The sequence below is a fragment of the Marmota monax genome, unplaced genomic scaffold (genome assembly GCF_021218885.2).
Source record: "Marmota monax isolate L192 unplaced genomic scaffold, Marmota_monax_Labrador192_F-V1.1 WCK01_AAM20220418_F8-fsc00001, whole genome shotgun sequence".
In the NCBI taxonomy this organism is placed as follows: Eukaryota; Metazoa; Chordata; class Mammalia; order Rodentia; family Sciuridae; genus Marmota; species Marmota monax.
In genome coordinates this window covers 60,673,682-61,827,114 of record NW_026693777.1, presented here as the reverse complement: position 1 = coordinate 61,827,114, position 1,153,433 = coordinate 60,673,682, and the positions used below count along the sequence as shown (strand labels likewise).

The following is a 1,153,433-nucleotide window of genomic DNA, read 5'->3' as shown; positions in this document are numbered from 1 at the left end:
TGATTCCTTATTCTGTGCCTGTTAGTACCTATACAAGGCTAGATGTTTTCTATTTCTAACTTATAACCTATAGGGAAAGTATTAATTGTCCCATTAACAATGAGGAAATTACATTTCAGAGTGATGAAGTCATGTGCTCAGTCTCACAGAAAGCAGAGAGAAATCCCTGGGGTCTGGGACTCGAAATCTGAACTCAGTTACTATCTTCACAGACAATCTGGCCCTGAAATTTATGGGGACTGGAGTAAGTGCACACAGAGGCCCACATATTTAAATATTTAAAGGTTGGACTTCACGTTTTCTATGTCAGACTCTTCTGACAGATGAGGCACTGCCAGACTTCTCTACTCTTCTCAGAGTAGTGTTTGATAGCCATGATGCCTTCCACTGACCAGCTCACCTACTTTCTATAAACTTCCCTTCATCTTTTTTTTAAATTTTTTTATTAGTTGCTCAAAACATTACAATGATCTTGGCATATCATACATTTGATTCAAATGGGGTACGTAATCTTAATCTTATTTTTCCACGTGTACAGATTGCAGGATCACATTGGTTATACAGCCACTGGGAGAGGGAGTATTTCATAGTGACATTCATGTAACCACAGCTTATCACTAATGACAAACATTTCTTTAGCTTTTATACTAGTTTATCAGTGCTTCCATAACAAATTATCATAAACTGGTTGGCTTAAAATAATAGAAGTATATTCTCTTATGGTTAAGAAACTCAGAAGTTCAAAATCAAGATGTTGGCAGGGCCAAGTTCCCTCCCAAGGCTCTCTGGGAAGGTCTCTCCTTGCCTTTCTCAGCTTCTGGTGGCTCCAGGTGTTGCTTGGTTTGGAGCTGCCCATATCCAGTCCCTGCCTCTGTCTTCATGTGGGTTTCTCCCAATATGTCGGGGACTCAAATCTCCCTCTGCCTTTCTCTTATAATGATACCTGTCATTGATTTTAGGGCTTAAATCCAGGATGATCTCATCTCAAGATTCTTAACATCAGCAAAGACTTACCCATCTGAGGCAAATTTACGTGTTGTGGGGACAAGAAGTGGACATATCTTTTAGGGGATTGCTATTTAACCTACTATAGTTCTGAATGCCACCAGCTGGCATTTCCAGATCCAGGAAATCATTGGATATGCAAAGGCATAGATGAGGGCAAAAGGAACATAGGGAAGAACCACAGTGTATAGAGAAGGAGCTGGAGATGGACACAGAGAAGGAGGGGAACATTCAGTGGGGATAGCTACAGCAGCTGGCATATGAGGGTCCAGGGATCTAGGCATGAAAGCCACATCAAGTTACCCATTGTTAATAGCCAACATGTAGACTGAGTTTCTACACTGTGAGGTCCTATAGGGAAGTCAGACATTTGAGCCAATAATGAGGCCCAGGGTTTGCAGACTGGGGACAGGAACAACAAAGAGGAAAAAGGCCTTTTGTAATGATAACTCAGGTGATCACAGAATGCACAGCATGGTGACACCTTGGTAACACCCCAGTGATGTCAGCAATTGGGGACTGGGATAGGGTTGGATGGTGGCTAGAGAGATGGTTTCAAATCTAAAATACAGCCCAGGAAAGACACTAAGCAAGGCAGGCCAGATATTGGGATTACTCATTGATAAATGATATCATTTATAGTTTACTGGTACCATTTGTTGAGTACTTACTGTGTATCAGGAGGTTCTGTGCTAAACATTTGTACTGGCACCATCTTGTTTAAATCTTACAACAAACTGTGAGGTAGGTTCTATTTTTGGGGAGAAAAATTGAGACTCAGAGAGGTTCAAGGAATTTACTGACATCTTGCAGCCAATGTGGGGCAGGGCTAGTATTCAAACTGGATTCTGTGAGTTGAGTACCCCTCTGTTAGTCTTTGCCTGAGCATAGGAGTGGATATTTGCCCATATCTTACAGGGCTCTGCTGGAGCCTAGGTGTATAAGTGGACACCAAGGAAAGCTCTAGAGGATGGGAGACATAAAAACTATGGCCTCAGTCAAACAAGCAAGGGTTCTAATTGGATGCTCAAGCTGGGAATTAGTGAAGGAAGCCAGCCTGCAGGGAGGGGACTGAGACAGGAGGCCAGTTCTGTAGACCAGCTGTGGACTGGCACTAGAGAAGATAAAGACTTGTGTAGGAGTTTTTATGGGGCCCAGGTCTTGTTATTGTATGCAGAATAATGGTGGAAACAAGAAAATTTTTCTTGCAAAGGAAGTAGCCCAATAACTGAGTGTGATGAGACTCTCTTCTAGAAGTTTCCTAAGTAGATGGTGGGCAATTTTGACTTTTCTTGCTTCCAACCAATGTCAGCTCAAGATCAAGTTGCCCTGGCTGGCAGAATGGGCAGTAGTTTTCCTGGCCCCTAGAAGATAGAAGTTGATGAAAGGAGGTAGCAGCTGATAAGAACAAGTATGCACATGCGTGTGTAGAAACCTGTATGTATGTGTTCATCAGAGGATGGAGGGAGTGGGGGACTTGGCTGTCTCTTTTGGTAATCTAGGTAGGGGCAGAGGACTCTGATTGCAATTACTCCCAGTTTCCCTCTGGCTTCTAGATTCTACCATCTTTGAATCTTTCTCTTTCCTCTGTAAAAAGTTAAGCCTTGTGCAAGTTCAGAGAATTTCTCAAAATGAACTTATTAGCACTTTAGTTGTATAAATAAGTATTTTAATTTTTGTGGCGCACATTAAAGTTGGTGGATGGGAGACTGTCAGAATTCTTAATCGTCATGAAATATGCTCTTAATAATCAGTCTTATTAAATCTAAATGAAATGCCTGTATGAGGCCCTATTTTGGTATTTTTCTGAACTCACTGCAGCTTTTTTTATCTTAAACAGCAACCAGAGTCATTCTAAATCATCATCAAATTAACTATTTATGTTCTCTTTCACCAATGTTCTGCTTCTCCCACAATCTGCCTCTACACCATCCTCTCCACAAATCTCATGTTTTATGGAGAAATAATTAGCACTCGGGGCTCTGTGAGGACACCCTTTGAGGGCTGGAAGGGAGATCCAGTCATGGGCAGAACAATCCCCAGGAGCTCCAGGGAGCCCAGCATCTCCTCAGAGCCTGCTGTTTCTGAATGAGAAGGCCACAGCACTGAGAAAGAAGCAGGAGGTGCCCACTGGAGTGCAGCCTGCCCAGAAAGACATCTGATTTGCTCCCTCAGTCAGCTTCTCTTGGCAGAAGGCCAGTGACAAGGTAACGCCTCATCTCAATTTCTTTCAGATGTGATTTGGAAGAAGGGAGCCGGCCAGCTTTGCAAGACCTTATCTTTTTTTTTTTATTTCTTTCTGGAAGCTGAGCAGAAAATTTCCAATGCAGAGATCTGAGCTGGCTAAAACTGTATTAGAAGATACAATGCAATGTCATTTCAAAGTCTGGGACAAGATTAGGAAGGAATTTCACCCATGACCTTCAGAGAAGCTGAGAGCTAGAAAGCTCAGAGGTGATATCTAAGTATGGACAAATTCCCCCTCATCTTGGACTTTTATAAGAAGAAAAGCAAAGAGGTAAAGAAGTAGTGTTTCATGGAAGATAACAGATTTCTTATCCCAAGAGAAGTAGCAACTCACCAAAGATCCCATCCTAGACTCTGAGCCCATCCTGGGAGTCCGAGCTTGTCTCTGTTGGGCCTCTACTCCAACGTTCATCAGAGCAGCTGAGGCCTAAAGCTTCCTTTCTTCAGGCCTGTTGCCTTTTTTGTACCAGGGATTGAACCCAGGGGTGCTTAACCACCGAGCCACATCCCCAGCCCTTTTTACTTTTTATTTTAAGACAGAGTCTTGCTAAGTTTCTGAGGCTGGCTTTGAACTTGTGATCCTCCTGCCTCAGCTTCCTGAGCTGCTGGGATTACAGGTGTGTGCACCATCACACCCAGCTGGCCTGTGGCTTTTTGTCACCACCTACCTCCTCCTCCAGGGATGGAGTTGCAGCTGGAACTCTGGTCAAAGTTGTCAGGTTCAGGTCCCTTGGTGGCAAATGGCTCAGAAGCCAGCCAGGTATGAGGTCTACTTGGCTTTTTTCTAGTCAAGCATCTATTTATGACCTTTTTTTGCAAAGAAGGGTGAATTTCTCCAGCTAGTAGGCAGAGGAAAGGTAGTTAGAGAAAATCTGAACACCAGCATCCAGGTCCCATCCCTCATAATTAGCAACTAAGGGCAGGAAATGTGAAGCCACTTTGTCAAGGTGAATAGCCGATAACCAAAATCTAGACTGTTTCATACAGCTTCTGCTTCTGAACTAAGGATCTCTGTGACCTTATGGTAAACTAATATTTCTTTTTATTCTTTTACATTGTAGCCTTTTTTATTTCCTTCTCAGTGATTTTGTGTTCTCTTTTTTCATCTGAGGCATAGGAAGCATCTTGGAATTTGAAAGAAACTTCCACTGTTGTGGCTAATCTGGGTTTGAACCCCACATTTGCCACTCACTGACAAGCAACCTTGGTTAAATGAAATAATCTTTCCAGTTTCAGTTTTCTTATCTTTAAAATGGGAGCACTAATGTCTCCCTCACAGGATTAAATGATAAAATGTATGTGAAATTATTGACCTCTGGTAGGTGCTCAGCAAATGCTACTTCTTTCTTTTCTTACACAGCAATAAATGTAATCAATTGAAGATCAGGATTGTGGACTTTGTTTGGCCCTATTTACGTGCTTCCATTACACAAAGATATTTAAGCCTGCACTAGGCACCAGTTTTCTATAAACTGAAGTTGGTATTAAGCTGAAATGAGTACAGTATGTCAAGTTCAGCTATTTTTATACCAGAACGAAAAAGTGTTTTTAGCTAAGGATATAGCCTCCATCACAAGGAGCTTGGAAGAAATGTTCCTGAGCCCTGACAAGAGCCAAACCGGGTTTTTGCATGGGTTCAGTAATGTCCTAAGAATGTAATCATTTGTTTTTCTCTGGCCTGGTTTGGAGGGGCCAGAAAGCCAAAGTCCAACTGTGAAGGCCTTGCAGGTAGCCAGCTGCCGAATGTACTTGAGTCCTGGTTCTCAGCCAGCCTCTATGGCTGTACTCTAGGAGCTTGAGTAACCTCATAGCTGAAGTTTCTTCTAATCATTCATTCACTCACTACGTGTTTATGTGCTTCCTTTAGTGTTAACCTTTAGGGATACAAGGATGATCAGTACAGCATCAAATACCTAAAATATCTACAAAATAATATTTCACTTAAATGATAATAAAAACACACTATATAATGTTTAATAACCAAGCAACCATTGAATGTCAACAAATACAAGAAATGGATTTGATATCAAAAATTGGCCCATTAGAAGAGGGAACAAAGTTTTGCTGGAATTACCTGTGTGGTGATGGAAAAAGAACTGGATTGTGATACAGGGTAGCTGGGTCTAAATCCTGATTTGTGTTCTGGAAAAGTTACTTACCTACTGTGTGCTAGTTAGCTTTTCATTGCTATGACAATATATTTGAGAAAAACAACTTAAAGAAGGAAAGATTTATTTTGGTTCATGATGTCAGAGGTGTCAGTCCATGGTCAGCTGGATCCATTTCTTCGATCCTGAGGTGGGTGGAAAGAACATCATGGTATTAGGGTGAGGTAGAGGAAAGCATTTCAGCTTATGGCAGCTAGTTTCCAGAGAAAAAGAGGAAGGGGCAAGGGACAAGATAAAGTCCCTAGGGCACACCCCAAGGAACTACCCTTTTCAACTAGATCCCACCTCCTGCCATTCTGCCCCCTCCCGGTAGACAATCCAGTTGTGTGTGCACCTTTCATTGGATTAGTCTATTGATACGGTTAGAGTCCTCATGAGGTTAGAGTCCACTTCTCAAAGCCCTACCCCTGAACATTGATGCACTGGGGACCAAGACTTCAACACATGATATTTTTAGGTATATGTCAGATCCAAACAATAATAGCTTATTGAGCCCCAGTTTTCCATGTTTAAATAGAGCCTATAAATATTTTCCTTATTGCTTATTAAGAAGATTTAAGTCTAAGTTTCATGAAAACACCTAGTACAGGGCTGATATAGAACAGGCACTTGGTGAATGGAGGCTGAAACTTTTTGGAGAGGTTATAGAGGGGATCCAAAGCTTCAAACAAACCTCACATCACAGTTTAGGTAGCATAACTTAGAACAGGTGGTTCTTCATTATTCAAATTAAATCAGATGATCCCCCTACCACTGAGATTTTAGGTGAATTTAGGTCCTGGATCTACTCTTCACTATTTTAGTTCCTTCCCTTGACCATGCACCATGTAGAGTAGCTTTTCCTTTAATTTGCCTAATATTCATCTCTCTTTTATTTTATTTATTTATTATTTATTTATTTTTGATACCAGGGATTGAACTCAAGGGCACTTAACCATTGAGTCACTTCCCCAGCTCTTTTTTTTTTTTTTTTTTTTGTATTTTAGAGACAGGGTCTCACTGAGTTGCTTAGGGCCTCACAAAACTGCTGAGGCTGGCTTTGACCTCGCGATCCTCCTGTCTCAGCCTTCTAAATAGCTGGGATTACAAGTGTGCACCATCACACCCAGCTAACTCATCTCTTTTTTAAACCCCAAAAGAAACACTTTATTCCATGGGCCTAATCTCTTTACTGACAAAGGAATTAGGAAGACTAAGGGCCTGAAAGTGCAGCTGCTATGAAGGGTCCTCATCAGCATCTGCCTGAAATATTATTTCCTGGTGTCTATTTAAAATAGAAACCAATGTGCCCTTAATTTCCTCAATTTCCCTCCTGCCCCTAGCCCTGTCCCTCAAATCAACTGCTGTGAAAAGTACCAATTGCTATGTAATTGAGAAGATTCTTTTTCTTTCTTTCTTTTTTTTAAAGAACGACAGTATTGAAGGCCGTGAGAAGGGGAACGAAACAATCACAGGTTTTGATAAGTCCACTACGATGAGATGGGGATGCATGGATCTTGTTTTTCTTTTTTTTCTAGAGTGGACTGGGAAAATGACATTGAGCGTCTGTGAGGGCTGGGCAAGGTCTGGCTTCTTCTGTCTCCTGGGCCAGTCTTTTCTTCCTTAGGCACTGAGTTCCTGCTTGGTGCTCAAGTGCCCCTGCTTGGGCACATCCTTTAACCTGTGCCCCCCGAGAAAAGCACCACTCCCATCAGCTTCCTGAAGAGATCAGCCGGATGCTGAGATGCCTCATCCACACCTGCCCCAGACCAGTGCCTGATGTACTTCAAGATGATACCACCAGGCACTCCTCCAAAGCAGGGAAGAAGAAAAATGGAAGAAAGCAGAACCAGGCACCCCCATCTTCTCTGAGTGGACTGTTATCAAAACCTGTGATTATTTAATTCCCTCTTCTCACTGCAGTCAATGCTGTCATTCTAAAAAAAAAATCATAATTACATAGAAATTGATGCTTTTTACAGAATTTTTACATACATTATTCCAGATAATCCTTAACAGCTTATGAAGGAGGCATGGTGCTATTATCCTTCCTTGCTGGATGTGCTAAAAGCACCCTCATGCAGTGACTTCCCTCAGCTCAAACCCCAAGGCCACGAGGGAGCAGAGTCCAGCCCCCATCAGGGGATGGCAGGCCAGTGGTCTGGACCTCAGCTCTCTTAAGGCGCCAGGCATCCTTAGGGAAGCTCAGGTGCCAGCTTTTGGCGCTGCTGTTTGCAATTCCTCTTTAGCTACCTCTACCAACCCCGTGCACACTTGCAGGTCTCTTTCTTCCAGGAACGATTATGCAGAAAATGGGAGCTGACAGTGATAGATGGACTTTTCCATTTTCTGCTAACGGGGCTGTGAAGTCAGAGCCCATTTTAATGAATGTCCATTAAGGTCAAATTTGGAAAGCAGGTATTAAGAGTCATCGCTGCTAATTACACCCTGAGAGCTCTATTTGTATTTCCAAATTGGATAAAAAGGTTAGTAAAATGGAACGTTTCAGCACAGGCTGACTCCTGGCTTGCTCTCCAAGTTTTCGGAAATGATCAGCTGCCCAAACTTGCTGAGAAATAATGTTCTGTCTTATTCTTGCCTCATGCCTCATAGGTGAGCCACAGCCATGAGCAGTGACTGCCTCTTGAATCCTGTCAGTCTCTGGCAGATCCGATTACATCTGGGACCCTTAAGAGTACTTGAAGCAAACAGCACTGGTCTATTTTAATCCTGCTCCTTCTAGAAACTAGAAACTGTAAGGAGAGTCTTCCTGCTGACAGGTGGCTCCATAAAAGTCGTCCATCTGCTGCTAATTATGGCAGAAAGAAAATTCACACAGCCGAGTTTTCAGTTTATTTGCTAAAGATCTCCAAAGGTGTAACTGTCTTCCTGGATCACAAGGCCATTTGCAAATTACATCTATAGAGCCTGTTAATTATTTAAATAATTTAAATCCCAGGGTGGCAGGGAACATTTAACAGAAAGAAGGCTGGTTTGGTAAGACTGGTGATCTATGGTGATGGAAGAAGGTAATCTGTTCTCACAGCTCATGGAATCTGAACTTTTATTTTGCCCCTTACCATCCTTTCCAAGGGAAGCTCAGAGAGTGGAAGAACTAGGTACATTTTAGACAGGAGTTCTTTGGTTCCCAAACTCTAGCTGGTCTTTCTCTCCTCTTCATGGTTTCATCTGTAAAATGGGTATAATCTCTTACCTAATGCAGAAGGCTGTTGTGATCTTGGAATAGGAAATGTTGTTAGAAAGTATCACATACAAAGTAACAGAATATATAAGAAATTTAAAACCATTAAATAAATAGAAATGATTAATTCTGGTAGATCACATGATTAAGTAATTTAATAAAAAAAGAAATACATTTTTTCCTTTCCCCATAGTTTTCTTTCCCTTTTCTCATCCAAACACCAGTAGAATTTAAAAGTTTTTTCCTTATCTGGATTCTTAGAAAATTGTATGTGTTCTTCTTTTACTTGTTCTGCAATAATTGACTTAAATGATATTTTAGTCATTGGTTTATGGGTCCAACTCTCTCTGATAGACTGAGCATGATTTGAGGTAAGAACATTCTTTTATTTGTATATATGCCCCCAGTGCCTAGCAGAGCCTGATGCATAGTAGATGTTCAAGATATATATAATAAATCAAAAACCTTAGACATTAAACAAATAACAGTGATTTTTGCTTTATGATGAAGTCATGTTCAACAATACTTGAATAAGTGACCCTGAATCTGTCAATTTCGTCATTTTTGACATGTTTGATGATTTTTGTGCAAGTACTAGACATTTTTAAAATCTGTTTCAAAAAGACATATAGGATCTCGAATCCTCCTGATGCTGTTCTCTAGATTATGTTCTTGGGTATTACACAGTACTCAATATAAGACACTGGTTTTCAGCTATAAGGTAAAGGTAGGGCAGTATTAACTAGATGACTTAAGTTACAAATATCCTGATGGCTTTAACTGATAAGTAAGAAATTGGTCCTTTGTTGAACGATTTGCAGAAAATACACATATAAAATAAAATCATTATGTATTAAAATGGCAGAACAATGAGGTGATGGTAAAGTTGAAAAATAAGGATCTATCTCAAGGTAAAAGCAGTGCTAGGGCATCCCTGACTTAAAGGACCCAATTGTGGCAGTGTATTTGCATGTCCTTTAGTCCAGGGAATACAGTAAGAATATAATTCATATGGGTTTCTATATTCTCAGGTTCCCCTGGAAGGCAAGTTAGGAAAATTTGATAAAAAATGATGTAAATCCAAATAGTCTAAACAACACAAATTCTAAGAAAGAAAGAAAAATATAACTAGAATATAATTCACCAGGAGACTGAAAAGATTTTTATTCCAAATTGTCCTATTAGATAAATCTGTTGCATTTGCTACTGATTTTATTTTTAAAATGTTCTAATCTGGTTCTGTTCTTTGTAGACTTTCTACTTCTGATTATTTAATGATCCTCCATTCTTCGAAATGTTGCCTGCCTTACTGAGGCTGAAATTGGGTAGTAGATTTTAATAAGTCTCTTGAATTTCAATATTGTTTGAGGTCTCAGTTTTCAACTAATTTCCTTTTACATTGCCCTCAGTTCCTCCTGTTCTGATCTTATCGGCTTCTTGCCTGATGACCCAATCCCTTAAAGCTCAGCCTTCACTTGGCCTCACTTCTCTAGCTGTAGTTCTTGTCTTCTTCCCTTGAGGTCTCTCTCTTTGGTTATAAGGCCCTCCAGTCTGCTGGGTAGCCTCTTCTGGCCTGGTTTGGTCCTTGAAAGCAGTATTCTTTATTGGCCCTTCTAACCCCATGAGTAGGACTTGGGAAAAATACAAGGTGGATAAGTCTCATGATATGGGAGCTTTCAGTTAGAGTCCAAATCCCGATTCTTCCTCTAATCTCTCCCCATGTCCACAAGCTTTTCTGTTCTCTACTGTTTCGTAAGCTCTCCCGGCAAGATTTTCCAAAATCTTCTTGTGATCAAAGCCTTGTATATTTGAATCCTAGAGACATTATTGTTGCTCTCTTCTTCATTTCCCTACAGGTAATAATGAGACTGAGTAAAATATATAAGGGCTCTTACTTGGGAAAGGGTTGCAGAAACTTTGAATCAAAAACTAATACTTATTGTATGTTGTTGTATGAAATTCCTTGTTTATTGAAATAAATGGTTGCTTCCTTAGAATACACTTACTCTTCTCTTGTTTCTCACTCAGGTTTAACACAGTGCTTAACACATGCTAGAACCCTATAGTGTTAGTTATGAAAGTCATCTATTCGCTGACTCAGACTTGAGTGCTGTTGCTACCACCAAACACTTGCTGAGAATTATGTGCATCTATCTCCTCATTCCTCTGTGATGAGAAACTTTTATAAACCAAGGCCAGTGAAGTTGTGTTTATTTTCTAGATGAGTTATTGGTAAGAGTATGTCAATGTGGTATAGGGATGGTATATTCAGGCTAAATAATTATTTTGGGATGATTTTATAATTTATCAAAGATTGTTTCTGTGATAAATTTCATATTCAAAGACATTTTTTCAAAATTACTTTTTTAACTCTCCAGTGTGAGGCTTGATGTTTTGAGAGAATACCTCCATTGTCACTACTCTGCGGAGATTTTGCCAAGGTACATTTTGCTTTGCTAGGGAAGAAACAGCCTTTCTGTGGCCATTAAGGATTTCTTGGCAAACCTGAATCAAAATGTCCTTGCCAGAACTTAATTTGGGGAATTGCATTTTTTCCCACTAATTAACTCCATTGTTTCAATTAGGAAAGAACTCTTCCTTCCAAACCAGAACACTGTCTCTGTACAGGAAGATGGCTTTGAAATGCTTTCACAAGGAAGGCAAGCATTTGTTGTACTAAGTTTAACCAGTGTCCTACACAGCCACATTTTCAAGATGGCCAACCCTGTTTTTGAGGGTCAGTGTGTTAGAATCAAAGTGTTCTTTAGAGTTGGAAGTTACATCAAAAGAGACGTATGAAATGCTTTTTCCGTTTCTATCTCATGGATGAAGGCTCACTGAAGTAAAATATCTTGTCCAGGCTCATCACACTTAGAAAGCACAAGATCAAGACTAGCATATTAGGTCTCTTTTCTCTGCAGAGCAGTTCTAAATGGCTCATGTGGATCTCACATCCTTGAAACTGACTGATCTCTTTATAAGTATAGTATTTGCCTTGGGTGTAGCTCAGTGTTAGAGGACATGCTTAGCATGTATAAGGCTCTAGGTTCAATCCCTAATACCAAACAAAAACAAAAATATAGTTAGCTGGCTGAGTTACTAAAAGCCATGCCAACCACTTAACCCTCCTTGTACAGGGCTGAAGAGATACTTTTCACCTAGAATATAGAGCAGTCAGCAATCTGTGATCTTTGGCAAGGAAATCTAAAATTGCTTCCTCTCTATTAATGCAAATTATTATAATTAACATCGGTGATGTATTTAATTGCTATTTGTAAAAACTACTTTCTATCTGCATTAAGCTTTGGAAAAATAGCTATAAATATTTTGGTGACTCGTGACAGTAAATTAATTGCAGTACTGACATGAGAATGATTTAGAACCTTGTTGATCTGTTGACTCGTTTTCCCAAGTGACTTTGTCCCTTTGAGTCAGGAAAAAAAAAAAGTCACCAAAGACACCTTAGTCTGACAGATGCTCTCTATTTCTTATCCCTATGCTGAAGATTTTTATGTCCAGGGAGAATAGTAGATTGTAAAAGATGCCTTTTTGGCCTTTTGGACAAGTCTCTGGAAGCTGATGGAAAGAGGGATAACATTAACCCACTCTTTGCTATTCTCATAAGAGCTCTTGTCTCACTCTACCCGTGGAGTATTCACTGAGAATAAGACACGCGAGTCAAGGTCAGACACATGTTACATTCAGCTCAAAATATGTTCTAACAGCAGCTTCAAGATTGTCAATGCTAACAGCAAAAGAATAGAAACAGAAACCAAACAACTTTCCTTAGGGCCCTATTCTACATTGTCCAACTATTAATTTATAGGGGATCATTTTAGCTAATATCTTGTCTTGATTCAATAAGTTCCACATGTTGATTTCTGTCTGTGTGAAGAAAAATATTCTTTTTCTTTGTTTTCATTTGTTCTGAATATGTACTTGTAAAAATTCTTTGCACTGTCCTCTACTCTGGTGCCCCCAGTTTCACTGGGCTAGCGATGGGTATAGTTGAAGAAGCTTGGCTGGTGCTCCAGTCTCTGATAAAGGTAGTCATCATTTGAGCAGCAAGTCAAAGATACTGTCCCATATCAATGCCAACATTGCTGGTCTTTGGGGTGCTGAGTTAAGAGAATTGAAGCAAATGTCCCCTCCCAACATTGTGTCTTACTGTCACTATTACCCAACAAGCACTACTGATACCTAAATCCTTCTTAGTCAACATTTCCTTCCTAATGATATCTAATATTTAGCTTGGATTTTTTGGGGGTGAGTACCAGTAAATTGATTAGTATATTTGAAAACCATTATTTTTAAAGCCATTGTTTAGTTTGTAGTCATTTTCTTTCTTTCTTTTCTTTTCTTTTTTTTTTTTTTTGGAGCGGCCAAGAGATCTTTATTGCAGCAATGAGAAAGAGGAGGGGAGAGAGAGAGAGAGAGAGAGAGAGAGAGAGAGAGAGAGAGAGAGAGAGAGAGAGAGTCTGGCAGGAGAAGATTTTTATAGCCCTTCTGCTGTGCTGCCTAAATCTAACAGGGTCTCTGGGTTTGCAAGCTGCCTTGTTGGCCTAAGGGGGGTTAAGTGTTCAATCTTGAATAGGGAGTTGAATGTTTAGCCTTGAGCAGAGGGGTGAAGCCTTCAACATTGGCAGGGGCAGGGGGGTGGCCAGTTGAGTGTTCCGACTTGAGGCAAACAGGCGATAAAGAACCAGACAGATTGTAGTCATTTTCTTATATAGAGGAGATGATCTTCCCAACTATAGATTAAGTACTGTTTAAAAGTTCACATTGTAAGAACCTTGGTAGTAAGAACAATTTCATTCATGATTTTATACCTCATATGCCTAAAATGGCACCTAAAACTTGGTAGACAGATGGGCCAAATTTTCAAAGTTAAATTGAACAGAATAAATGGCAATGGTAATCAGCAAGTTATCTAATGAGGGATGGATTAATTAGATTTTGGAAAAGATGCTGACATGTTGTTGTGAAAGGTGAGGTCATTCATGGCTTCAGTGGATGGTCCATTATTTCACTCATGTAACAAACATTTATTGCATTCCTATTATGTTCCAAGCATTGTACAGTAAGTTGAAGGAAATAGAATGTGGTTTGAAATTCATTTGGGGCAATCAGAATTACCTTTTTTAAAGAATAAATAACTTTCATTATTAAACCATGATAGAGGGATATAACCTATATACAATAAAATGTATAAATATTAAATGTACACCCAGATAAATGTTTGTATTTATAACCACTACCAGATCAAATTATAGAATGTTTTTATCCCCTCATAAGGTTCCCTTTTGCCCCTTCCCATTAGTTACACATGCTACATAAATAAGCAATTCTAATTTCTACAAGTTTATATTAAAGTTTTCCAACTCTAAATGAGAGAAATCATACAGTGCATACTTTTTTGTGTGTTAGTCTTGCTTTGTTCAACATACTTTCTTTGAGAGTATCCATGCTGTTGCATATGGCAGTAGTTTTGTTTTATTTTTAAAATTAATTATTGTATTCCCAGAATCACTTTTGACATTACTTAAAATGGTATTGGAAGGACTTTGGGAGATGGCAATGGCAGTGACATAGTTTTTAAATCTCTTGAGCTATCCATTAAAAAAAGTCAGAATAACTAGGATACAAAAATGGAAAACCCATCTACAACAAAACTGAGCGAAAATATATCCACATAAATGCCAAAAACCAAGCAATGCTAACCAGCAGAGAATAGTGCAAGAAGGTGTGGGGGGGGGAGGACTGTGGATGAACTCAGTAACAGTCCTCAAACTGACTCATTGGGAATCTCAGCAGGCTAGTCCAAAGAGAATAGCCAAATTCTGGGGGAGTTTAGCAAACTACAATTCATGGTTAAGACTGATATAGACAGAAATGTCTGGGACCTATGTACTCTAGAGCAATCATCCCTCACAAGATGAAATCTTCTGAGGAGGACAAAATTCTGTGAGTATAACTGAAATTACTCATATTAGGGATAACAGGGGCAGAGAAAAGAGAAGGAAAGTACAAACATACACTATCATACTTCCTGGCATCTGCTGGCTCTGATCCAGATGCCAGGAAGTATGATAGTGTATGTTTTAACAGCAAAAACAACAGAAAGGGGAGCTCTAGAAAATTTAGATCTAAGAAGTATATCTTGGTCTGTCTTCCCTTGCTAGCATAGAAAAGTACATTTCACTTAAAATAAGTCACAGAAAGGGACTGTGGAAAAATCTCATACAGATGTATCATAAGAAAGAGAGAGAAAAAGAGGATCAATGAAACATTCTTATAGACTCAAAGAAACCACAAGAGCATGCCTACAAAAGATGATCACTGCAAACTAACATTTAAAAAATAGATCCAAGAAAATAGTGAGCGCTATGAAATAACACCACATAATGTTTAGGAAATTTCATAAATAATATGTTTGGAGAATATATGAGAAAAAGAGAGTGAAGAAAGATCTGTCTAAACTCAGAAAATAATTAAAAATTAAAGAAACAAGGACTAAATGAGATGAAGCATGAGTGAATAAGCACCATAGAAAATTCCTGAAGAGCAACAGAAAATGAAAGGAAGGGGAAGAATATAAATAAAAAAGAAATTTAGAAAGAGATCAGATTACAGAGAAAGTGAGACAGAAGATAGGCAGTAAAGATACAATACACATATAATAGAAGAACCCAAAGAAGAAATCAAAACATGGAACAGAATTAGCATTAAAAACTGTAACTTAATGAAACTCCCCTAAAATAAAAGATAATAAGGACAATCAATCCAGAGAAACCAAACTGCCTTAAAACTAAAAGTCTTCTTGAGCACCCAATCATAGTTACATCCACAAGAGAGAAAAAAAAAACTGAATTGCTATCAGCCTTTTAAAAAATAATACCTTAACCTGAAGACAATGGAGAAACATTTAAATGACCCAGTGACATCAATAGTGAGCCAAGGAGTTTATGCCCAAGCCAAACTTTAAGTATAAAGTTATAGCAAAGGGTTTTATACAGGCAAAACCCCACAGAATAGTGTTCTCACGAATCTTCCTGAAGGAAACTACCAAATAATGCAAGAAACATTGCAGGGGGGCTGATGTCTAACAGCAGCCATCAGAATATATGAAAATAATATTTGCATGCTTCTATATTTATTCTGAAAACAAAAGGCTTGGTACCGATGAATATTTTGTGAAAATATGAAATATAAGTTGAAGGTGCAGTTGAAGACAAAATTAGTGCTACTTCAATCAAACTAGTACTACAGCTCAGACACACATTTCTCATGGATGAAACCCCTTAAGGAATCCACTTGTTGGTGTTTTGAGATGAAGCTCAGTGTGTCACATGAGGGAAGAGCCATAAGTCAGTGTTTATGAATTGTTGGCTGTACTTTTGTTAGAATCCAACAATAGAACACCTGCAAAGAATTCCCCAAAGCACCATACCAACAGAGAACATCACAGAAACACCCTCTGCAAAAATAAAAATTAAAAAAAAAAGAAAAGTAAATCTCAGGCAAAGTTTCTAGAAATGGATATTAGTCTGATTTGAAAAAAAATATTTATTATGGTTTAATTCTGACCAGAATGATCAGTGGTACCATATGGTACCTTATGGTACTTTATGACCAGTTTTTATCACATCTTTATGCACATGGCAATATGCTTAAGGTGCTATCTGTAGGACTGTGAGGGGCTCTGATATTGGAACATGTTATACATGATCCTTCTATAGATGTCACCAGTACTTTGAATACCTGGATCATATGTATGACATTTTGAATTGTGCTTCCTGGCTTTGATTACCTAAAATATATACTCCTCCATTGCAACAGAACTTTCAATTTGTTAAACACATTTGATTCAGAATCAGAGCTAGAACTTAAAAGTTTGCCTCAAGCAACTTAGTCTAGTTCCCTGGCCCTATTTACTGTATGCCCCATATATCTGATTTTTTTCAGGAATAGTCATTTAGGGCATTTGGAAAAGTTGAAATGCCCAGTTGCATGTTCTTGGTCCCTAAATCCAAAGATTGGTTATTATCCCCAGATTGTATTGCTTGCAGAAAGATAGAACATGGTCTTTGAAATTAATGGGCTAAATTTTGCTGAATAATGTTTTCCTTGTTTGATTTATCCCCAAATAAGAATAATTTTGAGATACTCTATAAATAATTTTATTGGAAACAACTTCTTTTGGAATTGAACTGAAATAACCATGTCAAAAGCCAACAAACAGATGGTAAACTTTCTGTTTCCGCAGACTGAGGCAGATTTTTCTGAAAGCTGAAGGGGGACTTCAGGCCCTCAGATCTCAATGCCTTCCTTCACCTTTCAACTGTAATAGATTTGGGTCCTTTGCTGAAGACCCACATTTATTTCTAACCTAAATAATCTTAGTGTTATTTTCACTGTTTAATTGCTGTAAATGACTGATTTAGGAATGTTTGGAATAGGAATCTGAAATTATAGAAAACTTTTAAATTTTTTTGTTAATGAATCTAGCATCAGTTTTTGGGGGGATGGGGATGGACCTTTTTCTTCTTGCTGTTTCAAGGTGTTGGAGTGCTGCAAGCTTTGTTTTTTTGTTGTTGTTGTTTTGTTTTTGTTTTTGTTTTGTTTCATTTTGTTTTCTCCTGCATAATTTCAGAGACACACCACTCAGAGGTACCCCTCCTCGAACCTCTATCTTCATGATTCAATAGCATTTACCAAACACTCATTCTATGCTAAACATTTTGTTGGACATTTATTTTTCCAACATAATCCTTACAGAGACTGAGTATATACATGTATAGTGGAAATATTCATCCCTTTTTCAAAAGATGAGAAAATCCTGGCATTTATTATGGAGGCAACTTGCCTAAAGCCACAGAAAGCCATTTGCAAAAAGGTAGAATTTGAGTGTTCAGACTTCGGAACCAAAATATATGGTTGTAAATTCTAAAAGCATCACTTCTAGCAAATCATTTACCTCTTGTATCTGAGTTCCCTATTTACTAAAAAGGAAGCTAATCCCTACTTTATAGGGTTGCAAGAATCAAAGCTTACATACACACACACACACACACACACACGGTGACATAGTGCCTGACATATAATAAGTGCTCAATAAGTGCTGGTGTCTGCTAATTTATAAGAACAGTCACATTATTGTTTTAAGTGCTTCTCAATGTGGCATAGAGACTAGTGTTTAGGGTCTGGAGATGGAGATTTGAACATGAATCATGATTCCTTGGCTTACTAATTAATTATTTAATTTCTAAAAGTCTCAGCTTCATTACCTACAGAATTCTTATGAAAATTAAATAAAATAGAGTCAATTAAAATTTAAGAGTACCAGTGCCCAGTGAGCACTCCAAAAGGCCAATTATACTGTCCTCCCTTGATGTCAGCCTGTTCTCAGAAGGATCAGGTGAATTCCTATTCCCTAAAAAGTGAGTTACTGAGAAGTCCTAATACAGTTTTCTACCCAGGGGGCTTATTTGGCTCAAGGTTTTGCTATCAAATGGTGCATATTTAGGAATAGCACAACCTGGAAGGCACAGCATCATTTATTAGGATAGAAGAGTGACTCAAATGGTTTATACTTTCAAATTTTGTGGAAAATCCATCCACAGATATAGTTTGATATTTAATCCTTTGTTTAGGTCAGGTACACAGAATGATGGAAACTCAGGTGGGAAGGGCCTCAGCATTTGTCTGGCCTAGCCTTCTTATGGTGAAGTCCAGGTGAATACTCAGACCCTCTTTGTAGGAACTGATTCCCTGCTGGGAAACAAACTCATCTCCACCTCCTGTCCAGCACCCTTCCCATCTCTCAGGACCACTTCCTTGGCTCCTTGCTCCAGATTTACCACTAGTCTTAAAGCAACTCTGTATGCTCTGTGCCATTTTATTGTGTTCATGTTTAATTCCAATATTTAACTTTTCCAGAATTTTGACTTGCTTTGCAAATAGAATACAAAGTCCTTAAGAGCCTGCCTCATGAGTTTTATTCCTATGAACCATTTAGCAAGTCCTATGTCCTATGCTGTGCTAAGGGGGTTCAAAGAAGCTGATGATAAGCAAATCAATAATCACTCAATAATAAATAAGTACTTGTCAAATGAGCTTTTCAGCCCTTCAATCAATGATAGTAAATGTCTTTCATTCCTCTTATCAGCACCTATCAATTGCTAGCAGTTTCCTAGAGCATACCATACATTTGATTATCCTAAAGGTGATTGCATGGGGTATGCTGGAACATTCTGAAAAGACAAAGGAAAGTGGTTATAGAGGCAGGTCTTAGAAGATAGGTCAAATTTGAACAGAAAGAGCATAAGTGACAATAGTAATCCACATGGAGGATATTTGGAGCAAAGGCATTTACAGTTTTCACTGCAGCAGAGACTACTATGCCTTGAATATGGTGGATGTCCTACCAAAGATGATTCAATTAGATGTTGATAGGAAGCGACTTCCCTCCAGGCTCAAATTCCAGGACAAGTCCCATGAGAGGGTGGCATCATAAAAATCATCATAGTTTTTGAAATTGCCTCAGCTGGGTGCTATCTGGCAGAAGTGCCAGGAGTTAAATGATCTGATCTGGTGATATTAAGAATTAGTCCCCTAGTTGACTATTAGAGGGAGGTCTCCAGAGAGACAGATGGTTTTTTAGGTAGTTAAGGAGGCTACTCTCCATCATTAGCATTAAGGGTTCCTTTTCGAAAGGGGCCTGGCTCCCCCTGGGAACAATGCCATCTACAGTAGTGCATTGTTTTATACGGATGAGGACTTATTTCCCACTTTCATGTCTGGGTTTATATTGTAAGGAAGAAGTCTTCTGGTACAGATGGGGCAGTGCAGCAGGAGATTGAGAATGTGATCCCTGCATATACACAGTGGCTCTGCGATCACTAGCAAGTTACTGCATCTCAGTAAGCCTCGGTTTCCCCATCTACAAGCAGGAATGGCAATGTTGATTTTCTAGAGCCTCTGCAAGAAGCAAGTGAAATAAATAAAGCACTTCAGTGTGCTGGGCACTGCTTTAACCCCTTGGCATGCTTTAAGGGGCTATATAAGGAGTTATTGAAATGAATAATCTGATGACTGGGGTAGTTACTATTTTTTTCAAATTTAATATGTTAGGAAACTAAAATGGAAACTAAGTGATTTTTATTCTAGATACTTTCAGTCTTCCCTATGATAAAGAATTCCTGCCAATGAAAAATAACAGTTTCTTGTCAAATTTTTCCTGATTGTTTCCTAACCTCTCAATAGGAGCACTTCTGATCTTTGAGGTGATATGGGGCAGGCCTGGGTCCTCATTACCCTAACCAGGCTGATAGAGCCTTGGTTAAGGTCAGTTTCAGCTTCTACTCCATTCCTCGGACCTGCACATTCTTTATGTGCTAGGATTTACTATTAAAAAAAAAAAAAAAAAAAAAAAAACTACATGATTTAATTATTGGAAAGAAATTACAAAAAATCTCATAATTTTTTTAAGAATTTGCTTTTATTTTGAAAAAGACACACTTTAAAAAGCATATCTTTGCTAATTTCTAAGTGGTTCTGCTGACCCATGATAATTTTAAACCAGTCACATTTGTACAAAGTCCCCAATATGTTCTCATGCCCTCTACAAACTTACCAGTGTCACAGGGTTGGGGACTGAAAAAAGAAAAGAAAAAACCTGCTTTGTTGTTGAGTTGTACTTTTAAATATTGTGAAAAAAATCTTCCTCATTAGCCTAGCTTCTTCCTCAGGATGACATTTGGGAACAAAGCAGGAAGGGAAGGAAGGATTTACATCCAGATGTGTCACTGAATGACTTGAGCTTCCTGTCTGCAGAGCACAGGTCTACTCCAGGACACCTTCTTCTCCAGACAGCTCTTCTGTCCTCAGCCTACACCACAAACAGCATGCACAAGGAACGCTGCAGGAATTTGTAAAATAGATTTCTGGACCCCAGCGATTCTGTTTCAATAGGTTTGGCTTAAGAATTTGCATGTCTTAACACACTGCTGAGCTCCTCACCTAGCATTGCTCCACTCTACACACAGCAGGCTCCTCTCACCTATTATTTGATTTTCTCTAGTGGTTACACCTCATCATCCCCCCTGGCCAATTTCAATCCTATCCATTCTTAAAATTCCAACCCCAGAGCTGTCTTCTGTCATATCCCTTCCCTAGCTACTCTGATCTTTCCATCTCTGTCTGTGTCCTGCTCCTTTCTTTCTTTCTCTTGACTTTGTATAGTGAGGGGGATGTTTTAATTCAGTCTCAGTCAGAGGATCACAGCCTCAGCCTTTCTCTGGCATGATGGAGGTAGGAGGGAGGCGATGTTGCATGAATGGACTGACTTTCCCGACTTGAGGAATTCACTTGTTTCTATACCTGCAGTACCAGCCAAGCAGACCCCAGACAGAACGACCTGAATGCCACTGGAAAGCCCTTTCTTCCCCATCAGAGCCCTAGCTGGCCAAGGCTAAGCGGAAATGGGCAGGAATAGCCACCTGCCCCGCAGACCTGAGACCCACCAAGTCCTCTTCTTTGCAGGCGAAGCTCTGTTTCCTGTTGTAAAGCTCCGTGTTCTAAAAAGTCTGAGTGGTTTGCGAGCAGCCCTACTTAACCTGCACAGGCCGCTCATCTCAGCACCATTTCCCCGAGCCCTTAGTTATTTTTACTCTCTCAGCTTCTTCCCATTCTTCAGGTGCTGGGCGAGGTGGCGTTCATTTGGCTTCGCTTCTGACACAAGATAAACGAGCTTGGGGCCCTGGGCGATTCACTCTGGCTGCCAGGGGGTTCCAAAATAGCAAACTATTTTTCATAACAGCAACGTGATATGAAGGGAGATGCAGCAGGTGCACTCAGATTTCCCATCGCCGTCTGGGGCGCGTGGCGGAGGGAGAGGATTCATTAAGTTTGCACTTGTGTCCGGGAAAGAGAAGGGCCGCGCTCTCGCTGTGGCCATTTCCCTTTGGCTGGGTCAAGGTCTCAGCTTGGGAAGGTGAATCTTGCCCTTGGACAAGGTGGAAGTGCAGGGAAGCAGCCGCATGGACACCCTGTAGAGCCCGGGATTTTTTTCTTCTTAGAAAGATACGGTTATAGATGTGAATATCTGCTATATAATTTTTCTTTCTTTTTCTTTTTTTATCCGAACCTTGTATGTTAAACAAAAAGAGAAAAGATTTCTTAAAAGTTTCAAAAATTTGACATTTTACTTCACTAAACATATGATCATTTCAGAAAGCTTAAGGGGTCAAATATCTCTTTTATTGTCCCTTTGACTAAAGGTGTGAAGGTGAAAGATCAAATCAACCTTGCATCTTGGAGTCTTTCCTACTCTTTGGACTCATTAGAAAAAAAAGTGTCTGCTTTCATGACACTATTCACTAATAAAAGTTGGTCTCTGGCCCTACAGCTAATAATCTCCCTTTATCCCCCATCATGAATTATGCATATGTTTTTAGGATGGAAATTCTAATAAAGCAAAGAGGATTTTAATTTATATTTGCATGAATTGTGAGTTTCCTTTTGATGTTTTCCCCCATTAAGTTATTCTGCCTTCCTGGTTGGAAATGTACTAAAAGTGAAATTGAAGTATAACAGTAGTACAATAATCATAATAATGTGGGCTTTTTGAAATTGGGGTGAAGCTGAGGGGACAAATCTTTTGTAAAAAATGTTCAAAATCAAGGTCAGAATATGGGGAAGCAAAGCCTGTCTAAAAGCTATGTGTTAATGAGCTGTAATTGAGTGCATAAGACACTGGAATCTGTCTTATAATACATCTTCATTTAAACATTTCTTTTCCCAGGGGACCACTGAGTATGTGGTGCATGAATAAATAAACGCCATGACTTATTTTGGAGGCCCCAATCATAATACAATTATATGCATTGCAAATTTTCTTATGCTACTTTTAGTTTCTAGGTTTTTTTTTTTTTTAATTATTAAACCGCATTGCAGGAAGACATATACCTTAACCCGGCTATGAAAATGGAGTCAGAGAGGTTAGTCAAACTAGACAGGGGAATTTTTTCCTTCAGTGAGCTGGACCCCATGGGAGAAAAATGGTAATTCTATTTCATGTGGAGTTTCACTAATTGCTGGCCTGGCTCAACCAGCCAGAGAAAGGCTGGGTATCAACAGTAGTGACTCTCTCTTACTCTCTTGTCTTGCTGGGTTTTAGAGGACTTTTCTCTCCTCAAATCGGTGGTATCTCCTGATCCTACTAGAGGCAAATAATACATTTTACACCTTAAAAAGAACATTTTCTTTCCTTAGGTCACTAAGATCCATTTACTAAATAACTCTTGAAATCTAAAAAATTGTCTCTGAGTAGCCAGAAGAGGTGAATTCAACCTTGCAAATAGTTCTCTAAAACCATCACCCTCCTCCAAAGGCTTTTTCTCTTTACACAGTGTGTTTGAGTCCTGCCCACACCAGGTAATTTGCCATCTTTTACTCTGCCTTTCTCTCTCTCTAATTTCTATATCTGTTTCTCTGTATTAAGAAAATGTAAGAGAGACATAGGGTCATGGAGGGTTAAGAGCATTGGCTTATAATCACAAAGAAGTACATTTTCATTCTGTATTTTTCTATTCCCTTATTTATTTAACAGCTGGGTGATCTTTGACAAGTTACTTAAACTCTCTGGGTCTCAGTTTTCTCACATATAAAAAAAGTGATAGTAACATTTCCTATCTCACCGGGTTTTTGTGAGGATTATATGAGATACTGCCTGTAATGTGCCCAGAAGAATGCCTACGAGATCCCAAAAAACATTAGCAATTATCATATCAAAAGAATCTTCCCCCAGTACAACCTCTCAGTTAGTGATTTCCCAATCCAATCAAATTAAGTAATCTGGGAAACAAGTAGACTTTTGGACTAACCTGATTTGGGTGCTGAATTATTCCCTTTCATTTTCTCATATTAAGAAAAACCTAGTTTTGGTTTGGGTCTTAAATGTCCCTCATGTGTTAAAGCCTTGATGGACCAGTCCATGGTGCCATCGGGAGGTGGTGCAGCCAAGTGGAAGGAAGTTAAGTCTTTGGGGATGTGCCCTTGAAGGGAATATTGGGACCCTGGCCCCTTTCTCCCTGCCCCCCTCTGCTTCCACTTGGTGCAGCCAAGTGGAAGGAAGTTAAGTCTTTGGGGATGTGCCCTTGAAGGGAATATTGGGACCCTGGCCCCTTTCTCCCTGCCCCCCTCTGCTTCTGGCTATCATGAGGTGAGCAGTTTTGCTCCACCACATGCTCCGTGCCCTGATGTTCTGACTCACCCAAAACAATATGGCCAAATTACCATGGGACTGAAATCTCCAGAAATCATGAGCCAAAATAAACCTTTCCTCTTTTTAAGTTGTTTATCTCAGGTATTTGTCACAGCAATGGAAAGCTGACTATCACACCTAGAAATTCCTGAACAGATAAACTCTCCTCCCATTTACCCCAGCCTCTTACTGGGCTGCTTTCACATGTGTGGCCACACACTCCCTCATAGGCCAGATGAGAAGGAATTAAGGGACAGAGCAGAGTTTGTGATTGACTGATTTTATTTTGTTTTTGATCTCTCCAGATTATGACTCTAATTCTTTCTCTTAATATTTTGGTCCTTTTTTTCCCCACTGGAAAGCCCAAGTTCTGGGTACATGAGGCCCCAGGAGGCTGATTATTATAAATCATTGTTGACTTCCTCTCCACTTCAACCAAGAGGGCAGAATGGTAAAGGCATTGTAAAAGGTTGACATTGGTTCATTTAGGCTTCAGCTCCAAAGTAACCTGCTGGTGCTGTATGGGAGAGATAACTGGGGCTAACAGGCCTGGCTAAGCAAGATAGGGGGCCAGGATCCTACAACAAAGGATGGGAGGGAGAGACTTGTGAATGAGGGTCATGGACAAGGAGGGCACATCAAAGACTCCTGCCAGTAGGTGGGGCCACAGCCCATCTCCACCAGCCAGGTGTATCTCCCTGAGTGCTTGCATGCCTGGCTGCCTTGATTGGCATTTTATTCTCTGGAACTTGATTTCTCCTTTCTCTCTTCTTTTTTATTTGCTGCAAAAGGACAGGTATCCCCCCCCCCCACCCCTTTCGGCCTTCTCTTTCACTTCACTGTACAGATATCTGAGTGTCTAATGTAAACCAGGAATGAGGCATGCAGGGTCTCTGTTTGGGTTGCTGACATATGTAGATATGAGCCTACATCAACATACATGGGAATCCCAGGTAATCTGGTGAGAATGCAGGCTGCAGTGCAGGAGGTCTGGGGAGGTACAAAAATTCTGTATTTCTAACCAGCTTGGCTACTGTTGCTGGTCCAAGGCTAACCAAGCATGGTATAGCAAAAAGTCCAGGGGCTTCTGTTCCTGTTCTTCCATAAGTGACTGGCTGATTGTCCTTATTTGTGTTAGAGGAGTTTAATATTGTAGACTTGACCTGTTCTGAGGGGCTGTCAGCTTTGTCCTGTGACCCTGACTTAGGCCAGCTGTCCCATAAATATCTAAGAAACACAAGAGGGAATGGATAAGAGGATATGGATAGGGACAGATGCCCCCACAGTTTTCCATCCTGGCCAAATCCTAGCCCTATTTTGCGTTGGACCATGGACAACTCATCTCATGCGCCGGACAGCTCCCAATTCCTGGAAGATAGTAGTACATTAAGCACATTGAATGATATCGCTTCTCCCTGGTAACTGGGGTGCCATTTACTAATTTGCTACTCTTACATGACTAATTTAACTCTAGCTACTACTCAGTCATTAGGAAGTCACTTATTCACAAAGCAGAATCAGGCTAAATAAATAATAGAAAATTGGGAAAAGAGGCAGATTAAAGTAGAGAGTGAGAGTCAGCTTTGAATTCAGGCTGGAGACCTGCTGGTGTTTAAGGCAGATCCCTATTTAAAGCATAAATGCAGACTCTTCCTCTGTCTTTAAGTCCCGGTGACCCTAAATGAACAGAATCCTGTAGCCGAGAGCAGCTACCTTCTCTTCTAATAAGAATCACATCCCAATAGGATGTACATTTCCAATTACTATGCAAAAACAATGGCAGAATTACTTAAAAATGTACAGCCCCCTAAGGGCTCTCTATGCTGTAGTCCATGCGAATCTATCATTTGCATGCAACTATTGTGGGGAGCAACTGAATCCTCCATCACAGGCTATTTAATCAAGCGAGAAGCCCCTAAATTTCCTTGCAAAGATTTGCGAGTTCTGGAGCTAAATATGCAATTGGTAATGTATTCCGGCTGTCTGCACGCAGTCTTCCTTGTTTCATTCTGAATGGCATGGTGTTTGCATTGACATTTAGATGATGGGTCATCTTGGATTTCTCCTGTTCACAGCTGGAACCTTAGTGGCATCTCCCATTAGTAATCACTGTGCTTTTTCCCCCCAGTGACTGAGCCGTTTACAAACCAAGAAAAGGAAAAATTATATATTTGAGTACTGACTGTAGAAGGAAAATAAACTAACAGCACAGTAGGAAAGGTGCCTAGGGTGACTGTCTGTGGATAACTGAAGATCAAGTGGAAAAGAACTCAGATGGTGTGTTTCCCCCACCCTTACCCACTAGCCTTATTGCCAAACTTGTGATTGGAGTGTGAAATGAGAATAGTGTGTGAAGGCAGACTCCACGATCAACCGCAGCTACTACTGCAGCGAGGCTCGAGGAAAGGAGGAAGATTTCACTGTGGCCCACCCAGGTGCCTGGAATTCTCCCTTGCTTTTATCAATCTATGTCCTTCACATCCCTTGTTCAGACACTAGTGTGCTTTCTGGGTGGAGCACCTATCCAAAAGCCTCGGTAGTCACTAACATTTTGAATTTAGTTATCATTTTCAACATTCTGCATCAGAGGGACCAGTGGGTCTACAGACTAGGAAGAGCAGGCCAGAGCAACACTTTCACAACCACAGAACCCCTAGGCATTGAAAATGCAGTGGCCGGCTGCCACCTTCCGTATCTCAGGGTTCAGGAAATAAGACAAAACAGGGCTGCCGTGTACTATACAATTACAGTATAGCATAACAAATTGAACTCAGTTTGGTGAGGGTTTTTGTTATAATAAAAAATGAAGTCTATCTTTTTAACAAAATTTTAAGGGTAGAGTACCATATTGTTAACTATAAAGAGAGTATTGTATATATAGCAGATCTCTAGAACTTTTTCTTCTTGCATATCTGAAACTCCATATAGTACCTAACAAGTTGCAACTCCTGATTTCCCACTCTATTTGCTCCAGGCAACTATAATTCTCCTTTCTGTTGCTGTAAGTTTGATAGCTTGTGGTATCTCATGTAAATGGGATCCTGCAGCATTTGTTCATCTTTGACTGGTTTATTTTGCTTAGCATAATGTCCCCAAGTTTTATCCATGCTAGAGTATATGACAGGATTTCCTTCTTTCTTATGGTTGAATAATATTCCATTGTATGTACATACCACATTTTCTTTACCCATTCATCCATGGGTGTTCATTTGGCTGTTTCCACTTCTTAGCTCTTGTAAAGATGCTGCAGGCAACACAGGAGTACAAATATTTCATTAAGATCTTAATTTCAGTTCTTCAAGTATTGCTGAATGATATTGGTAGTTCTGTTTTTAATTTTTTTGAGGAATCTTCAGTTGTTTTCCATAGCAGCTATGTCATTTTCCATTCCTGCCAACAACATACAAGAGTTTCAATTTCTCTTCATCCTTGCCAATATTTATTTTCAAATTTTTTGATAATGGCTATTATAACAGGTATGATACATTCTGGTTTTGGGTTGCATTTCCCCGACAATTAATGATGCATATTTTTTTATATACCTGTTGGACATATGCATGACTTATTTGGAAAAAATGTCTATTTAAGTTCTTTGCAATTTTTTTTATTTTGTTATTCTCTGCTGATATAGGGATTCCTTGTGTATTTTTGATATAAGCACTTATCAAATATGTAATTTGTGAATATTTTCATATTGTAGATGGTCTCTTTATTCTGCAATTGTTTCCTTTGCTGAGCAGAAAGAAACGTTTATTTATTTATCTAGTAGCACTGGGGTTGCAGCACTTTACCACTGAGCTATTTTTTTTTTAGTTGTCAATAAACCTTTATTTACTTATATGTGGTGCTGAGAATTGAACCCCGTGCCTCACGCATGCTAGGCAAGCACTTTACCACTGAGCCACAACCCCAGTCCCACTGAGATAATTTTTAAAAATATTAAAAAAACTTTTTTGAAAGGATCTTACTAAGTTACAAAGACTGACCTCAAACTTGCAATCCTCCTGCTTCAGCCTCCCTACTTGCTGGCATTACAGATGTGCACCACTGTTCCTGATCAGAAAGCTTTTTAATTTGATATGATCCTACTTGTCTATTTCTATTTTTCCCCCTGTACTTTTAGTGTCACATCCAAGAAATCATTGCCCGATTAATGTTAATGAAACTTTTATATTATCTTCTGGTTTTTACTGTTTCAGTTCTTTTGTTTGTCTTTAAAATCTATTTTTCTCTTCTGTTTGGTTTATTAGATTGTATAAGTCTTTAACCCACTTTGCAGATTGTGTAAGGTTAAGAGATTTCTAATTTCATTTTTTTTTTGCATGTGAATATCCAGTTTTTCAACATGATTCGTTGAAAAAATGCTTTCCCCATTTGTGTATTCCTGGCACCCTTTTCACAGATGAGTTGATTGTAATGTCTTATGTTTAGTTCTGGACTGGGCTATCTATTCTACATATACTTATATATCTGTCTTTATACTAGTACCATACTGGTATGTTTATTATAACTTAGAGATATGTTTTGAAATCAGTAAATATGAGGCACCCAGCTTTGTTCTTTTTTCTCAAAATTGTTTTGGCTATTCCATGTTCTATTTTGAATACAAATATGGATTTTAGGATTTTTTTTTCTATTTCTATAAAAAATGTAATTGGAATTTTGATAGGGATTGCATTGAGCCTGTAGGTGAGTTTGAATAGTATGGATGTTTTAACAATGTAAGTTTTCCAATCCATAAATACAAGATGTCCTTACATGTATTTATTTCTTTTTTGATTTCTATTTTAGTTTTTGCCCATCACATAAAATCAAATTAGCATGAATTTAATTTCCTTTGATAATGTCTTATAGTTTTTTTTAGTGTGTAAGAGTTATACCTAGTTGGTTAAGTTTACTTCTGAATATCTTTATTATACTTTTGTAAATCAGATTGCTCTTTTGAGTTCTTTTTTGGGTTGCTTGTTGTTAAAATGAAGAAGACAAATGATTTTTGAACGTTGATTTTATTTCCAACTTTACCAAATTTATTTTAATCTCCCCCCCACCATCTTTTTATGCAGTCTTTAGGATTTTCTTCATGTAAGATCATGTCATCTTTGACTAGAGATAATTTCACTTCTTTTCTTATTAGAGGGGTACCATTTATTTCTTTTTCTTGCCTAATTACTTGGATAGAACTCAGTACTATGTTGCATGTAAGAGGCAAGGGTGGGCATCCGACCTTGTTCCCAATCTTAGAGAAAAGACCTTCAGATTCTCACTGTAGAGTTATGATATTAACTGTGAACTTTTCATATGTGGCCTTTGTCACTTTCCTTCTATTCTTAGTTTATTGCATGTTTTTATCATGAAAGAGTATTAAATGTTGTCAAACACATTTTCTCATCTATTAATGTAATTGCTATAATATGAATGATATCCTTTGTTATATTAATGGGTGTATAACATTGATTTTTGCATGACAAACCATACTTGCATACTACACATGCTATATAATCCTTTTGGTGTGCTGTTGAATTCAGCTTGCTAGTGTTTTGTTGAGGATTTTTGCTTCTATTTTCATCAGGGATATTGGCCTACAATTTTCTTCTGATTTTGATGAAAAGATAATACTGAGGAATCTCCATACTGCTTTCAAGAGTGCTTGTGGCAATTTGCAGTCCCACCAGCAATGAATGTACCTCCCCCCCACCTCCTTACCAATATTTATTGTTACTTGTATTCTAGAAAATTGCCATTCTGACTTGAGCAATATGAAATCTCAGAATAGTTTTAATTTGCATTTCTCTAACTGCTAGAGATGTTGCACATTTTTTCATGTATTTATTGACTGGTCGTATTTCTTCTTCTGTGAAGTGCCTGTTTAGTTCCTTTGCCCATTTATTGATTGGATTATTTTGGTGTTAAGTTTTTTGAGTACTTTATGTATCCTGGAGATTAATGCTCTATCTGAGGTATAGGTGGCACAGATTTTCTCCCATTTTATAGGTTGTCCACATTCTTGATTGTTTCCTTTGATGTGAAGAAGCTTTTTAGTTTGAATCCATCCCTTTTATTGATTCTTGATTTTATTTCTTGAGCTTTAGGAGTCTTGTTAAGGAAGTCAGTTCCTAAGCCAACATGGTTGAGATTTGGGCCTACTTTTACTTCTATTAGGTGCAGGGTCTCTGGTCTAATGTCTCAGTCCTTGATCCACTTTAGGTTGAGTTTTATACAGGATGAGAGATAGGGATTAATTTCATTTTGTTACATGTGGGTTTCCAGTTTTCTCAGTACCTTTTATTGAAGAAGCCATCTTTTCTCTAATGTGTGTTTTTGGCACCTTTGTCTAGAAAACTTTATCTAGTTCCTTGGGAGGCTGCATGAAGTTTGTTGATTACTCTGTCCAGTGTTTTTCCCAGGGATTCATCTTATCTTGCTCTCTCTTGTATCTGTCTGTGGCATTGCAAGTTTTCTGGTTCCAAAGCAGTAAGCCACTTAGCTCTCCCTTATTTTCAGAGCCAGTAGGCATCCAAAGTGTTCCAGCTCCCTATCTATGCCCCAAGCTAGAAGAAACAGATACCAGTTCCTCAGGCAGCCCTCCAAAAAGACAAAACAATTCATGCTCCATTCCTCTCCCTCACTCACAAGGAAGATATCTCAAGTTGTGCACCTTCTCTGAATTGTGCTAAGTCATGCCAGCTACCAAGAGCCCACTCTTCTATGTGCTCTGTACCCTCCAGGCATCTGAACTATGGTGACTCCATCAGGGTTCCAAATGAAATGAGAAAAGATTCCCTTGAACAGCTGTTCACAACACTGTAATGTTGGATGTGTACTCCATTCTTTTCTTTCCCTGAAGAGGGAGAAGTCACAAACTGGGGCATTGTTTCTCAGCATCGAGCTCTGCTAGCTTGAGGGATTGGCCAATGCAGGTAAAGTGAAATTGCTCTCCTTATCCATTTCATCGTGGCTGTCTTCAACTTTGTGCTCTCCTAAGGTACTGAAACTTCTTAACTAGATTCTGGAATTGTGGCAAAGGCATTTTAGTCCACACATTGTTGTTAAAATCAGTGTTTCTGGGAGGAATGAAGGCTGGAACTTTCTATTCTACTAGCTCACTGATATCACCCCCCTCAAACTGAGTTTCAGTTTTTCCTATGATAATGAAGTATTTCCAGAGCATTTATGCCACTGTCTCTGCCTTGTGAATGTTCCAAACTCATGCTTGGCCTACCTGTTGGGAAACCCAGTTCTGGGAGTTAGAAAAATTCAGGAAGAACAAAAGCACAGGATGGAAAGATGACTGAGGCTTGAGAATGGAGGGAGAGAAGGAGGGAAGTATTTCTCCTTGAAATATGCCACCTTGATAGTTCTGTTAAGACTAGCCTTTGCAGTTTTTTCTTTCAGAGATGAAAAGAAGACATCCCCTTTTTGTCTTTAATCCTTCTGTCATTTTCTATTCCTGACCCTGCTCTGTGACTTCACAAATCGGCTCTGAGGCTGGCCCAACAGCAGTGTTTGTCACTCTACTGACAAACTGTGATGGGTCTTTGGGCTGATTTGGCTGGGGGTCGTGTGTTCTTTCATCTTTTTTGAGGTAGAGAGAAGAAAAAAAGGAACTGAGAAGATATGAACTAGAAATTATTATTGTCTGCTTTACTGTCCTGCCACAGAAATGGCAGAGATGGGCCCATTTTTTTTTTCTTACTGTGTTGGCTTTTGTTTATTTTAATAAACAACAAATGCCTCATTTCTTAAAAAGTACGTTAGGATAGTGGGAATGCTGATAGTAATAATTTAAATCTGTGATATATTGTTATTCGAATTAGCTCATTTGCATCTATCTCTCAGGTGTTTCCTGAGGTCAGTCTAAGTATCAGGGGGATGATGCCCATTTGGGACCTGGGATCCAGAGAGATTAATTAAATTGCCCAAGATTCTGTGAGTAGAAAATTGTACAACAGGCTCCGGTTCAAGTCATCTGATGTTTTCAACTCTATAACACTTATGGACCCACTCATTTGTCTACGTTGGAAAAACACAGAATCTTCAAATGTAAAACTGAGCATCTTTCTTGGAACTATTAAACATGAACATGGATCATCTGCCAACAAAATAGGGGAGGACAGCCAAGCCCCATTGACCAAACTGGGAGCTGTATGCCATAGACTCAGGGGAAGAGCCAATGTAACTAATAGGAACTGGAAAGAAGTTCTTAATAAGAAGAGTTTATAATTTTAGTTTAGAATATGATATCCAGGTGACAAGAATATAGCCTATTCAGACATGTCATTCTGGAGGTTGGCTTCTAGTATGGTTCTTATTGACTGATGGCCACACATTGATTCCTAACATCATAAAGCTCAAAGAATTTTCCTGCAGAGAAGAAACTGCCCATGAGAGTGGATTCTTAGAACTTTAATCACGAATTCAGAGTTCCTAAAAGTACCTGAATGGTATTTATTGTGCTTAGATGCTGTTCTAAGCAGTTTACAATTATTGGCTCTTGGAGTCATCCTGACAACCCTCTGAGGTAGTAGTCATATTTATTCTTGGTTTCAGATGAGGACACTGATATCAAAAGAATATTAGATTTATAGAAATATAGGATTTCTCTTTTCCATGACAAGATTCTCCAGAATTCTTGCCTAACACTTTTAGGCAGTCCTTGCCCTGAAGTGTATGTTCCTAAACAGCCACCATTGTTACTAGAAGCTTCCTATGCAGCAGGCTTTATGCTAAAGGTTTTATATGAAGTCCCATGAAGGTGATCCCTTTTTTAATGAGTTGGAACCTAAGGAAAAGAGAAGCTAAAGAGCTTATAGAGGATCATGTTATTAATAAAGGCTTAGCTTAGACTAGAACCCAGGGGTGATGGTTCCTAAAATTTCATGCTCAACCCAAAGAAATCCATGCTCAACAATAAACTCTCAATATCTGGATGGATTAAAGCCACTAGGAGCATTTCTGCAGACCTGGAAGCATATCCTAGATCCTAAGTGCCACATGTGAGTTCACTGTCCTTTGAAGGAGGTCAGGCAGGCAATGTTCTGGTTGCTTCTCTCATAGAAGAATCCTCGGAAGGTCCAGAAGAGATGAATGGTAGCTGTGAGGAGACAAGTGCCACAATTTTCAGGGTATTTCAGCTCAATTCATTAACAATTTCTGGTCATCATGACAAATTTTAATTCTATTACATATTTTAATTTTATGAAAGAAAGGAGCATGTTGTGTCTGCCCTCAAGAAATTCACCATATGACTACATTCACAAAATATTTATGTAAAATTTTAATAATGTATGTATATATATATGCATTTTAATAGTGTGTTTGTATAAAAATAGACATTAATGTAACCAAGTTTTGACCACCTAAAATTTCAGCATTCTCAATGCCAGAAATGTGCAGAGCAGAAAACACACTGAATTTCCCTTTTATGAGCAGACTCACCTTTCATATCTCTCTGAAGCTTCATCCATGATGACCTTGCTTACTTTTAGCATCAGGACCTCTTCCCTGGAGCCCTCTTTGTTCCTGCATCCCATCAGCCTTCTTCTGGATCCATCCCCCTTTCTTTCTGGTCAAAACCCAATGGTCATCTCCTCCTTCCTTTCCTAGTAAAATTCTTTTCTCCCTTCCTCCTCTCACTACCAGAGATTGTTCTTGATAACTTCTAATTGGAATAAGTCTATATCCTGTTTCCTCATCCATGTCATGAAAGCAGTGGTCATTTAGCCAGCCATCGTACCCCACTGGTCTGTGACTCCATATTGGTTTCTGTCAGCTTCCTGATGTTTCCTCCATAGTGAACCCTTTCCCAGGCTTCTCATATTTCTGTTCCTATTTCCAGTCCCTGTCCTGGTGCAGACTGACTTATGGCTTTTATTGCTTGAGGCTCTACAACTCAAAATCTTTCCAGTCTGCCTCCCTTTGAACCACACAGTCGTTCATATTTCCATTCACCATCTTTGTCTCACTCTTAAATCTGAAGAAGAAACAGCTGCATTCTTGCAGAATTCAAACTCTTTTAAATAAGGAGTCTTCAATATCTAGAATAAAGTATGTATTTAGAGGAGATGGTTGCAGTATGTGTTTCTTCTTTCTTTCCGCTGCTTCTTCTGGCTCCGTCCTCTCAGCCTTACATATACTTAAACCTCCTGTCCTCTTGATACAAAACAAACAAGAAAACTTTTATCTGCTCTCCAGCTACAGATGCTTCTTCTGCATCTGCCTGGCACTCAGGGCTCATGCTCTGCCCCATCTTGTTTCCAACTTTGCATTAACACTCTTTTCTACCCACCCTATCTCCCTTTCATCCAATGCTGCTAGTGTCTTCATTGGACCCTAAGTGTCTCTTCCCAAGCAGGAGAAGCCAGAGGAAAGGCCAAAATCAGGACATTAGGAACCATAGTAGAGTTTTCATGGAATAATAGGAGCAGAAGTCAAAAGCAATTGATTGTAGTGTTAAACTTTGGTAAGGAAATGTGTCTTCGCTTCCTTTTAAAAGTGTTCTGGCTGTGGTTGGAAAATAGAAAAGGTATGTGTCTCTTCATTTTTGTGTCAAGAAAAGGAAAGCCTAAAAAGACACGGGATCTGCCCACCTCTGTCCCTTTCCTCAACTCAGCTACCTGGAGTAGGTGTCTGTCTATATGATTTCTCCCAGTGAAACTTTCTTTGATCTTCTTCCATTCTCCCTCCAACAGCAGTGCATTCATGCCTCTGTCGTAGGTCTCCACCATTCTACCTTTTAGATGTTTGTCTTTCCTTCCAAGATAATAACTGAGTATTCAGCCTAATAAAAGGTGTCTAATTTGTTATCATTCATTAGGAAAACACTTAGAATATAGCAGGTGCTCAAGAAAATCTTAGTGAATAGTTGAATATTATCCATGATGGGCAAAGAAGGAATAAGTATGGGCATACACAGCCAGGTCAAGTTCATGGAGTTCTGAACCATATCCAGGTCTTTCGGTGTTATAGGGAATATTGGTTGAGTTTATTCCATGCTGGACATAACTATAAGAAGATCTGTCATGTGCCAAGTGTTCACGTGTACTGTGCTATATGCTTTGACAAGAGCTTTTGATGCATCGTCCCGTTTACTCTCATAATAACTCTTTTAGGTAAGTACCCTAAAATTATCCCTCTCATTTAGATTAAAATCTCATCTATAAAATGAGCCACAGAGTGCTCAAGTAATTTGTCAGAGGTCACACAGCTGAAAATGCACTGCACTGGAACTTAGACTGGTAGGGACTGACGCCTCATCTCTTATAGACCACATGACACTGGGTCTTAACTGTGCAGATTTTTCAGGTTCCCATAAAATCTACATTTGTTATTAATCATTTGAATTTAAAGTGTGCAAATTCAAGTCCCCAATGTTATTCTTGCTTTGTGGTTCAGTGTTCCCAGGTGGGCTCTGGAGGCACCTGTCATTTTTACCTTACTTGTGTCTTTTTCTGTTATTGCCATGAGAAAGAAGGTTGACGTTTTCACTGAAATCATGTAGAATGTCATATTTTCCATATGAAGCTCTTGATATCACCTTCAAAATTCATCCATGAATTTTCCATGCTGAAGTCAGAAGTTATGTTATTGACCTGATGCAGGGAATAGCTTTTTCCCTTCCTTGGAGGGGATAAATCCACACATGATAGATTATATGCCTTCAAAAATAATTACCTTACACAGCACTATAATCTCCAACGTATAAATTCATTGATAGGGGAGAAAAATTCTTCCTTCCCAAGGTTATTTTATTTCTTAATGTATGGTGGGGTGAAGACAATTAACTAATTTTCAGTGGTGAGCTGACTTGACCAGATTATACAACAGAAAGTTCTTGAACAGACAGGGAAGGTAGCTGAATCAATGCTATCTGACATTCAGTAATGGTTTGGTAATTTCTAAGTATAAAATGGCATGTGTCACCATAAGTAGCACAATGTGTTTGGTATCTTTGTCCTTGAGGCTCTGTCTCCATGGCCAGGCATTAAACACAAGGCTTTCTTTAAGCTAATGCGGAAACAGAAAGGTTGTTTGGCTTCTCAGAGAATTGCCACAGATGTCACCTTCCTGTCTTGCTTTAAAGACATCTCATTAGGGTTTTCTGTAATCCCCCACATGTTCCAGCATGGTGAAATCTGTTTTAGGATTTATTATACTCTCTTAGTATTCATTTCTTGGAAAGATTCACAAAAAGTATGTGTACCCTTAATATTTCCTAGCTAAGAAAGAAACTGGTGGTTTTAATCTAGCAACCTAATTTTGTAAAATTATTTACTAGTGTTAATATTCTTTATCATATGGATATGGGGTGACAGGGGGAAAATGACTGAAACATTCTAAAGATTCTGGGAGATTGCTCAAAACATGGAGACACATGTATCATCGTTTGTGAAATTAAAACAATCTACAGACTGTGTTGACACTAATGATCACAGGTTTCTAGAAGCTTCTTCTGGTGTGGACCTTCCTTTCTCCCTCCTTCACTTCATTAGTTATCTTGCTAGATGATTTAGATTGTCTGAGAAGTTGGTTGAGATCTGGTCTGAACAGTAACAAATTTATCACTTAGTCCTGGAGATAAGATATTAGCATAGCTAATGTGTATTATGAATCTAACCAAGACATAGACAACAAATGTGATCTAGAGAAAAGGTCAGTAAAACATAATCCATGGCTCAAATCTGGCCTGCTTCTTATTTTTATAAATGCAGTTTTATTGGGACACAGCCACACCCATTCATTTACTTACTACCTATGACTGCATCTGCACTACACATTGAGTTGAGAGACTGCAAAAAAGACCAAATGGCCCATAAAGCCTCAAATATTTACTATCATGTCCTTTGCAGAAAAAGCCTGTGGACCTCTGGTGTAGCCTTCACTGCAGAAGGCTTTATGCCAAGGTGACTCATGGTTAAAATCAGAGTTATGGGTGCTGGTGACTTCAACTTAGTTTCACTTTAGGATGTCAATAGGACTGGGTTCCAGTTGTACTTCTGCCACTTTCTAGACTTTAAGCAAATTTGATGTGGGTTGTTTTCTCTTCAAACTGACGAGGCAGCTTTTAACATGGAGGTATGTATTTTGAGGGAGCTAAAAGTGAGCATTTACAATACCAAAATAGGGGTCAGTGTTTATTTTCAGCACCAGGAAGGAACCATAGGCTGTGGGAAGGCCATGTGAGCAGGGGATGAGGCTTAAGCCGGAAGTTGAGAATGTTTAAAGGTTAGCTTAGGTATATGGGATTTTAGTACATAAAGAGCTTCTGAGGGAACTGGTTGGTTGAGAATATTTTTTTTCATATGGAAAAATATTTTATATACATTTTAACAATTCATTATTGTTGATGGTTAAACAGTTTCTATGGAAAAGCCAAAGGGTGGTGGGAAAAGTCATTACTGTTCCTATAAAAGCTAAATCACACCCACTATCCTTTTCAAGAAGGAAATCCCCTCTAAATTTTATATTTCCCTCCTCTTTTGATTTGAAGGTTCTTTTAAAAAACGTTTCTAACAGATGTGGTGTATGACCCTTGAAACACATCATTTATCTAAGGAGTAACATTCATTTTAATATCATTTCACCCAGGAAGCAAGACTTAAACTCACATTTTCTGATCCACTTAGTTGATAATATTCTTATAAAAAAATTCTGGCTGGCAAAAGGAAGATAATTTAATTTGAAGAGATTAGATATATTGCTTGAAATGTAAGTCCCCCAGAATTTGACAGCAGAACAAGACCAGTGAACAGAAAACTCATCTTGCCTCCTTGCTAATACAGGCGTCAGGGAATTTATAAGTTGGGCCGTCAGTCTTTGCTCCATGGAGTAATGTCAGTGTCGTTGATTCTTAAAAGCTGACATTCATTAAAAGCACCCAGTGTGGATATGTATGTAGAAGGATTTTTGACAAATCAGCCAAGTGTCACCATTCTGTAAAGGATTATAGAGTGATGCTTTTCAACTTGGAGTTCTTTAGACTGAATGGATCTTGTCTTCATAAAGCACATGAAAAGTTAGCTTTCATCGCCATTCCAAATGGCTGATTTTGCTTTTTCTTTTACCATCAAAACTAAAGGACACTTGGGAGATGTAGAGGTAGATAACACTTAGTGTTTATTTATTAAAAGCCAGGTACTATAAAATTCCTTCTGTTTGCCTACTTACTTATCCATCAGAAAGTGACATACATGTGCGCCCATCTGTGCATGACAATAACTCATAAATCAGCTGTTATCATTTATTCCCATTTTACAGATAAAGTAAGTGAGGCTAAAAGAGGTGTAATCATTTGCCCAAGTAATAGAACTTCAGTGAAGAGGAATTTTGTAAATGCTTCAAAGAAAATTTATCAGTGACCAAAAAGTACCATGCACAATTACACTGGCCAGGCTTCCCCTTGTAGGGGAAGGCAAAATCTACCAATGCTGGTTGGCTTCCTCAAAAGCTATGGGCAGAAACATCATAGTGGTGTTTATTATTTTGAAAACAAGCACACACTGCCCCTGCCCCCAATTGTGTTGTTAGATTGGAAATAATGCCGCCTGTGGCTCTCAGTATCCTCCTCTCTCATTACAGCCCATCCTTGGAACACAATCATTTTCTGTTATCCAAAGGTGTCATTACAGGGTGCCCACTCTATAGTTAGTGCAGTGTCAGCATATTCAGTGTGAAACCCCCACCCTCATCTTCCCACCCCTGGAGGACATAACTAGGCCACAAGAATTCCTTTGGGGCTACTGTATTGGGTGGAGACGTAGTGGCTGGGGGAAGTGTTTTCAGTGACTTATTATCTATAGCTTTAAGTCAAATTTGAATAAATCCCCCCTTCAATTCCAGGGAAACGATAGATCTACAATTTGTGATGAAAAAGTAAAGTGGGCTTACATAAAGGCTTTGGGAAGGCCAAAAAGAAGACAGGCCATGCAATGAAAAACTGGAGCTACTATTCTATTTTAATTGGAATTAAAAAAAAAATGATTATTTGGTGGTGGTGGTGGGGCTCAAGTATGTGTTCTAGTCAGTATCTTATGCTGAACCTAACCCTTCCAGGAAGTAGTTAAGTGGGAATTCTGAGGTTTGCATTTAATATTTCAAGGATCCTGAACATTCCACACAGTAATGTCAAAGTTTTCCCTGTGACATCATCTTGATAAACTATGCTTTTTTCCCCCAGCTTAAAATATTTTTAAATTAAAAAAAAAATAGGAATGGCTATCTTCCCAGTATTTCTTTAACATAAAAAATGTTAAATGATCTTTACCTATGAGAACAATAATTACCATCTATTTTTAGCTAATGAATGAAAAAAGGCTGAGAACATGAGTTCTGGAATCCAAAAGCCTGGACAATTCAGGTCTCAACAATGCCATTATGTATGGGCTGTGTAATAGCCAGCCGGTCACTCAGCCCCTTTGTGTGTTGTGTTCCCTCCTATGTCCTAAGATTAAGACAGCAGCACCTGCCTCAGAGAGTTGTAGGGAGGATTAAATGAGTGAGCTTATATGTCAGGTAGGAAAAACTTTTCCTCTACCCTTTTATTTTCAGTATTTGGGTGCTTGCAATGAAATTAGCAAAAGACAGATCAATAGGAGGAAAATCATATAGTTTTTATTAGTATTTATATGCACAGGAATTTACAGAAAGTGCAACTCAAAAAGTAGGTAGATTTGGAGGCTTATAAGCCAATTTAACAAGAGAAAGGTGTTGTGAGCTCCAAGGGAAGATAAATTATGGGGATGTGAGTTGGAAATATGTAGGGGACTGGTGGAAGGTGAAGGTCCTTTTAGGAAGCTCTGTTTATGCAAAGTCATCTCTGTCAACTCTCTATCTCCATTTATGAGTTACTTTCCTCATCCTGCCACAGGGGAAACTGCTTCACAAAAGGAAATTCATGCCCTGCTTTCAGGCAAGTTAAGGGAGGGCAGAGAACTTTTCCTGCATCACTGATTGTCAATTGTGTTCAACTCAAAATAATCCTTAGGACAAACTGGCATATCTTGATCCCCTTCACATGTAAAGCATTTAGAACAGGGCCAAGCACAGAGTAAATGCTCTATGTATTGCCCTAATTATTACTATGTTAACAGTTAAAAATATCACTACTAAAAATACCAACTCCACCGGGCACAGCAGAGCACGCCTGTAATCCCAACAGCTCAGGAGGCTGAGACAGGAGGATCTCGAGTCCAAAGCCAGTCTCAGTAAAAAGTGAGGCGCTAAGTAACTCAGTGAAACCCTGTCTCTAAATAAAATACAAAAAAGGTCTGGGGATGTGGCTCAGTGGTTGAGTGCCCCTGAGTTCAATCCCAGGTACCAAAAAAAACAAAAACAAAAAACAAACAAACAAAAAAACAACTCTAACAACCTCACAACCACCATAAAAAGTACATCAATTTCCATTTCACAGATAAGAAAACTAAGGCTCCAGGAGTTTAGTTGACCTTCCCAAAGTCAAGTAGAACATGTCATGAAATTAGACAGAAGAGTTGCTGGGACTGCTGGTACTTTTGAAGTATATAGGAGAAACAGGAAGAGGAAACTTTGGGTCATAGGATTGTTCCAAGCAGGGACTATGTATCTTTAGCTGAGCAGACCTTCAGAATTCCTGTGTAACAAGTCAGGACCTGGAGGACAACTTCAAGCCCTGAAATAGCAGCCTGATAGAAAAGCTAGACTGAAGTTGCCTAAGTACATTTAGTTATAAAAAATCATCAAGCGCCAACTACATGTTAGAAGTGTCTGGAAGAGGCATATGCTAAGAATCCTCCTGGGGCTACAAAGCCTTTGAAGAAGGAGGGTCCATGTACCAAGGGAACTGGGTACAAATGCAGTACCCATTGGAACTCCCTCTGTGCAATGCAATACCCCTGGCATGTTGCTACATAAAGGAATACTTGGGACAGGAGTGGGTTTCCTTGGCAAGAACTCTCAAGAGATTGTCATTTCTCTAGAGAATGCTGAAGGTTGAATTAAAGACGAATGGCAGCAAAGGCATCTTCTACTTCTCTGAAATCCTTCATCACAAGAATTTTATTTCAATTACCCGACAACCCCTACACTTCAAAAACAGGGACTTAATACATGTTTGTGAACTTAAAATGGATTGAATTAAATCAAACCCCAAAGATGGAATCTAATAAATTATTGAAGAATTCTGCAAGGAAGTGAAGGAGTTGAATGGGGTAGAGGTTGAAGATGGTGTGTGTGTATACGTGAAGGGGTGGCTGTGTTAAAGGTAGGGGGTGATTTGGTGGCACACAAGACTCATTAGTAGATGGACCCAAACTTTAGCCACTGTGCATTGTGGAGGGAAGTGACACAAAGAGCCTCAGCAAGCTCACAGGATATTGGAGACTCAGGACTTCTAGGGAGGGATTCTAACAATGTGGATCAGAGTGCTACAGAAGGGGAAGTGCTCCCTGAGATCTGAGGGAGGCAAAGAGGGTCTGTGAAGGAGGGAGGGCTCAGGACAGGTGACTAAGGGAATTGCTACATGACCAGGAAAAAGTCATTTTAAAAGGGTGATGATTTGGCCAGCTGCCATGTGTGTTCAATGAGGCAGACACTAACCAGAATAGTGAGAGTTACATATATTAGCTAATGTTTATTGATCAAGTATAGGTTAGGCACTGTGCTAAGCACTTTACATGGATTATCTGCATCGGATCCTGCTAGAAATATTCACTGAGTGCCTATCAGGTGTGTCTGGCATTGGTAAGGTACTGAAGATTTAGCAATGAACAAAATACATAAAGCTTTTACCCTTAAAGAGCTCTTGAAATTATACTTCACAATAACCCGGTAAGATGGGTAATATTATGATCTATAATTTACTAAGGAAGCAACTGAGATGCATTACAAAGAGATAAGTAATTTGTCCAAGCTTACATGAGTAGTTACCAGTGCTTTAATTTGAATATAGTAATTAATATCTAATAAGATTTGGGTAGGTCTTGAGGAGATGAGTAAGATATATTTCTTGTATTCATTGAGCTTACAGCAGAGAGGGAAAGATAAGTATGCAGGTGATAATTACAGGCCAATGTGCATGTTCAAGGTGTCCAGGAAATAAGGAGCCACTTGCTCCACTAGTGGGGTAGGAAGCAGATAAAATAATGAGCAGGAACCTACTTGGTAGAAAAGGGGGTTGGAAAGGAAAGAGGGCATTTCAGATAGGGAAAAATTAGTATGTTTAAAATGCACATAGGAGAAGGTTCAAGGGTAGAAGCTAATCTTTGTTGATTATATGCTTTGTAGTAGTGCTTCACAAATTTTAAAATTAGACGTTAAATGCACGGGAAAAACATTAATGTTTCTATTGTATATGTTAAACAAAACAACTATATACTAGTCACACAGCTTAAAGAGTAAACTGTAACTTTAAAAATTATTCTTCTATATAAGGTAGAGATTGAGGCATGGAGTTTGTGGATGGCAGAGCCAGGGCTTGCTGCTTTGCTGGTTGGTCTTATGGAGTGAGCACACCTCCTTCTGCAGGTGGCAGAGCCTTAGACACTGAGGACAGGGGCTTCACAGGAGCTATCTGGTGAGGAGAAAGGTGGGACAGAAGAGTCTATTCATTACCATCCTCTGGGCTAGGACCATTACTGGACAGAAACAGACAACAAACATGGGGGAAAACACCACAGTTTCAGGTAGTGATAAATCTTCAAAGGAGGAGAAAAATCCAGAGTGCTCGGACTGGGGTAGAAAGCGATTGTGGGATAGGCACATCTTTGCTTTCAATAAGATGATATTATAATTTAGATATGAGGTGTCCCCCCCCAAACTCATGTGTGAGATAGTGCAAGAAGGTTCAGTGTGAAATGATGTATGAGAGTCTTAAACAAATCAGTGCATTAATCCCCCCTCAATAGGGATTAACTGGGTGGTAACAGTAGACAGGTAGGGTGTGGCTGGAGGAGGTGGGTCACTGACGGTGTGCCTTTGGGGTTAATATTCTGTCCATGGTAAGGGAAATTCTCTTTCCTTTCTGGCTCCATGTCCTGAGCCATTTTTTTTCCGCCACACTCTTCCACCATGATGTTTATCTCGAGCCCTTAGGAATGGAGTCAGCCATCTATGGGCTGAGACCTCTGAAAGTGTGAGCTCCCAAATAAAATTTTCCTCCACTAATTGTTCTTGTCAGGTCTTTTGGTCATAGCAGAGAAAAAACTGACTAAAACAGATGAATAGGGGGAACCTCTAGAAAAGAGACTTGTCCTAATTCTTGGATGATGGTAATGTGATGTAAAGATCTGAGAGAAAAATGCTTTATACAGAGGAGAAAGCAAGTGCTGAGGCCCTGACCTGACTTCAGCTGAGACTTTCAGTAGACCCAATACTGTGACCATAAGACACTAGAAACTTTCTCCTTTATGTTGTGTTTAAATTACAGTGCAGCAAAAATATAAACTTTGCCTGAATGAAATTCTAGCCAAGTGTTAAATTAGTACTCAGTCAAAGCCCAATATCACCATCCATGAATATACTTCTAGGGGATAAAAAGAAATTAGATATATTATTTAAAAATAAATCAGTGTGACAATTTTGATATTAAAATTCCAATAGTCAAATTGTAAAAGTTTGCAATTATAATACGAGAACTTCCAGCAGCACCTAGAAACTCATTTTAAATTAACATATTTAAAAGCATCACTAGACTTATGTTCACAACAGAATATAATTCAGCAAAAAAAAAGGGGGGTGTTTAATAGCATGTTTTCTGGAAGGAGCTTTGTTATTAGCATGCATAGATTAGTCAATGTCAAAGTCTCCCATCTTTAAATATTAAAATATTATATACGTAATTGTATATGGTATAACATTTTAATAAAAGTTTTGTTTAAAAGTTTAGCATCCATGGGATGGGGGGATTAATTATAATGATTGTCTTCATAAGTAGTCTTGTCACATCAGTTGTTTTGAATTTTAGTGGGAATAAAATGTATTTGAGTTCTTTATTTGTATAATCATTTCCTCTTTTCTTCATATTTTTATTTTTCATATTGTCTGGATCAAAGTCAATTTATTGTGAATATTATTATAGGTGATTTTGTAGTTTTTCCTCCTCATGAAATTTCGATATGGTGAATTTGACATTCTGCTTTTAATTTGTCCTCACAAGATGTGAAGAATTCCCAAATAAGACTTCTTCATAAAGGACTCTTGGCCTAAACAGAATAAACAGTGACAATTTAAATACACTCCTTAAAGGTTTTTTTAGCAGAATGGATGCTAATACACCAAACAATTCTACAAGGATTAGAATTATGATACAATTGAGTCTCTATTATTATTCTTTGTATTGTTATTTAAATTTCTATATTTAAATAATTCCCTAGCTCAAAAAGGATGTAAGTTAACTAGCTAATACACTCTCTTAGCATTTATATTGTCAACTAATTTTTTTAAAAATTTATTTAACTGTTTGAAAGTCAAAATTGTTTTTGGTACAAAAAAGTACATTTGATATGCTGTTAATCACTATAGCATTTTGCTCTTGCAATAATAAACATGCATCATATAAAAACTAACAACATATAAACCACATAAGGAGCTTTTTCTCATTAGCTAGAATGCATTATCATATTTGAAAATAGTAATAAAATTAAATGACATGCCTCATTCATATTACTGGCATTATTACAACGTAATAATTAGAAATAATGATTATTGGTCGTATGATCATTGATTGATATTATGCAATTTCAGGAAAGCCAGAAATGACTTAGAGTAGGCTTTTGATTATTCAGCCCTTCACAGACTGAAGCTGAAGCTAAAATCAGATTTATGGTCAATTCAAGGCTGAGACTGGTCTTCCATATATTCCTCACATAGTATAGACCTTCATCCTTTTATTTTTTAAAAAAATGTTTTATTAAACTATCACATATAATGTGATATAATGTTCATTTGATGTGATTAATTTTTCAAGGTAAATATGCTCTGTGATCAGCCCCCAGATCAAGATACAATCCAATGGCCTCAACTTAAAAATAGTACCCTTCCTACTCCTTCCAGCAATGACCAGTCCCAGGGAAAGCAATTATCCTGCGTTCTGACTCCTTACAAGGTCTTCCCGATTTTGAATTTTATGTAAATGAAATCATTCCTATGTATTCTTTTGTATGTGTCTTCTTTAGTTCAACATTGCGATAGCGAGATTCAACTACATCATATGTGACTGTAGATAACTCATTGTTCTTGTTGTGTAGTATTTATTTATCCATTTTGCTATTGGTGGACACTGAGCAATTTCCTAAGCCCATACGTTTTTACAAAAACTTATTTTACAAAGAAGAAAAAGGCATACAAATGCAGCGTCTATACTATTGTAAAAATTATCACTGAGGACTTTGTCCATATCTATTATACTATTTAATGGCCTCTAAATCATGCTCCCCCCGCTTTTTTTTGAGACAGAGAATTTAGTGCCAGAGGAAAACTTCATCTCTCTTGAGGAATATGCTTCCTCTTTTCTTTTAATAAGCATGCTTATTATATCCTACCTCATTCCAGAAATAACTAGACAGCTTAATGAAATAAAGAAAACTTTGCAAAATTAAAAATTCAAAATGGATTAAAAAGGTGAGACAGAGTGAGAGCTCTGGTATTCTCTTCCACAGACCTCAGTGCTGAGACATTCAAACATTAGTACAGTGAAGTCTATGCATTAATTTGAGATCCAGATTCTGCTGTAAGCATCAAATCAGCTAATTTGACAAGGAAAAACAGATCAGTTATACCAAATTGTCTGCAGATATGAGAACAACTGGATTCTGTAGAGAAGGGCACCTGTTCCTCTGGTCAAATTCCCATTTCTCTCAAGGGTTCTCTAGTGGAGAACTGCCTTAGTTCTATAGATAGGTACAACAATGAGTTTAGTTAGCTAATTATTATTATTATTATTATTATTATTATTATTTGCCCACTCCTCATTGCAGGATGATGAAATCACACCAGGGGGCGATTCAGTAAAAGCATTTTAAGCAATTCAGAGAAGGGGCTGGTAGGGTGTTGGGGAGAAATCATTCAATACCTTCTTGGCTTACACATTCTGATTAACCTGACTTCATCCAATGGTAGATTCTGTGCATCTGGTAGAAGGTCAAGTAAAAATCTTTTGGATTACTTCTTGTGAATAACATTTGTATAGACAGAGTTATAAAAAGTTTGAGGTCACATTCCTTATCAAACATGAAGAGTATTGTATGTTGTCGGTTAAGTATGGTGTAGTTTGCTATAACGGTCAACCAAAAAGGAGGTGAAATTGATAGCCTTTTAAGAGAACTGATGATACTAAACAGAAGATTGTCCACCTCTTCTTTCCCTGGGTGGAGACTCCACATGGAGAATAAGTTTGCATCTATTCTCTCTATGCCCATACAAATAACTCATTAGAGCTGCAGAGTCCTACTCTACATACCATGGCCATAATGACTAGCCTGGAACACTTGAAAGCAGGTGCCATGAAATACCCAAATGGTCATTTGACATTAGTCAAACTCCTCTTTGATGCCTAGTATGTCAGTTATATAACATCATGTTTCTGCCCAGTTGGGAAGAATCTGTGATAGTTTTTAAAGCCGTATCACAGCAGCCTTGCTTCTCTTTACATTCAAAATATTCACTGCTTTTTTCTTTGACTTGGGTTTCCTCTTCTCTGTTCCCATTTTATACCTAGCTGGAGATAAACCTCATTTAGAAAAAGGTCTCAATACCTTTCAGGAAAAAGATGCGATCTAAACAAATTTCAAGAGAACAAAGTATAATGGGGAAGAAAAGTGATCCAGAATTGGCAAATGTCTCATGCTTGTCTCCAGTTCTTCTGCCCCGGGAATAAAGACCTGTCTGTACAAAGGCTTCTTGACAGCTAAAGGAACAAAACGCTCTCCTGAAAGAAAAGAGCGAGACTTGCTCCAATCTTCCCTCCACCCCTGCTCTGTGAAGAAACAATGCCTCCCAAAGGAGCTGGCAGCTGGCCCTTGGCAGGTGGTAGAAACAGCACTGCAGCTCATCCAGAAGGAGAAAACCCAAACTATCTGCTTCCAGGAGCAGGGCAATTATTCTGCCCACTACCTTTAGACAGAGAAGAGATTGCCAATATACTTTACAGTTTTCATGTTTTAGAACATTCTTATTTTTCATCTTTAGCTATTATAAATGATCCAGCGATATGCTGAGCAGAAACAGTAAAGCTAAATGCCAGTTATCTGGTCTGAGACATTGGTAAATGTCTCAAATTTGCAGCCAAAATGGGCCACTGTCCACTCCTCTCAGCAGCTGCCATCTTGTTCCTGTGGCCTCAAGGCTGATGGAGCATGAGAGAGGGGAGACTGGTGACAAACAGCTGCTGATCATGTCCCCTCTGCTTCTCCTACACTGGGAGTTTGTTTATTCACCTTTTGCTGATGTGATGGAGGTGACCTGGATATGTCAGGAGGGCACAGGCAGAACAATGAGGACAGGGAGGAAAACTGAGGGCCAAAGTCTGCACAAAGGAAGAGCCATGAGATGAAATCTCCAGAGAATGAGCCATGAGGTGAAATCTGCAGAGGAGATGAGGTTAAACCAGACTTGGATTGATGATGGGCTTTCTGGTTTTTTGATGCTTCTTTTTACTCTTTGGTGGGGAGGTGAATAAATAAAACTGCTTTGAGAGGACAAGAATGTGCTTTACCTTTCTCTTCCCTTCTGTCATTTACTCATTTACCTAAAGATGGCGAGATCAGTGATAACATAAAGGTTAAGTTTGTTCCACCTCAGCCTATATTTGTTCTTTCACGACCATAATGTAATTAATGATTATCTCCTAAATGGCAAAGTGAAAAAATTGTAGCCAGTAAACCTATCTCTGCCACCTACTAGCTCAAAATCTTTGGGAAATTTATTAGATCTCTCTGAGCCAGTGAATACATGTGAAAGATGGAGATGCTAATACATGCCTCATAGTTTCTATAATAATTAAATGGTGCTAACCTACACAGGTTATCTGTTCAGATATATAGTCAGATTCGGTAAATGAATACTGTCTTCATCAGAACAGTGGCCATAAGAGATGCGTTCATTCTAGGAAGAATTGAATCTGATATTGGAAAGTTTGTGGCTAATGATGCTAAATATATAATAATATACTTCAGTTTTCAGAATGTCTAATTGTTGTTTCTGGAACCATAATGGTGATCAGGGTCACTAGAGAAAGTGACTGAATCATTGGACTAAAAACAAAGTATTGAGAGGCTGCTCACCCTTGTCAGCTACAGGGGCAGATCAGCACCAGGAATATTTAGGAGAGAAGAAAGACAATTGCTTTCTGACACAGTGGAAAAGTAAGAGAGAGCTGAAAAGATCATCTTGGCATTTTGATTGTTGAGCTATATGACTTTGAACAAATCACAGAAAACAGTAAAACAATGACAATTTACTCACCTACTTGGTGCTAAATGCTTTATATAGATAATTTCATTGAATCTTGCAACAGTTCTACAAGGTTGGGATTACTGTTGCTTCACATATACCCCAGCTGCAATGGGTAAGCAAAGCTATATTCACAGAGCTCCCAAATGCAATGGCAGATGCCAAGGCCCTTAGTGTTATTATTGTCATCATTGAAAGTGAATATAGTCACTGGTCACTGGAAAAACGTCTGTACTTTCCCTTTATGGATCTGTCAATTAATCTTATTTGTTGAATAATTTACACCTGTGAATGGGTGCCAACATACTATGAATCCATTTCAATTCAATAACTGTTTAGCACCAACTGTGTTTAAGACACTGAAATGGAGTTGCAGTAGTTCTCTCTTGTGGGACTCATGTTTTGGGGGAGCTCCTACAGAAGCAACTACAGAATTTTGAGCATGGTGATGGATTTTGAATAAAGGAATATGCACCTCTGGTTTGGGGGTGTTGGGAGCAGTGAGAGGGGTCAGGCATCAGAAAAGACTTCCTCAGGAGGTGATAATTGGTGGTAGACCTTGAAAGGTGAACATGATTTAAATAAAAAATTTATGCAATCACTAAATCAATACATGCATATTATTGAAAATACCCTACAATAAAAGTAAAAAATACTTGCCATATGCCAACCAATTAAGGATGTCATTATTACATTTGGGGGTAATTTCTTTATTTTCTATGTACTTGCTTATAAAAGTACATATATACTTATAATTATGCATATGCAGATTCATATAACTATATAACCTGCTTTTTTTCACTTGAAATTTCAAGTGTTTTCCCAGTTTGTAAAGACTTTATAAATATGATTTTAATAACTCCATAATAATGTCACACAGTACAAACATGCCCAAAATATACTTTACAGTTTTCATGTTTTAGAACATTCTTATTTTTCATCTTTAGCTATTATAAATGATCCAGCGATATGCTGAGCAGAAACAGTAAAGCTAAATGCCAGTTATCTGGTCTGAGACATTGGCAAATAGGTTGAAGGTATCAAATCCTTGTCTATGTCCAGTGTTTTCCTCACTTCAACCCTTACTGCCTACAAACTTCAGAAATCATTTCCTTCTCACTTTGACAATCTTCCAGTGAATTCCAGATGCTCATAAAATAAATAAAATCCCAACTCCACTTGCTGACATTCAGGCTCTCTGAACCCTCTCTGACTGTAAATAAATTCCTATTTCCTGCTATGGTCCTCTGACCAATGAGTGGCTTATCTGTTCACTGTTTTCCTCCCCTTTTCCTATTTTGGGTTCTTTGACCTTAGTAAGGTCCTCCATTGCTCAACTCCCACCTTTTGTCTGGATCTATCAGTGCCATGTTGGCCTCACTTCCTCCCTATTTGATTTAGAACTGGTCTGAACCATTTTTCTGTGATGCTTTTGCTTAGTGTCATTGAGCCTCACTTTTACCACCTCTTTGAAGGTGCTGTGCCAGATTTTGCATTTGTGACTTGGTTTTCTTATTCTTAGAGAGGAGCCTCAGATGGGATAAGCTTCAGGCCCACGAAAACCTGAGTTTGCTTTTGAGCCCCATGATTGGCACCTTGTCCCTGAAGCTTCTCCCATCTTCAAAACCCTTCATTCTCCTTCCTTTGCTCCAAATCTTTTCATGTTCTCCATGTTAGAATTTAACATATTGAGTAATACTTGTTTGTGAGATCACAGGTTCCTTGAGGGTAGGGTCTCTTTTCTTGTGCATTTATGGTTGTAATTAATGCATGCTCGCTGAATGCTTTGCTAATTATATCTTGCATTATTTCCTCTTTTTACTACTACTATTACTACTTCTACTACTACTACTACTACTACTACTAGTACTAACTATAAATGTTTTAGAAAGCATGCTAGGTGTGGAGATTGTATTTTCCAAAAATGGGTATGTGAATTTCCAGTGCTAGTTATTCTTCTAGATTTTTAGCATTGCCCATCCAGACCTGAAGCCAATTTCTTCTCCCCTGAATCAGCGTGGGCTCCAACTAAAGGAGTGTTGGGAATTGATATAATGTGGCTGCTAAAGGAAGGTCATAAAAAAAGGATTCAGCTACTCTTTAAATGCTTACCTTTGGTACCCAGCTACCAGTTGTGAGAAAGTGTAGAGCCAGAGAGAGACCACGTTGGTATAGCTGACTGCTCCAGCTAAGGTCCCAGCAGTATCAGGCAACAGACATGGAAGTGAACAACCTTCAGATGATTCTAGCCCTCGGACATCCAGCTGCCCCAGCTGATACCCAGTGGAGCAGAGACAGCTGTCCCCACTGAGTTCTGCCCACACTAAAAATAGGGACCAAAATAAATGTTGTTTTAAGCCATTCAGTTATGGGGTCATTTGTTTCAAAGCAGTAGATAGCCAGGCAGTGTGCTGAATGCATTACTTATAGCATCTTTTTTTTAAAATTTTTTATTGTTGGCTGTTCAAAACATTACATAGTTCTTGATATATCATATTTCACAATTTGATTCAAGTGGGTTATGAGCTCCCATTTTTACCCCATATACAGATTGCAGAATCACATCAGTTACACATCCATTGATTTACATGTTGCCATACTAGTGTCTGTTGTGTTCTGCTGCCTTTCCTATCCTCTACTATCCTCCCTCCCCTCCCCTCCCCTCCCCTCTTCTCTCTCTGCCCCCTCTACTGACATTCATTTGTCCCCCTTGTATTATTTTTCCCTTTCCCCTCACTTCCTCTTGTATGTACTTTTGTATAACTCTGAGGGTCTCCTTCCATTTCCATGCAATTTCCCTTCTCTCTCCCTTTCCCTCCCACCTCTCATCCCTGTTTAATGTTAATCTTCTTCTCATGCTCTTCGACCCTACTCTGTTCTTAGTTACTCTCCTTATATCAAAGAAGACATTTGGCATTTGTTTTTTAGGGATTGGCTAGCTTCACTTAGCATAATCTGCTCTAATGCCATCCATTTCCCTGCAAATTCTATGATTTTGTTATTTTTTAATGCAGAGTAATACTCCATTGTGTATAAATGCCACATTTTTTTATCCATTCATCTATTGAAGGGCATCTAGGTTGGTTCCACAGTCTTGCTATTGTGAATTATGCTGCTATGAACATCGATGTAGCAGTGTCCCTATAGCATGCTCTTTTTAGGTCTTTAGGGAATAGACCGAGAAGGGGAATAGCTGGGTCAAATGGTGGCTCCATTCCCAGCTTTCCAAGAAATCTCCATACTGCTTTCCAAATTGGCTGCACCAATTTGCAGTCCCACCAGCAATGTACAAGTGTACCCTTTTCCCCACATCCTCGCCAGCACTTGTTGTTGTTTGACTTCATAATGGCTGCCAATCTTACTGGAGTGAGATGGTATCTTAGGGTGGTTTTGATTTGCATTTCTCTGACTGCTAGAGATGGTGAGCATTTTTTCATGTACTTGTTGATTGATTGTATGTCCTCCTCTGAGAAGTGTCTGTTCAGGTCCTTGGCCCATTTGTTGATTGGGTTGTTTGTTCTCTTATTGTCTAATTTTTTTGAGTTCTTTGTATACTCTGGATATTAGGGCTTTATCTGAAGTGTGAGGAGTAAAGATTTGTTCCCAGGATGTAGGCTTTCTATTTACCTCTCTTATTGTTTCTTTTGCTGAGAAAAAACTTTTTAGTTTGAGTAAGTCCCATTTGTTGATTCTAGTTATTAACTTTTGTGCTATGGGTGTCCTATTGAGGAATTTGGAGCCCGACCCCACAGTATGTAGACCGTAGCCAACTTTTTCTTCTATCAGAAGCCGTGTCTCTGATTTGATATCAAGCTCCTTGATCCATTTTGAATTAACTTTTGTGCATGGCAAGAGAAAGGGATTCAGTTTCATTTTGTTGCATATGGATTTCCAGTTTTCCCAGCACCATTTGTTGAGGGTGCTATCCTTCCTCCATTGCATGCTTTTAGCCCCTTTATCAAATATAAGATAGTTGTAGTTTTGTGGATTGGTTTCTGTGTCCTCTATTCTGTACCATTGGTCCACCCGCCTGTTTTGGTACCAGTACCATGCTGTTTTTGTTACTATTGCTCTGTAGTATAGTTTGAAGTCTGGTATCGCTATACCGCCTGATTCATACTTCCTGCTTAGCATTGTTTTTGCTATTCTGGGTCGTTTATTTTTCCATATGAATTTCATGATTGCTTTCTCTATTTCTACAAGAAATGCCATTGGGATTTTGATTGGCATTGCATTAAACCTATAGAGAACTTTTGGTAATATCACCATTTTGATGATGTTAGTTCTGCCTATCCATGAACAGGGTATATTTTTCCATCTTTTAAGATCTTCTTCTATTTCTCTCTTTAGGGTTCTGTAGTTTTCATTGTATAAGTCTTTCACCTCTTTTGTTAGGTTGATTCCCAAGTATTTTATTTTTTTTGAAGATATTGTGAATGGAGTGGTTGTCCTCATTTCCATTTCAGAGGATTTGTCGCTGATATACAGGAATGCCTTTGATTTATGCGTGTTGATTTTATATCCTGCCACTTTGCTGAATTCATTTATTAGCTCTAATAGTTTCTTTGTAGACCCTTTTGGGTCTGCTAGGTATAGAATCATGTCATCTGCAAATAGTGATAATTTAAGTTCTTCTTTTCCTATTTTGATGCCTTTAATTTCTTTCATCTGTCTAATTGCTCTGGCCAGTGTTTCGAGAACTATGTTGAACAGAAGTGGTGAGAAAGGGCATCCCTGTCTTGTTCCAGATTTTAGAGGGAATGCCTTCAATTTTTCTCCATTCAGAATGATGCTAGCCTGAGGCTTAGCATAGATTGCTTTTACAATATTGAGGTATGTTCCTGTTATCCCTAGTTTTTCTAGAGTTTTGAACATAAAGGCATGCTGTACTTTGTCAAATGCTTCTTCCGCATCTATCGAGATGATCATATGGTTCTTATTTTTAAGTCTATTGATGTGGTGAATAACATTTATTGATTTCCGTATATTGAACCAGCCTTGCATCCCAGGGATGAATCCTACTTGATCATGGTGCACAATTTTTTTGATATGTTTTTGTATCCGATTCGCCAGAATTTTATTGAGGATTTTTGCATCTAGGTTCATTAGAGATATTGGTCTGTAGTTTTCTTTCTTTGAAGTGTCTTTGTCTGGTTTAGGTATCAGAGTGATGTTGGCCTCGTAGAATGAATTTGGAAGTTCTCCCTCTTTTTCTATTTCCTGAAATAGCTTGAAAAGTATTGGTATTAGTTCCTCTTTAAAGGTTTTGTAAAACTCTGCTGTATACCCATCCGGTCCTGGGCTTTTCTTAGTTGGTAGTCTTTTGATGGTTTCTTCTATTTCCTCAATTGATATTGGTCTGTTTAGGTTGTCTATATCCTCCTGACTCAATCTGGGCAGATCATATGACTTAAGAAATTTATCTATGCCTTCACTATCTTCTAATTTATTGGAGTATAAGGATTCAAAATAATTTTTGATTATCTTCTGTATATCTGAAGTGTCTGTTGTGATATTGCCTTTTTCATCCCGTATGCTAGTAATTTGAGTTCTCTCTCTTCTTCTCTTCGCTAGCATGGCTAAGGGTCTGTCGATTTTGTTTATTTTTTCAAAGAACCAACTTTTAGTTTTGTCAATTTTTTCAATTGTTTCTTTTGTTTCGATTTCATTAATTTCAGCTCTGATTTTCATTATTTCTTGCCTTCTACTTCTTTTGCTGTTGTTTTGCTCTTCTTTTTCTAGGATTTTGAGATGAAGTATGAGATCATTTATTTGTTGGTTTTTTCTTTTTTTAAGGAATGAACTCCAAGCAATGAATTTTCCTCTTAGAACTGCTTTCAATGTGTCCCATAGATTCCGATATGTTATGTCTGTGTTTTCATTAATCTCTAAGAATTTTTTAATTTCTTCCTTGATGTCTTCTATAACCCATTGATCATTCAGTAACCTATTGTTCATTCTCCAAGTGATGTATTCTTTTTCCTTCCTTCTTTTATCGTTGATTTTCAGTTCCATTCCATTATGATCAGATAGGATGCATGGTATTATCTCTACTCCTTTATATTGTCTAAGAGTTTCCCTGTGACATAATATATGATCTATTTTTGAGAAGGATCCATGTGCTGCTGAGAAAAAAGTGTAACTGCTTGATGTTGGGTGGTATATTCTATATATGTCAATTAAGTCTAGATTATTAATTGTGTTATTGAGTTCTATAGTTTCCTTATTCAACTTTTGTTTGGAAGATCTGTCCAGTGGTGATAGAGGTGTGTTGAAGTCTCCCATGATTATTGTATGGTGGTCTATTAGACTCTTGAACTTGAGAAGAGTTTGTTTGATGAACATAGCTGCACCATTGTTTGGGGCATATATATTTATGATTGTTATGTCTTATTGGTGTATGGTTCCCTTAAGCAGTATGTAGTGTCCCTCTTTATCCCTTTTGATTAACTTTGGCTTGAAATCTATTTTATTTGATATGAGTATGGACACTCCTGCTTGATTCCGAAGTCCATATGAGTGATATGATTTTTCCCAACCTTTCACCTTCAGCCTATGTATGTCTTTTCCTATCAAATGCGTCTCTTGTAGGCAGGATATTGTTGGGTCTTGTTTTGTGATCCATTCTACTAGCCTGTGTCTCTTGATTGGTGAGTTTAAGCCATTAACATTTAGGTTTATTATTGAGATATGGGTTGTTCTTCCAGTCATATTTGTTTATTTATGTTACTAAACATGGTTTGTTTTCCTCTTTGATTAGTCCCCCCTTTACTGTCCTACCTCCCACTGTTGGTTTTCATTGTTATTTTCATTTCCTCTTCCTGTAATGTTTTGCCAAGGATGTTTTGAAGAGATGGTTTTCTAGCTGCAAATTCTTTTAACTTTTGTTTATCGTGGAAGGTTTTAATTTCATCTTCCATCCTGAAGCTTAATTTCACTGGAAACACAATTCTTGGTTGGAACCCATTTTCTTTCAGTGTTTGAAATATGTTATTCCAGGATCTTCTAGCTTTCAGAGTCTGTGTTGAAAGATCAGCTGTTATCCTGATTGGCTTGCCCCTAAATGTGATCTGCTTCCTTTCTCTTGTAGCTTTTAAAATTCTCTCCTTATTCTGTATATTGGGCATCTTCATTATAATGTGTCTAGGTGTGGGTCTCTTTTGATTTTGCACATTCGGCGTCCTGTAGGCTTCTAGGATTTGGGATTCTGTCTCATTCTTCAAGTCTGGGAAGTTTTCTCGTATTATTTCATTGAATAGATTGCTCATTCCTTTGGTTTGAAACTCTGTCCTTTCCTGTATCCCAATGACTCTTAAATTTGGTCTCTTGATGTTATCCCATATTTCTTGGATGTTCTGCTCATGGTTTCTTAACAGTCTTGCTGAGCTGTCTATGTTCTTTTCAAGTTGAAATACTTTATCTTGGTTGTCTGATATTCTATCTTCTAAGTGTTCTACTCTGCTGGTAGTATTCTCAATTGAGTTTTTAAGTTGGTTTATTGCTTCCTGCATTTCTAGGATTTCTGTTTGTTTGTTTTTTATAACCTCTATCTCCCTGTATAGTTGATCTTTTGCTTCTTGGATTTGTTTATGTAATTCATTGTTGAAGTGATCTTTCATTGTCTGATTTTGCTGTCTGATGTCTTCCTTGAGACTCCAGATCATCTGAAGCATGTATATCCTGAATTCTTTATCTGACATTCCATCTGCTGTAGCTATTACCTCTTCTAACGTTGAGTTGACCTGCATTGCTTGTGGTCCTTTCTTTCCTTGTCTCTTCATACTGTTCGCGTTCCTTTCTACTTGGTGAAACTGTTGTGCTATTGAATTTTCCCCCTATATATTTATATTGGTCTTGTATAGTTGCAAAGTCTCCCTCGCAGGCACGGGCAGCGGCTCTGCCCCTCCTCCAATTGGGGCAATGTGCCTACCACGCCGGCAGGCCGCTGGGCCTGCTCTGCCGGTCGGTAGCAGGTCCGCCTACCTTGCAGGCGCGGGCGGTGGCTCTGTCCCTCTGCGGGCCGCTAGGCTTGTTCTGTCGGTGGTCGCAGTTCTGCCTACTTTGCAGGCGCAGGCAGCGGCACTGCCCCTCTGCAGGCCTCTGGGGCTGTTCTGCCAGTGGGTCGCAGGTCCGCGTACCTTGCATGCGCGGCGGGGGGGGCGGCTCTACCTTTCCTCAGGCCACTGGGCCTGTTCTGTCTGTCGGTTGCAGGTCTGGGCTGTTCTGTTGGTGGTCACAGTTCCGCCTACCTTGCAGGCGCGAGGGGTGGGGGGTGGCTCTGCCCCTCAGCAGGCCGCTGGGCCTGCTCTGTGGGTGGTCACAGTTCCGTCTACCTTACCGGCGCAGAGGGAGGGGGCGGCTCTGCCTCTCAGCAGGCCAATGCTCCTCTTCTGCCGGTGGGTCGCAGGCCCGCCTACCTTGCAGGAGTGATTGGAAGCTCTGCCCCTCCGCGGGCCACTGGGCCTTTTCTGTCGGTGGTCACAGTTCCGCCTACCTAGCAGGCGCGGGGGGTGGGGGCGGCTCTGCCTCTCAGCAGGCCGCTGCTCCTCTTCTGCTGGTGGGTCGCAGGCCCGCCTACCTTGCAGGAGTGATTGGAAGCTCTGTCCCTCCGCGGGCCACTGGGCCTTTTCTGTCGGTGGTCACAGTTCCGCGTACCTTGCAGGCGCGGCGGGGGGGCGGCTCTACCTTTCCTCAGGCCACTGGGCCTGTTCTGTCTGTCGGTTGCAGGTCTGGCCTGTTCTGTTGGTGATCACAGTTCCGCCTACCTTGCAGAAGTGATTGGAAGCTCTGTCCCGCTGCGGGCCACTGGGCCTTTTCTGTCGGTGGTCACAGTTCCCCTACCTCACGTATAGCATCTTGCTGAGAAAACTGAGACCTAGATAAGGTGAACGACTTGCCTAAGCTCACCTTCTCTCACCTAGTGGATTTCACAAGCATTCAAGTCACATTCCCTCTACTAGGTCTTTTGGCTTATGCAAATACACACAGAGCCTCCCTTCTTTAACTCCAGTAACCAACTGTTTTCTCCCAACACTCCTGCAATGTAGATGTATCTCCTTTCTTGTTTCACAGATGAGGAAATACAAAGAGGTCAAAAATTTACTTAAGGAAATAATAAGTGGCATAAGACATAAGACTGACATATAAATAATGTCTGTCTTCCTAGCTTTAAACTTAGTTTGTTCAACTGTAAACTATTCCTTCATTGCCTTTCTGAGATTTAGATCACTTATTTAGATTTTTAGTGCAACATTGTCTTGTCTTACATCCTACTCATTTTTGTATGGGCATTCCCCTTTTCACACTGGTACACTCCTAGACAACAGGGGTTATGTTATACATTTCTTTGGGATCTTTCTTAGCATTCTACAGAATGTTAGGCACATAAGGTGTACTTACCATCAAGCAAATGTAAAAACTGATATTCAGTATCCACAAAAGGTATTTATAGAGCTGCATTAAGAAAAAACCAAAATGCATAGAAGTACAGAAATTAAACCTTATAACTGAATTGGGGCTTTAGGCAAATCTTAGTGATTTTTTTCTTTTTTTCTGCCTCAAAATATCTTTTCTCCTCTTTTAAATAATGTTTAAAACTATCACAAATAAATACTTGGTTATTTTTTTTAAAGCTGCTTAGTATGTTTTAAAATCTGGCTTTCTTGTCAGCCTAGTATTGTTTTGTCACATTAGAATGTTTTTTGGCTTTGTTTTGTATTTTAGCAGATGAGACATTTGAATGAAGGCTTCATATTGATCTCACTTATTACTGCAAGCTCCAGCTTCAAATTGAAACTTGATCAATATGGATTTGAAGCAGTCTGGAACACTAAATAAGACCTTATTGGACTGATACCTTTTTGCTGAGCTTTATTTGATTTGGAGGAGCAGGGGACAGAAAGAATGGGGGAGTGTTGATTGTGCACTTCAGTCAGTTTGAGTCTAGATCTGCTTTCCTATTGGTGATCCCTCTGCTCTTGTCCTGTTGGAGTGGTGACAAGTTAGTGGAACCCTTTCTAATTTTCCACACACTCACGATCTCCTGTTCCAAGTGTAGATTTTATCTTTTAAACGTCCTCTTCAGTGCCACTTAGAAATTCAGAGGGAAAGAAAGGCATTTAAAGAGCCCCATACAGCTCATGGCAGGGTCTCTAATTAATCATCAACCAATATCCATTTACTAAGCACCTACTATTAATGGGCACAGAGGCAGTGAGATGGAAAATATAGCATCACTGATCTCAAAGAGCTTACAGCCTTGCCTACCATTTCAAGGCAATATTCTCTATGAAAGATAAGGGGCTGAAAAGACCTGTCAAAATGTGATCTCATCTGACATAAATGTTCTCATAGCAACACTACCTTATAGTTTTGCTGAATATGGATCTTATAGCATTTTGAATTAATAAGTAGTTTCTCAATATAAACTGCTTAATGTGGGAGATCCTTAATGTCTGCAAGTCCCATAAGCTTAACACTAATTTTGAAGCATAATGTATGCAACTGGCATTAAAAAAAAAGGAGATAAAAATATCACAGTATAGAGGTGGAGAGCTGAGACTCCTCATTTTATAGACAAGGAAATAGAGGCCCACGACAATGAATCATTTAACTCCATCAGGATTCACGGATCATGTAAACACATTCGCTTATCCAACATTTATAAATGAGGGTGATTTCCTCGGCAGGCACAGTGGCACTGTGAATACACAATAAATAAAATACAACTGCTGCCTTCAAGGAACTTAAGTTAGAAATTACAACAAAGAATAAAGAAGAAAATAACAGCTCATTTCCCCACTGTCTTCTGGGTTCAAGACTATTTTAACTTTATTAATTATGAAATGAACCTTTTGGGTCCATAAATCTTTAAGCTTTCACTTCAACTTTGACAGTAATATTATTGCTCCTGTTTCCTTTTGGTTTGCTTTTGCCAAATACAGATGCCCCTCCTCTTACCATGGATTTGTGTCTCAATGGACCCAGCTTAAGTTGGAAACACATTTCATATGCCTGACCTACTGGGCGCCGTAGCTTAGCCTCACCCACTTTAAACCTGTTCAGATGACTCACATTAGCCTGTGGTTGGGCAAATCATCTAACACAGAGCCTGTTTTGTAATAAAGTGTTGACTCTCTTATGCAATTTATTGAACATGAAAAGTGAAGAACAGGGTAGATTTAGGGTACTGCATTTTCACTGTCGTCAAGTTGAAAAATCGTTAAGTTCAACCATTATAAATTGGGGACCATTTGTACATTTTTCACAGCCCTTTAATTCTCATTTTCTTTTTTTCTCAACAGTTGAATTTGTGAGTTCGGTCCTTATTTGCATTTCAACATCTTCCAATGGAAGTTTATCCTATTCACTTAAATTTTCACTAGGTAACCTTATCTTCTGTCACTCTGTTTTAATTTTGTTTTCTTTAGGCAGTTCAGATGATATAAAGTGTCTGTTTTCTTTCTAATAGCAGTTACCTTTACACTATTCCAGAATATATTTGAATCATTTGTTTAACATCTAACAATGTTGAAAATAAAGTATGAAAATACAAGACCATATTTTATACAAACTTAAAAGGATGAAAATGCATCTCCAATTTTCTAAAAGAATACTGAAATTTAGTTGATGTTAGTGGTTCTCAGCCAGAAGCCACTGGGCAATGTTGGAAACAGTTTTGATTGCCACCACTGAGGGGAGGCCCTGCTTCAGGCAGACAGTGGATGGAGGCTGGGGCTGCTGCTAAACATTCTGCAGTACATAGGGCAGCCCCAACACAGAATTATCTGTCCAAGTGTCCCATAGCACAGCACTGGAGAAACTCTGGCTTAAACTTTTGCTGGGTTGCACTTGCTAGGTAAATTTTTACCACCACACATCTCTCTCTCTCTCTCTCTCACACACACACACACACACACATACACACACACACACTTTCTATTTTCAAAATTGACGACAAGAAGAAAAGGAATAGTATGTATATATTATTGTTTTCCTTTTCTCTCTTAATTTATCTCTTCTAATTTATTTTGCCTAAAAATTTTTGAGACCCTTTGATAAAACATCTCTTTTCCATCACTTACTGTTTTTGCTCCACACGCTGCACAGGAGTTAAGGCAGTCTTCCAGGGTGGTACCCATAAGGAATGCTATTCCCATTGCACATCTAGACTAATTCAGGATGGTATCAGGAGACTCCTAGCATCGCTCCCAAGTTCCAGCACTGTTCTAATTCAGCTGGACTCTGCACCTCACCTGGGGATTGGGGGTTGAGATTCCAATACCTGAGAGTTGTGCCTGTGCACAACTCAGAGTTAAGAATCTCCCCCAGGCAGAGCTGTTCAGGATGCACAAGAATACACTAACTTAATTGTTTACCATTGAAGAAAGGAGTAAATAGAATTTGGAAGTTTAGATCCAGATTGTTATTAAATTATTATTTTCATTTATATCTTCTTTCTATAGTTATTATTAACAATAATTATTTAATTAACTGTGTTTTAGTACAGCAATTGTCAACCATAGCTACACATTAGAATCACCTTGGGAACCACTTAAAAGTACTTTTGGGGAACCCACTCTAGACCAATTGAATCAGTATATCTGGGCATAGCAACAGAGCCATGGCGCTCTCAGAATCTTCCCAGAAAATCCAATGTGCAACCGCATTAGAGAATCTTTTGGTTTAGTGGTTGAATCACTTGCCACCAATTCTTTGTTATCAAATCCCCCAGTCTTTAAAAATGTTTTATAACATGGTAAAACACCTATAATATAATGTTTGCCATTTTAGTTGTTTTGAAATGCAGAGTTCACCCAATTAGGTACATGCACATATTGTGCAACCATCCCTACTATTCATCTTCAAAACTCTTTTCATCTTGCAGAACTGAAATTCTGGACCCACTAAACACTAACTCTCCACTTCCCTTTTCCTCAACCTCTAATAACCACCATTCCACTTTCTGTAATTTGTATTTCTAAGGTGCTGCTGGTGTTACTGGTTTGGCGACCCTATTTTAAGAACTACTGGATTAGTTCAGCCAGAATCATCAAGCCCCTTTGATAATGCACTTCCCCTTCAATTCAGGACATAGTGGCTTTATCAGACTAGAACTTTTCCAATATGTGTATTTTATATGCATACATATAAATAGAGGTCTTGACAGTATGACATCACAAGAACTCAGATCCAGCTGGGTCTTTGGATTTTATTAGGCAAGTAATAAGCTGTAAGCAAAGAAGAAAGCATTGATATAGTTTGAATGTCCCCTCCAAAACTCATGGTGAAGTTTAATTGCTCTCGGGACGGTATTAAGAGATGGAACATTCAAGAGGATTAATGCTGGTGTCACGGGAGCAGGTTTCTGATAAATAGGATGAGTTCAGCCTGATTTTCCATGCTCTTTTGCCCTCACTCCATGCCATGATGCTGTGCAGAGGCCCTCTTCAGAGGCAGCTTTTGTGCTTTTCATCTTTAAGAACTGTGAATCAAATTAACTTCCATTGTTTATAATTAACTTATATTTTTTAACAGCAGAAAACAGGCTAAAGCAAGCATCAAATGTCAAATGGAATGCATCTATCAAATTAAGTCTCGGAGGGGGGACCCCAACAGTTTTACTTGCTAATGATTTCAGTTTCTGTGGATGTGGAAAAAAGAGATGGAAGTAATATGGTAGAAAATTGGGAAAGATGTAATAATCTTGTGTGGGGGTCAAGGCATTATCTATGTGGGTATATGTACAGGTTACTTCTTGGAGCTGATTATAGAAATACTTCTCTGCCTCTGTGATATCTCTGTGTACATGAATTTGAGAGCATCTTAAACCTTCTGCAAGATGTGAGAGTTCTTGTCCTTTGGGAGGCAAGGGTTTCCTTGGGATGAGACCATTGACTACCTTGGTTGCAGGTTTTAATCAATCATTTGAACTTTAATACAGTTTTCCCTTTCCTCTTTATAACTACATGCTCTAATTTTATAAACATAATGACCTCTCAAAATATGTTGAAAATGTAACCAGAAAGTTTCTGATTGTTTTTTTTTTTTGCTATAATTTTCAAAGGAAATTATTGGCTGTGATTTCACAGTATGGTCTCTTATTTGTAAACTTCAGAAAGTTTGCCTGTTTTTAGTGAGTTTCCTTCTTATGCTTGTCTTTCTCAAAGGAGTTCTGTGCTTTTCTAATATCTTAAGCCCAGTAGGGTCTTCTCTGATTCTCCATGTTCTATGTTGGTTCTTCATTTCTGTTTTACCTGTGAGGATTTGAAGTAGCCTGAGGGGTGTAGGGAGAATGCCAAATTCAGAAGCTGTTGTATCGGGAAGCTATACCTATGGGTTGAAAAATGAATGTCTATTTATGGAAGATAGATTTTATCCAGGTACCACTCCATTGTTTATTTAGTGAAGCCCACAGTATTAAAGCTGTCAAGGGTCACACCACTGAGGTCATTTCTATGGTCACAAAGGTGATGGTGGGAACCATATTCTCCTACTGTCTTTCGGTCTCACATCCTGATCTCATCCCTCTCTAGTGGTGGTGGTGGGGTCTTCATGTTATTTCCAGATTCTTCACAGGTGAGGAGCTATAGGAATAGATCAGGAATCTCTAAACATTTTATGTAAAGGCTCAGATACTAAATATTTCAAGTTTTGCAAGAGATATGATGACTGTTGAAACTATTCCTGTTTTCTGTTATAGTGAGAAAGCAGCCATAGGTAACACAAACAAATGGGCTGATTACACTGCAAATTTACCTCCCCAAACAGACCATGGTTTGCAGACTTGTGACATCAATGGTCTTTTTTGTGTACTATCCACCTGGACGCTCGCAGCCAACAGCCACCAAATTTTCTGAAGTTTTCTTCTCCAAATTTATAGTTTTATAGGATGTTCTTCATTTTTGTATTCTTTGTCATATCAAAGATAATCATGGAAGTGAGTCAGACACTTGTCTTCAAATTTCCATCTTTACAAGAAACTTCAGTGCCTGATTTCGATGTTCAGTATCGCATTCCATGATGAAGACCTTTAATGCTCTTTAACTGTACACAGGCTCCAATCATGAGTCATAATATCTGAAAGTCTAGATTTTAATTTTCTTTAAAAATAAAATGTTCTTCTATACTTATCTAATAGCACAAAGCTACTCTCCTTCAGAGATAAGTAGGTTTTTGTGAAGCCTGAATTTCATGGGTACTCCATTTTTATTTTTATTTTTTTCACTGTTGTAAAAACAATTTTCATGGCCAGGAAAGAGTGAAGTTTCCCAATTCCATAGCTCAAGAATCATCAACACTTGAGTCCCATTCAAGGAATAGTGAAGATTCAAAAACATTTCTCTTTCAAGGTCCTATTTTTAATAAATTCAGAACAGATGAAGATCTGAGATAATCCCTGGGTGAAAATTCAAACAGTAAATATAAAATAGTTTTTCTGTTCTGTATGATATGGATGTTTCAAAAGTAAAATTTGTGGTTTCTAGTTTCTAGGAATCACTATGGAATTAAATAAGGGAATATTTGGTGATAATATCTGAAAGGTTGATTTGGTCCATTCCTTTGTTAGCATACATTTATTCAGTGCTTATGATATCTCAGGTCCTGTTCTTATCATTTCAAAGACAAAAATTAAGACATGAGTCCTGTGATGTTTACAATCAATCAGAAATACAAACCAATAATTAAAATAGATAGAGACAGAGACACTATAATGGAGCAGGTCACAAAGTACAGTGAGTGAACTCAACCCTGAGGTGGGCAGGGAGCATTCAGGCCCTGCTTTCTAGGAATTTTCTAGGGTTGAGCTGAGTAGGTTAGAACATTGCCAGGGATCTCCATCCAGATATGGGGCAGATGGCAAAATGCACAAAGTCATGGGGCAGTGAAATCACAGAAGGCCCCCAGGGAACCTCATGTAGGTGGAGTTTTGGCATTTGTACACTTTGTCTGCATTTTTATCTACTCTCAATGAACACCAAAAGCACTAGTATGGATTAACCCTTTATGTCCCAAAAGTTATGTAGAATTGAAAACTTGGAACTTAATGGGTTGATTGTGAATTTTTCTAAGGTTCAGTTTTGAATTACCCATGTAAAAATACAGTCATAATTAATCACTGTTCCTTCAGCACCCAGGACAGCACCCAACACACAGTGGATGTGAGCATGTGCTGAAGGAGTGATCCTCTAGCAAGTCAGTGAATATAGCCAAGCTCTCAGATGGGCACTTTGGTTTTAACACTCTGTATACAACCTAGAAGCTTTAATGAAATTGTTTGATACTATTGCTCCTTTGTGAAGATAAAGGCAGACAGATAGCACACTGTTAGTCTTAGGGATGGAAGTAAATAAAAAGTTCAGAGAGGCTCCTTGTGTAGCAGTCCCTCTCACTGAGAGTCACAAAAGTTTTCAGTAACCCCATGTCCTCTGTTCCAGCCCTTTACACACACACACACACACACACCTAATTCATTACCAAATTCTTTGCCTGTTTTTGAAATATATGCTGAATTTAGCACTATTCTCCCCCTCCAGCATCACCACCATGGCCTTAGTCACCATATCCTGTGATGCTGAGATCACATAGGAGCTTTAGTGGACTAATTGTGATCACTTCCTGGTTCCACAGCTGCTGCTGCTTCTTCTTCTTCTTCTTCTTCTTCTTCTTCTTCTTCTTCTTCTTCTTCTCCTTCTTTTTTTTTTTTTTTTTTTTTTTTTTTTTTTTTGTGATGCTAGGGATTGAACCCAAGGCCTTGTGCATGTGAGGTAAGCACTCTACCAACTGAGCTATATCCCAAGCCCTCCACCGCTTCTTTTTGCCAACAAGTCCTAATGATCTCTTCTTCACTAGTATCCAGAGTGGTCTTCTAAAACTTGGACTGTTCAGCACTGTGCTCAAACCTTCAAGTCTTCACCACAGCTTATTGGCCTACATATGTCCAGGCCCCACATCTCTTCCTGATGCCGCCTCTCCCCACTCTCCCCTTTGCTCACAGACCCCAGCTACTCTAGGCTCCCCACTCTTCCTCAGATTCATCAGACTCATCAGACTCATCCCTTCCTTGGGGCTTTGGAACTTGTTTTTGTCTCTGAATCACTCATTCACTTTGTTTAGATCTCTGCTTTAATGTTTCCTTGTCAGAGGGTTGGCCTATATAAAAGAGCACATTTTGTCATCCCAAGACATGTTATAGGTTTTTGTTTATTTGTTTTTGCAGTGCTGGGTATCAAACCCAGGGTTTTGGTATGCTAGCCAAGCGCCGTACCACTGAACCATAGCCCAGCCCCTGTTTACTTTGAATAAACTATTTTTTTTCTCCCCTATAATTTAAATTCCATGGGATCATTGTCTTTCCCTTTTTTTTTTTTTTTTTGGTGCTGGGAATTAAACCTAGGGGTGCTTAACTACTGAGTCACATCCCCAGCCTTTTTTTTTTTATATTTGATTTAGAGACATGGTCTTGTTAAGTTGCTTAGGGCCTCACTACATTTTGAGGTTGGCTTTGAACTTGTGATTCTCTTGCCTCACCCTCCTGAGCCACTGGGATTACAGGCATGTGCCACTGCCACCGTGTCCAGCTGGATTATTATTTTTTCATAGTAGTAATTGTTAACCAAAAATTTGGCTGTGTTACACAGTACAGTTTTGGGGGTGGCTGAGACCTACAGTAGGAATTACCTTCTACTTAATGCAGAAGAAAGAAGGGAATTCTGGTCAGCAGAAGACCTTGCATTTCACCCTGAGGCAACCCACATAGGATTAGTTGGGACATGGTTGAGCCTCAGAAACTACAAATTTTAGGGTTGTTAGTGATTTAAAAAAGGTTTTGTTTTTAAGTTTAAAATAATAGATAATAATAATGGCTAACATTTTGTATCTTGACTATAGAATAACCCTCTGAAGTGAGTGTTCTATTATTTCCTCTGTGTTATACATAAAGATGTGGGCACAGAGGAGTTAAGTTACCTGCCTGAAACCTTACCCAGCCATTGGCAAAACTGGGATTTAAACAGAGTTGGTCTGGCCAGCCCCAAGTCTGCCTGCTTGACCACCCCACTGCTTTGCCTGTGGAGATAGTAACACAGGACCTTCCCCTGATGGCTGCCTGGCACGTTCTCAGACCAGATTTAGTCTCTTAGTTGTACTAAATCCTGCTTCTGACATGATTTTAAGAGGTTTTTCTTAGTTTCCTCACTGAAGGTGTACTCACTACACTTTTAGGAATGTTTGGAGCAGACTGTGAACTATAATAAAATGCATTCATTCACCACTCAAGTCAGCCTTAAATGGGGCAGAAGGATTGAAGGCCTGTCCCTGAGTGAATGATTCTGTAGATTATTGATTTGGGCAGCAGTTTATTTAAACATTAAAACCTTGAATGAAGTAACTTAGCCTGAGGAAAAATGTGTCAAATACAGTACTTGTTATAGCTAGTTTTTCAGCCTCTGAGGAGTTTGTAAACTGTCCAGATGTATTTATTTTTAAAAATTTCTTCCAGTTTATTTTTTTTAAAGACAGGATAGATTGGAAGAGGGAGAGTGGGATTTGTCTCCAAAAATTATAATCTCTTTGAAAAGAAAATCTTGGAAAGGTACTTATTGTTTCTTTTCCAGGAGCTTTCTCTGTCTTTTTAGCTAATCCTGAAGCATTGGGTATTATTATTCAGGTTCAAAATTTTCCAGAATGGCTCCTCTCTTCCCTGTTGCCTGTATCCCTTTATCTTTCTTCATTATAATTTGCATGTGAACTTGGTGTTCCTACCAAAGGAGTTGGAACATTAGTCAATCAGAATAATTATGTGCTGGTTTAAAACTTGGGGAAAAATGATGATTTCTTACCTCTATGTCACCAGGTAACAATAATAAAATTGTCACAGCTACATGCATAGTGTGTACAATTCACATGTTGTATGTAGCCATGGTGTTGTAATTTAGATCTCAGGTGTTCCCCAGATGTCCCTGTGCTTGGAGTGCTACTGAGAGATGGTAGAGCCCTTAAGGGCTGGTGGAAGGAAGCTAGGCCAGTAGGGTTGTGCCCTCAAAGGGGATATGGGGATCTCAGCCCTTCCTCATCTTCTTTTTGCTTCCCCAAAGTTATGAAGTGAACAGTCCTCTGTCACATACCCCAGCCATGTTATACTGTGTTACCACAGATTTATAGCAACAGGGCTAGGTTGACCTTGGACCCAAACCTTTGGAACTATGAGCCAAAATAAACTTTTCTTTCTTATAAATTGTTTATCTTAGGTATTTTGTCAAAGTGACAGCTGATTAACATGCATGTTTTCGTTTGATGGCAGCACTATTAATTTCTCTCTTGTTGTTTCACATTTCAGTTAGTGTGTACAAACATCCTGAGAACACAGGCCTGTGTGACACAGACATTCAGAAGGGCTTCCTGATTTCTTTCACCATTGTTGGGTGAGTTGGCAAATTATCTGCATAATTCTGTTCTGTCATCTGTACAATGGGAATAGCAATGGAAACCAGAAGTAATAGAAGAGCTACAGGAGGAAAATATAAAATTGATTAAAAAGCTGAGGTTGCCTATCTCAGGGTGATTATTGCAATGCTCCAGTGAACATATTGAAGTGAGAAGCCCCTGTACTATATTTTTCCACATTAACCTTAACTAGATCCTTGTTGAGAATGAAAACATGAACGAAGCAAAAACAACTAAATTAGAAAAGAATGAATTACTAAGCATACATGTAATGAGTTTTGCCATGTCCCGTAGCTAGGAGTCTCTTCTCTATTTTAAGACTGATAGACTTTGGTGCATAGGGCCAGGGGATTGGAATCATTAAGTAAAATATCAAACCATTCCAGGTGCTCATGTTTACATACAATAACTGCCCTTGTTCCTACAAGTCAAGCTTTTTTGTTGTTGTTGTTAGTCTTCAATCTAGAAGCTCTGATTGACACCTTTTTCTCCATTTTATGACTGTTTTCTGCTTATTTCCTCCAAGTATTTCACTACTAGATCTCCTCCATGCCCAAATAGGCCCTTAAAAATTATATTGGATACTGAACTTATAGGGGTCATATCATAGCACATGCTTAGAATGTGCAAGTCCCTGTATTCAATTTCCAACATTAAAAATTTGAAATATTATCAACAAAAGAAATCAGATACTTTAATATTTTAAAACAACAATATTTGGGAGTAAAAATGAAATTGGTAAAATGTAAATAAACTCTGTTTTAATTCATAATGATGCCTAATATTAGTTTCTTAGGTTTGGCAAATGTATCATGGTTGTATGTTAGCATTAGAGGCAACTGAGTGAACAACACATAGGAACTCTGAACTATATAACTTTTCTATATCTGAAATTATTTCAAATAAAACATTTATTTAAATAATGAAATTTGAAATAATTTCAACTTTTAAAAATTTTATGTAGAAAGAAATAGAGTTCTGGAGAAGAGAAATGAATATAAACCTGGCTTCCTGATCCTCATAATTTGGTGATATATTTGAAAATGTATTTTGAAACTCAGAGATTTGATGATGAATTTGTTTATAAAAGAAAATATAAAATTTTGAACTTTTGTCCTACCCTATTCATACAAACCTTATTGAAGTCCACCACATGATATGAGGTGATGATTACACTAGGGGTCTAGATATGAGGCTGAGAAGCAAAGTCTTACCCCAAACCATCTGGTCTAAACTCCACCCAGTTCTACACTGCCATATTACTATAGTTTGGGTCCTGGGATTGGGGGTCATGTGATCTAAAGATAAATGCAGGTGGGGGTCTCAAAAGTGTACACTTTTCAAAAGAAATGTCAGCATATTGGCCCAAAGCAAGTCTCAACCTTAATGAGCACACCTTGGCTCTTGCTCATGGGCTTTGGAACCCAGGCTGGCAAAGAAACCCATCTCTTGCATTTGTTGGGCTGGGATTTTGATGTATTCTGTTGGCTCTTCTAGATTCCTACACCTGGTCATGCCCCTACCTTGAGCTCCTGCTGTGCTCCCAGGCTTTTGAGTCCCACCTGCTCTTTCCTGGCTCTCAAGCCTCCTGACTTTCCCACTAGTCATTGGCTTTACCTTTTCCACCTGGCCTTGACAGCTTGCATCAGCCCTGTCCCACAATGCTTATTGGCTCTTGACTAGTGAATCACCATAAACAGCATGTGGCTCTGTTATGAGACAAGTCTGTCTTCTTCGAGAGAATCTAAGCTACTTCAAAAATAAGCTACTTCAAAAATAACAACAACAACAACAACAACAAAAACTATAATGTACTTGTTTTCTTGAGCTACCATCTATGTCAGTGTTGGGAAACAACCCATAATGTCCTGGAAACTGATTTAGCACTAATGATTCAATTTCATACCTTTTTCCACGATCATATAGCCAGGCATGACCCCATGTTAGTTGGTTCTGATTGAGATGCATCCTAGTAGTGAGAAAAAAATGGGCAAACCTGGAGCTGGACAGGATTCGTTTGAAGTTGAATTCTCCAGAGATATTTGTCTTTGAATCTCAGTTTTCTCAATTATAAGAGAGGAAGTGCCCCAAGCCATTTCTTCACATACAATAGAATTAAATTGTCATATGACTTCAGAGGTGAAGGGACCTCAGAGTTTTTAAGGTCCCTTAACGTCCATTTTACAGATAAAGAAACTCCTGGGATCACAGGAAATATGATTATATTATTAGGTTGTGGAATTAATGGTTAGATCCAAGTTCTTCAACTTAACCTAAGAATCCTTTAGAACAGCCTCCTCTTCAAACTTGTGTTAACTCATCCTGCAATTTCTTGGTGTCGACATTCTTATCGTAATATCTCTGAACTAGGATACAAAACTTTATATGGAACATGATAGAGATTTTATTTTAAACCTGAATATGCATAGACAAAGAAAATAACCAAGGTGTTAAATAGTATCTATGTTCTAGGTGCTGGCATTATAGGTGTTCTTATTCTTTGTTTACTGGTTTACTGTTTTACTTTCATTTTTCTCCAAAGAATATATTATGAATATAGTAAGAAAAAGCAAGTACACAATGGACAGAAATAATGTTTTTGAAAATACTTACCTTCCTTTCTACTTCAGTAGAAAGAAAGGGGACTCAGATGAAGCAGCTTCAAGGCCTTGAGTAAGTTGTGGATTTGGTCATTCATTCATTCATTTGTCTTTCATCAAATGTTCATGGACCACCAATATATATAAATCCTTGAATTAAGTTTTTGTCCTTGAAAAAAATTAGATGGGAGACTGTATTGGCCTCAAGTAAACCTGGAGTTTAGCAGGGGTTATACAATTGTACAGAAAATGTATAGTTTCAGGGTACAGGTAATGAAGATCATGAAATCCCCACATGTGGAGGTGTGGCTTAAACAACATGAAGGTCTCTTGGGGTTTATCAGGAAAGACTTCATGAAGGAAGCTGCATTTGATTTGGGGCATGGGGGATGGGAGGATTCTAATAAACCAAGATCACAAGGGAATGACGTTCTGTCTCCACCTGTTCCTTTTTCACTCACTGGCTCAGAGAGCATGCAAGATAGACACCCTGTGGAGATAGAAATTGTAAACTCCCACTGATATCAAGGGGGGCCTGTGGGGAGAGGAGTAGAAAGGACGTGTGTCTAAAGGGCAAGGGTTCTGCTCTCTTCCCCTTTGTACTCCCATGGTGCTAGTCAGATATAAAGTATCTCTGAGCTTTGTAGTTCCTTATTAAGTGGTTGACTAAATTATTAGTAAACTCACAAGCCAAAGTGGTCAGCAGAAGCATTAGATTTCTCTAAATCCTTGGAATCATTGAAATTCACTTTCAAGGGGGGGAACTTAAAATAAGTAATGTAAGCTTGCACAGTGATGATGCATTTGCCATTTTAATGTCTCTTAATCTTCAGTAAGTATATTCCTAGTGTCCCCAGGTCCCCCCACCCCCGCTGTTATTCTTAGGATGTTCTACATTCTAACATGGGGGAATCAATTGCCTAACTCTAATCCATAATCAGCTGCACTTGCTGTGGACCCACATCTGCACCTTGTCCATCCATAGCTGTTTCCCCAGAGCCTGGCAAACAGAGTGTCCAGAGTGACCACTATCTAAATATTTGTGGGCAAATACTAAGCATCCCAGATGATGATGATAATAAAGTGGCAGACAGCTGTTAATGGATGTGTCAACTTGACTATATGGATTAGGGTGATGAATATGGATTAGGGGGAGGTTTGGGCACCCAATCCGTGTCTCCAAGTTCTTTTGGGAACTTAAATCAGATCATCATTTAGAGAAATAAAATTAGGAAAGCAGAGAGTATATAGCATGTTATTTTGGGATACCCCAAACAAATGAACACACATAGTTAAATGCATGGAGTGGACAGTAAAAGTCACTCAGAACCTCCCTTATGGGGTTACAATTGTTTGAGAAAGCCTTAATTTGGTTTAGATCCAGCCAAAATAATCTGATTCTGTGATAAACGACAGGATTTCAGTATATCTCCTATGTAAGAAAAAAAACATTAAACAGAAATTGTCTGAAACTGAGTTCCTTAGCCTTGCCCTGCCCTTTGCTAAAGACAGGCACCATTAACCCTCCTGCTGTAAAACTTCTAATGACTCCTCTACTTAGTCTTCCACCTGTTAACAGCTGGATTGTCTGTGCTCTTGCCTAAAGCCTAATTCTCATTCTCTGCTTCCACTACATCCTATTTCCAGTTCACTCATGCAAGGATTTTACTCCTGGAATGCTCTTCTCTCTGTTGGATAATTCCTATAAATGTGTAAATATGCTATTATTTCACTCATTTAAAGAAATACTTCCCTGGTCCTTACTTCCTTTCCCCATGACTGCCTCTTTACCTTTTGATCTCTTATAACAAATACATATGTGTATTTGCTCTCTCAGGTTTCTCTTTTCTCATTCCCTCCTCACTCACTATAATGAGGTTTCTGCCCCCAACATATCATCAAAAGTGCACCAATAGACACCCCTGGCTACCACATAAATAAACCAATGATAGAGTCTTAATCTCCCCCTTGCTTTGCCTACCAGTGCTTGTGATATGGTTATTACCTCTCCTACCTTTTCTCCCTTGGTTTTCAATTCACTGATTGTTCCATCTCAACACCTTCTGGTTCCTCCTCCTTTCTATTTTTAATGTTGGTTCTGGTCCTATTCTCTTCTTATCTTTGCTCTTTTTATTATCCAGTCTTAAGAGTTTAAATAACAAATACAATTCCCATGTGCTTGTACAGACCTCTCTCCCAAACTCTAGATCTTTAGATTGCACTGCCTTCCAGAAATCTCCATTTGGAGGTTTAGACAATTTATTCTTAATATGTCCACCTTTGATTCCTTTCTTTCTCTTATACCATAATTCCAATTCACAGTGTACCCTGTTAGCCTGTTGTAAAAAGCATCTAGAATTTTAACACTTCTCAATATTTCTACTCCTACTATTTTGGTGAGTGTGCCTGTTATCTCTGTCTTTAGAATTACTGCTAAAACTTCCTGCTTTTCTTTTTTTCATACTTGTCCCCTTCAGACTCTTCTCAATATAAGACCTTAAGTGATCCTTTAAAATTATGAATTAGATTATGTCACTCCCCTGCTTGACACCATTCAATGAATCTTCTCACTCAGAATCCAAGTTTGAGTCTTTACAATGGGTCACAAGATACTACGTGTTATATGTCTTTCCTACCACCCACTTCTTCATCTCCTGCTCCATTTCCCTTCTTTCACTCTGCTCCAGTGGCACTCATCTCCATGACCTTCCTTGAGCATGCTGGGTATTCTCCCACCTCAGATCTTGTCCCTTTGCTTGCTAATACCTTCATTAATATCTCCCTAACCTTCAGATCTTTGCTCAAATGCCAACTTCTCCAAGAACCTTGTATTTCTTCAGGCCCTTGCATTCCATCTTACATAGCCAACATGGTGTATGTTCATGTATTCACTATGTCCATTGTTTACTCTGTATCTCTACTATAATACAGACTCCATGAGGAAATGTATCTTTGTATTTTTACTGGAAAATTCTGAATATCTAGAACAATGCCTGGCATATAGGAGACACTAAAAATACTTGTTGAATGAACGAATGGTACCTCCTTTTCTCTTTCCTATTACCCTATAACAAGTCACTTATCCAATCCAGTTGTTTACATCAGCACTTTCTCTAACAATCCTGCTTCACTCCTGCAATACCCATTGCCCAGATTCCTCTTCATCTTTTCTTGAGCTGTTCCTGACTGTTACCTAGACCAAATATCTCCCAAGTTCATTGTCAAAGTTGTTTCTGGCCACACTGAGCCCTTACCTTCGGTAATTGCCCAGATGATGAAATTCCAACTCCATAGCATGTCCCTGGCCTCTAACTTATTATCCAGTCTTATCTCTCACCATCCCTTCTTCCACCACCTCTTCCTGCTGAATTCCATGTTCCCATTGTCTTCCTCTGTGCTTTCATTCATGCTGTTTTCCTTCACCTAGAACTCTTCTCTCCACTCTCCCACCTCTTCTCTAAGCCCTTCTTAATGCTTTGTGGCCAGTATCTCTCTTCCTTAACAAAATTGGAATTAGTGTACACTAGTCTAATGAGCTCATACAGCTCCTTTACACATACAACAAGAAGCTCTGGTCAATAGATATATTTTAGAAGCTGTAACTAGGAGTGCTTAAGATAGGAGGAAGTAAGACTAATTGATACGCCATAAAGGGATAATATGATTTCCTTAAAGAATTTCCTGACTGCTCTTAGGTTGAAAGATTCTGCTCTAAACTTCTTAGAACATATTATCTGTATCATGGAATGGCAGTTTGTGTGCTGCCTTGTGATGGCTTCTTGACTATTCTCTTGAACAATTTAACCATGGATTGTTATTTCATTTCTCAAGTATTCATTTATTTATTTATTTGCCCTCTGTTAGGGCAGGCATCATGTTTTTCAGTATCCCTCCAGGTATCTATTAGAGCTCTGACACACAAGAAATGCTCAACAGAATTTGCATTGACATTGCACTACCATGTAATGAGGGGATGAACTGACTCTGTTTCAAGTATGTCATCTCTGGGTTTGGAAACCCAAACCTGAACACCCAGTGTCCCATCTGACAACTTTCCTTTGAATTGAAATTGAGTGGCTGAGCTAAGCTCCTCATTCCAGTTTGGTCTTCTTGCTGGAGACTGGCTACACTCTGAAGGGACTGATTTTTGAAGAGCATGATATGCAGATGACTCCTTGCTTTGTGTGAGTCAAGGGCTTAGTCCTTGTCTCTTTTTTCTTTCAAAGCACAGGTCACAATTGTGAGGGGTAAGATCAGGAGAAGGAAGCGGAAAGTGGGAATGGCAGGCCTGGGTCCCCTGGCTGCAGGTTTGGTTTGCAATTCAGCAGCTTGGATGTTTGATTCTGGGTGCTTGCTTCACCCCTCTGAGACCTGATTTCCTTATTTAAAAGCTATGGATAATTTCCTTGTTCATGCTCTGTTTATAAAAGGATTAAATATACAACATCTAATATAGTGCCTGACCCGGAGTGGTCACCTAGTAAGTAAATGATAGCTGATGTATATTGCTTTTGAATTTTCAAAGCTTGGCTCCAGTCATTTATTCCTCATAAGAACCCTGTGAATCTTTTTCAGAAGAAAAAAAAAAGAGGTGTGGAAAAGTTAACTGGCTTTCTTAATATCACTCAGAAATTCCATGACTAAACAGGGCTGAAAATTCAAATCTTCTGTTTTCTAAATCCAAAACATTTTGATATGTTATGCTTGATATACATTTTAATGGATAAAGCAATGCCTTTAAAGTACTTATAGACAGAGTGGTAAAATATTTTTAAATCTGTTGCAGTACAGAATGGTATGTTCTTTAATTGGATTCTTGTATTTAATCAGTTCATTTTACACAAACTCATGAATGGATATTATTTTGGAGAAAGAAGGTTTCATTTTTCTTTCATTACCTCATTCCATAAGTCTTGTTACCAACCCAACATATAATGACCTGATGCATTTTTTATTTTCCTAACAAAAATGTAAGAAATTTCTTTATATAAAGTAGCTAAAACTATTTTTTTTCCCTGAAGTGGGTCTCCAAGGCAGCAAAGAATTGCCAGACAATTACTTTCTTCCCCTTCCATATAGAAGGCAAAATGTAGTCTTATTAAAATCCTGAGAATGAATTCACTTAAGCTCTCCACTGCAGGATGTTTTTTCTGACAAGTTCTGTCTCGAAAAAGTATGTTGTACAACTAATTAAGAAATTATTTTGACAGGGTGAATGTTTTGAAGCTCTGTATTGTACACAACCTAATATAATCTAATTTTCTTCCAGTGAAACAAAATATGTGGATTATAAAAAAATAATAAAAAAGCATGGCCAGATAATATCAGTAATAAGAGTGCCTCAATTTCAGCTGAGAAGAATTCGGGAAGCAGCCAGCCAATTTGTCTAGGGAAATTTGCTCTCGGCTAAAATGGTATAAAAGGTCTTACCCCTGGGCAAACCATTTATTTAAAAAGTTTAGAAAAAAACATTTTTCCCCCACTGATTGTAGGATTTTTCACAGTTACCATTTCTGTATGAGAGGATGTAGGATTGGAGGTAAATGGTTTGCTATTTGAAAGGATGGCAAATTGGGAGTATTTGTTGAATGTTTGCAATTAAGATAAATTCTGGGCTTATTTCAAGCAAGACTGTGGATAAGTTGGGACAACTATAAATCCCTAAGTGGCAAACTATCTTAATGTGTATATCTGTGTGTGTGTGTGTGTGTGTGTGTGTGTGAGAGAGAGAGAGAGAGAGAGAGAGAGAGAGAGAGAGAGAGAGAGAGAGAGAAGCTTCAAATTATCTAATAACTTTATTTTCTCTAACCCTTTTCTTTCTAATTAATAATGCTCTTAGAGTCTAGGTGAGAAAATTTGTAGTAAGATAAATATTTTACCAAGTAAGTGTTACTTATATAATAGGACTTTTTAAATATTGAATCTCTTGCAGCAATTTTCATTATACAATAAGAAATACATTTCTGAAGTACAAGGTTGGGCAGTTTTCCCAAATCATAACTAAGAACACAAAGCATACTTTAGAACACAAAGGCCCCATATATAAATGAAGTAATAGTTCAGGTTAAACGCTCACAGGGCTCTCAAAATTATTAATGCAAAATATATGGGGGAATTTGCATTTTTCAGATGGAAATAGTAAGGCTATACAGAGAGGCTGTTGCTAAGACTTTTGCTGTTTTATAGGACTTTGGTTTATAAATACCACTGAATCAAATGGAAAGCTTTTTTAAAAAATGCCCATTCCCTGGCCCCAGGCCAAACCAACTGAATCAGAACTTTCCTTTCAAAAACCCTTCCAAAGTTTTTTGTGGAAGGCTTTTGTGCTGAGGGAGGAAGGAAGAGATAGTGGTCTAGAAAGACTTTACTTTGGGGGCCTCCGTTATATTTTATGACATAAGAAAGAAGTAGCTTTAAGGGAAAGATGGTGTATTCATGCTACCTTGGAGGTGCTCATGGGAATCTCATTGGAGAGACGGAAAATGCTTTGTTGTAAAGCATGGATATGAACATCACTGGAGAAGGCTACACCACAGAGATATGGACTATTGACTTGTCCATTGTTCTTGCTCACTTAAGTAAGAGACATGAGCAAGGCTTCCACTAATGAGGGCATGGAATGAGAAGAAAGTTGTGATCTTCAATTCATGGTCCACTTGCAGAACACCTACTATACCCTAGGCTTTAACCCAAGCACTGGGTGTTCAAAATGAACGAGTCTCTTCCCTTAATTGAATTCACTGTTTAGTTGGAATGACACATTGATAGTTGACTATATTGGAGAATAATAATGTTCAAATGGTGGGTGATAGTGCCTGTGCTAGAAGGAGACATAAAAGGAGTCGTCAGAAGAGAGGAGAGTCCTGGAAAGCCTTAATATTTAAAATGAATAAAATAAGAGCAGCAAAGAGTAAATATCCTCAATGGTCAAAATGACTTGTCATGATTGGGAAAGGCGTCAAAGAATTCTGAAAGCCTTTCTGCCTTAAGATTGCCATATATAGTTCCCCTTCCCTAAGAACAAACAAATAAACAAAAATCACAACCAACAAACCAGGAAGCCCAATTAAATTTGAATGTCAGGTAAACAATAAATTTTTTTAGCATAAATATGCTTCATGCAATATTAGATACATACTTGTAAAAAAAACCTTTGTATATCTGAAATTTAGGTTTAATTGGATACTCTGTCTTTTTTCTGCCTTCATGATTCAGTAATGACCCCTTGCTATATTGTTCTTGCTATCATGATTATTATATACCATTCCAATAGTGCTTTACAGCATTCAAAATGTTTTCATAACCTTATAATAGCCCTAGGCATGTAGAACCAAAATACCTTCTCACTGGAGAATTCATTTGCACTTGATCACTATTTCTTTGTTGACAGAATGTTCTCCAATGAAATAATTATATTTCTCATGATGATATCCTTTATTTTCATTCAGGGGACAACATATTTTAAGGTAACTATCTCACATGTCCTCATAATAACTCAGAGAGGTTGGGAAGACAGAGACTATTACATCCATTTCCACATGTGCTATACACATGGTGAGGTTCAAGGAGTTTCCCAAGGTCACTTAGCTTGATCGCAGAGACCCTAAAACCAACTCCACTGACTCAAATTCCACTGTTTGTTCGTTGTGTCATGTTATCTCTAAAACCAAGATACAAACCAGTCATAATGAGGTTGGCTTTTCCATTCTCCAATTTACATGATATATGAACAGAACCTTTGAATTTTCTTTGAACAGTATTTAAACTTGGGGCAAATGACATTAGGACAATGGGTAGGGGTTGATCTTTATAAAAAAAAAACACAGAGAATTAGTAGAATCATTGAAAAATTCCAAATATCTTGTGAACAGTTGTCATTAATGTAGGTATGAAATATTCTTTATAATTATATGTTGATCACTATGTATTCTATTCTTATGACTTCCATATTTGGAAAAGCATTTGCATAGCACACTCTATCCAATTTGTTTCTTGGTGTCTATAAACTTGTAAAGAATTTCATGAATTAAAATGACTCAAAAAAACATAGTTTATAACTGAAAATTTAATAGGGCATAGATATTTATGTTATCTATTATTATATATGTGTTACAGTAATGCATTCCCTGTATGTTTTATGGGATACAAATCTGATCTCTCGGAGTCTAAATTGAGGTTAGTAAATCTATCATAACAAAGATCCTAGATTGTTATTAGAAAAACATAAAGCTTTTTATGTTTAAGTTTAATTGTTAATGAATGTCTGCTGCTTTTTTTTAAGCTGCTAAAAATAGGTAAAGAGCCTCCTTCCCCTTTCCCAGATCCTTCTATTTGCAGGCACCAAACATTGCTCCCCGTCATGTTTTTTTCTGCTGATTTTTAACTCATACCCAATAAATATACCCTTATTTTCATGTTAAATGCTGTGTTCTTTTTAATCTTATTTTTTTCAGTTTTATGGAGTGTTATGAAAAACCGCTCACTTTAAGAAACTGACAGGCCCATTAACAGAGAGCTTTATGTCTGAGAGTCCAAGCGGTTAGGCCTTCTGGATATTCAGGAAGTGGAGGGTGTCAGACCAGTCACTTTTATTGCAGACTGAAATGATGGCTTCAAGGAGACAGGCTCACATGATCACTGTATATAAATCACACATCCTGTCTTTCATTTCTGGACTTCCCTTAGAAGTTGGAAAGCTCAGAATTCTTAAACTTCAAATAAGAAAAGAACAGAAAGCATATGAGTCTAGGTCCAGCCTAAGAATCATCCACTCTAGTCTGCATCTTGGGACATCAAGGGACATATAAGTAGACACAGATGTTTCCTTTGGTTAATTTCAAGAGTATGTATATACCCCTCCCAAAACCTTAGTGTGAGTTTTGTAGCCAGAGAAACCTGGTTATAAATTTCAGCCTTGCTGTTGACTAGCTGTGTAACCATGGTCAGATTGCTTAACATTTCCAACATTCTAACTTCTACACCACGGTGAAAGGAATGATCCTTGTTTCTGTTCATTTGATGGAAAAGACGGGAGTGGTTGGTGTTAGTTGCAGAGCAGGGTGAACGAATGTTAGCTGCAGGGTAGCCTGAACACTCGACCCCCATCCGTCTGGTTCCTTATTGCTGTTTGCATCAAGTCTGAACACTCGACCCCACTCAAGGCTGAACACTTGACCCCCACCTATCTGGTGCAATGGAAACCCACATCTGGCCCCTGCCTGGTCTACCTAAGGACAGAAGATGACACCCTTAGCAACTACTGTATCTCTCTCTCTCTCTTTCTTCTCTCTTTGTGTTCTCTTTCTCACTTTTGCTTCCTCTCTCTCTCTCTCTCTCTCTCTCTTCTTTCTTTCCCCGGTCTCTCTCGCTTTCTCGCTTTCTCTCTCTTTTTTCTCTTCCTTCCCTGTTAATCAGACACTGCCACAATAAAGATCTCCTGGTCACTCCAAGTGTCATGGTCACTTTCCTTTCAGTTGGGATTCTAAACTCCCCACTAGTTTGTGGGGTTTGCTGGTCATCTACAGAGGAGGCACTCCAGGAAAATGAATGTTGTTGATGTTTTGAGTACAGCCTGGTGAGCTGAAAGCAGAGACAGCTGTTGTTCCTCTAGACCCAGAATAAATGTAAGCCCCAAGCCTCTTCCCCTGTATCCCCACATCTGGGCGTTGGGATTCACGCCCTTCTAAAGGCAAGTTGGTACCCTACACCCATCTTGTGATACCAACAGCATGGATCAGGCCCTTCTGCTCAGAAAATTCAAGAGGTTTAGAGACTGCAAAAGAAACAAGAGAGAAAAGGTCAAGAGAATGAGCCATGTGGTTCAAAATTCTTTCACCAATTACCAGTTGTGTGTTCTTTTCCTATGGGCTGTAATAGGGGTTCTCAACCCCTGCACTGTGGTGTTTGGGGGCATTTTGTGAGGGGCTAACCTATGCACTGTAGACTATTTGGCAGCATCTCTAGCTTCTACCTATGCCAGTATAACCTCACCCCCAGTTGTAACAAGCAAAAATGCCTCTAGACATTGACAATTTCTCCCTAATGTTGGGTTAGGAGGCAAAATCATCCCCAGTTGAAAACCACTCAGAGGAAAAAAAGGATCTTAAAACTCTCTGGGGGTTGGAACAAGTCATGGATGCCTACGCAGCAGAACTAAATGCCACAAGGAAATTGTCCTGTACAGCACCCGGGATATAGAAGGCTCTTAATAAATAGAGTTCCTTTTTATTTCTCTTTCCCTAAAGTGGATACGGTACTGTGTCACCCAGATCCCCACTTGAGGACAGGGACATCCATTTCCCAAACTTCCAGGAACATTGGTGGCTAACAGTTCCCAGCTGAGCCACTCCCTGTGGTGAGCCCCTCTTCAGAAGGAACAACACTAAGACTGGTCAATGCAGGGCTATAAACTCTTGGGTCCCTTTCTTCAGTTGGGGATATCTCTGGAGGGCCACCCAAGCTTCCACGCTCTCTGTGGCACAGTGCTTCAGCTTCTCCTGACATACCTAGTACTGTTTCCTTCTCTGCTCGCAGATATTGTTTCTATGAGTACACCCACCCACAAAAATGTGCCTCAGAATCCATTTTCTAAAGAATTCAATCTAAGGCATTTCTCTTTCACCCCAAAATTTATGAGACTGTCAATTTTTAAATGAGATGATGTAAGTCCAATCCCTAGTATTATAGTAATTGTGGAATAAATAGTAGCTATTATTATTATTTATGATTTTCTTCATCACATTATTTATTTGTATCTTTGACTTTATAATTTCTTGTGGACAATGTGTTTCTGAGGCAACTATCCTCAACATTATCCTCTCCATTTCCCCTGGTATTATATCTTTAGAGATTCATGAAGGCTGCTTAGTTCTTATACGCATTTTGGTGAACATATTTGTTCATATTGATATTCTTCCTAATTTTGTAAGCTTTGGACCTAGGTGGCAATGACTCTCCTTTTAAAATGTCTGCAGTGAAGTTGTTGAGATAAACTCCTGGGGGATTGCACTAGGGTGAGGAGAGATTTAGATCCTACTTCTCACTCAAGGCCATGATAAATTTCTGTTTGTATTACTTAAACAATTTCTGAATAATGGTACTTTGTGAATCAATAGGTTTTATCGCTGTTACCAGGTCAAAAGTTCTTGAAAATGTGTTTGTTTTATCTTTTCTTTCTTGCCTCCTTCCCATCTCCACTCCTACCATCTTACACTTCAGGCTTTTAGCAAACTGGGACTGCAGAGTGGTTGGGGGAGCAAGGTATGGTATGCAGAGGCAGAGAAGGGTGATTTTGGAGAGGGATGTTCAGGTGAGTGGCAAAAATGAAGCGTCCTCCTCTGGGAAACAGGAACCACAGATTCTCAGTGAGGACTCTGGAGGCAAGAGACTCAGAGGAGTATGGAAACCTTCCTGGAGGACAGTCATTGAAATAAATTCAGGTAATGTTTATTGAGTGCTTACAACGTACCAGAACCTTCTTTCAAGCTATCCTTCCTAATCATTTTCTGCTGTCCTACTAACTAAAGAGGATCATTATCCTAATTTTTCAGATGTAGTAACAGAACTTGTCCAAACTGAAAAGGCAGAATTCAAGCAGATTTGCTCAATTTCAGACTTCTCTAATATAAAATTTCTCAGATAATTTGGCCCAGACTTTTTACTTGAAAGCTTATGGAACAGAATGTAAAATCTTATAAAATTTTAAGATAGAATATGAGAAAGAAAAAAAATTCTGATGCTAAAAACAAGTCACTTTCAGTTACCTCTCCTGGACCCCAATTCTTCCTTCTTTGTAGCAGTAAATCCATTTTCTCCCATTCTGGTTTCCACGAGGAACAATTTTTCCTACACACAGTCCCCTCTCTTTTCTCACATAGCCCGGGGGAGGAAAAGTGAACTTCTCTAACAAGAAAACGTGGGGAAAGTAACTAAGCATGCTCAGCTTGGCAGAAACTTAGCTCTTTCTCTTAGAATCGCCCCCTGCCCATCCCCCCGCACTCCTGCCTTTTAGAGGTGAAGTCTGCTACTCCTCCATATGCTGCCTTGGTGGGGCAGGCTGTAGTACAGGGAGGTGGTGTGCTGGCCCAACATGTTATGACAGGAAGGTAAAAAACCTTTCTGGTTCAGGAATTTAGTCACCTGGTCTCCTGGACCCCCACCAAGCTGTGTTCTCTTGCTTAGCTTCTGTGAATAAGAGAAGTACTCTCTGGCTTCCATCTTGACTCTTCAGACCTGGCCGCAAGAGAGGGACTATTTCGAGCTCCCTTGGAGGCCTCAACATTCCTTTCTGCTAGGAGTTTGTGGGGAGCTCTGGAGATGGGCTGCTCTCTATATTGAATTTGCTTTCTTGTCTGCTCAGCCACAGACTGGGAGTTCTTCCTAAGCAGGAGGTCTCTTCCTGTCTAATTCCTCTTTCTCCTTCACCATCTTCTTTTTGCCGATATCCACAGAAAGGAGCTAAATAAGTATCTTATTATCTATGTGTCCTAAGTGTTTTGGGGTGTAGAAAAACAGGCCTCATACCATGAAAATCTTTTCTTTGGAGATTATCTGGATGATTCAAAAATGATATTAATAAAAGAAACATATGAAATTGACCGTTTCCATAGGGCACCCGTGGTAAAGTTTTTGTTGTAACTGACAAGCCAGGTGCAGAATATTCCATGTATAATTTAGAACCTGTCCCTGTGGGTTGCTCTGCTGGTTTTGTATATAAAACTTCAGTTATTATTGCCATTAAGAAAAGATATTTTAGGGACAAACTCATTTTTTGAATAGATTGTTATCTCAAATTAAAAAAGATTACGGGAACTGGCAATCAATGCAGCCATCTAATTGCTATTTCTCCAATTAAAAATTAATATACAGAAAGAGCTGCCTGGAACCAATTGGTCTTTAGATAATTTTGAAATAAAGGAAAAAAAAAAACAGCTTAAAAGCAGTGGGCTTGGGTGAGTGCGGGAAGGGTTTGTGGCTCCTGGTCTCCTCTGCATGAAAGGTCAAAGGGACAGGCAGGCTTGCTGACCTCCAGCCTGTGGCCGCCACACCCAGGGTAATTGGAAACAAAGGAATGCTGAGCTCTGTCTCATTGTTCCTCCTCTGTTAAAGACTTATGTATAAAATCACTGTATTTTGTGATGTACTTAAGAATAGATGGCAGGTGTCATTTTCGTAGAGTGCATGTCATTTCATCGAGGCGGTAGAAATGTGTGTGATGGTGCCTGTGCTAAAAATGTTCCTCTGTTCTTTGAGGATGTCAGCAGGGCCGTTCAAGCTCCTTCTCTTCTGCAGAACTTCATTTGCTAAGCAGTGCTCGGATAGATGGGGGCCAAGGAAAATGAAATCAAAGAAAGCCTCTTATGTCTTAAAGACAGGACATCCCTCTACTTGGTTCAAAATAAGCCTCTTTAATCTGAAAGAGTCATGCTTTGAATTTTGAATATAACAGGTACTTAGTTTTAAGCTAGAACAAATTATTATACATACGAACTCATACATACATGTGTATATTAAAATGGACCAAAAAGCCATGCATTCAGATATCTGAGCAGGTCCTATATAGGAGGTGGATTTCAGAAAAATAACAGCCCTTCATTTAATGGGAAAGAGGTCATATTTGGCACTATACATCATCCACACCTGGAATCCCGAAAGCTCCTTCAGACTCTCACAACTGTAGAAGGAAGAGATGAAGCCAGAGGAGTTGCAGGAAAGAGCCTGGGGATGATTCCAGGGACAGAAAGCTAATGAGAAAGATTGAAGTGTGGTGTGGAAATGTGGAAATACTGAGGCCAAGCAGGGGAAGCAGCAACGGCCTGTAGGTATGTGAAAGGAATGAAACAGATGATGTGGGTGTGTCTAGCAAAGCCCAGCCATGTGTACCCAGGGCCAGGGACAGGATACAGTTATTAAAAAAAGATAGAAGAGCAGCTGTAACCCAGCAGCTGGGACCAGCCAAAGCAGATGTACCTCAGCCAAAGTGGAAATGCCAAGACTGGCCAACAGTAGGATTTCACAGGCTGCTGATTCCCTTTTAGGGAAAGAGATCATTTACATTTTATATTTAAAAGAAACTATAAACATGGCCATTTATGCCACAAATAAAATACAGTCCTTTGTTCCCTTATTCATCTACTTGTCCTTCCATTGAACACACATGTATTGGAGCCGACTTTATGCTGAAAGCCTAAGGCTGGACACTGGCCTAGTGGAGCAAAAGCCAACCCTGCTCAGAGGGAGACAGAATGTCATACAACCAACTATAATAATATTTAAGAAAATCACTAGATAGGATGATAAAGTGAATATATGGGATAGGATACATTCCTTATTGATACGAAGCTTGATAAAAAATGTTTCAAACTGGATGCTTATTAAAACCATTTTTTTAAAAGACATATATTTTGGAACTCCCCTTCTTCATCTTCAGTTTTGTTTTGTTTTTTTGAGGGAGATACTGGGATTAAACTCGGGGGTACTCAACCACTGACCGTATCACCAGCTATCACAAGCCTATTTTGTATTTTTATTTAGAGACAGGGTGTCACTGAGTTGCTCAATGCGTTGCTTTTGCTGAGGCTGGCTTTGAGCTCCGGATCCTGTCTCAACCTCCCTACCTGCTGGGATTACAGGTGTGTGCCACTGTGCCCGGCTCATCTTCAGTTTTATAATACTCAGTTTGTTGATTGATTGTATGTCCTCCTCTGAGAAGTGTCTGTTCAGGTCCTTGGCCCATTTGTTGATTGGGTTGTTTGTTCTCTTATTGTCTAATTTTTTGAGTTCTTTGTATACTCTGGATATTAGGGCTCTATCTGAAGTGCGAGGAGTAAAGATTTGTTCCCAGGATGTAGGCTCCCTATTTACCTCTCTTATTGTATCTTTTGCTGAGAAAAAACTTTTTAGTTTGAGTAAGTCCCATTTGTTGATTCTAGTTATTAACTTTTGTGCTATGGGTGTCCTATTGAGGAATTTGGAGCCCGACCCCACAGTATGTAGACCGTAGCCAACTTTTTCTTCTATCAGACGCCGTGTCTCTGATTTGATATCAAGCTCCTTGATCCATTTTGAATTAACTTTTGTGCATGGCGAGAGAAAGGGATTCAGTTTCATTTTGTTGCATATGGATTTCCAGTTTTCCCAGCACCATTTGTTGAGGGTGCTATCCTTCCTCCATTGCATGCTTTTAGCCCCTTTATCAAATATAAGGTAGTTGTAGTTTTGTGGATTGGTTTCTGTGTCCTCTATTCTGTACCATTGGTCCACCCGCCTGTTTTGGTACCAGTACCATGCTGTTTTTGTTACTATTGCTCTGTAGTATAGTTTGAAGTCTGGTATCGCTATACCACCTGATTCACACTTCCTGCTTAGCATTGTTTTTGCTATTCTGGGTCTTTTGTTTTTCCATATGAATTTCATGATTGCTTTCTCTATTTCTACAAGAAATGCCATTGGGATTTTGATTGGCATTGCATTAAACCTATAGAGAACTTTTGGTAATATCGCCATTTTGATGATGTTAGTTCTGCCTATCCATGAACAGGGTATATTTTTCCATCTTCTAAGATCTTCTTCTATTTCTCTCTTTAGGGTTCTGTAGTTTTCATTGTATAAGTCTTTCACCAAAATGCTCACCATCTCTAGCAGTCAGAGAAATGCAAATCAAAACCACCCTAAGATACCATCTCACTCCAGTTAGATTGGCAGCCATTATGAAGTCAAACAACAACAAGTGCTGGCGAGGATGTGGGGAAAAGGGTACACTTGTACATTGCTGGTGGGACTGCAAATTGGTGCAGCCAATTTGGAAAGCAGTATGGAGATTTCTTGGAAAGCTGGGAATGGAGCCACCATTTGACCCAGCTATTCCCCTTCTCGGTCTATTCCCTAAAGACCTAAAAAGAGCATGCTACAGGGACACCGCTACATCGATGTTCATAGCAGCACAATTCACAATAGCTAGACTGTGGAACCAACCTAGATGCCCTTCAATGGATGAATGGATAAAAAAATGTGGCATTTATACACAATGGAGTATTACTCTGCATTAAAAAATGACAAAATCATAGAATTTACAGGGAAATGGATGGCATTAGAGCAGATTATGCTAAGTGAAGCTAGCCAATCCCTAAAAAACAAATGCCAAATGTCTTCTTTGATATAAGGAGAGTAACTAAGAACAGAGTAGGGTCGAAGAGCATGAGAAGAAGATTAACATTAAACAGGGATGAGAGGTGGGAGGGAAAGGGAGAGAGAAGGGAAAATGCATGGAAATGGAAGGAGACTCTCAGAGTTATACAAAAGTACATACAAGAGGAAGTGAGGGGAAGGGGAAAAATAATATAAGGGGGACAAACGAATGTCAGTAGAGGGAGCAGAGAGAGAAGAGGGGAGGGGAGGGGAGGGGAGGGGAGGGGGGATAGTAGAGGATAGGAAAGGCAGCAGAATACAACAGACACTAGTATGGCAATATGTAAATCAATGGATGTGTAACTGATGTGATTCTGCAATCTGTATATGGGGTAAAAATGGGAGCTCATAACCCACTTGAATCAAATTGTGAAATATGATATATCAAGAACTATGTAATGTTTTGAACAGCCAACAATAAAAAATTAAAAAAAAAAATACTCAGTTTGTTATATTCATCATCTGCCTTTTTTTCCCCCTTGCTTTGTCAACATACACCTTCCTCTCTTTTTCATTGGTTAAATTGTCCTCCCATCTGTATACATAATTTACTATAGAAAAACATGTTCAGCAAGAAAAAAAATGCTTTGATCTTCCATGGTTTTTCCTTCATGCCAACCCCACCACTAAGAGCCTCTTTCACTAGGCTTTTTGCAAATCAATGGGATGGTGGTTCATTAAAGGCAAGCAGGGTGATCCAAGCAGAGCGGGCTAGCCTGTGTCTTTCAGAACACCTGAAAAGTGGCTCATTGACAACCTGTCCTAAGTTAGCTGCTCTGTTCCTGTACCTTCCAGAGTGGAGAAAGCACGGGTGTAGAACACTTTGAAAACTGCCTACTTGTTTTGGGACTCTGGAAGAGTTATTTAACTCTTTTTTTTTTTTAAAGAGAGAGAGAGAGAGAGAATTTTTTTTTAATATTTATTTTTTTAATTCTCGGCGGACACAACATCTTTGTTTGTATGTGGTGCTGAGGATCGAACCCGGGCCGCACGCATGACAGACGAGCGCGCTACCGCTTGAGCCACATCCCCAGCCCCAGTTATTTAACTCTTCTGAGCTTTTATTTTCTCATCTGTGAAATGGAGTTTAAAATAATTCTCATGAGAGTGTAATGAAGACTGCTTTGAAGAATTAGAGAATATATAGAAAATGCTCATTAGTATGCAAATAATAATTATTCCAATGCATTATTGTTTTGTAGCCTCTGTGAGCTGGAGCAGGACTTAAATGAGATGCTCTAGGGATAAGCCAGGTAGATAGAGAAGGTAAGTGCTGTCTCTATGATCACATTCCTCTTCTTCATCCTCTTTGAGGCTCACATATTTCTGATTTTTCTTCACACCCCAGGCTTAACCTATATCTGCACCCTGGTTTTTGATAGTTGTCTATATACTCTATGAATAGGTAATGTGGTTACCTTTCTCTATTCTTCAATCTCCCCAAAATGGCTACTTGGTAGAGCATCTCCAAATCTGAGACCCATATTGAGTCATGTTCCCATATGGAGTATGAAATTCTCTTTTGGCTTTCAGTTCTCTGTCTTAAAAAGCCAGCAACAAGCAATCCCCATTGACTCCACCACCCCAAACCTGCTTCTACTGAATAAGGGCTGAATACTGTAAATGACTTGTGCTTAGATTGCAGATGTAGAAAATCCTGGAATCCTGTGAACATTCTGTTCTATGAACAGAATTCCAGAACAGTATTAGGAGGCATTCATTTGGATTACTTGCTAGGACTTTTGGAAGTTGAGAAATATCTAGCTAATGTCTGTTTTACATTTGATCCTCAAAATCTACATATTAAACGCCTGGGACTATTGATAGAGGAACTTCCATTTTTCAAGTCACATTGCAGTTGAATAATTTTACCCTGTCTACTTAAATTACCTGTGATATCAACTCTGGAAAAGGGAGCCTTGGATTTCTTTGGATATAAAATTGAGTTATATACTTTTCCTGTCTTGGTGTCCCATAATCTGTGTCAAGACTGCTTATTTAAGTCAGGGGTTCTGTGTCAGAGTAAGGATCAATTCCCTCATTGTTGACCCAGTGGAGTAAAAGAGAAACACATGCAGATACAAGAGGGGAAAACTCTGGTTGTGGCAAAGCTACAGTGAGCAATAAATCTAACTTCTCCTGTGGCAAACTTAGAGGTGAATTTTGTTTTGCTGTGAGCCAAGGTAATCTCATCCAGAAGAGCAAGATGAATTAAAGGCCAAATTGCTGGTCTGTTTCTCCTTCCTTTTAGTATCTGTCTCAGACTGACCCTTGAGCTTGCTATATAATAAATCTTTCATGTTTACCACCTATTTCTAAGAATTTTTTATGCTGTGACTGACTCTTGCTAGGATGTTTTAGCAGAGAGAAGCCATGTGGCATGGAAGTGAAGGAATGCCATTGTCCAGGCTTTCATTCTAGCCATGTTCCTACCACCAAGCTGCCATTCTAGTTTCAGAGCTGGTCCCGCCATCTTGGCATAGATATTCTCATGAGATTTTTTTTTTTTTTTGTGCTACTAAACGTAGGGAAGTGCTACTGTGAAGATTATCTATAATTTTTCCCTAAAAGTTGCCATTTAATAGAAGTCTCAATACCCCTTCAGGGTCATCTACCTTGAATTCAGAAGGTGTTCACATTGTTAATGCTAAAATAATGAAGATAGTCCCTCTGTTCAGGAAATAGTCTCCTCAGGAGAACAACTCAGGTCTTGAACGAGGCCCAGGTCCTTTTCAAAAGTGCTTTGCCACTCATACAGAAACTGTTTTGTGAAATGTTTCAGGGGCCCAGTATTGTGCTACAGAAGTCACAAATGGTAGCTCTCAACCCCAAAGAATTTATGATGGAATTGTTAATTCTACCCCAGGCTTTAGATTCAGTTCCAGGCTGAGTTCCAGGGAAATTTTTTTATTTGTTTGTTTGTTCATTTATTTATTTTGGTACCAGGGATAGAACCCAGGGGTACTTAACCACTTAGACACATTCCCAGTCCTTTTTACTTTTTATATTTGTGACAGGGTCTCATGAACACTGGGATTACAGGTGTGCACCACCATGCCTGGCATGAGTTCCAGGGAAATTGCAATGGCATGAATGCAGTAATCCTAGACGAAGAGCTTTGTCCTCTCTCAGCCACTACCTAGACTGTGATCTTATTAACTAATCTGCTTCCTAACTCTGAAACTCTGTTTTTTCACTAGATCACAAGGAGGAGGTCGTTGGGTGCTAACACTTAGGTGTTTTGTTCATATCTGACAAATATGCAACAAACCCAAACCTATATTTGTTATTCATTAAATGCCATATTGATGGTATGTAGTTTAATTTTCTTTCCACTATGGAGAGGCTTGTGTCTTATACTGGCTGTTGAAGGTGGTCTATGCTTCCTGATTCTAGTGGCACTACTCAGACCTGGTTTCTTCAGGGTCTACTTTGTTGGCTAAAGATCAGAGGAAGGGCAGAGGTTTGGTTGAGTTCCTCCAGGGAGAGCAATTCCACTCTGTCTTATGTTTTGAGCTTCTGCTGAGATATATTTTGAGGAAATGGCTCTTCAGATAGCTTAACGTGGTCTGCAAAGCACTCGTTTGGACTCATTTCTCAGTTGTTCCCATGGTCCTTGGCCTTTGTGTCCTTGCTGGGGTCACTCCTTCTGCCATGACATTCTGATGGCATTCTCCAGGCTCTGCTTTGGTCTTCTGCTCTCCTCACCTTCTCTTTGGTTGATTTCTCACTCCAGGGCTTTTAAGAACTACTTTCCAGATATCTTCACTTACACAGAAAATAAATTATCCAAAATGGAATGATCTTTTTTCCCAGTCTTCGCCCTTAGAACTGCTATAACAAAAAACTTAGACTGGAGAACTTCTAAACAATATAAATTTATTTCTCACCGTTATGGAATCTAGAAGTCCAAACTCAAAGTGCCAGCAGATGTGGTGTCTGGTGAGGGCCCAGTCCTCAGAGATGGTGCCTTCTTTCTGATTCCTCACGTGGTGGAAAGGGGCAATATGGCCTTGTGACCTAGTCACCTTCCAGAGACCCCACCTCTTTATACCATTGCATGGGGGATTATTTTTAACATATAAATGTTGGGGGACATAAAAATTCAGACCATAGCATACACCTTCACCCTTAAACTCTTTTCTGTTCTCCATCTCTATGGTGGCCATCAGCCACAAACCTCGTAACTGAGAAACTTAGCATTTATCTTAATTGCCCCCTCTCCTTACAGTACACTACCACACAGACAAGTTCTATTTCTTTAATATCTCTTCAGTAAATCCTCCTCCTACTCCCTTTGCTGACAGAGTTATCTTTCTAAAATATAAATATGATTATGTCTGTCCTCTGCTTGGAACCCTGGCCCTGGTGCCCCCATTACCTACTAGTGAGATCTGCACTCCTTGGCAGGGCAGCCAAGGTTCTTTGTGATTGGTATTGGCTTGCTTTTCTCATACTCCTCTGCCACCCTGCATCTGAGAGAGCTCCGATATGAAAGTCCTGGTGGTCCTTGAAATGCATCTTGCTGTCAACCTTTCTCACTTTTCCCACATACCTTTCTTCTGTTTTGGAGGCCCTTTTGCCCTCATTTATTTGTGGACTTACTGGTCATCCTTCAAATGGTGGGCTAAGCAACAACTTCAAAGACCCCTCAGACAGGGAACCTCATGTGCTGCCCCACACACTCCATCTATGCTGTAGCTGCCTTATCATGATGCATTATGATGTGACCATGCACTCTCTACGGCCGGCTGCATCTTTATTCATCTTTCTAACCAGAGTGCTTGGCACATGAGACATGGCTGATGCTCAGTTAAGCTGAATTCTCATTGAAGGTAGTTGAGTGCCAAATTACCAAATTATAGGGTTCTTTAGTGATAAAGAGGTAACTCACTTATTTTATTCTAAGTTGTCAAAATAGTCATAGTTTTAAAAGCATCCAGTCATTATTCTGCCTATAGAGGAACAAAGCAAACGGGAAATCAAAACTATGAAGGAAAGCATTTCGCATTAGGTGCAAATTAAAACACCTAGGTAAATAGTCAGAGAGACACAGTGGGGGACTGTAGTGTGAGTTCCTCAGGAAATATTTGCAGCTAATACTTTTAATTGATATTTTCCTGGGCTGTGAGTGTTCTGCTGTGTGGCTGATTTGTTCCCATTTATTTTTACCTTTCAGCTGCCTTTATCTTTGCATAGATTATCTTCTCTGGTTCCATTTTAATTCCAGTTGCTCCTGGTGTGCTACCAAAGTAAAGCAGTTGGGGGTCCATTGGGATTTCATAGCCATTTGATTCAAAAATTTATTCTAGGGAAACCCCTTTAAACTATGGTGCTTAAAACCTCATGGATAATCAAATGAGATGAAGAAATGGTTCCCTCTGGGAAAACACAATTCAATTTGTAAAACATTTCCTTTCGTTGTCTTGGGAGGAGAAGCAATGTTTTCTAAGGATCTTACTAGCAGCATGACATGCCTTGTGTTGGAGAAGACCTCCCTGGGAGTCCCTTCAAGGGCTGGCTCAGCACAAAGGCATGAAGACTTATGGTTCCCAGAGCTGCACACAATCCTGTCTGAGGTTCCTGCCCCTAGAGAGTCTCTTCCTTGAAGAATTTGCAGAAAGAGGGAAGCTAGAGGTTAAGAGCTTTGCTTTTTTTTTCAGGTCAAAGACACTCATTTCTTCTTTGGTGAATGCAGTAGAAGCTGACTTTAGTGAAGGAGCTATATGATGGCTAAACCTTCCCCAGGCTACTCAAATTTTTTAAAAATGTAATTTGCTATGAGCAGTTGACAATTTCTTATTCTTGCATAGAGTGTTAATGAAGCTTTCTCAGGAGATTTTACTGTTTTTTTTAATTGATCTGTGTCATGCACCCTGAGTAAGAACAATGGGCCTGCTATGATAAGCAACTTCAACCTAATATCCAAGACCCCTCTTCCATCCAGTTTGCCATGCCTAATCCCTTCTATAGAAATTATATTTCCCAATGATTCAAAAAGCCTATTTCATTATTTCTATTACACTTCATTCAAGGCCACACCTCAGGAGAGTCAGCCAGAAGCATGGATTGCATGTCCATGGCTGCAAGTACCTGCAGAGTCCTTCAGGAAACAATGCCTCTCTATATGAGTCTTTCATTTTGTTTTTAAAGTCAAGGTCAGTGGGGTATGATTTACACATGATCAGTTGAGCAGATGTACAAATTTTGGCAATATAAACAGTCATGCAACTGCTACCACCATCATGATCTAGAATATTTCTACCTCTTTTTAGGCAATGGCATCCCCACAATCTCCTGTCCTGGTAATCACCACTCTATTTTGTTCCACTGGTTTTACCACTTCCTGAATGCCATATAAACGAAGTTATTTTGTATACAGAACTTCAATTCTGGCTTCTTTTATTTATCAAAATGCTGAGATTTATGTTATTGCAGGTATCAATAGTTTGTTCATTTTTATTGCTGCATGGTATTTTATCGTATGGATGTTCCACAATTGATTTATCTGTTCACAATTGATGGACACTTGGTTTGCTTCTAGTTTTTTGGTGATTCTGAATAAAATTGCCACAAATATTTGCATATAGATTTTAGGAACACATACATATTCATTTACCTAGGGTAGATTCCTAGAAACAGGATTGCTAATCATGTGTTAAGAATGTATTTAACTATATACAAACTGCCAACTGGTTTCCAAAGGCCCACCCCAGTGTTTAAGTCTGGGTTGGTCTTTATCCTCACCAGCATTTGGTATTGTCATCATCTCCTTGTCCTCGTCATCCTCCTCCTCCTTCTTCTTCTTTCTCCTCCTCCACTCCCCCCTCCTCCTTCTCATTCTCTTTCTCCCCCTCCGTCTTCCTCTTTGTCTCCTCTTTCCTCATTCCTCTTCCCTATTAGGATAGTATGTAGTGATATTTTGTTATGCTTTTAACTTGTGTACCCCCAATGACTAATTATGCTTAATATCTTTTCATTTGCTTACCTGACTTCCATAATTCTTCCAGGGTAAAGCATCTATTCCAATCTTTGCTCATTTTTTAAATTGGGTAATTTGTCTTCTTATTGGGTTTAGAATCTTTTTTTACATATTGTGAATAAAAGTTATTTATTGGATGTGTGTATTCAAGTATTTTCTCCTACTCTGTAGCTTACTTTTTCATTTTCCTGAGAGCAGTTTTAGGAAAGCAGACATTTTCTAATTTGATGAAGTTCAATTTATCAATCTTTTATCTATGGTTCCTAGCCAACTCATAAATACACTTGGAAAAAGGTGGTAAAGAAGTCAACACTTTTGTAAGAAGAGGAAGAGAAATCAGCTGTTACCTGGAGGCCTTACCTAGATTTCCACCTTCAGTCAATCACTTCCATTATTAGATCTCCTAACCATTCCTTCAGCTGACACATCTCTTTGTCATTCACCCTCTGTGCATCTCTGCATCTGCCACTGCCAGCTATGTGCCTGGCCACAACTGGCTGAGATCTGAGATCTTCAATGGAAGGATCTAATCTCTGTGCTCTAATTTGACTGGTACTTTACCTTCCATGTTTTTAAGCTACATCCACTCCAACTTCCTAATACTGTCCTGAGAAAAGGGAGGTTCTACACACACTGATTCCACACACAGTTCCTCAGATATCCCCTATAGCTCTTATTTATGTTGTATGTATTTTCTGATTATTATGTTTTATATAAACTCTCTGCCTAGATTTTTAAAATCTTCTTAATTGCCTCTGCTTCTTTACCAGCTTGCCTTCCCATGGCTCCCTCCTAGCCCAGATCTCCACCCCAGCCACGTCACTTCCTTCATCTTCCACAGGCATACCATTTTCTTTCTGGCCCCCACTGCAGAGGTGATAATCAGTGCTTGGAGTGTTTTTCCCTGCCTGCATCTTGTCAGCCTGAAAATTACTACTTTTCCTTCAGTACTCCATGAAATCATCCTTGTCCCAAAGGCTGAATCCTCCCTCAAATCCATTCTGGCCTTCCAAACTACCACATGGCAATAGTAAGCATGGAGATTAATGCAGGATTTTGATGCTGTACTTAACCCTTCCAGGAATATTCCACAGCCCAGAACTTGGTCACATGGCTTCAATCTAACAGCAGTCAAAATGGGAACCATTTCCTTTCTATGGCCCCAAGAAAAAACTATATGGGTATATGTTATATACATGGCATCTTATCTGTTACAGAAGTGGAGTGAGTTCCTTAACCTCCTTATGCATCCTTATCCTTATTGAAAAAATTGAATCATATTAATTAGGATTAGAATTTGATTGTATACAGTAAAAAGTCTAAAGTTATGTTGATTAAACAAGTTTATTTTCCTCCACCACAAAGGGATGTTCCAAATAGATGGTCCAGCAATGGTACAGTAGCTTCACAAAATGGGCATCTATTGGAATAGATTCTGAATCCTTACAACTTTCCAATCAATCATGCCTAGGATGTAAGCATTAACCTCATGGTTTAAAACAGCAGCTAGGGTTCCAGCCATCACATCTATAAGCAGGATAGAGGAAAGGGGCAAAAACAGGGAATGTTTCCTCCCTTAAGAAAACTTCCTAGAAGATTGGTGTGACTATTCTAAATACATCTCATTGGCCAGAACTTAGTTACATAGCCACACTTACATGTAAGAATATCTAACTGATATCTAATATTTAACTGACAAGGCAAAAATATCTCCAGCAGGAAATCAAGTTTCTATTTTTACGAGGAAGGGAAGAATGGATATTGAGATAGAATGCAGCTTGCATTCTATGACTCAGAGGCAAGGTTATTTACTTACCAAATAATTTTAAGGATCAAATAAGATAATGTAAAAATGGTGGCCAATAAGTGGTCATTATTATAAGCACAGTTATTATTATATGCATGCCCAGAATACAGTTAATGCATATTTGAAATAAACTATGTCAGTAAGAAAATACTTGTTGGTCTGAACTTAATTACTTCATTTTTCCATTATTTGTTTCTAATCATTAAGTATTCATTCTTTCAGATATTGAAAACTCCTATTCGTCAGAGAGGTCCTTATTAGCTAATATTTGGTTAGGATTATTTTTACACAATATCTTGTTCAATTCAAGGTCACCTACATGTATGGCACAGAGGAATGGGCTTGGGGATAGAATGAGAGAAGGGAAAGATGGAAGGCAAATATTTAAGAAACTTGCATTTCAGTCCTACCTCTGGTACTCCCCAGTGAAATAGCTTTGGGGGGAGTCCCTTTCTACCTGTGGGATTTTGACCCCTCAACTATAAAGTAGGCTCCTTTCTGTGGCCCCAAGGAGTTATGTATTATGTGTTCCTTGCTTTGTGTCCCTGTTAGGGATGACCTCTTAAAAAGAACAGAGGCTGTATTTGCATTGCTTCCTAAGTATCCAATACTGTAACCCACATGTGGGGGCCACGACACCACCCAAGGATGCAGGACACCTGAGTTGCAGTCCTGACTCCATCGCAGTGAGCCGTAGTCACTTGGGAAGTCACTGGCCCTTTCCATTCTGCAACCTTCTCAACATGAGCCTTTGGCACTTCCAGCTCTCAGTGTCTGATGCTATGGTGCAGAAGCCCATGGCCCTCACCACACTCTGTCTCATCACATCAATGCTGCAAAAAAAAAAAAAAATGCTGCTGGTTTCCTACTGACTGAAGTGGCAATGTCGTCACTGGCTCTCTATAGTACCTCTAAAAGACAGTAAACAGGTCCCTCTGTGTGACCCACTTGGCAGTGTGTGGTCTCTGAGTCCTTTCTTTAACAGCCTGAGACTTGAACCACTTTCTCTGTCCTGTTTCCCATAGTACATGTTCACAAATGCCCAATACCCTGTGTCCTGACCCATGGGGTAGCTGGAAAGTGTAGGCTTTAGAGTAGATACACTCGTATTCAAATCCACTCTGCAGCCCTGGGTAAGTTGTGTAACCTTTTTGAACCTTCGCTTTGCAACTATAAAATGGGTATTGTCATATCTACCTTGGAGGACTTTGATGATTATTGAAAATATGAATAAAAACTCCTGGCACATATAAACTCTTTGGAAATAGGAACTAGTATTATTCCTGCCATCGCTATTCAGAGCCTCACTTTCCCCTCCATAGCTGTGAAAAGGAGTTTAAGATGGATGGACATTTGATCTCCAGAACAATGTGAGCAGGTCTCTAAGTTCCACTTCTTAAAACAGAATCTAAGCAGAGGATGAGGTTGCACTGGGTCCTGTGGTAGTAGAACAGGCAGGCCTCAGAGTCTCTGAGTTTTGGCTTTTGAAGAATTGTAAAATCAGACAATAGCTATAAAGTGCCCTGCACTGGGCTCATGGGGATGCCCTATGAGAAACAGGTGCTCATAACCATGTCCAGGAGTACTCAATCAATATCATCTCCTTCTTTCAGAAAAACATTTCACAGAACAAATAAACTTGAGAAATTTTTCTAGTGTGGACTTTGCAGAGAGATATATTTCAAATCAAGTTTATTTCAGTATGAATTATCCCAGTTAATGCCAACCTCTAGGAGTTTGGAAATTTAAGTAACATCAACAACAACATCAATTGGAAATTCCACATCAGTGTTATGTATATCCTAAAACATCCCTTCAAAAAGAAGGTAGAATGCCCACAGTCCCCACAAGATTAATTGTTTACTATTGCAATTAATTGGGTAATTTATAAAATTTATTCTTCCCTTCTGGCCAGCAGAGCCTTTCTATTGAGGAATGTAATCAATGTAATTTGGGTTTTAAAACCAAAACAGAGACAAAGCCAAAAGCTTGTGGAAGATTCTAAATATCAGAAGGATCCCTTCTCAGCCCTGGGTTAGGGCAGGTCATCCTGGAGATATGTACTACTGTGTGAGCAGGAGATCAGGAAGAGAAGAATAACTGTGGAAGCAGATGCTCGCCTTCCCAAAGGTCTCCATGGTAGGGAATGTGAATATTGCCTTGAGACACATAGATAATGTTACAGTAGAAGCTTATGTCTCTTCCTCTTCACAGCCAAGAAGGTAGCAGGCCAGAGGGTCAGCCCAACTCAGCTTCCCCTGTGCTCTGTTCCCTTGGAAGCATTTCTTCCAAGGGTAGACAAATCCTAAAATGATTGGGACATTTGCCAGTGTTCTGGGGCAATGGGATGAGTCATCTAGGAAATCCAAGTCATTTTTTTCTAAGGAATATTTCAAACATTTCTGATGATTGAGGTGCAAGTAAGGCAAGGCTCTGAAATTGGCACATTTTTGTGGTGCCCTATAGATCATGAACATGTCATTGGTGGCCCAGTACCATGGGCTTTGTCAGTTTTGAGTCAGGTGCTCCAGATCACAGTGCCATCTGCTTTTCTGTCATGGGAATTATGCATGGGAAGGGTATAGAGAAGGTCCCTCTTCTCCTGGGGAACTACTTGAATTGTCTTCTAGGCAAGCCACCTTGATGTAGATCTTCATTTATCAACAGTAATCAGTCATCAAGTCAAACTAGGCAGAGCAACAAAAAAGATTATCTTTTTCCTGCCCTACTATACCATGAGCTCCTTCAGGTTATGACCAAGTGCTGTCGGACTGGGAGGTTCTGGTGCCTGACGTGCATTGGGCATTCAATAATATTTGCTTAACAAAAGGTCATTTCTGGCAGAAGGACAAAATGGAACAGCAGCTCCTTATTTGAATCATAAGTCCACAAATAAATGAAGTACCTGAGTGCCCTCTGTGAGGATGGTCCACAAGTACCGACTCTTCAATTTCTCTTGTTATGAGTTTCTACTCCTTCTAATGGGATCCACTAGCATTCACATGGGACAGCTTCTGGAATTGCAGAAAATTGATGGAAATTTATTAACTGTGGGCTGTATGACATAGCAAGTGTTGATGGAAAACAATTTGAAAAAAAAAAAGAGGATTTTTCCTCCAAAATTGCTTATGGTCCAGAGTGGGAGCCAGTCACTTAAACAAACAAGGATGAGGAAGCCCAAAGATCCACTAGAGGAATCTGAGGTCTAGGAGTACAAAAGAGAGATTGGTAGGGAAAGGGGAACTTTTTAAAAATGTGAAATATGAATTTGTTCCTCAGAGATAAGCAGGGGATTCCTGGATAAAAGAGGATGTCATTTCAGTCACCAGAACCATCAAGTAAAACTTCCCAGGAATGTTCAAGACCATAGCATTTGGAAGAACAGTAAAGTGTCATTCTGGAGTAGGGGAAGCAGTGGCCATGGAGAGAGCAAAGAGGGGCTCAGTAGTAGGGGCCCTCACACATAGTATGGACCCTACTGTGTAAGGACATAACCCATTGAGCTTTCATTCATTTATTTACTCAAAAAATGCTTATTGAGAGCCTCTTATGTACTAAATGTGCTCAATATTGGGGTCTCACATGGGCTAGAACCTCAGTGAAGTGAACAAACAAGAAGACAATAGTAGATTATGATAAAAGCTATGATGGAACTTAGTAGTGGAAAGAAAGCCTGGGCAAGTTTTTAGACGGGGTAAGTAGGGAAAAGAGTCCTCTAAGGTGTTATGGCTGAAATTAAACTGTGTCCTAAAGGTCATTCAGCTAGGACAGATTGATAAGGAGAAATCAGCTAGAAATAGTAGTTAGGGAGCCAGAGCAGTTGATTGGGAAGGATGGGGAGATGAGGGGAGCAATGTGTAAGATGTTTTGGTATGAGATTTCATAGGCTTCAAAGCAAAAGGTAAAGGAGAGGGAATGTCCTGGTGAAGGTTCAATGTCATGCCTTGGGGAACTGGCTGTGATGGGAATGCCATCTTTTTAAAAGAGATACAGGGGTTAGTTAAATAGGGAGGTCAGGACAGGGACGAGAGTTTGGGTGTCCAGAGTACACATGTCATAACAGATGTCCATCAGGTGGGGCCACACTAGGAGTCACATTGATGTAGGATCATAGCCCCCTTTTGCTGATGGTGACTTTATGTTTCCAGCAATAGTCACAATGCCATCTCCTTTCCTTCTCTGTGGCCACAGTGAGCAGCTTCATGGAGACCAGTGGACTCACATGGATTGACCACCTTAGTTCTTCCTAGTTTGCTTCAAACTTGCTGGACCATACTGCTAGTGAAATGGCACGCCATGGGTCAGCATAGCACAGTAGAGGTGCAGATGGTTGTGTTATGATGGGATCATCAATATTCAGAGCCCATAGGATACTCACCCCAGGGAATGCTACTTTGCATGTTTTTATTTGTATTTCTTTAAATGTTGTTCACTCACGGAGACTGGGATTCTGACTCACAAAAAGAGTTGGCAAGGCCTAGAGGAATGGTCTGGTCTGGCTTCCTGCTTTCCATTTTAAAGGTTAAAGATTAATATTAGCACTGTTAAACAGATGAGGCACACTGAGGTCTAGAGGGTTTGAGTGGCATTTTCTATTCTGTCCTCTATGACATTTCACATATGTACTGGGAAACCGACTCCAGGTCTAGGGCCCTCTCTATGATGCCTTGACCCCAAATTGGAGGAGGGGTTTGGGATGGGGGTAAGACTCACTGTGGGTGCTGCCATGCTGCTACTGGTAGAATTGCTTTCCTACATGCTGGGGAACAGGAATCACTGAGATCAGCTCCTTGGGAACATTCAGGTCCCCAGATTGGGAGTGGGGATGTGTGTGACTTTCCCACATCCACATGACCAATACCCCAGGAATTGGGTGTGTTTTCTCTGTGCCTTCCCCCGACCCTTGCTCCACAGCAGTCATCTGGAAGAAGTCACCTGCTTCTGAAGGAGCATGGCTGCTTCTCTCTCAGAGGTTCTGAATTAGCTCATCTTGGGTGGAAACCAGTCATTTTGTTTCTCATGGCCAGCTGATTCTGATGTATAACCAGGGTTGAGAACCTCTATTTGTCTCAATGGCCTCTCGACTCTTACAACCCAGTCTTCCTTACAATCTCTACCAAAATGTTGGCAGAAATTGGGCATGATGGTACACACCCATAGTCCTGGCTACTCAGGAGAGAAATATGGAAACTACTTGAGTCCAGGAGAGTTCAAGACCAGTCTGGGCAATGTAGTGAGACCCCCTCTCAAATAAAAATGTTAACAGATTTCAGTGGTCTTCAACTTGTGGAGTATTCCACACATCCCCCTATTGCAGACCCACTGAGCTCTCTGTTTTCTATGTATGGTGACAATTTCCAAAAGTCATGATGGACAATAATACAAGTAGGTATCAGTGGGCTTGGAGAAAGAACTGATGGAACATCCAGGTACCCAAGAAAGTAATGAAATCATGACTTTCTTTTTAAAGAAAGGCCCAAGTCACTGCTTCCCCCAAGCACTGTATAGAAGCCTCGCTTTGCTGTCTTTGAAGTAAGGCTGGTGAGCTCCATCCTTGCTTCCTTCTGTCTCTCTGGCAGAGCTTTAGGGGACACAAACAGGACAAGGACTCTCTTAAGCTTGCTGAATTCCGGGCAGCAAGCATAGACAATTTAACCCATGCCAGCCCACTTCTCCCCCTGGCTGTCGTCAGCATATTCTTCAGTGTTCTTTGTCAGCCCAGCTGTTGGCATACAGCCCTGACATTGAATCTCTGTAGTTGTAAGAAAATTATTCATTGGCTCTACAAAGCCCACCCCCCTCCCACTCACTCCTCCAGAGTCACCTTTTAGTCACCTCATGTTATGCCTTTAATACATTGGGGTCTTCCTGTTCCCTCTTAATATGATCTCTTTCCCTCTCTTTCTACCTCACAGTCTTTGCACACACTGTCTTCTCAGCCGAAGAAACACAGTACAGTTCTAATATCTCACTTATTTGATTGTTTACTTAATGAATATCGTTACCCTGCCCCCTATTAAATGGTAAGATTTCTGAAGACAGGTACCATAACTTTTGTTCACCAATGTATCTCTGGCACACAGTGGATGACCAAATGAATGTTTATTGAACAGATGACTGTAGAAATGAATGAGTTAAGCACAACTTGTTTTGGAGATTTAATGAACTAGCATATGTAGAAGCATTTTGTTCACTCTGCAGTTATTGTTACGGGATGTAGTTGGGCTGCGTTGCTACAATGCCTGCCCCTGGTAGAGATGGCACTATGTACTGGCTCAAGTCAAATATTAGTCATATTATGGATAAAAGATTCTAACTACCTACTTCAGTTTGTGTCTGTTCGATCCTTGTTTATATCAACACAGCCTCACTTAAAGGAAAGAAATAGATTCCAGAAATGGGTCCTTTCTGTCTTCCTCCATGAGCAGGATCTCCATGGTTGGTTCATTCAGATGGCTTCAGGGGGGAATTTAACATTTCTGAGTGTCATCTAAGTACCAGGAACTCTCTGTGTTACCATTTTGTCAACCTTTGCAGCAATTCTGAAGGTATACATTGCCTGACTTATTGAAAATGAAGAGAGATTAAGCAATTTCCTCAAGACGTCATAATTAGTAGGTGGGTGATATAGAATGCAAACCAGTGTCTGTTTCTGGGACCCTTGATCTTTCCATGGCACGTGCTGGCTCTTGTGTACCCAAGTGATGGTTACACAAGCAGACCTCCACAGGGAAAACCCAACTCTTGAGCTTTTATAGATAGGAAGTCTGAACCAGGGAGAGGTTTGAATGATTTCCTCCTTGTAACTGCAAGAGTGCAGTGCATTTTTTTTGGGGGGGGGGCTTGAACCCAGATCTTGACTATTCTAGCCTAATGATATTTAAATTATGCTTGTCTGACATAAAAATATATTGCAACGTGCTAAAAAAAATGTACTGCCTGCTGGTAAGTGCTGTCGGTTGCTTCCATTTTAGTCTTTCTCCTCATCTTGTTCTACTTCATGTTACTCTAAAAGATACTGCAGAGTCCCATTAAGCATTTTTTGACATCTGTTACTTTTTAAAAATCTTACTTTTATTGTTTTATTAGCTATTTTTATTGAAAAAGGTATTACACACATAGTAGAAAATTTCAAATAGTACAATAGGGCATACAGGAAAATGTATGTGCCTCTGTTACTTGTAGATCCCCTCCCACCATTACTACTTTCTTGGGCATCCTTCTGGAAATATCCTGCATAGATGCAAAAATATACATGTATATGTATGCATATGTACTTATGCATATCTCTTCTAATGGCCAAAAATAATTCTATGTTTTGCAAAAGCAATAATGTATATCATCAAACACTTCTCTCTAATCCTACCCAAATTCTTATTTCAACCTCCTAATTGCTTTCTATTTATTTATATAGTTGGGATTCATTATTGGAGGTACAAGGAACTTGGCAGCACCAAGGCATTTGGCAAGAAACTCTTTCTTTTCTTATAGTAGTAATTAAAAGCCTGTTCCAAAATGAAATTAATCTGGTTGTTCAAATAAGTAGATATTTATTCAGCTTCTAGAAGTGCCTTGGTGTGGTATAAGTGCCTTGGCATGAAACAGAAGACTAGAAATCAGGACCTCACTGTTCCACCAGCAGTGTGGCCTTTGATAAGTCACTTCATCTCTTTGAAGTTCAGTTTCCTTACCAGTCAATGCAGAAAGCTAGGCTAGGTACTTTTCCAGATTCCTTCCTGCTTTGCCATGTGATGTTTCTATGAAATTCTGGTTAAGAATATGCCAGGCTGAAAATAGAGAACCTGGGAACTTACCAGGTAAATGGTAGTGATTAATTCAGTCAATCAAATATTTCTAGTTTTTTTAAGGTACATAATAGGGTTACACTCCCTCTCCTCTGATGCCAATCATAGTCGTGTGAGTAGCTGGTGGTCCATGAAGTGTGTTTGGACATGACGTGCTTCACTCTCAGGGGGCAGCTGTAAGGGTAACTGTATTATTCTCTATGTTCTCTTTTTTAGGCTCAGCACTTGTGTACCCGGGGAGATGGAGCCTCCCTCAGTCTGGATCCCTTAGTGAGGACTCAGTAGATTCAGAGTACCAGTTGGCCCACACAGGACATACTGTATGAGCAAAACACCAAATCATCACTGTTTTAAGTCAGTGAAATTTTGGAATTTTTGTTGTTGTTGTTGTTTACACTCACCCTAGCATAAATTGACCAAAATATCAGGTGAGTACAAAATGTGTTGCTGAAAAGTCAAAAACTTCAGAGCAATGACAGCCGTCTCCCATATGCATATAGATCATATTGTACTGACAAAGGATTTTTCAGTGATCTTCCTGGCCATTTTTAATTCTTGGTGAAATTTGTAGTTGTCTTTCTCCCACTCTTTTCTATCATCTCTCTTCTTCTTTTATTCTTCTCTGTTCCCTTTTAATCTGTTTCCTAAACTTTTGACCTGTTTCCCTATTTCATATTCCATCTTCTGAGAGCTCGCTCTCTCCTTTCCCATCCCCTCCTGTGCCTCTCCTTTCCCTACAAAGCACTTTCTTGACACTTACCCCCTGACAATTGCTTCCCTGGGTCTGCCTTTCAGCTTTATAAAGCCCCATGTGGTCTCTACTTCCAGTCTCTTTCATGCATCTTTCTTCTTTCTTTTGGATCCTATCTGGTCTGCTTTGTCTGAATTGCTCACCCGACTGACAAACACCTTCTCATATACCTTTTGGGCCATCCTCATCCTCCCTGACCTATCCAGTGCCCCTGATGTGACACAGGACCCCTTCTTCTTTGGTAACTGTCAATTTCAGTTGTGTCTGTCATTTCTGGGAGTTTTTCCAAATTATAGATATTCACTCTTATGTCAACAGACATTTCCAGAATCTCTACTATGAATCAGTCCCTGAGCCAGCAATAAGAAACCCCAAGGCTGTTTGGTAAACTGAGATATAGTTGAGGAGCAATATAACATGTAGGTACTAGAGATGTTTCTAGAAGAGGACTGGTCAGACTCCTGAGAGTTATGAGTAATACGCAATTCTAGATTCAGCTCCAAGTTGTATTCACCAGGCAATGGCCAGGTGTCAGGTCAAAGGACACTCAGAGCTAAGTGAGCAAATATATGGTGCCGTAGTCTGGCCAGACTGCGGCAATATGGACCAGAATGTGGTCAGAAGCCAAGGGCAGAAGCAGATAAAAGTTGAAGTGTCAGGAAGGGGGACTTTGAAGAAGGACTGAGGGAATTGTGTAATCAAATCCCAGTGGTCAGAGTTCTGCTGGAGATCCTGTTAAAGAGCATGGGGGACACCTTTAATGTCCCTCTGTGGTCTGAATTAAAGGTACCACTTAACAACTGGTGCTTCTAAACCCAGAGGAAAGGTAAACATTCCTGGAGCTCATCCTAACATGAAGTAGACTGAGACACCACGAGGTGATCTATGAACAATTTGCCTTGGCAGTCAAATGAGGGAAACATTCCTTCTGTCTGGGGCTACCACAGGGTGAACACAAGAAGAAGGCTTCACAGGGAACAAAGAAGTGGCCTTGTCCACAAAATGAGAGCAATAATGTCTATCATGCAGGTTATGATGCAGCGTTATGAAGAAAGGATGCAGGTGGAGGGTCAGGTAAGCTTGGCATGTGTTTGTGGAATTTCATCAGCTGCAGAACACAGGCAGGTTAAGGAGGAGAGAGACAAAGGATAACTCCCTCAGTCTCTCCCTTGACATCCTGATTTTTTTTCTCTTTCCTTAGAACCATGTGATGGTGGACATGCTTAAGTCTTGTATTACATGGTGACCTTAAGCAGAACACTTCTGAGGCAGACTGTCATCTTAAAATGAAGGGGTCAGTTGCAAAGTGGTTAAGGGTGAAGATTCATCAGACAGCCTGGTTCCATCTTCACTTGCCATTTGCTAACTAGGTGAACCCAGGAAAGTCACCTAATCATCCACTTCTGTAAAACGAGAACAAGTACATTATTATAGTGAACCTTGAATGAGGTGATGCTTACCATAGCTCTGGCAAATGGGGAATATCTCTTAGGTTACTTTTTATCATAATTAAATATGTCGATTATCAGAGTTAAGTCAAGGGGACAGAAACCAGTCTAAATATTTCAAGCAGAAAAGGATACACAGAAAACAGGTGCTTTTGAAAACTTTGTAAGGACCAGCTGGATAAGTGAGAGAAAGGGGTGCAGCTGCTAGCTTTCAGCTTTATCAGTGTAGCTGTGATTCTGAGAATCAGGGAGTTATCACTACTTCCCAACCATCAAGAATCTACAGACAACCACCATTGGCAATGGTCATGGGTGGCCCTGCAAATCCTGCTAGTCAGGGTAACATGGAGGCAACTGATAATGTGTGGCTAAAGCTATAGGTTCACCAGCACTGCCAAGGAAAGAATGGCATCGATATCTCTTTCAACTTTCATACAAGTGCATCTCTCAGGAAGAACTGTGACCATATCAGGAACCCTACTGAATTAAGAGTCTGAGAAGTGCAGCTTTACACCATCATTTCCCTGAGATCCTGTGAGAGCAGAGAAGAGGGTGGGAATGACTACAGGCAATAAGCAATACCTGGACCTGAAATTCCAACAATAGGCAGAAAGGCTCTTTTGTATTTCTGGTCCATCCTCTGCAGGTGACACCCCCAGGGGACTGCAGGTTGCTTTCTTCCTTTGTGTGTCTGTGGACCTTGAGTAGACACTTGAGATAGACTAGTAGTCTTCCCTACCTGGCTGCTTGTGGCTCTCTGGCTGAACTCAGGAAATGTCCACTGTCACACTCAGCGCCCAAGCCTGCTACAGTGAGGTCAGTTTCTTTTTGTAATTCATGCCAAATGCATTCACAATGTTTTGGATCCAGCTATACAAACTTTGGGCTGGAAGGGAGACAGTTTTAGCTCTCAGAATGCTTTAGCAACATATGATTCTCCTCCACAAAGTGCCTCCCATATGTCTTAACAGATTTCTCTCACTTCTCTTTCCTATAAAGCAGTTTAAGTTGACCAAGAAGCAGGAGCATGGTGTTCCTGCTTTAAATTGGACACCCATTAGCTGTAGGACCCTAGGAAAGTTGCTTCACCTTTCTTGGCCTTGATTGTCCTAAGCACAAAATTGTAGTGTTAAGTTGGAGGATCTCTGGGTTCTTTTTCTAGGCCTGATAATATGCTATTATTGGAGGAATGGGGACACATGATCAGAGCACAGATGGCACATACTCACTACCATGTGGGAGTCTCTGATACTGTATTAGGACCCCCACTTGGTCTGTTACTGCTGAATACCTGTCTCCTCATCTTGATAAGGACTCTCAGGTCAGAGGCCATTAGAGAAACACCTTGCACAGAGGCCACCTGGTCAGCATGGACACACAGCTCAGACACTGCCCATGAGCACCCGACTCTTTGTGTAAGAGCTGGGGCGCCCATGAGAGGCTGCGCAAATCCATGTTAGGACAGGGACGTGTCATGGCTCATTTTCGCCTTTGAAGCCTCTTTTGTTTGGAAGACGCTTGTTGTCTAAAGGCAGCTAAATTTAGCCATATTTTGTCAGCTAGAATGTACGCCCTGAAGAGAAGGCTAGCAAATCTCAGCCATGTCACACTTTATTAGTCATGCAAGCACTTAAAAGCACGCTAGGAGCACGGCTTCCCGGGATTGGTGGTGGCGGTGCTGAGAAGAGCTGAGCTGCCTCTTTAGGATTTACCTTCAGAAGCGGGATGGAGGGAAAGCATGAAATCTACCAAACAATGAGTGATTTCTTTTCTTTCTTGCAAGATTGACAAATGGGATATTTAAATGAGGAGAAAATGTACAAAAAGTAGGATAGATACTGTTGGTGTGGCCTTTTTCTTAGACACACCACCTAAAACCACATACCACCTCCCATTTCGATTTGAATTCAGAAACAGGGTTTAGTTGCTGGCACTTGGTTAACTCTTTAAGTTACAAAATGGGAGAGAAGCTAACCTTTTTGAGTATCTCCTTTGGAGTAGCTGATTTAATGATCCTTTCCTTTGGTTCTAAAAAGGATGTGACAAAGTGAGTGTCATGAATTTCATTTAGAAAAGAAGAAACTAAAACTCCAGGTTGTGAATTCAATTTGCCTAACTCTAAAGTTCATGTTCTTTCCACAACTAGGGTCAGAGTAGGTCCACTGAGGAATTCAATTTAACCATGACTTTGACACTGAAACATCCCTTCCTTGATATTAGCTTCCATTTCCAATGTGCACAGCTCTCTGTTAGCACTGTGTAATTTCACCCTGCAAAGCCCAGGGGTCAGGATATATGTTCAGGCAAAAGCTGTGAATCTCCCACTACCAAGCACTCCCCATGAGTTGGGTCCAGGTTGCTTTGGCAATTGTTGAACAAAATATCCTGTCTGAAAAGGCACGTGTGTCGGCTCTTCCATGGGGCCCACAAAATGAAAAGGCAAACCCTTCTGTTGTCCAGGGGAAAAGGGAACTCTCCACAGCTTTTGTTCATCTGTGATTCTATGGCAGGTTGACAATTTAAACTCTCTTCTAACAATCCCTTCCTGTAAAATTTCCGGAGTTTCTAAATAAAGACAAATGCTTAATTCAATATGACAGGATGCCTCCCAGCATCCTGCAAAGAGCAATCACTTCAGTGTCCTGACCCCACCACATCACCTTTTTTTTTCCTGGGAATTAAAGGCCCAATAAAAACACCAGTCTTGATTGTCTGAGGTCTCTTCTGTCATTGAGAGGAGTATAATGGAATTCATGACCTTCTGTGGACTGGCTCTCAGAACGTTAGTGATGGAAAGGACTTGAAGATGAGAAAATCCAGTCCATAGAAGTGAAGTGATCTCTGCAACAAGGTTTGACTGCTAGTTAGTCACAGAACCAGCTCTTGTGACTTCAAACTCAACAGGTTAGGGTTAGGGTAGAGGTGACTGAGGAGGTGGCCTCTGCTCCTGATTTCACCTCCTAAGGAGCTACGTGACCTTAGGAAAATTAACCTCTCTGAGTCTCAATTTCTTCATCCCAAACAGGATAAAGTGTTGTAGAGAGGATCAATGATAGCAGTTATCCAGCTAAGGACTTGTCATAGAATAGGTGCTCAATAAATGGTAGCTGGTGTTATAAAGGGGTAAAACCATTAAGGAATGTGCTTACTGGAAAGGTAAGGCAAGGTCACTTCAGGAAGGGCATTGAGTTAGACCTTGATCTAATAATATCTGGATGGGAAGTAAGAACAGGCAGGACATTCTTGCTGAAGACAATGAAATAAGTCAAAGCTTGCAGGTAAAAAGGCTAAGATCCAATTGAAAGCCAATGAAAAAACCTGTTTGACTGGAATAATAGGTTGAGGAAAGGGAGTTGCTGGAGACAGACTTGCAAAGGTTAGATTGAGGGCAACTTGAATGCCATGCTAAGGAAGTTAGACCTGTAGGCAGTTGGGAACCTTTCAACGGTTTTGACCAGAGGAATTATTGAATATAGCAAATCAATCTGGGAGTGACCCAGAGGGTGAACTGGAATAGGGAGCAGCTGGAGGTCAGAAGAATAGTGGAAAGATTCTTCGAGCAGGCCAGGCAGGAGAGGAAGAACACAGTTGAAAGTTGTGCCTGCTGAAATGAGTAGGAAAAGATGAGTGTGAAGGATATTTTAAAGGAAAAGTTGGCAGGAAGAATCAATACTATTGTAGGAAAGAGAATTTAATTAGCTTTGTAAAGTAGAGAGGGAATATTCATGGCTTGTTGGGTTGAACACTATATTTTAAAGAAAAGGTGTCCCAATCCACAAATCTAAGAGAAAAGGAGCATGATAAATGATTAAGCCAAAATGACTAAAAGACTTTAAGAAATGATAAAATGAATTCAAATGAAGATTAAATGTTCAAGATCCGCAAGTCTTGGCTCAAATACAACCCCTTAGGGTTAAATTTCAATATGCATCTTGGTGATTCTTCAAAGTCTTTTCGCTAATGGCAGACCTAGTTGCTGAAAAATGATGGTTGCATATTAAATTGGTAGCCTCTGCTCTACCTTCCCTTATTTCTATGAGGAGTCTATTTGAGCCTTTCTTAATGATCTCCCCTCACTCTTCTTTATAACTTAATGGTGATGTTCAGAGCTGCCTTTCTCATAAGTGTTTGGCAGAATGCTAGACCCCTGAGCTATTGTAGAAAGCAGGATCCACACACAAAGAGGTTTAGGAAATTTATCAGTTGGAGGCCAGTAAGGAGACAGAAACCTACCAGTTATTTGATCAGAAAGAACTTAATATAAAGATATTAAAATTGTTATCTAAGTCACTGAAATGGCAGAAGAATACTGAATTATCACAGAGGTGTCAAATGTAGAAAGCAGTAATCACTCCTAGGGTTAATATTACTAAGTATGCTAGCTGGTATCCATAGGGTTGGTTCTATTAAATTCTAAAGCTTGCAGGGGGAGAACTGAGGTGTCCAAACTTAAACCTTTGAGGAAGGAGTGCTCTTATTGGGTCTAGACTCTGAACTCACAGAAGGGGCCCCCCCTAAGGGTCTGGGATCCAGACCTCTGAAGAGGGGGTGCCAGCCAGCTGGTGCCGGCATCTCTTATGCAACGAGGTTGGTTTTGCAAGTGTTGGAAAAAGAACAAACTGGATTCTGCTGCTGCTACAAGAAGTACTTGCTACTGCCAAAGTGAAGAAACACTGCTAGCAGGATGCTTACAGGTGTGAAAGGAACAGAAAATAAACAGGAAGTCCCTCCTCCATCCTCCATGTCCCCAATATCTCCAGCGCCCCCCAGTGGCAGATTTAACAGGGAGCCAGTTGGCAAAGCAGAGATGGGGCTTCTCATGGCAATCCCAGCACCACAAGCCAAGTCAGGAGGGGCATTTAGAGCTGAGACATAATAGCTTAATAGCTGGCATTGCCACTTCTGGCATCATCCTCTTGCATGGTCACCACATATATTAAAGGCTCTGAGCAGTCGCAGATCTAAGAAATCTGTTCAATTTTGACTGAAGTTGTCTTCTTATTCCCTCTTCCCTTTTCCCATACAATGAACTGCAAATGTAAAAATGAATGGGCTGCCAGGCATGGTGGCACATGCCTGTAATTCCAGTGGCTTAGGAGGCTGAGGAAGGAGGATCACAAGTTCAAAGTCAGCCCCAGCAAAAGCTAGGCACTAAGTAACTCAGTGAGACCCTGTCTCTAAATAAAATACAAAATAGGGCTGGGGATGTGGATCAGTGGTTGAGTGCCCAAGTTCAATCTCTGGAACTCCCTGCACCCCAAAAAAGAAAAGAATGGGCTAGATCTGTTCATATTGACACAGAGAGCTGCCCACTCTGAATCACTTTGCTTTTACATGTAAAACAAATTACATATTTATATAAAAGTAGAGAAAAGGCTGAAGGCTGTACATCAACCTGTAAACAGAGGATCTTGCCTGGGAGGGTATTAGTTATTGAATTTCTTTTACTTTCTACTTCACTCCTGCATATTTGTAATTTTAAACATGAGTGTACATTATTTCATAATCAGAAAAAATCCTATCACTTTTGGAGAAAATGACAGTTTTCACAATGCCATCAGTGTTCCTGTTAAAACATGGCACCAAAACAGAACAGAGTATTTTTGAAGATAGAGGTGAAAGGAGGTATACTGAATTTTATTTCACTTATTATATTTCACACCATTGGGAGTGTGGCAAACAATGATCCTATTTGATCTTGTCATCAATACTGTTTTCCAGACCAAAAAAAACTGGGCTCAGAATAATAAAAACTTGCTCAAAACCTAAAAAGAGGGGACTATCACTGGATTAGACAAAGAGGAATGTAGGGAAGAGAAGGGGGATGGGAATAGGAAAGCTAATAGAAAGAATTGGACATAACTTTCCTATGTTTGTATATGAATACCCAACAAGTGTAGCTCCACATCATGTACAACCACTAGAATGGGACGTTTTACTCCATGAATGTATAATATGTCGGAATACCTTGAACTGTCATGTATAACTAAAAAGAAGAAATAAACTAAAAAATGGGTTGAAGATTAAAGAAAGAGAGGGGATTAGTACAAACCTACTATGCTGTCTATCTATCTCTTACCTTCATTTCTTGTATTTAATATGTTTTGTCTCATAGTTTTTTCAAATATAAGGATTTATTTTTAACTAAAACTTAATTTATTTTTCTAACACATCATACTCCTTTTAATGGATGTTATAAGCTGAATTATGTTCCTCCCTGTGAATTATTTTCATTAAAATTCTAACTCCCAGGGCTTCACAGAGATCTCTCATGCAATGAGACTGGCGACTGTGACAGTATTTGGCATAGGACCTTTACAGAGGAAGCTGAGTTAAGTCAAGATCAATCTGAAGAGTGTCCTTATGTGTAGAGAAAATTTGGGCCTACAAAGAGACACAGGTGTGCACATACACAGAACAAGGGGTGACCACGTGAGGACACAGTGAGAAGGTGGCCCACTATTTGCAAGCGAAGGAGAAAAACCTCAGGAGAAACGAAACTGATGACAGGGGACTTCCAGTTTCTGTAGCTTAGACCACCTATCATGTGGAATTTTGTTATGGCAGCCCAAGCAGAACAAGAGGGAATTCTTAGGATTTCTACCTGTTTACATTACCCAAACCAGTGCTGTGTAATACAGCATATCTTTTGTAAGTTTTTTTAAAAATCAGTTTGATCCCCTCTCTTTCACTAATTTGTACAGTAAATCTTACTAGAACAGCTCCCTAATTCAGTCACAGTCTCCACTTTTGAGGGGGATAAAACAGTGAAGGAAACAACAAAAATCTAGGCCCTCATGAAGCTCAGCTAGGAGAGGAGTAAGTACAAAGGTAAGTAGAACAAATACTGTGGTTATGAGGTGGTAAATAAGTAAAATATGTAAAATGATAAACAGTGATCAGGAGGGGGACCAGAGCTAAGGAAGAGGGTATGGAATGGGGAGAAGGCGATGCTCAGAGAAGACTTCATGAAATAGGAAACACCAGGATAAAGACTTTTATCCTTGCTAGAATCTGATAACTCCAACAATCAGAGGGCAGCAAGCTTCCAGAGATCATTTTGAACTTCCCTGTCTTCTAAAAGCCATCAAACATGTCCTTCTTCCATTCTTCCCCTTCTAATGCTGTGCTGCAATAGGTCACTAACCAGCTAAGAGATGCACACATCACTGAAGACCTGTTTCTTTCTACAGAAACACCATAGGTCCCAAAGGTCCCAGGTAGTGTTTCTGGTTCAGAAAGACTCTGCACCATTTTCAAAGTTTTACCATGACAATTTCTCTATTCATTCCTCCCAAAATAAAAATGCCTAAAAGTTCCTTCTACACACCAGTCAAGAATGGAAATAGCATTTAGCATTTGTGTGCATTGTGGCTGGGAAGGACCTGCCACTTTTTCTGTTTGCATACACAACTTCTTATTGATGCAGCAACAAGAAACAGTGGAGAGGAGCAGTTGGAAAGGAGCAGAGAGGCAGAATGGTTTCCAGGATTTACTGATTTGCTGGCTGACCTCAACTCAATCTCCTTAATCTCTTTCTTGAAGCCATCGTTTCACACAATAGCAGGGATAAAGAAATTTGCGGTTTTGATGTTGTTATCAAATGTTTAGGGCTGTGGTTAGAAGAGACAAAAGCAGGCTGCCTCATTTGCATAGCATTTTCCCTCCTCTTGCTCTCTGCTGGGGTTGCTCTTGTGAGCAGCTTAGGACAGGCAGTTCTTCTGCCCAGCCCTCCCCAGGTCCCCCAGGAGACCTGCTGCCTGCCTTCTTTCTAGTTCTTTGGGGGACAGCCATTGCTTAAATCTGATGGCTGAGCTAACGGTTAAGCCAATGGCTGCTTTGACGTGCAGCAACCCCTTGTCTGGGCCACTGTTTCAGCTTCAATATGCCTATCTGTACCTGCAGGGCACTATCAGTGATAGGAAAGAAATCCCATGAAAGGGGTAACTAAATAAATTTCACAGACTCCGCTGGGCCACTCGGTTACCTGGAAATAAAGGACCTAACCACAGGAGGCAGCCTCCCAGGTAGGACCACCTTGTGTTTGATGCAGCCTCTCCCAGGTCAGGGTCCTGAGAGGGAAAGGTAAATCTTCCATGTGGGCTAACTGTGAACACTCGGCAGAAGCAGCGGGCGGGAAGAGCTAGTTCCCAGGCTCCTCAAACAGATAAGTAAAGAGAGTACAAGGTGAAGAGGCTCAGTGATGGAGGCCTGGAGGCTACTAGCAGCAGCCCCGATTCTACCCATTCCCATCTCCCGGTGCCAGATCCCCTTAGGATTCCCCCAAATGACAGATGGCTCTCCCGGATGGCCATTCGGCACAGATGTGATTCCCAGCCTTTAGATAAACAATAGTCCTTGCTGGCATGTACAGTAACCTAAATTTCTCCAATTATAAATCCAGCAAATGCTACAGTCTTGGACAGACCCTGTTTCTAGGCCCATGGTCAATTTAAGGACAGAGGCACTGCATGAAGTAGAAGATGGAATAATGTGTGAGAAAAACCTGAGTTCTGGGCCCAGCTCCTCCGTGGAACAGCTGAGTGGCCTTGGCCAAGGTACCTCTCCTGTCTTTGGGCCTCAGTGTCCTCATTTGTATCAATTACAGTCATAGAACTTGAAGGCCCATAACCCATGCATCGTGCACATGCCGGTTTCATTACCCTGCCCCTTGAGAGCTTACCGAGGTTTGTTTAGAGTTCATCTCACTTGTAGAGAGACTTCACCCTCCAATTTCTGAGGATTAAGGGGAACAGGAAGAGGAGGAGGCTCATGCTTTCCCCTTATTTCTGCCCCTCAACTACTGTTTCTGGCAAATTCCATCATTTCACTCATGCATGCTAACCCAGCTCTGGACTGTGATGAGCCCCACACAGCATTCCATACTTTCCTTTATTTCCATGAGGGCACAAATTCTTCCCCAAAGGTCTTTAGGTGGGAGGCAAACTTCAAAGATTTCAGAGGAGAATAGAGCAACCAAAAGCTTGATATGAAACACTCTGACACATGAAAGTCCACCCTGGTCTTCCAGCACTGGCCCATACAAATTGGGCCTTACTTTCCCTCTCTGACTCCCTGCAGCCTCTCAGGAATAAATGCAGATCCTCTCACTTTCTATACAGATGATCCATTTCTTTTTTCTTTTTTTTTTTCTTTTTATTTTTTTTTACATTTTATTTTTTATTATTAGTTGTTCAAAACATTACAAAGCTCTTGACATATCATATTTCATACATTTGATTCAAGCGGATTATGAACTCCCATTTTTACCCCATATACATATTGCAGATTCACATCGGTTACACATCCACTTTTTTACCTACTGCCATACTAGTGTATGTTGTATTCTGCTGCCTTTCCTGTCCTCTACTATCCCCCCTCCCCTCCCCTCCCCTCCCCTCCCTTCTTCTCTCTCTACTCCATCTACTGTAATTCATTTCTCTCTCTTGTTTTTTCCCCTTTCCCCTCACTTCCTCTTATATGTAATTTTGTATAACAATGAGGGTCTCCTTCCTTTACCATGCAATTTCCCTTCTCTCTCTCTTTCCCTCCCACCTCTAGTCCCTGTTTAATGGTAATATTCTTCTCATGCTCTTTCTCCCTATTCTGTTCTTAGTTGCTCTCCTTATATCAAAGATGACATTTGGCACTTGTTTTTTAGGGATTGGCTAGCTTCACTTAGCATAATCTGCTCTAGTGCCATCCATTTCCCTGCAAATTCCATGATTTTGTCATTTTTTAGTGCAGAGTAATACTCCATTGTTATAAATGCCACATTTTTTTTTATCCATTCATCTATTGAAGGGCATCTAGGTTCAGATAGAGCCCTAATATCCAGAATATACAAAGAACTCAAAAAATTAAACAATAAGATAACAAATAACCCAATCAACAAATGGGCCAAGGACCTGAACAGACACTTCTCAGAGGAGGACATACAATCAATCAACAAGTACATGAAAAAATGCTCACCATCTCTAGCAGTCAGAGAAATGCAAATCAAAACCACCCTAAGATACCATCTCACCTCAGTAAGATTGGCAGCCATTATGAAGTCAAACAACAACAAGTGCTGGCGAGGATGTGGGGAAAAGGGTACACTTGTACATTGCTGGTGGGGCTGCAAATTGGTGCGGCCAATTTGGAAAGCAGTATGGAGATTCCTTGGAAAGCTGGGAATGGAACCACCATTTGACCCAGCTATTCCCCTTCTTGGACTATTCCCTAAAGACCTTAAAAGAGCGTACTATACAGATAATCCATTTCTTGTTTTGAAATTGTCTTTGAGTTATGCTTTTTTCCTTTCGGACCATCTAGGGGCTTGTGTTTTTACTTTCAGATAGTCCAATAATGTATTTTCCTAGTGTGGTTAGTTTTTTTCTAAAAGAAATTCTGCTGCTAGCTGTTATGTCCTCTCTCTCTCTCTCTCTCTCTCTCTCTCTCTCTCTCTCACTCATACTCACATACTTGATCCCTTCCAGACTTGTGAGTCCTCAGCATCTCTATTTAATAGGAGTTGGTGGGTACCCATTCTGATTGGCACAGGGCTGCCCACTGTGATATCTAAAAACCATGTTTCCAAATTTGGACCTACTCATATGAGAAAGCAAGATTAAAACATACAAGGAATTGATTGTCATTAACCAGCCAGGTGGATGCTGGACAGGTTAAGTAAAGAAGGACCAGGCTGATAGGGGGAAATTGTCACAATTTTAATTGTGATGACCCCAACAAGGAGTCTCCCAGGACCAAGTAAATATTTCTAAAGAAAAGGTCATTTTTAGAGGTGAGAAGTCCAGTTACCTCCTCTGAGAGGGGGACATATATTCTACTGAAACTCATCCTGTTGTTGGGGAAGTACAGCTTGAGCCTGAGTAGAGCCTCCAGCATGGGCATGGTGCTCAATCTTATTCCGTTTCCCTTTTTCTCACACTTACTATAGAACAGTCATGATCAGTACCCAAATCCTTGTCCTGGTGGAGTTATATTCCAGGTAGCTCAGTGACGGCGAGAGGTTTGTGCCTATGCACTGGAATTCACTGAGAATGGACACCTTGTGTCTCTAGGCATCAGCCCAGGTATTTCAGTCAGCACATGTCTGTGAGAATGTGATGGGGGCAGTGTAGGATCAATGAGTGTAGAAACTGGGGGAAAAAAATCAAGATATACCCCCAGGGTCCTCCCACGCAGCACAATTGACTCCCTCATTCATTCTTTCACTGGATATATATGTATATTTTGGTACCAGGCATTGAACCCAGGGGTGCTTAACCACTGAGCAACATTTGCAGCCATTTTTATTTCTTTAATTTTTGAGACAGGGTCTCACTGAGTTTCTTAGGGCCTCGATAAATTGCTGAGGCTGGCTTTGAACTTGTGATTTTTCCTGCCTCAGCTTCCTGAGCTTCTGAGATTACATATGTTCACCACCACCCGAGGTTCCAGGATTTAAATCTGGCCCCATGACTACTGTCACAGAAATAGGTCTTGAGAGCTCAGAAGCACTAAGGAGGAAGAAACTGACCTTCTTATTCTAGAAGTCATCAAAGAAGTCTTCATAGAGGACCTGCTCTTTGGAAAAATAGCAAAAATTCTCAAAGCAGAAGTAGGGGCTAACGTATCTACAAAAGCCTGTACATGTTAAAGAATCCAGAACATCCCAGAAATAGAAGTTCCAAATGTGTGGTGTAAAATAATTGAGTGAAGTGGGTGAGAAGAGAGGGAAGGGTTATGAGGCACAGAGGGCAGAGTCTTTTACTAAGCCATTTTCACTTTTATCCTATAGCCGTGAGGTCCCATTGAATTTTAAAACATGGTTTCAAATGTTTACATTGTCTCTTAGGTAACTCTGATATTGGTGTGAAGAATGAAGAAAATAACAAGGGACTGCTTATGTTTGTCAACTTTGGGTCAATGTGGCCAAAAGACCTGACAAGGACAATTTAGAGGAGAAAAAATTTACTTTTTCAGAGTGTAAATCCTTGGTTGGCCAACTCTAGCTCAGAGCCTAAGTTGAGGTAGAGCATAATGGCAGAAAGGCGTTATGGAGGAGAGCTGCTCAGTTTCATGATTGCCAGGGAGCTGAGAAAGATTGAGTGAAAAAACCAAAGAATAATATAATCTCCAGGGGCATGCCTCCAGTGACCTACTTCCTAAAGCCATAGCCTACCTGGCAACAGTTACTACCCATTAATCCATTCAAATTGATTGACCCACTAATTAGGTCACAGCTCTAATAATCTAATCATTTCACCTCTGAACATTCCTTCATTGTCTCAAAAATTAGCTTTTGGGGGATACCTCATATCTAAACCATAGCATGCTCAATAGTGAGTCAGACAGGAAGAAGTTACCACCATCTGAGCTAGATATGATGATGAACCAGGCTGATGGGTAGAAGAAGTCAGAGTTGACTTAGCCCTGGTTTAGATTTTGCTTCAAAACACCCTTGTTTAGCAGTGTGACCATGTTTTATCAGTATACTTTCTATGTATGAAAATCGTTTCCCCAGAATTAAAAAAGACATTTATTCTGAGTATTCTCCTTGAAGGTGACCTGTAAGAACTGGTGCTAGTGGTTGCTGGGGAGTTGCAAGCTGGTCTAAGAGCCCCTCTGCTCTCCCAGAGATTGCCTGAAGTTGTATCTGGTTGCTGAATAGAACGTGCCTCTTTTGCTGCTTCTCCTTAATATGATGAAATCCCCAAGCACAAGGGGGAAAGTGGGCCATTCAGTACAGAAGTGATTATAAAAATTGACTTTTATGTTGATTGTAGATTCTCTAACATGCCTCCCACCCCATGGTGTGTGAGAAGAAAAAGTGTGACAGGTCTCACCCTGAAGGCAAAGGCGCAGCACTAGCTGGGAACTTCTGCCAACCTGGCAATCTGGTGCTACGGCCAAAGTTGTCCTCCAGAAACATGGAGCCAAAGGACGTTGTGGCTGGCCCTTTCCTCCCTCCTCTGAACGCTGTTGTTCGATAACTCCCTCTCTTTGTTCCTCTAAATCATCCCGATTCTCTATCCTTAGGTGTGAAATTGTTTTGCAAGGGACTCTAGGTTTTGCAGCTGGATTTTGGGAGGCCATAGAGAAGGAGTCCAATAAACTCCCTTCTTCTAAGCTACAATTAAATAACTGTGCTTGCACCTGGAATGGCAGAAATTGCCTTAAAATCCTCAGTCTGTAGCTGTAATTGCCAGATCATATGTAGAAATGTGGAATTGGGGAGTCATTATGGATGATAGTGAAATGGCCCATTTATTGCCCTTTCTTGGCTAGAATGTTTCTTGAGTGAGTTGTTTTCAACTTACTTGCTCCGGCTGTGTAATGCCAAAACATCTGATCAATATGAAAATGGAATAATATGAAATAACCAGGGAGTGGGTAGTACAAGTACAGAGGAGGGTTGGGAAGGGGTGGACTCCCTACACCATTCCAGATATTTAGATTGGCTCAGGTTTTCACTTAATTGAAAATTCCTTTCTCAGTGGTATGTTAGGGACATGACTCCTCTTGAATATCAGAATGGCTCTGAAGTCTCATTTCATGAAAACTCAGTGGTGACTTCCCTTTCAGATAGAGCTTTTATTTCAATTCTTCAACTTGGGGTTTTGGACTATTTGGAGTGTTATTCTGATGGTAGTGTGCTAGACCCAAAATATGTGCAATGATAAATCAGGAAACAAAGGTGTATTTCTTTTTCCATGAGTAAGATTCCAAAAGAAGCTCAGATGGATTTTATTGTTCACCAAAATTCCTCTATACTTTGAAGTACACTACACACAACCATGACCTTAGGCAATTGATATAAGAGTATAATTCTTGCCCACCAAACATTCTTTCAATGTCAAATTGTTTTATTTGGGGGGTTAACACTTAAGTGAGTCTTTACCATGTACCAGGCACTGCTCCACATTCAATACCTAACTTAACCCTTAAGGTAGGTACTATTATTTGTTCCATTTTATAGATGAGAAAACTGAAGCTTAGGAGGATCAAATAACAGTCTCAGGAACACATTGCTTCCTGCATTAGAGCAGAATTGGAAGACAGAGTGTATTGCTAAGTGATTTCCAGGTAAAAATTCAACTCCCCTTTAAGCACATCCTAATGGCCCTACCACAGTGCAAGCTCTGTCTTCTGGATCCACTTAACAATTGTCTGGAATCTTCCATATATATATATATATATATATATATATATATATATATATATATATATATGAATATATGATACTCTTTGCAGTTTTTCTTTTTTACCTTGAATTGCCATTTGATCCATGTGCTTTGTGACTTTTCTTCTCAAGTATATTTAAAATTATGCTAACATGTAGGCCATGTCTTGAATACATGTGTCATAGCTCTGCAAACTTCATAAGGAGCTGGGGTTGTCACAGAGCTGGCAGACCTATCTCTTTGATCAGTATTGGTTGGTCATTTGCCACAGAGACACTAGTCACATCAAAGCTGAGCTCTTAGGGAGGCAGTGCGTACTTCTTCCTCTCCACTAAGGGGTGGGTGTTTTGAAAACTCATGATTCTGCTCAGACATTTGGAGCTCTAATTTCTGAGTGGGATTTGCATGCTTCTTAGCAATAGCTGGAACACTAGAGGCATTTTTTTTTCTGAGTTGAATAGTATTTTAGTGAGACCCATTTTTTTCTGAGTTGAATTAGTATTTTAGTGAAACCCATCCCCAGAGTGCTAATCAGGGTCTCAAAAAGTAGGTAGACAGCTGAAGTGGAAGACTTCTTTTCTGGAGATTACACAGAAAATGCAAGCAAATTTTGCAAAGTGGTTTCTGTGTTCTTGGAGTTGTCATTTTTGTCACTTTGTTTGGCTGTGAAGCTGATTTTCACACAGGCCTGGTGGTTGTTAAAGTAAACACAAGTATAGTATTAATATCCCCTGCATATATTTAGGGAAAACTGACATCCAGTTGAAGTCAAGAAGTGGTTTGCTTACTCATAGTTCTTGGAAACTGTACACATACTGATTTAATACTTATGTTTCCCACATATACTTTCCAACTAACAGTATCTTCTCCTCAACTTTCATAAAATTTTACAAATTTAAGCACACAAAATATGCTTAAAATATCAAGTGAGTAATTTGCAGCAACTATAGTTTGAGAATCTGCCAGGCCTACTGAGAACATGCTTCTGGAATATTTTGCTTTGAAGCTTTGGGAATTCATTCATCCCTTTGGATTCATAGGTCATGGACTGCTGTTAAGTAGACATGCATTTCTTCTAATTACTCACCCCTATTTTGCAACAATCCTCATTGCATTATGAAATTGACCTCAGCTCTGTATCAGCTCCAGCATACTTTAGGAGTGACTCGATGGTTCAGCCAACATAATAAGCAGCAGTGATTGCTCTAGCTCAGAGAAGGTCCCTGCTAACCTGGGCCTACACTTGGCATGTGGACTTCACATTGTTTTGGTGACCCCCACATTTGAATTCCCCAATTATGACTACATTTTCCCCCTGTGGTGAGCTAATGACACTTTTGTAGTCTATCATCTCTATATCATCACCAATTCCCTGTAGATGACTATCATACATTAAATATTTGATTCAAAGACACATGAACCTAGTCCTTGACTTTAAGGAGATTACCACGTATTTGGGAGTGAATAATTAAAGATCCAGCAGAGTAAATAAAAATTTGAATGTAAGGAGAACTTTCCAAGAATTGTACATTCATTCCAAACTTATGATTGATATAGGAATTAAAGGAGGGAAGGTCACCACAGTCTGAGGCATGAGAACTTTTTCAAAGCAGAAAGAGGAAGTAAACTGGAATTTATTAGACACCGTCTCTATGCCAAGCTCTAGGTTGTTTATTTTCCCATATCCAGTATTAAATACAATTCAAATAATTTTGGTTAAAAAATCTATTAATATTTTTATTGGAATTGCATTAAGCCTATGATGAATATTTCTCAAATTGCCATATTAAGCCCACTCCTCTCTCCATTTTTATTCAACTCATCCTTTGTATTACTTTCCACTCTATATGTCACAGTTCTCATAAGGTGGTTTCTAGGAATTTTGTATGTTTAGTGTTATTGTGGATGGGATTTTCCCCAATTATATGATATAAGGGATATTGTTTAAAAACTGATTGTTATATTGCTCGTTTCTGACCACTACTCTGAACTCTACTCCTGATTCTAAGGGGGCTGGCCTTGAGGAGGTGTTTTGATGGTTTGAATTTTCTATGTTTAATGAAAGACCATTTGAACAAATCAATTTTCCCTAACTACAACCTCTCACTTCTGTTTCATGACTACTGCATTGCCCAGGGCTTTTGGAACAATAGTCAACAATCTGATCATATTTTATATCCTTATCTTACTGTGTCTGCTTTGATAAGAATGCCTTCAATTTAGTGAGTCTCAGCCTTTGGCATATATTAGAATCACCTGGGAGAAGACCTATTAATGCTAAAGTCAGGCATGTAAAGTCCAGGACTGTCGGTGAGAAGAATATCTATAATATCTAAAATGAGAAGTAAGTCAATTTTAGAGCCATCACTACTATTAGTATTTCATATACAGATGTCATTATAATACTGAGAATTACTAAGTTGTAAGTCCTGTACTAAGCACTCAATGTGCCTCACTTACCAACCCTATGAAGAAAGAAACCTTAAATGGTGTAGTTAGCATTTAAACCTAGGTCAGAATGATCTCAGAGAACATAACTAATAATTGCCATTCTATATAGCTCAAGGCCACACTAAGTATCTTTCTGTTCCTAGTTTTACAAAATGCACATTTTAATTTTACCTATTGCTTGTCCAGTCCGTGTTGAGATGGGTTTTCTCCTTTACCATATTGATAATATTTATTGATGCTGGTGATAGTTTTTCTAATATTGAATCACTTTTTCCTAGAGTAGTGTACCTCAATGCAGAGGGTCATTCTTTTAGATACTATTGAATATGATTAGCTTGCATTTCACTTAATATTTTTTATCTCCTTGATTAGTATCATTGATCTATAGTAAGGCAATTGTGCATACATCTTCACCAAGTTTGGTTTGGGGGACATTCTTTCTTCATTAAAAAACTAAATTGTGTAACTTTTCAGCTTTTTCTATGTCCTGGAATGACCTATGTGGCAGTACAATAATGTGATGTCTCTCTTAAAGCCTTATGGGCTCTGACATGTTTTGTAGATAATTCTTTAATAGCTTATAAAATTTCTTCCATGGTGATTGATCTGTGAGAAACCATTTCTTACAGGTGAAAAGGGTATCATTGTTATTTTCTGCAACCTGCTCATTATTGAAAACTTAGAAAACACAAAAAGTAGAGAGAAACAGGAAAATATTCATCAGAGTCCCACAGCCCAGATCCACCACAGTTACCATGAATGTATTTTCTTCCACTGTTTTCAAGTTTGCAATTTTTAAATACATGTGGCACCCCAAATTTTGTACCCTGCTCTTATTAATTAAGGTGACAGCATAAGCACTTTTCTTTTATTCTTAAATGTTATTTTAGTTACAAAGTTACATTTCCCCTCTTTCAGGGGACTCTATTGGATTCAGTTTCTGTACACTTAATGATTACATTCTAACTCAACTAGCTATAAAACAAAAGGCCAATATACAAATGAATTGTCATTAAAAATCATCCTGCTCTGGGATGCTTCCCAACCCTGAGTTCAAGAGAGTCAGGGTAGAAGTCTTCTGTGGCCACCATTTAATATACTTCTATTTTAATATTAAATAACCAGTTGATTGCTAATTGTACTATTCTACAGTATGAAACCCAACTAATCAGTGTTGAATGACTCCTTTGGTCTAAGGGAATGAGGCACAAGTATTCCTAGATGAGGGGACAGAGTTAATGTGTTTAATGAATAGAAATTTCTAGAACAATGGCAAGTAGAAATGTCATAGGCATAGAGGTCTGAAGCAGGGAGGTGTGTTGGAGGAATTATAAATGCTGCCTAAATGCAAACTATAGAGGACAAGTGGGAGACAGTTGCCTAAAGAGGCAACTGCAGCTGAGATCAATGGGCAGCAGCCCTCAGTAGCTGGGGATGTGGAATGCTGAGGGCAGAGGGACTGTCTGTCTAACTTAGCTGCACCTACCAACATTACTGTAGACTTCAGGTAACTGTCAAATTGCCAATTAAAAAAAAGGTTTTTTTTTGTTTGTTTGTTTTTTTTTAAATCAGATGCTCTCTCAATCCTTGGTAATTTTTTGCTGCTTAGTTGGCAATAATTGGTTGTGTCTTATTTTGGGTTCCCCAGACACAGATCCGAAGACAAGGATTTGAGTACAAGTCATTTAATTGTAAGGTGAGCCCAAGAGGAGAGGAGAGGGATAGAGAAAGGAAAGGAAAGGCAGCCAATGTCACTCACACTGTGGGCAACTGGAGCTTGTTCCTGGCTGGGAACTTCCAGGGAAACATACCCCTCGGAGTCATCCCACCAGAATGCAAGGGGGCTGGGCTTACATGACAGCTCCTGCCCGACATTGGTCAAGGATCACTGGGGACAAGCGGCTGGTTAGTTTCAGGTGTGTCTGTCTGGCCTGCTGCCTATGTAAGCAGAGTGTGGTCTGGAGGCCAGAGAAAGCTCTCAGGTGAAGAGGTACAGAGGGAAACCAGACCAACATGCAGTGAAATAAGGCAAGGGATGTGGACGGGATGCTGATAACTTCTGCTACAGAGGGATATAAGGCAAAATATCTTTAAAGCTGCTTTGTGTCTACAGGACTTTGTTTCCTTTGACCAATACCACAGAATCTTAAGAATCATGGGGTCTGACTACCCATCTTGTTCAAACCTCTTTGATTTTTATGCCTACAAAATATTCCTTCAGCCTGGCTTGAATCCCCAATGACTCAGCATGTCCTTTCTCCTAAGGCAGCCCATCAGACCTCTGAACTGCTTTGTGATTTAAAATGCACTTTTTCCTGTTTTGTCAGGACCTGTCTCCTATCCATTGCTCTTAGAGGCATACTTAGAAAAGTTGATCTCTCATTTACATGGGGTTCCCAACCCTGGCTGTGTGCCAAAATCACTTTGGGACTTTTGATATGTACATAGTCCAGTCCCCTTTGGGGTACCAAAGGTGTCTTGGAGGGGACTGACCCAGGGATCTGAAGAATTATCCGGGGATATTATCATCATGTCAGTCCAGTCAGTAGTCCAGTCTATGGAGCAGTTTGGGACCAATGCCCTATATAACATTCCTCAGCAAACTGTAGGTAGCTACAATCCAATACAAGAGTTCTCATGGGAAAGCTTCCCAGTGCCTACACACATACAGAATATGTCATAGTTTGTGTCCCTTCTAAACATAGTTCTATCCACTTTCACATTAGAACGTACCATCAAGAACTGAATTTAATTGTGATCTGAGAGTATAGAGCATAGAAAAATTATCCCCTCTCACCTTCTAAACATTATCATGTAGTTAATGCAACCGCAGGTCACATGAACTATTTTTCAGGCCAATTAACCTATGGATTCTTGATGAACTCCCCATTGACAACAGTCTCTCAATCCCCCTCATGACTTGGGAAGTTGGACTTTCGGTTTAACTTGTTCTTGCCACAAGGGCAGTGCTCTATTTTTTTTTTCCCTTTCCTCAGTATTCTTTGTTCTAATTCCAACACCTACATTAGGCAGACATTAAGGAGATAGAGTAAAAAATCTGGTGCCCAACTAGATATTTGGGTATGATTAACACGAAAGGTAAAATGTGCCTCCAAGGATTCTAGCTTTGGAAAACACATGGAGTTTCTATTTATTAAGAACTATAGAAAGTGAAGTAATTGAAGGGTGAAGTAGAGGTGAAGTGGGCTGAATTGACTTTTTGGTGCTGGTAGGAGCATCAGATAGAGATGTCCAATAGGCAAATAAGGAGCTTAAAAAGCAGGATAGAGACAAAATGTTGAAGCCCGGAGGTTTCTAGATGGTTGTTAAAAGCTATAGAATTATTCTTCCTAGTTTGTTATTATTTGTAGATTTTATCAATCTGCTTTAGTTACAATACACTCAAAATACCTACTTACTTACCTACTTACCTACATACATACTTACACACATACAAGACTGCAACCTGGCTCTGAACCTCTCTCTGGGTTGCCATTGATTATCCAAAACATGTTTCTACATTATATCCATTCAGATCACAGAAGATATCTTGTCAAATTTCTAAATGAAGTTCAAATATATTATATCTATCTCATTTCCCTGATGTTCCTGATTAATAACCAGGTAAAAGGAGTAATATCTGACTTCAGGGACAAACCATTAGCAAATTATGTTTCTGTTTACAATTCTAGTCACAAATTTCCTAGTTTAAGTACTGTCTTTTGTCTTGATCCAAAGTCTTTTGCATAAGTATTGCATTCCATACCTGGCTCCCTTTAAGTTTTTATAAATTGCTTCAAGACATTTGGCAAACTAAACATGGTTTGGGTTAGTGATGAAGACTCATTCTCCAGGAAGAAACTTTGAGGAACACACACACACAATTTATTAATTCAGAAAATAAAGGCAAACCAAAACAATATTAATGAAGGAATACACTTTTTTTTTTTTTTCTGAACAGTCAGGTCTCAAGTTGTGACATGGGTTAAAATAAGAAAAAGCATTTTGGGGTTTCATTGGAGAATTGGTCCCTGGGATTAAATTTTCCTTTGACCTAACTTCAAAACAGAACTGAGCAACAGTATGCAGTTCTCTGAGTTTTCGGTATGTATGTGATCACTTCCTTATTATGAATTGCTTTTAAATTATTCCCTTTGCTCCTGTTTACCTCATTATTCTTTGAGCATAAATCTCACCCTCAAATAATTTATGCGTAAAGGAATCTGATAGAGGAACAGAACAGGCTCACCAAGTGTCTCTTGCTCATTACAAGTGAATAAATAAATAGGAATACCAAACAATCATTCTCATCAAAAGAATGTGGTGGGTTTTTTTTTCCTAGACAACTCTAATAATTACTGAGGGATTAGGGGAATCTAACCACTGAAACTTGGCAGAGGCATATAAAAAATCAGCACAATCAAATATCTGGGATCCAGACTTGATGGCATTATTCTCTGCCATAATAAATCTCTTCATGATTAATCAGAGATGTTAAGCAGGTGTGAGCCTAATTCTCTGTGGTGGTAGCATGGGGTTAGGAGTGGGGTGTGTGTTCAGTTTTCATGGATCTGGGGTAGAGGTGATAGTAGGACCAGTATTTTGCTACAAGACACGACTCAGAGTATTGATACACCTTTTGCCACAGATTATCTGCTAAGGCATGCTCACCCTACTAGTTTGTAGTGAAGAAAAGAATGAACCTCATTGGCCTACATGGGCATCATCCATATATGTCTGGTCCCATTAGAACAGCACAGTGATACAGGCTTCTTCCTCTTCTATCAAACCTCAGACTCCAATGCCTAATTTAATGTCTCTTTTTACTCCCACCTATAGGGTGTCTTTTCAGTGTCTCTCAGACAGTAAAAAGTATGAGCTCATGACTCCTCCTTGGCATCTGAGGCTCATTCTAGATGGGGGGTTTATGGAGGGCAGAAGAGGCTGGTAGAATGCTACATACACATTCATTGCAACTGAAGTTGAAATTCAGGATGGTAGGAGATGCTGTGCCCAGAGCCTCCTATGTAAATAAAGGCTTCTTTCTTCCGGGATCTGGGAGTGTTCCCAGAAACCAGCTTTCAGCTGTCAGCCCTCTCTGGGTATGGCCTTGGCTGAAGAAAACAGCCTGGCCAAGGGTCTCACCTCTTTCCACAGGTAGCCAGTATTCAATGAATGATCAACAAAAGGGTTTGAAGGACCAGCTGCCTGCCCCAACTCAGGACAACTCTAGGGGTCAACTCCAGAGCTCCAGTGGTATCTCCTAGGGGTTTCCCTGGGACTTCACCACAGCTCAGCCTCTCCCTCCTCACGATCCCGAGTCCTTCTTCCTTCTACATGGGCCAGGAGCCCTTCCTGATAAAAATCCTGTGTACTAAGCCCCATCTCAGGGTCAGCTGTTCAGGGTCCTACTCTTTGATGTTTATAAGTCATCTTTATTTTGTTATTCATTGGTTTACCTCAGCTTGTTCCAAAAATATTTAACTCAGGTCAGGATAAAGTCAAGATTAGCAAAGTCCAGTGGCTATTAGTGTCACTTTGAGAACTGGGCTTTTGGCTGATACACATATGTCTGATCATCAGAATTACTGAAGGAGATGGAAAAGTCTTTTAAAATAGAGGTTCCCCAGCCCTCTTCCTTATTAGGACTCTCCAGGATGGGTCCTGGGAATTGTTACTTGCTTAACATCCCCTGCCCCAGTAGTCTGATGGACAGCCTGATTTAAAATCACAGCGCTAAGACCTTCTTGACATCCAGACTTATTAGGGAGGACTCAAGGTACCAAGTCCCCAAACTGGCTCTATTATTGTCCTGACAGAAATGTGGCAGTTATTAATAAGTTTGAAATGGATCGCCTATGTTTCTTCTTGGCTCCAACAGAAATGTGTCTCTGGGAACATTTCCAGGCTGGTGTTAGTTCTGCCCTCTAACAGATCTTCAGGTCCGGCCAACATCTGAGACGTGCTCCAGACCTAGGAGTTCCAACACCACAGGACTCTGTGCTGGGCTTGGAGGACAAACATGTCCTTGATCCACCAAAGAGGCTGGGAAGTTCAAAGTTCTGGGCCCAGGTTTGCCAGCCAGGATATTAAAAAAGACAAAATTCTTGGGAATGTTTACAATCTAGGAAGGCCTTCTCAAGCTTTGCCAACATGCGTGAAACTTCTACCACAAGAGTACTATATACATGGCTGAGAATAAAATACTAGTTATAAAAGCTTTAAAGATTAGAAAGAACATTCCTTTATCTTGTAAGTCTTCCTAACATGCCATGAGAGAGGAGAAAATGGAAGAACAAGCAGTGTTTATGAAGAACCTACCAATGCCACATGTTTGCCTCAAATAATTTTCATAAAATTATCAGCCCAGATGAACAGATGAGGAAGCCAAGGCATGAATAGGCAATGTAATTCATCCAAGGTCACTCTGAGCAAGAGATGAGCAGTACTCAAACCTAGGTTTTGAGGACCTCAAAATCTATGCATTGTCCACTTATTAGAAATGAAATAAGGATGGGTAGTCCAGCCTTTTGACTGAGGACGAAGAAATGCAGCTGCCTTTGCCGATAGGCAAGCACTAGGGTCATTTCCTGGTTGTGCAGATGAACAACCAAGAGAGACCACTTTGTGGTCTCATACGTGTGGCTGCTACATGAAACAATTTAAAAATAGATTCCCAGAGGCTCTGAACAGGAGAAATTGCTCAGGCTCCCTGAGGAGCTAGGACTGATGGTAACACCTGGGAGAACAAGAAGACATATGAGGAGCTACTCATAAGCCTATGTGTGAGAACAAGACAAAGAAACACAGTAAAACTTTTACCTGGAAAGCAAAGCAGAGCTGTACCCTCATTAATAACTAGAGCAGCCTCTTCCAGCACCTCCAGGCTCCTCCCCTTTTGTGATGTGACTCACTTTCTCCTAATGTTTGCTCACATGCTAATTTGAATGTGATTTGACAAATTTGAGTTTGGGGAAATTGGGGAAGAGGCATAAACTCTTATTTGCCCCAGGCCGTATCCACCATGGATCACCCTCTCCCTCAGCAGGTACAGGAATCTTATCTAGCTCAGTGTGAATCTTAGTTCTCTGGGGAAACTGGCTCCCAGAAATTCAGGGGGAATTTCAAGTCTTTTTAGATAGTAGAATCCAATTCAAGAGGTAGTCAAGGGATTAGGAATGACATCCACCTTCTTATTAGAGAGAAAAGGTGTTCTGTAATCAAAATATCATGATATAGAAGCTCTTAGGGAAGTTGTACATTTACTATTACTAGAGAAGAACATTATATCAATGTCTTTTCCATCCTGGAATCCTTCCAAGGCCTAGCACATTATATCACTGCTGTCTCTAGAGTAGGGGATCATGTACTTTAGAACGCATATCCCACAATGTGAAATAAATTGATCACAGACCCCACATTTGCTTTCTTCCTTCCTTGTTTCTTTCTTTTCTTCTTTTTCAGTGTTGGAGCTCAAACCCAGGGCCTTAAGCATGCTAGGCAAGTGCTCTACTACTGAGCTATACTCCTAGCCCCGATTTTACTTTTTAACTTCTATGTATATTTATTTATATAAATTATATAAACATTCTATTATCATTTGCCAATATTCCAAGGCACTCTATACATACTTGCATCAAGGTTTATGCAGTAGATATAAATCTGTGATTCAGATATTCTTTTATCATGTCTAGTTTTATTTTTTTAACTGACTTCTTTTTAGGTCTAATTAGATTGTCATTGTTTATATCTTATAAAAGGAGTACAAGAAACTCAGGCATTGTCTTATTTTCATTTGTACTTCATTAGAACATAATATTTGCTGTGAGACATCTCTTCGCGAGTCTCTTGCTTTTCTGCATGTCTGGTAAGCAGAGGCTCTGACAACTTTCATTCTGGTCTATCTTTTGAAGGATGTTTGCATACAAAAAAAAAAGGCTTGAAACCGAAATAGGGGCTCCCTCTGGAGCAGAGAGCAGGATCGTTTGCTATCCAATATTTTAAAAATAATGTCTTCCTCTGGGGCAAAATTTGGGCAGGTTTGGTTTTCTAGCAGCCTCATGAGAATAGGTTTGGGTTGGTTCTGTCGCTCAGTGGCAGAGCACTTGCCTAGCATGCATGAGGCACTGGGTTCTATCCTCAGCACCACATGAAAATGAACAAATAAAATAAAGACATTCTTTGTCAATTATAAAAATTAAAAATTAAAAAAAGAAAAGGTTTGGGTTTCCTTCATTCAGGTTTTTTAGCCGTGATACGTGCTATTTGTATAACATCCACCTGGTGGGCTATCAACACTGACCCTGTGGACTTGGAAGGGTATTCAGACAAACATGAGGTTCATGCTGCTTGTTGTACCACAAGTCATAAAGTTCTTTGTCTCTGACCCCAGGGTCTGTGTCTTCTGACAGCATCCATGAAATGTGGTAAGTTAGCTTGCCTTTAGGGGTAAACTCTGAGACCCTCTGCAATTTATGTCAGCATCTTTCAGTGTTTTAAAGTAGAGCATAAATCTTTCCTAAATATTTGTCCATTTTACCTGGTTTGGTTGAAGCTGGATAAAATTGGCAAAATTACTTAACTACACACATAATAACTCATCTGAACACACTGACATAAAAATCAGTGGAAAGGCCCTGTGGTCGACCTGTCCTTATTATGAGAAGGCCACTCTTTCTTTAAGATGACTCACTTGACTCCTAGGCCATTTGGACAGTCTGACACACAGATGGATGGAAGCCATAAGTCAATCCATAGTTGATAAAGCTAAATTCTTTCAGAAGACATCATAACACCTTCTTATACTCCCAATGGGTGGCCTTGGTACCCCACCCCTTGGAGGCTAGTGCTTCTGAATATTTCTTTTACCTATAGCAGCCTCATAGCACTTAATGACTTCTTAGGTTGGACCTTGCACTGAGCTAAGGCCTTCTAGTGGTATTTTGTTTGCCTCATCCTACATCTGAGCACTGCCAGATCTGTTTTACATGTGAGTTAGCTGTGGTTTAGATAGATTTAGTGTTCACAGAAACCTTCCAGTGGGCAGCAGCCTCTGTGGCCACAGTCTGCACTCCAGTACTGCCTCTCTCTTTCGTAGATGATGAGACTGAAGCCTAGGTGATGGAGGCTCTCAGTCCCTGTTTATCATCAGTTCTTGGGCAGAGCATCGACTTCTTTGTCAGAAAACCTTACCATTAGCCTTCTAGTTTTCACCAAATAACTTGTGGTTCTGAGTAAAACTTGATTAATTTCTATTTAATGAATTCTGTCTTGTTCCAAAATAATATTAGAAGAAGTTTAAACATGGTCCTTGTGTTTCAAGTGTAGAGACTGAAATTATGTTCAGCATGGATTTTAGGGGGAGAGTGTGGTAGACTTGGAGTTAAGGAAGAGAGATTAGGAAACGAAATGAAAGGAAAGCCTGCTCTGTCACACTCAGGGACACACGCACCTGTGATCAAATGCACATGTGTGTATAAGATTAAACTCACTGGTTCTGCAGTTAAGATATTGTACATTATACCCCCTGATCAGAGACTTCAGCGAAGCAGACGTGTTGGATCTGAGCACTTGGTCTCTGTCACACTTCATTCCCACTGATCTTGAGAAAGATTGATTATCCTGACACACTCTGCGAAGACCATGCCCCACCACTCTGCCCTGAGTTCGAGAAGCAATGTTTCAATTTAACAGGGCATAAGTCCTCTGAAGTGTTAGAGGGGAAGTCATCTACACTTCTGGAAGGAGAAAGAGTGCTGCTTGTGCATATGGGGAAAGGAGAAGTCAACGGGAAAGCTGAGAAGCAGGCGTAGGGGGATGAGCATTCAGTGAAACAGGAATGGAAACAGATGTAGGGCTTTGTCAAACACCCTCACCATGAAACTCTATTCAAGTGCCCTGTCTGTATTCTAGGGTGAACTACTAGATGGGAGACTTTCCAAGAAACACTAAATATGTCTTTTTCAAAGGCTGCAAAGGCATGTGGTAGGAGAGTTCCTGAGGATCGAGGAGACATTTGGAGTTGGGGAGGGACGAGCGAGGCAGGACAATGGGCTGGGCAGTAGCAATAGGATTGCCAGAATGATGTTACCTGTGAGTCTTCTACACTTTTCACATTGTTGACATTTCATTCACTGTCTTTGCCACTCCTGAGATGACTCTGGCTCATGATCTTTCCCTGGTTCAATACAGTGTTATAAAGGCAGGAAAAAAGGGACACCCATCTAACTATCTCACAAGCGGCTGACTGTGTAATTCTGAATATTCTGTGGATGAAGAAGCATACTATGAGAAAAAAATATCAAGACAAATAAGACATCTCACAAATAAGACATCAGGGCAATATAAGTCAACAATTTTTCTTGATCACAGATGGGGAAATTAAAAATAATATTAAATAGTGAGTAGTACCAAGACACATTGAAATTTCCTTATTCTTAGAATAAAGTCTTGTTTTAATCCCAGATTATATGTCCAAGCTATAAATTAGAAACAAGAATAACAAGATTGTAGAATTGGCATGTAGCCCCTCCCCCTTCATTTTATAGAAGAAATGTAGGTTCAGATATGAAGAGACTTATCTGAGATCATGCAGCACGCCAAAGTCTGGAGCCCAGGGTTCAATGATGAGCAATGGCATTTAGAGTGCAAACTTTCCTTGTAAGATCAGAAATAAGTCTAAACATTTCCTTCCAAATGAGTTTTCCCTCAGGCAAGAAGTAAATGAATAGCTGAAAATCTTTGAATTCTAGAAAGGTAGAATGAACAGAGAAGATTGGTGGGAATTTTAATTGTCCAGAAGCATGCCACCCAAAATCAACTCCTAAAAACCCTACTATATATACACACTCTCCTGCTCACACATCCTCCACACACTTTATCATCATTTTCGTAATAGAAATCAATTCCCTTAATGACACAAAACACAGCCCTAGTTTTCATATTCACTCTTCCCCATGTAACAACTCTGCCCTTGGTCAGCACTGATTAGTGAAGACACAGGGGAACAGAGTGGTAAAAACCAAATGAGATGATGAAGAGGAGCTACTGATAGTGGTGAGTGAGAGTCAGGTGGGGAGAGTACTATCTATGTTCTCTGGAAGTGATATTTGAGCTGAGATCTGAAGGCATTGGTGGTTCAGTCCAAGTAAGAGCTAAAGAAAGAACTTCCTAGACAGAGGGAATTGCAATTCCCCAGCTAAGTGCCTGATGCTTGCCACCTATACTTGTTTGTGAATGCTACTCTACTGCTAGGGTGCCTTTTCCACTCGTCTAGTCTGGCTGGTCCCTTTAAAGCCCTATGAACAGTGGTAGCAATCGTGGCCCTAGGTGAGGTGGGCTTGGCGGTCTCTTCATCTACCAGCTGGGTGGCCCTGAGCAAGTTATTTCACCTCTGTGAGGTTCAGTTTCTTCATCTTTAAAATGGAGATGATACTAAAACCTACCATAGAGAATCATTATGAAAATTAAGTGAAGTACTGCATATAAAACCAGTTAGCAAAACTTAAGTAAAAATATATTAGTAAATGTCAGTTTTTACCCACTCTTCAAGACCCTGCTCAAATCATATCTTTTCTATGAACTTTCTAGACAATATCCATTGTCCAAGACTTATTTATTTCAATGGACTTCTGTTTCTGGATTGTAATCCACCTCTACTCCAGTACTACTTTGTGTGTCTCTTTTATTCAGCTCCCTAATAGATTAAGACTCCTTTGCACAATAATCCTCATGGCGGTTTATCTCATGCTGCCTTGCTCATAATGTCACATACATGTGTGTTCCAAGTGACCGCGTATGGGTGGCAGAGAAGGAAGGAGAATAAATGGAGAGGAGGTGCATATCATAGGCATGTGATCACCCTCTGATGGAGGTGCCTGACTCTGAGATGCTCAGTGGTCTCTTTCTCCTTGTATTCACATCCTTCAGTGCAGGTAAACGTGCTTGGTGTCACCTCCATGAATGAGGACGACTTCTATCTTGCTAGCTGACTCTCCCTTCAGCAAAGCCAGTGACCACAGTTTGGAGATGGCTGTGTGGCAAGAACTAAGGGTAGCTTCTGGCCAGCAGCAAGCAAAGCACTAAGCCATGCTACCAATCAAGTAGGAGAGCTCCCGTGAAAGAGAGTCCTTCTCCTTTTGGGCCTTCAAAGGAGATGCAGCTCTGTCTGCACTATGTTTGCAGCCTTGTGCAGGACCTTGAAGCAGAGGCCGGATACATTTTGCCTGTCTTCTTCCCACCCCCGCCCCCTTGTACTAGGGATTGAACCCAGGGCTTGCCCATGCTAACTCATGCTAAGCACATGCTCCAGCACCGAGCCATGGAATTGTACTTATATTTCTGACTTACGGAAACTGTAAGATAAAAAATGTGTCATTAAAAGTCATTGGTGGGGATTTGTAATAAGGAAATGATAATTTGTTATGCAGCAAGAAATTATAAATACATTTGTTGAGTAACCTTGGGAAGACAATTTCATCTCTCTGAGCTGTAGTCTTCTGGTTAAAGACCTTCTCTGTGCTGAGCACTGGAATGGGTATCAGGTCTACAGTTACAAGAGACACAGGCAGCATCCTCTCCCCGTGGCGCCTCTAATCCAGCCTCAGGATATTGCTGTCACCGTGCTGGATGCACAGGGAACATAAGCAGTTTGCTGCCTTTCCTTTAGAAGGTCAACTGAAACACTAGGTAGAGAGACAAAAGCCATCCATTCTGGAAGCAAAAGCTAGGAAAATCAGATCAAACAGATGGGGGCTTTCAACATAAGCAGATGCATTTAGATTTTTACTTTTTAAAAATTACTATGCTTTTACAATCATAGCAAATGTGGGGCTTGTTCTAGGAAATGAATACTTGGCAGAAAGCATTCTGGAACCAGTGCACATTCTGTTTATCTCCAACTCAGACTGGAAGCCCTCTTGTTTTTTTCAAGAGACAAACATATTCCAGGTATTGTTTGAGCACTGGGACATTATTGTACAATGGAACTGATTCTGGCCTATGAGATGGTGTCCTTATCAAGGGTCCCTTTTTTTTCAACTAGCCTTGCATAGACTGTGAGATCACTGTCAAGAAGGATGCCCCAGTACCCCAGTCTCTGGACCCCTCAGGACATCTTTCTCTTCCTGGTGATACCCCTTCCCATAAGCACTACTTTTATTCTCACCCACTAAAGTGCTAACTCCACTTATCTTGTTCAGCCATACTCAGCAGCCCACCTGAAAGGTGTCTTAGCCCTTTAAAAAAACACAATTCGTTAATCTTCTTTCAAGGCTTAGTAGAGACCTCAAAAAACTATGACCTGTTGCCCTTCCCTGGGAAGCAACCAGAGACTTCCCCTCTGTTCTGTGGGGTGCACACTGACATGTACTCCTAACACTTAGGGAGAATGAGCAGAAGCTTGTCTTCAGGAGTAAGGCTTCTAGTGTCCTATGGCACTGCAGGGTAACAGTGTTGAAAAGGGTTAATTGTACAGAGGAATTTTAATATTTCCAAAACAAAGGAGGGAGAAATGTCTGAGAAGATGGATATGCCAGTGACCCTGATCTTTTCATTACATTACATACAGGTATTGAAATATCACACTGTATCCCACATATATGTACAATTACTATGTGTGTATGTATACATATTTATATATTTCATACATATGTATGTATAAATAGGTATCAGTATATATATAGAATATATATTTATATATGGAGAGAAAGAAAGGTTCATTGGCTGGGTTTATAATCCTAGCTCAGCCACTTATAGCTGTGTGACCTTTAGTATATTATTTATCCTCTCTGTTCTGTTTTTTAAAGGGGGACAATAAGCACCCTCTTACAAGACAGCATAAAGCACTTAGACTGGAGCCTGGGATGTGGCAAACACTTAAGAATGTTAGCTTCTACTATCAATGCGGCAGAAGGAAAAACAACAGAAATGGGCAGTTTTTATTTCCATTTATGTTTGGTTTATCAAGACCCAACTAGGAAAAATACTTAGCCATTTGCTTTGGGCTCAGCTGAGGAGAGGTTTACCTTTGTCCTTGGAACCTTTGCTTTTGAGTTTGACCCTCCTTGACCTCTGTCCTTTCCCAGCCTTCCTACCTCCGTTTTCCTCCTAGCCAATGACCCTCAGGACAATCCCTCACCTGGGGTCCCTCCTCCAAGCCTTAGATTCCCCTGTCCCACTTCCTTCCCCATCACATCTCTCCTTTCCCATGTCCTTGTCCTTAGGGCTTTTGCTAGCATCTGATCAACTAATTTGTGCCAAAATGTTAATCACTCTTGGTTTAAATCAATCGTTCTCAGTTATTTTAATATATCTCCATGCCATGCGTGTGAAATACATAATAATTCCCATTAGTAACACTGCCCTTCACCACCTCTGTGATTCAGCTCAGTGTGGACAGGAGAAGCATCCTCTGGAGGAGCACGCTCACCTAGCCCATGTGAGCGGGGTCTCACCCGACCCCTCATGCCACTAAGAATCACAGTAAGTACTGCCTCCCAGAAGCAATGACTTAACCCAAACCATACTGAGTGTGAAAATGGCAACTTCCACAACAGAATCACAATTAAGACCTGAAAGGGTCATGAAGTTGGTGGGGGGGATTTGAAGAAGATACCTTTGATCACTTTTCAAATCATATGTCACCTATTCTGTGTGTTCACCTCCAAAAAAGCAAGTATTTGTGGTTTTAGCCTCATTTCCCTCTGGCTTACAAATAAAATACCATATTGGGCCTTCAAGGCCACCATGTGCTAGTACATTCCGAGCTGGCCTTGGGAAGATGGATGCCTCTGTGTGTCTCTGTAAGAATACAGAAATTCCACAGTCTAATCATTCAAGGCAATGCATTGACAGTCTAGTGGGGGAAGCCTTCTTGATATGGGGGGCCCTGACTCAATGACCTGGAGGGTAAAATTGGCAGAAGAGGTGAGCTGAGCTGTCTGTTTTCCTTTAGCCAAGGAGGGGAGAGTGACCACCGCACCCTGTTGCTGATACCCTATGCCAGGAAGTTCTTGATGGCTCCAAATCCCAGTCTTCATTGTGTGTTTCTAAAATGCAAATTTGCCCTGGAAGAGACAGACTCCTTGGTGAAGCATGATAATTAAGTGGTACCTGGCTGTGGGAGATGAGTGAAAATCATCAGGTCAGATCCAATTTTAAGTGTTTTATTTCTATAAAACCATCTAAGATAGTTAACCTCTTAAGTCCCATCATCCCCAATGTGGAACACAATTAAGGAATTAAATTGAACAACAAATATACCATTTATGTTAACTTTTGAAATATTCCTTTTAGAGTTTGTTCTTTTGAGAAAAGTAATAGGTGAATGATTAGATCATTTGAATATGTTATATGTTTGAAAACTTATATAAAGTACATGTAGGCTCTAGATTTTCAACCTATTTTAATGTACCAGCACCAATTTTATTCAAACACTCACAAAATTGAAATCTTGGGACTTAATAGGTTAATACATCAGCATCAAAACACAATCCTTTAATTTGTTCTGGGTGGTTGCACAGGTGTTGCTTTAAGATACCCTACTAATAGTATAATGTGTGTGTGTGCGTGTGTGTGTGCGTGTGTGTGTAAGAGAGAGAGAGAGAGAGAGAGAGAGAGAGAGAGAGAGAGAATGGATGGACATAATGAAAATCTATTAGATCAGTCTTTCTCAAACATTATCGCATATTCACATATTAGAGTCAGGCCACTTCCCAGACCAATTAAATGAGATTCCCTAAGCACTGGTATTTTTAAAGTTTTACAGATAATTCCAATGTGCTTTCAGTTTGAGAACTAAGGTCTAGAGGAAAAAGATCTGTTGAACAAACCAAAACACAAAAGATTTCAGTACCAATGATTGGGCTCTTTTTTTTTTTTTTCCCAGTTCCATGTTTCTATGATTAAATAAATATCTGTTGCTTTTAAAATAATATATACATCTTCCAGACTATCTCTTGCACCTTTCAGTTGTAAAAATGTGAACAGACAAAAATATATTTCAGTTCAGAAATCGTACCCTTAGAATAGAAACAGGTGGCTTAGCCAAATATAAGTTCAGGGAATTTCCCAATTTTCCTGGGGTATGGTCCTGTCTAATCTCATGCAGATATTCTTAACAGTAAATTTGATTTCTCCAGGGAAGATACCCTAATGTGGATAAGCAGAGACGCTAAACTCCAGAAGCCAGGTAAAAACCAAATTTCCCTGCTAAGCAGTCTGGCCAGTTGCATTTGTGTAAGTGGGAGGTCTGGGGACTCCATCTAGGCTGCCAGAGGCAACATTAATTTCAATTAGGTGCAAAGTCTTTGGAGTGAATTGCTCCAGTGACAGCCGTTTCAGGGTGTCCTGCTTTGCAAGTGCACAGGTGTGTGTGTGTGTGTGTGTGTGTGTTGTGTTTTCCCAAGGATACCCTTGATGGAGTTTGAGGTCCTTTCATCTCAACAGAAGCTTTATTTAGTCTCCTCACGTCTCCGAGTACCTGTAGCTGCCCTGTTCCCTCTTAATTCATTTTCTGTGCCACATTCAAGAGTATTTGGAATCTTCACAAGAACAAATAAACCTCTGAACTCTGATACACATGTAATCTGCCAAGGTCCACCCCACAATTCCAGACTGTCCCCAAATGGGGCTGAAACAACATCAGAAAGCATCAATGTTTCCTGTAATCCATTTGCCAAAGACAATGTACCAGACGAGTCACATTTCCTATTTCAGCAGTGCCTGGCATTTCTTTCCCTCTCGTAACTGGGGCAAGAGGTCAAGGGAGACTCTCAAGGTGACAGATTTATTCAAGAAAAAATGCAGTCCCTTCAGCTCCCAGGACTCAGCACTCACTACTCAGTTCTCAGTACTCAGTTATCTGCCTTTTTCTTCTGGGTTTTTACTCAGTAGCTGAATGGAAGACCTTGTGGAGAATGGAGACCCAGTTGAAAGTCTTTACATTAATCAGCAATGAGACCTTGGGCCTCAGTTGTTGCCTTTGTAAAACAGGTGATTCCTCAGAAAGCTCTAAATTTCTCTCTGATATTCTAATCAGCAAAAGGGTTATCTCTATCATTACAGGCATCCACCTGGCTCAACGCTCTTGACAGAGAGCTTATGACCCTAAAATCATGCACATAACTTTCTGAACACTGGACAGAGGATCCTGGCTTCATGGGGACCCAGGAAGACCAAAAACCTGAGAGATAAGTGCAATACACTCTCCCCACTTTCTTTGTAAACTATCAGGAACCAGGAACACTGGGGACACTTCTCCCTCTCATAATTACTTGGGAAGGAATGTCATAGCCTCAAGCGTAATTAACAGCATTTTAATTCATTCTCTTTTTAGGCTGTTCGCATACTTGCTGTTGCAAGAATGAGCACAGCATTATGTGTGCTATCTTTGCAAAATGAGGCCAAAGATGTTGAACTATGGCCATCCCCACAAGGAACCTTGCTCTCAGCTTAAACCCAGGTTGGGGAAAGTGTTGTGAGGTTGCCTTGAAATGCGGTCGGCCTGCTATGATCCTACGCTCCTCAAATGAGATACAAATAGCATTTAGCTATGCTTATCCCAGGAATCGCCTGCTCATTATCTGGCCAGCAGGGAAAGATTCCACAAATAAACCACCCACTGGCAAAGTCATACAGTTACTCGGGAGAATTTGTGAGTGCCGACCACGGGCTTGTATTCCTTGCCCCTGTCCTCCTTGCAGTTAACGCCCGCATGCTTCCCTTCCCACCATGGAGACCCACTCAACCTCTCGAGCCCAAATTTTAATGAAGAAAAAAGGTTCCTATGAATTTGCTTTTGGAAAACACTTCATGTTATCTCACAAAGTGGAATGTGATGATCTCTTTCCTTTAAATGTTTTTAGCCCCTTCTGATACTTTTCCTTCACTCACAACACACACACACACACACACACACACGTGCACACATCAACTTCACAGAAGCAGCTCATTCTTTCTTTTAATTTCATCCTCAACGCTACTGAGTTATTTCAAACAGTAGCAATAAAATGTGAAACTGACATTGGTTGAAATTTAGGGCATCCTGCTTTTCTATACATTATTCCTAGCTTCTAAAATATTCATGACCACTTAAGGATGATTTATAGATGTATATCTAGACTTGTATCCTGATAACAAGTACTTTACATATTTGTATTTCTCAGAATAGATATGTTTGGTAGCAATTGGAGACCAAAGTATGATAAAATATTTGTATGTGTTAATTATGTAGTATAAACACACACACACACACACACACACATATACACGCACACATATATATTGGCTAAAGCTCTACAATGAGAGATACCATGTCAAAAAACAGTAAACTGTCAGGAATCTATGAATATAAATAGTTTTTAGCAATAGCATGTTATCAAGGCATTCTTAACTACATTTGGCATTTTTGGAGCAAGAAAAATGCTGGAGTTTCATTAAATTGCAACGCAAAGGAAATGGAGAATTTGGATCCTATATGGGGAAAGTCCTTGAAATGCATAGAAATGCTGAAAGGTATGTTTATGCAAAATCAAGTCCTTTAAAAAATTCTCAATTTATTTTTATGTGCCTAGAAATTAGCAGAAAAAAATGTAGTGAATAATTAAGAGTATGTTTAAATGTCATATAAAACATTATTCATGATGAAAGTGAAGTTCATAAAAGATTCATTTGTTTTCTTACTCATGTAAAATAACAAGATCAAATAGAGTGAAAAACTCTATTTTTGTGATCTATCTAGATTGCGCACATTCTTATTTGATTCTAAGTTACAGATGATGGTTAGTTATTTACTCTAGAAAAAAATGTATTTTCCCCTATGAAAAAAAATAGCCAAAAATATATAGAAAATTGAAATTATAAATGATTATTATTATAAAACACCCAGGCAATATTTTTGCTGTCTATTGGGTGCCAGGATGTCACCCCAGGTACCTCATGTAAGCCAGCCAATCTTTGCTATTCTCAGAAAAGAAGAATGCATTTCTGGGAAATTCGCCATTTGAAATTCCAATGGTTGCTTATCCCCTTCTGAGTCTAATGGTGCCAGTTGCTAAGAAAACAGGGCTTCTTGGCTGGCCTGAGGATGCAGCCCTTTTTTCTGTGTGCTACAGGATGGAGGATCAACTTTGAGACACTCATTGTCCCAGAAAATTAGTGTATTGTGAGTCTTCTAAAACTTGGCATCCAAGAAGTATAATCTGTGTTGCTTGTTTTTTGATCCCAGGGAAGTTACTGATAACAGTTTGGACGTCAGTGAGTGCTCACTCTCAAGATGCTCATATTGTAAAGAACTTGAGGTCTGGCTGGCTTGGGGGAAGCCTTAGGGGAAGGATTTCTTAAGACAGAGCCAAAGAACAGGGGCTGGCTATAGTTTCTGATTGTGTTTTAATCATCCCCAGCCTTCTTGCTCTCCCAACCCTATGATAAGATACATTGATTTGGGGATATACTGTCTTGGGCTGAAACAAAATGGCTTGCTTGTTTCAAGACAAAACTCTAGGATGAGCTTCAACGAGGCTACCAGAAGCTATTGTCAGTCTGCGGGGGTCAACTTAAATCCACAGGATCTCATTTTCATTTATTAAGTAAATGCTTTTTCCAAACCATCCTGAATAGGAAATTCAGAGCCTTTCTTTCTAGAATTACTGAAACAGAGAGTATGGTACATGAAAAAAGTTGAATTGAAACATTCTAGAACAAGACAACAATTTAGAAAGACCTGCAGGTAAACAGTAAAGGAAAGCAACATGGAGCAGGGTTATGGACCTGAGCCTTTGGCTTCCAGATTATGAAATCTAAACTGCTCTGCAGCTGCCATTGGCATTCTCTCTTCTCTGTGGCACTGACTTTGTATCCTGTGCCCCTCTTCTTCCTTTGCAAAATAATAATATACATTTCCTCATTAATAACTACTTATTAACTATATACTATGTGCCAGGCAGCGTATGTTTGCTATCAACAATCCTCACATAGATCATTCAAGGGAGGTAAAATTTTCCTTTTTTTTAACTAATAAGAAAACTAAGACTAAAAGAATTGAATATATTAACCAAGACTACACAGCTAGTAGGTGGCAAAGTTGGTTTCAAATCAAGTCTGTCTAGACTCAATCTGTACTCTTTCCAATTATTTGTAGTCTAGCCTCACTAGTAGTACAGGTAAAACCTTCATTCATTCATTCTTTCTTTCTCTATCTCTCCTCAATAGCAGCAGTTAAGGATCCCTCCCAGCCTGGGATCCCCAAAATCCAGTTCTGTCTGATGCCAGAGCTTCACCAGTTTTGACTAAATTTACTTTGCACTAGCCACATGTGGTGTATTGAGCACTTTAATATGTGGCTAATCAAAATTGACATGTGCTTTAAGTATAAAATCTGAATTTCAAAGATCTAGCATAAAAATGTAAAATATCTTAATAATTTCTATAGTGATTTGATGTTGAAATGAAAATGCTTTAATTCATAGTTTAAATGAATATTACTATTGGCTTCTTTTACCTTTTTAATATGACTCTTAGAAATTATGTATATCGTTCACACTGGATTTCTTTTGTGTATAGATCATTTATGCAGGGGAGTGTCTAGGGGAAGCTGCCAGTCTGCTCCAGGAACATTACTATTCCTATTGCTCCAAGCCTTCATCCCCTACCTCAATACCACAAAGTAGTTGATCCCACAAAAGATTGGGAGATCCTTGGGTATCACAGAATCCCAAGGAATGAAACTAAGAGAGTATCTGGTTTCAACTACTTTTATCACCTCTTTTACAGTATGGTTATTATGTTAGATTATGTCACTGTTCCAAAGTTCACTGGCCCTTTTACCTCCTACTGATACAAACCCCAGGGAGAGGACTTGCACCCCTCATTGTAGGAAGATTATACACCCTCACTCTTGTTAATGCAAGAGTGGCCATGTAACTTGCTTTGGTCAATTAAATATGTACACAAATGTCATTTCTGTACCATAGCTTGAAGACCTGGCTCTGGCTTGCCGTGGCTCTCTTTTTGCCCTGATGTGAGACTTTGCTGTGCACTGGCATGACAAGGTCAGTTATGGCTACTCTGTCCCACAGTGCAGGCTCTGGCAGCTTGAAAGAACTTGTACTCTGAACCTGACATTGCCACCTTCAATCATTTACCAGCTGGCTTCATCCATCGAAGCTCAGTATAAAGTTTTCTCTTCCTGCCAATGACCATTCACCATAAATGTGTGCAGTGCTTCATTTGTCATCTGAGCAGACTGACATTGAGGCTAACTTTGTTATTCAGCTAGAGGGAGTATAGTAAAGTGGTTCAGAATTTGAATTTCAGAGTCAAATGAGATCTGGGTTCAAATCCTGATCCCATCCATTGGTAGTGGTGTGACCTTCAGCAGTCTTCTAGTCTCTATAAACCTTGTTTATCTGTAAAGTAAAAATACCCTTGACCTTATAGAGCTGCTTCTTTGAAGATTAAATGAAGCACTATAAAGTGCTTTCCATTGTATTTGCCTTTTGATAAAGAGTAGTTTCATATTTTTCTTTGGCAAAACCAAAGAGAAAAAACAAAAACAAAAACATAAGTCTCCATCATGACATGGCAACCATGCTGATGGCACCTAACATGCCTCTAAGGACTTGTTTAGGGTCTTGCAAAGGGCTCAGTAATGACATCAGTCCTCAAATCTTAGGACAGAAGCATCAGCTGCAGGATCCCTTGAAGGTTCATCTGAGGTAATTCAGAAAAGGGATGCATTCCTTATTTCTATTTATGTCCTATTTTCAGTTGTATTTCCTTATCTAATTTCTCCTGCTTTTCTATTGAAGTCAGTGCTGAGAATCAGCACCTTACAACAGCATTGCAACAAGGGAGTGAAGGAATTCCACAGCCAATTTCATATAAATATTTGGAAGCACAAGAAGCAAAAGGTGAAGAGAACACTTATCATGCACTGTGCAGTCATAAAGCATCAGAAATGCTGCAACAAAACTGGCCCAGCCATCCAGCCGACTCGGGATTCTGTCCCTGGCACACAAGACTGTCCTTCCCTGAGTCACCTTGGAAAGTTTGGGTCTGCCTCAAAACAACTTTGCTTTCCCTTAGTATTCTATTAAGCCCATTAATAGAGCATAATTGTGGTTTTTAAAAAAATCCTGCCTGAGTGATTGTGTGTGTGTGTGTGTGTGTGTGTGTGTGTGTGTGGGGAGAGAGAGAGAGAGAGAGAGAGAGAGAGAGAGAGAGAGAGAGAGAGAACATGGAGTCTAGCCCTGTGAGCAGGGAGCAGGGAGGGGCTTAGCTATGGCTGTCCACCCCTCAGTCCCTTCAGATGCCCTTCTCCTATCTTTTCCAGAGTGTTTTTGTTTGACTGAGGCCCAGTGATCAGAGTGGTGCCTGGTAGTAGGGCACAGTGGGGTGCCTGAGTATTTCCCTTGTTCTTGGTATCCAGGACTCACCCCTGCTGCGGCACTACCATCTTCATCTCACAGCTCTAGTCTACAATAATTTTTATACAAATTATATACATACACAAATAAAGCAAACTTGGGTCCTATAATTCTGTGAGTATACTAAGGATCATATATTTACATAATCCATTTTGTAGTATATTTCTGAATTTCTAACCCACTTTTAAGTGTTTCAGCGATCACCATTTGTTAACGGAAGTTATTCCCCAATTACATTCTGCTTACCTTCAGGGGGTACAATAAAATAAAGTGCCTACGTTTTTGTGAAATTAGGGTTTTTAATTCCCTTGTACCGGCTTCAATTAGCCCATTTTCTGTCTTTATTCATTACAGGCTTTTTAAACTCTGATGTATGTGTATTCTGAGTGGGAGATTTTAAGAAAGTACTTTGGACTCTACTTCTGACTTGTAATGGTAAATTGGGTGTGCCCAGTAAGTCTGCTCCCAATTTCCTATTAAAATCTTTTTAAAAATACATGTAAAGATAGAAACCAGTGACAGAATTATCAACTACTTTGCCATGGTTGGGGAATTTACATTAACTGAATCACCAATGGAAATGAATCAAGAAGCCCTGTTGGAGGAGCACATAGCGCAAACTGCAAGTCCCACTCTGTGCTCAGCTAATAAACAGCACCAAGAAGGTGGGACTCAAACTCACTGTCCAGGCTTACTAAGAACTGCCCCAACCTGCAAAATAGGAGGGTACAACCCCCAAAACTGACTTCCACACCCAAAATCTATTCCTCCCCACCCCTACCAGTGGTGCTTTTAAATGCATTCAGTCAATATTAACTCAAAGCTTGCAAATACACCTGGAAGTAATGGCTCTTAGTGGTGTAAGGAAAAGTATCACAGATAAGAGTAAAGTCAGAAAGAGATTTATGAATGGTGGGTGTTGTTTCAAACAGTGGCTGATTCTCCATATCATGTCAAAAAAGCAAATATCAGATCAAGGCTCAACTGCACATACCCAGAGGAAGGCTGTCCATGGTAAATTGCAGGAGGGCACTGGTAGCAAACGGAACTGCCAAGTGGAAGCTGCCTGTACCCAAGTGAGTAGCAGGAAGGTCTGGAAGTCTAAGGTCTCCCCCTTCTCTGTTGCTGAGACACTAGCCTTGGAGAACATTTTCTTTCTTTAAGAATGAATAAAGAATAAAAAAGAAGAAAGGAAAGTTGAGAGAGAGGGAATCTGGAGGAAATATAGATATTATAGAATAAGATATAAAGATATCTGGGTATAGACATAGATCTATGCTTACCACAGATAGAATACAACGGACACCTTCTCTGACAACTTGGAGGAAGAGTTTACCTTTAAAGAGGAGATTACCTTTAAATGTTACCTCTCAAGATTACTTTTAAATGTTATTCTCTCTTGGTGAGGATGTGGTGAAAAAGGTACACTCATACATTGCTGGTAGGACTGCAAATTTGTGCAACCACTATGGAAAGCAGTATGGAGAGTCCTCAGAAAATTGGGAATGGAACCACCATTTGACCCAGCTATCCCACTGCTTGGTTTATACCCAAAGGACCTAAAATCAGCATACTCTAATGATGCAGCCACATCAATGTTTATAGCAGCTCAATTCACAATAGCTAGACTATGGAACCAAATTAGGTGTTCCCAATAGATGAATGGGTAAAGAAAAATGTGGTACGTATACTCAATGAAATATTACTCAGCTTTAAAGAAGAGTAAAATTATGGCATTTGCTAGTAAATGGTTAGAGTTGGAGAATATCATGCTAAGCAAAATAAGTCAATCCCACAAAACCAAAGGCCAAATGTTTTCTCTAACATTTGAATGCTATATTCACAATAAGGTCGGGGGGAACTAGGGAAGAATAGCATTACCTTAGATTAGGTAGAGGGAAGTGATGGGAGGGAAGGGGAGGGAATGTGGGGATAGAAAAGATAGTAGAATGAAACAGACTTACTAAGAACTTATTATTACTGTATGTATATATGTGACTGCATGACCAATATGATTCTGCAACATGTACACTCAGAAAAATGAGAAATTATATTCCATCTATGTATGATATATCAAAGTGCATAAATGCATTCTACTGTCATGTCTAACTAATGTTATATTGTTGGGGGAGCACATAGCACAAACTGTATGTATAACTAATTATAACAAATAAAAATTTAAATTAAAATAAATAAAAAAATTTTTTTAAAAGTACAGAGAACATGACTTTTATAATACAAGAGCAGATTGTCATCACAAATATGCCCAAAGGATCTGGCCAAAACAAGAAATGATTATAAAGAAATCCAAATTTCAAAATCCTTATTGTGGGCTGGAGTGGAGCTCAGTGGTGGAGATTTTGCTGAGCATGTGCCAAGCCCTGGGTTCCATCCCTTACTGGAAGCCACCAAAGTCCAGCATCGATAATGTGGAAATAAATCAAATCAGTGCTATAAAGACAAATGTGGATTTTAAAGCATCCAGAATACCCATAGAAAGTCCAAGATAAAAAAACAGTGAATGAGAAGTTGTTCAACAGGGTCTAGCAAACTGGCATTGCAGTAAAAGAATTACAGGCAGTTTTGAGGTTGAAACCAAAACAATGGGATTGGTAACAGTCATCAAAGGTGTAATAGAGAGGAATTTTCCTGTGCCAAGCAATGAATTGAGAGAGTGTAGAAATCTTTGAAAAATAAAAACCAAACTGCACTTTTGGTTTATCCTAGCTATGTTTCTGCATTTTGAAGGTAAACAAAAACAAACAAACAAACAAACAAAAACTACAACACACCAGAGAATAAAACTGTTGCCTATAACTCAGGTTTACCTCAGATTCTCCCTGCAAACAAAACAAACCAAAAAAAAAAAAAAAAAAAAGCAATTGAGAAATGCCCACAAAGCATTAAAAAGGAAGGTTTGTGATACATTTCCAAACCCAGAAATCTATTTTTATGTGAAAGTAACAGAAAATGTAGAGACACCTCTACAAATAAAGTATACCACTTCTTTCAAAATTAGAAACTCAAGAATTGGGAAGTTAAGATGAACAATATGAGGCATGGCAACCACTTGGAAAGAAAGGGAATAAGTATTCTCAATATGAGTCTATAATTCTGAAATCATCAAACAAGTTCTTGCCCTTACTTCTGATCTCCTGAATCAGACTTCTTGACAGATAGAGCTGGGCATTTGTGTTTCTCAAAAGCTCCTCAAATAATTAGAGTGCAAAGCCAAGTTTGAGAATCACTGTCATAAATAAACAATAAGACATTTTCTTAAATTTGCCTCCTCGATCAATGGTAATGTTGAATATCCATATGTTAATTAGCTGTTTGTTTCATTTATGAATTGTTTGTTCATATTTTTGATTATGTTTCCAAGAGAATGTCAGTATTTACCTGTTCTGAACATTTGTTCTTATATGTAAGAGTATTAAACATTCATCATCAACATTGCATTATGGATTTTAACCATTTTAGCCTCACTGGGTCCCTATAATATTTTTAATTCTTGCATGTCTTTTCCCAGTGTCTGGCACTTGTACATCAAGCAAAACAAATAAGAAAAACACAGACCATATAGAACAGCCATCAGCACTACACATAGGGGAAATACAATATGTATCAGAGATACTCAAGAGTCATTGGGACCACAGGAAAATCAGTATGCACACGTGGACTTTGAATGTTATTCCACGTTGAGGAAACATCAAATCCCTGATCAAACATATAAAAGAGAGAAAATAACCATCTTGAAGGTCATGGTTCCATACATCTCACCCAATTCTGAATGAGAATTTTTTTTTCTAAACCCTTGGAGGAGGATCCACTGATCTTTTTCCTCTTGGTTTCTCCTTTACTTAGAAAAGCTTTCTCTGACCAAAGATAATTTTTAAAATTGATCTATATTGCTTCTAGCTTTCTCGATTGATTTTCACCTTTAACTCATTAATTCATTTTCACAATTGGTGCCTTAGTATCCGTTCCATTTTTTAGAAGATAACCTGAAAGCTTAGAAATAGTTTTTAAAACTTGGCTCAAGGTCAGGTCTTCTGAGTCTAAATCAGCAGCCCATGTATGTGAACTTAGTTTTCAACTGTGAGAGCCTGCCTTCCTAGGACCTGGGCTATATTCTGGCATGGGCCAAAATTACAAAGTGGTATAATGCCTGACTTGTCAGCCCCACCCCAGTCTGCATAACATCAGTGACAGAGGGATGCTCTTTCCTAAGAAAGGGAAGCAAACTTTGACCTGACCTAAGGACCAAGTGGGAGCCACCATCATATTCAAACTTCAGGATGGATCTCCAGAATCTTCAAATATTTTACTGATTGTTCTTCTGCATACCTTAGCTTTTCAAGAAACAATGGGACTAGTGCACCTTCAAAAATATGAATCGTCTACACATACAATAGGTACAAAAGAAACAAAGCTATCTCCGTGGTATGAACCAAATGTTTTCTTCTAATGCTTGTTACAGTCTATTGAATAAAAACACCATTGAGTTCGGAAATGTGCTTATTTCAATGTTGGGAATTGTTGGGAAACATTATACCAGGAGAAAACAATGAGCTAGCTAGGGTCACAAGCCTTTTCTAGCATCTCTTTGGTATCTCTGAAATGGGGGTGCTCACAAGTGCCTCTGGCCTAAGGTGAACTTGATATTAAATGTGTCAATTTGTGGATACGAAAGTTTACAAAAGGACTGAGGAGAGATTTATGCATGTTGTCTGAAAAGTAGAACTTAAGATTCTAGTCAATAAATCCCTCTTTGGTAGATTGAATTTTTATCAAGGAGAGAGAAAGTGATGCCAGTGTTCAGCCTTAATTAAAACTCAGTCCTGGCTATTTTTTCTTTCTTCCTGTAAAATAGAAAAAAAAAAAGAAATCACTAAATGTATTACAGACACCTCTATTTTTTTTCTTGATAGCTCATTCATAAGAATACATTATTCTTTTTTTAGTGCATTAGAGTTATACATAATTTTGAGGTTCATTTTGACGTACTCAGAAAAATGCATATAGCATAATTTCAATCCACAGTACTATTGGCTTCCCTTCTCTTCTCCCTCCCTTGACTCCCATCCTCTACTCTATTGGTTTTCCTTCTATTAATTTATTTATTAAAACGGGTGCATGATACATATATAAAAGTGGATTTCATTGTGATATATTCATGTATGCACACGACAGAGTTCAAATGCACTATTCTTAAACAGATTGTTCACTTTTGCTTTGACTCCTGTTTACTTTTCTATGGTAGAAGATAAATTGTAAATTGTTTTGGACACTATTTCCTAACTACTCCCCTGTGAGCAAAGCATAGTTCTGTGAGAATACTGAACTAATTAAATTAGAAAAATGTAATTTAACACAGCATGGGCAGTGTTGCAATTTTATATTCATGGTCTGAAAATCACTCATTCATTCATCAAACACTGGGTGAGTGTTTGGATAAGTCAGGCATTCTACAAGACACTCGGGACACCAAAATGCAAAGAACTACCCTCAAAGTGCTCACAGGCTAATGAAGGAAATTGATGAATGAGATGTGATGTGACATATGCTGTAACAGAAGTAAGTATAAAAGATGGACTAGGGGAGGGAGAGACCAACCTTCCTGGAGACTAAAATTTTTTATGTTAGAAAGACTTTTAGAACCATGTACTAAAAATATTTTATAAGGAGTCATATATAATTGAAGCACAGACTTAGTAGTTAAAAGAAATAGGTTCTTGTTTTGATTACTACCCAAAATATCTTCCTGGAGAAGACAATTGAGTTGTCTTCAAGAATGAAAGAGGGTTTACCAGTTTTAGTAAAAGGATGCGGGCTTTCAAGGAAGAGAGAACAATGTGTTCCTAAGCAAGCAATCTTAAAAGACAATGACGTATTTGGAGAACAGTGAGTCTGATTTGACAGTTTGGTGAACTTTAACCTTGGACAGACAGAAAAGGAGATAGAAAAAGTGGATTAGGCCTAGGTCAACAGTTTTTCTGTAGGAAAGATCAATTTTCTGCATACCTTAACCAAATCTTTAGATGCCAAAATCTCCAAAGTAAATCACAGGATTTGACCAGTGTGTCATAGACCATGTGCCAATGAGTGGATATGGCTGTGCTCCAAATGTTATTTGCAAAAAGAAATAGTGGGTCAGATGCATCCCAAAGGGTATGGGTGCATACTCTAGTGTGCAAAGGGTCTTTTAATGTCACATTTTAAGCTTAAGCCCCAATTCCTGGGTATCTTCAGGAATGGCATGAGCCATTTGTTTGCTAGGAGCTTCACTGTTGTGCTATAATGGAGGCAAATGGGTGTTATTCCTTTCTCTTTGTGGATCTAGAACTGAGAGAACACAGGACATTGTAGGTTGGGCTAGTCACTTCCCTTTTCTCCCTTTTTTCTCTCTTATCTGGATCTAAGTGCTCAGAAGGAGGCAGGCATGGGAGAAAGGATGGATTTTTGAAGTAGTTCCTGAGTAAGAGGGACTGGTATTTTTTTGAAGGTGGGTTTGGCGGAGGAAAACTAAGCTGACCTGACTCTGAAGTCCCCACTTCCCATGTGTCTTCACAATTAATATAGAAATGATTGGCTCTTTCACTCCGTTAGCCTAATCATCATATTTTCAAATTTTGAGGATGAAACTAGAAAATCAACCCCAAATATCTGCATCTAAGTTATGAAGTTTTGTCTGGGCTTAGGCCTCAGGTCTGAATGTAATGATCAAGCCCTAAGTTAAGAAATTCTTGACATTGGTGCCAGACAAGGCCATTCCTAAGACCTGAAAATCAGGACCCTTACTGAATCCCTGACAATAAAACTATTGTTCTCTGAAAAGTCTTTGGAGATTTGGGCATCTAAAGATTTGGTTAAGAAAAAGATATTCATTTTTTTTTTCTCATTTACACTCTTGTTTCACATTCTTTTCAAAGATATTACATGTTTCCAATGATTGTATTTTTGACTACAAGATATCCAGAGTGCATTGAAACTTAAAAATAAACCACTACCATTACTAAGAATTGAAATTACTTTATCATAAATTTCTTAGTAATCCGTGTGTCCCTGGGTACCTGGCCTTGTCATCTTCTGGTCAAACCCTGTGATTTACTGCTCACCTTCCTCTGCTCTCCCATCTCAACTCTTGCTGTGAGAGACAGGAGTCAACTCCTATAGATGCAATATTTTGGTTCACCATGAAGGCTTTGGCCTAGTCTTGCAGACATAGATTAACTCAGAAGTTTCCCAAAGAAGCAGCTTTTACAAAAAAGCTACTTTGGTCATCGTTTTCCAAACTTGACTCATCAGAGAAGCTCATTTGAAGATACTTCCTGGGTCTTTTCATGGCCAGTCGCTGGCTTTGGCCCCTGCTGTCTTCTTTTGTGTTTGCTTTGGTTGTAGGATCTTGTTTTGTGGGATAATTGAGAACCCAAGACTTCTCTGGCCTACCTGAAGGTACTTGATGATTCAGGTCACCCTGGCATCACAGAAGTTCTGGTGAGGGTGCTTGATTGGTGTGCCTTTTGTTCCTTAGACAGTGCAGATCACCTCACAGCTCCAACATACATTAGTAACACTAAGTGATAAGTGAATCTAGATAGAATTTGTATCCAGAAATCTTCCTTCTGAAAGTCATCTGCATGCCAATAAAGCAATTGCAGCTCATATGCTTACATATATGTTCTGTTTTCCTGATCGGATGTATAGATAACTGGAGTGCTTTCCCCAGGAATTTAGCTTTCAAAATTAAGAAAAAAGCAAAAACATACTAGGCTGAATTTTTTTTTAATGGTTTAATTTGACTAGAATTTTTTATGTTGGAAAGATTTTTTAGAACCATGTAGTAAAAATATTTTATAAGGAGTCATATATAATTAAATCATAGACTTAGTAGTTAAAAGAAATAGGTTCTTGTTTTGATTACTATCCAAAATTGTGTGCTATGGCTAAGTAATTTCTTATTTGTAAAATAATGAGATTGGACTAGATAGTTAATGTCCCAATAAGCTTTGAAAACATTATATTTGTTTGTATATATCATTACAATAACTTTTAAAATTTGGTAGTGTTCTTAAATAACAGTTTTTATTAAATGTGTGGCTAAGGTTATCTAAAATTAAACCTGAATGAGGAACTCAACATTAGGCTATAAAATTATTGTAAACTACTTTTCTTATAGATATAGGCATTCCTAAAAGACATTGCTATACAAATAAAGATGAGATGAGCTAGCTACTGTCCTCAGGTTTTGTGGCAGATTACATTATTGCTTCTTTTCCTATTTCTAACATGGAAAAGCTATTTCAGCATTCAGATAACTAAGGCAAAGGAGCAGTATTCTTCACAGCATGACCCTAGGACCACCTATATGCAAATCACCTATTTTTATTTTTTTCTGTCGTGATTTGTGGATCCCATCTGGAATTGATAAAATCCAAATCTCTAAGAGAAGAGCTCAGAATTTTGCATTTTATTTTACTTTATTTATTTTTAAAGGATATGTGTGTGTGTGTGTGTGTGTGTCTGTGTATTTTTATGTGGTGCTAAGGATGGAACCCAGGTCCTCACACATGCTAGGTGAGCGCTCTACTGCTGAGCCACAACCCCAGCCCCAGAATTTTGCATTTTAAACAACACTCCAGGAGAGGTTTTTTTTTTTTTTTTTTTTTTTTGTGTGTGTGTGTGTGTATGTGTTTGGATACTGGGGATTGAAGCCTAGTGTGCTTTACCACTGAGCCACATCCCCAGCCTTTTTTCCATTTTAATTTGAGACAGGGTGTCACAAAGTTGCTTAGGGTCTTTGCTAAGTTGCTGGGGCTGGCCTTGAACTTGCAATCCTCTGGCCTCAGCCTCTTCAATAGCTGGAATTACTGGTGTGTACTACTGCACCTGGCTTGGCTGATTTTTGTGCAAACTTAAGCTTAAGAATCAGCAGCTGGATAGGAAAGGCAGCAGAATACAACAGACACTAGTATGGCAATATGTAAATCAATGGATGTGTAACTGATGTGATTCTGCAATCTGTATATGGGGTAAAAATGGGAGCTCATAACCCACTTGAATCAAATTGTGAAATATGATATATCAAGAACTATGTAATGTTTTGAACAGACAATAATAAAAAATTTAAAAAAAAAGACATAGAAAATAGAATAATGTTTATCAGCATCTATGAAAATAAGGGGGAGGAAGGATGGAAAGAAGATGGTAATAGGTATAGGATTGCAGTTGTATAGAAAGAATACATCCCAATATTCTATATCGCAGTAGGATAACTGATTGGCAACAGTTAATTGTATATTTCAAAATAGCCAGTAGAGAAAATTTTGAATGTTCCAGCAAAAACAAGTAAAAAATGTATAAGGTGATAGTATAGCAATTACCCTGATCTGATTATTACACGTTGTATACCTGTACTGAAATGTCACATTGTATCTCATAAATATGTACAATTGCTATGTGTCAATTAAAAATAAATTTTACAGAAAGAATAAAAGAGAAGGCATAACCATAGACTCTATAGATGTAAAAGTTTAATAAGGGCATGTTATAAATACTTTATATCCATAAATTGGACAATCTAGAAGTGGACAACTTTCCTTAATGAGATTACTATGAGCAAAACTGTGCCTCCCCACCCCCAATTCATATACTAAAGTCCTAATCTCTAATACCTCAGCATTTGACTATATTTACAGATATGTTCTCTAAAGAGGCAACTGAGGTAAAATGAGGTTGAATGAATGGGCCTTAATCCAATATAACTGGTGTGCTCATAAGAAGAAGAGATTAACCTAGATGCCCTTCAGTAGATGAATGGATAAAGAAAATGTGATATATATATATATATATATATATATATATATATATATATATACACACACACACACACACCCCACAATGGAATATTATTAAGCATTAAAAGAAAAGAAAATCATGGCATTTGCAGGTAAATAGATGGAGTTGGAGAATATCATGCTAAGTAAAGTTAGCCTATCCCAAAAAACCAAATGCCAAATGTTTTCTCTGATTTAAGGATGCTGATTCATAATGGGGCTGAAGGGGTGGGGCATGGGAGGATTAAATGAACTCTAGATAGGGCAAAGAGGAGGGAGGGAATGGAAGGGGCCATGCGGGGAGGAAAGATGGTGGAATAATATGGACATCATTACCCTAAGTACATGTATGAAGACCAAATGGTGTGACTACTTTGTGTACAACCAGAGATATGAAAAATTGTGCTCTATATGTGTAATATGAATTGTAATGCATTCTTTTGTTGTCATATATAAAAAAATAAAATTAAAAAAATAAATCCAGAAGTTAAGGGAAAAAAAAAAAAGAATCAGCAGCTGGTCTGGGGTTGCAGCTCAGTGGTGGAGCACTTGCCTAGCATGTATGAGGCACTGGGTTTGATCCTCAGCATCACATTAAAAATAAATAAATAAAGGTCCACCAACACTAAAAAAATACATATTTTTAAAAAAAGAATCAGCAGCTCTGTTGTAAAGGGGGTGAAGTTATGTGATTAAGAGGCTTTGGATTAATAAAAATTGACATCACAGGTGTGGGAAACATCATGTGCTGGGACAAAGTATATACTAAGTATGTGATAGTTGTTAATGTCATAATCTTTTTTGTTTGAATTCTTTAAATATTTGATGCATTTCTCCATTTTGTAAAGGAAAAAGGAACTTTCTTTTGTGTCTTGAGTCTTTGTCATTCAAAATGCTAATTTGGCATAGGTCTTGGAACTATGACTCTCCTTTCAAGAGTAAGTTTCTGAACCTGACTCTATCATCATGTGATCAGATGCAGAGGCAGGGATCTTGCTATCTACTATCTGTGCAAAGGAGACAGAAAGCCTCCCCTCTCACTTTAGAGAATGTTTACTCCTCTCCTTTTATGGATCTAGAGCTGAAAGAACACAGGAAATTCTGAGGTGGGCTAGTTGATTCCCTTTTCTCCCTCCTTTGTCCCTCATCTGGAAATACCAGGGATAGATTTCATGACCTCCTGTGCCTCTTCAAGTTCTGAAGTTCACAGTTATTATATAATCCAATACTATTGAATCACAGTGTTGAAGAACTTGAGGAAAATTCAGAGGTCAGATTCTGTGACTTTAAGTAACATATTGTCTCTGTGAAGGTTGCTGAAACAGAGAGAAAATGAGAATGACTGGGAATAGTGGAGAATATGATTGAATTTCTTACATCAGCAGCCCTCCTTTCAGTCCATATATTCCACTGACCCATAGAGCTTTTATGATAGTATAACTAGATATAGGTATATTGGCCTCTCCTGTAGCAATGATAGCGAATTTTCTCTTAGTAATAACCTAGGTAGGGAACATGACATTGACATTTGCTCTGTGTCTTGGATGGGTTGCCTAGAGGCATATCTGAGCCATGATTTATTGAGGGGTTGCCCTTAGTTGAAACTAACAAGGGAGTGAGATGATTTGGAGAGGACAGGGGAAGCAGCGAGGCAAAGATTTGGGTTGAATTGAAGCCTAGCTGTCATAGACCCCACAAGGAGCTCTGCAATATAACTGGCACCCTACAGCTGTCCTGCCTGGAAGCAATCCGGCCTCTGTTACCCCCATGACCAGTCATTGGATAGGCCACCTCCTCTGTCCCCCTTGGACTTCTTCTTGACCTTATCTCTCATCACCAAGTATGTTTGCCTTGGGTTTTAATACTGTTTCAATGAACTCATGGCATTTTCCTTTTGTTCCTAGTTTTCTAAGAATTTTACTTTATCATGGAAGTACTCTGAATTTTATAAATGTATTTTCTGTATCAAGATGTTTATCTTTTTTCCTTTAACTTGCTAATGGAGATTAATAGTCCTCCTTCTGTTAAATCATGCTTGCATTTCAAAGATAATACCTTCTTAGATATAATAAATTATTTTGTACTTTACACATATATACACATTTTTATTTTGTATTCTGGATATTTGCACTTTGGATACATATGTATCTATTTTCATAAGTGAATGCAGCCTATTTGATATCAAGACAGTACTGGTGTCATAAAATGAGTTGCAAGCTTTGTCCTTTTTTTCTGTTATTGGTAAAGGTTTTTAAAACAATGCTGGGATTATCTACAAATTTCCACAACCTCTGTGGTCTAAGACAACAGGAATGACAGTTCTGGAGGCCAGATACAAGAAAGGAAGGTGTCAGCAGGACCATGCTTCCTGCAGAGGCCCTTGGGGCTTCTTTCTTTTCTTCCTCCAGTTTCTGGTGGCTGTTGAGTGTGTCACTCCAACCCTGCTTCCATGGCAAAGTCAGCTCCTCCTGGTCTCCATGCCTCTTCTCTGTGTATCTTTTGTAAAGATAATCCAGGATGGTCTTCTCATTTTAAGATCCTTAAGGTAATTATATCAGTACAGATTTGTTTTGATTGGCACTGTTGCTGTGTTTGATTTCATTTTTCAAAGCTATAAAATTTCTTTCTTTTTTTTATTCCCTGCAATATTGGGGATTGAGCCCAGGGTCTTTTGCAAACTAGGAAAGTATTTTACCACTGACCTACAACTCTCTTTAAATTTTTATTTTGAGGCAGGGTCTTGCTAAGTTGCTGAGACTGACCTCAAACTTGCAATTCTCCTCCTGCCTTATCCTTCCAAGTAGCTGGAATTACAGGTATCTGCCACTGCACCTGGCAAATTTTATTCAGTTTTTAAAAGAACAAAAAGTCCCCCTTTGAGGTGGACCTTAACCATCCCCTCTGAGTTTTACCACCTAGTCTCCATGTAATATTTATATTCAAAATCCTTGGCTTAGTTTTTGTCTATCTAGCATATCATATATTTTTTTTGTTCATGATGATTATTGTCTGTCACCAAACTAAAATGTAATTTCCATAGTAGCAGAGATTTGTATCCACTGAATGACCCCAGAATCCTCAGTGCCTATATCAAAGTCTGCTGAATGAATGAACCAAAATCTATTTAATGTGTCAGCTCCTGTCATTACTCTGTTTTGTTTCATGAATTTCTGCTGTTTATTAGTTGCCCTTTCTTTTCTTTACATTTCTGTGCTTTTTCTTACTTGTTCTAATTCCAAAGTCTTGAGTTGAATACTCAGATAATAAAATCTTCATAGTCTTTTCTAATGGCAGCATTTTTTGGATACCTCTCTAGCATCATCCTAAAAGTTTGTATTTGGAGGATTTTCACTGCTTTCCAGTTCTGATGTTTTATAGTTTATGATTCCCTCTTTGGTCTATGAATAATTTAGCACTCTGTAGGTTATTTTTAAAGTTCTTAATGAGGAACAACCATTATTTTGTTGTTGATTTACAAATTTTTGCATTTTGGCAAAAATGTGTTCCATGTATTAATTCACTGAAATGTGTTGAGAGTTGCTTCACGGTACAGTAACATGTAAATTTTTGTAAATGTACGTTAAAACATCTGAGGTATTTCTGATATGGTAGCTTCTCTCCCACCTTATTCTCCCTGAACTGACTCATGAATCTCCTTAGTCACAACATTTGTATTTCAATTCTTATGAATATTACCTCTTAAGTTATAAACTTGTCTTCTAAAACCATAGTCACTGCATTACAGTTTACCAAAATCCATTCACTTGAATGAAAAATACAAGATTTCTCTTTTTGCAACATACATGAAAGTTATAAGGTAATGGAATATTAGTCATTGGGCTATTGATGTTGGTGGTATTAAATGTACTTCAAAATGTCATACTTACATTTCAGAAAATAAAGGTGCCTTAATAATTTTTCATAACATATTCTGAAATACCCAAAATGCTGTCCCTTACTGTGCCAATTGGAAAACATCTTGTAAATATTATTCCTTCTATTTGATAAAACAGGAATTAAAAATGTAAAAGTTTGGCTATCTATATATGTGCATAGTGTTCTGATTTTTCAAAGCTGTTTTGTACTTTCAGGTTTCTAGGAGAAAGACATTTTCATGGTGAAATAAGAATTTTTAACCTCAAAGAATAATGCCTTCAATTTTAAAAATATTTATTATAATTCAGTGAGTCAAACTGAAATGTCCAAAACATTGAATATTAGTACATGTCCCAGCACCCAGTGACCCAAAATGTGTTCACTTGAATATATGTTATATATTATGGTATCCAAGACAGTACAAGGAAGCCTCCTTAACACACACACACACACACACACACATACAAAAATAAGTTCTGGTGTTCTTTTACATATTAGAGTGTACATATAGTTAACAACAAAGTATTATGCATTTCAAATAGAGAGTATTTTGAATATTCTCAACCTCCCCAAAATGAAAACTGTTTAAGGTGTTGAATATACTATGATTTGATCATTATACAAAGTATACATGTATCAAAACATCACATTATATCCCGTAAATACAATTTTATCATCAAAAATAAGATATAACTAAAGAAAATAAAGTTTACTAAAAAGAAAAAAATTAAAAGTTGCCTTATAAAAAAGTTTCTTTACAAATAGGTTTTGAAACTTGAACCACAGCGGCCTTCAAATAGTGTTAAAGAGTGAGATCTTAGGTGAGGCCCAGAGGAGCTATGGAATTCAAGTGCACCAGGACTATATTACCATACTTAGCCACTGATAGAATAATGTTTCTAAAGACAGTATGCCCAGAGTTTCACCCTGGCATGTCAGGTGTCCACCTTCCTCTTCAGATGAGGCGAACACTTCTCTTCCTCTGCCAGCTCAGCCTCAAGCTATTGGTGAGGGGCTGCTGAGCAGTCACAGGATCCATGGGCTCAGATTTCATGGGAGCTTGGGTTTGCTGCTGGGGGCTCTCTTCAGGGACCCACCATGGTGTCCTTCCCTCTTACTGTCTCTTCCCATTGCAAGTACTAATGCTGAATGAGAGGCAAAGCACTGGCTGAGACAGCAATACAGTCCAGGAAAAGGCGATCCTCATCTCCTTCCACTCTTTCTTTGCCCCTTGCCCATTGTCCTGTCTACGTTTTTGATGCTTTCTCTGAACTAAAGGAGGCTTGTCATTGAACAGACTCTTGTACTATACTTAGACCAGATGCTTTTGATCCATCCTATCACTCTTTGGACTGTAATTCCCTCCCTGCGGGTTTACTTTCTACCAGCTTGTTTGTCTTAGCCTTGATTGCCAGATCAGTGAGAAGCTGATTTCATCAGTTTCAACCTGCTGCTCTTGGGCCTATCCAAATGAGAGCAGCCGACCCTGGAATATGTTTGTCTTCTTCAACTTTTGGGAGTAATGTTTTACCTCTTTGGATCAGCTCAAATTTGGGCAGTAAATCAGGGATACAATGTTTTTTATTTCTTTATCTCCCTAGTCCCAGTGTCTGACACAGGATAGTGATTTTAGGTATCAGTTGACAATCATTTCTACTAGTAACAGAAGACCAGTCTGTAGTTGCTGTCACAAACTTGGGTTTGTTTTTCTCAGATAAGCGGTCCAGGGGTAGGCATCTGTCCATGTTGGTTCAGCTGCTCAGCTGTGCCCCTGGGGATCAGGGCTTTTTCTCCTCCATTCCCTGGGAGCATATTGGCTGTTTGCTCTCATATTTGTCAACCACATCCATAAATGGCCACCCTGAGGTCCTGGCATCCCAAGGCAGCATGGTAGTCTAAGCTCACTCTCATCTTTCTCCTGACATCCTACATAAAGCTCCAAGCCATCTCTTTCCTGTTTCTCTGTCACCAACTCCCCCAAATCTACTGCCCATGTACAGCCAAGATGATCTTTTTTAAAAAATAAAGTCAGATATTATTTCTTCATTACTTAGAATACTCCAATGTCTTCTTAGTATATTAAGAAGCAAATCCAGATGTTTGCCCATAGGCTTCAAGTTCTAGAGATTCAGCCAGGCCCCTATTATCATGTGTCATCTGTCAACCATCCTCTCTCATTACTCTCTACTGCCCTGCTTTCTTGTTCACCCTACATACCTTGCTTATTCTTACCTTACGTGCATTGCACTTGCTATTTGCTCTGCATGATGGCTTCCTGAACTTCTAAAACAAAGAGCAGTGCACCCTGCCCTGTACCTCCCTCCCACCATATCATTCCCTTTATCTATTTTGAATCCAGGAGTACTCAGTGATTTTTGCTTCATGATTCACATTTGAATCATCTGGAACACTTTTTTAAAATACCATATTCGGTCCTTATTTCATAGATTCTAGTCTGTAATGGTCCTCAAACATTGATATAATTGTTCATGTACCCCACACTATTATATTATGCAGTTGGGACTGAGAACTATGGAGCTTAGTGGTTAAAGGTAAGAAACCATGAACAGTAATTTTGGATAATCCTATAATGCTGACTTTTTTTTTTGGTTTTGTTTTGTTTTGTCTTCATACGGCTTAATCTGATGAGGAGGAATTAGGATGATACTCATTTCTGGTACATATTCCCTACAGGATATAGTGGATATTTGTTTGGAATCAAAGCTTACAGTAAAGAATTATTTCCTTACAAGAGAATGATCCAAATGAGAAAAATAGTGTCTGGTGTGTGTGTGTGTGTGTGTGTGTGTGTTTTCCCATAGGAAGCATGGTTTCTCAGCTTATCTCACCCTTTGCACCCCTCTGCTAACTGCCTGTGAGCTGTCAGTCAGGTTTGGGGAGATGGACTGTGGAGGCAGGGACCTCAGAGGCTCTCAGCGAGCATGGAGCTGGCCCAAGTGGTCTGTGAGATGAGAAGGCACGGGTCAGAGGCTGACAGATGGTCTTTCTGCCACACGGACTGCAGGCAGATGGCTCTGACAGTTTGGACAAGGCTGCAACTTTGGGCCGCTGAGGCGGAGCTCTGAAAAGATGCTCAGGAAGCTGCTGATGACATCCCTCACTCTTGCAAGGAACAGACATTAAGCCTGAAGACTCACAGGAGGTGGGAAAGAGGAGGAGCAGGAGAAGGAGGAAGGAGAAGATTGAGACTGGCTCCATGAAAGCTTTTTGCTCATTCTGGACTTTCTTGCTGCAGAGCCTGAAGGAGTGACAAGCCCACAGGCCAGAAGGCAGTTGGGGTAGTGGTCCGGTGCATGGGCTGTCATCATGCACAGCTGCCTCAAATTCCTGCTCTGCTGGTACTACCTGCATAGCTGTCAAAGGTTACCTAACATCTTTTAATTGTTTTTATTCTTCTTAATAGGTGATCTAAGGGGCAACATTTGTAAAATACCCAGCAAAGAGCCTAAAATCTCCTAATGTGTGGACCATGGCTTGTGTATGTGTATGTAACCCACAGCTAAAAAAGGAAGTAAAGCCAAGTCATGCCTTCATTCTTAAAACACATAACATTTCTGTCTCTGCTGTGTGACACCAGTCTTCACTTGTCCTACCATATGCTGTTATTTTAATTTACCAGAAGAGCTGGTTTCTACCTGAAACAAAGAGGAGATGTGCAGTGACATAGGAGGAGAGTGAGGAGGTAGAAGACTAATCCCATTTTTACCTTCTATTAGCAGGAGGCCCAGGCTTGCTGCTCAACCCCTCTGCAGCAATCACTTACATTATGTAGGATTTCTTCACTTCCAATTATCTCTGTCAAGGGCCCAGATGAAGGTTTTCTGCATCTCCCACTCTGGTCTGTAGGCACCTGGGAATGGTTGCTGCAGTAAGCACAATTGTCCTCTTGTCCCCACGTACCGGATTTTGCAAGGCCTCTTGGCACATGCCTACAGTAGACATTTAATTAACATAAAACACTATGTAACACTATTAAGACAGGAGTGAGATTGGGAAGCTGGCAATTCCCCAACCCCATACAGCCAAATTCCCAGACACAGGTATGTCCTTCAACTTGCTCGCGGTGATTGGAGATGCGGAAGTTCTTTCCTGTTCCAGATCTGGCTCCTCTGAAGCTTCCCCCACCAGCACTTTCTGGCAGACACTTCTGCAGCAGAGGTTGTGGGCACTACTTTGCCCTCTCCTTCCACTTACCATTTGGGACTCATTATCTCCTTTGCAGTCTCTGGGTCTCCATGGCTACGTGCTGAACAACCTCTGAAGTCTGAAGGTCCAAACCAGAACAGTGTGGACATCAGTCTCATCATCTTTTCTTTCTTGTATCCATTTGTCCCCTTCCACCCCAAGTCCCCACAATCCAACTTTTACTCTCCTTTTACCAGAGCCTGATGTCCCATGGAGGCTTTCATGTCACATCTAACTTGCATGTCACACATTATTCTCCAGTTTATTGGATCATCTGTATTTTAAGAATGTTACTTGGAAAACAGGAATGTGTTTGCCCATTTACTCAACAAAATGTAGCTGAGCTCTTGCTGTATGTCCAGCAACTAAGAACAAAGGGCTGCATGAGGAATGTGGCCCAATGGGAGAAGAGAGTTCATATCTGGGGAGAGGGATGTAGGAACACTTACAAATGCTCTGGAAGCAGAGATGAAGAATTTTTCCTGATAGGAGTGACATGGAGCATCCAGAGAGAGCAAAAGATTCTGAAAACAGCAGTGTCAGCCAAGGTGCTCTGAGGGTCACACCCAGCCACCTCCCTTTTTCCAGCTGCAAGTCTCTGACTTTGCAAACATGTGGAGCAGAATGATTCAGGGGTGTCAAGAAAGGACTTTCAGGCATGCCTGCAATCCCAGCAGCTCAGGAGGCTGAGACAGGAGGATCATGGGTTCAAAGCCAGTGTCGGCAATGGTGAGGCCCTAAGCAATTCAGTGAAACCCTGTCTTTAAATAAAATACAAAATAGGGCTGGAGATGTGACTCAGTGGTCTAGTGCCCCTGAGATCATCCCTCACTACCCACCCACCACCCAAAAAAGAAAGGACTTTCAGGAGATTGTCCTTAGTGGCCTGGCCTAACACTGTTGAGATGTTAGAATGTAAGTTGTTTTATAATTGTCATCATTTAGGAAACAAATCCTCCTTAAAGAGAAAGTCCATTAACTAAATAACATGCTATCAATTTGGACTAATTTATCCTACTTTTCTTTAGTTTTTCTTTGATTGTTCCTTACCCCTAGAAGACACTAAAGCTGATTGGAACATAGAGGTTTGCATAAAGGTTTGCTTAGGATTAAGCCTACATGAGGGCACATTTCCTTTTCTCTTTAATTCAGCTGAGAAAATTATATAATATTCTAAAAATCACTTTACTGGAAAGCCAGTGACTGCAGTAGGAGTGGTGGGTAAGAAAAGAAACCCAGCAAACAGAAGCACAAAATCAACACAAGAAGTGGCCTTGACAGAGGCATGATATGGCAAGAACATGATGATGCTCAGCATAGGGAGGCCTGGGTTGAGGTCCTTATCTAACTAGTTACTGATTTGCAGCTGTCTTGGAGTTTTGATTTCCTCCTCTGCACTGTCTGACTTTCAGGCTTGTTTTGCAGGTCAAATTCTTCACTGTTACATGAATGTCCACAGTTTGGTTAGATAAGCATAGCTTACATCATGGATCTTAATCAAAGTGTGGTTCGTAAGTCAACAGGGTGGGCCTTACCTAGAAGGTTGTGAGGATACAGACTTGCAGCCCCCCACCCCCAGAACTAATGAAATAGAATCTGTATTTTAACAAGATCCCAAGTGATTCATCTGCACATTAAAATTTGAAGAGCCCTGGTCTAGATCACTAGTTCTCTAACATGAATGAGCGTTAGAATCACTTAGGGAGCTATAAAAATATTAAAGGTTGAAGTTCCTCTCCCAGAGATTTTCATGTAGCTGGTATGGGTTTGGGCTGAGCATCCCAGTTTCTAAACGCTCTCCCACAGTTTTAAAATAAAACAAAATCTGAGTACCATTGTCTTTCACTAATGCTTCTCAAAGCATCGATAGGGAATGACTATGCTGTTTGAACATTTCCCAACCATCTGGTTGTAAAATTTAAAAATATCACATGCTTTGGATCTGGCAATATTGTCAAATTTGTGTAAAGATTGATAAATGCTTACTCTCAGTTTGTTCTTTAACTTGCCAGAAATGTGTAACAAAGGGTCCTAGGACCAACAGTGGCCCTTAGGCCACACTCTGGGCTACATTACTGAGTAGACCCCTCCACCCCTACTGAAATGCAGCCTCAGCCTCATGCCATGTCCATTGGCTTTTCTCCATCAGGTCAAGTGTTTGAGTAGACTGTATTTTATTGAATACATACTTGTAGCACTTCTTTCAGGCCAGGTACCCTTCTAAGTATATTAAAGAGTTCACTTAAATCATTATTAAACTAATTTTTCATTACCCCTTTTGCTTTGATGGGAGCAGAAGCAGATGCAGGAAATGGTTAAGTAACTTGCCCAGAGTCAATGTCGATAAATGGCAGTAGCAGGATCTATACCTAGGTCATTCCTAGGTCATCCGATTGACTCTTAATAACTCTTATGCTGTCTCACTCACAGGGAGAAAGAACTAGTCTCCCACACACACCACATCTCCTTGGTTATCTGTCCCATCCCTTGGACTCCTAAATGTATCTCCATCCCGCTCCTCCCTCCTCTTTACCTCCTCCCCACCCACCATCTCCCTTCTGGGCCTCCCCATCTCTGTCTGCACACTGCAATCATCTCATATTCCTGAGCCCTGCTCACTAGCCCTGCAATAGAGCTCTCCCCCTCCAGCCTTCTTTCTGGCACCACCCCCTCCTCTCGCTCCAGCCATGCAGAACCACTCTGGTCATGGACTTTGCCTCAGCCTTTCTTGCCTCAAAACATTTGTGCATATGGTTTCTTGGATGGAGGTCATCTGCCTAAAGCTAACACATCCTCCAAGGCTTCACTCAAGTGTTGTCTCCCTCAGGAAACCTTTCCTGAATCCTGCTTACCTGTCCTGTGGCTTCTCATTCCCCCTGAGGCTTCTGCCATGACATCTGTGATTCTGTTATCAGGGTTCCTAATTTTCTGAACTAGCATCCTTCTTGCCTGTTAGCATCTTGCAGCAGTGACTGGGCCTTGGTGAACTCTGTATCACTAAAACTAGTATAGATCCTATATAAATGAATTTGAGACACAGTAGATGCCCCCTTGGTCCTTCCCTCCCTTCTCTCCCCATTCTCTCACACGCTCCACCTCTTGTGCCTCTGACCAGGAAAGTTACACATCCTCCTCTGGCTTTGCTGGAAGCCGGCAGGCTTTGTCAGCCTAGGGGATCTGCCCCTTCTCCCTGAGAGCCTCTGCTGTTGGGCAGCTGGCACCAAACAGTGGTCTCTCTTCCTCTTATCACTTCCTTGCTCTGCGTGCCCCGGAGAGAATATTAAATGTATACACAAAATACATGCTAAAATATTCATGAATACATTTGGAAGGTTTTTTTGCTTAAGCCCCCTTTGTCTGAAAATAGAACAGAAGAGACAAATAGATAAACGCAAGACACAAAAGCATGGAGAGAAGTATACAATAAGCAATTAGCTGCAACTGATCATCTTGCAAAAAGTTGTTAAAGACCAGTCTTACAGTATGACACCTGAGCATCAGAGGATCGACACCCATCCAGTACTGCAGGTCTGCCTTTCTCCCACCTCCATGGCACAGTATTGAGGACTGTCACACTATTATTCCACCTTTCTCCTTATCTTGCTAGTATCTGTCCCATTTTTTTCTGAAGTCAACAGGGTCTTCATGTGCATGGTAAATTGAGTCAATGTAGATGGCTTTGCCTCAGTTTGCCTGATGTTGTGAGAGACCAGGGAGATCCCTTGACTGGGAGCTAGGAGGACACCAGGGATGGTGCTATCTGGTAGCCTTAGACAGAAGCAGGGATGGGTAGCCTCACTTAAATGGGGATAGAGGGTTCTTTGTCCTCATGAACATCCACGTGTATTTTCCACTTTGCTGGTTCCCACAGAGAGGTCCAGTTGGGCCTTTCACACTTCTAACCTCCTGTATTGCTCCTTGCTCTTACCATCTATTCCCTCTTCCCTTTCCCCTCCCTCTCTTTCTTCCTTCCCTCTCTCTTCTTATACTTTATCCCTTCCTTTTTTCCTTCCATCCTTTCCTAGCACAGATTTCGACTGGGCCAATGCCGCAGTCCGGCTGCAGCAAAATAACGGGGGGGGGGGGGTATTTATACATTCCACACAGCTTATCTTAATTAGCATAATCTAGATACATCAGTCAACCAATAAGAAATCTCCACACTTAATGGCTCTCTGGTGTTACTTCACAAACCACTCCCTCTGGCATTTTGCCAGGCGCCATCCAGACTTCTTTACAGACTCTAACATTTCTCTGGCAAAATGCCAGGCGCCATCCTGACTTGTTTACAGACTCTAACAGGCCAAGATTCTAAGGCCCAGAGCAATTTCTGTATTGGGGGATGAACTGCTTCAGGCAGTGGAGGCAAAGCAGACCCCATGAAAATTATCAATAGCTGTCATAATGGCCTGTCATCAACACATCTGTTCCATCTTCTTTATCTTGATCATCTCTCACTTAAGGTTGCCATTGGTCTCTGTAACTAGGTGGAGTGCTACTAGGGAAAAGCCCCTGCCTGAGGGGCAAGAGTTTGGGGGCCAGCAGAGTCCTCTGCCCTGAGGCCAGGGGTGGGTGGGATGCAGCTGCACCAAGTTCAGCCAGAATCTGGTCTTAGTAGGGTCAGGGGAAGCCACTCAGTGAGCGACAAGGACACATGAACAGGATTCCCAGGATGAACGCAAGCATTCAGATCCTGAGCTATGAGAGGCAGGGTCCTAGGCAAACTCTCAGGTGTACTGATGCTCTTAAAGCAGGCTTATTTACAGCACAAGGTCATCACAGACAGTTCCTCCATCATTTGTGGTAAATATAGATTTGTCCCTGGATGACAATAGCTGCAGCTTAAAGGAAGACAGAGCCTGATGCAGAGAAGGGTTTGAATTCCAGGCCTACCACCTTAACTTCATACACTATTACCTTAAAAATAATGACTTCAGTATATCATGTAATGTCTCTGAGAATGAAAACAGTACCACTAACACAGAGAGGGTAACCAGTAAGAAGTTTAGTTAGTAGTAACAAAAGTAAAGACAGACAAAGCAAGTTAGCCACAGTGCCCGATGTGTATTGCTAGATGATCCAGATGATTCTTGTTTGTTAGATTCTATCCCTTATATCCAAAATGATAGATACAGGACATGAGTCTCAATGGCACACATCGCTCTATTTTTCACATCTGCACAAACTTTACAGTCTTCAATAGGACAATGCAGGTAGCTGCTGCTAACCCATGAAATTGGGATGAGAGAAGAATTTTTTATTTTGCCTGTAAATCATACCATTTTAGCAAGTGCTTGGCTCCCATGCTAATTATGGTCCTATTTCTAATCCTTTCAAGTATTAGAGTCACTGTGGTATGGAAGATCTCCTACTTTGGACATCTGGAGGCTGAGGAAAATCCCTGAACTCTGTAACCCAGTCGTTCAAGAATTTCACAGTGTTTGGAGTTATACTATGGCAGAAGTATGGCTAATGTCTTATGGAAGCATCAGCAGGGAGTAGAGAAGAACAGCCAGAATGTTTTCCAGAGAGGTAGCATCTGAGCTGAGCCTTGAAGGAAAAACGAGAGTTGGCCAAGTAAAGGAGGGAGGGGTAGGATAGACATACAGAGCAGAGAAACAGGAGGAAGGAATATAGTGTGTGCAGGTGTGCTAGGAACTATCAGAAGAATAATATTGGTAGAGTATAAAATGCAAAGGAGAAAATGAGGTTATAAAGGAGCTGAGTCATAGAAAGCCTCATACTTTGTGTTAAGGAGCTAGTAATTTCAGCCATAGACAATGGGTAACGACTAAAGGATACCAGCAGGGGCAGAGCATGATCACTTCAATCTTACATCAGGATATGGCTATGTGGACTGGAAAGAGATAGAAGACCTGTACAGGAAAATAAGTTAGAGGAAGCCATGGCTATGGGGGAGGAGTAGGGAAGAGGGATCTGACAACTATTTAGGAGCAAAAACAAGGGGTGCTTGATTGACCAAAGGCACAGGAACATGTCTTGAAAGGAGAAAAACATAAGAAGGCTTTAAGTTCCTGCCTCCTGAAGTCAGTCAGCAAAAGAGCATTGTCAGCAGAAACCAAGGCAGCAAAGACAAACCTTCCTTTTCAACTTTGTTAACAGTGGCCTTTGGGCTTAGGATTGCGAAATGAAAGAGAATGGCCAATCTCATCTGGAAACTTGGAAACCCAGGGAGAATTCTTACTATGTACAACAAGGGAAATTGAGAATGCCATAGAATTATTATTTTGTGGCCAATAACCTGTCAGAATATGGGCTATGTGTTTGCAGAAGGTCTGATACATACTATTTACTTTCATGGTAATTCTAGTGTTGATTTTGTTGCTTCTGAGACCTAAGCTTTACCAAATCTGTCAGCATGATGTTTTAGAGCAAGAAGGAAGAAAGCTGAACCTGAATCTGATATAGGATGAGGATATTCCTTCCAATCATCCCTGCAAGATCAGTCCCTCCCCAACCAAGAAGAGAGTTGGTACAGTCACCATAAAGGCCACTTACCTGGCCATGTTTTGTTAGCAAACATGGCTACTGCCCCTTAAATGGCAAGGGCAGGGCTCTCTCTCCTCCTGCTCTTGCACATTCCTTTCTCCCTGTGGTTGAATTGTTAAAGCCCAGAACATCTTGTCTCCCTCTTTCTTTCCATTGTTTCCATGTGCCTGGGTGGATAAATGACCCTAACCTGGCCATCTCACTCCCACTTTATAGCCTCATGTGAAGCTCACTGGCTCCATAGTTTAGAGGTGGACAAGTGCACATAGAGATGGGAGTGTGGTGGTTGGGTATCCACTGTAGCCTCAAGCCTAAGCCACATGCTGTAACCAGTGTTTATCAGTTTTTTTTTTTTTTTTAATTTGGGAGTTGAACTCTAATACTGACAAACTGGCATTTCATTCTCTTTCTGCTCTTGTGACCTGTGTGTACAATACCATCAGATGAAGGTTAGAGGATGGAGACAATGAGGAAGAGTGATTATTAGGAAGATATAACTATTCTTGGGTCTCTGGTAAAAATAATATCATAGTAGCCGAAGCCCTGTAGCAATCTGCAATGATTATAAAAGGAAATCTGTTCAAAGTGAGGATGAACAGTACTGGCGAAACTTGATCTAGATTTGAGGTTTAGGTGCTCTGACTTTCCTTTCAGATCAGAGACTGTGGTCTTTCTGATGTGCACAATTGTTTATCATTCTCTCTTTGACCTGTGAAACCTGAGGTCATGTGTTGCCCAATCTTATGTTGTGACCTTTTGCTCACAGGAATCAGGATGGGGGCCCCAATGTGATGGCTAATCCTGATCAGTCTATTAGGCCCTGAGGTTAGTGAAGGTTATGACCTGCTCAGATCCTCTGATGGAAGGAGGGCAGTGAATGATACATGAATGGAAAGGGACAGAAGCAAGTTCATGCATTGAGCACTGATTCTGTGCTAAGCATGGTACTGTTATTTTACTTGCTTTGTATCCATCAGAAATATGCTTTGAATATCACGAAGCATCATACTGATGTTGAGTATTCCTGTTACAACAGAGGGAGAAAGCATAGATTCTAGAAGGAAAAACTTAGGTGTAAATCCCTGCTCAGTTCCTGTCAGTGACATGATCCTCAGCCACATCCTCAACTTTTTGGGTTTCTCCTCGCTGACATATGAAAACTCAACACAATAACTGTATCTATCTTGCATGAGATAATATCTGCAAAAGAACTTTATAGGGTAGGAACACAGGCATTTAGGACATGGTCATCCTTAACGGAGGATTGTTTGTGCTTGTGTTGTTGGGGGATGGGCTTTCCCTGTGAACTGGTGCCTGGTGAAGGGAAATGCAGGGAAATACCACTCAAAGCTATGGTGTCCATGAGGTCCTCAGATGATTCCAGCTGCAAAAGAGAGCCCTGGCCTTCCAAACTCCCTCCTGATTTTGCTTAGTCATTTAGGAGTTACATGCCTGCCAAGGAGGTGCCAGAGGAGTGTAACTTGCTACACCACTCTTGTGAGTGTGAATTACACTTCTCAGGTACGACAGGGCTGGCAGGGCTATTATAATATTTGGTGTGATGTTGCCTTCTATTATCACCACCCTACCCTCTCCCCTAGCTGTGAGAATGGGAGAAGTGCTATATGGTTCATATGACTGGGCTGTATTTGGGGGTTTGGAGAAAAGATATCTACATGCATTGTATTTTAATAAATTAATTCTTACTGTTGTTAGAGTCTTACACAGATTTTGGTGGTACTGGGACCACCCACAATTTGCCAAAATACAGAATATGTATTTGGAATTTTTTTACACTTGAAGACAAATACTATTCATGTCTCCAATAAGTATTCAATAAGTGTTGGATAAAGTTTCCTTAGTTGGACTTAGCCAGTTGACCATGTAAAGAGGAAGTCACATATCTGAGAATTGAGCCACTGCCACAGAAAATCACTGGTAGATATTGGCAGGATTGAGGGTAATGGTGGTTAATGTCAAGTAGAAGTCTTCAAACCTGTTGTCCTCCACCCTGGTAGCACGCCAGCATCAACTGAAGAGCTCTGAAAAGGTGACCATGCCCAAGAGATTCTGGTGTACTTGGTATGGAGAGGGCTGCGAAACTTTTTCTAACTATCCACAGACACCAAAGGCTTGGTTTGACTTAGAGCAGAGGTTCTCCATATTGAATGTACTTTAGAAGCCTGGGGGAAACTTTAAAACATATGGGTGCCCTCGCCCAACCCTAGGGTTCCACTTGATCGGTCCAGTGTAGTCTGGGCTTGAGGAACTTTTAACCTCACCACTTCTTCCCAAAGTCATCCATGGTTTATAACCAGTGACTTAGCAATACAAGCATCTGTGTGTTTCCTTACCAAAGTATGGCTTGTAATTAAATCAGTCAAGTTTAATGCAAAGATATATCGTATTATGCTGTTCCTAGTTCAATGTTCATTAAAGCAAATTTATCAAAATGTCTAAAATAAATCAAATACCTTGACCTATGGCATAAACCCAAGCACAGAATATAACCTTAATCTTTAATAAGTTGCCACTTTCTTATCTTAAATCTTGGTTCAAACTCCACCTGTTATGACTCATAACTTCCATCCAGTTTGTTGTCAAAAGTCTCTGGAAATTTATTCTCGACCTCCTGCTTCCACCACCTCCTCTTTTTCCTAACAAACATAAAGAACCTACTGCCCCATTTCCATATGGATTTATAGATATGTTCAAAGGCACCTTTTACCTTTCTTTCTGTCTGAACATCAGTTGGAAAAATCAACTATTCTGGTTCTCTGGGGTACCTTTTCTCCATGCATCTAGGATACATAGTTCCCAATCATATGGTTTTGGTATCCACTTTCAAGTTCAACTCAAAATCCTGTCTGAATTTGATTGGGATACATTGACAGTATGAGACAGAAGTGATATCTTTGCCATATGAAATATTCCAATCCAAAAAGTTCATATATTTCTCTATGTCTTTAACGTTATTCAATGAAATTTTATGTTTCTCTGAAAGGTCTTGAACATCTTTCAGAATATATATTCCTAAGTACTCTATACTTCTGAGGCATGAATGTATCTTTTAAAAATTTATTTGTTGCTATTATATACACTGCTAGTAAATTTTATATATATATATATATATATATATATATATATATATATCCAGTAAACTCACTATACTCTTTTATTAATTCAAGTAATTTATCTGTAGGTTCTTTGGGATTTTTAGAATATACAATCATATAATCTGCAACAACAAAAACAATTTTATTTTTCCTTTTCCAATCATTATGCTTTTAGTTCTTTTTATTCTCTAGCTAAGATCTCTGGTGTCCAATAAAAATGTCAAATAAAGTGGTAATGGAGACATGATGTTTTCCCTGTCTCAAAGAGAAACTATGCAGATGTCATGTCATAGTTATATAAGTTGTTTGCTGTAGATTTTTGCTTATTTTATACAATATCCTGTATCAGTTAAAGGAAATTCCTTTCTATTTCTAAGTTGTGTTACAGTTCCTATTTTTTACCTGTCCCATATCCACGTCTTTTGTCATGTCACATTGCAACTCTTCCACTGGAGATGGCATTATTTCCCCACCTTATTGACACTGAGCTTGGCTATGGACTACTTTGGACAATAGGATGTCCATGGAAATGATGCTGTGCTGGTTCCAAGCTTGGGCCTCGAGAGACCTCCTGTATACCTACTGACTCTTGGTACTTCTGCTATCACCTTGACAAGGTGTTCTTCGAAGCTAAATATGGACAGTCTTGACTCTAACCTGAAACGTGAAGCCAGGCCTACCTGGACCCTGTGGAGCTTAGCTAACCATTGTCGGAGCTGGCATTTTGTTAAACTGCATTATTGTGTCAATAGCTTACAAGTGTGTCTAAGGTCCTAATAATATTTTAAATAATGAATGAATGTTGAATCACATCAAATATCATCTCTTCCTCTTTGGAAATGAGCACATGTTCCTCTCCCCTTTAATCTGTTAATATGGTGATTACATGAATTTAATTTTTTCTCTAATATAAGTCAGTCTTGCATTACTGAAATAAATCCTACGTGGTCATAATGTATTCTCATTTCTATAAATTTCTTGATTTGGTTGGCTAATTTTATTTAGAGCTTTTGCATCAATGTTTATGAATGAGATGCCCTGTAATTTTCTTTTCTTGAATTGCCTTTGGCAAGCTTGGTAGCAAGGTTTTGGCAGTCTCATTCAATAAAAAATGGAACCATCCCCTCTCTTTTCTGTTCTTTAGAAGAGACAGTGTAAAATCGAAATTACCTTTTCCTTGAATGTCTTTAAAACTTACCAGTGAAGAAACTGGGCTTGATGTTTTCTTTGTGGGAAAATTTGACTTTTGTTTTACTTTAAAAGAAAATAAACTTTGCTGCATTTATTTGAGATTTGCAGTGATGTGATGGGAAACTTATAGATGGTAGAATGATCATTGTAGTGAAGCAGACTGATGTATCTATCATCTCACATACTTTATTTGACAAAATAGCTAAAATCTACTTATTTAACAGAAATCCCTAATGCAATACAGTGTTATTAACTATAATCCTCATGCTGCCCATTAATCTGTAGTTGTTCATCCTACATGTCTGTTACTTTGTATCCTTTGGCCCATGTCTATATCTTTCCATTTCCTCCACCAATTCCTGCCGTGGTAACCACTGTTTTATTTTCTTTGTATTTGACCTGGTTTTTAATTTTTGTTTTAAATTCCACATATAAGTGAAACCCTGTAAAATTTTTGTCTGGTTTATTTCAGTTAGCATAATGTTCTCCAAGCCTATCCATATTTAAGGCTGAATAGTATTCTATTGTGTACATAGAACATATTTCTTTTATTCATTCACCTTTAAGGGACATGTAGGTTATTTCTATATCTTAGCTATTGTGAATAATGCTGCAGTAAACACAGGAGTCCAGCTCCCTTTACAAGGTGGTGATTTCATCTCCTTTGGGTATATACCCAGAGGAGGGATTACTGGGTCATATAGTAGTTCTATTTTTGTTTTCTGTTATAACTCCCTTACTGTTTTTTCATAATGGCTATGTCAAACTGCATTCCCAGCAAGAGCCTATGAGGGCTTCCTTTGTCCATGCCATCATCAATATATTTTATCTCTTGTCTTTTGGATAATAGCCATAATTCCCTGATGATCAGTGCTGTTGAGCTCCTTTTCAGATACCTGCTGGCAATTTTTATGTCTTTGAGACATGTCTATTTAGCAGTTTTTAATTAAATTATTTGTTTTTCTACTATTAAATATTGATAAATGATAAATTTATAATTAATAAATTTAGGGTATAACCCCTTATCAGATCTGTGGTTTACAAATAATTTTTCTCAGTGTGTAGATTGCCTTTTCTTCTTATTGACTGTGTCCTTTGCTATGCAGAGCTTTTTAGTTTGATGTAGTTTCATTTATTTATATTTGCTTTTGTAGTCTGAGCTTTTGGTTTAATATTCAAAACATCATTGCCAAGGCCAATGTCAAGGAGCTTTTCCCCTATGTTCTCTTCTGGAAGTTTCATGATTTTAGGTGTTACATTCAGGTCTTTTAGAAAATGGAGTTGACTTCTGTGTGTTGTGTGTAAGAAGGGCCCAGTTTCATTCTTTTGCATGTGAATATCCAGTTTTCCCAGCATCGCACTGTTTATTAAAGAGACTAGCCTTTTCTCGTTGTATCCCTTTGGTGCCCTTGAGGAAAGTCAGTTGATTATATGTGTGGGTTTATTTCTGGGCTCTTAATTCCATTCTACTAATCTGTGTTTCTCCTTCCATGCCAATGTTATACTGCTTTTATTGCTATTGTTTTGTTATATAATTTTGAACCAGTAAGTGGAATGCTTCCAACTTTGTTTTTTTTTTCCTCAGTATTGTTGTGTGTGTGTGTGTGTGTGTACATGTTTGACTCCATATGAATTTATAGGATTATATTTTCTTTTTCTGTAAAGAATGTCTTTGGAATTTTAAAATGTATTAAATCTATATTGTTTTGGGTAGTGTGAACATTTTAACATATTAATTCTTCCAATCTATTAATATGGAATCTTTTCACTTGTTAATGTCTTCAATTTCTTTCATGGGTGTTAAATAGTTTTCAGTGGAGAAATATATTACTTTCATGGGTAAAAAATATGTAAATAGTTTTTATTGCTCTCACAAATGGTTGTTTTCTATATTTTGTTCTAAGCTAGGTTGTTAATTGTGTGTAGAAATGCATATGGATTTTATATCCTATAGCTTTTCTGAATTTATTTATTAGTTATAACAGTACTGATTTTTTTGTAGAATATTTTGGGTTCTCTACATATAAGATCTTGTCATCTACAAATAGATACAATTTTACTTTTTCCTTTCTGATTTGGATGTCTTTTATTTCTTTTTCTTGTCTGATTGCTCTTGCTAGTACTTTTATTAATATGTTAAATAGGAGTGATTAGAGTGACCATTAGGTCTAATAAGAGAGATGATTTCATCTCTTTTACTTATAGGTATGAAGTGTTATTAATCTTGAATCAATTTTAGTGTTACATTTTTCTAGTAATTTTTCTATGTTAATCAATTTATTTATAATATCTTCTTATTATCTATTAATGACAATATGATAATTATTACCTTAATATCTATTTAACATCTGTAGCAATTATTTCATATTACATTTTATTCTGGATTTTGCCTCCTCTTGTTTTTAGAATTTTGATCAAATTTACCAATTTTAAAGTATTTAAAACTTCTTTTTAAAATAACAAATTTTGGATTTGTTGCTATGTTCTATTATATATACTTTTTCATTTTTATTCTTACTCTTATTATTTCTTTTCTTATACTGTCTCTGCATGATTTTCATACTTTAAATTTGTCAATATAGGCTTTTTTGATTAGTATGCAGTAAGCTTTTAATGTTCAACCCATCTTTAAAGTATACACATTTTGCAGTTATTGGATACTGTGTTTGATATTTTCAATTAGACCAAGTTTGTTGATCATTTTGTTCAAATTTTCTTTGTTTTTACTGATTTTTTTGTTGTTATTCCTAACAGTTACCCCTATTATAATTAAAGAATTTTCCCTTTTTCCTGGCAGTTCTGTTAAACTTTGCTTTAGAGATACATGTAAATTTGCCAGTCTTATTTCTTTCTGGTTAACCAGAAAGCTGTTTATCATTTTGAAAATTCTTTCTTTACCTTTAGTATTCATGGGGTTTTTTTTTTTGTTTGTTTGTTTTTTGATTTAAGATCCATTTGATTTGATTTTAGTGTAGTTAAACTCATTGTCTTTGGTTAGAATTTGCCTGATATGTCATATTTTTATCCTTTTAATTTCAACCATTACAGATTAATATATTTTAGGTGTATATCTTGTAAAGAACATGTAATTTGTTTTTAAAAATTTATCCTTTTTTATATTTATTTGGAACATTAAAAACTTAATTTATATTTACTATAATTGCCAGTATGTGTATATTATTCTTACCACCTTGTTTTATGCTTTTTATTTGACTCTGTTATATGACTTTGCTTCCCATTATTATTTTTTCTTATTCAACTTTTCCCACTACTATTTTGCTGTTTTAGAATTTACATTCTGTTTCTATTTTTAGCGGTGACCTAAGAGATTACATCATGCATATGTAATGTAATGAAGGCTAAAATTTACACCTTTATCTTATCTTCAGATAAGAAAAAAAAAACTTAGTAAACTCTATATCTAACCACATCTTTTCTCCAGTATTTACTGTTATTGCCATAGTGTGTTCTAATTCAGTCTTTTCTCTTTAGCAATTCAGTAAATTCCTTGCTAGGAGTTAGAACAAGTAAATTCTGGAATCTTTGTAGATTTGCTACAAAAATTTCTCTCATGTTTAAGTTCAATGGGGGATATTTCTGGTTTGGTAACTTTATATATGATCATTCAGGGATTCAGGCTTCTTCCATTCTATGGGTCTACTCTCCCTTTAGTTCTTGGAGTACTCTCATTAAGCCAGCAAATAGGGAAAGAGTATGGGAGAAGGTATACTTATGTCTTTATATCATTATTACAGATAGGATCCATATTACTGTGCTCAAACCTTAATGGCCAAAGGCAGTAACATGCACATACCTAATTGCAAGGCACCATAAGAAGTGAAAGTAAATAAGCACAGAGCAGTCTCTGCTACATAAACATGTTTGGACATGGCACATATCCACCATACACTTCCTTTTCTTGCCATCTTACCACACAAAGCTCCATCTGGAATCCTCTGCCTCATCCTTTAACAATTTCCTTTTGTCTGCTCCTGGTGAAATATCTCAGTTTTTGAGTTTCTCAAATATCTTCTTTTTTCCCTAAATTGTGAGAGATATTTTCATTGTGTATAAAGTTAAAAATCAAGTTTATTTTTCTTAACACAGTAAATATGTTTTTTCATGATTTTTTACCTTCCATTGCTTATAATTAAAATATTAGCTGTTACTGTCACTCTTGCTCTTTAAAGGTAATCCATCTTTTTCTCAAGATACCATTAAAATCTTATCTCTGTGTTTTGTTGTTGGTGGTGTTGCTGCTATTTGTTTTCTTGAGTTTTTATATTTCACATTGCTGTGTCAAAGTATGGTTTTTTTTTAAATGTTTCTTGGGATTGATTAGATATCTTTCAGCTATGGATACATGTTTTTATGCATGGGAGGAATAGACGAATTCTAGATAGGGCAGAGTGGGAGGAGGGAAAGAGAAGGGGCAAGGGGTTAGCAATGATGGTGGAATGTGATGGACATCATTATCCAAAGTACATGTATGAAGACATGAATTGGTGTAAATATACTTTACATAAAATCAGAGATAAGAAAATTGTCCTCTATATGTGTGATAAGAATTGTAAAACTAACTGGTAACTTACTTCCCTAGACCTGTTTTACACTTAATTTATCATCACCAGGACAGAAAGCTGAGAACACCTCACCTAGCAGGGTCCTAGGGCCTATTGCTGATAGTGCCTGAGACTCTCCTTCCTTATGTCTTTTCATCTTTCACAGTTCTTAATATAGGCTGAGTGCCTAGAGGATACTCCATAAATTGTGCTGATTGATGAATAAGTGTATCTTTAAATGCAGGATTTGCAAGATGTCAAGATGGCTGCAAACAAAATGGACTAGGTTGACATTAATTAGTTATATAACTGTGGATTTTAATTCCCTGGGTTCACTTTTTGCATCTGTAATACCAGGAATTGAACTCCACATTCTCAATTCCTCTCAACTCTAAAATTCCAACATTTTGTGAAATTTAGGGATGGATAGCACATAAAGCCCTTTTTATGTGTGACCAGATATATTACATAATCAATTCATTTAATCCTCCCAACAAACCTATGTGGTAAGTAATGTCCTCATCTTAGACTTGAGGAAATCAGGACTCAGAGATGCTAAATAACTTCCCTAAGGTCACCCAGTTATAAAGTGGGAGAATTGGGAGTCAGGTCAGGGTCCCACAAAAACCAGACCACATAGTCTCCCTCCTTTCCCACTCTGCCTTCTAAAACCTCTGCCTTAGCAGTAATGGAAGATTTTTATCAGATTTCCTTTAACTGCAATAGAAGAAAACTCTAAATGGATGTCTCAGGCTTAACCATGTCAGAGAAAATCCTAAGGCTATTAGATCAGAAATCAGTCTCTGGCAGCCCCTCCTTACTAGGTGTGTGTTTGGCTCACTTTACTTTGTCATTCAGTAAGTCTGAAGGAACGGAAGGAACGACATCTTTAACATTGACAGAGCCAGAATAGTTATTACCCATCCTCACTGTAAGCAGTTGGGTCTTATTTGGATCTGAGAGTTTGGCAAAGGTTCAGAGCTTCCCCTTTGCCATGAAGCGATTGCCCATTCCTGACAGGAGACTTTGAAAGAGATTCTAGAGCTGATGGATGAGTCACAGACGCCCGGACTCCACTGGGCCTTGATTGCACAAATGAAATGACCGATAAGATTCTGTGGCTTCTTAGTGTTGCATGGATATTTGCCATCAAATGATATAGAACTGGGTTCTTAATATCACTGGATAGGGGAACAGAAAATTGTAAAAGGGACATTTAGAGGCATGTTTGGAGGACCTCCTGAGACTTCGACCTGGCTAGACTTTAAGATACTGTCAAGTGCAGTAGAAAGGTTAAGGAGATGGTTCCTTGCTTTACTAAGTAGTCACAAACTTGACCAATGTGCCCAACTTGTCTAAGCTTCAGCTTTCTCTGATATAAAACAGAAATAATTTCAGTAGTTGGGCTGTCGTGAAAATAAAATAAGATACTGTAATGCAGAAGAAGAAATTAACACAGTCTCTAGTACACAGTAGTGTACAGTACACACCCCATAAATTGGAGGATTTGTTAAAATATCAAGTTCGGAAAGCCTTTGAGAACATGCGGTTTCAGTAACGTTCTAGGGAGCTCAGGAAATAGGGAAGAAACAGGTGAAATAAATAACCATTTCATTTGACCAGTGATGGCACAGGCAGGATGACAACCTCTGTCCCTTGACACATAAATTTCTGTCCCTTCTGTCCTGATTGGCCTAATAGCAGAACCCTTCCAGCTTCCTTCCTTCCCTTACTCTGGCCTGAGAGGCACAGAGACCAGGGAAGTGAGAAGAGCCACACAGCTTGGGGTCTGAGCAACTGGAGGACTCTGTCAGGCTGAGTGAGTCAGACTAACTGCCTGTGATACTTGATGAGACTTTGACTTAACGACTTCATACTGTTTCTATGTCGTTGTTTGATTCCAACAGGGCTATCAACATGCTCTGGGGTAACTTTGGGAGAAAGAGCCTCTCTCCACTTGGTTGGCACCTGGTTGGCAGTGCCCTGCCTGGGCCCTGCAGGTGGCTGACACTTTCAACTTGGAGTCGAACTGAGAGGGAGGATGGGCTTGCACTGGGAGAGACTGGCTTTAGTGGTCAAAACTCCACAGAAAACTTTCTTGAAGTTTCACCAAAGTATTGGAGGAAATACCCTCAAAATCTTATTTTAGAAAATAAACAAAAATAATAAAGAAATTTCAAATGTTGGATTTGTTTTCAGACTTTGTATTCACAGTCTGGGTATCAGCTGAGCCATCACTTCAGGGATGAGAAGACTGCCTCATTGACATCAGGTTTGACTTCAATGAAGGGGCACCACTGGCTGCCATGAAGGCACCCTCTCCTCTCCACTCATTAAGATGCCCTCAGGACACTGTCCCTTTTACTTTGCATTCAGTGTCAGGGCTGCCAGGTGACTTCCAGAAAATTACCAGGCGCTTAATGAAACACTATCAATCCAAACATTGTTTCCACTCATGAAATACAAGAAATATGGGGAAGATCTTCATTACAATTGAGATTAGACTTTATGGGTTTTATCAGTTGTCATCTCTCTGTGTATATATCATATACATCAGTTCTATATAAGGAGGTGTGTATGTCCATCTTAATGTTCACCCCAGGTTGATTTGTTATTCTTTCAGCTAGTATGTAGTGGAGTTACTATAGGCAGACAATGTTCTATTCAGCCTGCTGCTGTCTGTTTTATAATCAGGACTCCAAAACATTTCCCACACCATCAGTTGACAGAGAATTTTGAGAAAATATTAAATTCCTTTTAAATAAATTTGGTAGAAGGAGATTCTGTGCTGAAAGTTAGTATTTCCATTTATCAAGGGATGTTCCTTCAAATGATGAGAACATTCTGTCCAAAGCAGTCTTCCTCATAAAAAGAACCTAAGGGAATGATGATTGTTCAGGTGGCAACGGCTAGATTGCTAATGATTGCCAAAATCAAGGTGTTCAGGTCATGGTATGCTAATTTTTAAAAAGGAATTCACTTCTCCAGATATCCACAGGCTCTTAAGGATTCATTTAGTGATGTTAAGGGGACTTTATCAACAAAAGGAATTGATAAATTGTTTTTCCATAATGGAACTATAGGTTTTACATTGATATACGTATTGTTTTTTAAAAAACAAAAAGGAATATCTGAGATTTATGTGTTAAAGCTTTTTAAAGAACAAAACTGTCAAACATTCCCAATCTTAAAAGAACATTGTGGAATAGAAGAGAAATAAATGCTAAATAAATATATTTATTACATTGCATGCTTTAACAAAATATTAATATAATTAATATTTATTGAACACTTATTATGTACCAGGCATTGTACTAAGTTCTTTGGATTAATTTCAACTCTCACAATGTCACAATGAAATGGGTACTGTTTCTGCTCCTTTTGAGCAGATGAGAAAAGTTAAGGATAGGGAAGGTAATGTATTCATAAGTCACATAGCTAGTCAAGTTGTAAAGTCAGGCAGTCTGTCACCAGAGCCTGGCCTTTTCTGAAAGAGCAAGATGAAGCAGAGGAACATGGGCTGTGGAGACAGAGCACCTGGGCTTAGAATTCTGACTCCACCACTTATTGGCTGTGTGACCTTGGGCCACACTATATATTCAGCACCGCTATGTTGCAGACTGCTTGGCTGGTGGACAATTCTATATTGATTAGGAATTATGCCAACTGAGTCACTGTGTGGTGCTGCATACAAGACACCTATATTAACTCACCAGTCAGGCTAAGGATATGCTGGTAAATGGTCCAATATCTAGTTACAAAGAGATGTACACAATCAACTCTTACACTAACAGAAACTCACTCCAACACACCATCAATTAGATTTATTTGAATACTAAACACCAAGTAAGTATCTTGGTGCATAGTTCAGTTCTTAAGAGTGAGTGAGAACATCTGATATCAGGCAAGTCATATCAGGATCATGATACCAAATTTACTAATATGCCCACAATGATGTTCATCACAACATTGCCCAAAACGTAAACACACATTAGTGACATGAAGGAGGGGATTAATAGGTACTAAAATACAATGCTGTAACACTCAAAACATTAACCAGAATGCTTCCAATTTTGGATTAATGTGATCAATATGTAAAGATAATTTTATTACAATTGTCTACTGCCATGGATATATTCAAAAGATGGAATATTGTATTGAGTAGGCCTTTGAAATAGGAATACAAAGATACAACATAGGTAGGAGTAACAAAAATGCCAAGCCAATGCAAAAAAACAATTTAATATCTATATTAAAAACGAGAATTTGGCTTATTGATAATATAAAAGATTTTTGTCATGGCAACTAATGTTACTCAGCTAATTAGATACTGGTGAAGAATATTATTATTTTGATAGTTTATAGAATAGGATAGATTATGGTCATGAGATATTTTTCCAGATGTTATTTTGACATGAAAATATATCTACAATGTATTTCAAAGTGGAAAAATAGAGTCTGACCCCATTTTTGCAAAACATAAGTGTTCAATTTGGGTCATAGAAAAAGGCTAAAATATGATAATAGTTCTTCATGGATAGCCTAATATTGAGGAATTTACGTTTCTTTATGCCTAAAAAATGCCCACATTTTTCCAAAATGAACATTGATACATGTTTGGAAACAACTTGTTTAAATCTAAAAAAAAAGAAGAAAAAAGGCATGCCTATGTAAGTATTTCTTTCCTTGCTTCCCTAAGAGAAAAGTCCACACCTGTTCAGGTTCCCCAGTAGCAAACAGCCAGAGCAGCCTTTCTTCGTTGGCTTTGTTGAGTGATGGATCAGTTGATAACTAGATGGAGGGTCTGGATTTTATTTTGAGTCCTTGACTACTCCTATCAATTATAACACTGAAAAACAGAGCAGGCCCAGAGAATGGGAAACAGAGACTGAAAACAAAAATAAAGAAAGCATGACTCATTGCCTCAAATGCTTTTTGTCATTTTTTTTTACTTTTAAATTGTATCTTTATATGAAGTAGTCTCCTTTAGAGCACATATAATTATTTGCCCTTTTATCCTGTCTGGCAATTGGAGTATTCATTTGGAGTCTTTCATTTGGAGTATTTAGAACATTTACACTTAATAAAGTTATTAATATGTTTAACTTTAAATCTAACATTTTACTATTTGTTTATTATTTGTTCTATTTGTTCTGTGTTCCTTTCTTGTTTTCCTGTTTTGGAGACTAGTTGAGATTTTTTAATGATATGGTTTTATTTTGCTATTGGCTAATCAACTGTAGTTCTTTGTTCTCCTTTTATTTTAATGTTTGCTCTAGAATCTGCAAAATGCATTTTAACTTATCATTATTTACTTTATACACCATCATAGTTGAAAATAGAAGGCTCTTATTCATCCTTTTTGGAGTATAGGTAGAATAAAGAAAACAAGTACATAAATCAATTAAAATTCAAGAGTAAGACATGACAAACAAATATAATCAATAGATTTTGACCGAGATAGATGATAGACTAACTTTTCATTGTGGGAATGTCTGTATTATCTCTGAATAAATACTCTGCCCAATTTGTTGTAAAATGTTCTCTCCATTTTTCTTTTGTTCCAATGGTTTTGAAAAGCATCACAATGTAATAGTAAGAACATGTGTTTTGGATCCAAACTATCTAAGGTTACATTTTCTAGACAACCACTTTTGGTTATATGGCTTTACACAAATTACTTAGAATTTTTGAGCCTTCCTTCTGTGCTCCATAAAGAGGGGGCTATTATAGCCACCTTTCAGGAGCTTAAAAGGACTAAATGGTATCATATGTGTAAATGCATTGGTAACAGAGAACACTCACTTGGGGAATGATACTAGTTTTCAAAAGGAAGATACATACATCTTCATTTAGTCATTTTAGAATACTTTCTTCTTGTCAAATTTACCTTGGAGTTGAAATGAATTTTGATTGTTTTTAACCTTTCTTTCCCCCACCATTTCACACACACACACACACACACACACACACACAAGGCAGACTTCAAATCTGTCTCTGATAGTATGTGAAATTGGGCAAATCAAAAGTTCTTGAGCCTTAGTCTCCTCCTTTATGAAATGGAGGTAAATTTGTCATAATATTTTTCAAAAAGCAACTGTGAATATGAGTAAAACTCTCAATTTAACTGGTTCTATACAACAGAATGTCATTATTCAAATGTAACTCATTAGCACTTAATGAAGATGTTGATAATGATAAATGCTGGAGTCTGTCACCATGTATTTAACCAAAACATATGATGTGGGTTTTTTTTCCTCAATGAATTTTCAGTGTAATTGGAAGGAAATGCTGAAAGTGTATGAGGTCACATCTAGCAATCACAGCATGCCATCATGAGATAAAAGACTCAAGAAGAAAGTACTGAAATGGTTCAGGGAGAAGTGTGTAGACATGAAGACAAAAAAAGGTTTCCATCTTTGTGAATAGGAACATGAAGACCTTTAAGACCTGTTAAGACCCATTTGAGTAAAGAGGAGAGGAAGTGGCCATGTTGGAGATGAATGACAGCAAAAGGCCACCACTGTGGCATGCAGAGGCTGCTTATTTCCAGAGAAGACATGATTTGGCTGGGCAGGGTCCTCCCACAAAAGGCAGGGCTGGGAAGTTACACCCAGAATTCAAATTCCTCAATTAAAAACCTAAATATCTTTTTGTAAGCTAAATGTATTGGGATAGGTGGAAGATGGAGAGGGGACTGGGCCCTAGATGAGGAAAGAGGTGGTAAATTTAGTCAGATGTTATATCAGACCACATGGGAAAAAAAGAGTGCCCTTCCATTAAACAAAGATCTAGCAACCCACAAGCACATTTTAAAATTTTTTTTCAGTAATATTGAAAAGCAATCTTACTTGGAATAGTCAACTATTTCATAGTAAATATACATAATTTACATAGGACAAAACAATATGTTTTTTTTCAACAGTATTTGCTCTACCTCATTGGAAACATCACGTAAGCACACACACTCTGAGGGCTTAGCATATGTGGCCTGGGCACAAGGTTGCAGTTTTCACTGCCACTTTCCCATGAGCAACTGACCCTGGAAATGCATCACTCCAGAACAGGGTTTGGGCTTTGATTTGAAAGATTGCAGCATTTCTCTCAGACTTTTGTTCTCCATGGTTTTTTTTTCTTTTCCCCCATTCTTTATTGACTAGTTTTCTCTTTATAAGGAAAAGTGTGGTAGCAAAGTTTTGCAGGTGAAGTAAAAAAGCTATTTTTAGCCTTTTTTTTCTTTTTTTTATAAACTACTGGGGAAAATTGCATTTCATTTACCATATGTCATAATGGCTCTAGGTAGAACGGAAAATTATTAGAATTGAGTAACTTGAAGATCCAGGCCAGTAATATAAATTTTGTCAATTCAAATATATTCAAGGACAGCACTCACTAGGATAACTATTTTACTTAAGTTATAACTAGTTTGGGTAACTTGACAGGCTTGAATTCAGCTGAAATTCAATTCAGTTTAAAAAACAAGCATTCTGACAGGATTAACTAGTTATTTGACTAAATTGACTTGTAGTGTGAAATAATGTGTCAGCTTAATCCAAATGTTCTAACTGGTCATGCAGGCAGATGTAAGAGTAGACCATGGAACACTCTCTTCTGGCTATTTGTTAAAGAAATGATAAATGCAAAAACTTTTATAAGATGCAATGTGAATAGCTGATTATATAATATGAGCCAGAAAGCAAGCAGTTTCTGCCCTCAGATTGGAACTCAACAATCTCACTCATGGAGTGTGGATCTTCTGAATATGTTTGCCAGATTTCTGCTTAAACTCAAATTCCAACCCAGGGCTTCCTGGTATCTGCTATGCTATCTCTCTTCACTTCCCTGAACAGTCAAAAGATTTTGAGGAGTTCCTCTGTTCTATTCATGCCCTTACACTTCACTGTTTGTGTATACAAGACTACATTTTCTAATTAAGAGGGAGAAAAGAGTGGATCTATAAAGTGTCCTAACGATGCATCAAATTATTTTTGCCTGAGATGCATAACTGTCAAATTTTTATGTCACAAAGAAAGAAAGGAAGGAAGAAAGGAGGGAGAAAAGGAAGAAAAGAAGGTTAGAGAAAATAAATTCTTTGCGTATGAGACAAAAATATATGCAGTGTAATGGACACCAATGAAATGTGTAGGAAATTGAAGCAAATTAAGTTTCAGAATACCAGTTCTCTTCTAACCCTAAGGATCTCTGGATCTCTAAAACATAATAATTCCTTAACATTCTCTTTCTTCCCTCTCTTGCAACTTTTTATTTGGCTGCTATGATGCTTCTGTTTTTAAGAAAAGGATGAATTTTTAAGGATGCAGCGTATATTCAATTGCAGGCAGGACCCTCAAAACTATGAGTTCTGAATGTTGAGCTGTCTTTTGGGAAATGAGTTCAGAAGATAAGTTCTTCTTATTGTGGAGAAAGAGAAAAGTTGAACAGTTCGAAGACATCTTAGCAGTGAAACTCCACTCTGAAGAGCCTTTGAGGTGAGTGAAATGAATCAGAAACATATGGATTACATTTTGCTTTGAGTGCCTCAGGGCTCAGAGTGTTTGGCTAAGTACATTTTAGGTTTTTCCCAATACAGAATTGAAAAAATACTATTGCCTGGAGCATTTTCCCAAGCCCAACTTGTACTAGGATTCAGCTCCTGGACCATCTTGCCCCCCTTCGATTAGAAATGCAAATGAGCCCTGAGCTTCACCATGCTTCCCTGAATGTTTGCCTGATTTGCAGAAGGCAGGTATATAAATGGCATCATTTATAAGAAGGAAGGAAGAAAGAAAGAAAAAGAAAGAAAGAAAAAAAGGGAGTGAGAACAGGAGGGAGAAAAACACCCTCTATTAAACTCTCCAGATAATGAGTGATAAAGTTCAACTAAATGAAATTTTTTCATTTATGCTAAAGGTTTATTTTTATCCTGCTCAAATGCCTCTTACAGCGAGGAAAGGCAACTCCCAATGGTGTATTAATTCTTGAATTTGAACGAGGGCATTAGATTCTTTCCAGTTCAGGTTACTGAAAAAGATGGGTCCAGAGGGTCACAACAGAAATCTCTGGGATCCTCCAAAAAAGAAGGGAAAAGAACTGTGCAGGGATGGATATGGGATACGTGTTCCCTCCCCATTTCAAGGGCATGGCAGTGTTGGGACTACATTTCAGTTGATTAGTTTAGGATTCTATGGTAATAAGGATGTCAGAGATTTATTTATATGTGGATAATCTACTTTCTATCAGCTCTATGACCCTATTCCTAAATATTGTGATTTAATTTTCTGAGATAGTGGATGGATAGTTAGTGTCCAAGAGGACAACCCTCATCCATTAGTACAAGAAAATATTTTTGAAGGGTGTTAGGAGTTGCATTCTTTTTGTAATTAAAAAACAACGACAACAATAAAACAAGCCTGAAGCAACCGGACTGTTCCTAAGAAGCACATGGAAAATTCAACTCTCCCACATTCATACTATTCTCTTCAATGCGAATTGGACTGTGGTGAGCATCAGAATATCTCAGAAATATATAGAGTGGCTACTCCCACTAGAAAAACCACCCCTTTCACCTGTGGAGACTAGATATAGCTGCTGTTGCTATGACCTGCATCAACAAGATAGATTTTTGCCATCCTCCCAGTGGGTGTGACTGATGGGCAAACCTGACCTTTGATGGCAAGGTAGCCTGGGAGAGAGAATCTCTGTTACTTTCAAATGTTCTTGTGGTAGACAAGGTTTAGATGATAGGGTAGAAAAATTTCAGAATATAGGAAGGAAGATAAGATTCTGGGTAGTATAAAAGAATAACAAACATACCTTATATACCTTCAACTCTCCAACAGCAGAAACAGAGAGACAAGAAGCACCAGTGAACCAGAAGGCAAGTACTCTGTTAGATCCGAATAAGTTGGTCAGACTCTCTCCGACTTCTTAGTGGTTTGACTTATGATGGTTCAGCTTATGATTTTTCATCTTTAAAATGGTTCAGAATCAATAGTCTTTCAGCAGAAACTGGACTTCCATTTGAAATTTTGAACTTTCTTCAAGCTTGAGATACACAGTATAATACACTGTCATGATGCTGGGAGCAGCTGCAGCTCCCAGGCACCTACACAGTTGCGTGGAGGAACAATTGACCCTCTGGAGTACTGTGTTGCTGAACTCCGGAGTTCTCTAGGGTAAGTATACTAAATAGGTTTTCAAGTTGCAGTATTTTCTTTTCTTTCCCTCTCTCTGTTCTTTTTCTTTTCTTTTTTTCTTTTTGGCAGGGGCAGGAGGATGGGTACCAGGGATTGACCTCGGGGGCACCTGACCACTGAGCCACATCTCCAGCCCTATTTTGTATTTTATTTAGAGGCAGGATCTCGCTGAGTTGCTTAGCACCTTGCTTTTGCTGAGGCTGGCTTCGAACTTGTGATCTTCCTGCCTCAACCTCCCAAGCCACTGGGATTACAGGTATCTGCCACCAAGGCTCTTTTTCTTTTCTTTTCTCATGGTGCTGGTGATCCAATCCAGGGCTTTGCCCATGCTAGGCAAGCACTCTGCCACTGAGCTCAACTCCCAACTGCTCAACTTTAAATATTTTCAGTTCATGGTGTTTTATGGGGATATAATCCCTTGTACAATGAGGAGCATCTGTACTGGCTGATTTTAAAAACAGCAGTAACAATCTATTCTTTAACTTCCAGCTAGTAGTTCATGGGAGATGAAGAAGAAAGAGAGAATCAAAAACATTCTAAATCTTTCTGTCCAGTTTGGAAAATAATATAGATCATAATTAACTCCAAGCATTGAAAAAACATGTCTACATATTCCATTAAGATCCAAGGACAGGCTGGGCACAATGGAACACACCTGTAATTCCAGTGGTTTGGGAGGCTGAGTAAGGCAGGAGGATCATGAGTTCAATGCCAACCTCAGCAACTTAGTGAGACTCTAAGTAACTCAGCAAGACCCTGTCTCTAAATAAAAAAAAATAATAATAATAAAACAGGATTGGGATGTGGCTCAGTGATTAAGTATCCTTGGGTTCAATCCCTGGTACAAAATAAATACATATAAAAATAAAAATAAAAATCCACCAGGGTGCATGCTTGTAATCCCAGAGGCTCAGGCAGTTGAGGCAGAATCATGGCAAGTTCAAAACCAGCCTCAGCAATTTAGTGAGGTCCTAAGCAACTTAGAGAGAATCTGTCCCCAAATTTAAGACAATATTTTTTTTTTAAGTAAAAGTAAATGCTGGGGATGTGGCTCAGTGGTTAAATACTAAGTTCAACTCCCAAAACCAAAAGAAAAAAAAAAAGACACAAGGACAATTCCTTAGTGGCACTACTTGGAAAGAGTTGTAAGAAGGGCTTCAGAGATGCCAGTGAGTTTCTTATGCTGACGACATTAATGTATTCATATGTGAAGACTTGTCAAGCTTCACCCTTATGATATGTGCACCCTTCTTATCTATATTGCACATCTATAAACATTTAAAATTATTTATGAAAGAATAGTGCAGGGTCATACATAGTTTAAAAAAACTTTATTTTTTAAATGTAGAAAAACATAATAAATAGTAAGTCTTCTTCATGTTTTAGAAGCATAATCTTCTCTTTCCCCTACCTAGAGGCAAGCCTTTAATAACTCTCCTCAAAGCCTTCCAAAGATATCACAGAATTGTGTGTATTATGTTGGTGTATGTATTTGTATTTATGAATATATATGTTTCCTCTTTTTTATGTAATCTGTATACTAGTTCATTGTACATACTGTTTTGTACCTTGCTTTGATATTTTTAGCTGATGACGTAGATTTGCCTCCTTCTATTTAAGGATTACATAGAAATCATGAATTCTTCTACATGTTTATATCATAATTGATTTATCTATCCCATGGCTACTCAAAAGAGAGGGACAAGGAGTACCCATGTAAATATGTCATTTATATATTTATGAATATACTATATAGAAATATATATGTTATATGTACATCAACACATGAAATTACTGGATCAAAGTGTAGGTTTCTTTTTAATTTTAAAAGGTACTGATCTATGAAAACATTTTACCTTCTTGCATTCTACCAATAATGAATAAAAGTATTGTTCTTCCATATTTTATCAGCACACTATCAAACACTTTTGGTGTCCAATATGACAGGTGAAAATACCACTTTTAATTTTATAATTTATAATTTTAATCTATTCAAATGTTATATATTAAAATATTACTCAATAATTATATCATATATAATTATATACATATTAAATCTTATAATTTATAATTTTATAATTTGAATTTTTAATCTATAAAATTAAAAATTTGTTTATTGTTTAATTATTAGCCAGGTAGCACTCCTTGCATATTTTTAATAGCCATGTATCTCTATTTTTTATGTGTTTTCTTTTTTCCCATTTTCATAATGAGTTACCATTTGCTTATTTTTAAATTGTGATGTAGTGCACAAAACATAGAGTCTACCATTTTAACCATTTTTATGTATACAATTTGCTGGCATTACACACATTCACACTGATGTGCAACCATCAGCATTATCCATCTCCAGAACTTATTCATCATCCCGAACTGAAACTCTGTACCCATTAAACAATAACTCTCTATTTCCTTATTAATTTTATGAGCTTTTTATATATTAAGGTAATTTATGATTTGTCACATAAATCCTCACAATAATTCTGTGAGTAGGCAATTGCTATTATGATTCACTGTACTCAGGATTTTACCCCCAGCACTCTACTAAAACTGCTCTTCCCAAGGTCATCCTTGACCTCCACACTGCTAATTCCAATAATCAGGTTAGTTCTCATCTTATTTGCCCTATCAGCAGAACTTGACACAATTGATCGCTTCCTTCTTCTAATGAGACTTTTTCTACTTGGAATCCAGGCTGTCACAATCTCAGGATTTTTATTTTACCACATTCATCACTCCAGGGACGTCTCCTTGCCCACTCTTCCCCAGGTCTTCTAAAGGTTGGAAACCCGTAAGTCTCAGTCCGTGTATTACTTGTCTTCTTTGTTGCACTCCCTCCTTTGGTGATCTCCATTCTTTAGCTTTATAGAATCTATATGCTGATGACTACCAAATTCATAGGCCTGGCTCAGATCCCTACTCTGAATGCCACACTTGTATATTAATTGTCTGTTCAATGTTCTCACATGAATGTTTAATAAACGTGCCAAGCCTAACATGTTCAAAATTGAATTCCTGGCTAGGATCATGGTAGAACAATTTAGTTGGACTGTCTCTGCTACAGATAGCAATTTTAACATTAGGACAAAATGTCTTAAAAACACATGTTGGGCTGGGATTGTGGCTAGGGGTAGAGCGCTTGCCTAGCACAGGCGGGACCAGGGTACGATTCTCAGCACCACATAAAAATAAAGGCATTGTGTTGTGTCCATCTACAAAAAAAAAAAAAAAGAGTCTCTCTCTCTCTCTCTCTCTTAAAAAAAAAAAACACATGTGACAGTGCAGAGTAACAAAATGTAGAAAGAGACTTAGGGAAGTGCCGCAGTCTGGCTGGGCACAATCAGGAGCCACTTGTCAAAAGAAACTAACTTTATTTTTAGAACCACACACGCCAAACAAAATAGCCTCTCAGGAAAAACCCTCAGAGCCTCAACTGCCACCACCGGCTTTCCACAAGCCTCTCTCTCCCCCACAAGCTTCTCTCCACCTCCCACAATCCTCCTGCTCTTGAGGCCGATTGGCTGGGTCATGTGGGCGGAGCCAAAAAAGTCCCCCAATGAGCAGCTCCGTGGTCTGAAAGGGCAGGGAAACAGTCCAATGAGCATCACCGCAGAGGAGCCAATCAGCTAGATGTTGCTGGGGCCGAGGAGCCAATCAGCTAGATGTTGCTGGGGCTGCTGTGAGCCAATCATCAGCCGGCAGCTGGAAGTTTGCTGGCAGCTGGAAGTTTGCTGGGGCCCCTTAGGCTGTGGCTCTCAACATCTCCCCCTCTCTGTTTAAACAACAAGCATGTGGCTTAGGGACCGTGCCTGTTAGGCAGTCCAATTCAACATATGGTCCTTACCCGTCATCGGATGAACTAACCTCTAGGCGTCAGCCTCCTGTCTTAGGTTGGTACCACTGCAATTGGATCATACCCGTCACTGACTACCGGTCCAGCATACAGCCATACTTGTGGATAGGCCTTTGCACCAGTGGGGGGGTGAGGTTCTTTGCCTCACCTCTGTTGGCCCCCAAATTTTAGACCATCACTAGTAGAGGAGGATGCAAAATGCCATGACATTAAGCCAATTGAGGGCTCCTTTGAAAAATTGTACCACCGGTGACACCATCAGCAAAAATACTCCAGCACTACCACAATTCGCTGTACCAACAGATAGTTCACAATGCATACAGGTGAGCTCACAATGTGTCCAGGCAAGTTCTGCAAGCAGTTCAGTGATGGCTATTGTAGAAGCTGTAGATTGGTTTTATCTTTGACTTCACCAGCACTGGGATGAAGATAGGAATTCTGGCAATAATGGCTAAAGAAAAAATTATGTAACATTCCAGAAGAGACTAAAAGAAAACAATTTTCTTAACAATTTACATTGTCTTCACCGGCACTGGGATGAAGATAGGAATTCTGGCAATAATGGCTAAAGAAAAAATTATGTAACATTACAGAAGGCACTAAAAGAAAACAATTTTCTTAACAATTTACATTATCTTTAAGAGAATTATTAAATATAATGAAAAGGAAAGGTGAAAGTAAACAAACAGATCTGTTAACCTTCTTTTTTGTTTACATATTAAAACAATCCTCAACAGTTGTTTACCCAATTTAAATTAAACCATATAAATCACGTGAAAAAAAAATATTTGGATCCATTTTATCATGAGTGCTCATCATATATGATATATGGACATACGTACATTCAAACATATAACACAAAACACAAGTGTGCACACATAATATAATACATACAACACATAACATTATAGTAAAGGCCTTATAACTTTTTACAGGTGAAATCTCCATTGCAATGCTTAAAAACTCTATAGTCAAAAAATAGAACTGATCAGCAAAACATTAACCTAGGTCTGTATGAGCTCAAAAAACAAAATAGAACTTCATGATATGGCAAAGAGCAATAATAAAATAGATATTGAAAAAAGCATCCTGGTTCTGTTGCAGATGTAAGAATAGCCAAACTGGAGTTTTGGATATCAGTTGTTATGGATTTGAGCCAAATCATCTTCTTTTTGGTCTGTAGAAATCGCTTTAGTTAATCTTTCTGGAATCCAAATCGGCTGCTGTTCTCCCTGTGGAAACACATAAACAGACCCCCGACTCCAGACAATCACTGGGTCAGGACCTTGGTTAATCTCTCTGGAATCCAAATCGGCTGCTGTTCTCCCTGTGGAAACACACAAACAGACCCCCGACTCCAGACAATTACTGGGTCAGGACCTTTCCATTGTCCTGTTAGAATATCCTTCCAAAGTACCTTGGGCTTATGTACATTTTTTGGACACATATGCCTTTCCGCAGCACTAAGTCCTGATGAATCCAAATTTAAAAAGTTTAGAGTAAAAAGGGTTATTTTAAGTTTATCTTTGGGGAATATATACCCCTTCCCAATTCCTTCTTTTTGCTTTAATAAGTACATTTTAATAGTTTGATGAGCTCTTTCAACTATGCCTTGTCCCTGTGGATTGTATGGGATTCCTGTTATATGAGTAATGCCAAATGTTGAGCAAAATTGTTTAAAAGAGGTAGAAGTATAACCAGGGGCATTATCTGTTTTTAACTGTTTTGGAACACCCACAGTGGCAAAATTTTGTAAGCAATGAGCTATAACATCTTTAGTTTTTTCTCCGGCATGAAGGGAGCCCATCAAAAATCCAGAAGAAGTATCAACTGTAACATGCAAATATTTTAATTTTCCAAATTCTGGCAAGTGTGTGACGTCCATCTGCCAAATATGGTTAGGTATCAATCCTCTAGGATTGACTCCAAGATTAACTTGTGGTAAAAAGGTCACACAATTTTGACATTGTTTTATTATTTGTCTAGCTTGTTCCTTAGTTATTTTAAAACGCTTTTGTAAAGTATTAGCATTGACATGGAACTTTTTATGAAAATTTATAGCTTCTTCTAGTGTAGAGAAAATATGTATGTCATGTGTAGTTTTATCTGCTAAATCATTGCCCAAACTAAGGGCTCCAGGCAATCCTGTATGTGCCCTGATATGTCCTATAAAGAATGGATCTTTTCTGTCCCAGGTTAGACTTTGTATAGTGCAAAGCAAAGAGAAAACAGTAGAAGAAGGGGAAATCCTACCAGCATCTTCAAGAGATACTATAGCATTAACTACATACTGACTATCAGAAAATAAATTAAATACAGAATCTTTAAACATCACAAAAGCTTGTAAAACTGCATTAAGCTCTACCTTTTGAGCTGATTGTTTGGGTACTAAAAATGTAAAAGTTTGATCAGGGGTAACTACTGCTGCTGTACCATTATTTGACCCATCAGTGAATATATTTGGAGCATTCATGATAGGTGTTTTTCTTGTCATTTTTGGAAAAATTACAGGATGCAATGACCAAAAAGACAATAAAGGATTAGATGGTAAGTGGTTATCAAATGAAACATTAGATTTGCACATGATTATTGCCCAAGTATTTAACTCATTAGCTAACTCATCAATTTGATTCATAGTATATGGAGTAATAATTTTATTGGGAGAAATTCCAAACACTCCCTTTGCTGCTTTTATTCCTTTGAGTATTAATTGTCCTACAGCCTCAGGATACCTAGTAAGAATAGTGTTAGGAGAATAAGATAAATGTATCCATAATAATGGACCTTCTTGCCAAAATACTCCTGTAGGAATATTTTTTGTTGGTAGTACAATAAATAATAAAGGCAAACTTATATCAATTCTATCCAAATGCATATTTTCCATATATGTTTCAATGATTTTTAATGCCTTTCTTGCTTCAGGCGTTAACATTCAGGGTGAATTTGGATCTGATGGTCCTTTTAGGATATCAAATAAAGGTCCCAACTCTCCTGTTGGTATACCTAAATAAGGCCTTATCCAATTTATGTCTCCTAATAACTTTTGAAAGTCATTAAGTGATTTGAGTTGATCTACTCGTATTTGAATTTTTGGTGGACGGACCATGGTTGAGGATAATAGAACTCCTAAATAATTAATTGGAAAATTTAATTGTACTTTATCTATTGCTATCTCTAGATTATAATTTTTTAATAAGTTTGTAAGTGTGGCATAACATTCTAGCAATGTGTTTTTATCTTTGTGTGCTAATAATACATCATCCATATAGTGAAATATTTGTAGTTCAGGATTTTGATTTCTAAGTGGCTGGATTACTTTGTTAACATAAATTTGACACATAGTTGGGCTGTTAGCCATCCCTTGAGGGAGTACTTTCCATTCATATCTCTGATCAGGACCTTCATGATTCAGTGCAGGGATAGTAAATGCAAAACGTGGACTATCCTCAGGATGAATTGGAATTGAAAAAAAACAATCTTTAATATCTATAACTAAAACATACCAGGTTTTTGGCAAAGCAGACAACTGAGGAATCCCTGATTGAGCAGGTCCCATAATAACCATCTCATTATTAATGGCTCTTAAATCTTGCAATAATCTCCATTTACCAGATTTCTTTTTGATGACAAAAATGGGAGTATTATGGGGAGATACAGAAGGTTGTATATGTCCTTCTGCTAATTGTTGTTTGACCAGGTCATGGGCTGCTTGTATCTTTTCTTTAGTCAGGGGCCACTGAGGAACCCATACTGGTCTTTCTGATTTCCAAGTAATTTTTATTGTCTCAGTGGCCCTTTCTGAAAATCCAACCCATGTCTGTCTGTTCCTTGATCTATTTGTATTGGTGCTGCTATACCTTGTTCTTGTTTTTCTAATCTTTTTCCTTTCCTAAAACCTTGTCTAGTCATAATAGTGGGTGCATTTTGGTTGATGTTATTTGTTAATGTCAAACCTAATTGATCTAGGACATCTCGTCCCCATAAATTTATAGGAAGATGATCCAATACATATGGCTGTATAGTTCCTTCACATCCTTCAGGATCCTTCCAATCTAATACCATTGCACTTCTATGGGGATTAGTCGCCACTCCTAGGCCTCGAAGCGTTTGAGTGGCTTGTTGTAATGGCCAATGTTTTGGCCATTCTTGACGAGAGATGATGCTAAGGTCTGCACCTGTATCCAGTAGCCCATTAAATTCATGTCCTTGAATATTTAGTTTTAGCATGGGGTGAGAATCTAAATTTAAAGAAAGCATAGCCCAATCTACACCTGTGGAGCCTAATCCCTTGGAACCTCTTTCTACAGTACGACTGGAAAATTTATCATGTAGGCTGTGTATTATTAGTAACTGTGCTATTCTATCTCCTGGTGAAATTACTGATATACCCTTTGGAGAACTGGCTATAATTTTTATTTCACCTTCATAATCGGGATCAATTACCCCAGGACTTATCATAAGTCCTTTTAGAGTAGAAGAGCTGCGTCCCAATAATAAGCCTACTGTTCCTTTGGGAAGAGGTCCTTTCACCCCTGTGGGAATGATTTGAACTCCCATCTCTGGAGTTAGTACTGCTCTGGCGGAGGCGCAGATGTCCAACCCTGCGCTCCCTCTGGTTTGTCTGATGAGGGATCTGATGGACAATGTGTCCTGGGCACTACCCTGATGGGGTTGCTGGGTTCCTCCAGTGCTCCGTATATTTGTGGTTTTGGGCCCCGGAGCATTGGGCCCCCCTGTCCATTTTTTGGCAATGGAGCCCGATGCCTTTCTCCACGATATCGTGGATAAACACCTGGTCCTTGTTCGTTTTTTGATAATGGAGTACCCTCTATGGTGGTTTGAGAACAGCATTCATTAGCCCAATGTCTCCCTCTACGGCACCGTGGGCAAATACCTGGTATTCTACTCCTTTGATACCTAGTTTTGTTAAACCCTCCTCCAATGGGGCAATTCCTTTTAAAATGTCCTGTTTGTTCACAATTGTAGCATGTTCTTGGCCTGGCATCTAAAGCCTGTTTTACTGCAGCTGCCACAATTTGCCCTTGTTCATTAATGTCTCTGGCATCTAAAGCCTGTTTTACTGCAGCTGCCACGACTTGCTCTTGTTCATTAATGTCTCTACATAATTTAATATATGTGTTTAAATCTTCATGTTTCCATGGTCTAATGATATCTCTGCACCAACGATTCGCTTGCTCATAAGCCAGGTGTTTTAGTAATGGCATTGCTTGTTCTGTATTCCCAAAAACTCTGGTAGCTGTTTGAATAAGCCTATCTACAAATTCAGCATAAGGTTCATTAGCTCCTTGTATTACCTTAGATAATTGACCTTGTAAACCTCCATGTCCTTGTAAAGTCTTCCATGCCTTAATTGCATCTGCAGCAATTTGTGCGTATACGCCAGGATCATATGCAATTTGTTGCTGCTGATCCTCATAAGGTCCCTTTCCTAACAACATATCTAGATTTCTCTGAGGATAACCAGCTGCTGCATTTCGCCTAGCCGTCTCCTTGCAAAATTCCTCATTGGCAACCTTCCATAACAGGTATTGTCCTCCATTTAGCACAGCTTTACACATATTAGCCCAATCTGCTGGCGTCATGTTCAAGTTGTTAATGGATTCGACCATGCTTACAGTGAAGGGTGCTTGAGGACCATAGGTTGTTACAGCCTCTTTTAGCTGCTTCACTGTTTTGAAATTTAAAACTTGGTAAAATCGCTGCCCTCCTGCCTCAAATACAGGGCATGTTAATATTTGAGACCTTGTCTCAGGATCCCAACTATCAACTGCGGGGGTTGGGGGCCTCCCAGCATATGGAGGTGGCGCTGTTGGTTGGACACTTACGCCCTCTGGTGATAGAAAGGTGTTAGTAGCAGTCTCCTGTTGTAACTTTCCCCCTGATGGCTTTTTCTGTTTTACACTTTCTTTCTCTGTCTGACTAGCTTGAGAGGCCTTCTCTTTTACTTGAATCTTTTCCTCTGTCTGACTAACTTGAGAGACCTTCTCTTTTACTTGAATCATTATGTCTTCTCCTTCCTCTACCATTGTCTGAACTGAAGGCTTTGGACTAAGCAAACAAGATACGAATGTCCACAATGGCAATGTGCCAACTGGCAGAGTCCCTGGGCTTTTCTTTTCTATTCTTTTTAAATCTTCACCATGATGGTTCCATTGTGATATATTCAACAACTCCTCCTTAAAAAGCCATGGGCTACATTTTTGTATTGTATCAACGTATGCCCTGACTGCTCTTGATTTTACTGGGATGCCTCCTTCCTCTAACAATTTACTTAACACTCTTTCAGTTTGTTTTTTACTAATTTCTGATCCCATATTTCTACTATAATACAACCCAACAAGATGACGCCAAACAAAACCGAGACAGAATGAAATAAAAAGGGAACAACAAAAAGTCATTATAGCCTTTCTATCCTCCTGACATGTGCATCCGTCCTTTCTCCCTATCTGTTCCTCAGACGTAAATAGTTTTTCCTCAGATGTGAGCGGTTTTTCTTCCGTCTCACTCATCTCCAGGGACAGGCAACTTAAAACAAAAGTGAAGCAAAATAAAAGAGGAATCTTAAAATGGCTACCCATCCTCTCGCCCTGCCCTCAGGGGCGAGCAGTTTCACTTACCCTCAGTCGCTCCCCATACGGGCCACCAAATGCCGCAGTCTGGCTGGGCACAATCAGGAGCCACTTGTCAAAAGAAACTAACTTTATTTTTAGAACCACACACGCCAAACAAAATAGCCTCTCAGGAAAAACCCTCAGAGCCTCAACTGCCACCACCGGCTTTCCACAAGCCTCTCTCTCCCCCACAAGCTTCTCTCCACCTCCCACAATCCTCCTGCTCTTGAGGCCGATTGGCTGGGTCACGTGGGCGGAGCCAAAAAAGTCCCCCAATGAGCAGCTCCGTGGTCTGAAAGGGCAGGGAAACAGTCCAATGAGCATCACCGCAGAGGAGCCAATCAGCTAGATGTTGCTGGGGCCGAGGAGCCAATCAGCTAGATGTTGCTGGGGCTGCTGTGAGCCAATCATCAGCCGGCAGCTGGAAGTTTGCTGGCAGCTGGAAGTTTGCTGGGGCCCCTTAGGCTGTGGCTCTCAACAGGGAAGTTAACCCTCGAAATATAGGAATTATGCATGGTAATGTGTACATAACTGTGGCGTTTTGCCTAAGGCCAGTATTCCACATGAGGGAGGACTAGAGAAAGCCACACGCATGCTGAATTTAGGGATCACAGGACAGACTTTAGGGCTGGCAAAGTGGCTTGAAAATTGAAGAGAAATACCAGAAATGAAAAAGCTGCAGAAGGTTTGAACCCAAAAAATGGAATACAAACTTTTTAATATTGAATAGTCATTGAATGTGTTGATTCAAAGGAGATTCCAGAGCCTCTGTAGAAATAGCATGTGGAAGCTAAAAGAACCGAGAGGGCATCCCAGCTTCTTCCCATTGCAGGGAAGACAGTGCTTAGTGTTGGAGTCAGTACAGTTCATTGAAACATGATGAATCCAGAATCTCTATGCTATATTAGCACATTGTCTAGGATTCAATGATGTAATCACTGGCAAACGGAACAGGTATGAGACCCAATTCAAGGACTAAACTGCTCAATAGAATGACCCAGAGATGTTTCTATTTTTTATTTTTTAAATTAATTTTTAAAATTTACATGTGACAGCAGAATGCATTACAATTCTTATTACACATATAAAGCACAATTTTTCATATCTCTAGTTATATACAAAGTATATTCACGCCAATTCGTGTCTTCATACATGCAATTTGGATAATAATGACCATCACATTCCACCATCATTTCTAACCCCATGCCCCCTTCCTTCCCCTCGCACCCTTCTGCCCTATCTAGAGTTCGTCTATTCCTTCCATGCTCTCCTTCCCTACCCCACTATGAATCAGCCTTTTTATATCACAGAAAACATTTGGCATTTATTTTGGGGGGATTGGCTAATGTCACTTAACATATGTTTTTAAATTTTGATATTAGTAGACTTTAAAAATATATATGTGTATATGTATACATATATATGATATGATATATATGTGTATACATAGATGTCCTATATGTGTGTGTGTGTGTGTGTATATATATATATATGTACATTCATATATGAATTAAGAGAAATTATGTACATAATGAATAAATAGGTGATAAATTTGGTGATTTCAACTGTTAAAAAGGAAATCAGAAGAAAATTAAAAAGAATGAAAACAAAATTCTAAAAATAAAAAGTAAAAAAATAAGAAAATTTTGTAAGATAGATTTAAAAGTATATTGTAGACAGCAGAAAGAGTTAGCAAATATGATGATGGACCAGTGGAATTAGCCAATTTAATAAAACAAAGAGAGAAATCACTTAAACAGAATTAGTAATATTTAATCAATCTATAAGATTATGCCAGGGAATCTAATACACACGTAACTAGAGTTCCAAAAGGAAATAAAGAACAGTGAAGAAGAAAATACTTGAAGAAATATAGAAGAAATTTCCCCAAAGTTCACAAAATAATACTAAACTTTTAGATTCCATAAGCTCCACAGACTTCAGGATACATAGAAAGAAACTACATTGTAGCATGCCATAGTAAACCTTCTGAAAGCTAAAGGAAAGAGCAAGAATAACATTGCAAATAAAGAAACAACATTACAAATGACAACTGATTTTTAATTAAAAATTTAAAAAGACAAGGCAGTTGACAATGAGATAACATCCTCAAAGCACTAAAAGAAAAAAAACTATCAACCCAGATTTTTATATTTAACAAAACTATCTGTTTAAGATGCAGGCAAAATGGACACATCTTTACAGAATAAAAACAGAGAATTTATCGCCAGCAGACTTGTACTGTAAAAAAAAAATGCTAAAGGAAGTTCTTCTAAATGAAGGGAAATGATAATAGATGAAAATATGAGTGTTCAGGAAGGAAGAAAAACATCATCAGTGATAAATATAAGGGAAATATAAAAGTGTAAATATTTTCTTTTAATTTGTGTTAGAGACACATGATTATTTAAAAGATAAAATTATTTCAAGGTAAAATTTTTTGTACCTTTAGTTTATTGATTTATATGTGGTGCTGAGGATTGAACTCAGGGCCCCACACATGCCAGACAAATGCTCTATCTCTGAGCCACAACCCCAACCCCTCAAGGTAAAATTATGGCACAATGTTATGAAATATAAGAGGAATGTAGATGTTTTATATATCACAGCAATAGCACAAAGGACTGAGGATAAATGGAACCAGGCTGGTATAAGATTTGTATATTTCATGTGAGATGGTACAGTGTAAACTCATCCACTATCCTTATTTTTTCTCTACAGTGTTTATCAGCTTCCAACACAAAATCAGCTATTTATATATTTCCCCTCTTCTTACTAGATAGAGAATCCTGCAAGGCCAGGTATTTTGAATCACTGCTGCTCTTTCAGCACTTAGATTAGTATCTGACACATACTAAACACTCAGTATTTGTTGAGCAAAGGATTGATTGGCCACATTGCAGATAAGGAAACTGAGGTTTGAAATTCTTAAGTGATTTGTCCATGATTGCATGGCTCATCAGCAACAGAGGTGGGATATGAATCCATTTTTACTAACTGCAGAATTCAAAACTTTTAACCACTGAATACAAATGTGAAAGACTTGACTCTACAACCTAGGCACTCCCTCTTCCACTGAAGATAAACTTGGCCTATTTCCTGGTTTAGCCCAGATTAAGGCTAGGCTAGTTTAGTAAGAAAATATACTCAAAGTCCTTTTGTCCAGAATCCTCATCTGCATTAGGGGAAATAGATCAGCCTTAGTGAGAGTTATGGTGGCACCCACTAAACAAGCCCAACCTAGGAGCAATAGGTTTAGCTCAAAGAATCCTCTTTATCATCACAAACTCACCAATAACCTGTTCACAAGTCTCCTAAGAAACATCTTCATGAAGAGAAGAATGGGAGTAAGAAAGATACCTAGAATAACAAAATACCTAGAATAACAAAAATTAACATCAAAAAGAAAGAACTATATGTTTGGCCACTAATGACATCTTTTAAGTGATTACTCTTAAAAAGTCATTTCTTTAATAATAGGAACTAGAAGGACAATTGTGCAAAAGGAGAAGAAAAAAATAAAAGCAAGATCCCTCCTTAGCAAAACTACAAAGCTGAAGACAATAGAAGGTAATGACATCAACAAAGAGAAAAAAAATGGACTTTTTGTTTAAAGTAAGCAGGGATAAGAGCGGGAAATAAAGAATATAGACATTATTCGAGTTCCTCCATGTTTAAATAAGAATCCAGAGATCCCTTAACCAGATGAAGAGCTGGCAGACAAGCTACCAATTATGGCCCTGTGGAAGTGTGGGTTAAAGAAAATCCACTGGGGTTCCATGCAGTATTGAGGTGGGGGTGGTCCAGAGAATTATGAGAAATTCTAGTCTCAGTCAGAGCTGGAGAAGGGTTGACCAAGGCCAGCAAGTGAGGTGGATCAAGAATGAAAATTAAAACCAGCCCAAAGGAGGGACAATGAGAAGTTAACGTGGAAGGGTTAATCTCTTTCAAGATATGTAAGGAGTAGCTGGGATGTGATCCTTAATGAAATGAGCTACTAATGCAGAATTAAAGCTGCAAAACAGCAGTGAGATAGGTTTCCCCACTGAGTGGGAAAGACTTTTAGCTGAAGAGATCCATGCAGTTCTGGACAATTGTTTAACAAGTCTCTCTCTCTCTCTCTCTCTCTCTCTCTCTCTCTCTCTCTCTCTCTCTCTCACACACACACACACACACACACACACACACACACACAAATAAATTAACCCAGGGAAACTGCTATAGTAACCATATGTGTTTCGTTTGACTTACTTCATTTTCCTTGGCCAAATGCCCATCCCCTAGTCCATTAGGACTTAAAGAAGATACTATCCATTTGGCCATAGAAAAAGACATGTGACCTTTGCCTGCTTGGTCGTAGTACATATGACCCTTGGCCATGGAGATTGCCTTAGGAATGTCACAGCAGAGTCCTGACCAACAAATTAATCCTTCAAACATCCCATTTGCCTATTTATCAAATGTTTTGACAGTGTGCTAAACACTATAAAGAAGAAAAAAGTGCAAAGAATCCACCTAGTCCTCTGGGAGTTGAAAGTATTAAACATGAAATAATAAAGTTGGTGTGACTCTACTTTGAGTAGAACCAGAGAAATGAAAAATTGTGCTCCATTTGTGTACTATGAACTGAAATGCGTTCTGCTATCATGTATAACAAAACAAATTAATTAATTTTTTTAAAAAAAATTGGTATTCTAAGAATGTCCCACGTAGTGTGGTAAAGTTCAGATTTAGTTTTTCTTTGGGCCATTTTTAATAGTTAGTTAACTCAATTGGGCTCAAGAATAAGGCCTTTTCATTTTCAGCAGCAAAGTGGGACAATGGAGAAAAAGGATCAGATTAAGTCCAAGATAATGCATGTTACTACAGACCTGAGGGGGCTAGATTTGGGACAGCTTCAATGTCAAGGAATTCCAATATGAAAGTGAGGCAGAGAGAAACATGAATAGTGGATGAATCTGAGTCACAGGAGATAGAAGAAGGATTTGTGTTTCTAGATGATTAATGCATGGTTGGGAGAGTGTCAAACAGAGGTGGGATCTATAGCAGGAGATGCCAAGTCTTTCTTGGCCATGATTTTGTAGAGTTCAAGCCTAATAGTTTGTAGTTCTGTGTGGACAACCATTCAAAGTTGGTGTGAAAACCAGAGCTCTGAATTCAAGTGAACCCCAAAGCCTGAAGAGAACAAGCCTGATACTGAGTTTAAGCTACAATTCAAGGAAGGATCAAGGGTCAAGCCAGAAACCAAAGTTCAGTATTCATTTACAAGGATTTGTGGGAAATCCAGAACTGGAAATGAAAGACAAGCAAAGAAGTCTAAGGCTGAAGAACCATGGGAACACAGCAGAAGCTAGAAAAAGAGATGAGGATAAAGTGAATGTTTCCCCCCCAAAATTTCACAAAGTATTGAGAATTCTCCCAATTTTATTTTGGTAATGGAGTGCCAGTTGGATGTGTGTAGGACAGCCTAATTTAAAGATATGAGAGCAGGTGGACATCAGAGAAGAGCAAAGTCAAGGCCAAAACAAGTGATAAGCATGGTGTAAACAGAAAGGCTCTAGGAAAGGGTATATAAGTGAATGTGGAGGTTTTCCACCCCCTTGCTGGATATTAGGGTGAGGTACTGGCATGGTTTACTGTACTTATACTCAGGGTCCCAAGAATGATAGAATCCTGTTCTCATATCTGCCCTTATTATTACAAGAGAAAAATGTGGTGTGTTCGATTTGAGCAGACATAATGGGTTCACTGATTACCTGTGTGACTTTGAACAAGTTATTTAAGCCTCATTCCTTATTTTCCTCATCTGTAGAAAAAGAAACTGTTTTGGTACTATCTCATAAGATGATTATAATCCCACAAATACACATTAAATACTGAAAACCATGCCCAGCAAGGATTAAGCACTCAATGTTAGCAATTATTACTGCCTCTCAAGAGAGAAATACACAGAAACAGTAAGCAAATGCAAAATGAAGGACCGCTTTGCTTTCAGCTTTCAGAAGCACCTAAGAAGCCAAATGCAGCGCTCTCATGGGCTCCTAAGTGAAAATGTATTTAAAGTATAAGGGATCTTCACCACTCTTTAAAGTATACACCCACATCTTGGATCTTAGCAGTGTCTGGTTCAACTCATTTTTAAGAACTGAATGGAATAGCAACTATGTTTGGGAATGTGTAAAGAATGAAGAGAAAGACCTGAATCCACTTATTCATAACTGCATTGAAAAAAGAACAGCAAAATGGGTAGTGAGCCTGAGATCATAGCATAAAGTGTTAATGCTTCCTAGTAATATATACATAGTCCAGTGAATGTTCCGCGGTGCCAGACAGTCATATTAATAGCATATTTCCTACTTAAAGAGGGGTACTTTGGAACATGGGACTGGAATGGGCATAGGGAGTAGAGACAGGTCTCTGAAAAGAGAAGAAAGGTAGGTAGTACATCCACTCCTGCACACAGATATACAGACAATTGTAAAGTGCTTCCAGAATCCACAACTGGTATTTCTGAGCTTGTTTTAAAGAATAAACTCAGGATTTGTCCAGGAACTGACTGGAAAAAGAAGCTACTTATCATAAGTGGGGCTTACTGGATAATGAAAATTGACTGGACCATCACCCCTAACTGTGTTTGTGAAATGATACATAAACTTGGTCTGGCACTCTACAAAATGATGAATTTATATTTACTACATAGTATTTTCATCTTTTAATTAACTGGCTTTTATTACTAATAGCTTCAGTCAAAATATTAAAGAGGGCATAAGTAGTAGTTCCTTTCTTTGCAGTGTCCTGCATTGCTGTTGAGTAACTCCTCATTCTTCAGAACTACTGCAAGCTGCTTTCAAACTTGTGGTTTCTGCTGACACTGAAAGCAGACACCAAGCAGAAATCATACAGCAATATGGCATTTCCTTGATATGTACTCTAATTCAAAAGGATATGAATGCACAGGAGAAATGCATGAGGAAATATTAAAAATTGTACATAAAAATAAGCAAGTACATGATGAGGTGGGGTCATCTACTAGAATTTAATGTTTGCAGTGGGGAGTGTTGTTACTTGTGAATCCCAGTTTCCAATCATTTTTGATAGATGTGAGTCTACAGAGATTATTTGTGGCAGCTTTTATAGTGAAATGTTACTGCTAAACCTAGGAAAGTAGAAATTTTATTTTTCCTATGTCATATCTCTCTCATCCAAAAATAGTTTCATCTGATTAGGTATGGACAAATTTCACCGAATAATAACATTTCAACCCTGGAATTTTTTGCTCACTCAGTTTTGGAGACATATTTTCCTTCTAGACTCATGTTTACTTTCCCAAAAGTTCATTCCTTAGCTAATCCTTAAGTAAAGATCTATTATTGGTAAATTCCAAATTTACCTGAACAGGTTTTTGCTTAATCTTAGACACAGAAAGATAATTTTCCTGAGGATTGGACATGTAAATAGATATATAAATAGTTATTTTTTTCTCATATTTAAAAATATTATTTCATCATATTTTTATTTTATTATTGGCATAAGGAATCTTATGTGAATTCAATTATTTATTTGAAGGTAATCTTTTATAAGCTAATTTTGTTGTTTTTTATTTACCTATTTTCTTCTGTAATTTTATTTCTAGATATAGATTTCTATTTGGGCTCTGTTGTAGTTTCTGAATCTGAGAAATTATGACTTTCATTAATTCTGAAAATTCTTATTATTCAAATAATACCTTCTTCTAATTTCTTTCTTTGTTTAATATAACTCTTTGATAGATACTTTCTAGATTGTCTCTTTCAATCCTCCATGGTTTTTTTATTCTATCATAATGTCACTTTTCCTCCAAGTAGTAAGCAATTGCTTTAGTATGCACTATGTAATAAGTAATTTCTTTAGAGCTATCTTCCAGTTCACTAATTCTCTCTTTAACTCCACCTAATCTATTCGACAATATATCCATTGAATTAATAATTTTAAAAGTTAGGTGGCCTTTTATTACTAAAGGTTTATTGTTTTAAGATGTTCCGGTATTTTTATGATATATTATTCTTTGATTATATTTAATTCCCTTTTATTTCTTTATATATTTTATATGCAAACTGTGTAGTCTCTTTCTGGCAATTCCCTAGGAAGTCCAGTGAGTTTAAATATTTCCTTTTGGTTTTGGTCAATTCTAATGCATATTGGTTTGCTTTTCAGAATTCATAATTTTGGTTTCTCCACTCATTCATTTTAGCTATAACTATGTGAATTCTACAAAGTTCACCTTGTGGATAATTCTTTATAAGATTTGTTTTTATTTCTATTATGAACTTGTTCTGTGGCCTTTGTCAATTACTTGGATTTCCTGGATATCCTAGGTAGTACAGAAATAAGCCTGAAATCCATGTGAGCAGAGACCTGTGTTCACAAATTCTCAAGAGATTTTTTTCTCCTCACAAGAATTTGCATTCAGATTAATAAGTTACTTCTCTTGCCACAAGTGGTTTCATAGACTGCTCTTTTCATTGAAGTTAGACTCCTTTTAATACTGTTGACTCTATACAGGAGTCTCAGTTTCTTTTCTGAACCTTGCATAGTCACAAGGTTTTTCTCAGGTCCTTATATATAACCATTCAATCCCTAATTCCCAGGGACCAGAAAAGGCCCAAGACAGCCAGAACCTCTGTATGAGTCTATCATTTATGATTACATTCTCTCGTAGTTTTTGATCTCTAAAGATTTCCCTTTCCTTTTTGGAAATTGTCAAGCCTTAAAAAGCCATTGATACATTTTTATCCTATATTTCTAGGTGTTTTGGAGCATATGTTTTTGAAGATATTTAGTTTTTAATTATTCTGTGGTAGGGATCTCAGAGCTAACCTAGGTCAATCTGCTGTTTATAACAGTAAAACTTTTGTTTCAAATGATTCAAAGAACCTCAACACATAAGAATGAAATAAAACAAAAATAGAACATCTCTGGATATAGGGAGGAAGGTCCAGAACTGTGTGTGGAGTTTTCTTATTCTTTTTTGCATCATCCAAGATACCATTTGGGACCTGTATACAAGGCACACTTTGAAGAGAAGTTTAATTAAATCAAATATTTTATTTTAAAAAGAAAAAAATTCCTAAAAGTCATAAAATATGCCTTGTTCAGACTTCTGTCTTTAGAGAGGTCTGTGCCACATACTGATGTGAGGGAAGAGGGTTAACGTGGGACAGCTACTAGGCATTCTCCCTGTTTATAACAAAAGGGAACTTAAACCTAACCTCATGGGTAATGTATTTATAAGATTCTATTAAGTTTAAATGCAAGCCGTGACATCTGTAATAGCTACACCCATGATATATTTGAAGTAAACTAAATGCTACATTCCCACTTATTGTAATATCAGAGTTGCATTGGCCCCAGGACCCAAAATTACCTTGAATAATGCAGAAAATCTATTATAAGTGCATATTAATTTAGGAAAAAACAATCCCCTATGATAAAATGTTGTCTTTTCATAAAGCATTAAGCAAAAAAAAAATGCAACATTGTAAATTAGATTATAAATGAGATAGAGAAGAAGTCTTGTTTCATTAATCAAGCACTCCAGGCTTTAAAAAAATTATATTTATTATCTCTACAAACTCCATCATATTGGAAGACAGTTGAACTGAGAAAGCCCTGCCTGAAAGTTTGTGCTCAGAGAGTTTCTGGTTCACTACTTTCTCAGATGTGTGAGGACAAATGAAATTATTGTGGAGAAAATGGAGCTATGAACAACCAACCCTTTAGCAGGACTGGGGAGGTGCTAGATTTCTGTAACCAAGAGCCATTGTCAGTGGGAAATCCCACTCTCTCTGTCCTGGCCAAGGTTGCAGGCCAGCATCCTTCATGTTTTAGGAGAAGCCAGAGCCCCTCAAAATATTCATGGTTGGAAATGTTGGAAAAGTGGCATTGAGCAGAACAACCACAGGGCTTTGAGGTTTGTTTACGTCCTCTACAGGACAGCAAGAGCAAAGGCAAAAACATGAAAGTGAAGCAAGAAGGAGGGAAGCCAGACCAAAGCAAAACATGAAGCAAGATGCAAAAAAACAAAGTGCTTTTCCTTGAACAAACAGAGTAAAATGTAAGCAAGTGCACTTAAGCCCTTGAGTGCTTCCAAACTCCATCACCCAATGGCTATTATTTTCTGGCTTATCTTTTCTATTAGACTCTGAATTTCTTAAGAATAGGACACCAATGATTATTGTTACATTTCTGTAGTACTTCAAGGTTTATAATATGATTCTTACATTGTCTCATTTACTGCTCAAATTAAAGGAGGCATCTATTAATATCATCTCCATTTTACAACTGAGGAAAGAGAGAGGTTAGAGGTTTGCCCAGGATCATGTAGCTAGTAAATGATAAAGGCAGGAGTTAGGTCAAAGTTTTCTAGTTAACATTCCTGCTTTCTTCCTACCAAACCAACATCCATGTCTGGTTCATTCTGACTCATCTATCATATCTTGTGTAGGACTTTCAGTGTAAACGATGCATGTTTATGCATGTTTAATAAAGGCGTGAATGTTCCTGAAAGAAAGTTAACTTCATATTGAGATGACCTGCAGGAGTCATTTCAAGTATTCATGTTAAATTATATCATGTTGAATTTGATTCTTAAGTTGTACTTCATCCAGTCTGTTATATGTGGATAATCTGCACAGCGTTGATATTCCAAATGTCTCCAGACATTTTTCCCACAGAGAGACAACTGTAGGAATACAGCCTCTTTTTGTAATAGCTTATACTTCAGGGTCTCTTCAGGGAGTCCAGAGTTGGCTCACACCATTGGAAGTCATGGTTAAACTGCTAGAACTAATGTTTATAAGCCATCTGCCGGGGGGTCAGGTCACATGCTTGGAACTTTACATCTATTGTGTCATTTAATCTTGAAATATAATCATGCGAGAAATGCTTATAACCAACAAGTATCCCAAAGATGTCTCAGGTTAAATAGTTTCCCCAAGATGATTGGCAAGTGAGAGAATAGTGACACCCACTGAGGTTTGACTCACTCAGCAATTCAGCAAAAATCCTCTGCAAACCCACCCTATTCCAGTGGGTCACCATGTTACATGCTGCCACTGGGGAGTTCTGTGAGCAACGAGGTAGATGATTTCAATGTTTATAGTGGGTGCTGTATGAAAACAAAATCAAATATGCTATTTTAGGGGTTTCTGAGAAGTGTCAACATAAGACTTAGGATCCAGGAAGGCTTTTGGGAGAAAAGGATATTGAATTCAGTCTCTAATGATGTTCAAGAGTTGTATCTAAAAACACATTAATGGCCGTGGCTACAATATAAGTAAGATTCAGGAAGGTAGAGCATTATAGCTCTTTGGACATGATGGATATACAACTGTAACTTCATAAAAGAATCAACAGATGTATAGATGGATGTTTGGCCTACTTGGGCACCTACCAGGAGAGCTGAAACTTAAGATGTATTGTGCCACAGTCTAGCTGGGCACAAATCACCGAGCCACCACAAAGCACTTGTATCTACAAACAGGAAACTTTATTGCCTGAACTCCAACAGCATTCCATGCACACTCCCTGGGAACTCTCCCAAACGCCACGCGGCTCCTCCAGGAACCACCAACTGGAAATCCCTCCTCTGGCACTTCCCCAACCAATGCGAACTCTTCAGGAATCCCCATGAGAGTTCAACTGGAACTCAAGCGAAACTCAGAGAGAACTCAAAAGTCATTGTCTTAATGGCTCGCTGGCGTCACCTCTCATCCACTACTTCTGGCAAAAATGCCATGCATCATCCCCACCCAGCTGTGGCCCTCAACAGTGTTGTGCAGTGCGTCTAAATAATAAAAGCTTTGGGTATCAAGCTGAAGAGCCTGAGTTTTGTCCTGGGGTAATAGAAAAACATTGGAGGATTTGAGTAGGGTAGTGATATAAGATTTATATGCACTAAAGACCACTCTGGTGGTAGCAATGTGGAGCTTACAAGTGAGGAGAGCCCAGGCTTCAGGCAAGAAGTTAGGAAAGAAGCTCTTGCAATAATATGGGAAGATGTCATAAGAAGCTAAACATCTATGGCAAAAAAAAAAAAAGAGAGAGAAAGAAAGAAAAGAAAAGAAACAAAAACCAAACAAACCAGTAACAGTGGAAATGGACAGGAGGGGGCCAAAAACAAAAAAAAAATAATCTTAAAACAAAAAAATCTACAGGACTTGGGAATGTTTGGATTTAAATCACAAAGTTCCCTAGCCTCTGGTGGTCGAGGTCATGTTTACATTTACTGAAATTGCCAACAGTGGAAGTGGCAGATAGAAGAAGAGAGGAGGGGAGGATGAATTTGGTGATGAACACATTGAATCTGAGACCTAGATGGGAAAATCAGAGAACACTAGTTGAACAGGCAAGCCTAGAGTTCATGAGGAAAATCCCCTCAGAAATGTGTCTTTGTGAGTTATGAATACATGGGTAGAATTTTAATCATGAATTGGGATGAAATCCTCAAAGACAGATGTGGAAATCCAACATACAGCCCTAAGAGCACTGAATAGAAGAGGTAAGAAGAAAAGCCCAAAGATCATAAAGATAGTCTTTTAGGTTTCTTCTAGAAGTTTTTAGTTTTAGCTATAGTTCAGCTCTCTCCTCTGAGCCACAAAATTTATCTTGAATTAACTTAGGTATACGGTGTGAGGTAGAGGCTCATGTTTCTTAAGGATACCCAGTCATCCTAGCAAGTTTTGAAAAATATATTATTTTCATCCTGGAATTATTTTTATCTCTTGTTAAAAAAATATTGACTGCATAAATATTAATTTGTCTCTGGTCTCCATATTTCTTTTCCACCAATCAGTTTGCTGAGTAGAAGAATCCATTCATCAATATATTTTCTTCTTCATTATAAGACATGTTATAGTTAGTCTTGAACTCTGTGTATATGTCTTTCAACTTGATTCTAAATATTAACTTTTTAGTAACTAGTTAGTTTGATGGTCTCTCCATAGTTATGGAGACCATTACCATTGTTCCATTATTTCATTCATTCATTTTTTCATTTATTTCAATAAATATTTATTGGATGCCAGACTTGCAATGGGTACTATGATTAGAACAGAGAAACAGCAATAAATTAAGCAAGCATACTTCCTGTCTTAAGCAACTACCATAGTGAAGGAGACACTTATAGAAATAAATAACTAATTTACTATGCACTAAAAATAAATACTCAGTCAATAAATATTTATTGAGCGTATACTATTACTTGGCTATATGGAACACTAAACTCATGTTGAATTTCATATTTGCCAACGCAAGTGTGAACTCTTCTCAGCCCGATGTCACCCACATAATATCTTTTCCAAGCTACAGATTTATTGCTAATTAGTTGGATCCTTCTCTTTTGAACACTTCCCACCACAAATGCATCATAACATGAATAGTGATATCTTAGGTAAGCATAGTGCTTTCCACTTGTTGAGATAGTTTTACACCCATTATTTTGTTTTTCCTCTTCATTTTTCTCCTGTGCGTTAGAAAAAGCTAATATTGTTTTTATTTAACAAAGAAATGTAGATCACAGCAATGTTAAGTGGTTTGCTTGTCATCATTCAGTAAGGACAAGAACCCTCTCCCTTTCCACTGTTACCCCAATGCCCTTTCTCCTTCTTTTTCCCATTTCTCTCTCTCTCTTTTCAGCATCTTATCAGTACCTACCATACCGGGAAGGCTTCCAATTTCAGGTACCATTTCTGGGCTCCAAGTTAAGCTGCCACAATGGCACCTGATGTTGAAAGACCACAATGGATTGTCAGTGTTATCTCCAAGTGCTGATGGAGATTTATGAATTGGGATGGAGAAAAGAATCATGATCATTTTCACTATTATAACTGCCTGCAGCAGATTCATAACATTTCTGACACTTTTTTCATCCTTTTTACCAGGCATCAGCTGTCAGGGGAAGGTGGCCCCTTCCCACCCAGCTTGGGAATGAAGTGATAAATGTGTCAGAAAGCTCATGCAGAGTGCAATCTTCTGCCTTGTAAACAGGGTTCATTGATACATACATTAAACTTTGCTTTCTTTTCTAAGCCCCCATAAAGGTGCTTGAAAAACAGCACTGTCACTGATAAATGTCTCCTGCATCATGGGATGTTTAAGGATGGGGCCTGGTTAAACTATAAATAAAGATATATAAGTGGCTGAATATCTTGAGTCTTGCTGGGCACCAGGCTGACCGATATGTCAGGGCTGTCGCTTTTACATGAACAAATCTATACCCGGGTTCTGAATTTTCATGAGCTCATCCTCTTCTCCCAACCCCCTCTTCCCCGCTCCCATATCTTCCTAAAACACTTATCAAACCTCTAAAGACATGGAAATATTGAATGCACTAAAAAAATTTTTAGGTCAGTTTATTTTTTTCAGTGTTTAATGCAGAAAAGGGCCCTGTTTTGCATTCCCGTCGGCAATGTAGACAGAGTGAGGAGTGTGTAATTGGGATCACGGTGGGAAGTATGCTAGGGACCAAGAAAAAGTTTTGCAAAATTAGACTATCAAGAGGGTGTGGGGGGAAAACAAGGAAGAATATTTCTTTAGGCAGAATGCAGTATACAAGTGTACATTTTTCAACAGAAGATGAAAGGGATGCGTTATCCCAACAAACCAAAAACAAAAAAGCTAGCAAAAACCAAACTTGAAATGATAGTTATGTTTCAGGTCTTCAACTTTTGTTGTCATTATTATTCATAATATTATTAAATTAACTATTATCCATCCATTACCTGCTAGTTGTCTATTCCCTTTTACCTATCCAGTACCTATCATGGCACCTGCCACATATTAAGAGTTCATTGACATTAAATGAAACAAATCCATTATTTGGTCATTCCACTTTATAATAAAAGGAATATTCCATCTCTCTATGCTCCCATAAGAATAGGAAATAATAGCTTCTTATTTAATACATGGTTCTGCTGAAATTGGGGAAAGTTTTTTGAGGTCTGCACTCTATTGGAGTCTTCTTTTCCTCAGGCATTGGACTGAAAGACTTTAATTTCCCTCTTCTTGTGCCTTTTATTGTTTCCCAAGAGGACTTGCTTCTTCTGGAAGCACAACTATGCTTTTGGAAATGTGCTTCAGCTTTTCTGTGCAAGCCCATTTTTAATCCAGACTGACTGACTACTTTAAGAATCTGAAAAGGTTGCTTTTCCTGGCCTCATCACCAGGCCTCTTATCTGATTATAATTAAGAGTTCCCACTCTCCACTTCTCCGGCATGACCCCGAATCCAAGGTACTGCCTGTACTGGGGCAGGCAGACAAAATGGAGACATACATTTAAATTGTCCTTGGAGAAGTGGTTGATTCCAGGACTGTGGAAGGAAAATTAGAAGATGAACCTAGAACATCTGTGGAACCTCAGAAGAAATATTCACACACATAAAAATGGGAACATGTCAAAAGGTCAAAAGGGAATAGGTAATTCTCAATGGCAAAAGTCAGAGAAAACTGATCAAATACAAAATGATAATATTGGATAATAATGCATAGAATAAAATAAATATTCATGAGCCAGATAGAGTATTATATTATGCATAATTGTAGACAATTATATATTTATTTACAATTATATTTATACAAATTTTGTACAGTTATATTTATAAAATGTATATTATTATATGTATTTATTCAAAATTGTCTTTATAAAAGACATCATTGAATAAATAAGTTGGTGAGGAAGATGGGACAACCTTTCTTTGTAGAAGAGTTCCAATTTATCAATATTCAAGGAATGTGGAAAATATAAAACACCTTAGTTGTAATTATTGCAGGAAGGATCCACCAATGAATGCTAAAGTTTAGTTGGCAAAAGTTTGAGGAGAGACAGGGCATTTGCATGGCTTAGAGATAATTCTTCAAAGATATTTATTCATTTATTACAAAGGGAAAAAGAGAAACTTTACAGTGGCAAAATCCCCAAGTGCTATCTTCAACAACTAAACAAGGTCAAGGTACATCACGTAACCCCTGGTGTGATCCGCCATGATATACTTGCCAAGATGGCAAGATGTAACACATCTTGCCAACAATATGTGGCCTCAGTGGAATCATAATGAAACATCAAACATGCCCAAGTTGAGGAACAAAATGGCTGTCCAGTGCTCATAAAAGTGACAAAGTCATGAAAAACAAGGAACGTTTGAAGAACTGTTACAAGATTGAAGGAGGCCAGAGGAACAACAGCCCAATGTATCATGGGATCCTGGGCTGGACTGCAAAACACACAGACACAGAGGGAAGGTTGGTAAAATCCAAATAAAATCTGGAGTTAGTTAATAGTATTCTACCCATGTTCATTTCCTAGCTTAGGTCATTATATAATACTCATATGAGATGTTAATAGTAAGGGTGTATGGAAGCTCCCTTACTATATTTGAAATTTTTAGGTTAATATAAAATATTTAAAAGTTTCAAAAATGAAATTATAAGTAAACATATAGCTAGGGCATTTTCTTTCACAAGAAAGTCTTAGGAATTGAAACCCAACTGATTGGAACTTTAAAGGGATAGAGATTCTGTTCTCTATAATTGTGCATTCATCAGAACACTTGACAAATAAGCTATTATCTAGGATTTAATTATAAAATTGACTTTCAGGGACAATCCTGGGTTTAGTGCAGATGCAGGATAGCTATGGTCCTGGAGATTGGGGATCCCCATCCATCCTCCTTTTCCAGCCTGCCCTTGCATACCTCTGCTCTCTAGCCTGTCTGAGTCCATCAGGTATTTCTACAATTACCCTTTTCCATGTTCCTTCCTCAGCCAGAAATTACCTTTCTCCTTCATCTATGCACTGCCTTTGGTAGTAATCATTATGCAAATATTTAGGGGTTTAGCACAGTAACTGAGCCATAGTTGACACTCTATAATGGTAGCTCTGTGTTTGCTTTATTTTTATTTATCTGTTTATTTTGGGACAGGCTTATGCTATGTTGCTCACACTGGCCTTGAACTTCTGGGCTCAAGTGACCCTCCTGCCTCAGCCTCCTAAGTAGCTGGGATAATAGTCACTTGCCACCATGCCCAGTCTTTGTGTTTAGTATTAATGATGGAAGGCTCAGTGATGTCACCTTGCCCGTGAAGTCTTTGATGAATTCACTTACATATTCATTAAGCAAAAATTCTGCTGAAATGTACTTTGTTCCAGGTACCATGTATTTACTCATGCCTTAGAGACCTTGGAGATGCAGCCATCAACAATTCAGACTGCTCTCCCTGCCATGGCACAACTTGCAAAGTCTAATACAGCAGATAGGAATCAAACCTATCTTCCCAGGTGTGAGCAGTGCTAGGAGAGGGGAAATATTGGTTTTGAACCTGTTATGGTCACATTGGTTTTGAACCTGTTGTTTCCTTCTCTGCCTTTAGACAGAAAGAACAGATTCTTGATATTCTCTTATTTCCTGCATTTTAGACTGGTCAAGGGGAGATAAAATGGAGATAGATTATTTATAATTAAATAAGAAATATTTCTCTGGAAAATTCACTTGAATAGAAGGCCCCACTCTCAATCACTGAGTGTTCTGTTTGGCTGAAAATTCTTTATGGGTGTGGCTCCCTTCGTGTATGCATCTGATTGAAACCTCTTGGGACATAGTTGGAGCTGGGTACTTTGTTGTTTATTGTGGGCGTAGAAAAGCCGTTAGCCTCGGTGAGAGCCTAGTCCAGTAGTTGACATTAAAGAACATAAATATTACCATCCAATGTGGTCAGTTAAAACCCAGAGGAAGGGACATTAGATTCTGTCTGTGGAGAGAGGTCAGGGTAAGTCTGACCAAGGAGGTGACATCAATTTGACTCCAAGGGAAAACAGGACTGCTGCCTCAGAAAGGATGGGGGTGTTCTCCTGCACAGGAGCAGAGACCACAGAACCAAACAGTTCATTAAATGCCCACAGGGGGTCATTTTACTTCTGTCCCCCTAAATTTTGTAGGCTGTGAGGCAAGGACCATTTAGGCCCCTAAGGAGTACCTATGATGTTTGGTGCTGTGGTCATACTAAGTACCAAATTTGGGTGAGGTATTAGTATCTATTTTCATAATGTTTGCTGCAATTTGGTGCAATTCTATCCTTTGTGTTTTGAGCTTCTTTTCAATAATGTCTGCATATAAGATACTCACCAACCTCAATCTACTTGTTTACCAAATCTCTTTCACTCATTTCCAAACACCTCCCCACCTCTCAGACGCTTCCCTCCCTTCTGTGGGTATTTGTACAGACAGCAGGTCCTCCCAGAAGCCTCAGGCTCCCATGTTTGTCTCCAAATGTGTCCACAGTCTACCCAGTGAGGGCAGAAATCCCCGCCCTGGAAGATAGATCTCACCCACAGGGATGCTTGCCAGAGGTTCCATAAATTTGGTTTCCCAGAAGACTCAAGCAATGCCAGAAAGGGCACATATATTCTCTATCTGGAGTCTGGAGTCGTTTTCAGTCTCTCTCTCTCTCTCTCTCTCTCTCTCTCTCTCTCTCTCTCTCTCTTTCTCTCTCTCTCTCTCTCTCTCTCTCTCTCTCCTCTCAGCATACAATGTGAAGGCTACTCTTGAGTTGTACAGTTTTAACCTGAGAGTAAGGTGATTTGGATTAAGTCCCACTTCTATCTCTCACTAGCCACTGGGAATAAGCTGTCACCTCTCCAAATGTCAATATCCTTCTCCATTGAATGGTGATAGCAATAATTGAATGTGCCCAACTTCTTGGGAGAGTCAGATAAGATAATGAAAGTACTGTATAAACTGCAAAGAACTATACAAATTTGGCAAGGTATTATTAAAATCAATGATAACATTAAATAATCCCAAATATAATAGAATGAGTCTTTGTTGATATTTTGAGATTTTTTATTATTAATCTGGACCATTTTCCTAGGCAGATTATTATGAGTATCATTTATTATTGGAAGAAGGATTTTATGATTTATCTGAGCTTTTCCAGATAAATCAATATTTACTCTGCATGTTGAGTTTGTAACATACTTCCCAAGTTCACCCCAACTGCAAAATTTTAGTGAGAGATGACATCAGTTAGATACCATTCCAATAAGAGTTAGCCTCTGAAAGAAAAATGATGATAAAGCAACATAACTGAGGCTAAGAGCTGAAGGCTGGGGAGACAGAGAGATGAAGTTCAGATCTTGCCTACAGATGGGTTACAGCAAGGTGACCCAGACACCTATGTGACTTCTCTGGGCTTCAGCACTTCATGGGAGTCCTAGAACTCCTTCATAGCTTAGCATGAATATGAGATTTAAAAAAAAAATGCATCTTTATAAACTCTTGAGTGCTTCAGTTAAATTTCCTTTATTGTCATTAGGTGAGACACCTGGCATTCTCTTTTGATTGACAGAAATCAATCATATCCGTGGGCAGTGAGCTATGGCTGACAGTCCTCTTTAGAGAAATGCATTAGAACACCACAGAAAAGCCCATGAAATATGATCACACTTCCTGAGTTTAAATCCTGCATGGTTCCATTCTTGCCAACTTGATGACTCTGGGCAAGTTATTTAACCTCTCTGTGCCACAGGCTTCTCTTTTTTAAAACAGAAATGACAGCTATATCAACTTCATAGTGGTGTTACAAGGAGAAAATGAGTAAAATAGGAATGAAAGGCTCGGCCTGTAAAGTTTAATTCTTTACATTACTAAATACTGCACGTGTCCAGTGTTTTTAAAGAGCCTCTCAGTTCATGGGCAGAATGAAGACACGTGGAAGGAGACACTTAGCTGCTGTTAATGGAAAGCAACGCTACTGTCTCAGAAACTGCCTGATCTCAGTCGGCTGGTTTATTTTTGCAGGTTTTCCGTTTGAGAGGACTTTCTTTTCCTCATCTCTCAGCCTTTGCCATCACTGACTGGAAAAGCCAAAAATGGCATTGGGATTTTCTTGAAAACCTATCATCATACGATGCACAACTAAAAAAGGCATGTTCATATTTTGCTTAGACATTGTTGCTGCTGTGGATGGCAGAACCTTGGTCTGGCAGTCACTGGGTTCTGGTCCTGCTCTGCCACCAACTTACAGGGGCCTTGAACAAGTCATGTCAGTCCCCTGGATCCCAGTGTCCGCCAGAAAAGGAGACTTTGCTTTAAAGAAATGCTTCAATTACCAAAATACTTCTTCCTACATATATTTTGTTTTGTTGAAAATGATTTTTTTTAGATTATTTTTATGCTTATTTTGGAGCAGATTTAAAGCTGGCAATTCTTTTCCATTATGGATATATTTTTTTGAACTCCAGTCTGAGAAGTGCTGCACTAGGTCAGGGATGGGCCGGACACCTGTTGTTACAGCGCTGGCAGCCTGAGGGCTCAGCTCCTGCCCTCCCCCTGCCCACTACAAGAAGGAAATTTGGGGGCTCCTTGTTCATCAGGAAAACCTACATTTCCCTGAGTCCTTTGCAAGAATTAACATTACCCAGGAACAAAGTGAAAACTATAAAATGTTTAACGAATGATCACAAGGAATGAATTGCCGCTTTCCATTTTTCTTCCTGATCTCCTGATGCCAATTCCACTTCACCCCCTATTGTGTTCATTTGTTGGCTCTTTGTTGACTTTAGATTGGAAGTACTTTTGGTGGGGAGCAGGGATTAAGTCTGATTCCTCTCCAAGTCTCTAGTGACTAGATCTCAACCTAAATTGAAAACATTTAATAAATAGTTCAAACAAAGGAAAAAATGGACGTCCTTCCAAGATATTGCACATTCTGACTCCTAAATCAAAAGATTGGCTAATTCATTTAAAACAGTCTTTTTCATTACTCCCGGCCTGGTCTCCTGGCCTTTGGGGATTCCATTAAAGTATAATTTACTAAATATATAAGAATGTACCTCCTCCTCCCCTGTATTCCTTTTTCATTTTTTTTTTTTTGATGGGAGGTACCAGAGATTGAACTCAGGGGCACTTGACCACTGAGCCTCATCCCCAGTCCTATTTTGTATTTTATTTAGAGACAGGGTCTCACTGAGTTGCCTAGCACCTTGCTTTTGCTGAGGCTGGCTTTGAACTTGCGATCCTCCTGTCTCAGCCTCCCTAACTGCTGGGATTACAGGCGTGCGCCACCATGCCCAGTTGTATTCCTTTTTTCATTGTAGTAACAGTCACTGGGTGAAGCAGAATGAAGCAGGTCATGCAAAATTTCTGCCTTCATAGACCTTACAGTCTGAAGGAAGGATACTGAATGATAATTACCAGATAGAAAGTGTATTACAATATGGAAAAGGAGTTTGCATGAAGCAGAGGGGAAATGAGTGTTTTCTAAACTAGAAAAGCCTGAAAGTCCAGCGGAGATCTTTACATGGCATTCCAAGAGTTAAACTCAGCTATGTTAAAGACAGAGTAAAACGCTTCTCCTGAGACCATCCCTACTTACATTCATTTCTGCCAATCACAATGTCCTACTTACTCAAGTTTGCTTGGGTATTATCTCTGTCTCAGTAACACAATCTCCTACCCTCTCCTACCTGTGCTGCCATCTTATTTTTATCCTAATGGATCACACTTTCCTCCCTACCTGACTCAACATCTTCTTTTTTGACTCCTCCACTCACCACTTCTCTCATCTCTCTCTTCCTGTTTTCTAGTGTTGATAGTTCTGCTTTTGTATCTTGCTTCTCTACCATTTGCTCTATTAGCTAATGAAAGGAAACAGATTAGAGAGAAAAGACCCTGAGCTTTGAAGAAAGTTGGACTTGAGTTCAAAGTCTAGTTTCACTAATTAATAATTATATGACCTTGTGTGAGGAGTCAGTAATTCCAAATGCCCAGAGAGGACAAATAAGAGGAGGAAACAGTTGCATAAAAATGTCTGCCCATAATTTGCATCTGATCTTGATGGGTTGAATGCCTTTTACAATAATATCACTTGTGATGTATCAGGTGCTTTGAGTACTGTTTTACACACATTTTGCTTATAAATTCTTTAAAATATTCCTGTGAGATGAAACCATAAAACAATAATAATCTTTGCTTCTCATCTTCATCCGCATTTTATATGGGAAAACTCAGAAGTACAGGGAGAAATATTCATGTCTCAGATTCCAACAGCATGTGATTGTCAGAAACCAGACTTAAACCCTGAAGTCTCACTCCAGACCTGTGCACTGGTGGTACCTCCCAGTTGCCAATTATACTTTTAGTTTTCTCATTTGTAAAATAAAACTAATGATATATCCTTCTCAGATTTGTCATGAGAATTAAATAAGATAATGTATAAAAAATCCCTATTATACTTTTTGCTATTCAGTAAATAGTAAATAAATATCATTTGTGCCTCCTCCTGTGTTAATTTATTCATTTACTTACTTTTTTTATTTTTGTGGTGTTGGGGTTGAACCCATGGCTTCTCATAGGTCAGGCAAGTGTTCTGCCACTAAGCCACACCCCCACCCCCTAAATGGCCATAATTTCTAGAATAGCTCCCCTTTTCTCTAAGAAATTTTAAGGGATTTTTCTATTATCTTCTAACTCTTAATATTGCTGATAAGCAATTATGTGCCATTTTAATTCCTATCATTTAGTATACAATCCCCAACCCTCAAACTTTTTAGGACCTTCTCTTCCTTCCAGCTGTCTTGATAATTCAGGTGGACGCATGCCTGATGGGTCTTCAAACTTCGTTGCATTGAGTACCCAGGAGGCTCTTTCAATATGGCAACTCAGGCCCTTCTACTTGGAGCTTAGCAGGATCGAACAACAGCTCAATCAAAGCCAAGACACAGCCAATTTACAGACCACTGGGCAAAAAAAGAGATATTGCCATATGCCACTGAGTTTGGGAGTTTGTTTGTTGACTTCTTGAAGACTGACAAATACTCATTGGCTGTCATATGCATTTGAGAATGATGCATTCAAAGACTGGTTAGAAGTTGTGTGTGTGTGTGTGTGTGTGTGTGATTTGTGTTTATGTGATTTCTGTCTTTCTCTGTGTGTACTTCTTTGTATGTATAATGTGATTGTGATAGGGAGGGGTTTGGGACTCGTTAACTAGGGAACCCCTACAGAGAGATTGGACAGGTCCTGGCTATGTCAATGAAGAGCCCTCAAAGATAAAGTCTTCTCTAGAACAGACAGCTTCTACAGAGAAGCCTTGCCATCCCCTTCCTGGGTAACAATCTACAGACTGGCTGTGTTCTGGCAGCTGAGCTGGGGAAGAAGGCTGTACTCTGTACATAGACTTTACCTAATCCCTGGCTTTTAGGGCTGTGCCTTACTCCTACCTTCTCTATGCCTACTGTTCCCAGGTCTGAAGCTTCTTTGGTCCCATGCATTCATAAAATAACTCTCTAGCTCCTTGTTGGGATGGAAAGCAGTCAACACTGGCTGCATTGACTCAGGGAAGGATAAGGGGTCTTTGGATGAATGGTTCTCAATTGGAGGAAATATTGCCCCTGAAAAATGTAATGTCATGAGACTTTTAGTATCAGTGAGCAGAAGCCAGGAAGGCAGCTCGACCTCTGATGTAGATGCCACTGAATAAAGAAGTGTCCTGCCCCAGATGTCAGTAGGGCCCAGGTGGAGATCCAGCTTTAGACATGACTTCCAGCAGGCACTCACCCTGCTGATGGGACCCCTACAGAGAGATTGGGCAGGTCCTGGCTATGTCATGAGGAGCCCTCAGAGATAAAGTCTTCTCTAGAACAAACAGCTTCCTTCTGAGGAACCTGGGGTCTCTAGTTCCAAAGATCTCTCGGGTGCCTGAGTCAGCAGCTGCCCACTGGCACCTCTTTGTGAAGGTGGAGAACACTAGTCTTGATGGTCTCCAGAGGCCTCTGTAGCTCTGGTGCTGAAGCAGTTTCACCGCTTGTTCCCACTGATGGTTGTCCACCGTCCACCCGATCCCTCACACACCAGGTTTCAACCTTCCAGAATACTTGTTAGGACCCCTGCCCACTCTTGTCTCCTGTTCATTCTCCTTGTCTCTATAGGCTTAAACCTCTTTTTTGCTTTATGTCTTTTTAGTTGGGTTTTGACAAAGAGTTATAATTAATGTTTTTGTCCCATTTGTCACATTTAACTGGAGGTATATAGTCTTCCTAAACTCTTAAAGAACCATTTCCTTGCTTTCTTTCATAACTTCATATCATAAACTACAGGCTGTTCCTATGTTTATTATAAAGATTCTGGGGTCCACCGAGTCCAGTCCAGTAGATTGTCATAAAGGAAGATGGAGTAGGGATCTTCTACTCTTCTCTGATAATACACTTGTGTTTTCAATAGAAATAGCAATCATTGGCCACCAGAGGTGAGAAAGCTCTGGCTGCAGAGCTGCAAGGGCCCCTGCAGACCATGGAGACCAGTACTCGCTACCTTCAGTCATGTCACTTGATGCTATGGCTTAAATCATAAATTGCCGCAGTCTGGCTGGGCACAAATTACGAGCCACTGAAGCAGGAACAAACTTTATTTCTGAACTCCACCAGCATGCTCCACACACGCTCCCAGGAACTCCTCCTGAATGCCACACAGCTCGTCCAGCAACCAGCAGCCGGAAATATCCTCGGGAAATCCCTCCTCCTGCACTTCCCCAACCATTGGGAACTCTCCAGGAATCCCCGGGAATCCCCACGAGAACTCCAAAGTAGAGTGAGAACTGCAAAGTAGCGGCTGAGGTGGATAGTAATGCCTCGCCTGTCAATCAATACTATTGGCAAAATGCCAGGGGCCATTCCGACTCAGCTGTGGCTCTCAGCAATAAATGTCTTTAAAAGGCTCATGTGTTAAAGTTTGGCATCCAGCAGGGTGCTGTGTGGTGGAATCTTTAAGAGGTGGGGTCCTGTGGAAGGTCTTCAAATCATTGCATCATGACCTTGAAAGGGATAGTGGGACCCTTGCTACTTCCCCAGCCTCTTTATCTCTCCTTACTTCTTATTCATGAGGAGAGCAAGTTTGCTTTCTGAGGTCCTTCCACCATGATATACTGTCTTTCCAAAGGCCCCAAATAAAGAACCAACCAATCATGGACTAGAACCTCTAAAACTGAGCCAAAACAACCCTTTTATAAGTTTATTATTTCAGGTATTTTGTTACAGTAAGAGAAAGTTGACTGACACATTTGACTATTGCAATCATATCTACTTGCCTTTATAAATAACAGTGCTCATGAAACATACTTTAGTATTTTTAATTCCATTTTTAAAGAAAACATTGCATTAATTCTATAAATGGAATAGATGAACAATTTGCTATAATTATGATGTGACCTTAAAAATCAAATAGGTGGGGCTGGGGATGTGACTCAAGTGGTAGCGCACTCACCTGGCATGTGCCAGGTTCTGGGTTCAATCCTCAGCACCACATAAAAATAAAAAATAAAAATAAAGATGTTGTGTCCACTGAAAACTAAAATAAATAAATAAATATTAAAAACACACACTCTCTCTCTCTCTCTCTCTTTTTAAAAAAAAATTCAAATAGGTGATGGGGGCAGGTGGGAGGGTGAGTTTTAAATTCTACCTGACACTATTGACCACCAAAGTTTCTGAGTATGAGATTTGCTCTATAAAAAAGGAAAATCAGCAAGGATTAGAGAGGTGTTAAAAACATCAGCACCAACTGAGGGTTTATTTTGATATAATAAAAGAAAAGTACTGAAAGTTAGTTGGAAAAAGGACTGTTTGTTACATAACTCACTGTTAGCAAGTAGCCACAAATCCCAAACCAGCAATGTTAGACTGCCTCTTTGAGAGGCTTGGGACTCATCCAAACCTATGGATTTCTCAGATGGAGTCAAAGGATAAGAGGGAAATGCCATTTGCAGTGTCCCCAGCAGGCCAACTATGGTGCTGGCATCCACCTCCAGGTCTTGTTGAGAACAAGTCTGTTTTCTTCCCATAAATCTCTATTTTCCTATAGAAACACAAGCTTTAGGAGGCACTACAGGAAGAACCAGTGAGAAAACTCTATCAGAAAACATGAGACTGTTCCCTTCCTTCTCTTTCTTTTAAATAAGCAGTAACACATAGGATTATTGCCTTTATAGGAGTGCATCACCGGAGCCTTCTTTCTGTCCCTCCTCCTTCGGATCATTTTTCAGTTAAGGATTGTTTTTCTTTTAAAAATATGTTTTAGCTTCTCTTTTACAACGTTATCCACACTTTACAGAAAGGAAGCTTATTAAAAGTTAAAAAGGAGCACAAAAAATAGCACCTATGTTGCAGGCGAACAAAAAAATACGTATGGTGGGAAAACTGAGAATTCTGCCTCTATTAATTAAATGACAGTATAACAGGTTCCATTTTCATATGCATTTTTAACCATACAGATTTAGAAATGGATATTTGAACAGTCATGGTCCTGAAAATATAAATCATATTTTGACTTGGAGTTTTAAGAAAAAGAAAGAAAGACACCTACCAGACATAATTAATTCAACCCACCACATCTACCACAGAGATTTCTCACAAAGAAACAAAACCAAGAAAATTAAGTGATTCCCTTGAATTCCTGGGCTCTTTTATTTTTCTAGTCTTTATTAATAGATGCATTTCAAGGCCTTCTTTCATTCCCACAATTAGGCTAATTTTTGCTAATGAGGATGCCCCACAATAGGGGAAGCTGAGGAGCCAAACAATTTTGTGTAATGCAAGTAGGGTTTTAGTTTGTTTTTTAATGAAATGAGGTTCATCTAAATCTATAACCCACTACCTATTTTCTTTCTATCTCGTTTTATTTGCTATTCACATGAACCCAAAGGTGCTGGGTATGCTTGTCATGGTACTTAATGTCTCCAGGGTCAACTTGTATTTCAACACATAGAAACACCTCTGGCCAGGAAAGCAGGACTGTGCTACTCTTTTTAGAGGTGGCCCCTAATTCACAGTGGTCATTTGACCTGAGTAAGGCCAATAGTCAGTGACCTGCTAGGAAGAGCTTTTTCAATCTGGGCTGATAACAACGAGTTAATCCAATCAGACTATCGTCTTCTATAAATTGGCATTCATAAAACAGAGCTGTAACAGACACCCAGAAATGGAAATACTAAGAAAGAGAAGTCATCCAGGCTAAGAAAGGTGTGGAGAAGTTGGGAAGTTGATTCCGAACAATCTCCCACTTCTAGGATGCTCACCTTGTATGCTTGAAGTAACTGCCTTTTTCTCAGGGTGGCAGAACCTACAAGAAAGTTGTTGCCAACCTAATGGAAGTAGGTATTCATAGGCCCATTTTATAGATGAAGATGCTAAGGCTAAGAGGTAGTCTATAAAAAATCACTCCTATAATTCAAATTCCCAGCTCAGTGCTCTATACTTGCTACTTTCCATGCTAGTTTCTGGATTCATTATCCAAGGCTCTCTTATCTTAGGATTTCATACAAGTCCACAGACACCCAGAAGAAGATAAAGGACACCCTCCAGTCCTGCCTGCAAAATACATCTAACCTTCTACTTCTTTTTTCTCTTTTTTTCAACACCCTCAGTTGGAATCTGATACCAGCATCTTGCACTTGTTTTAAATGGATGTATCCGGACTCTGATCTCTACCTTCTGCCCCTATTTAATTTCCACACTGCAGCCAGTGTGCCTCAAGAGGATGAACTGAGTGTACTCCTTAAGCTACCTGCTACTCCTTCCTTCCTAAGACCCATCAAGCTTAGGACACATAGAATGAAACACCACCTTTTTTTTAAGGTGTTAAGAATGGGAAATAGGGAAGTGTACCCATAGCAGAGATTTTGATAAATTTCTAGAGGACTGTAAGGTGGATGGAATCATGTTAACTGATAAACCACGGTGATGGAGAAGTGAGTTGGAGAGGCTGAAGGGAAAGCAGAGTCTGCTCTATCCATGGAGTCCCTATGTGGATCTGGACAAGAGACACCTTCTAAGGACAGAAACCCAGAGAGGGAGCTGGTGTTCTCTAGGGTCAGATGCTCAGTGTGATCCTTCATTTATGAGCACAGTAAGGTGACCATGGACCACCAGACAGATGAGGTAATCTAGGAACAGGAAGGTTAGCACCACAACCACCCACCCACAAGGTAAAGAGGGAATCTGGGGAAGAGAAGCAAACCTTTTAAAAAAAAATCTTACTACTATTTTTATAGAAAGTTAAGAATATATTTCAGCATAAAGCAAGAATAGGCCACTATGACAATTTGTCAAAGAACAAGAAAATATTTATGGAAAGGAAAAAAAAATGCTTGCCAACAAACTCATAAACTCATTTAAACAACTACTAGAAAACACTGAGGAGTTTCCCTCAACATGAAACAGAGAGAGAGAGAGAGAGAGAGAGAGAGAGAGAGAGAGAGAGAGAGAGAGAATGAGTCAACCAAAAAATAAAAAAACCACCAACATCCATTAAAAGAAAGAACAGAATTGGAGGGAGAATAATTTTAAAAATAATATGAAAATCTTTCCTAGTACTAGAGAGATACAAAAACAGAATGAAAGGCTTCACTAAACATTGCAAGAAAGAATGGGGAAAAAAGACCCATGTCTACATTCATCCTTGCAGTTTCAGAACATTATGAGTAAAAAGAGATTCTAAGAAAAAGTAAAACTTTTCAAATAAAAATAAATATATAATACACAGGTCACTAGATAGAGCAAATCCTAAATGCTTTCAAATGGAAATATGAATATACGCATGTACCTATCTAAGCGCTTGTGGGTGAGCGTGCACACACTTTGTTACAAAAGAACAGCAATCAGATCTGCATCATACTTAGCAACATTCAGTGCTGAGTATGATAGAATCATGTCTTTAAAGTTGTGAATTCTTCAGGACTTGTCTTGTCAGATCCTCACAACAACTCTAGGAGAAGGTGCCCAGGATGTACAAAGTTAACTCTCAGAACAAAAGTGCCTGTGTTTCTAATTCCGATGACTATGGAAAATCACATCCAAGGCATCCTTTCTGTTCCAGGCCCATATCAATAACAAACATAATTAAAAATGAAGAAATTTAAAATTCAGAACTGAATTACAAATTTTAAAAAATATTTCTTTAAGTTAGAAATAAAAAAGGAATTCATATTGATAACCAGAGCGGGATGAAGCCAGGTCAGATGGGGGCTACAGAGTCTTTTTCCAATGTGGGAAACAAAGACTCAAATTGCTCTTTGCAAAGAAGTGTGTCCAAAGCCAAGCTCCTTTCTTAAAGCCTGAGATTGGTGGAGGACATCCTATGCATGAGATCACCACCTGGATCTGTTAGTCATTAGCAAAGTACAAATATCTGAAGGAATAATGGTGTAGATACTGTTCACAAATAGAATTTGACCCTCCCTGGTTCTATGGTTGGATGTGCAGTCATCTCAATATCACCTTGTGAAAGGATTACTAAAAGACCCAGTTAGAGCTTGGTCTAAACTGAGAACCCAGGAATCTAAGAAAAAGCTACTGTCAAAAGCTAGAAAAAAAGGAACACACCAATAAAAAAAGAGAAATACAAAATATATAAGCTCCAATCTCCCCATTTGAAATGAGCCTACAAAAACCAACAAACAAATCTAAAAATGTCATCACAATCAATAGCCAACCATCAAAATATGACATCACTCTGGGTAAAATTAGTCATATAATGTCCAGAAATTTTAAAATAAGAATGTTTATAATGCTTTAAAGCAAAGCACAAATAAAAATAAATATAACCTTGAAAACAAAACAGTATTGAAATTGAAAATGCTACAGATCAAACTTTAGATTAAATACAATTTAAGGAAGAATAAATAAAAGAGACAAATGAAATAGTCCTAAACAGATGAAAAGACGCTCAACCTCACTAATTATCAGGGATTTGTAAATTAAAGCAATGGGATACTATTTCACAGTAATTCACCGGACAAAATAATTTAAAAGTTTTACAATAATGTATGAGGGAGAGCCGCCCTCCACCCCCCGCGCCTGCAAGGTAGGCGGAACTATGACCACCCACAGCACAGGCCCAGTGGCCTGCTGAGAGGCAGAGCCGCCCACTCCCCCCCCCCCCCCCCCCCCCCCCCCGCCTGCAAGGTAGGCAGAACTGTGACCACCAACAGAAAAGGCCCAGTGGCCAGTGGAGGGGCAGAGCTGCCAACCACGCCTGCAAGGTAGGCGGGCCTGCGACCCACCAGCAGAACAGGCACAGGGGCCTGCTGAGAGGCAGAGCTGCCCCCTCCCCCCGCGCCTGCAAGGTAGACAGAACTGTGACCACCCACAGAACAGGCCCAGCGGCCTGCTGAGAGGCAGAACCGCCCCCTCCTCCCCCGCGCCTGCAAGGTAGGTGGAACTGTGACCACCAAAGAAAAGGCCCAGTGGCCCGCGGAGGGGCAGAGCTGCCAACCACGCCTGCAAGGTAGGCGGGCCTGCGACCCACCAGCAGAACAGGTGCAGTGGCCTGCTGAGGGGCAGAGCTGCCCCCTCCCCCCGCGCCTGCAAGGTAGGGGGAACTGGGACCACTGGCAGAACAGGCCCAGCGGCCTGCTGAGAGGCAGAGCCGCCCCCTCCCCCCCACGCCTGCAAGGTAGACGGAACAGGGACCACCCACAGAACAGGCCCAGCGGCCTGTGAGGGGCAGAGTCGCCCCCCCCCCCCCCCCCGCGCCTGCAAGGTAGGTGCAACTGTGACCACCGATGGAAAAGGCCCAGTGGCCCGCGGAGAGACAGAGCTGCCAACCACGCCTGCAAGGTAGGCGGGCCTGTGACACACCGGCAGAACAGGCGCAGCAGCCTGCTGAGGGGCAGAGCCGCCCCCTCCCCCCCTGCAAGGTAGGCGGACCTGTGACCCACCAGCAGAACAGACCCAGATTCCGCGGAGGGGCAGAGCTGCCCCACACGCCTGCAAGGCAGCATAAATATATATGCTCCAAACAATGGTGCAGCTATGTTCATCAAACAAATTCTTCTCAAGTTCAAGAGTCTAATACACCACCATACAATAATCATGGGAGACTTCAACACACCTCTCTCACCAATGGACAGATCTTCCAAACAAAAGTTGAATAAGGAAACTATAGAACTCAATAACACAATTAATAACCTAGACTTAATTGACATATATAGAATATACTACCCAACATCAAGCAGTTACACTTTTTTCTCAGCAGCACATGGATCCTTCTCAAAAATAGATCATATATTATGTCACAGGGCAACTCTTAGACAATATAAAGGAGTAGAGATAATACCATGCATCTTATCTGATCATAATGGAATGAAACTGAAAATCAACGATAAAAGAAGGAAGGAAAAAGCATACATCACTTGGAGATTGAACAATAGGTTACTGAATGATCAATGGGTTATAGAAGACATCAAGGAGGAAATTAAAAAATTCTTAGAGATAAATGAAAACACAGACACAACATATCGGAATCTATGGGACACATTGAAAGCAGTTCTAAGAGGAAAATTCATTGCGTGGAGTTCATTCCTTAAAAAAAGAAAAAACCAACAAATAAATGATCTCATACTTCATCTCAAAATCCTAGAAAAAGAAGAGCAAAACAACAGCAAAAGAAGTAGAAGGCAAGAAATAATTAAAATCAGAGCTGAAATTAATGAAATCGAAACAAAAGAAACAATTGAAAAAATTGACAAAACTAAAAGTTGGTTCTTTGAAAAAATAAACAAAATCGACAGACCCTTAGCCATGCTAGCAAAGAGAAGAAGAGAGCAAACTCAAATTACTAGCAAACGGGATGAAAAAGGCAATATCACAACACACACTTCAGAAATACAGAAGATAATCAAAAATTATTTTGAATCCTTATACTCCAATAAATTAGAAGATAGTGAAGGCATAGATAAATTTCTTAAGTCATATGATCTGCCCAGACTGAGTCAGGAAGATATAGACAACCTAAACAGACCAATATCAATTGAGGAAATAGAAGAAACCATCAAAAGACTACCAACTAAGAAAAGTCCAGGACCAGATGGGTATACAGCAGAGTTTTACAAAACCTTTAAAGAGGAACTAATACCAATACTTTTCAAGCTACTTCAGGACATAGAAAAAGAGGGAGAACTTCCAAATTCATTCTACGAGGCCAACATCACCCTGATACCTAAACCAGACAAAGACACTTCAAAGAAAGAAAACTACAGACCAATATCTCTAATGAACCTAGATGCAAAAATCCTCAATAAAATTCTGGTGAATCGGATACAAAAACATATCAAAAAAATTGTGCACCATGATCAAGTAGGATTCATCCCTGGGATGCAAGCCTGGTTCAATATACGGAAATCAATAAATGTTATTCACCACATCAATAGACTTAAAAATAAGAACCATATGATCATCTCGATAGATGCGGAAAAAGCATTCGACAAAGTACAGCATCCCTTTATGTTCAAAACTCTAGAAAAACTAGGGATAACAGGAACATACCTCAATATTGTAAAAGCAATCTATGCTAAGCCTCAGGCTAGCATCATTCTGAATGGAGAAAAATTGAAGGCATTCCCTCTAAAATCTGGAACAAGACAGGGATGCCCTCTCTCACCACTTCTGTTCAACATAGTTCTCGAAACACTGGCCAGAGCAATTAGACAGACGAAAGAAATTAAAGGCATCAAAATAGGAAAAGAAGAACTTAAATTATCACTATTTGCAGTTGACATTTTTCTATACCTAGCAGACCCAAAAGGGTCTACAAAGAAACTATTAGAGCTAATAAATGAATTCAGCAAAGTGGCAGGATATAAAATCAACACGCATAAATCAAAGGCATTCCTGTATATCAGCGACAAATTCTCTGAAATGGAAATGAGGACAACCACTCCATTCACAATATCTTCAAAAAAAAAAAATACTTGGGAATCAACCTAACAAAAGAGGTGAAAGACTTATACAATGAAAACTACAGAACCCTAAAGAGAGAAATAGAAGAAGATCTTAGAAGATGGAAAAATATACCCTGTTCATGGATAGGCAGAACTAACATCATCAAAATGGCGATATTACCAAAAGTTCTCTATAGGTTTAATGCAATGCCAATCAAAATCCCAACGGCATTTCTTGTAGAAATAGAGAAAGCAATCATGAAATTCATATGGAAAAATAAAAGACCCAGAATAGCAAAAACAATGCTAAGCAGGAAGTGTGAATCAGGCGGTATAGCGATACCAGACTTCAAACTATACTACAGAGCAATAGTAACAAAAACAGCATGGTACTGGTACCAAAACAGGCGGGTGGACCAATGGTACAGAATAGAGGACACAGAAACCAATCCACAAAACTACAACTATCTTATATTTGATAAAGGGGCTAAAAGCATGCAATGGAGGAAGGACAGCATCTTCAACAAATGGTGCTGGGAAAACTGGAAATCCATATGCAACAAAATGAAACTGAATCCCTTTCTCTTGCCATGCACAAAAGTTAATTCAAAATGGATCAAGGAGCTTGATATCAAATCAGAGACACGCCGTCTGATAGAAGAAAAAGTTGGCTACGATCTACATTCGGTGGGGTCGGGCTCCAAATTCCTCAATAGGACACCCATAGCACAAAAGTTAATAACTAGAATCAACAAATGGGACTTACTCAAACTAAAAAGTTTTTTCTCAGCAAAAGATACAATAAGAGAGGTAAATAGAGAGCCTACATCCTGGGAACAAATCTTTACTCCTCACACTTCAGATAGAGCCCTAATATCCAGAGTACACAAAGAACTCAAAAAATTAGACAATAAGAGAACAAACAACCCAATCAACAAATGGGCCAAGGACCTGAACAGACACTTCTCAGAGGAGGACATACAATCAATCAACAAGTACATGAAAAAATGCTCACCATCTCTAGCTGTCAGAGAAATGCAAATCAAAACCACCCTAAGATACCATCTCACTCCAGTAAGATTGGCAGCCATTATGAAGTCAAACAACAACAAGTGCTGGCGAGGATGTGGGGAAAAGGGTACACTTGTACATTGCTGGTGGGACTGCAAATTGGTGCAGCCAATTTGGAAAGCAGTATGGAGATTTCTTGGAAAGCTGGGAATGGAGCCACCATTTGACCCAGCTATTCCCCTTCTCGGTCTATTCCCTAAAGACCTAAAAAGAGCATGCTACAGGGACACTTCTACATCGATGTTCATAGCAGCACAATTCACAATAGCAAGACTGTGGAACCAACCTAGATGCCCTTCAATAGACGAATGGATCAAAAAAATGTGGCATTTATACACAATGGAGTATTACTCTGCATTAAAAAATGACAAAATCATAGAATTTACAGGGAAATGGATGGCATTAGAGCAGATTATGCTAAGTGAAGCTAGCCAATCCCTAAAAAACAAATGCCAAATGTCTTCTTTGATATAAGGAGAGTAACTAAGAACAGAGTAGGGCCGAAGAGCATGAGAAGAAGATTAACATTAAACAGGGATGAGAGGTGGGAGGGAAAGGGAGAGAGAAGGGAAATTGCACGGAAATGGAAGGAGACCCTCAGGGTTATACAAAAGTACATACAAGAGGTAGTGAGGGGAAAGGGAAAAATAATACAAGGGGGAGAAATGAATGACAGTAGAGGGGGTAGAGAGAGAAGAGGGGAGGGGAGGGGAGGGGTATAGTAGAAGATAGGAAAGGCAGCAGAACACAACAGACACTAGTATGGCAATATGTAAATCAATGGATGTGTAACTGATGTGATTCTGCAATCTGTATATGGGGTAAAAATGGGAGTTCATAACCCACTTGAATCAAAGTGTGAAATATGATATATCAAGAACTATGTAATGTTTTGAACAACCAACAATAAAAAATTAAAAAAAAATGTATGAGGATGAGAATGTAACTAGAAAACACCATATATTTCAGAAGATTATAAATTGGTACCACCTCATTATTAAATATTTAGTGAGGTCTAGTAAAGATGAACATGATTGTACCTTACAGCCTAGCAATTCTACTGCTTAGTATCCCAGATGGAATGTCAAAGATGTAAACAGAGACTGGTATAAGATCCATTGCAGGATTGCTTGTGGTAACTAAAAGTTGAAAGTAAACTTAGTGCACATCACCATAAGGAATAGATTGACATATAGTCAAACTGCTGAATAATTTATGTTAGCAATAAAAATTAACTACATTCATCCATGTATAAACATGAATATATCTCAAAAACATATTAAAATATGATCATATACTAGTTTATGAAAAATGTGCAAACCAATTATTATGTTGTTTAAGACATGAATGTGTAATAATAATATAATTAATGGGTAATAATAATAAAATTATAAAAGGGAGTAAAACATTAAATTCAGCATTGAAATTACCACTGGGAAAGAAGGGATGAGGTTGTAATATCTGTTTTTAAAATGTTTAAAATTTTAAATATATATAAAATAGTTCTTGCCCATCTCTCCACAAATGCCTACTTATTTGGGGGGAATTTTTAAGAAAATATCAGACATCATGCTATTTCATAATAAATATTTTGGTAGCATTGGTAACAAGGAGGTCATTCTAAAAACATAATTGCTATAACATAATTATACTTTGGAAAACTATTCATAATTTCGGTGTAAAACTAAGAGGCCCTCTCATTCCTTACAAAGACCTCCACAAACTAAACTCTAGAACCTGTGAATATGTTACCTTACATGGTACAATGGCTTGGCAGGTATGATTAAGTTACATTCTCTGGTGGAGCCTAGCCTCGTTTATCCAGGTGGGTCCAATGTAATCACAAGAGCATTTATAAGAGAAAGGCAGAAGCCAACGTGCAGGTCATCTCCAGAAGGCAGAAAAGTTGAAAAAAGAAAAAAACAAATTAAAAAAAAAAATTCTCTCTTAAAGTCCTTGAAGGAATTTTGAAAGCCATTTCATACTTCTGACCTCCAGAATGGTAAGATAATAACTTTGTATTCTTTTAATTTCTGATCATCCATTACAGCAGAAATAGGAAACTTATGCAATTCCTTTGTATTATGTAGCATGTATTCAATAATTTTTCCCAATTGTCTCATTTCAGTATCTATGCCTAGAACTTTGATAGAAAAACTAAATTAGGTATAAGAGACCAAGGTTTCTTACTATATGATTTTGGGAAATTCATTTACTCTCAATGTTGTTTCTGGTTTTATTTTTAAATCTGTGTAATGAAGAGATTTAAATCAGCATCTGTATTACAGGGAATAAGCTAGCAAAAGTAAACATTTTTTTAAAGGCTGAAATACTAGAGTTCTTGTGTGTAACAATAAACTAACTCGTGTGATTCCCATTATCCAAATAATACTTCGTAACTATCATGTTCAAGCGATCTCCAAGCAGAGGTGGGCACCCCCTAGAAAAGGGCCTGATTCAATTGTGAAAAGCAAGCTGGGGCCAAGGAAGGCAGTTGAAATGGAGCATCAGGATCTGAGTCCAGAAGGTTCTACCCAAGTCCCATTCCCCACTTGGCCACTTGCAATCAGGTGTTCTTGGGAAAGCTGCTTAAGCTCCAGAGTCCTGCGTTCTTGGCAGGTTGATAGATCACCAAAGGTGTTAAGGCCTATAAAATGCAGAGCATGTAAAATGGGCTTCAGATGAGCCATTTTCCCTCCTGGGAGGTTTAGCAGCACAATGAGCACTACTCAGCTAGATTGTGACTCAGAGGGTGAAACTCTCTAAAGTCCAAACAAGCACAAATTGTTGGCTGTTGAGAGCAAGGAAGACCACTGTCAGGTGGAGGAGGCCCCAGATGTCAGCAGTCTGATGACAGTGGGATTTGATCCAGGGCTTGAGAAAGCAAGGAGGAAGCTCTTCCAGGCTGGGGAGCACGGAGGAGCGGCAGGCACCCAGGAGGATGGGCTGGATGGCAGAGGAGGCATACATAAAGCAATGGCAGAAGATGAGACTGAAGCACACAGCCAGGTCACAGGAAGTCCTTTATTCCCATTCCTGCATTCATTAGACAAGTTTAAGCACCTGCAATGTGCCATTATGAATCCTTCTCTTTCCTGCTGTTACCACTTCTACAAAGACCTTGTAGGGCCTGGTTTGTCTTGTCTTTTAAAGAATTCTGGAGTTAAAAAAAAAAAAAAATATATATATATATATATATATATATATATATATATATATATATATATATATAATAAATCTAGTACAAGCAAAATTTACAAGTCCCAGACACAATGGCATCATGACAGAGAGCAGAACATACCGAGGCTGCTGCCAGGAGCCATTTCACAATTCCTGCTCTGAACCTTTCATTAATCCCCACCGTTTCCATTTAATTTGGAGGCCTGCACACAGTGTCCCACATAGAATTGTTTGCTGTCTTATTCACCTTCATCTCCAAGTTCCTGTTTGACCCTTACATCAGCATACATTACCCAGCCTCATACCCTTCATGGTCTCCATGTGAACAACCAACTTTTGGTAAAGATATTCCTGGGTCATGTGCCCAAAATGAATTGAGTGGCAGATGGAGGAAGGGGGGATCCTTTCCCCATGTTAAAGGCTTCCTTCTTCCTTGCTGGCTGAAGTTTAGGAAACTATAGGAAGTAGTTTTATCAGGGTTAAAACACTAAAGGAAACAAATACTTGGCATATTTCAAAATGAAAACATTTAATACAGGGAATTGGCTTACCGATCACCAGGAGTGCTGGAGGAATGGGTCAAAGTACTGCAGAAGTGACCCACCAGGGAGCTGCCTTTTCTATCCCAATCTAGAGGTTGTCCCTGGAGCTGAGGAACATTCTGCAGTCAGAGTCCAGCCATAAGACATCACGGTCCCACCCCGGCAATCTGAAGACCCTAAGTTGTATGGTGAACACTGGTGAGTGACCGTGAGGAAGAATTGCATAACCCTGGGCCTTATTTGCCAACAGAAATCAGCTAATCTGCCTCCTTCCCACGTTCCATACCTGTCACAGGTGCCAACAATTGGTAGAGCCCATATTTGGGCAGAATCCTCCTCTTCACAAGAGCAGCTCTGGTGGGAGCCAGAGCCATATCTGTGCCTCTGATACAGTGGTGCCTGCCTGCTCACTTCCTGCTCAAATGAGGCATGGTCCCTCACAACCTTCATGGGCATCTCTTCTACTTCTGTGCACTAGCTCCTCCCTTAAGCTGGTGATGGATCTTTTTAATGCTCTTAACATTTACTGGGAACTTAGACCTGGCCAGACATCAGGTTACCTCTAGAGGAAATGCAAGGATGAACTAGGATCATTCTCAGACTAGACAAGGAGGCAGATATGTTAACAAAGCTATAATTTAATGTGATGGTGTATAAAGAGGGATCCAGGGCTGGGGAGGGGTGAGGGGAATAGGGGAGAGGTGTCCTGCCTGCTGAGGAGAGTGGGCACATTTCCCAGAATGGCCTCACCTTGGCCACCCTCACAGTAGCAGCCCAGGATGCATTTTCTCCCCCCTCACTCCCCTTGGCTTGTGACACACAGCTTTCCCCAGCCCTCTCACTTCTCCTGCCTCCTCAGCTCAAACTCTAACTGTGGAGGCTCCACGGATGCTCTATCAGATCTTCTTTATCTGTCACCTGTAACTGTCCCTATGACATTGCCTTCATCCCCATGATTTAAATGCCTCCTGAGAGCTGATAATGCCCATACCTCTTCTCTGAACCCTTATACAAAACAGCCAGCTTAGCATCTCCCCTCAGAGATCTCAATAACATGGAAAATGTAACATGTCTAAAACAGAACTGTTGACCCAATCTGTGCCCCAAACCTATCCCAGAACCCTTCATCTCAGTGGTTGTACAACCATCCACCCTGCCCTTTGCTCTCCTAAACCTCACCTGTGTCTCCTCCCATATCCTACCATTCAGCAACTCCTTCAAGTTCAAACTTTGACACTGACCTTAAGCTCCAGGGCTACTATCTAAATTTAGATCACCACCACAAATAGCCTGGCCCATGCAATAGTTCCCTCTCTAGTCACCCTGCCTCCACTCCTGTCCTTCCCAGTCCATTCTCAAAGAGCAATACATATGACCTTTTGAATATGATAACTGCACACCAATCATCTACTTAAAACTTTGAATGGCTTATGTTTTAGTCAGATTTTTCCCTGCTATGATCAAAGGAACTGACAAGAACAATTAGAGGAGAGGAAAGTTTATTTGCAGGCTCATGGTTTCAGAGGTCGCAGTCCATGGATGGCCGACTCCATTTCTCTGGGCCTTAAGTGAGGCAGAACGTCATGGCAGAAGGGTGTGGCAGAGGAAAGCAGCTGGGAACATGGCACAAGGACTGAGAGAGAGAGAGAGAGAAAAAGACAGCTCCTCTTATCACTAACAAAATTTAAACCCCAAGGGCACATCCCCATGACCCACCTACCTGCAGTTACTACCCACTTCATCCCTATCAGAGAATGAATGCACTGATTGGGTTAAGGCTCTCGTAACCCAATCATTTCACCTCTAAACTTTCTTGCATTGTCTCACATGAGCTTTTGGGGAACACCTAATATTTAAGCCATGACAGATAAAGAAAAATCCAAATTCCTTTCCTTCCATGTAGGAAGGCTTGTATGATCTAATCCCTATTCTTCTTCCCAAACTTATCGAGTACCATGAAACTAGGTAGGAACAGAGAAGTTGCTTCATACTCAGATTAGGAAACATGGCGGTGCAGATGGACCAGTGAGCCAGGATGAGAAATGGGGAATGGCCACCTGAGCAAAGGTATGACATGACTGGTGCTCCCCAGCAGGGATACCATCAGCCTACCCAGACCAGCAAGACTCAGATGCATTTCAGTGGACACCAGTGCAGGATCCCTAGTGACCGAGGAGCCTTAGAGCCTCTAGTAGGTCAGAGCAGACCCTAGCTCCTTTGGTGACAGGCATACTAATTCCTGCACCCTGATGCCATGGAAGGCGTGGGTAGGGGAGCCTACTTGTAAGGTGAGAAAAGTGCTGATGGGGAGTTTGAACTTTGAATTGATTGGATTCTTAGTATAAAAGGAAACTATTTTAAGACACAGTATTACTTTAGTGGAAATGCTAATTTTTTTCTGTTCTTTCTCTCTCTCTCTCTCATTTTCTTTTTAACTTTATGTCTTGGAATAGGGGTTCCAGCACAAGGTGAAGACAATCCTAGTAAGTTTTAATAGTTATATATTTTGAACCCAAATTACTTGTGAGTATACGATATAAATGGGAAAGACATTTACCAAAATGTTAACCATAGTCATGCCTTGTATATGAGAGAAAATCTTTTTGTTTTCTTTATATTTTCACCTTTACAATTTTTTCTGCAATGATCATATGTGAGGTAGAATCAGAATAAAACAGCTAACATATTTTTGAGAGTTCAAGCATCTCTTCATCTGCAAGGACTTCCCTGTTCCCTGATTCCAAAGGAAAGACCTGAGTGCTCCTTTCCTGTCCCCCAGCCCCACGCTGCCTTGGAGCACTCTTCTTATGGTATTGTAATTAGTCAGCTTCCTCACGGGGTTGTGAGCTCTTCCTACTAAGGACAGGGTTATTTCATCGATGTGTTCTCAGTACCACACAAGATAACCACTACATGTTTAATATGTATTTATTGAGTGAAAAATCAACTTTCCACTGAGAGAGATTCACTCTTTTTGTCTTCTGACATTTTGTTTTCAGCGCTCTTTCCTCCTGCCCCAATTGTCAATTTCTGAGAGGAAAACAATAATTAATATTCAATATGGATTAACAGAGCAGGGCCTAGAAAAAGAGTCAGTAGACAGTAAGTTTGAATTATGAATGAGAAGGTAGACCAGCAAGACTCAGATGCACTTCAGTGGACACCAGTGCAGTATCCCTAGTGACTGAGGAAAGAGCCCTAAAAACATAATGTCAGAGGACACAGGGACTTGGCCAGTAGGTCCCATGAAAGGAAGTCTCATGGGTAATGGCAGGGCCAGGGCTGAGGTTAGGCGAGTAAGCACTTGATCTGGGGGCAAAATTTCCAATGGATTCAAACTCAGTGAATTTATATTTTAATGCAATAAAAATAAAAATGTAAAAATCCATAATGAACAAGATATCAAAACTTTTTAATTAGATCACTCACTACTAATTTTTTCTTTTGTCTCAGTCCACTGAGTTCTGTGACAGATTTTACCTTTAAAATTTTGGTATTTTATTCATCCTGGATGTTTTTTGTTTGTTTTATTTTGTTTTGCTTTGATTTTGATTGTTGTTTTAACATTGCATTAAATTATTTATCTTGATCATAGAATTTGGAGCATCACCTTAAATTTTGCATGGAGGTAAGGGCCTCACCTGTCTGGCCCTGGTCCTGGCCCCTGGTAATTTAATAGCTATGGAGGGTGTTGATCAAGCCCACCCTCTAGGGAAGGCCCTTCTTGCTTGGGCCTAACACCAAGTTTATCTGCTCAGGCTGTCATACTGTAGACTGAAGCTTAAATTTCTTTTCTCACAGTTCTAGAGGCTGGAAATCTATGATCAGTGTGACACCATGATCAGGTTCTGGTGAGAACCTATTTCCTGGCATATAGATGGCTGTCTTCTCCCTATGTCTTCATACAGAATTAAGAGAGAGAAAGCAAGCTCTCTGCTGTCTCTTCTCATGGGGGAACTAATCCCATCACGAGAACCCACCTTATGATCTCATCCAACCCTAATACCTCTCAAAGGCCCCACTTCCTGATACTGTTACATTGGGGGTATAAAATTGGAAGGGACACAAATATCCAGTCTATAACACCGTTGTGAATATAACTTCTGACAATGGTGCCCCTAACAGGCATACTTATAGTACCTTAATGTGTCACTTAAAGCACTTCCAGGTTTTACTCCTATTACCTCACCTAACGTTTACAAAAAAAGTCTACGCCTATATTTTGTTAGTCCTATTCACAGAATGAGAAAACTGAGCAAATGCAAGTTGTCAATAGCAGAGGTGTTATTTGAACCTAGGGCTCCTGATGCCAAAGCAATGTTCTTTCTACTGCTCTCTTTTCCCTCCTTGACCTAGGAAGGATTTTTTTTTTAAATCATAAACTTTAACCTCTATTATCTCCTCTACAATTTTACCAATGTTGCAAAGAAATCAGGACATGGATTCCTGTCCCCAGTTTACAGATGAGGACACTGAGCATAAAGGCCATTTTTCTAACTCAAGTCACAGAGCACCTAAGTAGAAGAGTCAGAGTTCTACTCCAGGTCCTCTAACTGCCGCAGTCTGGCTGGGCACAAATCACGAGCCACTCAAGCAGGAACAAACTTTATTTCTGAACTCCACCAGCACACTCCACACACGCTCCCGGGAACTCCCCCGAACACCATGCAGCTCCTCCAGGAACCAGAAACCGGAAATATCCCTCCTCCAGCACTTCCCCAACCAATGGGAACTCTCCGGGAATCCCTGCGAGAGCTCAAGCAGAACTCAACGGGAACTCCGCCAGAATTCAAAAGTCATCATCTTAATGGCTTGCTAGGGTCACCTCTCAACCACTACTTCTGGCAAAAATGCCATGCGTCATCCCGACTCAGCTGTGGCCCTCAACATCTAACCATGACTCTTCCCTGGCAGAGAGCAGCCTTAAACTTGTCCTGACCCATGGTGACGGGTGACAGGGCAAGGGGTGGAGGCTATGCTGCCTGCTTGCTGGGCCTGGGCCTCTGTGTGAAGAGGCCCTTTGTAAACCTACTAACTGGGAAGGTCTTCCTGCCAAGGCACTATAGTATGGTTTTTGGCTTCCTGGGAGAGTAGAATGAGCCGCCATGCAGACAAGCTGTTCGCATCCTGCTCCAGCCTTCATGGAAGGCCCTGCCAGTGCCTCTGATGTTCACAGTCATCCTGTGGGCAATGGCAGGTCCCAGGCTCACAAAATGCAGATGGTCCCCAGGGCAGACTGGAGGAGAGCCAGGCTCAGTTCCCCCCTTTCAGCAGCACTGATCATCTGGCAGCAGCACAAGAGGCTTTCAGAGTCTTCCAGAAACCATACTTTCCCCCAAACAGGAGGAAACACATGGGCCCAGAACCCCATCAGGGACCACAAAAGTGCCAGCATGTGGCTAATGAACCACACATCTTGAAATTCTATTATGGTGACAGGAGCCAAATACTGAAAAGAGAGTTAATCCCAGCCAAGGACATGGCGTCAAAGAGGGACAAAACAAAATCCCTGGAGGAGGAATTCAAGGGGTATCTATACAGGATGCTGTCCTTCAGAACCCAGGGAATCAATTGAAGGTCTTCATCTATTGAGCTGAGTGAATAATGAGTTTTTAGAAAGAAGAATGCCAGGTGAATATGTTTGATTCAAAATGAAGAATTAATAAGTGCCCCCCCAAAGCCCAATGGCCATAACAATAAATATGAAGGACTGAGAACAAAAACATCAGGGGCTGGTGACTGTGTTGGAAGTAGCCAACAGGACAGGAACTCGGAATCATTGTCTTTCTTAGAAAGCATCTACCATGGGGAAATTAAAGTGGTCCATGTCTTATCAAAGACATAAGTAAAATATCTGCCTCTTCAGCCTCCAAATTTCCTCTTTCTCCGCATTTTCTTTTGTTACATTTTCCACTCTTTCATCTTCTTTCTCCTTCTCTTTCTTCCTTTTCCTTGTATATTTTTTCTCACTCCCTCCTTCCTCTCTCAGTGTATTTTTTTTCCTGTTTATTTCTTTTTCCTCTTCCTTCTTTCTTAACTTTTTTCCAAGAAGATTTGCATGCTCCCAAATGCCTTTGGTTGTACGATCTGGGACTACCTGGAAAACTCGAAATTCTCACTGGTAATTAAAAGGCAAGCATGAATGCCTGGGTACCACCTGTATGATTTCCAAACAAGAATGTTATGCAGCCATTAAAAATGATGGTCCTGAAAACTGTGAAGTGGCACGAAAACAGCTTATCTGCTACATTTAAATGAAAAATTCATGATGCAAAATTTTATGTGCAGCATAATTACAATTGTGTATAAAAACCTGCCAAAACCTACGCATAGGGAAAGCCTGGAAGGAAATATGCCAAAGCGTTAACAGCCATTTCTTCAAGTGGGGAGACTTTGGGGGATTGTTTTCCATTTTTCACTCCTTTCCAAGTTTTATTTAGTAAGCACATATTGCCTTTGTGATGATAAAATAAGCAGTCAACTGGTCTTGCCAAGAACTTGCTATCAGGGCACAGCCCACTCTACCACCTGAGGCCACACTCGGCAATGGGCAGTGTGTGGTGCCAGCTGAATGAGAAGCAGCTATGGACAGACTCCATACAGACCTTCTACTGCTGCATGCCTCACAGAGCCCCAGTTAGCTTTCCAACCTCAAGACAGGAAACTCATGTTTATTAGGTTGCCCTACAAAGGAGGGGGCAGGCTATTAGAATCTTTGCACACCTTGTCATGATAGCCTGGGAGAGGGTTGCTATCATCATCCCCATTCTACAGAGACAGACTCAGAAATATCACCTACAAGCTCAGTCAGAACAACTTTTAATTCAGTTTGATCAGAATTATCCATTACCCAAGTGACCTCAAAGGAGGTCAATGTTTTGAAAACCCCAGATGAGGGTGAAATCTCCAGAGTAGTGAAAAATTACAGAAACCAGTAAAGTTTGGGCTGGGAAAGGAACTGCTTCAATCTAGGGAGCTCATGCCCCTGAATATTGAATGATATAAGCTCTCACTACTGGCTTCTGAGAATATCTTTTCCTTGGTGTCTTAGGTCCTAATGTGTTCCCATGTAACCAAACCGTTATTATTAAGGACACTAGAAGTCCTGCCTTTAGGGTACTTTAACTAATAGTCCCCAAGGAGCTGTTTTTAAGTTGTTGTTTTTTTAGTTTATGTCATGACTTTTACTTACCATTAAGACAACTTTATGTAAAGAAAGAAAATAAGGATATAATCTAACCACCCAATCATATCACTATACATTTTCACTGTTCTCTGCAACTTTTCACATACACCTAATCTTACATAGTTGCTATCATACTTCTATAGATTTTTGACTGTTTTATTTCTAACATTTTATATATTCTTTTGTATTTTCCACATTTTGTATTCATCATTGTCAGTAAGTACCCGATGTTCATGGAATAAATCTGCCACAGTTATCTTAATTCCCTATCACTGGGCATTTGGATTTTTTTACCATTATAAATAATGCTGCTATAAATATGTTCTACATATTATTTATTTTCTTCCATTTGAATTATTACCTTAGGACAAATTCCCAAGAGTCAGATTACTGGTACAAAACATATGAAAATAGTAATGACTCTAGATGTGTGTTGTTGAATTATAATCCAAAAGGATAAGTCAAGGTAGAGTACGTAGGCCTTAGTAGATGCTTAATAAATGTTTAATGAATACATGAATAGATGCCATCAGCAACACATGTAAATCTTCTTTGAATTTATAAACTGTTAAAGAGAGAGTTGGCTTTACTTATTAAACATGTATATTCTGGCCACCTGGACTGAAAGCATCTTTACCCATTTAATTTACTAAGGACAGATTTCTAAGAAGGGAACATTCTCTAGAAGAACAACTTAGAAGTCTTTGTGAGGATATAAGTTAGAATAAGCACCATCATGGTGATTGCTGGGAGCCTGGGTTGGAAGCATATGGAACTTTCAGGACTCTTCAGCTTTTCCACACCCCCATCAGCTGCCCAGGACTATGGGCATTCCCTACCCTCTGCATCTCTGAGTTATTTCATGTCTCCTCTCCTGATTGCCCATCTACCACACACACACACACACACACAAAAGTGAAAGCACATAAAATGAAGAATTGAACCAATCAGAAGTCAGAACCATAGTCCCAAAACCAGTGTGCAAATTTGGGGAAGAAGGAGGGATTCTTTGAAACAAATTCATACAACAACTTTAGAGAGGAATAGAGAGCCAACAAGAACACAGAGAAGACACCAACAACAGCACCATCTCCCTATACCCTTTACCAAAGATCTATTATTTGAATCTTCAAATAATAGATCTTTGGTAAAAATTGGGAAAAGAAAAACTACAAATGGTAACTTTCAGAAATAGCAAAAGACAAAACTGAACTCGTAAATGTGGAAAAAGAAGCCATGACATCAATGGAGGACTTTTCATCAGCATTTAGAATTAATCATAGGCACAGAAGCACACCCAACCAAAATCCAATAACACTGCCCCAACATTTGATACAATTTGAAAGAGAATGAGAAACCTAAGCAAAAGAATGAGAAGTGTTTACAGCAAGCGGGCAAAAGAAATCCCAGACCATCAGGGCCTACAATGAAGAATGTAGAAAAGGGGTCAAGGTGAAGGGAGACGTACTGTGGAGTATTTATGCTAACAGTGTTTCTCAGTAGCACTCTTTACTGATACACCAGCAGAAAATGGCCTGTCAGAATTGAAGCTGAAAGGACAAAGAGCTTTTCTAAGTGATCAGATGCAAAATTAAGAATTATGTCACACTTCACCCATCCAAAGTTGGCCCAGAGCAGGGGCCCTTGGAGGGACATCCACACAGAGCTAAGAGAAGTGAAGCTCATACGGGTGCAGCTTCCTGCCAAGACTATTATTCTCCCTGGAAGCACACAGAGAATGTTCCAAGATCCACCCAGAGGGCATGAAGTGATTTGTCAACAAAGTCCCACAGACACAAAGATCACTTTAGAAAGTAATGAAGATTTAGAGCTCAGTAAAGGGAAATAAGGAATAGCTTAACATTGTTTTCTTGAGGTTATCCACTAGTAATTGTCATTTTACTGAAATTTGCTGTCTCATGAGTGATGTTCTCTAGCCTAAGTGCTTCTTGCATTTACAGCTCTGGTTAACACATGACGAAGTGTTGACCCTTCTTTTTCAATTAATCTTGGAAGGTCAAAACTTCACACTTGCTAAGATGGATTTATTTAAATGAAGCATTCTTGTGACTTTGGAAACAGTGCTTTCATGCCCTGCTCTGCACATTTTATGCACTTTAGAAGTGTTGGTAATATTAAGAAGGCCTCTGTCAAAACGGGAAAATTTGTTTTCAAAGGAGCTATAGCATCATGCTTGCTGAACTTGGATTTTTAAAATTAATATTTATTTTATCAAAGTAATACATTCACATAGTTTAAAAGTCAAATAGTTCTAAAAGTCTCATAAAAATTTCTAAGTAATTCCCTGCCCCACCGTTCTACACTTTTCCCAATCTCCCTCTTGAGACAATAATTTTGTTCTTTTAGTGTTTTCTTCTGGCATTTAAGCTCACATATTTCTAAACAACATGTATATATTGCTCTCTTTGGATTAATGAATTTTAAATATAATCTTCTGACTTTCAATTATGACAGATAAGGTTTTAGCTCCTTCCTCTCAACTTCAATGCCTGGCTCCATTATATTTGGGTAAATCAATATTCAGTCATTATGTGGTATTATTCCTATGCAAATATTATTGCCAACTTTGTACTACTGAGTTCTATGTTTGCTTTCTTCCTTGCCTTTTCTCTTTTCAGAAGTACATTGTCTTGTGGGTTTTATTTTTCATTATTACTAGTCTGTATATATTGCTAATTTTCCCCACAAAAGCTTTTAAGTACAATTTTCCACATAGCCAACCACATCACAAATCTTAAAAATGTTTTCCCTTGGGTGTATATCCATCTTTCCCTTCTCTCATCTGATGCTGTCCAGAGCAATGCCATGCTAGAATTTTCATTGGTTTTTCTCCTTGCTCATATTCTCAGTCCTCTGATTTATTGGGTTGCTGTTCAGAAATCATGATCTCACACATATGTAAAATCTGCAGAAGTTTCCCACATAGACATAGGAAGAAGAATATTGGTTGGTCAGACAATGGGGAGGGAAGGGAAGGAGAAAAGGATGATGGGAAGAAATTCATCAATGTGTACAAAATTACAGTTAGAACTAAATTCTGGTGTTCCATTTCACAGTAGGGTGACTATGGTCAGCAATATTGTATTGAATATTTTAAAATATCTAGAAGACAGTGTTTTTTCCTCACCACAAAGAAATGATGAATGTGTGAGGTGATAAATGTGTTAAACACCCTGGTTTGATTATTATACAATATATAAATGTATTGTAACATTACATCATACCCAACAAATATGTACAGGTAATATGTGTCAATTAAAAGCAAAGTAAAAATAAACTTATTCCTTTTTCATGCACCTGTTCATTCTTTCTGGCAGTTTGTAGGGTCTTTTCTTGGAGCCAAGCACTGTGAATTTTCACAATAGCATATGTGAATGGGAGTCCATTCTCCCACTGCACCCCAGTGGGCCCTTTTAATCTGGAAACTCATTTCTTTCCACTGTAGGAAATTCCTGAGTTATTTTATTGATTAATTTCTTCTTAGATTAATCCTCTTCTCTTTGTAACTACTATTTTTTGGATTCTGAAACAGATTATTTGATTTTCTGACTTTAAAAAATCTTTTAAAATGCTTTTGTTGAGATTTTTTACTACTAACATCTTGGTGTGTGTGTGTGTGTGTGTGTGTGTGTGTGTAGGTGTGTGTGTATATGTATGCATATGCTTATTATTACTGTTCTTTTTTAACAGCATTCTGCTCTAGTTTCATGGAGTTTTCTTCTTTATCTGAGGCTGCTAATGATGATTGATTTTATATTTGTTGTTATATTTTCCATATAATTTGCATTTTTGGCATCTATCTTATTAGTTATCATTCATCTGCCTGCTTTTTCAGCTTCCAAAATTTTATCATTGTTGTTGCCTTCCTGTGTCCCCTTCCTTGTTGATTTCTTTCTGCTAAAACAATCTATTTGCTTTATTTTAGTGAAATTGTAGGGGGAGAATAGAATTATTATAGGTGTGGCAAACCACCAGAACAGCATTAATTTTTTTATATTTGAGCCACATACAATTGCCACTTTTGTTGGTTAAAAATTAGTTAGAAATTGAGAGTTTCACGTGGTTCAACTGATTTGTGTTTTGTTTTCAATGTCTCTTTAAAGATCTCTTTTCATGGGATGGGAGAAATCATAATATGTTTATTCTTAAGTGATGTCCCACCTGAGAGTAAAAGATCACCCTGAAAAATTGACCCGAGTATATTTGACTGTGTAATACCTGTCCACATACTTCACACCACATTAATTGTTCCAGCAAGCAAATTCCAGTGTCCTTTGTGAGGGTAAAATAAGCCGAGCTTCAGTATATTTAAATGAACAATGTGTTGACATTCAAATGATCCATTCTCACCTCATAGACTTACTCTCTGTATAATATTAGGGATTTCTTGGATTTAATTGCTTTCTTTCATAAGCCCTCTATCTCTGGTGTTAAAGAGCAATAGTTTCATAAATTTGTTGGCTGGGTAACCTTGGAGAATCTTCATCTCTGAGAATGATAACAAACCATATCACAGGAGAACTAAATGAGATAATCAAAGTAAAGTTCTTAGCATGGGATCTGGAAGGCAGTAAAGTCTCAAGGCAGGCATTATAATTATTAATTTGTAATAGTATTAGTAATAACTTATTACTTGTTGATATATATTTTTATCAGAATCAAATATCTGTTTATTTCTTTCTCATCACCATTTTTCTGTAGACATAAGAATCAAATGAGATAATACACCTAAAATCTTTGTGTAAATGCTATCTATAGTCTGTCCATTTATGGAAGACCACTAATCAATACCTTCCTGGATTAATTAACCCATGAAGCCGCACGGTGGTAAAGGTAACAGCATAACACTTCTGCAAATCAGACAGACGCATTTTCTGTTGTCTTGTTGCCTTTTAGTCATAGTTTCCCAGACCGCTGGGATCCAAAATGAAATGACAAAAGTCAGGCAAATCCAACCTGTTCTAGATCTAAATGTATTTTATAATCATTTCCCCTAAAACTTGCAGGAAAATTAATAATTAGAGGGAAAATTATGATGAAGCTTTTTTCCCCAAAATGTGATCTTTCCTGTTCATTTTTGAGAAGACACATAAGTAATAACAAGGACTGACCAAAACATCATTGTTCAACATGGCTTTTAGTTGCATAATCTTGTGCAGTTTTATGAAAATGAAATCATATGAAGAACCTGTAGAGGGATGAAAAGACTGAAATATTTCCAAAATTATCTGTCCTTTGGTTTGGAACTCTTTTCTATGGGTAAATCTTTACCAAGAATGTCAAGAATGTCAGTTATTTGTCTTATTGATTTCATGGAGTAGAGTGGGGAAAATGTCTTTGTAAGAGCTGCATAGTGACATGTTATTGTTACTGACTTTCTAGGAGTACATATTTCAGAGAATTAAAAAAAAATGACCAAATCATCAATAGCCTAGTTTTTGGATTCAGAGTATTGGTTAGAGGGTAATCAAAGTAAGGAGCGAATTAATAGTTCTTGAGCACCTGCTCTTTTTCTCAGCCTTCTAGGGAAGAGAAAGTGGGGACTGTTACCTCTATTAAATAGATGAGAGAACTCAGGCTCAGGGAGCTTAAGTCATATTCCAAAATCTCCAGCTCTTGATGCTAATATATGAAAGCTAGAATGGATCTGTTCTGGTCTCAGGCTTTAACACAAAGTTAATGGAGAGAAGAGAAATGAGACTTGGTGTAAATAATGGGCGGTTCTGAGTCCCACCTGGGGGCAATTTGCAAACTAGCCAGGCACCTTGACATCAGAGATTCTTGGTTATTTCTTGACTTGGTAAGATGGGGCTAGGATGCATCATCTTGTTGCTTTTCAGATGACTGCTAAGTCGGAGCAAGCATTGCCACTTTCCAACAATAATAGTGGGGCATGATCATAAAAACCTACACTGTTTGACTTCTATAAAAGAAAGCTAATTTATCTATAGGAATAAACCCTTTGAGGCCCCAGCATGATGATTTGGGCCATCATTTCACTAATTCCACTATAATCATTACACAGTCCACAGGACTGACTTTGGCAGATGACTTTAAATGAATCCTCTGAAAATGTTTTAAAGGGACATCCTTTACTGATAGCTAATTACTGTACTTAATGCTGGGGTTGTTGTAAATTTTTGTTTTAAGTAACAGAATGTTTTCATGCTGTGAAAGAATTGCCTTACTAATGAGCTCCATGTTACAGTGTATTGAATACCAACTCTCTATGTGCATGTATAAATGACAGGAAAAATTATCATCAATGCAGAATGTTGAACTTTTTAAAACATTATAAGGGCAAAGGATAAATGACAGAAAGCTGTTTAACAGACCCATGGAGGTTGCCAGCAAACAAACAAAAAAACTGCAATGAAATTAGGATTGTTTTAATTTTAATTCTATTTACTAAATTGTTAAAGTATCTTTCTTTAAAATATGACATGTTTATATGTATGTATGTATGTATGTATATATATATGCTTTATAAAAAATTAACTGAAATGAAAGAGGATAATTTGATTAATCCATAGTGAAAAAAATTTCAAATTTCAAATTTAAAAATTTCAACCTGAGTTGAAATGTTTGCCACTTAATTACTGTGTTACCCTAATGACTGATGTAAACATTTAAACTAGCTATAGAATGGGGATAATAATGCCTCGTCATTATACACTTAGTATTTAAGCATATAAGATCACAGAGCTCTTAGATGAGTGCCTATTGCCTTCTATAGATTGAATGATAACCTTAAATTCCTTCCTTTCCTGTACCCCAACTCTTTGCTATATATCTTTGCAGTGCTCTTCCACTGCGAACAGGAGGTTCCTCTCTGTTTTCTGACTTGGATTTGGCATGAGATTTGCTTTGGCCAAAAGAGTCAAGCAGATTATGACCTTGTGCCCATCCCTAGAGTAGGCCTCAAGAGACTATGTGTTTCTATTTTGATTTTGTTCTTCTGTTGTCACTGTACGAACATGCTGGGCCAGCTTTCAAGACTCAGAAGAGGGTAAGAGATTTGTGAAGTGGACCTGCTGTAGATAAGCTGCATTGGCCTAGAGCAAGGTCCACCACTCCCCTGCCCAATCAACAACAGATGCATGAGTAAACCCTCCAAGATAAACAGAGCCACCAAGACAAGCCAGCCTACTCTAGCCATTCCCCAGCAAAGCCCAGAAGCATGAGCTATAATAGTTGTTACTTATAAATTTATACAGTTTTTTTAAACCTTTGAGCATTGTTATGGTCTAGATATTAGATGTTCCCCCAAAAGTTCATGTAGGTGACAATGCAAAAAGGTTTAGAGGTGAAATAATTGGGTCATGAGAGTTTTAATCTAATCTGTACATTCATCTCTTGAGAAGGATGAACTGGGTGGTAACTATAAGCAGGTATGATATGGCTGGAGGAGATAGGTCATTGGGGGCGTGCCTTTGGGGTATATCTTTTGTCCCTCATGAATGAGAGCTCTCTGTACTTCCTGATTATCATGTACTGATCTGCTTTACTCTACCACACCTTTACCATGATGTTCTTCCTCAACTCATGCATAGAGAAATGGAGCAAGCTGTCTATGGACTGAGACCTCTAAAACTGTGAACATCAAAATAATCTTTTCTTCCTCTAACTGTTCTTTTCAGGATTTTTGTTCACAGTAGTGAAACAGCTGACTAAACAAGCATTAAACTGGTTTGTTACACAGCAATAGCTGACTTATACGTTCTTAATAGGTACTCAATAGCTAACCAATATATACACCACACCCTGGAGACAGCTCAGCTTTCTCATTTCATAGGGATGCCATGGGTGCAGGGAGATATAGTTGACATTGAAAAGAAGTACTGTCTACATATACAGAAAATTATTTATATGTAGGTACTTAATATGATCTCTCCTAATAAGATCCAGAGTTGTAAAACCACAGCATATGGATCTCTCAATTGCATATCTGTTCATATCATTGTGGTCCTTTCATATAGCCCTCTCTGTGCATCCATGACTGGGGCTATAAAATGTAATTGGAGGTCCCTTCCAAGATTTCAAGGTTGGTCTCCAATCTCTGTATTCTCTAATAAGTTATCTTCAGGTTTCACTACTTAGCACTTGGATTCTTCCCCTAGGCTTAGCCATGCACACTTGGCTCTTGGATATTTAAACAGCTTGGCTCTTTATTTTGGTTGCTACTAGGCACTCTCTGTAACATGATATTCAGCTTTATGCCAACAGCTCAGGGGTCTAAACTTATGTCCCCAAACTCATCTCAAGTCCTGGGACATGGGTTCTGAATTCTCATTTGTCTAGGGGGATAGACTGATCAAAAATTACCCAGTATGACAATAGCTCAAGTACCATTCTCATTGTAACTGGGATGGTGTGACTTGGCTAAATAATTCTTATTGTGGTGTAAAGGGAAAACATGGCATTTAGTAATCATGTCAAAAATCTCCTCTTAGATCAGCAAAAGCCCATAACACTGGAATTCCAGAAACCTTCAATGGGAAGAGGGGATTGTGAGACTGATCTCTGGATAGAAAATAGAAATGGAGATGATTCAAGGACAATATTCCATAAGTGAAGCTGAAATCAAAAGCCATGTACACAGTTCAACCAAAATGCTGATACATAGGACTTAGGCCAGGAAGTATAATCTAGGGTTGAGGCAACTGCTCAGAAACCAGAAATCCCACTACATGTAAGATGAAAAGATTTGTCTGGAGAAGGAAATGGTTGTTGGAATACATATCTAAACTATTTGGAGAGCTTCTGAGAGTTTGGCTATATGTGGATGAAAAGCTCCCTATGTCACATGTCAACCCCAACTGCACCTCCAGTGAACTACTAATCAACTGAGTATTACTGTCAGAAGAACTCTAATGATTCTTGACCTGTGTGTATAATACATTCAAAGAGTAATTCCCATCCAATCAGTTTTTTCTCAATTATCTGTATCTTTCCCCAGTAGAAAAGATAACTAAGCTTCTATCCTAATTCGTCACACCCTGGGGACAGCTCAGCTTTCTAATTTCATAAGGATCCTATGGGTGCAGGGAGATGTAGCTGACATTGGAGAGAAGTACTATCTATATATGAAGAAAATTATAGCTACCCATGGGCCATGCATTGTCACAGAGTTTTAACACAGAAGTGGTGGGGAGAAGAGGGGAGGAACTAGAGAAGCTAGAAGGAATCCATTTTCTAGAAGGTTAAATTGGTGGAAACCTAGGGGTGGATGACATTGAAAATGTCTAGGAAATCCAGAGACTGGTCTTGGAGGGTCAGATCCTAAATCTCTAAACTTCCTCCAGACCTTATTCTTCATAATCTTCCTGGCTACCAAATCTGCTGCTCAACTTCCATGTCCTCCCCACCCACTGCCTTACATTTGGAGATACCATTTGGTTCCATTGCCCTTTATTCTTGCCTATTTTCTTGTCACTTCCTTAGTTTAGTATTTACATGGGCCTAACACCCTGCCTAGAATAAACCACCCTCCAGAATTCCCTCCGATGCTGTTTCCTTATGCAGCTCTTCCCTGGCCTTTCTAGACTCACAGGAGCAACATTAATGGAAAGAGATCTGCACTCTTAGAAAACCTGAATGTTAGACCTGGTGCTGCCTCTTGGTAGCCTTATTGATCATAAGAAATTCATTAATCATTTCTGAACCTCAATTTTCTCATCTTTAAAACTGGGATAATATTTCCTACTCAGTCTATGCATTCATATTTATTATTTCATAATTCATATTTATTGAGCATGTGCAAGGTAATGAGGATGGTATAGTGAGCAAAACAGGTATGGGCCTTCTCTCCATAGAGCATAGATTTCAAAGCACATTCAGACATCAATCAAATAACATAACTAAACATAAGACAATAAATGCCTTAAAATGAAGATAAAATATCAACTCTGGTGGGTGCTATGAAGGAGAATCATACAAAATGAAGCCAGAGATGACTGACTTTTTCTGAGGAAGTGCAGCTTGAACTAGGACTTGCAGAACAAATATGAGAAAACTAGACAAAGAGAGAAGAGCATCCTGGGGAAATGGATTAGTATATTTAAAGTTCTCATGGCCATGAGGAACATGCTGACCCATATGGTACCCTTGGCCAATTTAGAAGAAGCGCCTTTTTTTTTTCTGAACACTTTATTGTTATTGCCAGCGGACTGTGGAATTGACACCCTTGCACATTGTGCTAGGCAAAGTCTGCAGGACAGTACAGGCAGACCCCATTTAATAAATGGAAGAAGATCTCCCTGGCCCCAGCTCCCAGAGAGTGAGCATGAGACAGAGTAAGTCAAGAGAGAAAGTTGGTGGCCGTGTGGAAACCACATGTCATAGGAAACCATGTGATCAGAGTCACATTTTGCCAAAAGTACCAAGTACCAAGTACAGCACCAAAAGTACTGCCAAGGAACAATGGATCAGAGTAGAATCAAAGGCACTGCAGGTAGATACCTTAGGAGGTTAATGCTGTCTTTCAGAATATGACAAGGGGAGCTTAAACTGGGGTGGTAGTAGTATTGGAGAGAGAATTAGACAAATCAAGGCATATTTGCATGGTAAATTAACAAGTTTGATGTTGGAATGCTTAGAAATGTAGGAGGTAAAGAAGTCATGTGAACTCCACATTCTCTAGTGAACGAATAGCCTGCTGTTCCAGGCACTGTGTTGCTGTCAAGAGTTTATAATGGTTCTGAGATGTTACTTTACTTGCAAGTTAACAAGAAAGTCTGCTACTGTTTTATGGATGCTGGCAAAAGATACAAGACTTCTGGTTTAGAGACAAAGGGTTGATTACTCATGGCAAAGAAAGCAATCTGAACTCCTGTTTGTATATCCATTTCCATTGCTCTCAAATCCCATGGAGGTTCACAGAACAGCCCAGATGGATGTACACAGTGGCTTTCTTTGAATCACAGTGGAGGAACTTGAAGCTAAGAAAACACAAATCTTTTATAATGGGCTGAAAGTAAACCTGACCTTTGCCTTCGAAGAAGATATAATCATTGTAATACTGAACAGTAAACAAATCTGCTCTTTGTTCCAAAAGTAGATGTTCACTATAGAAACATCCTTATTAAGCCAGTCCACAAAAAAAAAAAAAAAATGCTATTAGTGCATCTGCTTGCAAGATGTGCAGAACCATGAGAGATCCATGAGAAATTGTTTCACAACCATGAAGAAACCCTAGAAAAGTCAATGAGGTCTTATAGCTGCCATGGTAAATTTTATAAAGATCAAACAACACAATGTATACTGTGTTAACTGCAAAATATATGGAAATAATCATTAGTAACAATGCCACCACCCTATTCTTAGTGAAGTCACACTATCTGCTTCACTTGGAGCTTAGAAATCTATAAGAAGGAAAAAAGAAAAAAATATTGACATTTGGTAGTAGACTTTTTGGATACTTCCCACATGCCAGGTCGAAAGTGAAAATACAGTATTCAGGTTTAAATAATTAATTACATTTTAAAGTTTATTTGCATTTTATGGATAAGGAGACTGAGCTTTGGAGTGGTTAATATACTTTCTTAAGGCCACTCTTCAGGATAGAAGTGAAGCAGACCCTCAATCCAAGGTCTTTCTGAACCCAAAGTTAATGTTCTTTACCCCACATAACACTATACACCATCTTCCCACTATGTGTTGCATTTTGCATATATAATTTCATTTGCTCTTCACATTAACTCTATGAGTTTAGGTTATCATACGCACCTTTTATTTTATAAAAGTGGAGGCTTAGAGAGGTGGAATAATTTGCTTGGTTTTACACAGGTAATTTATAGATTGTAAATAGAGAAAATACCTATATATGTATTTAAATGTTATATATTATTAAATCATGCAATATATCTTATATTACATATATTGTAATATAAAACAATACATGATAAAGGTATGATTATTGAGTGTGTGTGAGTTCTAGGAAGATGGTTTTCATTTGCCTTTTTTCTGATTTTCTTAATCATACACCTTTAAAAAATGCCTTTATGTGAGTTATACAAGTAATATATGTACATTATAGAAACATAAAATACAAATAGCAATAAGCAATCTCATAGTAACCGACACCAAGAAATAGCCAATATTTGTATATTATGTGGGGTGGGTCTATAGACTAAAAGATAAGGAGAGGGATTGTGACATCCCATAGAGAGCAGATGGCATTTGCTTCTGTGACATGCACAGATCTGATGGCCTGCCCTTCCTAAATCCCAGTGATTAGAATGCCAATAAGTCAAAAGGAGGGTCCTGGCAAGTGGCTACCTGGCCTTGGTAAATAGGGGCAGAAGCAACATTAATTGACTCTAGCCTAATTAATTAGGCTACCTTGCTAATCGACCTCATCAGTTTTAAATAAGACTTCTAAGAATGATGTCTTATTTTATAACTCTTGGAAAATGTTAAAGGAGCCATCTTTGGGATTTTTGTTATAGTAAGGCATTACAGATAAGCCAAGTATCATCAATAAGATGTTAACTAAATAGATTATGGAATATTCATGATATGAGATACAGTGTCAGACATTTAGCAAAAAGATAGATCTATATGCACTAACCTGAAAATAGCTCCAAAATATGAGTATATGAATAAAATCAAATAATGAAGCAATATTTATATTGCCTACATTTATGTAAGAAACAAAATGAAAATTTTTATATATATGTATGTGTGTGTGTGTCTGTATCAATCAAGGCCAGGTAGCCACTTGCCAGGAACCCTCCTCTTATATGTAGGGAGATGGATTAGAAAGAGGATCAGAAGCCTGCATGCTGCAATTGGCACCAGTTAATTTGGTGGGGGAAATGTTTATGAGAAAGGAGGGGCTGGGAGAAAGTTGCAGCATCCTGGGCATCTTCACATTTTGTTTTATGCACTTGGGTATTGTTTAAATCTGTTACAGTAATGATGCTTTTCTGTATCATTTGTGTAATTAAATGTAAATGATAAAAAGAAAAATAACATAACTAGCAGTTATATTTGTCACTTCCAAGTGTCTTCCATGTGCTCAGCTTATGCCACAAGGACACATTTATGTTTATATTGCATCATCTACATTTAAACCAAGTGCTTGAATTTTGCATGTTCCCAGATACCTTTTAACATTGCCCCTGGAAGGACTGTCATTTAAAATATGTTTTGTACTGCTTTTGAAACACATTTAATCTTTCTCCATTAATCTGCTTTCCCTAAACCTTTCCCTAATTCTTCTCAAGGATTTCCCACCTGCTGTGCAGGATATACAACAGAGTGACTCTAATCATGTTTGGAATTATTTTTATCAATTTAATCCATATTTGGCAGTTATTTCCATTCCAAAGTCTGAGACATTTCAGGATATATGCTGATCAATTTCTCAGTATTATGTGACATTGGCAACAGATAATAAATGGATAATTATCTTCTGAAAAATAATAGCACTTCACATGGTCTAAACTAAGCTTAGATGTAGCTACTGAATCTCTTTTCAACCTTTCAATTTTGGAAATTTTCTCCCATCCAAAATAACACCCTTTAGTGGGTTCTATACAAGTTGTATACTTTTTTAAAAAAAGTCCTTTTTGTGCAGGCATGCTTATGGGTTCATTATGCTTTTCTAATTTATGGGCTGGCTACCTTTTGATGCAAAATCCATTTGAGACTTCAAACAAAAAGAGAGGTTAGTATAGCTTAACATTTGAAACTACACCTCCCTAGTTTGGGCCAGGACTTGATTGTGTCCTTCAACAATTATGGTCTATTTCTCCAGGTAGATCCCTCAGCTGCAGATATGGGGCTCTGCCTTCTTAACTTTGCTTTGTGTCCATGGCAGGCTTCTCTTGTATTCTCACAAAACAGCAGCTATTGAGAAAGTGGGAGGAAAGAAATGAGATTGGCTTCAGAAGGCACTTGCTAGGCACCATAAGGGGTGTTGTTTGTGTGTGTGCGCGTGTCTGTGTGTGCGTGTGTGTGTGTATTATTCTTTTGCAAGAATAGGAGCCATGAAATGATACTTGGCAGTTCAGAGAGGAAGCTCTACATTTGATACCGTAGTTCATTACCAATTTGACCTGCTGTGTGATTTAGAAATGATCCACATTTTCTCTGTGGCTGGGAATTCTTTCATAAAATGGAAATTATACCCAATGACCTTGTTCCAATGCTGTCATCTTTTACATAAACTAAGCTTCACCACCATGAAGTACCCAAGGCTTTTGGGGTCCAATCCTGGCTTTCTGTGACTTTGGACAAGTAATTTAACCTCCCAAACCCTTGACTCCTTCATGGCTATGAAATGAACTTCCCTCATGAAATTGTCTTGAGAATTAAGTTAGATAAAGTCAGCAAACCCTAATTCTAACTTACCTCTAGACTTAACATCATATAAAATAATAAATGTCCTTTTTTGTTTAAAAGACATTACCTGGGGATTCTTCTATTGCAATCAAAAGCATTCTGATAGCTGGGTGCAGTGACACATGCTTATAATCCCAGCAACTTGGGAGGCCAAGGCAGGAGGATCACAAGTCCAAGACCAACCCCATTAACTTTGCAAGACCTTGTCTCAAAATATAAATAAATAAATAAATAAACAAACAAACAAGGGCTCAGGGGTAAAGCACCCCTGAGTTCAATCCCAGTACCACAGGAGGGAAAAAAAAAAAAGGTATTCTGCCCAACATGCCACACTTCTAGCCCTAAAGTTTGCATTTCACCCACCAGAGCCTGTGCTCTCTGGAGCTCTTCTCTGAAGCAGTGGTGTCCATAGAACCCTGTCCTTCTTTCTCTGCATCCTGACAACAAACATCTGGTAGAATCTGCAACTTTTCTAATTCCTAGATACCAGGTTCTGAATTCTTACAGCTATTCCCTTTAACTGCTTCAAAGAGACAAACCTTTGACTCTTTTCTTTCAGCTATTCCACTTGGAATCCAAATCCTGGGGTTTGCTGAGTGCCTACCATATGTTTGTGTCTCAGATATGACATTCGGCTTCAAGTTCCTGTCCCCTGGTTTCCTTCACAGCCGGAGCTGTGGCTGTCCTGTTGGGCATCTTCTGCCTGCTAGACTACATTTTTCTTCAAGAAAGATGATGTTTTTACTAAACTTCTTTCTGCCAAACTTCACAATTTCTCCATCGCTCTATGTGAAGAAGATACTGCTAGATAAGAATTAAACAATTACATTTCCTCTTTCAGTTTATTTTTTCCTATCTTCCTTTTTTCTCCGGTAATATATTAATGCACTAACACTGATGCATATGAAACATCTAGATCTCAGCTTTTTCAGATTTTTAAGCCATTTTGTCAAATTTTCTCAAAGCTCCCCATTTTCTCATGAATATTCATTTGACAGGAGATGGTTGGAAATAATTTGCCTGACCCTGAAGAACCTGCTTTAAACCTTATTGGCTGGTGTAGGGTCAATTTTCCTGACTATTGAATAGATGAATAGCCTTCCATTGCCTAACATTGTAGTTTCTAGCCACATGTGACTTTTAAATTTACTATATTTAGATAAAATTCATTTAGTTCTTCAGTCCCACGACTCACTTTTTAAGTGACTAGTGGGCACCACATTGAACAGCACAGAAAAAAAAGCTGAGTAACAAAATTCCAATAATGAAAGGGATATGGGCTTAAATATGGTGGTGACTTATGGAGACTCAAACTTACCCTCTGCTCCAAAACCTATCTAACCATACTTCATTGCACTTTAGTTACTCTGGTGATAAAGTGTAGTAACTACTTCCCTGAACTGTTATATATGAAAGTGCTGGTAACTGCAAAACTAACATTGAATTTTGTCAGGGATGGAGACTCACACATGTAATAGAAGTGACCACCAGGCATCTACTTCCAGTTCTTAAAATGGGGGAACTATTTCAGTAGCTGTTCACAACAGAGGAGGGAAGATGTGTGGCAGTGGCCATCTCTCCCCCACCCTCTGGGACTGGCAGGTGTATCAGATCCTCAACCTTGCCCTTCTACCAGGTAGCACTCAGGAACATACACTGATTGTTCAACTATGTCAAAAAAAAAAAAAAAAAACAACATTTGATCCCAGGCCACAACCTTATCAAACAGTTCTTACACACTGTCTCACCACTGAAGATTTGAGCAACACAGAATGGGCTCTGGTTCCATTTGGTGCCTAACAATAACCTTCTCAAGATGAAAAGCATAGATTTCTTTTTTCTTTTTGATGCAAGTACAAATGTCCAATGTTCACCCTGGGATAATGTCTTCCTATAACATCATTGCAATGATTCTTAAATAATCTCATCACAAAGAACGTGTAAAGCCACTTGCAAAGTCCCACAATTTATGCCATTTTCCCATAGAGGAGGACATTAGACACTCAGCCCCATTTCATTATCCATTTGAATAACTTTTTCAATTTCGAGCTTGCTGCCTAACCATGAGGGCTGAATTATGACTACATTCTCCCTCTCCACAGTCCTTCTTCCTTTCTCTCTCTGCCTAGTGGGAGCACTAAATAGATAAATAAAAATCACTGCAGAATAATTGTAGGTGCTGTGGGCTGGAAGCCAAACTGGGCCGATCCACAGCCTCTGAGCCTTGTCTGTCTGGGTCTTTTTTATTTTATTTTTTTCTTGGCCCATCATTATAGGGGATTCAATTATCTCCATGAGCACAGTGGAAGTTTGCATACACCAGCCCTGGGGCATTATTCATCACAATGCATTTTGAGAGTGAAAGTAAAAGAGAGAGAGAGAGATGTCTCTAGTTTCCCCTTAAGCTGTTATTTTTCATTTGGAGACTTGGTCAAATTTTTGCATGTTTAACCCTCACTAAGTCCCCTTCTCAAGCACAAGCTATTCTCAGAGTGTTCTCCTGCAAATTCTAGCAAATGCTGAATATGAAAGCAAGGCTTACTGGCATTTGCTGGGGAGGGTCCTTTTCCCAGAGGTCAAACAAGCAGAAAGAAATTTATCCTCAGGAATTTTTCCATTTCCATACCTTGGAATGACCTTGGGGAAGGTTTCTACTGAAGGATAGACAGAAGAATCTGTAAAATTCTACTTTCTGTAGTGCCCACAGCATCTCCTAGTAATGATAGTTGCCACTGAATGCTTCCTGACAGCCAGGCACTCTCCTGAGTGCTCTGAAGGTATTAACCCATTTAAGATTCACAGAACTTCCTTGCGGGAGAGAATATAATTGTTCTCATTTTGCAGAGACAAACCTAAAGAATTTTTTTTTTTTTATAAAAATTCAATCCAGTTCACAGAGCCAATAAATGACAGAGATCAGACACAAAATTTAGCATCATTCTGGAGTCTGCTTCAGTTGCGCAACTTGTCTGACTCATACATATTGCTTATTGCTCTTTGCCTTTTATTTTTGGTGGCCTAACCAAGTCCCAACCTACAGCTCCTGAGTTCCTAGCAAAGGAGACAATGTGCTGTAGGAAGACATTCAGGCCCTGCAGGTCAGGACAAATGTACAAGTGAAGACCACACACTGTATGTCCAATTGTTTAAAAGTAATAAATCATGCCTAAAAACTTAAATAATTTTTGTTCTCCTACTTTGAAAAATACTATCACCTACAGACTAGGGGTGAATTTAGAATCCTCACATCCCTAGGAGTTTTGCTCCAGAACATGGTAGCATATTCCATCTCTGGGACCAGATCAGCCCCCATCTTTTCTTCTCATTCCTGGATCTTCCCATATCATCAGGGTCTACATTCATACCTCTGCCCACATGTCCAGGGTCCACCCTATTCTTCAAACACAAACTTCTTCCCATGAATGGCCCTTTTTCAGAATTTGTTTGTGCATATTGTGCCTACTGGTAGTGTTGTCGGCACTCAGGTCAATAAGCTAAAAGATCCCTTTTGAGCAGGGAGTTCCAGTGTCCCCAATACCCAGAGCATGCTCTCCCAGAGGAGGCACAGGCTTGGTGGGCATATCACATTGGCTTCTGTGATCATTATCTCATGGAGCAGGGCCAGAGGAGAATCAGAACATGGTATAATATGAGGCCCAAGCAAAGTTTAAATACACATTTCTCCAAAGAAGACATGTAAATGACTACCATACCCAACTACATGCTCAACTTTGCCAGCCATCCAGGAAATGGAAATTGAAATGCAATGAGGTACCACTTCACAACTACTAGGAAGGCCAATAATAACAAGTGTTGACAATGACATGGAAACTACTAGAATACTCTTACATTGCTGCTGAAAATGTAAAATGATGTAGCTGTTGTGGAAAACAATTTGGCAGTTCTTCAAATTATTAAACATAGTTACCATATGAGCCAACCATTCCACTCCTTAGTATGTACCCAAAAGAAATGAAGATGTGTTTCACACTAAAACTTACACACAAATGTTCATAGGAACATTATTCATAATAGCCCCCAAAGTGGAAACCATCCAAATGAATAAATAAGATGTAGTATGTTCATATAATATCTTGTGTATTGATATTACATATGGGTATTAATGTGTATGATTGATCATAATAAAAAATTATTTTCCAGGAAAAAGGTGTTACTGATATGTGTTCCAATATAGAAAAACTTTGGAAACATTAAGTGAAAGAAACCAGACACAGAAGACCACATATTCTGTGATTCCATTTATTTGAAATATCTATAATATGAAAATTATCAGGGATAGAAAGTTTATGAGTGGTTACCTAGGATTTGAAGTTTCATGAGTAACTGCTAGTGAGTATAGGATCTCTTTGGGGGTCAAGATCAATTCTAAAATTGTACAGATAGTTGAACAACTCTGTGAATATACTGAAAGTCACTGAATTATACATTTTAAATGGTGAATTTTATGGTATGTGAATTATAACTATGAGGCTGTTAAAAAGCTTCTCCAAGACAGAGGCTTCCCAGTCAGTGTGGGGGCTTGGCAGATTTCAGAGCACTCATGTAGGTGCACTGGGAGACCCAAGTGAGGCCATCCATTCACCCTAAGGAAGGGTCAAGATTCCAGAGCAACTCCAAGAAATGGATTTAGCTTGCACTTGATGTGACCAAGCTTATAGATCTGAGCCAAGGGTAAGGGTAGCCCAGGGACAGTGGTCATTTCCTCTTGTCCAATCAGTGCCAGCATCATGGATCAAAGTGGTTCAGACAAGTCAAGACAGGTCTAGCCTTCCTACCTACTAGAATTGGGAGATGGTTGTAATGCAGACATCAGAGCCCAGGTGATCCAGAAAACTGAATGTGGCTTAAAAGACAAACTCCAGTTCATATGGGTACCTCAAGAGAAAATCATGAGTCAAAGCTTACCTGGCCATACATGGTGCTTTCAGATGCCTGTGGTAGGCAGTTTCTAAAAAAGTTCCTAATGATCCTTGCTTTCTGGCATTTACAACCTCTGTATCCTCTTGTCCTTTAGTGTAGTTGGGACTTGTGATATGCTTCTAATCAGTAAAATAGAGCAAAGGTGATAGATGTCACTTCTATGGTTAGGTTGTACAGGTAGTGACTTCATTCTGCTAGCAGACACCTGTGGTTGCCTCCTTGACTTGCTTGATTTGATGAAGCAAGCCATTAGTTCCTGGGCACAGGCCCATGTATTAAGGAACTGAGGCAAGCTTCTGGCCAACATTTAGCAAGGAACTGCCATACACTCAGTCTGATAGCCCCCAAAGAGCTGAATTCTGTCAACAGTCACACAGATTAGGAAGCAGTCCTTCCTAGTGAAGCCTCCAGATAAGACCTTGCCTTTGTGCAATCTTGTGAGAGAGAGATCAAGGTAGAGCTAAGCTCTGCTCAGACTCTCAACCCACGAATACAATGAGGTAATAGGTTTGTGATCATGTGTTTTGTAGCAATTGAGAACTAACACAACATCCAAGTCATATTCACCCTGGACATGCAGCACTATTTCATCATCCTTTGCCCAGAGAAAACAAAAAAGAATATAATACTAGATTTGTTTTCATTTAGTTCAGAGCTTGGGAGAAGTTAAATTTGTAGTCAGTAGTTATTATCATTGACAGCTGGGTGTGGACTATTGCCTGAACTGTTGATGCCTATATCATCCCAGTGGAGTCTACTCCTAAAAGGAGGAAGCAGGCATGTTCTATTCATCTCTGAGTCCTCCTCTGCAAAGTGGTTTGCACAGATAGCCAACACTAAACTCTAACACATGGCAAGCTCCTTAAAGAAAGGGATGGCCTTGGGGCTGGGGTTGTGGCTCAGTGGTAGAGCATTTGCCTAGCACACTTGAGGCACTAGGTTCAACACCCAGCACCACATAAAAATAAACAAAATAAAGGTACTAAGAAAAAAAGGGATGGCCTCTCATTTATGTTATTTATTGAATGAGGAAGAGAATGGGTGGATGAATGAGTCAGTAGGTCAGGGACACCCCAGAACTGCTGATGTGGGTGATGAATGGAGGAGGAGCTGGCCACTTCCAGGCCCAGTCTTCCTCCCTGAGAATCTTCAAACCCAACAGGTGCATATTAGTTATTGGACTGCCTGATGAAATTACATAGACTTGCTGCATCTGTTTATTCATGCCCCATTTACCCCATGATTCCCCCCACTTGAACAGAACTCACTAGGCTCACCAAGGTCCCTGTCATTGAAGCCAATCGGCCCGATTCTCTCCTCTCCTCTGGCCCCCAGGAGTATTCATCATCACTAGCCACATGCTCCATAGACTATTCTGCCCACTTGGTTTCCACATGCTTCCTTCTCTGGATTGCCTTCCTATCTGTCTGGTCACTCAGTCTTGATTTCCTTTTGCTTATTTTTTGAATGTGGCAGTTCCCTCAGTTTTCTTCCTCACCTTCCCTCATTCTGTTCTCCCTAGGGGATCTTACCTTGGCTTCAATTTGTCAGGTAGACACAGCGTCTCCTAATTCATATGTGCAGCCCCAATCTCTCCTCTATGCCTCAGACCTGTGTATCCACTGCCTCCTTCCCCATTTGGATGTCTCCAAAGCACCTCAGCCCAACCTGTCTGAAAATACCTCCCACCAACCTTGATCTCCAGAAATTTTTATCATACTATAGGTAACCTCTGTTAACTTATTTAGATCTCAATTCAAATGACAGTTCCAGGAAAACCTGCCCTCTCCCTCCTTTTTGGCTCTGTGCTTTTCTTTCTTAAAACTTGTCACAACTTGTAACTACATTTTGATGTGATTATTGAATCAATGTCTTTATTCCCTACTAGAATCCACAAGAGTAGGGACCATGGTTGTTTTACTCACAGTTGGTTTCCTCATGATTAGCATAGTGGCTGAAATTGCAAACACTGGTGAAATGTGTAAGTGTATGCTGAATTGCCCTCTCTTTCTCTTTCACTACTTTATTTTGTTGATTGATTTGTGTCTGAATATAGCCAAATTTATCTTAGCTTCTATAGATTAGAGCTGCCATGATTCTATTCTTTATTTTGCTCTTTGGTAATTCCTACAGAGGAATGTCACAAATAGGTTACCTAGAGCCATTTCTAAGGAACTATAGTTGAATAGTTAAAGATATTCTCATCCTTTGCCTAAATGTTTACAGATTATTGGAGCTTGAATGTGTCTTTACGTATGAAGTCTAATTACTTCATTTGATAGGTGAGGAATTTGAGGCCCAGGAGAATAACATAGCTACCTGAAGGTAATGCAATGTGTTAGTAGTAATGATAAGATGATAATTCGTATTTTCTTGGACAGTATGCCATATGTGGTAATATTTGCAACCTGGCTAAACTCTTCCAGGCAAGTTTTAGTGTATAATCAAAAAGGCATGGGTAGAGGGCTGGGGATGTGGCTCAAGCGGTAATGCACTTGCCTGGCATGCGTAGGGCCCTGGGTTCGATCCTCAGCACCACATAAAAATAAAATAAAGATGTTGTGTCCACCGAAAACTAAAAAATAAATATTAAAAAATTCTCTCTCTCTCTCAAAAAAAAGGGCATGGGAAGAGATTCAATTAGTTTTGGAGTCCAAGCAACCCTTGTCTGAAGTCTCCTGTCATGTAGCTGTGAGAGAGGCTAGAGACCCTGACAGGATTGATCACACAGACCATTATAGGACACTGGTTATTTTAGGTCAGCAGTCAGAAACTGTCTTGAGTACCATATGTTGGCCATTATATATGTAGAAATTCACTTTTTCTACTCTCAACCTGGCTTTGTCTTATAAACAAGTTACGTCTCGAGTAGCTATCAAGGGCCATAGTTGTGACCAGTTTGTGTTTTTGCTTTAATTTGGAACTTAGATACCAAGGTTTTAGAGTTAGAATTTTTGAACAGAGAATTATTGATGAGAAATTTCCCATTTTCCCCAGTCTCTGCTCATTTCGGGTAGAGAGGTGTAAGAAGACATATGCCCTGAAGGGAGCTAAGGGTCAAGGCTGAGAGGAATTCCTGTTTTGAATGGAAGGGATGTAGAAAAACAGTAGTGGCAAAGGAATGAAGAGCAGGTCTTGGGACACAGGAGCTCAGGCTGGCCTTGATCTAAGCCCCTGAGTGTCTCCCATCCTTCTATGGGGCATTGAAGTGATGCTGCTGATACTGCAGCAGAGTATAACTGATGCACAGTTGTGTCCACTTAAGGAGGACTGAGACCTGTCATGGAGGGAAAAAATAGAGACTGAGGAATGGAGACTTCAGAGCAACAATAGGTAGGTGGGAACTATAGCCAAATTTCTGCAGAAGTTGTAAGCAGATTTTTCCCATGTCTGACAGGATCTGAGAAAACATGAAGACACCAGTATAGATTCTACTCTCATGGGCTTCTTCAATTTAGGAATTGTTTGATACCAGTGGTTCTAGTAAGTTCAAAGACATGAATCAGTGACCACGTGGAATCTTCTCCACTGGATAAAAGGAATATGTTGGAGAAATGACGAATTTAACAATATGGAAACAGAGATTTGCAAATCCACATGACAGAATGAACTAACATAGAACATAGAAGGATCCAATTTCTGCTTCAAACACATAAAAATGCTGGAAAAAAACTTTAACAATGGTAATTAAAAGGAGCTTAAATGTATAACTACATCTGTTCAAGCAGTGTATATCTACCCTAAGAGAGGTAGAGATAATAAGGAATTTATTATAATAATTTGACATTATGTAATTATTAAATAGTCACTAAAGACTTTGTATTTGATGCTTGAACCTAAGATAAGAAGGACACCAGACAGGAAAGGAAGATACATACAAGTAGGGGAGAATGAGCACTATTTGGAACCCATGAGAACAGCTTGGATCAGCCATGCCTCTCACGGTAGCCAACCCCTCTAACCTCAATGATGCAGGTGCCTTGCAGGAGAAAGTGGTATTCTTTGTCACAGATCTAAACACCCACCTAACCCAGAACTTGGAGACGCTAAAGAAGGATCCAATGACAGCTGGAGGAGCTGCCACACACCAGTCAAGAGAGGAGAGTGAAGGACGAAGTACATCAACTTCATCAACTCCAGGTGCCTTGGCTGCAACCAAAACATGCTAACGTGATGGATCAGCTTCCTATTGCTTCTGTAACAAATTGTTACGAATTCTTCCCTTGAACAATTTAATTTTATAATCTTATGGTTCCTGTGATTGTAAGTTCAAAACGAGTCTTACCAAACTAAAATCAAGGTTTTGGCAAGAATGTGTGCTTTCTGGAGCTCTAGTGGAGGATCCGTGTCCTTGCCTTTCTCAGCTTCTGGAGGTTTCCCGCATTCCTTGTCTTACCACCTTCTTGCTGCATGCTGCAAACCTTCAATGTTTATAGCCTAGAGTGGCAAGTCCTCCCCGCACTGTCATATCTCTGGTTCTACCTATTCTCTATTCAATTCCAAAGTTCCTTATGAGGTTTAGGGATATAGCTCAGTGGTAGAGCCCTTGCCTAGCATGCTCAAGGCCCTAGTTCAATCCCAAATAACACAGGGGTGGGGGAAAAGAATTCCTTGTGATTTCCTTGTAATTACATGGGCCCACATGGATAATCCAGGATAATCTGCCTGTTTTAAGATCAGCTGATTAGCAACCTTAATCCCATCTGTAACTTTAAATCCCCATTGTGACATAACTTAATATAGTCTCAAATTGAAGGATTAATATGTGTACATTCTTGGAGTCATTACTCTGTCTACCATATCCCATTCACCAAAAGAGGATACAATAACCTTTTATCCATCTTTGACAATTTTATTCTACATGCATCACATTCCCTGTTTAATATTCTATAATTTAAATACTGAGATGAAAGATTAACACATCCCACATTATATGGTAAGAGATTTGGAAAAGATAAAAAATTGTGTGTGTGTATGCACACATAAGAACCCTCAAATATTTTCATATCAAAATTAGAAAGAACTACTTGAAATTACTATCATCTTTATGTCTGCATCTGCCTCTGGCAGGTGATTGTAGTCATTATTTGTAGCTATTTTGTTTATTACCCATTCATTCTATATTGTCTCTGAGTTCCGTGGGTGCATTGGCTGGTGTGGCTTCTTGCCTGGTGGGGCAATGCAAACCTTCATTCCAGAAGGCTCTTGGTCATAAGCAGTCTACCTATACTGATTTACAGTTTTTCATTTAGTTTCATCATAGAACAGGAGAAGATTAAGAAGCTCCCAGTTGGGATTACTTACATTCTACACATACCCGTCCCTTTTCTCATTGTATAGTAGCCACCCAATTGCTCCTGGTAGTCAGGTTCAATCACCCAGTCATTACAATAGCCACTTTCTCTGCCTGTTGCTTCAATGGCTTGAGGATCTCCAAGTGACTGGGTGGCACTTTCAGCTTCCAATCTATTGGGCCCTGTGGAGTGAGCATTGCTGTTTTGGAATGTAAAACCTTCAGAGCAGCATACTGCATAGTTGTGCAAATGAGATGCAAAATGTTTCTAGTGGATCTCTAGGGACTTCCTCACAGCACCATGAGTCCTGTCCATGGGAGAATCACCACCACCCTGTATTTGTTTTGCTGATTTAGAGCATATACTATCTCCTAGAGGACATTGTCCCAGTCCTGCAAGGTTTCGCTACCCAGTGATTCTGAATCTGGCTTTAAAAATCATTGCACCAATATATCAGGCCAGCTACTCTAGGGATGTTTGGGGAACACGTTCAGAGCATGGACATGAACCCAATGCTGTGGATTCTGTATTTGCTATAGAATGCCATCCTTGAACAGATGTTAGGCTGTGTTGAATACTATGATGTGAACAAGGTATTCACAAGTCAGTGGATACTGATTATGGCAGAATTAAAGAAACAAATCACATCTGTATTCAGTGTCTTATCCCGTGAGCATACAACTCTGCTCCTTCCAGGGTGGAAGGGCTCCAAGGTAAACAAACGGCAACCAGTGGCTGGCTTATCCCTCCAGGAAATGATGCCATATCAGACACACAGCAGGTTGTTGGCAGACCCAGCATTCTATAAGAGTGGGAGCCAGGTTGTACTTCCTGAGTTGAAGACCATGTGCTTGAGTCCCGTGTAAACTGCATCCATGTGACCATGGCTACATTGTTTATGAGCCCATTGGGCAAGGACGAAAGTGGTAGAGGAAAAAAGACTAACCTGTGTTCATAAGAAAAGTCTTCCCATCCCCCTGATTAAATTTATGATAGGTTCATATACATGGCCATTCTCCAGGATCTATATGTCTTCTGCATTGTTAAGTGAGAGTATAATGGGAATTATCATGCCCACATCTTTCCAGTCCTTTGAGAGTATCACTAATCCATTATCCCTCCAGAAATGGGGTATTGTTTTTGCTTTCTATTTTAGTATGTAGAAAGAGTTTCTGAGACTTTTATTTGGCCATTGCCATCATAATGGCTTGCATTCCATGGACCATAGACTGAAGGTGAAAATTCTCCCAGTTTCTTACTATTTCTCTGTCAGTTATGAGTTCCAAGACTAGACATATCACCAAACCCCAATATGAGATGGACCAAAACACAATTAACCACCTGGTGTTCAGAAATCCCTTCTCTGACTGGAGATGTACAATGGCAGGCAGGATCACCAGGCATTTGTATCAATTCAGAGCAAGTGTCTAGTATTTTCTAAAAGTCTAATTAGTCTCCTATCTCTAATTCACAATCACCCTGACAATTTTCTATAGCTACCTTTATGGATGACAAAAAATATTTACAGTATAGATTATTCGTTGTATAGTGGAGGTTTTCCCTCAAGATGATCTTCTTCCTAATGTAAAGTCCCATTATGGTAGGCTCTAAAACAAGCTTATTTAAAAAAAAATAGAAATCATAAAATATATTTTATGATCATAAGAATATTAAATTTAAAATCAATAGCAAACTATCTAAAAATGCCCTAATACCTATAAAAAAGAAACACTCTTTTAAATGCCTCATGGATTAAAGACGATAGTACAATGGAAACTGGAATGTCAAGGTGAAGTATAACAATGCATAAAAATCTACAGCATACTTACAGGAAAACTATAAGAAGTGGATTTAAGAAAATATGTTAGAACTGAAGAAAGGTATACAATTAACTATTTTTCCTCCTTGAGGACCTAGAAATTAAAAGCAAATTAAACCCAAAATAAGTAGAAGAAAGTAAATGATAAAATTAGCTGCAGAAGTCAATGAAAGAGAAAACAAATCATAAAATCAACAAAGTCAAAGGTATTCCTTAGACTGGTGAGTGAATGTTCATAATATCTTGATTCATAATTGCCCCATACAAGAAATATCATGAATTTCCATCAACAGATGATGGATAAGCAAATTGTGTTGCATGAAAACATGGAATGAACCATCAATATGTACAAAAGTCTATATAAACCTAAAAAATTATACTGTTAAAGTGAAACACAAAGGAGTAAATACTATACAATTCCATTTACATATAATTTAGAATAGGCAAAACTAATCTATGAGCATTTGTGTAAATCAGGGTCTAGGACAAATGGGGAATCAACTGCCAAGGAGCACAGAGGAAATTTGGGGAGTGATGGAAAAGGTTCTAACACGAGCAGAGTGATGTACCAACTGCTAACCTACAATGGGCATATTCATTTTTAACAGTTTTATTGAAGTCAAAATACCACACAGTTCTCTCTTTGATGATTTTTAGTAAATTAAACAGCTGTGCAACCAGCATGATCCAGCTTTAGAGCAATTCCATCACCCCTACAAGTTCCCTCTTTCCCATTTGTAGTAAATCCCCAATTATGTCCCTGGTCCTAAGCAATCACTGATCAGATTTTTGTCTCTAGAGTTCTTCCTTTTCTTGCAATTTTATAGAAATAAATTTTGTATGTGATGTCTTTTGCTCAGGGTGATGTTTTTGAAGCTCATCTATATTGTGGCATATATCAGTAGTGCCTATCTTTTCTTGTTAGGTAGTAGACCATCAAATAAATATGCCACATTTTATTTATCCATTCATCTGATAATGAACAACCAGATTGTTTTCAGGTTTGAGATTTTACAAATAAGCTGCTATTAACATTTGTGTATATCTTTGTGTTAGTGTTAGAACCAAAAAAAGCTGAACTGATATCCCAACTCTGGTATTTAGCAGCTGAATGACCCTAGAAAATTTACTAAACTTGTTTTCTCATCTGTAAATGAGGGTAAATGATTTTATATTTTATCAGAATTGTAAGAATTAAAATAATGTTCATAAAGTGTCCAGTAAAATATATAGATATTGCATTTAGTAAAAGGTAGCTAAGAATGATGATGATGGATAGATGGATAGATAAATAAGATAGGTAGCTAGATAGATAGATGATAGATAAATAGATAGACAGATAGATAGACAGACTGAACAAGAGAGAGAGAATGCCTCACACTTCTGCATTTGGAGAATAGAGTTAGTACAATCAAAGAGTCCACTGTCCATGCCCAACTCCCAGCTAGACCAAATGACAGATGCATGTGGTAAGAAGGGTTTGCTGTTTATGTTCATTCCTCCTTCTTTTCTGGAGCCTCATCTAGAATATCGATCAGCTTTTATAGACAGGCAAGAGACCAGAAGGTAAGAGAATAAAAACTAGGAAAACAACTGTAGTCGTAAACTGTGAATAAGAGCACCTTCCAAGTGGCTTAGGTTCTCAGAGGCTATCATATAAGAGAAACAGGAATGAAAGCAGCATGCCCCATTCCCAAATACACTTCAGGTAAAAATTTGGCCTCTGCTCCTAAGGTGTGCCTAGGACTAACTTTGATAGGGGCTCAAGGCACTTGGAAGGATGATAAGCATTCTCCAGCTTCAAAGATCTTCCACCTCACTAAGAAAATAAGCCTAATATCCAGGAAAAAAGTCAGCCTTCTACCTACACAAAACAGTACATCATCAGTTGTTCAGTTTACATGGGCCAGGTCCATTTACTGTGAGAGCCTGGCGGAGAAGGGACTTACATAGGAATGATGGTAATCTCAGAGAATGCAGGGTTTGAGGTGAATGCTGAATATCTCCTCTTTTAAGACAGAACACTTTAATGAGGACTCAGAAAAGGGAGATAGAGAATAGCAAACAAATGAAAGGTGAAAGGTAGAACTGGATACTCTATGAAATTATCATTCAAGTTCTATAAATGTGACACTAAGACATAGACTGATATCATTATAATTTAAAAAAATGTTTACATTTGTGGGCAAAATGCTGGTTATTAAAGTCTTGTTCTGCATATTAAAGCTTCCTCCCCATGGGTGAGAACTGGGTCTCTTCAAACAATAAGAATTCCTTCAGTCACTTTTGGTCATAAAGCATTTTTGGTCAGTAATTAGTGTTCAGCCCACAGTAAAAATCTAAACTTGTATCACTACTTAAAAACCTCTCACTTCCCTGCTCTCCAGCTTGACCCCATAGAGGGCAGCTGCCTGCAGTGAGAAAGGAAGGCTTCTTGCTTATTCCTTCACCCAGAACTTCCACTCTTCTGACTTTCCCTCTAGGTTTCTGACACTATAGCACTGGAGCAAGGGAAGGGGGAAAAAAGATACATGCATGAAATTCTAGAAGCCCTGTGACAGAGACTAGATAGTTGTTCATTCATTAACCACTTCTTCTTCTTCCTGGGCACATAGCTGGACAGTATGAAGGACTCCCATGTGACTGACTCAGGTCTAGATGAAAGAATGTGAATGGGTATGGCATGTGCCAGTTTTAGGCTTTCCAGGCCCGTGAAATTCTCTTAGGTGTGATCCTTCTAGAATTTTCCTCTCCCATCAGCCTGTGCAGTGGAATTAAGCAATTTTGGAGGTCACATGTTAAAAATAGTAAAATCACAATCAGGAAAGGTTAAGTCCCTGAATCTTTTTCTTTAATTGATTTTATTATTTTTTTTTAAATACACAACAACAGTGGAATGCATTACAATCCTGAATCTTTACAGGGAAAAAAGCCTACCACCAATGAGGAACGCTTATTTATTATCTTAGTCCATTTGGGATACTGTAACAAAATACCTTGGACTGGGTTATATATAAGAAACAGAAAATTATTGCTTGTAGTTCTGGAGGCTGGCTAATCCAAGATTAAGGCATCAGCATATTGGGGTCTGGTAAGGGCCTGTCTCTCATTGATAACACCTCCTATGTGTCCTTTGATGGTAGAATGTCAAAGAGCAAATAAGTTCCCTCAGGCCTCTTATGAGGCGACTTAATCTCATTCACAAGGAATCTGCCCTAATGACCTAGTCACCTGCCAAAGGCTGCACCTCTTAATAGTAACACATTGGAGATTAGATTTCAACATGTGAATTTTGGAGAGACACCAATATTTCAACCATAGCACTTATGTTAGACTTTAGAAGAAAGACAAATAATGCCCATTGTAATAAGTCACAGATTTTGCTGCTCCAATTATAAACATTACCCTAATTAATATAGCCATTTTATTGGGTATATTTATTGTTTCTTAATGACTTGTAGGTTCTTTGTACTTATTATTAAATATCAGGCCACCCCCCAAGCTTGTTACTTGCATTTGAAATGATCTTTGTTATTTTGAGTGCCAAAAATTAACTTTCACAAACAATGACTGGCAATCACGACTTTTATGGTCTAAGCCCTTTGCCATTATGTTTAGAAAAGTATTTTGGAATGTCAATCATTACAAACTTAATTGCCATCCTCTCAGCTGATATGCCAGGCTTCCTAGAGACTCATAATTTCTGGTTTGGAGACTGCTCAATTAGGTAACCTTACCCTCAGATTTTGAAATGGCCATTCAAAACTCATTTTGAGATACTGAGTAAAGGGTTATTCAGCCAATGGTAGAGAAAGGGGATGAGCAACTTGGACATGGGAAATAAGACTAAGGTTATATCATTAAAGAAAAATATCTAGTCAAAATTCCCATAAGCAAAGTTTGACTTAAGAGTTGTGATGGTCTGTTTACTCATTGCCATCTCCTGCCACATACCTAATGCTCCAAGACAATTCCTGGCTGGCTGGGAATCTTCAAGAAACTCTTTGTTATTCCTGGCCTCTTGAGCCATGATTGACATACTCAAGTTTCATGATACTACCCTCAAATTTCTCTCCTACATAAAATTTATTATGACCTGTATTCTACGTGTTTGCATAATTTCAATGAAAAACATAATCTGAATTAATATGAGCCAGGTTCTTACAGTTATATTGCCTATATCACAATCAAAGCAGCAAAGAATAGAATTTCCCTAACATCAGGTTGGCTCTGGCACTCCCACTTCACTTATGGGTAGGCTGATTCAAATGTTAATAACTGCTATTTAGCTCCAATAAAATCACACCAGAAAAAAAAATTCAGATTCCATCGGCGTTTTCAATGGCTAGATTTACAATGCCAATATGCTTAGATTTTCTTAAAATACAAAATATTATTTAGGGAAGACATTGCTTGTCAAATGCAGCTGCCTTCCTGGTACTTAACATAGTGTCTTGTATATGAGAATCAATGTGTGTGGAATGAAAATTTTTGGTATCATAAGACATAAAGTGATTTGACATACAGGTGTACCTCAGAAACAAGAGAAGCTGGAGAAAATAAAAATCTCTCACCTGGAAGCATGAGAACCTTTTATAAAAGAATACAAGCTTCAGGCATCAAAGCAACAAGGAGGAGAAATGGAAATGCCCAAGCCAAGGGTGTGATCAGAAATCACTGCAGCGCTTGAGACAAGGGCTGTCCAAATAAATGAGGCCAACTTAATGAACTCCCACTGTGAGAAACCAAAGGGGAAAGAATATAGGAGAGAAGCATATGCCAGGGCACCACTCTTGGTGAGGTTTTGAGAGGCTCCCACCCCATCTCTGTGACATGTGAGCTGAACTGTTAACACCAAAGTTAACCTACTGCAGGACTCAGTCACTGTGCACCATTAAGTCACCATCCACACAGGCTTCTTATCTCTCAGCTCCATGCTCAGTCACAATCCGGAGCACTTCCGTGGCAAAGCCAGAAGAGCAAGAAAGAGAATCTTGAACACAAGAAGGGTCTTTCCCAAGGTCATTTAGCACCCTCCCCCTAAAAATGGAAAAACATAACCAGGGCATCTCCCTGAGGTAAGATCTACCCTCACAGTGGGCTGCAAATGAAAGAACATGCATGTTTTGAAAATATTAGTTCAGCTCAATTATAATACTAAAAATTATTATTATTAGAACAGTGGGTTTCATTGTAGAAGATTTGCAATTTGATCAACTTGGCTCCCCAATATACCCCTATCCTCCCTTCCTTCCTCTCTCCCCCATCATCTTTCTCAACCTTAATGATTTTTATGAGATCCTTTTTCCCTCCTGTTCTGTCCCTTTAGCTTCTACATATAAAAGAAAAATACATACCACTTTTTATTGTAAGTCTGACTTTCAGACTTATTTTACTCAAAATTATGATCTCCGGTTCCATTCATTTTCCTACAAATGACATAATTTCTTTCTTCTTTATGGCTGAAGAAACTACATTATATATATTATATATAACATATATATATGTATAATATATATATATATATATATATATATATATATATATATATATATATATATATCACATTATCCATTCATCTGCTAACACTTAGGCTGATTCATAACTTGGCTATTGTGAATTGTGTTGTGATAAACCTGAATAGGAATGTATCTCTAAAATATGCTGATTTTAATTCTTTTGGATAAATGCCAAGGAGTAGTATAGCTGGGTTATATGGTAATTCTATTTTTAGCTTTTTGAGGAACCTCTATACCAATTTTCACAGCAGTCATATTAATTTACATTCCCACCAACATTGTATAAGTGTTCTTTCCCCCCACATCCTCACCAGCATTTATTGTTGTTTGTATTCTTAATTGCCAGTCATACTAGAGTGAGATGGAATTTCAGTGTAGTTTGATTGGCTTCTCTGATAGCTAAAGATGTTGAACATTTTTTCATATAGTTTTTTACTATTTCTGCTACTTCTTTTAACAAGTGTCTATTCATTTCATCTGCCCATTTAATGATTGAGTTGTTATTTTGATATTGAGTTTTTTGAGTTCTTTATGTAAAGAATATATTTCTGGATACTAATCCTCTGTTGGAAAAATAACTGGCAAAGATCTTCTCCTATTCTGTCAGTTGTCTCTTTACTGTACTTTTTTTTTTTCTTTTGCTTTTGAATCTGGTGGCATCCCACTTATTGATTCTTTCTCTTGTTTCCTGAACTATAGGGGTCTTATTCAGAAAGCTTTTGCCTGAGCCTGTATGTTGAAGTGTTTCCCCCATTTTTCCTTCTAATGGCTATAAAGTTTCTAGTTTTATATTTAGGCTTTAGATCTATTTTGAGTTGACTTTTGTACAGGGTGAGATATAAGGATGTAGTTTCTGCCTTTTACATATGAATATCCAGTTTTCCCAGCACCATTTGTTAAAGAGGCCATTTTATCTCCATTGTATGTTTCTAGCACCTTTGTCAAGAATCAGATGATTGAAGCTGTGTGATTTTTCTGTGTTTTCTATTCTGTTCTATCGGTATACATATCTATTTTTGTGCCAGTACCATGATGTTTTTGTTACTATGGTTCTGTAATATAATTTGAAATGAGGTATTGTGATGCCTCCACGATTGTTCTTTGTGCTCAGGGTTGCTTTGATTGAACATGGTAGGTATGTTCATTTTCTAGTATCTTCTTCAATTTATTTATTTATTGTTCTGTAATTTTCATTGTAGAGGTCCTTCACCTCCTTGGTTAGCTGTGGGGAGCCATTCTCACACGTGACTGGGCAACTCCCGGTTTGGGTCTGAGGCACTCTGGCTAAACTTTGTTGGAGCTTTCCCGACCCTCTCCTGGTGCGAGAGCCTGTCCTTGTGGGGGTGTGACCGACCACTGACCCCGGGGGCCAATCACTGACCCTGACCTTGGAGTGCTGCCCCCCTCAACCTTCATTGGATGGAATTCTCCCCTGAATTTCTTGTTCCCCAATAAAAGGGGAACTTGGCTACTCCCTGGCGTGCTCCCTCTCTCTCTCTCCTGCTAGCCCTGAGTAATCCCTGCTGCCCTACCGGGTGGTTCGAGGTGGGAGCCAGAGGGGGAGCCATCTCGGACCTGGTCATAGAAAAAGGTAACTGAGTCAGTGTGTTTTATTTCTATCTCACTAGTTAACTTCTATGCCACGAACCTCTTTAATGAAACCAGTGTGCTGGTCGCATGGTGGAAGTTAGGTTTATTCCTAGGTGTTTTATTATATTTTATAATGAAATTGCTTTCCTGATATCTTTCTCAATTGATTCATTATGTAAATGTGTGGCAGATGTCCTTGACTATTTATTATTACTTATTATTACTACTAACTAAATTAATTGTGGTTGTTATTATTTGTTATCATCCCATGTATTGATTCAGTTAGAATAGCTTCTCAGACTATCAGTGAGCAGGAGTGGGAGGAGCAGTGGACTAGGGACGTCAGTTCCAACAGGAGCTGGAAGATGGGGTGGTCCAGGTATAGAACAGCGGTTCCCCAGAGCATGGTCACCTGACTCAGAGGCATCAGCAACATCTGGGATCTTGGTTGAAATGTACATTATTGGACCCAGTCCCAGAGCTATGGAATTGGAAATTCTATAGGTAATGCCTAGTAATCTGGTTTTAACAAGTTCTCCACAGATTCTAGTGCATGCTAAAGATTGTAAACCACTGAGAACTACTGGTTTAGGGCACAGAAAGGTCAGGACTCAGTGAGGTTCTTCAATGAAAGCCTCTAAACAGCCATGATGGCACTGGCCTCCTAGACAGATGCTAGGAGGCCAAGGGAAACCATGGACAAAGACTGTCTAAGACCCTTTTGCTTGCCATAATGTACAGGCTCAAGTGTAAGCCAGGATATCCCACAGAATGCATTTGTAGATCTAGATTTTAGACTTTAACTTGAAAAAGAGCAATTCTTAAAAAGGCAGCAGGATTCAATGTCATGAATCTGGATTTTGAAACTGAAGTCCTGGTTTGTGGAATAATCTTGGATAATTTATGTAACTTTTTTTGAGCTCCTATTTCTCTATCTACAAAAATATGAAACAAAAAATGTATTTTATAAGGTTGTTTAGATATTAGTTAGAACAATTATATTTGCAATTTGCCCAACAGGAACTCTGACACATAGTAAGTGTTCAATAAATGAGTGATGAGGCTGTGATGTGAAGTTTATTATTTTTACTACTATTAGGACAAAGCACATGGAGTGGGTGATACAAGTCATCTGTATTCATGGGTTACATATTCATAGATCCAACTAACCACAGATAGGAAATTTCTTGGGTGGGGGGGTATGCATCTGCATCAAATATATACAGACTTTTGTTTCTGTCAATATTTTCTAAATGCTATAGTATGGCAATCATTTAGATAGCATTTATATTGTGTTATGTATTATAAGTAGTCTAGAGATGATTTAATGTTTATTGGAGGATTTCATAGGTCATGTAAGGTCATTACATATTTTTACTTATTATTTTTTTGCTGTGCTGGAGATTAAACCCAGGGTCTTGTGCATGCTAAGCATGCACTAAGTTATATCCAGTACAAGGCCATTTTATACAAGGACTTGGGCAACTGTGGATTTTGGTATCCACAGTAAGTCATGGGAATCAATTTTTTGACCTATAAAAATGACATTGTCATATGATTTAACTAATATGTCCCTCCTCACAATTTGGGTTCAAGTTACAGTTACCCCTAGAACATCTCTCCCAAAACTACTTATTGACCTCATGAATAGGCTTTTGGCTAGTTGGTTTGCATACTGTAGGGTCTTAGTTTGCTTCAGGAACCCAGTGCAATGCAGGAGAGCCACTTGAAGAGAATATGAAAGTGTTGTTACATAGCTCAGTTCAAACCCTAACAGATGGAATGATGAGCCCTATATTTGGGGGGAAAAGCCCTTATAGATATCATCTTTCAGTAGACCCTTAACTAACCTTAATGAAGGCAAAGAGGAGTTGTAGAGTCATCCAGGAAGAGATCCTGTGATAACACACTGACTTATTTTTCTAATCTAACTTCTTCAAAGGACCACCTGGTCTCATAGCTGTGTAGAGAGCTGTACACAGAACACTATCATTTTTCTTCTAGAGTAGTGTTTCTCAGGATATAATATATGTACAAACCATCTCAAGTCTGCATGCAGTGCAGATTCGGATTTAGTGGGACAGTTAGGGCCGCAAACCATCATTTCTAACCAACTTCCAGGTGATGCCAATACTGCAGGTCAGCCAACACTTTGAAAATTAAGGCTCCAGAAGTTGTGATGAGGAAATGTCTACCTAAACCTCCTTTTAAGAAATATTTTGAAATCAGCAGTATGGTGTACATATAGTTTGGCATTATAATCCGTATCATGAACATGTCTCTATGTTGCTCTGTAGCTTTCATCATCTTGATTTTATTCTATCAAATACACCCCTAAGTTCACTTAATCTTTGATGTATCATTGTAAATGCATGGTTTCTCTAATAGTTTACATTTTTAAATACTTGATTTTTTTTTTTTTTGAGATAGAGTACATAGGGTCCCCGCCACCCCCCCATTGGACTATTTCCTTAGGATAATTTCCCAAAAGTACAGTTTTGGTACCAAAAGATCTAAATACCCAAAGGCATTTTATATGTATTTATAGAGTACTTTCCAGAAGGATTATATCAATTTACATTTCTGTCAGCAAAGAATAAGCATGCTAATTTTATTATACACTTACCAGGAAAAAGAAATCATCGTTTTTTACTGGTTTAGGGAAAAGTTTAAAGAACAATTAGGGTACAAGTATAGGGAAAATTTAATCTTTATTCATGAACTGGAGTTTCTATTCTCTTTTCTTTCTTTGTGCTTGAAAGTTGAACATAAGTTTTTATTGCCAATTTCCTTCTTTGGACTAGAATAGACTAGAATCTTCTTATGACGTTATTTGCTCAGGAATCAGAATAAGGCATGTCTGATTTTAATCACATTGAAGAGTTTAGTTAATTTAGTTCTAAAAAGAACTCTTAATAACAACACCACTTAGAAGGTGCTACCAAGGTATGATCTCTGAAGTGTTAAATTAAGGTTTCAATATGGAAAGAAGAAAAATAAGAAAAGAAAGAATAAGTCACATTCAGTCCTTATAGTCCCTCAAATTTATATAAAACCTTTTTACTCAGCACTTTTATATCTGTTACTTCACTTGTGCTTATAAATACCTCTGTAGGTAGAATAAGCACTGTTATTCTATCTAAATCTCAAGAGGCTAAATAAAACAAAATGTTGGGACTTGCCTAAGGTTACAGAGATACTTGTAGTTGAGATTGATTAGAAATTTAAATTTCTATTCACCCATCCATCCCCTCATCCATCCAGTCATTTATTAATGAGATAAATATAGATTGAGTATTCCATGTTTGAATGCAAAGCCCAAAGTTTACAGCCTCGAAGAATATAGAAATGGTCCTTGCCCACATACAGCTTGTTGTTAGACAAGAGAAAACCTCAAGGAAAATATATAATTATGTAATATATCCGTCCATATTTGCATAAATTAAATTGTGATACATTGTCCAGACAAAGGAAGGAGTAAGAGAATAATGGGAACTATTTTACTTAGATAGGATAGTCGGAAAAAGCCTCTCTGGAGAAGTGACATATAATCAGTAATTTAATTGATATGTGCGATTCAGGCCTGTGTGTGTGTGTGTGTGTGTGTGTGTGTCTGAGAAAGAGAGAGACAGAGAAATATGAAGGGTATATTTCAGAAAGATCCTGATGGCCAAAGCCCCTGAGATGGAAAAGTTCTTGACAGGTTTCTGAAACTGAAGGAACACCAGTCTGGCTGGTGCAATCTACAATAAAATATACCAGTTGACAACCCTCAGCAAGCTCACAGAGATTGCAATCAGCTTTCATTAACTCTCTTTTAATTACAAGTATATAAGCAAGAAGAGCAGACATTTTAGGAATATCTCCAATATGAAAGAGAAGACCAAAAGAAATCCAAAAAAGCGGGGTGGGGAGAATCCTCAAAATCAAATGATAATTAATATTCTTCAGGTGGCAATAGATGTTATGATATTTTTTAAACAAGAAGGGGTTACAATTAAAAAGGAACAAAGACTAGCTAAGAATGCTTTTATTATAACCTGCCAATAACATTTTAAAAATCAATAGAAAAATTGGAAGATGAAATAGAGGCAATATCATAGATCATAGAATAACAACAAATAAAGAATAGATAATAATAGATGATAAGCAAGAAAAGATGTTTACACACTTGATGAAAGAAAACATTCAGCTAATTTGATTTTTATAAAAATTCCCTAAATTAAAAGACACATTTGTTTAGCTAAAAAAAAAAGACAATTGAGTACTCAGCATAATGAATGAAAAAAAGCATTACAACATGGCACATTCCATGATGAAATTTTAGAACCCAGAGACAGAAGAACCTAAAAGCTTCCAGAAAAGAAGAAAATAACCACTTACAAAGTGGAAGGAGTCAGGATAGCATTGGACTTATCAACAGTAACTGTAAAAATTAGAAAAAAAATGGAATACTGCTTCAAAACTCTGGATGGTCATGATATTTGATATAAAATTTTATTGTAAACCAAAGAGATGAAGTAATATACGTTTCATATAAAAATATCCAAATGAATATACTCTTTCTTAGAAAGCAACTACAGGATGTCCTTCAGCAAAATAAGGTAATAAATCAAGAAAGAGAAAATGATGCAGGTAAGACTCTGCATATCGCAAGGGAGTAGTGAAAGGAAGTGTCACAGGATGTCAGTTGTGCAAAAGAGCCAGGCTGGAGAGAAGCCAAGGGAGAAGGATAAGGGTAGACTCTCCAGGAAAAGAAAAGGAACTTAAGATTATCCAATGTATTCAATGTTTAGATAATAATAGCAATTGACTTTTTTTTTGCTAAAGAAGCCCTTGTTTTAATTTAGATCATTATAGTTACATAAAGTAGTTGAGTTCACTTTGAGAAAATCATACATGAAAGTAATTTGATTTTAATTCCCATTTCTCCTCCCCACCATTCTTCCTCTACTCTTTTAATCTTCCTTTCACACCTTTATTTATTTACTTTTGATTGGTACCTTATACATAAAGGCCAAATTACCTTTGGTAACTTTATTCATGCATATGACATGATTTTGTTAAATTCAATTCATATTTTCTCCCTTTTCCCATCCTTCCTCCCTACCCTCTATTTCTCTACTTTCTACTCCAATGAATGTCCCTGTATATTTATGATATTTGATCTCCCTCCCTCACTGACTTCTTTCTCTTATCTTGCTCTAGCTTCCACATATAAGAGAAAACATTTGACCCTTGATTTTCTGAGTCTGGCTAATTTCATTTAGCATGATGTTCTTCATTTCTATGCATTTACCATAAGTGCCATTATTCCATTCTTCTTTATGGCTGAATAAGACTCCATTGTGTATATATATACCATATTTTCTTAATACATTCATCTATTGAAGGATATCTGGGCTGATTCAATAATCTGGCTATTGTGAATTGTACTGCTATACACATTGAACTGGCTATATCACTATTGTATGCTGTTTTTAGTTCTTTGGGTTAAATACCAAGGAGTGGGATAGCTGAGTCATATAGTGATTCTATTCCTAGATTTTTGAGGAATTTCTACATTGCTGTCCAGAGCAGTTATACTAATTTGCGATCCCATCAACAATGAATCAGTGTACCTTTCCCCCCATGTCCTCACCACCATATATTATATATGTTCAAGATAAATGCCATTCTGATTAAAGTGAGATGAAATCTTACTATAGTTTTGATTTACATTTCCCTGATTGCTAGAGATGCTGAACATCATATATATTTGTTGTTGGCCATTTGTGTTTCTTCTTTTGAGAAACATCTGTTTAGTTCTCTTGTCCATTTATTGATTGGGTTATTTTTATTTTATTCTTTTGGTGTTGAGGTTTTCTTTATTTTTTATATATTCTGGACATTAATTGCCTGTCAGAGGAGCAGTTGAAAAAGAATTTCTCCCATTCTGTAAGCTCTTTCTTCATTCTCTTTATCATTTCCTTTGCTGAGGAGAAGGTTTTGAATTTGATGGCATCCCAGTTACTGATTCTTGGTTTTATTTCTTAAGCTTTGTGGGTTTTGTTGAGGAAGTCAGTCCCTGCACCTTTATGATAGAATATAGACTCTGTTTTCTTCTAGTACTTGCAAGTTTTCTGGTCTAATTCCTAAATCTTTGGTCCATTTTGATTTGACTTTTGTGCAGGGTGAGATAGGAATCTAGTTTTGTTTTTTCTATGTACAAATGTCCGGTTTTTCAGAGACTGGTTTAAAAAAAATTCTTTTCTCCAACATACTTTTGGTACCTTTGTCAAGTATCAGATGGCTGTGAATATTTGGGTTTGTCTCTCTTTTATTTGATTCCATTGATCTTAATGTCTATTTTGATGGCAATACCATACTGCTTTTATTACTGTGGCTCTGTAGTATAATCTGAGATCAGATATATATATATGCTTCCTGCATCACTCTTACTCAGAATTGCTTTGGCTATTCTAGGTCTATTATTCTTCTAAATGAATTTAAGGACTGTTTTTCTTCCCTAGTTCTATGAGGAATCATTGGTATTTTGATGGGGATTGCATATGACAAACCCAAAGCCAACATCATTCTGAATGGAGAAAAACTGAAAGCATTTCCTGTAAAATCAACAAGACAAGGCTGTTCACTGTCATCACTTCTTTGCAATATAGTTCTCTAAACTCTAGCTAGAACAATTGGGTAAGAGAAGGAAATTAAAGGGATGCAAATAGAAAAGAAGAAGTCAAAGTATCACTGTTTGCTGATGACATCATCCTCTATCTAGTAGACCCCAAAAAAATTCTATCAGAAGACTTCTAGAGCTGGTAAATGAATTCAGCAAAGTAGCAGGATATGAGATCAACACTCATAAATCAACAGCTTTTTTTTAATACTCCAACAAAAATTCAGCTGAGAAAGAAATCAGAAAAATCATCCTTTCACAGCAACTTCAAATAAAAAAATACTTGGAAATTAATCTAGCCAAGGAGATGAAAGACCTCTACCATAAAGACTATAGAACACTGAAAAAAGTAATTGAAGAAGACTAAGGAAAGACCTCCCATGTTCTTGGATAGGCAGAATTAATATTGTCAAAAAGGCCATACTACCCCAAACAAGAGACTTTTAGCAATATTATTAGCCAATTTTCACTCTGCACATGCTCCCTTGATAAAAATGAAAATCAATTAGAAAAACAGTCAATGGACTGGTTAAGATTATTTAGGGAGAAAGAAAAGCACTCAAGATTAATTCCTGAGAATACTTGCATTTGGAGGTCAGATAAAAGAGAACTGGTATCACTGGGATTGGAAGAGAGAGTCTAAGGGAAGGGCAATCAACTCCTGCTGGGACATGAAATAACATGAGGTCTGTCTGAAAGTTGTTCATTAGATTTGGCATTCAGGAAGTCTTTGGAACCTTTGGCCTGCACATATCCAGGAAAATCTCTAAGGGTATCAGGGGGCAAAGCCAAATTGAAGTGGGGTAAAAGTGATTGTGAAGACAGTGCACAGACAACTCTATTTTTTGAGAACTTGGGCTATGAACTCAAGAAAAAAGAGAGGAACATGAAGAGATTCAGGGTCAGGAGAGAGTTTGTGGTTTGTTTTCCTCTTAATAAATGTGGGAGAAACTAGAGCACGTGTGTTTATGGGTGGTACTGATCCAGGAAGAATGAGAAGGACCCATCTTGTGGAAAGAGGAATAACTGAGGTTCAGCGGTATTTTAGTGAAGGAGGCCCAGGGTGTGAATGAAGGGACTAGTCAAACGGGCTGGAGAGCACTTTTTTTTCCATTTTAACCAGAGAAAAGAAGGAGAAAATGGACCCTGATGAAGATTGCAGGTTTGGTGAAGGGAAGATGATTTTTCAATTTTATCCATGAAATGAGAAGTCATCATCTGAGAGTAGAGGAAGGAATATAGGAGGTTTCGGGAGAGAAGAGGAGATATAAAATAGTCCTCTCAGAGAATAGAAAAGTAAGGCAACAAGAGAAAAATATCAAAGACCTGCTGGGCAGTTTTGAGTACCCATTTGAGGCTGGAGATCATGAATTTAAAGTGAACCAGACAGCACCATTGCATTTTCTCTATCCACATCAAGCAGCTCGGACCCAAGCTCAGAGAAAGCAGGCAAAACTCACTCAGAGCTGGAGTCTTGTCTGATGAATAAGATGGAAGGAGTCAGGAGCAGAGGTTTTTTTACAAGGGAATGTCAATAATAAGGAATCTACACTTATCCTGGAGCAAAAGTTGATCTCATGAGAAAATGATAGGATTCATAGGCAGGAAACTTTCCTGCCTCAGGCCTTGCAATTTACAGGGAAACTGGGCATTTCAATAGTATATTATGGTACAAGGTAATTACTTTTACTTGGGTAGCGTTTGGTAGAATAGGGTCAAATGTTTGTCAAAAGAACCTGTGAGGTGTTCCTTAAGACTGGTGTTCCAGGGCAGGACTAAAAGTGCCCATTCAGTTTTCCGTATTCATTCCCCTTCTGAGTCTCAAGGAAAATACTTCACTTAAATAAAGGTTGTTCCAGAGTTGACCACCACATCTCTAATAACCCAAGGGGCCTGGATGCAAAGGCCAAGGTTATGTACAAACTGGTGTTTCAAATCCTGAAGCTACTACTTAGTGGGAGACAAAGGTTCCGAAAAGCTGCATAAATCAGCTTGAACTTGAGGAACACTCTCTGTATTAAATGTTTCTTAAAATTCTGCTGTTGATTTTGAAAGAGAAGGATTAGGTGTCCTACCATCTAATAGAGAAAGTCATGCATCTCTTACAGATGGATATGGTTGATTACATAAAACAAGGAAGGTACAGCTGATCTTGCTAAATAATTATTGCAAAGAGGAAGAAAAATTGATCAATTATTCTGAAATTGAATATTTTGGTGCATATTTTCACCTGTTAACTGTATCATAAATACCAATCTTTTAAGATATGACCATTTAGTTACTATCTTCTAACTTGCATGCTAATTCCATCACCAGAAGTTTTGCACCCAAATGCTTTCCCTTTAATGCACCCATATTTAGAACTTCTCATTCTACAAGACTCATTGGAACACCACCTGCTTGGGCACACGGGCCCTTTCCACCCTCTTTTATACTGCCCTAGACCACAGCCCTAATTCTATCTCATAGATAGACTCAGTTATTTACCTTCTAACATTAGTGCCTCTCATAATTGGTGTATTGATTTGTGTGTCATTATCATCACACCCCTGTATGGTACCAACAGATGAGAAACATTAAATAGTTGAAAAAACTGGAGGATCTTAATACTCAGGCATGGAGATCTTTTGTGTGTGTGATTAGCTGGTTATGTGACAATGGGCTCTCCCAGACTGGGAATATGATTCTGTATTTTGTTCCCAAGCATATGCTTAGTACATGACATCTGCTCCCAAATATTACTGGCTCCCAAAAAATGAATGAATGGCATATGCTTCACAAATATTTTTTTCCTAAAAAAAAAAAAAAACTAACATTGCTCAAACATAAGTATTCTATAGACATTTCATTAAGATTTTGTTTTAGCCATTGTGAAGATTGGTTACATGGTCTTAACTTTTTATTTTCAGGCTAAAACTATTTTATCCTTACTATATGAAGTATAACTTAAGGCTTTACTCATTTTGGTTTCCTAGATTCAGAAGAGCATTTCTTGGAGCAGAGACCTATTCCTTTCCAGAATATTCCCTGAAGCTCAGTCATCTGAGAGTAGAGCTGAGATGGCTTTTATTCAAGTTGTGTCCTTGTTAAGCAACTGTGCCCAGTTTGCAGTTAGCTCATTTGGGTCTCCACTCAACCAAAACTCCCTGCTGTTGAAGAATCTCTAACTCACTGCTACTTAGCATCTTCAAAAGCTTAGCTTAGGAATATGGAACTGAGGGATGGCCAGTCCATGGTTTCTTAAAGGACACTCATCCTGTCCAGTTCTCCAAGCTGTCCAGCATGTAGTTTCTGAGTCAAACCTGAGCGTCCAGATGCCCAGAAGGACAACATGTATGAATTAGGCTTGCTTTTGATGTATCATCGTCCACTGAGGACCACTGTACACATAATCCCTGAAAGACATCTTAGGCAATTAAAAAAGATAACTGTTGAAAATGTCATTTTCACAGCACATGATAGATTCTGTATGGAAATCCATAGGAGATATCTTTTGCACAAGCTAAGAATGTTAAGAATGGTGTGCCTTCTTTGAAAAGTGTTTGGTTTGTTTCCATTACATGATTACTGTGAAGTGTTCCACTGGCCACACCCCCCATCTCACTGCTTTTGCTAGAAGGTTGAGGACCTTGCATGGCTCAGCCCTTGCAGGTGGACAGTTCTGTGCTCACCCAGAACCACGTTCCTGTCTCTATATTGTTGGTACTCAGAAGTTTCTTTTTGTGCCCACATATACTCTTGTGCCCTCTTATCCTATGTTAGATATTCTTTGATTGGGCTCTATTTTACCACTGAAAATAGACTATGAATAACTAAAAATTAACAATAATATCTATGTTGCTGAACTGTTGTAAGAATTTACCCATAAAATAGATACACAACTTAAAATATAAAAGACATCCAAGCTAATGATACTGGTGTTGCTATTATTGCTGTCACTACTGCCTACGCGCCATGATTTCCACCTTAAATTTCCTTACCTTACTAATCAAGTGTTGCCTGCAGCTTTAAATAGACCCTGGCTAGATTATTGTTTTAGCTTTAACTCTCAGTTCTCCCACACAATTACCCTAATGGCACATACTGGATAACAGCTGGAGAGTATTAGGAATGTCAGTCTGGTTTTAATTTCATTAAGAGCTACTTGGGACTGCTTCGCAGATCTGGCCACTAAGTACTTAGTAGGAGAAGGAAGGTACTGAGGTTTGCAAGAAGGTTCTATTCATAATCCAGTGAGTAATTTGGAAGTGTTAGGTGTCAGCTAGCATTTTGCTACTCAGAGTGTGGTCAGCAAACCAGCAGCAGCACTAGCACCTGGGCACATGCCTCTTAGGCCCCACTCCAGACCTACTGAATCAGTACCTGCAGTTTAACGAGAGCCCCAGGTGATTTGTATGCACTTTGATGTTTGGGAAGCACTGAACTAGGACAAACTGTGAGAGAGGCTGTCCCAGCAGCCCGCATTAGCTGCTGGAGAAGTGCCATGATGGCAATGCACAGGGCAGAGTTCTGATGAGAGTGTGGGAAGAGCATGCACACTGATTTCTGATGAGTGGTTCAGATCTTACCTATTCCACTTGCATGCTGTGCAACCTTAGATAACTTACTCAACATCTCAGAGTCTCAGTTTCTTCCTCTGTTCAATAAAGAAAAAAACATCCCTCACAAGGAAGCCAGGAGGATGAAATGAAATATGGTTTATTAAAATGCCCCACAAAGAAATGGAAAAGCGTTAAGTATAGCCATTTCTAAACAATACCTGATGAAGACTAGCTGAGTGCACCTGAAGGGCCCTGGGCACTGTGGGATATCTCTAGAGCACAGCAGCTAGAGGGTGACCTCTGGGGTCCGGCAGCCAGGGTCCCCATAGGCATAGTCTCTGCAAGTCTAGACCACAACATTTGCCTTCTGTCTCTTCAACAATAGTTAGCAAGGACTTTCTTGCTTAAAAACCCAAGGAGAAAGCATCTGGGACAGAATAGTAATTATGAGTCCCATTTGATGGATACAAAAAGGCAATAGATTGGCCCACAGCCTACAGCTGACATTCACAGACTTGTGTTCCATCATAGCTCCTTCAACCCTGTTCTCAGATGAGCCTATGTTGAGATTCCATGGACACATTTAGGAACTCATAGTCATCAGTGGGAGTTTAGTGACACCAAACCAACAATGCCAATCTTGGGAAAGGTGTTCTCTTGAATGCCTATTCAGGGTACATACATACTCCATTGGCCAAAATAAAGAACCTCGTGTTCAAATACGTCCATAACACAAATGCCTCCTTGATCACAACTACCTTCTAAACCCTAGCCTGGGATTCTACATTGGTTTAATGGCTTCTACTCCTTGCAATCAGGATCTTGTCTCATATTGAACTGTCTTTTTCCTTAAGAACAGTGGCCAGTGGCTTCCTGGGGCCTACCCTACATGATTAACTTGGTAATATTTCACCTACATCTTCCTCGGCTAAGAAGCATCAATATTTCACATCAGGACCTTGATTTACTAACCATCTGCTCAGAAGTGTGTCATCCACAGGGATGATTTCTTACTCTCTTCAGACTGCAAGATTTGCCAAGGATCTAGTGAGTCAAGTCCTGACCTTGAAGGCAAAAGGCATGCAGTCCCTCATTCCTTAATTGGTTTAATTGTCTGACTGCCTGTAAAGGCGGCCATGAGCCCTTGTGGTTTTTCTTGCCAAACTTCCTACATGTTGAAGACATGACCTTAAGGCAACCCCACACAGGGATCTCTGAGGAATTTGTTCTGTACTGAGATTTCACCCTTCGGGTCCTTGATTCTATGATCTTTTAGTTGGAAGGAATAGAGATTCACTCAGGTGCATCTTGGAGGGAAAAAATAAGAGATTTAATGTAAAGATACATGTGTATGCCACCCCAAGGAAGGTTGAAGTGAGCAATAGCAAAGGCATAAACCAGGATATCTTTGGGGAATTGCTTTTCCCCTCTGTGGTTTACTCTTTCATGAGGATGCCTGCTCTGTTTTCATTTCACCACAATTTACCTGCCCTTTCCTCCTAACTTCATCCTATCTTCTGCATCATGGTGGACAGATCCCTCTATTCCATGGATATTCTTCTGTGCTCAGATCTCACTAACTGACAATGGCCTGTCTATCTCCAAACAGCACAAATTCTTCAAGAGAAATTAGATGAGTGTGTTTTGTCTTAACTAGTCAGACATTGGGCTACTTTTGAATCTGGTGTCTTCCCCGATCCAATATGACTCTGGTTCCCTTGTCTTCCTGTTCAGCAGGGATCATGATGGGGCATATCTTTTGGGGAAATTTCATGGGTTGGACCTGATCTTGCCAATCCAGGGAACATCCTTACAATTCCAGTTTTCTAACTCAGGCTTTAGTCAAGGCAGAGCAAACATACATAGAGTCATCTCAGCCACAAGTACTATGCCTGGTGGTCTCAGAGATTCAAACAAATGGGCGGATAGAAAGCACACAGCGCCCACTAAAGAGAAGGAGTTTCTCCTCTATGGTGGTACCTTGGTGAGTCAGCTGTGTACTCCAGAAGCCTGTTCTGACCACCTGGGTCTATGTTTCTGCCTCTCACCTTCACCTTTTCTGGCTTCTGGTTAATCTTAACCTCTGACTCCACAGACGGCAGCCCAGAATTCTTAGTTATTGAGTTCTGATCTGTAACCCCTGGCCCCTGACTCTTGCCTCTTATACAACTTGTTTTCATTTTCATGTTCTCATTTGGAGAATCCAACTCAGGAATAAGATGCTATAGCATTTACCTTAATTATGGGCAGCTAGTGTGAGGTTGGTTAGTAAAAATAAATGGACTCTTCTAGAAATAATGTGATTGTGACATCAATTTTATGGAATATCAAGTAGCCAGAGCATTAAGAAAAATTATGTGTGAAGAAAAATTTTAAGATAGAGTATTAAATGGTAATATAGAATTATTCTTACATTATGAATATTACTGTGTAAAATGTGATGTATATGGATTAAGAGAGATGGAGCAATTTTAAAGAGATAAGCGTCATTCTGGGGTGTGCAATGGAGGGAATTCACTTTGTAGTTTTTAAAAATTTCTTCAGTTGTTTGCTCTATTATTTTTACCTTTTATTGTTTTTTAAAGGTAGGGATGGTAATAAGAGTGTGAACCTAAGGAACAATCAGAGGGAGAAGGAAGCTCTTTCTAAATTAGCCAGGTACAACTGATTATGCAAAGTGACCCTGCAGCTTTGGCTGTCTCTCTGGAATAGCAAAAGAAATGTTTCAAGGCATATCGCCAAAAGTGATCAATAATTTTTCTTTCAAGTTTGCTTTGTCAATCTAATGATTGAAAGGGTGAAAGGTACTAACAGAAGCATGGATATATTGTGGGGAATGCTGCTTAGAGGGTCAGAGCTACAGTTGGGGCTCATATTTTAAAAATCGAAGCATTCTGGGCAGGAAAAGCCAACAGAATGAAGCAGAATGGCCTTTCAGGGTGATGTATTTGGAGTCTGCTGAGATGCCCAGAGATTATGCAGTGGTCTCAGATGGGGTTGAGGTTTTGAGGGGCCCAGATCTCAGAGGCCCATGTTAACCAAAGCCCAGGTGACTAAGGGATAGCAAGCAGGGTAGGAAGTCAGTCCTCTCCAGCTAATGCCTGTTCAGCTACTAGAGATATTAAAGCAGAATCAGCCAGCTGTGTGCAATGCCAAGGACAATTGCCTCGGGCCTCATTACTGGAAGCATCCCTGCACATCAGCTTTCCGGCAGGGTGCTACGGCTTCTTGCAGTCTGGTTGCACTGCTCCAAACAGCACTTAACACAGAGAGAATTTGTTTTTATGCCGCATGATACATTTGGTCTGTGTCATACATAAGTGACTTTAGTGTTTTCACATAGGCGGATCTTCTGTTGATGAAGGTCATATAGCAGAATCCAGGGAACATTTCTGCATCTCCATAGGTTTCTGGTAGAGGTGGAGGTAGAGGATTCTGGGTGTTGACTATAACCCTTTTGCATTGGTAGTTGAAGAGGTAAATGTCAGTGGCTCTAAGGATGTGGCTCTTAGTTCAGCAAGTTCAACTGCACCTTGGATGCCCAACAAACAAGGGTGAAAGGAAGATGAGAGATGAGCAAGAATGTAGAACTAAGTATCCAGGAGTTGCAATCTCACTATTAGCAGCTCTGCAGCTTATTTGTGAAACTTCTGCAAATCATTTGTTATTTCAACATCTTTCAGTTTCTTTTCTACCATACAGTAATAGCTCTATTTTAGATTTGTTTTAAGTTTTGTTAATTATTGCCTGATTTGGTTACTTTTACTTAAAACAGGAAACCCATCCCAAGTTTCTTAGCCAGAGCCTAATAATGTCAAGCCCCTGAGCCCTTTATTTGAATCACATTGACATTCTTGAACATCCTCATCCTGTCCACACTCTTTCTAGCTCTTCACAGCTCAGGTTTTCTTGGCCTCTAACATCTTGTCTCTCGGGAATGATGACATAAACTCCTTGGGTAAGAAGCTTAAGACTCCAGCCTAAGACCCCAGCTTAAGACCCCTCCCCACACATTCATCTCTTGGACTTGGCCTCCTAGACCCTCCCTATAATATCCTGGCCCACTAAATGCTCCCTGACCCAGTTCACTGGCATCCTCCTGGCCCTACTATTGAGAACTACACAAGCTGTACTTAATTCTCAGTGATTTTATTCAGAGTTCTGAATGAATATCAGTCAAAAAACATGTTGGTATAAAGCAGGAACTTGGCCTTTCTTCCTCTTGTTGATTAATAAATATTTCTAATAAATATTGCCATTTCACAGTTGTCCTAACTTGGGGACTGACTAGATTTTTATAATATAGAAAACAACAACAACAACAACAAAAAAACCCTAACACCAAAACCAAAAAAAAAAAAAAATCCTTAATAAAACTTAGAACACCTGTTCCAAAGTTTATTACATATAAAGTGAGTCATAAGAGATTTAAAAATTTGCTCCATAAGCAAAAAGTAATCTGTGGACAAAATATTTGGAAAATGCTATATCATGCATGAAAACATATGACAGGCTCTGAGAAGTCCCATGTTAAAGAGGCATCTTTAAATTGTCTAACTCAGTATTTTCCACATTAATTTGACCAAGAATCCTACCTTCCTTTGGCCAAAAATACCTGGTCATACTCATGATGGTACTAGAGTTACCTAGAATGTATCTAAGGCAACATCACCTTAATGTTCTTTCTCCATATCAACATCACCATCATCATTATTTAATAAATCTCCAGTTGGCTTCAGGTTATAACACATTAGTAATTAGAAAAGGGGCAATGCTACACAAATATTGTGTTTACATGTGGACAGCATCACATGGCAATATACTGCATTGGTCACTTAAAGGTGACTTAACAGTTACCCATAGGAATAATGTCCTAGAAATATGAAGTGTATCAGATATTCTGAGGAAGTGACCAAAGTGAAAATATTTAGGGGTCTTTATGATCAACCTTGAAGAAAAACTACCATATCTCATACAAAATGCTTTGGAAATGACTTTTAAGAACTCTAATAGTACCTGAATATAGTAAAATATAAGAGATATCTAAGAAGAAAAGGGTTATAATAAGTGGTATCCGTATTAGAAATAACCTGGATACAAATGCAGAGATAATTAGTGAGCGGCGGAATTCTGGAAGCTGGGAGGCACTTGGACTAGGTATAAAGAACTTAGCACCAGAGAAAACAGATCCAAAATTTGCAAAAGAAACTTCCAAGAACCCATTTGAGTTCACAGAATCCTTGAAGTCCACACCAGCTACCCTGGAAGCTAGAGTAAAGACACCTTGGTTTGGAAATCTCAGGAGCATTTACCTCTCCAGGGTCCTTCCCAGAACTTTCTTCCTTCACCTCATTAAAAGACTTGTGAGTGTAAAACAGAATCTATGATTTGGAGGCAGTCAATAGAATGAAGGACAGTGGTACTATGCTGAAACAAGAAATTAAGAAAACATGGATGTATTCAATGGTGACAGGGTAGGACCCAAAACTGTGCTCCAGTCTGTCTCTAAAACAATGGCAAGGCAGAAAGTTGTGCATGATATAAAAAGGTCTGTTCTTGAGACTTTGAACTGCCCAAGAGGAAAGATCTAAATATAAAAGCAAGGTGACAACTGAGACACAAGGCATCGAGGGAAAAAGCCTTTAAAATGACTGTTAAAGGCCAAAATAAAGAGAAATAAGCAATTTTTAGGATAGAGAGATTAAGCAGGGAGGAGAAAATTTCAACATATTTTCATTTGAGTTGAAAGACAGATTGGAAGATACTCCAACCATGAAACAAGAACAGTGAGCTATTAAAAAAGACTGAAAGGCACCATTATTACCTCTTCAGAATTAAAATTAAATAGAAGAAACAAAACAATTTAAAGGGTTCTCATAGGTAAGTAAAGAAAATAAAGAAAAATAGAAACAACAAAATTAGCCTGTTCATGATGTTGGACATCTGAAAAAAAATAATAAAAATGTATCAAAAGAAGACATCAATAATATAATTAATTTTTTTTACAAAAAGATGAAAAATCTGTTTCCATTTTGAAAGTTTTTATAAAGAACCCAGGAAAATGAATAAAAATATGCTCATGCAAAACACACCACCGTGAGATGCCAACTTACTCTGAAGAAACAGGTCACATAGGAAGGATTAAGTGTCAGAAAGGTCTCAGACTTCTTAGAATCAACAATGTTAAGTGTAAGGCAATTGAACAGTAACTTCTTGAAAATTTCCGAAGGAATATTGTTTCCAACTTAGGATTTTTAAATAAGCCAAATTAGTACTCAAGGAAAAGTATAATAGACATTCTCAGTCTTGCAATATCTCAAGGCATTTACCTACTCCAAGGAAGTGTAAAATATGGAATGGGTAAAAATGCAACACAGGAAAGAAGCAAGAGGAATCCCCCATGATACTCGAGAAGGAAAACCCAGAATGGCAGCCCCCACCAGGTGTAGAGAGCAGTCAGTCTGCTTTGCAGCAGGTGAGAAGCTTCCAGCGGAGGCTTTTTCAGCATGTAAAACTGAGAGAACAACCATTGCATCCAATTGCCTTGAAAGAAGACTTTTTTTTTTAGATAATTGACGAGTATAATTTGGGTTTGGATCAGGGATGAAACATAGAGACTGCGCAATGACACAAAAGAAATAGAAGTACCATCATTATTTGAGAAGAACAATCAAAGTACAGGAAGGAAAATTGTCTCAATTTTAAGTAGGAAAATTGTCTTACACAGTCTTCAAATAAAACCCTGATGTGGTCAGAACTAAGCAACTTTATAAGTCTCTATTGGAGGGTGGAGACAGGAAGGGTATATCTGCGTGTCGGAGCAAGGGAAGGAAAGAGAAAGAAAGCCTTGTCTTTGTGGTGGGAAGTCAGCACATCATTAGACCTGCAAAATCAAGGGCAATGCAAGTGCAACTTCCAGTTATCTTGAAGTGAATGTCAAAATAATTAGCTAAAAGTTTTTGCCCTTGGGGAAAGAATAATTGTAGCAAAGTCAGTGAGTGCTGGGGATGAATGAAGTTCTTTTTTTTCTTTTCTTTTTTTTTTTTTTTTTTTGCTTTTTGGTTTGTTTATAATTTGGTTTGGGCAGAAAACCTAAAAGAAACTATTTTTATTCTTTAAAATGTGTGCATTTACAATTCTCATTTAAAACAAATAAATCTAAAATAAAGATAAGAGAAAAAATGAGGGAAATTTTGCACTTATTTGACAAGGTTATTATAGTCTTGATATGGATAAAAATTAATTTATAGACCCATATCAATTATAAATATAGATGTAGAAATCTTGAACAACATATTAGTACATCTAATTTAGTAGTATTTTTTAAAAAATATATCACCTGAACATGCCGAATCTCAGAAACTGAAGATTAAGTAAACATAAAAAAATTGATCCATGTGCATGCTGAGTTGACAAATTAAAAAGAAAAACCATGTGACCACCTTAATAGCTTTAGAAAAATCATTTCATAATATTCAATATTTTTCCAGGAAATATCCCCTTAGCATACTAAATTTAGAAGTAAACTTCCTTAATCTGATAATATCTATTCAAAACCTACATCATACAGTATTCCTGAGGATAAAATTTAGGAGCAATTTTATTAAATTAATAAACAACAAGAATGCCCACTAATAACACTTCTAATATTCTAGCCATTGTATTGTTTAAAACAACAAAGCATGAGAATTGGAGAGAAAGGAGAAATTTCTTCAATTATAGTTATTGTTTATATAGAAAGCCCATCAAAATTTACAAAAACTTCCATGATTAATAAGAAATATCAGCATTGTAATCATTTTACTATACCAAAATCAGTAATTTTATATATATCAAGAATAAACCATTTCAAAATAAAATGGAAATAAAAATTTCATTCACAATATCAATAAACCTCTAAAGTAATTAATATTAAAATTATAATGTGTATGTTTGTTCTGGAGACAAATGCAAAACATTATTGAAGTACACAAAAGATGGCATAAATTAATAGAAAGTTTTATTATATTCATTTGTTAGGAAAATGAATATCATATTAAGTTGGTTGCTATAAAATTAATCTATAAATGCAAAAATAACCCATCAGAATCCCAGGGATATTTTTAGAACATTACAGCCAGTTTCAAATTTACTGCAAATGCCCAAAGTAGCCTATATAATTTTGGACAAAAAAGAGAACAAGTGTAACTGAGGGTACTGATTGCCCTATTAGATACCAAGATGCTTTATAAAGGTGAATTAAATAAGACAGTGCATCTCCTGGCATAAAGATAGGCAGTAGACCAATGGGACAAATAGCACAGAAGAACTAGCAAAAATGGAAAAGTGACATACAACAGAGCCAGCATTACAAATCATGGGATAGCAAAAGGACTACTAAAAATACAGGGGGGTGGGTACAATTGGCTGTCTATATGGAAAGGGGTGAAACTGGATCCCTTATCTCACACCACATATAAGTGAATTCCAGGTGGGTTGAATACTTAAATATGGGAAACAAAATTTGTCTTCCAGAAGAAGATATACAAGAATGTCATTATAACCTGGGATAATGAAAGATTATATAAACAAGACACAAAAGTGCACTATACTGATAAATGTGGCTAAAATTTTTGTTGATTCTGTTTTTTTTTTTTAAAAAAAAGTAGAACCAATAAAGATAAAGAAAACAAACATCAGACTGGTAGATGCTATTTATAATATATGTACACATAAGTTACAAAGAACTGATATCCAGAATCTATAAACAACTCTAGAAATAGTAAGCCAAAGACAAGCTACCATCTCTGGAAACCATACTTAGTAATGCAATTAAATTTCTTGCTGACACATCCATCCTGCCTGGGACAAGAATCCACCCCTCTGTCCATCATATCCACACTGTATAGGCTGCCCTCTCATTAGTCAATTAGTAGCTATCTCAGTTACCCAGTTGATTGTCTTGGTACTGTAACACTTGTGTTCAAGTAACTCTCATGCAAGGTACCCAATGGAAGTATGGCCAAGAAAATAACAGACATTCCAGAGATGAGAACCTGAAGAGAAAAATAAACAAATATAGTAATGCTCAGGACTACTAGTAATCTGAGCAATACAAAGCAAGACAATTAGATACCATAGCATACCAACCAGTTTGGCAAATATTAAAGGCCTGGCAATACCAAATGTTAGCAAAGTTGTAGGGAAATAGCATAAAACGGTACTGTTCCTTTAGAGGTAATTTGAAAATAACTACTAAGATTGGAAATGTGTGTGCTTTACAACCCAAATCTTCTACTCTTAGTATCAACAGAACAACAAAAGTACACAAAGAACCATGCAGACAATGTCTATTCCAATATCGTTTGTAAGAGCAAAACCTGAAATATGATTATTGCTACCAAAAAGGTAATCATTGCCATAAACTTTTGGGCAGAAACATTCATGCCATGAAGTATCCTGTGTGGCTACATTAGATATTTCCAATATAGTGGCTCAAGAATTTTATGGTCAGCCATTTCATGTCCAATATCTGTAGGCTATGTATATACTCTTAAAAACAAAATCATCCTAGTCCATGTCACAGCTCTGTGCCTATTATCAAAGCAAAGTCATATCATCATTTACAGCAAAGCTCAGACACCTTATAAGTGCTAGTTCAAAGTTGAATTTCAACCAAATTAAGAAAATACCCAGGTAACCTTTCTGGATAGGAACAAGAAAAGATTGATGACTCTGTTAATAAAATATTTGTAAACTGTAAAAATGTCTTTTGATTTTGTGTGTTTGTTATTAGGAAAAGTACAGGCTCTACCAGTGTGAACATGGTTGGAAAGAATCAAGTCATGCCGAGGCCCTGATGATCAGTGGGTTCCTCTGAGCATTCCTGGTGACACATTGCCTTTGAACACTTAGTACTTTGGGTGAGAGCCACCACTTAGACTAGGCAGCTGTGCTTTCCAGAGGCTCTGAACATCTGTCCAAATTGTGGCACAAAACCTGCCTGTCCCAAATTGACCTCATTACTCATTTACAAACATACAAATAGATGATGTGGGGAGGATCATCCTCCTGTTCCACAAGAGACCGCTCATTACACTCTCCATCGATTCTGTTGCTGGCTTGCATTTCTGAGGAGACCTGGAGAGCTTTTCAAAGGCAGCCTTAACAAACACCACATTACCACTTTGGATGCAGTGTAGACATAACAGGCCTGAAAGCAAAGGACAGTCTTTGTCCCTTCTATTCAGAGATGATTCATATATGTAACATGAACGCGTCGTCCAAAGAGCTTGCTCTTTGATACTTGTTTCCTGTTTCCTCTTTTAATGAGCAGCCCAGGTTTCCCTGTGTTCTCTGGGCTTTGTGAGCCCCTAAATGGTTTCTAGGGAGCTTCCAGTAGCATTGGCTGGTTTGGTAAAGTATTTGGACACTTGCCCAGTTTCCACTTCACCTTCAGATGAGGAGGAACCCAGTTGGAAGCTCTGATCAGACTCTGTGCTTCCTGTCGTTTTTTTGTTTTTTTTTTTTATGAAAGCCCAAGGGCATCCTGAGAAAGATGAAATTTTTCTATTCAATTTTCAGATCAAATCCAAGTAACAGGAAATTAGTAATACTCGCTGCTAAGCATGAGCTCCCTTTTGGTACAAAGGGTGCTTTATTTTAGAGATAATTTTTTTCTTTAAGACAAAAATGAACCCATTAGCAAACATTAAAGCACTTAAAGATTACCTAGCACTGACCATGACAATAAAAGTGGTCAGTGGTGTGAACAGCCTGCATTTGAATTCTACCTCTCTCACTTCCCAGCCAGGTGATCTCAAACGATTGACTGAACCTCTTGGTCTCGGTTTACTTATTTGGAAAATGGGAATGATACTAATGCCTACCTCATAGAATTGTTGTGGGAATTAAATGAGTTAATCTCTGCAAAGTGCTTAGGACAATGTTGAACACATGGCAAATATTCAATAAACGTTGGCTATTATGATTACCTAGCACTTTGCTACATATTTGGGGATAAAATTAATTGTATTGCATTGCTGCTTCCCCCGGAGGTATTTAATTGGAAGAGACAAGTAGTATTCACATGAGATAATTAGTGCACAAAACATTTTCTTTGTCAGAAGCATATGCTGAGGTCAGCTCCTACATGGAGCAATATAAACTATTAAAAAATGTGATTGTACTGAGCACAGTGGCACAATGCCTGTAACCCTAGCTACATGGGAGGCTGAGGCAGGAGGATCAAAAGTTTAAGGCCAGCTTCAGCAACTTAGCAAGACCCTAGGCAACTTGTGAGATGTGTCTCAAAATAATAGAACGGGGATGGAGCTCAGTAGTAGAATGCCCCTGCGTTCAGTCCCGAGCATCATACATACATACAAACAGAGAAAATAGGATGGCATCTGTCCTGCCATTTAAGATGCAGTGTTCTCAAAGAGTTAACAGAGTGACTAGGTAGACCTGAAAGCTATGGAAATATAAAGAAAGACTTGCAGTGAAAATAGACCTTGAACTAGTCAGGTGGAAGAGACCTAGCAAGACCATTTTAGAAGGACAACGTGAGAGAAGAGACAGATGGAGTAAACTTGGCATGTGAGGAAGCAGGAAGGCAGCCATTGAAAGTGGGAGTTGGGTACCTCTCGCTCTTTGCAGCAGCATTTCGCATACCTACAATGACCTTGCTCATTGTTTTTCTAACCAACTACTAGATGCCCCAGCTTCTGTCGGTGCTGCTGATTCTCCCCTGTATGGCCTTTCCTAACAAGCCTGGCATTTCCCCCTCCCAAGTATAGTAGGAATCGTCTCCTGGCTGATCAGCCTCTAGCCATTCTTATAAAAACCCTTCCCACCTTAACATAGTCCCTGGTGTCCACTCCTCAGCATGGCCCTCCTGTTGCCTATGACCCAGACTAACATATAGGAAATAGACACATGTTAACCAAGCACCACTAATCCATGATCAGTTGATTAGTGAACCCACATGTCAATATTAAGCCCATCTAAAATCCTCGTTGTCCTTCCTTTACTTGGCAATCTGTTCAAGTTATTGCTTGGAGTCATTCTTAAATGCTCCTACAGAAGTGTATTTAATATTGTTTTAAAATAGCCTCCCCAAGTCCCCAGGTAAAAGATGAGGAAATTAACCAGCAGAAAACCCAAAATTAAAATCTAAACAAAAAGAACCTGAGTTCCCTTCAAAGTGTTCCCCTGTTTTCCTTTAATTGAAGATTGTATGTTGGCAGGTATCTTGAGTAAAACAAAAATCATCTGGAAACATCCAAGTAGAGAGTATAGTACAAGGGAGGAGAAGGCTCCTTTCATTGGTGCCCCAAACAAGCAGGCGCCTGTGGCAAAGCTCCTCTCCCATTCTGTAGGCTGTCTCTTCTCTTTGCATTCTTAATTGTTGCCTTTGCTGTGCAGAAGCTTTTTAATTTGATGCCATCCACTTAGTGATTTTTGGTTTTACATCTTGCACTTTAGGAGTCTTGTTAAGAAAGTTGTGCCAACATGAAAGTTGGGCCTACATTTTCTTCTAGCAGTTGAAGTTTCTGGTCTAATTCCTAGGTCTTTGATTCACTTTCAGTGGACTCTCATGTAGAGTGAGAGATAGGGGTCAAGTTTCATTTTTTTCCTCAGATGGGACATTAATATACAGAATATACAAAGAATCCAAAAAACATAATACCAAAATACAAATAACACAATTTTAATAGCAGACATTTCTAAAAAAAAAAAAAGAAAGAAAAACAAATGGCACACAAATATATGAAAAAATGTTCAACATCTTTAGCAAGCAAAGAAATGCAAATCAAAACTGAGATTTCATCTCACTGCAGTCAGAATGGCAATTATCAAGAATACAAATAATAATGTTGGCAAAGAAAGGGGAAAAAGTACACTCATACATTGTTGGTGGGACTACAAATTAGACTAATCACTCTGGAAGGAAGTAGGGGATTCCTCTAAAAACTAGGAATGGACTGGATGTGGTGGTGCATGCCTGTAATCCCAGTTGCTGGAGAGGCTAAGGCAAGAGGATTGCAAGTTTTAGGCCAGCCTGAGCAACTTAGCAAGGCCCTAAACAATACACTGTCTCAAAATAAAAATAAAAGGGCTGGGGACATTGCTTAATGGTTAAGAACCTCTGGGTTCAATCCCCAGTACAAAGAAGGAGGAGGAGGATGACAAAAAGGAGGAAGAAGGAGGAGGAATGGAACCACCATATGACCCAGCTATCCCACTCCTCAGTATGTATCCGAAAGATCTAAAATCAGAATACTTTAGGGATACAGTCACATTAGTGCTTATAGCAGCACAGTTGTTTAATAGCCAAGCTAAGGAACTAACTTAGGTAGGTGCCCTTCAACATGTACTAGTTAGGGTTTTCTAGAGGAACAGAATCAACAGGAAATATAATTATAAAAAGGGGATTTATCAGGTTGGCTTATGTAACCAGAAGTTGGATAGTCCACAATGGCCATCTGCAGTCTGGAGAGCTAGAAGAACAGGTAGCTGTGCAGTCCAAGAGGCTGAAGCCCTAGAACAAGAGTGATCAACAGTGCTACATTAGTCCAAGACCAAAGTCTTCTGGAGAGTCACTGGCAGCGTCCACTTTGGAAGAGTGAAGAAGCAGGGTCGGATATCCTCAGATGATCACAGCAGCAATCAAGAACCCATTCAAGAAGAATCCAGCTTGCATCTTCTGCTGTTTCCTAGTTCTTCCAACTTATTCCATCCAAGCCATCATCCTATTGGATGGTGCGGCCCACACTTAGGGAGGGTCTCCATTTTAGTTGGCTATCCCACCTGCCAATAATTCCTAGACACACCCTCACTGACACACCCATAAACCCCTTAATACTCTGCATCTTCTAATCCAATCAAGTTGACAATTCAAATTAACCATTACAAACAGATAAATGGACAAAGAGAATGTGTGTGTATATATACACACTATATATGTATACACACACATACACACACACACAGACACACACACACACACTGTGGAGTATTACTCAGCCATAGAGAAGAATGAAATTATGGCATTTGCCAGTAAATGGATGGAACTGGAGACTATCGTGCTAAGTGAAATAAGCCAGACCCAAAAAGTCAAATGTCAAATGGTCTCTAATATATGGAAACTAGTCCAAAATAAGGATGGGGGGGCAGGGGAGGAGGATTCCATTAAATACAAGAAGAATCAGTGCAGTAGAGGAAGGGGATTGAGGAGGAAATAAGACAGAGAAACAGGATAAGGGAAAAATAGTGGAATGTATCTGACTTAACTTTCCTATGTACATCTATAAGTATACCACAGTGAAGCTCACATTATGTATATCCAATTTTTAAAAAAATATATAAATATGCAATATAAAGATCAATAGAGTAGGAAGAAGGGAAGAGGAGGAGGGAGAAGTGGAGGAAGAGAGGAAGTGCTGAAGACTGAATTAGAGCAAATTATATTCCATGCTTTTATAATTATGTCAAAAATGAGTCATTATGTTATGTATAACTAAAAAGAACCAATAAAAAGAGAGAAGAGAAAAAACTACAAGACAATAATAGCTTCCTTTCATGAGTAGTGCTTCTGAATACATTGTCAAAACTCATTTATTCCAAACTGAAATACATGCTAAGACAGGAGAACAAACATGACATTTTGGGTTGCTGTATCTCTTGGTTTTAGGACTTTTCCAAGAAAATAATGTTTTACCTGTGTCCAGTGTTTGTTTATATCATTTAGATTAATAAATTTTGGCACTAAGAATTTGCTTGAGGCCACTTTGGTAATTAAACAATTTGTGTTTGATGTCTTTCAATTACAAGATATGTTTTGTGTTTAGTAATAAAATTGATCGATAAAAATTTGTTTTCAGAATATTATATATTTAAATATGAAATATATTCATGCACAAAAAGCAAAATAAAATTGATTAGTCATTAAACACTTAAAATAGCATTAAAATTATTTATGCAGCTTATTACTCAAATTATAATGGTCCAGTAAGTATTTCCTGAGGATTCCTTCAATATCTTATTAATAGGCTTAATTTTTCAAAAATTGCTAGAATTTTTCTTCAAAATTGCAAATTATAAATAAAGTTAAACTTTCTTTTTTAAAACAAGTAAGCAGGAGATTTGCTTCATGATAGGTTGGAGAGTGAGGCCTCCCCTCTCAAGGGGACTTATCTGCACCTGCCTAGGAGGAAATAAGACATCACTCTGAAGTAGTTTCCAATCACAAATCACCCTCACTAACAGTGAGGCCTCTCAGCAACAGGACCATTGAACTTGGTCCCTAGCCAGGTCAGACGAACTACAGCCCTGGAGCATGCTCCTACCATGCTTCCAAGCTCCAGGATTGTGCTCAGAAAACAAGACATTTTCAGAAGACATTTCCCATCTAAATGCAAAGCTTTTCTAAACCCTCAGCAAGAGCATCTTGCTGCAAATCATCCTGCAATTGCTGCCTCACTCCTGTGAATCTAGTGGCATAGGATGCACTGGTAACTGGTCTAGAAAGGAAACACAGTCAAGGCAACAATAAAAATGAAGATGTTTTGCTTTTCTCTATTACAGACCATTAGATGTGATGTGAAGCAAAAAGCAAACATGGTCTGAGGCCACATGTGCAGGTCAAGCAGCTAGACCACAAAAAAGAGGGTTGCACTGGTCAGAGCACCTCAAGTGTACTAAACTGGAATCTCCTCCATTCCACGGACCTTTAGTTAGTGTTTTAGTACCAGCCAGGCTTCCCGCAGTGCCTGGCACAGATGAGAATCTACTAAATGAAAAGAACTGTACATTAATAGCTCAGAGCATCTGAACAGAATCAATCAGAAGAGTAAGAGACTGGAGAATATTGAGGTTTAATGGGGCTATGATTATGTTTGTTTGTCCATAGAAGAGAAGACCTGCAGAATTCACGTATTTATCAGATCAGTTTCAAATATGCAGGATAAAGCCCACTGGTCCATTGTCTAGGGAATTTTCATTAAACTCTGATATTATTTTAAGAGTTGAGGGGTTTTGTGTGTGTGTGTGTGTGTGTGTGAATCTATCAAATGACTACCAAGTGCACCTAGCAGACTCCTGGAACCTATACTTGACATGACATTTGTTTCCCCCATTTATTTCTATGTATGTGTTCTACGGAAGAAATTCTGTGTGCAAATTTGAAGTCCCAAATTTCCTGAGGGTCTTCTGTGATTAAAGACATGTCATGCAGACAAGGAAGGAGGCATATTCAGTGCTTTTCTGTAAAGGATCCAATTAAGACTAAAGGTCAAAAGTCACAGGAAGTAAATTTCAACAACCAGAACAGGATTTCTTCCTGGGTAGCTTGATTATATTCAAAAGGATTCTAGGAAGCAAATATTTCAAGAGTTTATGGTCAAGGCAATCTATGGCACTTCTCTGTCCTCTAGTACTTTGCACAGCGGCTTGCACAAAAAAAAGTTATGGTGAAATCATAAAATACTGCATTAGTAAAGCTCTTAGAAATAATTTTACCCAACCCAACCAGTAATTTATGAATAAAAGGAACTATACAATGGTTTGCTCAATGTCTCCCAATATAAATGGTAGAATTAGTGCTAGAGCCCAAATTTTTATTATTATTAGCATTTATTAATGGTACCAATGAATGGGTTTCACTGTGACATTTCCATATGTGCATATATTATTGTGCCTTGATCCTGTGCACTCTTTTCCCTGACCTCTCTTGCCCATGCTTGTCTCCCTCCCCTTGGTACCTTTCTTTCCTTTTTTTCTTTTGGTATTGAGGATTGAACTCAGGGGTACTAAACCACTTAGCCACATCCTCAGCCCTTTTTTGTATTTAGAGACAGGGTCTTGCTTAGTTGCTTAGGGCCTCACTAAATTGCTAAAGGTGGCTTTGAACTCAATCCTGCCTTAGCTTCCTTAGCCACAGAGATTATAGACATATGCCAGACCCTTTCCCATTCTTTAATATCCCCTCTTCTACTTCCAGGTCATTGTTAAGGTTTTTTTGTTGTTATTTTTTAAGCTTCCACATATGAAAGAAAACATGCAATACTTGTCTTTTGGTACGTGTCTTGTTTAACAAACATAATGTCTTCCGGTTTTCTCCATTTTCCTGAAAATCACATGATTTCATTCTTTATGGCTGAATACTCCTCCACTGTGTACATGTACCACATTCTCTTTACCCATTCATCTATGGATGGCACATAGACTGATTCCGTATCTTGACTATTGTGAATAGTGCCGCAATAAACACTGGCAAGCAGGTGTTTCTTTTGTATTCTGACTTTATTTTCTTTAGATAAATACCTAGGAGTGATCCCAAATTTTTAAATGCTATTTCAGCACTATTTTTAGCAGAAAAACACTTACACTTCATATTTATGGTCATAAAAATACTCTTGATACTCTTGAGGGCTGGGGCTGGGGCTCAGTGGTAGAGCGCTCGCCGCCTAGCATGTGAAAGGCCCTGGGTTTGATCCTCAGCACCACATAAAAATAAATAAATAAAATAATGGTATTGTGTCCAACTACAACTAAAAAATAAATATGTTTAAAAAATATTCTTGAATGATAGATATTTCTTTTACTTCCTTGAAAGAAAAGGTTGCTTTAGGGATGCGGTGAACGGGAGTCTTCCTTTCCACTCCCAGCTTCCCCATGGCATCACCATCTCCTCCACAGCAGGGACTCATACTGTAGGACCTTAAAAGCATGCAGAGGGGATTTATGGCCAACAAATGCATAAAAACCTCATATAAAGAGCTGGAACAAGAACTCAGTTGGTAGGAGGTGGTTACCCTCTTTTGTCTGGCATGGGTACATAGAAGAATTCAACCATTCATTTCACAAGCATTGCCAGTATCATTTATGTCCCAAGCACCACACACCGTGGTTGTGTTGGAAGGCTACAAAGAAAAGTCAAATGTTGATGCTGACTGCTAGTCCCAAAGAGAGACTTCCTTCACCCATAACATGTACAGAGAAGGACAGGAAGTACTGGGAAAGCTCCCAAGAAAGAAGGACCTCATTTTATGAGTGATAATCAGAAAAGTCTTCCTGGTCTTTGAAAGATGAGTAAAACTTTTAGATGTGGATTGAAGGCCATTTTAGGCAGAGGGAGCTGAGTGGGTCGAAGCCCAGAGACAGCTCATCTCTCATCTCCATGCAAGATAATAAAGCTATCTGCCAGAAACACAAAGTTTGTGAAGAAAAAAGGACAAGCATGGATAAATTGTTGTTGCTAAATTATCAGGACTATTGGCTATTTAGAGTGTTTAGGGAGGCATTGAGGATTGCTAGGTAGAGCAATGGCTGAGCAGTAATATGGCAATGTTTTGCTGGCCACATGGTGAAAGTCAGTGTGGTAGACACTGTCAAAGTTCTGCCAAATGCCCAGGTCCCCTCAGATCCTTTTGGCTATTTCTCTGTGTAACTCCCACCTTCCCAGATCTTGCTTTGCTAAGAACCCACAACTGTGACTTTATTCAGATGCTTGCCTTTGGGCTACAGGAGGCACTTTGACAAAAAGCAAAGCGTTGAAAATGTTGGGAACTGACATCCCTTGGGGCAGCCCTTAGCCAATGATTGACAGTGTGGAGATATTAAAGCCCAGCTCCCTTGCCTCCAGTTGGCACAAACTCTGAGGTGCAATTTATATTCCAGAGCTGCTGCAGGATTAGGCTGAGGCTGGAGTGTCCTACTATGTAGTAGTTTCTTCTCCTCACCTGTCCCTTTCCAATTTCTCTCAGAAGCACTTCCTTAATATGGTAGCCCCTCATTATCTGCAGGGGATATGTTCCAAGACCACCCGTGGATACTGGAAACCTTGATAGGTAACCCTGTATATATTATGTATGTTTTTTCCTATGCACACATACCCATGATAAAGTTTAATTTATAAATTATGGATAGTAAAAGATAAACAACAATAACCAAAACAAAATAGAACAATTATAACATAATGCTATAATAAAAGTTATATGAATGTGATCTCTATCTCTCCCTCTCAAAATATCTTACTATACATATCCTTCTTGTGATGATGTGGGATGCTATAGTGCCTGTGTGATGAGATACAGTAAGAATAATTGTTTAGACATTGTGATGTAGCATTAGACTACTGTTGACTTTCTCCGATCATCTTTGGGAAACCCTTTTGAATAATGCAATAAAATCTCTTGCCAACCATTCCATCCTGCCTAGGATAAGAATCACCCCTCTGAACTGGGTGTACTGGCACACACCTGTAATCCCAGTGGCTCAGGAGGCTGAGGTAGAAGGATTTCGAGTTCAAAGCCAGCTTCAGCAACGTTGAGGCATTAAGCAACTCAGTAAGTCCCTGTCTCTAAATAAAATACAAAATAGGGCTGGGGGTGTGGCTCAGTCTTCAAATACCCCTGAGTTCAATCTCCAGTACCAAAAGAAACAAAAAGAAAAACAGAATCACTCTTTTGTCCATCCTATTCACAGTGTACATGCTACCCTCTCATTAGTCACTTGGTAGCTGTCTTCATTATCAGATTGAATGTTTTGGTAATGTAATGCTTGTGTTCAAGTTACTCTCAGAACAATGCTAAATTTGAAATTTATGAATTGTTTCTGACATTTTTCCATTTAATATTTCCAGATTTGGGTTGACTACGGGTAAATGAAATTACAGAAAGCAAAACTGCAGTTTAAGGGGGACTACTGTACATGACTTGTTCATGAACCTCATCTCCAGGTCTGCTTCTGAAGGTCAGACAGGTTGGAAAGAGAAGAGTGTTAAAGCAAGCCTATTTACAAAACTCTAGGCAAAAGATCAGAGAGCTGTGCAAGGACAGTGACATGTGGGAAAGGAAGAAACAAGAGCAAGATCTTTAGAATATGGAGTAGAGTAGGGAGATGTAGGAATCAAAGAAAATGCTATAATTTCAAACCTAAGTAACAGAATTTTATTAAGAGTTGGAAGACCCTCGGAGGAAGCATATTTGGTAGAGGACACAGATTAGTTTAGAGATGTTGCTCTGGCAAATAGAGGAAGATAATGCAAAATATAAATGCTAAGCAGTTAGCAGAATGGGTCAGGTATGGGGAAACTTATTTTGACATAAGTACCGAAGCCATGAATTAGGAGAAACTTCCACAATCTTGGATTTCATGTCTACAGGTAGAAGTTCCCTTCCTACCCCCAAAGAAAACACTCTACCAAGCCTTGGACAACCAAGTCCAACATAACAGTGGTCAAGTTATACTCTTTAAAATATTCTCAGAGAGCACTGCACTTGGGAACCAACCTCTACCTTTGCAACCCCTTCTCTCTGAGAGGTAGCCTTGGGCACACCACAGAATAAGCCAAGGTAGTCCTTGAGGATGTCAATCAGAAGATGACTTTGCCTTTCAAGACTTCATTGGAGATTTTTTAAAATAAAATTTTCATTTTAATCTAAAGAATTTCCACAGGATTTTAAGGCTGAAAGAGATCTGAGAGGTCAGCTAATTCACTTCACAGATGAAACTGAGGCTGAGGGTTGCATGGTCATCATGACTGGGTCATGACTAAGAACACATGCTCCCAAGTCTGGGGCTGGACCCTCTTTCCCCACCAAAAGCAGCACCCAGGCTACTCCCATGCTCTCCATTCCTGTCCTGGACCATTGGTTGGGAGGCTCTTAGCATGCAGCCATTTCCCCAAATGCTGAGTTATGTCTACTGAAGCATCATTATACATCACAGGACAACTTATTAAGATAAAGGATGTGAAAATATTTTAATATGATAGAATTTATTCATGTGTCAAATGTCTACTTTCTGTCTCAACTCCTATGTGATGATTAGAGGTGTAGAATGGGATTAAGTAAAGACACCAGACCTATGAAGTACTAAACATCCTTTCTCCAGCTTTGCTCACATAGGACCCCAATAAACCAAACAGGCAGCATGTGTCTATTGAGAAAAAATCACATATAAACCCAAACTCTAATCAATGAAGTCAAGGGGATGCTCCTGGTATGAAATTATCCAGCATGCAAGCATATGCTGATCAACAAACCTGCCCTAGGTATTGTACAAGGTTCTAGAATTAGAGAAATGAATAACCAACTCTGCTGTCAGGAAGACACAGCCTAACAGGGACAAAAACTTATAAGGAAATACTTTAAATTCAGTATAATAAATTCTATGATGGAGAATTGTGTATGGCCCAATGGGGTGGCATGTGGGAGTGCTGACCCTCACTAGGGAAGGACTTGGCTTAGAAAGAAGTTGGTGCTTCACGTAGAACTTAGATGAGTAAGGATGAGGCAAGGCAGAGGATGAAGATATTACTTCAGGGAAGTCTACAACAATAGCAACAGCAAGGCAGCGAGTAGGTAGGGTTTTTCTATTTGCAAGAACTGTGAGGGATTCAGCATCACAGGCATATATCTGCTAAACGAATAAAAGATCGAATGGTCAGTTTGTGGTAGCAATGGAAAATAGGTTTGGATAAGGAGAAATCAGCCAAGTGATGAAGGGCTCTGTGTGCCACAGTGACTTGTGGTTTTAAACCCTCCAAGCCAGTGGTTCTCAAAATGTGGTGCCTAGACCATTGTCGCCTGGAAAATTCTTAGAAATGCAAATCATCAGGCCCTGGCCCAGTTCTGGTAAATCAACAAATTTGGAGTGGGACCCAGGAATCTATTTGACAGGACCTCCCGGTGATTCTGATGAATGTTCAAGTTAGGTGATCACTGTATTAGGCACTAGAGGGAAAGAATACGTTGAAAGAATATTTGGGGGGAATAGAACTACATTAATTCATTGGGGCTAAAAGTTAAAAAAGAACATATTGCTGCTCTCTACAGAAATGCTAACTCCATGCTGCAGGAGTGCTCAGCCAGAGACCTCTGGGGTCCTGCCTGTGTTTTTCCAATTCAGTCCTCCTGTCTCATCAGGTGAGTAATCTTGTGGAAACGGCAGCTCATTACCCTCCATCAAACGAGCAGTGAGGAAGCACTTTTCATTTAAGAACTAGATGACTGAGAAGATTCTTCTGGACAATCGTAGTAGATGGCAGTGATTTAGGCTAAATTCACTTCTGGAAGATAGCTGAGCTATGGGGCAACCTGCGTGAAGTTTAGGATGAGGTATCAGCAGGAATGTTGAACAGGACACTCACTCCTGAAATAGTAGGAATTAAGTTCACTCATGGATCTTCTTTCAGATGGGTTTATACATTGGGGGAAAAAAAAGGAAGCCACACCTGGCTTCTGAACTGAGAGTCAAGTCTGATCACCTACAACTTGGTTGACTGAAAAAGCAAACGATCCATAGCCACTATCACCCTCCCCGAACTCATGAAAACATTAATGAAAGAAAATGGAAAAATCAGTAGAGAAGCTAAATGATTCATAAAAATCAATTTAAAGCAGCATGAGATAAGCAGAAAGCTTAAATCTGGAAAAAAAAAATACAGTGAGGACATCTGACAATTCCAAATGAAAATAAAATATCTTTTAAAAAAAATATGGTGTAACCTTGCATAATTATATTGGGTAGGATTTGACCATAAAATCCATGGTCAAGATCTAGAGAGATCTCCTTGGTCAGGGACACATAGTAACAGAAAAACACAATAAGACATAAGGAGCGATTTGAGAGTGGGTTCACTGATCAAGGGTTTGGGGGTCATGGTAGACAAGCTCAGAAGCGGCTCTGCTTCAGTACTGGAAGCCTCCACTTTCACCACGACACAGACTGCCCACCACAGCCGACCCTGACAGCTGGAGCTGGTGTGAAAGCTGGCAAAGCACATAGTCAATAGGCAATTATAGTAATCGAATTTTGGAGGAAGTGACACAAGTGTAAATAGCCTACTCCCAGTTGGCCTGTGATTAACGTGACAGCCACTTGGATGTGTTTCCCTCCATGGAAGCAGGGCAGCCTTCTCACTTAGAGTAAAACTGATAAAAAAATGCATCTTACTCTATCCATTCTGCCCAAACTCTCAATTAGTACTGGCTGGAGAAAAAACCTAGGGAGAAAGGAATAGGTGGGTGCCCCTAGAAATAACAGAAGCACGTGTCAGAAGTGTCAAATATTTCCAAAAGGCCTCACTTAATCCTTTTTGAAGCAGATGTGAGCATGGGCCCTGTTTTCTGGCCCATTTCTGACAAGGACATAGGCTCAGAGTGGTGATGCGGTGTTTCTGAACATGCTGGTTAGCAGCACATAACACTTGAACTCATGAGTTTTCTGAAACCTAGACCCTAAGCTCTTCCATTCACAGCAAGAGTAAGATAATTAACAGCAACCACAGGGGAACAAAGGGTGGATAAGCAAAGGAAATTAGCAGAAAGCTTACTAGATGCAATCTTAGGCATCACAATGTCCCCTAAGTAAAAAACACCTCACTCTCAGTGGCTCTGGGTTCATGTGGGTACTCAGTAACATCAAGACTTTCCAGACCATGAATAACACCATGTCCTAGAGGGAAAAATCACCTTTCTGTCATTTTAGGATTCAGGAAACAGTGGTAACAAACTAAGAGACATGAAGATTTGGATTGTAGTTGAAAAATGAGACTTGGTAGAGTAAGTTAGAATAAGACCCATTTAGGACAAACGCGATTAAGAGTCAGACGTCAATTTCCAGTGAGGTGAGGATTGAGAATCCCCTAGATCTTGCTTTTAGTGAAGCTAATTTGAAATTAGAGTGGAAAGAGAGGTGATAATTAAAGCCCTGGAGGATGAGAGCGGGTGTATCCAAAAAGAGCTTTATATCAGAAGTAGGTGAGAGGATGTTTAAGCAAGTTTTGGTAAGGGAAGGGAAGTGCCTTGGGGGCAGGCAGGAGAATCTTGTCTTCTTGAGAGAGACTGAGGCACAGGAAAGAAGGGCCAGCCACCATTCAGCTGTAGAGTAAAAGGGGCTGGGTGGACCCCGGCTAAATCAGGGAAAGTGCGGTAGGGCAGCCTCAGGCTGTGGATCAGCCTGCAGGGGACTGTAATACCACTGTTGGAACTCAGTCATCCGGATACTGCTTGTATATAAATGGTCAGTCACATTGCAGGCATCAGTGAGTGAGCAGGCAGTGAAGATCACTCTTCACCCATGAGTAACTAGTTCCAGGGAGAAACAGCCCAAGAGGGGTCAAATGCTAGTACTCGCGGACCCATTAGTAGGGGTGATGAAGCTGGCACTGCATCTGAAAAGGCCCAGGCCTCTCCAGTTACTGTTCATTTTACCTCTTTTCTGCCCACCACCCCCTTGTAAGAACAGCCTGTAATAGCTTATAGAAACAGGGAAGATGTTATTCTCTGTATTGGGAGAAGATCAGTAGGGGAAGATGGGTGGGGAGTGCTCTAATAAGCTCCTCACTGGTGATGTGAGCTAAGAGGCCAAAGTCAAACTCAATCCACAAAAAATGGCCAGAAGTTGGGATGGACAGGACAGCACTCCTAAACTTGTTTGTTAAATGTCATGATGAGGTAGGAGGGGAAAGGCTGTCAGTTATATTGTCTGCCTCCCTAACCATGAAAGAAAGTCAAGAACAATAAAGAGAAGGCATCCAATGATGCTGGGGATCTCTGACATACCTGGCTTGGGGTTAAAAGATATGGCCAAGAGGCCAAAGAGAGTGTTGGGAAAACAATAATGCTGCAAGAGGGATTTTAAGTTTGGGGCTATTAGGTGCAATGTGAACTTTCTCTCCTGTGTGCTCTGCAACATCTTCTCCAGACTCTAGTTGCTTATTAAGACTTTTCCACAAGTGAATCATCAGGCATGGGGCTATGTAGCAAAGAAGCTGAGTTCTACTGTTTTGAAGAACATGGGAACCTGGCGACATGGGGAACACATGGGTTATACAAGGATCATCTAGATCACTTAACATTTTCATCAACTTACTATTAATCACCACCTTGAAAGAGAGGAAGCTAAACCTGCAGGAGGTCTGATAACTTGCCCAAGAAGCCTAGTCAAGGTTGCACCAAAATCCTAGCAATGCTGAAGCCATATACTCCATCTCCATATTAATGATTCTCAGAGCATGGTTCTCCATGCCAGAAACATCAGTACCCCCTAAAAACTTCTTAAAAATGCAAACTCCCAGGTTGGATGTGCTGGTGAACATCTGTAATTCCAGTGTCTGGAGAGGCTGAGGTCAGAGGATCCCAAGTTCAATGCCAGCTACAGCAACTTAGCAAGACCCTAAGCAACTTAATGAGACCCTGTCTCAGAATTAAAAAAAACAAGGATTGTGGATGTAGTTCAGTGGTTAAGCACCCCAGAGTTCAATCCCTGGTACCAAAAGAAAAGAAAGAAAAGAAATGCAAACTCCCAGTCCCCAACACCACCTCCGAAACCAGGCCCAGCGTCTGTACTGTGAGAGACCTTTCAGATGATCCTGACACACACTAAAGCTTGAGGACCATTGATCTGCACTATGGAGTCTTTTGGAAAGCCTGCACAGTACAGTACTTCAGTTTGATGGGTCTGTGACTCATTTCTGGGGAGATGACATGCTACTTGACAGCCTGAGGTGCCTGAGTGAGCAAAACTTGAAGAGACACAAGATTCACTCATTCGGCTGTAAAATGAGATACAACCGAAAACCTCAAAGGAACTGATGGGATCCCAAGGGTAAGGGAGCCAGCAGACGTAATGATAGCTGGTTTGAAAGTCAAGGACACAATGTTGAAAGTCTAACCAGGTGCTTCCAACAGCATCCTGCCTCTAGGCCCACTCTGTGGTTTCTATGTTCAGATGTGGTTGGCTACCCTGAACTTTTTGTATTGTTGTGTCTCAAGACTGTCTTGGAGTGGCCCTGTCAGATTCTCATTATACTGTGTATGACTCAGGAAAACTGAATTAGAGGAGGAACCATCAGAGAAACAGCTGGTATAATAGGAGTAACACCTGGCTTTTGAGTTCTTAAATTCAGATCTTAACTCTGCAGACCATTATCTTTGGATTGCCCTTTTGGAAAGCGAAGATAATATAACTACTTCTCAGAGCTTGTCCTAGGAATCAAAGATAACACATGAGGTGATGCTTTGTACAATGTAACATTTCACGTAATCATTATTTTAATTCCTCTCCCCTACCCTGGGCTTTCAAACTCCACAAACATGTGCCTTGTTCCTTCAATTTCCCCTCTCTCTAGAGTCAGCAGTGGACAACAGGTGTTAATCTGATCCATGTGTCCTTGGATTCTCTTTTCCCTCCCAGGTCATCCAGTGACCTTACTCAGAACATGGTAGAGAGGGATGGGATATGAGAGAAGGTGGATGGGAGGTGTCAGTCCTGGAAGTCTTTTAGCCAGTTTTCCTGAGCAAATGTCACCTTGGTTTGAGGATCAAACATCCATCAGCAGGGGTCCATTCTCATACCACCCACCCCTTTAATTTATAGATGAGGAAACAGAACTTGGAAAGGGAAGTGACCTGCCTAAGGAGACTGTTTCTTTATCTGTGGGTCCTGAACTGGAGTGTCTTCCAGTAAATACCAGGCCCTGGCAGAAGGCACTGGGAGCAGCAACTGTCAGAATGGCAGAGAGCCTCATCCTGGGAGGATGTGCTGGTGTGAGGAGAGAGCACCTGTTGTAGGCAGTAACTTCAGACTGATTCCCTCCCCGTCCCCAGTGCTGACACAGTCCATTCCTTGGCCATGTTTATATGTGACTAAAACCTGCTCCTAGCCATCAGCTTTTTCTAATTATATTGTATAACCCAAGAGTCTGCTGCATTAAAAGTTGACATGGGGATTGAAGGGAAAATTATACATTCAGAAAAAAAAAAGAAATTTTTGAATAAGATATGGTTACAATATATTTGTAATTTCTGACAGGTTAGATCTAGTGGTAGAAAGAATGCTAGCCTTCAGAAACATGAAGACAGTCTAAAATTAAATATCAATCATCATATTAACTAAGATCTATTGGATTCCTACCAAGCATCAGGTATAACACTGAATACTTTCATGAATTATCCCATTTTTACCCTTTAAAGAGTCCCATGGTCAAATATCATCCCCACTTTAGAGACAAGAACAATGAAGCTTAGGTAGGGGAGCTTAGGAAAGTGACTTGGCCAAGGTCAAGTGAGTTTGAGCCAGGATATAAAACTGACTCCAGACTTTGAAACCACTTTCCTCAGTTTGCTATGCTGTCTGCAGAGGACACTCTTTGTAAGATGAGTGACTTGGGCCCAATTGGTTTATGTCTCTGAATATCATTGAAAAGTATCAGCATAGTAGACCTCAAAATGTTGTTGTAAGGATCAAAAAAGTATATTAAAACCACTATAATTTACTAGATGCAAGGAGAATTAAAAATATTGGAAACTTATTTTAAAAAAAGAATCAAGGACACATTTATTATGTGACAATAAAATGAGAATAAAGGATAGTACCAGAAAGCCTAAGGTAAAGTGAGTTACTGCAACTGTCCCATGAACAAATTAATTTGGAACTTCCCATAGTCAAGGCAAAAAGAGAAGCTACCTTTCATCACTCTGGCTAGTTCATAGAAGGAGGAATGACACATGATCAGGAAAAACCAACTTTTTTATACTACATCCTAAGGATAATTTATCACGGCTTGTTTTATAGAGGATATTAAACAGCACAATAGATGTTGCCTCTGGCAGTGGTTTTGTAAAAGTTTCTAAGAAGTTTTTGTGGTGACCTTTCTAATAAGAATTGAAGGCTTCAATGTCATTCTGGGAAGGTGATAAGTTAAAATAATTAGTGTTTTTAGCTAATTTTTTTTCCAAAAAGAGAACCCAGAGAGGTTTATTAGGCAGAGTGTAATGCCCTGGGATTGCTCAGATAATGGGATACACAAACAAGCTTATTTACTTCCCTTGGGGCTATTACTACCACTACTACCCCCACAACTACTGTTCCTGGTCATAATGATTTTTAACATTTATTGAGCATAAACATGGGTATGCATGTCTCACTGTAGTATGATGACTTCGGTCCTTTAGAATAAATACCAATGAGTGGCATAGTTGAATCATATGGTGGTTCCATGCCTAGTCCTTTGCGGAGCCTCCATATTGATTCCATAGTGGCTGTACTAATCTACTCCTTAAAAAGGCAAATATCTTATTTCTGAATATATGGAGGCATTTAACGTGATTTGGAGAGACTTCCTAAAGGAAAAAGAAAGAGCAGGTCTGAGTGGGTAACCTCTTCAGAGAGCATCACCCTGATGTGAAGTCCATCAGTGGTATGAGGCCCAACAAGTGCTGAGGCCAGAGGATGATTTATTCATTCGTAAAGAAGGAAATTGTCATTTTCAGGAAAATGGATGGAACTTGAGAACATTATGTTAAGCAAAATAAGCCAAACTCAGAAAGTCAAGGGTAATATGTTTTCTGTCATGTGGAAGCTAGAGAGGAAAAAGGAAAAGAAAGGTATAGAAGGAATCTCATAAAAACTGAAGGGAGATCAGTAGAGTACAGAAAAGGGACCAGGGTGAGGGAAGAAAGAAGGTAAATGAGAAATACTGGGGAATGATATTAGCCAAACTGTATTGTTATATCATGTGCATGTCTGAACATATAACAGTGCATCCACCATTATGTATAATTATAATGCATCCATAAAAATCTGGGGAAAAAAGATAGATGCACATCAAGCCATGTACAGAGGAAAGAGGTTTGTTCAGGGAAGGAAACCCAAACATTAGCAGAGGGACAGTGGAGGAAGTGATGCTCAATGAAGCAGATAAGATTGCAAGCTTGCAGAGTGGCTGCCTGCAGAAACCCAAGGGGCTGCCAGGCGAAAGAAGACATAGGCTTGATTTCTGAAGCCCCAAGGGACAGAACTAAAAAGAAAAAAATGGGATCTGCCTGTAGATCAACTGATTTTATTAAAACACAAGGCAATAGTTATTCTGCCCAAGATGGAGCTCTTAGGACGCCTTCTGAAAAGTTAACTTGTATTCTGATTTTCATGGCTATCACATATGTAAGGAAAGGAGGTAGACAAGGGAAAAGAGCACTAATTTGGAGGAAATAGAAGCATTATCCTCATCATTTGCCTCCATTGTTAGCCTTTGGAAATTAGTATAACCCAATGATGTGGACTTCCTCTAGGTTCCCTGGGATCACGTCTATTTCCAGTATTTCACGTCCAGTATTACCATCTGGATGGTAGTAACTCACTTAGAGTTGGTGATGATTGCTTTCTGTGTAATAGTCCACTCAATTTCCACCCCTCTACTGTGCTCAGTATCCAAGAAGCTGAAGTTTATGGATTATACCACCTCCCTCTCCAGTCCTCCAAGTTTCACTGGAGCTCAGACAAAGAAATTGGGAAGAGAGAGATCAGAGGAAACAGTCTCTACAACCACACTGCTTCCCTTTCACAAACACAGCTTGTAGGTAGCCCTTGAGTCTGGGACCACTGTTTCTCCTCCTCCTCCCACTGTTGTGATGAATAATAAGATGCCTATTGCTGGTAGTCTCTGGGTGCTACACCATCCCCAGCTGGTTCTTTTGATCCTAACCATACATTTACAGGAATAAAGTATTCCTTCATTAAAGTATCTTCAATTATTTGAGAATATGTCATCTGCTTTCTTGGTAAAGACCCTGATTGATACAAGAGTATAAGGAAATTTATATTCTTGGACAGCAACTGACACCAAGCAAGTACTCAATAAATGTTAACGGTTATTATGACCAGGAACAGTACTTGTGGTGGTAGTAGTGGCAGTATTAGCTCCAAAGGCAGTAAATAAGTTTTTTTGTGTACCTACTACCTGAGTAATCCCAGGGCATTGCACTGCCTGATGAAGCACTGGGTTCTCTTTTTTTGGAGAAAATTATCTTAAAACACTCAGTGAACTTGATTTTGAGAGACTTTCTGATCCTTAAGGAAGAATAAAGAGCAATTCAGAGTGGGCAACTTCTTCCAAGAACATTCACCCTGACATGGGTTCAACCAGTAGTATGAGGCCCAACAAGTGCCAAGGCCAGAGGATGGGAGAAGGTTACTAGTATAGAGTCCCCAGGAGTAGCAGCTGGCTGAGTGTAGGATGGCACCACTCAGCCACCCTACACCCAGGCAAGAAAGGTTTCTCTGTAAAGCTGGCCTTGCACTGTGGGATGGGGTTCACTCTTCATTAGTTCAATGGCAATATGCACTTCCTTGCAGTGCCCAAGGTCATTTGTGAGTAGACTCTTAATGGGAAAGAGATGAGTTTATGGAAAAGAGGAGTATATACTCCTTACTTGTGGAAGAACTTCTTACAGTATGAATTGGCCCAGGAAAATCTGTGCTGCTTTGGAGATGTTTCCCTGATACTGCAATGCATAAGTACATAAGGGCCACCATTTCAGAGGAAGGCTGTGTCAGTCAGGGTCCTGGGAGGAAACAGATGGTGCTGTCAGAATGGGTAATCAGTGCAGAACTTTTTCAACTACCAACCGGTGCAGTTGAAATAAAGAGACTATTTACAATGGTGTGGACAGGCTGGTGAGAAGAAGTGGTATGCTCCAGCTAGCTCCACTGGCCCACCACAGTGGACTGTACATGACCCTTCCCAGTTCTGCCCGGAGGGCCATCATGTGGAATTAGCCATTGCAATTAGCCATGGTGGCAGCAACTTGAAAATTATCATGGAAATCAGTAAATACTATAAATCCAGCTTTTGTTTTTGTTTTCGGAGGTCTGGTTTAACAGAATATCCATTTACGAAGCATCCCAGACCTACTAACAGCTAGGATCTGTTATAGCTCCTAGGCTTAAAGGAATAAGAGTTGGCAGCAGTTGTCTAAGGTTTAAGGGTCAGGAAGGTATTTAGATGTTAGAGGTGAAGGGCGTGATGGCATGTCATTCATTCACAGGAATCTAGCTGTGTGGAAATCTATTTGCCTCCCTTAATCTGGTCCATCCCAGTCCAACATCTATATGGGAATTTCACTAAGGACCCTATCCACTGAAATATTTGGAAACACAGCCCTTGAGCCTTGGGAATTCATAACAAATCCCTGTTCTTTGGCTTCTGTTATTTAGCACATTTCAGACTGGAAGAGAAATATAAACATTTCCATGCCACATCTAATGCAATTATAAGGTCATTACACATTCTGTAGCACAAAACAGCTGTTCCAAAGATCCTTATTAGAATTTAACAGAGTTTTATTTGTTTGGGACCAAAAAAAAGGCCATTTTTTAAATTATGATTTAATGAGGCTGTTAAATGTTCATCACCAAGTGGTTAATTATTAAAACTGCATAGAGCTTAGCTCTTTGGGTTCATAAGAGGTTAAATGAACTTTTCTCCCCAACCCTACACACACATTCATGCACACACACACACACACACTCACATACACACACATACACCACACAGGAACAAATCACATTTTAATCCAAATCCTCCTTTCTTCCAAATTATGGCCTACTGTTTTAAAGACACACTTCATAAATCTAAATAGGCTTAAACTACAAATTTCTGTATTTCTTAAATCTAATTCAAAAGGAATCTATGTAAAATTGCCTTGGATTCTAAAATCTTCTTTCTGGCATCTTTGAAGAAAGTCAGGTTAGTATTGCAATTTACCAAATGATAAAATGGCTGTGACTAGGCCCAGTATTTTGGAATATATGTGTTCTGGTGAGTTTTATATTATTTCTCACTGGGTTGAGAAATATTCCATACAGCTCTATTTTCTGGGAGATGATGGGGACAGAAGGGAGGGAAGGATTTTGCCTGATGACCTACCAGTGATCTAATACAGATGTGTCATTTTGTCAGACTGCAATACTGTAGCAGTTAATCCACTAGCATTTATAATAATTGCTGTATCCTGCAGAAGCCGTACTGTGACACAATGTATCCCTGGAATTCATAAGTAGGTTGTTTAAATGCAAAATAATTATTAAGCACTCAGTCTTGGAATTCATCCTGAGATAAGTAGCCCTTAAGAAAATGTCTAATACAAAATGACATTTGGGTTTTAGAATATATAACCTTTTGTATGAATGGTATCCCAAGGTGTTTTACATAGTAATTGGCTGGTAGTGTGGTAAGTATTTCAGTAAGTGAAATAGCTCTTGGGACTGAAGTAGAGGTTTAGCTATTCTTGGATTTCAAGTTAGATTTCGTTGACTGTGGGGAGGGGTGGTGAGGTGCTAGGCTGTTTAAAAGCAGCCCCAGACCTTCTCGAAACTTCATTGAAAATGTTAGGAAGGGGAAGGGTCTCAGAGGCAAGGAAAACAACCCCACCACTCCCACTACTATCATAATGGATGAAGAACCCAGATGCAAAGGTGATAGAGAACCAGACAGGGATGGAACCCAGATCTCAATGAGAACTTGATATATGTATATAACATGTCTGCTCTAATATATCCTAGCTGGGTGACTTACTATTTCTAGGCTCCCATTTCCTTATCTGCAAAATGAGAAAAACATCTGCTAGGATTGGGGTCAAGGTAAAAACAAAGTGACAAGTAGGAACATAGTAGGTGCTCCTCAAATGACCATGAGTTTGACTCCATGTTGCCAGAATTCTTCCCTGTCTGAACATATTTCAGTATTGATTTGCATCACTTATCGTATTAATGCTGTTATGTTTTACAATTACAAGTTATAATTAGGCAAATATGACTCATCCAGCTTTACGTGTCCAATTCTCAGCACTCCAACAGCACATCAAGAAACAAATCAAAATGCAATTAGATGCTGACTAGATGCTAAATAGAAAGTTTATAATTTATTGTCTCATAGAAGATCATATTGTAAAAGTCAATTGATCTCATGTCAGTAATGGAAGGGTTGAGACTGGGCCTGTGTCAAGTATGAAGAAGATTAATGTAGATGCTAATTTGACATGTTTGGTGGGAGAATGCCTTAAATTACAATGGATGAGTACTGAAAAGCACAACCACACAGCAACAGGCTGAGAGGGAGACATTGCCTGACATATTTATACAGATAATATTTTGCATTATATGTGTATAAAAATATGTACAGGTATATTTTTTATGAAGACCACTACCACTCGATTTATATATATAGAAGTTCATGTTTAACCACCACCCCCAATTAAGGATAAATATTAATTTTACCAAAGAAACCACAACAAGAGGATTCTTTGAAAAGCATCTCCCTGGTGTGAGTAAAATATGATTTAACTCATTTTAAAATCAATTTGCAAGTAAGATTTTTGGAAACACATCTGCAAGGTAAAGCAAATTTTGCCAGTATCCTACAACAAAAGTGACAGGGATATGTTCCATTTTTATAATGGATAAAATCATGTGAGCAGAGGACATAATTATATATTTTAGAAAGAGCATGAAAGTGCTTAAGGTCCTGGGCTTTAAAAATCACATTTTAAATTTCTAAGTCAGTGTATGAAACTATTGAGTGTCTACGTATTTCTACAGGTCAGCCATCTTTGAGACACCAGGTAGCTCAACCCACAAATATGGAAAGCCTACTAATAACTGTACCCTGGAGGTTGCTAGAGAAGTGACAAAACAGTGGCACATTGGGGACCTAATTTAATCCTTCAACAACCACATGGACTTGTATATCATTCTTCCTATTCTACTGACAAGGAAATTCAGGCTCATAAAAGGAAGCAATTTATACAAGCTTGAACTTAATACATGGTAAGTGGCTGACCTAAACATTTCTTAAAACAAACCACTCCCTCATTCTTCTCTCCCTGCCCTGGCCCAGCACAATAGCATTTCTCAACAGCAAAAATGACAATACCCTCACGTTTCTTCCTCTGCCTCCAGCCTTGTTCCACTCCATACTTCACAGATCTAATCACACCACTTTCCTCTCAAAGCCATTCTGGCTGCTCATTACCAATGGATAAAGTGTAAACTCTGTAACATATAATTGAGAATCTTCACCATCTATTATCTCCATATATGTATATATCTTCCCTTATTTTCACTCCTCCCTCCTTTGCAGATTTTAATTCCAGGCACACAGTCTGACTATGTCTCTGCACATGCTAATATGAATCTCCATTCATTTATCCATGTTGCCTTTTCTCTCAAAGATGCCCCTCTGCTCCTCATCACCTGGTTCAATACTACTTATACTTCAAAAACATCTTTGTATATTACCTCCCAGGACTCTTCTCTGCCCTCCCTCAGTTCTCTTTAGATAGATTTGTGTTACCTCTCCCTGACTTTTGTAACTCTTCATCATTACCCCTTATGTGTAATTTTACACAAACATAACTGACTGGACATGTCACCAGTCAGTGGCTCCTCAATGTCAGAGCAGGATCTTTATCTGCCCAGGACCTAGCTGGTCCACATTAGTGTGCAGCATCATTATGTGTTAAGTAGATAGATGCATGCATGATTAAATAATAAAACTCAGTCCAGGGCTCTCACATTGAGTCCAGTCCTTATTTTCAATTAAAAAAAAAAAAAGCTAACTAAGAGATAAAGCTCTACCCAAGCTGTGAACTTATGTTGCTCCTAGACCCAGTGGGCACAGGATATACAGACCCAGAACACACAAAGAATAGAGCCAAGTGGTGCTGCATTTGCAGCTTCAAGCTTCCCTCCTGGTTTCTATTGGGTCCCAGCAACCCTTGCTTTTCTTCCTTGTGGCTGATTCATTCTAGTCTTTTTTGTGTTTTGAGATGGACTTCTTTCCTGTGAATCTTTGTATTTTTATAAGGGCCAGTTATTGGCTTTAAGGCCTACCCTAATCTAGTATGACCTCATTTTAACTAATTACATCTGTAAAAGTATTATTTCCAAATAAGGGCACATTCTATGGTTGCAACAGACATGTATTTGGAAGGACAACATTCAACTCAGTACATGTGGAATCATGCAATCCTTCTATACATGGTAGAATTTACAAAGTGACTACCAAGACCCTTCTTCACCTCCATCCCAAGCCCAGGTTGGGATGCCTGCAGAACTTAGCTGGATTGGATGTCTTCCCCTTGAATCCCCAGTTTTCCCATGACCAGGATACCAATAACCAACTTCAGACCTTCTTGACATTGACTCCCCTTTTGTGGAACATAGTTTCCTTTCCCCTGCTGTTTAGCTGATAGTCTGAACTAAATACAGCAGTCTCACTGTGGACACTTGTCTGACAGTAATTTGCATCCTCCTACTGTTGCTCTCTGAGGCAGGCTCCCACATCCACAGCAACTTTCAGACTCAGAGCTCCACATATGTGTGTCCCAAGCCCTGCCTTAGCTCCGTGCCCTGACATCCAGCTCTGCCCCATCCTGAAGTTCCAGCTGCATTCCCAATCCTTGCTTTCTTCTCTCTCTCCACCTCCCCCCACCCCCCCCCCTCTCTCTCTCCTATCCCATCTCTCCTCTCATAAAGCCCTGATTCTACTAAAGAAATATCATTTTACTGAAGTAATTTTTCCCCTTCCTGAAGCCCCCTGGGGATATTGTAGCTCTCATTTATAAACTGCAACAGTCCAGATGACAAACTCCAAATGTACCAACACTTTAACGTCATAACTTGTTAGAAGGGAAAATATTCTTGGTCGTTGTTCTCTCTCTTAGATGTTTCTGTTGATCTGTCTGCATGCTTCCCTCTAGGGCACCTCTTTAAAATACCTATAAAGGCAAAGGCAGAGTCCTCAGCTATATTTGTGCAAGTATTGCTGGCATGCTGTATGGGAGACGGATGTAAATTTCATCTTTCATTAGCACAGTACCTAGAGTCTTTTAAAAATGGACCTGCGTATGAAAGTGAGGTATGAAATCCATCTGAATATACTCTTCACCTTATTTTAAAAAAAAGCAGCAATTTTCACACCAGTAGCCTCCTCCTGTATCAGGCAATGGGGTGAGATGAGGTTTTGACAAAAATGGTAGTTATTACATAACATTCCCATCTTCTTACAGATGCGTGCGCAGCTTTAAAATAGAAACAGGAAAGCAGTACATTGTCTGCTGAAGCAAACTATTTGAGGGAGGATAAAAACATTCCCATTGCCCGCAAATATGAAATTAACAAATAAGAAGGGGAGGAAAAAGAATCCACTGTTTGGGCCTCTCTAAGAAGTCTTTGAGAAAGAATGGTGGATGGCCACCATTTAGGAGAATTTAAGAGGCTACAGAAAGGGTTTCCATCACCTTGAAGGCCAGCTGTCATGAAGTCAGGAGAATCTGTACCTGTGCCGAGCAGCAGGGTCTCACTAGCCACTTTGGAAACTGTATTGTCTAAATTAAGTGATGCCACCTGTTCTAGGTTGAATGTTGTCCCTTAAAACTTCATGTCCACCTGGAACCTCATCAGCATTCATCAGAATGTGACCTTATTTGAAAATAAGGTCCTTGCAGGTGCAATTAGTTGCATGAAATTGAGATCATGCTGAATAAAGGTAAGCCCTAAATCCAGTGACAGGTGTCCCTATGAGAAAGAAGGCATGTGAAGACTCAGAGGAAGGCCTCTGACAATGGGGGCAGATTGGAGTGGTATACTATGCATCAAGAAACCCCCAGGGTTTCTGGAAGCTGTGAGAGACAAGAAAGGATTCCTCCCCAGAGCTTATAGAGGGAGCATGGCCCTGGTGACAACTTGAGGAACCCTATCCTAGCTGTCTCTCTGATCCAGTGCCCCAGCCTGGGCTTCCCATCCTCTGCTGCTCCTGGTGGAGACAGGAAGGGAGTGTGCAGAGTCAGTGGCCCAGCATAGGACCCGGGCCCCTGCTGAGGGCACCCCCTCTCCTGGGAGTGCAGCACTCTCAGTATTGCTCCCAAACTTCAGCAAAGAACTCCACCAGAAGAGTTTATCATTCAGGCTAAATCTCACTGCTTTCCTTCAGATATTTCTTCTAGTCTATCAGGATTTTCCTTTTAATTTTCCAGTGTTGCTGTGATTTCTTCCTTTGTTAAAAAAAAATGGTGGTTGTTGTTGTCGTTGTTTTTGTCCCCTATCCTTTCTAAGGTCAGAAAGGAGAAGTCATAGTGTGTACAATCTACCATCTTAAACAGGAAGCCCCAGGAAATTTATTTAGCTTGTCTAATAAAACTTGTTTTTTTTAATCTCTAAAATTAGAATAATACCTATTTCATAATCTTGCTATATGGATTAAATGAGATAATGCACAGAATGCTTAGCACAATGCCCACACACAGAAGGGTCACAGATATTATTAATGCAGAAGCTTTGATGAATCACCTGACTCTTTGAGTCTCAGGATTCTCCCCTGTAAAATGGGGAGTCATAATAGTGACTATATCCTGATACCAATCTTTTTTGTTGTTGTTCTTAACTCCTTCTACTTTTCTCCTGAAAAACCCATAGTCCAGCTTTACTGGATCATTTGAAAGTCCTCAAACAGTTGGTTTGTTTTCATGCTTTTATGCTTTGTTGAATTGGACTCTTCTTCTATAATAGTCTCATGGGCCTGGTCCTTCCTGCCTAGTGAGGCACTTCTCATCATCCAGCTTCCTCACACTCTCTGATAAGGCTCTTCTTTAATTAAGACAGAGGTTTCTGTGTCATTCAATCAAGAAAAATTTATTGAGGATCACACTAGCTTTTTGGGGGGAAGAGGGAGGTTTTTTAAAATTTGTTCTAAGTAGTTAGACATGACAGTAGAATGCATTTTGACACATCATACATAAATGAGGTATAATTTCTCATTCTTCTGGTTGTACATGATGTAGAATCACACCTGTTGTGTAGTCATACATGCACATAGGGGAATAACATCAGATTCATTCTACTATCCCTCCTACCCCCATTCCCCTCCCCTACCTTCACTCCCTTCTACCTAATCTAAAATAACTCTATTCTTGCCTAGCCTCCCTCCCCTTCTTGTGAATTAGTACCCACAGATCAGAGAAAACATTCGGCCTTTGGTTTTGGGGGATTGGCTTATTTTGCTCGGCATGATATTCTCTAGCTCCATCCATTTACAAGCAAATGCCATAATTTCATTCTTCTTTAAGGCTGAGTAATATTACATTGTGTATATATACCACATTTATTTGTCCATTCATCTGTTGAAGTGTGCAAACCAAAACTACTCTAAGATTTCATCTCACTCCAGTCAGAATGGCATTTATTATGAATACAAGCAACAATAAATGTTGGTGAGGATATAGGGAAAAAGGTCCACTCATACATTGCGGGTGGGACTGCAAATTGGTGCAACTGTTATGGAAAGCGGTATAAAGATTTCTCAGAAAACTTGGAATGGAACCACCATTTGATCCAGCTATCCCACTCCTCTGTTTATACTAAAGGACTTAAAATCAGCTACAGTGATTAAATTACTACAGTGACACAGCCACATCAATGTTTATAGAAGCTCAACTCACAATAGCTAAACTATGGAAACAACCTAGGTATCCTTCAACAGATGAACGGATGAAGGGGAAATCTGGGGTTCGTGGTTCATTGAGCAGAAGGTACAGAGACATCCCATGGAGTTCTGCTCCCACAATATACAGCCTCCCCATTATCAAGATCCCATCCCCCAATGGTACATTTGTTGCTATGGATGAATCTACATTGATACATCATTACCATCCAAGTCCATAGTTTACATTAGGATTCACTCTTCTCTTAAATATTATGCATTCTATGTGTTTTAACAAATGTTGAATGACCACTATGATGTCATACATTACAGTGTCATACAGAAGAGTTTCACTGCCCTATGTGGGTTATTTTACTTATCAATATGCATTTAAGTTTTCCATCTTTCCAGGGCTTGATACTTATTTCGTTTTTAGCACTGAAAAATATTCCATTTTCTGTATGTGCCACACTTATCCATTCACTTAACAAAAACACATGATCAATTCATATATTGAAGGGCACCTAGGTTGTTCCATAATCTGGCTCTTGTGCATTGTGCTGCTATAAACTCTTATATGACTGTGTTCCTCTAGGAGGCTGACTTTAGATCTTTTGGGTATATACTAGAGAGTGGGATAGCTGGTTGCTTCCAAATTTTGGTAATTATGAATAGCACTGTTATGGAAATGTGAAGATTTTGTATGGCATGATTTTCAACTCCTTTGGGTAAATACCAAGACATATGATTGCTGGATTGTAAAGCAAGGGTTTGTGTGGCCAAACTCTCCTCCAAAAATGGCTACACCATTTTGCATTCCCACCAGCAATAAATGAGACTCCCTGTTTTTCCATGTCCTTACTAGAATTTGGTGAAGTTAATGTTGTGGTATCATGTTTTTATTTGATTTTGGATTTGCCTGATGACATATAATGTGGAGCATCCTTTCACTGAAGTTAATGTTTTAAGCCTGGCAACTTAATCTCTCTTCTTTGCCACCACAAACCTGAGCACACCCTCTCTGGAAGCCCCTGTGATTTGATATCACTGTTCCCTCCTGCAGGCTGAGAGGCTTTGAAGCAGGCCCTTCAATTTTCATTCTCCTATTCCCCAGAGCACTTGACACACTGTAGGTATTCAATAAACATGTGAGATGCCTGCATATTGGGGGCTAGTCAAAATTTTAAACAGGACATTGGTCTAGAGGAGTTATTGCTATGGGCAAAAACAAAAAGACATGCAGCAGCATTTGTGAAGTAATATTCAACAGTGTTATATCTGTGACCAGATCAAGTGCCACTCTCAAAATTGCAAATCGACTTCTGGCCACAGCCCTCCTGGAAGTCTCGTCATTCTGCAAGTGCAGTTCTTTCTCCTGTTTGACAGGGGAAAGTATTGAACACTCCCAGAAGGGCCTTATCCCAGGAAGGGCCCACTGAGGCCTGAATGAATCAAGTTGAAAGGGAAAAAAGCAGAGTCAGCATCAAGAGAAAGACTCAACTACAAGGTCAAAGCCCAGATGAAAACAGTCACAAAGGAAGACAGACAGTTCTTCCTGGATCCTAGTACAAGGAAAGGGGATGTTATCTGCTATTGCTGATGCACACCTGCTCACTGTGAAACTAAATAAAGCCCTCAGGACTGAGTCTATGCTTATCCTCGAGAGAGTCCCAAGGGAATGCTGGTGAAAGCCTGGCACCCAGTTTTAGAAGGTTTGTGTTCCAGCCCCAGCACCACCCCAGATCACTCACATGTGACCAGGGATTCCTGATCTCTCTGCCTCAATTGCCAAATCAAATGAATGTGAAAGCTTTCTTCTGGATCTGCTATAATAAAGTATGCCAGTTAATCTGAAGTGCCTTGAAAAACTTCTATAAAAGTATTAATATTTTCCTCTTAGAAGCTAGTCTTCAAGTGACCCCTTGCCTAATCAGCATCTTTTCCTCTTCTCTGTCCCTATTGCAAAGCCTAAAACCATGACAAATTAAAAAATAAATAAATAAAAGAGCATAGATTACAGAATTATGGGAGCAGAGAAAAGGAAATAATGGTGACAGCACAAGGACACTAAATAGTAGGTGATAACTGGCGTCAGCAGGATGTTTTGTGTCATTCAAAGGACATCTACTCCTTTATTGTAGTCTCACTCCAGCAGGTCTTGTCTATCAACCAGGATAGACATCTGCTCTTATTCTAATGATAAACCAACTGAGGCCCAAAGAGGTTCAGTGACTATTTGAAATCAATCTAAGGGGAGTAGGACCAGAACTAGAAATCATGTCTCCTCTGTCCCAGCCTGGAGCTTCCCCCAGCACAGCACACCATGCTCAGGATGGGGCAAGCACACCTCACTACAGAGCCCCTGGACCTTAAAGTATCTCAAGAGCAAGGCCTGAGCTGCTTAAGTCTTTTTTTTAATTTTTTATTGTTGGTTGTTCAAAACATTACATAGTTCTTGATATATCATATTTCACACTTTGATTCAAGTGGGTTATGAACTCCCATTTTTACCCCATATGCTGCTTAAGTCTTAGTAGGCCACCTTGAAAGCTCTCTAAAACCATCTTCCAGAAAAGTACATGCACCTCACTCACAATTTCACATACAAGTGCAAAGATATGCTTGAGACCAATTAAAAGTGTTTCTTTTAGAGTAACTTAGAGGCATGCTGTCAGCAAAGAAGCAAAACATCACTGACTATATAGGGGATAGCTGATACATAGCGGAGTTCTTCGGGGTTTTTTTTTTTTTTTCTCCTTACATCTGATACCTCAACTAACTCATATTTTTTTCAAGGAACTGAGTTTGTGAACAGAAAAATAAAAAGCAGACTTTAGTTTGAACATAGCATTCCAAAGAATGCTAAAACTTCAGAAATATAAACCCACTTTTTTAGATGCTTCAAAGTAGATCAAAGATGCTGTTGATTTTAGGAATTTCTGTTATGACTGTGAATTTTACTGCTACCATTTTTGCAATTTTAGTCATTCTTTTTCCCTGAATCTGAGATTTTTACCTAAAGAATTACTGTAAAAGGAAACTGAATGCAAAATAGTGAAATTTTCAAAACTTCTCACTTGGAAAAAGACCAGCTGTGGAAAAAGACCAGTGGTTTTATTTTATTTTTTTAAATATTTTTATTTTTTTACCTTTAGTTATGCATGACAATAGAATGCATTTTGGCAGAATATACATACATAAAGTATAACTTATTCTACTTAGGTTCTCACTCTTGTGGCCATACATGATGTGGAGTTACCCTGGTTATGTATACAAATAGAAGGCTAGAGATTAATTCTACTGTCTTTCCTATTCCCTCCCCTTGTCTTTCCTTCATTTCCCTTTGTCCAGTCCTAGAAATGGGTTCTATTATTCCCTTCCCCAAACTCCTTTGTTTTGGGTTATCAGTTAGTGATTTTAAAGGTCAACGACTACACCGAAGAATAATTTAATCTTCAGTACTTAAATGGACACTGTGGCAAGTTTAGGATGGACTACAGCCACAATTTTTCCTACTAGAAGTATAAATGGTGCCACAACCATTCCATTAAGCCTTCAGTCCAAACATTTCTGTACCATTTTTAATGTAAATCCACAATAAATAAATAAATCGCTGAGAAAAATCTTGGTCCAGTGGTGTCAAAATATCATAATCAAAGACATGTTCAATGTATTCAGTGTGAGATCTTTTTACTGGTAAGAATTCCTTCAAACTGAGTATTTTCAAAATCTTGCCTACTGTAAGTTTCTCCCTCAAAGGATCAATGTACAGTTCCTCTGGACTCTTGCCAGGGTTTCAATCCCTCCCTCTTTTCACCTGCAACCTAGAAATGCCCCTGGAATCCCTCATTCAAAAGATCTGAAGTTGAAGTCTCCTTTCTCTTTGAGACTTGGTTGTCCTCCTCCAGTACCATAGTCCACCCAGGTCTGAAGCTCCCCTCCCCCCATGCCCATTTATTTAGCCAATTGCAGGATCCTAAATAGTTCATCTTCACGTCCTCTCTCAGCCAACCCTGTCATCTTCATTCTCACAGTTGCTCCCCTAGTTCTCGACTGATCTGATGTTACAGATTTTCCTGTATCTTAAGTCTAGACACTCTTTCTTCCCTCCAAATTTCAGAGAAATACCAACCAACAAACAAAGCCCCTGTTTGTGAACAACATCTGTATTCGGAATCTTCAAAGACTTTCCAAAACCCATTCAAATTAGCGTGGTATTCAAAGCTTTCCAGGACTCCTCGCTCTGGACTTCTCCTCCTGGTCTTAATGACACACTCAAGACGCTAGTAAGGCTCCACTCCTGTTCTACTCTCATGCTTTTCTCTGCTCCCACCCTTTACTCTGTTAGAGGGTTTCCAAACTCAGCCCAATGCAAGCTGTTCACTGAGCAAGGCCCATAACCTGTCTGTGTCCCATGTTGGTAAAAGGGCATACTATTGTGGGTGCTGTGAGATGGCATGATTTAAGTATGTACAGCAGTTGGCAGGGTACCCAGGACACAGGAAGATATCCACATTTATTAACTATTATATTGACAACCAGAATGCAGGTTATTTTCTTCCTGAATTCTTAGTCAAATTATTATTTTTGAAGGCCAAACACAGATATCACATTTCTTTTGAAATCCTCTCTTGTCCTTACAAAGTATAACCTTTAAGTTCCTCAAACTTCAGAATTCAAAGTACCACATAACCCAGCAATCACATTTCTGAATATTTATCCAAAAGAATTGAAATCAAGATCTCAAAGAGATATTTATATACCTATTGTCATTGCAGAATTATTCATAGCAGCCAAGAGGGGGTAACAACCTAAATGTCTATTGACAATTAATGGATAAGAAAACGTGCTATATACATCCAATGGAATACTGTTCAGCCTTAAAAAGGAAATCTTGAAATAAGAAACAAGATAGATGAAATAGATACCATTATGCTGAGTGAAATAAGTCAGTCACACACTGAAGGACAAATACTATGTGATACCACTTATATGAAGTATATAAAATAGCCAAACAAAATGGAAGCAGAAAGTAGAATGGTGATGGCCAGCCTCCAGAGGAAGGGGAATTGGAAGTTATTTTGTAATGGATATGAAGTTTGGCTTTGCTGATGGTTAATTTCTCAGTATTTGCTATACAACATTGTATTTACAGTTAATAATACCATACCATATGGTTAAAACTTGGTTAAGAGCAGGGGATTAAAACTCAGTGCCTAGCAGGCACAAGATGCTGGATTTGATGCCTAGCAGCACACACACAAATTTTCATTAAGATGTTAGATATGTTGAAGGTTCTTATCACAAAAATAATCTCTCTCCTCTGAACTATCCCATTGTACCCATAACCACCTTCTTTGATATAGTTTAATATACTCATATATATTTGTAAGCACACATTATCTATGCTACTAAACTACAACAGAATGTATTAATTCAATTAATAGTAATGGAGAGCCTACTATGCACCAGGAACTGTGCCAATCACAAGATCAATGTCCCTCTTTCAAGCCTCACCAACATCTAGCACAGTGACATATTGGCGGTTACAAATATTTCTATGAGAAATGGATAATTGTGCCCATTTTATTTAAGATTAGATAGGGATATAAATAATCTCATTTTCTCCAAATTGGAAGAATGCCTGAGCTTCAGGAAGATAGAATTAGCAATCTCAGACTATAAAAACATCCTGTAATCCTAAGAACTTCCATCTTTTATGATATTTTTAAAATAATATTTTATATAACAAGTTTCTAGTGTATATTATAACTTAAAAACTGGTACGGGTTTATGAAATAATGCTCAATGATTCAAAGGGAAGAACTAAACATATGTACAAGAATTTGGTGGATCTCAAGGGCATTTTACCGAGAAGAGCCAGACCCAAAAAGCAGCATTCTGTGTGACTTTATTCATGTAGCATTCTCCAAATAACAAGTTTATAGAGATGGAAAACAGATTGGTGGTTGCCAGGTATTGGGATGGTGAGGGAGAGGGAGGATGGGGCTCTAAGGGAGCCCACAGGTGATGTTGGTGGTGATGAGACAGTTCCGGCTCTTGATCATGGTAGCAGGTACAGGAATCAACACAGGTGATAAAATGACAGAAGTGCCCACACTTGTAGTAGTGCCAATTTCCTGGTTTTCACTCTGTGCATTGATTACCTAAGGTGTCCCCTCCCCCATCCCCACTCGGGGGGAAAACCAGATGAGTGCATACAAAACTCTCTAGACAATCTTTACAACTTGCTGTGAGACGAATTATTTCAAAATTAAAAGTTTAAAAATGTCTAGGTTTTACTCAAAAAGTGGCCTGGGCTTCTTCAGAGAAATCACCAAATTCTACAGAGACCCAAGAAGGCTGGGATCTCCCTAGGTACTTCAAAAGAGAGACTCCTCCTGGGTCCTCATGTCACAACTCCTGACATGCTGTGTTCGGCCCTCTTTATCTCTCCTTGGCTTCCTTTAGTACGCATCTGCCTGAGATAGGCATCCTCTCCATCCCCGCCCCCCCCCCTTCAACCTTATTTATGTTTTAGGTGTATTTCTCATAAAGAGCATTTATATTTGTTCTTAATACCATTTGAGAATCTGCGCCTGTGACAGCATGAGTTTAATCCATTTACATAGATCATCAGTCAGGGTTCAACCAGAGAAACAGAACCAATAGGAGATATATATATATTAAGAGATTTATTGCAAGGAATTGGATCATGCAATTATAAAGCTGGCTGGGCAAGTCTGAAATTGTAGGGCAGGCTGTCAGAAAGGCAAGCCGGACTCTCAGGAATGAGCTGATGCTGCAGCCCAGAGACTAAATTTCCTCTTTTTGAGGGAAGCTGCGGCTCTGATCTTAAGGCCTCTCAACACACGGCACCAGGCCTTCCCAGTTGGTCCAGGATAATCTCCTTTACTTAAAGTCGACTGATGATGGACTTTAATCACATCTATAAAACACCTTCACAGCATTATCTAGATTAGGATTTGAATAACTGGGGACTCCAGCCAAAACTCACAATCACAAATAGTATGTTGTCACATTAACACATTTGAATCAATTCCAACATCTTACTTGGATTTTCTGTTTACTGTCTTTTTTTGTGTGTGTGTGGTTGTTGCCATTCTTCTTTCCCCCTCCTTTTCTCCTTCCCAAGCCCCTTCTCAATTTCCTGTCTTCTGTTGAACTGAGAGTTTCTCAGTGATCTTTTAGCTATTTGTTCACAAGTGATAAATTTCCTCGTTATTCTTTATGTAATTGCTCTTAAAATTTGAACATCCATATCTAACTCTGCATTTATCTAATGAAGTCTAAAGTTAATTAGCATCTTTACTGACTCAGACAAGACAAGGGAAATAGAACATCTTACTTCTCTCTGAAATACTCCCCATCCTGACAAAATAGTTCACGTCCCATCATGCCTTATCTTTGAACTCCTGCATTCCTACTATTTTGCACTATTTTTATCACTATCAACTCCCATTTTTACTAATGATCATACTAATGTTTTTATTCACCCTTGCCTCTTGGATTCTGCTCTTCCCTTGTAGATTCCATCTCACTCATTAGAACATTATTTCAATGATTAATGAACTCTCTTTTGTATGTCTTCAAATATCTTTATTTTACCCTCATTCTTGTGATAATTTAGGTAAGCTAGGATTCTGGGTTTGTTGTTATATTTTTCTCCTGACGCTTTAAAGACATTTTTTTCTTTTTTCTTTCTTTCTTTTTTTTTTTTTCAGATTGCCTTTTGTGGCCAATAAGAAATCTGTTGACAATCTGAATTCTGCTCCTCATAAGTTCTCTGTCTTCTCTGTTCTGGTAGTTTTAAAGACTTCTTCTTTGACATGTTCTGTGGAGTTGTACAGTTATAAGAGCAGAGCTTTCCACTTCTGGAATACATGTTGACTCCCAAATCTGCTTACTCTGCTTATATAATGACTTCTAACATGGTGAGATCAGTGGATTCCTTTCTCTCTTTGAACATTTTTTTCAAGTATTTATTTTGAAGTCCTTTGGAAACTGCTCTATTTTTCTTCAGTTCCTCAACTGTGAGTTCTTTCATTTGTTCTCTCTGCCGAGTCTCTCTTATGGGGGTGGATTTCCTGACGAGCTTTATATCCCTTTGCCATTAGCTTGTTTTCAATAGTTGTCTTCCACAGTGGTTTCTCGGTAGTGCCCTGGTTTGTGGAGGTGACCTTGATCTAGCAGGTAAGCCTTCTATTGGGGCCCTCCAGATTTACCAGTTCTGGACATTTAAAAATGGTTCTGTAATAAAATATTTCAGACATAAAAAGTCACAAAGAATAGTGTAATGGATGGCTGAGTAACCAATACCCAGGTTACTAGATAAAATATTATAAATACATCTGAAGCCTCCATGCATCTCTTAGAGTTGCGACAACCTCTCCTCTCCCACCTCCAGAGATAAACATGGCTGGATTTGTGATTTTTCAGTCTCCACTTGCATGTGCATATGTTCTTCCAAATAATATGTGGTGTTGCTTGGTAAAATGGCATCCTATGATGTCCTTGCACTACCTCTACTTATCCATTAAAATTCTATTTAACCATGTTGATACATACATCCATTTACTTTCAATTCTGTATTGTATTCCATGGCATGACTATTACCTAATTTAGTTATTTGTTCTTTTGCTTATTCCTATTTAGGCTCTTCATTGTTGTGTTTTTTTTTAACAATTACCATAAATACTAGCTGACCCTTTCTTGTATATATCAACTTGCACGCATGTATAAGAATTTTTTCAGAGAAAAATATTCCTGAGCAATGAATTATTGAAAATAGGAAAACTATATGGTCGATTTAATTTTGTAAAACTGCACTCTAAATTTACATATAATTTACCCTTTCACCAATTAAAATTGTCATTTCATGCTGCCCTTTATGTTCACTAATTGCTGGGATTATCCACATTTTAAGTAATAACTCATGGTTTTCACTTGTGTTTTCTTTCTCTAGTCCCCAGTAAGATGGAACATCTTTTCTTTTTCTTTTTCTTTCTTTCTTTTTTTTTTCCATTTGAGCTTCTCCCACTTATTCTGGTTATTTTCAAGTTCTGTTTCTTCTCAATTTATAGGATGCTTTAGAATTAGCAGAATCCCAGTTAATTCCCAGATACAAGCATTGTAAAATGCCTTCTCCCATTTGGAGTCTTTTCTCCCTTCCCATGCCTGCCATTTTTTAATTGCAAATTTAGGTTTACTGAAATTTTCAGCTTAATATCACCAAAGCTCTTAATTTATTAGTTTAATATTTGTGTTTGTTTTTCTTTTTAAGAAATCCTTCCATACTTTGAGTCACAAAAATTTTACCTAACTTGTTTTAATTTAAATGTTTTGCTATTTGAATTGAGTGCTTAAGCCCACTTAGAATTTATTGTGTGTATGGTGTGAGATAGGCATTCAATTTCACTTTAACTTTTGTATATTATTACTTATATCAATAACTTTTATTAAATTTTCCCTTTTGCCTAAACATTCTTCATTTCCATCTCTTTGTGTATCTAGTTTGTATTTATGTACAGGACTGTATCTTGACTTTCTATTTCATTCATTTATCTGTCATCTCTCTACAAATTTCACTTCATTTCACGTATTTGAGCTTCATCAAAGGATTTAATACCTGACAGGATAAACCCCACTCAATATTATTTTTCTTCAAAGTTTTCTTGGCTATTCATGGCACATTGCTACAAACTGCAGGACCAGCTCATCCAACTCTACTAAAGCATTTGTCGATTTTTATTGATATTGTATTGAAAAATTAGTGTAAATTACACAGAACCTACATTTTCATGATGCTGAGTCTTCTAAAGTCTTGATACTCAAAGCTGGTTTGTAGACCAGAAGCAGGGACACCACCTGGGTGTTCTTTAGAAATGCAAAAACTCAAGCCTCACCCCAGACCTGCTGAATCAAAATCTACATTTGAACAAGATCTTGGTTGTTTCATATATACAATTTGGGTTTGGAAAGCCCTGTGTAATCCACAAACATGGACATCTTCCCAATTACTAAGATCTTTACAAATTTTTCCCTAAATGTCATGCATCCATATTTTAGATTTATTTCTAGGTGCATGTTTTCTTTTTCTTTCTTTCCTTTTGTTGCGCCCATTGTCAATGACATACTTTATACTCCAGGTATCACAGATGTAAAACAAAGTGCTTTATTATTTTATTTTTTCATATTGAACTTCTATGAAATTTATTTTACTGACAAATTACTTATGATTCACTAATTTGTTCTTCTAACCCACTATTAATCTACTAATTTAAAATATGAATCATTAAACTTTCACTTTCAAAATTTCTGATTCATTTTTTTACAAATTCTGTGATGCATCTTCTAAAGAAGGGTTCACTTTTTCCTCTATTTTTTGGAACATAAAATCATAGTAGGACCACCTGTGGGACTATCTCTATTGTCCATTTGATTTTTAATTTTGTTTTGAATCATTTGATTCTGTTTCTAGACTTGTATGGTAAGTTTTTATTAAATGTTGGATATTGTATATAGCAAAAGAAGTTGCTGGGTTATGTTATCTTCCTGTACAGAAGACATAATTTTTTTCTGGTGAGTGAATAGAGTACAAGCAGATCCCTTTGATCTAGTTGTCTGGGCTCCAGATTTTATTGAGGGATGAGGTCTGTATTTTTAAATTGCTTTTGCTCTTTGGGTGCTGCTTTTATTCCTAGAGTGCATCCCTCAGGTGTCTCTGCTGAAAGCTTCAGTGTTCACCAGATCTTCTCCACGTGGTTGCTACCCAGTTCCCATCTCTTTCTCTCCCACCAAAGCCTCCAGTCAAGCTCCGCAGCCTGAGAGACACTGCTTTCTGCTTCATTTCTTGGCACTTTACCCTGAGCACATGCAGTTCAGGAGCTGATAGTCAGCTCTAAGGAAAAAATGCACATGGATTTCAGACTCACTCTCTGCAGTTCCTACTCTCTGAGGTCTGAACTCCCCAGGTCCTGCCCAGCTTCCATCTCTCCGGCTCTGCCTTCTAACTTCAGAGTACAACTTCTCCCAACTCTAACTTTGCCTTTCCAGTTCAGTGGCAATCACAGGACTTACCTTCTCTTTGAGAATAGATTCTCAAGTCCTGTCTACATTGATTGATCTTCTGGTGTTCTCAAACAGTTCTGTTTTGGATCTTGCCAGCTTGCTTAACTATTCTTAGTGGTAGGGGTAATGTTACATAATCTTTTTCATCATAGACAAGAATGGAAATCACCTTATATGTTATTTTATTTCATTCAATTTTCCAATTTTGTTGAGGGGCGTGCTTGGCTTATTGATTTTTCAATTTTTTCAAATAGGAGCATTTAAGGTACAAAGTTTGGAAAACACCCTGGAGCTGCATTCTACATGTGTTTATATATCATAGTTCCATTATTTTTTGATTCTAAATATTTTCAATTGACCATTATCATTTATTCCTGACCTGTGAGTTATTTAGGAAAAGAGTTTTCATTTCTCAAGTATTTGAGATTAATTTGTCTTTTTTATGGTAACTTCTATATTATTTGTAATACAATCTGTGTGGTATCATTTCTTTGGAATTTTTTGGCTTTGATTTATGAGACATGCTTCATGATCAGTTTTTATAAATGACCTATGCACACTTGACAAGAATTTATATTTCCCAATTGTTGGGTATTTCTATTCACTCTACTAAACCTATTTTTTCATATTGTTCAAATATTCTTTAGTCTTACTAAATCTGCAGGAGGTATCATTATAGTGAGTTACAAATTGAAATTTCCTCTACATATTGTGGATATTTCAATTTCTTCATGTAGTTCTGTTAATTTTGGTGTTTGGAATACACCCTGGAGCTGCAATGTGTTTATGTATCATAGTTCATTAGAAATGTAGCTTTCTAATGAATTAATGAAATTTGTATTATTATTTAGACAATACTTTTATCTCTAATAATATTTTTGGACATAAAAATCCCTTCTGTCAGTTTTTAATAATGCTACTTAGCTATTATTTGGTAGTATTTTCATGATAAAAATGTGTATGTATATATATATATATATATATATATAATACTTATCACACCTACTAATTATTTGTATTTATTTGTGCATTCTTTTTTATTTTCAATCTTTTTGTGTCCTTAAGCTTTAGGTGAATATAATTCTAATTTTTTTTATCTAATCCAAAACAGTTAATTTAGACCATTTATTCTTATAATGCATTTGCACTCATTTACACTCCGTATTATGTTTTTATTGGTGCATTTTAGATATACATTATAGTGGGATTTGTTGTTACATATTCAAACATGCACACACTATAACAATATAATTTCATTCCCTATTACCTCCCCTTTCCTTCCCTTTTCCTTCCTCATGGCTCCCTTCCTCTACTCTATTGGTATTTTTTCTGTTTTTATGAGATTCCCAACCTTAACATTTTTTCCTTTTTTCTTTCTAACTTCCTTATATGAGAAAAAATACATAACCCTTGACTTTCTGAATTTGGCTCATTTCATTTAACATAACGCTCTCCGGTCCATTCATTTTCTGTAAATAACATAATTTCATTCTTCATTATGGCTGAATATAACTTCATTGTGTAGATATGCTGCATTTTTTAATCTATTCATCCATTGACATCTAGACCAATTCCATAATTTGGCTGTTGTGAATTGGGCTGCTATAAACATGGATTAAACCTGTTTTATTACCATATATTGACTTTAAATCTTTTGAATAAATATCAAGTAGTAGTATAGCTGGATCATCTGATGGTTCTATTCCTAGTCTTTTGAGTAGCCTCCATACTGGTTTCCATAGTGGTTGTACTAAGTTAGAATCTAACCAATGGTGTATAAGTCTTATGATACCTTTTAGAAAAATTTTTCATCTCATTCCTATTTGTTTTTTAATTGATCAAGGTTTTGGAGGGCCCACCCCCCCTGCCATTTTCCACTCTACTGGATAGGAAATGATATGCTCTTTATTCTTCTAGTGATTCCTTTAAAATTGCAGCAACATAATATTCTAATGATGATTTCTAGGAAGAAATTTCCTCTACCAATTTTGAAGGTGGTTCCCTGTGTCTCTCAGGCAATATGAATTTGACCCCTGCCAGCATAGCAGCCATAGCATACAATTCCAATTTCTTTCTTTCTGGGGCAAATGCTTTGTCATTCACAGCCTAAGGTGATCTGTGTGCCACTGTGCTTCTGCTCAGGCTACTGACCTGAGTTTCTTAGGGCCGAGACCAGATGCCCAGTGGTATCTCCCTGATTTCAGGACTCCTTTATCATTAGGCATCATGTTCTCTATACTATAACTCCTAGTAGGTCTCATGGCCCATGTATTCCTATCTTCTGATAATTTTATTTTTTCTTTATTCCTGGCATCACACATTTTTTTTTATTTCTTGCTTTTACACTTACATATTTTTTAAAATCTTAAATATCCTATCTATAATTCATCTTGCATGGAATGGGAAGGTGATATCTAGGGTTACCTCAATATACCCGTCTGAATTTGTGTAGTAATGGGAGATAGTCATAGCTGAAACTAAAAATTTGATCAGTAAAGACAGTAGCTAGTGTACCGTTTGTCTGGGAGTTAGTGTCTTAGTTCTGCATCCATCACTAACTTTGTGATTTTGAATAAGTCATTTAATCTCTCTGGTGTAAATGATTTTTTCCTAAATTTAATATAGCTATTTCAAAGAGTTCCCTTGACTATTAAATGAAAGATTAAAAGACAAATTACATAAGTAAAAGTTCTTAAATTTTTAAAAATATCTTTGGACAAGTAATTACTACTTTTATTGTCATTATTAACGACTATTTATATACAGCATCAAGAAGAGCTGAAACTGCTAAAAGATTAAAAACTGTATTTCAGTTGCCCTATGATTTCAAGCATGTTGCTCTGAACAGAACAGATACTTAAAAATTATGAATGGATCAATATACAGCAAAGAATCCATGGCAAAATTTATAAACTGGTTTTATATTTATGTTGGAAAGTTAATGTGTTTAGCTTTATACCCCATTGCATACTTTGAGGTATTCGGTCAGGAAACATTGTCAGGATATTGCTCCCTGGAGTCAAATTCAAGCAAATCTAAACATATTTTCAGTTATGGGTAGATACATATGCTTTTAATAATGGGTAAAAAAAATAAAAATAAAACTTACTCAGAATGAATGATTGCCACTGATAGCCAAAGTATATAGTAAAGCCCTAAATAATACATTAACTAATTGCTGCTTCTCTCTGATGTTTGCTCTTAACGGTTTTTTAATTGTAACATACGAATTTCAATTCATTTGCCCCCAGAAACCAGAGAACAGTGAAGGTAAACATGGTGACTGCTACCAACCCCGGGAGCTAGCAAGGTACACTTTGCATTTCACCTGTTTGGATGATATAAATTGAATTCTCTGCATGAGACCCACAGACAAGTTCTTTACAGCAGAAACCCAAAGTGAGAAAGCTGATTGCAGTAGCTATCCTGGGCAGAGTCTTTCAGACAAGCTACTGCCCAGTATTGTCAAAAATGCACTCGTGGAAACACAATGTGGTTTTGGTCCCAGTGGGATCATGTAGGCACAAGCTTTGCCAGCAGGAAAGGGGAACAGTATTAAGATCTCCATTATGTTTATGATTCTAACCAAATTGTGGCAAATCATCAGGCCAGCCAAGCTCCTGCCATAACAAGTTCACCAGTGACAACAAGGTACTCCTTGGAGGGAACATCAGAATCTCTCTTACCTGGGAGTGAAGAAGGTTGTCACTCACCACCTACTTTACCTGATTTCTTTATTATACTCCATTCTGGTGAACCCCAAAAGTGCTCTTTTCAGTCCTCCAAATTTCCCCTTCTTGTTATCATTCTCTGCTTTGGCATTACAACACCATTTCAATCTCCTACTCAAAAATATTCAGGGCCTCCCCATTGTTTAGCATCCAAGCTCCTCGTCCATACTCAGAGCCTTCCACTATGTGGTTCTGGTCTTGGCTCATCTCTCCCACATTGGCTCTCACTGTGGGCCCTTGCCCTGTCAGCCTGGTTTTCTTAGGGACCTCCATGTGCTCTGCTCACTCCCTCTGTCCTGATTGGCATTATTCTAGCAAAGTTTATTTCTCCCTGGCCTCTACTTATCTGAATCTCATTTTATAACTGAAGACAAGTCCTCCTCTATTTGAAAAATTTTCCATTTTTGACCAAACTCTAGCTTTTGAAGAGCTCAAACAGGAACCATGCAGGAGAAAGGACACCTTTCTAGCCATCTGGGTGAGACAAATCAATGTAAAATCACAAAATGAAGGACAGAAATTATATGATCATTTCAACAGTTGCAAAAATAAATAAATAAAAGCATTTGACAAAGTTCATGATCAAGAAAACTCTCAAAAAATATAACAGGATTGAAATTCAACATACTAAATTTTATACACACACACACACACACACACACAAGAATGGCAGATCCCATAGCTAACATCATGCTGAACTGGGAAAGTTGGAAGCTTTTTCTCTATGATCTGGAATATGACAAGGATGTTCACTTTTACCACATCTATTCAATATAGTGCTGGAAGTTCTTGCCAGGGCTCTTAGGCAAGAGAAAGACAAGGAATCCAAATTGGAAGTTAAATTTTCTTATTTCATATAACATATTAAATTAATATATATAATATTATATAATATAATATATAATTCATTTATTATATAATAAATGAATTCAGCAAAGCTATGAAAGACAAAACTAGAAGCAGAAATCAATATCATTTCCATACACTAATATAGAATTGAAAAAGAATTTAAAAATCTCATAATAGCTACAAAAATAAAATATTCAGAATAAATTTAACTAGGGAGGTGAAAGAGCTTTACTCTTAAAACTATTTTTTAAAAGGTGAAATAAATTGAAGAAGACAAATAAATTGAAAGATGTCCCATGTTCATGAGTTAAGAGAATAAATATGGTTAAAAAATATCCATACTACCCAACGTGATCTACAGATTTAATATAGGCCCTCAAAATGACAATTACATTCTTCAAAGAACTAGAAAAAATCATCAAATTCATATAGAATCACAAAGATCTCATATAGCCAAAGCAAATAGACAAATAGACAAATGGAATTATAGCAAACTAAAGAGATTATGCCCAGCAAGGGAAATAACTAACAGAATGAAGATACAAGATACAGAAAGGGGGAAACTATTTGTAAACTCTACATCTGATAAGGAATTGATTTCTAAAATTGATAAGGAACCTAAACAATTCAGTAGCAAGAAAACACATAACCCTATTTAAAAATGGGCAAAAAACCTAAAAGGACATTTTTCTAAAGACATACAAATGGCCAACAGGTATATGAAACAATGTTCAATATCACTAGTCATCAGGGAAATGCAAATCTAAACCACACTGTAATATTATCACATACCTGTTAAAATGAATATTACCAAAAGTGAGTCATTTTAATTTTGATAGACTATTATCAAAAAGATACAAGTAACAAGGTCTGGCAATGATGTGGGAAAAAGGAATGAACCCCTGCACACTGTTGGTGAGAATGGATATGAATAGATCTATATAGAAAATAATTTGGAGATCTCTCAAAAGAATAAAAACAGAATTACTGTATGGTACAGCAAGCCCACTACTGGGTGAATATCTAAAGTTATAAAATCAGTACGTGTAAGAGACAACTGCTCTTCCATGTTTATTGAGACACTATTCACAACAGTTAACATATGGAATCAATCCAATCGTCCATCAAATGATGAATGAATAAAGATGGTGCAATTCAGACATTGAAAAAAAAATGATGAAATCCTATCATTTGCAATAACATGAATGAAGATGGAGGACGGAATGTTAAGAGACATAGACAGGCCTAGAAAGACAAATACACATAATCACACATGTATGTGGAATCTCAAAACAATTAATCTCATATAAGTAAAGAGTAGTGGGGTGGTTACCAGAGGATAGGGAGGTTAGGGGAGAGTATGGCAGAGGGAGATGATAGTCAGAGAATATATAATTATAGTTACATCAAAGGGATGTAAGAAAAAAAATGTCCAGAAGAGGCAAATATAGAGAGACAGAGAGTAGGTAAGTGGTCACCTGGGCCTAGAATAGAGGAAAAGGAGAAGGTAGGTGATAGTGTGACAAGTGAAGGATGACTAGTAATGGTTATGGAGTTTGTTTTTTAGGTGATGAACATGTTCTGAAATTGATTAAGTAATGATTGCACAATTCTGTGCACAAACAAAAAAAAAATGAGTTTTACACTTTAAATGGGTGAATTATAGGATATGTGAGTTATAGCTCAGTTTTAATAAGGAAGAAGGTATATCTAGAGGCTTATATTTACATTATATTTTTGCCTTCAATCCAGGGGCAATGCATGATGGATTTTAAGGAAACAAGAACCATCATGGATGTTGGTGTTCGTAGACAACATGAACATTACTAGAACTCTCTCATTGTGACTCAGAGAGCAAAGGAAAAACATGAAGTAATTTTTAGTAAGGTTAGAAATAGTGTGAACGATACTTCAGGGATTCTTCAGTAGTTGTATGTGTTGGATGATAAAAGACATAAAGGTAATATCATGACAAAAAATTAATCTAAAAAAGTAAAATTACCTTGGTGGTGGGTGTTGGAACCACATGCCATTCACATTCTAAATTCTTCACCTCTTTGAACGCTAATTCAAATCCCATCTTTGCCAGCCCATTCAGTGGGTTCTACCCTTCCTCTCAGTGGGTTATGACTCTTTCATATATGGCAGTAGCTCAGTGGTGGAACATTTGCTTAGCATGAGTGATACCCTGGGTTCAATCCCCAGTGTTAATAAAAATAATAATAAATCTTAGAGATTTGAGAGAAAAACTGATAAAAGATAAAAACCTGTCTGTGCCAGTATTTCCCAGATTTGAGAAACATACCAACACCTCCAATGGAGAAGAAGTTTTCTTTTATTTTTAATATTAGCTTAAATTGTTCTTACAATGATATGTAAATCATTATAATGATTTGCAAACATTAAATAAGAATTCCTTATTTTATGTTATAAAACAATATTAAATAAAATATGGCATAACCAAAATCAAGTTATAGCATGTCACACATTTGACCAAAGTTTGAGTGTGGCTCCAAGTTCCCTAGTGGAGGCCTTCTGGTTTGGCCAGTCTGTCACTTGTTAATTGTGTAAGCTTGGGCAGATAACCTCTCTGAGCCTCAGTTTCCTCATCTGTAAAGTAGAAAAGTGGTTGCATCATTAGGTTATCCTGGGATTTAAGTACATTCAGAAAGCATTTGGCTGTATGCAGGATGATTATGAGAGATTAAGTATGTTTGAAAAGTACTCTGTAGAACATCTGGCACATGGTAGATGTTCCAAACTGATACCTATTATTATTAGTAGTCGTAGTGTAGTAAGACCATTATTCTAAGTTTGTAATTTTAAAACCTGAGTTTTATTCAATTAAGCAACTGTCCTTGGGTAATACTAGTTTCTTGGTGTTCAAATGCCATGGTAAGGGCCTAAAGTACAGAGAGTAGACATTGTGAATTTAAGTTTCTTTCCAGTTATAGATTTACTCAACTTGAATAATATTGCAGATACCACAGAGCATAATATTGATGTCACAACATATTTCATTTCATTTATTAATGTACTCCAAAACTTGTTTCAGCATTTAAGGATTTTGTATGTGTAATGCAAAAACATGATAAAATAAATTGAGGAGGAAAACGAAGAGATGATAGTAAGAAAATAAGGGTTAATGTCAGGTGTGTTATTTAGTTCAGTAACATTGCTGAAAAAAATGCCAATATCCTGATTTTGATAGTATGATAATTACCTAAGGTGTGGCAACTGGGAAAAAAATGTGTGATGGGGAATAGGACCTTCTTGTACAATCTGTAGAATATTTCAATGAAACTATGATTATTTCAAAATCTGAAGTTTAAAAATCCACATATTTAACTAAGGAAATAGTCTGACTTTTGAAGACTTATAAGGGACTGTCCTTCTAGGGGTTCTCAAACAGGAATAGTATTAGAGCAGTGTTGAACTCCACAGTGTCCTGAAATGCTCCTGCATGACAATGTTCATGCAAATGCTATCATGTGCTCCCCATGCAAGCCATTGGCATTGTGCCGAAGTCCAAGCCAGCCTAAGTCTACTCCTGCATGAAGGTGGCCCAGCTTGTCCCTTGGCTGGTGTCAAGGGCCTGCTACCCTTTATGACATCCTGGACAGTACCTTCCAACTGAGCCTTTGAAATAATAGATATTTTTAGGCTGATAAAGATTAAAAAGTAGCTGCACTTTTAGTTGATTCCTATAATCAGATCACGAGATCCTCCATATTCATTATCTCTAAGAGTGATGACTACCACGTATTCAGTGGGGTTTTTTTTGTGGTAAGTTCAGTGTGACTGTATAAATAGTAACTGTGATGTATCCTATGCTATCCTATTGTACCATGAAGAAACTAAGGCTGAGAGAGGTCATTATGCTTGTGTAGGGTCACAGAATTAATAAGTAAATTGTAAGGACAAAGCTGGGATTCTAATCCAGGTATGTCTGACCACAAAGCCAGTGTTCCTAACCACCGTTTCACATGGTCATAGAGCACCAGCTCCTCTGCACTACCGAGAGAGGACACAAGGGCACCAACAGGCTTTCCCCTGTGTCAGTGCAGTTGTGTTCTGTATATATGCCAGGTGGCCTGTATTATAGTAATGACTACAAACACTTTTTTGAACTTGTTATGTACCAAATACTGTGCACTTCAGTTTCAATATCTCATGGAATTGATTACTCTGAAAATTAGCAATATACTATTCTCAGCATTTGATGTATAAAGAAACTATGCCTTAGTAAGATTCCCTAACTTGTTCAGGGTTACAGAGGTAGTGGTGCCAGAATTTAAAGTCAAATCTGTTTACAGAACTGATCCTATCATGCTGTATTACAGCTTGGAAGTGAGTTCAAGGCGATATTGCCATTCTACATTTTTATATTGTGTGTGTCACATGGCTATGCACCTGTGGGTACTGAGAAACTATTCATTGACTGAACCACCAGGAACATCATCATCAAGGGTTATGTACTGACAGCTATATGCTAATGATGCATGTTTTAGAAGAAGGTAAAAGATTATGGATGCGATGATGATTGATAGGCAGGTTAAGCATCTCTAATCCAAAAATTCCAAATGCTCCAAGATCCAAAACTTTTAGAGCAGCTACATGGTGGTATAAGTAGAAAATCCCATACCCATACCCGGTCTCATGTAGAGACTGTAGTCAAACTCTGGGCACACTAAAAACATTGTATAAAATTGCCTTCAGTCTATATATAAGTTGTATGTGAAATGTAAATGAATTTTGTGTTCGGACTTGGGTCTCCTCCCCAAGATATGTCATTACATATATGCAAATATTCAAAAATCCAAAAACGTCGGAAATCCCAAACACTCCTGACCCCAAGCATTTTTTGGATAAGAGGTACTCAAACGTCAGGTAGATTTTCTAGTGTTGTCGCTACTCAGCTGTTCTGTTCTCAGGTGGTTCCTATTCAGAATATCTGACTATCATAATTACTGACCACTTTGACAAAACAGCATGCTTTTATGGTTTGGCTAAAGAATATAGATTTATGTGTCAGTAATTTTGAGGGGGGAACTTTTCATTTTCCTGAACAATTCAGATTTTTATATCTAAAAAAAAATGAGGTCAAATGGGTAAAAATTACATTTGATGCTCAATTGATCAGGAAATTAGTCCCAGTTCTCTACTTCCCTTAGTAAGTATAGACCTGGCCAAGTTGTCCTCAAACATCCTCTCCCACCCCTGAATGCCAGCCAAGCTCCAGGGCAGAAGGTAACAGATTTCTGGAATGAAACCTTTCAGCACCAGCAGCCAATCACGTGGGAATGAGGGAGACGGCTCCCTCCTACAACTGAAACCACAGAGGAGTTAGAACAGGAGGCAAGATAATTACCTACCTGGAGAACAGCCAGGGAAGCAGCCCGGGCTCTTGTGAAAACTGCCATGGGAAATGTAATGACCACATGTGGTAAGGAGGACCTCGGGTTCCTACCTGATCCGATGAGCAAGGTCAAGGCAGGACGCGGCTCCCAGAGACAGAAGAGACTGGTATCTATTATTTATCTAACGCTTGCAGCCACTAGGCTCTGCATGATGCAGGGACCAAGCTGAGCATCTACCTTAGGGCTCACATTTTTCCTCTGAGGACTTTCATTTCTTGAGTCCTCAGGTTCCCTGTTTTCTTATGCTAAAACCCTTGAAGGCCAGGGGTCTTCAGTGATCTTCAGGGGGTGGGGCAAAGGCCTCACCAGTGGAAGTTCACCCTGTATCCTCATACATTTATTTCCTTAGGCTTCTCTTCCTCTCTCCTATGCATTGACCTGTTGCTCATCCTCTAGAATGTAACTTTAAGGTCTCTTCCTTGATCTCCCAAAAGTGGATGGAAGAATTACCTCTAAGGATGCTCTTGCACTCAGTAACATATTCTGCCATAGTACCCAATTCACTGAATGCTAAACTGCTCTTTTGCTCAGCTACAAGTATCTTTCAATGGGGGACTGCAGTATTTTAATTCATAAGTGGGATGCCTAATCTGTTCTTCTGTAACACGTTCTCTCTGGAATGCCAATTACTCTCGTACACAGTTCATAAACTGGGATATGATGCCAGCACAATGTGGAAGTCACATCGGTTCACAGGCGATTTGTGAGTTTCTAACACCCGACTGTTTTGTTCTACTAAACAGCAGCTGATGCAAATGAGCACAGCTGACTCTGGTCAGCCACAAAGGAATCCAGTATTGAACACAATGCCCATTTTCCCCACTGTATACAGTCCCCATTTGCCCACCAGCAGACCATGTGGATTTCCCACCTGCATACTCTCAGCCTACCTACTTCTCCTGAAGTCACTTGCAGAAGATTCCAGAACATTCCTGTCACTCTCTGCATCTCTCCAACTGAGGGTGTTCTTTGGCCTATAAGAGACAGTGTTTGGCCTGCATATAGGATAAAAGTGCTAAGGAATAAATACCCCTAAGAGTGGCCTGCACCATAACAGGTCCCACTCGGGCTTGATCCCTTTTGACTACAGTGGTAATCTGTTCATTGAGCTGACTTAATAAAGTAAAGAGACTTTCCTGTTTCTTCACTCCTTCACTGTGCTTCCTGGGAGCACCTCCCAGAAAACTTCTTACTCCAAAATCTAACTCAAGGTCCATTTGGGGAAAGTCTAAACTAATACAGCTCATTTTTTCTCTTGATCCCATCTCAAGCTCTGTCTTGGAAACGCTGTACCACCAACTTCCACAGCCATCACACTGCATCCACAGCTCCATATCCTCCATCCTGAGCCTCCCCTACACTTCACACCATCACCTTTTTAAAAAAATCTTTCTATTGGTTCATAATAGACAAAACATTAGGATTTATTTTGACGTACATGCATGAAGTATAGTCTGCTCTGATTAAGTCTCTACTACTTAATGTACCCTCTCACTCCCTCCTCCTGTTCCCTTTCCTCTGCTGATTTTATTTATATATTTTTTAAAAAATTAGTGTTCTGTGGATATACATAATGGTGAGATTCACTTTGGAAAGTAAGGTAAGATTCATTCTACCACTTTTCCCTTATCCCATCCCTCTTCCTCCCCCTCAATCCTCTTCTTCTATTCCACTGATATTTCTTTTATTTTGATGGCATCCCCCATTTCTTTCCTCTCTTTCTCCTACCCAATTTTAGACTAGCTTTTGCATATCAGAGAAAACATTTGACGGTTGACTTTCTAAGTCTTATTTATTTCACTTAGCATTATAGTCTCCAGTTCCATCCATTGACAAGCAAGTGACATAATTTTATTTTTTCATGGCTGAGTAATACTTCCTTGTGTATATATACCACATTTCCTTTATCCCTTCATCTGAAAAAGGGCACCTAGGTTGTTCCACAGTCTGGCTGTTGTAAATTGTGCTGCTATAAACACTGATATGGCTCTGTTCCTCTAGAACATAGCAGATCATACTTCATAGTACCCAATTCACTGAACGCTCAACTGCTGTTTCTTTTGCTCATAAGGCTGACTTCAAATCTTTGGGGTATGTACTGAGGAGCGGGATAGCTGGGTCATGTGGTGGTTCCATGACTAGTTTTCTGAGGAATCTCCATACTACCTTCCAGAATGGTTGAATTAATTTGCATTCCCACTAACAATGTATGAGTGTACCTTTTTCCCCTCATCCTTGCCAACAGTTATCATTATTTGTATTCTGGATAATTACTATTCTGTCTAGAGTGAGATGAAATCTCACTGTGGTTTTGATTTGCATTTCCCAAATTGCTAGAGATGTTGAACATTTTTTTCCTATATTTGTTGGTCATTTATATTTCTTCTTTTGAGAACTGTCTGTTGAGTTTTTTTTGCCCATTTATTTATTGGGTTATTTGCTTTCTTGGTGTTAAATTTTTTTGAGTTCTTTAAATACTCTGGGTTTTAATACTCTATCTGAGGAGCAGGAGACAAAGATCTTCTTTCATTCTGTAGATTCTCTCTTCATGTTCTTGTTTCCTTTTCTGTGCAGAAGTTTTTTAGTTTGATGTCATCCCATCTATTGGTTTTTAGTTTTATTTTTTGTGCTTTAGAAGTCTTGTTAGGGAAGTTTGTTCCTGGGCCCATATGATGGAGTGTTCAGCCTACATTTTCTTCTAACTGTTGCATAGTGTCTGGTCTAATTCCTAGGTCCTGATCCACTTTGAGTTGACTTTTGTGCAACTTCATTCTTCTACTTACAGATATCCAGTTTTCCCAGCACCATTTGTTAAAAAGACTATCTTTCTCCAATGTATATTTTTGACACCTTTGTCTAGTATCATATAACTGTATTTGTATGAAACTAGACCAGGTATCTTTCTCTTAGAAATTTAATATGTCTTTAACTATTTTAGTGTCTTTTCTAATAACTGTTACTTTATATGGTGCTTGTATTTATGCTCTGATTCCAAAATTGCATATTTTTTCCCAGCTTTGTTATTTTTAAGTGCATGCTTTTTCAGAATGTGAGGTTGAGGGGAATGTGTTATGTAATACATAATGTTATACATAATGTGTAATGTATGATGCCAGTACTTAGCAGGATGCCAGACATTTATAAATTGATCAATAAGTATTTGGTGAATAAATGACTAGATGAATTAGTGAATGAGTATTCTAGTTATGCCACTTTGATATTGAAGAAGACACAATTTTCTGTGTGACAGAGCCTTCTATTTGCAAACGGGACACCAGTCCATATGTCCATCAGAATTTTCAGCAATATTTTCATTATAATGATTACCTGGCTTATTGGATTTAATTATGAATACTTCCAGTATTGGAAGAAATTATTAAATGCTTAAGGAAGGAGAATATCAAAATTCTCTCCTGGGATTCAAATATATATAATACATTATTTGGAGCTTCTTATTTATTTCCACAAAAGCAGCACAACCTGTAAATCTGATGACAACTATTTTGCTATCTACATGTAGGTAATGCTTATTCCTGCTATTTCTAAATTTTAAAAACATTATTCACTGTCAACATGCTATTATAAAGAGTACAATCAATTTATGCAATTTAAATAAATATATTTCAGCCAACAAGATTAAAATGATCCACTTAACTCTATAGCAGTCAATTAATCAGCACATATGGAATTGATTAGGCATATTTTATATGGAAGGCACTGTGCTGTGATTCACAGAAAGATACACAAAAATATAAAATGACTAGAATTCTATAATTCTAGGTTCCTCAGGGTTAGACTTTTATCTTTGGTACCCAGAAATTCATGAGCCCCATCTTGGGATTTGGATGTGATCAGGTAGCCATAATAATCAATATTCTCCACCATTAAGGAGCTCTTACTGGGAAAGATAGACATGTGCGGAGAACAAAAAATTGAGACAACAATGAAAGGGGGCCAGATAGTACCCACAAAAATCTATGGTTCCCTTTTGTCCTAAGGGACCTTTGAGAGATGAGAATAGAGCTGTCTGGGGGATGTAGGAAATCCCAGAGTTCTACTTCTCTTTTTAAACTGGGCTTTCTGCAAAAAAATTTCACGGCTTTTCTGGTTTTTTGTTTTTTTATATTCAAAGATTCCACTGCTGGGGAGAAAGTAAAGAATTACAAAACAATCAATAAGAACAAAGACACAGGAGAAGGGGCTGGGTTTCTAGGTATCTGAAGCAAAACTTACTTAATCTGACCTTTCCAAAAGTTTTCATAAGTTTAAAACATTTCATTTTGTTAATAGACACCACTTAGTTGGAGGGAACAGTCAAAAAGCATAGGTTTGGGGTCAGACGTTCATGGGATGGAATCCTGTCTTTGAAACTTACCACTCAACCTCTCAGACATTAGTTTTCTCATTTGTAAAATGCAGGCGTAGCACCTGATGCATGGAAGAATTATGCACACTATACACTAAACTCCTAATTGAACATTACTGAAAATAACTATGTTGTAACTAAGTTCTATGTCTTTAAATTTCTGACCATTCAACAGAATATAAGTCCTGCTAATTAAGAGTGATATGGGTCTTCTTGCTCCCTGTAATGGAAGGAATGATATCAATGCAAAACAATAACAAAGTGCAGGTAATACTAAGGCTGTGCATAACAGAAAACCAAACAGTGATTAACTTTTCACAAGGACAGCATCACACTGTCTTGGGTACCTGTACATTTATTTTTTAAAATAAATATCATTATATGACTTTCAATGAAGCAACTTGATATTTGGGGATGTTATGGGATAACATATATATATAATATACATAAATATTAAAAGATAATTAAAGAGATGTCTGTAATGAAGCAGATTAACATACTTACTCCGTGCTCTAGAGTAAGGTCTCTCCTAGTCTAATCTAGGTCCCTCCTAGGCCTGGGCTTCTCAAACATCAGTGTGCCTTTGAATCACCTGGAAATCTTATTAAAATGCAGATTCTGCCAGGCACAGTGGCACATGCCTGTAATCCCAGCGGCTCAGGAGGCTGAGACAGGAGGATTGCAAGTTCAAAGCCAACCTCAGTGACGGCAAGGCACTAAGCAACTCAGTGAGTCTCTGTCTCTAAATAAAATACAAAATAGGGCTGGGGATGTGGCTCAGTGATCAAGTGACCCTGAGTTCGATCCCTGGTACAAAAAAAAAAAATTGCAGATTCTGAGTTCCAAGGTGTGGAATGGAGCCTGAGACTCTGCATTTCCAGCAAATTCCCAGCTAATGCTATTGTTGCTGGTCTACAGATGACACTTGGAATAACAAGGCCTCATTTTCAGTCTCTAAAACCCAGGATCTTCCATCCAAAAAGTCTTTCCTAACCTTGATGCTGTCTCAGTCTTTGGTAAAATGCTAAGTAATTAAAGCTGCAAGACAAGTCCCTTACCACTGAGTCTATAAATAAATACAGAATTCCCAGATAAATATGAATGTCAGATAAGGAACACTTACCATATCATATGGGACACACTTATGCTAAAAAAAAAATATCTGTTGTTTATCTGAAATTCAAATTTACCTTGGTGCCCTGTAGTTTTATTTGCTCAATCTGGCAACCCTGCCTATACCTACCACCTACTCATCTTGCCTCACTCTTGCAATTAGATTGCTTCCCTTAAAATTTCTTTTCTTCTCTTTTTTTTATATTGAGGGTTGCATCCCCAGCTCTATTTTAAACTTTATTTAGAGACAGGGTCTCACTGAGTTGCTTAGGGCCTCTCTAAGTTGCTCAGACTGGCTTTGAACTCATGATCCTCCTGCCTCAGCCTCCTGAACCAAAGAGATTACAGGCATGTGCCACCATGCCTGGCCCTAAACTTCTTTAAACAGAAATTCCAGAGCAGGCAAGGTTTCAATGATCCCTTACCCATACCACCATGAGAATTTGGAGCTACTTTTCATTTTCGACTCAGTTCACAGAGATGAGCTTATTGTTGACTACAGGTCTGTTTTTCTTTCAGACTGTGAGCTCCTTGAAAGTAAGAGCATCTACTAGAAAATATAAATATACAGAATAGCCCGCCCCTGCAAGGGAGACTTTTCAACTATACAAGAGCAATATAAATATATAGGGGGAAAATTTCAATAACACAACAGTTTCACCAAGCAGAAAGAAAGAAACTCGAGCAGTATGAAAAGACAAGGAAAGAAAGGACCACAAGCAATGCAGGTCAACTCAACGTTAGAAGAGGTAATAGCTGCAGCAGATGGAATGTCAGATAAAGAATTCAGGATATACATGCTTCAGATGATCTGGAGTCTCAAGGAAGACATTAGACAGCAAAATCAGACAATGAAAGATCACTTCGACAATGAATTACATAAACAAATCCGAGAAGCAAAAGATCAACTATACAGGGAGATAGAGGTTATAAAAAACAAACAAACAGAAATCCTAGAAATGCAGGAAGCAATAAACCAACTTAAAAACTCAATGGAGAATACTACCAGCAGAGTAGAACACTTAGAAGATAGAACATCAGACAATGAAGAAAAAGTATTGCAACTTGAAAAGAACATAGAAAGCTCAGCAAGACTGTTAAGAAACCATGAGCAGAACATCCAAGAAATATGGGATAACATAAAGAGACCAAACTTAAGAGTCATTGGGATACAGGAAGGGATAGAGGTCCAAACCAAAGGAATGAGCAATCTATTCAATGAAATAATACGAGAAAACTTCCCAGACTTGAAGAATGAGACAGAATCCCAAATCCTAGAAGGCTACAGGATGCCGAATGTGCAAAATCATAAGAGATCCACACCTAGACACATTATAATGAAGATGCCCAACATACAGAATAAGGAGAGAAATTTAAAAGCTACAAGAGAAAGGAAGCAGATTACATTTAGGGGTAAACCAATCAGGATAACAGCTGATCTTTCAACACAGACTCTGAAAGCTAGAAGATCCTGGAATAACATATTTCAAACACTGAAAGAAAATGGGTTCCAACCAAGAATTGTGTATCCAGTGAAATTAAGCTTCAGGATGGAAGATGAAATTAAAAACTTCCACGATAAACAAAAGTTAAAAGAATTTGCAGCTAGAAAGCCATCTCTTCAAAACATCCTTGGCAAAACATTACAGGAAGAGGAAATGGAAAATAACAATGAAAACCAACAGTGGGAGGTAGTACAGTAAAGGGGGGAAAATAATCAAAGAGGAAAACAAACCATGTTTAGTAACATAAATAAACAAATATGGCTGGAAGAACAACCCATTTCTCAATAATAACCCTAAATGTTAATGGCTTAAACTCACCAATTAAGAGACACAGGCTAGTAGAATGGATCACAAAACAAGACCAAACAATATGCTGCCTACAGGAGACGCATTTGATAGGAAAAGACATACATAGACTGAAGGTGAAAGTTTGGGAAAAATCATATCACTCATATGGACTTCGGAAACAAGCAGGAGTGTCCATACTCATATCAAATAAAATAGATTTCAAGCCAAAGTTAATCAAAAGGGATAAAGAGGGACACTGCATACTGCTCAAGGGAACCATACACCAACAAGACATAACAAGCATAAATATATATGCTCCAAACAATGGTGCAGCTATGTTCATCAAACAAACTCTTCTCAAGTTCAAGAGTCTAATAGACCACCATACAATAATCATGGGAGACTTCAACACACCTCTCTCACCACTGGACAGATCTTCCAAACAAAAGTTGAATAAGGAAACTATAGAACTCAATAACACAATTAATAACCTAGACTTAATTGACATATATAGAATATACCACCCAACATCAAGCAGTTACACTTTTTTCTCAGCAGCACATAGATCCTTCTCAAAAATAGATCATATATTATGTCACAGGGCAACTCTTAGACAATATAAAGGAGTAGAGATAATACCATGCATCTTATCTGATCATAATGGAATGGAACTGAAAATCAACGATAAAAGGAAGGAAGGAAAAATCATGCATCACTTGGAGAATGAACAATAGGTTACTGAATGATCAATGGGTTATAGAAGACATCAAGGAGGAAATTAAAAAATTCTTAGAGATAAATGAAAACACAGACACAACATATCGGAATCTATGGGACACATTGAAAGCTGTTCTAAGAGGAAAATTCATTGCTTGGAGTTCATTCCTTAAAATAAGAAAAACCAACAAATAAATGATCTCATACTTCATCTCAAAATCCTAGAAAAAGAAGAGCAAAACAACAGCAAAAGAAGTAGAAGGCAAGAAATAATTAAAATCAGAGCTGAAATTAATGAAATCAAAACAAAAGAAACAATTGAAAAAATTGACAAAACTAAAAGTTGGTTCTTTGAAAAAATAAATAAAATCGACAGACTCTTAGCCATGCTCATGAAGAGAAGAAGAGAGAGAACTCAAATTACTAGCATATGGGATGAAAAAGGCAATATCACAACAGACACTTCAGAAATACAGAAGATAATCAAAAATTATTTTGAATCCTTATACTCCAATAAAATAGAAGATAGTGAAGGCATTGATAAATTTCTTAAGTCATATGATCTGCCCAGATTGAGTCAGGAGAATATAGACAACCTAAACAGACCAATATCAATTGAGTAAATAGAAGAAACCATCAAAAGACTACCAACTAATAAAAGCCCAGGACTGGATGGGTATACAGCAGAGTTTTATAAAACCTTTAAAGAGGAACTAATACCAATACTTTTCAAGCTATTTCAGGAAACAGAAAAAGAGGGAGAACTTCCAAATTCATTCTATGAGGCCAACATCACCCTGATACCTAAACCAGACAAAGACACTTCAAAGAAAGAAAACTTCAGACCAATATCTCTAATGAACCTAGATGCAAAAATCCTCAATAAAATTCTGGCCACTCGGATACAAAAACATATCAAAAAAATTGTGCACCATGATCAAGTAGGATTCATCCCTGGGATGCAAGGCTGGTTCAATATACGGAAATCAATAAATGTTATTCACCACATCAATAGACTTAAAAATAAGAACCATATGATCATCTCGATAGATGCAGAAAAAGCATTCGACAAAGTACAGCATCCCTTTATGTTCAAAACTCTAGAAAAACTAGGGATAACAGGAACATACCTCAATATTGTAAAAGCAATCTATGCTAAGCCTCAGGCTAGCATCATTCCGAATGGAGAAAAATTGAAGGCATTCCCTCTAAAATCTGGAACAAGACAGGGATGCCCTCTCTCACCACTTCTGTTCAACATAGTTCTCGAAACACTGGCCAGAGCAATTAGATAGACGAAAGAAATTAAAGGCATAAAAATAGGAAAAGAAGAATTTAATTATCACTATTTGCAGGTGACATGATTATATACCTAGCAGACCCAAAAGGGTCTACAAAGAAACTATTAGAGCTAATAAATGAATTCAGCAAAGTGGCAGGATATAAAATCAACACGCATAAATCAAAGGCATTCCTGTATATCAGCGACAAATTCTCTGAAATGGAAATGAGGACAACCACTCCATTCACAATATCCTCAAAAAAAATAAAATACTTGGGAATCAACCTAACAAAAGAGGTGAAAGACTTATACAATGAAAACTACAGAACCCTAAAGAGAGAAATAGAAGAAGATCTTAGAAGATGGAAAAATATACCCTGTTCATGGATAGGCAGAACTAACATCATCAAAATGGTGATATTACCAAAAGTTCTCTATAGGTTTAATGCAATGCCAATCAAAATCCCAACGGCATTTCTTGTAGAAATAGAGAAAGCAATCATGAAATTCATATGGAAAAATAAAAGACCCAGAATAGCAAAAACAATGCTAAGCAGGAAGTGTGAATCAGGCGGTATAGCGATACCAGACTTCAAACTATACTACAGAGCAATAGTAACAAAAACAGCATGGTACTGGTACCAAAACAGGCGGGTGGACCAATGGTACAGAATAGAGGACACAGAAACCAATCCACAAAACTACAACTATCTTATATTTGATAAAGGGGCTAAAAGCATGCAATGGAGGAAGGATAGCATCTTCAACAAATGGTGCTGGGAAAACTGGAAATCCATATGCAACAAAATGAAACTGAATCCCTTTCTCTCGCCATGCACAAAAGTGAATTCAAAATGGATCAAGGAGCTTGATATCAAATCAGAGACACGGCGTCTGATAGAAGAAAAAGTTGGCTACGATCTACATTCGGTGGGGTCGGGCTCCAAATTCCTCAATAGGACACCCATAGCACAAGAGTTAATAACTAGAATCAACAAATGGGACTTACTCAAACTAAAAAGTTTTTTCTCAGCAAAAGAAACAATAAGAGAGGTAAATAGGGAGCCTACATCCTGGGAACAAATCTTTACTCCTCACACTTCAGATAGAGCCCCAATATCCAGAGTATACAAAGAACTCAAAAAATTAAACAATTAGAAAACAAATAACCCAATCAACAAATGGGCCAAGGACCTGAACAGACAGAGGAGGATATACAATCAATCAACAAGTACATGAAAAAATGCTCACCATCTCTAGCAGTCAGAGAAATGCAAATCAAAACCACCCTAAGATACCATCTCACTCCAGTAAGATTGGCAGCCATTATGAAGTCAAACAACAAGTGCTGGTGAGGATGTGGGGAAAAGGGTACACTTGTATATTGCTGGTGGGACTGCAAATTGGTGCAGCCAATTTGGAAAGCAGTATGGAGATTTCTTGGTAAGCTGGGAATGAAGCCACCATTTGACCCAGCTATTCCCCTTCTCGGTCTATTCCCTAAAGACCTAAAAAGAGCATGCTACAGGGACACTGCTACATAGATGTTCATAGCAGCATAATTCACAATAGCAAGACTGTGGAACCAACCTAGATGCCCTTCAATAGATGAATGGATAAAAAAAAATGTGGCATTTATACACAATGGAGTATTACTCTGCATTAAAAAATGACAAAATCATAGAATTTGCAGGGAAATGGATGGCATTAGAGCAGATTATGCTAAGTGAAGCTAGCCAATCTCTAAAAAACAAATGCCAAATGTCTTCTTTGATATAAGGAGAGTGACTAAGAACAGAGTAGGGACGAAGAGCATGAGAAGAAGATTAACATTAAACAGGGATGAGAGGTGGGAGGGAAAGGGAGAGAGAAGGGAAATTGCATGGAAATGGAAGGAGACCCTCAGGGTTATGCAAAATTACATACAAGAGGAAGTGAGGGGAAAGGGAAAAAAATACAAGAGGGAGAAATGAATGACAGTAGAGGGGGTAGAGAGAGAAGAGGGGAGGGGAGGGGAGGGGAGGGGGGATAGTAGAAGATAGGAAAGGCAGCAGAATACAACAGACACTAGTATGGCAATATGTAAGTCAATGGATGTGTAATTGATGTGATTCTGCAATCTGTATACGGGGTAAAAATGGGAGTTCATAACCCACTTGAATCAAAGTGTGAAATATGATATATCAAGAACTATGTAATGTTTTGAACAACCAACAATAAAAATTTAAAATAAATAAATAAATAAATATACAGAATAAATAGAATAAGTATTTGCCAAATTGAACTTAGCTGAATTAACTCAGTTCCTGATTCAACTGCTTTGGTTGATGGTAGAAAATGCCTTTGGCTGAAGTTGGAAGATCTTGAGGCTTTGGGACCGGGGGCAGAACTGGGGCCAAAAAGGAATACATTATTCTTTTAGAAAAAAAAAAAACTTCACTAAATCCAATCCAGGAATATTCATCTGGCTGGAGTTGTGGCTCAGTGGTAGAACACTTGCCTAGCATATGCGAAGCACTGGGTTCGATTCTCAGCACCACATACAAATAAATAAATAAAATAAATACATTGTGTCCATCTACAACTAAAAATATTTTTTCAAATAAAAAGAATATCCATCTGCACATTAGCACCAAGTCCTCTCTTAATTTCAACAAGATGAAATACATACTCTACCATGTCCAAAATAAATTGCCCCCACCTCCCCTCTGTTTATCATCTCCTGTCTTTCTCTTCATTTGCCTGAGAAATTATATCACATTTTCCTGAATTAATATTGTGTGATACTTATTTTTCTCTCTTAGTGATCTGCATTGGAGATTGGATCAGACTGGTTAGAATAGAACCAATTCAAAGATATAGGGACTTTAGATGCCCTCTGACTGATGTTAAATGAAGTGGCCTTCCCAAATACATATTTGAAATCTTCTCTGAAAAATACTAAAAAACCCATGAGCATGTGGTGAGAGATGTAATCATATGCAATCTGTACTATCAAGATTCAGCAGCCATTCTTCATATACCTGAGGGCCACTTCAAGGACTCTGTCCTCATGAGAGTCAATAGTTCCCAAGTCAAAATTCAGACAGCCTGCAGGAAGGGGGCACTGATGAAGGAATAGCCCCCTGCTTATCTCTGGCACTTGTCTCCACCTTTCAGCCAAATGGAATTGTGATGAGGTCGTTGCTATGTGGCAACTCTGAGATTCTCCTTCATGGAAGTTGACATAGGGGCTGTTGCCTCCAAAGCCACACTAAATCATGGAAGGCCTGTCGCACGCAGCAATTTCATTTTAATTCATTATTCAACATTTACACAAGCTTAGGCTTCATTTAGTATATGTAATAGCTAGCAAGCCAAGTTTCTTTTATGAAAACCGAGAATCCAAACACAGAGTAATTACTCTGAGGAGGGAAAAACCACCCTCGGTCAAATAGTGCCACTCTAAATATTGACACTGTATACTTTCCACTCCAGGTTAACCATTTGGATCCCACTGGCTTCCAAGTGTAATGCTGCCTTTGGAACAAAAACTGCATACAAAGAAGAAGTTATGAGATACAGGAAAATAAGGGAGGTTGAAAGTCTATGCAGCAGCACAGGAAGGAGGAATGAGGTGGTCAGTGTAGCAAGAGAGGGAGAAAGAAGAGAATAGAGCACATTTATAAGCTTCAGCAATCCTAGCCATCCATCAATTGCTGGTGCCTTGTCGCTGTCAATCCCTGTGCTAAGTGGTTTATATATGTTGGATTATTTACTGCTCAGAAAAAAGCCTTTGGGAAGTTGGTTGTATGATGCCCATTTTACCCCATCATCCCTGAGATCTGCTTGAACAGCTGTTAAAGTAGAGCAATGTGGATCTTAGGAAATCAACTTCCAGTCTCGCCTTGCTCTGGATATCTCTATTATTCCACCTCCCAAAGTGGATCTCCGTTAACATTTGCTTTGTATTTTCTTTCCCTTGTAACAATTTACATTGAGCATCTTTTCACGTCAAAAATTTCCACATGAGAACACTGAGTCTCGGCTGAGCCCAGGATGGAAGTACAGAAGCCTTGTCCCCAAGGCCTGTCTGATCCTAGGAATGACTGTGGGTGAAAATAGTCATATGGCTTCAAAATAATCAGTTTTCAAAATAATCAGATATTCAAAATAATCAGATGTTCTTGTTTTAAATCAGATCTCAAGGAAAGAAAAGAGAATGCCAACACATTTATACCAAGAAAGAATTTGGAAATCATATACTCTGATCTCTGCATAGCACCAGTGAAGAAACAGGCTCAGACAAATGAAAAGGGTGGGCAGGTCCATGTCACCAGCTGACCTTGAACCTAAATTGTGTCTTATTCATCACACCAGTTTGCTAACTGGCTTCTCTTGTGAAGGCAATAGTAACTGGAGAGCCAGTCCAGTATTGAATCTGCAACCCAAGGACTGTTTATCAATATCTTACCCTGAGAAAAACATGCACTTCAAAGTGCCCAGGTATCACTCTCATGCAGATGTGAAAATCCAACTCACAAGCTCAAGGTCAAGTACCTTCTGCTCACTACTGAACAGACTCCCTCTCCCCTCACTACCGAGTTCTGGGAATATCAGTGGCAACACTTTGCCTGTTCATAATTATGTGCATCTTCCCTTTGTTGGCACACAGGACATACGAAATATGTGGCCTTGTTAAAGGAAAGAAAGGTTTTTATTCTCTTTTAGCAACACAAATTTTATTAGAAGTCATGTGCTTTCTAAAATAATAATATCAGGATAATGAAATAAAATTTAAAGAGATCTAAAATCTCACCACCCACAGATAGTCACTGTTCAGTGTGTTCTCTTCCTAGGTATTTTTCTATGGACATATGTGCATATGTATATTTCTCTGTATTTAAATATATTTCTCTTTTTATTTTTGTTTTGGTACCAGGGATTGAACCCAAGAGGTCTTCATCACTAAGCCACATCCACGGCCCTTTATATTTTTATATTTTGAGACAGGGTCTCACTAAGTTGCTTAGGGCCCTGCTAAGTTGCTAAGGCTGGCCTCAAACTTGTGATTCTTCTGCTTCAGGCTCCCAAGCTGCTGTGATCACAGGTATGTGCCACCATGCCCAGCTTAAATACATCTCTCTTACCAAAAAAAAAAAAAAAGGTAGTATTATGGTTTCTATTTAATAATTTTTAGTGACAGTAATAGTAAATTTATCCTCATGTCAACAAATGCACTTTAGTATCTATTTTTGGCAGATTATAGAGCATTTTATCATCATGCATTCATTTAATTTAACAAACATTTACTGAGGTCCTCCTTTGTCCAGATTACTGTGTGAGGTCCCAGGGATACAGAGGTGCATAAAGCACGGAGCACAACAGTGAAATACCCTCATGGAGTCATCAGTACATAATACCCAAGTTTGCCTCCCAGTACCAGTCAAGGTAGAAGATTGAACTCTGAGACCTTTGGAGCAAGGATGACATCTGGTACCCAAGATGTGATGATGTAGCTCAAGGATAACAGTTATCCAAAGCAAGGAAACCTTTAGAATTGGTTTCCTGAGAAATCTTATCTCTCTTCCTCTCACCCTCTGATCCTGTTCTTACTGTACAGTCGGAAGCACAGTAAGTATACAACAAGTTTTTTTACAGGGTAATCAATTGATAGTTATTAGCCAATGGAAAAATCTTTTTTTAAAATATGCGTGTTTAAAACAATTTACTCCCAAGCAATTTAACATGAGGAGGCACAGCATATTTCACAGAGTTTACCTTGTTCTCTTTACACTATACTAACCTATTCAGCACTAAACAATGCTAATCTATGCTATCTTATTCTATACTATAATTAGCATGTTTGTGAATAATTTACCATATAGTTGCTATACCCTCCTCCTAGCAATGATTCTACCAAAAAAAACATAAAATGCTTTTTTCATTTACTGAACTTAGCAGGTAAACTTATTCCTTTTGGGGTATGGAGAAAGTTAAGCTCAGAAACTTGGGTAACTATTATCCTTGGGCTGCTAAATATCCCTCACTAGCAGCTATTGGAGCCTGGGCTACAATATATTGTTTTGCTTCTTACTCTAACTACCCAGCCTCAGTAACAAACAAACTCAAAATCATAGGAGCACACGACTGTGGAGGAAGCAGACCCTCCTCAGTCTCTGGAGTGGCAGAAAGAGATTTAGGACATAGAAAGTGGGTTCAGATCCCACCTATATCATTTATAAGCTCTGTCCCTTAACAAATTTCTCAGCCTTTGAGACTCGGTGTCCTGGCCTTCAAGTAGGGATTTACACAGTTGTGGTTGCAGACTGAAGATAATGCATAACATTATCACCATTGTTAGTACTGCCATGTCCTGAGAGAGGAAGGATATTGCCTTCCCCAATCCTTTGTTAGAAATTCAGAAGATGAAGGAGTTTGGTACTGCTCATCTGCCATGGGGCTATGTTTACATCTTGAATTACTCAAATGAAATGTAAAAACAGCTTCACTGCATCTTAAAGTGCTCATTACTTTAATTCAAACAGCCCAGAGTTCTCCTCAAAATAAATGACTCTGTCCATCTGTTTACTTCCCTCTACTAAACTGATTTCATGCTTTTCTCGGGCTGGTAAGGAACACTTCAAAGACAGCTGATGTAGACTAAGTAGGGAAGTCTATAGACCTTATCACTGGACTCTCAGGGCCTCAGATGCCCTGAGAAGAGCAGGCATCAGTCATGCTAGCCCGTGGATGAAGGTGAGATGTCTACAGTCCTTAGGCACCCACTACTGGAAAACCCACTTCAGGGAAGAATTTGTACAATACTACAATTTTCCATTTTTATTTCAATTTTATTTTTGATAAAATATGTTTAATTTTTATATGCTGAATATATATTTATTTTATTTTTAAATCCATCAGATCTTTACTGTAATAGAACACAATGTAAATTCATGTTTTGGTTATATATATTGTACAAAATGTATAATATGCATGTGTATTATGCATAATGGCTTTTATATAAAGGCCAAGGAAATGAATGCTATGGATTTGATATATAATCATTTATAAAGTATGTGTTCCAGTATTTTATTACTCTTCCAAGCACAGAAAGCCCATTGATAGGTCACCCAGATGTTCAATAATTAAATTTAAGTCTTTGACAATTTTCTGATTTTCATATAAAAACCATAAATTTTCACCTATTTTATGTTCTGCCATTCTTTGTCAAAACATATTATTTGTGAAATAACTGATTGATTTCTTTATATATATAATCTATGTATCAATATCAGGATATAACATATGTAGATACAAACACAACATACACATGCCTCCATTTATATTCTTGCCCAGGCCCAGTAAACGTTAAGGGCAGGCCTATTCTTGGTGCTTGGTAATTAGTGATGGTGTGAATCCAGGTGTCTGAGTGGGCAAATGTCAAACTGACCAAAAATACAAGTGATCTCTTCCTTTATGATTTTATATAGACCTACTTCTTCTATTCTTGATAATGAATCTCAAAGAGAATGCACAGCTTTTCAGACTGCTAAATTCTTAAGCACTATCAGTGTGAATTCAGCATTATACTTACTAATTCCTGAAGAGTTTTATAACAAAGATTTTCCTGCTTAAATCAGCAAAATAATTACCTAAAATCTCATTATTTCCAAAAGTCACTTATTTTTTCTAAAGACTACCTCAGAACGTTATCATTTTCATTACTAAAATTAGTAAATTTTTAATTTTAACACAGTTCGAACCTCTATATTCTATTTTTAGTGTTATTGCATAAGTAATTATTTCCATGTTGCTATAGAGTCATCATGAATTGCCACAGCTATTTCATCTATTTGACAGAACTTGTTTCATAAGCAACTGTACACAATAAAACAGGCTATAATAACATGCATACTGTTGCAAGCATAAAGCACCCAACTTTGTGGCTGTGCTCATCTGAAATACCATGAGAGCAACCTAAGATAGATCTTTTGATGAAACCTCTCAGAAACCAAAATGGGTCTCCACTGACTCCATAGGCAGTCACCCAGAGAGCTGAGATCTTAAGAAATTTGATCTTTCACAAATGCAGATGTACAAAAAGACATCTCTTCATTTAATAAAGGCATTTCAATTTCATACATACACACACAAAAACAGGTCAATGTTGTGATAACATAACTTCACAAAGCCAAATTTGAAAAAAAAAAACTTTATAAAGCAAATTATAACTCTCTAAATGTCTTTATACAATTTATATTTCCATTTAGAAATAATGCTCAGATGAAACACATAGCATACCAAATGTAAAAATAATGCTGACAATTTAAAATAGTGGGAGAATAAACATTAAAAAGGGAAAAGACAAAGCAAAATACTAAAGTATATCACAGGGATAGATGATGGACAGTTGTACATAGGAGATCCACAAGAGCTGGCCCAAATTCATGATTATTAATTATATTTTGAAGTCTTGCATGATAATGAGTAGCTGCTTTTGTTTTCTTTTAGGTTATGACTCTCCTCAGAGAATCCATTCATATTCATTCTCTATGTGGTGCCACTCTTTTTGAAATTCTTCTATGATCCAATGCATACCAGCATGCTCATTCCCTATTAAATTTTCCCCATCTTCTGTGCCATGCTCTGTGTTGCTTTTGATACTTGGAAATCCATTCCACATGCACTCATACGCAGACCACAAATTTGGCAGAAACAATACTGGTGATTAAACAGCAACCCTGTTGCATAAGTGTCTTTTTATCCTACCATGCACATAACTATTTTTGAGCCAGTCAGTAACTTTGCTGGCTTATTCAGGCAAATGTGGTTTTAATTCACTAAAAGCTCCTGGAATTTCATTAGCTGGAAGGAATGCCAATGCAGACAAATGATGCATTTTTAACCTGAAGTTTTTGTGGTTGCCATGTGACATGGCCAAATTTGTTTCCAGAATTTGGCTTTCCACCCTTCTCATCTAGTCTTTTTCTTGCACCTCTCCCATGGAAAATGAGATATTTCAGGACTTTTGCTTTTGAGATTTCAACATTCAGGATTTTAAAATTTGGGATAATAACTTTTTGGATTTTAGACTTTAGGAATTTTGATCTTTCATGGCTTTAATATTCAGGATGTGGCATTCAAGACTGTGTCTTTTAGAATTATGATCAGCACCAATTTTATAAGCATTTCCATATGTTAAGGAACTATTCACTCTTTCATGTTTTTCAAGAGTCTTTATTAAGAAAAGGTATTGAATTATATCAATTTTTTTCAGAATCTGTGTACAACATTTTAAGCTTTTGTCCTTAAAGATATTAATATGGTATATTAATTTTGAGACAATCATACGGTTTTTCTTTTTAGAACTATTAATATGGTGAATTATATTAATAGATTTCTAATATTGAGCTATCCTTGCATTCCTGACATAATCCCTAATCAATTATAGTAAGTTATTTTTGTAATGTTAGGTAGGTATCTGTTTACAAATATTTAAGATTTTTAAATTAATATTTAAATATCATTTCTAAATGACTTTATGTTATCTTTGTCAGTCTTAGATATTGATGTTGTACTTCATAAAAGCCTGAAAATGCTCTTCATCTTTTATACTCTAAAATAATCTATGGAACTTTGCAAGTTTGGTCAAATTTCTTATAAAAATATCTGGGCTTTGTGCTTTTAGTTGATGGGTAGTTCCTTGGTGATCTTTTTTCTTATTTCTATGGAAACATGTCTTTTAAAGTTTTCTTTGACCACTAACATAAGTTTGTTAAACTATATTTACCTAATGTATTGTACATTTTCTTTTGTTTTTTACATTTACTTGAATAGAGGTGTGCAAAGTAATCTCAGGGTTTTACAATTTTTTCTGTATATTAATAGTTATCTTGTCATTTTTTATTTCTATTTTTGTATTTTCTTTTTCCTTGATATGATTTATATGGCATTTTTTCTGTTTTGTAGATTTTTTCCCTAAAAACCAGAATTTTAATTTATTAGTAAAACATACTAATTTTCTCTTCTCTGTTTGAATAATTTTTGTTTTTAGTATTATGATTTTCTTACATGTACCTTCTTTTAGTTTATTTTGATATTATTTTTCTAGGTTTTACATTTTAGAATTTAGTATACTTATTTTCATTCTTTTATTTTTTATTGATATCATGTTTAGGGCTATGAATTTTCATATGATCACTGCTTTAAGTGTATCCTATATCCTCATATTTAGTATTTTCAATGTCATTCAGGATTTCTGCAATTTGTTTGTATTTTCCCTTAACCAATTGATTATCTAATTTGTAGTTAAGGAGAATTTTTATTTAATTTTTCATTTGAAGCTTAAACATTTTTTGCCTTACTTGTACTTTATCTATTTTACCCATCTCATGCTGAAAGTATTATTCTATTATTAGAATAATTAATGTTTCTGTTTCTCCCTAAATTCCTGTACTTTTTATTACAAAACAAAAAACTAGATATTCAAGTCCTTTATATCTTCACTGTGGAATTTAGTTTTAACATTATAAAATGTCTGTCTTGAAATTATTTACTGACTTTTGCCTTGAAATTTGCTTTGGTATCAAGATCATAGACCCTGATTTCTTATTTTTTCCACTTACTTGGTGAGTCATTGTCTTTTCTTTAAAAAAAATTCACTTTGTTGAATATCTTCATTTTAAGAGTATGTCTTTTGAAAAGCATAGAATTGATTTTACTTTATATGAAAATCTTGAAACACTTTTAATTGGCAAGATGAGTTCATTCATATTTATTTATATGAATGTAATCATTGATTTCCATTCTATCATATAATTTTATTTAATTATTGGATTATTATGTTATTTTACTGAATTTCTCTATTCTAGGTAATTCAAAGGTCTGTATTTTTATTAAGATTAATACAACTTTTTATAGTATCTTGGATTTCCTCTATACTCACTTAAAATTTAAATGATATCCTTTTCTCTCCCTTCTATCACTTTTTTTTTGCAGCATTCTTTCTACTCTATCAGAACATACAATACTCATACTTCAACCTTTAACCCATCATGCACTCTTCTTCTGGTCTTAGATCTATAGGTAAATACATAAAAAATTAACTATCAGTCCTTTTCCAAAGTTGGCACATTTATTCTTTGTTGGATGATATAGGAGTAGAATCAACAGGGATAAATTGTCTCATTTAATCCCCATAATAATCTTATGGGGAACTTAGTGTGATTATTCCCACTAGACAGAAAAGGAATGAAAACTTACAGCATAAGATGTCTAACAAGAGATTTTCAGATTTAGTTTAAAAAAAAAACCAAAATATGCAGGCAGGTTTAAAAAGGGAAAGTTTTGTATTATTTATATTCCCATCATTGTGAGTTTACTATCAATAAATTACTCTATTCCCTTTTAGTAAATACACCAGTATAAACATACAGTCTTACTAAATGGACAGTTTTTAAGCTCTTTTTCCATTTAACATTTAGTAAAAATATTTTCTTTTCAAAATATGTGTCTCTCTATATTTATATACATATACAAAATATGTGTCTCATATATAATAACTGTGAAAATTTCTCATATGTGTGTTACATAATTTATTTAATTGCCCCTCTTCTGTTCATCACTTCAGTTATTTTGTTTGTTTATAAGTAATACTGTGATGAATTTTCCAAAGGGCATATATTTTTAAACATGCCTTGATAAACTTCTTTGGATTTAATTCTAAAAGTTAACTTTTTTGAAAAGGTATGACTCATTGAAAAAAAATAATAAAAATTATATTTTCAATAATCCAACATGTTTCAAATTAGAAGAATACTACTTCAAATTATTGTTTCATACTTCACCAATATGTTAAGATGTGAGGTCATAAAACTCTATATCTATATATACACACACACACTTCAAATGCAAAACAATTAACCACATTTCTATTCAAAGAATTTTCAAGAAACTATAACTAAACAAGTAGCCAAACACTCCTGTAGACCAACAACATGCAAAGTCAAATGGGAGCTGAAAACTTGGTCCTCCTGGACCATCAGAATAGAAGCCAATAGAAGCATCCCATGGCCAGGCATGGAGGCTTATGCCTATAATCCTGATGGCTTGGGAGGCTGAGGCAGGAAGATGACAAGATCACAAGATCTCAGCAACTTAGCAAGACCCTGTCTCAAAAAAATTAAAATAATATTTTTTAAATGGGGTTATGAATGTGGCTCAGTAGTTAAGCATCCCTTGTACCAAAAAAAGAAAAAAAAAAACACATCCCAGGGTTTACTCCCAGGAGAAAGGGATCAACCACACCCCTTCAGAGTGACAGATCATACTGAAACACTGTGAAAGAGGTTCTAAAGTAAGATTCTCCCAGTGAGTGAATGGAAGCTAAAAAGAGTTTGAACTCCTGCCTCAGTCCATGTGGGTGATGTGGAGCCAATTGGTTGGCTGATTAGAGGTAATAGATTCATGCAAGAATTCAGGGCCTCCTGTTAAAAGGTCATTTTCTAAACTCAGATGCTACGTTGTGAACCCTGAAGGCAACCAAAGAAAAAAAAAATCTTGAATCTCTGTTCCTCTTGAAACAATTACAAGATATGCATGGCTAAAAAATATGGGGGGAAATTGCTTTGCAATGCTCCCAATACAGTGAATTATGTGACATAAGAATTTTTTTCATGTGAAACTCTAAGAAGTTCAGTATATAGGTCCATTTCTCCAATTTTGGGGCAACCTGGTACCACTTAAAGACTATTTATCATACTTAAAGATATTTGATCTAGGTTAAATTTTTTAAAATTCATAAAAAAAAACTTCTGACAAAAAAGTGTTTAAAACATCAGTGATAATTTTGTGTGGCAATTCTATGTCAAGTTTGCATTGTCTGCAATCAATCACCAACTTATCTAAACCAGGCCCACCATGAACTTCTCCAGATCTGTTCAGTCCTACTTAACTTACCATGACCCCTTGACCTCATCTCCTGGCCAAAGCTGTGGTCAACATGTCACCCTCCATTCCCAAGATTCTAAAGCTCAGTTGCTGCAGGTGCACTGTAAGGAGCCTCTCTGTGTGGGGTCAGGTGACAAGTAAAGAACCATGCACCTATGATCTGGTAAAAGTGGACCTTTGGAGACTTTGTGTCTCCACTGCGGCCTGGAGGAGCTGGGGATGCAACATAAAGGAGGGTTGCCTCCCCTCCAAGTGGACTGCAAATGCTGGAAAGGCAGAGGCAGGAGGAATCCAGAAGATACCCTGGTCATCCTTTTTCCACTTCCATCCCTCGTTCCTGCCTACCTCTCTTGCAGGGTTCTTTCGAAGACATAATGTGGTTTCAATGGTGATACCTCTCTAAGAATGAACAACTGAGATGTACTTGGTGTGAAATCTGGCCATCTCAGTAATACACTCCCTCGCATTTGATCTCTCTCTTTCCCGTAATCAATTCCCCATTTCCCTTACTCTTAATTCCCTGGGATTAAACCTCCCAATAAAGTGTTAACAGATAATCCATTGCCTTAGGCTCTGTTTTCTAAGGAACCTATGCTAAGACTATTAATATCTGACAGATAACTTGAGCCACAGGCCATGCTCTGTATCCGGTCAATTTCTCTCATTACTCTTTATATTCGCTATATTAGAAAATCCAAATTTATAGTCACAGGTTGTCAAGAGTGACAGCAAGTTTCTGGTGGCTCTGATATGTGGCTCTGTGTTGAATATGGACATAGGAATTATGAAGCTATTTTCCACTGAAGACCACTTTCCTCACTCACTCAGATGCTAAGTCAATGAACATATTACACTAAAAAGCCAGAAGGTTGAATATTTCCATGTGAGAGATGGCAGCAAATGGATTCCCAATTTTGCTCAATTGCATTTGATTTTGGAAAGTATTGCTGCACATCCTTATGGTTCTCATTCTCTGATGAGTGTATAAAATCAAGTGATGAAAAATGTCAAATTCTTAGTGATTATGTTATTTGTACCATACTTTGGTCCCTGTAAGGTATCCTAACATTTTATGCCTGACATTAAAAGGCATTTTAAAACACTGAAATAATAAGTTCATCTTATTCAAAAGACTTAAACCATTACTAAGAAAAAACACATGATTAAACACCTAAGATCATGGAGAAGTGTTCTTTGTGAGAATTAAGAAAACCATTATTTTATTTATATTTTATCAGAGCTTTTTTTTTAGTAACATGCTACAAACATTTTTAACATACAGAAAAGTTGAAGAATTGTGCTGTGAAAGAATTGTACTCATATACTACTTAGATTCTATCATTAACATTTTCTTTTATTTCTTTATCATACATTTCTTCATCTATCCCTTCATCTAGCTACACACCAATTCATCTTATTTTTTATAAATTTCAAAGAAAACTGCAGCATGCATATTATTAGTGTCCAAAACTTCTTATGATTTCTCATTAAAAGTAAAATTTACTTATAGTGTATGCACAGGTTTTAAACACACTGTTCCAAATCTTGACAAATCTAAACAATATACTGAAAAGTCTAGCAAGTTTCCTTTTGCCTCTTCCCAGAAAATCCTTACCCTTATTCTCCAGGAGCTATCACATCTAATTTTTTTTTCTTTATAAATCAATTAGGCCTGCTCTAGAGCTTCACATAAGTGGAATCATAGAGTATCCCTTATGCACTTTGTCTATGTGACATTGTGCTTTCAAGAGTCATCCAAGCCATTGGATACAACATCCATTCTTTCAATGAAGCGCTGAATTACATTGTACAAATATATCACAGTATATTTTAGCTATTCTCGTGTTTTTGTACACCTACACAATTTTCAGTTTGGAGTTTTATGCATAAAGCTGCCATCAACATTCTTGTGCAAGTCTTTTGGTGGAAATATGTTTTCATATTTCTTGAGTAAATATCCACGAGTGGAATTTCTGGGTCATAAGGTCAGTGTATATTTATTTTATAAGAAACTGCTAGATCTTTTCCAAAAGTGATTGAAGCAATTTATAGGTCATCAGCAGTAGAGGAGAGTTTCAATTGTTTCACATTCCTGCCAACATCTCTGGGTTTTAATTTCTTTTTTTAATTTTAGACACTTCTGTGGTATGCAGTACTATGTTGTCATGGCTTTAATTTGCATTTACCTGATGATGAGTACATCTTCATATTCTCATTAACTATTTTTTATTTACTATGTAAAATATTTGAGCAAATATTATAATCACTCATTTTACATTGAGTAATTTGTTCTTCTATTATTGAAATACAGTAGTTCATTGTATATCCTGAATATAAGTTTTATGCCAGATTTATATTTATAAACACTTTCTCTTAGTCCATATTTTGTCTTTGTCTATTCATTTTCTTAATAGAATCTATTAATAAGCAGAAATTTTTATTGTGATGAATTCTAATATTAGCCTTTTTCCTTTTATGGTTATTGCAAACTATGTCTTATCTAAGAAAAATGTGTCTACCCCCAGTTCACAAAAAAAACCATTATTTTATATTTTCTATTATAAGTTTAAAGGTTTGTGCTTTTACATGAGTTTGTTATGCTCCACCTTGAATTACCTTTTTTGTGTTGTGTTAGGGAGTGATGGAAGTTCATTTATTTTCTGTATGAATATATAATTGTTTCATCACCATTTGCTTCAAAGTCTTCCAATTTGAAAATTGGACTGTTTTATTGTCTTTGTCAAAAATCAGTTGAACATCGAGGAAATGCACCACCCAATAGCAGAACATACATTTTTCTCTAGTGCATAAGGAACATTTTCCAGGTAGACCATCTATTAGGTTATAAATCTATTCTCAATAGATTCAAATCATTGAAATCATGAGAAGTGTGTTCTCTAACCACATGGAATGAAATTAGTAATCAATTTTAGAAAAGAAAATTTGGAGAACTCACCAGTACATGAAAATTACATAACATAATTCTAAGTAACCAATTGGTTATAAGAAAAATAAGAACACTTTGAGATACATGAAAAAAAAATAGCATACCAAAACTCATGGATCACAGAGAAAGCCATGTTCTGAGAGAAATTTGTATGGGAAAAAATATGCAGTTATATAAACTTACATTAAGAAAAATTTCAAATCAGTCTACACTTTTACCTTAATGAAATGGAAAAAGAAAAAACTAAACTCAAAGAAAGAGAAAGGAACAAAATAATATTGCAAGTAAACAAAATAGACATTAGAAAAACAATAAAGTAAATTAGCAAAGCCAAAAGCTGGTTCTTTGAAAAGTCCCACTGTCAGTCAATAGGCACAAGCATAAAGAGATGCTCTACGTCCTTAGCTTCTAAGCAACTGTTTATTGAAACCTTAATAGAATACTACTTCATACTCACCAAAATGGCTATAATCATATTTCAAGGGGAAAATAACAAGTATTGACAAATATTTGAATAAACAGAAATCCTTATATGTTGCTGCTGAGAATGTAAAATGTGTAGCTGTTATGGAAGTTTGGCAATTCCTCACAAAGTTCCTGTACGACCTAGGAATTCCTCTCCTATATCCCTAAGAACTGAAAAATATGTTCACATGGAAACTTGTGCACAAATGCTCATGACACCATTATTCATAATAGTCCCACAATATAGAAATCATCCAAATGTCCATCAGCAGATGAATGAATTAACAAAATGTAGAAAATCTGTACGGTGAAATGTCATTCATCCATGGAAAAGGAAGAAAGAAATAGCAATATAGTGCAACATGGATGAACCTTGAAAACATCACACTAGTGGAAGGAAGATAAATACCAAAGTGCACATATTATATGATTATGTGGATATAAAATGTATAGAATAGCCAAATCCATAGAGATTAGAAACTACATTGATATTGCCAGGGCATGGAGGAGGAGGGAATGGGGAAATGAAAGCTAACAGTTATAGGTTCTGTTCTGGAGCTTGGAAATGTTCTAGAGTTAAGCAATGTGGAGTTTGCACAGCATTATCAACATACTAAAAATATAGACTTTACAAAATTAAATACTTTATGATCATAAATTTTATGTTATGTTAAAAAAAATGATGACATAAGTTTGGGTCTATGGCTTTCTAGTCTTCTCCATGATCTATTTTTACTTTATATCAGTACTACACTGTCTTAATTACTGAAGAATTACTGTAAACTTTGAAGTCAGTCCGAGTAAGTCTTCTCACTTGATTCTTTTTTTTTTAATATCACTTTGGATATTTAAGCTATATACCCTGTTTTAAAAAACTTCAGTGCATACCTATTTGTTTGGCAGTAAGCATATGTCAGCATAGAAGAACATTCTTGTAGCTGCTGCCTTCACACATTGCAGATTGAAAAAAAAATTTCACACACGGTGCCTGTAATTTTCTTGTATTTGGGAGCACTATTTCCTTCAGCATTAAACCAAAATCCGAAGGAATATTGTGCACTCCCAATTGCCTATTTTCAAATGAATCAGCCTGTGGATTGGTGTTCGAACAACTAAAACATTCTTATGGGTGTGGCAGTGCCTTTCCTTCTTGTATACATGCTTGCTGCTCATCAGTGTTTATCACAAAGTACCTTTTTCAGTTTTAACTTAGTTTACAACAAATCATTCCCTTAATTTCTATACATGGATTTTTCAGTGATCAACAAACAAAAGCCCATCAGCATGTCCCCCTCATACATGCACCATAATATGTCAGCTCCTGATTTATGTGTTGCAAGAGCTTTGGTTTTTCCCCATTGCAAGCCTCAGTATGAGAGAGAAACTGCTCTTTCACATGGTGTGCCACTGTTGTGCTATGCCCATCTGTCTGATTTGATAAAGGAATTTCACCAATAGCTTGTCTTCTTTTTCTCCAAGCACACTATTTGTTATATGGGGGATCATTTCATAAGCTTCTTGGGAGTGACACTTATTCCTTTTTTTGGCTGTAAGGAGAGTGACTTTGAAAGATGCTTCTGTAGTTTTGGTCTTTCCTTTGCCTTTAGCAATAGTGTTCATCAATTTCATGCAGGAAAACATTATTTTGTGCTTATTATGGAAAATATAAATTTGTTGAGTGGAGATGTCACTGTGTTTAAAGAGGATTTTTTTAATGTGGTGGTTTCACACCACTATTTGGCAGCTTCATATCAGACAAAACACTTAGAATTGAGAGTGAATAGCTGGCTGGCTCAACAAAATCTAATTTTCAGATTCATTATAGTTCTTCCTACTTCCTTTTTTCTTTTTCGACTGTGTAGGAAAGACATCACACTTGTAAATACACATGTCCCAGCACAGAGACTCACACTTTTGCACTGAACCAGCTCACTAGGCATGTTCTACGCATTATTTTGAATTGTATTATTTTATCACAATTCACATACTTTAATCAGAGACTGCTGAATTATTGATATCTCAGTTCCCTGAGAACTTAAGAGACATTAAAATGTTTTAACATTTTGTATTAAGAGACATAATGTATTAAGAGATATTAAACTGTTTTAACCAATAGTAACTAAACTGATTATCTGAAATTAGCTAAGACAGAAAAACTAGCATAATTCTAGTACTGCATAATGAACATTTAAGAATATACTGATTGCCAGACATGGTGGCACATGCCTGTAATCCCAGCAGCTCTAGAGTCTGAGGCAGGAGGACCGTGAGTTCAAAGTCAACCTCAGCTACTTAGCAAGGCCCTAAGCAACTTAGGGAAATCCTGTCTCAAAATATACTAAGTCTATAAATATAATAAGGGATGTGGCTCAGTGGTTTAACATTCCTGGGTTTAATCCCCAAGACCCTCCCCCACTAAAAAAAAAAAAGAAAGAAATACTACTATAATTAGATTTCTAGAAAATCATGATAATAATTAAGGTCACCTGTCAAATATATGTTATATATTATAATATATGCCATACATTATTATATTGTATATTATTATATACTTATACATTAAGAGAATTGCTTTAACGGAGCTAGGAAAAGATTTGAAGAAGACCTGGCAGGATAGTAGGGGACACCAAGACCCCAAGACCCTTAGAGACACACAGGTTTACACACTCCCATCTCTACTGAGACAGGTAACCAGAAATGTTTAACTGTGACCAACTAGAAAGTCTACGTACTCGTAATGCTTCACTGGATTCTTACCCAACTTTGTCAGCAGTCTTTCCCCTACCTGTTGAGCTGCAATTCTCAAACACTTCCCACCAAATGGCTATCAAGGAGCTCCTATCAACTTATATTTCCCACCAGTTGTGAATGAGAAATTCTGTCTCCCCAATTCATCATTGGCACTGAGTAAAGAGATGTTGTACTGCACAATGTGCTTAGATTTTTAAGTGGGCACTCAAAGCAAAAACTCAGATGTAGTTGAAATAACTCTTAAAGATACTCACATCATCCTTTAAGTACAGAGACTGGAGATAGGTCCCCATTTTTTGTTTCAAGTGCAATCTAGAGTATAGGCTCATTGGCTAGAAGAGGGAGCAGAATAACCCCAATTATTTTCATTGTGATTTTTCTCTCCCTTTTCTATTTGTTATTTTTGACTAAATTATGTTTGAATTTGTGTAAATTAACATTGTTTTGTAAATTGCTTTTTTGTTTTTCAATAAGGAGTGTTCATCTTTTTCTTATTTTAAGTCATTGTTACTTCTTTTTATATATATGCATGTGCATTTATACACATATATGTATGTATGTGTGTGTATATATATTTCCTAGCATGCTGTCTCTGCATAATGTCCTGTATAGGAATGTGTGTATAATCTGTTTATGGTCCTCAGCACCACTAGATGAAATATATAAAATTCTAAATTCAATTTCAGAATACATTGGTTTTTATATTTAGATTTTTAATCTTTATGAAATTCATTTTTATATATAGCATTAGGTAAAAAATTAAGTTTATTTTCCCCCAAAGAGTTTGGACTATTATCTCCTAGAAGAACATCTTTAAAATTCCTCATATATTTTTTATTTCCTGGTTTTCTTACAAGATTTTCAGCTGTTATTAATCTGAAAGGAAAAAAAATAAGAGAAATTTTTCCTATCACACACTAGTGCCCAGCACTTTTTCTTCCTCTTGGAGGAGAATGGTGCTACTTCAGTGATTTGGTTATGAATAAGACAATAGGAAAAAAAAGGAGGAATATGAGCTTTTCAATCCTGTTGCAAAGCTATTAATTACCCTTTAGTACCAATTCTTACCTTCCTCCTTAGTAACAGAATTCCCAATTCTTCACTGGGTACATAACCACTCAGAATAAGAGTTATATAATTACTAGCCTTCCTGGGAGCTGGGAAGTTCTTGATTTTGTGAAATGTCCTTAAAGAGAAAAGACGTGTTCTTCCTTGCCTCTGCTTCTTCAGTGCTAACATGGAGCTAAAGTCGCCATATTCGACTGTATGGCATCGTATAAAAAAGACCAGAGCAATGGGACAGTAGTAGCCTGAGTCCCTGATTGAATGGAGTTGACAACCCAAGAAGCAGAATTAACTTCCAACTAATGTAAAACATTGTAGTTTGGAATTGAATTTCCATTGTTTAGAGCTGAACCTAATCCTGAGTCTTTACAGAGCTGCAGGGAGTTCCTATGTTTTATTTAGCATTATATTCACAGAACTTGATGATGGACCTAGAACATAGTTAATAATGTTTGCACAAGGCCTATATTTCTACTTATGGGCATGATAGTGCTGACTCTGAATTTTTCAGGCACTTTGATATATCAGTATATTCCTTGTCATACCTTTCAGATATGGGCCTGCCTATGAGTGTGAAATCTTAAAGGAAACATTGTAAGTTCTCCTCAATGTTTTCCATAACAATTTTTGTTCATAGGCATCTCTTTAGAAGTGCACCTTTTATTTAACTTGTAAGAATGGATAAATCTGAAAATGCCGGTCACCATTTTGATGTCCTTTTTCTTGGAGCACACTGTGAATGGAGAATGCTGAGTGCTCTAGAATAAATCCCAGCCAAGCTCTGGCACTGCCCTGACAGTTCTTTGCAAGGTTTATGCTCCTATTTAATTGCACTTACATCCTTTTCCATTCCCTAAGGGCCTATCTTTATGGAGAAATAGGCAGTTGGCCGAGGATGTTGGAAATGAGCATTTCTTGCTAATTATTTAATTTTCATCTGGCACAAACTAAAACTTCTTAAGTTTAGTGAGAACTGTAAGTCAATTACCTTCCTTTGCTACCCAGGAGCCTACCACCTATAACTAAAATCAAAGACACAGCTTGATTCCTTACCCTTGTCCTCAACCCTGACCAATGAATCTGTTTTTCTCATATACTTATTATGTATGGAATAATGGCGGTGAGCATCTCCTGCCTGTGATAAAACTGAGACTTTGGTAATAAAGTAGTGTAGGCAAAAAGCACTGGCATCTCACACCTCCATTCCTTGTATAAGTACAGGCTTTCATTTATTGCCAATGAAACTGACCAAGTATGGCTTGGGATGAAATACTCATAACAAGTTAGTGAGGAAGATGTCAGGAACTGAGGCTTGGAAAGGTGAATTACTCACCCAAGGTTACCCAGCTAACAAGCAGCAAAGTGGGGATCTCGACCAAATTATGTTCTAGTTCTGATTCAAAACCTGGACCATGGATTTATTACCTCAACTGATAAATGGCCTTTAACCACCTATTTTCTTTAATTCCCATCACCTTTCAAAAAAGAATGTAGGACCCACTGACTTCAGACTGAGCTCCCCTCTGTGTTCCTGTAGAAAAAAAATGGTTTTTAAGCATCACATTTACTATGTATGTGCCATAAATGTTTTACAGGGATTATCTACTTTAATTCTCATTCGCATTGTGATGGAAGCCGCTATACTTATGGAAAAATCCATGAAAAGGACACTTGAGTAGTAAAGACCAGGGTTGCAAATTCAGATCTTTATTTATTCCAGAGACACTGTGCTTAACTATTATGGTTTAATGTTTGGGAGCAAATCTATTTATTAATGTGACTATCTACCTCCTAGACTCTAAAATTTTAGTCTTAAGACCAGGGACAGTTTCTTAGTCGTTTTGTATTCTCAGCATGCAAAATAGGATTGGACACATAACAAAAACTAGCTCATTTCAGTTGGAATCTCCCTTTGCCTTTATTGCCTCTTGAATGGTTACTCCCACATGAGGTGGGATTATTAATTTTTTGGAATAGATGGAAATCCAAATTGCACACATTATCAAAAAGAGAGAACTGTGGATTCACTTTCCTAATGCATCACACATTTACACCTACACTGCACATTCCTCCAGGGACTTCCAGGTACACAACAGGAAACGCCTTTCCAAAGAAGTTCCCACACAAGAATGCTTCTTGTGGTCATCATTAGTATTGATTTACCAAGTATTGCCCATGTTCCTGTCTAAGGACATGTTGGTATTTTCCTTCCTGCCCCTTTGAGTTAGGTGAGTCCATGGGAGTTACTGTGACCCATGCAATGTGGGAAGAAGTGACAAGCGTCACTTCCAAGCAGAATGGAAGCACACATATAATTTCCTCCTGGTTCAGTGGCTAGCAGTGTTCCAAATGTGACCGTAAAGGGCAGAGCCCTGTTGATGACTGGCAGTGAACAATACTGTGAGCAACACACAAGCCTTTGTTGTTGTGAGCTATTATTGGGAAGGAACGGAGTCTCTCCTGATGGAGGCACTACTGGGAATATCCAGTGGAGTGATTCTTAGTATTTTAATTTTACATAGAGGAATTAACAGGAAGGTCATTAAAGCTGGGGATTAATCCCCAAAGCTTTAGACCCCACTAGAAGCTTAAGGACTCTTACTAAGCTAAATTTGTGACTCAGAGGATGATATAAGTCAACCATCCTCCATCTCCTCTGGGATCTGAGAAGGTTAAAATAAGCCCAAATTATTGCTTACGGAATTGAAGTGAGAAGAGCAAAATATTCCAAAGGCCAAAGGGTGAATGGCATATGGAACCTCCTTCCTGATTCCAGTTGAACTCACTTGCCTGAGACTGGTGTGTGCATGCCAGGAGAGGGGACGAACCTGTTGCTCTCAGGAAGAGCTTCTGGCTTTATGATTTTATTATATCTTCAATCTTGGCTGGTTAGAAGATTCATTTATACATTTAACCAGATTTTCCCAGGGTATAAATTCCCCCCATAGATAAATTAAGCGCTTTTAGGGATACAATCCGTCTGTGAGGACACCAGGGTACCATTCAGTGCTTTGCAGCAGCAATTTACCAAATGGTACCCTGGTGACTGAGAGAGGGAGTGCACATCTGTAAGGAGCCTTTCTTCAAGTCCGGGGATGTGTGCTCAGAATTCTTCCTGTAATGCATGGACAGCATAAGGTGGAGAATGGGGACAGCAAGATCTCCTCATTGTTCTTATGTTCCCACATCCATACTGGTCTGCTGTGTCAGTGGAAGAGAAGCCAAGGTCAATTAGTGAGGGAGGTGAACTAAGCCCCTGGGTGGAAGCCTTTTCTCCTCTGAGTCACTTCTCCTGGGGATCTTCACTCCCTAGGAGGCTTGCTCTATTGCCTGTTACTTTTCTGCTCAGGATCCCAATGTCAAGGACTTTTCCTAGATCAAATTCCTATGAAATTTGCCCACGATTTAGCCCTGTCTTTTCCCTGTCACTTCAACATATACCTATTATTTTTTTTCCCTTCTGTTAAGGTCCTACATTTATTAACTAATTAATTCATTCAACAATTAACAACCACTTATATCCAAAATACAGTTTTAGTTGATTGCAAAGGTCTCTGGTTTAGATGGAACTGAGTTTAAATCCTGGCTCCATTATTTATGGATCTTCCACTTTATACCTCACTTTACCATTCTGAAAAGAGAGGTACTAATATGATCTCCTTCACAAAGTTAAAGATTAAATGAAATAATCCATGTAAAAAGTTCCATGAGATGCTGAGCATAGAATAAATATTAGCTCCTCTTATTATTTACCATCTTCTATGTGTGTCTGTGTTAGCCAGCTTTGCATCACTATGAACAAAATACCTGACATGAACAACTTAGAGGAGCAAAGGTTTATTTAGGGATCAGAGTTTCAGAAGTTCAGTCCATGGTCCTGTGACTGCTCTGGGCCTGAGGCAAGGTGAAGAATCATGGGGGAAATTGTGGTGGAGAAAAGCTTCTTAGTTCATGGCATCCAGGAAGCAGACAAAGAGAAGAACCAGGGACAAGATAAAGTTCCCAAGGGCACACCCCCAAGGAGCTACTTCCTCCAGCCATTCCCCTCACTTTCTGCCTATAGTCAGCATCTGTTAGTCCATTCAAACTATTAATCCATCAAATAGATTAATCTATTGATGAGGTTATGGCTCTCATAATCCAATTTTTCCACCTCTGAGCACTGGTACATTGTCTTATACATGAGCTCTTTCAGAGACACCTCATATCGAAACCATAACTGTGCCAGACCCTGAAGAGCTAGAGATATACAGATAAGAAACTCATGGTCTGCAGCAGAGATTCTCAAGGTTTGGTCTTTGTCCACCTGCAGGAGAAGCACCTGGGGACTCATTAGATAAGAAAATTCTCAGACCCCACTCAGCCCCATTGAATGAGAAACTTTGAGGTTCAGGAATCTGTTTAACAAGTTCTCCAAGTGACTTGGACCCTTATTCAATTGAAAGCCTCTACTTAATAGGATAATAGTACCCTACATCTATAAGTGTTTTTATTTCCCTAAAGTATTTTCTTCCCATATTTTTTATTGGTGCATTATAGTTGTACATAATGGTGGGATTCATTATTACATATTTGTACATGCATGCACTCTAACAATATAATTTGGCCAATATCATTCTCTAATATTTCCCCTTTCCCTCCTCTTCTCCCTCGCCCTGGTCCCTCTCCTATATTCTACTGATCTCCCTTTGATTTTCATGAAATCTCTTCATAATTTCTTTTCCTTTTTCTTCTCTAGCTTCCATACATGAAAGAAAACACATGACCCTTGACTTTCTGAGTTTATCTTATTTACCTTAACATAAAGTTCTCAAGTTCCATCCATTTTCCTGCAAATGACACAATTTCATTCTACTTTATGGCAGAGTAAAACTCCATTGTGTGTGTGTGTGTGTGTGTGTTGCATTTTCTTTATCCATTCATCCATTGATGGATGCCTATGCTGGTTCCATATTTTGGCAATTGAATTGTGCTGCTATAAACATGGGTATGCATGTATCACTGGAGTATGATGACTTTAATACTTTAGGATAAATACTGAGGTGGGGTATAGCTGAATCATATAGTCGTTCCTTGCTTAGTCTTTGTAGAAATTGCCATACTGATTTCCACAGTAGTTGTACTAATTTACAGTCCCACCAACAGTGTAAAAATGTTCCTCTTTCTCCACATCCTGTCCAACATTTATTAGTGTTACCCTTCTTGATAGCTGCCATTCTAACTAGAGTGAGGGGAAATCACAGTGTAGTTTTGATTTGCATTGCCCTAATTGCTAATGATGTTGAACTTTTTTTCATATATTTGTTAGCCATTTGTATTTCTTCTTTTGAGAAGTGTTTGCTTAGTTCATTTGTCCATTTATTAATTGGGTTATTTGGTTTCGTTGTAAGTTTCTTTTTGTAAGTTTACAAAATAATGCTACACATTTTTCATACAACAGTCCTGCAAAGGAGGAACGATGATTACTTCCCCTATTTGCAACTGAGTTATTGAAGGTCTTGATTTAGTAAATGGTGCCCTTGTGCTTAGGTACTCAGCCCCTCAAAGAAAGTGACCTTCTAACTGTTAAGGAATGAATTTCAGTTTGTTTAAACCAGAGTTGATGTTACAAATCTCTTTTTAAGTGGTTGAGTTAGGAGTGGATTTACAACTTAGTTCTGGCCAACAGACATACATGAAAACCCATTAATGGGTTTCTGGGAATTTTTCTCTTTCTCCAAAAATTAGTCAAGGACAAGATAGTCTTTTTCTGATGTGCATGATATATACAACAGCCACAACCATATTGCACCATGAGGGAGGTAGCATGAGGCCCAAGCTGATATTTTGAGGCCAAGGGGTAGATATGGGAAAGGCCTTTGCTAGTACCATCGAGCTACAAGGTCAGCCAGTCCCATTTTACTTTATATAGTACCTCTTGTGTATGACAAAATTTCCATCTCACTTAGGCATTTTAAGTTGGATTTTCTGTTCCTTGAACAGGATCACAACAGCCCTGTGAAGAGAAAAACTTGCTAGGAGTAACAGAATTGGCCATCTGAACTCATGTCCTGAGATTAAAAACCCTTGTCCTATCCATAACACGGTTTGCTGACAGATGAATCCTGATGGATGATGGGTCTGATGGATGGGGCCACACCAATACATAAATTCTAGTATATAGCTCTGTCACATCCCCATACCACCCTTCTACCCACACCATCTGCCAATTTAAGCTAGAACTCTAGGGTGCCACATCCTTATCTCTAGATCCTAGTCAAATCCCTGGTATTTACTTGACACACAATAAATGGTAAATAATATGACTTTTATAATGCTCTAAAAAAGCTGTAGATGGAGGGAGTGACCATATAATTGCATGAATAAATGAATGAGTGACTGCTGAAGGGTTGATGGTATATATGCACTTAATGTAGTCCCTCTCTCATAAAAGTCACAGTTTAATAGTGATGATCTTCTGTGCCTTAACCCAGAAGAGCCCTTACTGTAAAAGCTTCAGAGTTCAGTGGAGAAGTACAGGAGAGGAGAGAGGCTTATTCTTTCTATGGGATCACTGCCTATAAGGACAGGGTAAAACTTTGTAGTGCTGAGCTGATCATTAGGAACTGACTCACCTGGGGGTCAACAGAGGTGACTGGATCAAAACCTGAACTTTGGTCTAGTTTGTCATGCCCCAGCCCCCAGAACACAATGCTTGAACTTCCTGCTTTTTAGACTTCTCAGACCCCTGAAAGGCCAGGACCTTTGCTTTGAGAGAGTCCTGCTCACTGAGGTGTGGAAGACCTCCTCCTGGACAGAAGCAGAGTTGGTCAGGAGCAGCAGTAGATTGGACCTTGTAGGGAAGGAGGTATGCTCCCCCCCCACCACTATTGCTCTCTCTTCTTCTTCCTCCCCTTTCCCATGCTGATGTTTCTAAGTCTTATTCTCATGCATAGATAGAGCAAATATTAGGTTTGGAAAGGACTCCTTGAATCCTCCAGTTTGGACTTCTTGTTTGATTGATGAAGCAGCTGAAATAAGTGTCTTACCTGGGAGCTCCAAACAGTTCCAGCAGATGAACAGAGTGGTCAAATGCAGGCTGGGTGTCAGTCAAAAATTGGAAGAAGGGGTGTTGTCACATGGCTCTGCCCCCCATGAATTGTAAGATCTTAGACACATTCCTCATCTTCTCCCTGTTTCTCCATTTCCACAACCATAACATGGGAGTTATAACAGAAGTTGTCTCAGTGCATTGGCATGTGGGCATGTGTGTAACATGCAGAAAATGTTTAAAGCACTTGAAGCGTGAACACTCAGTAGCAGTCAGTTACGTAATAATATCTAATGTGAGAATGATGATCAAGAAGAAAGGCTGGAATTTGGACTGAAGCTTTTAAATTACTGTTTATTCCACCTACCCATTCTTTCATCTATTTCCTTCTTTGTTTTCCCTAGCCTGAGATTTCAGCCTCATTTTTTGTTTTTCATTTTACTGCTATTTGCATTTGAGAGAAAATGTGTTGTGTAAAAAACATGGACGCTGGAATTAGACCTGTGTCGAGTGCCTACATTTGTTGAATATTAACCATGGAGCTTTGGTCAGACTGCCTAATACACCTGGACTAAGTTTCTTTGTTAAAAAAAACAAAAACAAAATAAATCAAAACCAAAAACAAAACAAAACACAGTTCCTAGCATTGAGGATTACTTGTGATAATCATAGTAATAGCCCTAGCATTATGCTTCCCCTGAGGCTGTAGTCCGGGAAGCATAATAGTGAAGACTCCGATTCCCAACCTTGTCTCCTCTGGAAACAGTGCCGGGGCATCCCTGAGGTTGAATAGTGGCACCATATGTCCAAATGGACCAAGTCAGTACAGCCAGATTAACTCCAGTCCAGCCAGATGGTTAAGTCTGAGACTAACTGTTGACCTTGTACAATCACAAGGTTATGGCATAGATGACAATGAATTTAAGATTGGCCACACCAGGTTCACAGTCATCAGGATGATTCTGTGTCCCAACCTATAACTTCTGTCTACTGTCAAAGATCTTTTTGCTAAGGCTTAAACAAATGTCATTTAAAATTATCTTGCTGTCCTCAAATGGAAAAGCTGCTTTTAAAACTCAGCACTGCTAAACTTGGGCAGTGGAGCAGCTTGAGGAGAGGAAATGGTGCTACTGAAGAGTTGGGAGTTTCAGTTCCTTATTTCATTTGGCCACCATGTAAATGACTTTGACCAAGTCCTCACTGATTTTACTTGGTTTCCTCCCGATCCTTTGTGAAGGACTCAGCCTATTCTGAGTCCACAGTGTTATTTCTAATAAATTTTCTCACCTTCTGACCATTCCACCATAACATCTTCCATAATGAACACCTCCTTTTATCTATCTTTTCTAACACAGCTCCCTTCAACACTATGTGTTATGTAGCACCAAGTATTCTTTAGGCAATGAAATGAAATGGCAGAAGGGTCTTGTATATCTAATCCAACCAATGCATGCAAAAAATTGACCCCAGAGATGTTCAGTATCTTATCCAAAGTCACACAACTTCTTGGATGCAGTTCTAGAACTCCTGCCTTTGACACCCTGTAATGAAAAGGTGGTTGCTGAGTGATGATGATACATGACTGCATCCTTTTTGATCATATCATCATGGCATAAATGTTAAGGGTAACAGCTATGTGACCCAAGGCTTTATTTTCTTTATTATGACAACATATAGCTGGGAAGAAAATAGTTGTGGATCTAACTTTTGGATATGAAGTAAGTGTCAAACTGAAATGTTATTGACTCTATAGTGCTTCCTACCCTGATAAATGTATCCAATATGTTTCCAGTGACTCATGTACAGGGCGGATGTATCTTTTTTATCATCTTAGTGACAATTTTGTTGCTCTGCCTAGAGCTCCCCCAAGATCTGCATAAGCATTGATAATTAGCCACAGCATTATGGAATTTCATCCAAAAATTAATAATTTGATTGGTTATTCAAAACCTTAAGCATCCTGACAGCCAGCAATCAATTGATGGGAGAAATAATGTGCAAACTGATGGTTTATCTTCTTTTTTCAACAAATGAGCTTGTCTATGAGCCAGACAACATATCAGGAAATTGTGGGAGGATGGTTTGCTTGAACACTGTATCTGGAAGATCCATGAATGATACAAAAGGATTTTCTAAAACTTAGGTTGATCCTTAAATATTGTTTCTTAACAGAGAAAAAAAAATTTTAAAGGGGATATGATGCAATATTTTTGTCTTCACACTGCCATAAAAATGTTTTAAAAGACCCCAAACTAAAAACTATGAGACAAAATTGGTGACAGAATACATGAAATGAGAATTTTAAGGAAAAAATATGCAGAGATTTTTAAGTGGCAAAAACTCTGCTGGGTACAAATGATGAGGGCCCTGGTTTTTAATAAGCCCCAGATATCTCTTTTCCAAAATACATGGCAAAAAACCACCACTTTAGAAGAGTTCCTCATATGGTCCTCAAAAACATTATACAGTTTTGTGGTCATTTATAACTTACATGTATTATGGAACTTTGAATGCCCCCCCACAGAGGAAATCATTCCCAAGATATATACATACAAAATATATAAAAATAAGCAAAATGCAAAATAATAAATAAAATGCTTGATCTGTGTAAGTGCCCTGTACCTTCAGAAGACAGATCTTACCTTCCAACAATACAGCAGGATTCTTTCAACTCCTACATAGCTTCTCCAGTGTAGACAGCTAACAACACACCCACATCAGTATTTTCACTTTAACAATAGATACATAGCAAAAAATCATCAATTCATTAGAATTCAATGCTAAGAAACTCTCTCACAACACCTCTTTGTGAATCTGACCTGAGGTTGCTCACTGGAGGGAACTGAAATTGCATCTGACAGAGTCATGTATTTTAATTGTAAAAGGTCTTAAAGGATGAGGAGATCCAAAATGAATAAGAAAGGGTCCTCCCAAAGCAGTGGTCAAAAATATCTTTGTTTAATCAACAGCAGTTTGTTGAACAACAGTGATTCTCAGACTTGGCTGCTCATTAGAATTGCCTGGGGAGCTTTTACTACATCCAGCCTGAGCTGCACCCCAAACCAATTAAACCAGAATCGCTGTGGGTGGAACCCAGGCATCAGCACTTTCTAAAGCTCCCCAGGTGATTCCAGTGTGCAGTCAAGTTTGAGAACCTCTGACCTGGAGATGAACCATCCTAGGTGATTAAATGATTGACCTCAATTTTTCAATCTCTTGTCTAATGCTGTGCATTCCCACCCTTGCAGTGGTCTCTTGCTAGGCAGAAGATATCTGTCCACCCTTTTGACTTTGGATTTGGCCACGTGACTTATTTTGACCATTGAGATGTTAGTAAAAAGATGTATGCCTGTTGAGAGCCACAGCCAAAGGGGCCCCAGCAAACTTCCAGCTGCCAGCAAACTTCCAGCTGCTGGCTGATGATTGGCTCACAGCGGCCCCAGCAACATCTAGCTGATTGGCTCCTCGGCCCCAGGAACATCTAGCTGATTGGCTCCTCTGCGGTGATGCTCATTGGGCTGTTTCCCTGCCCTTTCAGACCACGGAGCTGCTCATTGGGGGACTTTTTTGGCTCCGCCCATGTGACCCAGCCAATCGGCCTCAAGAGCAGGAAGATTGTGGGAGGTGGAGAGAAGCTTGTGTGGGAGAGAGAGGCTTGTGGAAAGCTGGTGGTGGCAGTTGAGGCTCTGAGGGTTTTTCCTGAGAGGCTGTTTTGTTTGGCGTGTGTGGTTCTAAAAATAAAGTTAGTTTCTTTTGACAAGTGGCTCCTGATTGTGCCCAGCCAGACTGCGGCATTTGGTGGCCCGTACGGGGAGCGACTGAGGGTAAGTGAAACTGCTCGCCCCTGAGGGCAGGGCGAGAGGATGGGTAGCCATTTTAAGATTCCTCTTTTATTTTGCTTCACTTTTGTTTTAAGTTGCCTGTCCCTGGAGATGAGTGAGACGGAAGAAAAACCGCTCACATCTGAGGAAAAACTATTTACGTCTGAGGAACAGATAGGGAGAAAGGACGGATGCACATGTCAGGAGGATAGAAAGGCTATAATGACTTTTTGTTGTTCCCTTTTTATTTCATTCTGTCTCGGTTTTGTTTGGCATCATCTTGTTGGGTTGTATTATAGTAGAAATACGGGATCAGAAATTAGTAAAAAACAAACTGAAAGAGTGTTAAGTAAATTGTTAGAGGAAGGAGGCATCTCAGTAAAATCAAGACCAATCAGGGCATACGTTGATACAATACAAAAATGTAGCCCATGGCTTTTTAAGGAGGAGTTGTTAAATATATCACAATGGAACCATCATGGTGAAGATTTAAAAAGAATAGAAAAGAAAAGCCCAGGGACTCTGCCAGTTGGCACATTGCCATTGTGGACGTTCATATCTTTTTGCTTAGTCCAAAGCCTTCAGTTCAGACAATGGTAGAGGAAGGAGAAGACATAATGATTCAAGTAAAAGAGAAGGTCTCTCAAGTTAGTCAGACAGAGGAAAAGATTCAAGTAAAAGAGAAGGCCTCTCAAGCTAGTCAGACAGAGAAAGAAAGTGTAAAACAGAAAAAGCCATCAGGGGGAAAGTTACAACAGGAGACTGCTACTAACACCTTTCTATCACCAGAGGGTGTAAGTGTCCAACCAACAGCACCACCTCTACAGGAGACTGCTACTAACACCTTTCTATCACCAGAGGGCGTAAGTGTCCAACCAACAGCGCCACCTCCATATGCTGGGAGGCCCCCAACCCCCGCAGTTGATAGTTGGGATCCTGAGACAAGATCTCAAATATTAACATGCCCTGTATTTGAGGCAGGAGGGCAGCGATTTTACCAAGTTTTAAATTTCAAAACAGTGAAGCAGCTAAAAGAGGCTGTAACAACCTATGGTCCTCAAGCACCCTTCACTGTAAGCATGGTCGAATCCATTAACAACTTGAACATGACGCCAGCAGATTGGGCTAATATGTGTAAAGCTGTGCTAAATGGAGGATAATACCTGTTATGGAAGGTTGCCAATGAGGAATTTTGCAAGGAGACGGCTAGGCGAAATGCAGCAGCTGGTTATCCTCAGAGAAATCTAGATATGTTGTTAGGAAAGGGACCTTATGAGGATCAGCAGCAACAAATTGCATATGATCCTGGCGTATACGCACAAATTGCTGCAGATGCAATTAAGGCATGGAAGACTTTACAAGGACATGGAGGTTTACAACGTCAATTATCTAAGGTAATACAAGGAGCTAATGAACCTTATGCTGAATTTGTAGATAGGCTTATTCAAACAGCTACCAGAGTTTTTGGGAATACAGAACAAGCAATGCCATTACTAAAACGCCTGGCTTATGAGCAAGCGAATCGTTGGTGCAGAGATATCATTAGACCATGGAAACATGAAGATTTAAACACATATATTAAATTATGTAGAGACATTAATGAACAAGAGCAAGTCGTGGCAGCTTCAGTAAAACAGGCTTTAGATGCCAGAGACATTAATGAACAAGGGCAAATTGTGGCAGCTGCAGTAAAACAGGCTTTAGATGCCAGGCCAAGAACATGCTACAATTGTGAACAAACAGGACATTTTAAAAGGAATTGCCCCAAACACAGACACAACATATCAGAATCTATGGGACACATTGAAAGCAGTTCTAAGAGGAAAATTCATTGCTTGGAGTTCATTCCTTAAAAAAAGAAAAAACCAACAAATAAATGATCTCATACTTCATCTCAAAATCCTAGAAAAAGAAGAGCAAAACAACAGCAAAATAAGTAGAAGGCAAGAAATAATTAAAATCAGAGCTGAAATTAATGAAATCGAAACAAAAGAAACAATTGAAAAAATTGACAAAACTAAAAGTTGGTTCTTTGAAAAAATAAACAAAATTGACAGACCCTTAGCCATGCTAGCGAAGAGAAGAAGAGAGAGAACTCAAATTACTAACATACGGGATGAAAGAGGCAATATCACAAAGACACTTCAGAAATACAGAAGACAATCAAAAATGATTTTGAATCCTTATACTCCAATAAATTAGAAGATAGTGAAGGCATAGATAAATTTCTTAAGTCATATGATCTGCCCAGATTGAGTCAGGAGGATATAGACAACCTAAACAGACCAATATCAATTGAGGAAATAGAAGAAACCATCAAAAGACTACCAACTAAGAAAAGCCCAGGACCGGATGGGTATACAGCAGAGTTTTACAAAACCTTTAAAGAGGAACTAATACCAATACTTTTCAAGCTACTTCGGGAAATAGAAAAAGAGGGAGAACTTCCAAATTCATTCTACGAGGCCAACATCACCCTGATACCTAAACCAGACAAAGACACTTCAAAGAAAGAAAACTTCAGACCAATATCTCTAATGAACCTAGATGCAAAAATCCTCAATAAAATTCTGGCCACTCGGATACAAAAACTTATCAAAAAAATTGTGCACCATGATCAAGTAGGATTCATCCCTGGGATGCAAGGCTGGTTCAGTATACGGAAATCAATAAATGTTATTCACCACATCAATAGACTTAAAAATAAGAATCATATGATCATCTCGATAGATGCGGAAAAAGCATTTGACAAAGTACAGCATCCCTTTATGTTCAAAACTCTAGAAAAACTAGGGATAACAGGAACATACCTCAATATTGTAAAAGCAATCTATGCTAAGCCTCAGGCTAGCATCATTCTGAATGGAGAAAAATTGAAGGCATTCCCTCTAAAATCTGGAACAAGACAGGGATGCCCTCTCTCACCACTTCTGTTCAACATAGTTCTCGAAACACTGGCCAGAGCAATTAGACAGACGAAAGAAATTAAAGGCATCAAAATAGGAAAAGAAGAACTTAAATTATCACTATTTGCAGATGACATGATTCTATACCTAGCAGACCCAAAAGGGTCTACAAAGAAACTATTAGAGCTAATAAATGAATTCAGCAAAGTGGCAGGATATAAAATCAACACGCATAAATCAAAGGCATTCCTGTATATCAGTGACAAATCCTCTGAAATGGAAATGAGGACAACCACTCCATTCACAATATCTTCAAAAAAAAAAATAAAATACTTGGGAATCAACCTAACAAAAGAGGTGAAAGACTTATATAATGAAAACTACAGAACCCTAAAGAGAGAAATAGAAGAAGATCTTAGAAGATGGAAAAATATACCCTGTTCATGGATAGGCAGAACTAACATCATCAAAATGGCGATATTACCAAAAGTTCTCTATAGGTTTAATGCAATGCCAATCAAAATCCCAACGGCATTTCTTGTAGAAATAGAGAAAGCAATCATGAAATTCATATGGAAAAACAAAAGACCCAGAATAGCAAAAACAATGCTAAGCAGGAAGTGTGAATCAGGCGGTATAGCGATACCAGACTTCAAACTATACTACAGAGCAATAGTAACAAAAACAGCATGGTACTGGTACCAAAACAGGCGGGTGGACCAATGGTACAGAATAGAGGACACAGAAACCAATCCACAAAACTACAACTACCTTATATTTGATAAAGGGGCTAAAAGCATGCAATGGAGGAAGGATAGCATCTTCAACAAATGGTGCTGGGAAAACTGGAAATCCATATGCAACAAAATGAAACTGAATCCCTTTCTTTCACCATGCACAAAAGTTAATTCAAAATGGATCAAGGAGCTTGATATCAAATCAGAGACACGGCGTCTGATAGAAGAAAAAGTTGGCTACGATCTACATTCGGTGGGGTCGGGCTCCAAATTCCTCAATAGGACACCCATAGCACAAAAGTTAATAACTAGAATCAACAAATGGGACTTACTCAAACTAAAAAGTTTTTTCTCAGCAAAAGATACAATAAGAGAGGTAAATAGAGAGCCTACATCCTGGGAACAAATCTTTACTCCTCACACTTCAGATAAAGCCCTAATATCCAGAGTATACAAAGAACTCAAAAAATTAGACAATAAGAGAACAAACAACCCAATCAACAAATGGGCCAAGGACCTGAACAGACACTTCTCAGAGGAGGACATACAATCAATCAACAAGTACATGAAAAAATGTTCACCATCTCTAGCAGTCAGAGAAATGCAAATCAAAACCACCCTAAGATACCATCTCACTCCAGTTAGATTGGCAGCCATTATGAAGTCAAACAACAACAAGTGCTGGCGAGGATGTGGGGAAAAGGGTACACTTGTACATTGCTGGTGGGACTGCAAATTGGTGCAGCCAATTTGGAAAGCAGTATGGAGATTTCTTGGAAAGCTGGGAATGGAGCCACCATTTGACCCAGCTATTCCCCTTCTCGGTCTATTCCCTAAAGACCTAAAAAGAGCATGCTACAGGGACACTGCTACATAGATGTTCATAGCAGCACAATTCACAATAGCTAGACTGTGGAACCAACCTAGATGCCCTTCAATGGATGAATGGATAAAAAAAATGTGGCATTTATACACAATGGAGTATTACTCTGCATTAAAAAATGACAAAATCATAGAATTTACAGGGAAATGGATGGCATTAGAGCAGATTATGCTAAGTGAAGCTAGCCAATCCCTAAAAAACAAATGCCAAATGTCTTCTTTGATATAAGGAGAGTAACTAAGAACAGAGTAGGGTCGAAGAGCATGAGAAGAAGATTAACATTAAACAGGGATGAGAGGTGGGAGGGAAAGGGAGAGAGAAGGGAAAATGCATGGAAATGGAAGGAGACCCTCAGAGTTATACAAAAGTACATACAAGAGGAAGTGAGGGGAAGGGGAAAAATAATATAAGGGGGACAAATGAATGTCAGTAGAGGGAGCAGAGAGAGAAGAGGGGAGGGAAGGGGAGGGGAGGGGAGGGGAGGGGGGATAGTAGAGGATAGGAAAGGCAGCAGAATACAACAGACACTAGTATGGCAATATGTAAATCAATGGATGTGTAACTGATGTGATTCTGAAATCTGTATATGGGGTAAAAATGGGAGCTCATAACCCACTTGAATCAAATTGTGAAATATGATATATCAAGAACTATGTAATGTTTTGAATAGCCAACAATAAAAAATTTAAAAAAAAAATAAAAGGAATTGCCCCATTGGAGGAGGGTTTAACAAAACTAGGTATCAAAGGAGTAGAATACCAGGTATTTGCCCACGATGCCGTAGAGGGAGACATTGGGCTAATGAATGCCGTTCTCAAACCACCATAGAGGGTACTCCATTATCAAAAAACGAACAAGGACCAGGTGTTTATCCACGATATTGTGGAGAAAGGCATCGGGCTCCATTGCCAAAAAATGGACAGGGGGGCCCAATGCTCCGGGGCCCAAAACCACAAATATACGGAGCACTGGAGGAACCCAGCAACCCCATCAGGGTAGTGCCCAGGACACATTGTCCATCAGATCCCTCATCAGACAAACCAGAGGGAGCGCAGGGTTGGACATCTGCGCCTCCGCCAGAGCAGTACTAACTCCAGAGATGGGAGTTCAAGTCATTCCCACAGGGGTGAAAGGACCTCTTCCCAAAGGAACAGTAGGCTTATTATTGGGACGCAGCTCTTCTACTCTAAAAGGACTTATGATAAGTCCTGGGGTAATTGATCCCGATTATGAAGGTGAAATAAAAATTATAGCCAGTTCTCCAAAGGGTATATCAGTAATTTCACCAGGAGATAGAATACACAGTTACTAATAATACCCAGCCTACATGATAAATTTTCCAGTCGTACTGTAGAAAGAGGTTCCAAGGGATTAGGCTCCACAGGTGTAGATTGGGCTATGCTTTCTTTAAATTTAGATTCTCGCCCCATGCTAAAACTAAATATTCAAGGACATGAATTTAATGGGCTACTGGATACAGGTGCAGACCTTAGCATCATCTCTCGTCAAGAATGGCCAAAACATTGGCCATTACAACAAGCCACTCAAACGCTTCGAGGCCTAGGAGTGGCAACTAATCCCCATAGAAGTGCAATGGTATTAGATTGGAAGGATCCTGAAGGATGTGAAGGAACTATACAGCCATATGTATTGGATCATCTTCCTATAAATTTATGGGGACGAGATGTCCTAGATCAATTAGGTTTGACATTAACAAATAACATCAACCAAAATGCACCCACTATTATGACTAGACAAGGTTTTAGGAAAGGAAAAAGATTAGAAAAACAAGAACAAGGTATAGCAGCACCAATACAAATAGATCAAGGAACAGACAGACATGGGTTGGATTTTCAGAAAGGGCCACTGAGACAATAAAAATTACTTGGAAATCAGAAAGACCAGTATGGGTTCCTCAGTGGCCCCTGACTAAAGAAAAGATACAAGCAGCCCATGACCTGGTCAAACAACAATTAGCAGAAGGACATATACAACCTTCTGTATCTCCCCATAATACTCCCATTTTTGTCATCAAAAAGAAATCTGGTAAATGGAGATTATTGCAAGATTTAAGAGCCATTAATAATGAGATGGTTATTATGGGACCTGCTCAATCAGGGATTCCTCAGTTGTCTGCTTTGCCAAAAACCTGGTATGTTTTAGTTATAGATATTAAAGATTTTTTTTTTCAATTCCAATTCATCCTAAGGATAGTCCACGTTTTGCATTTACTATCCCTGCACTGAATCATGAAGGTCCTGATCAGAGATATGAATGGAAAGTACTCCCTCAAGGGATGGCTAACAGCCCAACTATGTGTCAAATTTATGTTAACAAAGTAATCCAGCCACTTAGAAATCAAAATCCTGAACTACAAATATTTCACTATATGGATGATGTATTATTAGCACACAAAGATAAAAACACATTGCTAGAATGTTATGCCACATTTACAAACTTATTAAAAAATTATAATCTAGAGATAGCAATAGATAAAGTACAATTAAATTTTCCAATTAATTATTTAGGAGTTCTATTATCCTCAACCATGGTCCGTCCACCAAAAATTCAAATACGAGTAGATCAACTCAAATCACTTAATGACTTTCAAAAGTTATTAGGAGACATGAATTGGATAAGGCCTTATTTAGGTATACCAACAGGAGAGTTGGAACCTTTATTTGATATCCTAAAAGGTCCATCAGATCCAAATTCACCCCGAATGTTAATGCCTGAAGCAAGAAAGGCATTAAAAATCATTGAAACATATATGGAAAATATGCATTTGGATAGAATTGATATAAGTTTGCCTTTATTATTTATTGTACTACCAACAAAAAATATTCCTACAGGAGTATTTTGGCAAGAAGGTCCATTATTATGGATACATTTATCTTATTCTCCTAACACTATTCTTACTAGGTATCCTGAGGCTGTAGGACAATTAATACTCAAAGGAATAAAAGCAGCAAAGGGAGTGTTTGGGATTTCTCCCAATAAAATTATTACTCCATATACTATGAATCAAATTGATGAGTTAGCTAATGAGTTAAATACTTGGGCAATAATCATGTGCAAATCTAATGTTTCATTTGATAACCACTTACCATCTAATCCTTTATTGTCTTTTTGGTCATTGCATCCTGTAATTTTTCCAAAAATGACAAGAAAAACACCTATCATGAATGCTCCAAATATATTCACTGATGGGTCAAATAATGGTACAGCAGCAGTAGTTACCCCTGATCAAACTTTTACATTTTTAGTACCCAAACAATCAGCTCAAAAGGTAGAGCTTAATGCAGTTTTACAAGCTTTTGTGATGTTTAAAGATTCTGTATTTAATTTATTTTCTGATAGTCAGTATGTAGTTAATGCTATAGTATCTCTTGAAGATGCTGGTAGGATTTCCCCTTCTTCTACTGTTTTCTCTTTGCTTTCCACTATACAAAGTCTAATCTGGGACAGAAAAGATCCATTCTTTATAGGACATATCAGGGCACATACAGGATTGCCTGGAGCCCTTAGTTTGGGCAATGATTTAGCAGATAAAACTACACATGACATACATATTTTCTCTACACTAGAAGAAGCTATAAATTTTCATAAAAAGTTCCATGTCAATGCTAATACTTTACAAAAGCGTTTTAAAATAACTAAGGAACAAGCTAGACAAATAATAAAACAATGTCAAAATTGTGTGACCTTTTTACCACAAGTTAATCTTGGAGTCAATCCTAGAGGATTGATACCTAACCATATTTGGCAGATGGACGTCACACACTTGCCAGAATTTGGAAAATTAAAATATTTGCATGTTACAGTTGATACTTCTTCTGGATTTTTGATGGGCTCCCTTCATGCCGGAGAAAAAACTAAAGATGTTATAGCTCATTGCTTACAAAATTTTGCCACTGTGGGTGTTCCAAAACAGTTAAAAACAGATAATGCCCCTGGTTATACTTCTACCTCTTTTAAACAATTTTGCTCAACATTTGGTATTACTCATATAACAGGAATCCCATACAATCTACAGGGACAAGGCATAGTTGAAAGAGCTCATCAAACTATTAAAATGTACTTATTAAAGCAAAAAGAAGGAATTGGGAAGGGGTATATATTCCCCAAAGATAAACTTAAAATAACCCTTTTTACTCTAAACTTTTTAAATTTGGATTCATCAGGACTTAGTGCTGCGGAAAGGCATATGTCTCCAAAAAATGTACATAAGCCCAAGGTACTTTGGAAGGATATTCTAACAGGACAATGGAAAGGTCCTGACCCAGTAATTGTCTGGAGTCGGGGGTCTGTTTGTGTGTTTCCACAGGGAGAACAGCAGCCGATTTGGATTCCAGAAAGATTAACTAAAGCGATTTCTACAAACCAAAAAGAAGATGATTTGGCTCAAATCCATAACAACTGATATCCAAAACTCCAGTTTGGCTATTCTTACATCTGCAACAGAACCAGGATGCTTTTTTCAATATCTATTTTATTATTGCCCTTTGCCATATCATGAAGTTCTATTTTGTTTTTTGAGCTCATACAGACCTAGGTTAATGTTTTGCTGATCAGTTCTATTTTTTGACTATAGAGTTTTTAAACATTGCAATGGAGATTTCACCTGTAAAAAGTTATAAGGCCTTTACTATAATGTTATGTGTTGTATGTATTATATTATGTGTGCACACTTGTGTTTTGTGTTATATGTTTGAATGTATGTATGTCCATATATCATATAAGATGAGCGCTCATGATAAAATGGATCCAAATATTTTTTTTTCACGTGATTTATATGGTTTAATTTAAATTGGGTAAACAACTGTTGAGGATTGTTTTAATATGTAAACAAAAAAGAAGGTTAACAGATCTGTTTGTTTACTTTCACCTTTCCTTTTCATTATATTTAATAATTCTCTTAAAGATAATGTAAATTGTTAAGAAAATTGTTTTCTTTTAGTGCCTTCTGTAATGTTACATAATTTTTTCTTTAGCCATTATTGCCAGAATTCCTATCTTCATCCCAGTGCTGGTGAAGACAATGTAAATTGTTAAGAAAATTGTTTTCTTTTAGTGCCTTCTGTAATGTTACATAATTTTTTCTTTAGCCATTATTGCCAGAATTCCTATCTTCATCCCAGTGCTGGTGAAGTCAAAGATAAAACCAATCTACAGCTTCTACAATAGCCATCACTGAACTGCTTGCAGAACTTGCCTGGACACATTGTGAGCTCACCTGTATGCATTGTGAACTATCTGTTGGTACAGCGAATTGTGGTAGTGCTGGAGTATTTTTGCTGATGGTGTCACCGGTGGTACAATTTTTCAAAGGAGCCCTCAATTGGCTTAATGTCATGGCATTTTGCATCCTCCTCTACTAGTGATGGTCTAAAATTTGGGAGCCAACAGAGGTGAGGCAAAGAACCTCACCCCCCCACAGGTGCAAAGGCCTATCCACAAGTATGGCTGTATGCTGGACCGGTAGTCAGTGACGGGTATGATCCAATTGCAGTGGTACCAACCTAAGACAGGAGGCTGACGCCTAGAGGTCAGTTCATCCGATGACGGGTAAGGACCATATGTTGAATTGGACTGCCTAACAGGCACGGTCCCTAAGCCACATGCTTGTTGTTTAAACAGAGAGGGGGAGATGTTGAGAGCCACAGCCAAAGGGGCCCCAGCAAACTTCCAGCTGCCAGCAAACTTCCAGCTGCTGGCTGATGATTGGCTCACAGCGGCCCCAGCAACATCTAGCTGATTGGCTCCTCGGCCCCAGGAACATCTAGCTGATTGGCTCCTCTGCGGTGATGCTCATTGGGCTGTTTCCCTGCCCTTTCAGACCACGGAGCTGCTCATTGGGGGACTTTTTTGGCTCCGCCCACATGACCCAGCCAATCGGCCTCAAGAGCAGGAGGATTGTGGGAGGTGGAGAGAAGCTTGTGTGGGAGAGAGAGGCTTGTGGAAAGCCGGTGGTGGCAGTTGAGGCTCTGAGGGTTTTTCCTGAGAGGCTGTTTTGTTTGGCGTGTGTGGTTCTAAAAATAAAGTTAGTTTCTTTTGACAAGTGGCTCCTGATTGTGCCCATTGAGATGTTAGTAAAAAGATGTATGCCCAAGTTTGACCTATGCTTGGAGGGTAGCTTACTTTCTTGTGCACCTGCTTTTTTTGCTATGAAATGACTATCTTCCAGTCAACCACAGTCCCAAGAAGAATGGGAGACATGTAGAGCAGCACCAAGCCTGATCAGTTCCTGCAGCCAGGCCCAGTAAACTCTAGTCTGCTCACAGATAAGATAATGTGCTTATGACTGTAAGCAAGTGAATTTGGGGGTGGTTTGGTAGGCAGCATTTTTTTTAAAGGTAACTAACATACCTAAAATAGAAAGAAATTATCTAATGAACTTATCATCCATATTTTAAGTAAATGAACACTTTTTGTGGCATGAGAATGCTACAAGTCACAACTTTTTGGGGAGGAAAGTTTGACCCATAATATCTACCATGATGTTGCTTTTTGGAACAGTGCTACTGTCTTTGTCACCCTTCTGATCTGTTAAGTAGAAAATATTTCCTGCTGATTTCTTACTCAGTTTCACACTGGGCCACCATCTAAATATCTGTCTTCACCAGGGCAGAACTGGCATTCTGACTCATTAGTGCCCCAGGCTAGTATGACAGCACTTTTTTTTTTCTTTTCCTTATTTTCTTTAATTTTCAAATTTAATCTCTACCCAAGTTTTTCTAGAAGAACTGGGTGGGGGGAGCCCTCTCTATGTAACCAGTGTAACTACCACCAAAATGGTGAGGCATAGATAGGTACAACTAGTTCTAGTAGGTTGTTTACATGGTGCTGGGGATTCTGAAATGTGCTTCAGTTATATGTCAAAACATGGTTAAATTTACAAGCATGATTTTTTCTCTCATTAGAAGAGACCTCTTTCAGAGTTTATAGTGTCCACATTTTGTGCTTTTATAAATCATGTGGTCTTGAATCTAGGACCATGATCCTCAAATTGGAGCATGCATCAGAATCACCAGCAAGGCTTGTTACAACACAGATTGCTGGACCCTACCCCTGGAGTTTCTAAGACTAGTTGAGACTTGAGAATCTGCATATCTAACAAGTCCCCAGGTGATGCTGATACCACTGGTCAGGGGAATGCACTTTGAAAAACCATCAATGGGAGGGGGGATTCTCATGTATTTCCTAAATGGAAATCGTTCCTGTACAACGCTAAGAAAAGGTCCACTTGGAGAATACAGACAGCTGGCAACCTCAACTCCTTTTATAAACAGCTCATGTACTCCATAACCACTTCCCAAATTTGTACCTTTAGTCCAAACTCCAATGAAAACTGGATAAATATCTCTTTTTCAAAGAAGTTTCCTTGATTTCTCCAACAGGGATAATTGGCTTCTTCTGAGGCCCTTTACCAGAACTCATTCCATGACATTTGATGTTCCATAACTTACAGTACAGGTACTAACGGAGAGGTCTTAGGTCCTCATAGAGGATATATGATCTACCTGATTTATCTTAGAATCCACAACAGTGTCTTTCATGTGACAGGAATAAAATAAATATTTATAGAATCTAAAATATATGAATTAATATCTATGGGTTATTCAGAAGATCAAATGAATAAAACTTAAAATGAATGATCTGCTTTGTTAAACATAGTGACCATTAGCCACATGTGGCTATTTAACATTAAGTTAATTGAAATTAAAATTTAAAATCTAGTTCCAAGTTACGGTAATCAAGACAGTGTAGTATTTGTAAAAGAATAGACAAATAGATTGATGAGACAGAACAGAGAAGAAATAGATACACAAAAATAAAATCAACTGATCTTTGACAAAGTAGCAAAGATAATATGTCATCAAATTCCTCTCTTTTCTTGAAGGCCATAGCTCTAGTTCCAGAAGTTATCAAAGGGAACAGGACTGGGTCCTTTCTGGTACATTACCTGAGGAAGATTATTAATCGTTTTATGGAGGTCTTAAGGGAAGTTTAAGCCACATTCCTGAATGATTCTAAGACAAGCATGTAAAGCTGCTTAGTTTTAGTGTGCACATCTTACCTTCCCTATAAGAAACAATACTTTGTCTGTTTTCCTTGTCATCTAACATACAGAAGAAGCATAATTAAGATTTTGCAAAATGACAAGATGGATATTTAACTCTTGACCCAGGGGTGTCTCAAACGAAGCCTCAACAATTACTCCTATTAAATTGTTAGTATACCGACCATGTGCCAGAGAGTTTCTACACTAGCATGGTCCACTAGATACACAATGTAAGCCATGTATTTTTTTAAAATTTTCTAATAGCAAGATTTTTTTTTAAAAAAAGAGATAAATCAATTCAAATAATGTATTTTGTTTAACTCCACATATCTGAACCATTGTCAGTTCAACACGTACTCAATATAAAATTAATTAATGCCTCTGATTAATTGAATGGCATTAATTAATTTTATATTGAGTACGTGTTGAACTGACAATGTAAGTCACTTCTATGCATTTTAGTGTCCTCACCTGTACAATGGGCATGGGTGGAGTGGATCATCCAGGGTGGACACTACTTGCTTTCACATCCCTCTTTCCCTCTTGGTGTCTGGTAAGCTGGCTCTCCTGTTACCGTGAGGTCTTTGATGTACACCATTCCTTCTGATTTTGATGAAGCATTCTTCTGACCCGTAGCTTTCCTGGTTGGGGCAAGATGCAGCCCTTCCGAGCCCAAGAGATGTGCTGCATTTTCATTGGAGTTTCTTCTATTTTCAGCATGTGGCCCAGCATCAGCTTCTTGCTGCTTTCTTGAAAGATAGGAAACTTGTTGTCTGGGCACCCAGTTTGAATTTTCTGTCTTCTTTGTTCTCATGCATGTTGTAGAAAGCTCTACACTCCCAAGGAAATTCGACTATATATTTCCATCATTTCCCTTCTCTCTCTCCAAGAAATGCAAGAAAATAACTGTCAACTGTTTTTGCATATATAAATTTTAACAGCCCATACATGTCAACTAATCTTTTATCCAGGAAGGAAAAGCTTATTTCAAGTGATTGAAAGTTGAAATGCTTAGGTTTTCATTCTTGTTGTGTAATGGAATCACTGTGTGGACATGCTATTTTATGATTAGTTTATCAGCCCCCCTACCCCTAATCCACTAATACTAATGACTGCCTACTATGTGCAAGGGCATAGTGTCTATGGAGGATAAGGCAAATGTTCGAACAACCATAGCAAAAGTTAGAAGGAGCATATCCAGTGTTTTGAGAGGGGTGTAAAGCACTAAATTCAAATATTTGGTTTGGGGGGAATCAAGGAAGTCTTCATAGAGGAGTTGTCATAGAGAATGAATCTTGAAAAAAAAAAGTAGGTTTCAGTAAACAGAGAAGACAGGAAGGTCACTGAGGTCTGAGAAGTGGCACTGACAATTATCTATATCCTAGAGATCATATAGAAGAAGGAGGGGGAGGAGGAATAGGAGGGACCAGCATAGCATGTGGTGTGACCAGACAACTACATGTGTATTAAAGGGATTATATAAGTATAAAAGGCAGTTTGGCAAACTCAGACTAATGGCAGTAGTGTCACACTGCTTCCATCCATAGGAGACAGCTTAATGAATCACAGCCCACACCTTTCCAACTAACCTTAGGCGCTCCTCCCCAAGATGAGATTGAGTCGCCAGTCTTGGTGTAGGAGTACCGCGTTAAGTGAGGTAGAGCCTTTAATACCGTGTTGACTAGTTAGTAGTTAATTGGATAGGCAATGGGGAGACATTAAAGTCTTGTAAGCAGGGGAATGACATGGTGGGAAATGAGAGCTGTAGTTCAGGGTAATTTACTCAGCAGTGCTATCTCAAATGGATTAGAATGGTTATAAGACTGAAGGCCAGTTATTTGGAAGGTCACTGCAATAGTTTAGGTGAGCAATAGTGGCTTGAATTGAATGAACACAGGAGAGGGCAGGTGTCATAGAAGTAGAATTTATAGAACATGGCAAGTACATTAGGACAGGGAGAACTAGGGGCGGGGGTGAGAGAGGGACAGAGACACCGAGTCCCAGTAATTACTTTTAGAGTAGGAGAAATGTAGGGCTACCATCAGGAAGGGAGCCTGGGATTGACAAGAAGGTAGGTAGGGTCCTTGTAGGGCTGGAGAGAAAAAGAAGAGAAGCAAAAACCTGGATTTAGGCTTATCTCTTCTACAAAGCACATTTTTTGAAGCCTTTGCCTGTCTGAGAACTCACTGTGAGGTAAAAAAACCATTTTGAGCAAACATTGTTGCCCTTTGTCAATGAGCACATCTAAGAAAGGCTCCCATCTCTCCAAATATTTGGAAAATTGGAAAGCCCTAATTAGTAATCAGGGAAGGGGCAGGAGGGAAGGAAAGAAATATAAACCCAATCACTGTGCTTTTCAGGTTTGAAATGCTTCCCCAATCCAGGAAATTTACACTTTAGTATCAATGATTGACAGTCAAGGAATGTATCTAACTCACTTTTATTTTTCCCTTGGGGAAAGCACTTGAGTTCCCAATTGTTTTAAATTGCAGAAGCAGTAATTGTCTTAGAGAGTGAGGAGAAATGTTTTTTGGAGCTGGGACCTCTCTCTGAAGGGAATATAAAGCCTATCTTAACTGGTTAAGGTCAGTAGAGCTGCTTTTCTGGGAGATCTATCCAGGGTGACTAAATCCCACCTTAGTTAAATTAGAAAAGTAAAAGTACCAGTTGAATGACCAGGGGAGCAGATTTAACTAAAAAATATTAACAAGTTGCTACTGGTACTTAAAAGGAAGCCAGGGTTACTTTTTGAGCTATTTGCATTCTACATAGAATTATTGGTGAAATTTAATTTGAAAGTATGTTTCTAAGTATTCTTTAAAAATACAATGCAGTTAATATAGTTTAAGATGCTCACTGTCCCAGAGGAAATTGTTGATTAAACTGTTCACTTGATATATTTGTTTACTTAGAAAAGTCAAGTGCGATCAGTTAGGTCAATTGCAACAAGAACATTATTAACAGGCTAACCAATGGTAAATGATGTGAAGGCTACTCTGGAAATCTGTTCTTTGATGTATGGGGAAACTCACACATCTGATTTGGGATAGAGGAGACAATCATGGCATTGTGTGTAGGCGCCAACAGACAGGCTAAAGCCAGGGATCCTTGCAGAGACTGGATTAAGGTATCAGAACTGTTCACATCTCATTTACATCACCCCAAAGAGTGGACCACAGGTTTGCTGATTAATACACAGACCATGGCAAAGAGCATTGTGTATGAAATCAGATCAAGATCAGTAACAGAAACTTCAACCATGTGTGAAATTTGGCATATAGAAGTTCCTCTTAAGCTATTATCTAACAAGATTTTAACCCCCTTATTTTTTAAAAAGCATTTTTTTCCAAACTAGAAAGTTAGCAAATGCACAATGTTCCCCAATTCTCTCCCCCACCCCACCTCCTTAAACACATATTTATGCCACCTTCTGGTATATAATAATATTTTATTGTCAAAGTTTTTGAGCCTTGTGAAAGGAAGATGGGGGTGTATGTTAAAAATGGACTGATTTCATCAGTGTCTTTGCAGGCAAAAGAAAATGGGTGGATTGATATTGAGATAGAGATATCAAGATACTACTTGAATATTTCCATCCATCCAATTTGTATTGTTCCTTTATACTGTAGTTTGGGATGAAGGTCACATTGATGCAATTTTAGGTTTTAAGCATCCACTAGAAGATGGGTTGTTTCAAATGAAGGAGATCGGAGATCGTAGAATAATGCTTTCAATGATGTGACTTATTAGGAGTATCTTAATTCTATCATCCAGACATTATGAATACCACGCCAGTATATCAATCTTTTATGGCAAGACTAAACAGCAAAAGTACCAGTGGGAATCAACAATCAGCGGCCACGCAGGAGTTAGATGCAGTGTGGCATATTTTCTGCAATTTAGACAGTCAGTCATCCAACAAACAGGCCAAAGTTTTCTTCGGTAAAAAGTGCCCTGCCAAATGGCTGGCTTCTGGATTCGTCGCTGAAGAAACAGCAAAGGAGCTGAAAGCGACCTCTTTCAACCACACCAGAAATTAGCTGTGGATGGCGATACTAGACTCACAAAATCTGTTTCAGGCACACATACGTATCTAACCAAGATTGGAAACCCACTGACTGTCCCGTTTCAAAGTAAAAAGTGCCACGTCCTCCATTTTCCTCCTTCTTTGGGGTGTTAGTCCAGTTCTAATTCTTTCTTAGTTTCCACTCAGCCCTGGATAGGGCTGGCAGGGAGCTACCTGAGATTTCTCAACGTGGATAACCGCATTTGTCTCCTCCCAGGCTGACTGTGGATGGGGATGAGTTCTGTTCCCGAGAGAGTCTCAAAAGTAGACACACAATCATCTCGCCGATTTTAATTTCTGTCCCTGGGTTGAGAAGAGAGGAAGATTGGGGCGCAGGAGGAACTCCCCTCCTCCTCCCCTCTTTTCCCCACCTCCCAAAATTAGCAGCCTGTCTGTGGCTCTCGGTCTGGGGTCTGGAGGGTGGGGAATGTGGGTGTGGGGGCCGGCTGGAGAAGCCCTCGCTAGCGCTGCCTGTGGCCAGACCCGCCTCCTATCCCCTCTCGGGCGCACACACACGTCCACCTAAACACTCCGCGCGCTCCCTCGCGCTCTCGCTCGCCCGCCCGCCGCCGCCTGCTCTCTCCCTCCTGCTCTCGCCGGTCTCCTTCTCCCTTTTTTTTTTTTTTTTTGGTACCATAGAGTTGCTCTGAAAACAGAAGATAGAGGGAGTCTCGGAGCTCGCCATCTCCAGCGATCTCTACATTGGGAAAAAACATGGAGTCAGCTCCGGCAGCCCCCGACCCCGCCGCCAGCGAGCCGGGCAGCAGCGGCGCGGACGCGGCCGCCGGCTCCAGGGAGACCCCGCTGAACCAGGAATCCGCCCGCAAGAGTGAGCCGCCCGCCGCGGTGCGCAGACAGAGCTATTCCAGCAACAGCAGAGGTAGGAGGCTGGAGAGGGGCTGGGGAGGGGGCGGCGGAGCCCCGGCGCGGAGCGGGGGGCGGCCGGGAGCGGGCGCCCAGGGCGCGGGGTCCCGCGGCGGAGCGCGAGCCTGCAGCTGCGCCCGAAGCCCGGAGCACCCCCTCGCCCCTCCCCCCTCCGCCCCCCAGAAATGTTGCAAACTTTTGCAGCCCGTTCTCGGCTTGCGGGAGGAGAGGGGGGCGGGGGAGGCGGCGGGAGGGTTGACAGCCGGCGGACCCAACCCCTGGCTTTGATTTTTCTGCAAAGACAGGAGGAAAGCCGCGTTGCCGAAATGAAATACTCTCCCCAAAATACGGAGAATCAAGGAGTGGGGGCCCGGGAAAGAAACTTTTAAAGCGGCAGTGTCCTTTTAAGAAGGAAAAAATATATATATATCTGCTTATGGCCACCCTCCTCCTCCTTTACCTTTTCCCCTCTTGACAGTTTCGGCCCCAGCTGCTGGAGTCGGGGGTGTGTTTTCGGTCCCCCGCAGAGCTTGGGGGGTGGGAGGAGTGAGTAACCGGGGAAGCCCCGGGGGTTAAGGAGAGGGGGCGCTCCGGGGTCTGGGGGCGACGCGGGCACCCTCTCTGGAGTACAGCGATGGATTTGGGCTTTGGAGGAAAGGCCAGAAGAAACAGGGTGCGGGCGCGCGAGGTGCTAGCCAAGTTGTGTTGCGGGAGCGGCGAGGGGAGATGCGCAAGTTTGCGGACCCGGGTTCGGAGCCCAGCGCCCGGGCTGGCGGGGGCGTGTGCGCGCCAGCGCACCTAGGGCGGCGGTCCGGTGGGGCACTCCACGCGCAGTCGGAGTTAGCCGCTACAAAAAAACAAGCAGAGCAAGAAAGCTCGATAGGCACCCAAACTTATTTCTGCCTTGAGAATCCTTCCCTTTCTGAGATTCCTAGTGTTTCTGCAATAACCCGGGGCTGGTCAGTGCAAGTTGAATGCTGGTTGGATAGTGAGAGCGATTTTTCCCCTCCCTGGGAGATTTGTACACTTCATTTTGGTGTTTGGAGTGTGTATGGGGGCTGGGGGGCGGGCTCCGATGCCCCTCCTGGCGTTTTCCTAGTTAAAGTAGGTTGTTGAGGAAAGCTTACTCTCTCTCTCTCTTTCTTAAAGGTGTTTGAACCTGATGTGGGATTTTTTTCTTACCCCCCCTCGGGTGTGGGGGATTATTTATTTGAATGCGCCTGGAGTTTTCAAAGAGCAGGAGGAAGCTACGGCTTTAATTACTGTTGTAAATAATGTATAAATCACGCCTGTCACTCCGGAGGAAGCGGGCTAGCGGGAGCTGCCCGGGGTTGGGGACAGAGAGGATCTCTCCAACCCCGGCTTGGGCACCGGCCCAGAGCGCCCCCTCCTCTTGCCACTGGGCTTCAGGCGGCGAATGGGGAGGGCTGGGGAAAGGCGAACCCGGCCCTGAGAGCCGCTCCCTTCCTCTTCGATGATATAGTTGGAGGTAGGAATATGGCTGATCATGTGCTGGCTGTTTTACAGTTATCTCCCCCCCCCCCCGCCCCACCTTAGCCACACCCCCTGTCCGGGCGCTTTCCCATTCACGGAATTCGAGTACAGTAAAAGCCATCAGGATGACACACGCGAAAAACATTTAATTAAAGGCGATTTCTGAAGAGTGACCACGCCGAACCGCGGTTTGAGCTAGAGGGGGGCAGTAAGGCTGGGGCGAAAGGGAAGGGGATGAGGGCTGGGGGCCGGACCTGCAGCTAGATCGGTGAGTTTGTGTGCGGAAAGCTTTTGGCTGCAAAGAGTATATTTAGACCCTGAGACGGTGGATTTGGAATGCGAGCGGGTTATGTAACAGGGTTAATCAGAAACACTGGAGAAAATCCCCTTCATGTGTTTCTGAGGCTTTTTTTTTCCTCTCTCTCTTTTTAAAAAGGGAGAGCATAGTATATAGGAAGCGGCACTAATTTCTGGTTTGTGTTATCACCCCCCCCCCCTTTTCAGCCCCTCCCCCCTCCGGTATGTTATTAGCATCTTCAGGTGTCATTCTTGCCAGAAGGTGTTCTTGCAAGAGATAGGGGTGGCAAGCTGCAGAACCGACTAGCAAATCCGTAACTTGCTGTTCTTGCAAATTATATAACGCCAGGGCATTCAATACCACCTAGGCTCAGCACAAAGGGGAGAGGGATAAACTAGGAGTAGCATGCATCTTATGCAGCTGACCTGCTGACCTATATCCCCTTTCCTCTTAGAGCCCCCCCCCCCCCATTCTGTCCATCCCTGGCCATGGCTCTTAGGAGATTTAGTGGGAGGGGGGAGGTAAGGCCCAAACACTCAACTCACATCCTGCACGCAGGCACTAGGTTATATAACAGTCTGAATGGAAAAAGGAAGGTCAGAGATGGAGGCATCCTTTAGCTAACACAGCAGTAGTAATAGCTTCCAGAAATTATGTGCATTTGCAGACTTTAACCTCAGATGTAGCGTCTGCTCCTCAGGGGTACCAATCTTTGTGTGTGAGCTGGGAGAAAAAGAGAGAATGTGTAAGTATGCCTGGCAGTTGAGAGTGATTTGAAAATGGGAAATGTTTGGGTTTTCAGATGATGTAATGGAGTTGGCAGAATATGCAAGTCTGCTTCCAGAGTGTAAGCAGTAAGAAAATTGGAGCTGGCATCCAGTATTAATGTTGCATAAATTACAATATCGGAAAAAAATTAACCTACACACTAGGTGATTACGCCTTTTAAATACTTAAAACATAAAGGCACACGACTCAAAGAAAAAGCAAACATCATCACCTTATAATTAGCATTTTCAACCTCAAGGAGGGTTGAGTGGAGTTCTTTGCATTGGGGAAAATGGGAAGCTTTCTGACTTGGGAGATGCTGCTCAAAGAGATAGCGGTTAGCCTCTAGCCAGTGAGTGTTTGAAGTCCACAGAGAATGTGGTCTGGATTCTCATGACATTGAGGTGACCTCATGAGACATTACCTAGATAGACTTGATTGAGGCTATTGCTGAATTCCTACCTCCTGGGAATTCAAGTGTGAATGGGCTGTGTACCTTTAGCGCCTGAGCTTCCAAAATCAGATGTGTGACTTTATAATCTGAAAGATGACCTCCCCCCATTCTTACAACGGCAGGGAACCTTAGCAGTTTTAATGAAACTCTTCCGTTTTCTAGGTGGTATTAATGATGGCTGGTGTCATTCAGTCCCATCTTTACAGCACAATGAAAACCAGAGAAAAAGACAGGCAAGAGGCAACATGGGACGTAAGAAGGAAGCGGAAAAAAACCACAGCGAATCTTTAATTTAACAAGGCTTTCAGAGACTTCAGGGAGCCATGAGCGTTGTGACATAACTGTTGTTAAAAAACCCTTTTTCAGAACCTCGTTATTATATGCGTGCCGGAAGCTTACATATTTTACTTCAGTAAAGTTATCCTCACAGGGCTGGATTCCATGCACTGGGTTTGCAACACCAGTGCAGAACGTTGAAGGCTTTTAGAGCAAGCTGACCTAAGAGAAAAATCGAAGCCAAAAGATGGGATTAGCATTGAAAAAAAAGCTCGGTTGGGTTGAGATCGAACCCCTGGAAGCTTGGCTTAGATTGACTTAAAATCAGTTAACAGGGCCTACAATTTATTTGTAGCCCTGAGGACTTCTAGAACCACAAAACTCCTTGACTGTGAAAGTATGTCCCCTCCTCTCTTCCCTTTAATCTCAGGTGAATCACTTTCTAGTAGGTTCTCTCCCTTAGCAAGTTAGCACCCTTTCTAGAGATGGATTCTCAGATCAACTTTTCAGGCATGAATCTGGCTTCTCTACAGTGAATAAATGAAGCCCTGTAGTTTGAAAGTGCTCCTGGCTGGGAGAAAATCCTTTGCCACAGGGACGAAGTGATTTTTTCTTAAACTGAGGGACTTTAATTTTCCGGTAAATTGCTCATAAAAACATTTATAATTATATGCTTTAAAAATGTAATATAATAATTTTAGAAAATGCATTTCATGATAGTTATGATAACCTTTTTCTGTTGCTCCCCCCCCCTTCTTTCTTAAAAAGAATTGAATTATTAATCTAGAATTCAAGTCTTGAGTGGCTAAAACATTTATAGCAGACTCTTTTTATGTTAGTCACCTGCTGGAATTTTCCAAAACCTACAGGCATGATGTGGAGCCCTTGACTTTAGAAAATGTCTCTTGTTTCTGAAACTGAAGCTCGGATGAAGCCTGCACTGATACCCCCTCAGGATGAGACCCTTCTGCTTGTGTGTTTGAGGCAGCAGAGGCTGGAGTGCACAGCACATGCCCCTCATTCCACACAGACTCCTGAAGTGGGACACAAGGAGGCCTGAGAATGGGAACGGTGATAACCAGGCCTCCTGATGACAGTGGTCTGAGGAGTTTGATGACAGCTGAATCTCTTTGGAAGCAAACTGAATACTCTATGGACCTGACCTTTGGAATGCCAGTAAGACCAGCCCTTGGCCAATCTTCTTGTCACTTCTGAGTTAAGATGTACTTTTTCTCCAGATTCATTGTGGTGGTTGTTTCCCCACCCCTGTAGGAGCTTGTAGTGTAATGTTAGAAGGACAGATTGAATTGGGTGTTACTGAAAATTCTCTTGGTGTGGTGTGGACTCTCTGGGCTACTTTTTTTGAGAGTACTTTCCCTTTCCCCTCCATCTTCCTAGTCCACTTGATGAATTATTATTATTATTATTATTATTATTATTATTATTTTAAGTTTTTGTACGTACTTCTGCATCTGAGAAAGAAAAAATACCTAACTGCATTTCAGGCATCTGGGAAAAGAGATGTCATGTAACTGCCCTGTGTGTGTATGGTATGTGTGTGGGGGGGTATAATTATATATCCTAATAGGATATCTGCTGTCCACCCTCTTTGTCTTCCATGAGCCATGTACAGGGACTTTGAGGTCAGCATCATCCATTCCCTCATGGAGACTCCTGACCCATTGATCCCAGATTAGTGATAAATTCCTCCAGAGCAAGAAGTCCTTTTGAAAGGCCTTCAGTGGTTGGAGCAAACACTAACTTAGACTGTACAATCCTTTCTGAATGTGGAGATTGTATTCCTTGGTCAGAATTCAGGAATAGTCTGCTCTTTCTCTTTTCCTCTCCCCCCCCCCCATCACTTTTTTACATTTACCTTTTGTATCTAATTCACAATAGGAAGGGTTGCTTTGGAATTAAGCTGTTAAATGTTTCACCCATCTTTGTAGGCTGCTAAAAAATAAAATTGTATCATTTTGAATTAATGCTTTAAAAATCCCAAATAATCAGCATTCAAGTGTTGATTAATATTCAGTAAACCATGATTTTTCTGTAAGGGTACCAAGGCATTACTGATGAATTGATTTTTTTTCTGACTAACAGGAGATTAATCTGAAATGTTTTTTCTCTTTTCCTTATTGAATGTTTTTTAAAGTGTACTGGTCCCCTTTCCTACCCTAGAAAGAACATTGAGGATATAATTGAATCTTTCCTTGAGGCTTGAGAATCTTATGTGCCACAGGGTCACTGTTCTGAGTATGAATTCTGATTGTACATTACAGAACTATAAATGGAGACAGTGTCAGAGACTGGACTAATCTGTCTTGATCCCAGCATGAAAATTGTTTTCTTTTTTTCTTTTCTTTTTGTTAAATCTTCAGCAGGAATGTTTTGTTATTTGCTTCCCTTGTTTTCTAAGTTGAAAGCAGCAAATTAGAAATTTCATTACTTGATTCTGGTTAATTGAGGTTTTTAATATATAGGAAAATTCCATCTAGCATCTAGTCTTCTTAATTCTTTCTCTAGAGTTATAGGAGATGCAAAATAATTCTTAAATATTCAGGAAGGCTCTTACACTTGCAATAAGTTATATATTTACTATATTACCATAACATCATGTAATGTTCCCTCTACGTAATGGTGGACAGAAATGCCAGCTAATTTTACCTCTTCCTTAGGTAGGTTAAAGAGGTATCTTTGGCAAAGGGGCTCATGAGTCCCGAGTGCTAGAAAGCTCTAAGGTTAGAAGGAAGAACTTTAAGGATGTCGATGAAGAACATTTAGATTGTGCAGAAGGAAGCTCTACTTCCAAGCTCAGGCCTGGGCTTCAGTTGGCACCACCTACATGGAAAGCATCCTTGGAGCCACACCATGGTCAGAGGCTGGCTTCCTTGGGCTTGTCTCACTTGACCTAAGGATAGTATGTGCTTATATCTTGAATGTCACAGTGTAGGGAATTCAGCTTGGGAGTCTTGGTGTTCTTTTCAGTCAGTAACAACTGACTGTTATTTGTTGTTGTTGTCCTTGTTATTGGAACAAAGACATCAAATTGTCTACAGAAATAGGGTGAAATAGGGTGTGGTGAGGAATGGATGTAGCGCAGCTTATGGTTCAGGCAGAGCTGGCTTCTGCTTCAGCTCTTACATACTGATGCTAAAAGGAATTACAGGTAACAATTCCCTTGTGTTCATGGAAGAACAGTTTTTTTCCCCCCTAACAGATTTTTATGGCTTTAACTGACATGTCATCATTGTGAACTGTCTTCCCACATTACATGCTATGGCACATTAACAGTGGCATGGCATTGTGGGTTCTTGGTGATTGGCTTATTGACTGAACTGGGGCCCTGCTGGCTGGTTGGAGAGCCTTGGGCAGTGCCCGTTGATGCTGAGGGTTCAGGTTTCATGTACCTTAAAACATGGCAGAGGACTCCAGGTTGTCCCAGGGAGAGTTTCTATATCAGCAGGTGTGTTTTCTCTGAAACTTCATCAAAGCTTGGGAAAGAATAGGAAGTATTATGGTATAGGGGATTGACAATCCCTAGCCTTCAATATCTTCATGTTAACGGGTGTTGGCATTTCGATCATGAACTATCTTCAAGTTTTCTGAAACAATTAGGGAGTTTCTGCATGTATGCACAGACTGTAATAGGTGAACTCATTTGGGGTGCAGGAAAATGTACCACTTGGTATTGGATCCTCAAGCCAGCACAAGAGGCAATGCACTGTTAAAAATACCTAGCTTACTTCCGGGGAGGATTTGGCTGAATACTGATGAAGTTTATGAAATATGAATGTAGTGAAGTTGCTGTACGTAAGTGGTAGGCGTGTGTGAAAGGAGTAAGAAGAAATAAAATTGTGTATAAATGACACTCTGAAACTTGATGGAATTGTACACGTGACAAGAATGGCGACATTTGGGTCTGTGCTTAACAGGGGGAAAGAAAGAGGCTCAAAATCTATATGTCAGTCTACAAGTGGGATTAAAAATTAGAGAATATAAAATCATTTATAGGCGAAGAATGCTACCGAGGATAAACAGACAGGTTGCAAAGAATAAAGATGAAATTTCCAGAGAAGGGGAAAAATGATAGAGCAACATTTGACTCTATAATGAGGTATGGTAATCACTGTATTCCAGACTATTAACTATGGTGCTGTTAGTTGGGGAAGCAGTTAGAACCAAACAAAAGGCATAACTAAGAATTTGAGTTTGTGTGGGAGAAATCCTTTTGATCCCCCAAACGTGAATGTAGATGCCAAGACTCCAGGCTGCACGTGATGTAATTTTTCCTGTCTCGTCCTGATTAATTGACAGCCCACTGTATGCTTCTTTCCTGAAGGTGACTTAACAATCTCTAGACACAGACATTTCCCTCCGAAGTGGAGTGAAGGAAGGAGAACCACAGCTAAAGTGTGTCTCACTGGGTGAAGTATTTGGGGGAAAGATAAGAGTGGTGTCAGGGGAAGGGAGTAGTGCACACAGAGATTAAGAAGGCCTGTTTGGGGCTGGGGAGTGGGGGGCCCGTGGATGAAGGCAGGGGATCTCTAGAGGGTAAAGAGACTTCTGTGCAAAAGAAAATGAAATTAGCATTGACTCTGAAATGGCTGGGAATGTGACTTTCTAATTTTAAATTATCTTTAACAAGGGCAATGAAAAGAGGAAAGTTGACACTTTTGAGAAGTTATGACGAACTTGTCGAGAATGCCAATTGACAAAGGCAGGTAAGGGAATACTTGGAAAAACAGCAAGAACAGGTTGAAGGGCACGCTGATCTGCTTACTGGGATGGTGAAGGAATTGGTGGGCGTGTTTATTGACTCTTCCAATTAGTTTTCAAGAGACCTGAAGAAATGGACACAGATGGAGAAAAAGGCAACCAGATGTGATTCTGCCCTTCCAGAAGCAAAGAGGCTTGTGTCAACCCATGTGATCGATGCCAGTCACGGCGAGGAGTGACTGTGGAAATTAATGGATTTTCAACATCCAATCACAGAGGAAATGTGTATATTTAGCAAGCCTAAAACCTCTTCAATAAACTGCGTTGCTTTTCATTTTCACTTTCCAGTTATAAAACCAGTGGAAGATGAAAAGCCCACGTGACAATACAGCGTTCACTCCCGGGAACATTTGTGTGACAGGGATATTATATCTGAAAGGACGGGGCAGCTGGGAGGGTGAACTGCCCATAACTCTCAATTGTCCAGGTGATGAAGCACTGGGAAAGCAAAGGCAAATGAAATAATTTGATAATAAAAAATGATTTCTCTGTTAGTGACCTGATTACATGACTGATGCTGACAGGTGTGAAACTGCTGGTGTGGCTCTTGCCATCTCTGGCACTCCTCACCTACCTCGGAGGAGCGTGGGGTTAGGGGAGTAGGAACCAGGGCAGTTTCTATAGACCAGCCTGTTGACCCAGAAATTGTCAAGTTTCTCAGTGGGAGGGACACAGCCAAAGATTACTGAGGTTCTACAACTTTGTTAGGGCCCCACAGAGAGTCACTAGGAGAATTGATGGGTTCTTGAATGTTCTAGAGGTTCCTTTTTCTTTCTTTCTTTCTTTTTTTTTGGGGGGGGGGGATACCAGGGATTGAACCCAAGGGTGCTTAACCACTGAACCACATCATCACCCCTTTGTATTTTTTATTTTGAGACAGGATCTCGCTAAATTGCTTAGGGCCTCACTAAGTTGCTGAGGCTGGCTTTTTGGTGCACTTGTTTCAGTCTCCTGAGCCACTGGGATTATAGGCGTGCACCACCATGCCTGGCTAAAACCTGCTTTTTAATCTGAGATTGGGGGTATATGTTAGATATGTGAGGTTCACTCATGGTATTGCCACTGGTTCTATTTTATTGGACTACAGTGTGTTAGAGCCAGAAGGGGACCTAAGGACTCTCTAGCTCATCCCTCCATTTAAACCAAAGCTCACCGACATCTAGTGGTATGTATAAAACCATAGCAAGGGTATGACAGGACTCCAGGTCTACTTTCTCAACTAATCTTCCTCCCACTTGTGTGCTGTGCCAGGGTTCTCAGAATTTCCTTTCCTCCAGGAAACCCCTTGAGGGTATTAAGGTATGTGTAGAAACTAATCTGGAATTAGGTAGCAGATGTATATATGAAAATAAGTGAGAGTCATTTTGGCTATGCATCAATAATGGAACATTGTCAGTAACTGTGATTTTAAATCCTATTGGACATTTCTATTATTAATTAAAAATTAGCTAGTGAGCTTATAGCTATGTCAGTAAAGTCATTCTAAAGCATAGTGAAAATAATTCTTGAGTCTCATGTTCTGATTTAGTAGAGAGGAAGACACAGGTTGTGGAGTTGTGCATCTTTCCCTGTGCGCTTAAGTGTCTCTCTGGCCAGCTTCTTTCTTCAAGGTGAAGGCTGCTGTGCCTTTTATAGGGAAAGCATTAAAAGTCATATTGCAGTGGGAAGGTACTTCTTAATGGGTAAAAAGTTTACAACCTGTTGCTAAATGAAAAGTAACAGTTTTCATCACAGTGTGCAGAGAATCACATCATATTTATGAAAATAATTCCAGTGTGTATACATGTATAGATAAGAGATATTTTATAATTCTATCAATAGATTAATTTCGACTCAATAAATTAACATTTCAAAACAATGAAATAAAAAAAGTAGTTATCTACAGATGGTGGGATTATCTGAGTTTCTTTCTTTTTTTGCTTTTCTGTATTTTTTGAGTTTCCTGCATTTTGTATGTATTACTAAAAATAAATCTTTTTTCCCAAAAAAACATTGTTTCTGTGTTGTGAAGCTGGGGATGCTTTGAAGAAAATCATTTCAAACTTAGTGTGTTACTGGTCCAAGTTTACCAGCCCAAAGAGCAAAGAGCAATACCTTTTTTTTGTTTTTTTTCTTTTTTTGATTCCAGGTATTGAACCCAGGGGCACTTAACAATTGAGCCACATCATATGCTCTTTTTTTATTATTATTATTTTGAGATAGGGTCTTGCTAAGTTGCTGAGGCTGGCTTTGAACTTGTGATCCTCCTGCCTCAGAACTCCTGAGCCACTGAGATTACAGGTGTGCCCCACTGTGCCCAGCTGCGAGCAATACCTTTCGACAGACACATTCAGCCAGGAAAACTGGAGTCATTCATCTTGAATATTAAAAGGAGTGTCCTAATTTTGGAACTTCTTGACCCTCTAGAGTAATATCTTTGAAACATTCATATTGCAATCCACAAGGAGAAAGATATTGTAAGCCAGTATACACATAGTCACATGAATCTGCACATAGAGACATACACGCAAGAGAAATAAACTTTTGCTATAAAATATTTACCCTTTAGCTGTGGTGCACAGTGGTGCACTGTTATTTTTGCGCTATTATTTAAAATACAGGTCATGAGCCATCAAATTGGTTTCTTGATCTGTTTATGAGCTGCTTCTTACAAATCTGAAAAACCCTATCCTGGGCATGGGGTAGAAGCAGCCCTTCAGGGGCCTGGGGCCTGGCAGTGGGAGGGAGGAGGGAAGTGTTTCCACAGTAACTGATGTTGAGCTCCAGGTGTTACTCATTATGATTCCAAGGAGGAAGTAGGGGAGGACAAATAATGTAAATACTTATTATTATAATCATACAGTATCTTTATGCCACTTTTAGCACATGCTCATTAATATCCTATTTCATTTAGATATGCATCTGCCTTGACTGGTTTAGAATATAAATACTTGGATCCCCACCCCTTGCTTTAAATATACATCAGTGTGCAAGAGCCCAAGGGTAGTATTTTTTTTTTTCATTCAATCAATATTTACTGTGTGCCAGGCACTGTGCTAGACTCTGTGGATAAAGCAGCACACAAGAGAGGCCAGGTTCCTGCCTTCCTGAATCTTATGTTCTAGTGGTAGCTTTTTGTAGGGTAATGCACTGGGTCCAGACACTTCAAACAGTTCTCTTCTTAATGTGTCTTGAACTTGACTTTTTTCACCTCTGTACCTTTCATGTATCTTCAGCCTTCCCCTCCTCCAGTCCCTCACCCAATCTGTCCTCATCTGTCTTTGCTTATGGGAAATCCTACCATCAATTCAACTACAGCAAGATCCACTCTGTCCTTCCTGAAGTCCCCAAGTTCCCTTTGACAGTTATCAATCACATAGGCCTTGCTCATGCAACAAACATGTAACTCTTCCTCTGTCACTCTGCCAGTTCCTTTTATACTGTCTTATAGTGCTTTTTTTTTTTTATATGTAACCTTAGTCTCCCCAAGATAGGGATCATGGATAAATGTTTTAATTCTCAGTTTTTGAATAAAGAAGGTGCTCAAGAACTATGCAGGTAATCTTTCCCATGTTGCTGGGCAGAGCTCTTGCTTTCTCAAGAGACCAGCTTAGCACTCTGAACTCTGCAAACTTATCTCCAACTTGCTTGTAACTTCCAACTGGGTTTTGGGTTTGGACCCTTGTTTGTCCCACCTCCAGCTCTCCTGGATCCACCATCCCCTCCATTGCATGCTCCAGTCTTGAATACCTCAGACTGAGGCTGGCCATGTTGGGAGAGCAGTACACATATCTGGCTGTTAGAAACTTGGAGTGAGAGAGACCTGGGTCGTAGCCTGGGTGTGCTGTTTGACCTTAGGTAAGTTCATTAACCTCTCAGTCTGTTTCCTCACCTGAAAATTGGGGATGCTACAGATGTACCTTGGGAGTATCAAGTGTGATAATGAATACCCAGGGCTTGGCAAGAAGCCTGGCAAACATGAAGAGTAGCTCCCGGGATGGTGGCGATGATGATGGAGCACATGTGAGGGGTGGTGAAGCCCCCTTGCCACTGTCCTCTTCTCCTTGTCAGGTCTCCAGTCGCCTTTGCATGGAGCATCCCTCCTTGATGCTGGTTGGCTGCTCTGTGAAATAAGCAAGAGTCTCAGGGCATCAGTGGAGGTTCTGACGCTTTTCCTTTTACTGCCAGGTCCATTTCTGGGACTGGATCCAGCCCCCATCTCGCAGTTCAGCTACCCTGGGCTGGATCTTGCCAAGGGAGGACAGATCGCTTAAGTTCAACCCATCCACCACTTGTTGGGCTTTCCTGATGTTACCTCTCATGCCTTCAGCTGAACCAGAAGTGGCTGCTCATTTCCTCCCTCCCTGCAACCCCATCATTCCTGTGGTCCCCCATGACTAATTCTCCCAATTCGAGGATGGGGTAGACCCCTCCTTCCAACCATGCTCTGTGCTCTCAGTTCTAGCATCTTATTGTTCCTGGCCCTCCCTTCTCCTTCACTCACTTTCTCCTCCCTGCCAAAAAATCCCATTGGAGAAGGCTGTCTGCAAGGGCTCCATTCAACTTGTTCTACATTAATGCTCCACTGTGGTGACCCACTGCTGAGTCGTTCACTTGTAATGTAATCTAATAATTTACATGCACTTTGCAAGCAATACTGTCAGAGACTCACAACCTGCTCAAAATTACTCTGCTGTTACAGTATTTGAGCTGATGAGAGAGCAGCGTGAGAAAGAGTGGTTATTGGTACCACAATAGTTTTGGGTAAACCTGGGAAAATCATGTTAGCACAAGGATAGGGAGTGCTGATGGATTATAATATCCTTTCTTAGAGGATCAATTAAACTTGCCACGGGTCTTTTATTGATTTTACTTGTCATTGGACTAGGATAGGTCAAAGTACAGCGAGGTAGGGGCAGAGCAAGCTGGGGAAAATGACTCAAGAGTGGAATCCTGTCTTTCTGGGATGCTCCGAAAAGGTTTTTAGTTTTGATATACTGCATGACTTTTACAGAATTAATTGGCACTGTGATTAGGTGGTTTTATTTCTTCACTCAAACATGTTGGAAGCTGATTCTAATATGCAGTAATAATGAAAATAGAGTAATGTTGTAATAATAGTGCCATTGTAAAGCGAATTACACCATTAAGCATCTATTTTGTCTAATTTGTATTGTGATAGTGTGGGTGATACACAGAGACTTCGAGTAGCTGGTCTTTAAGAAATAGATTCTAGCTAAGAGGAGGGGGTTATAATATATTGAATATCCAGCAATGAAAATAAAGTGTGAATGTCATACATGAAAATAAACATGCAGCATATACACAGGTACGTAGATGTTGGACTAAGAAGAAGATGTATGGTGCTGGCCTGAACATTCTTGGCTCGTGTTACATTTTAATGATTAAGCTGAATGAGGATGGGTGATCAGTTATGGCAGGTCAAGTCAATAATGGAATCAAGCAAGGCTGGAAAGCAAGGCTTTCTGTATTTTGTTTTTAGCCTCTTCATGCTTGTCATCATGCCTGAGAACCTCTATTCATTGCACTTCTCAAGTTAGCAAAGAAGTGTTAAGGGTCCAGGAACATTAGTCATTTTCCTTTGTCATTTGTCTCGCAAGGAAAGATTAGTAAAATAAGTTCTTCTGCAGCAGAAAGATAGAAGCACATTTTTATGCCTGAAGTCATAACCCAACTCTAAGGAGCAGAAAAAATAGGCTCTGAGAAGGTATCATTCAGAGTGGCTGCTCCCAGTGAGACATGTAAATTTAAAAACCCAGGAACATACTACACCTTGGTTAGGTTCCAGTGACTGTATTTCTTTCCCCTTCTGGGGACAGGCTTCTTTGGCCAGGGACTGAGGGTACAGTTTGGCAGTTATTGTCCATGAGCTTCCAACCAGTAGAAAGGAATCTCTAGGAGATCCTGAAAACTTCCCTGGTCCATGTTCCACTCTGGATTGCTGCCTCCAAAGCCACTCTGTGTTCTGCAATAGGAGCATCTCAAAGGGATTTTGCTGGTGGCCTTTCATCTTTTCTCTGCCCTCACTCCAAGATTTCGCTTGTGCAGCATTGTTGACACCATTATCTGGTAAACTGGAACTGCAGAAAGACTTTGCCCAAACAATTGAGATTTTTATGGCAGTTAAGAATATATTGAAGGGGCTGGGGTTGTGGCTCAGCTGTAGAGTGCTCACCCAGCGTGTTCGAGACCCTGGGTTCAATCCTCAGTACCACATAAAAATAAATAAGTAAATAAATAAAATAAAGGAATTGTGTCAACTACAACTAAAAAACATTTATATATAAAAAGAATATATTTCTCTCTCTCTCTCTCTCTCTCTCTCTCTCTCTCTCACACACACACACACACACACACACACACACGGTACTTACTCTGATGGTGAAAATACTGAAAGTAAATTTGCTGCATAAACAACTGTGAGCTTCCCTGTACCCAAATCAACAATGTTGATATTAAACACCATGGGAGAATGAAGGAGAGCACAGGCAGCATCAGTGCAGGGCATCTGGATTAACAATATTTTTGGTGGAGAAATTTATTGCAATCCTGAAAGAAAAAAATATCAATATTATATTGTGCCTAATAAAATGCTATAATGAAAATTATCATGGCATTTGACAACATCCCTTTATTAATTAGTCTTTTCCATTATTTTTTTTTTTAGTTACAAACATACTCTGGTTTCCTCTCTCATTATTACAGTCTTTATTGAATTCACATTTTGCTGCTTCAGCTGTGTTTATCTTCCCATTGGTCTCAGTTCCTCGAGGGCAGGGTTGTAGATTGTCTTCAGTGTTCTGTCTCATATCTCTCTGCCTTTTACTGGGGCATTCAGTGAATGCCCTCAGGATGATAGTGACGGTGCAGCTTAGAATCAATATGTGAAAGTCGAGCCAGCTGAGGGAAAGTGGAATGAGGCAAGAAAACCCAATATTCTTCGAAAGCTTTAGCTGTTTGAAGGTGGTATGATATGCTGTCCTTTTGCATTGACTCCTCAAGGGTTTATTGAGCAGTTACTTTGTGCTAGGCCCCGAGTTGGTCAATGGAGGGACAAAGTTGAATTAAGGGACTGAATGGGAAGAAAAGGTAGGTTAATTCGAAAATTGCAAAGAGTGGTATAATAGCCATATTAACAAAATATATAGCATACAGGAGATGGGGAGAACACTTTGAGAGCTTTCTGGGAAAGCTCACCGAGGTGATTATATTTGCCTGGGTTTTGAAAACAATGGGGAGATTCTTTAGGCAGAAAGTGAGAGGGCATTTCAGGTTGAGGTGTGAGGTGCAAATTGATGGCACATTCAGGTCATGTGGCTTGGCCTCAGCAAGGAGAGTGCTGGTGAGGACCAAGAGATCAAGTTACAGGAAGTAGGCAGGGGCCATGCACTAAGCATTTGGGGACTTTTCCCATAGACCCCAAATTTTGAGCAAGTAAAAAAATGCTTGCTTTCTTTTTGGTAAGATACTGAAGTAAAAGTACCTTAGGTAAGGGGTGGAGAATTGACAGTGTAGATAATGAACCCAGGGAAGAGACCTCAGTGATGATTTTGAAGGGGATATGTCAGGCCAGGACTTTAACTGGAGTGTGCAGGGGGTAGAATTTCTCAGGAGATGGAATCAGAGGTGCATGATGGAGGGACTGATAGGAGTCCACCCCAGAGTTAGGGGCAGAATCATTGGCCAAGACAGTTTGGTGGAGTAGGTAGAAAATGTGAGTTAAGATTTGGATGGGATGAGTTGGAGGTGCCAGATGGAAATGTGAGTCTGGCAGGTGGCATGTGACAGTGTACGACATGAAGTATTAGGAGGGAAGAAAAACATTTAGCCAGAACCTGGGGCCGGGGAAGACTATCTGCAGACAGGGAGCTCCAGCTCTGAGTGGCACTTTTCGGGGGGCTGGGTACTAGGGATTGAACTCAGGGGCACTTGACCACTGAGCCACATCCCCAGGCCTATATTGTATTTTTATTTAGAGACAGGGTCTCATTGAGTTGCTTAGCGTTTCTCTTCTGCTGAGGCTGGCTTTGAACTGGCGATCCTCCTGCCTCAGCCTCTCCAGCCTGATGACAGGCACTTTTGACGGGATTGGAAGACTGAATTTGTGCAATCATGAAGTCATGTTTATGGATTTTGAAGTGATATCAGTGCAGGTGGGTGTGGTCAGGAAATTGAAGGGGATGAATGGTGAAGTGAGAGGGAAAAGATTGAGATCTGGAGATCCTACATCTGCTTAATAAGGATGTGCGTCAGCTGGGTGTCAGGTTATGGTGCCCTGTGCTGCTTCAGGTTGCATTTGTGTTTTTTCCACTTTGGTGGGGATCCTTCCTTCCCAACATACCTAATTGATAAGTGAAGAGTTGCTGCCTTTTTTTTTTTTTAACTTTCTACACAGCCCAGCATTGATTTATCCTGTCTCTAAAGGGAATCTGCCTCACAGTTGGCAGAACCGCAAGGCTGGAGCAATGGAATGAATAGTAGCTTTGGAGAGGTCTCTGCATTGCCCTGGGAGAGAGGCTGTGTGGGAGAGAAAGTTGAAAGAGGGTCTTGAGAAAGGGTGTGAGACCTTCAAAGGATGGGTCCAGCCATGGGAAACTAAATAGAAGATGTTTTGCTTTTGAAGTTTACCAGAAAGACAAAAAGAAACGCACAAGCATTTGTTGGTGAAGCAGACAATGACACTGGTGATACTATAGTGAGATTGCCACTGCTGCATGTGTTGGGCTCCTGTTTTCGGGGGACTTTCTTATATGCATCAGCCTCTGGAAGTCTAGGCAGGAAGTTAATAGTGTTGCAGCCCAGGGACGAACCTGGGAAGTGTTGTGCAATTAGGGGGACCGGTGGACTTAAGACAATGTGGACACTAATAGGCTGACCTTATCTTTAAGTCCAAACTAGCCAGGAGGGGGCCTGCCCTGTTGGAAGAGCCCTCTGTTTACCCGCCTTCTGAGGCTGAAGCTGGCTGTCTGCTGTTTTCTGGGAGTTCAGTGATTGCCCTGTCCCTAGCCCACTAATGTGTCATGTGAATTATTTGTGTTATCTCTGTGCTGTGAAATTAGAGGCCTGCACCCACCGTGTGGTAAGTGGATTAAAGTAAAAGCCTGTTTTTTATGGTGTGGGGGAAACCCGGCCAGTATGAAGGAACTATTTTGTGTGTGTTTGATCTGACAGTGGGAGGCCTTGGGATGCCAGTGTCTTCTAATACCTGAAAGCTGAGCTCCGGCTGGAGTTTTCTTCAAAGAGGTTTCTATTTTATCTGTTGGCACTTCTGCCGGGAAGGAAGGTCTGGGGTGGGTGAATCTGTGATGATTCTTCTCTTGCTGTTGTTTTCTTCTCTGTCTTTCTAACTTTGCAGAAAGCCCTTCCGGTTATCCACTCAGACCCTGCTCAGGACACTGGTAGCCAAACAGTCCTCTTTTGTTAAGTATTTTTGTTTCTCTTGAAAGGTGCCCTTCAGGACAGCACGGCCTTTATTTGAGCTGTTTATAATTGAGCCCTGAAGAAACTTAAACAGAAATCATTCTAAACCCAGGCCAAGCACCTCTTTTGCCTAGCTCGGCAAAGCTGAACCCACGCGAGATGAAATCGAACCACTGGTTACCTGAGAACCACTTTGGGGAGCTCTCCGGCTTGACTGCTCTCTCTTGGCCACCATCCCAGGAGGCAGCAGAGGCCAAGGGCCAGGCCTGTCTATACAGAGATACCGGAAGAGTTGAGGCTCTTGGTGAAGGAGTTCAGGCTGGGTTATGATCTACAAGGAGCCTGCAGAAAATGGTTTGGAGGAGACATTTGTGGCTCTTAGTTGTCTTAGAGTTGGACTATTTAGAGGGAATTTTTCCTCTCCGTGGCTCAAGCTTTCAATAAGTTGATTTATATATTCTTTTTTTAAAAAAAATAATTTTAAAAATTATTTTATTAATTTATAATACCTTTATTTTATTAATTTATTTTATTTAATGCTGAGGATCGAACCCAGTGCCTCACATGTGCTAGGCAAGTGCTCTACCGCTGAGCCACAACCCCAGCCCCTATGTATTCTTTTTTAAGGATATAGACTTTTAAAAGAAAAAGCTGTTCCTACTATAGCTTTGAAATACTTCTGTCATTTCTGTTCTTGCCGGTTTCCTTCAACAAATTAAGGTAAACTAAGTCACTTGAGAAAACCAGGGCATATATGAGGATTTGATAATTTAGTGGTTGTGATTTGGAGATTACTTCACTTTTAGTGGGTATAGAGTTAACCTCTGGGATTTGAAACAGAATCCTCATCCTCCCCAAGTCATCTGGTTTGGGGCTCAGATCAAGCCTCATTGCCCACAAATACTGCAGTTCGTTTTGGAATTTTTCTTTCCACTTTCAATACCAGCTGAAGGGTCATTTCGGGTTATTTAGGTGGAATGGAGAGAGAATGTTGGGCTTTGTCAGAGAAAGAAAGACTGGCTAGAGAAGTTCTAATCCCTCTGGGCTGTTTGGAGCCTTCTTGTGCGTGAGGTCATTGGTATATTTAAATTCAGAACTTCCACAGTGCAGGTCAGCAAAGCTCTCCCAGCCCCCTTGCTAACTGCAGATTTCTCCGGTGTTTCTAGAGGAAGAGACACCTGCCTCTTGGGGGAACCCCCCACTTCACAGGAGCATCTGTGCAACGGGCCCCTGCATACACAGACAACTGAAAAGTGAAGCAGTCTGGAGACAGGCATCATTTTGAGGCTGAAGGACATTTTAGGAACTTAGGGACTGGTTCTGTGACAGGGAAGTTGAGCTAAATATGCAGTTCTATTTTAATTTTCACTTTATGCCAAGGCAAAAGCATTGGGAGATAGACTGTAAATGTGTAAGTAAGTCACTACAAGAATAGCCCCTTGAAAAATGCATATCAAGGGAGGCTAAATATTTTCTCATATCACTGAATGCATATGAAAAAGTAATGCTTGATCAAGTTCCTGAGAAAGGGATGTTATACAGCCATGATCACGGTAATGAATTGCACCAAGTACTACTTGGTGATGAAGTAAGTCTTGAGATGTCTTTGTCAGCTCTGGCTGCTATAACAAAATATCATAGACTGGGTGGCTTAGACAACAGTTGTTTATTTTTCACAGTTTGGAGTTTAGAAGGCATGCTTCGGGGTCTGTCAGGCTTGGGCTTGGTAAGGGTCCTTTCCTAGCTTGCAGCCACCTTATCACTGGACCCTCACAGGGCATTCAAAGGAGGTGTCTCTTCCTCTTCTTATCAGGGCTCAATCCTTATCATAGTACTCTACCTTCATGACCTCACCTAAACCTAATCACCTCCCAGAGGGACTACCTTTTAATACCATCACTTTGGGGTGAGAGCTTGAACATATAAATTTTAAGGGAACATAGATCTTCAGGCCACATTTGTGGCCAATGCCAAAAGCATACTAATAATTTTCAGGATGGTCAATTTGTCTTCAAAAAGTTGTTAAAAATTCTTATTTTGCTCATTTGTTTGTTTAAACTGTGTGATGTTTTTCTATGTGTATTTCATCACCATATTCCTGTACTGTTTGAAATGGATGGTAGTAAAATCCAAGGTAATTAAGGTGATGGTATCATTGTTTAAAATTAGAGAGCGTGATTTATTTTTATTTACTTTTTTGGCAATTGAACAGCAAGTTCCTTTGTATTCTGCATAATTGGATCACATTTTAATTTTGTGTCAAGCAAGATCTATTTTCCATTTCTATTAGGAAGACAAGCCTCTGTGGCTGGGTTTGAATTGGGATTTTGCTGTTGGATGTACTTTTGAAGTTGAGTCAGCTTCTAACAAACTCATCTGTGAATCTTTAGGGTAAGAAAGAAACTTCAATCTATAGCTGATAAACAGTCATGGATTTTTGTCTAAAAAAAGTATGGAGAAGTCAAGAGAATGAAATATACAACCACCAAGGCAATCAGAGAGGAATCAGATCATGGGTTATCCAGTGTGGTTTATACACCAAAAAACATATTGATCTTTCATTCAGGCACATCAGTTTGTGTATATATTCTATTATCTACATGGCTAATGCCCAGGATGTTCATATAGAGCAAATTAATGAAGATAAACTGTGAAGGACATTCCAGACAAGTAACCATGGGACCTGGGTTCTGATTCCAACTTGACTGTTTATTGTATAAGCAGGTTACGCAAGTGGCTGTCACCCCAGAGGCCTCACCTTCTCCATAGCGCAAGGAAGCACTGAGTCATGATATCCTGCCAGCTCCCACATTCTATGACCCCATGCCTAAGGACCAACTTTTTTTTTTAAGTATTTTTAGTTGTAGATGGACACAATAACTTTATTTAGTTATTTTTTTATGTGATGCTGAGGACTGAACTCAGTGCCTCAGACATGCTAGGCAAGCTCTCTACCACTGAGCCATAATCCCAGCCCAAGGCTCAACTTTTTTAAGGAATTCCCCAGAGAATATGCAGTCTTTATTCTCTCTAGCTTAAAATTACTGAGGCATAATTTACATACCATTACATTCACCTGTTTTAAGATTACAATTCGATAATTTAGTGAATTTATGGAGTTGTACCACCACCACTACAACCTAGTAAACATACCTGTCACCCCTAAAACTCCCTCGTGTCCATTTGCTGTCACATCCCCTCTCTGCCCCCCGTCTAAAATAGCCATTGATCTGCATTTGCCTTTACTGGCTATTTCATTTAAATCAAATTATATGACATGTGCATGGTCTTTTGTGTCTGGCTTCTTTCCCTTAGCATGATATTGTAGCATATGTCAATACAGGTTGAGAGTATCTCTTATCTAAAATGCTTGGAACCAGAAGTGTTGCAGATATCAGAAGTTTTTGGATTTTGGAATGTTTCATAGACTTTTCTAGTTGGGCATCCCTAATCTAAAAACGTCAGATATATGGAGATGCTGAACCCGTATCCTTTTATTATTGAACAATATCCTACTGTGTGGATATATACCAGATTTGTATCCGTTCACCAGCTGATGGACTCTGTTTTCTTCCTTCTCTGTTCTGTAGTGCACTTACTCTCACTGTAGTCTCCTCTCTGCCTGAAAAGAATGGATCTCTCTTAGAGAAATGCAAGATCTTTATCTTAGGCCTTCTCATACAGAAGAGGTTAGACTTTTGGGGACCAATGTGGCTGGGTTGTTGAAGATGTGATTAAGAGGTTCTGCGGCACCTCTCAGTAAACAGGAGAGCCTAAGTTGTGGCAACTTCCCTGTGACATATACTGAATTTGAATGTGAAGCTTCCCCCATAAGGAACTTGACCCTGGAGTTTTCTCAACACAGGCTGCCTGTTGTTGTATGTCGGTTTTACACATTGGGAGATGAAATATTTGGGAGCAAGAATTAAGAACACTGGCTGTTAATCTGATTTAGTAATGTCACTTCTAACATTTTTTTCTGGAAGTCATCAGAATTGTCATCGATAACAACAAATCCACAGAGAGAAATAGTTGCCTGCTTTGCTTTTCAGCTGTGAATCCAAACGACTGCTAAAAGTAATGGTGAATAAAAGGTAGATAGACTGAGAAGAGGGATGAGTTAAATCTTTGGGCTGTTTATTTCTTTAAAGAGAAGCCATGGGTTTGTCAGCTCGAACGTGGTAATGTTTTCAGGTTGTGAGAGAAGAAGGGATGTGCATTTCCAATTGCTAAGCACCTAGCTAATGGAGGGTAATAATTTAGTATTCTGGATACCTCTCAGATGATTCTCCAGTTTAGAGTCTAGCTCTGGTAATGAAGTTAACCTGTAATATTGTTCTATATTTGGCTGCTCCAGGGCCAACTCATTTCCAGGACTCCATCCTTGGCTAGTGGATCACGTAGGACAAAGGAGACAGTCAACTCCATTTGCCTTTGTCCTCTCCATAGAGTGGATATCAGTGATATCTTTTAGAATTTAGAAGTTAACTGTTCACTGTTTCTTGTGGTGAAAATGGTGTTTAGCATATCATGACCTGTCTCCTGGGTCCTGGGAAAGCTTTGCCTTGGCTGTGTCCATGTGGTAGGGTTCTTACCGAGAAAGATTAGCCAGGACATACTTTAGTAATATCAGACCCTCTGTGCCTCTGAGCCTGAGATCCAGTGGCTGCGGGCAGAGAGAGCAGTGTGCGGCTGGGCTTTCCTAAGGACACATCAAGGCATGATCACATTCTTATCCTCTCCCACAGCTTTAAACAGGGAACTATTTTCTTCTCCCTTCCAGGAAGGAACTAGTTAAAGGGAAAAAATGGCAGGTCTCTTTGGTGGTGGCAGCAGGGGAGAGAAGGTCCGGGTCCTGTCTTACTTGGACTGTGTTAGCGCATTGTATCAGTTGATCCTTACAAGGATTGTTCTTGTAGGAGTCTGTAACCCATAAGAGGCTTGGGGACAGGAATGCTGTGGGGTGACCTTGTGTTTCCCTAACTTAGTGCTTTGCATACAGCGGGCACTCAGCTATTGTTTTTGAGTAAATAACTGATGAATAAATTCTTTGTATACAACAGACACTATTCATGCAACGCTAGTGTTTGCAGTAGTGTCTGTCACAATTGTTGGGTGCCCAAGCGACAGCAGGCAGAGCTCTTGCTCTTTGCCTGCCTGCTCCCTTGCTGCCTCTCGTGTCTCAACCCTTGCTTCCTTCCACAACTATGTATTTAATCCCTGTGCTCTGCAGGCTCTACATGAGTGGCTGATGTTATGAAGGCAAAATAAAATATTATCTATGCTCTCAATGAGTTTGCAAGAACAATTATCCCAGAATTCGGGATGTGATCTGACAGTTTATAAGAGTTAAGAGTGCTCACCTATTGCTCACACTGTTCTCAGTCTTTCTGATTCTCTCTGCAGTCTCAGGAGACAAGAAGTAGGATCCTCGCATTGCAGATGAACCACTGGGGCCTAGAAGAGCTGAGTAGTCTTGAGTCTAGAATGTCGCTTTCAGCCATGGCTCATAGTTCCTATCATGTCCTCTTCCACCACTCTCTAGCCCCTTCCCCTAGCTGGGTTCCATGTGTCTGTATGACAGGCCAGTGCCCGGGGTTTCGTTCCATCTCTGTTTATGTTCTTCTCATCTGCAGAGCTGCGAGGTTTGCAAGGTAGGCGAGTGGAGCTCCTTGGAGTTGTGCAGTGTTCAGCCCAGTCAGCTGATCATGGCTGCCCCTAGAGATTGTTTTTCTACTTACTCTTGCCCTCTGGCTCTTCCTGTGGCAGCTTCCTTACCCTCCTGGTTGTCAGTTTTCCTTTCGGTCCTTAGGTGGTGTTCTGTTGCCCTCCCTAGCTTGAGATGGACTTTGCCAGAGAACTCCTTGAGATTTAACTCTCTTCCTCACTGTCTTGGCTGACTTCCAGCTGACTACACAAAGCAAAAACTCCCATCCTGCGGGAGGAATTCCTGCATGCAATTCTGACAAGTAACTCGAACCAATTGTTGAGAACAACCTGCAATGGTGGCTTGGCAGTCTTGTGAGCTGTGGACTATGAATATTACAGACACAGGGCTTCAGAGGTGGCAGGAACTGTGAACACAAGGATGGTGCATCCTCACAACCGCCCAGCTCCTCAGTGCTTTGCAGCCCTAACAGGAACTGCTAAGAGAGAAGTTGCTGAACTTGGCATTGGCTGAGGAGAGGCTTTATTCAGCCAGACTCTTGTGGGCTTGCTGCCCCTTTCTGAAAGCTGTCCACACCAGGAAGGCCAGAATTATTACCATGGTCCTATCTCTGGTTCACTGCTTGTGCAAGAAGAGGGGAAAAACTCAAATTTGATAAAAGTTCACAAGGCTTTTTTTGGGCCCCCATGTGACACGTTGATGTTTTGGAGCAGGATTTGGCCAAACAACATGAGAACAGCGGCAGTGCCGCCCGGCACGTTGAAGCTTTTAGATTGAAAAGCCTGAACAGAATGTTCAGCTGGAGCTGGGGATGGGTTCCCTTCCTATTCCAGCTCTGCCATAAGCCTTGGGCCTGATTGGAAAACACACACTGCAGGAATTGGGCAGCCAGCATTTTATGTTGTTTTTTTTTTTCTTAGACCTGCTTATGCCCAGTATCTCTGTCTCTGTCCCTCCTTTCTCTCTTCCTGTAGCTCTTTTTGGGTAGAAGACTCAAAGCTGTGCATCATAATAGGCCAGTACCTATTATGTGAAGAAGACTTCTTTCCCCTTATAGAACAGTGCTAACTCTCTGACATTGACACTAGGACCCAAGTGATATTTGAAAATGCAAATCTCACGTATCACTTCCTTGCTTAAAATCCTGCATGGGATTCCTATTGCTCTTAGGATATAATCCAAGCCCTTTACCAGGTCTAAAGCAGCTCCGCCAGGCTTCCGGCTCATTTTTCACCTGGCCTCCTGTGCTCACTCACATGCTCTCTCCTCTAAGGAACCAAACTTTGGTCCTCAAACTTGCCACACCTTCTCACCTCCCAATCTTCCCCTCACAACTCAGTTCTTGCTACTTTGTTTATTTATCCAAGTATTCGTTTAGAAGGCATTTATGTAGAACCTCCTGAGTGCCAGGGACTGTTCCAAATCCTCGGGATACAATAGAATGCAGATACTCAAGGCCCCTGCTCTTGTGAGGTTGACAATCCTTACTTGCAAACGCCTGTCCACATGGTGAGCCTCAGTTCAGATTTGCTTTTCCTGACCTTTCCTCTGAATCAAATGTGATTCCTTTGCCCTCTTTAGTACCATCACAACACTTATAACCTGAATCCAAAGAAACGGGCTCCTTGAAAGCAGAGAAATTCCTTGCCCAGGCCGACACACAGTAGGTGCTCAATAAAACCTGTTGAAGAGATGAAGTGGTGAAGGGTGCATTTAACACTAAAGACAACAGTGGAAAAATATGTTCGCTCTGCAATCATTTTGCAAAAACCATTCTCCACAGTCAATAGCTTGGCAGTGGCCTTTGACCAGTAGGCGGCATTTGATGTTGCAGATGATAAGTTTGCTGTCAGTCAAAGCATTGCTCCTTTATAGGTGATTTGTCTTTCTGCTTGCTTTTAAGATTTTCTCTTTCTTTGATGTTCTACGGGTCGCTATGATATGCTTAGGTATAGGCATAGATTGATTTATTTATTCTAGTCAAGATTTGATGTGCTTATTCATTTTGATAATGCATGTTTTCCTTTTATTCTGGAACATTCTTAGTTGTTTCTCTTTTCTCAATCTCTTTTTTCTGAAACTCCTGTTGGACATGTAAGACATCTTATTTTATCCTCTATTTCATTTCTCCTTCGTATCTTTTATCTCCGTTTCTCTATGTCTATTGTGTTCTGGACAATTTCCTTGGTTCGTTCTTTGAGCCCACTTATCTTTTCTGTCTAATCTAGTGTTTAAGCTGCCTATTGAATTTTTTAAATGATGGTTTAATATACATGCAGGGAAGTTGATGGTGCCTTGACATGTGAGTACTCAGGTAACTGCTATGCAAGAAAGAAAACCTTTCTGGTTCCCCTGAACAGCCCCTCCATGCTTCATACTCAGTTTCACATAAATGGAATCATGTCAAATCTATTCTTTTATGTCACATTCTTTGAGTTTTTAATTTTTAAATGACTACATTTGTTCTTACTTTTTTCCCCAAATCTGTGTGTGTGGTTTTTAGTCATAATATTCTGTTTTTCATTTTGTTTCATGTTTCTTCTTTTTTTTAAAAAAAAAAACTTCTTAAATAATTTTAGACTTGCTTATTTTATAAAAACCTTCCAAAAGATCTTATATCAAGTTCTGTGGAACTAATTTTCATAACTCATAACTTGTGTACAGTGCATCTTCTTGTGTGATTGTAATTTTTTATTGCAGATTCATCTTGATCAGGATTTCTTCCTGCAGTATCCTGTGTATCTTGGATTGTGGCAGTGTCTCGATCCTGTGACACCAGGGTAGTATAAATTCAGAGCCTAGATCCATTTGAATGTTCCATCGGTTTAGGATTTCATCTACTCATACAAGCTTGTTTCTTTTGCTTGTTTGTTTGTTTTCTGTTTGTCTTTTTCCTATGTAGAATTTCAAGTAGATGACAAGTTTACTTTTTACTTCCCCTGGCAAGGAGTAGAATTTTTCTAGTCTTTCTTTCATGAAGGGGGCAGTTTTCCATTGCCCCAGAATACAGGTCTCAATTCTAGTTTCTGGCTTAGCAATGATGCAAGGTTACTTCTACCATTTTTGGGAGAGTGTAAACACCCCAGGCCACCCCACTCTGGGGTACATATAGATAGGGGGTGGGTTCTCTTCCCCTCAGGCTATCATGGCAGCATCTGTTGATTTCTTTTCTCTGATTCTTTTTTTGCATTGCCTCTAGACTCTGCTTTGGCTTCTTCTTCTTTTTTTTTTTTTCTTTTTCTGCTGGGCTTCTAGTTAACTTGTGTAGAACAGATTATAGAGTCTAGTACAGACCCACTGAATTTAAATCTTTAGAAGAAGAAAGTGAAAACTCTATAATTTTTTAAATTAAATGCTCTAGGTGACTATTAAGATCAGGCAAGGTTGAGAAATATTAGAAGCTGGAGAAGTAGAAATGCTATATGGCATATATAAATATTACATAGGCTCTAATAGTAGGTTCTAGTCTGCCATGTTTTTGTTCATCTTCCTTTATCTTATCTCTAATATCACATCCCTACAGAAGCAGGCATTGAAATATCTAATCTAGATATTCCTGCAAAAGTGAGTTGGTATCATTCTGTTTTGAGTTCATTGGGTTCTGGCTTTGTGTCTTTTCAGAAACACAATGATAACTAAGTGGTGTGCAAACTCAAAGAACAACAACAAAAAAAGATTACCAAATACTCTTATTTATTCAGAAATATTTTCTGGAAATTTTTGAGTGAATGTGAAGTATTCGAAAAACCTTTTGCAGGTAAATGCCCAGGAGACTCAGCCTGTCTCCAGGCAAATCACCCAGTTGCTGGCGAGGAATGAAACCATGTTCACAGAGAAGCTCTCAAAATTTCCCCCTTTCATTTCTTCTCCGCCTTTTGCTCACAGCATGGTTGCGTTGCTTTGGGACCTTGGTTCCAGATTTATCTCTTTGTGGATTTTTGGACCTGTCTTCCCCAGCCTTTCCAATCAACATGGCTACCACGGGATACAAGAAGCAGACGGCAATTCTTTCTCTTTATTTTTGAATAAGCAGCAGGTTTCCAGATGTGCCCACAAATGCACAGAGACTTTGACATTCACGATGCTTGATAAGATTGGTCATCTCGTCTGACCCTGCTTGGGCTCCCAGGTCTGTAAACAGTAACTACCCATCCTTTGGATTTGTGTGTGGTGCTTCCAAGAAATACTTGAACTTTCCAAACAAAAATCCAAATATAAATTAGGAGGTTGGCATGGAAGATAATAATTGTTGTGGAGCCCAATTTAGAAAAATCATTTCTTGTGCCACTCTATCGCTGTGAAAAATTATGTAGTCTCTTGCATTTGTTAAAACAAGCTGGCTTCTGCTTTCTGGTCTCAAAACACACTTTGCATTTTTTTTTTCCCTGGGAACGTCAATTTAATTCAGGAATGATCTAATTATGAGGAAGTGAATCCAGTTCTCTGGATGATAAGTGTTGACTACCCTGGGAGAAGCCCTGGCAGATGGTTAGTTCAGAGTGAATTTACCTTGGGATTGGGGCTTTAGACTGACAGCTTTTTTCACTCAATTAAGTGCAACAACTGCCAAAAGGACAGCATTGAACTTGATGCAAATCATCCCTGTTGCAAGCCTTGATAAAGTTTAAGCCCATGCCCCCAGTCAGCTGAACTTGTTAGGGTGTTTCCAAGGCACCACATTGTGAATCGAAAACAAAACCTACTGATGCTCAGAGAGGACTAGAAGGCCCCTCCTTTAAAATGCAGGTACTTATTTCCTTTTCCAGGTCACTTGCTTTATTTAGGACCTCTATTTTGGTGTCCTGTCTGTCAGTGATTCATTAGGTAGCTCCTGCAGTTTGCTTTTGCTCTGGCCCCACCGATCCTGCAGTGACTCTGTGGTCCAGAAATTTAATTTATTGCTCTTTTATTTGGGGTACAACATGACCTCACGCAGCATGATTTTTGCCTCCTCTGGAAGCCCTGAGTGACAGGGTCCAAAAAGGAGCCAGACCCTCCCAGCACGTGTGCAGTTCCATACTGTGTTCCTCAGGGAGCCAGTGTACACCAGGAACTGTGCAGAGCCACTCTCTTCCCTGACTCTTCTGTCCCAGTGGAGCTTGATAGACTCCAGTCCTCACCACAGAGTGCAAATTTGACTTCTGTGTGTCTGTTTCGGCTTCCAAAGACTCTCCTCATCTCACTCTTTACTTACTGCTCTCATTCTGTGGTGTGCAAGGTCAGAGCCCATTAAGATGTTTCTGAGCAGCATGAGGAGACCCTGCATCCTGCACCTTGTGGTCTCCAGGAGAGCCCTGCCTGGGCCCTTGGCTCCCTCTGTCCCAGGCCTTCCATAGCCTCCCCCCCCACCCGGATCACCTGGTGTGGGCCACACTGCACGGTTTCCTCTGTGTGGTGATTTCCGTCTTACAAGCCTGGGGAGCAGGAGCCTGAAATTCCCCCGTCAGGTAGATGCTGTTGTCAGCCTGTTATCAGTTTCTCGATTTACTGTGTAAGCAGTTTTGATAATCCCTGTCATATGTGATTACATTTCCCCCCTTCCCATAACATCTCAGTGTAATTGGTTTGATAAACTCGACCTCAGTCCAGTAGTTTGCTTGGAATATACTTTCACCTTCTATCTGTGTGACTAAGATGGTTTTGAATTGCTCTGCTCCGGAAAATGAGGCTTTGAGCAGTGGGCCCTCAGCTGTGGAGGCCAATCACCAGGAAGCCGAGTGGGCCTGGGAGGGCTGAGCACTCTGGTTAAGCCTCAGGCGTCAAAATGGGATTTTTTTTTTCTTTCCATTCCAGCCTGGGCAGAGAGCAGTGTGTGTTTCTGAGTGTGGGTTTTTCAGGACACAGAGAACGTTTATCTTGTGTATCTGTAGCTGAGTCCTGGAGTCACCGGCCTGACTTCATGTCCATATGAAGTTGAAAGTGTTATTTATTCCTTTATTGAATACCTGCTTCATTTTAGGAGAAGTAAATAAGGAAAAAGAGCTTTCTGTTTTCCCATTCTTTCCTTCCCCGATGGCTCTGCTTCTGAAGACAGAGAAGGAGTCATCAGTACATTTTGATAATGGGATGCTTTTGGCAAATTAAGCATTTTGGTTAATTTAGAGTTAAACTTAAATGCCAAAGCTGCTTGGGACCATCACTTGCTAGTTTTAATTTGTCTGATAATTTAGTACCTACTGGAGCTCTGAGGCTTCACAGAGAAGGCAGTTTCAGAATTGAGACTGGAACTACGCCTAAGATTTAGGAGAGGAGAGATGGGTTGGGGAAGATAAGAGAGGGCTTTCCTGCTCCTGGGAGGGAACAAGCCTCAGTAAAGACAGGAGAGGCTTGGGGAACAGATCTGCTGGTGTAAGAATGGAAGAAAGGGGAATGAGGGGAGTCACAGGGATTATTATAGAGAGTAAGATTCTTTCTTCATTCCTGGGTTTTGGGATTTGAAGTCTGAAGGCAGTTGGGAGTCATGGAAGATTTTTGAGCTGGGGTGGCATCATTAGAACTGCTTCTCCAGAAAGTAAATATATGCAGTACCAGTATACAGAGATCTTTTCTATTTAGAGGATAATATAATGTATGCCAAAGCGCTTTGTCACTATTTAAATGGCAATTATTTTAAAGAAATAGCACTTTAGAATAAATTATTTTGGAGCGCCTTTCCTTCCTGGGTGCATGTTTTTCTGTAGTCATCCTTGAGCATTTCTGTACAATCTCATCTGAGAAGAGGGGAATACCCTCTTGCTGGCATATCCTAACCATAGGATTCTGCAGTTAAGTGTTACGCATTTCCGGCCATCCATGATCAGAATGTTTAGCAAATGCAGATGTGGCAATGACAAAGATGGCAATATGGATAACTCATCCACACTCATTTTCCCCAGTTATTTTCTTAGCTCTATATTTAAAGTGGCATCGGAAGATGTTACAATGGCTTATTTTACACGAACCAGAGCAATTTTTTTTTTTTGGTACTAAGGATTGAACTCAGGGGCACCCTACCACTGATCCACATCCCCGCCCCTATTTTTGTATTTTATTTAGAGACAGGGTCTCACTGAGTTGCTTAGTGCCTCACTTTTTGCTGAGGCTGGCTTTGAACTTGCAATCCTCCTGCTTCAGCCTCCCGAGCAGCTAGGGTTACAGGCGTGAGCCACTGCGCTCAGCTTTTTAAAATAATTTTTAGTTGTAGATAAACACACAGTGTTTTTATTTATTTTTATGTGGTGCTGAGGATCAAACCCAGGGCCTCACACATGTGAGGCAGGTGCTTTACCACTGAGCTATAGCCCCAGCCCATAGAGCAATTCTTTTAAAAGAACCTGGCTGGCTGGTTCTTCCTAGGCTGCTGCTCATCATGAGGTTTTTTTTTTTTTTTTCACATTCATATTAATTTTAAACATATCGCACTAGAATATTATTTATCTTGACTGCTGAGTTCTTTGGCATCCCTTTAAATTCTGTGCCCAAGGCGAGCACCTAACCTGCTCCCTCCTTGTCTGGCCCTGTTGCATTTACAAAACAGAGTGGAAAATCTCTCAAATGCTGGGAGTCAGTTGAGCATCTATTTGAATCTACTCTCGTTTTTGCAAAATGTCCCTCACACCACACAGAACAGACAGCATCCCAGCCAACCCAACTGTGAAGCCTCCCTTCAACTCTCTGGGGTGTCATCCCTTCAGGGTGTGGTTGTGGGCTCTTCCTCGGCTCACCCCTTAGCATAAGGGCTGAGATGTGTATGGGGCGACACTTTTAGGTAGGAATCCCCTCACATTTACTGACATTGCCACGTCGTCTTTTTGGATGGGGGCGGGGACTTTCCTGCTTTAATGAGCTCTGTGGGGTAGTGAAGACGATTGGAGACATGGTCCACTGGATTTATATTTTTTGACACTTGACAGTTTCCAGTGGATGTCCTCCTCTCAGCCTCCCCTGCCAGAGTCCGGTTGAGAACGAGAGGTTACCTACAGAGTTATTTCTTGTCTGTAATGAACATAGATCTGCCAATGGAAGCAGAGGGAGAGATGGAAGATTTGGAAGGGCCTTCCGGGGAGTTAGCCCCTTATTTTGCAGTTGGCATGCCTTAGGAGCATGAGGACAGCTGGCTCCTCTTGAGCTGCCCGGCCGTGCCTAGAACTCAGGCAGCGGGCCTGGCTCCTGGCAGGCTTCTCCACACCACAGAGCACTGGAGCCCGTGGCTGGAGACAGGGATCCACAGTGTTCCCCCGACCAGGCAACCCGTTATTAAAGCCTCTTTGATCCTTGGTTTCAGCGCCTTCCCTTCCCAACTACATTAGGCCCCCTTAAGTGCCTTTATCGCCATGTCGAGAGAGGGAAAATGCAGACAGCTTTGTAATTGAACAACCATGCTCTTGTCAGTATTCATTGTTTTCAAACTGGCTATTACAGGGGGCTAATGCCCCGGTGTGGCGCAGACAAGCCCCACTGGCCTTAATGTGCCTCTGCCGCTCACAGCTCCCCAACCAGCTCTCCTCTGCTGTCCACGGGGGCAATGTGTCTTTAAATTTTAGTTGTTTTCTAAGTTCTGCTCTGGCAAGCAAGCTCTGCCTTCAACCTGCAGAGTTAAATTTACCCAGACTGACAACTGTATATGCAGGGTTTAGTTACATAACAGCAGTTGCTGCTTTTCACACCGTGCTAATCCAAACACAGTGCTCAAAGAGACCATGAAAAAGCAACCCTCCATTTGGGGCACTACATGGGTGACTGAATCATGTGTCTTTAAATTTTTTTTTTAAATACTGTAACAATTATCCCATTATCCTGACTTTGGTGCCATTAGGTGACTTTTTAAATATCTTAATTATTAGGTTAGCAGATGCTGGGTGCACATGTGCAATTTGTTAATTTATGCTGTTTGAAATGAAATCCAGTTGTTTGCGGCCTAGTTGTTTGCGGCCTATTTCATAACATTATGGCCAACTGAATTGTTGTGCTCCTGGAATTACTGAGCTGTTGGCAGGGAGAATGTGTGGTTTAGCCTCTAGTACTCTTTGATTATCACCTTGAGTGCTGTCTGTTCCTTCCCTGTGATTCCTACTCCCCTGTTTCCATCTGAGATGACCAGTATATCCTGCATCCTGGAATGGGTAGGGTACCTTCAGAGCTGCAGGGAGGCTGGAGAGGGAGGTTTTCCTGTCCCCATATGACCTGGCTTCTCAGCTCGACTGCTGATGTGATGTGTGGTCACATGGAGACTCAGGGGGTCTGAGGACTGGAGATACATACTCCTGATTGGCTTACAGTCTCAGATTGCATATATTCAGCATGAGTTGCTCCTTGGCAATTCAAGTAACCCTTAAATATTTTTTGCATAGTTATTGCACACAATGTTGAAGAAATGTGATATAATCTGGTGAAAATACATGACCCTTAGAGTTAGATCTGAATCATGGCTGAAGGTTCAGTGGCAATGAGGCCTTGGCCAGGTCATTTTATTTCTTTAAGTTTCAATTTCTACAAAGGAAATATAAATTTCTTTCTACTAGGTTTATTGATCCAGATTATTCAGTGACCAGCCTTGTGCCAGGTAATAAATGGTGAGACTTTCCTTTTCCTGCTTTTAGACACTCACATGGGATAACATGACACATGTGACCTAAGTAAATTTTATTCTAGTGGGAGAGGCAAAGCACCAATAGGTGATGAGTTAAATAAAGATTCAAAGTAATAATACAAGAAGCGTCACAAATGACTGTGACTCTTGCTAGTCACAAAGAGTTCAAATTCCATGAGTTCAAAGGAGGAGATAGACTGTTAGTAAACTCCTTCAAGAGGTAAGTCTTGACCAGTTTTAAAGGAGGCAAAGAATTTACCTAAGTGCAAAGACCATTAAGATTGTGTGTGGTGGGGTGGGGAATGTTGCTGGGGGGCGGTGTTATTTGCTTATCAGTAGAGCAAATAGTGTGTGTAAAGGCACAGAGATGCAGAGGTCCAAGGCCCATTTGGGAAACAGTGAAACTATGCATTTGTTTTGAGAGTGGTAGTTTGTGCATGACAAATAGTGGGATAGAAGGTTACAAATGTAGATCAGTACACTGCTGTGGATTGCTCTGAGTACCAGCTTTGCATTATGTGATGTGATTGGTTCATTAAAACATGGAGCTCTTGGGCAGAACTGCAGACCTCTGGGAAGCCCCAAACCCTTGCATAAGGGAGTAGACCTCTAGTGGACAAGAGAGTTACTGCATGCTAATAGTATGAATCTTGTTTAATGCCTAACTCCCACAAGCTTAGCTATATTTTAAATGGTAAGCAAGACGTAAATAACATCCAGGCTGACAGTAGTGTGGCTGACAATTTGAAATCTCAGTTCAAAAAATTACAGAAAGCATTAAAAAAAGTAAAACAGCTGGGGTCTTTAAATGATAGGAGCAAACCTTTTTATATACCTCTGTAGAGCCTAAAGACATCACTGTCTTACAAAAATCATAATTGGTGACATTAAAATTAACATCAGCAATATTATTATTATTATTACTATTATTATTGTTGTTGTCATTATTATTATTATTATTATTATTATTATTATCAACAGCAGCAAAAAGATGGGGCTGAGATATAGCTCAATGCTATAGTTCTTGCCTAACATATGCCAGGCCTTGGATTCAATCCCCAGCACTATCTCAAAAAAAAAAATACTTAATATTTTTTGCCTTGCATTGTGCTAATGATTTTGCTTACATTGTCTTATTTAATTCTCACAGCATTTTCATGAGAATGGTATTGCACTTATTCCTCATTATAGAAGTAAAAAAATGTGGACAAGAGATGTTAATTAACCTGCCCAAGGTTACACAGTTGGAAATTGCGTAACTGGAATACAAACCTTGGCATTATGGTTGTGTGTGTTTTCGCAAGTACTCTTCTGAGCTGATAACCTTCATGCTTTAGATCATGATGAAATAATATTCAGGAAAACCTTTTAACAACACACTAAAATGTACGGTGTTGCATTTTAGAATACTACCCATAAGAAAATAAACAAGTACTCGTCTATGAAATCATGTATGGGGAATACTTCTTTCTAAGTGAGAAGCATGTCTAAGTGAGACATTATTACACATTTTAAGTCAGTATTAGAAATCAATGATGGCTTGCTCCTGTTTTTCACCCCTATCCCCTATCCCCAGCCATGATTGTATTTCTTTCTTCTCTGGGAACTTGGAAGGGCACAAGGTTGCACATCTCACATTGCATTCAGTTTCCCTTCTGCTCTAGAACTTAAAGCAATTTCATTAGTGCTATCGATGATTCATGTTGGACCTACTGCACTTCCCATTGGCCATTCATTATCACAGCCTTGGCCTTGCTGCTAGACAAGTGAAGGTCAGCTAGAGGGGCCACATGTGAAAGCACACTCCCCAGGGCTGGAGGAAGTTGCTATGGAGCTACTCCCAGCTAAGTCTGTTTTGGAAAAGGGGCCATGGTAAGACCAACCACTCTTCCACACATCCCCAGAGCCATCCACTAAGACCAGCGTCTGGGGTGGCATACAGTGGAAATGGAGCATTAAGCTTGACTTGACACTACCCCTCTTGCATGACCTCACGGAAATTACTGACCTTCTCTTGAGTCTCAGCTTCCACAATTATAAAAATGGAGAATTTAAAAATGCTGTCTATGCAAAGCAGTTAACATAATGTTGCTTCACCTTCAAATGGAACTGCTATGGCTAGTAGTGTTAGTCATAGTTCTTTTGAGTTTAGATGAGGAGAGTCAGACTCAAGCTATCTTGACCAAAAAATGGTAGATAGCTTCGTGTAACTTTGAAGTTTAAGAGGAAGAACAAAAACTTCCAGAAGGGCTGGATCTGAAGACTCAGGGGTTTCCGAGTTGGCCTTGTTTCTGTTCATAAGCAGTTCCTCTCCAACAAGAAATCCCAGGAGGAGAGTACCTTTTCTATATGAATCCTTAAAAAGAGACTCATTGGCTCAGGCTGGGTCATGTGACCCCCATCTTCACCTTGCATTGGCAAGTAGAGGGGTAGTAGAGGGGAGTAGATGGGAGTAGAGGGGAGCAGAGGAGAGGATGGATGTAGTTTACCCCATTGCCAGTCTGGGTCTTGTGCCTCTTCTTGTGAAGCATGTAGTTGGTTCTAATTATTGTTATATGAATGGATAAAATTCCAGTAGGCTGAACTGAGATGAAGATAGACTTTCTGAATGATAGGAATGAAAGTGTAAGGGGGTAGGAACTGGCATGTGTTCAAGAACTAATCAAATGACATAAGGTGGGAGTAGATGGTTCCTGTTGAGAGGTTAGGAAGATATAAGATAGGAAAGAGAGAGTGGGCTGGGGAGGCCTTGACTGTTCCTCTGGGGCTTGGTTGTTATTTACTTGACAGAGAGTTGTTAAAGGATCCATGCCAAGGTGTTATAAGATAATAATAACAATAGTAAAAAAATCCTAGCATTTGCAAACACTGTTTTACTTGCCAGACACAGCCCTAGATACCTTGGCTGTCTGACCTCACAACAGCCCCTGGAAGACTGGCACTGGCTCTTTTCTCCAAATATGCAAGACTCAGAGGGTGAAGAGATCGCTCAAACTCTGTGATAACCAGGGTTACAGAGAAGAGGTAGGCTTGCGTTTCTGCTCACCAAATCACATACTGTCAGGGAGGAATGTGGTGAAAGGAGAGGTGAACTGGCAGCAGGATGCACCATCATTCATTCATTCATTCATTCATTTCATACATCATGATTCAGTGCTAACCAAAGAAAAGCAATAGACTGACTCACTGCCTGTCTGGTTAGGGTCTCAGGGAAGGGAAGACCACAGTGGATCATGGGTCCAGTGCTGGGCTGCAGAGAAGTCTCCAGTTACTGAGCACGATACCTTTTATTTTATAGTAGGTGTGCCTTTGTGGGTACCTCTGGGTCTTGGGGTGGTATATATTGTCATCTTTTGCTGATCATTTAGAGTTTTTTTCTCTATCCTGGGTAGAATATGCAGGATCCCTTATAGCCTGGTTGGAAAACTGGCAATCTGGAGTAATTTGCCTTTAAGCAGAAGCCAGTATAACATGTCACTTTTAAAATAAAACACATTAATTCACAGAATGACTGTTTTATGGTGAAGAGCAGCCTGTCTAAGTGAGAGGAATTAAAGGCCAGTGGTCAAGTCCTCCGCATTATTCACACTGCCCTCTTCGATAAATCACAATTGCTGATACTGCAGGTTACCGCTTACTTAAATAGCAGCGTGTTGGTTAAGGGTGACACATGCTGACATGACCTCTGTTTGCACACCCCCCAGAGCTGTACATATCCCTTGGCTATCAACCTAAGTACCTTGTGCACCACTGAACAAGGTTTAGATTGTGCCTGGGCTGCAGTTGTAATCTTCATTCTCGGCAGCCTTTTCTGAGACAGGTGAATCTTGAATGGCAGTAGTATTTGGCATTCAGATCTATAGTGCTCTGCAGACCTGATTTTTAAATATTCCTGTTACCACCAGGTTTCAGAATAGATGAGGACTGTAGGGATGTGGCAGAATCATCATGAGCCCACTGGAACCTTGGGTCTTCCTTCAGCTGCCTTGATAAACAAAGTTGGATTTGGGGTTCCCAGAGTGTGTCCTGGGATCACTAGTGTGTGGCATCTGCAGGGGACCACTTGACTATTTTGTTATTTGTAGATGGAGACCATCTGAGCAGTCACTGCTTCGGTTCCATTGGAAGGAAGGTAGAGGGGCAGATAAATATTTTAACAGTTGACATTGACATTCATCTGCAAAGCACTGGCTTGACTAAAATGCTTTGGACACAGCCTAAAAAAAATAGTAGGCAGCCTTGTGGTATTCTGGAATTCATCTAAATGATCAAGAAGGAGGCTGAATATGTGATATGTTATTTTCCCATTTCATTTTCCCTCTCAACAATAAGATGTACCTGTGATCAGAACCAATTTCTAATTTTTTTTGGCTGCAAGGAAAGAGATAGCAACCTAGATATGCTTTATTAAAAAAATCAGTGTGCAAAATATATGTAAAAATTTCTAAACAGGTACTCTGCCAAGAATTACACTAGAGGCTTCTTGTATAGTGTTTCCATCCTGCATGCTGATTGTGCAAGGAAAGTGCCACTATTCCTATTTTTAAGGAAACAGGTTCAGAGCTTTGCCCAAATCCACAGAGGTGGAGCCATTATTTCAACAAAGGTCCCTTCCACTCTAAATATTATGTTCTTTCCACCCCACAACACTGCTTCCCACGTGAAAACCCAAAGATATGAAATATCTCCCTGATGCATTTAGTCTTTGTTTATAGACCATTAATTTCTCAGCTGAAAGGCTAAGAATCTTAGCTTATGAGCTATTGAAAATCAATCAGGTTTTTCTTTTTTAAGGGAAGCCAGTGGGAAAAAATGATTCATATATCCAAAGTATTTAGACTTTATATAAATTACACATAAAATTATATACATGTGCACACATGCATACATTCAGTACTATCCCCACTGGGTGGTACAGAGGCTTCCCCTTGAGTTCTTTCAGTAACTGGTCCCTCATGACTTTATATTTTAATAAAGCATCTTCTGGGGTTTATTCATAGGCTTCACCTTATGCAGAAGGTGTTTCCGTAAAGCTCATTTCAGTTCAATGTCTGTGTAGCATCATGTATCACCTACCATGTAAAACATCAATTTTAAGAAGTCCATCAGTTCCTTGGGTTAATGGGAAAGTACCCTTTAAAGTGAGGTGTTATCATCTTTTTTTTGTTTTGTTTTGTTTTTTTCCTGTATGTTTCCTGATTTGAGGTCTAAGCACACCGATGTTCTTAAAGAAAGATATACTAATTTTTTTTTTCTGGGTCAAATGCTAATTGATGGAAAAAACATTCCCATTGATATGTATGAGAATTTGCTTTAAGAGCCTTTTGGGGTTTGAGGAACAAACTTAAATGTGTATCAAGAACTTCACTTCAAGCTAAGGGATTATAAAGCTATTTATTAAAAAAATCACATTTCCCATAGTTTAAACATAACCTTAATGTATTCATCCCTATTGATAACTGTGTATGTTGTTTGCAGTTTGTGCTGTTTTTACCATTACAAATAATGCAGGGATAATGATGGATAGCCTTCTATCTTCAGTGTCTGGGACCCTTGTAGGCTCCTTCTTCTGCCATTCTTTGAATTGCCTACTACAGAGCTGCTAGAAGCTGGGAAACCAGAAATGCAGGCTGCAGAAGATCCTCTGTAACACAGAAGACCTTAGAGGAGGGGCAGGAACCTGCAGATGCAGCGCCTGTGTAGGGACACTGTGTATTATTTTTGTCTTCCTTTCTTTATGTTCTCCTTTTTGATACCATTAACCCTAGGAAGGTAAAGGTCATCTCATGTTCATTTTTAATTCTTTTATAACATCTAGCCTGAATGTAAAAATGTATTCATTCAAGAAACATCTAAGGCTTGTGCTAAACACTGAAAAATCAAGGATGAAAAGACATGGTTTTTGGGCTCAGTAAGTGACTGCTGGTCACTCATCCAGTTAGCAAGGGAAACAGGATTTCCATGTTCTTGTTTTCTCTCCCCGTTGCTGTGTATCTTATTCTAGAAACCCTGGGACTGGATTGGATAGTGCCTTTGGTTCTGATGGGCTTATAAAATTTTTCTTTTCTCTGTGAGTACTCACAATATTAACTTTTAACATAGAGAATGGTGGGAAGGCATTTGCACAGTGACCTGGTCACTCACTCACATGTTAGGAGATGATGTGCTACTTCATTGAAAGTATTTTTAGCTACTTGAGGGAATCTGAGTCTCCTAGGTGTGTTTGCAACCCCTTGTTCACAGTCAGAGGAGACAGAGAAGCAGTGGGTTGCTTTTATTACTTGCCTTCTCCCAGGCATGGACCTCATGTTTTGAAAGACTGCTCACCCAACTGTGTGTGTTAATGATTATTGCCCAATTTTTGTTACTCAGACAATGTGAAATAGGGACTGGGAAAGCAAGTACTGGGGCATGGCTTCTGCCAAGATATTTGGGTTAACCTGTGCTGCTGTGGAAAAGGCAGATATACCTTTTCTGTCAGAATTTTTGAAATGCACCATCCAGTTTTGCAGAGCTCATCAGTACTCAGGTTCCTGGGTGGGCACTACAGCTGTAGAGTAGGGCTCAGACCATTACAGCCCTCTGGCCAAACCCAGCTTATCCATCGCCTATTTTTGTAAATAAAATTGTAACTTAGTCCCACCCAATTTTTGACATATTGTCTGGGTCTGCTTTCCAATGACAAGGGCAGAGTGAAGTTGCTCTGACGGAGACCATATGTCCTGCAGAGGCTAAAGTACCTACTATATAGTGTCCTTTTCCCATCCATGCTAGAGTCTAGAGGAAGGTGACCCTGGGGTACCTGGGGTGGGGGGGAAACTCTTCAAAGCTTGGGCAGCTGAGGGTGGGGCTGTAGAGTATTTGAGGGACCCACAGGAAATATGCAAGCTGTCGGCAGAAAGCAGGAAGAAAGACATCACTCAGAGCCTGTCAGGGTCCCCTGGAGGGGAGAGGAGGAAGGCCTTGTAGGCTGGTAGGCTGGAGACAAGGAGTTTCAGGGTATGTTGTGGGACACAGCGTTAGGGAGGGACTTCCTTTATTCCTGCCTTAGACCGGGCACAGAAAGAAGTAGAACATGAACAGAGGAGTGGGACATGGGGCCATTCTGTCCTCTCCAGTCCCCCAGGGTGCTTCTGGGGAAGCACCCAGATAAACCACAGCTTCTGCCAGCAGTGCAGGCTTGTAAACTTTTTTCCCTTCCTTTTTATGCCTGTGGTGATAAACATATGCTCTGAAGCATGAGATTTGATTATCCTGTCTTAGCGCTTATAAATACAAATGTGATTAAGGGTCATAAAAAACAGGTTGACAGTGTAAGACTAATTCTCAGCAAAGCAGCCCCGCGTGCTTCTCTGTGGAAGCGCCTGCTCCTGGCAAAGGCCTGGGGGTCCCAGGAACCACGGGCCCTTCCCTCTCCCCCGGCACCCCTCCTTCCACTCTTGGTTTTCCCCTCAGGTCTCCCCGTCCTCCCTGCGGAGGCTCTTCCTCCCTGATAATTAAAATTGGTGGATTTTCCCCTCAAGAGCTACCTGAGGTAAGTACCCGCGTCTCTTTGTCAGGCCATTAATAGTCCGGAACTCTGTAGAAAGGGACTTGGCTGCCTGCTCCGTCCCCACTTGGGCCTGGCGGGCCGCCTGTACATGTTGGGGAACAACACAACCTAAATCTGGACAATTTGTATTTTAGTAGTGACGGGGATATTCTCTCTCTCCCTCTGTCATTTTGCATTAAGGACCTGCCACTAATAAAACTAATTAATAACTGCTGGCTCGATGTGGAATAGTTGGACTTCTTAAACCTGGCAGGCTGCCACCGCTGCTTTTGAAAGAAGCACTTCATCTTTGTCATGGACAGGATGAATATTTCTCCACACTTCTAATTGGACAAAGTGCCTTTCAAACTCGCTGGCATTTCAGAGAGAGCAGATAAGTAGTCTGTGTGCTCTCCAGATGCAATCGCCTCTCAGCTGCCTCCCAGCTCAGGAGCTTGTCCCCGTCCCTGGGAGAAGCCAGCTCTGAGGGTTCTGAACTTTTGCTTCTTGAATGACTCCTGACTTCACCTCTGACCTCTGACCCCAGGGAGAGAGAGCTTCAGGGGCAAGCAGGACACAGGAACTCAGCAGACCCACAGCATAAAGGAGCCCATTCTGTGTTTGGAGAGCCACCAGGCAAGCTGTTAGGAGCAGGCAGTGAGTGGGAAACAGATTTTTCTGGGACCCTCTGCAGGCCTTCTGAGTCAGAATCCACAGGGGTAAGTCCAGACATCTGGATTGTTAACGAGCTTCCCAGCCACTTGTGATGCACACTGGGCTTGGAGGACCACTGAGAATCCTGAAGCCTTCATTTTCTGGTGTAGGTTGACATTTACTTTTCAGTCACTCAACTGGTACTTCTTTTTAAATGACCTGAGCATGCAGAGTGTTGGGCTAAGTGATCTGAACCAGAAGAACCCTGAAGTCTAGTCAATGACCCGACTCATGTGCACATGCAAATTTCAATGATGAGTTGAATAATTAAATTCAACAAATTGTGCTCTGCAGACAATTCATGAAATGAGCACTTCTCCACGTTTTAGGGGGCGCCAACCACAGAGCAAACTTTCATACTAAACACTAATGGATGCAATGCATTCTCCTCAGGGAGGGGGGTTGGGGGGTAAACAGTGTGGCAGTAGAGCTGGGCAGTGAAGGATGTATAGCAGTTTGTAGGGGAAAAAGGATTCAGTGCTCCAGGGAAGAGGAGCAGTAGGGATGCAGATCCGAGTCTGGGCATTTCCAGATACTTGTTTGGGAAGAACTCAGCCTGCTTCCTCCTGGTGAAGGAGGGCCCTGGTGAAAAGTTGAGGTTATGCTAAGCTGAGCAGGAGAGGCTGGTAGGAGTGGCCTTGAGTCAGGGCAACCAGGGAGGGCTTATTCTCCTCCAGACTGCACTTGAGTCCTACCTCAGCGAGGAGAGGAGTGGTGTTTCAGGTTATTTCCATTGTTGATCAATAGCATGATCAATAGTTAATCATAACAATAGGTTTTACTTGGATGTGAATCCAAGGGATTTAGATATCAATGAATGACAAATCTCAGGTTTCTAGTTTGGAGGACCAGCAGGTTAGTGATGCAGCTCATCAAAATTTTAGGAGCCATCCTGTCTGTCTAACGTCAAGGGCAATCAAGGACAGCCACTCCAATCAGAGTTGGCAGTGGTGAAATTTCTGATGAGAACATTCTGGGAAGATTTCAATTCTTTATACTAGAGTAACCCAGTGTCAGTAGAGATCCTGCTAGTCTGCTTGCTTAAATTCTTTTCCCGTCCCTCTTATTGAGCATTAATGCTCACAGGGGAGGAAAAAAAAAAGATTGGATCAACAGGTCTGGAGGCTAAATATCATTTAGTTTGCTGCAGAAGCTCAGTGAAATCAGAGTGTCAGCAGATAATCACTTCGTGCTTCATCAGTATGCCAGGGCTTCATTCACCAAAGGACAGGAGCAAACCTATAAGCTCCCTGCCACAAGGCAGAGGACCTGTGAATGGCTTGTGGCCTTTGTTCATTTGTCCCAGGTAATGCCTGAACCTTCCACACTTCTGCCACCTTGGAATCCTGGGTGGTAGGAGTCAGAGAATGGGAATAACAGTCTTCTTTGGTGCAGCCAACTTTTATTGTCTGACTGACTGCAAGAAACACACTCTCCCAAGGACTGAGGACACACAATAAATAAAGCAAAGCTACTACTCTCAAGGAGCTTCTGTTGTCATCAGGGAGATGAATTTGTACATAGATAACTAAAATGGAGTGCTACAAGAGCTGGAACAGAATTACATATCAGATACCTAGATCCCACAAAGCAGGGAGTGATTACTTCTGAGGAGGAGATTTGTGTAAGGTGGAGGTTAAGGGGCTTCTAGAGAGGCTTCTTGGAGGAGGTGGTGCCATGCATGAAACTTGGGAAAATAACTGGACCTGTTTCCAGCCTGAGAAGGGAAGGCAGCCTGGGGGAAGAGCATGGGAAGTTTGAATGGCTTTTGCACCTTAGTGTGCAGTCTGTAAGAGCAGTGTCCTGTGTTGGATGCCACAAAGAGATAGATACAGGGTTGCAGACACAGCTCATGTGCTTTGACTTACAGAGCGGGAAGATGAAATGCAGCAGAAGGTGCATAGCTTATCCATGGGAAGCAGGTGTGCTGCTACCGTCGGCTGTTCAGAGGTGTGTTGTGAGTTCTGTGGAGGTGGGAACTAGGCTTCAGTGAGACAGCTCTGTGTCCGTTCCAACCCAGGTGACAAAAGGCTCACTGCCTTGAGACACAGGGGTGTGGGAGCACTGAGGGGCCTGCCCTTCTCTGTGTATTCCTAGGATGGACAGGGTTGGCCAGGCCATATGTGCCTGGCATAATTGCAGGGATGAGAGGCATGAAGAGAGAGGGGCATAGGACTTTGGAATACAACTCATTCATTCATCTGGTAGAGGGTTTTATTGAGCACTTACTTTGTGGAAAAACAGGGCTAGATCCTCTTCAGAGTGATAATGATTCCTCTGACTCTCTGTGATTAAAAATTACCTTCTTTAAAAATATAGATATATCAGAGAAATAATGATGAGAAAAGAGAGTTCATGCAAACTGCTTTTGAAAGAAATCAGGATAAGTGAGTGATTCTAATAAGGGGTTGAGAGAAGGGAAAGGTCTTTAGCTCTTTTTCCTGTCCATCTATGAGCCACTTCTGAAAATGTTGAAATCCATTTAGACTTACAGTGAAGTGGCAAAGCTAGTACAAAGGGCTTCTGCATATTCCTTACCCAGCTTCCCCCAAAAGTCATTATCCCTCGTAACCATGGGTACAGATGGCAAAGCTCAGTATTGCCACAGTGCCACTACTGAAACTGTAGACCTCATTTAAATCTCACCCATCTTTTCACCAATGTCTGTTTTCTGCTCCAGATTCCAATCTGAGATTTCAAGTTTTCTGCTCCAGATTCCAATCTGAGATTTCACGTTGTCTTGTGCACTTGTCTTGTTAAGCCTCCTCTAACCTATGACAGTTCCATGACTTTCCTTATTTGTCATCATCCAGACCCTCATGAAGAGCGCTAGCCAGGTACCTCATAGAAGGTCCCCCATTTTCTGATGTTTCCTCCTTGTTCAACAGAGGCCATGGATTTTTGAAAAAACACCACAGAAATAAAGTGCCCTTCATAACCCAACATATCATTAGCACTTCGTGTCATCACACTGTTCTGTCCCACATGTGGTAATATGGACCTCCATCCCCTAGTTAAGGAAGTGTTTGTCAGATTTCTCTATTAAAAAGTCACTGTCCTTTTATAATCTGTAGATGTGTTGGGGAGACATATCAAGGCTAGGAAAATGTCCTTCTTCTCCTTAAGCTTGCACATGGGCCCCTGTGCATGAGTGCCCCGGCACAGACTCACTCTGACCCACCCCTCCCCGGAGCAGCACTCCTGCTTCATCGCAATGCTGTCTTCTGTCTTCCTTAAGATGGCTCAAGGGAATACTCACATACACCGTGGATGTTCCCAAGGAGATGGTGGCAGGTGTAAAGCATTACTTTTATTTATATAGAGAGGAAATGGTGCTCAGGGCTAGCAATTTGTCCAAACACATGTTTCCAAATGAGTATCTATACTTCTTTGCTTTGGAAACAGCACTAAGCTGGAGGAAGGAAGACCTGAGGACTAGTTGGTTCCTGATGATACTGGGCTGTGAATTTGAGTTCACAGAAAAGGAATTTGAGTTCTCTGAGCCTCAGTTTTCCTAAAATGCAAGGTTAGATTAGTCAATTCCTGGGATGATTTTTAGCTCTAACATTCTGTGGTTCCATGGGCTGAAATTTGACCTTTAATGAGGAAAACCGAGTTATAATAGGGTAAAGAAAACAGATTAGAAGAGTTATCTGGGTGTTAGATGACCTCAGAGTCCTTCATAATTGAGACATCTGATAAGGGTGGTTTGAAATCAGTGTAATGAATGAGAAATAAATTGCTATTTTCAAAGTCTGACAAAAGGGTACACATCCAATTATGCTGGATGGTTGTAAGGATGGACAAGCTCTTTATGCTTCAAGACCTTTCCTTTTCATAGCTTTTCATAAGATTAGATTGCCTTTAGTTACCCAATCTCACATCTCCACTTGAGTGCCACTGATATTTCTTTCTTCTGCCAGAGTATGCAGACATCTCTTCCATGTTAGATTCAGGGCAGTGTCTGAATCCTTACCATATGGCCATATTCTTCAAGCTGAACATAGAAACAACTTACTTTACCCATTTCCTTGAGAGAGCTAATACTAGGCATGCAAATTCTTCCTCCGCTCTGCTAATGAAAAGGCTTGTTCTTCACTGATGGGCATGTCACTTTAAAGGTGGCAACAAAGTCTGATTGATTTTGGAACATGAATTTCCAGCCTTCTCTGATATTGCATAAGCATTCCAGATTGTCACGTTGTCCCGCTCCTCCGGTCCTTTTCTGCTAATTGACTATTTTTCATTTTAGCATGCTTTTTTTTGCCATGTGAGTTTTTACCTACATTTAATTTATCATTTGAAATCCTTGCCTATGCCATTTGCAATTTGTATCCTTTCAGAAGGATGAAAGAAGATAGATGTTTTTCTAGGAGATGGGTTTTGGGGAGGGGGCCCTAAATGAACTGCCTTTCATTCTCGGACATGGCGAGACTAACTCACCAATACTAGGATGCTAATGCTGGGAGTTTCCTGGGGCTGCAGGCAAACAGCATGCCAGTTCCCCCTTAGTATTCCATTGCATTGGACTTAGTTCTTGTGATGGTTTTATGCATATATCTATAAGGTGACTGACCGGAGTTGGTGTGGATATTCAAAGTGTCCCCCATGTTTTGGCACCGTGCTAGCTAATGAGCCATGAGGGGGACAATGCATGCCCCTGCCTTCAAGGCCCTCATGGTTTATGAAAATAAAGAATTTCAACACAATGTGTTGCATGTTGTCAGATCCAGGTGTAGGGTATGTAGGTAAGACAAAGGAAGGAGTTTTCAATCTCTGGAACAGGAAGAATTCAGGAAAATATTTTTGGAGAAAGTGTTCAGAGTGCACTTTGCAAGTTGAATGAAACATTACAAAGAAGAAAATCAGGAAGAAGGATGTGAACACTATAGTCATGGGATACAAGTGAGATGATTATGGGGTTGTATTCTGAGCCATGTAGGGTGGTGCATAATTTTTTGTGTATTAAATCTCAGCCTTTAGAAGGATATGCCCTCTGAATTCATACAAGGTATTATTTCTCTGAAAAGGGAAAGAAGTGGCAATAGGATGGATAAGGAAACCATTGATAATCAGAACCTATCACACCAATATTTAGCTGAATATTCACTTTACTTTTTGTTCAGCCACCTGGCATCTTTGATGCAATAATCATTGCTTTACAGTTTTATCATCTTTTTTATTAATACTTTTCATGTATAAGCTGGTACTGGGAACCTAAAGATGGCCCTCCAATGGTCTTTCTTGCTATGTCCATTTATTAAGCTCTGGAGTCTCTTGCACATTTAAAGGCATCATTAAAATCCTTAAACCAAGGATTCATGTCATATATTGAACATTTACTGTATGTTAGACATTATGCTAAGTCACTGGTTATCACACTTTTTGGTGTCAGGACCCCATTATATGCTTAAAAATTATTGAGGACCTTACAGAGCTTTTGTTTATGTGAATTATGTTTAATGATATTTGCCATCTTAAAACTGAAAATGGAGGAAATTTTTAAAATATATGTATTTAAAAATAAAAAACCAAGTGCATCCTAACATAAACAACATATTGCAAAAAGAAAAATAACTGTAACTATTTTCCAAAACAAAAACAGAAGAGCGCATTCTTTTTTATTTTCCCAAACCTCTTTTATGTCTGACTTAATAGAGGACAGCTGGATTGTTGACTCTGCTTCTGTGTTCAATCTGTTGTGATATCACACATCATGCAGCCTCTGGAAAAGTCTACTTCTTGTGATAAGTATTTTTATGAAAATAGTTCGACCTCATGGTTTCCTTTGCAAGAGTCTTGGGGATCCTCAGGGGACCATGAGCTACCCTTGTGGAAACTTCTGTGTGAAAGGGTCCCGATGCTGTCCATGAAGCAGAGTTATTGAAGCCTGGAGATGGCTTAAAAAGAACCGAGGGAGGCCAAGCCCTGGCCTGATGACCTCTTGTATATATTACACTCCAAGAGATTAGTCCACAATAATTCATGTGACTGTTTATTTAGGTTTGGATTCATTTAAGAAAAACAATGCACATGTTTAGATTTTCTTTGTACCAAAGGAAAAATATGTAAATGAGAAGGTTGAGGCAAAAATATTAAGCAATGGATTATCTGCACCCAAAATGCCTTCATTCCATTAGAAGGTGTTTGGAGGTTGCGCAGAGCCTACCTTGTTCCCTATTCAAGGACTGTGCCATTAGATAGTTCTGTTTGAACAGGTGTCTCTTGGTAAGTTATTGTTTGTCAGTTATATGTAGGCCTGTTTTCCATCTTAACTGATTTTAACCAATTCACCAACTGTTTTTCTCTAGCCAGGTTTGTTCATGTGTGTGGAAAAAATGGCATCGTGTCGTTTTTTTTTTCTTTAGACGATCTTTTTATCTTTAAGAAGCATTTTGGAGTGATGGTATCTTTTAGAGTTAAATTTATCAAAATATTAAAAAGCTTTTTCTCTGATACTTTAGAAGCATTTTAATAGGCCCAGTACTACCAATATATTCCAATATCCATAAAACAAGTGGGTATGAGTATTCTGGATAAAATTGATATATTTATCCAGTCTCTTCAGCTCATAAAATGAAATTTGATCACTTTCAGATTGTACTTTGAAATATTTAGGGCAATGTATTCAAAATGTTTTCAAAGTTAACTGAGGAAAAAAGATGAAATATTTTTAATTTCCTTAGACTCAAATAATTCACGTTGAAAGCTTCTGTGTTCAGTTTTCCCGGCCTTCTGTTGGTTGGTGTGGGATTTTTCTTGGCTTTGGATTGAATATTTTGCGTCACTTTAGAAAATTCAGGATGTAGCTAACGTTTAAAGTAATAACCCAGATTTATAGTTGAATGGATTTAGAATCAAAGGATTTTGAAAAACACACATTATTAGTTCATTGCTCTTTTACTTTTTATGCCATTAACCTGAGAATCAGAGTATTTTGAACACAGTTTCCAGTGGAGCGCTTGGAGTCTGTCTTAAGGCTAAGAATAAGAAAACACAAGAAAGAGCATTTCCCTCCCTTCTTCATTGTCTCCCTCTCCTTTCCCTCAGGTTGGACTTACTTTCTTGTTTTCGTTTTTTCAAAGTATCTTTATGCCCTCCGTGCCTGCCCTGCCCATATTTGCAACACTTACAACTAAAATGTAGAAGCAGTTGAGTGATGGAATGGGCCTTGGTGTTGACAACATATTTTTCACATTGTTGTGAACATGTGTACAACCACACATTAGTCTCGGGTTCACTTATTTGTAATACTAATTCAGTGATTTATGAATTCCCCTTTCAAAATAAAATCTGGAGTGTGTAGCCCGCACAAATTACAAACATGTTTGATGATGTAAAACATCTAGGGTTCAAAACTCATGCCCATCAGTATTTTTCAAAACAGATTTCTGGGAACAAAAGTCAACACTTAGGCATTTTTCTTATTATATTTTCCTCCAATTCCCCTTGTTCTCACTTGGGTTCTCTAACCCAGTCCTCCTGTCCTCTGTTGGAAGCCACTTACTTGTATGTGCTGGAAAATTCTAGATTTAAACATCAGAAGTCCTGTAATTTCACCGAAGGCCTGTTATAAACACTGAATGGCCCTCACTGTCCTTTAAATCTTCAACTGCTAATGTCCACATAAAGCTGACCAACCCTGCTCCCTTCTTTAACTACCCCACCTACCTATGGGAGTAGGCATTGAATAATGTGGGGTAATGAATATTCCAGAGGCTGGTAACATGCTAACAAGAGGTCAAGGTCTAAAGAAAGCATGGACATTCACGTGAAAACCTTTGTACCTATTGATAGTATATGAATACCAGTCATAACTTCAATAATGATAATAGTAGCTTTTTTTTTTTATAAATGCTGACTGTGTGCCAGACATCATATCAGGGACTTTATATGTATCATTTCATTTAATTATGAATCACACAGCTCTGTAAGGTAAGACTGTTATTTCCTCATTTTACAGATGAACAAAATTGAGGCTTGCCACATTCACAGGGCCTTAGCGAGTAGGTTTTTAAGCAGTTGATAAAAATATTTCATTTGTGCAGATTGGCTCACTGAAAAGGCAATTGAACCTACTCTCTGAAAACCAAGTGATCCCCCTGCTACCTTCATTTAGGAGACCAGGTTTTAATTTTGATCCATGCAAAACTAAATAAGATAGAGGCCATATCTGTATCGGCATTGGCAGAGTTTATTACTTAAATGGTAGTAGGGCACATACAAAGGGAACACCCAACAACAGTCTGTCTACCAAGAAGAGAAAAACACATTGGTACTAGGTGTGTTGGGCAGCATTTAATAAAAAAGAACTAGATTTGGTTACCTGCAAATGTATGTGACACATGTTAAGTGATAAAGTTTTCAAAATAAACAAATGTATTTTCCACTTTTGTGTTAAAGGAAGAATGTCTGCATATGTTCACAGCCACGTGTATGAATTTTAGGAAATATATGATGATCTACATCCTAGACTATGGGTGTTGGTGATCTCAGGGGCAGATGCCTGGAGTGAGATAGAAGGAGACGGTGGCTTTTCATTATCTATGCCTTGTATGCCCCTTAATGTTTCACTGCTATAATGATACTGTTATGTGATTCAATATAATAATTGAAAAAAAAAGATGAGCCTGACTCAGATAAGTCAGAGTCTTAGCTTAGTGCTCATTAGCTGTGTGACCAGGGCAAGTGCATAGCTTCTGTAAGCCTCAGTTTCCCCACTTGAAATGAAAGAATGAAATGATGAGGGTCAGTATCTCTCACTATCCTGGGCCCTTCAGTTTTGTGAACCCTTGTGAGTCGCTCTGCTCATGGGGAAGCGTGGGGCCCGTGCTCCCTGGGGCTGGGCAGCTGTCATTCTCTTTCCTAAATTTGAGCCCAAGGTTTTCAGGACCACGGACACAGCCCCGTGGGCTCTTCAGTTAGAAGCGCTGTCTGTGCCCTGGGGGGCCTTTGCCTTGTGAGCTTGGATAGTGCAAAGTTGGGTTTTCTGAAATAGAATTTTCCAGCAGTCGGAGCAGGCTCAGAGCCTCTCTTTCCACTTATATTTCAGTGTCATTGCTTTTACCCTGTAAAATCTTCAGGATCTTCTTACTAAAAAGTTAACAGTAAAACATGGGTTTTACAGTCAGGCAGATTTGAGTTCAAAACCCAACTTTGTTAGCTTTGAAGCTATGAGCAACTTATTTAACCTCTCTGAGCTTAGTTTTCTCATCTAGAAAATGGTGCAAATACCACTCAGAGGGCTGTTGTGTGAGGCTTAGATATTATGCAGACAATTGAGACTTCAGTGCTTAGAGCTAGGTATGTGCTCAAGAAACACTAGCTGGTAACTGTAGAACAGATCCCAGGGAACAGATGCATGGTGGAAACATGCAGTTGGATGCTGAGGCTCAGTGAGACCTGGGAGGGTGGAATCAGGCCCAAGAAGTACTGACTGCACTTCAGATGTGAGTGCCTAATAATAACAAATGCAAATGTTAAAACATTTTGTTTGGGTTTGTCATGGGAAGTTTTGATCACAGTGATAGGCTGCTTCCCAAGAACCACGTGTGCATTAAGCCTGGATTACATTTTTGTGTAATGTTCATATGTGCCCCTTCTCCTCCCTTTCTGCCTTCCCTTCCTCCCTTCCTTGCTTCTTGCCAGAGGCATTAACTGCCAGAGAGGGAAGAAACCTGTTTCCAGGACAGTGCTGACTCCCTGTTGCCAATAACAGTTAAACCTGCTAATCCTTATTAAGAGCCTTCCATGGCCAGTGCCTCTGCTAAGAGCTGGAGGAGTCGACGTTAGTAAGAACCAGTCCCGTTATTAAAGAGCTTACTGTCTACTGGGTGAGACTGGAGAACTGCTCCCCAGGATAGAAGGCAGAATGTGAGTTGAGTGCTTGGGGGCAGTGGGGCGTGACAAATTCTAACAGAAGACAGCAGGGCAGGCTGCCAGGAGGAGGCCTTTGAGCCAGGCCTGGGAGGAAAGCATGGGACCTGCATTTCATGTCGGGGAATGAGCACAAACCACAGCACAAAGCTGAGAGAGCAAGTAGATGCTTAGTAAATGGTGAGTCACCCTAGGAGATTAGAGCTGTCAAGTCTGTGAACAGCCATGAACAGGATGGAAGTGTTTCTCAAACCTCCTGCCGATAAAGGTCTTCCAGGGAGCTTGCTAACAGCACAGCCTCTCTCAGCGCTTCACCGATGGATTCAGACTCAGTGTGCATAACCCAGTTCCAGAAAATGGACCTGAAAAGAGAGTTAGGACCGGTTTAAGAAAAGCCTTGAATGTCATTCTGTGTTTTGCTTTCATTTGACTTCAAATCCCAGAGCCTCAGACAATATTTTTAAGGAGCTATTTTTGTGTGGACCTGGAAGATTCACATTGCAAATGATGTTCAGGTGGTTCCAGGTCAGTGATTCCTTTGGAGAGGTCCAGGGCAGCTAGTGGTCCATGAAGGCTTGGATGGGATTCCTGAAACTATTTTAGGCATTTTGGAAATACTTATGCAAGTTGTGCATTTATCCTTCATAAGTTTTTAGCTATCTGAATGAGCTTGTTCTTTAATCTGGAACTGCATGAACACAGTAGGGTGACATGGATGAGCTCAGGGGGCACAGTGTAATGGTGAAAAGCACAGGCTTTGGAGACAGACCTGGTTTTAGACTCCTTCCACCCACTTCCAGCTCCAAAATCTGGAACAAATCCTTTCTCCTGTGTGACCTTACTTCCCTGTAGATAAAATGGGGGTAATAGTAGCACCCAGCTCATAGGGTTTAAGGGAGAATTACATGAGAGAATCTAGGCACGGTGCCTGGTACAAAGAAGATGCTCTGAAATGTTATTAAGCTGCCTCATTATAAAATGATATATGACTGTATGTAATTTTGTTTGGTAGCGTTACTTAGGAAAAATAATAACAAAGGAAGTTTGAAGGTGAAAACTCGGAAAGGTTTTTAAAGGACTTGCTTGGACCCAGCATATAAAGCAGAAAGCAAAGACTTTCCTTTCCTTAGCCTCCCCAGTCTGGATACGGGCTCCTTAGAGGACCCTCTGACTTAAGCTCTGCCTCTGGAGCATGATTTATCCTGGAAATGGTTCTAACAGAAAATAATAGAAAATTACTTGCCAGGAGAAGAATCAAATGAGAGTGTGTATTTACTTTGGGCGCTTTTCCCATTGCACTGGGTTTTATTGCCAAGAAGTTAAAAATAGTGGTGATAAGCAGTGTGTGAATTGGTCCCTCTTGGGGTGGTAAGGGTCAACCAAAAGCAGAATTGCTCTTCGGGGCCCCTGAGCAATCCACTGCCTCTGCCTTGAACCCTGTTTGGAGAGCCCCTCTCACAGCTTCGTTGGCCAGATCCTGCCATCTACATACATTGCCTGAGCGTCCCTCCTGTCTTATCAATTCCTCAGACTTGTCTCAGAAGCCTATGTTAAACCAACCAGTTTTAGATGGGCTCATGGTTTAAATATGCTATTTATAACCACTAATTTATGTTTTCATGATACTCATGTAGCAGCTGGTCTTTGTGCTACCGTAAGAAGGGAATAATGAAATACATGGTATTTATATGGGTGGCTGTAGCATTTGTCATTTTGTATATGGATTGCTATTGTAGGAGGCATGTAAAATTGCAAAGGGTATTTTTTTTTCTTTTAACGATAAGCCCCCAGTGTATTAAATATTCATCTGCTGTGGAAGAACACTATACCATCTTTTTGTCTCCTTCCTCCTTATTTTCTCATGGAAATATATTCAGATGTCTACAATATGTATTGTTCTCATAAAATGCTTCTCACCGCAACTGGTCCCCTGGGCAAAACTTAAAATCTTCAACAGCTGTTGCAAAATATGCTAACGTGCATGCCCTTCAGCCTATAGGGTCACATCGAAATAACGCCAGCAGAGCACACTTGAGAGCTTGAACCCTGGCAAGTTGTGACTTTGAGCTGTGGGTGAGGATTTGAGGAATGGTGGCCTGAGAAACCCCTGCCCTTTTAAAGGAATCGCCCCTCCTACTTTGCTGCCTCGTTTCCAAAGGTGCTGTTCTGTGTCTTGTGTTGCGTTGCTTGGCTGACTTAAAAAGACTGAGAGGAGAGAGGGCTGTCTTCTAAAGATGTGACCAGTAGAGCCAAGGTCCCCATTGGGGCTACCTCCAACAGCCGTGGAGGAAAGCGAGTCTGTGCTGAGCAGTTCTGTGGAAATAAAAAGTGGGAAGAGTGGGTGGGAACCAGGAGCAGTAACACTATACCTCTGAGCTATTTCCTCTTATGAATTTACTTCCACATGACCCCAGAACTGTGCTTCTCAAAGTGTGGGCCTGTACCAGCAGCACGGGCATCACCTGGGTACCTGTTGAAATGCAAATACAGACCTCCTGAACTCTGTGGGGGTGGGGATTGAGCAATCTGATGTATCAGGCACTCCAGGTAACTCTGGGGCATGCCCAGGGGTGAGAGCCACTGCCCTCGGTGCACTTCCCTGCTCATTGGCCCCTCCTGTTCCTAGCACAAGAATAAGGACATGATTGCTCAGCCCGTGGGCCCCTGGGTGGGTACAGGATTTTGGAGGACACTAGCAAAGCATAAACCTGCCTTCAGCTCTGATGGCAGGGCAGGCCTGGGATAGTTCTCATGATCTGAGTGCTTGTTAACTGGCCTATCACCACACTCCAGTCCCTGGAAAGACGACAATGTTTTGAGTCAGACAAGAAAAGTCTTGCTGGTTACTAGCCAGATGACCTGAACACATTGTGCAACCCAAGGCTCACTGTCTTCACCTGTAAAAGAGGGCCATCGTTCCACCACATAGGACTGTCATCAAGGATCAAAGAACTGGTACCTCATGGTACCCAGTGAATGTTTGTTTGAAAAATGAAGGGGGAATATATGAAACTATAGCAGGATGTCTTTACCCACCATCCAGCCCCTATGTTGCCACCTTTCATTTCCGTTAAAATTTGAATCCAATGGCCCTGCTTTACCTCAGTAAGCATTAACCACTTCTCTTGCTGCCACTCATGCTAGTGTAGGTACCGCCCCATAGTGACTAACATATAGGAGCACTTAGCACACTGAGGACATATACATTCTGTGTGGTAGGTGAAATAGTGGCCCCGAAAGATGTCCACATCCTAATCCCCAGGAACCATGAAGATGCTCCCTTGTGTGGAAAGAGATTGTGCCCATGTGATTAAATGAGAATGTGAGATAGGGAGATGATCCTACCCAGCTGGGTGATCCCAGTGTCCTCAGAGGGCTTCTAGGAGGAAGGCAGAAGAGTTTAAATGAGAGAAGGGGATTTGGTGGTAAAGGCAGAGGAGACACCAGAGAGAGATGTAGATGCTGGGCTGCTGGCTTTGAAGATGGAAGAAAGGCCTTTAGAAACTGGAAAAGGCAAGAAAACAGATTGTCCCCTAGAGCCTCCAGAAGGAATACAAGCCTGCCCGAATGAATCCTGACTGGAAGACTACTGACCTGGAGAATGGTAAGATAATACGTTCCTTGTCCATTCAAGCCACTAAGATTATGTTAATTTGTTATGGCAGCAGCAAGAGACTCGAAGAGGAAGTCAAACTGCTACACCCATCTGACAGACGAGAAAAGAGAAAGAAGGCAGAGCAAGTCACCTTGGGGGTCACACAGCTTAGAAGTTGTGCATCAGGAATCACACTCAATTGGATTCCAGTGCTCATACTTAGAATTATCATGTTAAGCACTGCCCCACAAGGGGAAGGTGTCCCAAATCCTAGAGCCATTTTCTGGGCTCTTTTTTCAATTTTACCAGCCTGGCAGAGTTGGCCAAAAGGTCCACCTGGGGATTCTGCTCAAGCAATATCGGAACTTGGTGATGAAGTCAGATCGATTTTCCTCCTAGGTGTTATGTACCATCAACGTGCGCTGTTTTTCTTTTCTGAAGCAGTTTGTAAGGAAGGCAGGTGCCAAGGGTGTTGTTGAAGGAAAAACAGGAAAAAAAAAAACCCACCGGAGGTAGTTCAGCATGCAGTATGCAGCAGGCAGACTCAAGTGGTCCTGCTCCCTGAAACTGCAGTGTTCATTCCGTGGGAGGAAAGGGTGAGGGACTGGCACAGAAGGCTGCCGGCAGACGCTGCTCTCCCCTTCTCTAGCAAGGCTGTCATCAGCCATCTGAGCTGAGGAGCCTGGAAAAGGGGAGTCAGAGCTGGCCTCCAGGAGAGAAACTAGAGGGGAGGATGCCAATCTTAGAGGCATCACCAGGACCCCAAAGAGCCAAGTTGCAGACTGAATGTTTTTGAACATCAAAGTCAAGCCAGGGCCCCAAAGAAGCCCAGACTTTCTTTGAAGCTGTTTTGTATACAGCCTGCAAGAGTGGGAAATGGCGCCAGTTAAGGCTCAGGGAGGCCTGATGCTGAGTTCAGTTCAACAGCTGCCTAGGGCAGCAACACCTGTAGGGTTATGGAGGAGCACGTGCTAGGGGCCAGGGGTGGGCCTGGGATGAGCCAGACTCAGCCCTGCCTTCAAGAGCCTTCTCATGCCCAGCCAGGAAGAATATAGCAATTCTGTGAATTCCTCTAATATGAGATGCAGCAGGATGAAGCCACAGGGAGGCACAGAGTCCTGAGAGTTAGGAGAAGAAAGAAATCACATACTGTAGGGGTAGCTCAGCTCTGTGGTAGGAAGGTATAGGACACTTGCCTAGCATGCTCAAGGTCCTAGATTCACCACTGAAAAAAAGGAAAACAGAAATCGGGTGGACTCACTGGAAAGAAATGAATAGTTATTGAGAGGTCACTCTCTGGTGGACTCCAAACTAGACAACAGTCACATAAATTATCTCTTTAGGCTGTCAAGAGGCTCTGGGAGGTCAATTTTACACTCTTCTGTAGATTAAGGCTCTGAGAGGTTAACTAACTTGCCCAAACTCAGCTCGTTCCTGGCAGAACTAGGACTGAGTATCCGTGTTTTGATTTCAAGCCCAGTGTACTTTTCCACCACACTGAGCGGATTCCTGGGGGAAATCATAAAACGCCTCATGTGTTATTTAATGGCGTGGAAAGACGTTCAAGAGATACAGCTAAGTGGATAAGAAAGGTTATGTGATCCAACTCTTATTACATATACACATTTATTTATTCTAGAAATATTAAGACTAATGTATTTTCTACCCTCGTTCTATCAGGTAACTACCTCTGAGTGTTAAAGCTGGGGGTGTTTTAAATTTCTTTTAACAAATCTATATTTTACAAGTTTTCTACAGGAAACAACACTTAACATATTCATGAATACTAATAGAATTCTGCACTTTAAAAACTCCTTTGGTGGAGTTTTGTCTGAACAACAGTTTCCAAGTATTTTAGAGGTGCCTGAAGTGGGGGAACATCAGGGGATGTCTAGAAATCTCAGCTGAATAAGAGCAAATGTACAGAAGTAGGAAGTGTTATGACTAGTTTTGCATCTGTGTATGCAGGGAACGAAGATTTAGGTGCCATTATAACAGGAGGACCAAGTAGGAGGGGAGGAATTGGGGGTGACTATGGGTATCAGGGAAGCTGCTATTGCCTTGGAAGGCCCTGAATTCCAGGTTAAAGATTTCATGCTGAGTTCCATAGATTATGAAGGAATTAAATCAGAGGGGGTGGCCCTGGAGATGCTGTATTAAAGGTAACCCCTTTAATGCCCTCAGGAATTAAGTGAGGGTTGTGTGTAAGAGGTCGGGTTTTCAATATGGAAGCATAAGGGAAGTACCATTTTCCCTGCCTAGAAGGGCCTGGATTGTGGCACACTATCACCACCTGGTGGTCATATAGCCAAATTGTAGGGCTAAAAGGTCCATCATGGCCCTGATTGTAGAGAAATTATTCCAGCAAAGCCAAAAATCCTAGTTGTCAGATTATCTGCATAACTCCAAAGCTCTAAAAGTTTATAAGTATATGGATAAAGAGTCTGAATGTCTCCAAAGTTGGGGACACTGCTTCTTCAAGCAATTCAGAATTGTTCAAACCCAGCAGATAGAGAAAAAAACATTATATCTCCAGGCATATACAAATCTCCAGGTCCAGCAGGAGGTTGAGAAGATTCAATAGCTTTGAGCCTTGAATTGAAGGAAAAAAAGCTTTCTTAATAATTCCTAGCAGGTTGACATTTAGAAGACTTAACTGCTGAGCATCAAGCAAGCAGTGATTTTTACAGAAGCTCTTGTTTCAGCTGATTCCACGGCCTGATGAGATGTCATTACAAGAACTGTATTTTGGACAGAAGTGTTGGCGTGCCGCTGATTCTGTGATTTTTGTCACCTCATCTGATTTGAGACACCTTTTGGCGACTATGCCCTCTTCTTTATCATACTCTGTTGTAATTCTGGGGATGCCTGGTCTTGAGGTGAGCAGAGTTGGGCTCAGAGATATGTGTGTCAGTGGGGAGGTTGTGGAGACAAGGACAGAGATTTTCATGGAGATGTAAATGAGAGAAAAGAGTCCACTACCATGTTGGCCACAGGCAGGCAGAGTAGCCATGGACAGCACTGCAAACATCTGTTGTGCCCTCTGTGATGGGATGAGCACAACTAGCAGTCCTGGGGGCAGGGTCCTCTTCCTGGCTCTGCCTCTAACTAGCTCTGTGACTTTGGGTAAAATGATCTTTCTGAGGTTACATGATCCTTTGCTGTAAAGCTAGATTTTACATTTGCCCTGTCTTTAATATCACTTGCTGTGATAAAACAAAAACATTGAGTATGAATATAGGACAGTGTAGTAGTTATCAAAGGATGTACAACTTCTTTGGAAAAGTCCAAGTGCTACATTAGGTTTACTTCTTATTCTCTTTCTTTTTGCCTTCTATTCTCCCTCCCATTCCTATTCCTGTTCTCTGTCTCCTCCTGGTCTTATCTCTGTTCCTGTCCCTGACACCCTCTCTGGTCAGATTCAGAGGGGGATTAGTCTGTCATCCCAAGTGTCTTTCCAGTGCTTGGCATGGAATAGATAGATATTCTGCAGAAACTACTTGGTTTAATAGGTCCTGAATACCATTGGTGTGATTCATGTCTCCTCACCAAGGTTCTTAGTAACCTCTTAACGAAACTGTTCTTCAAAAAATTTCAGGCTTAAGCTGCAGTCTTTATGTTTGCTGTGTTTATCCTGCACATCTCAGGATATCCTCCCTTTGGGATGATGGGTCCACTCTTAAGTGATTCCCTATGCAGAGAAGTATGAGAACTTGTATCTGATGGCAGCCCAGCACGTACCCCAGGAAGGTTTCAGAGCCCAACCTTTAGCTGGAGTCAGGGTTCTGCTTCTTAGGATTGTGTGACCTTGAATAACCTTTCATGCTTTACATTATTCATCTTTGAGCTGAAAAATCTATACACCTTGGAGTGGTTGTGGGGATTAAATGAGATGAGTAAAAATGCCTGTTTTAAAGGGTAGATATTAACTTTAGTAGTTTAACAAAGTGTTAGCTGTAAGTTTAACATTTCCACCTGCCCTGGACTATTAAGAATGATTTGCAGATTTTCAGCTTCAGGTTCAAGATGGGATGTTGCATTCCTTCTTTCATCACAGAGTTCCTTTCCCCCAGTTTGGTTCCATGTTGTCTTTCTAACATGATCCACAAAGCCCCAGGGTTCTCCAGGGTCGGGTGTTGGTGGGACCTAGGCCTCTGATCTATTTTACATCTTGGAGTCTGGAATGGGTTTTATTTTCTACAGACAAAAAAAAAAAAGAATTTTGAAAACTTTGGTCTAGGATGCAGACACTGGATCAAAAATGGGAATTATATAAAGGAGTAGACTTTGGTAGGATGTAGCAGCTATAATATCACAAAAAAGCTGTGGGAATGCAGAGGGGATCTGGATACACACAGCCACTCTTGAACTGTGAAGTCGATGGGTCTGTCATTGCCATAAGAAGGAAACCCAGTGGATGACAGTGGGCATTGCATCCACAATCAATTTTTCAATTGACGGTGTGTTCCTAGTTGAAAGCTGGTAGCAAGTTATCTATATCACTCAACACCTGGTGTGGTGTTGACTCGGGAAGATACTTCCTAGTTTAAAGCATCAGGAAAGTAGAAAGAATAAAACTGTCTAGAACCCACAAATGCTGTGTCTTACAGTTATAACTGTTTCTTCTTTGGGGTTGGAGAGGAAGGCCTGGGGAGAAGAACAGGGTGCTTACTCCTTAGTAGGAGCTGCAGCAGGTGCAAAGGGACTTCAGGAGCGGGTTGGAGGTGCAATGCAAGTTGGGGCAAAGACTTTGAAAAGATTCTCTGCTGAGCCAGGTGCAGTGGTGCACAACTGTAATCCCAGTGATTTGGGAGGCTGAGGCAGGAGAAGTGCTCAAATTTGAGACCAGCCTCAGCATTTAGCAAGAGCCTGCCTCAAAATAAAAATAAAAATGCACAAGGGCTGGGGATGTAGCTCAGGTAGCTGGGTTGATCTTGTGCTTTTGGGGTTTGGGTGGTTTGGGGTTGCATAAATATTTAAACTGCCAAGCAATTTACTGGGCCCAGCCTCATTGATCTGATTGATTTGGATCAGATGCCTCTGTCAATTATACGCTATGTAGCCTTGCGCAAATTATTTCATCTCAGCCAAGCCTCAATTTCTCCATGTGAATGATGGGGATAACAGCCTCTTTGGGAGAAAGAAATGACAGGTAAAGAGTTTGGTGTGGTCCTTTGTGTGTAAGTTCTCAGCATCCCTGGGTTCAATCCCTGTATTAAAAAAAAAAAAGTATATTCTCAGCTGCTCATAAACAACATGGCATTCTATTTTTTTAGTTATTGATAGACCTTTATTTATTTATATGTGGTGCTAAGTACAAACCCAAAGCGTCCCAAGCAAATGCGCTACCTCTAAGTCACAGCCCCAGCCCCTCTATTTTTAATTGACATAAAACCATTGCATATATTTATGGGGTACAATGTAATGTTTCAACACATGTATGCAAGGAACAGCCTGATATTCTTTGGTATTCAGGGGCATTTAGAATTTTGTGGTATTCCTGGAAAGTGCTCTGTAATTACTTGGAACAGTTATATGTCATTGTTATACTTCTATATCTCTTAATTTTCCAAACATCAGCCTTTCAGCTTCCAGATTTCATTAGCCTTTAACAGGAACCCTCCATATAATCTGCAGATCTAGTACAGAAAGAAGTGTTAATTTAGGCCTTACTGATTCAGAATGTGTGATAACTGTGTCAGAGATGGAGGAAAATTGTAACTAGTACCGCTGAGGAGGAAAATGCTTGCCAGAGCAGGTTCATACATGCTCGCAGGATCTACCTAACAAGGACAAAAGTGAGTAGGTATTTAAGAGCACACAAAGTGATATCCTAATTGCAACCCCTTCTTGCCTTTTCATTGCAGCAGGACCTCCATTAGTTAGTGGTTGAATTATTTAGGTTTGTATTACTCTGCTTGGTAAAAATAATGACACCTGATTATTCTGGAAAAGCAAGCTTTTTTCTTTTTAAAATTATTCTATCGCTCCACACCCAGTCTCCTCAATTGATTTGAAGTCCCAGGTTCACCACACAAGTATGTGATCAGCTCACAGCACTTGCTATTGACTTTTAGGTTTGAGGACAGCAGGAAGGCAACAGAAGAAGGAAGGATCTCTAGGGTTCTAATGAAATCTTGCCCTCAAAGTCAGGAAAGCTGCCAGTTACTACATAATTAAGAATACAACCTCTACACGTTTTGATGTGAGACAGGATGTGGAACCCCCTGGGTGGCTGGCTGGCTGCTCCACGGATGCAGACACCTACACTCCCTGGGGGATGAACTCTCCACTAGTATGATCTTGTGCTTTGAGGGTTTGGGTGGTTTGGAGTTGCATAAGTATTTAAACTGCCAAGCAATTTACTGGGCCCAGCCTCAGTGATCTGATTGATTTGGATCACATGCCTCTGTCAATTATATGCTATGCGGCCTTGGGCAAATTATTTCATCTCAGCCAAGCCTCAATTTCTCCATGTAAATGATGGGGATAACAGCCTCTTTGGGAGAAAGAAATGACAGAGTTTGGTGTGGTCCTTTGTGTGTATGTTCTCGGCAAATGTTAAGTCTGTTTGTTAGAGAGCTGAAGGGTGGTTTTGAGATGAGAGGATGGCACCAGATCTCCTATGACATACTCTATGGACACCTTTGCCCCAGAGCAAACCGGCAGCCAGGATTCCTCCTTTTCCAGCTACCAGGACTTTTATGTCCCCTGTGTGTTCAGCTCTTCACATGCCTGGTCTCCAGGTCTACTTTCTTCTCTCAGCAGCTCTCCCTTCCTCCATAGGAAGTACTCATCTGGAGTTATTTTTATTTTATTGTGTATGTGTAGGTTGCTGCTGCTCTTTTCATGCTTTGTCTAATTTTTCAGATTTCAGAACCTTCTACATGTCCTGCCCTCCAAGCCCTTTACCTTTCCAGGAGGAATTTCTGTGTTCTCTGTCCCATCAATGATGGTGTCTAGATATCCTTGCCTGGAGCTCCTGGTGTCTACTGAAACACTGATCTGCGTGGTTTCTCCTCTGGGCCCTGGCCCTCTGCCTGTTTAGCTCCTATGTAGCCTTCCATGCTTTGGTGTCCTGATACTAAATCATGTGGGGTATACAGACATATACACACACAAATAAATGGAGAAATAGGTAATTTGAAAATAATAAGTAGAGTTTTGACAAAACTCCTCTGAAATGGATGGAAAGAAGCCCATGGCCTGTAACTGTGTTGAGTGTGTGTCCACTGCTACCGAAGTCATTGGCATCGACTCTTACTTATGGCCTTATCACCCAACATCTATCAGCTCCTTGTGCCTTGTGAGCTGCTCTGCAGAGTGCAGAGCGACACGTGGATGGGAAGACCTGCTCTGACCCTATTAAATGGACCATACATCAATTCTATGTTCTGCCACATTCCCTAGTAATAGTGGCCTTGTTTCCGGATTTATCTTGAAGATTCTAAGTAGCTGGAAACTGTAATAGAAAGCTCAATTATCAATCTGGCTAATGTATCTTATAGATAAGTGAAGCAGGCCTGGATTCTGTATCTGGAGAATTCATTTATGGTCCCAGCTCATTCACTAACCTGAGAAAGGCTCTTCTTCCTCATTTTTTGTTTTTGTTTTTTTTTGTTTTTTGTTTTTTTTGTTTTGTTTTTTTTTAGTAAAAGGAGGCAGCTGCTTTAGGTGAGCCACAGCTAGAATTCTGTTAAGTAAAAAAAAAAAAATCATTTTAAAGTGTCTGTATTACCAGAGAGGCACATGAATTGCGGTCCCCTTGCCCCTTGATGTTACAGTTGGTGGGTTCCATGACTGAGACCACTCCCCGTGAGGCTTAGGACTGTTAGTAACAGAAATGCCCCCACTGGCAGCATCTCTCCTTCATGAACAATCCAGCCCTCATGGCTGGTCTTATGTGACAGGCCTTTTGCCAGAATGAGCTTCTTTAAAAATACAGATTGACTTAGCTGTTTCTTCTGCTGCTGCCTTTAAAATTTTTCAGTTCATGCAAAACGAAAATCAGACATTTGGAACCATTACTACTGTAATGACCTAGGACCAAGGACTGGATCACGTGGTCATGAGGCACATTTTTCTGTGGGATTGAAGATGATCCAGGACACTTTTACATGTGTACATATGACAATAAAAACTACATATTACCCGGCAAAGCGAATTCCCTAAAGCTAATGGAAATCATGTCATTCCTATCCATTAGATATTTTTCAAGGGCATCTTTTAATTTCTTCCTGGTTACAGAAATAAATATATGCTCATTATGGAATAGAAAAACAACAATAAAATATCCTCGAAATGGCTACCTTCAACACCTACGCATGTATATATACATTTCTATTTTCGGATATCTGCATTATGCCTTTGGCATCAAACATTGTATTTTATGCATTTCTCATATGATTTGAAATAGTTCAAATCATTATTTTCCATGGCCATATATACAGTCCATAATGGTTGTATCATCATTTATTTAACTATTGCCATAAAATATCAGTATATTTTTATTTAGATATGAGTTTGATTTCTGAAAATGGCTTTGTGATAGACGGACAAATTGGTCTTTGGACTAACAGATTTGAAGTTCATATTAACTGTGAGAAAAAATTGCCTGTAATTTGCACCTTCCAATTTTCTATTCTACCCACAATCTAAGTTGATGAATGTTTAAAGATTCAAATAATACATAGGACTTATTTTGGAGATACTATTTTTGTAGTTAGATGTGCTCAAACCAGTAGTAGAGATAAGAATCATCAAAGCAATGAAACATTAAGAAAAGGTAGGAAGGGAAGAACACTGATGTTTTTGGAGCACATGCTCTGTGGATGCTCATACGTTATCTCATAAGTTCTCATAACTAGTCCCAGAGGTCAATGTTATTGTCCTGGTTTCACAGAAGACAATGCTGAGCTCAGGGAGGCTCTGCACTTGCCTAGGTTTATGTAGCTAGAAAAATGGCAGAACCAGCATTTGAATCCAGGTCTGTCAAATCTAAAATCCACATTTTTCCTGTATTAAATCATGCTGCCTAAATATGATTAAACTCCAGACTGAGGTTATTGCTACCGGCTTTCCTGCCCAATATCACTGTAAAGCTCTCAAAGAAATTCAGAAAGATAATCTTTAAGGTTGGAATTTTCTGTTTCTTGGAACCACTTGGGGGCAGATATAGGATCCACCATCCTTCCAGCCCAGCAGCATCTCTTCTACTCCCTGAACCATAGCAATTCAGCTTTTCCCCCGTTTGTATATTGGGCTTCTGAGTGCTTCACTGGAATGCAATTGATGTCCTGTAGGAACTTGACTCAAAGCAGATCTATACTCACCCCACTGCAAAATGGGCCTGTTAAATTGGTACTTTCTCCCAAAACATCCTTCCCAGATTTCCTGTAGAAATCTTCCTCCATTGAGCCAATTTTGTTGTTTGAGACTTAGAGAAGAAATAAAAAGAATTTTCTTTGTGTTAACTGTGCATTGCAGTGTTTATGTCTCCACTTAGGAAGATAGTTTTCTTCATAACCCCCTACAATTGCCCACTTGGAGGATTTCCTTTCTTTCCTATGATAGGTGTAAAATAGCATGCAATCCTGGCACTGACCTTGTGGCACACTGTGGTTCTCAACACCTATGCAGCTTGATCCCACGTATTCAAGCAATTCCTGAGCTCAGGCCCTCACCACAGACTCAGCGATGTCTTTTTATTCACCTTCTTTTCATGCTTCACATTTACAGAATGCTGTTTTCCAAGGAGTTTTTCTCCATTTATTTAAAATACTAATAAGAATACATTTATTTACTGAATATTAAAGTTCAATAATAAGATTCTACTGTGTGAAAGGAAGTTCAACACTAAACAACAATGGTGTGGGAAAATGTGTAATGTATTGTGAACTTGCAAATTATAAAAAAGTTGTATTTATCACTTCATGGTTGCTTTACATATATACCTTAGGCTACAAACCCAATGAGCTGGTATCTATGAACAGGAAACAGCTCTCCTGGCGTCTGTAATTGGAGGTGCGCTTGTGTATTACTGTTTGAGCTAGGTCTTGTCAGTTCTTGGTTAGTGATGCTTGTCAGTAACTCCAGGGCTCACGTGGTTTACTGATGTAAGTTTGCATGACACTTTCACATCCTTTCATTTATTTTCCCACTTTCACATCCTTTCACTGTAGGTATGGGTTGGTGCTCCCACTTTATAGATAAGCCAACTGAGGTCATATCCTCCCCGATCACAGAGAAGAAACTGGATTGAATTGCCTTCTACCTCAGAGTCTGCTGCATAGTATTTGATTTTCAGAATTGGGTAGCATTTATATCTTTTATCATCTGGGTGTCCTTGTCTTCAAGTCCTCACAAGATAAAAATTCTCAGTAAACATACATATTTGTACTTAAACAAATGAATGTTTTGCATTCACAACTGAAAGCTAAACTTCACAAAACACATTTGGTGAAAGCTGATCCCTCTCCATGGACAGCTGCCTACCCTGTTAGAATGTAGGACCTACACCCACTGCCGCTGCACGTGCCAACGCGGTGTGATCGCTCCGAACACGGTTATCACTCTCCGTCAGTACCCCGCCTGAATGTATGAATGCAAGACAGTGTGGTATTTTGGAACATGATGTTAAGTTTCCTGATTGGAAATGTTCTTGAACTAAAATATCCTCCATGACAAGCTTTTTTTTGTGTGTGGTTAAAAATAAAGATCAGCATCTCTCAGGTTACCCGATCTGCTAATTACTTAGACTTCAGATCAGGTATTTGTGGGTGAAATTAGCATGCAATAACCATCGGGTTTTGACCAAGGCTTCTGATGGAAGAAAGGGATCGCTGTAGGTGATAAACTGGTAAGAAAAAAAGCAGCACATTTTCAAGGTTAAATTTGATCTCCTAGGTTAAATGATAGCTTAAAGTCTTAATGATGATCAGCCAGGGAGCTGGGTGAACAGGGGAGGCAAAGCTGCTTCCTTCTCAGGGGAGGGCTGTGTGGAAGGGTGTGGTTTTTCATTCAAAGAGGCTGATGACTGGAACTCCTGATGCAGGTTAAGTCCCCCCTTTCATGGTGTAGGAGGCTCTGCAGGAGCTGGTTATTTTCCAATTAGCAAAAGGGAAGAGGCTGTTCTTGCATCAGAGACTCTGACTTACATTTTTGTATCTATCTAGCTCTATAAATCTCTCTCTCTCTCTCTCTCTCTCTGTATTTATATTACTCTATGCTTATAGTTTCTGAGATCTAATCCTCAAATGACTGAGGTTGGATCTGAGGAAAGGCCCTCCTGCATCTGAACACTTCTCCCCTCAGAGTCCCTTGTCCTTGGTTAAAGGTGTTACCTAAATGTAAACGCAGCGTGGACACTACTTTTTCCTTTCCATCCTCCCCACCCCATCCCTGCCTGTATCCTTCAAATGGCATAGAATATGCTTCAGAATGACTCACCCTCAAAAAGGAACCGGACCTTTTTAATTCTCCAAAGTGCACTGTCTGTCACCCAGTATTGCTTCAGCTGACATGACAATGCCCCCAACAATCTAACTAAGAACGCTTTCCTAGGCTCTTTGGGTCTCAGTAGCCACATTTGCAAACAGGGGAAAGTAGCAGTACCTATGTCAAAAGATTGGATGAGGAGTGCATGCGTGAATATTTGTGAAGAACTTAGAGGAATGGCTGGTTTCTAGTAAGTTGTTAAAAATTGTTCATTCAATAAAGTCAGAGATTGACTGACACCCAGGAGATAATGAACTATGTAGCCATTTAGTCATAATTAGTAGATAAAAACAATGTGCTCTTGGCCAACATTAGCTACCCTAGAGGAGGGATGGAAGGTTAGTGTCTAAAGCATGCTGCAGCTTACCCAACCCCCGCCAACTCTAGGAAGTTGAGAACCCAGGACTTGCAAAAGCATCTGGCTGATCTCCAGTGGAGATGACACTTCAGGGAGGAGGAGACCAACAGGCCTTCTTTAAGCCAAGTCAGATCATCACGTATTTGCCCACTGTCTGGAGGAGTGGAAAACTCCATGCTGTCACTTCAAGCACTCTGGGGATCACATCTGTCAGGGTGAAATTGCTCATCCCACACTCTGGGGACAGGGACTTGGAATCCAAGTCTGACATGTGATCAACACTCCGTTTGGGATAGTGGTCACAGCAAACTCTTCTGGAAGGGAATTTGGTACGATTTTCTGCAAGTCAGTGTGCAGCTGGGCTGGGCTTTGGCACATCTCCTTGTGAATTGAACTGTGGCTTTCCATGCTCTCTAGGGTTTGGGATTTGGCTCCAACTGAAGAACATACACATACCTCAAAGGCCTGATGCTATTGCTATTCAGTTCTGCATATTATGGAATTTTACTGATCTGAGTCTGAGGTATGGGCGATTATCCCAAAGTACTTGGGTTCTTATCCATTCATTCCACAGTGCAAGCATTTGTTTATGCTTTTATTCAACAGTCTAATGACAGCTGACTGTGTGACAGCAAGGTAGGGCTAGTCACTAGACTAGATTGTAAAGAGAACCAAAAGCCTTTAAAACATATTCACAAGTGGGAGAGATTTGTGTAAAATCAACCGCAAGAAATTTTTCTTTATCTCTTTTGTGAATATCCAGTGCATTTTGTAGCACCTAGCACATGAGGATAGGGGTGTCCCTTAAATCTTGGCTAATGGAGAACAGTGGGGTAAATGGTACAGCAAAGCTGGGGACAAAGTCCGTGAGAACCAAATATATCATGTTTATGAAGCATAAACACCTAATTGTGTCCAGTGATTTGAATTTTGCAATTTGGTTTTATATTCACTGTATTGCTTAGTTTTTACATAAATAACTCCTTGAATTTAATTTCTTATGTCCTTCATAGATGAAACACAGAGGAGCTAACCACCTCCCCAGTATCACACAGCCCACAGTGGTTACCATTCCTGACATAAAACTGTCTCTGGACTAAAATTCATGACATTCCTATGTTTATGCCAAAGGAGCTATTATTGTTTCTCTAGGAAGTGTCAAAACCTTATGTTTCAGATGTTATAATCTTCTCCCATTTGGCTAGAATGCCTGGGTTTGGTCATTTATTTATCTACACACACATACTGAGTTCTACATGCTAGGTGCTAACTTAATTAATTATTCTGTCTAAGATTTACTACTTGTAAGATGTAGGGTTTTCCAGTGTTCTAAAGCTTGGAAAAGGATAAATTGTTCTCTACCTTGACACCATATTGATCACGCTATTGTTTGGGTGATTTAGAAGGAACAGGAGGCTCTGACAATACCCAGGCTCCTCAGCAGGAACATTCCTCTCACCAGTGCCTACACAAGATGAATGGCATTGAGCTGAAGCTGCTCCGTCCATCTTTACAACCTGGAAAAATCCATCTAAAAAGCCAAACCAAATCCTCTGTAGGGCTAGCACTAAGCCGTGGAAGTTTATTCACTGTTTTCACCTCGGATTTAATGTCATCTGTAGAATGGGGTGCTGGAGAAGAAGCCAGTTCCTGAGGGTCTTTATCTTTTTTTCCAAACCTTGGCTGTAGTTCATCTCCCTAACCTAAATGATGGCTTTTATAATGCCATAGCTACCAAAATTTCCCTTCTTCCTAGACCGCCTCTGCCTCCTAGGGTCTCAGGCTTCCTGTTTGCTTTTCACTCCCACAGATTCCTGCTGGGCTGTTCTCTGGCGCCATCTCCTTGGTCCCTGGGGAGGATAATAGAGAGGAGCTGAGAAGATTCTGTGGAGCTGGCTCTTCCTGGGCCATTTTATGACTCATGGACTATAGGGGGTGCTGGCCTCTGGGCGGGAGAACTTGTTTCTTCCTTTCTGCTTAAAAGAAACTACTCAAGGACCCACTGTCTCAGGCAGCCAGCCGCCTTTTCCACAGAAGGTGGGAATGGTATTGGACCATTTGCAAAAGCGACAAAACAAACAAACAAACAACTCTAGAATTATCCTAAAAATGGTAACGGGAACAGATTTCTAAATATTTTATTACATCTCTTCTGATGCCGCCCCCCCCCTTGTTTTTTCCTCTGCTTTATACCCTTTAAAAAAAGAAAGAAGTGACAAGGAACTGGCTTCTTCCCCAATCAAGAGTAGGAACAGTCCTTTGGCTTTTGAACAGCTCATGAGATTTTTCTTATGCAAAAGTTTCAGGGAATATCTTCCAAAAAAGTCATGAGTGAGGAGGGTAAATGGTTGCAGCTGGATTAACACCCTGCCTTCTGGGTTCTGGGACCCCGGTGGCATCTTTCTCTGCACAGTTGTCCCTATTTTCTAGAATACAATGTGGAATGCTCACTTGCCCGTTCCTGCTTCTGCTGGGTTAAAACACCAGGGTCTCCCTCTACCTTGAGTGTGGGGAGGAGAAAGTGATGCTCTTGCGAGGTGTCTGAATCCTTGGATCTGGGCCCAGTGATTCACCACATTTGCTGTTTCTAAACACATCATCCGCCTTTGTCAAGTTTCTGCTGTGGTTGGATAATTAATGTTATTGGAGGAAACGAGGAATTTTTTCCCCCTCACAGCTGAAGATGAGACAATTTGTCAAGCATCACACAAGTGTATTTTGCTTAATCTTTCCCATTGGAACAGTCTCTGTTACCCAATAAGCCAAGGATTCTTCCCAAGATCTTCCCATGCCTGAGGCCACAGCTCCCCAAGAGCCAGGATCCATTAAGAGAGGGCAAAGAAGCAAGTCTCCTAGCTGTTACTCTGTAGCTTTCTCTTTTTCTCACGTTTTTTTTTTCCTTCTCAATTTGGAAACACTTTTCATCCCTTCTCTTGAGCTGGATTTGGCTGGTTTTCAGGTTCGATGTTTGCGTGCCTGGAGAGGATACATTTCCTTCAACTTCGAGAGCCAGGTGAGTGATGGTCTTCGCTGTACATCTCTGAGGTACCCAGACAAATGTTCCTTGCCAGGGCTCACCTCCCTTTCCTAGTGCCAGAATCAGAACCAGCAGCGTTCCCATTTCTCAACAAGTGTTTCTGCCATAACCAACAGGGCCAGTGACAGTTCCACTCAGTACACACACCCTCACTGAGGCACAAGCATGACAGTTACCTCAGCTCAGTTCCATTTTCTTTCCCACTCAAAAAAAAAAACAAAAACCTGAATGCAGGGCTGTGAGGGGGAATTTATTATGTGGTAACCTTGAATCTCCTCTAATTTATGAAGTAAAAGCTTAATTGTTTGGAAACTTTAGAACTTGTACTATTCTTAGCCACAAATGGCTCATGACACATCTGGAATGATAGGTCACCTAGAGTCAGTGAGAATGACTGCTTTCCACAGCAGAGATTTTTCCACAGCCGTCTTGCCCAGAAGCTGGGTTGATAATGGAGTCTGTGGCTCATGGTTTCTTAGTGAACGGTATTTTCACCTTGAAAAACAGGTCATCAGAAGACTCATGGATCAGAGAGGCTTAAAGACCAGTAATTGTTTGATGATCTCAGGAAGGCTTAGGATATCCATATTGAAGCAGTTTACCTGTGGGTCTTTCTTGTCTTGCCCTTTCCTTCAGTATATATTTCCATTTCATGAATAGGATATGTTAAGAGGAAAAATGACATTCAAAGATCCAAAGAGGATTTTTGTTGGTGGAGAACAATGCCTTCAAAATTAGCTGTGATCTTTCAGAAGGATGACTTAGGCATCCGAAAAGAAGTAAGTTCATACCTTGGAATTGGGAGATGGAGGAGATATAAAGAAAGGATTTGGTTAGGAGGGTGGCACATAAGCACTTGAGGCCCACATATCATGCAAGGCCACCAGCTTCTTGTCAACAGGCTGGGTGTGCTCACTGCAGGCAAGGTGTCTAAGTGACTAGAAGTAGGTTAGCTTGACAGAGTCTGTGCTTGAGGAGAGATCGATAGATGCCATTGAACATGAGCGATAATGGCTGTGTCCTGCTCTAGCCTGGGCCTCCATGTCATTGTGTGCCCTTGCATAACACTTTGCTCCTGAGGGTTCTTAGTGATTGGAGAGAGCCCATGCATGAAACCTATGATCCAGAATAACAAAGTTGTTACTGATGCATGTAGTTATGGAGAAGAATCGCCGTGGAATTTTAGAGCCAGAAGAAAATTTAGAGCGTGTCATGCCCAAATCCCCTCATGCAAATCAATTAACAAAAATTATATAGCCAAACATTCAAGTTGATGCCCTGTAATTAGTAACTGGAGTTTGAGGTACTCAACAAGGTAATAAAGCCCATTAACAGCCGTCAGACCCACTGAGTCTCTCTGGCACCGCTAGTGGGTTAGCAGCTGCTCACTGGATGGAGTGGCTGAAAGGAAGGAAATGTTCTCTCTGGGTGTGTTGGGCTCCATCCAGCCTATGCCAGTCACACCCCCATCTCCTTTTCTGTAAAAATTAGCAAACTTTTGCTTACTTGTCTAGAGGCTGGAGGAAGAGCAAAGCATTGAGGTATAAATCTTGGTGCAAGCTTATGAAATGGATTCCTCATGCCATTCCCCCAGGGTAATGGACACAGCATTGAGACCCAGCCTCTTGGGATCCTGTAGTGCGTGCTCTTGGTGCTGGTGGCTCTTTTGATCCTGTCTGCACTCTCATGACTCTTTTTGCTAATGTGAGTCTCTGCTAAGACACCTTTCCTCCCTTAGTCTATCTGGTACCCTCTTATGCTCCAAAGGCCAATTAAGCTGTGACTTCCATTTTTTACCCGAACCTGCAGTACATCAATCACCCCTCTGTCCACAACCATGTTTTGTGGTTGCATCCATTAGTCTGTGAATTGCTTATTTATCTGTAAGTACTTGTCTCTACTGCTCTTAACATTTTCTCAGTTTAGCCTAGAGCCTGGCTTGAAGTTCTTACCTAAGAAATACTTATGAAAGCATAAATAGATGTCCTTAAAAAAGGGCTCCTTTTGTTTTATTTCTACATAAAAAGTAAACTCTGTGAGGGCAGTGATGCCTATTTTGTTTACTAAATGCCCCAGCAGCTAGAATATTACTTAGCATACAGGAGATTTCAATAAATATGTGTTTAATGAATGAATGGATTACAATGGATGAACTTTAAAAAAATTTTAACTCCACAGATGTTAGACTTTTGCTAACAAACATGACAGACTTAGGAGAGGGTGTTAGACCTGTGATGATGCCTTTCCTTGTGTGGATTTTGGTGTGTCGTCTTGTCTAGTGCCACTTCCTTCTGTAGCTTCTTATCATGGAGAGTTGTGTGGCCCCTCAGCCATTCCCCACTTTAGGAATTGGGGAAGCTGTGAGAGAATGTGAGTCTTAAGCACTGATTTCAGAAAAATGTCCACTTACCATGTGTGTTTATGACATTTACTTTGCTGTCACTGTCTTTCCTGGCTTCTCATTCTCCACCAAGATATCTGGAAAAGGAGGCTGGAGGAGGTGCAGAGTTTGTTTGTTATTTTTAGGTTTTTGGAGAGAAGGTGTTGGGTTTCAGAGGGTGAAATAGCACTGGAATTTTTCCCAAGCTACTCTTGTTGACCACTTGATGGAAAGAGATGAACAGCTCTTTTCCCTGACTCACCTTAAAATGCAGGGGGGGCACTTTTAAGGTGAGACAGACCAGGTGCTGGTTGAGCACACAGACTGGATGTCATGATGCAGAGCCCATGTTTTATTTACTGGTTTCTCCTTGCCCCATTGTAGTGTTTTGCTTATAGTAAGTGTTTAATAAATAACTGAAGTTTAAAGTAAATGTTTGATAAATTTCATCTTCAGAAAGACTGTTAGAGGTCAGAACTTTGAAACTTCCTGTTAACAAAATGAAGAGGACGGTGCCAGAGATGTTATATGCAGCTCAAAGTGTCACAGTTCTCTCGTAGCGATAAACACCAGTGGCAGTGCTTGTCCTGTGGGGTAAACCTCATGGGACATTTGTATTGTAAAGATGCATGACTGTGGGATGCTCCAGTAGTTTAGAATCTGGGGGTGGCTTTCAGTACTTTTATTTGCTTATTCAGCTCCACTTGGTACTCAAATGTCATGACTTGATAATGATTAAGGTCCAGATATGTCTTCCCCAAAGTAAAGAATAAAAGAGGAAGGTCCATTCATTCACTCAGCCCGTTTATTGGTCACTCATTAAGCATATGACACTGCACTTGGTTCCTGGTAGAGGAGCACCAGATGAGGAACTTCTAGTTCAGGGTGTAGTCCTGGCACTTTTGCTTAACAGCTTGAAGTTTGGTGTCCTCTCCACATCAGGCTCGGCTGACTTCCCAGAATGCCAGAAGCTCTCAGCTCATGTTCTATTAACTGGTATCATTTGCCTGTAGTGCTGGGTTGTAAATAAATCTAAGGGTATATTGGGTTTAAAGTAAAAGAACATCACCCGTGGTCTGTGGGTGGGGTCTGCTGTGGGAGATGGGTAGGGAGTAGCGTGTATTCCGTTTCACTCCCTTCCCAGGTGAGATAATCCCTGAGGTTCCCACTCTTGGGTTCTGTACTGCTTAAGACCGTTCCTCTTAAGAATGTAAAACCTTCCCAGATAAGGCTTGGTTCTGTTTAATTTCATGTAAAAAAAAAATGAAAGCAATTAAGGGCAGCTGAAGCAATGTGATGATCACAAATATCTATTTATTAGTAGAGAAATGACAATTTTACTACAAACACATTTTTCTTTTCAGACCATTGGCCTTAAACAGAACCAAAGAAAGGTATGATTTCCCTGGGTCAAATTAGTCTCCATATACTGCAGTATGGAGTATTGAAAGGAATCCAAATCCACCGGTGGAATTCTGCCTGAGTTACTATTTAGCCTAAATGAAAGTTTAGTCATCTATGCCTCATTTCAGTGAAAACCTTGAATCTTTAAATAAGTCACATGAAGTTTAAAAATATAAGCAAGAGCCTTTTTGTATATTTTCGTCTAGGAGACAGATTTAACTCTAATTCGAAATTGTGTTTCATTAGGGATGTTTTCTTTTGACTATGAGTTTAAATTAAGGTTGTTATACATAATCGTGTTAGCATAGGGAGGGCCGAACAAGGTCATAAAATGTGGACCAAATTTATGAGATGGTTTTATTTGTATGTACACAACATCTGTGAGTGCTCATCTATGTGTAAATGATGGCTGCACAATAGGTTTTTTAAAAAATTGTATGCCCCATTTTAGAGAATGGCAATCATGGTAGAACTTTACAAGGTCAAAGAGGATCAAACAAATGGGGCCAGTAAGTGCTTTTCATGTGATTTTCCAATAATGAGTTTGTTCTGCTTCTAAGAAATATGGTAAACTATCCTTACCATGTGTGGTTCATTGCTACACAGAACCACAGACTGTTGAGTTGTATGAGATCTCCAAGTACATAACTTCCTACTGTACAAGTTTACAAGTTAATTTTTTAGAAGTTCATTAGATCTTCACATAAAAGGAGTTTTGCCATGTGTGATATTTCTAAACTCTTGGGTCTTGTCTTCCATCTCTCTGGAATGCTGGGACTATTTGCCTACTGCCTCCTGGATAGTCATACCAGAGTTCAGAAGTTGGCATCATACCAGATTCCTTGATTCCTAGTCCAGTATTTGTTCTGTCCTCAAATAATGAAAAAAATAAAAACAGAATTAACATAGGGTACAGACCAGTGGATATGAGGGAGAAGAAAGGGGAGTTCTTATCCAATGACTTGGCCTTCCTGAATCCTGCTTGGCAGGCTGCTCAAGATTTTCTCCTGGGGGTATTTGTATGTTTTGTCATCTCTGACAACAAGAACAGGTAGCTAATCTTTAATAGTGTTTTCCCTTTGGTTGTGGCTCCCTGGAAGCTCCTGGCTCGTGTTCACATGGAACCTCCACAATTGTATTAATCATCTTGAGGTTAGTATATTTGCTTCCTCCTTTCCTCAGCACTGATTTATGGCATATCTGTGCTTTGTTGTAATCTTCAGATCCTCTCTGGAGGGTGGTAGGAAAGGCAATGAATAAATAAAAAGGAAGTAATCTCGAGAGAATGGCATCTTCTTAGCAGCTGGACCAAGTTCTTTTCTAGAAGTGGTGGTGGGTTCCCTTGATGAGGAAAAAACTTGTCTGCAAAGCTCTCTGTAGGAGATAAGGGAGCCCTTGGGTGTCCAGACCCCTGTGTGATGGAGACCCCTTTCATAGGCCCTTTGGGTCTTCAGTAAGGTGAACAATCACAATAGACCAGAGTTCCTTGATTCTCTCATGGAAGCTGGTGATGAGACTGCCTCCTCTGGTGGAAGTGGCATAGGAAGAGTCAGAGGACTGGGTGAAGTCTGATGCCTGGCTTGCAGGTACTTGTGAAAGTCACATTTCAGCATTTGGAATCCCCAGAAGTAATTTCTGTTCATTCATTGGAAGCATCCTCAAGGGCAGCAAAGCAAACTGCCTGATGTGAAGCTCAACAGAGTTGGAAAGGGAGCCCGCTTCTTAGAGATGGCCCTGCATGTAGTGTCCTCTCCTCTCAGTGCTTCCTATGTAGAGTTTGTGAGCTCCCTTCATTTAATCAGCTTTCAGAACCAGTGACCGGGTAGATTTTGCCCATGTAGCAGGTCATTTGGGCCTCCTTTCCCGTTGCACTAGTCCTCATGATCCCATGATTATTTTAGATTAACTTCTGAGTGGGTTTATAAGAACCTCTTAATAATGTCGAGCATTTGGTCAGACTGTCTGCTTCACTTTTTGACCAGAATAAATTGGCCATGAAATCACAGCAGTGCTATTCACATTGTTAAGCAATTCCTCCTCACCCTCTTTATGTTGTTCTTTCTTTTGGGGGAAAGTGTGGTTTAAATATATTTATTAGGTCCTTTGTTAGTTCTTGATGGCAGGGGATCCATGGTACCTCTTGCCTTGGCTATACTTCTAGAGACTAGGGAGAGGCTTTCTGAGAGTGAACAAAGAGATGTCATGCCCCAGGTAGGAGATCACCTTTGGTTGCCTTTGTAGCCTAGTAGACCCCTTAGCATATGGGCAAGTGAGACCACAAGCCAGAGTCCAGTGCTGCCTTCTGAACACCCCTACCTGGGTGTACTTGAGAAACCGGAAACCCAATATCCAACACGTATAAATACAGCTGACCTAAGGAACCGATTGCATCCTGCCACCCTTTGTCTAAAGTTCCCTAGAATTTATCCATGTAGCCTTCCTGGTAAAGTGCCTATTTCCTAAGGTGACTCCCAGTTAACTTGTTCTGTCATGTTGCTGCCATTTCTTCCACATGATACCTAGGCCTTAAGCAGGTTGAGTTTACATAGTGAAGCAGAGAGGTACAACAACTTAAAGATCTCTCTCTCTCTCTCTCTCTCTCTCTCTCTCTCTCTCACACACACACACATACACACACACACACACATAAACACACATAAACACATGCACTTACTGACCTGTAATTCCTGAGATTGAAATCATGGGTGATCTCCACCCAGAACACTTGGACTTAGAAATGCAAAAGGAGTGTCCCTGAAAGCCTCCTGGTTATTACTGTTCTTATCCTTTTCCACCAGAAATTGCCCATGGAAGGCCCACTTCCGTCTTACACAATTTTATCTTTTTTCCCTCTGCTTCCAACCTGCTTTCCGAGAGGAGTAGAACTGGAACCGCCCAAGCAAGGTGTGGAAACTTCCACTGCCCGTCAGTGTCTGTCCCACCTGTTGGGCTGCCCTCCATGTCTTCTGGCGAGGGTTGGAGAGGGTGGCTGGGACTTGCTGTACCCAAGCAACTTGGCCACCAGCAGGAGCTGAAAGAGCCAAGCTCAAATGAGACTGGCCAGGGACCACAGAGGGCCAAAGTTACAGTTGCCCAACACAGGAACTCTTGGGTGCTCCTCCTCATCCCCACAGTTGCCTCAGATGGTGAAAATGTCCACAGTTCTGTGTGATTCAAACTGTGGCTTTTTGGTTGACTCATGTGAAAGTTCTGGGGAATAAAATAAGGCAACCCGGAAATGGCCAGAAAGCATGAGGCATCTGCCAGAATTGGACTATTGTGATATTGGCCTGCGTGGTGCGTTCCAAGCGCTCAGGGGTGGCAGAGGAAATGGAATTCATTTAGTTCCCCCGTGACTGCCCCCCACCATGAATAGCCTGAAGAGGGTTTTCTTGTGAAAGCGTCTGCTTCAACCTTCTGTTTCTGTGCCGTGTTTTATTGTCTCCCCCTCCCTTGCTGCTGCTATTTTACTGCCTCTACCCTGACAAAGCACCAGGTTTATTCTCTCGCTCTGCATGTTTGCCCGCTTGGGTGTCTAACCAATGTCTCAGCCTTAGCTAATACATTAGAATTTGAATAAATGTATAACAGCAGGTAGCAAGTGACTGGTGACAGGGTGACATATTGACTTAATATCTTGTGTAATGTGATATGAAGGATGTGCCTTTTGGTGTGTATTTTCATTTTAATTATTTTTTGTTGCTTTTCTTAGGCAGACACTTGTAGGCAGTTTTGAGTAATTGTCTGAAATCATTAACATGTTTATTAAATAAGGAAGCAGAGTGCATTATCTAGCGAATCAATTATGTAAATGCACAAAAAGCATAAGAGATTGGTCTTTAACTGTTGCTGAACTGCATCCATTTTCTAAAGTATAGATGAAAGTTGCCGAGCGCATGGATGTCTGTGATTGGGGGGATGGGGCCATATGTAGATTGATTTCCCCCTTCTCAGAGTTTTAAAGCAGCAGCAATTAATTAGTGGCTGGCTTTGGGAGGGGCCATTTCTGAGGTACAGCAACTAGTAGGGATTTATGTAGATCCTTCATGTTGATGACAACAGATGGTCGACAGAGAAGCAGAGCCATCGCTATTGAAGGGTCTGGGCGAAATGATGAACAGTGTCAGTGGAGCAGAAGCGATAGCTTCCCTCCTCTGAGTAACAGCAATGCTGTCTAGGTGAAAACTCCTCAACAGATATTTGTATAAAACCAATCTATCATCCATTTTGATTACTTATAATTAAAATAATTTTAGAAGACTTCTGCCATCGGCTCAAGTCTAATTTTTGGCAGCATTGCCTGTTTTATTTGGGAAGCAGTCGCATAGGATATTTGGAAACTCACTCAAAGCCCTCCCTATTCTATAATGCAATAATTAAATATTTTTTTCTAACATTTAAGAGAAGCATTCTTTACTTATCTCTCCACTGCTTTTTTTTTTTCAAATCTCTGACTTTTGTGGGTCTCATTTCTCTCCACAGATTCAAATAGTTACTCCCAGTGTAAGTTTCCGTTATGTGGCCTTGAGTCTAATGATTGAAAGAAAGCAGTGGCAATGTCCTGTACCTCTTGGCTTGACATAGTTCCCCTGATCCTTCTGATGGCAGTCCAAAGAAGACTGGGGTGGAGATGCCACCTACGTGGAATTCTGTTTTAGTGAAAAGTTTCTATTCAGATTAAAGGGTACTCAAATGGAGATGAGAAGATGAAGACTAGCATTCTAGTTTGCAAAATTTAGCTTTCTGGTCAAAAGAAAAATATTTTGTCTTTTATCATTTCTTAGTCTGTGTTTCTTTGAAATGAACACTTTACCACTTATTTTAACTTACCAATAGCTGCATATAATCTGTTTTGGAAGTTAATATAGTCGGGGAGGCAGGAGGATGTTGTAGAAAGTGGCAAACCTTTGTACAGGGACCAGACTCAGCCACTTTCATGCTACATCACAGAGAACCTGTCTTTTAACCTTTTTGCACTCCATTTCCATATTTATAAATTGGGAATAAGACATAGCTCATAGAGTTGTTAGGATTAAGTTAGATATTGTATTAGCATGCTTGTTAGCATAATGGACACACAGGATCCCTCAGTTTTCATTCCAAAAGTGTTTAGAACTGCTAGGCTTTGAATTAAATTGGTGTACTTTGCTATGCAGAAGGTAAATACATCCAGAGGCCTTACACAAATTCCCTGTGTATAAGAATAAGTTTATGAAATTGAGCATGAAAGAATTTAGGTGACACTCTAGCTATGTAGCATGGGAATAAAAAGAAGGTTCTTAGTAACAGGTTCAGGCATAGACCGCAAAGATATCTTTTCAGATAGATATTTCATGTTTGGATTTTCTTTTGACAAATATTATTTTAGAAAATAACACATATACAGGATAAAAAATTCAGAATAGTATAAAAAGACATGCAATGAAACTTAATCTCCTTTCACTTTCAGATGCACTCCTGTGCCTCCCAAAAGTAACCAGTGTCAAAAACTTTGGTGCATATTTTGGGTATACATAGGAGTCTGTCTGTAGGAATAATTCCTAGAAGTAGAGATTCTGGGTCAAAGGATGTGTGCATTTTCAATTTAGGAAGATATGCCAAGTTGCCTCCCAGAGGTCTTGGAGCTTCACATTCCTCTGCAACTGCATTTGCCAATAGCAGTGTTAACAGTTCTGTGTTGGCAGCCCTTTTATCTTTGCTTATCTAAAGGGACAAATGACATTTATTGTTGTTTACATTTTGGTTGAGTAAAACCAGAGCACCGTTTTCTTTCTCTATGAGCCATTTGCTTTCCTTCTGTGATCTTCCTCTTACTCACAGTGGTGGAAGCTGAGCTTAGCTGCCTAGACCCTTCCTCAGGCAGCAGCTCATTCCCTCAGCTGTTGTGATGGGGACAGCACAAGGAATCGTGGTTCAGTCTCCTTCTGGGATTGTTTCAGCTGAGGTCAGCCCTTTAGCTGAAGTCTTCCCCTCTTCCTTAGAATACCCCATAGCCAAGGACCAGTCAATGTGAGGCGGGAAAGGCTCAGCTCCCTTTTCACCAATTTGGGACAACTGTAAATGGCCATCCCGGCTCCAGAGCTGCCCACGGAGCTAGAAACTAGTCTTACTTCCTTCCCTGTCCTCTAGATGCTCATCCCGAGGATTCTCCCAATAAACCTGCACACTGTTCTCCACCTTTATATCTGCTTCTCAGAAGAGCCCAATGTAGGACACTCATCTTCTGCATTTTTACACAGAATTGGTGTCCTGTTCATAATGATTTGAAGGCATTCTACTTAGGAGAAATTAGCCTTTTATCTAACATGTGAGTCGCAAACATTTTTGCCTCTTTGTCTTTTGCCTTTCCCTTTGTTGTCAATATTCTTCGCCTTTCAAAAGTTTCAAATGCTAATGCAAATTTATAAGTTTTTCCCTCTTTTATTTTGTCTTTTGATTTGTGGCATTTGGTTTTTGTCTGTTACCTAGTAGAGCCTTCCTGCACTTAGATTATTATTTTTTAAGTATTCCCTTTTTTCTTCTAAGATCTTTATTTTGTACATTTAAGTTTTGGAGCCATCTGGGACTTATTTTGATGTAAGATATGAGAACGGAATCAGCATTACTTTCACCCCACCGCTAGTGGCCAAATGTACCAATGTATTTATTAGATTAATTCATCTGTCTCCCACACCTGAAATGCCAACTTTATTATGTAATAAATTTCTATGTGTATTATGTCTGTTTCTGAACTATTTTTTTGCACAGATTTTTTTTTCTCACTGTTGCTTTGCTAGTAACAAACTATTCTAATTACCTTAGCTTTATAGTGTGTTTTACTATCCAGTGGAATTAATAACCCCATATTTCAGAATTTTCCTGGCAGTTCTCACATGTTAATTTTTCATGTACATTTTAGAATTGACTTTCCAAGGTTCAAAGTATTTTTGTGGCATTTTTATTGGGATCACATTAAATTTATGAAGCAATGTAGGATGAAATAGCATCTTTACTAGTGAGTCTTTCTATCTCAGAACAAAGTATATCTTTCCATTAATTTGTCATCATTTATGTGTCTCTGTAGGATTTTAAATGTTTTTCTTGTGAGTTCTAACTTTCTTAAATTTCTCTTAAAAACATATTCCCTTTTTGCTCTTGTCAATAGCATCTTTCTCCTATTTGTTTAAACTGGCTTTTGTTTGTATAAGAAAAGCTTTTTTATGTACTAGTTTTGTAACCATTGAGCATAATTTTCTCTTACTATTTTCATTCTTTATCAGTTGTTTCTCTTTGGTTTTCTAGGTACATACATATATCACCTGCAAAAATAATCCTTTTGCCTCCTAATGTTTACTATATGTGACTTTCTCCTAGTTGTACTGAGTGTGCAATTATGGAAGTGTGCAATTATGCAGTACTGGTAGTTACCATTCTTCTCTTAATAAGAATGGCTCTTACACAGCAATATTAAATGTGATCTGGGTTTTTGAGTTATGATATTTACATTTATATCTCTATTTTCCATTTAAAAAAGTACTTGCAGATTCCTGTTTTATTAAGAGCTTTTTATTAATAGAATGGATTTTGATTCTTATCAAATACTTTTTTAGCACTGTGGATATGATTATATGGTCTTTTCCCTTTAACTTATCATACTATAAATTATAGAAGTAGAATTTCTGTTCTTGATTTTGGTATCCCTATCAGTAGCCTCATTATTCTGTTATTATATTGGCAGATTCTGTTTGCTAATGTTTGAGTTTATATTTTTATGCCATTATTTATAAGTTACATTGATCTGGATTTTCTTTCTTGGGTTATTTTATCAGGTTTGAAATCAGTTTTACAATTGTTTTTTTTTTTTAAAAAATAACCTGGAAGCTCTCTTTCCTAAATACACATTTAAGCACTTTAGTGTGAATCAGCACAAAGCAGCTTGTTGTTGGCATCTTTGCCAGTGCTTCTCTGAATATTCTAAGAAGAAAATATTTGGTGAGTGATAGGTGATCGTTGTCAAGGTTGGATACGTCCTCTCCCAGCTGAAAAAGGAGAAGAGAGGTGCCAACAGATAGATTCCTGAGAAACTGAGAGATGCCAGAGGATCTAAGAAATGTGTCTGCAAATGCTCAGAGAAGGCAGAAAACTGTGGGACTCAGCTGAAGCACTCTGGGAATCCACAGAAAAACTTTTGGGAGCTATTTAAGGTAACTATGATAACCAAAATTGATGTTGTCTATATTCTATGCAATGTGAAATTATGGATTTTTTAGTATTCACATGGTTATCCTGCAGTAAAATGTAAAATAGGAAAATGCTGCTTTTGTTCCCTTCTGCTTAATTTGGAGACTTTCTCTATTTCATCTTCTTGTCCATCCTTGTTCCTTCTCAGCCCAGGACCCACTTGGTGACGCTCACCTATGCAATATTCATCAGGATGCTTCTTCCCTGCCAAAGCCTCCCCTTTGTGTGCAGCTCCTTGGTAAGGGACCCTTGATCCAAGCCAAGCTCAGGTGCAGGTTTGAGGCCTTGCCTCCTTGAGTTTTTTAGGGCAGTTTGACAATGCTTACAGCCAAAGCAGGTGGTTGTGACCTACCAGGCCAGCTGACAGGACTTCTGTGTGCCTGATGGAGCATCGTTTCCAGCTCTGGCTGAGATGGTTGGGTCTTATCCTGATGAAATCAAACCATAATACCATTTGATTCCACCTCAGCAGTCTTACATCCCTGGAGGAGTTGGCTCCTTCTCCAAAGTCTTTCTGAGGTGTTTCCTCCAATACATTTCTAAAATTTAAAAAAGAAAAATGCATTTTTCCTCGTCTCTTTCTTCTTTCTCATGCTAGATGGTGAGATTAAACTGGATCATTTCATTGCTGTTTTAGACTTTCTTTTGCTCTCTGGGTCTCTCTCTGCTAACCCTGAGCAACTGTGTTAGACTTTGCAACAGGAAGATGATTACATAATAATGTGTATTGGCTTAAAATTGTTCCAGCCACAAATTGTTCTGATAAATTCTTCCTCCCAAATTCTATATTGATTCTGCACTTACCTGATCATAAAAAATTTACTCCCAATAACAGGTTGAAAATTTTAATGAATAAGATAAACTTATGGATGTTGCATTAACCACAGAAATTGAAATTATACCCCTTTGTAAAGCCTATAAATATATCTCTGAAATATGAATCCCAGGGTTTTGAAATATAGACAGAACTCCTTGATCAGGTTTTTTGGCTTTAAAAATAAAGGGGATTTTTTGGAGCCCAATTTACACTTTTCCATAGTGATACTAACAGATAAGATACTGCAAATAGAATGGAAGTCGGCAGGATTTAGGGTTCTGAAAGGAGGTTTCTTGTGTGAAAAACAGCTTTCCTTGACAAGCTGCTTGTCAAGGTTTTCAGCAGCCTCTCTTTTCATTTATTTATTTGGTTTGAGGGAGTTAGGAAGGTGTTTGGTGTATTTTGTGCTGGCAGCTTACACGTCAAAAACATAGACTAAAAATATTCTCCAAAATATGAATATACAGTAGTTTCTCCTCCTCCTTCCTCTCCAGTTAGGAGTACCCATGTCAAAGTCCACACAAAGAGTTGGCCTCTGGTAACACTGTTGCAGGTGGGCTTCTCCTCTGAGTTTTCTTTGTTCCTATCCTTAACCTCCCTTTGGCTATCCCTTGCTAGGGTTTTGGGGTCCTTAGTATTTCTCGCTCTCATCAGTGCCTCTCCCATGTGTTGGGACCTTTCTCATAACTTCTGGCCACCTTTGGATCCTCTTTCCTGGTTTCATTGCTTTGGATGAAGGCATCCTTTGGAAGTTCAAGTAGAGAGCCATTAAAGGGTTCTATCCAGGCAGGAATGTCATTGATCCTTTGTTGAAGGAGGTGACACTTAACACTGGATATTTAAGGATGAGTAGAATTTCCACAGGCTGGTTTATTAGGCACACCTGTGTTGGTACATTAGGCTTCTACCTGGTGATGTAATTTCTTAAACTATTTTAGAAGAACCTATACCCAAAAGTATTAAGGGAATCTTGGCATTGTTCAAAATACTGTGCATGGCCTTCTGTCTAAACATAAGACAAGTAAGGCCAGAACCAACTTTTTCTTCCTCTATCTTTGCATTTTTGGAAGGGAGTAGATATGGGTAAAATGAGACAATTGACATGTTGAACATTTTTCTCTCTCAGAAAATAAGTTCAACCTTGTACATTCAGGGTACTGTGAATGTATGTGCATACCGGTGGTTACATTTATAGCAATACAACTGAGAATCTGCAAATTAAGTCTGAGAAGTGCCAAATGTGTCCTCCAGCATCGAGCTGAACTTTTCTGGTATGAGAGCAGCTTCCAATCGGGTAGCAGCTCCTCTCAGTCCAATTTCTTTAACTACATTTTTAAAGAAAAAAAAAAAACAGGAAATGGGAGTAGAGTTTTTAAAAAAACAAACTAAATGCTTCGAGAGAGGGCATTTGAAATATTTTTTTCTTGGGATTTATTTTAAGGTCCTTTTCCTCTATCAGCTTTTAGGTTTGCTTGGTCCCAACTGCCCAAGTGCCAGCCACTGAGGTAGGCAGGCAGGTGAATAATTGGTGGTCTATCTTTGGGTCCATTAAGAGGCTGAGAGCAATGGGTTCACCTGAAGGAAAGTCAGTAAAGCTTTACATCATTCCTGGCAAAATGCTCTGATTCTTCTAATATATGATGCTAAATGTTTCTCAAATTCTGTCCCGTGGAACACTGGTGATGGGTGAGGTAGTTACAGTTGTTCTGTGGAAAATATTTCTGTGATCAGTTTAGTTTGGGGAAATACCACCTGCTGCTTATCTCCCCGTGTTGCTTCTCAGTGCATATTAATATATTAAAGATGCAAAAATTGTAGTTAAAAAAAGTTTTCAACTTTGTTTAACATTTGCAGAACATCCCTATCCAAGCCCCTCAGAACCTTTTAACATCCTGAGGGGATAACTGCTCCATAGAATGCAGTCTAGGCCACGTAGAATCAGACTCTTAGTGCACTTGGCATGAGTCTTGCAGTCTGTGGTTCACAGGCTTTTTACTAGTGGTAGCAGCTTGATCTGCAGGCAAGAAGGGATTGGATTCCTTGTAATATAAAAGTTTGCACTTTCTGTCAAAAGACTCCCAAAGATCTGCACTTAAAAAAGGTAAGCATTGCACCTACAGGAGCATCGCACCATTGCACTTCTAGAATGGTCTCCTTCACCACAGGGGAGTCATGACAGCCAGCCTGGAGCAGTTCAGTTTTCATATTATATGAAATCTGCTCTCTGAAAATTTTTATTCATATATCATTCAGTATACACGGAACCATCTAGCTCCTTCCCACGTCTATGTGAGTCACTTTTTTTAAGTACTTCTTAAAAAAAAAAAACTGTCTCATGCACATAGATAATTAGAGAGAAAAAAAACAAGTAAAAATAAATCATGTTGTTTAATTTAAAAACCCAAATGAATCTTAAGTACCAAATACATATGTTTCTCACTTTCTTGGATTACCAAGAACTTACCACCTTTGTTCTGATCCTATTCCAAGCATGTGAGTTGGCATTTTTTACCATAAACAAATGAATGATATGGAAACTGCATGTCAAAATAGAGGTGATACTGTATTAAATTCTCCCAAATGGCTCAATATAAACAAAGCTTGGAAAAGTATGCTGTAACCATATGCTTCAGGTTAACAGCCCCTTGTTCATCTCTTTCCAGGGTAATTATGTTGTCTTGATGGACAATAACTTTTGAATTTATATGCTCTTCTTTCAAGATTGTTGCCCAAGAAATGAGACGCTTAAAGTTATTCATTATTGTTGAGTGGATTTACTGATTGTATGATATTTATGTCAGAATTGGTAATCTGTTATTACCTATTATTTCGTCATTAAATTTAATGCATGAAATGTGTAATTTTATAGCTGTCCATTACTGTGTTAATTTAATGTAATGCAAATTGATTGTTCAGCAAGAGTGGCACGCATCTAAGCACACATTTGAAATTTAAAAATGTTAAATGCAGTTGAGCTCTGTTCTGTGTGCTGAGAGGAGGTATGGTTTGTGGCTGCAGAGAACATCTGCATTTGGAAAGCCATCAGGATGGCAGGGACACTGTGATTTGCTGCCTCAGGCTAATGCCACTTTTAACTGCAAGCTCTATCAAGCTGTTGGGCAAACACTGCCAGGATAGGGCATTTTACAAATGAGGACATGCATGTGCAATATGTTAATTTTGTAGGAAAGAACTTGAGGTCTGTTGCTTTAAGAAAGTCAGTATTCAAAAACACAAAAGGAAATTCAGCCATAATCTCTAGGTTTGGGCTGACTTGGGTGTCAGAGAGAAAACATCTTTGAAAGTTAGAATTGCTATTGCTGGTATTTCTTGTATCCTGTGTGCTTCAGGCTTCATGATGAAGAGTCTGCAGAGAAATAAAACAAGCTGGAGTTTGTGATATTCGGAAGACAACTTGAGAGTAAACAGAGCTAGATTTTTTTGGGATCTTACTTTTTGTTTATGTTAGGAAGTGTTGGTCATGTTTGTTTTGGTCTGGAGGGATTACTCCACCGCCCCTCCCACCTTGCTGTTTTTGAATCATCTCAGCTTTGATTTCCATTCATTGGTTATTAGACCATCTCTTCTTGGGGTGGGTGGCAAGAATATCCCAAATCCTGGGAAATATATGAAGCTGAGGTCACCTTGACCTTGGACTCAAGTATAACATTCATAAGCCTTATTTTACCAGCTCAAACTTGAGGAAGAGGTGGTATCCTGTGCATGAAAGCATTGTGAACAAAGTTTCAATTGCTTTATGATGGCAACCTGTTATAGTTGTTGTTACAATCAGCAAGATCACTGCCAGTCTTCGGTTGATTGGTCAGTCCTGTCTAAACTGTACTGATTGAAACTGTTTTCTCTGAAGAACTGGCTTTTGACTGTGTATCTATTTATTGTTTATTTTCAAGAAATAAAACCCCTTTTCTTCCTCAATTCTGGCTTGTGGTAACAATGTGTTCATGTGTTTTGTCTCATTATAGCCTATTGTGTCCCCGCCCTTTAATGAAGAAAATAGTCACCACACTTTGAAAGGAAAAAAGAAAACAGATGATTTTCTTTGAGTCATTAACTGTAGATGAAATCCCAAACATTTGATACCGGCTACAAATGTATTCAACTCTGAACTTCACCAACAGTGACATGTAGTCCATCTCTAGTGTCAAGTGTAGCAGCTGGTAACAGTGCTCATCAGTATCACATAACAGATTAGGAAAGAAAATGAGAGAAAATGAAATATTAGATGATAGGTTAGGTATTGAATACATACATTCTTGTACTGGGGATTAAACTCAGGGACACACGACCACTGAGTGACATCTTCAGCCCTATTTTGTACTTTTATTTAGAGACAGGGTCTCATTGAGTTGCTTAGGTTCTTGCTGAGTTGCTGAGGCTGGCTTTGGACTTGTGATCCTCCTGCCTCAGCTTCCTGAGCCCCTGGGATGAAAGGCATGTGCCCCCATACCCGGCTGAAAATAAACATTCTCAGAATGGTTTTGTGGACAGATCTTTCTGGTGGGGAGTAAGACTTGGTGGGCAATAATGAGAGTCACGACTTCTGTGCTTGTATGACCAGGACATAGTTCACTTTCAAGAACAGTGGGAAATAAATTTTGTAACTGGCACACTAAATTTGAATCAGGGTCAATCTGGGCAGGGTGGTGCACACCCTTATAGACCCAGCAACTAGGGAGGCTGAGACCGGAAGGGGCAAACCTGAGGCCAGCCTCAAGTTAGTAAGACTCTGTCTCAAAATAAAAAATAAAAAGGACTGAGGATGTGGCTCAGTGGTAGAGTGCCCCTGGGTACAATCTCCAGTAGTTCCCTCCCAAAACAAAAACAAACAAAACATCAAGACAAGATCAATCCCGAAAAAGATGATAAAAGATAAAGATGACCAAAACAATTATTATTTGGACCTTTGGGAACTTTTGAGTAGATCACATCTAGGGGTCCATTTTGCTAGTTTTACAAAGGGCCAGAGAAATGGCCAGTTGACCAAGATCTTAGTGGTATTTATTCGATGTCTGTCTGGTTTAATCTGAGATGATTGGTCTTATCTGGCTCCCAGTGTGGCTTGGTGTCCATTAGTTCCAATAATCACTGTCAACTCTCTTAGTATAATATCCATAGTTCTAATAGTTTTTATCTCTGCTTTTCTGGAACCAAATAAAAGCAGCTGTGCATAGGGATAGGAATAGACTGGAATTTTGTAGCTAGGTGTGCTAGCCAGCCTTTCATCACTGTGACAAAATACCTGAGTAAAACAACCTAAAGGAGGAAAGATTTATTTTGCCTCACAGTTTCAGAGGTTTCAGTACATGATCAGCTGGCTCCATGGCTACCATCTATAGTGAGGCAAAGCATCATGGTGGAGCAAAGCTGCTTACCTCATGGTGACTAGGAAGTGGGGGTTGGGGGGAGTGGCCTCAGACAAGATATTTCCTTCAAGGGCATGGCCCTAGTGATCTACTTCCTCCAACTAGAGCTTACCTCTTATAGTTTCTACCAAATCCCAGTAATGCTATCAAATAATGAATCCATATGTGGTTTAATTCACTGATGAGATCAGAGCCCTCATGATCCAATCTCTGAAATTCCCAGAAGCCCCATCTCTCAATATTGCTGCATTGGGGATCAGCCTTCAACACATGAAGATTTGGAGACCTTTCTAGATCCAAACCATAACACTCATGGTTTTAGGATTTGGTGGTAGATAGGGGTGTGTGTATGTGTTTAATGTGAAAATCCAAGTCTCTGACATTACAAATGTGAGAATAACATCCAAGTGTGAGAAAAACTCTCACACTTGGATATTATTCTCACCCTTTGAAGAACAAAATAGGCTTTGTTGGTAGATTGTGTCTGCACTTTATAAGTGGAATATATCATATTATTCCTCTAGAGTTATGTTGTAAACAGATAACAACATGAAAGTTTTGTTAAAGCAAACAAATAACTAGAACATTTGCCAGAGACAAAACAATATATAAAGAATTTGAAAATGCAGTCATTGCTGATGGAATAAAACAGGAGTGGGAGGGTTCTCTTTGTATTTCCCATAGAGTCTTGACCTCGACCTTCAGAACAACTTGCCCCTGAGAAATACACAGCAACACAGAGTTATTCTGTAGAAGTGATGTAAGTCCCTGTTACAAGTGGCGTGTGACTGAATGGAGGAACTGGGGACTTTGGCCCTGGTGCTTTTGGTATTATTCACTCCAAATTGAGTGAACAGGTGAATTTTTAAAATTCTGTTTTTAACTAGTAGATATTAAGGTTGAATAAAATAATTTTTGGCTCAGCTTAGAAATAGAGGCATCCTGTCTAGACTTGAACTAACGTAAGTAAGCTAAGCACCTCCTCATCAATTCACAGTTTCTGGCTGCGTACCAGCTCTGGTGTCCTTTAGTTTGCTTTCTGTTCCTCTGAAGTGTTCCCATCTTTAAAAGGAAGCTAATTATTAACCGAGAGTATTGACTTTCATGTGCACTCTCCAAAGCCAAGGAGAGAAATCGGTAATTATATATGGATACCTAAAAATAAAAACACATTCCCTTTAATTAAACAGGTAGTTAAGACCAAAGGAAGACGAATTATTTTATGTGTATTTCCTGAAAGACCAAATAATTGCTTAAAATTTGAACTTTACTGCCCTAGGGAAAAAAATAACCTTAGGTAGTAATTTGTTGGAAATCTCTGAGGACAGCAGTATTGGAAGGGCTCTGAATTTCCTAAGTAATAGTCAGTAAAGGATTGGAGAGTGGGACAGTAAAGAATTAATGAAGGAAGTTACCTGCTCTCCTGGCAGCCCATGAAACTCTAAAAGGTCTCAAAGATGTGGAAACATCTGTTTGTGGGGCAAAGCCAACCAGAAAAGGTTTCATGGTTTTAAAATTATGCTATGAGTCTGGTTCCTGGTACTCTCCCGAGTGTCTTACTTGACCTTTTGGTGGATGCCTTGTAAAATCTGTGAGCTACTGTTTCATCTTGTGGTCTTTTCATGAAGGACTTAGGCATAGAACGTGACCTAGAGCTTGCAGTCAAACTCCAGTGCTAGAGTGCATGTGCTTTGCTAGCACTAAAGTAGATGTTTTTATGTAAAAAAAGGAAATTTTGTACAAACCAAACTGAATGAGGAAACTCTACATCATGTGTTAATACTATAGGTCACCAGTACGCCCTAAAATCCTGCAGCTCATTTTCTACTTTGAGATGGGCCTGGCCAAGCTAATTTGAGGGTTCTGGGGAAAGGCTGTGAAGTTTAAATGAACCAAATGGCTAAATCAGGATGCCCATTGTGGGTACCAAACAAGAGATCTGATGCTGAAGAAAAGAAACCCAGGGATGCTCATTTAGTAAATTGTGCTTCCAGACCTCCATGACCTATCTGCCTGAGTCAGCAAAAAATCAGCCATATGGTGAAAGGCATCAGACAATGGTTTTAACAAATAAACTTCGCCTCTCCTTTCAGTTGTATTTTGGCAAGATGTTCACGCGACTTTGTTTTCCTATGGGGGAATATAAATGTATTTCTTTACACTTGGAGATTTGTTTCCATAGCACCTGATGGTGGGAAGGTAAAAGGGTGGCACGATGTTTCCAGATCCCTGGAACTAAAATGGAACCTTCAATATGATGTTAGAGCAACCGGTTTCCACAACTGACTGGGTTATTTCAGGAGAGTGGAGAAGAAAAGTTTCTGGAATGAATGTATCTGTGTGTAGTCATTGCTAAGGGCACCCCACGGCCCCAGGGAGCTGATGAAACTTCTGTCTGTTAGGGGTCTCCTGGGCTACCCTAACTGGTGGCTCACTGATTCCCCTGGGCTTGCCTAACATTACTGAGCCTGTTCACCCTCTTTGATCAATCATATCCCTGATAGTTCTCTGCATTTCTTCATCCTATTAGATGTTTCTCTAGATTCTTTTTGCTTTGGATCATTTTTGGTGTAGATTGTTTTGTTTTTGTAATAAGATGGTTATATAAACCAACTAAAAGGGTGAACTTAATTTGTTTTACTGTTAAGTAAAATCATTACTTTATGTCTTATGAGTTGCACCTTACTAATTTGTAGAGTTAACCCATTTTGTAGAGTTTTATAGGGTTCAGGATGGTGTTCAGAACCACCGTCTCTTTATACCCAGAGGACGTGAGCAGGTACCATGCACAACCTTGTATATTATCAGATTGATTCACTTTACATACACATTCATAATTGGGAAAATGATTCTTTTTTATTTTTTTGAAGACAACTTTTGTTTGGGGATAATCAACAAAGCTTTTGTTTCCTTTATGCATTCTCTAGTATTTACAATTTTACTTTTAGAGAGTTTGCCTTTTGAAGCATACTTAGTTATTATTAAACTATTGTGTTCCCATAGTTGGGTGAATCTAATAAAAAAGCAGGCTATTTTTATTAACTGCCAGATTTCACAACCGTGGAGTGTTCCATTTTGATACAAAGAGATATATAGCGGGATTTATTCAGCGAGTTCTTTGTATTTATAAAAGTGTCAACAGTGAAAACAGCACACATTTATACAGGTCAATCATATAAACGCACCAAACAAATGGTGCTACCAAACTCCTGTGCTGCTTTTCCCTGCCAGCAGTACAGTTTGACCTTATTTATAGAACTGTAGGTACAGTGGTGTTTGTTCTTCCAGCTGTTTGCATTTCTGAGAGAAATGTTACACCAGACTTAGAATGTATCTAAAAGCCAAAGGAAATTCTATTTATGTTTATAATTGCTAAAGAACAAGCCCTGAATTATTGCACTTCATTTTTTTAGAATTGTAATTATAGCACATTGAAATTTATATTTTCATTATTCATCTTTTGACGTTATTTATTAGAGTATCATGAGATTGTTAATTAAAAATAAAATTGGAAAGCAGGAAAATAGTCAGAACTGGGATACTCAATGCCTATAAAATAGGGGGCAAGGATGATTATACTTTCTTTACTATGAAAAAATAAATAAATAGCAATGACAATCTAGCAAATAAAACACTTTGCTGAATGGTTTTGTTTTGCCACGATGGAGGTCATGGTTTATTGATCAAACATCCGCAAAAATATAAAACATTAATAATTTTCTTGTTGACATGTATATGTGCTAGCATTTAGTGTGGTTATACTTTGGGGAAATTAAAATGAATTGAATTTATTTTTCTGGAATGGCATGGTTTCTGTAAACCACTTTGAATTATGCATTTCAATGAATTTCTACTTCCATTTTGTACCAAGAATAGATAGATTAGAGAGTAAATTCCCTCTTTTTTAAAGACTTGAATGCAAATCTGATTTCTGTTTTAGAAAGAGAGAAAGAGGAATGGAGGAGATGTGAGGGAGGCGGTGGTGAATGCCCAGAGGGGTATGAGTAACTCTCAGCTTTCCCACCTCCCCTGGTAACCAGGGCCAGAGGATCCACTCCAGTTCCAATTCAACACTAGTTTTCCAAATGAAATGTTTCTGATTCACCAATGATGAAATTTTACAGAAAAGGAGAACTGATCTGCCTAGAGTTACACATTCTTGTGGTGGTAGAATAAGGAGCCACATTTTCTTTATCTCAGTTGTGTCCCCAAATCCACCCACCTGGGGATTTCTGCTAAGTGTGTTTCCACTGTACCAGGTCAAGCTCAGGTTTTGGCATATTGACTTTTGTTCCATATAAATGAGCAAATACATAAGAAGTGCTCCGAACATGGTTTAACCAATGCTCAGTAATTTTAGCATTTTGCAGTTAGAAAATTTAATTTTATAACAGGAATAATCATATCTGAGTTTCTCAAGCTTTCCAATGAACCGCCAAAGCCCCACAGTTCTTCCCCAGCAAGCCTTCAGCTCCATTTTAAGGCCGGCACATAAGCAGCTTCCCAGAGACTGAAGTATGTCCCCTAGGGAAAAGCGGGAGTCACCTTGCCTCAGCAAATAGTGCTTCAATCCTCCAGAAGTCTCTTTGCCCAGAGAGTCTACACTTATTTTGTGTAGATGATTGAAAACATTAATTTGTTATTTTTAATGGATAAATACACGGGCAGTGGGAACATTTTGCAGTGTTATGAGCAAGATCAGGGTACTTGGAGAGTTATAAAAATAGCCCCGATAAAAGCAAAGGGTCGGGAATATCAGTGACAAGGCACAGCTGATGTTAGGAAGTGGGACATGCTAGCCATGTGCAGTGCCCTCTGTGAGCAGGAAAGCCCAGTCTTGGGTGATTTGTTTTGCCTCACTGGATATTATAGAGGGCTGAGTAGTAGGTACACACTGAACCAAACATACACTCAGATTATTTATATGCATGGAATATTGGGAAGACTTGTATTAGGAGTCCAGAGGCCTAGGCCTCACTGTTACTGGTGAGCTGTTTTGAAAATCTAGCTGGGTCTTAGTGATAACTAAACTAATTATGAAGATAGAGGCCAGTCTTCTTTACTTCATGTTTTGTTTTTGGAAATCCTACTTTTAAAATGTTTTTCGGGTTGACCAACATTTTATCATGAAAACTTACAAATATATAGAAAACTTGTAAAAATTATACAGGGAAAATGCACTCTAGAATGGATTTTAATAGTAGCGATGTCATCAGCAACCATCATGTCCTGAGTGTTTAAGTCCCAAGTGCTATGCGAAACCCTTTACTCCTACTTTACCTCTTAATAACTTTATGGCTAGCCATGTCTCTCTTCCCTTTATGGATGAGGAAATTAAGGCTGAAAATGATTAAATTGCAAATTGTAGCAGAACACAATTTAAACCCAGGTCTGTGAAAGCTGAATCCTCAGCATCTAACCACATACCCAATTGCCAAGACATCTCCCGCTGCTGACAGCAAAGCACTGGCAAAGTGCTCAGTTAATTCTTCCATTTTCATAGGATCAAAATCCTTAAAGCCTGTCATGAAATATTGGTTTTTCTCATGCTCTGTTTCTTACCTCCCAAAGCCTCCCCTTTTTTCCACCTGTGAAATGAGTGTATTGTAGATTTTGAAGCCTCTACTGGCTTTGAGATCATGTAGAGCCAAATACCAGCATCAGTAATCAGATACGGACATGTCTCTTATCCCTTCCAAAACAAATGGGAGTTACCTCCATTTTATGTAGCAGCAAGTAGTCAATTAATATGCCAATATTATTATAACTGATGATATTGTGCCTCTTCAGAGCAATAAAAAGAAATTCCTCAAGCACTGAAGGTCCAAAATGGATCTTGTCACCTCTGTCTCCATTCCCTTTCTACTTCCTTTCCTCTCTTCCTGTCCAAAGTGTTCAGTAGGAAAAGAGACCTATCAGGGTGTAATTATGCAGAGCATGTTGGAGTTTATAAGCGGTAGTGTTCCAATACATCTCCAATTTCCTATTGTTGGTGAATACCTTCAGGAAATGGAATACACAGGACACCTTGCCGGCTGACTGGATTGGTTCACTTGTTTAGCTGGATTCTTCCTGAGGACTTTCCAGGCAAGAAGGGAGGGAAAGGTGATCATCTGACTCCTCCTTATTCTAGTCTCAGTCTTATGCCTGTTTCAGTTGCAGACAGATCTCAAGAGTAGAAGGGTCAGGTGGGAAGATATGTCGATGGAACCATTGTCTTTGTCTTCAGTCTCTCATGAAGCCCTGGCAAGGTAGCTGAGTGCACAGAGTGTCTTATTCTTTGCTTTGTCTCTCACATGCTAGGATCCAAACTTTGAATTCCACCATTTAAAACAGTCACATTTTTTTTTAAACTATAAGATACATATAACTTGAATTTCATCATTTTAAAATGTTCAGTGCAGTGGCATTAAGTGCATACTCAGTGTTGTGTAACTATCACCACTAGCGACCTAGTTCTAGAACTTTTTCATCCCCAAACAGAAACCCTGTACCCTGCAAGAAGTCACTCCCCATAACCTCCTCTCCCTGGTCCCTGGCAACCACTAATCTACTTTCTGTCTTTATATTTGCTTTTTCTATGTATTTCCTATAAACAGAATTAGAGAATACGTGGCCTTTTGTGTCTGGCTTCTTTCACCTAGCATAGTGTTTTCCAGAGAACATTGCCAGTTCAAGCCCTCAGGTATTTTACTGCTTTTTTTTTTTTTCTTTTGTGGCCTCAAGTCAGCAATGACACTTAGTTTTTTAGCCTCTTAAAATACCTTGTGTACCATACAGAGAAGCACACTATCAAGACATGAGGAAGGCATCTAGAAATAGGGGGGTGAATAAAGAGTAGCCATATTTCCATAATCACTTGTAAAACTGCCAAATGCAGATTTTGATTTTCTGCCCAGCTGGAAAGTCACTTAGTGTTAACAAGACATGTGAATTCTTAAATTATTCATTTAAAAAATTATTTTCAGCTATTTTAATGTATGACATGAAATTATTATTTTGTAAAGGGTTAGGGGTGTCCGTGAAAGAGAACAGGACTAAGTCATGCACTGGCCAGGGTTCTTCTTGGATACCAGGTAAACTGATGTGCAGGACCAGGTGAGTTATTCTCTTTCCCTAGCCACAGTGTGCTTGTGCTGATTGACTTTGGATATCACTTGCCTTCCCATCTCTCTGTGCATTGCCAGTGTTGGATTATGCCCTGAGAGAAGAGATCCCTTGTGATCAGCCTTACTTCCCTGGAGGAATTTCAGAAGTAGTTCTCTCCCCTCTTCTGACAGGTATCACAGCATCCATGTGTCTCTAGCGGTTGAGAACTGGAGAAAGAACATTTCAACCCTTCTGTAAAGCTGGAGAGACCAGCAGAGTGTATGTGACAAAATCGATTGCACACCCCAGGATTTCTCTCTCCCTGCATCCCTGAGTTATCTACCATAATCAACAGCCTCCTAGGTCTGTGCTCGTGGTATCTGTAATTATATTCATTTGTATGGATGCCCGGGGAATTCCAGTGACTGGCCCTGTAAGTGGTTAACTGCAAATTTGAACTTGCTGGAATTACAGCATCATTTGGGGTCTTGCACATTTCATGTGAATGATCTTAAGTTTACATGCTATTTGGATTTTTTTCTTGCTTTATTTGCAGTTCAGAAGAATAAAGGTGAACTAATAATTCTCATGTCAGTTTATCATTTTTTTTTTAGCACTTTTCAAATAAGACCCTGGAGGGAAGTACACACAGAGACACACACACAGCAATTGTGATAAAGGAGAAAAACACAAATCAATCCAACTTAAGTAGAGATGACAAGTAAGCTGACTCCTGAAATTATGTTTCAGTGTGAAACCAAAAGCGTTTTCCTTCCCTTTCCCCTTCCCACTTTTTCTTTCCTCCAGATTTAGAATCCTATGGGTAAGCTTCTTCCACTGGCTGCATAATTAGGTAGATTAATTAGCACCTGTCCTATAGCAGTAAGAAGTTGATGCATACAGCGTGGGCTCAGAATCTATGCCAGACCACTTAAAAAGGAACGGTGGGGGTCCAATGGCTGGCCCTTAGACATTTCCATAAATTAAAAATATCAAGAGCAGCCTCAGCCCTGCATCCTCACTGGAGAGTTGGGCAGTGAGTAGGCTGTGCCGGCGATCTGTCTAGTTGGCCCATATTAATGATGACAGATGAGTTTAAGGACAACTGTTGAAAATATCAGAAGCCTGAGTTCTGTAGTTGAAATGTTCTATCAAATTAAAAGAAAATCAACCTAAATGCCAGCAGTGCACATCTCCTAGAAGGCCACAGGAAGGAAATTCCTGGATCATCGGGAATGGGTTGAACTTGAGATTACCATTCCTTTGGTTTGAAAATCATGTTGTAAGAAAAGAAAACCTCAGGTGTGGGGGACTGATTGCCCATTTCTTTGCATAAGTATTTGCTAGGTGTTTCAAGTCAGAGGAAGTAGTAACAAGTTGTTTGAACAAAGGGCCAGAAATGTATGAAGGCCACGCCTAGACTTATATTGTAACTCTGTTTCCTGACCTCACCTCTCTTGAATCTCACCAATGTAAATACTGTGTTTTTACTTTGTTTAATAATCTGCATGAGGAAGATTTAATATTTCTCAGAGGTCATCCTCCAAAGTATATTAGTAATAGTACTATTAATGTTACTCCATCATGAGACATAAATTGAGACCTTTCCCTCTCTGACAAAGGCTGCCAAGTATTGTTTAATACACACTCAAGGTCAAGGGGCACAGCCAGAAATACACATGGAAGCAGTTTGAAGATGGTGACATGCTGCCTTTCAGAGAAGGTCCCCTGCTGGATTCTTCCTGGGTACATGTCTAATATAGTAATATATTTATAATTGGATTTTAATTGCAATCTGATTTTAGTGTGTGTATGTTTCACTTTGCCTCTACTAGAAGGATAATGCTCCAAATGAAATTGTACAATACGTCTCCCAGGGCAGTTTGTTCTCTGCCAAAAATATATTGGAAGAATAAAATGCATGCAGTGTTGTTTGCCTTAGTTTATTGACTTAACAACCTAAGTCATTTGACTCTGGTATTCTCTCTAGCTTTGTGGTTCACCCCAGCAGCACAGGATGTGATGCAGAGAGCATAGACTCAGTGTAGCCTAGTTCTTAAATTGGCCTGGAGTCCCTGGGCAAGAGCCTTCATGGCTTTAGGTCTGAGTTCTCTCACCTGTAGAATGCAGATAGTCATATTTATCATGTTTATGTGGGAAGATATGGAGATGTTTACCTGGGATAAGATATGAAAAGTGTCTGTCATCTAGAAGGTTAAAAAAAAAAAAAAACAACAACCCTGTAACTTTTAAACACAACTCTGATTGTTGATCGATTACTCATTTAATTCTCTTCACTGCCACCATACATTAGCTGTTGAAGGAGACAGGAGAATAAAGAGGTGGTCAAAGGTTGCAGTTTCATTAGGAGGCAGGAGTTCTGGGTATCTATTGTACAGCATGGTGACTGTAGTTGATAATAATGTATTTTAAATGTGAAATTGCTAACAGAGGAGATTTTGATGATCTCACCATAAAAAATAAATAAATAAATAAAGGATGTGAGGCGATGTACATGCTATTAGCTTGATTTAATCATTTTATAATGTATACATATATCAAAACATCATGATGTAGGCTATGAATATACATGATACTGGAAAAAGCTGGTAGGAGACATTTGAAAACTTCAGTTGGTTAGAGATTATGGAGGCTTCAGGTCTGACTGTTGGCTGGAGGGGGCTAATGTTTGCCCAGGTTAATTTCTCCTCTCCTCAAAAAAAAAGTGCTTTCTAAAGAAAAGTGACCAAAAGTCTTCCCAGTGCTCATTACATAGCTGCACAACTACAATTTAATGTAATATGAGATTTCAGAGATATCACAACATTAATACTATGTCGATTGACAGCTCAGTTCCCAGTATGAAATTTTGCTTGTCTGGATCCCATGCCCCAGTTCTTGTGGCTATTCCAAAATTGCTCATAGTTATAGTGACAATTTTTTACTACATTTGGCTCATTAATTTTTCAGAATGTATTCATGGAACTGATTGTTTTTAAATCAAAAACATTAGCTATCAGGGCTTCAATGAAATATGGGAATTTTTGGTTCCTTCCTATTGACAGTTCTGATTTGAAACAGGGAGGACAGGGAAAAAACAATCATAACAGTATCTGATAAACAAAGGAACAGAAGCATTGCCAGTTATTGTTGTTGTTGTTGTTGTAGTTGACACAATACCTTTATTTTATTTATTTACTTATTTATATGTATGTGGTGCTGAGGATCGAACCCAGCGCCTCTCATGTGTTAGGCGAGCGCTGTACCACTGAGCCACAACCCCAGCCCCAAGCATTGTCAATTTTTAAAGAATGAATCCATTCAAAGAAAAATATTTGGAATAGTATAATAGAGTTACTTTTGTTATCATCTAATTTTTACAAAAGGGAACATTTGAGATCAAATAATATCATAAGACACTCATTGTGAGTTTATAGTGGTTTGATATTTCATTGAAATAAGTATGAATTCATGAATTCAACAAAATTTGTATATTATGCCCATTTACTAGAAAACTACTATGCTCTTCATGTTAGAATAATGGACATATTTTGTAATCTAATAATACCAAAAAATAGACTAACAGCTTAGCAAGTAAACAATAACAACAACCTTTGATTCTGTAGTTTGATTCTGCCTCTTCACCTGAAATGTCATGGAAGCTATCAAGACTCCCCTGGTGCATAAATATGGATTGGGTGTTTCAGATCAGGTTCTGTGTGTTCTCATCCCTCTTACCCTCACAAAATGTGCTTTTTGCAACAATGTGATAATTAGCTTTTGATATGAACATTAATGTTAATGGATGTAAAATATGACATTTAATGGATGAAAAGAGGCAGTTTTACATTCTATAACCAATATGTTTTCATCACTACAATAACAGGAATGATTGACGATGATAAAAGTTTAAAAATTTTAAAAATTCTATTTTACCTCACCCCTAAACATTTTTTTTTTTCAGAATGGACAGGGTTGGATTGTATAAGAAAAGATAATTTCAATGCCTGCCATATGTTAGATGCTAGAGAGAAGACCAAAGAGTATAATTGAATTTTAAAAAAAAAGAAAGAAAGAAGGGAATTACAGCCATAGTCATGCAAGGGGAATGGAAGATTAGTGAAGTGTAATCTTATCAAGTGGAGAAACTGAGGCCCAGAGAGGCGTTCAGTCTTTCTCAGAATTACAAAGCTCCTGGGCAGCAGAACCTGAGTAAAATCAGGGCTTTCTTTCTTCCAGGCAGGATTTTGAAGAGTAAAGGAATTAGTGAAAAGTTATATTGAGAAGAAAAAAAAAAAAAAAAAGGAAGGTTAAAAAAAATGGTTGAATAAATACAGACACGATGTTGCTTTTAAAGAATCACCTGTGTCAGAATCAATAAGGTTATTCTTCTCTGGAGATTCTCTGGCTAAAAAGCCATGCTCAAGTTCAGCCCTCTTCTACTCTGGATCTTTCTGAGCTTCCTTATGATAAGCAAGACCAGCGGGGCCTGCTCTACTCTGCTCTTGAGCAGGCCTGGGTGCTGAATCGGCATCAAAGGCAGGTCGGCAGCCTCCCCGCTGCCTCCAACTGCATCCATTTTGTTCCTGCCTGGAGGTAGACTGCAGTCAGGATCCAAATATATAGGAAACAAAAACCTACCAGCATGAATTATTATGAGCTGTACCCACTAGAATATAAAAATAGTATTTTCCTAGTGTTTGCATTATCTCTGAGGACTGATAAGGAAATGGCTTAAAGGAAAAGGCAGTGATACCTAAATGGTGGGGTGCCAGGCTGCATAATGGGCTGAGAGGCTGGAGGCTGGCCTCGGGAAGCAGTTAAGGGAATCTTTTTTTAAATGGAATCAGCAGAGATGGTGTGGTGCCAGGGGCTTAGGGGTAAGGACCCCTCCCACAGGCCTCTAATGTCTTCTCTCCTGGACTTATGGAAGGCTGAGGCTTGATAAACATTTTTTTAACAATTTTTTTTTAGTTGTTGATGGACCTTTATTTATTTATTAATTAATATGTGGTGTTGAGAATCGAACCCAGTGCCTCACCCATGCTAGGAAAGCGCTTTACCACTGAGCCACAACCTCAACCCAATAAACATTTTTTATAGTAGAAATGAGCAGACACCTGGAGGACTTTGAAGCACTGGAAATGAATAGTTCCTGCCTTCTTACCACCATTTTACCAGGAAGGGTCAAGTGCCTGGAAGGGATTTCTCCTGTCATATAATGTAGTCACACTCATCCCTCTTCCTCCATAGGTAGGGACATTGAGCAGGGAGACATTTCAGGCCAAGCTGTGTTGAGCAATCTAACTTGGGCCTATGCTATAGCAACGTTTCTCAAAGTGGCCTGCGTATTAGAATCACTGGAAGGAGTAGTTAAAAGATCCCAGCTCCCAACCTGTTTCCCAGACCAATTACATGGAATCTCTGGAGGGACAGGGGAGCCCAAGCATCAACACTTTTTATTAAAGACAACCTAGGTGCTTTCAATGTGTATCTGGATCTCCAACCAGTGGTCTAGAACATTCTCAATCCACAGATAGTTTATTTGAAGAATTTTGCAGGGAATCACTGTCTCGAGGCACATGGAACTCCTTCTGGGCTCTTCATAGCCCCCTAAAGTGGTCAAAATGCCAGGGTTAGCCCAGGAGAAGAAAGAGGGGCTAGGACAAGAGGGCACCTGCTCTTTCATTATTTGGGGTAGTGTACTTGCAAGCTTTAGCTGCTCTGTTTGGACATATGTTGGTCTGTGAGTCAATGAAAGCTCTGGTTCCCTCCCCTCCCCACGCCTACACTGACAGTTAACTCAGTTCTTGGTGCATTAAGGAAAATTCTTACTGCCCATACAGGGCGCGCCATCTCCCCCTGAGAATAGGGCAGAGCTGAGACAGAAGAGTGAAGCCCCAGGAAAGAAGTTTCATCATGAGTCGATTAAAAATCCAGCCTCCTGACCTCCAATCATAAGTTCCTGGCCCTGGGAAATAGCTCTTTAATGGGCTTTAGGCGATAAAGCAACAAGGTTGAAATTGAGGTTACATTAAAGCCTAATTTTCTTATGAGGAAAAATGTGCAAATGAATATGAAAGTGATATACCTTTGTAATATAGCTTCTTGCCTGTGCCCAAACATCCTTAGCCTTTTGTCTCAATTTTCTCAGTACAGCATGTGCCTGAAGCTGCCCGAATATATTTTATTCAGTGATGCACAGGCAAGAAGCCTTGTCTGGGGTGTGGGCAGAGAAGGATGGTGTAGCTACCTCTGGAACAAATGAGGACTAATGAAGCCTGGTACAGGTATGGCCATCTTTGCTCACTAGCCACACACCTGGCATTGGGGCAATTTCCTGGATTCCAGAGAAGCATTGTGGACACCTGGCTTCCAGGTCTGTCCCTTACTATCTGCATACCCTTAAGGAAAATGTCAGATTCTCTTAGCCTCAGTTTTTTTATCTGAGAAAAAGGATACATTTGATAGCGTTTTGAACATTGTAAAACCTTATATAAATGTAAGTATATCTTTATCCATTCTTCCACAAAGTCAGTGGAACCTCAGGTGAATCACTTACCTCCCTGAGTTCCAGTTTTCTCATTTTTTACATAGTGGGGAGTGGACACTTTAGACTACATCCTCCTGGTAGGGTTCTTGTGCCCAGATTTTAAAGAAAGAGAGTGAGTGTGCAGTTTTCCAAACTGCCCTTTTTCAAATGGTTTTCTTACTTCCTAATAACCTCCACAGAGGAGGAGAGCCCTCCCCTTTATCCACCTTGAGATTTCAGAAATGGAACGGGAAAAGGAGGAATAACATAGAATAATGTCTTCCCTAATTTTTCAGCTCAACAGCACAGCCTGGCTTAAGAAAGTTTTCCAAGAGCAGAGAACTGCTGAGATGCCATCCGGAAACACTGTTTACTTTCTTGCAAACAGCAAGAGAGGTGATCCAGAAATACCAAGTGGATATTTTTCCTCTTATACGCAGTTCTTATTTCCCTGGTGTTTCTAGGCAGTATTAGCCTTATGCTTAAGCAACCCATCTTATATTGTCCGGGATTTCATACACACTGGACGGCATTATGCTATTATCACTGTTAATGCTGCAATAATTTTTATAACCTGCAGTATGTATATGGATCCTTATTATAACTTCTACTTGGGCCTTTTTATAAGAAGGCGTTTTTTTTTCTTTTGGCAGCTACATTGCTAAGGGCTTTGAGGATTTCCTTAATGCCGTCACTCAATGGTTGTATGTTCTGAATTGTCATTTTCTGCTTTTGAGCAGTTTCTCCGTTCCTATGAGCTTCGTTACCTGCTCATGAAGAATATGGCTCTTTGGAAGTCTGGGTTGCAAGCAGCCCCAGCGATGCCCAGAGTCTTGTTAGGAGGGTATTTCTTCTTGCCCTTGGCATGACAGATTTGAGATTCTGGTGCAGACAGAAGCTGAAACAAATTGCTGAGATGAGACCCTAAAGAAAAAGAGACATGCAAGTACCCAAGTGTTTCAAGGGGCAATTTAATTATTGCTGACTTCAGACTTTCTGGTTTGCAGAATTGTTCCTGTAGTAGCAAAAGCTTCCTTTTTGAGAAGTTGTTGGAACCTGAGTCATAGCTGGTAGTGGGTGCCTAAAGTCAGAATCTATGCTTGGATCTCTTAGGAGAAATAGATATCCCTGCACTGCTCTCACCTGCCTCCCAGTTCTGCTTACTATGAGATGGTTACCCTTGAGCAAGAGAGGAAAATCTCTAAGCCTGAGTTTCCTCATCTGTAGAACAGGAACATGATAACTTATTTTATTTTATAGAGTGCTATTAAGGATTAGAGATGATGCCTTTTAAATAAATTTTAGCTATTTTTATTAATTTCTCCATTACAAATAGTGAAATATAACACTTTGATCCTGGTCAAAGAGATATGCAGCTTTTAAATGATCAGATTAAAAAAATTTCTTCTCTGGGATGATGGTCTTTAGCCTGCATGTATATTAGATTCTGATTTAGTTGGCCAAGCATGGACTCTGGGGATTAGTATTTCAGTTTTTTGAGGTATGACTTAAGACAGTAAAGTACACAAATCTTAAGTATATGGTTTAATGAAATTTGACATAGGAATATATCTACATAACCACTGTCCATATCAAAATATAGGACATTTGGCATCTGTATTTTTTTTTTCTCTAGATGGTTCTAATGGGCAGCCAGGACAGAGAACCATAGCAAGCAGATGACTGTCCACATTGGACTTGACCCCAGCTTTTTCTCCCTCCCCAGAAAGTGCTCTGTGAGCCCACACCCTTGTGCCCATCAATGCTGTTTCACAAAACTCCTGTCCCTCCCCAAGTGGTTGGTATCTGATGCCCCTGCATTTGCACGTGTGTCTTATTGACCTCAGTACCTCCTACTAAATAGTGAGAGGACAGTCATGTGACTCCTCCACTCAGCCATCATTTTCTGCAGGTCAAAGCCTGGATTTCACTGGCTCTTCACATCCCCAGGGCTCGCACACTGAGCATGCGGGGGGGATCAACCAGTTAACTCTGGTGTGCCCCTGCCATGCTGCTGCCCTTGGCTCCACCCATGAGAATGACTGGTGATGTGGGGAAAGGGCCAGAGTTCAGTCTGGATTTTTGGTTATGGCTCTCGAGGTCCACCTGGGGAGGCCTCTTGGGGGAAGCTCTGATGGAACAGTACCTCCAAGAAACTTGTCCTCCTTCTGGGCAAGCCAGGCTCTTGTCCTTGACCCGTTGCTCACACCAGCTGCTCCAGCGTGACCACCTTCCTCCTCCTCTGTTCACTGAATCTTCCCAGACTCTGAAGTCCAGTTTGTGCGGCCATCCCCTCTTCATAATATCTTCCAAGGACCCCATACTTCATGGACTCCTTTTTTATTGTCTTTGTGTCTCCTCTTGCACTTGAATCGTGGTTGCTGGGCACAACCTGGTCAGGGTCACCTTCATTTTCACATAGAGATGAACTGAGTCTTGGTTCCAGATCTGTCTGCCTTGGAAAACCAGGGGGAAAACAGTTGTTGTTCCAAAAAAACATTTTTGGAGTTTGGAATGCAGGTTTGTTTCTCTCTGATTTGTTTATGTGAAAGAAGAATACATAGAGGAACTTACTCCTCCTTTTCTGGCAAGGGTGGTGTTGCCCTTGGGGGGAGTGAATAGAATGAAGATGCCGCCCCCTCATCATCACCACCCCCTGGTTCCTGAGCTGTCCCATTGACCCATGGCTGAGGCTTTTACCCTTAGCAGTGTCTTCCCCAACTCTCTGGGCTCTGCATCGAAGTATCCTGTCTATAGGATGGAGATATTTAATATAGCCCTTTCACTTTAAGTCCTTGATAAATACAAATAAGATTGAGAAAATCAGCTAAGACTGTTTTTTTTTAAACCCTCCTCCAAATCATGTTTGAATGTTTTTATTAACAGTGAAAAATGCAAAGGAACTCACTCATTATGCTGTAGCATTCCAGTGCTCACCATGGAAGATAATCCTGGTTCAGCTCCTTTGTGCTTTAGTTCCTGGGAGCCTCTCCCAGTCTTTATCTTAGGGGACCTCACAACTGCCCAGTGAAGCCCAGACGTGGTAGGTCTCAAGTCTCAGTTGAAGCATCACCTTCTTTAAGAAAATTGGAAACCCCAAGTCCCCACCCTTTTTCATTCCTGATATGCTCTGCATATCTTTTTCAAGGGTAGCCATCGCACTATAGGATTATCTGTCTGTATGTCTTTCTCTCCCTTAGACTATAGGCTCTTTGAGGGTAAAGACCATATGCTAGCATTTCTCTATAGCCAATGCCCAGCACTGAACCTTGTTGCCAAATTCAGTATATCTTTGTAGAATAAAGAAATGATAGAATAAATGAATGGGTTGCAGAGTTATCAAGGGGGAAGATGGCCTAGAACCCAGGCAGCTTGAAACTAAGCAATTTGAAGCCATTTTATCCAACTCTTTTATATGTTTTTCTGGCTATTTTGTTGTGATCTTTTGAAATCTTATCTTTATATGTTAAAGTGTGTTTATTGTTATTGCCTTTTTACAGTCTGAAAAATTTAGAATACTTAACATTCTTACTTTGATGAATATGATGCTCCAACATAGAAAATTTGGAATTTCAGAAGCCCACTACAGTAGCTAAACTGAAACTATTGATTCGTTTTCTTTTGTCAGGCAATGACTTTGAAAGAGTCAAATGATTTCAAAATCCAACTTCCCAATGTCTGGGTGAGGATTCCTCAAACACACTTAGCAGTCAAAACAATTCTATGGAGGATAAAAGATGAAGCGATGGCACTTCTATTTCAAATTAAAGTTGTCAATTTCTATAAATGAGAGAAGGTTGACTATTTGATGGCAAAACATTTTTAACAGGAAAGAATTTACTTTGGGAGGTGCTTAGGCATATTGTCTCATATTAATACTAATGTACAACAAATCTAGCAATTTGATAAGAATGGAATATATATATATATTTAACCAGCATTGGGGTAAAGAATTATTTATACCTACATGTTAAAATGGAGAAATGTCTGTAATTGCAAACTTAACCAAATCATGGTAGGTGAACTGCTATGTGAGCAGAATCTTTGAAAGGTTTTATTTTGAAATTACTTACTGCCACTAACAGAACTGTTGTGCCAACAATCCAGTGGAGTTTTGTTTTGTTTTAATCAGATTTGTTGGCGGAGGCCGTTTATGTTGTTAAAGAAAAATGTAACTTTTAACATCCAGCTGCTTTTCTGAGAATTACCCATCTATCAGAGAAAAAAATAAAGTGGCACCATTAACATTTATGAGAAACAGCCTTAACATTATCATAAATTATACAGTAAACTATCTTGGCCTCAGATTGAAAGGTGTGTGTTTGTCTTTGAGGCTGATGTATTTTGACAGCACACCAGGAGAGAGCTCGCTCTGAATAACGGGCAAAATGAGAGCCTCTGAGGAAAGAAATCACTCCCTCAAGTGAGCGCAAACCAGACAGGGGGTAAATGAACTTCCCACCTGGACACAGTGCAATTTTAGAAGCATTGATCACACAAGAAGTTAGTGCTAGCGGGGACCTACCAGCCATTTAGTTATATCTTTTCTATTTACAAATGCAGAATCTGAAGCTTTTTATTTTTTTCTCGACATCATCCAGTGTTTCAGGGATGAAGCCAGGAGCAGAAATCACCCTGCACCATGGAGTGCAGTTCTTGGATCCCAGGGGAACTGGATGGAATCCTTCAGCCTTTGCTTCCTGCTCCATAAAATGAGCACATTCATTGAGCTATACTTTCTTTTCTGCTTTGAAAAACCTCACATTTCAATGAAATTTGTAATTATCTGGGTACTTTCTCTATTTTACTACTTCACCTCAGAAGAAATAGATGCTTGGTTCAGGAATGGGGAGTCCTGGGATAGGTGACAGTGTGTGAGGTACTCAGGAGGAGAGGAAGACAGGGCTCCTTCAGTTGCTGCTCTCCTGTCCTAGGGTAATAGTGGGTCCTACTTTGGGGTGACAGAACATATAGCCAGCCTCTATACAGTTTTGGCTGCAACCTAAAACTCTGAAGTTGAGTCCACAGTTGGGCAGTGGTACTGATGAGTTGCTTGGCACTTATGTCCCACCTGTGCCTATTAATTTACATTGACTATTCGCCATCTTCACTTTGTCACCCAAATCACCCCTGAATGATTACCCTCCTTGGCTTTCCAAATCATCTTGCCCATCATTCTCCAGTTTCCTCCAAGGACAATGTTCTTTTTGAAAAAGTGTTGAAGGACCAACAGTAGGTACTTGCAGGTCACCCCTCTAGACTGCCTGGTTTACAAAGGCTGTTGCACTAATGGTGGGTCTTAGATGCTAAATCACCCATTCAGTTCATCTCGCCCCTGCATATGGCACATTCTCTCCCCCACCAGCTCAAAACCCAGCTCATGACTCACCTCATCAAGGAGGCCTCTGGGGCTCAGCCTCCCCACACTGAATACTTCATAACTTTTTGTCTCTTGGGTCCTCCTTGTAGGATAATTACTGGATTGTTCGGTTCTGATGCCCATGTTGTTGAGAGCCTCTTGGCTTCAGAAAAATTGTAGTGCTGAAATTTCTTCTTCCTTCCCAAGGCTCTGTGGGGCCAGCTTGAGTCTCTCAAACCCTGTGGCACCTTAACAGAGTCTGTTCCCTTCCCTGGAGTACCTTGTGCAAGGCAGTCTCTGAGACTGGTACTGCAGGATGGAAAAGGAGCCCATTTAGTCCCACCATCTCTCTCTAATAAAGAGAAACCTCACTTCACTCTGGAAGCCACAGAAATGTGCTCTTGGCTGTCTTTGAGGGAGACTGTTTTGGAAATTCCATGGTCAGGAGCAGCAGAGCTGTAGCAGGCAGGCCGTGTGGTGCGGCATGTCCAGGATCGAGTGTCCTGTCTTTCAAGTCGGCCAGGCTCCCTTTCAAGCCAGTGGTTTGCCCAGAGATCTCATGTGGGTTTTTCATTTTAAATGGTGCCCTTGAATGTGGCTCATATTTGCATTTTGTTGGGATATCCATTACAAAGCCTTCATAGTTGAGCACCTCCCAGTAAAAGGAGCCAAATTAAAGGACATGGAAGCCAGTTCCCTCATACACTGTGGAGATGTGAAAGGGAACAGTGTCCTCATTGGGTCAGACCCCAAATTCCAAACCCATGGGTGCTGAATGCCTCAACTTCTGGGTCTTCACTAAGGGATGGGAATCCCTAAATCTTCCACCACCAAACTATGCCCACCTACTGAACATACATCATTTTCTGAACTGTTATTTTTCTAATAAAAACAGATGTTCTTTGGATTTGTAAACACTTGTTTTAAATAGTTTGTCAGAGTTTTTAGTTAATGAGCTAAAAATAATAACTTTAATAATGTGGGAGTATACATGATATTTTGATGTCAGAAAGGGATTCTCATACCATATGAACAAAGAGCCAACATACGAAGCCCTGAGATTGTCCTATCTCATGTCTGTGTGGGCAAACATTGGCCATGACTCCAAATCGGAAGGGGTGAGCTTGGCTGGGCTGATTGCCATTATAAGAACAAGGTGTGGGGATAACTATCAATGCTAAAAAGCCAGTTATATAACCAATTTCATCCAGAAGAGTTGGTTCCCAGCCTCTTGACAAAGTAGTTTGCAGGTGTAACATTCCTCTGCGAGAATTTGTACTTGAGGAATCTAACTGCAAATCCTTTTATGTAACCAAGGTGATTGTTAATGCCTACTTTATTTTAGTCACAACAAGCATTTTAATAAATATGGATTCGGTTAAAAAAATGATATGAGAAACTAGTCCTATCAACGGTGCATTTCTCTGCTAAAGATCATGCAATAAAGGATTTTCCCTATTTCACGGAACAGATGCTAATGGGTTACATTATCTGGTCTTTTCCTCATCAGGCTTTTTAAAGCGGAAACTTACCTGAGTACGAAATGGGGAGTTTGGAAATCTGTGCCAGCCATGGGATAAAGCTGAAATTTCAGCTCTTTGTTACTTTCTCCAGAGTTCACTTAGGTTTGGGGGAGAGGGAAGAGATGACATTGGAGAGGCAAGGCAGTGACATCAGTGTCCTGATGTTTAAAAGAAAAAAAATTCTCTCCAGTCGCCTTTGTGGTGAGCCAAATTTTCAGTTTCACAGTGAAGTCTAAACTTAAAGCTTCGTTGGCTGAAATAAGAACTCTGCGGAGTGACATTTCTGTTTTAAGGGCTTCTGTGGAGACCATATTGCTGGTGTAGGAATTTAGTTTCATTGGGCAGGAAATGGTTTGGGGCTGTAGCGAATAATGTTCCCCTATTTCGTATGGAAAAACATTGAAAATCATGATTTTGGCCCTTACAGAACAGCTATTCGTGGCTGCCACGGTAAACGCTGCCTCTAGTTTTACTTTGGCAATGAAGGCCAATTGACCACAATAACGGGGACTTTGATTTTATGGCACTTGACATCTTGAAAGTTGCTGAAGTGCTTCACAAATTGGTAGGCAGACCAGACCAAACATGCCTTCTGATGTGAAAATCTCAAGAAAAGGTGGGAGTGTGTATGTGTGTGTGTGTATGTGTGTGTGTGAGTGTGTGTGTGTACGCATGTGTGTTGAACAGGCTCAGGAACTTCCTAGTTAAACATTTTAAGGCCATGTGTGCAAAACGTGACTGCAGGAGTTAGAGGCACCTGGTTTAGGAAGAGCTGACTGTTACTTTGGCCTTTTTTTTTTTTTTTTGCCTCCTGACGAGGACCGAGACCTAGGGCCACATGAGTAACTTTGTCATTTCCTACAATATTGTCCTGCTGAGCCAAAGAATGTTCATTGTAGAGGCAAAGAACCTCCCATATGATTTTTATGCTCCATCCATCAGCATTAGCTCCCCACTGCCTTCAGAATCAAAGTCCACATCCCAATCCTGAAAGTCAGGACCTCCATCTACATCCTTGTCCCTGCCTACTGTTCTGGTCTTGCTTCCTGCATCTCTGGAGACAGTTAGGCCTCAGTTCCAGCCGTCTATACCCATCACATCATACTTACTTAAAATCAAGTGCAGCATTTCTGTAATAACTGGTAGGACCCGAACACACATCTTGTAAGGTTAAATTAGGTCTATATTTAATTTCCCAGAGGCATAGAATCTTACTTATTCAAGGGTGCTACTCCTAGCAGGTACCAGATGCAGCACAGCTCAGTGGAACATTCCCCAGGTTTGTCAAGAAGGGGGTCTGCAGTACTGTGGAGTCTCACCTGATCTGGGAAGCCCATATTCTCTGTTTACCTGCTCATTCTCCTTGGGCTCACATCACGATTCCAGAAGTATTTGTAGAACAATATTGTGCCTGTTCTTTAGAGATAATATATACAAAGCCAACTCAAGCCCAGCAAGGCCACATCCTCATTACGAGAGACAGACAATAGAGCTATTTCCCTAGTGACATATGTCTCCCATCTTCCTGTGCACCCAGAGCCCAGTCCCCTGAGGTCCCTCCACTTCTGACTTAATATTCTTCATCTCTCTGGGAGCTGTTTTCACAAGGCTCGTAGGTAGGTACCAGGAACAAATGCGGCACCTCCCACCATGTTCTTAGCACAGGTCCCAGTTTGCACTGTGTTCAATAAAGGTTAGCTACTATCATTATCATTACTAATCACCTGCTTTTTGCTTTATTGAGACTCAGATGCACATTGAATCTTGTATAAACCCTTTATTCCTGCTTTCTACCTTTCTCTTTGCCACAGAAGGCTCTTTCTTGTCGATGCCTCCAAACCCTTTCCATCCTGTGAGACTTTGCTCAGATGCCATTCCCTCTGGGGATATCTTTTCAGGTTGTTCCTTCCACAGCCTAGAAATGCTATGCTCTGTGACTAGTTAACTCTCCTGGCACGAGGCTGCTTCACCTATCCTGGAGCAAGGCTTCTCAGACTCTCCATGGTCAAGAACTAGTTTCCACCTCCTCGGTCCATCATGGATCAGTAATTCTATGAAAAAAAAAAGCAATTAAAAATACAATCTGCATTTTTTGATTACTAGAAACAAAGATATCAAGTTATATTGTCAAATGTGTGTGAAAGATTCGAAAGGCTTACTCTCAGTTTCTGTACTTCTTTTGCCCCAGAATGGTAATGTCCAGTTTGAAGACCAGCCATCAGGGCATGGGACACATAATGCAGGGTCACATCAACACCCTGTCAACATTGGCATAGTTACTTCGGTACACATCTAATTAAGTCAATCCAAGCTCCCACACCTGGCAGGAGGCCTTACCCATACAGGGTGCTTGACAGATTAGTTGAATTGACTGAATGAATGAATGCACAATAAATATTAGTTGAATTGAATGAATGAATGAATAAATGATTGACTTACAGAATATATTTAAAACCCATAATCCTGAGGATGAATTTTCTTAATGAACAGTATGCCAAAGGGATTATAATTTTTTTATGTTTGCCTTTTATAAAATTCACTCATTTGCATTGCCTATCAAGACCAATTCTTTTTCCTTATTTTAAAAAATTTTCCATCTCTGATAGTTAAATGGAAATACGGTTTATGCTCTCACCAGTCTGTGGGCATACTTGATAATATTCTGAGAAACAAAACATAAATGAGAACTTTAAGAGAATACATACCTTATGCTATAGTAAGTATCAGAATTTCTGAATTTAATAATTGCTATAAATGACAGAGGAGATTATATGCTTAAATGTATAAAAACTTATCAAGAATAGTTACAAGTCCAAAACAACATTTGAATGAACAGAGGTAACAGGTTATTTGTAGTGTTTTATTCAATCACCCATTGATGTTGGATATAAACCTCCCTAGCAAGGCTCCCTTCCTCCTGAGGAGGGTGCTGGGGTCCCTCTCACCCTCAGGGAAGGGACCCAGGAGAGCAGCAAACATGGCTCTTTCCCCTCATCTCTACTGGATCACAACAGGAGAGAAAGCCCTGCTCCGCCTCCTTCCTAACCACTTACAGGAGGCTTGGAAGTTTGAGGATAAGCTGTATTCTTTGATTTCTAGAACTCACATACCCCTGTTGTTTCTTCACCTTAAAAAAAGAAAAAGAAAAAGAAAAATTAAGAACCACAACCTGTCAGCCTTCTTCCTTTTCCTGTCTTGCTGTCTCTGGCAACATCACCCTGCAACCAGTTTGAACCCACAGAATTCACTCCTTCCCCATTTATGAAGGTCTCCTGGGTGTGAAGCAGGAATGCGGTCATGAAGAAGACACACATGCAAGTGCAGGAGGGAAGGACCTATCGGAGGAAGCGCAGGGAGGATGGAGAGGCCTGGGAAGGTGACTTTCAAACTCAGACATGAAGGATGGGTAGAAATTTACCAAGGGAAGTACAGGAGAAGGAACATTCTAGGATTCATAGATGACTCTCCCTAACTAGCAGCCCTCAACACACCAGGGCTTCCAACACATGGGATTATAAAATAGGACACCATTACTCGAAGGTCTCAGGTGAGAGTTTCATATTTTTCCAATCATAGAATTAAATGAATATAAGAATAAGTCACTCATAGGTAAATATTAATACTTGTTATGGGACCTCCACTGTAATTGTATAATAGCCCTCTACATGCTATTATAGAGGGTTATGGTATAATAGCCCTCTCTCTATTTAGTTAGATACTATAATTTCCTCCCATTTACTGATGGAAAACTGAGGCACAGGAAAGTTCAATAACTGGCCTAAGATCATGTAGCAAGGACATGACAGAGTGGGAAAGTGAACACTGTGTGGTCTTTCAGAGTTCATGCTTTTAACAAGTACACCATTGAGCATGCACCATAGGCAAAAAGCATCTTAATCTTCTTTTTAGGTTTGCAATTTCAATACAGTGTTGAGAGTGAAGCCACCTGGCATTAGGTATTAGGCCATTAAGTCATTAGGCATCTGCTTGCCACTTTGCCTAATGCTACACAAACTCAGTCGTGGTGATTTGTTTTGTATTTGTTTCTTTTTGGTACTGGGGATTGAACCAGAGCCTAGAGCATGTCAAACACTACCACTGGGCTGGCCCCAGCCTCCCCCTCCCCATGAGGTTTTTGTGAGAACTTTTATTCATTCATCAACCATTTATTTGGGGAACTACTATAATAGCCACTATTCTAAACTCCAAATGAACTAAACAGACAAAATCCTGCTCTCACGTATCTGCATCACACAATCATGTACATAACCTGGTAGTACAGTGCCTACAGTGTCTGTTGGTTTTTATTATATGGTGCTGCCGCTTTGTGAATTTCACGGCCAGGTTTGGCATAGTCCTTATTCTTTTGGTTAACATGTCAAATGAGATGGCAAAACTGGATTTGTAGATGGTGTGAGCAAATTAGGACTTACAACACAATGACCAATGGCTCTTTGGGGGTCTTCACAATGACCACGGTTGAATTAATCACATCACTGTTGACTTAATTTTTTAAGATAGCCAAATGTTCTCTTGGGGCCTTACACTAGTATTTTTGGAACTGTGCATTTTAGTGGTAATATTTTGGTGCTAACACAAAGGTCTACAAACTTTTATTGTGAATTTTTTTCATGTAAAATGGCCAGAAAGTAAATGTTTTAGGGTTTGTGGGTACAACTGCTCAACTCTGCCTGCTGCTATAGCAAGAAAGCAGCCAAAGGCAATATGTCAGCAAAGGGCACAATAAAGCTTTATTTATAAAAACAGGCATTCGGCTCACAGATCAGTGTGCCAGCCTCTGTTCCCGAAGGGGAAAAAAAAATATGTGAGTGATAATATCAGCTTTTTAAGAGAAAAGAAAACATGAACTAATATCAGAAAATAATATTGACTCTGTTCAAATTTACAGAAGTTCGGATTCAAGTCTATATGGTGTTAATGTCTTCTGCATGACCTCCTTTCCTGGTTGGTTCAAGACCAAGGCAAGGGATCAAGAAAGACATTTCAAGACATCTTTCCTGGAATAGAAACCAAGGAGATAAATTGTCTCGTGGGAGTTTGTGTTGGGTACAGGAAGAATTTTCAGCAGTGAGGGCTTTGCAATATTGAAATAGATTACAAGGAGGTTTTTTGAGAAGGATTTTCTTTAGACATTTTAAATTCCAGAGAGATTCCCACACAATTAATCATTCACTGATTAAAAATCTGACTTTCTCCTTATCTTGTGTCGGGTAGTGAGGTCCTGATGCGGCCAGAAGCCTGATGGCGGATGGATTAAATGGATTGTATATTCTCTCTGGAATTTGGTGACCAGCCTTAGGATATTACCAAACCAGAGTGAGTTCTCACAAAATTACAGTCTGGGAGAAGAAGCCAATCTGAAACAGAGGAAAGGAAGCATTTTCTAATGCCCTTTTTAAGAAATGAAATTTTATTCAGGAGGCCTAAAGTGCCACAGGGCAGTGGGACTGTGGCCAGCAAACACCTATCCTAGATAAAAGTAAACGTTAATTAACATATCAATGGTCTGTAGATCTTAGGTGCTTCTAAAGTGCTGGAGGGTGTTTGACAACTTTTTCTTCCCTTAAGCTCTTTTGCTTTCGCTTTGAAGAACTATTTTAAGCAAAGAGAACCCCTGTTCCAATCTATTTTGATCTCAAGGATGTCTGATTTAATATAATTTTCTCACGTTCCTACCAACTTGCCCAAGGTGAGGAATAATTTACTTTGTTAGAGCAAAAGAACAAAGACATTTTGGGGAAATGGAAAATAGTGGACTGCGTTTAAAAGTTAAAAAAAAAAATACTGTAGTTTTGTACATTTTGGCGAAACTGCTACCTGTCATTTTAAAACTTTTGCATTCACAGATAGTGGTACTGGAATTTTGAGGCCTTTGTGAATTTGTTCAAATAGGCAGTCATGCAAAAGGAGACTGTCTCCTCTCAGTGGTCTCCTGTGTGTTTAGATTTTAGTTGATGGGTGTATTAGGAACAGGCAGAGCAGGGGTGATTCCAGCCCATTGGATACAGCAAGTAATTACTTCCCTGATTTTGGAAAAAGCGAACTATACGCCTACTCAAGCAATGATTGTAGCTAGAGCTAGGGCAGGCAGATGCTGGCTGTGCGGTGACCATGCTCAGGAAGATGCTGGTAGGAGCGGGGGAAGAGTTCCAGGAAGACTCAGCACCTTCTGGAAGGTTTCTTAGGGCTGCAGTGGGCCCCAGGAGGGGACCTACACATAGCTGGTGTTCCATAAAGGTCCCCTCCCATCCTTGCCCCCTCTCTCTATTTAAGATACTCTCAGGAAAATCTAGAATTCAAACAAAAAAAGAATTCAAACAAAACACATTTTGTTTTAAACCCACTGCAGAAGATTCAAGGGCCCTGGGCCTCATAGCATTTATAAATAGATGGAGAGATACATATACTGAGAAAAAAGTGAAAGGAGAGTTACGCAACGAGAGATGATTGTGTTTGACAGTACAGGCCAGGCAAATGTGAATGAGTGGCAAAATCCATGACAAATAGGAAATTTTTGTAAGGTGGAGGTGGGGGAAGATGGCAGCAGTCCAGAGCTAATGAAGGCTTCCTGGTGGAGGCATGACTTGAGCAAGGCCTGCATTGTCAAGTGGGCTTGGCTGGATGGAAAGAAGAGCGGGGAGGGGATGCTGCGGGCAGGGGGGGATTACAAGCTCATGAAAGGCAGCCTCGTTGTGGTCTGTTAACTCACCGCCCCATGCCTGCTAGATGCTTAATAGATGCTGTTGTACAAGTGAATAATTCTGATTTTTTTCCTCTTCTGAACTTGGTCTATAGCACCCAGTTGAGAACTGCATTTGGAGCTGTCACTTTATGAGGCAGTTCTCTCTCGGGCTGCACACTGTGCTTTGTGGGGAAGCCCTGCATTTAGTACTTTTGCATCCTGTAGCAGTAACTGAATGTCAAGTGTGCAACAGATGTGTCTAAACACGCTTCCTCATGGAATGAGATGGCCAAAGACACCAGACGCCAAGCCTTGATAGAAACTAGTGTCTTGCTGGACACTTTGGCAAAGAAATTCTTTGTCATTGAGAATTGCTTTGTTACCATGGAGAGCATACCCACCTCTGGGGTCTGTGTGACCCTCCTGGGAATGAACCCATGTACTTATTAGGGGGACCTCCTTGCCAGCTGGAGAAGATAATTGATCTCCCTGGCATGGACTTGGCCCAGGCCACTTCTACAGTATATCAGCTCTTAGGCTTGTAGACTGGTTTGATCCAAGTTGTAGAATGGGAATGGAGCTACTAGTTACCCAGTTTCTACCACCCACCAGACAATAGGCTTAGTGGTTTTAAAATGCCATTGTACTTGACTTTCATAATAGCCTTGTAGATAGGACTTTTTCTATTTGAAGAGAGAGATACTCAGAGCATTTAAGTGTCTTGGCCAATGCCACACAAATCATGTGTTGGAGCAAACTGCACATTGTTCCTGTTCTTGTGAAACTTTTATTTCAGCAGGCAAGATAAACCTTCATTAAATAATCTCATAAGTCCTATACATAGTTACAACTGCGTAACATGCTTCAGAATGATTGCATAGGAAACGGGTAAAGGTGAGACCCTCTCAAGTATGAGGAAATAACTTTTTAGACCCCAAGGCATAAGTAAGGATTATCTAGTTGAAAAGAAAACTTCATGCAGAGGAACACTACGTGCAAAGACCCTGTGGCAGAAGGAATTTGATCTATTCCAGGAATTGGAGGAGGCAGTCTTCAATGGAGCTGAGCAGAGTGAAAGGGAGGTTGAGGGATTAAAATGGGAGAGAAGTAGGAAAAGTTAAAGCTTTGCAAGACCTTAGGACATCACTGATGTTGGTCTTTACTCAGTAGGGTGGGTGGCTTATGCTCTTAAGGTAACAGCAGGTAATGAAGACAGGCTTGAAGGTAAGTGTAAGAGCTGGTGTGACCCAACCCTGATAACCTCTTCTGTTTCAGGACCAAAGGCAGGACTCAGCAGTGCCACCCTCCTGTTGTGTTTGCAAGCTGTTGACAGGGCCTGGGCAGGTTAAGAGTTTTCAGTGGACTTGTCAGGGTTTGTGTCCTGTGGAAACTGACAGAGTCTGCTGGCTGAGGGGCTAATTTTAATAGAAATAACCTAGGTGGGTTTGTTAATTTCCTTCGCTCCCTCGATGACCTGTCTGCATAGCGTGAAGGTGCTTTGATGTGACTGGGAGAACAGAAGGATATTTTGTGCATAGCCAACCGTGAGAGGAATGCTGTTTTTTGCAACAAGGAAGCACAGGAAGATGACAGGTGAGTTGTGGGGAAGGGGGAGATTAGAACATGCCCCGTGTGGCTTTTCCCACCTCCCCAAATATAGCCTTGTTTATCTAAAATTCATCTTTCTTCTATCAGAGAATTAACTTCTGTGAGCCCGGGGTGTTCATATTCCCTAAGAAATTAAACACATTGGCGGATGTGTGGTTGACTTAAATGTGCTCACCAGGGTAAGGGAAGAAAACCCTCTGCTTCCCTTGGATTTATTGAGTGTATTGTTTTCCCCCTTTGGTTCCATAACACTTGAGGTGCTTGCAGAGAGCTTTTAAGTCCACGCTGCAGGGCTCAATCTGCCTGTGTAAGTGGACAGCATGGGGAAGGCCTGTCCCGTGCATGCAAATGATCCTGGTGTGGTCCTCTGTGGGGTTCTTTGTCTGCCGGCTGCCATGTCTGGGATCTGTTCTGAGGGGTGAGTTGCCAGGACAGTGTAAATGCCCTGGGAATGAGAATGGAGCCCCTCGGCATCTGCACACATGGCCTTTGGGGCTTTGAGATCTCCCCACGGTGGCAGGCCTTCTCCACAGGATCCACAGGGCCAGTCGTGGAGGAGGGATGGGTGCTGACATGTTGTCTGTGATGTCCCAGTTGCAAAGTCAGTGGGGAGGGCTGTGCCCAGGGAGCACCCCCTCCCCGAGAGGCCCTGGAGAAAGCCCTTAGCCTTGTGGTTCACCTCTGGAATGTGGAGGTCATTCCACCCTCAGCCCTTAACTGGGGAGGAGCAAAGAGGGTTGGGACACCCCAAATCCTGTCCAGTTAACTCTTGAACTCTCCAGGGACTGATCATCTACTTCCTCCTGGTTTCAGCTCCTCGCTGCCCGCACAGCAGCCTACTGACGTCTGTGCCAGTCCTCAGCTGCCAAAGTCCTCAGCCCTGCCCAGGAGGGGAGGGGAAGTAAAGGGAGGCGAGCCAAGGCCCATGTACCCTCCCCTGGGTTGTCAGCTCTTTGTGGACCCCCCTCCCTCCCAGGGCATGTGTGCCGGAGTACCCACCTACGATCAGTGGAAGGATCTATGACACAGATGTGTCTGTGCCAAGCTGATGTAGTCACTCAATATTTTTGTCTAGCTTTAACCCCACTGAGCATTCAAGATTAAGAGAAATTCATATTCAAAGTATGGAATAACTTCTAAATAGAGGAATGAGGTCTCTTTCTGGGGCTTTGAAAAGCCTCTGGTGGCCCCCCTTAGAAAAGCATCCAGTCCACTATCTGGAAGGAATATGATTTTGCAAAATACTGTCATGTGGAGAAGAGAATGGCCAAGAAAGTGAAGATAGAGGAGGATGTTGTATAATTAAAGAAGAATGAGAAAGTGCATCTTGCTGTGTGGGGGGTGGCCCTGGAGAAGAGCAGGCGATGAGGAGCAGTCAATGCAGCAGTGGCCAGGGACCCGTGAGCACAGCCAGGAAGCTGTGAGTACACAGAGGAAGAATTTGGATTAGTTCTTCAGCAAGAAAACAAAACTGTGCTTTTGACAGTAGGGGCCACAGAGAAGGGAAACAGGATATCAAAGGATGTTTTAAGAAGAGCTCTGGATGTCCGGGGGCTGGAGCAGAGGGAATACGAGCAGAAACTAAAAGCTTGGGAAGCCAGAGGTCCTCAGCTGTGGCTCTGGCGGTTGGGGCAGCCAAGGCCAGAACTCACAATGGGAAGCAGGCTTTTATTTTGTTATTTTAAAGGAAGGATGTTTACAGGCCACTGGAGGAGGAGAGGAGAGAGTTGATTTCACTGTCTGTGTGACAGTTCATGGTCCAGTCTTTGCCATCCCTGAGTGTGTGAAGTGAGCAGGGCTGAGCAAAAGCCCAGGAGGGGTGCCTGTATGTCGCTCCACAACTGCGGATCAGGAGGAGGGCATGGATTCTCTCGGACCTCCACTCTATTCAGTGGGGCCAGGATGTGGACCGGATTGTAGGTCCTGTGCTAAGTGCTGAGAGAAATGGATGTGCAGCATGGGCCAGGACTAGGAATCAAAGGGACAGCCCAGGGCTTGGCTCCTACCCAGGTGTGTGCTTGGAAGATGGTTTGGGAGCTGAGCCTACTCGAGGACTCCTGGCTATCCAGGTTAGTTTCAGTCATGCTCAACTCATGCACCTTTAACTCATCCTAGAATTGAATCCAAAAACAGAGGCCCTGGAAGCTACTTCCAGTACTCAGATTAAACCCATCCACTGTTCTCAGAGTGGTCCAGTACATTGGTTCCCACTGGTCCTAGGCATGGTCCCCACCTTCACTTCCTTACCTGCTCCTCCAGCACCATTCAGCAGCTAGAATGCTCTTAGGAAATGCAGAACTGGTTCCATCACTCTTATGCTCCAAACACTTTCTGTTATCTTGTGGACAAAATAAAAAACTCATCACCAGATTTGCAAAGCTTTTCAAAATTTTATTTTCTTGTTTTAAAGGGAATATGTTTACAATATACTGAAGGGAAGAGAAGAAACCGATTTCGGAGAGATTAGATTTCCACAATCACTACTATTTTACCTTCCTGTTGCTGAACTCTAGACACACTGATCTACTAGTTTTTTCAATGCATCATGCTCTTTCCTACCTGAGGGCCTTTGCACAAGATGTTCCTATTACCTAGAAAATGCTGTCTTTTTATTTTTCTCCCCAGCTCATCTATACTTACCCTTTAAGTCTTGGGCTAAACAATCCCTTCTTCAGTTTCTCATTATCTCTCATTATCCTTACTTTTCCTCCATTCTCTTGGTATAATTTGCAATTGGATATTCACTTATGTGTTTACTTATTCAGGGTTTGTACTTTAACATCCTAAGAGCTAGAGTCATGTCTGTTTATTTCATCTTGATGTCCTCAGTGGACTTTAAATAAATATTGGTTGATTAAATGAATGAATGACTAAATAAATAAATGTTAGCAGGTTTCTATGATCTTGTTTGTGTTTCTATGTAGAAGAACTTAAGCAGTTTGTCCTCATTAGTTAGTTTGTTCTACAAAACATTTAATGAGACATTGGTGTTGGCAGGCCAAGGATAAGACACATTTTTTCTTTTTTAAATATTTATTTTTAAGTTATAGGTGGACACAATATCTTTATTTTATTTTCATGAAGTGCTGAGGATAAAATCCAGAGCCTCATGCATGCTAGGTGTCTGCTCTACCTCTGAGCCACAACCCCAGCCCCAAGACACATTTTCTATCCTCAGGGTGATTGTGGTGAAAGAGACAGTTGTAGAAAGTGACATTCCACACAATAGGGACACGAGGTGGACTGAGTACATAGTCCCTTGTGACAGTGTTCCAGATAGAGTATTTAGTATGATTTTCTGACAATAAATCTGTTAAGAATCAACAGAACAGGATGTGATTACCCATTCCCAAATCTCCTCTAAAAGACATTAACCTAAACTGTAAGGAGTATAAGATAAGCTGTGATCTCGTTAATTATAACAGGAGGGCATGTGTTGGTGATAGATAATGTGGAGGATGATAAGAAATATTGAAATCCAGAGCCACAGACAATAGGGATGTGCCATTGGACTTCACCATCCAGGAGTGTGGAGACTCATTGTAAGTAGATGGCCCTGCTCTCTGACTACAGGTAGCCTTGGAATAGAGAAGGCAGAGGGTTCTGCTTCTTTTAGGAGAACCCATTCTTCTGGCTTTCCAAAATTCAATGATACATTGAGTGAATATTTTAAAAAATTTGCCGCTTTTTTAGTTGATGTTGGTGGGGAGAGGAAAGGAGATAACTCTGAGTGTTTTGAATTCTATTCCTATCATTTAGGATGATTGACAATTTCATTGAATTTATTACCAAATTTGGTTCCTTTTTTTTAAATTATGTATAACAAAGAAATAGTACTGGACCCACATTTACTATTTCAAGAAGTCTCTTAATAACTAGAAAGAGGACCTTTAGATAGTTACTCCGGGAGTGTCTGGCCATCGAGTTTCATTCACCTAAGGGTAGAAGGGTTTGAACTTTATTTCCTGAGTTGATGAGTATTTCATGATAAACCAGTTCTGGCCCATTAACTTCATTTCTCAAAACACAGGTTTTAAAAGAGCATTTCCTGAAGGAGTTGCCGCTAAAAAATGGAATGAATCTGACTTGCTCAAATAAAAATGGTCAGAGTAGAACATGGTACGCAATGTTGTTGAACATACTTTGTTCTTTTTTCTTTGTAGATTATGTGTGTGTGTGTGTGTGTTAGTTTTGAAGTAAGAAGAAATGTTTTAAAAATAACAACTAACATGTATCTGATCAGCAGTATAACATCCTATAGCTGTTAAGACTGAATGAAGTGTGAACCTACCTTTCCATTCTCCCTGTATTTTTTCTAACTTATCTAGAATATTAAACTGATGAGTGTCAAATATTTCAAGGAAGCTGTCCTCTCCTGCTGAGAATTTAGTGGGGAACAGTACAGACTGCCCCTCAGAAGATAATTAGAAGCCGTATCTATAGAAATATCAAAGTCTACAGTAGATTTATACAAAACAAATTTGTCCAAACCTGGCACTGGAAGTAACAAACAAGAATCCCATCACCCAGTTCCATATTGTGGGTGTGGTCTCATCCAAGGAATGTCTGAAATTCTCATTTCAGTTCTTTTTAATTCAACAAATATTTACTGAGTGCCTGTTGCGTGCTAGATACTGTTCCAGGCACTTGGGGTATATCCGAGAACAGAACAAGGATCCTGCGGCGATGGAGCTCATAGCCTGTGGTTTCTTACCACTTCCTCTGAATACTGCCCATGACCTTGGCAAGTCATCACCTGTCTGCACCTCTGTCATCAGCTGCCCATTGAGGGAGTCAGTAGGCCTCTGCTAAGATGTGGATAATGTGCCTGGTATTCTGTAGATGCCAAATAGGACGCACACCCCAGCCCATCACCCAAATAGCAGAGAGGATCAGAATTTGCTTTGGTTTTTCTTCCTTTCTTAATTTTTTTTCTTTTCAAACCTGGAGATGGAACTTGGGTCCTCACACATGCTACACAAGCACCTAGGTATATTTCCAGCCCTTTCTAAACAATTTTATTTTGAGACAGGGTATTGCTAAGTTGGGCAGGCTAACCTTGAACTTGTGATCCTCTTGCTTCAGCCTCCCGAGTAGCTGAGATTATAGGCATACTCCACTGCACCCTGCTGGAAGTTGATTCTTAACAGTAAAGAACAACTGGAAGAGGGTGGAGGCTGCTGAGCACAGCCTCTGCTGCTGGTGGTGTGAGGAGCCGGCCTCTACCTGCACAGTCCCTGCTGCTGCTGTGTGCTGGTGGCCGCCTGCTGGTGAGGCCCCTGCCCTTCCTAGTAGCTGCCCATGTCCGCTATGCTGCCTTCTCCGTGGCTGCCTCAACCAGTGTTTCTGAAGGGCCCTCACCTGGCAACTTGGCCAAGATGTATTTGAAACCCCCTGTGGTCTTGGGCACATTTTGCTTTTGAACCCAGTGGGGCTCAATTCCTAAACATCTCCAGAGAAGTGTGAGGAGCTGGTGGAATCCCAGACTGCCCAGTGGATCTGGGTCCAGCGTGGATGTCTGAACTCACACAGTAAATACCTGGTTTCTCTGCCACTATCAGCCAGGCCTGGTTGATGTTCCAGGTGAAGGTGATTGTGGTCCTTTAAGAGGGCCACACAGGTGAGCAGGTGTGTTCCTGCATGAGCAACAGTGGCAGAAACTGCTCTGCCCAGTGGGGTTCCAGCGGCTTGGTCCAGAGTCCCTCCCCGAGTACTATGTGTCCTGTCAAGATTTCTTTGCTATAGGGACTCAGGCACCGCTGGTGAACTTTTGATCTCAGGAACTTGGGAGCATGTGCTGGCCCAGGAAATGGGTAGCCATTGCTCAGCTCACAGCTGTCACCATCCCAACACGCCCGAGGTGCTGCCACTGCCTTCAGAACTTGTACCTCCCGTGTCAGTGTGAGTAAACAGCCAGATAGGAACATTCACTGGGGTAAACCATAATTAGGTATGTTCTTGAGGTTTTCAGAGCAATTCTTTCATACCTTTGTAAAACTGACAATACATGAATGATAAAATTTCCCCATAGATAGTTCAGCTAATTGCTCCTTCTAGGTAAAGAATGGCCCCGTTTCTTCGTCTGTCTGATGATGACTTTTCATTTTCTGCCATAAATGAACCTAATTTGCAAATGAAAAATTTCACTGAAGCATTGGTTGCCTGCAAGGGAATTAGGGCCCTGAACCTTGGAAGTGTTCAGTAGCACACACACAATTGCATTTTAAACAAAAGACTTATGATCTTAATTCACAGTTAAAGTAACAATTGCTCCTAAGTAGTACTTATTGTTTTAGAAAGTTTAGATGTTCCAATAACAGTAATCAAGAGGAGTTAAGTTCTCTTTAAAGCAAAGCAAATGAGGAGTAATTGTCAAAATTTGCTTAGTATTTCCTGTTTGTAGGATGTAGTTTTTCCTCAGATCACCCCGCATTCCCTTGTGAATACATAGAAGCCCTTCATAGCTTGGTGTCTAGAATAGAAATAGGAATAGCAATTCTTTGTTAGGCCCAGCCTATCAGGGAGAAGACCTGAGTTCCAGTCTGAGTTCCAACAGCTGTTGATTGTGTGATTCCCTTGAAGGTTCTTTGCTTCTAGTATCAGTTTATTCAGTTGCAAAGTCCAATTGAGATGCCAGGCTGTTTCTATGCAGACTGAAATGGTTCTGTATTTTTAAGTGCAACAATAACTTGTGAATGAAAGCCAATGGTGTTCCAGGCAATGCCAGGTATGCTCCTTGTGGTTTAGGGCATGTAAAGTCACATATAACTCAGACACATGTACTTTAAAATTTAAGAACATCCAGATGAAGTATCCAAGAAGAGATTCTGCAATTACCAGCTCTTTTCTACTCTAGTTAAGAACTTTATTTTACCTATTTATTTATTTCAAAGATACTTACATGCTAGACATTGAGTATAAAACTATAAACAAGAAAAATTCCTTGCTCTGATGGAGTTCATCCTTCGGGTAGAGGGAAAGTGGCTGGAAATGGGGGCCCTTAGTTTATCTCTGCAAAGGGGTTTAGGTTTTATTCCAGGTATGAAGCAATTTATTTTAGTGACTTTGCATGCAGGAAGTCTGTTAAAATGTAGATATTTAACCACTACCCCCATGCTGCTAGTCAGTTTCACCCATCTTTCTGGACCTTGATCTGATCTCACTTCTTCTACAAGCTCCTCCAGTCTTTCCATCTGGATGCCTTTCCTCGTCCTCCTTTGCATTTTCCTTTCTATAGCACTTCTCACATTCTGTCTTGCTTTAAAAGTCTTTGTGTTAGTCTTCCATTGTAGCATAGGAGCCTCTGAGATGCCAAGACCTTATGTTACCCCCCTCCTGCTTTTTTTTTTCCCATCCACTGCTCTGCACATATGCCTTCTACTTGGGAGATGCCTAATAAATATTTATTGAGTTGAAATAACTCAGGTCCATATAGCAGGCTAGCAGAGAAGAGTTTTTCCAAGCATTGCACCAGAGAAAAGCTGATCTGAGAGCACAATGGGAAATGTATCATGAGGACTCATAAAATGGTGGTATTATTTTGTCTTTAGTTTTCAAGGAATCGTGGGGGTCCCTTACAGATTATTTCATTTAGCAGACACACTTGATAGCAAGGATTGTTAACCTGGCAACTTTTCAAGTGAAGTTCTATATAAATTGAGGGCATTTTACTCCATTTTCAAAATTATAAAAGTTACCTTCAAAAATGTGAACATTAAACAAAATACAATAAAAAGTGAAATTCTGCATCATATACCCAATATTACTTTCTATTTAGAGGTAACAATTCCTAAATAGTCCTTGTTCATCATTGCTCCAGAATTTTTTCACCTGATAATTCCATTCATCTTTGTCTACGTTGGTTGTGCAGATCAGCCTCATGATGTGCTGCATATTACTTATATATTCTTCTGTTCAGGGCTATTTTGATTGTTTCCAGTTTGTTCTTTCTTGCTATGTACTTGCACTCTTTGTAGATATCACCATATCACTCTTAGTGGTCGAATTTACTGGATAAAAATGAGTGCATTAGTACATTCTCCATTGTTTTAAACATACATTTTGACTACTGTTTGGCCCTTGACTTCCATAATTTGCTAGATCACAGATCCATTAGGTCTCACCTGTTCTGTCAAGCCCATTGTCTGGGAAGGGAGGTCTGGCTCTCCACAAGTAATTGTATACAGTGAATGAGGTCTAGACTCAAGGCATCTGCAAACTATCATGGTTACTTACAGTGAGAATGATCAGTCAGGTTGGTGGGTGCTGGGCAAGCCTCTGCCAAGGAGAGACTCGGCTTTAAAAGCAGAGGGGGCATCTGGAGAAGGGCATTCTGGGACAAAGAAAAGCACTAGCAATGGTTTGGCGGTTTAGGATATTGCGGGGGGGGGAAGAATAACAGGTGAGATTGACAGGGTAGACCAGGAACAAATCACAAAAAACCTTATGTTCTGTATTAAGAAATTTGTAAGAAAGAGCTCAGAGTTTTTCATGAGCTTCTTACACCATTGCATTTAGTGCAAATATGTAAGAGATTGCTGCATATTCAAATTCATATAACAAAGAACTGTTCTGTCTTAGAAAACAGTTCCCTAGTATTTCAAAGAAATCTTACTAATGGGCCAGGTTCAGATCAGAGGTGGTGGTGCTTATCCCTAAGACACACCCTGGCTTCTGGTAATCACGTGGCTGGTCTAACATTGTTCTTGCTACTTCTCTATATCCACCCTTCTCTTCCTCTGGGTGGCTGAAAATCTTTTGTGTATTCTGTATATAAACAGATCTGGTCCCCACGGATGTCGGCCTGGCCACCTTTAGAGTATAAAATCCATTTTAAAAGGCACCAGGAATAGAAAATTAAAAAAAAAAAAAGAATAGGAAATAGTGCTTAGACGGAATGTTTTATACAGTTAGTGGCTTTAATTTTTATTTCAAGAAAATGCGTAAGGTAAATTCTCCTGTGAAGTGCTTATAGAATTGCTATCCCATCAGCAAGGAAAACGCAGACCAGGGCATAAGAACTGTGAATTTAAAGCAACCTCGGATTAAATTCCTCAGGTAAGCCTGCTAGTCATGTGTCTCCAGTGCATATTTATCCAGATGTCCTTTTGGGATGGGACAGGATTGATTTTTAATGACTCTGAGCCACCTTCCCTTGGCACACAGAAGACTGTGTTTTGCTGAGTATGGAAGCTCTTTGTGTGAGCCCACAGGTAGCTGTGCGTAAGGAGGATCAGGCCCTCCCTTCATCCCTGGGAGCCTGCACCAGTCAGTTTCCCCATCTCTGAAATGGGGATTATAACCTCTCTCACAGGGACTTTGTTGTGACTGATAATTTTGTAAGACTATGTTTTTAAGAAAAATATAGATTTATGGTATTAAAATATATGTGTCTAAAATAGCTTTCAGTGCTATTTGGCTGTCTTTGCCTGATTTTCACTATGCCTGTAAGTGAGATTCAGCATTTTCTTGTAGACTGTGAATTGTTGCCTCTAAATGAGCTTGTCAGTCTCTGGTAAAGAACAAAATGTCCTTGGATTTACCCCATGCCACACTGCTTTGAGTACTTATCCCAAAGCACTGGATATGGAATGGACCCAATTCCAAATTTTCTCAAGAAGGCTGCAGCTCTGCAAAGGACAGTGGTACACATAGTCACTCCCACAGTCACAGAGAGGCTTCAGGAACCTTCAGTGGGCAAGGTGCTGCCCCGACAGGGCCTTACTGTCCTTATCTGCAGAATCTCAGATTCACCAACAGGAGTTAGTCTCTGGCTAGTCTTCTTTCCCCAACTTGGGGATGAGGTTTGTGGAGTGTCCCCTTTTGGCCCATGATTCATAATTTGGAACCTCCTGGTGATTGTGAAATTAACAGCCTAGAGTAACAAGCCTTATCCTTTGGGGCACACTCATCCTTCTGAGGCCCTGGTCTTTGGTGTGAAAGGTGGGCCAGTTCAGAAGTTTCCCTGACTCTTAGAGAGTAGTTTGTGCCCCTGAGGCTCTGGGGTATTCCTTCAAGTCCTGCATGAGCTGCCTCTCATGGCAAGGAAGGGACAGAAGATAATGGACCCGGGGTCCCCAAGACTCTAACCCACTGTCTCAAACAAGCATCCTTCTTTGTTAACCGATTCACCTATAGGATTTGGTATATAATTTTGTTTAAAGAAAGGGTTCTCTTGCTTACAAAATAAAAGCATTTGAGACCTCTAGCTTATGTATTCTCAGATTTTATATCCTTGCACAACCTTGGCACTGTCTTATCTCATTCTTTGTGAAATTGGAAAATGCATTTGTCACCAGAGGCTCAGCCCCCAGACTGAGTTGATATTTACAAAGTAGCCAGGATTCCTCACACGGGTAGCCACTGACCTTGTTTGGTTGTACACAGTCTTTTTATTATTCGTTTTATATGTGGCTTTCTTTAAAATTATTAGTGCACATTACTGAAAACTCTTTCTTTCCAGGAAAGAAAAGCTCTTTAAAGGCATTATCTTTTTTAAAAAATAAATTATCTTAAAAATATTTTTTTTTGGTTATCAAATTCTTATTGTAAGGGTATAAAATATTTTTGTATCTCCTTGCTCTTAATAACCTCTGAAGACAGAGATAAAAACCTCAGTAACTCCCTAGTAATTAGGGAGTTGTTGCTGGCCTGCTTTTGTAGGCATAGGAGATAATGCCCAGGTGATCTGCCTTGTGGCCTGGGCCTGTACCACTTGCTTGGCTGGTGCCCTTCTGAGATCCACACCTGATGGCCACTTAGTGCAAGCCCTTGAGGTCTGTCTTGGGGGAGCTTGCAGTCTAGGATGGTCTCTTATGGCACCAAGTACATTTGTGATGAAAGGAACAAATTATAGGAAAGGAAACTTTTCCTTCTACTTGGGATTTAAGAAAACTACTAATGATGGAAGAATATTGCCCTTTTTTATTGTTGTTCTTTTACCACTTGTAGGATAACTGAGTGTGAGTATTGTGACCTTAGTCGCATGAGAGACATATTAGCCATCACTCAAACCAGAGAACTGAAGAAAATTCAGAAGAGCAGTCCAGGGGAAGGAGGCAAAGTACTGACAGAAAAAAGAGGGAGAGAGAGAGAGAGAGAGAGAGAGAGAGAGAGAGAGAGAGAGGAGGAAAGTGGATCTGGAGGAGGGGAGGGTGTCATCATTCACTGACACCATCACCTAGGTTCCCTTGGAGTTTACCAGGAGAGCGGAACCATGGAGAGCCCCCAGATCTCCAGAATGAATTCCCTTAGCACATTGCTTCAAAACCTCAGATGGTATCTGTTGACAGGAGGGGATTGAGTTTTGTGGTTAGTACTCACCATTCTTTGTCTGATGCCAATACCACCCAGGGCAGTGCATAACATTTTAATTTCCTCATAAAATGTGCTTTTATTTCCTTTTGCAATATGTAAGCCCATCAGATTGTAGAGATTTAAGTGAGTGGGGAGTGTTATTTAACTGGAATCTCATAGAAGACCCACCCAGTGATCATTTTCATTCATATTTTCCCTTTTTTTGGCAGCAATAATGTAGTATTTCTATTTTTCATTTTTATGTAGTCTTATGGGGCATATTCTTTGTGGGTTTAGATTCCAGAGTAGCATATCTGATTTATACTTGATAAAGCAGTGTTTGCCAAGTAATTTTGCTGAAAAGCAGCCACTTAGACAGAAAGGGAAGAACCTACTATAAAAAGAACAGAGCATATTATGAAGCTGCTCTGTAGTTCATTGGGACTGAGAAATGTTGGTTACAAGAGGTCTAGAGACTAAAAGTTTGCTTGATTCAACTCAAGTTGAAATTTTATTTCACATTTTTTGACAGTATGCCAGTCTTTAAGTTGAATGAGTTTCATATTTGCTTATCATCAGGATCCTTGGTTATTTCTTCCCTGTAGGAACAGTTACACAAAACTAAACAATATAGATGACTATACATTTATTGTAACCATGGAAACCACTGTTGATGATTTATTAAGCATTCTTTTTCCTGATTCCAAACAATACATTGTGTTGGTCCAAGTTCCCTGGAGGATTGGTTTTGTCCTTATCTATAGTCCAATGTTAGCTTTATTTGTATCTTGGTTTGTTCAATTGTTTGACAATGGCGTTGGCTTCTTAAAACATGAAAGCCAGGTTTATGGCCACCAGCAAGTGTTTAAAAATGTTTTTTAAGTTGTTTCAGAGTGTTTAGATGACATAGTATATGCTATTGCAGAACAAATCAGGAAAAATTGAACCTAACTGTATCTTTGCTATTGGATATGGCTGTATAGTACTTAGTTTCCAGTAACGGATGGATAGAGAATTATTTCACATTCTTAGGCACCTCTTGTCATTCAGCACTGGTGTGTTCATTCTGCTTTTCCTGAAGTAATTCTTGTTATGTGAAGTTGCTTGTGGATTTGCTGGGAAATTATGCAAATGCTTCCTTTGTTAATCTATTACAATATCAGACTGAAAAATATTCTAGCCTAGGACACTCCTGCCAGGGGGCCTTGTAGTATCTTTTGCTAGAGTCTCATAGCAGAGTGCTGCTTTTGGAAAGTGGAAGTTTTTGTGTGCCAAGCCCCAGAGCACACTGGGTTTCCTACATTAGACAAGCACTTGAGTCAGGCTCCGGCGGTGGCAGTGTAGCAGCACTGATGGACGCCCATTTTGATGGCAATTTGGCAGGGAGTCAAACTTTGGCCCTAAAGCAGAGGTGGTGCAATTAGACAGCTGAGATGCATTCTCTAAACACACACTTTTAATTGATTTCAGCTTGTTCAGTTCACAAAGATAGAGCTCTGACACACAGCAGCCTTCTTAGAGGGGCTTATTTTTACTTTTCCTTTATTCAGCAGCGTAATTCAACAGCAACAGAAGCAACAATAATGCAGAGCTCTAAAGAGCGTGTATTTGGCATGGCTTGGATACAAAAAGTATTATTAAGAACTAATGAGTGAGATAGTTAGATGTTAACCGGAAAAGCATTAATGAGCAGAAGAGAATTCTGGCATAAACATCTGTTTCTGAAGCAGATGTTACCTTGTAAATTTGCTGAAGAAAAAGCCTGTGTAAATGGAACAGTGGACTTTTTTAGGTAGTAGGAGGAACAGATAGAGATTATGAGGCTTTCTGATCCTCTTTTCAGCTCTTCTGAGACTCACAAATGACTATGTGTTCAGGCAGTGAATTTTGAGGGGTCTTTGGGGGTGGCCAGAGGTATCAGGCAGAGGTGAGTGACAATGGCAGATCACACAGCTTGACTGGATAACATGGTAGCTGGAGGCTCCTGGTTCCTGCTTCACAGGGAGAGATTTGGGATTCTCATTAACTAAATGGCTGTCTCTTATCTCATCTTGTCTAGAGCTCCATAATTATTTCAGTATATGTGGACTATGGCTGCCATACTCTTCCAGGGATAGAGATTAAGATCTGTTCTGCCCCTACAAAATCACCTACCCTTTGGTTGACTTATTGGATAGTTTACTTTACGTAGGTGACTGAAGGGCTAATAATGAGTTAACAGCCACTTGTTCTCAGGTTAACACAACGAGTACATGTTAGCAGCTTTCAGTCTTCTATTCAAAGGTGATAAGATATGGGGTAATCTACAATAGAGGCTGGAGTATGTATTTTTTAGAGCCCTCAAATGATACAGTGTGTGACTGCCTCATTCATCTTTGCAGAGGAACAACTCCATTTGGGCTATTTTCACCTAATATCATAGAACAAGCTTAGAGTAAGAAGGAAGAATTAGATCTGTCTAATTGATCCAAACCCCTTAGTGAACATATGAAGTCTTGAAGGTGATTCTCCCAGTATGACCCAGTGACCGGTGTAAGGGTCAGTCCCTAGGACCCAGGTCAGGGTCTGAGCTCCTGGACAGGTACTGTTCCCATATCACCATTCTAGGGCAGAAGTCTTGCATCCTTCTGTTGCAAGGACAAGAATGCAGAGTCCTCTTAAAGGGAATGTCTCTCGGAAAAGACTCTGCACCTGTCCTACTGGGTGCAAGTTAGAAGTGGGGTCTAATAGTGAATTCTAGCTCCCAGGTTATATAACTCAGTATGGCCCTTGCATGGCTCATTTGTTTCATTCCATCTACCCTCAGAGTGGCCAATGGCATGGTTCTGGGGAATGTTTGACCATCCATCCTTGGAACACTGTATTTACCAACATCTCGATGAGATAGTGATTTCCCAAGGGTATACTTGGAGCCCAGTCCTTATCATTACTGGGTTGGGCAGCAGAGGAACCCAGCAAACCAATCCCAGGGCCTAGGGCCTGTAGTGAGTGATTTTGCTACAGCTGGATGGGTCTCTCCTGTACCACATACACACAAATGGGTTGCTGTGGATCCTGAGGCTACATCAGAACTGTCTTCCTTAACCCCAGGGGTTTATTTCTGGAAACCCAGCCATTGGGTAGAGATCCCCAATGAGGGCCTACAGAAAGGTATTCTTTCCATCTTGCATCAAGTTGCACAAAGGTGTAGGTCTCAACCACACAGATGAGATGATTTCCTTCTCTTTCTGGTGTGTGTGTGTGTGTATGTGTGTGCCTCTGTGTGTTGTTCATCCATGCAAAAGTAAGGGACAAAGCCACAGGATGATTCCCCAAGTTAGCAAGGTCTGTGTGATTCTATCAATGTCTCTGTCCCGAGGAACTAAGGCAGGCCCTAGCACAGGGTGGCCACTAATCTTTGACTTCTTCCAGACTGTGGGGATTTTCACATAATCACTAGGGACTTTTTTGTCCCTCAAAGAAAGACTGGAAAAGCTCTGCTAACAGAAAATTCTAAATTAATTCCTTTTGTTAAGCTTGTGGGGCTGACTCATGTCTCTTGAAGGAATTTTTGCATCTGTTGTGTAGCTCCTGGCATGTCAGAAGTGGATTTTGTGTCCCTTCTGTTGTGTGGGGGTGTGTGTGTCACATATCCCCAGGGGTACTGGGGACACATGAGGTGAAGAGAGCTTGTGTTGGGTTCAGACCTTGGAGAAGATGTGAATTGTATGTGTGATTCATCATTTGCATGGCTGAATCTTTTCATCTCTTTCACCTGCGTGATAAGGACACGCAGAAATGAGAGGGTAGAGGCTTTTCTGTGGCTTTAGGGTTCTCTAGTAAATGACTTCTTCCTCCCTCATTAGTCAGTGCTGGTGGAAGAAGCTGTAGATAGAATTCTTAAAAAACAAATATTCTGAATAGAATGGGTCTTTTTCCTCCCTGGTAGCTTTGTGATTACTTTACCAATTTACTAGCTTATTTTGCTCTCTGGACTCAGCTATTACCTGCCTTCATCCTCATGTTGACCCTGAGAGGTACTTGTTACTAAGGAGGACTCTGGGATTTGTGGAGATTTAGCAAGTTACTCAAGGTCACATTACCAGTAGGTGATAGAACCAGAATTTAAACTAAGATCTACCTCCTCCCAAGCTCATATGCTTTCTACACTGTATAGTTGTGTCACCCAGCCCTGCCACTGGGTGCTTCATCAATACCAAGTTATACCTTCTAGAGCAAATCCTCCTATTTCTTTCTACTCTGTCTTTGCCTATACATTTCCTTACATGAACAGCACGTGCACACGCACACACACACACAGGCAAATGCACATAGAGTCAGACACATACATCTTTCTTTGCTTATGTGCCTTGTACTAGTCGTTCAAGATGTGATTCAGACATGAGCTCCTGCAAGCACACTTCTATGGACTCTTTGTCTTTGCCCCTATCTGATAGGACTGGTGACCAGCTGTTATAGCACTTACCATGTCACAGTATGTGGCCTGTCACTCTGGCCAACTTGCAAGTACCTTGAGGTCAAGGGCCTTGTTTCAGTGCCAGCCTCGAACCTGGCACATTGAGGCCTTGGAACTCTCTGCAGATCTGAATTGAACCAAGTCTGTAGTGTGATTTCGGACCCGTGTGACTTTGAAAATACAGATAACTGGAACTTTAGGAGTGGGCACAGGCTGTATCCCTGAGCAGGTCTAGAAATGGCTTGCCAACAGAAGACATCTGTGTGTCTCCACTTTTCAAGCACTGTGACAATCTCCACAAGCAAAAGGTTTGAAGAACTATAACATTTATAGCTCCCTGGCCATAAATTCACTGCAGAGCACATAAAAAATGCCATTCCCACAGGGTTATGGCAGAGATTCAGTATTGCAAACATCTGCATATGAGCAGTAAAGCTAACCTCTGGTGTGCCGCGCTCGACTGTTCCCGACATATATTAACATTAGTGACAATTGAATGTGATTATCTGGGATGGCATTTTATCTGCCAATGGCAGACTTATGGCTTCTAAAGACCCCATTTGCCCCCTTTCTCATATGTTGTTTGTATATGATTCAAGTCACATGAAGGAATTCATGATTACTGTGGCCCTGCTTTTATTTTTTGGTGGAAATAGGGTGTGTATAAATTTTCAGTACTTGAATTGATTTTTGCACTTTTGATAAAATGGGCTCTCAAAAGTTTGTTAAATTCAGCTGAGTGAATTGCAAAGTATTATTATTTTATATTTGAAGATCCTATTGAGAGCCAGGAAGAAAGAATAGATTTTGACATTGGTTGATAGGATTTTGATCCAACAGGTTTATAATTAATTTATATGGTACTTATTTGGAGAATACATGTTACATATCACACATCAAGGTTTAAATTGCTGCCATTATTTTCTTTCTACTACTTAACAAGGACTTGGCAAGGTTTTTCTGTAAGGGATTAGATAATAAATATTTTAGGTTTTCCATGGTATAGGCTTTCTCTAGCAACTATTCAATTCAACTCTGCCATTATAGAGCAGAAGTACCCTACACAGTAAACAAATGAGCATGAATGGTTCCAATAAACCTTTATTTACAAAAATAGGCATCAGGCTGTAGGTTACTAACCTTTGGCTCAAACAAAATACAGGTGTTTCAAGCTATGGGGGAAATTTAGAAAAAAAAATAGTTTTTAAAAGAACTATTGGCTCCCATTCCATTTGTTAATTTGAAACTGGCTATATGAAATGTTAAATTATAGGATAACATTTTAAATCAATGTTTTATTCTTTATTCTAGCACAATGGTTCTTAATATTATTGATTTTCATTCATCTAATGACTATAAAGCATTTCTAATGATGGTGACTCACTATGGCATAAATCTTCAAAGAGGGAATGGGACTGAGAAACACTGGTCAAGTAATGCTTACTGTTGGTTATTTTATTTAACTTTTTAACACTTATGTCTTTAACACTTATTACGTTTTAGCATGAGTTTGTACATTCATATAAGTAAAATTCAGATGGGCAAAAATATTTAGGCTTCTGAAACCAGAAGCTTAAAATCATAATTCCTTCTCAGACATAATCCTCCATCCCCAGAGCAGCACTTCCTGTCTCTCACACCAGACTGCATAACTCTGTGAGAGTGGACCTGTGCAGGAATTTGCAAATATTTGATTGGTGATATTCAGATTGCCCAATGGCAGAAAGTTTTCTGCTTTTGCAGCCCAAAAAGGATTATAGAGCTAGGAGCAAGGTAAATATCTAAGGGTGCCCATGATAATACTTCTTTTTCCTCCTGCTTTGGAGTTATTTTTTTGTGCTCTTTAAACAGTACACAAGACTAACAAATTCACATTGCACCGTTCTAGGTGACTTACGCAATTGGCAAAGGAGGACCAGAATAGCACCTAGGCAAGTGAAGCTTGTGGAATTTATTCTTATTCCTACTTTGCTGTGCTGAGTTGTTTCTCTTATAATTCTAAATGCCCTTTCAGCTCAAGCAACTGCTGGTAAATTAGAGTTAAGCCAGTCGCTCTCCCCACCCATATTTTTGCTGCTTCACTTTGCAATAAGTGAGCAGAAGATGGGGGTAAGAGAAAAAGAGTGTAAATGTGAAAGAGCCCTATGAATTTTTGTAATTCTTTGCGGAGTGTTTCATATAGTCAGGGCCAAATTGTTGTGAGTGCTTATGTCCCACGCTATGGATAGAGCAGTAGACTATTAGAGGTGAAAGATACCTTGGACAGCCAGTTACTATGGCACGTACCAATAATCCCAGCAACTTGGGAGGCTGAAGCAGGAGAATCTGAAGTTCAAAGTGCATCTCAGCAATTTAGCAAACCCTGGCTCAAAATAAAAAATAAAAATGGCTGGGAATCTGGCTCACTGGTTAAGTGCCCCTGGGTTCAATCTTAGACTAGTGGTTCTCAAAGTGTGGTCTTCATACCTATAGCATCATCATTGCCAAGGGAGTATATTAGAGATATAAATTCCCAGGCTTTCCAGTCAAGCTGCTGAACTAGAATATTTCCTGGTGGGCCTAGGAATCTGCCTGAATAAGGTCTCCAGATGATCACTGTGCATAGTAAAATTTGAGAAGCAATATTTGATTCATTATCCAGTTAGACCTGTCTAGTTCAATTTTTTATGATTGTGGAGATTGAGGACAAGAGAGGGCAGGTGAAATAGCTTGCTGGAGAAGGGGACCCAGATCTCTGATTCCCAGAACAAAACCCTGTTACCCACAGTGCCAATGTGGGTGGACTGTGGGAAAGTCATGTATTGTCTTGGAAAGAAGGATGACTTGGGTCCAGTGTGTGCATATTCTGGGATCAGAGGAGAGATGGAACTCTTGATCTCTCCTCCTACCCTGGGCAGCCTCTCTCCATTTATAAGGCCTGTGACCCTGCTGTCGAACTTCCTCTTGAAGAATCTCCCTAGAACATACTTGGCTGAGCTTAGCAAAATGAGAGGAGGGAGTGGGGAGAGACAGGAGGAGAATGGGCTCCCCCTTATCATGTCTGTGCAATCATGGGGATTACAGCTGAGGATTAAGAGTCACTTGGGGATAATTCAGCTAGGCTGGAGAGGGGAAAACACACAAACACACAGGCACGTGCACACGCAGGCACACACAACATAACCAGATTGCTTAAACTCATGGCAGAAAACAAACATCACAGGAGAATAAGGGGGGATGGGTGGAACCAAAAGGGCCTGAATTTTGAATAGGTATATAGGTTCCAGAATGATCTGTTTCCTAAACACTTTTGGTGAAGTTGTATACACAGTGACTGGAGCGGAGCAGCTGCTTCCCCAACTCTGTGCATTGCTCTGTTTCAGAACTCATAGCATCCCTCTCCTCCAGGCATCTGTTCCTGAGAACACTTGAAGGTTCTGCCAAGAGAACTCAAATTGGCAATAGAATGCCTGAAATTTAGAAAATGAGAGAGAGAGAGAGAGAGAGAGAGAGAGAGAGAGAGAGAGAGAGAGAGAGAGAGACTCCTTAGCATCTAAGAAGATTCAGCAAGTCCCAGAGGAAAGGGTTAGCTATTTCTGTGAGCATAGATGACTTGAAAAAGGTCAGATATTAAATGACCCATCTCTTATGGTCAGCCTTGAGCTTAAACAGGAATCCTCAGCTAGTTAGTAGGTGGCTTTTCCAGGAAAGAGGAAGCAAGCTACTCTCTCTTCTGGAAAGAGTGTGGGGGTCAGGATCTAGGGTATTTTCCCCCTGGCATTCCAGTGAATGTCCAGGTGGATGGGCTTTCTTACAAGCATAGCTAATAAAGTCTAGAAGAATCTCATGCTTTTCCAATGCATCTAGAAAGGGCTAAACAGACCAGAGTACTTTAAAGTAGAGAAAGGAAATAATTTGTCTGCCATCACTGAGAAGCTTGACAGGACACTCAAGTGAGGGAAGTGGCACAGAGGATGCATCGGCTGTGGGAAAACTCCCTTCATGTCTCACAGTGACCTCTGTGAAAGGGAGCCTCTCTCCCACTTCTACCCAGTCAAGTCCTGGGTGGCAAAAGTTGGTCCAACCAGGAAGAGGTGGAAACAGAGCCCCAGGCTTTCGACCATGGGGCCTCAGGGTCTGTGTATGTACTCTTAATATTGTGAGAGACTCTGAATTATCCCTCATTCTTGCATGCTCCCTCCATTTGTTCCTCATGCCTGTAACCTTGATCATCAACAGAGGTCTATGCATTCCTGTCTTCTATTTGTCTTATATGCATAATGAGGCCGCCTGTTTTCTTTTCCCGGGGAAGAGCCATCCCATCAGGAAGAGGGTGCCTGGAGAGGTGGGTGGAAGTGTGAGCTGAGGGGGCTATTTTCCCTCTTCTAATTTTCCCCGTTAGTGCGAGAGAACTACAGAATCCTTTTCCAGATGAATAAACACTGCAACAGATGTGGTGTCGGCAACAGTGTGTTCTGGGGTTATTTGGGTCTGTTTAAATTGGGCTTTTCCTGCACCAAAGGATTTTGTGAAATATGTTAGGCTTTTGAACACAGAGAGATTTCCAGCTTCAGGTTTGTAGGGACTAAAAATTAATTACCCCATTCTAGTAAGTCAGTGGGTATTGAGGTTTTATGTCAGGAACTACCACCTCATGCCCAAATGACCTAAAGGAACAAGTCTCCACTTTTCTGATACCTCCCAGAACAAGGAACTGGACATTTTACAATCTTAATCTTCTGCTTTGGATTCTATCTGGCATTTTAAGAACATGGTCACTGTGAGTGAAGCCCACAGGACCCATTCAAAGGCTCTCAAGGTGGGAAGGAAAGCCTCAGGGGTGGAACATCTGTCCTGCCTGCCTATTGTGAAGGTTGAGAGGAAAATTCTGCAGCGAACAGTCAGGTGCAACCCTCTTCTGCCAGAAACAGCTTTCATAATAATTCCACACTTTTTGAGAGGGATGCTTTTGTGGTCTCAGAGGCTGGCTCATGTGGAAAGCTGAAAAGGAAGGTTTTGTTTAGCATGGAGCACTGAGTGAGGAATCAGGAGCCCTTCCGTCTCAGCCTGGTTCTGTCACCCTGTCTGTCATCTGTGGGGGCTCATCTAGCCTGTCTCTCTCTACCTCCCCTTTCTCATCAAATGAGTGGGTTGGACTAAAATCAGATGCTTTCTAAGCTTATCTTATTGACAATAGTTACCAGTACTTTGATTCAATACTAAACTGGCAAAATAAGTGGTCTTTTACCCTTTATTTGGGAATCTTAGAATGGCCATAAAAAAACCTAAAGAGGTTTATTTATAAATAACATTTTAAAAATATGTTGATAACAGCACTTTCCCTGAAAGAACAATCCCATTGCCCTCTTGTTCCCATGAGGAAATCGGAAGATCTCAGGTACTATTAAGAAGTACAGCAACTTTGCTGAAGTCTGTTACTTGTGATGGTCACAGCAAACCTGTGATGTGATTGGCATTATCCCTCTGTGTGGGCAATGATTAGGAAGCGGTAAAACTGTAACCCTAAATAGGGGTTTGCTATCTCTCAGTTTTCTACAATTCCTATTATTATACCTAGAGTCAGTTCTAACTAATTAATGATTATATATCCTGGTATTCTAATCATCAAGTAGGTTTTCAATGCCAGCTATGGTTTTCTTTGAAAAGCAAAAGATAATGTGTATAATATACACTGAGAAATGATTACTCGAATAAGACCAGTTGTATTGAACAATCTGAATAAACACACACACACACACACACACACACACACACACACACACATATATATATGTCCCAGGTTCATAAACAATTTTTAAAATGACTGACTCACCCTCCTTCCTTTTACTAAGCGGTATCTAGTTCATTTCCCTCTTCCAAATATAAACCCCTAAAGGTTAGGAGTACTCTTATATTTAAGGCAATAAGGAACAGACGAAGGTAGCCTTTTCAGGTATTCTCATGTCATCAGGGAAGCTCTCCAAGGGAGTGAGGATAAAGTGGCCCAGTGCCCTCAGGCCTTTAGAAAACATCTCATGGGGTCACTGCTTTGATTCCCAGTCGTGCCGGAGGTAACAGATATGAGGCTCTACATGGTGCTTACCAGAAATATGTATGGACTGTGGGACAGAACAAGGGGCTTTGAAGATTGGAGAATTTGTCGGCCCTGTGACTGTTCAGTTTATTGCTTTCTTCCTGTGCAAAATGTCTGCAGACCCAGAGGGAGAGGCACTGGCCAGACAGTGAGTCAAATGACAAGTTGACAAAATGGTTGTAATTCTAGAAGCTGCTGTCCCATCCCTGTCTCTTTATGTAGAGGTGGGGATGAAACCAAAATCTGAAACAGCTCCCAGGAGAACAAGAAGATATTGTTACTAATGGTTGGACTGACCTGAATTCTTCCCACACTTATTTATGCCAAACGGTGTAAGCATCTGAGTTGCGTCCACATTCACACCCACAGCTAGCAAAGGCAATCTTATTGAAAGGGAAACACAGCCATGCCATGTAAAGCACTCTGCACCACAGTGTGTGGGAGAGGCAACTGATGTTGTGGTAGAAAGACTTCAGCATGACGCTGTAACCATCTCTGCTTCTTACCCAGAGATTTTGTGACAGCAGGCACAAGATGGGCCAGCAGAATTTGATGCTGCATTTCAGCCATGTCCTTTTTCACTAAGGGCAGATTTATGCAGCTTTAGATGCAGTTTCTATTTGCATTCATCCATTCATCTTCTGAACAAATGGTTATGGAACACCTGCTGCTGTCCACTATTTTACTCAGAGTTGGGGAAAGAGTACTAACACAAGGCCCTGCCCTGGAGATTCTTATACTCTGGTAGGGAATGTAGGCAAGAAACTAGGGACTGTTTAAGGTGATTGACAGGTGCTGAGATATAAGCAAGCCTAGGTGCTATGGTGATCAGGTAAGGGTTGCAGGAAGAAGTGCAAATAGAGGTTTAGATGCAGCCAAAGGAGGAGTAAAGGTTAACCAGGAGAGGTTTGCAATGGTAGTAGGCAAGAGAGAGGCTTAATTAAGGAAAGAGTTCAAAGTCCTGAACAAGAGAGAAGCAGTGCTAGCCAGCCAACTTCCTTTTGTCCCACACCTTGCTAGGTCCTCGACAGTAATGATCCATCCTACATGCTGTGTACATATTGGCCTCTTTCTATCCATGATGTACTCACTCCTCCCGCCTGTTCTAAGTATTGTTGTCTCTATCTGTAGATATGGAAACTGAGCCCTCAAGGTTTTAAATGACTTGTCATGGTTATACACTAAAAAAAGCAATAGAGCCATGTTTCAAACCAAGTCTCCTTCAAAACATGAGCTTTTCAGTACCTTCATCCAGAAGTGCCCAGGCCAGCAAGAGTAAAGCTCATAGGACCAGATAAGCAAAGTACTTGATGGTCTTCCTTCCCCAACTCCCTGGAAATCTTTCTGAGGATAAAGTCCAGGGTGAGTCTGTTGGATACCCATTGCCTAAGACAGATCAGCACATGCTATGCCTTCTCATCAAGTATGCTAACTGAAGCTCTACTCTCCCTCTCTTCCTTTTTTCTTTCCTTCTCACAAGAGTTTATAAGAAATTTTAAAATGACATTGAAATTCTGTACTTTTTAATGTAATTCAGAAACTGGATAAGTTAATCAGGAGATGGACTAGTTAATGTTTACATCAATTACTAACAGGCACTTGTAATCCTTGTCTGCTGCTTAATTATACAGGTGGGGTTTTAATTGTTGCCATCCATGAAATAAAGCCAGGGTATTGTTATGGAAAAGCTTTATGAACTTGATGAACAGCATAGAACTGCATCTAAGATCTAGCAATGATAAATCACTTAAGTCTTTTTAATTGATCCATCAATGATATCACCATTATGAATTTATATTTGTTTTTTATAGTGATTACCTTTAATATGAGAATGTTAAGACAATGACAAATGAATTGGTGGCATCATTTATGATGCTCAGAACATATATAAAATATTTAGTGGTATGGTCCTGGATTAGAATTAGTTGTGTGTGTGTGTGTGTGTGTGTAGTGTGTGTGTGTTTGTGTGTAACTAACTAGGAGAAGGATGGTATTAAACCCGTAATTGGTTCATAAGTGGATCTTGGTCAAGTGGAGCCAGGAAGGCAAAGTTGGAAGTATGTGGACTTTCTAATTTAATCATTTGTACCCACCAATTGTGGAAACTTTGGCAAGTTACTCAATCTTATGGACTCTAAGTTCCCTTGTCTGTTAAAGGAGGATAAAAGAGCTCACCTGGTAGAGTTGTTACAAAGTTTTCAAATAGTACACTAATAACAATACCTCATTGCCAAGCATTTGTAGACATTCAAACCCCTTTGTAACCATCACCTTGGCTTCTGCAACCTGTTTATTCTTGCACTGTATCACTTATCCCTCTGTAAAATGGGGATTGTGATAGGGTCTACCCTGCAGTTATTATTGCAGGAGAATATCTGTTTAAATCCCTTCATGTGGACTTATAAGTACTCAGTAGATGCAAATTACGATCAGCTGCTTTTATCTTATCATTGGGTCATTGCTTCCCTAGGAAGTAGTATTGGGCTTTTCCTAGTACAAGACCAATTGTTCTTGTCACCAAGGCTTTCTCTGAAAGCAAGGTTGCTATTTAGCGCTGTTGAGGACATGAGAGAGTCACTCTGTGAAAGACTGAAGACAGAAGTGGAGCCCTCACCTTCCCCTCCCCTGGTGCAAGGACGTAGAGCAGTCTGTAAGGGTGGGTCTGCTGTGAGGGCACAGGAATGAAGAACTCCCTGCACAGGATAGTGCAGACATCTAAGGGAGGAAGGGTCCTCTGGGTGGAGTAGGATGGGAAGCTCAGAGAAGTGCCAGGCATTGATTTTTTCTTTCAGAGACCTAACAGCACAGAGAAGTAAAAAGGTACATTTCTCAAAGGAAGACTTTTCTTGGAAGGCCTGAATCTTTCTTAGGTAAACAGGGAGAGAAATATTTACAAAAGGCTTATAATTGGCAATCGGCTTTCAGTGTGGGAATCCCTTTTTCAGTCCCTGAAGCCAGTGCTGGAGATGGCCATGGCTTTGGGTGGAATGACCAGTGAACCAGGAAGTACTGGCAAGGCTGTTTCTGCCTCTTCGTGTCTCTAACCTTTTCTAGGTACACACAATCTAGATGGAAGAAAATGGTTCAGAGTTCTTGAGGCATAGGGCATCTTTTTACATGGATGTAGCAGGATGGTAAATGGCATAAAGAATAAATTCAGAATCCTTGGGTTTCCTTACACAGTGTTTTTTTTTTTTCATTAGGAACCTGAATCTGCCACAGCATCCAAAATGTTGAATCCTTTTAAATGGATTTCTATTCCTTCTCCCATTCAGTTTGTTCTTCCTTTTACCACCCTCGGCCCTCCCCATGTCCCTAATAATATACCCCCCTCAATCATACCTGGTATCATCTCCAATTAAAGATTACTTCCACTGCTGACAATATCTCCAGCTGTGCTTTAAGCAGACCTCACTCCACTAAACAGTGTCCTGTGCCTGCTGATCCCACTGCAGTGTTCTCTCTGCTAAGACATTGCTTCAACAAAATCTGTTTTAGTGTTTTCCTTGCTTCTCCATGCTGAATTACAGTCACAGTCAACGGCCCACTTGTGTGCAGTTCAAGAAGCAATTAAGGGCTTTTTGCTTTGAACAAGCAAGGGAGGGGGTAGAGTGAAAAATGATCATTATCCTGATGATTCCTCTGCTTAGCTGAACAGTTCAGGGATCTTTGATACCATGAGTCACCCACATTTAAACGGGTTTCTGAAACTGCCTTCTGCAGCTATGCCTGCCTGTCAGAGCCACTGGACGGGCAGTTCAAGGACTCACTTGTGCCATTAGGTTGGAGCAGCCCAATCTGACTTTAGAATTGTGATTAAATACAGCCGTAACATCTGCACAGTGATCCATGGCAGAATGATGGTATCTCTGAAAATTAAAAAGTGGAAACTTCAGAGACCTCCCAAGGAAACTTGCAGTCTCTATTGTAAGTCTTTTGTCTTATGCTATGGGATTTATCATAATTTGATGATGATGGCCTTATCTTCCTATGCTTGGCCACATGAATTCTGTGTGCCTTCAGCTTCTGTGTTCCTAGAGGGCAGGCATTTTTATCTCACTTACACCACTGGGTCTAAGGCAGAGCTGGTGATAGAAACTGCTTAAATATTTTTGTTGAGATATCAAGGGACACCCTCCTTAATGTTTGCTCAATAAATACATCTGCTCCTTATAGAGCAATAAGCAAGGCTCTGGGAAGAGACAAGTCACTGTAGATGATTGGTTCTCCAAGTATGGGCATTGAACCAGAAGCAACATCATCTCCTGGGAATATGTTACAAATGCACATTCTCTGGCCCTGCCCAGAAGCTGAGGATCAGGCAGGCCTTCCAGGTGTTTCTGAGGCATGCTCATGTTAGAGAATCACTGGTCTGTATCCCTGCTGGACCTTTAGCATCTTCTAGGACTTCCTTCTGTGAAGAGGAGAGACACATTCAGCAGTAGCAAATCTACAAAGGTTGCAACTGGGAGCTTTATGGAGGTGACAGCAAGCTTTGGCCCAGCCTCCCTACTGCCTCAACAGTGGAACTACATGGGGACTTCCCTCCTTTCAATGTTTAGGGCTATCTGGCAGCTCAAGGAATCAAGTAATTCCACAAGACAACCTAGGGGTGGTGTGATATGGGACAGTTCTTTCCTTGATGGGAATGTCTCCTTGATCCTCCACTGAGTATATCTGTTGAGGCAGAGAAGCACACTAAGTTTTGCTCATAATCTTAGCAGCTATGGTATAATGAGAGGAGGTTTAGACATGGAAGACTCAGGTCAGGACATAAGTCTCCTCTGGTCACTTTGGGACTCTGGAAAAAACATTAACCTCATTAAACTCAGCTGGACCTAAATCTCCCCATCTCAAAAACTGAGATAATTATATCTGCCCTGTTTCATAGGACATTCTGCTCAGTTGAGATAGGAGTGGGGATGGGATTTTGTCCAAATCCAAACCCTCATTTCTTCACTTAAATTTCTGGCTGAAGGTGCCTTCCAAACAAGCCCAGTGGGAGCAAGGGACTTCATTGATTTATTAAGCTGATGCCTTTACAGACTTGTGCGTGTGCCCACTTGTGCACACACCCTGTAGGTCTTCTCTAGGGCAGACCTGGGGAACACAAGGCTGAGTCTCACCAGCCTGAAACAGGCCTCCCATCTCCAGCCAGGGGCAGGGTCCATATCCTGTTACTCCACCAGCCTGAGCATAAGTGACTGGAACCCCAAGTTTGACCAAGGCCAGGGCAGGAGGACCACAGAAAGACAAGAACCTGAAGAGCACCTGCCAAGTATAGATGCCAGAATAAGAAAAAGGTGAACTTAGAAGGCTGCACAAGACAGCAATTTTGCTGCTACGATCATGGTCGAGTGATAGTCGGGCCCCAGCCTGGTACACTGGGCATGATCTTCCCCTGGCAAGGAGCCACAATGAGTAGAGGTGGATGTTCAGGTCCTAATCAATCCCTTCCAATGGGAGAACAGATAGTAAGCCTCCTTCCTTATAGTACACACACATTGGAAAAAGATGGGAGAAGTTCCTTCCCTCCTTGGTCACTGAGAAGCCACTCTGAAAATGCTAATGAGTTATATGAGTTTAGTAATTTTTTTCCTTCAGTCCCTGAGTGCCAAGATCAGTAGCAAGCCCAGAGGACCCCCAGTGGCAGCCATGGCTCCTCCCTGACTACCTGGTTAGGGTCAGGCTCATGGCAGGTGTGGGCAGTCAGCCAGCTCGGTACTTGGGGCCAGTCCCGAGCGAGTGGGCAGAACAGAAGGTAGTGTGGGAAGGCTGAGGACGAGAGGAAATACGAATGAGTCACCAAATAGGAAGCGGCCTGCCTGGGAAGGAGCTGAGATGGGGGCTCATGGAGAGAGATTCAAAGGGGGCGGTTGTTTCAACTTACTTTTATGAGTCATCTAGGGGTCTGTTGAACAGGTGGATTTGTGGATTTAAAATGCCAGGGATGTAGCATAACTTTGGCCTAAACTGGCAGCATCTCAGAAGCCCTAGTCCTAACACCAGGTGGATCTGAAGTGTATCATGGGGCTGGTCCACCCCAGTCCATGAACTATAGCCACTAAAACCTGTGTGTGTGTGTGTGTGTGTGTGTGTGTGTCTGTATGCACACGTGCACGCAGGGACACTTGGGCATGTGTCTAGTCCCCACCATTGCCCTTATGCCTAAACTATGATTACCTGCCACTAGCCAGGGCTGGAGCCTGTCCTCCACCCCAGCTTATCTAAGCAAGACCTGAGTGACCTCTCATGTTCTTGCCAAAGTCTAGCCCTGTTCTCTTATTGCTCCCTTGACCCCAGTTTTTTTTTCTATTTTCCTGGATACCCAATGCTAATGCCTAGCCAGTAATGAATGTGACCATTGGCTGGAGATATCCACATGCCCATTACTGTGTTCCATCCATCATGAGGGGCTCTTGGTGCTGAGCAGGGTGGCTGAATAAGAAGACTGTGTAGGTTGCATACTAGATAACTTGAAAAGGTACCTTTTACCCAGTGGTCTATTTGTGTAGTGTGCAAACATATACCTTGCAGCCTTAAGTGCCTGGATGAGACCTAAGTCTGCCATAGCTATTTGTATATTATAATTTAAACAGACAAACTTAATTTTGTTGAGATGGGGGTGGAGGCAGGACACCAAAAGTCTAATCAGAAACAACAATCAAGTCTCTAGACAGATTCTCTAATTCCTTCTTCTATTTTTTTTCACCCTGGAGGATATTTATAATTATTGTTTTTTAAATGCTCATGATGTCACAGATAAAGAACACCAATTGCTCCCAACAGAACTCTAACTACAGTATGTGTTTAGAAGAGCAAATTACTGTTTATACATGGACAGGATTGTAAATGAGGGGAAGAACATTACAAATTATATGTTACTGAAAGAAAGCCAAGGAATTTTCAGTTCTTTCTTTTCATGAAAAGATATCATTACCTGTATCATGCCCCCTTCTCTCTGTCCCCTCAATGGACTTTGGCATTGATGAGCCTATAAGGAGTACAATAACAAATTTATATTTTTGTTGTGATTTTAGAACATTGGATAATACCAAAGGTGGTGGAGGCAAAATTGTGCACACTTCCATATTCCAGCCTACCCCAAAAGAGTTGGGGTGCAAAGGTTATAACTGAGTGCTGAACAAAGACATCATCTGTCTCAGGAACTGTGATCTTCAAATGAATCTATCCTAAAAGGCCTAAATGAAATTCTATGTAAGTTGGAATCTGTACATTTTGATTAGCAAAAGTTATTGTAAGTTACATTGTTTTTTATAAATTGTAAACAATTCTTATTTTCTTAAGTCTAACCCTATTCTTTTGTGAACTAACTATCCTATTTTCTTGTGAACTAAAGGAGGTCAAGATAAACATAGCCACATGCTCACATATACCATAGGTACCTGGGGAGGACCTGGGGAGGACCTGGGGAGGACCTGGGGAGGACCATAGGAACATGGTGTTGGTCCATATCATTGGTTGTAATATAGTTTTAAAGATTGAATAGAGTCCATTTAAAAACTCAGAATAGGGCAAAGTCTACAAGGAAATAACATTAAGTGTTTCCATGCTACTGGAGTTTCTGGAAAAACAAGTTCTAGGATTTAGGTCTGGGCAGACTCGAGGTAATTTTTTAGTAAAAGAAGACTTTGGAAAGGTAGTTTCTTACCCACTACTCAACGTCATCAATTGTATCCTTCCTTGATATACTGCACAAAGGAAGCTGAGCAAGAACAGGCTGTCTAGATCTGCAATGCCATACAACTGGCTGCAGACTGGCCCAGGCTTCTTCCTTCTTCCGTGCTCCAAGTGGCTCCTCTGAGCAATGTCTGGAGATTCATGTACTAAAGGCCTTCATTGTATTGTGAGGGAGAGGAGGCAGAGAGCAGGAGTACTGCATAAGCCACAAGCTTCCTTAATGCTCCTGTTTTATTTAAGATCCAGACATTCAATGTAGGATCACTATCAGCACACATCTCAAAAATGTGGACCCTTTCAGGTGGGAATGGCATTGGAGGTGGCCTAGGCCCAGCTTCCTTGTGCATTGTCCACTGTCATTGATGGGTGTTTCAAAGTCTTAGATGATATGAATTGCTTAGGAATAGTGTCACTAATTATGTTGCAAAATATGGCTTGTCTCAACCCCAGGGAGTTTCATCCACTTGGGCCTGAGGGGTAAAGGGAAATGGACTTAGGCAAAGTTGAGAAAAACCTCAAAATGAAATTCTCATCTCAATCATCAGTATCTGAGTCAAAGTGAGGCAAAAGTTAAATAGGGACACATGAATTCCCTTCTCAAGCTAATTCCCACATCAGCATGATTGTGCTTTAGCCATCTTCAGATTAGGGACAGACTATACGAGGGTAGACCACTTTAAAAGGAAAAAAAAAAAAGTTCAGGTTTCTGGAGTTAACACAATTTCCGCACCACAAATGCCAAACATTTCTAAATGTCAAAAGCCATTCCCAGGTATCTGACACATTAGTTTTCTAGAATATCAAGAAGTTCACTTCAATGCACCTAAGATAGTGTTTCCTGGTTTCTCACTACCAAACCTTTGCCTACTATTCAATTGAGTTGAACAATAAAATGTGAGTGCCATTAGGTTTCAGTGGTTTTCTACTCATGAACCATGCCAACTATATAATGGAACTTCCAGGTAAATCCACAAGGGGGTACTTTCTGTTATCATTAGTGAACAAGTCCATAGGACCCTCTCCCCTCAAGACACACCAACACACTATAATCTCATTTCATCTAAGAGGTCTCAGGAGACTAAGCCTGTGCCTTTATATGTGGCCTTAGCTGCAGTGCTAGATATATTTATGCTACTTTGCAAACCTAAAAAAAAAAATGAGACTAAAGAATGATAGGAGCAGTATTCATTAGAGAAGTTACTTGAACGTAAAACTATCCACATGCCATCCATAAAGGAGTTATTAATTCAAACACATAGTTGGCACCTACTCTGTTCAAGATCTAGTCCTGCAGTACCCAAATATCCACTGAGAACTACACATAGATATAGGATATAGGCAATTATTCTTTATCTGTTATTTCAGAAAGAAACTATTGCTTAACTAAACTATAGGCACACATCTGCAAATGAGTTCGCAGAGATTCTTGCTAGAAACTCTGTTATTATGGTCTAACATTGATCTGAATGTTAAAGTCCTGGTAAGGAAATACACCAGATCTTCCAGTTGCTTATAATTTATCAAAATCACCTCTCTTCCTACAGTGATGAATATAAATTCTCATTATTTTACTCAACTGTTCCAGGGGAAAGTATCATGAAGATGATACACCCTGGAAACGTTTCTCAATGTTCTAGTTTCATCTCCTTTGAAAGATTAAGGCCATAATTCCTAAACTGTGGGCTGCAACAAATGCACAAGAAAGCATTTTTTTTAAGTTTCCAAGGCAACACAGCAACATCTGTCAGATTCAGTAGATTCTTTGAAACTAACTACTGGTATATGTAATTGGTAGGTATCTCTCTTCATCTAAGGGGACTGTGAAAAAGTTACTTAAATACAAAGGCATCATAAAGATGGGAGAACCATGGGAATTTGGAGAGGAGACTCCATCAGACCTTGGAGTACTATAGGTTTAGGAGGAGGAAATGGTCCTGCTGACTTAGAAGTCTTGGAATGCTGATCAATCTTGCATGTACATATCATAGACAGTTGCTGGAATGTAATAAAAATGATAGTATGTGTGTGTTGGGGGTGATGATGGATTTAATTAATAATATCTCCTTTCATACTTAGTTGTTGGCTTAAAAGATGCAATCAGTCTAACCCTATTCTTGTCTCATTTTCCCCCTAAGAGCAAATCTTTGCAATAAGCCACAAAGCTCATCAAAATTGTGTCTAATTTGTAACATGCCAAGAAATGGCAAGCTCATGTATTATGCATATTCAAACCCCCTACCCCATCACTTACACATGAAAACATACATCCTTATGAACTTGATAGAGATGTTACTACTATTTGAAGAACTTTGTCTTTATATCTGAAATAACTTCTTGTTATGATTAATTTTGGTCTTCCAATTCTGAAATCTAAAGAATAAACCCATATTTCTTTGCATGGCACAAAGAATTGTGGGTTGTTTTTTGTTTCTTTTTTTTTTTAAATCTAAAGATATGCCAATGAAATCAAGCTTAGTATTTCTATGAATGATTTGAGTTGGAGAGAGGTAATCTCATACTGGTAGGTTTGTGCCATGAGACATATGCATAAGTATATGGAAGGAAAAAAAGATCAATGCATGAAGGACATCCTTCCAATTCATAAAATTTGCAGTTACAGAGTGGCTTGCCACAGAGGTGACCATTTGATTACTTATGGAGTATTTACAGAGGAGACAGCAAACATAGAATGGAATCTGAACATATAAACCGCTTATGTTCTTAAAGTCCAATTTTACCCAGTTTTTTTTTTTTTTTTTGTAACAGAATGCATTTCCTGGTAGGAACTATATTTTGCATGCTTTTAGGTTCTCCAGCTAGCTTATGAAAGCCTATGGCAAGCATAATGTAGACATGCATTAAAAAAAAAAAAAGAGCACAGAATTAGGTAAAAGACAGTTTTGGGTGTGAGTACAAACTGCAAGAACTACTTTTATGTGACCCTGTACAGGTCACTAAACTGTTCTGAGTTTTGGTTGATGCCTATAGTTGTCAACATGTGAAAATATTTTGTAAACCATACATTCCAGTGCTTTTCTTGGGTGCAACCTTCAATAAATGTTTGCTGAATGAATGAGCAAATAAATGCATTTAATTTCTGTGGGGAAAGTCCTACATCTTCTATAGCCTTAGATGGTGGATTTCAGGTCAGGGACTACAGAAATGGAGACTTCTTGGGGAGCCTCCCATGGCCACTTATATGGTGTTGGAGTCTCCTACAGTATCTGGTGGTTGGATTTTTAATTGCCCCAGCTTCAGAGGCAAAGTCAAGACTTTTGCATGAGTCTGTCATCTTTGGTCAGAGGTTTTGATGAATGGCATGGATATATGGGAGCCACTGGGGTCACACAGGTGTGCGTGAACACCTTATGGGCTCCTCCTATATAGTCCCACACATCAAGGAGGTGTGGTAGCCATTTGCATGTTTAACTGAGTCACAAGTCAGATATTTGCAAACCAAGGGCATTGTGAATACTTCCACTTCTGTAAAATATAAGCAAAAATATGATTTGTTAAATATATACATATACACACACACACATTTTATTGACCCAAAAGGACTAGATTAATACATTGAAAATACAAGAAAAAAGCTAAACATATTTGAAAAAAATAAAATCTCAGTGTAATTCCCAAAGAGGGAGCAAAAAGACAAGGTATTACGGACTTGGAGGCAATTGTGTTCTGACTTTGGGAATGGACTGTGAGTTCATTTGATCATGACCCTGCTTTTCTAATTATAGTGCGTTAGGCTCAAACAGACACAGGGTGGAGTCATTTTCAATCAATCTTCTGTTTCAGTAGGCACACCTTCTAAAAATCCCTAAAATTTCAAGAGAGGGTTTTCTTCTTCTTCTTCTTCTTCTTCTTTTTTTTTTCCTTAAGCAATTGCTGTTTTTTGAGCTCCAAGGGCTGACAGCTGTTCTAGTTTTGCTTGGGGACTTTTTCACAATGTGGATTAATCAATGTTATGAACTGGGTCCGTGGGGTTTTGGGAATGTAATTGGTTTCAGATGACACTTTGCTAGTCAATCTGTGAAACAGCCGAATGTTGACACAGCTGAGCAATTCCAGCTGTTTCCACTCGCCCCTTCCTCTTCCCTGGACGCTACATCCTTTGCCTTTATTTTTGTCTGCCCTCTCTCATTGTGACTTTGCTAAACTAATTTGCTATCCTTTCTGAAATTTCTTTTCTGCTTCTCTCTCCTTTGGGATGCCATGACTCCCTGCTCATTATATCCTCCACCCAATTTTATTTTGCAAAACTTTTTTCTTGGCTAGTACAGTTTTGAAGGAAATGATAGTTTTACCATTTAAGTTCTTTTTATTTGTGGTGATCATCTAGTTTGTTTTTTTTTTAGGGCATGCAGCTACAATTTTAGGTTTTACATAAGTGCTTGGATTCTGCGAATATTTGGTTTCACAACTGGCTGATCAATCTTTTTACTTTTTTTTTTTAATTACTAGCAGCAAACCATTGAATAAACAGTACAAGCTATTAGCTTCATTCAGGGCATAGCTGCTTTTGCTATTGTGTATCCCTGTGAAGCAGTAAGAAATAGATTCAAGTGTCAGTAATGCTGCTACAAAGGTGTATGATTAGAAGGAAGAAATAAAAAAGAGACTGATCCTGAATTACGTACAGCATATTAAGAGTTTATATACTGTCAGGGGGATGGTTCATAAATTGCTTTCAGTGGTTTTTCATTATCAGACTAATTTCTCTTTGTTTTTCAAGAGTACTTGTTTCTGCGTCTTACCCAGTGGAGGAATGGCTTTAACTGCTTGTGTGCCCAGTACAGTTTTTGCTAATTTATTGGGTGATGTGCCACAGATCTTGAGCTAATGAGCTAAGCAAGAACAGAGCCGCACCCCCATGGTTGGATGTCATCATTCCCATAGCTGAGACTCGACGTGGTAAAGTACTCCCATTCTTTCCTGAATATCTTCATTTACTAAATGGGTGGCTCAAAATTATAGGACAACTGCACAGCCACCAACTGTGCCTCATTTGTGTAGATTAAGATGCACAGAGCAATGAAATATTCTGAAGTCTAATCTAAGATTGTCAAGCAGCATGGAACACTTGAAGAATTAGCACAAGAATTTAACAATAAATGCAACTGACAAGGTGGATTTTCCCATGTATTTCCCTCCACTAAAATTGTTAGTGAACGTAGTATCAGAGGAAGCACGCTCATGGGTGGAGATAATCTTCAAGGCAGGAAACTCTGGTTAGATACACAAAGTTATTTCTCTGAAAGAGAACTATAAACAGTACAGACCTTTAGGCTTGGTTAGGGCTGGTCCAGTTTAACATTTCCATATAATCAGAAGTGTAGTGAAACCTCTGAATCTTTTTAGGAGTGAAATATTAAGCTGTCATGGGCCAAGTGTGCTAAAATTATTAATAATAATAATAGACAGAAGAGCATGTGTATGAACAAAGCCTATGGCAGAAATAACTCCAATTGCAGCTGGCAATGAGCAGCCAAGAGTTATTGGTGATAACCCATTAAATGGATTTATAAAGCATTGCAGACATTTCTCTAAAGACTTTGTCTAAAATGCGGTTTTGATCTGGAAGGAAGATGATGCTGTGTAGTGAAGAGTATTAGTCTATAAACCAACAGCATGTCTCTGGCCACTCATGGCATAGTCTATAACTGGACCTATACACCTTAAGAGCAACCCAAGGAAACCAGGAGGTGGGTAGATGGATAGAGTAGCCAAGGGATTTGAGATGTGACCATGAGGGCAAACCAAGATCCATAGTACCCCTTATTTGGGAAGCTGAGAATAGGTGGAATGAAGATACAAGAGTGGGATGGTATGAACCTTGATTTGTCCCCCAAATATGACAGCAGCGTCCTTGTGAATGACTTGAGGTGACCCCACAGTGCACTGAATAAGGAACACTGGTATTCCTTGTTCCACCATTTATTTTTCTGACCATAGCTTTTGCTGATCTTTCTAATTCCTGATTTTCTTAACATGGGTGAAATAACAACCTTACAATCGTTTTCAAATCATTAAGTGAGATGTGAATGTGGAGTGCTTATCACAATCCTTAAAATTTAGAAAAGTGCTTAACACATGGCTACTCTTACCCTCATTGTCATCAAGGACATTGCCGATATTTCTTATTATAATTAAAATAAAGCTTGACAATGGCACTTTTAAATCAATTTATATAGGTTAAGAACTAAAGGGAGTTTATAAGTTTGGACTAATGTAAATATATCAGTAAAACAAAAAAGTTTCTTCTGGTAAAATTTAAATGTTATGATAAGTACTTACCATTCTTAGCCTTTTTCCAAAGTGTTATTAAGGCAAAGGAACATGTTGCCCTGTCCTGTCCGTTTCTGGTTCCACAGTGCCTGTCTGCCACCATAGAGTCATTAATGTCTTTTTGTTTAAAGTAGATGGGCAGTAGGTGGAAATGGGAAACTTGTGCTGGACTTGGAATGTGAGGAGGACAGATGAATTTTCTCACAGTGGGTTCTTGCAACCAAAAATACACTAGGCCTTAGTAAATTTCAGACAAGTAGATGTAAGTCAAAGGCCCAAACGCTTCTTTGTTTGGGCATTGAGCATGGCTTTCCACAGGATACTCAGCCAAGCTGCAGTCAACCCTGAAGGGAGTATCTACCATGGCACAGGAAGAAATTCCCTGCTTCTTGGGTAGAACAGAGAAGTCACTGGAGAATATGAAATGGAGTCAGGCTGAAGAACTAAGACCAGAGACTTGCAGGAAAGAAATGACAACGGAAACAAAGTCTTAACAGATCACAGCTGTACTCTGAGAGGCCCTTTCCCTCTCAACTTTGCATTCATATTTATAGCACTAGATTCCCTGAGATCAAGCATCTCCCTAGAAGGGGAACTATCTAGATATCCAGCTCTGCCAGAAATTCTTCAGCTTCTCCCAGATGGACACCATTGTCTTAGGCCATTCACTCATTCAAGAGACACTGAGTACTTTCCTTATATTAATCCCCTTGGCTGCTCTCAGGAAGCCAACCGGGGTCAGATACATTTATCAGCCAGTCACTGAAATACTTGGAAAATGGCAGCATCATTAAGTGTAGCAAAAGAGAAGATGGTGCCATGAGTATCTACAGAAAGGAGGTTTGACTTGAGTAGGGGAAGCCTCTCTTGGGGAAATGTCAGTTCAGACCAGATCAATAAGAGTTAACCAGGCTGGGCAGAGGGGGTCTGAGGATGTAAAGTCGATATAGAAATGGCACCTGTCTGCAAGGAGCATAGTCTAAATGAAATGGTTACAGGGCATTGCAGTACTTGCTATTTTTGTTAAAGATTCTTGTGGCCACATTATCACCTAGGAAGGAAATCTAAAGCAGATTCTGTGGAGAGGGTTGGTCCTCAAAGAAGTCTTCCTGGGAAAAGTGACACTTGAGTTGATTTTTGAATGATAGTATTACTGTTAGCTTGTGAAACTTCCTGGAGTCTTAAATGTAGGGGTTTTGTTTTGTTCTGTTTTCCCTCAGTTGGTCTCAGATTCTCCATGTTTGATGTCCTGGCAACACAGTGATCCTTGCTAGACTCCAGGTGGAGAGAGAGAGAAAATTGAGGGGCAAGCAGTGAAGCAGTTGGGTTTGAGGAGATGGGGTGAGGGAAAATTGGGGAGTACGTTACTTTCCAGTCAGTCAGCTTACCTGGTGAAATTCTAGAATTCTATTTCTGACTCAGGGAAGGGGAAGGAAAGTTGGGTAGTACCTTTTCTTCCTACTTCATGACTGGGGAAGTAAAGAAGCCTCATTTCAGGTAATGGTGGTCTCTCGGCCACCTGTGTGGCTTCTACCAAAGAAATCCATGAGAGTTTTTTTTTGTTGTTGTTGTTGTTTTTTTTTTTTTAACCACAGTGTGAACCATTAACCTGGATGTTGTGAACACACATCCTGGCTGAGCATGGTGGTGTGTGCCTATAATCCCAGCAATTTAGGAGGCTGATGCAGGAGTTTTGTCAGTGCAAAGCCAGCCTCAGCAACTTAGCAAGGCCCTAAGTAACTTAGGAAATTGTCTCTACATAAAAAAATGAAAAGGGCTAGGGATATGGCTCAGTGGTAAGTATTTCTGGGTTCAATCCCCGGTGGCAAAGCAAACAAACAACACATCCCTGTGCTCCTCAACACACCTGCAGAATCAATATGAAGTGGAAAATGTCTGTATTTTTAACAAGCTTCTTATGTATACTCCCAAATTACTTGAGTTACACAGGAGTATGATGGGATATGATAGTCTCATATCACTAGTCTCATAAAGTCAATAAGAATGGGTCCTGAAAATGTGCCTTTATATTGCAAAGTACTGCAAAAATAAAGAATTATTCAAATATTTGGCACTCAGAAGGTATAGACTAAAATTGTCTGGACAAACTTTTTTGGTAGGAACTTTGGCTCAAGCAAATCATAGTTGTTCTCAATGGTGTGATGTGAGTTGGTATCTTTCCCTTCAAAATGGGATGTATAAGCACACACGGGCACTCCCTACCCAAATGCTGAGGGCTAATGACATAATGTGACCAGTGAGCCCCATGACCCTTTCTTCTATTTATGGTGTATAAAATTATCTGTGTTGAATTTTTCCCTCACAACTGCCCTAGAGCTTGGGTCCAGAATGTCATGGCTAGAAGGGGCTTGTGACATTACCCAGTACACACTGTGTTCACACTTTATTCTGAAATGAGAGAGAGGCCCAGCAAGGCAAAGTGAAATGCCCCATGCACACACAGTCAGGTAGTTCAGGACCAGGGTTAGAACTGGCTCTCCCAGCACTTCTTCATTTTCAGGAGGTAGGCCAAACATGCTCTAGGTTATCCTGCAGTGCTGGTTCATTTTTCTTGGGAAACCTGATTTCTTTTTCTTTTCTTTTCTTTTTTTTTTTTGGTTGAAAAGCTGTCTTTCAGTGTCCTTATTCTTTTAGTTTCTTGAGCACATATTATGTGACAGGCAGTAAACACTTTATGTGTATTAGCCATCTAATTCTTAGCAGTCCCCACTAAATATCCCCATTTTAAAGTAGAGAAGACTGAAGTTTTAGAAACTTTCAAAAAGATTCCAAGGATTTTACTATTTTACCCTTTATCTCACTGCTAGTTATTCATGCTGAGGTACAAAGACCCCTTTTGTATAGTTACAGGGTCAGGTAGCCTTGAACTACTCTTTATATTTAGAAAATACAAGATAAAGTGTATCAAACATTAACTTTACACAGAGTTCTGGGGAACTTCTTGCTTTATCAAGTTACACTTTTACATTCCAGCGTGTTCTCATGGAGCAGTGGCTGTCTTCTGTCTGCTTTTTCCCCTCCAACATCCTTTTGTATAACCTTGCTTTTTATAAAATAAGATAAGCTTCATTGAAGAGAATTCTTGTTTTCTGTGGAGCATAAATTTTTATTTGGGGGCATCGGCAGCTCCATGATGGGAAGATATCCATGCTGTTTATTCTCCAAGGGGAAAGGCTGTGCTGTTGGTGCCATGCAGAGGCACGTGGATTTGGGGCCTCCCGAGGCCAGCCTGCTGCTCCAGGGCAGCCCTGGGGAACACATCTGGTCCAAGAGTTCTCACCCTTCACACCTTATATTACTGTGTATTCCAGGTGTGTGCTATGTATTTCAGTCTCAGGCAATATAGTCAAACTGTATAAATTCTGCCATTTTCAGATTAACATAATAAATTAGAAAAAACAAGTAGGCAAAAGAGCTCACATAAAGTGGAATGCCTTCTACTATGTAGTTCACCGTAGACTATTTGCAGGGGTGTCTCCCTGAACCTCAATAGTGAGCATGTAAACACTCCCACCCCAAGACTCAGATCACTTGTCTACTTGGACACGGAGCCTCTGTTGTGTCCCTAAGCAGTTGGGAGAGGAGAGGGCGTAACCACTGTCATTCACTGTGGATGTGAATGCTGTGTATACACTGAATACAGAAATTACTATACACGTGGCATTCAAGTCATCTCCAGGGACTTCCTACAGCTGCTTTCCTGAGAAGTGGTGGTCACAGACGTGCCAAGCCTTTTTCCAAGTAGTTCTCTCTGCCTGGCATACCCTCCCTGCTCTTCTCAGCAAAAGCCCCATGTGTGGGTACTGACCCTTGACCCCATGGAAGCCCTTTCTGGCCTTCAGGGCTAAGAGGACTTGGTGAGAAGATGACAATATCCCTGGGAAGGAGCTGCTGGCTCTACCTTTAGCATTTTGGTTTTAGGCATTTATCAAACGCCTGCTGGATGCAAGGCAGATAGCAGTAATTAATGCACAGTACCCCCTCCCTTTGCGGCAGAACTTATGTGCCTAACAGCTAGTGTAGTCGTCTGAAATTCCTTTTAGCTCTTGCAAATAGAGACTTATAAATCTGTTTTAATAAACTTAGAGGTAAATACCTTGAGATGAACCAGCAAGGGCTTTGGGGCTGGTGCCTAAGAGTACTTGAAGTCTGGGAAGTATATTGTGCAAGGAGGGGTGAGGCCTCAAGCTTGCCTGCTCTCACACCAACCCTTTCCCTTGCCATCCATGCCTCACGCCAGCACATAGACAGGCCTACCACCTGCACCAGCCCTGCCTCCACGTCAGCACTGCCCACCTGCTCTGTGCTGCCAGCTTTCAAGGGGCAGGAACAGCAAGTAGCTTCTTCTTCCTAAGGACTTTGGGGAAGTTGCCTTCAGACTCAGGCATGACATTTTTACATTGTTTTTGGTGCTGGATTCCAGCCATTTTTCTCCTCTCAATAAAGAGAATAAGGTGGTCTGGCCACTGAAGCGTCCCAAGCTGCTTTCCCCACATGCTCCTTGGAGTGAGAAAGCACAAACTCCATTGTGCAGTCTCCAGTTCCCCTGAACAGCCAATGGTGGTCTAGGACTACAGAGCTGTTCTTGGGTTGGCTGGGATCTCTCCCTTCATCCCCTGCTGGGGACCACAGGGTCACCTGCACTCTCTCCTGCCCTGAGTTGTACTGGGGAAGGCCTGCGTCAAGTGCCTGCTCTGAAGGGGTGTTGTCATGACAACCACTGGGGACCAGGCCAGGGAGAAGCCAGCTCCTGCAGTGCATTGACTTTAGATGGAGCAGAATGAGGAGGAGAAGGAAGGTGAGCCAAGAGGAATATGCGAAATAGGAGTCTGGATGCCAGGGTACCATGGACATGTTTCTCAGGTGTTCACTTTTGCATGGCTTAATGCCAAGTGTGTTGGGGAGCCTGAAAGATGTGAAATCTGTCACTCCCTGCAAGGAGTTAGTTTACAATCTACTCACTTACAAGGTGTTTACTGAACCACACCCTCCCTAGGTGTTGAGGGGTAAATCATGTAATAGACCTCCCCCTCCATGGTCCACAGTTGGGTAAGCATTTGTCATCAAGGCTCTCCCACCATTGAATGTGAAACTGTGCTGTTTTGATTCATCTTTTACATTTTCTGAATTATTTTATTATCCAAAGTAACCAAATCCCTTTTTCTTGATTAGAGTTGTTGGCTGCCAAAATTAGAGCTTTGAATCCACTTTAATTTTTCTACTCGATACCATCTGTCCTTGTCCCAGCATTCAGGCTGATCCCTATTTAGGGACAGAACAGGTAAAGAAAATTGAGAAGAAGAATCGTTTATTGTATCCCATAAATAGCAGGAAATCCTGGGCTCTAATTTCCCAGTGGGAGAAAAGCTTCTGTAGGTCTAAGTCACAAGAGCATATCTCAAAGCAGATTGTGTATGGAATAAGAAAGATTTCTGCAAATCCCTATTCCTCCAGAATAATGTTTGTAATTGCTTAGACAATGGTCTCATAACAAATAAGTCCGTCCCAATAATTCTTTGGTAGGCAGGGAGATAGAGAGTACTGTCTTTCAGAGAGTGACAATTAAATATCATTACCTTCAGCTGAGTAAACACCGCTGCGTGGTATGCAGTGAACATCTCCTAAGATTGTCTGCAGATGGTTCAGATAGTCTATATTTTATGTGTTCCATTCAGTAGGTAAAAATCCTAGTTGTACTGACTGTTAAAACCACTGGGAGTTATATTCTGCTTTCTCCTGCTGCTGCTAGGATCGTTGCTGCTGGCTTTCCAATTGTCTCCACTCTCTCTTGGAGACTATTCCATCCACAGAACTGTAATAATCATCTGCCCATTGGAAAGAAAAGGATGTCATTGAGAGATATCAGGAAAGAAGATGAGGCTGTGATATAGACCAGCGGAGGTCCATGATGGTGGTCTGTGGTAAATAAGATACAGACTTTGTCCATATGTATTTTATAGTCAAATGGGCAGTGCTGACGAAGTGTAATATAATATATGTTTTATCTGGTTAAAACTCAATGTAATTGGTCCTATAAAAAGGGACAAAGCACCCCTGCCCCCATGAGTCCCATCTTTAAGAATGCTGTCCTCATTCTTCTGGTCCACCCAGCACAAAAGACCTGATTTGGGGGCAATTGTATCCATTATTTCCTGGCCCACACTATGATATCCAGTTACTCTGGAACTTTCCTGACATCCTTCAAGTTACTTCCCTTCCTTCCTTCTGCCACCATCTACCTTGGTCTTTTTACCTCCTCCCTGTATTATTTTCCTTGCTTCTTAAGTTGATTTCTTTGCTGCTGCTGAACTGACTTCCTTCAATTCCATTCCAGGCACTCTCTCCAGGTGAAAGTTCCCTGATGCATGTCCTTCCTCCTGAGCTTGCCTCTCCCCACAATCACTCATCAGCCAATGGTGAAGGGGTTGCTCAGAATCACTCAGAAGCTCCTGCCTTGTTGGGGATGAATCTCAAACCTCTAACCTTCTCCAGGCTGCCAGGGTGCTGCCTTTCTGAACTGCATCTCCTCTCTTTGATCATGACCTTCTAGCAATGCACTTTCCTCGCAGTCTCATGATAGGCTTGGCATGTTCTTATTTTCTCCTTTGCCCTGCCTGATTCCAGGCTCATAAGAGTCCTTCCTCTTCGTGAGGCCACTCTGACCACTACAGTCTGTAGAGGGCTACTGCTGGGCATGAGTAAACACTTACTTGTCCATCAATAACAAGCCATGCTCATTTAGGATGATGCAGGAGACCCCCTAAGCCCCTGGACCTGTTGCCACATCTGTTGTTAATCATCTCAGACCCAAACACCTGCCTTTAATCTTCTCCATGATAGTGATTTATTAAAGAAATGTTTTTTCCTAGAAGGATGGACCAGAATGAAGAGAGATTTTTGGAGCTGTAGAGTTCCGAGCTTTTAACTTGATCATGGTTCTTTCGTCAATCGAGGTAAGGCATCCAAGGATAAGCAATGTCTCTGACAGTGGCCTCCAACAAAGGCCAATATTTTTGTGTGGTTTCTCCTCCTCTCAATTCCCTAATTTAGGGATAGGTGGAAGAGGCAAAGACACAAGAAGTTTCTAAAGGTGACTGTGCCCAAAGGTGGCCATTATACACTGAGTGTGGGGATGCAGAAGGAGGGCACTTTACAGTGGGAAAGCCTTCGGTGTTGTTCTCATTGTTATATGTCAGCACTTCCAGCTAACACCAAATTTCATTGTGCTTCAGTTTAAAAACGCTTCCTGACATCTAAAGAAATGCTGAAGGCACTTGCCTTCCCAACAGAAAATCCTAAATATGATTATTCTGAGAAACACTGGCAGCAAGATCACGTGTGAGTAGAGGGGCTAGAAGTCAAATGCTCATGTGTTTCTGCTGTTGGAGTCTTGACAGTCAGAAATAATATCCTCTGTCTTTTATCCCGTGTTTCTCTTTTATACCTGAATATTAAAAAGCTAGGCGTAATGAAGTGCATAAGATCGAATTAGAAGTGGGTTGGAATACCTTCATTTTATACAGAATATACAGTGAGTGGGCTCTTGCTTCTCTCCTCTGCTGTCCTCTGCCTGTCGAGTCTAAGGAGACCTGGCAGCCTGAGATACCCTTGGGTGTTCAGGGAGATGGTTGAAGGCTCGTGTCTTTGATGTGCTCACCTACCAAAAATGTCACATCACCACTGTTTCTGGTGCTTCCCATTGAACAGTACAGGCTCACTAAAAGGTTATTTCCAAGTCTTGTCAAGTATAGATCATTAAAGGCATCACCTTTCCGTGGCATGCCTCAAAAATCACCAGGGACCAAGAGGACAAGCAGATGCAAAGGTTGAGTAGAACAAATACTGTCAACCAAACAGACAACCACATCCGGGCCTTTCATCTCCACTGGGCAGAAGTAGCGAGTGGTGGCTATTTGTAAAAGTAACTGGATGGGCGGGCGTCTGCTTTTTTATCACTAAAATAGGCCCTGTCTACTCTGGAACTGGTCTTGGTAACTATTTTTCATTCTTTGCTTTTATTCTAGAGTAGAGATTGCCCATATTTTTAAAAAATGGTTTGTATGTTTCTGTTTGTTTTGATTCCTGGGACTGTGTTTAGATGACAGAAACACCAGATTGAAAGATGGTCCATCTGGTATCTTTGGCTTTCATAAAAGCCAGTTTGAATCACTTCATGGTTGATCCAATGGCTGGAAAAACACATATTTACCCAAAATATGGTTAATTCTGGGCCTCTGAACAAGCCTGGGTCTCATCTTCTTGGATGGGTCAGCCGTCTTCAATTCTTCTTCTTTTTATTTTCTCCAGTTTGGGAGACACTGTAAATAATGGAAGGAACCTGGAATCTGGGGAGCCTCAGCTAGCATTCTTGTTTTTCTGCATGAGAGTGCTTCCCTTTGGACAAGATATTTTGCCTCTCTGCACCTCCGTCTCTTCATTTAATGTAAGGATGTTAATGCCTACCTCTTGGGATTTAGGGGAGGGCTAAATGTGAAAACCCACTTAACAGTGTCCAGCATAGGATCTGGAAAATCAATCACACACACTTCAGGACTGGTGTCCACTTGGATATTGTAATTTACCTGTTTTTTTTTTTTTATTTCCTTCATTAGTTCTTTTTAACTTCATGTTTTCCTTTCAAAACATAGAAGTACATATATTTTATGCATTGGAATGATAAATGATTAATTGGATAAGAGTCAGTTCTTACTTATAAATAGCCTGATTTTCCAAGACAATGTTTAAAGGCTGCTTTTCGATAATAACACAGTTACCTTGAACACACTGGAGTTGTAAGCCCACAGGAAGGAATTTTACCTGTCAGAAGACATTTACTCTGCTGAGTGAAGGATGGAGAAAGGAGTGCCTGTTGTTAATTATTTAAAGCCACTTTTTCTGACAACATTTCTCAAATCTTAATGATTCCTTCTGTTGCCTTATAGACATTAGCAGGGTTATTGTATGCTTTCATTGAGATAGTGCTAAAAATATAGGAAGGGAATTTTGAAATGTGATAAAAGACCAGGGTAACCCTATTTTTCTACCTGTGTACTTTTTCTAAATATTGCTTAAAAAAAACAGCTGAAAATTTCAAAGCAGACCCTTTCTTTCTGAGACCATTTTTGTGAGGTGGGCCTAATGATGGCCTAGCTGGTGGCTTGGGCAACTAACCACCTTAAGAAGCAGAAGCACCTACAAGGTATCTTCAGTATAGTGGTCTGGGCCGCAAGGCATCCATGTTTTCTGTAGGAAAGCAAGTGATTTTCCCCCCGCACAGCTTAAGGTGCTGTGTAAACATTAGCCACAAAACAAATACCAGTTTCACTCTGGCCCTGGTCACTTGGTAAAGCCATGCTTATCTCGTGAATTGCTTGATGAGGGGTAAGGAAGAATCTGAACAAAAACCCACCTGTAAAGCATATCAGTATCACACTTTGCTACAGAAAGGGTACAATTCGAAGAGGAGGAAGAACTGGAGAAGAGGTGAGGGCGTAGGATGGTCCAGGTGGCTTCCTTCACTACCCTGTGGATGAACTCAGATGAGTATAGGACTATTTTATGTGCATGAAAGTTAAAGGAAGAGATAACTGTTACTTTACTGGTGTTGCCCAGTTGGTCCTGTTTCATAAACAGTGTCTTGTTTGATTTTATCACTTAACCTGTGTTGCTTATGCCCCTCCAGCTCCTGAAAAGTATTCAGTGTTTAAAATAATATGCTTAATGAGAAATAAAGCCAAACACGTTAATTGAAGGGACTTTACTGGATGCTGATTATTGCTTGCAGCCGAGAGGAAAAGGTGTTTCTTGTACCTCAGAATGAGAAACACAGGGATGTGGGTTCCATTCCTGACCCTGCTCTCCTCAGGTTTCCTCTTTTCTAAAGGACAACCTCAGCTATCATCTGACACTTTCAAAGCAAAGTTTGACTGAATCCATTCTGTTTTATCTACAGGAGATCATTTGTTTGGAAAGTAAAAGTTCTTTTCCTATCTTTAGCTTCCTGCCTTATTCTTTAAAATTTTGTTTTTACTGGTACATAATTTAATAACATGTAGAAAGAACCCACAGAATGGGAGAAAAATCTTTTCCAGCTACTCCCTGGACAGAGGATTAATATCCAGAATATACAAAGAATTCCTGCCTTATGTATGTTTCCTCTTGTCTTCAGGAGAGACTGTGCACATGTAAAAGCAAATTTTCAGTGCGAAGATGCTGACTGAGTCCACCCATAAACCATTCTACGCATTTGTCATCATTCTTTTCACTTTTTTCCCCCTTCATAATCAGTCCAAACGGGTTTGCTTGAGATAAAACTATGGCTTTCTAAGTCACACCTACCACCCAGCAGCTTTGGGATAAAAATATAATGTAGTTTTATTTTGAAAGCATGCCTTTTAGGGAAAAGGAAATATTCAGCTTCACAAAGAATAACCCAAATAAATGGTCTGGACTCCCCCTTTTCCTTAAGTATTGAATTTTTGGAAGGAAACCTTCCCTAAGGAAGGGTGTGTGTGTGTGTGTGTGTGTGTGTGTGTGTGTGTATACACATATATGAAATGTGTGTGTCTATAATGCCTTGGGAGTGCTGAAGGAACAAATGAAGTCTAAGCACTCTTCACGCTATCCTCTAGCTACAAAAATAACCATCAGCTGTGTTGTCTCCCTGTAGCTCCTTGAACAGGGAGAAGCAAGAATTTTGTTTTCTTAAGGCATTCTCGAACACTGCATCCCTGGCTTTGTTGCTGGGCTCTGCTGCTCTGTCTGGGTCTCTGCTCTTCCCTGGAGACCAGATTCAGAGCCAGTAGTGACCAAGAAATGAGGAAAGGAGTCCTGGCACCCACTCCTGTATTACCAATCAGAGCTGCACGCCCAGCATTCCCGAGGCTGTGGTCACAATAAAGTGGCTTCTCACTGAGCATTCTCTGCTGCCTGAGGGGTTACCTGAGCAAGGCCAAATTACATCTGGATATGGAGAAAACAAAGAGAACCCAGGGCCTCTGTCCTCTTCTTCAGAGTGAGTCAGGAGGCCGCCATCCAGCCTCAGGGGAAGCGGGGGTGGGTTGCAAAGCCAGATTTTTGTGTTTTAAAAAAAATGTTTTCACAGCTGACAGCTGTATGCAAGCAGTAACATACTTCACCATGAGCATCTTAAAATATGAGGAACCAAGTCTATTGGATTTGGGTGAAAACCAATGGATTCAGGGCCAAGTGATTGGTCATTACAGGGACAAAAGCAGGAGTGAGGTATTTTGCTAAAACTTTAAACATTAAGATAAAGATTTTTGAATATAGAAATTCTTGTTCCCTAAGATATTTCTATTATAATACCAGGTAGCCCCAAAGACACTTTAAATGAATTAGAAAAAGGTTTTGCTTCTATCACCACTGGAAGGCAGGATGAGACATGTCCTTTCCATAATTCTGTACCAGGTTCACAGCCATGTAAGTCGGGTACAAGCTGGACACTTGTGCAGGGCACAACCAAACCAACTGTACATGGAGTACTACCTGAAGTCCTCCTCTTGGCCTTTCTCTTCCCTGTTGGAATTTTTGTGCACCTTTTCCACTTTTGTCTTATTAATGAACTATACAAAGACTACTAAGAACTCATGATAATACACTATGATCTAGAATGGAACAATCAGTAAGGGAACCAAGAACCCAGTCTCAAAATACACACTCAGAATAGCTGGAATATTTCCTATAGAATGGGAAATAGTGCAGAAATAGACTGTCTTTGATCTAATGAAGCAAATCCATTTTCAAAAACTATAATCTGATCAATGTCATTTCCCCTCCATTTCTTTTCCTTCCTTAGGAAAGGAGATATCATAGCTCAGGATGTTAGCAAGGTCTGATACTAGAACCACCATTGAAAGCAGCCTTTGTGGAACTGCTGCTGGTTGCAGTCATCTGAAGGATGGGAAGTATTATGTGTGAGCCTTTGCCATCCAGACTCCTGAATGTGACTCTCAGCAGACCAAGGAATCTGAAATCTAGAACGATGACAATAAAAATAAAACCATTTAGTCTAATTTGCTCAGTTTCTCCTCAACATTGATAAGACATATAAGATCCTTCCCTTCCCCACTGGTCCTATCTAATGAAACACTCATCATTCTCTGTGCATATACTACACTGACATGGCACTAATGATCAGCACTTCCAACTCTTGCCTCTCTGGGATAGTGGGCATAGCCTCATCAAGCACCCCATGTCTCCTGTTTCTGATGGTTGATTGCAGCATCTCTATTTCAGGAAGCAGCAGTGTCTATGTGCATAAGACTTCCAAGTTTTTTAATAATAATAATAATAACAACAACAAAAGTTGATTGCATTCACAAGAAGACATGGGCATCTCCACTGGAAGGCAGAATGAGGGGAGCCTGCTCTATTCTCTTTGGTAATAATCATTACAGAGTTGGACTGCTCCCTCTTGGCGTGAAGTCACAACCCCTCGCAAAGCTCATGGAGAATGGTCAGTACAGCCATAAGAAATATTTTGAAGCCACGACTGAAACTTTAGACTTTTCTGCTCATGGAAGTGAGGGCCAGAAATAGCAAATTCCAGGCTTCCCCAAAGCCTCTCCACAGGCTTCGGGATAAGAACAGTACATCTGAGCATCACTAGGTGGCATAGCTGCCCTGGTGTATTTTTCTCAGGAAGCCTCTTTGTAACTGCTGTGGGCTGCTTTGATGTAATTGATAGGATCCCCACCCAGAAGGTGCCAGTACAGGCCATTCTGGTCAGTAAAGGATTCCAGCAGGAAAGGGCGGCGGGACTGTCTCCAGGAGAGAGAGGAGCTGTGCACTAGGGTCTGTCACCGCAAGCACCATTCATCCTGCCAGGCTGCTGCACAGGAGCTCAGCTTTCCCGTTGTGATCAGTATGCCCCGGGAAGGCTCGCCTGTCTCCTTCACCCGCCTCAGGCCCTACCTCCCACTCTCCAAAATACGGATGGAATATATTTTCAAAATTCTTTCTAATTCTTTCCAAGTTGAGGATGTGGCAATATCACTTTTTATTTACCCCAGTGCCATGGGCTTCGTTCTCTTCTGACATGCTGCCAGATCCAGCTCAGAGACAGCCTTCTGCATGAGCAGCCACCGTAGCCTCCGCACATCCGGAAATACCTGTTCTGTTCCCTGAGTGGTTCTTCCGTCAGCAAACATGGGCTGAGGGTCAACACTTGGGAACACTGCCTTCTCCTCTGTTTCTTCAAGATGGGTGTGCCATGGCACCCTGTTGCCTGTGGGGAAGTGCAGAGGTTAAGTGAATCCCTGACAAGGAGCCACGACCACACAATGCTCACCTGTCTAATATTCTTGATTTGATCCTTGTTCACCTCTTTCTCAACATAGGCCTTATTTGGGTAAGCCAATCAACCAAATACTCAATTTCCTGGGATGATAATAATACCAACCTCATTGGGATGAGCATTCAAAGAAATTCTTCACGTCAAGCCACTGGGATGTTTGGCACATTACCAAGTACTCAATAAAAACTCTGTTACCACAGGAAAAAGTATCACAGCCAAGACTAAACCCAACTCTTTGGCCTGAACTGCATATGTGTTTGCCTCTTCTGCATACTCCTGTGTGCTTTCCACCGTGCTGTGCTGCCTGCCCTTGACACTTAGAGTGCCTGTTGGCCGTCACCTGTGCGTTGGGTTCTCTTTTTCACATATGTGCCCTCCACCTAGCTCGTGAGCTCCCTGAAGACAGAGACCACATGAAATAACAGTGTCTTTCTACTTTATTGTCTAGATATTTAAAAGACTTATTCGTTGTAGTTATCTGAAAAAAACTCTAACTGTGGAAAGAAACTGTGTTAAGAAACTTTTTAGAGATTTCATTGTTATTATTAGTGCTGAGGATCAAACTCAGGATTTGTACATGCTAAGCACATGTCTTGTTACTGAGCTGTACCCCCAGCCCTCTATTAGAAATATTGACATCAGCAATGGAGTAGGGTTCCCAAACTATACCCCAAGGGCAGGGGCTGGCACATTTCTCCTGCCAAGGGTCAGAGCATGAACTGTCCCAGGCTGTGTGAGCCCTGCAGCGCCTGCCTCACTTCCCTCAGCTCTGCGGTTGCATTGTGCAAACAGCCATGGACGGTAGGTGAATGAGTAAGCTCAGCCATGTGCCAGGGAAACTTGATTGACAGAGACAAGCAGCGGCTGGACTAGACCCCCCCATGGACAGTGGTTTTTCCAACCCTAGCTATAAGGGACAATTAAAAGTGTGATTCTGGAAAATGGATTTTTGTGGTCAAATCCAATGAGACCTCTCTATCCTTGGTTGACTAATTCAACTTCACAGCACTAGTTACCATGTTCAAAGCTCTGAGAAGTCCTGCAGTTAGGAAACACTTTTAACTTTATTTAACTACAATTGCTGCTTGTGGAATGAGCTCTTCATAGCATATCAATTAATAAACATACTGCAGAACAGAATTCTTCCCATCACTGGTTAGAAATGCTAGCTTTTCTGATGTTGATTCACTAAAGTCATACCCATCCTATTTTTAAATGGTAGGGGATTGCATTTATGAAGTAGTCATTTGAGGACATGGACTTGTATGATAACCGACTTGTGCAACTTTGTGTTTGTCCACGGGAAGAATTTAGCAGCTCATTAGAGCCACACTTGTGCATGAAATGCGAACGGGAGGCTGCTGGAGAACGGTCTATCACAATGCCCATCTCTGTCGAGCCCCAACATGAGTGGGAGTCCTTAGGAGTCGTGTGGTTTAATACATCTGTCTCCTTGGCTGCTGTGCCAGCTTTTCATGACAGTGCTTTCCATCATCTGAAACACGTAATTGCTTTTGACGACAACAGGAGAACGGTGGCAGGAGAACTCTCCGCGGTTCCCCAAAACACCCGGGCGCCAGCATCTCAGGTCCAGTCAACTTAAGCAGATGCAGTACTGGAACATGAGGGTTTTCAGACCCTGGAGGGCACCCACTGGGGGGATGACCTGGAGTGGCTGCTTCATGGCATTATTTTGAATGTAGGGATTTGTGGGTGGAGGTTTGTCCACGCGATGGAACTCTGACGCAGAAGCTGCTGTGGAGGAAGAGTCAAGGTGGGTCTGTGCTTGACAGCAGGATGGCTTGTGGCTGTCTCTGGGGCCAGAAGTGGGTCTTGCTGCTCATGAAGTCCAAGGAATGGCAGGTGTCTGAAGAGTTGAGACCTAAGTTAAAAAACCTGTAAGTAAGAAGCCCAAGTCCCATGTTCCCACCAGCACCTTCCCGCCTAGACTAGAGTTGTTCAGGAGCAATTCTAGATGGCCCCTGCTGGAACTGACATCCACGTCTTCATTCCTGAGCTTATGAAACTGCTACAACTGCATGCACACACCAGCAGAGCTTCCCTATAAAATAACATAGCCAGTAAGAGGCTGGCTGTGGGAGCCATGATACTCACTGGCTTTTGAGCAATGGCCACTTCAAGAAGATTTGGGGCATGGGCAGGAAGAGACCTGGGGACAAGGATCTGTTCTCTCTTCTGTGTGGCTCTTTGCAGTGGATGGAGACCTTGCTTCTGGAATGTTTGTGCCTCTCTCTCCTCTGCTGCCTGGCCAAGTCACTGATGTCTCAGGGTCCTGGCTCACCAGAAAGAGGAAACCTGGTCCCCACGTTCAACTTTCCTAGGATAAAGTGGGCACTTGGATGAGTGAAATTGGATGACCTAGGAACAAGTTATCAGGCTGTAGAGAACACACCAAGTGGACCTGTACTTGATTTAACCAGCAACATGGCATAATCTTACTTTAAAGTATTATTGATGTTTAGTTTTTTTAGTTTAGTTTTAAATAGATTTTAAAGGGAAGAAGTCACAAATCTACAAGTGAGGAGATGGATCTTCGTGCATTTTTGGTCACTGGGGTTGCAAACTTGTTAGGGTCTCACCAGAGCCTCTCTCAGGTATATGTGCTTTTGCCCAAAGCAGCATCTAAATACCTGGTTAAATAAATCCATGAATCACTTCTGCCCCCTGGGGAGTTTTAAAGTTGCCCATTTCATCTCTCTTGGAACATATTTTGGTTAGGATGGTTCTGTCCAAGAAAAAGAGACAGAGGCCTCAGATTTTCATTGATTTTTTTTTAAACCATTCTCAACATCCTCATTCTGATTTATTTCTCGAGAACAAGGTGAGAGCCACTCCAAGGAGATGTTCCATTTGCCGTTTGGAAAAGGTAGAGAACACATCAAGGCTGCTGTTTCCAAGCCCTCTGGCGGCACTTATATGGTCTTAGTGTGTGTTATTCCTTTCTACTTGCAAAAACCTAAGCCCTGTTGTTTTACTCTTCTGGAAAAATGTGAGTATAAAATGAGAAAAGTTGTCTTCCTTTAGAAATCCTTTGAAATTCAGGACACAATTCCATCCCATGGTAAACCTGCCTTACTGCCTAGTACTGTGTGGAAAGTCTCCTGCAGGGGACCCAGACCATGTGGCCATGCCTGGAAGAGAGAATGCTCAAGTCTCTGTGCTGGTCACCAGAATAATCAGAGCACATTCACTAGTGGCACCCAAGAAGGCCCTTGGTGCTGCAGATTGGAGAACCCCACACTTTCTAGGATGAAGAGAAAATCCTCATGGGTGCCACACCAAAGGTGCCTAGAGTGCCATTGGCTGCCCCATGGAAAGTAAAAGATTCAGAATTGGCTGGAGCTGCCTAAGATGAATACGTCACACAGCCCCAGCACCTGGGAACACCAGAGCCACCATTTTAAGCAAAAGATACTCTCAAAGAAGGGTCTTGAGCTTGCAAATATCAACTGCACTTTGACAGAATGTGCTTTTGGCAGGGGAGCAGCTCTGAAATCCCCTGAGAGTCTTCATATTTCATCCTGACCACCTCAAAGTCAGAAGCACCTGAACTGGAGGTCATGCCAGGAGAGTTCCCACCAACTTCCTGAGGTTGAATGCCTGTTGGGGTCCCTCTGGCAGCGAGTCTGACTTCCTTTCTTTGGTTCAGGACTGGGTCCTGCAGGGTAATACCTCTCCCAGTCCCTCTGGGGTTTGTCCATTTATTCATTGAGCCACAGCTGGCACAGGACCCCTGCTGATGGTATAGGGACTTGGGGGCACCTGGCCTGCAGCATGGACGCCTTTACTGGCTAACTTGGGCTCACGCAGGTTAAACACCAGGCTGCTCCAACATGGTGACAAGCAGGATGACTGTGACATTGAGTTCCATATGCCCAAAGCCCACAGTCCTTTTCATGAGGTGCTTCACAGCTCATAGAAACCTGCTGGCCATATCCCCAACCTCTCCTGGAGGCCTAGCCCCTGGGACGGTCATTAGAGTTAAGAAAGAGCTGACAGTGTTTTGCCAGAATGGAGTAGAGGAAGTGGAGCTCACCTAAGGGCCATCCTGTTTGTAGTGCCCAATGGCCATATGTAGACTACTCTCCTTCCTTGTGCTAATTAAAAAGGAAATTTATTTAAGACACACCTTCATATTCTCCCCTTCTCTACCCTCCCTCTGCCACGCGCACAGTGTCTGATGGGACCTCCAGGACCTGGCTCTCCTGATATCTCCTCCACTACCAGTGACTTCTCCATCTCTGCTGTCTCTTCTGCCCCTGTGCCCTCAGCCCTTTCTCCTTCTAGTCTGACCGCCAGGTGGAGGTTGTGGGTGTCTGGGGTCGAGTGTCAGGAGACAGAGACAATGGCTGGGACGGTTGTTCTCTGCATGCTGTGATATTCCCTCCTCTACCCTGAGCATTTGCTTCTGGTTTAAGAAATAAAATTGACTTTACATGTTTTTGAGATTTATTATTATTATTTTTTTTTTTTTTGTGAGGGTACTGAGGATTGAAACCAGGGGCACTTTACCACCGAGCAAGAACCTCAGCCCTTTATAATTTTTTTAATTATTATTTTGAGACAGGGTCTCTCTAAGTGGCTTAAGGCCTTGCTAGATTGCTGAAGCTGGCTTTGAACTTGTAATTCTCCTGCCTCAGTCTCCTGAGCCACTGGGATTACAGGCATTTGCCACATGCCTGGCCACTTGAAATGTTTTTATAGCTAAAGTGATCAGACAGTCCATTTATGTTGAGGATTTTAGATTGATAAGGGAATCAAATGGTGTGTTGAGGTGTACACCAGTCTCACGTCAGATCTTTGACTTGCCAGATCCTGCAGTGTGCCTCAGGCCTGCCTTTCGCTCTCCCCGGCCTGTCCCAGCCTTGCTCTCTGTTCTATGTGCCCTGCTCCAACACCTTCATCTCCTGTTTATTCCTGCATCTTTTCTTTGGGTGAGCTGAGTTCTTGTGATCCCAGCAGAAGCAGTTCTACCCAGAGTCCCCACCTTCTCCCCTTCTGTCCTGTTCTTAGACTTTTTGCTTTTCATATTGATTAAGAGACTTGTCCCATACAGCCTGGCTTCTCAGTCCCTGGCCTGCTTAGGGCTCACCTGGAAAACTCTATTTATAACTCAGTTCAGTTCTGAATTAGCAGTTCCTGGGGAGAGACCCAGGATTCAGGACTCTGAATTTCTAACCTGTTCGTTTGTGTTTTCAAGGACCAAATTCTCCCAAGGTCTAATGCTATGGGCCTGCTAAGATGAAAGACAATTAATCTGATGAGCACATCAATATTAATGAGCTGAAGAAAAAGTCAGGGACAGGCCTTACCCTTTCCCCAAGTGTCCCATATGTGGCACCTTCCTATACATAACTCATTTATTCATCCACTAAATATTTCTCCAGTGCCTCCTTTGTGCCTAGCCTGATTTTAGGCCTTCGTGCAGGGCTCCTGGAATTTCAGGGCGCTGGCAAAGCACCTGGGAGTCGTGTTAAAATGCAGATTCTGAGTCAGCAGGTCTGGGCTGGAGCCTGGGATGCTGCAGTCTGTGTGAACTCCCTATGGCTACGGATGCTCCTGGTCCATGCAGTGCAGCACAGCTGGTGAGGGGCAAGACCAGCACTGTCCAGGGGAAACGTGGCATGTGTTAAATACAAAGATGACTGAGCTGCTTGTGTGGTCTCCAGTGCACAGTCAGCACCCTTCAGGGTGACTCCTTCTGAGTGCTCAGTGGCCACAGGTGGCTGGTGGCTACTGCATTAAACATCGGGGTCCAGGTGATGCCTCATGGCTGGGTGACTCAGGGAAGTAACTCTAAGGGCAGCAGCAGTTTCCACTAAGGAGCCTTGCATGAGTAGCGGCCTCAAAGACGTGAATCTGAAACCAGCTAACTGCCCATCCCCTTGTGAAAAGATGAAGTAGAACTCTCAGGACTTGAGCACAGGTTCTTTTTTATTATTGTTTGTTCTTTTTAGATATACATGGCAGTAGAGTATATTTTGACATATTATACATACATGGGATATAACTTCCCATTCCTGAAGTTGTACATGATGTGGAGTTACACTAGTCGTGTATTCATATATGAACATAGGAAAGCTATGTCAGATTCATTCCACTGTCCTTTCCACTCCCATCCTCTATCCCCTCCCATCATTTCCCCCTGTCCAATCCAGTTAACTGCCACTCCTTCCTCACCCTGCCTATTGTGAGTCAGTATCTGCCTATCAGAACATTTCTGCCTTTGGTTTTTTGAGATTGGCTTATTTCATTTAGCATGAGAGCCTCCAGCTCCATCCATTTACCAGCAAATGCCATAATCTCATTCTTCTTTATGGCTGAGTAATATTTTATTGTGTATGTATACCACCTTTTCTTTAAACATTCAGCTATTGAAGGGCACCTAGGTTGATTCCATAGCTTAGCTATTGTGAATTCATCAAGCACAGGTTCTTCCTGTCTGAGGGAGCCATTTGCTTTTGGGATGCTCAGATTTCCTTTTCATCCTATCCTCCTCCATTTAAATGGAACCTCCTTAAGCCCTGTGGTGAGTTAGGAGGGCCTGCAGCAGGAACCTCCTTTCAGGTTGGTTTCTGATGTCACACCCTTTGAGCACAGCTTAGTTCTGACTTGTGTGTTGCAGCATGTTCTCTTGAAGCTCCAGGCTGTTACTGAACCGGGGACATGAGAGCAAGAGACTAGAGCAGGGTACAGGGTGCTCAAGTCTCCACCTCCACCCATGGTACCAGCCAGTCAGAGAAAAGGGGCCAGGTTATAGGACTTGGGGACACTTGAAACAATACAATTCTTTTGCTTCTGCCCTCTTCCCTAGACCCCATCCCTTGTCCTCCATGCTTCTGTATTTTAGGTGGTACTCTGTCCTCATTGACAGGGCGTTAGAAAGTGGCAAATGCAGCTGCTCCGGGAGGTGCATCACATGTCTAAACCTCAGCCACTGTCCATTTCCATGGTTAGCTGGAATTTGCTCCAGTGCTGTGCCTGATGTCCAGGTATTAAATTGCTCTATTAGAGTGAAATAGAGTTTAAGGGTTCATGTAGCCATGGCAGTTAGTGACTACTTAGCATGACTTCATTTGCGTAGTTTTTTGACCCTCTCTTATTCCATTTTTTCAAAGTTCTTGACAGGTAAGTATTTCCTGGAGAAGGAACACGGATTGAGCAGGAGTCCTCATCTGTGAGGTGCGCAGGGAGGTATGGACCACCCCAGTCCCCTTTGTCTCCCATTCTGTCACCTGGGTTTGATGTGTGCATTTGTATATCCAGGCATCCTGGATGAAGTATGGGCCCTGGGGTCAAGTTACCTAAGTTGGATTTTGGGTAGATTTTTTTTTTTTGGCCTTTTGTAAGTCATAGTTTATTTGTCTCTCAAATAGGAATGATGCTTACTCCAGCCACTTAAGTTTGAAAAAATGAGATCATCTATATAAAATCCCTTAGGATTTCTTGGAAGTGTTACCATCACTGTCACCATCACCAGTCTGTGCAGCCCAATGCCCTCTTTCCTGCATTGCTTTAAAGTGAGGAGTCAGAGTTTCTTTTCTAGTGTTTTCATTTCCAAAAGAAAATGGACCACAAGGCAAATCTGAAATCTACAAACAAGTTCAGATTCCTTCCGGCAGGCAAAAACAAGGTGCACACAGGTGTGGGTTGGCTAGCAGCTCCCAAAGAAGCCGGCTAGAGAGGGCCGATGTCAGGCGGAGGTGGGAGGCCACTACTGAGAGCTATCACACGTCTGCCCAGCCAGCTACGTACAAATTAATCTCTCGTGGCTGACCAATTATGCATAGTCTTTGGGGAAAAAAAACAAGTTAAGAGAAATGTGTTAGGGAGAGCACCTCTTGGGGTAGGAGGATAGATGGGCTCAGCTGGGGTCCAGGATATAGTTTCGCATCTGCAGAAAGGCTGATCTTATCAGAATGTGTCTGTAGCAACTGTGGCTAATCATGTATATGCAAAGCTGTTAGGACCAGGGCGGCTGGGCATCCTTGCTCTGCTGGAGCAGCTCCAGGTTGTGGCTGTTGACCTTGGGTCATCACAAAGAGTGCCTTCTTTCACTCCCAGATGAGGCTTACTTTGCACAATGCATCATATGGTCACCTTAATTATAAACACGTGGTGTCTGTGTACATGACAAAGGCACATACATTTCAGTGCTGGAAAAAGAATCTAACAGGCTGTCATTGGGATTACCTCTTTAGTTTTCTTTAGAGAATAGGTTGGCCAACCTAGACCCTATTACAGAGGATGGTTGGATGTGGTAGTTAAGAGATTTGGGTGCAAAACTGTGTATCCAGGCTCTAAGCCCCCCACCCCCCAGCTCTGCCATTTACATCCTGTGACTCCTTGGATACGTCACTTAGCCTCTCTGTGCTTGTTCTATGAATTCTAAACAGGGAAGAGAGGCACTTACTCCAGAAGGTCCAAAGGAGAGTTCTGATCGGTTAATAGTTAACACACCTGTAACAGTGGCTGACATTAAGCCCTTGATCAATATTTGCTGTTACTTTAGTCCCAGTCTCATTGTTCTTTAGCTGTTTGGCCACTGCCACGGACCTCTCTGAGCCCTAATTCCCTCATCTGTAAAATCAACCTACTAATTTCTGCCTCCTGGAAATATAGTAAGCAGCCAATGGGGTTCTGTGTGTGAAGAATTCAGTGCAGCACCTGGCTTACATGGAATGCTCAGCAAGTGCTCTTTTCTCCTCCCTCCCTGCCTGTGTACCCTTCTCCCTTCCTCCTTTCCTCTAACAAGACGGGAAGCATCCCTGTCGCTCACTGAGCTCATCCCTTCTTAGTTGGCTTGTTTCATGGGAATTTTGAAGTTGTTTTCTTTGATGTCACTGCCATGCGGGCCATGCAGCCCACCAGTGAGATAAGCAAACTTTCCAAGGAGGCTGTGACGTCTGAATGACACACAGAGGCCCAGAGCCTGTGATGATGCTCATGATTAGGGCAAGAGAGCTTTTCAAGTTGGCTTAATTTGCATAGGCATCTGGAAGATCTGTTGCTAAATGTCCTGGTGAGGTTTTGTTGGTTTGTCTTTAAATTTTCCCTCTTCCTGATTCGTCCTGGCCCTCCCATGTCTATGAGTTATTCTGGCTTCCAGGAATATTTCCATTAAAATCATAACAAGAATGAAATGAGCCGCAGACTGCAAAGGAAAAACTGTCTGATAACTGGTCCTACAAAACATGTTTGAAATACTATATTTGCTTTTGGTTTCTGTGGAGTAAACAACACCCAGTCAAGAGTTTTATCAAAAAGAACAACCTTGGGGAAAAAAAAATGAGTGGTTGTCAGTTAACAGTCTACACGGTGGATCTTTTGAACTAGCTTTATTTAGAAAGCAACCAGACAGGTGAGATTTTATTTGCCTATCATCCAGTTGTCCTTTCATTCATTTTATTGACTGCACAAATATTTGTTGCATACTTACTATGTCCCAGGCACTGCACCATGCTCAGGGGACACAATGGCAAAAAAAGAAGAAGAGGGAAAAAACACTGTGTCTATCCTTCATATATGGTCTACCCCAGGTGCACACAATATCCTTGTTATCATTTACACATACTTCCATCACATTTCCAAAACACCTAAGTCAAACACAGAAATCAAGCCAATAAGGAAAGGCAGGGAAAAGAATCAGTTTTACTGACATAAAAAGAAACAGAGAGCCTTCTATGAGTCTTCTGCAAGAAGGTAACATAGATAGTTAGAGCGGAGGTCATATGAAATGGAGCAACGGTTTTATCTTCAAGCTGCCAAAAGACCCTTGGGGCAATTTCTTGTCTCATCTCCAGCTTGAACCCATATCCTTATTTTGCTTTTCTATCTCCTTTGTCTTCAACCAACTTCAGTGGGATAAACGAGGGTGCCCCAGATGCTATTTGCTTTTAATAGGTAAAGCCCACTCACAGCTCATAGAAAATGGCTCTACATGAATAAAAGCTTGTGATCATGGGCCATTATCATTATGTTCCCATGATACAGGTGCCACACACAATTTATGAAGTTAAAAGTGGTTGGGGAGGAATGTAATTGCAAAACCACCATCCCCAAATGACCCAAGTCCTGTGCCAAATAGTTTTAGTTACCAAGGTTTTCCAAAGGTGGTTGGCAGAGAAAGTGCATCAGAATTCCTGGGCTCCTGGCTACCAAGGCAGATTCCTTCTCACCAAACCCAACTGCTGAATGAGGACTCCAGAGATGGTGTCTGGGGAATTGGCGCTGCTGAGCACTCTCTGGTAGGTTCTCATGCACACTGACCTTCAGCAACCACCAAACTGATCCACCTATTTTACCGAGAACGAATGTGAACATCTGCCTCAGAGAACTGTTTCTCTGAGAAATGGGTCAAACAATAGTGCAGTACACAAGAAAAAAGAAAGGACATTAACAAAGCTGCCCTTAGAGAAAATACAGAAGAAATCTGGAGAGCCCTTGGGACTTCCAGAACTAACCCTGTATCTACAGAGGCTCCTTAAACCAGTCACCTTTCAAGGCTCTTTAGAATTCCAAAATGCCTTTCTTGATATTTAGGGTTGACAAGAGCTAAAATGGATTTTTGAAGATTTTCCCTTTCAAATTTCACCTCCTCCTCCCATGCATTTTTAGGGAAATTCAATCCATGTGTTTTTGATAAGACTGCCCTAAACGCATCCAAAATGTCACTTCATAATAATGATTTGGTAGCCTGGTAGTATTTGAAAGTCTCTTGTTCCCCCTTAGAAACCAGAAATTGTATTTGGCCAAGGAAAGACTAACCCCAAACAGCGAGAGGCTCCAGTTGACTCTAAAGCACAGGTTCCACCATGTCCTGTGAGTCTCCTACAGACTGTGGGCTCTCTGTTCAGAATTAGAACCCAACCTTCAAGGGTCACTATCCTCTTAAGTCAAAAAAGAAGGCCGTTGAATGACAGCCTTCTTTTTAATGATATCCTGGATGAGCTCTGGTCTGGAGGAAAGCTCATGTTTTAGTCTTTGAGTTTTCCACGAATCTGCTGTGCAGCTTTGGGCATGCTTTCCCCCTCTGTTGCTCTCCTTCTTTCTGATTGAGTGGATTAAACAATATGACCTGTGGGTCCAAAGTACTTCTCTGTCATCAGTATCATAACAATTGTTGAAATTGTTGCCTAGAATATTCCAACTATCCATGTGTTTGGGTCGGCCTGTTTATTGCCTTTGCGAACACAATGTGTTGGGTGTCTTTGGCATTGTGCCAGGAAACACGAGCCAATTTGATCATGTTGCTTCTGGATGTCAAAACATTCTCATCTGACCATGCCACAGAAGAAGTTTGTTGAGAGTGTGACTGACTGACATAATGACTGATTGGCTGGTAACAGTGGCTGACAGTGATTGATTGAGTGTAAAATTATCTGCTCTCATTACTTCTGAAATTGAATTCAGATTGGTTCTATTGGAGGGTTTCCATGGAGACCAGAACTTGCTATAGCAGGTGTTTGTGGATTCATTGGTTTATTGTGATCAATACCTGTTTCCTGTGCTGGTCTGAAGAAATTATTAGGAGTCTGGTAGAAAGAGGCCGTTAGACATAAGGAAGAAAATACTCTGCTGATTATCCTACTGCTACGTAAAACAAATAATCCCAGGCCTTCTCAGGATTCTGTTTTGGCCAACCCCTCTGTGATCCATCCGGGAACTTGGAAGGTTTGCTTTGGAAAAGGAAAAACGTTTCAGGATTCTATTTCTCTGCGAAGAAGATCGCAGTACTAGATAAACGTTCATACTTGTTTTTTAAAACATGATATATTCCTGTAACCACAAACATTTCATCAGATCTTAAGCACACTCATGTTAATGCAGAGACAGGGATGGTCCCTCGGGCTTCTTCTGGGGAGTTTTCATGAATGAAAAAGTCATTAAACCATTTCATAGACCTGCCTTATTGATCTCTCGTGATGGCATGCTCTGTTCCCTCCTCCCTGCCCCCGTCGGAGTTAATTACTGCCACCTCTGTGTTCACATGGCCATCTTCCGTCTTCTATTACAGCATTCATCTCTGGCGACCTGGCCTTAAAATTGCTTGTATCTCTTTCACCCTCTAGATCATGACCTCCTAGAGGACAGGGTCATTTTCGTGTTTCTCTTGGTATCTTCCTCAGCATCTGTCGGAGCTCCTGATGCATCACAAGGGTTCAATAAATGCTTGTTGAGTTGAATTAACTGGATCTGCATTGCAAGGTCATCTCTTCCCAGTCTGGTATTTAATGGGATTCCCATGAAGTTAGGCCACGGAGCTCAGTTGCTTTGACTCTTGCCCTGAGCTGTGTCTGTGCCCAAGAGGGTTGTTAGGAAACACTGTGCTACAGGAAGTTCATATTGTATAGCATGTCTGTATGGCTTCTAGATGTGCTGACCGTGCTGAAATGATGGTGGGAGGAAACCTAATAAGCATTCGACTTTATGCTTACCTGCATTCATTCATTTGTTTAGTTGGGATCTGCTTACCCCTTCTTCCAAATTTGACTGAGTCAAAGGCACTTTTGGATGAATCCACTATTAATGGCAGCTAACAGTTTTTGAGCCCTTAACCACATGCCTGGTGTGACAGGAAGTACTTTACATATTTTCCAACTCTCACACATTGCTACCATGATCTGATTTTGAAGATAAGGAAACTGAACACAGAGAAGTTAAATAATTTTTCTAAGGTCACACATCTAGGAAGTAGGAGGGCTGAAATTTGAACCCCTATAGTCTGACTCCAAATCTCACACTTAAACCATTTATCATATTGCCTCTTAACAGGTGGTTTTTCAAAGTTTCCTGAACTACCTATATCAAAATCATCTACAATGGCTGTTAAAAATGCAGATACACCAAGACTGCTGATCCCACTCTTCTGACTAAGGCCAGCAAATTTGCACCAACATGTTCTTTTCTGTTCTGTACTTCAAGGGGCTTTGATGTTGGTTTCTTTTCTAGTTTTGAGAGTAGGAGGGACAAATGATTTTAATGCCACAATTTTATAAATCTCTGCTCTAGGGAGATACTCCTTGAATCAACTACCATTAAGTCAAGGCTTTGGGACTTTTATTTTATTTGTGCTGTCTAAGTTTAGATGGAACAGTCCAGGGAACTCATCCAAGATGTTCACTAAAAGGCAAGGACCTGTTCCAATTAAGGAGCCAGGCAGCAGTGTCAACCATGAAGGGACTCTCTAAAAGCACACTCCACAGGACTCCTGCCCAAGTACAAGAGGCTTGCCTGTGGCTTGCAAAAGAACCCCATGACCTTGCACTTGAGCTTCCTGAAGTGCATATCATGCTTGGTCCTTTCCTCCATGGTAAATGCAAGCCAAGATATGAAGCAGCCTAATGGCAGCAGGCTGGTTGGTCATTGATTCTTCTTCTTCCTTTCTCTTTGCTGATGGCTTCTACAGCCCCTCCTCTTCTTGTCTTTCTAGCAGGATTCTGGCTGCTCCAAGTGCCTTCTTGCAGAAATTTTCCCTACCTGGTGCAGCCTCCATGGAGTGGCCCTCACTTGAAAGTTTTAAGAGGTTTACACTGCTGGGTTGATCCAGTCCTTGCTCTCATCTTGCTTTCTATTCCCAGTCATCTTTCTGTAACTTGTTTTCCAAACCACTCTGAACGTCAGCAGCTGTCTCTTTTAAGCATGTGCATCCTCAACCCCTGTCCCTCATCCCAGTAGCAGCCGCAGCATCTTCTGCATGCTGGAGCTGCTGCCTCTGCCTCTTTGCATGCATTTTTATTTCATGCTTTTGTTGGATTATCTTCTCTGCTTCCTACTATTATATTACTTGTGGAATTAATGAATGCTTGTTTATGAATGGTTTTCTCCTTAACCCCATTCCACTTTCCCTTTACCCGCCCCGCCAATCTCTTAGAAATGTTGTTCTTATATGTTCTCCTACCTTCTATGAGAAGAGTCATGATCCTGGGCTTCCTGACATCAATGGAATTAGAGTTTTATGTATAGCATGACCATTTTGAAAAATGATATTACATAGTGATTCAGATGCCTCTCATTCAGCTTATCTGCCTGAGCCTTTCAAGGTGAGTAGAAGGCCTCTGTATTATTCTAGAAGCTCATCACTGTAGAAGTCTCCAGGTGGTTGACCCTGGGTGCCATGACCTCCCTGCAGTCCAGGAATGCATCCTGCAACCCCAACAGTGTGGATCAGGTAGAATTCTTAGGACTCCAAAGTGAAATGGGACAGAAAAATCTCTTGATGCGTTTTGCCACACGAGGTACATTTAACTGCTGCTCGGTTCCATGTTACACTCTTGATTAAGAACTCCCCTAACATTGTGTGGGTAAGTAAAAATTCTTTTTATTGTTATTCCGTTGAAAAAGGAAAGAAAAAAAATCTAAGCATTGTCAAAATATTTGCTTAATCTTGCAGATTTGGGAAGTTGTATAGCCGCTCGCTCTGACAGACCAGAACAATGGTCATTAAATGAGAAGCAGATGCAATAAAGTATGCAGTAAAAGCCTTCTATTACGGGCTGTGAGGGGGAAAAAATTAGTTGTTAACAGAACACAGTAAGCGTTATGGAATAAATCAGAACAAAACCATTCCCAATTACTGTACAAAGATAATTAAAGTCTACAACGCTAATTAAGGTCTGTTTATATCTATTTCTGTTTGTGTACAAACATATGCACATAGTTAAATATTTTCTATTGTGTTTTAGGCAATGCTAGCTTCAGAGTTGAATTTTTCTGAATTTAACTTTTATTTTTATAATGCCAGGAAGAACAATCTCCAGAAACTAAAACTCCAGCCTTCCCTCCTTGGTTTTACTTTATTTTTCTTGGCTGACTTCAGATAAATTTTTCAAGTATGTAATGCTACTTCCTTGAGGAGATTTTTTTTTTTTTGGTCTATGTTTTTAGTGGAATCAACCAGGGTTCCCCCCCACCCCCGGCCTCACTTTTAAAATTAAAAGGGTGTTTTTGTTTTTAATTTGACCAATCTGCCAAAATATGTTCACACATTAGAGTTCTATGTGATTGCAAAATATCCTTTAGATATAGACATCTAGTAAATTTAAACTCGAAGAATGAGAAATTGGTAAATAACCCTTCCTACTGCCAGTTCCCCAGGGTTTTCTTCAGAGACAATAAATATCACATAAATATTCCCTGACTGGTAAGCTATCATTTTTTGGACAGATGTCAATGGTCTTAAGCAGCAGCAGTGGTGAGCTGTAGTTATCATTCAAAAGTGATCAGCTGAGCGATTGGCAAGGCAGTCACTGCCCAAGGTCCAGAGGAGCCTCTGCATAATACTGTACTTGGCAGCCTTGTGAATTAGGAAGAAACTGGATTCTAGCCTGATTCTTTTGAAACAGTTTGTGCTACCAAGCAAATCAAGAATCACATTTTTAAAATGTGCTTGATATTCCTTTTTTTTTTTTTTACTTTTCACTCTTTCAGTTCTACCTATTCTCTCTTTATTCCCCGCCTCCCCCAAATCTCAGCCTACCAAAGATTTAACACAGCTGCAATGTTAATACAGTTCTTCGGTTCTTTCTAGGATTGAAACACAGCCTATGTATGATCTCTAGAATTAAAACAAATTAATCCATGTATGATTTAGAATGTTAGCAGTCTTTAAGTAGTTTTGGCAAGACTTCATTCCAGAATAGGACTGTCTAATAGAACTATAATGAACAAAGTTTCTAATGATCACTTAAAAAGTTAAAAGAAATAAGTGAAATTCAATAATATGTCTTATTTAACTTACTGTATCCAGAATATTATTTTATTATGTAACCAATAAAATAATTGTTAAGATATTTTACTTTTATTACACTAAGTGTTTAAAATCTCATGCATATCTTAACACCACACATCTGAATTCAGACTCACTATATCTCACATGTCAATTTCCATGTGGGTTGGTGGTGACCCAACTGGACAGCTGAACAAGTTAATATCACTTAAAGAAGACCCAGTATGAAATTAATAAAATCTGAAGGCTGAATGTTTATATAGAGCTACTATCTAGGTCACTTTGGAGTTAAAGAAAGAATCATCCTGTTTCTCACTTGGTTGGTGATGGATTTAGAGAAAGAAAATGGCAGGAGGTCTTATAAAATTGAAGGGTCCAACTGAGAACATAACTTTGTTTTCTCAGCATAAAGCTATAAATTTTGGGCTCTTGAGTTTAATTTACAAGTGAGGGCTGAACTAGAAGCAGCATTGGGGAGAATCTATCCTCTCTGAATCTTCTCAGAACAGAAGTAATGTTGGGGACAAAGGAAAGCTCAGCACTCTGAGGTGTGCTTGCCTACTGTAGCTCCTGCTTCTGAGAAAGCTCCCGTCACCTCTTCTGTCCCTCATTGCACCCATAGACTGGAGTCCAAATCCATTCCAAACTTAGTGGTTGTCATGTGTAGGTTCCCTGGGATGAAGCCAGGAGAGAAGGGACTTTTAAAATCTCATAGCCCTCAGTTTGAGCAGCTGGGTGACATGAAGCAAATTGCAGATCTGAATCTGATTTCTCCTGTGTAATAGAGGAAAGTTCACACCCACATTGTGGGTTGTATGAGGAATAAGAACCACAGAGTGTATAGAGCACCTGGCATCATGCCCGACACATAGAAACAGCCAATAAATGATGATTGTTGTCATAATATAAAGATCATATAAATATGAGGCATTTCTATAGATATAAATGTAAGAAATGATTCTTTAATTATTGTCCCACGGCTGGTGCTGTGGCCTTCTGTGGAAGGATCCTTTGTACTGCTCTATGGTCCATTAATGAAAACTGCTCTCTAGCATATGATCTTGTATGAAGACAATTCTTGGGGAAGCTGGGGAAGGTTAAGAGATGTATGGACTGTGTTAGAAAATTTCTGTTTGTTAAAATTAGCTCCTGCCTCTTTTCATGTTTTGGGATGACTTTAGCAGTAAATGAAACAGGTTTTTAACATCCACTCGTGGTCAAACCTGGGTGTGTTATTATCATGTCCTTCTAGTTGTCATTAGAAAAAATGAAGCAGGCATATTTTGATCTACTCTGTTTACCAAATACAAGTGAAAGTCTTGATTTGTATTTTGTTAGGGGCTTGTGGTTTTCTTGAAAACCAACTTTTTATTATTCCATACCTAATCAACTTTCAAGGTCACAAGTTTTGCCAAATCTCACATTGATGCATGCATTCTCATACCCAGAGAGGCACTGAGGCATTATTCTCAGGATTCTGATTTGTGTGTGTGTCTATCAAGGGTGGCTTTGTTCTTCAGTTCAACACTATTTACTTTAGATTATGTTTGGGCCACATTTGAAGCTTATTTTATGATCCATAAAAGCACTAACCACAATTGGTTAAAAGCGACAGGAGCTACTTGGAAGGGCTGTCTTTGTTATTTTGTATAGTTTCAAGTACTATGCTTGTAATTTTGCCAACCACTCAGTTAACTGAAGTGTTCCTCATGGGCAGATCATGTGCTGGATTTGACGTGCACAGCTGATGTGGAATATGTCTATGTTTCCCTGTGACACAGACAGACACTGCTTTAGAGACAGACCTTGCCAGGTAATCAGTGATAACACCACACCCTTCCTGGCAGAATGAGGAGGAGGGAAAAACATCTTCCAGCTCTTTAAAAGGGAAGGAAGAACTGTCAAGAGCAAAATTATGAGCATCTTTATAGATTCTACATGCATACTGCACGGAATCATTTACATGAAAAGATCTCTAGCCACTCCTCTTGTCTGCCTTCGTCTTCTTGCTCCCTTCTTCATGATGGAGTGAGGAATAACACACCTGTTCTTGTACACCTTTTCCTTGCTGGTAGAGATATACATGTGCACAGATAACACATATGTAGGGTTTCTCTCTCAGTATGGAGCTAGAATCATATTACACAAATTTGTATTTGTTTTCACTTACCAGTACATCACACACACCTGTAAACAGTAGACACAGTTCTTACTCTGTCCATTCCTTACCCAGAATTTGCTAAGATCTTTAACTGCATCATACATGCAAATCTAGAAGATATACATGACCACACTTTATTTCATGACTCTACTTACAATATTCCAGGAAGTTAGCAGCCTGCTGAGCTGGGTCAGTTCAAACATGCATCTGAGTTAAAACCAGACCCCAGAAGTATCCACATTTGATGTAGACAAGAAAATAAGGAATTAAAAAATCCCCAAGAAACATTATCTCTTATGAGCATTATTGGTCCTAGATGAGGATATATAAAACAAAGACATCCTTCCACAGGAGATCTAAATAAGAAAAAATATAAATAACACTGGGAGAAATATCTTGTTGTTTTGCTGAGTTTGATATTTAGAAACAATTTTTCTTCATATCATAATTGAGTGTTAATGATTTTTGAGTTTCATATTTTTATGTAATTGCTTTTCTTACCCCTTTTTATGATCAAATATTGTCAAAATTCTAATAATTTATAAATAACCTCAGTTTAGTTTAGAAGCTATGTATTATATAGCTACTAATGTTTATGGGGTTGGTCTTGAAGTAAGCACTTGGAGGAAGATATTTAAAATAAACTGTGGATTTTTTAGAAATTATAATTAAATATATATTCATACATATGTATATATAGTTTGAGTACACCTTATCTAAATACTTGGGGCCAGACATGTTTCAGATTGGAGAGATTCTTTTTGGATTTTGGAATTTCTTCATACATAAATAATTATATAGTAAGGTATCTTGGGATAGGATCCATGTTCATTATATACATATAATCTGAAGTCAGTCTTATATATTTTCAGTGTGTCTGTATTTTGGTGGTGACCTATCACAGAATAGTAGTTGTAAGATTTCCACTTGTGTCTGATATCATGTTAGTGCTCAAAAAAATAGCATTTGGAGGATTTCAGATTTCTGGATAAAACCTGAATATACACACATACATTGTGTTGAACATTTTTTTTTCTGAGTTTTAAACTATCTTTCTAACACTTCTATAATTGCTATTTGAGTTTATTTTTTCCCCAAAAAACTTAATGAGGACAAGACACTATGAAGTGTAGGTTATCTGTTGTTACAAATAAACTTGTTTATTGATTTGGATGTACATAAACTTTATCTGTTTTAAATGCTCTGTTTTAAGTCTTTGAATGTGGTTAGAAGTCATGATATTGTTTTACCTTTAATCATCATCCTGAGATGATTCCTACACCTGTCCACCAATTTTCTTTGATTGAGTCATTCTCCCACACAACATAGGGATTATTTTAAGTCACTTGTCAGACTTCCCTCACTGTAGCTCTTCCTTCTCAGGATCTGCTTACTATGTACTGATTATTCCTTTTCAATAATCTGCTCTTCCTCTCCAATGGGTCATGCCCTTTGGTTTACAGGAAGGTAGCAAGACTGGTACCAAGAACTTTGTTTTCTTCTGAATCATCTGAGAGTAAGTTGCCAATCTCATGCTCCATAACTTGGAATACTTCAATGGGTCATCCCTGTGTGCAAGGCAACTAGAGCTTGTCTGCATACCTGCAGTACAACCCTCCAAACAAGGAATCTTCAATTATAACCTCAAATCTTTTGATCCAATTCAAGTTTGACCACTTATTCATAGCGTATCCTTATAGCAAATGGTTCCAGTTCAGAGTCATATATTTTAATTGTCTTCTCTCTTTAGTTTCTTTTCATGTGGAACAGTGTCTCTGTCTTTGACTTTGACCCAGATGACAACTGTAGGCCAATTATTTCATAGAATGACCCTCAGTTTGGGTTTGTCTTATAATTAGGTTCCAGTGATATGATATCAGCCTACAAAATGTCAAGGTTCCTCAAAGCTTAGCTTTGGGCTTCTATCCTGTCATTGAGGCAAGCTCATGCAAAAACTTGCTTCCATTATCTGTTTTTAGGTGAGTCATCAAGTCCCTTCTTAAGCCCAGGCCTCTACAGTGGGCTCTGAAACCTTGGAACCAAATGCCTCTCTAGTCCCTTCTCTTAGATACCAAAGACTCTGAACTCTGTTTCCAAAATCATCTTCTCCTGGCAGCTTGGTCATCTTACAGTGTCCTCTGTCCTGTGAATGCCAGCACTAGCCCTATTATTACAAAAACACAAAACCAAGAATTCAATCTCATCTTTACCTTGAACTCCAATCTGTCCCCTTATCTTGTTGACTTAATATCTTAAATTATATTTAAGATATTAAATATCTTCTGTCCACTTCTGTCCATCAGTACCACCCCCGACCCCTGCCTTGGATTCTGACCACCTCTTAACTGATCTACACATCTGTTTCCTGCCCCCTTCCCATCAGTCAGCATTACTTTAGCCAGAATGATCTTTTCACAGTGCACATTTAGTGTCATTTCCTCCTCCTCCTCCTCCTCCTCCTCCTTCACCACCACTTTCTTGTTTATAACCCTCCAGTGGCATCCCTTGGTGCTTAGGATAGACAAATCATTAACATGAAAACAGCTCCTAGTTCTTCCTCCCTCCCCAGTCTGAGCAGATGTCTGACTCTGACTCTGACTTTATTCTATCCTTCCAACTAGGTTTACCATGCTTCCTCCAGCTCTAGGATCTTAGCTTCTCAGCTTATCATCTTCCCAGCCTTCTAGAATTTTTAAATAGCTCTGTTGACCTAGAGTTCATATACCATACAATTCATCCATTTAAAGTATATAACCAAGTGATAGTTAGGATAGTCATAGAGGTATATGACCATCACCACGATCTTACTTCAGAATGTTTTCATCACCCCCAAAAGTAACTGTACCCATTAGCAACCTTTCCTCACTCCTGCCCATAATAGTGACACTTCAGTCCCCACTTTCACCACCACTATCCCACCTGCCCAGCCCTATAAAATCTATAGATTTTCCTGTTATAGACATATCACATAAATAGAACCATTTTGTGTGGAACTTTGTTCATATAGTATATTGTTTGTGAGGTTTATCCAAGTTGTAGCATGAATTAGTATTTCATTCCTATTTAAAGTTGAATTATATTCCATTGCATGGATATACCACAGTTTACTTACTCATTAATCAGTTGGTGCACATTTGGGCCCTACTTCAGATCTCAAATCAAGTATCCCTTTCTCAGACAATTTCCCTGACCTGCCGGACAAGGCCAGATGCTGCAGATGGGGTTTCACTGTACCATGTCCCTCTGCTTGGTAGTATTTTTTACAGCTTTGGGTTTACTTTAGTTTTCATGATTCTTGGCTTGGTTTAATGCTGGTATTTTCCCCCAGACTAACTATACATTCCAGGAGGCAAGGACCATATCTGTTCTGATTCGCCATCACATCCTAATACCTAATTCCAGGCCCTGCACACACTAGGACTCTTCAGATACTTGCTGAATCCTAATTCAGTTCATTAAATCAAGATTGCTTCTACCAGGCCAGATATATGAAATATTTGGATAAATTCCCTTGGTATGAGACTGTTGTGCTGTTGATTTAATGGGCCCTTATTACTTAAGGCTACTTATTATTCCCTCTTGATTCTAACATGCCTTTACTCAATTGTATTCTTTAACAGAACTTAGCAATTATTGTAGCTACTTATTTGAACTGAGTTAGACCACTAGAATAGTAACCAGAAGAGCCAAAAGCAGAGAAACATATTGAAGCTAATACTTGCAAACCAGTTGCAAAGCTATAAAGGTCTGAGTTATTGTAAGATGTGAAGAGAAATGGGATTTCTCTGGCAAGTACCCATCAGTATTTGGAAAAAAAAATTTTAAACACGGTTCCTCTTGTCATTAAAGTGTAGGGGATAATTTACATTTTTGTTTGAACAAGTAGTTTACTGTAATGATAATCACCCCGCTTCCTGGAAAGCTTCCTGTGGATGGGTGGTAGGCTAGAGGTTTGTATGTCATTTAATTGTCCCACCCACCTGTGCGACAGGCACCATCCTTCACCGTTTGACAGATGAGTACACTGAGGCTTTGAGAGAAAAAGTAACTTGACCTCTATCCCATAGTTCTCTCTCTCTCTCTCTCTTTTTTTTTTTTTTTGGTACCAGGAATTGAACCCAGGGGCACTTAACAATTGAACCACATCCCTAGCTTTTTAAAATATTTTATTAAAGACAGGGTCTCTCTAAGTTGCTTAGGGCCTCACTAAGTTGCTAAGGCTGGCTTTGAGCTCGCAATCTTCCTGCATCAGCCTCCTGAGTGTGCTCCAACGCACCTGGCTCCATAGTTCTTCTAACTCCAATTTTAGGGACTACTTGTCTGTTTTCGCAGATCTCAGGTCGCATTTTACCTCGAAAGTTTGAAGAAAAGAACTAAAGCAGAAAATTAAAAGCTATTAGAGATGATGCCTGAATTAAATTATAAAAAAAACCAAACTTGTAACAACAAAGAGGAAATATAATAGCTCAGGCTCAGGAGTTAGATGAACCTGGATTCTCCCATTTATTAATTGAGCCCATTCCTTGCTTTCCCTGAGCCCTGGTTTTCTAAGTTTAAAGATGGGGATAATCATATCAATCTCAGTAGTACGATTAGGAGTCAAATGAAACAAAGAAAACCTCAAACCAGCACCTGTCAGAATAGATGCAAAACCCATTTCTTAAAGCCACTTTACCCTTTAATTTATCCTACTTCTTCTGTATTAACATGCAAAAAAAAAATAGCTTGAGCATACAGTTTTGGCTGGCTTTCCCAGTTAGTATCACTTTTTTTTTTCAGGTAAAAACTAGAAATATACTGAGTACTCAAAAGGTTTATTAGAAATAGAAACTTTAATTCTTACCTTTAATATTCTTTTCTTCATTTCAGTGAATATAAAATCAACTAATGCTATTGGGGCATAGAAATGAATATTAATGAATAGTAAATGGACCCTTGCCCACATTGGGCTCATATTCCAATAGAAGAGACAAACAGGCTTTTACAATTCAATCAAATACAGCTCACTATAATAAATGCCATTGGTGCTGCATGGGGAAATTTAACAATGTTTTTTTGCAGGCCAGAGGCTTTCTAAGCTTGTTTCTGATGCAGCTAAAAACTCAAAGGCCTCTGGGAGCCAATGAAAAATATCTCACTTCTAACTGCCATGTAATTTCAAGGGGGAGAAAATTCAGTGTGTTTTGCAAGGCGAGGTCTTCCATTAGGTGTTCAAGATATTGTTCTGATGTGCCACCAACACCTTCTCCCAGAACAATAGAATATCTGCTGTGGGTACTTCCTGTATCTGGGTTTCAAGAACTTATACTGAATCTGACATAACTTGCCTATGTGCATACATGAATATGCTACAGTGAATCTTTCCATTGTGTACATTCATAAGAAATTAATTTAAAAAAAAACTATGGGTAAATAGCAGAAAGATCAGTAGAGGGAAGGGAATGGGCTGGGAGAGGAGAGGTACTGGGAATTAAATTAGAACAAGATACATTTCATGTGTTTTTAATTATGTCAGAATGGATTCTACTGTCATATATAACTTAAAAGAATCAATAAAAAGAAGATTTTTAAAAAGCTTACTATAGGAATATACTAGGGACACATTTGGTGTCCCCTGAAAAAGTATTATTCTATTGAGAAACATTTCTTACTACTTTATGGTGAAATAGAATTCATGAGGCCAGCAAGTGGCTTCCTTCACTATTTATGAGGCAAGCATATTAAATATGACATAGACCAACTGGAATTGTGGATGGTGTTTTGTGGAGTAGTGTCAAATATTGGGAGAGGGAGGTGATGTATGCTTGATTTCCTCAGTAGCCTCTTAGCTCTTATATACCCCAACACTAAAAGTTTAAACACACTTTCATGATTCCTTTGTATAGAAAGCAAACAGAATGGCTACTGTTGTAATTCGGCTGCTTCTAAGCAATTCACCAGCAGACTACATCCTCAAATAGCAGATCCACAATGCAGCATATGCTTTGGTGAATCTAATAATCTCCTGAACTCCAGTGCTGGGTTAGTAATCTACATAGCTTGAACAGTGAACTTTATAAAATTTGGAGCCTCATGAATCAGAAGGGAAAAAACAAAAGTGGGCAGTTTTAACAATGATGGATGAGTTGCTAGGGAGTAAAATTAAATGGTTGATAATAATTGTGGTAGCTCACAAAGACTGATGTTATTTACAAAAGCTCCATTTTGCATGTAATCAGATGTCTATTCCCATGAGCTGGGTCATAATTCATATTCCACTTTAATGTTCGTGGAAAATGTGCTTCTCTCTGTGTATGTATTATTTTTAGGATGTTATGTTTCCTTGGTGCATACACAATGAGCCTGAAATCCTTTAGGAATGTGTTTAATTTGAAAGTTTTATCCTCTGGGTCTGGTTAATTCAAATACACTGCTAGGAACATTACTGTGGGCCCTGAAAGAATGTAGGCATGGCAAATTATGTGCACAAAGGCAACCCTAACCAGTGTCACCTACTGACACTCATTGAGTACAAGGTGGGGAGGGATTTTTCTTTCCAAACATTTTCCTGCACATATTTAACCATTTTTCTACATGAATTCTTGATCTTAATAAGTTTGATTTAGAATAGATCTGCTTTCTCCTATTTTTAAGCTCACAACAATTTCTGGTGGTTCTTCTGAATTAAAATAGTCTACTCAGGGGCATTTTATAGACTTTTGTCTTCAACTCTGTAGTTCCAGGGTGTCCTGTGTTCTCCCCTATATTATTTCCTATTCTTGGTCATAAAGACTGTCTGAATCACATTTTTATATATAGTTATAAGGAAAGATCCTAAGAGTGTGAAGTAAGGACTCAAGGTTCAGTCCTCAGAAATGAGCAGGGTTTGCCCCCACTGCCTCCTGTGGTTGAAGCACAGCAGGGACTTGGGAGTTGGGCCCAGCAGCCCTTCAAGGTACCAAGAGCTCTTGGTGCTGAATCATTTAGGAGGACATTTTCACAGAGTTCTGTGATAACCAGCCTTATATGTGGGTACAGGTGTGTTTTATGATTTGAGAAGTTTGGGGAGAAATGATGTCTTGTCCTGGTGGATGTTATTATGCCAGGGGTTTGATTGGGACATTCCAGAGCATCCTGGAAGCTGACACGGGATCATCATTCTATATGTGATGGGGCTTTGGAGTCACAGAGCATGGAGGCATGGGTCCGAATCCTGGCCGCTCGATTCATTAGATTTGTGATCTGGGCCTGGACTGACACTGTGAAGATCTTAAAAACCACAAACGTAGTTTAAGAACTATCTTTTCTTTCCCAACCACAGAATACAAAAACTAAAGAAAACAGCAAGTGAGTTAAAAGATAAAACAAACTTCTGCTTTTTCCCTGGGTGAATTGTACTTGTGTGTGTGTGTGTGTGTGTGTGTTTTGGGTTTTTTTGTTTGTTTTGTTTTGTTTTAATATCAGCTTGTTTTCCCCTTCTGTGCTAGTGTCCTTAGCTTGGGTTTTGTGTGAAAACCCAACATGTAATGTTACATTTTTCTGTCTTAGGGTTGTGCATATTAAATAAGCACATGTGTGTCATAAACCCATTCTGTGCCAGGCGTAAAACTAACTCCCAACATGGGTCAATATTTTTTCTCATGACTCATCTTTTTTTGGCAATATTCCTTTAAGAACTCTTTAGAGATGACTTTAATGGTTCCCCAGTTCAGTGTGACTGGTCATTCTGAATTGAGGTTGATCCAAGAAAGTATGAGAGGAACCTGGTTGTACAAATCTAAATACAAATGGATCCTTCCTCTTCTTCTTCTTTTTTTTTTTTTGCTTCTGGGAGTTACCTACCAATGAATATGGTGTGATGAGATCCCTCATCCCATGTCAAATCATAAAGAGGAAGGAGTCGGGCTTGAGATCATAATGAATAAAGGTGCGTCTTTCATAGAATTGTTCATTTTAGTGTCTACCCACACCAAGAGAAGCCCATGATTTTCTTAGACAAAAATATCCAAAGCTCTTAGCTGAAATGAAGTATCAATAAAACCTTCTTGGGCTTATGTTCAGTATACCTTATTCTTCTACCCTTGTCTGAACAGCAGAAGCTCAAACATGATATAGAATGGAATCAACTGATTAACTCCCAGATAGCTATCTCACTTAAATCTATGTATTCTTTGTCATACCATGTCTCAGTGGTTGTAATTTTACCCAGTTTTGAAATAGGAAAACACGAAAGTACAGAAAGGTGTCTTTTCTACCATGGTAGAGCTCTGACGACAACTCCAACTCCTGATGCTCAGTGCCCCATACATTTTATTTTGGCTTTTGTACAGGTCACTATTAAGACTTTGTGAAATGGAATGCTGTGATTGTGCTGTGTATTTGTGCCTTGTAGCAGATTTCCCTTCAGCCAAGTGTGTGTCTATGAGGGCACCATGGATGATAACTGGCATGAGTGCATGCAACAAAACTAGCACTCTGAATTTGTGTGTTTCGGTTTTTTGTGTTTGCTGTACTGGGGATTAAACTCAGTGCCTCTCACATGTTAGGTGAGTGCTCTACCACTGAGTGACATCCCCAGCTCAGCATCCTGAAATTTGAGCTCTATTTGCAAAAGCAGTGGGGGAAGTGGTAATATCAGGTCAAGTGCAGAGGGCCCCAACATGATCCAAATTTATCTCCCTTTATCATCTTAGAGAATAACACAATTGCCATGCACATTTCCACTCATGTGTATTAGTGGAAATAATGAATATTTCCACAACAATAACACACAATAATGAATATATGTGTTTTAATTAATGGTTGTCAAACTGAGTCACTTGTTTGGGCATTTTACCTGCATTATCTCCCTCAATGATTCCAATCACCATGTAGGATAATTTCATTTGTCGTCTTGATTTTGCAGATAGAGAAACTGAGGCAACAAAGTGGTGAGCCAAGGTGAGGCAAGGAATTGGGATGTTTCCTTTCTTCCTTTCAAATCCTCATGTCCACCCCATGAGGATTTGGAGGGAGGATGCAATGTTCCAACCTGGTTTTATTGATACTTTGGAAAGGCACATTCTATAATAATGTCCAGCAGACACTTGGAAATGTGATTCTGGAGTTTGAGAGAATTTACCAACTCCTTTGACAGGTTAATACTACATGAGTGGTGGTGAAGGATATGGATAGGAAAAAAAAAAGAGGACAATTAGTTGGATTTGATGTATTCTGCGTGCCAGAGCAGGAATCAGAGGGGCTTTCTGAGAAATGGAAAAGGAACTGGGAACAAACTGTGCTGTGGAGGGGAAGGGAAGGGAAGCAGGTTCCAGGTGATTGACAGGCTGTGGGAAAGGGCGATCAGGTTATCCTGGGGAACCTCAATGGGAGGGCAGTCATCATCAGTAAATGGGGAAGAGAAGAAGCAAGATGCATAATGTTGCAGAGTGGATCGTGAGGGACTCAAGTCACCGAATAGTTTACTCTTTTGAGAGGAGCGCTGGGAATGCTTTCAGGACAGGAGGATTTCTCAGTTTCCGCCTCTTCCTTGGCCATTCTCGCCTGGAACTTGTCCCTCTTCCTGGCATCAATAGCTGCTATCATATGAACCAAACTGTTTAGCACTAAGACTGAATCTTTCATTTTTCTTTAATTAGAGTGTAAGTCTTGTTTCTTAAAATCATACAGGCTGTTAATTTAGCTAACAGTAGTGTTTACTACATATGTGGTAATTTGACTGACACATATCTCCAGGAATTACTGCACAAAATGGAGGAGGAACCCAGGGGAAGACTTTTTTTTTTTTTTTTTTCCTGTTTAAAGAAAGGGCACGATGAAGGACAGACATGGGGAAAATTCTGTCACTTTAAAATCTGGGAAGCAGAGCCTGAGAACAAATGGGGTTATCATGACAATGTTAGAAATTTGGGGCGAGTGATGCCGGCAATATCAATTTCAGAGGAGCTGCGCTGGCGCGGTGTGTAATATATTCCGCTGGGCATGTTCTGTGGAGCTGTGAAGCCAGTGCAATTCCTGTGCCTTGCAGCAACTGGGTCCTTTTGTATTAGAGAGCTTTGGAGATGTTAAGAGCATTTGGGGATCTTAGCAGAACTAAAAAAGATCCTTCCTTTCAGAGGGTGTATTAGATAAGATGGAAGAAAACTCAGAGGGGAATAGAATGGATAAGCTCTGTTTGCTTTAAGCCTGTCATCCTGGACTCATAGGTCTAGATTTTGTCTTGGGCCATTTTAAGTACCTTTTCTTGCAAAGAGCACAGGGATTAATTGGTTCAGATATATACACAATTAATGTTTGTCCTGGCACATATAGATATACACAGGTCTGTGTGTTTATATATAAATGCACATTAAATTTATCAAATGTATGAAATATGATATGTCAAGAGCTTTGTAATGTTTTGAACAACTAATAATAAAAAAATAAAAAAATTCAATAATAAACAAAGGCATATACACCTTGAAAGCACCTCCAAACTGCTCTAAAAAAAAAAAAAAAAAAAATTTACATAATACAAACACACACACACACACACATGAGCTCATCATCACATACACATGTACTCATATATATGCATAAGTATACACATACACAAATATGTATATACATGTTGTATATGTGTTTACTACAGTACACACACATTCTCAGAACTTAGAGACAAGTGATAACTCACATTTATGAAGAATTTTCCATATTTTTGAGATTGTTTCTTTACTCTTTGTTTTCTCCTTTGATTCCCATAGCAGTCCTGAATCTTATTGGGGAAGAAAAGCTCCATAAGTGGAGAAAATAAGCTCACTGAGGCTCCAGCTGTCCAAGTACATGGAACAGGTCACAGCTAGAGCCAAACAGAGTCCCCACTTTCTTTTTGACTTTAGCCTTCTATATTTTGCTGAGGAATAAGTGGGCAAGGTCCTTATGAGTTTTTGAAACTACTGGATTATAGAGAATTATGAAGACATTCAACTTGATCACTTTTCTACTAAATACAGTGGGAAAATAATGGTCTAACAAATGATCACATAGAAGAGTCTTTTTTTGGGGATCTATTGCAATAAATAGAAAATGCAGTTAAATAGTTTTACCAGTTTTCTGTATTAACAATGCTTCTAGGTGCTTACAAAGGGCTCCTTCTCTTATAAAGGTTGAGTTTGAATGCTGCAGTACTTTTGATGATATTTATTTGCTTCAAAAATCCCCTTTGCCCCTTGGATAAAGGTAAACTACTATTCCACCCCTGTCCAAATGATCAACATGGAGAATTAGTGAAACTGGGATTCATAAGGTTTTACTGTAACACCAATTAGGAAGGAATGCACATGTGTTTGTCTCCAGGAAGGTTAGAAATGGAAATAAATGCAAAAATATGCTTTCTGGCAAGTCATCATTTTTAATACGAAGATGGAAAGCATAAGACAGCTTTGTTTTGCTTTTTTCGGGGGCTTGTGGCTGATTTTTCTTTTCTTTGCTTCCTGGTTTTTGCTAGAAAGAAACTTGTTCATTTCCCACCCACTCCACACCCCCTCCCCAGAGCTGAAATATCTGTCCAAGATCATCCTTTTAAGTGCTCAGTCTTAGAGAAGGGAGAAGAAAGGAACTGTGATTTAAAATATATATGTACATCCTTTTTTTAAGCTTGCAAACTGGGATTTCTAGACTCAATTTGTGTTCTTGAGACATTGGAGTCAAGTTTATATATAGTTTTTGATGTAGGACCTAATTAGGCTCTCAGCATATCTTAATACTTTCTGCTACATCTGCATTAAAGATAACATTGCATACATTTGCATTTCATTTACATAAAAAAGTTAGCCATGCTGTATGTAACAATCATTTTAACCAAGTACCGTTGACAGCAAATATTTTGAATAAGCATGTGAAAATTCATGTCTATACAAAGCCTGTCCTGGATTCTGTTGTCTCTCTCACATTTGAAACTTATTTGTGTGTAACACACTTCTTTCAATGGAACCTTCCTGTTAAACAAGCAAATAAGGATATAGGAACCCAAGAATCTGATTGAATCGATAGATTCAGATTGGAAAAGAATGACTCAAGTGATATTCTCTGATGGCGTTTGTAATTTTAACAATAATATTAATCAATGGTAATAAGGATGTGATTTTTCTGATGTTTTCTAGAAGAGGGGTAACCTTGGGATAAAAGTGTTCATTCATTTCTTTGTTCATTCATATGTATTTAGATGAGTCTATATGGGGCAACCTTATTTCCAGGTCTCATTTAATGAATTTCGGGTTTATCTGGGCCATTTTACTTTAAAAGTGAGCTTTTACCAGGGGACCCTTCTACCAGTTTCCTCAGAATGAACTGCTGCCTTCCTGGTGCCCTGTGTCCATCGGGCCCATTCCCGTGTTTCGACCTGCTCAGTGGCCCACTTCCCCAGATTACCACATTTGGCTATTCTTTACCCCTGATGGCTCTCAAGACCTCTGGACAGGACAGATTCTCTCCCATATCAACATCAAACGATGATCGTCAGCATGGCTTATGATGTAGGCTCTTCTGTGGTTGGGGGACCCAGAGCTCATTTTGCAGAACACACTTCTTCCAAGGAATGTTCTTTAAAATCAGTGCTAATGGAACACATCTGGGAATTGTTACATACTTGAACCTCTCCTTGGAGGATCACAATGCAAAGAGTAAAAATGGTGCTTAACTTTTTCTAACTTGGCATTTCCCAAACCTTTAGAACCGTGGAAGCCTTTGTTGGATGCCCTCTGCTTACCTGGGGAGACTATTTTCCATCAGTAATTTTGAGCACTGGAAAATGATTATTTTATGTTAAGAACCACAAGAGCAACAAAGACAGCAACGCTGATGCTGGTGGCCGGCATTTGCTGAGCGCTTCTTGAATGCCTGGTATAGTGGTCGGTGCTTTATTTATATTAACTGTGGGGTAAAGTGCCCCTGTTGGTTCCACCTTAGAGCTCTGAACACTGAGACCTGAAGAGGTTAAACAACTCACCCTACATTGTGGTGCTTATAAGAGAAAATGGTGAGACTTGAACCCAGGTCAGTTCCTTGTTTATTGGACCACAAAGCCTGGGGCCCTTGTTTCCAGGCTCTTCGTGCTAGCTCTTACAATCCTCTCTCAGATGTCATGGGTCAAGCTCCCTCACTCTCTTGGCCAATTTCCCTCTGGTTTATCCATAATCCACATAAACTGTGTTTATGGTATGAAAACGGGTGGATTCTGAGGATCAAGGAAAAGATCAAGGCCACTGCCTCCTTGGTCTTGCATCCTGTGCTTTAATTAATGCAGCCTAAGACTGCACTGGTTCTGCACAGGTATAGGTTTATTTTGTACCATTTGGAGCATATTCTTAGAATTGTTTAGTGTTCTTTTCTCATGTATGCAGCTGATCTTCAAAAACTGACCTTTGTGATCTATAGCACATATTACTTAGCCTCATTAAGCCTCAGTTTTCTGGAGTGTAAAATGGGGATAATAGGACAGTCCTTGTAGAGCTATGATGGGCAACAGAGGAGCCCCTACAGTCCCAACTACAGTGTCTGCTACATACTCTCTCCAATCACTATAGACCAGTATCGGCATCATTGTACTGATGGAAATTTAGAAATTGCCGTGGAGCGAAAAGTCTTTCTGCTAAACAGTTTTCTGTGCATTTCAATGTAATGTTTCTTTACTTAAAAATTTTTGAATTAATATCTCAACTTATGAGAGCAGCTTTGTCAGTACATTTTAAATGATTCTTACAATGCTGATTTAGGCATTTTACATTTTGATATGCATTTTTAGCTGGTTTTCAAAGTTGCAAGACTCTAAGGGAAAAAAAGCTAATCCTTAGTTGGCAGGAAAGTCCCTCCCCAAATCCTTGGATTAAAATAGAACCTGCCGCCAGGGCTTTCCTTGTCTTCTGTGATTGTGATCTGTCTCAGGCGGGAAGGCATCCAATACCTGTGCACAGCGAGTCCATTCTTTAGAGATAGAATTTGCAACTTTAATATTTATCGATAGGCACGCTAATTCTCTTGATGATGGTAATTAATGAGGTGCTTATATCTTATTTTGCGGTAGTTTAACAAGCTTCAGGCTAGGGGGAGATCGGTGGTTGCTGTAAATGCTGAGAATCAAAGATGCTAGAGGAAAATGCAGAAAATGGAGCAGAAAAAATAAGGTTTTGGCAGATAAAACGTCTCTGATTAAAAACAATCTCAAAACAAACCTCTGTCAAGCAGAACCCTTTAAAAATCAATGAGAGTTTTCTGAGAATAAAACTCACCTGTTTTCCCATTCCTTTTCCCCTAACCATGCTGTTAATTTTGACCACCCATTTGTCTTTCTACCACCTTGGCCTGGTCCATGCCAGCCGTATGAAGTGAAAAATTGATAGGAAAATGTAATTTGCTTCTTAAGTCTTCGATAGTTAACAGCTAAAACATTTTGTCATATTGGGTTTTGAATAATTGTGCCGAATCTACACTTAATTTTGCTGTAGACAGCTGGCCTTACGACCCTAGTTAACCTGTGTTTTCTTCTGTTCTTTCATCCTTTGGAAATGCGGTTCACAGAATACAAATTCGGAAAGGCATAAATTCTAACTCCTCAGAAGACAGGAATAGAAGTCAAAGTGACCTCAATAAATCAAAAGCAAGATGAAGTTCAATAGGGACAAATGTAAGGTAGGATACTTATGTCCAATGAGTGGACTCCCACATTTCAAATTGGGCACTACTGTGGTAGGAGACAAAGGTGTCAGTCAGTGACATGAGGAAGCTACACTGGTGGCCTTGTCTAAGGACCTACTGTGTGCCAGGCATCTTGTGTAAATTTACCTACCTACAGACAGACTGTTGTGATCTGCAGGCACTCTCTAAGTACCACATAATTTTTTCTTCCATTTTATAGATGTGGAAGCCGAGGTTAAGAGAGGTTAAATAATGTGCTCAAATGTTCAGTTAGTCAATGATTTAACTGGTTTTGGACTGTGCTCTTTCCACTTGACAAAGAGCACTTCATTATAGAGCTGTTATTTAAAAAGCCAACCCAGTTCTTGGCTGTATTAACTTAGATTTCACTTGAGAACTAGATAATAACCTTTTCAGTATACTATACATTAATTAAAATTTAAAAGAAAAATGAATAGGAGAAACTGGAGCAAGTCCAAAAATATCCCACCCAGCAAGAGAAATTGAAGATTGGCCTAATAGGAAAAGGCTCAAGGTATTTGGTATTGCTTAGCTAGGAAGAGTATGGTTATGGGGTGAGGGACACACTAATGGCCTATAAACATCTAAAAGGCAATAATAAAGATTTACATTTTACATAAATATTTGCAGTTTGCAAAGCACTTCCAGGTCAGTAATCTTATTGGTTTCTCACAATAGTTTATTAGTATAGGAGTCAGCACACTTTCCATAAAGTGTTAGATAGTTCAGTATGTTTGATTTGGCAGGATGCTCTCTGTCACTCAACTCTGATGGTGTAGTGTACAAAAGCAGCCATAGGCAGTTCCTAGACAAACAGACACCATGATCCAATAAAACTTTATTTACAATCTGAGACAGCAAGCTGGAGTTGGCTCATAGGCTATAATAATTTATACTTGTTATTATTGCCATGATACAGACGAAGAAATTGAGGCTCAGAAAGGTAAAGTGCGTTTTCCAGAGCAGCTCAGTGAATGGTTCTGGAACTGAAATTTCATTTTTCTGCATCATAGTTTGGTGCTCAATGAGATAGATAGAAGGCACATCCCCAGAAAGATTTCAGGGCATTTTGTCATCCCTAGATGCCATTTCTCTGTGATGGAAATTAAATTTGGAGCATGCAAATCAAGAAGTTGGACAACCACCTGGTGTCATGAAGCAGTGCATGCCAAACACTTGAGAAGGGATATCTGGTCAGAAAACTTTTCTCTGCTAGCCTGAAAGTTTCCTTGAAATGATCACTTAAGAATCTTTTTGAGACATGTGGATTTCATTTGAATGACAGCACTCCTGGACCTAGGTAAGAGAATACAGAAGGCTCACAAATTCATTTGTCTGGTTATCTTATTGGAACTGAATTTTAGCTAGCAAAGAATAAGACTGAAGTCATGATAAGACAGGAGTTAGTGTTTGGAGGGTTTGGGTGGGGCAGAAGGTTGTCAGCAACGTTTATTGTACAACTTGGGAATCCTATAGGAACAAATAAGGAAAGCCTAATATTATCAGCTAAATTTACTGTATTCATAAAACCATCTTCTAGCACATGTTTTACTTGCTGTGCTTGAATTATTTCTTCCAATCTTTCAAACAGTCCTGCAAGCTAGGTGCTGTTCTTGTCACATTTTCCAGGTAGGAAGACTGAGACACAAAGGCTCACAGTAAAAACAGTGGAAGTGAAATATCAAAATCATGCTTTCTCTGCTCTGCTATTGAAGGGCGCTCTTCCTGCTCGACTCTGGGGAAGGGAAGCACTATGCCACTGGGATGCCCAGGCTGATCTGTGTATGCCATTCTATGGCCTGCAGCTGGTGACCTCCCAGTGCTTTTTGTCTCTAATGGAGATGGAAATTCAGGGAAGCTGTGGAGAAAACTGAGGGCAGGCTCTCTGGAACTGAAGGCATCATTCCTGGGGTGGGTCTGTGACATGAACTCTAGCTGGAGAATGTTTACTCTTGTTTGTTAAAAGAACCCTTAAGTGGATACTTGCAGTGAGCTTGGTTAAACCTACCCTGCTTGGGGTTAAACACTCATAAATCAAAATAGCTCAAGTGACCCTAGTAAATGCCAGGTGCCCAGAAATGGCTAGAATAATTCAGTCTGCTCTGTAAGTGTCAAGTAGCTAAGACTTTTTTAAAAAACCATTCTTAGTCTCTCTCTCTCTCTCTCTCTCTCTCTCTCTCTGTGTGTGCATGTGTGTGTGTGCGCGCGCGCACGCAAACTTTTAGAAATACACTCTCAATGAGAATGTTTTCCTAGTATCTCCCTTGGGAAAATAAAAGGAAATGCTACTTTTGTTTCCTGTTTAAATTATAGTTTTATTCCAAACCACTATTCTAACACACACTTAGAGATTTATGCATTTAAAAACAAACAACAAATGTGAAACTTTTGCTGCTCAATTAGTCTTAACAATATTAGTTTTAGGTTATCATAATTAGAATTTCTTCCCAAATGTACACCCCTCTCGTAGAATTCAATAATTTTTAAAACCTGTTGAATAGGAAAGAAAGAGATTGGAGTAATGAGGAAATGGATCATTATAAGGAAGAGAATGTGAATTATAGAGCTTGTGGGAGAAGAAAGAGATGTAGATGGGAAAGAAAGGATATGAAGCCAGAAGTGTGTGCAGACAGAAGCAGGGGCAGTCAGGAGAGCTGGATTTGGAGGCAGAAGATCTGGTCTAGTCCCTGGCTTTGTCCTCCCTGCATAACCCTTGACTTCTCACTAGACCTTCATCAGATTCCTTTCACATTATGTAGGAATAATCATAGAAACCTTTTTAAAAAGTGCATATGCTACATGAAGTGGGTAAAGGTGCTTGGCTTAGACAATAAATGTGTGTGGACTCCAAGTGTCTTGAAGTGAACAGCAGAACAGAACCAAGGAACCAGACTCAGGGCTATAAGTGGGAAGGGGAAGGAAGAAGCTCAGAGTGTAAATACCTGTGGGTGCTATGTGGGTGCTCCTGGCCAGCAGTCCTCATCTCCAGGTGCTGAAGGCAGTACCCTCTTGCTGTCCACAACACATGACATAGCATCCTTCCTGCAACATGTCCAGGCCACTAACTTTCCCCAGAACCTTATAAGCCAAGAATAGGAACAAGGATGTGTGTGAAGTCTTAGAGATGGATACTTAGAGGGATGATCTGGGTTCTTCAGGGGCTACAACACTGCTTGAAGCACAGGTTCTCCCCAGTGGTACTCAATTCAGGTTCTGGGGTACCCTGAAAAAACCCTCATGGAAAAGCACACCATATTCTCTCAAATATACAATTTTCCTCCCCAAAGCTAGGGATTTTTATAAGCTAAATTTACATTTAATTCTTCTCTTCCAGTGTCTCTTCTTTTTAATTCACCATCTGACAGAGAACAGTTAGTATATAACCCAAAGCATATGTGGGAGGCTTGTTCCTCTCTGCCTAAATATGAGTTTAATAAAAAGTAGCAGTTAAACATATGTTAAAAATGAAGCAGTACAGTTGGGGGCAAAGACTAAAAGGCAACACAACTGTTTATTAGTTGTGTTTTTCATTTTCATGTTCAGAGAATTTTAAGACCTGGACCCAATTTTTTTTAAGATACAGCGAAATCTGTGCAGTTATATATCCTGTTATGGTCTTTATTTTCTACAGATAAACACTGGATTGGCAATGTTGAAGTCCATGCCCAAAACTATGAGCATCAATTAGCAAATTAATGAATTAAGATCCTTATTGGTATCAATTGTCCAGGTTAATAATGTCAGGGCTAACAGCATGCTACCTCAGGAGAGAGCTTTAGCATTACTTGTAGAAGTCAGCTCAAGACAGTGTTAAGTGGTTTTGGCACCTGGATCATGGTTCAGGATCTGTGAGTTCTCCACATAGTCAGGACCAATCAGATGCTTTCATTTCTCATTGCTATTATAGCTTTATTAAGACTGTCCCTCCAACTTAAAATCAACGATAGTCTGGCACCTACTGGTGTGAATAAACAGTTCCTTTATTTGCCAATTGTTCTTGCTGCGTCATAAGGATGAATCAAGGTGGAGACATCTTTCATCTTGGTGTAGCTATTTAAGAACAGGACTGTGGTCAGATGCAGGGGTGCAACCTATAATCCCAGAAGCTTGGGAGGGAGGCTGATGCAGGCGGATCAGGAGTTTAAAGTCAACCTCAGCAACTTAGTGAGGCCCTAAGCAATTCAGTGAGACCCTGTTTCTAAATAAAATACAAAAAAAAAAAAAAAAGGGCTGGGGATGTGATTCAGTGGTTAAATGCCCCTGGGTTCAATCCCCGGTACCAAATAAATAAATAAATAAATAAATAATTACAGGACTGTGCCCAGAATTGTGGCTTGTGCTAGTCAGACTGGCATTATGACCAAATCTTGGAGGCAGGCTAACTTTATAAAGAACAGATCCTGCCGTTTTGGAGGTTTAGGGGCATGGTGCTTGGAATCTGCTCTGGTATGGTGATGGATCACAGAGTCTCCAGGTGGCCTACAGCAACATATGACAAAGAGACAGAGTGTGTATGTCAGTGTCTATGTGTCTGACCTCTGCCCTTCTTAGAAAGCCACCAGAATTCAATCATGGGTGAGCCACCCTAAGGACTTATCTAAGCCATTTAATCACTTCCCAAAGTCCTCACCTTCAAACACCACATTTGATTAAGTTTTCAACTCTTACTAGCATTAACATATAACTTTAGTATTAAAGTCCTGTGTGAGTTTGGGTACAGGGATGGGGACACCAAGGGACAATCATAGCATGATTGTTCCTTTTATTGTAGTGAAACTAAGAGAGCAAACCCTAACTTCTATTGAAATACATATTCTTCACTCTGTGTTAATGACATCAGTGATTACTTTCCTTACCCATTCTTCCCAATGGGCAAGAGAGAAGCTTTAGGACAGAGAATGGGCTGGAAAACACTGAGTTATGGTCTTCTTCCAAAGCTTTAAATACTTAAAGGAACAGGTCAATAATAGCATATCACATTCTCAGTGTAGTTTTAATTTGCGTTTCTCTGATTGCTAGATGTATTGAACTTTTTTTCATATATTTGTTGATCACTCATATTTCTTCTGAGAAGTGTCTGTTCAATTCCTTTGCCCATTTATTGATTGGGTTAATTTACAATAGCTAAACTATGGAGCCAACCTACATGCCCTTCAACAGATGAACGGATAAAGAAAATGTGGTAAATATTCACAATGGATTACTCCTCAGCCATTAAGAAGAATGACTTTATGACATTTGCAAGTAAACTGGAAACTGTCATGATAAGTGAAATAAACCAGTCCCAAAATAGGCAAAGGTCAATTGTTTTCCCTGATATGTGGAAAATAACCCACATAAGGAGGGAGAGGGGAAAATAGATATTTAATAGATTAGACAAAGGGGAATGAAGGCAAGGGAGGGGGAATAGGAAAAGGAAGGAGAATAATTGTCCTATGAACATACATGAATACACCACAGTGAATCCCACCATCATGTACATCCATAATAATGGGGTCCTAATTAGAATAAGATATATTCCATGCTTATATAATTAAGTCAAAATGAATTCTACTGCATGTATAACTAGAATGAACCAATAAAATATTTAAACAACAATAACAACAACAAATTACCTGACTGTAGGTGTAAGTCATGGATTAGGGGCAAGAAATGGTTCTCCTTCTGTGAGTCAGACCCTTTCCACCTAATAGGAATCAATCTAGTAGCAGGTGATGCCCTGTTTCTCAGAGTTGGGCTTGCTTACTGCTGCTCCGTGCTCCGAGCACCCAGTTTCCAAGAAAGCCAGCTGATATCTGCCCAGTGGGTGCAGGAAGACTGTAGTCAGATCTTTTGAGAGGACTAAAGCAAATATTTTCTTTTGCCCTCTTAAGTTCAATGTCATTGTCTTGGGTTTCATGGAGAAAAATAGCCATGGGATGCAGTAGACATTAAATTGCACTTCTTTTTGTTACCTTATCATCTCATTAAAATTCTACTTTTATCATGGTAGAGCACTTGACTTGCACATGTGAGGCACTGGGTTCCATCCTTAGCACCACATTAAATAAATAAATAAATAAAACAAAGGTATTGTGTCCACGTTCAACTTTTTTTAAAAAACACCTTTTTATAAAACACTTTAAACACCTTGCATATGTTTCTCTACAATTTGATATTTAAGGTTTATTATAAGCTTAAATAGTTTAATAGTAAAGCATATCATTCCTGGCATATTATAGATATTTTAATTTAAAACATAAAGATCTTCTATCACTTTTGAGATATATCCAGTGACATCTAAGTAATATCTGGAGTGAATATTTGCCATCTTTTATTTTATTTTTTTTTAAATGTATAAGCCAGCTTTTCAATACTAAAAAACTCACATATTTTTTTCTGAACTTGTGTTTCTGTTGTTTCTCTGTGAAATTTTATATTAATGTTATATATTTTTATGCTCAAAGGCTTTTATTTATCGTTCTATCATAATCCTTTGCAATAAAACTGTGTATAAAAATTTCAATTTTAAAAGTCCTGTGACCATGACCTCTGGGTAGTAAAAATGGATTGATGTATCATAGTAATGATTTTTAGTGCAAAGTTGATCAGAACAATACAAATATATTAAATATTTAAACATAATTGTTAAATATGAAAATGAAAACTTCTTGGGGCCGGAGTCGTGGCTCAGTGGTAGAGCGCTTGCCTTGCACATGCAAGGCACTGGGTTCCATCCTCAGCACCACATTAAATGAATAAATAAGTAAAACAAAGGTATTGTGTCCATGTTCAACTAAAAAAATTTTTTTTTTTTTTAAAAAGGTGAAAACTTCTTGGCATTGCATTGTTTAATGAGATGGTTTCCCTTGCACCCAAGAAGTTAACTTTCCCATGGATTAATATTACTTATTGCCAAGGATTCAAGCAATTCCATCCTCAGTTTTGGTTTACATCATGTAAATGGTGAGCATTGTCTACCTCTTCGGAGACAGAAACAGTTTTGTTTAGAACACTGTAATTTTTGTCTTTGGAATTATGAATAACATACCCCAAACAACAAAACACTAGCAGCAATATTTAGTGATCTCTCAGGTGGAAACATTGTCAGGTCCTCTCCTGATTTTATGGAAAGCAAAGAACTGCAGGACACCTGGATTCCCAAAGTATGTGGTGATCATTCTTTGGAGGCATCTGCTTTCTCAATGTGGATTAAAAAAAAAGCGTATCTCAAAGTCTACAAAATACGAAGAGACTAAATATTACGTGTATTCTTCTACTTAGTGAGATGCTGCTTAACCTGCAGCTACTTAGAGTGTTGGTAATTTAGAAATATTGGTAATTCCAGTATCCCTTTGCTTGCCACACAAAATTTTTTATGGAATTATGGTAAAAATGCTTTTATCATGTCATTTAAATACATATTCATCAAATCTTAGATTCGCAGATTTAGCTCATTTAGGGCATAGAAAATATAACCTAATTGTCTTCATTATTTAATCAGACAGCCAAGTCAAATTTATTTTGTGCCAGAAAAAATTCTGATTCCATTTTCTGTGAATGCATCTTTCAATATGATAATATGCATTCCTGTGACAACCATATCACTTTTGAATTTGAAATTTAACTTCTAATTTGATTACGATGTAGCAACATGAGGGTAAGTATAAAAAATATATTTGGGGGAATAGAGAGACTGTTCAATAAATTTTTGTTAAGCAAGTAGTTGAAACTTACTTTTAACCCATATATCAAATTGGCCTTTTCTGGGGGCACTGCAGTGACATTGATAGCTCTGGGACTTGCCAGGGGTATGAATTCTGTCCTTCTGCTACAAAGTAGAAAGATAGTTGTAAGATAAATGCTTAAAACACAGTTAGCATTGAGTGGATAGATGGTTGCATAACGGCGATATACTGGCATGACACCTTGACTTAGGGAAGTTGAAATTCTGGAAATTAATTCCATTAAAATTATGTGTGTTCATGTTCTTCAAGGAAAGATGTTTGTTGACACTTTTTCATTGAAAACCACCGTAACAAAGAAAGAAATAATCCCCCCAAACTAAGGACTGGACCTCAAAGAGGACTCTATTTGGGATTAGGAGAATTAGTCAGTTGTGGCCAGTGGCCATTGATAAGTCCTTCAGGCTGAATGTATTTCTCTTTCCCTTTGTGTTAATGGTCTTTTGGAAGACAATGAAAACCATATATAATGCAAAGTCTAGAGAACCCCACTCCTGACACTCAAGCATTCCAGAACACTGGCAAGAAAAGCCGAAATAGCATCTACTGAGTACATATTCTGTGGAGGTGGTTTTCCATGTCTTTGTCACATTTCTTTTTCCCTGTTCTATACAGAGTCTAGTAACCCTCCTCAGGGCACATAGTCAGCAAGCAGCTATAACTGGTTCCAGAGTCCATCCAGGAGAAATTGCCCATTAGCTGCTTTCTCCTTCTTCTTGACACTTCATGATTCCCCATGACTTAGGAGACAATCAGAGTCAAAATAGCATCTCCAGAGAAACTCATTGCTTTTTTTTTTTTTTTTTTGAAATTGCAAAACAATTACATGGTCATGGAAATCATGAAAGATAAAAAAAAATCACCGAGCAACAAATATCATCTCTAAGCTGGCCACTGAGAGATGACTTTGAACATTTTGGAGGATCTATATTCATCTGGAATGACATATGTACATGGGTACACATATGTACATAATGGGTACACATCTCTACTCATAGCAGAGAGGGTAACTGGTTTAGACTAATACATACCTGGGTTTAAATCTCCATTTCCTTGTTTTCCAGTTTCTTTATATGTGAAAAGACCATAATAATAGTACGTACTTCATGGGATTGTTATGAGTGTTAGATGATGTGAGCACACTTAGATAAATGCTTAAAACACAGTTAGGATTGAGTGGATAGATGGTTGCATAATGGCTAGAGATAGATAGATAAATAGATAGAGATATACAAATATGTCTTAGATCTTATTTTATTTTTTTGGTTAATAACATTTCCTAAACATGCACCAACTTCATTAATTATGTACTGCTGTAAGCATAGCTAATAATCCATTGTCTTAATGTAATATAATTAACTTACCCAATTGTCCCATTATTGGACAACAATTTGCAATTTCTAAACAATGATGTGAGGAATATCCCACTGCATATGCCTCATACAGTAAAATACCCAAGTGGAATCACTGCACTAGACTGTACACATTCAAGGCATCTTCAACATGTTGCCTACTTTAATTCCAGAAAGACTCAAACAATTTACATTCCAACTCTGAAAAAAGACATGGAAGTGCCCGTTTGCATAAGCCCTCATCAACATTGGTATGTCTTTCTTTTTCATCTTTGCTAATTGGATAAGTTCGTAAAACTGCAACACATTTTAGTTTACATTTCTTTGATTACAAGTGAGGTTTGACATCCTTTCTAATTTCTTTAGATTAAAAAAAATCTAGCAGTGAGAATGCATGCAGGTGTTTGTTCTACTCACGTTACTTAGTCATTTATTTTCATTCCCACGTCTGTATCCACTTCTTTTCTGTAGGAGGCATAAAATTAAAGTTCAGTTTTCTTAGAATGAGTATGTATGCATAAGAGGTTTAATCAATAACTGACAGAGGAAATGGGGGTTCAGAGTGCTCTCCCAGGTCTCTGTGGATTCCTACTCTTTGAATCTGGCTGTTGCTTCTCTGACAGGTATACTTCTTAGCTCCAGGGACCTGGACCAGACAGCTCTCAGCCCTCCCTTTGCCCAATGTGCCTTGGGACTCTGGACATCGCAGAAATACATATGGCCTAGAGAATGTAAAAGGTCACGGGATTATTTTTAGATGGGAAAAATAAGACTCCATTTTAAGCTTAAGGAATTCTATAAGAGTTGGTTCTTCTTGCTGTGTTATTTGTATTCCAGGTTTCATTTTTCTCTTCTCTCTGGTAAATTATACTTTTCTACAACAAGAAGTAAGTTCTGTCAATAAAGAAAGCAAATGCATAAGAAGGAATTTAAATAATAGAAGAAAATGTCCCAGACCTAAAAAATCTTCTTGTTCACAAATTGACAGAGTGAGAAGGATTTTTCTCACTTTGCAAAGACATGAAACCTCATCTTGTCTGAAGTCCCTTCACTCTGGCATCTGAAATGTGTGACACAAGCTCCCCGCTGTTTGTCTTCATCCTCGGACTTTTATTTTTTGACCATGAGAATAGATTTCTCACTGAGAGAGCGACGGAGACGGAGTGAGGCAGGGCAGCAGCAGTGTCGCAGGCCTATGCCTTCCCCCTGCCAGCCCCCCGGGTCCCATATCCCTCCCTCCAGGAAAAGCACAGGGCCTCTTTGGCTTTGGCCTCAGCTGGAGTGAAGCAGAATTATTAGCTGAGCCTTTTTGCAGATTTCAGCCATTTCTTTCTTCTTCTAGAAGTAGTGTGGCATAAAGATAATTTTTTTTTCTCAAAGTGGTTTCTGCTCTCCTACATCGCCCCCCTCAGCCCACACACACATGCCTGGCCTTGTTTTGCATTCTGTAGTTGAACTAAACTTTAAAACTTGCTTGTTTAAATAAATACTCACAGGCCTCACATGGACACAAGCCCACATGGTCAGTAGGACCGCAATAAGCATTTGAAGGCACCAAAGATAAATCTAGTTTGTCTTTGAATTTCAAAAGTTTGCATCTCCCAGCTGGAATCCTTGAGTGGGCCTGCATTCATATATATTCAATACAAGCATCAACGGGATCCTAATTAATGAGTTTGTTCATTCTTCTTGCCAGCTGGGGACAAAAAGCATTGTTTGGTCTCTAGCCATTATGTGTGTGAATTTGGAATCCCCAGATTTCAAATCACTAGATCAGCAGATTATTTAGGCTCTTCTGTCCCTTAAGATTTCTAAAAGTTGTAGACATTTTCTTATAATGACTAATGATTAGGGGCAACTTTTTTTTTTCCTTTTTCAGGCTACATATTACACAGCCTATCTTAATGGATGCAGATTGATAGATTGTTAGATGCTGTCCTTGTATTTTCAAGTGACTTATGGAAAGTCAGTTTTGTGACATTGGTAAGCTCAAGTTATTTATATTCCCTGGCTGGGTGCATGTAATAACTCCTCTCCAAATTGGAGCATCAGCTCCATTGATGAAAGGATCCCTTTGCACAATTTATACCCTAAAGTGGCATCATTCATGAGAATGATTTGCTTGCAGAGATTAGTTCTCTGACTGGCTGATGCTTTGGATAAACTAAGAAGAGGGCTGGCTATTTCCTCACTTAGAGGTAGGCAGCATTCACAAACTCCAAAGTATTTTTTCAATGTGCTACAAGCCCTTTAATCTCTGTATGGCATTGTTTTAGCACTGAGTAAGTCTCCTCAAAGCCCAAGATTAAATTAGGAGAAATCCCCCTGCTGCTTCTATTGAATTGAGTTAATATAATGAGTTTATTGTTAAATTAAACAAAATGAAACTTGCCATGTGGTAGAAATATGGCTGATATCACAGTGGGATTTTTTTTTCCTTCCTACCTTCCTTCCGTGCTGTTTGGAGGTGGTTTATTGAATCCACAGCTACAACTTCAGCACACTGACTCCACGTCCCTGGGGAGATGAAAGCTGACAGTTAAGGCTGGCATGTGAAGCAGAAAGGAACTTAAGCCTCTCGGGTGGTAAGAGACAGTGAGCCCTCCTGTGACCAGCTCTTGCTTCATAGATGCAGGTGCTACTGCAGTGAGGACAGGGTCTATTTCCTTTCCACTGCTCTTATTAAGAAACAGAGGGGGTGGCCTGGGTGTGTGACTCGGTAGCAGAGCTCTTACCTAGCAGGTGAGGCCCTGAGTTCAATCCCCAGAACCAAACAAGCAAACAAACACAAGAAAGGATGCAGCCACCCAAGTCACCTGGAGACCTCAGAGAAAGGTGCTAAGGTGGCTGCCAGCTGCCCTCCTGTCCAGCAGTGCCTGAGCAGGCTACGTTTGCTTGATGTTTGCCATCTTCACTAGATGCTACCCCACTCTCTGTCCTCTTGCCCATGTGACTGATTCAGCCCAGATTTTTGCAGAATCTTTCTTGTCATTGTCTCACTGGTTTAAAGGTCACTGCCTCAGAGAGCTCTTTTCCTCTGCCACATAGAAGTAGCTTCTCCATCACTCCCTGTCGTATTCCCTGAGTTTATTTTTGTCATATTTCCTACTACCAAATGCTGCTTCATCATCAGCGTGGGTATTTACGGCTGCTCACTCCTCTTTCTAGAAAATAAACTCTTGTCAGAGCCGATCTCATTCTGGCTTCTCCCCCCGACCCCCATCCCACAATATCCAGAGGAGAGCAAGAATTGAGAAGATGTCTGTGAAGGTGCGACTCCTCTGCCTTCCTGTGGGGACCTGGGCAGGCTTCTTGACTTCTCTGGATGTTAGACTGTTTGCTGATGACAGTGGAAATAGTCAATACCTTCTCAGGGTGGCACTGTGAGAGTTAAACCTTCTGTAAGTAAACTAGTCCACCACACGGCTGGTTTCCTTCTTTGGACTCTGACATTTCTGCCTCAAATGCTTTGTCTACCTCTTGGAAGTCATGCCTTGAACAGCCAGGAAGAATATTGTTATGGGGTTGATGGTTCCAAATGGGAAGCCATGCTCCAAGTTGAGTTATTAATGACTTTTCTATAGCACACTCTTTCCCTCCCACAGGGTTTTATAATTCGTTTTTAAAGGCATCATTTCCTCCAGCAGACCATGGATTGGCTTTAGTTCAGCAGTGGTCAGAGGGATGGGATTTCTTCTGCTGATAAGGCACACCAGTGGTGAAGTGTCCAAGGATCCTTGAGAAACCACTGGGTGAAGAGCTGGGGTTGTAGTCGGTGATAGAGCACTTGCATAGCATGCATGAGGCCCTGGGTTTGATCCTCAGGACCACATAAAGATAAATAAATAAAGATATTAGGTCCATCTACAACTAAAAAAAAAATTTCTGTAAAAAAACCACTGGGTTAGATCTTTGTAAGAAAAATTAGGGAACACCTCCTTTAATACCTTCATTAGCTTTCTCAGTTGAGAAAGATTTTTTTAAAAATTTTACTTCAGTTTTTGATTAAAAGATCATCTTGAACTCAAACTATTTGCTGCAACCTTTGAACTTGCAGATAAGGAAACTGAGGACAAACGATGATAAGATACTTATTACAGTTCTTGCTCCATGGAGGCTTTGTTATCTGGTTGATTGCTTCTTACCTGGCTGGACTCCCTCCCAAACAGCCCACCTGCATTTCTTCTGCTTTGGTATAATATTTCAAAGCCTCTTATACAAGTCAGCCACGATAGTAATTGAGTTGCTCTTTTTCTTTTCTTATGAACTCAAAACCACCCTAATTCCTCTAATCTTTCCCCATTAGGTCTGTCTTCCATGTAGTTAGTGGCTTCTGTTCCTCCTTACCTCATCAGCACTGTCTGTGCTCTCCCGAAGGGCAGCGCTGGCCCTTACCTCTGCCTGTAGTCGCAAGCATTCTCAGACAAAGGACTCCTTGCCTTAGAGCTGTGATCCTGGGTGCTCTCACTTCAAATTTCTCTCACCAGAGCAGTTCATTATCAGTGTTGATTGTGGAATGTCCACTTTGGATCTGATATTGCTTAAACTGCTGCCTCTCATCTTTTACATTAGTCAGCTGGTTAGCAGGACAATCTGTTCCCAGGCTTTAAACTGTGTATATTTAGTGTCTTAAAACATCCAGTTGATCCTAGGGAAACCTGTATAAGCAGCAGGTTAAGCGAATAAAATGTGATTTAGTATAGTAACCATTTATTATCATAAACATTTTTTTTAATTCTTATCATCATCATCACCAAGAACCATCAAATATATTTTCCAGAAAGATGTTTAGCTAACAATTTTTTGAAGAAAACTAAATGCTATAATTTTATATCTGTTCAGTGATTTGAACTGTGAAATGTTACCACTGAAAAAGGTTTGCCTTTCTAACTGTTGATCTGCTGTAAACGTAGTACCTTGGTGTACAGGAAGTCTTACAGTCTTGAAGAAGTTCTGTTTGGATGCCTTTTCTTGGAGGGAAACAACATATTGAGTTTTTGTCTGTGATTCAGCTGCTTTCATTTTCTTTTAGCAAAGTCTGCTTAGAATTTGCCCCCAGAATCTGATCCTCTTCTAAATGGCCATGAGGCAGTTTTCATGGCCTTCAATTCAGAAAGGGCAGGGACTGTTTTGAACTCAACAGAAAAACATGAGAACCCAGCAGCAAAACCCTTCCCTTCCCTTCTTATCCACACGTATGGCCAGATGAGCCCCCAGTACACAGAGATAGGTATACAGGAAGTCTAGGTAAGACTGTGGCTAGGGTGGAGGTGGCTAGAATTAAATGTGTGTGTGTGTGTGGTGGGGGGGGCGTGACATGTCCCCAGCCTGCCTTGTACTAAAGGGCATGTCACATACAACATACCTGCAACCTTGGATTATATGAGCCTTTCCTCTTGTAAAATGGGGATGTAAGTTATTTTGGAGGGGGGCGGTCTCAAAGGTAAGATAAGCAACATCATGAATACAAGCTACCAAGTATCACAGGTCAGGTCTAGGTAGGGCAAAAGTCCTTCAAGAGTCTCGGCTGTCCCTCGTAGAATGGGCCTTGATCATAGTGAGCTCCCCTTCCTTTAGAACCTCATCTTTAAATGTACTCTGGGAAACCTCACATGGCAGTGTTTTAGGGCCCTGCATGCAATGAGATGAATCTCTCCATCAAACAGTGAGGTTTTTAATTGCTCAGCAACCAGTTCCTCAATTTTAATTATTTTCAGTGCCAGGGGTCCATAGAAGATTTAACTTCAAAAGGAATTCTACTGCGATTTTTTTAAAGCTACTTGATAACCACCTCACTTGATGATTTTTAAACTCTCTTCTAACTCTGGAATGCTGTGACTATAGCAAACAACAGATTTAAGGTCCCCCAAATTTCCAAAGAACCTCCTGATTTTACTGTCCATGCTCTTTCCCAAAAAGGTTGGCCTTCTTGTAGATGGGGGCTGGTGGTCTGGCCATCCTTTTTCTGAGTTGTACTTCATAGTTCCTTGTCAGTTTGTTTTTGCTTTGCAAGATGAGCATTTCCATGCTTACCTCTAGGATGTCCCTTCTGGTGTGTTAGAAGGGTCTGCAGAGATGCAGAAGGGGAGACCCAGGCCATATTCAAGAGAGATACAGAGGCTTTGGCCAGACTATCACAGCAGCAGCAGCCTTCCAAAGAGGCTGGCACCATGTGCATGCTGATAGGAGTCTGGGTTAAAAGGAACAGACAAAGCAAACCAAAGTCACATGGGATTTCCAGACTTTCCTTTGGGCTTCTGAAGCCATACCTAAGCCATCCCCCTTTGGTCTCATTAACTCTGCTTCTGAGCACCACATCACCCATCTTCAGTGTGGCTGGTGGGATCCAAACAGCATCATAGCACCTCTCCATGAACAGTATGGTAAAGACATAAACCAGAGTCTTATCTTGGATTAGTCACAGTAAGTGATTTCCTCGAGATTGAGAAGGATGACTTGCCCAATCACTGAAGCCAAGCTGAAGGAAACATGAAGATCCAAATAGGAGAAAATGTAGGTTTGGGGTGACAGAAATGCCTCTGTGAATCTCCTGCTCTGATGATGGGAAGATGGGACAACAGGAAACAGGATTTTTTTTAAAGCCATTAACTATTATGCAGAATTTATCCATGAGTACTTTCTAAGGAGATAAACACGAGTGCTTGAGTGTAACACTAGAGTTCTTAATTTTTCAAAGAACACACTTTGAGAAGCAATGATTGTCAGAGGAAAACATTTTTCTGGAAATGTTTTTAATTTTATTTAATAAAAATATTACTTTCTAGAAAGTTGATGATAGTTATAAATACCATATTTGCTTTAAAATATTAGCAGAGGATGCCATTTAAAAGAAGAAAAACTGGAAGGTGAACAAATTCCAGCACCAGAAGACTCATATCTAGAAGGAAAAAAAAGCAAACCTGGGTGCTGTGGATGAACTACTTTTCTTTTCAAAGCCTCAGTTTTTATATTGATTTAGTAAGGGGATTAGACCATATAATCCAATGCCTTTTCACCTTCAATTTTATATTATTCTCTTTCTGATCCAAGCAAGTGTTCTCATTTCACTGCAAATCAGTATAGTTCAGGCAACCAGACAGCTAACCAGTACTCCCCATGTCAAGGCTTTTTAGAGCAACTAACTCAAGTGCCCAACATATTTGACTTTCAGATTCATTCTCTCTCTCTCTCTCTCTCTCTCTCTCTCTCTCTCTCTCTCTCTCTTTCACACACACACACACAACATTCCCCCACATATAATTTTTGACCCCTCTGGATTTTATTGACTCATAATGTGTATAGGAAGGTGGTACAGGTTCCTTTGAAGGCTCTGTATACATAGGGGCAGAGCATGAAGTGGCACAGTGTCTCCTGTGTCCCTGTGCATGTTCATAGTAGCTGCCATTGAGGAGTATGCTGGTGTAGACCACAGTTTTATTGGAACCCAAGCCCTTAAATTCTTAAGTTTTTATTCAGATATAATTAGCTTCCAACCACATGCACAGATCAGATCTTAAGTGTTCACTACGGTGAGTTTTGACAATTCTATAAACCCATATAACCACCAATTAAAACAAGATATAAAACATTTCCATCCCTGTAGAAATTTTCCATACAGAAGCACTTTTTTAATATCTTAGTATCTCATTTTATTCTTCTTATTTTATTAACTGAAAATCATGGAAAAGGGGGACAATTTGGTAAGTAGGGAACTTGCTCTTCACCTTGAACTTTGCTCTATGTACTATTTGCTTTTCTTGAACTGCATGGCCAGATGTGTACTCTTTTTGACATTCACACTCCATGCATACAATGGCGTGTAAATAAATATGTGTGGCATACTGTTTGCTGTTAGTGAAAATTTACAAGGAAGCATCACTGTCTTATGGGGACACCCCAGGATGTTCTGCCAAGATATCCACAGACTCTGGTTCACTGTAGTGACTTGAAAAGTAATACACATCCAGGTTTTCTAGAGGTCTTGAGTTGGTCTATCCCATCTGTGCTGAGTTGGGGGACAGGAGTCCCTGGGCTGCAGACTTTTCACTTGAGTGAGCAGGAGGAAGCCCCATCTGTTTGAAGAAAGGAGAGTTTCTCGGTGGGAGGATAGGAAGGAACCCATGGAGGAAGGTCCCCATTCCAAGGTCACCTCTCTCAGAACTTAGAACCAGAATGGAGTGTTGGTGAGATCCTGAAGGCCAGGAGTCTTTGCCTGGGCCAAGAATCTCTCAGGAACCCTTGGGAAGATCAGCTGGTGCACCTGAAGCAGCCCCTCATTGATCTGCGCCTCTGTACCCGAACTGCTAACAACCAGCTCAAATTGGCTGATTTTTCCACATTTGTCAGGGAGCCAGCTGCACTGGCTCAGCTGAGCATCTGCAGAAAGGAAAGCAGAGAAGCAGAAAAAAAAAAAGCTTTCAAGTCATTATTCTTATTCATTTCCCTATTCTCTGCCCCACCCCTCCCAGTCTCCACTGCCATGCCTCTTTCTTCTTCTTCTTTTTTTAAAAGTCTTTTTATAACAATCTTTTTCTTTATGTGGTGAGAGCCCTTGGCATCCTTCCCATGACCTGTCTGTAGAGAGATACTCCTCCCTTATAATTAGGCCTTTGTTATACCACTTCCTGGTTTTCTTCTCCCTCTTCCCCTTTTTGTAAAGCTTCTGGCCCTTGACACCCTAGTACCCCAATAACTGCACTTGTTAAAATGAAGGGTTCAAAAGGAGGATAGAGTTGGCTTCTTCAAGGAGCCTGTGAGTTCATTTAGGTCTGTGGTTACAGTGGACTGAGCCAGGGAAGGACCCAAAATAAGATGTGTTGAGATGTCTTTATTCTGGACACAATCTCACCTACAGTACTTTCCCAGCATCCCATTCCTGGTTCTTGGGCCACTTCCTTTGTGGATCACAGTTTCTGCATTCCATTAAGGCAAGAGGATGGGGTTCCTTGTTGTCAAATACTCCTAACAGGACAGAAAAAGCTAGAACCTAAGGAGGCAAAGTGAGTCAACAAGACAGTCTGATGGGCCAAGACACCATTCTAAGGCTCATGAACTGGTTGTCAAAAAGAGAAGGAATGGACCCTGATTAGGCTTGAGAAAGATGTAGATTTGATTATTTGCCCAAATAATTGCTTAGATTCCATTCAGTCTGCTATACTTTGAATATATCTCCCCAAAAGTTTGCAATAGAAATTTAATCCCCAGTGAAGCAGTATGACAAGCGGGACCTTCAAGAGGTGCTAGATGGATTCATGCCATTATCTCAGGAGTGGGCTCCTGATAAAAGGACATATTTGGTCCTCTTCCTCTTGCTCTCTCTCAAGCATGTGATCTTTCCACCATGTTATGATCCAGTGAAGAAGCCCTTACCAGATACAGCACCTCCAGAACTGGAATTCCTAGACTCTAAATGAATGTATATAGTTTGTAAATTATCTAGTCTATGATATTCAGTTATATCTACACAGAACAGACTAAGTCCCTGTCCTTTTAAGCAAAATAGGTGCCGGGATGTCTCATTCAGAGGCCACATTTGAGGAGATTCCCATTGTGAGCTGACAAGTATTGTAATTGCTGAAGCCTCTGTAACATGAAGAAGAAATCACAAGGGGCTTTTGGCCTTCTCCATCAGGACTTGGGACGTTCAATTGTGTTCTCCTTGTTTTGAAATCAGTAAATACCATAAAAGTTAGATAACCATGCTTAGTGACCTCTCTTCCTGTAAGGAGGATATTAGAAATAAATCAACCTGTTTGTCTGGTCCAAATTTGGACAACACATTGGATTTTCATTGGCCCTCAGATTGATTTTCTGGTTGATTTAGTGTCACTAAGGGGCTCTAGTGGGCTTCCATCACATGAAGGCCATGTATGTTTTTCTCCCCTTTCATGGGTTTTAGGAGTTTTAAATACATATTTTATTTCATTTTCAAAATTATGTCTTATAGGGCATTATAAGGAAAAATGCTCTATCAATATTTATTTAGTGTACAGGAACCCACCCCATGTTGTCTTTATATAAACTTAGCACTAGGTATTTAAAATAGATATTTTAAAATAGATTTAAAATCTATTTTATGTTGAGGGCCGAGGGTTCAGAAATAAAGTTTGTTCCTGCTTCAGTGGCTTGTGATTTGTGCACAGCCAGACTGCGGCAATTTTAAAATACCAAATGTTCTTCCTGGTGTTTAAAAGATTGAAGTTTGGACCCTTAGAAAAGGAGACTGGATGAGGTTGAGTGAGAATTAAGTGAGGTACTGATTGTAATGGCAAGTCTACAACACTGAAGTTGATTGCCAGGTCTGTAATTTTGCTTTGTAAGTTACTTAGCCAATCTGCACAAGGGGCACATTAGTACCTTCCTCATTAGTGAAGACTAATGAGCTCTGTGTATGAAGTGCCTGGTGTAATCCTGTGCACGTAGTCTGTACTAGAAGACTGCATGGACTTAGACATTTTTCAAGAAATTGCACTGTGTTTTTTCAACTTGGAAAAATTACTACTAGGTAAGAACTGAGTTTAACATAATGAGAATATTGCAGGTAGCCAATTGCTGCCAACATTGTCAAATAATCAATGTAGAATAAGTATTGCAAAAGCTTGATCAGAAACTCATTCATTTCAAAACAGTCTAGCAACTTGGAGGGAGGGATTGATGCTAGGATATCTCCAATTTAGGTACCAATAGTTTTTGGCTGAAGCACTTCAATTTTTTGTTGTTGTTGTTGTTGTTGTTCTCTCTTGCTTGAATTCAAGAAAGTCTTTTCCTATATGAACAGTGTTTTATGTGTGAGTTAAGTACCCAAACCACCCAAAATATACTTTTTTTTCAGCATAGATAAACTGTTGACTTCCTTGGTATCCACAGTCTTTTTTTTGCTATGAAACTCTACATTCTGATTTCAGATACTTTCTTCTCCTGCATCTCCACGGTGTGGGAATGACTCACTAACAAATTCTGTGGTGAGTAGGACATGGGAAGACCACAGATGGATTGATGTTTGTGGAGATAAACTCATTGACTGTACTGTCAGAGAGAATGAAGTGATCCCATTTCGATCTAGGCCTGATTCTCAACTCTGAGGGCAAGACATTTTCACCCACAGGGAATATGATGATCTGGTCTTAACTATTCTTTGTTCACTTTCTCATAAAAAGTCATCCAGACACTTGAAATGCATTGTGTCTGTCAGACCTGTCCTCCATGAGTTGTAATGACAAATTTGTAATCTACAGTTTAGGTAGATCTTTTATCTTATGGCAAGTATTAAGAAATATGAATGTTCTGATTTCCCTCCATGAAAGCCAGTGCAATTTTAATTTGTGATCATAGCATCTCCTGAGAACTTGCTAGGAAAGCAAATTCTAGAGCTTCAACCCAGACCTTCTGAGTTAAAAACTGGTGTTGGGGCCCAACCCTCCAAGAGATTCTAGTGGATGCTAGAGTTTAAGGATACTGGCATAAGCATTAATAGAATTCTGATGCATACCACAGCCTTTGTGGGAAGGGATGCCTATAAAAAGTGAGGTGAGGGAGTTTTACAGACAATATGAGGGACTCACTCAACATTTGTGACTTTCATTGGGAATTTGCTTCTGGATATAGGGATGCCAGGTAAAATACAGGACGCCCAGTTCAATTTGAATTTTAGATAATCAAGGAATAATCGTTTAGCTTAAGTATGCCTAACTTGAGAGCCTGGGTTTTTCTTGACTATGTCTGGCAACCCTATCGGAAAGTAAAGTTAGATTAGGTAGAAACTTGGTAGACACTATCTTAAAAAATGATCAAGTTTCACATGCCAGTTGTAAACCTTCATAATATTATATACCCCTGATGTAGCATTTTACCTATGAGGTGTTTTTCTTCAAAATCCATAGCCTTAGCAAATGTCAAACAAACCCAAACTGAAAGACTTTTGATAAGTGCTCAGGTTTTGAAAGATAAGTAAAGACAGAGAAACTCACTGGTTAGAAAAAATAAAAGAGAGAGAGAGAGAAAGACAAGAATGATTAAATGCGACATAAGATTCTGGATGGAAAGGAAAAAGACGTTATTGAAAATTAGTATGACAAAAATAAATAAAATATGTAGTTAATAGTAATGTACTGATGTCAATTTCTTAGTCGTAGCCAATGTACTATGGTTTTATGTGATGGTGACATCAGAGCAAACTGGGTGAATGGTATACAAGAATACTGTGCTATCTTTATAATTTTCTACATGTCTAATTTTATTTCAAAATAAAAAGTTGTTTTTAAAAAGAAAAAAAACTGGGCTGGATATACCTTAGCAGTTCTGTGAATATCACCTTCCTTTGTTCTCTATGGAAACAAAGAAATATTTTATATAAATGCTGAACTGTCCGAGGACATTTAGATGAATTAAGAACACATGGCACTTGTGTCTTCCAGCACTACAGGGGCCAAAAACATCGCAGTGGTTTTAAATCTGTCATGGACAAATGTAGTCTTTTTCCATGAGCATGTAATGTGTTTTGCCTGGACATTCATGGGAATTCATATATACCCTTATTGCCCTCCACCCTAGAGCTGATTGAGATGGATTATTGAAAGCAGGAGAGATCAATGGTAGGGTGGAAGTGTAAGAAGAGGTTGCTAAAGGAAGACTAGTTGTGGTGTTGGAATTGTTCTGGGAAATTATGTCAGCCATTTTTATTGTTTTGTCAACAGAGTTGGGTCTATGTGAGTCCATGACCCTGGAGTGTCATAGCACCTATGCAACCCAAAAGGTTTTTCCACCACACTGCTTGCAGATGGTTGATCAATTTGTTCTGGAATGAGTGGTTTTGTATAAAATCTTCTGGTAGGGCCTCTATTTCCAGGAATTCAAACCAGTGTCTTAGTATAGTTAATCCCCCAGACCCCACTCAGTGGCCCCTGCATCTCCTGGTATGGGAATGTGTATCATATTAAAAGTCATCAAGCCATAAGGACTACAGTGTTTTCTTCCTGGAAGCTAAGATGCTCAGAGCCACCGCCCCACCCCCACCCCCCAGTAAAAAAAGGATTAAGGATTGTAATTAGCTCCTCTGGAGGCTTAGGTTAATTTCATCATGGCTCAGTTCTTAATCAGAAGTGCATGTGCAACTAGTCAGAACTCTGTTTCTGTCAAGCCTTCATTGTTCCCTCCCCTCCCTGTTATCCCAAACCTGTGGACCATCTCTGTCCCATTTCTTCCGACAGGAATTAATTTTTCTTTCTTGTTTAAAACTCTGGTCTTTATTAATATGATAGTTTTTTAAAAGCATACATTATAGTACTTATAACATTTTTATACTGATCTTTTTCACTTAACACTACTTCACATCTGCTTCTCCTTAGGTCCAAACACTTGGTTTTATTTATCCACTTACCATGGCTTTCCTACTTCTTATTGTTAGACATTTAGGTGATTTCTAACTTTTTTTTTTTACCATTTTAAATGGCATTTTATATTTTTACAAGTTTATTACTTTTCACTATTTTTCATCTTTTGAGCCACTTTTTCTTAAGAAAATCTCTAGTGTAGCATTATTGAGACACAAAGAGTTTTAAGGTTTTTAGGACTTTTGATATGGATTGCCAATTTAATTTCGGCATTAAACTTTCTAAAGTGGCCCAGAGATGTCCTCTGTTGTTTCCTCCAACATCACGGCTAACATCTCTTTGAAAATGCACAGTGAACCTTGCCTCACCTGGGGTTATGGATTTCAAGTAAGTCCTGCCTCCTTTATTCTGTCTGTCTATGGTGTTTACCTCTTTTATTTGTTCATTCAATACTGATATTTTCTTTCTGACTTTGGCTAAATCAATCTTATACATGAAGTTCTACACTTTTTCCATCTGCCATGAGAAGATATTATTTCCTGAGTGGAATTCATGTCTTCTCAACAGAAACTGGGTTTTCCATTCATTTAAAAATTTTTACTTTCACAGTGAGCATTCAATGGTTACCTAGTAAATGAAAATGATTAAGATTTGGCTCCTACTAATTTGAAAAACAGTTGTTTGCTATTTTAACAAATACAACGTTAAGATGTAAATTGTCTGGGATTTGGTGATATAGAGAACAATTTTACTTGGTGGTAGGGGACTCCCTTTAGCTAAGTAGATCTGCAGTTCATAATTTGATTTCTGTCTATATCATATCTTGAAATTCCATTGAACTCTTTTTTAATAGCCATTGTTTAGTACCCTCAAGTCTTGAATAGTGTATATTAAAATAATGGTCCAAATAGCCCTGCTTTTTTGTGAGCATGGAAAACTTCCTCATGCTACAGGTGTAGGTGTTGGGTACAGGTAGATTTGAACACATGCATGGGTGTATGAGGAAATCACTTTGTATACATGTAGATTACATGTATTTTAAATTATCTGATGCCTCATTCAGAAGAAACCCAGGTTCTTCCAAAATCCATTGTTTTACCAGTTTTATTCCTGACAAATGTTTAGGGTAAAGGTATTGGCTGCTTGATGAGCCATTTCTTGTTTAGGAATAATAGGTATGGAAGGAATTACACTATTTCTTATTGTGCAGATCTCCCCATTATATTTTACTCTCTATTTTGTTTTCACAGTCTGCTTTAAAGAGCACAGGAGCAGAAACTTACCCATTTTAAATTTCTTAATGAGTCAGTGACTGCCCAATCAGAGTGTGCGACAACTATAATTATATCTTAAAACAATGGCTAATAAAAAAGGAAATATCACACAAGTCTTCCTAATTGCAAAGTATCCTAACACTTTTATACTATTAATTGTCAAATTAAAATTTCATTTATTATCTCATTAAGCCTCTGAGTGCATAAATTCTGCATTAGAGCATAATTGGAGCTTTTTAAAATAAAAGTTATATTTGATCTAACAAGATAAAGTCTGTTGCTATTGATTTGCCTTGGAAACAAAAGCTCAGATCTCAGCATGAGTCAAATGAAACTCCTAGATCCATGAGTTCAAATTAGTGCTATTAATCTTATGACCTCAGGGTGTTTGAGTTGAAGTTAGAAGTTAGTAATCTTTCACAAAAAAATAATTATTTGGTGAATTTTTAGCCAAAGAAGCTCTTAGGTATAGTGGATGGGGTACCGGGTTAGGGGCTATGTGGAATGAGTTCTAATCCTAGCTCTGCCACTAGCTAAACTAATAACCTTGGACAGAGTCTCCCTCTCTCAGCCTTAGTTTTCACATGTGAATGCAGATTTAGAGCCTCAATTATATTCCTAGATATATACGTAAGAGAAAAGAAAATAAGTTCACACAGAAACATGTTTATGATGTTCAGGGCAATAATATTTGCTATAGCTAAACAGTAGAAATATTTTAAATGTCCACAACAACTGGTAAATGGACATGTAACTTGTGATTTATATACATAATGAAATATTTTTCAGTCATCAAAGGCAATGCAGTACTGATACATGCTACAACTTGGATGAAATTCAAAATATTACATTAAATTAAAGAAACCATACACAAAGTTAATGTACTGGGATTATTTTTATATGAACAGGTAAATCAATCAATCAATATATATATATATATATATATATATATATATATATATATATATATATATATATATATCTACCATTCAATCATTCATACAATGCACGTTTGTGGGGTTTTTGTTTTTTTGCCTGTGTGTGTGGTACTGGAGATCGAGCCCAAGCCCCATGCATGCCAGACAAATGCCAGAAGAGGCAAATCAATACAGACAAAAAGCAGATTAATGATTACCAGGAAGTGAGGGGAGAAGGGAATAGGAAATGGGGGGGGGGGGTTCTGGTGTGAAAAAATAGTTTTTGAATCTAGAGAGAGATGGTAATTGTTTAATATCTTGAAAACCCTTACTGCCACTGAATTATGACTGTAAAGCAGTCAATTGGGTGCTTACTGAATTTTACCTCAATAAAAAGTAAAATAAAACAAATAAATAAATAAAAGAATACCTTGTCTGCTCCCGATTTGCCACCCCAAAGGGAAGTGATGAATGGGGGTGCAAATGCCAGTCCTGTGCCCCTAGAGTAGATGAATCTAGGTCAGCCTTTAAGAGCCAGTGTCTGTGGGACCACACTGTGTACCTTGTTGAGAGGGTTTTAGATGGCCTTAAAATATCTTGGGGTCTTTGAAGGGGTGGGAATGGACGAAGACATTGCAGGAATCAGCAAGTCATAATTCTAATAGTTTAGCAACAGAGGATTTGCCATGGTCAATGGGCTGTTTGTCAGCGAGGCAAGTGTTCTGCCTTTGGCTATGACTTTTATGTATTCTTTCCAATGGAAGCAGAACAACAGAACAACAAAAATCCCCGAACAGTACACTCACTGGTTGAAAAATGGGCATTTCCTGAGCTGAATGAAGGTAATTGCCTTTTGACCTATGAGGTGATCCATTCATTTCCAGAAGCATCAAATGTGTCTCCTCTGCTATTAGCATGCTATGACTGATTGCAGCTATGTTTGCTCCTGATTTGCCACCCCAAGGGGAATGAATATTTCTAGGTAGTAGGTAATCTATCACTTTCCCCTAGTATCTTCCCTCTCCCAACCCTCCTTCTGACCCCTCCAGACCTGCTTAGAGGTTGTTTGCTCCCTGTTCTCAGTCTTATGGCTTTGTTGCCCTGTGAAATATGGTCTGCAAACTGCCTTGGTCCTTAGACACGTACAGCATTGTGCTGATGTGCAACACAGTGGTGAGCGGGAAAGCCAAGTCAGTCACCAAGGGGCGAGCATGTCTTAGGAGCAAGGAACAGTAGGTAAAGATGGCATGAAGAGAAGCTGTCAGTTCAGCTAGTCAATCAATCGGTATTTGTACCTGTTGTGTGGAGAGGACCTGGGTTCATGGCCAGAATACAGGTCACTAGCTATGTGGTCTTGGACAAGTAACCTATTATTCTGGGCCTGTGGAATAATGATCTTTTCTCAGGGCACTTTGGAGATGAAGCAGAAGCATTCCAGTACCTATCACAAAGCAAATGTTACCAAAGAGGACATTCAGTAGAACTGAATCTCTGCTTCAAAGATGTAGGGGAACTTCACTGCCCTTAAAGATTCTGGAGGAGACACGTCTGAAACACCCGAAATATTGTGCAGATCATACAAATCCTGAAGGATGTGGTTCTAAGCCTCATGTTTTTGGTATTCATGGGAGGAAGGCATCAGTAGATGGCTAGAATTGTACATGTTGTAACATCCACAAATTCTGAGCACCCCTAATCCTCACATTGACCCCAGATTTTATAAGGAAGAATCTGTGACTCAGAGAGGTAAGTAATTTGCCCATGTCTCTTGTGGTCAGCTTCAAAGCCCCTGGTTTTCCTACCACCTGACAGTACTATTTTGGTAGGGTTTGAGTTGGGCCTTGAAGAATGAACAGACTTAGATAGATCATGGGTTATCTTAGACATCTATGATTGGATAAGTCATCCTCCAGGCAAGGAGGAACAGTGGGACAGAAGCAAGGAGGTGAGATGGTATTGCCTGACAGTCAGGAACCACCATCCATTCAGAGTGGGAGGAAATAATGGGACAACATAACCCCACGTCTTTAGTCTTGAAACCTGAGGATCAATTTCTACAGCTGACCACAGCATGCTGCAGGATCATTTTCTTTTTTTAATGTGATTTTTGTCTCCATGGAGAGGCTAGTTTAGCCTTCACCAAAGGAATATCTGGAGTCTGTGGACATCAGAAATAGCTGAATCCAAAGTACTTTAATCACCCAGTCTGTAGATTGTGCTAAATCAAAGTCTCAAAGATTTTAAGCTGTTCTATGTCTTCCTAAACTGAGACAGAGCAGATATTTCAGAGAAAACCGGAAATTGGTTTGTGCTTATGCAATCCTGCTGGCTCAACCAGACCTCCATGTGACCAGCTTTCAGAGAGTTATCCCTCAGTTACAGACAGCACAGGTCAATAACAACAACCACAGCATGCAATATGCTTTATCATCTAAGCACTTTCAGAGCCTTTCAAAGACAAAGGGTTTGTGTATGCAGGCAATGTGCACTTGAATGGAAGCCTTCATCCTACCTCTAACAGGCTCCCATCACCACATGAGCTCATGTCTGGATCTCTGGTGGCCAGTGATGATCACCATTTTCTCACCCAGCCAGCCTCCTTCTCTGCTCTGATTTGCTGTGGGCACTCAAGACTTTGTCTGGTTTTGATGAAGGTGTGGCCTCATGTTGTACAAGAACTTGAAAAGGAAATCTCTGCAGACTGATTACAGTCCACATCTAACTCCTGTAATAGAAAACTATAAAAGGAAGTATACTAGATGAGAAACCAGGTGACCACTTAGCCTTTGCTCTCAGCCAGGGTCCTAACACCTGCTTAACTAACACCAGCTTATGGCTTGCTGAAGAACCACAAGGAAATCTTAGCTTCTTCAGGCCTGAGACTCTGCATCTCTGCATTTAAATGACTTGACTAGGATTAATCATGGTGCTTTCCAATTCCCATAGTGTCAACACTGAAGAGGTTTTAACAGAAGGCTTTATTTAAATGCTTGATTTTGGAGAACTTTTGATTTAAATACAACATATCAGGAGAGCTCCTTGCCTAGTTTTAATACAAGATTAATTTTTCTTATATGAGAAAAGCAAGCCTTTACCCATTTCCAAACAGAATTATGAATCTTGAAAATACAGGTAGTAAAGCTTAAGAAGGATTTCATTTTTCTCAATTTGGATCAGATATTCTGATAACTCTCAGTGCCAAACATTGTAATTTAATTCTTTTTTCTCTTGGGTGGGAGCAGGCTTTTTCTATCTAGTTTTTAAAATGAAAAGACAATATATATTTTCTTTTTTCAAACATACTACTGATTACACTATTTAAATTCTGAATTCCTTCCTTAAGGAACTTCAGAACTAAGAAGGAAATTAAAAGATTTTCATCCATTTCCTGATTTCACTCATCATAATAGAAATAAATTTCTATATTCAGATAAGAGAAATGGAAACCTTAGGAGAACTTACATTTCACTTTAGTTACAGGAAACCTGATCCTGGAATCCTCCTTTCTTCACTTGTGATTTGTAACAATGTTGAGTCCCATATCCTTAAATCCTGTTCAAACCATTATACATCAAAGTGATCTTTTTGTCCCCCCAAATTCAAATAGTAAATGTTACCAAAAGCTTCATTTCACAAACCAAATAACATAGATTGTCTAAACTAGCACTTAAAAAATTTCTAGTGGACTACCTCCTCCCTCCACCCCGCTTCCAATTTATTACATTTTTATTTTTATTTTTTTAATATTTATTTATTTTTTAGGTGTAGATGGACACAACACAATGCCTTTATTTTTATGTGGTGCTGAGGATCGAACCCTGGTCCTGTCTGTGCGAGGCGAGCACTCTATTGCTGAGCCACAATCCCAGCCCAGTTTATTACATTTTTAATTGTTAATAAACATAAAACGAATTACCATAAAAACATGAAATAAAGGAGAAAAAGGTATACACACTACAAACCCAGATTTATTATTACTAAACTCAGTAGGCAAAACTTTATTTTGAAGGGTATGTGCCCCATTATCATAGTGCTGTAGGTTTCTGAACACTATTCTCAATTTCTATACTTGTCTTATTTCAAACCAGTAACAACAAGCTTGCAGAGCAGCTCTGGTCCGTGCACTATACTTTGAGTTGCACTGATCATTATATGTGGTGTCTCATTATTTTTGCATGCATTCCCTCCTCTATTGTGGAAATTGCTGTGGATAAACTTATTACATATTTCCATGTCCACATCTCTACAGTAAGACCTCTAGATAAGTAACTGTCAGTAGTAATTACAATAATGATGATGATGATGATGATGATGATAATGTGATAATGATGATGATACTAATTTTTTTAAAATAATTAAAATAATTAGTACTATTATTGGTAATAATGATGAATTGCTATTATTATTTACTGTTTTTTTAAAAGTAAAAATATATCTAAACTTACCTTTCCTCAACCTCTGTTTGTTAATATTATACTCAATTGTATAAATATAGGTTTTAGGAAAACTACAAATTTGTTTTTAAATCTAAACAAACACAAGTATCCTGTTCATTATCATTACTCAATGGGGTGATATATTTTCTTATAGAGTAAATCAGAAAAGAATTGCATAAAAAGAAACTCCATACTTGAGCATGGTCTCCACATCTTGATTCTTGTCCTGCTAGTATATGCCCCAAAGTAGTATTAGTACTACCCTCTATATTCTAGGAGTACTTAGGAATAAAAAAATAGCAGAGTTACAATTTTGCCACATAATATACAAATGGAAAATTAGGAATTATGCTTCTTCCCCAGAAATCCTCATCTCGTACTCTCTTACCTCCTCTCTTCCTCAAGGACTATAAAGGTAGCTGCCTTCACATGGGGTTTAGGAGAATAGGAGATGTCTTAACTTTATGTCAGGGGAAAAATACAAAATAAAACAACCGGTAATGTCAGGGAGAATGGTGGAATAAAGAATTCCAGAATCTGCCTTTCCATTAAAGCAAGAAAAAAAATCTGGCAGTAATTATCAGAATCAACTTTTGAGAACTCTGGAATCTAACCAAAGACTTGATGTAATCTGTGTAGCATTTACTTTAAAAGCCAAACAGCCAATTCTTAATAAGAGCAAAGTTTGCCGTGGCTTAACTTACCCTAATGCTATCCTCTAGTACCTAGGTCAGCAGCAACCTTGAAAATAGCAGCCGACATTCTCAGTGCAGGTATCTGAGGAAGCAAAATGGCTTTTAAAAAATAATAATAACTTATTTGGTCTGTCTGGTCATTCTCCTGAAGACCTGTTCAAAGGCATGTCTTTATCTCTCCTGATTAGGAACTTGCCTAGTATTAAGTGGCTCCCCAGGGAGCCTGAAATAGGCAAATATTTTGATCTCTGCTACCCTGCTACCATGGGTATCATTTGGGACAAACTGTAGACTAATCAAAATTGTAGGAGGAAATGCTAGAGAAGAATATGCTGTGGGAATAAGGGGCTTTAAATTTTTCCTACATATTCTTGGTAATTAGTAAGCACATTCACATGAGTAGGGCTGTGCATATGCTTAGGAAAGACTTAAGAAAGCCCTAGTCTCTTACCACTGGATGGCCACCTGTGCACAACCAGGAAGTGAAGGCAAAGGCAGAGTAGTAAACTGCTCAGCTGAGGGTTGAAGGTGCACTTCAACATGCACACAGAGATCCTTGTTTATGAGTGGGCGATTTATTGGTTCTAGGTATTGAAGAAGGTATCCAAATGTTAACTGGCTACTAAGCTAATCAAGCAGGGGTTTCAGTGGCTATACATAGCATAGAATAAAGATTTTGTGGAAGTTGCTCAGAAAAGTCATTAAATCAACTAAAATTACAGTAAACAGCAAATATAGAGTTTGATTTCCAGAGTTGCAACATTATAATATTTAAAATGTCCAGTTTTCAACAAAAATATTACATATCATGTAAACATTTCTGTGGCCCATTCCAGGAAAAAAAAAAAAAAAAACTCTCTCAAGGAAGCCAAGATGTTTGACTTAGTAGTCAAAGACTTTAACTCCATTATCTTAAATATATTCAAGGAGCTGAAGAAAACCATGTGTGGAGTTAAAGTGAAATACAAAATGTATCCCACAAATTAGTGAATAGCAATAAAGAGAAAATATGAAAAGGAACCAAATAGAAAATATGAAGTTGAAAAATATAGTAACTGAAAGAAAAATTCACTAAATGGACTCAACAGCAGATTTAAGCAGACCAAAAAGGAGAGAAGGGGAGTAGGAGAACTAGTGACATTGAAATAGAGGTTATCCAGTCAGCGAAACAAAGGGAAAAAGAATGAAGATAAATTAACGGAGTCCAGATGACCAGAAGCCATTAAGCATAGCATCATACTCATAGACTCCTAGAAGAAGAAAGAGAAGCAGTAAAAAAAGATTGTTCAAAGAAATAATGGCAAAACTTCTCAAATTTGGTGAAAAATATCAATCTTCACATACAAGAATCCTAGTGCACTACAAGTAGAATAAACTCAAAAGAGTTGTACACTGAGACACATCATAAGCAAGCTGTTGGAAACCAAATAATCTTGAAAGCAGCAAAAATAAACAAATAAGCAAGCAAGACATAAGAGATCCTCAGCAAAATTAACAGCTGACTTTTCATGACAAGCCATTGAAGCCTAAGGCAGTGCAATGGTATTCAAAGCACTGGCAAAAAATTCTGTCAATCAGGGATTTTGTATCAAAACTATTCCTTAAATAAGAAATCATGATCATCAATTATTTTTCCTTTTTTTGGTACCAGTGCACTCAACCATGGAGCTACATCTCCAACCCTTCTTATATTTTATTTTGAGACAGGTTATCGCTGAGTTGTTTAGGGCCTCAATAAATTGCTGAGGCTGGCTTTGAACTCTCAATCCTCCTGCCTCACCCTTCCAAGTCACTGGGATTACAGGTGTGCGCCATCATGCCTGGCCATGATCAGATATTCTAACTTCATATACAGTTCCTTCCTTATTCTCCTTCCCTTCTTTCCCTTTTTCTACTTAATTATCAGGATAAGATTCACCATGTTCATCTCCCTGACCTGCATTAACATTTCTGAACATGTGATCACTTTTTTTTATTTGTTCAGGAAAACATAGATAATTAACACATTGTAGTTGAATTGAATTCCTACTGTAAACCATAAATGAAATTTATTAGCTCCTAGAAAAATGTTGACATTGATGATAGATTGGTTAGCTCCAATAATAGAAAAACATAATTGTCCTAAAATAGATTAATTCCTATTAGAGACCTGTTACATAATTTGGTAATATAGCACTCTGATTTAATCACACAGAGAAAATTTGTGTTTTCTTTGAATATTTGGTGCAGATTTCATCTTGGAATATAAAGTTGTCACAGAGAAAGAAACCTGTTCAAACCTGTTTGGGTGTCCTTAAGATTAAATAAATGATTTCTCTTTACTCTTAAAAAAAAAAGAAATTTCCAAATGAGTCAAAATGAGACAATTTTTACTAGGAGACCTGACCTAAATTAAAAAACAAATAATAAAAAACACTCCAATCAGTAACCTAACAAACTAAGTAACTGACATGAAATGAATAGATATCTAAGAACACAACTACCAAAACTGACTCAAAAAGAACTAGAATAAATGAATATACTTGTAACAAGTAAATACACTGATTTAACAGTCAACACACTTCCAACAGAGAAAAGATGACTTCACCAATGAATTACACCATTTAAAGAAGAATTATTGCTAAACTTTCTTGAAAAAATCAAAGTCAAAGATATCACAACAACAAAAAAGCTACAGATCCACTTCTTATGAAAATAGAAATAAAAATTCTCAACAAATGATTGCAAACACAATCCATCAGCACATTCAAAGGGTTGGACAGCATCGTTAAGTAGAATTTACTCCAGCAATGCAATGCTAAACATATTAAGACCAATTTAATATAATAAACTATGTTAATAAAATAAAGAGTAAAACCCCACGATTGTCTCTATAGATACAGAAAAGGCATTGACTAAATCCAATATCTTTTCATTGATAAAAATATCCAGCAAACTAGAAACAGAAGGGCACTTCCTCAACCTGATAGAGGGCATCTGAAAACCCATAGTTCACATGAGACTTAATTGTTAAAGACTAGAAGCTTTCCCTGTACTATCAGGACCAAGGCATGGATTTCTCCTCTAGCCACTTCTATTCAACAGTGTACTAGAAATTTTAGCAAGGACAATTAGGTGAGAAAAAGGGAAAGAGAGAATGAGGGAGAGGAGGAGGAATAACATGGAAAGGAGAGGGAGAATTTGGGAGGGGGATTGAAAATAGGAATATAGATTAGAAGAAGGAAGGATATAAGATTAATATCCAAAAATCAGTTATATTTTTATATGTTTGCAATCCCCAGAAGTATAAAAATAGCAAATAGTAATAATTTAACAAGGAAGTAATAGTTTTATACATTGAAAACTACAAAAGTATGCTAAAAGGAATTTTATTAAGATAGCAATGCTCTCCAAATTGATATACAGATTCAATGAAGTCCTTATCAAATTCCAAGTACCGTTTTATATAAATGGACAAACTGATCCTAAAATCCATATGGAAATGAAAAAGACACCAAACAGCCAATATATTCTTTGGGTGGGAGGCAAAATTGGAAGATACACATTTCTAAATGTATTACAAAGCTCTAGTTATCAATACAGGGTGTTACTGGCGTAAGGATAGACTTATAGACCAGTGGAGTAGAGTTCAGACTCCAGAAGTCAACCCACACATGAGTGATCAATTGATTTTCAACACAAGTGTCAAAGAGGAAAGAAGGATCCCAGTGGTGTTTCTGAGACAACAGAATGCAGAAAAATGAAGTCAGACCCTTACCTCACATTATGAAAAGTCAGCTCAAGATGGATGGAAGACTTAAATGTAACAGCTAAAAATGCAGAAGTTTTAGGAAGCAGCAGAGGTATATATCTTCAGAATTTTGGATTAGCCAGTGGTTTCTTAAACATGACCCCAAAAGCCATGAAAACAGAAAAAGGTGATCAGTTGGACTTTATCAAGATTAAAAACTTTGTGTCCAACAATACTATCAAGAAAGTGAAAATCAGCTTATATGATAGGATATTTCCAAATGATATATCTGCAGAATATATAAGATCTCTTTCAATTCATCAACAAAACAACTGAATTAAAAAATAAATTAAGCAAAAAATATAAATATTTTTATATTTTAAATAAAGTGTACAAAGGGTCACTATGAAAAGATGTTCGTGAAAGAGCACATGAATAGATTCCCAGTATCATTTTTATTAGGGATATGCAAATCAAAGCCTCAATAAGATATTAATTTATATCTACAAAGTTGACAGTAATGAGAAAAAGAGGAGAAGGAAACGGAGGAAGAAGAAAATAGCAGTTGGTCAGAACATAGAAGTAATGGGAACACTTGTATATTGCTGGTAGCATGTAATATGATACAACCTCTGGATCATATCAGTGATTTGTCAGTACCTCAAAAAATTGAAGAGTTACTATTTGACCTAGAATGTCTACTCCAGAGAATTAAAAATATATGTTCACATGAAAACTCATGTGAATATTCATGGCAGTATTCATAATAACAAAAAAGTAGAAATAAGTAAAATGTCTATCAATATGAATGGATATGCAAAAGTTGGTATATACATGTGATGGAATATTACTCAGTTATATAAAGAAATGAATGCATGTACTGATGCATGCTACAATATATATGAACCTTCAAAACATGATGCTAAGATAAAGAAGCCAGACACAAAATCATACATAATGTGTACTTCCATTACATGAAATGTCCAAAAAATGCAAAACCATAGGGTCAGAAAATATATTAGTGGTGTCTGGAAGATAGAAGGAAATGGAAATTGGGACTGTTTGCTAATGGCTATGGGCTTTACTTTGGGGTCATGTTCTTAATTAGTCTTTATGGTCATAGGAAACTGTGAATATACTAAAAACTACTGAATTACACACTTTAAAGTAATTGAAATGATCAATAGTAAAACTTTTTAATAGGAAAATATGTCAAAATAAATATGAATTCACATGATTTATTTGGTTTTAACATAATATCTTATTGTTACTAGAGGATGCTTTTAAGGAACTACCAAATGCCAGTTCTTGCTGGTATAATAGGTTGCATTACTATCCCTTCTCCATCTGGACCTCAAACCAAATATAGGACCTCTATGGGCAAAGGCTGTCTGTCACTGGCATTGAGCCTAGATAACCCCCTGATTTATTGCCCAAATGGGATGCTTCTCAGAATGAAAGTGGCTGTTAACCACAGGATGGCTAGTTCAACAGGCACAAACCAGACTGTCCTGGGCCACACAAGCAGAGGGGACATTCCCATCCATGCACAGGCTCACAGCAAGGTGCTCAATAAAAAGCACTTAGAGTGTGTGGTAGAGTCACTGTGACAGTGATAGCTGCCATCTGCCAGAGGTGGTGCTGGGCAGCTGAGCACTGTCCTTCCTCCTGAACAGGAAGGCTGGCTCCAAGGGAGTCCCTGTGACCCCTACTTAGGAGGGCCTGGTTTCAGTGGAGGTGGAGAAAAGTGGGTCTTCCCTTGACCTGAGAAACCTATCTGAGGTCTCCTCCTGAGGTTGTTGCCCTATTTCCTGTTCTGCATCTAATAAAGGCTGGGGCTTCTTTACCATATTAGTCTCTTCATCATCAACTGCTGTAAGTAAGAGAGAAAATACTAATCATATCAAACTGACCGAAACAAGCAGAATGGGTATGAACCAATCTCCTATGTGCCCTATTCTGACATGCATTTACCTGAAGACACTTTGGAATCATTTAATCTGATTCCTTCATTTCATGCAAGAGAAACTGAGACTGGAAAGAGTCAAGGCTCTTCTATTTAATGCCTGCTGAAGCGCAGTATGAATTGTTGCTCTATGTTTGTAAATTAAGCACTTAACTCCCATTTTACTCAGGGTGGGGAGGGAGGAAAATTCTTTAAGGGAAAAAAAATTATGGCAGTGCTGGATGAAAATCTAGAGGGGTAAACATTGAGTCCTGTGAAGCTGTCTGCGATACCACAGGCTCAGGGAACTCAGGGTTCTGATGTCCCTCCGGCCAGCATCCAGTTCCCACCTAGCCAGGACCATGCACCCAGAGCTTGGCTCAGCAATCTTACTAATGGAAGGACCATGGACTGTTGGCCTCCCTGGGCTGGCTGTGGCTTAATTGCTCACTGTCCAGAAAGTACCTTAAAGGAGGAGCAGTTATATTTGTTCTTCCAGTTGATATCAACACCCAGGTCAGCCCCTTCCCTCACCTTTGGGAAAGATTTGGGATGCTCCCCTGCATGGATCAAAGGCTCTCTGCAGTCTGACCTGGCCCACCCTCTGGGGTCTATGTCTTTCCAGGCCTACGCTTGTTCACTAAGCCCAGCCAGACAGTACAGCTTGCCCCCCACTGAAGTGATAGCCTTTTCCCATTTTCTTTCTAACACCTAGGACAATGCCTCTCCTCCTTCTCTGGCTGAATCACGACTAATCAGACACTGGCTACTAGTCCCTCCTACAGGAAAATGTTCCTGATATCTTGGTCCCCTGGTCCCCTGGCCCCCAGATTGGTGGTGGATACTGTTCTGGTCTGAGCCCATAGACTGGCATTAAGTCCCATTAAGTCCCATGATTCAGCCACTAATCTGAGGTCTTCTGGGAACCTTGCTTGGGTTTCCTTTCTATCTCTGTGCCTGGCCTCACATAGGACCTGGCACAGAGAGCAGGCCCGATGCGTGTGGAATGAATGAGATCTTTAGAGAGCTGACATTCCTGAACACAGTACTATCTGCAAGTTGATGCTCAGAGTGAGCGTCTCCCTTTTGCAAACTAGGGAACAATCACAAGGGGGCTTCGTACTCCTCACAAGAACTATTCAGCTGACTGTGCACAGGAGACATCTGGTTGAGCAGGAATTTTTGCAAATGTAGAGAAAGGGAAACTAAGAGGCAAAATGACTCAACTAAAGGGTTGCTGGTACAGAGAGACACTTGGAGTTCAAGTTCAGACCCAACCTCCATAATTCCTACCATGCCTCCCTTAACAGAATGGAAGAATGTGAAATAACCCAAGCTCATTAGAGGGCTCAGGGATGACTAATGGAGAATTTGATGCTCCTTTGTTTGGGCTCTGTGGGGGTCAGGGTGGGGGCTGGCGCATCCATCCTCCTAAGTGGACTGCAGACTTTCTCCAAATTAGCCTTCTTCATCTGGTAACTTACCCCCAGGACTCAAGGAGCAGCATGTTAACTAATGAAGTCAATTAAAAGAGGCTTGAAATGCAATGTCCTGCAACTCAGGTATGCATTGGGTACAAAAGGTTTGGCCCAAGTGGAAAGGTGACAGTGTGCTAAAAATAAGCCCCCATAAAAAGTTATCCTCCATCAGCTAATTGCTACTAGGGATTCCATGTGTGAGGCGCTGCAGCCCCATGGCAGGGTCTAATTGGCCAGTCCAGGGGCAGCATCTCTTGTTTGCAGCCCACAGTTACAGAAGGGAGTGATTGCAGGAGGCCCGATTGAGCCATCGGCGGTTCCCAGACCTTCAGTGCCAAGGTGACTTTGCTCTTTGTTCTTCTTGAGGCCCAGCCCTGACAGCCTCACCTCCTCCCTGGGCCTGGCTACAAGGGTCTTGAGGGCAACTTCTGTTGTAAGCCGAATAATGTTAACAGCTGGGACGTGCCGTCTGTCAGAGGTCACTGCTGTTACATGTTTCAGAGTGAACATTTTTAGTAGAAGGTGAGACAGGAGAACTACTGCAGGCTACGCTTTGAGGCTGCAGACTTGAAAAATCAGAGCATTTTCACAGCGGTGGGCTAAGGCTGCCCGGCCACCCTGCTTGACCCTCACAAACCCTTTCAGCTCAGAGACAGCCCACTGGGTGGCAGGGAAATGGGGCGGGTGGCAGGGAAAAGCCAGTGGCCCCTGAATCAGGAGAAAAGAACTTGGATCCTGCTCATCCACCAAGAAGCTGTGTCCCCAGAGGCAAGTTACTCTTCCTCTCTGAGTCTCACTGTATGTGGACTGGAGTGAGGCTTCCCGCAGATTCTTCTCTGATGGTCAGTGAACCTGTGATTCTAAGTCTGTCTTGTGTCAGCATCTTCTACATTCCTTTTCAGGATCCTCCCCCCATTTTTCCAATGTCCCCACCCACCAAGATATGTGGGACTTTAATTCAGTCCTCCTCAGGGACAGCTGGCCAAACTGCCTTAACCTCTTGTTCTAATCCCAGATTTCTTAGGAATCTCTGGATGGTTTTTCAAAGCTATCTTTTCTTTTTTCATTTTTGTTTTTTGATCAGTTAAAATTTGACTTCCTTTATTTGCTGAAGAAGAAAGGGGATTCTTGAATGAATAGCAGTGGGGCCTACTGGAGAGTTCTTACATCAGAAGGTAGTGATCATAGCAGTCATGATAACAATAAAAACAACAAATATTAGGATAATTTATTCTGTGCCAGGCCTAGTGCTGAGCAATTAGTTGCTTTAACCACATTTAGATCTAAAGAAAAAAAAAACCATCCTATAAAATAAGTAATATTATTACTGTTCCCATTTTACCAATGACAGAACTGAGTTTGTAAAGGTTCATTGATTTTCCTGGAATCAAACAGCCAGTAAGTTTGGGAAGAGCAATTGAATCTAGGGTAAATAATGTGAGGCATTTTATCCCCAAAGACGAGCTAGAGAAGTTCTGGACTTTGATTTTAAAGCAATCTCTCTCTCTCTCTCTCTCTGTCTCTACTCGCATGCATGCTCAGCTATACTCAAAATGAACAGGAGAATTTATGCATATGAATGAATTCCAAGCTTCTATGTCATCACATTGGAAGGTCAGTTTATGTACTTGTGCCAACAGTGTCACAGTTGCTTGGTTGGGAAGAATCTCCTGGGAGACACACCACACACGCGCGCACACACACACACTCATACAGGTACAGTATTTTTATATCAGCCACAGTCTACTTTTTATTCTGTCATTGTCATGATTGTTTTGCCATCCTATGGTATTATTATTCCTGTGCTCACATATCTTTTTACCAGGCTTGGCTCCAAATGGCTTTTGGCTCTTTCCAATATGCAAATCCATTCTAGCCTTAAAAGGAAAATTTGCCACCATTTGAGTGGTCTGACTCTATTTTTTCCCACTATTCCATTTACTAGCAAAATATTTTAGAAGTGGAACCATTTTTATTTCCTGTTGGAATCTTTCAGAGAAGACTAATTTGTAAGTCAGATGGAAGCACAACTTCTGCTTTTGAAGTGTGAATGGAAGGTGTGACCCTGTCCATTTTTCTCTCCTGCCCTTCTTGTTCTCCTCCTTGGCCCAGAGGACTAGAGGGCCAAGGAAGCTGAGGTTCCAGAGGACACAGTTTGGAAATCACTGCCCTCCTTCAGGCTGCCCCATGGTGGGAGGGCTGGTGTTGGGAGCTTCATGCCCTCTCTCCAGCTCTGCATGAGCAAGGTCTGCCTGTGAACTGAAAGAACATTCTCATCTCTCCTAAATGTTCTTACTGGCCACAGGAAGGAGAATGTGACTCCTTAGCAAATGCCTCCTCAGGGTCTTTAATCTGCCATTCCTGTCTGTAGAAGAGCTTTAAGAGGTTTGCAGAAATGCTTTAGGAAGGAAGAAGAGGGAGCTTGGTGACTATAAATAGAAAGGCTACTTCTGAGGTCAAGAATGATAAAGGGGAAGAGAAAACATTTAAGGATTGCAATAAGATGAGGAAAAGAATCAGAAGGATATTAAGAAAAATCAGAGTAGGAATTTCCAGCAGAAAGGGAAAAGCACAGGTGTGGGGATCCCAAGCTGAATGTCAGGTGTCTGCTGTGGCTTCTATATCCCTAGCCTCCTCTATCAGTCCAGGAGCGGCAGTGCTGGGAGGGTTAAGCATGGCCTGCTTCTTGCCAGCCCCTGGGGGACACCAGCAAGGATCTATGAGATGGAGAACTCGCTGTCTAGTGGGGAATATGCTTAAAAACTCTAAATCAGAAAGGAAATCAGGAAAGGCCTTAATGGAGATAAAAATGGCATGTTGGGGGAACTCAGAGGAGGGCCACAGCTGTGAAAATATCCAAGCCAAAACTAGATTTTTCCCTAATGCATGTTGTCCCTTTCAATGCTTAAATATGGACTTTGTGTGAAATGTGGGACCCTTCAGATTTTATCTTCACAAGCTTGTGTTGACTTCCTCCTCCTAGTTTAGTTGTTCTCAAAGAAGAATTCTCTTTGTACCCCCAAAGGAGCTATAAAATTGTGACTGGACTGTTTTCCACCATGAGTCAGTTGAACTCTTGCAGTCATGACTGCATGTGGCTCAGGAATTTTTCTATCCCTTCCCTGTCTGAATTTCAATGGAGCAGAGCAAGATTCTTCCATTTTTGCTTAATTGCTTTAAAGTTCCTTTCACTTTTGAGTATCATTATCTACTACCTGAAACCAACAGGGAGAGGGGGAAAAAAAGATCTCTGACATTCAGGGACCCCCTATTAGTTTGGAGGGCCTCAGCTAATTATTGGTAAGCTGGGAAGAAGACTGGATTACCATATGAATATTATAAATCCAAGGGAGAGCGTGGAGGATTATAGGATCTAATCCTATGATTTACTCATTTTCTCAGCATCCCAATGTGGTAAAACAGGTTCCAAACCAAGTCCCTGTTTCCACTTGTGAATTAGTGCCTTTATTATAGATGGAATCTGCAACAACCTCACCCAGGCCAGCAGTGGGCAGCATCTTCACTCTTGGCCTTGGAATTGAAGCAGTTTGTTGCTTCAGGGCCTCACAGTGCCTGGCACATAACAGGAACCTGCTCAAATAATGTTCATGGAACTAAACTGATTATGAACACAGGAAGAGGAGTGAGAATGTGCAGGGGATATGGGAGGACAAATTAGTAATAGAAATGGCTGACCCTGATTAAGCATTGACTAAGAACCAGGTATCTTGCTGTGGACCTTGACTTTTTTCTCTTAAATCTCACCAGACTTGTGTGAGGAAGGGCTACTGGTACCCATTTCTCAGGTCAGATGCAGACTGAGATCAGGCAAGTTATATTTTAGTCTCCATGGGCTGCCATGACAAAGTACCATAGACTAGGTGTCTTATACTACAAAATTTTTTTTTCTCTCACTTCTGGAGGCTGAGAAGTCCAAGGTGCCACCTATGCAGGTTTCACTCTGAGGCCTCTTCTCTCGACTTGTAGGCAATTGCCATCTAGCTATGGGCTCACATGATCTTTGTGCATTGGTGGAAAGTGAGAGAGAGAGAGTGGTGTGGTGTCTCTTTGAAGGACACTAATCCTACTAGCTCAGGGTCCCACCTTTAACTCCTCCTTTAATTTTGATTACTTCCTTAGAGGTCTTATGACCAAGTATACCCACAGCAGGGTTAGAGCTCCAGAATGTGAATGGGGCGGGGGAACATAAACATTCAATCCATAAGAGGAAACTATCACAAGGTTGTAGAGTTAGGATGTGGCAGAACAAGGACTCAAACCCCTTTCCCCCAAAGACTACATACCTAACTGTAAGGCAGGACCACCATGATGTGTGCAATTATAGCTTACTGTACAGGGAGGGGCTGTCATTGGAAATAATGACAAAGAAGTCTGGGCGTGAACTAACCCTAAAGTCTGACTCTAACTATTCCTGTTTGCACCCTGTCCACCAGGCACACTGAAAACCTTGTAATTCCCTGAGGCTCCCTTGTGTTTCCCCCAATCCTTTGAATATGGTACTGTGTTCTATCTAAGAGAAGCACTTCACAGCCTTGGCTAAACAGTAGAATCACCTGGAAAGCTTAAAAAAAAAAAGACCCTAGGACTTACAGTGACTTTGAAGGACATTGGCCTCCACGAATAATGGTAGTAACATATTATAACTTTCTAAGCAAAAAAAAAAAAAAAAGAAGCTAAGAGTTCATCTAATATATTCCCTAATGAATGAATTGAAAGTATGATAACAAACAAGGAATTTATGTGATTTCAAAGCATTCCCCATGAAGGACTTATTAATTCAGAAAGAAATGGCGAAATTTACAGTGGAGAAGCACAGTAAACAAAATCCCTGAAGCCCCTTCATGGGGTACAGTAAGAAGGCATCATGCCATTACTGTCATGGTCCTATCCAAGATGCATAACCTGAATATAATCTTCAGACAAATCAAAATTAAGGGACCTATTTTAAAATAACTTGACTATAATCTTCAAAAGTATTAAGATTCTGAAAATCAAAGGAGACTTGAGTATTTCAGATTGAAGACAATTTAAGAGACATGACAAACTAAAGGCAGCTTATAATTCTGAACTAGCTCTATTGCTATAAAAAAAACTTATGGGTACATATAGTAAAAACTGAATGGACACCAGGGACTAATGTGAATTTCCTGATTCTGATGGTCCTATTGTGGTTATAGGCAAATGTTCTTGTTTATAAGAAAATACAAAGTATGAAGAAGGGAGTGGAAGGCCACCAAATCAACAAATTACTCTCAAATTGTTCTATTTTTTAAAAAATAAGTTATTCTGTGCATGCAACTTTTCTGTAAGTTTAAAATTTTTGAAGTACAAAGCATATAAACAAAATACCTGTTATCCAGTTTTTATATAAAAACCCATTAAATCATAATCTCCAGGGAGGAGACCCAGGCTTTCCTAGCTGTTGTAACTCCCAGGTGATTCCAATGTGAGCCTGGGTTGGCACCACCTGTCCCATTTTCAAAATAGGTCCTGACCAGCAGAATTAGAATCAGTGGGAAACTTGTTAGAAATGCAAAATTTTGGGCTGCATATCAGACCTCCCAAATGATAGATTTTGATGATGGGGCCCCATAATCTCCAGTTCATTTTGATGGCGTGATTAAATTTAAGAACTGTTGTCCTAGAACCTTCCTCATTCCTCTTCTGTCCATACTTGCTCCCAATTATCCTTCCAGAGTCAGCCCCTTTTCTGGGCCCATCCCTGGGCATACCTCACTATCTTAACATGCATCTCAAGGATTAGAAATTGCCTTGTTTACATGCCAGTCTCCCCTACCAGGATTGGTCCGAGTTCCACATAATCCCTGGCATAGAGTAGGCACCAGTGCATACTTGGTTAATTGATGCTTACCAAATGAATTGAGGGACCAAGCCATGATGTTCAGTGGTATTCTCCGAAGGCACATTTGCTTTTATTTGCATGCCCTTAAGAGGCATGCTCTGATGTGTCTCAAGTTTGTTCTCTGATGGGAGTTTGAGAAGCAAATCAGTGGAGGCAGGGGAGATGACAAGCATTTGAAACCACATGCAGAAGCACCCTGCCTTTGTGGGAGCCAGTTCTGAAGCCTTTTACTAAAAGGTGCCTGTGAGCTGCTGGGCTCTCTAATTAAACCAGATGGACTGGATGATAGCTGATTAGATTCCTGACTTACCGATCCTCCTTCTATTTACTCACATAAATATGTTGATGAGCCAGAAGCCATTTCATTCAGGAAAAGCACCTCACTGAATATTTTTAGAAAATTAAACTTTTATGGATGACCCAGTCTGCAAGCAGCTAAAATGCCAAAGTCTGTTTTCTATGGCACTTGGATGGCTGAGCTTTCAGCAGAGGGACCATGAACGAGTGTGTTTCTGCAAATGTGTGCCAAAACAACAGCAACAACAAATTACAGGCCATCAGTCATTTGGACAGAGAGAGGAGCACGTCATAATGATAGACATAACCAGGGACTTGAGCACTTCTCTAACTGCCTATGTTCCTCCTGGCTTCATTTGCTGGGGTCACAACTCATTTTGCTCTCTTGATTGGTAAAATTTGGGGGAAGGGGTGATAAAGAAGATGCATAAAAGAACACTTTACACATTAAAACCTATATTTCCAAACACATGCATATAAATAAAGCTATGTCTGTCCATGCATAAATATATGTGCATATTTATATCAATAATTATATGTCATACTTTTATTTTGAAAACTCTTCTACTCAGCATATTGATACTCAAATAGCAAGGACCATAAGTAATGAGTGTCTCAAGAGATTCTTAATTTCAGGTCCTGCTATTAATTAGAATCCATATCCGGACCCTGTTGAAGATGTGAAGTTAGCCTGAATTGGATCCCTAGATAATCATTTTATGTAATGCATTGCTTTAGGGTATCTCCAGGACAATTCTTCTGAGATGACATAAGAGTGGAATAGCTGAAAGGTACAACATGGGGATTTATGGCCCTGCCAATGTATCATGTAAGTCGAGAGTTCAAACCTCAGTTCCAAGTTGCTCAGATTGGCTTTGACTGTGAAAATTGATGTTGAGCTGGATTGACTTCCTTGGCTAAAGTATATAATCAGAATTCTATTCAATCATATTCAAAGAGTATTTTTGACTGTCTGTTGGGTTGCTATCTTGTGTTTGCTTCTGTGGCAGATGCAACATATTTAGTACATATCAGATTTACCAGAAATATGGATGCATTCCCTTTTAAAGTGAAAGCCAAGATCAGGTTGTTCTTTACAGGCAAGGCAGGCTTGGGGTGTAGCTCAGTCATAGAGCACTTGCCTAGCACAGGTGAGGCCCTGGGTTTGATCCCCAGCACCATAATTTTAAAAGTTTTAATTTTTTTAAATTTAAAACCTAAAGGCAAAGGAGGTCTTTGGAAGGTCAGAGAGATCAATGTGTAATATTCTGTTCACTTGTTCATTGGTCTAGTATTTAATATATTCCTGCCATGTGCCAGGTATGGTTCTAGGTTTAGGCAGTGATTTGCAAAATTTGTAAGTGTGAAATATTTTTGTGAAAGTAAAGTGACTATCATTGGTGGAACTTGCAAAGTGACTGAGGAGATGACTGATCTTCCAGAAATGAATCATAAAGCTATCTCTGCAGAATATTGTTATGGGCTGAATTATGTCCGTCTCAAAAAATTCACATGTAGAAGTTCCAATCCCAGCACCTTGGAATGTGACCGTATTTGTAGGTCAAGTCTTTAGAGAGGAAACATTGTAAAAATGAAGTGATTAGGTTGGGTCCTAATCCAACATGATCAATATCCTTATAAGAAGAGGAAATGTGTGCACCAAAGGAAGGCCATGTGATGAGAGAGAAGAGGGCCATTTGCAAGCCAAAGAGAAGGACCTAGATGAGAGCCTTCCTCACAGCCCTCAGAAGAAACCAACTCTGCTAAAGCCTGGATCTTGGACTGCCAGGCTTCAGAATTGTGAGGCTATAAATTTTTGTCATTTAAACCACCTTGTATGGGTACTTTGACATGGCAGTCCTAGCAAATAATACTTGTATATTGAAAGTGAACTCGCAGATGAGAACTGGCCTGGCCTGGAGAGGGTGAGTAGCAGTGAGAAAGGGGTGGGGTAGGGTGGTTGGTCAGGTTTTGGATAGGGAGGGAGGGTGGCATAATTATACATAAGAAAAAGAAAGAAAGGAGGAAAGGGAAGAAGAAAGTGGGTAAAGGGGAAGGAAAGAAAAGAAACCAGTGCTTGGGAGAAAAACAAAAACAACAACAACAAAAAAAACCTAGCTCTTACAAACAGAGAAATCAAGACGCAGCAACCTTTGCATCTTAATAGCTTCATCAGTACGAAAGAGGCTTCTGCCCTCTCCAGAGGACTCATTCCCCTTGATGTCGTGTTTATTGAATTGTCTTGTTTTAAAAAGAAGCAAAATGGCTTCATGTTGGGCTAGTTCCTTTTTTCACTCATATGTATTAAGTGCTTCCAGTGTAAGACTCTCTTTGTCCCTTGTAATTATATACTCTGGCATTTCCTTAATGCTGGGATTTAGCGTTTTAAGCCCAGTGGGCAGAGACCATTGCTAATTCTACATTTGGATATGTGCCCTGGCCATTGATGGACTTTGGGATGGCATCAAACTAGGTGGTGAGAGAGCAGGGAACTGAGAAGGTGATACTTTGCCATTCCTGTTCTATCACAGGATGCTCCATGACAGGGTGTTGAAAAATTAAGCCAGGAAGGAAGGGTGGTGCTTCAGACGTGAAGTCAGACACTTGCAGTGTGACCTGGTACTTCCCTAGTGCTCAATAGGCATAAAAATGCCTGTCAGACTCAAGGCCTGTGATATGCTAGTCCTGCTGGCTTGGAAAGTTGTCCTCATCAAGGGTCTGACATACTTGTAAAAGAGTCTGGTGGCTTTCATTAGTTTAGAAGACCATTATTCCCAACCCCCAATAATACCATAGCTCCTAGTCCCTGCCTGGAGTCCTGGTCTTGGACCGTAGGTCCCATCCTTTCCACTAGTGGTCAGCAGGACCAGCCCTGAAACTAGAGGGGTTATTCAAGTACTTGTAAAGGGATAAATGATAGGAGTCCAGGGCCCCTTCACTACTTTCTCTGGAGAACACTCACTGATGGGGAAAACCCTGTCTGTTTCAGGGAGAGAGCAGGGAAGAAAAGACTTTCTCTGTGGTTCAAGGAACATGCCTGTGGCATCATTAATGTGGCATAAGTCAATGCAAGTTCATAATTTAGGATTCTTAAGAATCTCAGACAGGACTTCTCCCCACCCACAGCCCCTTTAGGACTGCTTCAGCCAGCGGGTGACTTGTGTGTGTCTGAAGCATCCACCATGTGCTCTGCTGCTAAGGCTGCAGGGCCTGGTGATATGGATGGTGTTCCCCACAGTGCTCCTTGTGAGCTGGCCACTGCCCAAACTGCTGTGTGCTGGACCAGCCACAGCCCCTCCCAGCTCCCACTGGCTGTCTTTAAGTCCATTTGCCAAAGGCAGCACTGCCTGCCTGCCATAACTCCCAGACTCCAAAAGTTTCTCCTGGCCCTTTCTTCCTTGTTTTCCTCCTCAGGACTCAGATATGAAGACCTAGGGAATGGACAGGAATGACATCTCAGAATGACTCTCTCCCCTGGGCCCCAATTTGTCCTCACACTGTGACTCTCCAGGCTTCTTCTCTTGAAATGGGGCTTTCCCAGGCGGCTCCCTACAAATAGTCACCCCCCTCCCCCATTCCACCAGCCATACCTGCATCCTAGAGTAAGGACCACTTAGACTCAAGCCAAGGTCTCCTCTTCATGAAGAAGTCGGCTAGCCCACGCAGGAACTCTCTTGTTATTGACCACAACTCTTCCAAATGGGCATGTGAATGCCTACATTACCCGAAACCACATAGCCCCAGGAAGATTTCTGCACAATAGAAAGACCATGAAGGGATTCGAGTTAGGTGGACTCTCCTTGACACCAGACTGTACCATTTACTAGCTGTGTGACTGTGGGCAGGTTTCAAAGACTTTCTGGGCTATGGTTTCCCAGTCTCATAAATGAGGTAATTCCATCATACAGCCTGCAGCCGGTGTACGTGAGTGAAACTGTGAAACGAGGGTAGAGTGCTGCCTGTGAATAGGAGATGCTAACTCCATCTTGCTTTTCTTGTCTCTCCGTTCCCTCAAGCAGGGAGTAAGGAATAATTTGACATAAATCTTTGACCTTAAACCACCCACTGATGAACCTCCCCTTGAATATCCTGGTCAGAAAGCCCCATCAAGGGTTCTTGTTGCAGCTGAGATGTGTAAGTCCCTGAGCCTCGTTCCTCCTAACCAGGGCTGAAATCCACACCTGTCTGCCAGAGGCTCTCAGAATTTGCTAGCATAATGGCCTAACTGGGCCATTCCTGCTGAGTTCTGTAGCATTCAGTAGAGCACTTTCATCAACATGTAGACGGTGCTCAGAAAAGGCTTCGGAGGAAGCTGAGGGAGGTGCCATAAGCAGTCAGCTGAGGAGAGAGTGGAGGAATGGGAGGGAAACCTCACAGATCAGTGCCCACTCCTTGCCAGTTGACCACCCAGAGATAGCCAGGGGGCCCAAACGTAGGTGATTTCAGCTTCCTTTCCATCACTAGCCAGAAATGGCTAATTGGTCTAGGTCCAAGGGAAATCAACATAGACCTCTTCAGCTCCTCTTCAAACTTGGCTGTTTTCAACCATCTGCTTCCACCACCCACCAGCCACCACCATCATTCACCATGACTCCTGATGATGTGATGATGTATGAGAGTGCTACTTAGTAGATAGCACCTTACAACCCACCCCCTTCCCCTGGCTCCAGAATGGACCCTCATGCACCCTGAGCACCTAAGCCAGAGAAGCATGGTCTAGATTCCGACTTCCATGTCTTAGAGAAGGTAAAAGCACGGACTTTGGAATCAGAGCTGGTCTGACCTATTGATTATCCAACTTGGGAACAAGTCATTCACCCTCTGAAAGCTTTAATTTCTTGTGTGATGGGGATAATCAAATCTGCCTCATAGCTGGAGAGTTAAATGAGTGCATGCAGCACATCAGAATATCTGGCAGGTGGTGTGATTGCTCTTTACAGGAAGTGGGAACATAGTAGGGGTAAGATGCTTTTACTCAACTGTTTCCCTTGAAGGAATATGCTCTTCCCACCTTTTAAAACCTTGCCTATTTCTCATGACCACAAAAGATGTCACTTCCTTATTGCCTTCCCAACTTTCCATAACCATGAACTCATGTCTCATCTGCATTCTACTGTTCCCTTGGCCTTTGTCTCTTCCTATACATACTTCTGGGCAAGTCTTATATTTCCCTGATGTGACTGTAAGCCCTTTTAGAGAGGACCCTGCCACCACTGTCACACTTCTAATGAGAATTATGATCCATGGCTCCCAGGGGTTATGATTATCAGTGAATATGGACATTCATGTTTGGGCAGGTGGACATGCTAAGGCTGCCAAGTGTTCATTTCATGGTGTTTAATATGGTGTGCTTATGTGTCAAATACAGCTCAGAAATAGCTAACGTAAAGTGCAGGGGTTGAGGGAGCAGCCCAGCCTTAACCAGAGCTCTAAGTGCCACGTTCAAGGGCTGCCCTCAGAAAAGAACAGCTGCTTTGGTCTGTGCCTTCCCTTTGGGACCAGGTGAAGGCAGTTGAAGATGGGTCTGGGAAATTCCATGCTGCTCAAGAACCATCTGAGAACCTTCCCAGTCCTTGGTTGTGACAGCAAATGCTGAAGCGGAAAAAAAATATTTCCATCTGTCTGCACTAATCTCCTGCAGTTAGGAAGGGAGGAGGTGACTGAATCAAAGGTTGCAGTAGGGGGGATGAAGGGCTGAAGAGCCAGGCTTATGTTCCTCTGCCAGATCATTTTCTAGTCAGGGCAGGAAATGCCAAACTTCTGTGGCTGTTGGGTGTAGGTGCTGGGAATATAATCATTTAAACTGTGATAATTGAAGGCATTAAAGAAGAAAGCCCATCTGCAAAACTGCCAGAAGAGAAAAGGTACTTGGAAGGCAAAGCAGTCCACTCTCCATCTCCAGTACAGAAAAAAGAAAGCCACACTTGGTCAGGAACAGGACACCTTTCCCTGTCCCAGTAGAGTCTACCCATCTGCAGCAGGCACCCTGTGCCAAACAAACCCAAGCTCCAGCACCTTCTACATATTTATTTGAAGACCTTCTATGTTTGTGTGCATAGAAGGTCCATGTGATGCCTGTATCCGTTACTGCTTTCAGGCAGGGACCCCAGGGAGCATAGATCTGATGAGGGCTTTGCATTCATCTTCAGTTACACAACCCGAGTCTTGTTTCGCTGCCCATCAAGTTAGCATGTGCTTGTGTTGGCTCGAGTTGGTGGCTCTCAGTGCTTCTGGAGGTTGGCCAGGTTGACAACATATATCCGCAGATTAAACCATTAAAGCCATAATGGCTTCTTCCCCCTCCTCCCTCCTCCTTTCTCTTGGCCCATTCATAGCCAGAAAAGTCTCTCAAAGGAAAGAAAAAAAAACCTCAGTCTGTGCCCGCCCTGGGCCAGCATAGCAGCTGAGACGCCCTATGACAACACCAACTTGCTTGCTTTAGACAATCAGCCTGTGACTTTTAAGTCTGTCAGTATATCATTAGGTGATAACTATTTTCTTTGACTTATTTTTCATTCCTTGTGGATCTTGGCTTCGAGGGCCAGGTGTGACTGTGACTCCTGTGTGGCAGGATTGAGCCTAGCCCTGTGCTTTCATTGGCCATCAGAGAACTCATCTTGAAGAGGTTTCTATTGAGCATGATGGATCTTGTCCCTAATGTTATGCAGGGCACTGTCACACATACAGATATAATAGTTTGGTCCCCAATTTCAGGTGGCTTACAGTTCAATCAGAACCCACACATGTAACATCAGCATGATACAATACAAGAAAAAAAAATGTAATGTGAAGGAGTGTGGGAAATTGGGGACACAGGAAGGAAAGGGGTGCTAACTGCTCTGAGAACATGCTTCCTGAGGGAGGTAGAGTTGAAGTCAACCTTCATGGACTGGTCATATTTGGAGAAGATGATGAATAAAGCCTGTATACACTGGTACTTAAGCCTAAAGTCTCTAGAGACAGATTCCTTTGGCTGAAATTCCAGCTCTGTTTCTTCCTAGCTGTGGAAACTTGGGCAAATTACTTAACCTCTTGGTCCCTCAGTTTTCCCACTTGTAAGATGGGGATATAATATTAGTATCTGTCTCACCTGCCACATCAATTTTTACTCTTTTTAATCAAGGATACTTTAAATGATGGCATAAAGTCCACAGCTAAGTAGAAATAATGATGGTGGAGATGCAGGGAGAACAGGCAGGACCATCTAGCAAGAGGAGGGTGCATCAAAATCCAGAGGGAGTCAGGTGTTCCTGGCCTTCAGAGGGCCAGAGAAGTCATCCTAGGAGTATGGACTCAGTGCAGTGGGAAATAGGGAAAATAGGGAACTGGTTTTAGAAATTAAAAAAACAAAAGTATGCTAGACTGCAATGTGGTAGAAGTAGATTTTAAGGGAAAACTGTGTAGGCAACTCATTCTTCCTGGTCATTTGAGTTTCTAGCCCCTGCTTGCCTCAGCAGGTCAACTGGGCAGACGCCTACTCAGCCATGCCAGTGGGTCAAAGAATCACTTATTTTCTGAGCAGGTGTTTTATTTCTAATCAGACAGGGAAATGTCTGACCTATGTTGGTGGATGCTTAAAGTACCATGGCAACTTCGACATCTCCTTCCTAAGAGGGTTACCCAAGTCTGGGGTTTGTGTCAGGAGGGCAGGTTAAAATGACTGGCTCATTTGTTCCTGGCAAGTGCCTTTGCCAGAGGAATTTCATAAGAGCAACATGCTTGTTAAATGCCTCAGCTCGAAGCTAATGATTTTATGATAAAGTTAAAGACTTTTCCTTAACATGTCTCTATGGAATCATGTAACTTGGAGTGAGAAGGAAATGCACAGCTGATCTAGTCTTTGTAGTAATGAGAGGGAGAGGAAACTAGGTGGCTCTACAAACTGGGAACAATTATCCAGAACCTCAAATCCTAGTTTCAAGCAGTTTTTCCCTCCTTTCACAGAAAGGCCTGTTTCCATTCACTTCAGGGGCTAAAGAGGACTTCAGGCCTGTCTGATCCAGTGTTTCTTAAAGTATGCCCCACCAGCTTCCTGAGCCATTTAAAGGTTTCACCTTCCATGGTCCACTAAATGTGGAAATTAAGACTTCAAGGACACCAGCAGGTTCATAATGAATGGCAGTCTTAAATGCTACCATTAACATTGTGATGACTTCAAGAAGGGATGAAAACATCAGCCATATTTATGGTTTTTTTCTGCACTTGTCATTTTTCAGTTTGGCAAAGAACTCTTGTATGTTAACGTTCTTGGCAACATTACTGTTTGGTGGAGTTTTAGGACACTCTGACTTTTTCTAGTTTGCAGATAAGGAAGTTGGGACCGTCACTATCAAGTTCATGGTTGAACTAGGACTCCAGTTCAGATCTCCTGAGCCTTTCCTTCAGAGTTCCAGAATTCAAATTAGGCAGACCTGATATTTTTCTCCTTGGATCAGTGTTTCTATTGTCTCTCCATTTGTTACACCAAGGCCTATAGCCACAAAATATCTGATATATCTAATATATGACCTCCACTCAGTAGGCATAAAGGAAAAGAAAAGGAACACTAAATTTCCTTCTTCCTGCACTAAAGTGACCAATAGGAATGGTAACCCCAGTTTTTGAAATTTTCAAAATCCTACATATAATCCACCTTGCAACTTACCCACAGGATCCAATAGTAGGTGCGACTTTAAGAGGTACACCAATTTACAGACACACATGGTGTGTGAAGAGCTTCTGTGTTCTCTTTTGTTGAGAAAGGAGTCAAAAAATTTGGACCAGAGTCCAAATGGGCCAAGATCAGTAACCAATATAGGCAACCACCTAAGGATAGGCTTGAGTAAAGATGCTGTGCAAATCCAATGCCTGGATATCCTGGATTGTGCCATAACCTGTCCAACAATCAGGAACTTTCTTCCTTCAGTACATTTCCTAAATAATATATTTTGTGGACATTAAATTTTCCTTAGCAACATTGACTGCCATTGTTGCTTAGCTACGAGTCACTATAGTAGGCATTTGACCTTTTTATCTATATTCATTTACTACTTACAACTGTGGCAAAGTCCTAGTTACTTGGCCTTCAGTAAGATGGTTAGTTCCTCTGTCTCATTTTCCTTATCTGTAAAATGGGGATGAGACTCTATCCTCCCAGAGTGGTTGGGAAAATTGGGTATCATTGAATGAGCATCTATCTTCATGACTGGCATCGACTAGACAATTAATATGCAGTCATTCACTTTTGGAGCAGAATTTTTATTGTGGAGGAGATTATAAAATCTCACTTTTCTCTCCACCTCTACCCAAGCAAGGCAATTAGTTCATAAATAATAAAAGTATTTTAGATAGTTGTATGGTTTGGTAAGGAAGCAGTGGACCCCATTAGCCTGCTAAATCCAGAATGAAGAATCTCCAGGGCAACTTCTTACCAAGATTAAATGGAATCTGATTTTTGTGCACATGAAGGCTCGGCCAATTTGAGTCTGGTGTTTAATCCACTATGAACATCCTTTATATGAAACCTCTGCCATCACCATTTAGGAAAATTAATATTTATATCAAACATCTTCTATAATGAGATATGAACCTTTGCCCACCAAAATTCTAGCTCAGATTTTAGATTTGCATATTCCCATAGTCAGGTTGCTGAATAATTTATCTATCCAATTGGAGAAATAAAGCAGATGCATGATTTCAAAAGAGACTTGAATCAAAGCAGATCACTAATTCTTCCCTTTTTAAGGTATTCTGGGTTAGGAGGAGAAAAAAATTATTCTAAAATCAAATATGTTTTATAGATCATTTCAAATATTATTTATGTTTATAAAACTTCTTATTGGATAAAGCATGAAAAGTAGGGGCTATATATATATATATATATATATATATATATATGATTTATAGATGGGGTCCAAATACTTGCATTTGAAATGGAAATGTAGCAATTCACTAGGATAATTGATTAGCTCTTTCAGAGTAATTTCTCCTTCTTTGTGTTCTCACCTCTTCTGTCATATCCACCATTTTTCTTTTCCCATCTAACTAGCTATTACCCTTTAAGTGTAAGATCAGGTATCGTCTCCTCCAGGAAACCTTCTCTGGAGTCCAGGTGGGCTAAGGGCTCTTTCTTCATTTTAACACCAAGCCCTTTGTTTATAGGCAGCTCAACTCTGAGCACCTTATTCTGGAATGATTAGTACATGAGTTCATCTGCCTCACTGAACTGCAACCCCCTCAGCACCTCAGCAAAATGTCCTTTCCCTCTTTATTTACCAGGCACAAAGGCTACCCCAAGGTGGGTCTTCCATAGTGTCTACTGAAAGGAATGAAAATAAAGCCTGGACATTGCATCCCATTATATTGTGTAGCCAGAGAGATACATGAAGTGATAGAAGGGGTGGAAACATAGCTAAAAAGCCCTCTTGCATTTGCAAGTTCTTCAGTGCAGAAGATGACAGGCACAATGGAGTCCTCACCTGCCTTTCTTGGCAAAGTTCCTAACTGTGGATGTTGAGAGGATGTTAGTCTTCTCTGCAGTGGAAATGTGGGCTGAGTTTACATTTCTGAAATGCTCTCGTAGCCCCACAGTGTCTATTTCAGAAATAGCACATTTTAATATTGCCTTACTTGAATTTGTATCCTAGCACAGCCATTTCTCATTCTGTATGTCTGTCCCCCACGACCCAGGTGCATGTTTGAATCACCACTGTTGAGCACAGTGTCTGGCACTTAGGAGGCACACTGCCAACAGGCTGTGAATGGATGCCTGAGTAGACTCCATACTGCTTTCCGTTCAGATCTCACTTGATTCACTGCAGACAGGAGTACTGTGAATCTGATCTCGGATTACTTATTATCCCACTTCACAGATGCCAAAACTGGTCATCACAAAGATTGCTTATGACTTCATAGTAGATAAAGGGCAGAACCAGGACTCATACCCAGGATTTCCCAAGCTTGATCCATGCTCCTTACTCATGGCTCCCTATTATATTTACAATAGTCTAGTACATATATGGTCATTACAGGGATGGTGGGACCAATTAAATCATTGCAGGGATGGTGGGACCTATTAAGATACTTTCCCTAAGTCAGAAAGAGAGATTATCATACAATAACATCTCCTATTTATTGAGTCCTTGAGATGCCAAACACTTTAAACAAGTCATCCTAACTAATACACCAGGAGGTAGCTACTGTTATAAACTTCGTCTCACACATGAAGAAACTGATGCACAGATTATTTATGTAATTTGTACATGGTCACAGAGCTGGTTCTTGGTAGGAGTAGGATTTGAACCAGACAGTTTGGTTTCAAAGTCTCCTACTCTTAATTGCTCATCTATACTGTCTTCGAGAAAGACCAAATTTTATCTAAATTGCCATTGTTTCCTAAAAGATCAATGCTTTATGAGCAATTTTGACCTTGGGTAAATGACCTAATATACCTGGGCCTCTGCCTTCTGATTTGTAAAATGAAGAACTTAATATCTACCTTTCGGTATTGTGATGAGAATTAAATAGAAATACATGAAGAATATGCTTTATAAGCTATAAGACATTATACAAATGAAAGTTATTATTGTATATTGGGAAAAAAACCCCCAAAACTGTTCTAATAATAATTTGACTGAACAAGTGTTTGTGGAGTTTACACTGGGGGCAAGGCATGATCAAAATAAGAGAAATCATTCTATTCACCACTGAACGTAATGCTCTTAAACTTCCAAGAAGAAAATCTGCTTTCCCTTCTTCTTTTTATTATAAACCTGTAGGTGAAATTGCCTAACAAGAAAGGAAACAAAATCAGGTAAAGCAATCTTGTTTAAAATGTGCCAGTGATTACAGTGCTGTTTATTATTTTCTGTTTTCAATAATACACCATCCTGCTTAAGAGTTCTATCGACTATTATTGTAATTTCAGATGTCATCTGACATCTTTGGAGAGTCTATGACTGTAAACTGTATTTTTCTCAGTGAAATAAACAAAATGAATAAAGAGAACACATGCTAGAAAGCTGTGAAGAAGTTAGAGAGGCCGCAGGACTGTCAGGACTGAGAGTCAGAATTCTTGGTTGGGTCTGATTCCTCACAGTGATGCATCCTGGCTCTGTAGCCTGGGGTAAGGTACACAGGCTGGCAGGCTGGCTCTCCGGTTCTTCCCCAACAAAATACAGTAGTACCAACTTGGTGAAAAATAGCTCGTCATGGCTTCTGTAAGGTATAAAAGAGAGTTCTTGTTCTTATGTTGAATTCCCAAGAACATTGAGCATTTTTTTTGAAAACATTTGTACTTGAGTTAGAACCAGGAATTTTAAAGTCATGAAAGCAATGTCTGGATGAATAGGACAACAACTGGCATTTATTGGGCACCTATTGGTTAGACAACCAACAAGCAAGAGTTAACTAGAGAAAAATGCCCAGTTTTGTCAACAGTTACTGAATTCAAACCTGTTATTACTAGATGACTGTAAAGAGGAAGGAAGCAAGTACCTGCCCTCAAGCAGCATGCCTTCCAATCCAAATGTAATGACATCTGATTGAGACCCATGATAGGCTTGAGTTGTTCCAGAGAAAGAACTGGGCCTGCTGGGACTCAGGAGTGTGTGAGGAGATGGCATTTCACCTGTGACTTGAATGTTCAACAAGATTTCCCTTGAAGTTTTTGGCAGCAAGCTTTTCTCATGTTTGTTAAACCCCACACAAGTCAATAGATGATAGATACCAGATCTGTTGGGAATAAAACTAGGACCTCCTCCCAAAACTTACCACCATAAAACTAATGCTTTCACCATACACTTTTAAAGAAAGACTTGAGTGTCACCCTTACATTTAGGGGACTTCTTCTTTGAATGTGTCCAGACACTCATTTAATTAAGATTCAGCTGCTGGCCTACGGAGCTTGAAATGTTTCTGAAAGTTTTCAATAGTTTTAAAAGATCCTTCTCGTTCCTTTTGCAAAACTAGTGTTTGTGACACAGAACAGATGGTATGAAATGAAGCATTATCAGTTGATTTCACTTATAAGCCAAATGCAGATAGAGATGTAAGGAGGAGCAGACTGGGAAACGTAAAGCTTAAGATGTGTAGGAGTGTGTCAGCGCCATTTCCAACATCCCATCGTGGGATCTATGGCAAATGGAACAAGACACCAGTTGACAAGGCAAACAACGTTAAGTAGTAACCCCTCAATCCAGGCTCTGTGTCTCACCATGGAGCATCCAGTTCCAGAGTTCAGAGGAGGCCACAACAAGTAGAGCAGAGGTGGTGGTCATGAGGTTGCTGCCTGGGTCCACAATCCTAGTGGATGTGCTGGCGATGGCATCCAGAGCTGCTGGGATTCTCCTGCATGTACTGGGTGCTGCATGGAAGAGGGAGGTCACCCTCTTTGGCCAATTTATTTTTAGCTGCTGAGTTCACCCCACCATGCACACATGCACTTTAGTTCTATATTGAGATAATTTATTCTGGAAAACAATACTGATGAACTTGAGAATCCATGCAAGGATTGGGATGACAACTTGCTGTGTTTCTGTTATGATGGGTAGGAAATGATCTGGCTGGCTGGGGAGTCCTGTGTCTTGGGTGTGTTGTAATCTTTTGTGTAGCCAAGTTCCCGACACATGCGAGGGACTTTGGAGATGCTGGTGAAGGAGAGAACGAATGACAGGATGCCACACTCCAGTTCAGCTAGGAAAGAGAGCTCACATTTTTTTCTTCTAATTCATTGCTTAGAATATACTTCAACTCAACCCCTTCCTCTTTCCTATTGCCATTTCAAGCCCTCTGCTCTCCCCTTCTCTGGAACAACACTCTGACTGCTCCACCTTCATGGTATCTCTCTTGCCGGAATTAAGATATCACTCTCTTCTGCAACTGTTCTTTGAAACCCGAAGAGAACATAAACAGGTTCTAGTTTCCAGTCATTTAACGGGTTTGGGTCTCATGGTTCCTGAGAGTAGGGGCTGTGCCTTTGTACTCTACCCCTCATGGAGGGTAGGAAGAATCTGGAACTAGAACTGGAATCCACATTCATGTCCTGGTTCTGTCCTTAATATTTATCTTATCTTAGTCTCATCACATAACTTCTCTAAGCCTCATTTTTCTCATCTTTTAAATAGGACTGAATGATGATTGGCAAGGTGAGAGTATGGGACGAAATGAGGTTGCTTATGTAAAAGTGTCCAGTATAAATTCTATATTGTTTGCTGTTGTGGTTACTTGTCTTTGACAGATGCAAGCACTAGCTGAGAACTTCATTTATTTGTAGTTACTGTTTGTTGAGTGATTGAGGAAGTGAACCAGGAAGAGTATTTTGCCTTCCAGAAGTGACCCTTATAAGTCATTTGTAATATTGGCATTTTGGAGTGGAAAGAAGAAAGGTATTTCTTTCTTTTAAATGGATGCTGCCTTGTATTTGCATCACAAGAAAAACAGAGACCATTTTTCCTTTCAATTTTACTTTTCATCTTTAACACCTGTGACTTGTGTTTATTGAATCAAATTCTCCTGGGAATAAACAATAGGGTTTCCATCTCTAGGTAGTTTTATCTCCATCCCTTCTGAAAGACCTTTAAATCTTCCCTTTCCCAAATATATATTTAACAACCTTGGCATCTTGGGGCACATCTCTTCTGACCTGATTGGCTTGGCTGCTTTCACTTTCCCTGTGGTTTTCAGTGGTAACATCTTCAAGAACTGAAGATACTTAAAACAGCCACTCAGCCATGCTCTCCAAGGAGAACGCCATCCTTCACCAGAGATGCCCAGGGGCGGCCATGTGGATAGCACTGGTGCCACTCATGATGCGCGTGGAGAGCTACCCCTGAAGCCCCGTGCTGCCTGGGAAAGTTACCATCACTGCTGGATCCCCCATGGACTCCCTGCTTAGGTACCAGCTCCCAGTGCTGCAGCTGTGGACAGAAAGCAGCCAAGACCTCTGCTTGTGTTCACCAGGTGCTGCCCATGTTTATTTCAATTTGGTTTTTCCTTCCCATGCAGTTTTATCCACCCAACTGCAAAAGACACAGGACAGTTGGGATGACTTGCCTCTGATCCTTATCCTGGTTTTCTCAGAGAAGGGGGGAATCCTTGTGACTTGGGGTCTTCTTATATTCCCTGTAATACATGAGTATAGATGACAATGTGAGCTGCCTTGGATTTGCCAAGGAAACACTCCATGTGAACCAATTAATTCTTCTTCTCCAAAATATAGGGTTTTTGTTGTTGCTGCTATTCCTTTGTTTCTGATACCACTTCTTGATGGAGCATAGTGTTGTTCGTGTGGGGGGAAAGGAGATTTAAAGGAAGAGATCTGGGGAAAGAGCTGTTTTTCTCCTCGCAGTGAGAAGGCTTATTTCTTCTAACAAGAACCATTCTTGGTAGTTGTAGCCAGGAGAGCTTTATTCTTTCCCTCACCTTCCAATCTGCAGTGGTCACCATACAACATTTCCCTGACGGGAGCTCAGACGAGCCACGGTCTCTTGGCTGAGAGCCAGGCCTGTGTGCTAGCCAGTTGGCACCACCTGCTTGTGTGCAAGAAGCCAGCATTTTGTACTGTCCACAGAGGTATCAGCCTTGTGATGCCTCACTCCTTCCAACAGGAACCTTGGAATACATATTTCCCTTAAAAAAGAGAGATGAGAGTTCCTATTGTCCCCCATGGCACATGCAGGTCATAGGCTCATGTGTTTGGATTTTTAGAGAGAGGACGGGGAAGGAAATAATGTTTTATGAGTTGTCTCTCCTCTGCACCCAGAAACTGCTGGATTTGCTGCACATATTCAACTCTAGCTTTCCTCACTCTGCTCTTAAGCCAATCAGCTGCTGGCCCTTTCTGCTCTAAAACCAAAGTAGGCTGTTTGCTTTCTTTATTGTTGTTTTGTTCTCTTTATTTTGCTCCTAGAGGCATGTGTTCCCTCTCCCAACTGTGGGCCCTGTGGAAACTCTGGGGCATCTGTGTACTCTGCCTGTTGCTAAACCCAGGCCACGATCAAGAGGAATTCTACCATGCTGGGCCTATGGCCTGCTCAGCCATGGGGGGCTGGTATGCAGTTTTAAGTGTTGCTGTTGTTATGCACATATTTCTAGGTTTCTGTAGGGACATTGGAAGTGGTTTCCTGCCCTCTGGGACTACAGGGAGCATCAGTCAGGAATTCTGGGCCATGCTGTTTCCTATGCATGGATTTGTTTCTCTCCACTACCACTTTTCCCCTAAAGCAGTTCAGATGAAGTCCTGGTCCCTAGTACTGTGTTGGATGCAGATGGCTAGTTCTAGACCAATGGTTCCAGCTCTGGTTTCATATGAGGATCTCCTGGGGGCTTTTAAGCAATTCTGATGCCCCTGCTCTATCTCAGACCAGTTAAATCTGATTTGCAGAGATGGATTAAGATAGGCTGGGCCTCATAAATGTTTTATTCTCACCTGGTACATCTCATGTTCAGTGTATGTTGCAGTTATTTGGTTTATAGAATTTCTTGGACAGCCCAAAGGCCCTGTGTAAGCATGTGTGTAGTGTTTTCCTTCATAGGAATTGGTGACTGACTGCTAATGGCAAAGGCCCTGGTTTGCCGAGCTAGCCGGAGTGATATATTTATACTGATATTACAGACCCCCTTATCTGTTTCCCTTCGAACTAGCTGCTCACTTTTGTGAGATAACTGTCTGAGGTTAATGATGCCATACTTGGAGAACAGACTTTTTGTAGATACCATTGGGCTGAGACCCTCAGTCTCCTTGATACAGTCCTCTAAACCAGCAACTGAACCTTTGCATTGAAAACATAATTCTCTTGGAACCCTGAACAAGAAACAACACCCCCTTTTAAGTGTAACCTTGATTACAGCAAAGAACAAGAACACCTCAGAAGAGTGACTACAAGAGCCAGAACAAGATGGGATAGAATCAGAATTGACATTCCTAAGCTAGCTTTAAATGTGAGAGGGAATAAAAAGAGAAATGTATGAGGTTAAATGCTAAACTTGGCAGTGTACTTCTAAAATATCCTGCAGAACCTGGCAATCTTCCTCTGCACCCCGGTTTCCCCCAACATCATAGCAAAGTCTCCTTTCTTTCTAAACTACCAGTTGAAGGGCCAAGTCTCAAAATCAGAAAATGTTGCTGTGCATAGCTGCTTGGACTTTATTTAGAATATGATGCCAGTAAAGATGCCCTATCTCCAGCTGTCTTGATTTGGGTGAAACAATTTCAAAGGAGAATATATGCTTAAAATAGGAAGTTGTTATTCAACCATTCAACAAAGGTGGAAAAGAAAATCTAATAATTTTGACCTTCAGTGAGCTGCCATTTCAACTCTAATGGGACTTTACAGGCTTGATAATATTATTAGCCTCGTTTGTTCCAGAGTGTATGAAGGCACTGAGGGCCAGCATGAAGTTGTGTCATTCTCTTTCGTTGTGCACAGCTTCCTATACCTTCCCACCCCGACCCAGGGTGTATTATATTATCACTTTTGCACATAAGCCCCAAGATTAAATACAGTGTGTGTTTGAAGGAGGATAGGGAGATCCAGAACAAAGAGATAACATAAGTGTTTGTATGTATATGTACATAACATGCACACAGTGTTCTAACAGCCAAGCCCTAAGTATCATTGGTAACAGGAAAATTCAGTTAAGTGATAATTTTACAAACTGATTATAAGCCATAGCTCACATGAATGTGTGCCTGGGGGCTATATCCTTAATGTGAAGTAAGCATTAGTTATGAGAAACTTAACATATACCTTTTTATCCATGGACAAATGATGGCAGAACATCCTGCTTAGCACGCACAATGAGCCTTGAGAATAGAAAAGTTAGCGGAAACCTGGTTCTCAAGTTTGATGGTAAGCAGAGGGAAGCACACTGACTTGAGATTTGGTCTGCCTTGGGCGTATATCCCAGCTGTTTCCAAGCCCAGTGGCCTTGACCTTGAGACATGAATTCACTGACACTCAGTTTCCACATCTAGGTACAAGTTTTGAAAGATGGTCTGTGTGCAGAGTATCTGATCATTTCTTAGGAGTCCCATAAATAGTTACTTTTATGATGATAATGTAGTTTTTTGCTGATTATTTCATTTTCAGCAAGGTCCATCACAGGAAAAAAAAAAGTACGGCCTGCTTTCAAAACATTAAGAGGCATATTCCAAGATGTTATGGATCATGTTTTTATTCAGCCTTTTAGGAAGGGAGGGTTTGAAGACTTAGCTTTGTTTTATGCACAGGAGATTTGCCTGATCACTAGACTGGTGGGTGATATAAAGATCAATAATTACCTTTGTGAAAGCTCTGCTTTTAAAAAATATTTCTTGGTCATGACAGTGTGCTAGTCACCAGTATCCGGTCCTCTCATTTTTTCTTTTCAAGCACAAACATTTTAAACCCTTGGTTGCTTACCTCCAGGATCTTTGAAGAGATGAAAAAAAAAAAAAAAACAAAAAACAGATCAGTGATGAGAGGGAACCTTGGGTTGCGGATGCCAGTGGATAGAATGACTCATAATTGCATAAAAAAGAAAGATCAAAAATTCCTCATCTTGAGATCTCAAAGTTTTATTAAATAAAAAGTGAGCACTCACCATGCAACCAGGGTAATTCACAGGGGATGTTCTGGAAGCACCCTCAGGTCAGAACATACTAGAACCTGATGACTGTGTCCAGGCATGGAAATTGGCCTTGAGGGTGTCCACTGTCAGAAACAGCACTGGTCATCTTTCCTTTATGCATCTTAATTCCCTTCACCCCAAGCTACACAATGATGACTTTGGACCAGCCAGATTTGGCCTGAGGGTCCCAAGGAAACCAGAAGATGCCATCACATTAAAGAACTTAGAGCAAAGAATAGCACAACTGTGTCATTCAAAGGCTTTTTCACCCCTTTGTCCCACCCATCCATTTTAAGAACAAGGAATCTGAGGTTCACGGAAGGGTAAACACTTACCTGCAATCAGACCATCATTTCGGCATCTTTCACATCCAGCGTGAATTAACCAGAAGTTGAACTGAAGCTCTCAGGGTTTCTCAGTCACAGTGGTGGTACATGTAATAGCTTATCACCTTACCACAGAGACTGTGAACCAAGTGGTCTCTTCCAAGTTCAGGCTCACAGTTGCCTCATTCATTTTTATCTGCATAAAACTTGTTCTCCTATACAATGCCAGTTCTGTCTTGTAGGATGTCTGTCCAATGAGAAAAAGTCAGGGCCATCTATCTTAGTCAAGATTTTTTTTCTTTTCATCTGTTTCCATTTATTAACATATTATTTATATGCAATATAGTCCACCATTCACAAGCATACAGTTGGATGAATTTTGTTAAGTGTGTGCAATCATATAACCACCTCTAAAGTCAATAGACAGAATAGTTTCTTTACCCTAAAAACTCCCTTGGGTGCCTTTGCTTTCAATTCCCTTTCTAACCCTTGACCTCTGGCAACCACAGATCCACTTACTCTTACTATATTTTGCCTTTGCTAGAATTTTATATCAATGAAATCACACAGTATATAGTCCCTTGTGTTCTGTTTCTTTTATATAATGATGTTAAGATTCATTCTTGTCATTGCATGTATTACTGTTTCATTTCTTTTAATTGCTGGAAGGGCATTCCATATTCTGTGAATAGGTGTACAATTTGTTTATCCCTTTGCTAATTAGTGTAATTTGGGTTGTTTCCCATCTGGACAATCAAGAATCATCTTAACCAACAATTTTATCCATGATTTCTCTTATTCACCTGATTTCTTGACCAGCCTATAATTTTTTTAACTTAAATAACTTACAATCACTATTATAGTGAAACATTTTTCAAAAAATGCTGAGGGGGTGGTGGTGCTGTCCCTGATCCTCCCATCCATGACTTCAGAAGAGATTTTTCTCCTTGTCTTGAAGTAGCAGTGCCAAGGCCCCAAAGCTGACACGATGACCTATTTAGTGTGCTATAATGTAATTTACCTTAGCGACAGGCTTCAGGGATGTGACAGAGTGCAACAAAATGCAGTATCCAATATTTATTGTACGTGGAGTGGAGTGTTTTTCTATCCTATCTTGCAGAAGTGTGCGCACAGCATGGTTTTCAACCATTGGAAGAGAGAAGGAAAGCAGAGAAGTCCGGCGAGCGACACTGTCCCATGCTTCAATGTTGTGCACCTGTGTGGTGGGTGTAGCTGACTTGGAACAACCTGGGAAGAGTTAGCACTTAGACCTAACAGGAGAGACTCTCCTGAAAAATGTGCTGTCCTCCTGTTATAATTCACCGTAATGAGCAGGGAACAAAAGGTTGTGTAGGAGAGTGGTGACGGATGGCCAACACAGCCGCCCTGTGCTGCAGCTGGCGCAGCTCCCGCTAGCGAAAGGCATAATATATTATTGCTCCAGGTCGCATAGTGGTAAATGAACACTTACGGCCGCTATGGCAACTGGATTGATTATCACTGCTACCTTAGGACCAGCCTGGCCTGGTGTTACAAGTGAGCACATGCGTCCCTGCCGTGTTTCAGTCAGAAGAACACCTCAAAGGCAATTTCTACAAAATGAAGTCTCCCATGACTCTGTGTCCCTCCTTTCCAGCCCTCATTGTCCAGTAGGGAATTGGGACAACACTGGCCCAGGCAGTTGGATCTCTCAAACCAGAGAGGAGGGGCCACTGTTTTAAAAGAATGTCTGGATCTTTGTCGGAACGGGGTCATTATTTGCTGAATACAATAAAATGAATGAATGAATGAATCCATGAGTCGAACACCAAGAAGTTTCTGAGAGGGGGGAAAAAAAAGAGAGAGAACACTAAAGAGGGCAACGAGAGCAAGGAGGTCATGGTGGTCATCATGGCTACAGTGCCTAGGCAAGAAGTCCAAGAGAGCAAGATGAAAGTAGGCTGTATCAAGTTGAAATAGACTGACAGAAGTGGCAAACAACTTTGATCAACCATTGCCAATGACTGGACTTTAAATGTTTCTGGAAGTATGTTGCATGAATAAGCTTAGTTATTTAAGAAGCAGGGCATGGGCCAGTAATCTACAGATATAAGTTGGAATTTACCCACAAACCTCCAGTTTGTTCGGTTGGTAAAAGGATAGAAGGAATCCACTGGCAGATCTACACAGATTTGAATCAATGTTTTAATGCACCAATTATGTTTTTTATTTTTCCCAATATTTTATCAGTAATGTTAAAACAAGTTTTTCCTACCTCAAATTTGTATAAATTAATCCAAATATCTACTGGATCCAGAGTGGAGAGTGGGTAGCATGAATGACACATTACCTTTTTGTTTCGAATGGCAAAAGATAGAACCTTTAGAATTAAAATGTGAAGGTATTTGAATCCCATACACATGTCCTCTAAGTTGGACAATCCACAATGGCAACAAGTGGCACCACTTTCTCTGGGACTACCTTTGAACACAACTTGCAAACTTCCATTGTAGGAGCCTAGTGACATGGTAGTAATGGTCATCTTTATTAATTATGAGAATGGAATGATGTAGTGAAGTTAGACCAGTATTTCTCAAAATTTTCTTCATTATTATCTTCTAAAGATCCTTTTAGACATTTTTTTCCTAATTGCCCTCCCCAAGAAATTTTAATACATTTGCATATCTTTTTATATAGTCCATGTACATCTGTGCTTTATATAATAATATTTTTTGACCCTAAGGACCTGTCCCCCGCACCTTTGGGGAACACTGACAGCTGTGCTGAGAATGGGTAAGCTACAAAAACCTGGGTTCACATTCTGCTTCTGTTAGTTCTCATTCTTCTCTCTCTCTCTCTCTCTCTCTCTCTCTCTCTCTCTCTCTCTCTCTCTCTCTCTCTCTCTCCTTTAAAGCCTCACCTTCCTGTTTCTCACCAGGAAATGGAAATAATAGTATCCATCTCAGGGGGTTTCTGCACATAATAAGCCATCAAGAAATGCTAGCTATACTCTTGGTGATTATTACTTATATTCCTATATACTTTCACATGTGGTATCTTAATTTGTCTGCTTATGTAACATTATTACAAACATCATTGTCCTCATTTGACTGGTAGTACTGCTGATGATCGGAGTGGTTGGATGCTTTGCTTGTGCCCCTGCAAAAATTAGCTTTGGTTGAAGCAGAGGCTTGAACCCACATGCCTTGTTCGGTACTCTCAGATATACCTTGCTGTCTGTGGTGGTATCAGGTACTGCTGTGTTAAAAAGACTCAAGTAGGAGTTTTGGAAATTGGAGGAATCACCTACAAGAATAGGTTGTAAGTGTCAATCATCCATTTTCTGTTCCTGATACATAGAAAACAGAATAATCAAGGCTTTGAACCAAGTGGTTACACCCAGTTTAGGAAATTCATGATAATCTTTTCCTATGCTGCTTAGTAGCTCATGGATTTAATGAGGTAAGATTTCCCCAAGCCTGGAAGACCTTAGCTTTCCAACTGGATAAGGGTGAGGGCTTTCTCACCAAGATAAGAGCCTCAGGAGATGAACAGTAATAATCACTTGGGGAGTAATTACTCTTGAGCAACAACTATGGTCAGGGGCTGTACTGACTCTCCAAAAGAATTCCAAGTGCCTACACTGGTCTGGGGCTCCTCATGGGCTCAGCCAAAGGTTATGTGGCAAAAAGGGGCAGTCTGAGTTCCAATGTCAGACTTCATGCATTCCAATTCCAGCATTGCCAGCTGCCAGCTGTGTACCTCAGTTCCTTCATCCATCAAATGGGTTTATAATAACGGTGTATTCCTCATAAAATTATAAGGATGAAATGAAACAATTTAACACAGCATTCCTTAAGTGCCTGGCACACAATCAGTAAATGTGTGTAAATTGTTATCATTAGATAAAAAAAAATAGACTTTTACCCTTTCTTCCACAAAGTGTAAGATCTAAAACTACTTTCATCTCATAATCATACCTTACATCAGCAATACTTTTGATTTACTGAAAGGACTTTGAGTGGTTTCAAAAATACAGTCCTTGGCATCTGGAGATTCTATCATCTTCCCCTACCCCATTATAATGTCTGTCTTGTGCATTTAATCAGTATTAACTAACTGTAACTGCCCATTTTTTCCAACAAACCAGATAGCATTTAATCCTTTGCAAGAGAAAAAGATGAAGCGTTGAGGTCAAGGGCTTATTTCTTGGCCACTGCCACCCTTTGGGCAGTGCCTGTCACTAAGGCAGAGTGATCCTTCTTGGTTACTTCACACAGTTTCCCTCTGGGTGCACAGAGCTCCTGTGATCTATACTTGAAGTGTTGGTGGTGACGATGATGACAGAATAAATGCTGAGACAAACTTCTTCCTCCATATCTTCTGTGGGCAGAGGTTGGAGTCCTGACAGGTGTCTCAGGGAGCCCTCTGCTTCTCCATCTAGGTGGTTTCTGGAAATGTACCCCTGTGCTGCTAATAACACCAGATCTTTCCATCAGAGGCATTCCACAGGTTGCCTAGCAGCAGGCTGAGAACTGGGCAAGAGTAACCTACTTTGTTCCAGCTGAGAGAGGGCTATTTGTGAGCAGCCAGCAGGAAAACTATAAGGAGCAAGGGGAGTAATATTTCTCCAGAGATGGGTCTTTACTTTACTCAGAAGAGCTATGCAGGGTCATAGATGCCACAGAGAGTTCAAGCAGGCTTGAATCCTACCTAGTTGTTTTTCTGTGGGAACTGGATGCAGGGATTCTGATATTCCTGTCATGCACACACTTCCCCATGGCTAGTATTTCCATTGTGAATTTGAGGGTGGGCAACTGCAGGGTGTAAAGGGCATATTGCATGGGTAAACTTTGGAAAGTGATCCAGAAACTTTAGCTGGTGATGACTTTGACGTGTCAACCTCACTTTGCCCAACTTCAAAAAATTAGGACTCAAGGTTACTGTGTGATCATTGTCTCTCATCCATGGCAAACAAGTGTTCTCTAGAAAGGGCAAAGCTGAGTAAGTTCTGGGAAGGACTCACATCTTAGAAATGACCTGCCTGCTCCAGTCTCCAAGGGTTCCATTTTGTTGATCCTTTGTGCAGCATCAAGCTGATGAAGTCCACCCGCCCCAACACAGTGAAGGATGAAGCTACCAGTTTGAGTCTGATGTTTTATTTATCTGTACTGGTAACTTTATGTATGGTGTGTTTCTCTGTTTGGGCCTCAAGGCTCGTTGAGCAAAAGGCGGGAAACATAAATAAATAATAGACAAGAGAGGGCTGTCCATTTATAGACTCTCAGAGATGACCTGGTTTCTGTTCCAGAGTAAGCATTAGTGTTGCATTAGAGTAATATGCATCTGTAGGTGTTTGTGCTGGTGCATTTGGTGGTGATAATCAGGAGAGACATATTCATGTTCTATTTTTATAATAAAAATTAAGAAACCTCAGGCTACATCAGGGGCCCTTGTTGGCATTGTGAACACCATGAGTTTCAGCAGTCCATTTTCCTCGGGTTGTGTGGGATCGCTGTGTTCCTTTCTGCTCTCCTCCAGTATCTGGTTATTATTAAACCACCCTTTGTGAGGGATTAACTCTGGCTTTTCTCCCAGTGAGGAGATGTCTACACAAAGCCAGAATATTCCAGCCAATGGCAGGCAAATGAGTTATTTGGTGTAGTACAGGAACAAACAACTGGTTGGCAAGCCAATTCTTCACTTTTTGATGGCTTCCCTTGGCATGGAAAAAGCCCTCTGTAGTACATGGTGTAAATGCTTATGAGCCTCCTTTTATTCATTCATTCAGAAAATATTTCCTGAGGGCCCCCTGTGGGATTCATTATTTCTAAAATGGGGCTAATAGTAGTATCTACTGCATAGAATTTTGTGGATTAAATGAGCTAATAATGTGTAAAGGATTTAGAACTGTGCCTGGCACACAGTTAGGGCTTGATCAATATAAGCTTGGCTGTGGAGTTTGAATTTTATTTTATAGGCAAGGAACAGGCAACAGAGCCAATGGCATAGGCAGAAAAATAGTTTCTGTGGCAACTATTTCAGAAAAATAGTTTCTGATTTTAATGGGGCCAGAGCCCAGAGGCATTTCTCTTGTCTGATCTCTGATAGCTTGCACTTACCTTTCTTGGGGTATCCTGGTGCAGTGGTTCTCAATGTGGTCCCTGGACCAGCAACATCAACAGCACTTGAGAATGTGTTAGAAATGTGAATTCTTGTTCCTTGACCCAGAGCTCCTAATCAGATACTCCAGAGTTTGGGCCCATCAATCTGTTTTACCAAGCCCTATAAAGGATGCTGCTCCTTGCTAAAGTTTGACAAGCCTATCTCATCTCTCGAGGTAATTGGGAAGGACAGCTTTAGCAAGGTCTTCCTTCTGTGCCCCACCCCATGTGGACTCCATTGAGCTAGTTGCAGGGCAGGTGCACAGGCTTTGGGGAGGGTCCCCCTGCACAAGGCAGGCGGCAGTTTCTTGTTAGTTACACGGAAGCAGGAGCCTTGTTAACACAGATCAAGGCTGCCTATTGAGCACAGCAAAACCAAACCTCAAATCTCTTTCTGGCTTACTGCCAAGAGGGCACCGTGACCCACCCCTGTTGTTGCATATGGTGTGAAGCTGGAGCTGGCGCTATGCTAAAGAGGTGTTTCTCTACCAGAGCAACTGTCAGCTGTAAGACTCCAGTGCACCTCTCATCACATTGAGAAATGAAGAGAGCCCAGCCTCTCTGGGCTCTTTCAAAGCAGATGTTGCATCTGGTTTGTGGGAGTCTGCCTGCACACACCCAAAGACATTTCATGGCCAACAGAATGGTTCGCACCAATACCTCTGTCCTTTCCCATATGAAAAGCTTGTGGCTGGGCTGGTTTTTATTACTGATTTGCAGCCACCTCTGGAATGAAATACCACAGCTGTAGATAATTTTAGAGCATCCATCGAGATTTTCTAAATTCAAACACTTGTTCATTAGTACAAATTTATATATCCTAGCATGATGGGAAATAAAACAGGAATAAGACATCTCTCCAGCCCCCAGCCCTGGACCTTCCTTTAAGGAAGATGGAGAACAAATCCCTGCAATCCAGAACAGAGTGTGATATGTCAGTAAGAAGGTATCAACAAAGTGTGCCATGAAAGATCAAAGGGGTTTTGCAAGAGCTGAGTTGGGGAAGCTGCATGGAGGAGGAGGCAGCATTTGATTTGGGCCTGGAAGGGTGGACAGAATTTCAAGAGTCAGAAAGAGGGTATTTCAAGTAAAGGGAGCTGAAAGAAAACACAGAGGAGGGGAAAATTACAATGCAGTAAGGAAGAAATGAGTGATCAATCTTTTTTTGCCCAGAATGTAGACCACAAGCAAAATACCAAAGGAAGCTGGGGCTTCAAAAATTGGGATCTTAATACCAGGCTAAGGATGAAGGTGATTCTCCAGGGCCAGTGGAGATTTTAGGATAGGAGATTGGTGTGGCCATCATGGTGTGGGAGGACTGTTGGACTGATGATGCAGTTGGGATGGGTGGCACTTAATGTCCATGACAGGAGATTTGCTCAGGTTCATGACCCCATGAAGCCACAGAATCAAAGCTAGAACAAGGCACTCTGTGTCCACAAGTTCATGACTGTGGGAAGCCACTTGGAAGCTCCCAGGTAAGGAGAAGAAGTAAGATTTCAAATGAAAGGTTCCCTGATGTAGAAAGCCATCGAAACTCTCCAGGAATTTAGAGACAAGAGAGGCCACTGAGTGAATTCAGCTGCCTTTCTGGTCCACACTCCTTGATCACCTAACAGAAAGAACATTCATCTCTTTACAGGTAAACACCAGAGGTCCTCAGTATCACATGGTACTTGGAGGCACACCAGTCCCAGAGCATCTTGACAATGCCAGGGAGCTTTGGCATGGGGCCGAGTCAGGGAGCTTTGGCATGGGCCTAGGCCATGGGCTGGGTTCTGACTCAGAGAAGTCAGAACCACCTACTGAGTCATCTGCAGGAGCTTTGGTTTCCTGGGAGGTTTCCCAAGCAGTTACCCACCCTGACAAATGGCTGGTAGCCTGCAAGATCTGAAGGGAGCCGAATGTTTCACCATGCCGTGCTGTAGCTTCAGGCAAACCTGAGTTGCATATCTCAAGCTGTTGCATGGAAATTGTTTCCTTGCTGTGCATGAAGAAACTTGGCACTAGGCGGTTAACACAGAAACAGATGAAACTTTTTACGTACCTGTTATTTAATCTTAGAGAGGCCTTAGTTTCCCCACCTATAAATGAACAACTATGAATGATGTCTGAAAGAATTGATGATTCCTAATCATTTTTCTTTAGGAATACCCAGACTGACCCAGCCCTGATCTCAGCTGACAGTTTATAAGACCCTGCCTTCCCCTACCTACTACATGCTTGAGAGTCCTCCTGGGAATGGACTTTTGTCCTAGTCTGCTTATGGCACCTCCATTTATTAGCTCTCAAGCAACTTTGTTTTCTTAGGTCTCACATGGTTTTCCATCACCACTAATCTTGGAAATTTTAAACACCATAAAGTCTTTTCAATCAGAATACTATAACTTTCAGGGTGGATTGGTACCAAATACATTGGTACTGCTGTGTGTTTCCAAATCAAAGTTGCCCCTTTATCCCCACAATTGAATCTTCATTTTCTGGACATCATCTTTTGATTCCATATTTTTCTAGAGATTGCTTTGAGAATTCCAGATTAGAACAAGTGTCATTGGTAAGTTCCAGATCCTAATTCCTTGTATTTAGTTCATCATAAACTGGAGGACCAACCCAAAGTTCTGGCTTCACTTTGGCTCCCTAACATTGAGTTAATTTTGAGTGAATGACTATTTAGCTGGAGAAGTTGGCAACTGCTTTGAGTCGGAGCTATTGCTATCATTAGGCAGAACTTGGCAAGAAAGTTGAGAATTTTTCCAGGCCACATCCCTTCTTCTGTTTGGTAATGTGGTCCTTACAGTGCTGGAGACCTGTAGAGTGTTCTCTTGTAGAATTCTCTGTGTGTAGGGAGAGGCAATTTGAGCCCTGTACCAGACACTCTGGAACAGCAAGAATTAGCATCGTGGATACAACTTTTAATGCCAGTGTTTATTTTCTGGAGGCAAAATAAGGCTTTGATGAACAGAAAGGAGGAATCAAATGTCAGAGACTTGAAATATTCCAGGAGTTTGGGAGATTAGCAGAGCTATCACTGGGAAGCTGGGACTGGGCTTCTGCTCACCTCAGCTCCTCCCTTTGCAGCCATGATCCAGGGTTCTGCTTCCCTGGGGAGCTAGAGGAGTAAGGAGAAGTATTTAGGCAAGGAGTCCAGTGGAGGCCTGTAGAAGTCCCCTTCTGTCTGGAACAGGTTCTCAGTGCCTCTGGCCATTGGGCAGCCCACCTGCTAAGACAACCAAATGCTTCATATTGTTCTGACCCCCTCATAGACCCAGAATCACACCCAGTTAGACACACCAAGGTGGAATTTGCTCACCATTAGGCACTTCCTTCTCAGACCCTTGACCAATCATTCTTCCATGTGTCCTTTTCCCACTTCTCTTGAAAATACATTTGCATAAATTACATTTGTGTAGGGGGAACTCTTTCATGGCACTAAAAGAGGGAGCACCCATGTCCCTTTCCCTTGCAGAACAGACTTTCTGCTCTTCTTGGACTACTTCCCCATCTGACTAGTAGCCTTAAACAAGTTGTTTGGGATCTCACATAAACAAACGTGGGACCATTTTATTTTAATACATATTGGTTGTCCTCTACCAGGATCAGCCACTGGACAAGACACTGGGCTCAGAGATGACTGAATGGGAATCTGCTTATGGACTTCATGATCTCTACAAATTAGCGAGGAGGTACTTAGGGGAGTCTAAAGACTTATAGCACCTTGCTTCTCTAGGTGTTTTCTTTTGTGAGCTCAGAGAGAACCAGCTGGTGTTGGGTCACTTGTGTGTTTGTTTTCTTTTTGTATTGGGAGGAAAGGGACTGGGTCCTAAGGGACCAGGATTATACCTTATTCTCAAAGACATCCTCTACAACCCCACCTATGGGATATGATCCTCCCACCTCCTGATTATAACTGATTAAATAAGGCACACCCCCAGGGGCTCGTGGCATTTACTAACTGGCAAAATAACAGGGAGTGGAAAAAGACTTATATTTCAGATCTCCTGTACATGTTGAGATTGTTACTTTGTCCATGACCCCCAAAAATCAGTTATACAGAGCGATAGGCTACAGCTGTGCCATCCAATTTGGTAGCCACTAGCCAAATGGCTATGTCAACTTGAATTGATTAAAATTAAATAGAATTAAGAAGTCCAGTTCCTCTCTCATAGTAGCCACACTTAAAGTGGCCAGTAGCCACACATGACTAGCAGCTACAGCATTGGACAGAATAGATACAGAACATTTCTATCATTGCAGAAACCTCACATGAATGGACTGGGGACCTGAACAGCATGTCTTGATGCAGAGTGGGGTCCACAAACTACATGTGTCTGCAGGCAACTGGGGAATGTGTGAAAATACAACTTCTTGGGCTCCTCCCTTGATCACCTCCTGGAGCAGATCCTCTGGAGATGGCCATAGGAGGTGGAGAGCCAGAGAATCTGTCTTGAGAAGCACCCACAGATGGCACTTATGCAGCCTCATATCTCATAATACAGTGCTCAAAGGGAAGCCATTAGTTGGACTGTGAAGCTGGAAAACTTCCTGGTGCAATGATTCTGAGGATCTCAGATGTCTTGTAGCCCCTTCTATTCCAGTAAGATTTTTCCAGACCAGCATTTTCAAGAGGATGTGACTGGAGCTTCTCCATGGGCAGCTCCTCTCAGGGAAGTCCTGCTGCTCTTCCCCCAAGTAGTAAATAATGGAGAAAGAGGCTGTCCTACGGTGGCTCCTTCTCTCCTTTTGCAGAACCAGGAGGATGGAAATAACCTCATTGCTCCCCTTGAGCGTGTTTGAATCACAAGTACCTTCCCTCTAAAATAAATTTATTTCTTGCTGCCTTCATCCCAACAAAGACCAGCCAGTGATGAATACCGGACTTCATAGCTTATTTGTCAAAGCAGCACACCTGTGAGGATTCCCATGGAAGATGAATTTTTGTTTGGGGGTCGGGGGGACCTGAAGGAGGAGGGACCTGGCCAGGAATAAATCTTAACATGTTGCACCAGACTGTGAATGAGCGTTTGCCTCACAAGGCTCGCCCTCCTGACAGTGTATGATAAATTACCCTCCTTGTTGACACCTTCATTGGGTTATTTATGGCTCATTAATTGAACCGAACAGGGGCCTTGTAGACCCAGCAGGGGCACCGTACAATGCTCCTCTGGTGGACTCAGCTCCAAGAGAAGAACAAAGGAGGGGGAAGGGGTGCACAAGTGTGTCCACTCCTTGACTTGAGATGCTGTTCACCAAACAATTCAAGGTTTCAAAAGAGAAAGAGAGAGAGGAGAAAATATACCTTGGAAGCACAGGTAAAACTCTCTGGGGATGATCAACTCTGGACCTTACACTTCAACCTCTCTGCTGTCTGGCACCTTCTAGAGCTCGCTGTGCCTAGAGTTCCGTGTGTGACGGCCCACATTTCGGCTTGCCTAGAAAGTCAGCGTGGCTGGTGGAAAACACCAGAAGATTCAGGCATAGTTCAGACTTTTTCATGAACTTGTTGTGTGACTTGGGGAGATCATTTCATCTCTCGGAGATTCAGATTCTTCCCTTATGAAATGAGGAAGTTGGATTAGATGATCTCAGAGTTTTAGGGTCAAAGAAAACAAAGGGGGGGGTGTTGTTTTTCTGCAGTGCCATTGCCTTGGTTTAATGGCTGCATTTCTGGTTGTTAATTAGTTACTTAGCAAAGACCTACTAGGAGCCCCTCCCATGTATTAGGTTCCAGGGTCTCACTGGGAGGTCTGGCTTTGTTGTTGACTTCCAGGAGCTTCCAGTCTAGAATTTGGGTTGTGGTTTTAGAAGTTGATTAATTTCAGTAACTTTGGGATTAAGTTAATCCTCAAAGTACTTACAAGATAGTCCCTTGGAATGAATTCTTTACAATAAGGGAATAAGCATAATTTCCAGCTGACCTCTGGGAAAGGCTGTTTCTTCAGGGTGCCATCGTGGTCCCAGTATGTCACAGAAGGCTCTCTTTTAAAGTGCCAGGTGTTTCCCCTCTGCTCTAGCCTTCCAAAAGGGCCCATCCTGTGGACAGATGTCATGTACACAAGGAATGGCAGCATGGTTTCATTTGTTTATCTGTCCATTGATTTAGTCATTCTTTTACTCCCACAGAGTTTTATTGAATATTTACTTTCATTGTTATGTGAAGATTTGTGTTTATAAGAAGAAGGAAATTACACTTTGGGGTCTCCATTCTTGAAAAGTACAGAATTTCAATCTTTTTATTCACCATTCATTCATTCAACAGATACTGACATCATGTTTTATTGTAGTCAAGGTGCTGGGCACCAATCAGAACACACAAATGAACAAGAACATTACACAGTCATGGCATTTTGAGCAAGAAGGAATTCTGACATCACTAGGTTCAACCCATTCATATTTCTAATGGGAGAAACTGAGGCTCAGAGAGGCAAAGTGCTCTGCATCAGATGGGCAGTCTAAGGATCACTTCCATTGTCAGGTGTGAAGTACTTTTCCTGAGCTGTGGAACTGCTGGACCAAAGTTCCATGAGGGCCTCTCTGAGGATGTCCCTAATTCCTCTGAGGACAGCCATCCCAGCAGAAACCAGAGTCTGAAGGACAGGGCCATAGAATGTGTTGCCAGTACTATGGCATCAGGATGTGTGGGGGAAACAGAGCCGTGCTTGTGACCCAACAATGTATGTAAATGACGTCTCCTGGCTGAACATGCCAGTCCAGGCTGTCTCCTTTAGATTTAAATGTGGGAAAATTTGATCCTCTTTAGAGAAGATAGATTGTCTGAAGGGGACCATCTCTGAACTGGGAGGTATTCCAACATTGAGAAATTGACAGATTTGTAAAATTGCCATCAAGAGAGAATTCTATTATCATGGTATAGCTGGGATCCATTGCCAGGAGGTGATATAAGGAGCTTTCTCAATTGTTCTATTGCTTTTGAATCCTTAAAGATGCTAACTTGTCTTAGTAGCAATCACTGCTCATATCTCTACCATCAGAATTGACAAAGTGTTTTCTCCACATTGCCTGTTGCTTCTTTATGCCATCCTGTATATTAAAGCCTTGATAATTCATTTTAACATGGAGTTGTGCTTTACCAATTGGTGAGAAATCTGAAGATAGAAAGATCAAGTGACTTGTCCAAGGTCTCTGAGCCAGGAACAAAAAGTTGGGATTTGAAACTGGGTTTTCTGACTTCTATCTTGTTCTTTTCCCAGGCCTGCCTTTGCAGACGCCTGTATTTGTGCACTGGTAGGTACGCAAAAAAAAAGCCTATTGTATATGGTAACTTTAGTCTTTTCTTTTGTTCTAATCTGTTTCTGTATGTTTATGATGTGAACATATATTGATGACAGTGGTACAATAAGAAAGTTTTTATAAAGTAAAAGAATCCTCATCCAGTTGTATACTTCCTTTTCAAGGAGAGTCGGAGTAAATACAACAGCCCTTCCCTTCCTTCTGCCTGCACTCATACTGGTCACACCTTTTGCTTCAGAAAAGTTGTCAGCTAACACCTTCAGGAGATGAGTTGTCAACAGGCTTTTCTGGAACAAGATACCTCAAGGGGGTATGGGATGAATACCAAGAGACAGGGGAGCAAGCGCCAAGATGTTTCATGCAGTCGGCAAGTTTTCAGTGGGTAGAACCTATCTGTGCTCACCTCTCCAGATATAGCAGCCTGTGCCCACATGTACTAATGGTCAGTCATCATAGCTCTGGGTCAGACATGAAAAAGAGGCAAAAAGAAGCTTCTGAGTCCCAGTGTACTCCTGCTTCCAGTGCAACTTAGTCAGACCAGATCTAGCATGGCATGCCATTTGGGTGAGTTAAACGGGAGGGTTCAATCTGGCCATTCTGGATGGGGTGTTGCCACTGTGATCTGTGATGGGGACACTGTGACAAGGATAGTATAGGGCAACTGGCAAAACAAAGTTTCATCACTGTAGAATTTCTGAAAGGCATCAGTACTTAACTTAGCAATTCATCTTTAGATCCAAATTAGTAGCTGGATCAACACAGCAGAGTAGTAAGTAAAATAAATACCTTCTGGAATTGTGGGCTCTCTTTTTGTAAGTGTTGGGAGAGACCTAAGAAATCATCAGAATCCACAGAAGTCAGTGGCTTGCTCAAATCACCCAAGCATCAGGGGCTAAAATGAGGACAATGTACGTCTCCATCCCAAAATCCAGGGCTTCTCCCTCAGACTGTTCAATCTCAGTCATTGATTTATCCCTCACAGACTTAGTTCAGGGTCTACAGGGTGCGTATTCTGATTGGAGATGAACACTACATGGGTGGAGGCAGTGGAGGCCTTTTCTTTGGGGGAAAGTATTAGCTGGTTATTTGATGAATGCAGTCAGTACCTCCTCCAAAGGGAGGTCCCCTCAGATGCACACAGGCTGGGAGATAGTCTGGTTTTTATCAGTGCATTATAGTTATGTATAATAGTGAAGGAATCTCCTCAAGGTAAAATTCTGCCTGGGTGTGTGATTCTGCCTTCATTCAGACTTGAGAGAATGGCATCCAGTGTGTCAGGTAAAATGACAGCAGGGCTAGAAGAGCAGAAGGAAAAGGCACAATGCAAAATGTGGGTCCTGTCTGCTGTGCCTGCACCTTAACTTAGGTGGTATGTTTATCTGAAGACTTTAAAACAATTGTTTCACTTAAAAAGTTGAGACCAGCTACCATGATAGGTCTGTCTGCCTGGAAATGACCTTTACAGAATTTCTTCTATATCTCATGTGACGATGAGGGCTTCTATCCCATTGGCATTCACAGTCTTGTGTTAAAAAGTTTGTCCTTTGGGAGGATAGATCTAGTTTTGATGGTGACAGCAGCCACCAGTGGTTCTAAGGAATCAAAAGAGTGCTAGAGATGAAAATTCTGGATGTTTTCAGAAGCCTTCAGGACAGTACTGTTTCCTTCTCCAAAGTGTTCTGAGATTGGTAGCCAGAGGTCAGGGACAGCCTCCCTGTCCATCACCCTTGTGATTTGTTAAGACATCTAGTGAATTAAGAATGAAGAAACAGACAGATGTGATGGCACACACCTGTAAACCCTCAAGAATTCAAAGCCAGCCTCAACAAAAGCAAGGCACTAAGCAACTCAGGGAGACCCTGTCTCTAAATAAAATACCAAATAGGGCTGGGGATGTGGCTCAGTGGTCAAGTGCCCCTGAATTCAATCCCTGATACCCCGCAAAAAGAATGAAGAAATACACACCAAAGATACCTTGTCCATGTCCTGGATTGAGCAAACTTGTTGTAAAAAGACAAGTTTTTTTTTTTTTTTTAGTTCATCAGGGAAATTTGATCAACAGTGATAGCGGTAGTATTTAATGATAATAGTATTGTGATTATGCTTTTTAATAGGCTTTTTTTAGACCAGTTTTAGGTTCATAATAAAATAGAATAGAGGATATAGAGATTTCCTGAATGCCCCTGACCCCTGTCCCAGCCCACCCTCACATCCCCCTACTGTCAACAGCTGCTGCCATAGTAGCTGGCATTTGTTAGGACCAATGAATCTACACTGACACATCGCAACCACCAAAGTCCATAGTCAACATTAGGGTTTATTCCCGTTGTTGTATGTTCTGTGGGTTTGGATAAATTTAAAGTGGCATGTTTACCTTTTTAGCAACCTACAGAGTGATTTGCTGCCCAAACATCCTCTATGCCCTACCTATCCATCTACCCCCAACAACTCCTCATAAACATTCACCTTTTAAATTTTTTTTACAGTTATTTCTTAGAGATGCAAACTGATGTATATATATGATAAATCTATCTATATGTGTGTGTGTGTGTGTGTGTGTGTGGGTATATATATATATATATATATATATATATCTTTAAGTTATATATTTATTTTTAGTAGCTGGAAAAGCACATATCATTCAAAGAAAAACTAGCTATAGTTTGACAATTATTAAAGCTAAGTGATGGGTCTAAGGGTTTCTTTTGCTGTTATCCTTACTTTTGTATATAGTTAACAATTCCCAACAAATTTTTAGTGTTTTAAATTGTGAAAGATTATGTTTAATGAGCTCTTATCTTATCATGTGCTATGCTCTGGACTGGATATTTTTGGAGGGGGGAAGTTAACTACATTTATGTACCTAGTATTTATCCCTTTATTTATATATATATATATATATATATATATATATATATATATTTACTTTTTTAAAATTTTTCTTTTCATTATTATAATTATTGATACATTTTAACTATACAGATTAATGGGTTTCACTGTGACAGTTCCATACATGCATATATTATGCCTTGATTCTGTCTAGTCTCCATTCTAAGGCTGGATTTATTACATGCAAAATATTTTTGGACGCTCACAGCATCCCTGTTAATGGGTGATGCTGTCCTGATGTCTCAGTTAAGAAAGTTGTACTATAAATGAAAATTGAATTCCACAAGTCACACTGTAAGTGGCAGAGATGGAATTAAACTCTGGTTTAAAAAAAATTTTTATTGGTACATTATAATTATATATAATAGTGGATTCCTTGTACATATGCATGCATGCCCACAATATAACCATATAATTTGGTTAATTTCATTTACCAGTTATCTCCCTTTCCCTTACCCTATGCCCTTTCCTCTACTGATCTTGCTGTGATTTTCATGAACCCCCCCCCATTTCTTTTCCTTTTTCTTCTCTAGCTTTTACATATGACAGAAAATATATGACCTTTGACCTTCTGAATTTATCTTATTTTGCTTATTTTGCTTAACATAAGGCTTTCAAGTTTCATTCATTTTCCTGCAAATGACACAATTTCATTCTTCTTTATGGCTGAATAAAACTCCATTGTGTGTGTGTGTGTGTGTGTGTGTCTGTGTGTGTATACACACCACATTTTCTTTTTCCATTCATCCATTAATGGACACCTAATTTGGTTCCTTAGTTTGGTTATTGTGAATTATGGTGCTATAAACATAGGTATGCATGTATTGCTATAGTTTGCTGACTTTAATTCTTTAGGTTAAATACTGAGGAGTAGTATAGCTGGGTCATAATCATGGCCAGTCTTCTGAGAAATGTCCATACTGATTTCCATAGTGGTTGTGCTAGTTTACAATCCTATGAACAGTGTGAACGTGTTCCTTTATCTCTAAATTCTCTTCGGCATTTATTATTGTTTGTATTCTTGATGGCTGCCATTCTGACTGGAGTGAGATAAGATCTGAGAATAATTTTGATTGGCATTTCCCTAATTTCTAAAGATGTTGAACATTTTTTCATATAGTTGTTGTCCATTTGTTTTTCCTCTTTTGAGAAGTATCTGCTTAGTTTATTTGCCCATGTATTGATTAGGCTATTGGTTTTGGATTGGTAAGTTTTTAAAAAGTGTTTTATTAAAGTATAACAAAATACACTAATGTGTGCATAAATCATATTTGTGCAGCTTAATGAGTTTTTGTGTGATCCCATCAGACAACCCACACCAACATCGAGTAATGGAATGGTATCAGCCCAAAGCCACCTCGTGACTTGCCTGTCACTGTCGCTTCTCAAAGCCAACCACTATCTTGAATTCTACACCACAGATGGGTTTTGCATATATTTTGAATTTTATTTAAATGGAATCATGTGGTATATACTCTTTTATGCATGATTTCTTTTGCCTAACATTATGTATGTGAAATTCATCCATAGTAATGCCTCTAACAGGTCTTTCCTTCTCTATGCTATAGAGTAACCCATGATAGAAATGTGCTACAAATTATCTGTTCTGTCTTGGTGGAACTGGAGGTGTTTCTACTTAAAGGTTATCAGGAGTGGTAGCTCTGGAAACATGTTCATGCATGTCCTCAAGTGGACATAAGCATAGACTCCTGATGCATACATTTCTGTGAGTGGAGCTGGAGGCTCACTGGTAGGCCAGTGTGAACCAGGAACTTGGGTTTTCTTCTTTCCATCATTTCACCCGTTTATTGCTAAAAAGACTTGAAGAGATTAATTACTTCCTATGATTGGTTCCATAAGATTGGGGATAACACGGTCCTAGAAGTCTCTGAGGTAAAACCAACATTAAGATTTTGGCCTTGTGTGTATGTTCCTATTTATGGTTGGTGAACACAGAGACCCAGTTAAATCCTCAAGGTTTCATGAACCTTCATTGAAATAATGCAAGAAAAGCACTACTTAAAAGAGTCCTGCCTTTGTGGCTTGCTTTATACAGCAACATTTCATTCCACAACATAAAAAAAATCATATAACAGAGAAAACCATAAATACTCTTACCTAAACCATCAGAAAAAAAATCACAAAATTTCAATAAAACCTATCTTGGCATTTGGCCTGCCTGTCAGTGTTATACCAATGGTGTCATTTCATTTCCTCTTTAAGGACGAAGAGTTCCTATTGTAATAGCCCCCTGTTAACTATGGACCCTAGGGAACTAGACTTCCCTTGAGGTCACATAGGTCACCATCTTTATACCTGTGGCCCCCAACCTGGTTTGGGGAGCTCAGGTTGGTGCCAGTAAAGCTTGGAGACCTTAGGCCTAAGAAAGATCTAAATTGGATACGCTATGAGTGACAGTCCCATATGGCAGCCATTATCTGAGGATGGCTGAGATAATGATTGGGGAAAATGTGGACTTCAGAGAAAAATTAACAAAGGTTTAAATCCCATGTCTACCTATTATTCAACCTTGAAAATATTAACTCTATTTCTCCAAGTCCTTCTCTGAAAGAATCTGAATGATGGAACCAACTTTAGAGAAATAGGAGAGAAAAAGATAACTACAAAGGTCATAGAAATGGCCAATAAAATGGGAGAGAAAAATACAAATAGAGTCTGAGTGTGAAAATGCCAGACACATTGCAACCCATCCAGGAATGTCAGCTGCTTTTCTTTGCTGTTTATCAAAAATGTTCCAAGTTTCTATCACCCTCTTCCAAATTGCATAACTCCAAGGTCTCCAGAAGTCCAGAATTCCTTTTCCTGCCTTCAGGTCTCCTGGATGTTATGGTTAGTGGAAAAGATGGTGGTGCTGAGGCAGGAAGAGTGGGCATATATAGGAACTGACCTCCTCTGCCTACTCTTCCTCTTCATTGAAACCCAAGTCTTCCTCTTCGAATGTGGATAGCACAGGAGGATGCATGACCCTTCCCTGCTCTTCTGTGACTTAAGATTTTCTTTTCCATGTGACTGAATCCCAAACGTTCATACTATTATTTGTTTATTTTTTGTTAACTGAGTGGTTAATAACCCTACCTTCATCCAGAAATTTTATACTAAACCACACATACAAAAGATCAAAACAATTTACATGAAACAAAAGAGGTCACCAAGAAAAAGAGAGGAAAAGAAAACTACAAGGAAAACAAGGACAGCTCAGCTCCCTCACAGCCAGGGGAAGCGAACGCTGGGCACCTCACTCCTCATCCTCTCTTCATAGGGACTCTGCAGATCAGGAGGACCATGTGCTACTCTTGATCTCTGAGAGAACTTTGTATACCTATATTACATAGGTAAAACATTTTTAAAATTTGTAAAATATATATGTATCTTCCTGAGTAGCTTTTATAATGAATGCATAGGCACTTCCTGTATAGCTATTATTTATATGAGCCAAGTTTTAATTTTGCCATATCAACAACTCCTCCCTAGTGAAGGTATTGCATTGTGGAAAATCACAGAGGTAGCCGATGTGGGTTCCAGGCCTGTGCCATCAATTTGCTGCTGTGTGACTTGGGACCACACATTTACCACCCCCCTCCTTGGGACCCCAAACTTCTCCTCTGTTAAGTGAAGGGCTCTTGCTGTTCTGAGAGCCAGTGGTTCTCATATTCTCCACACCTCAAGCACCCTATGGTGTGGGTTTCTTTGCATTATGCCCTATGATGTCCCTTGAGAATAAACAAGAACAACCTCAGAGGAAGCCTGTCCACTAGAGGAGATGAAGAAGAGATAGGAATGATACTGTTCCCAAGAAAACAGCCTTGGGACCATTTTTTTTTTGGGGGGGGCACCACATCCCCCCAAAATCATATATATAAAAGCTGCTTTTCTTTTCATAGAATCCTTAGTATTTGGAATCCACCCACTCCTCTGCTTCTGGCCTCCTTTCTGCAACTTACATTATTCTGGTCCTCACTCAGCCAAGGACCAACAGTCCTGCGTTCTCCTGGGTTCTGTGCCCCATAGTTCAAGCAGAACCTCTCTGAGTTTCCTTACTCTCTGTTCAACAGGGTCATAATTCCTGGCTGTGCCTGGGCTCAACAGATATGAATACCAGCCTTGTGTACCTCAGGGCCTGAGCCCTTTGCTGAAGCTTACATATCTCCTTATGTCCCCTCCCTGTCACCAGGGCACCCAGACATGCCCAGAAACAGGACAAACCTGCACAACTACTTCTTTACTTGCCAGAAGAAGAAAAAAATATTCCTGGTATCTCCAAGTTTCCTGCTTTTCTGTCAATTGGGAATGAAAACTAAAGTCCCTTATGTAACAACTTCTTCTTAAAAGGCCACAACTAATTATGTCATTGATGGATAATTCCAAGGTAGCCAGTTCTTGGTAATCATGCAACTCCAAACTGCCGAGTTTGCATATGACAATTCCGATCATAATTACCATGAAATTATATAACTGCCAATTATCCATGTGAGACATGTAAATAAATATGTAACTGCTCTGTGATAATGAATTTGAATGACATGGCTAGATAATTAGTAGCCACTGGAAATTCACCAATGGGCTACCAAACCAATAACCTCCTCTTAAAGAGGGAAGAAGATAGTTGAAGTTTGCTCAGTGTGGTTTAGGCAAGGCCTTAGTGAAGGTATTGGTACTACCTGTTTTTGATTGGTATTATCTGTTTTTGCTTTTCTCTTGTTCTCTACTATTTGAATCTGGAAGGTGGCTGTATTAAGTTAGCAGCCAGGACTCCCTAGAGTGAAAAGAGAATTCAGAGTCAAAAGAGAATGAGCCCCACACATTAGCTGTGTGACTTTGGGATGGTGTGTAATTTCTCTGAGCCTCAGTTTCCTGCTCTGTAAAATGGGAGTGGTGCCAGGTGAGGGCGATGCATACCTCCTGGGGTTGTCATAGGGGTTAGATGCAGCTACCTAAATGGAAGCAAGCTGCAAACTCTCCAAGGTGAGTAGGAAGCCCAACTGCACGAGCCGTACAACTTCCTTACTCCGAGGGTTGGGTCTGATTCAGCTGGGTGTGAAACACTATCAAAGCAGAGACACTGCCACGCTTTGTCACTCAAGGGTGGCGGATTGAATCCAGTGCTGAACTTCTGCCACTTTATGAAGGGAGATTATAACCATTTCTATCAGGAAATAAGGGATGATGCTTCAGCTCCCTGAGAGGAAGGGATTACACCTGAAGAACTTAACTCAGGAGATCATGTCCTCAGACCTTGCCTTTGGCTGGTAAATAAATCAGCCAAGAGTCAACTGACCAGTCAAAACTGCATTTATGCAAGGTGAGGGCTCTCACAAAACAACCGTACTTGCCCTGCAGCCAACTTTTCCTGCTTTCTCCCAGGTAGGGCTTCCTGTGGGTGCCTTACTCACTTGGGAAAATCCCAGGGGGAGAAAGTGGGCCAGCACCCAGCAATTCCTCAGCAGTGTCCAGGCCAGGCCAGGAGAATCTTCCACTGAGATTAGGCCACTTTCCTTGTTACAGAAAATTAAGGCTGCTCCCCAACTTGCTTCCTGATGCACACATGGACTATGCCTTGACAAATACAAAGCTACTTTCCACGATGATAGATTTATATTCCAAAGTGCTACTAAACTTGTAACCATAGTAACAAACAAAGCTATTACATAAAACGGCTTTGCCATCTGAAAGCAATAATTATATTAACCAGATGGGAGGAAAAAGGAGAAGGAAGTCTGATCAATGTGGAAGGCACCAGTAAATTGGATTGAAAATGCATGACATTTTCCTAAATTACATCCATTTGGGGGGAGGGGCAGGAGCCTAAGGATGAGGACCAGGGATGAAGTTGGGACCAGGCCCCACCAGGTGGCAGTATGCAGAAGGTATGGAAACAGCTTCTCTGCAGGCATTTTGGGTTTCCAATGCCGGTTTAATACTTCTTGGAGGCTTGATTTTAAAGTACCACCCTCTCCTGTCGCCAACGGGGGATTTCCCTGTCAACGCTAACAATGTAGAACTGGCCCAAATTGGATTTTATTAAAAAGGATGTTGGTTGAGAAATTCTAGTCTCAATAAACAATGTGTGCTAAACCAAACATCAGCATGATCTGATTAGGCCCTGAGCATGGGGCACAGATCAGGGCTCACCTGCAGCAAGTGTCTGAGTGTTTCCCCACATCTCTCTCTCTAAGCACGTGGTCCTGAACTTGAACTTAGCTGCACATCAGCATTACCTTGGAGGGCTTTAAAAAATACTGCTTGGGCGCCACCTGCACCATCTCTGATTTAATAGCATGTGGCACAAAGCCTGTGCACTGGGATTTTTAAGAATTCTCTGGGTGATTCTAATGATGTGGGGAGGGGTGGATGGGGAGAAACTGTTTATTAAGAGGCAGCTGATGTGAATTACTCAGAGTTGGCATATTTAGGGGCAAAGGGAGTTGGGGACTGACTTTCTCATCAGTGGCTTTCTCTTTTAGTTTAGTGGGCAGATCTCTGTTTAATTATTCTACCTCAAAAATATGGGCTAAGCGGCCCAGACAGTGTCATCCTGATGTTTCATGCTGTTGGCACATTTGACATAGGATATCACGGACCCTTCCCTTGTCTCTAGTGGATGGAGAATCTCCGTGGCGGGGCCTCCTTATACACTCACCGTCCAGGTAGCTCTCTATGAGGCTGAGAGAATTACACAACTTGGTCGCCTCTGAGGGAATCTGAATATCTAGCTAGATCTTGTGTAATTTGATTCCATCAGTCAAACACAAACAGGGACAGCCCTGAGAAAAATGTCAAGTACGCAAAACTGACTTTTCTCCCTCACTTCTCACCTTCCCCTCTAGGGCCCCACCCAGAAAATTGTCAAGCTCTCTTTCCTCCTCTCAAATTTAGATGTAACATACTGGTGAATGAAAAAAATATGAATTCATCAGAGAAAGGAACTCCCCCATCCCAGTACCATTTCACGGACTTTTGATAATAGCCTTCGTATCCAGAGCCCGTGGTGTGTGACAAATGGTGCACCGAGTGCTTTATCTCATGTGATTTTAAAGTGGATTTTGTGTAGAAGCCACTGTTATCTCCATTCTACAGAAGAAGAAACTGAGACTTGAAGTTAACGATCTTGGGCTTAGTCCTAGGGGTTAGTAAGTAGCAGAAAGGACTTGAGCCCAAGTATGTGTGAGCTAGGCTCAACCCTGCACTGCCTCTTTCTCAGCTTAGAACTGAAGCTTCCTTACTTTGCTGTCCTAAATAGGAGCCACTGGCACATGTGGCTATTTAAGTCTAAATCTAAATTAATTAAAGTTATGTAAAATTAAAAATGCAGTTTTTCAGTCATTCTAACCTCATTTCAGTTACTCCATAAGCATATGTGGCTAGTGACTACCATATTGCACCACCAAAGAAAGTTCTATCACGCGCAGAAACAGCCTGCCAAATCTTTCCACTTGACCATCAAAAACTGAAGTTCAGGGAAGAAACAAGACTTGCCTAAGAAGCCCCTCCCATACAGCAGCATCCCTCCCCAGGATGTAATACAGGAGCTAGAATCCAGTCTGCTGATGCTGACCACTTGCACTTTCACACCAGACCATTTCTGCCGCTCAGAATTCCTCTCAGATGAAGGCTGAGCAAAAATCATGGAGGCTGTGAGATATCTGTGCAGTGAAGCCTGGGCAGACCTAGGAAGGAGATTTGCACTCCCACCTTTAGCCTCTGGCTTATTGCTGCTAAGGCTGAGTTGCAAGCATATGTATCACAGCAAGGAGACATTCCTGCACTGCAGCTGTGCTCCCCACTCCCTGAGCACTTCCTGCCTGAGGACTTTCTCCAGGGGTTGTAGGTCCTCTCTGAGATAGCTGAGCTGCCATCAGACCACTCCTGGGTAATAAAGTCTCAATGTTTGTGATCCCAGGGATTTACTATCCATTTATTCATCATGTTCACAGATTACGTTCTGGTCAGATGAAATGTTCAATGGAAAATGGATTCTGGGACCTTTGTGTTTTTAGAGGGGGAAAATGTACACCTTTTATGGGAAAGAAGCCAGCCAGACTATTAAATATTCATTCCCATCACAAATATTCACCAAGTGCGTTCTATGCCATGTACAGTGTTAGATGTTGAAGACACAATAGTGAACATGTGAGGCCAGATTAAAATCATGGAGGCAATTCCATAAGCCACAAATTGAAAGCACATCTTTGTATTTCTTGTCATGGATCTAGAACTGACTAGAGCTGTTGTAGGGAGGAGTGGGTACTGTATTCCCACACTGCACGGCTGTGGAGTGAGTTCCTCCTTAGGTAGGAGCCTGCATCTCCCCAGCTTGTCAGTGGACAAGAACTTGAAGAAAGCCACTTCCCTTTAGTTCCCCACCCTTTCTCTTGCAGTCTTACATTGCAGTTTACAGTTGGTGCTTCTTGAGTCCAAAACAACTTCTTAATTCAACAAATTGTCACAGACCATTCCCTGGCCACATAAGCTCTCAGCACAACTGAAGAAGGACTGTGTGCTCTGAGTATCTGAATGTCAACCCCTTTTTTGTTTCCACAGTCCTTTCCAATGAGTTGAGTACAGATCATATATTGAGAATCATTTATGAACCAGCCATGGCATTAGGCAGGAGGTTCACAAAGGTGAGCAGATGGGGTCCCTTACTTACAAACTCACAGTGTGGAAGGGAGATAGACCTAAAACAGAATTACCTAACCCAATGTGTGTGGTGGTGCACACCTACAATCCCACTAACTCAGGAGGCTGAGGCAAGAGGATCACAAGTTCAAAGCCAACCTCAGCAACTTAGTGAGGCCCTAAGCAACTTAGCAAGACCCTGTCTCAAAATAAAAAATAAAAAGAGCTGGGGATGTGGCTCAGTGGTTATATGCCCCTGGGTTCAATCCCAGGTACAAAAATTAAAATAAAATAAAAATAAACGTAATCCACCAGCCTGTACTCCATAAAAGGGAGAGACATGGGGAAATGTGCTCCATTGTTTAAGTTCATGAAACTTGGGATGGAAAGACAGACAGAAGAGAAAAGAGAATTCTCAAAAGATTTTGAGACAGCAAATGTAAAGGTATGAATATCTTTTGTTCAGTCTTCCTTTAATTGACTGTATTCTCCAACTGTCACTTTGAGCCTCAACAGTAAATCCAGAGTATTGAAGCAGGTTTTACACTCAACCAAATATAAGTGCTTATAGCCACTCTTTACCCATGCCCACTACTAACAAACATCAGCAAAGCACAACAGTGTCTTTGTCTAGTGTTTGCCTTAAAATAGGGCCGCCTTTCTGTTATCCACTTGGCTCATGGTATGAACAGAAAGACCTAGAATGAGGTAGGTCATTTAGTACCCTGAGATAAAAGACAGCACAACTGATCACAGGGCTGCCAGGGGAAGTTGTGCTGACAGTCTCGAAGAAGTGCATCAACAATCAGGAGACTTGGCAACCAGAAGGGAATGCCCAGATATTGACCATTTTCTTTAGGCCTTCCAAGTAAAGGTGGGTGTTAGATGCTGGGGTGGAAGAGCTGATCACATGCTTCACCTCCTAGCTCTGGAAATTGGAGGTGTGAACAGGAGCTCTCTGTAACTTTCCAAGGAGTGGGGATGGAGGCTGTGGGAGTGGCAATGGAATTTCATGTCAATAGAAAGGGCCTATCCTCAGGGTTGAGTACTGGGTGGCTGGGCTGAGCTCACCTTCAAATCCCAGCCGGGATAAGAAGAAGAGTCTCCAAAGCTTGGCTGCCTTTATCCAGGATTCCATATGATGTTAGCACATAGCAATAAGAATAAATCCTATGGAGTATTGTTCTGGACAGGCATTACCTTTTCAAAGTATTATTTCTTTTCTTTTTTTTTCTTTTAAAGAGAGAGGAGAGAGAGAGAGAGAGAGAGAGAGAGAGAGAGAGAGAGAGAGAATTTTTTTTAATATTTATTTTTTAGTTATCAGCGGACACAACATCTTTGTTTGTATGTGGTGCTGAGGATCGAACCAGGGCCGCATGCATGCCAGGCAAGCACGCTACCGCTTGAGCCACATCCCCAGCCCTCAAAGTATTATTTCTTCAAATTGAATTTATTTATAAAATTAGATTATGGTAATGGTCACACAACTCTATCACTTTACCAAAGATCATTAAATTATATACTGATAATGGGTACATTTTTTTAATATGTAAATTATGCTTCAGTAAACCACACTGAAATTTTTTAAATCATACATGTTAATAGATTTTCAAAGCATTTCTCTGGAGCCTAGAGGCTTTCATAGGCATTGTTTTAAGGAAAATAATGGCTCCAGGGTCCCTAGTATACTTGCTCTGCCTCTTCCCCTCCTCTGTCATCTTCCCCCCAATTACCTGATATCCTTCACTTCTTTCCTAGCCCTCTTACTTCCTAAAAGTATATTATGTATTCACTAGTAAATGAGTCTGTTGCCCCAAGTCCATTCTTTAATATATTTGCACTTTAAGTCAGTCTCTCATTGTTGAATGATTTTCTTTAAATGCCCATTCGAAGGATTAAACCTTAAGGGAAGGGCTAGAATGGAATTGCAGGAAAGGAGTTTCACCCTAGGAACCTAGAAATCACAACAGGAAGGCAACCAGCTATCGTTTGCCAATAAAATCAGCTGACTGAGTAAGAGGAAAGATTGGGTTGATCCAATGTTCTCAGACATGATCATGAAAATGGCCTTGGGAGCAGAAAGCGTGCTGCAAGACTGGTCCAGCTGTTTCATCTGTCCATCAGTGAACAAGACACAGCCAGGAGCTTCTGCCAGAGAGGAGTTTGCTATAGTCATAAAGACAGCCAGAGACTCATAAAGATGATTTATATCCATGGAGAGGAGCATAGACTCCTAAATATTGACATGACTGACAGGATGGAGGTGATTTAATTTGTTATTACAGAGTCACTCTTGTAACCTCTTAAAGAATTTTGCATGTACCAAGGTAGAGGCAATGTGATTCTCTGGAGAGAAAACTGGATGCGGAACTGGCCAATTTGTTTGTTTGTTTGTTCTTTCTGTGTTGCTCTTACCTGGGAAAGCTTAAGCTAAACCCTCTGAGTCTCTGTCTTCACATCTCTGAAATTGGACTGTTACCCACAACTTGACAGGGTGATTTTGAAGTATTTGGTACTCGTCTGTTTATAGATATTGCAGAGAGTAATTGAGCTTGAGGATAGGAGGTGTATTTTACAAGTTAAAGGCTCTGCACATAGAAGTATTGGTATTTACTCCATTTTCCTAATACTCCTCTGAGAACAATACCAGGGATGGTTATTACCTACCTACCTGATGGGCACCAGTAGCTAAGTGACTTGCCTAGGACTAATATTCACATCTCTTAATAAAACATGGAGCTTTCTGAAAGCCAGCACTTTAGAGATTCAGGGTTAGTTTCCACTGTGGTTCAGGGAATCCAGACAGGGAATGTCAACATTGACATTTCAGAACTCTTCCAATTAGTCTCAAGAGTTCAAATATCTCACTCTGTTCAATACAGCCCGGAGTGTAAATCGTTTGTTGGTAATAACCTAGCCCTTGTTTAGCCTCATGGATCTGACTCTGAGCCTGGACATCCTATGGACAAAAACACCACTTGCTTTTTATTGGCATGTCTGGTGGAATGGCTCCACACAGCTAGGAAACCATTGTATTTTCCCCCTTTGCAACTCAATTATGAGGCTGAAGGGCACATATAGATTTTTCCACAGGAAGCACAGAGCTTCCAGGCTTACTTGATCGGTAGATTTCTGCCATCACCTCCGTGGTAAAGGGTTGGCTGCTTTTAAGAGACAAAGATACCTGGACGGAAACAAAAAAAGAAAAAATAAATAACACATTCCAAATCACCTTATCTTTAAAAAAAAATGCAGCTGTTCTAAATCTTGACCTTTTGCTCCTCTCTATGTGAGACCACAGACTTTCCAGAGTCTCCATCAAACATAAGGTCCCATGTGCTGGGGAGAGCTCCACAATAGCCAGAAGTCCAAGCCAGCATTCTGTCCCCAAGCCTGGCGCACACTGAGTGGGGACTCTGCTCAGAACTTTCTGCCTTCTGTTCCTCCATTTCCCTGTCTATAAAATGAGGAAAGTGGACTGACTACTTTAAAAATGCCTCTTTCATAAATATTCCATGACTCTATTTTCTATAGAGTTTCTCAAAGCACATCTGTCTGTGTATTTATGTGCATGAAGACTAAATATTTCAGTAAAGGCTAAGTTTGGAAAAGATGGAAAGGCAGAATAAGTTTGGGTCCTGGGCTTATTGATTCTTTTGAGTTTTCCTGCTAGCACACCTGGGTTCTAAGGGACCAGCACCCAAAGCACTAACACCTGGACTTTAGGACTTGGCAAGATACCCTTTTTTCTGTTAAAAATCCTAGAAATTCCCTGACTTCTCACAACAGCTCAGCTGGGAGTCTGTGGCTAAGGCTGGTGTAACTGGACCGAGAAACATCTGGAATGGAAACCAAAGCAGGCTGAATCTTGGGAACTAGTGTCCTTGCATACCTGAATATTTGGGATGGGAATGGGGTAATTCTGTTGCCCCTACACCCCCACCCAACTGGTGCCACATGTAGAATGCATTTGCAGTAATTTCTCTAGTCAGGTAGAGGTGTTGATAACTCCAATGGCTTCTTTGGACATCTTTCAAACTGCCTTGAGATAGGCAGTGTGGGAAGACTCCTCAACCTCTCCCTCCCCAGATAATAATGGCAAGGAAGTTCATCGGGGAGGAAAACAGACTGGCAGGCACCCCAGGCTGCAGGGATGGCAGAATCCCTGAGTCTGAGAGGACATCCTTTCTCTTCAGTACTGGGTTATTTGTCAACAGTACTCTCTGTAAAACACACACAAAATAATCCCCATTTTCAGTACACCCAGCAGCAAGCCAAACATAATCACTCCAGGTCTTGGCATCTGGCACAATATTCCGTTGGCAGCACCATACTTTCTGATGGGCAATAAGCTCAATATTTGGTCTGCGTTACTGGGGGAGTGGTGGGGCGGGGAGAGGGTGAAATAGGAAAGAGACCAGTGTAGAAATGAATATTAAATCCAAAGTATTATTGTTGGAATCTCTGGAGAAAATGGCTCCTAAACATTCACGATGTTCAGTTTTAAAAAGGGGTGACTCTTCTGGTTTTTCCATTTATTGTAGCTTCCCAAAGCTTATTTTTAGTAGCACTAATAGTGCCGCCTACCCCTGTACTCATTTTCTACAGATTTTCAAATTTGGCATTATCCTGTCTCTCCAGAGGTACCTTCTATTTCTAAAACATTAGTGCCATGGAGGGGGGGAAATAGGGCATTTTCTCAGAGAAAGAAGCCTTGAATATTTGCATTCCAATTTGATTATTATTTTTTTAATTTGTTTCTCTGAGTTTGTTCTGAATCAAGGGAAAACATGTGTAAATGGAAATAATATGATGCCAAGGCTTCTGGACAGCAAAGAGACTTGCCCCACTCACTTGCCCATCCCGTACCCCACAATTGGCTTAGACTTGAAAGTGACTGTCCCTTTAGAGCTGGGTCAATAGTGGTCCTGAGTCAGGGAAAGATCTCTCCAAGGCAGGCCAACTAGAAACTCAACTGCAAAAAACACCTTGTACCCAGAGCAAACTATGGAAGGAAATCACATGAGCCTGAAATGCATGTGGCATTGGGTTTCTGAGTGGAGGTGGATTGATCCAAGCATTTGGGCAGACCTCAGGCATGATGGGTACGAGGCCTGAACTGAGCATCTCTGAATGGAAGGAGCCAAGGGACTCACATGCTAGAAGGACCCTCTGTGGCAACTGTGCAGCACGAAGCAAAGTTTCTGAATACAGTCTATTCCAGAAGGAGCAGGACTTGAGTTCTAATTGGAGTTACAGACCTCCGTGACTTGGCATAGACATCTGCACAAAGTAGGTGGCTTTGCTGAAAGACACACGAGATGCAAGTAAAATGCAGCACATGCCATTCATACTAATTGGTGCTGGAGTGACTTCATATCCCTGAAAGGAAGTTCAACCTGGGCATCCTCAGCCCCACATTCCTCCTCTTATCTAGAGAAGGTTTTGTGATAACACTGTTACCAGGGGTCTTACAGGAACATTACAGGTCAAGTCTTCAGAAAAGAATCCTATGTTATATTTTCACAAATGACCTCTTCTGGCTCAAAGAATACATAATTTCAGAGTCTAAAATGATAGCTCTGGAAGGGAATTAAGAGATTTTCTAATCCAAGTCATTTTTACATAGTTGAGGTCATTGAGCCAGAGAGGAGATGCCACTGTGTCAAATTTACTAGCTAGCACGTGTTCTAGGTCAAAACCCCTGAGCTCTCAGACTTCTCTGCCCTTGCTTTTACCACTGATCCTTTAATACGAGGCATGGAACATCTATTGGGACATGAGGTATTAATCTCCTCATGACTCCCTTTTCCTTCTCTCTTGCTTCAAGTCTTTTCCCAACTCTTCCATGCTATGTAACCCTGAGCAAACTGTCTTATCTCCCTGTTGATTGTTTTCTTTCAAAATGACCTTGATGGTGATGGCCATGGTGCTGAAGATGAAGGTACTGGCAATGATGCTAATACCTCCTCCCTTAAGTGGTTAAGTGGCCCAGAGCCACTTTAGAGCAAGAAAGCTGGGTTCAAATTCTGGTGCTGCCTCTTTCTAGCTGCTTGGTGCTCTTGGAGTTATTTTCTGTCTCTGAGCCTCAGTTTCCTTGGTTTTACAATAGGGAGGGTAATTCCTAACTTCTAAACCTCTTGTGGAAATTAAGTGATAAAGTATCTACCGTAAGCTCTTAGTCCAAGTGTTCATTGAGAGGCTACTGCTATTACTATAACTGTCAACAATAGCAATAGATTAGAAAAATATAGGTTAAGGTTCTTAAAATCCCTAAAGTGCAATAAAAATAATAGTTATTAACCAAAGTGGCCGTAATATCCATCCCAAGCTGTTGGTGAGATTTCTGCATATCCAGCAGCTGGTCAGCCAGAGCTGGTTACTAGATTTGCTTGCTAAAATAACGTAAATCATTTGTTTGCCTCTGATACAGTCTGGCTCCTTCTGGCATGGCCAAAGAGACTACAGAGGGCATTAAGCTGCAGAAGAGAAACTACAAACAAGATTTCAGACTGGGAGAGATTTCCTAAAATGTTCGGGACCACCTCCCTGCCAGTTTGATTTCCTGTGCAGATGTGTGTGTTGAAAAGATTGATGTGGGCACGAACTTCAGACCCCATTTGAAAATTACACATACAAATGGTACTTTAATGGTACGTGTGGTAGTCAGGGGGTTGTGTTAATTACATTTGAATAGGGAGATGGTGATAATTCACTCGCTCAGCCCCTGGTAGTTAATTTTGTTAGATCCAGGGGAAAATTCTGTTGGGGTCTATGAGTAGCTGTGGTGCAATTAGGCAGCAAGAAGGTTTTTGTCGGTACAGTTGCTATTGATTAGTGTTTACTTTAAAAAGAGTTAAAGCGATTCCCTCGTGCCAGAGCTGCCTAATCTGTCAGAGACAAGGCTACATGTTTCGGAGATGCATAGCAGGGTTGTTCATATATTATGAAACCCCCCAAAAGAGAGTCCAGTATAAAAATCTTCCCAACTGGTTTTAATGATGCTCAAATAAAAGGCATATACCACAGCTAAGATCTCATTAAAAGAGAGAAGTCTTTCTGTAGATTTGCTTATTTATTTATGAAAAGCCTCTGAAATATTTATAAATGCTTCCCTGATATTTGTCTGAAAGTACATGTTAGGGCTTCTTTGGTGGAAGAGAGGGGGCAAATAGAAGGAAGGATGCAGGTGGGAGAAGGAGAGGTGCATCCTGCTCCATTTCTTTCTGTAGCAACGAAATAAACGTGGCAGGGTATGCGAATGTGTCACTAGGGGGTGCCCCAAGAACCAGGCAGACTCTAACCTGCTCCACACAGGTGACCCAACTTGCTTGGATCTCTTAAACAGAAGCAATGGCAATCACAGGGCTCTGTTTAATTTTCCTGACAGAACCGGGGCAGATACAGGCGCTCTTGAGGCCTTTATCACTTCCTTCACTTTTAGAGCTATTTATTAATTGAAATAATAGTTATGCTACCCCTTGCCTCAGACCTACTTTCATCTGTTTAGCAACTGCTTTCTATGAAACACAAAAGAGCTCAGCGATGACACTGGTGTCTTAATTAACCATTGAATACCTCATAGAGCAGCTGTCACAACTCTTGTCACTTGAAAGAAAGCACAGTGGTCCTTGTTTCAAAAAAATAAAAAATAAAACAACACATACACAGGGGAAAAAAAAGTTGATCTAATGAGCTGTCTTTGACGTGTCTGAAGAATCGCATTTTTTATCATCTTACTTTACACTCACATAGAAATGCAAATTAGGGACTGGGCTGCTCAGGAGAAAACCAGTGAATTTACATTTCTCCCCACCTTTCAAAACCAGACATTGGTTGCCCAGTGGCTCAGGGAAATGGTCCAAGATCAAAGATGATAACAGAGCTAAGATTGAATGTCAATTAAAATGAGAGGAGGAGCTGATGTTGGTTTATGTAACCAAAATATTTCCAAGCCTTTCCAGCCCAAGGGTATGAATGAGTCTCATTAAGACGGCAGCCTCTGGAGCCTTCCCTCACCTCCTGGTGCAGGTAAAGGAGTTCCTTATTCAGCTCAACCCAGTCTCAACATCCCTTTGAGTTCCCAAAGAGAGGGAGAGAGATGTCACATAGATTTAGTCTGGGCTTTCACTCCTTACTGGACTGTGCTCACTCTTCTGAGTTCTACTAATGTCATCATTATCAGCCATGGCCACGCCAAACCACACCACCCCTGTTTTTCTTGACTGTTCCTCATACACTTCTCCTACTCATGGTTGATGAGAAGGCTCCAGCTGCCAAGGCCATCCAACCTTCTGTTGCTGTGACAAGGACAGAAGCCTGGGTTAACGTGAGGCTTCTGCCTCCACGTTTGTTTAAGAGCATGTGCTACACAGAGCAGTTTGAAAAGCATTCCAGAATTTGGTGAGAGGGGTCTTTCAGTTCAAACATAGAGGTGTCCACAGCCCCTGGAAGATAGACTGGATGGGTTCACAACGAGCCCATCATACCAAAGGACGGCATCCAGCCTAGTGGGACATCTCTCTGCCTGAGTGGCATGCTTGTGACTGAGTCAAATTTGCCCTACCAGATTCTCTCATGGTGACACTTGTTTCCGTCCCTGTCTCCGGATTTTGTTCTACTCTCCCCTCCTTGAACTGCGATATTTGCCTTTATCTGCCTTGATCCCCCTTGTTTCTACAGTTCAGTCTACCTCCTCAACTATAAGCCTCCTTACCTCCCCCACCCATGCCAAGAAATATTTACAGGAAACACTCTCCTCTTACTCCATCCACGGTGTGTCTGAAGCTCATCTCTATCTCAGTGAAGACCCCCAGATCACAAAGGTAAACTGCATAAGGCCAAAAGCCTTTAGTAAAACCCAGGATGGATCTTGGGAAAGATAAATGACAAATGATAAAATAACTGGTCTGTTTCAAATATATTCTATAGTTTTGTGGAAATAATCTAAAGGACATTAGTGCCTACTAACTGATCAGCAAAATCTTAACACAAATGTTCTTGCCTACTCCAGCTTATGGTCCACAATTAGTAAGCACTCTATATGAATGAGAGGGAAATCACAGGGCTTGCTTTTATTGATCTTTTATTTCTCTAAGCAAACAAGGTACTTGATATATCACTAAATATAAATGCAAACTAGACCCCCACAAGCTCATCAAATCAATGGAACACTAAAGCATTTTATAACAGGGGCTTACTATGGAAATTTTAACATGGTGGAAGACACTGTACTCATTACCACCTCATTTAAATCTCTGTTATGTGAACTTCTGAAGGCCAACCTTCTTCAATTTTGCACAATGCTAAGTTCATGGTTCTTGGAAAGGTAATCACCCCTGTAATCACTATTGTGTTTCTGTTTATTCCAAATGAGGCGTGCATTCATCTGTGGATTTGTACCAAGACAGCATTCTCAACTCAAGCCTCAGAATTTGCCACTTTGCATTACACAGAACTTGGAGGAATCATTGAGGTGATATAATAGGTTTTCCAGTTGGGTTTTAAAATAAAGCAGAGCCTTGAAAACGAGTATCTTATCATGTGCCTGGAGCCTAGAGAGACTAAGGAGGCTGGATGCAGAGTGGACAGAATTAGGACTCTAAGACTGACTGACTTATGAGGGGCTGAAGGGTTCCAGAAGACATTCCATATAAAGCTCCTTGCCAAATCGGCCAGTGGGACCCATAAACATGTCTTACAGTAGAAACAATGGTTCCTGCTTGGCTCTGCCAGTGGAGGCCCTGGAAACACAGGCACTGTTACTTGATTGACTCTAAAATTGTGATGGAAAGAGTCTACAATCTGGGTTTGCTTGCCTGGTATAGAACTACCTTCCCTTCCCTGGCTTTATTGTCCCCTCCTCAGGATAGAGACACCTCATCTTCACTTAGAACCCTCCAAAATGACTAATATAAATATGGAGCCTGTAGTTGTTGCCTTATGAATACCTGTTGACTAGCCTTCAGTGGTATGCCACCTCTAAGCTGGCAAGCTTATCCAGTAAGGTCAGGAAGGCTCAAGCCCTGCATAAAATGCTTCAGATTAGCCTACTTTCTCTCCAAGGCACGCTTTTTTTTCTACATTTGTGTGTGGGGTGTGGGGAGAGAAATCCTCAATGGGGAGCTAATAAAATTGAGCATTAGTAAATCTTCCTTTCAGCATTGGGAACATTCTGCAGGCAGCTATGGAAGACGAGGAGATCCTCTGCATGGGGTGGGCTGGAACCAGCTCATGGAATCTTTCCCAAGCCTGAACTCAGGGACCTCACTTAACCATGGTACAGGTTCTTATAATGCAGAAATGGCAAAATTTACAAATCAGGTGTTTTCATGGGAAAGAATAATTCTAAATGTTGCCCAGAATATCTTCTGGCCCCCTTCCCTCTCTTTGCCACTTTTCTTGAGAAAAGTTTAAACTGCCCTTCAACTCTTGTAGACTTGCTTATGAAATAATACAGGATAGAGTGTGAATAGGAACAGGACAAGCCATGTTAGTTCCCTGGGCCTGCATCTAAATTCAAATCAGTCTACATGCAAGCAGAATTCTAAGGTGTTAATCTATTCTCCTGTAAAAAGAGATTCTCTTTCTTTTTCTCAACTAAAATTCCAGGAAACAGATTCACAGCTCATGAATCCCAATTAAGGAGACGGACCACCTGGTAAATTTGGGTTACGTGTGTGTATGTGTTAAAATCATAAAATTAAACTTGGCCAATATCTATCTGAATCCCTGGAACATTCATTACAGAATTTATCTGGTAACCATCTGACACTACTAGTACAATTTTTAAAAAAGTGAAATAGCAAAAGCTGAAAAATGAAATAGAAATAGAAAAGTGACTTAGAACTCCATTAAAACAAGTCCTATTATTCAATTATCTGCGGTGTTGTCCAGTTCCTATTTCTGTGATGCAATAGGATAGAAGAATCTGACTCACTATGGTTGATTAACCTCCTGTTTCTCACGTCTAGAGCAAGTACTATATACACTGCAGGAAACTCACAGGGGTGCCAGGAAATATTTTAAATAGTTGAGGAAAATTTAGCAGTTCTTGACACCTGTCAGACCCGTGTGAACTACTAGCTCAAGGTGGTTTATGGTTTCACTATTGGCGTGTATGAAATTCTTTCAGGGATGTCATCATGCTGCAAAGCTAGGTTTTCAGCAATTGCTGTAAAATCAAGTGGTACCTCATGAAAATCAGTGTGGAACAGGAAATGAGGGTGGGGGTTTCCAGTCTGATGCCAAGATTTGAGAAGGTGTATGATGCTCAGCTCAACAGGCATGTCAGTCACATTAGTGAGAACTCATGAGTATTTAACAATAAAATGAAATCATTACTTTTAATTTTTGAGTGTCATTTTGTCAAAAAATATTAAGTTAACAGGACATAAATACCTATTAAGTTATTTAGGTCTAATCAATAACTCAACAGAGCTGTTGTTTCTTTTAGCCTAGGTACCCTGTAGAAAAAATCCTGAGGCCTTATGGACATCATAAATAAAAACATGTTTGGAAATTTCTGTGTTAAACATTGCAAAAGGTAAATAATCAGTGTTCATGATGGAATAAAAAACAAGAAGTGTTTATTGGACTCTACCACATACAGGTGCAATATTAATACTAAAGAAACACACCATATACAAGTTTCTCTCTGAACAAAGGGGAGGAAGAGAGGAACACTGTGGTTTGTGCCAGGGCCACATACTTTACATGTAATCTTATTATTTCTATGCAAAAACCTACATGGAAGGTCATGTGGTCCCCATTTTATAGATTATAAAACAGTTCCAGAAATAAAATGCAACCTGTAAATCACACATCGGTAGTAAGTAAACAGGCTGGTATTTGACCCAGCTCTGTCTGACTCAGGCACACAAAGCCTCATGCTACCAGTGTACTGGACTATTATGATAGCACTAATAAAATAGCAGTCCATATGTTTCAATGTCAATTTAGAAGATGTCATTTTAGGATGTCTATGACAATCCAAGTAGCTCTTGGGCTCTCAGGCTGCTGTGGTTGGTAGTTTTCCTACGGTGGCCATTTTTGAGTATATTTAATTCTATAGATTGAGCAAACATTCTAATATTTTCTTATTTCCCTAATTATGTGATGACATCATTTCACTCTCATTCTATTTGTCCAATGATAAGGGACCCATGGACTTTGTAGCTTATCCCCCCAAAAGTTCAAAAGTGCCAGATAATGCCAGTAGTGTTGTTGTGAAGGAGTGCCACATTCAAATTTAATGAGCAGGAATTAAAGCGACTCAGAGAATGAGCCTTCTATTTAGACTGATGAGAAAAGGCTATCTTCTTCTTCACAGGGAACAATTAAAATAATGTTGCAGAAAATATGCTTTCCAGGTCTTTGCATAAGGAAAAACAGGCTGTGGGATGGAAGCTGCATGACTGAGCCTCCTTTGGTCTCCTATATTGGCTGGATTAGAGAGTCCTTAACAAAATCTCAAAAAAAGAGTTTGACTTTGTGATCTGACATTTGTATAATGGATATTCTGTACACATATTTCCCAGATTTTGTTGATTCAGAGATTACTCAAACTCCATCCTGATAAAGCTTCTATTTAATCTGGGTTTACTTAGTCGTTTGTTTAGCTTCAAGTGTGGGGAGTTGTTTTGGAAAGTAGGTTGCTACTTGTGCTGAAAAGGCTTTTTGCTGACGTTCCTACCTGGTGCGATTGTAAGAGGTGGTTTGAGTAGACAGTCAAGTACAGGGTCAGATATCTGTCACCCTAACTTGAAGAGAGCACCCTGGGAGAATGTGGCTGAAGACTGCCCAGTTATGCCTGCCTGGGAAACTCCCTGTCTGGGTTACTTACCTTATATTACTAACTTTTCACCCAGTTACTCTACTGGATTTCCCCTTTTTCCTCTCAGAAAATTAGTAATCGTGTCATTTCCAATCCACATTCATTCACTGATCAGATAAGAGCAGTGGAGGTCCATGTCCATATTGGGTTTTACACTTTGGCTTATTGCATGATAATGGTGCTTTTGATGTGCCCAAGTAGCTGAATGCTGGATTTCATTCTCTCCATGTAGAGGGCTATTTACTTCTTTAAAATCTTACCTGGGAGATACTAAAGAAGAATGGAAGAAGATGAGGTTGGAAAATGCCTTGTGTAAAACATCTTTACATATTGATTGGCTAAGTCATGGTTTCTGTTGCATTGTGGGTGACTCTTGGTGCCTGAGAGATAAAATGCTGCTCCTCATTCCCCAAATAGTGTGTAGACCACCCCTAACCCCAACACTAGTTTGTGTTGGTATAAAAGTCCGTTATTACCCTTGGGCAGTAACTTGCAGGATGCTTCTGGAAGCTCCAGGGAATATCTTCCAGGGTCTCATCTATCAGTAAGCCTGAGAATATGCCTTGTCCTCAATCCAGTCCTGTCTACCCTCACATCAGCTCCCTGAAAACTAGATGCTAAATAGAACTTCTCCATAGTTACCTTGAATGTTTGCTCTTAGAGAACATTAGCATCCCAGCCCATGTGATAGTTCCCCAATCAAAACAAACCCAACAAGTATTACCTTATTTTCTGAAGAATTTTTCTGCCTTGCCTCCATATCAATCCTGGGAGAACTGAGCTATACAGAAAGAGTCACCAGTTCTGTTTATTCCTGTTCTGGGAGCCTCAAACTAAGCCTGTGCCTTTGGTGACCACAGGGTCATCCCAAAGCCTAAAATCCCCCTGGCAAAACCTGACTTGTTCCTCAGAGTTATTGGAAACCATTTGAACCTTAGCACTGACCCTTACTAATACACGACTGGACAAGTTGAGCCTCTACTTCTTTGGCCTGCCTGTAAATTGGAGAAAATGATCTAATTTCATTGTGCTTTTATATCGTATATTAGGTTAATTAGTGTATATAAAATACCCAGCAGAAAGTAGGTTCTAAAGAATAGATTTTTTTTTCCCTAATCTAGCTGTTTCTTGACTATGACTTCAGATCCCATTTCTTCATTTGTATTACTTCAAGGTAAGGATGGAAGCGGTAAGGGTGAAGAGAAACCTACAATCTTTTTTCTTTCTCAATATTGGCCCTTCTTGCCTTATCACATGGACTTCTTCTTCTCTTTATTGTGGGTAGTTTTGTTTTATCCTGTTGCATGTCCTTGGTGCTCAATGGGAAGCTCAAGAAGATTGAAGTGGTAAATTAAGATATGAGACTCACAATTGTCAACACTTTATGGAATGAATTCATCCTGGAAGGACTTAGCTCCTCCACTGTGAGCACTAAGGGCAGACATTGTAAATATTCAAGGTTCATCCCTTTCATAAAAGCTCATCTTTTCCATGAGAATGCAATTTCATAACAACTTCACATAAATAAAAATCACAAATCATCTGGAAATTCAAATGCCATCATTTGGTGATCAAAAATATGTGGTTAGCCACAGTGCATCTATCCAGTGGATATGGATACAGAAACAGGGGCTCTTTCCTGAGGGATGGTTAATCAGACTGATGGAAACTTTTATTCTCACCCCCCAAATAGGCACTCTTTGGTCTCTGGACCTGTCACCAAGAAAATTGCTCACACTTTCCTTTACATATTCAGCTAGAATCTGTAAGCTGAATAGCTTACATATCCCACTGCAAGAAAAAGATTTCAGGCAACTATTTAGCTTGCTCTTTAGTTAAATGGAGATTTATGTGGTATGTCCTGATTACTCATTAATCCCACAGGCAAAGATCTTGAGATGTCATTTTTGAGATAATGAGTGCAAGTCCCTGATATGTAATCAAGTTAGGGCAGAACTGGAGTGAAACTTGTGAAACTGTGGGTAGACCTGGTTATCAGCAGATGAGTGGGTAGGCAAAGGATTGCTCTTACTAGTTCCTCTGGTGCTCTCTCTCCTTTTAATGGTTTTTGCTGTGCTCTACCATTCCCTTGCTGCCCATTAAATCTCTCTCTCTCTCTCTCTCTCTCTCTCTCTCTCTCTCTCTCTCTCTCTCTCTCTCTCACACACACACACACACACACACACACACACACGAGACCCACTCTCAAAGCTACCCTGGGTTTCTCTTATCTCTTTGAGACTTTAGCAGGATAATCCGTCCTGACCTCACACTCTCTGACCATCAGTCCATGAGAAAGGGAATTTATGTTATCAAGCTCTACCCAAGTGGCAGACCCAACACACTGGGCCCTTCTGCTTCTTGTCTGCTCCTCACAGGTAGATATGTTATCATTTGAGAAATGAAAAAGATAATCAATCAGAGGCAGTAATTTATTTAGTGGAGATACACTTTTAATCATGCAATAGTCATTGGAATATTTAAATTGATTTTGTCCTAAAATTAAAAGCAGACATTCTTAAACTCAAGCATAATAATAAATAAATAATACAGCCAAGCCTCCTAGAGGTTAAGTTACTTGCTCAAGTTCATAGTGCTAGGAAATGACAGGGCTCGGATTCTATCTCAGGTCTGTATAATCCCAAACCTAAATTCTCTTGGCTATGCAACCAAAATAAAAGGCTTGCTCAATTCTCTAGAGCCTTGCTAATTAAATAGACTTAATGGGTTGCCTCTCAGAATAGTTTAATATTAAAAGAGTATTCCTGGATTTCAAGTGTCTTAAGGATTTTTCAGTGGTAAAATTTTAGGCTTAGGGGAGACTAGGAAAGGAAATAGTTGGGGGATGAGATTTTTGGTCACCCCTTCATATCACACAAGCTAAGAAATAGCCTCCTATGTGATATACTAGGTCTAGTTACTGACCTGGAAGGAAGACTTGCCTGTATGGATAATAGGAAAAACATGTCTGGCAAGTGGCTGTTTTTAAAGGGCCTATTGGAAAAAATGGGAAGCTTAGAAATGAAATATAGTAGCTATAAAGTGGGCAGGGCCAATCCTTATTCACAGGTGGGCATTTTCATTGAGTCATACTGGTGATATCCCAGGATGTGTTTGCATTGAGCACGGATAAGAGAAGAAAGATTTGGGCAGAAAAGGGGACTGAGACCATCTAGGAGCAAATATGAAAATGGCCTTATGAGGTCCCCCTATCATGGGGATCAAAGCCACAGTGTCTGTAAGTGCTAACCAGAGGATTGGGTCTTTGGTACACACTAGTTTAGTGAATGGAGCCAGACTTCCAAGATTCAGTGCTAGAAACATCACAGACTGCTCAGAAATCTTAAGATGGGTCTCAAAGACGATTTTAAAAGAGAAAATAAGATGATCCTTCACTGATAGAGTTAAAATGTGTGCCTCAGAAGGTTTCCATGGACAATAATTGATATCATCTGTTTGCTTTTTTTCTAATTAAAAAAAAATTAATCACCCAAACATTTTTAAGGGTGAAGTTTAAGCTCTTGCCCTCACTGAATGAACAAATTAAGCAGTTAAATCTTAAGGAAAGAGACTACAATGGAAAGAACTAAAAAGCTAAAGTAAGAGTACTATCTTATAATAGCTCTATATTAATGGTTTTCAGGGAAATTGCCTGGAGAGAAAAAGGCTATACTTGGGCCATGTGTGTTGCACAGACAAGTCCCCAAAACACATGTGAGGTGCCTGTAACAATTTATTTCTAGTCTCTGACTCTGCAGTGAATGATGGAATTTATTTTATTTTTTCAAGAAAAAGCCTCAGCCTAAGGAAATACTGTGCTCCCACAAGATGCCGAAGCTATTGAAAGAGCCATTCTGAGAGGGGGGTGGAGGCGGGAGAAGTATATTTTCTAAGATTTTCCGATACTAAAACCCATTTACGACTGTTGAGAAAAATCTCTCTGACGGAGGATTTAGCTCTCACTAATCCTTAAGTGACTTGTTTTGACAGAGCCTTTATAGGAGATTTTCTCAGTAACTTTGGTTTGCTCTAAAGGAGCAATTACTGATTTGTCCTCCAGCACCTTCTTCTGCATCTGTCTTTATACATGCATGCCCGTTAATGAACTTCATATATGTTCCAAAATAGCAAGTGAATCCAATCAGAACTGTTGACTGTCGAAATTCAGGAACATTTGGATTTTCTTGGATCTTCCGTTCTCTTTATTGCCTCCGGGTATCAAGAACCTGGATTTCATTCCGTGTGTCATGTGGGCCTTCTCAGCAGATTCTTTGACTTGAGCCTGTGGAAATGGAGCCCTACTTTCTATTTACACTGCACTTTCTCTACATAAAGACCTTTTTCTCCTGCTTGAGGAAGTAGCAGAGGGACCCAGGTTTTTAAGCCTCCTGGTGTTTGCTTTTGCTCAGATAGGCATGATCTCTTTAGAGGTGACCATGGCAGCGGGTACTATGTTGCTCACCTCCCTATTAAAGGGACCGCTCCTTGATGTGATGCCTGGCCTCTGTCTGTGTGGCTTTATCTCCCTCCCTACCTGCTGTGCCTATAAAAGGGGGATTTTAAAATTCCACCTCACATCCTATCCTCCACATTTTAATTAAGCTCCACACCGGCAGAAGTTGGAAGGTATCTTTCCAGCACTGTGGTTCTGAGTGTGTCCCCAGACTGGCAGCATCTGTACCATCTGCAGATTCTTTACAAATACCAATTTTCAAGCCCCACCCCAGACCTGCTCAGCCAGAAGCTCTAGGGGGGGGGACCCAGTGGCTCGCATATTCACAGCCTTCCAAGGGCCTCAGGTGTGTGCTCACATTGAAGCATCCTCTCTGGTCCCTTGCCAGCCCTCCAGGAAGAACCCAAAAGAGCCATCCTCCATAATAACCAGCACCTACTCCCTCAAAAGTTCACAGATTTGTGATTCCATACCCAATTTTGGTTTGTGACTTCAACAGCCTTATCTGCACAATTAGATTTCTGATCCTAATTTGTGACTGTTCATTTTCTTTTTCTTATTTTCAATAAACCAGGCCAGTTATAGGATTGGGGTTAGGGGGTGACAGGAAAGATTGATGACTTTTCATAAAAGTGTACAAGACTGTAGATGATCATTAACTTATTGCAATTAAAATTATTCTTGAGACTTTTGTGAAAGCTGCCTGCTTTAATCCTCTTGTCAGGAAGCTGCTGCATTAAAAAATGATCGCTGAAGTGGCTTTGCCAGCTTCACACAAAACGTTAGCTATGGAGCTTGTCCCAGGAAGAACTCTGCCTCTATGCCCATGTGGCCAGGGGAGGTTGCTGCTGAGAAAATGAGCGGCCAAGGCATTGTGTGCAGAGAGGAGCTTTGTGGGAAGCCACTTGGGGTGATGTGAGGTCCTGTAGGCAGCTTCCTGTCCAAAATGCTGCATGATGGTGGGAGCAATAGGCACCATGGACTGCAGGAAAGTACAGGTATCTAGACCTGGGACCTGGGAGAGCTGGATTTGGGTCCCAGTTGGTTTTATCAGGTGACCTCTAAGGATCATTTCAGCTTTAAAAATTTTATAATTCTGCTCTTTGGGACAAAGACAAGAGGATGGCAATTTCGAACCTTTCTCAAAATAAAAAGGTCTGGGAATGTAGCTCAGTAGTAGAGAACCCCTGGATTCAGCCCCCAGTATTAGTAATAGTGATGATGATGATGATGATGATGATTCTGGGGTTCCTTCTCCCATTGGACTTCCTTACCATCCTTTCATTTGTGCACAAGAACAGTGGGATTGATCCCTTAGAGACTCTGTTACCTTCTTCTCTTAGTAGCCTCTTTCTTACAGAGCTTGAAACAACACACACACACACACACACACACACACGTACAAAGGGATCTCCTCTTTTCAGCTGCTTGGATATTCAATTGAAAATTAACTGTTCTGCTTTCTTATGGAGGGATACGGTAGGCACCCAAAGATGACAGAGTTGAGAAGGAGAGGGTCTGGTTGTTCAGAAACCCTTCAGAGAATCTAGAAATGCAAATGTTTAATACCCACTTCTCTCAGAAAATCAGGGCTCCCAGCCTAATCCCAGTCCCTCTTGCTTTGTTCTCTGAAGAAACTGAGCTGCTAAAAACACAGTGGAGGTGAGGCAAAGGACATGGCTGCTAATTGCAGTTGCGCATCCTGGGATAGGGGTGTAGGGAAGGTCCTATTATCATCTTGCATTTGCTTCCAGTTCTGGGAATTCTCGTACCTTTGGTTAGAGCTGTGTCCTTGGGTTACCTGGTGAAGCAGGTCATTTGACGTTGTAGCACATAACACAAGACACCCTGGTGCTTCTCTTCAGCCCTGTTTGCCGAACTGAACTCTAAGGGTTAGATGGTCCTTTGCAAGCTCAGGCCACACTGGGAGGCTTCGTCTCTAATTACAATCTTTCACAGAAGCAGGGACAATGTGGGAAAGAGTAGGCAGACAAATGTTTTGCATTTCTCATTACTTAACGGCTCGGGAAAGTGCATTATAGAATCCTATAAGCTGTCCTAGCTCAATCTATACAATGGTAACATGACAACTTCTTGCCAGACTGGGAGCATGCCAACTTTCCTTCCCTTATACCTAGTAACCTCCTGAAACTGGAGCCCACTGGAAAATTCCTTTCACAGTAAGACAGGGAAAAAGGTTATCTAATGAAACCCTTCTAGGTGTATTTCTTTTTCAGGAAAGTTTCAGCTTCCAGCATGCAGAGGGAAAGACGAGGTTGGGAACAGTGGCTCCGGCCTCCTCTCCCTGCCCTTCCCTGGCAAAGAGGAGAACCCATCTATTTCCATCACATATTTGTCCTATTGAGAGAGTCAGCTCAGAGCTCTTCATTTTTACTTGGGTAACAGGCACTGGCGGTACCAACAGCTCTGGCGATAAAGAAAGCATAATGGTGGGACTTTGAAAGGCTTAGGCAGGAGGAAATGTTATAGGATGCCAGGGCTCAGGTGACCGGGTGTGCAGGCACAATGACTTCATCACTATATAATTACCCTCTGCCCTGGAAAAGCCAAGAAAATCTTATGAGCTTCCATATTCCAGACTTAAAATCCTTGGGAGTTTTATTTATAAGGAGCTTTTGGTTAGGAATCACGGGTCTGGAAGGTCCTATCCTGATTTTGGCATTAACCATCCTTGTAACAGCAGGGAAGATATTTTCATCTTTTAGCCCCAGGTTTCTCCGGTGTCTAGTGAGGATGGTGGCCTAAATCTAGGATATCAAATTTAGGACCCTCACCTTTAAATGGCAGGGACCCTTAACTGATGGCAGCATTCTTTCCAGCTGATTCTGGAGGAAGCTTCAGAATCACTCTAAACACAGTACTCAGAGCAGCCATGACCCTTTCAGAATTCAAAGTTGGCTCTTGCTATGAAACTTCGTTGCTATCTTCCCTTAGGAGGAAGCTGGGCAATTAGCAAGATAACCTCAGAGGAGCTGGAAGTGGCATTGAAACCAGCCTGAAGGTTGATCAAGCATATAAGGCTTCCTGGAGGAGGTGACCATAAAAGCTAAATCTGGGCAAATGAAAGAGATTTTTTAGAAGAAAGGATTTTTTAGGAACAGAAAACAGGAAGAACAAAGGCAAGAAACTAGAAAATGCATCCCGAGCATGCTACATTTCTAATTTGATGGATTTATAAGCATCACGCTGGAATAACAAAATAAATAAATAAAAATAAAAATGAGACTCGGAAGAAAGGCAGAGACCAGATCATGGAGGGCCTCTAGGCCTTGGAGGTGGCTTTATTCATCTGTTCCTCTAGTCCTTCGTGACCCCACCCTGCCACCTACCTGCTGGCTGATATTTTCTGAGTCTGTCCATCTCTGCCTCGGCCTCATTACCCGTTAGACTCCCCCTTGTCCCTTGCTCAGATTCTCCTCTGGCTGACAGGTGCCTGTCCTTACCTCTGTCTGTGTGACCTCCCAGGAGCTGGCTCTTGACCTGAGGCTCTCCCTCAGTGCTGTCTGTTCTGCACATCAGGAGCAGCTCCCCTCCAGTTTCTCTGCTTGTTACATATACCACCCTCACATGCACATACACACGCACATACACACCTGTGTGTGCACACACACACCCCAGATCTGAAGATTACATCAAAGGTGCTTGGGAAATATTACATAAGGACAATTTCCTTCAGATAATGTTTGGGCTGGATAGAAGAAGAAAAATGGGCTCATTTGCAGGATCCTATTGGCTCACACATGGCGGAGGGTCTTTTTGAGGCCCTAATGGGCAGGCAGCTGGTTCTAACAGCAGAATTCGGGGTCCTTGATCTTCCCGAGACATCTCCCCCCTGTTTTGAACATTAGCTGTGTTGTGGGTCCTTCCCATGGAGAGCTGTGAATCCTATTCATCTGCCTCCTTGTGATTTGGACATGAACAGGGAGCTTTCTCTGTCTACTTAATTCCCTTTGAAAGCTTTCTCGTCCCACTATTGGGCACTTCAGAGAGAGCACTGCATTAATATCTTCTGCTCTGGTTTCAACTTGGTATGGTTTTGTGATCTTAAAATAGATGGAATTACCACGGCAAGCATTGTTCTGCCTTGAACTTAAAGTCTCAAGAGCCAGTACTTCTAAAAACTTAATCCTTTTCTTATTTACAAGGATTCTGGACTGTAGTTTACAAAGAAATATGCTAAATTATTTATAATCCAGGATTATTGCAATACCAAAGATTTCCTTGCCTAACATCCCAGCATCACTAAAATGGCACAAACAGAACGGCCCTCGGCCACACCTTATCACTGCTGTTCTCTGCAGTCCCTATGAAGAAGCCCTGGAGCATGACCAGTGTCGCTGATGCCCTGACCATGGGCACACAGGTCCCTCTCCCCTCACTGTTGCCCTTCCTAGGTCACATGCTTACAACTGTGCTGCTGGGGTATCTGACCTACGAGAAAACCCAAGATGAAGTGGACCAGCAGTAAACCTCTGGATGACAAATGTGTAATTTCTTTCTTACGTAAGACTCGTACCCTGCATTCTTCTGAGAGAGGTTGGCATGGGTTATAGTTAAAGAGTGGCATTAAATAAGACATTTTAGACATATGAAGCGTTCTACTATTGACTTTGAGAAAATGCACTGAGCTCTCAATTTCCCTAAATGTAAAATAAGGGGGTTGGAATAAATTATTATAAAAACCTTACATCAGAGAACTCGAAACAAGTGCTGATATAATGCAGGGATATAAATGCATGTAACACAGACAATTGGAAAATAAGACGGTGACATCCAAGGTGCTTATTATGGAAAGATAGAGAAACTTTCAGAGCATATGTATATATGTATAAGACATTTTCCTCTATTTTCAAAATTAGGAAATAACTTGGTTTTATAATCTCTTACTCTTTATAAGTCATTCCCAGGTTTCAGAAGTAATCTTCTTATATTTTTAAGGTATTTTGCCTCTGTTGCCATCCCAAAAGCTTGTTATGATTTACATCTCTAGCAGCAGCATACATTGGTTCCTGTGTATGACTTCATACATAGAAAGTTAACTCTGGTATGAATTTAACTCTACTAATGGGCAAAGGTGAAGGGAACCAGATAGAAACTTCTTGTTTGTCCAGTTTCGGTCTGTTGCCCTTCAGCATTTTTACTTTGGGGATTTTATGCCTTTGCCTGCAAGCCAGGCCCAGTCCAAATTCCAGTGGGAATTGGTGCCTCCCAGGCCTCCTGGACACACAGCACAGGCCTCATTGAGCTCACTGAGGCTGTGGACGCTCTCCTGTCCTGTTGTCACTCACCCCAACTGCTTGACTTCTGCCTTCAGACAACTTTGCATTTTGTTCTCTTCAAAACCAGTGGGTGTCCCAGCACTCACCAGCAGGACAGGGAAACATCATTCACTGGGGATCCAAGAGGAAAACCAATTGATGAGTGTCCACTGTCTAATGCGCTCTCTGGCCTGCAGGGGTCATTGGACAGACTTTTAGCGAACCCCCTTTCTGCATGAGAACTATGCCAGGGCACTGTAAGAACAACTCTGGGAGTCTCCTTCCTGCCTGGAGCAGGTCATAGTTTACTAGGAAAGAGTGCTTAGTTGAGTCATGGCGGAGCAAAAGAGGACTGATTAGGACACCTGTGGACCCTTCCTGGAGGTGGCAGGAAGGGTCAGAGAGTTACCTCTGAGGTGCCTCTTTCCCATAGGTGTCTCTTACAGAGGAAACATCCATCAGGTGCCAATGGCCATCTGTACATTGAAGATGAGTTGTTTTGGGGAGCTCATCCCCAATCCTGCCTTCACACCCTCTGAGCCCTGTTCCCTTAGGGCAGAGGCCTAAGGCTCCGGAGGAGCTTGTAAATGAGCAGGGTCACTTCACACAGGGGCCTACAGCTGTTCTCTCTGTGGTTCCCTCTATCTGACAAGAGCCCACCTGAACTCTTAAGGGAAAAAGGCCCTGGAGGAGAGCCAGACACAGCAGGGCAGAACGCCATGGGGTGAAGGATGTCATATTGGCCATGTGCATAAGGTGAGCCAGAGAGTTGCTTATGGCTTTGCTTTGATTTTAGTCAGTTAAGGAAAACTGACAACGAGCTGCTTACACTGAGATAATGGCCTGTGTATGTGTGTGTGTGTGTGTGCGCGCGCGCGTGCATGTGTGTCTTTATGTGAGACTGTGAGTGTGCATGTACAGGCACAATCGTCCTCTCCCTGCTTGTCCTTACTTCCACCCTGTAACTCTTCCATGACACTTACCCATGTCCTTTGTTCTGTGCTAAAAGATCTTGGTGGAAAAACCTTCCATAGGGACTGGTAGTATTCAAGACCAGGTCCACCAACCTGCTGTCCTTGGTTTCAGTTTGAACCAGTATCACCTGGAGGTGGTTCATCAGAACAGATAAGTATGGGGCCACACCCAGCTGGGCCCCCTGAAACTCTCACCTGGAGTTCACGGAGCAAGTACCCCTCCCTCACCAAAAAACCTTGTGCAGAGGAGGTGCCCTCAACCAAGCCAGCACAATAGCGTCTCAGATGGGCCAAGCATGAGACAAGCACAGGCAGGAGTCAGAGCTCTAAAGCCTGGCAGCAGAGAAGGAGGTTGAGGAGTGGCAGGATGGAGAGAAGCCTTCCTGGATTTTGTTCCATAAGCAGGGCTGGGTTATCTAGGGCTGCCTCTTATGGGTTAAGTGGGGCTGATTTTTGCTTGTTTGCTTTAGTTTTGAGTTCTCATGTGTCATCTTCTTTTTAGATGACATGATTAGACTTTGTGAAGCATTCTATAATGTGAATTAAAATGCAAGGGATACAGCTGAAAACAACATTGCAGGGCCCTCACCATCACCTGCTTATCCCAGCAGCCAGGCGCTGACAAGATCACAGTGCCATATTTGCACAAGGACAGTTTCACCACCAGGATTAGTACTTAGGAACAATCCACGTTTCATGCTAGTACTGTCCTGTACCAAAGAGAGTGGTCTATTTTTATAAACCCCTTCGCTATACTCTGTCCTTCCAAGGGCCAAAGAACCACAAATTGTACGACCACAAAGAAAGAAATAGTTGTCCTGAGAGTTACGTTCAACATACCTGAAAAGATGCTTTTCTCTACCTATTTTTGTACTCCCGCTTTTCGGCTTCTTTCTCTTTCTTCTGCTCGTCTGCTCTTGTCTCTAATATGTAGAACACTTTGGCTTGAGGAACTTGGGTTTAGTCCTAGCATGGGTCTTCAGTAATTTTGAGACTTCTGAAATTGCTGCAAAAACCCAGTTTGGCTCCCTTTTATCATGAACCAGGCATGCACCCTGGAGACAGCATGACAGGAAAGGAACGAGAGCACGTCTTCCCAGCTGGCCAAATAACTGGATCCCTTCAGGCCATGAAAGGTTGCAAACCTCATATGCTGTACCCCTCTGTTAAAAGATCACACATGGCAGAAAGGCACTCGAAACCTTTTTTTCCTAATTTCAACTCTTTCACTCGCTCTCTCAGCTCTGGTAAAGTATCTTGCTGACTGAGAAGCCAGCTTTCTTCTGACCTGTCTTGGTTTTCATTTGTGATAACCTGATGCAGGACAAATCATTTCCCAAAGCTGTGAAAACTATCCAAGAAGACAATCTTGTAGCTCAGGAGCACAAGAGAGACAGTCAGAGATGAAGATATTCTAGCAGGCTGTTAGGTTTCAATGTGGTGACTGTGAGCCTCCTCTGGTCTTTGCAAAATGGGAGGGATTTTAAAGTTCCCATTCATCTTCCAAGTCTGCACCACAGACATTTAGCAGGTGTGCCAAACCATTCCAGAAAGAGACCTGGTTGTCTAGGAAGAGGTTGTAACTTTAAAATATACTCACTGCAAAACATAGAAGAGAATGTAGTAATTTTAGTAACGAATTAAGTTGTTCTTTAAGAGTTTTAATCCTTTCATCATCTTTACAATTGTTTATGCAAGAAACATTGCTCTCTTCATTACTGTGAGAGCCACTGCAGGTGGAGATCAAAGCTGTCTATATTGACTAAGCAAATGGATTGTAATATTTTGCAGGAGGAGTGGAAATCCATGGTTGTAACTGGGAGGCCGTTGGCAGGCTGTCTGTATAAGGAGTTTAACAAGTACAAGGAAAAGTTCCACAGGAACTCCCAGGCACAGAAGGTGGGCCTTTCAAGTGGGATGTTTCTGTTCTTGGTTATAGGCAAAAGATGTTGAAGTGTATGGCCTTTGAAACCTAGTTACCACCTCAGCCCTCCCTGGCTGTAGGATAGGAAGATGCCAGAACATAATCAGAGGGGCCTCCACCTGCTCATCTTTGTCCACCTACTTAACTGAAGTTCCAAATTAGAACTCTTATTCTTTTTCTTTTCATCTCAATTCTCAGAGCCTATCACCATTTTTTTTTAATTTTGGTATTGTGGCTGTTTCAGAAATTGATCTTATGGAAGCCCATATTGTCTGATTCTGGGGAAAAGTGACCTCCACTTATCCTTAAGGTCCTGTCTCTCACATTAACGACCATTTGAATACCAGATGTTTTTTTTATTTTTGTTTTTTCAGATGGCCTCTGTTTGCCAAAGTTCTAATAGGTTGAAATAAAGACAACCAACAGGGAGGCAGTGATTCCCAGGAAAAGTCAGAGTGATTAGGAAACGAGGCAGTAGAGAAACCAGCTGAGACGTGGAAGCTGGAGGCTGGGGTAGGCAGAAAGGGCAGGCAGGACAGACTGAGGAAGCTCTTCCTGTTAGCCAGGTATTGTGCGCCATGCTTTACATTTGCTTTCTCATTTAACACTCACAACCTCACAGTCAGGTAGGTATTGTTGTGCCTGCTTTGCAGTCAAGGAAGTTGAGGCTCAAAGAGGTTAACACTGGCCAAAGTGATACTACTGGGTCTATGGCAATGCCAAAACTTGAGCTAAGACAGATAGCATTTGCATTGCATCACATACCCTAGAGAAGCAAGACTGTGCTTTATCTCTTATGCCATATATATTCATCCATATAGGTTTCTAAGGCAAAGGTAATATTAAAGTGGACAGACATTGTCACCCTCTTGCCTGGGATGGACTACCTATCTCTGAACCCAGCTCAGCTGGGTTCCCCTCCCTCTTCAAGCATGCATGTGGTTCTTTCGAAGAGTTCTTGAACTTCTTACTTGGCAGTTCAGGACTCCATGAGAGACAGCGTGGTGGAAGCTGCCAGTGCTTTAAAGGCCGAGCCCCAAAGGGCCAGAGCATCCCTCATGCTCTTGGTCAAAGCATCACAGACCTGCTTAGATTTAAGGACAGGAGAAGTCAACCTCACTTCTCAGTGAAGGGAGTGTCAAAGAATGTACAGCCATCTTTCATCTACTATAGTTATGTGCTCTTTCCATGGAATCAAATGAAAAGTCTGATTTTTAAGAAAGGTTTTGCCATGCACCAAACTATGCAGAAAAGAGCTCTGTTTTTGTGGTCTTCTATCCCTTCCATGACTCCACCTTGCCCTCATGCTCAGACTCCCAATAACCTTTTGCCTGTGTCCCTAAAACCAGTGCTCAAAAAAGATGAAACTACCCTGACATTTAGAGACCCTTTTATCTGGAGCTGTATCTTTAATTGAAGGATGGAATTTTCCCTTGTTAAAAAAAAAAATGTGTTGCTCCTCAAGGTTTTGGGAGACAAAGCAGGAAGGAGAGCATGAGTTTGGGCAGAAAGCCCTTCACAGCGCCAGTAAACGCCAGACCGCTCCCAATCCTACCCCCACGATGGTTATTGCTAGGTCCACCCTGTTTTATAGGCTATTCACATTCTCCCTGCTGCTCACTCACTCTCTGTATTCCTCTTTATTTTCTTCACTCTGGGTCCTTTACTCTTGGTCCATATGCACATGTGGATTTATATTTTTAGATTTGTTTATTTCTTTAGTTACTTGCCAGGATGACCACAAGTCATCAAATACATAAAATCACAAGCATTTTTTTTTTTTTAACTTAGGTGACATAAGAATCCAGCCATTCCAGGAAAGGGGCAGATGACATTTTTCAGGGCTGCAGTCCCAAAGAGGCATTTATAAAAAAGGAAAGGAAAAAAAAAAGTCTACAAAGGATGTGAGAATCGTATTCATGGGTCTGGGTTAACATTGGTCTTTTTAGGTTGTTCCAGAAGCTAGCCTCTCATGTCTGTGTCATTTTCTTCCTCTCTCTCTCCCTCTCTCTTTGGGATACTTTTTTTCTGTTCTATTTTGAGCGCCACAGCATAGCTCTTTTATTCCATGTGTCAGCCGCAGACGCACATCCAGTTGAAAAGCACCCCCAGCCACCACTGCCACCACAATGCCTCGATACTCTGGTGGCCACTGGAGCCTCTGGCCACATGAATCTGTTGATTTGTGGCTTCTCTGTTGTTTTAGCTCTTAGTGTTACCATTGGGAGAAAAGCTCAAATGAGGGAAGAATGCTGGAAGAGGAAGCCAGTTATGACAAAGAATTGCTGCTGGTGCAACGGGTTATACATAATCCCCCTATTTTGACTCTCTGGTGGCAGTATCATCTCATCCCTCAGTTGCGTCATGGAATGGGCTTCCCAAGTATTGAATGTCCTCTCAAAGTCCTTTCATACTGTATTCTTCTTTTTCTCTCTCCTTACTTAAATTTCTACTGTGTTCTTTCACTTTTCACACTAACAAAGTAATCTGTTTTCTATTTATGAAAGTAGCACATGCCTAATGGAGAATCTTGGAAATATCTGTAAGGTTGCTACTCCCTGATAACCACATTCATTCACTCATTTTACTTGTTCAACAATAATTATTACATAGTATGATGTGAAGCACTTTGGATATCAGGGATGCAGAAGGAATTCAAAAAGCAAAGACTAGTTTAATGGGGAGATCAACACTGAAATAATGACACGATTATTAATATGGTTTTAAAAACTTCATACTATTCCTAGATTAACTAGATTAACCTTTTTGTTTGGTTTTGTTTTTGTAGTAAGGATCAAACACAGGGCCTTGCACATATGAGGCAGGCATTCTACCACTTAGCAATAATATATATATATATATATATATATATATATATATATATATATATGCAATGCCTTTTGATATGTGTGTGTGTGTGTGTAGAGAGAGAGAGAGAGCAATGCCCTATAATATATAGAAAATATTAAAAAGTTAACACTTTTTAATATAATCTATATATTTTATTTACGTTAAACTATGATTTATTAATCATGCTATTAGATATTTTGTTTATTTCTAGCATTTTGTTATTATAAATGATGTTTCACACTCTTGTATATAAATCTTTGATATGCTTTATTTCTATGGGAAAAATTTATTATATGAATTATTAGTAGGTCAATACTGGGACATTTTTGAAGACTGAGTATAGTTACTATCGATATGCTTTCTAGAAGAATCTCTCCTTATACTACTTACCAACCGCAGCCTACAAGTAATGCAAATATTGCCTTACTCTTGCCTGCAATAAATATTAGTCAAGCTAAGTTTTACTGTGTTTTATGTGGTTTTACAAAATTTTTAAAAAATATTCTTATAAAAGCAATAAATGTTTATTGTAAAAAAAAATTAAATACGTCCAAATTGGACATATCAGAACCAAGAAGAAAAATCAGCACCATCCTGTCTTATTCAGCAGTAATTAGAGGGTTCACTTAGTTGTGTATCCTTCCAGACTGTCTTTTCTCTCCCATCTGAAGAAACTGTCTCTTTTTTTTTAATAATTTTTTAAGAGAGAGAGAGAATATTTTTTAATATTTATTTTTTAGTTTTCGGTGGACACAACATCTTTATTTTATTTTTATGTGGTGCTGAGGATCGAACCCAGCACCCCGCACGTACCAGGTGAGCACGTTACCGCTTGAGCCACATCCCCAGCCCAGAACCTGTCTCTTAAGAATACCTTTTAGAACCAGCTAACATGGGGGCCACACTTGGCTCTGCCATTAGCTGGTCTGACTAGTTCTAAGCAAGTCTTATGGTCACTTTCATCCCTCAGCTTTGGCCTAATCATTTTATTACTGTGTTTCCTTTAGGGTAGAGTTTCTCAGCCTCAGCACTGCTGAGAGCTTAGCCCAGAGAATTCCTTTTTGTAGGAATTGCCTTGTGCATTGTAGGAAGTTTAGCAGCACCCCTGACCTCTACACATTACAGGTAAGTGGCATACTCAACCTTCGTTGTAATAATACAAAATGTCTTCAAACACTGCCACATATACTCCAGGGGGCCGGGGCAAAATTGCCCCTGCCAGGGAGGCACTGTATTAGACTGAAAAATACTATAATCCCATTTCTGGTGAATTTTAGTGGTTGTGACAAACCAGAACTTTGGGTGTTTGCCAGAATGCTTTGTACTGGGAGGAGATGGTAGATATGGGAACAGCAGGAATAATCAAGGAGGAAGCACTGGCTGAGATCACTAGCCCAGACAGCATGCCGGGGACAGTTCCAGAACATGTGCACAGGAAGACAATATTCTGAACCACGGTTCAGTCTCAGGTGTCTAGGCACTGCTGGTGTGTTGTAAAACACTTTTCTTTTGCAATAGTTATATTGTAAGCCAACAAGGTGATGTATTATTGAAGGGTTCTTTTTGTATAAACATATTTATCATCTTTCTTTGTCATCTGTCCTGTAGTGAACAAGGGGAGGCCAAAACAAGGAAACATTTTGCAAAGAGCTCAAAATGTTAACTCCCTTTGGTAAATGGCTCCCTGGTTTGAGGTGTTATTTCTTTTCTTGAGTTGCCTCTCTGCCTCAAGGACACTTTTTAATGCACCTATTGTTCAGAAAAAGAATCACCCTGTTTTCTAACACTTCCCTCCTTATTTATTTATTTTTTGGTGGTAAAAGAAAGCATAGAGGTTTATTAAAAATGAGATGAAATGGCAGAGAGGTCTTTTTTTTAAATGTGTTTGGAGCCTCCACTGTAATGGACAGCCTGGTAGTTTAAGCCCTATCCTAATTTTCTAAGTGATAGTATGGAGCTTTACTGAGTGTTTAAATGATGTTACACCCAATATGTGGGGTAGAGGACTTCCAGAGAGTCGAAAAGGTTGAGAAAACCTTTCAGGAGCAAGGCTGGGGCATCACTGGGTCCCAGCAGCTGGTGGGCATGTCTTTTGGCCTGGCAAGGGAAGTCCCTCCAGTGTGCAGCTTTCGACCCTAGCCAAGAGCCACACAGGTGTACCTGCTCTCAGGATCGACAGGAGGGAAGCAGCTCTAGAGGCCACAGTAGTGTAGAGTCTCAGCAGGGAGACAAGTATAGGAGGCAAAGAGAAGAAACCAGTTAACGGTTACGAAGCTGCACCGAGGGTCTGAGGGTCATGGAAAGGCAGAACAGGGTGGGCATGGAATTGTTCCTAACTCTACCCTCTCCGAGGAATCATTTGTCTCTTTAGATCACTATTTCTCAAATGGTTTGAAGAGCTCTTAAAGGATCTATAAGAAGCCTCCTGGATGTTCAAATAGGGGTGAGAGATGGAGGCTTCATTGTTGAATGAGCAGGTGAATGTCAAGCTTTGTTTTATAGAATAGTACCTGTCTTGCATTCGAAGAAAGGCAAACTCTAAGAAAAAAGAAAAAAAGGCTAACCCATTGGCAGATTTTTATTTTTCTGGTTATTTATTTATTTTTTTTTGGAACCCTAATTTCAATATCTGCAGGAATCAGGGTATGGTTTGGTTTTGTTAAACTCATACCTTACCTCATCTCTTCTCCCAGAGGTGTTGAGCTGGCCTACAATGAACCCACAAACTAACAATGGTTAAAAAAAAACAAAAAGTTGAATCAAATGAAGTTGTTGAAAATCAATGATTTTTGACCTAAAAATGAAATCGGTTTATTCTTTCCTACTAGAACTTATTGTTTAGAAATGAGGACTAAGATAAATGAGAGTGAAGAGAAGCATGCCCAACCAATGCAGAGGGCAGGGTGGGAGATAGACATGGACACATAAACTAGCTCGCAAGGTGGTACTTTGTGGAGGCGTAAACATTTCTGGAAACAGAAACATGAAGTGGGATGGCATTGGTCAGAAGAAAGAACATCACCTCTCAGGGGCCTGAATCTACTCCTTATATTTTCATCTAAAAGTAATTCTGTGTGGAAGTCCTCTTATGGGCCTATGGGTGATGGAGTAGATTATTTCTTCAAAGCATGCTTACTTACAGGAAACACAGTCATATATTTCATAGGTGGCCTTTTGGAAATGACAGTCCCACATTCACAGCAATGTGGGCTTCTACAGTTGTTTTTAAAAGAAATAGTATTCTAAAATGGTACATAATTTATATTTATGTCTTAATTTACAAACAGTGAAAAGGAAGTTTTTTGCTTTGGCTCTATGACATTTAAAAAGCACTTCCTTTTAGTATAGAGGAATTTCCAGAACCCTGACTCTAAACCTCAATTCTGTTAGTCTGTTAGAGATAAACTTTATTGATTGATATCTTTGTATGTCTGATTACCACTGATGGCACTTAATGTCTTCTTAAGACAAGTCCCCAAAATTTATTTCTGTAATCTAAATAATTAATCACAGAAACTTTTTTTTTGTCTTGTTGCTTACAAAAAATACATCAAATAATGTAAAAAGTCATTAATCTGATGATCAGGTTGCATCTAACCTTGATGTGTCATTATATTGACTTTAGATGTTATTTGCTTTTCCTTGTCCAAACAGCACCAACAGTTAATATTTCTGAGCATTCACTGTGTACCTTGCTGTGTTTTAAAAGCTTTAGATTTATCATCTCATATACTCCACCCAACAGTACCATGACGTACATACTACAGTTCCTCCTGTTTTGTTGATAAACTGACGTTCAGAAACATTTTTTAAAAAAAGAAAAAGAAAAACAAACTTCCCAAGGCCACCTGGCTAGCAATTAGTAAGCCAGGAGACAAACTGAGCATTGTGGGCAACGTGACCCTCATTCTTTTTCACAGTACACTCCTGCCTCTCTGTAGAGACACAGATGATTGTTTCTGGCTGCTGCTTAGTGGAAATGAAGTGTGTGCTTCTAACCCACAGAAAAGAAATGGTTTGAGTTTGTTCCATGGGAGAGTGGGCAGTAGAGAGACTGAGCAGCCAAGAAGGCCAAAGCCAGCTGGGTCTCAAAACACTTGACTCCAAGATCTAGAAAGGTCACTGGAGGCTTCATGTCCTGCCCCCATAACCTGCACAAGCTAACAGATGAAGGGCTGAGCCATGCTGAAAACAGATGCACCTTGAGTCTTGCAAAGTGGAGACACTTTAGATCTGAAGGTCTGGATTTCAAGGAGTTCAAATGAAACAAAATGAAAACTAGAGACTTTGGACAAGACACCAATTCTGGGTACCCAGAGAAAAGACTAGGAAATGGGAACTTTCCTTTAACTAAACTATTGCGGTAACTTGGGCAAAAGGATGTTACCTCTGGACACAAGTTACTTCATCTGGAAAAATAAGCACAGTAGGTCACTATAGTAACGTGGCTTCTGATAGCTGCTGTTTCTGTGGGGCTCGGGTTTTCAGACAGAGGTCTGAGCAATAATAGGAAGTTGAGATTTACCAGAAAAGGTGAAGCAGTGCAAGCAGGGGAACAGGAGGCTTTCTTCGAAGCAAAGGCTTTCAGGGACAGGGTTGGCCTCAGAGAATGGCCAGGGCCTGACCACTGTAGGGTGAACAGAGAGACCAGTGAAAGATCAAGGCAGTTGGAACAGGTCTTCCGTTTCTGAGCTCCAGTTTCCTTCCTTCTGAGTCACAGCACTGGCCAAGAGGGTGATGCTGAACGCACAGCTCTCGCTGCGTCCCAGGAGGGTGAGTGCTGGTGAGCAGGAAGTCATTCTGTCCTCCTTAACACTGGAAAATTCTATTAACTTAATTTAGACTCCCCACTCGATTCCTCAGCAGCCCAAACTCATTTCAGCTGAAGCTGTTTTTAAAGCCTGTGTACTATGGTGAGACATCCGAAGTAGGGTGTTTTACACGTTTAGTTTGCCTTGAATAGAAATGCATCCAAATCGGGTCTCATTAGAGCACTGCTGGTGTGTGATTTAGGCAATTTTACCATTATCTGCAAAGAGAAGAAATCATGGATACATTCAGGCATAATTCCGTAGTATAAAAGTGAAATCTCCTTTTCATTGCTCTGACTGCTGGATTTTTATTTATTTATTTTACTTAAGCTTCTGAAGTAGTGAGCATTGGGAACTCAAAGAATGTGATCTCAAAATTTTAATGAATTTTTAGAACTTGGAATGCATTCATGGCTTTTTAGGGTGACCTTTGGTGTTTTCATTCAAAATACTTGGTTATTTCTTGAAATGAGAATAGTGTAGTTTTAATAATGGTTTAAAAATATTTATTGAACTCTACTCTGGGTCAGACGGGGCACCATGGAGAGATACCAAAGAGAAAAAAGACAGAGGCTGCTCTACAGAAAAATCCCTTGGGGCTAGTTTCGTGGGAGAGATCTGACCACGGGGTATTTGGTGAAGTTTTAGTTCAGCACCGGCATGAAATGTCTGCTCAGTGGCATTCACTGTAATGATTGTAAAGTGAAATCATAACAAGACAGATGATCACTTGTAACCTGAATTTTGAAAAATAGCATACCTTTATTGAAATAGAGTTTACATATCAAAAATCATCCTTTAAATTTTCAGATGCAGTGGACTATTCGAAGAGTGTGCAGCCATCACCAATATCTAATTCCAGAACATTTCTCTCAACCCCCAAAGAAATTCCATATCCATTAGCAGTCACTCCTCATTTCCCCATCTCCAGAGCTTCTAGCAACCACTAATCTTTCCAAGAATTTTGTCTATTTTAGACATTTCCTACAAAAGGAATCATACAGTCAGTGGACTTTTGTGATTGATTCCTGGCTCAGCATATTTTTGAGGTTCATGGATGTTGTAGCATATTCCAGTACTTCACTTCCTTTGGTTGCCCAATAAGATTCTTTTGCACTGTGTGTGCTTCCTGTTTACCTTCCTTGGTGAACTAGTTGTCCCCCAAGATGAGGTACACTTTCTCCTAAAAGATCTTCACCAATAACTGTAAATACCTCTGAAATAGCACTTAGCATGTTGAATTGTAGATACATATATGTCTCACTAATCCTCAAGGAAAGAACCACTCACTATAATGACCTTTTATTCCTGAAAACTCTTAGACAGAGAAGGCATCCCTTCTCTGTGCACTACAAAAGTGAGGAATTGAATCAACAGAACTAGATAGAATTTCTCTTTGAACACTTCCTGTTATGGTCATTTCCAAGTAACTTCAAAAGAAACAACAACAAAAATCTCAACAAGCAGGATACATCATGTAGACTGGGTTTCTAGGACCCAATCCCATTGCCTCAATCTGATAACAATTGTTTAAAAGGGGTGAAAGGATGATGTATGTGGGCACTGTTATGTTAAATGTTATGCAGGACTTCCAAAGAGAACATTGTCTTTGGCCTATGAAGAAAGATCTTAAAATCAGATTTAAGCCCCATATGACCCAAATGTCTCAAGTCAGCAAAACCATTTGTCAAAAGAATTCTACTAACCTTCAACGGTGCAGTGGTCTCCTAGCCCTCCTACATCCTGTTGGAACCCACAAATGATGGAGCCCAGAAAGCACTGGCCTCAGGAAACCTACATTTTAGAGGGGAGACTAACCTCAGAAAATTAATTCTCTCTACTATAGCTGTCACATTCACAATTAATTAGCTGAAAGTTCCTTGAGAGATTATTTATGCTGTTGTGCTTGATTTACTTGAAATAGAAATATGTGGGCTTTCCAAAGGGTGTGGCAGCAAAAAATCCTTGGCTCTTTTTTTTTTTCTTTCCCTGAGGATGTCTTACATTGAGCACACTGAACAACTGTGGTCCTCAAAAGACTTTTAGGAGAACTCGATCCTGAAGCGAAATAAGCAAAAGGTTGAAAAAATTACCAATGAAAACAATATTCTGAAGGGCTCCTTGGGTGGTCTTCTGGAGCATGCCATCAGGTAGAAGAAGCCAAAACATTTACCCTCTTCTAGAACTTCTAGTTCACAGATAATCTGCTGAAGGTTAAGCTCCATTCACACAAAGAGGGATTGGGTTCTCCCATTCACCATGGTCCTCTATTGTGGAATTTAGTCTGTGAATGACTATATTTCTCTCATGATCATTTCCTCTGGCAGTTCCACATTGAACACATTGGTGGGACAGTAGCAGACATACTCTGATGAACAGGTTAGGATGGACTTGTTTCCCTAAAGCGTCTCCATATATCATATGCAAATCCTAAAATTCCCTGGATACTAGAACTGAGTCCTGCTACCATTTGTAAACTTGCCCAATTTTTATGCTCACAGATCTTGTGATTTAGTCAGGTTTGGAAGAAACTAAACCCAGAGTATATTAGATAAGACACTGTTTGGGGAGGCACAATGCCTAGGTTCCTCTCCCAACTCATATACTCTAGCTGTGGGACCCTCTGAAAGCCATGTCAGCTCCGTGAGTCTCAGCATTGTTGTTGTTTCCATTGTTGTTATTATTTTTTGTTCTGACAAATAAATAGAATTTGCTAAGAGTTTTCTGTAGTCATATGCCTGATAAATGTGTACTTAGACCACTTCAAGAGGTATAGGTATGATTAATCTCATCCTTTTGCCAATAAGAAAAATGAAACCTAAAGACATCAAATAGCTTGTTCTGAATCCCTTATGGCAAATGGAAAATGCAGGTTTTGAATTCTGGCAGGCTGATCCTAACAGCCATACTGTTAACCATTATGCTACTTCATAAGGAGAAAATAAGATTGAGATAAGTGGGTATCTCTTATCAACTCTTAATTTTCACAATTCTATGAGTAATTCCATAAATTAGTTACTACTAATTTGCTTTACAGAGGTGTAAGCAATTTCATTAACCAGAACAGGAGTTCGCAAACTCTGACCGGTCGGTCAAACCAGGCCCCTGCCTATTGGTACCAATGAAATGTTATTGGACCATATCCATGCTCACTCCTTTCTATGTTGTCTGTGACTGAGTATTTCACAACACAATCAAGGCCCAAAGCCAAAATAATTACTTTTCTGATACTGACCTTTAAGCTAGAATGTAAGACTGTGAAGTTGGGAACTTTATTCTGTTCATTGCTATATTCCTAATATCTAGAACAATGTTTGTTACATAGTAGGTTAATGAATAAAACTTTTTGTTTATAACTTCTTCATATATACCCTTATGGACACAGCTTCAGTATAGGGAAAAAAATATAAAATTTGATATTCAAGTATATAAGTTTTAAGAGCAGTAAATGCATAACATGATTTTTTTTATCAATTTTCTTGAGCATTTGCAAAAGAGGGGACATGCTAGATGTACGATAAACAATTGTTGTTAGGTTTTTCTTTTTCCCCCCTGGGACTCAATGCCTTGGATTGGTAAAATTAATATTGACATTAAGAACTAGGTTATAGGTTTTAGGTGGGTATCTTGTAAATGTGCCCAGAAAGACAGAATGCTTTGTGCTCTTTTTATTTGTCCCTTGTTTTGTGAAAGATAAATTCTCTAGTATTTTATACCTGTTACCTACAAAATTTGCTTTTTGTTCCAGCATTTATTATTTGGGGATACTTAGAACAGCAGCTGGAGATCTCTAGTTATCCCAATTTAATAGAGCTAATACAGCTAATTGGAGGTGGGAGTTGTTCAGTGGAAGGTACTTCATATTCCAGAATAAACTTAGAAACATAATAGCTATGGCAGCTTTTTTTCCCCAAAGTTCTTAAAGTCATTTATCTTAGCAGTGAATTAATTAATTTTCTATCATTATCTAGTACTTAGTCATAAAATGTTGTCATTCTCATTATGTCATTCTGCAAAATGCTCTATACATATTGTTAATGCTGCTAAACTGTGTAAGTTCACTACTAGTCATATGAATGTGTTTGGCAATTCTTTTGGTAGAAATAATATTTATCTTTAATAGTATTCCTATTTGCCAGGCCTTAGAGAAGCATATGTAGACTTCTGGAATAGATCTAGGTATCATGGCCTTTATTTGCTCATTCACTTATTCAAAAAACCTTTGTGCTAAATACTTGGCTCAGTGTTCAGGATACTAGAAAACACACATAGTCTTTACCCATAGAAGATCACAACCCAATGTGGAGGATGTTAGGGAGACAATCAAATATGAGAGGAATAATTTAATCATGGATAAGAGGAGGCTCCAGGACAGAGGAAGGTTTCAGCTGGAGTTGGAGGAAGTATCTTTAAAGACTTGGCACTTGGTATAAAACCTAAAAACTGAGAAGAAGGAAAAATAAAAAAGAGAGGAGGCCATAAAATAAGGAATAGGAGAAGTGGAGAAGGAAGGGTGAAAAGCAATTACCTTGGAGAGGAGATACCAGAAGGCACACAGCAGTGAATGCATGCTCTCTTGAAGCAGCAAACTAGTGAGCAGGGCTGGGTGTAAGGAGAAGACTGCAAGAGATACGCGACGATCCCATATGCAGAGGAACTTGTGTTGGAGTTGGACTGAGAGTTTTGGTGCTGGGGAACCACGGAAGAATGACCAGTTATTCTGTGATAGGAATGCACTAATTAATTGGAATGGTAAATCAGCAGGACTGATGCTAGTATTTGAAGCAGCATCTTTGATCTCTAGATACTGAGGCAATTCTGCCATGAAGCTCCAGAGGTTGAAGAAGATACCAAACAAAACCTTTGCTCCTGTCACTCCTGCTTTGCACTTGGTCTGACTCCATGCTGTGTGCCTTGACACTGCCTTATATGACCTTTCATGATACATCTGAAAATTTTTCTTGGTGCCAGCCTCCAGAGTTGAGACCAAAAAATATCTGCCTGTGTTTGCCCAAGTGCAAAACATCTTTGCATTTGATCTTCCTAATGTCCCCATGAGAAATATGGAGCCTCTCACAGATGCAGATGACCATTCTGCAGAAGGTAGAACAAAATCATATCTTTAATTACATGTATACCTGTGCCAGGGTTCTACCACAATGCTACAGCTCCAGACCCAGGACACTTGCTTTCTGATAGAGGTTCCCTCATGGAGCTGCCAGTGAGTTACCCTCCAACACATAAGTCCATCCATGAAGTTTTTAAGTAAACATTTATTTTGGAACAATTTTAGATTTGCATAGAGTTACTAAGGTAGTACAAAGATTTCCCATATGCCCTTCAATTCATCCCCCAATGTTAATATATTACTCAATAATAGTTTATTCATAAAACTCAGAAATAAGCATTAGCACATTACTATTAATGGAAATCTAGATTTTATTTGAATTTCACCAGTTTTGATATTAATGTCCTTTTTCTGTTATGCTATCCAATCCAATATACCCCATTGCATTTAATATCCTTGATTATACATGACTGTGGCACATGGAAGCTAACCATTCCACATAAGAGGCTTTGAGCCTAGTGAGACAGGAAGAGAAAGAGCCATTTCTATAAAAGGGCAAGGTCTTTTTTGTAAGTAGAAAAAAACCACCTAGCTTTTGGAATGTAGAAACATTTCCCTCATCAATGATCTGAAGCTGAATGGTTTCAACAAGGAAGAACATAGTCAAAATCTGAGCTGTTGATATTCGTTTGATGAGTGGCATTACAGGTAGTCTGGCTGACCATGGCTCTTGAGATGAGAATTGCACATAAAATATTTCAAACCTCATGTAAATGTATTCCTCTGGTCCAATCAACAATGCTTTGTTAGCTAAGGCAGTAGTTTAGTGAAATTATTATTTGGTGCACCTTAAGCTTGTAAGCTGAACTCTAAATTTAACAGGAAAATTACCAAATACTTTAAAAGTGCCCTTGAAGATTTTGGCCTACAAATGTGTGCTTTGGTGTGGTTTGAGAAACAAAACAAAACAAAACTTTGATCTGCTGCAGGAATGTAATTTGGGAAAGTGTGCAAACTTTTGTTGCCCGGATCTCTCCACCCCATCTCCCTTTGTAGACCTGACCTGTGGTGTACTGAAGTCCATTCTAATTACTGCTCCCCATGCTTGTTCTGATGTGCTCAGAAGCCATTTCCTAAAGTTCTCACTTTGGAGAAAAGAGGATCTGGCTGGGTTTGCACAGAGAAGCAGAGCCTTTGCTGCTTGAATTTCTCAGCAAACCAGTCAGCTGTGCTATATCCTCATAATGAGAGGAGTAGAACAACCAAGAGTTGAGAATTGTTGTTTAAAAAGCACTTCTTGGCAGGAGCTCACACTGATGGTCTTGGAAAAGGAAAACCTGATTAGGACTTGTCTTATTCTATGGCCAGAGGCAGACATGCTGTAATGTCACAAGGATAGTTAATCTTCTTTACAAGTGATCCATATAGGACTAATGAGTATGAGGACTGGGGTAGTATAAAATGCCTGTGACCACTGAGGACCAAAATGCCTGACAAGGAGTTGGAAAACTCAGGCCATTGTCCAGAAAACCTTATGCATTTGTGACATCAGAAACTGTTATAGTTTGGACCTACAATGTCCCCCAAAGGCCATGTACTAAAGGCTTGGTTTCACCCTGTGGCACTATTGGAAGGGAGTGGAAATTTTAGGAGGTGGGCCTAGTTGGAAGAGGTCGTGGGAGGTGTGCCTTTGAAGGGTTTGTGCCTGGGCCCTTCTCTCCCCACCCCCACTCTGCTTCCTAGGTGAGGAACTTTGCTCCACCACACCCTTCCACTATAATATATTGCCTCATCATGGGCCCAGAAACAACGGAGCCAGCTGACCATGGACTGAGACCTCTGAAACCATGAGCCAAAACAAATCTTTCCTCCTCTAAGTTGATTTTCTCAGGTATTTTGTCACAGTAACATAAAGCTAACTAACATAAGTATGATTCTGTGCAAAAATATTTGAGTACCATCACATACATACAGTTATGATGACTGTCTAATGTTATGGCAGAGCCTGTTTGCTCTTTTGTACAAGTATAATTGCTGGCTGAAGACTCCATGCTGCTCTATCATTGCTGCTGCCACCATTTACCTCCATCTTCTCTTCAGGTCCAGGTTCTTGTTACCCATCAAGGACCAAAGGATGAACACTTCTTTCATGCCACCAGATACCCATAGAGAAAGCTTATAATTGCTCCTCCCAAATCCCTAAATGTAGCTCTTAGATGTACTTGTCACTGTCTTGTTGTGTAAGTAGGTGTCTCGTTCTCCCTGATATAGTTCAATTAATCTGTGCACAGGATTTATGTTTAATTTACCTTTATGCAGCCCCACAGTGCTTAGCATGCTGCTTGGCATATAACAGCAGTTCAGTAAATATTTCAATAAATAACACCTGCTATCTACAGCCAATTGTAGCCAATGACAGACTAACCCTAACCTTGCTCGCCACTTTATGAGCGAAATCACAAACAATAGGAAGGCCTGGTGAGGTATCTGATTGAATTCTAATACCATTGTTACAAAGACCACTTCATTGAGATCTTTTCTTTGGACTAATCAATCATGATTAGCTTTCAGTAGAGAGAAAAGATAAACAAGCAACCAAAGAAGACACAAAATCCCAAAGCCACTTTTCTAACATCACTGTGAATTTGTTGTCATGCACTGTATCCTAGTCAATGCCTCCTATCTCAGGGTTGTAAGTGTAGAGGGAGGAGAAAGGGTAGCACAGGGGACAGGAAGAGGAGCACTTGGGTGTCAGGGACAGAATTCTCCATAGGACCAGCACCATTTGTATAGTTTCTTGTTTGTTTATTGTTTTTCTTTTTCTTTTTTCTTTTCTTTTTTTCATTGTAGATGGATAGAATGCCTTTATTTGTTTATTTTTGTGTGGTGTAGGAATTGAATCCAGGGCCTCACACATTCTAGGCAAGCACTCGCCAGTGAGCTATAGCCCCAGCCCCTGTTTTATGTTTTTTTTTTTTTTTTTTTTTTTTTTTAAGGAGAAAAGGAGCTATAGTTGCACACTTAACACCATTCTTTTTTCTTTTCCTGGAAGTCTGAGGAGTCTCCTGTTTATCGGCTTTAAGAAAGCTATGACCTGGGAACAGCTGAAGCAACTTGAAACATTAAACACATATTTATAGCACCTAATATGTGGCCAGACACAGGCTGGACACTGTGTGCCACCAGATCTGCCCATTTGCTTTTTGAGAGTTTGCCAGTCATGTTTCTGACAGTACTGATCCAGAGTGGCAAGTTGAAACACATCCTTTATTTGTTTGAGACTATTATTTCTTCTCCAGTTAGATGTACCTCGACAGTCTACACTGTCGATAATCTAGGGTGACCTCTATAGCCCAACCTCCATAATAGATGCCCCTCCAGGGATTTTTACGGAAAAGAAAAATCCATCTTTAAAATCATGAAATCAACCTGGGAAAGTTCCTACCTATTAACTTAGCCCTGTTCTGGTACCTGACAACTCCTTAGGCAAGGGTCAGCAATAAAAAAATGGTCACCCTGACTGTGATGGGGACCTGTAATTTTATGGTCATTCTAGCTAAAATATAGGGAACTGAGATATTCTTTGTTTTCTAGACATGGTACATTTTCTGGCAGGCACCACCATCAAATGCTATAAAATAATGATGGTGCACAATGTAGCAATTCTGTCCAAGGCTACAGTAAAGAATCTGGAAGGTCCATCCTGTTTGGTATGTATTCCGGACAATTTTCTTGTTTGAAATCAGCTGTCTGTCCCTTGGTGGAAAAAATCAGCATGCCAATCTGCATTTGGCAGGCCATGGACAGGGCAGCTCTTTACTTGCAGATAGATAGGAAGGCATGAAGTATGCTTAGACATTTTCTCTATTCTCCTCTTCCTGGGTGTTTTCTCCCCAGAAAATGCTTGAATATCCAATTGATAGGGTCCCAAGTGAAATTTACACATGAAAGAAGAGAGAATTTGTAATAAAATGGCATCAGAATCCTTTTTTAATCCTCCCTCCCATACCCTTTTAGTCTCTCTAATTGAATGGACTTTGCCTTGTCTGCTTTGTGTTGCTGTGACAGAACACCTGAGACGGAAATTCATTTCTCATGGTCCTGGAAGCTGGGAAGCCCAAGATGGCGAGGGCCTCCTTACTATGTGTCATCCCAGGGTAGAATACATAAGTGCAGGGAGAGGAAGGCAACTGAACTCATCCTACTCTAGGGAACCCACTCCCATGATAACCAAGCCACACAGGTAATAAAAGCCTTGATTCATGCTTGGGGACTGAACACTCAGGACCTAACCCCCTCTGAAAGGTCCCACCTCTCACCACTATTGCCTTGGGGACTAAGTTACATGCTTTAGGGGGACACATTCACACCATCACAGATTTGATACCAAAGTATCATGATTTGGGGATTAGAAGGAAGCCAAAGAGTGACCCCATCCAGCCCCTTGTCTGCAGTTTAAGTCCCCCCCCACACACACACAGTAGCTGTGCAAGCAGGGTTGGGCTGTGACTCCAAGTCACACATGCTGAACTTACACTAATAAAACAGCTTTCGATGCATGAGTTCTCTTTAGTAATAATAGCTGCTTCTTTCAAATGCTCACTAAATATATTACTGTGCTAAGAGTTTAAGTGCATGACATGTACCAACTTATACTCTTCACGATGACTTCAAAGGGAGATTCTATTACTCCCATTTTACAGTTAAAGAAACCAGGGCTTAAGTAAATTAGCCAATGTGCTCATTCAGTTTATCCACAGATACCTCCAACCACAGGGACCATGCTGCTCTCTTCCAACTGGCTCTCAGAAACTGCATTAAAAAAAATAAGATTAAAGTGTGTCTCCCTGTAAATCAAGAAATATGTATTACCTGCTAAATTTCTAGCACCATGCTAGCCATTTCAGATTTAAAGACATGATGAGTTTTATTATTTATATTTCACCTGTTTTAAGAAATATTCAGGGGCAGAGACAAGGAAACTTCTTATATACAAAAATAGCAAAACATAATGAAGACCAGAGAATCAGGATCAGAGAAAGTATAGATAAAATTGAAAATTATCATGACCAAATTAAAAACAAACTATACAGGTCAAACAGAGAAAGAAAGATTTTTATCAGTTCATTTTATATTTGACCTGGGCTTCCTGTCCGCCAAAACAATAAAAAAAAAAGTCGGGGGAGACACAGCTAGTTTATGATTTTTATTAATAGAGCAATCATGAAATTGGGGTAGATCTTTTCCTGAAATGAAATTGTGAAAAAAACATCTCTCATGAGACTTCCTATAGTGAAAACTGAGAGATCAGGTTAGTTGTAGCCTCAAAATACCTATAGGATATGCATTAATAGACTTAGCACGTTGATAAACTTACATTCTTGCAACATTTTGTTGTTGTATTTGTCATTATTGTTGTTGGAATTCAAGAGGAGAGCATTCAAGTAAACTTGGCAAATAAGACAACATTGATAAAAATTTATGTCTCTGGCCTTCCATGTTTGTCCCCCAAGAGGAAAACCTTTTCCATTATTGCTCTCAGTACTTCACTTCTCATACCAGATGGTGGGTTTTTTTTTTTTTCCCTCCCACAACAATTCAGTTCCATTCAACACTCTGGAATAATGCAACTCTGGGTCTCCTACAATTTAACTCAGTTCTGACACTCTACCTAGAGCCATCCAGGCTAAGGGTTCATTCCTATAAGACGGCCCCCACTTCAGGCACCAATCCAATCCCAGGTTGTCATATGTGCTTCTAATAAACCAGCCCTAAATCAATCCAGAGTTTGTAAACTGCGAGGCTTAGTGGGTTCTGGCCAAGGAGCCATCAGCAGTCTCATTATCAATGCTTAGAGTGAGTCTCAGAAAACAATTTGGTTCCAAGCAAAACCCATAACTCTGTTTTTCTAAACTAATTTCACTAGTTTGCCCCAGTTAAGATTAATAAGCCCAGGGTTATATGCTTCTACTTATCAGAGCACAAAGATAGTTAAACAATGGAATTTTCAAGCTGAAGTGGACTTCAGAGATCTTTTAGTCCAGCCTCCCTATTAGAGAGGTGAGGAAACAAGGCTCAAAGGAAGGAAAAGACCAGGTTCAGATAGTCAGATTTACAGACAGTGCTGGAACCCAGGTTCTCTGCAGCCAATCCTGTTCAGGGTCCCTGAGTTCTGATTGACAACATCTTCCTGCCTCATCCCTAAGAAGTGAATGTGGTAGAAAGAACATTGAACCAGGCAATGGAAGAACCAGGATTAAAACATATCTTCATAGTTTGCTTGAATTTCTCTATCCTCTTATTTCCTCTTCACAGCACCAACTTCATTGTGAAAGTGGGTGCCTGATGTTGTTCCCCAAAGCAAGAGGCAGGATAACCAAGAGGCAAGTTTCCACAAAACTAGCAACACCATGGTCTTTTTGAATCAGCTCAGACTTGGACCAAATCCCAGCAGTGATATTACTTGATGCTCAGTGACTTTGAGCAAATTTTCAGACCTCATCAAACCTTAGCCTTACTGGTCTGTTGCATTTACTGAGTAAATAGATAAGAAGTACAGCTGTCCCTTGGTATTTGTAGAAGATTGTTTCCAGGACCCCAGTGGATATCAAAATCCTCAGATGCACAAGTCTATTATATAAAAATAGTGTAGTATTTGTATATAACCTGCACATACCTTCCCTTATACTTCAAGTCATCCCTGGATTATTTGTAATTCCTGATACAATGTAAATGCTATATAAATACTGGTTATACTGTATCATGTAGGGAATCATGACAAGGAAAAAATCTGTACAAATTCAGATAGAAAATATATTTTCAAGCTATGGTTGGCTAAGCCCATGGTGCAGAGTCCTGGTATATGGACCAGTGACCAAGGAGGGCCTACTACACATAGGCTATGCAATCATTGAGATGATCAAAATGGGCTCATCCCCACTATAGTGCTCCTGTCTTTTTCCATACTGATAGACCATATGTAGGTCCATGTTATCTTTAAGGGATGGGAATCATGCAGAATTCCATGTAATCAGAATGTAGAGTGTTATAATGTCCCTATGTTACCTATTTTCACTGATTAAATACCTCAACCTGCAGAACTCATTTCCATTTCTCTTCAACTAGCCAAACATCCATTTCCACCTACATGGAACCTTCTACTGGCCCGAGGACAAATAAATCACATTTCCAGTGGTCCCAGGAGAGTTCAGCTTTAAAGGGGGGGGGGGCGGGGGAGGTTGGCAACATGAAGGACATTTACTGTGTTGGGCTGTCACCAGGTCCCCACAGGAACCATGAAAAATTATAGCCAATAAAATAACATTTTTCAAAATATGACACTACCCTTAAATTTATCTTGGGCAATAAATGGATTTTGAAAAGAATATTTGAGGGCAATCCATTCTTCAAGCACTCAATAACATATCATAAATGAATTGCATTATTAATTTATAATAGAATAATTGTTTTGTCTCAAGAGTCATTTTCACAAGCTCTGACATTAATTTTCTTCTTCTTTTTAATCATCTCAAAAATATTAGCACTTACACCACCCCCAGCATGCCACCCAGTCCTCTTCACTCCTCCTATGAAATATGAAAATGATTCTGACTGCTTGGCATACAGGATCTTCTGGGCATCCTTTTGTGATAATGAAAAGAGTAAGAATAAAAGCAGCTGATATTGACGGAGGCTGACTCTCTGCCAGAAGTCTGTGAAGAATTTAACTGTATTATTCCATTTAATCTTCCTGGCAATCCCATAAAGTTCATGCCATTGTTATGCCTATTATACACAGGAAACTGAGGCACAGAATCATTTTTTTTCTAAAGCAAAGAAAAAGAAAGTCACTGTTTATTAGGTTTCATGAGTATAGTTTTTTCCTACACCAAGTTTGCTTAAATCAAGATATGCTTTATTACCGGATGCAGTGACACGCCTATTATCCCATTGGCTTGGGAGGCTGAGGCAGGAGGAGCAAGACTTCAAAGCCAGACTCAGAAAAAGTAAGGCACTAAGCAACTCAGTGAGACCCTGTCTCTAAATAAAATACAAAATAGGGCTGGGATGTGGCTCAGTGGTCGAGTGCCCCAGAGTTCAATCCCCTATAACCCTCTCCCCAAAAAGGATATGCTTTATTACTATCCCTTTAACACATTATGTAAATATTGTCTTTAACTGTAACCAAGACTAAGTAATAAAGGGCAGAGAAAAATTAAGTAAAATACCTGTTCAATTAGCACCACTAAATCTGTGTCTTTGAAAAACTTTTCTTTCTTCTCTCCCCTCCCCTCCTCTTTTCTCTCTCTTCCTTCCTTCCTCCCTTCCTTCCTTCCTTGCTTTCTTTCTTACTTTCTTGTCACAAACCAATCTGTGCCTCAGTTTCCTGTGAATAATAGGCATTGCTATGTCGGGATGACCTCATCACACCTGATGAGGTATGATGTATGTGTGTGTCTTGAGTATTTTGCTTGTGCAGGATCAAAATGCCTGGGTACCAGCTCCTGCTCTGTCACTATCAGTGGCATGTCCAGTAGTTACTTTATCTTTCTGAAAATCAGTTCTCTAAATCTTAAAAGATTGGCCCTAAGATTCCAGCATCCCCAGAGGTTATATGGACCACAGGGCAGACACCAGCAATTGTTTATAAATTAATCATGAAAATGATAAGGAATAAAGAGCCCTAGGAACACACAGCATTTGACATACAAAGACTCAGTCTTGCATTTCAACCCCTCTCAAAGAAGAACCATATTATTGGCCAGCAGAAAGAAAAAGCCTATATGAAAGTTTAATAATAATAATAATAACCCCCCAAAAAAGCACTAAAAGCTCATTAAGATCTCTGTCCCAGCTCTTATACTCCTAATTGAACCGTTACACAAATAGGCATATAATACAACTGTGACTCTAATTAAGGCTCCAACCTCAGAATCTAGTAAAAGCTGGTACAGTTCTTGCTCCCCATTTAGATGGCTGTTCTGGGCAAGCTCTGGGAAGTGAGCCCTCTCATTGTGACTCCACTAAAATCAAACTCAGCAAGGACTTTTGTTTTGTTTCCCTAGATACACCTCCTGCTTTCCACATCTCTCCTTTAGCTGCTGGGATTGTTGATCCCTTGGCAGGAGAGGATGCACCTGCTTAACTCCAGTGGTGTCTGCCAAACTTCTATTAACCTTTTGCTCCAATGGCCTCGTCGGGTCCTTGGTCCACAATACCATGGGTGTGAGATGGTCTTGTCTAGTCCTCTCAAGCTAAGCTCTCTCCTCATTGGGTAATTGACTTTTTGCCAATTAACTAAACTAAATATTGAAATAAATATTAGTTTTAATTTCTCTGGCCCACTTTTCCTTGTAGTGTACATGTGTGTGTATATGTGTCTGTGTGTATGTGTGTGTGTGTGTGTGTGTGTGTATCTCCAAGCTAAGAATTTTGGTGGATAAACAGTTCTGGGTTTACTTTCTCTTTCCTTTTTTTTTTCCTTTTGTCTTGACCTTCGCAAAGATTAAAGATTTGTGTACAGCAGCTATTCACAAAGTGCCCACTTCCTGTTGCTCTGAGCTAGTTGCTTTCGATGTTAATGGAAGTGGTGATATTCATCAGCAGGAGCCCAAAACCTAGAGCGAATATAATTTGAACTTAAAAGTTGACCACCTCCCTGAATTATTTTCTTTGCGTTCTAAAAACTAAGGATCTATTTTGAGGACAGTTAGGTATATCTGTTGTGGAGAGCCCGGTGACCTGGAATTCCTTTAGATCCTCTGTTCCCTTAAAGCTGACAGGGGTAGCCTTCCATGGGGGCACTTAAATGGAAGAGAGTCTAACACACCAGGGTACTGAAAGTCACATTACATAAAGAGGAAGTCAGTTTAGAGAGATGCCTCATCTCTTGGAATTTCAAAAAAGTATTTTTAACTTTTAAAGTGAAGAATGGCTGCCTTTTGTTTGAGAACATGGTACAGGATAGTCCTCATCTCAACCCTGTGCATACTGGTCATATCACACCGTGGCATGCCACCAACAACCCCCAGGGTTTCCTCAATGAAAGAGCTTCAGAAACCAGAATGTACCTTACCAATGCAGATAGGTGGGTCTACGAACATACCCAGCTCTTCTGGAGTGATGCAATTTTACAAAAATCTTCAGATAAGCACATTTTTCCTGAAATATGTGATTGACATTAAGCCATCTCTGCTATCTTGCTTAACTTAATGGATGGGTACACTTTATCACCTGTGATCTACATGTGATTGCCTTGTACATTTTCTAATTCAATAAGGATATAGCATCATCAGTGGTGTCTTTAAGATCTAGTTTTATTGTTGACATCCTTGGTAACAGCCAAAAGGTCTTTTGGGGAGATTAATTGGGGCATGCTCAGTGAAGATACCCCTACAAACTGGGTGCTCATTATGTCACTGGTTGATATATCTGTCACTTCCAACTGGAAACCAAGGGGCTTGAGGAGAAAGACTCTCCTGCCTCAGGTCTAACACATCTAGGACACAGTAGAAGGTCACTGAATACTTGAAAAGAGAAAAGCAGTAACTGAAAATAAAAGGGAATTCTCTATTGAACCCTTAATACCCAATACTTCCCCTAGCACATAGTGAGTTCCCCCAAAACATGCACATCAAATCAGTGTTTTGATATATGTAGCAGACATTTTAGGATTTTATACTTAGGTAACACTAGAACTCATGACCAATACTTGGCGTGTCACAATTTAGGGAATTTAGCAGATATAGCTGAGGGCTTTGTTTTTACTTCCTTGGATTTCAATAATACCTCCAAACCTCACTGGATTCTGGCTATGAGTTGCTATTTGCTGTGCCTATAGTTGAGTTATAGTACTCTGGAGCAAAGTATTGCTCAGGTTGTTGTTTTTCTTAACACTTTAGCAAAGAATTCAGCCATTTTAAAGGCACAGTGTATTGCAGTTCTGTTTATGCTCAGTATTGGATCAAATACTCTATTTTCCTAAGTGGTTCGACTGAGAGCCTTTATTATTGGAAGCTTGAGGTTTGGCATGGCCTCAATGGTGTCAAGTTTCTTGTAACTTTTAGCCTTATCATGTACACTTAGATTTTCCACTGATGAGCAAATGATGCATCTGTTATTAGAGAAATGACTAGACTCTCTTGGATTGGGTTATAGGGTAAACTAAAACTAGTGATCAACACATTTGGAATGGTTTGAGAATACAGGTTTGGTTTCATTCCCCAGCTTTTGGATGATTATCTGAACTTGACTCATCTGATCTCAATCTGGACCATTGAATTTGCGACACAAAGCCCGAAACCTCAAGAGGGAAGACTCCTGACATTTCTGTTCCTGCCAGGTTCCCATCAGTCCAGCCACATTTCGATGAAATGTCCTAGGGCATTTTGGCTTGTGCGTTTCTGTTCTGGGTCCAGGCTGTGATTTCTTTGAAAGCATTAGGTGTAGGTGGTAAGGACATAGAAACAGGCCTCTGAGCTCTGAGGAATCATGTCAGGGACCTACGATAGAGCTGAAGAGAGAAGTTTGGAGTTTTTGCATTTCTTCAACCCATTTGCTCAATCCTCCTGGAGGAGAAGTAAATTAAGCAGGAATAACTGGTAGATTCCACAAACATTGATTCAGTGTTTCCTAGTGTACCTTGTTCCAGTGAGTCTTAAACTTTAGCATGGTGATGAATCACCTGGAAATTCCATCAAAAGAAAATGTCATATTCAGTTGGTCCCAGATGTAGCCTGAGACCCTGCTGCTCTCATGCAGTCTCAGGTGGTGCTGACCCTTCTGGGCCTTAAAGAACATCTGAATTAGCAAAGTGCCACACCCAGGAGGGAACACCAAGGCGAATCCCTGAAGAAGATAGGCCTATTACCCTTGGGGACATCTTGGTGGGCAGAGAGACAGTAACCACTCCACAGGTCCTCCAAAGTGAGGACTCGGGAGAGTGGTATCTGGGGGGGAACTTTAACTAGGACTTAGAGAAAAGGAGGAAGCGAACAAGTAAGGGAGTCAGAAAAGAGTGTTTCCTGCAGAGGCTAAAGCCGTGGCTGAAAGAGAAACCAAGCAGAAGCTCCACACCTTTCTGCCAGGCAGACACCTAAGAAATTTCCCAGTTCATTCCCAATCCTCTAGAAGAAAAATAATGGGACATATGAATGCACAGAGCATTCCTGTAGCAAGCTATCAATCACTCACGTCCACAGGCACCAGGCCTTCTTTCTGCTGCATGATGTAATTAGAGCATTTGCAGCATCAAGTCGGGAGAAGCAGTGAGCCGAGGACATCAAGAGCTGGCCTGAGCTGTGCAGAGCCAGCCCAGCCATTCTCCCAGCTTCTTGCAATCTTGTCTTTATTTCTCATATATTGTCCAAATTGGGGCCTCTACATTTGCCCTTCTTTTCTTTCTTTTTTTCTCCCCTTTTGGTATATTCTCTCTCTTCCTTATAATCAAATCTAAAACTCAAATTGAAAAACCCAAGCAGATGGCTCTACTTTCCCAGGTTTTTCCCTCTCCTTCCTGCTGTGCACTCTGCATCAACCCATCCCCACTGTCCCCTTTGCCCAGAAATGAGATCCTTTGCCTTTAAATGAATTGCAGATCTCCTCTCACATCAAACATTCTCATCTAAGCTGACAGCATCCAAACACTGCAATTCAATGCTTGCCTGCAAGACGATTTACCTTTCTCTCTCTCTCTCACTGTGTGTGTCCTGTCTTGACCCTGCCACTAATCAGTAGGGAGGCCCAGAGCATGTCTTGCCATAATAGGAATAACAACAACTTGCTTAGAAATTTGCAAATCTCTATCAAGCCCTTCCCCTATCCTGGTAAGTAAATAGGACCGGTCCGAGCATTTTTCTTTCCATTTTGCAACTGGAAAAACTGAGACCTAGAGAACTAGAACTCCTAAGTGGTGGAACTAGGATGAAAACCTAGTATTTTGACTCTACATAGTAAAATTACGCAGTGACCATCAACAGGCCCAGGAATGATCTTCAAATAAGCCTCCCAGCAACCCAGACTTCAAACAGGAAACTGAGGCTCAGAGCAGCTAAGCACTTTCCTAAGGTCAGTGAATTTCAGACTTGGCATGCAAACCCCCATGGGTGTGATCTCAGAGTCCTGATGAGGACCCAGTGCTGTGCAGCTGCTTGTCCCTCAGCTCTTTCTGCCATATCATCACTTCTCTTGGCCATATTTTCTCATCTGTGAAATGGAGGTAACTCTTGATCTGTAAAACCCCCTTCCAGCTCTCCTATCCTGTGATTCTGTAGTTTTGTCTGTGAAACCAGAGTTCTTTGCTTCCAGCTTCTATTCAGTGCTAATCATTTTGCTTAATTATGTTGAACTCCGAGCAACGTACTGCAGCTGTCAACACACTTCAGTTTGTTGCACTACTGCGGTTGATAGAGGGATGATAGCACCTGTGTGCCATTATTTATGCAGGGTGTATGTGGCAGCTAGGCAGGTCTTCTAACTTGGTTGCATGCTTCCATGATAGGTCTTGATGCCAGCTTAGTTTCTCTGTTTGTACTGGAAAGGGATGGGCATACCTTGGGTGGCAATTACCTGGAAAGCAACATCAGTAACCTTTGGCTAATGTGAACCTCTGGTTGTGTTCCAAAGTCTGACACCTTGTATTGTGTGGATGACTGTTCAAAGTGAAGAGCACAAAGACTCACTGTGATACATTTACCCTGGTCCCTTGGTGTCCCTTGGTGACCATGGGGGAGTAGTTCCAGAATCCCTTGAAGATACCAAAATCTATGGATGCTCGATCCCCACTATAAAATGGCATAGTATTTGCATATAACCTATGCTTATCCTTTCTTATACTTTAAATAATCTCTAGATTATTACAATACCTAATACAATGTAAATTATATGTAAATAGTTATACTGGGTTATTCAGATAATAATGAGGAAAAAGTATATATGTTCAACACGGACACACTACTTTAAAAAGGTTTTTGATACTCATTTGGTAGACTTCGTGGATGCTGAACCCACAGATGTGGAAGGCCAACTGGACTTCCATTTTGGGTGCATGAGCAACGATTTCCTTCTCCATGGTAACGTCCCCTCCTGAATAGCTCCCCTAAGGCTTAGATCTCTGCTTACTGTCTCTCTTCAAGCCTCAAGAGACACCATACATTCTAGAAAGCTTTCCCTGACCTATTCAAGCTGCTCTTGTGCTTTTATCATTTGTTCCTGAATTTCTATCCACCATAGCCCTTGTCCCACCATATCAAAAATGTCTCTGATTAGTTTTCTGACTGGCCCATTTTATTCTAGTGTTTCTCAGCAACACTGAGCACATATCATTCATCCCCCTAATGTTTATTGAATGAAGAAGGAGTGAGTGGATGAGCTATAATGGCTTTACCTGTGTTCATCTTTTCAGTATTCTTTATATAATTTAGGAACAAGATTTTCTTTATCTTTCGGATGCTCTCCCATTATTCCTCTTCCTTCCTCTTTTGATAGACTTGCTCAAAGTTATCCAGGTGTCTGTTCTCTCCTCTGAGCAAGTCTCCACCCACAACAACACCCCTTCCCCTCTCTTCCCTTACTCCCACTCTCCTCTGCTGGGCCAGTTTCCACCTCTGAAATGACACTCATGACTACTAGCAATGAAGAGTTCCCTGATTGGCTGGAAAAGAGGCAACACTTCCTCTCTTGCCCTGTTTCAAGTAAACCTGCAGTTTCCAGAACTTGTTCATTTTTACACTCTATGCCTTGCTCTCTTCCCCACACCTTGTCCCCAACACAATATAAAATTTTGTGTTTTTTTCCTAAGTTGTCAAAGTATTATTTTTTAAAAGTTGTAAAAGTATTAATTCATTTGTATTAGTGACTTCTCCAATATCTGGTGCATCCTGCTAATAATTTGACAATATCTAAAAATCCTTCTAGTTCTACAAATGTCATTAATTCTATGATCAGTGATAGATCTTTCCCCAGGAGATTCTGTTCAGGGGATCTGCTACCAGACCTCAAATCGTAACAAGTGAAAGGGAAGCCTTGCCAAAGTGTGTGCCATTGGGTGTCATTGCAGGTGAGGGTGGGAATGAAGGAAATTAAAGTATTAAGTAGTGGGAGGCATTTGGAAGTTTTTGTCCTTGACAAATAAAACCCTCAATGCCACTTAATAGTGGCCTCAAATATGCCAGGAAGGTTAATTTTCCCTGGGGATTTTTTCCATTCGTTTCTCAGGTTTGCCTCCTCCTCTTCTTCAGTTTCCCCAGCTGGTGGTGATGCTCTTCAAGCCTGTTCAGAACTGCCATTGGTGAGGAGGAGTCACCATGACCATGGAAAGTTAAATTCCTTACTATTGAGGATTCCTTGATTTTGCTAAAAGTTTAGATTCCCAGGCCCTTCATTATAATTCTTGATACAGTGTCTATGACCTTAGTTCTGAAATCTGCACTTTACTTAGTGTTCAATTTAATGCATGAACAAATTGTCTATAAGAAAACATTACAAAAGAGTGAATGTAAAAGAGTAGGACACCACATACTTGTCTCAGAGAATCGGAGTTGAATTCTACCTGCACAATGGGAGACCCATGACTGAACAAACTCAGACATAACTGACTCTGTGCCTGCTGTTGTCCTCCTTCCTTTGTAAATTCAGTTGGTAGAAATCTTAATTTGATGGTGGTAGTGGAGGAGAACGCCCATTGCAAAATTGAATGAAAATACCGAGGTCTTTAGTCTATGCATGGGGAGGAGATACAGGGTCCATACATTTTAAAGGAAAATCTTGCCATGACTTATCTCCTCAACATGGCTCCTTGTAGCCAGAGAGGAGAAGCACCTGGGGAATGAGTCAGAAGTTATGCAGGCGCCTGTACAATCTGTCTTGTGGTTTCCATATTACCGTAAAAGGAGATTCTAAGCTGTAGCTGCCCTGCTGCATTGAGTCTCTCCTCTCTGGTTTGCAACTTGAAAGGCCAGGAGATGTCTCATTCCTTTGATACTCAGTGCTCCAGGAAACTTTAAAATATAGATTTCCCCCACATCTTACCAAATAGCCATGCTTACCAAGGAGTTAACTCTCAGATTCATAAAGCAAATGGTGCCAGGAGCACCATCCATGTGGTCAGCCACACCAACAGACATGATCATACGCTTGGCCCCAGCCTCTGAGCCTGAGTCAACAACTTTGAATTGCTGTGTAATGCTCAAAACTCTTACCAGCATCTTCTCTAGATGTACTTAACCCGGGGCAAACCCAGAACTTAAGTGCTTTGTGCTAATTTGAGCGATTCTCGGCTTTGGCTATCATTGATGCTATAATTGATTTCCTTCTGGAAAGGAAGGGGATGAATATTTTGAACTATGAAACTATCATTCCTGATTCATCCCTCTCTACTTGGCAGATTTAAGCATCAAATTCTCCATGACCAAAGTAATTGAAAAATGTCAAATGCTTTCCATTAGTGCACACTTGGAGGGACCGATATCACATCTTAATGTTAAAGTGTTTTTAGGGATAATCATCATAAGTATTTGTTACTTATGTGTTTCTGTTGCTAGGAAGTTTAATCGAAGTGCTACAAGTTGCTAATTTTGATTTGGATACCCACTAAAGACAGTATTCAGCCATATGTTCATGCACTCCTGTGCATGGTTTATTTTATTCTAGTGTTTCTATATCATCCCACCTAGAAAGTTCTGTGTTTAGCATTCTGCTGATTCTATTTATCAACAACAGCAAAAAAAAAAAAAAACCCCTTCGTACCTGATATTATGGCACACACCTGTAATCCCTGTGACTAGGAAAGCTGAAGCAGGAGAATTGCAAGATTGAGGTCAGCCTCAGCAACATAATGAGGCCTTATCTCAAGAATAAAAAAATAAAAAGGACTGTGGATGTAGCTCTGTGGTAGAATGCCTCTGGATTTAATCCCTAGTACCAAACTCACCCCATGCCCCCCCAAAATTCTTTCTCCTTAGAAGTTTTGGTATAGGAAAACATTACCTCAGAGTGAGCAGGAATAGAGGTTACTTCAGAGTAGATATTACTGCTGGCTATTAGTAATATTATGTTTGTGTTTGTATTTACATTGTACCTGATCATTTGTAAATAAATTTTTTATCTTTTGTCACATTAGATCTTATATAGATATTAAAATTATTCCACTTCCAGAGGGGGGAAAATATGGAACCACAATACAAGGATGATAAAAGAATACATAGTATTCCCATCAAATATGGACAACTGAGATTTGAATGGAAGTCTATCTGACTCCAAGTCCAGTGCCCTCCCAGTTTTATGTTGAAATCATTCTAAAATTCAACATGTTTGATAGTGGAATGGTGGCCATGCTGGACCCCAGTGATTATAATTTTCATGTAATCACATGGCTACCTCTCTCCATTGTTGTGTCAAGGCCGGTCCAGGTATATTGTGATCCAGTTTCCAAATCAAAGGCCATGTCATGAGATGTTTTAATCACTGCTTTCTCCTTCCTCTTTGATGTCTTCTTGTTGGCAATAGTATAGCCATTTGTTACGCACCCAATTAAGCCAGCAGTCTTGTAGTCTTTTGTAGAATGTGGAAACTTCTCGTTTTTTGCCTTGTGACTCTGCTCCATGGAGCCGACAAGAGAGATGGCGGAAAAGGTTACAGTCACTCCATTGCTCTATTATCATCTTCCACTGAGAGCTTATCGCTGATTTTGGTGTCAGAGCAACAGTCATTCTGAGGCCTTATGAAAGCCTGCATACTCTGCAGCAATGCAGACAGCCCCCCTGACCTTTGCGGCTGGAGATAATGACCAAGGCTGTGGCACAGTGACCTTTAGGCCAAGAGTGGGTGGCAGCACTTTCATTTCTGTGACATTCATTTTGCTTTGCCTCTGTCTGTATTTTTAATTGGAAGCATGTAGTGGTGTGAATCTGCCTGGTTCTCCCCCACCCTGAACTCTGAGTAGAAAGATTGTGTCAGGCTGACTCTTGTCATAAAGGAATGCTCTCAGCACTAAACTGGGGGTCATTAGTAATTGTCACAGTTACAGACCCAAAGGATATTACAAGAGACCTTTCGGGGAAAGATGCTCTTAGCAGAAGAGGGCCATTGTCCCACCTGGCCCAGCCCAAACTTCTTTCTCATTTTCATTTTTCCACCATGATCCCCTGAGATGAATCTAGCACTTGAATTTTTTTTTTCAAATGGCATATTTCATTGTTGTCCAAGTGGAACCACAGCCCTGTAAGCCATTTCTTCAAGGTCCATCTCAGACTTATGTTCTCTGAGATGCTGTTTGCTAAGGACTCTCTCAGCATCCTTCATTCCCTTCTGTGCTGCAGACAACACTCACCTATTCATTCCAAAGATCCTGCTATTTATTCTATTTAGTTCTTTGTCATTTGCCACTTCTATAATGTCCAAATTGTTTCTGCATGTTCATCTTATTCCCTCAAGACTTTTTCCCCCCTAACTACTTACCAAAGACAAAGTGGTCATGAAAATTTATAAGCACCTCCTGTGTGCCAGGCCCTGTGGTAGCTGCTTGACATCATTAATCCTCAAGAAAAACCTGCAGGTTAGGTGTTATTCTAGACACAGTATTATATGGGTCAAGGGTCACCCACATGCTGTTGAGCAGGGGAGACACACTACTGTGTAGCTGCCATATGTCGAGGCAGGATGCCACCCACTGGACACTTGTTGGGGGAGGGGAAGGTAGAGGCTCAAGGCATGTATGACAGTAGGCTCCTGGGAACCCCACACCTGGACTACCTTTCCCCTGTATCACCCACTCCATAGCCCCAGAAGTATTTTGGATATTCAAGTTCACCCATGATAATGCTCTTAAACCTGACAGTGCTTCTGGCTGAGTCATGTAGGTACATTACACTGAGGTTCAAGCAATGGCATCTAGCTAGAGCAGGTGTTCCCTGACAGGACCCCATGAGAGTGTGATTGGGAAAATGCCACAATAGTGTCACTCGTCCCTCAGCTCACTCAGACATACTCATTGGTGTGGTCACAGGTGGGCCCTGGGGAGACTCTCTGGGAAACAGGACAGCCAGGTCCTGACCCTAAGGGAGCTGAGACCTTATCAGGAGATTCTTCCTCCTTCCTCAGAACTGCCCAATGATACAGAAGAAAAAAGTTCTCAGAACTTAGATGGAGTTGGCAAAGTGACAGTTTGACAAAAGGTAGAGAGAAGAAAACAAGCTATGGGAGTAAAAATCACACACACACACACACTCACACCAAATTATCCTTACTAAGAAACAATTTAGTGTCAAGATTTACTTTCTCCCCACATTCAAAGTTATGTTTTTTATTTTCAGAAAACTCAGAATAGAAGATAATAGTTTTCTCTTCCTTTGAGTTCTATGATTTGGACAGTCTGCACCCTAGAACACCCAGAACCTCAAACTTCCTTCCCTCTTCAGTCACATGGCTGCCCAGCAGAGCTTTTCACTCACGTCTGGGGCGCTGGTGCATCACAGGAATAGAGCAATCATGCCCTCCTCCTGGGGGGCATGTGGAACAGCATTTCCAAGGCAGCAGGATTGACGCCTAAGATCGTGGAAGGGGACAACAAGGTGCCAGCGTCCTAGAAGAACAACTGTGCTTTTTTGTTCCATGGACTTTAGAAATTGCGCTTCTGCTCGTAAATCGCCATGTAACCGTGTCAAAGATTATGTCAGGTTTTTATGTTTATCTATACAGGTACATTGTTGTTCCCGATGATTCAAGCAGCCATGCTAGTGGGGAAGCTTGGTTCACCTCACAAAGTGCTTAACAAGAGACCTGGCAACAGCAATGTGTTACCTCTTTTGTTTGTTGGGCATCTTCCCACCCACTCACTCAGCCACAGACTGAATGAAATGTGCTCTCGTGCTTTGTGTAGGGGAAAAAAGAATGAAAATAATGGCCATTCAGGCAAAATAAAGCTTTATGGCGCTTTTCAGAAAGCAGTCTTGTTTTCATTGTTGTCACTGTGTTCACATAATGGCCTTATCTTTGTCCCCCATTGAAACACACCCAAAGCAACCCTGCACCCCAACAAATGTATGCCCTGAAAATAATCAACAAGGAAGGTGTGGGCCTGAGAGGGTGCTGAACCAGCTGTCTTCTTAGACTTCACTGCTTGGCACAATAGACAAGGTGGCTATGGACGGCAGGAAGAGACTTACTAGAAAATTAGCTTTGCTGCTGTCTGTCAACACCTGAGGAGGGCAAAGCAGGATTGTCACCATTGTACATGTGGATCGAGCACGTACTATGCAGCAGGCATGGATGTTGCTGGCATCGTTTGTGTACCGGGTAATCTTCCCGAGCCCCTCTGAGGAGGAAATCATTATTATTCCCATTCTAGAGAAGAGGAACCCGAAGTCTAGAGAGGTCAAGTGACCTCTCCCACATCACCTAAGAAACGGTGGAGTCAGGATTTAAATCCAGAAGTCATCTGACTCTTCCTCCCTCCTACACACCAGATACTAGTATCTTCACTAGCACTCAGTGATCCCTGGGATTAAATCTCCCAGGCTTACTAATTATGGGGGTGACTCGTGGATGAGGATCAGAAAGTCAGGGAGAGATATTTTAAGAACTGTCCCAAAGCAGATTGTTCCAAGTTTGCCTCTGGCTTATCTTCATGATGGGCTTATTGAGGAGCTACACGTTGTAGTGTATCTATCCTAAATGTTTGAGAAGCAGCCTGGACTCGGGCCAGTGTGTTCTGTGACAGCTTAGTGAACACAGACTGTTCACTGCTCCTCTCTGTGGTTTGGTAGCCTCAGTTTTTAACCATAACTCTGGCTAGTTGAGAGCTGGGCCCAGTGGCTCAAGAGGCTGAGGCAGAAGGATCGCAAGTTCCAAGCCAGCCTCGACAAAAGTGAGGTGCTAAGCAACTCAGTGAGACCCTGTCTTTAAATAAAATATCAAATAGGGCTGGGGATGTGGCTCAGTGGTTGACTGCCCCTGAGTTCAATCCCTGGTATCAAAAGAGAGAGAGAGAGAGAGAGAGAGAGAGAGAGAGCACTGATGTAGAAAATCATCAAGATCTTCATGGCAAGTTCTCAAGTTTTCAGATTCTCTAAGCAGCTCCCTTCATGTTGACTCCCGGGTAGTGGTTTATTTCTGTGACAAGGACAAGAAACCCACTGGGGTTACAAGGACCATTGAGACCTCACTTACCAGCCCTGAAGAGATCCTTGCTTTTGTGCACAGCATGCTTCTTCCATCTCCAAAGGCTGTCTACATCTGCCTATTCTCCTAGGTCCAGACAAAAATCCCACTTTCTCAATAAAAACCCTCTTGTGTGCATCTTTTTCCAACTCCACACTCAGAAATATCACAATGGTATCTTGAAATCAATCGTGGTAGGAGTATTTATGCAACATGAAATTATTTATGCAACAAGAAATTTTCAAACACTACAAATAAGACCTTTGCTCTTGCTATTTTGAGAGCTGATTTACCAGCTCATTACTGCCTATACCTAATGCCCCAACAACTTAACACCCCCCCTTTGGCCATCTTTACAGTTGGCTCCAGGAGGATCATTAAGTTCTTTCTATCTCAGCAGCAGTGTTGTTGTACCTTGTGTATAGTAAACAGGGTCTGTTAATGGAGTAGACTTTTTCTCTAAAAGTTTGAAGCTGATGTTCAGTTGCTTGAAAGTAAATCTTTCAAATTATTAATTCTCATCATCTATCGACTCCTTCAGCCATCTATTCATACTAATGAACATTTACAATGTGTCAGATATGGGACGTCTCTGCCCTCAGGAAGCTCACATTCTTGTCAGGAGAGACAGAAAATAAGGAAACAAATATCTCATTAGATGCTGTGTGATGGGAGCAAAGGATTCAGAAAGACTAACCTAGAAGGCTGGAATAGAGGAAATGGCAATTGAGTGGTATAGTCTCAGATTGGGATGATGTATTGTTTTCCTATTGCTGATATAACAAATTGCTTCAGACGCTTTCACTTAGAACCATATCAAATTTATTATCTTATAGTTCTGGAAGTCAGAGTCTAAAATGACCTGGGAGACTTTTGTTTCTTGAAGTCCCGGAGGCTTCCAGGAAGAATCTATCTCTTTGTAGCTTCTGGAGGCCGGTAGCCTTCCTTGGTTTATGGCCCCGCATCTCTCCAACCTCTGCTTCTGTCATTCTCTTCCCTGACTCTGATTTTCCTATCTTCCCCCCCCCCTTTTTTTTTTCTTGTAAGGACTCTTGTGATCCCAGTAGGTATGATAGCCCACTTGGACAATCCAGGATAATATCCCCATCTCAAGATACTTAACTACATTTGGAAAGTCTCTTTTGCCACATAAGGCAGCATATGCACAGGTCCCAGGGATTGGGAGGTAGACATCTTTCCAGAGGTATTACTCTGCCTACCACAGGAGCTGCCTCTCAGAAAAGTTGATGTCTGTGAGTCACAAAGGAGGGGAACTACCTGCAAAGATCCTGGCTCTGACATAGCCTGGAGCTTCTGAGGAAGATGGCAGCATGTCTGAGGTGAGCAGAGGGGCTGGGGAGATAGAAGGACCCAGGTACCTCAGCACGAGGGGCCAGAAGAACAGCATCGATTTCATTCTGAGGGTGATGGAAAGAGGGCAGAGGACTCCAGAGTTGTGTTTCCACTGGGCTAATACATGCCTGAGTGGAAACTATTCCTCTTGTAACTGTCTAAAGCAGTACTGTCTGGTAGAAATATGTAAGCTACATTTGTCATTTTAAATGTTCCAGCAGCTACATTTTAAAAGTGAGAAGAAACAGGTGAAATTAATCTTAATGAAATATTACATCTACCCCAATATATCTGAAGTATTTTCATTTCAGTGGATATTCAATATTAAAATATTTTTATGATTTATTTTACTTTCTTTTTGTTTAGTGGCACATCATCTACACCCAGCATATGTCTCATGCCTAAAGCGCATTACAGTTGGGACTAGCTAGATTTCATCATTTGCTCAATTGCCAAATGTGGTTGGTGTCTGCCATTTTGGAGAGTACACGACTGGACACTGTACTCAGAGTCCTATAAAGAGTCTACTCAGGAAGTGTTTGGGAAAAATGGTCAACATCAGGGTGTCACAAAGAATATGGGCCACCTGTCACTTCTGTTAGCTACCCCCATCTTTGAAGGCTCAAAATTAAGTCACAGGAAGTAGAAGAGGAACCAGGAGATTCTAGAAAGGAATGTGTCTCCTGGGGGGGCTAACAAGACTCAGTTCCAGACTCTACTGGACCTTTGCTTGGCTGGTACACCCAAGAAAGATCCTGTCTCTGTCCACTTGATTGATGTTTAATATTACCTCTGTGCTTACCCTTCACATCTTTATTTTCCTATAAGAGTTTTAGCCAAAGCCAGAGTTTTTTGTTTCATTTCTTTATAGGCAGAGCCATTTATTCAACTCATTATACTGATATAACTGAAATCAAGGGTAGAGGTCAAGAACTAGAAAAATTCCAAAAAACATTGAGAGGGTCTCTGTTGCTAAGGTAAGAAGTAGATCCCAGACACTTCCAAGTTATACACATGCTTTCATGAACTCTTGCTGTGACCTGAATATTAACCACAAAAGTCCAGTCCCTAAAGCTCAGTACCAAGAGAACATCATGTATATCTATTTAGATTTTTACAGTGATATTAAAAGGGCTTATGAAACAGAAAATAAAGATCTGAATTAAACATTTAGGTCATGGTGGGTTGCATAAAGGCTAGCTTATGAGAAGCTATTCAGTACTGCACAAGGCAATAAAAATAACACGTTGTTTATTAGAATATCCTGTTTAGAGCCAGCAATGTGAAACACACTCTAGGCTCACAGCTTCTAGGGAAAAGGCTGGCGCAGAGTTTCCTTTGGTTGCTAGATTCTGTAGGCGGGCATCTCAACCCTGGTGTCCAGGCTAGGTGTATGAACAGCCCCATCAAAAGGCAGTTTGATATTTTGATATACAGTAACAAAAGCTTCCATGTGCAAGGACAAAGGTGACTTCTTTGAGGGCCTTGGGGCATTAGAGCATCAGTCAAATTACCAGTGACTCTAATTAGTGTTCCCACAAGCTGTAGCAATCTAGATCTGCATTCCACAAAGGAATGGAATGTTTCTCTCTCTCTCGGATAACACATTAGTGAAAGTTCTTTCTGGATGTGTTTCGCCCAATTATAGAGTCATAAAAGTGCACAGGAGAAGCAGCCATGGTACAGAAACCTGCTACTTTGAAAATTAGCAATGATCTTTGAAATCAACTGATTAACAGATATTTATCCAGGTTCTATGAAGTGCTACACTCTTTAGGGAGACTTAGGAAGCACCAGGTTCCTATTTTCCAGGGAATTAAGGACTAGTTGTTAATAAAATAAAATAAAATAAAATAAAAAATCTATGCAGTGATAAGTAACAGTATATAGCACCAATCTGGCACACGGGGTCAAGGTCTGTTTTGGGAACAGGGAGACCTCAGCTCTCCCATGAACTTAGCCACTTATGAGCACTTATGAGCACTGCCATCTCTGATTTAGTAATTATCTAGCAGAGACAATAGCTGCTAGATCACCAAAGACTCACTTGCTGTGGACAACTCACTTTACCTCTCTGGACCTCATGATCCACTTCATGAAATTATGAGAGTTGAAACAGACCCTTCTGGTGGTGATAATGGCTCCATGTAGTGATGTCTGGCTTTATGCTGAATGCACTAAGTACTTTATGTGAATTAGCTCTTAGTTCTAAAGCAGACTTAACTAAGAGATGGCTTCTGTTAATCTCAACCGACATCAGCTGAGGTTTAGGGTCAGTGCTCTAACCATAATCAATGAGCATTGACTAATGCCAGAGCTGAGATTTGGCAGCATGTCTTTGTGCCTGTAAAGTCTGGGGTCTACACCTGCTGAGGACAACGCAGCTATCACACTCTAGTACTGAGGACCTTAAAGAATCAGCTGAACACTGTGTGGGGAATAAAAATGGTGAAGACTGATGGGGGAAATCACGCTGCACTAAAACATGGATGAGGCATGAGAAAAGCATCACAGAAAATACCGTTGTCTGTGGCTCAGAGAAATGACAGCCTAACCATACCAGAATACCAGGGTGCTGATACTCAGTCTCTTCCTGGGATGCACTAATCAGTCAATGAGGTCTCAGTGTGTGCCATGTAATCATGGCCCCTCAGCCAGGGAGCCTTCACACAGTAGGTGGAGCCACTGGGCAGGGACTCCAAGCTGCTGCATGACAATTAGTCTCACCTTTTCAACCTTTTCATTTTATACCAGTGTCAGCCACAGCTGGGGGAGCTGTGAATTTCACTTTAGCCATAATGTTTAGTGAACACACCACACACACAGGCACCCACAAAGTCTTCACTTTGAGAAAGAGTCGGTTCAGTTTCCTTCGCTTATACAACTGATGCCACCCATGGACTCTTTTGCTTAGATGGCTCATTGGCCACAAACCCGTTTCGTTATGTGTTGCCCACTTACCTTGACTTCCTGCACAGTCTCTTGAATAGATAGTTGATCTCCTTATCTCAGAGAATTGCTTCCCCGAGTGTAGTGCTGGAGTCAGTAGCTTTGATACCATCGAGACAAGAAGGTATTAAACCACCCTTTTTGTAATTGTTTTACTTGTACTTTTTCATGTCTGTTTCATGAAAAGATGATGTGGTTAGATTGAAGCTGGGCCTTGCCGAGGGTGTCATTTATGCTGGGGTTACCCACATCATCACGTGGCTTACCTTCTTTTGCAGCACGGTGATCTTATCTTCTTTGCTGCACCTTGCCTTAGAGCACAGCTCCTTTCTAGTTTTGTGTGTGTGTGTGTGCACACCCTCATAAGTGTGCATTCGACGTGCGTGGTGCTTTGCTCCTTGGCAGCAGCTTGTCAAATGATCCTTTATCATTTATCTATAATGGAAACTGACTGGTTGGGGGCCTTCGCTCTACGCTTAGATAAAAAAACAAGCTTTCACTGGCCGTTCCACTTGGGAATTTGGAGCAAAGTTTTCCTTAAGCGGATGCATTTCTTTTTAGTTTAAGCTGGTTATTCTTTTGTTCCCTCTATGTTCCAGGAACTGAGCTGGCTACTCAGGGTACAAAGATGAATATGACTGAGCTACTGTCCTTGAGGGAGTCTCAATATAGCCATAGAGAGAAAACATGTTAACAAATAGCTAGAATTTCACTCAGGAAGGGCCAAGGAGGTGCCACGAACAGAGTTCTGTGGAAGACAGATGAGGGAGAGCAGGAAAGGGCCAGGGGAGACTATGAAAAGGAATAGGCATTTAAACTTTATCTTCAAAGTCAAGTACAAGTTTGCCAGTTAGAGAGGAAGAAAATGTTCCCAGCAGAGGGACTAGCAAAAGAAGCAAATGAAGATGTGAAAGTGTGAGCTATGTTTGGCATGTCCTGAGCAGAGCAGGTACATCAGGAGGGGGCTGTGGAAAGATGACTGGCCCCTCAGAGGAAGGAATTGGTGCATTTTCCTGAGATGTGTAGCCATGGGTATATGTTTTAAAATTTAATCCAATGGGGCTGGGGATATAGCTCAGTTGGTAGAGTGCTTGCTTAGCATGCACAAGGCCCTGGGTTCAATCCCCAGCACCACACATACATACACACACCAAAAAAATAATAATAATAATCTGACAAGTGTATCAGAGACCCCAGGAAATCAAGACTTTCAGGGACTTTGCCAAAATGAAGAGTGTTGCCACCCTAGTCAGAAGAGCAGTGCCTGCAGTTGTGCCTGTTCTGGCTTAGCCTGGGCTTTCCCTTCACATGTTATTTAGCTCTCCTAGTACCTGGCTTTGCTGGCATCCTACAGATGACTCAAAGAAGATATGTCTCATCTGGCCCTTGAAAAGCCAATGGACCCTGAACCATGACACATATAACAGTTGCTGTGTGTGGTTGTCACTGCAGTGCTGCTGAGGAGAAGGAAAGAGACCCATGCTTGGGATATGGGACTTGGGGTCTTGCCACGGACTTTACCACTCTCATACTGGATGACCTTAGACAAGTATTTCTCTCCAGGCTCCAATTTCGTCAGCTGTAAAATGAGGGAGCTGGACATTCTGGTGTCTGTGGTGCCACTCCTACCTTGTCTGAGTCTGCCTTACCTCTTGAATTTATAGACATCAGAGTGGAACAGACTGACCATGAAGTGTTTCCTCTGAACGTGGAGCCTCTAGGATCTTTATGTCTTCAACAAGGAAAAGAAAGATCATGAAGTGGCCCTGTGAGTTTGCTCCCTCCTCCATCTTCCTACAGCAGAACAGCAGGGAGATGGAAGGAATAAGAACCCAGTTTCTGGTCTGAGTACTCTTGGGTTTGGACATTTGGAGAACTCAGCCCAGGAATGGAGCATCATGAGGGATACAGGGGTGAATAAGGAGGGTGGATAGAGAAAGAGGCTGCTGTAGGAAGCAGTCGAGGGTCATAGGCCTCCAATGAATGCAGGCAACTCAAAGCCCTCAGCCCACTCTCACTCTGCAAATGTAGCAGGCCTAGGCTCACGGCCCATCCACCCATCCACAAGAGGCTCCCCATCTGTGTGTCTTCTCTACTCACCCTGTTTTCTACTTTGAAGACTGAAGATTTTCAACTAATATGCTTTGAGGGCTTCCTGGGTCCATTTTCCACAGCAGGCTGAGTTTGGGAGGAGGGGACCTATGGCTGCCCAGTTGGCCACAGCCTTGGATGCTTATTCAGAAACAAGGGGCCATAGGCAGGGGTAACTGAGAGCATAGCTTTTGACACCATGGGCATGCCACTGACCTGGGCGTGCCACTGACCACTGACTTGTCATACAGTCTTCTGTATAGTGACATCATCTCTGCGGGCCTCATTCTCGTCTGTGAGGTGCAAGTGCAGTACTTCATAGGACTCTTGTGAGAACCAGCTTCAGATGCTTAACGCTGGGCCCAGTGGATAGTACATGGCCCATAAACAGTAGCTTTAAAAAAATCTGTTATTGTTAAGATCTAGAAAAGCAACCTAGAGTCAATATGTAGAAGTTCCTCTCTACCAAGACAAGGAATCTGGACTCGATCCTGCAGCCTAGTGCAGCTAGTGGAGATGTTCTGGCAGGAATGACATTAAAGAAATTAGAGTTTGGGGAAATCTTCACCTGTCATCAATTCAGGGAGCATTGGAAGAAAGAAGGAATGTTGGCAAGGAGGCTGGGTCAGTAGTGCCCAAGTAACGTGGATGAGGGCCCAGAGAGGTGGCGAAGGGAATGGAATGAAAAAAACGGTCTCAGTGAACTTTAGAAGGGAAGATGGCCAGGGAAGGATGGATGGACACCCAGCTTGAAGACCTTAGGGGAGAAAGAAGGAGCAACCAAAGATGTTTTGAGGAAGCATCAGTGATGACTTTGACCCAAGCTGAATTGTGAAGGGGGTACATAATGCTGCTGTCTCTCCTGGGGAAGGCCACCATTCTGGCTTGCTGGACTCAGGTCCCAGTATCCTGAGGGCAAATCTTGGCAGGTTAATTGGTTTTCACATTTGAATCCTGCTTTCTCCAAAAGAGGGTTTGAAATGATTTTACATCTTATACTTTCCCCATAAATAGAAATCAGCTGAGACAGGGATGAACAGTGAAAGGAGGAGAGAATAGAGGGAGACACAGCAGAGGAACGAAGGAGAAAATAATCGGACACTAGGGGGTTGCTAGTCACAGAATGCCCACTTGTGGCCTTAGGTCTGAGTGTATCCTTTCTAACCCTCTCCCATTCCAAGGGAAGCATCTTTCCCAGAAGGGACAGAAAAACCAGGTTATTTTGCCTCTTCTAACCTCCAGAATCACCATAGGGTATTTCTCGGTGGTATTTTTAATCTTTCTTTCCTTTGTAATGTTAGAAGCAAGAGCAGGTGCCTTCCTCTCCAGAACCCAAACAATCCCCAAGTAAGAAGGAGAAGGAGAGAGAGAGAGAGAGGAAACAAGAAAGAGCTAGAGAAATGGGGAGAGACAGAAGCCCCTGACAGCAGGCACTGCCAGGTGACCCGTGGTCGGTGGCGGCAGCTGTGGTGGCCACAAAGTGATCCAGCTTGTGGCTTTGCTTCCTCTCCTCCTTTCTCTTTAGTAGTACAGCATCATTCAGCCCTAGATCTCTCCGTGTTTCAGAGTCTGAGAGGTGGGTGAGGGCACCCTGTGTCTCCCAGAGCCCCTGAGGGGTTCACAGCTGCCTCCAAATGCTGGAGGCTCCTTCTCCACCAGGGTGAGCCGTTGGGTGGAACAGGGAGAACTAGACAAAGTTCTTTCCCTGGGTTCTCTGCGAATGCTGCCGAATGCTAACGGGAGACTCACTTGGCATTTGGTAAGTGCATTGAATGTTTTTACTTTTGATGCCTAAGCTTCTCTGACTTCCGTAAGATATTGTTGTCGAGGAAGGTGGTGATATTCTGGCCTCCTCCCTCTCCTGCGGTGTGACAGAGCAGAGATAGTTATCTCTACACCCAACTCAGTGTTGGTTTTTGTTTTTTGTTTTGTTTTGTTTTATTTTGTTTTGTTTTAGGGGTGAGGGTGGGGTGGGTAACAGCTTTGATAAACCATCCAGTGGGCTTCTGCTAGTCAGGATTTCATGGTAGTGACCACAAGGCCAGGTGGTAGCCTTGTCAAGCAGGCAGAAATGGAGATAACATCTTCTCTCACCCCCCCCTCCCACCCCCTGTGGCAAGCCAAATTCTGAACCCACCACTCCTGGGATGTGGAAAGAGAGAAACTGGGTGAGAAGTTGTGTTTGCTGACCTTTGGTTCACTCTGTCCTCTGTGCGGCCCGCCCAGCAGTGGCTGCATCCAGGAAGGGCCCCTTTCTGGAGGGGGAAAGGCAGCCGAGCACACATCTCACCCTCTAGGACCTTGTCTGCTTGGGAATCCTGAGGCTCAGAGTATAGAACCAGTGTTCCCAGGCCCAAGTCACTGCCTATGAGAGCTGGGACAGGATTTGAGGTATTCAGGCTCTGAGCCCAAGATCAAGAGCCTTCTGGGCCAAGTGTAAAAGAGCTTGGTGCCGCAGCTGGACAGAGCTGGACCAAATCCTACCTGAGAACCAAGGAGATTTTGCCTTCCCCCAGCCCGCTGTGAAGCCCTCAGTCCCACCACGAATGCTCCGGAACCCTGTGGGTCAGAAGCGGAGGATGTCAGGATGAGAGCACAAAGCACCTGTGGGCAAGGCATGCCCCCCACCTCTGTGAGCAGGCTCTCTAGGCTCCAGAGCTGGGCTGCCAAAGGAAAACAAGGCCCCCAAGCTCAGGCAGTGAATAGGGTTCACCCCAGAACAAGTTCTAGCTGCTGCTGCAGACCCTGCCCTCAGTCACCACTGAGTGCGAGCTTAGGACCAATGCGCCAAGCCCTTTCCTGTGGACACAGACTACCTCTTGTGCTTGGTCCCCTGTGGGGAAGATTCCTCTGTCCAGCCCCAGCCCCAGCCCCAGTCCTAGCCTGCTAACCACAGCAGGGAAGGACCTGACCCGTAGCTCATCTTCTTCCAATCTGGGTATCCACCCTCTCATTTATCTTTTTAAATATATTCACTTAATAAGGCAAGCAGTAAAAATTTCAGACAACATATTGGACTCTAGCCTCCACATTAGACACTGCTGGTGACATTATGGCATCTGTGGCTAGCCCTATGTGGGATTTTTTTTTCTTCCCATACTCCTAGCACCTCTGGAGGGGACCACTAAGTCTCACAACTCCACGTTTAGTCATTTACCTTATATCTTACAGAAAGGAGCACTGACGGTTGCCAATCTTATAGAATACAATGAATGAGGCTCTCTAGAGTCACAAACTCACTTTACAGACCCAGGGTCCCTGCCACCACATGTACTAAGTAGATCTGTAATGATGCAATGCAGTGGGTAAGCATGTAGTCCATGGACTCAGGTAGACCTGTATTCAAGTTTGGACTACAGCATCTATGAGCTGTATGGCTTTGGGCAAGTCACTTAATGTCTTCATTTCCAGGAGATAATACAGATTGAACATCCCAATCCAAAAATCCAAAATGCTCCCAAATCTAAAACTTTTTGAGCACTGGCATGAGGCCACAAGTGGAAAATTCCACACCACGGAATTTTGTTTCTTAGACAAAGTTATTTAAAATATGGTATCAAATTAACTTCAGATTATATGTATAAACTATATATGAAACATAAAGGAATTTCTTTAGACTTAGGTACCATCCCCAAGATACTTACTACATATATACAAATATTCAAAAATTTGGAAAAAAAAATCCAAAATCCAAAACACTTTTGGTCCCAAGCATTTCAGATACAAGATACTTAGCCCATATTTATATTTATTTTTAGCGTGATTAGATAAACTAAATGAAAAATACAGGCAAAGAAAGACATTTTTCAGTGAGGAATAAAGGGTCAATACAGATGTACAATTATCATCATCATTATCATTAATATAATTGTTGTCTAGGCTTGGTCCATATGTTCATTATGGGTAGGCTATGCTATGACGCATGACACATAGCACCTAGTAAATATTGTTGGATGAATGTTTTGAAAGATGACCAGGGCAAATGCTCCCTTGCAAGAAAAAAAAGAAGAGAATTCTCTAGGGAATGGAGTTAGAGCCAGAAGACACTAAGTAATTGTGGTTTAATCATGTTCCCCTGGAAGTGAAAGCAGAGGGAAACTGTGACTGGCCATGCTTCAACACCCATGAGCATGAGGCCTCATATCTAGAGCAGGTTGAGCATGATCTGACTGCTGCTTTCCCCTCTTCTTTTCTAGAGAAAAATTCCAGAAAGGGAATTCTTTAGGTCTGAGGTTTCAGGTCAACTTTGGCCCTGTACAGAGATACCCATGGGCTGAGATCAGGGACCTGCTGCCTTTTTGGTTGCATAGCATACCCTGACCAATGGGGCAGGGATCAGACCTGGATGTCCAGAAACAGATGGAGAGCTTTTTCCCATTTCATTCCAGATGTTTGGTTCTGTGTTGTCACAGGTAGAGCAAAACCACAACAAAGTCCAGGCCAGCTCTGGATCAACCCATGTCAATGATCAAAGGAGGAGGAGGGGGTCAGGATTAAACCAGCAAGTAGGGGTTGGGCCTGAGCAAGTGGTGATTAAAATGGCACTTTTTTCTAGAGCTATTGGTGGAAAAGTGGACTAGGGCATCAGGGAGTAGGGGAGAGAAGACAATAGCTAAGTATGAATAGGTCAGGGAACCCAGGTTGTGCCACTGGCTGTGCTGATCTCAGAGATCACCCCTGGCAGTAAGAACAGAGAATCTATGCAGAGAAGAGCTTGGCATTCAAACTGAAAGATTCGGAGGGCTGCTTTGCTTCACCTCACAGTTGGTAAGTGACCCAGGGTATTTATCCCTCAAGCCCCTTTTTGAGCATCATGGACATTTTCTCTGCCAGCCCCTGTGCTGGCAGGAAGGCCATAGAGATGAAAACGATGGCTCCCACCCTTCAGGCTATGCTTTCACAATATGAAGTTCCTTTATACAAAGCAAACAGCTCAGTTGCTTCTAGAGGTTTCCAAATATCCAGTTTTTTTTTGGCATCATAGGAAGAAATGACCAGGTATTAATTCATTTGGTGGGGTCCTTGATGATTTCAGAGCAGAAGGAGACAATGAAGACTGTGCCCCCTCAATTGGCTCTTTAGAGGGGTAACTGGTGCACTGGTGTTGTGGCCATCAGGGAAACTCAGAGGAAGGCTGCAGGCCAACATGAGACATGACTTGGAGTGGGTGTGTCTCCGCACTCCCAACAGGCTCCCTGTCAAAGGCAAGAAAGGAGGTGGCTATTGTCTTGCTTTTTGTTTTTCACATGTTAAACTTGTAGTACCTGCTACCAAGCCTGTATTAACGTGTGCAAAGAGGGGTGGGGTTGGCAGCGTGTAGCATGCATTGATTGATATACGTGCATCCTAAACACTCCATAATTATCGGAGCCCCACCTGTGCTGAGCTTGTGTTCACCAAGCTCCAGCCCACACCTGGAATCACCTCAATCAAATAGACCTGGTTCTTTTCCATACTCAGTTTATTTTCCTACTGTGATATATTGACAAGTCCATAGTGGATATAGGAAAAGAACAAGGAAGAGAGTTTTCATAACAGCATCCCCAGACCACAAAGCAAGAACAATGGGCACTGGCCTCGGATCTGTCCCTGTCCTTCCACATCCCTTTTTTCCCCCTCATCTCCATCCAGAGAGAACATTGGAGGAGAACAAAAGATGAGATTAGAGAGGACCTCAGAAGTCAAGGTGGGGATTTTGTACATGACTACACATGTAGGGAACCCCTGTAGGGTTTTTTAATAGGGAAGACCCTGGTCCCCCATTTTACCTAACTGCAGTGTGCACCGGGTTTGTCAGTTGTCTTAGACGAGACAGGGCCTGATCCAAGACAATAGGGGTGGGAAGGCAGAAAGAGTGGGCACGTAGTGGATGAATCTTTGAGGACTCAGTGGCTAATGAACATGAACCATGATAGGGAAGATTGCAGAGAGATTCCCAACTTCCCTGCTGAGGTTGGCTGCTGGTATCTCCAACTGGAATGGAGAACCCAGGAGGCAGTAAGCTGCACATGAAAGCTATGAGTTTGGTTTTGAAAAATGATGTGTCTGGAGACCCCACTGGACAAGTAGATAGAAATGTTCAGGGGGAAAAAAAAGAAAGATTCATGGAGATATATAAAGGAGAATGAGTCTAAAACTGGAGGAGAGCTCTACTCTAGAGGTAGATGTTGGGGATTTATGTAGCGCCCAGGGCAAGTGTGGAATGTGAGGTTCTCAGCCTGCTGATCTCAGCCTGCTGCCTGTGGGATTGCCATTTTATGGGAAGTGGAGGTGGGGAGCCTGTGTACAGATGAGGAGAGAATGGCCGTGGGGTCTGAGGACAACCAGTGTAATGTTTCATGTCTCTTCTCATTCTGTCATGATGAGTGCTTGAAAAATCAGGGCCAATAATGAAGTTCCTCTGTTTTGGCTCCCCTCTCAGTCCACACGTAAAGCAGTGTGGACCAGAGCCGACCCTCAGTGACGTTTCAGGCCACACTGCCATTCTATGCAGCTTACAGCAGCTGCAATGATACCAGCATGTGCTGGCTAAACAAGTATATGCCATGTAGACTCTATTTCAGCTGAGTGCCATCTATTTGAAAAGAAATGTAAACCAATTTTTGTCTACCAACTGTTGTGATCAAAGCTTAATCATTAAAAATATACCCATTACTGGACATATTGAAAGAGGTCGGTGGAATGGAGTAGGCAACTAAGCAATACTTATGGATATTGATCTGTACCTCGGGAATCACAGAACTTGAGTCTTTCACATGAATATCAGGGAAGCTCTTTACTTTTCAATTCATGGTGAGTTTCCATTCCAGTGACAATCACTGAAGGTAAGAAAGGGTTCATAATTTTTCCTACCTTTAAAGGTGAATCAAATGGCCCCCATGAGGGTTGTACCTGAAGATAATAATCTGAAGCAGAGCATCCTAGTATTTCAACAGATCATTTGAGTTGGGAATGTATAAATAAGCTACTGAGGAGTTTGGAAGTCAAAAGACCTGGGGATGCCCCACTCCATCATCCTAAGGCTCCTCACCTGTGGTATAATGAGGGTCATAAATGGAAGTCACTGATTGTCATGACAGTTAAATGTGTATGGAAACTGCTTGATGAGGTGAGGTGGTGGGCACTGGCTGTTCACGTTAGTATCTTGTCTTTGGGAGAGGCTTTGCTTTCAGATCTGTCTCTTGTCCCTGGAAGGCCATTCCAAGAGCTGATGGTGTTTCTGCAGTTTCTGCTTTTGAAACCTTTGGCCCACGCAATTTTCCCTTACCCTCTCCGCTTGCCTGATGTCAGAAAGATTATATGATTGACTGATAGAACACCAGCAACCCGGAGAGATATTGTACCACGGCCCAGGGCTATACTTTCCATTTTTATTAAAATTCTTATTAACTCATAGCCCAAGAGCTTTTAAGCCAAGCCTGATCTCCTTTAGGGCCCCTCGATTTGATCAGAGCAATTTGTGTGCAGTGTTCTGGCCCCACTTTATGCAGATACAGTGAAGACAGCAGCCCAGAGATGTTACTCCGCAGGTTACAAAGGCCCTCTTTCCTTCCACAGTACCACTACCACCTGGCTGTGCAGACACTCGAGCTCCACAATGAGTCCATTCCCAGGATTGAAGACTTCCAGTTCCTTTGAAGCTCTAAATGTTTCTAGGAAAAGTAACTACCAGTTATTTATAGCTCAGTGATGCTGAAAGTGTTGACTCCTATTCTGAGGACAGAGAACTCTGGAGGGAAAAGAATCCTGCAAGGATGATGGTCCTGAGGGAAGATAGCCCATCCCAAAGGGGAGCAAGGAAGAGGAACTGGAGGCTCTGGGTGTACATAGCTCACAGGACTGCTGAGGGGTGCCTATGTCTGAGAAGCTCTGCTGCCCTGTGGTGTGAACAAATTGGGGTCTTCATCTTTAGGTGGGGCAGGGCCCATTGCCTGGTCTGTTGGGTAAATCTTCACCTCTGTTCTTCCCCTTGGGCTTCATGGTGAGTTTTATCTTTCAATTGGTACTTGCTTCAGGGCCTCCTGGAATTACATTTACCATTGCACTAATAGGCAGTCTTAAGCTTAATGCCATCACCTTGGTAGTTTGCTAAACTGTGGAGCACCTGAAATAGCAACTTCTTTGCAGCTTGCTGACTTGGAGCCATTTATTTCCTGGCATTACATGTATCTGGAGTCGTCGGGATTTATGTCCACATTCATATCAAGGTGCGCATGTGCAGAACTGAGACTAGAGGGTGGTCGCATTGTTCATAGGGATAAACCTTGGATTTCCAGCATCATTGACATATTTGATGGCCATAAGTTAATAGGTACGTTAGCTCTTGAAACTACTCATAAATGAAAACCTGGGCCTCGGGTCTGTTTAATAGATGATGTCCACTCTTTTGTGCCTTCTTTGCATTGAAGGCTGTACAGGAAGACCCTTACTTATTGCAATTTTATAATATTTGATGAGTTATTGTTTTACATTCTTTTCTTATTTATTAATTCTACAAAGAATCATAGAGCTGTCTTTCCTTGTGTCCCTGGAACTAGGGTGAGTATGCTGGGGCTATCTGGTGGAAAGTCAGAGAAAGGACAGATTCCCTTTCAAGGCTCTAGCTCTTGATGGTTGGGGTGCACTCTAGTGAGATCTAATTCTCACAACAGTGCATGGAGATGTTAGAATCGCTGTCACTTTGTGAACAAGGAAACTGATGCTTAAGACCACCGAAGCAGCAAAGTGTTGGAACTCAGACTTGAACTCTCAATCTTATGCCATATTTTTCTCAACCACTCTGCTCCTTCAATCTTAGACTCTTCCCAGAGATAAAGACTTATACACAAGATAAAGACAGTACAGAGATGTCTATGTTTAAATATCAGATGTATATAGATGTTGCCAGATTCAAGTAAAGGACAAATCACACTAATAAAAAAGGGTAAATGAGGCGGGGTTTGATGGGTTTGGATAGCTGAAGAGAAATTCCAAGGGACCTATAACAAAGGGACACAGAAAGGAACGACCCAGCAGGCTTCAGCAGGAATTAGCAAGAAGATGAAGTTGGGAACATAAGGTTGAATGGCAAGAGATGGGACAGGCTAAAGAAGGAAGGAAGGAGAAATGCCAGCTAAGGACTTTAATCCAACATTTTTGTTCCTCAGTAACAAGAGGTAGATATTGTACTCTGGAATGACATGCCCCTGGCATATTTAAATTGTAATAAATTAGCTTCCCCTTACCACTACCACCCCAATTATTTTTTTCTCATCAGAGAGGTTAATCAAGAAAATAGACACCTTAGTTAGGGTACAGGTATTTCAGAACATGTTAGAAACCTCAAAAGTTGTACCTTCAACAAGAAAGAAGTTGATTTCACTTTCACATAAGTTTGTGAGGCCTCATGTGTGAGGCTGGCAGTTCTGGGGTTTGCCCTCATCTGTATGTCTACATGTCTCACCACCTTGTCCATATTCCAGAAGATAGACTAAGGAAAGAAGCAAATTGGGAGGTAGGTGAAAATCATACTATTTTTGTGTGGGTCTATGGGATTCCAAGGACACTGGACTTTCAGTGCTAAAGCCAGAAAAAATCCCTGATAAATTGAAGGGGTTGAAAGTAAGTTGTCATCTCACTCCTAGGGCTCCATCTGAAAGTTGTATGCTTCACTTACATTACATCCTATTTGCTTGAGCTCAGTCACATGGTCATACCTAGCTGCAAGGGAGGCTAGGAAATATAGTCTTTATTCTGGGTACCCAGCAAATGATGTTTTCTTCTGAAGAAGGCAGCAATAGATATTGAACAAAAACAAACTATGTCTGAAATAACACAGTTGTTTTTGTTGGTGGAAGAGAATTGTTCACAAAAATTGACAGGCATGTTTGAGAAATAGGTGCTGAATCAATAATAATAGCTCTACAAATAGTAACTTCACTCTTTTCCCTACTCAGGAGAGGTATCTGAGAGTGACATTTTTATAGAGACAAACTTGAGCCCTGCTGGATTATTTTTAAAAGTATTAATCATAAATGTTTTCATGACACCCCATAATTGATTTCCACATACCATTATGGCCAGGCATGGAAACTAAGGTACTTTCTAATAGTTTGCCAAAATGGTTGTTTTGAGTTCAAGAGTTATGAAATGATATGATGAAAAAAAACTTGAGAAAGATTCATTTAGAGGGTTGGGGTATTTCTATCTTTCCTCCATAAATACCCAAATGAGGTGGAGACAAGTGTATTTAATGTTATCAGAGGCCTGTGTGTAACTGTGGGCTCCTAGAAGACTCTTCTATAGCAGATTGGAGAATCTGCCTCAGCCCTGCCAGTTAGCAGCCCAGAAACAGTTTTTAGGGAAAGAGTCCTCTGTGTGCCCTGTGCTGTTAGGAGGCAATATCAGCTCTCAAGCTGACCTGTCAGGACAGAATGAACCAGTGGATGCTGGTGTGACCACTGGATTGTGGGGGGAGACAGCTCGGCCTTGTTAGATGGGCTTTTGCATTGGCATTGTTAGAGTGGGCTCCCCATGGTTAAAAAAATAAAAATAAAAAAACGAGAGATTCAGATCCACTTTGTCAAATGCTGTAGCTTCAAGACAAAGATTGGATTGGAGTAGAATGAGACTGGGAGCGAAAGAGAAGGTGGTAGGGTACTGAAACCAGTCATTCATTAGACAACAGCCAAGACACAGCTTATGTGATACTTCCCATCCTTGACAGAGGCCCTTCATTATGCCCCCTTTCATGGTTACTGATTGTACAAACACAAGATCCTGTGTCTACTCTGCATTGTGGTCTCTCTTCTTGATGGGGACATACACACACACACACACACACACACACATGCACGCACAAACATTTTTAGCAAAATCACATTGTTGTAGAGAACTGCCATATTCCTGTTCTATTAAACTGAGGTGTGGTCCCTCATGCCCAAGTAAATCTGGAGTATTTCGTGAATCAACTAGACACTTGCCATGTGTTTCTCATCACTCTCTGTGCCTGTTTTCTTGTGTACCCTGGAGCTTCCAACTTGAAGAGAATAAACATTCCAAAGGCATTAGTATGCTCCTATGAATTAGGAGCTCTACGGAGGGAAAGCTGAGGATGAGATGCAGCCACACTGGCCCCAGCTTTACTTGCCTTGAAGTTTTCATCTTTTCGTAAAGGTTTTTAGTCTGTGTCAGCCACTGAGCTCGTCACAGAAGCCTGGGAACAATTCTGATTGTGCAGTGATTCAGGGGGTTATTAAGGACAATAAATCTGCATTAGTTAAGAACTGAAGAGCTATAATACAACATTATACAGCCATTAACTGTAACATTTTCAAATTATTTAATGATATGGTAAAATACTCATGATACAATGTTAAATGGAAAAATCAAGATCTCAAACTACATATACAGCATGATTCCATTTTTGTAAATTTCTACTTAAGGAAAAAAAGACTAGAAGGAAATCCTCTAAAATGGGACAGTTAGTGGGATTATGGACAAATATAGGCCCTTAAAAATGGTCTATATTTCCCATGTTTTCTAAACAAACAGCTTCTCTTATTTTAATGTAAAAAAAAAACCTCCACTACACTTATAAATTATACAAATGTATTTCTTTTTTTAAGTATATGGTCAAAATATTACTTTACAAATATATGATGATATTGATGGACAAAGATATTTTCTGTAATGGTCTAAGACAAATGGTATGACCCCCTTACCTTGCAGGGAGTTCTAACACAAAGTCATGTGCCCAGAGTTATATCTTTAAATGTATTTGTTCAGTCATTCATTTATTTAATAACTACTTGTTGTGCTCCTCCTGTGTGCCAGGCCCAGTGCCTATGTAAGTCCTAGGTCCCAACTTTGAGAAGCACATATAGAATAGGAAGATATTAACTATTACAAAGCATTATGATAATCGTCTCATGGTGTTGTCCATTGTGTGTCTACTGAATGGATTATTAGATGCACACAAGCAATGTTTCATCACCAGCACTCCCTTTTTCTTCAGGAGCCCTCTGGTCCTCTGTGAGTTTTCGATTATCTCCTGGTAGGAGCCTCAAGAGGCCAGGCCCTAATCTTTCAGTTGATTGGCTCTATAAAATGATGGTGGCTCAAGGAAGAACTGACCAGCTCTTTCCATGTGCTGTTCTGGCAAGCGTGTGCCATTTAAGGAATGGATGACTCTGGAAGGAGTCACACTTGGAGGCCTCCAGATGTGTGAGGTTTCTCCCTCATTATTGTAGGGTTCCTATGAGAGTTAGCTAGAGATGTGGCCAGACCACTATTTTGCTGGCAGAATTTGGGCCCATGCGGAAGTGGAAGTTAGTATTGTCATTCCTCTGTGTCCATGGAGAAGAGATTCCAGGAGCCCCCTCAGAGGCTGAATCTTACCAACCCTAAGAAGATCCACAAGACCCTGCTGGGGCATCTTCTGACTCCAAACTAGCAATAATCCAGGTGATCAAAGGTGAGGCTGAACCTCATTGCAACAGACGAATGAGCTGTCACTCTTCCCAAATGCTCTTCCTGACTCTCTCCAGTGCACCACCTCCTGTGGTAAGGCATACAATTCTTCTAGAAGTCTTGGAGGTGCCTAATGTGTCTTTGTCTGGAAATCCTTCAGTGATCTAAGTAAATGAGTAACCCTTTGGATATTGCAAGGTGAAAGTAAATGAGTTGCCCTGAGGCCGTAATGGGTGCAAATGAATTTTGCACCTTTCCACAGGTGAAAGAGAGACCAGAGGAACTACTGGTGGTAAATACTGACTAAACATAGAAAGACTCAAAATTAGTGGGAATCAGGAAGAGGAGAGGGAAGGAGAATGTACAATGGTGAGTCTCAGAGAAGCTACGAGCCAAGACCTTTTGCTCACTTTTATCATTTTATTCCTAAAGTTATGTATGATAGACTGTCCTGGATGCTTTCCTCCCCTGTGCCTCCTGGGAGCTTTCTCTTTGAGGAACCACAGCCCCTGAGTCTGGGCCAGGAGAGCTGATACATGCATTTGCTCTGCACACCAAGTGTGCCACTGTCACCAGCTGCCTGGGAATGCTAGAAGAAAATAGACCACGTCACTGTGGCTGAGCCCTGATTTGCAAGCACTTGAAAGTGTCTCATGGCCCCTTCCCTTCCTCTCTCCTCCTCTTAGACTTGCCTTCCTTCTGGGACTCTCTTACTGTCCTCTGGGCTCTGAGTCAAGGTTTCTTTCACCTGGAACTGACCATTAGGTTGACAGGACCATCTTCCTGACCTTCTACCTCCCTTTACCTGCCTGTTCCAAGCAGAGGTCTGGATTGATGGCCAGGATGGAAAGGAAGGGCTCTGCCTCTCCTGACTCTAAATCTCCCTCTAGCAGTGCCACCTGCCTCCCACACATCACACATCACACTCCTCCATGGCAATCATCACCCCTGCTTCATATCTTCTCTAGGGAGCTTGTTCTCTCTATTCCCTTTACCCCAAAACCCCTGGCAATTGGGCCATGAGAGTGGTTCAGGGATACCCTTGAGGATTATACCTCAGGTACTTCATGCTTAAAGCATATTTTTCAGATGGTTCTCTGGGAACATAGTCCACCCTTCATAAATTTGCATTTCTGGGGGAAAACTTCCACATATCAACAGGTTCATTTTGGACTTTTATAGACCAGACCTTTTCTTACCAGCCCTGAACCCATCAAAATTCCCATTCTCTCAACACTCCATTTCCACAGGCTAATTTGTCATTTGAAGTCATTTTTGTCACAGGTGGTATTGGGTTAGTGTGTTCCTTTCATATATTTTAGCAGATTGTTCTGATCTACTAATGCCTTCACCCTCAACAACAACAGAAAGGAATTAACTCCAACGCTGTCAAAGAGGGGGGTCTCAGATATTAAGGCAAGTCAGTAATAGAGACGTTAGGAAGAGGGCTTGGAACACTAAAATCATTCACTTTGAATATGGTACCCAGTACATGTAGATACTGCATTAATATAGTTTTCCAGTTGGGCTTAATGTCATACTCCAACTGCATTGAACTTGCCTCGTGGGGTGGGGGGTGGGGGCTTTGGTTTCCCCAGTTGAATGAGATGCCTCTCATTCCAAAATGTAATTGAAGATTGTGGAGTTTATGACCGAAATTGTATACATTTTCCATTTCTGTGGTTGCATTAAAGCTTGAAAACTAAAGCTAAGGACAATAAATATCTCAAGTTTGAAATTTGATGAGGAAAAAAAAAAGAGTATGTCTTTAAAAAGAGAGAGAGAGAGAGAGAGAAAGAGCAGGTAGAATAATGTCCCCAGGCCAGGAAAGTACCAGTCATTTTCAGATAAATTATACCCTCCTCCTCCTCCATGGGAAAAAAAAAAAATCATACTCAGACTTAACTGTCCCTTTGGCACTTTTGTCAAATGAGTTTTAGTAGCAGGAGCTGCTAAAAATATAAGCCAATTTCTTTCTTCATTTAAATCAAGTGCTTAAAAAAAGCGTAAGGCCTAGAACTGGTGCAGGGCTCAGCATCGCGGCAGCCAGGCAGCTCAGCCCTGGAATGGTCCTCATTGACAGCCCAGGGCCTCTCCAAGCTGAAGGAAGTCAAAGCAAGGCTGGAAATTGCCACTGGAGAACAAGGGTTGTTTTAGCACCTGGGACCTAAGTTCCAAAGGTGCCCTGGTGTACATAGTGACCGGTTCAGATGTGGGAAGTACTCTCAAGGGTCATTTCTTATTTGTTCTTCTCTTTCCTTTAAAAACAGTATTTAGGCCAGGCATCGTGGCACACTCCTGTAATCCCAGGTATTCTGGAGGCTGAGGCAAGAGTTCAAGGCCAGCCTCAGCAATTTATCAAGACCCTGTCTCAACATTTGTAAAGGGCTGTGGATGTAGTTTGATGGTAGAGAGCTTGCCTAGTACATGCAAGGCCTTGGGTTCAATCCCCCAAACTGCCAAAAAACAAAACCAATATTTAAAAGTACAAAGCATGTGTCAATACTTGAATTAGGGTGGGATTTCTAGGTGTGAATGGCCCTTACTATTGAGTACAGTGGAATTCACTCCATCCCATCCAGTGTTCCATTCCTCTATGTTCGCCTCATTGTTTTGGAAAATGATCTGGCCAACTGGTCCTGCCTATAAGGTGAGAACTAGTGAGGGCTGACATTGTTCTCAGAATTGCCTGCCTTTAAGAGAAGACCCTTGAGAATTTAAAGGCCTTGGAGCCCAAAGGGATGTACTTATAATGGTCACATTTCAGGAATGTGATAGAGTAAGGAGAGTCCTTGTGGTATCCTCGGTGGCAGCTGTTTGTTCTGCTCAAGAACCAGACAAATTTCATCTAAATCGCACCTAACAAAAATAAGCCTCGATTCTAGAAGTGGAAAAGGTCATAAGAAATTAGTTAATTCAGTTTCCATATTTCTACAGATGAGGGAGGTCTGGGAGTGCCACACTTCTGGGTGCTGTTGCCTCTTTGTCTTCTTTTGTCACACTCTGTGCTGGGAGCAGCCTACACCACTGCCAGGATGGAGATTGGGGAAGGGGAAGCAGCCTACTAGGTGCTGTCTATGGATTAGGCAAGGATTTCACCACCTTCTCTTCTTGGCCTTGAGACTTACAAATGAGGCCACCTTGAATCAAACCCCCTATGGAACCTCAGCGATTCCAACCAACCTCTTGAATGAGACTCTGAGATAGCTTTGCCATAGTTCAACTCTGGTCTCTAAAGAATAGCGAACACAGTTATTAATGTCACAGTGACTTCCAAAAGAGAGATACATCATTTTTACTGCTTTTCCTATCAAACCTGGCTTTCCTATGTGATGCTTGTATTTGTGCCTTCTGTAAGTATATGTGGTGTGGATACAGAGGTGCTTAAAATGTGCTTCAGGTTATGATTCTAGAAACAGAGATGGGTTGTGCCAAGCCATCACCACTTCTTTGTACCAGTTCTGCATAGTATAAATGGTTTAGACGTTTAAAGGGATACTTCTGTAGGCCACAGATATCCCTGTTGCCATGACACAGGAGGACATCAACTGATTCAAGGTGGGATGAATTCTATAACCTTTTCCTCCTAAACGTAATTCTCTAACAACCTGAGATAATTCCCAGATAGCAGCACCAGGAAACCCCAGAAGTTCCTGGTTACATAGTCCTACATCAGCTCATTTGGACTATCTTTATTTGGGATGTTTTATATTCTGCCCCTGAGGTCACTGCATGGTCACTGCATGACCTTGTCATCAGGCATAAGGTCATTTTGTCCTTGGGCAGCTGCTACCCTGTCCTGAGCAGACAGTTTATTTTAGGTGGTCTTTAACATGTTCACAGCAGATCACATGGGTCTAAGATAAGGTCAGGCTTCTAGATAATGACCGCTAACCCTTCCATAGTATTTCTTATGAAACTATATAAAATTACACCCCTTATCTTCATAGCAATAAGAGTACAAGTGAGGTATTATTATTGTGAGTCCCATTTTTCAGAGGGGGAAAAAGAGGCAAAGGGAGGTTTTATAATTTAGCCAAGGCCACACAGTTATGAAATGGCAAAAGCTGAGATTTGAATCCAGCTAGTCTGGTTTAATGAATATAGCATATGGCCACTAGCACACTAAGTTTTGGAACATGGATTTTTTTATTGAATGTAACACCCCAGTTGCTGGCACCTTAGGATCCCTTTTACAAGGGAAGATGTCTATGAAAAGAGCCAGTTGGCCTCTGTCAACAAAGCTATATTTATAGCTCACAGAGACAATTGTGTCTCCTTATTTGAACCCCCAAATCACATCCAAGAACAAAGTTTGTCTTGACTTCATAGATTAAGGCTGTTCTCCACACCAGGGCTAGGGGAAAATGTTGACCACATCAACTTCCAAAAGCTTAGTTGAGTTAAAAATATTTGTAAGTCCCAGACTTCTTCCTTTTCCAAAAAGACCCCTTTGGTTATGCCAACTCATAATGTACTCTCCTCTGCAATCTCTTCCTTGTGTCTCCCTGAACCAAAATTAGGAAAACCAATCTGACCAACACTCACATGTGAGCATCCAACAGACCTACCTGTTAGAAATAACGCCTCACAACCTACTTATGGTGTCCTTCTTAGAATTCCATGAACTGTTTCCCAATAAATTTAAGGCCATGAACCTTGTCTTCAACTTCATTATTTCTCACAAAGGGCCTATTAATATTCTGGGCTCCCCCAGTCTTCATTCAATAAATATTTAGAGACTCAACCTAAAGAATAGTAGTATTTTAGGCAAAACCACTCTTTTGGCCGAGGTTGTTTCATTGGCTTTTTCTTTTGTCGTTATTTGCTGTTACTTTTTTTTTTTCTTTTCCTTATTCTGGTGGTTGTCGAAAAATAAATAAATAAATCAGTTACTTACTGCATTGATCTAAACTTCCTTATTTTGGAGGAAAGATAAAGCATGTATTACATATGCATAAGGTTTCTCTTCATAAGGCCACAGCAATGAATGAATTCTGGAATAATGGAAAATTTGATAATATATCTGCCTTGCCTAAGATGGCTAGTATGCATGCATCATTCATTCATTGAATATATTCATTGAGTGTCTACTTTGTGCCAGGCATGGCGCTGTGAGTAATACAACAGCCATAGTCTCTATTCGTGAAGCCTACCATCTGAGGACAGGGCAGGTGAAGGACATTAAGTGAATAAATAAATAATTTTATGTCTTGCTGAATGTTATGGAAACTAGCAATAGAGAACCATGAGAGAAAATAACAGAGATTACCAAACATAGAATTCGGATTTCCAACAAATTCCCATGTGATGCTGCCAGTTTGGGTGGAAGACGTTTCTCTTATCTTGTGGCACATTAGATTCACTTAGGGGCTTTAAAAAAAATACTGTTGCCTGGCTCCACTTCTAAAGATTTTGCTTATGTTAATCTGGGCTATGGCTGGGGCATCAGCATTTCTAGAAGCGCCTAATGCTGGTGGGGGGGTTAAAAAAAATAAAACACCAATGTGCCAGGGAGGGTTGGTGTTGATTGCTGAGTGCTGGCTAGTGTAGACCTTGGGTGGTGTGCCACCCAAATGCTGATTTATGTGCTTACCAAACAGACTCGTGGGGGGAATTCTGTCATCTTCCAGGGTGGATCTCACAAATCCTTGGTTGCAATGTGATTCTGTAATTCTACCCACCTGTCATATGAAAGAACTGGATCTTGATGGACCTGCTTGCCTTGAATTTGAGCTCCAGCATGGAATGTTTCTACTGAATTTAAATCACAGATAGTTGGACTCTCTGTTCCTACCTAGGAGCCTGGGACAAGAGGGTGATGTGGAGCAGGCTGACGAATGGGCCTGTGGTGGTGTAGCTGAAATCAGGAGGCCCAAGTCCACTCCCAGCTCTGCTCAGATGCGGCAGAGATCTTGGCAAGTCATCTGATTCCTTGGACTACAGCTTCCTGGTTTGCTAAGTGGAGCTATTGAATGAGAAGGTCACCATGTTTCTTTTAAAACGGCCAAATCTGGTAATTCCAGTCCTGGAAATAAAAATGAAACTAAACTCCAGTTTCCTCCTTGATAAAATAAGAATTGGGTTTATGATTTCAAAGACTGTTTTGAAGCCCCAATTGCCTTGATTCTGTCAATAACAATAGGTGTCATTTAAAGGGCATTGTTTCATGTGAGGCACTATTCTAAGAGATTTTTATTATCTTATTTAATTTTAACAATAAAACAGTGAGAAGACTCCTATTACAAGTCCCATTTAACAGATGAAGAAACTAAGGGAGAAAGAGGCTAGGCTAAGTGACTTTCCCAGGCTGGTGGTAGGTGACAGAGCCATCTGTGTTCTGACTCAGGCTATCTCTTCCACACCAGGGCTCCCACCTGCTGTATTGTTTACCACCACTCATTTTGCTGCTTAGATCCTCAGTTTCCCCCAAAACAAAATCAGGGCTTGGAATAAATGGTCTCTATGCTTCCTTTTGCTCTAAAATGTAGTGCTTCTATGGATATTGCCACACATTAATTTGTTTATATGCCCTTTATTTATTCAGCAAACCTTAATTGAACTCTTCATATAAGGCTCTGGAATCCCAGCTGGCTGATTCCAATCCTAAACTGACCACTTACTAGATACACGATGAATCAAGTTACCTAAATGCTTTGGCCTCACTGCCCTCATCTATTCAAATGGGACTGATAAAAGCACAGTTCTTGTGGGGTTGTTGGAAGGATAAAGTGGTGCAGTACATATTGCATAAAGTGGCATATTGCCCCAAGCCCTGTGCCTGCCAAATAGTAAGCACTCAGTGAATGTTTGTACCAGTATCATCAGGCCCCACACTGGTTGCTAGGGATGCAAAGATGAGTAAGACACAGTTCTTGGCGTCATAGACTTGCAACCTAGGCAGGGAGGAGAGATGAATGCAGATCATTAGAATATGATGCGAAGCAATCTCTGTTCCAAGCCTTTGGGGAATGCAGAGGAGGGAGCCATTATTTTAGGAACAGGAGGTAAACATGGTGCATGCTGACTTACCAGTCACATTCATGTGAAAGGGAAGTCTTTGGACCACTTTGGGTGGTAAGGGAAAGAAGTAGAAGGCTAGAGGGGAGCCCCCCGCCTCCTGGAGGGTTGAAGACTTTGAGGTCCACAGGTACCAAGAAATGGGCAGTACATGGAGTGGACCCAGCGTGGAGCACAGGAGCCAAGAGCCCCTGTCTGCAACTGCAGAGGCCAGAGACAGGACTGAAAGGGATGGTCAGACAGCAGAGAGACAGAAAAAGGCTGCCACCAAGGACAACATACCACAGCCGGCAATCAGAAAGCCCAGAGGAACTAATGGCGTCCTCAATGGAAGATGGAACCCTATACAACTAACTGTCAACCAGCGGGAGGAGCCAGTCTTGGCAGAGGTCCTAGGTAATTGGTGACACCTGGCAGAGGTGATGTGTATTCTGGCAGTGGGACAGCCCCAGTTCCTGATGGTGCTCCTTTCCAGAGAATCTAGAATCATAGAATAGCCAGAGCTGGGGTGGGGAGGAGTGGGGTGGGGTTTGGGGATCAGAGATCAACCTCCTTCTGTACAGATCTCTGGATGACACCCAGAATCCTTCAAGGCAGGACTTGGGTATCTGCATTTCAATAAGCTTCCCTGGTAGTTTAAGATCTGAAGCATGTGACTGTGCTTTGAGAGACACTGTGCTGGAGAGAAGCTCAGTAATGAAAAACTGAGACTAGGTCGATTGATAAATAAGTCGGAACCTCCCGATTTGCAGTTTGCACAGTTTAGGGGAAATCTGTGTTGTTATCCCCCATGTTTCCTGTAAGACCCATACACCTGCTACCTCCACCCCCACCCTCTCTGTCTTCATTCTCAATGTGAAAGCTACAGGCCAAGAAGGTAACATTTCACTTAAAAATAATGGTTAAAAATTTACAGGAAAGCAAATATACCCATTTTGACATCAAATCAGAACCCCTTTCACATAACTCAGTCTCTTTCTCACCAACCTTTCCCACATGTGAGATGTATAATCAAGGGTCGTCTGCTCTAAGACCTGGCACACTGAGAGCTGTGGGGGTGGGGATAGAGGTGTCCTGTATCTTCCTTCCTTCTCTCAGCCCCTGGAAAGGCAGATCCTGATACTGCCCAGTCATTTAAAATTTAAGGGAACTTGCATATAGCTTTAATAAGCAGTGTTAATGTATCTCTGGATTTTAAAAAAGCAACTTTCAAAACATGCTAGAACCTGTGCCGAGCAAAAGAAACCCTATAAATTCCCTGAACCACCCTCAGGTTGCTGGAAGGTGGGGCCAAGCGTCCTGACTTGCAGTATCACTTGTCAGCTTGTTCCAAACTGCTAGTTTCCCAATCGCAAGATGCTAGGGTAGGCTTCAGGCTTCTGTGGCCCAGGGGAGGCCCACGTGTACATGCCCACACACACCCCTATATACACATACACACACTTCTAGGTGGACTGTGGGAGGGAAGGGCCCTGTGAGGGAGATTTCCTTACAGGTTTCCCTGGGGTACTTGCAGGGGTGGAATCACTCACTGGTCCCAGAAACTGGAGGGATGGTCCCAGGATCCCTTCTCCAAGAGGATTTGCCTAAGCAGTGTCCCTCCTGCCTGATTTGGATTCAGGGTCTTTACGCAGGGCAGAGAGGCAGGCCACCAGGTCTACCCACCTAAGGCAACCCTTTTGTGTGTGTGTCTGGATTTGACTTCAGTTCCTAGGTGATGGTCTCTAGGGAGCCCCTTCATGGAATTCAACAGCCCATCCAGCTGGAGGTCCAAGGAGAAAAGGAGGGGGCCTGCCCTGTGTTCCTCTCACTCCACAGACAAGCCCTAGCCTCGGAAGGGCACCAGCAGCAGAGGAGACGCTGGGGAAATTTCTCTAGGGAAATCTCACAAGCCTGTAAGAAACTTGACCTCATTTGCATTTTCTGATTGAATCACAGATAGGTTTTAGTTCTCTCCCTTCCCTGTACAAAGACAGGCCCAGGAATGAAGAAAGGCCAAGTTACCTGGTATTTGCAGGAGAAATGTGTTATTACTGATTGTCAAATAGGCTGTCTTACACATGATGTTCCTAGGCCTTGACTAATTCCACCGTGGATGTGTGTCTGCATCATGTTATTTTAAAATCTTTCTTCCTTCTTGTACATCATGGTTTAATGAAAAGTTCAACAGCATCGAAACACACTCCTGAAGGATTTATTAGTTAACGGAAGCTCCGTCCTCATTACAGTAGTGACGGAATTGCTTTCAAGGACTACAGTTCCAGTAATAGCATAAATCAAAGACGAGACTGTTGCTTGCTCTGCTCAAGAGCCTTCTTTTAAATCTCATGCCCCAAAGGGAGGGGAAATTTAGATACAGAAAACCAGAGAGTGAGACCAAGTTATTTAGATGTCAAATGCACAGGACTTCAAGAATCTACTTATTGGTGTCACTGAGTCTGTAGGAGAGGACAAGATGTTGGAGAGGCAGTTCTTCAGCATGCCCACTGGCCTTCCTTGTGCTGAGTTTGCTGAAGTCCATAAGCACAATTTTGTCTGCCTGGCCCAGACCTTGATGGAAAATATTGCAGCAACAAGGACTTAGCAACTTTCTTGCTGGGCCTATATACACAGTACTCTGGGACACCTGCCAATCATAGGAAAGACAAACCAACAGCCAAGCAAAGTCAGTTCAACTCACTTTTCTTCTGATGAGAGTAAGTAGGAATTTTTTTTCATAAAAAAGCAAGGAATCACTCTTTACGGTGCAGCATTTAACAACCAACAGGATGCTAAGTTACTTTTGTTCTCAGTTATTAGATAACACATTTCTCCCCTACATCCCAAAGAAATAGGATCTTTAAGGATTCCAGAATCCCAAAAGAAGGACATTCTACCAGTGGAACAGTCATCCTGTACTTCTAATGAAGCAAAGTGTGTGACCTTGAGCAAGGTGCTCCACCTTTCTGAGCTTCCCTGTCTTGTGTAAAATATGGCTCAAATTCCTGTCAAATAGGGTGAGTACAAGGACTAAGGAGATAATGTACATAAAGAATACTAACAGGCTTCTCCTTTCTACCCCACTTCTTTTACAAGGAAGATTCCTAAAAAGTATAACTTAAGGATGATTTTATTTTCAGAATTTTAGCATATTAAAATTCCTACACTCTTCCCTGCTTTCATTTCAGATCTTCCCCTCCAGATATTCTTCTTCCTTTCTCACTTTCCCTTGTTTCTAATCCCCAGGGTCTGCATTATATTTATCTCCCTTCAGGAATCTACTTCTCTCTTTTCTCCCTTCTTCATCCAATTCACTCACCTGTGGTTGGTGTAGAAGGCACCATGCTCTGGCTGTGGGGGTTGGGGTGCTTATCTTTCCTCTGTGCCTATCTCTTAGGCTTTATAGGTTGAATCTTTAGAATTGTCAGCTGATAGGCATTGAAAAAAAGCTGCTTTGCTAAAGTTAAAGGTAAGGAAAGATTAGCATTGGGATAGAGGTATAGAATATGAGAGAACTGGATATAAGCAAAAAGAGAAGCAAATGATATTCTTCTGTTCAGCAAACATTGAGTAAGCACCTAGTGTGTACAAACCCAGTACACATGACTAGCATGGATTATGCCCCAAGGACAGAGGTGCATGGGCAAGCCTGAAAGGAAACAGCAAGCATGAGTGTCTGCCATGTGCTTTGATGCAGAGGACAATCACAGTGTGCTATGGGTGCACCTAAAACGGGCCTCAGCCCAGACTTTGGAAGGAGACAACATCTACCTGAGAACTGAAAATAAAGACAAGGAAGAAGAGCTTGCTGGGCAGGAACAGGGTGTGTAAAGGCAATGAGAACATAGATCTGGTGTCTTTGAAGAAATAATAGATCGAGATGGAGACAGAATCAATGAGTTCTGGTGACCTGTTACATCACATGTTGACATTAGTTGATAGTGTGCAGTAGTCTTGCCCTTATCCACAGTTTGTTTTCCATGCACTCAGTTTCCATGACCAGTTACTCATGGTCAATAGAGGTCCAAAATTCCAGAAATAAACCATTCACAAGTTTAAAATTACCAGCTGTTCTGAGTAGCATGATGAACTCTTGGCACTGTCTTGGTCCACCCTACCAGGACATGAATTGTCCCTCTGTCCAGCATATCCACACTCTATATATTACCCACCTGTGAGCTGCTTAGTCAATGTGTTGGTTATGAGGCAAACTGTTGGAGTATCACAGTGCTTGTGTTCAAGTGACCCTTACTTTACTTCATGTTGGCTCCAAAGCACAAGAGTAGTGGTCCTGCCAATTCCAATATGCCAAAGGGAACCCATGAAGAGCTTTCTTTACGTGAAAGAGTAAATGTACTCAATAAGGACAGGAGAAAAAAAAAATCACCTGCTGATATTGCTAAGATCTGTAGTCAGAAAACATTGGTGTGTGTGTGTAGGCTGGGATTCAAAGCTGGGGCATTGGACACGCTAGTTCTCTGCTTCTGAACCACATCCCCAGCCCAGAACAAATCTATTCATGAGACTGTGATGAAAGAAAAATAAAATTTTGCTGTTGCACCTCAGAATGCAAGAGTCACAACCACACAGTACATGATAAAAGCTTCATTAAGATGGAAGAGGAATTTTAAGTGTGTATGTACGGGGAAAAAACAGAGTACATATAGGATCTGGTCCTACCCAAGGTTTTAGACACTCAGATGGGTTTTGGAATGCATTCTCTGCAGTTAAGGGGAGGGGCTGTGTTTTTAAAATCGCTGGAAGACTAGATTTTACATGCTCTCACACAAAGAAATGACAAGCACGTGAGATGATGGATGTGTTCATTTCCCAGTGTAAATGTGTACCATAATATCACATCATACCCATAAGTATGTACAGTTATTCTTTGTCAATGACAAACAAAATTTTTTAAGATCAGAATGGGGGAAGAGAGGACAAGGAGAGGGTGTCTACTGAGGCGCTGGAGGGTTCTGGAAGCCTTGGGGAGGAGTTTAAACTTGACTCAAAGAGCCAGAGGACACTGGTGGGAGTAAATAGGGGGCACGGGTGATGGTATCTGCGACCCCAGCACCTTGCTCTGGCTGTGGAGGAAGGTGGGTTGCTTATCTTTCCTCTGCGCCTATCTGTTCACATTCTTAGGCTGGGCCTTTAGAGTTGCCAACTCAGAGGCTTTTGAACCCAAGCTGCTTTGCTGAAGTTAAGTGCTTTCAGTGGTCCAGCGATAGAGATCAAAAGAGGTCCCCCTTGGCCAGGCGCTGGTTTAAGGACTCTGCTGAGGGTTTAAACGGACTAGTTTTGAAATGTAAGACAAACCATAATCACCAGGCAATACTCCCTTGTTTTGCCAGGGAGAGACATTTATAGGTATTAAACTAGTTCCAGAAGGCCTCTAATACAGTTCCTTAAATGCAATAATAACACAGAATTATTAGGGGAAACTATTATTATTATTCCAAGTAATAACATAATTTTGTGCCCATGGAGGACGTCCAAAGTGCTGAGAGAAATGAGCATTGGTTAATTAAGCCTCGCCACTCCTCCACGAGTTAGGCGAAGCGTCATTAGACTCAGTTTTATAGAGGAGTGAACTGAAACACTGTTGGGCTAGCTCAATGGCCTAAGGTCAAACCGTGGGAAAAGAAACTGGGGATTTTTACATCTTCTCAAACCCTTGTGTCTTACACCGCCTGCATGTGAACACGGACTCAGATGAGGCCAATGCCTAAGCAAAGAATAAACCTCCAGGGTGGGAGGCCTCAGAGACCTGGGTCTGTCCTTCAGCATGCCAGGGTAAAGGCCCTGGAGGAGAGGAGAAGCACCCAGAAAAGTCCTAATAAATGCGGCTTCTACTCCTCCGCACTTTCATCAGCTTTTATGCACAGAGAGAAGCTGATTCGTAGTGATGCCAAAGGCAGCCCTTGGGAAGAAATCACAGCACAAATGGAAAATGGTGAACAAAGCCAAGTAAGTGGGGAGGGGATGAGAGGACAGAGGGGCCACTGTTGTCAGGGGCTTCCTGTTCTGATGCAGGAGGGTGAAGTCAGCAACCCTCAGGCACCAGCTGGTACAGCCCCCTCCTTCCCTTCTACCTATTTTCTTCACTGCTGGTGCCCTCCCTCCAAAATTCCAGGATTCAAGCTTAGGAAAGACCCTTATGGGATAACATTGGGCATCTTAGGAAGCTGTGGCCTCCCTTTCAGAACGTTAATTTATTTTTTCATTGCAAAAACCTTTAACACGTGCCAGTACTAGCACTGGAGGCTGGAGATATGGAGCCAGGAACTTGCAGCCTGGAAAGGAGGAAGGCACCATATGTCCACTTCACCCTGCCCACCTCTGCCCAAACCAGCATCCTTAACTCACAAAGTGTGCTCCAAGACAGTAGAGACACAGGCAGGACGCCATCGAGAACATAGGCTAATTCTATCTAGGAGGTCGGGGAAGGCTTTGAGGAGGAGGAAGCATTTGTGTCAGAATTAGAAAGATGAAATTATTGGAATAAGAACTCAGAGAACGTACTTCTATGCAAGAGGAAACATCTGGACATGGAGACATACTATACAAAATTTGGGGGCCACTTAAAAGCAGATCTTCGTTGCATTAAAGTGTCCCTTTGGACTAGAAAAGCTATACCATAGTCCCTAATTATGTACTCTCTCACAATTTTCCTAGATGGTTTTATAAAGTGTAGTATGCCTCCTTATCCACATAGATTATATGTTGCTTAAATTCTAAGTACCTGGTTTCACCCCGCCCCATAGCATGGAACTGAGTGCTACCAACTATTGAATATTTACCTAAGAATATAACAGAAAATCAAAGTTAAGTGCAATTTTGAAGACCTATGCTCAAGGGACACTTCTTCCACCACCTTACTGAGCAATCTTGAATATGATGCCTTAGTTCTCTGAGCTTTGACTTTCTCATATGTGAAGTTATGCTACTTATGCTACTTCTCAAGATCATTTCAATGATAAAATAAGACAGCAAAGGTAGAAAGTACTTTATAAGCTATAATGTATAAAACATTATTATTAGAGCTGACTTGATAAATAAATATAATAAAGATATAATATTCTAGAGTAGTTTCTTTTCCTTGACTGTGACCAATTAGAGTCTCTAAGCTGAGCCACAAGGCATGCTGGGATTTTGATTGCAGACTGAGGGAAAGATGAGCAAAGGTTACAATAGAGTGTGTCTCATGTTGAAACCATATTTCAGTCAACAGACTCTACTCCCCACTGGGGATGGAGCTCCTAAAACATAGCTTGCCTAGATTCTCACTGCCTTAAAGATGGGAGTGCATGAAGATTTTGTCTTTGCCATCTGCAGGTTTCACAGGATTTGAGTAGACAGAGCTCACCTTGCACATCCTTGGTGTACAGTGAAGAGTAGAAAGGTATTCACTGGAAATTCACCATTTCAGTGTTAAGATACTGGACATGCAAATGATTCACCTTCCATGAATAATCTGAGATGGAAAGTAGTCAGCTGCTCAAGAGACAGTGAATGAAATTAAGATACTTTGGTCCTGGACTGGCTTTGTGCATTGTTCACTGTGGATCAACAGTCAAACAGATACTTGAAAGGGACAGATTATAAATCCTCTGGTCACAGCCAGGCCTACAGATATGTACTAGGTAGCAATGAGAATTGAGATGTGGACAATCATAAATGACACAAAGAAACTGTCAGTTTTCCCCATGGATTAAGATTTCTTTTCAGACAGTATTTTTATACTGTTAGTCCAAAGAGTATTTGATTATTTTACTATGTTAAACACAGAAAGCAGGAGCTTAAAGAGAATGGTTAGAGATAGCAGATTAAACACACGTATTTAACCCTCTTCTCTTCTTGAAATACACTAAAATGATTTGTGGGAGTCTTTGAAATGGATAACCCACTAAGCCAAAAAGAACAGGAGAAAATATATGAGCAATGATATTTTGGAAATTGGAAAGCTGATGGAATAGAGGCTGCTGAGTTACCAGGCGTGAGAAGGCTGAATCTCATGCCAGCAATTGGGAGAACCCATAATATCACAGAATCCAGTGCCACAGAGGTTCAAGAATTGATGCTACCAGTTACTTCTGAAAATGGAGCTGATAGGCTCAAATTAGGTTGTTGATTAAAAGTCTGTTTCCAGAAGCAGTTTGAATCCCAGATCCATTCTGGAAAACTGCCCTAACCCTCCCCTGACTGGAGAACTATTCTTTGGATAATGTGAATTGGTGTCTCTAGACTTGAAACACCACGTACCAAGAGTGGAGTTAATAGTGTGTCCATGTATTTAATTGGAGACTTCCTGCTTTTTTTCTTGGATTTGTCTCCAACACCATAGTAGCCAGATGTATACCCTGAGTCAGGAACTGGAATGGTCTCTGAGATATCTGACCATTCAAAGAGATTTTAAAAAACCAAAAAACCCAGGCACTGGTACACAAGGCCCTGGGTTCAGCCCCCAGCACCATACACATACACCAAAAAGAAAAAAAAAAAAACTAGTAATAAAAACTGGCATTGGAGTTCCCCAATCAATTATTCCAACAGTGAATGAACCCAGAAATCATACTGAGTTTTTTAGTGCTCCACTCTTCAATATGTCTACATAACTAAGAATCACCAGGTACTTGAATAAAGCATCTAATGTGAAATACACATTTTTTTAAAAGTGGTCCATTTAATAAAATAGAAATTGATGGGAGGAGAAAAAATTAGGGGAGGGCAGAAAGGAAATAACCCTACTTTAACAAACAGAGAGGTAAGTGAAGATAACATTCATGAAGAAAGAATAATTTTCTTAAAAGGGGGTATTCAAAAACAATAATGAGTTATAATGACTTAAAAATGTAAAAGTAGAAATGAAAACCAGAAAGAAAGTGTAGGTGGTGGAAAGGATAAAATAACCCAAGAGATATTTCAGGAAAATTTCCCCAAACTGAAATTTCCCATTGGATCTCTCAAATGCCCCATATAAAGGGTTAAAACTAGATTCATGGCAAGACAGGCTCATTGTGAGGGTTGCAGAACACCAAAGACAAGAAAGCAGATCCTTGGTTTCCAAAGAGAAAGAGCAGGTTTTATATAAAGGATCATGAATAAGACTGGTATTAGACTCCTCCAAAGCAACTTTGGAAACCAGGGGGCCATGAAGCAAGGTTTTCAACAACTCAAAAAACATGACTTGTGGTGTAGAGTCTTCTAACTAACCAAACCAGCAAGTATAAGTGATGTTAGAATTAAAACATTTGCAGACACATGAAGTCTCCAACATTTTACCTCATACACATTCTCAGGAAACTACTGAAAGGATACATCATCAAAAAAGAAGGCATAAGAAAAAAAATAGGAAGCCCTAAGAAACAAATAGACCCACAAAATAGTCCAGAGAGTCCCCAGGATCATGGGACAGAGAAATCACAAGACAATAGACATGCAAAAGTCCAGGGAAAAACCAGCCCAGATGGGAACAAATCAGAAGGATCCTGAGGAAATGACCTCAAGAAGGTGAAATTGATAAAATACCTGTGTGTTTGAATATGTTAGGACTAAATAAGTAATAAGTAGGGAGAAAATTAAGCAAATGAAAAAGTGAATTATTAACATCAGGAAAAACACAATATTATACAGAAATTTATATGACTCTTCCTATGTGAATGACACAGCAGTGAATAAATAGCATTTATGTTGTCATAGAACAGATGCATAGACTATGGATCCAACTCATATTGTGACAGAACTGTACTGGCAGGACAGAGGACAGGAAATGTGCATGTGTGTGGTGGGGGGTCCTTAAAAGAAAGCTAAAACCTCATTTTCCATCTGTCGTTGGAAGGTCATTAGACGAAGCCTAATGCAGAAAAGTTAAGAAGTAGTTACATAAACTTGTTATTTAGAGACATGGAGGTAAATATCAAAAGAGTCATGCAAGGAGTTGAGAGTGGTTGCTCTGGGGACATGAGAAATGTAGAGAGGGACTGTGGTTTTTTTCTTTGTAGAATTGTCTCTTCAAATAATGTGCAAGTGTAACTTCTAAAAAATGAATATTAAAAAAGAATCAGGATTAACTATACACATTTCCTCCAAAATTGTGGCAATCCAGGCCACTATGACATGCAATTTACCAATCTAAATCTGATGTCAGTCAGTCTGGTCATTCCAAGGAGACATGGAATTATTTACCGAATTTAGAGCTGAAGGACAATTTATAGACAGGAACCTCACTACAAAGAAGTGGCAGGTCCATGGTCCCCACCTCAGAGAGAACACAATCAAAACTGAAAACCAGAGACCCTCGCTCTTAACTCTGGGCTTCCTTCCTTCCTTCCTTCCTTCCTTCCTTCCTTCCTTCCTTCCTTCCTTCCTTCCTTCCTTCCTTTCTTCTTTCTTTCTTTTCTTTTCTTTCTTGACATACTCCAAATAATGGACGGGGACATGGTGCACAGCAAGGAAGCCCTGACTCCATTCCTAGCTCTGACCTGCTGGTCCTTAACCTCACAAAGCATGTTGGTTTTATTCCCATATGTAAAATGGGAATAATAATACCATGTTGCCTACTCTGTAGCATTGTTCTGGAGATCAAAGGAGAGTACGTAGATGAAAGCACTCTATGAAACCGTGAAGGCTTACAGATACCAGGAGTGGTTATTATTCTCATCACCACTGCCACTCTCTGGGAGAGACAACAGTAAAGACCATCTAAAAGTTCCCGTTAGCAACACTGAGGAGAGTTCTTGTGTCATATTGAAAGAGTGGTGTTCCAGAAGAGCTGGTAAAAGAAGTTGTAACCATTCACCGCTCGTCTGGCCTAGATTTATAGTCTGTGTGCTGCTGCTCTTGATGGGTGAAGGTGCACACTCTTGCACAGAGGCAAGCTTATAGTCAGAACACGTCAATTGTGGGTGCTTTTTCGCTCAGGCTCAGTGGCCGGCCAGCAGCCAAGTATGTACTTTCCTTGCCCCTGCAGATTTTTTAAAAACCCCTTGCATTTTTCCTCTCTTGGGCTCTTATCAGGAAATCAAAAGCAGAAGAGTTAGACTCCTTCTGACAGTTCTGACTTTCCTTACTGAAAGGAAAATTTCAAAGCAGCACGTCACTGCCTCAAATGCTTATTAAAGATGCAGTGAAATTGGCTGGAGCACTCAAGAGGGAGGTTTCACCAGGGATTCCCAGTGCCCCCAACCCAGCCCAGTCCACCCTCCACATTCTGGGGGGAGGAGGCGGCTTGGGATCTTGGATGGAGGAGTCAGCACTCTGAAGGGAAGGGCTCAGGGGTTCCTGAAATGTAAAACTCTACTGCTTGCACTAATGCCCCAGGGTTGAACAATGGGAAGAGGAAAAGATAGCATGTTGTAGAAGCATAAGGGGAACCCTGAGGCCTCCATCCACACTCTTATTTGGCAGAATTGGAAACTGACACCATGTAATGTGATTTACCCCCCATCTGACCAGTGACATAATCGGAACACGAACCCAAGCCTCTTTCACATCCTTGTTAATGGTATGCTGCTTGGTTTGCCACAGTGAGAGGAGCCTGTTGGGCTCTAGAATGGTCACTAATACAGTCCTATATTAATAAACAATATACTCTCAGCCTTCCTGGATTGAGTGCTACCTAGGGCCTGTTTTAAATAAATACTCAGCATCTTACACCAACCCAATGAATTGGATCCTATTATTACTCTATCCTACAATAGAAAATAGGATCAGAGAGGGTAAGACAATATACTGTCAGTCAAAAGTATTGGAACCTGGGTTTTCTCTGTGGCAACAGCCCTCTTTCCTCTTTCTCTCTGGCCTTTATGACTGTGTCTGAACTCCCCAGCCTGGTTGGATGTTGTTTATGGTTTAAATGACAGGGTTTTATTTGGGCTGTTGTCAGAGTGACTGGGGATGGTGAAGTCACCCTCTGGCAGGTGTTCCCTGGCCTGTCAGAGGAGAGTGGCGTCATGGTGAGAGGGGATGGCTGCTAAGGAGGGGGGGCAGTGGGGGACAGAGAGGAGCTTGGGATGACTTGGGCTTCATTTTGGGGAAGTGACTGGTGGAAGCAGTGATTCATCACCCTGGAACCATGGGATCTCACAATTTTCACGCCCTAAACAAAACTGGTGCATTTAAAAGCTATGGCTTGGAATTCCTTTCCCTTGATTTACATGGGTAATGTAGAAATCATTTTTAAAGCTACACCTATAAAGAGGCCAATGACTGTGTTTTTAAAAGAACAATGGAGGAATCTGGATTTTAGGTTTTTGGTTTCTTCTGTTGAAAGAGCCTATTTTAGTTTAAAAGCCATGATCACAGGCTTATAGAGAGATATTAACTGAGAAAGGATCTCTAAATTTACAATTCAAATATGTAAAACCTGCCTAAAATGCAACAAGACTAATTTTTTTCTGTGTGGCTCTTGAAATCAGTTGTTTAATCTCATCCATATGTAATTTTATAGTCACACCCCTTGTTTATGGAAATTCAAAAATATTTGTAGTTCCTCTTGGCTAACACAGATCTTAATCACCAAAGGAGCTTAAGTAGTCAGACTTAACTTAGCCACATCTTAAGTGACCCTGGCCCATGAACTTGCTAGTTCCAGCACTGTGGACACAGCACTCTTTGGAGTCAGAGGACTCTGGGTTCTGATTCAGATTCTGTCATCCTTGTGTGATCCTGGGAAAGTTACCTCTCTGAGCCTCAGTTTCTCATTCTTGAAGTGGAAATGATTACTGTGGGCCTCCTGAGGTTGTATGAAGCCTTAAATGACATTTTTTTATTCACTAATTATGTATAATAGCTAATGTCAAGAAAACACATGTTGACTGCTCCCACTAATACTGGAGGGTGTTTGGGCTAATTCTCACAGCACGTGGATTCCCCCATCCAAGGTATAAATGCCAATTCTCCATGTTAGGGATCAAACACATAAAGTTGTCCTGGGTTTTTGGGGGTAACTGGAGAAAATATTATAGTCATGGGGGTTGTGAGTAGTAATAACAAGTGGATCTCCTAAAAACTGGCCATGTTTCCTCTTGAATCAGAGTCTAGAATGTGGGGAAGCAAGATCTTGGACATCTTTTTGTTGCCTGAGACCCAGGAAAATGATGTAACAATGACCAAGGTGACATGCAGTGAGCAGAAAAGTTAGGACTTCAACTCAGCACAGCCACCCTGGCATCCCTTCCACTCAGATGCCACCTCGAGGGCACTGTCCCCTCCTTCTCCATGCGGCTCAGTCCTTCATGTTCCTCGGAGTGAGAAAACCTGACACACAGGTTGCACCCATGTGCCTCCTTTTCCCCCTGGGTTTGGTGAACATTTCATAATAGGTTGCATCCTGGGACAGTAAACATTAAGAGGCCCTGCTCTGTTGCCATCACCTTCTTCCACCTCCCCTGAGAAGGAGGGATTGCACAGGCTTGTCCGTGTCTTCACCATGCCCAGTTGGTCAGTTGGTCCTCAGGGTCTGCTGCTGGGGATGGGCAGATGAGAGGGAAGATTCCAGCCAACTGGAGTACTAATGTGAGGCATAAATTAATGCACACCTGACCAGGTGACATTATCCAAATGATAAATTGCTATAGGCACAGGCCATTGTGTTCATAAGGGTGATTTATGGCCCAGGTTTGGAAATGAACAGAGAACGAAATATTTAAATGTAGCCATTTAAAAGCCAAGCTGTTAGGTTTAGTTAGGGTCGTCTTTTAAAATTTGAGGTGTCTTTCTTTTGTTGGAATTGTCCATATTAATCAAAATAGAGTGTCATGGCTTTAATTTTTTTTTAAGAAAAAACAGGGGGGAATGCATTTAGGTTTTCAGTAGGATATATAAGGTTTTTCTTTTCCATTTTATTTTCCCCAAAACATAGAACCCAAAAGGAAACCTCCAGGAATCTGTACACACTTTCTTTACTTAGGCCTTTTATCAGCATCATGTCTTTTGAGGCTAAGCAGAAAATGAAAACCTTAATTGATTTTCTGCCTTATTGAATCTGGGCAAAGATTTCCATCTCTGTAGACAGAGCAATATCTGAAAAAGACAAAGATGGTTTGTCAACAACAGGTGAATATCATTTCAAAATAAAGAGGAGTGGGAGAGCTGGGCTACCAGACTCATGAATGCACACACAGCCCATATATATATATATATATATATATATATATATATATATATATATATATATACACATAGACACCCCATACGTACACACATGTACATCACATATATGCACATATACACACCGCACAAACACACTCTCCTCTCTCTCTCTCTCACACACACACACACGCACGCACACACACACACACACACCATATGCCTCAACAGAAATGATTCTTTTTTCTGAACATGGATGCCAGATGCTTGAGCTATTTTTCATTTTCTAACCCCCTACAAGGGGAAAAGAGAGAAGGGTCTATGAAATAAATAAGAGAATTCCCACCCAGACAGGGTCACAAAGAACAACAACAACAACAAAAAAAAGTCATCCCCTTTAAAGCTGAAAATGGTAAAATCCCAATGGCTACCACATTGGGTCCCTACCACATATTGGGTGCCCTCATCCTTTGATCCACCATGAGTTGGGAATGTTACATACTCAGATGAGGAAATGGACCAGAAGAGCAATAGCTGGCCCATGATCATGTGACCTGTCCTTGGCAGGGCCCAGGTACAGAACCTGGTCTGTGGGACTCCAGGACTTGAGCTCGCCACTTAGAATGGTGTCCCTCTTTGTCCTGCACCCACCCCCCAGCACCACTCCCACAGGGTGTGTAAAGCAGCTCTGGTGCCAGATGGTCCTTTGCCTATGATGAGACCTGCAGCCAGTCGGGCATCTTTGAGCCTTCATCTTCTACATCTGTAGCATCAGCACTTCCTTCCCTACCTAGCTACAGTGTCTGCTGCCTCAAATCAAGCACAATGAAGTGTAAGGCTTGTCATACCACCTTCAGGGTCATCACTTTACCCTGAGAGCTTGAACACTGTGCCATTAAGGAATTATCCCAGGGCGGGCTGCGTGTGTACTATTCAGAGACTCCTGGAAACTCCACAGCCCACAGACAGCTATGAAACCCATCTGCAATCGGGAGCTTTCTTTGCAGGGTCTGCTCACAGATTCCACACTGTGGCGTGCCTCTCGGGGACTGTCGGGCAGCCACATCAGGGGCATTTAAGGCCAGAGAGCTTCATGTCTTTATAACATTATGCATTAAAGTCATCTGTAAAATGAAGAGGCATTCCAAATAGCCCTTATGTTTTTCATTTTTTCATTTTGGCACGAGGACACAGAGCAATTTTCCAGAATGTTTTAAATAGGAAAAAACGGTCATTCTCAAGACAGCCATTCTGTATTCCTGAACCTTTGGGTCATATTCACATTCAGAAATACCAAGCCACTAAAGTCTGTGTTTCTTTAAATGGGCTGTTTCTTTTATTAAAACAAATGAAGGCAGCATTCATTCCTTATATAATATTCTTACCTCTGAGCCCTGTGGGCAGGGAGGGTTTGGAATCCTGGAATAAAGCTGTTGGAACACACTGGAAGGAAGGGGAGGAGGCCACTGTGGAGAAGAATGCTTTCTGTAGTTTCTAACTGATCCCTCCCTCCTGAGTCCTTCAGGTGCCTCACTAATTTTATCTGGTGGTGATGTGATTAAGTGCCTTAATAGGGCCTGTTCCTGGTCAGGGCTGTTCCTCAGGGTAGGAAACCCTACTTTGGGGTCTGCACTTGGTAAAGACTCTTCACTCTTTAATATGATGTTCACCCCTTCACATCCAGTTTTCCAGTGGATGACTTTAGTAAACATCGAACCATCAACTACTATGTGCCAAAATACTGAGAAGGTAGGTTCCATGGGGCATCTACCCATGGTCACAGAGCAACAGGGAGTGACCAAACTGATAGTAAGCGCTGGAGTGGAGACAGGGATGAGGGACTGACAGACCACATACTGAACAAACAAGCCAGCTCCTCAAAGAGGCGGGCAGGGGTGCTGGAGGATGAATAGGAGTTCGATGGGTATGTGGAGAAGTCACCTGATGGGGTAACAGAAGAGATGTTATTTACTAGTCTAGAGCAAGGAAACTGAGACCCAGAGAAAGTCACTTGCTCCCTGAGGTCACAAAGAGGAGCTGCTGTACGTGACAGCTCACTGCAAGCCTGGCATCCGTCCTCTCACAGCCCAGGGGCGGCATTTAAGACAGTTCTCTTTTTAACATCAAAAGAAATAAGAAATGATGTGAAATCTTCACCTCTTCCTTGTGGGTTTATAAGGTTGATACTTTCCACTAGAGCTGAGTCAGAGACACTATTACCAAAGAGAAATTTTGTTTTAAATTAGTCTTCCTGGCATTTTCTTCTCTGCTTCATCACTAAATCCCAAGGCTCATCATCCTGTTGTTGTTGAGAAGAACTTGCAGAGAGTTTGCAATGACTGGGATGGGAGAGGTGTCGGAACTGGTTGAATTAAATGGGACAGATAGCTCACCATTCTTCCTTGGTTTATTTAACAGACATTTGTGGTGTACCTTTTATCAGTGGTGTGATGGTCAATGCTTAACAACATTACCGAAGAAGCAGGGGAGGGGAAAAAGAGCCTGACTTGAAGTGTTTCCCATGTCTGTGGTGTAAAGATTCCCACTGCAGCCAATTTCCGGTGACCAGCATGAATGTTGCTGAAGGCACAGTTGGGAGGAGATGCACAGAGTGGGTGCTGACCATGCCACAGCTGGAGACAGACAAGAGAACAAAGTAGACATGATTCCAGTCCTGTGCAAGACAGCAGAATCCCCAGTCACTAATCAGGTGAAATATAATTGGCATTTTCCTTTTGATGTTAGCAATATTCCTTTTGTATTTTTTTTTTGAAGAGAAAACCAGAGATAAAAGTACTGAGAGACAGAGACAAAGGCTAGAGAATGAGACTAAAAGACATTCTAATATGCATATCTTGTTGAGTTCTCAAATGAGCCATTTGTCCCTTCCTATGCCCCTCCCTCCTTATCTACCTCTCTGCTGTTGCAATCTCCAGCACATGGGTGTTTAAAAGAACATCAGATTGCAGGGTAAATAAGAAAAGAAAAAAGAAACGGAGGCTCCTTCTCAGTTGGAGCAGGAAGCATAGAGTATACTTTTTGTATCTTGGTGGCAGGATCTTATTGGCATCTGAATGTGTTTAGCTTAGTGGCTTACCCCACTCCCCAATATTTGTGGGCCAAGCAGAATATAAATAAAATAAATAAACAGGAATCCATCAGAAGGGGAGCTAAAATGTTTTGAATAGATATGTACCAACATCTAACTGTTCCAAAAGCAGATACCAGGTTTGGGGGACCTATTAGTGCCCCGACTACTTGTGATAGTATTTCAGACTAACCATAAAGAAGAAACCACTTACAAGCTATGACTGAAATGACACCAAGAAGGCCTCCTTCCCCCAGGTTAATTCCTCACTGATCCGTCACCTTTGCTGAGGTGTTCCTGCTGGCTTATAGCAGTGCCCCTTGCTAACTGATATTACTGGGTTGTTAATGAGCATTGATGCCTTAGTATAAGTTATTTTATCAGCTGACTTACGGAAAAAGAGTGAACTGAAAGTAGATTTCTTTGGCTACAGAGCCCAGCACAGGGCAGAGGCCTAAGGGACCAGGCCAGGGGTAGGAAGACAATGCAGCATCTTGGGGGCAGGTCCCTGTCTTCTCACTGTGGACATGTGGCTCTATGTTACCCCTCAACATGAGTCTGAACAATCAGACCACACTGTAATACCCTGATGTCCTAAGGCCTTTAAAAAAGAAGTCCTTTACTGAGCAATAACTATGTACCTTTGTTTGATTATGGTATAAATTGTCTCCTTTTCACAATAACCTTGTGAGGTAAGTGTGTTCCACTTCTTAGAGTGCTGATACATCATTCCTTTTTAGAAGAAAATGAAGGGTCAGAGAGAGGGAGTAACTTACCCAATGTTGTACAACTAATAAGTAGTGAAGTCTGGCTTTCAAATTTGGGTCTGTCTGGATCCTGAGTCCCCCACTCTACCACACAACCCATTAGGGAGGGTACCATTTGCTGGTGCTTCCCAGGGCTCCAGGCTTTTACCTTTTGATGCCTTCTGCCAGCTTCAAGTCCTTTTGGATCTCCCTGCTCTGGTGGGCAGCAATCCCTTTTGCTGCAGTCAGGATCCCCTGCCTATGGGGCTCCCTCCCCTGTAAGGAGCTCATGTTGCAGTGTAGGGACAAATAAACAGATAACCCTGCTTAGGGTGTTTTCTAAGCCAGTTGTCTCCATTTATAAAACAAGACCCCATGGATTCTGAGTAGAGTCTCAAGGGCTTCTCCAAGTTTAGAAGCTGACACTTGAGACATTTCTTGAGCAAACTTTTAAAACTTGTTTTCTAATTCTTTGCTATCTTCTAAATAAATTAAACTATAGATTATATTTTATGAGTAAAATATTTCATACGTACTCAGGTCTATTTTTTGTGGGTATGCTATATATGAAACACAATCACAGAAGTGTGTGTGTGTGTGTCTTTGAAGGAAGAGTGGAAGGGGTGGGGGAAGCTCATGAACTCAATAATTTGGGACTCACATATTAAATAAGGGGTTTTTTCCATGTTTAATCATTGGCTGAGTGATCATTGAAGGGTGAAAACTTTTGATATCTGTTGTCTCCTTAAAGCCAGAGTTCAAGCTCAATAGATTAAACGAGTCACCATTTTAGTTGGACTGGGGCTTGTCTAGCTACACAGCTATAAACCAGTGATGGCTTTCTTAATATTTGAGATGTCTGAGTGATCTTAAAATCTCTAGTGTACCACACCAAGAGGTCAGCCTAGCTCCTGCAAAAAGACTGGAACTTGGACTGGAAATATAGCTCAGTTGGTAGAGTGCTTGCCTTGCATTCACAAGGCCATGGGTTCAATCCCTAGCACCACACACACATACTAAAAGACTGGAACGTTTGGTTAAACCAATGTTGTAGGTAAGTCCCTCTACCTGTGTGGGGACCTCAGCAGTTTCAGCCAAAGGGATGAGGCTTGGGCCTGCCAACTGCTCCATGTGCCTGTCACTTTTCCACCAACCAGGTGTTGGTCATAGTGAAAACCAGAATGTGCTCATCCCTTGATAAAGGATGCTGGTTTCCTTGGTGGTGCCATCGAGGAGTTAACATCTTATATGCAGAGTACAAGAAGTCTTACATAACTCATTCAGTCTCATCTCATGGGTGTTTTTCTGTAAACTCTGCCAGAACTAATTTCACGGTTTTAAAACAACTCATGGTACCAAAAGAATGTGTAATGAGCTGCCATGAGATATGATTGTTTCCCATTTGTAAGGAAAAGACCTGTAGCTCCTTGGGACTTATTAGGAATAATTTCTCAATTAAGCCGACAGCTCAGGCCCCTCAAAGGGCACATGCAGGGCAGTAGAGATGGCCTGGGAGGGGCTCCTTCCACTGCTGCTCTAGAAGGCTCCCTCCACCACCTCGTCCCCACCTTTGTCTGGATTTTTTTTTTCATGTTATAATAATATATCATAAAATTTAGCATTCAGTAATTTTAGTACATTTATATTTTGAGTTGTGCATCCAATACCATTCTCTCGTTCTAGAACAGATTCATCCCCCTGAAAGGAAATCTAATACCCATTAAGCAGTCATTTCCACTTCCCACTCCCCTCTGGCCTTCACAACCACTGATCTGCCCTCTGCTGTGTATTTCCCTCTTTTAGGTGTTTATTTTGAGACCGACTTGTTTCTCTCATCATAATGTTTTCAAGGTTCGTTTGTGTTGTAGTATGTATCAGCTCTTTATTCTTTTGGGGGAAGGAATAATATTCTATTATATGAATATACCACATTTTGTTGGTCCGTTCGTCAATTGATGAGCAATTGAGGTCACTTACCCCCTTTGCCAATTTCGAACAGTAGTGCTGTCAAGATTTGTGTAAAGCCAGGGTGTGGTGGTGCACGCCCATAATCCCAGCAGCTCCAGAGGCTGAGCAGGAAGTCGCAAGATCAAAGCCAGCCTCAGCAATTTAGCAAGGCCCTGAGTAACTTAGGGAGACCCTGTCTCAAAATGAAAAATAAAAGGGTTGGGGATGTGACTCAGTGGTTGAGCAGCCTTGAATTCAAGCCCTCGTACCAAAAAAAAAAAAAAAAGCTTTATATACAAGTTTTGTTTGAATGCTTGCCTTCACTTCTTTGGGGGTATATTCCTGGAGGAGAATTGCTGGATCATATGGTAATTGCTGGGTCATATGGTAATTGCTGGATCATATGGTAATTCTGCCAATTTTTTTCCATAGTCACTGCACCATTTTCCATTCACACCAGCAATGGATGAGGGTTCGTTCCAATTTCCGCCTCCTTCACAACACTTGTCATTTCCTTTTTTCTATTTTTTTTTCTTCTTTTTAATAGTCATTCTACTGGGCATGAGGTGGCATCTGTCTAGCTTTCTTTCAGAGTATATTTTTCCAAGCAGTTGAAAGATTTTTCAGAGGTGGCACACTTAGGTAGTCCTGGTCACTGACACTTACCTCACGTATCTGACCTGCAGTCTCATCACAGCTCCAAGTTTAGGATCAATTTTAGAGGCTTCTCCATTTAGGCAAGTCAACAGGCTTTCCTCTAGGCTAGCCATGAGCATGGGGATGGTCAAGAGCCTCCTGGCTTCTGGTGCTTCTGCCATTTTATCAAGTCCCCTCCAGCTTCAACAGTCTCTGCATGCCCCCCAGAGCTAGAGCACCACGCCTGCTGGGATAGAGCCCCGAGAACCTTGTTCCAGCACTGGAACCCACTATGGCAGAATCGACTCTCTCCTACTCCCAGCTTCTTTCAGTCCTGTCCAGAACCACAAATTCACTTCACACTCCTCGTGTTGTAATGATGATGATCACAATAATAGGTTTTACTCTTTTTTTGCAGGAGGTTGGGGTACTAGGGATTGAACCCAGGGGCACTCAACCACGGAGCCACATCCCCAGCCATTTTTTATATTTTATTTAGAGAGAGGGTCTTGCTGAACTGCTTAGGGCCTCCCTAAATTGCTGAGGCTGGCTTTGAATCCGTAATTCTCCTGCCTCTGCCTCCTGAGCTGCTGGGATTACAGTCATGTGCCAGCATACCTGGCCAGGTTTTATTTGTTTTGATGCCCCAAATAACCCAGACCTCAGGAAGTACTATCCCCATAGGAAAGCTGAAGAAACTTGGAGGCACAAGCCATTCAGATAATTGCTCAGAGCTATTACTACATATCACCTGGTCCTATGTGATGTGTCAAGGTTCTATAGTGCCTTAATGTCTACAGGGCACCTTCACAGCTAGTAGGGCCAGACCTGAGGAGGGACAGGGCTCTCACAGAAGTGACACGGGGGACAGAAGGCAAGGCCAGAGGAAGGGCTCCTTTGACAGTCTGAGGTTGACAAGTAAACCTGTTTCTGGCTTCCAAGGGAAAGCTCTTTGAATTTGCCATCTTAAGAGTTTAGTGGTTTCTCAGAGTCTTCCTTCATCATCATACCATAGGATCAACTGCCTAGGCACCACCATATTGTACCTCACAGAAACCAGGTTAGGTTCATTCATGTTGTAGTATGTATCAGCCATTTATTCTTTTTTGGGAAGGAATAATATTCTATGATATGAATATGCCACATTTCCCTTGGGGAACTTCCAGTCAAACAAATGTCAAGTTCTTATCTCAAAAATGTTCTCCTTCCCAGCTATTCCCCTTCTTGGTCTATTCCCTAAAGACCTAAAAAGAGCATGCTACAGGGACACTGCTACATCAATGTTCATAGCAGCACAGTTCACAATAGCAAGACTGTGGAACCAACCTAGATGCCCTTCAATAGACGAATGGATAAAAAAAAATGTGGCATTTATACACAATGGAGTATTACTCTGCATTAAAAAATGACAAAATCATAGAATTTACAGGGAAATGGATGGCATTAGAGCAGATTATGCTAAGTGAAGCTAGCCAATCCCTAAAAAACAAATGCCAAATGTCTTCTTTGATATAAGGAGAGTAACTAAGATCAGAGTAGGGACGAAGAGCAGGAGAAGAAGATTAACATTTAACAGGGATGAGAGGTGGGAGGGAAAGGGAGAGAGAAGGGAAATTGCATGGTAATGGAAGGAGACCCTCAGGGTTATACAGTGGAGGGGGTAGAGAGAGAGGAGGGGAGGGGAGGGGAGAGGTGGGGAGGGGGGAGGGGGGAGGATGGGAAAGGCAGAGGAGCACAACAGACACTAGTATGGCAATATGTAAATCAATGGATGTGTAACTGATGTGATTCTGCAATCTGTGTATGGGGTGAAGGTGGGAGTTCATAACCCACTTGAATCAAAGTGTGGAATATGATATGTCAAGAAATTTGTAATGTTTTGAACAACCCACAATAAAAAATTAAAAAAAAAATGTTCTCCTTTGATTTGGCCACCTTTTCTGATCCATAGGAAAAAAAAGAGAGTGAAAGCAAATTATATATCTCACCCATCTAGGGGGGTGAGTTGATGGCTACTGCTGTTTTTGCTGTTGTAATGAGCATAATAAGGTGGAAGTTCTGGCCAACCTAGAGACGGTGAAGAGCCATCTGGAACATTGGTCTGGGGGCGCCATTTTGAATTATCTCTACAGTGTTCCTCACTACCAGCCACACATTCTAGGTTGGCTCTAGAGAGGTAAGTATTATAAGGATGTTTTGTCCTTATCCCTGAGCTGGAATATATCTAATAATGTGTGGGGATTTTGGATAGCTGATATCACTGCAGGGTATGCATTCCAGGATGGTGATCGATTTTAAATGCCAATGCTTATGGTGGTTTTTTACATGGTTGGCAAGCCATGGGCAGGAGGGTCACATTTTAGAAACTTAGGTCCAGGATTTGTTTTTAGGCAAATCCCTCTGAGAGAAGAGACTACCACCTCTCTTCTCTTTCACTCACTGGTTGAAGTGCTGAAGGTGGAAAATAGAACTCCAGGACAAGCTGCTCCATAACAGTGAACTCCAGCTCGTGGGTAGATGAGTTGAAGCACCCTTCCAAACAGAAAACAGGAAGGAAGCCAGGTGCTTTTTGCTCTGGCTCTAATTAAATGACACCTCCACACTGTCAGAATAGAAGTTCTGTTATCCAACCACCAATGGACAATAGCTTAGAAGTTTCTGCTTGTCATTTTTTAAATATATTGGATTTTGCTGTCAGAAACTTGCAGACAACTCACAGGGACATTGTGGTGACTCAGTTGTCTCTGACGTCAGTAGAGGTTTGGATTTCTGAAAGCAGGCTTTCACTTGATGCACCCAGAATTTTCCCCTAGGGCTTCGCAGTTGTTGTTTTTCCCCAAAGGAGAGCATAAAACAGGTGTAACGGTCCTGGGGTGGCAATTAAATCTGTCTTAATGCTACTCAGAAACATGAGCCATGTATATATCACATTATGGGCTTGTATGTTGGGAATTGGAGCAAGTTAAAAAAGGAAGATTTAACCTGGGATGTGTGTGTAGGAGGGACAAAAGGCTTGTTAAAGAATGCTGTGAAATAAGCAGAAAATTATTCAGCATTTCTTTGCTTTATTCATTAAAGCAATGGTGTTAGCCTTTGAAATTTTCTGTTGTAGTCAGACCTTTATTTCACTTATGCCAGTATTTGTAAATAATTATATTAATGTGACATTTGAAGTAGTCCTGTTTCCAAACAGCACGTTATTCACAGTGACTCTTTTCTGGGAGAGGAAAGGAACAATTGAACACACCGCATTTAGCAGAATTGTAAAGCATCTGCCAAAGAAAGGACTGCATTTTGCAACCTTCCCCTGATACCTCACAGAAGCAGCTGGGACCCAGGTCCCCAGAGAAGCCCATTCTAGAGTGCTCTAAGTCAAGGACTTCCACTGCTTGCTTAATGTAGCAGAGTCACAGAGGCACTGAGGCGGGAGGGGAAGTCTGCCAGTCTCAAATGTCACAGAGCATCGGAAACTGAGGAAGGCCACCCTTGGGGAACTTCTCAGAACTTGGTGGCCAGTTAGCCTTGGAGTCTAGCCTGGCTTAAGTCCATCTCTGTGGCAAATCATCAGAAAATTCTTTAAGGTTCCACCAATTCTCCCTGCAGTGAAACATGGACACACTGAATGTTTAATTAACTGTCCCCAGTCCTGGGGGACTCACAGCTTGCTTACTCCCCGATTCCCACACAGGCAGGACGTGTGCAGTGAACTTTCACACTTGGCTGAGCACATTCTGATGTGGCTTCATGCAGTTCCTCAGTGTTGAAGATGACTAAGAGACTGGCATCCAGCATCAATGCATTTCAAATGCGAAAGGAAATCTGGCAATTGGGAGCATAAAGCCCCCTCACTTCTCTGTTCTAGGCTCTGCCATTTGAAAGCACAGGATGGCAGCTTACCTCAATAGATTACTTCAGCTGTGGGTTTGTTTTTATGTTTTGTTTTGTGTGATGAGGCACCAACGGGTATTGGTGGGACTAAGACACTTCTGAGGCTCATTAGTTCTTGGCTGAATTTTGTGAGTTTGTATGATCATTAATAATAAGGCTCAGTTACCTTGATCACAATAGCAAAATTTTAAAAATTAATAATAGTAAAAAATTAAGTGGAGACGGTTACTAATAAACTACTCCAGCTTAGTCATAGAATCACAGTATGTTTGGGCCAAAAGGAATTTTTGAGATCATTTAATCCATCTTTTCACTTTATAAATGAAGAAACAGAAGCACAGGTAAGTTAACTTTTTGCCCAAGGTCACACATCTATGGGTGTGTGTGTGTGTGTGTGTGTGTGTGATTTTCTTTTTGTTGTTGTTTTTCTTTCATTTTGTTTAAATTTAGATACCCTGTAACAAAGAGGCCAAGTATTATTTAGTTAAGGTAAAGTATGATTATGTTGTACAAATGTGCTACCCACTGAAAAGTTAGTATCTGCTTAATTTTTTTAAACATTTCTAGGGATCCTCATTCCTCCCTGTGGGTCTGTGTTACCGTTTTATGTCGTGTGCCTTCAACCTCAGGAAATTCCTTTGCCATTTATTTTAGTGCGGGTGACTTGGTGATGAATCCTTCAGTTGGGATCTACCTGAACATGACTTTGTCTTCACTTTTGAAAATAGAATTCTGGGTTGACCTTTTTTTTTTCTTTCTTTTTGTGCTTTAAAGGTGGCCTCCTGGCCTTTGTCATTTACTGAGAAATATCAGCTGTTGTTTCTCAGGTATAAAACATGTTGGTTTTCCTCTGACTGCTTTTAAGATTTTCTCTGAGATTTCAGAACATAGATCGAGATGAGCCTTGCTGTGGTTTTGTTTGTATTTATCCTGCTCAGGATCTGGTTGATTCTTGAACTTGAAGTTGACATCTTTCACCACACTTGGGCAATTTTCAGCCAATCCTTCAACTATTTTCCATCCCCATTCTCTCTCTCTTGTTCTTCAGGAATTTCTATTTCAGGTGTGTTAGACTGTTTGATGGCCTTTGATGCTTAGGTCACCGAGACTCTGTTCACTTTGCTTCATTTATTTTTTTCTCTGTTCTCAAGATTGGACACTATCTATGGCTCCATCTCCAAGTCTGTGACTCTCCTGCTATCTTCAATATTCTGTTCAACCCATTCAGTAATTTTTATTTTATTCATTTTACTATTAAACTATAGGATTTATGTATGGTTCATTTTTATAGTGTGTATTTCTCACTGTGGTCTCCCATGTATTCACTTACTATGTATGTTTTCTTCAGTTTCTTTAACAGTCTACAGTAGTTTTTTAAAATTCCTTAGCTGACAAATACATTATCTAAGTTTAATGGTGCTTGAGTATGACTTACATACTTCTCCTTCTTTACATATCTAGTAACAAGCAATACAAATGATTTGGTAAAAGGACTCTACATTCTGTTAAGTTCCTCTGAAGAGGATTTTTGTTTTACCAATCAGCTAACACAACTGCATTCTGACTCTAGCAGTCTTCCCCGTGATGTGGAGCAGATAGTCTTTTTCTGTTCTTTCAACTTCCTTTCCTTCTTGTTCCTCTATCAAGCTTTAATTTTTCCTCTGTCAGCTCAAGTTATCCAGAGCCAAGAGCCAATGGGGGAGTGCTCTAAGGGAAAAAAAAATCCACAAATTTAAAAATATACAGGGGCTAGGGTGCTTCCGGTTCCTATTTGCTTTTGACTCCATTCCAATGCCTTCAAATAGTTTTTTTTTTTTTAAATCATTTGTGTTGGTATCTTATTTGTTATCTCCAGGAGGTAAGTAGAACATCATCGTATCCCTTAGATTTACATTTAGGTTTTTTGTTTTGGGTGTTTTTGTTTTGTTTGTTTTGTTTTGTTTTGTTTTGTGTGTTTGTGTGTGTGTGTGTGTTGCTGGGGACCAAAACCCAGGGCCTCACACAAGTTAGGCAAGTGCTCTACTGAACTACATTTGGATTTTCAGGACACTTTGGCTCCATAGTACAGCTCCAGGAGGCAGTATTAATATTATAAATCTATATTACTTTTAAAGAAAAACACTCAGGGAAGTAAAATTCATGCAGATTTCCAGTAGCCAAACCAAAACTGGACTCAGTCTATGACTTTAGCCTGGACTTAATGCCAGAATTAGTTTTATGCACATTTGATACTAAATGAGCCAGACTTTTCCAATATCAAAGCATTCTCTTCCCACTAAACAAGCAAAAGACAAACAAGACTGGCTTTTGCAGGGTTTTTTTTTTGTAGGGTCTGGGGTCTCCCAGGGTCAAAGATGTCGCTGAGAAAAGAGAATGTGCTCTGCTGGTGTTAAAAGCAAAATACCTGTAGTAACCTTGGAACCAACCAACAGATACCTACAAGCCCCAACATGCATGATTGGGAAATTGAAGCCAGCCCTGGGGTTTCTTTCATAGGGAGCCATAGACAAGAACAAGACTACTGTGCTTTACATATTCAGGGGCTACCTACTGAAATTCTTAGGAAGGCAGAAAACTCAACCTGCCTGGCCCCTTTAGTTAGGGTCAGTCTTCTGTTCTCTCCCTCTTGAGAGACTCAGTGAAAAGTGTTTACAGGATGAAATTCACAAGAAAATGATTATTCTCAAACTCGGGGCTCACATAGAGTTTTTCAAGCGTACCTATGGTCTTCTTACTCCATAGGTTCTGGATGGGTGTGTTCTATGGAACTTGGTCTTCCTTAGGCCATGTTGACACATTGAATTAAAGTCATATTCCAGCTTCTTGCAGGAAATAAAACTCCCCATTAACACATCCAACCAGCTTCCACTTAATTCCTCCAGCCCACTCCCTTTCAACATCAATATTTGTATTTGAGTCAAAAATCTCTCAAAGTGTGGTATTAGAAAATCCATAGTAAGATCATAGTGGGTGCTCATGTTTCAAATGCAAGCATTCAGGTTCCACTCCAGTTATACAATTATAAGAAATCAGAATCTCTGGCTTTCAGGCCAAGGAATCTTCCAGGGAGTAAAGGATTCAGGTGACGCAGGTGCCTGCTAACATGGAAGAGCCCCTGGTCAGGGTGAAATGATGGCTGCTAAGAGCTCCAACGTCTCAAAACTCACCTCTGTGAACCATGTGTCTCTTTGCCTAGGAGCATGTCTTCTTTTTCCTTTGGGTCATAGTTTGTCAGATGGAGAAGCACAATTCTTAGAAATCAGTTCTGGCTCTAGTTATATCCTCTGGGTTGCTGTGAACCCTACAAGAGAATATTCTGGCCCAAATCCCTGTCTCTACCTGTCACAGACTGTGGAGCCCAGAGTAGTTCCTGCCCCTTTTGTTAATTCCATCCATGCTGCCTACATTTATCAAATGCTTGTTATAATCAAGCAGCTGTGCTCAAGGGACCAGAAGTAGACCCATCTCAGAGCTGATAAAACTGAAACTTCAGCCTTCCTCATTTGCATTGGCCCCCTCTGAGGCCCTGAGTATGATCCTAGTAATGTTTTCTCCTCTTTAGAAGCTTCGGGAATATTGACAAAAGTTAGATATGTTTAAACTCTTTTAAATTCCTTTTTTCCTGAAAGAAATTTCCTCCATTTGTTTAAGTGTCAGCTGCCCCCATACTAGATTTGTCCCTGCAAAGAGCTCACAAATAATGGGAGAAAGAGGCTTACACGAGAATTATTAAGATAGAGTGTGAGTGATAGATGCAATGCAGACTTGGTGCTGGGCATTCTTGGTTGTCACCTTCCCACATCAGCTCAAATGTCACATTCTCACCAAGGCTTCTCCTGCCTCCCAGTAAAGAAGGACGATGATCAGGGAAGGCTTCCTGGAGGTGGTGATACCTGAGGTAGCCAAGAAATAAGGAAGGAAGGCTCTTTCAGAGAAATAGCTTGAGCAAAGTTATAGAAGCAAGATATATCATGTTGAGAGGGAAAGAGAGAGAGAAAAAAATTGTGTGTGTGTGTGTGTGTGTGTGTGTGTTATTAAAACACTTCGCTTGTTGAGGGCATTTTTCTTCAGGCTGGGGCCACTTCCAATGGCAGGATGAAGAGATTCTATTTCCAGTTCTATGGACTGAGAAACAGCTGATCCCCTCTACTTGACCTTTGGGAAACCTATTGGTGACTACATCAATAATTGTTCTTCAAGGAAAATATAACCCTTTTACTCCTTGCTTCTTCTCCCACATCCCTCCAGCCTGCCTTTGCTGTCAGCCGCACAAATCAATATTTCATTTTGAGGAGCCTTGTTTGATGCCAGTTCTGCTTATTTGCTCCACAGCCACTCTGGGTAACGCTTTGTAGGTCTGTCAGTATGTAAATTAAACCAAGCATAGATAGCTTTGTGTTGCTTAATGTTCAGCTGATAAAAATTAATGTGGTGTGAAATGAGCATTTTATCTGACTGCAGATACAGTGACGGAGTTAATTAGACAGGCAGAGGGAAAATGTTGTTAGGCTGGGCGGGGGCTTTCTCATGGAAGGGGCTCCAACCCTCAGACAGCAGGTTTGGGTGGGTAGAGGATGTGGCCAGGGAACCTGGGCTGCTGTGGCAGGCCAGGAGCAATGAGCAGGGAGGGAGTCCTCCTCAAGCAACCAACCCGGTGTGCTGATGAGTGTGTGGATCCCGCCTGGGGAGGGTGAGAGGGAGACGCAGGCCAAGCCAGGCTGGGCACTTCCAATTCACTGCAAAATGCATGCATCAGCATTTGCTGAGCCGGCTTCTTCGGGGCACAACATTCCTGCTATTGGTAGAGACAGAAGTTTCATTCTTAAGCAAGGAAGAACAAGAGGCCACCCCACATGGCAATCAATCCAGAGGAGGGAGGAACCCCTGACCTCTGCCTGAATCGTCTTGAGCACTGCTCTCCTGGCTTTGCACATGCCTTTCCTGCAGATGAGAAGTTGTCTCCCTGACCAGGCAAGAACAAAGCCCATCCTGTTACAGTTTCCTGCTCCCCTCTAGAGAGCACACTCCTTGAGGTCAGAAGGGTGTATTACACTTCACTGGTGGCCACAGTGCCAAGCACTGTGGCCACATCTCTAGTGCCTCCTAAGTGTCAGTGGAATGAAGAACACTCCCTCAGCTGGGAAAGCCCTGCCTGCCTGCCCCGGGGCCTGCTCCACTGCTCAGCATCCTTCCCACCTGAGCTCAAATGTCACATTCTCACCAAGGCTTCTCCTGCCTCCCAGAAAGGATCAGTCCCCACATAGATATCCTGGAGACACCTTGTACTTTTCCTTTAGAGCATTTTCCTAATTTATGATTAACTATGTGTGCCTACCGTCCCACTAGACTGTGAGCTCCATGAGGGTAGAAGCTGGCTGTTCTGTCCACTATGTGTGGCACATGGCACGGTGCCCAGAACAGTTGCTTCCTCACAGTATTTGCTGGATGTTAATGAATATGGGGAGAGTCTCTCTGATGTGTGATGGACACTTCATCTTTGATCATTTCCTCATTTCGAGAAGGTTTCTGAGCTCTCCTGACAGCCTCTCTCTTTCCTCTGAGCTCCCACAGCACCTTGCATATTGCAGAGATAGGATTGCCCCAGGACACCTGGTGGCCACAGTGCCTCCTAGCCCATCAGGAGATGGCCCTTGAAAGCAGCCAAGGTATCTTATTCAGTTTAGCTTTCTCTGCACTTTGCCCAGGTCTTAGCCTTTACTAGTGCTCCATACAGATTACAGAACCAGTAAAAACAAATGTTTTTATCCCTGGGTTCTTTAAGCAGTATTGCTCTTAAATAAACAACTTCTTAGCCCACTAACGTGAGCTGTCCCCATTCCACTCTTTGCAAAGAGATGCTCAGAAGAAATGACCGGTTGTGACCGTCTCTCCTCAGTCTTGACCACAGTTGAAGGGCAAATGTTGTGAGCAAGTGCCACCTGTAGTGGCTCCTTCATGATCTCCATTAGCCTTGGATGAGGCTGTGACCTTTTCAAACAAACAAGGGACTTGTGCATTGTTTAATCTCAGGACTGTTACATCTGTCTCTCAGCTGGGCAGCTGGGCCAGGATCCCTGAGCTCCCAAACTCTCAGCAGCTGCTTGAGCAGTAATAGGCCCTTCCATTTGGACAGCCCCGTGTGGTTTCCTGTCACCTCTCTTGAGTTTTCCTGTTGGAACTCATTTGGTGAACCTCCACCTTCACAGCATTAGATGACTTGCTGTAGATTTGCTTATTAACCTCCCTGCTCCTCATTTGTAAAATGAGATGACATTGCATTTTTAGAGCTATAGACTGAAAGGCTTGGGTATCTTCACAAGGACTGAAAAGGTTCCACTTGCCTCCACCCCCTGGTTCCTAAGTCACTGATCCCATCCTGAGAAAGGCCTGGTTTTCACTCTGGATTATTAATATTCTCCACGCCTCCGCTCCAGTGGTTGCTAAATGGTTATCATATACTGAGACTCTGAAAAAGCTGTCCCTGTACTTGCATAGCTGCCGCTGAGTAAGGGCTAGATCCGGCCAGGTGAGCAGCAGGTAGGGAGGAGTCTTCCTATGTGTCCACCCATCCCAGATGAGACAGAGCTGAAGAAACATAGAAACCACAGAACTCAGGGCACTTGGTTTGATTTGTGGTAGATTCTGCCCCTCCTTTGCTCTGGCCCTCTGCCCATCATGAACCTGCTCAGTGTCCCTGTTTCAGGGAAGCCACCCAATCCACTGTCCTCACATGATAGCCCTGATGGCAAGAGGTTGATCTTCCCCAGACCCCTAAGGGAGCCTGAGCTCAGTCTGCCACTCTGCCACTGGACTGTGCCCCCAGCTTGATCCAACCCGTTCCCACTGTGCAAGCTGCTCCTCACAGAGTCACTTCCCACATGTCTTCCTAGAAAAGCTCTGGACACTCTACAGACTTGGCTAAAAAAGGTGGGTACTTGTAGGCAGGAAGTATTATTAATATTATATCTTTTCAGGGCATTTTTGCTTCTGGTTTTATTCCCTGATGATTCAGCTAGAAGCCCCCTGATATTATCGTCATCTAAAAAATGGGGAGCTAGAGGAACACAGAAGTGTAGTGCTTTGCCTGAGACAGTGTGAACCATCTGGAACATGCCCAGACTCTCGGACACCATGTGCAACCAATTCTTAACCCAGTGACGTTGGGTATGTAGGAAAATGATGTTTCCAGCTGATGTAACCCCACAGCCCTGGAACCATGTCTTTTAACATATTCCACAGTGTGCCTTTCAAAGGTGAGTCAGTTTAAAAAAAAAAAAGATGTTGATGAAGTTATTTGTCAGGGATTCATTCACTCTGTTCATTTAGTGCTTAACAAATAATTACACAGCCCCTGCCAACTGAGCTGCTTGGAATAAGATGCAGAGCAGGGACACCACCCGTGTTCTGCAGAGTTTACAGTCTTCTGGGGGAGACAGAGTTCATCAAATTGTCACCAAATAAAAATAAAATAACAATGGTGACAAGTGTGATGAATGATAAGCCCCCTGCAGATACATCATCGTCGACATGGAGGGGAGGAACGCAGCCCTGAGGAGACGAGAACAGGACTGCACCAGGCAGAGGGAGAGTCATGTACAAAGGCCCCATGGAAAGAGGAAGAGGTACAGATTGGGGGAACAAGGCGAAACCTACAGTTGCAGAAGCCCAGAAATACAGGAAAGAGTCATATGTAGTGAAAGATAGACAAGAGCCTGACTTGAACTTCTGAGGCTGAAACACACAGCGACATTTCTCTGTGATATACTTGGCAAATGAATCTGTTGCACAGAGTACATGGGATTGTCCTGGCAGTTACAACTCTCTTCACCTCTTTATGCCTCACTTACCAGCAATTAAATTCAAATCCCTTCTCTATTTACCTATTCACTTATTTAAAATATTTATCACTGGGAAGGGGAGGCTGGCAGTTCCTCCTTCTTTGTTTGCAGCGGTGACCTCAGGAAGAAAGCTCAGAGGTTCTGACACACACAGGCTCCCCGTTGGATTCTGTGGTAGACCAGGGAGGGTGTGGGTCCAGCCTGCTAGAAAGATGCTTGCTCTTGTTTACTTTTCAAGCGCATGAAACCAGACACTGAAACTGTTCATTAAAAATTCCTATGTTCAAGCAGACAAAGAAAAATCATTTCAGAAGCTCTGTAATGAATGTACAGGTGGGTACAGGTTTTCTTGTCAAACACAATAATCATGAGTAAATGCAAACAGATGCTGCTTATATTTGATTTTTGTGTTTAATTGAAGCATTCTGGCAGCTGCCTCTGGCCTGCCACCTCTTTGGGTTGGGAGATCTGGCCTTTCCTCGGTGGAACCCTCTGGGAAAGGTGAAATGTGCAGATAGGCAGAGCATCCAGTTCAAGAATAAGAAATTTGGAAGTAATGAAGACACACACATGGGTTCTTCCACATGATGGGTCATATGACAATACAGCCAGGATCTAGTGGAGGGCTCAGGAAGTAGTCCTACTTTACAGAAGTTAGGACAGGTTTGTATTTTATACACAAGAAATTGGAATGGGAGAGGATAGCTGTTCACTGCTGTTATGTGACAGAACAGGGATGCTGATCAGGTCTGCAGAACTTAGGTGGGAAATGTTTCCTTGATTCCATGAGCTGTTCCTCCATTTCACCTGTGATGTACATCCAACTGCAAGACACAGTGTACCAACAGCATGCTCAACGCTGTGTGGATCATCAGTGCCAGAAGGAGAGCAAGGCAGTAGTCTCTAGGCAAAGATGCTTCCAATCAGGAGGGTGGATAGGTACAGTGATGGACGTGAAGCTCCGTTGTGATCCTACAGCACCTTTTGAAGTTCCAAAGGGAGCAGAACATTTTGCCAAACTGGTATGGCCAGGAAGGAATGTGCGGTCTCTATCTCCTTATTGAACTGTGACCCATGGCTAATGTGTTTATAATGAAGCAGTGTCACATAAGTAACATTGGAAGGGGGAGGAACATAGGGTTTCTTCATTTTACTGCAAAGGAATAAACAAATAAATAATAGTCTATTTTTACCATATTTTCCCAAAAGAATGGAGCTTGTAACCTAGGTAGTGGAAAGGATATTGTCTTTTAAAAAAAATTAAATATATTTTTAGTTGTAGATGGATAAAACTTATTTATTTATTTATTTATTTAATGTGATGCTGAGGCTCAAACCCTGGGCTTCATACTTGCTAGGCAAATGCTCTACCCCTGAGCTACAACCCTAACCCACAAAGATATTATCTTAAAGTAAGAAACAGTTCTTTTACTTTGAACACATTTAGCTTCATGAAAACACATTTTCCTTGTTTTCTCCAATTGGATGCAAACAATGAAAACCAAGGCATGGACCTGCCCACGCTGTTTACTCACCAGTGTGGAGAGGCTGCCGATGTTAGGGGAGATGGCTTCACTTGGCTGAACCAGACATCATAAAGCTAAACCAGTCAATGCGTCGTCAACTTTCAAGTATCAAGATCCTCCTCTTTGCTAGTCTTTTCAAGATAATCGGACACGTGACCTTGGATTTCCTTCATTTCCAGATGGGTAACAGGCAGATTATCGCCCTGCTTAAACCCTGGCATTGAGAATTGTGTCAAGATGCTCCTGGAGGTGCTTCCACGGCCTCAGTGACTTGAGCTGGTAGGGGGACAGCAAGCCCTGTGGTGGCACCTTTCTGTAGTCCCACTTGAGAAGCTGGAAGCAATTCTCCACAAAGGTAGATTCAGGGGCCAAGGACCTGACTTAGACTCTTAGGCTAGAGTGAAGGGATCACTGGTTTGATTCTGCCCACCCTAGCATCCAGCCTGATCTTGATGACCCTGTGAATTTCATTCTTTCTATTTTCAAAATTCTTCCTAAAATCTCACTCTGTGTTTTAAGCATTCTCACCACAAAAATAAATACATGAATATGTTAATAAGTATATACATATGTTAATGTGCAATAGTTACTTAGCTCAATTTAGCAATTCCACAATGTATACATATTTCAAAACATCATGTAGTACAAAATAAATGTTATACAATTTTTATTTGTCAATTAAAAAATAAACTGATTTTTAAAAATAAAAAATAACAGCCATTTTACACAGATGGTGGAGACAGGAAAATAATCATCCGACAGGCCTCCTGGTACATTCTCTATAATAATGTCTTCACCTCTTTTTACATAATTTTTAAAAATCCAAGAAAAACATTCAAGGAAATCCTTTCATGATAGTGATATTAGATCTTAAAATTTCCCAGTGTCTTTTGGAGTTTAATGGCTGTGTAATATTCCATTATCGGTACACTATAATCTAAGTATTCCCCAATTACTGACTGATCATTAGACTACTTCTGGCTCTCCTTCCCTCCGTGTGTGTGTGTGTGTGTGTGTGTGTATTATATATGATCATTAGAGACAGTGCTACAGTTTGTATAGTGTTTTGCTTCTGTCAGATAATTTCTTTAGTATAAATTCTCAGGAGAAGGATTCCTGGGTCAGAGTAAGCACATCTTTATTATTCTTGTTACAAATCACCACGTTAGAGTTATGCTGATTTTACCCAATGCCTTTAGCATTGGAGTCTTTCAGTTACAGTGTTACCTGACCAGCATTAGGGCATAAGACAAAAATGTTACCTTTTCAGAGTTGCTTTAATTTGCATTTTTATTACTAGCAGCAATGAACATTTTCCCACATATTCATTTATCTAGGGCTATTTATTAAAATGTTTTAGAGCCACATATGGGGGAGGGAGAAACATCATAGGGAGGGGCAGAGGACAGCTGTGGAGTCTGTGAATACAACCTGAATTCCTGTGACAAGTGTGTGTGTGGGGGGGGGCTATATATCACATGACTGTCTTCAAGTTAAAAATAAATGGATGGTTGTAACTCTTGTGGCCAAAAGAAACAGACCTCCAAATTAAAAGGGCCCCTTTGCTCACTGGGTCCTCTTTATTGAAAGGCTTCAAGGAGCTCCTGGGAAGCTCAATTTCAGGTCTTTCCAGCTGTTCGCATTAAGACTTTAGAAGTCAAAAAGTAGTTACAAAATGTATAAGGTACACTGGCTCAGTTGTACTTGGGTGTTAATTATCACATTCTCTTAATCACTGAAAACACTCGTGCAAGAGAGCATATTTTAATATTAAATACACTCAGCCTGAAAGTCTGAGCCCCTTCACTCTGCCGTCTGCCCCATCCACAGCTGACCAGAATCTCCAGCGAGGATGTGAAGCCTGAAGAACTAAACTGGAAAACAGGACTCCAAACTCACAAGACTCTGGAAGATTTCGAGGTCTGGTTTCTTATCAGCATGCTAATAATGCCTTTCCTGCTCCCCTCCGCCCCTCCCCTCCAGGGAGGCGCGCAGCCAGGGGTTATATAACTGTGACTTGACACCTCGGCCAAGTTATGCTGGGCTCAGTGAACTGTGGCAGCCCGTTCTCCTTCCCTGCAGGCGCTTGCCAGGGAGGAGCGCGGTTAGAGGATAACTAGATGACTTCGCGCTGAGCTCTGTGGGCCCCTCTGTGCTCCGGAAATGCTGGGCAGAGGGCCAGGAACTGAAGCAAATGGCTCTCAGGTACCAACTTCAGTCCTAGCACAGCACGCAGTTTCTGGGATCCTGGAGAAGGGTATATATGGCCTCAAAAGCGCTGCTGACCATCAAGCTGCCCAGGGTGCAAGTTCATGGGGAAGGGGCACCAAACACGCTGGGTTCCCTCTCATGTGAAGCAGCGCTAACATAACAAGAGAAAAGGATATTCTCAAATTCTCCACTCCACCGCGACACAACTACCCACATGGCACCAGCTTGATCAAGACCCCAAGTTACTTCTATGCACTTAAAAACAACAGAATGGCATAGGGTATACACTTGGCATGCTGCATGCAAGAGATTCTCCTTTCCTCCTTACAGATTTTGTGGTCTTTGACAAGAAACTTAAGGCCTTTAAGTCTCAGGAACTCCATGTATGAAATAGGGATCATAATAGAACCCATGGGGGGCTACTATGGCACACCCCTTATCCCAGCAGCTGAGAGGCAGAGCAGGAAGTTGCAAGTTCCAAGCTGGCCTCAGCAACTTAACCACACCTTAAGCAACTTAGTGAGACCCAGTCTCTAAATAAAAAATTAAAAGGGCTGAGGATTTGGCTCAGTGGTTAACTGACTCCCGGAGTTCAATTCCCAGTACCACCTCCTCTCCCCACAAAAAAAAAAAAAAAAAAAATACCCTAAGGTGAGAGAATACAATGAGGAATGGAAGAGAAACCCTTGAAAGATTGCAAGACCCATGGTTAAGGGCAAACTAAACCCTGCTTTTATCACTGCACTTTTTCTTGTGTCTTATCCCCTTTCTAGACTGAGCACATGTCTACTTCATTGCAGTATCGCTAGGATCTTGCACAGTTCCCCAAAAATCTCTCAATAAATTTGGTGAATGTGGATCACACAGATGGAGGAGTATGGGGTTTTTTTGTATTTTAATATTCTTTTTTTCAATTTCAGTTTTGGGGACAAGTGTCGTAATACCTCACTCTGTTCACCCATCAAGCAAACAGTTTTGAGTCCATTACATGAAAATGAGAATGAAACAGTTTTTGTTTTAAAATAGTTTCTCACGTGCAACATCAAATAAAACCAAATTACTAATTGAACAATGATGCTGGGTGGAAGTAATTACCTGAAGTGAACCATGCCTCAGAGTTCTGCAGATGGTTCTGACAAGGAGCCAAGCTTGAGATCCACTGGGCTAGACTTTTCCACTCCCAGCATGGCAATAGAATTTTTTTTCTCTCTTTTTATGTATCTTTAAATTCTTATATTCATTTTGGCTCAGCTAAAACTCCTCCCACCAAACACTTTTTCACGGATGTTCTATAAAGTATTTCTCCTCCATTTGTGAGATGTGTAATTGCTGGAAACTCTGGCGAGTCTGGGGAAACACGTTCCAAATGTTTTCAATGAGAGAAGGCTGAATCCAGCTGAAATCCAAATGTCACCACCCTTCAAACTGAGTCCATCCTCCTTAGCACTTAGGAATCACAAAGATAATTCCTCCCAGGTCTCAATTGATGATGCAGTGACGTTTTAGTCGATGAAAAGAATGTCAGTGCTTATCAGGTTAAGGCAGTTCCTGGGGAAAAAGTAGAACATTTTTGAGGTCATTGGAGGCTCCATTGCTAGGACTGTCTTGAGGAAAACCATGTATGGTTTGCTACAAAGGAACCATGTTGGCTTTTTTAAAGGTAATGTGGAATCCTAACATTAGTCAATAGGTTCATATTCTGAAAGGTTTCAAAATGTGTTGGCTTGTTATTTATTTTCCTGTGTCAAACAGCATTCCCCAACTCAATGGCTGCAGGTGTTTGTAGTGAGCAGTCTGGATTGTCCATGGCAGAGCTAAGCTGGTAAACCCAAACCTGCGCTCAGGGATTCCTGTTAGAAGGAGGTGTGTTGAATTGGCCTAGGTATTTTGATGTCTCATCAGTGAGTCTGATCTGCACTCCTTTGAGCTGTGCTGAAGGAAAGTAAACCCTTGAGGCCAGAAAACCCAGGATGCAAAGAGGTAGCAGAGGGCTTAAATTAGGAGAGGAGGTGATAACAACTCCAAGGAAATAGTCTTAGCCCTTGTCCCTGTGATAGGGTCTCAGCAATTTTTTTTTGAACAAGGAAAGTCAGATGACTTTCTCCTCACTGTGCACAGGAATTCAAATTGTTCATCTCTTCGCTGACTACAATCCATCTAGGCTTGAAATGAGTCATTTATGCTCCCCACCTGAACATTCTCATCTATAAAATGGGATTAATTCCTACCTCACACAGTGTTGGAAGGGAGAATTGATTAATTAATGTTTACAATCTGCTTTGAACTTAAAAGGGATTCCCTAGAAGTTGTTATTAAGTCTATATCGTTTTTTACTTTGAGTTCTAGGGTGTGTCTAAACCTGAAACTCAAAGGAAACCTCACAGTTTGTCACAGCCCCAGAGGGAGGTAAAATGTAATAAGATTAATGCAAATGCCCTGAAAATGCCCACCCTTGAACCAGTAGGGATCCCGGAGTGAGATGAAATAAGGAGTAGCCATCTTCCTCAGGAAGAAGCCAGATACAGTTCTTCCAGCTGAGGAGGGGTTAGGGCAGGAAGCAGCTCTTTACTAAAGAGAGCCCTCAGGTCTCATACAATTCAGTGCTTGACCCCTCTGCCTTCATTAAGTTCCCAAAGAAGCCAAGTCTTCCAGGCAGAGGGATTTGCAAGTAAGGTGTTAAAGCCTGCTCAATATGATTTAACTTACAGCCCTGTTCATTTCTCCTGATGTTTCTCAGGAACAAGACAGTCAAATACAGTTGTCTGCAACCAGGTAACTAACTGGGCTGCGCCATGAGTTACATTTGACATATAAGCTAAGGTAAAGTATGTCAGAGAGCACCTCAAGGGCCAGTGGGTTTTTGGAGCTGGGGATATTTAACCCTTTTGTTTGCACAGGGAAAGAAAGGTCCTTTTGCATGAGAGAAAAAAAATCATAATAACCTAATTTCATTAGGGAACCATTGTAACTGGTAAAGATAACAAACCTGGGCCCAGTTTTTCACAAAGCCAGATCAAAAATTATTAACCACATTGATCTGTGAACACTGACCATTCCCACTAAACGTGGTTGGGATAATTGTTTCTTACTGAAGAAACAACTACCTGTGATATGTATCGATAGCAGGCCTGCACAGTTGCATTAGATTTTTCTTGCTGGAGGCTATGGTTTGAGTTTTAAGTCGATTGAGTCTATACAACAGAAGCTCGTATTGACTATTGGATTAAACAGCAAGTCAATTTATTTCTCTGGGTTCAATATTCAAGGATGCAAGAGAGCAAAGAGATCCTCCAGATGTGCTTTTGTGAGGCAGTGGTAACCCACTTACATTGTGATGCTTTTTAAGCCATTTGAAATAGTATTTGCACACCCCTTGCTCAGCAGTTCGATATTCGCCTTGACTATAGGTATTTGACTCATCCCCTGTGCGGTTTCATTCTGGGTTCTCCGAAGTCGTTATTAGAGGTGAGCACCTGGACTCTGCTGTATGAGGGGGCTCTTGCTACTTCGCCTCTTAGAGTAAATGCCCGCTCTGCTGAGTAAAGATGTTTAAGTGAAGGTGTAATCCACCTGAGGACTGCAGTGCACCGTGATGGGGAGCAGGAAATGCAATGTTAATTTCTCTCCCACAAATGATCAAATTTAGGTAGTAGCTATTTTAGCATCTTAATATCAAGTGGGACTAGGTAGGGTTATGCTGTTTGAGAACTAGAAGTGATGAAGTGGGTACTCATTAAATATTTAAATTGAATCAAGCTTAACTTAGATGGTGATACTAAGATACAGAGAGCCAAGATGATTTGCCAAAGGTCACACAGTGGGTTTATGCCAAGCTGAGACTTCAACAGGGTCTCCTTATATGTAGGCCAGTGAGTTTTCCACGCTATCACGAGGTATCTCCTTTTTATTTCTGTGTATCTGTGTTTTCTCTTGAGCTATTGTCATGGGTTTTGTTTTCAGCTTTTCACTTAACTAATTAAATAATCATTTGTTAAAACTGAACTACATAAAGTCTTTTCCTGTGTTTTATGCTATTGTTTATTTGAGCTATGTCACAAAGAATCCACCTCAGTGTTTTAGAATATGAGGACTTCTTGTCAGGACTAACAAAATGCACTCATTTGTGTTTATTCAGCACCTATTATTAACGAGGCTCTGTTCTATCTAGGTATTAGGGATATATCAGCAAAGGTAGACAAATATCTATGCCTTGGAGAAGTTAATATTCCTGCAGGGAGAAGACAGAGAATTGGCAATAAATGTAAGAAATAAGTTAATTATATAGCACATTAGAAGGTGATAAGTGCTGAGGGGAAATGGAAAAGTGGGCCAGGAGAGAAGGCAGGTTGCAGGTTTAAATAGCGTGGTCAGGGCAGGACTGCATACATCCAGCGACAGTAATTGCACTGTTATTGATGCAGTGTCTAGACAGTGGTAGCTACAGATAAAGATCCATGGATTCTTTACAATAACTCCACTATACCCAAGCAGTTCTGGACCCTGACTTGGGGAACCCACATTAGTTGCAAACTCAGTCGCAAGCACCTTACCCCTTTGGCTGGGGATCTGCACTCCTCTGTGCATCTCACTTTGGTCTGCACTATCTACAGGGGGCAGAAAAGCAGGTGTATTTCAATAAAGCCTGGTCGTGAGGCCTTTGCTCCTTCCTTACATTCTCCCCAGCACCCACCTCTCTGTTAGTGTTCAGTAGCTTCTCAGCCCTTCACTCCCCAGCAGCCAGCCTATGGCCTGTCTAAATGTCCCCACCAAGTTGCCCTTTTCTATTTCCCTCCTCTCCTGAAGACCCTGCTAGGAGACTGCTGAACAGACTAATCCCAGGTGAAAGGGAAGTGACCATACACAGTAACACACTCTTCCTAGCTGATGTTTGCATTTGAACAAAAAAATCACAATAGCAAGCATGTATGTCCCTTTTGATGTGTCACTTACCATTCTTAGCATTTTTTTAATAGTAGTAACTCTTTAATAATACTCAAACACAGGAAAAGTACTTTTCTTTCTTTTTTTGTGAGGGTGTACTGGGGACTGAACTCAGGGGCACTCGACCACTGAGCCACATCCCCAGCCCTTTTTTTTTTTCCATATTTAGAGACAGAGTTTCATTGAGTTGCTTAGGTCCTCACTAAGTTGCTGAGGCTGGCTTTGAACTCGCAATCCTCCTGCCTCGGCCTCCCAAGCTGCTGGGATTACAGGCATATAACACTGTGCCTGGCTGAAATAGACTATTTTTATCTTCAATTTATAGGTAGTGCAATCAAAGCACAAAACAACTTGGCCAAAGTCACATTGTTTTTAAGGGGTAGAGCTGAAATTCAAACCCAGGTCCAAGCTTACTTAATGCCTTCACCCAGGAATGTGAATAGGATTCAGCTCTGTTGGATAAGGTAATGACTGCTTGAGGCAGTATTTGGTAATGGGAAATAATTCTATGATTGATTAGCCATGTCTGTCATGGGTTCTGGGCAGGATGTGTCAGCCAGGGGTGTGGCCAATGAGGAAGATACCTTGGGGCTGGTCCCTATTAATTCTTACAGCAAAGTGGACCATCTAATTTTCCAGCTGAGTCCAATTCTTTTGCTTTCATTATGGGCTTTCTTTTTCCCATAAGTGTAGGAAAAGTAAGCGTGGGAATACCGAGGTTTCTGAAATGTGTCCAATGAGAATGGTGTGGGGGGGTGAGAAGAGTGGAGTGGGGGAGAGGCCTGCTCCTGCAAACAGGTCATGGGTCCCTTCACCTCAAACTGGTGGGTTATCCTGGGTGCTATCTAAACTCAATTCTAACTGAGCCAGCAAAATGCCTTCCCCTTCAACAAAGTTTCAGGTTCCCATCGAATTACCGATAAGGCCTAAGCCACAAAGTTTGAAGTTGAACTAGTTCACACACAGGCATTGCTGACGTCTGCAGATCTGACGCCTCCTTGGGCACTTGGGGATGGAGGAGATGGAGTCAAAGGGTAGAAGGAGTCGAAGCCTAACGTACCCTTTCCCCCGCCTCATTGTATTCTGTAATGACCCAGCTGTGAACGGATGGGGTGCTTCACAAGACAATTCTTCTATGTCAGTAATTTTAAACCTAAAGAGGTTTGATGTCCCATAAGCATATTCATCTTTCCATGTTTATTAAATTAAGCCCTCCATGAATCTGCAACAACATACTGTTCATTAATAGGAAAAGAGACCATTGTTTCCCCCCGGGGAATATGTTGGCTCAGATGCATTCCAAGGTAGGCATAAATGAAGTGTGTGTGTGTGTATGTTTGTACCTTGAGTAGTGGGTAATAAGGGAGCAGCAAATACCAAAGAGAAAAAGAAGGAACAAAGGTCTTAAAGCTTAGACTAGAAATATCCAAGGATTTTTATCAGAACTAAATTTAAGTACTCCTGGCAGAGTGCCTAGCAAGATATTAGTTTTTAGTAAGGCAAAAAAAAAAAAAAAGGAACATGCAATTGTCGTGTCTCCATAGGAAGAAAACTGCAGATCTGTTCAGGAGAACCCCCACACAAATTTTAAAATGGCTTACATACAGGAAAATCCGTTTTTTCCTTCCAGCAACATTAACATAGTCAAACAACTGGAGAGAGAATTCTATTAACAAAGTGAGTCCCATCAAGTTAAAGCCTAGCAATACTGCCATCGGGGCTCGGTAGGGAAGCTAATCATTTGCAGCTTGGACCAGAATAATGTGGAAATCCCATCCATTTGGAGTGATGTCTCTGCTAATGCTGAAGGCAAATCCAGGAAGCTCAATACAAGTGTGGGGAACTTAAGAGGGAAGGGATGAATGAAGAATGAAGAGAGTAAAAGATATTTGGGCAGCCGTGTGATTCATCGGTAGAAACCTTAGAGGTGTGCAGTGTCTTGGGGCCCACTGATCGCCTGTTTCAGGACAACACACTTTCTTCAGAGAACATTACAGTAATAGACTCAAAATATCAGTCACAAAGGAAGTGGAGGGAATGTGTTGAGTAATCATGAATTGATACTATAATTACCCTAAATTTTCAAGTTTCCAGTTAAGGCCAATGGTTGTTTTGTAATAGAATCTAAGGAACATGATTATAATGTGGGTTCAACAAAGAGAAAACTTTCGTCCTCAATTCTTATGCTGTGCTTTAGGATGAAAATGAGTCTACCGTGGGAGGAGGCAGACTGGAACACTTAGAAAGAGACCGGCAAATGACTTCTGTCCATTCAAAAGTGACAACTGTGGTGACTTGGGTCCTTAGTGTAAAGAAAGATGCAGAGCGTGAGAAGTTTGAGGGGCCTCGATGTGGACTCATTTGTTGAGACTCCCATATGCTACTAAGGTTGGTGGCTTAGTGAGGCAGGGCAGTCAGTAGAGCAGGGAGATGAGAGTGGGGCTTTCTCTATGCTAGAGGAAGCAGAAATACCCACAGCCATGTGAAGAAGAGTCCTTAGGGAGAAGGTCTGCTGGGTGATCCAAGAAGAACATGAAGTCTGAGATCCTCCTGAGGACTTTGTTGAAGAGCTCTCAGCATGAAACCATTGCTGATAATGACTACGAGGTAGGACATATTCTCAGATGGAGATGTCACCCTATGGGTGCAGTGCTTTTGATGATGACTGTGAAGATTGGCCTTGACATTGATGAGTACTCCATAGACTCATTTGACCCTTATACTCTGACAAAAGCAAATCAATCCAGAGCAATAGCATGGTTAGTTTTTTGTTTGTTTGTTTGTTTGTTTGTTTTTTTCTTTTTAATATGAAGCACGGAAATGCTCTATTAGAAGTCTGTAGAAGCTGTGGCTGTAGGTGTCAGCCAGCCCCTGGACCAAAGGCACATTCTCTCTCATAAGGCCCTCAGCTATGTCCTACCTTAATGGGCTTCATAGTGTAGCTGAATGCTCCTGTTTTATGCCACCCCACATGGCCACATGATATTTCATAAGTGATGAGACTGTTTGATTTGGAGGAAAGATATATTTCAATGAAGTAAGTGCTGCTGTCATCATGTCTTTATTACGCATCAATAAAACATGGGGCACCCACCCCTAAAAAAATCAGAGCTCTTGACCCCTGCACTTGGGAAGCCTCCATACCTGGGGAGTGTAGCATTGAGTGTGGCTGGGCAAATGACTCTGCTGTCTCCAGAGCCGATGCTGGCCTGATCTTCTTTGTGTTTTCATGTACTTATCAATGCAACAGCCAGAAGCTGGCCTGAGTTCCTGTGTGTGTGTGGACTCTGTTGCCACTGTGTGATCTTCACCAGGTTATTTCTCCTTTCTGGGCCTTACTTCTCTGAGATGGAGAGTTCTCTTGTTTGCTATCCCCACTCCTTTTGTAAGCATAGCTTAATAGGTATCTAGGGTGGTTATTAGAGAAATGGATTCCAAAGTAACTCACTATTGGTGGAGTAAAGTATCACACCAACACAGATTAATGAAATTGACAACTGTGGTTATGTATGAGAATGTTCCATTCTTGGGAAACACACACTAAAGTATTTAGGACTAAAAGATCGAATGGTTCAGAAAACAAATTACGGATATCCATTCAGTGGGAGGAAGGGAGATAGGAAAAATGATATAAGTAAGTCACTATGAATAATCAAGCCAGCCCTGTGCATATCAAGAATATCATTCTTCAGGTCAAAGTTCACCATAGATATTTAAAGCCAAGAGCTTGCGGGAAAGCCCGTGTTCCAGCTTCTGCAGACTTGTCAAAATGGATCAAGGCTTCATCCATCTCACCCCCAACCTTCAGGTGCAAATGAGCTGTCAAGGGAAGTTGTCAGAGAGCAAGACAGAGCCCCTTCCTTAGAGGCCAGAGAGTCTGGGTCTTCCATTTTAGTCAAAGGAAGCTAAATAGAACTTGCAACCCAAAAGACATAATGATCCACCCCATGGTAATAAAGCAGCCCTGGAAAACTCCCTAGAGGGATTAATCTTAATCGGCAATTAAGATAAAGTCCAGGCACATGCTAATCCAGGGCTTAATCGGGGACATTTTAATGTGCTGCTGTAGTGTGGATGTAAGACTGGGATTCCACTAATTGAGCCTGGAATGTGAGTGTGAGGAGGAGGAATCACAGAGCATGGATGGCCTGCAGATGCAGCAATGAAATAGGGTTTGGCAGGAATGTTGGGCAGTGTTGGCTAGAATGGACCCCAGATGTGGCTTAAGGCATGCAGGTAAATGGAACCCCACCACCACCACCACCACACACACACATACACACACACACACACACACACACACACACTGCATCTTTATGACAATGCAACAAGAGCAAAAGAAAAAAACAAGTTCCTAAGTGATGTACAGCAGACTCTGTGCCTGCTTTGAAAGCCCTGCTTCATGAGATGAGTATCCACACAGGTAGGGGAACCGGATGTGGGAAAGCAAAATACAAAAGAAACAAAAAAAAAATTTTAAGTGTTTTCAAAGAAAGGTAAAACCTTCCTTCAGGTCAAGTAAGAATCTTCAATCTAGCAGAAATAGATATATTTCAGTGAAATAGGTATTGCTATAATGGAACATCCAAAATATGCAATGATGCTCCCATGGTAATAAAGCAGTCCTAGAATCTCGCTAGAGGGATTAATCTGCATCATTACTCTGTTGTTACCCTCCTAGAAAGTTTTTTTTTCTGCATATTTCTAAAATCCAGGCCACCGTGCCATATAGTTTTTAAGTGTAAATTCCCAGTGTCCAGGACATAGTACCCTGGGTTAACAGTGCCACCTGCTCACCAGCTGGTTTTGTCTTCAACGATATCATTGTTAAGTCCCACCTTGTTAGCTGTGATTCTAAGAACAGATGCTGGCACTAGCCTTGAAATTCTCACTAGAAATCCAAGCATCTGGCTTAAGCAGCATACACTTCAGAGAAGCTTATATTTTTGTCCTCATCACTATTACACTTCAGCCATGTGCTACCTACGTTTTCTCCAAGATCACCTGCATCCTCATGACCCTTAGAGGTAGGTAGGTACTAGGCCCTTTGTCCAGATGGGGCAACTGCTTAAATCAAATGCTCACCCACATATGATCAGACTTTGCATTATTCACAAATCTATAAGAAATGAATCTGACTCCCAAATTTCTAATCAGTTGTGTGACTGTGTAAGTATGTGTAGACCTCCCTGTGTTCACATGGTGGAGGAGGCATCAAGCATTCCCTCAGAGCAAGAAAGCAAGACGAGAAAGCTGCTGCTACAGAAAGGAGCAGCTCAGTGACAATCAATAGTCCCCCTTGTGAGCATCAACTGTGTGAAAGGCCTCATGCTAGACTCTGAGCATCACAGAAGAGGCCAGAAGGCAAGATGTGAGGCTTGTGTCCTCTTAGAAGGTTGCAGTATTCAGGGCAAATGATAATTGAAGCCCCCAGAAAGAATGTGAGGGGCACCCATGACTGCTCCAGACAGAAGGAATTCTGTGATCTTGAAGGAGTAAGACCTTACTTTCAGCTGGGTGTTGGGAAAGGCTTCCCTGAAGAGGCAGTCTGGAATGAGAATGATCCAGGGAGAAAGAAGGCAAGCTGGCCTTCCAGAGAGAAATAACCCACACTCAGTGTGTGGGGGGATGTTGGGGAGAAGCACATACAGTGGGAAACAAGGCTTAAAGCAAAAGTTAGAGCCAGGCACAGTGGCACATAACTGCAGTTTCATCAACTCAGGAGGCTGAAACAGGGGAATACAAGTTCAAGGCCAGCCTCAGCAACTTAATGAGACCCTGTTTAAAAAAAAATAATATAAGGGCAGGGGATGCAGTTCAGTGATAGAGCATCACTCAGTTCAATCCCTAATGCCACAAGAAAAAAAGAGAGGAGGCGAGCGGAGTCAGTATGTAGAGGACCAGAAGTCCTGCTTCTCGTCAAAACCTGTCTCTGTTTTTGCTGTGCATAGGTAGGCAGATTTTGAAAATAGAAATATACTGAATACACAGTTAGATTTGAATTCTAAATAAACAAAGGGTAATCTTTAATATAAGTATGTACCAAATAATGCATTGGACATACACAAATTTTATTTGTTTATCTGAAATTCAAATCTAACTGGGCTTCTTATATTTTTATGGCAACCCTAACTTTGAACTCTTGAAGACTTTGGAGTACAGGAGTCCACTAAAGATAAATCTCTTCCCCAAAAGGAGCCTAAGAATTGTACATAAAACTGTGAGGCCTCACTTGCCTTATGCTTTCCTTTATGGGAAAGCATGGTGGAAATTTCATGCCCCATCTCAGGGATTCCCTGTAACTGAAATGCACAAATTACCTGGTTACAGGATATGAGCTTAACTTGAACCAGGAATTCAACAATGTCACAAATGAAGCAGTTGTCCCTGGGAAGGCTGGTTAGTGCAGAGCTGAATTGGGCTTTGAAAGCATTTCTTACAATCCCCTAACTTCTAGGCTTTTGACACCTGCCTGTGTGTGCTGGTCAGTCAAGAGACACAAAGGGGGATCAGACATCATAGGCATGACATAAAAAGGCTAATAGGACACTTATAATAGACCTCTACAATTTTCATTATAATCCTTTTTTCTCCAAGGAAACAAGTAAAGTGTTTGAACCTTTGTAGTTTTTAGAATTTAAATGGGCAGCATTCAGAAACAAAAAGCCCTTTAACGAAGGTGTAAATTGTGCCTTTTTAAAATGACTTTTCTTCCCCAGCCTGGTACCCCACAGTAATGAACACTCCTACCCAATCAAAATATGAAAACAAAATTGGAGCTGTGTCAGCAACTTGGCTGCAAATAAAACTCAAAACAGGTTATAGCACATGCTAGGAATACAAAATCAGGTTAGAAATAATGCTTCAGCTGTGAGTTCTTCAGGCTGCGGAAATAATAGAGCATAATTTAGTAGAAGAGGAACGAGGGAGTCAGCATACACAGGAAAAATGAAAGAAGCAAGAAAAATGCAAGGGGTAGAAAACAGGGGTGGAGGAAATTGGAGGAGGACAATGGGTGAAAATCATTAGAGGAAAAGCACTCTCTGCCTGGTCAGGGAAGGTCCTGGAACATAGAGGGTGGACTGGCTCGGTCTGATTTAAACTGCTCCTCATACTGATTTTTCAAAGTGATTCCAAATGGACATCAGAAACACAAGCCCAGAGCCCGGGCATTCATAGCATCAATGTTTGACTTTCTAGACTCTTCTGTCAAGACCAGGGTGAATGATCCACTGAGAACTCAGCAATCTTTGGTTACCGGGTGACTAGAACATTCAACAGTGTGTTTTATGAGTTCAAAAGTATCCCTTAAACTCTAACCAAATTTATAGTGCAGTTCTGTAATCACCTTGGCTTCCGGGTACAGATGTCAGCTCAAAAGGTTCAACCAAATGGGTGTTGGTTTTTTTTCACCCAATTTCATCAATATATTGCTGGTCCACATTCCCCCGACCCCATGAGAATACCTAAGCCTGCAGAATAATGGTGAGACAAAAATAGTGAGCAAGCTTTCTGCTTCACATTGTGTTTGCAAGAGACTTATCCAGACAGTTATCTCAATTAGTAATTAGCACATTAACTTTCATTCTAACTCAATTAAAGAGTATTTTTCTTAAATATTTTTCGTGAAAGCTAATTTCCCTTTGTATATTTCTTCCCGGAGCTAACAGTCGAGAACCTGTGATTATGGGGAAGGGGTAGCCTTTTTCTAGTCTCTGTTCACACCAGGAAAAATAATTCAAAAACGTGATCTCTACCACGCGCCCATCTTAAATAGGGCACTGTTGCCCGACGACGATGACTGAAGTTTCGCAGGCTGTCTTCATGTCCGCATTTTAGAAATAACCACACAGACAGCGCACGTTCAGTGAAGACGTGTTAGAAATGAGAAATGAAAATGTGCGGACGGAAACTGCCCTAGACCTAGGACAGCCTCCACTCTGGGACCTCTTTTGAGTAATCATTTTGTGAGAAGATACCTTTCTTACCTTTACTAATTCATTGCCAATCAGCTCCTCCCTCCTACCTGGTCAGTCCTTTCTCGTTGTGACCACAGGATGAGTTCACTAAAGAATAAAGATCCATTTTATCAGGCCAGCCCTTCACCTGTCAGTGCCTCTGCTCTTTGTTTTGCCATTTAAGACTCAGTGTTGTGAGACAGATTCCAAGCTTTGGCCTCTGGTTTGCCTTTTTCCACACAGATGTTGTTACATATTAATTTTTTTTAAATGAGGCCTTTAGTGGTTAGCAAGCAAAGCAATTATTTTACACTTTCAAAAATAGTATGGGGTGGAGAATAAAAATTGAAAGTGCAGTTGGGGCTAAGACAATGATTTGGAAGACTATCCATTTTCCCCTGGGCAACCCTGCCATTTCTTTAGGGCAGGTTCAAGGGCTTTTGGTGGGATCATTTATTTCCTGGTTAACTTCACAGCCCCATCATGATCTTGCAGTGTACATACTGCCTGTTTCCCAGTACCTGTGCCATAACCAGCAAGTTGCTGAGATGTTTCAAATTTGAAGTCACCAATGCTTTTAGCTGGGTGTTCAAAGTAGTGACTGTGTTGTCATCTGGCAACAGAGAAATAAGTAGTAAAGCTTTGGTAAGCAGAGTTTGGAGGGTAAGTGAGGGTAAAATGCAGGATCTGAGAAACCAAATGAAAACAATGGATTTCACTGGTGACCCCTCTTCTCAATTTCACACACTCCCAAGTAGACCATGATAGTGTAAGGTTCGGGTTCCTTACCTATAGACCACCCTGCACTGAGTACTTCCTGCATGACAGGCACCTGTGCTGGGCCTGGAGGACACAGTGATGTGACACATGGTCCTGCCCTTAGGGAACTGACAATGAGGTGCAAGGAGACCTGGATATGGACCTTTCACCAAGGATGCAACACTTGAATAAGAATGGAGGCTCTAGGAGATCTGAGGTCAGAATAACTGACTTGGGTCATGAGAATCTGTGCCAAGTAACTGACAATTGATCGGGGTCTTGCAAGTCAGGAAAGAATTTCCAGGTACTGAAAAGAAGGTGTGATGGAAAGATCCAGATGGAAAGATACAGGAAGTGATGGAAAGATCCAGAATGACTGGGCAACAGGGTGGATTGTGGCTAGACTAGAGCAGAAGTGAGCGAGGAAAGAATGGATTCCAGAGTGTCTGCCCTTGGGCTTCCTTGCATTGTTGATAAAGTGATAAAGAGGGAACCTCAAAGCCAATAACTCTAATTCCAAACCCCAGTTCTTCCCACTATCACTGGAGTGAAATACAGGGTATTTACAAACAGACACTCAATTTCTTCATGTGCAAAATGGGAATTATAATCCCAGCCTTGTAGTTGTTGGGAAAATCAAATGAGACAGCACAGTCAAAGTACCTGCTGGGGTCCCTCAAATTTGCCAGTTATTATTATTTTACCTTTGTGTGTGTCCTTATCATAGATCACAAACTTAAAATCCCTGTGGCTCAGCAGGCCCCATAGAGCTATATCAAGACAGTCAAGTGGAAGGGGCTTAGTGGTAGATGTCATGCAGCCTTAGTTGAGAAAGAACATATACCCATTTGAAATAGGCCTGAGTGGGCAGGAAGCCCTGCACAACCGTACCTTCTGATTATCTAGGAGAAGCTCAAAGTATAGAATTCTAAGTGAGAGTTCTCATATTTTCTGCATCGGCCACTAATCTCAATTTAAAACACAGTGCAGGCCAAACAGTCCATATCTATGGGCCATACATGACCTGTGGTCTGCCAGTTGATGGCCTTTGATGTCCCTCTTCTCTCCCACCACATTACAGGCTCTCACAGGGCAAGGGCTGTGCCTGCTAATGATGTGAATCAGGGCTGGCTCCTGGTGGAGGCCTCATGGTTGGAGGGCACTGACTTTAGCCACATATGGACATCGTCACCAGGGGTGAGGAAAAGCAAGCCAACAAGTGAGGTGTTCAAAAGTGCAGAATTCAAAGAGTGACCCAGTGCCTTAGCACAAGCCCAGGAATGAAAACTTTTCAAACTCGGCCCCAGCAAGAAGCTCCTGGGAGAGAAGCAGATCCTTGGGGAAAAGAAAATGTACAGTCTGTGAAGGGCAAAGTTTGGCAATCTATTAAACAGCAAGTTACAATAGGCGAGTGCAGAGATCACAGAGGCAGGGATTAATGTACACACATCTATACAGGGAACTTTGATGCTTTCAAATGCCTCCTCGCCATCTGAAAATCAGGCAGCAGGCATCGCCTACATATTTCACAGCAGTCTACCTGTCTGGGTGTTTGGGCCTGACAGCAGGAAGCTCTTTGAAATGAGGCTGAGGCATTTCAAACACTTCTGCTTGAATTTCCAGTTTGTATATTCTGCTGATGCCTTTTTAAATTTCCTTTATTTTATTTTTTTAACTAATTTTGGAATCTGTGATTAAGCTCAAAGTCTGCAAAAGAGCAAATTACAAAGCTAAGATGCCTTTTGACCATCTCAAGAGAAGAATACATACAGAGGCGTGGAGTTCATACACAATCCTCTAACGAGGAAGGAGAGAAGTTACAGTCACAGATCAGAACTATCTTCAACAACAGTCCAGTAAAAAGTGCCAAATGTTTGAACCATTTGACTCCTGCCCAGATTATTTCATAATGGTTTAGGGAGGGATGTTTACAGCTTTCTATGAGTAATAAATAATTTAGAAGCCATTCATTAAAACCTTCTAAATTACAGACACTGCAGGCAAATTCCTTCTTTTAAGAAGGAAAGGGTGACCTGAAAACTGGTCCCCAGTTTCTGGCTTTCTTCTCTCTTTCAGTCTCTCCCCCCCTCCCCCGTCTCTCTCTGGCACTCTCTCTCTTTCTGTCTCTCTCTTTGGCTCCTGTTTCTTCCTTGTTAAGTGAGTAAAATAATATCAGTATAAGGGGGTTTACAGCACTCTAGATGTTTGGAGACACCATGCAAGTGAACGTGGAATGGGGCTGCCTGGTCGGGTGCAATCATGGTGTGGAAATCTGAAATCTTAAGTGTGATTCTTAGGACCACAGAGGTCTTGGGCACCCTTCTCTGCTCACTGTTTTAAAAGAACATGCCAATGTAGTTACTGATGGTGAGAAGAGAAGGGAAGGATTTACAGAAGGGAGGTTCTGTGACTCAGGGTTTCAAAGCGGCTGCATATAAGGCAGAAAACCCTCTGGTCTTCCCAAAATGTGATGGAGGTGTGGTCGCTTGGCTATCTCTTCTAACACCCCGTTGATTGTGGGGTGTGGGAATCTTATACAAGACCTAACCAAACCGGGGAGGATTAGCTTTAATTTTATTCAAAACTGTGAGGAGGAGAAAACGCTGTCAGTGCCCTAAGGCGATACTTAGGAACTGGTAGAAGAAGGTATGTTCGGTTTTTGGGGTTTTTTTTTTTGGGGGGGGGGCGGGTGGGGACAGTGAGAACAGGATTCTGAGCTGATCTCAAGGACTCCCAGGCCAGACTCAATGGCACACTTGAACCTATTTCCATTTGGTTTGGTGGGGGATCTTGGGAGCAAGGAGTGCTAGTTTAGCTCATAAATATAAAAGGTGAGAAGCAAAACTGTTGACCTGGGCCAAAGTCCTTCCTTTTCACAAATAGCTTGTATGTATTAGAGAAAGAGACAAGAATTAGAAATGAACTGTGGAATCTCGGATGCCCCCAATATAAAGTCCTCCTCACCCCTCATAGAGGCATTTCTGATCAATCCCCTCTGCTTTGCCACCCCTATGTAAACTTGTCACGGACATTTCAATTCAGCTGCTATCAAGGCAACACATGATGCTATCTTATGGTGACAGTCCCTAGGCTGGTCTCTTTTCTTTGAGGCATGCCACAGAGAGTCATGCTTCTGGTTCCAGGCACAGAAGCCATCTCCAGGTAAATGACGAACACATTTTTTAAGATGTCCTTTTTTATGGCTTCTTAAATGACAAGGCATTTTAAGCACAGTGTGATAAAGGGGCACAATCATAAAGTAATGTGGATGGAAAGGAAGGTATTTTATGTGAGCAGGAGTGTCAAAGCAGAGCTTTATCAATGGGTGGAATTTCCTGTAAGTAGAAAGATAAATGAATTAGTAACTCAGAGTAATTTTTTAAAATACATATCCAGATGAAAGCTTGAATAAGTTTGATCCCTTTTAGCCAATGAAGGATGATCTCTAATTAGGTTTCCATGCAGACGGTGCAGGCTTGGAGTACATTTCTGAATCTAGTTGACCTTTTCAGCTGGAGAAGCCAAATGATTTCCATTCCATGCTCTTTAATTCTGGAGGAATTTCTAATTTGTTGCCAGAGATAAAAACTCACTCCAAACAGGAAAAAAAAGAAAAGTTTTAAATAGTCTAGAGTCCCATTTATAAAATATTAAAAATTTTGAGCTGGGAGAACCTAAGAGATCATTTTATTAAATCCTTATTTTACTGATAAGGAACTGAGGACCAGATAAAACTTGCCCAAGGTCACTCAGAGACTTGGGACCTAGGACTAGAACCTGAGGTTCCCACTTGCCACCCCAGACTCCGTTTGGCTGATTTCTGGTTTCTTGCTTGCCTGCTGGGCTTTTTTTATGCTGTCTATATGTTGCTGAATCACAGATCCCTTGCTGAACTCTACCATCAGATCTGCTTGAGAGAAACTTCCACAGGCCAACACCTACCCTCTTGCCTCTCTTAATTTCTTTTGGAAATTCTCTATTCTCTCACCTTATTAATGTTAAAACAAAACGGGTTCTTTTATTGCCACAGGCAGCAGGAAAGTTAAATTCTTGATGGAGACAAGTGTCTTCCCTAGTGAGAGCAAGTAAATTAGTTCTGAGGTCCTCTCACTCACCGCAACTGTAATGAGAGAGACACCAGCCCTTCTTCATTAATGAGATGCCAATCACAAAGGGAGCAGCCTCAGAGAGCCTTTAGGGAGGGGGTGGCAGGGGGAGAGGCGTGATTGGCACTGCAGTGAGGAGAGAGGAAGCAGAAAATAAACGCCTCCAGAGGGTGGAGCACACATGTGGCTGGTCTCCAAACGGAAGGGCAGGCCCAGCTGGCGCTTACAGAGCTCGAGAATGGGCAAGTTGGGGTAGTTTTATGGAAAACATCTTTGAAAGTAAGCAGGAGAATTGAGAGCTATCTTTTGGCATATTTTCCCATACATGCTTCTGGAGTCAAGGCTGTGTTCACACTGGGTCCCACATGGGGACTCATGTGACTGGTGACAGTTGGGGTTGACTAATGATTGGGTTCTCTTAGAGGGTTGGCAGCAGTGTCTCTTGTCTCTCTTCTCTGCCTTAGATCTTGTCAAGAGTTTAACATGCTGTGTAGCCCCCTAAACTGAGAGTAGGAAACTTTCTAAAAGAAGTTAAGGGGAATGAGTTTCATGCTAAGGGAATTGTGTCCCCTGCATGAAATAATTTCCCTAGTCAGAGACTCTGAATTCGCTCAAGGATGGTTAACCCAAGGAACATGCTTTCAGGACAGTGGAAAATCTAAGTCATATTGTTCAGCTCTTCCTATCGAAAGTGACTTGACAGGAAGTCCTGCCCCTGGCAAGACAGCGCTTGCTGTCTTTTCCTCTTGGCTACCCAGAAAAGCATTTACAGCATTGTCAAGAAAGTTTTCGGAAAATATCTATGCAATTCTCCCAACTCAATTTTCAACACCTGCAGCCTACCTTTGCATTTGGTAGGTTAGTAAAATCTGCATTCTGGAAATGAATAAGACTTCCAATTTGGAATTAAATGCCTCCTTCCCCTTTCTTTTATTTTTTCCCTACAAACATTTTTTTTTTAATGAAAATGGGTCTCTATGAAGGTTAAGAGATTTTCAGCACTCAAAACAACTTAATAAAATGTCTGAGCACACAATTAGGCATGCTTATGTCCTTCAAGAATCAGGTAGCGGAAGTTCTAATTGGCAAAGCAGCATCTTGAATGTCATTTTCTAAACCCATTAGACCATGTCTAACAGAAAGAGGAGAAGCAGCCGCAGTTTGCAAAATACCCATAGTTTCCTCCTGGAGACATAAATTCAGGTTAGCAAGTAGATGCTGTTAAACTTGTAGATGTAACAAAATGTAGCTATATAGTCACAATTGCTCCAAATAACCTCACATTCTTAAGACAGTGGGTAGGTTCACCTAATAATAATGGGAGTCGATATGTGTGCAAGCAACACTGGAGATCTCCTTTCGCTGCACATGCTACATTACTTTAAATACACACAATCAGCCTTGGGTACAGTAATACATCCCACTTGCTTTAAATTTGTGGTGACCTTTCTTCTTAGATTGGGCAAAGCTCAAAACTGCTGGCATCTTTTTGTTCAGTTATTCAAATCTGATACCATAACCCAGGGGATGATTTGGGCTTACCACCATTAAAATTTAAATTAAGAAGAACCAGAAGTTTTTTAATAAATCCAGGCCAGAGTCCAGCCTCCCAGGGACTGAAGCTTGTCTGGAATTCCCTCCTTTGGTATCACACTGCTTTTGGAAAATCTGACAAGGTTCACCTCAGAATTCCATTCTGTGTTGAAAGCCAACAGGAAGCATCACCATGGAAAATAAAGATGCATAAAGCCAACTGCATTTTTTTGATATTTTGTTTCTGTTAGAATTTTGCTTTTCATAAAGTTGGTCCATAAAACCTCATTTGTACATTTTTTCCCTCCTTACACTATAATCACCTGGGCTTTTTTTTTTAATACAGTTCTTACAGATTTTTTTTTTACTTTAATTTGTCTTTACTAATCTAGAAAAGAATTGGAATTGGAATCTGATGCACATTTCAATAGCCCTCACATCAGACCTCTGTCAGGAGTCTTGTGCTTGTGAGAAGATTCAATATTACCACTTAACAATGTTTTATGATAATTCGCTTCAAAACTACTCTAGAACTTGATTTCCAAGGACCAGTTTTTTTTTTTCTTTACTGCCACACACAAGGGTCTGCAAGGAAGGAGAAGCTCTACCTGATTTTGGCTGGAGTGCCATCAACACAGCCTCCTGGTTCTCAGGAGGAACTGAACAAAGCACAGGCAGGCCAGGCCACGATGCAGATTTTTTAAAAAGAATTTTGTCAGCTTTTTCTGACCAACCTTCTCACATAGTGATTTGAATTTAACTACAAGCATATCTAAATGGTTAGGGAGAAGGACTAGTCTACCCAGAAAATGGCTCACAGAAAAAAAGAGAACCTCAGTTTTACCTACTCAATCATACTGAGGTGATTCCCAAGCTGTTAAATGCACCATTTCTATGAAGAATAGAAGCAATATTTTAGGCAAAATCCTGACAGAAGAAAATGCCTGGGATAGAAGTTGTGTTTTTTTGTTGTTGTTGTTGTTGTTGTTTGTTTGTTTGTTTATTTTGAAATAATATGAAAGAGGGTTTCTCAGCAAGTTCTCAAGTAGTACTTCTAGTGAACCAGATCTTCCACACTCTCTCCATTAAGTAATTGATGTCTGTAATGTTGACCCTAAGGCACTATGGGATCCTAAAGGGCTTTCTGAATCATCAAAGAATGGCTCATTGCATTCTGGGTGGTTTTCTTGTTGAGTGTTTTTATTGTATACTAATCCCTTTGAAAATTGGTAATGCATCTATGATTGGTACCAGAGGTTTGCAATCAAGAATGCATGGCCACAACTGGCTAGTGGGAAGTTTCTTTGGTGTACAGGCTGATTCTCACCCCCACATCCTCCATCTTGCTGCCCTAGAGGAGTCAGAGCAGCCCAAGGAGTCTGCAGAAGCTGGTCTCTCAAGGTTTCATCCAAATCCTCCCACTCCTCCCTCTCCTGCTCAGCTTGCTAGTTGAAGCCCACATGCAAACAGCCCTTCCATACTCCCAGCCTCTTCCTGTGCCCAAAAGGAAAAGGGCCAGAAACTTGAGGCAGCACTAGTTAGATGGAACCATATAAAAATTCTGGTATTTGACTTCTTTTTAATCTACAAAAGCAGCAACTGCATCTGGCCTGTCTCAATGATTATGAGTACGAGGCACCTGTGTGTGTAGATATGCATCTATCATCTCATTACCCAGAAGACTTGGTTAACAAGAACACCAATGCCCTACCAGCCCATACAATCTCCTGTCCTGGAACCATTATGTATTAGGTGAAAATTGCTCTCCTATTTCTTGGTATGCTCTGTTTATATTTTAATGCTGTTTACAGATGGAATATTCCATAAATATTCATGCAGTGCCTGTACAAAAGAAAGGGTCCGAAGAGCTCTTTATTAACAAGCTCCCTTAGGGAAGGGTAACTGTGGGAGAGAGGGCTTTAATTCATTCTCCTGAAGTTCTCACACAGGAACCCAACCACCCTCTTCACACATCAAGTTGGGGTGACCTGGGATTTACCAGCTAAATTCACAGCCAAAAGTGTCAGCTAATGAATTATTCCAAGTACATGAATAGACCAAGGGAATCCTTTTGCAGCCCTATACCAATGCTCCTTTCATTACCAAGTAGTCTTTTTAAAAAATATTTTTAGTTGTAGATGGACACAATGCCTTTATTTTATTCATTTATTTTTATGTGGTGCTGAGGACCGAACTCAGTGCCTCATATGTGCTAGACAAGCACTCTATCACTGAGCTACAACCCCAGCCCCCTATATAGTCTTAATGTAGGTGACAATCAGCTGGGCACCAAAGAATGTTTAACCCACATGCAGCCACTCCACATTAGAAATTTTTTTAAAGTTAAAATAAAATCTCAGAGAACTTATAATGAAGCAAGTTGAAGCCATTTATATAAAAAAAAAATCAAAGTAAAATTTCAAATTTGGATTTCAAATCTGGAACTATATAACACACATTCCAAGGTAATATATTTCAAATTTTTAAAATACTGAATTACTGAATAACTGACAAATCCAAAATATTATCAGACTGATCTTTGTACCAAAGATATTAAATATAGTGAATTACCTTGTAATCACCTTGAGGAGGTGTAGTAATAAGTGAGCAAATGGTATTCATTCTCCCTGACTTTGTATCAAAGATGGTGGAATACTCCAGTCTGTTCAGGCAAATCATCTTAACTGGCAAAATAATATTTGGGAAAAGAGTAGGTAGAAGGAAGAATGAAATTGGCAGGCACTGAAATCCACAGGGCACCATTTGGCACACACTTCTTTGAGGCCTACCCAGAAGTGGTTAATCAGAGAGTAGAGGCAATGTCAGATTACATTAGAGGCAGATTTCTCTATGTTTATGGGCAAATCTGAGACGGCCAGTCTTTCAGGTCTGGAGCTGCGGTTGCACACAAAATGTGATCCTAAAAACGAAATGCCAATATTTCATCCTTGCAACTACTCAGCTTCCTCATCATTCCTTGTGGGAATTGTGGTTGCTACTGACTCAAAGTCTTCCCACCCACCCGCTCCCTGTATGTACGAATTACTAAAGGTGGTCCCATATTCATTTCCATCTGGATTCCATCTGAGGGTCCTATAGTGAGAACCCAATTCGTCTCAGGATAAAATCCAACAAAGACCTTTAAGCTTGGAGTCCCAATGCTGTGTATATATATTTACATGTGACATGATGTTCACCCTCCAGCATAATCCATGCTGGCCACTGTGGGGCGGGACTCTTTAGTGCATTCTCTCAGGTTTTCCTTGGAGAATATATCTTAACAGAGTGCATTTTTATTACATGAGGCCATAGCTGCATGTGGCCACCGAATCAACCATTTTGACGTCAGTTAGTTCTTTCCAGTTGTTCTAATGACTGCACATTGAGCACATGATTGGTCAGGATAGTTTGGTGTAGTTCAACTGAATCAAGGTGTAGCAAGGAGAAAAACCACTGGATTGTAAATCGAAAGGCTAGTGGAAACAGCCTCAGCTCCGTCACTAACTTGTGAAGTGAAATTCAAATCTCTTGACTGTTCTGAACCTCAGTTTCTTTGTCTGTAAAATGATATCTGTCTAGCCTCTCTTATCAATCTTTCAGAGTTTTTAATGAAGAATAAATGAGTTGGTGGGTGTGAAAGCTCTTTAATCCATTTGAGTTATCAGCTGGAACTTTATTACAGTCAGTTGGCATAGTGCTGCAGGAGATAATTTGAGAATGACTTTGTAGGGACTTTCTGTGCCAATCAGAAAGCATTTTTTTTTTATTATGTACCAATGGCAGGAAGAAAAGGAGACAGACAATTAGATCAGTGGGACTCACTCATGACCACTTTAAAGATGAGCAAAAAAATTGTTGAGAGAATCATGGCAAAATCTTTGCACTAGCTGTTACCATAGAGATGAAAAGGAAAATTCCCACTCCCCAATTGTATTTGAAAACAGAGAAGTCTAAAGCCTTGGAACAAGTTGTGGTGAATGGACAGGATGTCCTGGAATGACACCCGAGGTGTAAATAAATCACTGGAACTGATGGCATCCACCCAAGAGTTCTGAAAGAACTCAAGGGTGAAATTGTGGAACTGTTGGCCAAAATGTGTAACTTGTTACAAACGGGTACTGTGCTCAAGACCTGGCAAATTGCCACAACAACTCTGAAAGAAGAGAAGTACAAATAGGTGAGTCTCACTTTTCTACCTGGCAAGCTGGTAGAGACTGTAAGTGGGGAGTGTCGCTGAATGCATGCTTATCATTGCACAGAGCATCTATTGAGCTTTCAGCCTGTTCTTGCACTATGCTAAATGGTGGAGGTGAACAAATGGAAGAGTCTAGTGGGCAGTTGGAAAAGGGATCAGAAAACACCTGTGCTGCCAACAGAGATTTAGGGAGTCATTGGCTCACTGGACACAGAAAACAAATAGTTTCCTGCAGAGTGCCATGTCTATCAATATGCAGACCCTGCCTGGAGCACATGAATGCCCCAACTAGACTGCAAGAGAGCTGGGATCTGCCCTGATCAGCACTATATGCTCCACAGCCACCATCTACATGTGTATGGATTTTGATGTTCCAAGAGTAGCTGTAATAATCCAGAGCAATGTGAAAAGGGAGGAGAGAAGAGGTTCAGAGGCACAAAGCAAGCATTTAAGGAGTGAATTGGGGTTGGGGGAGAAACCAGCAAATGAGGATGAAAAGTTTCATCATTTATTCATCTGTTCACTTATTCAACACGTAAGTATAGAGCACTTTCTGTATGCCAGGCACTATTTTATACCCTGAAGTCACATCCAGGAAGCAGACAATCCTCTCTTTTGGAACACCAAGAAAAAGGCAGATAATAATAAACACTCATATCAGAAGAGGAGAAAGTGGTAGAGAGAGACTAGATGGGCAGTTAAGGGTGGTTGTTTGGCCCTGGGAGGAACAAAGACCTGAATGGCAGGACTCAGCCAGCTATGCAAAGAACTGAGAGAAATATTCCAGGCAGAATAAATAACTAGTGAAAAGGCCCCGAGGCAGAGAAAATGGCAGAAAACACTACCAAAGATGGATCTGAGGAGGAAGACTTCTGATGAAGCTTCTGGTTGATGAGCTGGCTGTATGGAATAGGGAGACCTGGCCGTGTTTGCAGATGGAGGAAAAGGAGAAGTAGAAAGGGAAAGATAGGCAATACGGGGAGAGAAAGGATTATCAACAGTGCTGAGAGGGACACATGTCTTGGAGAAGGAGCATTGATGGAGTAGATACAGAGTTTAGAGCATCATTCCCTAACTATTTTTAAATTTATGAACTCATAGTAACATATATTACTTGGAAAATTGTTTTACTCATCCAATTATTTTATATTATATGCAAATTGAAGCGATTTAATGTTTTAAAATACATCTCATTTTAGATAAGTATATATTAGAAGTTTCATTACAAAATTAATTGAATACAATATTTACTAATACTTGTGGATTATAATAATAAATTCTGAAGGAGTTCCATCTAACAAGTGATACACATGATTTAATTTACTTTAATTATGTAAGAAATGGCAATTTATAAAGCATACATTACAATGACATCTAATAGCGTGCTTGGCTTAGAAATCAAATAAATATTAAACTGTGGGTGGAAATTTAACTGCTATCATAGTGTCAAGAATAGATAAAACCAGATGAAATCTGCTTTCAAAACTGTTGGAAGAAAACCTTGCATTTGGGGTAAAAAAAAAAAAAATCTGGTTTATTTTTTCTTTCTTTTATTTCTAAATAGAGAAAATTTTAAAAGATGGTTTCTGGCCACTATTAGTAAATACTTTTGTGCAAATATATAAAAACCAAACTGGATAAAAGCAACACCAAGTTTGCTTTTACTAACATGGCTTTTTTTTTTTTGTACTAGGGATTGAACTCAGGGACAATCAGCCACTCAGCCACATCTCTAGCCCTATTTTGTATTTTATTTAGAGACAGGATCTCACTGAGTTGCTTAGTGCCTCACCATTGCTGAGATTGGCTTTGAACTCGCTAACCTCTTGTCTCAGCCTCCTGAGCTGCTGGGATTAGCCACTGCACCCAGCCTAACACAGCTTTTTGAAAGTATAGAGAAACCTCAGTGGATTATGCAAGGTATAGATATGACTCTGAATTCTGGTGAAGAAAATCTTGAAGTTCAGTCAGCCCTCCATGTCGGAAGTTTCTGCATCCACAGTTTCAACCAATCACAGGTTTAAAATATTGAGGGAAAGAAAACTGCATCTGCACTGAACAAATGCAGACTGTCTTTCTTGTCATTATCCCCTACACAGTACTGTATATCAGAGATTTACATGGCATTTACATGTTATAGGCATCTCGAGTAATCTAGAGATGATTTACTTTATAGGGGACTTGAGTGTCCTTGAAGTTTGGTATCCTCAGGGGCTCTGGAACCAGTGCCTTTCTGATGCCCAGGAACTACTACTGTATATGTGCAGAATTACTATCATATATATGGCCTCTATAACCTTTTCAAATTTTTATTTTACTGTTCTCTTTACATTGGCCATAACCAAAAACCCTGTGTGAGTAAAAAATTAAACAACTGAATCAATTAATCAATTAACAAAAGAATAAACATTTTCAATTGTGTGATGGTCCAATAACCAACCACAGAGGATGATACCCTTCAGTTCATCACCCAGTTGTGGAGAGTGAGTAAAGAATCCTGGGCATGGGCACCCAGTTTCAAACTCTGCTCTTACAAATGGTAACCATGTTTGGGTAACCATTATATATATTTGGTTATTTCAGTAAAAACTAAAACATATGTCATCATCACCTTTAATGATGTGGACACTCTGGAAAATGTTTTGTGGATCTCTGGGTTTCCCTGGAGTTGGGAAGCGCTGTTGAAAGGAAGGTAGAGATGCTAAGGATGGACTGCAGGAGGACAGGGATTTCCTTTAACTCCTTGCTGCATCTCCAACACCTAGGCAGTGCCTGGCACAGAATAGCCCCTTAGCAAATGTTTGCTGGATAAATGAATGAATGGATGAGTGAATAAAGGTTAAATAGGAGGCCAAGTCCTCCACAGAAGCACGGAAAGGAGTGGAAGAGGGCTTTGAACTGAAGGGAGAAACTTGTAGGAATAAGAGAGGGGACCACTGGGGGTAAGTTAACAAACCATCTTAGAGATTAAAAGATGAAAAGGCAATTCATTTCCAAAAAGGACAGTCATCTATCTCCAAACTACATATATATATTTGTCAGTGGACCTTTATTCTATTTATTTATATGCAGTGCTGAGAATCAAACCCAGGGCTTCACACATGCCAGGCAAGTGCTCTACCACTGAGCCACAACCCCAGCCCTCCAAACTATTTTTGAACAACTACTATGGGTTGGTCTTGTGGAAGGTGCAATGGGATTCAGTGATAGAAATATCTAAGCTCTGTCTTTCAGGAAGCTGAGTTATGAGAGTAACTAATAAATCAAATATCTGTTCTAGGCTGTGTCCATGCTATCCATATTCCACACACAGAAGCAGTGCTGGCTTACAGAACCAAGGGAGTAGATTATGAGTTCCAGTATTGGCAAATAGAAAGTCACTTAAGCTTTCTGGGTTCTGGTGACCTCATATGGAAAGGATGAGGGTTGTTGCCCTCACAGATGCTGGTACAGCAGACGTCTGACAATCCACAGGCTTCAGAAAGCCAGAGATGGGGAGTCAGTGTTGGCAGAGGTGTTGAGGAAATATATCCTCAGGGACTAGGAAGTTGAATGGCCTTAAGCAATGGGGAAAGGCCGTAGAAGTTGAGGCCAAGCATTTCAGGCAGAAGGACTAGCCATGAACTGAATCATGAGGGTAAAGTGGGAGGAAGAATTTGTAATGTCCATTTGGTGGATTAATTAAGAGAAATATGAAAATGAGGAGTTAGGAGATATGATGGATTCCATGCTAAAGTGGGAATGAGTATGTGTCTGATTTTGGTAATATAGATGCATTATTGCTTATGCACAGGAACAAAAGGTCAAAATTATCCCATTGGAATAATCCTAACTTTAGAAACCCCATATATTGATATTAGGAACAGTTTTGTAACAGCTAAGTGAGGGAATGTACAATGAAATTTCCACATTAGTGAATCATGATGATGCTAATGAAAGATGATGGGGAAATGGAACAAATTCTCAAAAGGTGGAAAAGCAGCAGATAATTTTCAAAGCAGACAAATGAAAAAATAGCCCACACTATGTTTTGAATGTGGATTTCTATTCGAACAGGATACCATTGGGTTCGAAAGGACCCACCCAACACAGGCACCATCTGGAAATCTATAAAGCCAAAATTGCAAACATAAACTCTCCTTCCTTGTCCAGACCCATCAATGGGGGTTGAGAGTGAGGAGCAAGAGCATAGCCACTGACCAGTATTCTAGTTCTAGGTCCGGGCCTCAGCCATTTGCTTAGTGTCGAGCCCCTCATCTGTCCAGCAAGAATAACGATACCTGCTCCATGTGTATCACCATGCTGTTATAAGGGCCAAATGAGATACTGGGAATGAATTTTCTTTCAAAAGAATCAAATGCTATAATTGCTGGAATAAAGCAATAAAAATTGTGCATTTATGATGTCTATCTAGCATATGAACAGCTTGTGCAAGCACACTTAAAATAAGTCCTTGTATTTGCAGAGTGCTTTAGAGTTTATCAGATTCCAAAAATATGAAGGGAAACTCATATGTTTAAATTCAGACAACCTGAATGTGAACTGCAGTCTTATCATTCACTAATGTGATTTGTCATAGAGTTATTTAATGAACCTGAGCTCGGTTTCCTCATCTATAAAATAAGGATAGTGGTACCTATGCTTGCAGGGTGGTTGTGAGATTTAAATATAATGATGGATAATGGGTGACGCAATCACAGTGCCTGCCCGCAAAAGCCCTTGGTGCATGATGGCTGTTTTTATTTCCATCTTCCAGTAGAACGTGAGCTCAAAGCACTGAGATCATGTTAGCTGACATTCCCAGTGGTCAGCATAGTTCTGAGGCAGAATTGATGTTCAATTGTGTTTGTTGAATGGATGTATGGGCAAAATAAATGGACAGGTGAATACCAACCTGTTAATAGAGACAATAAACAGCCTCTATTACGTCCTGCCTTCCTTGGGTAAGAAAATGAAGGTTTTTGAAAGTTTAAATGATTGTCTGAGGTCAGCCTTAGTCTGAGAACAGCTAATATAACTTAAATGGACTCCTTTTCCTGACAACCACATGCTGCCTTGTCTTGTAAACTTGGCCTTTGGCAGGATCCTGGCAAAGGATCTGAGCTGTTGTTTTCTGAGCTGCTGTCAATTTTTTTTGTAAAATGAAAGCAATATTTGCCTCTGCTTTTTGGTCAGGGCAGGTAAAGGAAAAATATTAAGTCAACTTTTAAATGTGTAATTTTGAAAAGGAGCCAAAAAGTAAAGAAAACAATCATAAGAAAATCTCAAATATGGTTTAGACTGTCCTTGGTTGGCTCAAAGTAGCCCCAGAAAACAGATCTTGTCTTCACTGAAAGGTACAGTCTGTTTCTTTCTCCGTGGCTGGAAATGCATTTAGGAGGCTGATTCACCGGCGGCCCCTGCACCGGGCCTGGGACCGGCACTTTCCATTATTTGCTCTGTTCCTCGTTGGTTTACAAGGTCAGACTGGATGTTTTGGTTGTTTTCCCAGCAGTGCTCTACTGACCGACTTCGCTCTAATCCCTTGATGTCACTTAAATAAACTGGAGGCGGGTGGGGGTGGGGGCGATCGGAGGACTCAGTGATTGCCTACTGCTGTTGTTCTCGGCGGCAAATTAATTTGATGCTGTTATGTAAGTGTAATCATCCTCTCTAATCACATCACAGGATTGGGAACTGCCAGAAATAACAGAAGGGAACATTCGAGATATCAAAGGGGAGCCACTAAAATAGATTGTTTATTTAGATACCAAATTGAAATGCTATTATTGGGAGATGGAAAACAACGCTGCCACACTTTGCTTTCACAGGTCCCTGCGTTTTCCATACTGTATTTGTCAGGGTGCATCATCCAGAAGTAAAAGGAGATAAGAAATCAGTGCTTCCGATGGTGCCATCGGAGAAGGAAACTGGGGGGTGAGGATGGGGGTGCTGTTTACAGGTGTCTGAGTGGTCAGCCAGTTTTTGTGGCTGCCTGAAATTTACCTTGTGCTATTCTCAGAGGTTTCTTTCTCCTCTGATGTTCTTTCTTCACATTGGCTGGTTCTCTTCCTTGTTGTGATGCTGTCCCACACTGCTTTCTCCCTCTTCCTTATTTATTTATTTAGCAAATCAAAGAGAGCTCAGCCTAGCTCATATGCTGTGCCTCCCAAAGGATGGGTCCCAAGTTCAAGGCTTGTAACTTCTCTGTCTTCTAACACATGCTGTCATTATCTCCTCCCTGCAGACTCTTTCCCTGCTCCCACCTGGTCTTAGAGTCATAGTAAGGACAAAGTTATGTCCCCATCTTGGAGTGCTCACAGCCATCGCCAGCATGGTAGTAAAATGACTCACTGTCCTGTTTTTGAATCTCACCTCTGCTCCTTCCCCTTGGCAGACAATTTACCATTTCTGAACCTCAGTTTCCTCATCTGTAAGGGGAGGTAGCATACCCAGCTCTGTCCATTGCTTTGAAGATGAGGAAAGTAATAGGTTAGGAAGCCTGGCATGTGGTAGTCAAGAAGGTGGGTTTTGAAGGGGAACTCTGCACTCAGTCTTTCAGGACCCAAGCCAAGCACTACCACTACCTGACAAGTGATCTTGGTTAGAGTGCTCACTTCTGCTCTTAATCTCCTTGTCAGTCAAGTAGGATAATAATGACACTGATCAGAGTATCATGAGCGTTCAATCAGATGAAATATTTTAAATGCTTTAGTATCTGATCTACTAAACGTTAGCTGTCATCATTATCATTATTTATTGTTGTAATAGCAACACTTGCTGATGCTGATGGTGATGGTGGTTCGTTTCCTACCACCCCACTTTTTCCTTTCCACCACTGATCTTCTCACAACTGCCAATTTCTCCTGATGGTTATTTGCCATATATAAGCAATGCCTAACAACAAAACTACAACTACCATCCATGGACGCAGGCAAAGAGGAAATATAAATAGGCTCTGGGAAGGCTTGCCCCACAGTGGGTGTGGGAAGGACTTTAGCTAAGGATCTTAGGAGACCTTCTCCTTGGATCCTTTGACCATGTTGTCACTCTGCTCTTCTGATCTCCAGAATCCTCTGTTTTGCCTTGTAATAAGCCCTTGCCTGAAGTTCTTCTCTGCACTGATCACTGCCTGCTATCAAATGCCTTCCACAGGCCAAGTCTGCTCAGAAGTAACATCCATCATGGGTCATGAAAGACATACCCAGCTGGGGGTAGGTGACTTGAATCCTTCATGGCCCTTTGCCCTCTGGGCAGTTTTGTTTATAGACTTAGGTGGGCTACATCTGTAACATGGAAGGCAGGGCCATGGTCCACGTAACCTGGAGTCCCAGCTCGTTCTGTCTTTCTGAAGCAATGATGAGGACATTGAATGTTCCTTTTCTTTACCTTCCTTGAAGGCAGTATAAAAATTTTAAAGTAAAAACTGAAAATTTGTTTCTAAACATCTTTTCTATATGCCAATCACAAAAGGGAATAGATTGCCATCCCTGGATCAGCTTCTACTCATTCTCCTTGACTGGAATCTCAGGTCAATGTCCTCCTTCCTCTGAAGTTGGGATACACAAAGTTAGGCTGCCCAAAACAGCTGCTGAACCTGAACATTCAGCCACCGGATTCCAACACGACTGATCTTGGTGGCCATCTGGTCAAAAATATGTTTGCAAAAATATATTGAAACTAAAATTAGAAGGAGGTATTTTGTTGCTGTTGTTTTGTTTTTACCTTATTCTGAAGAAAATTATCTGGATTAATATTCTGTATGCACCACTTCATTCAAAGTAAATTATTCAATCTGCAAGTTTTAGCTAGCCAGTTTATGCCTAATAAAAGGGAATCCCTGGTGGAGGAGACCAGTGGCATAATAAAGGATGACTCCTTCCTCTTGTACAGACTAGGTCTCCTGGGCTTGGGAGTCAGACTTAGTTGTGACACTTTCTACCAAGTGATTTTGGGCAACTTACTTTACCATCCTGAGCCTTAGTTTCCTTATATGTAAATGGGGTTGATGGAAGTGTCTATCCACAGGCATGTTGTAAAGATAATTGGAAGTAACAAATATAAAATACTTGGCACACAAAAAGGACTGGATTAAAATTAGTTGTTGCCACTTAGATCTTTAGATGACTAAAGTCATAGAGCACATTTTCTCCATCACATCCGTGGTGAAAGGAGACATTGTCTAATTGTGTCTAATTGTTTAGACATTGTCTAAACAGTCTGAAACACTTTTCTGAACAATCCTGGTTCATATTCATTTTGTCCTGCAAAACTTAGTCCATTCAAGGCAAGGATTACTTAAATCGATCAACTCTTCTCTCCCTTTCTTAGCTAGTACAAAAGTAGCCTTTAAATTAAATTTCAGAAATAGCCAAAACAGTTCAGTATTTGACGATACACCATAACACCATAGAATATTAGGGGGAAAAAAAACAAGCATTTGCAGAAATCTCATTAATTTGTATTTCATCTGCTTAAAACCATTTGTGGTAATTCAATCTCAATCAGGCTATGTTAACTTTTACATTTATGTTTTATAGAAATAATTTATTAGAAGAATTAATGGTGCAAATGAGATCATATGAGATATACTAAACTTTAAAGACAGCAAATATTTTCATAATGATAGTGGTCTATGTGAAAATAAAACTTGTAATTCACATCTGGATGTTGTTCAATGAAGGTGTTGAACAAGATTCCTTCTGAGAGAGTGAATTCCAAGCAGGGTGCACAGGGGCTGGAGGGGGGGATTAGTCCAGGAGTCCTGAACTCAGTCCTACAGCTTCAAAAGCAGGATTCCTGAGGGTGGACTCTAAGAATGTGTGTCCTAACAAACTCTCTGAATGATTTTTATGTTTACTAAAAGTTTGAAAATATCAATTATACAGAAAATGGACACTATTTACACCTTGATTAAAGTTACCTAGGTAACTCTTATTAGCAGTTAGAGTTTCTTTGTGTACTGGAAAACATTGAAGCCTCTTATTTATAGAATATTCTAGAAGTTAAATGCCCACTAGTGCACATTGATCATCTGGTCATCCTCCATGAACAGGAAGGTGTCACTGAAATATACTCCAACTTCCATGTCAGTGCCATGCTGTGACCCTTCACACTCAGAAATCCTAGACCCTAAAAATGATAATGATAAGACTGGGAGTCAAGAGAATTATGAGGAAAGGAAATGAACCTGGCTAAGACCCTGGGAGGCCTGAAAAGAGAATCAGGATAGAAACCGACAGGGCTTGGTTACTGGACCAGGAACAGGCTTAGTCTAAAGGACAGGTCAGGAGCCTAGTCATGGGAATGAGGCTTGGGACAAGTTGACCAGACACTGGCTCCATTCAGAGCCACTGCACACTGCACAATCCTCTCCTGAGTTGACTTTTAAGTTAAAGAATCTAAAAACCACACAAAGAGGAACCTCTCTATTTACACGTGACTTGTGAAGGCAGATGGCTTCTAATCTTTGAATTCATCCCCTTGTTAATAAAATAATCCCTGTGTGAAGATGCTAGTTTCCATTTCCTAGAGCCTTTACAGGTTGGGTACCCTTTATCTGAAATGATTGGGACCATAATGCTTCAGATCTGAGAGTTTTTTGAATTTTTGGAATGTTTGCATGGACTTTACCAGTTGAACATCCCTAATTGAAAACTTCAAATCTTCAATGCTCCAAAATCCAAAAATTTTGAGTATTACATCAGTGCTCAAAAAGTTTTAGGTTTCAGAGCATTTCATATTTTGGATTTTCTAATTAGGATCATCCAAATTGCTCTGTTAATTGAACCATTATTGGGTAAAGACCAGATTTTCATCCATTACCATATGAAATGTATCATAAAGATGAATACACACATTTCAGCTTACAAAATGTATATGAAAAAAAAATTTTAAGCTGGACTTTGACTTAAAACCATATTCTTTCTTATTTTATAATAGCAAAGAATGTGCAGCAAATACAAAGTTGACCCAGAAGTTCATTTATGCTGATGTTTTCCAGAGATTAAGACCACGGGGTGAGCAAGTTTGCTTGTAGCAAAAGCACAGACTCTTGGCTATTTGCAACATTTTAAACTTTAACAAGTGGGCGATGCAATATAAATGATGCTTTAAACATTTATGCATTGGGTGGGAATCTATATTAATTATAAAACAAAAGGCCAAGTCCTAGAAACAAAGGAGCATTTTTTTTTCTTCCTGAGTTACTTTACAGAGAATTAGATCCCTAAAGGAGAAGCATAGAAACAAGAACGTTCTACCTGCTTGATTTGTGGCTTCACTGAGAGCCCTGGACAACTCACCCAAGAGCTCATCATGGCCTGTTTGCATATTCTATTCTGTGTCTTACCTGTGTCCTCAGGCATCATGTGCTGTGTGTCTAATCCACTTCTCCTCCTGTACATAGTAATTCTAGTGGCTCAAATGGTAGAGTCTCATACAGTCTCACCTCTTCTGAAGTCCTAGATGGAGATGGCGATCCCAACAAGAGGGTTTTAATAAAATATCTCCCACAGCTGAATGGGGCCTGCTTACATTTTTCTTTCTATATAAAAATAGTTGTAAGCTGGGAGTATGGCTCAGTGATAGAGTACTTGCCTCACATGCACAAGGCCCTGAGTGTGATCCCTAGCACAGGAAAAAACAAAACAAACAAGAAAACTATGTATTTCTTTTTGGGGGGCATGGGATACCAGGAATTGAACTCAAGGGCACTCGTCTACTGAGCTATATCCCCAGCCCTGTTTCGTATTTTATTTAAAGACAGGGTCTCACTGAGTTGCTTATTGCAGGATAAGTTGCTTATTGCAGCCTTGCTTTTGCTGAGGCTGGCTTTGAAGTCTTGATCCTCCTGCCTCAGCCTCCCAAACTGCTGGGATTACAGATGTACTCCATGTTCCTGGCCAATGTTTCTTTATTTAACAGGTCAAGATTAAATAAAGAGATGACATTTTTTTAAAAACCCATCCCTTTATTTTGTTCTTCTGCCATTTACTGGAACCCTGAACCAGAGTAAAGCAGGCTCATCCTTCTGCTTCCATCTCTCAGGGAATGTTCTAACACTTCTTTGAAGTGGCAGATAAGAAGAGTTGAATATTCTCATCTTTTAATTAAAAATATCTCCCTTATCAACTTTCTTTGATTCCAAGACTTCCAACCTTTATTTTATTTCATTTTATTATTTTATTTTATTTTACTCTCTCTCTCGGGGACTAAACATGGCTGTTATCTGGGAGGTGGACCATATTCAGCTCCTGTCTCCTCAACAGAAATTACTTGAGTAGCTTCTTAGGGAAGAGAGCACAAAAGTAAGTTTTAGCTTGAACAAGAGAATATTCCCCAGATTGGGCTGCTGCAAAGCTTAAAGAAGTGTCCCTCTTGGTGGGGGTGAGGAAACCAAAAGCAGAGGGCAGTAGTCTGTGACGACAAATGACAGCCAGTTCACTGTCTGTGGCTGGTACTAGCTCGTGTTGATCTATGAGTTAGCACTCACTGTTTTATTCAGAGTAAGTCGAGATGGAATCCACCTCATTCTCCCTGGAAATCAAGTCCCTAGATCCTTGAGTTCCCACTAAAGTGGGAAACCTACAGTATGAAATTAAAATAAATAATCTGATTTATTTTTCAAAACCACCAAGGGAAAGGTATTTTTATGACCACATACTTGGGATGGTCTACTCAAGGGTTCAAGTATCCGATTAATTGTATCCATTTCATCTTTTCTGTGTACGTGTGGCCTTAGCAAGAAAGAGTCATACACAGTGAAGCCAGACCTGGAACATTTACCTCTCCTGGAAAGTGAGTGGAGGCTTCTGTCTCCTTGAATTTCTTTTTCAGAAGGTTTCAGTTTTCTCTTGGGACAGGCCAGCAGGAGTCTGCATCACTGATCGTGGGTAGTTTCAGGTCAGAAAATGTTCTCTCTCTCCTTTTCCACTTTTTAACTATGTTTATACAGAGAGTTCTAAAGACAGAATTTATGAATCTCAAGGCTCATAAACCACTCTCCACCCACCATATCGTCAGAAACTGCAACTTGTCTGTATCCACAGGCATACTGAGCATGTTCAACACCTGAAACCTACAACTAGGCAGCAAGCTGGAAAATCAAACCTCCATTCATTTAAAAAAAAATTTTTTTTTAGATGGCCCACCACCCCTGACAGCTGGCAGCCTATATTTTTCCAGCTGTGTTTTAACTTAACACCTTTTGGGACACTGTCTTCCAAGAGGATGTATTTGTGCTTTTCAAGTCTTGCTTTTGGATTTAAAAAAAATGGAGCCCAGAGACTGTGTTGGACACATACTTATAAATCCATGAAGGCTTAGCTTACAGAAGCCACAGGAAATACTATGATATTTTGGAAAAGGTCGAGTTTCATAGATTCTGTAAGGCACTCAGCAGGTTGTAATTATTTCTTTTATTTAAAAGCCCTCCAGATATTTTCTTCCAGAGGGTCTGAAACTGAGGGTAGTAGACATTTTTTTCATACTGTACATTCTTTTTGGCCAAATGCTGGAAATACACAGGAAATAAAGTGGCTTTGGAAGACCCAGTGGAGGCCAGTCCAAGGTATGAAGTCACTGCAACAGAAGGGGAAATGTCCCAACCGGCAGCACCAGTAGTTGGCTGCTGCTGTCCCCCTCCTGGTACAGGAGGGAAGATGAAGCAGGTGGACACACTGACCTGTTGTGTTTTAACAGAAACCAAATGTCCCTGTGTCCTCGGGCAGGCACAGCAGCTGGGATTGCTCAAGAGGTTTAGACACTGGCCGACAAGACAGATGTGTCGAGACGGCCCGGAAAGTGGAAAGAGTTGCCTGCGTCTTAATTCAGGGTCCTGATGCTGCTTTGGGCCCCGGCTTTTGCTGGGCTGGCTGAGGGTGAGGGCAGAACCAGCCATGTTGAGGCCAAAGAAAGCAGGCCAGTTCCTTGTTGACCAGCCTCTGGGCTGCCTCTTAGGAAAATCAGTGGCAAGTACTCTTGACTCAGACCAGAGACAGAGAGCAGGCCAGGCTTTTGGTCTCAGCTACTAAAAACAAAAGGAAAGAATTTGATTTTGAAGTGGAGGTAGAAAAACCATCTGACTCCCTCTCCTAGGGAAGCACTCCCTCTCCTAGGGAGGGACGGGAGCCCATGGGGACGACCTCCAAGGACCTCCGCAGGTTCTTGGCCCCAGCCTCACACAGTTCTCTCTGAGGTTAAGTGAGATTCTGGTGGAATCCTGGAAAGCAGAGAAAATTCTCCTGGAAAGAAATTTGGAGCCAGCGAGGTCTTCTTTGTGGCTGTTTTGGGGTAAGCAGGGTTAATTTTGAGCAAAGGGGGTAGGAACTCCCACCAGCATGAATGAAACTCTCCTAAGACAGTCACAAAATGGCTTTTCAGAAAGAGCGGTCCATGGAGGTGGGAGCCAGCGGGTGAAATCACCATGGGCACAGAGTGTGGTGGCCAGGCATTGGCTGCAGTCAGCAGAACCCTGGCCTGAGCCCATCACGCCCTCCAGCATTTCCATTTAATCAGCAGTGGAGGCCCCGGGTGAAATGAGGTAGGGAGGTTGTTCAGTTCCCAGTAGGTTTCCTAGGACTGAATTGATTCCTCCCTGGCTCCCAACTCAGAGAACATACCAGGAAAGAGTAGAGAAGAATCACGATTAGCCCTGGGCAGAAACAGTCCTGGAGGCATCCCAGATGCCACTGTTGTCAGCAGTGAAGCTACAGAAGAGGCCACATTGAGTGATGGTTTGGAGACTTCTGTACAGTTCACAAAGCAGTTATCTTATGCAATCAGAACAGAAGTTCAAGGTGCAGGCAGATATCACTATTGTTCTCCCCGGTTTACCTATAAGGACACTGAGCTCATAGAAGTTAAGTGACATGCTCGGGGGATACACAGCCAATAGCAGGAAGAACCATGACTCAAATTCAGACCTTTAGGTTCCTATTTCAGAGATTTCATAACCAAGACAAGATGTCTACCTGGGTTTAATCAAGTCTCTCCACGGACATAATCGCTAATCACTAGAAACTGGGCGTCTACAGCAAACAATATAAGTGTTTACATGTAACCTGTATAAAATAGCTGCTTCAGGTTTCCAGTGTCTACACAGTGTCCTTTTTCCAAAGAAGCACACATAGATTTCCAAGAATTTAAAAGCAATTTGTATCTTTATTACAACTCTTCAGAAAATGGTCAAGGGTTTCATCCCTAGCTTACAGCAAATTTTCTGAAAGATCTTCTTAGCCATCACATCCTGAAAACCACTGATCACACTATGACAATGGCCTTAATTACTCCCCCTCCTCAAAAAGAGAATTTCCTTCCAGCTTTCTCTACAACCTAGCATCCTCTGATTCTTATCTTTTCTTGCCTACCCCTTACTGTCCAGATTTAGTACTTCCTCTTCCATGAGCCTGGTTTCTCCAAAGGAAGCCAATCAGATCATCTTGACTTCTTTTCTTCTTTTCTTTCACTCTCTAATCCAGTACTCTGAATGGAAACATTGGACCCAGGCTGCCTTCTCCCTAACGGGTGGGACAGAGAAAAGCGGCAATACATTTTTCCTCGTATGTGCAAATGGCATTGAGACAATGGCCCCAAACCCTCAAACCAAGGCAAGCAGTTCCTAGTGTGCCTGGCAGAGTCTCACACTGCATGAGGGCTTAGCATCGGCTTCACACCGTCTGGAAATGGGCAGAGGGAGTGACAGATTCCCTCGCTGTGCCTTCTTTTTTCCACTTCTTTGATAAACCTCAGTCACTCTCAAGATGATGTCCCCTGCCTTTTTGGACTCATAAGTATCTATAGTGGGCCTGAACTTCACTCATCTTCTCTTTCAAACTGAAGTGATGCTTCCGTTCCGTTTTCTTGTGGTGGACATGAGAAGATTTCCACTTTGGCATTGAAATGATCCTTCTAGGTGGCCTTGTAAACAGGACCAACCAGTGAGCAGCCACTTACTCTTCACTATGGAAATGTGCCTCTTTTTAATTTCTCCCTGTAATGTAGAGCCAATTCCAATCAGGAGTAACTGTATGTACATAATGAAGTATAGAGGTTGTGTCCATGTGTCCACACACCCATGTTCATTGCAGCCTTGGTCAATATAGCTAAGACATGAAATTGAGCTAAGTATCTGTCAGTGACAGATCTATAAAGAAACTGTGATACACATACTATTCAGCTTTCAAAGGGTGGATGGGAATCCTGGCATTTGCAACAACATGGATGAACCTAGAGGGCTATAAGTTAAGTGAGATAAGGAGGCACAGAAAGTCAAATACTGCAGAATCTCACTTATATGTGGAATTTACAATAATAGAACTTACAGAAGCAGAGCCGGATGTGGTGGTGCACACCTATAATCCTAGTGACTCAGGAGGCTGAGGCAGGAGGATCCCAAGTTCAAGGCCAGACTCAGCAATTTAACAGACCCTGTCTCAAAATAAAAACTAAAAAGGGCTGGGGATGTAGCTCTCTGTGGTAAAGTACCCTGGGTTCATTTCAATCCACCACCACCCTGCCCACCCCAGTCCAAAAAAAGAACTCACAGAAGAAGAGGAGAGATCTGGGGATTGGGGAGATTTTGGTCCAAAGACACAAAATTTCAGTTAGACTGAAGGAATAAGTTCATGAAATCTATTGTACATCATGGTGACTACAGTTAATATATTACATATCTGAAAATTGCTCAGAGAGTAGATTGTGTTCTCACCACAAAAAGAAATTGTTTGTATTCAAGGTTATCTATACATTAGTTTTATTTAGCCATTCTACTATGTATACATATACCAAAACATGTTTTATACCATAAGTATGTGCAATTTTTACTTTTCAACTAGAAAGTAAATTTTTTTAAACATTCCCTTCAAAAGAAGGTATCTCTGAGTACTGAGTTTGTGTGGTTTTCACATTCTCCTACATGTTCTTCTGGATAGATTTATGCATTTACTTATCTGACTATTTGCTGTGAGCATATGTCATTTTTTAATAATCAGTAGAAAAAAATTAGAGTCATCAGCACTTTTTAAAAGAGTAACAGCATTCACTGTGGGTAGCAGAGAGGTGATATAAGAAACTTGGTAAGTGTTAGAGACAATAACTCCTAAAATTGTACATATATCTGGTTGGGGCCGTAGGAATCATTTGCATTTCTCTCTAATCAATCTGGAATGGCTTCCTGGAGGAGACTGGATTTCAGAAGTTGCATAAATTCTGTGAGAGAATCTTTCATATGACTGGAAGGGCAGGAGCTCCCAGGTACATCCTGAGGAAGCTGTTGCATGGTTGGGCTGAGGCAGGTATTAGGGAAGGATCAGCTGTGGCTGTGTAGGAAGTGAGGAAAGATGCAAAGTGGGTTGCTAAAGCCTCCCTTGTGAACAAAGAAGAGGCTGAGACAGAAGGGCCCTGAGACTGATAAGATGAAATTGGAAGGAGAAGGCTAGACTCCTGCAGCCAATCCCCAGAGTCATTAGGCCATTATAGCCATGGCTCCAGGTTTCTACAGCAAAGCTGGGGCCACTGGACTTGTCATAATGAATTATGGGGCATTTACTCCATGCCCTAGATGTAAACCTCCCTACTGTCCCCTGTCTGGCTGGAATTTAAATCTGAGCCATTGGCTCACTAAACTTTCTCTTTCTGTCCCTCATTTCTTGCTAATGGTTGGTGTTGTGTATGGTTAGTCAGTTGAGGCATTTGGAGAGAATTTGGGGATACCTCAAGCTGTTAATGATACACAGGCCAAAGCAAGGCATGTCCATTCATTCTAAACCATGCCATTTCTACACCCAAGCAGAATGCCACAGACGTAATTACATTACAGGTGAACTGAGTGTGAAGCCTCAAAAAATATCTCAAGTGCTTTCTCACCTGGGGTTTGCTCACCCTTTCAGGAGAGTCTGATAGATGAACCAATTCTCCCTTCACTGGAAGTCGAGTGGTTCAACAGGATGGATTCTGCAAGCTCCTTCCACCTGGCCATAAAGCCACCAGAGCTATAATATAGAGGTGTTGTTAAGAGTAAAACAGTTTAAAAAAAACACATTGTTTGATCCTGCATGTACACTTAGCTGTGTCACTTTTTGTTAGTTTTTTTGAGATAACAACAACAACAAATAGAGTTAATGGCTCCAAGTACCACTGCTATTATTTCATTAAAATTTGTGCTGAGAGAAGCAAGCTTCCTGGGGTGGTTCCCACCATTGCTCCAAGTAAGCGTCCAGCTCCTGGTTTTTTGGCATGCACACCTTCGAAGCAATTACTGTTATTTACCCCTGCCTGCTCAAAGAGAACCAGAGAACCGTTTTACCGAGACAGTTCGGCTCTCGACACAGCCTAACTGTCATTGTCACTGGTGCCTTTAATGATGTCTCAGGCTCCAGTTCACATCCAGGACTGTGAATGGTTTTGCCAGACCCAATTGTGTGTCTGCGAATGAGCTGGAGCTTTTGCAATTTAAATGGACAGGCAAAGTTCATGTTCTGTTTCACTTCTCACTCTGTGGGCCCCCTCAGGCTGTGCTGCTTTATTTGTCTGTTTTTGTGTGAGGTGATTTTTCTTCTGAATTGGGGTGGGGAGGACAATGCAGAGGGTAGCCCACACAATGTTTGGGTTTATAGAATCCTTTGGGAATTCAACCACTGAGCCTCAGACTGAGAAAGAATCCAAAGGCCTTTGTTGTAATGGATTGATAGTAACTTTTAAAAATTAAAAAAAAAACAGGGAGTGATCAATTCAGATATCTCTTCCAGATTCCCTTGTTCGCTTTCTCTCTTTCCCAGTGGAAGAGAGGAGTCAGGTGAGAGAAGAGAGTTCTGTGTCCAGGAGAGATGGACAAATCTCCTTGCTCCCCTTCAGTTTGCAAGTTGAATGTTTTCTTGCAGGAGAAAAAAAATATGTTAACATGGGGAAGGAGCCTGAAAAGTACATTGTCTCAGAGAAACTCAGATATAAAACCAAGAGGAAACTGTTTCCTTCCTCAGTTCCTGGGAGGGCTCAGCAAGGAGAGAGGACAGTAAATATGAGGAATGAAAGGCTCTGGGGGAAGAAAGGTTTACTCTCGAGCAGGAGCCTGGGAGGCCCCCAGGTAGGGCTGAAGCTCGCGCTAGACGTTTGTGAAGCACGCATTAAGAGAGGTTAACTTCCCCCCAGATTGAGTTGCTCCCCACAAAATCTTTCTTGAAGTGTGTTTGAATCCTGCAGTATTTTCTCCAAGGGGGAAAAAAATACGGAGAAGAAATTCATTCCTCTTCCCCCCACACTCCTCCAGGGCCTCTGTATCTCTTTTCTGATACTGTGAAGACATCCCAAACTTCCATCTCACCTTCAGAATCCCAGAGAAGGCCTTGCACGGGAGACGTTTTCCATTAAACACAGGGCCCAGGGCTCTGCTATGGGTTGAATTGTGAGAATTGTGTCCCCTTCTCCCAAATTCATAGGCTGGCATCCTATTCCCCAGTACCTTCAAATGTGACCTTATTTGAAAATAAGGCCATCCAGTACTTCTGGAATGGGGTGGGCCCTTATGAAAAGGGACACTAGGCAGAACACTGTGTGAAGACTGGAGTCATGCTGCCCTAAGACAAAACACTACAAGAAGCTAGGGCAGAGGCCTAGAACAGATCCTCCCAGCACCATCCCAGGAAGTATAACCCAGCCAAGGACTTGAGCTTGGACTTGCAGCCTCTGCTAAGCAATAGGTTTCTGTTGTTTAAGCCACCTTGCCTCCTTGCCTATGGCATTTTGTACCAACATTCCAAGGAATCTACTACAAGCCCATGATACTTTCAGGGACCCACTAAACTATATTAATTTCTTTTCAAATTGGAGGAAAAGGTGAATATAATAATCATAATGAATATGTAATAATGAAATTCAGCATAGATTATATTTGTCTTTATACCAGTGCAGTGATGAAATGCCTTTTTTTTTTAATGTAGGAAAGGGTTTGAGAAGGCAAAAGTGCCCTAAGCCGGCAAAACATGTGCTGCAGCCCAGAGGCCCGGAATTGATTTGGAACAGTTGAGAGGCCCCTCTCCTGATGGGTAGGGCAATACCAAATGCTGTTGGGGTGGGGATTAGTCCAGGTAGCTAAGAGGTGTCTGTAACAATGTTGCAAGACAGTCCTTCCCTCCTGCAGTGCTTCTTGTGCTTTTGATTTCTGTAAAAGGAGACAGTCTCCAGATCACCTCCATCTGGTAGGTTGTCCATGCTCGGGTGTTGCCGAAGTGCCAAGTGAAATGGAATCCATCGTAGCCACGCCATACCCCTTGAAAAATTGCTCGCTAGAGAAGGCCAAGCTTAAAATGAAGTCTGTGCTCCTCACTCAGCTCCCAATAGGTCTTTCTTCTCAACTGTTTCTCCCATTCCCTTTCAAAAGCTGTATTACTTATTTATGACCCAATCCAGTAGAAATAATATGCACTTAACTTGCACTTGTAACTGTTATCCTATTAATTACTCAGTTAAAACCCATAAATGTGGACTGCTGTCACTGAAGTATGTGCCAGAATCCTCACAAAAGGGAGAAGTGCTTGAGAAATTTGTTGATTACGATCCTGTGTGTGGTTCTTAGAAGTCACATAGCCTGAGCTTCCAGGAGCCGAGTAGTCTGTGAAGATTGAACTATGGGATTCAAGTGAATCTCTTTTCCTGCAAGGAATAATCGGAGGAAACCTAGCTGAAGCACACAGGTAATTCTTAGTCCAGATCTGATGTGTACATGTGACTCTCAGTCCTGGTTCTATAGACTGGTGGTTCTTAAGCTGTTGTGAGCATCAGAACCCCCTAGAGGATGACTAAATGCAGGTTGCTGGGCCCACCTGGAGTTCCTGATAAGTAGACCTGGCAGGGGACACAAGGATTTGCATTTCTATCTAGTTCTCAGGTACTACAGATACTGCTGGTCCAGGTGCTACTCTCTAAGAACCACTGGTCTACACATGAACCTTCAATTGGTGATAATTGCTAATTGGAGGAAGAAAACACCATCTTTCCATTACTGGGGCTCATTATAGAATTTTTATATAGGAATGAGCTGCCTAAAATTATAGAACCTCCTATTTTGGAAACAGGTAGGAACAGACATCATCTCCTTTCCAGAAGGGATGTATACAGTTGGGCTGCTTGAACATGCAGGAGTAATGACAATGTGGTCAGCATGATTGTACCCTGCTGTGGTCCCATGCGTGTGATGTATGCACTCACAGTGGTAGTAGCAGACTGGCCCAGGATAAAGGTCCTGCGGGGCTTCAGATTTGAAAGTACACTTGAATGCTGAGACACTTAGGAGCAGATGTAGAGATGGGGTCCCAGTGAGGAGAAGCAGGGGTTATAAACATCTTACAAGCTCTCAGTCTTCTGCCTTCTGGGCAGTGGGAAGCTGGAAAGAGCTGGAATTCTCCATGCTGTGCTGCCTTAGCCAAGGGGTGTTTATTGAATGGCTTTCCCCTGCAAGTAGTTTGTGCTGGACAAGGTGGAGAATGCTGAGGTGATTCATCCAGGGGAGCTGACACTCGAGTCAGAGAGTGAGGTAGGTCCATAAATCATTATGATACATGCTAGCTAGGATCATGAAACAGACTTACAATCTTCAAAGATGCTCCAGAAATCATCAAACTCCAGTGTAATTATCAGGAGGGGGAAAGGGGAGTATCAGATCAGAGTTCTTTCAAATCAGAGAATATCAAATCAGAATTCGTGAACTGAGACACCAATGCTGAGTGCTGGTCTATGCAAGGGTCCTCCTCTAGGGGCAGGAGTCCATCTCCTCAAATTACTGAATGCTGAAGGGCATTCAATCATGCAGGCTGGAGAGAGGGGCCAGAAGGGATCATATTCTGAGCTGTTTTCTTTAATAACCCAGCCCTCCTGTCATGCTGCTAGCATCTCCACCCTCTGCTTCAGGTCCCTGCACTAGCCAGATGATCACTCTGAAAGTTGGAAGGTCAACCAGAAAGCGCTATTTTAGGATACATGAGACCAGGGAGGAAAAGCAGAAGATGGAATCTGGGCCCTATTCTCAGCCAACAGTGAATTGGCAACCCGAATTACAGCCCCAACCCTACAACCTGTACAACACCTTCCCCAAACTACTTACTTTCTGATCCCTAGGTGACTCCTTAGAGGAGAAAGGTAAGCAAGATAACCAGGAGAGGTAACTGCTGAGCTGTGATAGATAACACCGTATCGCAACGGGCATGGTTACACCTGATCTACTGTTGGGTTGAGAATTGGGGTGGAGGACTAGCCTGGGCCTGGATGGTCAAGTCACTGTGTCTCTCTCTAAGGGTGACTCAACCTTTCTGGGGTGACCCTTTGCTGCTTCCCAATATTTCAACCAAATGGAAGTGAGGGATTCAATTTTATCTCCAAAAGCACTGAATCTCGAGTCTACTGTGCTGCTTCTCGTGTTTCCTGACAAGGTACCTTGTGAAATATGGGCCACTGAGTGAAGCTCATCTCTTCTAGGAAGTCTTTTCCAGCCATGTTCAATTCACATGCACTTCTCTGAACACAAATATTTTGTTACTGAAGTTCTGTTTACCTTACCTCTTCTGGAGGTGAAAGTTGTACTGGTTTAGTTAGTGTATTTTGTGTTTGTTTTCTTTTCTTTTCTTTTTTTAAGGATGTTTACCACAAAAGGTTGGAGGTTCTTACAAGTGCAACTGGTTTTATTTTAATTAAATAGCATTAGTTTCTATCCCTACGTAGCTAATTAGGCAGTTAGTGTGTAGGTGTCACACGCTTTCCCAGGCACAGATTAGAATGATGCCTGCCACAGATTTAATAACACTTGCTGGACCTCACTTCTTAAAAGGGCTACAGAAATAGTGTTTGACAATATTATATAAAATCAACCTTTTATAAAGCAAGCTATGTTTAGTTAGGGGTCAGATGATGTCTTGTCACAGATGTCTTTTATCATAAGCAACAAATCTTTCTGTGTTGGTGAATATCTCTGAGGCAGATGTCCTGTGACCCAGGGTGGAGGTTTATTCTTTGTTCTGTGATATATTTGCCTTCTCTTCAATTGCAGGCTCAGTGACTCAGCTTCTTTCTTGCCTCTGAAGAGATGTCAGTGACTGTTGTTTTGCTCTCTGATGCTTTGTACCTCAGAGATTTGCTTTTGTAAACTGCATGGCTAAGGTGCACACCTTAAATAACACCATTAAATAACTCTCTTTTATACCCAACTGTGCTGCCCACAGTTGTCTGCAAGTCAGTCTGAGTGTACACAGAGGAGAAAATGAAACAATAAAAGCAGGGTAGAAACAAACACCAGATTGATGTGTTGGAAATGCAGGGGCACAGTTTAGTTATCCACTGTCAAAAGTGTCACAGAGATGTCTAGCCCCATCTGTCACTTCAAAGAGGCTACATGATTACCATGACATTAAAGGCAGGATTGAATGGTCTTTAGGAAGAGTGTACTGGACCTTTCTGCAGCATGTTACTAAGGTGTGTGGATCTCTCTCAAACCAGGAAACTTACTTTTCTGTAAGTATCTGAAAATGGAAAAGGATACACCCAGCACATGGAGAATTCGGAGGTCCCAAGAAGCCTAACAGTGGATGGTTACCTTGCTGACTCTCCTTTTAGCAGAGACCAGCTTTCAACCCCCATAGACTCAAAAATAAGCCTTTGCTATGTCTAGAGATGAGAGGATAGACTCAAATCTCTCACATTGACAAAACTGAAATATTCCTTTGTTCGTTTTTTAAAAAAGATTTTTCCAACTATTTCTTTAAGAGAATAGATTGTAAATTCAGGTAGTTAGTTTGTGTTTAGGGCAATGGTTCTCAAACTTTATCATGCATCAGAATCACGCATTTAAATCCAAATTGCTGGGCCCCACCCCCAGAATCTCTGATTCTGATAAGACTGGACTAGGACTCAAGTTGTCTCTTCCAACAAATGCCCAGGTAATACTGATGCTGCTGGCCCAGGACCACTCTTGGGAAACACTGTGTTAGGGGCCATGTTGTGTGGACAATAACTGGAGTTAAACACTAAAACCTATGCTAAGCTCAGAGAGATCTCATCTTCTGAAAGGCTTAAGAACTGAGGCAGATTGAAGATCAGCAAAGTTGCTTCTCTGTCTCCCTCTCAGTCTCTTTGTTTGACTCCATAGCTGATTTTCCCTTTCCTCTCTTCCCTTTCCTATTCCCATCTCAATCCTTCTCCATATGCATCTGCCTCACCCCCTTATGTCTGTATAGGGGAGGTGTCTAACACATAAAATAGATAACCCAACTTCTCAGCCACTGTGAACAACTGATCGGGTCCCCAGGCCTGAAAAATCCCAAGAGGGACTTGACTCATTTTTGTCTCTATGACCTTCCTTTCTGCTTCCATGTCCAGACTTGGTTATCATCCCTTCTTTTGACATATTTGTAAATTCAGGCAGGTTCTGGTCAAATTTTGCCTTCCAGAAGGCTCTGTAAGGTTCCTTTGCATATCTGCCATCATTCTTGATGTAGGATCATGCAGTATAACTTCCACACTATATTCTTCTTTCTTTCTTATTACTCTTTCTTGGGGAATACCGTTTGTAATCCCCAAATGTTGACAACATTAACATTTACATTTAAAGCCTAAAGTTCTCCTACATCAAAATTTGTTCTGTCCTTGCAATCTGCCGCAGTCCGGCTGCAGCAAAATAACGGGGTGGGGGGGGGGGTGACGAATAACTTGTGTACGTTGATACAGCAGGAGTAGGAGCCCTTTATTGCAGGACAGGAGCAGTATTTATACATTCCACACAGCTTATCTAATTAGCATAAACTAGATACATCAGTCAACCAATAAGGAATCTCCACACTTAATGGCTCCCTTTTGTTACTTCTTAAACCATTCCCTCTGGCATTTTGCCAGGTACCATCCAGACTTGTTTACGAACTCTAACATTCCCCTGGCAAAATGCCAGGTGTTATTTTGACTTGTTTACAGACTCTAACAGCAATCTCACACTTACACTGCTCATCCAGCATTGAGTGAGTCGGCTACACACGGGCACTTGCTTGCCTGTGGGGCCTTAATCATATATTGCTGGCACCCACAGTATCTAAGTTGAGCATTTGTTTTTTCACTTTTCCTCTTCCCCATCTCAGTGTGGTACTCTGTTCTTGGTTGTTACCATTGGTAGTTTTACTAATTCAAAGAAATCACCCAAAGAAAGTGTGTGTGTGTGTGGGGGGGGGGGGGTTGTGAAATGAGTAAGGGAGGAGGTTGAAAAGGACATTGACTAATGTATTTCCATATTTAGCTCCATTTCCAAATTTAGGGAACTCATAAGAAGCATAATTGAGTCTCCTACTTATAAAAGTTCTGAGCCAGAATTCCTCCAGAGGAACAGGTTAATGCCATCCTGGCAATAAAGGGGCCAGCAGCAGAGCAGGTGCACATTTATTTTCCACGCAGTCCCCAGGGCCTGGTGTTTATGAGAGTCCCTTTAGAAAGAAATTTCTATAAAAAGAGGGTTTTTTTTTTTTTTTGGAATGAGAATAGTATGATAGAAAAGGAGAAATGTATTTGAGTGTGCCTCTTTGCAGGCTGATAACAGGACATTATGTGTATGTGTGAGTAAACGTGAGTGGAAATGCAGGCAGGTGAGCACATGCGGGTGGGAATAGGTGTGTCTGTAGGTGTGTCAGTGTTCATGTGTAAGCATATGTAGGAGCAGTGTCTGCATGTGTGTCAGGATGTGTGAGTGGGTGTGTGCATGCGTGAGTAAGAGAGAATGAGAATGATTGTCACATCTCTGACAAGCTGGAAGGGCTTGTTCAATCTCCCTCTGACACAGTGGCTCTAAGCTGGCCAAATCACATTAAGGCCTTTTATTTTTAATTTGCTTAATTTTTATGATGAGGAGAACTTGTGTAACACTAAGAAAGCTTCCTGAAACGTAGTGGTAGACTCTGCTAGGGACCCAGCCGGGAGGCCAGCTGTTTGCTGAGGTTTGCCACAAAGGAGAGAGGTTTTGGCTTGACTTCCATGTAGGCGCCCTGCCCTACCACTTCTCGGGAATCTGAAAGGTGCTGGCTCACCCTCACCTACCTTTCCATCTTACACAACCCAGCATCTTGACACATATCCTCCTGTTGGTTTCAATCTGTTTTCCTGACTGGTGACTGCATTTTAAAGCATTATATTCTTCCATAAGAGGTCCCTTTAAAGATATCTAATTTGAGGCTGTATATGCAAAGACTGCACTAACCAAACAAGTTTTAGGGTGACACCTTTATTAAGTGCTTGAGAACTCTGTGTGCAAAATGTCTGCTAGAGATGCAACCTGTTCCATTATACAGTCGATTCAGATGATCGTTCAACTTCACATCAACTATAAATTGAGTACCCACTTGGATTCTAGGGGAGCACAACTTTGCCTACACACAGCTTCTAATCTGGTATTGAAGGATCCTAATGTACTATCTAAGGGAGACCTCCCATTTTCCCTGGGGCTTGTCCTCCTCTCCAGATACTTGGCTAAAGACAAACCCGGACAGCAACTTTAAGCTTATGCAATTCATGTCTCCTTGTGAAATTCAAACCTGTGGTTGGTAATAATGGAGACAACGACTCCTGTGACTGAATGATAAGCTGCATTTCATTTGGGGCACTAACTACAGTCCATTGCTAGTGGCTGCCTGGAGTGCTGAGTGCAGAAGAAATCTGAGGCTGAGTCCTGGTTCTGTGGGAAAGAATACCATGATAGATTAGTGATATCTGCCATAAACACAGAGTAGGGTGTTAGTGGGTTTTCCCTGCATGCTTCCTCTGCTCCTGTTTACAAAAACAAAAACAAACAAACAAAAACTACTTTTTAAAAAGAAATTCATTTTTATTCACCTCAAGTTAGCTTTTGCATTTAAGACCATCCCCAGGCTGGAGACTGATTCTTTAGTGAATCTGGAATTCTTTTTTTAAATTATTTTTCTGATTTTATCACAGAATGAATCTCTTCTATTTCATCACAGAATGTATCTCTCCTTCCCCAATTTGAGAATCTTCCCCCACCAGAAACAATGTTTTCAAATGGAATCATATGTCTGCGGGGAAAGTACCCAACATATTAAACCATTGCTTATTCCATATACGTTTTTAAAGAGAATGCTATGTTGGCCACCCTGAGACCAAAGAAATGGACTTCCATTGGTGGTATTCAGGTTTACTTATTGAAGTCTGGAGTGTGGCCTGTTGCTTGACACCTGCTCAAGTGACCACTTTCATATCCAGGAGTTGTTTAGCCCATGTGGCTCAGAATTCTCAAGCTTCTTGAGTTAAAACTGCTAGGCTGCTTCCCCACTTACTGGGTTAGCATCAATGTGTGCCAGATTCTTATCAAGAAACAATGAAAATGCTGTTATTTCTATAAAAGGAAGCATTCCTTTCCTTATAAAAGAGTGTCTGACTTAGATTTTATTGAGTCATGAACATTCAGATTGTAACACACCTTTCTGTTTATTCTACATCACACCTTACAGCAGTTAGAAAGTCATACAAATATGGTATAGATATATTGACTCAGAAACCAACCATGATATATTATTAAATAAAATGAAACAAATCACAGAAAAGCATACAAAGAAAAACGCAAATGAATACACACTCACATATATACACATTTAAATACATAGTTAAAGCACATAGAGTATGCAAGAAATTAAACTGAAAGTTTTTACCTTGGAAGAGAGGAAAGGGATTGGGGAGTGTGGGGGAAGTCAAAGAGATCTTTTGGTTTTTATTCTACATATTACTGTATTTTTAAGCTTTTTATGGCCAGTGTGTATTATTTCTGGAAATTAAAGAGTAGTTTAAATTAATTGGGAGATGATGGCAAAACAAATCAGACAATAAAAGGTTAAGACCATTGGACCAAATTCAGATATTCAGAATGAGAAGAATAACAACAGATGATCCTCAGTCACCCCAAGGTTTCCAGCTGCTAGCAGTCACCTCCAGGGGTCCTGTGGGCACACACAAAATGCAGGAGGAAAGCCAGCTTCCCTCATAGAGGAAGACCTCCCGGCATCATCCGCTCAGCCCCCTCCTGCAGTCAACTGACGGGAGACAAGAAGACAAGATGCTCAGAGTTCATGTGGAACTGGTGGCTACTTAAACATGATGTCAAGGACCACTTCTTAAAAATCGCTTCCCAAATGTTAGCTGTTTACTCATCTTTGTGGTTTTATTTATTCTAGTATGACAAGAGACTTAAAAGAGGAATGGGTCACAGCAAGGACCACTTTGATTCAGTGCTGCTAGTGTTGCTATTTCTAGAAATGGAACCAGAAAAGAGAGAATCTAGCCTTTTTTTTTTAACTGTCGCAACTAAATCTCTTGTCAGCGACTAGCCTTAAAGCAGAGAAGATGTTAAATAGAAAATACTTACCATACCCCTGACTGTGTAAAATGTAAATTGAGTTAAACTTTACATATTGGGTTTAAATGAACTGGTGACTGTATAAATAATTACAATCCAGTTGGAATGGATTAGAGGTCATTAGGTGATACAGTTCTTGTGTCAGGACAGACCTACCCTAACCTAAGTACTTTAAACAAGATTCTTGTCCAAAGATCCCCTGAGCCTACTAAAATTCCTAGCCAGGCTTGTATTGCAATGTACATGTGTAACTGATCAAGTCTGTGTATTGCATCTTATATGCTCACAACTTTGGGAGAATGTTGATGTTGAATTTTCACAATGAAGAACACAGATACATAAGTGATCTGTCCAAGGTTACTATAGAGACACACTAATCTGCACCTGAACCCCAGGACTCCTGACTCCAGAGTTTCTTTTGGCTGGGGATTCATCTCCAGAAGGCTCTGTTGAGATATAAATTGGTGGGGTTTGGAATAAAGAATGTGATCAATAGATTTTGAACCCTTCTAGTTAATGTCCATCCTCTTTAGTGGCATCCATCAGGCTCCAGCGATGGTGTCTTGGTGGAGCAGCATAGAAGTTGAGGTATTCAGAGCACTGGGTGGGGAATCTGAGAGGGAGCCCAATGTGGGGGGCTGCATCTCACAGTGAGGGACACCATGGATGGGAGGTAGAATCAGCACTAGCTTCGCCTCTTCGTACTGGCTTCCAGCTCCTGTCTTGTTAATAGTAATTAAGCCATGGTTTAAAATCCCACCAAAGGGAGTTCTAAACACCACACTTGTGGAGATAACAAAGTGCTAGCTCTCTGTTCCAGTGGGATAGCATGAGGGGAGACCTCTGGCAGATGAGATGAATAATACCTTACCGTCATGTAATAGCTTTATATTTTATGAATTTTTCATCTATACTACTTTTCACATTGGGACTTGCAGTCCAATTATGCACAGATGTGAGGTGGTTCCCCTACTTCTAAGTTTCTTGAGGGCAGGATCTGTGCCTGCCTCATCTTTGAGTGTTGAGAATTGAACAGAAGCCCACAGCATGTGCTTCTTGCAGTAATAAATGGATTATCACAAGTTAACATGACTTAAAATTCTCTTTAGTGTATTATATATGTAAGTGCATTGCACTTATAAAAATTTAGAAAGCAATAGACTCATAATCTGTTCTTTATATTTAATCTGCTTATCCAACTTTATGAGTGAATTGTGTGTCTAAAGATGTTTTGAATGAGGAGAATGATGGTTTATTTAAGAGTGATATTTTAAAGTGGAAATGGACTAATGTCCTATGTTCTCTCTGTTAATGAGCTATAACTTTCTCTTCAACCAAATAGGTCATCAAATAGGAACAACCTAGTCCTTCCATAAGCAGAGACCATATAATTTCTACTATATATTGCATAGGTCTAACATCAGTGGGCACATTGCAGATCCCACATTGATATTGTTGAATGGTAAGAGCATATTTGTCTTTCAGTAATTGATTCTGGTTTCTTAAATTTTTTTTAATGAAAAAGGAAGCCTCATCTTATCTTGTTAAATTCTCCATAAAAAATAATCCCCCATATGGGAAGTAGAAATGAGGTTTTATTTCCAATAGCATGCAAGAGCAAATGGAAAAATTCCTTTGGCATTCATTCCTTTGATACAGAGGAAAAACACTGGGCTCAGTGTTTCCCTAACCTTGGTTTCCCAGTCTCTGAGTTAAAGTGGGGATGCAGCCCATTGTGAGCAGGCAGACCTTTCAAAGAGGTTGGCTGTGCATTTGAGGGGAGGAGGTGAAGCCAGGTGCAGGAGTGCATTCAGAGGGGATGGATACCTTCAGAGTACTGTGAATGTCACAGGGCCCTGCAGCTCTCCTAGAGTTTCACTTGGCAGGCAGGCACCCCATTGAAACTATCTCCCCAGGGATCTCATGGGATCGGAGATCCTGCTCCTTGTCTTACTGGGTGGGATAAGAGTGACACTGGTTCACATAAGGACAGAGACAGATTCTTTTCACTTGTAAGCCATTGGGGAAAAAATGTCCCAAACAACCTGTCCCAGGCCCTTTTCCCTTCTTGCATGAGTCCCAGTTGCTTCTCCTTTGCATCTTTCTTCTCAGCGAGAAAGAACTAGGCACCTGAAATATATAGCTGTCTGCATCCTCTCCCTGGTTTCTTTTGTGCCTGAAGTTTTCTAGTTGACAGTTCAGAACTTGGGTTCGTAAGGAATCGCTGTCAGAGAGAGGAATGTAAGGCTCTTAGTTTGGACAGGATTTGAGCAGTCTGTCTGAATCCTAGCTTTTGTCTGGAAACGTTAAGAACTATTACAGCAATGTGTGCCTGGTGGACTGGGAGTGTAGGTAAATCTAAGCAGGGGTCTGTTTGCTAAGGAAGCTATGTTGGGAATTCAGTAGGTTTTGCAACCGTCGCATATTCCAAGTCATATTAAAACCTAAAAATGAGCATAGGGAAGCAATTACAAAGAGGGGAAAGGAGGTGCAAGTATGGTTGAGTTTCAGGCTATTCTTGCCAAAAAGAAAAAAGCAAGCAGCGGGCTGAGTTCAGCAGAGCAGTGGAGTTAGCTGAGGGCAGAAATATTTGTCTTTCTGGTGGTGAACGTCAGTGCAGTCTTGGGGCTTGCTGGGGAAGGAACCCAGCCAACCTGTGAGAGCCGCTGTTTGTGAGGTGTTCATGGGAGTTTGCGATCAAAACGATTGTGAATGTGAAAGTTATTACTGCTCAAAAAACACTTTATATCAGGGTTAATTATAAGGCGATTCTGTAGTATAATTAGTGTTCTTTCTATGGAGGATTAAGGGGCTCTCCTAAATGGCCTTTTTGATTGCCTTCTTCCCTTTTTTAATTTCCTCCTTGTCCTTTTTGATTATCTACCCCACGACCCTCAGGGCTCCTCAATGTAATACAATTAAAATAACATTTTTGTGTTAGAGGGTTTTATTTTATGAGCTATTAACCCCCTGCTTGCCTGAAGTCTGCTTCCGTCTCCCCGCGCACCCGCCAGCCCCCAGACAAAGTGGAGCCTCTGCAGCCCCACGGGAGACATGTGCAGATGAGGCTCCAGGCTGGGCCCATGCAGAGCAGGGCTGAGGGACTACCTGGGCTTGGTCTTAAAAGAGATGATTGGATGCTGGCTCTCCAGCAGGAATGAAAGGGAAAAGAGCTCTCTCCTGGCTCAGCTGGCTTTCCTATCACCTTGCAGGCTGAGTCATGTGACCTTGTTCCCATTCTTTTCATGTTCTGTGCCATGGCAGATGGCTTTGCACACAGTAGGTGCACCAAACTGGCCATGAGTGATCCTGCTTAGAGCCATTTGCCTTCTTTATTTTTGCAATTCCAAGACAACCAGGAATTCAGACATTTCAACTTGCTTTTCCCATGGGTCCTGCACCCGTTCACTTATTAGACTTGCCAGCTCAGTCTCTCATTCCCCTTTACTGCAGCATGGAGGGACAAGTTTAATTTTGGAGTCAGATAAACCTGGAGTCACTTCCCAAAGCCAACACTTGTTTGAATTACATAAATTCTCTGAGCCTCATTTTAATCATGGGAAGAAGACAAGTACATTTAAGTCAACATTTGAGGGTTACTGTGATGATTAAATAAAATCCAAAGCAAGAAAAAAAATTCGCCCAGATTTAACTTAGGCCATTCAAGAACTGTTGTGCGCCCTCTACCACCACCATTCATTCCCATCCACTGTCACCCTCATCCTACTCCTTTCTTGCCATTCCCATTTGGCCAAACTTCTACAATTCTGCCTGAAAACTGCTCTATCAGATCTACTTCCATTTCACTTATAAGTCCAGTGAAGGACATTTATATTAGGTGTAGTTCAACAATATAATCTTTAGGTGACATTCCATGGCCTCTCCCTACCCACAATGGAAGCATTCCTTGAGTGACTGCACTGTGTGAAAAAACCCAGGCGGCACAAGTTACAATGGTCTCTTGTGAGTAGTTTCCACAGAAGACAGACAGAAATATGGGGACCATGAATTAGCAATGCAAAAGTTAAATACAGTCAGACACAATAGTACTTATGACTAAGTTACACATGCTGAATCATCAAGTAATAGCCCAAGTAATAAGAAGATAGACAACAAAAGAGGAGAAAAACCATGTCAGAGCAAAAGAAAGAGAGAAAAGACTTTGATTCTGGCTGAAGTGTTCTAAGCTGAATCGGAAGGTGGGTGGGATATTGACATGACTGAACTCATAAGATAATTAAACTGCCCATTTCAGTTTAGAATGTGGGACTTCCAAGTATAGTAAGTTAGACTGAAATCAAGTCAATTTCATTGTCACTAAGCAGAAAGATCTTTTTTCCTTGGAAAAGTGTGCTTGCTTTCTGTTTGATAAAAACTGGACACATATGCTTTACAATGCACAGATTGGTAGTTGTTTAATCTTGGAAGCATCACCTAGACAGTTAGAATTATCCAAAACAGGCAGGTGATGTTGCAGAGCCATCTTGAAGGAACCAGTGTGGAGAGTGTGGAGTCAGGATCTGGATGTGCCTCTCTGGGAGGGTGACCAGTGGATCCCAGGCACAGTGTACACATAAGAGATAGGGCCCTCATTCAACCAAACACGCACACATGCTATAGCTCACATGGGTTTCTGGGCACTGACAACTTGAGAATGAGTAGGACATAGTTTGTACTGTGGAGCGCACTATCCAGTGGTGCTCAGGCTTGGAAGCTCCCACAAACCCACCTATGGGGTTGTGGAGGGATTGCAGAAAGGTTGGCACCAGTATTCTAAAAGGTTCTCAAGGTCTCCAAGACTATTTAGGACACTCCATGAAAGTCCTAAGGCCAAACAATAGGGAAAGCCTAGTAAGTCTGGAAAGCAAATCTGCAGTCCCATCAGGAGCCCTGCAGAACCCAAGTACTTGGGTAAAACTACAAGAAGCCCATCTGTGAACAAAGTATGTGAGTTCAAATTTGGGCCCCACCACTCACCAGCAGGTTATATAAATTCTCAGGTCTTCACTTGCTTCATCTATGATAGGGGTAATCAGAGAAATCTCAAAAGTTTATTGAGAAGAATTAATAAGTACTTAGAAAAGGCTTGGAATGCTGCCTGACACCTGAGCCCTCAATGGAAGTTATCTGTGATAATAAAAATCAATGTCTTTACTATATGATCTAGTAGAGTAATTGTATGTATTCTTTATGAATTTAGATGTGTTTGTGTTTTCCTGAGAAGATTTGAAATGGCCTATAGGACTACATAGAATACAAAAGATAAAAATTCAGTGAATAAATTAGGGTACAAAGAAAACAAGGATAGAAAGAGCAAAATAAAGCCAGAAGCAAAGTAAGAATACAAATTGCATGCTATTAGATTTGGTACATTTGCTAAGCCTTAAAAAGAATATAGTTACGTGAAAGTAAATACATAAAAAAGTACATAGTCTCTTGGAGGTCAAAGGCTTCTGAGTTACTTTGGCAGAGATGGACCCCAGCTTTGCCATGGCTGAGGTGCCTGCCTTGCACACCTCATATGATCCACACGTTTCCCTTCTTCTCACCCTCCTAGTGGACTGAGAGTTTGCCTTGGTCCCTCTTACAGTCTCTAAATCCCAAAAGCAGGATATTGCATATAGTAAACACTCCATAAATATGTATTGGTATGTTATTTGAATGAATGAATGAATGAATGAATGGATAGATGCATGGCTTTGGGGATAATCTTATCTGGAGCCATAACTTGGATCCCAATCAACCATTTGTGAATTTACCCCACAGTTGTTTTGGTGTAAAATTTTCCAGCAAGAATTCTTTGCTGAGGATATTTCATTTATTTTATTTAGGGAGACTCAGTTTTTCAAATCATTTCACTGAAGAAGTGTCCAACCAATATAACCTTTTCTTTGCTTCCCACGCCCCATTCTGAGCTGACCTGAGGGTGAGAAATTTCAAAGAAAATAGAATTTCCCACAAATTTTGTGCAGATGTGTATGGGAATGGTCTGATAGGATCACATTTGTCAGTCTTGATCAGTTTTATGGTAACAAATGGTCTTTACTCTTTTCAGCAAATCTATGAAACTTTATGCTTATCTAAACTAAAGGTAACTACAATTGCTAAAATAAAAGTCCATATATTAAGCCACTTAGTTATGTATAATTATTAAGCTTTTCAAAAAATATAATCTTGGCATTATCTTCCCTGGCTTCCTTCCTTGGGTAAAAGGTCTGTGCTCTTAGAAAAACTCATATGTGTTACTAGAATATTATTTTTAAAAAAGTAAGGTTCAATTTCTGGACACTCTTTAAGATCTAAGCAGCCTAGGAACAGATGATCCAGAGTGCCTAGGGCTTCCTGGAAGCTAGTTTTGTTCCATCTTTGCAGACATCTGGTGTGAAATTAAGATTAATAGTAGTGTGCATCTCCAATAGCATGTTGGTGTGCAGAATTCCGTTGGCTGCCCATCTCACTGTACTCTAGCCACTTCTTTGGGAAATATTCTCATTGTTTGTGAGACATGGAGAGCGAAGGATGAGAATGGGAAGGAAAGCCCTCATGTCTGATATTGAATGTTTTCATCGGAGGTCTATCTCAGCCAAGGGGGTCCTCCTGTCCAGCATTCCTTTTAGATGACCACAGGACACGACTGGCCAGAAATGACCAGAATCCAGCCTTGCTGGCATGCAGCACAGGGCCAGGCCATTAAGGAAGCTCACAAGTCCCAGGGAGGAGCAAGGGGAGATGAAGTCCCTAGGTGGGCAGGGCCTAGAGTCCAGAAGGTCAGGAGATGACAAGAGCAGCAAGAGGAGCCACGAGCTCTGATTCTCAGAAAGACAGCTTTCTGCTGATGTCACCAGCCAATTGCACATGGGTGACCCATGTCCCTCAGGGGTTAATCCGAGCTGAAGAAGGTCAGAGAGCTGCAGGTAAGTCCTCTACACAAACAGTGAAGCATGGAACATATTCTGTTTATTTGTACAAATGTAAAGAAAAAGTTCTAAAAAAGAAGTAATTCATTTAAGTGATGGAAGGAGGGTACTCTTTGAGCTGTACTGCAGTTTGTTGGGTTATCTTTGTGATTTTATTTCTTAGTCTCACTCACTAAAATACAAAATCAGTTCTTTAATGATATGTAGCTAATTTCATGCACTTCAGTTAATGATGTACCATATGTTGACAGCACATAGTAGTTTTCTTGAAATTCAGAACTTAATAAAGTAAATAGTACATGGCAAACTGAAAGAGAAGAGAACAAAGTCAAGGGAAAAAGTGCCAAGAATAAATAGTGATAACATGAGCTAATGCTACTTCTTTGGTAGGTTTTCTGTAGAAAAGGATTGGCATGCCATTGTGATAATTTAGACTCCAGCTAGGTGAAATGATTTGCTAAGCAAATGAATATAGGCATCCTTTGCTTCAACAATTGATCTGTTTAGAAAAAGCCAGTTATACACCTTCTATGATGAATCTTTCATTAAAACAAATCAGCAGCCTATAAGGAATGGCTCTCTCTCTGGCCCAGGGCAGTTACTTTTCATCAGAGATGGTCCTTTAACTGTGTTCAAATTATAAGTGGTTTTGACTTTCATTTTAATGGGGAAAAAAAAGACTGATCCCTAATATATCTGTTTTAGAAACACTTCATTTATAAATGTTTCCTACATCTGCTTTATTTAAAATAATCTTTAAATAAGATTTCCAGCATTTCTTTTTCTACTAGAAGAGCAACTTGTTTTGTAGCACTTAACAAATAGCTATTTACCAAGTTCTTTGAGAACACCCATGTCTGCCTTCCCCACAGCACTTCTTACTGTGAGTTCCAAATGGTGGTACTCAATAAATCTGGTAGGTGTAAGTAAATAAGTTATACTAAAATAATGTGCATAAGAGTATATAAATAAGAACATGACCGTGACAGACTCATTCTTCAGAAAAGTGCTTGGCTATTGTGGTTTCAATTTCCTCTTATCTATATGTGACTCAGAACTTATACCAGCAAATTTATTTGTCTAGCTCTCAAGACCATATATAAAATAGTGAAACTGTATTTTGATTATTCAAAAGTTTTGTTAATTTGGCTTGTCCTCCCCCTGGCAATTAGTCCAGCTTAATGAGGTCATTTTTCTGGATAGACACATTTCCCTCTGAGACACCAAAGAACCAGGGCCTCTGTTTCTCAGCTGCCCTGACTCATTTCATAAACTTCAAAATGATGGCAGTGCTACCTCAGGAAAGGTGATTGTATTGATACAGAGGTTTCTAGGCTTCTTCTTGATTGATGGAGAGTACAAGCTATAGGAAAAGCAGGGTTCAGGGAGACCCCCGGGTGTGGGGGCAGGAGGGAGCAAGTTTAAGAGAACTACAAAGTTCTCTGGGCTGAACCCAGAGCTGGCCAGGGGTTTTGGATAAATTGTGTTTGAAATTCTTAGCAAGCCCCCAGACAAAATATGGTCAATTCAAAAAGCAAGGAAAGTTGCAGAAGTCATACCCACAAACGCTGGGAAATTACAGCTGACACTTATTAGTCATTCTTACGGGCAATAGAGAGTGGTGTTGAAAACAATTCAAGTCAGATGCTATGAATAAAGACCTGTTCTTTCCTGGACCAGATGATAATATTGCCAGGATCAATTCAAGAAATTGACAGGAGACTTTGTCTCTTACTGCCAGCAATCTTCATTTCTTGTCAAGTTCAGCCTGAATCCAGGTGTCCTCTAGTTCATGGAGAACCATCAATTCATAGAAGCCCAAGAACTCACCAATTTGGGCATAAATATGAAGTTTCTGAGGAAAGAGAGGGAGCAAAGAGGGGAATGAAGGCAGACACCAAAAGAAATTGTCAAATTGATGCAAAGTGATCCAGCCCAAATAGCTTTATTTTTATTGGGGAGTCTGGATTATTAAGTTGTTAACTTAGATTGTGTTGGTTATCTCCTGCCCCTTTCTGTTCACCTTAAACTTTGCAAGTCAGATAGGATTGTTGTGTGCCTTCTAGCTCTAGGGAAGAAAAATACAGGTAGTAGTAGGAGACCCCAGACTAGCTGTCATACAGATCACAGATCACATGGGCTCACAGCCCATGGTGTCCTGGGCCAGAAGGATGGAGGAGACCTCCAAGGGTGTGGATGCTGTTCCCACATCATAGGAGAGGCACCAAGACAGAGGCTTTGCCTAGGCTTTATGTGCAGCAGTAAGAAGGACTAAATGCAAGACTCCTTTGCTTCCTGCTTCTTCCCCCTTCAGCCTCATTTTTTCTTCTCTTTCTTTCCTTCCTTCCTTCTTCTTTTTTGACAAACACTATAATAGAAAACATCAAGAGGAGGGGGCTGTTGGATCTAAATGCCTCTCTAGCAAGCTAGTATATTTTTCATCCCTGAAAGTTACATCCAGTAATGTGGCCATGTATTCAGAGCTGACCTGACTTCTGGCTTCTTCTGAAGCAAGAACATATTCCTTTTACCTCTGAGCCCTCACCCCCTCCCCCAAATCAATTTTGCCAGTACCCAAGCACCTCAGCCAATCCTTGAAGTAGGAGTCTGCAAGGTGAATTTCCTAACAAGCTGACTTTTCAAAGGCTTTTCAGCTCACAAAAACATGAAAGCTGTGTTTAAAAATTTAAGGGTCTGATATGTACCAGTTCTGTGGAGCAGCAGCAGGACGTAGCTTTTTGCAGCGCCATGATTCCCTAAACCCCAACTCTTTAAATTAAGATGTTTGTGACAGCTGCTTGTGCTTAATGGAATGCACATAAGATTGGCCATTAATTATTACTCTGGGTTTTTGCACCTATTCCCTGCATTCCACTATAAGTCAGTATTGTTGTTTAAACTATGTTCAGTGCCATTTATTAGACTTTTTAACTTTTGTTGTGAGAATTTACAAAAATACTTATGAGTTGGGAGAAAAGGAAGATCTTCAGTGGACCTATCATTCAGCTTCAGCCTTTTACCAGTGGCTTTATCTACCATTATTCCAACACACACACAGCTTTTAATTTCAGCAAAATTTCAATAAAAATCTTAGACATCATGTCATCTAAGCAATAAATGCTTTAGTGTCCATATTTTAAATGTTTTTATATAACCTTAAAGCCATATTAAACTGAAATGAGATTAATAATTTCTTAATATTGTATAATATTGAGCCCATTTTCAAACTCATAGTTGATTTGATCAAATAAAGACTCAAGTAAGGATCAGAACTAAACAGTTTTCATGAGTATTCTGAAGCTTTAGCTGGGTTGTTGAGTGTGGCTTGGAAATCACACACACACACACACACACACACAGGGCTGATCAGCTGATTCTTCTTTTAAGGAGCTCAGGTCAGTCCTTGAACTTGAACCTCTGCACTTTGAGAATGGATCCAGAGGTTGTGCTAAACAGAAACTTTGCCTAAGCAATGATACGGTGCCCTGTATCTATTGTGGAAATTCTTCAGCTTTGAGACAGAACGTATTATTTTCTTGTGGTAAATATTTGTACAATTCCTTTTGATTTTCGTCAGTGGAAAGCACACAGTCTTGGTGTGCTTGAGAGATCCCTTTTCCACATATTAATGACTTCCTCATCTGCTTTCTGCCAAGTTCTGTACTTTGGGTTAGAAGGAGGTCAAGACGTGGATGGGTAGATGAATTCCCTGCTACGGAGCTTTGTGTATTAACTTCTCATTATTCCACCCTGGCTCAAGTTCTTTTTAATATTTGTTTGCAACATGGTGACAATTTTGACAGGAAAATCAAACTTAGCAAACCACCATTGCTCATTCCAATGTGATTAAACCAGTCACATGTCTTTCATTCATGTTTAACCAGAAAACCCTCATCTAGAGTGGTTTTTCCTATTCAGTTTGTAAATCTAACCTCTTTTTTATTTACTGGACTCATTTTTTAAGGATTTTTAAATTTGTTAATAGAACTTTATTTTATTTGTTTATATGCAGTGCTGAGAATCGAACCCAGTGCTTCACACTTGCCAGGCAAGTGTGCTACTACTGAGCCATAGCCCCAGCCCAACTGGACTCATTTTTAAAAGTGGGCAATCACCTTTTTCTAGATATTTTTTTTTCACTTCTCTGCTATCCTACTTACCCTGAATCACCCAACAAGAAAAAACAAAAAAACTTTTTGGGAATATGTAGATTCAGTGGTTGAATCTGAATATAGTATCAAGGATGGGATAAGAAACTTGAGCATTCTAGAAAGATCCTTTCGCCCATGACCAATGGATGATAGAAGAATAAGAACTCTGCCTAATGGTATCCATGTCATTTATCAGCATGTCAAACTAGTTTTCCTTAAGCCAACTCTCATATTGACATAATTTTGCTGACATAAAGATCCCATCTAGTGAACATCAAATATTAAAATAGAAATACAACATTTTGATCAATTACCCAGAGTTTTTCCTACTTAAAATCCAGTTATTCTGGAAACTGGTTGTATTCAAAGGCTTCATCTAGCAATGAAGATATTTCATGCAGTGTCTAGCACAAAACAGGGTCTCAGTCAAAATATGTGAGCTAATTAATTGACAAGGTCAAAAAATTCCAATTTAAGGGAAATGACAGATGGAAGACAACAGAACAAGATTGAGGAAGGAAGACTGTACCTGTTTCCCTACTTCCAACATCATAGGTAGACTTTTGTTAATGTGCTTTAGGTTTTACAAATCTGTACCCTCCTCAAGTGTGTCCTGCTGAGGCCATGATTTAAGCACTGATTTGGAGTTTGATAATTTTAGAGAAAGGAGGAGAGAAGGCTGATGTTTAATGAACTATTGTATGAAAGACACTGTACTGGGTTGTTGTACATTCTCTCATTTTTCTATAAAAGCGAGCTCAGGGGTTGGTATCTTAGAGCCATAGTATACATGTTGAAAATTACCTGACTAGCAAGTGATACTGCTGAAATTCAAACCCAAGTTTGCAAACTGTATCAGTGCAACAGGCTGCCCCCTTTAGGTGAATAACTGTAAGTGTATTTAGAAAAGACGGAAACAAGATGGTTCAGAGGGAGGAAGCCAAGTTAGCGAAGTTTTGCAGGGAACATGAAGCTCATGGAAGACTGGTATCCCAACCACTTCTTGTCCTGCTGAGAACAGTGTTACATGGGGTTGTCTAGAATCTCGCTATTCAAAGTTTAGTCCATGGACTCGACTTTTTGGTATTACATACAAACTTGTAAGCAAATACAGAATTTCAGGGCCCACCCTAGACCTACTGAATCAGAATTAGCATTTTTAATAAGATCCCCAGGCAATTCGCCTGCACATTAAACTTTGAGAAGCACTGACCTAGAGGCTGACGGGAAATGATAATTAAAGATGCTGACTGAGTAGTTCTAGTGTAGCGTAAGATCATTTCTGGGTAAAGGCAGTTCTCCTACATTAGCTTGAGAGGAAGAATCATAATTTTTTTATTTAAAAAAAAAACGTAACACACTTTCTTCCATCTGTGAATTTTATGATTGGCAACTTGAAGTAGGAAATGGGGATTTTTCCTTCCCCAAGCATTTTAGGTTGCTTTTAGACTACTAAACCATGAGTATGTCTATGCACATGCACTCAATTGTGTACATAATTAGAAACAAGCCAGCCTAGAACTTCATTAGAAACCACTGTTGGGCACTGTATGGAAGGTTAAAGGAACCCTGATTATGTTTTCATCATATTTCTTTCCTTAAAGTACAAGTTAGTTTTGTTTCTCAACATGCAGGACAATTTGCACAATTTATGTGAAAACAAACCTTAAGGAACGAATGAAGTTGTGGTTTTCCTAGCATTGTTTGCCCAGGCTTCTTCTACTCTCCTTAGACAGCCAGAGAAATCTTTTCCAACTGCCATGAGGCCTCACATGAAGGTCATTAGAGGAGACCTCTGTGATGCTGTGAGAATTTCCCATCTACCTATTGCTGGGAGGCTTTGCAAGAAAGAAGAGGAGGAAGATGTTTTATGGCTGACTGTGCTACATCACAAAACTGAAATTTCTCAGTATTCAGTGTTTTTAGACTTCCACCATTAGACATCCTTTTCCCCTTTCTTATTTCTTACCTCCACACTATGTCCTTGTGAGTTGGATTCGCGTTCCTGGTAGGTCTTCTATGGGAAGGATTCCACACTGGGAGGCATAGCCAAGGTCCAGTGTCACCATGCCTGCTAGAAAAGGCATAGAGCTTTCATGGAGTTGTTGAAGCTGTCACTCTCTCCCAGAAAGAGCTAGAATCAGAAAGTCTTGCAAGGCCTAATACTTCCCAGCAGCATAGCCAATCAAACCAGCTCCCAGGGGAAGCTTGTAAAGTGCAAAAGTCATCTGACAACAAATCAGAGGATTTGTTGTCAGATGATTCAGGCCACATCCTTTCAAGTCTCAAGGGCTAGATGGCACTTCTGTGAAAAGAGGGCCTCATATGGCCCCTTCTAGCCTTCCAATTCAAGGATTCTATTCTTCAGTCTATAAAACAGTAAGACCATACTTCCAGTGCAGTGATGGAGATGGTCTCATTAGAGGGTCTCCATTTCTATCTGGTCACATGTCACATTATCTGAAAAGACAGAAGGCCATACTGACATCCCAGGATCCCCTATAAACACAAACTTTCCATGTGGGAAGAAAAGTATTCTTTCAAAAGACAGGGAGTTAAGGAAGCATTAACTCAGTTGCTCTTGGTGTTGTTTCTGCAGGGTCCAGTTTTGCCAAGTGAGAACACCTCATTCATTGGAGATGTTTGTAGGACTTCATTTTATGACTCTATGAAATCTTAGCTTGAAAGACTAGGGGTGGACAGCCTGCCAATTGGCAGCCTTTACTCTACTGTAAATTCTGCTGTAAGGCTTGTGTCTTAGAAATCAGGTGCTTTCCTTAAAATATTAAAATAATGCTCTGACTGGGTGGCAGGTAGGGGAACCAGAAACTGTTCTTAACTTCACTTGACTGTGGTAGGGGCCAGCTTAGAGAGGCTCTATTACTTACCCAAGTTCTCATAGCTGGTTAGAATGGATTGGGATTTGAACACAGACATTCTGAGGACATGACATCACCTCCCTCCTATGGGAATAATCCTCAGGGCTGACCGTGACTTGGTTGGGGAGGACAGAAAAGTGAGGGGAGTGGAATGTACTGGGAGTGTATTTTAAAATGTTTTTTTTTTTTTTTTCATTTTGGATCTCTTCCTCCTCGTTGCCGCTGTTCAGTCTCAGTTTCACAAAACTCTTCAAATATCCATTCAGCGTTCTCTGAGAACTGGGAATGCTGACAGTAGGAACCAAGAATTTTAAGTACAGAATTAAACATTCCCTTTGTCTTTTTGCCAAACTGATAAAAGGCGCCATTGGTTTTCTTAGTGGGTGAAGGGGGATAGGAGGAGCCAAGAAGCCATTTCCTCTAACCCAAGGACCAGGACAGCCCCGCTGTGAGGGAGGAAGGACTGGTTCCTGCTTGGCCACACACCCTTATAAAAGGCAAAGTTCCTGGGCTCCTCTGGCATGGATTGCTGGTTTTATCACATTCGTTCTCTTATGGAAGATGGTTACATTAATAACTATCATTTTCCTACATAATTTAGAACAATTTGGTGTGATCTTTTATTGCCAGGGAAGTCCTGGCCACATTCTGGAAAAAAAAAAAAAAAAAAAGCAAAGGAAATGAAAAATCTGTTTGTCTTGCTGATTAATGTAACCTAAACTGTTGGTTTTTCCCCCACTTAACCCAGGTTCCAAATATCTACTGTGACTATTGAATAGGGTGTATGTCCAATAGCCACAAGCAGAGAGACCTCAGGCTTTCCTGGCCAAGAGATAGGATTCTCATCTTCAAGCTGTCTCCCCCAAGGCAGAGAGAGATCTGTCCAAAGGAGAGGTGCTTCAGGACCCTGTAGACTGTAACCCCAAATGGTATGTCATCAACTCTGGCTGCTGGGGGATCCAAGGTCAAGGAAAGAAGTCTGGCACCAGTGGTCATGATAGGCTTCCTGGAAGCAATGGGAACTGAGCTGAGCCTTGCACACTTCACAAGGAAAAGTAGCCTCCTTTTCTCTGGAAGAATGGCCAGAGCTTAAATTGGGCTCTGTCCATCATATGCAATATGCTGGGGTCCTTAAAATGTAGACCCTAGAGGTTAGGTGACTCCCTTCAACCGGCTGAGTGCATATTAGAATGACAAACCAAAATATATCTAAACCATCATGCAAACCTCGTGCTAAATGGCAAAATATATCTAAACCTCATGACCTCAGTTTCACTAGGCACCTAGAAAGTACATCTTGCCTAAAGACAGCAGCCATTCATTCAGATACGGTTGAATTGTTTGATGTAAGAATGTTACTTTTGGGTTGCCATATTTTCTATATTCAAGAAAAGACCAATAAATATTTTTAAAGGAAATACCTGGATGTTTAAATGTTGGAAATACTTCAATTTTTCAGAAGTGCTAGACACCTATTGCAATCCAAACGGAACATGTAGGGAGCCACCAGGGAGTCACCTCTGGAATAAGTCTTCATCTTCAATCAAAGCAATGATATTTTCAACCTGTCCTATTTAGGGTATGAGCTCCTTTCAAAAATATCCGCCACTCTCTCTAAGATAACATACAATACTTCCCATATTCAAAGAAGAAATTTCAGATTACATTTCAAAAAAGAAATCAATGTATTATTAGACTACACATCACAAAACAGTTTTATTGCACTGTTGCAGAAAAAAAGAGAATTCAACTCACTGCTATTATAATTTATTGCATTTTGAGAGTGACTGTGGAAAGGCTAAGAAATTTGCTGTTTTATTATCATAAAATTTGTTTCAGGAAACGTATTTTAAATTTGGGATCTTTCTTATAAGTCATGGATGCAGGTGTGTTGCTACAAGCTTTAGAAAAATCTGGAAGGTCAATCAGTGGTGCAACCATCTGCCCCAAAGAAAGAGTCATCTCCCTTGAGCCCTTGAGCAATGGGGTATCAGGACCAAAGGAGAAAGCAGAGCAAGATAACACAGGGAAAGAACGAGGGATGGAGGTGATAGAATTAATTAGCCACCATTAGGGGGTTCTCACGAGAATAGGTGACCCTCAACCTAGCCTCCTTTTCAACTATAGAAGAGCTCTCTGAAGAGAAATGCTTCTGGTTCCTGGCGTGTGTGCATGGAAGGTAGGACACAGCAACAGGGAGGAAGAGTCACCTTACATCACCCCTCCCTGCAGTTCTCTTCTAATGAATTACTGCCTGCAGCTGTCCATCTTCTTAGTACTGTAGGCAACTTTTTGATATTTATTCATTACATATATGTGTGTGTGTGTATATATATGTACATATATATGCACAATTATTTCATAAATATGTATTGATTACTTGCTGTATGCTGGTAGCTGTTTGGGCAAAAAGAAGCTGGCTGTTAAGGAAGAAAGATGTATAGTCCCTGCCCTGCAGAAGGATACACTTTAGAAGTGGGGATAAGAATGTACATCAGTGACATTCCAGGTGAAAGAGAGACACACACAGCCTTGAGGGAACGTAGGCTGTGTTGGGAGTTGTACAAAGGAAAGATAGCAATGACCCACCCTTAAGAGGCCCTGTAGGGGCAAAAACCTCCTCTGGAATAAATTTGTTCAAATTGGGCTTCAGGGACAGAGCCAGGCTAGAGAATCCCTGACAATGTGAAGTGACAGGAGACCTAAAATCCTGGTCTTGGCACACTTCTTCACTTCTTTCTAGCAGTGTGACCTGCTAAGTAAGGAATTTCCCTGTGCATTGTCGTAGCTTTCCCAACACCAAGAGATAGGGTTGTAGATTGATTACAGAGGCCCCTTTCTGCTAAAAAAAAAAAAAAATCTACAGGCTCTGCCTATCTGTGTTTCTTAGAGACTAGACATAGGAGGGCTTGGACAGACCCTCTGTCCATCTCCTGTGCTGGGACCGTTGCAGTAGGAAGGGCCCCACAGTGGCCACCCAGAAGGCCTACCATACTCTTTCCACTGCTACTCGGGGGGGGGGGGGCAGGGGGAAACAGGCTTTGACAGTGAATCTGTGAGTAAACACGTGTTGTGATGGCCACCCCTATTTAACAGTCATCCCCACCTCAGGAAGGGCCTGGAGCTTTGTCCCGAGTGGCAGAACCTAGATCAGAATCCAATCTCCAATCTTACAAACTCTCCAGCCTTGAAGCATTCCTGAGATAGTGAAATCAAGGTTAAGACACCCATCTAACCAGAACTTGCTTCACCAAAGCCCTCAGCCTCTGCCTCCCTCTGCGGTCCCTGCCTCATGTACAGTGTGCAGAGGAGACGAGTTCGAAAAGCAAGTTAAAGACTTCAACATCAGTCGAGTCTGCTCTTCAGCCCCCAGTCTGTTACTTGGTGGCTATGAGATTTTACCTCATAGCTTAAGTTTCTTAATCAGTAAAAGGAGAGTAATACTAACCATTTCTCAGTGTTGTAGAATTAAATGAGATCTGTATATAAAATACCTGGCACATAATAGAAACTCAATGAATAATAGTAACTTTTCATTACTGCTGGGGAAAAAAAAACCCAAAACCTTAAATATTGTTAGTTCGAAGATGAATTCATATGGAACTCACCAAGCAAGGGAGGGAAATCTGATGTCCTGTTACATAGTGGACTCCTACAGCAGATCTCTCTAATACAACTTTTGAGACAGGAAGGCCACAAGGAAGGGCTCGGACAGTCATGGCTTCTTGGAGGCTTCTGTGATTCTCCCTGTGTCTGTGGGCTCTCAGGAGCTGGCTGGGACAGTTTGTATACCTGCTCACATTCATTTGCTGGCCACTCTAGCTACAGTGAGGCCTTGTCCCTGGAAGGCCTGTGGTGTCTGAGGTTTGGAGTAAAGCTTCGTGTGGAGCGTGGGACATTACCTTGTCATCAGTGCTTGTTTTCAGCCTGACCCCTGGATGCCCTGTCAGGAGAGAGATCTCCTGATTCACTTCCTTCTCAGAATTCTACTGCATAAACAAGCCTGAGCTCTAAGATATAAATAATTCTAACTTGAATACCAAACAGACAGCCACACTTTTGCTGCTGGGAGCAGGAAGGGTGAAATGATAGGGAACTGAAAGGGCCTGGGAGGGAAGGGAAGATGTCAGAATTTCTATGGAGAGTCTGGGGACTTAAGCAAAAAAAAAAAAAAATGTGTGTAAATATTATGGAAAATTTCTTTCATGGCTATAGAAGCTATTTCCAAGTATTTCTCAAACCCACCTTGGGACACATGTAGGCATAAAGTGACAAAGAAGTGTTAACTTTGAAAGCTAAGCCACAGTTGAATGCCAGTTGGATGGGAAGTTGGTGACATTTGTTTAAAAAAAAAAAGAAAGAAAAGAAAGCAAAGAAAGTAGGTGCCTAGGAAAGTCCTAGCTGGGCAGCCAACACGAATAGCACAGAGGGCTCTTCTTGACCAAAGTGCGAGGGGAAGTCCACAGGATCCCGTAGATGAGCTCTTTACCCTCACAAAACCTGACTTCTAAGCCTCAGTCCAAGGAATCAAGAGTTTGTTTGGCAGAAGTGGGTTAAACATGCATCCCCCAAATTGTGTGCAAATGGATGATAACCGTGAGATAAGTATATATGGGTTTAGTGATGTATAGATGCTACAGGGATGAGGGGATGATCAGGATAAAGGGAAGATCCAGAAGAAATTATTGTGGGCCTCCAGTGTTCAGGACAGGCAGAGGCTGGACTTGGAGGGAGGGATGATATTCCAGGCAAGGGATGAGCCAAAGACTGGGCACAACCAGACACTTGATAGAAGGAGAGAAGAGTTGTGAGTGAGGAGGACATCAAAGACAATACTGAAAGAGGATTTATATGAGTGTGAGTCCAAGAGTGGCCTTAGGGACAATTGAGTGGCTTTAAGAAAGAGAGGAACGTGTATGGTTATAGGGAATTATTCTTGCTTGTGTGAGGGGCAAGCTAGAGGTACTGCTGGGGACTAGATGAAAGGTCTGCACATTGTAGCAGCCAGAGTACACCATTCTGAGGGCTTCAGTAGATGTTCACCTTCCTAGTGGCATGTCAGGACCCACAGACTCAGCAACTGAGGGCCATCCAGCTGGCTTGCTGAGCTCCAGTGTTGGACAAAGTGGCATCTCTCCTCAGAGCACAGTGTATACCTCCACTCCCAAACAAGTGACATTATTAGTGTCTTTTAAAAAAGAGAGAGAGACAACTTCTCCTGAGCTAGGTAAGTAAGAATCAGAAACTATTTATTATCACCCTTTGTCAAAAAAATGTAGTTCACATCAGAGGCAGCTAGTTTATTAATTTGACTGAATTTTCTCTTGGGTTTTTTTTTTTCCTTTTTGGGAAGTGATTTTAGCAGAGTCCCAATGCCCCCAGAGAGCTTGGCACTAAAAGAATGTGAGGTTTAGGAAGTGCTACTTTGGCTCTTATTTTAAGGTTCGCTCACGCTTTGCAGACGCACCCTCTTCCTGTTCAACAGTTATTGATCAAGACCCTGGTAGAGGCTTGTCTCTAGGGAGGGTATGCAACCCTGGGGAGCTGGATTCTGCTTATGGAATGTTTAGAAATGAAGCAAAGCAGCCCTTGAAGCAGCGGGCCAACACTGCCAGGTTTAGATTTCTCTTGACACAAGAGATGTGGACTTGTAGTGTGCCTCCTATCACTTTGAAAGATAGGAGCTTTCACACCAACTGTTTAAGCTGCACAAACCTTTATCACCACACCTGCTCCCACACCACCAACAAAACACCATGGACAAACCCACAGTGCAGAGGGCAGTGAACCTCCTCAGTCATCCAAACCTGGGACAAAACCATAGCCACATGGCTTATGTGCTCTTTGAGGGTCCTGTGTCAAGTGGCAAATAGAAAAATTGACCTATCTGTACCATCAGTGCTGAAGAGGCCCCTAAGGCTGACAGTCAGGAACTGTGGGTTCTTCACTGGTCCTCCCATTGAAGCCCCCACTCCAAGAGCCCAACTGAGGGAAAGGCAGAACATTCCATCAGAGGAGCTCTCCTTTTGTCCATTTGGCAACTGGTATTAAATTTGATTGATTATTTTTCTCAATGAGTTGGTTAAGTGCAGACCTAAATAACTAGGCGTTACCACACTTTATATAGCTCCATTTCCTCACCCGAGACTTGTCAATGGTGCTGATGAGTTTCCATCATACCTGCCACCTCCCTTCCACCTGGGGACCCTAGGAGGATTAATTAGATAAAGCCATAATATATTGTGCACTCCTTGGAGAAAGATTCTACATAAAAGCAGAGTATTATTATTTCTAAGAGAGATGATACTTATTAGCTCCTTGTAGGATCATTAAGCAAATAGATTGTGCTTCCCTTTAGAGAAATTATCTCCCAGTTTTCCTAATTCTTACAGTCTACAGAACATAATATACACTTACATTTTTTTTTTAAATCTTAAGACCTGGGGCTGGTTAGTTGGTGAGAGAGAATGAGGGGGATTTATGATTCTAATCCAACTCCAGCAGCTTGCTCTTGAGGACTTAGTCACCAAAGAAAATAAACATTACTATCACCTTCTCTCTGGTGTTATAAAATACCCTTGTCTCCCTTATAATAATTACATGATAAAGACAGCACTACATTTCTAAGTTTGTTCGTTCCATGGCCTTCACCCCTACAATAGTTGAATCCTTTGATTAAATCACACTATAGTTAAGTAACTGTTCAGAAATCACTGGGTCATCATTACAAACATATTTGTGGTGATATTTTACAAATTAATAATGTAAGTTCTGAGTGGAAAATTTTAAGTCCAAACTCCAGTCCACAGAAATTTTAGGGAAAACTCAAACTAATATCCATTTGTACATTTGCCTCACTTTCCAGATCGTGTCAGAATTCCTTATTTGGCATCTCATACAAGCTCAGACTTCAGATAAAACCAGTTGGCATGCCCTGTGTTTTGGATAATTTGATACAAGTGCAAACTTCCTGGGTTTCCTGACTGTGTAGGTAGGGAACTGTTCACACTTTCTCTTTTTCTTTTTTTCTGGAACAAAAATACTATAATGAGGATGAGATTCTTGCTAGGAGGAAAGCAAAACAAGACACAAAGCAAAAAAACAAAACCCTGAGATTTAAAGTGAGTTGTCGAGCGAATTTTTAGAGAAGAAAACTCAGAGCAAACGTCTGTAATGCCTCTGTGGGCTATGAAGAGCATTGCCAGCCCCTGGCAGTCACATGTGGAAGCTCATACGAATCAGATCTTAATCCATTAGACTCATTCACAGTAAAATATAATGTAGGTCAGCAAGGAGAGCCGTGGGGTGTCGTGTGCATGCTCATTCACCATCCAGAGCAAAGTGAGTCAGGGGTGCTAACGCGGAGGACTTGGAGCCAAGGTTGCACAACACTGAAAGGTAACCATGGTGTGGAACTCAGTCGTCAACCAACAAGACCTGATGTCAGCGTCTGCAACAGAGTATTTTGAGAATTAGTGCTCACTTGTCCTAGATGGTGCATTCGAGGTACCCACAACTTTAGTCCTGTCTCATTGTTTCCACGACATTCTCAGCCATCTTTTTCAAGCTTTTAGCTGTTATGGGAAGGTTATGCTTCCTTCTGAGGGACTGAAGAAAAACCTAGTCGACTTCTGTAGATGTTGGCACAGAGAGAAAGGAGACAACAACAATAACCAAAAAAAAAAAAAACTTCACCCAAGAAAGCCTGGTAATTGTTTTTGTTTTTCAAATCTCAGCCTCCTCAGCCCCACCCTGGAAGAGTGTGCCTCCAGCATCTTCAGGGAGCCACCCAGGCTGTGTGACAACCCGGTTTGTGGGCTGTGTTTGCTCATAGGCTGGGTGTGATGAAAAGAGGGAGGCAGCACCCTACTTTCCTCCCTTTCTTCGCAACCACATGCTCCTAGGGCCCCTCCTGCAACTCACCTCCAATCTGAAACCCTGAAAGAGCACTAGAAAAAGCCAACATGGAATGGAAACAGCTTTGAAAAAAACCCCAGTTTCATATTTCGTCCATGCAGGATTAGAGTCGCCATTTTTGTCATAGTTGTGTTGCCTCGCATCCGAGGTAAAAGTCCTTGGGGGCAGGAAGGGATTTTAAAGCACATTTCATTGGAATTGATGTTTTAAAAAAGAGGTTTTGGTAAATAACCAAAATAAAGTTCATTTTGTTGTGCCCACTATAAAACAATACTCATTATGAAAGAAATTGAAAAAGACATAAAACGAGAAAAAAAATATTTGATACATTCTCCGTTAAAATTTAGGTATGTTTTCTCCTACAACTTCTTCCTTTCTCTTTGGTTTCCTTTTTCCTTTCTTGAAGTGGTCACATTTTTCTTAAATCCTAGGTAGTATTTTTTTTCCAGGTGCAAATATATAACATTCGTCAAAATATTACAATCAACAGAGCACAGGATTGTGTAAGGATGCACCTTAAATCACCCCACAGACTTCTCCAGCACCTTTTCCATGCACATCAGAAAGCATGTGTGATAATGACCTGGCAGTCCCTTGGTCCCTGAAAAAAAAATGTTAGGGTGGCATCAGTCTAATCCGTTGTTAAGCAGATTAAGCCTCGGAGCTTTCATGGTAAAACCTGCTTGTGACTGTCCCCATGTAAGCTGCACTCCCTCACTCCATATCCATTGCTGATTAATTGTGAATTTTGTGCTTTAAGGCAGAGGCATGGACACTTGTGGCCCTCTGGTGTTTTCTGTCTATTCTGTGTTCATGGAGAAAAGTGGAGCCCTGTGGGAATGTGGCAGCAACACAGCCCATGTGTGTTTCCATAACACCTCTTAGTGTTCAATTTGTCAATGGACTGAGGGCCTCAGAGAACTTTCCAAGGTGAAAACCTAACATCACTTCCATGGACATCGAGGGTAAAGCCCTTAACCCTGCGACTTAATGAGAACAAAATTAAGTGCTTCTTTAAGCAGCTTAGATTTATCTTGTCAATATAAGTGATGGGAGGTTTCTTTGTGTGCTTTAGAAAAGAGATTGTGTGTGTGTGTGTGTGTGTGTGCGCACGCGCACGCGATAATCTGAAACATCGTCTCCTTGCTTCATTATGTCACCATCCACACTGTCCCTTTATGATAGACAGGGTTCATCTATTCCCCTGCTCTAAACTTAATTACTTTGCAATTAATTCTTTGTTGAAAATAGCAAGGCTCCTAAACTCAGAATATCTCATTGTGAGAAAGGCTGTTTATGGATAGAGGTCAAGAGGACGTATTGGAATATTCCGCAGCACTGCCACAGATATTCTGAATGAAATGAAGAGAGGAAAGGCCTGTATCAGACAAGATGGAAGGAGACGGCTTCCTCCCAAGCAGGCCGAGTCAGGGTCAGCCTTTAAGAACAGGTGCTAACCACAGCATCATAAGAAAACCTCATTCTAATCATCTTAAAGAACTCAGATTTTTTTTAGGACATACTATATGAGGCTCACTTGCACATGCATTATTTAAGTCACACATAAAATCTTCCATTAAGGGTGGTATTATCTTATAGACAATGTGACTTCTTAAGGTCACATGCATATGCTAAGGGAGACCAGCCATGCTGTCATTGCTAAGTGGTCTCACACATATACCGCTGAGTCTGCATACAGCCCTGTGAGAAGCTTCCCCTCACTATCTCAGCTTCACAGGAGAGGGAGCAGACTGTGAAAGACAAGCGAGTGGCCCAGTGCTCCACAGCCCAACTCAGTCACATGCCTGTGCCATCAGCCAGAATCTTGCTCACCATCCTCACAAAGACCTTGTCCTCACCCTCTAGCAGCCTGTGAACATGGCTTTCAGAGGCTCATCTGCACTGCACTTGGTCAGTCAAGTATTCCCCAGAAGGGATGGAGGGATGTACAGAGCTGTGACCTTTATGAGCAGTTGCCGTAGTCTCACAGTATCCTGGGGCCTTTGAAGAGTCCCAGGCTGATGAAGCTTCAGGGCCCTTTCCTAATGCCATCGCCTTGGTCTTCCTTCCAGACTTCTCAGGCCAGTGGTGAGCATGCTCACTATATGGAAGAATGAGGGACCATCTTTTTCTGGTACAAAAAGAGTTTATGGTTTGAATACCTAAAGACAAGACCAGGAGAAAGCAGAGCGCTCTGAGTGAAGACAAGACACTCTAGAGCATGTGCTATGGAGGGTGCAGGCAGTACAGGTAGCAAGTCCCAGCAAGCGTGAATGAATAAGTCCTCACAATCAAAGGGGGAGCCGAGAAAGTACAATGGTGAGTTCTAAATACCCTGCCCGCCACGTCCAAAATTTGGAGACACTGAGTCTCCAATAAGAATTTTCTCTGTGAGACGTGTGAGGCGCTGTCTCCCTTCCTCCATGAAACTTCTCAGCTTATGCCCCTCTGCTGCAGGGCCGTTCTTGCTATGGCCCCTCTTTAGAATGACCGTATGAAGCCTTTGCTGTGGTGCTTCATCAAAGATGAAGCCCTCACATTGGAGCACACACTTCTTAAGTTATATATAATTAATTCATCAAATATTCAAAAATTATTTTCCAAGGAGCCACTATGTGCCAGGTACTATCAGGGACTAGGATCCAGAGAGAAGATATTGTCCCTGTATTTAATTGAAAGGAGTGATGCTTGGTGTTTTATATTTTCTGGGAGGGAGGATGGTAGGATGTGCGTGGAGTTGGGGGTAGTAGGTATGGATGGGCAAATGATAATGCAGCATGAGAGCTATGGTACGCTTGGAAAAGAGAAGGCTGCCTTTGAAGAATTGCGAAAAGTTGCCCCCTTCCTAGGGGTGGATGCAGAATTGCACCTGGGCACATGGACTGGTGAATGAAACATGTCCCTACCCTTCCCTTTACTGATGTCCTTGGACCATGACTGAGCTGCACAATAGACCACAGCAGGCTAGACGGAGGATGCACTAGGGGCAGATAATTAAAACAACCTAGGTGTCATGGCAGAGAGAAGTTCTGTACTGAATCTTGAAGGATGAATGGGAATCAGCCCGGTAAAGAAAAAAAGAGGAAGAACATCCCTGGCAAAAGGAACTAAAAACCAAAAGCTCAGAGATCTGTAAGAACTTGGAACATTTGGGAACCTGTAAAGGCTAAGAAACCAGATGCCTTTCTTCCTTAAGTAACTTCCTTGATGCTCGAATACAGCACTGTGCTGGGAAAACATGTATTGCTGATGAAATACACCAGTGAAAAGATTACTGACTTTTCTCCTTGTTCTGTCTATTGGGCTGTTCCTTTATCTCAGAAAGTAGAGATGAATGCTAAATTATACTAGGTCCCCATTTCCTGGAGGAGGGAAAATATTCCTGTTCCCTAAGAGTGGGATAAAAGAGTCCCTTTAAGCATCATCACATTGGCGTTGCTCTGAAGATTGCAAGGATTTGAGGATTGGACAGGTAGGACCTTGGAGTGGCTCACCTCTTGTTTAAGGAATGTAACACTGCTGCAAAGCATGTTCTGCAATACTTCCTGGGATAATGATTGTCCTGGCAAGAAGGAGTAATAAGAATAGGTTGCTATATGTTAGATACTTTTTGAATTACTTGGTTACTATTTAATTTTCATGTGCATATTATTCTTTCCCATGTTTCAGTTTTTCCCTGACTCCCTCCTTTTCACAAAGAGCACAATTTTCATATCTGGGCAGGGAGGCCCTCTCTGCAAGGCCCTTCCCGTCTCTCCAGTCTCCCTGGCTATCCTCCTGGACAAGAATTAGATCAGCTGGAGGAACAGCATCAGTCCTGCCATGTGATATTCTGTGTGTTTACTTTGTGTGAAGTCAGTGAGTGGAGCACTCTGAGCTTTGAGGTTATAATTCTAACCTAAACAAGTGTGGGTGAACAGCATATGTGGCCTTTAAAAAATAGATTTATCCCTATTTGGAAAACTTTTAGTGGATATTAAAATATCACAAGTAATTTTCATCAAAGGCAAATATCAAATATAACAAAGATAAAGGGGAAGCTTTCTGTTACACCAGTGATCTGCTGTAGAAGGTGTTAAATGCTAGGCCCACAGAACTGTGCTTCTCTTGTTATAGTCCTTATTTTACAAGGAAGTCAGGAAACATGGCCAGGTTTACTCAGTGAAAACAAATTTAAGAAACGGATGCTCCAAATCTCAGTGTTTGGCCTCATTTTCTAAAGAGGTGAGTTCACTCAAATTCTACATGTAAAGTTTGGGGGCTAGAATTTGGCTGTAAGCCTTTTTGATATTCCTACTCCCCCCCCCACACACACACACATGACAGACACAGTGACATCTCTCTCTTGGGAAGAGAACAAAGAAAAACATGAGACAGTGGTGTATTGTTTAGACTCAAATCTCAAGAAGTGGAGTGGAATAATTTATCTACAAGCTAAACTGAAGAAACAAAAAGATAAAAGTGCATCTAGACAATTTCCATTTGAATTTTTAAGTTAAATATGAAAAATAAAATCATGACACTATTATTTTTAAGATATAGGTGAATGTATTTTTTAAATACACAGAAGACTTTATCATAAATAAAGGACAACTAGCCTGAATGCCACCCTCCTAGATATTTTAAATTTGCCTACATAAAAAACAACCTAAACTAAATTTAATCAGGAAGAATCTGAAGGGGGAAAAGGCCGCATATGATTAACTATTTAGAATTCTTATAAATTAGGAAGTAGAAGATTCATACCTTAATACAATATTTGGAACAGGCAGTTAACAAGAGGAAACGCAGAAGTCAAAAACTTAGATTAAAAACAGCCTTTTAAGTAAACAAATAAACATAAATTTTAAAAGGACACCTTTTAAGCCAACTAAATAACCAGGATTTACTTTTCATGACAATGTTCAGTGTTGATGATAATGTTTGCTACTCCCAGAATTATAAATTGATGGACACAGGCCAATTTGATGATATATATTCAATTCCTTTTTAAAAGTTCAACTATCAAAAATGTATTTTAAAAACATACATGGCATTGAGCTCTATATAGTAGATATATTTATGGTAGGACTACCTTTTAATAACCAAGAAAGTAGAAATGACATGAAGGGTTACAATTATAAATAAATAATAGAGTTCATGTGAAGTTTTAATTCTCTCCTAAACAAAATTTTTGGTAATTTTTCTAGAGGTTCTGCAGTGAAAATGCACTACTTTTATTTTTTAGAATGATGATGTGCTTATCCTAAGGATGATTTTGGAATGTTTTTCCAGTGGCACGGCCAACAGAGGGCTGGCAGTGTGAAGGGTCAGCCCTAGGGAAGGAATATTTTATCACTGACACTGCTCCGAATTGTCAGCACATAGTAATAACCAAAAGCACACCAGCCTTTAGTTGAGCTTTTTATTGCTTTTAAATTATTGCCTGCAAGCTGGGCAACTGCTCCCACAGAAATCCCCCCTCTGAAACAAGGTGTGATTGCTGAGGGTCCTGGGAAGAAAGAGGAAGGCACAGCACACATTTTAAGCATCAGATATGTAAAAATCACTTGAAACTGATGCTTTGTGCCAATTTCTACAATAAAATGCATAATCACTCCATGGCTACAAGCGCGGAAACATCTTTCCAATGTGCCTAGGTGCTCCCACTTCAGTGGCATGTCACCGTTTTCACTTTGTAGGCGTTTCTCCTGGACGTGTGTGGAGTCCCCATGGAGCCTCGTTTGTCGTTGTTGTGTAGGAACTTCACAAGTGCAGAGTTGCTGGATGACTGAGAGGTGTAACTCCGCGTTGCTATCCCGGAGGAGAGGTGAATGAGATACCATCCAATATGAATGGAGATCCCCCCAAGCATCCTATAAATTTATTATAAAGCACTGGATTTTGAAATAATCAAAATAACTTGTGAAATTTGAGGAAAGAGTGAAAAGTTAGAAATGTATGGCTCTTCAGGGTCATACCAGCTCACAGAATCTATTGAGTAACAGGTCTGATTTCATTAACCCAAGTGTAGCCCTATTTTATCCAGATCAGTTGGGATCACTGCAAGGGTGAGCAGGAGGCTCTGAGGTTTCCAGCACTGGGGAGCGAAAAGTAGACGTGAGTGGACCAACTTTTCTGGAAGGGAATAGCTAATGCAGACAGCTCTGCCGGGAAAGGCAGTAAGAACAGCTGGATAGATGGTGCTGTACTCACTTTAAACATCTGCTTTGTAAAGGATCCTTAGAAAGGTCATACTTACGGGGTTTTTGGCTGTACTTAGAATATGCCAAGAGGGGAGGCTTCATTTGGATAGCTGTGCAGGATGCAAAGCATCTAACCAGTCCTGTGGGATTTGAAACAACAGTAGGTTGGGGTGTGTATAGCTTTTTATTCTATATGTTTATTTTTCCAACTGTCTGTAAAGGAAGTCATAACTATAGATAAAATTTGTGAAACAAAATTACTCAGAATCCTACTAAAAACAATCCATAGCAGTTTTAATGAGAAAGCCATCTCACCCTTGTTGCAGTTTTAGTTCACTCTAGCTGAACAATCTCCCCACTACTTATCATGACAGCCACTCCAGACTGAGCGAAGAACATACAGCCTCCTTCAGAAACCAAGCCCTCCCACCTCCTTTTTCTTCCCTGTACAAATCCTTTTAAAGTCCCAGGAACCAGTTCTTCTGTGTCAGTCCCCCACCCTAGAAGCAGGTAATATTTACCTAGTATACCAGTTTAATGAGAAAGCCATCTCACCCTTGTTGCATCAATTTGAAACCTGATCAGAAGAGTCAAGACTGAGTTTCTGGAGAAGAAAACTGTCCATCAGGCTACATCCATTTTTAGGAAAACCAGGTCTTTACCTTTGCTCTTGCTTCACTTCAGCGTTTTCTTCGGCAGCAGAAATAACACATTTAGTCATTTTGGAAAAATAGTTTGATACGATAATCATAGCAGGTGCTATCCCTAGGTTTTGGACTCTGCAAAAGTTCCATGGAGAGTAGGTCAAAGGCGGCAAAGAAGGGTTGTGTAAAGTGAGTCTCATGAAGCCAGGATACAATGCAGTGTAAGCAGAAGTACCCACATAATTAAAATAGATGAGGAATAAGAGCTAGTTAGCCTGTCAAAAGCATACAAGGCTGGGCTGTGGACCGCAAGAAAGGGAGGAGAGAATGAAAGGGCATTAAATGCAAAAATCAGAGAAAATGCCGACTTCCTGTTCTGGAATTAGGAAGTTGTTATATAATTCAAGCCAGCGGCTTGAAATGTCCTTCTCCCCCCAGTAAGTCAGCCTAAGTGGAAAGAAAGTGGAACTCTCATCAATGAATCAAAAGGCAGGAGGGGCCGGCTGGGAGGACAGATTCTCCCTGGACCCTGTACATATTTCTCCGCTCCTTGGCTGTACTTGGAGCGCAGGTTAAATGAATTGTTCCCATTAGCGAGCTGATAGGACAGCTCCTTCAGATGAAGGAGACTCCCTACTTTGAATGTCACCGTGAGGAAAAGGTAGTGCTCATAGAAAAGTTGACAGTGCCACTTGTGGCAGTATTTTACTGTCATCGTTAAAACTATATGAAATGATGACTTACAGTAAGGCTCGGAGTTTCAGCATAATATGTAATAATAATAAGACTTCTGTCAGCGCGTAAGCGATGAAGGGATTCTTTGCAGCTTCGTGCTTCCTCTGCACGCGGCGGTGGTGGAAGGGATGCTTTATGCTGGGCTTGCTGTCAGAGGCTGATTCACTCTGTGATTGATGCTCCTGACTCAGTCTTGCTCCCTCTGATTAGTCACTTTTGCCTTCATTTGCTAGAAGTAAAGCCCTGAAAGTTTGCTCACTTCATCCGAGTAGTTTTATCACCGTATTTAAAGCACACTTCTGAAAGTGATGTGAAGAACGTCTGTTGTGGGAAAACTTTAAAAATTAATAGGGAGCTCAGTTAGCTGAAAGGTTCCTCATGCCTGAACTCAAAGCCATCGACTTTACCAGTAGTGGCACCAGGGATGACTTGGGTTTTTGTTGGTTGGTTGGTTGGTAGGTTCTATTACCCTAGAAACTGAGGCACAGGTTTCATTTGTGTAAAATAAAGAGAAAGAGAATCAGTTATCTTCATCAAATACCAGTTGTAAGGCTTATTTGGAATATTAAATCATGTATCCGAAGCTTTTGAAATACAAGTGCATAAACAAGATGTTTATGGGGAAATATAGTCACGCATCGCTTAAAGACAGGGACACATTCTGAGAATTGCGTCCTTAGGTGGTTTCATGCTTCCTTCACTGGGACATAACAAATTCCAATACTCCCTCACCAACAAATGAAGTTATGTTCCTAAAATGTATCATGGTTGACAAAATTGTGATTGGAAAGATTAACACCTCATTGAGAACAAGAATGGAAGGGGATGGGAGAGGAAGAGATTCCATATTTTTTCATAAATAAAGTCAAATGAACGTATATATGGAATATAACTGTATCTGCTTTCCAAAGCATTAAAACCTACTCTAGTAACAGCTTCCCCAGCCTCTGAGGAAACACCACTGATGCATATTCATGAGTATGGGCAGACTCACTTGCATACTTCATGTGAGGGAGACAGAACCTCTTTTTAAAGTTTTCCAGCCAGTTCTTCCTTGAGTGAATTTTTGTTATGAAAATTTCAAATGCAGACAAAGGAAGGCAACAGGGCCGTGAACTGCCATTTGCCAAGACCTAGATTCAAGACTTAGCAAGATTTGCCACACTTGCTTCATCTGTCTTCTTTTTTTTTCCTTTGCTAAATTAGCATTTTAAAGCAAACCCCAGACATTGTATCCTTTCGTCCCTACATTTTTTCAGTATGCATCCTGCTCGAAATCAAACGCCTGCTACACTCACATTCTCCCTTGTTTCTTTTTCAAGGCCACTCAGAAAGATTTTTGCGATTGTTATTTTGTTTTCTGAGCCTGCTATGTAGCATAAACTCATTTTCCCTTTCTGTACTAACCCCAGAGACCTGCCTGTGTGGTCCAGCAGAGTATCGGTCAAGAACTCATGCTGCATTCTATACTTAAGAATGATCCAAAACTCAAATATCGAGTAATAATAATAACCAACCAAGGATTTAAAATTGAGAATACAGAAACACAAAACAGGGCTGTCTTAAAAATAAAGTTTAGAACAAATTAATTTGACAAAGACGGTTTTTGCCAAACTGCTGTTTGCTATTGGTTTCAGCTTAACTCCATGGCAGTGGCATCCTGACATTTATTTTAAAATTGCTTTGAATAGGAGGGAAATTGTTAAACCCAGGTTAACCTCTGAGCTGTTATGTCTAAGAACACCGAGTATCAAAATCATTGTTTCCAAAATTGCTTTCTCAATCTCTGAAATGGGAGAATGAAGCTATTCTGAATTGCTGTGTTTGAGAAGTCTTGCGAGCCCTGCGTCTTGCAATAGTACATAGTTAAGTGGAAATTTTTCTGTAAGTTCTTTATTATCCCAGAGCCAATATGAGATTAGCTTTACAAGTTAGGTTATAACCTTTACAGCTGCGGTGTTGGGGATCCGTTAACAAGATCATAAAGATCTTTCTAGCAGATGGAGCATGCATGCCCTGTGTTCAGCTCTGGTAACGACCAAATCGATTTTATCAGAAGTGTTTAAAAGTGCCATTTTAACTTTTCTATTGATTGTCTGACCTCTACTTTGGGTCCTGGGGTTCCCGTGTGTTCTCTCATGGCTTACTCTTAATACATAGCCTTCCAGTTTCCCTTCACCTGTGCAAGTCTCTCCTTCCCTATCCCCAGGCCACCTCCTTTAAGTGCTTGTCACACCATATACATTCCTCTCGTGTTCCCTGCACATTTACAGAGGCTTTGAGGTCACAATGGGTAAGCCAGATGCATGGCTTTTACAAAAACCATCTTCATTCATTCATTCAATGACTTTTTTTGTGCTTCATTCACTCATTCAACAGTTTTTTTTTTCCTTTTTCTTTTCTTTTTTTATTCCTTAGCTACTCTATGCCAAGCACCATTCAAGCCACAAGTACACTGGTATACTCAAGAGGTGACACTGCTGGGAAGACATATAGCAATTATAAGTAGAATGTCAGAATGAGAAAAATACTGTAATGAAAAGAAAAGCAACCAGGATGGAGGATGGGATGGGAAGTATTCTGGGGGGGTTGGGGGGGTGGGGTCTGTTAAGCAGAGATCTGAATAGGTGGGAGAAAAATCAAAGCAAGTAGAGGGAATTAGAAGCCGGAGGGACTGGAGGAAAGGCAAGCTGAAAGCTTGAGAGCTGAGTCAGAAGTCTAGTGTGGAAGAGTGAGACAGGGAAGGCAGAGAGGACGATGTGGGGCTGGAGAACCTGGCAGCTGGATGGTGTAGCACGTTCTGATCTGGGAAGGAGTTTGAGCAGGCAACTGACGTGACTTGACTTACAGTCCACAAAGTCACTCTGGCTTCCATGTAGCTTCTGAATGATGCTGGTGAAATTGTCCCTAGAAGCAGTCACTATGTTCTCTGTGGTCATAGGGAGAATTGAACATGTCCAGCCTCAGAATCTTCCCTTAGAACAAAGGAGACAGAGGCTCTCCAGGGAAAGCAGTTACTTTTTAAGTGACATGGAAATTATGCACCCTCTTCTGCCTAGATGTATCTGTGAGAATATCATCTTGTGGTCATACTTAGCCTCTAAAATACTCTAGGAAATAGAGTTTCTAACTGGGAAGCTGTGTGCTACCTTGAAACTTGACTGCCATCAAAGAATGGGGGAATGGATAGAAAGGACAGCAAGAAAGATTCACTGCCTGTTTTTTTTTTTTTTTTTTTTGAAAGACCCAAGAATATTGGCAGAGACTTCAATAACATTTCCTGGAGTTTTGTATTAATTTTGTGGGGCAGCTATAATAATCTGCATGGCTTAAAATAATAAAAACTTATTCTGGGTACTAGAAGACCAAAGTCAGAGCTGGGTATGGTGGCACAAGCCAGCAACATGGGAGAATGAGGCAGATAGATGGCAAGTTCAAAACCAGCCTTAGCAATTTCACAATGCCCTAAGCAACTTAGTGAGACCCTGTCACAAAATAAAAAATAAGAAGGGCTAGTGATGTGGCTCATTGGTTAAGTGCCCCTGGGTACAATCCCTGGTACAAAAAAAAAAAAAAAAAAAAAAAAAAAAAATCAGCCAGTAGGACCATACTCCCTCTGATGGCCCTAGAGAAAAATTTATTTCTATTTTGTTTTTCCTCTTTTGATACCAGAACTCAGGGTTACTTGACCACTGAACCACAGCCCCAGACCTTTTTTGTATTTTATTTAAAGACAGGGTCTCACTAAGTTGCTTAAGGCCTTGTTTTTTTGCTGCGGCTGGCTTTGAACTCGTGATCCTCCTACCTCAGCCTCCCAAACTGCTGGGATTACAGATGTGCACCACTGCTCCCAGCTCCTAGGGAAGAATTTGTAGAAGCCTCTCTCCTAGTTTCTGGTAGTTGCTGCCAACCTCTGCCTCCTGCTTAACATGGATTTCTTCTTTGTGTGTCTTCTTTGTCTCTAGATTCCAATTTCCAATCCCTCTCCTGTCTCCTTCCTCTTAAAAAGACACCTGTGTAAGCTTCTCCTGGATTTAGGGCCTACCCTGGTCCAGGATGAACTCGCCATCTTGATTACATCGATAAAGATACGATTTCCAAATAAGGACACATTCAACGTATTGAGGTTAGGACTCAAACATGTCTTTGGGGGAAATGAAATGCAACCTATTATAACCTTCTTATGACTAAAAGGAAAAAGAAGAAGAATTTAGAAGAGGAGAACTATTCTAGCTGAAATCAAACAAATAATGACAAAGTATATCAATCTCAAAAACAGCCCATATTTGTTTTGAAGTTCAGTGCCACCTTAATGCTGTAATTCCAGGACACATGGGCCTTTCTCATATACCAATACTTTGCTGTAAGATGTGTTATTTAGATAATAGGATTCAGTGAGAGTTAGCAACTTTCAGCTTTGTACTGTCTGTGTCATTGGATGTTCACAACAATCTCATGAAAGAGGTATTCTTACTTCCATTCTATAGAAATTGAAACTGAGGCTCAAAGTCACTTGTCTAGAGTGAAATGGCTGGTGGGTGGTAAAACTGGGCTTGCAACTTGGGTGTTCTGTCTCCCAAAATCCTACTCTTTTTATTTATTTTTTTTTAATTTTTGATTGACATGTAATAATTGCATTCATTTATGGGGTAGATGTATTAATTCAATACATGTATGCAATGTGCAATGATCAAATCAGGAAAATTATCATTTCCATCTTTCATTTCTTTGTGGCTGAAGCCTTTGAACTACTCTCTTATAGTTCTTCATAAAATATATAATAGGCTTTTGTAAACTATAGTCACCCTACTGTGCTATAGAACACTAGAACCTCTTCACAGGGCATGCAGTCCTGGGGACTTCTGGGGGATACTGACAAAAGGGCCCGCTCTTGCCTTCAGGGATTGTGATCAGTTTCTGAAGTGCACCTGCTTTGCAGGGATGTTCATAGTCCTTGGTCAGCTTTATGCTGTGTGTGGTGACAGTATAGTTATATGCTTTATGGTCATCAGCCTTAATAAACCTCATTTGGTGACCAAAGGATGCTTTTCCAGGTGTCAAAAGTTGTCTAATATCAGTGGCTAGGCCTCTGACTACAGCAGGCTTGGTGGCACATGCCTGTAATCCCAGCAGCTCAGGAGGCTGAGGCAAGAGGATCGTGAGTTCAAAGCCAGCCTCACACACTTAGTAACTCCCTAATCAACTCAGTGAGACCGTGTCTCTAAATAATACACAAAAAAGGGCTGGGGGGTGTGACTCAGTGGTAAAGCACCATCCCAGGTACAAAAAAAAGCAACCACAGTAAGCTCTGCAAAGCTTATTTTCAGACTGCCTTTAATACACTGATTATGATTACTATTAAACCAGACTTTTCACTCCATGGGGTCCTCCTGAAGGTAGGCTGCAATGCCACCACCCTTTCACTTCAGACTTCACATAGAGTTCCCTAGAAAGTGTAGTGTAATTATTAGTTGCCATAGGAAATTGGGTCTCCTAATGGTCACAAAGAGATGTTTGCAATAATAAAAACTAATATTAAGTCACCATTGCTCTTTGTTATTCATTTTATCTTCACAGTAACCCTGTGAGGTAGGTATTTCAGCATTAACTTTTCTTTTTTTATTAAATTTTTGTTTTTACAGTTTTATTATAGAAATTTTAGAAGACATAGGCAAAGCAATGAAAAAAAATTACTCATAATTCCTTCACCCAGAGATAGCCACCCTCATTTAATCAGTGCATACATTTTTAGTCTTTTTCTGTATGTGTTTGTTCTTTTTGACCGAATGATATTAGATTATTCTTTGTGGATTTGAATTTTTTGTTTTCTCTTAATGTGGCTACTACATCCTTCTCTGAGATTCATTTTTCATTATTTTAATGATAAACTAGTCCATTGCATAGTACTACCATGGTTTGCAAAAGTCATCCTTTCTGTTGACATTTGTGTGTATCTCTCCTAATGTTTTGTCCAAATAGGCAATGTTATAATGAAAACCCTCATGTATATCAATGATTAGTTCCTAAGGCTACATTTCTAGTGATGGGATTTTAGAATGCAAGAAGAAATCTTTTTCCATGCCTTTTATAGATGAGGAAACTTAGGCTTGGAGATATTAAATAGCATTTCCCAAATAACACAATCCAGTAAGTGATGAGACTGAGGCATAAAATCCAGGATTCCTGCTTCTAAATCCCTTTAGGGAAAATGGCTTATGCATCTAATCTAACAATGACCAACATCTATAGAAAAGCTGTAAATGCAAAATAGGTATCATGATGATTTCCATTTTTTCTTGAATTTTTACCCAGCAATGACCAGTCTGAATAAATTGCCAAAAAAAAAAAACCTGTAATCAGAAGAGGGAAGAGGCTATAATTAGTAATGATTTATGATTTAATGATTGATGCATTCATCTTTTTTCATCTTTCTTCTTCAAAATGGTAATAATATTGACATTTTCCAAAATAACTTATGTACCTTTAGTATCCAGTATATTCTGGAATAATTGAAGTTGCCTCTCTCCTTCTAAATCTTTGTTTATTATCCCCTTGGATCCTGGAACTTTTACTCTTTATCTGTTCTGACAGTAGAACCCATTTCCTCCAAATTTAGAACTAATGTCCATTGTTTCCAGTTCATCAAATTCCTTCTCTTTCCTAGGTAATTCGGACATGAGTGAACTATTGGAATTGTTTCCTCCTGTGTCCTAACTAGTGATACTCTTGGTCTATCCATGCTTCTGCCATAGGTAGCAGGGTTTGATTTGGGGGTGGCTGCAAATAAGGAAGAATTTCTTCCATCTTTACCAGTCTTGATTTGGCATGCTAACCAGGATTCTTGCCTTATGATTGCCTTAGGGAAAGCAACTCCATAACCTTTGGGTCATCCTTATCCAACCAGTTCCGGTAGCTTTGACTTTGGGCATTGCAGCAATAGCCATGTGTTTATAGAGTATAGATGAGTCTCCTGTAGTTAGTTCAAGTCAGTACCTGACTCTATTAGTGCAAAGATAAACAGTTTCTAATTTCAGAAGGACATAAAGCAAGCTTTTTCTGAAAAAGCATGATAAAAGTTGCTGATTTGCCCTGAGTTGAATTATTCACATATAAGGTAAAACTACTCAGTTCTAGAAGTTGAAGCTGGAGGTGTTGATAGTTATCAGTTCACACCTCTGCCCAGAGCTCCAAGATCAAATTTAAATCAACCAAGTAATAGCTAATGGGTAGCTCCATTTTCAGTACACACACTCAATAAAAGGAAATCAATTTGAAAGAATAAGGATTCTTAGGATCCTTGCTGTGCATTAGTACTAATCATGCATTTGGCACCAGCAGGAGAAATTGCCCTCCTTAAGTATGGACTTTTCATAATGCATTACTTAGTTACCTCTAAGAGGAAAGATGGATGTTTTCCAAATAAGTTTAGTCTCAAGATTTTCTTCATAGATAGATTAATGATCTCTTTATGTTGCCTTTTCTGGAAAATCTGAAATGAAGCTTTGTCCTCAGAATTGTTTTGTCAAGGATAAAGGCAGGACTTAAAAGAAGGCATACTTCTGGTCTCCCTATCCAAAATTAAAAGATATTTTTGGGTTCAAATGTCAGGAAGTATGACCTAAAGATGGAGGTCAATCACACACAACATTTTTTTTAATTAAAAAAATTCTTATTCCATTCTCATAACTATTTTTCAAACTAAAATGGAATTTTTTCATGGAGTCAAAAGCACCTTGTTTGGTAAAAAAGTTGAAATATTATTCCAGAAATGGCCCAACCTAGGCTCAACTGTAACATAAAAGAAACTTCACATTAAAGTATTATTAATGTTCATAATTAGTATTTCTAAATGATTTTTAAAGGCTTTTTATGTAATTACAAAATGTTTGATTGTCGTAACATTGCTAATGCTTTTGATGCCTTCTGAATGTTGTCCTTGGTCCCTGCAACCCTGGCACATAATTTATTTCTCTTTTGAGTGAACTCTAAGCATTAGTGTCCATTAAGAATTTTTGAAACAAAGTCCAGAGATTACTTGGAGCACTTTCAGTAATATGTACTGATTATCATTAATGGTTCTTTTGTCCTAGACAAGGACATTGTTTTGTAACATCATTTTTGTTTAGCGAGGCCCTATGGGCTGGGTTCCTCACTCACCTCCTGCCTGGACTTTCTCCTTGACTATGTATGGAATAGAGCAAGCTCATCGGACAACCAAGATGGAGGAGGAGGGCATGTAGGACCAGCACAAAGTGATAGCATTTTCCTTATGAAGCAATTGTTAGCCATTCAAGGGAAAAAAAAAAAAAAAGCCTAAATGCTCAGTCTTGCTTCTTAGCTGGTGTTCGTCCGCTGCCCATAAACTTCTGTTTTGACAGGTAGCTCCTTACAATGATGAAATCTAGAAGTAAGGAGAAGCACAGGAGGCCCTGGAGATGGTGACCTTTGCCCTGTGCCTGCTGATCATATGGCAGGAAGGAGGTTAAATGTTCCAGGTTTTATTTTAAAGATTTTTCCCTGTGTCCTCAAACCCAACTTCCCAGATTATCCATCTATTTAACAACAGTGCCCTAATGGTTATGTCTATTTGTCTATATCTCTGTTTAATCTAACAGGGATTATATTCACAAAGTGTATGCAGTTAGAAACATCTTAGAAAGAAAGAAGCACTATGCCCTGGTTCCCAAATGAATCATCTGAAGTCTTACCTTAAACCTAGCACTCAGAATGTTATCCCTGTCCCCCCGCTCCTTAGTTTTCAGTTCTGAGGATCCATCCAAGCATTTCATGCATCCTTGGCAAGTGCTATATCACTGCACTTCATCGCCAGCCCTCTTCCCTTTTGTGGAGAGACACATAGACTCAGAGAAGTTAAGCCATTTGCCCAAGATCTCACAGATTCAGTAATGGGCATATTGTGAGAAATGAAAATAAATCTTGTGAAGGTCTTCAGATTTTGTGTCATTCTTTTCTAGAAATTAAACAATCAATGTGCAAGGCAAGTGTAACATCATGAGTTAGATTGACTAAGCCTATGAATTATCCTCCAGTATCTTTCTTTCTTCCTTCCACATTCATCTGAAATATAGCAATATTGACTTTTTAAAAAAAATAAAGAAAAAAGGAACCTCTTTGCTACATTTTATGTGTGTTTGTTTGCTTTGATACTAGCCCAGAACTTATCCATGTTTGTGATATCTCTACCTCAAAGTCATTATCTCATTGCAAAAGGGGACAAGAGAAGGCCCAAGGAAGGCTGTATATGGACAAGGTAGCAAAGAAGCATCTTTGTAGCTAGTGACTTGTCCAGAATGCAAGGTCTCAGGAAATGCTAGCTCAGGAATTGGGGAGGAGGAAAGATGCCTTCTCTTACCAAGCAAAAAAAAAAAAAAAGGTTAAAATTAACTTGGTATCCAGACAATTGTTAGAAACCAAGAGACAATAAGAAGTCCAAAAAGGAAGTTAATTGGTCCAAGATTTGGCACTGATTGGAAATATGAGATTACATTCCTAAAGTGCTCTTTCCTGGGATGACTATAACTCTGAAACTTTTCCCTGCTGATAAGCATGACAGTGACAAATTTGTGGTATTTTCATGACATTTCCTTTGCTTTGCTTTGAAGCATGGTTGGTGCAATTGAGTCAGGCAATCTTGCTATATTAGAAGCCCTACTTTGGGTAGAGTATTCGTGGAGTTTTTGGGTTTTTTTTCCTCTTATTTTTAGTGATTTTAATTGACAATCTAAAATTACTGATATACTGTAAAGTACTTTAAAGCATTACCTGGAAATGCCCTTGGTGTGTGTGTGTGTGTGTGTGTGTGTGTGTGTGTGTGTGTGTGAGAGAGAGAGAGAGAGAGAGAGAAATAATAAGGCATCTGGCAACTTCATCAAAACATGCCATTTTTCTCCAGCCCAGATCATTTTAAAAGATTCCCCCAGAGAAGTGTATCTCTTACTTACATAACCTATTGTGAGTACTGCCTTCTTTCCTCTTTGGTTTTCTAAGGCAAGAAGAAAAATTTTCAGGGGGTTACCTTTTATTATGCTCTACCTCGGATTTTTTTTTTTAACAGTGTGAGAGAGATCTGGCAGCCTGTTGGCTTAGAAAGAGGTGGTTGGTTTGATAACTTAGAAGGAAAGCAAGAGCCATTGATCAGGCAACTAGGAGGGAAATTTAAAAACCATCAATTCAACTACCTCTTTCACAGATGAGAAAACAAAGGCCCAGAGAAGTTAAATGATTTCCCAATTGGGTTCATTTGGGGCTGGGGGAGGGGTGTTTTGTGTTTAGAAACTTGGGTCCACCCCATCATTCACCACAACTCTATGAAGTCGCTTTCTCTGTAGAGAGCATTACTCTGCTCTGGGCTGTTTGTGAATCTCTGAGGAAGGATCTTGGTGTTCTTCCCAGTCATTTGGAAGTGAATCAAAACCTTCACAACAGCCAGGCTTGGTTCTACACCCTTTGGTGGTGGTGATCAATGTCCTTTGTCCTCACTGATCAGCAACCTCCTAGACTGTACAGAGCACAAAAATCAAAATGGAGCTCAGGGTCTAGAAAAGAGTACACTTACTTTTTTGGAACTTGGGTCTCTATCTATCGCAGCTCTTCTCCATCAAAAATGAAGACATTTTCTAGTCAGAGCAGTTGAGCTGAAAAAGCACATACTTGGGCCTGAATCAGTGTGAAACCCAGGGATACTATGGGAGGTGAAGGCATAGCTCTTAGGAGAACACGATAATTCAATTTTATTAAAATAATACTGTGCAAATTGCTCATCCTTTACCAAAGTCAATAACTAACATTTATATTAACATATTCACATTTCTCAGTTTGTAAAGCTATTAATTCACTTTTTCACAATAGTCTTTAAGTATTATGGTGATTATTTTTAATTTTAAAGACTAAGAAATTCAGGTTCAGAAAAGTTAAGTAATTTGCCCAAGGTATCTCATTGAGAGGCTGGAAAGTAGGTGGGCTACATATGCACACTCAGGTCAGCTTGCCCCCAGATACAGTTCTTTTAAGAACTGACTTTAAAAAAGGTATACCTTTCTATTCCTGAGTGGAATATTAGAGGTATTTGCCTCCTTAATAATCCTGGTAATTTGTCCTTAGAAAACTTAATTCTCCAAGAATCTCTTGGTTCAGAGGTGTTGCTGCTACCATTATGTTCAGATAAGGTATTTTTCTGAAGGTCTTTTCTCCTCCACTTAAGAGAAAAAAATCACAATGTATGACTTCTGTGATCTGGCTGAGGATAAGTGCTATTCTTGGTGAGAAAGACAGGAATCTTGAAACCTCTGAAAAATAGGAAGAGAAAGAAAAGAGGAGACTCACCCCCTCTCTCCCACCACATAAGAGTGAGAAAACAGTTGCTGGTAGCAAAGCAGGGCACACAAGCCTGCTATGAATGGAGACCAGGGAGACGGGGGTAGGTAATTGAGGCAGCTGGATTTCTAGAATGTTCTCTTTCTTCTAGAATGCTCTGGAATCTTCTCAAATCAACTCAGTCTGTCTTCCAGTTAAAGGGACTGCAGTTTCTACAAGTTTGCATCAGTGTCTGTTTGATTACATCTTTCACTCAAGCCCATGATGAGGCTTCCTGGTTTAGATAAGGCTGAGGACATGGCCCCATGGTTTTAAAGTATTTAAAGAACTGACAGAGGTAGGCTCCAGGCAGTAAATCTTCTTATGAGTATGTACTCTTTTTAGAGGTAATTTCTATAAATATATTATACAAAATATAATCTATTTTAAAGATTGGCAAAGGCTTGCTTCTCATCTGATATTTACTTCCACAGAGAAACTTTTTATTATACTCATTAAACTTCCCTGAGCCTCAGTTTCCCCATCTGTGAAATAAGGTTATTTTCTTCTTTATTTTTTTTTTCTTTTTGATACTTCTATGGAGTCATTTACTGTAAAGTATAAGAACTTCTATGGGAAAAGGGAAACAAATTCAAGGCATTAGAACAAGGATTATTTTTCAAGGGAGCACCAATATATTTTCTGAGTATTAAATTCATCTTTTGTGTGTTTGCATTGTTTTTATTTGTTCACTTACTCTAGGAAAATAGAACTCCTTTTCAAAATGGCTACTAAGTAAAAATATATATGTAATGCAGTCCCATCTCTATAATTAGGAGTTGAAATATACCTTTTGAAAAACAGTGCTTTTGTGAGAGGGGTATGTCTTTAAGCTTTTCTTCATAAAAATGTTTATATTGATGGTTTAGTGTATCTATATTTTCTATGATAAATATAATTTACATTATATTTGTACAGGTTAGGATTGTCAGATAATATATAGGTTGGCCAGGAAAATTTGAATTTAAGATAAACAACTTAATATCTGAAATTTAAGCTTAACTGGACATCTTTATTTTATCTGCTAAATCAGGCAACCCTGTAAATACAAACCTCACATTATTTATATTGAGCATTAATTGACAGTTCAAAAAAACTAAGGATTTACTGCCTGGAGCCTACCTCTCTACTCTCAGTTCTCTAAATGCTTTAAATACTGTTGCTGAAGTTATTATACTTTCTTCTGGAGACAGATATTGGAAGTTTTAGCTCTGTGCCTACTATCATGCCCTCCAAGATCAGGCAGCTTTCCTGGAAAGAATCTTAAAATCTATTATCAATGTAATCATCATGAAAATATTTGATGAGAACACTGCCTCACGCTGTATAATAAATTTAAGTAGAAAAGGCAAAGCAGTGGTATTTTCATCAGTCCTTTGGATGTCAGGAGAAAATAGTTCCACACTCAGCGAATATAGATAGGTCTGTTTTGGGCTGTGTTAAATCCAATTGTGTGGAGGTTTTGAATAATCAGGAGTGACAGCCTAAGCACTTTCTCTTCAAAGTGATTTTACAGAAAGCTCCATTTCCTAAGGAAAGTACACACAGGGTTCTCATAGTGCTGAAATGCACTAATGTATCAATTTATTGGTGCTGGTATCATAAGCTAGAGTTCCAAATTGTATTCAGATTTTTAACTTTACTCACTGTTGTTCTTGGGGGAGGTGGCCTTCCCGTGATAAATGTTACTTCAAAAAAATTCTAGAACACTTTTGTGGTTCCCATCTGAGAGAGCCTGCAAAGATCTTTGCAGAAGGTTCTAACTTCACTTTGCAAAGCCAACTCAAACATGATGGAAAACAATATAGTTTTCCTCAATAAAAAGGAAAAAAAAATTTGAGTTGGGCGATGTAATTTCAGCTTCCCTAAAAAAGGCCTTTGGAAAATTGTGGGGGGAGCAAGTGTGTGATTTTGGTCTTGGCACACAACTTTGGAACTAACTTTTTTTTCTTAATGTCTACCACGGATTTTTCATAACAGATTTCTTCCCTGTACGACATGTTCCATAGTTAAGTAATAGGTCTCATGTGGATGCCAAATTTTTCAACAACTTTTACTTTCCAAAAGAGGGTTAAATAGTTCTCCTAATAACTTGAAAGAAAAAAAAAATTCAAGGTTTACCACAGTTCTTAGTCACAGGCTAAATGTTTTCAACAGTTTTATTACTTTGAGCCTATTTAGTCTTGAGAATATCTCCCAAGAAGAATGAAGCATAAGATGAGTTCAAGATGTAGTATTTCTGAACTGGAAATAGGATTGTTTGTATTGAAACATGCATCCTTGCTATCTCTATCAGCTCTTACGTGCAACTATTGCTTAGTTCCACTCTCCACCTGCCATCTGTCAATCATCTTGGAAACATCAAAGGTGCTGACTCATGAATCCTTCATATTTCCATGCAATTATGTCCCATACATTTTGCTGCCATTTGCAGAGAGGAAGCAGTCATTCTCCAGGTGACCTTAATGAGTATGGACACATAGGTACATTTTGTGGAAGAATTTTTTCCTCACCATTAAAAGCTATGCTTCGTGTGAGCAAGAAGAGTCATTTTCATTAAAAAGTAAACACAGAATCAATGGCCATACCAAATTAATGGCTCCGTTGCTCAGTTTGCCTCTTGTCTGAGTAGGTTGGTGTTGCTCTCTTGCATCTTAAATGTCTCCCTTAAATCTCTGCCTCTAAATGTGATCATCTTCCCGATTTACAAGAAAGAAACAAGAACTTTCTCTCATCCTGTTTCACCCTGTTGCATGACTGTCCATCTTATTTCTTAAAGAAACTCTTAGGCCAATGGGTAATGCTCACAGTCTCTTATCATTTTCAGTTGCATGACTTTGGGTAGGTCTGGTGACGGTGCTATGCATTGCCATCTGACCAAGATGGTGTTCTGGGCATACACTGGAATGATGTACAATCAACAGAGCTCAGAGAGGACACTTTCTTACCTTTGTCATTGTTTCTTCTCTTCCAGGTATCTCAGTAACGAAGAAGACACATACATGTAAGTAATGCATTTACTTTTTTTGTCCAAAGTTTTCTGAAGAGTTGGAATTCGCATATGTCTGGCTGCTGTGACCCTTCGAGTATAAACTAATGTTCCAGCTGTGATCCATGCTCAACAGAGGTCATATTTTCAACCTGTAGTGGTCGGAAGTGGCACATCTCCACCTGTTTGTACTGAGTGTGTGTTGAAGAGAGAGGCTAGACATATTCTGCTGAATTCTAGTGTTTTGAGCCATGAATCGTTAGAAAATTCATGAAATCTAGCCAGGAGGATCAGTTACTTATTGAACACCCTTACTCTGGATCCTTCTTCGAAGAGTTGGTATGTTTCTAGGAAACATCACCTTGATTTCTTTTAAACTTTGGTCTCCTTTTCCTCTCCACTAGTTCCCAAATTAGGCTGTTTTGTTCTTATGTCTGTGGAGCAGAGATATTGACTGGGAATATAGGTGCTGTGGCTCGACCATGGGCATGGTCCACGAGGGCCCTGGTAAATGGCATCGGTAGTTTGATGTGGAAATGTGTGCTGGATTTATGCTCTGTATTCATCCCACTTCTCAGGTTCAACTGCTTTCATCAGTTGCCTTCATTCAAACTACACCCTAAGTTTACAAACTCACGTCAATGTAAGGTGTTGTGATTTGCAATCTGAGCAATAATGTTTGTGCCTTGAACCTCAGGATGAAATAATATGTCATTGATACAGGCAGTCAACTTTCACTGCACTTGGCCAGCATAACATTCAGGCTTTGAATTAATGGTGTCATTAGAATTTGATGACTATTTTAGACCACCGATATGTGCTACCTTTGAGATGTGTTTGGGCATCTTTCTAAGGCAAGCAGAGGAGCTTTTTTGGCACAATATAGGAATGACAAGGATATATCCCCAAATTTTTCTTAATTATACTTTTTAATTTCTTTTTTATTTCATGTGAATTATTTTGGGGAAAACAATCTGTGTAACATCAAAGTAGTTCAGCTTGTGCCTCAGTTGATTCTTGAAATCTGCTCTTGGGTTTGTCTGTCTGTCTATCTGTATTTGTAGAGAACAAAAATGCAAAAACCAAAAAGAAAAAGAAAAAAAAAGCATCAAATTCAATGAGAAGTTGCCTGCCTTCTAGGTCCCAGTCGTGCAGTCCCCATGTGGCTCTCTCATGGCCTCCCACAGAATGCTTGTTTGAGGATCAATGAAAGGCCCTGCCCATAGTAAACACATGATCAGGAGGCACCTCCATCTCTCAAAGCACAGTTTCAGTTGGCTGTCCCTCCATCAGGATAGTCCGTGACCCTTAGCTTTTTGGGGGTTGTTTTGTCGTTGTTCTTGTTGTTCTTGCTGTTGTCGGTGCATAATTGAGCTCATGATGACTGAGAGATTGACAGCGCAGGAGACTGAAGTCCTCTGTATATCCGCAGGGCAGGCATGGTACAGAGCGCTTCCTTGCACAGCCTTGCCCATGAGCTCGTCCCTGGCCTGGAGGGACCCACTCTAGAGGTGGTAAGTAATTCAGTCTTTCTGCTAGCTCAGTCCTGGGCCTCTCCCAAATAGGGGCTGCTGATTGTGCCTACTGTTTATGGTGGTTTGGGGTATGGACTCCTGGCCACCTAGCAATCAATATCCAGAAAGCTACTGACTATTTGCAATATCATTTGACTCTTTGAGAAGTGGACAAAACCACTAGTTTGTCTCCATTGGACATGAAGCATATATTGTAACTCACAAGATGAGTCAAAGACCATAGATATTAGCTAATATACAGACAGTCCATCTATAAAGACATTCAAGCAATTGTCTTCCTGAAAATAATGTCATTGGCCTGCTGGAGAAAATAACAACCTGTGGTTAAATAGGACTCATGGAAGGAGTTAGGTGACAGCATGAAAGTGGCAGCCAGTGAGGAAAAATTGATATTCCAATAACAGGCAATGTAACCTGATGGGCCTTTCAGCAAAGGCTTAAAGAACTTCATCAGCTATACCTGCTTTAATACAAAATCAAGATATAGTCAGAGTGGGTGGACTTTGTTTTTATAACTTTGAAAATCAGCAGGAAAATGTTTAGATATTAAACAAAAAGTTAATCGAGAAGGACTTAAAGTTCCTTTATGTGGTTGAGAGAAAGAGAGAGAGAGAGATTTAGCTCAGAAATCTTTTTGTTTAAATATATTTACTTCCATGATTTGGGGGAGAAGGCCCAGAATAAAACCACCCAATGACAAGTTGGAAAGGAGAGCACCTGAATAGACGTTGACCCAGTACTTTGCATGTGTCAAGGAGAAATTGAATTGTCCAAGTCACAGCACTGTGCAAGTCCCCCATGCCTCTGAAACGTGGAGATTGTTTTTGTCACCCAGCTCAGCAGACAGCCCATCATATTTCTGATCTTAACCTCTCTACAGGGCCCCAACCTTATGGGGAGGAAGAAAACCAATCAGTTCTTTCTCTAATAAACAGTTACCCAAATGACCTCTTCTTTAGCATCTGTTGGATTTTTCTTGAAAACTGAACTGTCCTAACTTGCCTATAAGATTTTTTTTAAAAGATATGAAATTCCAGCCCCTCTTAAATCATCTTGACATCTGTTCTTCAAGAAGTTTCACTATCACTGAAGTGTATGAATTCATTTTTGTACTGTCTCAGAATTTCCATTTTTAGCCAAGGTTCTGGAAACCTTGGTCAAGACTTGACTACATAATCATCGACAGCTGAAGTCTCCCCACATTAGCAATTTCAATTTGAGTTTCCTAAGTGCCCTCACAGAGAGATTGTTCAACTTACAAATTAATGTGTACAGTTGCAGAATCTATTATCAGACCAGCGTGTCAGCTCACAGGTCCCCCAGTCAGAGGTGCAAGAACTACAAAATGAACCTGAATAGTTGTGACACTTTGTAATATTTTAGGCCACCCTGCTATCTGGAAATACAGATATTGCTTATTAAAAAAAAAAAGACTTTGGGTGAGTTGAACCATAAATTCCCATGAGAGGACATTTGATTGTTCAGAAGAATTCATGACCATAGTCCTGGGAGAACTCAGGTTCACCTGAGTTCCTGAGCAGGCTGCCTTAAGTGTCTGGACTCCAGTTGGCTGGTGGGAGAAGACAAGGCTCTGGGGCTTTTAGTGCAAGGTCATCATGACAAAATTGGTCAAAGAATTTTTACATTTGTGATGTTTTTCAATTGTTGATAGGAAACGTTGCTATTGGTTTTTGGTGTGCGAACATGAAAGAGAGTTTGTACTTGTGGGATAGGGACATATTAGATCAATTTTACACTGTGGTGTAGAATTTCAATTTAATTTTCATGGTGATTATATAGCACATGGATTTGGTTGGACACTTGCAAGATTGCTTTTGCTTTGGTGTTTCACAAGTTTGTTCTGGTCTTTTTCCTGATGAAATAGTACCATGTGGATAAATATCTTTTTTTTTTTTTTTTTTGGAATCAACTTCTGTTTTGGTTTGTATTATTTGCCAAGGACAACTAGCCATTCACTCCTGACTCCTTAATCTAATTCTACTTGGATAGTTTCATATTTACTAAAATGTTTCAAGAGGACAAATATGAGGATGAAAAAAATAACAACAGAACATCCTAGCTACTTCCTGCTTCTGGGAAATTTGGTATTATAGTCATAACCTTAAGGAATATGTAAGACAGCCACCACAAAGAAGGACAGAGAGTGCCTGGGAGGCCTTCAGATTATCCCAGGGACATCTGACTATTGCCTCTTCCTTCTGTTCTGAGCCTTGTTTATATTCCTTATTATTATTACTCTGATCCAAACCTGCACCGCCTCTTTCATTCATACTCAAAGATGTTCAAATGTTTTTTTTTTAAAAAAGTGTGGGTTACTCAGTGGTAAGAAATCAAGGAAATGTGTTAATTTGTCAATATTTCCCCCAAAATACAAATATATGCTTCTGAGCTTTAAAACAACTTTAATTTTAACATAAATAGCTATTAAAAGGTAACAGTGCATTCTCAAATGTTGTTTGGTTACAGCAGGCTAACACCTCAAATATATAAAATTAAAGCACTATTATTTATAATGATTTTAGTTCCCAATAATAAATATATTTTAGCACAAACCTGAATATGTCTTTCAGAGTAATCTTTTGCCTCCATAAAAAAAAGTGTTTATTGCAATCATTTAAAGTGGAATAGGTTAATGTATTCACTTTTCACCCCCAGAGGTTTGGCTTTGAATTTGACTTAGAGAAAATTAGTTTTGAGGCCTCAACCTCCTCTCCTTAGGCATTTGTTGATACCACAAAATGAACCCACCAATTTGTCACAATTGTTGCCATTTACTCAGGAGAACCAGGAACTAGAATAACCTTATTTTATCGTTTTCTTTTCCTTTCCTTGAGGCCATTCTTTTTGAATGTAGACTCTTAGCAACCTCAAACTTGAGGCTCACCCACATAATTTTCACAGTCCAGGAAAGTGCAGAAACCTTCCTTGGCAAAGCGAACGGAGGTGCTTTGGTGATATAGTTAATAGGTTGCTGTGACAACCCATGTGACTCACGTTGTGACTCATAGCAATTATAATTTCAATTGCTGGCACAGTGTTTCCTTAGGACAGACGTGAGAAGAAGCCATACTGAGGTCCTTTTAGTAGGCCTTTATCCATATCCTGTCTACCAATTGACAAGTAGTCAGGAAAAGAGACAATCTAGTGCTCATGAAATGTCAGGAAGACTCATTGCTAGGCTTACTAAGGCTACTACTGGCCATCCCAGATGGCAAGCTTGCTGACAGTGGGGTATAACCAAAACAGAGGTGATGGATCTTACAAGAGCTCCTTAAAGGACAGTCATTTATTGAGGACCTGTTATGTGTTGGCAGATGCTTTACCCTTAAGGAATTTACAAACTAGTTGAGGGAAGGGACTGGAGGTGGGAGAGACAGGAAGGGGAGGGACACATAATCACAGAAAACAACTGAAAGCACCAGTGCCAGGTATATCAGCTCCAGAAGATTCAGCTGATCACTGGAATGCACGCTAAGATGCGAGTGTGAGAAAGGAGAAAAGAATTAGGGAGAAAATCCAGGATTCCGATGCTGTAATCCAAGCAACAATCGCAGTGATGGCCCTATGTCCTAAAAAATCATCCCTGCTGCTCATTTCCACTCATGCCCACCCAGATTGACACTTGTTATAGTCCCTTCAAGATCAACTCATCTGAGGAAGTAAAAGCCCCTTTGGAGCATCGGGAACTGATTGCCTTTAGAGTCAGCCTGTGCACTAGAGCCAAGCTCTCCTAAGCTTAACAGAAGTTCTCTGTCTCAACAGATTAAAGGTAAATGGACTGCACTTGGCCCTGCCAGTTCTCCGAAGGTAGAAGATTTTCATTCTTAAAACATAGTTCATGGTGGGGATCTGTAAATTCCATTGAAAAACTGAATATTTAGCCCAGTTGTTTCCATCAGAGCATCCAGCCGATTCAAGTTTGCTTGGTTAATAGACTCCACATTCATGAATTGAGTCTGGACCCAAAGTATTTGTGTTCCTGTTTCATTACATAGGCTCAAGGGGGTGTGTTGAGATGGGATTGATTCTTTAAAATCCATGGTGACTACTAGGGAGGAAACAAAAATATCTAGTCTAGCAGATGCTGGTGTGTAGATTTATGACATATTTAATAAACACTTAGACATCGTGGGGTTGGATTTCAAAGAAGGACTAGATGTCTATTACAGAAGTTTGCATTACTTCTATTCAATAATGACAATTCTAATGCAGAATTACCTGTGGTTGTAGCAGCAGCAGAAACTGCCACCTGCTAAGCAATTCTAATATTCCAGGCATATGTTTAGTGCTTTACATCATTATTTCATTTATTCTTCTCATAAGTTCCATGAGCTTTTTACTACATGCATCACGTTTTAGATTAAAAAAAAAAAAAACTTATCTGAGGAATGAGTAACTTAGCTCAAAGAAGCCAAAAAAACTCGTCAACTCACCCAGCTGGTCATGGGGTAGAGCCCAGGTGCAAAACAGAATAGATTGCCCCTTCGTGTGTACATAAGAGCCACACTGTTATCTCCAGTATTAGCTAACATTAGCTAACACTTTGGGACACTTAATTTTAGGCACTTTTCTAAAGCACTCTGTAAGTGTTCATCTATTTATTCTTTACCACACTGTGTGAAGTAGATATTACTACTGCCCCTCTAGAGGAGGAAACTGAGGCCCAGGTCCTACAACTAGCTAGCATGTCGTAAAGCCAGAGCTGAATTGCTTCTAAAAAGAAGAACTTAATACGTTTTTTTTAAATTTTTCATTTTAAAATTTTTTTAGTTGTTGATGGACCTTTATTTTATTCATTTATTTATATGCAGTGTTGAGAATCGAACCCAGTGCCCCACACATGTGAAGCAAGCACTCTATCGCTGAGCCACAACCCCAGCCCCTCCACCCCCGAACTTAATTCTTTATAGTAGATCTTCCCCTCTGAAGTACCAGAAAACATTGCAACATAATCATCCCTACCATTGATTAAGGTTTTCTTTTACCTTACAACTATTTTACCTGTATGGACTTCTAAGTGTGAAGAACCAACTGATTATAAAAAAGGAGAATGTTATTCCCACTACATGAGAAAGATTCATCTGGCCAAGCTGGCATACTAGAAATTACACAGCCTTCCTTCTTTAAAATGATCATTACTTATCTTCTTAACACTCTAAACCATCAGAGAATTGACATCTACTTAATGTCACTATTCCTACAAAACAACTGATTCCACAATGAAAACAACTGTTCCAAGAAGTTACTCAGGCTTCTACAAGAATTGTCTTCCCCTTACTAGTAGTAATGTGTATTTCTATGGCATGAACTTATCTCCCATTGAAACAAATCCTTTAATTATCATCAGTGACATTTACAATAAATTTATGCGGTATTCTTTTGTCAGAATAACTTGATAATTCCTGTGACTTTCAGTGCCATGTAGATAGTATGACTCAGGACACTACAGTCTCCTTGAAACCAAACCTAAATTAAACAAAGCGCTTAAAGCTAGAAAAATGGCTAGGGACCTGGAATATATCTATATCAGAGAGATATATGAGAAGCAAACAACTAGGTTTTGAGGATGCTAAACCCACCTGAATTTAGGACTGGATTTAGAGTGGGTCTAGATCCACATGCAGAGGAACAAAACTGTAGGACAGGCAGAAATACAGGTGTATTTGAAATGTGAACAAAGCGGTCACTCGATATTAACTTCATAAATTACACAATTTTTTCCATGAACATTTTATATATTAAGTTATATATTAAGTTAAGCAGCCCTAAAGTTAGTGTGTTTGTGGCCATATGGCCCTTTTGATTATAATTAATGTCCATACCTAACATATTAGAGTGACAAAGATTTTCATCTCCAAGCTCTGCGGTGTACCTTTTGCCTTTGACTGCCCAAGACTCCTCCCAGTGGAGTGTACTCCATCCACTCGGCTTTCACCTCTGGACAAACTTGTATTCCCATGCAGGAGTGATAGCTCTTTCCCTATTTTGCTGTGTTGATCACCTGAGCATCAACTCAAGCTCCAAACATCAACAGCCAAGCACAATGATTAAAAAGCAAACTGAGAGCAGAATATAATGGAATGGGCTAGATTTGGGATTGGATTCAGTGATAGGGAAGTAATCCATAGATATTTTATTTCCTAAATGGCCTCCTATTGGATAAACCCTTCTATATTCCTCTTCACCCAACTATCTTTCTTTTTAAGTATTTTATTTTAAATGTTGTTTTGGAGAAGAGAAGATTTTTTGATGGATAATCTAGAAATCTATAATACTGGGCTTTAAGGCAAGAATGCTGGAAAGCAGATTGCAACCAATCCCTAGGCAAGGATAGGGCTGGGAGCCAGGCAGATCTATCAGCTTAATACTTCTTAGCCCATAATTATGCCTAGAACTGCATGAGACACAGTGTAGTGTAGAAATTTTAACTCAGGGCGGATACATAGCTCAATGGTAGAGCACTTGCCCAGCATGCATGAGGCCCTGGATTCAGTCCCCAGTATCACAACGAATAAAAAAAGAAACAATGAAAGTTTGACTTATTTGTCCTTACTCTCTAATAATTGAGTCTGAAGGAGAAAGAACCGCCTATTTGAGGAACTTTTAGTCATGAAAGACTTGCAGGTTGAGGTTCCAGTTGCATTATGTTTCAATGTCACATGTGCTGGCAACATGGTGGTGACCTGAGCTTGGTCTGGAAGGGTCTTGAGGATGAGATATGATCAGTAGGTCAAGGGAAGGCTCCAGGGATGGTGGTGTGGACCTGACTGGAGTAGAGTGTTAACAAGGAAAAGAGAGGGCATCAGGCAGAGATGGGGTGACCAATGGGGAGCCACAGAATGTGTGTGAAAAATGAAGTGACAATGTTTTCACTGCCATTGTCTCTCAGCATTATATGAATCAGATGTTCCCTGCCTCAGTGCCTTCTCTGAACCCAGATAAAATCCTTATCCTTAGATAGACGTTCTTTTCTGGCTGTTCCTGTGATCGACTGTGTAGAAAGAATGCTTACTGAGCAGGAAAGATCTAGCCCAAAAAAGGAAGGCTATTCTGACAGTGAAGAAAAAGTGTTTCCCTTTTTCTCTGTCTTCCCAGTTTTAAAGTCTAATTGTAAGACCAGTTTTTGCCATTCCATTAGAATCAGAGGCAGGGAATGAGCAGGGAAACTTGAAAAATACATATGCACTTTGAATTTCGTGACTAATGGTTCTCCTTGCTTGCTTTCATTCTGCTGCTAATTGGCTGGAGGCTACTGGGTTGCTCTGAGACCCTGTGTCTCTCCAACCCTCTTAACTCAGCTACAAATAGCTTCATAAAAATTTGAACCCCAAATTCCGAATCTTGCTCACCCCTTAGGCAGGTAAAATAAACTGCACAGATTATTATTTTTTCACCACAAAGAATTATTTCCCTCCTACTCCTGGACAATACGTTAAGAAGACAACTGCACCCCCTTTCCTCACAGTTGACATTTCTCAATTTCCAGAGAATGGGTTTCTATTGTTTCTCTTAAAGAACACGGAGGTCCAGATGAGGCATTTCGTCAGCTGCACATTCTTAAAAGTCTCCAGAATAATGAAGCATATTGAGTTAATTTATCTGTCTCTCTTGCACTGTGTCATTTTGTGTCGACAAAACTGAAAATTCTCTTTTCCTCACCAAGTTGGGGTGTCGGGATAATTGATTGTTACCAGTCTGTGCTGTTGGTAGACAGGATAACACCAGTGCCTCTAGAGAACAGGTGAAAACTAAACTCTGTCCCCCGAGGCCAATGAAATAGCTATTTGGTCCCTTGTGTGAAACTTCCTAATAACTTAACTGGGCAGCCTCTGGGTCCCTGGAGGGTTTCTCCACAAGAGTATTCCCTCTCTTTGTTAAGATTGCTTATTAAAAATGATTTTATAATGAAGTTGCCTCAAATAGCAGCTCTTTTCCTGGTTGTCCTTGAAGCTGTGGTGAAGAATCTTAGAGACAACTGTCTAGGGTTTTCCTCCTTGTTAAAAACTTCTCTCCTACCACTGTTACTCTTGATTTTTAAGGAGACAAAGTCTAACTGACACAAGTCCCTCTCCGGTTGATTATGTCGCTTAAAACACCTTGCAAGGCGTCATTGGTAGTTTAGCTTGTCGTTTGGGCTCAGGAATCGAATTGATCTCCTTGGATTGAGGACATTTAAGTCTGCAGTGGAAACCAGACTGGCGGGCTTCCTCGGGAGAGCGCAGCGGCCAAGGAGCGCTGTTGCTAACTCAGCCTCGGACTCCATCAAAACACTGATTTCCAATGATGTCTTCTCTTTGGTACTAGATTTCTCCAATTTGTAAGCTATGCACTTTCCTGGGATTGCCACAAAAAAAAGGAATCAAAGAATTTTAAAAAGGGGTGGGGGGATCACCCTCCCTCTTTGCTATCCATGCACTGTATAAATCCAGAGACTTCTTAATCCATGTAGACAATGAGGAGGAAATTCAAGTTTCTGTTGTCCATATCACCACTTTGGCCTTTTGGCTTGAAGGGGCTTACATATGTTGATATATTTAACATGAAGGATGATAAAGCAGATGCCAGTAAGGGTCACCATCAGAAATATCTGCCTGTGACTTACCTTCCTGGTAGCCAGGCAATCTCAAGCAACACAGGAACAACAAGACATATATAGTTGTTAACGATAAATTCAGTTTGAGGTGTTTTTCTTACTTGAAGACTTATCAGGTGGTGAATCTGCAGAGTACTCCAGTTGTGGGTTGGCACTCCTTTTGCTTTGCAATGTGAATATAGTAGGACAGCAGCAGTTAGGATCACCATTGTGAATCTTCCAGTGGGAAGATCAGAGTCTTGGTGGGTTATACTGAATACGTGCCTAGAGTAACTAACTATATGATAGATAAGTCAGTCTGCTTCACTAGAGTATCCATTTTACTACCTGTGTGTATCCCATAACATCTTATAAACCTCAATATATAGAGTAAAATATATTTTAAAAAGAAAAAAATACCTTGGCTAAATTCTATTCTCTGAAACCAGGTGTATTAGAAAATACCACCCTTACATTTAGCAATTCCTACTACCCTCTCCCCCAGTTTAAAAAAAAAAAGTGGGGGAGGGGGTAGACTATGGCCTCCCACTGTCAGGAGGATCTTCTTATTCCACTCTTTAGAACCTTCTAGGGCTTTCCTTTGCCTAACCTTTTTAGGACGGCACTCAAGTTCTTCTCAACCTGACCCTAATCTTTCTGCTGCTCTTTTCGTGACTTTTACCAAGCAGGCAGTTGTTGCCATCTTCGGCAATCAGTTCTTGGGAGATTCCATGCATGGGCATACTGCCCTTATATCTCTTGGTTCTTGTTTGTCCCAGAATGTCCTTCGCCACCTTCTACACCTGTAGAAGTCTTTCTGCTCCACCATAAGCCAATACAAACAGCTCTGCCATGCAAAGCCCTTTCCAACCTTACCTTGATTATCGCTGCAGCTCCTCTACCCCCAAAGTATTGTAAAATAATGGTTTATGTATCTTTGTCCCACTAGATATATCTCTTATCTTTGAGAAAACTAAGCAGGATGGTCGATATCTACTATGTGCTCAATTAACATCTATAGATTTTAAGTGTCAGACACTATTTTAAGACCAGACACTATTCCTACACATTTGAGCTGGCGGACGGCGGGGTTGGCGGGGTGGGGGGGGGGGGTGGCGAGGAATATTAATCTTTTAACGGGTAACAGCCATTCAAAATTATACTGAGATTTATTATTCAATATTATATTGTGAGATTTATATAAACCAACAGTACAACTCAAAGGGCTTCTTCATGCATAAGAATTTATCGAATGTTTTTAAGTTTCAGTTTTAGGGCTCATTGTTTTAAAGTTCCCTTCAGCAGTTTAAATCAGAGTCAGAATCTCATCTAGAATTTGAAAAAATACTTGAAAATCTTGCTAAAAATAAAGCATATGTCATTTTCTGGAGTGACTGCTCACACACCATTTGGTTTCATTATCAATTCGAGGTTTCTGTATACCAGATGATCAAATCTATAGAGTAAAAAAGGTAAAGGAACATCTTAAGTTACCGTTGTCACCTATGTCAATCCAAAATAGAAAACTACCTATTAGAGAAGAGAATTGGCCGGTTCCAAGAACGGAGGATATAGTATCCAGGGAGATATCCTATATTTTTCCAGTCTATAGAGGGAAAAGCAATCCTAAAATGTTAAACAGTTTCTAAAGTAGATGTTCTGGTCATCACAGGTGACTTGCTGAGTTTTAAGGTAAATCCTACAAAGAAATGAATGACATTTATTTGCTTCAAGGTCAGAACATGTGACACTCCTCTGTTTTATCTGGTCTGGCGTGTACACGTTTCCCTACTTTTCCAGGGCCCAGTGATTTCAACGCTATTGCACTTTTCCTTGGACTTCTTTTAAAAATGCCCTTTAAGCCTCTCGAACAGCTTCCTCCCTACTTTTGTTTGTAACTTTTTCTTGAGTCAAAACAGGAGGAGCAGAATTATCCCCTGCAGTATCAATTCCTTGAGTAGAAACCTTGCTTATAAATGAGAGGATGAGATGTGACCCAATAAAAGAATCTATTTTAATTTTAATTTATTTCCTGGTGGCCTTTTATGCCTCCTTAGGCGATGACCTAACCAATTCTGTCTTAACACTGATTTTTTTTTCTTCCAAGGTCAAAAAGCACTTTGAAATTATTGTACGAGGAGAGTAAATGTTTCTGTGCCTGTCATGCAAAGTCCCTCTCTTCACGTGAAATTTAAATCCTAGCTTTCTCATTTCTTCGCAGTGATTCTTCCTTGCTTAGGCATCTCTTTAGCAAACTCCTTGAGAGCAGATGCAGGTGAGCAGGACAGAGTCAAAGATCTTTGGTCCTTCTGGAGTTGATTTTTTGGCTAGAGAGGCCGTCTCTTACATGCTCTTTCGCCCCTTTCCCCTCCTTTCTCAGATGGGAGTCGTTATCACAGTGAGAGGAACCTTCTTCATTCTGTGCTGCTGTGTCACACAGCAAAATATAAACAAAGCAGATACTTTCTTGGAAGGCCGCTCAGCTGAAGGTTTGCAAGGATGGAAAGAAAAGCAATTGTGGGATCAGATAAGTCCATGCCACCATCCCTCCCCACTCTCCTCCCTTCCCCTCCCCCCCAAAAAGAGTTCCTTCTGATATTTTTCCAATCAAAAACTTTCCCTGGCCTGATTTGTGGAAGTTACCTAATCCTTGTATAATTGGGGTGATTTAAAAGACGGGAAGATGTTCTCATTTTCATTATGGGAGTCACTCGGGGACAGTATCATTTAGAAGAATATGTTTTTATTGCCCTAAATTACTTTACCTGAAATTCTATTGATGTGTTTCTCTTAGGTTGGATTTCTAGTGAACAGAATGACCAGTGTGGGTCTCATTCTCACAGGTTCTCATAGGGTTCAAGCTACTCTTAAATGGTTAGTGAGTTTACCCTCATTCTACTCCAGAGTCTCACTTCAAAGGAAAAATTCTGGAGGGTTGAGTGAATATGCCCTGAAACACAGAAGAGCCCACTGCTTGCACTGTGCATCTGCACACGGCCACAACCTCACATCAAGTTTCTCATATTGTGCCATCAACATTAATTCAGCTCACTTTGTACTGCCAGACTTAGAAACTTCTAGAAGCAACCCTCTTGGCATAAAAACAGTTGCGTCTACCTCACACTGACTAAAGTAAGGGTCTATCAGATTCTCATTCTCATCTAAAATGCATCCTTATTCCAACTAGTCACTACACTCAAGTATCTTTGAATAAATGGTTGTTATCTTTGATTGAGTTTCCCAGAGAATAGACACTGAGACTCTGCAATTTGCAAAAAGAAAGTTTGGGGGTGCTCATAGGCACAACACCTGTATGGTATGGGGGGATCTATACTGGGCAGGAGAACTTGAACTGTCAAGCAGTTGTAACCTAAGCTTCTGCAGATGCCAAAGGAAGATCAGAAGTGGGGATGGCCTTTCACTGATGTTCCAAATTGAGGCAAGAGGGCTGGATCTCTTACTCTGCATCAACCAGCCGTTGGAGGCCAGCTGCACCCAAGAACAGACAAAACTTCAGGCAGGGCAGCTCCCTTTAGCTAATGGCAAACTCAGGAAACAACTCAGCTGTGAGCCATTGGCAGTCACCACTCTGGGCTCCAGCAGAGAGTGAAGATCTCCGTCCTAAAGGGTAGGATCTGGTGGCAGCACCACAGCATTCATCTTGGCAGGGAGCATAAATGGACACCAGTTTTAACATTTGTGGAAAACATTTTCTTTCTTTAAAATGACACACATTTTATTGCTTAGCTAGGACTTAAATTAATAAAATATATGCTTGGCCTCAGCATTATGGTATACCAGAATTGCAAATGCTGAATAAAAAAAAATGTTTTTCTGTTGAATAAGGTCCTTCGTTAGGATTCCTGGTCCTGGATATGTGCATTATAAATCATATGTGTGTGCAATTCCATATAATGTTTTATTTTTCTACCCATGGACATTCCAGAGCGTTAACACATTTTTCTCAATTATAAAAATAAATAACACATTTCCAGTTATTTGGGCTCATGTAAAATGTATTCATATAGAAACAAAGAGAATGCCTGCAAAGATCTACTTATACATATTACATGTTACTTCTCAGATTTTGACAGTCTGCTACAGTCTTATAATTGAGATTGCAGCATCTAAAATATTTTTGCAGGTCCTATTTATGTGCATAGTTTTCTCCCTTTTTAGTGGTTTGTAAGAATCCACCTTCTTTTTTCCCTTTTAGCAACTACTTGTAAATAAAGCCAGAATTAAGGAGATTAGTGGTGGCTGTCAGAGATGGGAACCATTATGAGCTAATGATCCTATCCCCCAACTGTTGTATAGGAAGCTTCTCAATTATTGGTAATAATAAAGCACACAATTAATTTTAGTTTCATTCCTCACAGTCTTGACATAGCCTCTGATTTAGTGAAATCTGACTTCAATTTTACTTCTAAGAATGGGAGATCCTATTACTAGGAAATTAAACCAAACCATCTTCCTGGAGTGTTGTGTATTGAAGGAAAGAGCTAAGTGTTTTTTCCTTCCATAATACATCTCCCCCACAACATCCCAACATTCTAGAGGCCCAAGTTTGTTTTGCTCATCTTTTCAGATATTCCTGGGATTTTCACAGTTCAAAATACACCCATTCCCCCAGGGACCACAAGCCCCAAACACCTTGACAAGGGCTTTCAGTTTCACAGGTGCTGGAGTTTCAGATAAATCTCTGAACCTCTAGGGTTCAGATAGAATCGGGGTTTATCTAAATGGAATTAAATCTTCTGTGGATTTCCAGTGTTTCGTTTCCATGCCTATGCTTTGGAAAAGAGGGAGCCCTTTCAGGTTGATAATGAAGTTAATTCAGATGATTCTCTCTCTCTCATTCAAAAAGAATTAATAGATTGGAAAAATGCTTTACCAGGTCTAAAAGCGTCAACATTTCTAACAGCTTAAATCTGGGAAAATCCCCAGCCCTTCATTTGGAGATCCCTGTGAAAGGAATTCTGAAGCTGCTCTTGGACATCAAGGCAGTTTGATCTATTTTGCCCTGAGTACTACTATAATAATTACAAGGTCCTGGGCAGATAGCTGCTTTTGAAGGGGCAAAACTCAATGGTTGGACTATCTCCCAGATTTCACTCTTGGGAGAGGAATTCCATGTATTCTATATCGAGTGACCCATCTAAATCTGCCATTTCACAGATTAAGTCTGACCCAACCCATCCAATTGCAGGCATTGTGCAACTGCGCCTCTTCTTTACAACACATTCAGATCGTGCACATTACAGGCGTTTTTTATATAAAGGTAGCTAATGAGCTGAAATGTAAAATAATTGCTATTTTCAATGGACAAGATGAATCTGATCCTTAATTTTTTCCTGGAAAAAAAAATAACCCCCCCCCCTTTTTTTTTGGTGCCAGAATTTCAGTGAATGATTCACATTACTGTCAATTACACGCCCTTATGGATTACAGCCACTAGGCAACTGTCCAGGAAAACACAAGTCTGAAAATGCTTCTGTTTTAAGAAAATTAAATTCATGGTTGCTCCTCCTGTGGGCATGTGTGCAGCAGGCAGGAAGCCTCCACTTTCCTGCCAAGGAAGGGATAAGGCCTTGCCCACTTTATCTGGATTAAGTAGCCACTCTGACATCTTGAGATCTTGATACTAGTGCCAGGTGCAGGCCTCGGTTTTGGTTTCTAAATAGTCTTTATTTATTTATTTATTTTATTTTGTTATGTTGGTGCGTGTTACAAAACACAGACTGGTGTTATAAAACAGGATTTTTAGTCATGAGTCACAGCAGTTGCCTGTGTGTTACCAGTGAGGCCTCCTGGAGCTGAATGGAGAAACTGTTCACCTTCCTCTTCCCAAAAGTCAGTCAAAGACAGTTTAGCACTCTTAGCAATATTTCCAAAGACGCCCTCGTCCCACATTCCACTAAATTTTTCTTTCTTTTTTTTTTTTTTTAGTGCAAGTGGAGCTACCACTAAAAATGCTACATTTGCTCATGGGCTGCTTGACGGTCTAGAAAATCCAGCTTGTATGTAGGTAAAATAAAGGCCATTAGTCAGATGTATTTCCCCCGGAATGTTGTAAAGTTTAACAAAATCTCTTTAGAGCGCTCAGTTAAGGTTGCCTAAATCATTTACGCATTTGGGAAAACTATGAGAACGGCAGGATATTTTTCCGGTTCTGAGCCTTTTACTACATTTATATCTGATTCATAGAATCAGACATTTCGGATAATGAAATATTTAGTAGCAAGGAAGCTTGGCCTTATCTGAAACATTATCTGTGTTCCAGATATTTTATGTCTAAGTAATGTTAGCATCTGGAAGAAATATTTACAAGACAAAGGATTGTGAATTAAGTGAAATCAGTTTCACCTTGTTTAGATGCTGATTCAAGCCAAAAGCTGAAAGGAAAAAATATATTATAAATGACTAATGAAATTTGAATATGGACTGCTATTTTATTTGATAAGGAGGATTTTTAAAAAATATTATCAGATATGACAATGGCATAGGAGTTTTTCTTAAGAAAATATCTGTATCAGAAATGAAGACTGCAGAAGTTATGGATGAAATGACAAATTAGCTGAGATTTACTTTAAAATGCTCCAGAAAAAAGTATGTTAGAGAGGGGCAGGCAATGGGTAAAGCCAGAGTAGCAGGGGCAGGCGTCTGGGGTAGGAACATGGGAATGGATTATACTACTGGGTTTTTGTATAAGCTTGAAAATTTTGAATACATTTACTTTTTTCACCTCCTTGTTGTCTGTGATTTATATGATGATAATTTTTTACATTGGAGGCTTGACCACTTTGAGTAATCAGCATTTATTTTATGAAGAAGAGGTGACAAGGATGAGCATATCAATTTCAGGAAGTAGGCAGTGGTCACTTAAGTTATATACAATCCTTGTATTTCTATATAAATTATGTACTGATTGTTAGTATACAAGTAAAAAAAAAACTACTTTTTATATTAAGGTTGCTTGACCCTTCATTTCTGGTAGCAAAAAGGGAAAAGCATTAATTACTCTTGTTCTTGAATCTTCTCCATGTTAATATGGTCATAAAAGCCTAGATCTCTGGTAGAATGGACCAGAGAGTTCATCTGGTGATCCTTACTTCCCATTTCATAGAAAAGGACATTTTCTCAGGGAGGTGTAGAGTGTCTTGTTCAGAGTTAGTTCCAGTTGCTTACAGATGTGGAAGCAAGACTGGAGCCCTTCAAAACCAGGACCCTTTCACACTTTATCAGGCTGCCTCAATCTTGTCCTTTAAAATGCTCATTAACAATCTATCCTCTGGGGATCAAAGTGGTTTTCTAAATCCAGACCAGTGACTGCAGGTCATATGTTCACTCCAGGTTGTGTGGCCCCAAATTATCTTTTCTTTTATTGAACACCATTTCCAAGTTGTGTGATATGTCCCAGAAGTGATCATTTTGCCTTCTGTTCTTGTTCATGCTGGGCAGCAGGCTTGCAGTAGCTTCTCCTCCTCTGGCTTTCATGGACTTCCTGTCAGGGACAGGTCAATATGCTCAAATGACAATCTAGGCTTGGCTGAGGGATTCCACAAGGACCATCAGCCACTTCTCAGTGCCTTTCTGACAGCCTGTTGTAGATTAAGCTGAAATTCCAAGCATCACATTTGAAACAGGGTTTTTTTTTTTCCAAAGAGAAAAATGTATCCTATTTAGCATTCTTAAACAAAATTATTTAAACACAAACTTACCCTCCAAAATGTTATCTTCTCTACATTTAATAGAAGCTCACTGAAATCAAGTAGATCAGGCTGGCATTTATAAAATAATTTTTACAACTGGAAAAAAATGTGTTTCACAAATTTTACAAAGAACAACCCTCTGAGTTCTAAGAACATAGATATATAATTATTAGAAATACATCCAGAAGGGCTTTGCCCAGCTGATGTGACCTGTGGGGAGACCAACCCAGAGGTGGGTCTTCATTTTCATGACCATTGTTCATAATTCTGGCTTCTCTAGTCTACAGGATGCTAGGAGAATGCAAATTTACATTTAATTTATTCATTCAGGAATCCCCCTGATCTTTCTGCCCTCCCAATGTGTGTGGAAAGCACCAAGGACAAGAAAGAAAAGATGGAATCTCCCTACATAAACCCTGTCTTTCTCTCCCTCCTTTTCCCCTTCCCCCTCCTCCTCCTTGTCCTCTTCCTCTTCTTATTCCTCTCCCTCCTCCTCCTCCTTTACTTCTCCTCCTCCTCCTTCCTTTTGGAGGAGGTAGGAGTAGAAAGAAAAATACACAAATGTACAATATAAATGTTTTGGATACAGGGGCTAAGGAAAGAAGTGACAAGGGACCTACCCCTGGTGGCTCCTGGAAATCACTGTGGATGAGAGAAGGCTAAGCAATATTTCTGAGCATGAAGAGAAGTGAAGGGAGAATGCAGAGAGCATTCCAGACAGCATACATGGAAATATGATGTACAGAGGTAGCTTATTTGATTCCAAGGTATACTTTATCCTGAGGATCTAAAAGCACATTTCAGTTTCCTTTTTTCTATTCAATTATACATTCTAAAAGACTTTGCTCAATTTACTTACAACTTAAGATAATAATCCTGCCCAGGAGTCAAAGACTGCCCAGATGAAAACATGGAAGGACCTGGTTTCCATTTCTAGTTCCCACAGAAATGTTTTTAAGGGAGCCGAACATGGGCTCAGCTTCTCTAGAATTGGCTCTCTTGTCTATACAGGGAGGTTCACTCCTTTTCTGGCCGGCAAAGGCAGCATAATACAACTGGGGAATAGCTCTTCTTGTCCCCCAGGAGCAAAAGAATAAGCTTCCCATGGTTTTGTTCATGGAAATATGGTTTGTCCCATTGTCCAGAATTGTTTTTTGTGGATTCCTGGTTGGCAGTTGTCATGGAGAGGCTTGTTTCCTGGAGATTTGGCAGAAGCATCATAAGCTACAGCTGGACCCACTAGGGTACCCAGATCCCAGATGAGAGGAAGAGGGAGGCAGGGAGACTGAGGGAGTGTATAGGTAGCTCTGGAACTCACCCAGGCCCTTCTTTAATGAGCCAACATCCAACCTGGCAATCTGAAGACAAGGTCTTTTACTTTGTACAGGAAACCCTGGAGATTTGTGGTTTCTAATATTCACGGCACTGTGTGCCAACCCACATGGCTAATTCTGCAAGCAACTAGGGCTACAGAACATGACCCATATTTCTCACAAATCCCACTATTCAATGGTCTTTATATTCTTGTTGTTATACCAAGAAGACAGTCTCTAGTGGGCAATAATTTTACTTTCCTATTACTTTGTATCTGGGTCCCAAACCAAGCGCTTTCCTCTTTCCCAGCTTGAGTGGTATTTTTATTTTAGTGCAAGCCACCAGTAATGAGGGATGGGGAGATGATCTCTTAGCCTCTTGGGGTGGGGGTGGGGTCATTAGATTTATGCTTTATTTTTCCTTTGTTTTTGACTCCATCTCTAATTTGGTTTGGCTTACATGGGTAGACCAGGAGATACCTGCCCAGTGGATTCCATCCAATTTGCCTCATGTGGTGGACTGCATTGTTTATATGAGATACCCAAATAGCATGTGTTGTGCAATCCTTAACTAAGTTATATTCCAAGTACTTGGTTTCAAAGAATCTTGCAAATGAGAGGAAGTTCACCATTTTATGAGTTTGATTACTGTTGCAAAACAAAAAAAAAATTTAACTATCTCAGGGGTAAATGATTAAATGATTTAAAGATTCCTCTTTAATCTCTACCTATTTTGTAGAGGATATCTGTTTGTCTCTTTTATTCTAATTAATTATAGTAAAATGCACTTTGATATATCATACATAGATGGAGTATAATTTCTCATTCTTCTCGTTGTACATGATGTAGAATCCCACCAATCTTATAGTTCATATGTACATAGGGTAATAATATCTGATTCATTCTACTGTCCTTCCTACCGAATACTCCCTCCCCTCCCTCACTCCCCTCCACCTAATCTAAAATAACTCTATTCTTCCCCAGCTCCCCTCTCTTATTTTGAATAAGCATCTGCATATCAGAGAAAACATTAGGCCTTTGGTTTGGGGAGACTGGCTTATTTCACTTAGCATGATAGTCTCCAGCTCTATCTATTTACCAGCAAATGCCATAATTTCATTCTTATTTCCATTTTCTTTATCCATTCATCTGTTGAAGGGCACCTTGGTTGGCTCCATAGTTTAGCTATTGTGAGCTGAGCTGCTATAAATATTGATGTGGCTGCATCTTAATTTTATATACATATATTATATCTTTTGCTACATTGTAAATGCCTTGAAGGCAAGATGGGTATCTATTTATTTTTATGTGCCTTCGAACCCCTGGAATCATCATCTAAAGAAACAAGGCAGATGGGTATGCACCCTGGACTGGGGCTCAGAGGGCCTGAACTAGAATCCTGAATCTAGTGTCTCCTGGCTGTAGGAGCTGGTGAGGCTCCAGCTGGGCCTGTTTTCCTCACAAGTGAAGTAATAATTCCCAAGGCCACCCTTTTCTGATGGCTCTGATTCTCAGAGCCATCTAGATCTTGACTTAGAACTAGAGTTATTTTGGTTTTTATCACTGATTTTTTTCTCTGTTCCTATATTTCAAAAACCACTCATCTAAATTTCTCCAGTTTGGTAGAAGTTATTGATTTTACCTCTATAACACATCTAAAGGAATCCTGAATGAGAAGTTACTGTAAATTACTATTATAACCATTAAGTGTTAAGTTCCTTAAGGGAATTATTCTCCAATCAGAATAAGAATGGCTTAATCTATTTTCTTTAAATCTATTTTCAAAAAAAAAGAAAGAAGAAGAAGAAGAAGAAGAAGAAGAAGAAAGAAATTAAACAAGCAAGAAATTCCCGAAAGAGGTGAGGTATATTATTGTGGACTCTAGCACCAATGCCAAAAATACATGTGGAAGATTGACAGATCTATGGTTCTGTGTCTAGAGTTAGAAGTGCTCTCCTTTGCTTTTCTTCAGTTTATATAGGTAAAATCTAATCAAAATTAGCATCCAGGGAGGCAGAGAAGGTAGAGATGATGGGAGCGTGACCTACTGTAGAAAGCTTTACATGTTGACTCTGAGTGTCATACATTCTATCATTAACTCATTGAGGACCTACAATATACCAGACATTTTGCATATTGCAGACATTCTGCAAGGGGCTGCTACTTGCTAGTTGTATTGACAGTACTGGTTTGGCCTCTTCTTCTTCCTTGTTTCCCTGGAGTTTTTAGTACATGGAAGCTTCAGGTAAGAATTCTTAAAGCAATTAGCCTCTAAATGTTGTGTATTGTACCCTGTGGTCTCCATCTGCTCCCAGGAAAGAACTTGCTAGGCCTGAAGGGCTAATACAAAGCTGTCTAAATGCTAGGGCCTTGCCATGAGTAGCCAGGTTAACTGTTCACCCTTCTGATCCTTGCACAAATATACTTCACGTCTTCAGCGACAGGGAATTTGTAATCAGGAAATATTGCCATGAATCCGGTACAGTCCATTCTCAAGACTTCCTTCCTTTACTGTTCCGATGCATTCAATAAATATCAATTTATGAATCCGTACTAAAAGCCAAGCACTGTGTGGATGCAAGAGATGCAGTAAATGGCAAACACGTGCATTAGTTCCCTATCACTTCTAGAATAAATCACCATAAAGTGGTCTTTAAAACAATACAAAATTATTCTCTTAAAGTTCTAGAGGTCTGAAGTTCAAAATCAAATTCGCTGTGCTAACACTGAGGTATTGGCAGGCCTAGTTCTGGAGCCTCTAGCAGAAAATCTGCCTCCTAACTCTTCTAGCTTTAGAGGCCACCTGTATTCCTTGCCTAGTGGCTCTTTTGTCCATCTTTAAAGTGAGTGACATGGTATCAATGAACCTGCTCCACAATCACATCACCCTCTGTGTCTTTCACCCTCCTGCCTTCCTCTTCAAAGGACCCTGTGATTATACTGAGCCCATCCAGATCATCCAGAATAGTCTCCCCATCTCAAGATTCTTAATTATGTCTATAAAGTCTCTTTTGCCTAAAGTAACATATTCACAGGTTCCAGGAATTGGGATGTAGACATCTTTTTTGTGTGGGGGTGTGGGGGTGTGGGGTTGGAACATGGTGACGTTATTCAGCCTACTGTGACAAGGAACACAGCATTTCAAATTTCAAAGAGCCTAGGTTCCAGTTACACAGCAAAGAACAAATGGGTTAGGATTTTATTGCTCCTTTGTTTACATGCCTGCTTGTTTTTGATGTTTTATTCTAGCTATGTAGTTTCACTGGAAATAAATTTGTAAAATAAAATATGGGAAACAGTTATATTCTGTTATATTCAAACCATGTCAAGCCTAAAAATAAATCTTCCTCTTATAAAACTCTACCTCTAAAACAAATAGTTAACTGTACCATCAAATATTTTAGTGTATAAATTCAAATAGTTGCATTATCCCTATTTCAGGATGAAAAGATTGGAATCTTTATTTACAATGGGAAGAATAAGACTTCTCTGTCCTCAGCTTGTGAGAAACTTTGATCAACAAGTCTTTATTCTGAAGTTCCTGGGATTCAAATGATAAACATTCTAAATTCCAACCATCCAGGAAGGCAGCTTTCATAGGAAAAAAGAGAAGCCACATCCTCATCTGAAGTTTGGCTACAGAGGTCAGGTCTCTTGGTGGGATTCATGATCTTGTTGAGATTTTGACTATCCCTGAAGCTCTTGATAGTTTTGAAAATCCAAAAGTGAAAAACAATATGCTAGGGTATCAGAAACATAAATTATAACTTTAAGTAAATAAGAGTACCAACTTGGAAACACCATATCGGAGGCAAAAATGAAAACAGAGAAAGAGGAGGCGGGGTGGCTGCAGAAGGGCCTGAGAAGCAGATGCCATCAGACTCAAACCGAGAAGGCCATTGAAAGGGGACAGTGCCATGAAGAGTCAAGGGGCTTCTGAGGGATCACCAAGAGGCTCCACTCCACCTCTGCTTCCTACAAGTAATGTGGTCATAGGTGAGTTATTTAACCTTTTTGAGCCTCATCTGTAAGATAGGGAAAATGAGATCAGGTTGGAACAAGTACTTTCTTCCTCAGTGCCTGGATAATAGATGTTCAGTCAATGATGACAATCACTTTGTGATGAGGCTGAGGTTGGGCTGTCCTGTCCTAACCTTCCCCAACTAAGAGGTCACATGGTGCCCCTTCATCTTCTACTGTGTTCCTCCCACTGAAGGCTGCCCTTGACAATCACTTTGGCCAAGAGAAGACTCTGCTTTATAAATGTCTGATTTGCTTCATGCCCTGCGCATGCTTGAAAACACACACACACACACACACATACCCATGCACACGCATGTACTCTCTCAGAGGATGACTCTGTGTCTCACACATGGCAGCCAATTTTCCAAGCAAACTCAGGCACTAGAACAAGGGTTTGGGTTTTGTCCAATCAGTTGAGATTTGTCTGCAGGCTCATAGGTCATTTCCCCTAGCAAGCTAAAAAATTCACTTTCAAAGTGCTTTATAACCTGTAGAAACGAAAGCCCACAGTGTAACATCTCAGGTGAAAAATCCAATGTCACTCAGATCAGGCTTACTGGCTGAACTCTGGTGATTATGAAGTGAACTCTGTTGTTGGAAACCTGTGTGAGCATCAAAGTCTCTCATCACTTTTATTGGCAGGTGCCAGGGGCTCAGGCAGCAGAGGGCAGGAAGGGAATGCACCACTGAGCTAGTCAGAGACAATGGAGACGGGAGAATAAGAAGCATAGAGCATTTTGATTTTTCTAAAAATGGACCTATTTGTGGAGTGGGAAGTAATTAAAACTTATGGCCATGTGGTTTGTGTTAAATGTTAAGTGTTTCACAATGGTTAAATGTGTTCTGTGCACTTGATGGAAATGTAATTCTCTACCAACTAATTAAGGGGAAGAGAAAAAACATGGAAGGGATTAGTTTGCTAGAAAGAAAATGAAAACAAAAAAAAATATGTCATTTTACCCTTCTTCTCCATAGGGGACTTGGAGAAGATTTATTTTGGCTTTTATGGAAGGATACATTCCAGTCACAGAATCATGGAATTTCAAGATTAGCAGAGAATTGTGCATATCCACTCTAAACCCCTCTCTAGTGAGTAGCATGGGGGCCAAGAACTTGTCTAGAATATGTGATGCCCCCAGTGCTGCAATAAATAATAAATTTCCATATATTCCCAGGACCCACAACCATACATTAGTTTATAAACAAAACCTGCAGTAAAAGGTATTCACTCCTTCACTTCTTTTTAAGGCAGCCCATTCTATTTTTAAGACAATCTGGCTTTTAGCAATTTCTTCTGTCTACTAAGTAGGAAGTCTATCTCCTTCCACTCTCTATCCACTGGTCCTTGTTCTACCTTTCTTGATTATCTATTAATTATCTTTATTAACTTTACAACCGGAAATACTGAAGCTAAGATGGATTAAGAAATGTCTGCATCATTCCATAGCTATTTGATGGCACAGCAAGGACTTAAATCCAGGTCTGCCTCACTGTGAATCTCTCTTTCTTTCCATATGTCACCAAACTTTCACTCTAGGGAAGAAAACGGCTGCCTGCTATTTAGCACAGAGAACAAGCCGTGAGAAACCAAGGAGAGTGGTGTGTTCAGAGGAGGGAGAGAATATCAGTGAGTAGAGGAAAGGAGCAAGTGGAAACAAGAGCCCTCTCTGATCAGAGTACATGCTCCTAAGCCAGGCTGACTGCGGTTATCTCAGTGTAACTCACATCCAGCTATTGACAGCTTTCCACCTGGTGACATGCTTAATGGCCCATGAAATTCTAGCCCTCAGGGCTCAAGCCTGATATTTATGGTTCCCCACATAAACCTAAAGTGGATTGTAAATTTATCTCTCTCAGATTTAGGTGACTAAAATGGCTGTTCCCAACTCTGAAAGGGATAGTTGACTTTATGGACATGTTGTACCAACTTTAACAAAGATTAGGGTGGGAGGAGGGGGCAGAGGGCTGCTACTATTTGTGGGAATGATTCCAGAAGCCTCCTGGAGTGGAAGCCTTCTCCTGTACTAGAGGGTATTGAAGTTGGGGGAGGTGGAAGGGGGTTAGGTAGCAGGAAGCAGATGGATTTTGTGCCATAGAAAATAGTTGGATATTTTAGGTAACCCCAAATGATTACATCATAACAGAAAAATCATGAAGATTTGCAAACCAGCTATAAAGGGAAGTCGTTCAGCATAGACAGGAAATTCTCCCTAAGCTCCCGGGTATGCCAAACAGGTACTGATGGAGCTAGACCGGCATGCAGTGGGAGATGTCTGAATAGGAGCACACTATGTATGGAAGAAGAGTTCTTGCTCAAATCTGGATCATGCTTCCTGAGCCCTTCTCCAGAGGCCAGCCACATGTGGTTTCTATGTGGGTTTAGGCATACACACTTCAGATCTGACCTATCTGGAGACCAGCCTTCTCATCTCTTGCTTCTCTGAGGTGAACTGGCACTAGACGCTGGGTGTGACTTGTGTTTCACCAGCAGGTCCTGACATGTGAATTTAAGAGAAAACCTCCATATGTTTCCATGAAAAGATGGGGACCTAGTAACAACAATCCAAGTAATAATATTTCTTGTCCCATTTCTACTTCCCAAACACATGCATAGAAAATCTTCACTCTGCTCCAAAAGTTTTCTCTCTTCCCACTGAAGATCATAAGGGTTATAAGGAAGAATATATTTGGGATATAGTGGGACATGCTGGAAAGAACTGAGGGATGAGAGGCAAATAGATTCAGGTTAATCTTAGCTTTTCTATGCATGTGTTTGTGACTTTGGGCATAGAATCACAATCTCAGTTTTCTCATCCATCAAGTGGGGATGAAAATATCAACCAAAATATTGTTATGAACATGAATGACACCAACATTTGTAAAGTAGATTGATTTTAAAACTAGAATATTGTTTGCAAGGGGTTGGCCTTAATTCTGCCTTCATATTTGAAGATAATTTGTTTGGAAATCCAGCCAAGCACCACATCGTCCCCAACAGCCAACAGAAAATAGCAACCTCCTTCTGAGGTTGCTCTCTCTCCTGCTTTCATCCCACAGGAAGAGATGGTCTCCTCAGAGGGGTGCTGACATCCCCAGAAAGCTTTCTTATCCTTGCTTTCTGTCCCCATTTTCTGAGCTGTCCTCCCCTCAAGGGCAAAACAGTGGTTTAAACCATGTTTGGAAACAAATTCAAATGTGAGTGCTTTGAATGTGAGTGCTGAGTTGGGGGTGGGATTTTCAGGCCTCAGCTCTGTGAGTAACCTGAGGCTGGAATGCCCTCCTGAGGTCCATGTATAAAAGCCAGCAGCGTAAATAGGAACTGAGGCCGGAGAAAGCATAAATGTTCTCCCAAGAGTTCAATAGAGAAAGGCTTGTTTGATCCTCTCTAAGCTTCCTGAAACCGAGCTGAATATTTGTTTGTTTTGTGGTAGCTCAACTTTTTTTTTTCCTTCTGGTCTTTCAGTGCATGGCTGTTGGTTTCTCTGTTTAAAAGAAAAATGCATTTTCTCAGTAATGATGTTCGCATTCTGCTCTCCGCGATACCCACTTCTAAAGGCCATTTCATCATCAAGATAAAGTTCTGCTAACTCTTGGGACACAAGAGCTAAAGGATGTGGCTGGTTACCATGACTTGTGCTTACCTCTCAGAGTGTGTCATTTGGTGCACACGCCTAAAAAATGTGTGAACAAAAGTGTCTAGATTTATTTTTACATTGGCGATTTGATCCCGTGAGGGGAGAAATGGCAACATCAATGACTGTGCAGAAATGACAAAACAGCATTTGAGCTCTCAGTTGGCAAAGATACAGAGGCCACATCAAGGTGAGTTTGCTACTCCATTGTTTTGTGAGGGATCTATTGGTTATTAATGCTATGTGTTTATTATGTTGATATTCATGACACCTCAGTGTTTACCCAGCTCCATAGATGCCCGATCCAAAAATTAGACAGCCAGCCCAGAACAGCACAGTAGGGAAAATGTCCAGGGTTGGGATCCAGAATGATCCGAGGCTTTGCCAAAGGTAGCTATGGTGGCAGAGCCTTCCTTTTGGCTTCCTTTCTGGTCGATGTGTATCAACATGGTAAAACTAGCATATGATGTCGGGTTGATTGACAACTCCTAAAACAGAATGTTCTGAAGTTGGAAGAGTCAGAAGTGGCATGTCAGGGCTGAGATGCCTGGCAGATTTTTCATGTAGTTTTTTTTTTCTATACTTTGTCTCCAGAGCACTCATGTCCCTAGGTTTCTGTTTGTCTCTGAGCCCCTCAAAGTATGAGAGAGAGCACTTACAGCCAAGACAGCAGTGGTTGGATCTCCTCTTCGGGGCCAGTGAACACAGGGAAAGAGTGCCATGGATCAGGAGCAAGAATCTTATAGGCCATGGATTTTTTTTTTTTTTTCCTGGAAGCAACTGGAAACCAACTTAGTGACACTTAAGTCCTTCACCTGCTCCATGACTGTGGCCAGTGTGTGTGAGTCAGAATGGTACCAAGAAGGGCCCTCAGCTGAACAGTCGCAAGAGTTACAGGCCCTGGCTTGGAGTGGGAATGTTATACTATGTTCAGAGTCATGGCAACTTGGACTTGGCAGCCAGATCTGCTTCTGAGATTACGAGGGCCTCGTGGCCAAATGCACCTGTGATGCCAGTTGACCTCAGAGTGGGATATAGATTGAGAAACCGTTCATAGCTAACAATTCATTTGCCTTCTTTACCAGCTGGGTAGTTAAGCTACAGCATGCAGGTTAGAGTTAACTTGCTCTGCATCTCGCTCTTCCATCTATTCAATATAAAATACACAGGGAGTAGCTAAAAGCTTCTTCCCTCTATAGCCCAGAAAAAGGTCGGGGGAAGCTTCCTAGAATGAAAAGGATATTTCCACAGTGTCTTTTATTTCCATCATCAAAGCAGGTCAAATTAACCCTTAAAAACTGAGAACTGTCTGTGAGATACAACAATGACAACTTTTCCTTACAGAAAGGCTATTTTTCAAAGGATGATTAAAATCAGATTTCATGACAGACATGTGTCCATATCTGCCCCTCTCAGAACATGCTATATTTCCCTCCATGAGTAGCTGGTTTCTGTGTTTAATCTGTAATATGTGACATTTTTCTATAGTAGAGCTGAAACAGAAAATTTACCCCAGGAATAAAGGAGACCAGTTATAATGCTTTGGTTGGAAAAAAAAAATTATCCGTCCCAACATTTCCTTAGCCACAGTTTCCTATGAAAATCATCTGTAGACACCCAAGGTTGAAGTTCCAAAATTATTTTTGTGATTCTTAAAGTCCAGAAAGATGCCCCAAATGGGAAATTCCACACCTGGTCTCATGTGAAAGGTCACAGTCAAAAATGCTACACTAAAAATATTATAGAAAATCACCTTCTACATAAATGAATTTTTGTGTATAGACTTGGGTCCCATTCTAAGATAGCTGATTATGTATATGCAAATATTCCAAAATCTGAAATCCCAAACTCCTCTGGTACCAAGCACTTCAGATAAAGAACACTCAACCTCTATTAACAATGCATCCCATATTAATGTAATCAGGATATGCATCTTTTTCTACCAATGCCAAGTTCTTTCTTATGTTTATACATGTTTAAAGTAGATAGTACTTTATTACATATCAAACTTTCAATTTATCTGTATCTTCTTCGGGATCCTACTTGGAAGGCACCTGCATGCTCACTTGCACACAAATGAGACACTGTTGTGCTTTCCAAAACACATTCTCTCCTTCTTTCTGTCACCTCCCTCCATCTGCCCCATGCTAAGCTGGCCAAAGTCAGCATCCTGTTCTCCCCTTTGGCCTGTGATCTCCATTCTCCTTGTGTAAGCCTTGATGACCCCACACCTCTCAACAGCCACCTGGCATGGCAACCTGCAATAGCCACCTCGCTCTCCCTCCTCCTCACCTAATCCCTGAGGCTCACCCAGCTGCCCAGTGAGCCTGAGGGTTCTGAACACTGCTGTGCCAGGCTGAGGGAATTTATTGGTCATGTCTGTTGAGGGTACAGAAGAGGCTTTATTTAAGTAATGGGTATCCTCTGGCATCTATTCCTCTCAATAATAAACGCTTCACAGGAGGGTTTTGAGTACTTCTTGGGGATAAGGCATTGAGTTCTTTTCTCTTTCTGAACAATTATGGTCCTTGACTCTCTCCAGTACAAGGAGAGCCTCTATAATTAAAAAAAAAACTAAAAAATATGATAGGAATAATAAGGCTTTCAAGGAAGTAATTCAACCCACCCTTTTGGCTAGTTTTATGCTCTCAGCTTTTCTCTCTTTGCTTCGGGACCAGTAGTCCTTTTGCTCATTTCACTCAGTAAATACTTAGCAATTGAGACACTGACTGAATCTGCCAAGGCCTTCTAATCACTCAGTAGAGAGGTGGGGACCCATGATCCTGGCAGAGTTGAGGAATCCCAAAGTATCTTCCTTTTCTGACTCAGAGGGTTACCCTATGGGTTCACTCACAAGCTGGATGCCACCAACCAACGTCGAATCTGAGTATGGTTCAGGGATAGAGAGACCAAGCAAAAAGATTAGTCCACCACAGCATATCTGAGTATGGAGAAACCATAGAGAACATCCTGGTGACCAAGGAAACTGAGATCTACAGTTAGTAAGCCATATACACAAAGTTAGTAGCAAGGACCACAGAATGTACTAGAACAAAAGGAAAAACAACATGTCCCATTCCCAGTCAATAACAAGTGAATAATTTTTGGACAAGACTAGCTAGACTTATCTTCCGGGTATAGATACTATCACAAGTTACTGAGCTCAAAAACAAATATGAATGAAAATCTTTTCGTTTATGCAGCACTGTGTATTTTCTGCCTCCTTCTCAATCCTTAATTAAGTTCTACAGCCACCCTGTGAAGCTGGTCATTACCATTGGGTGAGGAAATGGAGTCCCCAAGGAGCTATGTGGCTTGCCCAAGCATACGAGCCTGACAGGCCAGGCAGGGTGAGGCTTTCCAGTTTCTGATGCCCACGCCCCGTGTGCAATCCACCCTTGTCATCCTGGGTCTTCGAGTAGGGAGCAAATAAACAAATGATTATTATATTGTTTTTACTTCTGAGGAGCAATGGGTTCTTACTCAAAATAAGAACCAGGACAAAACAAATAGCAACTAGTAAGAAAATTACTGGGGAATAGTTATGCCATTACTGGGGACTTGGAGGTGGCTCTTTCTGAACCTGTGTATCCACTCATGAGCTTCCCTTTATTGCTCCTGTCCCTAGGTTTTGTTCAGCAAGGGTAGCCTATATCTGAATGGGAAGTGGGAATTTGTAGGGGTGACCATGATGTTCTCTAGAACCTACTGTGTAAAACAGTGAAACAATAAGTTCATCGTCCTGGTGTTAAGTAAGTTCTGTGTGTCTCTGAGATGCCCTTCAATGCACATCCCAGTTGAAAAGCCAAGGTCCCACCAGGGTTTTGGAGAGTTCCTAGGTCTGAGAGGGTAAGGGGCAGGCACCCAAGGTTGTGTTTCATGGTCACCTCTTGTGCTGAACTTCTGCTTTCCATTGATTTGTTTTGGATTATGAGAAGGCTCGTATACATAAGTATGTGTGTGTGTGATACATTTATCTATATATATCCATGTACACACACATTATGAAATCAGACCCTTGCTTAAGAAAAGAAAAAAAAAGTTTCCTGGGACATTGTACTGGGTGGGGAGAAGAGGATGGTAGGAAAAAATGGATGTCTTTCACAGAAGCACAACTACTTGAAGTTGATCTCTGGGGGCTATGTTGTCAGAATGTTCCAGAGTCGGAAGCACCATAGATTTTCCCCCCCTCTAGTCACTTCCATTGTCCTCCTTTGTCCTTTTTCCATTCCTATCTGTCTTCTTTCCTCCCCTGAGATTCCTAGTTAATTAACTACCCTCCTTTCTCCACTCTCACCCCACTATCCTGCTCCGCTCGGTCGTCTTGATTCCTACCACGGTATATCCTCAAAGTTAGCTTCTCACAGAATTTGCCTAGGCAAAGACAATTCCTTCCCACAAACAAATTTGGTATTACAGTGGTTTTAATGGCCATTTGTCTATGTGAGACTCACTGTTATCTCAGCACATATCATAAGCCCTGGCAACCAGTAGGAAATCAATAGTACGTGTTCTGTGGATTAATCAATTAAATAGTGCTGTGAAAGGGTCCTGCTATTTTATTATACTATAATTCTGGCCTTGAGTGCTGGATAAAAAGAGGCTTAGCCCCCAGAATAAGACAGGCCCACTGTTCACCCACTGCATGATGGGGGTCTCCAGTCACTGCTGCCAGGTCACTACATGCTCCCACGGCCATGTTCATTAAGAAAGGTGGCTATGTGGTCAGGCCTCCGTGAAGGCCCAGGGTGGAAGGACACACCACCAGCAGCTTAACATGGCTTGCCTCTTCAAAATGAAGAAACATGGGAGCCAGAAGAACACAACCATAACATTCTTCTTAAAAAGTTCTTCTTAAAAAGAACTCAAGTAGTAGGCTGGGATTGTAGCTCAGAAGTAGAGTGCTCACCTCACATTAGGAAGACACTGGGTTCCATCCACAGCACCACATAAAAATAAAATAAAGGTATTGTGACCTCTATAACTAAAAAAAAAAAAACTCAAGTAGAATGGACTAAATGGAAACAATTGCGAAATCTTCATAATAAGGATGCATTTTCCAAGTCTGTGCATATTTTAATATTCTGCAGTTTCAAAAAGTCTATAATTATAAAAAAAATTCCATATAAAAAATTCCAATTGAAAGTGAAGAGACACTTCAAAAAAAAAGGATACTTTTCTAAGAGATATGTATCTGGGACCCTCAGCCTTCCCAGAACAGCTCCCAGGAAGGTCATCAGCGTGAGGTAACAACCTCAGGTTTGTTTTTGTGTCTCAACACTGTTAGGTGTTTAGGTCATTCAAGGCCTGGTTGAAGACTTATTCTGTCCCTCAAAACATTCCCTTCTTCAGAGTTTGATGAAATAGTCCTTTATCTCTCCCTCAACCTCCCTGTATGGAAATGTTACTAAGGCTGCAAGACATTTTCTCAAACTAGTCCCTTCCCTAAGTCTTTTTTAAGGCAACATGGAAATAGTATTGCAAAATGAATCATTAAAAAAAAAATCGAAGTGCTTTCTGTGCTATTCTAGTAACTTCTGGGGAAGGTGAGAAAAATGCAGACATTCCCGAAGCCACTTTGGTTACTAATAAGTCTCAGAGAAGCCCCAGTCACGAGGTTGCTTCTAAGTTGCCACACACTGTCCTGAACCTTCCTTCTCAGTTTTTTATTTATTTTTTCTCATTCTAGAACAGCCAGCAAATGATTTCACACCTTTTTGTTTAGCTGCTAAAAGCAACACAATAACTCCCCTCAAGGCTGCCTCTGTGGGTTCCAAAAATAAAATGGGCTCATTTTCATGCTAAGCATTCGAAGGCTCCTAGGAATTCTAATGAAAGGCAGAGGAAGGAAAGAGGGAGAAAAGAGGGGTCAGACTCAAGAGGGTCAGCTTCTGCCTAGAGTTACCAGTCACCCCTGCTAGAAAGGATAGGTAGAAAATTCACAGAGAGAAAGGTGGACTAATACACCATTATCCCATTAGCCTTCTGTCCCTGACCCCACTGTTAACTGTAGTAGCCTTCCAGATAAGAAATCTCTTAGGTAGGAAAGAGCCTAACTTGCTTCCTTCCAGGTCAGAATATAAAACCATGGATCTTTGAGATTCTACGTTAACTTTTGAAATTCAAAGTTTTCTGGGCCTAATTCATTAATAAGAGACTCATCATATTTCACACATTATGTTAAAAAGAATACTGTGTAACACAAAGCACATAATTTGGGCCCCTGCTAGCCAGCCTAGAATGCACAAAAAGATCTCAGTGAGAATTTGCTAGAAGTGTACATGCTGCCCACCTACAATAAGAGGAATCCTTATAGGAAAGACACTATCAACTAAAGTTTGCCTGTCCAGAGACGGTACCTGCTCACTAAACTATTCCCAACCATAGCATTACTTAGGTAAGAAATCACACTGTTGGAAATTCCCCTCATTTACTGAGTCCAAATGGCCCTGCAGTAGTTTGTACTCACTGGTTCTGGATTTGTCCCAGAGACCAGCACAGAATCTGTCTTTTCATGCATTGATCCACTCTGGATATATGTTCTGGAGCTGGAACCAATAGGACTTGCTAAGAGAAAAGCAAACACTTGACAATCAGGTCTTGAGTCTCCTCCCCTAGAAGAAAGTTTCTTCTATTCTTTCCTCACATGGTTTCCACTTCCTTCCCTGGGATGTGATCCAGTTTGCACAGTGTTCCTCTTAGAGCACAGCACCAGAAGTGCTCCCACGTGCGAACGGCACTGTGCAATGGAGAATTTCCGGAGCTGAAGAGCACACACCCACAGCCAGACCTTACCTGAGCCGATTCTTTTAGTTGATGTGTTATATTGTAGGTCACTTTTCTCACCAAGACCTGTGAAGAAAGGGTGTGATAAATGATCTGTAAATGGGATTTCTCAGAGAAACTAGCAGCCACTTAAAAGAATTAAAAAAAAAAAACAACTAAATGATTTGAAAGAATTCCTTTATTTATAAAAAAAAATCTACATGCAAATATTACAATTACTTATCTTTTATGAAAGCAGATATCGGAAGTATTTCTACTTGGTACATTTAGTACGATTTACTTACTCCATGTCGAGTATTTGAAAATTTTCTGACTGCATATCTTTAAAATTGATCTGAGATTCAGTCTTTCTCTTCAAAGAGTCATAGGATCCCTAGACATGGAAAGGACAAAGATTTTAAAATCTAGTCATCAGCTCTCAGGAAAATACTATTACTCCACAATATGTATTTATTCAGAATTCATTCACCAGATAGTTTCCGGGTGTCGACTCTGCAGTAGGCATTGGTCCAAGCTTATTCAGGGATGAAAAACAGAGTTCCCTTCTTTCTTGGAGCTCACATTCCTAAAGGGAACAAAAAATAAACAGATAAGCAAGATTGAAGATAATTTCATATAGTGACAAGTGCTATGAAGAAAATAAACCAGGGCTGTGACAGTAACTAGGTCAGGGAAGACAAAATTTAGGAGGAAAATGTTTGACCTATCTGTTAAGAAGTTTTCAACTCTAGGAGAATCTAGAAAAAGCTTCTTCCGGGTTATGGAAACAGTCAGTGAAAAGGCCCTGAGGTAGAGAAAAAAGATTGATCCTACCCTGGGAATGACCAAAGACCAGTGCATCTGAAAATAAATTCAAGTAGAAGACATAGCAACAGCAGGTGAAGTCAGAGGAAAGAGGCAGGCAGGGACTGGGTCACATGGAACTTTGGAGGCTGTGGTGAGGATTTAGGATTTCATTCCAAGTCCAGTAAGAAACCATTGGAGGGTTTTAGGCAAGGGAGGTAGCATGATGTGATTTCCATTTTTAAAAGTCCTCTCTCTTGCTGTACAGAGAAGAGTTGTAGATGGCTTAAAAACAGAAAGAGGGAAACTAGTTCGGAGGCATAGCAATGACCTAGGCAAGAGATGCAGTGGCTGGTGTTGATGTGGGAGCAATGAAAATAGAGAAATGTTTATAAATTCTAGATAAGTTCTGCAAGTAGAACCAATAGGACTTGCTAAGAGAGAAGCAATTGGAGTCCAGGGGGCTTATGTGAATTCCCTAAACAGAGAGGAGGGGGAGAGTGCCTAGTAGTAGTGCCATTTGCTTTAACCCTAGTATAAATCCTAATATTGCTGGGAAGGAACTATTATTTTGCCTACATTTTACATATAAGGATCCTCAAGCTCAGCAAAGTTAAGTAACTGACTCAATTTCAAACATGGGTGGTAAAACAGGGATGCAGACCCAGGACTATAGGACTCCACATCTTGTAGTCTTTTTCCACTGGACCATGTTCTTTCCTAGAGCAGTGGGAGAGGAGGTGCCCTGAGCAGCCTCCTAGAATACGGCTCCTTCTCTGGGTCTTTTCCTCCTAGTTATAGATGTTTAATGAGCTTGTAAGCAAATACTATCCCTGCAGACCCCCATATCATATTTGACCAAAGTTAAGACCCCTTTTTCTTCTTACCCCTTGCCTGGCTCCTCACAACTCCTGGGTGAGGGTCAGTCAGCTCAACCCTAAGCATTTCAATCATCAGAGACTCAAGGCGGGTGCTCACCTCCCTTCCCGTGGAGGTATAGCTGCAAATTGTGCAACCCGATGACAACTCTTCTATATTTAGCAGAAAGGGCAGTGGTGAGGATCTGACCAGCTCAATTTTTTTTTTTTTTTTTACAGTTTGAGTGTTCAAAATCTTAGGCAGTTACCTGAAAGGCACATTGGCCTTGACAGTCTCTGAGCATCAGGAAGTTTCCCCATCTCACAGGGGTATCCATTGGAAGCCTTGTTCCAAAATTATGCAGCCATGTGCTGTAGAACAGAGACTTGACATGCCGAAAGTTCCCCTTACCCCGCCACTCTGCACCCCTGGAATGAAGAGGTGCTGGTCCTGTGGGTGCTTTGATGGCTTTTAAGTGTTATTCTAAGAAAGGAAAACAAGCATGAAAGATTTAAAGGGGAAATGGACTATTACTTGTTTATGCATTTAATTGACATGCATGGCACTTCGGTTTTATTTCTTTTCAATGTGGCATGGAAAGGAAATACAAAGGGCTGCTTATGGTTTGAGAGCAAAGATAAACTTGCTTGCTGGGGTGAGGGGCAGATAAAAGGCAGCAGGTATTCTCAAATGCTTACTATGACAAAATCATTGCCACCGAGGCTGCTCGTCACTTATACTTAAAGTGACTAATTTTGAAAGTGAGGCACAGTTCAGCTTTTCTTGAGGCAGACCAAACCAGACACAGTAAATCGCCCATGACTCTGACCCTCATCACTGTTGGTCAGCCAGAGAGAATGATGTACTAAAGGAGAGCTGAACGATTAAAAAGAAGAAGGTAGAGACCATTAAAGAGAAATGGGAATCTTCAAGACAGTAAAATGTGGCCATTGTATCATAAAAAGGGAATTTACAGGAAAAAATAATTATTTCCATTGAGTACGTACTTAGAACCTGTTTCTTTTTAACATGCAAGGTGTATCAATCCTTGGTTGTCATGGGCAGGGGAAAAGACATTGCAGAGGGATTCCTATTAGTTTTCGAAATAGCAATTTTAAGAGGTAGCTTTTTTTCATACCTTCTTCCAGTCCCCAACCTCGTTTTGGGTTAAATCTTATTCAGAGGAAAGCACTTGGTTTAGAAATGTCCTGTCTCATTTTCACAAAATCTCTTCTAATGAGATGAGTTTTAGTGTTGCTGTGTCTATTAAGGAAAGAGGTGAAGAAATAGAAAATCCACTTTCTATTGTAACACCACACTTCTTGGGACTGAAGCTTCAAATACTATATTCCAGAAGTTAGTTAATAGACCATTATGGAGAAAACAAAAATTTTATGCAACTTAGGGGGAAAGATGGAAATACAGTAAAAACAAAGGAAAAAAAATTCATCTATGAACCCATCACCCTAAGATAGCTTCTGTTAACAAGCTTTAAAAACAAAACAAGGTTATTCAGTCATGCTTTGAAGAATTCTAACAGGACCATTATAATTCAGACTTTCTCTTATTTTCTGTTTTGTGACAGTTTCTGGCAATTTTCTACAGATTCATGGGTTGATATCTTTACTGGTGCCCTAGAAGCCCAAGCAATGGTGATCTTTTAACATTAAATGTCTCAATCTTCTTGCTGGAAAATTTCTTTTCTGAAGATGAACCAAAAGATACTGAATTCTTCTTCTTTTTATTGCTGTTCCTACAAATATCAGGAAACCAAGAAAGTCCTTTCTGATTTTCTGTGTCATAGCAGGAACCCCACCCTTCATGGACAGAAGAGCTTACACTGTACCATTTTCACCTAAGACCTAAAACTTTAAAGACTCTCTTTCTCCAGTAATTTTAGACAACCTTCTGATATGTCATCTTGGCCACCTTTTAAGTTGAAAGAAACCAGTATAAGAATAGCTTTGAAAAAAAAAAAAACTTATCCAAAAAGGAAAAAAAAAATGAATTTGGGTTGGAGAAGCTACTGGTAAAAAAAAAAAAAAATCAGGAAAGAGATCAGTAAAATGTTGAAAGAAAACCCCAAACATAATCTTGCAAGGTATAAACAGACTACATATGTAAGCTGTGGGGGCTGTGTGGTCAGCAAATGATGCCATGATTATTTTTAGCTTATCAAAGAAAAATAAATTTTTCTTGTATCATATAACAAATTAAGTTCTAGATGAATTAAAGAAATAATATTTTTAAATTAAACAAGTAGAAGAATATAATTCTGCATATTTATCTAACTGTCTGCAGATTTCCTTTATTTTAGAGCAATGAAAGAAATCACATAGTTAAAAATCAATATATGAGAATATGGAGAAATATGAATTTTCTATATTCAAAAAATGATTGTAAAATCAGAGAACAAGAGCTGCTGGTATAACTCAGAGGTATAGTGCTTTCCTAGTTAGTCACTGGTTTCAATCCCCAGCACTCAAAAAAAATTAGAAGACAAGAAGCAAACTGGTAAAATGATGTATGTTTTCAAAAATTAAGGAAAAAAAATAGTGTTACTATACATTAAGGAAGAACTAGACAAAGGTCAGGAACTGACAATTCATTGAAGACAGCATACAGATAGCTTATTGGTCTGGGAACAATATTCAGCCCAAGCCTCACCAGTGAATACAAAGCTAAATATCAGAGACCTAACAAAACAGCAATGATTTTTAAAATGACATTAATCAATACAGTCAGAGGTTCAAGATTATATTTATATACAGTGTAAAGATAAATTGATACAACTTTCTGGGTAATATATATTAAAGTCCTGAAAAATGAGGATACTCTCTGTTCCAGAAATACTACCTCTGGTAGATTATTCTTCGGAAATCATTTGGAATGCTAAGATTTATGCACACAAAAATCACATTTATTTAAGTACTATTTATAATGGCTAAAATTATAAACATCATGAGTGTTCAACACCAGGAAAATTATCAAATTATAATAGTCATATGATGGAAAATCATGCTGTCATTAAGAATATTGTTTAAAAAATTAAATGCATGAGAAAATACTTTTGATGATTGAACAAAAAAAGTAATATGTGAAATTCTGTGTACAGAATCTCAGTTAGGTAAAAATTCAGAAAAAAATGAAAAAAATAAAAACCAGTTCTGAGAACAATAATCCCTAGATGTTACCAATGGTTTCATTTAGCTAAGATGATATGATTTGACGATATTTTGCATGTTTCTTTTAACTGCTCTCTGAATTCCAAATTTTCAACCACATATATGGTAGGTATCCTTTTCCTTAGCCATCTTTGATTATGCTCTATTTTTAGTGGGAATTATTGTATTCTTCTAAGTCCAGAGAGGTATCACTTTCTACTTTTGGTTAATTTATTCCAAAGGGCAGATTTCTGGGTTTTCTGGGGAAGTAACTACTTTCTTTTCCTCAGGGTTTAGTTTTTCCTTCCTTTTCATTCTTTTTCCCAATATTAGCCACATTTGAGCCAGGGGAATGAGCACCACTCTTCCAAGAGTAATGGGGTGGAATTGTTTCACCCTGTCATTCCAAGCCTGGGAAGACATATTGAGAAGAACACAGATAGATAGAAAGCTGGTAAAAGTCTCTGCAAGGGCTGGGTCAGCAGCTCTGGCTCCCGTTCTTCTAGAAGATAGGATGATGTTGCATATGTACTTCCTCAAGGGTCCATCAGAGAAATGGACAGAGGGAATATTTAACCTAAAGAAAGGTTTTGGTGTTTGAAAATGACAATTCTTTTTTTTTTTTAGTTGTAGATGGACACAATACCTGTAATGTATTTATTGATTTAGATGTGGTGCTGAGGATCGAACCCAGTGCCTCACACGTGCCAGGCAAGCACTCGAGCACTGAGCTACAACCCCAGCCTCTGAAAATGACAACTCTTAACAGCAACAGATTCCATAACCACAAACAGAGAGAGAGAGCCAGATTTGCAAATGAAGGACCTAAAATTCAGTCAGTCATTCTGGGAGTTGACTTAGGCTGAGCACAGCAGAGGATATTTCTGGGCCAAGACCAGTGTACAGTATTTTGTACATATTTTTGAATGCACTTTGTCCAATTCATTTACCTGATGATTTTAGCATGTTTCTGTTTCTAAGGTAATGGAAGGCCTCCACACCTCTGATTCATTTCCATCAATCCAAGTAGCATCCTTTGATGAGAGCTCCTCCATCCAAGAAGACTTGAATGCTCTTGCCTTTAAAAGTGTTCTTTCCCCTTTAAATACCATAGTTTCTGGTTGTAGAAAGCATCTTTTTACTCAAGAGAAGCAAATTCAATTAAAAACCAAGTATACAGATTTTGAATATGCCTGCCAAGAAATACCTTGTTAAAAATTGTAATATCCCACAGTTTAATTATTATATTGTTAATTGTGGCTATTTTTTATACCTAAAACCCAAATCTAGCTTTTTGAATCTAATTTTTCTTGGATTCAATGTTCCTCTTTCTCCTTCCTCCCCACCAAAAAGTAATTTATTCTAGTCAGCCTAAAACACATAATTCAGCAATACGCTACCATCACCCTAAGGTTTAATGTTCTTCCCACTAAAATAAGTGAAAATGGCACATTATCCTCAAATTTGGTGGCTAAGGGAAAGAAATTTATGGGAAGAACATCACCTAACAACTATCCTTAAATTGCAATTTGAGGGCCACAGTCATTTGCATTGTTCTGCTTGCCCTGAGGCAGCACATGGATGTGCAGAGTCATGGTGGCCGCAGCTTGGCCTAGGTGACAGAAGCCATTAAAGGGATGCGGAGGACCAGGCTGTGTTTCATGGGTTTCATTAGCTTACTTGTTGTGTGGGAGGCAAATTGCGTCTGAAGGGCTCTGGATTTGCTAACCCAAATGTTAATCACTTAGAAAAGAGCAAGAAATTAGTTAGTGAGATGTTTATCAAGTACCTGGAACAAGAGTTGTCTTTCTGTGAAATATCATTCTGGAATGAAAGCCAAAATCTGTCTCCTATTCACTTGAACCTAGGGGAAAAAAAAAATCATGTCAGAATCAGTAAAGCAAACAACAAAGAGAGAGAAATGAAAACAAGCTGATATTAAATAGGGCTGGAGGGGAGGGGAAATACCCAAGCTTCAGTAATTATGAAAGAGCTGGGGTGTTGAGAGATAAAAAATGGTAGCACACTTTGTCTCAGAAGACAATGTCTGGATTCGCCAAATGATACAGAATTTCCCAGGTCATGGAGGGTGGGTCAGGTAGAGAACTAGTACCAAGTAACTAAATGGCCTCTCTAGAATCCAAGTGGAGGTGATATTTTAATGGGCATGAACTGTTTTGGATCTTTGGTTTTTTAAAATTTATTCTAAAAGTAATGAACTATTACAATTATTTTAAAACTCTATCATTACAAAAAAAAGAAAAAACAAACAAACAAGAGGCTCTCCTCCCCACATGCCCTGACTTAGAGAGTATCTTTGTGAAAAGTTAGAACTATTTTTCATATTTTTTTAGAGAGAGAGAGAGAGAGAGAGAGAATTTTTAATATTAATTTATTTTTTTTAATTTTCGGCGGACACAACATCTTTGTTTGTATGTGGTGCTGAGGACCGAACCCGGGCTGCACGCATGCCAGGCAAGCACGCTACCACTTGAGCCACATCCCCAGCCCCTATTTTTCATATTTTAAATGTATATACTAACATGTGTTTTAGTATGTATATGTACATTTAATAGCGTTTTTTTTGTTTTGTTTTGTTTTTGCTTCAAAGAGCCCTTGGGAAGGGTACCCAGTTTCCAACTTTTCAGACATGGGGAGAAGGAAGGAATATTCAGGAATCATTAGTAAACACTAGTTTGACTCTCTCCATAGCAAATGAAGTTGAATTTCAATATTATTTAAAGAAGAGTTTCTCTGATAAAAATGACCTTCTGTACATTTCTTAGGTTGGGGAAGGAAAAAAGAAACTACATTTAGAATTTAGAGTTAGGCAATTGATTTTAATTGTGGCTCCTATTAATTACTCAGCAATTTCAGGCAGTTCTCCACTTTCCTATGGAATCTTTCACTTGTGGAGAATGTATGGGAAGGGTAGAAAATATGAACTTGGGGACTTGGACTCCTAGCACTGCTACAAACTATACCTCCCTTTTGGCAAATATCCAACACTTCTCAGCTGGGGTCACACATTCTGCCAGCTCACAGGTGCCATGAGACTTAATTACCAGTACTTTCAAAGACCTCTGAACTCTCTTAGGAAGGAGGCTATTTAAGTTCAGTGTCATATTATCCAGTTCTTGAAGCATTCATTTTATAGAGATAGAAATGAAGAATTCAAAGATTGGGCTGTGCTCCAAACGGAATGTAGAAAAGCTTTTCTATATAGTATAAGTAGAGGAAAGGCTTTATGGTTTGTGAAAAATCCCATTATAACTTCCACACAGATAATATGCATCTCACGTGTAAAATACTGTAGATATTAATTGAAGGTCATCAAAATTCAAACTGCCTTATGTTCACCTTCTTTTTCCATTACTAAAAGGTGCTCTGTGATTTTCTCCTACCAGCACAATCCTATAAAATGCACAGTCTCACTCTTGTCATTTTACAGGTGCTACAATGGTACAAGTTGGCCTGGGTGGTCTTCACTCCCCGGGCCAGACCAGAATACCAGGAAGTTTTCAAGAAAATGAGGGCAACAGTTTTTAAGGCTTCAGACTTTATAAGAAGTATTGTTCTTTAGTTTGTGCACTTCCTAGTTTTGGAGTGTTGAAATGCTTCTTTTATGAACTAATGGTAATTGAAGATGGCAGCTGTGTTTTTTTTAAGCATTTTTTTTCAATAAAATTTAAACGTGGCAACAGAATGTTGATCTTCTCATAATTTTGATTTTTTTCCCTTTCTTTTTACATTTTACTGGTCTATAAAACCAAAACTCTGGAAAACATCAGTTTACAGCTATCTATATTGCAATAGGGAGAATGAAGATAATTACCATTTTGAGCTCAAAGTATCAAATTTCTCCCTTACCAAAACTTGCGCCTCAGCTAATGATAAGTAGGACATCCAATGCTCTTGAGTTATATTTCTCTCTCTACCCTCTAATAGGGTTCCTAAAATTAAGCCGCTGAAAGATCAGAAAAGAAGAAAGGAAAAAATAATCTGAATGATAAATAAACTGCTGGTTAAGTGAATTCAGAATCGATTAACAGTATGTCCTATGCAATATTTGGAACATGCTTATACTAAAAAGTTATTGGTTGTTTATCTGAAATTCAAACTTAACTGGAAATTTTGCATATTACCCTGAATAGTCCAAAGACTATTTAACCCCTTGGAAAATACATGAGTAGTAGAATATATATAGTAGCCCCTATATAGAAGTGGCTAGGAATAAAATAGTCTTGATTATCATTGTATTGTCTAGTTTTCTTGTCTAAAGGTGAACTAGTTAGATTATTAGGTTCTTATAAAAGCAGTTAAATCCCCAGAAGAGTAAAACCAGTTAACTTGGCCCCAGCTGGCTGGGAGCTGATAACCCATGGTTACAGCCAGCCCTGCCAAGTTGCCTCCACTGCCCACCTCTGAGGTGGCTCTTCACATGCCACCCAGTAACTTGCTTCAACCCACACTGAATTTCAGGATCTGAAAGTTTATGGGTGGGTGATGGGGAGGAAAGCCAGGATCCCAGGAAGTTGCCCTTGGCCATACTCAGCATAAGGCCAACATACTTGCTCTTTTTGTTTTGTTTTGTTTATTTTTCAGATATTAAAGGAAATAGGAAGTTAAAAATTCTCTCTCTCTCTCTCTCTCTCTCTCTCTCTCTCTCTCTCTCTCTCTCTCTCTCTCTCCATTCTACCTGGTAAACATGGAGTTCCCCATCTTAGCTAAAACAAAAGTAATAATAAAACTGTCAAGTAGAGCTAGCACATCTCTGGTAATATTTGTGGGGAAATTACTTTCCATCTACAAAGTTGACACCTATTTTCTGTTAGGGAAATGAATTGATATGAGCTGAAGATTGGCAGGGAAATAGGAGTTCAGGTCAGTTGCCTGGGGTACATTTTATTAACATGTGTAAGAATGTGATTGGTTGGTTTATTATTTTATCTTATTGTCATTGTCCCCCTGGCCACCTAAAGGTTGTTATGAAAGGAATGTGTGTTGAGGTAGGGGTGAACAGTGCTTAGACATTCAAGTAAATGGGAGAGAAAATCAAAATGTGCAATAGAACCCATTTTTGGTGGTTAGTCACTCACAATATCCTCAGATGCTTAGAACTGAGAAGACAGCTGGGCTGGAAAGTCTTATCTGTTTCAAACACCATCCACCAGGTGACATTAGACAGGTCATGCTACCCCCAGACATTAGTTTCTCCCCTTGCAAGGAAAAGGACTAGACAGGCTAATGACCAGTGGGCTCTTTTTGCCCCAAGTCTCTAAGGAGGTAGAGAGGAGAACACGAATCCTTGAGTTACCCGCAGAGGGTTGAAAGACTATAGATTTGAAATAACACAAACACGCTTCTTCATCTCTTGCTCTGACCTCCAGAAACAGAAGTTGGTCCATTCTGTTGAGAGCCACAGCCGAAGGGGCCCCAGCAAACTCCCAGCTGCCGGCTCACAGCGGCCCCAGCAACATCTAGCTGATTGGCTCCTCTGCAGTGATGCTCCTTGGAGATGCTCATTGAGCTGTTTCCGTGGCCTTTCAGACTGCCAGCTGATGATTGGCTCACAGCGGCCCCCAGCAACATCTAGTTGATTGGCTCCTCTGCAGTGATGCTCATTGGGCTGTTTCCCTGCCCTTTCAGACCATGTAGCTGCTCATTGGGGGACTTTTTTGGCTCCGCCCACGCGACCCAGCCAATGGGCCTCAAGAGCAGGAGGATGGGGGGAGGTGGTGAGGCTTGTGGTTGAGGGAGAGGCTTGTGGGAAGCCGGTGGTGGCAGTTGGGGCTCTGAGGGTTTTTCCTGAGGAGCTGTTTTGTTTGGCGTGTGTGGTTCTAAAAATAAAGTTAGTTTCTTTTGACAAGTGGCTCCTGATTGTGCCCAGCCAGACTGCAGCACATTCTTTATGCTTTCAGCTCCCCATCCCCTACCTTGTCACAGGAAGGTCAGCTGGCTCTGCACTTGGTCCTCCCAGGAGTCCAGTGAGCTCTGTTGCTTACAGCCCCCCTGGATGCCCATACACACAGGTCATTGCTAGCTTTCCTTTTCAAAGTGTTACTTAGGTTGGATGAAAAATAAGCAGTGTTCAACCATTGTAATTATTTATATGGACCTAGAAAGACAGACGTGCTGCTTTTTTGTGACTAAATCACACTCTGGACTCCGAGTTTTTTTGTTTTTTTGTTTTTTGTGTTTTTCTTTTGCCATATGCTTTCCAAGGCTTTTCCCACTGGGCTAGTTCCAGTCAGACTCTGTAGAAAACACTGCCCTTTTGGTTAGCCTTTTGAAATTGAACTTGGATGGAAAATGTATACTTTCCAACGTAGGCAGTGTATACCCTGACTTTGCCCTTTGTAACCATAGAGCAAGTGATGGAAAAAATTAGAGATATCTGTGGGGTCCTTTTCATTCTGAGTCTTGAGGTTCATTATGATGTTGTTCTAGGTTCCTCCTGCAATGGCCGTTCTTTCCTCATACTATAGCAAAATCATAGGTTTTTCACTTTATCTTTTATGTAGGCTGAAGAAATGCTAGAAGTATTTGCTAAAATGATCTTTATCTTCTGGGTTTGTGGCAACATAAGAGATGTTCAACTGGGTATCACCCTTGCCTTCCAGGAACTTTGCGTTATTGTTATTCAGGGAACACATTCTCAGGGTTAATTTATGTAGCCACTCCCGTGACTCCTGCCCCTCCATGGACCCCCATTATTCTTCACCATCATTCTTCATTCTATGAACCCTATTGACCATCCCAAGATGGAAAATTACTGGATGACCTGTACCTCTGGACAGGCTACACCTAATACACTGCTGGCCTTTGCCCACATTATGCCATCCCACTCAGGATGACCTGACACCATTGTGAGCTGTAGGATGGCCTGGCAGCATCCCAGCTGCCTACTCAGTTCACTCTTCCTCCATTTCAGTGCTTCCTACAGAAGCTGATCATGTCTTTTCTCAGTCTCATTCAACATCAACTCATTCATTGGTTCAATGAGGTAATTTTAGTACCACTATGTGCTGCCAGGATGCATAAAATATATAAAACTTGCCCTCAAGGAGTTTAGAAGCTCCCAAGGGAGACAGACAATACAGAAATAAACAATCAACCATTACAAACATTGGCCAAAGCCATGAAGAAAACAAACAGGGTATTGTTAGAGTGGCGCTGAAGCCTATTTTAGATGATATAGGTCTGCTGAAGTCACATGTAAGCCCCAAACCTCAAGAATGAGAAGTAGTAGCCACAAGAAGAGAGGGGCTGACATACCTTCCAGTCTTAAGGCTCAGCAAACCCAAAGTCAAGAAGAACCAGTATGCTTAACGACTAGAGAAAGCTTCCACCCTCCCTGCTTCTAGACTTTTCTCTCACATAGATATTGCTGACTCACCCTGATTAATCCATCTCCTGAGCTTGCTGTGGGTCACTCTCTCAGTTCCCCTCATTTGACACTTTGTTGTGTACAGTCTTATTCAGCCATGTAGAAGGTCTCCATACAACTTGAGTTTCATACTTCACCTCTCCAAGGGCATCAGTTCAGGTTCTCTTTATGTAGAAGAGGCTAAAGAAATGCTAGTCTTCTATTCAGTTCAATTCACGTTAATCAAATGCCTGATCTATGCTAGGTGGTGCACACTAGGTATCGAGCTCCGTGAGGCTGTTTAAAAATCAACAAAGTCCAGTCTAAACCTGGGGGTAAATATCAGACAAACTCAAATTGAGGATTGTTCTACAACATTCCTGCCCAGTGTGCCTTAGAGTTGTCAAGGTCGTCAAAACCAAGGGAAGTTTAAGAACCGGTCATAGAGCAGAGGAGGGTAAGGACACATGAGGGCTCTCATATGGAGCCTAGTTGGCATCCTGGAACAGGAAAGGGCATTAGGTTACAAACTAGTGAGATTCAAATACAATGGGAAGTTTAGTTACTAGTAACTCACCAATGTTGATGCCTCAGTTGTAACAAATGCACCATAGTAAAGCAAGATGTTAAAAATACAGTAGAGAAAATGGGAATGATCTGAACTGTTTTTGCAACTGTTCCATAAAGCTAAAATAGTTTATTTAAATTAAAAATAAGTCAATAAATTCTTAAGGCATGGCCCCTACCCTCTAAGTTTACACTTTAGTAGAAGAAATGCACATCTAAATAAAGGTTTGTAATACAGAATAATAAAGGCTTCAATAGGAATGTGCAAGTCCAAAAGTAGCCCACAGGAGAAGAGGACCCGACTACCTCTCCCTTAGAGTGGGATTCTCTGAGGAGGGTGATGTCTGGTGCTGGGTTCTGAAGGATTAGTAGGAGACTGAAGACAAGACCAGTAAAGGTTAATTTGGGCTTAGAGAGTAGTATTTGTCAAGACATGGAATCTTTTCAAAGAAGGAAAGAAAGTACAGAAAAGCCAGGAGCCCAGCTTGGATACTTACTGACCAATTATGATGAACTAATTATTAATGTCATTAAAGTCCTCCCTTGGTATCTGCCAGAGGATTGGTTCCAGGACTGGCCTGCCCCCACCCCAGGATACCAAAATCCATAAGCGCACAAATCTCTTATATAAAATGGCATAGTATTTGCATATAGCCTAGGCAAATCCTCCTATATATACTTTAGAACATATCTAGACTATTTCTAATACAATGTAAATGCCATGTAAATATTTGTTATGCTATTGTTTGGGGAATAAGAATGAGAATAAAAAGTCTGTACCTGTTTAATGCAATGCAACTTATTTTTGTCAAATATTTTTGGTCTACAGTTGGTTGAATTCAGGTATAGAACCTGCAGATACTGTGGTCTAGCTGCATTAGTGGCTGGGATTCCACTGCCAAGCAGCTTGATGCACAAGACTTATGAGCAGTAAGTAAGGATTCTGTCCACCATTTTTCACTCAACGGTTGGGGCTGTCTGATCACCTAGGACTCCATAGCACACTGGGGCAGGGCTCAGCCCCATTTTCTGCAGGTGGATGGATACTTAGGAAAAGGCATGGATGCAGGGATGCACAGAGGGCAGTGATTGAAGGGCTTAGGCAAGACCTCAATTGTCCACCATGGGTCACTATCTCTGGACTAAACAAGACAGTCTGACACACTCCCAGTCACTGGTGAATGATCTCAAAGAAGAGTGCCAATGAGAGCCAGTGCTGTAACCTGCTGACCATTGTGTTCCTAGTTACTCAATGCCTGGCTTAACTTTAGCTCTTAAAAAGTATTAGATGAGTGAAGAAAAAAGACTCAGTTCATGAGGACTGTTAGCCTTCGGCCACAGATGAGGAAAACAATACCATAAGTGCCCAATGTGGAATGGTCAACCCAACCCACAGGTGAGAAGGAGATTAGTGATATCGCTGTCTCCCACAAGGATGATCTCCCCAGCTCTCTCTCATGGGAATTTGAACAGGAGGTCTGAAGAGGAAGAGGGAGTTAGGAGGCAGTTGAAACACAGAGGAGACCTTGAGGCAGACGAGGGTCTTGAAGTACCCTGCAGAAACTGGTGTTATTGGGAAGCAAGTTCAGTGAGTAGACAGTCAATGTCAGGAACAAGAATCAAATGTTCAGGGAAATAAGCAACCTGAAGGTGAGACCAAGAGAGCAGCAGGTTTCCCTGATGCCCTCTCTGTGGGGCTCACCAATTCTATGGCACTCATGACTTCTCAAGCCTAAATATCCTGTAAAAAGGGAGCAATAACAGTGATAGCCTCATGGATGAATGGTAGGGTTGAAATGCACAAATCTGCACAAATCTGTACAGTCCTGGGAACAAGGTGCTCCATTAATATACTTGAGGTTGTTTTATTATTCATATTCAATTTCTATAAGAGTTTGGCTATATATATTGTCCCACATGTATCCTTGCAATAATTGGGTATTTATTCCTTGCAACCAAAAAATAAAAAAGGAAAAAAATTCCAAAATTATCTCTAATCAGAGTTGCAGCAAGTGTTTGGCATAATCCAGCAAGGGCCCCAGTCCCTAGGGGTCATTTCCCTGAGTTCCCTCATAAGTCCAATATGGAAGCTGCCTGCACACTCAGGCAGATTTGACAGTGTCTGGAACAGCCCATGGGGTTCCTAGTTTGGGGAGAGTTAGTTCAAACTGGCACCAGGCTGTCCCAACAGAAACTAGAGAAGCAAGTGTCAGGGAACAGTGATGAGGCCAATGGAGGCCGAGCATTCCTGGCACTACCTTGGGCTCTCTGAAGCAGCATGCACATTGGGAAGTCTGGCTTTGGTGAGGAAAGAGGAACATGGGAGAGTTCTGAAGACACGTATCATCCATCCTCCCCTCAGAAACTGATACAAAATATATTTTCATTGGTTTCACATACATTAATTAGCATTATTTACTTTTTAATAGGACACATATGTCTGTGATGTGATATTCAAAAGGTTCAAAATGGTATAAAGATGAGCCCTATCCCTTAGCCTTAGTTACAACTTTTCTTATTTAGCCTTCTAGAAATCCATTCTTTGAATATATGAGCATGATGAATTCAAACATACATATTCAAATATGCATATTTGTTTGTATATATTTTTCTACATCTTGATTCTTTTCAACGAACACTACATCTTTAGAGATCAGTCCATAGCGATTCATAGAAAACTGCCTTATTCTTTTCAACAAATGTGCAATGTTCCATTTTATGTATACACCAGAAGTTATTTAATCCTTCACTAATCAACTTTTAAGTAGTTTCAGGCTTTGTTAATACAAACAGAGCTTTAATGAACATCCTCAAACATACACCATTTTGTACATACGCAAATACATGTACAGAATAAATTCCTACATATGAAATTATGATAATAATGTGTAAATAAATACATTTGTAGAAACATTGTATATTGAAAAATCTATGTCCTTCTCTCTTGTAGGCATGGGCACATGTGTGCACACACAAACACACACATATACACAATTGCTTGCCGTCTCTCCATTGGAGCTTGTTTTTTTTTTTTTTAAGAGAGAGAGAATTTTTTAATATTTATTTTTCATTTTTCGGTGGACAAAACATCTTTATTTTATTTTATGTGGTGCTGAGGATCGAACCCAGCGCCCTGCGCATGCCAGGCAAGCACGTTACCGCTTGAGCGACATCCCCAGCCATGGAGCTTGGTTTTTTTTTTTTTTTTTTTGGAGCTTGGTTTTTAAAGCTTCAATTTATTTCTTTTCCATACTGCAACAGGTTTTAGTCTTTGGTAGTTTTAATTTGCAAAAGGAGAAGAGCAGTTCTTGGGCAAGGGTTTCACTAAGCCCTACATTTCCCAATGTAGAGGGTCTCTTAATCTTTCCAGAAGCAATTGCTGTTGTCAGTATGCCAGGACCCATTTCTTGGTAAATTTTTCCAAAGCCCTGATAATGCTAAGGGGAATGATACTGGGACCGATAATACTCAGTAATTCTCAGTATTTACAGTGCTTCTTTGTCTGAGATCTCAAAGCACTTGACAGCATTAAATCATTGTTCCCTTGGCTCTCTCAAAAGCAGCTTTGAACCTAGACACATGATGCACAGAAATGAAAACTCTGCTTTATATCCAGATTGTCCGAAAGGTGACTAGGAAGAAGATAGCAAGTAACCAGCACAATTTCTAGAAATAATAGTATGTCCACTTGGTAATTCCAAACTTTTTGCCTTTTGTGGATACATTTCCAGTGAATAATCATGTATGTGTAGATAAAGAGCAAACTGAAAAGACATTCTTCAATGTATGTGGAAAGGAGGTCAAATCATATAAGGGGGTTGTATCCCTGGGTGCCAAGGAGGTGTGCTCAGACCTGTGGGACACTTTTCTCTCTGGTCTATAAGTCTTTTCTAGTCTTTCCCATCAGAGAAAATGTATAAATATGACAGAACATTATTTCCATTGGTCCAGAAATAGAAAAAGAAAAGGAAGAAAGGAAGAGGGGGAAGGATGATAGTAGAAACAAAAAGGAAGGAAGGAAGGGGAAAGTTTAAAACTTAATTCAGATCTGATGTTTCTTTCCAATGTCAAACAAGACCTTATGCATAGAAAGCCCAGCCTCATGCATAACGTTTGATTCCACCAGTTGGTAACTGTCCTGATAGTGTTTTTGTCTTTATCTTGTCCTATTTCTCCTAACTCTTTTCAGCCTCCCAATCTCCATACCTTGCATATCTTGCACATGTCATTCATCAATCAAATTTCAACCTTAGAGCAAGGAATTCAGTGGGAAAATGTTAGTAAATATTATCTCATATTTCAGATACAGAAACAAGGCACAGAGAAGCTGTAAATTATTAACTGACCAAGATTTCATGTTAAGCACACATATCTCCAATTGCATTTTCTGGGTCAGGAATAATCAACCAATAAGTTGAATTTTTTTCAAAAGAAAAAATTTATTATACCAATCACACTGAACATCAAAATGAAACTAAATATTACTGTAATTCTGCCACTCCAACTAACTGTACTGCTTTCACCTCCCTTCAATGCCCTTTGAAATTTTTTGTTCATGTGTGTATAAAGCAGTAGCTACATCTACAGCAGCACAATTTTGGTCTCCTGGCAAGAAACCAAGCTCTGCAGTGAGGCTACTTGGGCTTATGTCCTTTTCCACCCTTGAAAAGCTGGACCTTAGTTCCCTGGTCTGTAAAATGGGGATATAAATAGTACCTACTTCATGTACCTACTTCACTGAGGGGACTCAGTGAGATATATTTATTAAATAGCAAAATATAGAATATAGTAAGCACTTGGTAAATATCAGCTGTTTCTGTTATTATTTTTAAATTTGACCTCCCACTCCTGGATAGAACCACCTCCTCTAGATTCATGAGAGTCCCTCCTGAAGAGGCAAGCAGCACCTTTTGGCTCTTCCCCTTTCAGGGCTGGTGCAGACCAGCCTGGTATGGGCTTTATTTCTATGATTATTCTCTCACTCTACAAATCTCAAGGTTTCAGGAGGGTTAAAAAAAAAGAAAAAGAAAGGAGTAGGGAAATGGGGAGAGATGAATAAAAGACATGATATCCCTCAGGGTTCCCAAGGCCTAGGTAGATAGCTGCATCCTTCAGATCAAATTGTTTTAAGTGTTGCTGATGCTTTTCAGAACAATGGTAAGAAAAGGTATGGGCATTCAGGTATTTAAAAAACCAATATAGTACTTTTTGCGCCTTAAACATGTTTATTGTTATATTTTTTACAGTATTATTCTCAAGGACAGTGAATTTTTGCATTAGTATCATTTCGAACTTAAAGAAACCATGCAAGTATAGCACAAGTAACTATCATAAATCTTTTATCCACATTCACCAATTGTTAACATTTTGTCTTACTCACTTTATCATTCTCATTTCTCCCCGTGTACATATACTACAATATTACTATTATATAGATATCCTTCTCTCTCTCTCTCTCTCTCTCTCTCTCTCTCTCTCTCTCTCTCTCTCTCTCTCCCCCTCCCTCCCTCCCTCCCTCCCTCTCCCTCTCTCTCCTGTATGAAGGGGACCATTCCCCTTTCCTTTTTTCAGTGTAGATTTCCTAAGAACATGGTCTTTCTCTTCCATACCACAGTATAATAATGATCACAGTCAGGGAATGTGTAGTTGATACAATACCATTCTCTAGCCCACAATCTGTTTTTGTATTTTTTTAAAGCCTCCCTTGAAAAAGCAGGTGTGGGATAAAGATAATAAATGTACATCACAGCTAATTAGGCCAGTTGTTCACCTGGTGACCTCCTTGCTGGAGTCATTCTTCAAAGCCCAGCTCTAACAAGACCCCCCTGCAAGCCTGTACAGGCTGCTGTCCCTACCTGGCAGGATAATTCTTCGCCCAGCAGCTCTCTGTGTGTGCCACCGTTACAGCTCTTCAAGTCATACAGCAACAATTCACTCTGTCTCCACACTGGACAGCCTCTCTGGGTTTCCAGGGCCTAGTGGGATAACTGACAGATAATTGGTGCTTAGGGGATGTTTGTTTTAAAATAATAATAATAATAAACTAATTAAAGTGCATGTAGGCAAATAGAAATATCTGGTGAGTTGAATTTTAAAGAGGATATTTTAAAATATCCATTAGATGAAAATTCAGAGATACACAATACAGCGTGGGGTGGGGAGGCAATGTGAAATTATGCATTCGTTTTAGGAACATCTCAGGGCAAAGATGAAATCGTGCATGTGATCTTGGCTCCTGCCTTTCTGCCACTCCTTCGAACTTTTTTCTCCTTCCTCCCTCCCAAAATATAGTTAATGCTGAAAGAATACAGTATGTGCAGGGGACGTGTATAGACTGGAGTCTCCAAAGAGCCGTGCCTGTGAGCGTAAGAAGCGCAGCCCAGGATTCCAGCACTTGGCAGCCCTGGGCTTTCCGTTGTTCCTGCCACGTTAGCACGCAGTAACTTTCCGTGCGGGCTCTGGGCCGCCAGGGAGGGGGCGGAGCTCCAGGCTGTCCCCCTGCAGCAGCCACCACCGGCCCGGCGCCAGGGTGCCCAGCAACCGCTCCTCCTTGGGCTAGCCCGAAAAGCCACACGCCCCAGCCCTGGGAGTTCTCCAACTGAATCGAGTTTGTGGCAGGACCTGGTAACTAACTTCCAAGGCCTTTGAACTGGAACGCGGTGTCTGCTGTGTTTCCAAGCGCTTCTCCTGCTAGCAACTGCCACCAAGCAGCCCCTATCCTGGGGGCTGCTCCATCTCAGGGCCCTGCTCAGGCGCAAATGGGACAAAAAAAAAGAGAGAGAGAGAGAGAGAGAGAGAGAGAGAGAGAGAGAGAGAGACAGTTGGTTTCTACCTTTATTGGATAGCTACCCTGTGGGCACTAACATGTTGATTTTTGTTTTCATTTAAAAATGCTTATGAAGCATTTGCTGCTCACCTGGTACTGTGCTAACTACTTGACAAATGTGAACTCATTTAATCCTCCTGACAGTCTCTGAAAGAGATTCCGGTTTTATTTCAATTTTTTGGACAAGGAAACTGAAGAACAGAGAGTTATAAGTCACATAAGAGGGTGATACATGGTCCCTGTCCTTATTTGAGCTAACTCCATGATGTCTTTTTTTTCTCTTTCACGTCTTCTACCTTATTTTCTCTTACCTGCTTTTCCATTTGACAGTTTTCCCATCAACGATATTATTTGGATCCATCTATAAGTGTATATTAGTATTTCCATGCACTAGATATCTCAGGACTCCAGAGAAGTCTAAAGTAGAATATATGTTCTAAACAGAAGAGTTTAGGTAGGAGATATAGCACTTCTTCTTTAGCAACCAATGGAAATTGTGAGAGATGCTGATTCTGGGACCCTTGGAACTTAAAGGGAAGGCATGAGTCTTGTAGACAGGACTAATTAGGTCTCAGTGGAGCTCATAGAAAATGAAGTAAGCTTTGGATAAATGAAGGGGGAGGGTCAGCTTTGTGGACCACCTTCCTCCCTTTAGGCCTACAAATGCAGGCAAGGATGCCACCCAGGGCCTGCAGAAAGTGCCTCAAGCAATGCCTCTGGGTTCTAGATCTTAGCGTCATAAAATGTTAAAATCTGGGGTAGTTGGGTGGTTCTGCCAGCTTCTGAGCCACAGTAAAATGGTCAAGATGGATGATTCTACAATCCATTATGAATCACTAGGATGAAATAATGACACAGAAAAGCACAGGGACCAACTTTTATGAAAAACTCCATCTTTTATTCAGACAGATTTCAATGTTGTGAGATCCAGGAAGAAAGAAAGTGGTTAAGATGTTTAAAGTTCCAGGATTACCAGTGAGTCTCTCACCCACCCTACATGTTATGATACTCTTAAGAAAAAAAAGTTAATTTTAGCAGACCAAACAAAAATCCCTCAGCCCTGCTGATCATGAATGGACCCAAAATAATCACCATGATAGATTATCTACGAATATGGATGGCCATATTTGTAGCCCTACAATTTACCCCAAAATTAATCAAATGAAGCTGTGATGGTTATTGATAGTGCATGAAACTAAATTCAACCCTCGATAATAAGAGGAGTCAGAACTTGTCTTTGTCTTCAAAGAAAGATAATCTATTGAAGATCATGTGTCAATTTTTGTAGTTGTTTTATTGCCATAATCATGCTTTAAATCAAAGAAACCAATTCTATGTATTGAATTCTGGAGTGCACTTTTCATTATGAAACATTACGGTAAGCAGCTTATGTCCAACATGATTGCAATTAGAATTTAGTGAACCACAAGAAGAGACAATCCATGTAGAATGCATTAGTATAACCATGTTTGCCAGGAACAAGTTTTAGCCTTTTATACAGCTGTTGAGGGAAAGTTTCCAGTAGTCCCTGTGAGAAGGCCTGTCAAGTTTTCATTTGAGCAGGGAACACCTAGTTTATGCTTTTGAAGACCACTCCCTTTTTAAGCTGAGTACCTTCGGGCATGTGTCAACAGGAGGTGTTGGGACAGATGAGGGAAAAAAAAAATTGCATGAGCTTCCAACCCAGCAGATTAGCAAGATTTGGGGAAATGGCAAGACAGGAAAATTGCAAATTGCCCATTCCCATAACACATAAATGTTGGGAAGAAACATTTGGAAAGTTATTTGGGAGAGGGAGGAAAGGATTATCTTTTAAAAAGATAATAATAAACCTCATAGGAAAGATGACTTCCTGCTGTCTTGAAATGAGAAAATAAATTATTTTTTCTTTTTGTCCTCAAAGTATGGAGAACACATTACTTATGTATCCTGATTCTCTTACAGCTCTTAGAAAATAACATATGAAAAACAGTTGTATCCACATATTTATAGTGAATTGAAGTTTCATAGAGGCAAAGATAGCATGGACTATGTACCCTACCTCCTAGTATGTTGATCTAACCATGCAACGTTTGATGTACTTATTGGGCATTACTGTGTGCAAGATGCCTGGGTTCAATAGTGAATATAAAGGATAGGCTTTACTGTGTGTGTGTGTGTGTGTGTGACTTTATGTCACTATGTACTAAATGTATCTGGGGAGGGGGATAGAACCAGAGAAGGAAGGAATGCACAAGAGGTTGTCTCTTGGCATTGGTCACAGTTGATCAGGGCCGAGTGCTGATACCCAAGCATTTTGAGGATGCTGCCGCTGTCAGATTCTTGGAGTCCCCAGGTACCTCTGCTTAATATCTAAGGTCAGGAGTGGGAGAAAACCAGCCAACCTAAGTGCTAGTGACCAAGAAAAGAAAGATCTGTAGTCACAGAAGGATGTCTAACAGCTTCTGTGGCCTCTGATAGTTCTTTCCCTATCTGATAAATAAAAATTGGCCTCAGATACAAACCCCATTCATTTCTCCATGACTTAATAGCTTTAAGAACCAGAGTTAGGCTTATCAACAAACTTCTCGAGGATCACTTTACCCCCGCTACTTCCCTGACTTTCCCCATAAACAAAGCAACATCCTAGTCCTCAACACAGCTGGGTCCAGCTTCTGAAACAGCCCTGTCCAAACCTGAGCTTAGTAACTGTTGTCAAAGACCCAATGAGAAGAGGCTTTCTGCCCACTCTAGGGCAAATCTGCCCACCACCAGATGTGAGGGTCTTAATGAACACCAGATCGTGAAGCCCAGGGTTTTAGGTTTTTCTATGTGCATGTGGGTTTGTGTTTATTTTATTCTTTCTTCCTTCCTGATTGATATAGCTCATCATCTACCATGCTATAAAACAATAACAGTATTGTAATTGGCCCATGACAATTTTGTAGGCGTTCTCTCTGGGGGACTCTGTGGATAGGATATTCTTTGGGATGGCTTTCCACTGTCACCATTCTACCACTTGCTAAAATGCTTCCTCAGACCTTGTTGCCCTTCAAGGCTCAGTATGGGGTTTCTTTTTCTCCCTTATTTCTGAGGTAAAAATAGAGGCCCCAAATTTCACTGGCACCAGGCATAATTTCTGTGCCTCAATTATTGGACAATTACTTATTGAGGATTAGCTGAATTTCCTACCCTGTGCTATTGATTGATTCAACAAAACATGAACAACAGAGGAGGCACTTACTCTGTGCCAGGCACTGTAGCGAGTTCTGGGACTGTCACACTGGGACTTCAACTCTATCCTATTGGATTCACAAACAAAGAATATACAATAATCTCTGCCATGGAAAAGTGGTGCTAGGAGAAAAAGCATATTTTATGGGCTTTTATGTTTATTTTTTCAAGCAATTTTACATTATGGAAGTCTCCCCCTAAATGCATTGTCTGAGGATTATAGTTAAAAATAGTGTAGTATATTCTGGATTTTTGCTAATAAATAGATTATAGATATTCTTGCCAGTGGGGATGCAGTATGAGTGGGGGGACAGAATAGGTAATTATGTGAGATGATGGAGATTTTAATTTGTCCCACTATAGTAACCATTTTACTATATATAAGCTATGTTTATATATAGCATCATGTATACATTAAATAAAATAAAATTAATTTTATTAATTTAAAGGCAATGGCTTTTATATGAAGCTTGCCTGCCATAGTGAACGCATGCTCATCAAGTCTTCTTTGAGTTCTCTTTACTTAAAGAGGTATGCATACTGCTGGACTGAAAACAATGGGTTTGTCAGTCTTCTCGGGGACTCAGTGCATCTTTGGGTTATTTGGCGAAACCTGGATGTGTCCAGTCATTGGAAAGAAGCATGATCATTCTTATTTGTGCAAAGTGCAAGATTATACAGAGACAATCAGTTTATTCTAACTGATAAACTTTCTTTTCCAAGCTCTTTTCCTGAAGTATAGCTTTGATATATTTGGGGTCCACTTCCATTCCAAGATCAGAATCTCTTAAATGCTGCCCTACCACCATAATTCCTCACTGTTTCCCCCGCAAACATTTCTTTGCTTCTCTTCTAGATTCTTAATTTCTTTATGAACTTTGTAAGGACTTCAAGCAATATTTTCTAACTCTTAGTTAACAAGAGATACCAGTAAAGCAATAAACAGAAGTCAAAATTTCTCAATCCTCGTCAACCATCAACGGCCCTCATGCAACTAGAAGAGTGCTTGGCAAGCGTGGGAGATGAGATTTTAATAACAACAAGGTGAGAGAGATGAGAGAACAGGTGCAGGCACTAGGATTGGCCTCACATACACTGAGGACACGTCACAGCACCACCCTGGAGGAATGCACGCCCTTATAGGATTTGATCACCACTTTTATGGAATTGTTCAACATAATCAATTCACATGGTCTCTAATTTGCCTTCCTCTTTCTGATCTCTGGGCCACAAGTACACATTTGTGCCTGTGTGCACGCATACATTAAATGGGATATAAAGTGTTTTATGTGTGTGAGTATATTTATAATGTATTTTTAATCCTCTTCATATCAAGTTTTATAAGAGTCATATGGAGGTGTGTTGGCTTCCCCCGGAGAAAATACACACAAATGAGACATGGCCATAATAATAACACTTATAGTCTGCCTCCACGTGAAGGAGCACGTGGGCAGGTGGAGAGAGAGGGAGCAGCCGTCTTTCCCCCCATCCACAGACTCCAAGCAGCTCCAGGTTTCCATGCGGCAGGGCCCCAGCAGGGTGTCCTCTCACTGGTTAACAGAAGGACTTGTCACTTGGTTGCCATGTGCTGATTGTTAGGAGTTCAGGACAAACAGGTTTCAGCAATGCACAAGGGTTTTTTGGCAAACAGAAAACATAAACAGTTTCCTTATGAGCTGGTTGGCAGGGAGCAGCTCTCCTGGACCTTGGCTTTCATGTGTTCACATTCTTCCTCCGCCTACCAGAGATTGCTCCTCAGAGGTTTTGCTGGGTAAACGCAAATCCCATTATTAGCCTTCTCCTCCCTGGCTGCTGCTAGAGCCCCGAGGACAGTGTTACCTGCCTTGTGAGCTCCCGATAAGCCCTTAGAGCCTCATCCCTGGAGACTTGGGGGACAATCTTCCCTCCCTTTCCCATTTTACACATGTTGCAAGGTGAGGGTTAGAGATATGGGCTGCTGTGTTATTCTTTCCTATTACCAGCTTCCCAGATGAGATAGGCAAACCTTCAGGACTTAGAAACAGTCAGCCAGTCCCAGGGATCAGCAGAGAATAGAAGCCACCCTGTGCCCCTTTATCTATATCCCCTGACCCCAAGCATGGTAAGCATGGAGTATTACCGGACTCGAAATACGGGAATCAGAGCCATCAGCTTAGCCAAGGGCTCCAGCCCTAAGATGAACAAACACCAGAGAGCATTAGGACTTGTGACGGTGGATAATGAATGGCAGCTAATCCCCTGCCACACTCTAGGAAGGAGAGTGGGCCTGTGGGGAAGTGCTGCTCCATTTGCACTGGCAGCTCCTAAACCCATAGCTCCCAGGGAAGGCTGTTCCTGTCCCTCCACGAGCATATAAACCTGTATGTAATCACAACCCATGACTTTAGTAATTTTCTTCCCATCTTAGAATGGGAGTTCTTACCTTTCTTTTCCCCATGGAGAAGAGGTACATTTTGGAGAGCTTGCTATGTTATGGGCATTTTATGCATGTATGTGTGTGCATAATTTCACCTAAACCTTATGATAACTGTGAATATCAAGTATCCTGTTTCTTTCATTGAGAAAACTGAGTTCCAGATGTTAGCAGTTTGCCCAGCACATTTGGCTAGGGAGTGGCAGAGATGGGCTTGAACCTGTGAAGCCCTGCCCTGAAGACTTTGTTCTTTCTACTATGCCAGACTGCCCCTTATGAAGCCAGATTTTGTGTGTGACCTCTGTTCTCAATGCTCTTCTTGAGACCTTCTCATGACTGCACTCTGTGATGCCTCTTCTCTTCAAAAACACACCACTTCCTGGCTCTCCCCCCACAATAATAATGATAATGATAATAATAATAATAATAATAATAATAATAATAATAATGTCTTCCCTAAATAACCAGAGCTCCCTGGAGGTATCATTTTCACTTACCTTGCCTTGCTTCTGCAGCTTTCCCATTTCCGTTTATTCCACCCTCTCCCCCACCCCCAGCTGTCCACTTGCTCCAAGGCTGCTCCTGTCAGCTGGTGTCCCATCCTCTGGAACTCTCCTGCCTTCCTCTTCCCCACCCTCCACACTGGTATTCCTTCTGTCCTGCTGGAAGGAAAGTCTCCCTGTGACTTCCATCCTGTCTACCCAAGTAGTCCATCAACATAAAAAGATGACTCTTTAATCGCAGAACTCCCTACTTTTCACCTAACTGTCCAAACCTCATTATAAGAATAATATTAAAGGAAATTAGAAAGGAGAAAATAATGCACCAGTTTTATTCACAAATCTACTAAAAGTATTTCCTATTTTCCATCCTATATGTATGTCAATTTTATGTTTTATATTATGTTGCAATTATAATACAGATCAATGTCAAATTCCTTCTTCAATGTAACTCCCCCATGTCAGATGTCACCCATTTGTCTGAAGGAAAGGCTCCCGCGGTTGCAGCAGCAACTTATTGTCCCACAATGCCTTCCCACTAGTGATTCTAATAGTGATTTTTGCAAGCACCCCTTCAATAAACAGAAAAATGAAGGGAGAAAGATTTTCTCTTTAACATCCCTTTTCCAGGCATCCTTGCAACCTTAATCTTAACATGAAAATGAGACATCAAATTTGAAATTTCATGATTATTATCCTCTCTTACATTTTAACAACTTTTAGGGGTTTTCAAAGAGAAATGAAAGAGGCCTTCATTCAAAACCGCCCCAGTGCTGGGGTGGGCATCTTATAGAAAGGTTTGCGATGAAATTGTTCAACAAGCCTGTGGGGAGGGTACATTTAGCCCCATTTATGGATAATAAATGCCTATTTGACGAGCAAAAGGAGAGGATTTGAAGTTGGATCCGACTCCAAAGCTCTTCTCAATTTGCCTCCTTTCTCTCTCTTTGAAAATTCTTCACTAAATAAGGTTTAGACCATGTGTCATTTCCAAGGCACACCAGAGAAAAATGTAATAAAGGAAAGGAGAACAAGACAATTTAATGGTCAGTGACACAGAGATATGAAACACATGTAAATTTATTCAAATATTATGAGAGAGGCAGTTGTCGTGATACATGTTAACAGGAGACCTATTACTCATAATTGATTTTACTAGTATTTTAGCATCTGACCTGTTTCTCTTAATTGAATTGAAATGACTTATGCAACACATTTGTTTTACTGACTTTGGAAAGATATAATCACCTTCACCTACACTTTTATTTTTAAAATAGAATTAAAAAAAATAATTTCTGAATCGTGGCCTTAAAGATAAGTAAAACACAAATTATAGTTTTCTTCCCTAGAAAATGTCTAGAACATTACAGTTGTTCTGTTTTAAGGAGAGAAAATAAAGGGCATTTTGCACAATGATTAGTGAGGTCACCCTGAATGAAAATAAAATATGTCCATTAGACCCTTCTCAAGAATCACAGATATAGTCCCTAGGGAGAGTGCTAGAGGACTACTCTGCCCTCTGGTTTAACTTAGTTGAAATTAGTAATTTCAAAGTCCTTAACATATAAACTAATTTCATGTTTGCAGAAATTACTGTACCACTGAAGACAGGGTAAAAACACAAAGAGGAGAGAGAGAACAGAGAGACAGAGAGAGATTCTTATAGGTACAGAGGGGTCTCAAATCTCACCAGCCAGATGATTTGTTCTACAAACTGCAGAGAGTAGCAGTCTTCTGGGTTTGCTAATGCTTGGCCCAGCAATCCACCAAGAGTGAGGATTCAGGAACATACCAGGGGATTTTTCACCAAAGGAGGTAGAATGATGACTATAACTTCAGGCTTCAACTGGGCGTACCTCCACCAGTCTCTGCCTGGGGTTAGTTGAGACTTGGAGGAGCATGCCAAAATTAGGGGAGATTCATTTTTGTTTTTCAAGTTGGCAGGTCTTGTCTTGGAAAAGAAACAGAATTGGGATACCAGCTTTGATGGATTATATGATGATTGGGCATTGGGTGAGAGAGAACAGGGGTCAGGGAGGAAGGCAACCAAGAAGAAAAATTTAATTTTGAGAACTTGTAAGAAATCGGTCTTGCTGGCCAATAGTGACCCGAGGTTGACATCTGTTGTATGTTAGTTTCGAATGCGTCTGTTTCTTAATAAATGATCTCAGAACTTCAGTGATAGCATCCAAGGGAAAATTAGAAAATGGGTTTGAGGAAACATTTTTCTGGGTTCCTTCTCCCTGTGCCCAACAGGGAAAGAGCTGACAGAAGCCCTGCCTAGTCTAACTTGAGGCCACCCATTGGCTGGTAGGACTAGGATGAAACATCAGCACCTTTAATGTGGGGTTGAAAAACGGAATGCCAGGAAGTTAAAAGGACTTAGGGGAAAATGTCCTTTGGCCTTCCGCTGCGTGACAGGATTCTGAAGTGGCAGCTAGTGAGCAGAGTAGACTCAGTTAGTCCAGTCAGAGGAAAAAAGCAGCAAAACCAGAGGACCAACATCAGTAATATCTTTGAGTACAGTGATGAAAGAGTGAGGATGGCTCTGCCAGAAAGGCGGGTCTCTTCATCAGGTTTCCCAAAGCAGTTTTCGTCTCTGGCCAGCTGTCAGAGGAAGCCAGCCCTGGCCTGTTGGGTGGTGTTTATTGAGCACCTACTAGGTGCTCAGAGTTCTCCAGACCTTCATGCAGAGAAGACTCCATCCTTCATTTTTTTCCCCCAAACTTAAGATTCTTTGAGGTTGATGATTTTGTTTTCTACCAGGGCAAAGGAAAAGAAAATGCAGAATGTAATGGTGAAAAAATGCATTTTCATATTGATAGCATTCTAGTAATCTACAAACGCAGAAGACTCCCCGGGAGGGTTAACACTAGGAGGAACTAAATCTGTTTCCTTCCCCTGGTGCCCTATTCCGATGCTGATTCCATGCTATAAACATGGTAGGATATGGAACAACCAATCAACATTTAGGGAGAGAAAAAATCAAAACAAAACTCCAGTCACTCTTACCATGGAGACTCCTTTGGAAAGCTTTTGAGCTCTGACAGACTGAACCTATTCAAGAGGAAGAAATTTTCCATTCCCACTCTCTATGTAATAATCCCCAGCCCTGAAGTGTCAGGATAATCATCTGGGAAGAGAAATTTTATTTACTTCTGAATGCAAATTCCCTTTACTTGTCTGTACTTAAAAATACCTCCTTCCTCCCTTTTGTCTGAAACTCCGTTGAGGTTACCCCAGAAAAGACCACTGGCCCATAAACTTTAGGTGTCATGACTTCTTATCTTGATCTACTACAACTCTTGATCATCTTCTGATTTTTCCATCTTAAGTGAACCAAAACCCTCCCAATCCTGAGGGGCTTATCAACAATTACTTGCATCAGAACACAGTGATTTTTTAAACTCTCTGTATTTTATCTCTGCGATGCAATTTCTCACATTGTACTTGAATGAAATTCAAAGTTTTTCTTCGGATGGTTGCCCTGGATTGGACCCAGTTCCAAAAGGCCTCCCTGATTCTTTATTTTTTTTTTCCCTCTCTCTCTCTGTCTGGATGCTATTGCTCAATTGTGCTGTTTCTATCATCGCCTACTTAGTAACAGCAATGGGAAATGAGCCTTAAAACTGATAACCCATCATATTTTTTTTTATTCTGCTGGTCTCATAAAAAACTATCAGTCGTTTATTTCATCTCACTTATTGTCGATCAGTCCCACATTTTTCACCTCCTTACCGTGATTTTCTTTGTGCTGTGGTTCCCAGCCACGGCCTGCTTCCTGCTGAATTAAACTGCAACCCAGACAAAACCAAAGAGCACATCTCTCCCAAAGTTCACTCAGAAGGTCACCCCTGGTGAGATGGACATTGCAGATGTGCTAGAAAGATTAGAGGCTGCTTTGATGAAACCTGCGTCTGTTCTTTGCTCCTGGTCCTCAGAGTGGAAGATCGGATGGATTGCCATTGCCTTGCATTATTTAAGACTTTTGACGAGCACCTCCCTTCAAAATGCCCCGCAGATCCTGGTCCATGTGTGTGTGTATGTGCATGCGCATGGACGTGTGTGTTTTACACAGCACTTCAGAATGATTGAGATGTTCAAAAGGACATTGCCAAGTGAGCTCTTTGCGGGGCTCACGTTCCCTTAGGTTGCCCTTCCTTAAGGTCTCTTGGTGGCCCTTCTGTTCTGTTTGATGGCAATTTCTGTTCATTCCAGATTGTATTACATCTCTTTAGCAGCTTCAAACAGCTCTCTCGAGCTGCAATTTTAACATTTGGGTGCTGATCACATCGGTCCGTGGACTTTTGTTATTTTTTACCCCTTTGATGGTTTTCCTCCGTTCTTCTGTTTTCGTTGGCTTCCACTTTCATCTCCACTGTCTGTTCTCCAATGGTGTTATCTATTCATTCGCGAGAGTCCAGCCATTCAGCCCTCTGAAGAAGAGGCCATTCCCTCACTTCTCTTCCCTGCCTGCCCCAGTGGGTAGTCCATGATTTGTGCCTTTCATCAGGCAACTGTGGAGACCCTTCTTTGGGCAGCCAGTTTGGTGCGAGAATAAGGATTAGTGTATCACGATTTCATTTTTTATCCACCTCTTCTGTGTCTTCTCATTTTTGGTTGAGATGCAGCGGTTTCTGCGATGGCAGGTATTTTTATAAGTGGCTTCGTCTTTGATCATTGTAAATGATGAAAGGTAGGCCACCTCATTTCCATCTCATGGACTTTTCACAGGTAGATATTTATTCTCTCTTCCTAGAGTGTGACCAAATGATCAGAACATTGAGCAGGAAGCAGACTTGAGGATTTTATTCCTGAAAATGTCTGTAGCTCTACCTGAGACTTATATTTAAGTCATTTAGCTCTGAAGCTACTCCATTTTGGTTCCCTCCAAAGTCCCTGTTATGAATGTTGCATGTTATTTTGCCTAATTAAATACTCAAGTGTCTTATTTCAAAAGCCCTCGTGCCAAATAACATAATTTTTGAAAGGCAATATAACCAACTATGATTCTTTTCTAAATTAATTCTGTATTTCATACCAGGCAGAAGGTGCTAAAAGCAAAGTTCTGTGGAGTAGATCAGCCAAAGGAGCCTCCCTTCAATGTGAAAGTTTCGTTTTAAACTTAGTCTTAGGAAGCCCTCCTTTATGCTGTTAACAAATACATGTGATACAGCCTGCCTGGATCTTCTCTCCTCAGAACAGATAGGATATTAAAAGGCATAAGAAAGTTAAAATAGATTCATGAAAAAACATAGCCATGAAAAGAAAAAAACTAACTTTGAAATTTGTTCGCAATTTCTTAGGCAGGTATTATGATGGACACCACCCCCCAACACACACTCCTTCTGTAAATACTCCACATCTGTCTGTCACACTGAAAGGATAAGAGACTATAAAACAACCATCATCTGACCAGCTTGTGCTATATGTCATGAACTAGTTTCTGTAGACTATGCAACTAATTAAAACATAATTGATGATTGATACCGTGTTGTTAAAGAGCCATATAAATTACCTCTTGTGGCAGGAATGAATAGATAACATAAAAATGTATGAATGGAGGGGAAGATAGAATTAGTAACAAAAAGTCTTCTGAAGAAATAGAAGACAGCCTTGTGTTTCTCTTGCAAAACTCCTCCTATAGGAAACTTTCTTGTATTTGCCACCCTGAGTTCCTCAGAACATAAATTCCTAAAGAACAAGGAATTGGTTTTCAATACATTGCATGCAGCCATATGTAGCAACCTGGAATCAGAAACCTGTGTTAGAGTCCCAGCTCTACATTAGTGTGTGACCCTAGCTGAACCAGAAGGCTGCTCTGAGCTTCACTTACCCCTCTGTGGGTGGGGATTATCATCCTGTCTGTCCACTTGCTGAACACTGGTGTCACATCTTAGCCTTTAACTGCATTCTCATTAACAACAACAACAACAACAACAACATAATGTTGATAAAATTCAGTAGCAATTTGGAGGTGGCCAGGATGATTTCACTACAAAAAGCATTACTCTGGAGGCTGGGCAATGTGTGAAGTAAAAAGAGACAGAAGTCCAAAACTCCTAGAAATATCCAGGACATTCCCAGCAATGACTGTTCCTTCCTCCTTCCAGGCAGGAGCTAAATTTTTCTCCAAACTTTGGCTCCTGCCACTGTGGTGTGTGCGCATTGTGGATCTAGCCTGGCAGGTGGGAAGGTGGTGGCTTCCATGCCTCCAACAAATTAACTAGTGTTCATGGATGTTTTGCAGCTGCCCTGGAACCAGACTAGCAGTTATTAAAAAGAATTGCTGCAGCCATGAAGAAAGTACTGGTATCGTGTGTGTGCATGTATGAAGCATTGTTTTAGACGCCTGCCACTTCACCTGCTCGGGGTGGACACAATGCCAAGTCCTGCCTATGTTTTTCTTCTTCCTCTTTTTATTTCCTATCGAACTTACTGTAACTGCTAGCCTTTCCTTCACTAGAATTCCAGCAGGTTAAACATCATTACATAAATAGCAATTATAAAAAACCTTAATATAATGATATATATTTAAACCTTAGCCCTGAACACTCATAATTCAAATAAACATTCACAAAAGCATTCTCACTCTAAATAGAGGTGTGGGGGAGCGTTTGAATGGTTTTGGTTTTATTGATATTTGGCTAAAATTAGAATTGAATAAAATATCTGTGCATAGCACAGACATTCTACTATGGAAAGCTCTTTGTTTGTCCAATAGGCTTCAGAGCATTTCTTATTGAAACTAGAAAATCCAAGTCCCGGATTGTAAAGTCTTAAGTAATGAGGGTTATTATTTGAGGTGTTGATACCAATGCTGCATTCATAGGCATTTCATAGGCATATTCAGAAAATGAGATATCCATATAACTTAATATTCTGGAACATATCTCTCTAAGTGCCTAAACTACTTCACTTTGGGGGGGGTGGCTTTCAAAATATATTATGTAAGTCCCTGTTGTCTTAGAGTTCACAGGTTAATCCATTCTTAATGATTCAAAGTCATTATAAACATTAATTATTATGGCGTGTATAGTATGCTGTAATACAGGATGTCCTCAGAAGTTCTGCAGGTATGACTGGGTGTTTGCCCCTATGCTAAATGCTCCATACCACCATACTTTCTGAGTTCAGATGTATAAGTTTTATAATTTTTAACTTTTCTTTTTATATTGTTTCTCCTTGCTCATATGAGCAGAACTCTCTACACCTTTATGCTGTGCTTTTTTCCCCTCATATCTTCTGTATAGTGGACCTCTACGTATGCCAAGGTGGTCAGAATGATGTCTCACATACCATAAATTAGCCTTTAAGTGACTGACAGAAGGATGCTTTTAAGTACATATATTGAACTTTGGTTCTTAGATATTTAGTGGTATGTTTGTCAATCGTTGTTTCTTTCTTTTTTTCTTCTTTGGTTTGTTTTCTTCTTTGTTCCATTTCATAAGACTTTCAAGTGAGAGATTTCTAATTATGAAAAAAAATTAGCCACTATTCACACTCCTCTGATGAGAGTTCTAGGTTAGTATCACTTTAGGCAGCCAGTTGTCTTACCTATGGGTATACTGAAAACTGTACACCTTCTATTAGTCTAAATGATCATTTGTGGTACGTGAGCAAGGGTAAGAATCCTTTCTTTTAACTTCATTTTTCAAACATCTCACATAGTGCCTCACCCAAAGTCTGTTTCTAGAAAATATCTGATGATTAACAGATTTTAAAATAATTATCACATACAAGCTTACAAATGAAACTTTCTAAGATCTGAACTTGTCTTTCATGTTCTGGAAAATGCTTCTGTGTTTTTCACACATTGCTTTAAAAAAAAATCAAGAAAGACCAAGTTGGGCATAAATGATTTAAAAAATTGTACAGGAGCTGAAAATAGAACTCTTCATAGATAAGAATTCCAAGTACATTGCAGCTTTCCTCTGGGATTATTTTGTTGATGGAAGTTTTGTAGCTCATAATTAGAAACCCTTTAATTCATTCATTCGTTCCAACAATAGCATTTATTTAATGCCTGCTGGGCCCCACCAGGGATGCACAGGCAGATCAGACACAATCTCAGGAAACAGACATTTTGGCCAGAATTTGAAGGTTGCTGTGAGTCAGAGCCCAGGTGCCATATGTTAGAAGCATTCCCTCAGTTAAAACCGAAAGCTTTAGAGTGAAGCATAACTTGTTTTTATAAACTAGCCTTGATTCTATTAGAACAATTGCAAATATTTCATGTTCTGGGAAGAAATCTGGAGAAGTAGTGTCATAATGTTTTCCTGTTCGCTGACAAGTCATTCAGTAGCCCTGTCCAAGATCATTTAAAATAGCCTGGAAATAATCAGAAGCGATGTGCCTCTGCGGAGCACACTTGGAGGATGCCTGTCGGCAAGTGATGTTTTAAACCCTGGATTTGTTTCAGACCTGTTGTTAGGTTTCTTTATGAGAATTTATGTGTTTAAAAACATGTTGTCTCCAGAAGAGTTAATATAAATGGAAGTTAAGAAATAATGGAGGTTTCATACACAATAATCATTATTAATTCTATAGTTTTACTAATCTCTTCTGCTTTCTAATCGAATACACAAACTTGACATCTCTCCCTCCCTACCATTAGCTTGCTTTGTCGGTGATTCATCATGTTTTGCATATATAAAAGACTAATAATCTTAAATAATGTCACTTAATCATATCTGATCATCATAATTTTGTAAGGCAATCATTGGCGTAAATTTTGAGTGAAGTAACCATTGCATTGTTTATGAAGCTTCTTTTCCACTGTATTTTAGCATTTAGAGTATTTTGCTAGCCTTGAACATCGAGGTAATTTGGTAAAAATTATTAATTTTTTATTTACTGGAAATCACAAGGAACACATTAAATCTTTCCAAGGAAAGATTTCAGGCAGAATCCTAATATGATTCTTAATTAAATTTATTTGTTTTTAGGAGTGTTTAAAAAGTAAAAAAAAAAAAAAAAAAAAAAAAAAACTTGTTTTCAGAGAGTATAAAGCCTATTATTGAAGAATCACATTTAAACATTCAGCAAATATCTTTGAAATAGAATAGATAAACTCAGAGTTTTTAAGATGACACATTCTGATCCTGAAGAGTGTGGCTAGGTGGATGGAGTAACAAAAACATCCACTTTGCAAGTGAAAAATTCTCTTAATTATTTGAGTGCTCTAAATACATAACGTCAAATACATGGAAACTTGGTATTATTTGATGACTAAATTGATTCACTGTTCACACTGTTCATCAGTATATTTTATGTTGCTCATATAGTTATAAAGTCTAGTTGTAGTTCATGAACCATTCCAATGCAATGATTATTAATAATTAACAATGCCCCAGACACTAATCATTTCCATGTTTATTGCCTGATTTTTTTTTTATTTGTCCTGAGGATTGAACTCAGGGGCTCCTTACCACTGAGCTGTATCCCAGACCTTTTTATTTTTTTTTTATTTTGAGATAGAGTCTTGCTAAGTTGTTGAGGCTGGCCTTGAACTTGCCATCCTCCCACCTCAGCCTCCCGAGTCACTGGGATTACAGGGGTGCATCACCCGCCCAGTTTATTGCCTGATTTTGCAGGTCTTAAAAACATAGTTAGAGATAGATGTTATTTTTTAAGTTTTATAAGTTAAGAAACCAAAGTTTATGGAATATAAGTCACCAATCCCACACAGTCCATAAGTGTGAGAATTGGGATGGGAAACTAGATTTTCCAATAACAGAACTTTTTCCACCACACATTCCGCTTTCAATGAAGTATTCACGTATTCAACAAATATTTACCCAACATCCGAATGTTCTGGCCACTATGGTAAGCTATAGCATAAAATACAGGGGAAAAAAAACAGATAAGGTGTTTCCTAGCCCTAGAGTTGACAGACTAGTGAAGAAAACAGAAAAGATAACAACTGATTACCAAAAACAAGGTGAAGAATCAGGTTTTCAGAAAGGGAAGGAGGAGATGCCAACAGGAGCCCAAAGCTTCCCTGATGGAAGTTTAGGGTTTGGCGGAGACCTCCTGAAGTCAGTCCCACTAAAACTGAGGTCACAGGACTGTAAAAATAAATGGACGGATAGTTCAATTATTATCATTGGTGAATTCTGTGTGGTCGGGGCGGGCAGGTACATGCGCAAAGCATCCTGGCTCATGTCATCAAAACAACATTCTACCTTCCTGGTTCACCTGTCTTATTGTAAACAAATACCCTTTCTAAGTCTATTTAATGCCACATTTTTCTAATTTTTGTAATTTTTGCTGATGATTTCACTGTTTAAAATGACTCCCAAGGATAGCACTTGTTGAAGAGCATTCCTAAGCCCAGAAGGCTGTGATGCACCTCCTGGAGAAAACCTTGTATTAGCAAAGCATCCTCCAGCCAAGAATCCAGGAAGCATAATACTGTTGACTGTGAGTTCAGTGTTCACAAAATATGTTAAGTACTGTGTCTTTAACCAGAACCACATAAAACAAAGTTATGTATCAGTTGACAAAACTGCTCTGCGCAAAGACTAGCAGAGACCTACATCTCCAGAACAGTGATTCCATATTCACTAACTCAGTGTTCCTGGTGACTTTATTGCACTTAATAATAGCAGATAACCAGAACCAACAGTGTATAAATAAGTACGTGACAACTGAAGCACTGAGGAGGATGTAGAGCAACTGGAACTCCCATATACTGCTGATAGAAATGCAAAATAGCACAGCGCATCTGGAAAGCATTTGCCATTTCTTTTTATTAATTTCACACATCCACCCCATTTGATCTAATAATCCCACTCCTAGGCTTTTACCCATGTAAAATAAAAAATATATTCACATAGCAATGTGTACAGGAATGTTCATAGAAGCTTTATTTATCAATTTCAAAAAAAAATGAAAACAACTCAACTGTCCTCCAGTTGGGGTATGAATAAGCAAACTGAGAAATAGAAATGTATCAATATTGATGTATTCATCAATGTGGGATGAATCCCAAATGCATTGTGCTCAGAAGTAAAAAACGAATAAACTAACAAACAAGTCAAAAGACTCCATAATGTGGTATTCTATTGAAATACTATTCTTTAAAGCTAATACTATAGGGATAGAAAACAGATTTCTGGTTGCCAAGGTTTGGAATAGAGGGATAAGTTGGCTACAGAGGCACATGAAGGAATGCTGGGGGAGAGGTGTTTTGTGTTAATGGTTATAAAATTAAGTGCCTTTTTCAAAACAAATAACTTTACACTAAAACAATTTTTACTACTTATAAATTATATTTTAATAAGAAGATGAAAAATGGAGATCTGAAGGATGAATCAAAGTACGATTTTTCCAGTTGGCCATAGTGATAACAGAAAAAGACATTAAAACAGTACCCTATGTGCTTTACTGTAGTTCTAGTTGATAAGCTACTGTTAGAGTAAAACAAACCCTATCTAGTAATTTATATTACATGATAAATTGAGCAGTATTAGCTCTGAACATATAAAACATGTTTTCTTGCCTCTTGTTTTGTGATGCCTAAATCTAACATAGTGACAGGAAATAGTTTTTTACTGTTTTTTTGACAAGTGCTGAAATCTGGGAACTATAATTTTAATACATGCATTATTCATAAGAGGACAAAATTTTATTTGATTTAAATTATCCAGTTAAATGGCAGCTTGACCTTGGGATAACAGAGAAAACAGACAACAGAGCAAATATGATAATATCACTTATCTTGCTTATATATGATTATTTAATGATAGGCAACTGTCAGACATGGATGGTTTAGCTGCTCATGTCCTTGGAAGCAGGGAGACCTACCACATGATCTTTTGGGGTATCACCCAACTCTTGCAGTTACCTTTTTTATTCTTCCTTGTTTATAATGACTTTGCCACATTATTATATTTCAAGGAACAAAGATGTTATAAATCAAATCACCATTATAGTCTACCTTATGAAAGTCAGTTTCATCATAGAACATGTATCTAACCTTTGGATTAAAGGGTGAGTTGGACTTTCCAAGATTTTATTATACATAAGCCTTTACAACAAATTCAATACTGCATATTAATTGTTTCTCAATAATGTACATCTCACATGTATCATGACATTTTGAAAATTATTTTAGCCAGCCTCAGCAACTTAGCAAGGCCCTATAAAACTTAGTGAGACCCTGTCTCAAAATCAAACTTAAAAAGAGCTGGGGAGGGGCATCAGTTGTGTCTCAGTGGTAGAGCACTTGCCTGGTATATGTGAGGCACTGGGTTCTATTCTCAGCACCGTATATAAATAGATGAATAAAATAGAAAAAAGAGATGTCTGTCAACATATAAAAAACATAAAAGGGGGGACTGGGGACATAGCTCAGTGGTAGAGCACACCTGGATTCAATTCTCAGTACCATAAAAAAATAAAAATTATATTTTAGTTAAACTCATTGCCAACACATCTGAAGGGTATGTATGTACGATGTTTTTGTACAAATTAAAAAAAAAACTGTATTAATGATCACAGTCACTTAATAAATGCATACAGCAATTTACAAAAAGTGCATAAAAATTAAATGGATCTATTTAAGATTATTTTGCTATCAAAGCCATTTGTTAGGTGATTTAACTAGACAAATGAGATACTATATTATGTGGCATATGTTGCAAAAGTGATTTACAAAAAGAGCAGCAAGATAAAATTTGCTGTTGAGGTGAAGACCTTTATCTTGTGCTTTTTCATAGTGTGAATTATGAAATTGCTGTGTTTTATATTTTCAACATATTTGGAATCTTTTAGAAATGCCAGTATTAGCTTCTATGTATTTTAGTTTCCTTGCAATCCTATCTAACATTCCATTATCAATATTTAGTGTTGCTTAATTATTCCAAGATACAAAAAAAAAAACCTCCTCTCAAGAGTTAATTTAATATGTAGCAAGTGTTTCTTAAATATACAAATGGCAACATTGTTTTCAAACAGGATAATTACAACCATGTACAGTATGTTTCTTCATTAGTAGTAATTAAATAATTTACTAAATTGTGCAATAATTCATAATGACACATGCTAACCGTGCTAGTGATAAAAGAATTTCTTGCACAGATGCCTAGATGTTCTTAGAGTGGTAATTTTTTATTTCTGAAGAAGTTATCTTGCTATTTAAAAAATACTGGTTAATGCTGAATTCAAAGAAAAATTATAAAAATTTTTGAAAGTCATAGCATAATGTTGGAATGTGTACCCCAGAACCAGTTTACCTAGGATTTTTTTTATGATTCCACCAGTTGCCAGTCTTGTGATCTTAGACAAATCACTTAATTTCTCTGTGTCTGCCTTGCCTCATCTATAAATTTAGAGTAAGAAAAGTATAGAATTTTGTTTGATGAATGAAATCTTTAAAAGAACATGAAATAAATGAATACCACAAGGAAGTCCCAAGAGATGGTTAACCAGTAAGAGAGGGAGTAGCAGCAGTATTGAATAATGATTGGAAAGCTATTTTGATTTCAGAAAATTACCTTTGGGGACATAAGGTTTAACTAGATACTACAAATCAAATGTGAATATGGGAGCTTCAGAAAAGAGTGTCTAATTTACCTTCATCCCACAAAACGTAGGAATAGTTTTTCATTCAAAAGAGTGATGATTATTTTTTAATGTGAATCTAACATATTTAGAGGACTTTAACATTTTTATTAAAAAGAAAATACATAGTCAAGTCTGTTCTTGTTTCAGTGCTCAAAAAACACTCGTACCATGCAGGACTATGACATAAATAATAGATGGACTTCTGAGAGAAGAGAAACGACTTCTGATCAGACACTGTCAGCCCAGATGAATCCCATCCTATAAGCTGCAGCTTGAATGTGAGCATCAAAACCACTATTGACATGTGGCACAACTGTCTGAAATGTCAATAGTTATAAAATGAGTATTTCATAATGCAGAATAATTGATTACTCTGCTTGACTGAACAGGAACATATTTTCTCTGTGAAAGCAAAATAATGCCAGCGTTTGCTCCTGGAATGCTTCTAGCTGCGAGACTTGGATTTCCCAACGAAGCCCACATTACTCTGCAGTCTTGATCATGCATGACAAAAATAGGGAAAACCATCTGTAACTGCTTATCTTTTCTCCATTATTTGAAAATATATTTTAAGATAGTTCTTTAAAAAATAAAATATGGCCTATATACGAAGCATCTGTATTAATAGAACTGTCTCAGATAATTTTCAGAACAGAAATGGATGAGATACAAAATCAAATAACATTCAATTTATCTTGCTCATCCTAAAATGCTCTGCTTAGCTTTTCGCTCTGATGAAATAACACCCATTTCCAGTTTTATTCTTCCTCAGTGTGCTGTGATGTGGAACTCTTTTGCTCTATGTGTTTTATTAAGTGTAATTTAACTTTATGACTATCAAACCAACTATTAATCCTTACAATAGACTATGCAATAGGCAAGCTGCAAAGAGATTTATTTTCTGAAGCACAAATTCCCTTTTTTGCTCTCAGTTTTTTTTTTTTTCAAAAGTCATTCTCTGAATGTGTATAGTTTGAAGTTCTCTGTACTGGGTGCTATGAGGGAAGGCAGGAGAAATGGCTACAATCTGCATTTGAGACGTTCTCCCCTCTTGGTCTCTATGTATTTTATGCTACTGTGAACCTCCTCACTACTAGTTTTCCTTAAATGAAAAATGACATTTTTGTCTCTTTCCTTTATCTATGTTCTGTGCTTCTTCCAAAAAAACCCTTCACTCCTGTTTGTACCCTGATTTGGCCTTTAAGGTCTAGACCAGGTGCTACTTCCTCCATGAAATCCTTCTTATAAAGCTTAAGATTAACCCTGCACAGAGTAACCTTGCTTATTCTTGGCTTATATAGCACTTTATTTCAGGAACACTTAGAATATGTGTCTCACATTCTGTCTTACGTTATAAGCATTACATTCATTTTCCTGCTAGATAATGAGCTCTTTGAAGGACAGACATCTTAATATTTTTCTTCCTTCTCTCTGTCCTAGAACAGTATCATGCACACAGAAGATGTTTAGTTGTGGCTTATTAGAAGAGAGCTTGCTCTCTTATAGGAAGAGAGGTAAAAAGAACCTGCCATGTCACAAGTCCTCTTGGGCCTAGAGGAACCTTAATCCTTATTCCTTTTTGGATCTCCAATACTTAGCAGGTGCTTTATAAATATTTGTTTTATATATATATATATACACACACACACACACTACAGTTTGAAAATTGTAGAAAGCTTAGCAAAATTGCATATTTATAGTCATTTCAACAAATCTTTATTAAGGGTCAGTATTTAATGCCAGGTACAGGTTTTGTGTGTATAACAATGCCTAGATCCAGGTGGGTTGGGGGTGGTAGAAGCAGTTCCCTTGTAAGTCTTACTAAGAAAAATCACTCTGTTCTTTCTATATATTGTCTAATTTAATCCACCTAGTGGCCCTCTAACACTCTCCTCTCCTTATTTCACATGTGATGAAACAAAGGTTTGCTCAAGATCTCTCAGCTAGTGAGTGGGATGAAGGCTGGTCTTGAGCCCAACTTTGTCCAACCATAGCTCATTCTGCCATAGCATAAAGTTCAATGAAATAAAGAAGACTCCTTAGAGAAATGAATAGAGATGGCACAGCAGAGAGAAAGGAATGACAGTGTTCCTGAAAGCAGATGTGGGATATCTGGGCACAAGAGCACCTTGAGGCCTATTCTCACGACCTCATTCTATAGGCAAGGAAAGGGCCTGCTGTCCCAAGATGTGAAATGACTGCTCAAGGGAAAATGGAAAGCTAGTGACAAGAGTGAAGCAAGATTCAGGATTCCAGGTTCTGAGTTCATACATATTTCCTGAATTCCCTTAATTATATATATTATATAATATATATACATATATATGTATATGTATATCCACTGCCATCTCTCGCATAGCCCATGGGAACTTGACAGAATGGAGGGTGCTCTTGCCTCTGGTCTTTTTGCTTGCTGCTTTGGCAGGCGTGTGTCTAGTGAGGCACCTGCTGCCTACCTGTTCTGTGGAGTTGCTTAGTTCTGTAGGCCTTGTGAACTCTACCCTTTTTCCTCATTGAGATGGTTACAAAACATACGCCAGTTCTTTGGATTTCCTAATAGGTGAATGAAATACTTGCTTTCAGACATCCCAGAATCCCTACATCACAGTCTCTCTCCTGCCAAATCTTTCACCTCCATCATTCCATTACATTAATCGCCACACTAATTATTTGCAGCCATCTATCAACTGAATGGCAAATTGCTGTGCAAACATCTTTCCAATGGGCAACCCAACACTCTGCCTTCTTTAGGAGTGTTCACTTACTTTGGGAAGTGTCTTCTGTAGGGATTTTAGAGCAAAGGTCAGCTGGGTGGTGACCTCATCTTCAAGATGAAAACTATGGTCTAGTTCTTGCTTGACTCTCCAGCACAGTGGAGGCACATAATAAACACTCAATAATTGTGGTTGTGGATTGCTTATGAGAAATATGTGCATGTGAATAGGTATGTATAAAATCAAAGATGTCTTTGGCTACCAAAATAGTTTATTTCAACATATTTCATGGACTATGCATATGTATACATGCATGCAAATTTAAATCTACATCTATGTCTAGTATGAAACTCATGAAAAATGTTGGGGTTGTAGCTCAGTGGTAGCACACTTACCTAGCATGTTTGAGGCACTGAGTTTGATCCTCAGCAAGCACCACATAAAAAATTAAACAAGGGCTGGGGATATGGCTCAAGCGGTAGCGCGGTTGCCTGGCATGCGCGGGGAGCTGGGTTCGATCCTCAGCACCACATAAAAATTAAAAATAAATAAATAAATAAATAAATAAAGATGTTGTGTCCACCAAATACTAAAAAATAAATATTAAAAAATTCTCTCAAAAAAAAATTCTCTCTCTAAAAAAAATTAAACAAAATCAAGGGTATTGTGTCTATTAAATTTTTTTAATTATGAAAAAGACAATATTTATAGAATTATCCCCTTCCTCTTAACACTCCTAAATAAGAGTTTCCCTTTCTTACTGGACACTGGCTGCTTCTGGACTCAAAATTAAGCAAAGCTCTGATCAATGTAGTTAAGTTTGTGCTTTCTGTGTAATCTCCTGAGTAATTTTTCTAGAACTCTTGGATCTGGCCCCATTTGGTCTATAAGAAACCTCATCCCCTGGCTCTATTTTGGACAGAATGGTCCAACCCCTAAAGATCACAATGCAGGATGGCCAACGATTCAGCTGAATCAAGCTGCCTAGGACCACATTAACCTTCCACTGATCCCTTTCTTGTTCAGTTAGAAAGAAATTAATTGAATTAGCAAGCTGCCACACACTGGAGAGAGAGACACAGGGCCTGGGCAAGACAAAACCAAAATGCTTTCTTTCACATGCATTTAAAACTTTAAAATCATCTTCATCCTAGGAGACTTGGGATAAAAACTATTTTCCCCAATAGCACACTGTATGTGTAATTCACGGTGGTATACTATGAGATCAGATCCTTTGTGGTGAAAAACCAAATACATTACCATAAAGTCAAGTATCATTTCTTCTGAAAGTGGGAAGATTAGTACCAATTTACTAATGATATTACAGTCTAGACACCTGCAAAAGGGCACCAGGCTTCCCCCCACCCAACCCCATAGGCATTTTGGAACAATCTGGCATCAGAAGTATCTCCCTACTTCCTTGCCAAGTACCAGATCCACTATGAAATCCAGCACACAGGGACACCATGTGGGGCTCTGGGGGACTCAGGAAAATTATCTGTCTTTATAAGTATCTTGTGTGCCTTCTTTTCCTGAGAAAAAGCCAACAGAAAAATGTAAGTTGGGAATTAATATATAACACACTCTTATTCGTGGTAAAGAACTCCCATCCCGTTTAGTTATCTTCACATAGCAATATTATTATTTTTTCTTTTTCAGTACACTTGGTAAAAAGAAAAAGATGGAAAAAATATATTGCTTAGCATTGTTTCCCCCATTGTAGTACTCTGATCCTTTACTAAAATCCATCATTATTCCTACACACTTGTCTTATTTTAATATTGTATCATATTTCTATATTATTGTATTTTAATATACAGTGGGTACAGATTTACTGAAATGTATCATTTATGGCTCTAATTTAGTATTATTGGAAGTAGATATGGATTTTTTCATTCCTAGCTGATTTGTTTGGTTGGAAACTTAATAATTTCAAAGAAAATTTATATTTCAAGTGTTTTTTTTAAAAAAAAAAAAACAGTCTCTCATCTTTACTTTAAAAGTTTTGTGAGAGCATGTGTTAATATAAAGAACAGTAATATACCCTGGGTTAAAAGCTGAAGACATTTAATAGAGGCATGAATTACAAATAGCATCTAGCCACACAGGAAGGTTAGGACTTAATATCTGAAATTCTGTTGCTCATTAGTTGTAGGATGCGAATGAAATACGTTTCTAAAAGGGCAAGGTCAGTATTACATTATCCTGGAAATGTCTTTGTTGAATAAATGTGTGAATATTTCAAGTAAGTATTATGAGATTATATTACTATTGGGGACATTTCTATAGGAAAAATAATTCTACTACTTGTAATTGCAGGAGCATATGTCACGTTACATGTCACTCCCCATTACCGATTTCATTTGAAATGGTCTGGAAATAAATACCGATTACTAGTGATGTAAGACTATTTACCTTGGAGTCAGATGTCTGACAGCCAGGCTAGAGCTAATGGATTTGGTTATTTTCAAAGCATTATTTTCTAAAGCTGGATACTGTTTTAAAGAGACATTGTAAATTCTCAGAGTTGTACATCCAAATTCATTTACATCAAGTATGGAAGAATATAACTAGGAAAATGCATTCTCTGATTTTTTTTTTTCATCCTTTAACAATATAAGAAAAAGGAAATTGGATCCAGGACCTACCAACAGGATAGTTTGGTCTTATCCTTCCTTCTTCTAATTGTTAGCACAAAGGAAATCAAGAACCAAATTTGAATGACGGTGTCCATGTAACAGAGGCGTTGCCTCACTGGGAGATATAGTTGCATCATGGGAACATGGTGTGATTCAATTTCATAATTGTAAACATTACAGTGGGTATGGTTAATTCATTTGAAACTCTTGTCCATTTTGCTATGGCTGGACAGCTGAATTGACATGGGTAGGTCTTGGCTTCACACTTTCATAATTTCTTATTTTGGTGGTTTTATTTGCAAAGTATTCTAAAGGGAAAAAAACTGTACTGGGATGGATTTATCTGAGATCAAACTTTTTTTTATAAAGCCACAGTTGGATTGAAAGACAATGGACTTTTCTGGCTTTCTAAATTAGAGCACTGTGTATATGCTTGGAAAACTTAATTTTGCCTTGAAAGGGGGTTGAGAGTGGGGAGTGTGTGAATTTTTGTTTTCTACAGTGCTGATTATCTGCATGTGTTTTAAATTATGGCCCAACTCAGGCAAGGACTATTCAGTTGTATGGGGAAAAAAAATGACCATCTAATATTTATAAAAAGAAATAGCCATCCAATATTTTAAGTTGTAAGAGGACAAATCAGCAGAAAAGAAAGCAGAATTGAAATTTCTCGAAGGAAGGAACAGCAGTAGGTACCGTTGAGAATCTTTTTCTGTTATGTTCAATACTATAGATACAATGACCAAAGTTTTAAATAATGCAGATTCTAGGTTCAGTAGCATCTGAAATTCATCGTAAGGAAATTCATCTGTATAATAATTATGTCATAATTTACGTTTTCATGAGGCTAGTAAAAAGGATTAAGCTTCAAAATTTGGAAGAAATTAAGTCTTACAAGTTAAAATTCGCAAAGTTGGCCTTTAGAGACTCCCCCCCCCCCCGCCCCGTCCAAAACACAATGTCTCATCTTTAGGGTATGAAAACTAGAGCCTTTTCTACTTGTAGACGGGTTCTCTGGAGAGAGTGCTGGATATGACAAGTCTGAGAATTTAGTGGCTCAAATCAACCGGCAACTGGAGCTCATTTAGGTCACTCACATACAATTTTCTGCTCTTCGTCCAGGTATTGGTGGTCCTGAACGCCGGACGGAGGGTGGGGAAAAACCAGGACCTTAGATGTTGGTATGAAGAGGTTTACCAAGAGTTGGATGGGTGGAGTTCCCCCCCCCCCCCAGGCAAAGTTTCTTCTGAAAGACTTACGAGGAGCTCACTGCTTTCTCCTCTCCTCGAACCGGTCCCCAGTGGCTGCGTTCTCCACCTGCGTAGTGGAGGCTATACCTTTCCAACAGAGCTGGGGCACTTTGGGAAAATAAGAGGAAAAGCATCCCCCCAGACTCTCCTTTTCTCCCCAAGGCTGGACTATTTGTCAGGGGCTAAGGCTCGGGAAAGGAAGAGAGTGGCGTCGGGTTGTGTGTCTCTTGCCATACGGAGTTGGGAGAGAAAGTAGCAAGACGCGCTTTCCTCTGGGCGCTGAGCGCCGAAAGCTCCCGGGCGGCCACAGGTGACCAAGCATACGAAGATTAGGCTGGGGGTTTGAGCACCCGAGGGCCGCGCAGAGCCGGGGTGGACCCGCCAAGCCGCTGCAGCTCACCTGCCCGCGGGGGCGGGGCGGGGCGCGGCGCTGGGGCGCGCCTGCCTCCCTCCTCCCGCCTCCCGCCCCGAGAGGAAGCGGAGGGGCGCGGTGTAAACAGAGCGGCGGCCGTGATGTCAGCCGGTCACATGGAGCCTCTTATGGCTCGGGATGGCTCTCGGCGGGCGGGCAGCTGCGGCAGCTGCTGCTGTGGCTCGGGCGGCTGCGGCGCGGCGGCGGCAGAGGGGGCTCCGGGGTCGGACAATCCGCTCTCCCTGCGCTCTCCGCACCGCGGCTTAAATGATGTATTTTGTGATCGCAGCGATGAAAGGTGAGCCCGGGCGCCCCGCCGGGGCCGGGTGGGCTGGCTGCTCGGGGGGCGGGGAGGAGGGCGCGCAGGGGGAGGGGTGGGCGCGCCTGCCCGAGCGCACGTACTGCCCGGGGCTGGGCGAGGGAGCCCCGCCAGGGCCTTCTGGGCCAACGCAGCGGCGCCACCTGAGCCTGGCCGCGGGATCGGCCTGCCTCCTCTTAGGGGCAAAGGCGCACGGGCTGGACTCCCCCCCACCTCCCCCTTTTCCGTGCTCGTCTGCTTCTGTCAGTCGCCTGGGTCCGCCTGGCACCCGGCGGGGCTCCCAAAAGAAAGTTTGCCGGGAGTGTCGCGCTTCGCGGAGGGAGGAAAGGGTCTAGGCAGCTGGGGGCAAACGCGGCCGATTCCCAGAGCCCGCACCCCGGACAGCTCCGGCCTACGTTGGGGAGGCGCCGTGGCCAGGCCCGGCAGAGTGTGCGAATGGTTCGTGGTGTCACCCCGGGGACTGGTTAGCGCCCCAGGCCTTGGGCCCTTTCTGTCCAGCGGCTCTGAGCGCCCGAGCTGCCGCCCGCCGGGGAAGTGCGGCGAGTCAGTGTTGCGTCCCGCCGCGGCCACTTCCGAAAGCGCGCGGCCCAAGCGAGACCCGCGCTTGAGCTTGCCAAGACGCTGTCGTCGGCCGCCCTAGCCGCAGCGCACCCCCGCTTGATACTTAACGTTTGTAAATGGATGTGGGAAGGCAACTTATCAGCCCACAAGATTCGCTGGCAGTAACGGAGGTTAGACCGTGGTGAGGGCCGACATGCGCGGGTTAGTCGAGGCCAATCCTGCGCACCCGGCCTTACGCCCTGACCAGGACTCCTTAGCCTGGCTAGTAGCCGGATGCCAGGGGGAAATGATTAGGGGGAAGACTGATTCGAGGTGCTTTCAGGTGGGGAGGAAAGGAGCCGTGGCAAGCAAGTCAGGGAAGTTTCTGATAGGAAAGACAAAGTTTGGAGGTGTGCAGGAAGTCGTCCTGTGCTGCCCCGAGAAACCGAACCCTCTTAGACTGTTGCAAACAGCCCCGGAAAAACTCAGCCCGCTCCTGCGTCTGCTGGTTCCGGGCAGTGGATAATCTGCCTGAGCAGCTTCGCAGGCCCAGCCGCCGGGCTTGGGGATTTAAGCCCCATCTGTTGGCGGTAGACAGGGCTCCCGAACACCCAGCAATGGTGCAGACCCAGTCTGTCTTGTGGGTTCTGCTCAGCTGTGCGGGCGCCCTAGGCGCGTTAAATGTTTGCTACGCTGGGATTTTGTAGCAATCCAGGATGGAGGACACCAGTTTGGTATCTAAACTGGGTTTATTTTCGGATTACCAAGCTTTGCCTTTCTTCATTAGAGATTGGGTGGCATCTCTTTTATTAATTATTAACAGGTCGAAACGTAGTGGGTGCTAAGATGAGCTGCTTGAGATGAAATCTTTCTGTACGATGTGCCCTAAAGCAAATTTTCTTTCTATTCCCCTGAGGCTTGCGGGGAATGGGATTTAATCATTCTCAGAATATGCAACTGATATAGTAAAAGAGAGGAAACCTTCCCGTGATACACGCTCTTAAGCATGTAAAAATCATTTGGGAAGAAAAATATGTTAAAGAGTTCTTAGCGAGTTCTTATGTAAAAGAAATCTATTGTCTCTGTCCCCCACCCCACCCCCCACCCCGCAAAAAAAAAAAAAAAACTTTCAAGATGTTTCTGCATTTCATTAATCCTCTAAGTGTAAAATTACTCAAATAGCCTTTGTGAAGTCATTTTCTCCTATTTTCCCTTAAATTATATAAGAGCTTTTGCTAATTGTGGCATATCAATGCCATTCCTCATGCATTTTATTAGTGTAGTTTGTGTTGAATTCAAAAAACAGAGGCTGAGACATTTTAAATTGATTTTTACCCCCAATGAACAGTAACCACCAAACAATAAGGAAAGTATGTTCTCATAATTTAATGTTGATGTTACATAGAACACAGGCTTTTGACATAGTTCTAGCATAAAGTGAAGTTCTACTACAAACTATCCCTTACTAGTAGAATCACAAGAATCTCACACATTCCCCCTCCCCAAAAGCTCTTGTTCACACTTTTTTGTCTTGGAGTGACCTCTGGCTGCCATAAAATAATAGATTCATAGCATTGTGCTTTGAGAAAAGTAGCTCCAAAGTACTGGCAATGAAATTTTTCTATAAGCTCAGCTGCCAGAGACAGAGCATGCAGTATCTGGACAATTAGAATATTTCATTCCCAATATCATGACATCCTGTGTTTTAATGGAATTATCTTGCTTTGGTGCAAACTTTAACTGAAGGAAAATAGTCTGTGGGAAAATGAGAGATGCCGTAAATGTTTCCATATCAGATTTAAAGGAAAAAAACCTGGCCCAGAATCATATTAAATACTTCCCTGCTGCCTCTCAGTTTTAATAGTTAAATTGGTTCCATATGTAAGAGTTTGTATAATTAGATTTTTCATGCAAAACAGAAACACTTTCTTTACAATATAGCTTTTGGATATGAGGTTGCATGTGGACAAGGGAGGAGAGAACAAGCAACCATAAAAGAGAAACATTCTCTTTGTTGGCTGATTTACTGATGTTTTTAAATCAGGCCTTTTGAACTCACCAAAGAAGAAAATCCTTCCTCTGCCTTAGTTGTCAAATAAGTTGGCTTAAAGTGGTTTTATGCTTAGAAGTAATAAATCTTCATTTGAGCAACTCTCATCTCATCCTTCAGTTTTGTTTTTGTTTAATTAACAACAAAATTCCACTACCATTTGGATTGCATCCTGGGCAAACGGAAAGAGGCAGTGATAACATTTATAATCAGGGGAGCACTTGTTCTGCTCATCATGAAAGTGCACTGGCCAAATGTCACCCAGCGGCCGAGCGCTGAAAAGAAATGCGGAGCTCCATCTGTCTCAGTGGAGTGTATGTCCCTTTGCTTCATATGAGCGCTCAGCCTGTGTTCATGTAAATGGAGTTATAAAAGTGAAGGGAGGCCGAAGGGGAATTTCTGTCTCATAATAGATTCTTCTTTCAGCCTGATTCATATACAAATGCAAGGCACCTTACCACTTTAAAAAAAAATACTCTACATTTTGGTGGTTACTTTTATGTCTAATTTTAATACATATGATTTTATGGTTTTGAAGAATCTCCCTTTCTTTTTACTGTGTGAAATTTGGATTCAATCCCTAGTCTCATTTTAAGCACCCTTTCTGTGGTATCCTTTCGTTGAGATTTATGTCCCATTTATGGAACCTATGATGGGTGGAATTGGCAGAGGATGATGATGGCTGGATCTGAAAAAGATAAAACCCAAATGGCCACCAGTACTGAGCTAAGTGCTTATTTGACAAGAAGGGGTCAGTTCTGTTAAAGATGAAAAAGTATGAATGCATTTGTACATGGGTAGAGGGGAAGCCTGGGTACTCCATGAAGCAGAGAATATTTTTAAAGTACCATATTCATAGACAGCCCCTTGGCTTTATGTACTTAGTAACCACATCACTTGAAATGCAAAGCAACATCATGCTCAAGTAAATCACTTTGCCGTCAGTTTGAATTGAGAACCATATAATTTCTTAATGCTGTCCATGTATATAATAATTTATAAATAAAAATAATTCTTTTGAAAATAAATATATACTATGTGATTCAAGTCTTGATTTTTAATACCTACTAGATATAGTTCTCTAAACTGCTTTTTCTCCCATCTTTCTCCCATTCAAGTGAATCACAGTAAAAATGGGTGAGATCAGCAAATAGATAATTGCAAAGCACCTACAATAGCACCCAGCCACTCTATAATTTGCTCTGGGGAATCTAAGAAGATAATATTTACAAATAGCATTTACTAGAAGAAAAAGTTAATGGATGGATGAATGGATGGAAAATCTGCGAAAGTAGACCTGGAGTTCAGTTTCTTCAAATGCTTTTAAATAATTTTAACAATCAGTAAAACCCTGTGTATGGAACAAATCTTCTAAAACTACTTTGTAATAGAAATACATTCATGCATTTAAAATATTCACAGCTTGTTAGTTGAAATCAAGGCTAATTTATATAATTCATATTTGGTAATTTAAAAAATTAGACACATGGATTCAGCAGCTACGCCGATTTTGTTTCTCTACTTTAAAAAAAAATTTTTGAGACATCCATCAGTGCTTAATCAGGTCTGAATTAACATTAAATATAATAGTACATATGTTGACCCTTTGAAGAGTGATTTACATCTTTGTCCCCAATCTAGTCACTCCACTGAGAACACCTTCTTTCTACCCTGGCCTTTCTACTTATGGACTGAGAGATTCATTGCCAGAGGTTTTTTTATCTGTCAGTATCATCTGTGATGAGATAAAAAAAAAAAAGTGCTTTTTCTGTAAATTGTCAAAGTGGCAGGTCCAGAGATGAGATGTGAATAATAGCATATATTAACCAATGGGCAAAAAGCAAGAAAGTACCTAGATTTTCTTTTTCTAGATTTTCTTTTTTAAGTAAAACCTGTTAGCCCTCATCATCTTAATAGGAGATAATAAAACTTGAGAATCTTTGCTCCTGTGGCTATAAAAAGCAATGTTAAGTTTATTCCCAAGGTTTGCCAGTGATTTCATTTTCTGCTTTTGATTTTCTTGCCTCTGAAGTTTACTAGGCATTTCACAAATAGGGGATGATGTTAATCTGTATTTAGTTTGGGCTTTATAATTTACACACTTGTATCTCATTTAGTCCTCCCTGGGAAGTCACTAGTAAGTTCATGTTTTTGAGTTGAAGAAACTGAGGCTCATATGGGTTATATATGATAGCCACGGTCTTCCGTTTGATGCCTGGTAAAGCAAGGACCAGAACCCTCATTTCCACTATCTTCATGCCTCCCCCAGAGGAAGCTGTGAAAATGTCCTGGATATAACTTTGTATCTAGTTAGTGGAAATTATAACTCTGGCATTTATATGGGAAAAAATAGATTCAATTATGTAATACTTTGCTGAGCCTAATATCTTTAAATTACTCTTTAATAAAATCAATTTGGTACAAATGGGGTTATTCTTATTTGCTTATCATTAGCTCTCTTCATCCATGATTTTTACTAAGTCTGATTGTTATAAGAGGATCCGGCTGTAATGTAAGCTTTACTTTCCTGAAGAATATAGAATACCTCGAAGTACAGTTAACCTGTGTAACCCATTACTATTATGATGCAATTGAACTAAAGATTTATCTATATGTTTCATTTATCTTTAGGCAAAGAAAATACAAATACATCTTCTAATTTTAATATGCCTTTATATAGTAGAAAGTTCATGTATCCATGACAGCCAAGGGGTATGATTATAGACATACTCTTGAGAAATTTGTTGTCTTTTAGAAAATCACCTGAAGTGTAAAAGTTTCCAAGTGGATCTGCAAAAGCTCATTTCCCACTTGATAGGCATTTACCTTTCTGAGTGCTGGATTGAAGCATATTCGTCTGAAATAGCATTATTTGACTCGGGGATAGAAGAAACCTTAAAAGTCACCAAGATAAGTGTCCCATTGGCATTTGAGCCTTCTCCACAACATTCCTGCAAAATGATTGATTATGCTTGAACACCTCCAAAGATGGGGAACTCACTCTCTTTAGAGGTAGCTTATTCCATGCTGAATTAGAAAAGTCTTCTTATATCAAACCTAAATCTCTCCTTTGTTTTTTAATCCCTTTATTCTGATCCTTTCTTTGGGGGCTGAACATTTAATCCATCTTTCAAATAAAAGACTATTTGAGCATTAGTAGCATATAGTGTGCACACACATACATACACACCCTCTAACCCCTAATATCTGTTGTCCTTGTCCAGTTTTTCACAAAGTTCATGGTTTAGCCTTGATCAGTTTCTTCCGCAAAGACACTTCAGTTTGTCTAGAACCATTTGAAATTTTGAGGTCAAAAATGGAACCCAACTACCAGATTTGGTGTGATTCACGTGAAACTTAACTCACTACATAATAAAGAGGAAGAAATGGCTTTTAAAAAAACTTTTTATTTTAAATATTTTAAGGTACATAGACTGCATTTTTAACCCCTCTCTTGACCTACCTGCCTTTGTGTTAGCATTGTAATTTGTGAAAGTGGAATTTTGAACTGTGTAGGAGTACTTCTATATCAAATGATGTTGACTGTTAAATATCAAGGGATCAAGGGAATCAAAAATATTGCAAAAATAATTATAGGAACATTAGAAGCATTTATGAGATTTTTTTTTTTTTTTTTTTTTTTTTTGGTGGCAAGGTAGTGTTACAGCCTAGATAAGGCTGCCCTCTAGTGGTTACTTGCTTGCTGAACGCTAAAAACCATGATGGTGCCAGTGAATTTCCCATCAGGCTAGTGGAGAAGGTCAAAGGTTGAAATTATTTTCTCAGTTACTTCAGGGCATTCTTCATCACATTCAAAAGCATAATTTGTTGTTTTACACAGTTATGAGAAATGTTAGCATGAGACATAATGAATTTTTAATGTTTGGAAAGAAGTAAGGAAAGTTTTTTAAAAACTTAAGCTAGGTTAAAACTAATTTATGAAACTGTATTAAATTTAAGTGAATTTGTTTTGTGAGTAAACAACTGTCATGGACTGTGTAGTAATCCTTGTACTGTTTTGAAAGTTGCAACCTAATTCTCTTCCCCTACACTTGATTTAAAAAAAAAAAAAGGTCATAAATAATTTCATCAGAGAAATCCAGCATTTCGCCTTCTTAAATCTAGGACTTTTTTTGTTTAAAAAGGTAAACAATTGGACATAAGTAAACTACTATATCTTTTTGGGCAATGAAACAGTTTTAAATACAGATGCAAAAACAACCCCTTAGTTTCTGAAGACTTAGATCATTCAATACACCTCAATATATACAGTTTGCCTATGAAATCAAATAGAGTATGTGCCATGTAGGCCTTTTGAGTATAATAGGTTCTATGCTTTAAAATGCTGTAGAAACATAAAATTCATTGGCATAATTTTTAGGATAAATAGAAATGAGTTGTGAGTCTGGATTTCAGTGCTGTGTCAAATGTTAAACAATCATGAAACAGTTTGATTACTATGTAGGAGTCAGAGGAATAAATGTTGCTTTTCCTATTTCCTTAAATCTCGTTTATCTCTGGTGCTGCACAGAGGGGTAAGAATGCAGGTTTGCATAATTTTGCATTGTTCACAATGTCAAATCCTCCGATCTAAGCTAGATTAACCAAGGTCATGGCAATGAACAGTGATTACCAGGCTGTTGAAGGATGACATGCTCACTGACTGCTACTAGAAAGATGAAGATGAATCTTTTCAAGAAAAACAAGAGGGGGGGGAAAAAAGCAAGGAAACCCTGCTATTTTGCCTTTTCATCATAGAAATGAAGTAGTGGTTCAGAAGTGAAGACTTGTGGTTTAGTTTAGATCAGTTATTGAAGCAAACTTTCAAACTGCGCCACCCCAAAGTGTGATTCTTGTACCACATGAGAAGTATTCTTTTTCACAGAATGTTGTTTTCATTTTTTAGTTGTTGGGTTTTTCCTCCTTTTTATTTATCTTACTTCAGATATTCAGAACACTGGATAAACATATATAAACTTGTCTCTGCAAATACTTATGGTCCTTTCTATGCTGGGTAATTCTGGTGTCACCTGTGTACTTTTAAAATAGAGCTAAGACACCTTCCTCCTGATCAAACATCTTCAACCATGAATCAGCATTTTTAAAAATGCACTGAGAAATTGGCAGCCACACTTAACCGGAGAAGCCTGCATTATGACCACTGGGCTTATGGATTTGCAGTTCCTATGAGCTACATGCCACTTAAAACAATGGAGATTTTGCAACATGCAAAATAATCCAATGAAATGGTATTATAATTTAATAAGGTCAACCCTTATACTTGCATGTGAATGTGGTTTCTTCCAGATTAGCCATGAGTTTGCTCTAAACACCTGCCTAAAATGGTGGTTTTTGAAATTGTTGAGTATAACCCACAACCCCAGAGAATATGTTAAGAAGACAGAGATTCCTATAGGCATGGTGGTGCATGCATATAATCTTATTTAGGAGGCTGAGGCAGGAGGATTGCAAATTCAAGGCCAACCTTAGTGGCTTAGCAAGACCCTGTCTCAAAATTTAAAAAAAAAAAAAAAAGGCTAGGGATGTAACTATGGGTCCAATCCCTGCCCCACCCTCCACACACACACACAGATTCCTGGGTCCCACTTGGAGGGAGTCTGTTTCTGTCAGAGTGGGGCAAAGAAGGCACAGATTTAAACAGGTTCCCAGGTGTCTGATGCAGATGATCCTTATGCCTCACTTTGTGAAATCCTCTCCTAAGCTGTCCGAGTTGGGATGGGCAAGAGAGTTCTCTGGTCTTTCAGTGGCTCCCAGATATCACTTACTCTCCAGTGTAGATAGGGAAGCCTTCAACCTACACAGGTGCTGCTCTGGGTGGTCTAGGTCACAGCAAGGATTCTGCATTTACAAAAGCTCCTCTTTTGATTGTGAGGAAACCACTTCTCTAGTCTAACCATCTTCCCTTAAGAAGGAAGAAACTGAAGCTAAGAAAGGTAAATGGTTTTCGGGGAAACACACACCTCTCTTTGGTCTGCTAAAATCTCTTTTCAGAGTAGAAGAGATGTTCAATATGAGCAATTTCTGCCATTATTTGGATATTATTCACACTTGAAATATTTTCCTGATTACTTTAGCCTTCCTATTAGAGCTTAGGAGGAAGTAGACTGTTACCCCAAACCTCTTACCCCAAATGGCCCAAACAGGGAGGATCCTAAAGCTGTTTTGGTGCTGTTAAGTTCCTGTGATTTCTTGCAGGCCCCCTATTCCTCCCAGGATAAAGCCTTACCCAGCAGCTCTGGCCTCCATGTGACATAAACACAATGAATTCTAACCCTCACTGCCTCCAGGGCTGGGTCTTGCCAATATTGTGACCACTAAATGGGGGCAGGCTGCAGATTCTACCACGAGAGTCAAGGCCAACTCCAGAGGAAACAGTGAAGTCTTTGCTATGTTGCTTTTTTAAGCAACAAAGTACAGGTTTCAGTGCCCTCCAAGCTCCTCGGTGCTTCCTATTGACAAGATGACCTTTCTCAGGCATGAATGCCTGGCACATATCTGCCTGTGTCCAGGCTCTGGAGATGGGGGCTTCCAAACAAAGACATGACTGCCTTCATGCAGCTTGGATTCTAGAGTAGTAAAACAGATAGAAGAACTGCTCTGGGAGGTGTGGAAGACCACCTGCTACCCTCAACCCTGCATGCCAGCCCCTCCTGCACTGGAAATTGGTGGCTGTGTTCTATGAGGACAGCAGTAGTCATGGCAGACATAATCTCTGGCCTCGTGAATGTGCATTGTGGTGGAAAGAGGTAGACAGTATTTAAGGAAATATAAATGAACAAGATAAATACAGTGACAAAAGTGAAGTTAAGATAAAAACAGTGTCAATGGATTAGAAATCATATGGCTTCATGGATGAACATCAGAGAACTGAATCAAAGATTTTTTTCCAGCCAATGGTGAACACCCTGTAGTAGATCTAGAAGGGAGCTTAGAGGTCATCTGCTCTCTTAGGTCCCAACCTTGTCAGTAGAGAGAGCTTGAAAAGAAATAGAAGCCCAGACTCTATTAGTGGATATTTTGACATATTGGTCCACAATAGGGCTCAAGTATTGGTAATGTCTAAAGCTACACAGATGATTCTGGTTGAGAAACCTCTCAGGTCCAACACCCTTATTTTGTACATGAGTCACCTGGTCCCTGGTGTAGCAAAACAGTGTCTAATAGTGGAAACCTCCTCGTGTGGGATGGGAGAAGATGAAGACATGGGTTCTCATCCTGCTCTGCTGCTCAATAATTGTTGTGTTGCCTCAATGGCTTAGTTTCCCCCTTTGTAAAACTGGAGCATTAATATGATAGCCATGGAGATCTTTTCCAGCTCCACCATTCTATTAAAATCATGGCAAGAAAATGGACGGGTTTCTTGTATGAGATGTACAAGAAGCAAACAAATGCCTCCTGGCTTCCTTACTCCCTGTCTCAACCCATAATTGCTATAGGTGCTTTAATCAGCTAATCAGTTCCTTTTGCAAGTGAAAATTTAAGGTAGAAAGAGGTAATTACTGTATGCCAACTATTTAAATAAATTTTAAAAACATGAAAGTTTTCATAAATATTAATAATAAATATGCCCAAACTTAGTTCTGGTAAATTACAGTCATAGTTTATTTATCAAATTCTAGCCTAAAGCTTTTTCCATTTTTGATGGTTGAGTTAAAACCAAGGGGGTGGGGAGTAGCTTAAAAATGGAAAGCCTGTAATAGCCTTAACCACTGCACAACACAGTTAATTTTATTCTTTACCAAATATTAAAGGTCCAAAACCTAAAGAAATTGAGTGTCTCCTAATGTATAGTTTATGGCTTATTAGCAAATAGGAACAGTGTATCCCTTGTGTTGCAAGCTTATCAAAAGGAAAGAATAGAACTAAGCTCTAGCATTTTACTTCCTCACTTGAAACTTCCTCTCTTAAAACTTGGGTTTCATTAAAACATTTATTCAAAAAGATAGCCATTCATTATAAACCAGCATGGTGTGGTGTAAGCACCTTAAATTTATTTCCTTTTTGTGTGGAATTTCCCAGTGGGATTTGATGATATTCAGCAGTTCCAGAAGTGATAAAATAATTTGGAAAGAAATCTGATGGGAGCTGGCAAATGAAATTAGAGCCGTATCTTTTCCAACAGAGATCTTTAAAGATTAACATATTGCCTATTTTCCTGTATGTATTTAAGAAATTGTATACATTGTACACACATCCAAACAGATTGCTTTAGACAGAAGATTATAAAAAATGTCAGCCTCTAACTTAGGTTGCATCCATGATAGCAAGCAACTTTTGAAAGTGATACTGTTTAACAAAACAATTGGTCTGGTTGAAATCTATTTCAAAAGCAATGTTTCTGACCCAAGCAAAATCATGTAACAGAAGTGTTTTGTTTCCACCACTGCAGAGAAACAAAGTTGTTTAAGATGAGTTAAGATGTCTCAAAGTTTTGGCAGCCTTTCTAAGTCCCCTGCTGCTCTTGCATTCTGAATCCCTTTTGAAGTGGCTTGGAAGTTTCTATGTGATTTCAATGGCTGCTTAGGAGAAATATTGGCTAAACTACTCATTTTGACTGTTAAGATGGCTTGAGTGTTTTCAGAATGTTTTCATTTGCTAGAAATATGTTTTGCACTCAGGCTTCTCTTGTTGAAGAAGGTTGGTTACCAGCCATCTGATGATGCCTCAGGGTGTTTACAGAAAATGTGGGTGCTGTAGTTATATTGAGCACAGCCCTTCCCCACCAAAGATAGTGTGGTAATCAGCAGGAATGTGAAAACATGTATTTAAGGATTGATGCTTGTAAAAGTGATGCTGTAAAGAAACATGGTTGTTCAGATGTAAGAAGTGACTGACAGCTCTCCTTGTAGGCATGCTAGTAACAATAAAGTCTCCAAGTTCAACATCAAAGCGATCACAGCTTACTCCACCAGTGACTTGCACTTCAAAGGGGGAGCACAAGACAAAGGAAGTGCACCGAGGTATGTTTCTGCCTCATAGCCAGATCCTCAGGGGGAGCTCCCAGAGCTCTTTTCATGAATGCAAAGTGATTTTTGCAGATCAGTGTCTTCATTTCATAAATGACCAGGAATATAAAAGAGGGCAAATGAACACTATAATTGCTCCCCATCACTTTAAGTTTAGTTAGGAAAGATTCATCACAGGAAAGATTGGTCTCTCTGGCTTCCTTCAGTAGTGAATTCTGTACCAGCCTGGGCAGTTCTGATTTCATCTAGTATAGAACATGGAATTATTCACGAAATAAAAGTGTATGAATTGGGTGTGTTTCACGTTGTTTCTTGGGAATTATGCTTGACATTTATCAATTTGTGGAGTTGTTTGTTGTTATTTCCTCTTTTGCTTGCTTGCTTTTTAATTTTTTCAAATTAACCTTATGGGTAGATTTTTGCTGAATCAGGTATGTATTACTTAACAGGTGTGTGTGATAATGAGTTTTAGACTTGTTAAACCCGCTTTTAATTAATCACCAAATCTGTACCTTGGTTCTTTAACTCAAATCATGTGTACTCCAAAATGCCCAAAGTAAAATAAGAGTCTAGAATTGACCTACTCCTTGGTATTAAATTGAAAATAAAACTTGCCATGCACATATTATGGGTGTTTTTTTATGCTTGCCTTTGAAAATTGAGGTTCTTTTATATTTCATCTTCACTAATTTACTCATTTTTAAATGCTATTGAAAAAATAGTAGTTCTCTGCATAGTCATTAATAAATACAAAGCAGCTTTCTCAAGGCTCTGGGGAGACCTAATAAACACAACTGTGTTACTAATTGATGCTATATGAGCTGACAAAAGTAGTGCATCGGTAAACAGAGTTAGAAAGCAAGAAGTTAAAGAACTATAGGGGATTATGTAGACATCAAGGGTTGGAAATTATAATAAGGCCTCTTTAGGGGAGCATTAATTTGCATGTGGCTGAATTAGGACACCCAATTATTTCTGAGGACACTGCTAAGAACTCATTCAAAATACCCCCAAAGTGAAAGGTTTGGGAGGGTGGAGTGAAGGGTGGTGAAGAGGATGGAATGAAGGGTGGCCAAGCACATCATATTTCCTGTAACTCAAGAGAGTTTGTTAATTTTCTCAATAGCATGTTAGAAGAGCTTTCTTTGTTAGGGAGGAAATGCTGATGACATCAACTGTAACTTTTGTTTGTTTGTTTGTTCTACACACACAATTTATATTGAATTATCACAATGGAAATTTAAATTTTTGTTTATGCAGGGAGAGCAGGAGGGTGGAGACAGAAATAAGCCTTTTAAATCTTCTTTACCTGAACTGCACAAGGACACAGCATTGAGACGATTACAGAGTGTATTTAGAAGTCCTCTATGTGTGATCCAGGGATGCCAGGGGGTCCCCAATTCCCTCTCAGGGGTTCCAAGAGATAAAAACTACTTGCATAAGTGTACTAAAATATCATTTTCCCTTTTTACAATGTTGACCATTAGTATTAATGGCGCAAAGCACTGGTGGGTGAAACTGCTGGCCCCTTAGCAGGAATCACGCAGTGACATCAACCTGTGCTAGCGGTTAAGTTGTCCTTCATCGCTATGCACTTGCTGTTAAAAAACAAAACAAAAAGTGCCAGTTTTGTTGAAGAATAACCTTGATGAAGCGGAAAAAAAAATAAGTCTATTAAATTTTGACCCTTGAGTACACACCTTTTTAATAAACTTTATAACAAAATGGAAAGTATGCAGAAAGCACTTCCGCTCCATACCATGTTTTTCTCCAGGGAAAAGGCCTTGTGCCACTGTTGAGAGCTGAATGATCTGCTTTTTTAATGCAATGCCATTTTTGTTAATAGAATGACTGACTGTGGTTACTCAGACTTGGGTATGTATCATTATTTTCTCAAAAATGAAATAAATGAGCCTGTAATTTCAAGAAAAAAAAAACAGTTGACAGTATTTACTGCCAATAAATTCAGTGTTTCTGGAAAAAAATAGGATTTTGGAAGACTTGTATCCAACCCCATGAACTTGAAGCTTCCAGATACTTTTTCAATAGTGTGGGTGGTGATATTAATCAGTATGATTCCTTGATATAATCACATCTGATGATGGGATGTGTCAACATCCAAAAATGCTACCAAACTGAAAGAACTAATAATTTCCATGTGACCAGTGTAGGATATTATAAAAATGTGCATGGGTAAAGGATCCATGCCAAGTGTATTTGAATTTAATAGAGTACAAATGTCACTGGTAAGTTTTTAGGTTCCTTATTCTAACTAACCTTTAAGAAACTATCACTTGTTAGGTTTAGGATAGTGTCAAAGAATTTCCAACATTATTTGAAATAATCTTTCTTCTTCCAGCTCTATGTATGGCCAGATTTTTTTTTCACATATATTAGCCAAAAGAAACTAACATAACAGATTGAATGTAGAAACAGACAAGATATCCCACTTGTCTTCTGTTGAGCCAGAAGTAAAAAGATTTGCAAAAATGTAAAGCAATGGCATTCTTTTTATTATATTTTAAAAAAAATACTTTTTTTTGTTAATGTCTAATGAGTTTATTATTGCTATTTTAAAATGAATTATTTTAAGTTTTTAAAACATTCCACATTTTAACCTCTAACATAATAATTTTTATATATATATATATATATAAATAAAATATCTCACATAAACAAAAGCTCATTGGAGCTTTTAAGAGCACGAAAGGAAATAAGAGACCAGAAAGTTTGAGAGCTGATGGTCTATAGTTTATTCCATGACACATAGAAGATTCTGTGACAAAGTAGGAGGTAACAATCAGACAGGCTCTAAATTTAGGCAGATTTATCAGCTTGGCTACAAATTATTTATTAAACAGAACACTTTCAAGCATGGAGTTCAAGAGTAAATCTAATCCTCATTTTCTTCATCTTTATCAGCAGAAAAACAATCTTACTATTTTCAGCTTTTGTTGTTCTATATATTAATATAACAGAGATCTAGCATAAAATTTGGTTTCCTGAGGATTTGCAGTTTATTTTGTAATCATCTGTGACCTATGTTAGCAAAAACAGTACTAGTAAATTCCTACTATTTTACTTTTTCATTTGGACTTACACAGAGGAAAAATATTTTACACAATTATACCACTTGCAGAACTATCCCAACTCTTGGTAGCTGAGATACTTTTTCCATTAACATAGGCACATAGGAGTTTTATGACTGTGCAGTGATTAGAAGATCTAGTAGGTCCTGTCACCATGCATGTGATGGACCCCTTGGTACAAGTTATGCCATTCACTTTCCCTCAGACCTCCTCCATGGGGGAACTGTGTCCAGGTATCTGTTGGCACATGAACTTAACAACAAGGCTTGGCCCTCAACTAAAATCAGATATACTTGGCAGAACCAGTTCCATTATATTAATTAAATGCATAAAACCCCAAATTTCCCTGAAATTTCTTGTGAAAAATAGCATGCAGTTAGGAAGCAATGCCCAGATGCTTCTTTTTAATTTTATAATCACTTTGTTGGCATCTGACATATGGAAGCTTACATTGCCCTTTGTAGCTGGGCATCACCTCTTTGTTATTATCAAGTAAGGGACATGCAGGTCTTGTGTTTTGTTTGGTTTCCTATCAGACTGTCAGTGGAATGGCAGCAAATGCATGTTGGCATATTTTGAATTTCCAGGGTATTGCTCCTGCTGCTCATAATTAAGGGAGGAGTGGATGTCTCTGAAGCCTGATCAGTCTCAGAGAAGTGGGGTATCTGGTATCTGCTTTCCTGCATGGTTTTATTAGCCAGTTAAAGGTAGAGGCTGAAGCACATGTGATGTGAACAAGTTGTGTAATGGCCTATAGCCAGCCTGCTGGGGAGAAAAGCCCCTCATCTGTGAATCTTCCCAAAATGAGACGGGCTGTGGAGAGTAAGCTCACTTGGTTTCAGAAGAACTCACAGGATAATGTGGAAGGGAGAATGGGTGCAAAGAGGAAAGAAAGCCAAGATAGCCATCCTGTTCTTGGGAGGGCTATTAGGAAGGCAAAGCTGAGGAAACCCTGGCTTTTTCAAGAGTTAGAGAAATAGCTACATGCCTGTTCGTGACTAAAAAGAAAACAAAACTTCAAATTTTCCAACTTGGAAAATAAAATTCCAAGATAATTATCCTCTTTGAAGTAAAAGGATTTTTTTTTCTTTTTAGGCATTATATTTTATTAAATTTCCAGTATTTTCCTGACTGACTTAAAATAATAAATTTCATATACTTGATGTTGTATTTTTCAGTGGTTTTGACCAAGGCATAGAAAACTATTCAAAAAACCAAAGGGATCTGGGGGTGCTTACTCTTAAAATATATTAGGCTCATGTTTATAACTTTATGCATGGTTCTGTATGCCTGTTGCGCTTTGATGTAAAACTTAAAAAGTTGTGCGGGGGGGTGGGGGGGCAGTTCTAAGTAAGACATTCTCATTGCTGAGAATGGACTCAGCTTCGGAATTTAACAAACATTTTGCTTATTCCCAATTCTTTTACACTACTTCACATGGTAAAATCAAATCCTCTACCTGAGTGCTGATAAACTAAAGGCAGTTGTATATTTTATGTGTGCGTGCGAAGCAATATCTCTTTATCATGAAGACCCAACTCTCCACCCTTATTTTTTCCTCTTTGTAATCATTGGCTTTGAACAAGCTGCCAGGTATGTGGGAAGGAAAAAAGTGAATCAGAAGGTATTAGACGTCATCACAGGAACTGGAAAGTCTTCTGAGATGCTTGTGTGCAAGTTCTAGCTCTAGGACAGGTTCTGCCAGTGAAGCTGGCCTCAGCTAACTGGGCTGTTGTCAAAGATGTTCCCGCCTCACAGCTTGCAGAGGTCCTCTGGCTCAGCTGAGGGCAGAGTTGTGCCATCGCCCCATGAACAGCAGGGTACATCTCTCCAGCCCTCCTCCTGTCCCCCAGTCCAGTGTTATGGTCTGTGTCCCATTATGTCTGGTTCTTCCAGATGACATGAGATAAATGAAAAAGGAAGACTATAAGAAACTTGGCATGTATCTAAGAGCAAATATGAATTTGGAAATTTTTCCAAATATGAGATATAATTCCCAGTAATGCTACATACAAGCCAAAGGAACTTGGACACGATATATAATCTGTTTTATCATCTGTAAGATAAAGCTAATATCTCTCCCTCATAGGGACTTTGGAAGAAGTAAGTGACTCATGGAAAGGACTTAATACATCTTACACAGAACAATAATTTAGAATAAATAGACATTGAACAAGTGTTATGAATATCGTCATGCTCTGGTCCACGTGGGGAATGGTACCTGTCACATACACAAGTTTGAAGTGCAGTGATGACTCCATCCAAGCTTATCTCAGCTGGCACACATTGTGCTTTCACAGGGGCCACTGCTAGTGCCCAAACCTATGTGACCTGTGACCTGGTCAGATGGGGGCTGATGGGAGGACAACTTGGCTATTTCTCATCATATAACATGAGAAGCCTCTAATCCTGCATCACCCAAGCTCTGCTATTGTAACCAGTATTACGTGTCCCAAGCCTATCATTTGTAAAGCGCTTCCTCTGTGCCAAACACTGTGAAATGGATTACCATGTTTAATACTTAACGTTAGCCTTTCATCCCCCTTTTTACAGAGGAGGAAGCTGAGACTCGGAGAGGCAGAGCAACCTGTCCCGGATCACAGGGCTAGTGTGTAACTGCAATTTGAGGCCGAGTCTGTCTGACTCCCAGGGCTGGGCTTACTCCTCTGCTGTTCTGACCTAGTGGCCCCAGCACCATGGGAATGTCACAAAATACATTGTTTCTGGTTCAGAGGTTAGGCTGGGGACTCATTCTGAACACTTCAGTGGAGACAACATACAAATAGAAGTTTATCAAGCATCTGATGTGTACGAGGCACTGTACAAAGTGCTAGGCCAGTGAGACCCTGGGGTGGAAGTGAAATCATGATATAGGGTAAATGCCAGATTAGAAGAATACATTTTACAGAGGAGAAGCCCTCATCAGACTGAGGGTTTAGGAGTAGGTTTTTGGAGGAGGTGAAGGGTTAGCTGAGCTTTGAAGAAAAGGAAGGTTATTCCCAACAAAGGGTAGAGCCTGTGAAAATTCTCAAAGGCTAGAGAATGAGCAAGGCAAGTTTGGGAAGAGCAAGAAGTTCAGTGTGGCCTGTAGGAACTGCTGGAAATGAGGCATCCAGAGGAGGCCAGCAGGGTTCAGACCATGAAAGGCCCTCACTGTCGCTCCAAGGGAGTTGTTCGTTATGCTGAAAGTGATTGGAGGCCGCTGAGGAATTTTGTCAAATAATTTTAAGGTACAAGGACTCATTAGGAACCATCAGATGTTCTCAGTATCTTCCTTTCTCTTAATCTTTGGGGTTTGGGGGGGGGGAGTGTTTTGGGATGTAGCAAAGGACCTTTGTTTGACATGATTGGGTTTCTGTGCCGATGCTTTGCCCCTCGTATGCTGTTGAGAGATGTATGAAAGACATCCGCCACAAGCCTCCTTCAATGGATTTTGCACTTTGCTTGTTATAAATTGATTCAGGGACTTCATTATGATGTCGCAAAGATGAATGGGGCAGTAGTGTTTTGGCTTGTGCTGCCAGGAGGAGGGAAAACAAGTTTCTGTGGTACCGCAGTTCAATCACGCTGCTTACAGAAGCAGGGCCATGAAAGGGTGGAGGAGTGTGTCTTTGATACTAGAAACCCTGTAGCCCTGTTGGTGCTACAAGCGAATGCTTAAATTAAAGGTTGGAGCCTGCTTTCAAGTATTGACTATCGAGCAAAAAGCTCAGCCCACACTCATGTACTTACTCAGGCTTGTTAAAATAAAAATACACTCTGGGCTGAGCTCGTGTCACAGCCGGTGTAATTATTACATTGAAGATTGGTGTTTGAATTGAAGCTGCTGTAGCACACATTTATTTAAAGATATGCTTGGTAATTTAATACATGTTAGTCAGGACTTATGCCCAAACCGTGAAGAAGTATCATTGCCAGCTGCCTCTCAGGTGGTTTTTCCTCCAGGTATTCATGATAAACACTTGGAACTTGGCAAATTTATCCAGAACAGAGGTGATTTGACTTCCTCGCCATAGGGCTTAAATCCTTCTGCTCTTGTCTAGTACCAGAGGTGATGATGGCATTGATCTCATTGGGTTATTTTGAAGATGAAATGAGATAATGCATTTAAAGTACTTGGCCCATCAGTAAGTACTTCAAAAATAAGTGTTATAATAAGTATTTATATATCTATATAGATAGATAGATATAGATATATTTTAATGGCAGAAGGGAGTATGACTAAAAAGCCACTTTTTTTTTTTTTTGTCTTACTAACAGTGGTTAAAGCTGGCGGATCCATCTTTGTAGCATAGACATGAGTTTGCTAAACCGTTTGGGTTATACTGCTTGAGCATCCCTAATCTGAAAATATAAAGTGCTCTAAAATCTTACATGTTTTGAGTGGGGAGCAATTTGGATTTTGGAGAATTTAGATTTTCAGATTAGGGATGCTCAACCAGTAAGGTTTATGCAAATATTCCAAAATTTGAAGAAATCCAAAACTCTTCTGGTCCCCAGCATTTCAGAGAAGGGATACTCCATCTGTACTCCCCATCCTTCTTATGGTTAGATATGGCCCACATATTCACGTGTTTAGGAAAGCTGTGAAAAGCTATGCATAGACGAGGTATTATGCTCATTCTGTGATTGATTTCTTGTAAATTTTCTTCCCCTGACATATGAGTTTTTAAGTGAGTCTCAAGTCCTTGCCTCTTACTGGACATGTGAAAGGCAGGAAAGTATCTCCTTTAACAAATGAACACACTTACACCCATTTACAGAGCTGCTTTATATATTTAAGGCTACTCAACTTTGCTATATAATTTAAACACTCCAAATTCAAATAATGGATATCATAGAACATATGAGGTTATAGCTGGTATTTTGCCCATAGACCTATAGAATCTGTGCATTCAATTTAGTTAGGCTTCCTTCTCCCATCTTGGAGTACTGGGATTTTTGAACGTCTCCTATGGGCCCTGTAGTTTGTTCTAGTGTAGTTTTTTATCTATATAAATCACTCTCACATCTCATCCCTTTGTAAAAATTGTTACTTTCTTAATGAGGTGACAGAAGGTGGTAAGATCAATTGATATGTTGGCCTAATGTTCTAGTAGTGAATTTTGAAAATTTTCTAGTCATGAGTGTAATTTTCATCACAGAATGTGACAGCTAAAACAACAGTCCCCTAACTAGTTGGGCATTTTGTAGATATTAGAACTGTAGGAGATCAGAGAAGTTATCTAGTTCAGTCTGTTCACAATAAAGCAGTTCAGAGATTAAAAGGCATGCCTAGGATAACTAGGACCAAAATCAGAGTCTCTTTATTCCTCTGCCATATTTTTCCCATAGCTCATACTTCATCTAAGTGCTACCAAGAGTTTAGATGTAATATTACTATATTAAAAAGCATCTTATGTGCCAGGTGCAGTGGTGTATGCCTGTAATACCAGGGGCTTGGAAGGCTGAGGCAGGAAGATAGCAAGTTCAAAGCCAATCTGAGCAATTTAACGAGGCACTAGGTAAATCAGTGAAACCCTGTCTCTAAATACAAAATAAAAAGGGCTGGGAAAGTGGTTCAGTGGTTAAGCACCCAGAGTTAAATCCCTGGTACAAAAAAAAAAAAAAAAAAAAAAAGCACCGTATGTGATGTATTAGGTCTGTTTAGCTCTTCAGGAAGTAGGCTTTACATTTTTATCAAAACTTGTGATTGGTCTGCACTATTATTTTTATTTTCATAGAAAAGGGAGGGGGGGATAATTCCCCCTGAGAGTACCAGCAAAAGGAAGACCCAAATGTACTTGGGGCTTTAATATAGTCTTTATCGATGCAGGGAAACAGAGGAAAGAAACCACTTTGATACTGTTACAATGAACTCAGACTGTGTTGGGGAAGCCAACAAAACAGTGCCTGTTTGTGCTTAGCATTGTGAAAATATACCCTTGCTGTTTGCTGTGGTCTTCCTGCGGGAGACACAGCGAAATTCTTCCCCTTACCCCTCCACCCAAGGGGAAAAAAAAAATACCAAGAACAGTAAATAACAACCTTCAGATAATATGGATGGGTAAACATTTCCAGCATTGATTATATAAGGTACTGTTGACAAGCCACTAGCAGGCAAAATGAAAGAAAGAGGAAAAAACAAGAACTTTGATCTGCCCTGCAACACTGAGCTGTACAAGGCAACGTGGAGACAGGGTGAAATACGTGATTAATATGGTAATGTGCTTCCCTGCCGGCACAGGAGCACGAGAGGACCCTGACAGTTATCTAGTCCAAGCCACTGTTGTTACTCCAGAGGAAACAGGAACTCAGAAAGGTTAAGTGGCTGGCCCAGCATCACCCACTTAGCAGCAGAGCCAATTTTGGAACCCTGGTCTCTTGACTCTTATTCCAGTGCTCCAACTACTGTATCATGACCCTCTAATTGAATCTGTGATGGCACCTGTGTCAGGGGTACCAGACGAGGTTCCTCGAAATTTCTCTAAATGAACAGCTGTTTTAGAATCATCATTAACATTGCCCATAGTTTCAACATCTCCAAAGGACAAAAACTTATTAAAAACGGCACTATCGAAAAAAATCTCAATTTATCTTCAGATCCAGAAAGGAAAGAATTTTTTTATGCACAATGAGTTAGTCAACAGATATCCATTAAGTGCCCCTGCCGTATTTGTGTTACCTACGGTTTATGGCCACCTTCTCTCTTTTCTCTGAGTCTAATAAGCAGGGGGATTGTTGGCTCTTTCCCCTTCACATTCCTCTGTCTACGGAGTTCATGCTCACCCATCTCTGGTTTTTCCTATCCTTTTAATCTGGTCTTTAAATGTCAGTGTCTGTTCTCCTTTTTTTTTTTTTAAGCTAGTGTGGGTTTCTCAGTGTTTATCTTGCTCTCCTTTTGCTGACGTATTTGCATCACTTTAGCTGTAGTTAATATCTGTTAAATCAAACCATATTGGCCTGAATAACTTCCATTGATTTGTGAATAAAAGGATGCTTCAGCTGCCTGGCCTCGCTCTCTGTGTGTCCTTTGTTGCCAGGAGGTTTAACTTGCTCAAAATCTTTCTTGTCTGCATCCCTCTTTTACCCTTCATTGTTCACCCTCCCCCTGTTCCAGCCAGTTCATCCTTTGAGCTATCCTTGCTGTAAACAGGATCCCTATTTTGGGGTATAACTGCCGTTTCATGTACTCATTATTTAGTGAATGAGGAGACCAATTGTCAGTTTTTTTGTTTTCCTGTTGTCTTATTTTCACTTTTAACTACCATCCCACCCCTGAATGATTGTGAGGACCAGAATCACTGCTGTCATTAGCTAATCCATATTGAGCATCCACTTCATATTTTCTAAGCATCATTCTGAAGACTAGAACCTAGTAAAAGGGGAATGTTGGGTTTCTTTTGAGAAGAGGTGCAAGGTGAACAAACCACTTTCATTGGTTAATTTAATTCAACCAATTTTCTATATATAATACCTGTTACCACAGAGAAATGATTAGACTCTAAATACCAGGAGAAAGAGGTGAGAAAAGACACTAACCACAGGAAGGTCTCCTGTAAATTATATCATCAGCCTATCTAATTTACGCTCCAGGAAATGCCATCATCTTGAATTTTTTTTTTCAGGGTTGGGGTGCAGGGAAGGTGCCTGGTGTAAAGCCATACAAACCATCCATATGAAATACATCAAAACTACTCAATTAACTTTTATGCATTTGTTCTTCTTGTTACTCAGCAACTACCTGCTCTTCCCTCTCAGAGAAGCCCATCTTTTTTACTTACAAAAAGAAAACATATAAAACCGTACTGGCAGTTCAACCATACAAGGATGCTTATTCAGGATAAACTTCTGTTTCAGGGACAGTGAAAGGAGCTCTCAGGCAAGTGAGAGGTGAAGGGCAGGAATCCCTGGAACCTGAGGACATATTCCCATATCTGTACCTCCTGCCTCCAGGTGTTAGTAGCAAGACCCAGACCAGCCCTTGCCCTGCCTTGCTGGGGGCAAGGGGCTTCTACCTTCCTCAGAGGCATTCAGACACCACACTGTGCCCAGGTGTGAAATGACGAGTGGTGGGGGGGTGGGGTAGAAGGATGAGTCGTTAGGGAAGATCAGGTAAGTTCCTATCTTCTTTCCCTCAACTGCATCAGCAAAAGGAGGCTTTCCTGCCATGGTGCTTTGGAAAGGTGTTGAGGGTTCTCACAGGTAAGAGACACTTTTGCAGCCTGTGTTGCCATCAATAGCTGAGGCTGCCTGGCTTACTCCACCTGCCGTGGGTAGGCTAGAACAAGAAGATACACAGGGCAGAAAGAACAGTGGGCAGTGTGGCACCATCCTACCCATTTTCCAACAAAGCACTACACTTTGACCCAGAGCCTGTTTTTCTGGAAACTGTTCTCTCACTGAACAGTGTTCTCAACTAGAGGTGATTCTGACCACCAGGGATCAGTCGTTAATGTATGGAGATAGTTTTTAATTACCACAACTGGGGCATGTTCCTAGCATCCTAATGAGTGGAGTCCAGGGATACTACTTAACACCCTACAGTGCACAGGACATCCCCCTTACCCAACCTCCACCAATTTCATAGCAATGAGGTCAAGCACTCCTGCAATAGAACATGCTTTGCCATTTTTTGTTCACTGTGGACCCCTTACACATGACATCTTCATTTTTAGTAAAAGTAAATTCTATTAAACAGCGTCTTCCCTTTTAAGTAAAGAACACATGGGAGAATTCCTCAATAGGTAAGAAAAAATATGAAAGTAATACAAAAGAAGTGAGATATATGTTGCATGCAATGTTAGAATTATTCTCTTTTAAACATCTGTTTAAAAGAGAAGACACAAACCTAAATGTTGAGTGCCCTTAGGCCGGTGAAGTGAGTGTTGCAGAGAGAGGAGGCACCTGGACCACTGGACAGCACCTATGCTACAGAGAGGGGGCCTCTGCCCTTGGCTCTGACCAACTGTCACGATTTGGAATATTAATTTGTTTTTTAAAGAGGATATTGAAATCTGAACTTCAATGTGAAATTCCCTGGTTATTAACTGTCAGAAACAAATTTTTGAAATTTAAGTGCTTGTTATAGAACCTTATTAGTGTTTGCGGATGGTTCATCTTTTATTGGTTAGTACCCATGTCATTATTGAGATTGTGTGGTTAAACAATGAGTAGATAGGGCAAAATCTCAACTCTAACATATGAATCTGAAAGGCTCTTCTCTGTTCCAAAAACTTTTAAGTGACTTAGAAAATAAGTCCAAACTTCTTTCAGAGTATTCAAGGTCTTCAGGATCTAGTCTCACCAGCATAGCTACCTACTTTCCATCCCTGAGCCATCTGTTCCTCTGGCCAATCCTTTGAGACATAGTGAGGCTCTCTTTGAATGCACCATGCATGTAACTAAAACTTGAGCAATGAGTAATACTTAAACATTTGGAATAGCACTAAAATAAGTAAGTATTTTTACACAGTTAAATATTTGCGTCTATACTTAGATGTATAAATTACTATTCTTTGAACTTGAAGTGGATTTTGAACTGTGCTCTCCATAATTATAATAATCATACATTTTATTTATATATACTTGAGCTATAGACATTAACCAATTAATTCTTGATCACATCAGCTAATAGGAAGACTTTCCTCAGTACCCTATTTTTAGAGCATGCATATGAATGTGTGTTAATTATAGACCACAGTTATTAACTTTGCATCATATTACCCAGATGCTTAATAGCTTACCAACATCAAGGGGTAGGTGGGCAAGAAACCTGTATCTTCAATTCTGTTTTTAAGCCAGGAGGTAAGTGACACTTATGAATCCATCAAATACTTGGCTTGAGTCCAAGGACAATTCATTTTCTTTAAGTGTTTAGATAGTTGTCTGAGGGGGTGTGTTGAATTTCTCAATTCAGGTCACATCATAATTACCTAACTTTTACAAAAATGTGTAATATCTATGTTTGTGAGCCATCTTGAGTTTTACTATACCGTGTTCTATATGGGTGATAAAGCTAATAATGAGAAGTTATCCCCATTAAGTTATGCTTTCTGAAGTGCTATTTGCCTGCTATCTAGTCCATTAAGAAAAAATACCTTTATCACTAATTTTAACATGAAACAGATCCATTTGGAGAAAATGCATTATAAATGAAACAGAGTTGGCTGTTGAATAACAGCAGTTGAGGCTCAAAGCCGAATATAAATGTATGATAGAAGGAAGCGTATTGGACAAATGCAATTTATCTCATTATTCAGAAAAAAAAGTCCAAATGTCTCTGCTCATGAATACATAAAATAGATTACATATAATGTGCACACTCTGAGTCACATTTTCCAAATGATTTTTGTACCTTTAGCACTATCTGAAACCAATACCGAACAACAGTACTTGTGCTTCTAATTTTAAGTGTGCCTTTAATTTTTTTTTAATTTAAAAAAAAAAAAGAAAATTAAGTGTCTTGTCTGTGGAATTTACCTTTATAGAAAAGTGCTTAGGCATACACTAATTTTATGTACATCCAATTATATTGTCCTCTGTTTTCCCTTGAAATCAGACCATGTGAAAATAAGTCAATAGTCTTCCAAGTTCTAACTGACAGTCACAGAGTGAAATTTCGAGGGCTCTATCGTTTTCTTGAAAAACTAGTAGAACACCATAGATAGTGCTTGGTGAGCTTTCAGGGAGGTCACTACTTGCCCTTAGAAATTTAAAATTTAAATTTAAAACCCTAAAGGGTGAAACAAAAATATATAATGGTTATATAATGTAATAACCATTGCCCTGGTTGCAGTGTTTTAACTCAGATGTTATGAGGGTAGTGAATTACTTAAACATCAGTACTTTTTATTCATTCATATAATTTTTAAAAATAATTACTATTTTACATTGAGAGAATACTTTGATCTCAGCTTCCCCTTCCCCCAGATATAGTTGAACAGTAGACTTACTGAAAATTCGGCAAGTCAAGGGCTACTTGCTCTAGTGAACTGCATTGTATCCAGACCCTGTCTTCCCTGGTTAGAAAATTGTCCTAACAAGACCAAGAGATCAGATTTAATACAGCCCAGAAGGCTTTGCACACAGGAAAACAGTATTTTGTGGCTTTCAATTGTACCCCTAACCCCAGCCAGCTCTCTCATAAGTGAAGTAACTAGATGAGAGAGTGTGGATGACTCTCCCTGAATTGTCATCACTGCCAGTAAAAACAGCTCCAAAGGAAAATCTTATTTGGTAGGCCAAATGTGAAGAGCATCAAATTAAGATGAAGTCAGTAGCAGTAACAACACAAGCTAATGTTTATTGCATCTCTTCTCTCTGCTAGGCACTAGGCTAAACAATCGACATGTGTGATCACAATTAATTTTCCACAACTCTTTAAGGCCAAATTATAATCACCCCATTTTGTAGATGAGGGAAACCGAGTATCACAGAGGTTAGTTTTACCCAAGATCACAAAGCAGTGTGAACTGGGATTCAAACTGAGATGTCTAACCCCAGAGCCTCTCAAAACATATATGTCTCCCTAGCTATGCTATATCCCAATTAACTGTAAGATGGCTATATTTCAGGTATTAGATTTCTTGTCTGGACATAAAACTCACAAGCTAAAGGGAAGAAGTATGCAGTGAAAAGCATGCTCACAACGGGAGGCCTGCATAAGGCTACATGTGAGAGGACAAAAGGAAAGGAAATACTATGAGCATGTTTCATAAAATATAAGGCCATTTCTGCAGGAAAATATTGCTTGAAAACAAATATATAGGCCATCACTACCTGTGTGTGTAGTTGCCTCATTGGAACAAACTTTCCAATGACCACTAAGAGTGACCACAGTGAACTAGAACAAATATCCTCTGATAAACAGTGTCTGTGATGTGGCCACACAGGAAAAGCTATGGTTTGATTTATGGGGAGCTGGTTGACTATACTCCTTAGGGCAAGACAATACAAGCTGCCGTTCGCTGAGAGTCCTCTATCCCCCAAGACTGTACTGTCTCACTTTGTTTTTAGGACATCAGGAGATGAGGTGAGTGGTGAAGATCCCCATGCTTCAAATGAAAAATCTGAGGCTCCAAGAAATTTCCCTAAGGACCACTGCACAGGCAGCACAACTGGGGTACTAAATGGACTTGACAGTAGTTGAGAATGTGTGTAAGCTCACAAGGTAGATTTGTTTTGAAGCAAACCTTCTAATTCAAAAGTCTGCTTAGTCTAGTTAGGCAAAGACACATAGAAGTCTGGACAGTATCTGGCACACCTAGAATTTGCATCATCAGAATCTTGCGCTTAGTGGGTGTTAGGCAAATATTTGTGGTTTGTTTCAGTACTGGGATTTTTGCCTCGGTATGTAAATATTCACCTCATTTTGGTTTTGCTTTGGTAGGCTGACTCGTTGTTCACTTTGGGAGAATTTCAACTTATATGGATATAGTTTTGGATTGACATTTATTTTCCTCCTGTATTAATGACCCTTTAAAAAAATGTATTGGTATTTTGCAATTCAAAATCTTACATTATGGAAGGGAATCTAAAAACCTTGGGAGCCATCTTGTGGTTAAAGCATCTTTCTCAAGTTTTTAAACCTACAACACTTAATAAAATTCTTGCATTAGTTTCAAAGTTAAAGATTTTTTTTTCATTACTTTGTTTCAAAATTTTAACTATGTCTCATTTATTATCAATTTGCAACACTTAAAAAAATACAAGTTAATATTTCCCATGGGCAGAAATGTTTATATTTTAAAGCATTATCATCAATGTATGTGTGCTTACAGAGGTACAGGTGTGCCTATGCAGATATATAGATATTTTTAAAGCCTTGATTATCTCTAGGAGTGAATATAACATGGTATGTTTCTTTATACTTTTCACTATTTTCTAAATATGCTTCAAGAAGCCTGTAAAAATTTTAAATAGAAAAAACATTCAACCTAAAATTATAGCTAAATTTTATTATCCGATGCTGTAAAGGGAAAATGGACAGATTGCCCAGGCAACCCCATTAGAAGACAGCTATTTGAATATATTTATTCAGCATAAACATAACAAAAATGCAATGGTAGCTGAGTTCCTGTGTTAACGAAATACCAAATACCGAGGGAAAGACTAGGACATGCTGCCCCTGGTTAAATCACATGGATGTGACTATTTCAGAAAGCATTCTTGAGAACAAAAATAAACAAAAAGAAGTAAGCAAAGGAAAAAATGTGCTCTTATTATTCAGTGTTTTTAAAGTCATACAGTTTAGTATATGCCTGGACTGCATTTTATGGCCATATGATAATTTTCAACCTAAATCTGCTAAAGAGGTGAAATTCTCTCAAGATCTAACTCTAAGGCAGTCCATAGAGAACATAGTGAGGAGTTGCTCTGATCAACTTTTTATTTTTCCAGGTATGGGTCACGACTACTGGGTTGGTGTGGACCAAAAATGAACTGAAATCACAAATTCAGATCATTCACAAACTACTTTTTATATGTTGCTTCCTTCAGAAAATGCAACTACATTTAAGTCTTATGTGTAGTCAAGAAAAAAAAGGCAAGACTGAGATCCTAATTAGAATAAGATATACTCCATGTTTGTATAAATATGTCAAAGTAAACTCTACTGTCATGTGTAACTAAAAAGAACAAGTTAAAAAATAAATAAGGTAAACCCAGCCTAGAGGGGGAGGAGAAGATAAAAAAAAATCAAAATTTTAAAAACCAAACAAAAACAGTGGCCATAATTATGAGGTTTGACTTTGGAATATTTTTTAGACCATGAAATTTGCCTTGATGAAAACAAAAACTTTAAATCAATTTGTCATTCCTTTAAACATATCTGTTTGAAGGCATTGAGAAGAGATGGAGAAACTTTCTCAAATTCAATGTGTTTGTGGTAATTGTGAAGCCGTCATGCAAACAGGTGCCTGCCCCTCTGGGCATTACACCTTCTCTTGGTCATTTAAAGTACACTGCCTTTTGAGTATTTTTTTTTCTTTTTGCCTTCCTACTACAGCAGTGCCTTGCCTGTGATGAATCTGTCCTCTTTCAACCTCTTCTATCAGGAACCATCTGAGAAGTTAGGAAGTAAGCAAAGAGGCCTGTGAGCTGCCAAAACAGAGTCCCAAAGTTCAGGTGCTGCCACACATGCACTTGACTCAGGAAATCCCTTCAGACCTAATATATCCTATTTATAATTGGTTTGGAAACAAGTCTCCTGACAAGTTTGGTAATCTGCTTGAGTTCCAAGCATAAAGCTAAGTCTAAAACAAAATGTTCATCTCAAGTAGAGGAAGAACCTCATGATATTCAGTATATGACTTCTGAAGGAAGGAAAACAATTGCTAAGGGGGTAAACATACATAAAAAGGAGAATAGACTAGGGCCATTTAGTTTTGCAGGCAAAATGCCATGTAAGTGTTAGAAAACCTCATGTGCATTATAGCATGTACAATAAATAATTTTGTACTTTTAATGTTTCTAATAAGTCTTAAGTTTTATAATGGCTCTTTATCATCAAGACATAGTAAACTATATTCAGAATCCTCTAAAAAGAAAGATGCCATAATTTTAGTCATATTACATACAAAAATATTTGTAACAACTCCCTTTATTTTCTTGTGCTTACTTGTATAAAACTCCAGCTAATTGAAAATTCAGCTATTGCAAATTACTTACTAAAGCTCTAAGCAGCTGAGATTCATCACTATTAAAATATATGATATTTGTGAAGATTAATTTAGGAAGATTGAGTTCATTCCATTCTTTGAGAGAACTATCCAAAAAGCAAGATATATTTGTTTCTAGTTTGCAGGAGGCTTCTCTTATAGCCCAGGGGATTATGTTCCTTACCAAATGTGAACTTGACCACTTAGAGGACCAAGTACAGACTTCCCTGTTTGGCTTCTATCCCAGTTTGTAAAAGTTGATTGGTGTGTTTAAGCTCAGGCAAGGTTAATGTTAATACTTCATTACATAATAGTACAGATTCACTTAACCAAAGCAGAGTGTCCATCCCTGGCCTTTCCTCTAATTTTACTATCATCTCTGTGATTTTTTTATGCTTTCAAATAAAGGCCAAACAACATGTGTGACCTAAAACATCCTCTTATTTTGTCCAAAAGCCCCATTCTCAGTTCCCAGATAACCATAGTAGTCATACGCATTTTAGATCTTACTTAATTTAAGAAAGTGGGTCAATTTTAGGTATGATTATAGAGGGTAATGCAGACTTTTCCATGGTAACTTGAAGTTCAACCTTCACAGAATCAGTGAGTACTAAGCAGAAAGAATAGAAGTGGCAGAAAATTATATCTGTCAGTGAGTAAGTAGTAGGAGGAGTTTCTTTATTAAAAACAGGGAGGGGTGATAAAGAGCAATCCAGACTGGGATTAAGCTTGACAGTAGGAGTTGGCTCTTTAAACAATATTTAGTGACTATTTATTTGCTGTTCAAGCATTTGGGATGTGCTGTGCAGAAAAACATGCTCTGGTAATATGTTCCTTGTCATTTATCATTGAATTTAGGTGGGCAAATAAATATTCCTGGAGGGAAAGCGGCAGGGCAACATATCTCCAAAGGAAGGTGATCTGTAAGAAGTGAGAGGAATCATCTATCATAATTTGCAAGGTGTCTTCATTTTCCAAGGCGTTTGGAGGAGGTGAGCTTTCAAAGACAGAGCCTTCTGAAGTCATGAAGAGAGAGGGGAGGCAGGCAAGAGGTTCCACGATTGTGGTCAGTGGATTAATGGAACAGGCCTCTTGTCTCTTGCATCTCAAGAGCTGCTGACTTGGGGTTATGATCCTTAGCAACGGGGGTGGGGGAACAAGACATGGTAATGTCTCCACCTGCAGAGTGAGCAGGAGAACAGAGAAAAGCCTGTTCACTCAGAATAGAAAAGCATTTCTCTAAAGCGTTTAGGCAAGTAATACAAAACTTATTTTCACTAAGTTCTTTGCTTTTACGCCATGTGTTCCTAAAAGAGAAGGGGTAAGGTAGAAATGAGGGAGGGGAGCATAAATGGCTTAAATTCATGACTTGTCTTTGGGGCCAGATTCTTCTCCCTGTTTCTGTTTATGAAACTATCCACAACATCGTCAATTTTGAGGGTAGATTTAAACTATGCGCCCTCTTGGGAATGCATGGGGAACCCAGAGCTCCTTGTCCATTGGGTGGGCTTATAAGGAGAGCAATTGCGACATAAAGAGGAGAGAGATATCCAAGATGAATCCTATTTTCTTCTGAATGCTCACCTAAAATGTCAAGCACTCCAAAAGCTTTGGCTTTGTTGGGAAGTAGAGGAACTACTACTGGTTCAAACGGGGACAACTGGTGTTTCAAAAAGAAATAGCAAAGAGGTCAGCAAAGTCAGGTGACCTGCCCAAATGGGTGTTGTAAGCCACCCACATCCATTTCTGAATATCATAAGAAGGCCAGAAGTGGAAAAATATTTTCTAGGCAGGCAAGAACAAGGGAGAGGGAAAAGTGCATTGTTATTCTTCTTTCAAATTACTTGGAGCTTTTTAAAAAATTTTGTTCAACCGATGACAGTGTTTCTTCAAAAGGAGTAAGAAAATTTGAGTATCCTTCAAACCATCAGCTTCTCTTCCCACACGTGAATACAAGACCATGTCATCCTATCTACAATGTCAGCCCCATTCTGCTTGAATGTCATGGCATCATGCAATCACTTCTGCTTCCCAACAGGAACCTAGTACCAAACAGAATCTTAACATAGCCACTAATTCTTTTGAACAAGGCTGTGTTGGCAATTATAAAACAGGGTAGACGTTGGCAAGCGCTTTCAGAATAATTATAGGGTTCCTTGAGTAGTACAGTATAAATAATTGCTGGTTTAAAAGCGTTATTGTGAACAGCAATTTATACTAAAATTTATATTTGCTCCTTGAAACCAATATATGTCAAGAGTGCCTCACTCCCACCCCCACCTCCCACCTTGAGATCTCAAGAGCTTTGGAAACTTTTGATTCCATTTACACTTTTAACTTCGCAAGGCAGCTACAAGGCACGTCTGGGCTGTAGTAAATAAAGGTAAGAGTAATGCATTTAATTAATGGGCATGAATGAAGTAATGAAACTGTTCCAGCTCTGGCCACCTGGTGTGCTCCCAGGATACTGACGTGCAGAAAGGCCATTTTGGTACAGAGAGAAATTAAGAAGTGCAGTGGTATCACTTTTGCCTGGCAAGTAGGGCATGCTGAAGATTATCGCCTCCTCTCTGGCTTATGATGGTATGGAGGCAAAGCACAGAGGACCAAGGCACAGGAAACTCTTGGAGATAATGCAGCTCTAAAAGAGCCACAGAGACTTATTAAATATATATATATATATATTTTCCTCTCTTGGAAATTATAATTTTATGCCATGGCACATTAAAAAATGGGTAGGCACATCAGAAAAGCAGGGTGAAAATGGCAGAAATAAGGCCTTGGTGATGGAGAAGCTGTTTGTGAAGAGCTCCCCTCTTTGGGTGAATGCCGAATAGAAGCCACTCTTTTCCAAGCAGGTGACCCATGTGTCAACAACTTCTTGTCTTTCTGTCCATCCAAGTGGCTTCTCTTACCAGTATGAGAACTCTCCTGAGACTTCCACATCCTGAATGTCTCTCACCCAACCAGCTAGTGTTCTAAGATAATATGTTTTTTGTTTCAGTTGATGTTCTTGGTTTCTGCATTCTAAAGCCCTTTTGAGCCATATTTTCCATGATGGTTCAGCACCAGCTTTGGTGTTTAAATAAGCTTTTCAATGGGTCATTAGTCCTGTAATTAATTCTAGCTATTTTTAAATGGCGCCTGGTTATTAAAGGGCCGCCATGTTCATAACAGCCTTGTCTTTCTTGGAGAATCACTAACCATTGGCTGACTTTATTTGTAGTGCCAAAAATATTGTAATTTTATTCCTGTCTCAAATATGTTCTTTATGGATAGGAAAAGTCATATTTTTTTGAACAAGGGTAGAAAATATTTAACTGTTACACTTACGTATTATACCCTTGTGCTTTTATTTTTCTTTCAAATTATGTCAACAAAATTGCATTGTACATACCAGGCTCCATCCTATAGTGTTTTTTTTTTTTTTGTAACTTACATTTTTAAAATCAATATAGGCAAATCATAGGATCTGAATAACAAGTGGCTTAATGGAGTAAAAGTGTCTGGATCAAAATCACTTACCCAGTGATAGGAAAAAAACTAACATTTTTTTTTCCTGTGCCCTCTCTTATGTTCTGTGTCTGAAATCCTGCAAAACAAGCTGAAAAGATGGATTAACAGGAGAAAAAGACTTATTCCATATGCTTATTGGTGGACTTCACAAAAATTAAAACCCCCAAAGAGGCTGTCAAACCTGAGGACTGATAGATCATTTTAATCAAGGGTAATAAGCTTGCATAGAAGTGACAAAGGAAAATGGTCTGAGGTTTCTAAGGCCAGTTAATTGTGAGAAAATAATATAAGGGAGAACTAAGGAGGTATAAGGGCCTTTTCAGTGAGGTTTGCTTTTGCAGATTTAAGTCAGTGCCTGTCTCCAGCAATGAGCTGTCCCCTCTCCTTAATATGGGATTGAGGAGGAAGGACACTTTCACAAAGGGAAATTTGTGCCCTGCCTTTAGGCAGAGGGGGAGAGAGCAGGAGCTTTTTCTGCATCTGCTGTTTCTAGGTTGCCTTCAACTCGAAATAATCTGTATGCCAAAGTGATGTATTTTGGGGTGGCATATCCTGATCCCCTTCAGCACTTGCAGAGCTAGAATTAGAACCCAGGCAACAAGACCCTTAGCATGTTCTTTCATTTCTCTTTGTTTTATAATATTAAAATAGCTATTCATCTCTGTGATACTACAGAACATTTACTAATTCTAATATTAGAACCAGTGAGCCTGGCCCTACACCCTAGTCAGTCATCATAATCGATTGCTGCACAGAGCGCTTCAACCAGTACCTAAGCATCTGACTTGAAATGTGAGCTGAAACCTGCTTGCCATCTTGACCTTACAGTAATCCCCGGATAAAGCAGTAATTCCTGATTTTAAAAAGCAGATGGAGATTAACTTTGATTATTGTTACCTGAGATCAGATAGAAATATCAATCTTTCACAGAGCAGTAGTAATAGTGGGTACCATTGTATGCCGATCGTTGAACTAGTTGCTTATATATATATCTTTCCATCCAAGCCTTATAACCCTGTGAAGTAATTACTCTAATCTCCTATACAGATTAGTAAACAGAAGATTGGAGAGGTTAAATAACTTGCCCATGATCACAGAGCTAATAAGTGGCAGATTTAGCATTTGGGTCTATCTCTAAAGCCACCTCTTGAAAACTAACAGCACACACAGGAGCATCCACATACTGACTACCAGAAGCCAAACCCTACATGTCAGAAGAGAAAATATAATCTTTCTCACCATGGAACTAAACCCTTTCCCATGCCTTCTAGCCTTTTCTCTAAGTTTTTCAATCTTTGATTATCTTTGGGTTGTAGACTCTAATAAATGCAGTTCAGAAGAGAATGCCTAACCCAGTTGATTTTTTTTTTTTGGTCTTATTTTAGGATATATTGAGAACACTTAATATTTTGGTTTTTGCCACTGAGTTTCCATGCTAGAAGGAAATGCCTGGAGATATCCCTGAATATCTTTAATAATCCTTTCATTCCACTCTGGAGTAATAGAGAGAGATTACATGCTGGAAGCAGGTGGTCGAAGTCCCTAATTTCTTCATTCTTTTGGAATACCTGCTGTGTCCAGGCATGGAACTAGGTACTGGGGACATAGAATGAGGAAGACAGGTCCCTGCTCCAAACAGCTTTACATCCTGAACATGTGGAGACAGGTAATAGATATGTAGCATTCCAGGGAGTGATATATGCTCCAGAGAATAAAATCTGATGTTCATAGCAGGTAGGTGACTCAGGAGGGAAGAGGACTAGGGATGCCTCTGATTTTTCAATTTCCTGCCGACCCAAGGAGAAATATTACAGGAAATATAAAAGGCAAGTTAAGCTTCTGAATCTCTAGGTGCACCTGTAGTGTAGTTGTGTCTAGTCCCAGGAGTGGGTGGGAGGGGGGCATAATGTGGACACAGTTGAACTTCAATGTAGTCTTCTTTTTTAGCACTGCCATCATTTTTCTGGTCTTTGAAGCCCTTCTCTCCCTGTTAACTCCTTCTACCCTCCTCTGCCTAGCATTCTGCCTGCAGTGCCAAAGCCACCACCTCTTTCTAACCCCAGCACTGTGAACTAGTAACATCCTGTGTTTCCTCTCCTAACAGTCAGTTCCCCCCATGGCTGCCAAAGCTCAATTACCTACCCTGATTAATCAGCCTCTGCTCCGTCTTTGAAAGTGAGTTGTTTCTATGGATGTGGATTCTGGTTTTTCCACCTGTGAGATGGGAGGTTGGATAAACCTCATTGAAAAGATGGTAGGAGAGGGAGTAGAGGTGAGTGGTGCTTTCACGCTGGGCTTACCCTGGCATGATAACATTGGGTCAGTCCCTTTACCTCTCAGGCTCAATAGCCTCCACTAAAAAATAAGGGGTTTGACTAGATAATCTCAGAAGTCCTTGCAGGTCTAAAAATGAATGATTCATAAAGTTCAGTTCAGCTTTTTAGAACACACTAAACAAAATAAAAATCATGATTCACTGTGGGAAGTGCCTCTGCATTGATTGTTTAACCCATGAGAATTTCGGGAGGACCCTGTGAGGTGTCATTGTAAGCAGCAGGAGAAATCACTCACCAGTTTTACCTTCCCTGGCTGTGGACAGTTAGTGCTGGGGTCAAACCCAGAACCTCTCACATGTTACGCAAGCACTCTAACACTGTGTTATACCCCCAGCCCTAATTTCTCAAACCTTATAAATAGCATATTTTAACTAAGCCACATGTGCTAATCAGGATGTGGGACTGAGCAGGAACCAGAATGAACCAAAGCATCAAAATCACTTATTCATGTAAGTGACCAGCTTCTTATCTATCGTTTTTTTTTTTCCATATTGAGGTCAGAGTGGTAAAGCTATTAAGCAGTATACATTTCCTTTTGCTTAAGAGACGGAGATTATCAGGACAACAGCCAAGGGCATAGAGTCACCCTCACTAGTAATTTCCAAAGGCTGAAAATAAATGCATAAATATATTAATTCTACTTGATAGATTATGTTGCACATTCCCTATAGAGCTATCATTATGATTTAACATTTTCACTTATGGAATCCTGTGAAATCTTGTAGAAACCTGAAAGATGAGAAGATGCCACTTAATGCATAGCCCTCTTGTATTCTTCTAAAGGTGTCAGTTTAGTGCAGTGAAGAATAAGAGGTTCACAAAGAATCTTCTGCACAAACTAAATTAGCAGAAAGAGCATGCTTTTATAAAATGCTGCTTCTGTTTTCTCTAAGTGTATAATGATTTCACACAATTAAAAACTTAGTGTTGTCTACCTGTATTTGGTATAATGATAATCCAGCCAGTCATTGCTTTAAGCTTTTTTTATATCAGAATTAAGGTAGCAGTACTTACATTCCCTTATCACCTCCTTTGGGAGTCACCATCTGCATGATGGTATAGACTTAAATTTACATCTTAGTGTGCTTAAAACTAAGCAACATTTAAAAACAAAAACAAGCAACATTCGAAACAAGCAACACTTAAAAAATTAGTTCTTTTCCAATAAAAGCTGGACAATGTGTATGCTGACAATAATTTTAATCCTTTTAATGTCCAAGTGAAGAAGATTGAAAACTATTAATACTTCTGTTAATATTTTCTAGATATGATGTTATAGCAAATATTTAGGGAAAATATATTTTTGGAGAGTTCTAACAGGGGAAACAATCAATATGTGCATTAAGTTATGTGGCTTTAACCATTATTTTCCCCATTTTTTGTTGGTGCATTATAATTATATATAATGGTGGGATTCATTGTTATGCATTTGTACATGAACACTGTATAACAATATGTTGGCCAAATTAAACAGTATTTTTTGAAGTGGGTGCATCTGAGGTTGGATAGGAATAGCTTCAAATATTAAAATTTCCATGTAAATATCAAGTCTTAAATGTTCCCTTTCCACACTTTATATGAGGTCAAAAGCAGCTTGGATATGAACAATTACATCTTTGGCTATTTCATCTTCAAATACTACTAATCTTTGGTTTAATAAAAGGATATCTGTTATCCTTGTGATTTAATTGATGGACCGAAGAAAATCAGACACTTCACATAAAATGGGACTTATGAACCACTGAAGTCTGAGTAGTAGCTGCTACATAATACAAATAGTAAAATATAGACTTTTTGGTTTTGTTTGGAAAGGAGATGGCAGAGGGTGAAGAGTGACATTGTCATTTGAGTTTATAATTTGAAAGCATAAAAAATGAGTGAAATAAAAAGATTACCATATGAGTCTCACCAGATGCCACCCCCTGCCTACCCTTAGGCAATCTATCTGCGAGACTTCACCTTGGTGTTTAAAAGCCACTGCAATGAAAAAGCAATATTAAAAATGGTGTGCTATCACAGTAGGAAGTATGACAAATATGTGGTGTCTTCGGAAATTGCAAAATATTTTCTAATCCATTTTGATACCTTGCTCTTACAATGTATGAAGCCAAAAAAATATATATAACAAACACTGCTTTAAAATGAGCCAATTCTCTGATGCCTTGTTTGTTTCTTAAATTAATTCATGGGCAATGAATGGGGGGGGCAGTAAGAATAAAAAATACACTCTGGTGATAGCGAATACTATTTCCTACCTAAGAAAATAGATTTATTGTCTATTCCGCACACTTGATTGCATAGAGCAAGAAAGTAGATGGTAGCTCTGTCTTTTAATGGGATACTACTTTCACTCTACACAACATGCTTCGTTTCTCATGACTTGGGTGTTTTGTCGTTGCTTACAATGTAGTCAGGACTCAGACTCAGACCATGAAAAGGCTACCTGTTATCAAATACATTAACAGTGCCAGAGATTCTCTTACTTTTGTCAACAAGACCTTGTTAAACTTGCATATCTAAGAAGTTCATTGGGAGCAATGTAAAGCTGCTCTGATGTCACTATATTCTTATCTACAACATTATTTTGAACCAACACAATGTACCTTTCAGGGTAATATCTATACTCCTTGCCTCCCAAAGCTTGAGCATTTCATCATTAGTTTATAATGTTTCTCAGAAAGGAACATCTTCTCCCGGGAAGTTAGAATGTCCTGACTTCAACACATTCAGGCCACCTGTTCATTTAAGAGTGTTATGGGGACCAGGGATATGTCTCAACTATAGAGTTCTTGCCCAGCATATCCAAGCCTTAGGTTAGATCCCCCAACACCGCTAAACAATAACAATAAAAAGAACCCAGAGGGCGGTTTGGTGTGTGATTACCTAGTCTGTTTTGCCCCCAGAGATTTCTTTATGGAAACATACTCGCACAATGCCTGCGTGCCAGAGAGTGGAAAGTCATGGTCTCTGCAGGGAAATGACTGTCACACTCATGGAGACAGCGTCTTCACTTGGCTGACATTAATGACAACCCAATGCTGTGCACTCACGGAGGGTTTTCATTTCAGAAGAACATCAAAACCACTGACTCCTTTCAAGTCGTCTTCTTTTACTGCGAAACCAGAAACCATGTGGACGGCTTCTTTCAGTAATAACCTGTGTCCCAGCTGCAGGCCGTATAAACTCCTCGTCATATAATTTTCTAATTTGTGTGTAGGTAGTTGTAGCAAACAGCTTAGTTTATTTCAGAACATGACATCAGAGAGCATGTTTGAATCAGTGGTGAGGGGTAATGAAATCAGAGGTTCCACCGAATCCACCCTAATTGAATGGGTATTGTCAAGAGAAAGCTCAGAGTTTCCTCCCAAAGTCATTTACATTATTAGGTAATGAGGCCGATTTTATTTTAACAAATGTACTAAGAGGTATGCTTTCATGTGAACGTTGCCCCTTCAAAGCAGTCAAGTGGGGAGGCTGAACATCTGTGCCAGTAACTCTGTTCCTGCCAAAAGCTGATGTGTAATCCCTCTTCTGGATTCGCCTTCCCTCTGTTAGCAATGTTTGGATATTCTCCAGAGCGGCCATGGTTCTCCTGGAAAAGGGAACTTGATATCTGAGACAACCAATATAGTTAACATGTTGAAAAAGGTAAATAAAATGGTCCAGACCTTTTCCTTAAACTGACTGAAAGAAAGAAAGGCTGGAGGTATATCTCAGGGGTAGAGCATGTTGCCTAGCATGTCTGAGGCATGGGTTCCATGTCCAGCACCAACAACAACAACAAAAAAAGACGGAGAACTATCAATTGGCTGATGTATCTTTCTCATCTCATTGGCACTGACAACAAAAGACATAGCACAAAGTAGTTCATGGCAGTGATGGCATCCGTACTTTCGAAGGTCAATCCTCATTTTGGTATGGAGGCTATTGCCAGTGACCTTGTTGGAAGAAAATATTGGCCACTAGTTTTATTCTTCCAGAAAATTGACAGAGTAGATCATGACAACAATGAGGGGAATTTGAAGGTTACCACGGATGCCACCTAGAGCTTCTTCACACATGCCACTTGTGCCACAGATCCAGATGGCCGCCTTCTCTATTGGCATGCTTCGGAGTGTGTCAGAGTTACTACTCCCCTGACTAACAAAATTCTCTAGCAACCAGTAAGTGTGGGAAGCTGAATGGAGGGAGAACAAAATGGAAACTCCTGCCCAAGAGGACCCAGAATGGTGACTTCTATTGTCGCAATCTGATGGTAATCACAGGATTCTGACTTCAGCCACCAGTTCAGAAATTGTTAAGATGCCACAAAACTGGGTCATGGGGCAGCTCGGTGGTTTCACTGTAGTCACATGGAGCTCCCTAATTTCCAGATCAGCAAACCTGTTAGGTAGCCGCAGCCACAAAGTCGAGAAGAGCGTGCTCTGGGGAATCAGTGGATATTTTAGTTGTGACATTGACACTTTCCCCAGGAGAAGTCCTTTGTAACTATTAGTATTCTCTTCTATTTCACAGGTGGCTATGTTTTGGGATGTTGAAATGGGCTTTTAAGAAAGTTTTACTTTTTTAGGATTATAAGATGTTACTGAACAATATTCAGATCTACCAGTTATGCTCCTGTGTCTGTGCCCTTCCCCTGTGGATTGCCTCAGCTTGCTGCAGATGGGGGAAAAATGGCCACACTGGAGTAAGATGAATGGCAGAGTTCCTGGAGAAAGCACACTTGGGTCTGCCACTCACAATCTCAACTTAGCCCACTGGCCATTATAGCTATTGCTAAAGTATTTGTGACTAATTCCCCCTGGCTTAGCAATTGCTCTCTCAATAAACAGATCACACATTCATTCAATTTGCAATTGGTACTGAATCAAAGTCTTGGAATATTAAAAGACATCATTAGGAAATGTTTTCTTTGGCCCTCAGAGCCAACCATTTTCTTCTAGTTAATCCTTTTCTGTTCCCCACCTTTTGGTTATAGTTGCATGTTCACAGTGATGTAGAGGCTGCTCAGCCATCTGTCTAGTTGGGAGAAGAGTGAGGAGCTGTGGTATCTGGTGGGACTGATGGCTCCGTACTCCTCAGCTCCCTCACACACATCAGACCAAAGGTGACCTGATCACTGTTTTCCAATATCAGATTTCTCTACTTTAAGCTCATCCTTAAAGCCCCTTTGCAGAAAGTCTCTGGAATGGTACAATATAAAAATCATATAGACCTTTTAATATCATTGCTCTCATTATGCCTGGACCTCCCTGCCTTACTGAGGACTTCATGTTTTCTGCATGGTGCCTTGAACTTTGACATAGATCCCCAAAGCAATTTATAAAATTACTCCGAAGTAAAACATTCTCTGAAATTAGCAATGTCCAAAAGTCAAGAAAGAAAGGAAAGTAATAGATTCAATCTAAAATGTACTGCCTCATTGACAGTAAAATGTATCTTCTTATCACCACTGACCTCAATGGACTAGGAGAGAAAAAAGGCTTCCTTTCTCTTGTGGGTATAATAATTCATTCCCAAGGAGCATGTTTAAAGTGGCCTGCCATTTTTCTGGTAGAGCTACTTGCTTTTCTATTGATGGTGGCAAATTCCATGCTATAGTAATCAGTTTATCTCTTCTGAAAGCTTTAAAAGTCAATTTTAAGAAGAGAAAAGTGGCCTCAATAGAAATATTGTTTATTTTTAAGGCAGGAAGTGGGTAAGGACCAGTCAGACTTATCCTTGTGACATAATTTAAAGGATATTTTAAGTTAATATTAATTGCTCATAGGTGCTAGCCATTCTTCTGCTTATTGGCCAGCAAGTTTGTGGCATGACTCATTTTTTTAAAAAGCATATCAAAGATTATGTGTCCAAAAAAAAAGCCTCTCTCAGTCAGAATTTGAATTTAGAAGGTTATATACTTATTCAAATTTTTTTCCTAGTCCTTAATTCTCTTTTTGGACTCCATTTCTTGCAATTGCTTTCAGTAACTGACTGCCTCAGGTCTCTTGAATAACAGTGAAGGCAAAATTCAGAGTTAGAAGTTCATCGGTTTCCTAGAAGACAGTACTGCCCTGCCACCACACTGGGCATCAGTTCCCCAGCACCTCACAGGGAAGTCTCTTTTTTGAGGAGTACATGTTTGTGATACCACCAGACCCTGCCTCCAAAGGTTTTTCTGTGTCCCACTAGCCCTGGTCTTGATCGTTCATATCTAGTACCCAAGACAGTTGTACTTGGAAATTATGTAGCATAAGGACCTAAAATGCTTTGCAGATAGCAAAGATGTTTTGAAAAATGTATAACAATGGGAAATAGATTTGTGTCACTGATACTACCAACTATGGGCTTTGCCTCTGTTAATTTAAAGCAGAAATGTGCCATTAGTGGCCTTCAAAGAGAGACCGGGGAAAAAAAAAATGAAACCCTGTCCCAACACATTCAATTGAAATTGTTTACTTTGAAGGGGGGATGGGAATCTTTCTTTTCCCATCAACACCATGTTAGCCTTGTTTGCCTGGTGTCTTCTCTCATGGTAGGGTATGTTATTAAGAGGGATTCTATTTGACTGACAGTAGTAAATATTACTTCTAAAATAAGGAAAAAATGTGGGGGGGGGAGGGATTTGTTGATTAGAAACAGAATATTCTAGCCCCAGCGGCACTCTGAAAGAACTTTAACTTTGACTCTTAAAGGGAATATTTGAGTATATTCCCTTTTCTAAGCCAAAATGCAATGAAAATGGACAAATTGGCTGCCAGGTGGGCTACCCTTCCACTTTCTGTCCATTTTCTGTGAGTGAATGGCACTTGCTGAGCTTTGCCATAAAAGGATGCCCCTGCTATTGGGGAGGTGATGATTCAACTCACTCCTGGTCATCATGTCACAGGACCGGATCTGGATGTTTATCTAGCACAACACTATGTACCTAAGAACAGATGAGGAAGCTGAGCCCTGGAGTAAGGTGGTCACAGAGCTTGACATGTGTCTGGTAACTCTGCTCATCTCGCAGGCTGTTGTGGACATCTCCTCACCATGTCTTTCCCCCACTTGACCACAGTGTGTGAGGCCTCACTCCCACTTCCTCCACTTATCACCTCTCCAAGATGCCAACCCCCTTGTGGGCTTTCCCTAGAAAGAAACACTGGTTTCCTTCAGTTGTGCTTTGGACCTGGTTAGGATTGCTTCTCACATTAGGTCTCTGCATTAGAAACAGAGCTACTAAACAACATGCCTGTATTCAAATGGAGCGCCATGATTTTTCCCTTTCCATTGTTCTGATAGGTCCTTCAACTCCTAAGCACCCCTGTCCTTAAAAAATCGGTGGTAACAACGATAACAGCTAATACTTGATGAGCATTTACTATGTGCTAGACACTGAGTCTGTAGGCACTTTACTTGTATACCCTATAATAATGAGGTAACGATCATTTTAAAGACCAGCAAGCAGTCAGAGAGAGTTTAAGAAAGCTCTCAGTTTCGCATAGCTAGGAAGAAACAGGGCAGGGATTTGAGCCCAGGCTCTCGCGAGTTTGCCAATCGAATGTCTGCACTTTACTTCAAAGTTGTACTCAACTCTCTTCCTTCTTCTTTTAAGTCTTTGTTTGCATCTGTAATTGATATGCAGCGAAACTGGTGAACAAGATGAGGTGTGCTAGTGGGTTCGATGCATCCTCTTCGTGTCTCTGGTACCTAGTCATAGAGGCTTCTTAGCATGTGGTAGTGGGACTAGCAACTGGATGAGCCCGTGGGTGAGTGAAGTGTGTTTCTGTGTGAGTGTGTGGAGCATGTGTGTGGTGTATGAACATGGTGTCTGATGTGTGTGTGCGTGTGTGTGTATGTTCACACATGGTATGTAAGTATAGTGTGTGTTTGTGGTGCGCATCTGGTATATGGGTAGTGTGCCTACGTGGTATGTGAGCCTGTGGTGTGATAGATGGTAGCAGCCATTGGCATTAAAAAGAACCTGCTATTCTGAGCTCTGGCTGTGACAGTAAGATGTGCCTGTAGCAGCTGTTAGCAATCAGAGTGTGTTTCCATCTGATGTGAAATGTGCTGCCATCACTTGTGAAATAGATTTCAAAACCTTGCTGTCCTAAAGTACCAAAGTGTGTGAATGGTACACTTTTACTGCACATTAGAAAAATTCACTTATTCCAGTGATAACTTATTCACTCAAGCTATCTTCAATGACAAAGACACACACCGTCCAACACAGGATAGCTGGTAGGGGTATGTGTAGCACAGTCATACAATGTCATTGGAAATGTTTGTCTCTGCAGGCAAAAGAAGCATTTTGGACTGTAGGTTCAGAAACTGAAAATGGAACAGGAAGAACAGTGCCGTGTGCCTCATTTTGCTATCTCTACAGGCTATTGCTTTCCTGCTTCACCTCTGTGCATGACTTACATAAAAACAAGAGGCTTCAAGATAAACATCCAGGATATACACTTCCTTTTACTAAGAAAAAAAATGACATTTATTAGACATTATAGTGTGTGAATTGATGCTTAGATGTCAGACCTTCTTAAAATAAATCTGACAGTCTCTTAGCTTGGTGCAGAGCATTCCTTCTCCTCATGTCTCACAACGACTTAATGTCCCCAAGGCTCTACTGCCTTCTTCTATATTTCCCTTAGGCACTAAGAAATGGCCACCAGCTTCTGCTGTTTCCCCTTGGGAATGGACATAGAAACAAATGTTTGCTATCAGCAAATATTGTTAGCCCTTCTCTTGTTGAACTCATGTATTATAACTAAAAATGTAAATGTTCCTTTAATTAGCAAGTGTAAAGAACATACAGTCTGAAAGGTAGTCAGAAAATACTCCTCATGTCATTAGTCCAGGCACTCCTATGCCTAGTTGAATTGATTGTCTTATAAAAGGGAAATTTAAAAAAAAAAACTACAATGGAACTGCAATCTAGAAATAGTGCTGTAATGTATTTGAAGGCTCAGAAGTTGCTACATCTATTGTTTGGATGTTGTTGGTTATGTCCTTGAAGGTGGAGATAGAGAAGGAATTTATCATCTAGGATTTGATCACTAATTCATCAAGATCTTACAATCTTAAAATGATTAATAAGTCAACATCCATGTTTCCTCTTCTGGTAAGCCTAAATAATTTGCTTGTGATTTTTAATAAACACTAGATCCTTCTCTGATCTTTTATCTGGAGATCCATTCCCCTGTTAATTCTAGGGAGACCTCTTGGAAATGGGAAATGGCACAGAGGTGGAGTAGAGAGATGAGTTGAGGCAAAATCCTCATAATCATCCTCACCCACCAAGATGGTCCGTGGACTAAGGAGGTTTATATTTCATGACTGTTCCCGCGACTGCAGATGTGCTCTTTTTAGTCTTCTGTGGCTCCACATACACTGACGTAAATGCATTTTTAAAGCTTAAAGTTACAAGTTTTTTCCAGTTTTTCACCATGAATCCAAAGTTTATTTGGTTGAGGAATATTTCTTAAATGATATAATCTACTATTTGATGAGCAGTAACTGATCTCAAAAAAACCACACAAGCTACTATGGAAAGAAACAATGGGTTCCTTCGCCTGGTAAACTTTTATGACTTAACCTGGATTCTTGTGACTTTGACCCACTTCTACACATCTTAATCCAGCTGGTTTTTGTGAATGGCATGGCTAGGAGGTCACAGAATCATCCCATTGGAATTAACAATCAGTGGCTGACTTTTTTAGGCAGACAACTTTGACCTTTTAAGGAATGAATACTCTTGAGGCAAGAAGAATGATTTGAATTATTTACTCAGAGAATTATCATACTATCTGCCAAGTATACAATGGGTGAAACTCATATAAAGCCACAGGACAGATAGATTTTTAAACAAATATCCTAAAACCCATTTCCATGTCAACAGATTTCTCCATGTTTGGACTTGGAATTGAATCACATGTGTGTTCATTTTTGTATCATCATATGTATCCATTATTTTTTTAAAAGCTTCTAAATTGAAATACCAAGATCGTAAAATGCATATTGCTTTCAGTATGCATAGGCAGGTGTGAACTTAAAAGAGCTGTAAAATAGAGCGGTTATCTCCTGGGTTTAGGTGTGAGAATTTTGGTATAATTGTGTAAAATAAGATTGTGTCATGAAACACAGTAATTCTGATGCTTTTGGTTGAGCAGAAACTAGATAAGATCTCCAGATTTTGGTTTGGCTTTAAAGATACCCTTTTTTGTTGTTGTGAAAAATAGACTTTGAATGATGACAGCAAAGAGCTGACCCCGTTGCTTTCAACTATGAGGCAAAGAAGACTTAACCTAAATGTGGTGTAATTTTTCTTGCTAAGGGGGAAAAAGGAATTGGTATCTCAAGTGAGGTTGATTGCTAGAAAAGATTAGATGCAGTTCTGTGAGTCAGATGACATTTTGCATCTAGTACTATCCAGAATTATATAAGGGACACCTATTGTTGGAAAAGAAGTTATTAGAAGTTTGCCTTGAGCATCGTCTAACAAATTAGTAAAGTAAAATGGATTATTTTCCCACTAATATGAAAGGACACTGAACCCACAATGAGAATTTCAGAGAAGATTTTGTTTTGTTGTTATTGTTATATGTCTCTGATGCCAGGGTCCTAAAAAAATCTTAAGAACTCAGGGCTGGGTTTGTAGTTCAGTGGTGGAATACTTGCCTAGCATATGTGAGGCACTGGGTTTGATCCTCAGCACCATATAAAAATGAATAAATAAATAAATAAATAAATAAATAAATAAAGGTATAAAAAAAACCTTCAAGAATTCTATGTTGTGGGGGAGGATATTTGTTTCTAGAATCTTAGAAGGACCTTATTCCAACTGGGAATAATTGGCTAAATGGACAATTACTTTTGTCTTGTCCCTTGATTTCACATAACCACACAAATTCTTAACAACAAATAAGTTCCTTTATTAAGAGACAGAGGTTTGGTTTGGAGAAATAAAAGAGGAAAAGAACGGTATTGGTCATCTTGATAGCATCGTATTTTGGGGGTGAGAACTTATTCGGTTTATCAGCTCACCAGATAAGTAGAATGAAGTATTTGTCATCAGAAGCTTCTACTTTTGCTGGTTGATTTTGAGTTTTTGTTTTTGTTTGTGGTAATGGGAATTTGAGCTAGTCCTTCACACATGCTAGGCAAGCATTCAACCAGTGACCTAAGTCCCCAGCCCTTATTTTTATTTAAAGACAGGGTCTCAGCCTCAAACTTTCAATTCCCCTGCCTCAGCCTCGTGAGTCCCTGGATTATAGCCTGATTGGGTCAAATTATTTTACTGAAGGTTTAATTGGTTACTAGATAGTTACCAAAAAAAGATAGTCAGTTGCTTTAAACTTAGACATTTTGTTCACTACTGTGTTGTAGGAAATTTTAGAGAGAACTGGATCTAAAAATCTAGACCATCCACTCTTCCTCTATGTGAAAAATCCTTTTCCTCTCTAATTTGACAGAATTTCCCTGTCTAGGGACAAACATGCTCATTTGGATTTGGCTTTTAGAAACTACGCATCATGGAATATGAGTCAGTTTCTCAGGAAAGTTTAATCAAGTAGGTATGGAAACATATTTCAAAGAATTCATATTCATCTCCCACTGTCAGAATTACCCACATATTCACAGAAAGCCTCATGAGAGGATATGCCGGGCTTCCTTATTCTTTGGAGATTTTCTGCATACACAGTTCAGCTTTCTCTGAATTCATTTGGGACGTTCTGGCCTAGTGTTTTAACTCTCATGCACCTAAGTCTTACACTGAAGGAAAACGGTCCAAGTTCTAGACTTTCAATTTTGCCTATACTTAGTTTGCAAATAGCTGTCAAATTACAGTGAAAATCACAATCAAGTTAAAGCTTTTGACAAGTGCCTTAACAATGGATAAAGGGTAGGACTTTTGGGAATAGGGACACAATAAGGTGCAGGATTTTTTAAAAGCTATAATTTATCAGGATTGTTGAAGTCTTACCAACTGAGACTTGGGATGTCAGAGGGTGACATGTATGTTTACTGTGTTTAGCAAATGGAAATCATGCCATTTACTGTGTAAAAAGTTCAATTCAGTGACTTTGCATGTGATACTTGTCATAGAGAGGTGACTTTACATCTAAGTTCTCTTTTTATTCAGGTTGAGACTAAGCTGGACCCATCAGTCCTCAGAAAGGCATTTTAAAAATGAACAATTTTTTTTTTAAATTTAGATACGTATAGCTCACAGATGAAAATGATAGTCCTATGTGTTTTTTATTCTTTGTGGCTGAGCATGTTGTGGGTAGTGAGGGTACAGCGTCCTGGTTCTTGCCAAGAATGATATACCAAGCCTCCTGAAGCTTCCCATTTATATAGGTTTTTCATCTTCAAAGAGATTTGAAAGCATTCATTTGCCACCACCTGCCTGGGAGGTAAGAATTATTCCCATTTTATAGATGGAGGAAGTGGAGGTGTAAGTGACTTGCCTGGGGCCACCCACAGAGTCAGGTGTCAAAGGGAGACTTGGCAGGGCCCATCTTAGCTAAATTGATCCCCAGCCATTTCTCTCTGTTGTCATTTCCCCCATGAGAGCTCCAGATTGCTGGTGAGGCATCAAATAATCTGGAACAGAAAAGAAACACCAGGTCTACCTTTTTGTGTGTGACTGTTTCTACAAGCAAACCCTGGGAAATTTAGACCTAAAAAATAAGCCAATGAGCCTCCATGAGGCTCAATTTTCACATCTGTAAAATGGGAATAAAAATACCCATCTGCTCCTTCAGGGATAGATGAGCACTAAACTCTGAACAACCTAATGAGGTGAAAGTCTTTTTAAGCCATATAAAACTCTGCAAATATCAGGTGTTACTGTTTCCTGAAATAGCTTAAGACTGCTTACAGAGGGGTAGAGCTTTTCTTAGATGTCTAATTATTTTGGTGATGAACAGCAAGGATTAATATTGTCATGAAAGAATCCAAAAATCAAGGGAAGAAAAGACAATACTGGGGGGAAACTTAGCATTATATGTGCTATATATTTAGTAGACAAAATGGCAAACAAGTTGACTATTAGTTTGCATATTATGCTGTGGGATTATTGAGCATTCCTGGGTTAGGGAATGTAGCCACAGTAGTACTCCAAGCCACTGTCCAGGATGACAGTCTATTCCCCGTCCACAGTGGAGAAGAAGTGAGAGCACTCTACAAATCCACATGGTGAGTTGCAGCCTTCCATGGCAGCAGTGACAAAGTGGAGAGAAGCCATTTTACTCCCTGAATGTTCCTGCTCCAGTACACAGAGCACCTTTGCACACCATAGATGAGGGCACCACCTCTGGAAGGGTGGTTTAAAAAAAAAAGGAGCCCATCTGAATAGACAAGTCAGAGAAAAGCTCCCTCATGCCACATGGTTGCAGCCACTCCCAGGAGAGCTCACAGCCAGGTACACTTCAGCACCCACCTTTGCCCTCTCAGCTGCGCTCCACTGGGCAGGTCACAACCTGCACAACCGTCTTTGGAGGCCCTCAAACTAAAAGAGCCACGAAACTGTAGAAGCCAGGCATTCCCAAAGTCGCTCCAGGGAGAAAGGTGAAGACTCCACAGCTTTCTGCCAGCCAGCCTTGACACGCAGGCCCGGCTGCCATTCGGCAGCTGCTGAAGCCTTTAATACTGCAGCAGTTCTAAACAGGGATAAAATAAAGTGACTAATCCATAAAGGACTCAAGCCCATTTTACTGAAAATAAAATCAAATGCCTTGGGGTTTTTCTTTTTAATCTTTATTGGTTTTTCTGCTTACAAAAGTAATGCATGCTGGTTGTAAAAAATTCAAACATTAGAGAAACATATAACATAGCAAGTGGAAAGTCCTCCATATTCTCAGCCTTCCAGGAAAAAGCTACCATCAACAGATTTGTGTAAAAGATAGATACTTGTTTTTTTTTTTCCCCAAGCTGTAGTTCTTTAACATTTTTGCAACACAAAAAATTGATTGACATTCATATGTGTGATAGACATACTCATGGGTGTACCCCAGGTTTGGCCACTGGCCATTTCCTGACAAGCAAGCAATAACCCCACCCCATTCAGTCCTTTTCAAGAATGTCTATGGTGTGCAAATGAGCTAGGAGAAAAGATACTACTGGTGTAGTAGTAGTATGGTTGTTTATTTTTATATGAACCAGTTAAAAAAAATTCACTTTTTTTTTTTACCATTATTTGTGACAAATTCCTTGTGACACTTTCCACAGCTGATTTTGACATGCACTATGCTAAAGCAAACAGTTAAGTGCCACTGTTGTGAAGAATTGCTGTAGTAGCTGGTACAGACTGCCTGTCACAGTATTTGGAGGATAAGCAGCTTTTCTCTATCCCCACTTCGGAAAGAGCTTAAAGTGTGGAGAAAAGAATTTCATTTTGCTATAAGGCAGGATTCCTTATCAACAACAACAATAATAATAACTACTGTTTATTGAAGGCCAACTATTTCTAAGAACTGTGTGATGCATACATATAGAAAATACATACATAAAATGAGCATATATAAACCTTCTACAGATGCTGTGTCACTTGTACATTGTATCAATGAATCTTCATCTATGAAACTGAGGCTTAAAGAGGTTAAATAATTTATTTGCCCAGCTGTAAGAATTGTTAACCTTGGCATTGGTCACTTTACAGTCAAATATTCTGGGCTTCGAGTATGGTTCAGTGTTGAAACACTTGCTTAGCACACATGAGGCTGTGTGTTTGATCCTAAGACTGAAAAAAAAACAAAAAAGTATTCTACCTGGAATTTTGCAAAATCGAGAAGGCCAAAAAAGTTAATGGTTACTTTCAGTTATAAACAAGCAGATAAATCCCAGAAAGGGGTTGGGCACAATGGCTCACACCTATGATCTCATCAGTTTGGGAAGCTGAGGCAGGAGGATTACAAGTTTAACACCAGGCTCAGCAACTTAGTGAGACCTGTCTCAAAATGATAAAAACAAATAAATTAATTAATAAAAAGGCCTAGGGATATGGCTCAGTAGTAAGTGTTCAATCCCTGCTACCAAAAAAAGAAAGAAAAAGAAAATCTTAACTTTTGAATTTAAACAGAAAGACAAAATGTGACCAAATCTCAGACTTACCATTTTCTACCTGAGTTTGACAAATTAATAAGCCTCTCTGAACTTCAGTTTTCTCATCTAAATGATGGAGATAATAATAGTAGTGACGATGATATTAACAATAATAATACCTATTTCACAAAAATAAGATAATGCCTGACACATTGTAAGTACAAATATATGTTCGCTATCATTGGTGATTATAATCCCATTAGATTATTATCAAGAGAACACTGCTCATCCACGGAATGAAGTGATGGGTGCCTCTCTTGTACAACTTTAATTTGGGGGCAGATTGGGCATTGCATTCTGGATCAGTATAACTCCCAGGATAGGTCCTGAGGCGTAAATGAGATGTTAAGAATGTCAGTGCCCATGTTCTTGACCTTTTATAGTTAAAAATAAAAATCTAACATTTTGTGTTGATACAACACTAAATGACTGCCCAGCCCCAGGACCACTTGGTTAATTAGCATGCTTGTATTCCAGGGTTTCCTGCTGCCACTTGTTGTCAGCTCCAGAAATTTGCCTCTGCAGGTGTGGAGAGTCTTTTTGAATTACTTAGATATGTGAAAGCAGATTATTCAGGCAATAGAGCTGAAAACGTGGGCAAATTAGAATTTTTCATAGCAAGATTATTCATTGGGAAGCCAATTTGCAATGATGTGGATAAGTCTTGCTTCAAATATTTCACTACATTAGGATAGTTATGAACGCTTGTGAAGGTTGACAATAGTGGTGTCTGACAGAACTGGTATTTGCAAATGATGGCTGAGTTCCTGTGTGCGGTAAATGTCTGGGCCAAGGTTTATAATTTATGTTGAAAGAATATTATTTTGAGAAGACACAACACCACCTAGTAGAAAATGGAAAATATGAAGGGATGCAAGGCAAAGGGATTTTTATCTTTTTCCTTTTCTTGGATGGAAAACTCAAATTTAACCCAGGTATGGTGGTGCACATGTATAATCCCAGCAGCTCAGGAGGCTAAGGCAGGAGGATCACAAGTTTGAGGCCAGCTTCAACAACTTAGCAAGTCTCTAAGCAACTTTATGAGACCCTGTCTCAAAATTTAAAAAATTTTGGATGTGGCTCAGTGGTTAAGCACCTCTGGGTTTAACACCTGGTACCTAAACAAAAATCTCAAACTCAAATTTATTGTACTATACTATCTTCCTTTTGAAAACTTTGCAAGCCCTTGATTACATTTTTTTTCTCATTGATTAATTTGATTCTACAAATTGAGTAAAAGTGGGGATGGGAGGCTTCAGTGCATCATGGGATTAAGTGGAGAGATGAGTAAGTGCCCTGCTCTGTTCTGCAAATGGTTGCCTTCTAGAAATATCAACATGTCTGATAAGATTGCATGCAGAGGGTTTGCTTTTGAAGCAGGTAGATTTCAGCCATTTTTTAAAGAGTACTAACAATTGATATTGTCTTCTGAGATAATAGAGCCACATAGGGGTCAGCTAGTAGAGCAGTTTAATCTGACTGATCAAAATAACTGAAAGTTGCTTTGGAGAAATCTTTCCATTCCCTTACCATGAGATTCTTATTGAGGCATATTCTAACTGATTCTGATCCTTTAGCCAACACTGTCCACTGGAACTAAGCACACACAGAGTGGGGACAAACATGTAGGTGAATGGTCTCCCACTTGGACATACAAGTCAGTCTACAGTGAATCCATTCATGAATCCATTCATTGGATTCACTAAGCTTCACAGCCTCTCTACCTCTTAGGTCCCAGCTTGGGTATCTTTGAAATCTGAAAGACACTGGGAACCTAAGCAAGGCTGAAGACCAATGGTATAGGAGCCTGACTCAGACCAGCAGTCCTGTTGCAGTGGCACCAGACTCTGGGTCTATGCTGCAACCAGTCTCCACTCTCCCCACACCAGACCATAAGCCATTCAGGTGGCGGTGCTGGGTCCACAAAGACACTCCCAGGGTCACCCCCATCATGAACAGACCTCCCTATCTAGAATTTACAGGATTTCCAGAGCCATTAGCAAGCATTTTGGTCACTGCCTTGAACATCATTTCACTTCTGATTGGCCATCCACTAAGAGCCCTCAGCAGAGTGAACATCATTTTCCATATGACCCAGATACAGCTTTACTCTTGCCCTTGCCCATATGGCCTGCCCAGGACTCTCATCTCCTTTTTTTTTTAATATTTTTAGTTGTAGATGCGCACAATACCTTTATATATATTTATCTTTATGTGGTGCTGAAGATCGAATCTAATGCCCTCACATATGCTAGGCAAGTGCTCATCCACTGAGCTACAGCACAGCCCATTTTATATTCTGAACAATATGCCTGATCTCCCCATTATTAAGGCAGATTGAAGATAATTCTTGAAAGGCCCAAGTTTAAGGTTAGTGTTGCTCTAGTTGCCTTGGGTAGTTCTGATGCTGACTTAAACTGCAGGGCCTAAACAGGTTGTATATCTTTGATTTCTGTGATTGTAGCTTGAGGTGAATTATAAGCAGAAGGAGTTCTTCTTTGGTCCTCTTTATTTCACATATAAATTCTGTTTAATAAGTAGTCCAAGTACTTTATGTTGCCTAATTATTCTGTTCCTTACAGGTCAGAGTGGAGGAGGCTAGTTCTCATTATAGACTAGTTAATTCAGGTGGGAAAATCCAGACAGTAACTCTCAGCTGATATCAGCTTTCAGAATTTCTTACTGGCTTTTTTGAGTCTGAAAATGTTGAGCCTCCCCGCTGCCCCCCTCTCTCTCTCAACAATCTGTGGCAAAAGCCTTTCCATTGACTATATTAAAAATATTGGAAGAGCCATTTAATATGAGACATTGTTATATTTCATAATTCATACAGAATTTTTCTTGAAATCAAGTACAGCACTAATGGGGAGGCCGAATTGTGAATGACGGTTTTTATGAAATTTAATTTTAAACATATTAAATTGCAAAACTCAGAATATAAATATTAGTACCATTACTGAGGTATTAGAGAGCCTCCAGATTATGGAAAATACATTGGATGTGAAGATGTTGAATAATCTCTAAATCTGGACAAGTAAAGAAACTCAGTATGCCAGCACTAAAATAACTGATAGGAAACAGACCCCCTAGGTAGCTTGCCCTCCATGAAAGTCACCAGAGTTCCCATGGAAGAGAGTAAACAGGACACATGGCTTATAACAAGGTTAATCCAGTGGCTTCTTGTGTGCAGTATATATTAACTACAAAATTGCATCAAGTCCAAAGTAAGTCATTGTGTAAGCCATCCCAGGATACGAGATGACATAAGAAGAGAGAGTGGGCTGTGTGTGTGTGTGACTTATATCATGCAGCATATTCCCTGGACAGAGTCCTTGCTCTGTTGAAGGCATGAGCTATGTAGAAGTTGTATAAAAATGAAATAGACTTTGGCTATTTGGGCACTTGGCAATTGTATGTGTGCATACTTCAGTGGACGTAACATGCAGTAGTGAAAACTGTAGAAAGCAAATTTAGCCTAGTGGAACATGCCAGGTAAACTGGGGACTGTTGCCATCCTGTCTGTGTGGCTCCACTTTGGCCTTCTTTATTGCACGTAAATATTCTATTTAATAGGTGGTCTAAGCACTTTCTTTTGCTTAATTATTCTATTCCTTCAGTTACTTTTTAAATTCTTAATTGTGTTCTTTCTAACTCTATTCAAAATATAATGCATTTGCTCAGAAATGTGCTTTGTCACATTTGAGAATGTTGGTGTGATATGTTAATTATCTGGTTGGTCTTCCAGGAGGAGGCATCTTTAAATATTAATTGATTGGCTAGACACTTGCAAACTGAACCCAGAAATCAGTTTCCAATGTAAAAAACTCGAAAGCAATATATCCTATTTGTCAAGATCTGTCATTAATTCAGATAGGATATTAACTTTATGGTTGAAAGGTTTTGATTGTACACAAATGAACTAATTTTTAACATATGGCAACTACATTAATTTAAAAAAGATGAGTAAGGAATTCTTCCTTGCCATCATATGTAACTTATTAGTATTTTGAATTGAATCATTTTCCTAAGTAGACCTGACTTTTTGGAGTCTATTTTTCTCCATCAGTTGAGCTACAGTGCTCAGCCAAGACAGATTTATGGCCTTTTAAAAATAATGATGGAAAATGAGATCGGAGGAAACATTTTAGTATCTGCTTTGCTCTGAGGCCTAAACTGCGAACTCTCCAGTTCTTGAAGGCTTTGAAATGCTGATTCTAGTCTTCTTGTGGGTTCTTAAACACCTTCTCAAATGACCCATTTTAATAACCCGAAAGCTATTATATAACGAGCAGCCATAATTTAGTCCAGGGCTCTAGGGGGACCCTCACAGTTCAGCAATGAATAGTTAATGCAGTATAATGTTTAGCAGGTTATTAGTTTTCACTATACAAATGCTGATCAGGGAACGCTTTTATAAGGTGTTTAAAAGAAAATGTAATTAACTGGTTGCGTGCTTCTGTTGCAGCTCAAATTGAAATTATTCCATGCAAGATCTGTGGAGACAAATCATCAGGAATCCATTATGGTGTCATTACGTGTGAAGGCTGCAAGGTAAGCCTTTTAAATTGTTGTTGTTCTATTAATGTTAGAATGTATCTTTGTGATTTCTAATTTTTACTTATCCTATGTCTAAAAATTCAATTCCTTGGAATTTTGAGTGATGATAAATGACAGGACCGAATAAATATTTTGGTGTTAAATTAGAATCCAAGAAGTTATATATACTTTGACTTCTCCCTTCAAACTATCAGGAGATGGGGAAAAGGTATTTGAGCATTGTTTATGTTTTTCACTTCCAATTCCAGAATTAATTGAACTGATGAGCTATCTCTTTGGCTTTTAAAAAGAGATAGCTCTAGTCTTCTGTGCTGTCCCTGTTATAAGATTTATAAAAAGATGTTTCCAGTAAGTTTGATTGGAGTGTGGTTGAGTTGTATTCAGTGCACAGATGTTAATACATCTGGCCAAATTATGGGAAGGCTGTCAGGAAGCACTGAACTCTCATCCTGGACTCTCCACTTGTCCACGTTGTTTTGGGCCTTTCTCAGCTCAACAGTGACTCAGTTTCTTCATCTATAAACTAGGCATAACCTGACCTTCCTTCCTTTTAGGACTATTCAAGAATAGACCGAGAATTGGCATACAAAGTTCTTATAATTGTAAAAGTTCTACTTAAATCTAAATATTGTCATTATTATTGCTATTGTCACTATTTTTATTATTACTTACCTTAATCTTGGAGTAATGGATATAGCACATGCATAATGTGAGAATGGAAAATAAAGGTGTTTGTCCTAATAATTTAAGACCCCCCCACACACACACACACATCCAGATTACCTCTGTTATTCACATTTCAATTTATTAAGATTTAGATCCTCTTGGTTGTATTGGAAGTGCCTTGAGACTGCTTATAGGATAAAACAGCACAAAATAAATAGGAGAGAAGCTATTTAAGCATGCAGAAGGCCTCTGAGACAGCTGATTGCTACATCCAGACCTGAATTAGCCCTAAGGCTTTTTGAGATTGAGGCAAAAAATAAAATCGACAAATTTGATTTGCTTTCCTTTAGTGAAACTAGAAAGTACAATGTCATAAAATACAAAATCACCTACAGACACAAATGATTGCTGAGAGACTTCAGGGAAATTAGTCTCATAATTTCTTTAATTCTTTGTTTTACTGTTAATCATCCTAACCTCATAGTTTAATTCTTCATTTCTCTGTTAATCATCATAACATTTGCCAATCTGTACATGTATAAATGCTTCATATTGCTGTCATCTTAGTGAAGCTTAAGATTCCTGCCTGCTACCAAACATACTTAATACATTTTTTTATATAAATTACCTGCCTTTCAGGAGTGGGGAGCTTCTATTTAGAGGAGATTTGAATTGTTCATCTCTATGGTAAACTTCAAGGTTCTGGCTTACCAAAAAGGAAAAAAGAACATTATACCTTTTCTCCCTCAATTTGCTCTTCCTCAAAAGTAATTAACTAATTTTTTTAATGAAATGAAATAAACTGCCTGGGCTGTGCCATCCCAGGATGCAGGAGAGTGATCTGCCGATGTCAGCTGTCACCCCGTGATCTTCAGAGTTGACTTGGCTGACGGGCTGGGCAGCTGTTGTCCTTCACCTCATCCTCACTCTGCATTCATCCCCTCAAAGCCATGTCTCTGGTAGAAATGGCATGGACACTCTGAAAGAAAGGCATTTAGATAGCAGTGCTTGCCTACTAGGGGTCCCCAAGCACATGGAGATTTTTGTGGGTGACATATGACTTCAGTGTTGTCTTAAAGGACAGGGTCCCAGGCAGCATCCTGGATACCAGTTCACTACTCTTTCCCTTCATTTTGCCCAAGAAACTGATCACTCCATCTGAGTCCATCAATAATGTCACATGTAGTTTATGTGACAAAGTGAAGTGAATATCTGAGAATTAAGTCTAGAGAAAGGACAGGCAGGGGTCAAGATGGTTGATTTTGTATGAAATACCCCAACAGTTTGCAAGATTAATTACCAACATGCTATTCAATAAAACTGGCTGAGTACCACTTGTGTTTCCATAGGTATAAAAAATATAAACCTTTTTACTCGCAACAATTATCCAAAAATAAAAATACAAAAATCATAAGAACACAAAGGACAGCTATTATTTCACAGTTGTTGTTTTTGTAGATTCCCTTCCAGATTTTTGTCCAATACGTCCTCAGTGCCAAGTGAATTTTAGTTATCTGTGGTTCTGTACCTCTGCTCTGTTGACTTTATACAGTGAAAGCCAGTGAACAGTTACATGTAATTTTATTAACAGACTTGAACTATGCCCAACCTGGGATTTTGTACAGTGTTCTGTGAGAGTTGTTGTTGGGTTTATTTTTTTGTTTTGTTTTGTTTTGTTTTGACACATGTAGTATCTATTCTGCAATTTAGTTTCTCTCTGCTTTAACTAACAATTTTATTTCTAGTTATAGTGAAGCCAAGGGACTTCTACCCTTCATGTTAATTATTTATCATGTTGTAACCAGGTGAAGGTGGTTATATCATGACCAATTGTAAATAATTTATCTCAATGGTAGTATAATTAGACATAAGGAATACTTATAATTAGATATATCAAATAATATCTAGTAAGAGCAAAGTGACTCCATCATTTTCTGAGCTAATAATTTTGTGAGTGTATTTCACATTGCATTTTAAAATCAACAACCTGAAACCATAAGAAACTAGAGAACTTGTTTGCTGTTTGCTGAAATAATTATCTGTTTTCCCACATATTTGCTCAGGCGAGCATTACATATGAGCAGCAAAAAAAAAAAAAAAAAAAGGCAGATATTTTGACAGTTCTTTCTCTTATTCCTGGCTCTCCCCAGCTTACCCTCTTCTCATCCCCTTTGCTACCCATGGACAGACAGTCCAGCACTGTGCTTACGTTATGCTCGGTAACCCAGGCAAGTACTCTACCACTGAGCCACATCCCTACCCCACCAGACTGCCTGGGTTGGAATCCCAGCTCTGCCACTGGCCAACTGAAGCACCCATTGAACAGCTCTGGGGGTCAGTCAGTTCCTCCATCTGCATAATAGGGATAGCAATTGTAGTTACTTCATGGAGTTGACACAGGCTTTCAGGTAAAGCACTCAGGATAGTGCCAGGCATGGAACAAGCACTTTCAAAGTGCTGGCTGTAGTTTATCATCATCCCAGGCTAAACTCCCTAGTGCCTTGGTAATGCTGCTTCACATAGTCAGCTGTTGTTTCTGGGATATCTATGGGTCCAGTCTTGATTTTTGTGGGTATTGGCAACCTGTTATGTAGAACCTGCCAAGGAAAACAACAATAATCTGAGCACTCCCTTGGGGCTTCACACTGTAAGCACTCTAAAGGATCCATAGACATAGAAGACCTAATCCTCCCCTCAAGCAGTTTATGGTCTAGTTGTAGAGAAGAGGCCAACACAGGGAAAGGTAAATAGTAGTGTTAAGAGCTAACTAATAGAGTAAAGCCACAGTCCATGATATGACACAAAAGCACACATCCACGAGGCAGCATGGTTGGGGAGCTTAGAAGACTGTGGCCAGCCAGGTTTCACTGAGGAGGAACCAACAGTAGGCCAGGGATGGAGACGGACTTGCCAGGGCAGCAGGATTGGGAGGACATTCTGGGCTAGGGAGGAGGGAGAGTGAGAAACATCAGAGGCAAAAGTCCAGAAATAGGGAGGTCTTCAGTGTATTCAGTGTATTTAAGGAACAGTATATAACCCAGTTTGACTGAAGCAAGGTCACCTTCTGTGGAAAGTGGAAGATAAAGGCAGAGAAGTATGCCATTGCCAAGTTTTTAAGGGTGCTATTAGGCCACAGTTTTCATTATAAATGTATCTTACTTGTTCTTTGGGAAGAAGAAGGGAATAGCATACGATAATATCCAGGAAAGCATGTTTTAGAAAACAGGCCTGTAAGGGTTTCGTTCTGTTAGCTGTTCCTGAGCCCTTGAAACAGAATGTATTCCCTGCTGAGCACAAGAGGGAGTTGGGACAGGCCTGCCAGGGCAGGGCTAGGTCAAGGGACAAGAGGGCAAAGGAAAGGCCAGAGATTAAACTAAAGCAGTAGATGGCAGGATTAAGATTCAACCTTCAAAGTAAGTAAAAATGTGAAGTGTTTGGAGAAGCATGATGATCGGTAAAAGTTTTCTTTGGAGAAATGGTCCGAGCTGTCATTCAATTTCAGAACCTACATTCATCATAAGATACAGTGGCTGTTCAAATGATTAGAGAAGATTTATCTCAAGATAAACACATACACACATTTTAATCCATATCATCTTAGACATTTTTATTATACAATTTTAACTGTGTTTTAAAATGATAATACAATCCAGCATTGAGATTAATGAATTGGCTTCTCATTACATTTAAAACCCTTTTTTTCTTGTTAGATTACAGTAGCATTCTTTGTCAAGGATTTAGTCGTCAATCAATACACTTAATATGATGTCCTATACAAAGCTTCCTTTGCTATACAGTAAAGAGAGTATTTGGAATCTTTCCACAAACATTCTCTTACAATAACTAGAGAAAGACTTTCAAAGATAGAAACATAATTGATAGTACATAATTGATACTTTAATATTTTTTCCTGTAAGAAAATTGTGAAAGCAACTTCTGGGGCTTTTTATGTGTTAGTTTTTAAAAGAAACAAACATGAATGTTCCTTTTAGGCCCAAATTGTCTTTTAGAGTATTCTAATTTCAGTTGGAAAGTCACTAGTCCTGAATCAATTCTATTTTTCAGTATTATTATACTCATGCTTAGTATTTTTATTTTAATGCTTTATAACACCCAGAACCAATATTATAGCTATCCTGTAAGATAAAAATTAGATTTGGGGAAGGACAGCTATTACTGCATCCTTAGGACACCAAAGTTTCAGTTCACTTATAAATAGATGATAAACTGGAGTTATAAATCAGTGGTAGAGCACTTAAATGGCATGCACAAGGCCTTGAGTTCATCCCCAGCACCAGCAGGGGGGAAAAAAGAGCTGTTATATACAGGTGATTAGCAAAAAAAAAAAAATCTTGTTTAGCTAAATCTTCTAGTCCTGCAGTACACACAGGATAGGTACGTGTTAAATCCCAATTTGCATCAATTTGTATAATTCAGGTTGTTGTTGGGTTTTTTTTCTGATATTTTTTATTTGTTTGTTTTGGTCTTAATCGTGTCTCAGTAACTGCTGTCCTTCCTCAGCTTACATAAAACACTGGGCTTGAGGCCCAATGGATGATAGGGCCCTGACATAGTGCCTGGCTCAGGAAAGGTCCCTTCGTGCTTGCCTGGGAATGACGGTTGCTGAATGTGTACACTTGGATTGGATCTGAGTACGGCAAAGCTCAGGCAAAAGCAGACATCTAGACTTACCAAATACAACACAAGGTCAGCTTTAATCAGAGATCATTTGCACAAATAATTCTACAGGGAGGTCAGGCATTATTGAACAAGTAGGGAGTTCAGGAGATCCAAATTTCTGTGATTTATTGCTGCCAGGTGCATGAGTTTGGGGCTGTACTAGCTAACTTTTACAAGTGAGGTTGCCTATTCTTTTCTAAATATCAAATTCCCTTCCTCATTTACTGCTTTGGAGCCTGTTATTCCCGTCTACTCCTCCCACTACACACACACACACACACACACACACACGCAAGCACGCACGCACGCACACTTAAATTTTACCATTTCCTTCATCTCCTTTTCTCCCCAGTCTTAATCTATGTACATCCTCTCTTTAACCCTCAGTATAACTAAATTGACAGTTATCCTCTTTTACACCTTGTACAGATACTTAACTGCCCACATTCACCCAGTGATATTTCTTCCTCACTCTTATGCTTCTGAACATTCTCAAAAGAAAATTCCCAAGACAAATAAAATAAGGACACAGTGTCTCCTTTTACACGTAGAATTCTATGCTCCTTGAGCCTCAGAAAGAAAAGGTGGACATATAACCACTTTTACAGTCCCCCAAATTTCCAGTTTTTAGTTGTGTTGCAAAATACAATCAACGGGGCAGGCATATGAGCATTCACAATAAATCTCAGAGTTATGAATAAATCTTGGTTGTCAAAAGCAAATGTGTAGCCGCTCCAAAGCGTCTGCCATTAGAATTCAGCAAGGCAGCTGTCAGCTGTTTTCTTGTAATTAAACAGCCAATGAGCAGCTAATTAAGACATATGTGTATACAGAAGTGGAAGTGGGTATGTTAATGAACTGTAGGAATCAATTCATTAAGTGAAAATTGTCAAAAGACCAAACATCAGATCAGCATTTCAGCCTGTGCATCTCTGAGAAGGCGCCCCAAGCAGGAGGGGACACCCTCAGAGCAAGACCCCCCAGCTCTTCCTAGCCACACCTACAGTTCAGCCTCCAGCCAGCCCACACCTTTTGGGCAAGCTATTAATAACCCCAATAGGAAATGTCATGTGGATTTCAAACTTCATATAAAGTAGATGTGGCAAATGAATGTTTCACTACTTATGCAGAAACTGGTGTTTAGTACCCTATCAAATGCCTTCTCTCTCGCCTGCCCCATTATATAGCACATCAACTACAGAACTGAAAAGTGGCTTCTTTACTTGTTTGTGTTGTTATTTGTTCACCTGGGTTGTTGTTGTTTAGTCTGCACTTCTGGAAGATGCATTAAAAAGCCTGTGGTGTTTGGATGCACCTAGGATTCATGGATCAAATCCTGGCTTCTCCCCTTACCTATTTGACTTTGAACACATAGCTTAACCTCTCTGCACTTTAATTTTCTTATTTGTAAAACAGACATAAAAATGCTTAGTTTGCAATTGTTAAGTTGTCGTGAACTATAAGTAAGGTTTGCACAGTTTCTAGCATAGAAGGGGGCCAAGAATCTGATTGTCACCACTGCTTTGATCACAGCCATTATTTTTCCCTCTGGTCTTTCATCCAAAATGTGTTTGTTGACTTCTCTAAGTACTGGATTAGCTACTCCAATGAACAAGGCAGTTGGTGAGAAAGATGAATAAATTAGCAAGGTAAGGGCTATGAGGGGGATAAATTCAGGGCTCTAGAGATACACATGGGTGGAGTTCTTCAACCAGATTTGGGAAGGGCCAAGTCAAAGAAGGTCCAAGAGAATGTGAATACCTCAGTGAATTCTGAAGGAAAGGGGTTTCCAGCAAGAGGCAGGGACAGGGTTCCTTTGGAAAACTTGGAACACAGTAGTAACTCAACATAGCATGAGGCTGAGAAGAGGATCAAGCATGGCAGAGAGGTGCCTGGACAGGTGGTCATCACCTGCTCGTCAGTAGGCACCATTGAATGTTTATAAGCAGGGAAGTGACTTGAGCAGTTCTGTATTTTAGGAGATCTTTAGTGACTGTGTGAAATGGACAGAAGGGATGAGAAATGAAGCAGGGCTGCCAGCAGTATAATAGCCAATTCAGGAGACATACATGTGGCAACTCCAGGAAATTGCAGTAAAGATGGAGAAAAGTTGATGGATCACAGAAATATGAAGGTGGTGAGAAGCTGCCTGAATTGTCAACTGTTTGGGTTGTGGATGGGCAGGAGGCAGAGATGCAATGAAGCTATCTTTCTACCTTGAGTGACAGGGGAGCTGAGGTAGATGGTACCTATCAGTGAGCAAGAAAACACTGGAGGAGACCAGGCTAGGAAATGGGCAGTGGGTTTAGATATGTTCTGTTCTGGAAAGAAGAGAAAACCGTTTGTCTTAAGTTCTTGGAACTTGTGTGGGTAGAGGAAAAGGTGATGGGGCCCTAGAAAGCCAAACCACAATTTTGGATAGATACCTATAGGAAGTAGGGAGGACTCTTTCAAAAATCTAATGGTAAGCTGGTGACCCTGTAGGAAGTGGTCTCAGCCCAGTCACATGCTTGCACCCTGTAAAACAAAGTGTGTATGTATGTACCTAACTGGTGTATATTCCATTAAAGTAATTTCACATAATTTACAAATAATAACAAAACATATAATATTCTTTATTGTAAATTTCGTGCAGACACTTGATTCTCACTGAATACTCTTAATGGGTTTTGCTGAACTGTTCCATCTCTGCCTGTAGTTGCAGCTGACAAAAGTCTATAGTTCCAACTTGAATCTTGGTTGATGTTTCATTTCCCTTAATGAACAAGAAGAAAGTGAAATGACATTTTGAACTTCACTCATTCATCAGTGATGATATAAACAATTTTGCTGAATCAGATCAGAGTTCTCAAATACCAGAAGAGCATTTCCTCCATTTTTCTACTATTCACAATGAAATGGCTACACACAAGGCATACTTTCAAGTTCCATCTGCATCACTGTCATTTTCTGCATCACTTTTTAAATTCAGACCACAAGCAAAGCAGTAAATCAAGCCTTGATTGGCAGCATTTGCCAATTTCTGTGGTGTAAATACTCACCATATGGCCATTTCAAGCTACCCAACATTCCCTCTCACTGAACACAGAGTGGAGAAGAGATGTACAGTAGCACACTATTATACAGTATTTCCACCTTTCAGCTATAATTGTTACAAATAATTTCAAGAGCACATGCTGGCAAAATAATAAAATAATTAGTTGATTTTCAATAATGGTTAGGTTTAGCAACTGGATTTAGCAACAAACTTCCTGGAATTTTAGCAATCAATTTTTACACTCTGATATGAACCTTCTTCTGGACACCAGGGCCTCAGTCCTGATCCTGGGAAACTCCAATCTAGTGGGGATAGTAAACAAATTCATAGTGAACAGCCATATTTAAAAGTATTGGGGAATAGACTTTTCCAGAAAGTGGTAGGCAGACATCAGAAATAAAACTCAAAGGCATATTGAGGGCAAAGCAAAGTAACGGAGGAAATGCTAGAAAGAAGTCTTTGAGAATGGAAATTGAGGCAGAAGTTTGATATGTGGGAACTCCGTGTGTCAAAAGGTGAGACTGTGTGACATCAGTTCTTTAGTCCAACACCTAAGAGAAAATACTTAAGTGGCAGGGCACTGGACTTAAAGTCAGGCTTTTGAGTCAACTTTTTCTCAGTACTAACACTGGGAGTACCAGCCCTGGGACCTTTAACTCTAAAGGCCTGTATATTATATTATTTGCGATGACTGAATGCTGCCACTAGGTGGTGGTAATGTGCCGCACTCTCACTAAGAACTACCTGAAGTTCATCAGGATGACTCTGCTTAAGCCCACCATGTTTGTAAATGCACATCTTCATGTATTTTGACATCCATTAAAAAAAAAATTATGAAAGCCAATGAAGTAATTCATTAACTCATCCTTTATAAACAATAAAATTGCAAGACTATATACTTAATGTCTTTCCCAGCTTCTCACAGTTCCAGCACCTTCTTTTCGGTACACAGTGCCTCCATTCCTCCCCAGACTCCATGCACTGACTTGTGCTACCCCTGTTCTCTGTATGATGACCTCAGACTGCCCAGCCCTGAAACTCATGTTCCAGGTCTACTTCAACCTACCTCCTCTACTATTGCTCCCCAGACAAGATCCTATTTGTACTCTTAGGAGCATATTGCTTCTTTTAGGTAGGAAAGTTCTTATTATACTTCCTCCTTCTCTTCTAATCGCTCTCTCTCTTATGTCTTCTTTAGCTTTTAATATTTTATCAGGTTAGCTTCCCAAACACTTAAACCTCTGAGAAACCCCCAAGGACTGCTGAAAAGAAGTTTAAAGTAGAAGAAAGCCAAACTCTTATTCTTTCTGAAATGCAAAGTTCAGTGTTCTTCTGAGTCACAGAGGCTTACCCACTCTCTCCCTTCTCAGGTCTCACTTTATAACCCTGCTTAACCCCTCCTATCTGGTATTCTCTAGTTCTCCTTGTGGGTGTGACTCTGTTGACTTAGTGCAAAAGCTAGCTCTCTTCTCTGGTTTTTAGCTGTGCCACTCCCAGAACTTCTTAGCAAGACTTTCCCTAGTGGGCTCAATTGAGGACCAAATGATGATACCAAGAGCAAGATATGTCCCGTTGCTTGCTTTCCCCAAACCCTTCCAAACTTACACATCTCAGTAGTGTGGTCCTCTTCTGAGTGGACAGCTCAGAAGCCACATTAGTTCCAGACACAGGGCCACTCCTCCAGGCATTCATGGAGTGCCTTGTGGATGCACTTCAAGTTTAAGGCATAACCACTCAGACAGCATTTGTGGTAGTGACTGTGTGCCCTGGCTGTAAGTTTCATTGTCATTTTATTTGTAAATGAACCAACGTGATCGAGATAGAGGTGTGGTGTATCAAAGGGGGCAAAATTTTCTGGTCAGAAAAGAGGGGAAATGATAGAATCACAAGAGTGATTTTTTTTCATGTAACTCCTAACCCATATCTGTTGCAGCTGTAGAGGAGGATTTTGTGACATGTCTAGGCAGTATTTCTTTAAGGTATATTTCTTAAAGAATAATTACTAGCTGCACAGGTGCAGTAGTGAACCTAGCAGCCTAGGTTAACTAAAGGGCCTCATCTATAGGAAAACACACCAAATCAGAGTGGATCAGCCTTGCTATTTGATTATGCATACCTTGTTGCTTTTTTTTTTAATCTTTACAGTAATTAAATGATTGCCTTTTATGAAAACAATGAAGGAGGAATTCCTTTGACAAACAGGGGAAACATTAAAAAAGGACAATAGTATGAGTTTTAGAAGAACCTATGAAAATTTTTACCCTGGCTTTACCTTATGCTAGAGGGGATATTATGAGCAAGTCTCTGCACCCTCATAAGGCTTTCTTCAGCCCTGAAATAACAGAAATGAAAGTATCTGCCTTGTCCTTGTCGAAATTAAATGTCATGATCCACATAAAGCACAGAGTGCCTAGCACATCTTAAGAGCTATTTAACAGTACCTAGGTCTTGTTCTAAACAGATGTCAAAAGATACATAGACTTGCAAATGACTATCATGAGGAATAAAGTCTGTTATAGTCACAAACCCTGGGAATGGGATCCATGTCAGGCCATGCAGGGGCCACACAGGGAAGCACCACAGTCAGTCAGGAGGTAAAGGGAAGACAGGAGCTCCTGGGCCATAGGAGCTGTATTGTGGTTTCCATGGGAAGGAAGTGCACCACAGGGGGAGCAGACCCATGACTAGCTAGTTTGTTCTACTTAATAGTTATGGGGTGCAGGGCCTAGGGTTGTTTCTGGTGGTCTTCTTGCTGACCCAGGAGTGGTAAGGGCTGGGGAATATTGGCTGGGAGTCTGAAACCTAATCAAGGAGGTTGTGACCTGGCTCTGACCTGGTTGGTATGCATTCAAAAGGTACACTGCAGGCAAGTTGCTTGCTTTCTGTAGGGATTAGCTGGTCCTGGGAAGGGTAGTGCCTCAGCAAGGCCCCAAGATGTCAAAGCATCTAACGTGCAGAACTAAAAGATATGATTAATACAATCATTAAGATTGATCTATCTATCTATCATCATGCCCTCTAATTCCTTTGTGGTAGAGAAGACTGATGGCTATATACGGCTTCTGTGCTAATATTCAGGAACCTTATTTACCGTAGTGTGGTATCAAATTAATATGCGGAAACTAAAAGCCAGCATCCTTTTCATTAATGACCCTGAAGAGCTGTGTGTAGTCTGGATTTCAGACTTTTGAAAGAAGTAAAACAGCTAGAGAGGATCCCAAGAAGAAACACTAAAGGTAGAAAAGACCCTATAAAGGAAGATTGACAGATGTGGTGATTGGGGCTACAGGAGACACTTCCCCAAGAGAGTTTGACAGCCCTCAGCATTGGTTCCATTTAAAGGAAACCAGAGTGTGCAGACGTTATCCATATTCAAGAATTATTTAAAACCAACCACAATGGGCTCAATATGAAGGCAGCAAAATTCAACCCCAACTAAAGGAAAAACAAATAACCTCCTGAGCCAAGGCACCTGCAGTGGTAACAAACACACAGGGTATGAGTGGGAGCTGGGTCTCAGGAAAGAGATAAACACCTTTCAGCTTTGACAGAGATTATGTGTCTCAGACTGAAATGAACACCTAGACCGGTGACCTCTTGGTGTCTTTTTCTAAGGATTATCCGCCCCTGTTACCACTTATATTTTCTTGACTTCTCTCCATTAAGTCCAAAGAAAGCTTTACTTCTCACTTTCTTTTCACAGGGTACAACACACACACACACACACACACACACACACCACAGCTTTATATATCGTGAGAACAGATTGCTTTACAGAAGAGATCAGACTTGATATAGGGTAGATTTCAAGTACAGTGCAGATCTGGGTCCCCAGGATTGCCTATGTTTAGGTTAGCAGCTTAGAAGGGTGCAAGAAGGAGTGAGAGCTGAGGATCTGCCTCCTACCATCTTCCCAGGCTGATTTGCAAAAGTAAACAAGAGGGAACCGAGGTCACATGCATCGTACACATTGACTTGGTCCTCAGAGACCCCAGTCATCACAGAAGGAAGCAGATGAACTCGATTGTTCTTCCCAAGTAGTTCACATATCTTTCCATTTGTACAGTGTAAAAAAATCAGAAAGCACAGATGAAAAGAAACTTAAAATCACCTGTGGCCCCACCAGACACAGCTAATGATTTTTTTTTTTTCATTTTAGGGCATAATTTGTCTAAAGCTTCTTCTAAATATATAGGTTCCTTTTCTTTTTAGTCAAAAAATTTGATGATACTGGGTTTATTTCTTTTAAAATTCAGAAGTATATTTTATCATCTTTTTATAACAATTGTATTTCTGAAATTCCATTAACAGATGCTAAATTCCATTGTATGTGTATACAATATGATTGTCACTAGTGTTGACATTTAGGATCTTTCTAAATTTTTTCATATTGTAAATAGTGCAGCAAAAAATGTTCTTATAGGTGAATCTTTATGCCATTCTTAATATTCCCTTAAGGTATATTTCTTAAAGGGTAATTACTAGCTGCACAGGTGCAGTGGTGAACACCTGTAATCCCAGCTACTCAGGAGGCTGCTACAGGAGAATCACAAATTTATGGCTGGCCTGGGCAACTTAGCAAGACCTTGTCTCAAAATAAAAACTAAAAAGGGTTGGGGTATAATTCAGTGGTAGAGCACCCCTGATTTCAATCCCCAGTACTGTTTAAATAAAAAAGAAAAAAATGTAATTAATGGCTCAGTGGGCATGTTTCTAACAATTTTGATGTAACTGACAAGTTGGCCTCTAGAAAATTCCTTCAGTGGAAGAATACCCTTACCCCAACTACTTGTCAAGTTCTTCCGGACTTCACTTTCCCCTCTTCACCAGCGTCCCCTTTGCTGGGATCACATATCTTCACCATTAAAGCTTTGAAGATGCTTTTGTACCCTTCGTGGCTCTGCTTCATAGAAATTACTCTATTTATCCTATTTTTCTTTTGAGGACATGTCTAGCTAGCAAAACTTCTGAAAGATAAGTCAACAATTAAAAGATAACCAAAGCCCCTTCCTTGTATATTTGAAATTGAGAAATATACTTCTAAATAGCATTTTGGTTAAAGAAATTTATGACAAATCTAGAACATGTTCAAGTGGATAATAATGAAAATACTGCATAGTAAAACTTGTGGATTGCTGCTGAAACATAACTAAAAAGAACATTTGCAGCTATAAGAATAAACACCAAAATCAATGAGCTAAGAATCCTGCTCAGAAAGTTAATAAACAAACAAAAATTAAATTCCTGAGGCTAGTAGCTCCTTGTGCACCTTCATGCACCTTCTCATTTTCAAAACAGTACTGGACACATAAGAGGAACTTGAGGGACCTCAGACTGAATTTGTTAAATCTTAAAAGGCCATGACTCTGAACACTGGTATTACAAACTGTCAAGGACTGAGAAAGAGTACAAATCTGGCTGATCTGCCAAAATAATCCATCCAAGTGTCATCTAACTGCTTGCACCAGGACCCAGGGAGTGAGAGATGTCTAAGAGGCCACCATGGTGCATCGGGATCACAGTGCTCTAGGTCATGGTGTGGCTGCATTTTCCTTAAATCTGGGCATCCAGTTTGTGTTTATTTTGCTAAAAATATTCTGGAGCTTGGCTTGGTGGTACATGCCTGTAATCCCGGAAACTAGAGAGATTAAGGCAGATTTGGGGCCAGCCTCAGCGATTTTGTGAGACCCTGTTTCAAAATAAAAACTAAAAAGGTCTGGGAATTTAGTTCACTGGTAAAGCACCCTGGGTTCAATCCCTAGAAAAAAAATTAAAATATATTTTGAAGATAAAGGTTAAAGACAAACTCCTTTGTATCAGTCCATCGAACACATTGCTTCTGATCATCAGAAGGCAAGAGCAGGAGTCTTATCTTGTGCCTTTTACATAGACAACTGTCGGTTGAAGTTTAAAAAAGTTTTGCATGTGTAAGGGATGGAGTATTAGGCTCTGGGGATCAATTTTACCCAAGGAAAAAGAAGTGACTTTAATTTCATTAATGGTCTCCTGGATGATTCTGCTACAAGTTTAATTCTCCATTAAATATTAATGCTGCTCAGTGCTTAGTATACTGCCTTGAGTATCATACCACTCAAACTGACACTAACCTGTTTTATATTTTATAACTGAATCACAGGGCTTTTTCAGGAGAAGTCAGCAAAGCAATGCCACCTACTCCTGTCCTCGTCAGAAGAACTGTTTGATTGATCGAACCAGTAGAAACCGCTGCCAACACTGTCGATTGCAGAAATGCCTTGCCGTAGGGATGTCTCGAGACGGTGAGCTCCCACAGCATGGGGTTGTGAAACATGGACCCAGATCTGCCAGGAGATGCCCTCTCCCCACCCTCGCCCATCCCAGGCACCCCTGGCAGCGCTGCGGAATCCACAGCAGTTTTTTCTCCCCATAATTTACCAGAGTCAGCTGCCTGGCCCATGGGGAGTAGGGGGCAATATAGAGAATTGTCCCATAAGGTTTTCTAACATCAGAAGTTACAGGTAGATGAATTTATTGAAGGCAAGTGTCATCTAAAGGACTTTAATGAATATAATTCCTCTGGACATTTTCCCCCATAGGAAGCACATGCCAGAACTAATTGTTACCTGCCTTACCCTAGTAGTGTGCTGGCAGTTGGGATGAAGGAAGTTTTATGCTAACTGGATCTTTTGAATCACATGCCCAGGTCAAATATTTGTACATGCAGAATGTTTGAAAATAGTGCAAAGTGTGGCTAAAGGACAAATGCTCTTTTCATTAAAAGAAGTTATTTTAAGGAAAAGAGACCATCTACCATTCAATTATAGAACATTTTGAGATCTTCCCGGAAAACTATCTTAAGTGCACTGAATAATCAACACCAGATTTCAAGGCAGTTATTCTTATACATGGAAACTGGGCAGAAAGTACAGCAGGTCCATTTTAGGGACTTTCTCAACATGCTGGCTGTCTTGAGAGATCCCATCGAAGGAAGCTGTCTCCTCCAGTGGAATGGTAGCCTGTGGGCCACCTGTCTTCTCCATAGTCACATGCTCTTAGGGTCACAGACCCACCCAGGCATGACCCACCTACAAGGCCCCCCGTATTCCCCTACAAAAGTAAAGTTGTTATCATCAGAAGATACAAGTCACAGAACTTATGCCATTTTCTCAGAAATTCCTGAGACACACAACTCTGCAGGGTTCCTCTTCCAATGGCACTAAACTGACAAAGATAGGTACATCTCTTAGGAACCTGCAAGTTAAAATTACAATGTTATGTGTGCATTTTTTCAAGAGCTGTTCCTTGTATTTCACTTATTGGGAGATAACTGTTGTTAATGTTAAGGCAAAAGTTAAAGCATAATCGCAGAGTATGTTTCACCTATGGGCATGAATCCTGTTGGAGGTCCTAAAGTATCCTTAAATGCAAAAAATTAAGTAGCTACAGTATGCCTTTTGGAAAATTTACATATGAAGAGATAGCATGGATGGAATTAGGGGATTATGAAACTATGGGCCTGAAATTCAGAGCCCACACCAAAATCTCTTTACCATCTAACTGGCCCCATCTAAGTTTGTTATCTGAGTTGTAGAAACTGAAAACTGACCACTATTCTAGTTCACTTTTTTCCTCTGTGCAGAAAGACAGTACATCCTCCTTGATAGAAGAGTCCAGCACCTGGCCAGTTTGGTGGCCATGGTTCCAACTTTATTTCCCTCTCTCCCTCTTCCTGCCCCAAACTCGTGTGACTTTACTCCTCCAACCAGGAGTAAATTAACCAACAATCAGGAGAACCAAGTCCTCCAGCAGAGGCTTTATTCACATATAGAATCCAGCTGAAAAACAAATTAGTGGGGAAATTCAGACCAGGAAATCATAAGGTTTTTTTTTTTTTCTCCTTCTCCTCCTCCTCCTCCTCCTCCTCCTCCTCCTCCTCCTCCTCCTCCTCCTCCTCCTCCTTTCTTCTTTCTTCTTTCTTCTTCTTCTTCTTTCAATTATCTGGGTGTTTCAGAAGAAATCATTTGAGATTCTGAATAAACTGAAAAAGTGCTCAGTCACCACTTCACTTAAATTATGGAGACACATCCCAAGGAGAAGCATCACAAACACAAATCCACCCAACAGGGATCTTATATAGTATTTGCCCTTTCAAAATCTTGATATCCATTCTACTCAAGGCTAAAAGAAATCCACAGAAAGTGTCACTTAAAGAATGGTCCAAGGATTTCACAGGGGCTGCCAGGACCCACAAGTGGAGGAGGGGGCTTCTTAGATCAGGCCTTTCCATAAAGCTTCAAAGCCAACCAAGAAGAACCTCATTCAAGTGTACAAAACTGAGAACTGAATGAAAGTTGAGGTCGCCTTCACCTTGGTGTGCTCTGTGAGTCTTTGCATTGCTGCTCCTTGGTCTGAATGCTGGGGAGAAGGAAGAGGCCTAGGCTAGTTTTATAGGTGGTAAGCGAACAAGTGCCTTAGGTGACATCTCAGTGGTGCCCAGTGAGCCCAAGGATATGTGATGGCAGAAAAACAGGGAGGATTATCCAAGCATTCCCCTACCATCCTGAGTCTGTTTCTGAAACATCAGTTTCTCTGGGGTGTGCATTTTCCAGGGAAAGATGGAGCCAGCCTGTGTGGGGTGGGACTGTTTTTACCTCCGGATGTCCTTATTTTGTGATCATGTGGCTATTGATTGAGATTGAGACTTCAAAGGAAACCGTAAAGACTGCAGGAGAGGATAATGAAGAAAAGCACATTTACATGGTACCGTTTGGCTATTTTCTTCCAGCTGTAAAATTTGGTCGAATGTCGAAAAAGCAGAGAGACAGCTTATATGCAGAAGTGCAGAAACACCGGATGCAGCAGCAGCAGCGCGACCACCAGCAGCAGCCTGGAGAGGCTGAGCCGCTGACACCCACCTACAACATCTCGGCCAACGGGCTGACAGAGCTTCACGAGGACCTCAGTACCTACATCGATGGGCACACCCCCGAGGGCAGCAAGGCCGACTCTGCTGTCAGCAGCTTCTACCTGGACATACAGCCCTCCCCAGACCAGTCAGGGCTTGATATCAATGGAATCAAACCAGAACCCATATGTGACTACACACCAGCATCTGGCTTTTTTCCCTACTGTTCGTTCACCAATGGAGAGACTTCCCCAACGGTGTCCATGGCAGAACTAGGTAATGTCTTGCATGCTTCTGCTGGGATGCTCTGCTTACGCCCTGGGTAGTAAAGGGGTATGTTTGACTTTCCTCTGATGAGTTATGTTGTTAAAATGATGCAGTTCACTGTTACCATCTAGGCTACTTCAGATTCCAGCCCACTCCCTTGCTTTTGACTGTCCATCATTTCCCATAAATGCTTAGCCTCTCAGCATCAAAAATGAGACAAAATTAAGGAAAATTCTGCAGAAAACATTAAGCATAGGGAATGGTCACATTAACTTCAACATTTTTTTTTTTACTTTAGTCATATTCCAGATATTGCTTTGTACCTAAGGTCACCAAAAAATGGCAGTTTACAAACTGAACCTGGCCCACAGACATGTTTTTTGGCCAGCACAGAATTTTTTAAAGTGTTTGGTTACTAAAATTAAACTTGCTTTTGTTTTGTTTTGTTTTTGATGGACACATAATAATTTGCATTATGGAGAAAAATGTGATGCTTTGATACATTGTGTAATAGTTAAATAAGAGTATTTACCATATCTATTCCCTCATACATTTATAATTTCTTTGTAGTGAAAAATTTTAAAATTCTCTCTACTAGTTTTTTTTAAAAAATATTCATTACCACACGGTTAACCACAGTTACCCTATTGTGCCATAAAACACTAGAACTTATTTCTCCTATATAACTGTAAGTTTGTACTTGGTCAGTCTCCCCTACCCCCATCCCAATAAACTTGGACAGTTATGAAAACTTTAGATTTTCAGCTATTTGTATAAGGGGAGGAAAACTAATTACGCTGGACCGGGCTTTGTGAATGTCAGCATCCAACTGGTACCAGTCAGGGGGTGACACCTCCTGATAGGCCCACCCCCACTTCTTCCATTTGTATCATTTGTCCTGTCCCCTATACACATTTATGTATACTATAAATATTAAAAATAAATTAGCTTCTTCACCTGAGGATGGATATTGTTGACCAAATTTATATTTTATATAAGGCTCACCATACCCCACCCCCTCAATCCCATTTCCTTATTGCTGGCACATGACTGCTTCTTGGGAGACGTGACCTAGAAATGTTGATAACACAGACAATGGAAAACTTTCCATTTCGAGGAAGTTATATTAACATCCTCTGCTATATTTAATCGATTTTTAAATACAGCACTATTATTAGAAAAACTTTGACAAGAACCTTTGCAGTTTTAGAATTTGATCTTCTCCTCCTAGTTATTCCTCACACAAGGTTATAATCCTTTGGGACATTTCAATTAGTTGCTGTGGAGATGACTAAGTTAATACGAGGAGAGAATGAAGACCTCAGATGGAAAAGAACCAGCAGGTTCTGACTTGAGCACAGAAATCCTCAGTTCACAGAAATAATGGCTGTGTTCTTTAGAGGGTTGCTCCACCTCTGTACCCCATAAAACATCTTTTAAGTGAAATTTATATTTCCAGTAAAATCTTTCTCCAAATAGAACAAATTGAATGTTCTTTAAGGTTTTTACAACAAGCATCTCTTTATGGGTCTAAATTTAAATCCTCAAGAGCAGGGACATGTTAAGCCTGGTCTTTAACCACTGAACAGCATTAAAGGTGTATCACAGCTCTTTTGATTAACAGAGAAACCTCTGAACTAGAAGCCAAGCTGAGCAGATGTAGGTTTGATTTTTTTTTTCTTGAACTAGAACAAAAACCTTCCATTTTTGTCATGAAATCTTGGTTGCCTGAGCCTTAAGCAGAACTATAATGAAAGTAAAATTTTCAGAAATGAATAGGGATTTGATTGAAAGCTGACATGATCCCATGAAAAATGACCTGACTCATTTTAGGTTTGCTTCCACCTTACCATAAATACTAGTGAATCTATCCTGTTTGCTTGTCAAATCTTCAATCCTGAAATAAATCCATAGAGCTTAGCCAAAGTGATGCCCTTGAACATGGCACTTTGGCTAAAAGTGCACTAATACCTGACTGGGGTCAGAAATGGCTGAGCTGATTGTCCCAAGTCACTGAACAAACCAACCTCTTCTTCTATAGCAGTTGCCTCCTGGGGCATCTGGGGAGCTCTGTGCCCTTGTACTTGATATTCTTTTGAAATCACGATTTTTCCCCATGTGTTATATCATATTCTAGGATGAATTAACTCATAACTATGAGTAGACCCAAACTCAAAACTAAACTAGAATTTTTCTGAAAAGGCAAAAGTTGGGTTCTAATTTTCTTTCCCATTTACAGATGCAGAGTAGTTCATGAAACTAAAAGTAGCATGAAAATGACCTAGGACTTACTTTGCCACTGTAAAGCCACATAAAAATCACTTGATATTTCTTTTGTGGCTTAAGTCCTATTGTCCTTTTTAACTGAGACTCTTGATTTCAAAATAAGCAAACGTTGGCATCATATTTTCAACAAATGAAACCAATTGCACAACAGGAAAATTGTAAATTGACATATCCTAAGTACAGTTCTATCTTTCAATAAGAGTACTTACTGCCTGTTACTTTCATTAAAATAGAAATCATATTTCATTAGGAAATTTTACCCTTGATGTGCAGTTGGTACCTGAATTATACATTCCATATTTTTTTAAAGCACTAATTGTGTCTTGTTGACTATAATTGTTAACTAATGTTGTGCAGAAAAGATGAGTGACGTATTGGACATAGAATGAGACAAGTCAGCTTGTGTGAGCTGTGGTCATAGCCTTGCTATAAGTTGTACCAACCACTATAAGTTTTGTGACCTGCAAGCTGCAGTTTCCTTACCTATAGAATATAAAGGTTGAATACAGACTCTGAAGACAGGTTGTCTATGTTAAATACATAGCTCTGCCATTTTCCATCTGTGACACCTTGAAAGATGTCACTTGACTTCACTGTGGCTCAATTTTCTCATCTAATAAATGGAGACGGTACTAGTACCTTTTTCCTGGGATTATAAGGATTAAGTGAGAAAAAATATATATTTTCAGGACAGAAGTAAATTATATGGATCTGGCACATGGCAAATGCTATGTAAGAGTTATTTATTATCATCTCATTAATGTCATTATCTATAACATGAGCAGAGTTTGGACCAGGTGGTATCTGTAGTTCCTTCTCACTATGAAAGTCTGAGTTAGTTGGAAGCCAGGATCTTCCATCTGCAGTGTCTAGACACTGGCAGTACTGATGAAACAGTCATGGCTGAGGAGGGGAACGGACTTGCCCTTGTCACAAAGTGAGATAGATATCTGCTGAGCTCAGACCAGAAAACAGCCCTCCTACCTCCTGTTTCTGAGGTATTTCACTATTCCACGTGGTTTCTCTGAGAAGCCACACTAACTTCTTAACTTTTATTCAGCCTGAACATATTCTCCTTTGCTGAAATGGATATTTAAAAATAGCAAAATGTCTAAAATCTTCGAGTTGCCAAATCTATTATAAATTGAAATCAAAGACAGCAGTTAGCAGTTGGTGAGAATGCAGCTGCTGCCCTCTACTGGTATGTCATCTACATTGCCCTATTCACTAGCTGTTAAAAATCCTGACTCAGGTGGAAGTAAGTGGCAGCTTTGGGGTGCCAGTGTTGGGGATCAAACCCAGGGCCTTGTGCATGCCAGGAAAGCACAGTACCATAGACTTTTATCCCCAGTCCTGGCAACATGTTTGAAGATGAAATGAAAACACAAGGTTCTGACTGACCATATTAACTGGAAAAGAGATACAACCTGCAAGAGAGTACTGTGAACTGCTTCTCACGGGTCACCTGCAGGAGCCCCCAGCTTCCCTGTGAACACTTTTTACTTTAGTGTTTCCATATTTGCAAAACAGGAAAATTGTAAACTTACATTCTAGAAACTACCTCATATAATGAGAGCTCTCTCTATAGAACACAGTTCACTACGTTATTTCTGCATTCATTTTTTGGTTTCCAATTTCCATTATTTTTGTCTGTACTTTCTTCCTCACTAGCATCATTGATTCTAAGATATGCAATTTGCTGGCTTCTCCCTCTTTCCCTCAAATTCTGTCTCTTTCTTTCCTTTAAATGTTTTCTTGTGTTTCTGTTTTATTTTGGTATGCTATTTATTCATGCTGTTTTAGTGTCTGTGTGTTGCCAAATAGGGCCATTAAGATTTATTATGTTTCTGTGTCTCCAAGGAGATTCTAGTTTCAAACTCCATTTAGGTGAACCTGCTCTATTTTCATACAAACAAGTCTCATTCTGTTTGAGGGCGGAAATAACAAATTTACAGACACTCCTAGTAGCATTACCAAGTTTGCATTCAGCACCATTCTTTTAGATGGCTTGCCTGTTATACATCCAAAACCCTGGAAGGAGAGTAAATTTTGGGTATGGTTTCATAGTCACAGAGTCTTGTCAATTCTTCTTTTAAAACATTTTTAATTGCCCTCCTTTTTCAACCTGCTCCAGGCTCTTAATCACTCATAACTAGACTCCAGGAGCCTTCTGATTGGTCCCCCTGCCCCACCTCTCTTGTTTAGTCCATCAAGCATAAAACTGCTTATCCTCTGTCTTTAGGTATGATTTTAAATATGTCAGCTCCCTCTGGAGAATCCTACTAGTTCCCTTTGTTTCATTAGGAACAGATTAAGTCCTCACATTGTAGATTCTCCAGGTGTTGGGCCCTTACTTACCTATATTTCTGTCTTGACACAATTACTTTATCACATCTGCCTGTCCCTATAAATGCCATATTCGGTTCCTTCATCCACCACCCTTCCTATGCAGAGCTGGTGTACCTTCTCACACCCCGATCTCTCCCTGAAAACACTACCCATCCTTTAGTCTTCAATGCCAAGAAGCATCTTCCATTTCAGCATTGATCTCTCCCTTTCTTAATGGTGCCTGTTATCTTTTCCTTTATCTTCTGATGAAATTCACTTTCACACTTTATTATCTAATGCCTTGAATTATCCTTTCAGTATGTTTCATGCATGACCATAGATTATAAATTGCTAGGGAAAACTTCTTTGGCATCCATTTCCTCAAGATTTCAAACTCCTTACTCTCAAGCATAATAACTATGCAGCACATGCTAAGCAATCCTCCCTGTTCTAAGTGCTCACCTTACTTAGTTCTTACAGTGGCCCTGTGAAATAGATATTGTTCCCCTCATTTGAGGAAACCAAAGCCCAGAGAGGTAAAGTAACATACTCAAGATGGCAGAGCAAATAAGTAGCAGGGCTGAGATATAGACCCAGACAGTCTAAGTGCACAGTCTCTCTCTTAACTGCTATTTTCAGGAAAAAACAAAAGAAATGCATAATTGTCATCATAAAAGAATATAATTTCCTGGTTTTTAAAGAGTAATTTTTCCTAGAATATTCAAAAAATTTCAAGAAGAAGCCATGTCAATCATTCCCCATACCTATCTAGGTCAATATCTGTTCATTACCAGATATTGATGTTAAGCACAGAACAAGGTTAAAGTCAGCAGGGCCTCTGAAATCATGGTCTCATCTTGAAATATTGGCTTTGTAAAGTCCCTGTCTTATATCTTCGGGTTCTCAAATACAGAATAGTTCCAAACCGTTTGTTTAAATATGTAAAGATAATCAGAACTCAAAAGCTGGCATTATACTTATTCCTTTCTAAAGCAAATGTTAGGTGGAAAAATTATTATCCTAAGAAAGAAGAATGTGGCTTTTCATGTTTGTGATCTCCTGTTTTCTCCTTAGAACACCTTGCACAGAATATATCTAAATCACATCTGGAAACCTGCCAATACTTGAGAGAAGAGCTCCAGCAGATAACGTGGCAGACCTTTCTGCAGGAAGAGATTGAGAACTATCAAAACAAGGTAGAATCTGAAGGCTCTTTCTTAGGATTGTGGAAATGGTGTTTAGGTAGGCTATTTATTCAGAACCCAAGAATGGTCTCATCAGATAGCAGATTTCTGATTAAAAATTATTCTTCCAGAGATGATCATGTCCTTGAGGGTTTGTCATCCTACTGAGATGCCAGCATGTAAAATTTCAGCAAAAACAAACAAATTCTATTGTGTTTTATAAGTACACACACATCTCCTTCTCTTAGTCACCTGGGGACTAGATCAATCAGCTTCCAAATTCCTATATGAATTGGAATTTGTCCTAGTATCACAGTAGAAGATTTTATAAAGTCCAGAATTTGTTGCAAAAAAAAAAAAAAATCTCAGCCTCATGTTTCCAGTGGTTATTAAGAAGGACTTTAGACAACACGTACAAACATGAGGTTGGAAACTGTGATCATAACTCTGGTCTGAACCTAGCTAGGTAAGTCTGACAGTCCTGCTACTTGCTTTTTTCTATACAACACTCTGATCAATAAGCCACTAAAATGAGAGGGAAAGCTGGAGATGGGATTAAAATAATTTTACCTTTAGTAGAAGACAATGCTTGGGTTTTCCTGATAATCATAGAAAAGACCAAGGGGATTCTCTCTGTTAATCCTCCCTTTCATGTAACATATGGAGAAACTAACACCCCTCCAGCCAGCCAGCGTATGGCTGGAGAGGGAAACATCAGGCCCAGACCATGATTCCTGGCTCCGAATCTAAGGTTTCTTACACCCTATCACTAGTCTTAACAGAGACTGGGGAAAAGTAAGCAAAGACACAGATCCAGGTCTCCCTGTAACTGCACTGGAGAGTGAGTATATAAAAGGAAACTGAGAGGACAGGTTGGAGAGTAGCAGTGAGTTGCTTTGTTAGCTATTGAGGTTGCAGGTAACCCCAATAGCCAAAGCTGCAGAGCAGAAGCTAGAAATAAGTAAGAAACAGCAAGACATATGAAACAGGATTTCAGAGTCAGAGATGCTTAGATTTGGGTCCAGCCCACACATCTACTTTGAAACCTCTGTGAGCTTTCATGTCATGTCTGGACAAAAGAAAAAAATTCTTATGAAAATGCTGAGACATGGATGTCATAAAGCATCTAGCTTATAGTGGGTATACAACAAATTTTCTTTACTCCCCTCTCCCTCCTTTCCCTCCAAAAAGTGTTATTAAATGGGAGGGGAGGGGAGGGGGGATAGTAGAGGATAGGAAAGGTAGCAGAATACAACAGTTACTAATAGGGCATTATGTAAAAATGTGGATGTGTAACCGATGTGATTCTGCAATCTGTATTTGGGGTAAAATTGGGAGTTCATAACCAACTTGAATCTAATGTATGAAATATGATATGTCAAGAGCTTTGTAATGTTTTGAACAACCAATAAAAAAAAAGTGTTATTAAATTTCCCAAGGAAAAACAATTGCCTAAAAGAAGATCCTACTTTGCTATTCTGTGACCCAAGGCTAAAGCAGTAGCATGTGTTACTTCCCTGACTTCTTTTCAGCTTTTCTGCTCCAAACGTTCATAACATCTTGTCCTTATCCCATTGCCACCAAAAAGGTAAGAGGAATCAGAGGAGGCAGGAGGGACATGGAAGCAATCCTTACAACCCGAATTACTGGGCAACTGTTTATTGTTCCATCCTCTAGCCTTTCTGACTCCATTTCCACAGAAGGATTTTATAAAATAGGAACAAATCCCTTGTGCCAAGGAGACTGGGTAACCTGTATGTTAATGTTTTCCTCTTGAACAGCAGCGGGAGGTGATGTGGCAATTGTGTGCCATCAAAATCACAGAAGCTATACAGTATGTGGTGGAGTTTGCCAAACGCATTGATGGATTTATGGAGCTGTGTCAAAACGATCAAATTGTGCTTCTAAAAGCAGGTATGCGCTTTGCAAGTGAATTTTGATGTCTCTCCCTAACCTGCTTTCACCCGCTTGTTAAAGAAATGCTTGGTAAGGAAGGTGTCGAGAGCACTTTTTCTCCAGTGGTAATAGCTCAGGTTTTTCTTAGCAGAAACTGAGTTCTTTTTAAAGGTTTTTGAGCTGTGTTCAGGAAACATTCCTTCCATTTTGTTTTTCCTCTGGGTGAGAAGATGAAATTGAAGAAAGCCTGCATTCCCACATTTTCCGTCACCTGCATTTTGTGTACCTACCAGGTCCCAAGGCTATGTTTTTAGGAAGGGGCTTGTGGAACTCAGAGAATCTCCCTGGTTTTGCTGGTTTGTTTTGATACATATGAATAAGTGCTTTCCTAGCAACTATGAGACTCTGTATCGCAAGGTAGAAGTGTGCCAAGGAAGACATTTGTAAATTAGTCCTCATTTCAGTTAAACAGCTCAGCTTCTGCAGAAAGTCTTTGCGTAGGAATAAGCTCTGCTGTCTCAGAGAGACAGCAAGCTGATGTATCTGAGCCAAAGAGCTACACTGCACACAACACCCCCTGTGCTGTCTCTGTCTCAGAAAGCATCTCTACATTAGCACCTTAGAAACAGACTCCTCTAGATCAGATGACCTGAACCCATCCTGCCTCTGCTTAGGTTCTCTAGAAGTGGTGTTCATCAGGATGTGCCGTGCCTTTGACTCTCAGAACAACACCGTGTACTTTGATGGGAAGTATGCCAGCCCCGATGTCTTCAAATCCTTAGGTAAGAAAATCTCAGGGTGCCCTGTGTCTAAATTAGGACTAAAGGATATGTGGGTTAGGTGGAAGCTCTGGTGGAAACAAACAAACAAAAAAAAAATGGAAACGGATTGCCTGGAAACCAAAATTGGAGGATGTTTGTCACTATAGAAAAGTTACACACTTTCAAGTGCTTTTTGTCCCTATTATATATATAAAGATCTAGAGTTTATCTAGTTGATAATCGAAGTGACTTATAGTGTATGTCTGTCCTTCTAGTTCCCCTTCCAGGTTGTAAGGAACCACATTTGCAGGGGATGTAGCATTCAGATTACTTAGACAATATGATTCAATACATAAAATCACGCAGAGAATACAAACATAAGTCCTCCCAAACCTCAGAACAACAACCATCAATGGAAGGAAATGCATATATCAAAGAAATAGGATTAATGAAACTGTGCTGTATGCTTTACAAATAAGTTATTTTGGATTTCTATGATTTAAATGTAATTTAGTCATTAAGAAAAATTAAAAGGTATCTAAAATATATTGTTAAATGATTTTTTTAAAGCTGTATAACAAAAGGTGTTTTTAGTTAAGTGTAATACATCCTGTTCCCATTTAAGTATATACACAAAATAAGCAAATCTGAAAGCATAGACACCAAATGTAACCAATCTTATGGACTATAATTTAAAGAGACTCTCATATTGTGTTTTCAGCTTAGTTAAATAGTTGTAATAGTTTTACCACTAGAATGTGTCATTGGTTAACATTTTTAAGGGTGTTCTCTATAATACAGAGTTGAAAACATAAATGATTCAATTTAACATTTTAGTTAGATTGTAGCCATTAGATCTCACTTAAAATATGGATTGTGAAGTCAGGTAGCCTAACTTGGAATCTCAGGCTATCCTTCCTACCTGTGTGACCCTCAGGTACATTACTTATCTCTGCAAGTTTCAGTTTCCTCACCTCTGAAATGGGGATCTAGGGCTGTTTTGAGCTATGAGGAAATCCAAAGAAATCTCTTAGAGCAGTGCATGACATATTAATCACACAAAATTCAGCCAAAGTTGACTCTCATTATTTTGAATGATAATATTGATGGTGGTAGTTGATGATGATGGTGTTGGTAGTAATGGTGATGGTGGTGGTGATGGTAGTGACTGGGGCGATGATGGTAGTATAGCAGTGTGGGTGGTAGTAGTGACCGTGATGATGTTGGCTAAAATTTTTCTTTTAAGATTTCAAACTATTAAACTGGAAATATTATTACTATCCTCTCTGATCTTCAACTACTTGATCTCTCTTAACTTTCTTCCATATTTTTCCCTAGGATGACAACCAAAATCCTAAACTGTCTTTATTTTATTCTTGCAGGCTGTGAAGACTTTATTAGCTTTGTGTTTGAATTTGGAAAGAGTTTATGTTCTATGCACCTGACTGAAGATGAAATTGCATTATTTTCTGCGTTTGTACTGATGTCGGCAGGTAAGATAGCCAAATAAAAATAAAATGGTTTTTAAATGGTCTAGATAAAGAATTTTTACAATGTGCATAACTTTCATTGGCTATTGATATTTGAGAGGGTCCCAAGAGCAGCTCCATGTACTTTTTGAAAAAGATCTTATAATTTTTAAAAAGAGAATTGAATAAAACACAGGCAAAAATTAACCTCCAGAAGTGCTGCGTGTGGTAGGACAGGGTATTCTTTAACACCAGCTCCAAAATGACATGTCTATTTTAAGACACTCTACCTTTTATTAAATCCATTTGTTTGTCCTCCGTGAGTTTATCTGATTTTAATCTATGTTTTCAACCAGTACTGGCCTCTTGGGGACAATCACTTTTGCATATTTACTACTTTCTATTTGGAATTCCTACACCAATAGACTTTATCCTAAATATAATTCATTTGGAATTCTGTTGACACTTTTAGTTGCCCTGGATTATAAGACAATTTTCATATTTTACAAAAAGTCTAGCAATATCGATATGGATATTTCATCCAGAAGTACAATTATTACAAAGGGACCATGGTGGTTTTATTTGCAGTCACATGAGTATGACCTTAAATTCAAACGGCTATACTTTGGAAGGTGAAGATCCTTCCTTCCTTTAAATATCAGTAAAATTGGAAAAGTTTAACATTCTGTTTTATAACTGCCACAGATCACTTTTCCACTCCTTTAGGAGTGAGTTTGGAAGAGGACCTAAAACTGGCCTCTGCGTCTCTAAATATGCATCATAGCATCATCATCTCTATCTGGAGTCAGGAGGAAAGCACTCATTGGAGAAATGAAACTAAAAAGTACCATTTTCTTACGTTTAGATCGCTCATGGCTACAGGAAAAGGTAAAAATTGAAAAACTGCAACAGAAAATTCAGCTAGCTCTTCAACACGTTCTACAGAAGAATCACCGAGAAGATGGAATACTAACAAAGGTGAGAGCCAAAGGGTTCTACTTGGCATGGCCTAAATTATCCTTTGGCACAGATCATGCTGCCAGCTGCTCTTATAAGTCATATGAACAACCCCAAAAAGCATCAGCATGCCACAAACTACTAAAAGAAAAATAATCTCCATGAAAAATTCTGTTGAGCCTGGTGCAGTGGTACATACTTATAATCCCAGCAGCTCTGGAGGCTGAGGCAAGAAGGATCATGAGTTTAAAACAGCCTCAGCAACTAAGTGAGGCCCTAAGCAACTTAGTGAGACCCTGTCTCTAAATAATAAATTTAAAAAGGGCTGGTGATGTTGCTCAGTGGTTAAGTGCCCCCTGGGTTCAATCCCTGGTACCAAAAAAAAAAAGAAAAAGAAAAGAAAAGAAAATTCTGTTGAGCCAAAAGTCATTACCCAGGTTGAATCTATTTATTATATTGAAAACACAGTGTTCTATAATAATAGGGCAATTATAGGAAAATAGATTTTTTAAAAAAAAATTTTTAAAGAGAGAGAGAGAGAAAAATTTTTTTAATATTTATGTTTTAGTTTTCAGTGGACACAACATCTTTATTTTATTTTTATGTGGTGCTGAGGATCAAACCCAGCACCCCGTGCATGCCAGGCGAGCATGCTACCACTTGAGCCACATCCCCAGCTCAGAAAATAGATTTTTTAAGAATCAAATCATTTAGGAAATCCTTCTCCTGTTCCATCAAAGTTGGGCATAAAGCAGAGTTAACATTCTGCATTGATATAAATTAGAAAAAGAATCTTTGAATTTAGAAGAAGGAAGAAGTTATAAAGGACTAAAAGAGTCAGGATAATCATATATTCTAATATAATCAAAAGTAAATGGCTTTTATATTATTTTCTTTATCAATTTCCTATCACTATCTTGTATTCAAAGCATTACGGTTCCTTCCTTCCTTCCTTCCTTCCTTCCTTCCTTCCTTCCTTCCTTCCTTCCTTCCTTTCTTTCATGCTAGAAATCACCTCAGGTACCCCAGGCAAGTACTCTACCACTGAGCCATGTCCCCAGCCCAGGTTTCACTTTTAGTAATTATCTTTCACAATAAAAATATAGTAAGGATACCAATTTTAAATGCTAATAGCCTTCAGTGTTAGTGCTAGTTGTGTGTTTTTGATCTTAGAAGACGCTGCTCTATTCATTCTTAGAATATGTGTTTTATTACTGGAAAGGACGATTTGAACAATTTTGTTTTATTTTTCTCTTTGACTCAGTTTCTTTTCTCCTGATAGCCAAATTAGGTGAAAGGGGAAGTTGGGAGTGAATTGCTGTTTTGTTTTTTATCTTTGTACCTGTTGAATGAGTGACTAGAACAGGACTGGGGAATGGAAGGGTGAGGAGCTGTCAGGAGCTTCTCACTCTCTGTTCCATCTTCTTACCCAGATGCAAGGGCACCTAACACAGAAAACATATGCTGATATTCATCCTAGAAAGAATTATTCTGGGCTGAAATCACAAGCTTTTGCCTTTGAATAGAGCCTTAGAGTTTAAGAGTAGTTGTGCAGATCATGTTATTACACTCAACTGGTAAATGGTCAATCAGGGCACTTCTCACTATTCTGACTCTTCTTTTGCTTAGACCCAGAATAGCTCTGTTGTAAGGAAAGATATTTATTCAGAAGAAACTTGCCCCTGAAAATGACTAGTGCTAGTTCTTCATACAATATGTAAGGAATGCCCTCATCTCTAGCTGCAGTGCCCTGACTACCCAGGATTGACTGTTCCTCCACTTCTCCATCACTGGACCTCTTCTTTTTCTGCAGTGGTAGAAGGCAGAGTTTGGGACAGTAGAGCAGAAAGTATCCTCCCTGATCCTGAGTAGGGAGGAGGCAAGAACCTGGGGTTCTATCTGGATTCTGCCATTGATAAGTAGAGCCATCTTCTGCTTATGAATACTGTCTCAGGTTAAATGATTCATTTTCAAAAAGGCATTCAGTGTATTACTAGCCTACTAGGTTATGACTATATCATCATTTATTTTTAACCAATTCTCTATTACTGGATGTTTAAGTTGCTTCAAGTATGTATTTCCATCATACACAGTGTTGTAAAGATGGTCCAGATTCCTCGTTCTCCATTCTCATGCCTGTCCTCTCCTGACGTCATCTCCTTTCTCTACTTACAGTTAATATGCAAGGTGTCTACATTAAGAGCCTTATGTGGACGACATACGGAAAAGCTAATGGCATTTAAAGCAATATACCCAGACATTGTGCGACTTCATTTTCCTCCATTATACAAGGAGTTGTTCACTTCAGAATTTGAGCCAGCAATGCAAATTGATGGGTAAATGTATCACCTAAGCACTTCTAGAATGTCTGAAGTACAAACATGAAAAAGAAAACAAAACAAAACAAAAAAAATTAACCAAGACACTTTCTATGGCCCTGCACAGCCCTGGAGCGCCAACACACTGCACATCTTTTGGTGATCGGGGTCAGGCAAAGGAGGGGAGACAATGAAAACAAATAAAAGTTGAACTTGTTTTTCTCATGCATATGATTTCCATTATGCCTACAGATATGGACCCTTTTTTTGTCTCGACTTCTTGAGCGTTGACCTCTGTTTACAGCAGAAGGAGGGTACTAAAGTCGGAGGATGTCCTTTTCTTGTAGCTCACTGCCCACAGACTTTCAACAGAGTCGCCAATCTGTCAGTTACAGCAGAGAGTCCAGCAATAATCGGTGACTGGTGTGCATAGCGGAGGTTGCGGCATTACTTTGCACAACTTGCTCTTTGTTTGATGAAGGAAGTTTTTATTTTCTCACCGATTATTGCCAGTCAGCAGGATGGCATGAAAAGGGTCCATAGCACTAGCAACAATAGCATTATAATATATTACAGGGTAAATGGGCATGAAGACTATATATAGCTAAAAGAGATATTGTTTATATATTGTTTTAATTAATATAAAATGTAGTTACTGGTGTAGCTTTTCCTGTTGAATTGATAAGGCACTTTCATTTTGCACCTTTTTCTTTAAATTAAATGCTAGCGTGTTCACTGTCGTGTCGCATGTGCACCAGAAACACAAGTTTAACTGAGAAGGCTTGGAAGGTACGTCGGGAGGTATTTATGCTGCTGTTTACAAAATTACTTTTAAAAGACTGGCTGGTCATATCTAGAAATCAACATGTTGGCGTTTTTCCCCCCCACATGTGATTTTGGCATTAGAAACAGAACTCTCCCTAATTTATACTTTGCTCTTTGGTAAGCTCAAGGATAGATGTGTTTATGCTTCATACAAAGTTGAATGATTGATTGGTGCTGTGGACTTAAACCATCAAATTTTTTAGAACAAAGAAAGCTTTTCAAAATGCCACCTTTGGGTGGCAGGGGGAGGGGAGGCTCATTTTACACAGTTTAGTCAAAACTATGGACTCGGACTCAACTTGGAATTCTAACTGTTATAGAACAAAGTCAGCAACTAGAATATTGTGTTGTAATCTACATTTTTATGTGAAGAAGGACCCAAAGATTATATCTGGAGCAGATGCACATTCCCCATGTGAGGACAGGAAACCTTCTTTGAATGTTTATGTTCTTGGTATAATCCAGGAATCCTAAGAGTTCATCTCAGAGTGAGTTGATTCTAGACTAGTTGTCCCCAGATGCCACTATTCTAGAATATTGCTCTCCATATTTGGTAGGGAATACATAGGAGGGTGAGGGAGGCCTACCATGTTCCTCTTATTTAAATAGTAAATATTTTAAGCCTTTAAAGTCAAGTCGAGGCTAGCTGCAAACATTTACTCTTGTATTTATCTTCACTAGAAAACTGTGGACTGTAATTTATTTTATTGAATATTTAGAAGATTGTTTGGTTTTAGTTTTCAGGTGAGAAATATTGAGTTATTTTTGTTAAATTTTGTAGATTTCTTTTTTTTTCTTTATATCTTTCTTTTTCAGTAAGCCCCAGTGGGGGGGAGAGGAAGGAATAGTTTGATGCACAAGTGTGCATATTTTAAAAACAAGTGACCTTTTAGTAATGTGGGCATTTAGAAGATGATTTTGGTCACATTAGGGATGGGGTTCAAAGACCATGTTGGTAAGGAAAAAGGAATATCTTCCAGGGTGTAAAGATGGGAGTCCAAGAAGCCCTCTACACCCAAGAGCCTCCTCTGCCATAGGATCCCTCCAGAGTTTTCTGCAAGAATTTGCAGCCCCTGATATTGAGCTGGATTACCAGGGCTGGCTTCCCAGAGCACTTCATTGTTTTTAACTCCAACTTTCTGGCTTGTTTCCTGAGGCACTTGGAAAAGGGGAAGCAGTTATTTATGCAGAAGTGTGTATGAAGCCTAAATAACATCCTTTTTTTTTTTTCAAAAATATAGTAAGGGTTTAACCATAAATAGAAGATGAGAGTAATATTTACTTAAATTTCTTACAGGCATATAAAATTTTATGTGAGTGTTTATATAAAGAGGTTAATTGTTGGCATATAGTATTTATATTTGGGCAAGAAGGGTTAAATCAAACATTTATTTAAGTAAACATAGTTCCTTTAAAGATTAATAGTATTTATACTCTGAAAAGAGTACCAAGCTTAGTTCAGTTATTTATTTGTCCATTATCTTTTCTATTACTTCTCCTTCGGGGAGAAAATGGTGGTGTGGTTTGTGGGGTGCGGAGATTTTTTTTTTTATTCATAGTCACTAAATTTGGGGATGGTTTTAGTAAAGTATATTAACTTCTTTTTAACCAAAGCTTTCTGAATATGACCAGCCTCAGGTGCTAGCGCATTAAAGAGCAACTAAACCTAATTCCAGTGTCCATTTGTGAATAAGAAGAGCTAATTGAACTTCTCTAAGGGTGAGAGAGAAAGTAATGATGAACTTCAAAGAAATTCCTTTTCCCAGAAAGGATTTTGCATGCACCTAATGCCAAAAAAGAAAAAAAAAAGAAAGAAGAAGAAAGAAAGAAAATGATGCTCTAATCTTAGTAATAGTTATGCCATGGTGACATTGCTTTTATAGTAAACCAAGACAGAGAAAGAAGATGCTGCTTCTAGGTGTTTCTGAAAGAAAAGCAGGAGGTGGGCTGTCAGAGCAAAGTTCACAGACCATGTAGGAAAAGAATACTAGAGACAGAGACGTGCCCAGAGAAATTGAGGGAACAACTGACTAAAATTTGGATCTAAGTTGGGATCTGAAGTTAAACAATAAATGCAGTTGAAAGAAATAGAGTCCCAGAAAATGATGTGAAAACCTTTGCATTTTAATTTTCTTCTTTATCATAAAAACACCTGCATGGTGACACAAAATACTGGGTGATACCTGAATAATTATTCTTAATAATTTATATAAATAAAGTTTCTTAAACTTAAATGTCCAATAGCCTTTTAAAGATTAGAACCACATTGTCATCAACTTGGCTGCTATAACGCCATTATCTAATCTTTTGACATAAGATAAATGAGGCTTTTGTACAAAGCCAGAATACTTTTTGTTACAATGGTGTCCAGATGATCATATTATATTGTGAAAAACACTGGTCTTGGTCACAATGAGATCAAAAGTGCAGATGAAAGTGCTTTTTGGACAGTTTGAAAATTGTGTTAAAGATATGGATGTTTTGTAAGTGTTCAACATCCTAATTTCTGTTAAAGTTTGGGTTTCTTTTTTTCTTTTTTTTTTTTAAGTCTTCAGCATCCTAATTCACCCTTCCTAACGTAAAGAAAACATGACCTAAGACACTGCTTCTAAGTTTGGTTGTTCTTTATAGTGTGGATACCCAGATCTCTGTGAGCGTATGGGGGTGGGCTGAGGGTCAGGGGAGGAAGGAGTGTGTGTGTGTGTGTGTATGAGTGTGTGTGTGTGTGTGTGTACCCACGCGCCTGTGTGTGTGTGTGATTGGAGTACATATGATGTGCTTGTGTCGGACAGCTTCTAGGCTACTAAGTGTCAATGGAAAAAGAAAATGTATTCAAAATACTTAAATCAAAACTAGAGGATGGAAAAAAAAAAGATTTATTCTATACAAAGCCTTGTCTGGACCACTTTAGAGAGACTTCTATTTTTTTAACCCTTCTATAAATATTTGATGGCACTTGAAATATTCCTGCAATAAAATGTGATTTGTGTAAAGAAAAAAAAAGATTTTGTAATGTGAAACAAAGAAAGAAAGTAATGTAATTTTCTAAAAAAAAAAATACAAACAAACAAACTTTGTATTATTTTCTTGATGGAATTTGTCTATCTGTCTTTGGAAAACTTTTTATTTCATTGAATGTGCCATAGTAGAAATAATGTGTTTTTAGTTTTAGAACTAAGGAATAGCTAGCTGTTTGTGTTCCGACATTCCAAAATGCAAAACAACTTAGCAGAACCCTTAGTGGGAAGGTCTGTGAGCTTCTTTCGTTGTTGCTTTTTTGCACATGTTCTTCATCCCTCTCTAGTGCAATATGTACATAGAGCACTTGCGGGTGTACCTTGATCCCTCAGGGAAAAATACATATTTGTACAGTTTTTTGGGTTTTGTTTTGTTTTGTTTTTCTTTTGTTTTTGGCTAAGGAATGTCGATCGAATCACTTGTTATTGTTGAGGGGCAGCCAGATAATAATCCTAAAGCCACTGTTTCAAACATTGATTGTTTAAATCATGTGTCCTTCCAGCGCTATTATTTTAAGATAATAATAATATAATAATAATAATAAAGTTATTTTCTGACAGTTCTTTGTGCTGATTGGTGAAAAACAAAAGGGTAAATAAGCACCTTATGATTGACTTACTGTGAATGACAATCCATCTTGATATCAAGGATAGAAGCCCTTTCATTTTGGAGTTGGGGTTAAGAGTCAGAAACAATGTGCTCAGGGATCTTCTAAAACTCTTAAAACAGGGTGGCCAGTACTACTGGGACAAATTGTGTTTTTTATTATTAATAATAATGATAATAATACTATCCCTCCAAGGCACAAGTGAACTGTATAGAACTGCATGTATGTGTAAACTCTTCACTACCGTCTCATTTTGTTGAGTTCAAAACTTATGTGTTCTTCAGTTTTGTGTGCTTAAAAACACTGAATAACTTCCAAAGCAGTGAAAAGTTATGCCAGTGTGTGCAAAAGAAAAAATAATCAATAATACACCAACACAGAACATCATTCAAAGTGAAGACCTTACATATTCCATTTACCATTTCCCTAATAATTAAAATATGCATGATGTGTGTGTGTGTGTGTGTGTGTGTGTGTGTGAGTATTGCATTGCATGCTTTAAACTATTTCAAATTCTGTATGTTATGGATAAAAAAAAAAATTAAACCAGTGTTAAGACCTGCCTATCAGTACAGTGAGATGGGTGAAGATAAAACACAATTGTTTGTTTTAAAGCCAGCAAATAAATGTTGTTTTCACTATGTTTTTCTCTAGAAGCAAACCAAAAATCCCTTTATGTAAAATGTTCTTACTTTCATATTTGTAGTTTATATCTGATGAATTAATACAGAAGCTAATGTTTAAAGACAAATCAAACCCTGCCTGTAGGACAGCAACTTGATCTAGATTTTAGAGTTACATGCTACATTTGTTAAATAACCATTTTGTTCTCATAATTCCCTTATACTAGTCTCCATAAAGTCAGAGAGGCTCAATGTAATTGTTGACTCTGACTCTTCTACCGGTGGAATACACATTCAGCAGATTTACAGATTTTCTTACTACCACAGAAAATCATATTTTAGGGAAACATGTCTGTCAGATGTCAGATACCTTTACCTGGTTGGTTTTAACAATAAAGAACATGGAAAATGGCAGTAATTTCCTTCTTCTCATCTCCAGATACACACACACACACACACACATGCACACACACACACGCACACACACACACTCATACTCACAGGTTCCTGACTTTTTTACATAACATGTAACTGCCACTTCTTACCTCTAAAGTTATGATACAGAACTCCATGAAGGCAACTTTGTACTATGGATCACATTATGTGCCCCAAATGCAATTGCAACAGTCAATCTTGATCTATTGTGAGAAGTCTATAATACAGGTCTTCATTTTGTCCCTAAACACTAGTATATAAAGAGGCTCTGCCAGATTGATTACAGCACCCCTTTTATTGCTGTTTATTTTTAAGAGACAAGGCTCACTAGCAGTGTCTCCCAAAGCAATTGGTTTCACTTTTGGGTCTGTTTGCTTATTTGTGTGTATAAGTGGAATCAGTTTTGTCAGACTTTCAGAATAATTTTAAAAATAATCCAGAAGCCTGGCTTCATAACAAGGAGCCATTGTAGAAGGCAGGAATCTCCATGTTCAACCACACCCTCAGATCTTAGAGCAATAAGTACATTCTGTCATTTATTTGCTTACAAATGAATGACAGAATATTCAGTCCAAATAGCAGCAAACTTTTTTCAGTGATGCAACATAACATGGAGTCTTGTATAGAGAAAGAGAATATGAATGTTTTAAATGGATGCCTAGAGAATCTGTGTTTGCTATTTACATTTGATGTGCTTTGCCACATTATCAGTACCACACTTTTTTCTTCAATCCTCCTAGGAGCTAATGAAAGATAGCTTGCTGCACATGCCATGAGTTTGTTCCCTAAGAACAACAGAATCCTCTTTGGTGTTCATGCATGATTCCTGTCTCACTCATTTTTACTTTAATGTGGATGAATAGTATTTCTAGGAAGCTGATTATCATTGAACAGATTGCATATGTAAATGCAGATAATTCTTGAGCAATATAGTGAAAATGATTTCACACACAAAAAAATCCGTATGTACTGTATACATCTTCCTGAATCCAAAATTCTCTTATCCACAATGGTTTGGAATCTCATATAAAACAGTGGTAAATGTTTAAACATTAGGACATTAGCTGGCTGCTTCTTTAAATGTACCTGTATTGTCTGCCTGCTCCTTTTCTGGAGATGTGTTTTTGTATTGGATGTTTGGGCCAATGGGAGGCTTCAAGCTACAACATATTTTCCCAGTTTAAATATATTTAACATATGACAAACCCCAGACAAGGCTTTTAATATGTATAAAGAACTGCAGTGTTAGGTGGTTTATTTGCAAACCGTTTTCAATGTTGTCCATTTTTATGGCACCTTTAACAATATTCTTGTTTCCAAAGTACAAAAAAATAGGTTAAATAATCTAGCCATAACTGAATGTCAAGCAATAAAACAAATGACTTTTTGTGCATAGACTTAAAAAATACAAATTTTAGACATCTGCATGTAAATGCAATCTCTTGTTTACTGCTTTCTTCAACTTGAGCAATTGATTCCTTATTTACTATTAACTTAAGAACTTGTAATGGCCTGTAAACATTTTCTCTCTTACTCTTCTTTCAAATTTACCTTCGTCCCTGCTTTTGAGTCATAATATTTAATGTTGTTCTGCACATCTCTATACAGTTAACTTTTTGGCTTTCATTCTGTATAGATAAGAAAATGTTATATTATAAACAGCCTACTCAGTGCAAATATTTATCTGTTTATCAAATCCACAATATGCTGTATAATACTGGTTTTACTATATAATCTATTTTAGACATAGCTGTTTAGAACTAGAGTGTGCTATTTTTGTGTTTTTCTGATGTGTGGTGCTAGATAAGTTACTTTTGTGAACAAACAAAAAAATCCCTTTTATTCCTAGACAATACCACCTTTGGGTCTTGTTAATTTCACTGAGTATAACTATATATTTGTATATATATACATATATATATATATATATCTACCTGTGCCCAACTGGCAACTGTATCAGAGTGCTGGATTTGGGACATGCTTTTCTCTTTAAATACATAATATCATTATATAAATTATTCTAGAGTGTATTTAATTAGGATAAAATTACTTCCTTAGTATGGATATTTGACATATATAGGTGAATTTGTTTACAAATATGGACATATGAAAATTATTAGCATTGACTTTATGTTTGCTACTTGGCTTTACACCATATCTCCTGAGCTGAAAATTATTTGCCAGGCCTTTGAGATCCCAAAGAAACACTCTAATTTAATGGAATAAGTCATTTTTTTTCTTACTAAGGAATTGTATTATTGGCATCTGACAGAGTTATATCCTTAACTCCTATTATAGATAATAAGCACTTACATAAAATATTCATGGTGGTTTGATGACAGACTAAACCCTCCTGAGTTGTGAGAAGTATGGACACACTCCCCTGTAGAAAACAAGTCAGACAGCAAATTTGACAAGAGATATTCTGCTTTAATATGATCTCAACCAGTTCCATGAACTGAGTAAAAGGACCTTCATTTTCAAAGTCATTTAATATTGAGCTTCACCTATACTCCAGAGATCTATTGGCATTGTTAAAAATCAGTATATCAAATATCTAACTAAGGATGTAGTTAGCCTTATTAAATATTGATTAGAATTGTTCTGTAATATTACTGAATTTGTAAGATCTTTAGCAAAGATTTTTGAGCAATTTATAAATATAGAGCAAATGTTTCTGTTTACTGCACTTTTTGTAACTGAAGGTGATAAATTCTCAAGCCATGATTAAGTGGCTCCCATGCACTGCATATTTACCCACCTTTCTAGACATTTTCCATTTCTATGGAAGAGTTGCTATTACCTTAATTATAAATACAAATTGTGTGGTTAATGAAAGCTAATGCTAATAGTTAACCTTTAAAAGTGAATTGGCTACAGTTTAGGGAGAAATCTCTTTTAATACAAATCATGGCATTCCTTAACTGTCTCACTTGAAAAGAGATTGAAACTTTTTTTTTTAAGCATCATTTAGCATCCAAGCTTCCCTAGGGTAGAGATTGTATCTCTTCATGCCTACACAATGGCCAGCACATGTCAGCATTTGATAATTGTTAAATGACAAGTGTATCTCAAATAAAACTTTTTTCCTGGGTTGTTCTGGCAAATTTATAAAAGTATACCAAGCCTTATGGTTAACATTTTCTTCCACAACTAAGTATAAAAAGCCACATTTAAAAATACCACATGAAATGCTGATTCTAATTGTGTGTAGGTCTTGAGGGTTAAGCACACAAATTTCACAAAACTCTGTGAGTAATCAACTCAGCCTTCTGTACATATACATACAAGTTTGGAAACAGTAATACTGTACCTATAAATATATGCTGTCTGTTTTGTGTACAGTATGTAAAAACTCCTTTTCTGCCACACTAAAAATGCAAGCCATTTATGGGAATCCTAAAAAGTAGTATTGAACTAAACCTTTGCTAATGATCTTTATTAGAGGATCATCCAACTTCTCACTTACATTGGGTTTTCTTTTCAATTCACTCTTTACAGTAGTCTGCTTATTTCCAGCTGTTTATTTTATTGAGTCCTGAATTTAAAAAAAAATATTTTGATTCATTTTGTAAATACGAGCTGTAAAAAAAGAGAGATTTAATGTTGTCTTTTAAATACTCCAATTTTCATTCTAATATGAATGTTGTTATATTGTACTTAGAAACTGTACCTTTAATATTACATTACCTTTATTAAAAGTGCATTGAACACATCAATTTTAGATGTGCTTTATGTACTGTTATCCTATAATAAAACTTCAGCTTCTAATGGAATATGTGCCTTGTTTTTCTTATTTTTCTTTGGTCATTGAGTGGTATTATACATCATTTTTCAGCATACATCATGTCTCTAATGAATGACCTACTACTGAACTTTCACAGCCAAAGTATGAACGACAGACCAGCAACATTGGAATCATATGTAATGTTTTTAGAATTGCAGAATCCCCACCATCAACTTCGACTCAGCAAATCAGAATCTGCATTTTTGTTTAAAAAAAAATCCAGATTAGCCAGGCATATTAGCGCATGCCTGAAATCCCATCAGCTCCAGAGGCTGAAGCAGGAGGATAATGAGTTCAAAGCCAGCCTCAGTAATTTAGCAAGGACCTAAACAACTCAGGGAAAATCCTGTCTCTCAATAAAATACAAAAAGGGCTGGGATGTGGCTCAGTGGTTAAGTGCCCCTGGGTTCAATCCCTGGTACTATATATAGAAAGGGGGGGGGGGAGGGATACTGGAATAGTATAGATTAAAGTCAAGGGGGGGCTGGTACTGGGGATTGAACCCAGGGGCTCTCTATATCTCTACCACTGAGCTACATCCCCAGCACTTTTTGCTTTTTATTTTGAGACAGGGTCTTATCAGGTTGCTGGAAGTCTCACCAAGTTTCTGAAACTGGCCTAGAACTTGGGCTTTTCCTGCTTCAACCACCTGAGTCACTGGGATTCCAAATGTGCATCTGTATGTCCAATTCATTTAGTAATTTAAAAAATATTAATTCATTTGCATTAGTATAAAGAGAAAGCAAAGAAAAACATTTTTACTTGTGAGATAATGGCTAATGATGCTGTTGGAAAACAAAAGGCAGAGTTTAGAATTCTGAGGCTACTTCCTGTCTCAAAGGAAAAAGGTGCTTGACTGAAAATTGACACCTTCCTTAAGCATCAGAGAAATCCTGAATGCATATTGTACTTTGTCATCTTTGCTTTAGAAATGGTTGAAATGGAATGACAGAAATGATGCCATGACTGACCTGCACTGTCATTGTCCCATCCCCACTCTCCTCTTGAGATCACTTAGGGGTGAACCATAAACCTAACATCAGCTAAATGCACTTTAATGGTGCAACAACCTTAGCATGAATTATTTTTAAAATAATATCAAGGTTATTTGAGTTGTGAAATATTATGAAGCCAGAACAAAGGCAACTGAGTTGGCATTTTTCTCTACATACTCTAGAGTGCGTAAGCATCCCTTAAGATCAGGAGGCATTCAATAAATATTGTAATTGATCCCCAAATTCACAGCATGTAGAAAACTGTCCCAAATCCTGCTTCTATTTCCAACTATGAGAAAAGGAAGAGTGAGATGTTATTGTACACATGAAATCTTTGTAGACCATCAAGTTCTACATAATTATAACTATGTACTGCTGTTTAGTGTCTGAGGAAATTGTTAGTTAAAATAATGAAGTTCAAAATGTGAAATCTGTCACCTCGAGGCCTTTGCCCAAATTTATACTTAAACTTCTAAAAATAATGAGTATGCTCTTCTGTATCTCAGATGAGCTTGCTCAGTGTCCAGGAGGGAACTTCATGGGAGAATAAAAGGGACTTCTTAGAATTCTGCTTACAGGTGTGATGGAGCACACCTACATCCTAGTGGCTCGGGAAGCTGAGGTAGGACTGCACATTCAAAGCTAACCTCAGCAACCTATCAAGGCCCTAAGCAAATTAATGAGACCTTGTCTCAAAGTAAAAAAATAGAAAGGGCTGAGCCTGGGTTCAATCCCTGGTACAAAAAAGAGGAAGAAGAAGCTGCTTATAAGAATGTCACAATATCTCACAGGAAAATCAGAAAGGACAACAAATACCACGTTATTAATAAACTCTAGGAAAGACTAGCAGGTAAGACCTGACCACAAGAATGTGTTGGTTGCTACTGTTACTACTAAACTTTTTCACGAGGGAAGATCAAGCAATCAGTCTAGCCTCTCAAAATTGGACACCCGATATGCATTTGGATCAAATGGACAGGTGCCAAAGCTCAGCTTCTCCTAACTGGTCTATGAGAACACGCGCCATGCTCCTTGTGCAAAGAAAGATAACTGCCATGCAGAGGCACAGCTCAGCACCTTGGTTCCTTCCTCTTTTGAACAAGAAACTGAAAATGGGCCCAGTACTGTTCAAAGCTATAGAAGTGTAGGAGAGGTATTCATGTCATACAAGTCAAGAAGTGTAGGAGAGACTATTCATGTCATACAAGTCACCAGAGAAAGGAAGAAAAGAAGATGCTTTCACATGTTAGGGATTTAAGAAACTTGGGAGCATGGAGAAAATTTTTCTGTCATTTACAGCAACATGGATGAGCCTAGAGGACATTATGTGAAATGAAATAAATCAGTCACAGAAAGAAAAGTATTGCATATTCTCTCTCATATGTGGAAGCTTAAAAAAAAAAAAACTTGATCTCATACTAGCAGAGAGTAAAATAGTGATTACCAGGGGCTGGAGACAGGGAAGGGTAGCAGGAATAGAAAGGGCAGATAATAAGTATCAAAATAGAGGTAGATAAAAAGGTAAGTTCCAGTGTTTTTCAGCAGAACAGAGTGACTATAGTTAACATCAACTTACTATAGATTAAACAATAGCTAGAAGAGAGGATTTTCAAAATGCCCAACACAAAGAAATGATCAATGTTTAAGGCAACAGAAATGCCAATTACCCTGAATGAATCATTATAGATTGTATGCCTGTATCCAAATGTCACACTGTATCAATGTGTACAATTATGTGGAAATTAAAATGCTGAAAGGAGGGACTTTTTGACAAAAGGACCCTCCTGATTCCCAGAAGAATCACACTAATGGCATCTACAGCCACTGTCCCCTGCCTCCACCTCTAAACAGTGGCAGAAACCTCATCCTACAAGACTAACGGGAATGCTGTTCTTTCACCATATCCAGATGTGAGCTAAGAAAAATCCTGTTTTTCCCCAATTCCATTTAATTCTAATATTGGAAAGAGTTAACAAACTAGTCTTTTTGCAAGACTCTGGAACTTTTTATCCTTAGGAGGAAAAATATACTAGTAAAACATAGTAACCTCTCAGTAATCATCAAATATTTTATCATTTTTGTTGGTTGACTTCTCAAATATTTTAAATTTCATATAACTTCCCCTTTGTGGAGAAGAAGTTGCTTCATCTATCAATTGTTCTATGGTTCATGCACAATTCATTTTAATTTTAGTCTCACCCCAAATTAACAAAGTGATCTCCTACCAAGTCCCATGGCCACCACTTCTACCCTTGTCTTTTTACCCAAGTAAAATGCATACCACATCCTAAAGACAAATATACATAACTTTTAAATTACTTGGAATTATCTCTGCTATCATTTCCCTTTCTTTTTGGGATACTAAGTATTCCTTATAAAAGCTCAGCTTTCACATGAACAATTATAGCTGGGCCTTTTTTTTTTTTTTTAAGCCCAAGGACTATATAATACAAAACACACCAAAATATATTTTAGAGAATATTATCTTTTGCCAGGAGCCATGGTACACACCTGTAATCCCAGCTTCTCAGGAGGCTGAGACGGAGAATCACAAATTCAAAGCCAGCCTCAGCAACTCAGCAAGGTCCTAAGCAATTTAATGAGACGCTGTCTTGTCATAAAAAAATAATAAGAGCTGGGGATGTGACTCAGTGGTTAAGCATCTACGACTCAATGGTTAAGCACCTCTGGGTTCAATCCCTGGTACCAAAAAAAAATCTTGTAAGCAAAGCAATCTGAACACTTTAGCTATTCTAATCCAACACAGAGCCAGAGTATTTTGCTGGGTTTTAGAATTGACGATGGCTCCTTACCCACCTGAAATACCATTACTGACAATCTTGATTTGACAAACTGGTATTATCAACAATATTTCCTCAAATTTTCTAATCAATTACTAGACTAAAACCTTTTTGCCAAAGGACCATTTCTGGATTCTCATTCTGCAAGCATCTTATGTATGGTTTATGAAGAAATTCAGTGAATGAAGTAGTGATCAAGCTATAAACTCTCCAAGGCTGTGTTCACTCCAAATCAAGCAAAGGAAGCTCATTATCAGAGGGGTAGGAAAATGACTCAGTACTGATAAAGTGATTTTAAAAAAAGACAATCTTGCACATTTCTCTATCTTTATGTAGACTACAAGAAGAAATATACACCCAGTAACAACTGAGATCATTTCACTTAGCCAGTGCTTGTAGCTTTAAGAATTTTTGAAATTTTGGTCCCATGAAACATTATAAACTCAAAACAAGTACAGATTGTTACAAATTCTTTCCAAGTTTCTCATTCAACTTCTGGGTTTATTTGTTCCTTAGTTCAGCAGAAATGGAAAACCAGATCTTTCTTTTACTTAAAAATCTCTCTCTGTCTCTCTCTCTCTCTCTCTCTCTCTCTCTCTCTCACACACACACACACACACACACACACACACACACACAAATATTCCACTCACTTTGGAAAGCAATGTGGCTCTCTCTTAAAAACTTAATCAAAAAATTTACCACTCAGCAACTCCACTCCTAGACTACTCAAGAGAAATAAAAACACAAAGTTCACATAAAGATTTTATGTCAATGTTATCAGCAATATTATTCATAATAGCCCAAAAGTGGAAACCATCTGAATGTTCATCAAATGTTGAATGGGTAAACAGAATGAGAAACATCCATAAACAAGCACTTAGCAGCAACACAAAGGAATGGCCTACTAATACATATGGAGACATGGATGATCCTAAAAACACTATGCAAAGCAGCCAGCTGCAAAAGACTACATAGTCTACATTTACATGAAACATCTAGAAAGGACAATATACAGAGCCAGAAAGTAGATTTGTAGTTGTCTGCAGATAAAGGTAAAAAGGATTAACTGCTTTGTGCACAATTAATTTTTTAGGGTAATGAAAATGTTCTAAAAGTGGGTAGTATTGACGGTTGCAAAACTCTGTACATCTACTATAAGTTACTTCATGGTATAATTAAAAGGAGTGAATTATGGTATGTGGATTACAGTTCAGTGAAGCTGTTTAATATACACACATACAGAGGTTCCCATAACCCAAAGAATAAAGTCCAAAATTTTTAGAATGGCACGAAGACCAGCTCTGCCTCCCTTCCTCTTTCTAGTCCAATGATCTTCTTTTCCCCTCACACAATGCTGATGTCAGCAAAGAGATACCTGCATGCCCATGTTTACTGCACTACTATTCACAATAGATAAAATATGGAATCAGCCTAAGTCCCCATCATTAGATAAATGCACTAATATGGTATATATACACAGCAGAATATTATTGCATTCATAAAGAGGAGTGAAATCCTGTTATTTGCAGCAAAATTAATGAAACTGGAGGATACCATGTCAGAAAAATAAGCCAGACACAGAAAGGCAAGGATTTAATGTTCTCTTTCCTATGTGGAAACTAAAACAAGAAAGTCAGTCTGAAAATAGAACAGTAATTACTAGGAACAGGGAATGGGTGGGTGGGTTATGTGAGAGTAGAAGGGTGAATGGATATATCCATGCATATACATGTATATGCTGTATACATATATGAAAATATCACAGTAAATCCAATTAATATGTACAATTAATATGTTAATATAATAAAGACCTTAAACAATTTAAAAGATCCCATGTATATTAAAATTCTCTAAAGCAATCTGTAAATTGTGTTCATCAGTATGAGTTCCTTCCTCTTTGGTGTTCACATAGAATCTTCTATACGTCTGTATGCCATTTCCTCTTTGTATTATAATGTTTGTTTACAATGCTACCTCCACTGATTTATTCATTTCCTATATTTTAAAGAAAAGCATATATTAATACCTATTTGTTGAACATTGGTTTCTCTTCTTAAAAGAGCACTGATCCCATCATAGAGGCTCCACCCTCATGCCTTAATCTAAACTAGTTACTTTGCAAAGAATAACCTGTGGAAATAATGAAGTTGACAAAAATCATCACTGTTTTTCTTGAGATTTGCAGAACTGAAAAACATCTTGCAACCAGGCAATTAAAAGCAGATGTGTGTCCTTTGGCTATAAGCCTCCACTTGTGAGCAGGCACCCACCAGTCTGCAATCATCAATCTCCTATATGAACCGCTCCTAAATCAGTTTTCCTTAAAGATTGTCCTCTAGAGAGATACTTCTCTTTCAGTCTGGTAGCTCATCACTTAAGTTTTTTATCTACTTCCTTTTTCTTGCCTCTGGACTGACTAGATTCTGTCTTGCAGGAAGTTGACCAAGTCTTTGCACATTTAAAGCTGCTTTTCACAGCTCACGTTAATTTCTCTCCCTCTCCAACTGTTTTCTATTTACCTCTTGTGTTGGATTTGTATTGCTGTGATAAAATACCTAAAATAAACAATTTGAAGGAGAAAAGGTTTATTTTGGCTCAGCTTTCAGTCCCTGGTGACTTTTTACCCTGGCAAGGCAGAATATCATGTACTGCTCAGAACATCATGGCACAGAATAGCAAAAGTGTTCACCGAATGGTGGCAGAGAAGCAAAGAGAAAAGGGCTGAGGGTCCCAATATTACTTCATTGACAGGCCCTCAATGACTTAACTTCAACAAGACCCTACCTCATAAAGAAAGCACTGTCTCCTAAGAGTGCGACAGGCTGGCCAACAAGCCCTTAACATATGGGTCTTTGGGAGAAGAGTTAAGATCCAAAACATAACAACTTTCTTGTGTAGTTTATCATTTTCTATTGTTTCATTTTAATGTAAATACCTTAAGAGTCCCAGAGATCAAAAGCTCTAGAAAAAATTATATTGAGGCTTAGTCTCATGTGTACCCAGCACCAAGCACGCTGTATAAAGTGCTCAATAAGTCTTTCATAAAACATGAGAACAAAAGCAGACTAAGAACCAAGGGACCATTAGAGGAACCTTACATCAAAATGGAACGGGGAGCGGCAATCAGGAGAAACAGCATGTAGTGAAGCCCTACTTTGTGCCAGATACTGTGCTGAGCACAACTTCATCCCTTGCTCCATTTAGGCATTTCCAAAACCCTATGAAGTACATAATATCATCTTCATTTTACAGATGGGTAATTAGAGTTATAGGGAAATTAAGAGCTTGGCTAGGGTCACAATCATCAAATCTGTGCTTTTTCCAATTTATCACCACACCCCCGCCCCGCGCCCAGCCCAACAGAAACACACCAAGATCAGGGCTTTCTATAATAACGAAAAGTCCCAACCCCCTCTACCCTTCAAGAACCAGGGGTTTTGCAGCCAGAACCACCAGCAAGACGCACGCAGGCTAGCCGTGCCCCTCAGGCACACAGGCCCCACCTACTGCGTCTCGGGTGGCGTCATCACGCAGAGCCAAGTCTGCGCGGCCACGTCCTTTAAATTAGCCTTCTCAGGACGCGCGTGAGTGTGCGGAGTGGGGCGGAGCGAGTGTGGCGTGGGGCCCGCGCCGGGGCCGAGCCGCCGCGGACCGTGAGGTGGGCGGAAAGGCTGCTTTGCAGTCCAGAAGCGGCAGGGAAGGCGCCGGGAACGCTCTTGAGGGGCGGGAGGAAAGAACATGGCGGTTCCGGGCTCTCAGCTCCCGGTTCTGGCGCGGCTTCTTACCCTACTCTGCCCACTCCTTTACTTGCCTTCCTGCAACTTGCTTTTCTTTCTGCGCTCTCTTTTCTCTCAGACATACATTTTGCCTTCATCTGCACATCCTCCCCAGCCCCACCCTGATCTAAGTATGAAAGGTGGGTTAAGTGGGAGCTGGTCAGGCCCGTCAGGGGCCAAGATACAGACAGATTCCTAAATTTGACTTTTACCCCCTATGCCATTTTATCAGCCTACTCATGGTAACATGGAGAGGTCAAGCCCGATTTTGAGGCCTGATAATACCTGTGAGTGATCCTGTGAATTGTCACTTTAAGTTTCCTGAACCTGAGTTTCATCAAATGTAAGGTTTTCTTTGAAAGATCTAAATTTCTTGATAGCTAGGCAGCTTTTGCCATGCATTTGTCAGAATGTGCCCCGTAATGGTATATGATTGGGGAAATGGAAGCAGGATTCATTTTGGCAGTAAGGGAATTAGGCAGAGCTAAGACCTACATCTCCCTTCCATGAAATGATCTAGTGTGTAAGCAGTGAGAACACCATTCTGTTTTGGCTCTTATTTCCTCAGTGAGTATTCTAAGACTGACCCTCCTGGCATAAGTTAAATGGAAAAGGACTTATTGTACTGCTCTGATGCAAAGAACCTTGGGAACGTTCATCTGTCTGTTCTAGGTAGCCACTGTCGTTTTAGGGCATATGTTCTTTCTCACCTAATAAAGTGCAGCTGGGCCTTGGCCAATCCCTCGCTTTTGATTTTGACCTTTTGTTTTTCCTCGGTTGAGTGTAGAATCTGGAGGGATCCTACCTCTTGAAAACCTTACTTCCCACCTGCCAAATCGTGGGCTAGAGTGAAGCAGAAATCTAGGAAGATGAGTTCCAGCATGACCATGAGTGAACCAAGGCTAAACTGGTGAGTTCTTTCTCTACCTAATCAACTGAATAGGAGTGAAGTCCAGCTGGTGGTTGACATAGGAAAGGAGAGCTTTTGGCCCGAACAGGTTTGGAAGAAATAAAAGAGGAAAGATCAGGATCTCAGAATTTATCCTGTTCTCATCTTCATGTAATAAATACTTTTGAGATATAATTACTGCACTTCCACTCCTAAAGTGACAATTGAGCACTCAAATTTTTATTAGATATACTTCCATCATGTCTTTATTGTTGGTATGTTGTGAAGGAGAGATGCTGGAATTTTCTAAAAACTTTCCTATTTCCATACAAATAATAAAAAGACCATCTTTAAGAATAGACACACTTCTTTTTGTTATAGTAGAATCTATCTCAAAAGATTATATAAATGCAGACTGTATTCTGTATTTTAGAAATGTGAGAACTTTGCTAATAGAGAACCCAGTTAAGTAATATCATAGTTTTGTAGGCATCTAACAAATATAGTGGTTTTATGTAACTATCATATTGCTATACTACATTGCTGCCTTAGTTCATTTTAACACACATTTACTAAGCCAGCAAAGGAGGATACAAAAGTCACAAAGAGATGACAAAGATTTTTAAAATAGTGCCTGACTTAAAGAACTTTTAAGTCAGTATGTTCAGTAATGAATAGTGTTTGCATCTCCAAAGAATTCCATAATACCTGAGGCCCTTGACTTTGTTTTAGAATTATATGAGGAAACCTTAGAATTTAATGAGATGTTATGGAAATATTACCATGCTGAAATAATAGGAAACTTTACCATGGTCCATAGCAAGTAAGAAATTCTGATTTTACTATAATACCTTAATCATAGTGTTTGTTTTATTTTTTTCTCTTTTTTGGATAAATACCTTTAAAAACAGTAAAAGATAAACGTGAACCATATATGCTAGGATTTCCCATTTGGAAATGGGACTAGAAGTTGCATTTGATTGGAGTGTTTTGTTTTAGGTTTTAAGTTACATGCACATTTGTGTTCCTGGCTAATACTGTAAAGTAAGTGTTCAGATGATGTGCAGTTATTCATATATGCAACTGACTATGAAACCAATTGTGGTTTAGAACCTTTACACAGTATTATAGGCTTTGGAACTATCCTTTTTCACAAAATCCTAGTAATCATTGTACTCCCTGGATTCTCCGTGTTTTCAGTTTTTTAACTTCACTTGCCATCATTTGGGGGAAAGCTTACTCTCTGGAAAGCATTAGTTATGTTATATTAGCCTCAATTAATTACATACAATGTTATGAAAACTCATATATTATTATAGAGGTGATTTTTAGCAAAGGCACACCATTTATCCCATTTTCCAGTTTCAGAAAAATAGGTTGGATGTTCAGTCTTTTGGACTAGAACAGTAATGCATGAAACAAAAATAAATTGAGAAGCATTTTTTTTTTCAATAATCAGGCATCTTAATGTTATGCCTCACAACCAGAGATGAGTCCTGCCCATGACAGACTCTTGATTGTACTTCATTCTGTTCTATCTTTAACTCTCAAACCTCTGACAGTTATTTAATTTGGTACTATAGAAAAAGAAAGGTTGATTGTTGGAGTTATAGAATATCATAATCCGCCTGAGCTTGGTGTCTGAAAAGTAAAACATCTAAGCTCACAGATCTGGTATATGAAATTAAACATTAAGAAGTGATTGGGAAAGGGTTTGGATAGAGGGCATATAGTCAGAAATTAGATACTATTATGTTTCTTTATCTAACATGAGATTTTGAATTGTCAAATGAAAGTAAATTACTTTGTTTCTAGGGATGTTTCCCCAAAAAATGGCCATAAGACATTTTTCTCTCGAGAAAATTATAAAGACCATTCCTTGGCTCCAAGTTTAAAAGAACTCTGTATTTTATCTAACAGGTAAAATATTTTATTATTTTCATATTTAATTGTTTTTTTTTCTGATATTCGAAGTTTTATAATTATCTCCATTATTCAAATTATAGAAGATAGAAAATGTAAGAAAGCTATTGTTAACACTTTGGTATTTACCTTTCTTCATATATTAACATATACACACAAAAAAATGTGATCATGCTATAAAAACTGAAAAATACTGTTTTAAACCCGTTAAAACTGTTTTATAGTTTGCTTTTTCCATTGAAAATAATATTTTGTCACAGAAAAAAGAAGTCAATATGAAATAATGTATTTCTTTCCATGGTCATATATATATATATATATATATATATATATATATATATATATATATTTTAATCTTTTCACCCTAGTCTTGATGGTTATATATCGATTTGTTGTATAGATGTATTTTTTAATTCATTTAGCTAGTTCTATGTTGTATTCCTCTTTTTTGTAGTTACAAACAATATATTGGTGAATTTTTTTGCAGTTATTTCTAGAAGATAAATTCACAGAAATTGAATTGTTTAGTTAAAAAGTAAATACATTTTAGAGTTTAATAGATAAGTGCCAAATTGCCAAAGATTTTTTTTCCTTTCTGGTATGAAAATCACTACTCAGTAGTAATTTTCACTTCTTACTGTTCACTTGCTTGTAGCAGGTCTTTTCTTTTTGATTGACTGTTTCTACTCTATTGTGGATTAATCTGAAAACCAGCAGATGCAGAATTAGGGAGCTCCCCTAGGGGAGTTCAGCATTCACTTTTATCCTTTTTCCTTTTATAATGGACTAAGCATACACCCCCCCCTCATCTTTTCCTGCCTTATCAGTATTACCCCCTCTTTTTCCTGTATCTTTGTTCTCTCTCATTTTCAATCATCTCAATCAGTGTATGTGTGTGCTTAAATTTTTTCCTGTTTAAAATAATCCATGAACTCCACATGCCTGACCCCCACCAGTTACTTTCTTACTCTTCCCTCATTTGTTCTTAGACTTATTTAAAGACTAATATATGCTTACTGGAAAGAAATGAGGAGCCAAAAAAGCTTTAAGACAGAGAAAATGATTAGCAGAAAATAGTAAGTTCTTCCTTGTCAACAATTACTTTAATGTGAATGAATTAAGCTTCCCACTCAAAAGGCAGATTGACAGAATGCATTAGAAAACACATTATTTGTTTTTTTAAATAAAAAACCTCTTCCATTCACTGTATATCCCACCCACGTTGCACTCTAATCTGACGTCCAACCTCACTACTGTACTAAACTGCTCCTCTCAGAGGCATCAATGAGCTCTCAGCTCTAGCACGACCTCACTCTCTTAGCTTTTTCCTAGTATTTTGGTTGTGGCATTTTTCAAAATATTTTGGTATTCTCATCTCCAGACTTCTCATTGTGGCTGATCATAAGACACTTACATTTTAACAATAACTGATATTGCACTCTAAACTCAGCCTTATGAATCTGAACTTCTTAAGATGAATGATGAATTTGTGGAATTGACTTAGCTTATAGTAGGTATATGCATATTGTAATACACAGAAAAATTAATATAACTGTCCTTTTTTGTACACAACAGGAACATAGTATGTATAGTAGTAAGTGGAGGGTATGCATACATTTATTTTAATGTATATTGCCAAATTGGTATTAAAAACATTAACAGCCAGGTTCAGTGGCACATGCCTGGCTTCTCAGGAGGCTGAGGCAGAAGGATTATAAGTCCAGGTCAGCCTCCACAATTCAGTAAGATAAAAGAATTTTAAGAAAGGGCTGCAGATGAAGCTCAGAAAAGCACCTCTGGATTCAGTCTCCAGTAGCACAAAAAAAAAACAAAAAACACTTTCAAATGTCTTTGTGATTCAACTTGTATCATTTCTTAGAAATAACTGATTTCATAAACTTATCACTTAAATAAAGAATTGCCATTGATTATTTGAATCAAAGAATGCCTATCAAATTCTAGTATACTAGGATTTAAAAAACATGTCTTTACCTTTTATTAAAAATCTTCAGCTGGGCATAGTGACACATTCCTATAATCCCAGTGGCTCAGGAGGCTGAGGCAGGAATATCAGGAGTTCAAAGCCAGCCTCAGCAACTTAGAGAGACCCTAATCAACTTAATGAGAACCTATCTCAAAATTTTAAAAAAGGAGGGTGGGGGTAGCTGGGAATATGGCTCAGTGATTATAAACGCCCTGGGTTCAATCCCTGGTACCAAAAAAAAAATTTAAAAACTTCATACCATTTTTTGAACTTTTTATCTCAGCCATCATCATTTTAAACTAAAAATTTTCTATTATTAATCTTCATCATCCTGCCACTGCTTCTTAATTTAACCGTTCTTTTCAAGTCCAGTTTTTCACCATATCTTAGGTGTGGGTTACATAGCCCAGCTTTGTATAAAGGAGAGGACGTTTTGCTGGCAAGTGAGTATTCCAAACTCCTAATAATCTTTTTTCTTAAACTATACTTGCTTTTCTTTACATTTTTATGCAGTACAAAATAATTCATTAGGATAATTTACTTTTTAGTATTAAAACAGACATAAGAAATTGATATGTGTTTCTAGACTGTTTTCCTAGCCTTAAGTTTTATTAAGTATTACTACAGTAAGGAATGGATTTGAGCCTTTGCTGATTTACAACGGTTTTCTTGGGGAAATACCAGGAAGAAATATAAAATTATTATCATCCCTAATTTTGTATTTTTTGTGCTCATCGACAGTTGGAAAAATATTGATACCTTTATTATTGCTACTTTCAAAACTAGGAGATTTTCTTTAACCCTTTTCCTCATCTTTCCACAAAAGGCTTTTTACTCCTAATTTCAACATAAAAAGCTTTTCTTTTGCACCATATGTGTTTATAAATGAAAAGACTGTTAAAATAGTGTTTTGCATATAATAATATTAAAAAGTTAACATAGTGTTATTTTTATATGAAACATTACAAATAAATTATGTTTTTAAAGAATGTTTGGAAAGTTTACCTAAGAATAAACCCGAAAATTAAAATGCCCTGTGAGCCATTTATGTAGAAATAACCATTATAAACATTTGCCTTTTTAAAAAATTAAATATTCTGTTTACAGACATTTGTAACTGAGTTTTAAACTAACAAGGAGGAAAACGACTTAAAGTAGAAAAGAAATGAAGTTTTAATCCTTTCAACATAAAAAGTAAATCAAACACAGAAGATAACAGGTAGACATGAGTTGGAGGCCAAAAGCATAATTTCCAAATGCTACTTATAAAGAAGCTGCCAAATCAGTAGATAAAAGTATAGGAAACTAACAGTTGGGAATTTTCCCCCCATAGACATGTTAAGTAAAAAGGAGACTGGGTAGTTGACAAAACAAAAGGAGGAAGCTTCAAACTATCAAGTGAAATAAAATATAATGTTGTAAATGTGAATAGAAAAACCCTATCAGATTCTTTTGGTTCGCACTCTGATGAAGATTTTGACAGTACTGCACTTGGAGATGATCTTGATGTGCTGCCATTTCATTCTTTGCTGAATGTAGCCAATTTAAACTGCTAGAATTTCTTGACATTCCTACTCTGGCATATCTGAGTCAGCATCTTGTTGCTGCAGCAGCTTAATTAAATTTGCCAGTTTGTGCCACAAGGACAGACATGTTCTCATATTCAGAGAGACAGCTGTGAAGCAGTATTGTTAAGAGTTGCGGACACAATACTGTTAAGTTTGAATAGCTCTCAAGACATTTTCTAGTGAAAAATCAATTTTCTGTAATACATTTCTCCCAAGATCAGCAGTTAATATTCATTTTGTTAACCTAAAATGTGCTTATTTTTGTATAGTTATTGGAGAAACTTAGTAACTAAGTATGTCTTCTTTCACATGTATTGTTTTTAGAGCCAACCTGAGCATTCTAATTTTATTTTCCAAAAATTTTTCCCCATTAAAAAATCAGTGCTTTTAATTAGCTTTTTATTCATGGTTTGCTCTAAGAGGGTACTTTTGAATATTTTGTTTTATATGGGGGAGGCCTAAATCTTTTTCACAAATTACTATTTTCAAGTTTTGGAATTTTTACCATATTTATTCTAGTATTATAAAGTTGATTTAAAGCAAATCAGTGCTGCTTTTGGATGGGGCTTAACTGATCCTTTGTCTAGACATAGATCTAAATTAATGCTTTGCAACCTGATCAGGCCAAAACCCTCCCACTTTTTTATTGGTGCATTATAGCTGTACATAATAACTTCAACTTTTCATAACAAATGTATGTAAGAAATAAGACACTTCTGTTACCAGCCTGAATGAAATGAATAGCTAATAATTACCCTAGACATAATTTTAAAAAACAATACATCCGAAGTACATGAATATAAAATGAAAGGAACGTTATTTACATTATATATGTATTTTAATAGGTAAATTGCAATGAAATCACTATGTCAGATGATATAATGATGTAATGAGATGCAGTAGTTAAAATTTATGAATAAGATTGGGAGGGCTGGGGTAGGTAGTTCAGTGGTAGAGCACATTTTTAACGTGTGATTCTTGCGTTAAAACAAAACAATAAGATTGTATTTAAGAGAAGTTAGGTAAACTATATCACAAAAGAATGATAAGAGAAAATAGAATATAGTGTTAGGATAACACTTTAAAAACTGTGCAAGACAGTTTTACACATTGTAGGCATCCAGTATTCCTCTCCTCTGAATACCTTTAAACTTCCCCTTTTGTGATAACCCTTCTGTATCTGTATATTTCTCCTTCCTTCCCATTTCCCCTCTTAATCCCTGATTATTATGTCTTTAGAATTCTTCTCAGACCCCTATTTGATACTTTCTGTTTGGAAACCTAGAATATTCATAGCCACTTCGGATTGATATACATATTTACCTTTCTTCTCCATTCATTTGTCTAATCCACTTGATCTTGAGACTCTCGAGAGCCTAGACTGTACTGTATTCAGTGTTTGTTGTATTTTCAATATCTAGCATAGACTTGCACATATAAACATCAATAAATATAAATAAATGGAATGAAGAATGAATCAATATAGACATCCATCTTTCTTATTAGTTTTTCTTCCTCTGTGGATTATTGTTTAATTTGGAGCTAAATTATAAAAATAATGGCTGTCATGGAAATTAGAGTTATAGAGACCAAGAAAATGAAAGTTTTTGGTGGAATTATAAATTCTCTTCTTGAAAATGTTGATTACAATAACTGAGTAGCAAGAATAACGACAGTTATGAACAAGATAAGAAATTTGTAGTCATATGCATTAATTGAGGTGGTATGGTGACCTCTTTAAAAATTGAGAGTAGCACTTTATAAATAAATCTAATAACAGGTTCTCTAGCTATTCACTACTTTTTCTTCTAGTATATTACATTACTTTATGCTAGGATTTTACTTTTGCATAAGGACATTTTCATGGACTTAGACATGTACAAGACTGATAAAGGATTGTACAACTTTCTAAAACTACTTCTGTTTCCTTAAGATATAACTTATAGTTGTTGGAATTTTCTTAATTAATTTATTGCTTGATACTGAACTAAGGGGTGCTTTACCACTGAGCTACATCCCCAAACATTTTAACTTTTTTATTTTGAGACAGTCTTGCTAAATTGCTGAGGGTCTCCCTAAGTTGCTGAGGCTAACCTCAGACTTTCCATCCTCCTGCTTCAACCTCCCAAGTTGCTGGGATAACAGGTGTGTGCCACTGCACTTGGCTCTGTTTAAATTTTGAGATAAGCAAAGGAAACCAGAGAATTTAGAATTGCAGTAAATTTACTAACTTTAAGTTTGTAACCCTATTTTAAACTGGTCTTAGTAGCTTTTTTTCATTATATAACTAATATATGTTACTGGAGAATTTAAACATTAAAAAAGAACTAGCATTGTAATAAAATATAAATACAAATATAATGAGCAAGAATGATTTTCCCTCTTCAATAAAAGGGATAAAACTTCTAAATTGAATAGTGTAATAGTATGTCTCTTCCTCTTCATCAGGTAGTTGAAGGTAAGTATGCAATGTGATTCATTCCTGCAAAATACTTAATCTGTACTAAATGACTAAACATCAAAATGCAGGTGTCAGAGTTAGATAATAATCCAGAATTTACTCTGTTAATCATGCTATATTCTCCCTTATGATTGAGAATCTTGAAATTCCATGATAGTAATCTTCATGTGAAAAGCACATATTTGTAAATTGTATTTTTTTTTTCCAGACGTATAGGGGAAAATTTGAATGCCTCAGCAAGTTCTGTAGAAAATGAGCCGGCAGTTAGTTCAGCAGCTCAAGCAGAGGAAAAAGTTAAAACCGCAGTTGGAATGGTTCTTCTTCCAAAACCAAGAGTTCCTTATCCTCGTTTCTCTCGTTTCTCACAGAGAGAGCAAAGAAGTTATGTGGACTTGTTGGTTAAATATGCAAAGATTTCTACAAATTCAAAGGCTATTGGAATAAATAAAAATGAATACTTGCAGTATTTGGTATGTATTTTATTCTTCAGCTTCACTAAAAGAAAAAAAATTACAAATCAGGAAAAATTTTTATTTTAAATTTTCTTTTATTATTTTAGGTACAGTCATATTTACAAAAATGAAAAAGTAAGACGTTTACTTGGCAGAGCATTGGTGCCTTTTTTGTTGGTCCTTTCATATAGATCAGGCATTCTGAGCATGTCTCTCTCAAATTATAGTAGAACTTTACACACCTTATTGTTTCAGTTTTAAATTATTGCTCAATTATTACTTTAAGTAGTTTCCACATTCTCAATTATATATGTGATGCTATGCTGAACATCTTTTTAGCAAACTCTTCGTTCTTATCTGTGATTGCTTCCTTAAGATGAAATTTTTAAAATAAAATTGTCAGATCAAAGATCATGCATGTTTTCAAAGTGATTTACACATGCACTTGGATAAATTTTTCTGCAACAAGTTTAAGCCACTTTGTACCACTATTGTATGAAAATCTTTTTAAAAACTGCCTTCATTAAGGTAGTACATTACCTTCTTTTGCCTCTAATTGGATATGGGTAAAATGGTGATTTCTTATTTTACCTTAATTTAATTTACATTGATTACTAATGAAAATAAGTATTTTCTATGTGTTTCTCAGCCATTTTTATTTCTTTTTTTTTTTGTATCTTGCCTGTTCATATTGTTTGCTCATTTTTCTATAGGGATGTTTGTCTTTTCTATTTTTAATATATAAAATAAATTAATTCCTAAGCATGTATTATAGTATCAGACATTGGCTTTTCTGTTATTGTGGAGTTTAAGTTTTGGGGATTTCTTTTTTTGTTTGTTTGTTTTTTAGTTTTTGCTGTGTTGAACCTAGAGCCTCACAGATGCTAAGCCCATGCTCTACCATTGAGCTACACCCCATTCCTAGAGTTTATATTAACTTTTATTTGTGGTTTCTGATTTGGATTTGATATGTTAATTGTTCATTAAATTCAAATTATTAGAGCAGTGATTGAGAAGAGATTGCTTTTTAATGAAACTTCTTATTCCAAGACTTATCTGCTTTTTAAAAATTCAGGATATGAAGAAACATGTGAATGAAGAAGTTGCTGAATTCCTAAAGTTTTTACAGAATTCTGCAAAGAAATGTGCACAGGATTATAATATGCTTTCTGATGATGCTCGTCTCTTCACAGAGGTAAAAACAAAATTACATTTATGTAAATTTCTAAGTGGATTACAGTAATAACATTCTAAAAATGTGTGATTATCTAGCAAAAAGCTTAGAGAACTGTCAGTATTTTCAGTTTAGAGAATCAAGTTATATAAAGTTGTATGTAGGTCTTTTATTCATGTGCTGAATAGTAGAAATATTAACATCTCAAAACTGTGTACTGTAGTATATTCATATGTTTGTATCTTTTAATGATCTATCTAGATTATCCTTATCCATGGAGAATACATTCCAAGAACCCCAGTGGGTGCTTGAAGCTGAACATAATACCAAACTCTACATATACTACATTTTTTCTATACATACATACTTATGGTAAAGCTTAATTTTTGAATTAGGTACACTAAGAGATTAACAACAATAAACAATAATAGAACAGAATTATTATAATAATATACTACAATAAAAGTTATGTGAATATGGTCTATCTCAAACTCAAAATATCTGGAAATACTAAGTATTCCGTCATTTAAACTACTTATACAATTGTTCATTTTATTTTGTATATGTAACTTCTCCATTAATTCATGTATTTGGGAATTTTTTTGGAGTATTAAACTTTATTTCTAATAATTCATGCATCTGCTTTTATTGAAATACATTGTTGAAATTTTCATGTGGCTATATTTGATGGTTTCTTAAGTAGCATAAAAAATGTCTTTAATTTTTAATTTTAATAAGATTGCTAATTTTAGTATTATTAAAATCAGTGTTTTAGGAAACTAGGTTAAAAATTTGTTTGAAAAATAAAATTAAATCAAGGAATATACAATGTGCAGATTGGTAAAAGTCTGATTAACAAAACAAATCTAACTTTTATGATTAAATAATTATATAATCACATGTAACTAAAACATTACTGTTGCAGTGTTAATGAAGTATGATACAAATGAATTTTTCTTGATTTTTATTTCCTAGCAAGTTTTAAGAGCTTGCATTGAACAAGTAAAAAAGTATCCAGAATTTTATACCCTCCATGAAGTTACCAGCTTACTGGGATTCTTCCCGTTCAGAATAGAGATGGGATTAAAGTTAGAAAAAACTCTTCTAGTATTGGTAAGGTTTATCATATGAAAGTATAAGCCTTTTTGGTCTGAAACATCATCTGTATTTCCTGTATTTATTGTATTATTTAAATTTGAATGATAAAGAGATAACTTTTTGAATATATAATACCAACCTGTGTCCCATTCTTTTTAGTTCATGGATACTAATTCTTGATGTTTTAAAAAATATCACTACTAACTTTCTTTCTTTCTTTTCTTACTTCCCGTCTTCCTTAATGTTCCTAAATACAAGGAGGAAGCCCTTATTCTTTAAAGGGAATTTACTCACAAACATACTAGAAATATATGTGAAGAAGATATTTGGGTTCCACTATTGCTTTTTATGATTTGTGCTTCATAAAAAGAGAAGATGGAATTTAAAGTGTCAGGGAAATTTCATGAAACCCTTCTTTTGAACCTTTAAAAAAAATTGGGGATGGTTTAGAGAAAACATTAGGGAATATCTTGGCTTAAAGAGTTTCCACATTTGCATTTAGTAGAATAATGAATTTTCAGTTAAGAGTTTTCATGATGAAGGATATTTAGGGGAAAAATACATCAGGATTTTTGCAATAATATTTTCATTTTGGGCTTCTTTAGGGCAATGTAAAATTTGTGAAAACAGTATTTCCCTCAATGCCTGCAAAGTTGCAGCTCTCAAAAGATAACATGTCTTCCATTGAAACACCAGAACAAAGAGCTGAAGCTATGCACTATGTAAGTAGCCAGGTGGCTTTGGATCTCAGTAATCTGTATCTCACAAAATACATATAATTTGGTTGATCTGAAGTTCCCTTTATTGCTTCCTCCCTTCTTTTCATTGCTTTGTCAAATTGTCAATGAATATAACCAATTAACAAGTTATGTGTTTTTTTCAGGATATTAGTAAGGATCCAAATGCAGAGAAGCTTGTTTCAAGATATCATCCTCAGATAGCTCTAACTAGTCAATCATTATTCACTTTGTTAAATAATCATGGACCAAGCTATAAGGAACAGTGGGAAATTCCAGTGTGTATTCAAGTTATACCTGTTGCAGGTTTGTGATTTGCTATGTCAGATAATGCTCTCAAAAGGATATTGGAACCATTCCATTTCAATTGTTCAAACATAGGTGGTCATTTGTCAAATACAAAAGACTTGGTTTAGGGAAAATGTCAGTTTGACACTTAAACTCTTTTTGTGTGTGGGTGGGTGTGGGTGGATGGTGCTGGGGATTGAACCCAGGGCCTTCTGTATGTGAGGCAGGCACTCTTCCAACTGAGCTGTATCCCCAGTCCTTAACACTTAAACTCAGTAGAACTTTTTTCAAATATGAAGCTACTAAAGAAGTGACTAGTATTAAGTCTACAGTACCTGTAGTCTTGTTAAGGGGTGAAAGATAGAAAAGTAATCATAACTTAGGTTGCCAGAAATACATGAAATGGTGAAGTACTTCTGTCTTTTATTTAAATGAAGGAATGCTATACTTCTTTACACAACTTCAAATAGTTTAATTTCCAGGATTTATTTACTTATCCATTATTGAAAATCAGACTTAAAGTAGGTCTATACTAGTTTTTCTTTTAACAATAAAATTAAAATTTTATGTCTATAATATAAATAAATTAAAGACTTTAAATGAAACAAAACTACAAATTAAAATCAAATGTAAGGTATTCTCTGTGGTAAAAATCTCATCACTTTTTGCAAGTTCCTTTAAGAACTGAGTAATAATATTAGAGTACAACATTAAAAACCAGAAAATTATTTTTAAACATGGCTAGAAAAGAGCATGTTTGTCTTGCCAGTTGGGTTTGTCTTTAGGGATTTGAAAAATATTTTCTTTCAAGATTGGCAAATATATGAGTTGTGATTCCTCTCCCCTATGTCTCTTTGTTTATGTATTCTGTTTTGAATAAAGCTACCAGCTACTCTTCACTTCTTTTCTTTTGTTTCTGGTTTAAGGTTCCAAACCAGTTAAAGTAATTTATATTAACTCACCACTTCCCCAGAAGAAAATGACAATGAGAGAAAGAAATCAAATTTTCCATGAAGTTCCATTAAAATTTATGATGTCCAAAACCACATCTGTTCCAGTCTCTGCAGTATTTATGGACAAACCTGAAGAGTGTATATCTGAAATGGAAGTATGTAATACTTTTTTGTTTCCTTAAGAGAATGTACGTTTATCCTTTTGAAGTATTACTTTTATTATGTGTCTCTAAACTTAGTAGCAAAATGGTCATATATATATACATTACATCATATACCATTAATGTGTATAATTCTTATGTTTTCATGTGTCACTTAAAAATAAATTTGAGAAATGGTTGACAAGTATATGAAAAAATGCTCAATATTATTAATCATCGAGAAAATGTAAATTAAAACCCCAATGAGATATTATTATCTTCTTATAGAATGGATATAATAAAAAAGACTAAAAAATGACAAATAGTAGTCAGGATATAGAGAAAGAGGACCTTATATACTGTTTGTGGGAATGTAAATTAGTACAGCCACTACAGAAAAGAGTTTGGAGGTTCTTCAGAAATTTTAGAACTGCCATATGATCCAACAATCATAATTCTGGATATATATTTAAAAGAAACAGTGTATCAAAGAGATCCCTGCACTAACATGTTTCTTGCAGCATTATTCACAGTAGCCAAGATATGGAATCAACCTAAGGGTCCATTAATGGATTTATGATGGTAAAGAAAATATGATATGTAATCACATTAGAAAACTATTCAGCTCTTCAAAACAAACAAAACAAAAAAAGGAAATCCTGTCATTTGTATCAGGATAGATACAAATGGTATCTATCTGGAGATCATAGTGTTAAGTTAAATGAGCCAGGTGCGAAGAAAAACAATGTACAGAAAGACAAAAATTTGATTAGTATTCAAAATAGCTAGAAGAAGAGAATTTTAATGTTTATCACAAAGACATGGTAAATTTTTGAGATGATGGATAACATATATACTTAGTTGATCAGTATACAACATAAATGTACAAAAACATCACACCATACATATCTCATAATAAAAATGAAGTTACTAACTATCACAAAAAAAAAAAAAAGCTTCAAGGAGTTTACACATGTCATGTATCAATTATATGTTGCAGAGCTATAAAACACTTTGTTGTATACCAAAGACTCAATCCAAATAGATTTCAAATTTCCTAGCTAGGTCCTTCATCTAAATAGTTTATTGACTTACAAAGGTGTCACAAATGAGACAAAATGTATTTTTTTTTTACTATATATTTTTTAGTTGTAGCTGGACACAATACCTTTATTTTATTTATTTTTATGTGGTGCTGAGGATTGAACCCAGCACCTCGCACATGCTAGGTGAGCACTCTACTGCTGAGCCACAACCCCAGCCCCTAATTTTTTTTTTTTTTTTTTTAAGAGAAAGGGGGCTCTCATTATGTTGTCCAGGCTGGTGTTCTCAAACTCTTGGGCTCAAGTGATCCTTCCACTTCAGTCTCCCAAATGTTGGGGACTGTAAGTGCATGCCATCAGATCTGGTTTTGATAAATTTTCTTAAAGCTTGTACGTGGAGTTTAATTTTCTTAGTGTAAAAACGTAGTAAATTTTTTATTCAAAATGTTATTGGTTATAAAAATCCCCATTGTTATTGTGTTAATACTAAATAAATATGTGCAGATTTATGTCTATAGATTACAGCCCTCAACCCTGAAGTCCAGGTGAACATGAATGTCTTTGATCTAAATTCCACAGATGTGGAGTAACCCACAAAATAAAGTGTGTGTGTGTGTGTGTGTGTGTGTAATGTGTATGCATATTTGTAAGTGTATAAAATAGTCTTTAAATTCAAACTTAGAGTTGAATTCTCAGTCTAGAAGACTTTAAGTGATTTAACCTCCCTAAACCTCCGTTTTTTTCTTCACATAAAACAAAAGTAGTAGGACCTACTTCACAAGGTTGTTGTGAGGGTCAAGTTTGGTATTTATTTAAGATGCTCAGTGTGCATATACTAAAAACTTAATGATGTTCTCGTCTTGGTAGTGGTTAATATGAGATTTTAATTGGCCTCATTCCTATTCAAGAATTTTAAGTGTGAAAGGGAACAGATGAATTTAATTTGATTGGTGCAGAAAGTATTTGGTTAGATTGTTAATCTTTTTCAGTATACTTAGTAGCTATGTGGCCTTGAGCAAATTATATAATCTGTTTAGTTTGCTCATCTGTAAGACGAGTATGATATTACGTAGCTCTTTGGGTAGTTTGGGTTTAAAGCAGTTAATTCATATAAAGTATTAGATTGACAGTTGACACTGCGTATATTAGCTTTTATTCAGTGTGTTTTAAAGTATTTTATCTATGATTATTCTGTTTCTAGAAAACTTCATTAATTCAGTCTACAAGTAGTTATTGAATAAATGCTGTTCTATGCACTGAGGATACAGCAGTAAATGAGAACAAAGTCTCTTCTCAGAGCTTACATTAGTAGCAGAGATTCTAATAAGAAGCAACAAAGCAGATAGTGATATGCTATAAAGAAAAATAGAATAGGTTAAAGGGAGATAGGTGGATAGGGGCAAGACTGTTTTACATTCATGACCAAGAAGGCCTGAGAACAAGCCATATGAATAGAAACTTGAATAAAGTGAAGAAGAAACAAAATTTTAAAGTCAAATATGAAAATGTCTTTCTTACATTTAAGAGATCACACGATTTTAAGTATATTGGCCTTTTGCTTTTTATATATTTTAAGTTTTTTTCTGTTTGTTTTTGGCCTAATACTTTTTATGATGTATAGTATCACAAAGCACAGCACTTCCAGTTTTCTTATGTTTTATTCTTTTACATTTACTTTTGAATATCTACCTAAAACTTATATTGGTATGAGGTGAATGTCAAGAGGTAGCAAGTGCTATAAAGAAATGTGAAGTAGGTTAAAAGGGATAAAAAGTAACAGTGTGACTTCTTTAAGTAATGATAGATCAGGTAATGTGGATCTTCCCATTACATAAGACAACTAACTATAAGAGCCAGACTAAATATAAAACTTCCTCTCTTAGAAGCATCAAAGAACTACTAATAAGATAGTGAGGAATTATAGCCAGGGCTGAAATAACAGAGAAGAAAGGAATATAGGAGGTGTAAGCCTGTCACTTAGGGTCATTTTTGCCCTGGATTGTATTTGCCAATTCCAAAGTGGCAACCAAGAAATGAGCTGTGCTGTTGGCAGCATCACAGAATTAGGGGATTACAAGTCAGAATTCACTTTTCCACCAAAGGCTTAGATACCACAGGAGAAAAGGTAAACCAGAAGTAAATGAGCTTTCTCAGAGATTTGTAGCCTTTCAGGCCCCATATTTGGAGTAAGATGCTTCTGGATTGCTAATGTCTCCACTATACTTCTAGCAAAATGAAATCAAAATAATTGTTAGAAGAAGGTACTGTTATATGGATCCTCAAATTATGATACTTCTAATTTTTAACGTCTGCTCTTCTAATTTTTGTTGCTTTCTAAGTATTCTGTAATTATTTTTATTTCTCTTTTTATCCAATAGTTTGGAGTGCTTTTTAATTTGCAAGTGCTTGGGTTTATTGTTTAAAATTTTCTTAATGAATTTCTATTTTCACTTAAGAGACAGGGTATCATTGACCAAGTACACTTGTGTTTCTGTCGAAATTTTTTCTATTTTTATTTTTGACTATATATTTTAACCTCATATTTGGTATGTCACAAATTCATGACCATTATCTATTCTCACATGGATATCATCTTTTTTCAACACAGCATTCTTCCTTTTTCTAATGCTTTTTTCATTGAATTCTGCTATGTCTAACAGTAACATTGTTATTCCTCCTGTTTTTATTTCTTAATGTCATGTCCATTTGTTTTGTTTCAAACTTTTTGTGGTGGAATGTCTAATGTAAACAGCATATAGTTTAATTTTACTTTTTTACTAAATTTGGAACTTTTTTGTTTTACTAAGAGCTACCATTTATTTGAAGGCTACCTACTCTGTGTCAGGCACTATGCAAGGAAACTTTTTATATATAGTTTCTCATTTAATCTTTGGAATAAATCTGAGAAGTAACCCTCTTATTCCTATTTTAGAAATGAGGAATTTGAGGTTAGAGAGGTTAGTTAACTTCCCTTACTATTTTATTTTCCTTACTATTTGATTGTTGTTAGAATCTTTCTCTCAAATCTTAAACTGAAAGGTTAGTAGTATTCATATCTTATAACCAAATTTCCATAGTATTTATCTAATGTTTTCTGCCACATCGAAGAGAGCTATTCTGATGCTTTCTGTCTACTTTGGAAGGAGACATTTTATTCCTGAATAAACTAAAGCTGTGTGTGGTTCTTTTTATTTTTAAGAGCGAGAGAGGAGAGAATTTTTTAATATTTTATTTTTTATTTTCGGTGGACACAACATCTTTATTTTTATGTGGTGCTGAGGATCAAACCCAGTGCCCCGCGCATGCCAGGCGAGCACTTTACTGTTTGAGCCACATCCCCAACCCTGCGTGTGGTTCTTAAGTGACTAGAATAGTACATAAAGAACCATGAACTCAGTGACTTCATGTCCCAGATAACAGTACCACCCTGTCCATTTTTGCCCCATCTTACATTACTCGAAAATTGTTTTCACTGAGTAGGTGTGGAAAGAAAGCTACTGGGTGATGTTAGGAATGCACTAGAGGTAGCAACATTTCTCTGGTTATGTTAGAAAATAGCTTCCTCACAGCAGCAAATAGGCTTTCCTACAGTTCAGCTAAGTCCAGGTGTCTGCAAGAGTGAACAAGTGGGCATAAATGAAAACCTGTCTTCCTGTTTGATCCTGCATTTCTTCTTGGTGATCATCTTTTTTTTTCTTTTTGATTAGTGTAAAATCCTCTTGAGATGCAGTACTTCACAATTCACTGTTTTCTGTGCTGTTAAAATTTAGCAAATTGTTTTCCTGAACATTTCAATGGGAAAGTCAGGCTAAATAGTGATTGTAGTTTGTTGTCATCTTAAGCAAGAATCATTTAGAAACATTAGACTTTTCTTTCTACTTTTAAAAATACAACTATATATCTGAGGGATAGGGACATTAAGAAATAGGTGAAGCATGCTGTAAAATTTTTACTAATAAGTTACCAATATATTTTCTTCTAAGACATCCAGTGAAGTTAATGAGTGCCGAAAAGTTGAGACTCTTGAAAATTTGGATCTGGATTTTGATGATGATGTCACAGAACTTGAAACTTTTGGAGTAACTACTACCAAACCATCAAAGTCACCAAGTCCAGCAAGTACTTCCACGGTACCCATCCTGACTGATTCCACAGCCCCCAAAGCAGCAGCTACACCTGTAGCACCATCTGCACCAGACATTTCTGCTAATTCTAGAAGTTTAACTCAGATTCTAATGGAACAATTGCAGAAGGAGAAACAACTGGTCACTGGTATGGAAAGTGGCCCTGAAGAATGCAAAAATAAAGATGATCAGGGATGTGTACCATGTGGTGAAACGGTAACCAGTTCTGACAAGTCTTTGATGCAAGATAATGACTTGAAAACATCTAATGCCTTACAGTTTGAAAATTCCAAGGAAATTGAAAACTCTAATGAAAATGATATGACTACAGATACAGTATATCCCAAAGATGAAAGACTGAATGTTCTAGATAACATAGACAATTCAAAGGAAAAGTCTTCTACATCAGAAACAACTAAAACTGAAAAAGTAATTCCTTGCAGTAGTGATACAGATGAGGACTGTTTAATCATTGATACACAGTGTGAAAATAATAGTGATGAAAAAATAGCTGTTGTGGGTTCTAGTTTAGGTTCTAGACCAGCGAGTCCAAATTCTTCTTCAGAACAAGTTTGTGTAGGAAACCAGACTACTACTACTACCACTTGTAATTCTGAAGAGTCATGTGTTTTAAAAAAACCTATCAAACGGGTATATAAAAAATTTGATCCAGTTGGAGAAATTTTAAAAATGCAGGATGAGCTCTTAAAGCCCATTTCCAGAAAAGTACCTGAATTGCCCTTAATGAATTTAGAAAATTCTAAACAACCACCTTTTTCTGAGCAACCCTGTGCTCCTTCAGATGCCTCCAGTTGGCCAAAATCTGGATGGTCTTCTGCATTTCAGAAGCCAAAAGGACGTAAGTAAATATTTACAAAGAACTTATACTATTTTATCTCTTCCTTTTTTAACTTTTTCTCCTTCATTCTTTCAGAGTCTCTATTATGGCCTGTGCTGTAATCTTTACCTAGTCATTGATACTGAATCTTATAGTTTCCTGATCAGTATTTCAGTTTCCTGAATATCCTCTCTAGATATGTACCAGAGGTTTATGGATTTTATAACTTAATGTTTATCCACTGTGTAAAGTGGCTGCTAAGCTATAGGTAATGTGGTTTAGCAAACTGAAGAAGAGGAAATGCACCAATTATAAACATTGATCAGACCAATATTTGTATTTGTGTTAGACTATAGTTTGTTACTTTTGAATTTTGTGAAATAAAAGTAAATCTCTTCCCCAGCTCTGCCTAGAATAGGCGTAACGTTACTTTTTAAAAGTTTTTTTCTTTTAATCTGATGTACTGTCTCACTAATTTATACTTTGCCTAAAGTTAATGAAGGTAATACTAGAAGGAAGAGAACTGGACTGGAGTTGTAACTCAGTGGTAGGGCATTTATCTAACATGTATGAGGCCCTAGGTTTTATTCCCAGCACTGGGGGAAAAAAAGAGAGAGAGAGAGAGAGAGAACTTTAAAGCTTTAATTTCAGCTAGATTTGTAACAGTTCCAGTAAATAGAAATGGTAATAGTGTGAGCATCAATTAGGTGGAGGAAGTAGAAAGTAAAGTTGGTAAAAGCTTAAAAAATAGTTAACTGAATTGTTGTGTACTGAATTATGATGAATAAAGGGCTAATGTATTTTAAAATAAAAAATGAGAAATATTATTTTTAAAGGATTGCCATATGAACTTCAGGACTATGTTGAAGATACATCGGAATATCTTGCTCCTCAAGAAGGAAATTTTGTTTATAAGTTGTTTAGCCTGCAAGACCTCTTATTACTTGTGCGTTGCAGTGTCCAGAGAATAGAGACAAGACCACGTTCTAAAAAACGGAAGAAAATCAGAAGAGTAAGTTGTTATTGGGGGATAAAAATGGGATAGCAAAGGTATATCAACAGCAAATATTTAAAATACCATTGATATGAAGTTTAATTTTAAATTGTTTATCATTCTTATAGTGTTTTTTAGTAAAATATTGAGATCAATTTTAATAAGCAAAAGTGTTTAATTATACATAATAGTCATTAATACCAGTAACATCCTTACATAGACCATACCAACTTATGAAAAGCTTCACCATCATAGATTTGACCTAGATTGGCACATTTATTCCTGTTTTCTATGTGAATTTGGATTTCTGTGATGACATACAAGCCCCCCCCCCTTTTTTTATTGCGCATGACAATACAATGATCTTGACATATCATACATTTGAATCAAATGGGGTATTGGAACTTTTCTTGATTTATTTGAAAGTACAAGTTTTGATAGATAGGCTTTCACACACATTTGAAGCGTTTCCAGGATTGTTAGAAGACCAAATCTCTTTTCGCTGTTTGGGGATTTGGTATCAATATTTTCTTCAGTTTAAGAAATTTTTGATAATTGCTTCTTTTAATCAAAAGGCTTCTCTATTTGATATTTGAAGTTCTGTTTCAGACTAGATAGCATATTTTTGTGTGATTATTGAATGAATTCTGGTAAGTAAAGAGAAGCTTCTATATTATAATTGATTATGTAAGAAGTATTAAAGTATTTTGCCTTTTTTTTTTATTTTTATTGTTGGTTGTTCAAAACATTACATAGTTCTTGATATATCATATTTCACACTTTGATTCAAGTGGGTTATGAACTCCCATTTTTACCCCGTATACAGATTGCAGAATTACATCAGTTACACATCCATTGATTTACCTATTGCCATACTAGTGTCTGTTGTATTCTGCTGCCTTTCCTATCCTCTACTATCCCCCCTCCCCTCCCCTCTTCTCTCTCTACCCCCTCTACTGTCATTCATTTCTCCCCCTTGTATTATTTTTCCCTTTCCCCTCACTTCCTCTTGTATGTAATTTTGCATAACCCTGAGGGTCTCCTTCCATTTCCATGCAATTTCCCTTCTCTCTCCCTTTCCCTCCCACCTCTCATCCCTGTTTAATGTTAATCTTCTTCTCATGCTCTCTGTCCCTGCTCTGTTCTTAGTTACTCTCCTTATATCAAAGAAGACATTTGGCATTTGTTTTTTAGGGATTGGCTAGCTTCACTTAGCATAATCTGCTCTAATGCCATCCATTTCCCTGCAAATTCTATGATTTTGTCATTTTTTAATGCAGAGTAATACTCCATTGTGTATAAATGCCACATTTTTTTTATCCATTCGTCTATTGAAGGGCATCTAGGTTGGTTCCACAGTCTTGCTATTGTGAATTGTGCTGCTATGAACATCGATGTAGCAGTGTCCCTGTAGCATGCTCTTTTTAGGTCTTTAGGGAATAGACCAAGAAGGGGAATAGCTGGGTCAAATGGTGGCTCCATTCCCAGCTTTCCAAGAAATCTCCATACTGCTTTCCAAATTGGCTGCACCAATTTGCAGTCCCACCAGCAATGTACAAGTGTACCCTTTTCCCCACATCCTTGCCAGCACTTGTTGTTGTTTGACTTCCTAATGGCTGCCAATCTTACTGGAGTGAGATGGTATCTTAGGGTGGTTTTGATTTGCATTTCTCTGACAGCTAGAGATGGTGAGCATTTTTTCATGTACTTGTTGATTGACTGTATGTCCTCCTCTGAGAAGTGTCTGTTCAGGTCCTTGGCCCATTTGTTGATTGGGTTGTTTGTTCTCTTATTGTCTAATTTTTTGAGTTCTTTGTATACTCTGGATATTAGGGCTCTATCTGAAGTGTGAGGAGTAAAGATTTGTTCCCAGGGTGTAGGCTCCCTATTTACCTCTCTTATTGTTTCTTTTGCTGAGAAAAAACTTTTTAGTTTGAGTAAGTCCCATTTGTTGATTCTAGTTATTAACTTTTGTGCTATGGGTGTCCTATTGAGGAATTTGGAGCCCGACCCATTGGAATGTAGACCGTAGCCAAATTTTTCTTCTGTCAGACGGCGTGTCTCTGATTTGATATCAAGCTCCTTGATCCATTTTGAGTTAACTTTTGTGCATGACAAGAGAAAGGGATTCAGTTTCATTTTGTTGCATATGGATTTCCAGTTTTCCCAGCACCATTTGTTGAAGATGCTATCCTTCCTCCATTGCATGCTTTTAGCCCCTTTATCAAATATAAGATAGTTGTAGTTTTGTGGATTGGTTTCTGTGTCCTCTATTCTGTACCATTGGTCCACCTGCCTGTTTTGGTACCAGGACCATGCTGTTTTTGTTACTATTGCTCTGTAGTATAGTTTGAAGTCTGGTATCGCTATACCGCCTGATTCACACTTCCTGCTTAGCATTGTTTTTGCTATTCTGGGTCTTTTATTTTTCCATATGAATTTCATGATTGCTTTCTCTATTTCTACAAGAAATGCCGTTGGGATTTTGATTGGCATTGCATTAAACCTATAGAGAACTTTTGGTAATATCGCCATTTTGATGATGTTAGTTCTGCCTATCCATGAACAGGGTATATTTTTCCATCCTCTAAGATCTTCTTCTATTTCTCTCTTTAGGGTTCTGTAGTTTTCATTGTATAAGTCTTTCACCTCTTTTGTTAGGTTGATTCCCAATTATTTTATTTTTTGGGGGGATATTGTGAATGGAGTGGTTGTCCTCATTTCCATTTCAGAGGATTTGTCACTGATATACAGGAATGCCTTTGATTTATGTGTGTTGATTTTATATCCTGCCACTTTGCTGAATTCATTTATTAGCTCTAATAGTTTCTTTGTAGACCCTTTTGGGTCTGCTAGGTATAGAATCATGTCACCTGCAAATAGTGATAATTTAAGTTCTTCTTTTCCTATTTTTATGCCTTTAATTTCTTTCGTCTGTCTAATTGCTCTGGCCAGTGTTTCGAGAACTATGTTGAACAGAAGTGGTGAGAGAGGGCATCCCTGTCTTGTTCCAGATTTTAGAGGGAATGCCTTCAATTTTTCTCCATTCAGAATGATGCTAGCCTGAGGCTTAGCATAGATAGCTTTTACAATATTGAGATATGTTCCTGTTATCCCTAGTTTTTCTAGAGTTTTGAACATAAAGGGATGCTGTACTTTGTCGAATGCTTTTTCTGCATCTATCGAGATGATCATATGGTTCTTATCTTTAAGTCTATTGATGTGGTGAATAACATTTATTGATTTCCATATATTGAACCAGCCTTGCATCCCAGGGATGAATCCTACTTGATCGTGGTGCACAATTTTTTTGATATGTTTTTGTATCTGATTCGCCAGAATTTTATTGAGGATTTTTGCATCTAGATTCATTAGAGATATTGGTCTGTAGTTTTCTTTCTTTGAATTGTCTTTGTCTGGTTTAGGAATCAGGGTGATGTTGGCCTCGTAGAATGAATTTGGAAGTTCTCCCTCTTTTTCTATATCCTGGAATAGCTTGAAAAGTATTGGTATTAGTTCTTCTTTAAAGATTTTGTAAAACTCTGCTGTATACCCATCCGGTCCTGGGCTTTTCTTAATTGGTAGTCTTTTGATGGTTTCTTGTATTTCCTCAATTGTTATTGGTATGTTTAGGTTGTCTATATCCTTCTGACTCAATCTGGGTAGATCATATGACTTAAGAAATTTATCGATGCCTTCACTATCTTCTATTTTATTGGAGTATGAGGATTCAAAATAATTTCTAATTATCTTCTGTATTTCTGAAGTGTCTGTTGTGATATTGCCTTTTTCATCCCATATGCTGGTAATTTGAGTTCTCTCTCTTCTTCTCTTTGTGAGCATGGCTAAGGGTCTGTCGATCTTATTTATTTTTTCAAAGAACCTACTTTTAGTTTTGTCAATTTTTTCAATTGTTTCTTTTGTTTCGATTTCATTAATTTCAGCTCTGATTTTAATTTCTTGCCTTCTACTTCTTTTGCTGTTGTTTTGCTCTTCTTTTTCTAGGATTTTGAGATGAAGTGTGAGATCATTTATTTGTTGGTTTTTCCTTTTTTTAAGGAATGAACTCCAGGCAGTGAATTTTCCTCTTAGCACTGCTTTCATTGTGTCCCATAGATTCCAATATGTTGTGTTTGTGTTTTCATTTATCTCTAAGAATTTTTTAATTTCCTCCTTGATGTCTCCTATAACCCGTTGATCATTCAGTAACCTATTGTTCATTCTCCAAGTGATGCATGATTTTTCCTTTCTTCTTTTATCGTTGATTTCCAGTTTCATTCCATTATGATCAGATAAGATGCATGGTATTATCTCTACTCCTTTATAATGTCTAAGAGTTGCCCTGTGACATAATATATGATCTATTTTTGAGAAGGATCCATGTGCTGCTGAGAAAAGAATGTAACTGCTTGATGTTGGGTGGTATATTCTATATATGTGATTTAAGTCTAGGTTATTAATTGTATTATTGAATTCTATAGTTTCTTTATTCAACTTTTGTTTGGAAGATCTGTCCAGTGGTGAGAGAGGTGTGTTGAAGTCTCCCATAATTATTGTATGGTGGTCTATTAGACTCTTGAACTTGAGAAGAGTTTGTTTGATGAACATAGCTGCACCATTGTTTGGAGCATATATATTTATGATATGTCTTATTGGTGTATGGTTCCCTTGAGCAGTATGTAGTGTCCCTCTTTATCCCTTTTGATTAATTTTGGCTTGAAATCTATTTTATTTGATATGAGTATGGACACTCCTGCTTGTTTCCGAAGTCCATATGAGTGATATGATTTTTCCCAACCTTTCACCTTCAGTCTATGTATGTCTTTTCCTATCAAATGCATCTCCTGTAGGCAGCATATTGTTGGATCTTTTTTTTTGATCCATTCTACTAGCCTGTGTCTCTTAATTGGTGAGTTTAAGCCATTAACATTTAGGGTTATTATTGAGATATGGATTGTTCTTCCAGCCATATTTGTTTATTTATGTTACTTAACATGGTTTGTTTTTCCTCTTTGATTATTTTTTCCCTTTACTGTACTACCTCCCACTGTTGGTTTTCATTGTTATTTTCCATTTCCTCTTCCTGTAATGTTTTCCCGAGGATGTTTTGAAGAGATGGTTTTCTAGCTGCAAATTCTTTTAGCTTTTGTTTATCATGGAAGGTTTTAATTTCATCTTCCATCCTGAAGCTTAATTTCGCTGGATACACAATTCTTGGTTGGAACCCATTTTCTTTCAGCGTTTGAAATATGTTGTTCCAGGATCTTCTAGCTTTCAGAGTCTGTGTTGAAAGATCAGCTGTTATCCTGACTGGTTTACCCCTAAATGTAATCTGCTTCCTTTCTCTTGAAGCTTTTAAAATTCTCTCCTTATTCTGTATGTTGGGCATCTTCATTATAATGTGTCTAGGTGTGGATCTCTTATGATTTTGCTCATTCGGCGTCCTGTAGGCTTCTAGGATTTGGGATTCTATCTCATTCTTCAAGTCTGGGAAGTTTTCTCGTATTATTTCGTTGAACAGATTGCTCATTCCTTTAGTTTGGACCTCTATACCTTCCTGTATCCCAATGACTCTTAAGTTTGGTCTCTTTATGTTATCCCATATTTCTTGGATGTTCTGCTCATGGTTTCTTAAGAATCTCGCTGAGCTGTCTATGTTCTTTTGAAGTTGAAATACTTTGTCTTCATTGTCTGATGTTCTATCTTCTAAGTGTTCTACTCTGCTGGTAGTATTCTCATTTGAGTTTTTAAGTTAGTTTATTGCTTCCTGCATTTCTAGGATTTTTGTTTGTTTTTTATAACCTCTATCTCCCTGTTTAGTTGATCTGTTGCTTCTTGGATTTGTTTATGTAATTCATTGTCGAAGTGATCTTTCATTGTCTGATTTTGCTGTCTAATGTCTTCCTTGAGACTCCAGATCATCTGAAGCATGTAAATCCTGAATTCTTTATCTGACATTCCATCTGCTGCAGCTATTACCTCTTCTAAAGTTGAGTTGACCTGCATTTCTTGTGGTCCTTTCTTTCCTTGTCTTTTCATACTGCTCGCATTTCTTTCTGCTTGGTGAAACTGTTGTGTTATTGAATTTTCCCCCTGTATATTTATATTGCTCTTGTATAGTTGCAAAGTGTCCCTTGCAGGGGCGGGCGGCGGCTGTGCTCCTCCTCCAGTTGGGGTGATCTGTTTATCACGCCGGCAGGCCGCTGGGCCCCTTCTCCAGGTCGCGTGGTCTGCCTACCTTGCGGGCAACGGCTGGGCCCCTCCTCCAATAGGGGTGATCTGTCTACCACGCTGGCGGGCCACTGGGCCTGTTCTCCAGGTTGCAGGTTTGCCTACCTTGCAGGCGCGGGCGGCAGCTGTGCCCCTCCTCCAATTGGGGTGGTGTGTCTACCACACCAGCGGGCCGCCGGACCTGTGCTGTAGGTCGGTCGCAGGTCTGCCTGCCTTGCGGGCGCCTGCGGCGGCTCTGCTCTGCTCCTACTCCAATTGGGGTGACGTGTCCACCACGCCGGCGGGCCGCTGGGCCTGTTCCGAGCGTGGGAGGCGGCTCTGCTCCGCCCCTCCTCCAATTGGGGTGACGTGTCTACCACACCAGCGGGCCGCTGGGCCTGTGCCGGGCGCGGGCGGCGGCTCTGCTCTCGCCTTTCTTTTTTCTTAAAAAATTTTTTCCATTGTGTTTATTTGTCACATACTTTTTTTTTTTTTTTTTTAATTTTCGTGTCTTGCTATCTAAACCAGCACCAATAAAAATCATTGTTGACCACTTTAGGGTGTCAATGTGTTTTGGAATAGTGATCAGATGAATAAAGAATAGTGATATTTTCCAGTACTGATCCTGGTAGAGTACTCCCTGACTTTAAAGAATAACTAAAGGAAAAGAAGTGCTAAAAACGTGAAATTTTACAGACCAATGATTTTGAATTACATGTATCTAGGAATGCTTTTTTCTTTCTCAGAGGTGAGTGCTAGGGATTGAACCCAGGGCCTCACCCATTTTAGTCAAATGCTCTACCATTGAGCTACATCCCTAACCCCTGGAAAGTGTTTATAAAGGAAAAATCAAGGAATAACAAATTCTATAGGTGTTCTGGTAGCCTTCTCTCAGATAAATGCCGATAATCTCTGAATTAAGAAATTTTACTTTGTTATTTTTCTTGTCTCATTTGTAGTTAGCTGGGATGAATTTAATAAGTATAAACTTGAACACTTGTGGTATCAGTGCTATGGATTGTATTTTCAAAGCATAATTCTATAATTCTTACTTTCTGTCTCTTATTTATTTTGGGACTACCCTTACTTCTTTTACTTCCTACCCTCTGAACCCATACCACTTTATTTTTTGTTTTGTTTTGGGCTTTTTGGTTATAGTGATAGAACCCCGGGGCACTTTACCACTTGCCGTATCTCCAGCCCTTTTTTATATTTTATTTTTAGAGGCAGAGTCTTGCTGAGTTGCTTAGGGCCTCGCTCAGTTGTTAAGGCTGGCTTTGAACTTGCAATCCTCCTGCCTCTGACTCCCAAGTTGCTAGGATTACAGTCTTGTACCACCCTGCCCAGCTAGCACTTTGTATTTCTCTTTTAGCCTATAGCACTTAGAAATTATTGATGGCTAGTATCTCTTAGGTTAAGAATAGCTTAGGGAAATTTTGGATATTAACTTACTTCTTTAAACAGTACAAGTTGGCAAGAACTTTATCATTCACTGGACTCAAGTGAAATTGATAAATGTCCAGACATAACCTTATAGGAGAAGATTTATCCTTCATCAAAATGGTGTCAAAACAATTGAGCCCCAAAAGAATGTCTGGATAGAAATCTCATATTTCTGGGCTGGGGTTGTGGCTCAGTGGTAGATTGCTCGCCTAGCATGCACGAGGCACTGGGTTTGATCCTCAGCACCACATAAATATAAAATAAAGATATTGTGTCCACCTAAAACTTAAAAATAAATAAATATTTTTAAAAAAGAAATCTCATATTTCTGATTGTGTCAAACCGAGAAAAATTTTAAAATTTTCAATGAATGCTTATCACACCTGTATGTGATGTTCACTACACATGGTTTAAATCCCAGAGTTGAATGTCTGCTCCTTGGAATCATGTCCCATTCATCTTTGTTTTTCTTAAATGTTCTATGCCATAGGAACTCAATAAATAATTCTGAAAAAATGAGAAAAATTGAGGAAATGGGAGAACAGGAACATTGTTAAAGAAGGGTACTTTGGAGAAAGTTGAGGCACTAGTGTGAAATTTTTCTTTTTTTTTTGGTACTGGAGATTCACTGAGTCATATCCCCAGCCCTTTTAATATTTTACTTTTGAGACAGAGTCTCGCTAAATTGCTGAGGCTGGCTTTGAACTTATGGTCCTCCTGTCTCAGCATCCTGAGTTGCTGGGATTATAGGCCTGTGCCACTGTGCCCAGCAAAAAATATTTTTAATGCTACTATTTAAGTAGGTAAGGATACATTCTCTTAAATATTTCTATCTTAAAACCAGCTTAAAGCTTAAAAATACTTAGAAGCTTCTTTAACCTCTGCTGTTCAAGAACCTCACCTTGCCAGGTATAGTGGGACATACCTATAATCCCAGCTACTCAGAGGGCAGGGGCCTGAGGCACAAGGATAACAAATTCAAGTCCACCCTGAGCAATTTAGCAAAACCCTATCTCCAAAGAGCTGAGGTTTGTAGCTTATGATTGTTAGCATGTCGATTGCCCTGAGTTCAATCCCCAGTACTACCAAAAAAGAAAAGGAAAAAGAAAGAAACTAATACATCTCTCCTTTATTTTCCTCTGATACTTCAGTTCTGTTATCATGGTTGAGATTTTAATTCCCAGTATCACTTACACTTCCTCATCAAAACTCTGCTTAACAAGAGCTGCATTTTAGAGAACCTAAAACAGCAGCCAGTTTCAAGTGATGAAACAAAGAGGCTAATTTGGATCTTAAGATAAAACTGAAATTCACTGAGTTCTGTGCATAATTATGAAATCCAGACTGAGTAACTCTGGATAATTTGACATTATCTGTTATTGTCTGTCACAGTTAACCACATATCCTAAGTGCTATGTTGAAAAATGATTAAAAATTTCAGATTCAGTTATTTAAAATTTATATAGGCATTGTAGAACCAGAGTAATGGTTTTATTTGTTTGTTTATTTAAATATTTTGGCACCGGGGACTGAACCCAGGGGCACTTAACCACTGAGCTTCATCCCTTTTTATTTTTTATTTTGAGACAGGGTCTTGTTAAGTTGCATAGGGCTTCACTAAGTTGCTGAGGCTGTCTTTGAACTTGTAATTATCCTGCCTTAGCCTCCTAAGTCACTGGGATTATAGGCATGATCCACTTCACCAAGCAGAAAAAGGGATCTTGAAGGTGCTAAATATTGAGGAAAATAAAAGATAATTAATAGTTTTGATGAAAAGCTACTAGCTATGGAATATCGATTTAGAAATATATGTAAAGATTTAAGAGGTTTATGTGAAAAACAGGAAGACAGAACCAAGAAAAGCTTTCACTTGGGGGAGAACAGAATAGGAGCCACCTATCACATGGGAAGGGAAATAATGAATTTAGTTTTTATAGTACAGGAATCTTGATTTTAAATTTTCACTTGGGTTGCTAAGGAAAGATAAAATATTCAGGCCTTCCTTTCCCATGGCTTCCTGGAGATGGCAGTAGAATACATATAGAAATTAAAACCAAATTTAGTATATAGTTAATGCAAAACCTTGAGTACCAGCCCAGATTCTACATTTTTGAATGATTACCAAGTTATTCATGTGCATATTGACATTTAGGAATCACTACTTTTTAAAGTTTTACAAAATTCAGAGGTAATCATATAAACCATACTGTTTCACATGTTGATAACAAAAATTTTACTGTATTTGAATTGTTCTTATTACTACCATTATGCTAAGTCCACCAAGTTAGTCACTTCTTGACTAACTTGCAACATGGCTCAATTCAGCAACATTGATGAAATATTTTCAGATGTATTTGTGAGTGCAGTATCTTAGTATAATTCAAAAGTGCTATCTAGCCATATTACTCTGAGTAAGTTACTGAAATCTCATGTTTTTTTTTCTGCAACTGGAAATAGAGTTCTGCTAAGAGGAGAGTTTTTAGACTAGGGTTGTAGCTCCGTTGTAAAGTGCTTGCTTGACATGCTGGAAGCTTTGGGTTCAATCCTTAGCACTGCAGAGCAGGGAAAAAAATAATTTTCTTTGACAAACATGAGGACAATGAATAAGAATAATGTTTTATTATTTCACAAATATATATTTTTTTACATATTCTCCTTTAGTGGTTATAGTCATTTCTTGTGCTTGGCTATAGTCATTTTACTTAATTTGTTTGGAATCCTGACCAGTAAACCCTGAATGGATAATTTCTCAGACACTTAATATCTAGATTAAAATCTTTTATATTAATGAAGATAAATGACATCCACAATTGTTAATGTGGTTATTAATGGTTATTCATTCATAGGATTAAAACAAGCTGCTCAGAGTATTTTAGCCTGAGACAATGGAACTAATGCTTAAAAGGGCAAACAACAACAAAAAACTTTACTGTTTTTTTTCCTCTTGAGAATTATTAATATATATTATAGTCATTGCTTCCCAGCATCTAGCTTTGAATCTTTGGACAATTATGTATGATAGGTTCTGTTCCAAGGAGTCTGTCAATCACATTCCCTGACAGAAATTTAAAAAAAAAAAAAATACACACACAGGTATAGTGATTTACACTGGGGATGAGGTGGTGGTGAGGAATCTCCCTTATCCATTTATCCTTTCTTGCCTGAATCAACCAAGGGTTCTTTTGCCCATCAAGGGCAGATATGTTCATCTCTCTGTCTGAATCCTATTCTGTATGAAAGGATGAAATAAGATTACCTGAAAGCATTTGAAAGCTGCAAAGCTATGTAGGCAAATATATTTGTTATTAATAGTAAATTAATGGAGCTTTGAAAAACTATAATCTTGAATTTCAGCAATTTCCAGTTTATGTACTACCAAAAGTAGAATATCAAGCTTGTTATGGAGTTGAAGCTCTAACAGAAAGTGAACTTTGTCGCTTATGGACAGAAAGTTTATTGCATTCCAACTGCTCGTTTTATGTTGGTAAGTTATATTAGAGTCTTTCTTTTTAATTTTTTTGTAAATACATACATTTAAATTCAATTGGAAAACTTCCATTTTTGAACTTGCTTGTTTTTATTTTTCTAATTGTATTAACATTCCTCTTAAATCCCCATTTCTACTCTAGATTTAACCTGCAAAATGGAATTAGTGTAGCAAATGTTTCATTTTTTCCTCTTATTCCATATCAATCTCACTATACATGAGTGTCAAAATAATCTTTTGTTTTTAAATTCTTATTTAACAGATAGTTAACTAAAAACAATAGATGTATATTCTAACAAGCTACTTTTAAAAGTACTATTTAATTGGTTTACTATTTAATTGATTCATACTTTTTTGAAATTTTCATAAAATTATAATAACACTGTCTTTAATCTCACATTAACGAAGTGACTTTTTACTTTTTTGTTTTAGTGTTTTACAGGGCTAGAAATTAGGCAGGGGTTTGATTGGCTGGGTTCATTTACAATGAACATACCTCATGTGGTAGATTACTTGCTGATCATTTGTTTTCTCCCATTAGAATGCCTAATCCTATATATCTCAGTTCATTCCATATGTCTCAGTCCCTCCTAATCATCCCAAGTTGCCCCTCCATATGATCTTTTCCTTTTTCCCATCACTCAGTGTACCATCTTTCACCTTTCATCTTTTACTCTCTTTTTGTTGTCTTCTACTTATCTCTTTTTCCTGTTAGACAATATGTGGTTTGAGGTTAGTCTGATGGAATTCTGTATTTATGCAGTGGGTAGCATAATGTCTTGTATGTAATAAGTGCTGTGTATTTTTCTCGCCTAATCCAGGAGAAGTTGTTCACTTGGAATTTTCCCCTTATTTTGGCTAACCAATATTTTGTTTTCATATTTTATGAAATATAGACTGATCACTATTCATCTAATAACTTAATAATGAAATAATTAATTCACTCTGCCTAACTCCACCTCTTTCATACTCACTGCTGGAAGTTTATTGTAGTAGTTTTTTAATTAGTAACCAGGATCTTAATGTTTCTCCAGAGACTTCACACTGATAGTCTTCATGTCAGCTGCTTGATAGTATTGCCAACCACATCCACTTTAGGAAAAGACCCAGCAAAACTTTATCAGTGAATTGAACTGACTGATGAGAGAGATTCGTTTTTTTTAAATATTTTTATTAGTTGTTGATGGACCTTTATTTTATTTTATTTATATGTGGTGCAGAGAATCGAACCCAGTGCCTAACACATGCTAGGCAAGCTCTCTACCACTGACCACTGAGCCACAACCCCAGCCCCAAGATTCATTTTTAATTTTTTAATGCACAGTTTAACAGATAAAACTACCATCATTGACTGTGTGGATTATTTCATCTACAGTATTCTTAAAAAGTCTTAAGTAATCATTGCCACATGTTCTGGTTTTCCTCAGTGAATCTATCCACAGAAGAGCCATTCATTTTAGTGTGATGGGATAATATGTTTGGTTTCTGTGACAACGGTTTGACTAAATCAAAACAAAAACATGTATGGTTGTGGGTTTTGGGCTTGTTTTCCATTTTTATATGGATACACACACACACACAAACACACACCACGTATTTGTTGTTTTGATGCTGACCTTCCATATTCTAGTGGTAGTGGCAAGTGCTCTACCACTGAGCTATACTTAACATGGAAATGTATTTTAAAGCATGTGAGGTTTGAGGTGTTTTTTGTTTTGTTTAATATTATAGTACTTCTTAAGAAAAATTTTCAAGAAAAATACTTAAAGAGCTTGTTAAAATGGAGCTTTCTAACATCAACCATAAAGTGCCTTACTTAATAGGTCTGAATTAGAAATAGAAGGCTTTCCATTTCTAACATGTTCTCAGATGAGGTTGATGCTGCTAGTCCAGGGATCACACTTCGAGAACCACTTCTATAGCTCATAGATTCTTTTTCAGGAAGCTCAAGGACACTTGTTTTTTGTTGTTGTTGTTGTTTGTTTGTTTTGTTTTTTGTTTGTTTGCTTGCTTTACTATAAGCACATTCCCCTCTTTCCCTAGATTACAGTACTTTTTTTTTTCCTACTTGCCCCATGCCCCATAAAAACAGTAAGATTGACTGACTGGTTGATTTTTAATGTGTGTGGTCCTGGGGATTGAACCCAGAGGTGCTTTACCACTCAGCTACAACCTGAGCCCTTTTTATTTTTTGAGACAAGATTCTCAATAAATTGTAGAATCTGTCCTCAAACTTGGAATCCTCTTGCCATAACCTCCTTGGATTAAGGACGTGTACTACCTTGCCTGGCTAAGATTTACTCCTTTAAGAAAGCATCCAAAGTAGTCTTACCACAATTTCTGTATCACCCTCCAGTCCTATAATGTATATCAATTCTATATAGTTGGTGTACAGGTAGTCCTCACTGTGCACAATTCTTAGAAGTATAAATACCAGTTATGACAACATATTAACAATGAGTAATTGCATACAATCTTCACTGTTTGCTCTGATCACTACATAGATAATAGATGCACATCATAATCACTGGCAAGTTATGCCACCTCATTCATGATCTGTGACTGATCACTATTCACCTATCATTGAGTTCATGTACAGAAAACGAAGCATACAATTGTGTTACCTCCTTATCTTCCAGTGTTAAACCCATATAATATTTGTAAAAGTGGATACTCAAAAGAGGGAATTGGCCAACACAGATTAAAATAAAGAAATAAAAATTAATATTGCTAGAAATGAAATTTGAATCATACTTACCTGGAGTTATAGAAGAAATAACTGACAGTACAAGTGTTGACACTCGTACTCCTCAAGAAACTCTAGATTTTCTGCTAGAGGAACTTAGTGAAGGCTACTCTGTTGACATAAACGAGGAAAATTGTTGTGACATAAAAAATGAAGAAGTGACAGCAGCATAAGATTTTATATTAAAGGAACTCCTGGGATACTTCGTGACATTGAATGCTCAAAAGATGTACTGTTTGAAGCTATTTCACCACGACATAGAAAAGATGCTTTCTTTCTACATGAGTTGTTTAAGAATGCAACAAGCACTATTCAAAATTTCAAAATATTCTTGATAAGGAATTTTGGCGGTGGGGGAGTACCAGGAATTTGGCCCAGGAATGCTTTACCACTGAGCCGTATTTTATTTTTGAGATAGGGTCTCACTAAGTTGCTGAGGCTAGGTTTGAACTTGTGATCCTCCTGCCTCAGTCTCCTAGATCGCTGGGATTACAAGCATGTGACACCATGCCAGGCTGGTTTTTTAAATAAACTAAATACATACTTTGCTGTTTTTTTCATTTCCCTATGCACTTAAAATTGATGGAAAATTTGTTTTGACAGAATACTTAAAGGTGGTAGAATAATCATAGTTTTTAGATTACTTATATAATATCATACATAATGATCATATATTATTAAAAATTGCTTGCATAGTTTTCACCAGTATGATCATTTGTATGGTCCTGCCCTGCAAACAAAGCAAGGACTACCTATGTATATATAGGCATACATGTATGAACGCATGCATACAAAGCCTTTATTTGTACTACATAAACAGTGCCTCCCAACTTTGACACATCTGAAAAACATTTGTACAACAAACTGTGATGTACAGAGATCTCAAGATTGCTTGTAAGTGAAGGGCATTGGCCAGAAAGCTTTTATCCTCCCAAACCCTGCTCAGCTGCCCCAAGGGCTAAGAAGATAAGTATCTCAGGCATATAGTTAATTCATTTTAAGCTCACAGGTCAGGAAGCTTCAAGGTTGATAGTTGTAATCTTAAGGAGGTAAACCTTCATAGTACTTAGGATGATTGTCTGTATAGTTTTTTGACAGACTGTATTTGATGTATATTATAATATGTACTTTTTTATTGAGTTTCCTTAAAAATATAAGAACTGTTAGTCTCTTCAAGGCTTATTTTGTAAGCATCTAAAAATGTAATATTGCCAGGTATAGTGGCACACATCTATAATCTCAACAACTCAGGAGTCTGAGGAAAGAGGATTGCAAGTTCGAGGCCAGCCTCAACAATTTAGGCTCTAAGCAACTTAGCTAGACCTGTCTGAAAATAAAAAATATAAAGGGTTAGGGATGTAGCTCAATGGTTAAGTGCCCTTGAGTTCAGTCCCCAGTACCAAAAAATAAAATAGCACTTAATATCCTTTTTCTATGTTATTAAACCATTAAAATGTACAAGTTTGTTATTAGAAATGTCACTATATAATTTTTTGCAAATATACACATATACTTATGAAAATGGACCAAAAGGACTAAGATGACAGTATGTTCGTGGACGACAATGCAATTAAGCCATCAACCACATTAAAACAATAATTGTTAAAGATAGGTATATTAATAACCATATGTCATAGGAAAATATTTGCAAAAAATTATATATTATGCAGGTTTTGGGCATAGTATTCTCTGTATGTTCATTTGGTTAATCCTTTTTTTCTCAAGTCTTTTATATACTCATTTTTTAATCAGCATATTCTACCAATCCCTTAAGATATGTTAAAATCTCCCTAAATTATGAATATTTATTTTTAATCTGTTATCTTAGTTTTTTACATTATATATTAGGCTATGCAACTAAATGCACATAAATTTAAAGTTACAAAAAAGAAATGTCACTGTATAATGACTGTTAGGAAAAAAGAGGTGAAACTCAAATTTTGTGTAACAAGGGTGTTAGAACAGATGGATTTGTTGTCTAGAAGGAAGGCATCTGTTAATAACGTTTCTAATTGAATTCTTTGAGCATAAAGCAACTGAAATTAAAGTGGGCTAGATATAAAAGTGAGATATCAAATTATATGTATTTTTTGTTGTTCCTATGATTGATATCAACATGCCTGGTAATTAGATAACCCAATATTAAGAGTTTAAAAAAATAAAAATCCAAAAACAGTATTATTTTAAAACAATATCACTTTTAGTCATGGTGAGTGTTTCTCTTATTCTCCTTAATAAAAACCATGACTTGATTGTATAACATTTGTCTCAGGGCTAAGTTTTGTTTCACTCTTCCTTGGTTTGGTATATCATAAGGCATCAGTGATGTGTCTCAACCTGTTTTGTTTAAAATATACACATGACTTTTTAAAATAGAAGTGTTATTTTGGACATGTACTGTTTTGCTTTTTGGAATTCTAGATTCATATCATGCTTATAAAAAAATAAAGACTTTGAGTCAGTCATAATCCTATGCACCTATAGGATTATAGGTGCATGCCTATAATCTTAGGTGCTCAGTATATTGAGGCAAGAGGATTGTAATTAGGGATTACCCTTAGTAAATTAGTGAGATCCTGTCCCAAAATAAAATTAAAGGGGCTGGGAATATACTCAGTGGTAGCATGTACAAGGCCCTGGGTTTAATCCCCACTAGTGCAAAGAAAAAAGACTAAACAGACTGCTTAAACCACAAGAAATCTCATGGTGTACTTTAAATAATTAGCCATATTTTTTATAATCTAATTTTCATCTTAAAAACCACATGTGTAAAGATACATAGAACATGCCCAGTCTATAAATTTTGATTTTTAAGTGCTTGTTTTAACAATAAGTATATATTTTCCTTGAAAAATTCAATAAAAATGCAACTTTAATGGAAATTAGAAATAGTAATATTAGAAGAGTTATTCTTTTTTTAACCTTTTTAAAATTTTTTTCAGTTATTAATGGACCTTTATTTAAGTAATTTATTTATATGTGGTGCTGAGAATTTAACCTAGTGACTCACACATGCTAGGCAAGGGCTCTACCACTGAGCCACAACCCCAGCCCTGAACAGTTATTCTTAAATTGTTGGCTTGGGGATTATTTTGTGTTTGTGGATATGTATAAACTTTTCTACATTCAGCAAAGATTTTTAAATGAATATGTATTTCTTTTATAATTTGATTTTTTTTTTGTAATTTTAAAATATAGCTTTGCCAAGACTTGATGAAATTCGTATTATAATTATTAAAATTTTGTAAAAATTTTCTTGAAGGAGAGTGGGTGACTTGTTGGATTTTTGTTTTTTAAATACCTTATTTGCTTTTTTTTTTTAAGTTTGATATTTTATTTTTAGGGCATATTGATGCATTTACTTCAAAGCTTTTCCTGCTAGAAGAAATTACCTCAGAAGAATTAAAAGAAAAACTTTCAGCACTCAAGTAAGAAAGTTCACTTTGTGACAGAATTGAGAAAAACTTATTAGTATGATAACTAGTTTTCCTTTACTTTTAAATATTAAGTTTGCCCATCCTACCAGGCGTTTTTATATACCAAAACTAAATGAATTTATTGTACTCAGAACTTTAAATGCCTAAATGCAAAGGAAAGTAACTTATAAATATTATCTCATTTGTATCTCACAACTTTCTATGAAAGGCTGGTGGTAGTGTCTTTGCCATTTTATATATGAGAACTAGGATTTATAGGTCCTTGCCTCCAGAGCACATTACTGAGCTAATGTCAGACAGTCTAGCTCTTAGTTGGTATGTTGAATTCACCACTTGAATGAGAAATTGTCTTAATTTATACTAATTGCGTAGTACTAGCTCTGAGGCTTGATGTTTTTTTTAAGAGTCCCAGATTCAAACTTGAACTCTCAGCTTACACTTAAATATATCCACTTTTGTTTCTAAGAATTGCTTTTCTGGGGCAGTAACTTTTCTTTACACATGTGAATAGAAAAACTTCTATACCCCACTCTCTGCCTGCCTCACTTCTCTCAATGAAAATGATTTTTTTTAAAAGAAATATTAAGTTAGGATCTAGAAGAGATACTAAAAAAAAAAAAAGAATAACATTTAATTTCCCTTTAGTTATCCCATTCACAATCAGTAGCTTCTCTGTCATTGCATATTTAAAGTACCCATCAAATATTTGAAAACTAATTTACACCATCTTTAAAAGCCATACTCTTCTGTATTTTTAAAAGTATGTGATTTCAACATACAACAGTGATCTTTTTATAACTGCTTAACACAAGGCCAATACTTTGATTATAAAAGAAAATCAAGAAATGACAAAAATAAAAGTTTATCATTTCTTCATTCAAATGTTTAAAAGTTTAGCATTCTGTTTTATATTGTCACATCTGTTTTCCTATGTTATTGAGGGCATTTCTTTTCCTGAGAAGCTACAATTATTAATAATTAAGTGTTTTGGCTTAATTTTACATAAATTTCTTCTGTTTAATAGGGTTTCAAGTTTATTTAACATTCTCCAACACATCCTAAAGAAATTAAGTAGGTAAGTATTTTTTGGACACTTTGCGCGATTTGTCTGATTTTCTTAGGCGAATATTCTTAGAAACTTTGAAAATGTTATTAACAATCAATGAGAAAAGACTAGAAGTACAAGAATTATTTTGTTGAAGTTGAAATTGTAAAAAATACAAATAAAAAGATAATGTGATAGTATCTGCTTTAATGAACTTGCTAATATATTTTCTAAAAGGCCATTGTATTGGTTTCCTATTGTCCATATAACAAATTGCCCCTATTACAAGTAGCTTAAAGTAATATGAATTTATAGTTCTCTTTATAGTCCTGAAGACCAGAAATCCAGAATCAGTTTCACTGGCTAAGGTCAAGGTGTCAGCAGGGCTGCTTTCTCCTGGAGCTTTTTTTTTTTTCTTTTCTTTTCTTTTGATACAGTATCTTGCCAAATTACCCAGGCTGACCTTGAACTTGTGATCCTCCTGTCTCAACTTCCGAAGTTGCTGAAATAACAGGTGTACATTGCCAAGCCTTCCTTCTCTCTTTCAGTTTCTAGTACTCAGCTGTATTCTTTGACTTGCAGCCCTTTCTTCCATCTTCAGATTTCATCACTCAGATGTCTGCATCCAGATGACACTGCATTGTCCCTACTGTAATAGTATTTTCCTCTGCCTGCTTGCTGTAAGGACCCTGTAATTACATTGGCCCTACTCAAGTAATCCAGGATCATCTCCTCATCTCAGAATCCTTAATTTAAACACTTTTGCAGAGCCATTAAAGTTAATGTATTCACAGGTCTGGAGACAGGATACAGACATCATGGGAGACCGTTATGCAGACTAACAGTTTTTGTTCAGGACAAAGAAGCCACAGAGAACTGGTAACCAAAGTTTTTAAGTCTGTGGCAAATTTAAGAATATGAATTCTCCAAATGATCATTTGTCCAACTTATATGAATTTTTACTTTCTGTCATGAAAAGAGAAATAGACAACAATTCAGTAGTCTGAACTCAAAGTCAAAATTTCCAAGTTCAAGTTCTAACTCTCCACTTAAATTATACAACCAGATGTGAATTTCCTTATTTGTAAAATAATGGTGTCGGGTACAGTAAGTACCTGAGTACTTTTTAGTTCTAAGGAGGTACAGTACTTATATATGAAACTTGCCAGATGCTTTTGAATTTTTATTGTCAATCTTATTTCATTTGTTACTAATTTTCTTATTTATTTATTTATGGTGCTGGGGAGTGAAAACCTCACACATGCTAGGCAAGCACTCTACAATTGAGCTATATTCGCCAGTCCTTATATTAGTTTTCTATCATAGCTGTAAAATATCAGTTTTGTAAAACAACACAAATTTATTATTTTGCAGTTCTGTAGATCTTGAGATCTAACTGGTCATACTGGGTTAAAATCATAGTATTCGCTTGTCTGAATTTGTTTCTCAGTAGGATTTCCCTGTGAGTCTTTTCAGCCTCCTTCCACGTTTAAAGGCTCTTGTGATTACACTGGGCCCACTTGGATAATCCAGGAAAATATGACCATTTTAAAATTAGCTGATTAGGGGCTGGGGATGTGGCTCAAGCGGTAGCGCGCTCGCCTGCCATGCGTGCGGCCCGGGTTCGATCCTCAGCACCACATACAAACAAAGATGTTGTGTCTGCCGAGAACTGAAAAATAAATATTAAAAAAAAAATCTCTCTCTCTCTCTCTCTCTCTCTCTCTCTCTCTCTGTCCTCTTTCTAAAAAAAAAAAAAAAAAAAAAAAAAAAAAAAAAAAAAAATTAGCTGATTAGTCACCATAGTTCTATCTGCTACCTTTCCCCTTTGCCATGTAAGATAACCAGGGTGTGGGGAAAAAAAAAAAAAAAAACATTTTTAGGAGGCCACTATTCTGCCTACCAGAGTTGTATGTCTTTATATTTTTTCATGTGCATTGCATTCGTATGGCATGTGTATGATACTTGTCCTTGGAGTGTCTCATTCTCCATAAATTAAATACATTGCTCTGGAGCAGGGTAGGATGGCACAGCTTGGGAGGTTGAGGCAGGAGGATCACTTGAGCCTAGGAGTTCAAAACCAACCTGGGCAACATAGCAAAACCCATCTCAAAAAATATGTATACATTTTTCTATAAACCAAAGTTTTCTTCATTTTTAGTGATTTTAGTGATTTTCATTAGTAAAACCTCAATCTTTGAAATGTTATTTATTCCTGCTTCTTTATCAATTATTATTTCCTTATATTAAAGTGATCAAGAGAAAAAAGTTTCTAAAGGATAAGAATAATTTTGGGGACCTCCTTCATCAACATCTATTACTTTTAATTTAAAAAGTTAATTAAAATGGCTGAGTGTGGTGATATGTGCCTGTAATCCCAGAGACTAGGGAGACTGAGGCAGGAGGATCCCAAGTTGAAGGCCAACCTCAGCAACTTAGCAAAGTTCTAAGCAACTTATCAAGACCCTGTCTCAAAATGCAAAAGGACTGGGGATGGAACTCGAGGGTTAAGTACCCCTGGGTAAAATCCCCTGCACCAAAAAAATGTTAATGAAAATGTAACTTAAAGATTTGTAGGAGATCTGTATAACTGAAGTATGATTAATCTCTTTTTTTTATTAATGTGAGAAAGAACTGTTCCCCTTTGATCCAGAAAATGTGTAATCCCAAGAGAGCACAGTGTATTAATCATCCTAATAGCTCTTTATGGTTATACATTGAATCCCTTAAAGCTTTCTAAGAAAAAAAAGAAAAATGTGGATTGGATGTTTGACATGACTGATTATTGTGATAGTAGAGGATCATGATTAAGGGTATAGCCTGTGGAATTTGACCGCCTGAGTTTATATATAAACCCTACTATACTCACAACTTCGGGCAAATTGCTTCACATCTCTAATTTGTTTATTTATCACCGATGTGGAGTTAATAATTAATATTATGCCTTGAGGATTTGTTGCAGAGGATTTAATGAAAAAATGGATATGAAGCAGTATAACATTTGTTGGCTCATGATAAAAATTCAATATCTGTTGGCTGCTATTGCTACTATTATCTCATAATAATACTTCATATTATATCTTGGTTGTTCCATCAATAGTTTCTGCCACTTTATTTTAAAGTACTGGATGTCATAAACATGTAACATTAACTTTCTCTCATGTCTTTTGTCACTTTTATAATTTAAAATAATTTTTATTATAATAAGATCATTTAACATGAGCTCTGCCTTCTTAAAATTTAAGTGTACATTTCAGTATTAACATTAACCTGTGTCTACTTCTATCAATTACTATCTGTTAATCATCTACTTCTACCTATTAACTTCTATTACTAGAAATAAAAATTAGGATGTTGAATGATGAAAATGTTGAGAGACAGATGTTTTCAGGAAGCATCTGTTCTCCATAGATTAGAAAAATAGGCAGATTGTTTTTCTATTAGATGATTGAAATTTTGCATATTGCCTAATACATAATAAAAAGAAAATGATCAGATATTCTGAACTTTGTACTAAAGTTCCAAAGTTCCAAAATAATTTAGTTGCCTAAAAGGCATGAAAAGACTTTAAATCTGAAGTCTACTTTTATTGGTCTATTTTATATTTTAGAGGTTGTGGTTCTATGCCTATAATTGTTTTCAGTTTTATTAATAGATTGATCTTCAATGGTGTACTTAGCTTGCAGGAGGGTTCCTACTTGTTGTCTCATGCAGCAGAAGATTCTTCACTCCTGATCTACAAGACCTCTGACGGAAAAGTTACTAGAACAGCATACAATTTGCATAAAACACATTGTGACCCTCCTGGTGTACCTTCTAGTCTCTCAGTTCCTTGGGTCCCATTAGATCCCAGTCTCCTATTACCATATCATATTCATCATGGACGGATACCTTGTACTTTTCCACCCAAATCACTGGGTCCTGCAACACAGCAAAAGGTAAAGTCTTTTTGAAATCAAATGTTCTATTAGATTGTTTATTATTAATTTGTTTCATTCACTGTACTTCAACCTGAGGTCCACATTTCCAAGTTAATTACAACTACTATTCTACAACCAATATCCATAAGAAGGGTAGATAAAGTTGTATGCTCTACCATGTCCAGTCTTTGTCAATGGAACTTTCTATTTTTATAAGGTTTATAAACCAACAAAAGAAAATTCTAGCTTGCTTCATGGGTGCATGGGTAAGGCAGCCGCATAGTTAAATCTTTATGTTCCTATAAAATAAAAAGTTATATTTGCAATTTTTATTTATGCCCACTCTATTCAATTTTATTAAATATTTGAGACAATTTGCAAAAGAATACATACAATAAAATTATGATATAATTAAAATTGATTGCTAGGATATGGAAAAATTAAAATGTAGTAGTTAATGGAGTGCTTTGTTATAAATATAGCTGCAGTATTAATGACTATATTATGTTCTGCTACGTATGTATAACTCAATATTTATTAAATTACACTTTAATGTTGCTCTCTTTATTAAATTCCTCCTAGAAATCTCACTTGTATAATAATTTATTTATCTAAAACCTACAAAGCTGTGGCTAGAAATAGTTTCCACCATGTCACTTGTTCTCTGTATATAATTTAAGAAATTTCAATTTAAGTTTAGTTGTAGGAAAAATTTTACTATCTGAATGTTCAGGAGACAAAACCTAGTGTGTTTTCCTTTCTGCTGCCAAAAAAAAAAAAAATCTTTGAATCAAAATTACTGAATTTTATAATCTTTTCAATGTTATTACCCTCAGAGAATTTATCACTTGTGTACCCTTTGAATGTTCTATTCTTTTTTCCCTTCTATATTACAGTAAATTAATCTGTAAATGTCCTTTAGTCCTTTTGAGAAATAGCTAGAATGCAAATATTGAGGACTTTTTTTTAAAACAATTTACAGTGAATAGGGTTGTTTATGTTTTTCAGTTCTTTACCTTAATGTTAGAGTTTGGAAGGATTTGTTTGTTTATTATTTATTTATTTCTGCTGGGGATTGAACCCAGGGCCTTCTGCATGCTAAGCAGCTATTGAACACCGAACTCCTTGTACATTCTTAGTTAACATTGGCCAAGAAAATATAAATATGGTTAACCAGTTGAGATCAGTGAAAGAATGGAGAGGGCTGGGGATGTGGCTCAAGCGATAGCGCGCTCGCCTGGCACGCGTGCGGCCCGGGTTCGATTCTCAGCACCACATACAAACAAAGATGTTGTGTCTGCCGAAAACTAAAAAATAAATATTAAAAAATTCTGTCTCTCTCTCTCTCTCTCTTAAAAAAAAAAAAAAGAATGGAGAAAGTTAACTGTTAGCATCTTAAGTTATTTTATCTACAGTTTTGGTTGACTATCCCTAGTTTACATACAATATAAATGGTGGTTTTTATAACCTCTTAAGGAAATAATAATTGAAAACCATTTTTGAAGATCTGTATTCTTTCTAGAAGAATGATTTTCTTTAATTTAGAAACACTGATTATAGTTTCTGAACCATAACATATAATTCTGTGCAGGGGTTGCTTATTCTTCTAAAGTGAAAATTAATGGTTTAATGTCTTGACTTCAAACAACTATAAATAGAAGGATAAATTTATTTGTCCAAGGTGTTTTTAAAAAAGAACTGAGTAATATTTTTATTCTTCCCTTATTGATACAGATTAACACTAGAATAATGTTGAGTACCTTATGTTTTTGAAATACTATCATGATTTACTTTTTTAAAAATGTGGTCCAAAAATGTGCTTTTGATTCTTTAGTATTTGTTCTTTTTAGTTGTACATGACAGTAGAGTGTATTTTGACATATCATACATACGTGGAATATAAATTCCTATTTTTGTGGTTGTATATGATGTGGAGTTACAATGGTTGTGTATTCATATATAACCATAGGAAAGTTAGGTATGGTTCATTCTACTGTCTTTTCTGTTCCCATCAAAATGTGATTTTGTATAACAAATAATAATAATAATAATTTATTTGGAAAAGGAAAAATTCTATATGTTCAGGGTTTGATTGTGTAAATATATATTTTAACAATTAATTACATGTATATCACTGAGCACAGCGACATATTTATTTGTATTTTTAAGATACTTCATGTATTCAATTTAGGAACAAATATTTAGTGAGTTTAACCAGGACCAGGCTCTTACACAGACCAACACTAGGTACTATAGACAATGAGATAACCAAACTTAGTTTGAGATTTTGTGTGTGTGTGTGTGTGTGTGTAAGTCAATAGAACATTTTGGATATAATTATGATATAACAATCTAGCCCTACATTTAGTGGGGATTACCCCCACCTTCCTGCTTTGCTCCTAAGCAGACCATGGAAATAAGACTTTCTACTTTTTTTCTTTCCCTTCAGCTAAGCACCAATAGGGATTTTTTTAGCCTTAGCAGAAATGGGGAAAAATCACAACTTTAAGGAAACTGGGGAAGAAAAAACCTGTATGAAACATAAATCATCTGCATATCCTCTCCATGTACAGACTCATATAACAAATGTTTTTGCCCCAATGTGATTCCTTAGACCCTAATCTACTTGAACATAGAACTCACATCTGTATAGTGCCTTAAGGCACTAACCCTGAAGAGACCCCAGTAGACCCTGTGTCTGCCTCCCTGCTGCATCCAGCAGAGGATATATGGAGGAGTTCGTTTTATTTCCTGTGCTACTTCTGACTTTTGCAGTCTTTTTGCAGCAGCTTCTTACTTCATACCCTTTTCTCCTACAATTTTTATAATGAGCATTTATTTTACACACACATACCATCTTACAATGGAAGTCTTCAATGCTGACTTTCCTCAAAGATATAGTAGATACAATTAGTATAGTCAGTATATCTTTAAAAGAAATACCAGCTATGTAGAGAGTGATATAGATATCTAAAAATCATAGCACTTTCTAGTAGAAATGTTATAAATGTTCATCAACCTCAGAGAGTCTGGCAGATTCAAAGCCTTAAGTTTGTCCTTTCTAATCATGTCATTTTAAACCTAAATAAATAAATAAATAAAATTTAAAGGAAAAAAAGTCCCTTTAAGAGGCAGTAAATAATAGGTAAGGGACACTGGAGTCTGATCCTTTCTCAGTGAACCAGTAACCAGCACTGCTTCTGTTGGGTTTGGAATATGAGAGAGTGCTTGGAGTTCCAGTATCACCGTTAGTGTGCCCAAGTATGGGATTCACTAGATAAGATGTGATGAAACAAAGTGTGAGTGGTGGCTGGGGAAGATACAGGCAGATATGGGCAGATTCTGTGGAAATTATTTCAGGTTACACAGCTTTCATCCTTCTCTGTGAGGGCTGGCTTTCCCCTTTACATATTTTAAAAACTTTCTGCCCTCCCTCCTAGTAGCCAAGAAAGTGGCAGTATTTCCAGATCTTATTCTTAAACAGGACTATGATTAGCAAAGGATTGGGTCCAAAGAATGACCTTCCTCCCTTACACAGTGAGTTAGAAAAGGAGAGTGAGGAGAATAGTACACATGAAGGTGCAAGTAGCACCATGGGTGTCCCCCAAGCGTCCTTCTTTCCCTTTGCCCATCCTCTGTATTCCTTTTTTTGTTTTGTTTTTTTCTTCTATGTTTATTGTTTTTTCTTTCTTCCCTCTTGGGCTTTTTTTTTTTTTTTTTTTGTACCAGGGATTGAACCCAGGAGCAATTCACCACTGATCCATACCCCCAGCCCTTTTTATATTTTATTTTGAGACAGGGTCTTCTTAAGTTGCTTAAGGCCTCACTAAGTTGCTGAGGCTGGCTTTGAACTTGTGATCTTCCTGCCTTAGCCTCCAGAGTCACTGGAATTACAGGTGTGTGCCACTGTGCCCAACAACTTTTCTTTGTCTCTCCCTTTCTTTTCTTTGTCTCTCCCTTTCTTCCTTATCTTACTGTCTGTCCTTTTTTTCCATGTAATTTCTTCTCCTTCTTCAGCACCTCTGATTTGCTTATATTTTCTTTATTTTGCCTTCATATTTCTTATTTCTTTTTTTCTCATTTCTTTTTTCCTTTCCTTAAGCAGAATTAGTGCAAATATATTATTCAAAAGCCCTGTCATTCCCTTTTATTCTAATTGAACATTTCAGCCCCTTCCAAATTTAACATAGTAGCTTTTTTTTTTTTAAGAGAGAGAGAGAAAACATTTTAATATTTATTTTTAGTTTTCGGTGGACACAACATCTTTATTTTATTTTTATGTGGTGCTGAGGATCGAACCCAGCGCCCCACGCATGCCAGGCGAGCACGCTACCTCTTGAGCCACATCCCCAGCCCCAAACATAGTAGCTTTTCCATTCACTTATCTATCTTGATCTGAAAAAATTATACTACTTAAAACTATATCAGATTAAAACTTGTTTAGTAACAGTTAACCATGTGACTGGTGACCAAAAATTTAGAAGATTATATCCATGATGATTAGTACATATAGAAATAATACAGTTTACTATACGTAGGTATGTTGTAAATATATTAAGCTATTTTGTTCTTTGCTTTATCTCTTAGGTTGGTGGAACCAGAATGCCTACACGCAGCCGAAGGACTCCAGTTTCCATGGAAACCAAAAGCAGTTGCTTGTCTGCTCAGCAAGTTGAAAATGAAGGAGTAGCTCCAAATAAAAGAAAAATAACTTAAGGACTGTACTATGGAAAATAAAAATTCAGAAGAACCACTTATGTTTAGTTTTTAAAAATTTGGGGAGAACATGATCAAAAGATCAGTAGGCAAAGGAATGTTTTTCTTTTAGCATTCTTAAGAATTTTTAGAGTGCCTTGAAAAAATGCTAGCTATGAGAAATGAGTGTTTCTACTAAAATGGAATGTTTCACTCTTTACCCTTGAAGTTGGAGAGAACCTAGGTGCGGTTTCAGATTACCATGGCAGGGAAATGAAGAAAATATTTTTATATTATACCATTTTCTAAAAATTGTAAACAGGGAAATAACTTTTTTTTTTTTTTTTTTTAGGAATAACATTTATCGTTATGTATTGTTTAATTTGAGTTATATTGCTGGTCTTTGAGACTAGCTCAAAAGGTTAAATATTACCACTGTCAGAAATTATTATGAGCATTGTAAACCTTGTTTCTGATCCATTTTGACACTTTTTGTACTGCTATAAAATGATAAATCATTGAAGGTTAATAAAGGTTAAAAACTTTTTGAAATTTCATTGCAGACACTAAAGGTAAAGAGAAAAACTTTCTGCCTCTGAAAAGTCACAAGTTAATGTTTTCATGTTGGGCAACCATCAGTTTGTTAAAAGAAAACTTGTTGTATAACAGGTTTGGTGATGAATGCCCCTGCTTCTTGGCACAAATTCCAGATGATTGTTGAAATATGCTACTGGAAGTAGAGATGAGGGTATTTTCCAGGAAAAAAAAATTTCTGTTGTTTAAAAGTGACAGGGTTAAATGGGATGTAGAGAGCATAAGCTAATTTTTTCCTCATTTATTCTAAGTAATTTAAATTTTATAGGACCATACATTAATTTAAAACCTGGCATAATTTGCTGATGTTATTATAACCACTTTGAATTTAAGAAGGAGCAGAGTTGTTTAATTTTGTAACCCTGTTCTTTAATGTACAATTAAAGTATCAGAAATATGTGTCATTTATAAAATATAAGTTTTGTAATTCAAGACAATATTTGCCTTGTATTTATTATTTATGAGTTCTACACTAATATAAGAAATTTGACCTAAATATCTTCTCACATATTATAAATAAGAGTTGAAATTTTTTTCTTCAACTATGAAGTTTTGTTTTGAATTTATTTTTTCTTGGTTGTAAGGCATTTTTATTAGTACAAATTGTTTTGTGTATTTTAATTTATTTTTTATACTTTTATTTATTTCCATGTGATGCTGAGGATCAAACCCAGGGCCTCTCATGTACTAGGCAAGCACTCTACTTCTGATCCACAACCCCCAGCCCGTTTTGTATATTTTAATATATCATTTCCTCATCCTGCCATTATCTTTTATAAAACACTTAGCCCCCCACCTTTTTAAAACTTTATTACATATTCCAGAAATGTTTTAGTTATGCCTCATTTGTCAGCAAGCCAAAGGAAAGGGAGGGATTCCATTGGAATTAGGTCTTTTGAAAAATCTGGACAATGATTGCTTTAGATCTCTGAGTGCCAGAAAGACTTGGCTTTTGCCATTTTTAACTTGAGTTTTTTGTTTGTTTGTTTGTTTGTTTTCCTTCTCGCTTTGGTACTGAGGATTAAACTTAGGGGTACTTTACCACATAGCTACATCCCCAGTCCTTCCTTCCTTTTTTTTTTTTTTTTTTAAGTTTTAGTTGGACACAATATCGTTATTTTATTTATTCACCTTTATGTGGTGCTGAGGATCAAACCCAGTGCCTCACGCATGCTAGGCGAGTGCTCTACCACTGAGCCACAACACCAGCATCCCAGTCCTTTCTTTATTTTTTACTTTGAGACAGGGTCTTGCTAAGTTGCTGAGACTGACTTCAAATTTGCAATCCTGCCACAGCCTCCTAAATCACTGGGATTATAGGCTTCTTAGCTCAATTTATTTAGTAGAATATGTGTCTTGCAAGTGATTACTTTTAAATTATGTAAGCTGTATATTTGGATAATCCTAATATATAAAGCTAGTTTTTCACTTTCCTTAATGTAACTTCTTAAACATATATTTTATCATGATTTATATCCTTTTTCTTACATTTTAACATGGAGACTTTATAAACAAGGAGATGACATTGACAATATTAGCAAAGATGTTAAAAAAGTCAACCAGGCTCAGTGGCACAATTCTGTAATCCCAGCAGCTTGAGAGGTTGAGGCAAGAGGATGGCAAGTGCAAAGCCAGCCTCTGCCATTCAGTGAGGCCCTATCTCAAAGTATAAAAAGGGCTGGGGTGTTGCTCTGTGATTAAGTATCCCTGAGTTCAATCCCCGGTACAAGGAAAAAAAAAGACATGAGGATGTGATGAGCCTGGGCCACTTATAACTCTAGTGGGAAGCATTTAATTTATACAAATGTCTTAGAAAACAAGGTAATTCAATGAGTGTTTGCAGCTATGTGCCATACCATAATAACTATTATTATTGTTATTTTGGTGCATCTGGGGATTGAGCTAAACCCACAGAACTTTTTTATGTTTGAGATGGTCTCAATAAGTTGCCAAGGCTGGCCTTGAACTTGTGATCCTTTTGCTTCAATCTCCTGAGTGGCTGGAATTACAAGCGGGGACCACCCCACCTGGCCCTTCTTCAACACACAGTAATCTCTGAAAGGATGGAGCACATTTGTTTTGTTGATTATTAAGTAACAGATACCTAATATTATTGCCTGTCATGTAGTCACTCAATAAGTTAACAAGTTGGAGTCTTCAATGAATGAATACACACACCAAGGATAGTTTTTTTTTCCCTCTGAAGCTCACATTTTAGTGGAGAGCACATTACTTATCTATGTGATAAGGGCTCTGATGAAGTAAGTAAGAAAGTCAGGCCTGGGGCTATAGCTCAATTGGTAGAGTGCTTGCCTTGCATGCACAAGGCACTGGGTTCTATCTCCAGCACCATCAAAAAAAGAAAGGAAAAAAAAAAGTCACCTAACCAGGTTCTGATAAATAAGGAAGATTTTATGAGATAAAACTTAAGCTGAGGTTTAAAAAAAAAAAAAAGAGTGGGAGTTATAAAGGAAGAATGAAATATTTTCCACAAAGAATGCAGGTTATGCAAAGGTGAAAACTGGCCAGATTGTAGGCTATGGATGTGGGAGGTGAAAAAGAAAATGATAGGAAAGGGACAGATATGCTATGCAAGACATTTGTATTTTTTCCTATGCATTGTGAAAACTAGTAGTAAAGTTTAATAAATAACAGTATGTGTTAAAATGAAACTGAAAAACACTAAAATAGAAGTTAGGATGCTGTGTTACAGTAATTGAAAACAGCCAGAATTAAAGCAGTAAAAGTGGGATGAGCTTGAACAATATATAAGATAAAAAATGACAACTTGTTGATATGGTGGGTAGGATTAGTGGAGTATGGCTTCTAGGTTTCTCATGTAGAAAGCTAGGTAAATAATGGTGTTGTTCATTGTGAAAATAGGAGAAATGTGGTTAGAATGGGAAGAAAGTTCAGTTAAAATATCCATTTCTTTTAATCATTTCTTCCCCTTGGATTTTTGGTTTGGATGTTATTTTGGTTATATGTAACCTATTTTGTGAGTAATAAGTTAACCAAAACTTAGTTACTTGATATAACAAGAATTGGTTTTCTTTGTTTTGCAAGTTAGGAGTCCAGGTGCAACTTAGCTGGGTGCCTCTGGCTCAAATCCTCTCGTGAGTTGCAGTCAAGCTGTTGACTGGGGCTTAGTCAGGTGAAGACTCAAGTGGACTTGGAACATGCATATACTTCCAAGAAGGTTCATGTATGTGGGGTAGGTGGAAGGCCTTGGTTTCTCGTTGGTGGCTGGCTGCAGTGTACATGTACCTCTTCATACATCTGCTTGAGTGATAGCTGGCTTATCCCAGAGTGAGCTGTACCATGGAAAGACTAAGGAGGAAGCCACAGGGTCTTTTATCATCTTGTCTTGGAGGTCAAACACTGTCCCTTGTGCCATATTTTCCTTTTTATAAATAAGTCACTAAGTCCAGTTTTGAACTCCATCTCTTAAAGAGAAGACTTTGAAAATAATTCCTGAACATCTTTTTAAACCACCATATGTGCCATGAAAACTTCAGGGAGATAGAAGAAGAATTAGGCTTAGGGTGGAAAGAAAAGAACACTTTTTAAAGGTGAGTTTACTTGCAACATGTTACATTTGATGTAGAAATAGGTGATATGTTATAGGTAGTTGGTAAGCTAAGTCTTGAACTCAAGCAAGAAGCCTCATCAGTACAGATTCAGGAGTCACTGGTGTATCTGTGATTATTGAAATCATAACAAAGTGTAAGATGACCCAGCAGAAACAGGTGGAATGAGGAAAGGGCTGTGGATGGAACCATAGGGGAAACCATACAAGTTCATTGAAAGGAGAAGTTTCATTGATGTGGCTAATGAGAAGTCAGACTTATAAACTTGAAAGAATAAGAATGCAAGGTGAAAACAATGGACTCCTTCACTGCCAACTGATCCGCAAAACTTGGGAATGGTTTTTGTGATTTAGATTTTTGTCAACTGCAGGGAGTTAACCAGTTCATTTTTAATTCTTCTGTATTCTGAGTTTGGACACCATGAACATTTTGAAAATATAAGAAACAGTAAGCTTGAGTAAAGATAGGAGAGAGCTAATTTTTTTATAATTTTTTATCAGTGTGCTAAATCTATAATTCCTAATGGATATGATGTAAAGATATTAAGATGTTTGCTATACACTATGTAAGTGGTACTTTTTAATCAAACTCAAAGTATTTGATATGAAGCTTTATAGAGTTTGTCTTTGAGATGTAGAGATAAAGGGATTTATTTCATTGATCTTTCCACTTCCTGGGTTCCCTTGTCTAATGTCCAGACTATTTACCAAGGTAAATAATGGCAGACACACTGAAGGTATGTATGTGGGGTTTGTTTCTGACCTGCCATGCAAAGTCAAGGCTTAGATCTGTTTCTTGGGTGGGTCTCCAGATGGCTATATTAGAGAAATCAACTAGTCAAGGATTTACCTTTGACAGATGTTAAAAAGTGATCAAGTAAGGGTTTATTATTATTACTATACATACATAGAATAATGTGGTTATTCTCTCAGGAATGGGGTGGAAAATCCTGAGTGTAAATTGATTGCTGTTTTGAAGAACCCTAAAGATTCTATGATAAGTGGGTTGAATTTCTCTTTCCCTTTTCTGAAGAATCTACATTTCTTTGGGGGAAAGGAATCTTTACTACATGTCCTATCCTAGGTTTTGATTATCTAAAAATATACAGCACAGAAAAGTGTGTGTGTGTGTGTATACACACACACACACACACACACACACACACACATATATATATATATATATATATATATATATATATATATATATATATATATATATATAAAATCTTAAGATTCACACTTCAGTAGGGCAAAACCACACAGATGCCATAGGTTTCCAGGCCCTTCCAAGCACTACATTAACATCTCCTCTAGCTGCCTTTACCACTGTACCTGTTGCCTGCATGCTTTTGCACATGAATCAATGGCTACTTGGGTTTATTATCACCTATCAAAACCTTGCCTGTCCTGTATGGAATTGATAATGTATTTTGAGCAATCTGTTGGATATAATGTATTATATTTCTCTCTGGGAATTTAAAAGTAAATAAGGTTGATTTCTGCCTTAAGGTCATGTGCTAATGTAGTTGAGGAAATAGTTATGCACAATTAATTATGATACACGGCAGAATGTTCAAGTTACACAGTACAAAGGAATAAGTAAAGGGGATACCCAGAAATGAAAAAAGCATAGTAGAAATGGCCTTTAGGCTCTTTGAAAGACAAGTTGTTGCAACACATAACTAAACCAGTCAGAATCATTCCAGGTGAACTGGGCCTGCATGAAATAATCACACAGAGATAGAGATATACCTTTTTCTTTGGGTTCTGTGTCGGCTCCTCTGACTCAGCTCCCACAAAGCAGGCAAGGTGGGCAAGAAAGCATGCCTCGAACTCGGGTTTTATTGGGGGAGACCTTTCCATGGAATACTCTATCCCAAAAGGGCAAAGAGGTAGGATTACAAAGGAATAGGTGAGAGTAACTCAACCCCAGTGGGTGACGCCTACTCCTGGAGCCACACCTTGTTATCTGAGGTAACACCCGGTTTACTGCGACCTAGTATGGCCATGCCAGACTGAACACAAAAAGTCTTCAGAACTCGGCGTATCAGGACTCAAAAGCATCTGCATCCAGCAGCTCCCAACAAGTAAAACATCAATGTAGACAAAAAGGAAATAGAGGATTACCGCATGAAGGAAAGTCATGAAAGATGCTGGTTTTAGGAAATAGCAAATATATAACAAGCAAGGGAGTGGGAGATAAGGTTGGAGTGGTAAGCTAGATCTCAGTTGTAGAAGGTATTGAGTGTTGTATCCAGATAGTCTAACTTGATTTGAAATCACTGAAACAATGAAGTCTTTTCAAGTAAAGTGTTGTTAGAAGGGTTGCAGTATAACAGATTATTTTGGGAGGAGAAAGATGAATGACAAGTGTTAATTGTACAAATAGGAGGTGGATACAAAAGCATAGATTGGAAAGCTGTTTAAGAGGTAGCAGATAATAGATTGACCTCATCCCCAGAATGAGTATTTAATCGTGTAACATTGTGTCACAAGTGAGAATAGACACTGTGCTAGGTGCTGGGAATATAAAGATGACTTAAAAGACCTTGTTTTCAAGTATTTGTACTTTCATAAAAAGTGATATCTAAACAAGAACCCCCAAAATGTAAGTTTTGTAATTAGTTTATGTAATGTATAAGGATTGGGAAGATACAGGAACTGCTTCTACCACTTCTGTGGTAATACACACTTGGAAAGATGGGCTAGCATGTGGTAATACACACCTGGAAAGATGGGATAGCATGTCTGACATCAAATTGGCCTTTTCCTTTTTTTTTTTTTTCCCTTCCCTCTTTGCAGAGGATCGAATGAATCCCCTTTCAAACTTCATGTGTTGGAAATTTAATTCCCAAAGCAACAGCACTGTGAGGCACGGGCTTTGGGAGGTGTTTAGGTCATGAGTGGATTAAGCTATTATAAAAAGGACTGCAGGAGTGGGTTTGCCCTCTCCTGCTCTTCTCCACTGTGTAGGCTCAGTATTCACCCTTTCCTTCTCTTCCAACTTCCCCCACATGAGGACACAGTAAGAAGAACCATTCTTGTTAGGTTCAGAACAGGCTGAACTATGTTATCTGCAGAGCAGGCTGAACAAATGTTAGCTGCAGGATGGCCCACGCACTCAAACCCCTGCTCTGTCTGGTCCTTTATCACCTGTTTACGTCAAAGCTGAACATTCAACCCCCACTCAAGGCTGAACACTCAACCCTCCCTTGTGCCAACAAGGCAGCTTGCAGACCCAGAGGCCCCGTTAGATTTGGGCTATAAAAACTCCCTCCTGCTGGGCCCCTCTCTTGCTCTCTTGCTCTCTTGCTGTGTCTCTCTCTCTTGATCTCTCTGTCTCCCTTGCACGCATGCTCTTCTCTCTCTCTCTCTCTCTCTCTCTCTCTCTCTCTCTCTCTCTCTTTTCTCCTCTGTTGCACTGCTGCAAAAACATCTCTTGGTCGCTCCGAGTGCTGTGGTCACTTTCCTTTCATTGGTGCCGAAAGAGGGTTAAAACCCACTTTTCGGTCCCTCTTCCTTCTGAAGTGCCACTCACCAGATGACCTGAACCCATTTTCTCGATTGCCAGAACTACTTCCACCACCGGCCTTCAATTGGTGAGTTGCCCCTTTCTGGAGTCCTAAACCCAATGGAGGTGTCAGGAGGATTTGACCGTTGATTGTCCAGCAAACCTCTTTGCCCACCTGCGGTGAGGAAAACACCCCACCACAGCCTTCAAGGCCACGGTGGTCCTCAGGGACTCCTTCCTAGGGCAGAATAGACTCTTAGATTCAAACTTATTCCCTTCCCTTCCCAGCTATTAGTTTACCAGCACAGGCTTTGTAGGTCTTCCTCGAAGGACTCTGTAACCTCCAGAGACACACAACAGAGAACTGAACATCACCCCACCCATACCTTCATGGTTTTGGTGGCTCTCATAAAGTCCTAGTCCTCTCACCTTCAAGACTCGGCCGCTAGAGAGACACTTACCCTCCCCTTCCTCTCTCTTCTCCTGTCTCTCTCTTTCCCCTCTTTCTGGCCCTGGGAGTATCCGGCCTCTCCAGGAGGGGTCCCAAAAAGCCTTGGTCAAGGTCTCCCACAGCTCCGGCTCCGGCTCCGTCCAGGACGAGAGCTTCAACTGTCAGGATTCGGTGACTACCAAACCCTGCAGCTCGGACCTGCCACTAAGGCACTCCTGATTTTTGGCTCTAGCGGAGATGCCCCTTTTGCCAATAAATCAGTTTCCTCCTTCTCTCTTATACTATCTTTGCATTCCTTCCCTCTCCCTTATACTACGTTTGCGTCTCCTTCCTTCTCCCCTATACTACTTTGCGTCCTCCTCCCTCCTCCTTATACTACGTTTGCGACATGGGTAATGTGTCCTCTCTGCCTGTCAACTCTCCCCTACAATGCCTCTTGGATAACCTCAAAACCCTCTCCTTGACACCAGACATCAAACCCAAAAAATTGATCAAATATAGCACCCAGGCCTGGCCCACTTATCCCTTAAACAACCAAAACAGATAGCCCCCTTTTGGGTCCCTGGATCCCTCCATTCTAAGGGATCTCTACAATTACTGTGAGCATTCCAAAAATTGGTAAAGATGGCTTATGTCCAGGCTTTCTTCTTGCTCTGATCCAATCCTGCTCTCTGCACCTCTTGCAAACCTCTGCAAATTCTTCTAGCCTACAAACCAACACCCACAACCACTGATCCCCAATCTTCTCCTCCTCTGGACTCATCCACTTCTTTTGACCTTGCTGAGGAACCTCCACTCTATCACCTGGCTCAAAAAGGTCCTCACCCTCAACCTTCTGCCCCAGCCCCTCCGTGGTCACCCCCACCACCTCAGCAACCTGATTTCTCCCCTCCAATTACTAGATCAAAAACCCAAACCTCGGCCGGTTCTCAGACCATTGCTCCCTTACTGAGGTAGCAGTTACTGAAGGAATCCCTCCACCCACTCACTCCTCTCTTCTCCTGTCAGTGCCCACACCGGGTCCCACCAGGTCCTCTTACCAGCTAACCCAAAGCTCAAATGAGCTGAGGAGAACCCTCAGACTCCTATCCAAGATCTGGGATAAAATGGCCTTTAAAGTTGCTTTGTCATCCCTGAAAACAGGTTACTAAGAATTTGAAGTCCCTTACAGGCTTTTTGGGATATTCACTCCCATCCTGTTCTACTGCTCAAGTTTTCCTTGCTAGGGAAAATCCTATTCTTTTACATCACTCCTTCCTCATTCTCAGATCCACCATGGAGCTGCTCTCAGCCCTGCCTTCCAGTTTTCCCCCTCCCTACCCAGGCCCACAGAAAAGTCATAACTGACCTTCTCCAGAAATCTTCACCGTGGCTGATTTTAGGACTTTCAGCAAAAAAATCTCTACAAAAGAGTTTAATGTAGATAAACTTCCTCTTTTCATATTGCCCTGTTTTACTTGGCCACTGGCTGAAAAAATCAGCACTCCAAAAGCTAGACACCCCCCTTACTAGTTTTTCACAAAATATGTGAACAAGACCTCTGGCCTTGAGCTGGGGCTTCACAGAGATGGCTACATTTCTAAGATAAGGAAGTTACCAACTGGGCTCCATGGTAACAGCTGGCAGGGGGAGGAAAGAAAGGGAAGAAAAAGCTCTCCCCTTCCCAGGTGTCCTTGAAGGGTTAACTTGCCCAGAACAGAGAAAAAAAACAACAACAAAAAACAAAATAAAACTGCTTTTTGTGAACTTCTGCAGACTCTGAACTTCTGAACCCCTCCCCTTACATGTTGGGTACAAAATTCTGAAACTACCTAAACTTGGGGTTCAGGGGATTAATTGATTACAACAGAAGCAGTGCGCTCTGAATCTGGCTGCAACCAAATAAAACTGTTTCCCTATATTCGCTGCTATCTTAGGTGCCTTGCCTTGTCCATCCCTACAACAATATAATTCTATATACTTAAACATTGTTCATATTTTCATGAAATGGTCAACAGATGTGATTAATTGTGTGCTGCAAATAACAAAATATCTCTTATTAAAATGGAATAATTTGCCTAAGTCCAGAAATTTACAAGAATTGTTTCAAAATGTGAATAAAGAAGGAGTTAACAGATAGGAAAGAGAAATTAGAAGGTTCTAGGTATGGATTTAATAGAAGGAAAATGTGTTTCTGGATAAGAGAGTCTATTAAGTAAATAAGAGGGTTTAAGCAAGTGATAAAGAAGGTCTGTGTACGTTGGCTATATAGGTGTAAGTAAGTGCTAAAGAAAGTCTGTGTATACAACTATGGTTAAACAACAACTGTTATTTTACAATATTGTAATATGTTATTTCTTTAAGAGCTAAACTTGATTAATATAAAACATCAATGTAATTGTGGTACTATTACTCTTCTTTGTGTATTAAATGTGTTCATATTTTCCAGGTATATAAGTCTTTAAGATAGAAGCTTTAAAAAAAATTATATCAAGCTGGTGTTCTCCAAAAGGTTGCATGGTAATTTTAGGCTTATAAAAATAACATATTGGAGATTTATTTATATCACTTAATGTTCTATAACTGGACCTGTTATCAATAAGATTAATATAAAGTTCTATAAACTGGGTACAATTTAAATGTAATATCATATTGTATTAGTTAGTATTCATGTGACATCAAGCAACAATATATGTAAACTTTATAAAATGATATTTAAAAACAAAGATCAGTTCAATAATAGAACACTTTACCTAAGATTTATAAATCTTAGCCTTACCTGAGATAAGGCTCTGCCTCCCATCTTACTATATGTCAGAATGACTCCAAAGTAGGCCAGACTTCAGCTAAAGCCCAGTACTCTTAATTTAAGGTGAAACTGACTTTGCTGGATGTTTATGATCAAAACTTAAATTAAAATGGCCAAAAAAACTAATATTTCGCTCTTACCCTCTGAGTCAGTCTGAAATCCAGGGAACAGGGAACTTCTCTAAAGAGCTTTGCAACTCTGGGCCACATAACCTCCTTATCAGGGAGATTAATGAGACCACTAGAGAATGAAAAGCCAATCAGTGCACTTGCTGTGAATAGGAGGGACATTGGAGATAGGAGACATCCCTGATGCTTCCAAGGGAAGCCACATGGTCAAACAAGACCTAGACCCATCCTAGCGCAAATGGCACTAACAGAACTAAGAAGCTGTTCTCAAGTTCCCCCACAGGTGACCTCTATGGGAACACAGCTGACTCTTAACAATAGATAAAAACAAAGTCAATTTTGACCAGCTTGATCTTAAACACCTACCAAAAACAGTTAAGCCAAAACACAGTCGTTCCTGGGAGTATTGAAGGACAAGAACAGCTAGAAAAGAAGAGACAGCAACTAGGCCAACAGGCTCCATGGGGAATGTTCAGTCAATTATGGCCTTGGCTCCTCCCCCTTACAGGACCCCTGTTAGTCCTCTTTATGTTTCTCCTAATAGGACCATGTATGTTAAATTGTCTACAGAAGTTCCTGCAAGATCAGATATACAAATTCACCAACCAGTCGGTCCACTTCTTTAAGACTACCAGACCTGATGCCCAAGACAGAGACCCACGACTCATGACCAACTCCTCTGGCTCCAGAGACTCTGCCCATCTAAAACCCTCTCTAACCCCTTTTTTCCAGTTTTCACAACCCCTCTTTCACTTCATAGGAATGAGAACTACTCTCCAGCAGGTCCACTGTGCTTATTCTGTCTCCTCTACAGTATCCCCACAAGGAAATATCAAACCTAAACTCCCCACACCTCAGATGAGGAGCCACTAGCCAGGCAAAGACTGGTAGATCAACTTCACTCATGTGCCTAGGCACAAAAAGCTTAGCTACCTACTTACTTTGGTTGATACTTTTCCACGTTGGGTAGAAGACTCCCCTACATCCAGGGAGATTGCTAACACTGTCACCTCCATCCTCATCCAGCAAATCATTCCCAGGTTCGAACTTCCTGCCTCCATCCAGTCAGACAACAGTCCAGCCTTCACTTCTCAGGTTGTTCAACTAGTCTCCAAAGGTCTCAACATCACTTGGAGGCTCCACATCCCCCACCAACCCCCAATCCTTGGGTAACGTTGAGAGGCCTAACGGCATTCTCAGGGATCATCTCACTAAACATGCTATTGAACTCAGGCTCTTCTAGCCCAATCTCCTGCTGTTGGCCCTCACCTGAATCAGGCAGCCCCAAGGACCCCCTCAGGCCTTAGCCCCTTTGAGCAATTCTATGGGTGCCCTTTCTTAATCAACCAAAGCTTTCCAATCACTCCTCCTCCCCTTGTGTTCTATCTGCCTAAACTCACACTTCTATGCAAACTCCTAAGGGAACATGCAGACTAGTGTCTTCCTGTTCCATTCATTGCCTCAATCCCAGCACAACCACAAACTGAATTGAACCCTCTTCAACTGGGTGACTCAGTCTTACTTCAGGAACTGCATTCTCAATCGTTGGAACCTCAATGGACAGGACCCCATACAATAATAGTTACTACCCCAATGGTGGCCAAGCTTTTGGGCCACTCTCCCTGGTACTATGTCTCCTGCCTTAAAAAAGGCACCTGTTCCAAATTTCCAGTCCTGGACTTCCACCACGACCACCAAACTCAAAATTTCTCACCAACCCTCTTCTTCTTCTACTAATCATTATTCTCTCTCAAATTTTTATCTCAAACCACAGATGCCGCTTCTACATCCAAGCAACATGGCACCAGGATGACACCACCCACTCTCAGTTTATGGGTCAAGACGATTGCCCTTCCACTGGCTGCAATCGGGCTGTCACCCTTAACATTATTGGATTCAACCAAGCCACCTCCGATACTTCCTAGAGTCCCTACAACAGGAACAATGGCTGATACTAAAGATCTTCTCTGCTCAGAAATGGTTTGATGCCATTGACAACCAATGGCTTCAAGAAATCTTTATGGACTTTGACCCTTCCGAAATAACTGTCTATAGCCACTGGATGTCATTTCTGGCTGCCATGGTGTTCACAGACCTGTCCCCTGAACATTCCTCCACTTTCCCTTCTAGATTCCACGCCACCCACCATTAAGCAGGAAGTAGCTAGAGGACTTTATGACGTCCCCTGTGTCGCTTAGAAAAACAAAAAGGGAGGAATGTTAGGTGCAGAACAGGCTGAACTATGTTATCTGCAGAGCAGGCTGAACAAATGTTAGCTGCAGGATGGCCCACACACTCAAACCCCCGCTCTGTCTGGTCCTTTATCACCTGTTTACGTCAAAGCTGAACATTCAACCCCCACTCAAGGCTGAACACTCAACCCTCCCTTGTGCCAACAAGGCAGCTTGCAGACCCAGAGGCCCCGTTAGATTTGGGCTATAAAAACTCCCTCCTGCTGGGCCCCTCTCTTGCTCTCTTGTTCTCTTGCTCTGTCTCTCTCTCTTGATCTCTCTGTCTCCCTTGCGCGCATGCTCTCCTCTCTCTCTCTCTCTCTCTCTCTCTCTCTCTCTCTCTTTTCTCCTCTGTTGCACTGCTGCAAAAAGATCTCTTGGTAGCTCCAAGTGTTGTGGTCACTTTCCTTTCAATTCTAGGTACTTGCACCTTGATCTTGGACTTGTCAGACTCCAGAACCGTGAGAACTAAATTTCTGTTCTTTATAAATCACCTAGTCAGTAGTATACTGTTAAAACAGCACAAAACAGATAAGACTCTCACCTTTCCCTTTGTTTGGGCTAGATAAATACATTAAGAATATTGGGAAAGGGAAAGGCAAGAATTAACCTCATCATATTGGATTGGAATTGGAAATATCAGAGTGAGTGCATGGTACTTCATACATCAAGAGAGATGGAAAAACAGTTACAGCTATTCGTGTTATAGGTATGCATATTCCATAATTCACAGAAAAGATCTGGAAGCAGCAGAGGGGCTGAAGCAATTAGCACACCTAGCATCTAGATCTTGGTTTCTAAATCCCATTCATCACTAAAAGAAACAAGAATTGCTTGAAGAAATTACTAATTCTCAAGATTGGGTCAGGGAAAGTACAAGATTAACTGGGAACTCATGCTGCACCAGAAAGTGTCCAAAGAATGATGGGGCATATCAGAAGAACACAGGAGCTAGCTTAAGGGAGTCCCAGGTCAGAGAAAATTAGAGCATCGAATATTATAGAAAGAGTTTGGAATCTTTTGAATAAAATAGGAATCCATCAATGGATGTGTAACTGATGTGAATCTGCAATCTGTGTATGGGGTGAAGGTGGGAGTTCATAACCCACTAGAATCAAAGTGTGGAATATGATATGTCAAGAAATTTGTAATGTTTTGAACAACCCACAATAAAAAATTAAAAAAAAAAAAATAAAAAAAAAAATAAAATAAAATAGGAATCCATGAGTCCATATTGATAAAAATGAATAAATAATTAGGGAAGAAGGAAACAGTCTTTTCTAGAGTAGACTGCCAACCAATAAATGGAATGATAGATATAGAGAAATCACCAATTTTTAACCATTAGAATCATAGTTTAGTAATCAGTAGATGCCCAATGTAATGAGTAAAAATTTGACAACATAATTTGCATAGTCTTACATTATTCATTATTTATTTAATGAGGATAACATAACCTACTAGTTTACTGAGTGCTAACAGAACCTGGAAGAAAGTGTCTTAACCAAGAGAGAAAAAAGTTTGTATCACCAGCAATAAGACAAGTCAATGGAGTGTTTCCCAATATATACCACGAAGAACACAGTACCACTTGTGTGATAGATTCCTGGCAAATAAACAAATCATGAGGAAATACCAGAGAAACCAAACCAAAGGACAGTCTATAAAACAAATGGTCAGTGATCTTCAAAAATTCTCTTTCCCATGAAAGGCAGGAAAACATTCTAGGACCATTCCAAGTTATAGATCACTAAATTAAAAGCAAACAAACAAACCCCTGCATTTAATGAAGGCCACAGAAGTCATCCCCCAAGAAAGAAAAAAGTTTCTTATTTTAGACACATTTTTATAATACTAACTCATTTAATGTTACTCGAGCTCATTTAAGAGCAATGAAAACATACAAACTCACAGTAAACAGTTTGGAAGATACAAAGTTTCAAAAGCTCTTAAAAACATTCTGTCTGGCAGCAAAACTTGTCTAGACCTGAATATTAGTTTCCTATTCTTCCCTGGGAAACAACATCAATAACAGCAAAAAGCTTGTCTCTAATCACTGGTGTGCTGAAAAGAAGAACCCGTTCTTTTATTCAACTCTTGAAGCCTCACTTTCTGCAGATAATATTTTCTAATGCCAAGTACACATCAGTCATCCACAGTTTTACTAACAGGTCTTTCAAAAAGACCTCTATCCAGCTTAAACTGCTGAAACTGAACCATAAAGTTTTCTAGTTTAACCTGTTAGATGGGATTCCAAATAAACAAAGAGTATGTTGTCAAGTAAGAGTTCCACTAACTATAATCACTTCTTGAGATAGTATTTACATTTGTTCCTAAAGTTTTCAACTGAAAGTGAAAAATGGGGATTAAATCCTGGGGTGTTCTGCCACTGAGTTACATCCCCAACCATTTTTATTTTTTATTTTGAGACAGGGTCTCACTAAGTTGCCCAGGTTGACCTCCAACTTGCCATCCTCCTGCCTCAGGCTTCTAAGCAGCTGGTATTGCCACAACCAGCTAGAAGAAAGGATTTTGAATGTTCTTACCATAAAGAAATTATAAATGCTAAAGATGATAGATATGCTTGCCTCGATTTGTACTTTACCCAGTGTATACAGGAATCAAAATATTATATCGTACTCCATAATACAATTTGTGTTATACAATACATAACACATAATGTGTCAATTTAAACAATAAGTGGTAGAGGGGGAAAAAGGCATGAGGCCATAGTGGCACCAAAGTTATATTTCTTGATTAGAAAAATCTTCAAAAATAAAGAAGCTAGAATTTTTTTAAAAAAGAAAGAAATGGATCCAGAATAAAAAAATCAAGTGATTGAGATTTGTTTCTGAGAAAGTTAATATTTCTATATAACTAAGAAGTAGTATGTATTGTATGTCCAGTTTGTATCTCATGGAATTTGTGTTTTACCTTTAACTATTTAGTCTTGGTCCCAATAATATACAAACATCACTTTCACTATTGTGAAAAATAAATAATTGAACACATTTTGCAAGTATAATGTCTGTCCTCTGCCCCACTGAAAGTGATGTGAGTTTTAATTCCCAAGTGCCACATTAGGCAGCTGGAAATAGTTTCTGTCCTGCTCCAATCTTCAGTCTCATGAAATTGCACAATGAGTTAGTTTCTTTTGAGTTCAGAAAGGGTGGTGAGGTAAATTGTGAAATCATAGTACATTAGGCTTAAAGGTCTCTCTATATGTGCATGTTAGGTGCCTAATAAAGTAGTAGGTCAGCCCCTAATTCAGTTTGGCTCTTTTTAATGCTACATTCTAGTGCCTGAAAACTTTTACTCTTAAGGAGCAAGGACTATGTAACTTAGTCAGTGCCTAAGGCCAAAATGTCATTTTGCATACAGGGGAGTGCTGAATTTGCTGTCAGCCAAGCCTTCTGCCTCTCAGGGGCCCGTGCTAAAGTTAATTCACATCTGGCAGCGGGGACATCTTCAGAATGTTAGGACTGTCAGCTGCAACTTCCAGAAGAAAAGAAGTGTGAAAAGTGGAGTCTTAGAAGTAGCCAGCCCAGCGCTGGAGTTTGCTGAAAGAGGAAGTACAAGGAGTGAGGGGAAGAGCACTGAGGTAGGCTGCCAACTCCACCATTTGCTAAAGCGTTATCCTTCCTTGGTCTTCTCATCTGTAACGTTGGAATGAATAGTAAGGCCTTCCTGGTCTAGATACCCAATAGAAAATGGATATAAAAGCTTCTTTTAGGTTATAAGTCACTGTATAAATGTGGAGAATTATCAGATCAAATCAATGAGAGATGCCATTTGGGCTAAAAGTTGAAAAGAGTTTGCCAGACTGGAGAGGAAATTTCAAGCTGAGAGACAAAGTAGGATCAACATTGCAGTGAAGGGAACACACAGGGCGTATTAGTAGACGGCAAGTCTTCCAGGGAGGCTCAGGCCCAGCCAGGTGCCTGTGGCAAGGGGAACAAAAGGAACTGCCATAGTGCTGGGGAGAACTTGTGAATGAGAGGTCTTGGGGTCTTGGTAAAGATGGTGGACATTATCCTGAGATGGAGAGTGATCAAAAGCTGGTTAAGAGGTGGGAGTAGGGGTGGCAACATGGTGAATCTACAATAGCGAGGAGTAGGGCTGTAATAGGGAGAGGTAGGTAGGGGACAGGGTGGAAATGGGGAAAGTCTGAGGGCAGAGAGGTCAGGAAAGGCTGTTTTT

The 1,153,433-nt window shown here is 39.8% G+C and overlaps 2 protein-coding genes and 4 long non-coding RNA genes across 10 annotated transcripts; 5 read left to right on the top strand and 1 right to left on the bottom strand.

Annotated features, from left to right (window-relative positions):
- Positions 1-404,766: 404,766 nt before the first annotated feature.
- Rora (RAR related orphan receptor A) lies at positions 404,767-1,080,703 on the top strand. 2 transcript variants are annotated; one of them, XM_046460899.2, is made up of 11 exons: positions 404,767-404,947; positions 905,690-905,719; positions 1,040,595-1,040,680; positions 1,055,206-1,055,347; positions 1,057,834-1,058,229; positions 1,063,909-1,064,030; positions 1,065,800-1,065,932; positions 1,066,589-1,066,696; positions 1,068,058-1,068,168; positions 1,069,010-1,069,122; positions 1,071,277-1,080,703. In XM_046460899.2, exons 1-11 carry the CDS (start codon positions 404,782-404,784, stop codon positions 1,071,439-1,071,441), a joined length of 1,572 nt encoding a protein of 523 aa, XP_046316855.1. In that variant the 5' UTR covers positions 404,767-404,781; the 3' UTR covers positions 1,071,442-1,080,703. The 2 variants fall into 2 exon arrangements, with proteins under 2 accessions (XP_046316855.1, XP_046316856.1); XM_046460900.2 differs by lacking the exons at positions 404,767-404,947; positions 905,690-905,719 and adding an exon at positions 985,719-985,876.
- LOC131424840 (uncharacterized) lies at positions 405,540-619,340 on the top strand. The gene is made up of 2 exons (XR_009228409.1): positions 405,540-412,634; positions 412,870-619,340. It is a non-coding gene; the product is annotated as an uncharacterized LOC131424840 (long non-coding RNA).
- Positions 777,290-778,732, bottom strand: LOC124104187 (uncharacterized). Its single transcript, XR_006855375.2, has 2 exons — positions 778,416-778,732; positions 777,290-777,743 (listed from the first exon to the last, which is right to left on the bottom strand). It is a non-coding gene; the product is annotated as an uncharacterized LOC124104187 (long non-coding RNA).
- On the top strand, positions 925,230-932,702 carry LOC131424841 (uncharacterized). The gene is made up of 3 exons (XR_009228410.1): positions 925,230-926,716; positions 928,299-928,853; positions 932,344-932,702. It is a non-coding gene; the product is annotated as an uncharacterized LOC131424841 (long non-coding RNA).
- A 7,336-nt stretch (positions 1,080,704-1,088,039) lies between the features above and the next one.
- Positions 1,088,040-1,136,484, top strand: Ice2 (interactor of little elongation complex ELL subunit 2). 4 transcript variants are annotated; one of them, XM_046461647.2, is made up of 16 exons: positions 1,088,040-1,088,171; positions 1,089,077-1,089,199; positions 1,090,994-1,091,098; positions 1,097,323-1,097,584; positions 1,098,642-1,098,761; positions 1,099,716-1,099,853; positions 1,100,444-1,100,560; positions 1,100,722-1,100,881; positions 1,101,790-1,101,971; positions 1,106,983-1,107,982; positions 1,108,798-1,108,973; positions 1,119,963-1,120,092; positions 1,126,185-1,126,269; positions 1,127,303-1,127,353; positions 1,131,003-1,131,261; positions 1,135,831-1,136,484. In XM_046461647.2, the coding sequence occupies exons 2-16, from the start codon at positions 1,089,159-1,089,161 to the stop codon at positions 1,135,957-1,135,959; spliced, it is 2,955 nt and encodes a 984-aa protein (XP_046317603.1). In that variant the 5' UTR covers positions 1,088,040-1,088,171; positions 1,089,077-1,089,158; the 3' UTR covers positions 1,135,960-1,136,484. The 4 variants fall into 4 exon arrangements, with proteins under 4 accessions (XP_046317603.1, XP_046317605.1, XP_046317604.1 ...); XM_046461649.2 differs by having other exon boundaries at positions 1,088,067-1,088,097; XM_046461648.2 differs by lacking the exon at positions 1,088,040-1,088,171 and adding an exon at positions 1,088,185-1,088,429.
- A 7,006-nt stretch (positions 1,136,485-1,143,490) lies between these two features.
- On the top strand, positions 1,143,491-1,149,723 carry LOC131424839 (uncharacterized). The gene is made up of 2 exons (XR_009228408.1): positions 1,143,491-1,143,723; positions 1,148,777-1,149,723. It is a non-coding gene; the product is annotated as an uncharacterized LOC131424839 (long non-coding RNA).
- The last annotated feature ends 3,710 nt before the right edge of the window (positions 1,149,724-1,153,433 follow it).

Excerpts from the sequence above, each read along its gene's own strand:
- Rora (XM_046460899.2), top strand. The coding sequence starts at position 404,782 with ATGGAGTCAGCTCCGGCAGCCCCCGACCCCGCCGCCAGCGAGCCGGGC. Across the intron at positions 404,948-905,689 it reads CTATTCCAGCAACAGCAGAG|GTATCTCAGTAACGAAGAAG; the intron begins GTAGGAGGCTGG and ends CTTCTCTTCCAG. Across the intron at positions 1,064,031-1,065,799 it reads TTGAGAACTATCAAAACAAG|CAGCGGGAGGTGATGTGGCA; the intron begins GTAGAATCTGAA and ends CCTCTTGAACAG.
- Ice2 (XM_046461647.2), top strand. The coding sequence starts at position 1,089,159 with ATGAGTTCCAGCATGACCATGAGTGAACCAAGGCTAAACTG. Across the intron at positions 1,097,585-1,098,641 it reads ATGAATACTTGCAGTATTTG|GATATGAAGAAACATGTGAA; the intron begins GTATGTATTTTA and ends TTAAAAATTCAG. Across the intron at positions 1,100,561-1,100,721 it reads GAGCTGAAGCTATGCACTAT|GATATTAGTAAGGATCCAAA; the intron begins GTAAGTAGCCAG and ends TGTTTTTTTCAG.